Source organism: Antechinus flavipes, chromosome 3, assembly GCF_016432865.1.
Source record: "Antechinus flavipes isolate AdamAnt ecotype Samford, QLD, Australia chromosome 3, AdamAnt_v2, whole genome shotgun sequence".
Lineage (NCBI taxonomy): Eukaryota > Metazoa > Chordata > Mammalia > Dasyuromorphia > Dasyuridae > Antechinus > Antechinus flavipes.
This window is the reverse complement of record NC_067400.1, coordinates 606,546,332-607,696,042: the sequence shown is the minus strand read 5'-3', so window position 1 is coordinate 607,696,042 and position 1,149,711 is coordinate 606,546,332. Positions and strand designations below refer to the sequence as shown.

The following is a 1,149,711-nucleotide window of genomic DNA, read 5'->3' as shown; positions in this document are numbered from 1 at the left end:
CTCATCTCTATCTCCTGGGGTCTTCAGCTCTTTCTTTGCATAACAGAGAATGGTAAATCACAGGATTTAGATCTTGGAGGTCAAGTGCCATCCCCTAATTGGACGTAGGAGACCATTCAAATTCATGGGCAGTGAAAGTCTCTTAAGCAGAAAGGATTTACCTCTGCTCCTCCAAAGCTGAGAAGAGGGGCAGCTAGGTGGCTTAGTGGATAGAGCACCAGTCCTGAAGTCAGGAGGACCTGAGTTCAAATCTGACTTCAGACACTTAACAGGTCCTGGCTGTGTGACCCTGGGCAAGTCACTTAACCCCAAGTGTTTCAGGGGGGAAAAAAGAACAAAACTGGGAAGAGAGAATTGTGTGGGTTAAATAATAACCCACATTTAGTGTTGACAACACCCCCAGATGTAGGCAGTGTGCACATCCCCATTTTATAAAGGAGGAAACTGAGGCTTAAAGAAGCGATTTGCCCAGGGTTTAGTAACTGTCAGAATCTAAGTTCAAAATGGGTCCCTCCTGATTTCAGGTACAATTCTCTTTCTCCCCACCTCCTTTCACCTTTGTCTCTGCTGCCTCTCATGAGTGGGTCAGCTCAGCTGTAGAATGCTGGCAGCCTGGATCCTAGACCCTGCCAGGCCTTTGGGGAAGAGGTCTGCAACCCTTGACCTCTGAGTGGGGCCCTCGGAGATCATCTGATCCAGCTCCTTCCCAAACAAGAGAACGTGCCTAAGAGGCGATTATCCAGCCTTTATTTGAAGGCCTCTGGTAGTACAAGTCCCCATCAAAACAATGGACTTTAGATCAAGAAGACCTAAGTTCAAATCCAGCCACAAAAGCTTACTGGCAGTGTGATCCTGGGCACGTCACTGCATCCCTGTTTGCCTTCTTCCTCCTCTGTACAATGGAAATAATTATAGTATCCACCTCCCATGATGTTGTAAGGATAAAATGGGGTAAAATATGTAAAGCACTTTATAAATTTTATTTATTAATATTACTATTGTCTCTCCTTTCTCTATTCTCTTCTCTTCTCTCTCTCTCTCTCTCTCTCTCTCTCTCTCTCTCTCTCTCTGTCTCTGTCTCTGTCTCTGTCTCTCTCTCTTTTCTCCCCCCCCCTCTTTCTATCTAACAGAGCAAAGCTGAAGAAGACACAGAATCCGGGGAGGACCTGAGCGGCAGCAAGCGAAACAGCCGATTGCTGATGAGCAGCTTCTCCAAACGAAAGGTCAGGCTGGGACCCAGGCCAGTCCTTGGGGTTTCAAGGGAGGCGTCAGAATCATGAGCCAGAGATTTGCCCAGGAAACCCAGGGAGAGCCGCCGATAACCAACATTTCTTGGATACTCAATAGGGCACAAAACACTTGACACATTCATTTATTTGATTGCTAGACTGGGCGCCAAAGACCCCTGGTTCAAATGCCAGCTCTGCTTCTCACTGCCAATATGACTCTGGGCAGTCACCTGGACCTCCCCCTGGGCCTCAATTTCCCATCATTAATTTATGAAACTTCAATCTTCCTAATAACCCTGAGAGCTAGAATATTATTACTATTATAGCAATAGTATGATTAATGTCATTTTGTAATTATATATGTTTGTATTGTCTGTATTATATTATGTACAATTATATATTGTATATAATTCATATTTCTATTATTGTATATACAATATATTATATGATTATATTTAAGATATATTATACCACATATAACATGTGTATATTATATAATATATTGTATATCATCCCTATTTCTAAATTGTATATTTTATCTATATATTTATACATAATTAGATCTGAAGATGAAATTGGATGATTAATTCTTTTATTATTGTTGTGTATAGCAAGAATAACTTGCATTTAAATCATTCTTTAAGTCTTACAATGCACCCCACAAATATTATTTCATTTGATTCACACAACAGCCCCTTGATAATCTGATAGTCTACAAGCACTTTGGGGTGGATAGTTTTCTCTTTATGGACCTAGCACAGTATCTGGCACACAGCTCATAGGCTGATTGATTGACGCGTCATTTAGTCAATAAGCATTTCTAAAACTCCCACTCTGTACTAGGTGCCTAAGCCTCAGTTTTCTCATCTCTTAATTGGGGGTAATAGTATTTCAATTACCACTTTTATAGGGTCATTATGATGAAATTATAAAACCTTAAAGTACAGTAGTAATGCAAAGTTAAAAGAAATAAAAACTAGAGTGTTTGAAGGTAGCACAGTGGATAGAGAGAGTGCAAGGGTTAGCATCAGGAGGACTCCTCTTCCAGAGTTCAAATCTAACTTCAGACACTTCCTAGCTGGATGACCCAGGGCAAGTCACGTTACTCTGTTTGCCTCAGTTTCCTCATATGTAAAATGAGCTGAAGAAGGAAATGGTGAAGCATTATAGTATCTCTGTCAAGTAAATCTCAAAAGAGATCACAGAACTGAAACAATTAAACAACAAAAGTACTTTCATCATAATGACTCTCTGAAAGAGCTAATCAAAATATTGTTAGCTCCAATTAAGAGATGAGAAAACTGAGCCTCAGAGAGGTACCTGGCACAGAGTAAAGCTCAATAAATGTTTATTGAGTGAAGCTGCAAGTTCATCAATCTCAGTTTGTAAAAGCAATAATTACCTACTTTGTGCCTGATATTAAACTAAGTTCTGAAGGTACAAAAGCATCTACTCTGTACCAAGTAATATATTAGTTATTAGGGATACATAGACAAAAGCACCTATTGTGTGTCAAGTATTATATTTGTTATTAAGGATATATAGACAAAAGCACCTACAGTGTGTCAGGTACTATATTAGTTATTAGGGATACATAGACAAAAGCACCTACTGTGTGTCAATTATTATATTTGTTGTTAAGGATACATAGACAAAAGCACCTACTGTGTGCCAGGTACTATATTAGTTATTAGGGATACATAGGCAAAAGCATTTACTCTGTGCCAGTTATATGCCAGTTATATTAATTATTAAGGATACACAGATAAAAGCATTTGCTCTGTCAGGTACTATATTCATTATTAGGGATACATAGATAAAAAGCACCTACTGTGTGCCAGGTACTATATTAGTTGGATACATAGATAAAAAGCACCTACTCTGTGCCTGGTCCTGTCTGGATATTATTAAGTACCAAACAGACAGATGAAAAGTCCTTGGGTCCTGTGTTTCCACAGCTTGAGTCAGAGTTCCCACTTGGGTCTCCGGCTTCCAAGTCCCGGACTCTCTATCTACCACATACAATGCCTCTTTGCCTACTCTCAAATGTTCTGGAAATGTGACCTCTTGTTCTCTCATAGTCTCCTTCTGGGAAAAGTGGAAGAGAAACAAGATCAGTCAAACATCAGGAATACTCAGTCAGTCTTGGTGGAGTCCCAGGGCAGGGTTGTGGGGACGGGGCTCCCACACCAGCCAGCCTGGGCCTGGCTTCTTCTCTGGCATCCCTGCCTCCCCAGGGGCCTCATGCATATCCCTCCCCAGGGCTCTGAGCTGGATCTGGCCAGAAGGGCCATCACACAGCCAGGCGATGGGGCGTAGATGGAAGAAAAAATGGGATAAAGGAACAGAAAGGCTCAGAGGCAGGAAAAGGGAAGGCCATCCTCCCTAGATGGGAGCCCTAGGGCTCCTCCAAGGGGGGGACTGTGTGGGGATGAAGCTTTTTCCCAGTGGGGACTTTAGGAGCTTACCTACAGGTGGAGCTTGTCCCTCTCTCAGCTCTGCCTCAGCTTCCTTCAAGGTTAGCTTCATGGACCACCACTTTTTGTGATCCCCTCCTTATCTGTGCATCCTGAGTCCCTAAGTCATTGTGCATAGCTTATCTAAGTACAGATGCTCACAGATCGAGGGCTGGAAGGAAAGGGTTTAGTTTACTCCCTTCAGTTTACAGATGAGGAAACTGAGTCTGAGAGGTGAAGCAGTTCCCCCAAAGCCACACAGCTAGGGAATGACACAGCCTAGATCGGAACACTTTTAAGATGTATTCTTTTCATTGCTGTGTAAACACTGACTTTCCGTGGCTGGCTAATGTTAAATGTCTCCTCCTTCTGCAGAAGAAAGGCAGCAAGTTAAAGAAGACTTCCAGCATAGAAGAAGGCGATGATGATTTGGACTCCCAAGGAAGCCAGAGCAAAGGGTCAGTTCCCTGGAGTGGGTACCTGGTGCCCAGGGTGGGAGGGGAGGAGTAGATTTCCAGCAGGGCATCTGTGGATGGAGTTCATCATTTAAGCACATCCCCGAGACTGAGAACTGCCTGGAAACCTCAGTTTTCTCATTTGTAAAATTTGGGAAACTGAGGATCACAGCTAGTCACTGTCTGAGGGAGAATTTGAACTCAGGTTCTCCTGATTCCAAGTCCCCTGCTTGCCACGCCACCTTGTGGCAGGATGTTGTATCTGATAAGCTGTGGGAAGATGGAGGCTGAGAGCTTGTACAGTGGGAGCTGACCATGGTGCTTGCTCCTCTGTTTGGTTTGTGTAGGATAAACCGGCAGAAGAAGACCATGAAACTGTCCAGGGCTCTCTCCGATCTGGTGAAGTACACCAAGTCTGTCGGCATCCACGACGTGGAAACTGAGAGTGAGTAGGAATAGAATCCCGGGGGGTGAAAGGAGCAGGGAGGGAGTTATAACAGGGAAGGGGAGAGGAGGGAGATGCAGTTGTGGGGAGAAGGGAGAGACGCCAATCGGGGCAGGTTAAGGGGACTGGGGAGGGAGCTGCACACGGGATGCATTGCCTTCCTCACCGGGTCGTGAAGAATTTTGAACCTTAGAGTGATGCATAACTGAGTCCTTTAGGGGTGTCAGCATCCAGGAGAGGGTTGATGGTTTTGGAGCTGTAGAATCTGGGCTCAGATGCTCTTTAGATTATCTACACTTTATGCAATCTTAAAAAAAGTCATTCCTTATCTCCAGGCTTCTATCTCCTTTTCTGGATAATGAGAAAGTTGGGAAAAACTCTTTCAAGCTAGCATTTAAGCATTTATGTTCTGGGGAGATAAAGTCAAAAGTGAAATGATAGCTGCCCTCAAGAAGCTTATACTTTACGTGGAAGAGAAAAGATAGATAGATAGATAGTAGATAGATAGAAAGAAAGAAAAAGAAACAGACATATATAGAGAGAGAGACAGATAGATAAATATAAAGGTAGGTAGACAGGTAGGCAGGTAGACAGACAGACAGACAGACAGATAGTTAGATAGATGAATGGATGGATGGAAACACAAATAAAGATATATAGATAAACAGAAAGAAAGAAAAAAGAAAGAAAGAAGGGAAGGGAAGGGAAGGAAGGAAGGAAGGAAGGAAGGAAGGAAGGAAGGAAGGAAGGAAGGAAGGAAGGAAGGAAGGAAGGAAGGAAGGAAGGAAGGAAGGAAGGAAGGAAGAGAAGGAAGGAAAAGAAACAAAGAAACAGACATATATATGGACAGATAGGTATATAGGTAAGAAGACAGACAGAGCGATAGATCGCTCAATAGATAGATAGATAGACAGACAGAGAAACAGACATATAGACAGACAGACAGACAAATAGACAGTAGATGGATGCATGGATAGATGGATGGATTTATGCAGTTCATGAAAGTAATCTGCTTTATAACATATACTTCATAAGTAGTCATCCAGTCAGTGCTCAAAGGCCTCCAGTGAGGTAGAAGCAGTCATACCTCCAGAAAAGACCTGTTCCATTTGGAAACAGCTTTCATGTGAGAGCCAAAACTGACCTATGTGCTGCTTCCCCTCTTGCTCTTGGGTCTGCTTCCTGAGGTCAAAGAAAAGAGCAGGGTAGTAGGTCACCTTGAGCTAAGCTTTGAAGAGAACAAGAGGTAACAAGAAGGGGTGAGGAGGAAGGAGAAAGCTCCTAGCATAGTTGACAGTTAGTCCAAAGGGCTAGATGTGACAACCTTGAATCTGCCCCATTTGGGGAAATCCGAACCTCGGTGTTCAGAAGTGAGACAATCCAGATGCCAAGAGGCCCAAATTCCTTCCCTGAAGCAAGAAGTCTCACTTGGTGGGACCTTCCCTTGGAGGGCGGATGGAATTCTATCTAACCCTTCATTGCACTCCATGGTAATCCATGTATTTCTGATCCAGGGAAATTTTTCTTCTCTAATATCTGCCTTAAATCCTGGCTTCTTCTGGGCTTAAGGGAAAAAGAAGCAGCAGCCGAGCCCAGCATTGTCAGCTGTTGCTCACAAGTGAATCTCCAGATGACATGACACTTGTCTCTTCTTAAACACCGAGCCGTTTAAAACATTATCACTTTTAAAATTTAATTGAAATGTATTTGAATCAAACTTGTTCTTTAAATATATCACGCACTTTCATCATTTATTCTGAACAGAATTGAATGTTCTCTCGCTCTACAGTTCAGGCTCATCATTACAAGAGCCAATTTGTTTGAGGGGCTCTAAGGGAATCATCTATTTCTCTCCTTTTTCACTGGCAGATGGTTGGAAGGCTCTCATGTGGTTTCAGTTTGCCCTCATTCAGTAGCCTTTCCCCTTCTCTTGGGCTGCTTCTAGTCTTGGGAGGTCCAGAGAACAAGATCATCAGAATATGGTTAGAATTATTTGTAAACAAAAAGGTTTTAAGTGCCAAGCAAATATCTGCAGCACTTCCTACAAAACACTTTTACTTTCATGTACTACATGAATATAATTATATATATATATACATATATGTATATGTAATATACATATATAATTATATTATATGTAATAATTGTATTATATTATATATGTTATTACATATATTATATCTAAATAAATGTAATTAATATAATTAAAGTGTCCCATCCAACCTCATAATCTCTTCCCTTCTACTTAATTAGTCAAAAGTAACATCTCCTCCTTCAGCTTTTACAGTTACTATGTCTGTCTCTCTCTTATCTGATTTTTTAATGTCCATGTTCCAATTAAACGGTGCCCTTGGAAGTTAGTCACCATAGCTATAGCCCCATAGAAGAAAGGAAACAAGCATTTATTAGGCGTCACACTATGAGCACTTTACAGCTATTATCTCATTGGATGCTTTCTTGAGAGGGAGATGTTGTCATCTCCATTTTATGGTTGAGACAACTCAGGCAGAGAGGGGCTATGGGGTCACAGAGAGCTAGTAAGTAACTGAGACTAGATTTTAACTCATTTCTTCCTGACTCCAAACTTATCATTCTACTTTGCCACTTGCCTGCCTTAGAGACCTATTCTGATCTCATCATTTTAGTGAAGAAGATGAGATCCAGAGAGGTCACAGAGTTAGTGGCTAAATCTGTAATGTATAATTCACACACCCTTTCACATAATATAATAATAATATATATTATATATATTCAAATATAATATAATGTAATATATAATTATAATATATAATAAACATAAATATAGCATTATGTGCTATAGTACTTGGCAGTTGAGTTGAGGATCAGGCGTGAATTCAACCGAATTGACCTTTGATTAATTGTTTCTAATCCTAGTCTCCTCCAGTTGGCAAGTATCATCTTTTAGTGAAACTAAGGCCCACCAGATTCTACAGCAGAAGCCAGCCCACTATCTGCGTTTCAACCAGCACCAGCTCTCCCGGATCTACCCATCCTCTTACCGGGTAGACTCAAGTAACTACAACCCCCAGCCCTTCTGGAACGCTGGATGTCAGATGGGTAAGTAAACAGATGGATCGGTCAGATTTGGGGAACAGATGCTGGGGGGAATATGCAAGGGAGAGGAAGAGACATCCTCAAAGACTCTCTGGGCATGAAAACAGGACTTGAAGATGTCTCGTTTTAGCACATATCTCCCTTGCTCAAAAGTCTGCAATTGCTTCTTCTTGCCCACAGGATAAAGTCCAGATTATTTAACTTGGGACTCAAAAGCCGCATAATTTATTAATCCAATAAATATTTATTAAGTACCCTGTATGGATATGCTAAGTCCTGGGTTTAGTTATCATTGAGGACACAAAAATTTAATAGAGAGTCTGCCCTTACAATTTGATAGGGGAAATAAACAGAGAATGATCAATGTGTAAGAAATACAAATTATCTTGTCTCCTCATTTCTTGCTGTTGCCCAGTATATATCCTCCCCTCCAGAAGACATCTCTTTGCTGTCTCCCATGCTCTCCCGTGTCCCTGATGGAAAGGGAACTCAATTAATAATCAGAGAAACTAGGTCCATGTGCCACCTTTGCCACTAATTACCCATATGACTTTGGGCTGATTATATCTCATTTCTGAGTCTCATTTTTCTCATCCGTAAAATGGGGGAATTGAATCTGACGGTCTCTAAATCCTTTCTATTTTGAATCCATGAATCCATGATACTGCATCCTTGGATCCCATCCCATACCTGGAATGCTTTCCCTCCTCATCCCGTACCACTACTTTTGGGGATTCCTTGCTTCCTTTTAGTAGTTATAATAACAATAATAAATGCTAATATTTATATAATACTTGGAGGTGTGCAAAGCACTTTACAAATGTCTAATTTGTTCCTCTTAATAACCCCAGGAATTTAGGGACTATGATTATCTCTTCTTACACTGAGATTGAGAACATTGTCCCATACTTAATAAATACCTAAGGCTAGATTTGAACTCGGGGTTTCTGACTACAAATCAAGTGCTTTGTCTATTATGGCACCGGGGTGGTTCATAGAGCATTTTATCTTCCTAAGTTTGAATTGACCTCAGACACTTAGTAGCTGTGTGATCCTGGGCAAGTCACTATACCTTCTTTTCCTCAGTTTCCTCATCTGTAAAATGAACTGAAGAAGGAAATGACAAAGAACTCTAAAATGCCAAGAAAATCCTAAATAGAGAAATTGAGTTGGGAACAATTGAAAAATAACTGCATTTGGCCCCAAAAGGCAGAGCTGCAAAGACCACTTTTCCCCAATTCTGTATGAATCACATACAGCCTCATGTCAACTCTGTGTGTGTGTGTGTGTGTGTGTGTGTGTGTGTGTGTTTATTTTTGTTTATTCTATTTTATTCTATCTATCTACCTGACTAGACTATGAGCAGCTTATGGGGCAGGACCATGAGCTACAACTCCTTGTCTCCTCCAAGTTGTCTAGCACTGTACTAGGCACCCAGAAGCTCACACTTACCATCATCCCTTTCGTGATCTATATTGCTATAGGTTTCTAACAATGCTAGTGGAATAAAGAACGTAAAGAATCTTGGCAGGAGGATTTGATGTCAAAGTAATTGAGTTCAAATCCAGTCTCAGATGTTTACTGGCTGTGTTTCCTTAGATAAGACACTTAAATGCTCCCTGCCTCAGTTTCCTCAAGTGTAAAATTGAAATAAATAATAATAACACCTATCTTCTCATGTTGTTGTGAGAATCAAATCTGTAAAGCATCCACAAAGAGCAGACACTTAATAAATGCTCATTTCCTCTCTCATTTTCCTTAATATTAAGTGATCACAAATATGTGTTGGTTCAGTGAGTTTTTATTGGTTTGAGATGGTTGTGGAGGGAAGGGAAGTGTTCCCTATGGGCTCCACTGCCCCAAGATGCCATCCCTCCTCCCTGACTGAAGGAAAAGGGTCGTTTCTTTGCCCAGCTCAGGACTGACCTCGATCATGTTTTCCCCACAGTTGCCCTCAACTACCAGTCAGAGGGAAGGATGCTCCAGCTGAACCGTGCCAAGTTCAATGCCAACGGGAACTGCGGCTACGTCCTCAAGCCCCAGTGCATGTGTCAAGGTAAGAGGAAGCATCACTGGCTGGGTCCTGTCTGGGGAGAACGCTGTGCCATCCTCACTACTGAGCTAAAAGGACCCTCGAGTGTCACCGCTTTGTCTTATAGATGTGGAGTCTTGGGGGGATAGAGGGATTGCCTGCGGATTCCTTGGGTAGGAAATGCCAGAAATGTATTTAAACCCAAGTCCTCTGCCAGCAGGGTGGGAGGTCTATCCATTGAGCAACACTGTCTCCTAAGAGCCTAAGAGGGAACGCTGGGCAATCACAAGTGAGAGGAGGAGAGGAGGGAATCATGGAAACATGGGGAGAACATAGCATCAAACAGGATGTCAAAGGGATAAGTGAGTCACCCTGTGAAAGCAGGAATTTCATCAGGAAGAAGGTCCTGACTGGGAAAACTCAAACGCATTACTAAAGAGTCTGAGGTTATCTTTTTCTTTGGAAATTTGGAATTGATGAAATGGCACGGATAAAATGCCTACTAAGTGCCAGACACTGGGGATACAAAAGCACAAATTAAAAATAGTCTACCCTCTTGGAGTTTCCATTGTATTGGAGGAAACAATGCATGCAGTAAGTCAACACACACATATTAAGCCCCTACTATGTACCTGTACCAGGTACTGTCCTTCAGGAGTTTATAATCTCATCTAAGTCACTGGGTGATACCTGACAAGGTAGAACTGGGCACTCTTGCCATGGAGCCATTTTAGTGGGGAAAGGAGGGCAGCTGCAGTGGATGAGGCCCATGTACATTGCCTTCCTGCTGTATTCTAGCTCCTTGACATGAGGATAGAGTCCTAACAGTTCCAGGACTCGGAGGGTAGAGGGAGTGATGGTCCAAGTACCGTGTGATACATCTTAACCCATCTGTCCACCAGTTCAGAGCCTCTAAATTGGCCGTCTGCATTCTCATCCATCACCATCCCTCAAGAAAATGACTTTATGGATTTTTTTTTATTTTAAACCCCATTCCTTCTCTCGTTTTGCTCCCACTCCCCTCACGCTCAGACTTCCAATATCCTTTATCTGCTCTTGTGGCTGCCACAGATAACAGACTGGATGAAAACATTTGAAAGGGCTGCTCCATTCACAGCTGGCTCTACTGAACCCCCGGAATCCGGTCCTCCGTAGGCTGACATCTGTCAGCCCCCAGCCTTGCGCTGTGCTAATAGAATTCTGGAGCTTGTCACTCTTGTTCCTTGGGAGCAGGCTGGATCCGGTCAGTTTAGCTTCACTTCTCCAAAAAGACCCTGTCCCTCAGGCAGCCCCCTCAGCCCACCTGACCAGCAGACTGTCCTCCAGTGTCTGGGGAGTTTTAGTGATGACCCAAGGGAGTCACTGAGGGAATACTGAGAAAGACCTAACCATGGGATAATAAGACATAACTCTCCAGAGAGAGAACTATGGAGACCAAAGGTGGATAGAAGCATAGTATTTTCACCTTTTCGTTTATTTGTTTGTTTGCTTTTTTTTTTTCTTAAGGATTTTTTTTTCCTTTTGATCTGATTTTTCTTGCACAGCATGACAAATATGGAAATATGTTTAGAAAGATTATACGCTTTTAACCTATATCAGATTGCTTGCCCTCTTGGGAAGAAGGAAGGTGTGGGAGGGAGGGAGAAAAAATTAGAATTTAATCTATATCAGATTGCTTGCTGTTTTGGTAAGAAGGAAGATGGAGGAAGGAGAGAGAAAAATTTGGAACATAAAATTGTACATAAATAAATATCAAAAAGCTATCTTTACATGTATTTGGAAAAAAATATTGCTGAGAAAAAATTTTAAAATGAAAAAGGTATGTACATACACAAAAATAAATTCATGATTGATGGAAATGGTGGGGGGGAGCATATGCTCAAGGCAGGGTCTATTTCTTTTGAAGGGATAGGGTTCACAACCAGTAAAGCTAGTGAAGGGCTGCTAGGTGGTGCCATAGTACACAGAACTCTGAACCTGAAGTCAGGAGGAGCTGAGTTCAAATTTAACCTCAGATACTTCCTGAGCAGGTCATTCCACTCTGCTTGCCTCTTTTTCTTGTCTGTAAAATGAGCAGGAGAAAAAAAAATGGCAAACTGCTCCAGTATCTTTGTCAAGAAAGAGCCAAATGGATTCCTAAAGATGTCAAACACAATAATCTACTAAACAATAACAAAGATAAACAAAACCAAGGGTATAGGTGTAAATGAACTGGATTTGGAGACAAAGAGACCTGAACGCTTAGTGGCCAGGTCACTGTGGGCAAGACATAGCCCTGGAGTTGGAAGGGACCGTCATCTAAAGGTAAAGACACTGAGAATCAGGAGGTCATGATGGGGAATTGGAACCAGAAGGGATATTATATCATCCAACCTCTTCCTTTTACAATAGGGAAACTGAAGCCCAGGTGACATGCCTGAGGTCACGCAGGTGCTTAATATCAGAAGGAGTGTTTGAATAAAGGCCCTCTGACTCCATAGCTGATGGTTTTTCCTTCTCAAACCCCATCACCTTCACTAAAATTCTCTGCACCTTGGTTCCCCATTGATAAAAAGGAATTAATAATATCTCACAGGATGCTTGTGAGCTCAATTGAGATGATAGATATCAAGCACTTTGAGGAGAGCCACATAAATGGTCATTATTATCTGATTCAGCCCCACATTTTACAAATGAGGAAACTGAGACTCAGGGAGGGAGTAGAACTTGTTTACGATCACAGTATCAGGAACTGAATCCAGTTCGCCAGAGTCTAAATCCAGTACATGATCCACTATACTACGCTACATCTGAGATGCTTTCTCTTCCTTCTCACCTCGGCCTCTTGGCTTCCCCCAGGGTCCTTCAAGACTTGGCCCACATCCCACCTTCTGCAGGAAATCATTCCTGGCCCCCTCCCCAGATTCTGGTGCCTTGCCCCTCACTGAGACAGCGTGGTGTGTTTTGTATAAACAGAATTATTCTCCTGTTGTCTTCCCCAGCTAATGGGAACTTCTAAGGGCAAAGACCGTGGTTTTGCTTTTATTTATATATATTTATATTGACACTTAATTGATGCTTCTTGACTGATTGACTGAGCCCTCAACTACTCAGGCCTGTGACTTGACCTCCCAGGGAAGGGCAGAGATCCTTGTTCCCAATTTCCCCCATGGAATCTGTAGACTGAGACATTTGGGGTCACGCTTTTTGGGTTTATCTTCTACTAGGTATCTTCAATCCCAACTCTGAAGACCCTCTCCCAGGGCAGCTGAAGAAACAGCTGATACTCCGGATAATCAGTGGGCAGCAGCTCCCCAAACCACGGGACTCCATGTTGGGTGACCGAGGAGAGGTAGGTGGGATGCTGGGATAAGGGGATGGCTTCAGCTCTACAAGTGAACTGGTCAGCACCAACAAGGCCGGGAGGGGATTGAGGCAAAGGTCGTGTGGGCCAGGGGACAGAAACGGGAAACTGGCCACCTGGTATGATGGGGACAGCCATTATCCTTGGATCGAGGAGATGGAAGGAAGTTTGGACATTGTGAAATGATGGAAAAGCAGGGTGGATGCTGTAGGGGGTAAGGGGCCCCTCCTCATTTTAAGTCTTCAGGAAGAGATTATAGGACCACTTGATGGATATTTTGTGCGGGGGAAATTCTCTTTCTAGTATGGGTTGGACTAGACAGCCTCTGAGTCCCTTCCTGCTACCAATAGCCATGTGATCCTGGTCAAGTAATTTTCTTCCTTTGGGCTTCAGCCTCCTCATCTGTACAGTGAAAGGATGGGGCCCCATGATCTCCAAAGACCTTTCCAGCCATGATGATCACAATGATGATGGTAGCTAGCATTGATAAGATTTGCAAAGCACTTTACAAATATCTCCCAGCAATTTTAGGGAGGTGGGTGCTACAGCTACTTCTGTTTTACAGGTGAGGAAACAGATAGTGGTTAAGTGACTTGCTCAGGATCCCAGGGCTAGGAAGCATCTATAACTGGATTGGAACTCATCTTTGGGATTGCAAGTCCAACCCTCTTTCCATCCTATCACTAATGGGCCTGTATGAGTCAGGCGTGCTTGTGAAACAGGGATTTCTTGGAAGATAAGAGGCCATACTAACTGATCTCCCAAGCTTTCCACCCCTCATTCTCCATTTGCCTTTCAGATTATCGACCCTTTTGTGGAAGTTGAGATCATTGGATTACCTGTGGACTGTAACAAGGAGCAGACCCGGGTCGTAGATGATAATGGTGGGAATCGCTTCCCTTCGCTCTCCATCATCCCTGGGTCCAAATATGGGGTCGGAGCCTTGTAGCATCTGCTGTAGGAGAAAATTCCCAAAGGAATAGAGATCCCTCCCTAACCTTTAGAGCTCATAGTTGGATTGAGAGAATAGTGCCAGACGATGATAGCCGTTGCCTCCCTTTCCCTTCCTTCCTTTTCTGGTAATGGTGAGAATTAGATGGACTCTGAGGAGCATTTGCTTCTCTTTATACTTTTAGTCTTAGGAGTGAGTCTGATAACTTTGCCCAGTTCTGCCTCATTTACACCCAAATCAAGACATTACCATTGATCCTTTTTGAGAACAAAGGACAAACAATCACAGTCTTAAAGTTGGGGAAAGGGAGGTGACTCCAATGATTCTGAGCAAAGACAAAATCATTTCTTTTACTGGAGTAGATTTTGGGGGGCTAAGGTGGAATTTTGGCAGATGAAAGAACAAGATTAAGGAGAAAGAAAAAGGATAATATATGGTGAGTCAGAGATGAAACCTGATTTCTCCTCTGGGCCTAAGTCCACCGTGCCTTTCTCTGGCCTCCAGGATTTAACCCGATGTGGGAAGAGACCCTGGTGTTCACGGTGCACATGCCGGAGATTGCACTGGTCCGATTCCTGGTCTGGGACCATGACCCCATCGGGCGGGACTTCATCGGACAGAGGACGCTGGCCTTCAACAGCATGATGCCAGGTGAGCTCTCCATTCCTAAGTCACTGGGTGATAGGCAACCCGACGAGCTCGGGCTAAGACACTGACTAGAGACCATGGATGCAAAGACTGTGGATAATGCTCCTGGTCTCAAGAAGCTTCCATTCTAGTAAAGGGATACAAGATAGAAACAGGCAAATCTGTCAGGATGGATAGAGCCCTAACAACTAGGGACAGCGTTTCCTCCACCAGAAGTCCAATCACGTGGCCCAAATCACTCCAAAATACAGCCTGAATCCGATGAAAATGTAATTGGGAAATATTTAACAAAATAACAAAGAAACTTTTTAAAACTAATTTAATACAGAGCACGCTGGGGTCCTTATGTACGGTTCAGTGGTCCCTATTTTGGGTGGAATTGGACACCGCTGCCTCCCACCCATGCAGAATGCCCCCCATCCACATTTGCCAGTGCTGTACTTGTCCATGTTCATGTACTTTGTCATGGCGGCTCACTCTACATTCTGAGGAACTGTCCTCCAGTTCTTTTGACATTTTAAGGATAAAACCATCATGGTAGCAGATGACCCTGGAATCTCAAAGCCTTTGTGAGGGAATTATAAGTTGTGGCAGGTGCTGCACTGAGTATGACCAGGCCGGCTCATTAGCGAGGAACCTTCAGGGAAAAGAAGGCCATACGAAAGTTGTCTCCCTGGAGAAGGGAAGCCCCACGAGGGCAGGAACTATTGTAATTTTGGGATTCTTCCATCCAACACAGCTTCTGGGCCAGAAATAGGTGCTTTTTGTGGCCAGGAAGACCTCCCACCTTCCTTCCACTTTTAAGATCTTTGTTTTAAGTTATCAACATGTCGACCTGGAACAGATGGAAATGGTCTCCATCTTTGTTCTCATAGCTATCAATGACACCTTCTACTTTCATGACCTTTGCTTTAGGTTATCGACACGTCTACCTGGAAGGGATGGAAGAGGCCTCCATCTTTGTTCACGTAGCTATCAATGACATCTCGGGTAAGGTAAGTACCTTTGGCCACTATGGAGGTTCTTTTAAAAATCTCATTGGGATCTGGGCTGTGACTGACATGAAGATATTGGTCTTTCTTCCCAGTGGAGCCCACCCAAGGTTGGAGGGAGAGGGAGGACTGACCCACATTGCTAGACTTGGATTCTTCCCTGGGACATCCTGGTTCTCAAGTAGGCAGGTCCCCAGGCGGAGGTTGCGATAACGAGCTGCAACCTGGTCAGAGGGTCAGTCAGCTGCCATTTTTGAGGCACCCTACTGTGTGCCAGTCACTATGCTAAGCACTAGGGATTCAAAGAAAGGCAGAAACAGGCCCTGCCAGCAAGGAATCCATATTCCAGTGGGGGAAGCAAATAAATATGTGCATATGAGATATGTAGAGTAAATGCTTCTCCCCTGTGATATTCAAAATGGAGCTGAGATGGTGCTGCCACCTGGCCAGCTCAAGGACCCAGTGAATCCTGTGGACCATCCTAAAGATTCTCAGATTCCCAGCTCCTCTTTCTTCCTTAATGGGAGGAGATGGAGTAAATCCATCCCTGTACCATGTCTCCCCTCCACCTAATTGTACACAAAAAGTTGGGGGGCTACCCACACTCCAGTTTTGGGAAGCTGGACTAAATAAAGCTAAAACATTGACCCCATCCCTTCTCTGCTCCCTCTGAAGCAGGATCCCCTCTAGGGTTATCCATGCCCCCCTACTGTCAGCTATCTGAATAGGAGACCCCTTGGGCCGCCCATTCTTAGCCCAGACCCTAAGTTAAGAGGGTAAGAGAGTCACATGTCAAGGGAGACATCTGAGAGACAAAGAATCCTCTCCGACTCAGGAGCGATATTGTCACAGTCAGGTCAGAACATCTGAGGCAGAGAGATTCTCTTGTGTCTCCTTTTGTGTGAGATTTCTCACACTTGTGCAAGCTCTAGGGGAAGGAGAGGCTGACCCCATACCAGGAATCAGATCTGATTGTGGAACAGTGGGAGAGGTCCTTCCCTTCTCTCTCCTTAGTCATAAACTGAAGGTTAGTTACACTTCCTCTGAGCTCCATCCCAGCTCCAGAATTCTACATTCAAGGATCCCCTCCAAACTCTAACATGCTGTTGTTCTAAGGTCAGTTAGACAATCAGTCAGCTAGATTGTATTCAGCACCTTCAATGGACCAGGCACTTGTTTAAGCTAAGTGCTGGTGATATTAAAAATGAGGACATTTCTGTCCTCAAAGAGCTCACATTTTAATGCCCGTAATTTTGTACATTCAAGACATAAATGAGTATGTCCTTCCCTGATGACTGTTGACCAAAAGGCCCTTCTGAGAGCTGACATTCTATGCCCTAAGATCTCTAGCTGAACTTAAAATTCTGTGTTCTAAGGCTTCGTCTAACTCTGTTGTTCTATGTCTGATATGTTCTGACATTCCTGAATTCTATATACAACATATATAACAAAGTCAGGCTATGCAGAAGGCAATAACTTTCCAAAGATTACATAGGAAATGTGGAAAAAATGGACTTCAGGCCCCAGGCACTTGGGGAGGAGGTGATAGATCCCCTTTTTTATGGTCTCATTCCCATGGGTGCCCATTTATTTACAGTTTACATGAACAAGTTGTTATTAGACTCACCAGACTTTAGACTGAATAGTTTCTAACCTAAGGGAGTGTGTCCCTGAGGTACGTCCTGTCTCCTTCCCCATCCCAAGCCTATCTATTTTTTGAGGTCTCTTGTTGTCTTCCTCCCTCCCCTTTCTCTTCATTTCTCCTTTCCTTGCTCATTCATCTTTTCCTTTCTCTAGAAGGCTTATCATAAGGCCTTCTAAGCCCTGCTTAGCTAAAGAGATCACTGCCCTTGGCCTAGATTGTGATCCTAGTAGAAATATCTGCCATCTCCATCAGAGGGTCGAGCAGGATGGCTGAGAACAAATCTGCTGCCGAGACCCAGCTCAGCATGGCTCATTCACCGGACACCCAGCAGCACCCTGGGAACCAGGGAAGTTTAACGTGCTGAGTGTCTTGTTGAAGACCATTCTCTGATCCCAAATACAGCAGATTCAGCAGCTTCTGGGTTCTGGAATAAAGAATAAGATGGATTTGTCAGTTTGACTTCTTCTTGACCCAATCAAGGCCTTCATCTGCCCTTCTTTCATCCTCTTCCTTTTCTTCTCTCTCATCTTACCTTCTTTCCTCTTCCTTCCTTTCTTCCTTCCCTATATACTTCCTTCCTCTTCCTACTCTTTTTCTCTATCTCCCCTTCCTTCCCTTCCTTCTTTCATAAACCTGACATTCCCTTCATCTTTCCTTCCCCTTTTCTCCTTCTTTCCTTTTTTCTTATCTTTATCTTTTTCTTTTTCTTTCTCTAAAGGCTCCAATCTTCCTCCCTTTCCCTTTCCAATCCTCTTCTCTTCCTTCTTCTTCTCTCCCTCTTTCTTTCCTTCCCTCAAGGCCCTAACCTTCCCTCCCTTTCCCTTTCTATCCCTCTTCTCTCCCTTGCTCTTCCTTCCTTCCCTTCCTCTCCCTTTCTATTCCTCTTCTCTTCCTTACTCTTCCCTCCTTCCCTCTTTCTCCCTTTCTATTTCTCTTCTCTTCCTTCTTCCCTCACTTTTCCTTTCCTCATCCTTTTATACTTCTTCTCTTCCTTCTTCTTCCCCTCCCAAAAGGCCCCAACATTCACTCCCTTCCCTTTATATCCCTCTTCTCTTCCCTCCTTTCCTTCCTTCCCTCTTTCTCCCTTTCTATTTCTCTTCTCTTCCTTCTCCCTTTTATCCCCCTTCTCTTCCTTCTTTTTCCCTTCCCTCAAGGCCCCAACATTCCTTCCCCTTCCCTCCCCTCCCCTTTCTATTCCTCTTCTTTTCCTTCCATTTCTCTCCCTCTTTTTCTCCTTCCCTCCTTCTCCCCTTCTCTCTGCCTCCTTTCCCCATGGTTCTAACAGTATCCTTCTCCCCACCTCTTCCTGAAGACCTTGCCTGCTTGCCCATCCCCTGACCTCACCTGTGGGAGGTCCCCCAACAGTCCCTTCCTTCTTGCCTTTCCTCGAGCCCCACCCAAGGCTGAGTTGGGGACTATTTTGATTTTCAGGGGCAGGGGGAAGGGAAGAGGGAGGGGATGTCTGGATGGGACTTCTCCTCCCCCCCCCTTAATTCAGTCTGCTGTCCCCTTTTGCATTCTCCCAACCCCTCCCTTCCCCTCTCCCATCTCTGAGGCACTATCTCAGTTCCCCTGAGGCCCTTCCTCTCCCTCCCTCAGCTTCTCTCCTAGTCTGTCTTCTTGTCACTCTCTGTCTCCCATCCCAGCCTCAGAGAGATGCAGTGAGAGGGAGGGAAGAGTGGGTGATAGAGGAAAAAACTCCAACAAAAGTAGATTAGAACAGAAGGGTGGCGAGTTTTAGGGGGTGTCTGGAGTTTTAGGTGAGGGGGCACTTCCTCAGACTCAGCCTGAGCCCTTCCCCAGCTCTTCAGCCCCCATGAGCTGGGCTCCGGGTCTCTAGGGGTGTGTATGACCCCTTGAGTTCCCAGGGTGACCTCCCTCAGCACCCTGCCTTCAGGAGTGATGGCCAGAGTCATTGGGACACCCATCTGGACAGCTGTGGAACCTCTCCTAGGAGGGCGGCGGCTGGGCTGGGTGCAATTACATCAGAGAGAGCTGGGTTCCAATGCCATCTCAGATGACAGTGACTATACACAGGTCACTTGGTTTCTCAGAACTTGGTATCCACCTCCACAAAGTAAAAAGGGCTAGACGGGATGATGGGGAAGGTTCCTTCCGGCTCAAAAGTCCAGGGCTCCATCCATGGGTGGGACAGGCCCTGGCCCTGCCTCTCTCATTGCACCTCACCAGCTCCAGGCTCACATTCGTTGTGGCTTCTGTCCCCCTCCCCTGCCCTGTCCCCCCTGTGGTTTCTCTGTGTGGTGGGGCTCTTTCCGGGTGTGCTGACCGACTCCCCTTGTCCCCCAATGTTGTTGCTGTCTGATTTGCCTTTACTCTGTCTGTTTGGTATTACAGTGGGCTTCTCTGCGTCCAAAGTCTCCTTTTAGGAGCAGAGAATGGTTAGGAGCCTTGAAGGTACCCCCCGACCTGTCTCAGGAAGGTGTAGTGACGCCGCGGCCGCCTGCATGCTCTCAGGCTAGCCACCTCCCCCCTCGCCTCCTCATTGACATTTCTGAAACTCCAGCTCATGGATTGTGACATTCCTCCTTGATATGGTGGGGCCATCCGGAGCCCGAAAACCAGCATTTATGAAGCAGGTCCAGGATGGGGGGCCCCGAGGGCTCCCAGTACGCTCTTGTCCCTCCTTTCACCTTCCTCTTACCTCTTTCCCTTTTCCCTCTTGCATCCCTTTTTCTTCCTCTCTTCTTCCCCTTTCTTCTTTTTTCTCCCTCTCCTTATCATTATCTCTTCTCTCCCTTACATCTCCTATTTCTCCTCTTTTTTCAGTCTTTCTTTCTCTTTTTCTCTCTAGTTCTTTCTTCTCTATATATCTCCATCTCTTTTCTATCCCTCTTTTTCCTTTCTTCTTTTCTCCTTTCTCTCTGTAGTTCTCAGTCTCTCCTGATTCCTTTTCTCTCCTCCTCCTTTATCTTTCTCTCTCTCTCTCTCTCTCTCTCTCTCTCTCTCTCTCTCTCTCTCTCTCTCTCTCCTCTGTCTCTCCTTTCCTTTATGCCTGTCTCTGCTTTTATCTCTGTCTGTTTCTCTCTGTGTCTGAATCTCTCTTGGACTCTGTCTCTGTCTCTCTGTCTTTCTCTCTCTCTGACTTTCTGTTTCTCTATCGCCTCTCTGTCTTATTCTGTCTCTCTTTGTCTCTCTATCTCTCTCTGAGTCTCTGTTTCTCTGTCTCTGTCTTTGTCGCTGGCTTTCTGTGTCTCTGTTTCTGACTCTGTCTCTCTGTGTATGTGTGTCTCTCTTCCCCTTCTCTCTCCTCCTCTCTCTGTCTGTCTGTAACTCTTTTTGTTTCTCTGTCTCTCCTCTCTGTTTCTGTCTTACTCTGTCTCACTGTCTGGCTCTCACACATCCACACAGACACATACACATAGACACACACACTTTCTCTTTTCTTCTTTAACTGAAAAAAAATTATTCAAACCTTCTCCCTGGATCCCCACAGTCCAAGTCATTCACCCCAATTGGCTCTTCCATTCAAACCAATGGGAATAAACTCCTGGGGCTACTTTGGTAAAGGCCCCTCCCCTGACTTCCCTCTACCTGGGAATGGGGGTGGCAGTGGAATGTTTCTGCCAAGTTCAAAGTTAACATTCTGGATCTTCTTCTAAATGACTGTCCTATGACCTCTCACCAAATTTGCACTGGATTTGGGATCTTGAATCAGCCAGCTGATTCAAGGATGATGGCTCCTTGCTCTCCTTGCCTCCAGGATGCCCTTCCTGGGAGCCAGCTCTCCCAGGGGTCCTGGCCACACCCACCATCCCATCCTGGGGCAGGGTGGGGGAGTGGGGAGGGATTATGGATGTTTTTGTCTGTGATGGGAGTTGTGTGTGTGTGTGACCGAGTGAGAGTGTGAACTCTGAACTTCTTCTGTCTGAACTTTGCAAGCATTTGCTAAAGATCCTGGTTATTCTCGTCTAGCAGTAAATCTGGGTACTTGCCAACCTCTCTGGAACGTCTCCAAGCTGATGCTGCCCACTAGGCTTTTGGCCCTTCCAATATGGTCTAGAGCACCAGTCTTTGTGGGCTGGGTGGCCGTGGGCCCTGGCTGATGGCTGCAATGAGCAATCCATACCTGGCCCTAAGCCTTGTTAGGCTTGGCAGGAGGAGGAAAGAAGAGATGGAGGAGGGAGCTGGAGCATTGGTGGGAGGTTTGGCTCTCAGGGGTCTCCATGGATGAAACCTAGTCCTTCTTCTCTGCCATGTACACTGGACAGCTCCCTATTGACCCCTAGGACTCAGCCAGTCAAAGGTGACCAAGAAGCCATCTGGTCCAGCTCCTCTCCTGGGAAACATTTTCTAAATTTTTTTTTTAAATAGACTGAGCTCATCTTTCTGGGAATCCCAAGTTAGCTCTAGGAATTGGAGGCTGCAAACATCTCTATGGAAGTAGAGTAAGAACATTAGGAACCCTCAGTTCTCATCCTAGATAAGAACAAGGAGGTCCAACGTCACTATGGTTGTTGGACCTCCTTATTCTTATCTATAAAAGGGGGATGGAGGGATTATCTGTCCCTTAAAGTTTCTTCTGGCCCCTGCCTTCCATACATCTCTAAGTCTGGATGAATCCACCTTCAGCCTTCAGATTATTTCCCTTTATCTCTGGACCCCCAGCTCCTCCTCTACAGAATGGATGGTCCAACTCTAATGATCCTAATAAACTGAATTTGCCATGTTAAAGCCAATCGAGTACACTAGGATCTGGAGAGTAACGGCCTAAGAGGAGATGTCTCCTGCTTCCTCCATCCTTCTCTGGGATCTTTCCCTCTTGCCAATTAAAAAACAAAACAAAACAGAAAAAAGGAAAAACTCTTCCCCCACCCACCCTGCATCACTTGCAGTTTCCAGGGCTGGCAAGTACACATGGAATGTTTTTAGGAATGCTGTAGTTCTGCATAGATCTATTCAGCGGGTTGTCCACGGCCTTGAACATGACTGATGTTTTTTTCTCTCTCCAAACCACGAGCTCAGCCCCATTTTGACGAAGCCCCCTAGCACCTGGTCTGGGTCTGACCAGAGGAACTTGCTTGTTTTCCTCATGGGTCGGCAATGGGGAGTGGCTGAGGGGGACAGGCAAGCTGCAAGGTCATGCCATTGACCTCTGTGGCCCCTGCCCTTCTCCCCCTTGCCCATCTTTCTGAACCGATGTTCCTGATGAATTTTGGTGACACTGGGTAAATTCAATCCATGCTCACCTTTTGCTATGACCTCATAGCCATGGTAGTTCCCCTAGGATTCCCTCCAGAGGACATGTGGCCTGGGGTGAAACTGGAGTGAAAGGTGGGGGGCAAAATCTGAGGGCATTAGTCAAGAATGGGAAGCAGGGTGAGGAGGGCACGATAGTCTGAGCCCCAGTGCAGGGCTTTTTGCTGGCCACATGAACCCCTGATTGTCCGTGGCTTCCTCATAGGGAGGAGTCCCGTGTCCAGCCCAGATGGTTTTTAGAGGGACCATCCTGTAGAACCCAATGCCCTTGCTTTTGCTTTGCCCCCATATTCATAGAGAGGCTTTCCCGGAGAGATGTTTACCCATTCCTAGCATGGGGACTCTGAGTGGGGATGGGGAGGGTCATCCTTCCATTCCTAGATCATGGAATAGGGGGTGGGGTGGAGGGGGCCCTAAAGGCTTTTCTGCCTGACTGTGCTCTCTCCCTAGCTCTAAACTTTGTGGGAGCTGGGGAGATAGACTCTTCCACATTCTCCCCTGAATTTCAGAAGGGCAAGCACCAGGAGACATCCCTCCTAGCCTCCCAGCTTCCCAAGGGGGTCGGCTACCAACTGATCCTTCCATCCCCCCCCCCAACCTGGCCAAAGTAGATCCAGCTGAGCTGTTGGCTTCCGTAGGGGTTGGGGAATCTCCTTCCTCCTCCTTCCTTCCTCCTTCCTCTCCTCCACGCCCCCAGAAGTGGGATGAGGTAGGAGGATGGGAAAGGGCCCCGTGGCAGCTGTGTATTATGTGAGGTGCTCTCTTTTGCAGGTCAAACAGGCTTTGGGCTTAAAAGGCCTGTTTCTCAGAAATCCAAAGCAGGCGTCCCTGGACAGTCATGCTGCTGGGCAGTTCCACAACAGACCCTCCATTAGCGGGCAGCTCCTGAGGCGCACGGCTAGCGCGCCCACCAAGAGCCAGAAGAAGAACAAAAAGGGCTTTCCCGAACTCACCATGGACACCAAAGAGCACGGCTCGGAGGCGGCCGGCGAGGACACCTCCCAGCCTCGCTTTGACTCGGAGCCGGAGAGCGCGGCCCTGGTCCCCGGAGCCCTCGGTGAGGGGCCAGGCCGAGGGCCCAAAGGTAAGGCCCAGGGTCCTGGGACAGGGACGAGCCAGAGCCGCCCGGCCGAGGGCCTGACCTTGAGCGAGCCCACCCGACGGGCAGAGAGGTTCCAAAACCTGGGCCTTGGCTCCCCAGGTGAGAGGCCGGGGACCCCCGACGGGGCCGGGCCTGCCGGCATGGCGGCCAGCTGCATGAAATGCATGATTGGCACCTGCGAGGGGCCCGAGGTCGAGGGCCAGTGGAGCGGCTGCCAGCCCTGCCCGGGGCCCGGCGGCAGGGAGGCTCCCCAGCCCGAGCAGTGTAGCGGGGCGCTGGAAGGAGCCGGGAGGCTGGGACTCGGACCCTGGGGCATCAGCGAGCAGCCCCGAGCCCGGCAGGACTATCTCCCTCCCGGCCCCGGGGGCGGCAGCAACAACAACAGCAGCAACAGCAACGGCGGCCGCGGAGCTGCCCCGGCCCCCCAGGACGATGCCCAGCCCCTAGGCGTGGGAAGGAAGAGCAGACGTTTGTCTAAATGCCTCGGGGCCAGGTGGCCGGGAGGGAAATACGGGAGCGCTGTGAACCTGGTTACTGCCGCCAGTGGCTCCGCGCCCTGTGACTCCAGCAGCCTGGAGAGCCTCAGGGGTCCTGACAATGCCCGCAGATCCGTGGGCACCTTGCAGAGGGAAATGAATGCTTTGTTTGTTCAAAAATTGGAGGAGATTCGGAGTAAATCCTCTCTATTCTTTACTGGTAAGACTAGATTTTCTTCCCCCTTACTGGTCCGTACAAAGCGCTCCCCTCCTCCCCACTGTGTCCGTCTCCATCACTCCCCAATCCCCCTCAGCATGGCCTGGGGGGTAGTGAAGACGTTTCCGTGTGGCTTCTTCGGGATTGGGGGGGGGGGCCCTTTTCTTTTTCAGTGTGTTTCTGTACCAAGTTGGTTTTGGTTTTGCTTAATTAGGCTCCCTACCTCTGCCCCTAGTCTTTAGTCCTCCCCATAAGCCATCCTGCTCTTTGAGATCATTGTCATCCTCCTGTGGAAACCCACGTGGAATCACTTTAATGTAGTATTGACCAACCAGAGCCCTGAGATAGGGGCGGGATGGTCACAGGGCTCCATTTCTCTCCCTTTCAAGTTCCTTCCTTGGGACCCTCTCTTCAAGATTGTCTCCTTTGGACCTTCCGCATTTTAGGGCTCCACCCTCAAAGACTTCCTTTCTGTTTTCTTGAAAAGTCAGGCCCCAAGGGAAATCTGGAATAATTGAGAGTTGTAAATGAGGCTCTCTTCTGGGTCACTGACCCCCATTTCTAGGCGGAGGGTTCAGGAAGAAAATACTCTCTATTAATGAAAGTTATCAAATTGAAGAGCTTTAATAAAATAAGGCATCTTGGCTCTTTGGGCTTAGATTTTTCAGAATTCATGGCATTCGAGGCAACAACTTGAATGAACTTTACTTTCTCTTCCTCTCGGGATCCAGGACTTTGTGACTGGAGCTGTCTTGCCACCCACAGAGTTCTTAGAATTAAAAAAAATTTTTTTTTACATTGAAATGGGAAAGAAAAACCTCAAAACATAAGAATGTATTTCCTCTGCAGATTTGCAGGGTTTTTTAATCATAGCTTTTTATTTTGCATCAAAATCCACGCACAGATAATTTTCAACGTTCACCCTTGCAAAACCTGGTGTTCCAAATTTTTCTCCCTCCCTTCTCCTCACCCCCTCTCCTAGACAGCAAGTAATTCAATATATGTTAAACAAGACATTCATTTTTAAAAGCATCTGAACTGTCTTTGTTTAAATTTGCTAGGAAAAGAAAAAATGGCCATCACTTTAGAAAATGGTGGTCTACTTCAACCTCCCACCCAGAGGAATGTCCTCTACCATGGCCTTGCTGTAGGATACTTGTGGGAGCTTGAATGAAACATGTCTCACAGAGCCTCAGTTCCCCTTCTGTAAAAGGAGGAGTGACAATACTGACAATTTGTAAATCTTGTTTTGCTGTAGAAAAGTGATGGATTTGATGATCCGATCAGTCTCTCTTTCCATGGGTGTTCCAGCTCACTTCCCCCCTCCCCCACCCAGGCTGGCTGTATAAAGTTCAGAGAACTATGATTGGTGGAAATATCTTTCCAATAGGAATAGAAATATGTCTCCCTATACCCTTTCCCCATAAATTTAAATTTTCCTCTCTGGGCCAAGCAGACTGAATATAATTCCTCTTGGGTATGATGCTCCTTCGACTATCTAAAGACAGCTGTTGTGTTCTCACCCTCCCTCCCCCCATTGTCGATTGGACCTTGCATTGGTAGAGGTGGGGACACATTCCCAAAGTTCCACCAGCCACGGACATCCGTGGAGTTGAGGGCTTCTAGGATTGTTCACAAATGTGGGATAGAATAATTGAGGAGGAGCTGGATCAAGAGGTGGAGAGTTGGGGTTCTCCTCCCCTTCCTCAAATTCCCTGGGAACAATCCCAGATTCCCTCTCCTTGCTACTCTGGTTCCATCAACTCTTACTCTTAGAACCCAGCATTTTAGTGTTCCTCACCCTCTACTTTCTTCTTGTGGTTTATCATATTCCTGGTTCCTGACTTTCTCTTTCCCCTGAGAGCTGCTTCCTCTCCCTGCAGAGGGGAGACTAAAAGCCACCAACACCATGATGTATAGGGGGAGCATTTCAGATGATAAAACTTCCCTTGATTACCTGGAGGCAAAGACTTTTTATCCCATTGAGGAGGGGAAAAGGCACTGAGTTCACTCTCACCTGCAGAATCAACATCATTCACAGCACATTCGGTACTGCTTCCTTTAATCCGGCTGGACTGGGAGATTTCCCCCCCTCTTCCCCATCCCCAACCCCTCACCATCCTTCCCTGACTGGGAAGAAGGAGTGGGGAAATCAGACCTAACAACATTTTCTTTGCTGCTCGGGGCATCCTGTTGAGTCAAATCAAATAGACCTTTCTATGTTCAAAGTTTGGAAAATGATGAGCTGATGGAAGCCAGGACTCCTGATTATTTATACCCCAAATTTGCTGAAGATGGACGTCCCAGAAACTGGGGGGAAGGCCCGTGCAATTACATTTAATTGGTCTTTTGGCAGTTTCACTATAGGGAATATTTATTAAACTTAAAAAAAAAAAAAAAAACTACTCATCAGTGCTCTGGTTGGGCAAACTTTCCCAACTACAGGGAGGGGCTTTGATAAAATCCCTCACTGCGATTCCTACTCCCCTTCATCCCCATCCTGCCTCAGTCTCCCACTTCTGTCTCACCCTCCCGACTAATTATGGTTTTCCCGCCCACATGCATCCTCTACCTCTGTAGTTAAGAATTGAAAGGACAGAGAGATTTTAAGGTAATTCACCAAGATTCTTCCCCACTCCCCTGTCCGGGATGTTTCCTCTCCCCACCCACCCGAGCAGCCCTTGTTTGGCTTGAGGCTCTTGAAAGTTCTGGCCCCCAATATCATGTCTGACCACAGGGTTTCAATACGCCCTGAGCATGCTGGGCAGATGGGCTTGGGAAAGTGGCTGTAAAGGTTTCCAAATCCCCAGCCTGGAGGGGTTTGTGTTCCGCATGGGATTCTCTTTGAGCGCGCTTGAATTGTGTGTGTTTGTGGTGGGGGGAGGGGGGAACACACGCACCTTGGCTGCAAGGGGTGAGGGAGGACCCGAGAGGACAATGCAGGGCTGGGAGGGTGGAAGCCTCCGCGTGTTGGCTGCGGTCCCTCAAACCCTCCCCCACCCAAATCCCGCCTTCCCCAGAGTTCTGCCTTGGTTGCCACCCTCATCCCCTGGGGTGGGCCTCTCGGAGGGCTGGGCCCTGGGCGCTCTCGTCTCTCACTCCCCCACTGGCCTGACGCTGTCCTTCTCTCTCCAGATGGCCGCCCGTTCTCCATCCAGAGATCTGTCTCGTCTTTGTACAGCCTCGAAACCATTGCGGAGGAGCCGCTCGTTGCCAAGGAAACACCATCCCCAGCTCCCTGCCCCCCTCTGCCCCCCGCCCCCATCAGCGACTCCGACGGAGGGTCCCATGGCTCAGCAGGCTCGGGCTCTGACACCCCTCTGAGCTCCCCCTCCCCGGGTGGGCCAAGGACCAACGGCCCCGGGGGATTAACAGCTCCGGGGCCCCACCCCACTGAAGGAAGGCCTGAGGGCGGAGAACGGGAGTCCCGGAGGGCACTGCCCACGTCCCCGGCAGGGCAGGCCTTCCTTCCGCACCCCTCCCCCTGTGCGGAGGAGCCGGATGGAGCGGCTCAGCGGGCAGAGCGCACAGGTGACCCCCCGGCTCCCCGCCGGCCTGTGGGTTCCGTCCCCCTGAGCATCTCCCCGACCCCAGCTTGGGTCCTGGTCGCCCGGCCAACCGTGGTGAGGAGGGCCAAGAGCGAAGGGCTGGTGGTTGACCACCTGGTGGTGCGGCGCGCCCCGCCTGGCCAGTCCCCCGCGGCCTTCATCTACTCGGACGCCACGGGCAGCGACCAGCTTTGGAGCAAGTTGGAGCCGGGCAGCCACCGGGACAGCATGTCCTCCTCCTCCAGCATGTCCTCCAACGACACCGTCATTGACCTCTCGATGCCCAACCTGGTGAGGAAGAGCCTGCCCAACCTGGGGAGCCTCGCGGGCAGCCGGGAGAAGCTGGGGGGGCTGGCGGCACACCAGAGCCCCTGGCCCCACTCGGCCGCCTCGGGCGGCTCCGACCTGCCCCTCGTGACCAAGAGCAAGTCCAATCCCAACCTGAGGGCGGGGATGGCACTCCCGCCGGCCCCAGACGAGCTGCAGCCCCGGCCCCTGGCCCGGAGGCCCGAGGACGCCCTGGCCTCCCTCCGCCGCAGGCCCACGTGGAGCCGCCTGTATATGGAGGGCCTCCGGGCAGAGGGGGCCTGCCTGCGGCCCCGAGCTCAAGACGCCGGGGCTGCGGCCAAGTCCAAGAGCTTGGGCGACCTCACGTCCGACGACTTCGCCCCGGGCTTCGAGAGCACCTACCGGAGCATCAGCCGCAGCTTCGGCCCCCGCGCGGCTCCCGCCGCCGGGCCGGGGCGGCCCCCGGGGGCCAGGCTTCAGGCCGGACCCCGGGACGAGCTGACGGAGCAGCTGAGGAGGCTGACGGGCTTCCAGCAGGCCGGGGACATCACGTCCCCCACCAGCCTGGGGCCCGCGGAGGACGAGGACGAGGATGAGGGCGCCGCGGCCCCAGCCGGCCCGGGTCCCGGCTTCCTCCGCCGATCTTCCTCTCGGAGCCAGAGCAGGGTGCGCTACATCGCCACGAGGGCCCGGCAGGCCCAGGAGAGGCAGCGGCTGCAGGGGCTGGGGGTCCAGGGCCCCCTGGAGGAGCGGGGCAACCCCGAAGGGGCCTGCTCCGTGAGCAGAGAGGCCTGTGTGGACTCTCTGGCCCGGTTGATACCCCCATCCAAGCTCGCCCCGGACCTCCTCCAGGATTCGCACTCAGGCCCCGTTCTCTTGAAACTTTAAGCCCAGCAGAACTTGGGAGGGGGGAAGGAGAGAAAGCACTTGGCTTTGAGCTGCAAAGACCGAGAAGGGTTCTTCCTCGCGCGGGTCCCGCCCGCCCGTCACTCGGCCCTTCTCTGGGCTCAGTCTGGGGCTGAGTGGGCGGGTCCGGAACCCGTCCCTCCCGCCTAGCCGAGGCTCGGCCTTCTCTGTTTCCACCGCCCCGGTTTCTCCGTCCAACCTGCCCAGCCCCCGTGCCCCGGCCCCTGGCTGCAATCCCGCATGCTAGCACTCCCCCTCCCCAAACCCGGGCTGGCCTGGGGCCCGGCCCGGCTCGCCCACCCCCAGAATTTGCCAGCTCCCCAGGCCTCGGAGGTGCTCATGCTGCAGTCAAAGCAGGAGGGGGGAGGACGTGGGGCTCTAGACCTCTCCCACTGCCCCCCCCCCGGGGGGGGCAGCCGCCCTCCAGCTCAAATACGTGGAGGGTTTGGGCTGGGGGGATGCTCCCCACAACGCTGCTGTACATAGCGCATGGAGGGGAAGCCCTCCGTGCTTGCACTGCCACGCCAGGGTTTTCATGTGTTTTAAAATGAAATTATATACATATATATATTTAAATTTTTAGACTCACATATAGAATACGAGCAAAGTTATCCAAAATGATCCTTCTCCGTTTTTAACCTTTGTTTTTAGCTTCATGTGTATGTACTTACACATGCATGTGTATGTGTAGTGTGTGTGTGTGTGTGTGTGTGTGTGTGTGTGTGTGTGTGTGTGTGTGTTCAGGACAGTGAGAGAGAGGCTATGAAGCTACCAGCCCTTCTGGGTGGGAAAAATGTTAACCGAAAGGGCTTCCCAGCCCACCCTAGTCCCAGGAGAAGGCAATCACTTTCCCTGGGCCACCCCACTCCCCTTTTTACCCATCTTGTTTTATTTGTATAAGAATTTTCTCTGTACATGGAAACATTTTAAAAAACTTATTTGTAAGCTCTTGAATGACTCCAATAAAATGCATTCAACCTTTCTGTTTCTGACTTCTTTCAGCTGTAGCTGGGCTCTGAGCTCTGGGCTTTGGCAACGGTGACCCCTTCTCTCTTGGTCCTAATCTGGGCTGTTCTGCCGAGCTTGGACCCCGCACTGGACTGGCTGGGCTGGGAACTCCGATCTGGACTGGCTTTGGGTGGGATTCTTCTCTGATCTGAGCTGAATTTGCTCCCGGGTAGATGGGAGGGGGGGTGGATCTCCTCTGGACCAAGTTTGAAGTTCCTGCAGCTGGCAATGGCTCAAATTTGAAACTGAGCATTACTGGGCTTTGGCCATAAATGCCAGACTCTGGGCCAAGAGTGTCTGAACTCAGTGGTTTGGGGTTCAGTGCTGAATAGACCTCCCTAACTATGGTCGTCCCATATGTAGCCGTTGACAGAATTCGAAGTCATTTGGCAGCCTAGAAACCATAGCACTAACAGGAAGAAGAATTATTTAAAACAGGAAACTTGCAGGTGTTCTCTATTAGTAGAAGTACAGATCCAAGGTGGTCCCCCCTCAGGACCATGTCCTGCACCTTCCGCTTAGCTGTGGCTTCCTAGTATTGTAGGGTCTTTTCCTTCTAAATTGGGTTTATCTTAAAATAGTGAATTGGACCTCATTTCATACCTCGGGCCCTGGATACAGTTGGCAGCCCAGGACTTCAATTGTCTGGACGTCAGGCTCAAGACCAGGCTGGACCATGTTGGAGTCTGGGTCCAATGGGTTGTGCTGAGCTGGATTCAGCTGAGAGGGAAGTTGGATTATTGATTAGGTGGGGAGAAAAATATGTACAAGACAATGAATTTTGTCTACAAAGACAAAAACTATAGTCCCTGTCAGAAGGAGTCTGCAATTTACATTACAAATTATGAAATAATTGTTATCCATCCTCGGCTCAAGGGCCTCCAAGGGGAGGTGGTGGCTGGGGAGAAGCCCAACCACTCTCAAGGAGCAGCCCACTCCATTCATTTATAGAAAGTTTTCTCTAACATTTGCCTCGATTTGCTGCTTTACACCTTGTACTCATCGAACTTAATTCTGTCCTCTGGGAGGGAGGGCAGGTGGTCAAGCAGATTAGGTGAGGTGAAACCCCTCTTCCACATCACAGCTCTCCAAGTATTTAGCTGTCCTGTGTTTTATTTAGGATTTGTCTATCTAAATATTGTTTCTCTTTGGCAGAAAAGTTCTTTGAGGATAGGGGATTTCCATCTGTATCCAGAGAAAGGACTGTGGGAATTGAATGTGGATCACAACATAGTATTTTCACTTTTTGTTGTTTGCTCGTTTTTTTCTCCTTTTTTTTTCCCTTTTTGATCTGATTTTTCTTGGGCATGATAAATGTGGAAATATGTTTAGAAGAATTGCACATGTTTAACCTATTTTGGATTACTTGCTGTCTAGGGGAGGGAGGGAGAAAAATTTGGAACACGACATTTTGCAAGGGTGGATGTTGAAAATTGTCTTTGTGTGGCTTTTGAAAAATAAAAAGCTATTATTAAAAAAGAGCGACTAGGGAGTTTCCATATTTTTTAGGCTTATATTGCCAGTTTAGCAAGGTACCTGTCTGACTGATGGAGGAAGTGCTGGATAAATAGGCTTAGGATTGAACTTGAATTGCCTCAAGGCTGAGGTTTCGAGATTCTGAGCCTGCCTCTGTCTGTAGATCTGGGGGACATCAGGGGATATTCTGGGTTTCCTTTTCCCCACAGGATTCTTTTGTGAGGGCACTGGCCTGGGCTGCCTCTTTTTTTTTTTATTCTGCAGATGATGTTGGTGGGAGGGGGCTTGGAAAAGCCCTGGAAGCCCCCACCCTTTCAGCCCCTTGTACCCAGAAAAGCCCCAGAATCTGGAGTCATCAAATTCAGGTTTGGGTCCTGGTTGTGGCCCGGGCCTGTTGTGTGCTCCTAATTAAGCAAGTTACCCTGTCACTGAGCCAGAACCGCCCTCCAGGCTCCCCAAGGACCCCATTCTTCAGGGCAGGCCCTGAGTTGTGCTGATTCTGAGGGATAGGAAATGAGCCGGCTTTTCTAGCCAGGAGCCGGAGGAAGGAGGTGGGAATGTCGAGGGGATGCTGAGTCTCAGGCCAGTGGGGGATCAATCCCCGAGGCCTGAACTCCCTCCCCCATGGGCTCCCTGAGAAGCAAGACTTTCTGATTTGTGTCCTGGGCCACATCACTGCTCCCCCACCCCGACCTGTTGGAATCCTAGTGTGAACTCAACTTGAAACAAGGTGATAACTCAAGGGAGATGTTAGAATCCTAGTGTGAACTCAATGTAATTGATATAATGCTTGTGTTTACACCTTTACTCATTGGGATTTACAAGTATGAGAGATTCACGAAATTAACTGTGTAACTTTGTGAATTCACACCTCCCTTGAAGCTCTTAGGGCCAGAGAGCCCTCGGGGAAGAAACCCATAATCCCTCTCTCTCTATCCCACAATCCCTCTCTCTCTCTGGTATATAAGAAACAGACAGAGGCTCTGGGACAGAATTCAGTTGAATTACACAGGGAGTGGAGCTGAATTTGGAGCATCAAGTGAGTTGAGCCAGAAGCCCTCTCTGAGTGAGGAGTTTTACTTCAGAACATTGACTGGGGTCGGAGAGGAGCATTCTGGAGATTGAGAGCCAGAAGCCCTCTCTTGGAGGCAGAACAGATTCAACTCGGTGCTGGTTCTGGAGGCTGAAGAAAGCAGAGGCAGAAGCAAAGGACAAAGCTGCAAAAGCTCCAAGGAGAGAGGCCTCTAAGCTAACCAGGCTATACTGGAAGCAGTAAAAGATCTGAACTTTTATCACCTGGCTGCGTTTTGGGTGATTATTATTCTTAACTGATACTAAGACTGCCTCCAGAAAACCACCCCCCGAGAAACCTGCTCTCCCCAGAAAGAACCATTCTTATTATTTTAAAGAAGAACAAAAACACCAACTCCTGAACGTGGGGCAAGAATTACAAGAAGAACCAGAGCTGTTCGTGAGAAGGCTCCTTCCAGAGTTAAAGAAGAAGAGCCCTGTCCGAGTGGTAAGAAGTTCAGAAGCAAGCCTCAGTTGGCAAGGTACCTGGGAAATATTGTTGACCTTAGCAGTTTTGACTTTGGAACTGGAAAGATGAGTCAATTACAGAAAAATAAACAGACACTATGGAATGATCCTCTCAGTCAAAATAAGGATAAACCAGACTTGAATACGACATTGCCAATTAGACAGACAACATTGATTTTCAAACAACCTGTAACTAAAGTCACGAACCATCCTAGTAATAAAGTAAAATCATATCCTAAACGAAGGAATGACAAACCACGGCAGCTTTTCTGGGAGAAGAGGCTACAAGGACTTAGCGCATCAGATGTAAAAGGACAAATTATAAAATCTATGGAACTTCCAAAAGGTCTTCAAGGGGTTGGCCCAGATGATAATGACAAGACACTTTTATTGGGTGTTGCCAGCGCTTTGCACACTAGCTCTGCACCAGTAATAGGGCAAATCTCTTTTGCTGTGGGAAAAAACCCTGCTGTTTGGCTTAATACATCTCAACCCCTTTGCAAAGCCTTTATAGTTACAGATGAAGATATTAGAAAACAGGAAGAACGAGTACAACAGGTGCGTAAGAAATTGGAAGAGGCACTTATGGCAGACATCTTATCACAAGCTGCTGATACAGAAGAGATGGATATTCAAATGGACAATGGAGATGAAGCATGAGAATATGATCAGGTACTTTCCATGGACTTTCCCCAAAAAGCAAATTCCTAGAAGTTGAACATAAATGTTTCCACTGGGTTTTGCTTATAAGAAGAACTGGACCCATGCACTTATACAGCTTTTTAATAGCATTAATCAATGCATTTTTAGACATATTTTGATATATATGTCTATTATTCAAAAATTGATCTTTATTTTGAGTCCTAGGACTTATGGACATGTGTAAATTCTCAGGTTGATTCATGTTATTTGTTACATTACTACTAGCCTGTGTTGTATTACTATGTGCTTATGTATTTTATGTGATTGCAAGAATCATTGGATTTCTTGGGATGAAAAATTGTTGATGAGACTATTGCAGTACTTAAATTTTCATGTTGATTCATGTTATTTGTTACATTACTACTAGCCTGTGTTATATTGCTATGTGCTTAAATAAATTATGTGTAATGCCTCCCATATTGATGGATTTATGTGTATCTGTTTCAAGTGAGCCCCTTCAGAAACCCACTAATCTGATTTGAGTTCCTATTTCCTTTGGTGTTTCCATCTTCCTTCCTGAGATGTCAGGGAGCGCGTGACCACCTTCTTTTTATGGTGTTTCCACTCCTATTTTTTGAGCAGTCAGGGAAGGCGTGATCACCTTTTTGGGGTTCTCACCTCCTTGAGAAGTCAGGGAGGTCATGACCACCTATGTTCTAAATCAAAAGAAAGGGGGAGATGTTGGAATCCTAGTGTTAACTCTACTTGAAACAAGGTGATAACTCAAGGGAGACGTTAGAATCCTAGTGTTAACTCAAGGCAATTATACAATGCTTGCGATCACACCTTTACTCATTGGAATTCACAAGTATGAGAGATTCACGAAGTTAACTGTGTAACTTTGGGAATTCACACCTCCCTTGAAGCTCTCAGGACTAGAGAGCACTATAGGAAAAAACCCACAATCCCTCTCTCTCATATATAAGAAACAGACAGAGGCTCTCAGACAGAAGTCAGCTGAATTACATGGAGAATGGAGCTGAATTTAGATTGAAAGGGGAGCGTCAAGTGAGTTGAGCCAGAAGCTCTCTCTGAGTGAGGAGTTTTACTTCAGAACACTGACTGGGGTCGGAGAGGAGCACTCTGGGAGATTGAGAGCCAGAAGCCCTCTCTCGGAGGCAGATTCAACTTGGTGCTGGCTCTGGAGGCTGAAGAAAGCAGAGGCAGAAGCAAAGGACAAAGCGGCAAGAGCTCTTGGAACCAAGCAGAGAGAGAGGCCTCTAAGCTAACGGGGCTATATTGGAGGCGGTAAAAGATCTGAACTTTTATCACCTGGCTGCGTTTTGGGTGATTATTGCTCTTAACTGATACTAAGGCTGCCTCCAGAAAACCTCCCCCGAGAAACCTGCTCTCCCCCAGAGAAAATCATTATATTATATATTAAAAAAGAAAAACACCACCCCGACCTTTCTCCCTCATCTGTAAAATGGGGACAATGGCACCTTCTAAGGCTGGAGGGAGAACCGAGGTTGGAATTCACCTTATTTTTCTGCAGCCCCGTGGGCCCTTGAGGGTTGGGGGGGAGCCCGTGTTTGAATGGAGGGAGCTCCGTAGGGAAGCAGGATTGTGGGTCCAGGCCCGAGCAGTAGCCAAGCCCAGAGCAGGAGGGTGGGCAGGGTGGGGCTGGCTCTCCTTCCTGCCACCCCGGGGCAGAGGAACCCCTGGGGCGCGGCCTTCCATAGCCAGGCCCCGGGGAGCTCCAGGCCGCCACCCGCACCCCCTCCCCCACCCCGGCCCCAGCTCTCCTGCCTTGAAGGGTCACTGAGCCACAAGAAAGCCTGTGGGGGGAGGGGGGGTCCTCCAGGTGAGCCCAGGGACCGGCCACTTCAGGCAATAAAACACTGACCACGGCCGCCGACCGACAGGGCGACTGAAGGTCCCCGAAATGCCTCCCAGGCCCCTCATTTGGGATCGGTGAGACTGGGCCCGGCCCCCCACGGCGCGCTCCACCCAGCCGGGCTCGCCGGGCGTCTCCCGAGCGCCACCTGGTGGCGCCTGAGGGGAAGTCATCTGTGAGACCTGCAGCCCCGGTCCCAGGCGCCCTCGTCCCCGGCAGGCCCGTAGGCCAGGCCCCTAAGGCGCCCGGCGGGCAGACAGGCCCCTGAGCTCCTAAACTGGCCCAACGAACCCTCCTCAGCCAGCAGCCGGGCCTGGGGCCCCCACGGCTGGGCTCAGATTCTGAAGCAAATTCAGCCCCTGGCTGTACTTGGGCCGGGATTGGAGGCGGAGGCAGGGAGGTTCAGGAGACAGCGGCGGCCCCGAGCCCTGCCTCGAGCTGGGGCCGCCTCCCGAGGCGCCCGACCTGCACCGGGCCCCTCCCCCCCGCCCCCCAGCCCTTCCCTCCGTGTCTGCCGCCCGGAGGGGTGGGGGCGGGAATGGCAAGGAGAGCCCCGGGGCGGCTGGCAGACCCGGCAGCGAGGGGGCGGGCCCAGGAGGGAGCCGACAGCAGGGAGGGAGAAGGGCCAGCGGGGACGCTCCAGGACCGGCAGCTGAGCGCCCCGCGGGGAGGGACCCATGGCGCCCCCTCGCGAGCTCTGGGCGCCACTCCGGAAGCTTCGCGGCCAGGGCTTCTTGACTCGAACTCTGACCTTGCCGCCTCCGCGGTCGGGGGGCACCCCGAGGGTGAATGGGCGGGCCCCAGAGGCAGGTACATCCGGCCGGCGCCGGCTGCTCTGGGCGCCCGGGGCCCTGCCCGCCCCGGAGGCGGCGATCTCGAGTTGCCTTTTGTACGCCCGGGTCTCAGCTCCCTGCCCGGAGGGGATCTGCCCCACACCCTTGTGGTCAGGACTGGCCGCCCGGTGGGCGAGGTCACCCATCTCCGGGCCCATCTGGCCCCAAACTGCTCACGCGCCTGCAAAATGGGGGGGGGGGGCGGGGTTCCAGATGTTGGCACGGAGGAGCGGACAGAAGGGCCCCAGCAGCCAAGACCACCCAAGGATGCCCGCGCCCCAGGCCGGAAGGTACAGGGGCCCCGAGACATCCGGAGGCAGCGGTCACTCCTTGGGAGTTCTGGACCGGGAAATCGCGGCGAAGGCGGATCTGGTCTCAATCAGCCCCACAGGGACTACACCCAGGCTGTTAGATCCTGAGCAAGTCAGCTTCTGGGAGCCCGGCCACTCACTGGGGGAGCCCCGGCTGCTGAGGGAGCCCCTGCCGGTCTCTGGGGGAGCCCTAGTTGTGCGCTGGGGGTCTCAATCCCTTGGTGACCCCAGGGCCCTCTATCCCTCGGTGACCCCAGGGCCCTCTATCCCTCTCTCAAAGCCATCCAAGCTCCCATACATCTCCTCCTCTGCCGTCCCCTCCTTTTCCCCCCAATCTTTCCCAGTGAGTCCCACCTTCTCATCATGTGCCCAAAGCATCTAAGTTCCAGCTGCAGTGCTCCCGGGAATAGCCTGAATGTTCTTTAAGCAGTGACTTTTTTTCTGTCCAAGGGACTCTCACATGTCTTCTCCAGGACCAGACTTCAAAAGCGTCAGTTCTCGGGGTGCTCGGCTCTCCTTGGAGACCAGACTGCAGTGCTCCCGGAAAAACCAGTTTTGACTGCCCAGACCTTTGCTTTTTGGGAGACTGTCTCGATCTGCCATGGCCCTCCTTCCAAGGAGCAAACAAATGTCTTTTAATTTCGTGGACGCAGTGATCTTTGAACCCAAGAACATAAAATCCAACTGCGTCCACTTCTACTTGCCAAGAAATGATGGGAATAGCTGCTAAGATCTTACTTTTATTTGCTATCCAGCTTCGAAGCAGCGTTTACGCTCCCCTCGTTCACCTTTCCCTCCTTCACCCTCTCCCCTTTCACCTTCATCAAGAGCATTTGTAACTCTTCTTCGCTCTGTCATTAGAGCTCATCTCCGAGGTTGCGGATGATTCTCCTTGGTTCTGGCTTTTGATTCATTTGACTTCCCTGCCAGGTAAGTTAAGGTGATGGCAGCCCTGTCCTGCTCCCTTTTTCATCTCTCCCCTATCAGCTGTTCCCTGATTCTATCGCTCTTCGGCCTATGGGACACAGGTGCCTCGGGACCAGGCAGATGACCCGGTACTCCCATCCCTCGGGGGACTTGCCAGATTTTGCAACGACACCGATGCTTTTCATGCTTTTACCACCACACGGCCAATGTTGGCAACGTGGCCTCCGGTCCTTCAGCCTCTGGGAGCCCCGCTGGCTCTTCTGGTCCTTGGTTCACACGGCACTGAAGCCAGTAGCTCTGCTGGGGGATGAAGTGATGCAGCTGTTGAGGAATGGGAGGCCTTCCTCGCCTCTGGCCTTTTGCGGCCCAATGGCCACTGCTGCGTTTTCCAGACTTGCTGCGTTCGGAGAGCAGGCCTTTTGCAGCAGCATCCTCTGGGGTTTTAATTAGCTCAGTGGGTCCCCCTCCACTAGCCCTATTGCTAGCAATGCTTCCGAAGGCCCACTGCCCTCTATGACTGGCAAGCCCCAAGGAACATCGGTAAAGGAGCTACTCCAGACATTCCCGACACTAAATTAAGTCTGACCCTCTCCGCCCTCCCAATTATAACTCGCATTCCATACTGCTTTCTGGGGGCAATGCACTGCTCCACAGGCAAACTGAGGCAGGCCATAGAAAACTTTTTAAAACCGAGAATATCTAGGCTTTTCAGAAATCCTGCCTTCTGGCCCTGGCTAAGTCCTTGGGGACCACCTCCCCACAAATATGAGGCTCCAACAATGAAAAAACCCAGGGTCATTTACTGGATGGGCCAGAATTTTGTAGACCCACAGATTTGCAGGAGGCCGGGGCCTCCCACTGCCTCGCTTTACAAAGTGGGGAGAGCAGGGGAGACGATTTGCTTGAGCTGACTCTGGGTCTCGAGCCACAGACTTCAGAGGCCCTTAAGATTAATCCCCTCATTTTATAGGGGAAGAAGTAGGACTGGGCAGCAGGACCGGGATTCCCAAGGCTGCATTCACCACAAGCAGACACAATACACTGGATTCTGGGCTGTAAGGACCAAGCTGTGTTTGTGACAATTCAAGGGCAAACAATTTAGAGCCAGAAGATCCCAGAAGGAGGGGGCTGGTCCCATTACAGTTCTGGCTGGATGTCGCCTGAGGGGAAACTCAGACAACAGGTCCAAATCACGACTCTCTTTGGGGCACCCCCAATTTGCTCTCACGGGCAGGGCCACAGTGCAAGGGCGGCTTGGTCCTAACTTCTAACTCAACATCCCACATGATGGTCCTTTGTACTTACCTCCCACAACTGCTTCAGTTGCCTTCCAGAGGCCAGCTAGAGTTCCCCACAGAAGCCACTCCCCTGCTCAAGAAGTTTCAATAGCTCCCCATTGCCTGCAATCCCTCCATTGGTCATTTAAAGTCTTCCCCCGTCTGGCTCCAACTTCTGTTCCTGGGCTGATCTCTCATGACGACCCTCACATACTCTGCACTCCACCCAGGGGACCCAGCGGCTGTTTCCGTATGACATGTTAGCTCCCATCTCCATTCCCTTGAGTGGGCTGTTCCCTCCCAGCCTCAGCTTCTTCCACACAACGGCCCAAGTGCCACCTCCTGAACAAGGTCATATCTTGTATTACTTGTTTGTCCTGCTTCCCCCCAGCAGAATGTGGGCTCCCTTAAGACAGGGAGTCTTTCATTTACTTATTATTATTACTATTTTTTTTGTGTGTGTGAGAGAGAGAAACAGAGACAGACACACAAGAGAGGGAGAGACAGATGGAGAGTGAGAGACAGTCAGAGAAAGGCAGGTTTGCTCCAGGGCTGAGTGGAAATGGCTGCCTCCTGGTTCTGCACTTGGACACCATTTCTGCCTCTGAAGGGCTATTAAGCAGGTAACAAACATGCATCGAGGGCCCCGGAGAAGTTTGTGCAAACTAGTCCCTGCCGAGCAGGACACGCTCTGTCTCAGTCACGTACGTCAGGCAGGAGATTTCTCCATAGCAGGATGCCCAGGAGGGGCTCACGCTGCCCCGATCCTCCTCCCTTCAGCTGGAGGTTAGCCAGGGGACCCCGCCAAGATGCCCTGGAAGGTGCAGATTGTGAATGGCCCCTGCTGCTGGCCAGACCCAGTAAAAGGAACATGGTTGCTCCCAGTTTGAGCTCCCACCACGGGTGCAGTATGAACACCGATGTGGGGCTGGAAACCAAGCCTCCGTAGCTCACTCTGCCAGCGCCATCTTGGGGGCTCCCCAATGCCCAGGATAACGCGAGACAAAACGAAGCCTGAAAACTAGGAGCCGCGGGCCAAGAAAGGCCTGTAAGGCCAGCTTCGCCTAAAGGAGCGGACACGCAAAAGCAACTCCAAGCTCTTTAAAAACTCTATTTGGTATGGGCCATTTGACTGCTGGCGTATTTTAGTCAAAGATATATATATTTTAGAAAGTCTCTTTAACATTTAAATATATTTCAATATGAATGTCTCACAGAACAAAAAAAGTCAAGTCTTTCCGTCACAAATACTGCAGCATTAAAATAAACACTTACCAAAATAAACAATATGAGTGATATACATATATATACGTTTGTGGGTATAGTCTATCGAGTTAGTCATATTGTCGCTTTGAGTCACAAAAGCACAATATAAATACAGAATCTGATTGGAATTCCATTTCCCCTGTTGTAATAAAAATACATTCTTTACCACTGACAATAAAGCTAGTGCAAGTGTCGGGCGGGCAGCCCCCTTGACCCCCGAGGGGCTCCTCACTTGGCTGGGACTTCGTACTTGAAAATGACGCTGAAGAGCCGGCCCCCCAGCCGGTCGGCCAGCCACGAGTTCTTGATGACGGCGAGCTTGAGGCTCTCGCAGCACAGGGCCGCGTAGTAGTTGGTGTGGATGGCGCGGCCCATGCCCTCGATGACCACCAGGTCCGTGCCGCGCTCCCGGACCAGCACGGCCAGCCCTTTGTCCAGACGGCTGCAAGGAAAGAGGCGTTCGGTGAGCCGGGGGTCCCCCGGCGAGTGTCACTCACCAGCACCCGCAGAACTGACAAAGTGACAGCGAGAAAGGGGAGATGACTCTCCCCCTCCTACCAGACGGGCACATCCCGCGCTGCCTTTTGTACAGACAGGGTATCCTTGGGAGGGAGCTCCTCTCCGGTGACTGCCTTCTTAGGGAACTCCTAATAGAGGGACCCCTTACACTGATAAAGGTCAGCGATCCTTCTCGGAACAAAGGAGGTGAAGTCACTTTAATTCATTAAGCATTTTTCAAGGCCCCATTACTATGGGACAATGAGTGGTTCAGGGGAAGACTCATCTTCTCAAGTTCAAATCAGTCCCCAGACCCTCACTGTCACTCCGGACAAGTCACTTAATCCTGCTTGCCTCAGTTTCCCTATCTGTAAAGTGAGTGGAGAAGGAAATGGCAAGACTCTCCAGCATCCTGGCCAAGAAAACCCCAAAAGGGATCACGGAGAGTCAGTTGTAATTGAACCACCACAAAAATCTATGTCCTAGAAAATATGCTGAGAGCTGGGACACAGACAGCTCAGCTGGGAGGAGAAAGAAGACAAAGCAAAGTAAAATGAAGTCATTTCATGGGTGGGTTCTAAGAACTGGAAGTAATGGGGGGAGGGGGAGAGTGCCTCATGGATGGGCAGGCACAAGAGCAGAGCCGTGAAAGCCACTGGGGGAAAAGAGGGAGCCCGCCGGGCCCTGCCCACCATCCCCAGGTGGCAGAAGCAGGACTTCAATATCGGGCTTTTCTGACTCCCTAGCACAACAATTTCTGGTTGGCAAAAGGATGCGTCTCATTAGAAAGAGCCTGGGCCCAAGAGCTGCTCCTTGCAGCATTCTGCTGGGCAACCCGGCTACCCAGGACCAGCATCTTAAAATAAACCGATGCACAATCTGGAAGCTGGGAACTCCACCCGGGCTCGTCTGGCGGGTGAAGCCGCCCAGGATGAGTCTGGCCCCTCCAGCAGACGCTGAGGTAGGCCCCTTACAAGCCGCCAACAAGAGCATGGCCATTCTAGTGATGGCGTGGGGAGGTGGTGGCCATTCTGCTTCAAGCTGGCAGATGAAAAGCTTTTCCCAAGTCAGTCTGGGTAAGGAATCTGCCTTCTCGCCCATCCCCACACCAATGCCTGGGCACCAGGTCTCGGGGCCTTGAGCCTCCACGGGCCTCTCGGCACCTTTATACCCAATGGGACACTTAAGACAAGGGGAGCTGCCGGCTGCACCTCTGCCCCCAATGCCCACTGCACAATATGTGGGGGCAGAGGCTACCAACTGGCACAATCTGTCATGGTCATAAAATAAGGACACTTGGGGAGGTACCGTGAAGAGCCTCCCAATAGTTGGTGCCAATGCCTCCTTTCCATGCCGTGCCCGCAGCGCGGTTCTTTCTGCCCCCACTGCTCCTAGCCCGCCCCTTTCGCCACCTGTCTGCCGGAGCTCCCGGATTACCTCAGATCCAAGCATGGCGAGCTCGAGCCCGTCTGCACCAAGAGCAGCTTGTCTTCCTTCAGGGCACATCTGAGGGAGACACAACACAGGCGCTGAGCCCCACGAGGGCGCGCCCCCAAGCCCCACAGGAGGCTCCAACACCCCCAGGCCCGCGCTGCCTCCATCTTGCCCGCCCGCCTGCTGGGAGCCCCCGCAGGACAAGCTCACTCACTGGATGAGGGGGTCCATGGCTGCTATCCGCTCGGTCACAATCAGAGACTCGTTGTAGGTCACGTCATTGAGGGCAGGTCCAGAATTACAGGCTAATATGACCTGGGGCGAAAAGGGCCACTGTCAGCGCTGGAGCGGGCACTGGCCCAGAGAATGGGACTACGGGGGCTCCCGCTCTGGCGTGACGGACGTTCAGGGACAAAGCTAAGCAGGGAGAGCGCGTGTCCTCAGGCAGCCCCCAAGCCTAACACTGGGGAGCAGAAAGGCCCGGCGGCTGTCTGCCCCGTGAGGCGCCTTAACCTGCTACGAAACAAAGAAGCCAGAGTGATCTCAGACCCCTCCTAAGGCGGGGGTCTGCAGGCCCCCCCACTCGCCGCGAGGGGCCGACTCTTCCCACACTAGGAGCCCCAGTCACCTCAGTCTCGGCAGCTAGACTCCTGGCAAGGAGTGACATGTCCCGGTCTGGCCAGAGAAAAGGTCCCGGTACTGGGCGGCACACACTCACCTCCGTTCCTCTAGAGAGTAGCTCCCTGACAAAGGGGAAGACTCCCAAAATGATGTCTATTCCACTGTTATCTGCGAAAATTAAGGCACATTTATGAGGGGGACCCTGCAAGACAAAACCAGGATGTTCAGTTTGGAACAGGAGCTTCTCGATTCAGCAATCGTCAGTGCAGAAGCAGAGTCCCCGAGGCGGAGGGTCCCTGCGGAGGGAGCAGCGCCGAGCGCGAGGGCTCTTCCCGACCTCGGACCGTAGCTCGCCTCTCGGCCTTGGCCCCGCCCTCCGGGCCCCCTGCTCCTGCTGCAGGGCTGCACCCCCACCCCGGCCCTCAGTGACAGGCAGAAGGACCCCGAGGCTTCTCAGTTCCCCAATACCGACTCTGCCTTCCCCACACGTTCACTATTCTGTGGACACCATTAAACAGCTAAGGCTGGAATGGGTGTCTGTAAAGTCCCTACGAAGGGCCTGAAAGTGCTGGAGATGCAAAGGAGGGAAGTAAACATTCTGCCGGGGGAGACGACAGGTGCATCACCAGGCACGTGGGGGAGGACAGAGGAGGCGGCTCATCGGCCGAGGGGCCTGGGAAAGGCCTCCTGCAGAAGGTGGCATTGAACCCAGCCCTGAAGGAGTTAAAGGTCACTGGGCTTTTATTGGAGAAACATAAAAATCCCTAAAACGTGCATTGTACACGTGTGTTCACACACACAAGTCTGCACATTCACAGGCTCATTCTCATGTACACATGCAGGCTCATTATCCGCCCCCTCTCCCCAGAACAGACAGCCCCAGCCTGGTCAGGCCTGTTCCCTCCCCCCACCAGAGCCCAGGACCCATGAATAGGTCTTTCAGGGAGCCCATCTTGGGCCCCATTTGCAGCACTGGCAATGTCCAGGCCTCCGCTCTCCCCCAGGGCTCTTCCCTCACACTGCCGGGCCCACTCTTTTTCCCCCAAGCTCTATCAAAACAAAGTAAAAGGAGGCGGGAGGGCAGAGACGCCCAGCGGTCTGGGGTGACACCCTCCCAAGAGTGGAGCCACATGGAATCCCGGCTCCCCCTCGGGTCAGAGCACGAGGCCGGCGCTCACTCGGACAGTCTGGACAGTTGTGGACACACACCCACCTTGAGCCGCTGCAGCCACTCCCCATAGGAGTCCACCAGCCAGGGGCGCTCTAGAGCAAAGACAGAAGACGGTCCTGTTAGCAAGCCCTGTACCGTCTGGGAGTCCTCCCGGGTCAGGCAAGGGCAGCTCCTCCACCCGGGGCCGCCTCGGAGACTTGGGGTGTTTCAGTGGGAAGAAGGGAAATTAAACTGGGCAGAGGCCTTCCGGCTCACTCAAGCCCTCCAGGCAGTGCTAGTGGCCAGCGGGCTGTCCCAGGAGGGCTAGCTTCAGCAGGTGGGGCAGCCCAGGCAGCACTAGCCATCAGTCAGTCATAGGTTATCCCAGTGAGCAATGGCCGTCAGTGACTATGCAAGCAGTGCTGACCGATGGTCAGCGGGTTATCCCAGGCTCCTCACCCCCGGCCTGGTCGGCCCAGCCCAGCCATACCTTGCAATTTCTTCTTGGCTTCTTCAAATCCAAACTGTGGCTCGGATTCCAGGACACTAGACAAGAAAAAAGCCATGACTAAGAAGCCTGCTAGTCCGACTTGTTCTACACGGAGAGCGGGACTACAACGTAACAGCTGAACCACCAGACCCCCAGACTGTGGGGGGGAAGGGGGACATGAGGGATGACAGAGCCCATCTCCGGAGACTGCGCCAGAGGCTCCTGCTCCAGACCAACTCTGGGGTCTGGGAGACAGCGAAGTTTCTCTAGCAACAGGGGACTCCCTATTCCGGGGTGGGGGGAAGTAGCTGCAAACTAATGGGATGTCTCAGAGCTGCCCAATTCTCAATCACAGTCCACGACATGCAAAAGACATGCAGGGCACGCCGAGAACGTGGAAAACTAATGGCAGGGCTGGTCCGCGTGTCCCCCCAGACAGTAGAGAGACTCCAAACGTTAACTAGAGGGGAAAGGGAAGGAGGGGTGGGGGCAGAGGGCTCTAACAGGGCAGAAAACACCAACATTGCTTGGGTTGTAGGTTTCTTTCAAGTCCAACAAAAGTTGGGGGAAAAAAGGGTTACAAAGCTCAGATCATTCCCCACAGCACATTTAGAAAAGGGGAGCAGGGCAGGGTCATTTCAAATCACCAGGAAATGTCATTAGTTTAAATCAGAGGCTTTTCTCTAGTTTTGTACACACACAGAGTGAAGGGAAGGCTGTAATTCAGTACAGCTCTAAGTTGCTTTAGTAATTAAAAAGGGGTCAGAATAAAAACAAAAATATTATGATACATTCTAAACATCAGGATGCTCAATTACATGATCATGGGGAACATTTTTAGAATGCTCTTTTTTTATTTTTTATATATATATATATATATATATATTTAAAGAAAATCAGTCAAGGTGAGGGTTTTATCAGGGGAATGGATTTTATTCTTTTTTTTAAAGCCCTCTCCAACATCAGTGGGTTTCATTCAGACAGTGGAGGCCTGTGACTCAGTGGCGGGGAATGAGTTTCCAGCTTGGGATGGCCAGGCGTGTGCTAAGAGTTCAGGAGAAAGCCTGAAAGCAGCCCCTGGGCCCACCACCACCAGCCAGGCTGGCTCTCCGTGCAGGCCACGTTGGCCCTGGAGCACCCACGGGCAGGGAGGGACCCAGACCAGTTTAAAGCATGGCCTTGGGCTCGACAACCATTCCAGACACAGCAGCGGTGGGTGCACAGGGGTGGGAAGGGACAGTCACATTCACACCATTCAACTCAACTGGGGCTGGGGTCTCCGGATGGGAAAGAAAAACCAAAATGGGGTGGAAGGAAGGTGCTTAGAAACAGTGCCGTGAAACATTGAACACCTACTCTGAGACTGCTTTTGCTCCCCAGTCAAAGACATTCCCCGCAAGAAGTCCTTTCACCAGAGCAAACTGCCTCTCCTCCCAGCCTAATGAATCCAAAGATTTGATTACTCTTTGAAAACATTTTAACGCTATGCCATTTTCTTTCTGCTTTACCTGTAGAAAGATACGAGACATTGGATACACAGGTGAAGAAATCGCCTTTCCCAGCAGCAGCCGTTCAGTCCCCAAGATCACTTCCAAGCCCTCAAGCATCTCCTCTAGGTCCGTGGCCTCTACCGGACCAACAATCACTGTTATCGGGCAGCGCCCGGCACAGAGACAGACGCGACTATTCTCCGGGCCTCAGAGAGCGCCAGGGATGGGCCCTTGTAGCTCAAACACCGCTCCGGGGACAGCCTCCCTGCTCCGGCCACGACCAGGGCACTGGTCAATGGGGTGAGGGCAGGGGGATGGCCCCCATCCAACCAGGTGTTTGTAACATGAGAAATCCGAATGGGAACGACGGGAAAGTGCTAGGCCGGGAGCCGCCTGGTCACTGGGCTGTCCCCAAGCAGCGCCGAAGGGAGGGGGAGGGAGACAAGGCAGGCCAGAAAGGCCTCCTCCCCCAGGCGGCTCTGCTCCGCACCAGGACAGTCCGACAGGGCCAGCAGCTGAGAGCCCCACCTGACCTTCTGCCCCCGAGAGGCGGACTTGGGCCTCACGGACAGAAGAAACTGCCCAGGAGTCTGACACTCCTGACCACGTGTGACCCCCCCAACCAGGAACACACCCCGCGCATCTCATTTATTTATGCTACGTGGAAAGAGTCCTGACAGCAACTGCTCCAATGAGTCTGACAAATGTCACTTGTCGAACCCCGACACTCGGCATTCTGAGGCCCAACACCTTTTCCAGCGGCTTAATCGTCCCCAGCGAGAGGACGGACGGACTTGGGGATCCTGCCCAGCCCCCACTCGGGGCTGGCGGCACTGGGAGGATCTGGCCTCGGCTCCTTCCTTCCCAAGAGGACACCCCAAAGGCCCGGGCTCCGCCCCGAGCCCACTTGGGCACGGCCGCCTTTTTAAAGGCCCTGCTGGCCCAGCGATCGCCATTTCTCTGAGGGAGATCCAGGCGCCTTCCTCCACTTGCCTCGTTCTGGGGATCCCAAGGGGTGCTTGGGTAACTCCATAGTCCCCAGCAGAGCCAGAAGCCTGGTCTCGCCTACGGATCCTGCTGAGATCTAGCTGGCTCGCTCTCTCCTCTCTCTCCGCCCTCCTCCCTCCCCCCTACCTGGTCAGCTTGGGTGTAAGAGTACCCCACACGATACCTCTACGTGATCTATGGGGGAAATCACCGTGGCGCCTTCAATCCACAGCCTTTCAGCAGACACTGCCAACAGAGAGGGCCGACTTAGTTTGGGGGGGAGGGTACGGACACCCTCACGAGCAGCTGCTTAGTCACTGGGGCCAGTCACCACAGAGCTAATGTTTTCTTGCCACTGATCAGAAGCTGGTGACGGGCAAGACGGCCCCCTTGTCTCTCACCCTTTCCCAGCCTTGCACGTGACCCAGCTCCCTTCACAAATCAGGCAAAACTGAGGAAACCGAAGCGAGAGGCTGCAGACTTACATTTCTGTCCACTCTGGAAGAAAAACAGGACTTACTTGTGAATAGGGGTCTGGGAAGTTGAATTCGTTCAGACAGTGCTCCCTTGTTTCTAACAGGCTCCTCACTGTTAAGGTTCCATAGGCACTAAATGAAAGACCGAGAGAGCGAGGGGGTCAGCGCTGCTGGGAGAAGGGGGATGGGGCGGCCTGGCCCGGAGCCCACCAGATGAGGACGATCAGACTTGCCCATCTTTGTGTCCTACCACCTGGAAGGAGGGAACTTGGGGGAACTGTTGGGATTATTTAATTTGGATAAAAGCAAACACTCGTCTCCAGCATAAGGCAGAGAGACATAGGCAGGGGGAGCACCAGGACGACCCCAGCCTTTGTGCGCCCAGAGACCCCCGGCCCGAGCCCCTTTAGCAGCCTGCTCCCGGGACCATCAGGGCCACCACCCTGAGAAGGCGATGGCCACGTCCTCCCTGCGGCTCACTTTCCACACAAACCGCCCTTCTCTGCCCCCTTTCCTCACTAGGGTGTCTTCTCTAGTAGGAAGAAAGCTCCTTGAGGGCGGGGGCTGCACATTTCTTCCTGTATTTCTATTCCTCGGCACTTAACAGGGGAGGGCACTTATATAAAGCGCTAAGCTTTACTTATTTGACCCTCACAACAACTTGGAGGAGAGAGGGTAAGTGCTCCTTCTTTCCCCATTTTACTGAGGAGAAAACTGTGGCAGGCACTTTCAGAGCTTGCTCAGAGTCAGGGGGCATATCGGAGCTAAGGCTTGCCGACCCCAGCGCCGTGCAGCACTGCAATGCCCAGGGGCCTCCGGGCAGGGTCCAAACAACAAAATGGCAACAACTGCACCGTCCTTCTTGGTTCAGAGGTGGACGGGGGAGAATCTGAAAGCCGTGGGGACCTCCCGAGACGGGGGCGAGCGCAGCGGAGCTGCTCATTTGCTTCCTTTCAAAGGGGGAGAGAGACTAACGACTGCAAGATGCCCCTTACAGGAAAAGGGTTCGCAGCCACTTTCCAGGTGCCAGTTACAACCTGGGCTCTTCCATGGACGCCCGAGGCCCATCAGCCGCCTGGGATCAGCGAGCTGGGAAGGCCAGAGCGCCAAAAACCCCTGAGATGCAGGAGCGGGAGGCCCGAGACACGGAGAGGGCAAGGGACGCGGGACAGGAAAGCGACCTCGTCTTCTTCTATCAGGGCCGAGGGGGCGGCGCATGTGGGGGGGAGGGGAGGGGACGTGCTAGGGACTCACAACGGCTGATGTCTCAGCGTCTGGAGCTTGTTCCAATACTTCTGCCGGAATTTCTCGGCACGTTCTGCCGCGTCCATGGCATCCGGCTGGCTGGCTATGGCCCGGTGCACGACCTGGCAGAGACAGAGCAAAGCTGTTTCAAAACGAGAAGGCGCTTGTGCCCCGGGCTCAAAGTGGCCGCTCGCAAGAGGAGGCCCGGAGCAGGCCCAGGGGAGCCCAGGGACCTGAGAACCAGAGCTCCGGTGAGTGCACAGTGAACAGCACGGAAGCATCACTGCCCAATTACTGGCACTTTATACTGGAAAAGGCGTGTGAGCAGATGCTCAGTAGTGAGCAGAGAGGGGAAACGAGGCCTAGGAGATCAACAAATCCTGAGAAGGCCAATGGGCGGGGGACAGAGAAGGGCGGACTTGAGTGGTTAGCCAAACAGTGATTTTTCTCTTCTTTAAGGAGGGAGGGACACATTGGTAAATGTGGGTGATGTCGAAACAAAAGATCAGCAAATTTTTTTTAATTTGCTACAAGGAATGCTCCCTGGACAAGGGGAAAGGGACAGGGCTTTACTCAAAACTGAACGGTAGAAAGGTAAAATGTATCAATTAAAAACAGTTCCATTTTTCTAGTTTCCCTGCCTACTCAGAAGCCCCTGTCGTACAAAAGCATGCTGCAAAAGCAAGCCGCCGAGGTGACCCCCCTGGAGGGAGAACAAGAAGAGGGATGGGGAACCAGGACCGAGCCAAGAAAGCAGGGGCTGCCCCTGAGGAGGGTGGGGAGTCACCTGGCCCAGGGGAACTCTGCCCTCAGAAGGGCCATAGTCCATGGGTGATGTATCCTGAGGGACGGCTACAGGGAGTTAATGAAAACAAAGTCCTACAGAAGCAGCTACACCCAAAGAAAGAACACTGGGAAACGAATGTGAACTGTTTGCATTTTTGTTTTTCTTTCTGAGTTGTTTTTACCTTCTGAATCAAATTCTCCCTGTGCAATAAGAGAACTGCTCGGTTCTGCACACATATATTGTATCTAGGATATACTGCAACATATCTAACATATATAGGACTGCTTGCCATCTGGGGGAGGGTGGAGGGAAGGAGGGGAAAAATCGGAACAGAAGCAAATGCAAGGGATAATGTTGTAAAAAAAATTACCCTGGCATGGATTCTGTCAATATAAAGTTATTATAAAATAAAATAAAATATTATTTTTAAAAAAAGAAAAGAAAAGAAAACAAAGTCCTAGTTCGGGGACTGCGGCACCGAGAGATCTCAACTCCCCTCTCCGAGCCTCACGTCCTCAGCTGGGAAATGTGGGAATCGGGCTCGGTGACTGGATGATTCTCCGAGAGCCCCTGGGCCTCCTCTCATCATGAGGAGAGGAAGAATGGAGGCTGACTTGTAGGCACTCTGCAATAACTCACTCCAGGCAAGTTCAAATCCAGTCTGCCACACTGACAGCCTCTGCTGGCAAATCCCTTGCCTTGGCTGCCTCACAAGCACCTCCCTGGAAGGGTTATTGTGAGGTTCAGAGGGGAGCCACACAGCACAAGGACAGCACATACAGTAGGCACTAGATAAACGCTTATTCCCCCCTTCCCTCCATGCATGATCCATTTCCACCAGGGGCTCTAGTTGGCTCCAGCCAATCAGGAGCAGCAGTTCCTTGCCAACTCCAGGGAGCCACTTCCTGCAGAGCCCAAGGAAGCAACAAAAGTAGGCCCCGTGGAGAAGTCCTTGTCGCTACCAGAATGGCGACTCCCTGAGGCAGAGGCTGCTTCCTTTTTTTTTTCTGGATTCCCAATCCTGGCACAGAGCCTGGCACACAGAAGTAGCTTCACTCGCTTGGCAATTACCCGGCTGACCCATGTCCCCATCTTCACCCACTTTCACCAGCTCCCCCTTCTGACCAAAGGTCCCCTGCTGGGCAGACACTGTCAGAATGGAGGGACTATAACTGAGGGTGGGCCCGTTAGCCCAACAGGAAGCCAGCTGGAGCTCAGTTTCCCCCTTGCTGACACTCACTAGCCAATATATCTACTTCCCTTCAAAAGTCTCTTCTCATCTACAGGACCGAGACCACTGTTTTCTAGATGTAGAACGTTTACCGAGGAACACCCTTGTTTTGCCTCCACCTCCCTCTGCAATCTATTTTAGGTTCTACTATTCACCACCAGCAAGGTTATAGCAAAGAATCCAAACCATCAGAAAAACACCCGCTGAAAGGAAATGATGCTTTGAAAAACAACAAACCACACAGAGGTCCAAGGAACCCGCTTCCTAAGAGTCCTTGGCCATCTTCATTCTCCTCTCCCAACATGCAATAGCTCAAAAACATTTATTTAAAATATTTAATTTCTGAACACTCACCCCATCAAGAGCTTCCTCAAAGCAGGTAAGCCAGTATTTCCGGGCCATGGCATCATCCGTAAGGTCAACCGTATCAGGGATGTAGGAAGATGGATCCAGGAGAAGAGGCAGATTAACCAATGGCCTTTCTAATCGATCCATTTCCAACAAATCAAACTGCAGAGAAAAGAGAAGAGGAGCCCCCAGTGAGGTCACTTAGTGTTTCAGAAGTCCAAACCTCCCTTTTATAGTTTTAAAATTATTTTCCACAGAAGACAAGTTGAATTTTTCATCCTTATTTTGTGCCACAGTAAGAAAACTATAGTCCAACTTCTTGTCACCAACCCAAACCTTCCTTCCATCTCTTCTCATGTATATTTTTTCCTTCTTATATATTTTGTACCCATCTATTTATTTCTATCATGTATTCTCTATTTAAGAGTCGGGTCTTGTTTCCTATTTATTTTTATGGTTTCTACAGATAGCAGTTAAGCTAACTCAAACCCTGATGGGTCCTTATAACTGCTTTCTCTTGCTTCAAAGGAAAGAAGGGCTTAAAGGCTGCCTGGGATATATTTTCCTAATAGAACTCACTCCTCTAGATCCCCATCAGCCCATGTTTCTCAGAAAGAAGAGAACTCGCAGGCCTCTCCCCAGGCTGCATCTGAGAACACACAGCCACAGGACCCATTTCTCCTTCTGCCTGGAGGAAGGAAGAATGGATCAAGTGCTCAGTGCAGGATAAGGCAGTAAGAACTTCCCAAAAAAGGGGAACCTGGGTTTCATATAACCTGATTTGGAAACGTGACTAATTCATTAGAGGAATGGCTATTAAGCTTTCAAGTTAATGACAAAGAATAATTGCATTAGGAGCACGTAAGACTAGAACAGTGCACGGAACAGTAAAGTATAATATGGATAATTTCAATTACACTAAATTAAAAAGGGTTTTGTACAAATAAAAAACATAGCCAAGATCAGAAGGAAAGCAGAAAACTGGGAGGGAAAATTGCTAAACAGTTTCTCAGATAAAGATCTCATATCTCAAATGTATTCCTAAAGACTTAACAGAGTTCTTTATATAAGTCATTCTCCAATTGATAAATGGCCAAAGGATATGAAAAGTCAATTTTCCAAAAATGAAATCAAAACCATTTATAGTTATATGAAAAACTGTTCTAAATCATGATTAGGGAAATGCAAATTAAAATAACCTTGAAATAGCATTTTACACCTATCAGACTGGCTAAAATGGCAGAAGGGAAAGTGACAAATGTTGGAGGGGATATAGAAAAACTAGGATACTAATTGTGAACTGATCCAACCATTTTAGAAAACAATCTATAATTATGCCCAAAGGGTTATTAAAATAGTGAGTCTCTTTGACCCAGCAATACTTACTAGATTTTTTCCAAAGATAATTAGGGAAAAAGGAAAAGAACGTATATATTCTAAAATATTTATAGTAGCTCTCTGAATGGTAGCAAAGAATTGGACATTGAAGGGATGCCCATCAACTGGGGAATGGTGGAAAAGCTGGGGTATATGAGTGTGACAGAATACCACTAGGCTCTTGGAAATGAGGAGCTTAATCATCTTAGAAAAACACGGATAGACTTGCACAAAATAATGAATAGACAAAGGAGCAAAACCAGGAGAACATAGTATATGGAACAACAATATTGTTTTGTTTTGTTTTATTGCTAAGGCAATTGGGATCCTGAGGCCCATGATCATACAGCTAGGAAGTGTGTCTGAGGCCAGGTCCTCCTGACTTCAGGGCTGGTGCTCTATCTCCCGTACCAACTAGCTGCCCCACAATAATATTATTTTAAGAAGAACTGAGCAACTAAATCATTTTGACTATTATAAATACCCTGATTAACTACAAAGAACCTATGAATGCTACCTGCATCCAAAGAACAGAATTGTGTATAAAATGATTTTGCATATATATGTACATATGTCTATACATATACACATATACGTATACATATACATACATATGTATATATGTGTATAAATATACGTGTGTGTATGTGTGTGTTTATGAAATAATTTGTGTCTAACAGAAGCCATTTCAGGGGAAAGGGAGAAAAAAGAAAAAAGTTACATAACCTTATATTTCAAAATAGCAAGTTGTACATAATTTGCAGTTTCATGTACAATCATCTTTTTTTAATAATGTGATAAAAATGCTTGGTTTTAGTTTTTACAAGTTCAGAATGAAATAAAATAAAAGACGAAGTACTTTGCATTGTTTCTCCAAAGACTCTCTGTATGGATGCCAATAAGCAAGAACTCTAGTTGATAGTCAGACTATAATAATTTCTCCCACTAAGATCATAGCTCTCCTGGAGAAAACAGAGGTGAGCCTAGGGCTCAGGATGGCTTTATCAGCACAGCATAAGCCTAGAAACAAAATTTTTGTCCAAGAATTGGCCCGGCTAGATGTGAATTACCCAAGAAACTGAGATCTGTTGAGGTCCGGAGCAGGCGGCAGGGGACTCGATTGTTTATTGGTGTGATCACACTTCCCTCTCATTTTCTGATTTTGAGCAGGGGTCCCTAGAGGTCCCTACACTACTGAAAGGAGTCTATTAGTCTGGATTTCACAGGGTGGTGAAATCAATCAATCACCAATCTCTGAAATAATTAAGTGATTTACTTTAGCTCTTTAATCTAGTCAATCCTGAGAATGCCCTCTGACACCCTGGAATCATCCAATAACTGCTTCTTTGTTAAAGGTGAAGGACCTTCACAGGCAATCTCAAGCAATTTCTAGGTTAATTTGGGCTAGACTTGGCTTCGACCATATTCTGGGCCTGATGGGAAAGCCTTTATTTCCTAGGTATGTTGTTACTATTCAATTCACAACTGAATTGCTATAACCATCCTTTCCGTTTTTCAACACGTGGGGATCTCTTGTGCTACATTTCCTCGGCTACAAAAGTAATGTCATTTTGGATATGGTTATTCAATAAACCTGTGACAGTCCATGAAATTGGAGATTTCCACCATGACACAGCTGTGAAATCAGCCATCTTGTCGTTGATTAACACTCAATCTTTGCTGGGTGACACTCGAAGGTTCAAACAAAGCACCATCCCTTGTCATTCGTTTGCTGAGGCCGTCCTCCAGGTTTGCCAAGGGGCGAGCCAACGGCTGGCCAAGTCCTCCTGGCCTGGCTGGCGGGCTGGACCTGCTCTCCACCTGCCCTGGGCCTCAGCAGAAAGGAACAGGCTGGAGACCCTGGAGTGGACAAGGCCATGCTGGGGGACGGCATGTGGTTGAATGAACAGAAATTCCTGGGCTCCAACCACTAGCCCACCATGTGACAACTGATAATAACAGCATTAATAAAGTAAAGTACTTTATGCGTATCATCTAACAATCCTCAACGACTCCAGGAAGTCGGTGCTATTATTATTATTATTCTCCTTTTATAGTTGGGGAAACTAAGGAAGACAACAACAAAGTTACTTGCCAGGATCTTACAGATAATGTCTAAGGCAGGATGCAAACTCAGGTAATCCTGAGTCCAAATGCAACCCATCTGGCCACTTAGCTGCCCATGATGTGATCCTTAACAAAGTTACAACAATGGGCTTTATTCCCCTACAGAGAATAATCTAAGACTATTTCAGGTTCTAGAACACCGTAGTTTTAGGAAAGGCTGAGGACTGAAAACTAAAAAAGAAATAAAACCCTCCACAATCCATGCTTTCTTGTGCCCTCACACCACCTACAAAGAGGTTCCAACGCGGCTAAATCTCAAGATCTGGAGTGAACCTGGGGATCGACAGGGAGTGAGTGGGCCCACGTGAGCTTGGGGGAGTTCCCAGCAGCAGGTCCGATGCTGAAGGCTCCAGAGCGAACAGGGCTAACGGCTAATGTTGCAGCGTGGCCAACGCCTCGCTGGTGAGCCGCAAGGCTCAAGGACGTGCCAGACATGAACGTTGTCCTTCAAGGGACAGAAAAAAGAGAGAGCGGGCTCTGGAGCCCAAGCTCCAAACATTCCCTCAGATACTTCTCGCTGTGGGAGCGAGACAAACCCTTCACTTCTGCCCGCCTGCCTCAGTTTCCTGCACTGTAAAACTGCCTCCCAGAATCATTGTGAGGATCAAATGAGAACATCTGTCAAGAGTCCTGCAAACAGTCTAGAAAAGGGACAGATGGGCAGTGGGGCCGAACACAGAGGCGGCAGCCCAAATCGGAGAGCAGAACACAGCTCTCCAATCACTCAGAAAATGCATTCACTAAGTTTGGATCAGAAATTCTGAGAAAAGGTCGCAGCAAGTCCTTGTTCCAATGCAGGATGGGAGGGCAGGGGCCAGAGTGTTCCTGAGCTGAGGAATGAAAGGGAGCCACAAGCAGAGATAAGTGTCCCGGGATAACAAGGGTCTTCTGGCAGCTCAGTCCCTTACAACTCCATCTGGGGTCACAGACCCAGGACAACCAACCCCCAGAATCTGACTGAGGACTGGGAAAAAACGGAGTTCTGGAACCTCCCTGGGTGGCCCTAAGGCCCAGAGCCTATCAGGGACTCATTTTTCTCCTTGAGCCCCCAAGAGAAGGCTCCATGGAGGGCAGGGCATCAGGACCACTGTATAGTGAGCCTTGTAGAACCTGCCGGCTGGCTAATCATGAGAGCCTGAGCACAGCTGCAGGATACAGACACTCAGCTGTTTCAGTCCAGAAGGGCAAGGAATGGATTTCCATGGATCACCCCACTCTAGGACAATGAAAAGCTACAAACCCCACCCCAAGTGAATTGGGGAAACAGAAGCAGGGAACATATGCTCAAGCCAAACGTCCTCCCCACCTCCTGGAGGTAAGCAGAGCCCAATTAACATGAAGTCCAAAGTCAAGAAGGAGGCTAGAAAAATAAGCAAATGGACAAAAAAAGAATCTGACCATAAGGAGCTACTATAACAAGTTCAAGAGACAAACTTAGAAGACATTGACTTGAAAATGTCTACAAGCAAAGCGTCAAAGAAAAAAATACAATTGGACACAAGCCCAATAAGAAATCCTAGGAGAGTTAAAGAAAGAAATTTTTAAAAAAGAAAAAAAAAAGACTTAAAAAACCAAATAAAGAAAGGTAGAGGGAAAATTTGAAAAAGATATAAAGTAACACAAGAAGATTACAAAAAATTAACAAATTTGTAAAAGAAATACAAAATAATTCTTTAAAAATTAGAATTGGTCAAATGGAAACTAATGATTCCACGAGTCATCAGAAAACAATAAAACAAAGTCAAAAGACTAGAAAAATATAAGAAAATGTCAAATATTTCATAAGAAAAATGACTGAAAAAATAGATCAAGAAGATATAATTTAAGAATCCTCAAACTATCCGAGAGCTATGAACAAAAAAAGAACCTAGACATATTTCAAGAAATCATAAAGCTGCCCAGATAGCTTAAAACTAGAGGACAAAATAGAATGAAAGAATCCACAGTTACTTCCTGAAAGAAACCTCAAATTTAAAACTCCCAGGAATAAATAAAGCCAAAATGCAGAGTTTCCAGGTCAAGAAAAAAATACTACAAGAAGCCAGAAAGAAAATCAGAATCACACAAGTTTAGCAGTCTTTAAAGGAATAGGGATAGTCCAGAAAGAAAAAGATCTAGGATTACAATCAAAATTAACTTGCCTAGCAAAACTGAGTACAATCCTATGGGGGGGAAATGGTTATTTAGTTTCAGAGATGACTATCAAGAATTCCTTATGAAAAGATCAGAGCTGAATAGAAAATCTGACATTCAAATGTGAGATTCCAGAGAAACATAAAGTGGTTAATATGAATAAGAAATTATAAGGAACAAAAAAAGTTAAACTATTTACATTTTTATATGGGGTGATGACATATGTAAACTATCATCACCAGGACTTTTAGAAGAAGTCTAATTAGACAAAGAATATGGGTTGGATGATCTTTAAAAAAAAAAAAAAAAAAAAAAAAAAAAAGAATGAAAAGATATGAAAGAGGAATGGCCTGGAAAGAGGGAGAGGGAAGAAAAAGAATGGGGAAAATTCTCACGTAAATGTGGAGTGAAAAGAGCGTAAAATGTAGGGGAAAGTGAAGTAAAATATAGGGGAGATAAACCCTTGAACCTCACTCTCATTTGAATTGGTTTAAGGAGAAAAGAATACTATTTGGTACAAAAATTCATCTTATCCCAACAGGGAAGTAGAGGAGAAATGGTTAAGGGAAAAGAACAGGGAGAGAAGAATAAAAGGGGAAGTAGGTTAAGGAAGAAAGTGATCAGAAATAAAATAGATTCTTAAAAAGGGAACAACGTAAAGAAAATAAGCATAGGAATGAGAAAAAGATAGAGGAAAATATACAATTAGCAACTATAACTATGAATGTAAATGGTATTAACTCACCCATAAAACGGAAGAGGATATCAGAATAGATTAGAAGCAAGAACTCATGTTGTTGACCAAAAAAGAAAAAAAAAATACATGCTTGAAAAAGATAAGAATTAAAAAAAAAAAAAAAGGCACTGGAACAGAATATATATGCTTCAGTTGAAGTAAAAAAAAAAAAAAGGAAAGGTAGAAATCATGATTTTAGGGAAAGCAAAAGCTAAAATCATACCTACTTAAAAGGAGTAAACTTAATGTAAGTTATACTTTACTAAAAGATACTATAGACAATAAGCTAAGATCAATGCTGAAAACATATGTATCAAGTGGCATAGAATTTAACTTCTTAAAGTAAAGTTAAATGAGTCACAAGTAGTTAGAAAAACTGTAATAATGGGGTGCATCAATTTCTACCTTTCATACCTGATAAATCTTACCATAAAATAAACAAAAAAGAAGTTGAAGAGCTGAATAGATTTTAAAATTCTTAGTTAGTTAGTTAGATAAGATAGACTTCTGGAAAATATTAAATGGCAATAATACCCATTCCTCAGCTAGACATGCCATGTTCAAAAAACCTGACCATTTATTAGGGTACAAAAATTTTACAAACAAATGCAGAAAAGTAAATATTAAATGTAGCACTTTCTAAATAAATAAAAAGTATTTTTAATAAAGGGTTTTAGAAACACAGCTTAAAAATTGGAAATTAAATAACAATCCTAAAAAAAGAATGGGTTAAAAAAATCATAGAAATTATTAATAATTTCATTAAAGATACAATAAGCACTTACCAAAACTTATGGGATACAGCCAAGCAGTGTGTATGGGGAAAAATTTATATCTCTAAGTGCTAATATATTCAATAAAAAAAGAATAAGAGCTATTCAACAAATTAAATTTATAAGGGAATAAACAAATTAAAGCCCCCCAATAAAACAACAAAGTAGAAATCCTGAAAATCACAGGCAAGATTAACAAAACTGAAAGCAAAAAAAAAAAAAAAAAACATGAATAAAACCAAAAGCTGTTTTAAAAATCATAAAATAGATAAGCCATTGATTAATTAGATTTTTTAAAAAAGAAAATCAAACTACCATATTAAAAATGAGAAAGGTAAAATTCACAAACAATGGATATGACATAAAATCAATTATTAAGAGCTATTTTTCTTAACTATATTCCAATAAAACTGAACCTACTTTTGCAGGGAGGGTAGTGGAAGAAGACAATTGGGGTTAAGTGACTTATCCAGAGTCATATGCCAAATAAGTATCAAGTGTCTGAGATAAGATTTGAACTTGGGTCCTCCTGACTTCATTTTGCCACCTTGCTGACCCTAATAAGCTTAATAAAATGAATGAATATTTTTAAAAATACAAACTACCCAGATTATTAGAAGGGGAGAAAGAATACTTTAATAACCCTATCTTAGAAAAATAAGTTGAACAAGCCATAAATGAACTTTCTATGAAAAAGCACCCAGGACCAGAAAGATATAAGAGAATTCTACTGAACAGTTAAGGAATAACTAATTCCAATACTATACAAACTGTTTAGAAAAGGAGTAAAGAAGGAATTCAATCAAATTCTTTCTATAATCTTGATATCTAAACCAAAAAAAAAAAAAAAAAAAAACTACACTAGCAAGATTATAGTCTTATGGTCATATACTATGTAACCAGGATGAATTTATATCAGAAATGCAGGGCTGTTCAAAACTGGGGGGAAAAAAAACTATTTTTTAAACTTATCAATAATAAAAGCAATAAAAATAAGATTGTATCAATAGTTCAAAAATTTTTTTTGATATACAATGCCCATTCCTATTAAAAACATTAAAAAATATAGGAATAATGCTTTTCATTTTAAGAAAAGCTCTATTTATCTGTGTAAAACCAAGAGGAAGCATTTCTATAATGGAGACAAGCTAGAAACCTTTCCAGTAAGACCAAGGGTGAAACAAGGACAACTATCATCACCATTATTATTCAAAGTTGTACTAGCTCTATAGTTCAAAGACATCAACATATAAAAACATAGCAGCTTTTCTTGGGGTGTTAAAGAACATGTCTATCAATTGAGAAATGGCTGAACAAGTTGTGATATATGGTTGTGATGAAATATAATTGTGCTATGATGAAGAGCATGACTTCAGAGAAACCTGAAAATATTTGTATAAAATGATGCAAAATAAAGTGAGCAGAAACAAAAGAATAATTTACACACTAACAATATTACTACAAAAATAAACAACTTTGGTCATTGTGTTGATCACAGTTATGAAATATTTCAATCACAATTCCAAAGGACTCAAAGGATTCATCTAATGAGAATTGGACACAAACTGAAGCAAGTTTTCGTCTCTCTCTTTTTTTTTTTTTTTTTTAAGATACGGCTAATACAGAAATGTTTTGCATGACTATAACTATAAAAGGATTTAGTTTTCTGACAATCTAGTGGGGAAGAAAGAAAATTTCAAACTGAAAAAAAATTTAATTAAAAAAAAAGAAAGTTTTCAACATAATCTCAAGATGGCCAGACTGATATTTCTTCCCTATTGACTATATAGGGAAATCAATTGATACGAGAGAGATTTTTTTATCAAACCTGAGAAACAATGATATCTCCTGTGACTACAGCAGTGGGCAGAGTTTTCAAAGCATTATGCCCAGGGATGTGCTGTCAGGAGAGGAGATATAATGATAGGAGGTTGAGAAATGATAAAGGTCACTTGAGACTTGAGGAAACGACAAAGACTCCACCGAAGGAGAGTCAGCCCAAGCACTCCTATAGGGGCTCCCTTTTCCCTGCTATTCTGAATATTTATTCCCTCCAATATGGCTGTCTGAAACAGACAGCCTCTGGCATGCCCAAACCCTGCACCCTCCAGACCCTCCCCAAGGCCAAGGACAACAGCGACATATCATTTCTTTCTAAGCTCGACTAACTCCAAAAGCTGTCATACTACAGCTAACTTTTGGAGACGGATGAGGAAAGTGCCTTAAAAATAGGGAGGCTGAGAGCATTTCAAAATACCTAAACATTCCACTTCCAAGTGGGGGACCCCCCCACAGCACAAGCCTGAAGAGAGGAGCGCTCGATTCCTAAAGTCCTCTGCTGTTCAACAAGACTATCCAGAGCCGGCACAGTTATGGGCCCCCTCCCTACTGGAAGCTCAGGGAGGTGACCACAGGAGGAGCCTCGGACGCCCTGCAGGGCCGCCCCCGCCTCCCCTGGCACCCAGGACTCACAGTGCCACTCCGGTTTCTCTGCATGGGATACAGCTCCGGGGATGTGCTCATCAGACCAGAACTCCCAGCGTAATTCTCTCCCCAGCTGTACTGGTTGGGATCTGGAACACAAAGGAAGGTGCTAAGTCCCTCAATGTAAGGGCTCTGAGAACAGGCTCCCCCCATTCAGGGGGCACTGACCAGCAGAAAGACTCTCTGCTCTCTCAAACTAGGACCCGTGGGAGTTTCTACAAGCCCCAAGGAGTCCGGGCCGCCAGCTCAGAAGAGATGGGGCTGGGGCGCAGCCATTTCTAAATCATGTCTGACTTGCCACCCCCACTTGAGGTTTTCTTGGCAGAGATCTGGAATGGTTTGTTGCTTCTTTCTCCAGCTTTCTGTACAGATGAGGAAACTGAGGCAGACAGGTTGGGGTGACTTCTCCAGAGCCACCCAGCTAGGAAGCGCCTTCCTGACTCTAGTGTTCTACCTACTTCACCAGCCACCTGTCGCTGGCCCTGTTGGAGCGAATGCCAAAGGAGCCGGGTTTCTTTAGAACAAGGTTAAATGTGAGAAAAGTTATTCTTGTTGAAAAAATAAATGAGCCCCGAGAAAACTTCCTGTTGCATTTAAATCAGGAAACTTACAGGGAGGACATTACAGAGGTTGGTCGTCAGCCTTATCTTTAAGCTCTGAAAACAATGGCTCTTTCAGTTTCTGGGAAAATAAGATACCCCACAGTGAAACTAAGTTCTCTCTATATTTTGTAGGTAGGACACACTGCTGGTTTCATTTAAAATGTACTCCTTGGTTAAGAAGCAGTTTATAATTTTAGGGGGAAAAAAATCAGACAGAATCAGGATGAAAGGTAACTGAGGACTCAAGACTGGCAAAAAGGAAAAGAGGCAGCTAACAGAAGAAGCAGACAGAAAAAATGTCTGTCATTCTTTTTTCCTTGGCTCATGGTTTCCTTTTCAAGAAAGGGCAGACAGAGACACAAAGCCCTCAGCAATCCTGGCAAAGCCAAACAGGAACGTGTTAGACAAATTCTAATCCTGGTCCCTCTGGAATAATCACATTCAAAGGTTTGTTTTTCCCCTCCTCTGGAGGAAGATATTGTTGGCACAGGCAAACAACAAGATGGCCAAGTTCTACCCACTGCACTTAACTCAAAGAGTAGAGACAGGAAAAGGAGGAGGTTTGGCTTTCTAAAAACTCAGCCAAACCATGACCATTAGCAGCCCAGCCATTCCTTATCGGCGGCCTTTTCGGCCCCAGCCCACAGCCCAGGACATGATGCTCCCGGGGCGTCACGGACACACACCATCCCACTGTAATCACCAGCATTCCCAAATACCGTATTAGGGGAAAAAACAAGCAGCCCCCTACTCACTGTCTTGTTCTGCTCCTTTCAGGAATGCCCCAATGGCGCCCAGGTAGCCTTCGTGCCTCAGGAACAGAGCCTGCACCTCTCCCTGCCACGAGATGAAACATTGCATTGGGACGGTCCCTGACGGCCGGCCGGCCTGGGCACTCTGTGCTCCCCAGGCGGTTTAGAGTCACTACAATACCCGCGGGTCCCTCGCCTCACACAGTCCGTAATGTGCGCCTGGAAAGTTGTGCAGAACAGACTCTCGTCAGCCAAAGGGAGTCTGAACTGCAACGCGGGGTTTGCTAGCTACAGAAATTCCAAGGTGCATCTTTTTTCCAGGCAAAGGATCCATTTGTAAAACAAAATCACCAACTTCCCTACGTTTCCAATTTGGGAGCTAGACTGGCTTAGGCCAGCCAAAACACGGGGCTTACACAAGGATAGCAACTGCCGATGCCATCTCCCAGAAAGGGCACACTAATGAGGCCATCATCCACAAGACCCAAGGCCCCGCTCCTTCTCACCGATGGCTTCTCAAGTACACTAGGGCCTTTTTGTCCTTCTCCCAGAGGATTCATTCAAGGAGCAGTAAAGCAGAAAGAAGGGGACTGCCGGCTAACTCCCCAGCTTCAAGGCCCCTTGAGGCTTCCCCAAACCCACTCTGTTCAATCACGGAGGGCTAAGAGCGCCAGGTGAATAATTTGATGGCCCCAAACTAGCAGCTAATTCAAAGAGGGATCCTCCGGAAACCCTCAGTCTCTCTACTGCTCCATCTATTTGGAAATACTCAACTCCCTGAGCAGTAATTCTGGATTCAAGGAAGGAAACGGGGACAGGGGTAAAGGACGAATCCCCAAATCCGGCATGGTAACAGATCACAAAGAAGGTTAAGTCTTCATTACCTTAGAGAAGAAGTTAATACTGTAAGTGATTGTGCGCATGGTGACCGGATGGCCCCGAATGAAGAAGCCCCCAAAATAAACTCTGTCCAGGTTGTGGAGTTTGGCGTAGAGACAAGCCAGCTGCCCGATGTCATTGCTAATCATGTGCAGCAAGCTCTTGGACATATCTTCTTTGGAAAACTCTACGAGAGAGTACAAAGACCTTGGCACAAAGGATCCCTGTGGGGATTCTGTCCTCAGATGAAGGGAGGTGTGGTCCTGCTCTAGGAGAGGCTATAGCCCTGGTGGTCACCACTGATCGTCCAGGGTTTGCAAAGCCTTCTATGGGCACCCTATCTCCCTTGTAATTCTGCGATGCAGCGGCTCCTGGTGTCCCCCAAGGTTCAGAAAGGTGCAATGATTTGTCCAGGACCACCTAGCTAGCACCCAGCTCGCTCAGCCTACTTCCCCACATGCTTCTCACCGGGCCACCTTCCCCCAAGACAGCACCAGCAGATGGGGGAACTACAATTCTGACCACAAATGCCTCAGACCCAAACTCTCACAATGAAAAAGGCCCTCAATTTAAGGAAGGAAAAAGTTACGTGGCTGCACTCTAATGGGTTTCTATTTCCACCATGTAACCAAAGTAGAAATGCGGCAAGCAAACTAATTTTTTTTTAATAAATCAGAACGCTCAGTAAAGAGCAGATGGGAAGGAAATTGCATCTGCACATAATTCCCAGCTAACAACCTCATGAGTCATCACTCCATTTGCTTTAATCAGTACAGACTCTGCCTCTGGTTTCTGGAAGACGGGCGCATCCAATGGCAGTACCTTTATCTGCTGTGGCAGACTTTCCAAAGCTGCTGGCGATGAGGTTGCCACTGAGCCCCAGGGTCTGGTAGGCCCCACCATAAATATCCCGCACCAACATATCCACATTCGTGTGCTGGCCCTTGGAGGCAAGATGCAGCAGCTCGTCAAATTTCTAGAAGAACAACAACAGGAGATCAAGAGCTTACCTAGATTTGGGAGATCAAGGACAGGCCCCACAAGTAGGTCTCATGTTTCAGGATGCTCACGTTAGTCTGAACTACCTTTAACATTGCTCAAGAACGCATGCCCTAGTGCCCTGCCCAGAAAAGAACTGTGGGCTCATAGGCGCTGACAAATGATAGCGGTCCCAGCCACAGGCCGAGAAGGGTCACAAGCCTCACATAAGCTGCAGAAGTCTTACTTCTAGCACCCCTTCCTTCGAGAAAGGCCCCAAGGGCCTCGTCTTGGCTTACCTTTGTCTTGGTGAGCAGGGCACCAAGCCCCCAGAAGGTGCCGCCTCCAATCGAGCTCCCGCCAATCCATTCAAATTTGTCCTCCGTCTCCACCTAGCAGTCAAAACCAGGAGAGTCTGGTGAGCACCGACTGGACCCAGAGCAGGGGGCCTGCCTCTAAAAGGGCCAGGGGCTAGCCGGCAGCAGCTTCAAGGAGCTCCTCTACTGGCTGCTTTGCTTTAGGAGGAAAAGACAGACGGCTAAAGAAGGGATTGAGTCCCTTACTCTCTATTGGGTACCCCCAACTCCTTGAGCAAGACAAGCCATTGAGCCAGTACAAGGCCACAGCATCATGGAGAACTGAGGGCTCGGCTTCCCTCTATACTTCCAAGCTGAAACAGCCTTTTCCACACAGCAACTCATGGGAGCTCCACCAGCCTGGAGGGCGAGGGGTGCCAGTATGGCTGAGGCAGCAGAAGGGCATTATCTGCTCCAGGTCACAGAGAGGATGCCCTCCACTGAAGGGCCTTGGAGCAGCCCTGAGCCGCGAGTCGTCCTCTCCCTAATGAACCAGGGGTTGGGTTGGCAGCCTCCACTCACCTTCACTATGGAAACTCCAGAGCCAATGTTGACAAGGAGGTACGGGAAAATGTTAGGGTGGTTAGTCTGAAACCGGAATTCAGGATCTGCATCCTTCTGGTACATGAATGCTTCATGCGGGATATTCTTTAGCACAAAATTACACCCTTTTATCAGGCAAGTCATCACATCTTCCTTATCAACTCTGAAAAGGAAATCAAGCACTATTTCAAGAGGTTAGTTCTTAACTGTGTATGTGTGTGTGAGACAGACAGACACAGGCACAGAGACAGACAGACAGACACAGGCACAGAGACAGACAGACAGACACAGGCACAGAGACAGACAGACACACACACACACACACACACACACACACACACACACACACACACACAAGGAAGGAGGGAGAGAGAGACAGAAGGAAGACAGATTGGTGGCTGTCTGGGTAGATAGTTAATTTGCTAGAGATAACACAGAGAAATAAATGACATAGAAAGAAAGAGGTAGATGGATGAGTGGATAGCAGATACATACAAATAGTAAATAGAGAAAAATAAATAATAGACAGACAGAATATAAAAGCCGTTCTAAATCCTGCTGAACACTGATCCAGTGGACCTGACCCCTTTTAAGAGGGACACACTGAGGTGATAACAAGAATCTAAATTTCTAATACAATTATCTATTATCTATTAATTATCTAATTTGATCCTAAAAGAATTTACATTTCGAAGAACATGGCTCTGTGGCTTAAATCTATGTCCTTGCTTTTCCATGACGTGGTACCATGAAGACCGGTGACTTTCCAATGGAATAACTGGCTCAGTCATGGATAGTACATATGATTCTAACCTCAGAGATTGACATTTCTAGGGAAATTGAGGTCCGTATACAGTAGAATCCATTTCTCTCTTGTTTGCAAGTAGAACTACTCTTTCAGATCTGCCCCACATCCCTCAGCTAGATCCCCAACTGGCCAGACCAACATGTCCAGATCCTAACCACTCACCCAGCCATGTTAAACGGCAGATGCCAAATACATTAACTAAGGCACGTAATTTCAAATGCAAATAGCCCATTGACTACTTCCCCATTTCAATGGCTCTTCAAATTCCTGCTGTGGGCATTCCCAGCCATAAAGCAAATTGCAGCTTACTCCTCCCCTACTGTCCTGTGTAATCATTATCCATGACTCTCTTTGGATTTCCATAGGGGAACTACCCAAAATTCTGGAGAAAGCCTTTCCCTAGCTCTTCTTCATGTTTAGCAGATACCAACGCAGAACATGGGCTGCCTCTGTTACTCCTCATTCTTGCTACAGAAAAGAATGATTCCAGGACAAGCTCTGTCTGAGCATCCAGAACCTACCAAACTACGGATACAGAGGCTCATCGTCACCATCCTAAATCACTAGGTGAGGACTGTTTTGGCTGTAGTAATTCTCCACTCTGTAAGAGCCCTTTCCGTAATCAGAGAGACGATGGTCAAGTGGGAGAAGCTCGAGTCACCATTGCCCAAAGATGTCCCCATCAGGCCATGAGCACAAGCCTTCCCATGATGCTCAGTCCTTCCCTTACTCTACAGGTCACACACACTGTTTTATCATCCTGCACCTGTCACAGACCCCTGGTGGGTGAGCTCAGGTGACCAAGGGGCCTCTGCACTTACAGCCAATTTGCTTCCCAGGCTCCTCTGGCACCATCAGGGTCCCAGGGCAGCTCTGGAAGCAGTGCCAAGAGACAGCTCCCAGAGATGTCCTGAAGGTGACAGCAGACCCTGATCATTGGCTTCCAGGTCTCCCGCTGAGCTTACCACTAGGCTTACAGGGACATTCCTTCCCTTTACATTTTAAGTACAATCTCTAAATTCTGTCCCAATAAGAACAAGCTCCTGGAATCCAGTTTCTGCCTCCCTCCAGCCCCCCACTTACTTCAGCCGCAGCTTCTGCTCGATGAGGTCTTTGAATTTATAAGCGCCGCCTCCTGTGGCCTGGATCACTTTTGTTTCTGTGTTGACGAGGTGGTCTTTGATGAAGTCCAGGCAGGCTTCAATGTAGGTGTTCTCAAACTTGATGAAATGCAGTCGTGCACTGATCTCTTCCTGCACCGAGATTTCATAGGGAGTCTCGTGCTCCTGTTCAGCATCCTGCAGAAAACACGAGAGTATTTCAGCAATAGGCAGAAGGCTTGTGGGCAGCCCTTCAGGCCCTGGAAAGCACGACCCAAACAGCATCTCCTCTGTAAAATGGGGACAATGACCACAAGTACCTCCCGGGCGAGCTGTGTGAATCAAGTCAGCAAGCACACGGGAAGCGCTTCATAAATCTTATAGACATGTCAATGCCAGCTGCTATTATCATGATGATTGTCTCATCAGTCTCTCTCAACAAGCTGGAGAATAGGGCTCTGCTCACTATTACTATCATCATTCCCATTTTACAGATGAAGAACCTGCAGCACAGATAAGTGACTGGATCAGTCACATAGCTAGTAAGCTTCTGAGGCAGGATTTGAACTCGGACCTTCCTGTCTCCATATCATACAAGAGGATCTTAGGGATTCATTTCTTTCACATTTTCTTTTGCTCTGCTAAGCTGTTATAGAGGCAGGACTTTTCAATCTACTTCAGGCCTAAGGTAGGAAGTAGGAAGAGCTCATGCCTAAAGGCAACCAGGCCAAGGAGCATTCAGTCTAAAGAGGAAGGCTGAAAAGGAGAGCAAGGGAGCGGGTCCTGCCTGAACCCATTGGCCCCATAGTCCAAGACGGGGCTAAGCTGGGATGCAGGACAGGGGAAAGAGGAGGAAAAAAGGAAGCCAGTGCTCGGCAGGGGATGCTGCTGGCCCCAGGATGGGCTGCAGCTCGGCAGGATTTCCCCGCTCCATTTCCAGGCTCCAGACACTGGAAAAGGCTGCTCTCCACCCCTCTTCCACCGACTCAATACCCCTTCTGTCAAGCCTTTGCTGACTCTGAGCCCCTTGGGGTACCCGCTCTCATTTGTGGCAGATGCCTTGCTTCTCATCCCTCCCGCGGAAGCCCAAGGAAAGAGACCCATGAATTGTGGTTGGGGGGCATTTTGCAGGGGCTACAAGGGACACTGTGATGGGACAGCCCAACTTCAAGTCTTTACCTTTCCTGAGTGGTCAAAAGATCTCACTTTGGCTACTTTGTGCTGTACAGTTGAATAATAAGCCAATTTGGTTAATGATCCACCTGTGGGTAAAAAGATCAAAAACAATTCAGAACCAGGGCAGGGAAGCATTTATTTCTCAGCTACTCTCAATTTCTTCTTACTTTATTAACAAAGTATTCTGTGGCAAATTAAAAACATGTAGACAAAGGGATAAGCATATGTGAATATATTTTCCCCTTTCACTCTTCCTGCAGGATGGCGGTAGCAAGGGATGCACGCACTCACCAAGGACAAGATGCAGGCTCTGGGTGCTCAGAAAGGAGGGGATGAGGTGTCCAGCCCATTCCCATCTATGATTCGAGAACATGTCCCATCTCACTTAGCTTAGATGACAGAGGCTATCACTCCACTTCAGAGTTAAAGACTGACACCGCCCCCGAGTGAAGGAAAACTGGGTCTCCGTTCTCAGGCCCTGTGACATCACTGCCAATGTTTTCACTGAAAAGCTTTATAATTGACAACTTTCCTCAGTGAACTGGCTGCCAATGGAACCAATGTCCCAATACACACAGCTGAAGAAATGAGGTTTTTAATGATTTCAAAAGAACTGCTCACCCAAATGAAGCTTTAATATCATCTTTCAAGGGAAGAATGGAAGCTCCATGAGGATATCCCCAGCCCCAGCCCAAAGCACACAGAACCTAATAAATCCAAAGCAAGAGCTTCATAAAAGATTTGAGGATGAGTTAACTGACCAGGAATAACCAAAAGCAATCAAATGGTTGGTTTCAAAGTCCCAATTCCCTACCCTGACAAAAATAAGTTACTTCCTTTAAAAATCCTACTGCCTAGCAAATTTTGGCAGCTAATCTTGAGCTGCAAACTAGGAAGAAGGAGAATCTTCCTGAAATAAACAATGTGGAGATCAAATCAGATTATCTGAGGAGTCACCTGCTTTCAAGGGCAGATAGTCAATGGCTTCTACTTTGACACAAAACAAAGAGGAAGAGGAAGGGAGGGAGGGAGAAAGGGAAGAGAGAGAAGAAGGGGAAAAAGAGGGAGGGGAAGAGGAAGGGAAAGAAGAAGGGAAAAGGAAGGGGAAAAGGAAGGGAAGAGGAAAGGAAAAAGGAGGGAAAGAGGAAGGGGAAAAGGAAGGGAAGAGGAAAGGAAAAAGGAGGGGAAGAAGAAGGGAAAAAGAGGGAGGGGAAGAGGAAGGAAAAAGAGGGAGGGGAAGAGGAAGGGAAAAAGAGGGAGGGGAAGAGGAAGGGAAAAAGAGGGAGGGGAAGAGGAAGGGGAAAAGAGGGAGGGGAAGAGGAAGGGGAAAAGAAGGAGGGGAAGAGGAAGGGAAAAAGAGGGAGGGGAAGAGGAAGGGGAAAAAGAGGGAGGGGAAGAGGAAGGGGAAAAAGAGGAGGAAAGAAGAAGGGAAAAAGAGGGAGGGAAAGAAGAAGGGAAAAAGACGAAGGGAAGAGGAGAGCATGTGTGTAAGGATGAGTTGGTTCAGGAAGAAACTTTTAGCTTCAGGAATGACGGCAAACAAAATGAAAGAAATCCCTTCCACATTATCCCCAAATGAGGTATTATTGTGACCTAGTGGAAGCTGGGAATGAAGAATTTTACTAGATGAGTTTAATGATTCCTCCCAGCTATGATTCTATGGACTAAAATCAGAACATTCCAAAATGACTTGTAGGGAAGCTGGTTTTTGCCCAGGACATGGAAGGAAAGAATGGAACAAACTCTCCAAAGGAGGAAGGGCTGGATCAGCTTGTAGAAGTCCAGAAGTGGTTGTTGCCCCTTCCCAGCCTATCAGCTGGGGCATCTGTCCTTACATCAAGCTAGGATGCCCTGTAATTCCAGCTTACTGCTCCGAGTTCAGATCACGGGGGCCAAGTAAAGTGAATCATCTCCCTCAAAAACATTTCAGTGATCATGGTGACACTGGCAAGCATCACAAGTTATTTTAAAACTTTTTGTTTTGCAAATGATTGAATACTTTACTAGAACACATTATAATTTGACACCAAATGACCTAGGATACATAAGTACATTCAGAAAGCTTGCATGCTTAGAATACTAATTTAGTCTCAAACATGCACTAACACATGGCCCCCAAACTAAAATATTTTCCTTTATAATTTGCCCCTTTTCTTCCTTCTCTCTCTCTCTCTCTCTCTCTCTCTCTCTCTCTCTCACTCACTCACACACAAACCCCTTCATCTCAAGTGTCTTGTAATGAGACAGAGATGGTCCTTGCATCTCCCCTCTTCCTCAAATGATGTCAAACTATGGTCATTCAAAGAGCTCCTAAAAATTGTTATTTCATCCATTTCCTAGGCAGTACTACCTGTGCTCTTTAAAACAGGTAAGAGACCAGGAGGAGCACAGGAGTTAGATTCCACCACTGGCTCCTCCAGCTGAGACCCGGGTCACAGCCCAGGCTGGTTCCAACACTCGCTGCTCCCAGAAGCCACATCCAGAAAGTCTGCACCCTCAAGTGACAAGTAAACCAGAACATTGGAGAAGTGGATGAATTAGGGGATCCTTCTTATAACAAAGAGCTCTGGGCTGCTGAGCCCAAAGACACCTTCCCTATAAATGCACAGCCCCAGTCCAAGGGGCACATAGCAGAGCCCTGAAAACACCCAGGGCTATCGCGCCTGCTCCTCAGCTGGGGGCGGGGAGCAGGCCCTCTCCCTGAGCCCGAGCTGGGGAGTCTCTCAGAGGCTGTCCCCCGGGACAAAGGTCTTTCCTACAACCCACCAAAAAGCTGAGCCTCGCCCAGCAGCTGCCCTGCCTCATTGAGGCCTCCAGGGTCTGCCACACTTGTGGACAGCTGTTCATCCCAAAGCCCTCTGGGGCCTCCTCCCCCTTCCAGAGGGGCCCCAGCCCAATCTCCCCTTCTGGGCTTCAGCCTGCCCCCCACCCTGGTCACCTAGGACACAGACACACGGCCGGCCACTGTCACTTAGAGAAGATTTCCCATCATTCAGAACATTATCACAGGTACCAGTGACCACAGAGGGAGATCAAGGCATGAGCATTCATTGAGCTTCTCCTAAGTGCCTTTGGCCAAGTGCTTGACTCTCACACCACCTGGGAGGCCTCATTACTGCCCCCTTTGACAGGTAAGGGGGTGAGGCGGACAAGGTCACCTCTGCACCCTGGTGCACCAGCTGCCTGTCTCTGAAGCGCCCTGGGACACAAGGGACCTCGCAATATCACGGCTCCGATGACTCTGGTGCATACAAAGGGAAAGCATGTTTCGTACCAAAAAGTTCTTAGTGAATAAAAAACGCACAGGGTACTCCAAATGGGACCTGCGTGGTTCTGACCCACATGCACCTGGTGGAGGACTTAGCCCAGCACCGTGGACCAGAGTAGGGATAACGGCTATCCCTGCATATGAAGACCTGTTTGGATACAGAGGAAGGGGAGTGTTTGCTATTAAATGGACAGCCGGGGCTGCTCTAGGCCTGGAAAGAGAAATCCCCTTTGCCTCCATCTGTCTCCTGCCAGTTTTGTCCGGGTACACTGCCCGCTGCCTCTCGCACACCAGACACAGGATTCAGAAAAGCCGTGAGGCAGGCCGCCCATCAGAGCCCCTCGGTTTCCAATCCTCTGCCTTCCTTTTGGGCCAGGTCAGTGCCGAGATAAACACACTGTCCCGGCTCATCTTTGGCTCTTTGATTCAACACGGCTGGCCTCGGTCTGAGAAAATGAGAAAGCTTTGCCGAGAACATCCGATGCGCTAACTCGGGTTTTCTGACCCCATCATAAAGGCTGGTGCAGGGAAAGGGTGGAAACCAGTGGGGATGGAGAATGACCATGCCGGTGCGCCAATCTGCTGGGCTGGCCCCTGGCTCTGAGCTCTTACTCACGTGGGGGCTTCTGAAGGAATGAAACAAACTCCATCACTTGTTCCTGGCAATAAGCTCAAGAACATTACACGTAAGGAGAAGGGAGACTTTTTTTTAAAAAGAGGGATTAAAAACCAGAACTAAAAATATCCCCTTACTGCTTTGAAAACCGTGCTTCAACTTTGACATTCAGGGAAAGCCCTAATTCCAACTGGTGGCTTCTCAGCTACTCCATCAATCACTCGAATGAGCTGAATTTGAGACCTCTGGCTTCCAAAGGCAGATTTCAGATCTGCTTCTTGAAAGGGTCAGTGAGTCAATGAGCATTTATTAAGCACCCACTGTGTGCCAGGGATACCAAGAATGGCAAAAGAACTCCCTGCCCTTGAGGAAGGGGCTTCCATTTGTACTTCAGGATTTTAGACTGCCTTAGGATGACTGCAGGGAGTGAAAAGACTGCCAGGCTGGGACTCAGAACCCCTGGGTTGGAGACTCTGCTCTCACGGGTTCCTCAGGTGACTGTGGGCGGCCCTTTAGCAATCCCACTTTTGTTTTCTCATCTGGAAAGGGGAATAATTAGACTTTCACTTGGTTATTGTGAAAAGGTACTTTGTCCTCCGTGCAGCACACAAGCTAGTATTAATTATTAGCGTTCCCTATTTATTCAAAACAAAAGACCAGAGATTGGGAGCTGGAAGGGAATAATCTAGGGATTCAGAACCCCAGCTGTCCAGTTGTTCAGCTTGGCAGAACCAACTAGCGCAGCCATAGACGGATATGCCCTTTCTAGATGGTTTTATAACCTTGCATGATTTTTATTATTAGTATTAGTAACTTGGATTTATTAGCACATCATGAGGCTCTCAGAAGGTGAAGGGGTCAGCAAATGTGTCTCCCCCAAACAACAATAAAATGAACATCTGTCTTTTTTTGTAAAGGGAGGGAAAGACTATGGGTGGGGAACACTGAATATCCTTTCAGCCACTGCTGATGTGTTAGTTTTGCTGAACTGCCTCTCCTCCCTCCTTATCTTTGCTACATCGATGTTTACTGTTTGCAGGGAGATGGCTCCCGGGATTCTAAAGAGGGACAGATTCGGAAATGAAAGTGATTTAAAAAAAAAAAAAAAGGCATCCCTAACATCTGAAACACTTTTTACATTTCTCATTTTACAGGTGAGGAAATCAGGGCCAAGAGAGAGGAACAAACTTGCCCGAGATAATCTTCCTCCTTGGCAGCAGTACGGAGCCAGTGAAGAATAGGAATTCTATTTCTGCAAACTCCACAAGCCTAATTTTAAAGCCACTGGTTCTCTCTGACCTTCCCCTCACCAAAGTGCTACAAATGCCCAAGTGACTAAGGAGAGAGACTCCTCCAGGGAAGAAATGGTCTCAGGAGAACCTTTCTTCCTGCCGAGCTTTGTGCACAAGTACAAACACCTGCTGCTGAAATGCTCCTCGGCGAACTGCATTTTCCCACTTGCTCACTGCCCAGCTTTTCTTCTCAAACGCCGAGTCAGATTGCACCCCACCACCATTACCGCCCCCCCCCCCAAGTCAGGAAAACCAAGAGGGAAAAAACCAGCAAATCTAGGATGAAGCAAAGAACAACTTCCTATTCTCACCAACTTCTAAGAACATACTTGCTGTCCACCCAAAGAAGGCCTGCCCAGCCATCCAGGCCCAGAGCCCTTGGAAATCCAGCTTCACTTCCTACCACGCTGCTGAAACGGGGTCCAAACCACCCCCGGTCTGCCCAAATGCAGCAGCCTCATGGGAGTGATTCAGGGCAAGCCCTTCACTAGCACCATGGGAAAGTTCTCAGCAAGAGAACGGGGTCAGGGGCGGGCAAGAGATGGCAGGGAGGCCCAGGCCCCTCCGGAACCAGCCATGCTGCAGCAGAGCCCACCTTAATAACCTGAGCCCTCCTCCTACCTTTCTGGACAGGTCATCTCTTCCGCATTCTCCACTCCATGGGCAAGTTGCTCAAGGTTCAGTTAGGCAGCCTTTGCTAGTTTCTCCAGCTTCAGCCCTGGACACTTCCAGAGTGTCCTGCTCTAGCCCTAATCACCAACTTCCTGTAGAAGAAAGCTCCTTGGGCTAACCCTTGGTAGCTTCACAGTGGTTCTGTTAATTATTAGCACAGGACTCGGGAGCCCCAGTCTTCTGGATCCCCATCTGGCCTCAGACTCTAGTACAAAACCCCTCTGTTGCCTCAGTTTCCTCATCTGTAAAATGGGGGCAAAAACAGCCCCTTCCTCCCAAGGTTGTTTATAAGGCTCAAGTAAGTTAATATTTGTAAAGAGCTTTGGAAAACCTTCAATTACTATGTAAATCTCAAGTTCTGCTTTTTCTTTAACTTTTCAACTCTGGCAGTTAAGGAGATATGTTCAAAAATAACTCACCTGTAACAATACTTAAAACCAAGGGGCCTAGAAGAAATGCCTGTCGCCTTTCCTCCAAGTTTTTCAAAGGCAAAAGGAGGCTGGGGCCCGTGGTTTGAAGCCCATCTCTTTATGCCAAAGACTTACTCCGGAATCAGACGTGCTAGGTGCTCCCTGACCCAGAGTTTCACCCTCAGTCCCTCTCCTGCTCCCGGCTGGCTGGGAGCACCTCGGAAGTCTCCTTCAGCTCCCAAGCCGGTGGTCCTAAATCCCCGAGCATATGACAAGGCGCCGAGGAGCTCATGACTCCCCAGAAGCGGCGAGCGCCCCGGATCTCCCTGCCACAAACACCAATGGTCTGGCCCCTCGGCTGGACGGGGCGTTTATGGGGCATGACACCGGACATCGACGACGTGAGCAAGCTGATGGCCCCTTGTTGCTCAGGCTCTGCCCCCAATGCCGCCTCTAGTCCCACTCTGGGCAGGCCCTCCTTTTTGCCGACCTCCTAGGGAGGCCCTCCAAGAGCTCGGGCGCCGCCCCTCCCAGGGAGGCCCAGGTGCTGGAAGGGAGCTGGGGCTGCTCCCGGCCGGGCTCCTGCGCTCAGGAGGCTTGTTGTTGGTAAAGCAAACTCAGACTGGAACCGGTGCCAGTCCCGGCTGCTCTCTAACTGTTACAAGGCTATGGAAAAGGAAGCGGCCCCGGCCCCAGGACTTCCTGGCACGGGCCGGAGCCCAGGAAGAGTCCGGGCCCCGGGGGCTCCTGAAGGGATTCCCAGAACCCTCCCCGCTCCCCTGTTTTCTGACCGGGACAAGTGTGCCCCCGGAGAGAGGCCGGGCACACACGCCAAAGCAAGAAAGCGTCGCCCCTTCTCCCTGCTCCTCAAGCTGGGCCTCCCCTCCTGGCAGCCCCCACTTTCCCCTCCCCCACTTCTTCCAGCTGTTCACAATTTCACTGGGGAAAAACCAGGAAACCAAACAGACCAAACAAACAGGAGCCAGCCCTGGCACATGGCAGGCCCTTCCTCGACTCCTGGGGCCTCGGGGGAGTCCCGAGCCCCAGCCCAGGGAGGGAGGGCTGAGCCGCTGGAAGGGCCCACCACTTTTGGGGTGCTGCAGCCACCGGGCAGACTCACAGCTGGGAGGTCTCAGCCAAGGCCAGGGGCCTAACGGGGCTGGCCACGGTCACTGGGGCAGCACTGGCCCAGCGGGTCCTGGGGGATGAGGGAGGCCAGGGGCTCCATGGGGGTGGGGGGCCAGCCCCCCGGGATGGGATGGAGAACAAAGAAGGGCAACGGGAGGCCCCGAGACCCGCCCCCCCCCCCCCGCGGTTCCCCGAGGCCCCCCTAAAGCCCTGGCTTCCGCCAGGATCCGCCCGGCCCCCCCTCCCCACCCCATCTCGGAGTTTCCCCCTCAAACGCCACCTTCTCCAGAAGCCCTGCCGGGAAGTCAGCGCTCGCCCCCAAAGCTGGCCCGTCACCGGCCCTTAAGAAATGCCTAGTGACCCACTGACCGGGGCGGGGGAATGGAGGGAAAGCAGCGACCAGCTGCCGAGGGAGCTAAGAGAGAATTGGAAATAAAGTGATAGAGGAAAAGATGAAGGAGGGAAGAAGAAGGGGGTGGAGGGCTGGAAGGAACGAAGGGTTAGCACTGGGTGGACATCCAGGCCGGGCGCTGGGGAAGGGGGAGGGATGAAGGACCCGCTGGGGGAAGGGGAGTGCGAAGGGCTAGTGGGGTCCTCGGGGTTCTGGAGGGAATGGTGGTTGGTCTGGGGGCTGTGGGTGTTTATGAGAGGACCCAGCGCTGTGAGCGGGTGAAAGACCCTGGGAGGAGGGGCAGTTTGACGGACTTGGGGGGGTCGGAGGGGGACCCTACTGAATTCCAGCTGACTGTTGTTTACCTCTTCCCTCCCCCTCCCCACCCGACTCGGACCCCCCCCCCCCTCCCGCGGGGACCCACACGACCGGCCAGGACGGGCCGGGCCTGGCCTGGCCCCGCTGCCTCTCGGGTCTTGTAGTCTCCCCGCCGGTCTCCGGCCCCGAGGGCGCGGGATCGAGGACTCCATTTCCCGCCGTGCCTCGTTCTCCTGGCCCGCAGCTGGGGCTGCTGGGGTCGGTAGTCCCGTGGCGCACCCGCTGCCGGTCCGGAGGCCGCCGGAGAAACTACAGTCCCCGTGAGGCCCTGCGGTTGCTCCCACGGAGTTCCCCCGCCCTGCCTCTCCTCCTCCCCCCGCCCTTCGTCCGTCCCCCACCTCCCCCTAGTTCACCGGTACCGGGGACGGACAGCCCCGGCCTCGTCCACCCCGCCCCGCTCTCGGGCCCCTCGGCCCCCCGCTACCTATGTCTATGGCGAAGCGCTTGGCGTTCTCCAAGTTGCGGAAGATCTCGTCCGGCGGGAGGGTGATGCTCTTGTCCAGGCTGTCCCCGCTGCTGCCGCTGCTGCTCGCTCCACACTCCGCCATTTTGAATCTGCCTGGCCAGCCTCATCAGCCATGCAGATATATGCGCATGTATTTGAATGTTAATAGACCCCACCCCCTCGTCGAATAGTTTATGCTAATGAGGTCCTGCTGGACAGGTTGCCTCCGGATTCTTTCTAAAACCCTGAGATTACTTCGTCTGGCTCTGGTCAGCCCTGGGAAGAGGATTTAGGGAGACATCAAAGTCATAGACTGAGAGCTGTGGAAGGACCCTCAAAGGGGCACGCGACATTAAGCCCTTGAATTTTACAAAGGGAGAAAACCCTGAGATTACTTCGTCTGGCTCTGGTCAGCCCTGGGAAGAGGATTTAGGGAGACATCAAAGTCATAGACTGAGAGCTGTGGAAGGACCCTCAAAGGGGCACGCGACATTAAGCCCTTGAATTTTACAAAGGGAGAAACTGAGGCACGGAGAGAAGTGAAGGGATTTGAACTCAGGTCCTCCTGACCTCAGAGCTGGTGCTCTATCCACTGCGCCACCTAGCTGCCCCTAGATCAAGTCAATTTAGAAGGGTGGAAAGAACCTCAGCAATTGTACCTGAAAAAAATCTCTGCAGAATCCTTAAGGCTTGTGGCTTAAACTTCCCCAGGCAGTATATTCTACTTTGGGATGACTTTAAATCATTAAGAATTTTTTCTTGGAGTTTCTCTGATTTATCAATGGTCTTCCTTAAATCCAACACCTACAACTGGACATAATTCTGAAGATATAATCTAACAGGAGAAAGGGTAACATGATTAGTGTCTTCCTCAACTTCTTTAGGACATCCTTTTCAAAGCAGACTAAGAAGACTTCATCTTCTAGTTTTATTTGTACTGAATTTCATTGCTACCTTTTATTTTCATATCCTTTTCATTTCCAAATATATTCTTCCTCTTCTAAGCAGAAAGTATTTCCTTATGTGAGGGTAGGAAAGTGTGTGGAACACTCTCACCTAAATGAATGTAATTACAGAAGGACTAGGTAAATTTATTGAATTAATCAATTTAAAGTGTAAACCAGCTATGAACAAGTCCTTAATCACTACAGGAGGAGAGAAAGACTTTGATCATTGGATGAAATTAGATGATACCATACAGGAAACACTTTTCCATTGGCTGAAAGAATAGGCCTCTGAGCCTATACACACATATAGATGTATAGATATTATACATCCTAATATAGCAGTTGAGAAGGGAGCATCCCAGCAGCAAGCCAGTGTTAGTAGAGAAAATCACCCCATGGGGAGAAGAAGGAGGAGAAAGACCGGGTGGTGAATTTTAACAGGAGAGAAGATTTGGACTTTCCCTACAAATACATAACACTGAACCCAGAGCACCTGTGGATGGTGCCATTGTGTACAGTTATACACAACAGGTATGTTTTGTAAGAGATACAACAAGGATAAACTAGAGTTACTGAGGAAAGACAGCTTTCAGGATTCCCATAGAAAGAATACTGACCTTCAGAGCTCAACAGAGAGCTAAATAAACTTGGGGGCGACTTCATCAGGACTCCATGAAGAAAGAAAAGGACCTTCAGTATTTAAAAGAAGAGGGGTTACCCCTTTGCTGCACCTATAACCCTCTCAACTTGAATCTCCTCTCACTATGGGCACTGTGTATATTACAATTAGAGAATGCGTCTCAGACTCTAAGAGAATTGATTTTATACCAAACAAACCTGTTCTACCTGCTTAGTAAATGCTTCTTGTTAGGAGCTAATGAAGGCTGACAATCAATGGTGAACACACCTCATGGGGGCTCCTGAATGGCGGTGGCAGAAAAGCTCTCCCACTTTCAAGGTTACTTCTCGAACCCTCAGGGAAGAAGTAGTCAGTCCTACTCTGGGGACTCAGGCTGTCAGTGCCAAGTGGGAGCTGGGAGAGGGAGCCCAGAGGGAGTAATATGCTTGTAATGATGAATTTCAAGAGAGAGCAAGAAGGGGGAAAAGCAATGCAGCAAAACATGGCAATGCAACAACCAAGTCTGCGAGTAGATGCCATCTTTATGAGAAGAGCACCTCCCTGCCTTCCTTAAAGAGGTACAGGACTCAAGAAGGTGTTTCTCCAAGCTTTTATTCCCTTCCCCCATAATCATTACGATTGGATTACATTCGATTTCATTTGTGATTGAGTTTTACATTTATCACAGGGGATGTTTTTCTGGTTCTGCTCACTTCTCTCTTCACCTGGTTGCACACATCTTCTCAGGATTCTTCCTGTTCTTCAGTTATTACACTGATATTACAGTAATATTCAATTACACAGATGTACTACTATTTGTTTAACTGTTCTTTGTTCTTAATTTTTGGCTACTACCAAAATATCTTGGTACACACTAGGCTTTTCTTTGTGTCTTTGACTTCTGGGGTAGATATAGCTACCAGTGGATTTCTCTCTGACCACGTTAGCCATTTTCTTGGAGTGATTCCAAATTGCTTTCCAGAATCCTTGTACCAATTCCTTGTTCTATCAACACTATATGTGTATGTCTGGTTTTTCCTAGTTCCTCCAACAATGACTCTTTTATCATCTTTGCCAGGCTGCTGAGTGTGAAATGAAACCTCAGATTTCTTTTGATTTGCATGTCTGTTATTGGAGATTTGGAGTCATTTTTCTTGTGGTTGTTAACAGTTTGAATATTTCTTTTGACATGTGTCTGTTCATATTTTATGACCACTTATCCAATGGGAAATACTTATTGGTCATATATTTTTGTTAGTTGGGATGCATGTTGGCATGTAAACTCCTTATTCGAAATTTTTGATGCAGATTTCGAGAATTCTAAGTGTATTTTGTTTACACAAAAGCTTCATCAAACTGTGATGTTAGATTTTATTTTTTGTGCATAGCATATGATTGAATATTGAAAACTGAGTTTGTAGTCTAGTGAATAGGATTTTATATATATATTTATATTTATATATATACTCATCTATTGATCTGACATCAAACTCATTCAAAATTTTTTTCCTATAATGAAATGCCTGGATTTTTTTCAGCTGATTGGATGATTTGATTCCTAGTGTAAATAAGGCCTGAATCAACACTGATAGTGAAGCAGAGCTCCCATCCAGTTTTTTTTTAAAAAAAAGATCACTCTTGTGTGACCCAGGGCAAGCCACTTAACCTTGATTGCCTAGCCAAAAAAGAAAAGAAAAAAGGTCACTCAATTAATAGGCGTTTATTTTATCTCCTCAAGGATGAGCACCTGCCCCAAGGTCAGATTCCTGCTGAATGTTGAACATTAAAAAGGGAGAGTAGAGGCAGCTAGAAGGCACAGTACATAGAGCTAAATCCCTGAAGTCAGTAGAACCTGATTTTAAATTTGGCCTTAGACACTTAACACTTCCTAGCTCTGTGACCCTGAGCAACTCACTTGACCTCATTGCCTCATACACACAAAAATAAGAGGGGGAAGAGTAAAAACAAGAGGGATATTGTAACTCATCTTTTGTCATTTACATCATATTTTTCTTACAACATTCCTGTTAAGCCTCCATTTTTTCCTTCCATTTACAGTTTTTGCCTCCATTTTATGAATGAGAAAATTCCAAAAGTAAGGTAGTCTAGTGCAGTGGAAAGTGCACTAGATTGAGAGTCAATTGATAAAAGTTTTAGTGCTATGACTTTCCTTACTGATTGCTAGTTTTACGGGAGGGAGGAAGGAAGGGAGGAAGGAAGGAAGGAAGGAAGGAAGGGGCCATAAAATTCAACTCTCTTCCTTGTGCTTTATACTTCAAATAGAAATGGCTGCCTTTTCTACTCAAGAGGCAGTTCCAAGTATAAACTTTTCTGGACATAAAATAGACAGGTGACCATTTCAGCTTCCCAAACCCCTAGATTTCTAAACGAGCATCACAGGGAGTTTAGAAATCTTATTCTCAGTCTAGGAGGTCTTAATCTGGCATCTGTGAACTTTTTAATTTTTTGTTAATTGTAGGTTTTAATATTATACATTATCTTTGTACCCCCTACATTTTATGCATTAAAAAATTTCTGAGAAGAGATTCATAACCTTTATTAGACTGTGAAAAGTTTCAGAACACAGTCTAACCACTCCCTTGTATAAATAGCTCAACTAAGGATTTTAAAAAACTGACTTGAAAATCGAAAGTTTAGGTCAACTGTTATTAGCTATTATGCATGATGTGATAATAGATATCACTGTGTAATGGAGAGCAAGCCTCAAAATTCAGGGATTTCTGCTATCTACTGGCTTCATGATGCTAAGTCATTTAACCTCTTGATGCCATAAGGAAACTCTGAATGAGTGCACAGAAGGTGGTGGCCTATAAATCAATGAAATAATAGATCTGGCTATAGAAAAACTAAAATAACAAAAATCAAAAAATAACAAACACTAAATCCCAAGCTTGAAGTCAACATGAACACTTATTAAGCTTCTATAAAGTGCAGGAGGACAACTGTGCTAAAGCCCTGGGGAAACAGATAAAGGGCAAAAAAAAGCTAGTTTCAATTCCCCTTTCAGAATGCATACATTTCAGTGCTATTTTGATGTGATAGTCTATAAACCTTAAATCTATATTTTAAGGTTATTTCTTTCCCTTCAGATGATTATGATTATTGTGAGATAGGTTTCCATATCTTACAGGTGAGAACATTTTAGCTCTATTTAAAGCGACCTTGACCCAAGGTCACACAGCAAGTAACTCACCATTGCTCACACCCAACTCTTCTCAGGCTGCTTATTGCTAATGCTAGTTTCTAGCTCCTATTTCTGGGATGGGGACGTAGGAATGGTGAAAATTAGGGATGGAGGTCAGGATGAAGGTTTGAAGCTGACAACTTGTTTTGGATTCACCCTCCCCCATACCTTTGATTTAGCTAAGTTTCAAATAAAGCCTATTAACTTCCTTGTTCTCCCTCATAAAAGAACCAGCAGGGCCTGACTAACGGGGTCTATTATTTCTTCCCTCCCTTTGCAAACGTCCCACCCACCCTCCAGTCACAGAAGACCCCCCAGTTAGCTTGGATTTCGGAATCCAAGGACTACCCCTCTCCCTCCGCTTTCCCAAAGATAAACCAGTAAATCACAAAAACAGATCAATTATAAAGATTTATTTGCATTTCCAGCATGTAGGCCATTTCTACATGCTGTCCAATGACAGCTTTGAACGCTGATTACAAATTCCAGGCCCTCCATATCAGGCAACATCGAGATCCTTTTAGGAGAATAACAGACGTTGATCTCCCCTCCCCTTCCCCCAATGATCCCACCCTCAAAACATAGAAAGCCCCACCCCTAAAATATAATTTGTACAGTGGCCTTTCCTGGAAAGGCTTCCAATAAATACATCCATCATAAAAACAACACCAGTTGTTACTTTTTTCCTATGAGGATATGCACCGGGTACTGCCTTTACAAAAGGCGTCACTAGTTCATCTGCCCCCACAGCCTGCTTGAAATTGGCACGTGCCCTAAAGGATGCCCTCTCCCGTGGGTCCCTGCGGGGATGCAGCATCCCCCAGCGTGGGATAACAAAATTCTAGGACCCCTCTGGTGCCACAATGTGGCCAAACGAAGTTACTCGGGCTGGGGTGCAGACCAACGCATTACAACCTGAATCAGGTTAGATAATAGGGAGCCCTCTTCACTGAAGATTGGCCAAGAGTCCTCAGGGAACATAACTTTACATCCTTTTAGAATGGCCCTCTCTCTGGTCCAGCAGGCTGGACGAGGAGAATCAATATCCTTCAATGAGAAGGGGAGAACAAAAATGGAGCACTTGGTGCTCTGTAAAAGAAAGGGAGAAAGCATTTTGCTCTACATTCTAGAGGAGCCAGAGACTTGGAAAGCAAGTCCGGATTTTCCTCTGGATCAGATAAGCATGGATGGGTCCCCCCCGGCAATTCAGAGTCCTCACGGTCCTACCAAGGCCGCCAGAGGTTACTGCCAGAAGGCGACTGTCCGGACGCTGGCTTGGTCAAGGTAGCAGGGGACAGGGGAGAGGAGGAAGGCGGTTTCAAGTCTGGAAGAGTGGCCAGGGAGGCCTGCGGCCTCTGGAAGTGATAAAGCAGCTTCATCTGGGTGTCCGTGTTGGCCGAGTGCAGAGTCAAGAACTGAACCGCTTCTTTGAGGCACCAAGAGTAGCCTTCGCTGTAGTCCTGTTGCAGGCTCTTGGGGCAGGATGCAAAAGCTGCAAGGGGGAAAGAGGGAGAGATCGGGTAAGAAATCCGTTCGGACAATCCCCAAGGGAATCCGACAAATCCCCCAACTCGGGGATCGGACGTCGGGGGATTAACCCGCCCCGAGAACTCACCTTTGCTGTGCTTCAGGTAGCTGACGGTCATCTCCAGGATGTCAGCCTTCTCCAGCTTGGAGTTGGGCTGGTGTCTCTGGAACTCCTTCTCCAGCAGGAGTTTCAGCTGCTCGATGCTGCTGTTGATGCGGTCCCGGCGCATCTTCTCCACCACCGGCTTCCTCAGCTGTGGAGCGAGAGAGGGGGGAAAAGAAACAGAAAAATGAGCGGATCCGTTGCCGATCCCCAAAGCGGGGCCATCCCCTCGCCTCCTCCCGGGAGCCGCCGCGGGCCCGCGATGGGAGACGGCGGATACTTACTCTGTTTTTCTCTTTGGGAGTGAGGATCTCCAGAGAAATCGCGTTGGGAGCCATGGCTTGAGGAAGGCTGCGGGGGCCAACGGCCGAGGAGATTTCGGTTGGGAGTTGGAGCTGCCGGCGGATGCTGGCTCGGAACGCGGGGCTCCTCTATTTATATTCCCAGGGCTGCATACAAATGCATGGGGCCAGCGATCTTCCGAGGTTCCCACACTCCCTGGCCAATCCAGGCCTTCCGAAGGACAAAAGAGAGAGCATCTATTACTGTATGGTAAATTGGTTGTGAATTGCCTGGGGAGTAATGACTGCTCCCAGAGGAGCAGGTGGACTGGGGAGGCCGCCGGACAATAGAACTCGGCTTTGGCGGGATGGGCAGGGACTGTGGGAAAGCGTGGGCCATCATTTTAATTACCGCCGGGCCCCAAGTTGGGAGCTGAACATCTCAATATGTCGCCTTTTCCCAGGCCTGGGGAAGCTGCGGTGGAGAAGGTTGAAGGGAGGGGAGATGGGAGGGGGAGCAGGAAGGAGTAGCTTCCCCCTCCCCTCCCCCCTTCTTAATTCCCTAGCCACCCACTTACTTTAAAAAAAAAAAAAAAAAAAGCAAAGTGTGTGTGGAGGGGAGGGGGGGAGGGTTAAGCCGATGAAGCCCATCTTTCATTTGGACATGAAACACTCTGACATTAACCCAGGAATCCTGAATAGTGGATTGTCCACACTATCTCTGGGCTTCCTTTCTCTGATTACTTGGGGTGAGGGCTGGACTATTTAGCAGCGGGGAGACAGGATCCGTAGGAAAAGATTGCTGCTTTTTCGCTCCTTATCTGCCCTAGGGGGCTCGTTGGCAGTGGTCCCGTTTTTATAGGATCATATTGAGAAGTGGCAAGAATCTTAGTGGCTGGTTAGCTAGCCAACTCTTCATTTTACAGGGGAGGAAACTGAGACCCAGAGAGAAGTGACTTGTTTAAGGTCACACAGATGCCGAAGTTCCAAGGTTCATCTTTCAGTTTTTTGTTTTGTTTTGTTTCGTTTCGTTTTTTAACTCTTTTTCTGCCGGGGATGGAATCAGCGTTAACTGACTTGCCCCGAGAGCCACACAGCCAGTCAGTGTCAGCCGAGTTCAAATTCAGCTCGAGCCTTCCTGACTCCATCGCTGGTGCTCTATCCTAGCTGCCCCTAAGATAATGTTGTTTTTTAAATAAAGCTTTTTATTTTCAAAACATATGCACGGATAATTTGACATTGACCCTTGCATAACCTCGTGTTTCTGATTTTCTCCTCCTTCCCCCCACCACCTCCCCCAGATGGCAAGCAATTTATGTATGTTAAACATGTTAAAATGTAGGTGAAATCCAATATACATAAATATTTATACAATTTTCTTGCTGCACAAGAGAAATCAGATCAAAAAAAGAAAGTAAATGAGTAAGAAAACAAAATGCAAGTAAACAAAAACAAAAAGAGTGAGAACATCATGTTGTGATCCATATTTGGTTCCTACAGTCCTCTCTCTGGATGTACATGGCTCTCTTCATCATAAAATCATTGGAACTGGCATCAATCATAAGATAATGTTTTAAAATAATTGAAGGAAATGTCTCATTTTATTTAGAAGTTAGTGAAAATAAAGATGTATTTTTCCCCCTCTAAGTTATAGACCTGCTGAAGTCTACTCTTAATTAAGAAACTCACTCCACCACACTTTTTAAATGAGTTTCCAGAGTGATTTATAAGTCACCCATTCCCTCCTCAAATGCTCCTCCCCACTCTACAAAATGGGCACTCTGATTTCTAGATATCCTAGTCTATGGGACTGTTCCTCTATCCCCCACTTTCTGCATTACCCTAGGCTTACAGTAGTAGTCCTTTCTATAACACTGTGGTGCTCAACTTTGTAGAGAGGTCTTCTGTGGCTCCCTATTACCTCTAGTGTAAAATACACAGTGCCTCTATCTGGTACTCAAGCCCCACCATTTGATAGTGAACAAACCTTCCAGGATAATTACATATTATGCTATCTCCTGATGTTCCAACCAAAAATTTGGTTCTATTTGCTGTTAGCATAAGACATATTATTTCCCACCTCTAGGCCTTTTCACGAGCTGTTCCTCACACCTGAATTTCAGTCATTTTTTCAGTCCTCACTGATTCTTCCTCATTGGGACTCCATTTGAGGTTTTCTTGGCAGAGATGCTGGAGTAGTTTGCCATTTCCTTCTCCAGCTTATTTTACAGATGAGGAAACTGAGGCACACAAGGTAAGTTGACTTGTTCAGGATCACACAGCCAGATGTGAGGTCAGATGAGTCCTGACTTTAGACTCGGCCCCATCCACTGAACATCACCTGGAAATTTATTCTCTATTTATCCCTTCCTCTTAGAATCCCTGGCATTTAGAGATTAAAGACTTAGTTCAAGTACCATCCTGTTTTCTTGATCCCCCTCAGGTATTAGTGATGAACAAATCCCTTTACTTTTAATTTATTTTCTACATTTTATATATTTATTGTCCTTCCCTTTCCCAAATAGAAAAGACTGAACAACAACTCTCCTTTTTGAGGGTAGTAACTTTTGTTTTAGTCTGTACCTAGTATAATGCCTGGTATACATTAGATGCTTAATAAGTGCTCTCAAAATTGAATTAGTACCCAGCAAATATCCCCAAAAGCTTGGCCACCTCTGTTTTCATGGGAAGGCTGTAATGGGCTACTGGTGACTGTAAGACTATTTCCTAAGCCTAAAAGAAAGATTACTTTGCTCTTGGTACTCTTTCTTTTGGTCCATTGCTCTCCCTCTCCTAAACTCTGGGATAGAATTCTAGCTACCACCTGATCTGAGAGGGATCCCAGGAAGCTCCCAGATGTTCAACTGTCCCATCTTTGTCTCTTAGAGTCAAACTTTTTGCTTCCCCTTTTACTAAGGAGTCTACATACCAACTGGCCCAATCCCAGGTGAATCATGGTCTAAAAGCAGACCAAAGCAAAGATAGCTCAAACCTGTTTGAAACAAATTCAAAGAGGATAAAAGGGGGGAAGAGGTCCTATTCCTCAATCAGAACCTAACTTCAAACTCCAGCCAGGGATATAATTATGATCACAAACCATCTCCATCTTCCAATCTACTAACTGACCCATTACCCTGGCCAGAGATTGACCCTCCTTTATCCCTAATGCATAGTTGCAGACTCAAACTGACTCCCTTATGGTGACTCACAAAATGAGCCTTAATTCTGTCCCTGCAAGTCAATTCTTCCTCCCTGGGATGTCAATGTGAAGACACTAGGTGATAAAGTGTGAATTACTGTCTGCTAAAGTAAAAAAAAATCCCAATTTAACTGAGGTAGACTATCTGACTGATGCAGAGACAGGAATAATGTTGAATAGGAAACACAGAACCACAGAATTGGAAGGTTTTAAAGGACCTTGGAGGCCACCTAATCCAACTTCTTGTCCAAAAGGAATCTTTACTATAACATATCCAACAAATGGTGATCCAGTTTGGGCTTGAAAACCTTCAAGGAAGGGGAACGCATTGATTTTTGCTCCTGGTAGAAAGCGGTCTGGGCAGCTCGATAACACGATGAATAGTGATAGACCTTGAATCTGAAGGACCTGAGCTCAAATCCGACCTTAGATGCTTACTAGCTGTGTGACCCTGGAGAAGTCGCTCTGTTGTCTCAGTTTCCTCATCTAGAAAATGAACTGGAGAAGAAAATGGTAAATTACTCCAGTATCTTTGCCAGGAAAATCCCAAATGGAGTAGTCTGCCAGGACTGAAAAGACTGAACAACAATTCTTTTGTAGGATGTAAGTTCCTTGAGGGATGGTTCTGCTTAATAAATGCTTGTAGATTTGTTGAGTGGTCAGTCAAGAATAGACTATGGAGGTTAAAGGCTGGGGAAAACCCAGAGGGATTCCAAGTACCTCTTGCTGCTGGAGTACATAAGGGAAGTGCCTAGTAAATGGGTACCATACATGTATACTTATTGTGTATCTAATTTATACTTTAATATATTTAACATCCACTGGTCATCCTGCCATCTAGGGGAAGGGGTGGGGGGAAGGAGGGGAAAAATTGGAACAAAAGGTTTGGCAAATGTCAATGCTGTAAAATTACCCATTAATATAACTTGTAAATAAAAAAGTTATTTAAAAAAATAAAATAAAATGGGTACCATATCCCTGCCCTTTGGAGAAAGGTAATAGATGAGAGCCTATAATGTCCCCTCTCAAGATTGATGAAAGATCAGGAACCAAAGGCAGTTTTCACATGGACACAGGACCTTGGAACTAGAGCCAAAATGGTCCTCTGAAGCTCTTCATCCCTTCATTTTACAAAGGGGAAAACTCAGGCTGAAAAAGATGCCAACTTGCTCAAGTCTGTGCAGATAATTCATTTTCAAAGGCAAATGCTATTGCTCCTAGTTCAGTAGATAACAAGATTTTTTTCAGTTGGAAACAGAAGAAATCATCCCAACACGTTAGGAAATTGAGTCTCAGAAAGAACAAATGGCTTACCTAAGATCACACAAAGTAATAGATGTCAGAGCTCCCACCTCAAAGCCTTAAAACTCAGTTCTCTTCCTTCTGTGCTATATTAAGTTCCATCTTTGAGGTGATCTTTGCAGTGGAAGAAACAATGGTAATTTATTGAGTTTAGAAAGTAAAATGCCCACCCACATCTGCATCATTTGTCACTTTTGTGGATAAGCCTGGGTGCTCTTCCAAACCCTACTAAGAAAGTGAATTCAAACAGAAGGAAGAGTAGCTACAATGAGACTTTTAAGATTCTTGGGAGGCAGTTCAGAGATGACTTTTTTTAATTTAAAAATTGTTTCAATCTTTATTCTTCCCTCCTCCCTCCCTCTTCCCCCTTCCACCCCCAAATAAGAGGATTGAACCTGTGTTCATATGCCAAGTCATTTTTTTTTTTATTTTTGGTCCTCAGTTTTCTTATTTATAAAATTTGGAATAGATGGCCTGGGGGTCCTGCAGCACCAAAGCTAAATTTTTCTCACCCTCCTGGGGCAAAACTCCATTGGCTTCATCTTTTTCCTTCTACCCATGGGGCCCATGACATCATGAGTTATTAGGTCATAAGTTTAGAAGTAAAAGGAGCCTTTGAGGTGATCTAATCCATCCCTCTCACTTTACAAATGAGGAAACTGAGATCCAGAGGCAATGGAGCTGGCCACAAGTTGGAATGAGAAGTCAGGTCTTCTGCTGCCCTTCTCTGCTCCATCAAGTTGAGCTAAATAATCTCTAAGTTCTTCCCCAAGTTCTGCCATTTTTGTGTTTTTAATGCATGGTGCTTAAATAGAGAGCATAGGGATGGCTTTGTTCATCCTAGTTCCATTCAAACCCAGATCTGAAGTCCGAGGTCCCAACCCATTGTTTAATCAAAAACTGGTTGAGAGGACAAGAATCTCTTAGTAACACTGGCCACAGTGATAGCTTTTTTTTTTTTATTTCTAAAAGCCTTTAAAGTTTAAGTGACCATAGGCATATAGGTATATAAAATAAGCATACAAATCAAACATTTTGATGGATTTGGCTCTTTTCTCCAATAAGATGATTCAGACCAGTTTTAGTACTTGTGATAGAGAGAGCCATCTACATCCAGGAAGAAGACTATGGGCATTGAATGTGGATCACAACATAGTATTTTCACCTTTTTTTGTTGTTTGCTTGATTTTTTCTCTCATTTCCCCCCTTTTTTTTGTTTGATTTTTCTTGTGCAGCATGATCATGGTAGAAATACATATAGAAGAATTACACGTTTAACTTATATCGGATTACTTGCTGTCTAGGGGAAAGTGTCAGGGGAAGAGACAAAAATTTTGAATACAAAAGTTTTGCAAGGGTGAATTTTGAAAACTATCTTTGCATGTATTTTGAAAATAAAAAAGCTATTAAATTAAAAAAACAAATCAAACATTTGTTGATAATAGTCATAATTTCATGACTCCCACATTCAGTTATGAGCCTCCATATGGAGAGCCAAATTACAGTTTAAGAATCTGGGCTATAGGGCATTCATGGGTTGACTCCTTCAGTCACCCAGCCCATAGAGACCCAGCAAGATAAAAAAATGCATCTTCCTTCCAACACCAAATTCCCATCCAAAAGGCCATCTTGCCTCTTGCTCCCCATGGTATCTATTATTGTTATTATTATCAGAATGGACAAGATGTCCCTTCCAGCTCTCAAAGTGGATTCTTTATTTATCCAGAAACCTTAATTAGCTAGAAAGTACTTATAAGAAGGATGTGTGTGTGTGTTTGTGAATAAGTGTGAGTATGTGTGTGTGTGTGTATGTGTGTGAGTGTGGGAATCTTGGTGGTGGGATAAAACATTGGGCTTGGAATAAGGAAGACTCATCTTCATGAGTTCTAATCCAGCCTCAGACACTTACTAGCTATATGAACCTGGACTAGTCACTTAATTCTGTTTGCCTCAGTTTCTTCATTTATAAAATGGGCTGGAGAAAGAAATGATGTATTATATCTACCAAGAAAACCCTAAATGGAGTTAGTTACAAAGAGGTGAACATGATTGAACAACAAGTATGAAAGGGGAAGGAAATAAGTATTTATATGGCACCTACTATATGCCAAGCATTGTGCTAAGAGCTTTATAAATATATTATTTTCAACACAACTCCTCCTCACAACTCCATGAGGTAGGTGGTTATTATTCCCATTATATAGTTAAGGAAAATGAAGCAAACAGAAGTTAAATATATCCAGTGTGCTCAGGATAACATAGCTAGATATGCCTGAGGCTGAATTTGAATTCAGGTCTCGCTGATTCCAGATTTAGCACTCTATTCAATATGTTCCCCAGATATGTCTGGAAAACCCTAAAGGACTGTAAAAATATATTGTTAATAAGCATAATATCATAGATTTGGAAATATAAGGGTCCTTAAGATCATTGGATCCAACCTCCCATTTTACAGATGAAGAAACTGAGCACCAGAAAAATGTGCTACTTAGAATTATATGGCTAGAAAAATAGCTGAGGCAGGTTTGAATCTAGGTCTTCTACCATATATGTCTGGGGCTCTTAACTATTACATATATATATGTATACATATATATATATATAGATAACTATATTTTTAAAATTGATTTCTTTTGTAATTCTTTGCATTTATTTTCTGCCTTTAGAAAACATGATTCGGTGAAAGAGTCCATATTCTTCACTACCAAATGGGTCAGTGCTACACACAAAGTTAAGAATGTAATGTTAAATTCTTTCTTTATCACTATATTCCCTGCTGGCTCTCAATAGTAAGAACTCAAATTGATTTAATGATTTGAAGTTTAAAAAGCATCAATCCTATAAGATAGATTTATAAACTTTATGATTCTCATTTTGAAGATAAGGAAACAGAACAGTTAAATGATTTGTTCAAACATGCACAATTAGCCAGGATTCTCAGCTAAGTCTCCTCCCTTGGAGCCAAGTACCCTTTCTGCTCTATCACATTTTGTATTTAAAAAATATTAATTTAAATATTAATAGATCAAATTTTCAGAGCACTTTAAGATTTGCCAAGTATTTTCTGGCTAATTGAATAGTCTGGCTTAGCCCTATGACTTGGCGCATTAGCTAATGGGCTAGGCAATGGTGTAGGAGAAAATTGGATTTGGAGGGAGGAAAGATCTGGTTTTGCAACCTTTGACATGGTTTAGCTCTGTGATCATGGACGAGTCATTTATAAAATGTCAAAACTATTGAAATTGGAAGGGAACCACCTCTGTCCAATCCCATTGCTTTCCACATCCACTGATGCAGTGATTTTCCAGCCTCTTAAGACTCTTAAGAAAGGAGAACTCATTCCACTTTTGGCCAGTACTAATCATTAGAAAGGTCTTCCTGACATCAAGCCTCAGTTTCCCTTTTTGCTGTTTCTGCTCACTGCTTCCAATTCTTCCCTCTGAGGCTAAACAGAATCCGACTAATCTCTTTCACATATGAGCTTTCAACTATTGGGACATTACTTTCCTATTCTTCTCGAGTCTTTATTTCCCAGTTCCTGCTACCTATCAGATTTCACTATTCTGCTCAGTGTTCTCATCTGTAAAATGTGGCAATTATGTTCACAATCACCCTGCTCAGGATTGACTCAAATTACAGACCTTGGAGCTTTAGGAAAGTCAGTTATTATAACAATCTTCTCTTTGAATGGACAAAGGACCAATAGTTTCTCAAAGTACAACAGCTAATACCAGCTGAGAGTTAAATTTTCAGCGTGAACATTGACACCTAGGAAACAGCAAACACTGCATTGTTTTGTTGATTGTCCAAACCTAAGAAAGTGAGGAAGAAAATGTTAATAATTGAGATAAGCTTTAAAACTGTGTCCTACTTTTTGGGGGGTGGCTAAGCCTCCCCTGCTTTCTGGGGACAGAACTCCCGGGCTCAGCACTGCTTCTGCCCAGGATCCCTCAACATCTCTACCACAGCTCGTGGGCATGACAATAGTTGTTGACAGGAGATTGAATGTGGATCAAAGCATAGTATTTTCACCTTTTTGTTGTTGTTGTTGTTTGTTTGTCTTTTTCTCTCTCATGTTTTTTCCCCCTTTTGATCTGATTTTTCTAGCACAGCATGATAAATATGGGACTATATTGGAGGAATTGCACGTTTAACCTATATTGGATTGCTTGATGTTTGGAGGGAAGGGGAAAAAATTGGAAAACAAGATTTTGCAAAAATGAATGTTGAAAGCTGTCTTTGCATGTATTGGGGAAAATAAAAATCTATTATAAAATTTGAATGAAAAAATAAAAAAAAATCATAATCAGGAGAGAGAGAGACAGAGAGAGAGACAGAGAGACAGACAGAGAGAGAGAGAGAGAGAGAGAGAGAGAGAGAGAGAGAGACAGAGACAGAAAGACAGAGAGACAGAAACAGAAAGAGAGAGAGAGAGAGAGACAGAGAGAGACAGAGACAGAGACAGAGAGACAGACAGAGAGAGAGACAGAGAGACAGAGAGACAGAGAGAGAGAGAGAAGAGAGAGAGAGAGAGAGAGAGAGAGAGACAGAGAGAGAGAGAAGAGAGAGAGAGAGACAGAGAGACAGACAGACAGAGAGAGAGAGAGAGAGAGAGAGAGAGAGAGAGACAGAGAGAGAGAGAAGAGAGAAGAGAGAGAGAGAGAGAGAGAGAGAGAGAGAGAGAAGAGAGAGAGAGAGAGAGAAGAGAGAGAGAGAGAGAGAGAGAGAGAGAGAGAGAGAGAGAGAGAGAGAGAGAGAGAGAGAGAGAGAGAGAGAATATGGATGTTGACAGTTACAGCTTTGGTATAAAGCCCAGCATGAGCTTGGGTGTCTTTATGAATTAGCAAAGAGAGATTAAGGCAAACAGAAGTATAATTTCCATGGTAATTCTTCCAGTAAAGCTCTCCTCTGATGATGATATTTCATCATGATGTGGGTACTCAAAGGCTGTGCCAGAGACAACAAGATATCCAGCTCTGTTCTGGCAAGTCTTGGGATTATAGAATCATATAGCTCCAAAGCTGGAAAGAAATCTGGGGGCCATCTGCTGCAACTCTCTCTTTTTACAGATGGAGAAAGTGAGGCACAGGAAGGGAAGGGACTTGTCTCACATAGAGAATCATAAATCTAGACCTGGGAGCTATCTCAGAGGTCATGTAATCCACCGCACCCCAAAGTGAGGCACCCAGAAGCACAGAGACTTGCCCAAGATCACACTAGCAGTCCCTAGCATTAGCTAAGTGCTTTACAAATATCATCTCATAAAATTGGGAACACAAAGTCTTACAAAAATGAATATTGGAGACTATCTTTAGACATGTTTAGAAAAATGAAATACTATTAAAAATTTAAAAAACATAAATATTTGATCCTCCCCCAAGCCCTTCAAAGCAAATGCTGTTATCACCCCTACTTTATAGTTGAGAAATCTAAGAAAAACAGAGGTGAAGTGACTTGCCCAGAATCACTCCTCTAGTAAGTGTCCAAGGTTGGATTTGAACTCAGGTCATCCTGATGCTAGCTCCAGTGCTCTGTGCAGTATGGTGCCACCTAATTGCCTCTAAATGGTTCAGTGCTACTGTCACCTGTGCTTTGTGGATAGAGCCTTGGATTTGGAGTTAGGAAGAGCTACATTCAAATCCTGCTATTACTAACTCTGTGACCCGGAGAAAGTTAATTAATTTCTCCAGTTTCTCCCTCTATTAAAGTGAGGAAATTGAATTAGAAGGTGACCCTTCCAGCTTTAAATCTATAATCAAGTGAGATGGAGGATGGGAAATTGTTTCAGAAAGATAACTACATACATATATACATACAGTATAGTATGTTTGTATGTTTTTGCAAATTGGTATTTATTTGAATTTGAGCCATCCTCACACATTTGTCATTCCCTACAAGCCTAGTTATTTAGCTAACTAGAGTTAGCTAATATCATATCTTGGTGAAGGAATGAACCCAGTAGATCACCGAGTCCAAATCACTTCATTTTGCAAAGAAAGAACTCTAAGGGAAGTGTTTCCCCCAAAGTTACTCAGAGTATCATGGAAGCACAAAGATAGAGTTACAAGGGACTTCAAAAGGCATTAAATCCAAACCTTTGCATTTTATAGATGAGAAGGGAAGGGACTTGTTTGAGGTTACACAGGTGGTATGGTGTAGTAGATTGGAGGAAGGAAGGAAGGAAGGAAAGAAGAAAGGAAGGAGGGAGAAAGGAAGGAAGGGAGGGAGGGAAGGAAGGAGGGAGGGAGGGAGAAAAAGAGAGAAGGAGGGAAGAAGGGAGGGAGAAAGGGAAGAAGGAAAGGAAGGAAGGAAGGAAGAAGGAAGGCAAAGAGGGAGAGAAGAAGAAAAGAAGGAAGTTGTTAATGTGTTGGACACACTTCTAAGAGCTTTACAAATAGCTCATGATTCTCACAACAACCTTTCAAGGTAGCTATTTCTATTTTACAGATGAGGGAACTGAGATAGAGTGACATCCATAATCACACATCTAGTAAGTGTCTGATGATGAATTTGTAGCCCATTCTCAGTCTAGGGATGCTTGTATTTTTTTTTTTTTTGTGACATTGATCCTTTGGGCAGTGCTTGCTGAAGCCCAGGGTTCCCTTCCCAGAATATTGCTTTTGAATGTGTAAAATAAAATACATAGTATTACAAAGGCAATCAATTATATCAAAATAGAAATATAATTTTTTTTTTCTCATCCAAATTGGAACCCCTTGGGGATCTGTTTAAAACAAAACAAAGTAGTTTTAAAGAACCCCTGTTTTCCACACAATAGTTATATGACTTTGAGAAACTTAGTGCCTCAGTTTCCTTCTCTGTAAAATGTAAAATGACTTTACTGTCCTGACCCTGAGGCAGAGTCCAGCCGTTTGATATAAGCTCCCAGAAGCTCCTCCTCGGGCTGAGCCCGTGGGACACCTGAGAGGTTCTCCCTAGGTGTAGCCTAGGTGGTGGCGTCCAGGTGTGCTGAGGATTAAGGGCCCGGCGCCCAGCTTGTCCAGGTGATCGCAGCAGGAGGCGGCTGGGTGGGAGAGGGGAGGTGGGAGGCGTCCTCGGGGGCGGGAGGGGATGAGGGAAGCTTTGATCCAATTTTCCGATCTGAGAAATATGAAATGAATGGGCTTCCATCCTGCCAGGCTTCCGCGGCCACAAAGGCAGGAGGAATCCGGGAGGGCCGGCCGGGCCCCCGGGATGAAAGGCATTTTCTCTTTCTCCCGAGCGCTGGCCAGATGGTAGCTCCGGCATTAGCTTTCAGGCTCGGAGCCTCCCAGGCACACTTCCATTGTTGACAGTTTAACGCGGTGAATGGGGCTGAAGTGTGGGAAACTCGAAAAACTCCGGGCTCACACCATCTGATGTGAATAGTCAACCAGGCGGGCCGCCTTGCGTGGCGGGCTCAAACAGACCTCTGGGGTGACTAACGCCAGGCTCCCATGTGAGGGGGAGGGAGGGGGGAGGGAGAGAGAGAGCGGCAAAAGGAGGGGGGGGGAAATTGGAGGGAAAAGGGAGAAGTGGAGAGGGAGAGGATTGGAGGGAGACGGAGAAAGGGAAAGGGAAAGGAAGGGAGAGAGACCCAGAGCGGGGAAATAGGAGAAGCCCTGGGGATGGCCAAGAAAAGGAGGAAGAAAGAAAGGGACAAAGACGGAAAAAGAGCAAGGTGGAGAGGTGACGGGGCTAATAGGAGTGGGACAGAGAGGGGGAGAATTAGGAAGGGAGGAGAGGAAACAGACATGGCAAATGGGGAGGAAACAGGGAGAAAGAAAAAAAGACAAGAGAAAATTAGAAGAGAGGAAAAGAGAGACAGACAGAGATAGAGAAACAGAGAGAGACAGAGACAGGAACAAAAAGTAACACACGGAGAGAGACAGAGATAGAGAGATAGAGACAGAGAGTCAGAGACAGATACAGGAGCAGAAAGTAACACACAAAGAGACATACATAGAGATAGAGAAACAGAGACAGAGAGGAACGTCTCTGTCATAGAGATGGTGTCAGAGAAAGAGACAGGAGCAGAAAGTAATAGAGAGAGAGATACACAGAGATAGGAAAACAGAGGCAGAGAGGAACACACAGAAACAGAGAGATAGAGTTAGGGACAGACAGGAGCAGAAAGTAACACACCCACACAGAAACAGAACAGAAATTCAGAGACAGAGACAGGAACAGAAAGTAACACATAGAGACAGAGAGAGTGACACACACAGAAATAGAGACAGAGAGTCAGAGACAGAGACAGGAGCAGAAAATAACACATAGAGGCAGAGACAGAGAGTAACACACAGAAATAGAAAGAGACAGAGACAGGAACAGAAAGTAACACAGAGAGATACACAGAGATAGAGAAACAGAGACAGCGAGTGACACACACAAAAATAGAGACAGAGAGGACACACAGAGAAATAGAGACAGACAGAGACAGAGACAGGAACAGAAAGTAACACACAGAGAGAGAGACAGAGACAGAGTGACACACAGAGAAATGGAGAGATAGAGACAGAGAGTCAGACACAGAGACAGGAACAGAAAGTAACACAGAGAGAGGGACACACACAGAAATAGACAAGAGAGTCAGAGACAGAGACAGGAGCAGAAAGTAACACACACAGAGAGACACAGAGAGATAGAGACAGACAGAAAGTGACAGAGAGGACAGATCAGCATCCCCCTAGTCTGCCCACCAGTCCATCTAAACAGGGATCTCTAGCTTTTTCCAGATACTAGGCTTCAAATGTCATTCAGCTTTATTTAGATAACTTTTCACTGTTTCAACATGTGCTTGGAAAGCTATCAGGCACTTTACAAATATTATTTTATTTGATCCTCAAAATAATCCTTATGACATAAATGCTATTATTATGCACATTTTACAGATAAAGAAACTGAGGCAGCTAAGTGGTGCAATAGATAAGAGTACTGGGCTTGGAATTAGAAGGATTCAGCCTCAGACCCTTCCTAGCTATGTGACCCTGGGCAAGTCACTTCACCCTGTTTACCTCAGTTTCTTCATCTGTAAAATGAGCTGGAGAAGGAAATGCCCAACTACTCAAGTATCTTTGCCAAGAAAATCTCAAATGGAGTCACAGAACCAGACAGATGAAACAACTTCCTGTCTCTAGGTCCAGAACTATCTCCACTCCACCATCTAGCTGCCTCACCAAATGTCTGAAGGCAATTGCTAATATAATAAATAAATTTGGAATCAATCAAATGTATTAAGTACCTATTCTGTGCCAGGTACTGGAGGCAAAACAATCAAGGTGCTTACAGCCTAATGGCAGGAGACGATATGCAAGTTATATAGAGAAGAATAATGTTGTTCAGTCATTTCCAACTCTCCATGACCCCACTTGAGGTTTTCTTGGCAAAGAAACTGGGTGGTTTGTGATTTCCTTCTCCTGCTCATTTTACAGATAAAACTGAGTCAAATAGAGTTATGTAATTTGCTCAGGATCACACACATATATATGTGTCTGAGGTCAAATTTGAACTCAGGGCTCCTAACTCTAGGTCTGGTGTTCCGGCTAACTTGCCAGCTGCTTGCAGGATAAATAGATAATCAACAGAAGGAAGGGACTGGAGTTTATCAGAGAAATGACATGTTTGGACCTTTGATTCAGGAAAATCATTTTGGGGCCAAATGGGGGGTGGACTGGAGTGGGGAGAGGCTTGAGGCAGGCAGACCCTCCTCCCCCTCCAACAGCCATGACCACAGTTTTGTTGGAAGATGCTAACAGTCTGCACCAGGTGGGTTAAAATGATCCATATCACAGATAAAGAAACTGAGTCTCAGATCAGCTTAGTGACTTATCCAAAGTGGGATCAGTGGTAAAGTGGCAGAGGAAGACTAGATAGATAGACAGGTAGATAGACCCAGGGGTCCTCAAACTATGGCCCATGGGCCAGATACAGCAGCTGAGGATGTTTATCCCCTCCCCCAGGGCTATGAAGTTTCTTTATTTAAAGGCCATGAAACAAAGCTTTTGTTTTTACTATAGTCCAGCCCTCCGACAGTCTGAGGGACAGTGAACTGGCCCCCTATTTAAAAAGTCTGAGGACCCCTGGACTAGATAGAGATAGGTAGATGGAGAGTTAGAAGGTAGATAAATCGTATAGATAGACTAGAGAGACAATAGATTAGCTAGATAGACATATAGATAACTAGGATAGACAGACAGAAAAATAAAAGACATGAGCCAGACAGACATATAGAATAGATAGACATATCTATGTATTTAAATACACACACACACACACACACACACACACACACACATATACATACATACAGATAGGTAGAAAAAGATGGAGTAGATAAACAGGTAAATAGATAGGCTAAGTAGATAGACAAATGGGATCTATCAACTAGACAGACAGACAAATAGATAAATAAAATAGAATATAGACTAGATAAATAAGATAGATATAGACAGATAGACTAAATAGACAAATAAATAGGATAGACTAGATAGATAGACATGACAGATAAATAGGTGATAGACCAATGGATGGAGAGATAGATAAAAGTATAGAGAGTACACATTCCTATGTATACACATTATCTGGCCTGGTAGAATTATTTTTGTCTACAGTCTTTCCTCTATCAAATCAAAATCTCCTTGAGAACATGGTTTATATTTTCTCTGTCTTCCTAATTCCTCATAGCACAGGGCCCTAGCTCCAATAGCTACATTTGAAAATATGTTTTTTTTTTTATTTTTCATTAGATAAAATCTGACTCAAAAATAGCCTTAACTTTGAAAATGTATTTCATGGTGAGAAGCAGAGTGAGCATGAGCTCTCCTGCTTCAACAGGCAGCTGGTGCTGAACCTTGGTCTGAAGAAGACCTAGGTTTACCCTGTCTTTGACATTCACTAGCTTGTAAAATTAGCTCAATCTAGTCACCTCTCAGAGTCTCAGTTTTCTCAATTATAAAATAAGTAATATAATACTCAGCTAGGGGAAGCTGGAAAGCAGTTTGTCAGAGACTAAGCATACTCCAACATCTCATACCATATATCAAGATAAAGTCAAAATGGGTATGTTATTTAGACATTGAAGGGTGATATTATAAGCCATAAGAGATAGGATTACAAGAAATAAAATACATATTTTTGATTACATGAAATTAAAAAGCTTTTGTACAAACAAAATCAATGAAGCCAAAATTAAAAGGAAAGCAGGAAACTGGGGGAAAATTATAACAAGTTTTTCTGACAAAGGCTTCGTTTCTCGAAAATAGAGAATGAGTCAAATTTATAAAAAGAAAGAGCCACTCTCCAACTCATAAGTGGTCAAAGAGTGTGAACAGGCAGTTTTCAGAAGAAACAGATCTATTAATAGTTATATGAAAAGATACTCTAAATCACTACTGATCAGAGAAATATAAATTAAAACAACTATGAGGTACCACTTTACACCTATCAAATTAATTAATATATATATAAAAAAAACAATCAAAGATGTTGGAGGGGAATGTGGAAAAATAGGTACACTGATACATTGTGGTGTAGTTGCAAATGGAGAATAATCTGGAACTGGCTAAAGAACTATTACGACTGGGCAAACCTTTTGACCTTTTGAGCAATACCTCTACTAGGTGTGTAGCCCAAAGAGATCAAAGAAAGAGGAAAGGGATCTATCAGTCCAAACATATAGCAGATCTTTTTGTGATAGCAAAATATTGGAAGTTGATGGAATGCCCATCAATTGGGGAATTCATTGAATAAGTTGTGGTATCTGATTGTGATAGAATATTATTGTGTCATAAGAAATGATAAACAGGATGGTTTCAGAAAAAATCTGGGAAGACTTATATGAACTGATGCAAAAAGTGAAATGAGTAGAGCCATGTGAACTTTGTACACAGCAACAGTAATATTGTAATGATAATTAGCTAAATAATGACTTAGCTAGTCTAATTAGTGCAATCACCCAAGACAATTCCAAAGGATTCATGATGAAAGATGTTCTCCATCCATTGATAGAGATCTGATGGAGTCTGAATGCAGAATGAAACATCCTTCTCATCCCCCATTTTCTTTTTCTTGCTTTTCCCTTCCCCTTTTCCCCCATAGCTAATATGAAAATATTTTTTACATTACATTACATTGTATATGTGTTTCATTCTCAATGGGTGGAGAAGAGGCTGGAGGGAGGAGGGAATATGGAACTCAAAATGTAAAAACAAGATCATTGATGATTCACTAATTAGTTTTTTGGAGAAAAATTCTAATATCTATTTTGGTGATCAGTTGGACTTGGAGTTAAGGTGACTCAAGTTCCAATCCAGATTTAGACTCATAGAACAAAAGATTTCAAGTTAGAAGAAGGCTTAAAGGTTATTGAATCAATTCCTATACTTTATGAATGAGAAAACAGAGAGTTTAAGGGACTTTGCTATGGAATCTGTGTCTTTCTGATTTAAAGTCCAGTTATTATATTCCCAATATCAAGTTATCTCAGACTCTTACTGGCTAAATTCACTTAACCTCCTTTGCTCTCAGTTTCTTTATCTATAAAAATGAGATTGTGGGACTCAATGACTTTTAAGGTGGCACATGCTTATAATTTCTATTATCTGGGAGATTGACTTCTCAGCTGTGGTAGGCTAAGCCATCAGTGCTGCTGTCACCAATAGGTAAATGCCTAAGAGCTTGGGGATCAGACTTCTCAAGGCGGGGTGTAATGGATAGCCTGCTGGGTGTGAAGTCAACAAAGGCATGGATTCACACCCTGGTTTTGACACTTAATAGCTGTGTGACTCTTGGCAAGTCATTTCATCTCCCTGAGCCTGTTTCCGCATCTGTAAAATGAGGATAATCGTACTTATGGCCCAGGGTTATTGTCACGGTCCAAAGAAATCATAGAATTAGAATTATATAGGGGACTTCGGAGATCTTACTTCCTCATTTTACAGATGAGGAAACTGAGGAAGGGAGACAATAGGCATATAGGAAGGAAAAAAGGAGAAGCAGGGAAGGAAAAAGGAATAGACATTTATATTGGACTTTAAATCCTTTACAAATGTTGTCTGATTTGACTCACAAAACAAACTTGAATGTTGAGGCAAGTCCCTAATTTGTAGTTGAGGCAGAGAGGACTTGCCCAGTATCACACAGCTAACTTGTGTCTTAAGATTTGTGTCTAAGCAGAATTTGAATTTAGGTTTTCTTGTTTTATAAAAAGTTTAAGAGACATTGTTTTGGGTAATTATTGACTTTATTTATCATTCTAACATAGAATTAATGGAAGGGATTAGTGACACTTTTGAATGCCAAAGACCTTTCATAGAACTCAACATTTCTATTCCCTTGACAGACTGGGTGGTTTTGAGGGTGGCAATAAATTCTGATTGGTTAACAAGCAATCAGAAGAATGAATATTATAGTCAGAGGTGGACCTATTCTAATGAAGGTCTGAAGGATGTGACTGATTATAGCTTTTACTTCTAAGTACCTCATCCTTGAGCCATCTAATCAAAGAATGTATCCTCATTCAAACCCGGATATAACACAATGGGCTTTTCCACCTGAGTGGGCTTTGAAGGAGATTGAAGGGGAAAGTTAATACAATGCCATTATTCCATCTCATTATCAGCAATGTTTTTCAGATGCTGGCTTGGACTACTAGAGAATAATTTCAGAAAAGGATAATCTTGTGTTTCCCCAATATTAATAACTGGTTATTTAACAATCATTTTTCTCACACTATAACACTAGTTGCCTGACTCTAGAATAACATATTTAGTATAAGAAAGTACTTCAGAGGCCATCTTATCCAAATCTGTCATCTTACAAATGGGGAAACTGAGGACAATGAAATAATTTTCAATCTATGGCAGAGACAGGATTTGAAACCAGCTCATTTGTCTTTAAATCCAATGCCACTGGACCAGCATGGAATCCTGCTGTTTAACTTGCCGATTGATTTATTAGCCATGCTTTAGTTGTTATAAGTTGTTATATATAGTATATATGTTATTATATGCAAAAAGCTTATAACACAACTGCATAAAAGAATAGAAATCTTAGGAGATTGAAGAATACTTCCCCCCATTCTTTGATAATGCATCAGTTTACTGCTTTCTGGCCATTGCTAAGTACTTAAACCATGTAGTGATTTTCCAATCATCACTAGCCTGTATGTCTTGTCCAGATCTCTTTCAGAGCCTATCTTTCTAAAGAACAAGGAGTTCAAATTCAAGAAAACCTAATCCAGTTTCTTACAAAGTCTCAAAGAAGCCAAAGCTAGGTAGTACAGTGGCTCGAGAATTGACCTTGGAGTCAGGAGGACCTGAGTTTTAATATGATCTATATACTTAGTAGCTGTGTGACCCTAGACAAGTCACTTAACTCTGATTGTACCCTTCCCCCCAAAAAAAAACCCTCCCCACAAAATCCTCAAGATTTGGGAAGTTTTCTTCATCCAATGGCAGTGTTAGGAATGACTTCTTATTTGAGCTGAACTGGTAGGTACTCCTGTTTTTAGGCTTATTCTGTTAAAGAGTATACATTAATCAGGAGGGACTGTAAGAATTTAGAGCTTGGTAAAGCAGTGGTGATATGTGAAGTAGGAAAAAGTTGATCAGACCTGAGGGTCCAGAAAAGACTTGATTTACAACCCGACATTTGGCAGCTGAGTAGGAATAGTCACTGAGATCCAGATGTTTCCCCAGATGTAAAATGGGAATAACAATACTAATAACTAACATATATACATAGGCAGACATATAGCATCCTTTTGGATCCTCTCAAGAACTGTGGCATAGTTATTATCATTATGCACATTTTTTTTCACAATTGAAGAGTTAAGTAGACATATGAAAAAGGCTCCAAAAGGTTAAGTAGACAAATGAAAAAGTCAGAATCTGAACTCCAAATCCAAATCTAAAACTTTAAATCCATATTGTATCACCTCAAGTCAAAGATGGGAGGGATTATTAAGAAATGCTAAGGATTGAGGCAGCTAGGTAGTCCATCAGCCCTGGAGTCAGGAGTGTCTAATTTTAATTCCAGCTTCAGACACTTAGTAGCTATGTGACAAGTCATTTAACCCCTCTTGCCTCTTACCATCCCCAAAGAAAAATAAAAATGTCCTGGAGGTAGCACAAGGAATAGAGTGCTGAACTTGCAGGCAAGTTAACACACTGTTTAGTCATTTTTCAGTCTGTCTACTTCTTTGTGACTCCATTTGGGGTTTTCTTAGTCAAGATACCTAGTGGTATGTCCTTTCCTTCTCCAGCTCATTTTACACCTGAGGAAACTGAGACAACAGGGTTATGTAACTTGTCCAGGGTCACACAGCTAGTAAATATTGGATTCCAAATCAAGTGTTCTTGACTCCAGGCTCCGAACTCTATAGGATCTGCCAAATATTCAGGTATATTTGGAGTCAGGCTAAACCGGAATCAGCAACCTTCCTCCCACATTTTACAGCTGGGAAGTACAGTTGTGTGAATCTGGGACAGTCCCTTAACTTTTCTCAGCTTTTATTTCTTCATCTCTAAAAGAGGAATAATAATATCATCTACTTTCCAGGGCTATTGTAAGTTTCAAATGAGATTACACAAGTATAGAAAGCTACACATCTTAAAGTATTATTTAAATGTCATTTATAATTCAACTTCTTCAACTATAATCAAATGTAGGGATCTTGAAATTATATTAGTAAGTGATCTGTATACCCTGTTTATATACCTATCGGCTCAAGGTCATGGCAGAATTTCTCAGTTGAAAAAGGGTCTCCCAGCAAAAGAACTCTGGGAGATGACTATGAACCACTACATAGAATTCCCAATCTCTCTATTTTTGTCCACCTGCATTTTTGATTTCCTTCACAGGCTAATAGTAAACTATTTCAAAGTCCGATTCTTTTTGTACAGCAAAATAACGGTTTGGACAAGTGTGCTTATATTGTATTTAATTTATACTTTAACATATTTAACATATATTGGTCAACCTGCCATCTGGGGGAGGAGAAGGAAGCGGGGAAGGAGGGGAAAAATTGGAACAAAAGATTTGACAATTGTCAATGCTGTAAAATTACCCATGCATATAACTTGTAAATAAAAAGTTATATATATAAAGAAAGAGAAAAAAGGGGTATCAAGTGGGAAAAGTTTAAGAAGCCCTGATTTATAATTCTTTAGCAATTTTTTAAAAAGGGTTTCTGGAAGAAGGAAAAGAGAATTTGAATAGCACTTTGTGGGAGGACGCAGGTAAAAGATTTGGAATGGCTCAGGATCTGGCTCTGGGAGGAGGGTTAAATTAACCCGCCAAAAACCACTAAGCAGTCACTCCCTGAAACTGAAAGGGACTCCTAGGAACTCTCCTCAGTGCCTTCTCTTAAGAAAAGTCTTTCAGCCTTGAAGCATAAAAATAGCCCCGGATTTCTTTTTTCTTCGGGGGTGGAGTGGGATGATAAATTTTAATTTTTTTTCCCTTTTTTTGGATTTTACCTCAGCCAAAACCAACAAACAATCCTTCCCTAAGAAGCCCATTGAGTGTCAAAGAGCAGAACGTTCCCAAGTTTTAAAAAGCCCGGATAATACTGATCGATCAATGTACTCTTTGGGAAAAAAGTCCTCCAGATGGCCGATCGGGACGGGAAATGCCCTGGAGGACAATGCCCTGTCAGACCGCATCACTAATGCAGGCTGTTGGTCGCAAGGCACGCTTCTTTTGTTGACTCCTGAATGTCATCCAGGGTAGAGAAAGGGTGGGAACTTTCAAGGCGATTGAGCCCACTCTCTGGGCAGATAGGGGGCTTTGTCCCGAAAGTAGCCTGGCGGAACAAACTCACCACCCTTCTCCAGCCCTGGACAGGCTTTAGAAAAGAGGGGCAACAGCACTTCTGGGGTATACAAATACACCTGTATATATACACACACGTGTGCATGCACAAATGTATGTGTGCACATGTAGATATCATGTAAAACACATCTTTAACTATTGAAGATTATTTAACAATCATGTTTTCATATAGATTAAATAGAATGTATTATTTTCTATTACATAGTATTCCAATATCCTATTTTCTATATGTGTCTTATTGATACACTATAGACATATATAATATAATATATGTATATATATATATCTTCGCAGAGTGGATGGACAGTGGCTTAAACTTATAGTTAAGAAGACCTGAAGTACAAAAGTACAAAGAAATACAAATCCTCTCTCTAATGCATATTGGTCTTGTGAATCTGGGTAATTCACAGTTTTTGTGGCCCCAAATTTTTTCTAAGAAAAAAAAAACTACAGGACAGTCGTTAGTAGAAGGAGATTCCTCTCTTACAACAAAGAATCACGGGCCTGGAGATTATAGATAGAAATGTATATTTATATACATTTATGTATATTTATACACACATATATACATACATACATACAAATATGTCCATATATATGTCACTATCCTTTGAGTCATATGGAATAAATTTAATGTCCCACATGGCAGCCATTCAACACTGAAGATACCTACCTATCCATCCATTTATCCATCTATCTATTTATTCATCCATAATCTATCTATCTTTTAATGATCCAGTGAGGAACCTGATGACTTTGTTTAGCTTTGTCTCACTCATCTAATTTATTGGCAAGTTAAAGCATTATCTTCATGATGTCTTTGGTTCCCTTTGAGAATGAAGGACAAATAACATCTATTTATCCATCTGTCTATTCATCCATCCATCAATCCCTATCTCTTTATATATCCATCTACCTGCTCATCTGTGAGTCTGTCTATCTGTATATATCTTTTTATTTTCCTATATATTTATCTAAGCATATACACAAGGAAAGCATATATCTGCATTTTGTATCTATTATATAATATATATATATCTTTTATAAAACTGTACCAATATTTGGTAGCTATATATATACTCATTTTTATGTGCATAGATACATATGCAATAGACTTTATAAATAGGTATTGTGTTCATGTATAATTTATATATGATATCTACAGCCAATTTATATAAAAGACACATAGGCACACACATAGACCTGCGTGTCCATATATACATACAGCTCCATTCAATGATTACATTGATAAAAGGGATTCTGCTGAGGAAATCAATAAGCAGCATGAAATAACCATAGTGCAATGAAAGGAACAGAGAACGTGAGTTCAAATACTAATTTATTTCCCTCACCAGTCAGAAAAGGGAGTTGAATCAGAGAGCCTCTGAAATAATTTCTAACTCTTTCTCTATGATCTTACATTCACAGGGATAGTTCTGAAACTTTTAGCCTTAGGGACTCACCTGGGGCTCTGAGATATCAAAAAATTCGATAAGAGTCACACAACAATACCCAACATTCACATACAGCTTTAAGGTTTTGGATAAGATGGTATCTGAAGTCCCTTCCAGCTGGAGATCTATGGTTTTATGTTTAAAGTCTCTTTTTGTCTTTCAGTCTATCATCCCATGTCCTGACTAGTTTTTGAGAGTTAACCAGCTATGTGGCTAAATCATTTAAGCTTTCTGAAGTTTAGTTTCCTCATCTATAAAATGGGCAAATGAGCATTCCCTAGGATTTTTCTTACAGGGTTATTGTACAACTCAAGTGAATATATATGTGTGTGTGTGTGTGTGTGTGTGTGTGTATGTATATATGTATGTGTATAATATATAACACACATATATATTTCCACACACAATATATATGTACACACATACTCAGCAATTTCCAAACTTTAGAAAGCTATAGAATAACTGGTCTAATCCATTGATAATTTCTTGGTGTCCCATAAGCAACTTGAAAGAATCACAGAATGTGGGAGTTGGAAGAAAATTCAGCAGCCATCTTATCCAATTATCATTCAATTATTTTTCAGTATGTCCAACTCTTTGTGACTTCATTTGAGGTTTTCTTGGCAGAAATGATGATGCGATTTGCTATTTCCTTCTCCAGCTCATTTTACAGATGAGGAAACTAAGGCAAACAGGTGAAGTGACCTGCCAGGGTCACCCAGCTAGGAATTGTCTAAGGCTGGATTTGAATTTATGAAAAAGAGTCTTGCTAACATCAGGCCTGATGCTTTATACACTTTGGCATCCCCTAGCTGATCCATTTAATCCAAGCCATTCATGAAAGAAATCCTCGATATTATATTCCTGACAAGCCATCCTCCAGCCTTTGTGGAAGGCAGGAGGATAGATCCTTCCCCTCTCAAGGCAGACCATCCCACCTCAGGGCTCTCATCATATGGACGTTTTTCTTGGCGTCAGATCTTAATTTATGTCTTTGCAGCTTCTCCTGGTTGACTGTTTGGGGCCAAGCAGATCAAAGCTGATCCCTCCGCCAGACGACAGCCCTTCAAATACTTCAAAACATGTCGTGGACCTCCTGACTCTTCTCCAGGTTAACCCCCCCAACCAGCTCATTCAACCAATTATCATATGACATGGACTTGGGGCCCTTTATTAACTGGAATGTCTTCCTTTGGATGCTTTCCAGCTTATCAGTAACTCTTCTAAAATACAAATCCTGGAACTGAACACAATAGTTGTGCTAAATGGATTCTGAAGTCATTTGCAGCTCTGTGAGTTTGTCAGACTCCAGTGCTTACTAGCAATATACTTTGGACAGATCACTTAATCTCACTCTCTTCTGCCTTAGTTTCCTAATCTGTAAATTAGTGTTGATGACTAGAGATTCTTATCCAAACTGATCTCAAATGACTTCTGTAGATAATGGGAGAATGTATATAAAAGCATTTTGTGAATTGTAAGGCTGTTTGCAGATATGAAATGTGGTGATTATTTGTGTTATTATATCTTGTTAAGAAACATGTATTATACATCTATTATTTCTTTCTGGGGGGACAATTAGGTGGTGCAATGGATAGAGCCAGGAAGATCTGAGTTCAAATGTGATCTCAGACACTAGCTGTGTGACTCTGGGCAAGTCGCTTTAATGCTGTTTGCCTCAGTTTCTGCATCGGTAAAATGAATTGAGAAGGCAAATACCTTCAGTGTCTTTGCCAAGAAAACCCTAAATAAAGTCATGTAGTCAGGCATGACTCAATAACAACAATTTCTTCATTACCTTTCTCTGTTTTTTGAGTTCCCTGAGTTTGAGTTATACATCATTATTTTTTTTCCTTTGTCCCTTTATTCCTCCCTTTCTCCCTCTCTTTCTCCCTCCTTCCTTCCCCCCTCCCTCTGTCCTTTCCTCTTCTCTCCCTCCATCCCTTCCTTCCTTTCTTCCTTCCTTCCTTCCTTCCTTCCATCCTCCCTCTCTCCCTCCTTTCCTTCCTTCCTTCCTTCTTTCCTTCTTTCTTTCCTCCTTTCCTCTCTTCCTTCCTCCCTCCCTTCCTCCCTCCCTCCCTTGAATACCAGATTGATGAAAGAGGGGAAAGAATTGAGATGGGGAGACCACACAGAAGTATACTGCAAAAGCTAATTATGAGGGGATAGGACCCTATACCATCATGGTGTCAGTGGAGAGAAGGGGTATATGCAAGAGGCCTAGTGAAGATAAAATGGATAGGTCTTAACAACAGATCAGATATCATTATCATTACCACCATCACTATCATCATCATCATCAATAAATTTTTATTAAGTATCTATATGTCAGGCACTATGCTAAGTACTGATATAAGGAGGTGAGAGAGAGAAAGGAGTTGAGGATGATACCTAGATTTTTAGCTTGAGTGACTGAGTGAGGAGGATGGTTTTGACCTCTAGACTAATAGGGTAAATGGGAAGAGGGAAGAGTTTCGGGAAAAAAGAATGAATTCAATTTTGTTCATGTCAGATTGACTATGACATGTCCCCATTTGAGACATCGAGTGGGCAATTGGGTTAGGGCTGGATAAATAGATCTGAGAATTCCATGATAATTGAATCTAGAACTGATAAGATCATAAAGAGAAATAATATAATAGGAGAACAGATCAGTTTTGGGGAGATATCCAAAGGAGACTGAGAAGTAATCAGACAGATAGGAAGAGGAGAGAGGAGAGGGCAGTATTCTGAAATCCTAGAGAAGAGATATTGAGGAGAAAGTGACTGATTGTATCCAAAGGCATTGGAGAGAGCAAGAAGGATGATTGAAATCTGCCCTAAGGGATCTTTGGAAACTTTGGAGGGAGCAGTTTCATTTGAATGATTAGATTGGAAGCCAGACTAGAGAACATTAAGGAGAGGTTGAGAGGAGAGGATATCTGTTGTAGATAGTCTCATTAAGGAGTTTAGCCACAAAAGGAATCAGAGGTGTGGGGTGCTAGCTGGGGATGATGAATGGATCAAAGGAGAGTTTTTTGAGGACTGGAAAACATGAACATGTGTAGGGAGCAGGGAAGCAGGGGTATGCAGGAAGATGAAGCTGCTATAAGTCTAAAACACGTTTTATAATAAGGAGTCCTGAAGAGATCCTACAGGAGCACTCTGTACCCTGTTCATTTTCCCTTTCATGAATTCTCAGTTTCTCTACCTGTACCACCTACTGCAGGAAGCTGTCACAAAGCACCCATTGAACTGACTACCCAAATTTGCTGCTGACCTAATAACTCCCTCCATGCAATTCATAATAGCTTATGGGATGAAAGTCACTTAAGCTCTTATACAAAGTGTTTAGGACTAGAGAGTAAGAGACTGTGAACAAGCTGTACCTGATATCTTGGCATCAGTCTACAAATCTGTAAAATGGGAAAGTTTAAGTAAAATTTCCCAGCTCCAAATTTTCAGGAGGAATTTGAGGTTCCATGAAAAATATATGTCTTATACCAGATAAGAGTCTGATTTTCCACTTTGTGATATGAAGATATCATAATCTCTGCCATTCTCTCAATTGCAAGAATAATTCGAAGATACCCCCCACCAAATTAACCTCACTAAAACCCCAGATTAAAAAAACGAAATAAAATCTCCCCCCTGCCAAAAACTAAAACTATAAATGGAGCCTTGGGACACTTTTTTCCCCTTTAACAAAATCAGTTCTGTTATGCCAAAGCATTGCAACTAGGATTATCATAAATGGGCCATTTTGCAAATTTTTAAGTGGACACAGTCCCCAGTGTGGAGTAGACCAGAAAAGAGACAAGATACTTTCCCAAGTCCTTCTCCCTTCCTAGTGCTGAAAAGAAGACTGGTTTGGAATTCTGTGGAAAGAGCTGCTTGCAGAGGGATTGGGTTCCCTCTTTTTGGAAATCTGCAAACAGAGACTGACCACTCATAGGGTATGTTATGAAAGAAATTCTTTTTGGGGTGGATTAAATGGTTGCTGAGAGCCCATTCCATCTCCAATTCTGTAACTGTGTTGAATGGTTATATTCAGATCAGCCATAGAGATAACTGGGGTAAAGTTGGTAATTAATTAATCATTCAACTCTTTGTCTTATGCTGACCACATTAGATTTGTCTGAACCTGTCCCCAGGTAAGCATAGGACCTTCAGAGGACTTTAGAAAGAGATAGGCAGGGGTAGTGCACTGGAAAGGCTCCTGGATCTAGAGTTGCAGATCTGAGTTTGAATCTCAGCTCTGGCACTCAGTGATCTCGGTCCCTCTGCAGCTCATCTCCCCACCTACTTTGTTTTAAAGACTTGTTCTCTCTGGAGAAAGAGATAGACAGAAGCATAGAGACAAAGACAGACAGAAAGAGATACAGAGACACACAGAGAGAAAGAGACAGAGAGAGGAGAGATAGATACACACAGAAACAGAGACAAAGAGACACAAAGAGATACAGGGAGACAGAGAAAAGAGAGAGGAGAGAGAGAAAGACAGAGGGAGACAGAGATACACAGAAAGACAGAAAGAGGAGAGAAGAGAAAGAGAAAGAAAAAGGAAGAGAGAGAGAGAGAGAATAAAGAAATATAGAGACAGAGAGAGACAGAAACAGAAGGGGGAGGGAGGTTTGGTCTCTATTTTGCCAACTAGTTGACGGGGTGCATAGAACACTAGGCCTGGAGTCAGGAAGCCTTATCTTTTGAGTTCAAATTTGGCTTCAGACTAGATTCTGGGCACATCATTTCACTCTGTTTATCTCAGTTTCCTCATCTGTAAAATGAACTGAAGAAGGAAACGGCCAACCACTTCAGTATCTTTGCCATCCCACTGGGGTCATGAGGAGTTGGACAGAAATGAAAAGCAAATTTTCTCTTAGCCTGACTGAAATTCCCACTGTCCTGGGGCTCACTGTATTGATTAGTGAATAGACATGATCAGCTTTAGCCCTTCTTCAGCTCAGAACTCTTGAGTTTTGATCTACCTGTCTCAGCCTCTCTAGGAGGGCTGACCCACTTGGAGCACTTCCCTTCTTTGTGAAACATAGGAGTTCAACCAGCTGCCTTTGAAGTGCCTCCCATTTCTGATGCTAAGGCCTAACCTATGATTATCAGAGCTTTTCAGTGTACAGGGAGACAGAGAGAAAAGATAAAGAGAGGAAAGAAAGAAAGCCAGAGGGAGACAGAGATACACAGAAAGAGGAGATAAAAGAAAGAGAGAGAGAAAGAGAGAGAGAGAGAGAGAGAGAGAGAGAGAGAGAGAGAGAAGAGAGAGAGAGAGAGAGAGAGAGAGAATAAAGAAATATAGAGACAGAGAGAGACAGAAACAGAAGGGGGAGGGAGGTTTGGTCTCTATTTTGCCAACTAGTTGACGGGGTGCATAGAACACTAGGCCTGGAGTCAGGAAGCCTTATCTTTTGAGTTCAAATTTGGCTTCAGACTAGATTCTGGGCACATCATTTTACTCTGTTTATCTCAGTTTCCTCATCTGTAAAATGAACTGAAGAAGGAAACGGCCAACCACTTCAGTATCTTTGCCACCCCACTGGGGTCATGAGGAGTTGGACAGAAATGAAAAGCAAATTTTCTCTTAGCCTGACTGAAATTCCCACTGTCCTGGGGCTCACTGTATTGATTAGTGAATAGACATGATCAGCTTTAGCCCTTCTTCAGCTCAGAACTCTTGAGTTTTGATCTACCTGTCTCAGCCTCTCTAGGAGGGCTGACCCACTTGGAGCACTTCCCTTCTTTGTGAAACATAGGAGTTCAACCAGCTGCCTTTGAAGTGCCTCCCATTTCTGATGCTGAGGCCTAACCTATGATTATCAGAGCTTTTCAGTGTACAGGGAGACAGAGAGAAAAGATAAAGAGAGGAAAGAAAGAAAGCCAGAGGGAGACAGAGATACACAGAAAGAGGAGATAAAAGAAAGAGAGAGAGAAAGAGAGAGAGAGAGAGAGAGAGAGAGAGAGAGAGAGAGAGAGAGAGAGAGAGAGAGAGAAATATAAAGAGACAGAAACAGAAAGGGGAGGGAGGTTTGGTCTCTATTTTGGCAGCTAGGTGATGGGGTGTATAGATTATATAGTCCAACACCCTATTTTAAAGAAAAAGATACAGAAAGTGAGTCAAATGACAGGTCCAAGATCACACAAGGAACTGGGGATAGAACGAGGATTCAAACTTAGATCTCTAATTCCAAACTCCATCCTCTTTCTACTGTTCCCTTGTGTGGATAGTATTTTAGTGATCACATAAGGCACAGAGACTTTTAATCAGTTTTTATTGCTATTAACCAAGTCCCTCTCAGCATCCCAAGGGATGATCTTATAAAGACACTTTCTTAAAACATCTCCTTTTCCTCAAGTATCAAGAAAGCCAGCACTGGCCACATGTGGCCAGAGACACATGGGAGAGACTGATTCCTTTATAAAAGGTACCACGTTCCTCTACCTATTGAGGGGAAACAGTGTGGAGAATTTCTCCTACAACAATTGGTTGTTATCATAATAACAGCTTAAACCATAATCCACACTAGAACAGCATAGAAAACACAGAGCTCTGGAGGCTTCTGAAATTAAACCACTCGTTCCCAGAATGAAAGAATTCTCCCCACTCCCATCCTTCTAATCCCCAAAACGGCCTCGACTCCCCTTTCCAGAGAAAGCCAATAGCTCATGTTGGAAATGTGTGCTCTAACGGTTTACTTGGAGCCCCTGGAAGTTTCAGAGCTCATCTCCATTGTGAAATAAGGAAGAGAATTCCACTTCTACCCACTGACAGAAATACATTCTCACAGAAATACATATTTCCTACTTAAAGTAGATTTATGAAATCAACAGCAGAGTCCCTTGGGAAGAAGATGAGGGTGTGTGTTGGGGGGGCATGCTGGTCAATTCTTCACTAGCAAGGGGTAGGAAGGGGTTGGATCCAAGAGGGGACACGTTTGCCACACTGCCCCTTGCCTATGGGGCAGCCCAAGGAACCCCCCCCCCCCCTTGAGCTCTTTCAGCTGGACTTCATCCAGAAGAGGAAATGCAAGGCTGCTTTGAGTGCGCCAGCTGGGATTTGTCTCCCTGAGGATGCTTATAGAGGAATTCTGGAAAGAGAGAAGAGGAAGAAAAGGGAATCGTTGTAGTGTTGTTAGATACACAGCTTCATATACTATAACTTCTTCTCACCCATATATGTACATATATACATACATATCCCATACTCCCCCTCTCCCCCCAGATCTGTACTTGAAATTACCACGTGGGAAGTTTCTAGTTTGGAATTTCCTTTCACAATGTAGATACAGCTGATATGCAGCATAAAGTCTTAGAGAGCTTTCTAGGGGTACCCAGAGGGTGTGTGTGTGTGTGTGTGTGTGTGTGTGTGTGTGTGTGTTAAACTCAGGTATTTGTGATTACACATCCAACACTCTTTCTACTATATCAATATGCTGCCTGGCTCCCTTTCCCTTTCTCTCTTCCTCCCTTCCTCCTTCCCTCTTTTTCTTTCTCCTTTCTTTCCTCCTTTTCTCCTTCCCTTTCCCCCTCCCTCCCTCCCTTCCTCTCTCTCTCCTTTCTTCCCTTCCTCCCTCCCTCCTTTCCTCTTTTCTTCCCTTCAACCCTCCCTCCCTTCCTTCCTTCCTTCCTTCCTTCCTTTCCTAGCACAAAAGAACGTTTACCTGCCATGAGTCATACAGTTAATTTAAGCCAGAGGATGGATTGGAACCTGGTCTCCCTGACAGGTCCTGTGATTCTTACACCATGGTGCTCATCAATGCTTTATCCAGAGAACTGATGTTAAGATTATAGCTTTAGAGCTAGGAAGGGCCTTAAGCAGTTCAACCTACTCATTTTACAGATGAGGAAACTGAAGCTGAAAGATGTTAAGTGATTTACCGAGGTTCATATAGGTTGTAAGTGAGAGAGGCAGGCTTAGAAGTCAGTTCCTTTAACAGCAAAGGCAGAGTTTCTATCATTGAACCACACTGCCTTTCAGTGATGACAGCTCACATTTGTTTAGCTTTAAGGTTTCCAAAGCCCCAGACAGCTCTACCAATTACCTTTATTGACATGATCTTGGAGAAGAAACATACTTCTTGATCTTAAGTTTTCAGAGCAGGGAGCTTGAATAGCATTAACCCATTGGGACTTAGAAAGAAAACTCTTGAAAGCTAGTGAGTGTCAGAGGCTACTTGAACCCAAGCCATGGAGAAAGGCACATGGAGGTGACTCACCTTGTACCTGCAGGTGAGGGAGCCTGCTGCTCCAGGTGGCTGGCAGGCACCCCTAGGACATGGGCTCACACCAGCCTGAACTTGGACTGGCAGTTCTGATGCTCTGAACTGCTCCTGGGGAGCAATTGGGTGTAGTTACTAACATAGTCCTGGGGCAGCTTTCTCCGGAGCTTCTTTAGCTGCAAGGACAAAAAGAAGGGAAATTGAATGAAGGCTAGGTGTCCCAGTGGGCTGATTCTCACCTGGAAAAGTGGAAGTGGCCAGCCTCTAATTAAGGAGAGACCCATGGGCCTCAGCTTTCTTTTTGTATCTGCCATTGTCCCAAAGAGCTCAGACTCCAGTAGAGAGCATAGGAGAATCAGAGACAGTAAAAATCTGCTGTATGTGTCAGAGAAGATGTTTCAGTAAAGTCCTTGCCATTTTAATTATCCTGAATAATAATATTCAGATTTGGATTGAATTTAATTTGTGTAGGATTTTAACAGGTGATTCATCTTCTGATGAGACAGATTTTTTTAGTATCACACCAAATCCCAATTTCTCAGAGATTGAGTGCCTCAGTTTCCTCATTTGGAAAATAAAGTAGTTGCACTTTTAAGGTCCATTCCTTAATTTAGGGACCTGAGATGCCACTTAGTCATTTTCCAGATGGGGAAACAGTTGATCAGAGAGGAAAAGACTGATCCTGGTCATATAGATAATAGGAGACATAATCCGAACCTGGGTCCTTTGACTTAGAGACAGTGATAGAGGGAAAAGAAGGCTGGATTTGGAGTTAGAGGACCTGAATTTTAATGGCTCGGCCACTTACTATCTATGGAACTTTGACAAAAGTTTGACAAATTTTCACCTCCACATCTAAGTAATAATATTAATAAGGAGCATTTAATAGCACCCAAAATACTTTACAAAAATTATCTCATTTGATCCTCAGAACTTTAATAGGAAGAGTAGATGCTCTTATGATTCTAGATGAGAAAACTAAAACAGACTTAGGTTTAAGTCATTAATTAAGTCAATCTTAGGTTAAATGACTTAGCCAGGGTAAAACAGCTAGTCTATAACAAGAATTGAACTCAGGTCTTCCTGACTCCAGTCTCTTATCCTTTGCATCACCACCTAGCTACTTCTAAATGGAGAGATGGAACTGATGGCTCCTAAAGGATTTTCTGACTTAAAAATCCATATATCAGGACAACTTCATAATATAGTGGTAGAGCATCAGCTCTGGAGTCAGGAGTTCAAATCCAATTGATCCTGTTCAAATATTTTCTTTCTGTGTGACCCTGGGTAAGTCACCTAACCTTGATTTCTCCCTCCCCTACCTCCATTCCCCCAATACATCTATGTTATTATGGCCCCATGGTTCTTTCTGCTGTAGTGGAGAGGGGAGAAACTTTAGAGATTACCTATACCATCACATTTTAAATGCTCCTCATCCCTAATTTTATGGGGAGGGAAATGAAAACCAGAGAGGGCAAGTCATTTGCCAAATATTACTTAGATAATAAGGTCTTCAACCCTATTCACTTCTTCCCCCTGGTTTGATGTCAAGAGAAGAAGGGATGTTTGCTCCAAGTCTGTGCTGAGGTCAGAGCCTATTGACATTAATGGACGTGGGGAAAGGGGTGAGTCTGTTTGAATGGTGAGGATTAGGTCTAAGAGCATCCTTTGCTAAGGGAGGAAAATCTCCTACCCCTGCTTCAGCTTTTACTTACTCAGATGAGCCAGACACTGGTGTATCTCTTGGAACCCTTGGCTTGGCAGGCCTCTGGAGGTGGGCTCCCTCCTCCTCCCCCTCACCAGGCTGTGGGTCCAATGCAGGAGGGAGCTCCTATTTATAGACCAGAACTGGCCCAGGAGCTCTGTGAGTCCCACGGTTGTTGGTAGTTCCCACACTCGGCAGCCAATGGCTGGGGAAAGGGAGACAATGAAACAGGCAGCCATTTAGCTATGGTACACTGAGTCCCAATGCCCCGAGGGGAGTTACCTTCTGCTTGAACCAACTGGTGGAGTGTGGAGTGGTGGTGATGGCCTGGGGGTGTGGGCCGCTGGACCTGGGAAAGGAATGACCTTCCAGCTGAGTGTCTTCCGATCGATGACATTCGGCAGCCCCAGCATGTGCCAGGCTCGGGCAGCCACCACGGGGACATGTGTCAGGTGGGAAAGGGAGGATGAGGGAGTCCAAAACCACTTGGTTACTGAGCGGGCGAAGCTTGAGCTCTACCCGTGTGACCTTGGTAATAAGGAAGCCTTTTTGGGGCCATTGGACCTGGCAGTGGAGCTGGAGTCAAAAGATGGGGCTTTGACTTAGTAAAAGAACGGATGGCTGGCTAAATTCAGGATAGGATTGTAGACCCAGAGAAGGGACGACTTCAGTTGACATATAGTTCATTTTATAGAAAAAGAAATAATCTCATTGCTCCTCACAACCTTCATGGGAAAAGTCGGTGCTCTTATGATCATAGATGAGAAAACTAAAACAGACTTAAGTTAAGTGACTTAGCCAGGGGATAAACAGCTTCTCCCAAATAAAATTTGAACTCAGGTCTTCCTGACTCCAATCTCTATCCTTTTCACCACCTTGCTACCTCTAAATGAAGAGGTGGAACTGATGATTTCTAAAGGATCTGCTGACTTAAAAATCCACGTACAGAAGGGGCAGCTGAGGCCCCATGGCCACACACAGGTAATAAGTAGACACTGGCTTGTCTGACTTCAAACACAGTACTTTATCTACTGTATCGTGATATTTCATTTTACAGAGGATGGGACATAAGGAAAGAAATTTATTAAGCACCTACTATATGCTAGGCTCTGCTTTGAGTTTAAATCTCATTTGATTGTCACAACAACCCTACAAGATAGATTTTAGTTATTATCCCCCCCCCCTTTTTTTAGCAGTTGAGGAAACTAGGGACATCTAAGTGTGCAGTGGGTAGAGCCCTGACTGTAGAGTCAGGAGGACTGAGTTCAAATTCAGCCTCATATACTTGACACTTACTCTGTGTGACCCCAATTATCTTGCCAAAAAAAAAGAACAATTGAGGAAATTGAGGTAAACTGATTTGCCCAGAATCCCAGATTCTGGATATGAATTCAGGTCTTTCTGACTCCAGACTCAGTGCTCTACCCATTATGCTACCTAGCTGCCTCTAGGAAAGAACAGCAGCTTTGGAGTCAGAGATGATCATATCACATCTCCTTTCTCATGTTTGCTGATAGTAGTTTTAGTCATGTTGGATCCTCTATGACTCTGTTTGGAGTTTTCCTTGCAAAGATACTTCAGTGGTTTGCCATTTCATTCTTCAGCTCATTTTATAGATGAGTAAACTGAGGCAAGCAGTTTTTTTGACTTGTCCAGGATCACACAGCTAGCATCTGAAGCTGAATTTGCACTCCAGTTCTTCTTGACTCCAGGATGCTTTATCCACTTGATGGGGTCACATGAGGAGGATGAGGAGAGCAAACAGGTACAGAGATTGTGAGGAATCACAATGAGACATTCTCCTTACCAAAAGGTTCCTTTATTAAAAAGTAAAGGTCTCAGACAAAATCCAAATGTGATTTTGTGCCATATTTTGAGAAGGGGCAATTTTTATAGACAGAAGGAGGTAGGGAGGAACCCGGAGAGAGTTGGGGAGATAAGGGATGTTTTGAAGGAATCCAGAGCAGCTGGGAAGATGCTTCAAGGATAAAATCAGGAAGGAGTGGAGAGAATGCTTGAAGGATAAAATCAGGGAGGAGTTGGAGAGATGCTTCATGGATAAAGACAAAGTCAGGGGAGAGCTGGAGAAACAAAATCAGGGGAGATTTGGAGAGATATTCTTAGAGTGGATTAAAGAATTTTTTGTCTTAGGAAGAGGACAAGTTGGCTTGAGCGCCCATCATGATGGCCTTCTCATGTTTACTAACATCTTTGTGATTCCAGGCAAATCTCAACTTCCTAGGGTCTTGGTTTTCTTATCTGCAAAATAAAGAGAGGTGGTGGAATAGAATGTGGTCAATATCTAGAGCAGGAGTTCTTAACTCAAGATCTGTGAACTTTTTTTTAATTTTTGTAAATATTTTATTTTCTTTTAAAAAAATATTTTTCTAATTACATGTAAAAACACCTTTTTAAAATTTTAAGTTCCAAATTCATCTCTTCCCCTTCTGTTCCTTGAGGCAACAAGCAATTTGATATAGATCATACAGGTGCAGTTATGCAAAACACATGATCATCATAATCACATTGTAAAAGAATATTGATTCAAAAAAGACGAAGAAAGTTAACCAAAAAGTATGCTTTTATCTGCATTGAGACTCCAGAAATTCTTTCTCTGGAGGTGGATAACATTTTTCATTACAAGTTCTTCAGAATTGTCTTGGATCATTCAATTGCTCAGAATAGCTAAGTCATTCACAGTTGATCATCCTTACAATGTTGCTGTTCCTGTGTACAGTGTTTTCTTGGTCTTGCTCACTTCACTTTTCATCAATTCATGTAAGTCTTCCCAGGTTTTTCTGAAACCATCCTGCTTATGGCACAATAATATTCTATCACAATCATACATCACAACTCTGATAACTGTACTTCACTCTTTTTATTTATGCATCCTAAAAAGGGATGTATAGAAATTACCAGACTGCCAGAGGAAACCAGGATACACAAATAAAAAAAATTAAAAGCTTGGGATTTAATTGATCTCCAAAGCCTTAAAACTAATATATTTTGGAATAGAAGCCCAGGAAAATTAGTACAAAACAAAACAAAAGCACGAGTCAGGATTTGAATGGAAAATCTTTGATTCCAAAGCCAGTACTCTTGCCCCTGTAGTTACTCAACCTCTTTGAGCCCCAGTTTGCTCATCTATAAAATAGAGCTTAGAGTATTTGGATCAACTACCTTAAATGATCATTGTGAGAAATACTAAATGCTTTGTAATCGTTAAGATTTCTCTCTAAATGCAGATATTTTTGCCTAAAGTACCAACTGTTCTCCATTATGGTAGCATATGTTGGCAGAAAACCAACTCTCTGTTGGCTGTGTGATTTTGGAGAAACACCTCACTTCTATGGGATACAGTTTCCTTACTGCAAAAGACAGGGAGGGATTAGAGGATTTCTAACGGATCCCTCCCAATTCTAACATGCACTAAACTAAATAAATTTATCATGACATCAACAGTAAGATTTTTAGTTGAATGATTCAGACTTTCTCCCCATAATGGGCATTTTCACTGGCTGTTTCCTTTTTCTCATCTCCATGGATTGGGTTTCCTGATTTTCCTCATGTCCCAGTTTAAATCCCATCTTCTCAGAGAAACCTTTCTCCTTTAATGCCTTTCCTCTCTTGATTATTTATTATATTATGTCATATTGTGTGAATATTATATACAACACATATATACACATACATACATGTATGTATATATATAACAGAGGGAGAGAAAGCACTTACTTGAGCTTGTTTATACACAGTTGTTTGTATAGTCTCTTGCCAATTGAGACAAGCAACTTTTACCTTTCTTTTTATTCCAAGCACTTAACAAAGTGCCTGGCATATCATAAATGCTTATTGACTTCCCAATCTTTGGTTTCCTCAGCTATAAAATGAGAATGTAAATCCCTACTTGGCCCTGCTGACCAAAGAGGTCATTAGATAATTAGTGGGATAGCACATGGAAGGACTTTAAGATATTTAGAGTTACAGAGATCTTTAAGGTAAACTGATCTTTAAAATCAATCAGTCATCTGGCATTTATCAAGTGAGTCTGTCAGCTTGGTGGTGAAGTAAATAGAGTGCCCAGCCTAGAGTCAGAAAGACTCGTCTTCCTAAATCACATCTGTCCTCAGATACTTATTAGCTGTATGACCCTGGGCAAGTCACTTAGCCATGTTTGTATCAGTTTCCCTAACTTAAAAATGAGCTGGAGAAAGAAATGGCAAACCCTTCCTATATCTTTTCCAAGATAGGGAGTCACAAAAAAGTCAAACACAATTTAGTTAATATTATAATAAAGTTGTGTTTGACTTTTTGTGACTCCCTTAATATTAACCTTTCAGGCACTGGGAGATACAAAGACACAAATGATGCATTTCCTTCCCTCAAAGAGCTTACACTCTTTACAGGAAACTAATATATAAAGTATATGCAAAATTGACACAATTTAATTAAGGGGATAACACAGCTGGGTTGGGGAGAAGGAACAGGATCAGGAAATGCTTCCCTTAGCAGGTGACATTTAAGCTTAGTTTGGAAAGAAACAAGGAACTTTAAGCAGCAGAAATGAGGTAGGAAGTACATTTCTGGCATGAAGAACAGTGTACAAAGACCCAGCAGTAGGAGATGTCTTGTTTTGTATGAGAAAGAGCAGAAAAGCCAATCTGATTAAATCAAAGTTTAAACATGGGAGGAACTGTCAAATTTCAGGCTATTATAATAAATTACTAGTTTAAAAGCAAAAAAAAGTTTGCTTCATTAATTAGTTTTAGTAATAAAAATGCTTATAAAAATAAGTTTCACTTTCTCTGAACAACATCAAGATATCAGACATAATGGGGAAAGTGACAAAGAACAAGTTTGTCTCCAAAAATCAAAAGGGATGGGATGGAGATTTTTTTTTGCAAAAGTGGGAGGTTAATATTTTCAGACTTCTGTGAAATACTTATCAGCTTTCTTGATTTTCCTCCTTTTAAAATTTATTTGTCTTTAAAAATATTATATGTTATGTGGAATGACTGGAAGGAAAGGGAATTTTTGTATCACAAAAATTAACAAAAATATATTTCAAAAATATTATTTTTATACTTTGGTACTACAAGACTGAATTTCACAAGATTGGTAGCTCCTTTTACTGAAACAAAAGATATCAGTGGCTTTATTTTTTTAATTTATTTTTATTAAAGCTTTTTATTTTCATATACATGGATAATTTTTCAACACTGACCCCTGCAAAACCTCATTTTCCATATTTTCCCTTTCTTCTCCCTACGCCTTCCTCTAGATGACAAGTAATTCAATATTAAACATGTTAAAATGTTATCAATAGTTTTAATGGATTTCAGGTTCAATATGTGACAATATCTGGGCAACATTGGAAAAAGTGTTTCTCTTCCCTGGACCTCAGTTTTCTTTTACATAAACTGAAGGAGCTGGACTAGATGAACTTTGAGGTTCTTTCTAGAACCAGATCTAGAGCTATGATATGAAGGCTTCTTCGAGACAAGAGTGTGATGTCACTTAACAAAACCAAGGAAATCTTAGGAGCCATGGAAGCATTCAAGGCTAGTCCCAGGTCAGACTACCTCCAGTGTTCACTTTTAGGGAATACATTGTTAACAACATTAATAAGTTGTAAGCATCAAGATGGTGAAAGATTTCAATTCTATATTCTGAGACAGCTAGGTGATGGAGTGGATAGGACACTGGGAGCGAAGTAAGGAAGACTTGAGTTCAAATTCAACCTCAGCTACTTATTAGCTATGTAACTCTGGTCAAATCAATTTAATCCCAATTGTCTCCAGGGAGAAAAAAGTCTATATTCAACAAAGAGCAGTTCAAGGAAGTGGGAATGCTTAGCTTGGAAAAGAAAAGATGTCAGGAGTCAGAGAAAGGGATATAATAGCTGACTTCTTGTATTGACAAGACTGTCATGGGAAGAAGGGATGGGCTTTATTCTGCTTGATCCCAGAAAGCAAAAGCAGGGAACAGTGTGTGTGTGTGTGTGTGTGTGTGTGTGTGTGTGTGTGTGTGTGTGTGTGTGTGTATAAAACTGTAAAGAGTTTGATTTAGAAGGGCACAAAAACAAATATTTTAAAAACTTTCTAACAATCAGAGTTGTCTGTAGGTAGTATAAGCTGCTTTGAGAATTAGTGGGTTCCATGGATGACTCTGGACAAGTCATTTAACCCCAATTGGCTCACTAAAAAAAATTGTGGATTCCTTCTTATTGATTGGAGAATTTCACGATAAGTCTTGAATCCCCCTTGTCAGAGATGACCCAGAGGAGATTCTTTTTAAAATGGGTGATCCCTCCCAACACTGAAATTCTCTGATGTGTGAAATCCCAAACTCTCCATTGCCTGACAGAAAGCCTCAGAGAGATCCGTGATTCTTTCCCAGACAAGCCTAGGTCCTCAGGGGATAGATATTTAGTCAACAATCCTGCTTAAAACCTTTCCAATTTGCAGGAATCTGCTAGAGTTCGCCCTCTGCTGGCCAAATTTGCAAAAGGTGGGATCTTCTCCTCAGGAAACCGTAAGGCTGGAAGACTTTAGGATTGCTATTGGAATACTGATACTCAGATCAGGCAGGTGCTGAAAATTGGGTAGAGGTGACTCCCTTAGCCAAGGTCTCTTCACCTTCCCCATGGACAGTCTTGATGGAGTCTAAGGATCCTTTCTCAGAATCATATTTTTATTTTTATTTTTATATTTTTAAATATAATATTTTAAATGCATAAATTAAAATGCATAGGATTTCAAAGGAAACCAATTAGACTGCAGATAGTTACTTAAATAACAAAGGTTTCCAAATTCCGGTGGACTTATGAGGAAAAATGCTATTCACCTCCAGAGAAAGAGCTGATACAGTCTGAATATAGATTGTAGCATGCTATTTTTACTTTGTGTCTATATGTGTTTTCTTTTGTAACACGGCTAATATGGAAATATTTTCTATAACTGCACATGTATAATCTATATCAAATTAACCACCTTCTCAAGAAAAGGGGAAGAGACGGAGAGAATTTAGAACTCAAAATTTTTAAAAAGAAAATATTAAAAATTTGTATAATTGGGATAAAAATTTAAAATAAAGTTTGCAAAATCCAAATAAATAAGTTCATGGACCCCAGGCTAAGAAATCCTGCTAAGTAATCTTGGGTCTTTTGTTAAGATTCAATCAATGATTCCCCCCAGACCCAAGATCCCAAACTAATTTTTTAAAATATCAATGTCTAAAACATATCAGTCAAACTCAAATTCTGCCACAAATAGGCTCAATTGTTAGCTAATTGACTCAATTTTGGGGCACCCATGCTGACACAGACTCAGTGTCTTTCTCTGTAATGTCCTTGGTGCCTTCCATTTGGGCTGTGCACCATTCTAGGAGGATTCTGAAAAAGGTTTTTTGGGGAAGGAACACCATGGTATAATGGCTAGTCAGGAGGACCTGCTTCTAATGCTTATTAGCTGTGTGATCATTGGTAAGGCATTTACCCTTCCATTGACTGTTTTCTTATATGGGAAGTAAATAAGGGTAAAAAAAAGAAATGAGGGAATGATATTTGAGAAATGAAGTGACTTATCTCTGATCTGATAAATCTTCCACTAGAATCTAAGCAATAATGAAATAGAACTCATCCACATTGGTGGAGGGAATTTCCATCATGGGAAACCACAGATAGAGAATGACATCACCTCTTTTGCACTAATGGAGAGAACTTTTCAGTGAGTACATAAATTTAACACCAGGCTCTGCTAAGTGTACTCACTTGTATGCAGCGGATAGGAGAAGAGAGAAGACTGAAATGTCAATATTCCAGAATTTGTGATCTTTGGGATGGAGGTGAGCCACCCTACTGGAAGTTTGTGTATATCCTGGGCACATAATAAACTTGCTGGTAGGAAACAGTTTGAGAGGATCCCTGGTAACTCATTATGCTAATTTAATTGACCAGAGAAATACTCAAAGTTATTTTCTTTAGTTAGTTTTTATTGGTATTTTTTGTTTCTTATATCACCATATCATTCTGTGTATTTCTCCCCTCATTCTTCCTCCAGAGAACTATTCTATATGACAAATAGTATTTTTTTTCCCTGAGAGAAAAATAGTCAGTATAATTTATCCATACATTAGGAGAAATCCCAAAATATGTGTAATGTGTATATTTGAGATTTCTTCAGCTTTCAGGGCTCCTTTGAGAACAAGCTAGGAATTGGAAAACTAGTCCCAGAGGGTTTCCTGAAACCCAGAGTTTAGAGGCTTGTTCAGGATCACAGAACTAGGAAGGTCATGTATGTCTCTCTCCTATGATCTCTGTCTCTATCTCTTTCTGTCTAACTTTTATCTCTCTCTCCCTTTCTCTGTTTCTCTCTGACTGTCTCTGTCTTGTCCCTCTTCCATTTTTTCTCCTTCTCTGTCTCCTTTTCTCTCTTTCTTTCTCTGTCCTCTGTCTCCCCCTCTCTGTCTCTATCTCCCTTTTTCTGTCTCTTTCATTCTGTCTGCTCCCTTTCTCTCCATCTCTCTCTTGCTCTCTCCTCCCCATTTCTCTCTTCTCTCCCTCCCTGTCACAATCCCTCCTCTCCTCTCTCCATATAAAGGCATATGTGTGAATGCACACATATATGAGCATTGATACACATATGTATCTATCCAAGGCTCTAATAAACTCTTATTAATTGATTGCTTGGGGGCACATACTTACTCAGAATTAGAGCCAGACCTTCCCAGCTCCACTTCCCACACTCTACTGCCTCTTAATCATACTAATAACACTAGCATCAACAGTTCAAGAGTTTGTAGCACTTTGTAACTTTTACAAAGTACCCTTCTTAGAACAGCTCTGTGGCACAGAGAGTGAAATAATGGCTTTCCTCATATTCAGATGAAAAAAAATCAAGGCTCAGAGAGTTGCCCAGACTCACATAGTTAGTGAGAAATAGAACTTGGATGTGGCCAAGGTTAAGGCTGTTTCTGCTGTACCAGAAGTAGTTGAAGAAGTTCCCTTTTGTAATTTTGTATTAGAGAGAGCATGTGTCAAGACTTGAACTCAAAGCTTCCCAGCACCAAGGTCAATGCTCCATCCACTATTTTATGTCTCTGCTTCTTGCTCATCTAATTGAAAAGAGAGATATTATTTCCATAGAGAAGTTAAGTGACTACCAGCTTTATACAGGCAATGTAGGCATACCAGGGCATATCAGAAAACACTGTCCTCTGAATTGTAATTGGTTCAAGTTTAGCCTCAGACATATGTTAGGTGAATCACTGAAGATTATAAATTGCAAGAAAAGTTGTAACCATTAATGAAGAGAGTTTCCTCCCTTGGAAGTCCTTATTCAATGTAATTAGAAGCCTAGTTACTATCTGCTGTTTTTGACCCTTGGGACTTATCCAGGCTACCTCAGTTCAGAAAACATTCCCACCTCCCCCTGGGTCTGAGCCCAGATCTTGAAGAGGGGGATGCCCCCCTGACCATGGCCTCAGCTTCTCAGGCAGCTGTCAGGAAGGGGATCAGGGAAACAGCAGGTCCCAGCTGTTTTCCCTGAGAATGGCCCCAGCCCTTTGTTCAGGACAGATGTTGGACTCAGAGCCCGCCAACTTGTGGGAAAGCAGGACCTCTACCCTCAGTCCTCAGCTTGGGGAGGAAAGGGCAGAAGAGGGATTAACAAGCCCGGGCTGGCTTGGCCACCCTTTACTCCTGCCCCATGGGCTTTGGCCAGTACAATTATTCTGTACCACTCCCTTTCTGCCCCCTCCCTCCTCGACCTGGGTCCTGATGCAACAATTTCAGCCTGACTGCCTGCCTTGGGGAAAAGGCGGGAGCTGGAAGCTGGTTTAAAAATTCCTCTGTGTCAAAGAGCATCTCTTTCCCAACTTCTGAATGGTGGAGCCGACCTTTATTGCTCTATTATATCTTGGAGCCAGATGGTCTTTTGGGAGTTGGATTCCCCTCCTCCTCCCACCCCCCTGGGATCCCCTGTCCTCGGCCTCCTTAATTCATTCAAAGTCAGCCCCCATCACTAATGCCGCAAGGAGTCCCAGGCACGCTCCCATTGTGCCAGGCTGAGATAGGATCAATGGAGAGACAGTGTGGGAAACTCGGAGAAGCTCAAACCCACACAGCCGGCCCCTAATAAGCCCTTTGTGTGCCCGCAGCTCACGCCAGAACCCGGTGAACTCTTGCCAGGCCCCGCCTGCCCCAGCCTGGCCTTGGCTGGGCTCAGAAAGCAGCCCTGGGTGAGAGTTTCTGGAAGGGATTCTCAGGGGGTTTCCAGGCTCCTGGTGGGGTGGGGGTGGGGTCAGGCCAGAGAGTATTCCATGTGGGGTCTCTTTCTAACCCATCAGGAGAGAACAGGGGGTTAGACCAAGAAAGGCTAATTCTACTCTCCCCATTCCTCCTCCCCCTCACCCTGGGCAATGGAATAATTGACAATATTCAGGTAATCTCCATTCCCTGTCCAGCAGAGCTTCCTAGTCTCATCTATAAAATGGAAATAATAATTCTATTTTCACTTCCTTCCACTGATAGAAGCCCATAAGTCATGATTGGGAAAGAGTAATGCATTTGGAGCCAGGGAGGCAGCCTCAAAGAGCTGGCTTTGGACTCAGAGGATATAGATTCAAATCCTGATTCTAACTCTGACCTCCCTGGCTTGGGAGTCCCTCTCTTGTCCAAGAGTTCTTTTCTGCCCTTCCCGGGAGCCTCAGTTTTCAATCCTGTAAAAGGAGAGTATTCAATCAAGTGGTCTCTGAGAGCTCTGCCAGATAAGAAATAAACATTTCTGAAGTCCACTTTCCCATATTCTGAGGATCAAATAAGATGGCACACAGTCTTACAAAAGGGGAAAACCACAGTCCTCATGTGAGATAATAAAGGTGGTGGAGAGGACTGGGACCAGTGATTCTGGGTCCCAAAATGGCAACATTAACTGCTATAAGCTGGGCAATCATAAAGTACTAAGTATTTCATCTATATTATCTTTTCCCTTTCTTTTTCTTTTGTAAAGTAAGCAGGATTAAGTGACTTGCCCAGTGTCACCCAGATTGTAAGAGTCATGAATCTGCGATGGATTTGAACTCAGATCCCCCTGTCTCCAGGGCTGGTACTCTGTCTACTTCTCCAACTACTTGCCTCACTCATATTATCTTATTTGATCCCCAAGTGACCTTGAAAGTTGAAGCAAGTCCCCACTTTACAGTTGAGGTAACAGACAGGCAGAGGTTAAGTGAGTTATCCAAGATCACATAGTGTCTCAGACTGATTTGAACTCAAATTCTTGATTCCAGGCCCAGCCCAGCAACTTTATCCATTGAGCTACCTAGCTATCTTTAATGGTGATATTAGTTATAATAGCCCATCCTATTTATTTATGAATGTATATTTCCAAAGCCCATTTTCCATAAATGATTTCAACAAGACTGGAAGGTAGAGAGAGCATCACTGGCCCCATTTTTTTTTTACCTCGTTCTAAGCTACTATTGCCTATCTCTCCTCGATAAAATGAGAATTCCATGGTTTCTAAGATCTCTCCCAGTTCTAATATTCCAGGTTCTTAGGTTCATTCCCCCGACTTCTTTCCTCAGGACTGCATTCTATGTTCTAAGTTGTCTCCCATCTCTGACATTCTATTCCTAAGGACCCTTCCAGCTCTGACATCCTATGTTCTAAGATCCCTCCCAGTTCTGAGATTCTGGGTTTTAAATTGTCTTCTAGCTTTGACATCCTGTGTTCTAAGGGCTCTCCCAACTCTGACATCCTGTGTTCTAAGGGACTCTCCCAGCTCTAACATCCTGTGTTCAAAGGGCTCTCCCAGATCTGACATCCTGTAATCTAAGGGTCCTTCCAGCTCAGACTTCTTCTTAAGTCCCTACATTCAGCCAGGTGGTTCAGTGACTAGAAAGCTGGGCCTGGAGTCAGTAAACATCAAGTTCCAAGCCCATTTCATATATGAATTTAGTTAGTCATGACCCTATTCAAGTCACTCTCTCTTAGCCTTAGTTTCCTCATCTGTAAAATGGAGATGATAATAGGATTACTACCCAGGGCTATTGTGAAACTATGAGATATCTGGAAAAGAACTTTTCAAAACCTTAAATTACTATGTAAATGCTAAATATCACTGTGATCATCATTGTTGTTGTTATTCTGTATTAGAAGATCTCTTGATTTTTTTTCCATCTCCTTTTAAACATGATAGAGGAAGCCCCAGAAAGGGAAAAGTTGAGAGTTTTCTGGATTCCCAAGGAGAAAAAGCAAAGTCATTAGCACTTGGAGAGAAGGAAAAGAAGTTCCTGCTCTCTAAGACCTCACACTTTCTTAATAGAAAGAAAAAAGAAGTTCCCGCCTTCATTTTACCCTCTCTCCCTCCCCTCAGCCTCACCCTTCCCAGAGCTAGTTCAAGACGTTGAGGGAGGCTTGAGGGGCAATTTCTCATTTCCTGGGGCACTGCCTGGGAGAGTACAGGGGATTACAGCTGCTTTGCACATGAATGAAGGAGGCAAGCTTGGGGGACAAAGGGCCAGGTCCTGGGATAATGTGTGCAGGGCTGGGAGAGCAGCCCGCTGCCTGATGGCAGGAATCAATGGTTACTAAAAGGAAGCGTGGGGGAGCTCAGGGCTGGGGGCGTGGGAGAGGAGACTACCCCAGCCTAGGCCTGGTGAACTCTGTCCCCACTGAGAGCAAATTGGGTTGGGCCAGAGGGGAAGCTTAGAATGAATGGCACTGTACCAACCAGAGACTGTGAGGTACAATAGTGAGAGAGCCAGTCTCAAAACTGAGAACACCTGGGCGCTCATCCAACTTTTTGGCTCATACAGGTTGAGGGACCTCAGTAAGTTTTAGGGCCTGGGCAGCTTTCTAAGAGTAGGCCCTGGACTGATCAGGGGCAATTTTTTACTGGTGGGTCCCTATCCCAACAAAGGCTAGGAAGATCCAGAATCCAAATCTCCACAACTGACTCTGTGAAATAGGTAGAGCATTTTATATTTGAGAAAACAGAGAGCCAGAGAGGGGAGGGGGCTTGCCTTCTAGGTCAAGCATTTATTTAACGCCTACTATGTTACAGGAGAAGCTAGGTGGTAAAATACATAGAATATCAAGACCGAAGTCAAGAAGACTCACCTTCCTGAGTTCCAATCTGACCTCAGACACTTACTGTGTCAAGTGACCCGAGGAAGTCACTTTACCCTAAGTGCTTTTGCTTCAGTTTCCTCATTTGAAAAATGAACTCCAGTTGGAAATGGCAAATCACTCTAGCCAAGAAAACCAGCCCTGGATATAGTTAGAAAGAATCAAGGATGCAGGTTTAGGTAACAAGCATTATTAAGTAATTACTATGTGCCAGGAACTGTGCTATTCACTAGGGATATAAATATAAGTTGGAGTTACCTTTCTGATCTCAAGGAACTTACATTCTAATTGGGAAAGACAACAAACAAAAAGGGGAAGTGATGTTTGTTTTTATAAATAGTTAATTTTTCCCAATGACATGTAAAGATAGCTTTCAACATTGATTTTTTTTTGAAAATTTTAAAAAATCATTTTTATTTCCCACAGTTACTTATAAATTTTTTTTACGTATTTTTACATATTTCCATGTGAATCATGTTGGGAGAGGAAAATTAGAACAAAAGGAAAAAAAAAACAGGAGAAAAAAAGTAAAAATAGTATATGTTGATTCAGTCTCCATAGTTCTCTCTCTGTGCAGCATTTTCTAACCAAAGTTTATTGGGCTTGCCTTGGAATTGGTGAGAAGCACCAAGTCTGTCATGGTTAATCATCGCACAATTCTGCTGTTACTATGTGCAATGTTTTCCTGATTCTGTTTACTTCACTCAGACTTTACTTCACTTCATGTAAATCTTTCCAGGTCTTTCTAAAACCACCCTATCCCTATTCTTTTTTTAATCGAATAATAATGGAATATTATTTCACGTATCATAACTTAATCAGCCATTCCTCTAACATTCATTTTTAATGACATTTTGAGTTTCAAATTTTTCTCCCTCTTTCCCTCTCAGCCTCCCAGCTGCCTTCCCCAAGACAACATACAATCCGATCTAAATTATATGCAATCAATGAACAAACAATGGAATCAAACCTAGGGAAATGATTTTTACCTAGATTGAGTTTCTCTAGTGGAAGATCTCAGGAAGAGCTAAGTTCAAATCCAGCCATTGACAGCCACTTTACTTAAAAAATGGCAAAGAAAGGATTTGAACCAAGATTCTTTGGCTCTAGATATAACGTTCTTTTCCCCTTAACACTACAGCCATTTGTTGCTTATCTATTTATTATATTCTAGAAGCAACAAGTTATGATGGATAGAGCTTATCTCCAATTCAAGAAGAACCAGATTCATATCTTATCTCTGACATCCACTGTCAGACCTGAATGACTTCAGCTAAGTCACTTTATCTCCCCATGGTCTAAGTGATTTCTCTAGTCTTAGAGAATACATTGATAGAATTGGTGGGTTATTTTCTCACCTGGCAGCTTCTCAATCAATGAAATCATTAGTTCCAGCCTCTCATCTTCTTTCTATTATTTGTTAGGTGCTGAGAGTGGCTGTAAAGCCACAGGATTGGGTGAGATACTTTCTAAGCCTTTTCTAGCTCTGAAATTTGGTTTTTATCAGAGTATGATTGAAGACATGAAAAGACTCAGTCTCTGGCCACAAAGAGCTTGGAATGATCCTCATCAGAATGCCTCTTTCTATAGGACTCCAAGATTAGTGAGACAGAGGTCACATACATGGAAAGGTAAACTTGCTGGGAAGCCAAGCTGAGGCTTCTGAAATCGAACGTTAGCTGCAGAGAAGCTCCCAAGAAGAGAATTCCTGGCTAGCTAGAAGGAAGAATAAAAAGCTACAGAGGAAAGGAGAAAGTCCTCATCTAGAGGCAGAGGTCTAGGGTTCCAATCTCATACTAAATGTGTGACCTTGGTGAAAATATATAAGATCCCCTGAGCTCACAATTTCCTCATCTGTAAAGTAAAGGGGTTGGATGAGATGACTTCTAAGATTTCTTCCAGCCAGGCTGTGATCCCAGGAAATCTCTTCTCTTCTCTGGGAGTCACCTGTGAAATTAAGGAAATCTTGGAGGTCTAAAGCTAAGATCCCTCTTACGTCAGAGATCTAATTTAAAAACCTGGATCTACTACTTACTAGCTTTGAGATTTGGAACAAGTTATATAAAATGCCTGGGTCTCAGTTTATTAATCTAAAAAATAAAAGGATTGGACGTGGTAGCTCTCAGGTCCCTTCTAGCTCTAATTTTATGATCTTATAATGCCTGAAGGGTAGCTACATGGTTCAGTGGATAGTGCCTGGCCTGGAGTCAGGAAGAAAGACTCTTCTTCATGAGTTCAAATCTGTCCTCAGACACTCCCTAGCTGTGTGACCTTGGCAAATCACTTTACCCTGTTTTCCACAGTTTCCTCATTATACAATGAGCTGGAGAAAGAAATGTCATTCCATTCTGGTATCCTTGCCAGTAAAACTGCAAATGGGGTCATGGAGACTTGGATATGACTGAAAAATAACTGAACTGCAAATAATATCTAAGGTCCCTCCCAGCTCTGACTCCAAGCTCTATAAGTTGGTATCCTGAAATGAATAAATACCAGATTTGACTTGTTATCATCTGCTTTGCTCATAAGCCTCTGACTGAAGTGGCTAATGGTTCAGTGAATAGAGTATTGGGCTTGTAGGCAGGAAGAGCTGAGTTCAAATCTGACCTCAGACACTTATCATCTGTATGATTCTGTTTACCTCAATTTCTTCATCTTTAAAATGGGGTAAGAAATGTCACCTTCCTCCCAGGATTGTTGTGAAGATCAAATGAAATAATATTGGTAAAAAACTACTTAACACAGTACCTGGCACACAAGGGGATGATATGGGAATGTCTATTTCTTTTCCCTCACTGCAATAGTGTTCTCTTTTAACCTTTTAGCCATTTAGATAAGGAAGCATATGAATGGATAAAAATTGGAACGTCCTTAAATCTTTGTTTAATTATTGGTCTAAGCAAATGCTTCCTTCATTCTATCTTTCTTCACTGATAGAGTCTCTCAAGGATATCCTCAGCCTTTTCCAGCTCTCCTGGCCCTACTCTTAAATAAGTATGGGTTGTCTTTCCTTATTAGAATGTGAACTTGAAATCCCGGGATGATCTTACTCTTGCATTTCTATTCTCAACAACTTAGCACAGTGCTTTGTACACAGTAAGATCTGAATAAATGCTTCATTCATTCATTTGTTCATTCATATATTCATTCACACTCTTCTGCTACCAGAGGGCTTGCGATTTTCAAATCATCCCAAAGTTATTGGCAAATTAAAGGAGAAGCAAAGTTCCCAGAGACAGCCACAGACTGGAAAGAGTGGAGCTCTGAATAGTAGAAAATTAGCTGAACATTGTGTGTGTGTGTGTGTGTGTGTGTGTGTGTGTGTGTGTGTGAGAGAGAGAGAGAGAGAGAGAGAGAGAGAGAGAGAGAGAGAGAGAGAAAGAGAGAGAGAGAGAGAAAGAAACAGACCACTCTGGACACTTTGGTGGCAGATGCAATTTCCGGAGTGGGGGATGTGCCAGGCTGGTAAGCCGGGGGAACCCTATCCTTTAAACCTTTTTTTGTGTGTAGTGGTAAAGAGGAGGGAAGGATCAGCTTAGCCACCTGTGTTCAGCTCTGGGGAGGACTTCTGATCTGTCCTAGGCTGAGAGGTGTTCCCTAATTAACTTTCTCATTTTAAGTCTATCTTACCATGTTGTTCATGTTCCATGCCTGGAATCCTCCCTCCCCCATCCCCATTTTCTCCTGTTTTTCCAGGGCCTAGATCTAATGGATCCTTCGTGAACCTCAGTCTTAGAGGAGTCCACACTTACCTCCAAGCCCAACTCATTCTCCTATATGGTCCCCCATGCTCTTACCAGCATTCCCTTATCCTTGATTGAATTACTTTGTATATGTTTGGTGTTTCTTTATTGTGACACACTGTATCTCCTCAGGAGAAGGTAAGCTCTTTGAGGTTACTTTCATTTTTGTCTTGGTATCTCCATTATCTAGAAGACAGCCGGTACTTAACAAATATTTGATGTATTGATTTAAGATCATTGTGTTCCTCCCTCTTTCCCAGAAAGCCACAATCTCTTGAAAAGATATTTAAAAGATAAAACAATGTCGAAAAACACAGCCATCCACCGAGCCTGCCGGTATTTCTTTTGTTTATTGTTGTTAAGCTATTTTTAAAAATCTTGTCTAACTTCATTTGGGGTTTTCTTGGTAGAGAATAGTGGAATGGTTGCCATTTTCTTCTCCAGCTTATTTTTACAGATGATGAAACTGACAGTGTAGACAACGTAAAGAGTGTTCTACTTCCCAAGTCTCTGACCTCTCCAAAGAATGTTTTATAGTTTCAAGGCTGTCAGTTTTCAAAAGGAAAAACTGAGGCACAGAAAAGGAAAGTGATTTGCATAAGAACATACAGTAGTGTATGAGAGACAAGAACCCAGTTAGTTCTTCTGCTGTCTTGGCTGGTATTTTTTAACCAGGAGAATGGATCATATGGAAGAGCAGAAGGTGAGGCTATTTCTGAGGCTATTTCTATTCTCCCCCCACTCCAAACGCAGTGCTTTGCCCAACCATTTCTTCTGATAAACTGAAAAGACTCTTAAACCATCCAAAGGGCCTTCCCTTTCTCTCTTCTGGGCCAGATGTTAAACCCCAGAGAAGTAGTGTCCAGAGAGAGTAGTTCCCTAGTCCTGCCTCCCTCCCACCCCCTGCTTCCCCTTGATGGATGGTTTCTGGGGTGAGGGCTGTCCATATGGCCCTGGGCAGCCCTTGGGGCCCCTCCTGGCACAAAGGGAAGCTTGTAGCCCGGCACGCTTCCTTTATCCCAGGCTTGGAACAGTGAATGGAGGCCAGTGTGGGAAACGTGGAGGAAGCCGGGACTCACAGCAGCTCCCGCCTTGTCACACACTCCGGGCGGGCCCCAAGCTCACATCTGCCTGGCAGCCGCCAAAAAGGCTGGTGGGGAGGAAGGGAAGCAGGAGGAGGGAAAAGATTAGGATGCTGATAGCAGAGAGAAAGCTGATGCTTGGGTGGCGGGATGCAGTTCTCAGGAGCCAGGAAGACTTTGAAGCATCAGGAAAAAGAAATCTATCCTACCTGGTGGCAGGTAATCTCCAGAGAGTTCAATGCTGAGAGGAAGAATAGTCCATATATATTTTTAAAATTATTTTATATGTATACATTTAAAAATATATCTTTTTGCTTTTACATTACCATAATTTCCATATACATGCTTCTCCTCTTATTTCCTGAGTGAAAATTATTCAGCAGAACTAACCAATATATTGACTGAATGTAATAGTATATCCAACACCACTCATTCATGTTCCCTAGTTCCACAAGGAATAAATAGCTTAAGATTTTAAAGCCCTTATCATATTTGGTTCTCACAACAGGTTTCCAAAGCCAGCTCTTACTATTCCCATTTTAGGGATGGGGAAACTGAAGTTTGGACAAGGGAAATAACTTACCCAGAGTCACAAATAGGAACTAAATATGGTATTATCTGCTGCACCTTGTGATAATACCAAAGTCAGGTATTTGAGATTAAAAAAATCATTTAAATAGTATTTTATTTTTTCCCAAATATATGCAAATATAGTTTTAATCATTCACCTTTGCAAAATCTTGTGTTTAAATTTTTCTCCTCCTCCCTCCACATGACAGCAAGCAATCTAATATTGATAAAACATGTGCAATTCTTCTAAACCTATTTCCATATTCATCATGCGGTGTAAGAAAAATCAGATCAAAAGTGGAAAAAAAGAAAAAAACAAACAAGCAAACAAACAACAAAAAAGGTGAAAGTATATGATTTGATCCACATTCAGTTTCCATAGTTCTCTCTCTGGACTTGAAGGGCACTTTCCATCACAAATCCATTGGAATTGCCATGAATCACCTTATTGTTGAAAAAGAGCCAAGTTCATCACAGTTGATTATCACATAATCTTCCTGTTACTGTGTTCAACGTTCTCTTGCTTCTGCTCATTTCACTTAGCATCAATTCATTAAGTTAGTCTTTCAAGGCTTTTCTGAAATCAGTCTCATCATTTTTGATAAAACAATATTTCATGACATATTCATATACCATAATTTATTCAGCCATCCTCCAACTTAAGGGCATCCACTCAATTTCCAGTTCCTTACAACTACAAAAAGGATTGTTACAAACATATTTGCAGATGTGGGTCCTTTTCATGTTTGGGACTCTTCTCCAGGAAGCCCAGTCACTGGATAGAGGGTTCAGGATTTGGGCTTTCCTTACAGGGTAGCATATTCCCTGGGGAACAGAAGTGGAGCCAAGGAACTCATTCCTAATTCTTGCCCTTGCTTTCCTTTTTCTCTGTTCTAATCTGATTTAATTTCTTGTGCTGTAGGTAAATGTGTGCTCATCAGAGTTATGACTCTAGCGAGATCCACTTTATGACTGGAATGAAAGGACTGACTTCCCCAGTTTTTATCAGAGCAAACAACTGTCTTTATAGGAAATGAACAGTTAACTCAGTGGATGGATGGATAAACAAATGAATGGATGAATGAATGAAAAAAATTTTGTAAAGTAGTTATTATGTGCAAAGCCCTGGACTAACTTTTTGGGGCTACAAATAGAAACACAAGACAATTCTCTGGTGACATTTTAATAGGCGAGACATCACATATAGGAGATTTTAGCTGCAATTCTGAGGGTAAGGTCTCATGTTTTGTAATGTGCTACAAAAAATAATTTTCTTCAGCATTATTTTCGCTGATGAAATTTATCTATTTCTGAGGTCAAATCACTTGACAGTGCTAAGAACTTTGGTATCTGAGAATTTCCTTTCCCAGGTTTTCAGTAGCTGTGACTACAGAGGAGCTGTGGCTACAGAGGAAGTGGAGCTGCTGTCTTTGCAGGGGCAGTTGACAGTTTACATTTCCACAAAATTATAGAGTTCATAGTCTATGGCTGACCAGGTTGGGCAAAGCCAATGGTTAGAATACTATGATTCTAAAGGCTTTTGAGCTCGGGGTCCTGGGCTGTCCCTATCAGGATCTGAGAAATCTTTTTCTCTTTTACGTGTGTGCTTTTTATCCAAGGACATTCATTCAACGATCGTGCATGTACAGAGGCAATGTCCTCGAATGGAAAGTTTGTGCAGTCATTTTTGGGTCACTCTCTTAGGGATTGACACAGGAGATGTACATCCTGTGTTATATGATTCCCAGATTCAAGTAGGAGCTCTGATTATACAAGTTTTAGTCTTTATGAAGTGGGAAGGATAAGAGCTGGTCTGAAGAGATCAAATTTCTAGAGGATATGCTCTCAATACTATTTCAGCCCAGGTTAATTAGGTTCTTATCCCTAAGGATTTCTTAGAAGATTCCTGCTACCATCACCACCAGCTGTAACTAACTGCCATTACCTGAGTAGGCAGGCTAGCCTAGCTGATACAGCAAGGCATCCTGAAGGAGAGAAAGGAGATACCATGTTTGGGAGGCCATGTCAAATCATCTTGACCAACATCTCCTTTTGGTGGAGAACTCCAAGAATAGTAAATCCTCCTTTACACTGGCCTTCCCCCCCAGCTTAGTAATTGTAGCCAACATTTTAGTGAAGCAATTCTTGTGGAGAAGAGGTTCACTGTTCCTCCTCTCGCTATCACAGATTCCCTCTTCCAGTGAGAAACTACTAAAATTAAGGATGCTCTGTATATCAGCAGCATCCTTCAGGCCACTGGCCCTAGTCTGGCTCCAGCATCCATAGTGTAGGGAAGTAATCCTAGTGGAGGTGAGATCTGGCAGTTTCTTTTATAGATGCAGCAGTCCTTGTATTCTCAGAGCTACTGGAGATCCAGAAAGGAAATTTCTTGCCTTCAAAGTCCTTGGTATGCCATGCAGTTTGGTAGCAGAATTTATATGGTTTTGTTCGAGATATACTCCCAACTGTTTGGTCCCTCCATGGACTATGGAGCCTTTCCTTCTGATTTGAAGATGAAACTTTTAAACCATGTCATCTCTCTCACTGTCAACCAATTGACCCAATTGGTCAAGACACATTTGTTATGTGCCTACTATATGCCAGGAACTGTACCCACACTGGGGATACAAATGTGGAAAAGACAGTCCCTTTTCTCAGAAACTTACAATCGATTGGGGAAGGCAACATATACTACACCTGATCTCTTTGAGAATGAGGCAGTCTTATTTATTTATTTTGGTATGCCATCATTTGACATGAGCTTTACATATAATAAATAATGTTTTATTCATTTGTTCTTGTCTAGCCTTGGAATCAAGAAGTCCTGATTTTCAGTCTTGCCTCAGAAACTTAAAACCGTGTGACTTCGATCAAGTCCTTTCATCTCCCTAGGACTCACTTTGCTCCTGTCTAAAATGAGAGGATTGACTCTTTTGCAGAGATCAGAGATACTGCATATACTACATGACTTAACCGATGTATTAAGTTTCACTGAAGTGTTTTTTTTTATTTTTAAAATATCCTTTGTTATGAGGTATGACTCCCATGCAGAGAAAGTGAAAAAAATATATTAAAAAATAATGGTGATGTTAACACAAAAGATATTCATTTTAATTAGATTAATTGAAAAGACAAAATAAATCCAACATGTTACTATTTTTTGCACTTAAGAGTATTTTATTTTTTTCAATTACATGTAAAGATAGCTTTTAATATTTATTTTGTAAGATTTTGAGTTCCAAATTTTTTCCCTCTCTTCCTTCCCTTCCCTCTCCACAAGACAGCAACAATTTCATATAGGTTACATGTGTACAATCATTTTAAACATATTTCCACATTAGTCATGTTGTGAAAAGAGGATCAGAAAAAAAGGGAAAAACCATGAGAAAGAAAAAACAATAACAAAAGTGAAAATAGTATGCTTTAATTTGCATTCAAACTTCATAGTTCTTTCTTTTCCCCTACCCCTCCTCCTTAATTCCCACCGGGCTACCCAGCAGGATCAGAGAAACTCTCTCCACAGTTCACATCTCTGAATGTGGATATCATTTTCCATCACAATTCTTTTGGAATTGTCTTGGATTATTATATTTTTTGAGAAGAGCTAAGTTTATCAAAAGACTTAGTAACATGTCTGTGCAACATATTTAAAACTGTCCTTCATCTCTGGGATTCCTTTTGAATTTCTTTCTGTTCCATTAGATGCAGCTAGGTGACACAGTGGAGGCAGACTGATAGGCTTGGAGTCAGGACCTTAGAAACCATCTAGTCCAATCACCTTGGCCCAATGCTTGGCACATGGTAGGTACTTACCAATGTTTATTTTCTTCTTCCTCTATGTATTTCAAAATGCTTCAATGAATCCTTTTCTTTTTTCTTTCCTTTTTTTGGGGGTATTATATGATCTCTAGTTGTCTTATTCTTACTAAATCCTAAAGAAAAACATAATTCTATAACAAGCTAAGCAAACACAAATGTTTGCCATGTTAAAATTGTATGTTTTATTCTGCACCTTGAGTCTATTTCCCTTTGAAGGATCAGGAGGTGATAGTTTGTTATGTACTCCCTTCTGTGGAGTCGAATGTTTATTACACTGATTAGAGTTTTTACATAAAATTCATCATGACATGAGGGGACCCCTATGTCTCATTTGCTCCACATCTAAAGGGCACCAAGGCCTTTTAATGTAGCTGATATAGACACCAGATGATGGCAGACACCAAAACTTGAGGTTCAGTTATGTGAAGAATTCATAAGTGCCATTCTACTTGGCAAAAAGATTTATTTAGGGAGTAGGTTAGAGACAAAATGAAGGGATATAATAGACATCAGAAATGGTAAATAAAAATAGAGTTGGAAGAACATTAATAAATAATGATGAAAAGGTTAAGTTCCCAAGTGGAATTTACCATTTACCAAAAGACGGGGAAAATCCCATGATGTTGGGGCGTATTCTTAGCTAGCAGGCTAAATCCTGAAAGGTACTTAGCATCCCAAAAGAGTTAGTTAGCTATGAGGAGGAGAAGTGGGATTGAGAAGCATAGTACCACAAGAGATGGTGGGGTTATGAGAGACCACCAGGCATCGAAGAGGGGTAAGGAGAAAGACACCATGAGGCAGAGTGCCATAATGGGCTGACCCCAAAGGAGGGCAGTGACTATGGCATGGCCATAAGTAAATTTCATAGAGAAAATGGGGACATAGGGACATTAGGGACATGACTGGGATTTTTGACAGGACAGAGCAAGATGAAATCTCCCAAGACCCTTATAGAAGGTGGATCTCAGGGCTTTGATGCAGCAACTTGGATTTCTGACTGAACACCTTCCCAGAGGGTGCTAAAGTTGCTAAACTGATCTCTATCAGTGCCTTCTCCCTGCCTGTCTCAGGCAATCAATTCTTCAGTTTCTCTCTGCCCAACACCCCATTCAGGACATCATCATTCTGACGGGTTTTGTTTCTCTAGGCCTTTTGACCCTCCACCAGGGTTTTTTCCTCCTTTTCCATGGGGCTAGGGTTTATTTCTGTGACAGTTGTTCACAATATACACCCAGTTATACTAATGTCCTCTATATGTACAAACACATAGATACCTGTATATGGATCTCTCCAGCTCCAGGATCTAGTTCCCTTTCTTCCTCCAATCCCTTTTCACAAAGAACATTGTCCTTCTGTGTTCTACTTTCTTCTCCTTCTTCATCTCTTCATCTTCCTTTTCTTTTTTCTCTCCTCCTCTATCTTTTCCTTTTTATCCTCTTCCTCTTTCTTTTCCTTCCTTAAATTCCATTTTTCTCCTCCCTTTCGCCTTTTCTCATTTCTCCTTTCTCTTTCCCTTTTCTTTTCTCCCCTTTTTTCTTTTTCTTTTTTTCCTATTCCCCCTTTTCTTTCATTTTCTCCTCTTTACTTTTCTCTTCCCCTTCTCTTTATTTACTCCCCTTTCTTCCCTCATCCTTTCCTCTTCTCTTCTTTCCTTTTCCTCCTCTTCCCCCTTCTTCTCTTCACCTCCTCTTTTTCTTCCTTCTCCTCCTCTTCTTTTTTTCTCCTCTGTCACTTCCCTCTCCTCCTCCTTTTTCTCCCCCCCTTTCCTTCTCCTCATTGCCCTTTCCAGCCTCTTTTTTCCCTCCACTTTTTCCTCCTCCTCTTTCCTAAATTCCCCTCCTTTCTTTTCCCCTGACCCCTCCTCCTTAATTCCCACCGGGCTACCCAGCAGGATCAGAGGCTCATTACCATAAGGTGGTAGAAGTGTGGGCCCCCCCTAGTTTCCCACACCATTTCTTAACTATATTCATTCCCCCAACAAAAGAAGTGTGCCTGCCTACAAACCACATTAGCGATGGTGCTTGACTTGGCTTTGTGTGTAGTGGGAAATCCTCTTCCCCAAAGGCCATCTGGGCAGCAGCCATTAGAAGAGGAGCCAGGGGTCCGGCAAGGGCGGGGGAAAGGGGGAACCATGCTTTCTGCCTTTGAAGACCTCAGGGAAGCAGCAGTTTCTCCGGCCAACACAACAGTTGCCTGAAAGGCTGAACATCTGGCCAAGCCAGCAGCCTTCCTGTTCCCACATTTTCCCAGTGTAGGGGCCAAGCTCAAGCTACTCCCATTTTATGTGGGCAGAATCTAAGCTTCAGGCCCCTCTCCCTCCCCCTTTTCCACTGGCCCCAAGATAGAGACTCTTCAAAGACATTGGGAATAAGTTGGGGCAGAGGTCATTCATGAGATCCTAGGGATTTTGAATTTAAGCCTGGAAAGGACCTTAGAAATTGAAGTTAATTCAGGCCCAGAAGCCATTAGGAAGCACCTACAGAAGGTAGAGCTAAAGGATCTAAAGACAAACATTTAAATAGCTTTTACCTTGAAGGAACTTGCTTGGGCTGTAGGGGAAGCAACAGGTAGCAAACTACATAAATACATCCTTCTTGAGTAAATCCATAATGATTGTCCAGGAAGAACCAATACCTGGAGAGATCCAAAAAAACCTTGTGTAGGAGAGGTAGCACCCAATGGAATTAGAGATTGAAAGAGAAGGTCAGGAAGGAGGTCATTCTAAGCATGCTTTCATGGCACGTGGGGGAAAGATGGACTGTTGAGTATGGGGAAAAGCAAGCAAGCCAGCCTGGCTGGAAGAACAAGCCTGGGAGAGTCAGGTTCAATCTGTTTTGTCCAAACCCCACATTTTACTGATGAGGAAATGAAGGATTAATGCTCTGCTGAAGTCTCAAAGGGAGTAAAAGGTCGAATCAAAATTGGAGCCTAGATCTTTAGTTTTCAAAGCTAGACTATCTCCTATAATGCTCACTTCTTCAGAGTCGTGAAGAGCAAATGAGATGATGTGGTTAAATCACTTTATAATAATAATGATAATAATAACAGCTAGCATTTATTTAATACTTTAAGGTTTTATAAAGCACTTTACATGGGTTATTTCATTTGCTCCTTATTATAACTTTGGGAAATAAGTATTATTATTATCTCCAGTTTCCTTTTGAGGAAACTGAGGCAGCCCTGGTTAAATGAATTGACTTGCTCAAAGTCACATAGCTAATAAGTGAGGCTGGATTTGACTTTAGGTAACTCCAAGATTACCCTGCCATCTAACTCTCCAGAGGAATGGGCAGACTAACAATCTGTTCCAAATCCCATAACCCCTTTCTTCTCTCAGTTTCCTCAACTGTAAAGTGAAAATAATAATAGCCCTTAATTCACAGGATTGTTGTGGAGATCAAATAAGATATGAGATTAATTGAGCATTCATGATGCTTGGCACATAATATGCATGCTATGTCAATGCTTCTTCCCTCCTCCTTTTCCTCTTTGTTTTTTTCTCCGATTTTCTTCTTTTCCCACTGGGCTGCCCAAAAGAGATAGAGCTTTATTAACATAGAGTGGTAGACCCCCTCCTTTCACTTTTTGCACCATTTCCTATTATAACCATTTTTGAAGGGGTGGGGGAAATTTTTAGAAATAAATTACTTCCATCCATGAGCAAAGGCAACTAGATGGTACAGTAGGTAGAGTCCCCAGCCTGAAGATATGAAGATTCATCTCCCTGAGTTCAAATCTGGCCTCAGATACTTACTAGCTGTGTGACAAGCCGCTTAACACTATTTGCCTCAGTTTCTGTATCTATAAAATGAGCTGCAGAAGGAAATGGCAAACTACTCTAGAATCTTTGCCAAGAAAAACCCAAATGGCATCATGAAGAATTGAAAATAATTCAATAAATCCACGAGTAGAGTCATTCAGAAAGGGTGTGAAGTAATATTTATGTCAGATTGTTCTCATCCTTACCAAGGATGGTAAAGTTCCTCTACCCGGCCCCCAAAAAGATCAAGTCAATTCAGGTATGATTGAAGCACTAGGAATGTTTAGTTGGGGAAATCAATTAATAATAATTTATTAAACACTTATTTGTTTTGTGCATTGTATTAGGCATTGGGGATTATACAGAGTCAATAGGAGTTAACTAATATTTATTAATTACCTACTATGTGCCCAGTGTTGGCTAAATAATGGTAATACAAAGAAAGATCTTACAATCCCTGCTCTATAGGACCACCCTCCCATAGTCTTCTAGGGGAGAAAAGGGGAGTGCATTCATATTCTTGATCTCAGGTAACTTACACTCTAAAAGGACGCTAGTAATGACTGTCATTTCTCTTATCACTTTAAGATTTGTGAAGTGCTTTACCTGTATTATCTTTCAATCTTATAAACATCTTGCAGGTCCTTTCATAAGCAACTATACTATACTACTACTACTAATACCATACTACAATATTGTATGTACTCCATTTTTTTTTGAATCTGTAATTTCCTTAGTACCTCCTTAGAGAGGTTTGGAGGAGAAAACATCCCCCACCAAAGTGAACATGTTTCTGCTCCTCCATTTACAAACTTAGAGAGTTTCCTGAGGTCATTAAAAAGTTAAGTGATTTGGCCAGCACTCCCATTTTACAGATGAGAAGACAAGGGATTTACTCATAACTAGAGAATGTCAGCTCTTATATGAATCTGTTTTTTTTCTTCTTCTGATTCTAGATCGTCTTCTTCTCATTGAACCACACTGCCTGCTCCAAAAAGCATAGGGCTGTCTTTACATCTTTCAAAGAGGTGAAGCAGAAAAATGAATAGACTCACTCTTCTTGATCCCAGAGAACAATGGATATACATTGTAAAGAGGAATCTGATTTAGCCTTGAGATCAGGAAACACTTCCAGCACTTTGAGTTCTCCTACAGTGAGAGGTCTCCTTCTTGGGAAGTGGTAAGTTCCCCATCAGTAAAGGTCTTCAAGTGAAGACATGGAGTACCACTTTTTAGCAATGATGCAGAAAACAGTCTTGTTCAGGTCTGGGTTGGGAAATTCTACCTCTGAGGTAGAGTTCCATGCATGACCTTTCATGACTTTTCATGGTCCTGATTCTAAAGTAATTTTTTTTAATAGTTTAATTTATTTTTTTTTTATAGAGAAGGAAACTGAGTTTCAGTGAGGTGTAAATTGTCCAGGGTAACCCAGTGATTAGTGGCAGAACAAAGACTTGAACTGTGACTTACCTAAGTACTAACTGATTAGTCCAATCTATATACACTCTCTCAGTGTGAGTATCTTTGTTTTCATTCCGATTGACTGATTTCCTGAGATAAAATCTCTTTGCCAACTTTTTGGCACTTCACTATTATCTATTGTTTTCTTCCCCTTCTCATGACTGTCCAGAACTTCCTCAAGAGATCTTTCAGACTCAGTCTATCCAAGAGGGTATGGAGGGGTTAGGGGAAGCTTCCATGCAAAAGAATTTAAAGATATTCTTTCTATCCCTCTAAATTAGCTTTCCAGAATCTCTTTGATCTGAAGGTACCCTTCCACACAGAAGATACGGAGCTATTTTTGCCCTGTATTTAAGCCTTTGGGTTCAGTTTAGCCTCATTTCTTTTATATGATTTATCTTGTTGAATTGAGTCCTATGGCTGAATTATAAACACATGGATCTGTAATCTCAGCGATGGAAAGGATCTTCTGGTCTATCCAATCCAATTTATATTTGACCATCAGCCCCCTTTCCAACCTTGCCAAGAAATAAAGAGCCCAGTGGTTCTTAAACTTTTGTCCCCAGTAGCTTTATAATAGTAAAACTTATTGAAGATTTGTCCCAAGAATTTTTGTTTCTATGGATTATATTTATAGATATCTACTAGATTAAAAAATAAAAACTAATTTTGAATTTGTAGACTCTCTGAAATGGTTTCAGAGACTCCCAGCATTTTCTGGACCACACTTGGAGAATCATTGATCTAGCTTTTGCTTGAAAACTTCTCGTGACAAGGAACTAAATAATGATGATGATGATGATGATAAGCATTTTTTATAGTAAGATTTGCAGAGTGTTTTAGAAATATTATTTCATTTTAGCTGCATAACCACCCCAGAAAGTAGGTGCTATTATTATTTCCATTTTAGAAATGAGAATATTGAGGCAGGTGGAGATGAAGTGATTTATTCAGGATCACACTTTGGAGTTATCCCATTCTATTCAGTGACAACACTATCAGGGAGATTTTCCCAAACTCTAATCTTAAATTCTTCCTCTTCTGAGCTTTCACTTATTACTTCTAGCTTTGCCTTGGGCTAAGTAGAGAAAGTTTTCATCTTTTCTCTTTGGACAGTACTCTGAATATTTGAAGAGTGCTATCTTATTATTTGAGTCTTTTCCTTTCCAGGCTAGCATTATATCAACTTTGTAATTCAGTTTCTATGAGAGGAAGGGAGGAAAGAAAAACAAACAAAAAGATGAAAGAATCAAATTGGGGATTAATCAGTTTGTTTTTAAATTTAAAATTGTTGTTTGCATCTTTTGTTTTCCCATCATCCTTTGGTCCAACTTTAGTCCTGCCTCTCCTCTCCCCTAGAATCACCTTTTAAAAATATTTAAAAGAAAAGTGGTTCAGCCAAACTAGCCAATACCTAAACTAAGTCTGACTACATACACAACCTTCTACACCTATCATTCCCCATCTATGTAAAGAAGTTATTTTAGGGGTATATGATCTTCTGCTTTTTGGATTTTATGGGAAGGGCTCTCATCCTCAAAATGAAGAGCCATCACTAACCATGTGACTTTGACCAAGTCCCTTTCCAATTCTGAGCCTCGATTTTCTCTGAAAAAAGAGAGGTTGAAAGAGTTGACTTCTAAGGATCCCTCTGAGTTTAATGAGTTCCTATGTGAACCCAAGCCCATTAGTTTCAGTTTTTAATTGGGGGCTCTGCCCTGGTTGTTTACCAGAGGGTTCATTTTACCTATGAAATAGAGACTTTCTCATTTACCTCTGTTAACCAATAGCTCTCCCACAATTCTGTGATCTTAAAAAAAAAAAACTGTTTATGAGAACTTGAGCTTCTGCTGCCAAACTTGGGGAGTTTTTCTGAGATGGTATTACATGTGCCCAGACGTGATCCAGGAGCTTTTGAGAAAACACGTGAGACACTGTCACAAAAACTTTCCCACAACTTGACATAAAGGATCCAGAGCTTCCCAGCTGCTGATCTGTACAAAAGGGATGAGGCCATTGAGAGCTGCACAAAAGGGGCTGGGGAAGCAGATACTGGGAGGTGGGGGGGATGTTGTGCTCAGCCACGTTTGTCTTACCTGGGTGGGCACGGGTGGGGGGTAGGGAAGAAAACAAGACATCCAGCGTACAGGAACAGATGTGGCTGAGAACTGATTTGAGTCAGAATTACAGTACATCAGAGCTGAAAGAATCCTTGGCCATCAAGTGCAACCTTCTTTACATATGGGGAAACTGAGGCCCAGAAAAGGGAAAAGAAATTGCTTAAGACTGCATAAAGAGTCATGGGTAGAGCTGGGATTGAAATCTGCTTTTCTGAAGCACACTGCCTTGTACTTAGCGTGTGACTTAGTCCCATCATACCGTGAATCCCTGGAGCATTGGACTTGGTTTTGTTTTTATTTTTTGGTCCTTAGTTATATCCCCAGGGTTTAGCATCAATGTCTGGCACATAGTAGGTACTTCATAAATGATTCCTGACTTGACACTGCTAAAGTTGTAAATCCTACCCATTCTTGGCCCAATCCTGTCCTGAAGTCAAAAATATTTTCCCTGGTAGCTGGCCTTGGAAAAGCAACCTTTACACAACTCCCAGTAAATTAAGGGAAAATAGGCTTGCATGAATCGTGCATATTGTTGCTTATATTTTATATTATCTCTGACACCCTGATATACCTTTCCAGTCTTATGACTTGTTACTCTTTTTCATGTACCCTTGGTCTCAGATACTTCCTACCTGTGTTATTATTGTAGATGAACAAACTGAGACAGACACCTGCTTCACCTATTTTATCCCCTTTAAAAATGTTATTGATGCATTTTGTTTTTACTTTATAAATCTTTATAGGCTTTTCTTTTTATGAAAGATCTTTTGTAACAAAGTAAAACTAATAACACAGTGACCTCATCTTAAAACACATGCAACATTTTATGTCTATAGCACCCCTCCATCTCTCTATTTTTGTTTATCTTGAAAAAGATTACAAAAAAGATCTAAAATGATAAATGTTGGAAGGGTTGTGGGAACCGGAGGCACACTGATATATTCCTGGTAGGATGGGTACCACTTCTTCCCCACCTAAAATTCCTTTTCTCTTCTCTGTCTTTTATGATTTCACTTTTCTTTCTAAGCCCAGATCAAGTCCCATTTTCTCTGTGAAAACTTTTCTGCCTTTATGTATCTCGCTTTTTCTCCTTCCTTGAAAGATTCCAGTTACTCCAATGTAAGTGTCAACAGTTCAGTAGGACAGGAAAAAAAAAAAAAAAAAACAAACAAACAACACTGGAGTTGGGGTGAAAAGAAACCTGGGATTAATTTCTGATGCTGATGGTTAGTTAGTAACTAAACAACCAGGGGCAAACTCCATCCCCTTCTGAGCCTCAGTTTCCTTCTCAGTAAAATGGACATATTGATAGTTGTAGTACTTCCTTCACTGGGTTGTCATGGCATCCAAATGAGACCATTTAGTGGAAACATTTGCCAAATTCTAAGTTGCTCAAAATTGTCAATTATCATTATTGTCATGTGCACATTTTAGGCTGTTGTCCCCAGTTATGCGTCTATGTGCCTTATGCGTCTATGTTTCCCATTTAGTGTCTGGGATATGCGGTAGGTGCTCAGCAAGCAGGTGCTAGGTGATTGACAGGCCATATACATTTTTGACTCAGAATTACAGGAGGGATTTAGCTCAACCTTCTGACCTATCAAAATAGCTGGAAGAAAGGATTTCCCCAAAGCTTCAGCCTCTGAAAGCAGTAGAAATACTATGAGACTAGGCTATGGGTTTCCCCTAGAGGACATCTGCTGTAATAACTCTAGAGAGAACCCTAGAATGGAAATCAAGGGACCTACAACTAGATTAAAGAACCAATTCTGAAATTCATTTGTTGTTTGAGTGTGGACAATTCACATTCTCTCTCTCTGGACTTGAGTCTCTAGTAAATACAAGTATTGGAACAAAACAAAAGATAAGGATTTATAGAAGGAACCTTAGAGGTTGTCTGATCTAACCCCATATTTTATAGATAAGAAAACTGAGGCACACAGAGAAGCAATTTGCTCAAACTTGAATAGATTTGAAATAGCTAAACTGGGAAAATAGAATCTGAAATTTAGAAGTCAAAATTATTTCAAAGGCCTTTTTACCTAAACTGGATATTCTATCTCCCACTTTCATTCCTAGATACTCTCTCTTATTTCTGGCTCTTGGAATTTCCAGCTTCCTTCAAGGCTCAGCTCATTTCTTACTTGAAGTCTTTTCTGATCTCAACCCCATTTGTTGATATTCTCCTCCTCCCCTAAATTACTTTTTTATTCTACTTTTATATTTTGTATTGTGTAGTTATATGGCAAAATGAAGACCTGATTTCAAGTTTAGCTTCTGATAGTTACTAGCTGTGTGAACCTGGACAAACTACTTAATTTCTCTTTGCCTCACTTTCCTTATCTGTAAAATGGGGATAATTACAAAGTCTATCTCCCAGGGTGAAGGTGAGGAGTGAGATAATAATTATAAAGCACCTAGCACATAGTAAGTGCCAAATGAATGTTAGTTATTATTATTGTTGTTATTACTTCTCTGTGAAGATTGTAAACTCTTTGAGTGATAGTTACTAGCTGTGTAAATCTGGACAGACCACTTAACCTCTCTTTGCCTCAGTTTCTTTATCTGTAAAATGGGAATAAGTACAAGGTCTATCTCCCAAGATTAAAGTGAGAAGTGAGATAATTATAAAATATCTAGCCCATAGTAAGTGCCAAATAAATGATGATGATAATAATGATTATTATTATTACTTCTCTGGTAGATTGTAAACTGAATGATAGCTACTAGCTGTGTGAACCTAGACAAGCCACTTAACCTTCCTTTGCCTCAGTTTCCTTATCTGTAAAATGGAGATAAGTACAAGGTTTACCTCCCAAGGTTAAGGTGAGAGGTGAGGTAATTGTAAAACACTTAGCATACAGTACGTGCCAAATAAATGCTAGTTAGTATTATTTTTATTGCTTCTCGGTGTAGATTATTAACTCTTTCGGGACAGAAACTGAGTCACTCTCGTGCTTGTAAACTGCCACAGTGCCCGGGGTCCAGCAGGTGCGGAATAAACATTTGTTGAGTCGCCTTCGATTTTTCTCCTTGCTCCTCGGATCTGGCCGGGAGAGGTCATTCGGAGGAAAGGCTGGGGATCCAACCTCACAGTTAGTTTCGTTGACCAGGAGCTTCCCATCTAGTCCTGGGTGTATTTCTGTTCCCGCTCCCACATGTCCCAGGGGAAAAATCCTCCTCCTCTTCCCCCCTCCCCCAAGCTCGGCTAAGATTTCCCGCCACTCGGCAGTGTGCGCGCGGGGGAGGGGAATGGGGTTATTTCCATTTCCATTCACAGATCTCCCGGCACCACACTTTGTGTCCGGACGCGGAGCGCTATTGATGTCCCACATCAGTGGGCAGCCAGTTCCCAGCTTTTCCAAGGCCAGGTTCCCTCCACTCTCTCTCTCTTGCCACAGAGTCCCCACCTGCTCGGGGTCGGGAGGGGGAGAGGGGGAGCGTCATTATCCGCGGCCTATTCAGCCGGGCCCCGAGCACACAAGAAGAGATGCTTCTCTTATTGTCCAGCCCTGCCTTCTGATTGGTCGGCGAGTGTGGGAAAGTCAGCGAGGCCAGAGCCCCACAGATCCCAGGCCAGGCGGACTGGATAAATACGGGAGCGGTGGAGCGGCGGCCAGTTCAGCCAGCCGCGCTGCTTACCTTCCTCCTACTCTCGCCGTCTCTACCAGCAGCCCCATGGCCCCCAGCACAGACTTCATGGAGCATAGCTCCCTGCTGACTCCCAAAGAGAAAAACAAAGTAAGTTTTCGGCCTGGAAAGAGAACTGGGAACCATTTCTAGTCTTTAAAATAGGGCTGGGGCTGGCTGAGTCCAGGATGGCTTTGTGCTAACCACTATGTTACCCCCCTTTCTTTCTCCACAGCTGAGGAAGCCGGTGGTGGAGAAGATGCGCCGGGACCGCATCAACAGCAGCATCGAGCAGCTGAAACTCCTGCTGGAGAAGGAATTCCAGAGACACCAGCCCAACTCCAAGCTGGAGAAGGCTGACATCCTGGAGATGACCGTCAGCTACCTGAAGCAGCAGAGCCACCTGCAGGGCAAAGGTGAGCCCCGCGCTCTAGACGGTGGAGATGAAGGGGTTCAGGACCGGGACAGGGGCGGGGATGGGTGCTGCTTCTGGAAGCTGCTTCTCATGCCTTTCTCTCCTTCCTTCCTTCTCCAGCTCCAGGTTCTCTCCCTAGAAGCCTGCAGACCGACTTCAAGGAGGGCTACGCCCGCTGCCTGCAGGAAGCCTTCCAGTTCCTCTCCTTCCACAAGGCACAGACGGACACCCAAAGCAAATTGCGCAGCCACTTCCAGAAAAGCTCCTCGGCTGCCTCTGAGGGGCTGGCTCCCTCCTTCCCTGCTCCTGCTCCTGGGAAGCAGCCCGTCCTCAAAGGCCCTCCCAGTCCCCTGTGGCGCCCCTGGTAGATGGACTCATGTCAGCCAGCTTGAGGTTTTCACTCCAGAGGAAGATGGCTGCTGCAGAACCTCCTCTTTTCAGTAGGGAATATTAGTTCCCCCTTAATTTATGTGTGAAGAGAATGGAACACTCGAACTCTTGGCAGTGGACAGAGCCCTGGACTGGGAGTCAGCAGGCCTGGACTCCAAACTCCATTTCTGCCACTTACTGTGTGATCTTGGGCCAGCCACTTCCCTTCACCTCTGAGGTAGCTTCCAGTTTGAAAGGAAAGGAGTCCAGTATTCTGTTGAGAGTGTGGGACTGTACATAGATATGTCTTCATAATGAAGGAGCCCTTAATGGGTGGGAAGGGGCAGGGGCAGGGAGTGGGAGAGGGAAAGGGATTTTTGTTCTGTACATTACAACTGTAGTAAGATTGTAAATCTGTTAAGTGCAGAGATGGGGTGGGGAAGGGGGAGAATTCTCTGACTTGTGTAAGAGCTTTGTGCCTTTGCATCCAGTTTTCCCATCATCCCCTTCCTGTCCCCTTTCTGACATGTGGGTTAGCTTTCTAGAGCTCCTGTCATCTCTGGGAGCCCTCTGTAGTCCATGGGAAGCCCTGATCTCCTGGTGAGTTAGTTTCTCTATCAAGGACTACTTTGGGGAGACAAGGAAGCTAGACCTTGTCAGACCATGGACAGGGAATGGATGCTTTCTATAAGGTAGCTGCTTTACTTTTTCTATTTGTGAAAATAATGGGGGTCACTTTATATTAAAGGATATGAAGGGATGAGGGTGGAGGGTGGGAAGTTGTGGTTGAATGTTATACATTTGAAGAGGTTGATCCTTGTGAGAAATCACTGCCACCAGCCTCAAAGCAGTTGCATCATCCAAGGTGCATGGGACGCCCCTTTGTCCAACAGGGATTTAAGACAGTAGGTGTGCTAGGCACTGGGGCTGCTGGGTGCATACTGTGTATGCTTGGGTATATTTGTACCAGATAATTATGGTAAAGCTAAATAAACACGAGTGAATTTTTATCTCTTTGTCTTGGAATCTCTCTTCTTGTCCGTCTCTTTAACTGGTAAGATCAGAGTTCATCATGGCTCTCTTGTCTAGAGGGAGAAGTGAGGCAAAGGGAAGAGAGGGAGGAGAGGGGACAGGCTCAGGGCACTAAAGTGCCCAAATTCTGGAAACTCGGACCTTCAGAGCTCAATCACTTAGCATGATGGGTTAGTGAATTGTCCATTAGGTCTCACTCTAGGGGAGAAGAGCAGAGTTTGGAGACTTTTATTGTCTCTGATTTCCTTCCAATTTTCTGAAGAAGCTGAACTAAGTGGTAATGACCTTTGTCTAGTGTCGAAAGACCATAACAGTTTCATTCAATTAATCCAACAGGAGTTGATCTGGTTAGGGTTAGTGAGACCACAGAGATACACAATCTCATCTCCTGGGGAGAGGGAGGAATAATCTCAAAGGTCCAGAGTATCCTACTTTGAAAGCAGTCTCATTAAATGACAGATTGAAATGGCCACTTTTAATTGGCCTCCCCTCCAGTGGGGAGGGTGGTCTAGTGGAGAAGTCAGGGAGATTTGAGTTTAAATCCTGCTCCTGACATATACTGGCTGTATGACAACCTCTGAAACCTGAGCACTACTTTTTAAAACAGTAAGTTGTAAAACAGACACTATTGTATTCATTCCTCTTTCATCCTAAAGAGATGAGTCTAGAATCTTTTAAGACATTTTTTCCTTTGGAGTCAGAGCTAAGACTCCTAGTTCCATCAGTTTCCCCTGCCTTCATTCCCATAACACCTTGCTCCTTCTATACCAAGCAGAGAGTATGGAAAACCTGAGTGTGAATCTGATCTCAGTCACTTATTAGATAGGTGACTGGGAAAGTCACTAAACTTTCACCAATACCTCGTTTTCCTCAACTGGAATTGGGATAATACTAGTAAAATTGGAATAATACTAGTACCAATATTCCAGCATTGTAAGAATCAAATAAGATAACATGTAATGCTCTATGTAAGCCTTAAAATGCCATATTACAGTCCCTGCACAAGTAACATTGACATTCTTCTCTATATCCTGAGTTTAGGAGGATAGGAATACCCCTACCCCAGCTTTGTGGTCTCTTACCCCTACTCCAAGCCTAAAAAATCAGTATCAGAACTGCCTCCTTTTGCTTTCTCCATGCTCATGGTTTCAGATTCAAATCCCTCCATATAAATGGTCAAGGATCATGGACTAAGATACATAGAGACTAAGGTGAGCTCTATGGCCACATTGTCCAACTGCCTTATTTTACAGATTAGAAAACTGAGGACCACAGAGGGGAAGTGATTTGCTCATGTCAGCACACACAGTCGGCAAATAGCTGATGGAAGATTTGAACTCAAGTTTCTCCAATAGTAGATTCAATAACAATTCCTTACCTCCACTGAAACCCCTTCTTCTACCAACTTCCACCTGATCATTTTCACTAAACAATAGTTAAATGGTTGAAATGACCACTAGGTGGCACCAAAATGCACAGAGAATTAGACCTATAGTGTAGACACCTTCCTTAGCTTTCAAGACATTTCCTAGCTGTCTGAGTCAGTTTACTCATCTGTAAAATGGAAATAATAATAGCACCTGCTTCCCATGGTTATTGTAAGGCTAAAATGAGAATTCTTTCTTCCACTGCAAATGCTATAATGCTATTTAAATAGAACTTGTTACTTGTATGTTGCAGCTCAAAGTTATTACCTCTCCTAGTTTGGGGGTTTTCTGAGCTTCAGCCAGTTTGGTCTCTTTAGCAACAGAGCAGTTTGGTCTCTTAAGTAACAGGGTAGTGCTGAGAGTTTTGCCATTTTGGTAAAGACCTAAAGAGTTTTGGCAGTGGGGGAGAAGAAATTCAAACCCAAATTAGTTAAGGATTTATGGGTCACAGTGCCCTTATTTAAGGAGTTTGGCTCCTTAATGGGTTAAAATGGGTTTTGAATCTCAGGAGAACTCATTAATAATATTGAGGGATAAAAGCCTGGAGTGGGGAGGTTCAGAAAAGGGTGTCCAGAAAACCCGCTTTTGAAACTTTTCAAACTCTTTTACAAATCATCTCATCTGAGTCTTGAAACAACCCTGTGCAATAGATGCATTTTTATATCCACTTTTTGTTGTTCAATTGTTTTCAATTGTATCTGACCACATTTGGGATTTTCTTAGCAAAAATATTAAAGTGCCTTGTCATTTCTTTCTTCAGTTCATTTTACATTTGAGGAAACTGAGGTCAAGAGGGGTAAGTGATTTGCCCAGGGTCACACAGCTAGTAAGTATCTGGGGCCAGATTTCAATTCAACCAAACAAGTCTTCCTGATTCCAGGTCTGGCACTCTATCTACTAGATGCCTCCATTCCCATTTTATTGATGAGTAAACTGAGACTATGGAACTCAAGGTGACTGATCCAGCATCTTACAGATAGTTAGAAGTAAGAATGGGGGCTAGACTTGGCTTCCTCCAGATGTAGCATTATATCTGCTTTGCCATGTTGCCTTAGTCTGAGCCTTTCCTAAAGCCTGTATCTCCAAATATCTAGATCAATGCTTTCTATACAGTAGGGACTTAGAAAATGTTTTTTTTTAACCTCTATATTGGGTAGGCTCCCATTTATTTAGGCAATCCTAGGGGACGTGTGAGAGTTTGTGTTCTCCTTACTTGCCTCAGTGAAAAAGGCATGGATTTTGAATACTCACATCATACCTCATGGTCTTACTCAGAGGCAGAACTGGCCCCTCTAGTCATTCTGTACTCTGCTCCTTTGGGTGGAATTAGATATCTGGGATCTGCCTCACCCTCAGTGACGCCATGACTCAACTCATTTTCCCAGAGAAAATCCAAGTCAGGCCAGGAGTTAAGATTTAGGGCCCTGCTTGGAAAAGTATAGGAGCATTCATAAAATAAGCTGTAAAATGATAGCCCTCCCACACCAAGTCACAAGAGAACTGCAGGTCCTCCTATGAAACACAAAACCTTTAAGTTTGTCCCTCCAAATGTGCTGCTTTCAGGTGAGGGCAAACCTGAAGATGCTCGAAATGAACTCATTTATAGGGAGAGAAGTAGGCTTCCATAATAGTGGGGAGAGCGAAGTAGGACACACACAGTCCCTCTCCCATCCACCCAATTGGTCTGCCAATGGACAGAACCCAAGAGAAGAAAAGAATGATCCTCAGGCATTATCATTTCAAAGACAGAAGGACAGTCAGGCTGTAGACTCTCATCTCCACGAGAGGATTGCTCTTTCCCTTCTGTTCCCTCCTACAACATCAATTTTGAGGTAATGCTCAGGTCAGTTATACTGTCTTCTTCACTCTTCTCTTAACAATATTTTACTTTCTCTCTCTCTCTGTTGCTCTCTCTTCTCTCTTTTCTTTCTTTCACTCTCTCTCTCTTCTCTCTTTTTTCCTTCCCTCCTCTTTCTCTCTCTTTCTTTGTCTTTCTCCCTTGTTCTCTTTTCTTTCTTTCATTCTCTCTCTTCTCTTTTTCTTTCTATCTCTTTTCTATCACTGTGCCCTCTCTCTATCTGCCTGTCTATCTATGTATCATCTATATATCTATCTCTTCCTTTATCTTTTTGCCCATTTAATGGTGTTTTATTTTTTCCAATGACATGTAAAGATAGTTTTCAACATTCACTTTTCATAAAATTCCAAATTTTTTCTCCTTCCCTTCCTTCCCTTCCCCCTCCCAAGACAGCGAGCAATCCGACATAAGTTATACATATACAGTCATGCTATATATATTTTCATATTAGTCATGTTGTAAAAGAATAATCAGAACTGAAGGAAAAAACTATGAGAAAGGAAAAAGAAAAAAAAAGTGAAAATAGATGCTTTGATTTACATTTAGTCTCCATGGTTCTTCCTCTGTATGTGAACGGCATTTTCCATCATTATTCTTTTGGAATTGTCTTGGATCACTGAATTACTGAGAAGAACTAAATCTATCATAGTCGATCATCACATAAGCTTGTTATTGCTGTGTAGAATGTTTTCCTAGTTCTACTTGCATCACTCAGCATCAGTTCAAATGTCTTTCCAAGCTTTTCTGAACTCGGCCTGCACAGCATTTTTTATAGAACAATAGCATTCTATTTTTTTCATTTACCACATCTTATTCAATCATTCCTCAATTGATGAGCATTTACTTAATTTCCAATTCCTTGCCACCACAAAAAGAGATACTACAAACATTTTTTGCACATGTGAGTCCTTTCCCTTCTTTTATAGTCTCTGAGATATGGACCCAGTAGTAACACTACTCTAGCAAAGGGTATGCCCAGTTTGATAGCCCTTGGGGTATAGTTCCAAATTACTCTCCAGAATGGTTGGATCAGTTCACAATTCCACCAACAGTACTTTAGTATTCCCATATCTCTTTCAACAATATTATTTTCTTTTTCTGTCATCTTAGCCAATCTGATAGGTATGAGGTAGTACTTCTGAGTTGTTTTAATGGTTATTTCTCTCATCAATAGTATGTATCTTCTATCCATCCATCTATCTATCCATCTTTCTCTTTATCTGTCAATTATCTTCCTCTATCCATCCCTCTATCCCTATTTCTATCTTTCTATTATCTATATATATGTATCTACCTCTTATTTCTTTCTCTCTCTTCCCCTTCCTTACTAGTATTTTATTTTTCCAATTATGCATAAAGATAATTTTCAACATTCATTTTTGTAATCTCCTCAAGAGACTGTTGTACAAAATAACACCAATACTTTATAATAATAAACTGTGAATGAGTTAATTATTCTCAGCAATACAATATATCAAGCTTTTGAAGTTAGACAATTTTTGTGTAAATTCAACAATATTAATAAAGGATAAATAATAAATATTTTCTCTACACCATAGGCCACAAACCTTGGTCCTCCTTCCCCGTTTTCCCAATCTTCCTATTTTATCTCCAATTCTTTTCCTCCCTCCATTCTCCCAACATCTCCAAGGAGCTGATTCACTTTTCCCTAGCATTTCCATGCATTTATGTTTTCTCCCATATTAGACTAGGAAATCCTTAAAAATGAGAACTTTTTATTTTTTGTATTTCCAGCATTTAGAATAATGCCTGCCATCCAGAAAATGCTTAATAAATGTTTTTTGATTGATGAAATATCTTGTGTAACCATTGTGTTCCTTAGCTTTCTTTCACTAATAATGAAGAAACTGAGGTTGTTTTTTCTGGAGAAGAAAAGATTTAGGTGGGGGGGGTTTGAATATAGATCCAAAGATTTTTATTGGAATAGGAATTAGAGATCGTTTATTTCAACCTCTCATTTTTCAGAGAAGGAAACTGAGGCTCAGAGAGAGGAAGGTCAGAAAGCTCTCCATTATACCATGATGCCTTTTGTTTCCATTCTCTGAGATTGTGTGATTCTGGGAGTAGAGAGAGGTTGATCTTCACCTGAGAGCCAACAGAATTTAGGTGATTCCTTTCTGGATTTCCAGAGAATAAAGGGGGACTGTTGGTGCTGCCCAACTGAGATTCTGCTTCTGAGAAACTTGGCTGTGTTTTACAATCACCACCAGGTGTCACCTGTGAGTCGTCAGTGAAAGAAGTGGTGCCTTGAGAAAAGAGATTGCAAGACTCAATTACACAAAGTTAGGTTAAGTTTCCTGAATGGCTAATGATAATATTTGTGTCTTCCTTTGTTTATTCCATTTGTGTCAGCAGAAGTCAGCAGTTTTAATGGGAGTTTTCCTTCAAATTAGTGGTGTCATCTATTTAAAATCATCAGCAAGCAGCATATATAATAGGAATAAAATAGATCTATTCCCAATAAGAACAAGGGCAAAAAACAAGGTTGCCCATTATCACCATTACTATTCAGTATTGTATTAGAAATGCTAGCTTTGGCAATAAGAGAAGAAAAAGAAATTAAGAATTAGAGCAGGTAATGAGGAAACCAACTTATCACTCTTTGCAGATGATATGATGATATACTTAGAGGATCAACTAAAAAAACAACTAGAAACAAATAACAGCTTTAGCAAAGTTACAGATATAAAATAAACCCATACAAATTATCAGCATTTCATTAGAATTAAATGTTATTATATATATATATATAGAATATGTGTAGAATTAAATATTATTAACAAAGATCAGCAATAAGACATAAAGAGAAATTCCATTTAAAATAACTATAGACAACATACCATATTTGGGAGTCTGCTTGCCAAAGCAGTCAGGAACTGTATGAACACAATTACAAAACACTTTCTACAAAACATGAATTAAGTCAGATCAAGTAAGCAATTGGAAAAACATCAAATGCTCTTGGGTGGGCCAAGTTAATATAATAAAAATAACAATACTACCTAAATTAATCTATTTATTCAGTGCCATACCAATCAAACTCCCAAGAAATTATTTTACAGATCTAAAAAAAAATAACAACAAAGTTCATCTGAAAGAACAAAAGGTCAAGAATTTAAAGGGAATTAAATTTAAAAAAGCAAATGAAGGTGGTCTAGTTGTAGCAGACCTAAAACTATATTATAAAGCAGCATGTAGCAGTCATCAAAACCATTTGGTATTGGTTAAGAAATAGACTAGTTAATCAATAGAATAGGTCAGGCTCACAAGACAAAATAGTCAATGACAATAGTAATCTAGTATTTGACAAACCCAAAGATCCCAGCTTTTGGTATGAGAACTCACTATTTGATAAAAGAAACTGGGCATTGAATCACACCTAACACTCTATACCAAGATAAAGCCAAATTGGTTCATTATTGAGACATAAAGAGTAATGATGTAAGCAAATTAGAAGAACAAAGGATAATTTACTTCTCAGATCTGTGGAGAAGGAAGGAATCTGTGGCCAAAGAAGAACTGAAGTACATTATTGAAAGTAAAATGGATAATTTTGATTATATTAAGTTAAAAAGTTTTTGTACAAACAAAACCAATACAGACAAGATTAGAAGGGAAATAAATTGGGAACAAAATTTTACATTCAAGGGTGATAAAGGCCTCATTTCTATAGTATATAGAGAACTAACTCAAACTTTTAAGAATTCAAGCCATTCTCCAATTGATAAATGGTCAAAGGATATGAATAGACAATTTTTAGATGAAGAAATCAAAACCATTTTTAGTCATAAAAAAAGGTGTTCTAAATTACTATTGATCAGAGAAATGCAAATTATAAGACAACTCTGAGATACCACTCCAAACCTCTCAGATTGGCCAAGTTCATAGAAGAAGATAATGATGGATATTGGAGAGGGCATAAGAAAACTGGGACACTAATACATTGTTGGTGGAGTTGTGAACTGATTCAACCATTCTTGAGAGCAATTTTGAACTATACCCAAAGGGCTACCAAACTGTGCATATCCTTTGATCCATTAGTGTTTCTATTGGACCTATATCCCAAAGAGATCTTAAAAGAAGGAAAGGGACCCACATGTGTGAAAATGTTTGTGGCAGCCCTTTATGTGGTGGCAAAATACGGGAAACTGAGTGGATGCCCATCAGAAAATGGCTAAATAAGCTATGGCATATGACTATTATGGAACATTATTGTTTTACAAAAAATGATCAGCAGAATGATTTTAGAGAGGCCTGGAAAGAACTATTGCTATTTGAAGTGAGCAGAACCAAGAGAACATTGTACATCGACACAGAAAGATTATACGACAATTAATTCTGAAGGCTATGGCTCTTTTCAACAGTGAGGTGGATTCAAGTTAGTTTCAATGATCTTATGATGAAGAGAGCTATCTGCACCCAGAGAGAGGACTGTGGGAACTGAGTGTGGATCACAACATAGCATTTTCACTCTTTTTGTTGTTGCTTTCTTACATTTTGTTTTCTTTCTCATTTTTTCCCTTTTTGATCTGATTTTCCTTATGCAGCATGATAATTGTGGGAAAATGTGTAGAAGAATTGCCCATGTTTAACATATATTGCATTATTTGCCATCTGGAGGAAGGGGTGGGGAAAAGGGAGAGAAAAAAATTGGACACAAGGTTTTTCAAGGGTAAATGCTGGAAATTATCTATGCATATGTTTTGAAAATAAAAAGATTTAATTAAAAAAAGAAAATCCATTTATACCTATGCTTCTAAGTGTTTTTAAATACAAAAAAAATAAAAGATCTGGGTGTGCTTAGTCTCGAGAAGTCTCGAGAAGTGAGGGAGCAAAGGATACCCATCAGGGATGACATCAGGCTGTTCCTTAGAATATTAGTCTTGTTCTGTTCAGTCCCAAAGATAGAACCAGTCTGAATGGGTGGGAATCACAAAGAGGATCATTGTGATTGGGCTTAAAGTCAGAAAAAGTTTCCTTAGCGTTGGAACTGCTATCAGAAAATGGCTGCTTCAGGAGGGAGGTGGCTCTCCTTGCTTGCATGTTTTCAAATGACAACTAGAGAACTGAGTGCTGGGGAACTGAGGAAGAGGATTCTGGCTTAGGTTTGAGTTAGGGGAGCTGACCCCTAAGATCCATTCTGCTGTCAATCTATGTGATAAGGAAAAGCCAGGGAAAGTCTTGGGAGTGAAGAGTTATATGTAAGGCTTTTGTCTGATCTTGGATCAATGAGTTTCTTTTTCTGAGTTTTGAAATTCTCCTGGGACACGTAAGGGCTGGAAGGGATACAACTATCCCTTCTATATTGCTGGAGTTGGGGCACAGCAACCCTGTGATCTGGAAAATCCATCTAAAATTTTTTGGCTCTCTTTGTACTACAGAAGTCTCAATTATTATGATATTAAGAGATAATATATGTTGATATCACATAGTATGATATATATATATTTTGTGCATTTTTGAGTTTTTAAACTTTTTCTGGCCATCTGTTGGCCTTGGCATATAGTCTATGGCTTCCACAAAACTTCCCCCAAATTCCCACTTAATTTTTTATGCCAATTTTCAATATATTGAAATCATAATAGGAAAAGTTGTGATGTGGAAGGAATGGCTGTAGTTAAACACACACACACACACACAGAATAAACTTGAAAAACTTGGGACAACGCTAAACTGGCTTCTCCCTATATACTCTTAGGTTTCAGGCTGAAATGTCCCACCATGGAAAGATCTGTGACCCTCTGGAGCCTGATGAGTCAGTCACCAATATAGTGCAAGAAACTAGATAACAAGGAGCAACAGATCAGCTAAGGGGAAGGATGTCCAAGAGTTAAGACAGCTGGAAATCTTGATTGTGCTATTGGGAGTACAATGAAATTTCAAGACCAAATCATAATCTCTATCACTGAGACAAAGTTCATGCCAGCAATGGTGGCCATCTCCCACTTGCATCTCCCCTTAGCTTTACAGCCAAAGGCATTTCATATGACATGTGGGATATTTAAGAGAAGCTAAAAGTTTCACCTTCAATATCCAATTTTGGCTGTTGTCCCAAAGCAGAACTTTGTGAGGGAAGCAATAGAGTCTGAGTTCTGAGAGATCAGATAAAGTATGAATCTGTGCCTGGACAGAACAGAGTCAGCTTGTACACCTGGTCATTTGCATATGGTTTATTTTTTTAAACATATACATATGCAGATGTGTGTTAATTTATTTTTTCCCTTTCCTCATCCCATCTCCCCCAAGAAGGCTACAATTAAGCATAGATGCGTGTCTGTGTGTGTGTGTGTGTGTGTGTGTGTGTGTGTAGGCATGTATACACACATATACACACATAGATATTTATAATCATAGTCATACACACATTTACATTCTTATACATCTATGTATGGCTATACCACACTGATTTATCCTCTGTTTCTCTAAAGGTGGATAACAAACATCATCTTATGAAAATCCAAGTCTTTTCATTCTTTTTTAAATCCACCAAATCATTGTTCCCTCCACTACAGAAATATTCCAGATTTATATCATCTGGTTATTTTAAATAACCTAAAACAATATGGATTAATGTGGGTGATATATAATGTAGTTTTATGAATTCTTTTTGAGCAAATGACCATTTAATATTACTCTTTGGGGATAACAGAGGCTTTTAAATTTCAGTATCTTCCTCTGATGATGAACCTGATGTGGGTAAGAGCCCACAGCCAGCAGCTTCCTTGCCCCACTGCTTCTACACTCACTGAGTATGTGCTGAATATGTCATTCTTACCCTAGCCCAAGACTCAGTAACACAAATGGCCTTGGCCTTCCTTATCAGCAGAGGTTTTCTCAGTCTTCTTCGTCTTTGATGTTGACTCCTCACATAGTCTGGGAGATGAAAATTCCTCTGGCTGGGACAGAGCATTCCTTCCCACCATGCTAGTTCCAGGGCCCCCTTGTTTTCAACTGAGCTAAATTGAAAGTATTTACACTTTACAGGAGCCAAACCACAATCCTGGCATCTTTCTTTGGATCTTCTTCAATTGTCTTGGGAGGATGTCTTTTCTGTTCCAACTCTTATTTGTTATTATGCTTCTATGTTTTGTCCTGAGGTACAATTTTGTCTTTTTTTGTGAGTAAAATCTGGAGAGCTTTGAATTTCCTGACCTACTCTACCATCTTCCCAGAATCTTTGATATTCTTGACCTTTTGTCCTTCTAAATGAATTTTGCTATCTTTTTTTTCCAACTCAGTAAAATAAGATTTAGAAATTTAATTGGGATGGCATTGACTACATAGATTAGGTAAAATTGTCATTTTTATTATACTGGCTTTGACTATTCCTGAACATATTTTTCAATTATTTAAATTTGATTTTTTTTGTATAAAAAGTTTTTTTTAATAATTTTGTTTATATATTTCCTGGATTGGTTTTGCCTAGGTATTTTATATTTTATTTATTTATTTATATTTATATTGTTTAGAGTTATTTTAAATGGGTTGTCTTTTACTACCTCTTCTTGTAGGGTTTTGTTTGTGATATATGTGGATTCTGATGACTGATATGGTTTACTTTAATACTTTTATATTCTGCCACTTTGCTCAAATTAATGTTTTAACTAACTTTTTAGTTTGAGTCTTCAGAATTTTCTAAATATATCATCAGATCATCTTCAAAAACAGGTAGTTTTATTATCTCATTGCCCATTTTGATTCCTTTTATTTCTTTCTCGTCTCTTATTATTAGGACTTCCAAAATAATATTGAATAATGTTGGTGACAATGACCATCCTTGTTTCACACCTGATCTTACTGGGAAGGCTTCTAGCTTATCTGCATTACAAATATTGCTTGCTAACTTTTCTCTCATTGGAAATGAGTTAAAAAGAGAATAACACACACACACACACACACACACACACACACACACACACATATATATATATATCTACCATGGTAGATAACTCATTCCCATTTTAACTCATTTCTAAATTCAGAAATAAATAAGAGGTCAAGGTGATTGTATGTGATGAGAGAATAAGGAAGGAACGCTTGGAGGAATAAGTTAAAGAATAGGAAAGCAAGGTAGTGAATAGAAGTAATGTAGAACAGTGAGAAGGGATAGGGGAAATAGGGTGAGAAGGATAATGAAGAAAATATACAACAAGCAATTGTAGCTTAGAATGTGAATGGGATAAATTTACCCATAAATGAAAATAGCAGCTTAAAAACTTGAATTCAACAATATGTTGCTTTCAGGAAACATAAAAATGAGAGATACACACAAAAACAAAATGAAGATCAGGAGTAGAATTTATTATGTAAAAAAGCATATCTAATAATTGTGATCTCAAAGTTTAAGTTGAAATAGATTTAATCAAAAATGAAAAGTAGAGAAATAGCTGCTTCAGTAATAATCCACTGTTTGATAAACCTGCCTGAGAACATTAACTGTTTGGGGAAGAATCACCTATCTGACAAAAAGTTTTGGGGAAAATGGAAAGCATTTTTTAAGAAATTAGGTTTAGACTAATGTAACAGTTATTCAGACAAAGAGCTTTACGTTTTCTCCACCAATGACTATAAAGGGATGGGCTTGGAGTAGAGGAGGAAGACCTGAAATAAATTCACATCTCCAATCAGATCCAGTGGGTAGAGACTCCTATGGTCTTAAGGCAATCAGTTCCATCTATTTTCGTGGTGACAGAGAGGGAAAAAGGTTCCTCAACAAAATTGCTTATACAGTGCCACCTGCTGGTCATTCTAATATTGATCCACAACCTTTTTATAAAAGGTCCTATCATTTAAAAAAAATTGAAGAGAATAAAATCAGATGCCTTTCCCAAATATGGGTCTAGGAAGAATTTTTTTTTATAACAAATGAGAGTGAGAGGTATCACAAAAGACAATAGATCATTTCAATTTCATGAAACAAAAAGTTTTTTTTTTTTTTTTACTCAATACTATTTTATTTTTCCAAATACATGTAAAGATAGTTTCCAACATGGATTTTTGTAAGACTTTGTATTTCAAATTTTTGTCCTTTCTTTTCTTACCTCCTCCCTCCTCAAGACAGTAACCAATCTGATATAGGTTAAATATGTACAACGCTTTTAAACATATTTCTATATTTGTCATGTTGTGCAAAAAAAAAAAAAAATCAGACCAAAAGGGGGAAAAAATGATGAGAAAGAAAGCAAACAAAAGGCAAAAATGCTATGCTTTAATTCACATTCATCATCCATAGTTCTCTCTTTGGATGTGCATGGCATTTTCCATCCCAGGTCTATTGAAATTGTCTCTAATTATCACATTATTGAGAAGAGCCAAGTCCATCACATTAATCATCATATAATCTTATTGTTACTGTGTACAATATTCTCTTGGTTCTGCTCACCTTGTCTTAATCACTTCATGTCTTTTCTGAAATCAATCTGCTTATCATTTCTTATGCAATAATATTTCATTACATTCATATACCATAACTTATTCAATCATTCCTGAACTGATGGGCATTCAATCAACTTCCACTTCCTTGCCACTACAAAAAATTGCTACAGTTATTTTTTTTTTTGCACCAGTGGGTCCCTTTCCTTCTTTTATAATCCCTTTGGGATATAGATGCAATAATGAGAATGCTGGATCAAAGGGTATGCACACCTTTCTAGTCTTTTGGGCATTGCTCCAAGTTGCTCTCCAAAATGGTTGGATCACTTCATAACTCCAACATTAATGCTTTAGTTTCCCAATTTTCTCATGTCCCCTCCAATATTTATCATTTTTTCCTGTCATCTTAGCCAGTCTGAGAGATGTGAAGTGGTAACTCGGTTATCTTAATTTACATTCTTCTTATCAATAGAGATTTAGAGATTTTTTTTATTTGTCTAGATATGCCTCTAATTTCTTTTTTAAAATTATAAATTTTTATTTTCAAAATATATGCATGGATAATTTTCAACATTCACCACTACAAAACACTGTGTTCTAATTTTTTTCCATCTTTTTCCCCTCCCCAATTGGCAAGTGATCCAATATATGTTAAACATGTGCAATTCCTCTCTATATATTTCCATATTTATCATGCTGCACAAGAAAACTCAGTTCAAAAAGATAAAAAATGGGAAAGAAAACAAAATGCAAGCAAACAACATTCAGTTTCCACTGTCCTCTTTCTGGGTATGAATGGCTTTCTTTATCACAAGACCATTGGAACTGGTCTGAATCAACTTATTGTTGAGTCATGATCATCAGAATTAATCAAAGTATCATCTTGCTGTTAATGTGTAAAATGATCTCCTGGTTTTGCTGATTTCACTTAGCATCAGTTCATGTAAGTCTTCCAGACTTCTTTAAAATCATCTTTCTTACAGAGAAATAATATTCCATAACATTCATATACCATAACGTATTCAGCCATTCTCCAATTGATGGGCATCCACTTCGTTTCCAGTTTCTTGCCACCACAAAAAGGGCTGTCACAAACATTTTTGCACATGTGGGTCCTTTTCCCTCCTTTATGATCTTTTTAGGATATAAGCCCAGTAAAAACACTGCTGGATCAAAGGATATGCAAAGCCTTTTGGGCACAGTTCAAAATTTTTCTCCAGAATGCTTGAATCAGTTCACAACTCTACCAATGATGTATTAGTGTTCCATTTTCCTACATCCCCTCCCATATTCATCATTATCTTTTCCTGTCATTTTAGCCAATCTGAGAGGTGTGTAGTAGTACCTCCAGAGTTGTTTTAATTTGCAGTTCTCTGATTCAATAATAATTTAGAACACCTTTTCATATAACTAGAAATGCTTTTAATTTCTTTATCTGAAAATTGTTTATTCCTATCCTTTGATCATTTGTCAACTAGAGAATGACTTGTATTCTTACAAATTTGAGTCAGTTCTCTATTTTAGAAATGAGGCCTTTATCAAAAACATTGGCTATAAAAATTGTTTCCCAGCTTTCCGCTTCCTTTCTAATCTTGTATTCATTGGTGTATGAAAAGGTTTTTGCATGAATAAAAGTAATGCACAGATCATCATATTTGAGAGTTGGAAAGGATTTCAGATGCCAGCTAGTTTAGCATATATATGAAGGAATTCTCACTAGACATATTAGATAAATATTTACTCAACCTCTGCTTGAAGATGTCCAAGAAGTGGGTAACTCATCATCTCTTGAGGCAGTTCATTTACCTTTGGGCAGACCTCATTGTTTGAAAGTTGTTCCTGACATCAAGCCTAGATTTGGTTCTTTGGACTTTCTACCCATTGAACTCAGTCCTATGTTCTGGGGACAAACGCAAAATCTCATCATTTTTCCTTATGCCTGCTCATCAAATGTTTGAAGACAAACAAGCTTCCTTCTTTTCTTCTTCAAACCCAACACCCCCTTATTTTAACTGATTATCCCATGACATGAATCTAGGCTCTTCATGCTCTTGTTTCTCCTCCTCTGGATTCTTCCTAGTTTATTGATGTACTTTATGAAATGTGGTAACTAGGACTGAACACAATAATACAGAAATCTCACCAGAATGGGAATCACGAAGAAAGGAGCTCTTTATTATTATTGTTGATTATTATTATTCCTGATTTGAGTTTCTAAAATATGGAAATAGTATGATATAGTGGAGAGATAAATGATGTCCTGATTTTACCACATACCAAATCTGTTGCTATAAGTTACTTGGTCTCTTTAAGTTTGTGAAATGGGAATTATACTTCTACCATCTACCTGGCAGAGTTGTAGGTATAAAAAGTTTGTCCTTTGAGTGATGAGGTGTTAAGGACCATGCCTAAGTGCAATATAAGGGGCAGGTCAATTCTCTGAGAGCCTCCACAGTTGTGAACATCTGAAGGAGGTGCAAAGCAGCCTTTACACAGGTGTTGCTTGTGGACTGGGAAAATAAATTGGAGTCAGAGGGAAGAGGAAAGAGGTCAGACAATGCAACAGCCTCTCAGTAGGGAGGTCAGGGAACAGCAATTGCCTCTCAGTCTCCTTGAATCACCATCATTCTCTCACAAGAAGAAAAGAAAAGATCTACCAGAGGTAATGTACTGTGTCCCCAACAATGAGGTCTTCAATATTGGGTGTGGTTAGTAGGGGAATTGATAAAAATGGATCCCAAGACAAGCAGAGAGAAGTCACTGATCAGTTTAGTTTTATGGTTCCACCCTCTGTGGAGATCCTCTAATTTGTAATCTTAGTTATGTCAAACCCTGAGACCAACCCTCTGCAGAAGTCTCAAGCAGTCTCACCTTACCATTTTGCATGAATAAAAGTAATGCACAGATCATCACATTTGAGAGTTGGAAAGGACTTCAGATGCCAGCTAGTTTAGCATATATATGAAGGAATTCTCACTAGACATATTAGATAAATGTTTACTCAACCTCTGCTTGAAGATGTCCAAGAAGTGGGTAACTCATCATCTCTTGAGGCAGCACATTTACCTTTGGGCAGACCTCATTGTTGGAAAGTTTTTCCTGACATCAAGCCTAGATTTGGTTCTTTGGACTTTCTACCCATTGAACTCAGTTTTGTGTTCTAGGGACAAACAGCAAAATCTCACCATTTTTCCTTATGCCTGCTCATCAAATGCTTGAAGACAAATATGCTTCCTTCTTTTCTTCTTCAAATCCAATACCCCCTTATTTTAACTGATTATCTCATGACATGAATCTAGGCTCTTCATGCTCTTGATTCTCCTCCTCTGGATGCTTCCCAGTTTATTGATGTACTTTATGAAATGTGGTAACCAGGACTGAACCCAATAATACAGAAATCTCACCAGAATGGGAATCAGGAAGAAAGGAGCTCTTTATTATTGTTGTTGATTATTATTATTCCTGATTTGAGTTTCCATAAAATATGGAAATAGTATGATATAGTGGAGAGATAAATGATGTCCTGATTCTACCACATACCAAATCTGTTGCTATAAGTTACTTGGTCTCTTTAGGTTTGTGAAATGGGAATTATACTTCTACCATCTACCTGGTAGAGTTGTTGTAGTATAAAAAGTTTGTCCTTTGAATGATGAGATATTAAGGACCATGCCTAAGTGCAGTATAAGGGGCAGGTCAATTCTCTGAGAGCCTCCACAGTTGTGAACATCTGAAGGAGGTGCAAAGTAGCCTTTACACAGGTGTTGCTTATGGACTAGGAAAATAAATTGGAGTCAGAAGGAAGAGGAGAGAGGTCAGACAGTGCAACAGCTTCTCAGTAGGAAGGTCAGGGAACAGCAATTGCCTCTCAGTCTTCTTGAATCACCATCATTCTCTCACAAGAAAAAAAGAAAAGATCTATCAGAGGTAATGTACTGTGTCCCCAACAATGAGGTCTTCAATATTGGGTGTGGTTAGTAGGGGAATTGATAAAAATGGATCCCAAGACAATCAGGGAGAAGGCACTGATCAGTTTAGTTTTATGGTTCCACCCTCTGTGGAGATCCTCTAATTTGTAATCTTAGTTATGTTAAACCCTGAGACCAACCCTCTATAGAAGTTTCAAGCAGTCTCACCTTGCCACGACCTGTCAGAAATCCCAGTCATGTCCCTGAGGTTAAATTTTCCCTATAAAATTTACCTATGGACCATCCCATGACTGCTACTTTCCTTTGGGTGAGTCTGCCATGGCACTCTGTTTTATGTCTTTCTCCTTACTCTTCCCCGCCATGCCATATGGTATTTCCCCTAACTCCATCTACTTCCCAATCGTACTTCTATTCTCTACAACTAACTAATTCTTTTAAGGTGCTACGTGCCTTTCAGGATTTAGTCTGCTAAAAGGCAGATAAAGACTTTAAAGACTAAAAAAAGAATTTAAAGACCAATCTTGTGGGATGCTCTCTTTTCACTATTTATCATTTCACATTTACTATTCCTGGTGTCTATTATATCACTTCATTTTATCGTAACCTATTCCCCTAAATAAATCTGTTTTTTGCCAAAGAGAAGGGCAATTATGAATTCTTCACATAAATGAACCCCAACTTTTAGTGCCTACCATCATCTGGTGTCTACATCATATACATCATTTTGGTACTTGAACTACATCATGAGGACAGTCCCTAAAACAGTGAACTACCTTCAACTTGGGAGCCTGATTCTATAATGGTCACCACATATCCTTCCCTCCTTCCCTATAATTTTCTCTAAAAATCTAGAATAGTGAATTTGAATTTTCCCTTCTAATTTTGCTTTCCTAGTATATTCCACAGAATTATTTTTCTAATTTTGTACTAATATAAGCAATTTCCATTATTACGACTACTATTCCATTAGCATCTATCTGTGTTTCCTAAAATGTTTCTCTAGCTAGTAGCTCTATCAGTGGTTTTCTAAGGGAATGTATGAAACTGGTTTGTGTATCTGAGGGTTCTCAGCTTTCCTATTAGCGCTCAGGCTATGAAGATCTGGAGTGTAAGACAGATTTTATTTAACTTACCTCAGAAAATATAGAACTGAACCAATCTCTTAGTGCACAGGAAAACTCTTCTTTTTTCATGATGGTATTAAGAAGGTTCCTTTTGGGAAGCTTTTAATGACCCATACTGGGCATACAAAAAGATACAAAATACAATCCCTCCCCTCAAGGAAACTGCAATTTAATGGAGGAGACAACAAGAGAGAGATCCAGATTGTTTCTTGATACATGTGATTCCTGGCTGTTCTCCTTTGTAGCCATAATAATGGTTAAGTCCTTTGGGTCTTGATCAAAATTCTTGTGTGAATATCCCTTTTCCTACTATTTTTAAAATCAAGTCTGAATCTCTGTCTCAGACTGAGGCTACATCTATCTAACCTTTCACATTCTGTCATTTTCTGCTTCTTAAAGGTTATTTGGATCCTCATAGAAGCTGTGTGGATGAAAATATGTTCAATATACAGTTTAGTGTCTTTTTTGCTTCCCTCTCTGAATTTGCTTATTTGCACAGGGACCTCCCTCTTTCTTTTTTAAAATTAAGTTGATTTTTTTTTAATGAACAAAAATCCATCTTCTCTTCTCTCCCACCTCTCTCTCTGCCCTCACTAATTGAAAAAGAAAGGAAAGCAAAACTTTCCATAAGTGAATTGCATGAGCTCTAGAGTTCTGAAGTTCACTTGCTGGTTATCCCCACAAAGTTCAGCACCAATATTGTGAACCTAAAAGCATAGGGCCACCAAGCTACTTAAGGAAGTATAAATCAGCCAATGTCAAAAGCCAAACAGGCCAAAGCTTCCAGGATGTTTGGTAGTAGGATTTTTGTTGTTCATTTGTTTTAGTTTTGTCCAACTTTTGTGACCACATTTGGAGGGTTTTTTTTTTTTTTGAAGAAATAGTGGATTGCCATTTCTTTCTCTAGGTCATTTTACTGATTAGGAAATGCAGGCAAAGAGGTTAAGTGATTTGCCCAGGGTCACACAGCTAGGAAGTATTGAAGACTGGATTTGAACTAACAAAGATGAATGGTTTTGATTTTGTTTTAGCACCTTATTCACTGTTACCTAACTGCCCTAGTAGTGCCTGTTCAAGATAAAAAGACCCAGGGTCAAAAAACAAATAAAACAAACAAACCAAAAGTAAACAATCAAGCAAAAACCCAAATTCTTTCAACAAATGGCCATGATAGAAGATTCTGGGAACTTGGCAGATTAAGCTGGTAAATTTCAAGCTTTCCACATTTTCTCCACAAATAGAATAAATTTGTGCTTCAGTGAGTAAAGACTGTTGAAAAATCAAGAAGACTTGGGGCAGAATAAGGGTTCTTCAGGTACAATCTGAGAAGATCTGAAGGAAGACTCTGGGCAGGGGATTAGCCCGAGTAAAGTGAAAAAACCTCTGTGCTAGTTCCACAGAATCGCCAAATGGGGAGTCCTGAGTTGAGCTGGGTTTGTCTGGTGCCTCAGCATCCAGGAACTTTTACCTCCTGGGCAGTGTGTGGAGTCAGGAGCTGAATTTGAGAAGACTGAGGGAACATTGGCTGATCAGGAATGTCAGGTCCAGCTGTGCTGCAGTAATGTGGACCTGGATGAGAAGGAGTCAACACATCCATGAGTTCAGAGGCAGTCCATCAGGGATGTTGCTGGCTTTCAGCACTTGTTGGAGGGTGGAGTTCTTGCTTTGAGGTTCCAGGTGGAGAGAAGAGAGCTCAAGTGAAGCTAGAGGCACCATCCACCAGCTCATGATTAGAGGTGCTTTCACTAATATCTCTTATTTTAAAAAAATGGCAAAGAAACAAGAATTCCACCATAGTAACTTACTATGGGAACAGGCAATACTGGAGTTCATCTTCAGAGGAGGACACTAAGCGGGGGAAAAGCTTCTGCTATCCCAAAGAGTATAAAGAATAAATGGGAAATGATTAGGGAATGGAAAGGCACTAAAACAAAGAGGGGTTGAAAAAGTCTTTATGTAAAAGATGGGATTTTAACTTAGGTTAAAGGAAGTTTAAAAAAAAAAGTCAATAGGATGACCTGGGAAGGAAGGATGTTCCAAGCAGGGAGAAGAGTCAGGAAAAATGCCTGGTACTGAAGATGTGCGATGGCTTTTTCATGAAACACCATAGAGGCTAGTGCCATTGGGTTGGCAAGGAATAAAGTGTAAGAGCCTGAAAAAGTGGAGGTGGGGGTGGGGGAGTAGATAGATTATGCAGTACTGAAGAGCAGATAGAAACAGGTGTGACTGATGTGACTGGGAACCTGCCCTTTAGGAAAATCACTTTGGTGGTTGAATGGGGGGGTGGATTAAGGTGGGGAGAGAAGAGATAGGCAGACCCACTAGCAGCTATTGTAGTAATTCAGGAATGAAGTGATGATGGCTTGGGCCAAGATGGAGGCAGTGTCAGAGGAGAGAAAGGATGCTACAGAATAAAACTTACTGATCTTGGCAACAGAGTAGATATGGGAGCCTAGAAATAGTGAAGAGTTGAGAATGACACATAGAGTTCAAGATAAAGGACATGGGAAGATGTTGTTGCCCTCTAGGATAACAGTGAAAGAAAGAAGGAAAAGGATTTAACAGGAAAATAACATTTGATTTTGGAGTTGAGTTTCACATGTCTATTAGGTATATAATTCAAGATATCTTTTTTTTTTTCTTGTTTCTTTTGTATTTGTATTTGTATTTCTTTCTGGTTGTAAATGTACATTCATTTTAAAAAATATACATTTCTTTATGAATCATATTGGGAGAAAAAAATTAGAAAAAAAGGGGAAAACCACGAGAGAAAAAAAAAGAAAAAGAAAAAATGAGCACAGCAGTGTTGATTTACATTCAGTCTCCATAGTTTTCTCTCTGGATGCAGATGATGTTTACTATCCAAAATTTATTTGGATTGTCTTGGATCACTGAACTGCTGAAAAGAAACAAGAATTTCATGTTGATCATCACACAATCTTGCTGTTCCTATGTACAATGTATTCTGGTTCCTGCTTGTTTTGCTCAGCATCAGTTTATGTAAATCATTCCAGGTATTTCTAAAATCAGCTTGTTCATAATTTTTTATAGAACAATAATACTCCTTTACATTCACATACTTTCACTTATTACACCATTCCCCCATTCATGGAAATTTATCCATTTTCCAATTCTTTGCCACCACAAAAATAACTGGTACAAATATTTTTGCACATGTGGGTCCTTTCCCCTCCTTTATGATTTCCTTGGGATACAAACCTAATAGTGGCATTGCTGAATCAAAGAGTATGTACGATTTTATAACCCTTTGGGCATAGTTCCAAATTGCTGTCTAGAATAGTTGGATCAGTTCACAACTCCCACACCCTCTCCAATATTTATCATTATTTTTTCCTGTCATCTTAGTTGATCTGAAAGGTATGAGGGGAGTTGTTTTAATTTGCATTTATCTAATCAATTGTGATTTAGAGCATTTTTTCAAATGACTATAGTTAACTTTAATGTCATTATCAGAAAATTGTTCATATCTTTTGACCATTTGTCAATTGGGGAATAACTCTTATTCTTATAAATTTGACACAGTTCTTTGTAAATTTTAGAAATGAGGCTTTTATCAGAAACACTGGCTATAATTCCCCTGCTCTAACTTTATCATTCCCTTTCAATCTGACTTATGTTGGTTTTGTTTGTGCAAAAACTTTTTGATTTAATGTAATCAAAGTTGTCCATTTTGCATTTCATAATGTTCTCTAGTTCATCTTTGGTCATAAATTCCTCCCTTCTCCAAAGATCTGATAGGTAAATTATTCCTTGCTGTCCTAATTTGCTTATATCACCCTATATGCCCACATCATGCATTCATTTTGACCTTATTTTGATATGGGATATAAGATGTAGGTCTATACTGAGTTTCTGACATTATTTTTCAGTTTTCCCAGAAATTTTTGTGAAAGATAAGTTCTAATCCCAGAAGCTATCATTTTGGGGTTTATAAAATACTAGATCACTATTGTTATTGAATATTGTGTCATGTATATCCATCCTATTGCACTTATCCACCATTCTATTTCTTAGCTGGTACCAAATGGTTTTAATGACTGCTATTTCATAGTATAGTTTTAGATCTGGTACTGTTATGCTACTGTTCTTTGTATTTTTTTCTTTAATTCCCTTGATATTCTCAACTTTTTGTTTTTCTAGATGAATTTTGTTATAATTTTTTTGACAGTTTGATTGTGTGACATTGAATAAGTAGGCCAATTTTTTGGTCATTTTTATTATATTAGTTGGGCCTATCCATGAGCAATTGATATTTTACAATTGTTTAGATCTGATTTTATTTGTGTGAGAAGTGTTTTGTAATTATGTTTATATAGTCCCTAGCTTTGTCTTGGCAGGAAGACACGCAAATATTTTATTTCATCTACAGTTATTTAAAAAAGAATTTCTCTTTCTATCTCTTGTTGCTGGTGTTTGTTACTAATATATAAAAATACTGATGATTTATGTGGATTTATACTATATCCTGAAACTTTGTTAAAACTCAAGTAGGTTTTGGGAGGATTGTCTAAATATATTATCATTATCTGCAAAGGGTGATAGTTTTATCTTCTCATTGCCTATTCTAATTCCTTGAATTCCATTTTTCTTTCCTTATTGTTAAAGCCAACATTTCTAATACAATATTGAATAATAACAGTGATAGTGGACCACCTTCTTTTAATTCTGCTCTTATCGGGAATGCTTCTCATTTATCCCCATTATATATGATGCTTGCTAATGGTTTTAGATAGATGCTATTTATCATTTTAAGGAACACTTTCTTTGTTCCTATGCTCTGTAGTGTTTTTAATAGGAATAGGTATTATATTTTGTCATATGCTTTTTCTTCATCTATTGAAATTATCATGTGATTTCTGTTAGTTTTGTTATGGACATGGTTAACTATGGCAATAGTTATGGCATAAAGGGTGATAGTTTTTTCAACCCTGAATTTTTGGTATAAATCCCACTTGGTCATAGTGTATTATCCTGCTGCTAAGTTGTTTGCTAATATTTTATTTAAAATTTTTGCGTCAATATTCATTGACTCACTCATTGTTTAGAATTAGATCATTTAATTTCCATTTGGGTTTTAGTCTATTTTCCTTGGCCCTTTATTGAATATATATTTTTACTGCATTGTGGTTTGAAAAATAAGCATTTATTATTTCTATGTTTCTGCATTTGATTGTGATGTTTCTATGCCTTTATATGTGGTCAATTTTTGTGTAGGTGTCATTACTACTGAGAAAAAAGGTATATTTCTTTCTATGTCTATTTAATTTTCTCCAGAGGTCTTATCATATCTAGGTTTTTTAGGATTCTATTAATTTTCCTCATTTCTTTCTTCTTTTTTTTTCTGTATGGTTAGATTTATCTAATTCTGAAAGGAGGAGGTTGAGGGCCTATACTAGTATAGTTTTGCTGTTTATTTCTTTCTCTGACTAGCTTAATTTTTTCTCTAAGAATTTGGATGCTTTACTATTTGGTGCATATAGTTAATCTTAATACTACTTCATTGTTTATGGCACCCTTTACCAAGATGTAGTTTCATTCCTTATCTCTTTTAATTAGATCTATTTTTACTTTTGCTTTATCTGAGATCAGAATTACTACCCCTATTTTTTTTCCCCTTTGGCTGAAGCATAATAAATTCTGCTCCAGCTTTTTACACTTATTTTGTATGTATCTCTGTTTCAAATATGTTTCTTGTAAATAACATATTGTAGGATTCTGATTTTTAATTCACTCTCCTATTTGCTTCTTCTTTTTTTTTTATGGGCGATTTCATCCCATTTACATTCACAGTTATGATTACCAGCTGTGTATTTCCCTCTTATTTTTCTCCCTGTATATATTTTTATTTCTTCTTTTTATCTTGCCCCTCTTTAGAAGTGTTTTGTTTCTAATTTACCTTGCCCTCAACTTGCACTTCCTTCTATCACCCCTCCTTCCTTCTTTTACCCCTTTTTCTCAATGTTTCTGTCCTCCCTTCTATCCAGCCTTTTCTTTTTCCCCTCTTTCTCCTCCTACCTTATAGGATAAATTTCCATATCCAACTGAGTTACTTTTTGAGACAAAACTGATGAGATTAAACTTCAGACAATGCTCATCTCCCTGCCTTTCCCCCCCTATTATAATAGGTCTTTTGTGGTATTTTGTGATCTAATTTGTGCCATTTTATCTCCCCTTTCTTCTTCTCCCAGTACAATCATTTTCCCAACCCTTAATTTTTTTTTTTTGAAATCATCACACCAGAGTCCATTCATATTCACACCCTTCATCCATGTATGCCCCCTCTAATTGGTTAGCTGTTGTCCTTTATTCTTGAAGAAGATTTAAATGACATCACTATGTTAGAGCTGATGTGGCTGTTGAGACCAATATGAGCCCAGAGTGCTCTGCCACAGGTAGAATTCAAATAGTCCATATGAACATTTGAAGTATCTTCTATAATTTTGTGCATTTCACATTGATTCTGTTTTGCTCATAAAGTACAGCATCTTCACTGATGAAGGCACACCATGCTGGGCAGTTATGTCAGTGTCTTCCATTTGACCACTGTGCCCGTGTCATAAAATCAATTCTAAAGTTGCAAGTACAGATGTCCCCTCTAACTGCCCTAATAACAGTTATAGTTTTCAAGAGTTACAGATATCATTTTCCGATTTAGGGATGTAAACAGTTTAACTTTTAAATTATATATATGTGTGTATATATATATATGTATATATGTATATATATTCCTTATTTTTCCTCTTATGATTCTCTTGAGTCCTATGTTTGTACGTCAAATTTTCTGTTTAGGTCTGTTTTGTTTTGTTTTCATTATAAATGATTGAAAGTCTCTTACTTCATTGAAAATCCATTTTTTTTTCTCCTTGAAAGATATACTCAGTCTAGCTTGGTAGTTAATTCTTGGTGTAATTCCAGGTCTTTTGCCTTCTGGAATAGAGTCCTCCAGTCCTTCATTAAACACAGAAATAGTAGCTGTTTTCTGATGGAAGTAATCCTCCTTGAGGATGGTTAGTGGAACACAGACCTGTGAACTCTTTGAGGTATACCTGGGGATGGACTGTGTGTTTGTTGTCTGATTACCAGACTGGGTAAATATGGAGAGACTCTTCTCAAGAGGGCTAATCACTGGGTGATGTGTTATTTGGCTCTGGAAACTCATTAGTATAAGCCTGCTGAGTTTAAGGAGAAGAGATCTCTGGACATCATCTTGCAAGAAAAATAAATATAGAATAATACAGCAAATGAGACTCCCTAGGGGAAAAAATGCCAACGAAGAAGGGAATTCAGAGATCACTTGAGCTAATACTATTCCACACTCCCTCTCTCCCCTTTTCCATGACCCTATTGAGCCTATTTAGAAGCTAAGAGACTAAGAATTTGAAACTTGAAATCCTGTTAATCCTTGGTATGTCTTCTGTATTATGTATATAGGCATGGTAGGAAAAAGAAGGACAAGGAAAAAAGAAGACAGAATTCCTTAGGGAAAAGTTCACAGAGTAGCTCAAAACAAGAAAAACAAATTAGAAGTTCCTTTGGGGAAGGATCCTCAGAACTCTTTCTTTTTTTTTTTTAATATTTTATTTTATTTTATAATAACTTTATATTGACAGAATCCATGCCAGGGTAATTTTTTTTTTTTTACATTATCCCTTGCAATCGCTTCTGTTCCGATTTTTCCCCTCCCTCCCTCCACCCCCTCCCCTAGATGGCAAGCAGTCCTATATATGTTAAATATGTTGCAGTATATCCTAGATACAATATATGTGTGCAGAACTGAGCAGTTCTATTGTTGCACAGCTCAGAACTCTTTCAAAAGAAAAGCTTGCACTTCCCTCCCCCTTCCCTCCCCCTTCCCTCCCCTTTCCCTTCCCCTTCCCTCCCCCTTCCCTCCCCCTTCCCTCCCCCTTCCCTCCCCCTTCTCTCCCCCTTCTCTCCCCCTTCCCTCCCCCTTCCCTCCCCCTTCCCTCCCCCTTCTCTCCCCCTTCTCTCCCCCTTCCCTCTCCCTTCCCTCCCCCTTCCCTCCCCCTTCCTTCCCCCTTCCACAAGTACTGAAGGTACTCTGGGTGAGGTATAAGAGCCTTTAGCCCAGAGGGAACCTGCTGACAAATTCTATTTCCCCATCTCCCTAAGGGCTCTCGACTTTCCTGAGAAGTCAGAGGTGGTGACAATCTGTGTCCTAATTAAAGCAGAGGGATACCAAGCCGCAAAGAATCACCTACATATAATAGCAAATTGTTTATGTTGTTCCCCATGTGAAGTATATAGTTAGCACATGCACAGTGTGCTATGGTTCTATAAGGGTATTAGGGTGTATAAGGCTGAGAGAATCTGGAATAAATGAACTCTATACTTGACCATCCACATGAGTCCCGCCTCTTCACTCTTCTAAGACTAAGGACTCATCCTCCAGAAAGCTAATCCAGATATATCTCGTTCCTCCCTTCCTCCCTTCCTCAAAGGAGCTCTTAAAATCATCTCTCCTAATTCTTTCACTTAGTTTTACCTTTCTTAAATTTTTAAAAATTGACATTTTCACTTTTTACCTAACCTTCATTTTTACACGGGAAATGAATGATCTAAAAATAGAGGATGATATGGATCCCTACCAGTGAGCCATTCCTTGGGTTACTGTCCTGTTGGCATAGTGACCTACACTTTAATAGAGAAACAATTTTAATTTAATGAAGATTAAGAGAACAAATTTAGTTTATCAAAAATGGCCATATTAACCAAGTCTGACAGTTTCAATCTCACCGCAATTTCACCTGGACAAAAATTTATATTTTGTACTCTCTTGTGCAGAGCTGGTCATTGATCAAATATAGTTAAAGCTTTTCGCCTAACTCCCGCTTATTTCTCCCTCAGAGGTGCTGTTTGATCCAGTGGCCCTAGCCTCCTGCTGTTTCTCATTCAGGATCTTCGGCCTCCTGGCTGGGACATTTGCCAGGCCGTCCCCCAGACCACGAATGCTCTCTCTGCTCATCTCTGGTTCTCCCACCTTCCACAGCGGGAAGCCTTCCCGGAGCCCCCTTCATTCCCTTGGGGAGGATCTCCACTTTGTTCTGCCACTATCACTTGTACAAATGCTTTGCACACTTTCCCCATTAGACGTTTAGCTGCTGGAGGACCCCAGATCTATTCTATGTTATAGTTTTGTCAGTCTCGGAGCTTAGAGTTTGCAACGTAAACGTGCTTATTGTTGGCGGTGGCGATTCTTATTTCACAAAGTCCCTTTCAGCCCCACCTCCCCAACCCCTGGTCTGCCCCTTTCACAGGAGGATCGTTGAACTTGATCTTTTAGCTCGAGTTTCTCTCTCTCCTCTCCCACCCACCCCTTTGCACGTAACACACGCACAACTAGCCCCGCCTCCGCAGGGAGAACGATGTGATTGGCTGGCGTCTCATGCATCTGCTTATCCGAGTGGTTGGCAAAGTCCAAGTGTAGGTCAGCTGGGCTATCCCGAGGTCTAGGTAGATCGGGCCCAGGCTCCCCACCCCCCTCAGCGTCCCTGTGCTGGGGCAGTGGACTGAGCTTGTGGAGGATCCTCTGGGGCCTGCGATGAGCGCCCTGGATCTGGCTCGGGTGGGCGCTTGTGTCCTCAAGAGCGTAGCGACCGGGGAGGTAAGGAAAGGGGGCAGGAGAGACTAGCTGCACCTGCGATCACGATGGGAGGGCCTCCGCAGGAGGTGGGAGGGGCTCCCTGTTTCCCGCTGTTCTCCTGTTGCAAGTCTCCTGGAGGGTTGAGGGCCCCCTTGCATGCTTATGGGTGGGATATTCCTAGTACCTCGCGGAGGCGGAGTCCCAGTTGCCAGCCTCTTGTGTGTGTGAGAGAGAAGGAGGGGGTGGGATGGGGAGAGGAAGGAGGAGGAGAGGTGGGGGGAGAGGGACACAGGGAGACTAGGGGACGGTGTCTTGTCTGGAAAAGGGGAGTCTTCCTTGCCCTCTCTCTCCAGGGAGGTTCACTCCCCATTGCACATCTAGAGAGAGATGGGGGAGCAAATGTAACACCTCCGGGGCTGGGGTCTCAGAAAGCTTGGGCCGGGGTGGGGGTTCTCATTGCACATAGGGGGGTTCTCATTGCACATAGAGTGGTTCCCCGTAGCACGCCTCCAGACGTGGGGACACTTGCACGCCAAGGTAGGATGAGGTACTCTGCATTCCTCAGAGAGGAGGGTCGCCATAGTCCACTCGGAGGGGTCTCGGTTTCATACCTGCGACTAGAGAGAGGATACTTCTTACACGTGTCAGCGACTTCTTCATAATCCTCCAATAGGGATCTTAGCTGCGTTCTTGGGGGCGGGAGATAGGGTATTTTATGCACATCTCGGAGGGGTGTGGGGTGTCCCTGCCTGCAGGAGTGGGCCTTTTCCAAAGGGACAGCCTGTCGCCTTCCCCTTGCCGTACGGACAGCTAGCTCCCTTTGGGCTCAGGAGGCTTAGCCCGGAAGAGGGCGGACTCTCATTGGCTTTGAATGTCGGGCACAGGCCGTGGAGCTGCGGAGCCTGTGGCAGGAGCGCACCTGCGTGGTCCTGGGGCTGCGGCGCTTCGGCTGCGTGGTGTGTCGCTGGATCGCCCAGGATCTCAGCAGCATCAAGGACCTCCTGGATCAACACGACGTGCGCCTGGTGGGAATCGCCCCCGAGACCCTGGGCCTGCAGGAGTTTCAGGAGGGAAATTACTTTAAAGGAGGTGAGAGTGGCCGGGGAGTCCCACTTGGTCAGAGTCTTGGATTACAAAAGGGGGGCTTCGTCCCAATCTTGGCCCAATCATCTATTAGTTGGATAAATCATTTCCCTACTTTGGATCCCATTTCCACTCTTGCTGAACTCCAGTCCCAGACCTGGGCAGTGTCTATTCAGAGAGCCAGCTATCTAATGTCTAGAGCACTGACCTAGCCTCTCACATCTGGGAAAGAAACAGATTGCCTCCCTAAAATCTAGATCTGCAATAAATAATGCTATCACCATAATAATGATAATAACCATAGCATTTATAGGAGGCATTAAAGTTTAGAAATATTACCTTACTTGATCCTGGGAAGTAGGTGCCCTTTTTATTCCCATTTTTCTGAGAAGGAAACTGAAGCTAAGAGGAGTTTAAATGTCTTGGCCAGGGTCAAACTGCTAGTGAGTGCCTGAAGCTACATTTGAACTTCCTCTGGTTAGAAGCTGTTTGGTCCAAACTTCTAAGGAAGAGATTGAAACCTAGGGAAATTAGGTGGCTTATCCAAATCACATGTGGCAGAACCAGAATTTGAAAGAACTTGGTTAGGGACCCAGGAGATTTTGCTATTCTTCTGACTGGTTGTTGCTTCTATTACTGTTATTACTATTATTACTACTACTATATTTATATAGTACCTACTATGTGCCAGGCTTTGTCCTAAGTATTTTACAAATATCATTTCATTTGGTCTCTGGAAGGCAGATGCTGTTGTTATCCCCATTTTACAGATGAAGACACTGAATCTGAGAAAAGTCAGCAGCAGTAATAATAGTAATAGTAGTAATAGTCATAGTAGAAATAATAGTAAAATGGAGATATAATGATACGAGGGCATCTATGTCCCAGGGTAATTCAGAAGACCAAAATGAGATCATAATTGTAAAAGGCTTAACATAGTGCTTGGTATATAGTGGCTGCTATATAAATGTTATCTAATATTATTAAAATGAGAATAATAATGGAGATAATAACCTCCCTCCAAGCATAGTTGAGAAGACTAAGTGAGAAAATGTATATAAAATGCTTTAAAGATCTTAAAGTGCCATATAAACATGAGCTATTATTAATAATAGAAACTGAAATTCTGTGATTCTGGTTGGACTAAATGTTTTTTAAGTTTTTGTCAATCACATATTGACCCTAGGAACCTGGAACACTGGGAAGTATTCAAGATACAAGTCAGAGCCCAGAGTCACACAACTCGTCAATGTTTGAGGCTAGATTTAAATTCAGATCTGACTCTGTATTCAGTGCTCTGTCTATCTCAACTCCCAGAAGTAGAAAGGATTGAGATTTGAACTTGCATCCCCTATTTCCAGGACTGGTATTCTTTCCACTGGAACCAAAATAAGGAGACTTGGGAGTTGATAGATGACTTACCTGTTTGACCAAAATGTTTAAACAATCTTTTAATCTTTACATTTAAAAAACTAATTGTGGCAATGATGCCTGCAGAATCTCTGAGGTTTCAAAGAAGTCCAGTCATTTCAGAAGTTTATTGATGTCTTTGTTGATAAATAGTCTGACCTCTCAGGCCCCATGCTTCTCCTCTGTGCGTATCTCTCCCTTTGCCTGCATAGAATGTGGCTGGGGGCCTGGGTGAAGGGAGGGGATGGAAAAATGTGAAACATTCCTCCTCAACCCTATGGACTTTTTAAAAGTGTTATTTAAAAAAAAAAAAAAAAACAACAACAACTTTCACACTATAATTTTTGGAAGCCAGCCATCTCTTCTTCCTACCATTTTCAGCATTGAACAACAAGTGCAGCCACTATGTTTGAAAAGTTGTACTGATATTTCTGTAAGTGTTTTAAGATTTGCAAGATGCTTTATATATGAATTAAAGCAACTTTAATGTTCTACTTCACACTCTTCAGATTGGCCAGGACAATTACAGAAAAAAAAATGACAAATGCTGGAGAAGCTATGAGCAAACAGGTATACTCATACATTGTTGGTGGAGCTATATGAATTGGTCTGGTTGTCCTAAAAAGCAATTTGGAACTGTGTCCCCAGAACACTAAATGGGGTATATCTTTTGAACCAGCAATATCACTTTTAAGCCTATATCCTCAATAAATCAAAGCAAGAGGAAAAGCAAGAGGAGTAAAAAAAAAATCTATAGGATAACAAACTTTCATGGTAGCAAAAAAGTAGAAACAAAAAAGATGTTTTCTTAGTGGGAAATGGGTAAATAATTTGTGATATATGAATAAAATGAGATGTTTTATTTGAAATAATATTTTATTTTCCCCAATCATATGTAAAAATAGTTTAACATTCATTTGAAAAATTTTGAATTCTAAATTCTCTCTCACTCCCTTTTTCTTCCCTGAGACAATAAGCAATTTGATAGGTTATACTTGGGCAATCATGTAAAACATTTCCATGTCAGTTGTGAAAGAAAATACAGGCCAGGAAAAATATGAATAAAAAAGAAAATTTTAAAAAGAAATATGTTTTGATCCACATTCAGACCACATCAGTTTTTTTCTGTGGAGGTGGATGAAATTTTCATCCTGATCCTTTAGAATTATCTTGTATCATGAGAATGCTGAGAGTAGCTAAGTCATTTCTAGTTGATACATGTTGCTATTACTGTGTATAGTGTTGTCCTGACTCTGCTCTTTTAACTTTGTATCATTTCAAATAAGTCTTCCCAGGTTAATAGGAGAAATGTTGAAATGGATAATTTTGGAGGAAGTTGAGAAACTTTTATGAAGAATTACAGCAGAACTAGGAGAAAAATGTACATACTGATAACAACATAGAGAAATCATCTATGAGAGACTTGAGAAAACTAATCAACACAATGATAAACCAGGAGTGTATGAATGAAGATAAAAATAATAATAAAAATAAAATAGAAATTAAAAAAAAAAAACACTACTTATCTCCTAACAGGCAATAAATGCAAGATATATGTTTTTAGACATGGCTAGTGTGGGGAATTTTTTTATTGGACTATGGAGATATATATTGGGACTTTTAAAAAATTGCTTAATTGGTTGGGAGATATAATGGGAGGGACCAATATTTTTTTTAAAATGCTACTTGAAGATTTTTTAAAATATTAAAAATTAAATTAAAAATAAGTTACATATATAATTATTGATTTGTTATCTGTTGATCCTCAATCTTGAAAAATATATAACATTATTATGCCCATTTTATAGATGAGAAAACTGCAACTGACCTTTTTTTTTTTTTTTTTTTTAACTTGCCCAGGATCAGACATCTAATATCTAAGGCAGCCTTCAAATAGAAGTCTATCTGACTCCAAATCTAGCCTTTACCTGCTATGGCACTTAGTCACCTTTTGTTCTCCAAATGTCAGCTCTCTGGAGACTGGTGTGTTTCATTATCTCTTTTCCAGGATTGTCAGTGACTCAGTCTTTGATTTCTTTTTGGTACTGGTCTTCATCTACCTGATTGTGATTGTCATTCACTGTCTTGTCTGTTATTTTCTTGCTTTCTTGTTTCTGTTCATGCACATTTCCCCAAGTTTATCTAATCTCTTCTTTCCACCTGTTTTTCAGAGCTTTATCTTGATGAAAGTAAGCAGAGTTACAAGGAACTGGGATTTAAGAGGTGGGTGTGATGTGGGAGCCTGTGAGGGGGACTAGTAGGTAGTCTCTGAAGTAAATTGGGAGTGGGGACAAGGCACTGATATTATACCTCCCTATTCAATATTCCCTCTTCCATGTGTTCCCAGTCTTCTCTTGGTTGATCAGATGTCAGCCAAAAATACCCTCAGGCCATACAAATTTTAGCCAGCCTCTAACTACCTGGTGCCTCCAGACTCCTTCTCTACTCCATCTAGGCTTCTTTCTAGGCTAATCCTAAAATGCGGGTTTGACCCCATCATGGCTTTTCAAGATCATGAAATGTTTCCCTGTTGTCTCAAGGATAAAGCAAAAACTACTGAGTGTCTGGTGTTGAAAGCCTTCTACAGTCTGACTCCCCGCTCCCTCTTAAGGATTATATCTGTAAAGGGCTTTATGTACCTTCAAGGACAACATCAATACTAGCTATTAATTATGATTTCAAGGGTAGCTGATATAGTTTAGAGCCCTGGACCTGGAGTTAGGTACACTTGAATTCAAATCTGGCTTCTGATACAATGTAACCCTGGGTAAGCCATTGATTATCTCGATTGCTAAAGTTGCCTCAGATGTAAAAGTGGGCATGATAGCCCTTTCTTGAAGGCTTCTTGTGAGGATTAAATGACATAATATTATTAAAGAGCTTAACATAGTATTTCTTCCCTCCTTCTTCTCTCTCCCCTCCTTCCTTCATTCTCTCTCTCCACTTTTCCTTCTATCTTCCTCTCCTTCTACTTTCCCCTTCTGTTTTTTTCTTTCTCTTCTCCTTCCCTTTTTCTTTCTTCACTCTCTCCTCTTTCCCTTTTCTCCTTTTTCCTTTTCCTTTCTCCATGTCCCTTTCCCTTCTCCCTTTCATTCTTTTTCTCTTACTCTCTTCTTTTTTTTCTTCTCTTATTCCTCTCCCTTTTCCTTCTCCCATCTTCTCCTCCATTTCCTTTCTCTTCTCCTTCTCCCTTCTCTTCTCTCTCCCTTTCTTCCCTCCTATCTCCATTGTCCATCTTCTTCTTTCTCTTTTTTCTCCCCTTTCCACCTCTTTTCTCTCATCTTCTTTCTCCCTCCCTTTTTTCTTTTCCTACTTTCCTTCTCCCTCTCCTCCTTCTTTCCCTCTCCTCTTTTACTTATTTTCTTCTACCTCTCCTTCTTTTTCCTTTTCTTTCCCTTATTTCTTCTTTTTCTTGTCTCCCTTTTCCTTTCCCCCTCCTTCCCGTCTTTCTCTCCTTTTCAATCTCTCCCTCTTTCCCTCTCTCCTTCTCTCCTGTCTTCTCCACTCCTCTCTTGTCCTGTCCTCTCTTCACTTTCCCTTATCTTTTTCCTCATCTTTCTTCCTTCTCTCTCTCTCTTCTACTTTCCTTTTCTTGCTTTTATTCTATCCTTCTTCCTTTCCCCCTCTCCTTTTCTCCTTCTTTTTCTTCCTCTCTTTTCACAGATACAATAGCTTGAGCATCATCCCAGCAGCTGTTGGGAAGCCAGTCCGGGATGTAGCCGCCAAGGTCAGTGAAGGAGGTTGTAAACAGCTTTGCTCCTTGTTTCTCTGGGATTGACAGTAATCCAGTGACCTGATTTTTGCTTCCTTCCCACAGGCAAAGGCCATTGGCATCCACGGGAACTTGTCCGGTGACCTCCTGCAAAGTGGAGGGATGTTAATTGTTAGCAAAGGTCAGTGATTTCGGAAGAGGGATAGTGGGATGGTCTTCCAATCAGGAAGACTGGGTAGTATTAGACTCAGGCCTGTTCTCTGCCCTGAAGCAAGTTAGGACCCAGAATGTATCCCCAAAGAATCATCTCATCTTCTCTAGCATCCTGGCCCTAGTGAATGAAATTAGTTAGGATGGTCTGCCCATGATATTTGCCAGCTGTGTGATCTTGGACAAGTCATTTAACTTGTGTTATCTATAAAATGTGAAAAATAAATGATCTCAGAGATTAAATCAGATGATGTATGTAAAATGTTTTGCAAACTGTCAACTGCTACAAGAATTGTGACCATTTCTATAGCAATCTTAGATTACTAAAGCATTTTGTTTACACTATTTCCTTTGACCCTTGAAACTCTATTGAGTAGGTAAGGACCATCTTTATCCTTATTTTATAGATGAGCAAAAAAAAAAAAAAAGATCAGTGATTTGTCCATTGTCACACAGCTAGTAAGTATACAAGGAAGGTTTTGAACTTGGGTTTTCCAGACTCCACCCTGATAAGAATAATGATAACACTAATAATAATATTTTGTTCCAATATTTTTACAATTATAAAAAGCAGTTATTTTATACACTTGTACAAAAGTCTGTTGAACATTAACGCTAAATGAATAATGGCAAGAGTGCAGCTTATTTTTGGACCCCTGTCTGAGTTGGAGTCAGCTCAGGATTTTAATCCCTCCCTCATACTTAGAAGATTTAAATTCTCTGAATAGCAAAGCATTGAACACAGTTCCTGACAAATAGTAGGTGCTATATAAATGCTTATTCCCTCTCCTGGGCACCCAAGCAGGGCTCTTTGTGATTGTGGGTTGTACTAGGAGACTGCTGAGGACCTTTCTATCTCTGAAATTCCTTGGGAGGGAGCTCTCTGAGCTAGACACTCCTAAGAAGCAGGGACGTTATTGGTATCCTATGGATCGAGGCTGCCACTTGATGGAGAATGGGATCCAGTAGTCGGCTCCCATCCCGTCTCCTGATCCTGCCAGAGTCCTGAGGGCTGCCGATCTGCTTTCCCACAGGTGGTAACAAGGTGCTGCTGCATTTCATCCAGAGCTCACCTGGGGATTATGTTCCCCTGGAAACTATCCTCCAGACGTTGGGCATCTCTGCAGACGCTCACTCCAGTGAAAAGCCTCAGGTTAGAGCTCTGTTTGAGCTGGGCAAGGGTAGAGCTCATTTGGGCATCCTCTCCTACTCTAGCATGTTGGGGTTATGGGGGACAGGCACCTTCAGCATTAATTTAGCATCTCCTATGTGCCAAGTATTATGCTAAGTGCTTTGTGGTTGTGCAGAAAACTTTATAGGAGAATGAGAAGCAGTGAGTTTACTCTTGTAATTTGTTGGGAAAGAGAGGGAGATTAGGTCCTTGGCCCTGGCTTTTGAGACTTATTTCTCCAACCTCAGAATTCTTTTTACAGAGCACATTTTAACATTTGTTAATCACTTGACACACAATCAAAACGGATTAATTAAATTCCTACTGTCATTCCAGCCATCATCAATTTTTAGTCCCCACATGTGATATCATTGCTATTGGGAGTTCCTTCTAGTGACCTCCAGAAATTTAAATTCTTCCCTTAGGGTCTTAGAGATGGGACCGTTCACTTGGGATTCACCAGCCCCCTCATCCAGGGGTCAAGTGGTAGATTTCAGATAGTCCATGAACTTGCATGGGGAAAAAAAAAATTGCATCTTTATTTCTAAATAATTGGCTTGCTTTATGATACTCTAGAGGGATGCTAGGTGGCACCATAGTACATAGAATACTCTTCCAGGAGACAGGAAGACTCATCTTTCCGACTTTGGGCCTCAAATACTTATTAAGTGTGTGACCCTCGGCAAGTCACTTAGTTTCCTCATCTGTAAAATGAATTGTAGAAGGAAAAGGCAAACTTGCCCAGTATCTTTGTCAAGAAATCCCAAATGGAGTCATAAAGAATTTGATATCAATTTCATATTTATTTTATATAAATTTGTTAATTTATTATGTGTTTATATATATATTTTCATTCATTCATTTATATTAGTATATTTATATATATTAATATATATAATACATTTATTTATATATAATAGAATATATATATATAAAATCATATAAAAACCTGGTTTTTCAAAGGAGTCTTTAAACATTACCAGTCTGCCAAAATGGGCCAGGATATATAAAAGATTAACAACTCCTGTCTTAGAGAGTTTTACCCAAGGTCCCACAATCTATATGAGTCAGCAGTGAGACTTGAATCCAGCTCTTCCTTGTTCCAAAGCCAGTATTTTATCTCTTATAACATTCTAACTCTTGATGATGTTATTGGATAGAGCACTGGGCCTGCAGTCAGGAAGACCTGAATTCAAATCCAGCCTCAGACATTCTTTACCTGTGTGATTTATTTAACCTCTATTTCAGTTTCTCCAAGTGCAAAATGGTGGTGATAGTAGCATCTTCCTTCCAGGGTGGTCATGAGGATCTCATGAGATAATAGTTGTAAAGTACTTAGCACAATTCTTGGCACATAGTAAGTGCTTAATAAATGTTTGTTTCTCCCCTTCCTCCCTCCCCATTTCCTCCTACCTGCTAGTGCTTCCCCCTTCCAAACAATGACATTTTATTTACTTGGCATATGTTTATATGTATACATGTGGCTTCCCTCATTAGAATATAAACTCCTTGAGGGCAAGATCTTAGTATCCCTCCAAATATCCACTACAATGTGCCTTGATGATAGGTTATACCTGTCCTGTCCTTTATGCATTTCAGAGTAGAACACAGCTTCCATGATATAACCCTATCCTTCCAGCACCCGATTGTCCATATCCTTTTCTCTTTCAGTGCAATGAGGACGTGTGCACAAGATGAGGGTACCGATTCCCCTACCAGATCCCTGTAGACTGCCTCCTCCTCCTGGGTCAGACTGAAGAACTCCTTCATAGGAGGCAGGGATGCAGTCAAGATTTGCCTATGAGCCATACACGGCCCACGGATGCTATTAATTAAAACTAGGTTATCAAATGAAGTCTCTAATGGAGTTGAGTCTTTGTTCCTAGAAACCAGTGTCTCCCAGGTCTGCAGCCCAGCTGAGATAAGCAATTACCTTTTTTCCCTTTTGGCAAATGACATGGGAGGCACTAATTATTGCCCAGAAGGGGAGCTTTGGAAATGGGTGGTCCAGGCTTCCCTTTAGTGGGGGACTTTTAGGAGAAGCTTATCTGGAATGTGGGGGGCATTGGATCAAGGAAAGTCTTCTTCCTTCAAAATTCTGTGATTCTGTAACTCGAGCCATCTCATAATGGAAGGGGATAAAGAGAGTTCCTGCTCATTGGAGGTCACATGTTTAAAGGAGGCATCAGACTAAAGTGAACAGAATGCTGGGCTTAGAGTTAGAATCTTATCTTTAAGGTTTCTTATAAGAGTGCCTATTTCACAGGATTGTGAAGATGGATGAGAAAAATATATGCATTATAATAATAACAGCTATCACTATATAGTGCTATGGCATTTGCTTTACAAATATCTGATTTTTATCCTCACAAGAACATGGAGAAATAGAATGTTTTGCAAATCCTAAAGTGCTCTATTCTATTGTTGTTCAGTCATTTCATGCCTGACTCTTCACACATTTGGAGGGTTTTTTTTGTTTTGTTTTGTTTTTTTGAGTAATGATGAAGTGATTTGCTATTTCCTTCTTCAGCTCATTTTATAGGTGAGTAAACTAAGGCAATTTAGGTTAAGTGACTTGCCTATGGTCACTCAGCTGGTACCTGTCTGAGGTCACATTTGAACTCAGATCTATTGACAGAATTTTATTGTATTGGTGTATAAATTGTGAATAGTTGGAGCAGGCAAACAAGGCCTAGAAGCAGGTTTTTAGAAATCAAGTAGCAGTTTAATTAGTTATTTTCAAAGTGAGCAATGCATTTTGCAACCTGGAAACTCTCCTGGGAAGGAGACTTTGTTTCAGAGATTTTATATAAACATATATACACATAAGTGAGAAAGAAGGGAGAAGGTGGATTACAATACAATCATTTCCACAGTCTGATTGGTTCCCCACAAGTCCACAAGCACAGGATAGTATGGATGTTCTCCCAGTCCAGTTTTAAATGATTGTTTCAAATTTCAGGGGTTGATACTTGATGAGGGACAGGAGTTCTGTGACAGGAACAGGTTCTGCAATCTTTGATTCATTTCATTTCACATACACAGGAGAGAACTGCCAAGAATTGACTGATCATTTCTTTTTTTTTTTTTTAATTTTAATATCTTTTTATTGATAGAACGCATGCCAGGGTAATTTTTTACAGCATTATCCCTTGCATTCATTTCTGTTCCGATTTTTCCCCTCCACCCCTTCCCCCAGATGGCAAGCAGTCCTTTACATGTTGAATAGGTTACAGTATATCCTGGGTACAATATATGTGTGCAGAACCGAACAGTTTTTTTTGTTGCACAGGGAGAATTGGATTCAGAAGGTATAAATAACCCGGGAAGAAAAACAAAAATGCAAGCAGTTTATATTCATTTCCCAGTGTTCTTTCTCTGGGTGTAGCTGCTTCTGTCCATCTTTGATCAATTAAGGCTCTCTTTATCGAAGAGATCCACTTCCATCAGAATACATCCTCAAACAGTATCATTGTTGAGGTATATAATGATCTCCTGGTTCTGCTCATTTCACTCAGCATCAGTTCATGTAAGTCTCGCCAGTCCTCTCTGTATTCATCCTGCTGGTCATTCCTTACAGAATAATAATATTCCATAACATTCATATACCACAATTTACTCAACCATTCTCCATTGATGGACATCCTTTCATTTTCCAGCTTCTAGCCACTACAAACAGGGCTGCCACAAACATTTTGGCACATACAGGTCCCTTTCCTTTCTTTAGTATCGCTTTGGGGTATAAGCCCAGTAGAAACACTGCTGGATCAAAGGGTATGCACAGTTTGATAACTTTTTGAGCATAGTTCCAAATTGCTCTCCAGAATGGCTGGATGTGTTCACAATTCCACCAACAATGTATCAGTGTCCCTGTTTTCCCACATCCCTTCCAACATTCCCCATTATCTTTCCCTGTCATTCTAGCCAATCTGACAGGTGTGTAGTGGTATCTCAGAGTTGTCTTAATTTGCATTTCTCTGATTAATAATGATTTGGAGCATATTTTCATATGTCTATAAATAGTTTCAATTTCTTCGTCTGAGAATTGCCTGTTCATATCCTTTGACCATTTATCAATTGGAGAATGGTTTGATAGATTAGAGTCAATTCTCTATATATTTTGGAAATGAGGCCTTTATCAGAACCTTTGATTGTAAAAATGTTTTCCCAGTTTATTGTTTCCCTTCTAATCTTGTTTGTATTTGTTTTGTTTGTACAAAAACTTGACTGATCATTTCAAGCTGCATTGTGAGACTGATTCCCAAGGTAGATTCTCAGAGAAAATGTTAGCTCTGGGGAAAAAAAAAAAACTACATTGTTAGTATATTCAATTACAGATTTCACATTATTATGAAAATCATAGTTTACTTTCACAATCCCTCCTTTTAAAAAAATAATAGCTTTTTATTTTTTCAAATACATGCAAAGATAGTTTTCAACATTTGCCTTTGCAAGACCTTGTATCCCAAATTTTTTTTTCTCTCCCTCCTCCCTCACCCCCTTCCCAGATAGCAAATAATCCAATAAATATTAAACATGAGCAATTCTTCTAAACATTTCCATATTTGTCATGCTGTGTAAGAAAAATCAGATCAAAGGCGGGGGGGGGGGCAGGAAAGAAAAAAAACAAGCAAAAATAACAATGACAAAAATGATAAAAATAAAATGTTGTGATCCACATTCAATCCCCATAGTCCTCTTTCTGGATGCAGATGACTCTCTCCACAAATCAATTGGAATTGTCTTGAATCAACTTATTGTTGAAAAGCTTCAAGTCCATCACAGTTGATCATCACATAATCCTGCTATTACTGTGTACAATGTTCTTTTGGTTCTACTTGTTTCACTTAGCATCAGTTCATATAACCCTTTCCAGGCAAAGGGACCCATGTGTGCAAAAATGTTTGTGGCAACCCTTTTTGTAGTGGCAAGAAACTGGAAACTGAGTGAATGCCCATCAGTTGGGGAATGGCTGAATAAGTTATGGTTTATGAATGTTATGGAATATTATTGTTCTATAAAAAATGACCAGCAGGATGACTTCAGAAAGGCTTGGAGAGACTTACATAAACTGATGCTGAGGGTAATGAGCAGAACCAGTAGATCATTATATACAGCGACAAGAAGATTATATGATGATCAGTTCTGATGGACATGGCTCTCTTCAACAGTGAGGTGATTCAAACCAGTTTCACTTGTTCAGTGATAGAGAGCCATCTACACCCAGAGAGAGAACCCTGGCAACAGAGTGTGGAACACAATATAGCATTCATACTCAGTTATTGTTTGCTTTTTTAGTTTTTTTTCTTTCTTTCTTGATCTGATTTTTCTTGTGAGGCAAGATAACTGTATAAATATGCATACATATATTGGATTTAACATATTTAACATGTATTGGACTACTTGCCAGCTAGGGGAGAGGGTGGGGGGAAGGAGAAACTTTGGAACAAAAGGTTTTGCAAGGGTCAATGTAGAAAAATTGCCTATGCATATGTTTTGTAAATAAAAAGCTTTGTAAATAAAAAGCTTTAATAAAAAAATAACTCTTTCCAGCCCTTTCTGAAATCATCCTGCTCTCATTTCTTATAGAATAATAATATTCAATTATATTCATATACCACAACTTATTCAGCCATTCTCCAACTAATGGACATTCACTCCTTTTCAAGTTCCTTGCCACTACAAAAAGGGCTGCTACAAACATTTTTGCACATGTGGGTCCTTTTCCCTTTTTATGATCTCTTTGGTATACAGGTCCAGTAGAGACACTGCTGGATCAAAGGGTATGCACAGTTTGATAGCCCTTTGAGCATAGTTCCAAATAGCTCTCCAAACTGGTTGGATTAGTTCATAACTCCACTAACAACGTATTAGTGTTGCAATTTTCTCACATCCTCTCCAACATTGATCATCATTTTTCCTGTCATCTTAGCCAATTTGCGAAGTGTGAAGTGTACCTCAGTTATCTTAATTTGCATTTCTCTAATCAACAGTGATTTAGATCATTTTTATATGATTAGAAATGGCTTTAATTTCTTCATCTGAAAATTGTCTATTCATATTCTTTGGCCATTTATCAATTGGGGAATAAGTTGTATTTGTATAAATTTTAGTCAATTCTCTATATAGTTTAGAAATGAGGCCTTTATTAGAAACACTGGATGTAATTTTTTCCCCTGGTTTTCTGCTTTTCTTCCAGTTTTGGCTGCATTGGTCTTGTTTGAACAAAATCTTTTTTATATCACTAGAAATGGCTGTAATTTCTTCATCTGAAAATTGTTTATTTATTTCTTTTGACCACTTATCAATTGGGGAATGAATTGTATTCTTATAAATTTAAGTCAATTCTCTATATATTTTAGAAATGAGGCCTTTATTGAAACACTGGATGTAAATCTCCCCCTCCCCAGTTTTCTGCTTTTCTTCCAAACTTGGCTGCATTCGTTTTGTTTGAACAACATCTTTTTAATTTTATAATCAAAAGTATCCATTTTGCATTTCATAATGTTCTCTAGTTCTTCTTTGGCCATACATTACTCCCTTCTCCACAAATCTGAGAGGTAGACTTGTTCAACTAATTTGCTTATAATATTGCTCCTTATGTCTATATCATGAACCATTTGACCCTTATTTTGTTAGAGAGTATTAGTTGTGGGGTTAATGCCATACTGCTTTCCAGTTTTCCCAGCAATTTTTGTCAAATACTGAGTTCTTATCCCAGAAACTGAAATCTTTGGGTTTATCAAACACTTGATCAATATTTTCATTGACTATTGTGTTTTGTGGGCCTAATCTATTCCACTTTATTTCTTAGTCAGTACCAATTTTTTTTTAATTTAATTTTTTATTTACAAAGCATATGCATGGATAAATTTTCCAACATTGACCCTTGCCAAACCTTTTGTTCCAAATTCTTTCCTCTTTCCCCCCACCCTCTCCCCTAGCTGGCAGGTAGTCCAATACATGTTAAATAATTTGAAATACATGTTAAATCTAATATATGTATACATATTTATTGTTATCTTGCTGTACAGAAAACTCAGATCAAGAAGGAAGAAAAAAAAAACTGGGAAAGAAAACAAGATGCAAGCAAATAACAACAAAGAGTGAGAATGCTATGTTGTGTTCCACACCCTGTTCCCACAGGCCTCTGTCTGGGTATAGATGGTTCTTTTCATCACTGAACAAGTGGAGCTGATTTGAATCATCTCAATGTTGAAGAGAGCCATGTCCATCTAAATTGATCATCATAATGTCTTGCTGCCATGTATAATGATCTTCTGGTTCTGCTCATTTCACTTAGCATTAATTCATGTAGTTCTCTCCAAGCCTCTCCAAAATCAGCCTCCTGGTCATTTCTTATATAACAATACTATTCCATAGCATTCATATGCCATAATGTATTCAGCCATTCTCCAGTTGATGGACATACACTCAGTTTCCAGTTTCTTGCCACTACAAAGAGGGCTGCCACAAACATTTTTGCACATGTGGGTCCCTTCCCCTCATTTAAGCTCTCTTTGAGATATAATCCCAGTAAAATTTTCAGTACTGCTAGATCAAAGAGTATGCATTGTAAAGGGCTGAAACTCTTGAGTCAATCAATGCACTGAGGTCAGGACAGCAGAGCACTTGAGGCTAACTACTGATTGGACAATACTCTATGGGCATATGCTTGTAAAATGGCCCTTCCCACTATCCTGTACTGGCTCAATGATGGTGTATAAAGAGGATTATAGGAGGCAATGAGGAGGTAAGATGGGGAGTAAGAGTCATTTTGGCCCTAGACCAAGGAGAAGGACGTTGCAGAGATTCTGCTTCCATCCAATTCAATCCTGGGTCTAAAGACTAAGAATAAAGACAAAGGATTTTTGCTGATCTTGACTCTAGCTGATTCTAAGGTATCCTGGGTGTTAGCGCCGTCACCACAATGCACAGTTTGATAATTTTTTGAGTATAGTTCCAAAATACTCTCTAGAATGGTTGGATCCATTTACAGTTGCACCATAATGTATCAGTGTCCCAGTTTTCCCACAGCCCTTCCAACATTCATCATTATCTTTTCCTGTCATCTTAGCCAATCTGAAAGGTGTGTAGTGGGTATCTCAGAGTAGTCTTAATTTGCATTTCTCTGATCAAAAGTGATTTGGAGCACCTTTTCATTTGGCTAAAAATAGTTTCAATTTCTTCTTTGAAAATTGTCTGTTCAAGGATGTCCATCAGTTGGAGAATGGTTGAGTAAATTGTGGTATATGAATGTTATGGAATATTATTGTTCTGTAAGGAATGACCAGCAGGATGAATACAGAGAGGACTGGCGAGACTTACATGAACTGATGCTGAGTGAAATGAACAGAACCAGGAGATCATTGTATACCTCAACAACGATACTGTTTGAGGATGTATTCTGATGGAAGTGGATCTCTTTGATAAAGAGAGCCTTGATTGATCAAAGATGGACAGAAGTAGCTACACCCAGAGAAAGAACACTGGGAAATGAATATAAACTGCTTGCATTTTTGTTTTTCTTCCCGGGTTATTTATACCTTCTGAATTCAATTCTCCCTGTGCAATAAGAAAACTGTTCGGTTCTGCACACATATATTGTATCTAGAATACACTGCAATCCATTCAACATGTAATGGACTCTTGCCATCTAGGGGAAGGGGTGGAGGGAGGGAGGGGAAAAATCAGAACAGAAGTGAATGCAAGGGATAATACTGTAAAAAATTACCCTGGCATGCGTTCTATCAATAAAAAGTTATTAAAAAAAAAAGAAAAAGAAAATTGTCTGTTCATATCCTTTGACCATTTATCAATTGAAGAATGGCTTGAACTATTATAAATTTGAGTCAATTTTCTATATATTTTAGAAATGAGGCTTTTATCAGATTCCTTGGATGTAAAAATGTTCCCCCAGTTTATTGCTTTCCTTCTAACCATGTCTGCATTACTTTTGTTTGTACAGAAATTTTTAAACTTAATATAATCAAAATTATCTATTTTGTGATCAATAATGATCTCTAGTTCTTTGGCCACAAATTCCTTCTTCCTCCACAGTCTGAGAGGTAAACTATGCTATATTCTTCTAATTTGTTTATAATATCATTCTTTATGCCTAGATTATGAACCCATTTCAATCTTATCTTGGTATATGGTGTTAGGTGTGGATCTATGCCTTCTTTCTGCCATACTAATTTCCAGTTTTCCCAGTGGTTTTTGTCAAATAGTGAATTCTTATCCCCAAAGCTGGAGCCTTTGGGTTTGTCAAATACTAAATTGCTATAGTTATTGACTATTTTGTTCTGTGAACCTAACCTATTCAACTGATCAACTTCTCTATTTCTTACCTAGTAGCAAGTGTTTTTGATGACTGCTGCTTTATAATATAGTTTAGATCTGGTATAGCTAGATCACCTTCATTTGCTTTTCTCTTCATTAATTGCTTTGAAATTCTTGACTTTTTATTCTTCCAGATGAATTTTGTTATTTTTTCTATGTCATTAAAATACTTTTTTGGGAGTCTGATTAGTATCACACTGAATAAATAGATTAGGTAGCATTGTCATCTTTATTATATTTGCTCCACCTATCCAAGAGCACTTAATATTTTTCCAATTGTTTAGCTCTGATTTTATTTGTGTGGAAAGTGTTTTGAAGTTTTGCTCATATAGTTCCTGACTTTCTCTTGACAGATAGATTCCCAAATATTTTATACTATTACAAGTTATTTTAAATGGAATTTCTCTTTGTATCTCTTGCTGTTGGATTTTGTTAGTGATGTATAAAAATGCTGATATTTTATGTGGATTTATTTTGTATCCTGCAACTTTGCTTAAAGTTATGGATTATTTGTAATAGTTTTTTAGTTGATTCTCTAAGTATACCATCATATCATTTGCAAAGAGTGATAATTTGGTTTCCTCATTGCCTACTCTAATTCCCCTAATCTCTTTTTTTTCTCTTATTGCCAAAGCTAGCATTTCTAATACAATATTGAATAGTAATGGTGATAGTGGGCCATCTTGTTTCACTCCTGATCTTATTGGGAATAGTTCTAGTTTATTCCCATTACATATGATGCTTGCTGATGATTTTAAATAGATGCTGCTGACTTTTAAGGAAAAGTCCATTTATTCCTACACGCTAGCATTTTTATTAGGAATGGGTGTTGGATTTTATCAAATGCTTTTTCTGCATCTATTGAGATAATCATATGGATTTTGTTAATTTGGTTATTGATATAGTCAATTGTGTTAATAGTTTTCCTAATATTGAACTATCCCTATATCCCTGGTATAAATCTTTCTTGGTCAAAGTGTATTATCCTGGGGATTATTTTTTGTAATCTCTTTGCTAATATTTTATTTAAGATTTTTGCATCAATATTCATTAGGCAGATTGGTCTATAATTTTCTTTCTCTGTATTTTTGTCCTACCTGCTTTAGGTATCAGTATCATGTCTGTGTCATAAAAGGAATTTGGTAAGAGTCCTTCATTCCTTATTTTTTCAAATAGTTTATATAGTATTGGAGCTAATTGTCCTTTAAATGTTTGGTAGAATTTACATGTAAATCAATATAGTCCTGGGAATTTTTTCCTAGGGAGTTGATTAATAGCTTGTTCTATTTCTTCTTCTAAAATGGGATTATTTAAGTAATTTATTTCCTCTTTGGTTAATCTGGGCTGTTATGGGCCAGAACTTGAAACAAGGTGCTAAGTCAGTGGAATTGATAGAGACAATAGCTATCTAATTTAGCATGGTGCTTAACAGTTCTCTAGTTCAGTACATGTACTTACTACTTACTATAGTTCTACAAGACTCATACCTTTGATAAGAGAACATATATAAGGTAGGAGCCTCAGCTATGATTCAGTTGGGGAGATTCAGAAGCCAAAGAAGGCAGGTGGGAGCTCAAGCTCTTGGAACCAAGGCCAGACTGAAAAGCTCTCCAGAAAGCTGCCCAGCCCCAGGAAGGAGATAATAAAGGATTTGGACTATAAGAAAGCTAACTGGAGCAGGAAAGGAGACAAGACTTAGAAAGAGACAATAAAGGATTTGGACCTTAATCCCTGACTACACTTGTGGTGATTACTGAACTGAAATGAAGGTTGCTCCCAGAAGCCCCCCAAGAATCCTGCTCCCAGAGAATATTACACTGGGAAATCTATATTTTTGTAGGTATTCCTCCATTTCACTTAGGTTGTCAAATTTATTGGCATAAAGTTGAGTAAAGTAACTCCTAATAATTGCTCTAATTTCCTTTTCATTGGTGAATAGTTCTCCCTTTTCCTTTTTGAGACTAATGATTTGATTTTCCTCTTTTCTTTTTCTAATCAAATTGACTAAAGGTTTATCTATTTTGTTGTTTTTTTCATAAAAGCAACTCTTAGTTTTATTTATTAATTCAATAGTTTTTTTTTTTTAAGTTTCAATTTAATTGAGCTCTCCTTTTATTTTTAGAATTTCATGTTTGGTATTTGGTTGGGGGTAAACAATACCCCCCCCCCCAAACAAATTAGGTAATTTGTTCTTTTTCTCAATTGGGCTTTGCTTTATTGCAATTGCAAGCCCAATTTATTGATCTTCTCTTTCTCTATTTTATGCAAATAAGCATCTAGAGATATAAAATTTCCCCTTATTACTGCTTTGACTGCATCCCACAAATTTTGGTATGTTGTCTCATTATTGTCATTCTTTTGGATGAAATTATTGATTATGTCTATGATTTCCTGTTTAACCCATTCATTCTTTAGAATGAGATTATTTCGTTTCCAGTTTCTTTTTGGTCTATTGTCCCCTGGCCTTTTATTGAATGTAATTTTTATGGCATTGTGATCTGGAAAAAAAATGCATTTACTATTTCTGCCTCTCTGCAATTTTGAGGTCTTTATGTCCTAATATGTGGTCAATTTTTGTATAGGTTCCATTAACTGCCGAGAAGAAAGTGTACTTCTTTCTGTCTCCATTCAATTTTCTCCAAAGAGTTATCATATCTAATTTTTCTAGTATTCTACTTACTTCTTTAACTTCTTTCTTATTTATTTTGTGGTTTGATTTATCTAGTTCTGAGAGAGCAAGGTTGAGATCTCCCACTATTATAATTTTGCTGTCTATTTCCTCTTGCAACTCTCTTAACTTCCCCTTTAGGAATTTAGATGCTACACCACTTGGTACATATATGTTTTATATTGATATTGCTTCATTATCTATGGTACCCTTTAGTAAGATACAGTTTTCTTTCTTATCTCCTTTAATTAGATCAATTTTTACTTTTGCTTGAGATCAGGATGACTAGCCCTGTTTTTCTTTTTGTTTGTTTGTTTTTGTTTTTGTTTTTGTTTTACTTCACCTGAAGCATAATAGATTCTGCTCTAGCCTTTTACCTTTACTCTGTATGTATCAGTCAGTTTAAAATGTGTTTCTTGTAAACAGCATATTGTAGGATTCAGTCTACTATCTTCTTATATTTTATGGGACAGTTCACCCCATTCACATTTACAGTTAACACTACTAATTCTGTATTTCCTGTCATCTTATTAATCCCAGATTATACTTTTCTCTTTCCTTTTCCCCTTTCCCTCCTCCCCAGTATTTTACTTATGAGCACTACTTACCTCAAGCAGTTTTCCCCCTTTAGAGATCCTCCCCCTTTCTTATACCTTTCCCCGACTATTTCTGTTTTCCCTTCTATTTAGCCTACCTCTTTCCTTTTCCTCTCCCACTTTTGTATAAGGTGAGAGATGTTTCTCGGTGAAACCAAATATATCTAATATTCTTTCTTTGAGCCAAATCTGATGAGAGTAAGATTCACACAATATTTCTCACTCTCCCTTATTTCCCTTATTTATGAAAGGTTTTCTTTGCCTCTTCCTGAGATGTAATTTCCCTCTTTTTACCTCCACTTTCCCCTTTTTTTCTGTTATAATGCCCTTTCCACCATATATGTACGGCATCTGCTGTAGTCAACTTTTCAACCAGATATCTTAGGAACCCCTTTCCACCATATATGTACAGCATCTGCTGTAGTCAACTTTTTTTTTAAATTTTAATTTAATTTTATTTAATAATAACTTTGTATTGACAGAATCCATGCCAGGGTAATTTTTTCAACATTATCCCTTGCACTCGCTTATGTTTCAATTCTTCCCCTCCCTCCCTCCACCTCTCCCCACCCCCCCAAGATGGCAAGCAGTCCTATATATGTTAAATATGTTGCAGTATATCCTAGATACAATTGTAGTCAACTTCTTAACCAAGATATCTTAGGAACAGTTGTCTATCTGATGTTATGATCTTCAGACTCCCTTTGATATTCAAGATAAGGTTACCTGTACATTTCATCATTGGTAGTACTGTTCTTCTGAGATATGATAGGTGAGTCCAGCACTCTACTCCTGGCTGCAGTGGGAGTGGTGACTTCAAAGGGACCTTTTTTTACCGTAACACCAGGCAGTGTTTTCAGAAATGGTGTTTTCAGTAGGCTGTTACTTGCTTGGTTTGAGGGCTGAGCCTCAATCGAGACTTCTAAAGAACAAAATTGTGAGATAAGTTGGTAAGTTTCTGAAATTTTCTCAAACAACAAATACAGTATTGTAATTGGAAGTCTTTAGCTTCTATGCTTCCTACCTATGGGATACAGTTATATTAGGTATCTTGTTACTATCTGATAAGAATTGAGCTTATAAGAACCAAATGATTTGGATGTAAGGTTGAGCAGGGCTAAAGGAAGGATTTTGGCCTCAAGATACCTTTCTTGCTTCAGAGCAAGGGAGATGATTGGGGAATGATAAGTACAATGGAGGTGCTGAGTAACTGGCCAGGATGAAAGCAGCTTACCTAATGAACCCCTATGAAGTGGGTACCTCTCTCATCATGTATCTCTTTAGGAATCCTCTCCCTCCCAACAATGGAATGATTTTTTTTCTAAGAGGATTTTTACTACTTTAGAGGCTATGGCAGTGGGACCAGGGAACACTTTCAGTTACTGGGAAAACATATAGATCATAACTAAAGCATGTATGGAATCATGGGCAGGTAGCAATTGAATTAAGTTGATCTGCTAAATTTCAGAGGATGCATCTGGGAGAGGAAACTGCCCAACTGCTGGCTTCAGAGGTTTAGGAGTTGTTGGGGAGAGAGGGGGGACATATCTCATAGGCAGTGATAGCACCCCTTCAAAAAACTCCACCCTCAGAATTTTTGTACTAGCTCCACCAACTTGTCAGGTTTTCAAATGACTGAAAGTGTTCCATCAAAGGGAGGGATAATTTCTTGGAAAGCACTATCAGTCATCTTGGGCCAATCCAGAGTCCCCAAGTCTTATCAGGTTTACTTCCCTCTTTTTAAAGTTTTTCTTGCTTTGAGATAAGCATTCTTTTCTGGTCAGTAGCTATCTCTTCTTCCCTTAGGCTAGACTTAAACAGGCTTTTAAGAAAAACTAGGATAGTACCTATGGAGCAAAGTGAAAGTTTCATAGGGGCTTAGGCTAAAAAAAACCTGCACTCTCAGAAAGTAGGAACATTATAACCTCCCCCTCAGAGGTTATTGATTGCCAGTCTTGCCTAATCCCAGGCCTTCAGAAATCCCTGGTCACTGCCTCTTCCAACAGTGGTTCTTTACTGTTTACCTAATCCTGGGTCTTCAGAGATCTCTGGCCACTGCCTTTTTGAGCAGTGTTTCTCATGTCCAACAGAGCACCCAGACACATTGGCTTGCGAGCTCAGGTCTTTATTATACATGATCACATCTTACACTTCTCCTGCATTCTCAATGAACTCCCACTGAATTCCCCCTTCTTCCTGGTCCCCACTCCTTATATTGGGTCTATTAGGTTACATGCACAGCTAATAAGAGAAGGAGACATCTCCCCTTGATGATGTGTCCTCTGTGCAACCAGAGCTTCCACCTACTAGCTGCAGAGATCACATCTGGGTGCCTCAGACATCAAAACCTCTTTACTTCCTCATTATATTATATAGGTCCAGGTTCCTCTCTGGACCCTTACAGGATATGAAGCTGAGGTTTTAGTTGCTTGGTCAGCCAAATCCTTTCCAGGGGCATAAGTGCTGTTTTCCTGACTATGCCCTGGAATTTTAATTACTGATAATAACTTGACCTAATTGTGGGATTTCTGAGTCAAATTATTGACTCTAGCCATTTATCCAGGAGCTATCATTGTTTCAATGGATCCATCTATCTTTCTATGCAGAATCTTTTCATCTCACAATATAGTATTTAAAAAATTTTTTTGTTGTTTGCTTGCGTTTTTTTCTTTCTCATTTTTTTTCCTTTTTGATTTGGTTTTTCTTGTGTAGCATGATAATTGTGAAAATATGTATAGAAGAATTACACATGTTTAACATATATTGGATTTTTTGCCATAGGGAGGGAAGGGAGGGAAAAATTTTGAAAGACAAGATTTTGCAAGGATGAATGTAGAAAATTATCTATGTATATGTTTTAAAATAAAAAGCTTTAATAAAAAATGCTTTTGCTAAAAAAAAAAAAAAGAATCTCTTCATCCCTCCCTCTCTCTCCCCATCTCTTTCTCATATCTATCTTCTATCTTCCATCCACCTATTTATCTACTTATCTCTCTACCTCTTCTGACAATCATTATTCCTTTTGGAGAAAGGAATGTTTTCCTAGTTGACTTCACAAACTCGTGATGATAAGAAATCTCATTTAGATTGGCTTTCTGTGAATTTGACAGGTTAGTGATTGGTAGTAGAAATATAACCAGGAACTTCTGTGTGTCTGGGGGCAAGAACCCCAAACTGAACCTAAGTCAAATCCACCTTTAGTTAAGTGGGGAAGTGGCTGGGAGCAAGATGGAAGGATGGGGACAAAGGAAGTTCTCCTCTGCCTTCCATCTGCCATTTCCCTAGATGCACTGAATGAGTGTATGTTTTAGGTATGAGCTCTCTGGTTGCTACAAAGATAAAGAATTCCTATTCTGGTCAGAGCCTCTAAATTCACTGCCCTGGGGCAAAGTCCCCACTGCTCCACCCTCTTTGTGTTTCTGCTTACCTTTGTCTTGGGTATTTTTCTTTCTATACCTCAAAATGAGGATAATTATGATAATGACGAAGAAAAAGAAGAAGATGCTGCTGAAGGCAAGATTGCTGAAAAAGTACATGTTTTGATGGTGACTGTCCTGTGAGCACCGTGCATCAGTGATGGCAGTACCAGGTCTTTCTTCATATAGACCCTGGGCAGTACAACTAGGAAGACAGATGAGAACATGTGTCACTGAACATGAATTCATTCCTATCAGCCCATGACTGAATGATCCATTTCGTATCTCCCTGCCCCCCCACTCACAGGCAGCCATAGGGCTCAGCAATCCAAAAAGCTTCCAGAGAGAGAGAGGCAGAGTACCCCAAATAGAGGGAGAGAAGTAGATGAAGACAGATGGGGTCCCCCCTTCCCAAATATGTTATATACACAAAAAACCTCAGAGGGAGGGCATCCATGCTGGAATGGCTAGAAAGACAGTGTATCCAGAGTCAGGATCCCAAAAAGATTTAGACAAATTAGAACCATGAAATCATGTTACTTTTTTGGTTTATTTTGGGGGGAAGAACTGCAATTTTTTCAGTCTAGGGAATTCCCTTCTATAGAAATACTTTCCTCTGATGCAGGAATTGTCAAGAATTGAGAACTTGTTGGCTAGGGCACTGAGAGGGTGTGATGTGCTTCTGAGACAGAGTTTATAATGTTTAAGATACCAAACTCTGGGCCTCCTGACCCCACAGCAAGTCCTGTATGTCCCACTGTCTAACCTAACAGAAAGATCAAAATGACTAGGAATGTAGAATCAATGCTTTACAGTTGGGCTAAAAAATCGATTCAAAGTCATAGAAGCAGTGATTTCTAGATCTGGGGAAACCAATGGACAGAACCTTGGATCTAGAAGCTCAAATGGGAGTTCAAATCTTAGTTCAGACATTTCCAAATGTAGAACCTTAAGCATTTAACCCCTGATTGCCTCAGTTTTCTCATCTGTAGAATGAGGTTAATAGCATTCACTTCTTGGTGGAGCATCAAATGAGACAATACTTAGAAAGTGCTATATAATGGCTAGCTCTTATTGTTATTGTAGTTCCTCTCTCAATGATCATTGGTATGAAACACTATCCTTATTGGTCGATATGGATGTCATTCCCTGTGGACATCAGCCAGGCAAAGTTGGGGGAAAACTCCAGCCTTTTCAGGACTCTTCAAGCATCATATTGCTTTTGGCTTCTGGCTTCCAGAGGGAGGATGGAAGAGGCCAACCCCACTTCTAATTCTAGAAGGAAAAGACTCTGGAAAGGCATGGAAGGGACCAGAAGCCTCCATGGTATCCTCCTCCTCAGCTTGTTACACTTTCTCTTTCAGGAGAGCTAGAACTTTCTCTTGGTTGAGTTATCTCACTGCCTGGGAAACCTCTTTCCTTTGTATTATCTGGCATATAATCTCCAATGTATTTCTTTTCTGATATCTCTTTTGCCACACTTTGGATAAGTGAGTTTCTTTGCTTTTTGTAATGTGTGTTTATTGTGACAAAAGGGATAGAGTGGTAATAGGTGGGAAGCTTTGAATAGAAAATCTGGGGTTTCCCTTCCTCATCCAAAATAATAATAAAAAAAAGTAATCATAAATTAGATTGATCCTAGTCACATCTTTCAGACTAAAAATATGTAAAAGAATAAACAGTTATAATTCTAGCCTGGAACCCCATTTCTCTGAGAAGAACAAAGTTGTCTCAGGTTTTAACTTCCTACTTCTTCTCTGCCACATTAAAATCTTCCTTGGAAAAGGGCAGGTGGGAGAAAAGACTGAAGATGTCTCATCTTCCTCCCTTTCAATCACACAGCAGCCCACACTATAAGTATACCATAGCCATATGGAGAAGTTTCTTAATCTCTGTCTCTGTCTGTCTGTCTCTGTTTCTCTTCTTCTCCCCACTTCTTTCAATCTATCTCTCTCCACTTGGGGTCTCTAAAACTACTATAATATCATTACTATTAAGGTTTTCCTTCTCCTTGAAAAATGACAAAGTGTTCACAAGTTAATTTTAACCAATCATACTCCCTAAACACATACTATTTAAGGGAGTAGAATTATTATTCTAATCTGCTACTTTCTCCCCCAATGATACTTTCAGCAATAATTATTTTTATTTAATTATTAATAAATAATAATAATAATTATTGTTTAGTCATTTCCATCTGTCCAAGTTTTGATACCCTGTTTAGGGTTTTCTTGGCAGAAAAGCTGGAGTGGTTTGCCATTCCTTCTCCAACTAGGTTTATAGATGAGGAAACTGAGGCAAGCAGGATGAAGCAATTTGCCAGAACATTGTGGCTTTAGAATGAAGGAAATCCTGTGATACTGTCTCATGGCCATGTATATGTTATTGGTCAGCTTACAAAGGAAGAGTTCAAGTTCCTTGGATAGCTGAAGAGCTTCCACAAGAGGGCACTGTAGGCTCATAGATTCTGAACTGGAAGTGATGTCAGGGGTCCTTTGGTGGGGTCCCTCACTTATAGATAAGGAAAAACAACCATAGAAACTACTGATAACAATAGCTAGTATTTATGTAGCATCTCCCATGGGCCAGCACTTTTAAAGTAACATCTCACTGGCCCACAACAGGTACAGAGCATCCATGCTATTGTAACCCAGATTCTCTAGACTCCAAAGCCCTTTCCATGGTACTGGGGCAGCCAGGGCAACAAACCATGCATGGGAGGGGCTACTGAAGGACATTCTGGAGAGGCCAAAAGGTTGGGTCAAGTACTTGAAGAAATGGGAAGTAGGAGAGAAGCAAACTCATTCATCTTGGCCCCAGAGGGTAGAACCTGGAGTGTTGGAGAGAATGTAAGAGAAGCAGATTATAATTCAGTTTAGGGGGAAAAAATTTAACAATGGAGGCTATCCAAGAGAAGGAAGACAAGAAGGAAGTATAGACAAGCACAACAGCATTGAAAACTACATGCTGAATTTCTTTTAAATCTACAAGTACATGCAAGCTGCATAGAAGAGAAGTTCATAGTGTCCCATAAATTTGGAGGGGTGCTGGAATTAACATGAACCCTAAAGCATTTGTTAAATTTCCAGAGTGAGCACACATGCCTCAGAAATGGGCAAATCCTACCAATTAGGGCTTGATTTGTTATTTTGTTGCATGACTTGACTTAAGAAAATGCTGATGATGCAGAATAAACTTAAAAGTGTGTCCAGTGTATATTTCTTTCCCAGAGATCCAGTTGTTACTTACCTGCACACACCCAAGGATATTTTTGATTTTTATTGTTCTATTCTATTCTGTGTATGGACACTTTTACTTTATTTGGAGTTCATTTACTTCACAATTTTTGTTCAAATTATTATAAATGAACAACACTGCCAAGTCCCAGAGGACATGCTATACCTACTTGGTCCATGGCAAACAGAAGTTCAGGGTCCCATTCGTGGAAAATGTCCCTGCCTGGCATTTTTCACAGATGGTGTTGCTTCTCTCTGTGCCTGAAAGAGAAGGAGGATGAGATATGTGATGCTCAGCATAGTAATAAGAACAAAACATTTTTGTTAGAACAGCGTTCCTGGATTAGTCAGTCCTTTTCCTGGAAGCTCTCTGTCAGAACAAAGAGTATTGAGAACAATTCTATGAAACACTCCCACCCCCCTACCTGTGGGGAAAAAAATATATATATTTTGTTTTTGTCTCATTTCTATTACCCAACATTTCTTTGGTTTAAAAACCAACTCTTTAGAGCAAAAAAAAAAATGAAAATGGCAATTTTAATGTCTTTTATGTGTAGACAACATTACTAAAAGTTTCCCCATCAATTTCACAAAACTAAGCAACTAACAAAACAATAAATTAAGCTCTGATTTATTGTTTCATTATTTTTGAAGTGCTAATGCTCACATTCAAAATTTAACAATAGCTCTTGGGAGAAGAGTTCTGACTGATTCCACCATGCCTCTGATGACCTTATCTTAGACAGTGAGTCATCTCTTATAATATATAATCTTTAAAAAAAAAAAAAGTTCCACAAACTAAGCAGCAAATCAAAAAAGTGTAACATTATTTGTAGTATTCCATACCCATAACCCCGCCACTTCTTCATAGAAGCTGGAGATTAAGGATAAAATAGAGTATTGAAGTGTCTCATTGGATAGAGAACTGGGCTTGGAATCAAGAAGATTTTAGCTCAATCCTGAGCAAATCACTTAACCTCTGCTTACCTGTTTTTGCTGTTATAAAAGGGGGATAATGAGAGCATCTACGTACCAGATAATAAATCTGGCAATAATCGATGCTTGTTTACTTATTATTTAAGTAATAATATTTATAACTTTTCTACTAACAGGACCCTGACTTTAGAGGAATGAGGGACCTAAGAGATTATTGAGTCCAACTGTCTCATTTGACAGGAGAGAAAACTGACACCCAAAAAGTCAAGTAAGTGACCATACTTGAGTACTCCATCAATATTTGAAAGATCTTCAATTCTGGCAGCTTGCTTCCTCTCTGTACAAATGCAGATTGTCATCCCCTTCAATTTAAGCAGATGGCCTTTTAGAGTTGTCTCTGAAACATCCATCCTTTGAAACCTCTAAAGGACTGAGTTCCTCTGTACTTAACTTGGCTGACTTCTAGAAAGCCAGATTTTGGTCCTATTTTAGAAGCCTCCAACTAAGTATATTTTGCTAGAAATTGAATCCTTTGTGGATCACCTTCAGGAACCCAGGAGAGTATTATAAACCAATAAGTGGAGCAGTGAAGAAATTGCCAATCAGATCTATGGATAGACAAAGAGTTTATGGCCAAATAACAAAGAGGGATGATCAAAGAAGATAAAATGGTTAGTGTTTATTGTATAAAATCTAAAAGATTTTGCACAAACAGAACCAATGCAGCTAAAATTAGAGGGGAAGATGAAAGGAAAACTTGCCTATGGATTTCAGTTCTTACTGAAATTTAATTATATGTAGTATGTTTTTCAGGCAGGTTGGAGACTGTCCTACACATGTTAGATTACAGGAGTAGGTTTTAAGTTTTCATAATTCATGTCTGCATTTCCTTCAATTGCAATAAACAGTAACTTGGTTGCTACATTGTGTGTGTGTGTGTGTGTGTGTGTGTGTGTGTGTGTGTGTGTGAGAGAGAGAGAGAGAGAGAGAGAGAGAGAGAGAGAGAGAGAGAGAGAGAGAGAATAGGATATTTTGCATCTGAAGTACTGTGAATAAAAAGTTGTCAAATCCATTCCTAGCAGTGGACACTAAATTGAGTTGCAGAATACATAATCTTCCTGCTTCCTCTTATTAGGGTTTGAGTTTTTGGTGAATTCTAAGGCATCCAACCAAGTCTTTAAGTAGTAATCCATATTGCATATAAAAATGTCAAGTTTTAAAGACTATGTTGTAATTTGTTTTTTTAAGTCCTGAAGTGAGAAATTGTTATGCTCAAGTGCAATAATATCTCTATAAAGGTATATTTCACTCTTTCTATTTGAAGGCAGTGATATGTAAAGCACAACATTTTTTCTTTTTTTATTTATTTTTATGAAAGCTTTTTATTTTCAAAACATATGCATGGTAATTTAACACCACTGATCCTTGCACAGCCTGTGTTACAAATTTTCTCCTTTCCCTTACCCCCTCCCTAGATGGCAAGCAATCCAATATATTTCATACATATTAAAATATGTTAAATACAATATATGTAAACATATTTATATAATTCTCTTGCTGCACAAGAAAAATCAGATCAAAAAGGAAAGAAAATGAGTAAGAAAAAAATGTAAGCAAACAATAACAAACAATTGTGAGAATGTTATGTTGTCATTCCTATTCAGTTCCCACAGTCCTCTTCCTGGGTGCAGATGGCTCTTTTCATCACAAGATCATTGGAACTGACCTGAGTCATCTCATTGTTGGAAAGAGCTACATCAGCCAGAATTAATCACTGTATAATCTTGCTGTTACCATATATAAAAATCTCCTGGTTCTGCCCACTTCACTCAGCATCAGTTCATGTAAGTCTCCCCAGGCCTCTTTAAAATCATCCTGCTGGTCATTTCTTATAGAACAATAATATTCCATAACATTCATGTGGTGTTCTCTTCTTTAATATAATATAAGATGATTCTCTCTGGGAGCTGGTTTCTTGGGGAGGTTTTCTGGAGGTAGCCTTCATTTCAGTTAAAAGTAAAAATTACTCCAAATGCAGCCCGGTGATAAAAGTTCAGATCTTTTATTGCTTCCTCCAAAATAGCCTGGTTAGTTTTCTTGGTGGCCTATCTCTCTGCTTGGTTCCAAAAGCTCCCTCCAAATGTCTCCAAATCCAAAGGTTTGTCCTTCAGCCTCCAGCCAGCACAAAGGTGGAAAATGGAATGGATCTGTCTCCTCTAGCTCAATTCTGAATGTCTCCAGCCAGCACCAAGGTGAAAGTTGGAATGAATCTCTTGTCTCCTTGCCTGGGGCTGGGCAGCTTTCTGGAGAGCTTTCAGACCAGCCTTAGTCTCAGTGGGGGAAGAGCAGGAGCTCAGCCACCACAGTGGTGTGAGATGAAGTGAATGAATCTGGCTGTGCCTCCGAGAGAGAGCTTCTCTCTGAACTCACTTGACTGGCTCACTGAAGCTCTATTTATGCTCCTTCTCCGAGAGTGGGATTGTGGGATCTGAGAGTGGGATTATGGGTTTCTTCTCAGAGTGCTCTCTGGCCCTAAGAACTTCTTGCTTATATGAGCTCTCTAAAGATGTGAACACAAGCATTGTTTCTATTAGTTCTACTTAGTACCTTGTTTCAAGTTCTGGTCCATAACATCTCTTTGTAGGATCAGATCAATCATACTGAACCATGCTAAATTAGATAATTATTGTCTCTATCAACTCTAATGCTTAACACTTTGTAATGATTCCAACATCTCCCCTTTCCTTTTCATTTAGAACATAGGTGGTCATGACCTCCCTGACTTCTCAAGGAGGTGAGAACACCAAAAAGAAGGTGATCATGTCTTACCTGATTGCTCAAAAAAGAAGTGAAAACACCATAAAAATAAGGTGGTTACACCCTCCCTGACATAAATTCATCAATATGGGAGGTATTACACATAATTACATAGATTAATATGGGAGGCATTACACATAATTACTTAAGCACATAGCAATATAACACAGGCTAGTAGTAATGTAACAAATAACATGAATCAACATGAGAATTTATACATGTCCATAAGTCCTAGAAATAGTCCAAAAAGATTCCATTGTTCATTAGTTCATGTACCAAGAATCCAATAGTTCCTGTAAATTCTGAAGTACTGCAATAGTCTCATCAACAATTTTTCATCTCAAGGAATCCAATGATTCCTGCTGGTTTTCAAGAACTGAAAGCTAAAGATTTTAAAGTTCTTTTAACAATCTCATTATCAGCCATGCTCTTTCAGTGTCAGATGTTTCTTAAATCTTCTCCTTTATTTTGAGGTTTTTCTCTCTTTCTGTCTCTCTCTGATGGACAAGGCGAATACAGCTCGTTGGCACCCATCTGATTCTTTCTCCACCTGTAGAGATCCAAGAAAACCCTCTTCCCCAAGCAGTTAACCTATCTAATTCCCTTCTATTTACCACTTTTGGGAAATCTCCTCATCATTTGGTAATTACATTGGAGCTGTTTGCACCGGACACTGCCCTATTGGGTTAAAAAGCCTGTATTCTCCCCAACTGTAATCCTGATTGCTTTTCTGTTGGTTGATGACATCAGAGTCCTGGATTTCTAAAGACTCTCTGGGTGTAACCTCAGTTGCTATCATGCCCCATTTGTCTTTTGATTGATATCTGGGGACTGGGCTCCACGCCCCACGTTAGGCACCAAAATGTGATGTTCTCGTCTTTGATATAATATAAGATGGTTCTCTCTGGGAACAGGTTTCTTGGGGAGATTTTCTGGAGGCAGCTTTAGTTTCAGCTAAAAGTAATAATCACTTCAAAACGCAGCCAGGTGATAAAAGTTCAGATCTTTTATTGCTTCCTCCAAAATAGCCTGGTTAGTTTTCTTGGTGGCCTCTGTCTCTGCTTGGTTCCAAGAGTTCCCTCCAAATGTCTCCAAATCCAAAGGTTTGTCCTTCAGTCTCCAGCCAGCACAAAGGTGGAAAATGGAATGGATCTGACTCTTCTAGCTCAATTCTGACTGTCTCCAGCCAGCACCAAGGTGAAAGTTGGAATGGATCTCTTATCTCCTTGCCTGGGGCTGGGCAGCTTTCTGGAGGGCCTTTCAGACCAGCCTTAGTCTCAGTGGGGAAGAGCAGGAGCCCAGCCACCACAGTGGTGTGAGATGAAGTGAATAAATCTGGCTGTGCCTCCAAGAGAGGGCTTCTCTCTGAACTCACTTGACTGGCTTACTGAAGCTCTATTTATGCTCCTTCTCCGAGAGTGGGATAATCTATGTGATTATGTATAATACCTCTAAGAAAGATCTCAGAGTGGGATCTGAGAGTGGATTTATGGATTTCTCCCAGAGTGTTCTCTTGCCCTAAGAGCTTCTTGCTTATATAAGCTCTCTAAAGGTGTGAACACAAGCATTGTTTCTATCAGTTCTATTTAGTACCTTGTTTCAAGTTCTGGCCCATAACATCTCCTCATAGGATCAGCTCAATCATACTGAATCATGCTAAATTAGATAATTATTGTCTCTATCAATTCTAATGACTTAACACTTTGTAAGGATTCCAACATATTCATATGCTGTAACTTCAGCTATTCTTCACCTGATGGGCATCTTACTCAGTTTCCACTTTCTTGCCACTACAAAAAGGGCTGGTACAGACATTTTTAGACATATGGGTTCCTTTCCCTCCTCTAAGATCTTTTTGGGAGCCCAGTAGAAACACTGCTGGATCAAAGGGTATGCGCAGTTTGATAATTTTTTGAACATAGTTCCATATTGCTCTCCAGAATGGTTGAATCAGTTCACAATTCCACCAATAATGTTTTAGTGACCCAATTTTACCACATCCCTTCCAACATTCTTCATTATCTTTTGCTGTAATCTTAGCCAATCTGAGAGATGTGTAGTAGTATCTCAGAGTTGTTTTGATTTGAATTTCTTTGATAATAGTAATTTGGAGCACCATTTTCATATGATTAGAAATGCTTTTAATTTCTTTATCTGAAAATTGTCTGTTCATATTCTTTGACCATTTATCAATTGGAGAATGGCACATCAAATGTATTTTTAAAAAGGACTACAAAAGATATTGTATGAAAATGGTCTTTCAATAAAATTTTGATTAAAAAATAAAATTAGAGGGGAAGCAGATAACTAGGGAAGGGAGCATGGAAATTTTTTGCAGCAAATTTTTCTGATAAAAGTCTCATTTTCATTTTATATGTAGATCTACATCATACATTACATGTACACATATATATGAATGTATATGTATATATATATATTATCTTCATTATATATAGTAATCATTCAAATGTATAAGAATAAGAGCCATTTTCCAAATGATAGCAGTTTTCAAAGGAAGAAATCTAAGCTATCAATAGCCATGTTTTTGAAATGCTCTAAATTTTTAATAATTAGAGAAATGCAAATTAAACTAACTCTGAGGTTTCATCTTATATCCATTAGATTGACATGGAAGAAAAAAAGGAAAATAGTAAATGATGGAGGGACTGTGAAAAAAAATATATTGATGTACTATTGGTGGAGCTATGATTTGGTCTGGATATTAAAAAAAAATAATTTGGAACTCCATCCCCAAAGTTACTACTCTGTACAACCCTTTTGACTCACTGATACTTTTTCTGATCCTATATTCTCAAAGAGTTCAAAGAAAGAGTAAAAGGGCCAATATATACATAAATATTTATAACCTACATTTTTTTCTCTATAATGTATTGGAAACTGAAGGTATGCCCACTAGATAGGGAATGGTTGAATAAACTGTGATACATGAATTTAAAGGAATACTATTACAACATAAGAAATTATAAAGGGAATGATTTCTGTGAAACATGGGAAAACTTGTATGAACTGTTGCTGAGAGAAATGACTAGAACCAGCGGAACAACTTACACAGTAGCAACAACCTTGTATAGATAACCAACCTCGAGAGACTTAAGAACTCAAATCAATGGATTAACTAACCATAATTCCAAGGAACTCATGCTACTCATCTCCTAAAAAAGAAGTGATGGACACAAGTAGCTGAAGGAGACACATATGCTCTTTAGACATGGTCAATGAATGAATGTGCTTTGTTTGACTACCTGGTCAAACCTCAGAGACATCAGAGGTCTTGTATCCCCTGTATTATCACCTTTTATTTAGATAAGAAAACTGAGGACCAGAGAGGTCAAGAAAACTCAGCAACACATGAACAGTGGGTATAAAGCTTAGTTTGGAACCTTAATGATCTCACACCAGATTCAAGAATCATCCCATTGTACTCCTGGTTCCAGGAAGGCAGCCAGAACTGAGGGAAGGTTGGGAATTTCTCAGGCTGCCACAAATACTCCTGGGTCCCTGGCTGGATGGTGACAGAGCAGGCTCACCTCTAGTCTTCACATATTGGCCAGTGCTGCAAACTCGATGAGGCTCACACTGCTTACAGTCATCATTTTTCATATCAGTGCAAAAATAACCTGGAGAACAGCCACACACAGTGTTGGAGGTAGATGAACATTCCCTTCTAGTCACCAAACCAAGCTCTGAAAGAAAGAACAAAAGGAAGAAGAAGACATTAGGTCAGTCAATTACCATTTATTCAGGACCTACTATGTTCCAACCACACATTAAAAAGAAAGGTAAAAGATAATCCCTGCTTTCAAAGAGATCACAATCCAATGCACACAAACCAGTACATAGAAACAAGATCCACAAGGATAAATTGGAGATGATCAAGAGAGGAAAGGCCCTAGATTTAAGTAGGAAGGAGAGTGATCTCTTGCAAAGGTGGGATTTTAGAAAGGATTTTAGGGAAGATAAGAAAGACAGAAGGTGGAGGTGAGCATACAGCCATGAGGGAAAATTCCCAGCTGGAAAAACCACAGAATCCATTGTCCCTGGATCACAGAGTATGTGTGAAATAGGGGAGGGCATAAGGTGCAATAGGGTTGTAAAGATAGAAAGGGGCTAGGTTATGAAGGGCTTTAAAAATTTCAGTTTTGCTCCTAGAGGTGAAAGGGAGCCATTGAAGGTTATTGAATCAGATGGTGACATATTTGAACCTGTGCTGTGGTAGCTGAATGGAAGATAGATTGGAGTAAGGAGAGACTAGAGACAGGTAGACACCCTCACAGCATTTATTGCAACACTTTAGATGTGAGGAGAACAGGGTCTGCAGTGTCAGATGAGAGAAAGGGGTATATTCAGGAAATACCACAAAAGGTGAAATCCACAAGCCTTGTAGGTGCTTGTAAGTCCATAAGAGAACTGAAGAAGGAAGAAACTGCTCTGGTTAGCTACAGAGTGACACAGGCTGAGGAAATTTAGGACCAGTCATTTATCCTTCTGTGAGCAGGAGGCTGGCTCCATTTCTACAGATTCACATGTCTCTGGGTTGGATGCTCAGCTATACCAAACCACCTGGTCTTAGGCAAGTCTAACAGACCTTCCAGGAAAATATCCACTGTTTAGATGCAGCCATTGAGTCCAGTTGGGAAAAGGACTTTCTCAAGGTCACATAGAGTCATTGAGAAGTATGGGGAAGGGGGAAGGGAATAAGCATTCATTTAGTGCCTATTCCTCAATGTACCAAACAGTGTTCTATATAACAACCCTAACAAAACCTGCCCAAGGTTATAAAATTAGATGTGTCTGAGGTCACATTTGAACTCAAGTCTTGCTGACTGCAGAGCCAGCATTCTATGCACTGTACCAGCAGCTACTAGAGCCCAAACCTCCCAACCAAATGCAGAGAGAAGACATTTAGAGCCTGATGGGACCTGACTTGTCATTACAATGAACCATCCCGTTTTAAAGATGAGCAAATGGAAGCCCAGAGAGGTAAATTACTTTTCCTGATTTCCCTCAATGCTAGTGCCTTCCTTCTAAGAGAATTTCCAATTCATTATTCTAATACTAACAAGGACACATATGTCTTTCTCCAATCTGATATAGCATTGACCCATGGGATCCAGAGGTAAAATGGGATAGGACCAAGGGGAGGAGATGTTCTTTGTTTGAAAAGCATCCTCCTATTACTTCGGGTGAAAATCCATCTTTAAAAATTCATTGAAAACCCTAAGACAGGGCAATATTAGCTGTGATTCACAATCTAATATGAATTAATTCCTTAACATAATATCTTCCTGGAAGACAACAAGGGAATGATCAGAAGAGAGTAGAAAGATGGAGAAGTAATTTGAAATTCTAGAACACTGCTAGAGAAAATGAGCCCAGCTGGGAGTTACAGGGAGAGTTTTTGGGCCATCAGGAGGAAACACAGATAACCCTCCTACTCCTAATGGCTAGGAATCAGGAAAGTGTAGACACACATATTTAAGGAGCTGGGTGAGCTCTAGGGCCTAGCTCAGCCTCTTTCACAAGTTCCTGAGGACCAGCTCTGCTGATAAGCCTCTTCAGAATCCTAGACATTTTAAGCACTCTTTTCTGAAGTTCTTTCCAATTTGGATGTTCTAGGATTATGTGAGAGAGTATGAATAAACTACCTCGTATTTCCTAAGTGTGACATACCATGCTCTAAGAACCAGGAGAACATTGCACATGGCAACATCAATATTATATGACGATGAATTCTGATGAATGTGACTCTTTCCAACAATGAGATGACTGATCCCAGTTTCAGTGATCTTGTGATGAAGAGAGCCATTTGCCCCCAAAGAGAGGACTGTGGGAACTGAGGATGGTTCCCAACATAGCATTCTCACTCTTTTTGTTGTTGTTCGCTTGCATTTTGTTTTCTTACTCATTTTATTTCCTTTTTGATCTGATTAATCTTATGTAGCAAGAGAATTGTATAAATATGTTTAGATATATTGGATTTAACATATATTTTAACATGTATAAAACATATATTGAATTGTTTGCCATCTGGGAAGGGGGTGGAGGGAAGGAGGGAAAATCTGAAACACAAGGCTATGCAAGGGTCAATGTTAAAAAATTACCCATGCTTATGTTTTGAAAATAAAAAGCTTTATTTAAAAAAAGAAACACTATGCTCTAGGATCTTAGGAAGTAGTCCAAGCCCCTCATGTTAGAGATGTGTAAACTGATGTCCAAAGAGTGGACATGACTTATCTAAGGCCATAGAAGGAAAAGACTGGAATGGAACCCAGCTCTCCCAATTGCTAGGAAAACATTCTTATTGCCTCTTTTCCTGGTCTACAGCACTGGGTCGCAGACATTCCTCCTATCCCATCTTGTCCGGTAAATCCAAGATTTTTAACTTCATCAGAACCCAGCTTTCCCTTTCCTAGGAAAGCTATAGTACCCACCATAGGACAAATTCTGGGTTAGATCCAGGTCCTAGTTGATCCTAAGGCCCTTGAAGAATGTCTTACCAGAGTTACAGACTTTACATAGGAGACACTTATTCAGGACATGCTTGTGTGTGGTATAGGTCTCAGGATCACAAGGAACACACCTGGTGCCTCTCGTTATGTTACATGGCCCATCACGCCTATAACCTAAAGATAACAAAGAGTCAGTATCAAAAACAAGGCACAGGACACCTCCTTGAAGAAGGTGGTTTACTGCGAAAATTAGGAGGAGTCCATATACATCCCTCATTTTCAACCCAGACCATTAAAACTGGAAGGGATCTTAAAGATAGAGAGAGACAGAGACAGAGACTGACCACACACACAGAGACAAAAAGAGAAACAGAGAGAAAGGGAGAAGGAGGAGGAAGGAGAGAGACATATCCCCAGAAAGAAGAAATCAGATGAATTCTGAGTGCAGAATAAAAAATAGTATTTTTCACTTTCTTCTTTTTTTGCAACATGACTAGTATGGAAATGTTTTACATGATTTCACATATTTAAATAACTTCATATTGCATACCATCTCATAGGATGCGGGCAGGCATGAGAGAGGGAAAAAATTGGAACTCAGAATTTAAAAAATAATGTTGAAGATAAATAATTTTTTGAAGGGGGGAGAGAATCAGAAAAAGACCTTATGGAGAAGGTGGTATCTGAGTTATACATTGAAAGAATTTAGGAATAACATAAGAGTTATGGGGAGTATTCCAAACAAAAAGGACATTTGATAATGCAAAAGATGCAGAAATTTGGGAATGGCATGCAGTCCAAGGCAGCCAAGTGTCCAATTTGATTGGAATAGGAAAATGTGAGAAGTCAGATCAAATAACACAGCTAGGTAGTTGCAGTAGATAGAACACCAGGCTTGTATTCATGAAGACCTGACTTCACATCCAATTCCAGATATTTGTTGTATAACCACAGGGAAGTTACATAATTTCTGACTCATAATTAAATAATGGAGAGGATAATAGAATCTGCATTGTATGGCTGCTGAGAGAGTAAAATGAGTAAATACCCTCTTTCAAGAAATTATCAGGGGAAATAGTCCTGATATTCTAGAACTGGGGATAAAATAAAAATGGACAGAAACCACCAATCACCTCCTTAAACAGATCCCAAAATGATAATTCTAAGAATATTATGGTAGAAATGACCCAACCATCTGGAGAGCAATTTGGAATTATGCCAAAGGATATCACACTGTGCACATCCTTTGGCTTAGCAGTGCCATTACTGAGTTTGTATCTCAAGGAAATAAATCACAAAGGAGGGAAAAAGACCTAACATGTGCAAAAATATGTGTAGCAGTTCTTTTTGTGGTAGTAAAAAATTGAAAAATGAGGAGATGCCCAACAATTGGGGAATGGTTGTATAAATTGTAGGAAATGAAGATAATGGACTATTACTGTTCTATAAAAAGTGATGAACAAGCAGATTTTAGAAAGGCCTGAAAAAGATTTACATGAACTGATGCTGAGTGAAACAAGCAAAACCATCTGTATCTAGAACTATGGAGACTGAATGTAAATCAACACATACTATGTTAACTTCTTTTCTTTTTTTTTTTTCTCTCTCATGGTTTTTCCCTTTTGTTCTGATTTTTCTCTCCCAACAAGATTCATAAAGAAATATGTATTTAAAAAGCTAATATACATGTGTAACCAGGAAAAAAACAATAATACGGAATATATAGTAACATTCCAGATCTCCAAGGCCAAGGAGAAAATATTGTAAGCAGTCAGAGCTACAATTCGGATAACACAAAATTTAGCCAGCTCCTTTATTAAATAAGATATTATGGAGAACAAAAGTGCTAGGATTATAACCAAGAATAATTTACCCAGAAAAACTGAATATAATTATTTAGAAGGAATAATGCATATCTCATTAAATATCCATTATTCCCTCTAAATAATTATTTCCTATTTCATTAAATAGAGGATTTTTTAGTATTCCTGGTGAAAAGACCAGAGCTGAATAGAAAAAAAAAGTTGATTTTCATGTAAGACTCAAGAAAGACATAAAAAGTTAAATAGGAAAGGATCATCTTAAAGGACCAAATAAGGTTAAACTGCTTATATTCCTTCATGGCATGATGATATTTGTAACTCAGAAGTTTCTCAGTTTTTGTGCTTTTAGAAGGAGTATATATAAACAGAAGGCACAGATCTGATTAGAATACCATGGGTTGGTATCTAAAAAAAAAAAATAGAGGAAGTGCTTGTTTTGGCAGCACATATACTTAAAAAAAAGAATTCTTTAGAATTTATTTTGTTATTTCTTGTGTTCAATAAATTCTGAGTAATGAGCCATTTCAAGTTACACTTTGGGGCAGAAGAAACTCTTTTTCCTTCAGTGTCCCGAAGATGAATGTCAGTCTTCTCTGTTCCCACAGTAAATTTCTATGGTGGGGCTCTTTCTAATTTGGCCGTTCATTTTTTAAAATGAGATGCATTAATGTAAGCACCTCTAATCCTAGGGTGGGGTGAATCATCTCTCTACCCTCTGTCGAGGAACCCCAAACCAAGAGCTCTACCTTCCAGCAAATGCCCATATCCAGCAGCACTCTGCCTTACTGCTTCTGTTCTCACTGAGTTTTAGTTGCTTCTTGCCCAGGGCCACATCTCTGCCAAACATCTGGGCCTGGTGTTCCTGATCAGCTGAGGTTCATTCAATCTTTCCAGACTCAGACTCCATATGCAGTTCAGAAGGTAAAAGTCAATGGTTCCTGCAGAGGTTCCAGACACAACTAGGTAGCCCTTCTAAGTAGCTTTCCACTTGGTATTTCAATGGGGATAGTTTGGAGGTATTTGTACTTCACTGGGGTTATCCCTAGTCCTGTGTCTTTCTTTGTGTCTTTTTAGGCTGTATTGATCAAACTCCTGTTCTATCCCAAGTCTTGATTTTTCACCAGTCTATGTTCTCCCTGAGGTGCAAATTTGTTCTATTTGTGGAGAGCTTGAAGTTTACTAGCTTACTCTACCATCTTCCCAGAATTCTTCCAAAATTTATTTTTTTATATTGAAACACCTTCTATGGTCTGCTATATGTGTGGTAATTTTTTCTTGTGATTTTTTATTTAAGTTTAAAATAAAAAAAAAATTAAAACCCCCAACAGATAAAAGATCTATATGTTCAAAAAATTTATAACAGCTCTTCTCTGATAGCAAAGAAATGGAAACTGAAGAAATGCCCATCAATTGAGTAATGGCTGAATAAGTTTTGGTACATAATTGTGGTGGAGTATTATTGTGCTTTAAGAAATCATGAGCAGCTTCTTCTATCCCAAAGAGTAACATGAAATGGCTCCCTACCCATAGAGAATTTATAGAAGAACTCAAAAAAAGAATATAAAAATCAAATGAGAGACACTGAGAAAAAATGTAAAAGATAAGATTATAAAAAAAGGTGCAATGCTGGAGAAACTGAGGCAGATAGAGATTAGAGAGTTTTTTGATAACTTATTTAAAAGGGAGAAATTTACTGGGACCAAATGGATCCATGATTTGGTCCCAGGGTTGAATGAGACTTGTCTCCACGAATTCAGCATCCAGCCAACATCCAGCCAGTATCCAGCAGCCAATGAAAGTTCTCCATGACAGATTTATGCACAGTAGCTAAATAAAGGCAGGGGAGAGGGGTAGATCCAAACTCTGCTGACTGGGAATCTCTAGGCAGAAACCATAAATTCGGTTCTCACAGATTGGGAGGTGGGACTGTTAGGATTCTTACAAGTACTAGGATAGTGGAATTGATAGAGACAATAATTATCTAAGTTAGCATGGTTCAATATGATTGATCTGATCCAACGAGGAGATGTTATGGGCCAGAACTTGAAACAAGGTACTGAGTGGAACTGAGGAGACAATGGTTAAATCTAGTTAGTATTGCTTTAATCCTACAACAAATAATGATTTCCTAGTGATATAATGGTTGATGTATACTCGGTGTGGGGCATATAAGGAGGAGATGTCAGGGTCAGGGAGGACAAGCCCACTAGAAACTTTCAGAAGTTGAGACAGATTCATTCCATCTTCTACCTTTGTGGAGGCTGAAGCTGGCAGAGGCAAAGGACTAGTGGTAGGAGCTCTTGGAACCAAGGAGAGAGATAGGTTTCTATTAAAGCTAACCGGGCCCCAGGAAAAGAGACAAGACTTTGAAGGAGACAATAAAGGGTTTGGACTTTAACTCCTGGCTGCATTTGGGGTAATTACACTAAACTGGCTGCCTCCATAAGCTCCCCAAGAAACCTGCTCCCAGAGAACAATATATTTTAGAGAAGAACATTACATGGGGCCATAAATTTTAACAAACTGGGAGTTAAGCAAGTGCCTGACTACAGATACAAAGTCTGGAGTACCCCCTTTTGAGTTTACACATTGAGAATTTATAACCTTAAAGTAAATAGTCCTGAGTTATATCAATTTTCATGAACTGGGCGGGGTGGGGGGGGGGGAGAGGTTGCAAGTAAGGAGACTGAGGCAGAACAATTAAGGAAACCAAGGCAGGCCCAATTAGGGAAACTGGGGCAGAACAATTATGGAAAATGAAGCAGAACCAATTTAGGGAAACTGAGGCAGGATCAATTAGGAAAATCGAGTCAGGACAATATACAATACAATAAAAAATGTAGAAAACACACAGGAATATTATTAACCAATTTTGAAACCCCCCAGATCAAAGAGAAAATCTTGCAAGAAACAAAATAAAACAATTCAAATACTCTGGAGTCACAATTAGAATTGTAGAAGACTTAATAGCAACCACAATGAAAGGCCACAGATCCTGGAATCAAATCTACCAACAATCAAAAGAACTAGAACTACAGCCAAAAATAGCATATCCAGCATACTTATCTATAATATTGAAGAAGAAAAAATGAATATTCCATGAACTTGCAATTTTCAGGAAAGCCTGAACTCAATAAAAAATTTAATACATGAGGCAATATCAAAGATCAGTTTCAAGGAACTCAACATGCACAATTGTTCATGTTTTGGTTTTGTTTTTTTTTTTTTTTTTTTTTTGTTTTTTTTTACATGGGAAATGTATACCTTATGTTTGAGATTGACATCAACAATTGGGCAACTCAAAACTGGGGCATAGTTAAGGTAAAAATAGTAATTATGTTACACAAATGGGGAACACTATATATATCATTGATTCAAATTGTGTTCCTCTTGACTTTTGGGGAGAAGCAATGGGAGTGAACACTAAGAAACTCTCCTCTGGGAGAGGGCCCCCCTCAGGAAATCAAAATAAGTGATTTCATTCAGTTGGAATTCTTGGCCAGGAATAGTTGTACCCTCTATTGAGTTGAAAATTAGTCCAGGACCACTTCTAGAAGCTTATTCAATTGGAGATCTCAACCTGATAGTCAGCTCAAACTGCTTCCCAGCTCCCAGGCCAAGAGTAACCCATAAAACAGGGGTCTGTTAACACATCTTTGCTAAATTTCTAATTAGGAATTTTGCTTTCTAAGAAAGCCTCCTTCTAAATGACAATAAAACTTTCTTTTTGCCACAGATTTGGGTTTGCCAATTCTTTCACATTGGACTTGCCTCTCCAAGCAAAAGGGATCTCTCCCCCTATTCCCATACCTCAACACCATGAAGACGATAGCATCTTCAAAAATCTATGAAGAAATAAGGGAGGAGGGATGGGTTTACTAGAAAGGAAAGGGTGTAGAAATAAGACAAGAAAAAAATCCATGGACTGGGTGAGGGGGAAAGATTAAGCAATAGCAAGACAAGTTTAAGAGCAGAATTAAAGCAATAAGTCAGCAAAGACTGATAGGAAAGATATATGTAGTGTATGTGGGAGGGTGAGATGAGGTGTATGTATATGTGTGTGTGTAAACATGATATCCTTTCTTAACTATACACTGCTTGGGAATGGTGGGGGGGATTAAAAGGGGAAACAAGAATAAAGTAAAAAAAAAAAAAAAAAAAGAACAATTCACAAGGAAGTTAAAAAAAAAAAAGATGGTCACCAGTGAATATAAACAAAACATTGTCGTGTGCCCAGAAGAACATAAGTTTTATATATATATATGCATAGATATACTTGATTTTATATATATATATATATGTGTGTGTACTTTCTTGATTTAGTAATTTGTTGTTATATATTTTGAATTCTCCTTTATGTTCTTCTGGGAACATGACAATGTTCTCTTTTGTTTTGTATTATTTCTCTATTTTTCTTTTTTCTTATTCTGTTTTTTAGGGAAATAAACTAAAAAAAAAAAAAAGAAATGATGAGCAGGATTACCCCCAGAAAAATCTGGAAATACTTATATGAACTTTGTGTGGAATGGATTCTAGACCCCTTCCCAAAATCAACTAATCAGAGACATCTTCAGGTACAAAGAGAAAGCATTTTCCTGCAGTGAGAGGCCCATTATAGTTCCCAACATGTGCTTGTGGAACCCTACCATCTTCTGGCTTGTTGGGGTTTAAAAAGCAAAAGCCCTGAGCTTTTTTATTGGATAGACTAAAAGGACCTAATTATCCTTGATCAATGCTGTCTGCTTCCTATGGGTCACATTGATGCTATTCTAGTGGCAGTGAAGAGAGTTGTGGGAATCCCCTTTTTGGTCGGAGGCTCAGGTCCAATGTGAAGGAATTCGAGCACCTGAAATATTAGTGGCAAAAAAGGAAGTTTTATGAGCACTGAGAAGTCAGCTTTGCTAGGAAAGCAGACTTCTGAATGACAAGAGGTCTTAGTAGAGAAATCCTAACAGAGAAATTAAAAGGGTTATCACTGAGAAGAGAATGTCTTCACAGTGGGCAAGACTCCTGGTAGGCATCCATGCCAAAGTGAGAGGTCCCTTGACAAAAGCATCATTTCTACTTTGGACCTCTGCCAAAAATATGGAGTTTAGAATTATCCTTTTTAGAAGGGCTTGGCTGTAACCAAGTCTTTCTTCTGGAGAGTGGAGTGAAAGGTTGGAGGGGGAAGCTGCTCATTCTTGGCTGGCCATATAAGAAACGAGGAAGAATCAAAGGAAAGAAGGGTTTCTCAGAAATACTCATGCTTCAACCCATCTTCTACATTGTTCTTCTAGTCAAGAAGTAAGTCAAGAAGTCTGAGGCTCAGATTCCCAGTTGAAAAGAAAGGCAGTGCCCCCAAGCTTAAATACTTGGAGTTTCAAGACACTCAATATCAGACCCAGATCTCCCAATTGAATGAAAATCACTTTGAAGGCTTCCTGAATGGGGATCCAGCTTCCCAAAAGATCAGTGGGGGTGGGGTGGTGATTTGCCTTAGAAAGGCCCAGTCCAGAAAATATGCCTTCTCCTAGCTTCTCTGGAGTCTGGGAGACCATGAATCAAAAAGGACACAATTTCAGAGGGATTATTTTAAGATTAAAGGGGACACAGTTTTACCTCAATCAACATCTGACTTGATTCTGGAAATAAAGATCATGTGACTTAGTCTCAAACTGAAAAATCTTCACCCAATCAGTTCCATTCAAACTGCTACAAAATGAAAACATTGTACACAGTAAAAATGATAATGTAACATTATTAACTGAAAGTGACTTAGCTATTTGTAGCAATACAAAGATCCTAGACAAGTGTGAAGGACTTATGATAAAAAATATTCTCTCTCGCTTGTTCCGGTTAAGATGGCGGAGAGGAGGCTCACAGCTGCATAAGCTCCACGCTTTCTCTCACTATCCATTTCATTACAAGCCTCTGAATCAATGCTTGACTGAAAAAAACCCACAAATAGTTACCAAGAGAAGCCATCCTTGAGATCCGGCAAGAAAGGTCTGTCTTTACTGGAGGCTGGGGCGGTTTTAGATCGGGCGCAGGCTGAGGGCAGCGGCAGTGAGAGCACGGGAGCAGACTGGAGAGGGGGTGGAGAGTGATCGTAGCCGTCTCTGCGGGGAGAGCTTCGCTACAGGTTTGGATACTTTCCTCCGGCAGCAAGTCAACAGCCCAGCAGAGAAGCTAAAAACACCGGGGCTGAAGAATACAACCCCAAACAGCTGGAGTCTCTCAGGACCTGGCCGCCCCCCCCCTTCCCCCCCCTCAGTGACTCAGCACGCTCTGGGATCTCAGAGCGCAGGCGCAGCACAGTCCTGCTAGTGCCTCACTGCTGCCCCCTGCAGTCTGTAGAGGAAGCTCGATAACACACCCAGCCCCCCCCCCCCCCAAAGAAAGACTCCAGTTTTTTCTGTTTTTCTTTGGTAGTTTGTCTCTGATTAATAGACAGAATGAGCAAGAAGCTGAAGAGGACTTTAACCCTTGACAGCTTCTACACAGATAGAGAGCAGACTCTAAATCCTGAGGAGACTAAAAACAGGCAGTCCCCAGGTGAATCCCCAAAGGAGGAGATTGTCTGTTCCTCAGCACAGATGAACCTCATAGAAGTGATTAAAAAGGCTCTCACAAGGGAGCTAGAAGAAAAATGGGGAAAGCAGAGTGAGGCTTGGGAAAAGGAGAGGGAGGCTTGGCAAAAGAGCCTGGAGAAAGTTAAAGAGAGAGTGGATAAAGAAGTAAAATCCTTGAAAAATAGGATTAGTGAACTGGAAACAGAAAACAGCTCTCTAAAAAACAAAATTGGCGAAATGGAAAAAAATTCCACAGAACAAAAGAACTCAATTGGACAATTAGAGAAAGATTTTAAAAAGTGAGTGAAGAGAATACTTCACTGAAAATCAGAATTGAACAAGTGGAATTGAATGACTCGAGGAGACAAGAAGAATCAGTCAAGCAAATCCAAAAAAATCAAACAATGGAGAAAAATGTGAAATACCTTCTGGGGAAGACAACAGACCTGGAAAACAGATCCAGGAGAGACAATCTGAGAATCATTGGACTCCCAGAAAAACATGATGAAAAAAAGAGCCTGGACACTGTCTTCCAGGAAATTATCAAAGAGAACTGCCCAGAAGTCATAGGAACAGAGGAAAAAATAAACATTGAAAGGATTCATCGATCACCCACTGAAAGGGATCCTAAAATCAAAACACCAAGGAATATAGTGGCCAAATGCCAGAACCCTCAGATGAAAGAAAAAATATTGCAAGCGGCTAGAAAAACCCAATTCAAGTATCAAGGAGCCACAATAAGGATCACCCAGGATCTGGCAGCATCCACATTAAAAGATCGAAGGGCCTGGAATATGATATTCCGAAAGGCTAAGGAACTTGGTATGCAACCAAAAATAACTTACCCAGCGAGAATGAGCATCTTTTTCCAGGGAAGAAGATGGACATTCAACGAAGTAAGCGAATTTCATCTATTTCTGATGAAAAAACCAGAACTTAACAAAAAGTTTGATCTACAAATATAGAACTCAAGAGAAATCTAAAAAGGTAAAGATTAATCTTGGGAACTATATTTTGACTATATAGATGTATAAAGAATACATGTATACCTTGTTCTAGAAATTGATGTGGAAAGGACATTGTACCAGAAAAAGGGTAAAGTGGGGGTAGTACATCTCATGAAGAGGCATAGGAAACCTATTATATCTGAGAGAAAGAATGGAGGGGGATGAATATAGTGGGTATCTTACTGCCTTCAGAATTGGCTTTAAGTGAAAAATCTTAAGACATATTCAATCTATGGTGAAACTTCTCCCATCTCATTGAAAAGTGAGAAGGGAAAAGTGGAAAGGGAAGGAATAAGCTAAGCGGAAGGGAATACGGGAACTGGGAGGGAAAGGGGTAAGATAGGGGGAGGAACTCTAAGGCGGGGGGAGGGACACTAAAAAGGGAGGGCTGTGAGAAGCAAGGGGTGCTCACAAGCTTAATACTTGGAAGGGGGGGAAAGGGGAAAGAAGGGAGGAAAGCATAAACCGGGGTTAACAAGATGGCAAGTAATACAGAATTGGTCATTCTAACCATAAACGTGAACGGGGTAAACTCCCCCATAAAGAGGAAGCGGTTAGCAGAATGGATTAAAAGCCAGAATCCTACAATATGTTGTTTACAGGAAACACACCTGAAGCGGGGAGATACATGCAGGTTAAAGGTAAAAGGTTGGAGCAAAATCTACTATGCTTCAAGTGAAGTCAAAAAAGCAGGGGTAGCCATCCTGATCTCAGATCAAGCTAAAGCAAAAATTGACCTAATTAAAAGAGATAAGGAAGGACACTATATCTTGCTAAAGGGTAGCATGGATAATGAAGCACTATCTATATTAAACATATATGCACCAAGTGGGGTAGCATCTAAATTCTTAAAAGAGAAACTAAGAGAGCTGCAAGAAGAAATAGACAGTAAAACTATAATAGTGGGAGATCTTAACCTTGCACTCAGAATTAGATAAATCAAACCACAAAATAAATAAGAAAGAAGTCAAAGAGGTAAATAGAATACTAGAAAAGTTAGATATGATAGATCTCTGGAGAAAATGTAATGGAGACAGAAAGGAATACACTTTCTTTTCAGCAGTTCATGGAACCTATACAAAAATTGACCATATATTAGGACATAAAAACCTCAAACTCAAATGTAGTAAGGCAGAAATAGTAAATGCATCCTTTTCAGACCACGATGCAATGAAAATTACATTCAACAAAAAAGCAGGGGGAAGTAGACCAAAAAATAATTGGAAACTAAATAATCTCATACTAAAGAATGATTGGGTGAAACAGCAAATCATAGACATAATTAATAACTTCACCCAAGAAAACGATAATAATGAGACATCATACCAAAATGTATGGGATGCAGCCAAAGCGGTAATAAGGGAAAATTTCATATCTCTAGAGGCCTATTTGTATAAAATAGAGAAAGAGAAGGTCAATGAATTGGGTTTGCAATTAAAAATGCTAGAAAAGGAACAAATTAAAAACCCCCAGTCAAACACTAAACTTGAAATTCTAAAAGTAAAAGGTGAGATCAATAAAATTGAAAGTAAAAAAACTATTGAATTGATTAATAAAACTAAGAGTTGGTTCTATGAAAAAACCAACAAAATAGACAAACCCTTAGTAAATCTGATTAAAAAAAGGAAAGAGGAAAATCAAATTGTTAGTCTTAAAAATGAAAAGGGAGAACTCACCACTAACGAAGAGGAAATTAGAGCAATAATTAGGAGTTACTTTGCCCAACTTTATGCCAATAAATTCGACAACTTAAATGAAATAGAAAAATACCTCCAAAAATACAGCTTGCCCAAACTAACAGAGGAAGAAGTAAATATCCTAAACAGTCCCATCTCAGAAAAAGAAATAGAACAAACTATCAATCAACTCCCTAAGAAAAAATCCCCAGGACCAGATGGATTTACATGTGAATTCTACCAAACATTTAAAGAACAATTAACTCCAATGTTATATAAACTATTTGAAAAAATAGGGATTGAAGGAGTCCTACCAAACTCCTTTTATGACACAGATATGGTACTGATACCTAAACCAGGTAGGCTGAAAACAGAGAAAGAAAATTATAGACCAATCTCCCTAATGAATATTGATGCTAAAATCTTAAATAAAATATTAGCAAAAAGATTACAGAAAATTGTCACCAGGATAATACACTATGACCAAGTAGGATTTATACCAGGAATGCAGGGCTGGTTCAATATTAGGAAAACTATTAGCATAATTGACTATATCAATAACCAAACAAACAAAAACCACATGATCATCTCAATAGATGCAGAAAAAGCATTTGATAAAATCCAACATCCATTCCTAATAAAAACACTTGAGAGCATAGGAATAAATGGACTTTTCCTTAAAATAGTCAGGAGCATATATTTAAAACCATCAGTAAGCATCATATGCAATGGGGAAAAACTGGAACCTTTCCCAGTAAGATCTGGAGTGAAGCAAGGTTGCCCACTATCATCATTATTATTTAATATCGTATTAGAAACACTAGCCTCGGCAATAAGAGTCGAGAAAGATATAAAAGGAATTAGAGTAGGCAATGAGGAAACCAAACTATCACTCTTTGCAGATGATATGATGGTATACCTAGAGAACCCCAGAGATTCTACCAAAAAGCTATTGGAAATAATTCATAATTTTAGCAAAGTAGCTGGCTACAAAATAAATCCCCATAAATCCTCAGCATTTTTATACATCACCAACAAAACCCAACAGCAAGAGATACAAAGAGAAATTCCATTCAGAATAACTGTTGATACCATAAAATATTTGGGAATCTATCTACCAAAGGAAAGTCAGGAATTATATGAGCAAAATTATAAAAAAGTCTCCACACAAATAAAGTCAGACTTAAATAATTGGAAAAATATTAAGTGCTCTTGGATCGGCCGAGCGAACATAATAAAGATGACAATACTCCCTAAACTAATCTATTTATTTAGTGCTATACCAATCAGACTTCCAAGAAAATATTTTATTGATCTAGAAAAAATAACAACAAAATTCATATGGAACAATAAAAAGTCGAGAATCTCAAGGGAATTAATGAAAAAAAAATCAAATGAAGGTGGCCTAGCTGTACCTGATCTAAAATTATATTATAAAGCAGCAGTCACCAAAACCATTTGGTATTGGCTAAGAAATAGATTAGTGGATCAGTGGAAAAGGCTAGGCTCACAAGACAGAATAGTCAATTATAGCAATCTAGTGTTTGACAAACCCAAAGCCCCTAACTTCTGGGAAAAGAATTCATTATTTGATAAAAACTGCTGGGATAATTGGAAATTAGTATGGCAGAAATTAGGCATGGACCCACACTTAACACCATATACCAAGATAAGATCAAAATGGGTCTATGACCTAGGCATAAAGAACGAGATTATAAATAAATTAGAGGAACATAGAATAGTTTATCTCTCAGACTTGTGGAGGAGAAAGAAATTTGTGACCAAAGATGAACTAGAGACCATTACTGATCACAGAATAGAAAATTTCGATTACATCAAATTAAAAAGCCTTTGTACAAATAAAACTAATGCAAACAAGATTAGAAGGGAAGCAACAAACTGGGAAAACATTTTCACAGTTAAAGGTTCTGATAAAGGCCTCATTTCCAAAATATATAGAGGACTGACTCAAATTTATAAGAAATCAAGCCATTCTCCAATTGATAAATGGTCAAAGGATATGAACAGACAATTTTCAGAGGATGAAATTGAAACTATTACCACTCATATGAAAGAGTGTTCCAAATCATTATTGATCAGAGAAATGCAAATTAAGACAACTCTGAGATACCACTACACACCTGTCAGATTGGCTAAGATGACAGGAAAAAATAATGATGAATGTTGGAGGGGATGCGGGAAAACTGGGACACTATTGCATTGTTGGTGGAGTTGTGAACGAATCCAACCATTCTGGAGAGCAATCTGGAATTATGCCCAAAAAATTATCAAATTGTGCATACCCTTTGATCCAGCAGTGTTTCTATTGGGCTTATATCCCAAAGAAATACTAAAGAAGGGAAAGGGACCTGTATGTGCCAAAATGTTTGTAGCAGCCCTGTTTGTAGTGGCTAGAAACTGGAAAATGAATGGATGCCCATCAATTGGAGAATGGCTGGGTAAATTATGGTATATGAATGTTATGGAATATTATTGTTCTGTAAGAAATGACCAGCAGGATGAATACAGAGAGGACTGGCGAGACTTACATGAACTGATGCTAAGTGAAATGAGCAGAACCAGGAGATCATTATACACTTCGACAACGATATTGTATGAGGACATATTTTGATGGAAGGGATTTCTTTGACAAAGAGACCTGAGTTTCAATTGATAAATGACGGACAAAAGCAGCTACACCCAAAGAAAGAACACTGGGAAACGAATGTGAACTATCTGCATTTTTGTTTTTCTTCCCGGGTTATTTATACCTTCTGAATCCAATTCTCCCTATGCAACAAGAGAACTGTTCGGTTCTGCAAACATATATTGTATCTAGGATATACTGCAACATATCCAACATATAAAGGACTGCTTGCCATCTAGGGGAGGGGGTGGAGAGAGAGAGGGAAAAAAAATTGGAACAGAAACGAGTGTCAATATAAAGTAATTATTAAATAAAAATAAAAAAAAAAAAGAAAAAGAAAGATTGGAGGGGGAAGCTGCTCACTCTTGGCTGGCCATATAAGAAATGAGGAAGAATCAAAGGAAAGAAAGGTTTCTCAGAAATACTCATGCTTCAGCCCATCTTCTACATTGTTCTTCTAGTCAAGAAGTAAGTCAAGAAGTCTGAGGCTCAGGTTCCCAGTTGAAAAGAAGGCAATGCATTCTGGAGAGCAGTTTGGAACTATGCTCAAAAAGTTATCAAGCTGTGCATACCCTTTGATCCAGCAATGTTTCTACTGGGCTTATACCCCAAAGAGATACTAAAGAAAGGAAAGGGACCTGTATATCCCAAAATGTTTGTGGCAGCCCTGTTTGTAGTGGCTAGAAACTGGAAAATGAATGGGTGCCCATCAATTGGAGAATGGCTGGGTAAATTGTGGTATATGAATGTTATGGAATATTATTGTTCTGTAAGAAATGACCAGCAGGATGAATACAGAGAGGACTGGCGAGACTTACATGAACTGATGCTAAGTGAAATGAGCAGAACCAGGAGATCATTATATACCTCAACAACGATACTGTTTGAGGATGTATTCTGATGGAAGTGGACCTCTTTGATAAAGAGAGCCTTAATTGATCAAAGATGGACAGAAGCAGCTACACCCAGAGAAAGAACACTGGGAAGAGAATGTCTTCACAGTGGGCAAGAGTCCTGGTAGGCATCCATGCCAAAATGAGAGGTCCCTCTTCAAAAGCATAATTTCTACTTTGGACTTCTGCCAAAAATATGGAGTTTAGAATTATCCTTTTTAGGAGGGCTTGGCTGTAACCAAGTCTTCCTTCTGGAGAGTGGAGTGAAAGATTGGAGGGGGGGGGACTTCCGGTTAAGATGGCGGAGAGGAGGCTCACAGCTGCATAAGCTCCACACTTTCTCTCACTATCCACTTCATTACAAGCCTCTGAATCAATGCTTGACTGAAAAAAACCCACATATAGTTACCAAGAGAAGCCATCCTTGAGATCCACCAAGAAAGGTCTGTCTTTACTTGAGGGCTGGGACGGTTTTGGATCAGGCGCAGGCTGAGGGCAGCGGCAGTGAGAGCACGGGAGCAGACTGGAGAGGGGGTGGGGAGTGATCGCAGCCATCTCTGCGGGGAGAGCTTCGCTACAGGTTTGGATACTTTGCTCCAGCAGCAAGTCAGCAGCCCAGCAGAGAAGCTAAAAACACCGGGGCTGAAGAACACAACCCCAAACAGCTGGAGTCTCTTGGGACCTGGCCGCCCCCCTCCTTTCCCCCCCACAGTGACTCAGCACGCTCTGGGATCTCAGAGCGCAGGCGCACACAGTCCTGCTAGTGCCTCGCTGCTGCCCCCTGCAGTCTGTAGAGGAAGCTCGATAACATATCCAACCCCCTCCCCCAAAGAAAGACTCCAGTTTTTTCTGTTTTTCTTTGGTAGTTTGTCTCTGATTAATAGACAGAATGAGCAAGAAGCTGAAGAGGACTTTAACCCTTGACAGCTTCTACACAGATAGAGAGCAGACTCTAAATCCTGAGGAGACTAAAAACAGGCAGTCCCCAGGTGAATCCCCAAAGGAGGAGATCATCTGTTCCTCAGCACAGATGAACCTCATAGAAGTGATTAAAAAGGCTCTCACAAGGGAGCTAGAAGAAAAATGGGGAAAGCAGAGTGAGGCTTGGCAAAAAGAGGGAAGCTTGGGAAAAGGAGAGGGAGGCTTGGCAAAAGAGCCTGGAGAAAGTTAAAGAGAGAGTGGATAAAGAAGTAAAATCCTTGAAAAATAGGATTGGTGAACTGGAAAACAAAATTGGCGAAATGGAAAAAAATTCCACAGAACAAAAGAACTCAATTGGACAATTAGAAAAAGATTTTAAAAAAGTGAGTGAAGAGAATACTTCACTGAAAATCAGACTTGAACAAGTGGAATTGAATGACTCGAGGAGACAAGAAGAATCAGTCAAGCAAATCCAAAAAAATCAAACAATGGAGAAAAATGTGAAATACCTTCTGGGGAAGACAACAGACCTGGAAAACAGATCCAGGAGAGACAATCTGAGAATCATTGGACTTCCAGAAAAACATGATGAAAAAAAGAGCCTGGACACTATTTTCCAGGAAATTATCAAAGAGAACTGCCCAGAAGTCATAGGAACAGAGGAAAAAATAAACATTGAAAGGATTCATCGATCACCCACTGAAAGGGATCCTAAAATCAAAACACCAAGGAATATAGTGGCCAAATGCCAGAACCCTCAGATGAAGGAAAAAATATTGCAAGCGGCTAGAAAAACCCAATTCAAGTATCAAGGAGCCACAATAAGGATCACCCAGGATCTGGCAGCATCCACATTAAAAGATCGAAGGGCCTGGAATATGATATTCCAAAAGGCTAAGGAACTTGGTATGCAACCAAAAATAACTTACCCAGCGAGAATGAGCATCTTTTTCCAGGGAAGAAGATGGACATTCAACGAAGTAAGCGAATTTCATCTATTTCTGATGAAAAAACCAGAACTTAACAAAAAGTTTGATCTACAAATATAGAACTCAAGAGAAATCTAAAAAGGTAAAGATTAATCTTGGGAACTATATTTTGACTATATAGATGTATAAAGAATACATGTATACCTTGTTCTAGAAATTGATGTAGAAAGGACATTGTATCAGAAAAAGGGTAAAGTGGGGGTAGTACATCTCATGAAGAGGCATAGGAAACCTATTATATCTGAGAGAAAGAATGGAGGGGGATGAATATAGTGGGTATCTTACTGCCTTCAGAATTGGCTTTAAGTGAAAAATCTTAAGACATATTCAATCTATGGTGAAACTTCTCCCACCTCAGTTAAAAGTGAGAAGGGAAAAGTGAAAAGGGAAGGAATAAGCTAAGCGGAAGGGAATACGGGAACTGGGAGGGAAAGGGGTAAGATAGGGGAGGAACTCTAAGGCGGGGGGAGGGATACTAAAAAGGGAGGGCTGTGAGAAGCAAGTGGTGCTCACAAGCTTAATACTGGGAAGGGGGGGAAAGGGGAAAGAAGGGAGAAAAGCATAAACCGGGGTTAACAAGATGGCAAGTAATACAGAATTGGTCATTAACCATAAATGTGGAATGGGGTAAACTCCCCCATAAAGAGGAAGCGGTTAGCAGAATGGATTAAAAGCCAGAATCCTACAATATGTTGTTTACAGGAAACACACTGAAGCGGGGAGATACATGCAGGTTAAAGGTAAAAGGTTGGAGCAAAATCTACTATGCTTCAGGTGAAGTCAAAAAAGCAGGGGTAGCCATCCTGATCTCAGATCAAGCTAAAGCAAAAATTGACCTAATTAAAAGAGATAAGGAAGGACACTATATTTGCTAAAGGGTAGCATGGATAATGAAGCACTATCTATATTAAACATATATGCACCAAGTGGGGTAGCATCTAAATTCTTAAAAGAGAAACTAAGAGAGCTGCAAGAAGAAATAGACAGTAAAACTATAATAGTGGGAGATCTCAACCTTGCACTCTCAGAATTAGATAAATCAAACCACAAAATAAATAAGAAAGAAGTCAAAGAGGTAAATAGAATACTAGAAAAGTTAGATATGATAGATCTCTGGAGAAAATGTAATGGAGACAGAAAGGAATACACTTTCTTTTCAGCAGTTCATGGAACCTATACAAAAATTGACCATATATTAGGACATAAAAACCTCAAACTCAAATGCAGTAAGGCAGAAATAGTAAATGCATCCTTTGCAGACCACGATGCAATGAAAATTACATTCAACAAAAAACCAGGGGGAAGTAGACCAAAAAATAATTGGAAACTAAATAATCTCATACTAAAGAATGATTGGGTGAAACAGCAAATCATAGACATAATTAATAACTTCACCCAAGAAAACGATAATAATGAGACATCATACACACACACACATTTTAATGCCTACATCAAATTGTTGGTCTTCTTATTGCACCTCCATCATTCCTCCAAACTCTTAAACACCCTCTTCCCCTTCATGGTCCCTCAAACTCTGAGATTATAAGATTCTAGAATTTGAATGGACTCATGAAGAAAGGAAGAGAGCTTGGAAGAGGCAGCCATTTATCAGAGTAAGAGAATGATTTGTTTTAGAGGAAGAAATTATCTCACCTACCTGGATCGCAAGGGTAGCAGCACTTACTGTCTACTTCATAAAGTCCTCCCACACACTCAAGTGCATGAGCCATCAACATGTTGAGTGCCTTGGGTAAGGAAAAGGAAGATAATGAAGGCAAGAAAGAGAGAATAATCCACGATGTCAGGAAAAGTGGATTGTAATCTTGATTTTGTCATTCACTGGCTAGATGACTGGAGATAACTTGAAAACCCCCGGGGGATTTCTTCCTGTTCCAGACCTGGGATCCTAGGATTTAATCTCTAAACTCTCTCTAACTACTTTGTAACTCATAACAGCAGGAATCTTATAAAGGCTAGAAGGGGAAGGAAGAAAAAACGGCCTCCTCCCACTGTTTCCAGTGACTCCACCTACTCACAGACCAATTTCCTGAACTCAATCTCATGCACCCTAACTTTTTGTAAAATTTCTCAGGCACCTTATAGCTCATGGTACAGTCTCCCCCGGATCCTGTGCAGGTCACAGATAGTTGAAATTTTCCCCTCCTGACTTCTGCAAGGTAAGTTTGGAATTTGGGGTATTCCTAGATACCTGAGTTTTCTTTTTTTTTTTTTTTAAATTTTTTATTTAATAATTACATTATATTGACACTCGTTTCTGTTCCGATTTTTTACCCCCTCCCTCCCTCCACCCCCTCCCCTAGATGGCAAGCAGTCCTTTATATGTTGGATATGTTGCAGTATATCCTAGATACAATATATGTTTGCAGAACCGAACAGTTCTCTTGTTGCGTAGGGAGAATTGGATTCAGAAGGTATAAATAATCCGGGAAGAAAAACAAAAATGCAGATAGTTTACATTCGTTTCCCAGTGTTCTTTCTTTGGGTGTAGCTGCTTTTGTCCGTCATTTATCAATTGAAACTCAGGTCTCTTTGTCAAAGAAATCCACTTCCATCAAAATATGTCCTCATACAATATCGTTGTCGAAGTGTATAATGATCTCCTGGTTCTGCTCATTTCACTTAGCATCAGTTCATGTAAGTCTCGCCAGTCCTCTCTGTATTCATCCTGCTGGTCATTTCTTACAGAACAATAATATTCCATAACATTCATATACCACAATTTACCCAGCCATTCTCCAATTGATGGGCATCCATTCATTTTCCAGTTTCTAGCCACTACAAACAGGGCTGCTACAAACATTTTGGCACATACAGGTCCCTTTCCCTTCTTTAGTATTTCTTTGGGATATAAGCCCAATAGAAACACTGCTGGATCAAAGGGTATGCACAATTTGATAATTTTTTGGGCATAATTCCAGATTGCTCTCCAGAATGGTTGGATTCGTTCACAACTCCACCAACAATGCATTAGTGTCCCAGTTTTCCCGCATCCCCTCCAACATTCATCATTATTTTTTCCTGTCATCTTAGCCAATCTGACAGGTGTGTAGTGGTATCTCAGAGTTGTCTTAATTTGCATTTCTCTGATCAATAATGATTTGGAACACTCTTTCATATGAGTGGTAATAGTTTCAATCTCATCCTCTGAAAATTGTCTGTTCATATCCTTTGACCATTTATCAATTGGAGAATGGCTTGATTTCTTATAAATTTGAGTCAGTTCTCTATATATTTTGGAAATGAGGCCTTTATCAGAACCTTTAACTGTGAAAATGTTTTCCCAGTTTGTTGCTTCCCTTCTAATCTTGTTTGCATTAGTTTTATTTGTACAAAAGCTTTTTAATTTGATGTAATCGAAATTTTCTATTCTGTGATCAGTAATGGTCTCTAGTTCATCTTTGGTCACAAATTTCTTTCTCCTCCACAAGTCTGAGAGATAAACTATTCTATGTTCCTCTAATTTATTTATAGTCTCGTTCTTTATGCCTAGGTCATAGACCCATTTTGATCTTATCTTGGTATATGGTGTTAAGTGTGGGTCCATGCCTAATTTCTGCCATACTAATTTCCAATTATCCCAGCAGTTTTTATCAAATAATGAATTCTTTTCCCAGAAGTTAGGGGCTTTGGGTTTGTCAAACACTAGATTGCTATAATTGACTATTCTGTCTTGTGAGCCTAGCCTTTTCCACTGATCCACTAATCTATTTCTTAGCCAATACCAAATGGTTTTGGTGACTGCTGCTTTATAATATAATTTTAGATCAGGTACAGCTAGGCCACCTTCATTTGATTTTTTTTTCATTAATTCCCTTGAGATTCTCGACTTTTTATTGTTCCATATGAATTTTGTTGTTATTTTTTCTAGATCAATAAAATATTTTCTTGGAAGTCTGATTGGTATAGCACTAAATAAATAGATTAGTTTAGGGAGTATTGTCATCTTTATTATGTTCGCTCGGCTGATCCAAGAGCACTTAATATTTTTCCAATTATTTAAGTCTGACTTTATTTGTGTGGAGACTTTTTTATAATTTTGCTCATATAATTCCTGACTTTCCTTTGGTAGATAGATTCCCAAATATTTTATGGTATCAACAGTTATTCTGAATGGAATTTCTCTTTGTATCTCTTGCTGTTGGGTTTTGTTGGTGATGTATAAAAATGCTGAGGATTTATGGGGATTTATTTTGTAGCCAGCTACTTTGCTAAAATTATGAATTATTTCCAATAGCTTTTTGGTAGAATCTCTGGGGTTCTCTAGGTATACCATCATATCATCTGCAAAGAGTGATAGTTTGGTTTCCTCATTGCCTACTCTAATTCCTTTTATATCTTTCTCGACTCTTATTGCCGAGGCTAGTGTTTCTAATACGATATTAAATAATAATGGTGATAGTGGGCAACCTTGCTTCACTCCAGATCTTACTGGGAAAGGTTCCAGTTTTTCCCCATTGCATATGATGCTTACTGATGGTTTTAAATATATGCTCCTGACTATTTTAAGGAAAAGTCCATTTATTCCTATGCTCTCAAGTGTTTTTATTAGGAATGGATGTTGGATTTTATCAAATGCTTTTTCTGCATCTATTGAGATGATCATGTGGTTTTTGTTTGTTTGGTTATTGATATAGTCAATTATGCTAATAGTTTTCCTAATATTGAACCAGCGCTGCATTCCTGGTATAAATCCTACTTGGTCATAGTGTATTATCCTGGTGACAATTTTCTGTAATCTTTTTGCTAATATTTTATTTAAGATTTTAGCATCAATATTCATTAGGGAGATTGGTCTATAATTTTCTTTCTCTGTTGTCAGCCTACCTGGTTTAGGTATCAGTACCATATCTGTGTCATAAAAGGAGTTTGGTAGGACTCCTTCAATCCCTATTTTTTCAAATAGTTTATATAACATTGGAGTTAATTGTTCTTTAAATGTTTGGTAGAATTCACATATAAATCCATCTGGTCCTGGGGATTTTTTCTTAGGGAGTTGATTGATAGTTTGTTCTATTTCTTTTTCTGAGATGGGACTGTTTAGGATATTTACTTCTTCCTCTGTTAGTTTGGGCAAGCTGTATTTTTGGAGGTATTTTTCTATTTCCTTTAAGTTGTCGAATTTATTGGCATAAAGTTGGGCAAAGTAACTCCTAATTATTGCTCTAATTTCCTCTTCGTTAGTGGTGAGTTCTCCCTTTTCATTTTTAAGACTAACAATTTGATTTTCCTCTTTCCTTTTTTTAATCAGATTTACTAAGGGTTTGTCTATTTTGTTGGTTTTTTCATAGAACCAACTCTTAGTTTTATTAATCAATTCAATAGTTTTTTTACTTTCAATTTTATTGATCTCACCTTTTACTTTTAGAATTTCAAGTTTAGTGTTTGACTGGGGGTTTTTAATTTGTTCCTTTTCTAGCATTTTTAGTTGCAAACCCAATTCATTGACCTTCTCTTTCTCTATTTTATACAAATAGGCCTCTAGAGATATGAAATTTCCCCTTATTACCGCTCTGGCTGCATCCCATACATTTTGGTATGATGTCTCATTATTATCGTTTTCTTGGGTGAAGTTATTAATTATGTGTATGATTTGCTGTTTCACCCAATCATTCTTTAGTATGAGATTATTTAGTTTCCAATTATTTTTTGGTCTACTTCCCCCTGCTTTTTTGTTGAATGTAATTTTCATTGCATCGTGGTCTGAAAAGGATGCATTTACTATTTCTGCCTTACTACATTTGAGTTTGAGGTTTTTATGTCCTAATATATGGTCAATTTTTGTATAGGTTCCATGAACTGCTGAAAAGAAAGTGTATTCCTTTCTGTCTCCATTACATTTTCTCCAGAGATCTATCATATCTAACTTTTCTAGTATTCTATTTACCTCTTTGACTTCTTTCTTATTTATTTTGTGGTTTGATTTATCTAATTCTGAGAGTGCAAGGTTAAGATCTCCCACTATTATAGTTTTACTGTCTATTTCTTCTTGCAGCTCTCTTAGTTTCTCTTTTAAGAATTTAGATGCTACCCCACTTGGTGCATATATGTTTAATATAGATAGTGCTTCATTATCCATGCTACCCTTTAGCAAGATATAGTGTCCTTCCTTATCTCTTTTAATTAGGTCAATTTTTGCTTTAGCTTGATCTGAGATCAGGATGGCTACCCCTGCTTTTTTGACTTCACCTGAAGCATAGTAGATTTTGCTCCAACCTTTTACCTTTAACCTGCATGTATCTCCCCGCTTCAGGTGTGTTTCCTGTAAACAACATATTGTAGGATTCTGGCTTTTAATCCATTCTGCTAACCGCTTCCTCTTTATGGGGGAGTTTACCCCGTTCACGTTTATGGTTAGAATGACCAATTCTGTATTACTTGCCATCTTGTTAACCCCGGTTTATGCTTTCCTCCCTTCTTTCCCCTTTCCCCCCTTCCAAGTATTAAGCTTGTGAGCACCCCTTGCTTCTCACAGCCCTCCCTTTTTAGTGTCCCTCCCCCCGCCTTAGAGTTCCTCCCCCATCTTACCCCTTTCCCTCCCAGTTCCCATATTCCCTTCCGCTTAGCTTATTCCTTCCCTTTCCACTTTTCCCTTCTCACTTTTCAATGAGATGGGAGAAGTTTCACCATAGATTGAATATGTCTTAAGATTTTTCACTTAAAGCCAATTCTGAAGAGCAGTTTGGAACTATGCTCAAAAAGTTATCAAGCTGTGCATACCCTTTGATCCAGCAATGTTTCTACTGGGCTTATACCCCAAAGAGATACTAAAGAAAGGAAAGGGACCTGTATATCCCAAAATGTTTGTGGCAGCCCTGTTTGTAGTGGCTAGAAGCTGGAAAATGAAAGAATGTCCATCAATTGGAGAATGGTTGAGTAAATTGTGGTATATGAATGTTATGGAATATTATTGTTCTGTAAAGAACGACCAGAGGATGAATACAGAGAGGACTGGCGAGACTTACATGAACTGATGCTGAGTGAAATGAGCAGAACCAGGAGATCATTATATACCTCAACAACGATACTGTTTGAGGATGTATTCTGATGGAAGTGGACCTCTTTGATAAAGAGAGCCTTAATTGATCAAAGATGGACAGAAGCAGCTACACCCAGAGAAAGAACACTGGAAATGAATATAAACTGCTTGCATTTTTGTTTTTCTTCCCGGGTTATTTATACCTTCTGAATTCAATTCTCCCTGTGCAACAAGAAAACTGTTTGGTTCTGCACACATATATTGTATCTAGGATATACTGCAACCCATTCAACATGTAAAGGACTCTTGCCATTTGGGGGAAGGGGTGGAGGGAGGGAGGGGAAAAATCGGAACAGAAATGAATGCAAGGGATAATGCTGCAAAAAATTACCCTGGCATGCTTTCTATCAATAAAAAATTATTAAAAAAAAAAAAGAAAAGAAAAGAAGGCAATGCCCCCAAGCTTAAATACTTGGAGTTTCAAGACACTCAATATCAGACCCAGATCTCCCAATTGAATGAAAATCACTTTGAAGGCTTCCTGAATGGGGATCCCAGTTTCCCAAAAGATCAATGGGGGTGGGATGGTGATTTGCCTTAGAAAGGCCCAGTCCAGAAAATATGCCTTCTCCTAGCTTCTCTGGAGTCTGGGAGACCATGAATCGAAGGGGACACAATTTCAGAGGGATTATTTTACAGATTAAAGGGGACACAGTTTTACCTCGATCAACGTCTGACTTGATTCTGGAAATAAAGATCATGTGACTTAGTCTCAAAGTGAAAAATCTTCACCCAATCAGTTCCATTCAAACTGATACAAAATGAAAACATTGTACACAGTAAAAATAATAATGTAACATGATTAACTGAAAGTGACTTAGCTATTTGTAGCAATACAAAGATCCTAGACAAGTGTGAAGGACTTATGATAAAAAATGTTCTCTCTCCCCAGAGGAAGAATCGATGCAATCTGAATTCACACTGAAGCACATTTTTTTTAAACTTTATCTTTCTGGTTTGGTTTTTGGTCTGTTTTCTTTTACATCATGATCAATGTGGAAATGTTTTACATAAATACACACACACACACACACACACATTTTTAATGCCTAAATCAAATTGTTGGTCTTCTTATTGCACCTCCATCATTTCTCTAAACTCTTAAACACCCTCTTCCCCTTCATGGTTCCTCAAACTCTGAGATTCTATGATTCTAGAATTTGAATGGACTCATGAAGAAAGGAAGAGAGCTTGGAAGAGGCAGCCATTTACCAGAGTAAGAGAATGATTTGTCTTAGAGGAAGAAATTCTCTCACCTACCTGGATCGCAAGGGTAACAGCACTCCCCGTCCACTTTATAAAGTCCTCTGTACACTCCAGTGCATGAGCCATCAACATGATAAGTACCTTGGGCAAGGAAAAGGAAGGTAATGAAGGCAAGGAAGAGAGAATAATCCAGGATGTCAGGAAAAGTGGGCTGTAATCTTGATTTTGTCATTCACTGGCTAGATGACTGGAGACAACTTAAAAACCCCCAGGATTTTTTCCTGTTCCAGACCTGGGATCCTAGGATTTAATCTCTAAGCTCTCTCTCTCTAACTACTTTGTAACTCATAACAGCAGGAATCTTACCCCTTTCCCTCCCAGTTCCCATATTCCCTTCCGCTTAGCTTATTCCTTCCCTTTCCACTTTTCCCTTCTCACTTTTCAATGAGATGGGAGAAGTTTCACCATAGATTGAATATGTCTTAAGATTTTTCACTTAAAGCCAATTCTGAAGGCAGTAAGATACCCACTATATTCATCCCCCTCCATTCTTTCTCTCAGATATAATAGGTTTCCTATGCCTCTTCATGAGATGTACTACCCCCACTTTACCCTTTTTCTGGTACAATGTCCTTTCCACATCAATTTCTAGAACAAGGTATACATGTATTCTTTATACATCTATATAGTCAAAATATAGTTCCCAAGATTAATCTTTACCTTTTTAGATTTCTCTTGAGTTCTATATTTGTAGATCAAACTTTTTGTTAAGTTCTGGTTTTTTCATCAGAAATAGATGAAATTCGCTTACTTCGTTGAATGTCCATCTTCTTCCCTGGAAAAAGATGCTCATTCTCGCTGGGTAAGTTATTTTTGGTTGCATACCAAGTTCCTTAGCCTTTCGGAATATCATATTCCAGGCCCTTCGATCTTTTAATGTGGATGCTGCCAGATCCTGGGTGATCCTTATTGTGGCTCCTTGATACTTGAATTGGGTTTTTCTAGCCGCTTGCAATATTTTTTCTTTCATCTGAAGGTTCTGGCATTTGGCCACTATATTCCTTGGTGTTTTGATTTTAGGATCCCTTTCAGTGGGTGATCGATGAATCCTTTCAATGTTTATTTTTTCCTCTGTTCCTATGACTTCTGGGCAGTTCTCTTTGATAATTTCCTGGAAGACAGTGTCCAGGCTCTTTTTTTCATCATGTTTTTCTGGGAGTCCAATGATTCTCAGATTGTCTCTCCTGGATCTGTTTTCCAGGTCTGTTGTCTTCCCCAGAAGGTATTTCACATTTTTCTCCATTGTTTGATTTTTTTGGATTTGCTTGACTGATTCTTCTTGTCTCCTCGAGTCATTCAATTCCACTTGTTCAATTCTGATTTTCAGTGAAGTATTCTCTTCACTCACTTTTTTAAAATCTTTCTCTAATTGTCCCATTGAGTTCTTTTGTTCTGTGGAATTTTTTTCCATTTCGCCAATTTTGTTTTTTAGAGAGCTGTTTTCTGTTTCCAGTTCACTAATCCTATTTTTCAAGGATTTTACTTCTTTATCCACTCTCTCTTTAACTTTCTCCAGGCTCTTTTGCCAAGCCTCCCTCTCCTTTTCCCAAGCCTCACTCTGCTTTCCCCATTTTTCTTCTAGCTCCCTTGTGAGAGCCTTTTTAATCACTTCTATGAGGTTCATCTGTGCTGAGGAACAGACAATCTCCTCCTTTGGAATCACCTGGGGACTGCCTGTTTTTAGTCTCCTCAGGATTTAGAGTCTGCTCTCTATCTGTGTAGAAGCTGTCAAGGGTTAAAGTCCTCTTCAGCTTCTTGCTCATTCTGTCTATTAATCAGAGACAAACTACCAAAGAAAAACAGAAAAAACTGGAGTCTTTCTTTGGGGGGGGGGGCTGGGTGTGTTATCGAGCTTCCTCTACAGACTGCAGGGGCAGCAGTGAGGCACTAGCAGGACTGTGCTGCACCTGCGCTCTGAGATCCCAGAGCGTCCTGAGTCACTGAGGGGGGGGGAAGGGGGGGGGCGGCCAGGTCCCGAGAGACTCCAGCTGTTTGGGGTTGTATTCTTCAGCCCCGGTTTTTTAGCTTCTCTGCTGGGCTGTTGACTTGCTGCCGGAGGAAAGTATCCAAACCTGTAGCGAAGCTCTCCCCGCAGAGACGGCTACGATCACTCTCCACCCCCTCTCCAGTCTGCTCCTGTGCCCTCACTGCCGCTGCCCGCCGCCTGCGCCCGATCTAAAACCGCCCCAGCCCTCCAGTAAAGACAGACCTTTCTTGGCGGATCTCAAGGATGGCTTCTCTTGGTAACTATTTGTGGGTTTTTTTCAGTCAAGCATTGATTCAGAGGCTTGTAATGAAGTGGATAGTGAGAGAAAGTGCGGAGCTTATGCAACTGTGAGCCTCCTCTCCGCCATCTTAACCGGAAGTCCCGATACCTGAGTTTTCAGTTCTGTGTCCCCACCCCTCCCACCTTTGTATGAATCCCTGAGTGAAAATTCAGCTTGGTAAATAATTTATCTTTCTTAGATGGAAGTTGGGGAGAAGTTGATCACACACACACACACACACACACACACACACACACACACAGCAGTGTCCCATCATGCAACTCCCAAGACTTGCATCAGAGTCTTTCTAACTTTTAGCCTAATTCTTTGCCTGCTTCTTTGGAGGACATAGATGCATATTTATGTGTGTATGTAGGTGTGTATATGTATACATTCATATATATGCTTGTACATACCAAGCAATGAATTAAAACTGATAGCTAATTAACCAAGCAAAACTATCCAGCTTCAATAAAATGAATAGCACCCTATATAAAACACAACTGAATTATAAGTATCCATATCTACCACAATTAACAAGCCTTGCCAAGGCATAAATATAACATAAAACATAAATGAACATAAAAGAAAATAAAAACCATTTTCAACATATAGTTATTTACATGCACATCAATAGAAATGCAATTACATCAAAAACATTTTTCACAGAATGCTTCCCATTATCACCTAGACAAATATTACTATATAAGATTTATAACTGTGTCTTCTAATTACTGATCACATCACACTTTAGTGTAGTGACTGATCTAATAGGCATCCTTCTCTTGTCCCTGACCGATCTCTCTGCTTTACAATGGTGCTAGAAGTTGGGATGGGTTGATTCCAGAATTTTGCTAAACTTGCTTCTACATCTGAGTTGGCCGTCATTCCAGGTTGGCTACCAGTATATTTGGGGCTTGTGGGCTAAATGTAATAATCTCTGTATTTCTGTAGCAGGTTTGGGCATGAACAGAGTTGATGCCTAGTTTAATTCTTCTGCCCTATAATAATCCACATGGTTTCCTTTACACGTTCAGTATCTATATCTAAATCAGAAAGTCTGTACAACTGATGGTCTCTTTTTCTCACTTTTCTCATCATAGATACTCCCCTTTCAGCTCTCTCCACCTGCTCATTGGAAACTCCAACTAACTCTCCTATGGGCAATAGGTGGCTGTGATAAATAGTCCTTATAGAGTCCTGTTCCCCAGCACCCCAATTCTGTGGGGCTAGTTTATAAACTGACAAATTGTCTAGTCTCTCGCTGACCTTGTATGAGTTAGCTTTGCTAACATCTCAGTCTCTGGATTGGGAAAACAGTCTTTGTCTCCTTTAGATGGAAGAATCTGATAGGGCTTGGTACACAGAAGGTGTTTAATGAAAGTTGACTGAGTGAGTGACTGACAGTATTCACTAGGCAAGTACAAGACTGAAAGTTACTGGCTGCCTAGAAGACAATTAAGAGTGTCTTGTGGCATGGTGTCCTGGTCCACATAAATCTTTTGTTCAAAGTTCAGGAACTAACCCATCTCTATATGTTTCTATTTTTCTTAGTCCCTACCACTATGAGTCCTGGGAAAGGGTTGTTGGATTCTGCAATGGTGTCATTCCCATCCTTTCTTGGAGACAGCCTCTGAGAACTTTCTTTTAAGACAAAATATGACAGCCTTTGCCATATGTTGGGGTTTATATCATGTGAGGCCCTCTATAAGTGAGAGCTTTGTCCTTCAGAATATAATTTCTCATCATTTTTTCAAGGAATTGTGGGATGTTGGGAGCTAGTTCTCCAGAGCTGGGACAAGTTAGTTTCTCTATCCTATGTTTTTTCCATGTGTTATTTTTTCAGCATATTGGGTTATGAATGGGGCTACTTTTTTCACTCCCCTGCCTCCACCCACCAGAATCGTCATTTCCTATACAACACATCAGGACTTGCACAAAGAGTGGGCGGGGGCCATTCTTTCTCCAAGCTTATATATTAATAGCGTATGGTCCAATTACTATTTAGCCTCATGTGCTTGGGACCTCAGTGCATCAACTCAAGCCTCAGCCCATTACATCTCCCGCTTTCTTTTGTTTTAGAACACAGGTGGTCATGCCATCCCTGACTCCTCAGGGAGGTCAGAGCCCCCAAGGGGAGGTGATCACACCTTCCCTGACTTCTCAGGAAAGGAGGTGAAAGTAGCAAAAAGGAGGTAATCACGACCCCCCTGACTTCTCAGGAAGGGAGGTGAAAGCACTAAAAAGGAGATAATCACGCCCTCCCTGACATCTCAGGAAGGGAGATGAAAAGCACCAAAGGGAAGTGGGGGTTGCTAGCAGGTTTCTGGGCTCAAGGATCTTATTATGCACAAACCCATCAGCATGGGAAGTATTACACAAGCACATAGCAACAATGCAGAGGCTATTAGTGATGACTCTCCCCACAGTCAGTGCAGGCTTGATGTGGTGTAACAAATATGAATTATACACCCAAACAATATATATAACAAACAATATAAATCAACATTGTGTTGTAAAAGATTGCCAGAAGTCCTAGAAGGAGAGTATGTAAACAGCAATCACACATACACCTTCTTCAGCAGCCAAGAGATAGTCCAAAGCCAATCTATTGTCCATTGCTTTACATATCAGGGAATCCAATGATCCCCCCAAGTTTTTGAAGTCCAGCAAAAGTCTTTTTATGTCTTAGGGAATCCAATGATTCCAGCAGATTTTGAAGTCCTGTAATAGTCATATCATTTCTCAGAGAATCCAATGATTCCTAAGGGCTTTCAAGTCTTATGTCTCAAAGAATCCAATGATTCCTGAGGGATTTAAAGTCCTACAACAATCTAATGTCTCAGAGAATCCAATGATTTCTGAGAGTTTTGAAGTCCAATGATTTTCTATGTCCATGAGTCAAATGCCATAACTACCACACTCTTTCAATCGCATAATCAGCAACAGAACCACCCAATGTTTCTTGGGTCTTCTCCTTCGTTTCAAGGGTCTGCTCTATCTCTCTGCGATGGACAAGGTGAATACGGCTTGTTGGCACCCATGGCTCAGTGGGTGGAGCACCAGCCCTGAAGTCAGGAGGACCTGAGTTCAAATCCAGCCTCAGACACTTAACAATTCCTGGTTATGTGACTTAACCCCAACTGCATCAGCAAAAAGCAAAAAGAAGAAGAGAAAACAAACAGAAAAGTTGTTGAAAGCAGCAAAAGCGAAAAGAAGAAGAGAAACAAGAGAGAGAGATCTGAGCTCTCCTCCCCTTCCTTTTTCACTCCCCTGCCTCCACCCACCAGAATCGTCATTTCCTATACAACACATCAGGACTTGCACAAAGAGTCGGGGGGGGGGGCATTCTTTCTCCAAGCTTATATATTAATAGAGTATGGTCCAATTACTATTTAGCCTCATGTGCTTGGGACCTCAGTGCATCAACTCAAGCCTCAGCCCATTACATCTCCCGCTTTCTTTTGTTTTAGAACACAGGTGGTCATGCCATCCCTGACTCCTCAGGGAGGTCAGAGCCCCCAAGGGGAGGTGATCACACCTTCCCTGACTTCTCAGGAAAGGAGGTGAAAGTAGCAAAAAGGAGGTAATCACGACCCCCCTGACTTCTCAGGAAGGGAGGTGAAAGCACTAAAAAGGAGATAATCACGCCCTCCCTGACATCTCAGGAAGGGAGATGAAAAGCACCAAAGGGAAGTGGGGGTTGCTAGCAGGTTTCTGGGCTCAAGGATCTTATTATGCACAAACCCATCAGCATGGGAAGTATTACACAAGCACATAGCAACAATGCAGAGGCTATTAGTGATGACTCTCCCCACAGTCAGTGCAGGCTTGATGTGGTGTAACAAATATGAATTATACACCCAAACAATATATATAACAAACAATATAAATCAACATTGTGTTGTAAAAGATTGCCAGAAGTCCTAGAAGGAGAGTATGTAAACAGCAATCACACATACACCTTCTTCAGCAGCCAAGAGATAGTCCAAAGCCAATCTATTGTCCATTGCTTTACATATCAGGGAATCCAATGATCCCCCCAAGTTTTTGAAGTCCAGCAAAAGTCTTTTTATGTCTTAGGGAATCCAATGATTCCAGCAGATTTTGAAGTCCTGTAATAGTCATATCATTTCTCAGAGAATCCAATGATTCCTAAGGGCTTTCAAGTCTTATGTCTCAAAGAATCCAATGATTCCTGAGGGATTTAAAGTCCTACAACAATCTAATGTCTCAGAGAATCCAATGATTTCTGAGAGTTTTGAAGTCCAATGATTTTCTATGTCCATGAGTCAAATGCCATAACTACCACACTCTTTCAATCGCATAATCAGCAACAGAACCACCCAATGTTTCTTGGGTCTTCTCCTTCGTTTCAAGGGTCTGCTCTATCTCTCTGCGATGGACAAGGTGAATACGGCTTGTTGGCACCCATGGCTCAGTGGGTGGAGCACCAGCCCTGAAGTCAGGAGGACCTGAGTTCAAATCCAGCCTCAGACACTTAACAATTCCTGGTTATGTGACTTAACCCCAACTGCATCAGCAAAAAGCAAAAAGAAGAAGAGAAAACAAACAGAAAAGTTGTTGAAAGCAGCAAAAGCGAAAAGAAGAAGAGAAACAAGAGAGAGAGATCTGAGCTCTCCTCCCCTTCCTTTTTCACTCCCCTGCCTCCACCCACCAGAATCGTCATTTCCTATACAACACATCAGGACTTGCACAAAGAGTCGGGGGGGGGGGCATTCTTTCTCCAAGCTTATATATTAATAGAGTATGGTCCAATTACTATTTAGCCTCATGTGCTTGGGACCTCAGTGCATCAACTCAAGCCTCAGCCCATTACAGCTACTTGACCATACTTTTCACCCCAAATTGCAGGGTTTTACTGAAGGGTCCATAAAATCTCCACCCTCCATTTTTGTGAGGCTCCACTGTATGAGTTATATGGGTCAAAAGTCTTTCCTTTTCTCTTCTGTGAGACATTTCTTCTTTCTATATGTCTACATTCTCTTCCATCTCTTCAGACCTACCAATACCAATGGGCATTCTACATTAAGTGCCCACAAGGGGCAGCAAGTAGTGAGCTAGGTGCTGGGGCACAGAGACAATGTAATGGTCCCTGCTCTATAGGTAGTATTTGATACCTTAATTTTTTTTTCTTCTCTTGTTATTTTTTGCTGTTTTGTCACTTAAAATTCTTTAAAAACCCCCATTTGAGGTTTTCTTGATAAAGTTATTGGACTGATTTGCCAATTCTTTCTCTGGCTCCTTTCACACATAAGGAAATGGAGGCAAAGAAAGTTACACAGCTAGGAAGTGTCTGAAGGCAGATTAGAACTCGGATCTTCCTGACTCCAGGTCCAGCACTCTTTCCATTGCACCACTTTGTTACTCATATCCCCTCCAACATTTGTCATTATCTTTTCCTGTCATCTTAGCCAATTAGAGAGGTATGTAGTGTCTTAATTTGTCTCAGCGTTGTCTTAACTTGCATTTCTCTGATCAATAATGATTTGGAGCACCTTTTCATATGACTACAAATAGTTTTAATTTCCTCATCTGAAAATTGTTCATATTTGACCATTTATCAATTGGAGAATCTGCCCCATAATTTGAACCTGTGGGCAGAGATGTACGTTACATCTGAAAAGGAGATTTCTGTGGTACCTCTTAGCTCAGCTCAGGTTCTTGCACCCCACCTTTTCTTGGCATCTCAGGATCAGTGTGAATGAGACTGGGTTGATAAGCCAACTCCCACACCTTTCTAGATACCCTCAGTGTTGGAGTTAGGTTTCTCTAATGTGATCTTATGGATAATTTTCTAATTAGAAAGGGTATCTCCCATTAGGATGTAAACTTGGTGAGGTCAAGAATTGCTTTTTCATTTTCTCTTTATATTTTAGCCCCTACTACAACATTAAGTAGACATTTAATAAATGCTTATTGGATTTAATTAGAGCTAATAAATAAACGAGTAGAGTAATGAGTGAATTTTAAAATGTCCCAGAGAAAAGAGTAAGTGAATGAAGGTGAAAAAAGAAATGATGAGGATCACCATGAAGAATAGTCCCCTTCTTCAAGGATCCTGTCTAATTATAAGCAAGGTCTTAGTTCTGAAAATGTCATAGCTGAAATAATGGGAAAGGGTGCCTCTCAAAAAACACAGTTATCACTACGACCTGGTGACTCTCCTCAAGGAACCTATGTTCCATCGGAGAGATGCGATCTGATTCTAGATTAAGTCCATGGATAATAATACAAAGTCATTTCAAGAGGAAGAGAAGACTAATGACTGGATCAGAGAAGGACACTGCAGCCATAAAGGAAGGACTTTGTATACTCTTGTGCCACAGCAAGGAGTCAGAGGATGGAGTACCATGAACTGAGAACAGAAAGTTGGCCAGTTGGCTGAAATGGAGGGGTAATGGTAGGCAGTAATGACTTTCAAGTGCTAGGCTAGTGAGTTTTCAATATTATTTTAGAGGCAATAAGAGCCCCCTGTATTTTTTTTTTTGAGTAGGGGTGTCATGCAATCAGAGCAGTTTTTTAGGAATGTCAGTCTGTCAGCTGGATAGGTAAGGGAAATGTGGCAGACAGGATCAAATGGTTTGCCCAGGTTCACCCTTCTTGTGATTTATTTTGTGACCCTTAGTAACTAGCACAGTCCTGTTCACATTGTATAGGCACTTCATAATGTTTAAATTAATGGAACAACTGAATCAATCCAAAAAACAAACAAATATTCAGTAAGATGTGCTTGGTAAGAGATCTGAAGGAGCTGCTAGCCAGGAGACCACCAAGAAAGACCATTTGGAAAGCCCCAGCCTGAGAATCAGGAGACCAAGATTCAGAAAGATGTGTGTGTGTGTGTGTGTGTGTGTGTGTGTGTGTGTGTGTGTGTGTGTGTGTGTGTGTTTGGTATAGTATATGTGTGTGTCGTATTTTAAACATGATGGAAGGGAAAGGAAATTTTTTTTTTGTTAATTGAGAAAATTATTTTTAATATGTAAAAATTGGATGGAGCAGCTGAGATGAATGGGGGCAGACAAGAACTGGCATTAGTTTAAAAGTAGGATGACACTGGGACTAGTCCTTTAGCCCTGTTCCACTTCTGCCACTTCTACATCTCAATCTTATCCCACCTTTGTACCTGGTATGCTGCTGTACCTTAACATTTTCATACATGGAAGTTAAAAAGAGAAGGAGTTAAAGGAGAAAAGAGAAGGCAAAAGAAGAGAAACTTAGATTCAGAATTGGGTGGATGGTTAGCCTCAAAGATTAGCCATTCATGGTTCCATGTCAGCTTGGGAACAGTTGGATCATGGATTTTCAGCTTCTTCTATTATTCTGGGGACCCTGAACAGGTTCTTCCCTGCTTTCCTTTTTCTGTCATGAACTAGGCTGCCCCAAACTCTAATAAAAGGAACAAGAATAGAAATGAATCCTCCCTAGACAGGGATCTAACTCAGACTGGGTCTTGTCCATTAAGAAGAGAAATGTAGGTTTCTAGCTAAGTTTCTTAGCTAGAATTAACTAAAGTTGGCACAAGAGAAGGCTTTTGACTGAGAAGGGAACATTACAAAGTAATATTAATAATCAAATGATTTAGCATAAACATTATTTTTCCTTACCTGATAACCTAGCCAGGCACTATCTTTTGGTATTCTATCATCCAGTAATGTGGCTATTTCTCCCAGCTCTGTGTGATCTGCAAAAGTGAAAAGCAGCCTCGACTATCAAGAAGCATACAGTCAAATCAGGGAGACATCATGAGAATAACTACACATAAACAAGATACAAGGACAAATTATTATCCCTCTTTCTTAGATACAGAAACTGAGGCTTATAGAAAAGTGTCTGAAGACATAAATCCATGTGTTCTTGACTCCTACCTCAATGTCTTGGCACTAGAGAAGTGGGGTTAAACTGAACTGTTGTTATTTCCCCCCAAAGTTGCAGGGCTGAGAATCTGGTCAACTAACCCTCCCATGGAAACTGAGTGGATGCCCATCAGTTGGAGAATGGCTGAATAAATTGTGGCATATGAATATTATGAAATATTATTGTTTGCTAAGAAATGACCAGCAGGAGGATTTCAGAAAGGCCTGGAGAGACTTACATGAACTGATGCTGAGTGAAATGAGCAGGGCCAGGAGATCATTATATACTTCAACAACAATACTGTATGAGGATGTATTCTGATGGACGTGGCCCTCTTCAGTAAGTTCCAATAGAGCAGTAATGAACTGAACCAGCTACACCCAGGGAAAGAACTCTGGGAGATGATTATGAAGCACTACATAGAATTCCTAATCCCTCTCTTTTTGTCCACCTGCATTTTTTATTTCCTTCACAGGCTAATTGTACACTATTTCAGAGTCTGATTCTTTTTGTAAGCAAAATAACTGTTAGGACATATATGCTTTAACATACTTAACATGTATGGGCCAACCTGCCATCGGGGGAGGGGATGGGGGGAAGGGGAAAAACTGGAACAAAAGGTTTGGCAATTGTCAATGTTGTAAAATTACCAATGCATATAACTTGTAAATAAAAAGCTATATATATATATATAAAAAAGAATGAGAACAGGGGGGAAAAAAAGAAAAATTACCCATGCATATATCTTGTAAACAAAAAGCTATAATAAAAATATATATATCTTTTTGGATTCTGTCATCCAGTAATGTAACTTTTCATCCCAGATCTGTGTGATCTGCAAAACTGAAAAGTAGCCTCTACTATCAAGAAGCACACAGTCAAATCAGGCAGACACTATGAAAACAACTACATAGACAAATTATTATCCCTATTTCCTAGATAGAGAAACTGAGGCTTATAGGAAAGTGTCTGAAGACATGAACCCATTGATGGGTAGAGATTTGATGATGAAACTGGTAGCCCAATTCTCTCTGCTCAAACCTCCAAATTATCTCTTTGTGCTCCTCTCCAGGACCCGCCCTCTCTCCCCCAATTCCCTGTGAAATCTGGGAGGAATTAGACTCTTGCGTGTGGGAACAGGGCATCCCTGGAAGAGCCACACATGCCACCCCAGCCCTCATTAAGCTGTGAGATTCTAGTGTATTTCTCCATAGGCGTTACTACCCAAATAAGCAGGAAGACAGGATAGGGTTACAGCCTCTGATTGACACGTTCCTTAAATTCAAACTGCTGATTCCCTGCCACTCCCCCTGTTGTAATACTCTGAATCTTTCTGTCAGGAAAGCACTACCACCTAATGCAGGAACTTAGGGCGATTAATGAAGTGATCATTCCCATTCATCCCATCGTGCCCAATTCATATATGATTCCCATGCAGTTTCCAGGGAATACACAATAGTTTGCCACCCTGGACCTTAAAGATGCCTTTTTCTGCATTCCTTTGCATAAGGACTCAGGGTTCCTTTTTGCTTTTGAATGGGCCAAGCTCGGGGAACTCCCCCATCAGCTAACTTGGACCATTCTGTCCCAAGGCTTTCAGGACAGTCCACACTTGTTTGAGCAAACCTTAGCTAAAGATTTGTGAGACCTTAAGCTGTCCAGCAGCAGTTTTATACAATAAGTAGATGATATTTTGTTCTGCAGCCCGACCAGAGAGAAGTCTCTGACAGTGGCCGTAAAGACCTTAAATTTTCTAGCCTCAAGAGGCTACAGGGTCTCCCTACCAAAGGCCCACATTGCCCGCCAGCTATCAAATCTTTGGGTCACAATCTCACCCCCACCTCTGGCTCTGTAACTGAGGAGAGGAAACAGGCTAATTTAAGCCTCCCAGACCCTGCCTCAAAGAAGCAGCTGCGTACCTTTCTAGGCATGACTGACTTCTGTAAGATCTGGATTCCTAATTTGGTGATTATTGCCGGACCTCTCTGTGATTCTATTGAAGGTCCCAATAACCTTCCTCTTGAATAGGGACCTGATCAGGTCAAGGCTTTTAAAACCCTGAAAGCCAAACTGACCTGCCCCTGCCCTTGCTACAGAAGCCTTTCACCCTGTATGGGGATGAGAGGTATGGGCAGGCTTTGGGAGTTCTTACTGTGTGAAAAGGTAAAAAATGTACAGATTAAGCACATATTGATCAGAGATTTGTTAGCTAAAGAAGATCAAGCTTATAGGCCTCAGTTTCGACTTCTCTGGAGTCATGTGATTTTAGATAAGCCTGGACTACTTTCCGTTGTCCAAAGAAGGGATTAAAAACATATATGTGGCTGAAGAGGCTGTATATCACCTTGTCTACTACATTCCACTGACCAAATAGAGGAATACAAGCTTATGTGACCAATCACAACATATAGATGATGAAGACAATGCAGCCTGGCCCAGAAGAGCATCTGCATTCCCTGGGAAAGACTCTGTTCCCACACATTATGCACCTTTTGGATGCAAAACCTACATTCCCTGGGAAAGATTCTGTTCCCACAGATATTATGTACCTTTTGGATGCAAAACCTACATTCCCTGGGAAAGACTCCTTTCCCACACCCAATCTCAGTATGTTCCTTTTGGATGTAAAATCCAAATTGTTTTCTTTCTATATAAGAGTAAGCCCAGAGAAAATGTCTTTTGGCAATTCTTTGACATTGTCCACCAAGAGAACATCTTGGTATCTCTCTCTTTAATAAAAGCCTTTTCTTATTACAGCCTTTTGTGTAGCGTTTCTTGCTGTGAACCTGCCCTAACTTGGTGTTCTGGAGAACTAGGAGACCAACCCATTTTCCTGCCACGATCCATACCTCATCATTTGGTGGCCCTGTACGTGGATGTCTTGTTACTGAGGTAAGAAGCCCACTATAATTTCTTCTATAGCGAGGGGCAGCTGTGGTTCCCCGGGGGTTATAACCTAAGCTGCTGACAGACTCTGAGAGTCTGGTCGAGGAAATTAGTCACCCATAGGATGCTGTGGGGGATGAAATCCTGTTTTTTTGTTTGGACAAATTGTCTTCTTACAAGAGGGCCTTTCGTTGACACCTTTCTTGAGATGTCTAGAAAGGTTACGCTATAGAACTGTAAGGTTGTTCAGGCTTGTGGCAAAAATGGGTCAGTTTTTCTCTTCCATCCCTAGAGATTCTCCATTGGGCTATCTCCTGAGAAATAGGAACAAATTGGGCTTAAAAGACTTAAAGGACGAAAAGGCACGTCCATTTTTGTAATACCGTCTGGCCTTACTATAAGTTAGACAGCCACAAGGCATGGCCAGTTAATGGCGCTATCAGTTTCACCACCATTAGAGAATTGGACTTATTTTGCAAGAAATGAGAGAAATGGATGGAAATTCCTTATATCCAGGCCTTCATGGCCCTTTCCCAGAATCCTGAATCACAGTTAATTTGCAGGATGTTGCTGGCTAAGTCTATTGTGGAGGAAATGGATAAAGAAGCTGATCTTCTGAATGACTCTCTCCTTCCTACTCCTTTGGAGGCACAGGGAGCATCTGCTCCGCCTCCCCGGCCCTCTGCAGGCCTCTCCTAATTCGCCTCCAAAGCCACCTCCTTACCAGAAGGAGGACCCAGGATCTCACACTTTCCGACCTCTCCCTCCTTCCTCTCCCCCAGAGCTGGACTTTGGGGCTGAGGCTTCTGCATTGCTTAACCCTTCTCAGATGAGAAGCGGCATTCTCTTCTCTTCTTGCTCCCTCCTACCTCCTCCACCTCTTTCTCCTCCTCCTCCTGGCTGCCCTGGCTCCAAGCCTCCACCCTCCTGCACCTCCCCCAGAGCCTGATTACCTCACAGCTGTGGCTTGGGACTCTGGGTCGGGGACCTCTTCTAAACTTTGCCCCCTAAAGGAAGTGGCCAGCCCTGGGTGGGTGGGTGGGTGGGGATGCTTAGAGTGCAGGAGCCCTTCTCCATGTTGGATTTTTGCCAGATTAAGGAGAAACTGGGCAGATATTCTGAGGATCTCACTAAGTTCAATGAGGCATTTAGAGCTGTTACTCTCCAGTACGATCTGTCCTGGGGAGATGTTAACATCCTTCTCTCGACTTGTTGTATCATAGAGGAGAAAAAGAGGATCTGGGACCTGGACCAGAAGTATGGAGATGAGTTGGCCTTCATCTCCCCTGGTAGATATCAGGCAGGGGCTGCAGCAGTGCCTGTCGCAGACCCCAGGTGGAACTATCAGGAGGGGAGCGGGGATAGAGAGAAAAGGGACCATTTCCCAATCTGCCTCGTTGAGGGTATGAAAACGGGGATTAAAAAGCAGGTGAATTATGATAAGCTGAGAGAAGTCACCCAAGCAGCTGACAAGAATCCCGCTTTATTTCAGGGGCGCCTGGTAGAAGCCATTAGGAAATATACTAACCTAGATCCTACTTCCCCAGAGGGGACTGCTGTCCTCAGCATGCATTTTATCAGTCAGTCTTCCTTAGATATCAGACAGAAGCTGCAGAAATTGGAACTAGGGCCCCAGACTCCCATGAATCAATCAGTGGAAATCGCCTTTGGGGTATTTAACAACAGAGATCGGGAGGAGGACCGAAAAGTCAGAGCAAGGAACAGAGAGTACGCCCAATCTCTGGCTGTCGCCATTTCCCAGGGTCCCCAAAGCTTGTGCTTCAGGTGCAATCAGCCCGGTCATAGGGCAAGAAATTGCCCTCAGAAGAGCCAGCCTCCAGGCCCTTACCCCAGATACAGGCAGGAAGGACACCGGAAGAGCGACTGCACAGAGAAGGGGAGGACCACGGCCCCCAGCCTCTCCCTCCAGGCCTTTCCAGGCCTGGACTGCCGGGGCCCTGAGCTTGGCTATGGTCCCCCTATCTCCATCAGCGAAGCCGAGCCTAGAGTGACCTTGGACATAGGAAGTGGGCCAGTCTCTTTCTTCTTTGACATGGGGGCTTCTTTCTCTGTTTGGCTCGAGCACTCGGGTCCTACTCGCCCCTCCTCCCATAAGGTGATGGGCATTGAAGGGAAACTTAGACATGGTTTGGAAAACTTCCCCCGCCTTGGTGATTGGTGATCTATTGTTTCCACATTCATTTTTAATTATCCCTTCCTGCCCCAGCTCATTAATGGGTTGGGACTTGATGATGAAACTGGAAGCCCAGTTCTCTCTGGTGAGGCCTCCAGATAATCTCTGTGCACTCCTCTTCAGACCTCCCCTCCCCACATTCCCTGTGAAATCTGGGGGGGGGGGTACTCTTCCGTGTGGGACCAGGGCATCCCTGGGAGAGCCACGCAGGCCAGTCCAGCCCTTGTCAGATTAAGGGATCCTAGTGTATTTCCTCACAGGCGCCAATACCCAATTAAGCGGGAAGATAGGATAGGGCTTCGGCCTTTGATTGACAAATTCCTCAAGTTCAAACTCCTGATTCCCTGCCACTCCCCTTGTAATACTCTGATACTCCCTGTCAGAAAGCCCAACGGAGATTTACTGGCTAATGCAGGATCTTAGGGCAATAAATGAAGCTGTTGTCCCAATCCATCCCATAGTGGCCAACCTGTATACAATTCTCACACAAATTCCAGGGAATACACGATGGTTTTCTACCCTGGACCTTAAAGATGCCTTTTTCTGTATCCCTCTGCATGAGGACTTGAGATTCCTTTTTGTCTTTGAATGGGCTGAGACAAGGGAACTTCCCCATCAGCTAACTTGGACTGTATTGCCCCAGGGCTTTCGGGACAGCCCACATTTATTTGGCCAAGCCCTAGCTAAAGAGCTGTGGGACTTTAATCTGGCCAGCAGCAGTCTTATACAATATGTGGATGATCTATTACTTTGCAGCCCGACCAGAGAGGAGTCTCTGACAGCGGCCACAAAGACCTTAAACTTTCTAGCCTCGAGGGGGTACAGAGTTTCCCTACCAAAGGCCCACATTGCCCTCCAGTCAGTCAAATATTTGGGTCACAATCTCATCCCCACCTTTTGATCTCTAACAGAGGAGAGGAAACAGGTTATTTTAAGCCTCCCAGAACCTGCCTCAGAAAAGCAGTTGAGAACCTTTCTCGGCATGGCTGGCTTCTGCAGGATCTGGATTCCTAATTTTGGGATTATTGCCAGTCCCCTCTATGATTCTATTCAAGGTCCTGATAACCTTCCTCTTGAATGGGGACCGGAGCAGGTCAAAGCTTTTAAAACCCTGAAAGCCAAACTGACCTCTGCTCCTGCTCTTGCCCTGCCTAACTTACAGAAACCTTTCACTCTTATGTAGATGAGAGGCATGGACAGGTGTTGGGAGACCTTACTCAGCTTCTAGGGTGCCCCACCCCAGACCCGTGGCTTATTTTTCAAAGAAGCTGGACTCAGTCTCCCTAGGATGGCCTTCCTGTCTCAGAGCAGTGGCTGCCACAGCCCTGTTAATTGAGGAAGCCTCCAAAATGACCCTGGGTCAGCCATTAGAGGTTTTGACCCCACGTTTGGGGCAATTGCACTTACCCAAACTGACTACTCAGGAGTCACTCCAAATGATGTACAGAAAGAATTTATTAGAATCTCGAGAAGCGGACCGTCCTGGCCTGTGGGCCCGAAAAGACAGCAAAGATACCCACAGGAGGAGAGTCATTCACTTGAAGATGCTTACAACTTTTATACATTTCAGACAAAGAACCCCCAAAATCCCACCTTCTATAGGCTGTGATTGGTTACATAAACCTTTATCCCCCTATTTGGTCAGTGGAATGTAGTGAAAAAGGTGATATACAGTTTTGGCCACTTAATTCCTTCTTTGGACAATGGAATGCAGTCCAGGTCTCATCTAAAATCACGTGACTGAGGCCTATAGGCCTGATCTACTTTAGTTAACAGTCTCTGATCAATAAGTGCTTAATCTGTAATTCTTCACCTTTCCACACAATCCCCTCTCATAAATAAATATATATATATATATATATATTTCCTCATGAAGAACTAACATTGTGGTCAAATTCGATTAACATTTCTACACATTGTTTGTTAATCTCCTCATCAGAATCATCCCCTGCTACTGCCTCCCATCCCTCCTTTTGTAAAATCATCATTTTAATGGCATCCTCTGTCTGTAAGATTCTTGACAGTGACCTCCGAACTATTTTCGTCACCAATGTAATCATACAGGGTAGACACAGTGGCAACAGAATGATTCCACTTATAACTATTAACCCATATCCCAACAGTTGTTTCCACCAGCTTCCACCAAACCATGACCCCCAGCCAGTACCAAAGGGAGATTTCCAAACCTGCACGGGTACATGTGCAATCTTACGGATGTTCTTCGTGATTTCCTTAACAATTTGCCCATTATCATCAATTTGCATACAGCAGGTGGACAAATTCAGTTTCCCACAGACCCCTCCTTCCTCTGCTAGCAAATAGTCTAAGACTAGCCGATGTTGTAACACTGCTTCCCTTGTCTGAGTTGCCTGATCAGCCAGTAAGTCTAAGGCTTGAGCGGTTTGGTTGGTTATTGTCTCTAGGACTGCCTGTAGCCTAATCAACCAATTTAACATATATATCGGCGTTCGGTGCCCCCAACTACCATCCTGTGCCCATGTTGCAGGTCCGTACTCTTTTATAATTCTCTCCGGAGGCTGGGCATCTCCCCACCCATTGGCATCATTTGTCTGGGTCAAAGAAGTATCAATGCGGTTTAGGGAGCGGTCGGCACTTCGTGCTTCCCTTTCCAAATCCTCGTATAACCGTATCCCCAATTGCCTGCCCACGTTTGATGAGAGAAAGAAAAATTTAGGTCTAATTATGCCTATATAACAAACCCCAGTCCAATTTTTGGGTAAATGGGTATAAGCTGTCTGACCACAGATCCAATAATGCCCCTTCAGGGCAGGATTGTTATCATACCAAAATATAAAGGGTCCACTTGAAGGTGGAAAATACCTAACATCCCAGGGTCCTAACGGCCCTCCTCCCATATTAGGATTACATCTCCAAAGATGACTTTCAACTACCCATTGGCAGGTGCAACCATTCTCCCCAGTTAGATTCTGACGGCTCCAGAAATTATGAAACATTTTCCTAACAGTGCCTTCTCTATTCTCCCACTTCCATTCCATCGAAGTGTAAGTTGAACCTGGAGATATGCTATTCAAGGTCATACACGTCCATATTTGGGGTCCCTCTGGGTCAGGGATTAAACAGGCAGGTGGCACTTTCCTTGCACACCCCTCACTACTATTAGAACATTGGATATAGCGAACGACTGATCCGTCATAGCAAGTTATACTGGTTTGGTTCCATCTATTCACATACCTACTGCAGTCTATGGCAGCTCCCTTCTCTGGCCTGTGAGTAAACGTCCATGTACATTCGCTTTCTCCCATCCATGGCCCTGTACCAGTCTGATTCAGACAATATCTCCCTAAAACTGTACTGGTCAGACTCCAGTGATGCTTTTCTTCTCAGAAACCTGTTCCGTTGTGTATCACTGACCTGTTGCTCAAGATCCAGGCTGGAAACAAGGGAACAGGAACCCAGGGCCACTGTGTCAGTTGATCAGGTCCCCCACATATCCAACAGTCAGTCAACCTAAAGCTAGTGGCTATTGTTTGGATCAGAGTTTGAAAGGTATTTTCATACCCCACTGCTCTCGAGGTACCAGTACAAAAGGTGTACCCACATAAAATTACACATGCATATACAAGGTGCAGTCCCCAACCCTTTGGGTTTGGTTCATACCCCATTCTTCCTGATAGTATATAATATCCCTAATCCTAACAATATAGTTCAACAAAATGTAATATCGAATACAAACAAGAAAAGTCCCAAGAGAGTTCCCCAAATAAGACAAATCAAAAAGTTTTTTACAGGCACAATTCATCAGTCTTGACTAGGTTTCTTGTAATTTCAGCCGCACTTTCAGTGTTCCTGGATCAGTCTCTATTGCCCACTTCTTTGGCGCATCCACGGGACCTTTGACTCTAGTGTGATGTGTCCAACCTCTCTCTTTGGTGCGTACCGCTGTATCTGAAGTCAACAGGATCTGGAAAGGTCCATCCCAACTTGGAATCAGCTTGTCCTCTTTCCAGGAATGAATCAGGACCCAATCTCCTGATTTAAACGGGTGCACCACAAATCCTAAAGGGGGAGTCTGAGTAATGAGACCTTTTAGTTGCAATGTTTTTAGATGTTCCGTCAGAATCATAATGTATTTTCTAAGGAATAGGTCTTTAGTCTCAAAAAATTCTGATTTCTCTGGGTTCATTAGCCGAGGGTAAGCATGGCCAAATAATAATTCATAGGGGGAAAGACCAATATCCCTACAAGGCTTTGTCCTAATTCTCAGCAAAGCAAGAGGAAGGCACTTAGTCCAAGGTAACTGAGTTTCTAATGTTAACCTTGTAAGTTGTTTTTTATTTCCTGATTCATCCTTTCTACTTTTCCTGAGGAAGAAGGGTGCCATGGAGTATGGAACTCCCAGCATATTTCTAAGGCCTTAACTAGAGCTTGTAGCAGTTTGGCTGTAAAGTGTGCACCCTGGTCTGAATCAATGCGTTCCACCATCCCATACCTCGGAATTATTTGTTCAAGGAGGACCTTCATTACAGTAGAGGCCGTAGCCTGACAGAGGGGGAAAGCCTCCACCCAAGAGGTCAGATGGTCCACTATGACCAGCAGATACTTGAGACGCCCCACAGGGGGCAATTCCGTGAAGTCCACTTGTATACTCTGAAAGGGTCTAATGCCAGGAGTCCTTCCGCCCAGTGGGGCTCGCCGAAGGGCCGTCCTGTTTGTCCTTCAACAGACAATGCAGCCATCCGTTACCTGATGAGCCAGCGTGTATAATCCAGGGGCTACAAACTTAGTGCGTATAGTATCACAACATATCCCAATGCTACCCTGGTGCAGATATTGCATCACTTGTCTCATGACTGCTTTGGTCAGTACCTCTCTGCCATCAGGGAGAAACCAACATCCCTTTGTGTCTTCCTGGGCCCCTAAAGACCAGAGCTTCTGTTTCTCCTACGGAGTATAGGATGGTGGAGGTAAATGTTGAGGCAGGGCTGGTATTAACACCATCATTTCCTCAGGATTAACAGAGTCTCCCTCCCCTGCTAACTTTGCTTCTTCATCAGCCAAACGGTTTCCCTTAGCCTCAAAGGAATTTCCTGCTTGGTGTCCTTTTACATGAACAACAGCTAAAAATTTAGGTGTCATCAGATTAGTCAGTACCTCAGTCACCAAGGCTTCATGTGCCAGTCCCTTACCTTTGCTGTTGACCATGCCTCGTTCTTCCCAGATCTTTCCAAAAATGTGTACCACTCCCCATGCATACTTGGAGTCAGTGTAGATAGTTCCACTCCTTTCACCCAATTCTTTTAATGCCTGATTGAGAGTAAACAATTCACAAGTCTGGGCTGACCAGTTATTAGGTAAGGCTCCAGATTTAATGACTGATAACCCATCCCCATCAATGATAGCATACCCATTACATCTTCTTCCCTCCACCACTCTAGAGGATCCATCTATGAACCATCGGGCCCCTGTTAACAAGGACTCCTCTTGTAAGTCTTCCCTGACTTTTGTTTGTAAGTCCACCACATTAATATAATCGTGCTCTAACAGCACGTGTTTCCCCGGGGGATGCAGAGAGGAAACTAGCTGGGTTTAATTAGAATCTTGTGATAATATTAGATCATCCTTTTCCAATAAGATTGCTTCATATTTTAATATTCTTGAACCAGTTAGCCATCTTCCTGCCCTCTGATTTAGGATGGATCGAACCTGATGGGGAGCACTCACTATAAGACTTCCCCCAAAGGTTAATTTTCTGCTCTCTTCCACTAATACAGCTGTCGCAGCTACTGCCTGTAGGCATGTGGGCCAACCTCTTGCCACAGGGTCTAACAATTTCGACAGAAAAGCCACAGGATGTCTCTGTTCCCCCCCCCCCCATCTGTGCTAAGACTTGTAAGGCTACTCCTTGTTCAGTATTAACAAAGAGATGGAAGGGTTTTTTTTAAAGATGGCAATATCAACACTGGGGCTGATAGTAAAGCCTTTCTCAAACTCTCAAAACTTTCTTGTGTTTTAGAGTTCCATTCTATTTGATTAGGTTTTTCCTCTAACAGATATGTATATAAAGATTTAGCTAACAATGCATACTCATTAATCCAATTTCTACAATATCCCACCAGTCCCAGGAATTTCCTAAATTCCTTTTTTGTCCTGGGTCTAGTCATCTGCAGTATTCCCTCAATCGGGGTCGAATCCAATCTCTTCTGTCCCTCACTAATCAGGTGCCCTAAATACTTCACTTCCCGTTCTACAAACTTGTTGGGGGCCCTGGACCTGAACCTCCTGAAGTGAGTTGAGGACTCCTTTGTGCCAGGACCCACCCTGGCCCAGGATTCCTTGATTACCACGCTGAAGTGGTAGAACCTGGCCCGTGGCAGGGGAGGCACAGAAAGGATGGGCTCCTCCTTCGGGGAGGGATTGGGGAGGAGTCCCTGCCCCTCTAGATGAATTACAGGTGGAGGGAAAAGGACTATAAAAGGAATGGACTCAGGATGGCTTGCAGGAGACACCGCTGACTTGTAACATCAATAAACATTGTTGCGTCTATCCACCTCGGCCCCTCTGTCTGGTATTTCCCTCCTCCCGTCTCCACGAGGAGGGCCAGAGATGTCCAAAGCCCCGTCCGGCTCGGGGAAGCTGGAAGAGACAGTCTCTGTTAAGGTTCCCAGTGACTAGGTCTAGGCCCCTGACAAATGGCGCCCCAATGTGGGGCTTGAACTTGAGCTTGAACTTGGACTTGAACTTGAACTTGAAAGACGAAGTCGGACCAAGAGTCTACTCACCGCGGAACCAGGAAGTGGTAAGTGCTGCGCTCTTTCACCTCATATTGCTGCTGGTCAGCAATTGAGAAGACCAGACAGCCTAGTTGAACGAACACAGAGAATAGTTCAACTAGAAGGCAGAAGTATGGGACAGAATCAAGAGAAAGCCGGAATTGAGCCGCAGGAAGCAGGCGTACTTGCCTGGCAATTGTATGAATTGTGTAAGAGTAATGGGGTAGAGATCAATATAGAAGCTTGTAAGGAATGGGTCAGAAAAATATTTCAAGTCAGCGCCTGGATAGAGCACACCGGTTTAGACCCCGACCGGTGGGGAGTGGTTGGCCAGCAGATGGCCTCCCACCATAAAAAAGACCCATCTTTTTTTTCTAAACAAGATTTTGTGATATATACGGTAGTGGGTGCGGTTTTGCATCCTACACACCCACTGCTTGCAGGCTCTTTAGAGACCCAGGCGGGTGATTCCCTTTGTGGTATGGATAGTGAGGATGAGAAGGATTTCACCTGTGATCCCTAGCTAATATACCCACGAGATAGCTTAAGAAAGGCAGGGAATGAAAAGTTTCACGAGGAACCTGAGGAAGAACAAGTAAACAAAGACACACCCTTTAGCCTACATAAAAACTTTTCCAGCGAATTAGGCAGTGAGGGAAGTAAACAAAAAGCCATAAGTATGCAAACTAGAGAATTAGGAAGTGAGAAAGGAGAAAGACAAAACCTTGTCAATACACGACCCCCTCAAACAAAAAGAAGTACGTACCAAAGTGTATTAACCACAAGTTTGAGAGCAGCCCTAAAGGAAGGGGAGAATGTGGATTTAGATGAATGGGATTTAAAACCTGGGGGGTTCCCAGTGTTTACACAAGTTTTAAATGATGGGACTCCCATACCGTTCATTGGCCATTGCCATATAACTTTTTGAAAGACATGAAGGAAGCTGTAGAAAAATATGGGGCAGGTTCTACTTATGTAAAGAAGTGTATTTCTGCCTCTGTTACAGTTGCACCATGGCTTCCTTATGATTATGCAGAAATCATGCAGACAGTTTTAGGCCCAGCAGAATTTATTGCCTTCAAGGCCTTTGCACAAAGGTGTGCGAGAGCATATGTGGAGGAAATGAATATAGCTAATGCTGAAGAGGCCATAAATATGATTACAGGACAGGGGAATTGGATTACTCCTGAAGCCCAGCTCCAATTTAATGATCAAGTGCTGAGAGCTGTGCAGATAGTTCACACTAGAGCCCTTGAAAAAATGGGTGTTCAAAACGGGACAAATAAAATATCAGGACTTAAACAGAAACCTAGTGAGAAACCTCTACAGTTTATATCTAGAGTACAGGAGACAGTAGAAAGTACATTTGGAAGAACTGGGGCCAGTCCTCAATTAACTTTACAATTGATTAAAGAGGGCCTCCGCCCTGAATACAAAACATTTTTAGCTGCCCTTCCACCCAGCCTTACCCTTGAGGAATTGATTGATAAATTATTAGATATTCCAGAGAAGGATCCTATGGCTATGCTCACTGAGACAATGACCAACCTTGTGAAAGGAATGCAAAAATCAACTGATGAGAGGAAATGCTTTAATTGCGGGAAGTCAGGTCATTATAAGTCAGTTTGCAGACAGCCAAAAAAGGGGATACAGTGTCGTTCCTGTGGAAAACCAGGACATATTACCAAATATTGCAGGTCAGAACAGCCACAGAAGGCGGGAAACGGGAGACTGGGAGGCCAGGGTGGGATGAGCCGTCCCGGCAAATTCCACCCCCAAGCAGGACTTTTTCCAACCAAGCAAGAGGAGAGATAATTGTATTAAATGAACCCCTGATCGAGCTCTCCCCATGGAGCACGGTCACTGTAAAAGTAATTGAACAAAACTACCCTCGTTTAGTTATCGGGTCTGAGTATTTTCCTTCTATTATTGTACATAGTCAATTGCTAAATCCTGGGGAAAAAGATATCTGGATTACGAATCCTCATGCATGGCCAATTGAGATAACATATGAAAGGGAAATAGCAAAGGCCATTCCACTTTCATGGATAGATAAGAATTATGTAAAGACAACTCCTAGAACTTTAATAAATTGGGCACAACAAATCACAGCAGACCGTCCCATGATTATATTAGAGGTAGAAGGACATCATTTAGAAGGTATGTTAGATACTGGAGCAGATGTTTCAGTAATAAGAGAGGAAGATTGGCCTTTAGAATGGGAAAAGAGACGGAAGCCTCAGCCAATAGCTGGAGTGGGTGGTCTCCAGGCTGCATATACAACTCCAAGATATTTAAGATGGGAGTATGAGAATAGACAGGGTGTTTTCAAACCACTCTGTGTGACTGGGCTTCCTGTAAATCTATGGGGACGAGATATCTTGAATAGTATGGGGGCACAACTAAGTACTGAAGGTCATCATTTAAACTGATTGGGGCCACCTGGGAAGCGAGGGCTATCCCCTTGAAATGGAAACATAATCAACCTATATGGGTGGACCAGTGGCTCCTAACAAAACAGAAGTTACAAGCCCTCCACGAGATAGTTCAAAATTTATTAAAGGAAAAACATATTGAACCATCAACAAGCCCCTATAATTCTCCAGTGTTTGTCATCAAAAAGAAGTCAGGGAAATGGAGAATGTTAATAGATTTAAAGAAGGTGAATGAGATAATAGTGCCATTTAGTGCACTTCAACCTGGCCTACCCTCACCTGTTGCCATCCCAAGGGGATGGGAAATTGTCATAATAGATATAGCGGACTGTTTTTTCTCAATTCCTTTGCATTTAGATGACTGTGAAAAATCTGCATTTTCTGTTCCTTCTATTAATCTGGAATCCCCCACAGAGCGTTATCAATTTAAAGTGCTCCCTCAGGGAATGGCTAACAGCCCTACCTTGTGTCAAATACATATAGCTGCTATTCTTGCCCCTATTAGGGAGAAATATTTTACAGCAAAAATAATCCATTACATAGATGATGTATTGATCTCACATCCTCAACAAAAGATTATAGATGAAATTTTGGAACAAACTGTTATAGCATTAAATAATAATCACCTTCAGGTGGCACCAGAAAAGATTCAGAGAGGATTGAATTTTCAGTATTTAGGCTATAGAATTGATGGGAATCAAGTATCTAAGCAAATTCCCAGAATGACCTTAGAGAAGATAAAGACACTTAATGACTTCCAAAGATTGATAGGTTCAATCCAGTGGATAAGAACCTCAATTCCTATAACAGATCAGGAGATGAAACCCCTCTATGCAATTCTTAAAGGGGACCCAAATTTAAATTCACCCCGAGAATGGTCTAAGGATACTTTAAAGGTCCTGGACATCATAGCACAGAGATCTTCACAAACCCTTACATGTGTGGATATAAAAGAACCTATAGGGTTAACTATACTTGATAGTGAAGGAATGATTGCTGTCCTTTTTCAATCATGCGGAGCTTTAGAGCGGGTAAATGGAAACAAAGTAAAGAAATGTTTAAGAGACCGCCAAGAATCACAAGCAGCAATAATAATGAAAGCTAGTGAAAGGTGTGTACAACTTTTTGGGAAACGTCCAATCATTTATTCATCAACTCCTCTAGAGGTCTTTAGAGAATTAGCTCAAGAATATGAAACTTGGGCTGTGGTATGTATCACCCATACATTCACTTCTTCACCTCTTCCCCCCATCATTCGGGGATGGAAAGAGATGCCCATAATCTTATCTAGAAGTCCTCTTTCACAATACCCAGTAGATGGTGTAAATGTGTTTACAGATGCCACTAAAGCCAATAGAGCTGCTGTGTATATCCCTGAAAGAAAAATACTAGAAGTAATACAGACTCCTTTTTCCTCTGCTCAAAAGAATGAGCTAGCAGCCATTTGTTTTGCATTGAGGCTATTGCCTCATGAACCCTTTAATTTAATCACTGACAGTCTATATTGTGCTAATGCTCTTCAACGCATAACTGATGCTGAGTTGGATATGTCAAGATCCTCTATTAAGGAACTGTTTAAACAAGTCCAAAGTCTACTCCTTACTAGAAAGGAACCTACATTTTCTGGCTTTATAATGGCAACTCTACAGAGCAGTGAGGCCACAAAAAGTGCAATACAACATATGTTAGAATGTTTTGCAGTTGTTGGAGTACCTCTTACTCTAAAGACTGATAATAGCCCTGCATATACTTATCGAGGCTTTAAGGCCTTCCTAAATGAATTTGTCATTCATCATATTACAGGTATTCCTTATAACCCTACAGGACAAGCAGTAGTGGAGCGTGCTAATCAATCTTTAAAAAACATGCTCATTAAACAAAAAGGGGGAATGGCTGGACGACTGACTAGAGCACAAGTAGCCAAAGCAGTATTTACTCTGAACTATCTACAAGTCAGAGAGGATGGTACAACACCAGCCATGAAATTTTATACTATTTCCCCAATTAAAAATGACAATTATATAAAACAAGACAATGGATTACACCCACAGACTTGCCTGGAGGGCAGTGCTGTGTGGTGGAAAGACGAGAAAGGAAATTGGAATGGCCCTCACAAGGTCCTTGTGAGGGGCAGGGGATATCTTTGTGTCTCTACAGGTGAGAATGGAGAAGGAGAAAAGAAATGGATCCCGTTACGAAATGTCAGAGAAATCCAGCAAATGCCATCATCAATCACTGAAGCTGAGACGGAGGGAAGGAAAAGAGAAACAGAGCCACCTTTACTTCCACTTTAATAGCTCCTTCCCTAATGGTGGAGGATATTTCCACAAACTCTAGTCTCCATGGTATTTAAGGGTATGGAGACATTTCTGGGAAACACAAATCATTTATAATTTTCAGGTTATTGCTGTGGAAGAGCCAATGACTGGAATATTGTGGTCCCATGATCCAGGAACATCATACCTTATGGCTGCAGGGACACCCAATGACGGGATTATTGTGGGTCCGTTCCCCAGATGCACACCCCTGCAGGTTTTGCTGAGGTGCTGGGACGGATACAGCCCACATAGCCTAAGACAGGGGCCCTGCCTTTTCCTGGCCCTGAGGGCCTGGTTATTTAGGTACTGGATATGGATACAGGCCACATAGCCTAAGACAGGCCTTCTACCAGCCCTTGAATTGGATTATTGACCTATTATTAAACAAAAAGGTGGAATTGTTGGGGGCTCTGGACCTGAACCTCCTGAAGTGAGTTGAGTACTCCTTTGTGTCAGGACCCACCCTGGCCCAGGATTCTTTGATTACCACGCTGAAGTGGTGGAACCTGGCACGAGGCAGGGGAGGCACAGAAAGGATGGGCTCCTCCTTCGGGGAGGGATTGGGGAGGAGTCCTTGCCCCTCTAGATGAATTACAGGTGGAGGGAAAAGGACTGTAAAAGGAATGGACTCGGGATGGCTTGCGGGAGACACCGCTGACTTGTAACATCAATAAACATCGTTGCGTCTATCCACCTCGGCTCCTCTGTCTGGTATTTCCCTCCTCCCGTCTCCACGAGGAGGGCCGGAGACGTCCGAAGCCCCGTCCGGCTCGGGGAAGCTGGAAGAGGCAGTCTCTGTTAAGGTTCCCAGTGACTAGGTCTAGGCCCCTGACACAAATTGTAATTTTTCTTGGGATACTCTCAATCCCTTCTGGCCCAGAAAATTAAGCAGATCAATGGTAGTTTGTGCTACACAATCCCTCTTTCTCCCTGTTATGTTAATCATCTACATACTGTAGTATTTTAATTCCCTGCTCAGGATATTCAAAGGCCTTCAATATTCTTTCCAAGGCTTGTCCAAACAAATTGGGTGACTCCGTCACCCTTGTGGGAGTACATTCCAGTGATACTGTTGCTTCCTCCCTGTGTCTGGATCCTCCCATTCAAATGCAAAAATATTCCTACTCCCCTCTGCCAGGGGGCAGCTCCAGAATGCATCTTTCAAATCTATTACACTGAACCAGGTGCTATCTTCTGGTATTTTCCCCATCAAAGTATAGGGATCTGGAACTACTGGGTAGGAGGGAAGAACTATCTTATTAACCTCCCTCAAATCCTGTACCATTCTATAAGTTCCGTCCTTTTTCCTCACTGACAGAATGGGAGTGTTATATGGTGAGATGCAAGGTTCAATCAGATTCGTGTCTAACAACCTCTTTATAACTGGTTGAAGACCTTTTCTCCCCTCTAGAGGAATAGGATATTGTCTCACCCAAATAATAGGTGACGATTCTCTAACCATTATTCAAATAGGGGGAATGGTAAAGCGCCCAGGGTTTTCAGGGCTGGCCCATACTTGTGGGTCAATTTGACTCCTGTCTGCTTCTTTCATAATGTAAGTTTGCACAGGTACCAGCATGGAGTCTCTAATTATAAGGTTAATTGACAATTTTGTGATTAAGTCCCTTCCCAATAAATTTACACCGGCCTCCGGTATTACTAACAGCTGTCCTAACACTGGTAAGCCATCATACTCTATGGGTATTACTTCAGACATGGGAACTGTAAAATTCTCTCCTTTAACTCCCGATACCACCAGAGTCCTAGATGATAATTTTGTTTCTGATGGTACCTGGACAACTGATGTCCTAGCTGCTCCTGAATCTACCAAAAATACTAATTCTTCCCTAAAGGGGCACACCCTTAAGTTTATCAAGGGCTCTGGGTGGGGCTTATCAATAAGCCCCTGACTCCCCTAATCCTCCAATTCCATTAATGAGACCACTTGTTCCTCTTCTATCCCTCTTGGGCATTCCCTAGAAAAATGTCCTCGTTTTCCTCATGTCCAACATTCTAAATTTGGATTCCTCAATGCACTCTTTCCTTTATTGTTTCTTGCAGGCTCCCAGCCTCTTCTAGGTCCCTTATATTCCTTTTTAGCAGCATCCGAGTTATGGATCTGCTGAATCATGATCCTATTTCTCTCTCTCTCTCTCTTATCCCTCTGCATTTCCCATTCTCTTCTCTGCCTCTCTTTTTCCTCAGCCCGGTCCTCATCTCTCCTTACATAAACTTTTGTAGCTTCCTCCAATAAAGTTTCCAAAGGAGAGTGCATCCACCCTTCAATCTTCTGTAACTTCCTATTTATATCCGGCCAGGAATTAGATACAAACTGCACCTTTAGCACCTGTTCATTCTCTGGGCTATCAGGATCTGTCCCTGAATATTTTCTTATTCCTTCTCTAATTCTTTCTAAATACTGCACTGGTGACTCATCCTTTTCTTGAGTGATAGCTAAGGCCTTGTTTATATTTTGCCTCTTTGGGAAGGCATCCCTCACCCCGACAACTATTAACTCCCTCAGATCTTGCATATGCTGTCTATGCGCCTGATTATTACCATCCCACCCTGGGTCATTCACAGGATACTTCTGTTCAGCTGGGACGGCCCCGTCATTCAGGGGTGGATGCTGTTGAGGTCTAGCTTTGGGGTACCTAAATGAAATTAGGGTTAAAGTCTAGTGGCAGGTTTGGGGTACAGATTCGGTGCAAGGGGGTCTAGTAGCGGCATGAGTTCCCAATAAAAGCATTTATTGGTCCGGAGAGCTAGATTAATAAAAGAGGTTTATTATTGGGTAAGCAAAGTTAAAGTATAGGTGAAGGTAGAGATAAGGAGGGCACTGGACAGAGGGTCCAGTGGACAGAGGGTCCTCACATGGTAGCCACGTTTGGAATCTCTGCAAAGAGGGGTTCCCAGCGTGGCCTTTTTATAATAGGAGACTTAGCTCGAGGGGCTTTCGGGTATAGCCCCAAAGTTGGCTCATATCCGGGTGGGGCTGGGAACAGGTCAGATCTTCTATTGGAATTCAAAGGGACCAGGATTTGTGAGTTAAAGGGCAATTTACATTATTAACTAGGAGAGGGTGGGAATCTAGAAAGGAATCTTTCCCGCATTAGATGCCTCCTTTCCCATTCCCACATGGCTTGTGCCCGAATTGAGCAGCGTTCTTCAGGAGTAAACAATATTGACAATACATGCATTAATTCCCCCCAAGTATATAAACTGGGGCCCAGGAATTGATCTAACTGTTTTGATGCCCCAACTGAGTCCTCCATAACAGAAACTAATTCCTTTTTAAATGCCCTGACCTCACTTCTTGATAGGGGTGCATTCACATATCCAATGCCCCCTTGAGCCCCACCTAACGGGACTTCCCTGAGGGGGAACATATCAGCATTCCCAGCTGGGAGGGGGACCTCTCTATGTATATCCCCCACTGAACTCCCGGTCTTTCTAGGAAGTGATCCTGCCTCTTCCCTAAAGGGGAGGCTCTGAATATCCTTCTGCAATTGGTGCAATTCCCTGGAAATAGGAGCATACAGTCCTTCTCTTATCTGCTCTCTGGGAGCTTCAGCCACGAGTTGAGCCTCAACTGGCTGTATCTCCATTGGGGGTGCAATGTAAGGAGGGGGCAGAGCTTCTAAAGGGTCCCAATCTTGCTTCTCTTCCTTTATTACTTTCTCTTTAGCCCCTGGCTCTTTCTCTCTTTTCTCTGACTCAGGTTTCTGGGGCTGGTTCAAAAAGACTTTAGCAGGCCCATCAAGCCAGAGATTAGCATAGGCCGATTCCTCTGGGTTAAAAGGGTCTTTACCATTCACATACAAATTCAATTTTTGACATACCCAATCCTCGGAGGAACCAAATCTGGGCCAAATCGTTCCCCCACCAATATTTTGGCCGTTCCAAACAAAGCAGCAATATTTAACGATCTTTTTTTTGCCCTTTCCTTTGTATCTGGGAAGTTCCTCCCAGTCCTTAAGTCGACTTCCTAATGGGCTGTCGACTAGAATTCCCTGGCTAAGGTCCTGACACTCACTTTTGGACTGTGATTTCCCCATCCTACTTAGTTCCCCGAACTAAGTTCAGCAGTTTCTCGGCAGCCTCCCTTGGCAGTTCTTTACCACTGGGGCCTGTCACAGTCCAGCACTCCACAAAATTTAGCGAGGGCTATTCCCTCGGGTTCCCTAAAACCCAGCCAATAATGTTGAGGTCTAGCTTTGGGATACCTAAATGAAATTAGGGTTAAGGTCTAGTGGCAGGTTTGGGGTACAGATTCGGCGCAAGGTGGTCTAGTAGCGGCGCGAGTTCCCAATAAAAGCATTTATTGGCCCAGAGAGCTAGATTGATAAAAGAGATTTATTATTAGATAAGCAAAGTTAAAGTATAGGCGAAGGTAGAGATAAGGAAGGCACTGGACAGAGGGTCCAGTGGACAGAGGGTCCTCACATGGTAGCCATGTTTGGAATCTCTGCAAAGAGGGGTTCCCAGCGGGGCCTTTTTATAATAGGAGACTTAGCTCGAGGGGCTTTCGGGTGTAGCCCCAAAGTTGGCTCATATCCGGGTGGGGCTGGGAACAGGTCAGATCTTCTATTGGAATTCAAAGGGACCAGGATTTGTGAGTTAAAGGGCAATTTACATTATTAACTAGGAGAGGGTGGGAATCTAGAAAGGAAGCTTTCCCGCATCAATAAGACCCCCAAACTATTCCAAGAGCTGACTGAGCCACACGGTGCGGATTCTAAACTGCGCGGGCCAGTCAGGACATCCCTTTCTTCCAAAGTATTAGTTTCTGTACATCACTGAGTCCCCCTGCTTCGGTCTGTTGTCTGATAGGGAGGGAGGACGCACACACTTGAGTCAGAGACCACTGGAAAAATTCCTCCGTGGGCGCCCGCCTCTGCTCAAGGTGCGCACCCGTCTCCCCAAAAGACACCAATCCCGGAGACCCCCAAAACTGTTTGGGGCAATTGCACCTACCCAAACTGACTACTTAGGAGTCACTCCAAATGATGTACAGAAAGAATTTATTAGTGTTATGCCACAGTTTTCTTTAACTGTCCTGACTCAGTTTCCCTGTCTCAGTTACCTTAACTGTTCTGTCTCTGACCCAGTAAAACTAAGGATTATTCGCTCTCGGGTTATGAATTAGCAAGATAAAAGAGTAGATCTCCTGACTCTTTTACGGATTTACAATATCCCTTAGAATATTCCAAGATCAACCCATATCTTTGCTTCTTTGTCTCTGGAATTTTTTAGGTTTTATGGCTTCCCCTCCCTGATAAAAACTTTCCCTCCCTTTCTCTTCTTTGTCTCCAAAAAGGTATTTAAGAAGTTGGGGTTCTTCCATTCATTGCTGGAGAATGGTATCTGGCAGCTGTATGCTGGACGCTGGATTCTTTGGGTCCTCCAGCCCTGGGACCAATATGGATTCCTTGGTCCCAGTATACTTATCTCTGTCTGACTGGATAATCTGAGACGAGAGTCCTGTCCAGTCAATCTTACTCTCCCATTAATAAAAATATTAAAACTCTCTAATCTCTCTCCTGCCTCAGTTTCTCCGGCATTACATTAGAATCTCGAGAAGTGGATTGTCCTGGCCTGTGGGCCCGAAAGGACAGCAAAGATACCCACAGGAGGAGAGTCATTCACATGAAGATGCTTACGACTTTTATACATTTTGCCAGAGACCATGTCCTTGGAGGCAGGAGACAAAGAGCTAAGAGTAGCAAACACCCTAAATTCCTGAGGTTAGATAATGTGTCATCTCCGCCCAAGATCTAGATAACAGTATACTCTAGGATTTCTGCCACACCTATGGTCCGACATTCTTCTCATTGTAACCCCCCACTCAGAAATCCTATTTAATTAAACTCTCTTCATAAACAGAGACATTCACCATCTTAAATCTTGAGTTGCCTCTCTGTCTCTCCGATCCTGTTCCCAAACATGGCGTGTTTTACAGACTGTTGTCTTACAGAGCCTTTGCTCCTCCTCGGCCCCGGCTCCACTCGATGACCCACTGTTGTTGTCCTGCCGGACAGGACAACTGGCGCCCAACCGTGGGGCTCTAAGTGGACCTCGGCCCGACATCGCTCCCGAGCATTCCGCGAGAGAACTCACGGTCTCTACGGAACCCCATAAGGGTAGAGGTAAGTTTTCGCGATTGTCGGTACTATGGGATGGCATTTATTTAAAGAACAAATATTCCTTAAAGATCTTAAAGGAAATCTTAAGGAAAGAGGCATAAAAGTAAAAAAGAAGGACCTTATAAAATTCTTTATATACATAGATAAGGTCTGTCCTTGGTTTATTGTAAATGGCCCTGAAATACACCCCGGGAAATGGCAGAAGGTTGGCCGAGACCTAAATAATTTGCTAAAAGAAGAAGGGCCGAACGTTGTAAATGTTTTCCCCCTCTGGGCATTAATTAATGAAGTCATTGAAGGAGCCTCTAACAACGGCAAGGTTCGGCAATTACCCCCGGGTCCTCAGATAACTTGGGAAGACGCTGAGGGAAATACGGGCACTGTCCGCCCTTACATAGTTCCTAATCTACCTATTAACCTATGGGGAAGAGATATTTTCTCACAAATGGGTATTATTATGTGCAGCCCCAATTCTGTAGTCACAAGACAAATGCTAAGCCAGGGTTTTCTCCCTCAACAAGGATTAGGGAAAAATAACCAAGGTATCAATCAGCCTTTACAAGTACAGCCACACCCTGGCCGTGCTGGCCTTGGTTTTCAGAACCATTTTTTATAAGGGCCACTGGTCCGCCCAGCCTGCAGGCGGACAAGATCAAAACACTCCAGTCTGGTTTGACCAGTGGCCCCTTTCCAAAGAAAATATGTTGCGCAGTCCATAGATCCTTTTCGCTTGAAATACCCCAAACCTGCCACTAGATCTTAACCCTAATTTCATTTAGGTACCCCAAAGCTAGACCTCAACATTTGGTTCCCTGACGAAACAAACACCGGAAGCTAGATAATTTGGCGATCAAACTGGACCCCGACCTTTTCGGGGCGCACTCAGAACCAATCTGGGTTTTGAGCTGTTCAAGCAGTATTCTTCCGGGAAGAATCTGCGTTCTTTCTTTGGTCTCACTCTATCTCTAAAGGTGGTGGGGAGAATATCTGTGTTCCGTCTCACCCTACTTCCATTTCAGGTGAAAAGGCTGCTATTTTGATCTAGACACTCCCCTGCCTCTAAAGTCTTTCCTGGAGCAGATGCTTTGCTTGAAGAAACTCCCTCTGTCCAAATCCTTTGGAGAGAGAAAGGCCCTTTCTTTGCATCTCAATGCATTTCTAATCTTTTTTTTTTCCTGTCACCAGATAGTCCTGCTCTCCAGCAGGAACTGTTGAGACACGAGAGGAAGTGTCTCTTTAACACCACCCCAGACCAAAGAGTGGTCATGTGGCCGTTCTGGGGACCCCACCCCTCTCGGGGGTCCCAGGCCAGCGCTCTCTTTGCTCTGTTCTGGGAGATAGCCGGAGAAACGTAAGAGGAGCTGTGTTTGAGCCCTTCTCCCATGTCACTGTTAAGTGCAATGGAGTCTCTAATGGTCAGGCTGTAGCCACGAGGAGAAAGGTCACTAAATTGGGGTGAGTTTAGAGAATGTCTCTGCCCACGGCAGCTACTCCCTGGACAGGGGTAAGCAGTCTTCTCTTCAGGTTTTGCTCTCCCAGTAAGATTTGGGGCTTAGATGAGCTGCCCTGCCTTCAAGTTCCAGCGTGGAATCGCCAGAGGAGCCCTCGCCATTCAAGACGCACTGCGCTGGGTAAGATGGCATCTCTTCCTCCCCAACCCTCGTTCTGGCCTTTTCTCCCCCTTCTTCCATGGAGTGGGGAGTGTAGAACTCGAGGCCTGGTTTGGACCTCTCCCATGTGGCTTGTCAACCTGCCGTTTAAATGCTCCTATCCTGTCCCCTTCTTGGGGTTACTGTACAGTGGGGAGATTGGGGACTCAATCTAAATCTTCTCAAATCTCCGGAAAAGTTGTCACCAACTTTTAAAATAGAAATTTGCTAGCAATTTGGACAAGTGAGCCGCGCCCCTTCCAGACCTTTACCTGGCTCTTAAAGCCGCAGCTTCCAGCCCTCAGGAAGTGTGCTTGTTCCATACATTTTAAACGGGACTCAGTTTCCCTGATTTGGTCATCCTCCATTAATTGTAGAAGCCTCACAATTACGCTTTTGCATGCTCACAAGGCTGTCTGCAAAGATGGGATTTTAAACTGCTCGGGTTTTTTTTTTCTTAGCTTCAGGGCACTACTTAAAACTTTCTTAGCTGCTTATGGAGAGATAATCTAGGTAAGCCAGGCTAGGTCTGTCTGTCTCACACTTTCCTACCTAACCCTACAGGTGGGAACTCTTTTGCTCCTAATTTTCTTAGTCCTAAGACCTTTTGCTCTTAGTACCCTCGGTTCTGGTTCTATTCTTTTCTGGATTGGCATTCTATGTCCCTGCCAACAAAGGGTTTTTTTCCTGGGCTCCAACCCTGGCCAGGTTGCAGCTTCAAGAAAGACCTTTGGAATGATGGCTGGGGAATAAAATTTCAGGTCAAGGCAAATTAAATTCTTTGGAAGATGGCTTTTTATTTCCTTTCTCTCCTCATTCCTTGACTGCAGCAAGAAATGAGTTAATGAGAGAAACTGAAGCCATTTAAGAATTCGGTGAATACCCTTAGGAAAGAAGTCTGTCTTTCCCGTATGCTTTTCTCATGTTCTCTAGACTTGTTCCCTGTTTTCCCTCCTCTATTCTTTGAGATGCTGAGGGACTAAGATGGGATAGCTTACCTTCCTATTTAGATGGTGTGTTTTATAGAGGTATTGGGTAATTTGTAACTGAGTTATGCCTTAAAATTTGTCACCTCTGTTGGGCAATAAGTTATATGAAGTTTGGTTCAGTTACTTGTGAACTTCAAGATCTGTGTAATGTTAAATTTAAAACTGTCTACTTAGATAAGAAAGATAGCTATATAAGCTGTAAACCCTTTACTGTGATTCTTGAACTAGATTTTATCTGAAGTCCTAGATTAATGATAACTGATGTAGAAGATAAAATCCTTTGGGACTGCAGCTAATATTTGCTGGGAGTTTTGAGTTCAGGTGTGATTGCATAGACCAGAAGTAAAACTGCCTTAAATAACTATTTTAATTTGTGGCCACACTATGGTTGCTGCTAAGCTTTTTATTTCCTGGGGCTAGAGTTTCTTTATCTAAAGGTTTACTTCGCCCAAGTACTTGGGGCCACTCCCACCTTGCCTTTTGAGAAAGATGACCGGCCTTTTACACTGTATGTTGAAGGAAGGCAGGGCTAGGCCCCTGACTTGCGGCTCAAATGCCCGGGCTAATTTGAGCTCGCTGGGAAACTCTTGCAGTCTTGGGGGGATTTGTCGCTCATAGGATGCTGTGAGGCCCTGAGTCTTAAACTCTAGGTCTCTGGACAGGTAGGCTTGGCTAGGCCTTCTAGGGTGACTGGAGTCAATTGGCGACAATTGGCGTGTTTGGGTGTTTTTGGAATTTAGATTCCGTCCAAATTCAATGGGTGTGGCCCAGTCCCAGCCAGCCCTCACGGAGAGAAATGAGAAAAATGATCAGAGAATACCGGTAGATAGTCCCTTGGGAAACAAATTAAGTAATTGGAACAAACTGCCAAAATATAAAGGAAAAAGCAAGAAAAAGATGATAAGGTATTGCTGCTTTGTCTGGGGTGACAAAGACATTGGTGGAGGCACTATTTGGCCTAAATTTGGCTCCCTTGAAGATTGGGTGTGCCAAATACTGAATTTAAAGAACCTGTTAATCCAGAGGAGGTTCTATATGCAGGACTATGACTTTCCGGGGCTTCTATAATGTTGAGTAAGAGTCCAAGTGTAAAGGACATGAAGGAGGAAACTTTAAAGACCCAGCAATGGGACCCATTGTTATCTCTCCGTCCTCCATACTTATCCCCACCCCCAGAAGAAGCCATGGTTTTAGGAAAGGGAAGGTGAGGACTTAATCCCATCAGCTCCTCCTGGGCCCCTCAGGGCACGGGAGGATTTAATTTGATTGACCCCACCTGGACTCCAAAAAGAGTCATTCTTCTCTTTAAGGAAGGAATTAGATCAAATTCAAAGAGATATCCGAAATTATCCTTTGCCGGGAACTAAAACCCCAAGTCCTAAATTATATCCCTTAAGAGAGGTTCCTTCGGCCCAGGGAGGTATAGGATTTGTGAACGCTCCCCTGAGCACCACAGAAGTCAGGGCCTTTAAGAAGGAAATGAGGTCCTTGATAGAAGACCCCACTGGGCTAACAGAACAGTTTGATCAATTCATTGGAATTTGTCTCCTAGGACCTAACATACTTCCTCCCAAACAGCTTGAAGGCGTTTGCAACCACACTATACCTGTCAACCTGACGTGGCAATATGTGGCCGCTCCTGACGGCTCGTATTTTGCCTGCTCTGCTGGCCTTACTACATTTCTGGATGCCCGATCTTTTATCAAAAAACGCGATTACTGCGTTTCTGTCTTTCTCTTCCCTCACATTAATATACACCAGGCCGACGATTTCCTTGATATCTGGGAAAGAAAAAGTACTGGCAATTTTAGGACCAAGAGGGAACCCCTTACTGCATTAACCCTGACCGTCCTCCTTGGCCTAGGAGCGGTAGGAACGGGGACGGGTATAGCCTCCCTCATACAAAATGACAAACAATATTCCCAATTGAGCGCTGCTATAGATAAGGATTTACAGGAATTGCAAGCAGGACTTAAACACCTTAAAGACTCAGTAGCATCCTTAGCTGAAGTCGTCCTGCAAAACAGAAGAGGCTTAGACCTTCTCTTCTTACAACAAGGAGGTCTTTGTGCAGCCCTCAAGGAGGAATGCTGCTTTTATTCAGATAAACTTGGCCTTGTTGAAAACAGCCTACAAAAAGTTAGGGACAGTCTGGAAAAAAGAAAACAGGAAAGAGTAAAAAATGAATCCTGGTATAAGAACTGGTTCTCCACTTCCCCCTTGCTATCCACTCTTCTCCCTAGTATTCTCGGCCCTCTTGTGGGACTCCTTCTCCTCCTTTCTTTTGGCCCTTGGGCCTTTAATAAACTAACCACTTTCGTTAAATCTCAAGTAGATTCTGCGATCACAAAAAGACACATCTTCTATCATCAGTTACGAGACCAAGACACCTTGGAACCTGAAGAGAAGATCGAAACACTCAAATTCACTGAACAGCTCCTGAAACAGACAGGGTGTCAACGATTGAGAAAATTGTTGTTCTCATGCTTTAAAAAATCTTGAGTGTCATGGAATCTGTATAACTGTGTAGTCTGTGTGATATATGTTCTATGTTCTGTGTGGTTTGTCTGTTATGTTGTTGGTTGGAAAACAACGTTGCAACTGTGCATAGTAAATTGGAGCTCCATGTTTGTCTGTGTGTGTCTGTGTTAAAAGTTAAAATAAGCTTGGGTGGGGAATCCTGGAAAAAGCCCCTAATCTGTTTTTGCTGATTTAAAAGCTTTGTTAAGTTTTGAGAACAATGATTAAGGAAAATTTGCATTTTTTTAAAGAAAAGCCTACTAGAGTAAAGAGCAATAAAATTCAAGCTTAGCCTGGCCTGGGCAATAAAAAGCTCTAGAGATAAGATGCTAATAGCTGTTAGAAGAAATGTGGTAGAAAAAAAAAAAAACTTAAAAACAGCTGTATTAGTTTGATTCAGTTTGTTACCTTCTGAAGTTTGTTAACATAAGTTATACTTTAAAACCAGCTCTGCTGGACATGTGTGGGTTTTTGGAGGTTTATTATTCACTATAGGGTTGAATCTTACAGGTTTTTGATGGGAAAAGGAAAGAGGAATGCAGGTGATTTAGGAAGGACTGATTTGTAAGGGAAATTAAAGGTCCGAATGGTATTAGAAAGGTGAAAGAAAGACTTTTGGGAGTAGGTGAAGAGGTGGGGAAAGGAGTCACCCACCCCCACTGCCTTCTGCTACTTGACCAAAGGAGCATCTGGGAAGGAAAGTTCTTTAAGGAGATTGTTTAAGTATGTAGTCAGAGGGAAAGAGAAAGTTGGAAATGGGTGGATTTGGGAAGAAACCTGATCTTGGGAAACTGATGGGTTAAATCTTGAAAAGAATCCCCATGTAGGAAATTGAGTGGGGAACCTGAGGGAAGTTTTTTTCCTAGGGGTCAGGAGTGGGGGAAGGGTGGCCATGTGGAATCCTCTCCTCCCCTCTCCTCTCTAAGTATGTTCCTGCCGCTTTTTTTTATCTGATTGTGGCAGTGCAGCAACTGTGGTTTTTAAGGACATGCTTATTTTAGGTTAATTGATTGAATATTTGTTTCTTGATACATAAATTTTTTTGGTTAAAAGAAAATGGTCGTAAATGTGATCCATACTTTGGTACGAATATTTCTAAGAGTTTAATTGCTATGTTAAAAAACCTTCTTGAATTCTTTTATGTGGAATTGGGTGTTTTGTATAAGTTTAAATTGATTGTATTGGGTCATTCTGAGGTTATTTAAAGGGCCTCTGAATATAATAGTTTTTTTTTCTTTGTCCTTTTGAAAATGTTTGTTATGGACAATATGCAATTTGGGATCTTTTTCTATGTATTGGGTATTTTAAAAGCAAAATGATTTGTATGTATATAATGTTCACTCATGTAACATCTACCTAGATATGATAATTGTTCTAAGTTGTGAACTTACTGAGACAAAATTTCTTTCTGTCATGACTTATAAGGATATGATAAATAATTTATCCGAAATTTGATTAATGACATTTGTTATCGGAGGTAAAAGTTTTGGGCTTAGAGTTAATTAGATAATACTATTTGGGAGTTTTAAAGCTCCACCCTGTGACAGTTACTGGGACAATTGACTAATAAGCTGTTAAAAATCAACTGCTTATGTTATGCTTGAATTTTTCCTTCTGTAACTGATCTCTCTGATCAGAGCAATGGTCAATAGAACTGTTACTGCAATTCAATTATGTCAAGCCTTGCTATTTTCAGTCTGGCTATATGTAATCATTGTATCCTAAATGCTTGGGCAACTGAGTATTTCGCCTGGTCATCTGTCTGTTACTGGATATTTGTGTTTTGTTTCTTTAAGGTTTCTACATGATAAGTGGACAATTAACAGGGGTCTGTAAGACTGCAGCCGTTTGCTTGGCCTGTAAAGCAAACTCATTTCTTCACATAGGAAACTGCTGGCCAATCCATTTTGGCTTCCTCGTATTTTGCAACAGTCTGGTGAACTGAGTCTTTCTGAGACTGATCCAATCTCTATGTGTTAGATTTGTGTTTTTGTTTTAGATTTTGGTCAAATTACAGATATTGACTTGCTTCTGGAACCTGGATCAGCTTTGATCAACTTTGATTGTCACCACGGCACACACCCACTCTGCAAGGAATGAGAGCCTCCTATCACTTCACAGCCTGAAGCAGCAGTTTTAAAATGAGACCATGGACTTGATCCTGCATCGAGTGTACTTTGGACTGATATGAGGGACTTTGGGGATGGTTGATGACCAACTGTTAAACCTTACCTGGATCATCTATTACTGTGTGTTTAAGACTTGGGATGGGATTTGTTAAAACTTTAATTGCTGTTATGTTTGAGGGCTTTGAAGGAAAGGCTACTGTATTAGTCTGTTATGTATAGGGATTTTGATTTGCTCTTGGGATTTATATGGGGAATGGTCATTTGAAAAGGGGAGGTAGAGATAGAACATTGGGGAAACTGGTATATTTTTTCAATATACCTGAAAGAATGGGAACTCTTAGCTCCTATTCACTTTGCCTTAAGCACTTTTGCCCCACCTCCTCCTCATATTCCATACAAGGTCTGGTCTCAGGTATTGCGCCCCCGCATTCAGTAGATAAGCTGTGGGTGAGCCAATGACAGGATTATTGTGGCCCCATATTTCAGGGTCATAATACCCTCTGGCTGCAGGAACACCCAATGACGGGATTATTGTGGGCCCGTTTTCCAGAAGCACACCCCGGAAGTTTGATGCTGGGGTGCTGGGACGGATGCCGCCCACATAGCCTAAGACAGGGGTCCTGCCCTTTTCTGGCCTTTTAAGGTCGGATTACTTGGGTACTGAATATGGATGCCGGCCACATAGCCTAAGACAGGCCTCCCACCTATATATAAATAAAGAAAGGGGGATATGCCAGAGACCATGCTCTTGAGGATATGCCAGAGACCATGTCCTTGAACACTGCCAGAGACCATGTCCTTGGACGCAGGAAACAAAGAGCTAAGAAGATTAGCAAACACCCTAAATTCCTGAAGATTAGATAATGTGTGTCCCAAGAAATCGGTCATCTCCGCCCAAGATCTAGATAACAGTATACTCTAGGATTTCTGCCACACCTATGGTCCGACATTCTTCTCATTGTAACCCCCCACTCAATTTCCTATTTAATTAAACTCTCTTCATTCATTAAACAGAGACATTCACCATCTTAAATCTTGAGTTGCCTCTCTGTCTCTCCGATCCTGTTCCCAAACACGGCGTGTTTTACAGACTGTTGTCTTACAGAGCCTTTGCTCCCCCTCGGCCCCGGCTCCACTCGATGACCTACTGTTGATGTCCTGCCGGACAGGACAAGCTCCAACCCTGGCCAGGTTGCAGCTTCAAGAAATACCTTTGTAATGATGGCTGGGGAATAAAATTCCGAATCAAAGCAAATTAAATTGTTAAGAGAGTGAAGATAACTTCTTTCTTTCTTTTCTCTTCTCATTCCCTGACTGCAGCAGGAAACGAATTAATCAGAGAAACTGAAGTTATTTTCAAAACTCCTTAACCTTTAAGGAAAGAGGTCTGTCTTTCCTGTTGTCCTTTTGTCTGTTAGATTTCCTCTCTCTGGACTTCTTCTCTGTTCTATACCTGGTCCCTGAGAAATTCTCCCTTGCTCGGTCATGTCACAATTCTACCTCAGTTTCTCTGGCACTACGGCTCAAAGAGCCCAGGGGCTATAGAATATGACTACTGTCTAGACTTAGGCGAGGAGCTTTTGAATGGAGAACAAAGAAATATCACATCCATTCCTACCACACCTCTCCTTCGCTATCCTTTATTTTTTTTCAGTGAGATAAGCCCACCACATCACCTTTCTATAGTGAGGGGACAGTTCAAATTCCCTGGGGGATCACTGGCGGAACTGCTCTGGAGACTTGCTCTCATCGTTGGTGGCCCTCCCACGAAGCAAGGCTCGGTTTGGATTTGTCTGGCCACCAGGGATGCCTGGGTAGGTAAATTCCTGCAGATTAACAAAGTTTCTTTGTCTCACTGTCCTAGAGAAGGACACTGTAGAAGGGAAAAGTTTGGGGCTTGTGAGAGGATGAGTGAACTTCCTTTCTCCATTCCTAGAGATTCATTCTCCTTTAGGCTGTCTCAATGCACAGACAATATCAAAATCTGAACTCTAAATAGATTAGCTGAATTCCAATCTCTCTCTCCACCCACCAACTCTCTGGACAAGTCCATTCTTATAAATGCCCCTCCCCCCCATCTTATTTACTCATGGAACATAATGGTGAGAGTGGGAGAGGGGAAGATGGAATAAATATATGACCATAAAGGACCTCAAGTCTCCCTTTATAACTAGAAGTCACAAGGTCTCTGATCACAGGACAAGTGCAGGCCTTCCTGCCTCCCTAAGGCCTACCCCAGATATATTCATTCCTTTGATTAAATGGACAGGCAAGCTTGGGTCACTAGAGAGGATGAAGCAGGAGCTCACATCTGGGCCCAGATGCTCGACTAACCCCACCATCACTGACATGGGTCAGTGTGAATGAGACTGGGCTGATGAGCCAACTCCCACAGGGAGTCTTTCTACACACCCTCAGTGTTCGTGTTAGGTCTCTCCATTCAAATGATCTTATGGATACTTTTCTAATTAGAAGTGGTATCCCTCATTAGGATGCAAGCTTTCAGGAACTGCTTTATCATTTTCTCTTTATATTTTAGCCCCTAGCACAGTATTAAGTAGGCATTTAATAAATGTTTATTGGCTCTAATTAGAGCTGATAAATAAATGGAGTAATGAGTGAATTTTAAAATGTCAGAGAGAAAAGAGTAAGTGGATGAAGGGTGGGAAAAGGAATGATGGGAAGATGTTTACTCATAAGGGCCCATGGGATGATATCATTTTATCCCTAAAGAGGGCCTGACTGGCTCTTTTGTCATTTCTGGATGTGCTCAATCTTAGCCATTCTCCTTAGGCTGCTAAAGAATCTATACAGAACATCTTAACTCTGTTCTGCTGCTCTGCTCTTTAGCAGAAAATTCTCAGTTTTCAAGCCAGGGAGGAAGAAGGAAATCAGTGGGTATGTCAGGTTTTAAGATGGCAAGTTCAATTTCTCTGGGGTGCGGGAACAAATTAGAAAGCCTACTCTAAGCTAAGCAATCCCATTTCGCAAGATAGGTAAGATGTGGCTGTCTGGAGAGGAGAAACAAGGGGAACTCTGAGAGGGGAAGCCCTTGTAACCTAGCAGATGCCTTGCAGCCCATCACATACCTCACCAGGTAATTATAAGTTTTATTTATTTAATTATAGGACTGTAATTATAATTATAAACAAGGTCTTCGTTCTGAAAATGTCATGATTGAGAAGATGGGAAAGGTGCCTCTCAAACACTCAGTCCTCACTACTTTTTTGTGTGTGCTAAGGGAATTGGGGTTAAGTGACCTGCCTAGGGTCACACAGCTAGGAAGTATTAAGTATCTGAAACCAGATTTGAACTCAAAATATCCTGACTTCAGGGCCAGTGCTCTATCCACTGCACCGCCTAGCTTTCTCGCTCATCAGTACTTCTTTGGCCTGTTGAGTGCCTGACACCACAGCTCAAAATACAAGTCATTCCCTGGGGACATGATCAATCTCCCAGAAGAAATCATTCAGATTCCTGGGTTCCTCCCAGATGCAGTCCTGCCACCTAAAGGTCTCTCTCAAGTGCTCTACCTCCTGTCAAACCCATCAGCCACAGGATAAGAGAGAAGCCTACCACCAGCTGGAGTTTGTGCCGAATCAGTCCAAACTAGGAACTTGTCAGAAAAGAGGACTGATAACGTGACAAAAATCTGAACTGAATCGAAATCTTTCTTGAATTACCTGCTATATCTAGGGCTCTGTGCTGGGTTCTGGAGTGATACTTCGATAAGCTGGTGGCCATCCTCAAGGAACCTACGTTCCACAGGAGAGATGCAACCTGATTCTAGATTAAGTCCGTTGATAATAATACAAGGTCATTTCAAGAGGAAGAGAAGACGAATGACTGGGAGGATCAGAGAAGGACACTGCAGCCATAAAGGAAGGGCATTGTATGCCCTTGTGCCACAGCAGGGAGTAGGAGGATGGAATATCATGAACAGAAAGTTGCCCAGTTGGCTGAAAGGAGTAATGGTAGGCAGTAATGGCTTTCACATGTTAGACTAGTGAGTTTTCAATACTATCTTAGAGGCAATAGGAGCTACCAGTATTTTTTTTTTTTTGAGTAGGGCTGTCATGCAATCAAATCAGCTTTTTTAGGAATGTCTGCCGATTCTATGTCCCAATCTTATCCTGCCCTTGCACCTGATCTACCGTCCCACCTTAGCACTGTCATACATGAAAGTTAGAAAGAGAAGGAGTTAGATGAGAAAAGAGAAGGCAAGGGAAGAGAAACTTAGATTCAGAATTGATTGGATGGTTAGCCTCAAAGAATAGCCATTCATGGTTCCATGTCAGCTTGGGAGGTATTGGACCATGGGTTTGCCAGGGCAAAGCAGGCAGATTTCTTTTTTTTTATTTATTATTTTATTTTATTTTTTATTATAGCTTTTTATATACAAAACATATGCATGGGTAATTTTTCAACACTTAACCCTCACAAAACCTTCTGTTCCAACTTTTCCTCTTCTTCCCCCCACCCCCTCTCCTAAATGGCTGGTAGTCCCATACATGTTAAATATGTTAAAGTGTATGTTAAATAGAATATATGTATAGATATTTATACAGTTATCTGGTTGCACAGGAAAGATCGGGTTTAGAAAGAAGGTAAAAATGACCTGAGAAGGAAAAAATAAAAATGCAACATTAACAGAAAGAATGTAAATACTATGATCTGGTCTACACTCATTTCCCAGTGTTCTTTCTCTGGATGTAGCTGGTTCTATTCATTACAGATCAATTGGAACTGATTTGGATCCTCTCATTGTTGAAAAGAGCCATGTCCATCAGAATCGATCATCACATAATCTTGCTGTTGTAGTGTATAATGATTTCCTGGTTCACTTCCCTCAGCATCAGTTCATGTAAGTCTCTCCAAGCTTCTCCGTATTCATCCTGCTGGTCCTTTCTTATAGAACAATAATATACCATAACATTCATATACCATTATTTATTCAGCCATTCTCCAGTTGCTGGGCATCCATTCACTTTCCAGGTTCTGGCCACTACAAAAAGGGGACTGACACAAACATTTTTGCACATACGGGTCCCTTTCCCTTCTTTAAGATCTCTTTGATATATAAGCCCAGTAGTAACACAAAGCAGGCAGATTTCAAGTAACATTATAGGATAGTGCTGGAGGAGAGTAGTTTGAAATGTCTATTCCCACAATCCTGCTTTTTCTCTCTCCTGCTTTTTCTTTCTCACACTCACAGGTCAGTGGGATTGGCACACTAAGAGAAAATGTTACAGATAATGGAGGCATATGTTAAGCTTATAAAGTAAGCTATATTTCATTTCTTCATTCAGCACTTATTGAGTGCCTACTGTACACAACAGAACGTGCTATGTCAAGCTATATTATGAAATCATGTCCTGGGTGTTTGAAGCCTAACAGAAAGATCTTGGGTTTTGGAATAGAAATGGATCACAGAAATTATCTATCATTTTACAGATAGGGAAACTGAGGCAGAGAGAAGAAATGATTTCTCTCAGCTAGCAAAGATCAGAGTCATAACTCCCATGAAAGTCCTATGACTTTAAGCCCAGTGCTCATCCCTATCAAATTTTAGATATAGAGTCAGAAAGAACCTTACCTCATTTAGCAGGTAAGTAAACTGAGGCCCACAGGAGATGAGTTACTTGCTCAAGGTCACAGAAATAGTCATCAGGATTTGAACCCAAATCCCTCACTCCTAATCCATTACTAATTCATGCTGCTTCCTCAGTTTATGTGGGCCTGCCCTTTGGTTGGGGAGAACTTCCATTTATAAGATTTTGTCTGTGGTGTCCCAAACAGGGATACCCAAGGCTATCTCACGGAATAGTGGATAAAGCACAAGACTATGAGTTCAAATCCAGTCTCAAACACTGATTGGCTGTATGACCCCAGGCAAGACACTTAACCTCTATCTACCTTGAGTTTCCTCATCTGTAAAATGGGGAGTTTAACTGTTCCTGTCTCTTAGGGTTGTTCTGATGCTCAAATGCAATAACAGTTGTAAGGCTTTTATCACATGTCTGGCACTGTTGGGAGTTCAAATGTTGGAGTAGCTTTATCCTCTGAAAACTCTTCTTCTGCCACCAGCCAGTCAAATAGAAAATATTCTCCTTGCCTTGGAGAGAGGGCTTCTGGCGTAATTCCGCTGAAATCTGTCAAAGTGCTCTCTGTCTGCACCAGAGTTGCTCCTCTCCAGTCCAACTGAACTCTCCTCTGCGACCAGCCAGCCAAGTGGAAAATATATTCTGGAATAGCTCTCTCTCTTCATTGGCCTTATATGTGAATCTTCTGAGAGAATGGGATTATGGGTTTTCTCCCATAGTGCTCTCTGACCCAAAGAGCTTTAAGGGAGGTGTGAACACAAAGGTGTAAACACAAGCATTATACTAATTAGTTCTACTTAGTACCTTGTTTCAGGTTCTTGTAAGATTAGATCAACTCTAATTAGTTAGCAGTTTGTAAGGATTCCAACATGGCAAATATATAGATAATCAATTATTGTTACTATCATTGTCATAATTGTTATTATCTGTAAATTGGGGATTAGAACACACCTGCCTTTCAGAAGTGTTTTGAGGATCAAGAGAGACAATAAGTGTTTCTGTAGAGTAGGTGGCTTGTATAAATATTTATAGGGCACTTTATTACTGCCAGCAATTATTACTGTGCTTATGTCAGAGTGGACTGGCCCCATTACAAAAATTCTTTCGCTAGAATGGGCGCTCACACATTCTGGGTAACACTGGGCTTACCGGTTTGTCCTGTGCACAGGCTTACCCAGAACAAGAAGGGAAAGAACCCAGACTGCCAGGACACAATCTTATGGTCCCAGCTGGGACCTTCAGGCCTGTTACCTGAACAGACCAAGCCTCTCTTGCCTTCTTCATCCTCACTTCCTTATGTCAAAGGCCTAAAGTTTTCCAGATTTCAGACAGTCTCCACATAGGCTGAGCTACAACTAGAGCAGGGTGACGGGGGCTTCTCGCCAAGGGGGTGAAATGTAGAGGTGTCTGAAATACCACTTCCTCCATAGTGTTGCACCACAAAAACTTAGCACCTAATTAACAACAGAAACATGTTAAAACAAGAACCCAGGAGATGACAAACTTCTTTCCCAACAGCCCACAGCCCTTCTTCCCCGACTTGCTCTGGGACAGGTGCCTACTCATATGCCCTGAGGTCTCTATCCTCCCTTCAGCTGAATTTTCCCAAGTAGCAAGATTGCTGGTTACACCTCTCTTCATGGAGCTGTTCAGAATATCCTTCACCCAAAGAAAGGTATATTCCTCTTCTCTTCAATCAGAAGGGGGATTCACTGGGCAGTATTGTGGTCCAGGCCCTGCTGAAGTGAAAAGAACTCTTTATACAAAATCATAAGAGATCAAGGGACGGAAGGGATCTAGAGGTATACCATTTTATAAATGTGTAGACTGAGGCCCACAGAAGGAAAGGGAGATTTGGCTCAGGTTCTCTAACTGCATTGCAGCATTTGGCCAGGCACATTTATCATGGGTATTTTAAATTCTCTGCTTATTAGCTCCTATAATCTTCACCCCATCCTCTCTCAAAGGCAAAGTGATATTAATTTATGTTCATTTGCCAAAAAGGCTGAGAGCAGGACAATGACTTTGGGAAAGGTCGTTTGGCTAGGAAGTCACAGCTGTCCCATAATTTAAGGGTTAGAACAGATCCCAGCAGCAATCTGCTCCCAGCCATGACTGAAAAGGATGCCCATGATAGGCCATGTCCTATGAGTGGTCACTCAGCCCTGTTTTATGGCCGCCAGGAAGGAAGAAATCCACAGCCTCTTGAGGCAGCTCCTTGCACTTAAGGGTTGCATTTTGTTGGGGACTCTTTGACCTCAAAAGCAGACCCCAGGCTCTTCTCCCAAGTCTGATTTTCTTCAAGTGAAAGATCCCCGCTTCCTTCAAACGGTCCTTACACCACATGGAATTAGATGTTTTCTGATACTTTTCAATGTCCAGTTTCAGAAACTGTTTCCATCCCCATTCCACTGGTCCCCATGTGCACGAGGGACTGAGGCAAAGAAGTCTGAATGTAGGAGCTCTGGCGGGTTGCAAGGGGCTAGATTGTGGATAGATTTATTCTGGGAAACAAAATCCACAGAACTGCAGCCAGGGACAGAGGGATTCTTCATGTCCCAGTGTATTCTGCCACAGGGATGTGTGAGCTGCTACCCGGGGCTCTATGAGAACACATGTTCTTTCTGCACAGGTTTGATGTTCTGGTCTGAAAGATCCACAGCAAACCCACTCTGCTGCCTGGGTCCTGATTTTGCCACAACCCAAGATACCTCCTACCTCCCAATCCAGACTTCATTCCTAAGTCACCTTCCTAAGACTCTAGTTGTATGTTTCTCCTTCATGACTCTTTACTGAGCTTCTAGTTTGTTGTCATTCTTGTTCAGTTGTGCCTGACTCTTTGTGAACCTATTTGGGGTGTTCCCAATAGAGACACAGGTGCAGTTTGCCATTTTCTAATTTAGCTCATTTTACAGGTGAGGACCCTGAAGCAAATAGGATAAGTGACTTGCCCAGGGTCACCCAGCTAGGCAGTATCTTAGGCAGGACTGCAACACGGGTCTTCTAGTCTTTAAGACCAGTACCACCTAGCTGTCCATTAATTTAGCAGATGCCTAATACTGTGTGTTCATCCCTCCTCCCACTTGGATCTTTTGGTGTGAGGGAATCCTTGCAAAGTTTTAAAGCTTTTCCAGAAATTTTCCATTGCCACAATGGGACAATAATGCACTCTGAGGAGATATGTATGGTGGAGTACCCCAAACTGAGCCCAAATTCAAGCACTTTAACCTCATAGTCAATTACAAGCAGTCTTCAAAGGTAGATTTTGAGGGCTGGTCTCTTTGTTCAGATTGCCCGTGTGCCCATTGCTTTCTCTTCTTCTGTCCCAGCTGTTGTCTCTGCCTGGGGGCAGATACAGGAATAGATAGCAATAGATTGGTTTTCCATCAATTATCAGTCTGACTGGGGAGTTCTTTTTTTGGGGGGGTAACTTTCAAATGACATTTAGACTGTTATTTAACCACCTAGTTTGTTTGTTGGTTGGTTTGTTTTAATTTGCTGAGGCAGTTGGGGTTGTGACTTGCCCAGGGTCACACAGCCGGGAAGTATTAAATGTCTGAGGCCAGATTTGAACTCAAGTCCTTCTGACTTCAGGGCTGGTGTTTTATCCACTACACCAACTAGTTGCCCCAACCACCTAGTTTTAAGATACATACGTACGTATGTATGTATATTTGCCAGCCAACACCATCAATACAAAAGGTCCAGAGCCTGGATGGATGACCCAGTTGAGGTGTTTCATTAAATGCAATTTAACCATATCTCTGAGCTGCTCCTGTGCTCCCTCTTCCTGGCAATTCCTCAGATTTGCTTCTGGTGTAGAAATCGGTGATCCTGTGTCTCCTTCCCCAAGCGCCTCATGGCGGTTCCATGTCTGAGTGTTTCAGACTCAAGCAAAATAAATCTCTCTGGATCCCTTAGCCTTCTAAAGCCTAAAGGGCTGTTCTTTATATCCTCAGCACTGAAGTTAAGGTGGAGATTTGTTCCACTTCTGGAAGGAAACATGAATGAGTGAGTGAGGGAGTGAGGGAAATGGGGGCAAGTATTTATTAGGCACCTACTGTTCAACAAGTAGTAATTATTGGGAAATAAAAACTAGAGCAAGATGCAGTCTCTACCTCAGATGACTTTTATTGAAATGTTACACACCACATAGATGGGGGATGATGATCCCATGGAAGAGAGTTCTGGTCTGGGGTGTCCCGGAGATGCTGAGCAGAACCACGGGGCAGCTGATGCTATGTCATTCCCAGGACTAGGGGCAGAGCTGAATACATTTCTGGGCCAAAAAAGGGAATGTTTGTGGGCTACAGAGGCACAATATAGGCTAAAACAGGACCAGAAGGCAAGAGGCCTGGGGAGACCCTGGTTTCAGGTGACGAGAAAAGATAACACAGGGTTTGGGGTCAGCTAAAGAGAGAGAGCAGGGTTAAGTGGCTTGGGGCACTCTCAGCCATTAAGACAACTGAGGCCCATTTCCAAAATATATAGAGAACTGACTCAAATTTATAAGAAATCAAGCCATTCTCCAATTGATAAATGATCAAAGGATATGAACAGAAAATTTTCAGAGGATGAAATTGAAACTATTACCACTCATATGAAAGAGTGTTCCAAATCATTATTGATCAGAGAAATGCAAATTAAGACAACTCTGAGATACCACTACACACCTGTCAGATTGGCTAAGATGACAGGAAAAAATAATGATGAATGTTGGAGGGGATGCGGGAAAACTGGGACACTAATGCATTGTTGGTGGAGTTGTGAACGAATCCAACCATTCTGGAGAGCAATCTGGAATTATGCCCCAAAAATTATCAAATTGTGCATCCCCTTTGATCCAGCAGAGTTTCTATTGGGCTTATATCCCAAGAAATACTAAAGAAGGGAAAGGGACCTGTATGTGCCAAAATGTTTGTAGCAGCCCTGTTTGTAGTGGCTAGAAACTGGAAAATGAATGGATGCCCATCAATGGGAGAACGGCTGGGTAAATTGTGGTATATGAATGTTATGGAATATTATTGTTCTGTAAGAAATGACCAGCAGGATGAATACAGAGAGGACTGGCGAGACTTACATGAACTGATGCTAAGTGAAATGAGCAGAACCAGAAGATCATTATACACTTCGACAACGATATTGTATAAGGACATATTTTGATGGAAGTGGATTTCTTTGACAAAGAGACCTGAGTTTCAATTGATAAATGACGGACAAAAGCAGCTACACCCAAAGAAAGAACACTGGGAAACTAATGTGAACTATCTGCATTTTTGTTTTTCTTCCCGGGTTATTTATACCTTCTGAATCCAATTCTCCCTATGCAACAAGAGAACTGTTCGGTTCTGCAAACATATATTGTATCTAGGATATACTGCAACATATCCAACATATAAAGGACTGCTTGCCATCTAGGGGAGAGAGTGGAGGGAGGGAGGGAAAAAAAATCGGAACAGAAACGAGTGTCAATATAAAGTAATTATTAAATAAAAATTAAAAAAAAAAAAGATAACTGAGGCCCTGGAAGGGCTCCAAAGAGAAATGGATTAATGGCCTTAGGGAGGTTTGGCACTGCCTGTAATGTCCAGTTTCAGGGAGTGACTGTCCTAGGGCAGGAAGGAGATTCAGGGACAGGGCAGATGCTCTAATGCCCAGATTCCTACTGTGGAAAACTTGCATGTGGATACTGGTGCCCAATCTTTATTTATACAGATGTGCAAGGAGGAATTTTCATGCCTGGACAAGAAACCTAGTAGGAGAAGGAGGGAGTCCAATCTGGTTCCCCATCTAATAGCTTTCTATTTTATTCTTGCTGATTCATTTTCAAATCTACATCTTCTGCATTGATAAAGGACCCATTAATTGGGTTAAAGAACCAGTGCCTACTTTGGTGATGACTCTGCCTTTCCCAGAATTTTTGTCAGACTCTTCTCCATAATGGTCCAGTGAGACTAGTTGTGGTTGTTTGTGGTAGTGGGAACTTGTAAAAATCAACTCATAGATCTTGCCAGATGAAGGCAGGGAAACTGCTGATAGCCTGGGTTGGCCTCTTCCTCATTTTGGCAAAGAAGCAGTTTCCCCTCCCAATAACAACTTTGTTTTGGCTCAGCATCACATTGGGAGCTCTCATGGACAGCTACCAGACACAGCTATATTTCTCATCCATATTCTTCCCTGTCTGACAATTCCAGCTTTCCCTGCTTGGTAGCTAGATCCTCCCACCCTTTCCAGGTCCCACTGGGCCTATGCTGGGCTCACACAAAACAAAATTATTTCATTCCTGAAGAGCAAGAAATCTTTCCCTCACATCCCACAGAAGATGTCCAATGAGATCCATTTCATAAAAAGTGTAAGGAGAGCCGCAATCTGCTGTGAAACCACTTCAGCTTCTTTCATATCTGATTCCTTCCACTTTCTCCATTCATTTTACCCAGAAATCTTCCCAGGGACTTTCCTTCATAGGGTGCTTTGGGGAACAGTTCTGGGATGCTTTATTCTATGGATATGATTTGTATGTGCCTGGAAGATGAGCCTGGGCCTGAATCACTCATAAATAACAAAAAGGAGAGATAACTGGACACAGTCTCAGCCTTGGAATCAGGAGACCAGGATTCTGGTTATGTGACCCTAAATGCGTCAGCACCTTCAGCAACTCTAAGAGAGAGGTAGGTTTGAGTTGCTGAAGGAAATTTGGACACTGGGAGTTCCCTACACAGTTCTAGATTAACAACACAGTACACTGAAATTCATGACACCTCTTTGAAAAGCCTTTTACCCAATTCAGCTGGTTCCCAGAACAACCTTTGGGAAGGAGGTGCACCAAGTATCATCATCCCCATTTCACAAGTAAAGAAGGTGACTAGGAGAGGCTAAGGCAGAAGAGACCTCAGAGGCCAGAAGTCCCATCTCCTCATTTCTAGATAATGAAGCTGAAAGTCAGAGAGGAAAGGGGTCTTGCTGGGGCCAGAAAGAAAGTGTCAAAGCCATGAGAGAATTATTATCTTTCTGGTATCTGGGTGGGTAGAGGAATGGAGGGAGGGAGGCAGAGAGAGTGCAAGGGAATATAATGGGAAATGAAGGGGAGCTAAAATAAACAAGGTCAATAATATAGATTCAATATTTGAAAATATGAAAATAAGATGTTGGTTTAAACAGATACTTGGGCCAAAAGGAGAGCAATTCCTGTCTGCTTTCTCTGTTTCAGAAATTAGATTTCGAATCCCTTGGCCCTCTGGCCCCCAGGTCAGCTTCTATTCTTCATCTCACTCATTTTGATTAGTCCATGCTATTGACCTCCAAATTTTGGAGACCTTACATCAGAAAAATGTATTTTTCCAAGAGAAAGATCATTGAAAAAATCAATAATAAAGCCAGATATTCTCATGGATACTGTAAACAATTGTTTACTTAAAAAAAAAAGTCAACTAAGAAAGGCAGCTTCCTTTCCCCCCATTTTGTTGCTATAATGCATGTTTAGAGGCTAATTTGGAGGTGAGCACTTTTCCCTTCTTATAGTGACAGTAAGAAGCCAACTCCAGACTTTGCTGAGCTCTGGTCTGATAAGAGAGGCACAATGATGAGAGTCCTGGCTTTGGAGGTAAGAAGCCCCAGAGTTCTGATTCCTCTTCTATTCCTTACCAGTTCTGTGATTGTAAACCAGTCACTTATCTCTCTGGACTTCAATGTGTCCATCTATAAAATCTGAATGTTACATTAAGCGATCCCAGAGGTTTCTTGTAATTCTAGAGCTATGATGCTACCATCCCTACAGGCCACCCTCCCACAAGGAAAGCCCCCTTTGGGGTCTGCTCCTTTTGTGTTATGGTGGACCCGTGGAGAGAAGAAAAGGGAATGCCTCGGATTTCAGGCCCCAGCTTGTCTGACCTGCCTCTGCTGGGCTTGTACCTGCTTGACTTTCCCTCCACGTTGCCCTATGCTTGTCAGCCAGGTGGGATCAAAAGGCAGCCAGGTGATGGTGTCTGGTCCTTCTTAGGTAGTGCTGAGCTGCTCAAAATGGAGTCAGGGCAGCGGGAAGAGAAGCAGTTTGGTAGGCAGGGGCTCCTGACTGAAAAATCTGTCTGGGTTCCCTCTTCTCTGCAGAACCTTGGATAATTCATCTTGCCTCTCCTACCCCCAACTTGGAGCTTTTTGAGAGCAGCGACCATCTCTGGCCTTTCTATCTCCAGCTCTTATCCCAGCACCTGGCATACTTTTGTCCTTGTTCCATCATTTTCAATCATGTCCGACTCTGTCCTTGATCCCATTTGGAATTTCTCTGGAAGTCTTGCAGACAGACTTCAAGGAGGGCTCTGCCCGCTGCCTGCAGGAAGCCTTCCAGTTCCTCTCCTTCCACAAGGCACAGACAGACACGCAAAGCAAATTGCGCAGCCACATCCAGAAAAGCTCCTCAGCTGCCTCTGAGGGACTGGTTCCCTCCTTCCCAGCTCCTGCTCCTGGGAAGCAGCCCGTCCTCAAAGGTCCTCCCAGTTCCCTGTGGCAGCCCTGGTAGGTGGACCCATGTCAGCCAGCTTGAAGTTTTCACTCCAGACAAAGGTAGCTGTTAAAGAACCTCCTCTTTTCAGTAGGGAATATTAGTTCCCCCTTAATTTATGTGTGAAGAAAATGGAACACTTGAACTCTTACCAGTGCACAGAGCCTTGGATTGGGAGTCAGCCTCCCAACTCCATTTCTGCCAGTTATTGTGTGATCTTGGGCCAGCCACTTCCCTTCCTCAACTCTGAGGTCACTTTTAGCTTGAAGGGAAAGGAGTTCACTATTCTGTTGGGGGTGTGGGACTATACATAGATATGTCTTCATAATAAAGGAGCCCTTAATGGGTAAGGAGGGACAGGGGCAGGGAGTGGGAGAGGGAAAGGGATTTTTGTTCTGTACATGACAACTGTAGCAGAGATGGGGGTGAGGGAGGGGGAGAATTCTCTGACCTCTGTAACAGCTTTGTGCCTTTGCACCCAGTTTTCCCATCTCCTCCTTCCTGCTCCCAAGGGATAAAGCCCTTTCTGACATGTGGGCTAGTTTTTTTAAATTAAAGCTTTTTATTTTCAAATCATATGTATGGATAATTTTTCTTTTTCTTTTTTTCATAATTATAATTTTTTATTGACAGAACACACGCCAGGGTAATTTTTTACAGCATTATCCCTTGCACTCACTTCTGTTCCGATTTTTCCCCTCCCTCCCTCCATCCCCTCCCCCAGATGGCAAGCAGTCCTATACATGTTAAATATGTCACAGTATATTCTACATGCAATATATGTGTGCTGAACCGAACAGTTCTCTTGATGCACAGGAAGAATTGGATTCAGAAGGTAAAAATAACCCGGGAAGAAAAACAAAATGAATGGATAATTTTTCAACACTGAACCGTTGCAAAACCTTGTGTTCCAAAGTTCCCTCCCTTCTGTCCACCCCCTTCTCTAGACGTCAAGTAATCCAATATATGTTAAAAATGGTAAAAATATATGTTAAATCCAATATATGCAGATATAATCATACAATTCTCTTGCTGCATAAGAAAAATCAGATCAAAAAAAGGGGAAAAATGAGAAAGAAAATAAAATGCAAACCAACAAAAAGAAGAGTGAAAATGCCATGTTGTGATCCATACTCAGTTCCCACAACTCTCTTTCTGTAGATGCTCTTTTCATCTCAAGTTCATTGGAACTGGTCTGAATCATCTCCTACTTGAAAAGAGCCGTGTCCATCACAATTGATCATCACATAATCTTATTGTTGCTGTGTACAATGATCTTCTGGTTCTGCTTAGTTCAGTCAACATCAATTAGGAAGCAAGCTTTTAGGAATCACTTTTTCATTTTCTCTTTCTATTTTAGCCCCTAGCACAGTATTAAGTAGGCATTTAATAAATGTTTATTGGCTCTAATTAGAGCTAATAAATAAATGGAGTAATGAATGAATTTTAAAATGTCAGAGAAAAGAGTAAGTGGATGAAGGGTGGGAAAAGGAATGATGGAAAGATGTTTACTCAAAAGGGCCCATGGGATGATATCGTTTTATCCCTAAGGAGGGCCTGACTGGCTCTTTTGTCATTTCTGGATGTGCTCAATCTTAGCCATTCTCCTTAGGCTGCTAAAGAATCTATACAGAACATCTTAACTCTGTTCTGCTGCTCTGCTCTTTAGCAGAAAATTCTCAGTTTTCAAGCCAGGGAGGAAGGAGGAAATCAGTGGGTATGTCAGGTTTTAAGATGGCAAGTTCAATTTCTCTGGGGTGTGGGAACAAATTAGAAAGCCTACTCTAAGCTAAGCAATCCCATTTCACAAGATAGGTAAGATGTCAGAGGCAGAGGAGAAACAAGGGAACTCCGAGAGGGGCCCTTGTAATCTAGCAGATGCCTTGCAACCCATCACATACCTCACTGGGTGATTATAAGTTTTATTTATCTAGTTATAAGATTATGATTATAATTATAAGCAAGGTCTTAGTTCTGAAAATGTCATGACTGAGAAGATGGGAAAGGGTGCCTCTCAAACAGTCATCACTACTTTGTGTGTGTGTGTGTGTGTGTGTGTGTGTGTGTGTGCTCGCGTGCTAAGCCAATTGGGGTTAAGTGACTTGCCCAGGGTCACACAGCTAGGAAGTATTAAGTGTCTGAAACCAGATTTGAACTCAGGGTCTCCTGACTTCAGGGACAGTGGTCTATCCACTGCATCCCCTAGCTCTCCTAGTCATCACTACTTCTTCGGCCTGTTGAGTGCCTGATACCACAGCTCAAAATACAAATCATTCCCTGGGGACATGCATGATCTCCCAGAAGAAATCATTCAGATACTGGATTCCTCCCAGATGCAGTTCTGCCACCTAAAGGTTTCTCTCAAGTGCTCTACCTCCTGTCAAACCCACCAGCCACAGTATAAAATAGAGAAGCCTACCACCAGCTGGAGTTCGTGCTGAATCAGTCAAAACTAGGAACTTGTCAGAAAAGAGGACTGATACGAGACAAAAATCTGAATTGAATTGAAATTTTTCTTGAATTACCTGCTATATCTAGGGCTCTGTGCTGGGCTCTAGAGTGATACTTAAAGAAAGATAATCTGGTGGCCATTCTCGAGGAACTTACCTTTCACAGGAGGGATGCAACCTGATTCTAGATTAAGTTCATTGATAATAACACATTTCAAGAGGAAGAGAAGACGAAAGACTGGGAGAATCAGAGAAGGACACTGCAGCCATAAAAGGAGGGCATTGTATGCCTTTTTGCCACAGCAGGGAGTCAGAGGATGGAGTACCATGAACTGAGAACAGAAAGTTGCCCAGTTGGCTGAAATGAAGCAGTAATGGTAGGCAGTAATGGCTTTCAAGTGCTAGGCTAGTGAATTTTCAATATTATTGTAGAGGCAATAGGAGCCACCAGTATTTTCTTTTTTTTTTTTTGAGTAGGGGTGTCATGCAATCAGAGCAGTTTTTTTAGAAATGTGAGTCTGTCAGCTGGATAGGGAAGGGAACTGAGGCAGACAGGATCAAATCATTTGCCCAGATTCACTCTTCTTGATGTTCATTTTGTGACTCCTAGTAACTAGCACAGTCCTGTTCGCATAGTACAGCACTTCCTAATGTTTGAATTGATGGAACAACTAAATCAATCCAAAAACAAAGCAAACAAACAAATACTCAGTAAGATGTGCTTGGTAAGAGATCGGAAGGAGCTGTTGGTCAGGAGAACTCAAACAAATTAATCGGCAAACCTCCAGCCTGAGAGTTTTTGAAATCATGATTCAGAAGGAGGTGTGTGTGTGTGTGTGTGTGTGTGTGTGTGTGTGTGTGTTTTGAACAAACCTTTTGTTTTTCTTTTTTATTGCAGGGCGGTAAGATGGAAGGGAGAGGAAAATTTTTTGTTGTTGTTAATTGAGAAAATAATTTTTAACATGTAAAATTGGATGGAGCAGCTGAGATGAATGTGGACAGGCAAGAACTGGAATTAGTTTAAGCATAGGATGACATTGGAACTAGATTTTCAGCTCTGTTCCATTTCTGCCATTTCTACATTCCAATCTTATCCCACCCTTGCACCTGGTCTGCTGTCCTCCCTTAACACTGTCATACATGGAAGTTACAAAGAGAATGAGTTAGATGAGAAAAGAGAAGGCAAGGGAAGAGAAACTTAGAGTCAGAATTGGTTGCATAATTAGCCTCAAAGATTAGCCATTCAAAGAGAAGACCTTTGACTGAGAAGGAAACATTACAGATTGATGTTAATTAGTAAATGATTTCACATAAACAATATTTTTCCTCACCTGATAACCTAGCCAGGCAATCTCTTTTTGGATTCTGTCATCCAGTAATGTGACTATATATCCCATTTCTGTGTGATCTGCAGAATTGAAAAGCAGCCTCTACTATCAAGAAGCACACAAGCAAACTGGGGAGACACAATGAGTACAACTATATATAAACAAAATATCAGGACAAATTATTATCCCTATTTCTTAGATGCAGAAACTGAGGCTCATAAAAAAAGTGTTATTTAGATCTATATTTATTTATATAAAAAGGTTTTTTTATGTTTATATTCAATTTGCTTCTGTGTCTGTTTTGGCAAGTATATGCTCAGGTACTTTCTACTGAAAGGTATTTTAATCCTACTGGTAGGTATTTTAAATGGCCTAAAGCAATATTAAATAAAACTACTGACACATAGAGTTGTTTCTCTATTTTTTTATTTTTGATTAAATCTATTTTAACTTAAACTTTGAGATCACAATTATTAGGTATACTGTTTTTTTTTTTTACCTACTAAATTCTTCTCCTGTCCTTTATCTTGTTTTTGTGTGTCTCTCACATTTTTATAAAGTTTCTTGAAAGCAACATATTGTTGAATTCAATTTTTTAATCTGCTATTTTCATTTCTGGGCAAATTTGTCCCATTCACATTCTAAGTTACAATTACTTATTGTGTATTTTCCTCATAATCCTTTCTATTTTCCCTCATTATTTTTCTCACCCTATTTCCCCTGTTCCTTTTTCACGTTCTACATTACTTCTATTCATTATCTTGCCTTCCTATTCCTTAATTTACTCACTCTTCCAAGAGTCCCTTCCTTATCTTCTCACCCCACACCATTCCCTTGATGTCTTATTTATTTCTGAATTTAGAAGACATTTATACCCTGTTAGATATATATATTATTCCCTCTTTAACCCATTCCCAATGAGACCAAAGTTAGCAAGCAACATTTGTAATGAAGATAAGCTAGAAGCCCTCCCAGTAAGATCAGGTATGAAACAAAGATGGTCACTGTCACCAATATTATTCAATAGTTCTTTGGAAGTCCTCATAATAATAGAAGAGAAAGAAATAGAAAGGATCAGACTGGGCAATGAGATTAAAAAAAACTATCCATTTTTGAAATTGATCTGATGACCTATTTGGAAAATCCTGAAGACTCAACTAAAAAGTTTTTTAAAACAATAATTCCAGCCAAGCAGCAGAATATTAAAGTAAACCTACATATGTCACCAGAATTTATATATTCCACACACAGAACCTTGCAAGACAACCTACTTAAAATAACTCTAGACAGTAAAAAAGTACCCAAGAATACACCTGTCAAAACAAACCCAGGAACTATATGAACAAAATTATTAAAAAAAAACTTTTTGTACAAAAAAATTTAAATAATTGAAGAAATATGTCCAGGAATAGTCAAAACCAATATAATTAAAATGTCAATTTTACCTAGTTTATATAGTCAATGACTTCCCAATTAAATTTCTTTCTTTTTTTTTTAAATCACAGCTTTTTATTGACAAAATACATGCATGGACAATTCTTCAACACTGACCCTGCAAAAACGTCGATTCCAACTTTTCCCCTCCTTTTCTCTTACCCCCGCCTCCAGAAATCAGGCAACCCCATACATATTAAACATGTTAAAGTACATGTTAAATACAACATATGTGTACATATTTATATAGTTGTCTTGTTGTACAAGAAAAATCAGTCAATTAAATTTCTAAAGCTTATTTTACTGTGTTAGAAAAAAAGATAGCAAAATTCATTTACAAGGACAAAGTGTCAAGAATATCAAAAGAGAAGATTTTGGGAAGATGGCAGATGACATCAGAAAATCCAGAGCTTTCCAGATTTCACCCCTAAATGTAGAACCATAATAACAAATAATAGTGGGGATAGCACAAGTGGTCACCTATGGCAACTGGAGAAGATCCAAAAAAGAAACCAGGATTGAGATTTGGCTCCTGAGAAGTATAAATACATTCGGGCTAGTTCCCTTTGAAAACAATGGAGGAGGGTAACTAGCTGGGTGGAAAGGAAAACTCTGCCCCAGCCACAGTAATTTTCCTCCCCCAGACTATGTGCAGTCAACATCAAAGATAAAGAAGATTGACAGAACATCTACTGATAAGGAAGACCATGCCCATTTGCGTTGCTAAATGGAACTGGGATAAGAATGAATTGGCACATGTTCCGTGAGTGCAGAAGCAGTGGGGCAAGGATGCTGCTGCCTGTGGGCTCTTACAGAAGAGGGGAGTTTTTGGTTTCAAGTCTGGGCAGAGGGAGAAATTGAATGAAGACTTGAGACCAGAGTCACCAACCCTTAAATCCCAGAACAACAGGCAACTATACCAACAACTTGCTTCAAATTAAAAAAAAATAGCAGGCAAAAGAGAAAGAACCCAACCATAGAAAGTTACTATAGGAATAAGGAAGATCTGGTTCATCATCAGAGGAAGATACTGAAATCTAAAAAGCCTCTCCTACCCCAAAGAATAATATTAAATGGTCACTTGTCCAAAAAAAAACCTCACAAAACTACATGATATCCCAGCCACATTGATTCATATTGTTTTAGGTTATTTAAAATAATTAGATAGCAGAAACTTGGAATGTTTCTGTGCTGTAGGAAACAATGATTTAATGGTTTTAGAAAAGCATGGAAAGACTTGGACTTCTGTAGGATGATGTTATCCACCTTCAGAGAAACGGAAGATAAATCAGTGTGGTAGAGCCATACATAGAAGTATTTGAATGTTAATATGTGTATGACTATGATCATAAATGTCTATGTGTATGTATGTTATGTATTTGTGTATCACATGTAACACACATATCTACAAAAATAAACATATCTATACATACACAGAGACATACAGACACACGTCTATGCTTAATTGCAGCCTTCTTGGGGAAGATGGTTGGAGGAAAGGAGAAAAAATAAATTAATACACCTACATATACAAACATATATACATAAAAATGCAAAATAAACCTTAAGCAAATGACCAGGTATAGTTACCTCTTCATGTTAGTCCTTGGAAAGCTGACTCTGTTCTGCCTAGGCACATACTCATAGTTAATCTGACCTCTCAGAAGCCAGATTCTGTTGCCTCCCCTACAAAGTTCTGCTTTGCAATAGTAGCCAATCATAACTGAATGTTGGAAGTGAAACTTTTAGCCTCTCTTAGATATCACATGTCATAGGAACTGCCTTTGTCTGTAAAGCTAGGAAGAGATGCAAGTGGGAGATGGTCACCATTGCTGGGGAGGAACTTTGTCCCACTGATAAACAGAGACTATGATTTGGCCTTGAAATTTCACTGTACTCCCAACAGCACAATCAAGGTTTCCAACTGTCCTGATTCATAGCTGTTCTTTACAGCTGTCCTGTCCCTTAGCTGATCTGATGTTCCTTAAAGTCTAATTTCTTGCACAGGAACATTGGTGACTGACCCATCAGGCTGAAGGGGGTCATAAATCTTTGCATAGTGGGACACTTTATCTGGAAACATAAGACTATATAGGGAGAAGCCAGTTTAGGGTTATCCCAAATTTTTCAGGTTTCTCTCTCTCTCTTTCTCTCTCAATCTGTGTGTGTGTGTGTTTAACTACACTCATCCCTTACATATACATGTTTTTTCATTATGATTTCAATAGATTTCAGGTTGACATAAAAAATTAAGTGGGAATTTGGGGAAAGTTTTGTGGAAGCCACAGACTATATATCAAGGCCAGCAAATGACACAGAAAAAGTTGATCTCTCTAGAAACTCAACTTCTATTCTCCATCCAGGATATAAGAAGCCATATGGACCCTCACATTGGATCATTAAATCCCATGCAATGTAATTTTATCTCTATTTTGAATTCTTTCCTAATGGGTTCTTTCCTAAATGCTTCATTTGATTCCTCTGGCCAGCTCCTGTGGCCAGCTTTCCTTGATTAGAATTGGGACATCTTATAAGTCCCCATAGTATGGGAAGTGAAGGTGTCTGCCCTAACAGATCAAGCACCAGTCCTCTGACTTTTGTCCACAATAAAGACAATTGTCAAGACATCTGTTCAATTTCTGGGTTGATGTAAGGATACCAGCAAGGTTTCTTGCTCAGAGCTAAATACCCATTCCTGGGAGCATTGCACTGTGTGAGTTTCACTCACTCTGCCTAGGATTCACCTTCTAGTACCTTTGACACGGAATTGTCTCTTACAGCACTGTTCTTATGTGGCTCTATTCTATATCGTAGCTTTTCTCCTTTCTGGGAAGGCACCTGTGATCAAATTGTCTCTATTTCCAGGAATCACTTTGTCGAAGTTCCTCTCTAATTAAAATTGTCACTCCATTGCCATCAGAGGTTTGCCCATTATAGTTCTATTGGCATCTATCCAATAGATAGATTGCCTGGTACCACAGCCACCTTTGGCACATTGTGCCCATTTGTTTGGAAACTCTCAGCAGAACTAGCCATAGAACTGGAATCTACAGGAAAACTAGCTGTTTCTATATGAACCAATCCTCTCACATAGAGAAATACCAAAGTTCCCTAAACAAGTAGATTGCCTAGAAATTTCAGCAATATTTTCCATTCTTCCCTTCCTATTATGATATTTCTCTTCTTAATTTGCCTTATTATTTACCTTGGCATTCATGTTGTAAATCACTTACTCTTATATAAAATCAAAATCGAGTGAATGTTCTCCATCAATCTTCAGGGTCATCCTGACCTTTGGTTGAAAGGAGGGGATTTAAAAATTATCTATCTGATATGTGTAATGAATATGCTAATAGATGAAATTATTCAGAGTTGTCTTTTCTGGCTTGGGAGTCAGAAACTCACAATGCAGCTGAATGTTGGAATATACGGGAAAGCTGTTGGAATACAGGAGAGCCACCTGACAGTGTCTGCTGGAGGTCCAACCCAGAATGGATCTCCTCTTGTGAGAGGATGATGCAAGGAGACTGAGAGGCCATTGCTGTTCTCTGACCTCTCTGACTGAGAGGATGTTGCGTTGTCTGACCTCTCTCCTTTTCCCTCTGCCTCCAATTTATCTCATTCCCAGTCTGCAACACCTGTATCAGCAAAGTCTGCCCTGCAACTCCTTCAGACATCATGATCCACAGCTGAGGAGGCTCTCAGAGAATGGACCTGTCCCTTAACAGCTTACCATTATCAATCACTCTCATAATGGCTACATTCTTGTGCTGGATGGTACCCATGTATAATAAGTGAAGCAAAGTGAAAATTACAGAAAATTATTCCCATCATAGAACTCTGGTTCTATGTCCTAGGGAAGTGGAGAAAGACACCATAATTAAAAAAAAACAATCTCTCATGGATCTATTTTCTAGGTCAGTTGTTTTTCCAATAAGATATGCTCAAAAAATTATCAAACTGTGCATGCCCTTTGACCTAGCAATGTTACTACTGAACTTAGATCCCAAAGAGATCTTAAAGGAGGGAAAGGGACCTACATGTGCAAAAATGTTTGTGACAGCCCTTTTTATAGTGGCCAGAAACTGGAAATTGAGTGGATGCTCATCAACTAGAGAATGGCTGAATAAATTATGATTTATGAATGTTATGGAATATTATTCTTCTGTAAGAAATGACCAGCAGGATGATTTGAGAGATGCCTGGAGAGACTTATAGGAAGTGATGGTAAGTGAAATGAGCAGAATCAGGAGCTCATTATACATGGCAACAATAAGACTATACAATGATCAATTCTGATGGGCGTGGATCTCTTTAATGGTGAGATGATTCAGACCAGTTCCAATGATCCTGTGATGAAGACAGCCATCTACACCCAGAGAGAGGACCGTGGGAACTGAGTGTGTTCGCAACACAGTTCTCACTCTTTCTGTTGTTGTTTGCTTACATTTTCTTTCCCAGTTTTTTTCCACTTCTTGATCCAATTTTTCTTGTGCAAGATAACTATATAAATATGTATACATATATTGTATTTAACATAAATTTTAACATATTTAACATGTATTAGACTGTCTGTCATCTAGGGGAGGAGGGATAATTTGGAACAGAAGGCTTTGCAAAAGTCAAAGTTGAAACCTTACTCATGCATATGTTTTGTAAATAAAAAGCTTTAATTAAAAAAATAAATAAATAAAGTAGGGTTCTGTTTACAGATGGAAGGTATAATGTCCCAGGCTTCAGGGAGTTTTAGAAATCTTTCTCAGGACCTGTATTGTGAGCCAGCGCTGCTAACCCAGAACTGAGTATGGACAAAGCCACAGAGTCCTGCCACAGTGCCATTAAAAAGGCCTCTGCAATCTCTCCTCTGACCACTGTTCCAGCTCCCTACTTGAACTGCGATCTCAGGAAGGAGCCAGTGCTGTTGCTGAGATCAGCGCTGCTATTGCAGCACTGCTTATGTCCCTATTGATCCAGTGCCCCCCAGAGCCTGATCCTGTGCTGGGGCTCCCCTCGCCCCCTAGTCTTGCTGAGTTATCCTTGGTCTTTGAGGGCTGAGAGGTCTGGAGATTCTTGCCACTGCTGCCAATTTAGAAGCACGACTGCCTGTTCCTGGTTTCCTGAAGCCTGGTTTGGGCTGGTACCATCTGTACCATGATTATGCTCTAGACCAATCTCTATGCAACAGACCCCTTCTGCCAACCTTCCAGGGTACTTTGAGCTAGCAAATTGTTCCACTTTGTCTTTCTATAGGTTCTGGCACTCTAACATATGTTTAGACTCATTATTTAAAGGGAGAACTTAGGCAAGTTCTGCCATCTTGGCTCCACTTCTATTTAAGGTTCTGTTGGTAGAGTGATAGGAGACAGTTGCCATTTCCTTCTCCAGCTCCTTTTACAGATGAGGACATTGAGGCAAGCAGGTAAAAATGATTTGCCCAGAGTCACACAGCTAGTCAGTATCTGAGGCCAGATTTGAACTCAGGACAATGAGTCTATGTGGTTCTAAGCCCAATGCTCTATCTATTGAGCTAACTAGCTGCTTATATGAACTCTCAAATGACCCTTAGTCACCACCCAGCAGTGGAAGTAGATCATTTCCTTTCTGATCAGTATTTTGGGGTTGTGTTGACATCCCTGGTATTCCAGAATCAGTGCCGCCCTCACCTGTGTCATTCCCTTCCCACTTCTCCCCCAAGCAGGGACTTTTGACAAAGATGTTGTACTGGTGGAGTAACTTCCCATCCCAGCAGGTCGAGGAACCTGCATGGTGTATCAGGATGGTAGCTACTCCTGGGACCTGCCAGGTAGCCAGCCCGTGAGTGAACGTGACATGCCCACCTTGCCAGGCAGAGCACCCAGCTCCCAAAGGAACCTGGGCAAATAAAAGCCTGGGGGGCAATGGGCTGGACTGGGACTGCTCAGCTGTACCTTGCAATTAATCAACCAACCAACAAGAATTTTGAAAGAACCTACTAGATACTAGGCACTGTGTTAGGTTCCCTGCCCTGGAGAAGTTATATTCTAATGAAGGAGGTAGGAAATGGCGTATATACATGTATAAGTGAGGAACATATAAATCGAGTTATAAAGTAGCTCTGGCAGGAAAATTAATATGTTTTGATTGTTTCTGGTTTTACATGCTGGACCTGACGTTCAAAGCTGGGATGGGACTGAGCAGCTGCATCAACCAACAAGAGTTTTTTATTATTATTATTATTGATTTTTTTTGTTGGCTTTTCTCCCAGGAGGAACTTCTTTAATAATGATAATAATTATGATGATAACAACTCATTTGCATAAATCTAATATTTACAAAGTTCTAACTTCCCAATAAACCTGGAAACTAAGTAATCCAGGTGTATTTTTATTCCCAGAATCTACTAATAAATAATAATCAATAAAGGTTTGTTGAGTAAAGTATTATCCCTATTTGACAGATGAGGAAATCAAGATCTGGAGAATTTCAGTGATTTGTCCAGTCATACAAGTAAAAAATGGAAGAGCTAAGAGTCAAGCTCCAGGTTTTCTAAATCTTTACTTTGTTTCATTTTTTTTTCTATTACATAATACTTTAAAAGCATTGTACTTAGAAACATTCAATAAGTGAAGAAATGATCACCTGACAATGGTTTAGGAAGTCAGAGATCCAAATAAATGATGTCTCTAAGTTCTTGAAAAAGTAGAGTAAAAAACAAACCATTAAGTTATCAAAGGAGGTTTGAGTAAATCTCTATGATGATAACAATGATAACAATGTTTTTTATTATTAACAATATATTTATATCTCATTTATATAGCTCTATAGTTTCCATTTCTGTTACTCTGTAATTCCAAGTTACTATTCATCTATCCCATTCTTTGTAAATAACATAAACATAAAACTCATATCCTTTTGTGAATTAGCTGAGAACCATGGTTAATTAGCGCTCTTTCTTTCTGTTTCTCTTCTATTTTCCTTCTTTTTATTTTATTTTAATTTTTTTATTAAAGCTTTTTATTTACAAAGTATATGCATGGGTAATTTTTCCGACATTGATCCCTGCATAACCTTCTGCCATAAAAATTCCCCTTCTTCTGCTCACTCTCTCCCCCACCCTGCAGGCAGTCCAATACATGCCAAATATGCTGAAATACATGCCAGATTCAATATGTGTATACATATTCACACAGCCATCCAGTTGCACAAGAAAAATCAGGTCAAGAAGGAAGAAAAACAGAAAAAAATGCAAGCAGATAACAACAGAGAGAGTGAGAATGCTATGTTGTGTTCCACACTGTTCCCACGGGCCTTTCTCTGGGTGTAGATGGCTCTCTCCATTACTAAACAAGTGGAACTGATTTGAATAATCTCAAGGTTGAAGAGAGCCATGTCCATAAGAACTGATCATCATATAGTCTCCAACAAGAGTTTTTAAAGCATCTACTATGTGCTAGCTATTATATTAGGTCCCTGCCCTTGAGAAGTTACATTCTAATGGGGGAGACTGCGTATAGATGCAAGTCTATACAAGATAAATCAAGAGATACAAAGTAGTTCTGGAAGGAACATTAACAAGTTTCCATGTTTCTGGTTTTACATGCCATAACTGAGTACAAGGCTGGGAGGGGAGTAAACAGCTGCCCCAAGCAATAAGAGTTTTTTATAGCATCTACTTACTATGTGCTAGTTGTTACATTATGTCAGCTATAACAAGGAGAAAGACACTGGATTTTAAAAAATCTCTCCTGGATCTATTTTCAGGATAGAAAAGTTACATTCTAATAGGGGGAGGCAGTGTGTGTGGATACAAGTATATACAAGATAAATCAAGAGACACAAAGTAGCTCTAAAAGGAAATTCAACAAGTTTTGAGGGATTCAATCAAGCAGGGCCAGTATTCAGGCCCTGCCTGGAAAACCAGAGAAAGCAGAAGATACTGTGAGGAAGAAAAGAGCAGGAATGATGTAAAAGAGCAGGAAAGGCTTCCTGGAGGAGATGGCAATGGAGCTGAGCCTTGGAGGAAGCTGGGGAAAGTAAGGAGGGAAAGCACTGCAGTTACAAGGCATTGCCAGGGCAAAGCAGGCAGATTTCTTTCTTTTTTTAAAATTAATTTTATTTTTTATTATAGTTTTTTATATATAAAATATATGCATGGGTAATTTTTCAACATTGACCCTTGCAAAACCTTCTGTTGCAACTTTTCCCCTCCTTCCCCCCACTCCCTCCCCTAGATGGCAGGTAGACTAATACACGTTAAAATATATGTTAAATCCAATATATGCATATACATCTATACAGTTATCTTATTGCACAGGAAAGATCGAATTTAGAAAGAAAAATAACCTGAGAAGAAAAAAACAAAAATGCAAGCGAACATTAACAGAAAAAGTGGAAATGCTATGTTGTGGTCCACACTCATTTCCCAGTCTTCTTTTGCTGGGTGTAGTTAGTTCTGTTCATTACAGATCAATTGGAACTGATTTGGATCCTCTCATTGATGAAAAGAGCCACGTCCATCAGAATTGATCATCACATAATCTTGCTGTTGCAGAGTATCATGATCTCCTGGTTCTACTCCCCTCAGCATCGGTTCATGTAAGTCTCGCCAGTCTTCTCTGTATTCATCCTGCTGGTCATTTTTTATAGAAAAATAATATTCCATAACATTCATATACCACAATTTATTCAGTCATTCTCCAATTGATGAGCATCCCTTCAATTTCCAGTTTCTAGACACTACAAAAAGGGCTGCCCCAAACATTTTCCCCTTCATTAATATCTCCTTGGGATATAAGCCCAGTAGTAACACAAAGCAGGCAGATTTCAAGGAACACTATAGGACAGTGCTGGAAGAGTTTGAAATGTCTGATTTCCATGATCCTGCTTTTTCTCTCATACCCACAGGTCAGTGGGATTGGCACAGTAGGAGAAAATGTTACAGATAATGGAGGCATAAGCCAAGCTTATAAAATAAGCTGGATTTCATTTCTTCATTCAGCACCTATTGAGTGCCTACTGTATGTAACGAGTGTGCTGTGTCAAGCTATATTATGAAATTATGTCCTGGGTGCTTGAAGCCTAACAAAAAGATCTTGGGATTTGGAATAGAAATTGATTGCAGAAATTATCTAGTGTAATCCCCTCATTTTATTAGATAGAGAAACTGAGGCAGAGAGAAGAAATGATTTCTCTCAGCTAGCAAGAATCAGTCATAACTCCAATGAAAGTTATGGTCAAGGTCACAGAAATAGTCATCAGGATTTGAACCCAAATCCCTCACTCCTAATCCATTACTAATTCATGCTGCTTTCTCTGTTTATGTGGGCCTGCCCTTTGGCTGGGGAGAACTTCCATTTATAAGGTTTGTCTGTGGTGTCTCAAACAGGGATACCCAAAGCTATCTCATGGAGTAATAGATAAAGCACAAGGCCATGTGTTCAAATCCAGACTCAAACAATGATTGGCTGCATGACCCCAGGTAAGACACTTAACCTTTATCTACCTTAGTTTCCTCATCTGTAAAATGGGGATTTTAACAGCTCCTATCTCTTAGGGTTGTTCTGATGCTCAAATGCAGTAACAATTGTGAGGCTTTTATCACATGTCCGGCACATATAAAAATGGTAACTATTGTTATTATCATTATCATAACTGTTATTATCTATAAAATGGGAATCAGAACACACCTGCCTTTCAGAGGTATTGTGAGGATCAAGGAAAAACAGTAAGTATTTTTGTAGGGTAGGTGGCTTGTATAAATATTTATAGGGCACTTTATAACTGCCAGCAATTATTATTGTGCTTATATCAAGGTGGACTGGCCCCATTACAGAAAGACCTTTTGTCAGAATGGGCTCTCACACCCTCTGGGTAATGCTGGGCTTACCGGTTTGTCCTGTACACAGGCTTACTCAGAACAAAAGGGAAAGAACCCAGACTGCCAGGACGCAATCTTATCCATGAAGAGCCCAGCTGGGACTTTCAGGCCTTTTACCTGAATAGGACAAGCCTCTCTGCCTTCTGTATCCTCACTTCCTTATACCAAAGAGCATAAAGTGTTCCAGATTTCCAATAGTCTCCACGTAGGCTGAGCTATAACTAGAGCAGGGTGACTGGGGCTTCTCCCCAAGGAGGTGAAATGTAGAGGTGTCTGACATACAACCTTGCTCCATAGTGTTGCACCACAAAAACTTACTCCTAATTAGCAATAGAAACATATTAGAACAAGAAACCAGAAGATGGGAAACTTCTTTCCCAATAGCCTACAGCCCTTCTTCCCTGACTTGCTCTGGGACAGGTGCCTACTCATATGCCCTGAGGTCTCTATCCTCCCTTCAGCTGAATTTTCCCAAGTAGCAAGATTGCTGCTTACAACTCTCTTCATGGAGCTGTTCAGCATATCCTTCACCCAAAGAAAGGTATATTCTTCTTCTCTTCTATCAGAAGGGGGATTCACTGGGCAGTATTGTGGTCCAGGCCCTGCTGAAGTAAAAAGAACTCTTTATACAAAATCATAAGAGATCGAGGGATGGAAGGGATCTAGAGATATACTGTTTTATGGATGTGTAGACTGAGGCCCACAGAAGGAAAGGGAAATTTGGCTCAGGTTCTTTAACTGCATTGCAGCATTTGGCCAGGCACATTTATCATGGGTATTTTAAATTCGCTGCTTATTAGCTCCTATAATCTTTACCCCCATCTTGCCTCAAAGGCAAACTGATATTAATTTAGGTTCATTTGACAGATAAGGCTGAGAGAAGAACAATGACTTTGGGAAAGGTCGCTTGGCTAGGAAGTCACAGCTATCCCATAATTTAAGGGTTAGAACAGATCCCAGCAGCAATCTGCTCCCAGCCATGACTGAAAAGGATGCCCATGATATGCCATGTCCTACGAGTGGTCCCTCAGCCCCTGTTTTATGGCCCCCAAAGAAGGGAGAAATCCACAGCCTCCTGAGGCAGCTCCTTGCACTTAAGGGTTGCATTTTGTTGGGGACTCTTTGACCTCAAAAGCAGACCCCAGGCTTTTCTCCCAAGTCTGATTTTCTTCAAGTGAAAGATCCCTGCTTCCTTCAAATGGTCCTTACACCACATGGAATTAGGTGGTTTCTGATACTTTTCAATGTCCAGTTTCAGAAACTGTTTCCACCCCCCTTCCACTGTTCCCCATGTGCACGAGGGACTGAGGCAAAGAAGTCTGAATGCAGGAGCTCTGGCGGGTTGCAAGGGGCTAGACTGGGGACAGATTTATTCTGGGAAACAAAATCCGCAGAACTGCTGCCAGGGACAGAGGGATTCTACATGTGCCTGGTGTATTCTGCCATAGGGACATGTGAGCTGCTACCCGGGGCTCTATGAGAACACATGTTCTTTCTGCACAGGTTTGATGCTCTGGTCTGAATGATCCACAGCAAACCCACTCTGCTGCCTGGGTCCTTATTTTGCCACAACCCAAGATACCTCCTACCTCCCAATCCAGACTTCATTCCTAAGTCACCTTCCTAAGACTCTAGTTTTATGTTTCTCCTTCATGACTCTTTACTGAGCTTCCAATTTGTTGACATTCTTGTTCAGTTGTGTCTGACTCTTTGTGACTCCATTTGGGGTGTTCCCAACAGAGACACAGGTGCAGTTTGCCATTTTCTAATTCAGCTCATTTTACAGGCGAGGAAACTGAGGCAAACAGGATAAGTGACTTGCCCAGGGTCACCCAGCTAGGCAGTATCTTAGGCAGGAATGCAATGCGGGTCTTCTAGTCTCTAAGACCAGTACCACCTAGCTGCCCATTAATTTAGCAGATGCCTAATACTGTATGTTCATCCCTCCTCCCACTTGGATCTTTTGGTGTGAGGGATCCTTGCAAAGTTTTAAAGCTTTTCCAGAAATTTTCCATTGCCACAATGGGACAATAATGCACTCTGAGAAGATATGTGTACTGGAGTACCCCAAACTAAGTCCAAATTCAAGCACTTTAACCTCATAGTCAATTCCAAGCAGTCTTCAAGGTAGATTTTGAGGGCTGGTCTCTTTGTTCAGATTGCCCATGTGCCCATTGCTTTCTCTCCTGTCCCAGCTGTTGTCTCTGCCTGAGGGCAGATACAGGAATAGATAGCAATAGATTGGTTTTCCATCAATTATCAGTCTGACTAAGGAGTTCTTTTTTGGGGGGGTGACTTTCAAATATACTTTCAAGTGACTTTTAGACTGTGATTTAACCCACACACATACTAGTTGTTCCCCCACACACACTCTGAGGCAATTGGAGTTGTGACTTGCCCAGAGTCACACAGCCAAGAAGGGTTAAGGGTCTGAGGCCAGATCAGAACTCAGGTCCTTCTGACTTCAGGACTGGTGCTTTATCCACTACACCAACTAGTTGCCCCAACCACCTAGTTTTAAGATACATATGTATGTATGTATGTATATTTTCCAGCCAACATCATCAATACAAAAGGTCCAGAGCCTGAATGGATGACCCAGTTGAGGTGTTTCATTAAATGCAATTCGACCATATCTCTGAGCTGCTCTTGTACTACCTCTTCCTGGCGATTCCTCATATTTGCTTCTGGTATAGAAATCTGTGATCCTGTGTCTCCTTCCCCAAGCATCTCATAGCGGTTCCATGTCTGAGTGTTTCAGACTCGAGCAAAATAAATCTCTCTGAATCCCTTGGCCTTCTAAAGAGCTGCTCTTTGTATCCTCAGCATTCAAGTTAAGGTGGAGATTAATTTCACTTCTGGAAGGAAACATGAATGAGTGAGTGAGTGAGGGAAATGGGGGCGAGTATTTATTAGGTACCTGCTGTTCAACAAGCAGTAATTCTTGGGAAATAAAAACTAGAGCAAGATACAATCTCTACCCTCAGATAACTTCTTTTGAAATGTTACACACCACATAGATAGGGGATGATGATCCCATCCCAAGAGAGTTCTGGTCTGGGGTGTCCCGGAGATGCTGAGCAGTACCATGGGGCAGGCTGATACTGTGTCATTCCCAGGACTAGGGGCAGAGCTGAATACTGTTCTGGGCCAAAAAAGGGAATGGTTGTGGGCTACAGAGGCACAATATAGGCTAAAGCAGGACCAGAAGGCAACATGCCTGGGGAGATCCTGGTTTCCTGTGACTGGACAAAAGATAACACAGGGTTTGGGGTCAGCTAAAGAGAGAGAGCAGGGTTAAGTGGCTTGGGGCACTCTCACCCATTAAGACAACTGAGGCCCTGGAAGGGCTCCAAAGAGAAATGGATTAATGGCCTTAGGGAGGTTTGGCACTGCCTGTAATGTCCATTTTCAGGGAGTGACTGTCCTAGGGCAGGAAGGAGATTCAGGGATAGGGCAGATGCTCTAATGCCCAGATTCCTACTGTGGAAAACTAGCATGTGGATACTGGTACCCAATCTTTATTTATACAGATGTGCAACGAGGACTTTTCATGCCTGGGCAAGAAACCTAGTAGGAGAAGGAGGGAGTCCAATCTGGTTCCCCATCTAGTAGCTTTCTATTTTATTCTTGCTGATTCATTTTCAAATCTACCTCTTCTGCATTGATAAAGGACCCATTAATTGGGTTAAAGAACTAGTGCCTACTTTGGTGATGACTCTGCCTTTCCCAGAATTTTTGACACTTTCAGACTCTTCTCCATAATGGTCCAGTGAGACTAGTTGTGGTTGTTTGTGGTAGTGGGAACTTGTAAAAATCAACTCATAGATCTTGCCAGATGAAGGCAGGGAAACTGCTGATAGCCTGGGTTGGCCTCTTCCTCATTTTGGCAAAGAAGCAGTTTCCCCTCCCAATAACAACTTTGTTTTGGCTCAGCATCACATTGGAAGCTCTCATGGACAGCTACCAGACAAGGCTGTATTTCTGATCCATATTCTTCCCTGTCTGACAATTCTAGCTTTCCCTGCTTGGTAGCTAGATCCTCCCACCCTTCCCAGGTCCCTGTGGGCCTATGCTGGGCTTACAGAAAACAAAATTATTTCATTCCTGAAGAGCAAGAAATCTTTCCCTCACATCCCACAGAAGATGTCCAATGAGATCCATTTCATAAAAAGTGTAAGGAGGGAGGCTGTAATCTGCTGATAGTGAAACCACTTCAGTTTTTTCATGTCTGATTCCTCCCACTTTCTCCATCCCCTTTACCCAGAAATCTTCCCAGGGACTTTCTTTCATAGGATGCTTTGGGGAACAGTTTTGGGATGCTTTATTCTGTAGATATGATTTATATGTGCCTGGAAGATGAGTCTGGGCCTGAATCACCCATAAATAACAAAAAGGAGAGATAACTGGATAACGTCTCAGCCTTGGAATCAGGAGACCAGGATTCTGGTAATGTGAGTCAGCACCTTCAGCAACTCTAAGGGAGAGGCAGGTTTGAGTTAGTGGAGGAAATTTGGGCGCTGGGAATTCCCTACACAGTTCTAAATTAACAACACAGTACACTGAAATTCATGACACCTCTTTGAAAAGCTTTTTCCTAATACAGCTGAGCCCCAGCATCACCTTTGGGAATGAGGTGCACCAAGCATCATTGTCCCCATTTCACAGGTAAAGACAGTGATTCAAGGAGAGGCTCAGGCAGAAGAGACCTCAGAGGCCAGAAGTTCCATCTCCTCATTTCTAGATAATGAAGCTAAAAGTCAGAGAGGGAAGGGGTCTTCCTGGAGCTAGAAAGAGAGGAAGTGTCAAAGCCAGGAGGGCAATTATTATCTTTCTGGTAGCTGGTGGGTAGAGGAATGGAGGGAGGGAGGCAGAGAGAGTGCAAGGGAATATAATGGAAAATGAAGGTGAGCTAAGATATACAAGGTCAATAATATAGATTCTATATTTGAAAATAAGATACTGGTTTAAACAGATACTTGGGCCAAAAGGAGAGCAATCCTTGTCTGCTTTCTCTGTTTCAAAAATTAGATTTTGAGTCCCTTGGCCCCCTGACCCCCAGGTCAGCTTCTATCCTTTATTTCACTCATTTTGATTAGTCCATGCTATTGTCCTGAGTCGTGCCAAATTTTGGAGACCCCTGAGTCATATCAGAGAAATGTATTTTTCTAAGAGAATGATCATTGAAAAAATCAATAATAAAGACAAATATTTGCATGGATACTGTAAACAACTGTTTACTTAAAGTCAACTAAGAAAGGCAGCTTCCTTCTCCCCCCGCCCCATTTGTTGTTATAATGCATGTTTAGAGGCTAATTTGGAGGTGAGCACTTTTCCCTTCTTATAGTGGCAGCAAGAAGCCAACTCCAGACTTTGCTGAGCTCTGGTCTGACGAGAGGGGCACAATGATGAGAGTCCTGGCTTTGGAGGTAAGAAGCCCCTGAGTTCTGATTCCCCTTCTATTCTTTACCAGCTGGATTCATTCCTGAAGAGCAAGAAATCTTTCCCTTATCCCAACATCTGGCACACTTTTGTCCTTGTTCCATCATTTTCAATCATGTCCAACTCTGTCCTTGATCCCATTTGGAATTTTTCTGGAAGTCTTGCAGGGGGACTTCAAGGAAGGCTCTGCCCGCTGCCTGCAGGGAGCCTTCCAGTTCCTCTCCTTCCACAGGCACAGACAGACGCCCAAAGCAAACTACGCAGCCACTTCCAGAAAAGCTCCTTGGCTGCCTCTGAGGGGCTGTTTCCCTCCTTCCCTGCTCCTGCTCCTGGGAAGCAGCCCGTCCTCAAAGGCCCTCCCAGTCCCCTGTGGCGGCCCTGGTAGGTGGACCCATGTCAGCCAGCTTGAGGTTTTCACTCCAGATGAAGATGGCTGCTGCAGAATCTCCTCTTTTCAGTAGGGAATATTAGCTCCCCCTTAATTTATGTGTGAAGAGAATGGAACACTTGAACTCTTGGCAGTGACAGAGCCCTGGACTGGGAGTCAGCAGGCCTGGACTCCAAACTCCATTTCTGCCACTTACTGTGTGATCTTGGGCCAGCCACTCCCCTTCCTCAAATTTGAGGTCGCTTCCAGCTTGAAGGGAAAGGAGTCCAGTATTCTGTTGAGGGTGTGGGACTGTACATACATAAGTTTTCATAATGAAGGAGCCCTTAATGGGTGGGAAGGGGCAGGGGCAGGGATTGTGAGAGGGAAAGGGATTTTTGTTCTGTACATTAAAACTGTAGTAAGATTGTAAACCTGTTAAATGCAGAGATGAAGGTGGGGAGGGGGAGAATTTTCTGACATATGTAACAGCTCTGTGTCTTTGCACCCAGTTTTCCCATCTCCCCCTTTCTGCTCTCAAGAGATAAAGCCTCTTCTGAAATGTGGACTAGTTTTTTTAAATCAAACTTTTTTATTTTCAAAACATATGCATGGATAATTTTTCAACATTGAACCCTTGCAAAATCTTGTGTTCCAATTTTCTCTTCCTTCTGTTCCCTTCTCTAGACAGCAAGTAATCTATGTTAAACATGGTAAAAATATATATTAAATCCAATATATTCAGACATAATTATACAATTCTCTTGCTGCACAAGAAAAATCAGATCAAAAAGGAGAAAAAATGAGAAAGAAAATAAAATGCAAACCATCAAGAAGAAGAGTGAAAATGCCATGTTGTGATCCATACTTAGTTCCCACAACCCTTTTTCTGTAGATGTTCTTTTCATCTCAAGATCATAGGAACTCATCTGAATCATCCCCTATTTGAAAAGAGCCATGTGCATAACAATTGATCATCACATAATCTTGTTGTTGTCATGTACAATCATCTCATGGTTCTGCTCATTTCACTCAGCATCAGTTTATGTGGTCTTTCCAGACCTCTCTGAAATCATCCTGCTAATTATTTTCTTTCTTTCTTTTTTCTTCCTCTCTCTCTCTCTCTCTCTCTCTCTCTCTCTCTCTCTCTCTCTCTCTCTCTCTCTCTCTCTCTCTCTCTCTCTTTTTTTCCTGAGGCAACTTGGGTTAAATGACTTGCCTAGGGTTGCACAGCTAGAACGTATTCAGTGTCTGAAGCCAGATTTGAACTCAGGTCCTCCTGACTTTGGGGCTGATGCTGTATCCACTGTATCAGTTAGCTGTCCCTGATCATTTCTTTTTTTTTTTAACAGCTTTTTATTAATAGAACCCATGCCAGGGTAATTTTTTACAGCATTATCCCTTGCACTCACTTCTGTTCCAATTTTTCCCCTCCCTTTCTCCACCCTCTTCCCCAGATGGCAAGCAGTCTTTTACATGTTAAATAGGTTACAGTATATCCTAGATACAATATATGTGTGCAGAACCGAACAGTTCTCTTGTTGCACAGGGAGAATTGGATCGAGAAGGTAGAAATACCTGGGAAGAAAAACAAAAATACAAGCAGTTTACATTCATTTCCCAGTGTTCTTTCTATGGGTGTAGCTGCTTCTGTCCATCTTTGATCGATTGAAACTGAGTTAAATCTCTTTGTCGAAGAGATCCACTTCCATCAGAATACATCTTCATACAGTATTGTTCACACCTCTAAAAGAGCATATAAAAGGAAGAGCTGAGCTCAGTCAGGGGTCAGTTGAGGAGACTAAAGCCAGAGAATTCAGTCGGTCAGAATGAAGGATTCGGAAGAGAAGAGGCTAAAGCTGGCAGTGGCAGAGGCAAGGACAAGCTGCAAGAGCTCTTGGAACCAAGACGGGAGAGAGGCCTCTAATAAAATTAACCAGGCTATTTTGGAAGAGACAATAAAGGATCTGAATTTTTAACAGCTGACTGCATTTGAGGTGATTATTGATTAGAACTGAAACCAAAGCTGCCTCCAGAAGCCTCCGAATAAACCTGCTCGCAGAGAACGATTATATTTGAGAAAAGAAGAACACTATACATATGCATGGGTAATTTTTACAACATTGTCCCTTGCATTCACTTCTATTCCAGTTTTTGCTTTCCCTCCCTCTACTCCCTCCCCTAGATGGCAGACAGTCTCATAAAGTTGAACATGTTAAAGTATATCTTAAATACAATATATGTGTGCAGATCCATACAGTTCTTTTGTTGCACAAGAAAAAATGGATTCAGAAGGTAAAAATAACCCGGGAATAAAAACAAAAATGCAAGTACTCCACATTCATTTCCAATGTTTCTTCTCTGGGTGTAGCTGATTCTGTCCATCATTGATCAGTTGGAAGTGAGTTGGATCTTCTCTTTGTCAAAGATATCCACTTCCATCAGAATTGATCATCGTATATTATTGTTGTTGAAGTATATAATGATCTCTTGGTTCTGCTCATTTCACTTAGCATCAGTTCATGTAAGTCTCTCTAGACCTTTCTGAAATCATCCTGCTGATCATTTCTTACAGAACAATAATATTCCATAACATTCATATACCACAATTTACCCAACTATTCTCCAATTGATGGACCTTTCTTTCTGGACCTCAGTTTCTTCTAAAGACTTTCTTCTAAAGTTTTCTAAAGACTTCTAAAGTCAAAGGGAGGGCTGAGATTTGATAAAGTCTAAACTCCAAAATTTGTAATCTTCAATTTAATCCCTCTTCTACATAACAGCTCCTCAGAATCATCAGTTGAAAACTAAAAGAGACCTCAAATTATCAATTACTTTCATTCAGTCCCCTTCATTTTTGCATTCAGTGAATAAGGGACAGAAGAGAGAGAGAGAGAGAAAAATAGAGAGAGAGAGAGAGAGAGAGAGAGAGAAAAATAGAGAGAGAGAGAGAGAGAGAGAGAGAGAGAGAGAGAGAGAGAGAGAGAGAGAGAGAGAGAGGCAGACAGACAGACACACAGAGAGAGACAGAAAGCCAGACACAGACAGAGAGACAGGGGAGAAACACAAAGAGAGAGGGGCAGAGATAGACAGACAAATGGAAAGAGACAAAGGGGAGATAGAAAGAGTAAGGAAGAAGGTGAAGAGAGACAGAAACAAAGAAAAAAATGCAATTTGTTCAATGCTTACTACATGCCAGGCTGTCTGCTAAATGCTAGGAAATCAAAGTAAGAGTTCCTGGAGCTTACATTCATTCTACTGCGGAAGGCAATGCACAAAAGAGAACTCAAAAGGTGTCTCCTCTAAGCTTTTGCCAGACTGAATAGCCACAGATTTCCATCATTGGATTTGATCTGAAGTCATCATAGCTGTTCACTCATTCATTCAACAACCATTTTAAAAACATGCATTTTGTGTAGATAACTCTAGTCTTCCTCCTCTGGACCCTTTCCATCACCATCTCCCTCTCCCCCCCGCCCAAATTGTGCTATCCAGAACAAAGCCCAGATCTCCAAATGTGATCTGCCCAAAGGGGAAAATGACATTACCATTTCTACCTTAAAAATAAGCAAACTACAAATGAGGGCTTCCTTTACTATTTTGTTGATTACTAGACTTAAGAAAGTGGTAGAGAAAATGTTCATGAGGCATCTTAAACTTTTTTTTGTTTATTTTTTTCCCCTGAGAAATGGATGTTAAACACATTTATCTCATATGAAACTTGAAACAACTGTGTATAGTAGATGAATTTTTGTTTCCATTTTTTGTTGTTCAGTTGTTTTCAGTTGCATTTGATCCTTCATGACCACATTTGGAGTTTTCTTGGCAAAGATACTGAAGTGATTTGTCATTTCCTTTTCCAGTTCATTTTACAGATGAGGAAACTGAAGCCTATAGGGGCAAGTGACTTGTCTAGGGTCATACAACTAGTAAGTGTCTGCGGCCAGATTTTATTTTATTAAAAAAATATTATAGCTTTTTATTTACAAGATATATGCATGAGTAATTTTTCAGCATTGACATTTGCAAAACCTTTTGTTCCAATTTTTCCCCTCCTTCCCCCCATTCCCTTCCCCACATGGCAGGTAGACCAATGTATGTTAAATATTAACCTGTGAAAGAAATAAAAAAATGGAGGCGGACAAAAATAGAAGGTGACTGACTCAGGGCTTCACAGCTACTTACAGGCAGGATTAAGGGCTAGATTTGTCCACCTCCAAATGTAGCATTCCATCTACTCTGCCATTTTGTCTTAGGCTAAATCTTTCCTAAATCCTATCCCTCTAGATATCTAGCCCATTGGCCACAGCTTGGCCTCTTTAGCAATAGGACAGTGCTAAGAATTTTTGCAGTAATAACATACTAAATATTTGGTCTATGAATTGTTTGTCACCTCCAAACTTTGCTCCTTCTCCATTTCACTCTCCTCTCTCTCTCTATTTCATCTCAAACTCTTTTCTTCCCTCCATTCCCCCACCATCTCCAGAGAACTGATGCTTTTCTTCCTAGAAATTTTAGAAAGGGATACACATATATACATGCTATTTTCCAAATTAGACTGTGAACTTCTTTTTGTGTTTGTATTTACAGCATTTACCATAGTTCCAGGCACCCAGAAGATGCTTAATAAATGCTTTTTGATTCATTGATTGCTTATATGACAGCCCTTGTCTGACTTAGCCTCCTTTCACCAATCATGAAGGAATTGGAGCTATTTGTTCGGAGAAGAGTCAATTCTCTATATATTTTATAAATGTTCAGAAACACTGGATGTAATTCCCCTCCCCCCCACTTTCTATTTCCTTTCTGCATTAATTTTGTTTGTACAAAACCTTTTTAATTTAATGTAATTAAAATTATCCACTTTGTATTTCATATGTTCTTTATTTCTTTGGCCATAAATTTCTTCTTTCTCCAACAGATCTGAAAGGTGAACTATCCCTTGTTCTCCTTGTGTGGAAAGGTGAAGAACTTACAGATTAAGCACATCAGTAGATCAGGCCTATAGGCCTCAGTCACATGATTTTAGATGAGACCTGGACTGCAGTCCATTGTCCAAAGAAGGAATTAAGTGGCCGAAGCTGTATATCACCTTTTTCACTGCGTTCCACTGACCAAATGGGGGGATAAAAGGTAACCAATCACAACCTATAGAGCGTGGGATTGTCTGAAATGTATAAAAGTTGTAAGCATCTTCAAGTGAATGACTCTCCTCCTGTGGGTATCCTTGCTGTCCTTTCGGGCCCACAGATCAGGACAGTCTGTTTCTCAAGATTCTAATAAATACTTTCTGTACATCATTTGGAGAGACTCCTGCATAGTCAGTTTGGGTAGGTGCAATTGCCCCAAATATCCTAATTTGCTTATATCTAAATCATGAACCCATTTCGACCTTATCTTGGTATAGGTCTTAGATGCTGATGTAGCCTAGTTTTTTATTATATTATCTTCTAGTTTTCCCAGAAATTTTTGTCAAATAGTGTGTTCTGACCCCAGAAGCTGGAGTCTTTGGGTTTATCAAACACTAGATTACTGTAGTTATTGACTATGTCTTGTGAAATTAATCTATTCCACTGATTAATCTATTTCTTAGCCAGTACCAAATGGTCTTGATATTATACTTCATAATATAGTATATATATATATATATATATATATATATATATATATTACAGCTAGACCATCTTCATTTGAATTTTTTTCATTAATTCCTTTGAAATACTTTTGCTCTTCTAGATGAATTTTGTTATTACTTTTTCTAACTATAAATTAATTTCTTGGAAGTCTGATTGGTATGGCACTGAATAAGTAGATTCATTTAGGTATGATTGATTGTCATTTTTATTATATTAGCTGGGCCTAACCATGGGCACTTGATATTCTTCCAGTTGTTTAAATAAGTATACCCTTGGGAAGTACCAGGAGCTGAATCCCCATTGGGAAGAGAGAAAAATTCCTGGACTGCCGACTTAGCATGAAAGGCATCTCTGTGATCTCAGAATTGAATCACAAATCTTTTTAATAAACTTTTGCAACATCTTTACACAATAATTTGCTTGGGAATGGAAAATTACAACAAGAACAAAACAAAAATGCAGGAGTTTTAATGTGAAGCAATCTTCATATTAGTCAATAGTGTAGTATGATAGCTAAGAAAACAAATTCAACCTTAACCTGCCTTGAAAAATATCTCTTCAAGGCATAAATAAGTAAGAGTGCTGAAAGGGTGGAGCCAAGAAAGTGGAGAGAAACCAGGAAGTTGCCTGATCTCTCCCCAGTTACCCTTCCATTGAAACCCCTAAATGTATTCTAAAATGACAGAACTCAGAAAAGGATGTAGGAAAACAATGTTCCATTTTAAGATAAGTCAGAAGGACTTTGAGAGAGGATTGTGTCACTTAAGTAAAAGGGGAGTGTGTTCCAATGCAAGCAGTATGGAGCAAGTCACCAATACAATAGTTTTTAGTGCCACCTTAGGTTCCATGATTACAAAAATTTATTTACTTATTAAAAGTCTGACTTTACTCCAATACTAATAAAAGATTTAGTGATGAGGGCAAGGGTATCGAAGAGGTTAGGCAGGAATGGATGAGGTTTCCTTATTCTCCAAGGTGTGAGTTCACAGCAAAGGAATTTCGCTAAACACAAAGGCTGTGGTAAAAAAAGGTTTTATTGTTAAAGAGAACACCATGAGATATTTCCTTGGCAGACATATTCTCAAGAGAGAAGTGATCTGCAAAGAGACATTTTCTGAAGATCCATTTTATACATGAGTCTAAGAATTAACATCCTGTCAGACTTCCTCCAAGCGCTTATGCAGGATCATTTGGGTTTGTATATCAAAGGAGACATTTTCTGAAAACTTATTTTATGCATGAGTCTAAGAAAATACTGTCTCCAGAGGATGCCAGACCATTTGGGTTTGTATAACTTTTTGTTGGTGATTTTACATAACTTCACCGGGCTGTCTCAGGTCAAACAGAGTTTTACTCTCATCATTAGGAGGGTACATAAATAGTTAATTCCAGAATGGCACATATCAAATAAAATGATTATAAGAAAATATCTGTATCAAGAACACAAAATACAAACAGATGTTATTTCCACCTTGGCATTTTAAACTTTATTAAAATTGATTTTTTCATTGAAGTAATATAAAATATTTCATAAGTTACATACCCTTAAAAAAAAAAACTGATTACACTAAAGTTCTCATTTCCAAACCACATTGAAGATATTTCTGATTTAGTTTCAATAACCAATGGAATAATAATACCTAGGTCTCAGAAGTAGTTGTATAAATACCCAATTAATCTAACATCATTTTAAAACATTAAAGGACCTTATTTCATACATACATACATACATACATACACACACACACACACATATATGAATACATATATACAAATAAACAAATATGACTTTTAAAGGTATAAAATACTGAAATTTTGAGAGGAAAAAGCAATACTTGCAAATTATTTTTTACGCTTAAATTTTTCTTCATTATACAAGTTTCTTTTGTTTGTGTTTGTTTTGCAACATGGCTAATATAGAAACATTCTGCATTACTGAAGTTATTATTGCCTTCAGATTGCTTGCTTTGTCAAGGAGGGTGGGTAAAGGGAAGGAATTTGGAACTCAAAGTTTAAAAAAAATGTTTTTGCATATAATTGAGAAAAAATAAAAACAAATTTTAAGTCCTCTTTTATGAAATATTAGTTTTTTGCCTATAAATTATGCTCATTTTTTAAAAAGTAGGTTATTTTTAATTTTAATCCTACATACTTTGTTTTACAGAATATTATAATCAAACTCTATATCCCTTCATTGTGTGATGTTTTATGTGATTTTGACCTGAAAGTTCTCAATTTGGGCTATAAAAGTCCTGAAAGTTTTCATTTTGGTGCCTTTCAGGAGATGATCAGTGGATTATTTCCATTTCAACTTTCCCCTCTGTTTCTAAAATATCTGGGTAGTTTTCTGTTATAACTTCTTGAAATATGATGTCTGGGATATTTTCTTGATGATGGCTTTTAAGTAGCTCAATAAATGCTAAATACTCTTCAGTCTATTTTACAGGTCAGGTTTTTTTCTTTGAGGTATTTTACATTCCCCTTCTATATTTTCATCTGACATTATTTTTATTTTTTCTTGATGTTTCTTGGAGTCATTAGCTTCTAATTGACCAATTCTAATTTTTAATGTTATTTTCACCTGTGACATTTTATGCATCTTTTGTCATTTGGACAATTCTTATTTTTAATGAGTTATATTTTCATTTTTTGTGTGTCTTTTACAAAATGGTGAATTATCACTTTAGAATTTTCTTGCATTACTCTCATTTTTCTCTAAATTTTGTTCTAGGCTCCGATTATTGAAAGTGAAATGGACAAAGGATGGGCCTCCCCTCCCCTCCCTCAATCTTAGGTCAAAGATTCTGGTATCCCATTCAATAATAATAATAATAATGATTGGAGAGGGCAGGAACTCTGGAGAAGTATACTTGAAACAAGGTGTTATCTCAGTGGAATTGATGAGACAATGGTTATCTAGTTTACATGTACTTAATACTTGGCATGCTGATGTAATGGTTCTACAAATTGACACCTATTCAGTATGATGGAACGATGTAATTATAATAGAGTATTTAAGGGCTGAGAGAGAGAAGGAAAAGATGGATTTGAAGACAGAGATCCTCATGGTGGTTCTCAGGCTGAGACTAAGGCCCTTCTGGAGGCCCTCCCGAAAGAAAGCTAGCCGGAATATTGAAAATGATGATGATAAATGGGTAAACCAGTGGCCTAATAAATAGATAGAATGTCATGTATGGAGTCAGAAAAACTCATTTCCTCAGTTTAAATCTGGCCTCTGATATTTGCTTGCTGTGTGACTTGGGCAAGTCATTTCATCCTTTTTGCCTCAGTTTCCTCATCTATAAAACCAGGTGGAGAAGGAAAAGGCCAATCACTCCAACATTTCTGCCAAAAAAAAAAACCCTAAATGGGGTCTCAAAAAGTTGGACAGGACTACAATGACTAAATAATAACAATAATTAGTATTTATTAATAATTAAATAAAAATAATAATTATTGTTGAAAGCAACATCAGGGGGAAAGGTAGCAGATTAGAATAATCACTCTACTCCCTTAAATATTATTAGTTTGGGGGATATGATTTGGTTCAAAATAACTTCTGAACACTTTGTCATTTTTCAAGGGGAAGGAAAACCTTAATAGTAATGACATTATGGTAGTTTTAGAGACCCCAAGTGGAGAGAGATAGATTGAAAGAAGTGGTGGGCGGGGAAGGGGAGGAAGGCAGAGAGAGACAGACAGAGGAGGGGTGAGGGAGGGAGGGAGGAAAGAAGAGAAGCAGGGAAGCAGGGAGAGACACAGGGACAGAGAGCTAGACACAGAGAGAGATTAAGAAACCTCTCCATATGGCTAAGGCATGCGTATGGTGTGGGCTGCTGTGTGATTCAAAGAGAGGAAGATTAGATATCTCCAATCTTTTCTCCCACTTGCCCTTTTCCAAGGAAGATTTTAATATCTGCCACAGTAGAAGCAGGAAGTTAGGACCTGAGACCATTTTGCTCTTCTCAGAGAAATAGCGTTCCATAATAGAATTATAACTATTTATTCTTTGAAATATTTTTAGTCTGGAAGATGTGACCAGGTTCAATCCAATCTATTATTACTTTGTCTTTTTACTTTGGACAAGGAATGAAAATCCCAGGCTTTCTATTCAAAGTTTCTCCCTTATTACCACACTATCCCTTTCTCACAATGAACATATATAATAAAAAAGCAAAAAAAACTCACTTATCTAAAGTATGGCAAAAGAGACATCAGAAAAGAAATACATTGGAGCTGTTTTTCCTATAGACCATTGAAAAAGTCACTCCTGAACAACTTTAGAGGAAGGTTTAAAGAAGGCAGCTGTTGAAGGGGAAGATATAATGCCATGGAATTCTGATTGGGGCCTACAGGCTTATCCTATAGAGGACAACGGGGCAGGAGGTCGGACACATGTTCTGACCCCATTTAAAATGTTAAAAGAGATGAAACAAGCTTGTGAAAGCTATGGCCCGAACTCACCCTATACTATGCAAATTTTATAATTGATATCAAGTAGATATGCCCTTAAATGTATGGCATCTGCTTGTTTTACTCCTGGTCAATCAGTAGTGTGGCTGTGAGAATTTACTAAATCAGCTCGGAAATATACTGTGGCCAGTGACCATCAAAACCCAGAAGAGTCTGTTCTTATAATTACCAGCACAGGCCACTATTCCACAACTCAGGCCCAGATATTATATGATGTGAGTGTTTGCATCTATCTCATAGTGTGCTATGCAGGCTTGGGAGAGAATAGATAAACAGGGGCTGGTACAGCAACATTTTACTTCAATAAAACAAGGCCCCTGAGAATCAATTCAAGATTATGTGTCCCGATTTAAAATAGCAGTTGACAGAGTCATGGGCAAAAATAGTACTTCTGACCTTCTTTTCAGGCAACTGTTAAAAGAAGGAATGAATAAGGTGTGCAGGCATATATAATGAATAAGGTGGCTGGACTTTCTAAAGAAACTCCTATTGCTGAAATTATAGATAGATGCAATGAAGCAGATTATGAGGCTGTTATTGCAGAGGTAATGGCCTCAGCTATAGCTCAGGGAATCACACAGAAGGAAGATAGGAAGATTGAAGGAAAGAAATGTTATAACTGGGGCAAAAAAGGCTATTTCCAAGCCCATTGCCATAAGCAGCCAATAGGGAGTGGAGAATCCTTTTGCTTTGCTTGTGCCTATCCAGAACCTGCTGGACAGTGTGTGTAAAAGGCCCTGCAAAGAGAGAAGAGGAAGGGTGGGACAAGAGACGCGCAGAAGGGAGACAAGACAGGCTTTCTGATCAAGTCTCGTTTATTGTGGGCAAAAGTACAAGTATTTATGGTGGTTTGTGAGGGAGTGGGAGTCATGGAAACTCAGTACAGAGGAGACCCTAGATAAAGGGTTTGTTTCCCGCTGAAAGAGGAGTTAACCAGAGGCCTTTGATGATGTAGGAAGCTCCAGGAGATGTCTAGATGTCTGTTTGTTCAAGGTTAGAGGAGTCTTTAGGAATGTGGCTTTATCACCTGTAGATTAGTGCCGGCTCCCCACAGTGCCAAGATAGGTCATATGGCAAAATTTTGTTGGCCTAGGCAGAAAAATCATACTGTGGTTCAGAGAAATTGGCGAGGGGATCCCACGAGGACCCCAAACAACTTATCCAGAGAGGAACTACAGGGTTTGAAGAGAATTATCAGGCCTTGATGAGGAATATGGACAGTACTTAATGAATGCATTTGAGGGTTTTAACATCAACCCATGGACCACTGCACGTGTTGAGGTACAACCCAAGGCTGGAGATAGATTAGTAATTGGACTCTTGGACTATGCACCTGTGATTGTACATACTATGATATTAAAACATATGGAATCATTTATCTCAGTTACCAATCCTTACCCATATCCTGTGAACTTAAAGGGAGATCATCCAATTGCCAAAGTGCTTCCATTACATTCTATTGATGAGGTGAATTTTACTGAAATAATTGGGCAAGAAAAACCCATGCGTACTATTTATATAGAAAATAGGCTATTCCTAGGAATGATTAATACAGGGGCTGATATATCTGTTATAACAAAAATTGATTGTCCTCCTGAATGGCCACTTCAAACTCAAACAGTAACAGTTAATGGAATAGGTGGAATGCAACATGTTTCCCAATCTAGTAGAATACTTCATTGGGAATTTGAAAATCAGAAAGGTATTTTTAGATGTCTTGTCAGCATAGGGCTCAGAACCTCCCTGTGGGGAAGAGATTTACTGAAAGCCCTTCAACAACATTACACATTGAGGAAAACTAATAAGGGTCACTGAGAAGATCCTGGCAGTGTCACCCTTAAGATGGAAACATGACTGTCCAATATGAGGATCAGTGGTCCCTCTCAAATAAAAGACTCCCTGCCCTAAGATCCATCATTATGGAACAATAAAAATTGGGTCATATTGAATCTTCCTTTAGTGCTTACAAGTCCCCTGTTTTTGTAATTAGAAAAAAGAACAAAGCATGGCACATGTTAATTGATTTGAGAGCTGTGAATGCTGCCATGCAACCTGTAGGAGTTACAACCAGGCCTCCTATCTCCTAATATGGTCCCTAAAGAATATCATATAGTGGTTATTGCTATAAAGGATTGCTTTTATTCTATTCCTTTGCATTCTACATACAGGGAGAAGTTTGCCTTTTCTGTTCCAGCTATTAATTTACAAGCTCCTACCACTTGGTGGCAGTGGAAAGTATTACCATAAGGGATAGCTAATAATCCTACCCTTTGCCAATGGTATATAGACAAGATTTTTCTTCCAGTTAGAAATTTATATCCAAAAGTTTATATGCTCCATTATATAGATGATATACTGGTGGCCACTAAGGAAGAGTCACAGTTGCAAAGCACTCTGCAATGCATTATTCGAATATTGGCTCAGCAGAACCTTGTAATGGCACCACATAAAATACAGACTCAGCCTCGATTTCTCTATCTTGGGCACATTTTTCAAGACCTTACTAGGTCTAAAGTGCCTCCTAAGGTGGATGAGAGTAAATATAAAACTCTTCATGATTTTCAACAGCTAGGGGGAACTTTACAATGGTTGAGGTCCACTTTTCCATTTTCCCCTTCTATTATGTATCCCTTTTATGATATTTTGTGTTGGAGTTCAAATGTGGTGAGCTTTTTCTTCTCAAAACACAGCCAGGTGATAAAAGTTCAGATCTTTTATTATCTTCAATATAGCCCGGTTAGCTTAGAGGTCTATTTCTCTGCTTGGTTCCAAGAGCTCCCTCCGAATGTCTCCAAATCCAAAGGTTTTGTCCTTCAGCCTCTGCCTCTGCTTTCTTCAGCCTCCAGCCAGCTCCACTCTTCATGTCATTCATGTCATTGAAGCTCTTTGGGCCAGAGAGCACCATGGGAGGTGTGAACTCACAAAGTTACAAGGTTTACTTTGTGAAGCTGGCATATTTGTGAACTCCAATGAGTAAAGGTGCAAACACAAGCATTGTACTAATTAGTTCTACTTAGTACCTTGTTTCAGGTCCTGCCCAAAACATCTTCTTGTAAGATTAGATCAACTCTAATTAGTTAGCAGTTTGTAAAGATTCCAACAATTTTGAAAGACTCTTCTGCTCTGACATCACCATGATCATGATCTGCAGAGGATTGTACAGTGTTACAATCAATTCCCTGGCTGTGTACTTGTTCTGTCTCTAGAATTGATCCTTCATAGCCCTCGATGCTGTCAGCATTTGTTGATAAGCCTTTTTTTGCTGTACTGCACCAAGATGAGCACCCCATAGAGTGGCTGTACCCTACCAGACCTTCATGTATTCTGACCCATAGGATTGAAGGATTTGGTTCCTTCTTGTGGCAATGCTGCCAATGAGCCATACTTATCTCAGAAAGACCTCCTTAATTGGCTCTTGGTATACCAGAACAGCAAGTACTTGCTATTGCCCGGGATAACTTAATGTGGGCAGTTCTGTTACAGCTTTGTCCTTAGCAGCTTTGCATACTTCTCAGCCTCTTAGACAGTTGTACAAAAGATTAAAAGTAAGTATTGCCACTGGGTCTCTTTCCTCAGAGCTGGTGCAAGGCCCTAATATTTTTACTGATGCTACCAAAGATCACAAGGCCACTATATATAGGGAGGACACTCTCCAGCCCCAATGGGAACCCTGAATACTCTGAAATCACATCAGGAGTGGGAAGTATCTCCATTAATGATTCACTGTGCCTGTGACCTCATGGACCCAATATAAGCTCAGTGGGGGAAGAGCCCAATCCTTTTTCACCTGGAGCTTGGCCAAGGACAGAGAGAGACTAAGAGAGTGCAGGAGGTCTTAGAGTAAGATGAAAACCACATGAATAAAGTTCTTAAGCTTGCCTACCAAAACTCTCATTTTTTGTTTAACTGTAGTCTTTTCTTGGGCTGGTTAGCATCTGCTGTAGTCAACTTCTCAACCTAGATGTCTTGGGAACAGTTGTCTATCTGATGTTATGATGTTCAGACTCCCTTAGATATTCAAGATAAGGTTGCCTGTAGATTTAATCATTCACGAGGTGGTACTGTCCTTCTGAGATATGATAGGTGAATCCTTGAAGTATGGCTGCAGTAGGAGTGTTGACTTCAAAGGGACCTTTTTACCATGTTTCCAGGCAGTGATTTTAGAAATGGTATTTTCAATCGGCTGTTACTGGCTTGGTTTGGGGGCTGAGCTTCAATTGGGATTTCTAAAGAACAAAATTATGAGACAAGTTGGTAAGTTTCTGAAATTTTCTCGACCAACAAAAACAGTATTGTAGCTGGAAGTCTTTAGCTTCTATGCTTCCTACCTATGGGATAAAGTTATATTAGGTATCCTGTGACTATCTCATAAGAATTGAGTTTATAAGAACCAAATGACCTGGATGTAAAGTTGAGTAGGGTTATAGGAAGGATTTTGGCCTGAGGATACCTTCCCTTGCTTCAGGGCAAGAGAGATGATGGGGAATGATAAGTACAATGGAGGTGCTGAGTATCTGGCCAGGATGAAAGCAGCTTAACTAATGAAAATCCTATGAAGTGGGTACCTTTCTCATCATGATCTCTTTAGGAATCCTTCCTTCCTCCCTCCCCCCCCCCCCCCCCCCCCACGCAGTGATGGAATGATTTTTTCCTAAGAGGATTTTTGTTACCTAGTAGGACAGGGGAACACTTGCAGTTATTGGGAAAACATATAGATCATAACTAAAGCATGTATGGAATCATGGGCAGGTGGCAATTGAATTAAGTTGGTCTGCTAGATTTCAGAGGGTGCATTTGGGAGAGGAAGTGCCCAAGTGCTGGCTTCAGAGGATTAGAAGTTGTGTGTGGGGTCTCACAGTCAGTGATAGCATCCCTGTGAAAACTCCATCACAATTTTTGGACTAGCTCCACCAGCTTGTCAGGTTTCCAAATGACTGAATGAAAGTGTCCATCATAGGAAGGGATAATTTCTTGGGAAGCACAATCATCAATTTGGGCCAATCCAGAGTCCCCAGGTCTTATCAGGTTTACTTCCTTCTTTCTGAAGTTTTTCTTGCTTTGAGATAAGCATTCTTTTCTGCTCAATAGCTATGTCTTCTAACCTTAGTCTAGGCTTAAACAGGCTGTTAGGAAAGACTAGGACAGTTTTTCTGTCCTATGGGGCAAAGTGAAAGTTTCATAGGGGCTTAGGCTAAAAAAGCTGTACCCTCAGAAAGTAGGGATATTGTAACTTCCTCCTCAGAGGTTACTGATTGTCAGTCTTGCCTAATCCCAGGCCTTCAGAAATCCTTGGTCACTGCCTCTTCCAGCAGTGGTTCTTTACTGTTTACCTAATCCCAGGTCTTTAGAGATCTCTGGCCACTGTCTCTTTGAGCAGTGATTCTCATGTCCAACAGAGCACCTGGACACAGCAGGTTGTGAGCTCAGGTCTTTATTGTATACAATCACATCCTGTACTCATCCTGCACTCTCACTGTACTCCCACTAAACTCCCCCTACTTCCTGGTCCCCACTACTTATATTGGGTCTATTAGGTTACATGCACAGCCAATAAGAAAAGGAGACATCTCCCCTTGATGATGTGTCCTCTCTGTAACCAGAGCTTCAGCTCATGAGGCATCCCTACTAGCTGTAGAGATCACATCTGGGTGCCTCAGACATCAAAGCCTCTTTACTTCCTCATTATATTATGTGAGGTTCCTCTCCTGACCCTTATAGGACATGAAGCTGAGGTTTTAGCTGCTTGGTCAGCCAAATCCTTTCCAGGGGCATGAGTGCTGTTTTCCTGACTGTGACCTGGAATTTTAATTACTGCTAATAACTTAACCTAATTGTGGGATCTCTGGGTCAAATTATTCCATCTATCTAGCCATCTATCCAGCAGCTATCATTCTTTCAAAAATCCATCCATCCATCTTCCCATACAGAATCTCTTCATCCCTCCCTCTCTCTCCCCATCTCACTTATCTATCTTCTATCCTCCATCCATCTATTTATCTACTCATCTATCTACTTCTTTTGATAATCATTACTTCCTTTGGAGAAAGGAATGTTTTCCTAGTCGACTTCACAAACTTGTGATGATAAGAAATCTCATTTAGATTGGCTTTCTGTGAATTTGACAGGCTAGTGATTGGTAGTAGAAATATAACCAGGAACTTCTGTGTCTGGGGGCAAGAACTCCAAACTGAACCTAAGTCAAATCCACCGTTAGTTAATTGGGGAAGTGGCAAGGAATAAGATGGAAGGATGGGGACAGGGAAGTCGTCCTCTGCCTTCCATCTGCCATTTCCCTACCTGCACTTAATGAATGTATGTTTAAGTATGAGCTCTCTGGTTGCTACAATGGTAAAGGATTCTTATTTTGGTCACAACCTCTAAATTCATTGTCCTGGGGCAAAGTCCCCACTGCTCCACCCTCTTTGTGTTTCTGCTTACCTCTGTCTTGGGTATTTTTCTTTCTATACCTCAAAATGAAGATAATTATGAAAATGAAGACAAAGAAGAAGATGCTGCTGCTGATGATGAAGGCAGGATTGCTGAAAAAGTATCTGTTTTGATGGTGACTGTCCTGTGAGCACCGTGCATCAGTGATGACAGTACCAGGCCTTTCTTCATACAGATCCTGGGCAGTACAACTAGGAAGACAGATGAGGACATGTGTCACTGAACATGAATTCATTCCCATCAGCCCACCATAACTGATTGATCCAGCTCCTCCCCCCATTCACAGGCAGCTTCCAAAAAAAGAGGGAGAGTACCCCAAACATAGGGAGAGAAGTAGATGAAGACAGATGTGGGCCCCCTTCCCAAATGTGTTATATACACAAAAAACCTCAGAGGGAGGGCACCTACGCTGGAATGGCTAGAAAGACAGTGTGTCCAGAGTCAGGATCCAAAAGGATTTAGACCAATTAGAACCATGAGACCATGTTGCTTTTTTTTTTTTTTGGTTTGTTTTTGGGGAAGAACTGAAATTTTATCAATATAGGGGACTTTCTGCTGTTGGAATACTTTCCTCTGATGCAAGAATTGTCCAGAATTGAGAACTTGTTGGCTAGGGCACTTAGAGGGTGTGACATGCTTCTGAGACAAAGTTTATAATGTTTCAGATGCCAAACTCTGGGCCTCCTGCCCCCACAGCAAGCCCTGTATGTCCCACTGCCTAACCTAACAGAAATATCGAAATTACTAGCATTGTAGAATCAATGCTTTATAATTGGACTAAAAGATCCAGTCAAGATCATAGAACCTGTGATTTCTAGATCTGGGGACACCAATGGACAGAATGTTGGATCTAGAAACTCAAATGGGAGTTCAATTGTTAGCTTAGGAAATGTCTAGACATTTCCAAACGCAGAACCTTGAGCACTTAACCCCTGATTGCCTCCGTTTTCTCATCTGTAGAATGAGGATAATAGCACTCACTTCCTAGTGGAGCCTCAAATGAGACAGTATTTAGAAAGTGATATATAGTGGCTAATCTTATTGTTATTGTAGCTCCTGTCCTGATGATCATTGGTATAAGACACTGTCTTTATTGGTCGATATGGATGTCATTCCCTGCCGACTTCAGCTAGACAGAGTTGGGGGGAAACTCCAACCTTTTCAGAACTCTTCAACCTTCAAGATTTTTGCAGGGACTCTTCAAGCATCACATTGCTTCTAAGCTTGCACCTTCCAGAGGGAGGATGGAATGGGCCAATCCCACTTCAAATTCTAGAAGGAAAAGACTCTGGAAAGAAAGAAGCCTCTGTGGTATCCTCCTCCCCAACTTGCTACACTTTCTCTTTCAGGAGAGCTAGAACTTTCTCTTGGTTGAGTTATGTCACTGCTGGTGGGAAATTCTTTCCTTTGTATTATCTGGCATATAATCTCCAATGTATTTCTTTTCTGATCTCTCTTTTGCCACACTTTGGATAAGTGAATTTCTTTCCTTTTTATAATTTATGTTTATTGTGACAAAAGGGATAGAGTAGTAAGCCGTGGGAAGCTTCAGACTCTATGAGCCTACAGCGCCCTCTTATGGAAGCCCTTCAGCTATCCAAGGAACTTGAACTCTTTGTAAGCTGATCACTAACTGTACTGTGATGTCTCAAAACCATGTACATGTCCATGCAACAGTATCACAGGATTTCCTTCATTCTAAAGCTGCAATGTAGTCTAAAGCTGAACTGCCATGGGGTTTCCTTTCCTCATCCAAAATAAAAAGACAAAGTAATTATAAATTAGATTGAACCTGGTCATATCTTTCAGACTATAAATATTTAAAAGGATAGATAGTTATAATTCTAGTCTGGAACCCTATTTTTCCAAGAAGAACCAAGTGGTCTCAGGCCCTAATTTCCTACTTCTGCTCTGACAGATATTAAAATCTTCCTTGGAAAAGGGCAAGTGGGAGAAAAAACTGGAGATGTCTAAACTTCTTCCCTTTGAATCACACAGCAGCCCACACTATAAGTGCACCTTAACCATATGGAAAGGTTTTTTAATCTCTGTCTCTCTTCCCTTCTCTCCACTTCTTTCAATCTATCTCTCTCCATTTGGAATCTCTAAAACTTCTATAATATCATTACTATTAAGGTTTCCCTTCTCCATGAAAAATGACAAAATGTTCAGTAGTTTGAACCAATCATAGAATTATTATTCTAACCTGCTACCTTTCCTCCGATGTAGCTTGCAGCAATAATTATATTTTATTTAATTATTAATAAATTATAATTATTACTTAGTCATTTCCATCCTGTCCAACTTTTTGAGATCCTGTTTATGGTTTACTTGGCAGAAAAGATGGAGTGGTTTGCCTTCTCCAAATAATTTTATAGATGAGGAAACTGAGGCAAGCAGGATGAAGCAATTTGCCAGGATCACACAGCTAGCAAGTGTCAGATTTAAACTGAGGACTCCATACATGACATTCTATCCACTGTGCCACCAGTTTATCCATTCATCATCATCACCATCATCATTATCATCAACATGGTCATGATCATCATCATTATTATTATTATCATTATTATAGCAAGGAACCAGATGCCACCTACTTCAGTCCTCTAATTATAAGGATGAGGAAACGGATGTGCAAAGAACCAAAGGAATTTATTCCTCATCACAGGGGAAACAAATATCAAAGGCAGGATCTGAATCCAATTCTTCGGGCTGCAGAGTCATTGCCCTTTCCACTCTACCATATCACTATCCTGGGAAGGACTAAATGGGACTAGGTAACAATCCATCTGAAAATATCTTGGAGCAGGAGCACCTTGAGCACACCTTGTGACTCGGCAATGCAATTGGAAAATTAGCCATGGCAGTTCAGCTTTAGACTACATTGTGGCTGTAGAATGAAGGAAATCCTGTGATACTGTCTCATGGCCATGTATATGGCCATGAGACATCACCAGTACAGTTATTAGTCAGCTTACAAAGGAAGAGTTCAAGTTCCTTGGATAGTTGAAGAGCTTCCACAAGAGGGCGCTGTAGGCTCATAGATTCTGAGCTGGAAGTGATGTCAGGGGTCCTTTGCTAGGGTCCCTCCCTTATAGATGAGGCAAAACAGCCATAGAAAGTTCAAACAACTGATAACAATAGCTAGTATTTATGTAGCATCTCCCATGGGCCAGCACTTTTAAAATAACATCTCACTGGCCCACCACAGGTGGGGAGCATCCATGCCATTGGAATCCAGATTCTCTAGATTCCAAAGCCCTTTCCATGGTACTGGGGCAGCCAGGGCACCAAACCGCATGGGAGGAGCTACAAAAGGATGTCCTGGAGAGGCCAAAAGGTTGTGTCAAGTACTGAGAGAGAGAGAGAGAGAAGCAAACTCACTCATCTTGGCCCCAGAGGGTAGATCCAGAATGCTGGAGAGAATGTAAGAGAAGCAGATTATAATTCAGTTTAAGGGGGAAAAACTTAACAATGGAGGCTATCCAAGAGAAGGAAGACACGAAAGAAGTATAGACAAGCAAAACAGCATTGAAAACTACATGTTGAATTTCTTCTAAGCCTAGAAGTACATGCAAGCTGCATAGAAGAGAGGTTCATAGTGTCCTATAAATTTGGAGGAATCAGTATGAACCCTAAGCCAATCGTTAAATTTTCAGGGTGAGCACACATGCCTCAGAAATGGGCAAATCCTACCAATTAGGGCTTGATTTGTTATTTTGTTGCATGACTAGACTTAAGAAAATGCTGATGATGCAGAATAAACTTAAAAGTGTGTCCAGTGTATATTTCTTTCCCAGAGATCCAGTTGTTACTTACCTGCCCACACCCAAGGACATTTTTGATTTTTATTTTCTGTTCTATTCTGTGTATGGAAACTTTTACTTTATTTGGAGTTCATTAAGTTCACAATTTTTGTCCAAATTATTATAAATGAACAAGACCACCAAGTCCCAGAGAACATGCTATACCTACTTGGTCCATGGCAAGCATCGGTCCAGGGTCCCATTCGTAGAAAATGTCCCCGCCTGGCACTTTTCACAGATGGTATTGTTTCTTTCTGTGCCTGAAAGAGAAGGGCATGGGATATGTGATGCTCAGCATAGTAATAAGAACAAAACATATCTGTTAGAACAGCATCCCTGGATTGGTCAGTCCTTTCCCTGGAAGCTCTGTGTCAGAACAAAGAGTATTGAGAACAATTCTATGAAACATTCCCCCCAACCTGAGGAAAAAATTATTATTTTTTAAAAATTTATTTTGTTTTTGTATCATCTATATTGCTCAACATTTCTTTTGTTTAATAACCGACTCTTTAAAGCCAAAAAAAATTAAATTAAAATGGCACATTTTAATGTCTTTTATGTTTAGCCAACATTACTAAAAATTTCACCATCACTTTTTCAAAACTAAACAATTAACAAAATAATAAATTAAGCTCCAATTTATCCTGTTTCATTATGCTCACACTGAAAATTTAACAATCAGCTCTTGGAAGAAGAGTTCTGGCTGATTCCACCATGCCTCTGATGACCTTATCTTATGTAATGAGTCATCACTTATAATATATAATCTTTAAAAAGAAAAAAAAAGTTCCACAAACTAAGCAGCAAATCAAAAAACCATAACATTATTTGTAGTATTCCATACCCATAACCCTCCCTGCCCCCACTTCTTCACAGAAGCTGGAGATTAAGGATTGAGTCCTTATTGAAGTGTCTCAGTGGATAGAGAACTGAGCTTGGAATCAAGAAGATTTTAGCTCAACCTGGGCAAGTCACTTGACCTCTGTTTACCTGTTTTTGCTACTATAAAAGGGGGAATAATGATAGTATCTACATTCCAGATAACATGTGTAAATCTGGTACATAATCCATGTTTGTTTACTTATTGCTATTTAACTATCTGTAAGGGTACAAATTATTTTGCCTACTTAGAGGACCCTGGCTTTAGAGGAAGATGGGACCTTAGAGATTATGGGGTCCAACAGTCTCATTTGACAGAAGAGAAAACTGAGACCTCAAAGATCAAATAAGTGGCTTACTTGGCCACACAGATTACTCCATCAATATTTGAAAGATCTTCAATTTGGGCGGCTTGCTTCCTCTCTGCACAAATGCAGATTGTCATTGCCTTCAATTTAATCAGATGGCCTTTTAGAGTTGTATCTCAAACATCCATCCTTTGAAACCACTAAAGGACTGAGTTCCTCTGTACTTAATTAGGCTGACCTCCAGAAAGCCAGACCCTTGGTCCTAATTTAGAAGCCTCCAACTAAGTATTATTTGCTGGAAATTGAACTCTTTGTGGATCATCTTCAGGAACCCAGGGGTGTATCATAAACCAATAAATGGAGCAGTAAGGAAATTGCCAATCAGTTCTATGGATAGGCAAAGTATTTATAGCCAAACAACAAAGAGGGATGATCAAAGAAGATAAAATGGTTTGTGTTTATTGTATAACATTTAAAGGATTTTGCACAAATAGAACCAATGCAGCTAAAATTAGAGGGGAAGATGAAAGGAAACTTGCCTATGTATTTTAGTTCTTAATGAAATTTAATTATATGTAGTATTGTTGTACCAAAGTTCCCTTTTAATGTCCTGACCTAGTTTCTTTTAATGTCCTGACCCAGTTTCTCCAATTGTCCTATTTAGTTATTCTGCCTCATGTTATAACCTTTCCTTCTTAATGTTTGAAGAGATAAAGGTCTACCTTAAGTGCTCTGCCCCAAAACCCCAGGCTATAATCATTCCCTCTTAAATGGTTGATGAGATGAAGGTTTTCTATTATTTTATTATTATAAAATTATTATATTATTTTATATCTTTAGGTTATAGACATTCCTTCTTAATGTTTGACAGGATAAAGGTTTATCCATTTTAGATGTCATTAGAATATCAGTAACCTCCCTCCATTGTGTCATCCTAGGGGCCTCCCCCACCATTAGGTTATCCCCACCTAGGTACCTCCCTCATTATGTCACTGTTCTTGTTATACTATAAAAAAGCTTGTCGTCTGAGTACTCAGGGCTGGATTCTTTGAGATGGGGTCCAGCTCTGGGACTAAGACCCATCTGATCTCAGTACCTTTCTCCATTTAATAAACTATCGAATTCATCTCTAACCTCTGTCTTATTTAGTTTCCTCGGCATTACAGTATGTTTTCAGAAAGGTTGGAGATTGTCCTATATATATGTTAGATTACAGTTAGGGAGTATTAAATTTTCATAAATCATGTCTTCAACTCACGTAAACAATAACTTGGTTGCTACGTAATGTGTGTGTGTGTGAAAGTATGGATTTTATGAACCACTATAGGATAGGATATTTTGCTTCTGAAGTATTATGAATAAACAGTTGCCAAAACTATTCCTAGCAGTAGACACTAAATTGACTTGCAGAATACATTCCTTTTCTGCTTCTTTTTATTAGGGTTTGAGTTTTTGGTGAAGTCTGAGACATCCAACCAAGTCTTTAAGTACTAATTCATATTGTATATGGAAATGTCAAGTTTTAAAGACTATGTTGTAATTTGTTTTTAAGTGCTGAAGTGAGAAATTATGATATGCTCAAATGCAATAATATATTTATAAAGGTATATTTCATCTTTTCTACTTGAAGGAATTAATATGTAAAGCATAACATTTTCCTTTTTAATTTTCAAAACATATGCATGAATAATTTTTCAACATTAACCCGTGTATAGCCTTGTGTTACAAATTTTCTCTTCCTTTTCCCTACCCCCTCCCCTAGATGGCAAGCAATCCAATATATGTCATACATATTAAAATATATGTTAAATCCAATATATATAAACATATTTATACAATTGTCTTACTGCACAAGAAAAATCAGATCAAAAAGGAAAGAAAATGAATAAGAAACAAAATGCAAGCGAACAACAACAAAAAGAGTGAGAATATTATGATGTGATCTACACTCAGTTCCCACAGTCTTCTCTCTGGGTGTAGATGGTTCTATTCATCACAAGGTCATTGGAACTGGCCTCAACCATCTCATTGTTGGAAAAAGCCACATCAGTCAGAATTCATCATTGTATAATCTTGTTGTTACCATGTGCAATAATCTCCTGCTCAATTCATTTATTCTCCCCAGGCCTCTCTAAAATCATCCTGATGATCATTTCTTATAGAACAATAATGTTCCATAACATTCATATATTGTATCTTATTCAGCTATTGCCCAGCTGAGGGGCATCCACTCAGTTGCTACTTACTTTCTTGCCACAAACATTTTTGCATATGTGGTTCCTTTCCCTTCTTTAAAATCTCTTTGCCATATAGCTCTAGTAGAAAAACTGCTGGATCAAAGGATATGCATAGCTTGATAACTTTTTGAGCATCGTTCCAAATTGCTCTTCAGAATGGTTTAATCAGTTCACAATTCCACCAACAATGTATTAGTGTCCTAATTTTCCCACGTCCCTTCCAAATTCTTCATTATCATTTCCTGTCAACTTAGCCAATCTGAGAGGTGTGTAGTGATATCTTATAGTTGTTTTGATATGGATTTCTCTGATCAGTAGTGATTTAGAGCACCTTTTTTCATGTGATTAGAAATGGTTTTAGTTTCTTCATCTGAAAATTCTGTCCATATTCTTTGACCATTTATCAATTGGAGAATAGCACATCAAATGCATTTTTTAAAAGGACTATGAAAGATATTGTATGAAAATGGTCTTTCAATAAAATTTTAATTAAAAAAAACAAAATCAGAGGGGAAACAGGTAGCTGGGGAAGAGAGCATGGAAAAATTTTGCAGCAAATTTTTCTGATAAAAGTCTTATTTTTAATTTATATATAGATCTACATCATACATTATATATACATGCATATATGAATGTATATGCATATATATAATGTATCTATATATATTATCTGCATTATCTATAGTATACGTTCAAATGTATAAGAATAAGAGCCATTTTCCAAATGATAGCCGTTTTCAAAAGAAGAAATCTAAATTATCAATAGCCATGTTTTTGAAATGCTCTAAATCTTTAATAATTAGAGGAATACAAATTAAAGTAACTCTGAGGTTTCATCTTATACCTATCAGTTTGACATGGAAGACAAAAAAGGAAAATAGCAAATGATGGAGGGGCTGTGAAAAAAAAAACAGACATATTGATGTACTCTTGGTGGAGCTGTGATTTGGTCTGGATATTTTAAAAAACAATTTGGAACTACCTCTCCCAAAGTTACTAAGCTGTGCAACCCTTTTGACTCACTGACACTACTTCTGATCTTATATTCCCAAAGAGTTCAGAGAAAGAATAAAAGGGCCAATATATCCACAAATATTTATAGCCTATATATATTTTTTTCTGTAAAGTATTGGAAACTGAAGATGTGTCCACCAGTCAGGGAATGGTTAAATAAATTCTGATACATGAATTTAAAGGAATACTATTGCAACATAAGAAATGATAAAGTGGATGAGTTCTGTGAAAAATGGGAAAACTTGTATGATACAGAGAGAAGTGAGCAGAACCACGGGAACAACTTACACAGTAGCAACAACTTTGTAAAAGACAACCAAGTCAGAGAGATTTAAGAACTCAAATCAATGGAGTAACCAGCTACAATTCTAAAGAACTCATACTGAAACATGCTACTCATCTCCTAACGAAGAAGTGATGGACACAAGGTGCTGAAGGAGACATATATGCTCTTTGGACATGGTAAGTAAATGAATGTGCTTTCTTTGACTGCCTAGTCAAACCTCAGAGACCTTAGAGGTCTTCTATCCCCTGTATTATCCCCCTTTTCTATAGATAAGAAAACAGAGGACCAGAGAAGTCAAGGAAACTCAGCATCACATGAACAGTAGGTACAAAGCTTAGTTTTGATCCCTAATCCTATCACATCAGATCCAAGCATCATCCCATTGTACTCCTGGTTCCAGGAAGGCAGCCAGAACTGAGGAAAGGCAGGGAATTTCTCAGGCTGCCACAATAGTCCTGGGTCCCTGGATGGATAGTGACAGAGCAGGCTCACCTCTAGATTTCACATATTGGCCAGGGCTGCAAACTCGATGAGGCACACACAGCTCACAGTCATCATCTTTCATATCAGTGCAAAAATAACCTGGAGAACAGCCACACACCATGTTGGAGGTAGATGAACATTCCCTTCTGGTCACCAAACCAAGCTCTGAAAGAAAGAACAAAAGGAAGAAGATATCAGGTCAGTCATTTACCACTTATTAATGATCTACTATGTTCCAAGCACACATTAAAAAGAAAGGTAAAAGATAATCCCTGCTTTCAAGGAGATCACAGGCCAATACACTCAATCAAGTCTGTAGAAACAAGATCCACACAGGAAAAATTGAAGATGATCATAAGAGGAAAGACCCTAAACTTAAAAAGGAAGGAGATTGATCTGTTGCAAAGATGGACTTTTAGCTGGGATTTTAAGGAAGATAAGAAAGACAGAGGGTGGAGGTGAACGTATATACAACCATGAGGAAAAATTCCCAGCTGGGAAGACCACAGAGTCCATTGTCCCTGGATCACAGAGTGTGTGTGAAATAGGTGAGGGTATAAGGTGCAATAGGTTGTAAAGGTAGTAAGTGGCTAGGTTATAAAGGGCTTTAAAAATTTCTGTTTTGCTCCTAGAGATGAGAGGGAGCCATTGAAGTTTACTGAGTTAGATGGTGACATGTTTGGACCTGTGCCTTAGGAAAATCATTTTGGTAATTGAATGGAGGATAGATTGGAGTGGGGAGAGACTAGAGACAGGCAGACACCCTCACAGCATTTATTGCAACATTCTAGGTGTGAGGTGAAGAGGGTCTGCTGTGTCAGAGAAGAGAAAGGGGGCATATTCAGGAAATACCAGAAAAGGTGAAATCCACAAGCTTTATAGGTCCTTGTAAGTCCATAAGAGAACTGAAAAAGGATGGAATTTCTGTGGTTAGTGACAGGGTGACGGGCTGAAGACATTTGGGACCAGTGATGTACCTTTCTGTGAGCAGGAGGCTGGCTCCATTTCTACAGATTCATGTCTCTGGGTTGGATGCTCAACTGTACCAAACCACCTGGGTTCATCATAATCTCAGGCAAGTCTAACAGACCCTCCAGGAAAATTTCCACTGTTTAGATGCAGCCATTGAGGTCCAGTTGGGAAAAGGACTTTCTCAAGGTCACACAGAGTCATTGAAAGGTATTAGGAAGTGAGGGGAAAGGGGACGGGAAGAAGCACTTATTTAGTGCTTTTCCCTCAATGTACCAGACACTGTGCTATATAACAACCCTGAGAGGTAGATGCTGCTACTGTCCTCCCATTTAACACTTGAGGCAGACTAAGGGCAAGTGGTACCCAAGGTTACAAAATTAGAAGTGTCTAAGGTCACATTTAAACTCAAGTCTTGCTGACTACAGACCCAGCCTTCTATACACTGAACCAGCAGCTACCAGAGCCCAAACCTCCCAGCCAAATGCAGAGAGAAGACATTTAGAGCCTGATGGAACCTGACTTGTCATTACATTGAACCCTCCCATTTTAAAGATGAGCAAATGGAAGCCCAGAGAGGTAAATTACTTTTTCCTTATTTCCCTCAATGCTAGTGCCTTCCTTCTAAGACAAATTCTAATTCATCATCCTGCCTATTCCATTTTTGTACCACGTGCTGGCATGGTGTGTACCCCATTATGTTCTAAGGTCTTTCTTGGTATCCCCAGCACTTAGCCCAAGGCTTAACACATGTGTGTGTTCATTGGATGTTTATTAACCTTGCCCAAAATCATACAGATAATAAATGGAAGAGCTGTTTTGAACCCAGCATCTTTAACTTCTAATCTAGGACTCTTCTCTATGCATCGCCTGGTGGCAATATTGGGGGTGAAAACCTTTTCAAACTCTAAAAAGGGATGTGCCTGAGAAAGGAGGAAGGAAAGAAGAAAAGCTCTGAGCAAGGAGTTAACTTGCCATTATGGGACCTGAGGTCAAATCCTGGCTTTGCTATTTACTGCTTTGCGACTTTGGTCAGGTCCCAACTTCCCTAGGTTCAGTTTCTTCAGTAAAATGAGGGTCCTAGATGAAATGACCTCTTTGGTCTTTTTCAGCTCTGGGTCTGTTACCTATTAATCCCTTCCATATGGGCTAAGGAGTGGAGATATTCTGCGGGAAGCAGGTGAGTAATCCTAGATCATGGGAGAAGCAAAAAAAGAGAAATAGGAGAGCAAAAAGAACCAGGAGAGTCCCCAGTACTTTATATTGTCAAGAGTTTTAACATGTTTAAGATGATTTCCCAGTTATGCAGAACAGTCTGTTCAAATACAGAAATCCAAATTTCAGAATACTCAGAGCTAAAGTGGGTGAGAGAGCAAAAAGACCTGCTCCACCACTTAGCATTCCCCTGCCCTCTTTCTATCCAACCCCCTCCCCAACTCCCACACACCCATAAGGATACATATGCCCTTCTCCAACCTGATATAGCACTGACCCACCTGGGATTCAAGGTTAAAATGGTGTAGGACCAAGAAGAGGAGATGTCCTTTGTTCTTGAAAAGCATCTTCCTATTACTATGGGTGAAAATCCATCTTTAAAAATTCATTCAAAACTCTGAGACAGGGCAATATTAGCAGTGATTCACAGTCTAATATGAATTAATTCCTTAACATAATATCTCCCTGGAAGACAACAAGGCAATGATCAGAAGAGATGGAGAAAGTAATTTGAAATACTAGAACACTGGTAGGAAGATGAACCCAGCTGTGAGTTACAGGGAGAAGTTTTGGGCCATCAGGAGGAAACACAGTTCTAGAGATAATCCTTCTCCTCCTATGGCTAAGGGTCAGGAAAGTGTAGATTTGCATATTTAAGGAGATGAGGCAGGGGAGTGTGGAGAGGGAGCTCTCTGGCTCTATGACCTAGAGCAGCCTCTTTCCTGAAGACCAGCTCTGCTGATTAGCCTCTTCAGAATCCTAGACATTTTAAGCACTCTTTTCTGAGGTTCCTTCCAATTTGGATGTTCTAAGATTGTGTGAGATTGTGAATAAACTACCTGATGTTTCCTAATTGTGAAATGCCATGCTCTAAAAACCAAGAAATCATTGTACATGGCAACATGAATAATATATGACTATCAGTTCTGATGAATGTGACTCTTTCCAATAATGAGATGATTGATGCCAGTTCCAATGATCTTGTATGAAGAGAGCCATCTGCCCCCAAAGAGAGGACTATGAGAACTGAGGGTGGTTCCCAACATAGCATTCTCACTCTTTTTGTTGTTGTTCGCTTGCATTTTGTTTTCTTACTCATTTTATTTCCTTTTTGATCTGATTTTTCTTATGCAGCAAGATAATTGCATAACTATGTTTACATATTTTGGATTTAATATGTATAACATATATTGAATTGTTTGCCATCTAGGGGAAGGGGTTGGGGGAAGGAGGGGAGAAAAGTTGGAACACAAGACTATGTACAGGTCAATGTTGAAAAATTATCAGTGCATATGTTTTGAAAATAAAAAGCTTTATTAAAAAAAAAAAAGAAATAGCATGCTCTAGAACCTTAGGAAATAATCCAAGCCCCTCATGGTGGAGATGGGCAAACTGCTGTCCAAAGAGTGGACATGACCTGTCCGAGGCCATAGAAGGAAAAACCTGGGCTGGAACTCAGCTCTCCCAACTGCTAGCAAAGCATTCTCACTGGCTCTTTTCCTGGTCTAGTTCCTGCTCACTGGGCTATAGACATCCCTCCTATTCCATCTTGTCTGGTAAATCCAAGATTTTTGACTTCCTCTGAACCTAGCTCTCCCTTTCACAGGGAAGCTACAGCACCCACTGCAGGACAAACTCTGGGTTAGATCCAGGGTGCTAGTTGACCTTAAGGCCCCTGAAGAACTTCTTACCAGAGTCACAGACTTTACATAGGAGACATTTCTTCAGGACATGCTTGTGTGTGGTGTAGGTCCCAGGATCACAAGATATACAGAAGGTGCCGTCCTTTATGTTACATGTCCCATTTAGTTTGTAACCTAAAGATAACAAAGAGTTAGCATTAAAAACAAGCACAGGATACTTCCTTGCAGAAGCCACTGCTGTCCACTCTCATTTCCCCTTGATAACACCACATGAACACCCTAGACAAGGTTCAGGAAGCTCCCAAGGCTTCCTATGAAACTTAGAATGGTTTATTATGAAAACTAGGAAGGGTGCACATCCATCATTCAATTTCAACCCAGATTGTCAAAACTGAAAGGGATCTTGAAGACATACAGAGACAGACACAGAGAAAGACAGACATGCACACACATGCAGAGGCAGAGAGAGAACAGACAAAGAAAGGGAGGAGGAGGAACGAGAAACGCACATGCCCAAAGAAAGAAAATCAGATGAATTCTGAATGCAAAATAAAAAATAGTATTTTTCACTTTCTTCTTTTTTTCAACATGACTAATGTTGGAGACAGGAAACAAAGAGCCAAGAAGAACGTGACAACCTGTGCATAAACTCTGATACGGTTAGCTAAAACATTGAGAACAAACAATCGTCCTAAATTCCTGAGACAAGATAATGAGTGTGCCCCAGGAAATTGGCCATTTCCGCCCAGGAACTAGATAACCCGAGTATGCCCCAGGATGTCAGCCACACCTGTGGTCTGACATTCTTCTCTTTATGTTGCAACCCCCCACCCAGAAAACGAAGGCGTCAAACCATATATAACTAAGCTCCTTTTTTCAATGAGACTTTTTTCCATCGCAATGTATTCTCCCTCCTCCTTCTCGCCTGTTTCTCTTGCAGGTCTTAGTCGTTTCCTTGACACCCCACGAATTACGAGGTCCTGCTGGACGGGACAGACTAATATAGGAATATTTTGTATGACTTCACATATGTAAATAAGTCCATATTGCATACCATCTCATGGGATGGGGGCAGGGCTGAGAGAGGAAAAGAATTTGGAAATCAGAATTTAATGTTAAAAATAAATAATTTTTAAGGGGGGGGGTAGAAAAAGGCCTTATGGAGAAGGTGGTGTCTGAGTTACACATTGAATGGATTTAGGAATAACATAAGAGTTATGGGGAGTATTCCAAACAAAAAGGACCTCTGATAATGCAAAAAATGCAGAGATTTGGGATTGGTATCAATGTCCAAAACAACCAGGTGGCCAATTTGACTGGAATAGGAAAGTGTGAGAATTAAGTCAGATAATAACACAGCTAGATGGTTGCAGTAGATAGAACACCAGACTTGGATTCATGAAGACCTGAGTTCAAATCCAGTCCTTGATATTTGTTGTGTAACCACAGGGAAGTTCCATAATTTCTGTCTGACTCATAATGAAATAATGGAGAGGACAATAGGGCCTGCATTGTATGGCTGCTGAGAGAATAAAATGAGTAAATATCATCTTTCAAGAATTATCAGGGAAAACATTCCTGATATTCTAGAACTGGAGATAAAATAAAAATGGACAGAAACCCCCTTTTGAAACAGATGCAAAATGACAATTCCCAAAATATTATGGTAGAAATGACCCAACCAGTCTGGAGAGAAATTTGGAACAATGTCGAAAGGGCTATCAAACTGTGCATATCCTTTGATCCAGCAGTTCCATTACTGCGTCTGTATCTCAAGGAAAGAAATCATAAAGAAGGGAAAATGATTCCACATATGCAAAAATATGTGTAACAGTTCTTTTTGTGGTAGCAAGGAACTGGAAAATGAGGAGATGCCCAACAACTGAGGAATGGCTGAATAAGTTGTAGTATATGAAGATAATGGAATATTACTGTTCTATAAAAAGTGATGAACAAGCTGATTTTAGAAAGGCCTGAAAAGATTTACATGAACTGATGCTGAGTGAAACAAGCAGAACCATCTGTATACAGAACTATGGAGACTGAATATAAATCAATACATGCTATGTTCCCTTCTTTTTTCTGTTTTTTTTTTTTTTCCTCTCTCATGGTTTTTCCCTTTTGTTCTGATTTTTCTCTCCCAACAAGATTCATGCATGTGTAACAAGAAAAAAAAAAAAAACAAAATAAAATAATACAGAATATATGGTAACATTCCAGATCTCCAAGGTCAAGGAGAAAATATTGTAAGCTGCCAGGGCTACAATTAGGATAACACGAAATTTAGCACCTCCTATATTAAATAAGATATTTTGGAGGACAAAAGTGCTAGGATTACAACCAAGAATCATTTACCAGAAAAACTGAGTATAATTATTCAGAGGGAAAAATGGATATTGAATGAAAAGGGGGACTTTTTAGCATTCCTGGCAAAAAGATCAGAGCTAAAAAGAAAAAAAAAATGATTTTCAAGTAAGACATGAAAGAACATAACATGTCAAGAAAGACACATAAAAGTAAATAGGAAATGGTCATTTTAAAGGACCAAATAAGGTTAAACTACTTACAAAATTCCTTAATGGCATGATGATATTTGTAACTCAGAAGTTTCTCAGTATTTGTGCTGTTAGAAGGAGTATAGATAGACAGAAGGCACAGATCTGATTAGAATGAGATGGGTCAATATCTAAAAATAAATAAAGGAGGTGCTTGTTTTGGCAGCATATATACTAAAAAAAAAAAAAAAAGAATTCTTTAGAATCTGTTTTGTTATTTCTTGTGTTCTATAAATTCTCTCTGGGTAGTGAGACATTGCAAGTTATTCTTTGGGGCAGAAGAAGCTCTTTTTCTTTCAGTGTCCTGAAGATGAATGTCAGTGTTCTCTGTTTCCATAGTAAATTTCTATGGTGAGATTCTTTCTAATTTGGCAATTCTTTTTTTTTTTTTTTTTAAATAAGATGCATTAATGTAAGCACCTCTAATCCTAGGATGGGGTGAATGGTGTCTGGCCTCACCTCTCTACCCTCTCACTGAAATGGACAAATGGCCCTCCTATCTGCCTGTACTTCAAAGGCCACGGGCTAGCAGAAGAAAGTTTGCTCAGCTAGATTAGGGGGCTTCTTTTGCACTTCAAAGGGCCAGATCAACATATGTTCCTAAGGGTATCTGTTCTGGGAAGGTGGTCGCCTAACAATGATCCCTATGTTAGAACATTTGCCCAGGTGGATTCTCCTTTCATCCTGTAAAACCCCCAATCTTCTGTGTAAAACTCGAGTCACTGTTTAATGTCAAAGGTGCCACAAGGGTGAACAAGAATGCTTATAAGGCTGTCCCTACTTCAGTTGGGCACGGAACCATGCCAGAATCCTTCTGGAGGTCCGTCCTGGCCATGCACTCCATCTAGGCCAGTTACAAATAAATTATTTCTAAATTATGAATTACTATGGCCACCTTGAATTCTATTGCGTGGGCTATTTCACTCACCAGAAACCCCAAAACAAGCACTCCACTTTCCAGCAAGTGCCCATATCCAGCAGCACCTTGCCTTACTGCCTCTGCACTCATTGAGTGCTAGTTGTTTCTTGCCAGGGGCCACATGTCTGCAGCACATCTGGGCCTAGTGTTCCTGAGCAGCTGAGCTTCATTCAGTCTTTCCAGACTCAGACTCCACAAGCAGTTCAGGAGGTGAAAGTCTGTGATTACTGCAGAGGTTCCAGACACACTAAGCTACCTCTTAATAGCTTTCCACTTGGTATTTCAATGGGGATAGCGAGTATTAAATGGGGATGGAGTATTATTGTGCTTTAAGAAATGATTAGCAGTTTTTTCTACCTCAAAGAGTAACATGAAATGGCTCTTACCCGAGAGAATTTAAAGAAGAACTCAAAAAAAAAAAAAAAAGAATTAAAAAATCAAATGAGAGATCCTGAGAAAAAATCTAAGAAAAACAAGATTATAAAATAAGTTAATCAACTAGAAAAGGAGATACAGAAACTCAAAGATGAAAATAACTGTTTGAAAATTAGAATTGAACAAGGAGAAGCCAGTGAAGCTATAAGAGACTAAGAAATAAAACAGATTCTAAAGAATGAAAAAATAGAATATGAAACATCTTATAAAAATAATGACAGATCTGGAGAATGGATGAAGGAGAGAAATTATAAGACTAATTGGACTGCCAGAAACTTGTGACCAAAAAGAAAACCTTGATGCAATAATGCAAAAAATAATCCAAGAAAATTGTCCTACAGTGAAAGAACATTAGAGGAAAATAGAAATTAAAAAAAAAATCACTGATGACCACCTCAATGAGATTCTTTGTGGAAAACATATAGGAACATTATTGACAATTTTGAAACCCCCAGCTCAAAGAGAAAATCTTTCAAGAAACAAGAAAAAAAAAACAATTCAAATACCCTGGAGCTACAATTAGAATTGTAGAAAACTTTGCAGTAGCCACAATGAAAGGCCACATGTCCTGAAATTATATCTACTGGCAATCAAAAGAAGTAGAACTGCAGCTGAAAGTATCATATCCAGCAAATTTATCTATAAGATTGGACAAGAAAAAATGAACATTCCATGAATTTGAAGATTTTCCGGATTTTCTATCAACTAAGCCTGAACTCAATAGAAAATTATATATATAAGAGGCAATATCAAAGATCAGTTTCAAGGTACTCAATGCACAATTGTTCATGTTTTTTTTGTTTTTTTTTTTGTTTTTTTTTATATGGGAAACATATATGATTAAGAATGACATCAACAATTGAGCAATGCAAAACAAAGATTGGGGCAGAGTTTAGATAATAGTAATTATGTTATACCAATGGGGTGCAGAGGAAGAAGAGATACAGAGGTAGTAGAGGGGGGAGGTGTGCTCGTACCTACTCACATCAGGAATGAGTTAAATAGACAACACTACATATATACTATGAAGGCTATAGTACCCTCAAAAATCTATGAAAAAATAAGGGGCGAAGGATGGGTTGACCAGAAAAAATGGGTATGGAAAGAAGACAAGAAAGAAATTCATGGGGAGGTTGGGGGGAGATTATTAAGTGATAGCAAAGCAAGTTAGGAGCAACATAAAAGCAATGAGTCAGCAGGGATGTGTATGGTGTATATGGGAGGAGGAGATGAGGTGTGTGTGTGTGTGTGTGTGTGTGTGTGTGTGTATAGATGAGGATATGGTCCCTTTAAGATTCCTTTCTTCCCAACCCCGCCTAGTTAATAGAATTACATTTTGACTCACAAATCCTGGTCCCTTTGAATTCCAATAGAAGATCCTGACCTGTCCCAGCCCCCTGGATTTGAGCCAACTCGGGGCTACACCCAAAGGCCCCCTAGCTAAATCTCTCATTATAAAAGGGCCACACTGGGACCCCCTCTTTGCAGAGGTTTCAAACATGCTAGCCATGTCAGGATCCTCTGTCCACTGGACCCTCTGTCTGGTGCCCTTCTTATCTCTACCTTCGCCTATACTTTAACCTTCCTTCCAAACCTTATAATAAACCTCTTTTATCAATCTACCTTTTCAGGCCAATAAATGATTTATTAGGGACTCACACGCTACCAGACCTCATTTACCGCCATATCCTTGCACCAAATCCAATGGAGTTGCAGGGGAGCTCCATTTGACTCCCTGTACCCCAAACCTGCCACTAGCCCTCAACTAAACCCTAATTTCATTTAGGTACCCCATATGTAGACCTCATCATTTGGTTCCCTGATGAACTAACCCCAAAACTAGCTAATTTGGCGACCAAACCCAACCCCAACCTTTTCAGGGCATTCAGAACCAATCTGGGTTTTGAGCTGTTTGGGCAGTATTCTTCTGGGAAGAATCTGCGTTCCTTCTTTCGTCTCACTCTATCTCTAAAGGTAGTGGGAAGAACATCTGCATTCTGTCTCACCCTGCTTCCATTTCAGGCAAAAAGGCCTCTATTTTTACAGATAGCAGGCACAGGCAATCTGGAACTTTGGACAAGGAAAAAAACTTTTTTTCTTTCCTTATCTTGCAGTGGACGCCCAAGCCACTTGGGTCAGGCTTGGGTCATTGTTGGAGCTTTAAGCTCGTGCACAATTTTTTACAAATTGCTGTGGATTGACAAAAGGCCTTCTTTTGTCTTGCTCTCTGTCTCTAGAGATAGGAGAAAGACTGCAAGAATTTGGGAAAACTAAAAGCTTTTACCTGTCCACAATCTAGACACTCCTCTGCCTCTAAAATCCTTCCTTCAGCAGATTCTTTGCTTGAGTAAATTCCCTCTGTCCAAATCCTTTCGAGATACAAAGGCTCTTCCTTTGCATCTTAAGGCATTTCTAATCTTTTTTTCTCTTTCACCAGAAATCCCTGCTCTCAGGCAGCAACTCCGAGAAGGAGAGGAAGTGTCTCTTTAACACCCCTTCCCACCAGGGAGACACATGGTCATCCCACCCTTCTTGGGGGTCCCAAGTCAACGCTCTCTTTGATCTGTTCTGGGGAGATAACCAGAGAAACTTAAGAGGAGCCATGTTTGAGCCCTTCTCCCACTCCACTGTTAAATGCAATGGCTCTAGCCACGAGGAGAAAGGTCACTGAATTGGGGTTAGCTTAGAGAATGTCTCTACCCACGGCTACTACTCCCTGGGCAGGAGTAAGCATCTCTCCTTCATCCTTCAGGTCTTGCTCTCCCGCCAAGATTGGGGGTTTAGATGAGCTGTCCCGCTCTCAAGTTCCAGCATGAAATTTGCGCCAGGTAAAATGGCATCTCTTCCTCCCCCAATCTCGCTCATGCCTTTCCTCCCCCTTCTTCCATGGAGGGGGAGTGTAGAACTCAAGGCCTGTTTCAGACTTCTCCCATGGGGCTTGGTAACCTGCCATTTAAATGTTCCTATCCTGTCCCCTCCTTGGGGTTACTGTACATTGGGATGATTGGGGACTCAATCTTAATCTTCTCAAATCTCCGGAAAGGTTTTCATCAACTTTTAAAATAGAAATTTGCTGGCAATTTGGACGAGTGGGCCGCGCCCCTTCCAGACCTTTACCTGGCTCTTAAAACCGCAGCTTCCAGCCCTCAGGAGGTGTGCTAGTCCCATATGTTTTAAAACTGGATTCCATTTCCCTGATTTGTCATCCTGCATTAGAGCAATGCCCCTCCCGTCACAGCCTTTTAACTGTAGAAGCCTCAGAATTATGCTTTTGCATGCTCAAGAGGCTGTCTACAAAGACAAGGGATTTTAAACTGCTCTGATTTTTTTTTTTTCCTAGCCCCAGGGCACTCTTTAAAACCTTTTCTCAGCTGCTCGTGGAGAGATGAGCTCTCTTCTTCTCAGGGCAACTTCTGCCTCCTGAAAAAAATACTCAAAGCAGAAGTGCCTCTTAATACAAATCTCTCCTAGACTTAGGCCTGTAGGTGCCCCAGAAACTGTCCGAGGAGATCCCAATCACTGTATTGAGTTCGAGCAGGAGGAATACTGGAAAAACTACATCAACGAACACCACAGGGACTGAACTGGCCCCCAGCGTCCTGCTCCTCAGTAGGGAATTGGGGTTTGTCCCTGAATGAGATGAGGTGAGATCTTTCAAGACAGTTGTAAAAATCAAGTAAGGCTTCATCTACTTCAGAGTTTGAGTAGGCCTGAAGGACTTTGAAGATTGAGTCAAGGGCATACCTAAGCCCCCTCCTTGCTATCCTCCCATGACATCAGTGTCTCCCAATTTCAAATATGGGCAACTATGTATTATTGGTCAAGTTCAATTTCTTGGGTAGTTCCTGCATTTAGAATATAAGATCCTTAGCCGATAAGGATGAGGGTCAGTGGTGGGAGGGGGTATTTGTGTTAGGGATTAAAAGGGTAGACCCTGCCCCCTACAGGGCTTCATCCCTTCAATTGTCTGCTCAATGGGTGGGACGCCCTTCTGGCAAGAATGTATAATAAACTTTGCTTTGCTTCTAGAGATCTCTCCAGTCTTTTTTATTAAATGGTTTCTGACCCACTCAGTCTTGGGGGCTCATTCTGGGATTACACTACTTGTGGTGAGTAGGTGAACCCTTGGGGTGCTGGCGGGGTGGCGCCCTGCCCTGATTTAGGCAGCCCACCAGCCTTCAGTGCTTCTCCTTACTCCCCAAGGTAAAGTGTGCCTAAAGTGGAGAAAGTTGGAGCAAAGCAAAGCGAGAGAAACTCCATGGTAAAAGGTAGAAATCTGACCAGTTGGTGGAAGACAGGTATCAGTCAAGCAATTTGTTGCGCAACAACCCAGAGGTAAGCCCCCTGTGAGACCCTTGTGTGGAAAGGTGAAGAACTTACAGATTAAGCACATATTGATCAGAGACTGTTAACTAAAGTAGATCAGGCCTATAGGCCCCAGTCATGTGATTTTAGATGAGACCTGGACTGTGTCCCATTGTCCAAAGAAGGAATTAAGAGGCCGAAGCTGTATATCACCTTTTTCATTGCATTCCATTGACCAAATAGGGAGATAAAAGTTTATGTAACCAATCACAGCCTATAGAAGTGGGATTTTGGGGGTTCTTTGTCTGAAATGTATAAAAGTTGTAAACATCTTCAAGTGAACGACTCTCCTCCTGTGGGTATCTTTGCTGTCCTTTCAGGCCCACAGACCAGGATGGTCAACTTCTCAAGATTCTAATAAATTCTTTCTGTACATCATTTGGAGTGACTCCTGAGTAGTCAGTTTGGGTAGGTGCAATTGCCCCAAACACCCTTGAGTCATAAACTCTGGAGGGGTCTCTGGACAGGAGCCTGTGAGGCCTGGAGTCTTAAACTCTGGGTCTCTGGACAGGATAGGCTTGGCTAGGCCTTCTAGGGTGACTGGAGTCAATTGGCGACAATTGGCGTGTTTGGGTGTTTTGGAATTTAGATTCCGTCCAAATTCAATGGGTGTGGCCCAGTCCCAGCCAGCCCTCGTGGAGAGAAATGAGACAAATGATGAGAAAATACCAGTAGATAGTCCCTTGGGATGTAAATTAAGTAATTGGAATGAACTGCCAAAATATATAAGGAAAAAGTAAGAAAAAGAGATAAGGTATTGTTGTTTTGTCTGGGGTGACAAATATATTGGTGAAGGCACTATTGAAGACTGGGGTGCCAAAGACTGAATTTGTACCTGAAAGAGAAGGAAAGGATTCAATTTCTTTAGCCCCTCCAAGAGCCCTCAGGCCAGGAGGAGAACTTAGGTCTATTTGAATTCTCTCTTCTCACTAGAGGACAGGGGACTAATTAGAGGTGCAGCTATGAAGGAGTGGGACAGGAGAAACCCTCCAGCTGCAGGTGTAGTTTCAGCTGACCAGAAACACGGTTAGCAGATCCCAATTGGGAGCACAATCACCTTATACATTGGGGAAGTATGTGGGATCGAGAGAGTGAAGCCGGTGGCTTCTTTCCTTTCTCTCCCACAGGTCCTGACTGCAGGACCAAGTGGGACCAAGGGAAAGAAATTGCTATTTGGTGAAATTCATTATTTTAAATATGATGGTGAAAGTGGTTTTATATTATTGGGAATTTAAAGTGTGTTTGGGATTTTAAGTTAAAATATAGGTTATTAAAACAAAATGCTGGTAGTTTACCTTAGGGGAGGTTGGGGTTGTATCTCCCTACTTAAATGGTGTGTTTTCTAAATGTGTAATTTGTAATTGAGTTATGCCTTAAATTTTGTCATCTCTATTGGGCATGTATAAGTCTTATGAAATTTAGTTCAGTTATTTGCGAACCTTGAAGTTTAAAGTTTAAAAATATATATTATATGTATTTTCTTTGACTTAAAGATGAGGGACAAGAAAGCTTGATTTGCAAAAGCAATTAATAGTTTAAATGGAACATCTAGTATTTGTTTGGAAGTGTTTAACATATGTTGGAGAAGGTTTAAGCAAATAAGCTTTGGAAGGAGAAAGATGGGACAGGAAGAGATGGTGGGAGAGAAAAAGAGAGGAAAATAGCTCTCCAGAAATGGGGAAGAAAAAGGCAAATTTTCTAGTGAATCTGCCATTTGCCATGGGAAAAGGAGATATATCCCAAGAAGTTGGGGCCTGTCTTGAGCTAGCAGATTGGATCCTGGGGAAATGGTACCCTAAAAAAGTTAACTGTGATAAGTTAGGGTTGGGAAGCATGGTGGGGTGGGGGAAGGGTGGCCACGTGGAGAGGGACCTTGTCAGGTGAGTTAATCCCCCTTCCCCATTAATTATAGTGGCTGCAACACCTTGATGGTTCGGCTATCAATTGCTTCTACTGTTTAAAGGAACAGCCTACATTTATATGGTGTTAATAACTGAATGTTTTATTTTTATTTTTCAAGTCTGCTCTAAGAAGTTTGTTGGAACTGCAAGTTATCTGAAAGTGATTTATTTCTACTAAGATTCCATCTGTCTAAAGCAAATTATTTAATGCTTATTTACGTGCATGGTAGTCTCCTTGTTTAAAGAAGATGATAAAAAAAATCTAGAGCAGGATTTTAATCTTATCTGATAATTTGATAGGGTTATTTCCAAAAATTCTTTTTTTTTTTTTTTTTTAGAATGAAGAGAGTATTGTTAAATCTGAAAGATTTAAAAGTTTCTTTTATGTGGAAATGGGATGCACAAAATGTGATTTAGAATTTTTTTCTTTGTATTTGAGTATTTTAAAGGCAAATGATCTGTGTAATGTTAAATTTAGATCTACTTAGATAAGAAAGATGGCTGTATAAGCTGTAAACCATTCACTGTGATGCTTGAGAACTAGATTCACCTGAAGCCCTTGATTAATGATAATTGCTGTAGAAGATAATCCTTTGTCACTGCAGCTAATATTTGCTGGGAGTTTTGAATTCAGGTGTGACTGCATAGGTCATAAGGTGGGATGGTTAAAACTTAAGGACAGTTACCTGAAGTAAAACTGCCTTAAATAGATATTTTAATTTGTGGCCAGACTTTGGTTGCTGCTATTAATCTTTTAACCTTTTTACTAGAGTTTCTTTATCTAAAGGCTTACTTCGCCCAAGTACTTGGGGCCACTCCCACCTTGCCTTTAGAGAAAGCTGGGAATCTCATCGCCCTGATTAGGCTAAGGTTTAGGCCTAGAGCCTTTTACACTGTGTGTTGATGGAGGGCAGGGCTATCTCTGGAACCCCAATCCTAGGCCCCTGACTTACTTATCAAAGATCTATATTGTTGTCAGATGCGTTTTTCATGTTTTGTATGATCATGGTGGGGGGGGGGGTTATATGGGAAGAGAACTTTTGACACCCAAACAATTCCCCATTAATACGTGGAGAAAATGAAATGAAGGGGAATTCACTCTAGGTGAAGGGAAGGAGGCTTATAGGATCAGCTGCCCATGTTGCTTTGCTGATCCTTTGCTCCTGACCAGTGGCTTTCCTTTCTAAAGTATTAGATCCGGTAGCCAAAGGATGGCTGACCTGTGTACAAACAGTAGCTGCTACCACTGTCTTAGTAGAAGAGAGTAGGAAGCTCACCGTTGGAGGCAGTGTTATAGTAAGTGTCCCACACCAAGTAAGAACTCTATTAAATCAGAGGGCTGGGAAATAGCTCATAGATTTCAGAATGTTGATCATCTTAATCCTGCCTCCTGTCCCCTGGAACAGAACCACCCCTGCAGAGGAATATTGTTGCTTAGAGTTAATTGATTTTCAAATGAAAGTAAGAGGATTCACAAGACTCTCCAATGCCTGGGGGAGTAAATTGGTTTATAGATTGATCCTCTAGAGGGTAGATGGGAAAAGGAAAAATGGGTTTGCTGTTGTGGATACTGTTACCTGCCCTGTTACCAGGGCAGTCTTCCTGCTCATTGGTCATCTCAAACTTGTGAATTGTATGCCTTAAATCAAGCCTTGAAGTTATTGAGGGACTAGGATGGGAATATATATACTGATTGGAAATATGCTTGGGGTGTGGTGTATGTATTTGGAAGGATTTGGGAGGAAAGAGGATTTGTAAATAATAAAGGTAAAGAACCGGTCCATTATACACTAGTTAGAGAGGTACTGGAAAACATTCTGGCCCCTAGGAATGTAGCAGTAATACATATAAAGGGACATCAGATGGGAAACTCTTTTGAAGCAAGGGGAAATAGATTAGCAGATGAGGAGGCCAAAGGAGCTGGAGACCAGGAGATTTCTCATATGATGGCTCTGATACCTGTACTTCCCCCTAGTCTACCCTCTCCCAGTTTTACCAGAAGGAAAAGAGAAGGCCTTGACTCTTGGAGCAGTTGGGAACTCTGAAGGACGACGGCTCTTACCTGATGGCAGAGAGGTACTGACCAAAGCAAGTATGAGGCAGGTCCTTTAGCAACTGCACCAGGGCAGTCTCTGGGATGTCCAAAACCTGTGTGATGCTGTGCTGAAAAGGTATGTTTCCCTTGGCCTATATACTATGGCCCGATAACTGGTGGATGGCTGTCTTGTTTATTGAAGAACTAACAAGGCTGCTCAACGCCAGATCCCAAAAGGCGGACAACCTCTGGGAATCAAACCATTCCAAAGCATCCAGGTGGACTTCACTGAGCTGCCACCAGGGGGTCACATCAAATACTTGCTGATCATAGTGAACCATCTGACCTCATGGGTGGAGGCATTCCCCTCAACCCGAGCAACTGCCTCGACAGTGAGTAAGGTTTTATTAGAACAAATTATTCCTAGATATGGAATAGTGGAGAGGATAGACTTGGATCAGGGAACACATTTTTCTTCCCAGGTGTTGCAGAATGTGATTGGGGCTTTAGAAATCACTTGGGATCTCCACACCCCTTGCATCCTCCCTCTTCTGGGAAAATAGAAAGGATGAATCAGGAGATAAAATGTCAACTAACTAAATTATGTTTGGAGACCCAAATACCTTAGACTAAATGTCTTCTTTTTGTTCTGGTCAGAATCAGAACCAAGCCACGATTTTCACCTTATGAATTATTGTACAATCATCTTCTCCAGGCTTGTGCTATGGGAAACTGGGACCCTATCTTAGAGACAAAAGATTTATTTCTTAAGAGATGTTAAATCATTGCTAAGACATTTACAAGAACTTCAACAAAAGGGTTAATAGCTCAGACTCCTCTAGGTTTCCTGTTCATAGAATTCAGGTGGAGATTGGGTGTTGATCCGTTCCTGGAAGTATGAGAAGCTGACTCTGTGCTGGGACAGACCCTACCAGATAATACTGACCTCTCAGACACCACTATTCTCACCCAGGAAAGAGGCTGGTCACACCACATCAGAACAAAAGGACCTGGAGGCACCTTTATTTGAGTGGACAGTTGAAGATGAAGAGACCTCAAATCACATTTGAGGAGGCAACCTCCACTGAATGGGAACACAGACTCTGAATCCAGCACATTGTAACTGTATGACTTTTCCTTTCTTACCCTAGTTACTTTGAGTCTCTTTGCTTGCTTGGGAGCTGATATATTTTCCTTTAGGAATTTCACCTAACCCCCACAGTGAAATAATAGTTGACCCTCATGGGGCTTTCCCTGAGCTTTGGGTCTGCCTATTTCCTCATGATAGCCATAGAAACCAGATCTTTATCTTTCAGACATGAGAACCAGCTCCTCCTGCTCAGGCAGAATATAGGGAGAACTTTTAACTTATCAAACTGTTGGATCAATTGGTGGATCCCAACGACTGAGCTAATGGCCATGGGTACCTATACCCTTAAGCCCAGCCTGGATCCTTAGTACCTGATCCCAAATTCATAATGGGGCTGATTACTGGAACTTAGAAGAGAAATATCAGTGGCCATTGATAGAAGATAGGATTTGTTAAACAGGGCAAAGTTTGAAGCTGGGAAATAGTATATGTTAGTGGACTTAACTCTGGACAAGGTAAAAAACTTTTTCTTTCCTTACCTTGTAGTGGACACTGCAGTTGCCAAGTGGACACTGCAGTCATCGTTTGGAGCTCTTGGGAGCTCTGGCACAATTCCTTAGGAATCACTGCGGATTGACAAAGACTTTCTTTGTCTGCTCTATCTCTAGGAGATACGAGGGAGGCTGCAAGGATTTGGAAAACTTAATTTTTTACCTGTCTAGACATCAATGGGGTTAGTACCATGTCACCCCAGGGACACCTGGGAAACATGGGACTCTGTTTCCCACATTTTGGAATACCTCTAGCCTAATAGATCAATGGCCCATTGCCAATTGTAGGAGGAAGGAGCAGGGTTTATGGAAATGTCAGTACATCACCTTTGTAGGGGAAGGTCCCTTAGGGATGAGAGACCAGCAATATTAGCCTTTTACAAGGAATAGTTCAGACATATTTTCGAGGGAACAACTTATTCTAATGGGTCATTATTGGATCTGTGGTTTAACTGCTTATACTCAGTGGTGGGAGGGGGAATTTGCATTTAGGGATTAAAAGCGTTGACCCTACCCCCTATGGTGCTTCCTCCCTTCTATTGTCTGCTCGATGGGTGGGACACCTGATTCTCACGAGAACGTATAAACTTTGCTTTGCTTCTAGAGATCTCTCCAGTCTTTTTTATTAAATGGTTTCTGACCCACTCAAAAGGACAATTGACTGGGAACGACTGACCAGGACAAACACCCCTTAGATGCCCTGCTGCCATCCCCAAACCCCACAACTCATGCCTGGTATGAACCCCCAAATCTCTATGACCCTTGCTACCTCGAAGCAGTTAAGAGGAGATTATAGTTCCTTTTCCCCACATGCCTTTGGAAGTGACTGCTTGGGGTGGGGAATGAAGAAGGGACCCCTGAACTTGGAAAATCCTGGAAGGAGAAAATCTTCAATTCTGCCTCAATAAGAGACTTTGCCCCATGTCTTTTTTTCCTTAAATAAATTTAAGTTCCAATTGCTGGAGGGGGGAATGATTGGGATGTGGTCCCTTTAAGATTCCTTTCTTTGTGACTCCCAATCCCCCCAGTTAATGTAATTACACTTTGACTCACAAATCCTGGTCCCTTTGTATTCTAATAGAAGATCCTGACCTGTCCCAGCCCCCATCTGGATCTGAGCCAACTCAAGGCTACACCCAAAGGCCCCCTAGATAAATCTTCCATTATAAAAGGGCCATACTGGGACCCCCTCTTTATAGAGGTCCCAAACATGCTAGCCATGTCAGGACCCTCTGTCCACTGGACCCTCTGTCCGGTGCCCTTCTTATCTCTACCTTTGCCTATACTTTAACCTTGCTTCCAAACCCCATAATAAGCATCTTTTATCAATCTAGTTTTTCCAGCTGATAAATGCTTTTATTGGAGACTCATGGCGCTACCAGATCTCATTTACCATCGTATCCTTGCACTGAATCCATTGGGGTTGCGGGGGAGTCCATTTGACTCCCTGTACCCCAAACCCTCCACTAGACCTCAACTAAACCCTAATTTCATTTAGGTACCCCCTATCTAGACCTCATCATTCATATATATATGTATATGTAAGCATAAAGATATCCTTTCTTAACTACAGACTGCTTGGGAATGATGGGGAGGGATGAAAAGGGTAAAAAAGAATGAAGTAAAAAAAGAAAACAAAAGAAAAATTCACAAGGATGGACACTCCTGAATATAATTTCTTCTACTAATATATATACATATTTGATGTAGTAATCTGTTGTTATATATTTGGAATTCTCCCTTATGTTCTTCTGGGCACATGACAGTGTTTTCTTTTGTATTCTTTCTCTATTTTTCTTTTTTTCTTATTTTTTTTTTAATGAAATAATTTTAAAAAAAATGAAATGATGAGCAGGATTACCTCCAGAAAAATCTGGGGGAAAAACTTATATGAACTCTTATGAAATAAAAAAAAATTGTACCCAGTAACAACGATAATGTAAAATGATGAACTGAGAATGACTTAGCTATTTTTAGCAATACACTGATCCCAGAAAACTGTGAAGGATTTATGATAAAAAATGTCATTTCTCCCCAGAGAAAGAACTGATGCAATCTGAATTCACATTGAAGCACTTTTTTTTTTTTAACTTTATCTTTCTGGTTTGATTCTTTTTCAGTTTTCTTTTTCAGCATGACTAATGTGGAAATGTTTGAGATAATTACACACACACACACACACACACACACACACACACACACATGTCCGCACGTCTCTCACACACACACACACACACACACACACACACACACTTACCTAAATCAAATTTTTTACCTTCTCATTGCATCCTCCATCATTCCTCTAAATTCTGAGAACAGCCCCCTCCCTTCCCTTATAGATTTAAGCTCTGTGATTCTATAGTTCTGGAATTTGAATGGACACATGAAGAAAGGAAGAGAGGTTAGAGAAGGCAACCATTTACCTGAGTAAGAGAATGATTTGTCCCAGAGGAAGAAATTCTCTCACCTACCTGGATGGCAAGGGTAACAGCACTCCCCATCCACTTCATAAAGTCCTTCACTGCATGAGCCATTAAACATGATGAGTTCCTTGGGCAAGGAAAAAGAAGTTAGTGAGGGCAAGGAAGAGAGAATAAACCAGGATGTCAGGAAAAGTGGGATGTAATCTTGATCCTGTCATGCTCTGGCCAGATGACTGGAGACAACTTGAAAATCCTCAGGATTTTTTCCTGTTCCAGACTTGGGATCCTAGGATTTAATCTCTAAGCTTTCTCTCTCTCTAACTAGTTTATAACTCCCCAGAGTAGGAATCTTATAAAGTCTAGAAGGGGAGGGAAGAAAGAAAAGCCCTCCTCCTACTGTTTCCAGTGATTTCACCCTACCGACAAACCAGTTAGCTTTCGTAATCCAGTGCATCCTATCCTTTTGTTAAATTTCTCAGGCAGTTTATATCATGTGATACAAACTCCTCCAGATCTTGCTCAGGTCACAGTTAGTCGGAACTTCCCCCTCCTGACTGCTACAAGACAAGTTTGGAATTTGGGGTATTTCTATTTCTAGATTCCTGAGTTTTCAATTTTGTGCCCCTCCTCCCCTCTTTGTATGAATCCCTGAGCTGCCAAACCCTTACCCTTTCTGTGTCTCTGATGAGAAGTATGGAGTCATTCAGCTTGGGACACAACTGAACTTGGGGAAAAGTTGATCACACACACACACACACACACACACATATGCACGCATACACACACACACACACACACAGCAGTGTCCCATCATGCAACTCCCAAGACTTGCACCAGAGTCTTTCTAAGTTTGAGCCTGGTTCTCTACCTGCTTCTTTGGAAGACAATGGGTGCCAAGTAGATAAGACATCCTGGCAGAGTCACTCTGAGCAAATTTCCTAACCTTCCCATGCTCTTGGCAGCTCTCTAAGATTGTAGATTGTAAAGAAGAGACCAACCTAAATGTGTACATACAAAAATATTTATATTATAGCTTTTTATTTACAAAACATATACATGGGTCATTTTTCAACATTGATCTTTGCAAAACCTTCTGTTTCAAATTTTCCTCTCCTTTTCCCCACCCCCTCCTCTAGATGGCAGGTAGTACATTTCATGTTAAAATATATGTTAACTCGAATAATATGCATACATATCCATATAGATCTATAAAGAAAAAAAAAAACTGAGAAGGAAAACAAAACTGCAAGCAAATTATAACAGAAAGAGTGAAAATGCTATGTTGTGGTCCCACAGTCCTCTCTCTGAGTGTAGATAACTCTCCATCACTGATAACTGGAATGGGTCTGAATCAGTTCATTGTTGAAGAGAGGTACATCCATCAGAATTGATCATCACATAATCTTGCTGTTGCCATGTATAATGATCTCCTTGTTCTACTCACTTTACTCAGTTTATATCAGTCTCTCCAGACCTTTCTGAAGTCATCCTGCTGATCATTTCTTAGAGAACAATAATATTCCATAACATTTACATACCACAATTTATTCAGCCATTCTCCAATTGATGGACATTCACTCATTTTTCAATTCCTTGCCATTACAAAAAGAGCTGCCACAAACATTTTGCACACGTGGGTCCCTTTGCCTCCTTTAGGATCTCTTTGGGATATGAGGCCAGTAGTAACACTGTTGGGTCAAAAGTATACACAGTTTGATAACTTTTTGAGCATAGTTCCAAACTGCTCTCCGGAATGGCTGGATTCTTTCACAGTTCCACCAACAACACATACATAACTATAATAGAGCCATGTGTGAATGCATATATAAAGATATGTATACATTTTATAATATATTTGTGTATAATATGTGTGTTGCATGTGCATACACACACATAAACATGTGTACTATATATGTATACATTATGATCATGTGTGTACACACACATAAAAACATACATGTAGAGCTAAGTATTGTGCTGTACTGGCTTGGGGTCTTACTCTGAATCCTCCCTGACTGGGGCTGAGCTGAGCTCTGGAATTAAAGCTACAGCAGTGCCTCCTCCTTTTTTTGTTTGGGGGTGCTTAGACTAGGGATATGGAGGGCAGACATACCTGTCCAGTTTCCCCAAGACCCAGATTCTTATAATCAAGCAGTGTCTCTTTAATATCTCCTTACATCTCAGTCTGCTCCCAAGCTCTCAAGCTCCCATGAACTGAATCCTCTTCTTCGACCAAAATCTTCTAAGTATTTGGTGAAGATTAAAACAATTAATTAATTTCTCAAATATATATAGGCAGGCAAAAGGAATGCCTTTCAAGCATAAATAACACTTCTCCACCTAGGGTATAGCTGCAATTTGCAAATGAGAATGAATTGGAAACACTGGGCCTGGAGTAAGGTAGACTTGAGTTCAAATTCAGCTTCAGATATTCACTAGCTGTGTGACCCTGAGCAAGCCACTTATCCCACTTACCTCTCTTTACTTATCCAGAGAACCTCAAATGGGGTCATGAAGAAGTGGACATGAGTGAACACCAACACCAAAATGAAGATGTACAAAGACAAGAAGTCTTGCCAGATCCAGTAGGGGGCCTCCTGAGACTGAAGAGGAGATGGAAAGATAGGAGAAAGGGTTGGGCAGGTGGAGAGTCTAGGATGATGGAGATGCTGAAGCTGGTGACTCTGACTTCTCTTGGTTTCCACTCCAGACAATATATTGCTCCTTGCAGGGAGAGTCTTCCTTTCTTCCATATGTGTACACACACACACACACACACACACATACACACACATGCACACTACATGCAAATGTATAGACACCTAGCACAGTGCACATATACATATACAGTACATGTACACACATGTACATGCATATGTATGCAGATGCATATATGTAATTGTTTATATATGCATTTGTGTATGTATATGTGCATGTATATACAGGTGTATATCTATATGTGTATGTATATATGTAGGCGTGTGTATGTAGATATGCATGTATATATACATATAGAGATATGTTTCAAGCAATAAATTAAAAGAGATAACATTAACCAAGCAAAACTAGCCAGTGACAATCAAGTGAATAGGTCCATATATATGAAACACAATTGAACGATAAGTACCAGCATCTACCACAATTAACAAGTTTTGCCAGAGCGTGAATGTAACATAAAATAGAATCAAATGAACATAACAGAAAATAAAAGCCATTTTCAACATGTAGTTATTTACACGGATAGCAATAGAAATGCAATTACATCCGAGGCATTTTTTCACAGAAGACTGCTTCCCATTATCACCTAGACAAATAAACAATTAACATGTATAACTATGTCTTCCGATTACTGATGAAAACATTGCAAGGGTATGGAAAAAGTGTATATATATCAACAAGTCTGTATAGCATAATAAACTGGAGCTCTTTTCACACCCTATGAGTCTCCTGTCTCATTCATATTGCCTGAGATCAAAGGACTCATATACCATGAGCTCTTAAAAGATGGCTTCAATACGGCATATTTTGGTGTAGTGATTGATCTAATAGGCATCCTTCTCTTGCCCCTGACTGATCTTTCTGTACATAAAGTTTATGGAAGTTGGGATGGGCTGACTCCAGAATTCTGCTAAACTTGTTTCTACATCTGAATTGACCAATCCAGGTTGGCTGGCAGTGCACTCAAGCCCTGTGGGTTGAAGCTATAACCTCTGTGTTCCTGTAGCAGGTCTGGGCATGAACAGAGTTGGCTCCTAATTTAATTCTCCTGCCTTGGAGTAATTGTTGAGGTCTAGATATGGGATACCTAAATGAAATTAGGGTTTAGTTGATGTCTAGTGGCAGGTTCAGGGTACAGGGAGCAAATGGAGCTCCCCTGCAATTCCCCTGGATTCAGCGCAAGGATATGGCAGTAAATGGGATCTAGTAGTGGCGTGAGTCCCCAATAAAAGCATTTATTGGCCCGAGAGCTAGATTGATAAAAGAGGTTTATTATTGGGTTTGGAAGTAAGGAGATAGGTGAAGGTAGAGATAAGGAGGGCACTGGACAGAGGGTCCAGTGGACCGAGGGTCCTCACATGGCTAGCATGTTTGGGATCTCTGCAAAGAGGGGATCCCAGTGTCTCCCTTTTATAATGGGAGATTTAGTTTGAGGGGCTTTCGGGTGTAGCCCTAAAGTTGGCTCAGATCCAGGTGGGACTGGGATATGTCCCGGTCTTCTATTGGAATTCAAAGGGACCAGGATTTGTGAGTTAAAGGGTAATTTACATTATTAACTAGGAGGGGGTGGGAATCTAGAAAGGAATCTTTCTCACATCAGTAATCCTTGTGGTTTCCTTTATATTTTCAGTGTCTATATTTGAATCAGAAAATCTGTACAATTGATGGTCTCTTTTTCTCACTTTTCTCATCGTAGACACTCCCCTTTCAGCTCTCTCCACTTGCCCATTGGAAACTCCAATTAACTCTCCTATGGCAATAGGTGATTGTGCTAAATAGTCCTTATAGAGTCCTGTGCCCCACTACCCCAATTCTATGGGGCTATTTTATAAACTGACAAATTGTCTAGTCTTTCATTAACCTTGTATGAGTTAGCTTTGCTAACATCTCAGGGCCTGGACTGGGAAAGCAGTCTTTCTCTCCTTTAGATAGAGGAATCTGATAGTGTACAGAGAAGGTGTTTAATAAAAGTTGATTGAGTGAGTGACTGACAGTATTCACTGGGCAAGTACAAGACTGAAAATTACTGGCTGCCTAGCAGACAGTCAGGATGTCTTGTGGCATGGTGTTCTAGTCCACATAAGTCTTTCGTTCAAAGTTCAGGAACCAACCCCATCTCCGTATCTTTCTATTTTTCTTAGGCACTACTGCTATGAGTCATAGGAAAGGGCTGTTAGAATCTGCAATGGTGTCATTCCCATCCTTTCTTGAAGACGGCCTCTGAGAACTTCCTTTTAAGACAAAACATGTCAGCCTTTGCTAGATATGGAGCCTTGCAGCATGTGGGCCCCTCTACAAATGGGGGCTTTGTCCTTCAGAACAGAATTTTTCATCACTTTTGCAAGGAATTGTGGGGTGTTGGGAGTTAGTTCTCCAGAGCTGGGATAAGTTAGTTTCTCTATCTTATGCTTCTTCCATGTGTTATTTTCTCAGCTCATTAGGTTGTGAGTGGGGCTATTTGACCATACTTTTCACCCCAAATTATAAGTTTTACTGAAGGGCCCATAAAAGCCCCACCCTCCATTTCTGTGAGGCTCCACTATATGAGTTCCATGGGTCAAAAATCCTTCCTTTTCTCCTCTGTGAGACATTCTTTCCATATGTCTACATTCTCTTCCATCTCTTCAGACCTATCAATCAATGGGCACTCTACATCAAGTGCCCACGGGGCAGCAGGTAGTGAGCTAGGTGCTGGGGCACAGAGACAATGAAATGGTCCCTGCTCTACAGGAGCTATTTGATATACCTTTTTTTTTTTTCTTGTTATTTTTTGCTGTTTTGTTACTTAGTCAGAATTCTTTCTGATCCCAATTGAGGTTTTCTTGATAAATTTACTGTAGTGATTTGCCTATTCCTTCTCTGGCTCCTTTCACACATAAGGAAACTGAGCTGAAGAAAGTCACACAGCTAGGAAGTGCCTGAGGTCAGATTAGTACTGAGATGTTCCTGACTCCAAGTCCAGCACTCTTTCCATTGTACCACTTTGTTACCCATATTCTCTCCAACATTGTCATTTTCTGCCCCATAATTTGAACATGTGGGCAGAGATGTACATTATATCCAGGAGGTAGATTGCAGAGGGAACTCTTAGCTCAGCTCAGGTTCTCATACCCCACCCTTTCCTGGCATCTCAGGATCTATGTGAATGAGACTGGGCTGATGAGCCAATTCCCACACCTTTCCAGATGCCCTCAGTGTTACAAAGAATCTCTCTACTTAAGTGATCTTATGTATAATTTTCTAATTAGAAGTTATATCCCCCATTAGGATGTAAGTTCTGTGAGGTCAGGAGTTGCTTTTCCATTTTCTCTTTAAATTTGACCCCTAGTACAATTTTAAGTAGAATGCTTATTGAATGAATAATTTCATTCTTAATGAATGCTTATTGGAGTTAATTAGAGCTAATAAATAAATGAAAAGAGTAATGAGTGAACTTTAAAATGTCCAAGAGAAAAAAGTAAATGGATGAAGGTGGGAAAAGGAATGATGAGGATCACCATGAGGGACAGTCCCCTTCTTCAAGGATCCTGTCATCTCTAAGTATAAGCAAGGTTTTAGTTCTGAAAATGTCATAGCTGAGAGAATGGGAAAGGGTGCCTCTCAAAAAACACAGTTTCACTACAACCTGGTGTTGATCCTCAAGGAACATTCATTCCACAGGAGAGATGCAACCTGACTCTAGATTAAGTCCATGGATAATAAGACAAGGTCATTTCAAGAGGAAGAGAAGATGAATGACTGGGAGGATCAGAGAAGAACACTGCAGTCATAAAGGGAGGCTTTGTATACTCTTGTGCCACAGGCAGTAATGATTTTCAAGTGGTAAGCTAATGAGTTTTTAATATTATTTTTGATTTTATTTTGGCTGAGGTATTTGGGGTTAAGTGACTTGCCCAAGATCACACAGCTAGGAAGTGTTAAATGTCTGGGGCCAGATTTGAACTCAGGTCCTCCTGACTTCAGGGCTGGTGCTCTATTCACTGTGCCACCTACCTGTCCCTTAATATGATTTTAGAGGCAATAGGAGCCCCCAGTATTTTTTTTTTTGAATAGAGTTGTCATGCATTCAGAGCAGTTTTTTTAGGAATGTCAGTCTGTCAGCTGGATAGGTAAAGGATCAAATAATTTGCTCAGGTTCACTCTTCTTGATGTTCATTTTTTGACCCCTAGTAACTAGCACAGTCCTGTTCACATAGTGTAGGTACTTCATAATGTTTGAATTTATGGAACAACTGAATCAATCCAAAAACAAAGCAAAGAAACAAACAATAATATTTGCTTGGTAAGAGATCTGAAGGAACTGCTGGCCAGGAGAACCCCAAGAAACACCAATTGGAAAACCCCATCCTGAGAGTCAGGAGACCAAGATTCAAAAGGAGATGTGTGTGTGTGCGTGTGTGTGTGTTTTAAATAAGGTTTTTGTTTTTTCTTTTTTATTGGAGAGGGTGGCAAGATGGAAGAGAAAGGAAATTTTTTTTTGTTAATTGAAAAAAGATTTTTAATACATAAAAATTGAATGGAGCAGCTGAGGTGAATGAGGTCAGACAAGAATTGGCATTTAGTTTAAGGGTAGGATGATATTGAAACTAGTCCTTTAAGCTTGTTCCACTTCTGCCAATTTTACATCCCACTCCTTTTCCACCCTTGCACCTGGTCTGCTGTTCTTCCTTAGCACTGTCATACATGGAAATTAAAAAGAGAAGGAGTTAGATGAGAAAAGAGAAGGCAAGGGAAGAGAAACTTATATTCAGAATTGGTTGGATGGTTAACCTCAAAGAATAGCCATTCATGGTTCTGGGTCACCTTGGGAGAAGTTGGATCATGGGTTTTCAGCTTCTATTATTCTGGCCACCATGATTAGGGTTCTCCCCTGCTTTCCTTTCCCTGTCATGAGTTAGGCTGCCCCAAATTCTAATGAAAGGAACAAGAATAGAAATGAATCCTCCCTAGACAGGGAGCTAACTCAGACTGGATCTTGTCCATTAAGAAGAGAAATGTGAGTTTCTAGCTAAGTTTCTTAGGTAGAATTGGCTAAAGATGATGCAAGAGAAGGTCTTTGAGAAGGAAACATTACAAAGTAATATTAATAATCAAATGATTTTGCATTAACCTTATTTTTCCTCACCTGAAAACCTAGCCAGGCAATATCTTTTTGGATTCTGTCATCCAGTAATGTGGCTATTCATCCCAGCTCTGTGTGATCTGCAAAACTGAAAAGCAGCCTCTACTATCAAGAAGCACACAATCAAATTGGGGAGACACCATGAGAATAACTACATATAAACAAGATACAAAGACAAATTATTATCCCTATTTCCTAGATACAGAAACTGAGACTTATAGGAAAGTGTCTGAAGACATGAACCCAAGTGTTCCTGACTCCCAGCTCAATGTCTTGGCACTAGAGAAATAGGGTTAAACTGATCTGATGCCATTTCCCCCCAAGATTGCAGGGCTGAGAATCTAGTCACTAACCCTCCCATGGGGGACTGCAGAATCCCCTTAATAGGGGCTCGGTGGTAGGAGAGTATCAAGGCCACTTCCTTTGAGCAGGTTTTCTTTTCCCTTTCCAAGCCTAGCAGACTTTTCATAACTTTTGCTATCTGTGGGGAGAGCCCCGAATTTCTATTTTCATATTCATATCTTTTCCTCATTTTACAAATCAGTTTCTCCCCTTCATTTGAGGTTTCCCCCTTTTGGGGTTAAAGCTACATAGAAAAGCAGTTGAAAGAATGCTGGATTTGGAATGAAAAATGATGGGGTTCAAATCCTGCCTGCCCCTATCTCCCTGTATGATCTTAGGCAGATTAATTTGTTTTTCTGGGCCTCAATTTCACCTTGGAGTTTTTCTTAGGTTTCATGTCATTCAAGTCTTCCCTAACCCTTAGAGATTGTTGTGATGCACATCAGAGCAAAATTATCATACAAATGTCAGTCAAGTTCCTTTTCCCCAAATGCCTTTAGTTCCCCTGTGGGCTGCTTTTCCTGTCCTAAGTTCAAAGGTATATACAAAAATCATGAATCATCATAGGATGGGGCTTGGATGCTTACTCACTGACAAACCCATGAGAACACTGGGTGGAGAACATTGGCTGGAGAACACTGGGTGGAGAACACTGTTCTTCAGTCCTGTGCTGACTATTATTAAGTTGTTGTTACCAGGTGGAGGACCAGAACTCTGTGATAAGATTAGGTTCTATAGTCTCTAACTCACTTCAGTTAATACACACAGGAGAGCATTGGTCGAGAATTGATTGACCATTTCAAGCTGCATTATGAGACTGATTCCCACAATCTGCTGGGAAAATGGTTTTAACTCTGAAAAAAGTAGATTATTAGTATATTCATCTCACATATCCTTGATAATTATGAAAATCCTCATATAATTTTTTCTACAACATAAATATATATATAAAACTCAAATATAAGAAGTAAATTAGTACCCAGTTTTGATACTTAGAATTATTCATTCCTCCATTAAGAAGATGAGATTCCACTAAGAATTAATAGCAAAACACATTTTTTTTTTTTAAATGAGAAGATGGAATATTTTTCTGCACAGGCATGTTGGTGACTTACTCATTGATCTAAAGGAATCTTTCCACATCTTTGACATGAATCATAAGAAAATATAGATAGGGGAAAAAAAAGAGGCCAGTTTGAGGCTGTTCTGTATTTTTAAAGTATTTGTGTGTGTGTGTGTGTGTGTGTGTGTGTGTGTGTTTGTGTTTAACACACTTATTCTTTACAATCACAACTTTTTAAGTAGCAGTTTTGATATATTGTAGGTCAATGTGAGACATTAAATGGGAATTTAGTTGGAGTTTTGCAGAAGTCACAGACTCCATGTGAAGTCCAGCAGATGACAGAGTGAATAAGAAATTGAAAATTCTTATATAAAACTCAAGTAAGTTCATTCCAGCCTGTATGAGAACGTGACCATTCCCTGACCCTAGACCATGATTGTGCAATGTTCTTCTAATGAACTTAGTCCTTGAAACGTACCACCTGTGCTTCGGACACTTTCCTAAGAGTTCAAGGAACTAGCCACTCCTTGGAGCACGTGTGGCTCAGTGAGGTTGGCTCCCCTCCTGATGTCAATTATTGATAATCTTAAAGCCTTCTTTGTTCTCTCACTATAAAGTTCAGCCATTCCTGAGCCTCTTCAGAATCTCACCCATGGAGATGACGATCTGACTGGGACTTTCCCATTCAGGACTCACAGGCTGCTGAACCGGGATTCCCCAGCCAAGATAATTTAGAGTTTGTGCTCCCCCGAATTGGTGATGTTTTCTTCATTTTTCTTTACTGCTTTAAATATTATCTGTTTGCCTTGTATTATTTTGCTGTATTTCCCATGTATTGCATAACTAAATTTTACTTTCGTTTTGATTTAATCTGAGAGCATAGGAGCAAATCTGAACTTTTCTTTAAAATCACAAAACACAGAGAAAAAACATAAAACTCAAAAATGCATGTAAAATATTCTATAACACAAACATATTTCATCTTTTAATACCATAACAATTCATTCTGCTGTGATACAGCAGATTTTCCATAACATGGGACTGCTCTGCTCTAACCCCACAATGTGGAAGAGATAACTGTAATTATTGATCCAGCTCTTACATGTCACAGGAGAATTCTGAAACTGAAAAAACGAGAATGATTTATCCAGGACCAGACCACGGCATCACACACAATTCCTCACTCCCAGGATATCCCCTGGCTTTTCTCACATAGAGTCAGACCAGGAAGGGACCCCAGGGGCCAATTCCCCCAATCCAAATCTCTCCCTTGACTCCCCAGAGCTCAGTTCTCCAGCCTCTAAAAGACATGTAGCCAAGGAGAGCCAGCTCCTTCCAGAGGGAGTTTCTCCCCAACAGCAGCTCCAATGCTGAGGAAACTGTTCCTGACTTCAAGCCCAATCTCAGATGACCTTCTGGGGGCTGAACATAACAAGACTAATTTTCTAAGTAACAACCTGAAGTCATCACTCATCGGTCTCCTTTGCTCCCTCCTTCTGCAGATCTTGCTTCACTTCTCATGTGATAAGAATCCCCAGCTTGGCCATCTTCCTCTCTTATCAACTTCCTTCCTAAATGTCTGGAATCCTTATGCTTTTTAATGAAAGGGGGTCTTCTATTTAATGGAAATTCAGATTTAAAAATCACGGGCCAGCTGATCCATTCAGGGCTTGTTGTTTAGACCAAAGAGGGATGGAAGTGACATTCTCAGCTGGAAGAGCTCAGCAACTTTATAATAACGATGTCAGAACAGACACAGCAACTGATCAATCCACGAGTTTGCCAAAAGCTCCTCATCGTTCCATTTGTGTTGAAAGCTGAAATGCAAAGAAGATGGGTGTCAGGAAACAGAATAGACATGCTTTTCAGAGATACAATGAAAGGAGAAATAGATCTACAGGAAGATCTATAGAGGATACAGTGGACAGAGCTCTGGGCTCAGAGTTAAAAAGACCTGAATTCATATAAGATCTCTAATATTATCTGTGTGACTCTGAGCAATCAATCAATCAATGTGCACTTATTAAGAGCTTCCTATGTTCCAGGCACTGTGTGGGGTCCCAGGGTTACAAGAACAAAGAATAAAACACTATCTGCTCTCAGGGATCTTCTGTTCTAACAGGGGAACTCCAGTACTGCCTTTTCACTAGCTGCTTTCCATGCTCCCCCTGTTTCCCTCTACCTTCAGTTAAGGCAGCTCAGATTCCACTTTCTGAAAGATCTTTTCCTGTAATGGGCCAGAACTGTGTACTTGAAAGAGGGATTCTTATAAGATGTTAACTCAGTGGAATTGATAAGACAATGGTTATCTACTTTAGCATGGTGATTAATAGTTCTCTAGTTCAGCATGATTGAATTAATCTTACAAGAAATAATGGTTCCCTAGTGATATAATGAGTGGCTTATACTCAGTACACTGCATATAAACTGGGACAAACTCAGCCAGAGAAGGGCTCAGACACAGACTTCAAGAAGACAGAAGACTGGAGGCTGGAGCACAAGCTCTCGGACTGAGACAGACTTCGAGACAGAGACCATCATGGTGGTCCCCTTGCCTCCCCCGCAGAAACCAAGACAAATTCCGGAGGACCTCAAGAAAGCTAGCCTGGGCCCCAGGCAAGGAAACTAGACTGTGAAGGAGACAATAAAGAATTTGGACTTGATCCCTGGCTATTCATGTTGCGATTACTCAGCTGAAACAAAGGCTGGTCCAAAGACCTACAGAAAACCAACCAGAACCTTACATTTCCCTGTGTCTCTTAATGCTAATGTCGTCCCCCTGAGAGAAACTGTCATTCACCACTAACTATCTTGATTAACCATGGTAGTCTGCCCATGGTTTCCCTCATTAGAATGTGAGATCTTTGAGGGGTGGGGTGGGGCACTGAGGGTTCTTGTATTCCTGAATTCGGCGCATTCCCTGGCATGTTTTGTTGTTCAAGCTTTTTAGTTCTTTCTAACTCTTTGTGACCCCATTTAGTGTTTTCTTAGCAAAGACATTAGAATGATTTGCTAGTTCCTTCAGCTCATTTTACATGTAAGTAAACTGAGGCAAACTATGTGAAGTGACTTGCCTAGGGTCACACAGCTAGTAACTCTCTGAGAAGTTGAATTCAGGTATTTCTGATTCCAGACCTGGAACTCTCTCAACTGGTCTATCTAGCGGCCATCCAATAGCTCTTGGCTTCAGGCTGCTTCTCTGTAAAAGGAAGAGATCTAACTGAAAGGCCTTCCAAACCCTTTTGCTTAAATCTTTGAGCAAATCTTGAACTGCTCTGGGATGCTATGGAACTTAGAAAGGGAAGGAAGTGGACTACAGTCCCATCTGCCCTCTGTGCATTGTGCTCCCTTCTAGAATTTTCATCACTTACACCTCTCACCTCATCCTGGGCAATGTCTTAAAATGATGGAACTAAAATCATCCCACCTACAGTAAGAGAGAGTGAGACAAAGGTCTGAGCCAATGGCACTTTATCGAAGGGTCCATGGCCCCTCCAATGAAGTGGACCTTAGCTCTCCCTCACTGAGATGCCTCCTCCTTCTAGGCCCTAATTTTATAGGGCTAATATTCAGTCCTTCCAGAACAGCCATACCAAATGTAGAATAGTTCAATCAATTGACATGACATAGAAGCTAAAACAAGCAATGTGTCAGCAGGTCCCAAGTTGGTGGTGATGTGATCTCCACATAAGATAGACAGGCCTCTCCTTAGGTGAGAGGTTACAATCAGGAACCTCCGGGGTCATAAGATGGTTGTCTGCTCTTATTGGACAAGTGGTTGGTCTGGAGGCATAAAATGTTTTGGGGGCACTTTCCATGTAGTTGTGGTCTCTGCCATGCTGGGCTTGGTCATCATGACAACACAAAACAAAACAAAGGTGGAGGGCCTTTAGTTAACTAAAATTCTGGGGTCTCATGTGGAAAACTTTGATGTGATATAATTCTATCAAATTGATTAATATCGGTTGAAATGGAATAGGGGTCCAAGATGAATTATTTCTCTAATTCCCCCTCCCCCCACGCTGATCCACAGAAAGACTAAAGTCTTTCTATGGATTATTACAATCTAAATGCAGAGAGGGCAGTCCTCCATGGATGATGCAAAACCAGAAGGGGGCAGACACCCACCTGTGGCAATCCTTAGACTACAGGGTACCTGGCATTTCTCTTGAATGATGAACCAGAAGCGTTATGCAGGCTCAAGACACTTAGACCCAGAGTCAAGACTCAACATAACAGCAAAATGAAGTCTCAAAAAACTCTTCCTCAAACAGCAACATTTCACTAATTCTAGACATGGGTGAGAGTTAGGTAGATCAGATGGACCCCAAAGGGAAACTAGCCCTGTGAAGGGCTCAGCTCACCCCAGAGGAACTTGTCTTTCCTGAATATTCCCTACATTCCTCTCAGTAAGGCTCATTCCTCACAGACAAAGATGTCCCTAAGAGGATTTTACCCTGCTTTTCTCTCAACACTATGTCATTTACTATTATTATTTTCTAGTGATTTTTAAATATACCCCAATAATCATAGATACAAATATAATGTAATAATATTCAAATTGAAAAGAGGAAGAAATTTACTGTAATAGCTTCTCTTAAGTTTCTTGCTTTGAAAACACCACCAAGCATGTGATTGTAATTTAGTTAAATACCTTTAAAACTTATCAAATCATAGAAAGTAATTTATCTTATTACCCTTGGCATTTTCATGCTAATCATAATAGTTTATGCAGTGTCCAATATGTGCCAGCCTGTTTCTGTAGTTCTATGTCTTGAAAGTTGCTTAAGCATATTTTTAGTAATACTTTAATATGCTTAGCCCATATTTTCCCAATTTTGTTAATATTCCATAATTGTATTCCCACAAGGTCTGAATAGCCCTCATCCTTTATACAACTCAGGAACCGGGTTAAGCATTTCATACCTGTGTATTTCTCCCAACAACTCTGTGAGATAAGTATAAATATTCATTACTTTCTTTTTTTTTTGTTTAAAGAATGCAAAAAATCCTTTTATTGATTTTATTTATACTTCGCTTAGTAAAGTAACTCCAACATAATTTATGCTGTATACAGATTAGCAGGACAAAAAATTTCAATATTATTTAAAAACTATAAATAAAGACACATTAAAGTTTAAGGACATATGATTTTCCTTCCCTATCCCCATTTCTCTGTGTAACATAGGTTTAAGAAGCAAATTTTAAATTTTCTCTTCATCTTTAGTTACTTTAACTTTTATTTATTTATTGCTGAGGCAATTGGAGTGAAATGACTTGCCAGGGTCACACAGCTAGGAAGTGTTAAGTGTTTGAGGTCAGATTTGAACTCAGGTCCTTCTGGCTTCAGGGGTGGTGCTCTATCCACTGTGCCACCTAGTTGTTCCAGAGACAATAATTTTTATGAGTTATACAGAATCTCCTAACATTTGAAATGGTATACAAGTCAATCAGAAGGTAAAATTTAAAACTTCTTTAAAACTTCATCCTGCTCTCTCTCTCTCTAGCTGACCCCAAACTCTGTGTTATCTTTTGTCTAGTCACAAGAAACCAGGGTCTCCCCAGGCATGTTGCCTTCTGGTCCTGCCTTAGCACATATTGTGCCTCTGTACCACACAAACATTGCCTTTTTTGGCCCAGAACAGTATTCAGCACTGCCCCTAGTTCTGGGAATGATGTAGCATCAGCTGCCCCATGGTTCTGCTCAGCATCACTGGGATACCCCGGACCAGGACTCTCTTCCATGGGACCATCATCCCCCATCTATGTGGTGTGTAACATGTCAATAAAGTCATCTGAGGGTAGAAACTGTATCTTGCTCTAGTTTATATTTCCCAAGAATTACTGCTTGTTGAATAGTAGGGGCCTAATAAATACTTGCCCCCATTTCACTCACTGACTCACTCACTCATTCATTCATATTTCCTTCCAGAAGTGAAATTAATCTCTTCCTTAACTTGAATGCTGAGGATACAAAGAGCAACCCTTTAGAAGGCCAAGGGATTCAGAGAGATTTATTTTGCTGAGTCTGAAACACTCCAACATGGAACAGCCATGAGGTGCTTGGGGAAGGAGACACAGGATCACAGATTTCTGCACCAGAAGCAAATCCGAGGAATCGCCAGGAAGAGGGAGCACAGGAGCAGCTCAGAGATATGGTCAAATTGCATTTAATAAAACACCTCAATTGGGTCATCCATTTAGGCTCTGGACCTTTGTAATGATTGTTTTGGCTGGCAAATATACATGCATACATACATACATACATACATATCTTAAAACTAGATGGTTGGGGCAACTAGTTGGTGAAGTAGATAGAGCACCAGGACTGAAGTCAGGAGGACCTGAGTTCAGATCTGGCTTCAGACACTTACCACTTCCTGGCTGTATGACCCTGGGCAAGTCCCTTAGCCCCAATTACCTCAGACTGTGTGTGTGGGAACAACTAGTGTGTGTGTGTGGGTTAAATAATAGTCTAAATGTCATTTGAAAGTTATTTAAAAGTCACCCCCCCCCCCAAAGAACTCCCCAGTCAGGCTGATAATTGGTGGAAAACCAATCTCTTGGCATCTATTCCTGTATGTTCCCCTCGGCAGAGACAACAGTTGGGACAGAAGGAGAGAAAGCAATGGGCAGATGGGCAATCTGAAGAAAGGGACCAGTCCTCAAAACCTACCTTGAAGACAATTTGGAATTGACTGTGGGGTTGAAGTGCTGCATTTACACTGAGTTTTGGTACCCCACCCTACATTTCTCCTCAGAGTACATTATTGTCCCATTGTGGCAATGGAAAGTTTCTGAAAAAGCTTCAAAATTTTGCAAGGACGCCATCATCCCGAAAGACCCAAGTGGGAGGAGGGATGAGTATTAGTATTAGACTTTTGCTAAATTAATGGGCAGTTAAGGAGGTAATGGTTTTAGAGACTAGAAGACCCGAGTTGCATTACTGCCTACGAAACTTTCTAGCTGTGTGACCCTGGGCAAATCACTTACTCTGTTTGCCTCACTTTCCTTACCCATAAAATGAACAGAATTAGAAAATGGCAAAAATGTTCTGTTGGGAACATCTCAAATGGGGTCACGAAGAGTCAGACACAACTGAATAAGAATAACAACAAACTGAAAGCTCAGTAAACAGTCATGAAGGAGAAACACAGAACTAGAGTCTTAGGAAGGTGACTTAGGAATGAAGTCTGGATTGGGAAATAGGAGGTATCTTGGGTTGTGGCAAGATCAGGACCCAGGTAGCAGAGGGGGCTGAGCCCTGGGCTGGTAGTTAGGAAGATTTGAATTTAAAAACTTCCTTAGATACTGGCTCTGTGTATGACCCTGGGCAAGTTACTTCTCAGTGTCAGTTTTCCTACCTGTAAAATGGAATAAATAGCACCTTCCTCACCTGCTACTGTGAGGACCAAATGATATCCAGAGATTTCATTTTACAGATATTATTTCATTTCAGTCTCACTATGACTTTGTGAGATTAGTGCTGTTGTCTTCATATTGGAAATGATCTTCATGAGGAAACAGACATAATATATGTGTAGATATTATATATTCACAATATATAATCTGAAAGATACATATACAATGCACAGGAACACAATGTATTCCTATAATGCACACGTGTAATATACATGTATGCAACAGATGTGCTTATTATATATTGTAATAGGCTGAGGCTTGAGTTGATGCACTGAGGTCCCAAGCATATGAGGCTAAATAGTAATTGTACCATACTCTATTTATATATATATATATATGCTTGGAGAAAGAATGGCCCCCGCCCACTCTTTGTGCAAGTCCTGATGTGTTGTATAGGAAATAACGATTTTGATGGGTGGAGGCAGGGGAATTGAAAGGGAAGCGGAAAAAGAGGCTGCCAGCTGGCTTGTTGATACAACTGCTTGCATTGCTATCGTGACCCCCCTTCATCTCCGATCCCCCTTTCACCTGCAATCCCCCTTCACCTCTACTGGCTGGCTTCCTGTTGCATCTGCCCATATTGCTATCGCAATTCCCCTTCACCTCAAAAAGAATAAAGATTGAAGATTTTTCTCTTAACCTGAATTCCTGACTCCACCTGATTTTAAATACGCGGTCATCACAACATATCAATTATTATTTTTTGTTATTCAGTCATTTCAGTTATACTTGACTCATTCCAATCATTAGAAGGTTACAGGAGCGGCCTCCCAAATATATCCATCCAAAGATATTCCATTTAAAGTCAGCTGGGCTCAGGAAAGAGGAAAGGCCAGTTTATAAGGGGGATTTCTCTGGAATGAGTTACCTTGTACAAGTCCCAGCATCTGGCGGCATTCAGGAATTTGGCTTCCTTGCCCTCAGCAGGTGAGTCCAGAATGCTTTGTTTCCCTGTACTGACGACTGACGCTATAATAGACTGACTGGCACACCCTGGTTTGAAAGATCCACAGCAAATCCATGGAGAAAGAGTGTGTGTTCTCACAGCCCCCGGGTAGCAGCTCACACATTGTCCCTATGGCAGAATTACACCTGGCACATGCAGAATCCCTCTGTCCATGGCTGCAGTTCCATGGCTTTTGTTTCCCAGAATAAATCTGTCCCCAATCTAGCCCCTTGCAACCCGCCAGAGCTCCTGCATTCAGACTTCTTTGCCTCAGTCCCTCATGCACATGGGGACCAGTGGAATGGGGGTGGAAACAGTTTCTGAAACTGGACATTGAAAAGTATCAGAAACCATCTAATTCCATGTGGTGTAAGGACTGTTTGAAGCAAGTGGGGATCTTTCTCTTGAAGAAAATCAGACTTGGGAGAAGAGCCTGGGGTCTGCTTTTGAGGTCAAAGAGTCCCCAACAAAATGCAAGGAGCTACCTCAAGAGGCTGTGGATTTCTTCCTTCCTGGGGACCATAAAACAGGGCTGAGTGACCACTCGTAGGACATGGCATATCATGGGCATCCTTTTCAGTCATGGCTGGGACCAGATTGCTGCTGGGATCTGTTCTAACCCTTAAATTTATGGGACAGCTGTGACTTCCTAGCCATGTGACCTTTGACAAAGTCATTGTCCTTCTCTCAGCAAGAGACAATCTGTCAAATGAACCTAAATTAATATCACTTTGCCTTTGAGGCAGGATGGGGGTGGAGATTATAGGAGCTAATAAGCAGAGAATTTAAAATATCTATTATAAATGTTCCTGACCAAATGCTGCAATGCAGTTAGAGGAACTGAGCCAAATCTCCCTTTCCTTCTGTTGGTCTCAGTCTACACATCTATAAAACAGTATATCGCTAGATCCCTTCCATCCCTCGATCACTCATGCTTTTGTATAAAGAGTTCTTTTAACTTCAGCAGGGCCTGGACCACAATACTGCCCAGTGAATCCCCCTTCTGATTGAAGAGAAGAGGAATATACCTTTCTTTGGGTGAAGGATATTCTGAATAGATCCATGAAGAGAGTTGTGACCAGAAATCTTGGTACTTGGGAAAAATCAGCTGAGGGGAGTATAGAGACCTAGGGCATATAAGTAAGTACCTGTCACAGAGCAAGTCAGGGAAGAAGGGCTGTGGGCTGTTGGGAAAGAAGTTTCCCATCTTTTGGGTTCTTGTTTTAACATGTTTCTATTGCTAATTAGGTGCTAAATTTTTATGGTACAACACTATGGAGGAAGGTAGCATTTCTCCCCTTGGGGAGAAGCCCCCGTACCCTGCTCTAATTGTAGTTCAGCCCATGTGGAGACTGTCTGAAATCTGGAAAACTTTAGGCCCTTTGACATAAGGAAGTGAGGCTATAGAAGGCAAGAGAGGCTCGCCCCATTCAGGTACCAGATCTGAAGACCCCAGCTGGTCTCTTCATGGATAAGATTGTGTCCTGGCAGTCTGGGTTCTCTCCCTTCTTGTTCTGTGTAAGCCTGTGAACAGGACAAACCGATAAGCCCGGTGTTACCCAGAATGTATGAGAGCCCATCCTGGGGAAAGACCTTTCTGTAATGGGGCCAGCCCACCCTAGCGTAAGCACAATAATAATTTCTGCCAGTTATAAAGTACCTTATAAATATTCATACAAGCCACCTACCCTACAGAAACACTTATTGTCTCTCTTGATCCTCACAACAGCTCTGAAAGGCAGGTGTGTTCTGATTCCCATTTTACAAATAATAATAATTATGACAATGATAATAACAATAGTTAACACATATATGTATCAGAAATGTGATAAAAGCCTTATAATTGTTATTTGAGCATCAGAACAACCCTAAGAGACAGAAGTTGTTAAAAATCCCCATTTTACAGATGAGGAAATTAAGGTAGATAAAGGTTAAGTGTCTCACCTGGGACATACAGCCAATCAGTGTTTGAGTCTGGATTTGAATTCATGGTCTTGTGCTTTAACCACTGTTCCGTGAGATAGCCTTGAGTATCCCTGTTTGGGACACCATAGACAAAACCTTATAAATGGAAGTTCTCTCCAAACAAAGGGCAGCTCCACATAAACTGAGGAAGCAGCATTAATTAGTAATGGATTAGAAGTGAGGGATTTGGGTTCAAATCCTGATGATTACTTCTGTGACCTTGAGCTAGTAGCTGGTCTCCTTGGGCCTCAGTTTACTTCCCTGCTAAATAAGATGAGGTCCTTTCTGGCTCTATATCTAAAATTTGACAGGGATGAAAACTGGGCTTAGAGTCACAGGACCTTCATTAGAGTTATGACTCTGATCCTTGCTAGCTGAGACAAATCATTTCTTCTCCCTACCTCAGTTTCCCTATCTGTAAAATGAGGGGATTACACTAGATAATTTTTGTGATCTATTTCTGTTCCAAATCCCAAGCTCTTTCTGTTAGGCTTCAAGTATCCAGGACATAATTTCATAACATAGCTTAACACAGCATGGTCTGTTCTTTACAGTAGGCACTCAAAAGGTATTGAATGAAGCTATGAAATCCAGCTTACTTTATAAGCTTGGCATATGCCTCCATTATCTGTCACATTTTCTCCTAATGTATTAATCCCACTGACCTGTGGGTATGAGAAAGAACAAGCAGGATCATGGGAATAGACATTTCACACTACTCCCCTCCAGTACTGTCCTATAGTGTTCCTTGAAATCTGCCTGCTTTGCCCTGGCAATGCCTTGCAACTGCAGTGCTTTCCCTCCTTACTTCCCCCAGCTTCCTCCAACGCTTGGCTCCATTGCCACTTCCTTCAGGAAGCCTTTCCTGATCCTTCACATCATTCCTACTCTTTCTTTCCTCACAGTATCTTCTGTTTTCTCTGGTTTTCCAGGCAGGGCCTGAATACTATCTCTGGTGGACTGAATCCCTCAAAACTTGTTGAATTTTCTTCTAAAACTACTTTGTGTCTCTTGATTTATCTTGTATATGCTTGTATCCACACACACTGCCTCCCCCTATTAGAATGTAACTTCTCTATCCTGAACATAGATCTAGGAGAGATTTTTAAAATTCATGGAGTCTTTCTCCTTGTCATGGCTGGCTGATTCTTTTAGGTGCTCAATCCCTTTTTAGTATTTAGTCTGCCAGTCAATGGCACACTCCCACCTCATGTAAATTGTTAAAACCCCTTTTCCTTGCTAACTCTGTGCTCTCCCAAATCTTTTTCACATTTACCACTCCAAGTGCCTATTTTACATTTTCATTTTGTCTCTAATCTCTTCTCTTAAATAAATGCTCCTTTTGGCAAGGAAAAGATCCCTGTGAGTCTTCACATGTGAATTGCTCCCAAACCTCATTATTTGGGGACCTAACATAACAGTAGCACATAGTAGGTGGATGCGTTGAAAACCCTTGTTGTTTGGGGCAGCTGCTCAGTCCCCTCCCGGCCTTGCACTCAGTTCTGGCATAGAAAAGCAGAAATGATGGGAACTTTTCATTTTCCTTCCAGAACTACTTTACATCTCTTGATTTATCTTGTATAGACCTGTATCCATACACAGTCTCCCCCATCAGAATGTAACTTCTCAAGGGTGGGGACCTAATATAACAGCTAGCACATAACAGATACTTTAAAAGTCTTATTGTTTGATGCCCTGCTCAGTCCTCTCCCAGTCTTAAAAGTCAAGCCCCACAGGTAAAACCAGAAAGATGAAAATTTGTTATTTTTTCTTCCAAAGCTACTCTGTAACTCTTGATTTACTGGTTCCTCACTTATAGATGTATACATGCCATTTCCTACCTCCCCCATTAGAATATAACTTCTCCATGGCAGGGACCTAACATAGTGCCCGGCATCTAGTAGGTGCTTTCAAAATTCTTGGTGGTTGGTTGATTAATTGCATGGTGCAGCTGAGCAGTCCCAGCCCAGCTCATTGACCCCTAGGCTTTTATTTGCCCAGTGTGTTCTGCCTGGCAAGGTGGGCATGTCACTCTCACTCATGAACTGGCTGCCTGGCAGGTCCCAGGGGTAGTTGCCGTACTGATACACCATGCAGGTTCCTCGACCTGCTGGGAAGGGAAGTTACTCCACCAGTCCAACATGCTTTTATCTTTGTCAAAGCTCCTATTTGGGGGAGAAATCGGAAGGGAATGGATGAGGGTGGCACTGATTCTAAGAATACCTGGTGTGTCAACACAACCCAAAAATACTGATCAGAAAGGAAATAAGCAACTTCCACTGCTGGGTAGAATGACTAAGGGTCATTTGAGAGTTCATATAAGCAGCTAGTTAGCTCAATAGATAGAGCAGTGGGCTTGGAACTAGATAGACCAAGAGAACCTTAAATGGAAGTGGAGCCAAGATGGCAGAGTGAAGGTAGGCACTCACCCAAGGTCTCCCCCAAACTCCTCCAGATATCTTTAAATAACAACTCTAAACATATGTCAGAGGGCCAGAACCTATAGAAAGACAGAGTGGAACAATTTGCCAGCTGAAGGTTGGCAGAAGGAGTCTATTGTGTAGGGTGGGTCAGGAACTAATCACAGTATAGACGTATCAGCCCAAACCAGGCCTCAGGAAACCAGGAACAGGCAGCAGTGGCAGTAATCTCCAGACCTCTCAGCCCACAAAGACCAAGGACAACTCAGTGAGACTAGGGTGTGAGGGGAGCCCCAGCATAGGATCAGCTCAGGAGGGGAGGGAGAGGGGGGGAGAACTGAATCAACAGAGACATAAGTAGTGCTGCAGTAGCAGCAGTGATCTCAAGAACAGCCCTGGCTTCTTCCTGAGATCAAAGCTCAGATAGGGGGCTGGAACAATGGTCAGAGGGGGACTGCAGGGGCCTCTTCCATGGCACTGTGGCAGGACTCTGTATCTTTGTCCATACTCAGATCTGGGTATCAGTGCTAGCTCATAATACAGGTCCCTAGAAAGATTTCTAAAACCCCCTGAAGCTTGGGACATTATACCTTCCATCTGGAAACAGAGCCCTACTTCATTTATTTATTTATTTTATTAAAGTTTTTTATTTACAAAACACATGCATGGGTAATTTTTCAATTTTGGTCCTTGCAAAGCCTTCAGTTCCCAATTATCCCCTCCTTCCCGCAACCTCTCCCCTATATGACAGGTAGTCTAATACATGTTAAATATGCTAAAATGTATGTATATATATTTATACAGTTTTCTTGCTGCCCAAAAAAAATTGGATCAAAAAGGAAAAAAAAAACTGGGAAAGAAAAGGAAATGTAAGCAAACAACAATAGAAAAAGTGAGAATGCTATATTGTGATCCACACTCAGTTCCCACAGTCCTCTCTCTGGGTGCAGATGGCTCTCTTTATCACAAGATCATTGGAACTGGTCTGAATCATCTCATTGTTGAAGAGGGCCATGTCCATCAGAATTGATTATCATATAGTCTTGTTGTTGCCTTGTATAATGATGTCCTGGTTCTACTCATCTCACTCAGCATCAGGTCATATAAGTCTCTGCAGGTCTCTCCGAAATCATCCTGTTGTCATATGGAATAATATTCCATTACATTCATATACCATAACTTTTTCAGCCATTCTCCAATTGATAGACACCTACTCAGTTTCCAGTTTCTTGCCATTACCAAAAGGGTGCCATAAACCTTTTTTTACATGTGGTTCCCTTTCCCTCTTTTAAGATCTCTTTGGGATATAAGCCCAGTAGTAACACTGCAGGATCAAAGGGTATGCACAGTTTGATAACTTTTTGAGCAAAAGAATGAAAAAATGAGGGGGAGAAGGGAATGTTTTTCCAATGTCTTATTGGAAAAACAATTGACTTAGAAAATAGATCCATGAGAGATTTTTTAAAATTACGGTGTCTTTCTCCACTTCCCCTGGGCATAGAACCAGAGTTCTATGATGGGATAGTATTCTGTAATTTTCACTTTCTTTCACTTATTATACAAGACAGCACAAGAATGTAGCCAATATGAGAGTGATTGATAATGTTAAGCTGCGTTGTGAGTTTCTGACTCCCAAGCCAGAAAAGACACCTGAATAATTTCAACTATTAGCATATTCATTACAAATATCCTATAGATATGAAAATCCTAATAATTTTTAAATTCCCTCCTTTCAACCAAAAGTCAGAATGACCCTGAAGATTGATGGAGAACATTTATGTGAGACATGATTTTGATTTTATATAAGAGTTAGTGGGTTACAACATGAATGCCAAGGTGGATAGCAAGGCAAATTAAGAAGAGAAATATCATAGTAGAAAGGGAAGACTGGAAAACAGTCCTGAAATTTCCAGGCAATCTACTAGTTTAGAGAACTATGGTCTTTTTCTATGTGAGAGGAATGATTCATATAGAAACATTCTCCTCCAGTGATGATGCAGGCGGCCTCTTCTCTGGATAATTAGTATGTCCAGCATCCAACGATTTTACAATACCATAAAGACAAATGTATCAACTTGCATTTGGAGGCTGGTTTCCCTGTATGTTCCGGTTCTATGGCTAGTTCTGCTGAGAGGTTCCAAACAGATGGGCACAATGTGCCAAAGGTAGCTGTAGTAACAAGCAATCTATCTATTGGATAGATGCCAATAGAACTATAATGAGCAAGAAAGCAAGCCTCTGTTGGCAAGGGAGTCACAATTTTAATCAGAGAGGAAGTTTGGCAAAGTGATTCCCTGGAAATGAAGAGACAGTTTGGGTATACTGTAAACAAAAGCACAGAGGCCTTCCCAGAAAGGAGGAAAGCTACAATATAGAATTGAGCCACATAAGAACAGTGCTGTAGAAGGAGACAATCCAGTGTCAAAGGTACTAGAACGTGAAGCCTAAGCAGAGTGAGTGAAACTCACACAATACAATGCTCCCAGGAATGGGTATTTAGCCTTGCTGGGATTCTTACATCAAATGGACAGATGTCTTTACAATTGTCTTTATTGTGGACAAAGGTCAGAAGTCTGATACCTGATCTGTTAGGGCAGACACCTTTACTTGCTATAACATGTAGACTTCTAAGACGCTCCAATTGTAATCAGGGAAAGCTGGCCACAGGAGCTGGCCAGAGAAATCAAATGAAGCATTTAGGAAAGAGCCCACTAGGAAAGAATTCAAAATAAAGATAAAATTACATTGCATGTAATTTAATGATCCAATGTGAGGGCCCATATGGCTTCTTATATCCTGGATGCAGAATAGAACTGAGTTTCTAGAGAGATCAACTTTTTTCTGTGTCATCTGTTGGCCTTGGCATATAATCTGTGGCTTCCACAAAACTATCCCTAAATTCCTGTTTAATTTTATGCTAGCCTGCAATATATAGAAATCATAATAAAAAAAAAAAAACTTGTGACATGAAAGGGCTGACTGTAGCTAAACACACACACACACACACACACACACACACACACACGAGAGAGAGAGAGAGAAAGAGAGAGAGAGAGAGAGAGAGAGAGAGAGAGAGAGAAATTTGAAAATTTGTGATAACCCTAAACTGGCTTCTCTCTATATAGTCTTATGTTTCCAGATAAAGTGTCCCACCATGGAAAGATTTATGACCCCCTTGAGCCTGATGGGTCAGTCACCAATGTTCCTGTGTAAGAAACTAGACAATAAGGAACATCAGATCGGCTAAGGGGAAAGATGTCCAAGAGTCAGGACAGATGGAAACCTTTATTGTTCTGTCGGGAGTACAGTGAAATTTCGAGGCCAAATCATAGTCTCTGTTTATCAGTGTGACAAAGTTCATCCCCAGCAATGGTGGCCATCTCCCACTTGCATCTCCTTTTAGCTTTACAGCCAAAGATATTTCATATGACATGATATCTAAGAGAGCCTAAAAAGTTTCACCTCCAACATTCAGCTTTGATTGGCTGCTATTGCAGAGCAGAACTTTGTAGGGAGGGGACAGAATCTGAGTTCTGAGTGGTCAGATTAACTATGAGTATGTGCTCATACTCATACTCACACTCAGAGTCAGCTTTCCAAGGACTAATATGAGGAGATATATATGTATGTGTATGTGTGTGTATTCATTTATTTTTTTCTTTTTTCCTCCTCCCATTTTATCCAAGAAGACTGCAATTAAGCATAGATGTGTGTGCGTATAAATATATTTATGTAGATATGTGTGTTACATATGATAAACAAATATATATGTATATATATACACATACATAGACAGACATTTATTATCATAGTATACACATATTAACATTAAAATACATCTATGTATGGCTACACTACACTGATTTATCCTCTGTTTCTCTGAAGGTGGATAACATCATCCTACAGAAGTCCAAATCTTTCCATGCTTTTCTAAATCCACCAAATCATTGTTTCCTACAATACAGAATCATTTCAACTTTCTACTTTCTAGTTATTTTAAATAATCTATAACTATATGAATTAATATGGCTGACATATAATATAGTTTTATGAGTTCTTTTTGGGCAAGTAACCATTAATATTACTCTTTGGGTTAAAAGAGGCTTTTAAAATTTCAGTATCTTCCTCTGATGATGAACCCGATCTTCCTTATTGCCACAGTAACTTTCTATGGTTGAGTTCTTTCTCTTTTGCCTGCTATTTTTTTTTTTAATGTGTAGCAAGTTGTTGGTATAGTTGCCTGTTCTGGGATTTAAGGGTTGGTGACTCTGGTCTCAAGTCTTCATTCAATTTCTCCCTCTGCCCAGACTTGAAACCAAAAACTCCCCCCTTCTGTAAGAGCCCATAGGCAGCAGCATCCTTGCCAGTCTGCTTCTGCACTCACTGAGGACGTGCTGATTCATTCTTACCCCAATCCAAGATTTAGCAACAAAAATGGGCCTGGCCTTCCTTATCAGCAGAGGTTCTCTCAATCTCGAGAATAATTACTGTGGTTGGGGCAGAGCATTCCTCCCACCCAGATAGTTACCCTCCCACCATTGTTTTCAAAGGAATTTAGCCTGAAGTATTTACATTTCACAGGTGCCAAACCTCAATTCTGTTTTCTTTCTTTGGATTTTCTCCAGTTGTCATAGTGCTGTCCCCACTATTATTTGTTATTATGGTTCTACATTTTACCCTGAGGTATAATTTTGCCTTTTTTTTTGTGGATGAAATCTGGAAAGCTCTGAATTTTCTGCCATCTTCCCAGAGTCTTCTCCTTTGCTATTCTTGACCCTTTGACCTTCTAAATGAATTTTACTATCATTTTTTCTATCTCAGTAAAATAAGCTTTAGAAAATTAATTGGGAAGTCATTAACTATATAGATTAGGTAAAATTGTTATTTTTATAATACTGGCTTTGACTATTCCTGGACATATTTCTTCAATTATTTAAATGATTTGTTTTTGTACAAAAAGTTTTTTTCCCTAAATAATTTTGTTCATGTAGTTCCTGGGTTTGTTTTGGCAGATGTATTTCTAGGTACTTTTTTACTGTCTAGAGTTTTTTAATTGTCTAGAGTTATTAAAGTAAAATATATATATAAAGTGAATTTACTTTAAAATTCTGCCACTAAAAAACTTTTAATTAAGTCTTCAGGATTTTCCAAATATGTCATCAGATCATCTTCAAAAATGGATAGGTTTTTAAAATCTCATTGCTCAATCTGATCCCTTTTATTCTTTCTCTTCTATTATTATGACTTACAAAGACCTATTGAATAATACTGATGACAGTGACCATCCTTGTTTCACACCTGATCTTACTGAGAAAGCTTCTAGCTTATCTTTATTACAAATATTGCTTGCTAACTTTGGTCTCATTGGGAATGGGTTAAAGAGGGAATAACATATATCTAACAGGGTATAAATGTCTTCTAAATTCAGAAATGAGACATCAAGGGGATTTTGTGGGTTGAGAAGATAAGGAAGGGACTCTTGGAAGAGTGAGTGAATTAAGGATTAGGAAGGCAAGATAATGAAAAGAAGTAATGTAGAACATTAAGAAGGGACAGAGAAAGTAGGTTGAGAAAGATAATGAGCAAAAATAGGAAGGATTATGAGGAAAATACACAATAAGTAATTGTAGCTTAGAATGTGAATGGGACAAATTTATCCAAAAATAAAAATAGCAGATTAAAAATTTGAATTCAACAATATGTTGCTTTCAGGAAACATTATAAAAATGTGAGACACACAAAAATAAGATAAAGGTCAGGAGAAAAATTCAGTATGTAAAAAAAAAGCATACCCAATAATTGTGATCTCAGACAAAGTTTAAATTAAGATAGATTTAATCAAAAATAAAAAAATAGAGAAACAACTTTATGTGTCAGTAATTTTATTCAATATTGCTTTAGACCATTTAAAATACCTGGAAACTATGAAGTATCTGAGCATATACTTGCCAAAACAGACATAGAAACTAATTGAATATAAATATAAAAAACCTTTTTATATAAATAAACATAGATCTAAATAACACTTTTTTTATGAGCCCCAGTTTCTGCATCTAGGAAATAGGGATAATAATTTGTCGTAGTATCTTGTCTATATATAGTTGTACTCATTGTGTCTCCCCAACTTGATTATATGCTTCTTGATAGTAGAGACTGCTTTTCAATTTTGCAGATCACACAGAAATGGGATAAAAAGCCACATTACTGGATGACACAATCTAAAAAGATATTGTAGGTTCCTTGAGGATGGCCACCAGCTTATCTTTAAGTATCACTCCAGAACCCAGCATACAGCCCTAGATAAGCGCTTAATTCAAGAAAAATTTCAATTCAATTCAGATCTTTGTCACTTATCAGTCCTTTTTTCTAACAAGTTCCTGGTTTTGACTGATTCGGCACAAACTCCAATGGTGGTAGGCTTCTCTCTTATCCTGTGGCTGGTGGGTTTGACAGGAAGTAGAGCCCTTGAGAGAGACCTTTAGGTGGCAGAACTGCATCTGGGAGGAATCCAGTATCTGAATGATTTCTTCTGGGAGATCGAGCATGTCCCCAAGGAAAGATTGTATTTTGAGCTGTGGTATCAGGCACTCAACAAGCCAAAGAAGTAGTGATGACTAGGAGAGCTAGGGGATGCAGTGGCTAGAGCACTGGCCCTGAAGTCAGGAGACCCTGAGTTCAAATCTAGTCTCAGATACTTAATACTTTCTAGTTGTGTGCTTCCCCTTAAGTCATTTCACCCCAACTGCCTGAGCACACACACACATAAAAAGTAGTAATGACAGTATATTTGAGAGGCACCCTTTCCCATCTTCTCAGTCATGACATTTTCAGAACTAAGACCTTGCTTGTAATTATAATCATAAACTTATAATTAAATAAATAAAACTTATAATCACTCAGTGAGGTATGTGATGGGTTGCAAGGCATCTGCTAGATTACAAGAGCTTCCCCTCTCAGAGTTCCCCTTGTTTCTCCTCTCCAGACAGCCACATCTTACCTATCTTGTGAAATGGGATTGCTTAGCTTAGAGTAGGCTTTCTAATTTGTTCCCACACCCCAGAGAAATTGAACTTGCCATCTTAAAACCTGGTATACCCACTGATTTCCTCCTTCCTCCCTGGCTTGAAAACTGAGGAATTTCTGCTAAAGAGCAGAGCAGCAGAACAGAGTTAAGATATTCTGTATGAATTCTTCAGCAGCCTAAGGAGAATGGCTAAAATTGAGCACATCCAGAAATGACAAAAGAGCCAGTCAGGCCCTCTTTAGGGATAAAATGATATCATCCCACGGGCCCTTTTGAATAAACATCTTTCCATCTTTCCTTTAACTTCATTCACTTACTCTTTTCTTTATGACATTTTAAAATTCACTCATTACTCTATTTAGTTTTTATCAGCTTTAATTAGATCCAATAAACATTTATTAAGTACCTACTTAATATTGTGCTAGGGGCTTAAAATAAAAAGAGAAAATGAAAAAGCAATTCCTAAAAGCTTGCATCCTAATGAGGGATACCACTTCTAATTAGCAAAGTATCCATAAGATCATTTGAATGGAGAGACCTAACCTGAACACGGAAGGTGTCTAGAAAGACTTCCAGTGGGAGTTGGCTCATCAGCCTAGTCTCCATTCACACTGACCCATGTCAGTGATGGTGGGATTACCCGAGCATCTGGGCCCCAAAGTGAGCTCCTGCTTCTGCCCTCTCTAGTGACCCAAGCTTGCCTGTCTATTTAATCAGAGGAATGAATATATCTAGAGCAGGCCCTACGGAGGCAGGAAGGCCTGCACTTGTCCCGTGACCAGAGACCTTGTGACTTCTAGTTATAAAGGGAGACTTGAGGTCTTTTTTGGTCATATATTTACTCCATCTTCCCCTCTCCCACCCTTGCCAATATGTTCCATGAGTAAATAAGATGAGGGAAAGCTCAGAGTTCAATTAGCCATGACATGATTGGCTGTTTACATACTCTCCTTCTAGGACTTCTGGCAATCTTTTACATCATAATGTTGATTTATATTGTTTGTTATACCGTTACTTGGGTGTATAATTCATGTTTGTTACACCACATCAAGCCTGCACTGACTGTGGGGAGAGTCATCACTAATAGTCTCTACGTTGTTGCTATGTGCTATGTGCTATGTGTTCCCATGCTGATGGGTTTGTGCATAATAAGACCCTTGAGCCCAGAAACCTGCTAGCAACCCCCACTTCCCTTTGGTGCTTTTCATCTCCCTTCCTTAGATGTCAGGGAGGGCGTGATTATCTCCTTTTTAGTGCTTTCACCTCCCTTCCTGAGAAGTCAGGGGGGGTCGTGATCACCTCCTTTTCGGTGCTTTCACCTTCTTTCCTGAGAAGTCAGGGAGGGTGTGATCACCTCCCCTTGGGGGCTCTGACCTTCCTGAGGAGTCAGGGATGGCATGATCACCTGTGTTCTAAAACAAAAGAAAGTGGGAGATGTAATGGGCTGAGGCTTGAGTTGATGCACTGAGGTCCCAAGCACATGAGGCTAAATAGTAATTGGACCATACTCTATTAATATATAAGCCTGGAGAAAGAATGGCCCCCGCCCACTCTTTGTGCAAGTCCTGATATGTTGTATAGGAAATGACGATTTTGGTGGGTAGAGGCAGGGGAGTGGAAAAGGAAGGAAAAGGAGAGACTTTTGGGATTGCCATTGCAACAGTTGGCTCAGCTCAGATCGCTCTCTGTTAGCTGGCTTCCTGTCACAGCGGCCCATATTGCTATCGCAATCTTTATTCACCTCTTCACTTCAATAAATATTGAAGATTTTCCCCTTAACCTGAATTCCTGACTCCGGCTGATTTTAAATACACGGTCATTACAAGAATCCAATTCAGTTTCAATTGATCAGTGATGAACAGAACTAGCTACACCCAGAGAAGGAACACTGGGGAATGAGTGTGGGCTGCTTTCATTTTTGTTTTTCTTCCCAGGATATTTTTTCCTTCTTTCTAAACCCCATTTTTCTTCTGCAACAAGAGAACTGTACAAATATGTACACATATATTGTATTTAAGATATACTTTAACTTGTTTAACATGTATGGGACTGCCTGCCATCTAAGGGAGGGGGTGGAGGGAAGGAAGGGAAAAGTTGGAACAGAAGTGTTTGCAAGGGTCAGTTTTGAAAAATTACCCATGCATATGTTCTGTCAATAAAAAAAAAAAAAAAGCAAAAAAAAAAACTATAATAATAAAAAAATTAGCTTGTCCAAGGCTGGGAGAAACTAAGGGACTAAATGACATAATCATAGTTTAAGTCCAGTCCTTCTTTGTAATATTCATTCTCATTAATTGTAACCAATCAAAGTTGATTGCCAACCTGGGGAGCACTGACTGTATAAGGGCTTAAAAACTATAAACCTACCTCTACTATTGTCTTTAAGCCAAGAGAGTGATGACCAAATGACCATCTTTTTCTATTAATAAAATGATTAAAGTACTCAAATTATGTCTCTTGAATCTCTTTACACCTCACACAAGAGTGCTTTTGATAACAGCTCTGGGATTTCTGGGATTTCTGTGGGTTATTATTGGAATCTTTACAAATTGTTAAGTCATTAGAGTTGATAAAGACAATAATTATCTAATTTAGCATGGTTCAGTATCATTAATCTGATCTTACAAGGAGATGTTTGGCCAGAACCTGAAACAAGGTATTAAGTAGAACTAATTGATACAATGCTTGTGTTTATACCTTTAGAGAGCTCATATAAGCAAGAAGTATTTAATAACTCATTGGAGTTCACAAGTATGGGAGATCCACAAAGTAAACTTTGTAACTTTGTGAATTCACATCTCCCTTGAAGCTCTTAGGGCCAGAGAGCACTCTGGGAGGAAACCCATAATCCCACTCTCTTCGTTTTCCACAATCCCTCTCTCGAAGAAGGAGCATAAATAGAGCTTCAATGGGCCAGCCAAGGGAGTTTCAAAGTGGAGGAGCGGCAGTTCAGAAGAAGCCACGAGTCGGAGTTGAGCTAGAGCCGAGAGTTTTACTTCGGAACATTGACTGGGGTCGGAGAGGAGCACTCTGGGAGGAAGCTCACAAGCCCTCTATCCAAGGCAAGAGAGATTCATTCCATTTTCCACCTGGCTGGCTGGAGGCTGAAGGACAAACCTTTGGATTTGGAGATATTCAGAAGGAGCTCTTGAAACCAAGCAGAAAGATAGGCCACTAAGAAAAAGTAACTGGGCTATTTTGGAAGGAGAAAATAAACATTTGCATTTTATCACCTGGCTGCATTTTGAGGTGATTATTACTTTCAACTGAAACTAAGGCTGCCTCCAGAAAACCTCCCCAAGAAACCTGCTCCCAGAGAGAACCATCTATATATTATATATTAAAGAAGAAAAACACCACAGGTTATGATTTTTATGGAAAATAAGTCTGGACCTAAAAAACCTATTTTCCCAAATTTAAAAAAGAGAGAGAGATATTGGTTCACCATATCAGCCTTGGAGTCAGGAAGACCCTAAACAAGTCACATACACTCTCAGTATCTTCAGCAACTCTAAGTTAGAGAGAGTTCCTTCTAAGTATCAAAGCTCACTACTTTGATAATTTCAAGTTTGGATATATGAGTACTCCTAATTTTGCGGGGTTTCCCCATTGTCAGTGATACAATCAGTTTTGTATAAAATACACAGGTCCTCTGCCTAGATTGAGCAACATAGCAATAGAACAGAGCCAAAAGAACTCAGCCCTTCTAATCTCTGAGAAGTCAGGGAGGACATGACCACCTATGTTCTAAAACAAAAGAAAGCAGGCCCAAAAGTAATGGGCCAGAACACTGGAGAAATATACTTAAGGCAAGGATTCTTACAACAAGATGTTAATTGATAAAAGAATGGTTATCTAGTTTAGCATGGGGATTAACAGTTCTCTAATTCAGTATGACTGATTTCATCTTACAACAAATGATGGTTGCCTAGTGATATAATGATCGGCTTATACTCAGTACTATGAATGGATTTAATTGTAATAGAATATTTAAGAGGTCAGAGTCAAACCTAGAGACAGACTCAGAAATAGAGAAAACAGAGGACTGAAGGCTGGAAGACAGACTGGAAGATAAAGACCCTTGTGGTGGCTGGCCTGTCCCATCCACTTCTCCACTAAGACCAAGATCCATCTGATGGTCCCTGAGAAAGCTGGCCTGGACCCAGGTGATGGAGAAAGACTGTGAAGGACATAATAAAGACTTTGGACTTTATTCCTGACTATTCTTGTGGTGATCATTCTGCTGAAGGGAGAGCCACCACGAGGATGATCAAAGAATATCTGTGGCTGACTTTGTCCTTAGTTTAAATACCTTATTACAATTAGATCAATTGTAGAACTATTACATCATCATGCTACGTATTAAGTATATGCAAATTAGAGAACCATTGTCTCATCAATTCCACTGAATTAACCCCTTGTTTCAAGTATACTTCTCCAAAGTTCTGTCCTCTACACTGAGCACAAGTTATTTAGGAATATAGAGGGGGTGGGGGTGGACTGGGCAGAGGTACTGGAGCCAGATCTGACATCTAACTACAAAAAAAGGGTGGAGAAAAAAGGGCTGCTGTAACTTGACTCAAGATTTGTGGGAGGAGAATTTAGAGAAGGATGCTGAGCCAGCTGCACATCCTCCCCCAGGTTTCTTCCAAATGTTTTGGTTTTTGTTTCAGTCCCAAGTGACTCAGATTGAGTGTAAATAGCAATTACTTCTGCTTTGACCAGAAACCCTGAGGATCTTCCCCTACAGTTTTTTTTGTTTGTTTGTTTGTTTGTTAGAATTTTTTTTTTTTTGACTTGGTGAAAGAGGAGGTTCTTTGCCTCATTGCTACCTAGGCTTAATCACAGTCAAACTGAGACCTACATAACTTAAAAAGGTCCAGGTCTTTCTGCATCCAGGGCCACTCCCAGTCATACTGTTCTATATCTTAAACCTTCCTTCTTTTCAGTCTCATTCCCTTGCATGTAATGGTACCAACTCTGATATCATTGTACTGTTGAGGATTAAAGGAGACCCCAAAAAGTTGGGGTCACAGATTGGTGTTGTGAGGTGTCTCAAAAGAATTTGCATCTGCAAATCAAGGGGCAAAGTTTCTTGTAATTGTAATGCCAATTGAAGCAGGCTAAGTTCCAAAAGGATTTAGCAAAGAATCAGGAGAAAAAAGATAAATTTATAGGACAAGGTTAGAGACTAGATCATATTTACTAATTTTATGGCTCACAGGAAGGTTTGAGAGTTGATCTATTCACTGTTGCTCAGGAACTTAGTTATCACTGATCAACAGATTGTTTATCTGTCAGCAGTGTTGTGGGACTATAGTACTCCTAAAGCCAGGGGACCTGAGGATTATTGCTATATTTTCCCTAAAAGCTAGGGGAAGAACTATAGAATGATAACATTCCTAAGAACAGGGGACCTTAGGTTAATTATAATACTTCCTTAGAAGCTGCACCCCTTCACTACCATTGACTAATGAGTTTTCAGAATGTGAAAAATTAAGGAAGGTGAAGTTTCCACAGAACAATTAAGTTTCAATCTCTCAGAAGCCTTAAGCAAACAAGGAATTAGAGAACTAGGAAGGCATAGGTGGACTCAGTCTATCAAAAAGAGACTTGTGGTTTTGAGAAAACTACAAGTTTAAGATAATAATCCATTGGCCCAAATTGGTTGGGGTCAATGACCTGACTGGATCAAATCAGTACTGGGCTTGCTTAATAGGCTATTTGAATATTAAACAACACACCCCATGGGAGGAGTTTTCCACTGAGGTCTTTGCCATTAACTGTGGGCATCCCCTAATGCTCTATCTTAGGTCCCTCTTCTCCTTAGTGATCTCATGAGCTCCCATGAATTCAACCATCATCTCCATGAAATTGATTCTGATTTATTTGTCTAGTCCTAACTTCATTCCCCTCTTCATGTCATTTCTCCAAAGGCTTACTAAACATCTCAACCTGGATGTCTGTCTATCTCTGATCATGCATGGAGGCAGAAAGCTCTGGGCCAGGATCAGACAGACCAGTTGTAAGGCCTGTCCTATAGAATTCCTTATCTCAACATGTCCAAAATTAAACTCACTGTCTTTTCTCTCTTCCTGTGGAGGGTACCACCATTTTCCCATTCACCCAGATTCCTCACTCTCATCCCACTCTCATCTCATCAGCCAAATCTCTTGATTCTACCTCTGTAGCATCTCTCCAATTTATACCCTTGTTTCCTCGGATACTGCCACCATCTTGGTGTAGACCCTCATCACCTCACAATTGGACTAGAATAATAGTTGCTAGTGGATCTGTCTGTCTCAAGTTTCTCTCCAGTTCATCTCTACGCATTAAATCCCAGTAATTCCCCATTGCCTGCTGGATCAACTATAAAATCCTCCATCTGACCTTTAAAGCCCTTCAGTGCCTGGGCACTTCCCACCTTTTGTCTCCTCTGACATCATCTCCCAATACTATGTCTTTTCTGAGACTGCCCCCAAGCCTGGAATTCTCTCCCTCCTTATCCCCTCCTTCTAAGTTCTCTGACTTCCTTCAAATCTCAGTTAAGATCAGTCCCTGCCCTCATGTCCAACTTTTCATGACTCTTTAGAGTTTTCTTGCCAAAGCCACTGGAGTTTGCCATTTTCTTCTGCAGCTCATTTTATAGATGAGGAAACTGAGGTAAACAGCATGTACCCAGGGTTACACAGCTAGGAAGTATGTAAAGCCAGATTTGATTCAAATGAGTTTTCCTAACTCAAGGCTACAGCACCTGTACTACTTGCAGATTGCCTAAGGTTATACTTCCTCTATTTAAGAATTTAATTATACATCACTAACTCATTAAATCCTTTTTAGGGTTAGCCCATCTGGTTCTCTAGGAACTTGCCTCACCTTAATGATGTCTTCCCTCCAACTAATTCTGAGGTCTGCTAGGGAACTTAGCTTTTATCTTCTCCCTTCTTAATTTCTAAAAGAAACCCCTTTTTCTTTGTTAAAAACTCATTATGTATATAGCCTACTGTCAGCTAAAATATTTGCTTCTTGATTTGGAGAAAAATACAGAAGAGAAAACTGAGAATGTAGTGTTTAAGTGATTTTCCAATGTGCCCAGAGTTCCTCTGTGATGCTGGGCCAGATTGCCTCTACATGGGGCAGCTCAGAGTCTTCCAGAGCTTGGCCAGAGTTATCAAACCCAATTGTTAGTCACTGTCTTCTTTTTCAGCTGGCACAGTGGATAGAGCCCCAGCCCTGAAGTCAGGAGAACCTGAGTTCAAATCTGGCCTTACACACTTAACACTTCCTAGCTGTGTGACCCTGGGTAAGTCACTTAACCCCAATTGCCTCAGGCAAAAAAATAAATAAAATAAAATAATATTGTAAACTCACTAGCCTAGCACTTGAAAGCCATTACTGACTACCATTACTCCTCCATTTCAGCCAACTGGCCAATTTTCTGTTCCCCGTTCATGATATTCCATCCTCTCTGACTCCCTGCTGGGACACAAGGGCATACAATGCCCTCTCTTTCATCCTCCCAGTCATTAGTGTTCTCTTCCTCTTGAAATGACCTTGTATTATTATCTATGACTAAATCTAGAATCAGGTTGCATCTCTCCTATGGAACATAGCTTTTTTGAGGAAAGACACCAGGTTATAGTGATAACTGTGTTTTTTGAGAGGCAACCTTTCCCATTCTCTCAGCTATGACATTTTCAGAACTAAGACCCTACTAATAATTAGAGATAAGAGGATCCTTGAAGACAGGGACTGTCCCTCATGGTGATCCTCATCATTCCTTCCCCCACCTTCATCCACTTGCTCTTTTATCTGGGACATTTTAAAAGTATCCTACTCATTTATTTATTAGCTCTAATTAGGTCCAATATACTTATTAAGTGTCTACTTAATATTGTGCTAATGACTAAAATATAAAGAGAAAATGAAAAAGTAATTCCTGACCTCACAGAGCTTACATCCTAATGGAGGATACCCCTTCTATTAGAAAATTATATATAAGATCACGAGAGTAGAGAGACCTAAGTATAATGCTGAGGGTATCTGGAAAGGTGTGGGAGTTGGCTCATCAGCCCTGTCTCATTGACACTGATCCTGGGGATGCCAGGAAAGGGTGGGGTGCAGGAACCTGAGCTGAGCTAAGAACTACCACAACAATCTATCTCCTGGATATAATGTACATCTCTGCCCACATGTTCAAATTATGGGGCAGATTCTCCAATTGATCAGTGGTCAAAGCATATGAACAATTTTCAGATGAAGAAATTAAAACCATTTCTAGTCATACGAAAAGCTGCTCCAAATCACTATTGATCAGAGAAATGCAAATTAAGACAACTCTGAGACAAATTAAGACACTACACATCTCTCAAATTGGCTAAGATGACAAGAAAAGATAATGACAGATATTGGAGAAGACATGGGTACCAAAGTGGTACAATGGAAAAAGTTCTGAACCTGAAGTTAGGAAGATCTGAGTTCTAATCTGACCTCAGGCCCTTCCTAGCTCTGTGACTTTCTTTGCCTCAGTTTCCTTATGTGTGAAAGGAGCCAGAGAAAGAATGGGCAAACCACTCCAGTAATTTTATCAAGAAAACCTCAAATAGGGGTTTTAAAGAATTTTAAGTGACAAAACAGCAAAAAATAACAAGACAAGAAAAAAATTAAGGCATCAAATAGCTTAGATATTTGTAGAGCAGGGACCATTTCATTGTCTCTGTGCCCCAGCAACTAGCTCACTACCTGCTGTCCTCTGTGGGCACTTAATGTGGAATGCCCATTGATTGGTAGGTCTGGAGAGATGGAAGAGAATGTAGACATACAGAAAGAAATGTCTCACAGAGGAAGAAAGGAAAGACTTTTGACCCATGGAACTCATACATTTCTCACAGAAATGGAGAGTGGGGTTTTTGTTGGCCCTTCAGTAAACCCTGAAATTTGGGGTGAAAAGTATGGTCAAGTAACCCCACTCTCAACCCAATGTGCTGAGAAAATAACACATGGGAGAATGATAAGATAGAGAAACTAACTTGTCCCATCTCTGGAGAACTAGCTTCCAACACCCCACAATTCTTTGCAAAAGTGATGAGAAATTATATTCTGAAGGACAAAGCCCCCACTTGTAGAAGGCTCCACATGATGCAAAGATGGAAGCCATGAGGTAAAGGCTGTCATGTTTTGTCTTAAAAGTTCTCAAAGACTTTCTCCAAGAAAGGATGGGAATGACACCATTGCAGAATCCAATAGCCTTTTCCCATGACTCATAGTGGTAGTGCCTAAGAAAAATAGAAAGATATGGAGATGGGTTGGTTCCTGAACTCTAAACAAAGGACTTATGGGACCAGGACACCATGCCACAAGACACCCTATATTGTCTGCTAGGCAACCAGTAACTTTCAGTTGCTTGAGTACTCTGCCAGCCAACCTGGAATGGTGGTCAATTCAGATGTAGAAACAAGTTTAGGAGGATTCTGGAGTCAGCCCATCCCAACTTCTGTAAACTTTATGTAAAGCAGAAAGATCAGTCAGGGACAAGAGAAGGATGCCTATTAGATCAATCACTACACTAAGGTATGCCATGTTGTAGCCATCTTTTAAGAGCTCATGGGATATGAGCCCTTTGATCTCAGAGGCGATATGAATGATATGGGAGACTCATAGGGTGTGAAAAGAGCTCCAGCTCCAGGCTGCTGTACAGCCTTCTTGATATATATTTTTTCCATACCCTTGCAATGATGTAATCAGTAATCTGAAGACATAGTTATAAATGTTAATTGTTTAATTTGTTTAGGCGACAATAGGAGGCATTTTTCTGTGAAAAAATGCCTCGGATGTAATTGCATTTCTATTGCTGTGCATGTAGATAACTGAATATTGAAAATGATTTTTATTTTCTGTTGTGTTCATTTGATTCTGTTTTATGTTACATTCATGCTCTGGCAAAGCTTGTTATTTGTGGTAAATGCTGGTACTTATAGTTCAGTTGTGTTTCATATATATATATGGACCTATTCATTTGATTGTCACTGGCTAGTTTTGTTTGGTTAATTAGTTAACTATTTTAATTTATTGCTTGAAACATATCTCTATATGTATATATCCATGCATGTATACATACAAACACCTACATATATACATCCACATATAGATATACATCTGTGTATACATATACATACATAAATGCATGTATAAACAATGATATATATCCACCTGCATACATATGCATGTGCATGTGTGTACATGTACTGTAAATGTATATATGCATTGTGCTATGGGTACATACATTTACATGTAGTGTGCATATGTGCATGTGTGTGTGTACACATATGGAAGAAAGGAAGACTCTCCCTACAAGGAGAAATGTATTGTCTGGAGTAGAAACCAAGTCAGAGTCATCAGCTTCAGCGTCTCCATCAAGCTAGACTCTCCACCTGCCCAACCCTTCTCCTACCTTTCCATCTCCTCTTCAGTCTCAGGAGGCCCCCTGCTGGATCTGGCAAGAACTCTTGTCTTTGTACACATCTTTATTGTTGGTGTTGATGTTCCGTCATGTCCAACTCTTCATGCCCCATTTGAGGTTTTCTGGATAAGGAAACTGAGGAAAGTGGGGTAAGTGGCTTGCTCAGGGTCACACAGCTAGTGCGTATCTGAAGCTGAATTTGAACACAGGTCTACCTTACTCCAGGCCCAGTGTTTCCAATTCATTCCCATTTTCAAACTGCAGCTATATCCTAGATGAAGTGTTATTTATGTTTGAAAGGCATTCCTTTTGCCTGCCTATATATATTTGAAAAATTAATTAATTGTTTTAATCTTCACTCAGTACTTAGAAGATTTTGGTCAAAGAAGAGGATTCAGTTCTTGGGAACTTGGGAGCAGACTGAGATTCAAGGAGATATTGAAGAGACACTGCTTGATTGTAAGAATCTGGGTCTTGGGGAAACTGGACAGGTATGTCTGCTCTCCATACCCCTAGTCTAAGCACCCCGGAACAAAAAAAGGAGGAGGGGCTGCTGTAGCTTCAACTCCAGAGCTCAGCTCAGCTCCAGTCAGGGAGGATTCAGAGTAAGACCCCAAGCCAGTTCAGCATAGTACTTAGATCTATGTGTGTGTGTCTGTGTGTGCATGTACATACATGATCATAATGTATACACATATAGTACACGTGTGTATGCAATGCAACATATGTTATACACAAATATATTATAAAATGTACACATATCTTTATACATTCCTACACACATTTCTCTATTATATTTATATGTGTATTGTTAGTGGAACTGTGAAAGAATCCAGACATTTTGGAGAGCAGTTTGGAACTGTGCTCAAAAAGTTATCAAACTGTGCATACCTTTTGACCCAACAGTGTTTCTACTGGCCTTATATCCCAAAGAGATCTTAAAGGAGGGAAAGGAATCCACATGTGCCAAAATGTTTGTGGCAGCCCTTTTGTAGTGGCCAGAAACTGGAAATTGAGTGGATGCTCATTAATTAGAGAATGGCTGAATAAATTGTGGTATGTAAATGTTATGGAATATTATTGTTCTGTAAGAAATGACCAGCAGGACGGCTTCAGAAAACTCTGGAGAAACTTACATGAACTGAATAAAATGAGTAGAACCAGGACATCATTATACACTGCTGCTAGAGTACCTAGCAACAAGAATAGTAGGGAACAGAATAACAAGAGTCTGCATTAATCTTGAGACCCTTCATCATGTACCTTGCACACAATGCCCTGTTTGCATAGGCAACAAGTCTTTGCAAAGACAAATCTTGTGCAAACTTGACTCTTGTGGTCTTTGATTGGTTGGATCTCAGTCAGCTCACTCTTGGGAATAGATGTTGAGGCCTTGGGTGTGAGTCCTGCCTCCCTGGCTAAAGGTCTGGGATACATACCCTGTAGACATGCCAGGACAGGCATTGAGCATGCACCAAGTGAGATCACCCCACTGTCTCAGGAGTTGAGCTCCTGGATACACAAGCTAAACATAGATTTGTTGTTGGGGCACGTTGACAGGGAAGATGAGAGAAGTATAAGTATAAGAACAGGACAGCAGAGAGAGAGAGAGGAAGCAGTTAGGAGAGACAAGATGATGTAACCAAGCAATAAAGCTTCTCTAACTGCATTAAGAGGTGTCAGAACTACTCTGTTGATCTGAAGACGTCCGTCTTCTGAAGGTTGTAGAGGTGACAATAATTGTGGGTAACAAGTTATTTCTACCTTCTGAATCCAATTCTCCCTGTGCAACAAGAGAATTGTTCGGTTCTGCACACATATATTGTATCTAGGATATACTGTGACCTATTTAACATGTAAAGGACTGCTTGCCATCTGGGGGAGGGGGTGGAGGGAGGGAGGGGAAAAATCGGAAGAGAAGTGAGTGCAAGGGATAATGTTGTAAAAAAATTACCCTGGCATGGATTCTGTCAATAAAAAGTTATTAAAAAAAAGATAATTGTGGGTAAATGCTCAGATACCAGCTGGTGTCAGCAGGTCTGCAGTAGCTGAGGATCCCAACAACTAATGCCCCTGAACAGGGACAGACAGAAGTTAGGGGAATCCAGGTTTTGAGCACCCAGAGACAGAGTAGCTGCTTAGCCTAAGCTAAGTGGGATGGTAGAGGCCGGGCAAGTGTTATAAGCCTTCTGGAATGGGATCTGATTTCAGTTTCCCTTTAGTGACACCCTTAACTGTTGATGTGTACAGTAACCATGTATATAAATTGACTAAACAGAAACACATCACAGTAATCTTAAACAATGCAATAAGTTTGTAAAAATTCTTCTGATAGTGTCCCTTTGGTTGGAATACATGGGACTTGACCCTGACAAAAACTGACACTGTAGGGCACCAAATGACTTCTTGTGAGGACACAATTCCTGGTGTCTTAGAAGACACAGATTTTATGCTCTTTGGGATGGTCAGAGCAGCTCTTAAAGGCCCTGCCCACTGTCCCCTCACATTGAGTACTCAATGCCAGACTGGGGGATCCCTATGTGGGGAAGAAGCGGCGCGGCGGCGGCAGAGCCAGAATTAGAAACTTTACTCTGCTTCCACCTTTTTCTCCCCCGTCGGCTCGATTGTATCCATTGCTGCCAAGATATTAGTATTTCACTCCCAGCACTCCAAAGATTTCAACAGAAACTAGAGAGCCCAAGTATAAGGGAGCAGAAGGAACAGAATGGATAGACAGGCTTGAAAATCTCCTTGTGGTTTTCTTACAGCAAGCGGCAGTTAAAACTCCCTCCACGAGTTGTACAGTTTCAATGAGCATGATAATTCATCCTGTCAGTCTCCAAGGTATGCAAAACCTTCTTTGTGTCAGTGGTATGTTGACAGAGTAATACAACCGGTTGGGCAGGAATCACCAACAAATTCTCCCTGCACTGCAGCTTAATGGCTCATACCTTGCTTCTGATGAAATTCAAATTCAACCTCCTTTTTCTTATTTGGGTTATGTGGTGGACAGAGTATATGTTCCTCTACGTCTTCCCCATTTGAATATGACCAAAGTGAAGACTCTGAACGATTTTCAAAAAGTGATTGAGTTGATACAATGGATGAGGTCAGTAGTTCCTATTCCACCTTCACTAATGAAGCCCTTATATGACATATTACCCGGTGATCCTTCACTATTGTCCCCCGTCAGTGGACTCCAGCAGCTAGAGACAATTTTCACTCCATTCAACAATTATAGTCTAAACGGCTCACATGCATAGACCCCACCCTTCCAATTGAGTTAACCACACAAAAAGATGCCCCCATGTATGCCATGCTCCATCAAGGAGAGGACCCTATTGAGTGGTTGTACCCTCGGAGAACCACAAAGGTCATAGTATCTTGGACAGACTTGCTGGCTGAATTTCTTTGGTCCTGCATACAAAGGACACTATGGCTTAATAGGACCTATCCAATTGTGCATTCTCATATATCAGAACAATACATTTTAGCTATTGCACAGGATAATTTGTTGTGGGCCTCCATGGTGTCTGTTGTAAGTTTTAAACCTACTTGTGATAGTCTGTACCAGATGACCAATCCCCTATGGGTCCCTCCTAAGATAATATCTGCAGAACCAGTTGTGGGCCCAACAGTTTTCACTGACGCCACCAAATCAGGGAAAGCTGCCATAGTATGCCCTAATACCAATCAATAATGGGTTCTCCACACCCCATATGAGTCTACCCAACAGAATGAACTGTTTGCTATAATTAAAGCTTTAGAATTCTTTCCTCAGGCATGTAACATTGTTTTGGACAGTGCCTATGCTGTAAAGGCTCTTCTTCATTTGCCTTTGGCCTACATTGAAGACAGAAATACTAATATATCTTTTTTGCTTCAAACAGCTCAATCAACACTTCTCACCCGAACCTCCACAGAATCCCCATGGTGACTATCCTAATGCCCTCTGGCAAATAGACATTACCCATTGGGGCAAGCAGCTTATTCACCTTACAGTAGATACCTTTTCCAGGTTTCTGTGGGCAACTACTCAACCAGGTGAGACAACCAGGCATGACATCTCACATTTGAATCACTGTTTCTCTCTTGCAGGGCCTCCATCATGCCTTAAAACTGCCAATGGCCCTGCATATTCCTCTAAAGGCTTTGCTCTCTTTTCACAGGAATTTGGGATTCGCCACCTCATAGGCCTTCCATATGATCCCACAGGCCAGGCAGTGGTTGAATGTGCCAATCACACGTTGAAGACCGTGCTGCAAAAGCAAAAAGGCCGCCTTCTACACACTTAATTTTCTTTAAATTTTAGTTGTCGATACCCTTACACCAGCTTTACACTTCTTTGCTATGCCACAGGTCAAGGATTCACAGGTTCCACCCCAGACCAGGACAGCTCTGACACAATGGTGAGTGATGTGGAAAGACATACTAGACAGGTCATGGAAGGGGTTGGGGGTGGTGCACAAATGGGGGACGGTATGCTTATTTCATTCCAGGTCCCGATGAAGCTAGACAGTGAGTGCCAACCCGCTCCTTGTGACTCCTGGGACCTTCAGAACAAAAAGAAGAGCAAAAGGAGGCAGAAAAGGAGGACCAGGACATGCCAGTCAGCAGAAAAGAGAACAGAAGAGAAGACTGAGGTGGCTGTGTTATGTATTTGCTCTAATCAAATCCAAGAATTGGTAACATTTGTAGCTGACATTAATGTATTAGCAAAAAAATTTTAGTCTTCCTAACAATGTTTCTCATGATCTTATTGATTGGATAGATCAACATACAATGTCAATATCCTTATGGTTGTCTCATATTTTACTGTTAATTGCCTTTTTTTATTGTAGTGCTGCTGCTTTTACCTTGTATTTTCGAATGCTTTCTCTTTTACGACAATCCCTTGCAGGACTGGTAGCCGAATGGCACCCCCTTCATAGAATGCAAAAAGGGTGAAATGTTAGGTAACTTAGCAACAAGAATGCTGGGGAACAGAATAACAAGAGTCTGCATTAATCTTGAGATCCTTCATCATGTACCTTGCACATAATGCCCCATTTGTATAGGCAACAAGTCTGTGCAAAGACAAGTCTGTGCAAAGACAAGTCTTATGCAAACTTGACTCTTGTGGTCTTTGGCTGGTTGAATCTCAGTCAGCTCACTCTTGGGAATGGATGTTGAGGACTCAGGTGTGAGTTCTGCCTCACTGGCTAAAGGTCCGGGGTACACACCCTGTAGACACACCAAGACAGGCATGGAGCACTCACCAAATCGAGATCGCTCCCACCGTCTCAGGAGTTGGGCTCTTGGATACACAAGCTAAACCCATACTTGTTGTTGGGGCATGTTGGCAGGGGAGATGAGAGGGGTATAAAAACAGGACAGCAGAGGGAGAGAGAGGAAGCAGGAGGAGAGACATGATGTAACCAAGCAATAAAGCTTCTTTAACTGCATTAAGGGGTGTCAGACTACTCTGTGATATCTGGAGACTTCTGTCTTCCGAAGGTTGTAGAGGTGATGATAATTGTAGGTAAGTGCTCAGACACTAGCTGGTGTCAGCAGGTCTGAACTAGCTGGGGACCCAATAGTGGCAATGATGCCTGCAGAAGCTCTGAGGTCTCAAAGAAGTCCAGTCAGAACTTCAGAAATTTCAGAAGTTTATTGATTTCTTTCTTCTTCTTCTTCTTCTTCTTCTTCTTCTTCTTCTTCTTCTTCTTCTTCTTCTTCTTCTTCTTCTTCTTCTTCTTCTTCTTCTCTTCTTCTTCTTCTTCTTCTTCTTCTTCTTCTTCTTCTTCTTCTTCTTCTTCTTCTTCTTCTTCTTCTTCTTCTTCTTCTTCTTTTTTTTGGTAAATAGCCTCTCAGGCTCCATGCTTCTCCTCTGTGGTTTCTCTCCCTTTGCCTGCATAGAATGTGGCTGGGGGCCTAGGAAGAGGGAGGAGATGGAAAAAAATGTGAAATATTCCTCCTCAGCTCTATAGGCTTTTTTTTTTTTAAAGTGTTATTAAAAAAAAAAAAACACTTTCACACTATAATTTTTGGAAGCCAGCCATCTCCTCTTCCTACCACTTTTACCACTGAACAAGTGTAGCCACTGTGTTTGAAAAGTTGTCTTAAGATTTGCAAGATGCTTTATATATGCATTAAAGCAACTTTAATGATCTACTTCACATTCTTCAGATTGGTCAGAATAACCACAGGAAAAAAAAATGACAAATGCTGGAAAGGCTATGAGCAAACGGGCATACTCATACATTGTTGGTAGAGCTATATGAATTGGTCTGGTTGTCCTGGAAAGCAATTTGGAACTGTGTCCCCAGAACACTAAATGGGGCATATCTTTTGAATCAGCAATACCACTTTTAAGCCTATGTCCTCAATAAATCAAAGCAAGAGGAAAAGCATCTATCTATCTATCTATCTATCTATCTATCTATCTATCTATAATCTAGATTTTTTTTTTTTTTTGCAGGGGAGATGAGAAGGGTATAAGAACAGGACAGCAGAGGGAGAGAGAGGAAGCAGGAGGAGAGACAAGATGATGTAACCAAGCAATAAAGCAACAAATTTTCCTGGTAGCAAAAAAATGGAAACAAAAAGATGTTTTCTTATTGGGGAATGGGTAAATAATTTGTGATATATTAATAAAATGAGATGTTTTTATTTGAAATAATATTTTATTTTCCCCAATCACATGTAGAAATATTTTAACATTCATTTGAAAAATTTTGAATTCTAAATTCTCTCTCACTCCCTTTTTCCTCCCTGAGATAATAAGCAATTTTATAGGTTATACTTGTGCAATCATGTAAAATATTTCCATATCAGTTGTGAAAGAAAATACAGGCCAGGAAAAATAAGAATAAAAAAGAAAATTTTAAAAAGAAGTATCTTTTGATCCACATTCAGACCACATCAGTTTTTTTCTGTGGAGGTGGATGAAATTTTCATCCTGATCCTTTAGAATTATCTTGTATCATGAAAATGCTGAGAGTAGCTAAGTCATTTCTAGTTGATACATGTTGCGATTACTGTGTATACTGTTGTCCTGACTCTGCTCTTTTCACTTTGTATCATTTCAAATAAGTCTTCCCAGGTTAATAGGAGAAATGTTGAAATGGATAATTTTGGAGGAAGTTGAGAAACTTTTATGAAGAATTACAGCAGAACTAGGAGAAAAATGTATATACTGATAACAACATAGAGAAATCATCTATGAAAAACTTGAGAAGACTAATCAACACAATGATAAACCAGGAGTGTGTTAATGAAGATAAAAATAATAATAATAAAAATAAAATATAAATAAAAAAAAACACTACTTATCTCCTAACAGGCAATAAATGCAAGATATATGTTTTCAGACATGGCTAGTGTGGGGAATTTTTTATTGGACTATGGAGATATATATTGGGACTTTTAAAAAATTGCCTAATTGGTTAGGAGATTTAATGGAAGGGACCAATATTTTTTAAAAATGCTACTTGGAGATTTTTTAAAATATTAAAAATTAAACTCAAAATAAGTTACATATATAATTATTGATTTGTTATCTATTGATCCTCAATAATCTTGAAAAATATATAACATTATTATGCCCATTTTATGGATGAGAAAACTGCAAGTGACCTTTTTTTTTTTTTAACTTGCCTAGGATCAGACATCTAATATCTAAGGCAGCCTTCAAATAGAAGTCTATCTGACTCCAAACTTAGCCTTTATCTGCTATGACACTTAGTCACCTTTTGTTCTCCAAATCTCAGCTCTCTGGAAACTGGTGTGTTTCATTATCTCTTTTCCAGGATTGTCAGTGACTCAGTCTTTGATTTCTTTTTGGTACTGGTCTTCATCTACCTGGTTGTGATTGTCATTCACTATCTTGTCTGTTATTGTCTTGCTTTCCTGTTTCTGTTCATACACATGTCCCCAAGTTTATCTAATCTCTCTTCTTTCCACCTGTTTTTCAGAGCTTTATCTTGATTAAAGTAAGCAGAGTTACAAGGAACTGGGATTTAAGAGGTGGGTGTGATGTGGGAGCCTGTGAGGGGGACTGGTAGGTAGTCTCTGAAGCAATTTGGGAGTGGGGACAAGACACTGATATTATACCTCCCTATTCAATATTCCCTGTCCCATGTGTTCCCAATCTTCTCTTGCTTGATCAGATGTCAGCTCAAAATACCCTCAGGCCATAGAAATTTTAGCCAGCCTCTAACTACCTGGTGCCTCCAGACTCCTTCTCTAACCCATCTAGCCTTTCTAGGCTAATCCTAAAATGCAGGTTTGACCCCATCATGGCTTTTCAAGATCATGAAATGTTTCCCTGTTGTCTCCAGGATAAAGCAAAAACTACTGAGTGCCTGGTGTTGAAAGCCTTCTACAGTCTGACTCCCCACTCCCTCTTAAGGATTGTATCTGTAAAGGGCTTTATATACCTTCAAGGGAAACATCAATACTAGCTATTAATTATGATTTCAGGGGCAGCTGATATAGTTTAGAGCCCTAGACCCAGAGTTAGGAACACTTGAATTCAAATCTGGCTTCTGATACTGTGTGACCCTGGGCAAGCCATTGATTATCTCGATTGCTAAGGTTGCCTCAGATGTAAAAATGGGCATAGTGATAGATAGCCCTTTCTTGAAGGCTTCTTGTGAGGATCAAATGACATAATATTATAAAGAGCTTAACATAGTATTTCTTCCCTCCTTCTTCTCTCTCCCCTCCTTCCTTCATTCTCTCTCTTTTTTTCCTTCTATCTTCCTCTCCTTCTACTTTCCCCTTCTGTTTTTTTCTTTCTCTTCTCCCTTCTTCCCTTTTTCTCCCTTCACTCTCTCCCCTTCCCCTTTTCTCCTTTTTCCTTTTCCTTTTTCCATGTCCCTTTCCCTTCTCCCTTTCATTCTTTTTCTCTTTTACTTTCTCCTTTCTTTTTTCTCTTATTTTTCTCCCTTTTCCTTCTCCCATCTTCCTCTCCTCCATTTCCTTTCTTTTCTCCTTCTCCCTTCTCTTCTCTCTCCCTTTCTTCCCTCCTATCTCCATTGTCCATCTTCCTCTTTCTCTTTTTTCTTCCATTTCCACCTCTTTTCTCTCATCTTCTTTCTCCCTCCTTTTCTTCTTTTCCTACTTTCCTTCTCCCTCTCCTCCTTCTTTCCCTCTCCTCTTTTACTTATTTTCTTCTCCCTCTCCTTTCTTTTTCCTTTTCTTTCCCTTATTTCTTCTTTTTCTTGTCTCCCTTTTCCTTTCCTCCTCCTTCCCTCCTTTCCTTTTCAATCTCTCCCTCTTTCCCTCTCTCCTTCTCTCCTTTCTTTTCCATTCCTCTCTTGTCCTGTTTTGTCCTGTCCTCGCCTCACTTTCCCTTATCTTTTTCCTCATCTTTCTTCCTTCTCTCTCTCTTCTACTCTCCTTTTCTTCCTTTTCATCTATCCTTCTTCCTTTCCCCCTCTCCTTCTCTCCTTCTTTTTCTTCCTCTCTTTTCACAGATACAATAGCTTGAGCATCATCCCAGCTGCTTTTGGGAAGCCAGTCAGGGATGTAGCTGCCAAGGTCAGTGAAGGAGGTTGTAAACAGCTTTGTTCCTTGTTTCTCTGGCATTAACAGTAACCCAGTGACCTGATTTTTGCTTCCTTCCCACAGGCAAAGGCCATTGGCATCCACGAAAACTTGTCCGGTGACCTCCTGCAAAGTGGAGGGATGTTAATTGTTAGCAAAGGTCAGTGATTTCAGAAGAGAGATGGTGGGATGGTCTTCCAATCAGGAAGACTGGGTAGTATTAGACTCAGGCCTGTTCTCTGCCCTGAAGCAAATTAGGACCCAGAATGTGTCCCCAAAGAATCATCTCATCTTCTCTAGCATCCTGGCCCTAGTGAATGAAATTAGTTAGGATGGTCTGCCCATGATGTTTACCAGCTGTGTGATCTTGGGCAAGTCATTTAACTTGTGTTATCTATAAAATGTGAAAAATAAATGATCTCAGAGATTAAATCAGATGATGTATGTAAAATGTTTTGCAAACTGTCAACTGCTACAAGAATTATGACCATTTCTATAGCAGTCTTAGATTACTAAAGCATTTTGTTTATACTATTTCCTTTGACCCTTAAAGAAACTCTACTGGGTAGGTAAGGACCATCTTTATCCTTATTTTATAGATGAGCAAAAAAAAAAAAAAAAAAAGAAAAGATCAGTGATTTGTCCATTGTCACACAGCTAGTAAGTATACAAGGAAGGTTTTGAACTTGGGTTTTCCAGACTCCACCCTGATAAGAATAATGATAACACTAATAATAATATTTTGTTCCAATATTTTTACAGTTATAAAAAGCAGTTATTTTGTATACCTGTACAAAAGTCTGTTGAACATTAATGCTAAATGAATAATAGCAAGAGTGCAGCTTACTTTTGGATCCCTGTGTGAGTTGGAGTCAGCTCTGGATTTTAATCCCTCCCTCATACTTAGAAGACTTAAATTCTCTGAATAGCAAAGCATTGAACACAGTTCCTGACAAATAATAGGTGCTATATAAATGCTTATTCCCTCCCATGGGCACCCAAGCAGGGCTCTTTGTGATTGTGGGTTGTACTAGGAGACTGCTGAGGACCTTTCTATCTCTGAAATTCCTTGGGAGGGAGCTCTCTGAGCCAGACACTCCTAAGAAGCAGGGACGTTATTGGTGTCCTATGGATCGAGGCTGCCACTTGATGGAGAACGGGATCCAGTGGTCGGCTCCCATCCCGTCTCCTGATCCTGCCAGAGTCCTGAGGGCTGCTGATCTGCTTTCCCACAGGTGGTAACAAGGTGCTGCTGCATTTCATCCAGAGCTCGCCTGGGGATTATGTTCCCCTAGAAACTATCTTCTAGACGTTGGGCATCTCTGCAGACGCTCACTCCAGTGAAAAGCCTCAGGTTAGAGCTCTGTTTGAGCTGGGCAAGGGTAGAGCTCATTTGGGCATCCCAAGGGCTGCTCTCCTACTCTAGCATGTTGGGGTTGTGGGGGACAGGTACCTTCAGCATTAATTTAGCACCTCCTATGTGCCAAGTATTATGCTAAGTGCTTTGTGGTTGTGCAGAAAACTTTATAGGAGAATGAGAAGCAGTGAGTTTACTCTTGTAATTTGTTGGGGCAGAGAGGGAGATTAGGTCCTTGGCCCTGGCTTTTGAGACCTATTTCTCCAACCTCAAAATTCTTTTTACAGAGCACATTTTAACATTTGCTAATCACTTGACACACAGTCAACACGGATTAATTAAATTCCTACTGTCATTCCAGTCATCATCAGTTTTTGGTCCCCACATGTGATATCATTGCTATTGGGAGTTCCTTCTAGTGACCTCCAGAAATTCAAATTCTTCTCTTAGGGTCTTAGAGATGGGACCCTTCACTTGGGATTCATCAACTCCGTCATCCAAGGGTCAAGTGGTAGATTTCAGATAGTCCATGAACTTGCATGGGGAAAAAAAAATGCATCTTTATTTCTAAATAATTGGTTTGCTTTATGATACTCTAGAGGGATGCTAAGTGGCACCATAGTACATAGAAGACTCTTCCAGGAGACAGGAAGACTCATCTTTCTGACTTTGGGCCTCAAACACTTATTAAGTGTGTGACCCTCGGCAAGTCACTTAGTTTCCTCATCTGTAAAATGAATTGTAGAAGGAAAAGGCAAACTTGCCCAGTATCTTTGTCAAGAAATCCCAAATGGAGTCATAAAGAATTTGATATCAATTTCATATTTATTTTATATAAATTTGTTAATTTATTATGTGTTTATATATATTTTTTTTCATTCATTCATTTATATTAGTATATATATATAAATATATAATACATTTATTTATATATTTATATATAATAGAATATATATATATATATATATATATATATATATATATATATATATATATATATATATATATATATATATATATATATATATAAAATCATATAAAAACCTGGTTTTTCAAAGGAGTCTTTAAACATCACCAGTCTGCCAAAATGGCCCAGGATATATAAAAGATTAAAAATTCCTGTCTTAGAGAGCTTTACCCAAGGTCCCACAATCTATATGAGTCAGCAGTGAGACTTGAATCCAGCTCTTCCTTGTTCCAAAGCCAGTATTTTATCTCTTATAACATTCTAACTCTTGATGATGTTATTGGATAGAGCACTGGGCCTGCAGTCAGGAAGATCTGAATTCAAATCCAGCCTCAGACATTCTTTACCTGTGTGATTTATTTAACCGCTATTTGTTTCTCCAAGTGCAAAATGGTGGTGATAGTAGCACCTTCCTTCCAGGGTGGTCATGAGGATCTCATGAGATAATAGTTGTAAGTACTTAGCACAATTCTTGGCACATAGTAAGCACTTAATAAATGTTTGTTTCTCCTCTTCCTCCCTCCCCATTTCCTCCTACCTGCTAGTGCCTCCCCCTTCCCAAACAATGACATTTTATTTACTTGGCATATGTTTATATGTATACATGTGACTTCCCTCATTAGAATATAAACTCCTTGAGGGCAAGGTCTTAGTATCCCTCCAAATATCCACTACAATGTGTCTTGATGATAGGTTATACCTGTCCTGTCCTTTATGCATTTCAGAGTAGAACACAGCTTCCATGATATAACCCTATCCTTCCAGCACCTGATTGTCCATATCCTTTTCTCTTTCAGTGCAATGAGGACGTGTGCACAAGATGAGGGTACCGATTCCCCTACCAGATCCCTGTAGACTGCCTACTCCTCCTGGGTCAGACTGAAGAACTCCTTCATAGGAGGCAGGGATGCAGTCAAGATTTGCCTATGAGCCATACACGACCCATGGATGCTATTAATTAAAACTAGGTTATCAAATGAAGTCTCTGATGGAGTTGAGGCTTTGTTCCTAGAAACCAGTGTCTCCCAGGTCTGCAGCCCAGCTGAGCTAAGCAGTTGCCTTTTTCCCTTTTGGCAAATGACGTGGGAGGCACTAATTATTGCCCAGAAGGGGAGCTTTGGAATTTGGTAGTCCAGGCTTCCCTTTAGTGGGGGACTTTTAGGAGAAGCTTATCTGGAATGTGGGGGGCATTGGATCAAGGAAGGTCTTCTTCCTTCAAAATTCTGTGATTCTGTAACTCGAGCCATCTCATAATGGAAGGAGATAAAGAGAGTTCCTGCTCATTGGAGGTCACATGTTTAAAGGAGGCATCAGACTAAAGTGAACAGAATGCTGGGCTTAGAATTAGAATCTTATCTCTCAGGTTTCTTATAAGAGTGCCTATTTCACAGGATTGTGAAGATGGATGAGAAAAATATATGTATTATAATAATAATAGCTATCACTGTATAGTGCTATGGCATTTGCTTTACAAATATCTGATTTTTATCCTCACAAGAACACGGAGAAATAGAATGCTTTGCAAATCCTAAAGTGCTATGTTCTATTATTGTTGTTCAGTCATTTCATACCTGACTTTTCACACATTTGGAGGGTTTTTTGGGTTTTTTTGGTAATGATGCAGGAGTGATTTGCTATTTCCTTCTCCAGCTCATTTTACAGGTGAGTAAACTAAGGCAATTTGGGTTAAGTGACTTGCCTATGGTCACTCAGCTGGTACCTGTCTGAGGTCACATTTGAACTCAGATCTATTAACAGAATTTTATTGTATTGGTGTATAAATTGTGAATAGTTGGAGCCACACAAACAAGGCCTAGAAGCAGGTTTTCAGAGATCAAGTAGCAGTTTAAGTAGTTATTTTCAAAGTGAGCAATGCATTTTGCAACCTGGAAACTCTCCTGGGAAGGAGACTTTGTTTCAGAGATTTTATATAAACATATATACACATAAGTGAGAAAGAAGGGGGAAGGTGGATTACAATACAATCATTTCCAGGGTCTGATTGGTTTCCCACAAATCCACAAGCACAGGATAGTATGGATGTTCTCCCAGTCCAGTTTTAAATGATTATTTCAAATTTCAAGGGTTGATACTTGATGAGGGACAGGAGTTCTGTGACAGGAATAGGTTCTGCAATCTTTGATTCATTTCATTTCACATACACAGGAGTGAACTGCCAAGAATTGATTGATCATTTCAAGCTGCATTGTGAGACTGACTCTCAAGGTAGAGTCTCTGAGAAAATGTTAGCTCTGGGGAAAAAAAAAATTTTACATTGTTAGTATATCCAAATACAGATTTCACATTATTATGAAAATCATAATTTCCTTTCACAATCCCTTCTTTTAAAAATAATAGCTTTTTATTTTTTCAAATACATGCAAAGATAGTTTTCAACATTTGCCTTTGCAAGACCTTGTATCCCAAATTTTTTTTCTCTCCCTCCTCCCTCACCCCCTTCCCAGATAGCAAATAATCCAATAAAGATTAAACATGAGCAATTCTTCTAAACATTTCCATGTTTGTCATGCTGTGTAAGAAAAATCAGATCAAAAGCGGAGGGAGCAGGAAAGAAAAAAACAAGCAAACAATAACAATGACAAAAATGGTAAAAATAAAATGCTGTGATCCACATTCAATCTCCATAGTCCTCTTTCTGGATGCAGATGACTCTCTCCACAAGTCGATTGGAATTGTCTTGAATCAACTTATTGTTGAAAAGCTTCAAGTCCATTACAGTTGATCATCACATAATCCTGCTATTACTGTGTACAATGTACTTTTGGTTATACTTTCACTTAGCATCAGTTCATATAACCCTTTCCAGGCAAAAGGACCCATATGTGCAAAAATGTTTGTGGCAGCTCTTTTTGAGGTGGCCAGAAACTGGAAACTGAGTGGATGCCCATCAGTTGGGGAATGGCTGAATAAGTTATGGTTTATAAATGTTATGGAATATTATTGTTCTATAAGAAATGACCAGCAGGATGACTTCAGAAAGGCCTGGAGAGACTTACATAAACTGATGCTGAGGGTAATGAGCAGAACCAGGAGATCATTATACACAGCGACAAGAAGATTATACGATGATCAATTCTGATGAACGTGGCTCTCTTCAACAATGAGATGATTCAAACCAGTTCCACTTGTTCAGTGATAAAGAGAGCCATCTACACCCAGAGAGAGAACCCTGGGAACAGAGTGTGGAACACAACATAGCATTTTCACTCAGTTATTGTTTGCTTGCATTTTGTTTTCTTAGTTTTTTTTTCTTTTTCTTTCTTTCTTGATCTGATTTTTCTTGTGAAGCAAGATAACTACGTGGTGTTCTCTTCTTTTCTAAAACTATCATCATTCTCTGGGAGTAGGTTTCATGGGAAGTTTCTGGAGGCAGCCTTCATTTCAGTTCCAAGTAATAATCACCTCAAATGCAGCCAGGGATTTAAGTACAGTCTTTTATTGTCTCTTCCAAAATAGCCCAGTTAGTTTTCTTAGAGGACTATCTCTCTGCTTGGTTCCAAGAGCTTTTGCAGCTTGTCGTTTGTCACTCCAGCTCCTTCCGAATCTTGGTTCTGCTCCTCCGAATCCTTCATTCTGCCCGACTGCAGTCTTTAGCTTGTTAGTCTTCCTAACTGACTGACTCCACTGACTCAGCTCCTTTCAATGCTCTTTTAGAGGTGTAAACTCAAAGGTTGACTTCTCCTCTGAGAGTGGGATTATGGGAGTTGTAAACTCATCAATCTCATACTGAATACTGAAATCTCCCAACTTGTGAACTCTAATGTGTGTGAGCTAATGTGTGAACTCTCAAAGGTGCAAACCCAAGCACACAAGCATTGTTTCAATCAATTCCATTGAGTTAACACTAGGATTTTAACATAACTGTATAAATATGCATACATATATTGGATTTAACATATATTTTTAACACATTTAATATGTATTGGACTACTTGCTAGCTAGGGGAGGAGGTGGGGGCAAGGAGAAAATTTGGAACAAAAGGTTTTGCAAGGGTCAATATAAAAAAATATCTATGCATATGTTTTGTAAATAAAAAGCTTTAATAAAAAAAAAAAAAAAAATCCAGCCTTTTCTGAAATCATCTTGCTCATCATTTCTTATAGAATACTAATATTCGATTACATTCATATACCATAACTTATTCATCCATTCTCCAACTGATGGTCATCCACTCCATTTCACATTCCTTGCCACTACAAAAAGGGCTGCAACAAACATTTTTGTACATGTGAGTCCTTTTCCCTTTTTATGATCTCTTTGGGATACAGGTCCAGTAGAGACACTGCTGGATCAAAGGGTATGCACAGTTTGATAGCCCTTTGAACTTAGTTCCAAATAGCTCTCCAAACTGGTTGGATCAGTTCATAATTCCACTAACAATGTGTAAGTGTCCCAATTTTCTCACATCCTCTCCAACATTGGTCATCATGTTTTCCTGTCATTTTAGCCAATCTGAGAAGTATGAAGTGTACCTCAGTTATCTTAATTTGCACTTCTCTAATCAACAGTGATTTAGAGCATTTTTATGAATAGAAATGGCTTTAATTTCTTCATCTGATAATTGTTTGTTCATATCCTTTGACCATTTATCAATTGGGGAATGAGTTGTATTCTTATAAGTTTGAGTCAATTCTCTACATATTTTAGAAATGAGGCCTTTATTAGAAACACTGGATGTAATTTTTCCCCCAGTTTTCTGCTTTTCTTCCAGTCTTGGCTGTATTGGTCTTGTTTGAACAAAATCTTTTTTATATCACTAGAAATGGCTGTAATTTCTTCATCTAAAAATTGCCTATTCATTTCCTTTGACCATTTATCAATTGGGGAATGAGTTGTATTCTTATAAATTTGAGTCAGTTCTCTAGGAATGCAGGGCTGGTTCAATATTAGGAAAACTATTAGCATAATTGACTATATCAATAACCAACCAAACAAAAACCATATGATCATCTCAATAGATGCAGAAAAAGCATTTGATAAAATCCAACATCCATTCCTAATAAAAACACTTGAGAGCATAGGAATAAATGGACTTTTCCTTAAAATAGTCAGAAGCATATATTTAAAACCATCAATAAGCATCATATGCAATGGGGAAAAACTGGAACCTTTCCCAGTAAGATCTGGAGTGAAGCAAGGTTGCCCACTATCACCATTATTATTTAATATCGTATTAGAAACACTAGCCTCAGCAATAAGAGTCGAGAAAGATATTAAAGGAATTAGAGTAGGCAATGAGGAAACCAAACTATCACTCTTTGCAGATGATATGATGGTATACCTAGAGAACCCCAGAGATTCTACTAAAAAGCTATTAGAAATAATTCATAATTTTAGCAAAGTAGCTGGCTACAAAATAAATCCCCATAAATCCTCAGCATTTTTATACATCACCAACAAAACCCAACAGCAAGAGATACAAAGAGAAATTCCATTCAGAATAACTGTTGATACCATAAAATATTTGGGAATCTATCTACCAAAGGAAAGTCAGGAATTATATGAACAAAATTATAAAAAAGTCTCCACACAAATAAAGTCAGACTTAAATAATTGGAAAAATATTAAGTGCTCTTGGATCGGCCGAGCGAACATAATAAAGATGACAATACTCCCTAAACTAATCTATTTATTTAGTGCTATACCAATCAGACTTCCAAGAAAATATTTTAATGATCTAGAAAAAATAACAACAAAATTCACATGGAACAATAAAAAGTCGAGAATCTCAAGGGAATTAATGAAAAAAAATCAAATGAAGGTGGCCTAGCTGTACCTGATCTAAAATTATATTATAAAGCAGCAGTCACCAAAACCATTTGGTATTGGCTAAGAAATAGATTAGTGGATCAGTGGAAAAGGTTAGGTTCACAAGACAGAATAGTCAACTATAGCAATCTAGTGTTTGACAAATCCAAAGACCCTAACTTCTGGGATAAGAATTCATTATTTGATAAAAACTGCTGGGATAATTGGAAATTAGTATGGCAGAAATTAGGCATGGACCCACACTTAACACCATATACCAAGATAAGATCAAAATGGGTCCATGACCTAGGCATAAAGAACGAGATTATAAATAAATTAGAGGAACATAGAATAGTTTATCTCTCAGACTTGTGGAGGAGAAAGAAATTTGTGACCAAAGATGAACTAGAGACCATTACTGATCACAAAATAGAAAATTTTGACTACTTCAAATTAAAAAGCCTTTGTACAAACAAAAATAATGCAAACAAGATTAGAAGGGAAGCAACAAACTGGGAAAACATCTTCACAGTTAAAGGTTCTGATAAAGGCCTCATTTCCAAAATATATAGAGAACTGATTCAAATTTATAAGAAATCAAGCCATTCTCCAATTGATAAATGGTCAAAGGATATGAACAGACAATTTTCAGAGAACGAAATTGAAACTATTACCACTCATATGAAAGAGTGTTCCAAATCATTATTGATCAGAGAAATGCAAATTAAGACAACTCTGAGATACCACTACACACCTGTCAGATTGGCTAAGATGACAGGAAAAAATAATGATGAATGTTGGAGGGGATGCGGGAAAACTGGGACACTAATGCATTGTTGGTGGAGTTGTGAACAAATCCAACCATTCTGGAGAGCAATCTGGAATTATGCCCAAAAAGTTATCAAATTGTGCATACCCTTTGACCCAGCAGTGTTTCTATTGGGCTTATATCCCAAAGAAATACTAAAGAAGGGAAAGGGACCTGTATGTGCCAAAATGTTTGTAGCAGCCCTGTTTGTAGTGGCTAGAAACTGGAAAATGAATGGATGCCCATGAATTGGAGAATGGCTGGGTAAATTGTGGTATATGAGTGTTATGGAATATTATTGTTCTGTAAGAAATGACCAGCAGGATGAATACAGAGAGGACTGGCGAGACTTACATGAACTGATGCTGAGTGAAATGAGCAGAACCAGGAGATCATTATACACTTCGACAACGATATTGTATGAGGACATATTTTGATGGAAGTGGATTTCTTTGACAAAGAGACCTGAGTTTCAATTGATAAATGACGGACAGAAGCAGCTACACCCAAAGAAAGAACACTGGGAAACGAATGTGAACTATCTGCATTTTTGTTTTTCTTCCCGGGTCATTTATACCTTCTGAATCCAATTCTCCCTGTGCAACAAGAGAACTGTTCGGTTCTAAAAACATATATTGTATCTAGGATATACTGCAACATATCCAACATATATAGGACTGCTTGCCATCTAGGGGAGGGGGTGGAGGGAGGGAGGGGAAAAATCGGAACAGAAATGAGTGCAAGGGATAATGTTGTAAAAAAATTACCCTGACATGGATTCTGTCAATATAAAGTAATTATTAAATAAAAATTAAAAAAAGAAAAAGAAATGAGGCCTTTATTAGAAACACTGGATGCAGTTTCCCACCCTGGTTTTCTGCTTTTCCAGTCTTGGCTGTATTAGTCTTGTTTGAACAATTTTTTTTATATCACTAGAAATGACTTTAATGTCTTCATCTGAAAATTGTCTATTCATTTCCTTTGACCATTTATCAATTGGGGAATGAATTGTATTCTTATAAATTTGAGTCAATTCTCTATATATTTTAAAAAATGAGGTCTTTATCAGAAATACTGGATGTAAAATTTTTACATACATACAGTAAAAAATTTAATAATCAAAAGTATCCATTTTGCATTTTATAATGTTCTCTAGTTCTTCTTTGGCCATACATTACTCCCTTCTCCACAGATCTGAGAGGTAGACTATCCCTTGTTCTCCTAATTTGCTTATAATATCACTCCTTATGTCTATATCATGAACCCATTTGAACCTTATTTTGTTATAGGGTATTAGTTGTGGGGGTCAATGACATACTGCTTTCCAGTTTTCCTAGCAATTTTTGGTAAATACTAAGTTCTTATCCCAGAAACTAGAGTTGCATTTATTGAACACTTTATTACTATTTTCATTGACTATTGTGTCTTGTGGGCCTAATCTATTCCACTTTATTTCTCAGCTAGTACCAAATTTAAAAAAAATTAAATTTTTATTAAAGCTTTTTATTTACAAAGCATATGCATGGGTAAATTTTCCAACATTGACTCTTGCCAAACATTAGTTCAAAATTTTTTCCTCCTTCCTACCATCCTCTCCCCTAGCTGGCAGGTAGTCCAATACATGTTAAATAATTTGAAATACATGTTAAATCTAATACATGTATACATATTTATCCAGTTATCTTGCTGTATAAGAAAAATCAGATCAAGAAGGAAGAAAAAAACTGGGAAAGAAAACAGGATACAAGCAAATAACAACAAAGAGTGAGAATGCTATATTGCGTTCCATACTCTGTTCCCACAGGCCTCTCTCTGGGTGTAGATGGTTCTCTTCATCACTGAACAAGTGGAGCTGATTTGAATCATCTCAATGTTGAAGAGAGCCATGTCCTTCAGAATTGCTCATCATATTGTCTTGTTGCCATGTATAATGATCTTCTGGTTCTCTCCAAGCCTCTCTGAAATCATCCTGCTGATCATTTCTTACATAACAATAATATTCCATAACATTCATATACCATAATTTATTCAGCCATTCTCCAATTGATGGACATCCACTCAGTTTCCAGTTTCTTGCTAGTACAAAGGGGGCTGCCACAAACATTTTTGCACATGTGGGTCCCTTTCCTTCATTTAAGATGTCTTTGAGATATAATTGCAGTAAAATTTTCAGTACTGCTGGATCAAAGGGTATGCACAGTTTGATAATTTTTTGAGCATAGTTCCAAAATGCTCTCCAGAATGGGTAGAGCCGTTCACAGTTACAACAACCATGTATCAATGTCCCAGTTTTCCCACAACCCTTTCAACATTTGTCATTATCTTTTCCTGTCATCTTAGCCAATCTGACAGGGGTGTAATGGTATCTCAGAGTTGTCTTAATTTGCATTTCTCTGATCAACAGTGATTTGGAGCACTTTTTCATGTAGCTAAAAATGTTTCAATTTCTTCATCTGAAAATTTTCTACTCATATCCTTTGACCATTGGAGACATCTGAAAATTTTCTACTCATATTCTTTGACAATTGGAGAATGGCTTGAACAATAGTTCAACATAAATTTGAGTCAATTTTCTATATATTTTAGAAATGAGGCCTTTATCAGCTTCTTTGGATGTAAAAATGTTTTCCCAGTTTATTGCTTCCCTTCTAACCTTGTCTGCATTACTTTTGTTTGTACAAAAAATTTTTAACTTAATATAATCAAAATTATCTCTAATGATGTCTAATTCCTCTTTGGTGACAAATTCCTTCCTCCTCCACCGGTCTGAGAGGTAAACTATTCTATATTGTTCTAATTTTTTATAGTATCATTCTTTATGCCTAGATCATGAACTCATTTCAATCTTATCTTGGCATATGGTGTTAGGTGTGGATCTATGCCTTCTTTCTGCCATACTAGTTTCCAGTTTTCTCAGTAGTTTTTGTCAAATAATCAATTCTTATCCCAAAAGCTGGGGCCTTTGGGTTTGTCAAATTCTAAATTGCTATAGTTATTGACTATTTTGTTCTGTGAATCTAACCTATAACACAGATCAACCTCTCTATTTCTTAACTAGTACCAAGTGTTTTTGATGACTGCTGCTTTATAATATAGTTTCGATCTGGTACAGCTAGGCCACCTTCATTTGCTTTTCTCTTCATAATTCTTTTGAAATTCTTGACCTTTTATTCTTCCAGGTGAATTTTGTTGTTATTTTTTCTAGGTCATTAACATACTTTTGGGGAATATGATTGGTATCATACCAAATAAACAGATTAAGTAGTATTGTTATCTTTATTATATTTGCTCCATCTATCCAAGAGCACTTAATATTTTTCCGATTGTTTGGATCTGACTTTATTTGTGTGGAAAGTGTTTTGTAGTTTTGCTCATATAGTTCCTGACTTTCCCTTGGCAGATAGATTCCCAAATGTTTTATACTATCGACTGTTATTTTAATTGGAATTTCTCTTTTTATCTATTGCTATTGGATTTTGTTAGTGATGCATAAAAATGCTGATGATTTATGTGGATTTATTTTGTATCTTGCAACTTTGCTAAAGTTATGAATTATTTGTAATAGTTTTTTAGTTGATTCTCTAAGTATACCATCATATCATTTGTAAAGAGTGATATTTTGGTTTCCTCATTACCTATGCTAATTCCTTTAATCTCTTTTTCTTCTCTTAGTGCCAAAGCTAGCATTTCTTTTTTTTTTTTTTTAATTATAATGACTTTTTTTTTTTGACAGAAAAGCTAGCATTTCTAATACAATATTGAATAGTAATGGTGATAGTGGGCAATCTTGTTTCACTCCTGATCTTATTGGGAATGGTTCCAGTTTATTCCCATTACATATGATGCTTGCTGATGATTTTAAATAGATGCTGCTGACTTTTAAGGAAAAGTCTATTCATTCCTACACTCTAGTGTTTTTATTAGGAATGGGTGTTGGATTTTATCAAATGCTTTTTCTGCATCTGTTGAGATAATCATATGGTTTTTGTTAATTTGGTTACTGATATAGTCAATTATGTTAATAGTTTTCCTAATATTGAACTAGCCCTGTATTCCTGGTATAAATCCTACTTAGTCATGGTGTATTATCCAGGGGATGATTTTTTTGGTAATCTCTTTGCTAATATTTTATTTAAAATTCATCATCAATCAATATTCATTAGGCAGATTGGTCTATAATTTTCTTTCTCTGTTTTCAACCTACCTGGTTTAGGTATCAGTACCATGTCTGTGTCATAAAAGGAATTTGGTAGGAGCCCTTTGTTCCTTATTTTTTCAAATAGTTTATATAGTATTGGAATTAATCGTCCTTTAAATGTTTGGTAGAATTTACATGTAAATCAATATGGTCCTGGGAATTTTTTCCTAGGGAGTTGATTAATAGCTTGTTCTATTTCTTTTTCTAAAATAGGATTATTTAAGTAATTTATTTCCTCTTCAGTTAATCTGAGCTGTTATGGGCCAGAACTTGAAACAAGGTGCTAAGTCAGTGGAATTGATAGAGACAATAGTTATCTAATTTAGCATGGTGCTTAACAGTTCTCTAGTTCAGTACATGTACTTAGTACTTACTATAGTTCTACAAGATTCACACCTTTGATAAGAGAGCATATATAAGGTAGGAGCCTCAGCCATGGTTCAGTTGGGGAGATTCAGAAGCCAGAGAAGGCAAGTGGGAACTCAAGCTCTTGGAACCAAGGCCAGACTGAAAGGCTCTCCAGAAACCTGCCCAGCCCCAGGAAGGAGATAATAAAGGATCTGGACTATAAGAAATCTAACCGGGCAGTAAAGGAGACAAGACTTGGAAAGAGACAATAAAGGATTTGGACGTTAATCCCTGGCTGCACTTGTGGTGCTTACTGAATTGAAATGAAGGTTGCTCCCTGAAGCTCCCCAAGAAACCTGCTTCCAGAGAATATTACACTGGGCAATCTATATTTTTGTAGGTATTCCTCCATTTCACTTAGATTGTCAAATTTATTGGCATAAAGTTGGGCAAAGTAACTCCCAACAATTGCTCTAATTTCCTCTTCATTGGTGAATAGTTATCCCTTTTCATTTTTGAGACTAATGATTTTTGATTTTCCTTTTTCCTTTTTCCAATCAAATTGACTAAAGATTTATCTATTTTGTTGGTTTTTTTCATAATAGCAACTCTTAGTTTTTTGTTTTTAGTTTTTAGTTTTTTTTAGTTTCAATTACATTGATCTCTCCTTTTATTTTTAGAATTTCAAGTTTGGTATTTGGTTGGGGGTAAACAAATCCCTCAACAAATTTGGTAATTTGTTCTTTTTCTAGCTTTGCCCAATTTGCCAATTTATTGCAATTGCTAGCCCAATTTACTGATCTTCTCTTTCTCTATTTTATTCCAATAAGCATCTAGAGATACAAAATTTCCCCTTTGTCTGCATCCCATAAATTTTGGTATGTTGTCTCATTATTGTCATTCTCTTGGCTGAAATTATTGATTATGTCTATGATTTTCTGTTTAACTCATCATTCTTTAGGATGAAATTATTTAGTTTCCAGTTTCTTTTTGGCCTACTTTCCCCTGGCCTTTTATTGAATATAATTTTTATGGCATTGTGATCTGGAAAAAAATGCATTTACTATTTCTGCCTCTCTGCAATTTTGAGGTCTTTATGTCCTAATATATGGTCAATTTTTGTATAGGTTCCATTAACTGCCGAGAAGAAAGTGTACTCCTTTCTGTCTCCATTCAATTTTCTCCAAAGATCTATTATATCTAATTTTTCTAGTATTCTATTTACCTCTTTAACTTCTTTCTTATTTATTTTGTGGTTTGATTTATCTAGTTCTGAGAGAGCAAGGTTGAGATCTCCCACTATTATAATTTTGCTGTCTGTTTCTTTTTGTAACTCTCTTAACTTCCCCTTCAGAAATTCATTTGCTATGCCACTTGGTATATATATGTTTTATATTGATATTGCTTCATTATCTATGGTATCTTTTAGCAAGATATAGTTTCCTTCCTTATCTCTTTTAATTAAATCAATTTTTACTTTTGCTTGAGATCAGGATGACTACCCCTGTTTTTTTGTTTTGTTTTTGTTTTTGTTTTTGTTTTTGTTTTTTACTTCACTTGAAGTATAATAGATTCTGCTTCAGCCTTTTACCTTTACTCTGTATGTATTGATCTGCTTTAAATGTATTTCTTGTAAACAATATATTGTAGGATTCTGCCTTTTAATCCAGTCTACTATCCGCTTACGTTTTATGGGAGAGTTCACTTCATTTATTTTTACAGTTAAAAATACTAATTCTGTATTTCCTCACATCTTATTAATCCCACATCATACTTTTCTCTTTCCATTTCCCCTTTTCCCTCTTCCCCAGTATTTTACTTATGAGCACTACTTGCTTCAAGCAATCCTTCCCTTTTAGAGACCTTCCCCTTTTCTTATACCTTTTTCCTTCTATTTCTGTTTTCCTTTTTATTTAGCCTACCTCTTTCCTTTTCCCCTTTCCCCTTCCACTTTTCTATAAGGTGAGACATGTTTCTCGGTGAAATCAAATATCTATCTAATATTTTTTCTTTGAGCCAAATCTGATGAGAGTAAGATTCACACAATATTTGTCACTCTCCCTTCTTCCTTTTAATTATAATAGGTTTTCTTTGCCTCTTCCTAGATGTAACTTCCCTCTTTTTACCTCCACTTTACCCCTTTTTTTCTGTTACAATCCCCTTTCCACCTCTAGTTTCTTTTTTATATTATAACAGTAAAATTGGATGAAACATGTACTTTCTATGTATATCCATAACAATAATATAGTTCTCAAGAGTTTTTTTTTCTTTTTCTTTTCATCTTTTTATGCTTCTCTTGAGTTCTATATTTGGAGGTCAAATTTTTTTGTTTATCGGTAGTCTTTTCTTGGGTTAGTTAGCATCTGCTGTAGTCAACTTCTCAACTTAAATGTCTTAGGAACAGTTGTTGATCCAATGTTATGATCTTTAGACTCCCTTTGATATTCAAAATAAGGTTTTCTGTAGATTTCATCATTCATGAGGATGGTACTGCCCTTCTGAGATACGATAGGTGAATCCAGGACTTCACTCCTGAAGTATGGCTGCAGTGGGAGTGGTGACTTTAAAGGGAACTTTATACCATGACTTCAGGCAGTGTTTTCAGAAATGGTGTTTTTGCTAGACTGTTACTGGATTGATTTGGGGGCTGAGCTTTAATTGGGATTTCTAAAGAACAAAATTGTGAGACAAATTGTTAAGTTTCTATAATTTTCTCAACTGACAAATATAGTATTGTAGCTGGAAATCTATAGTTTCTGTGCTGCCTATCTATGGGATACAGTTATATTAGGTATCCTGTTACTATCTCATAAGAATTGAGTTTATAAGAACCAAATGACCTGGATGTAAGGCTGAGCAGAGTTAAAGGAAGGATTTTGGCCTGAGGCTACTTTCCTTGCTTCAGAGCAAGGTAGATAATTGGGGAATGAGAAGTACAATGGAGGTGCTGAGTAACTGGCCAGGATGAAAGCAGCTTAATTAATGAAGCTCCTATGAAGTAAGTACCTCTCTCATCATGTATCTCTTTAGGAAACCTTTCCCCCCAAATAGTGGAATGATTTTTTTTTTCTAAGAGGATTTTTGCTACCTTAGAGGCTATGGCAGTAGGACCAGGAAACACTTGCAGTTACTGAGAAAACATATAGATCATAATTAAAGCATATATGGAATCATGGGCAGGTGGCAATTGAATTAAGTTGATCTGCTAGATTTCAGAAGGTGCATCTGGGAGAGGAAACTGCTCAAGTGCTGGCTTCAGATGTTTAGGAGTTGTTGGGGGGGGGCAGGTGGGACATATCTCATAGGTAGAGATAGCACCTCTGCAAAAACTTCACCATCATAATTTTTAGACTAGCTCCACCAGCTTGTCAGATTTCCAAATGACTTAATGAAAGTGTTCCATCATAGGCAGATGTAGTGACAAGGTTTTGTCTTTCTTGTTTCTCACTTTCTAATTCTCTAGTTTGCATACTTATGTCTTTTTGTTTACATCCCTCATTGCCTAATTCGCTGGAAAAGTTTTTATATAGGCTAAAGGGTGTGTCTTTGTTTACTTGTTCTTCCTCAGGTTCCTCGGGAAACTTTTCACTCCCTGTCTTTCTTAAGCTGGGTATATTAGCGAGGGATCACAGGTGAAATCCTTCTCATCCTCACTATCCATACCACAAAGGGAATCACCCGCCTGGGTCTCTAAAGAGCCTGCAAGCAGTGAGTGTGTAGGATGCAAAACTGCACCCACTACCGTATATATCACAAAATCTTGTTTAGAAAAATAAGATGGGTCTTTTTTATGGTAGGAGGCCATCTGCTGGCCAACCACTCCCCACCGGTTGGGGTCTAAACCGGCGTGCTCTATCCAAGCACTGACTTGAAATATTTTTCTGACCCATTCCTTACAAGCTTCTATATTGATCTCTACCCCATTACTCTTACACAATTCATACAATTGCCAGGCAAATACGCCTGCTCCCTACGGCTCAATTCCGGCTTTCTCTTGATTCTGTCCCATACTTCTGCCTTCTAGTTGAACTATTCTCTGTGTTCATTCAACTAGGCTGTCTGGTACTTCTCAATTGCTGACCAGCAGCAATATGAGGTGAAAGAGCGCAGCACTTACCACTTCCTGGTTCCGCAGTGAGTAGACTCTTGGTCGGGCTTCGTCTTTTAAGTTCAAGTTCAAGCCCAAGCCCAAGCCCAAGCTCAAGCCCAAGCCCAAGCCCAAGCTCAAGCCCAAGCCCAAGCCCAAGCTCCACGTTCAGGCTCAAGCCCCACATTCAGGGCGCCATTTGTCAGCTGCCGAGACCTAGTCACTGGGAACCTTAATCAGAGACTGCCTCTTCCAGCTTCCCCGAGCCGGACAGGGCTTCGGACGTCTCCGGCCCTCCTCATGGAGACGTGAGGAGGGAAATACCAGACAGAGGAGCCGAGGTGGATAGACACAACGATGTTTATTGATGTCACAAGTCAGCGGTGTCTCCCGCAAGCCATCCCGAGTCCATTCCTTTTATAGTCCTTTTCCCTCCACCTGTATTTCATCAATGGGGGCAGGGACTCCTCCCCGATCCCTCCCCGAAGGAGGAGTCCATCCTTTCCGTGCCTCTCCTGCCACGGGCCAGGTTCCACCACTTCAGCGTAGTAATCAAGGAATCCTGGGCCAGGGTGGGTCCTGGCACAAAGGAGTCCTCAACTCACTCCAGGAGGTTCAGGTCCAGGGCCCCTGACAGAGAAGGCAAGGGAAGAGAAACTTAAATTCAGAATTGGTTGAATGGTTACTCTCAAAGATTAGCCATTCAAAGAGAAGGCCTTTGATTGAAAAGGGAACATTACAAATTAATATCAATTAGTCAAATGGTTTAGCATAAACATTATTTTTCGTCACCTGATAGATAACCTAGGTAGGCAATATCTTTTTGGATTCTGTCATCCAGTAATATGGCTATTTATCCCATTTCTGTGTGATCTGCAAAATTGAAAAGCAGCTTCTACTATCAAGAAGCACACAAACAAACTGGGGAGACACAATGAGTACAACTATATATAAACAAGATACCAGGACAAATTATTATCCCTATTTCCTAGATGCAGAAACTCAGGCTCATAAAAAAAAGTGTTATTTAGATTTATGTTTATTTGTATGAAAAGGTTTTTTATGTTTCTATTCAATTAATTTCTAGTGTCTGCTTTGATAAATATATGCTCAGGTACTTTATACTGTCTAGGTATTTTAAATGGTCTAAAGCAATATTGAATAAAATTACTGACACATAGAGTTGTTTCTTTATTTTTTATTTTTGATTAAAACTATTTTAACTTAAACTTTGAGATCATAATTATTAGGTATGTTTTTTTTTTTTTACTTACTAAATTCTTCTCCTGATTTTTATCTTGTGTTTGTGTGTCTCTCACATTTTTATAAAGTTTCCTGAAAGCAACATATTGTTGAATTCAATTTTTTAATCTGATATTTTCATTTCTGGGTAAATTTGTCTCATTCACATTCTAAGCTTCAATTACTTGTGTATTTTCCTCATGATCCTTTCTATTTTCCCTCATTATCTTTCTCAACTATCTCTTCTTAATGTTCTACATTACTTCTATTCATTACCTTGCCTTCCTATTCCTTAATTTACTCACTTTTCCAAGAGTCTCTTCCTTGTCTTCTCACCCCACACTATTCCCTTGATGTCTTATTTGTTTCTGAATTTAGAAGACATTTATATCCTGTTAGATATGTGTTATTCCCTCTTTAACCCATTCCCAACGAGACCAAAGTTAATAAGAAATATTTGTAATGAAGATAAGCTAGAAGCCTTCCCAGTAAGATCAGGTGTGAAACAAGGATTGTTTGTCACCAATATTATTCAATAGTTCTTTGGAAGTCTTAATAATGATAGAAGAGAAAGAAATAGAAGGGATCAGACTGAGCAATGAGTTTAAAAAAAAAAAAAACCTACCCATTTTTGAAGATGATCAACGACATATTTGGAAAATCCTGAAGACTCAAGTAAAAAGTTTTTTAAAACAATAATTTCAGCCAAGTGGCAGAATATTAAAGTAAATCCACATATGTTATCAGAATTTATATATACCACACACAAAGCCTTGAAAGACAACCTACTTAAAATAACTCTAGACAGTAAAAAAGGACCTAGAAATATACCTGCCAAAACAAAACCCAGGAATTATATGAACAAAATTACTAAAAAAAAAAAAAAAAAAAAAACTTTTTGTACCAAAAAAATTAAATAATTGAAGATATATGTTCAGGAATAGTCAAAACCAGTATAATAAAAATGACAATTTTACCTAATCTATATAGTCAATGACATCACAATTAAATTTCTTTCTTTCTTTTTTTATTGACAAAACACATGCATGGGCAATTTTTCAACACTGACCCTGCAAAAACTTCCATTCCAACTTTTCCCTTCCTTTTCTCCTCTCCCCCCCCCCCAGATGTCAGGCAATCCCATATATATTAAACATGTTAAAGTACATGTTAAATACAGTATATGTGTACATATTTATAAAGTCTTGTTGCACAAGAAAAATCAGCCAATTAAATTTCTAAAGCTTATTTTACTGTTAGAAAAAATGATAGCAAAATTTATTTAGAAGGACAAAGTATCAAGAATATCAAAAGAGAAGATTTTGGGAAGATGGCAGATTACATCAGAAAATCCAGAGTTTTCTAGATTTCGCCCACAAAAAAGGCAAAATTGTACTTTAGGGCAAAAGGTAGAATCATAATAACAAATAATAGTGGGAACAGCACAAGCAGTCACCTTTGACAACTGGAGAAGATACAAAGAAAGAAACCAGGACTGAGATTTGGCTCCTGAGAAGTGTAAATACTTTCAGGCTAGTTTCCTTTGAAAACAAGGGAGGGAAGATAACTATCTGGGTGGGAAGGAATGCTCTGCCTCAGCCACAGTAATTGTCCTCCCCCCAGACTATGTGGGCAGTCAACATCAAAGATGAAGAAGATTGAGAGAACCTCTGCTGAATAAGGAAGGCCACACCCATTTGTATTGGGAAGTCTTGAACTGGTAAGAATAAATCAGCATATACTCAATGAGGGAAGAAGCAGATTTGGCTCCTGAGAAGTGTAAATACTTTCAGGCTAGTTTCCTTTGAAAACAAGGGAGGGAAGATAACTATCTGGGTGGGAAGGAATGCTCTGCCTCAGCCACAGTAATTGTCCTCCCCCCAGACTATGTGGGCAGTCAACATCAAAGATGAAGAAGATTGAGAGAACCTCTGCTGAATAAGGAAGGCCACACCCATTTGTATTGGGAAGTCTTGAACTGGTAAGAATAAATCAGCATATACTCAATGAGGGAAGAAGCAGTGGGGCAAGGATGCTGCTGGCTGTGGGTTCTTACAGAAGGTGGAGTTTTTGGTTTCCAATCTAGGGCAGAAGGAAAAACTAAATGAAGACTCGAGACAGGAGTCACCAACCCTTAAATCCCAGAACAACAGGCAACTATACCAACAACTTGCTACAAATTAAAAAAAAAAATTAGCAGGCAAAGGAGAAAGAACCCAATTATAGAAAGTTACTATGGGAATAAGGAAGATAGGGTTTGTCCTCAGAGGAAGATACTGAAATTTAAAAAGCCTCTCTTACCCCAAAGAGTAATATTAAATGGTCACTTGCCCAAAAAGAACTCACAAAACTACATTATATGTCAGCCACATTGATTCATATTATTTTAGGTTATTTAAAATAACTAGATAGTAGAAAGTTGGAATATTTCTGTGCTGTAGGAAACAATGATTTGATGCAGTGGTTCTCAAACTCTTTTTCTCAGTATCTTTATGGTATTAACAACTATTGAAAATATGTCCAAAGAGTTTTTGTTTATATGGGTTACATAATAGATATTGATCATAAATAGAAAAAAATAACTAATTTTGAATTTTTAGACCCTCTGAAACGATTTCAGAGACCCTCCAGGATTCACTGCACCCCTCTTTGAGAACCACTGATTTGATGGATTTAGAAAGACTTGGACTTCTGTTGGATGATGTTATCCACCTTCAGAGAAACAGGATAAATCAGTTTGATATAACCATAATAGATGTATTTGAATGTTAATATGTGTATGATTGTGATTATAAATGTCTATGTGTATATATGTGTATATATATTTGTATAATATATGTAACACACATATATACATACACAAACATATCTATACATACACACATACATACATACGCACACCTATGCTTAATTGCAGCCTTCTTGGGGAAAATGGGAGGAGGAATAGAGAAAAAAATAAATTAATACACACACATACATATACACATACATATATACATAAAAAATACAAAATAAACCTTATGCAAATGACCAGGTATAGTTACCTTTTCATACTAGTCCTTGGAAAGCTGACTCTGTTCTGCCCAGGCACATACTCATAGTTACTCTGACCTCTCAGAACTCAGATTCTGTCCCCTCCCCTACAAAGTTCTGCTTTGCAATAGCAGCCAATCAAAACTGAATGTTGAAGGTGAAACTTTTAGCCTCTCTTAGATATCACATGTCATATGAAATGTCTTTGTAAAGCTAGGAGGAGATGCAAGTGGGAGATGGCCGTCATTGCTAGGGATGAACTTTGTCCCACTGATAATCAGAGACTATGATTTGGCCTTGAAATTTCACTGTACTCCTGACAGCACAATCAAGGTTTCCAACTGTCCTGACTCTTGGACATCTTTCCCCTTAGCTGATCTGATGCTCCTTGTCTAGTTTCTTGCACAGGAACATTGGTGACTGACCCATCAGGCTCAAGGGGATCATAAATCTTTCCATGGTGGGACACTTCAGCCTGAAACATAAGTGTATATATGGAGAAGCCAGTTTAAGGTTGTCCCAAATTTTTCAGGTTTCTCTCTCTCTCTCTCTCTCTCTCTCTCTCTTGATGTATGTTTCTTAAACTACAGTCATCCCTTCCATATCATAAATTTTTTCATTACAATTTCAATATATTGCAGGTTAGCATAAAAAATTAAGCGGGAATTTGGGGATAGTTTTGTGGAAGCCACAGACTACATGCTAAGGCCAACAGATGACACAGAAAAAGTTGCTCTCTCTAGGAACTCATATTCTATTCTGCATCCAGGAGGTAAGAAACCATATGGGCCCTTACCTTGGATCATTAAATCCCATGAACTGTAATTTTATCTTTATTTTGAATTCTTTCCTAGTGGGTTCTTTCCTAAATGCTTCATTTGATTCCTCTGGGCAGCTCCTATGGCCAGCTTTCCCTGATTAGAATTGGGACATCTTATAAGTCCCCATAGTATGGGAAGTAAAGGTGTCTGTCCTAACAGATCAAGCATCAGACCTCTGATCTTTGTCTATAATAAAGACAATTGTAAAGACAGCTGTTTCATTTCTGGGGTGATGTAAGAATTCCTAAAAGGTTTCTTGTTCAGAGCTAAATACCCATTCCTGGGAGCATTGTATTGTGTGAGTTTCCCTCACTCTGCCTAGGAGTCACCTTCTAGTACCTTTGACGCTGAATTGTCTCCTTCTACAGCACTGTTTTTATGTGGCTCTATTCTATATTGTAGCTTTCCTCCTTTCTGGGAAGGCCTCTGTGCTTTTGTCTACAGTATACCCAAATGGTCTCCATTTCCAGGGAATCACTTTGCTGAAGTTCCTCTATAATTAAAATTATCACTCCATTGCCATCAGGTTTGTTTTCTTGCCCATTGTAATTCTATTCAAATCTATAAAATAAATCTATCCAAAAGATAGATTGCTTGGTACCATAGCCACCTTTGGCACATTGTGCTCATCTCTATGGAACCTCTCAGCAGAATCAGCCATAAAACTGGAACCTACAGGAAAAGCAGCCTCCAAATGCATGTTAGTTTATGTAATGGGCTGAGGCTTGAGTTGATGCACTGAGGTCCCAAGCACATGAGGCTAAATAGTAATTGGACCATACTCTATTAATATATAAGCTTGGAGAAAGAATGGCCCCCACCCACTCTTTGTGCAAGTCCTGATGTGTTGTATAGGAAATGACGATTTTGGTGGGTGGAGGCAGGGGAGTGGAAAAAGAAGGGGAGGAGAGACTTTTGGGATTGCTATTGCCACGGCTTTTTTTTTTTTCTGTTTGTTTTCTCTTCTTCTTTTTGCTGAGGCAGTTGGGGTTAAGTGACTTGCCCATGGTCACACAACCAGGAATTGTTAAGTGTCTGAGGCTGGATTTGAACTCAGGTCCTCCTGACTTCAGGACTGGTTCTCTACCCACTGAGCCATCTCCTCCCCCTCCTTATCCAGAGGGATAGAATAGAAACAATCCTTAATATCGATGACCCAAAGAGGCCACTCTCTAGGCAATTGAGTAAGAGATGGAAGTCCAGGCTGAAGAGTTCCCATAGTTTCCATCTGTTCATTTACTTTTCTTAAATCAGTGAGCATCCTCCATTTTCCTGATTTCTTTTTTACAATGAACACTGGGGAATTCCAAGGACTTAGAGAAGGTTGTAAATGTCCTTGTTCAAGCTGTTCCTGTACTATATCTAATAAGGCCTGAATTTTATCGCTACCTAAGGGCCACTATTCTATCCACACTGGTGTATCAGTTTTCCATTGGATAGGAACAGGTGAAAGTGTTGGCAGGCCTTCAACAGCAGCCCTGCTTAAAAAACCGAAGTACTCATTTTTAACCCTAATTGTTGTAAAACATCTTTTCCCCACAGATTGATGGGGAGTTTTTCAACTATAAAAGGAGTAAAAACTCCTCTTTTGCCTTCAAAAGTCCATCTCATAGGGGCAGCACTAACTTCAGCTGCTATTGATCCTCCTACTCCGGACATATAGGTGTCTGCTTTAATCTTTGGCCAGTGACTGAGCCAACTGGCACTTCTAATAACTGTACGATCTGCACCTGTGTCTACCAATCCTTCCAATGGTAGGCCATTTATATAGATTGTGAGCATAGGTCGGTCAGCTGTTACAGCTGCTGTCCAGTATATTTCTGGATTTTGTCGTCTGGAGTCAGAATCTGGGTGACTATCACCAGGTTGCTTATTAGGATTCTGTATGAGTAAACCTGATGCTACTACTTCTCCTGGGTGATAAGTCACACATTGTCTACCTGTATTAGTGACTGGGATATTATCTACACATTCCCCAGTTTCCCACATCAGGGTGTGGATGGACACTGTTTTGTATGTATAAAAAGGAGGTGAAATGGTCAAGCCTACTGTGCCTGGAGGTAAGGGATCCATAGGCTGGAGAGGAACAGATTTCACCTCTCCAGGGGGTATCTCAGTTGTCCCAGATGCATACAGCTCTATTCTCCCCAATTGTGGTACCTTTCTCCCATTAGGTTGCTTCCTGGCTGGTTGATTGTGTAATTCCCTTCTCCCATCATATGGCTTTCTGGCTGATTGGTTATGTCTGGGTACTGAACTTGTAGGCACTCTCTGGCTGCCATCATGCCCCAAGTGTTTTTTGCCTTGGGCCCTGGGGTTGGGCCCCTCATCTCGTTTCCCTGAATCTGTCTACATTCTGAGACCCAATGGAAGCCTCTGTTGCATTTTGGACATGGGGTATTGGGTCTTGTTCTCCCACCCTGTTTTCCCATTCTATCTCTATACCAACATTGAGCTTTCAGATGCCCTACTTTTCCACACTGAAAACATCTTTGAGTCTCTCTAGAAGTCCCTTTCCAGGAGGGACTCCATCTTCCCATATTTGGATTTTGGGAAGTCTGCATCATAGCCTGGCTATAAAAGGCATCTGTGCCCACTGTGGCACAGTGTCTTTTGAGCTCCTCTAAAGGAGCATCCTTGCACAGTCCTAGTATAATTCTTCTGCAAACCTCATTAGCATTTTCCTTAGCAAGTTGCCTTATCAAAATGTCTGTTATTGCATTTTCTCCTTACTTGTTATTGCATTTATTCTTGTGATAGCTGTCTGTAAATGTCCCACAAAGTCAGCAAAGGGTTCATTTGGTCCTTGTGTTATTTTTGTGAAGGCCCCATCCTTTTCATCTTTATTGTGGAAAGAAGCCCATGCTTTGATAGCATTAGCAGCAATTTGCTCATATGCTGCTATAGAATTATTAATCTGTACTGCGACATCTGCATAAGGGCCTACACCTGTTAGTAGGTCACAGGTGATTGCAGCATGAACTCCACTTTGACTATTTTTTTGGGCTTGTATCCTACAGAGCTCACTATATGCAGAAAGCCAGAAGTAGTTTTGTCCAGGTTCTAGGCATATCCTTGCTATAGATTTCCAGTCATTAGGGGTCAAGATTTCAAAAGCCAAATTCTGTAATAACATCTTAACATAAGCTGATGTAGCCCCATAAAGAGTGCAAGCTTTTTTCAAGTCTTTGAGGATTTCTATATCAAAAGGAGTGTATCTTCTTTCTTGACCTGAAGAATTAAACTGTTGAATTACAGGAAAAATGTGGTGTTGGAATTCTGATAAATTTCTCCCTTCCTCCTTGGCCTTAATTAGTCCCTTTTGCAATCTACTTATAGGAGTGGCTGAATGCTGGGGGGGAGGTGCTGGTGCTTTCACTGCCCTTTCCCCCTCCTCTTCCCCCCCCCCACTACCCCTCTTCCCTTTATCCCAGAGGGTGGAGTTGACAGAGGAGAGTCAATTACCTGCTCCTTAGGTGGGGCTGAAGCTGCCTCAGATTCACCCCACCCTTGAGCCTCACTTAAGTCTCCATGCCCTGTGGGGATATGGTCATTAATCTGTTCTTTTTCTTCCTTCTTTATCTCAGGCTTCCCCATTTGGCTATTCCTAGAGTTTTTTTTTTCTTTCCCTTTTCTTCTAGAACTTATATGGTATCTTAAGGCCAACTGTATTATATTGTGTAAATAGAATGCCTGGATGGAAATTGAATGAGAACCATTTTTGTTGCAATAGAGCTGTTGACCAATCAATGCCCAATTATCTGGAGAGATTTGTTCTTCCTCTAAGAACCAAAGGGAAGTGTGTTTTAATGTACCAAGAAGTCTAGCTGTCTGTTCCCAAGTTATAAGTAGCCCTTGATGGTCTATCAGCTTAAACAGGCTTTCTATAGCGCCACTCCTGGGTGGGGCTGGGGGGTGAGGGGGTTGGGGTGGGAGATGGAGAATCTTTAGCTAGGATCTGTCCTATTTCAGCCAAAAAAGGTTACTAGTTTAGTCTTTACGAAAATAAGTTCCTTGTTTGTCTTATACTCACCTAAGTTCCTGGTCACTGGAGACTTCTTCAGTGAAAGTAGGGTCCTTGCTTCCCACACTTGGGGGCCAAATGTGATGACCGCGTATTTAAAATCAGCCGGAGTCAGGAATTCAGGTTAAGAGGAAAATCTTCAATCATTATTCTTTTTGAGGTGAGGGGAAATTGTGATAGCAATATGGACAGCTGTGACAGGAAGCCAGCTAGCAGAGGGAGATCTGAGCTGAAGGGCTGTTGCAATGGCAATGCGAGCAGCTATGACAAGACACCAGCCAGCAGTCTCTCCTTCCCCATCCTTTTCCCTCTGCTGCCTCTACCCACCAAAATCGTCATTTTCTATACAGCACATCAGGACTTGCACAAAGAATGGGCAGGAGCCATTCTTTCTCCAAGCTTATATATTAATAGAGTATGGTCCAATTACTATTTAGCCTCACGTGCTTGGGACCTCAGTGCATCAACTCGAGCCTCAGCCTATTACACCTCCTCAGCCTGTCATCTTCTCCATCCAATTTCTAACCTTTTTTAAACACTTGGGCATATGTACCTTTGTCTATCCAAGCAACCTCTTTACTGTTTTTAATGCTATTTTACCTAAATTCTTTCTCATTGGATTTGTTTCCTCTGATCTCTAGCTAATTTGCCTTTAAATGAAGACTGTTGACTTTTTGCTGGTTTTGACATTCAGCTCCCATTGGATTCTGCTTTAATCACCTTTCAGGTCTTAAGGTCAGCACCCTTCCAAGTGAGACTCTGCAAGGCAATCTCAGTTCTATGTTCACTCCTGGCTTGAAGCAATCAGAGAAGAAAAGATCACCATCCCTTTTCATTAAAAAAAAAAGGGGGGGGGGTTGGAGGTGGAATTTGGAACTCAAATGTTTTTTAAAATGAATGTTTAAAATTGTCTCTACCTGTAATTGGGTGTAGGTGGAGGGAATAAAATGTTATTAAGAAAGGAAAAAAGATATTTACTGCTTGACTCACATATACTGTGTTCAGAGAATGGCAGTTTTGAGACCTGCAGGTAAGCTAAACTGATTTGGGCAGACCAAAACATAACTTTAGGTAGACTGAAAATAGCCACTGGGTGGGATCTAAACATCCTTTTCACCATCCTGCTTTCCTGAAGTCACCTCTAAGGTCATCTGAGCTCTAAAGTAAGCTTTTAGAGCTGAACAATTTTTTGTAAATTCAACAATATTAATGAAGGAAAGATAATAAATATTTTCTCTATACCATGGGTTCCAGAATTTGCTCCTTTTCTATTTCACTCTCCTCTCTCTATTTCATCTCAAATGCTTTTATTCCCTCCATCTCCCAACATCTTCAGAGAGGTGATTCTTTTCTTCCTAGAAATTGTAGTAAGTGCCACACATATATACATGTTGTCTCCCATATTAGACTGTTAACTTCTTAAAAGTAGAAACTCTTTTTATCTTTGTATTTCCAGCATTTATCATAGTTCCTGGCACCCAGAAGATGCTTAATAAATGCTTTTTGATTCATTGATTGTCTTGTATAACCATTGTCTGACTTAGCATTCTTTCACCAATCATGAAGGAATTGGGTCTGTTTCTTCTGGAGAAGAGTCAATTTCCTATATATTTTATAAATGATGTCTTTATCAGAACCACTGGATGTAATTCCCCCCCCCCCTTCCCCCAGCTTTCTATTTCCTTTCTGTGTTAATTTTGTTTGTTTAATTTAATATAATCAAAATTATCCACTTTGCATTTCATCATATTCTTTATTTCTTTGGCCATAAATTTCTTCTTTCTCCACAGATCTGAAAGGTGAACTATCCCTTGTTCTCCTAATTTGCTTATATCTAAATCATGAACCCATTTTGATCTTATCTTGGTATAGGTCTTAGATGTTGATCAAGCCTTGTTTTTATGATATTATCTTGTAGTTTTCCCAACAATTTTTATCAAATTGTATGTTCTGATCCCAGAAGCTGGAGCCTTTGGGTTTATCAAGCACTAGATTACTATAGTCATTTACTATGTCTTGTGAACTTAATCTATTCCACTGATTAAGCTATTTCTTAGCCAGTACCAAATGGTTTTGAGATTATGTTTATAATATAGTATATTTATATACACATATATATGTGTATAAAATACAGCTAGACCACCTTCGTTTGATTTTTTTTTTCATTAATTCCCTTGAAATTATTAATCTTTTGCTCTTCTAGATGAAGTTTGTTATTATTTTTTCTAACTATAAACTACTTTCTTGGAAGTTTGATTGGTATGGCACTGAATAAGTAAATTCATTTAGGTATGATTGATTATTATATTATCTAGGTCTACCCTTGGGCACCTGATTTTCTTCCAATTGTTTAAATAAGTACACCAGTGGGAAGTCCCTATTGAGAAGAGAGAAAAATTCATGGACTGCAACTCAGCATGAAAGGCATCTATGTGATCTCAGAATGGAATTACAAATCTTTTTCATAATCTTTTCCAACATCTTTAGACAATAATTTTCTTGGGAATGGAAAATTAGAACAACAACAAAACAAAAAAGCAGGAGTTTTAATGTGAAGCAATCTCCATATAAGTCAACAATATATTATGGTAGCTGAGGAAAGAAATTCAAATTTAACTTGCCTTGAGAGATATATCTAAATGTATTCCAAATCACTCAGAAAAAGACATAGTGAAATAATGTTCCATTTTAAGATAAGTCAGAAGGACTTCGAGAAAGGACTGTGTCACTTAAGTAAAAACAACAACAACAACAACAAAAATAGAAAAATAGCAAGCAATATGGAGCAAGCCAGCAATAGGTTTTAGAGTCACCTTAGGTTCTATGATTACACAAATTTATTTACTTATTAAAAGGCTGATATTACTCCAATAATAATAAAATACTTAGGAGGTTACATAAGTAGTTAATTCCAGAATGGCACATATCAAATAAAATGTTTATAAGAAAATATGTCTGTACTACAGGAAACACAATACAAACAGATGTTATTTCCCACCTTAGCATTTCCACTTGAATAAAATTGATTTTTCCATTGAGGTAACACAAAATATTTCATAAGTTACATATCCTTAAAAAAAACTAATTATACTAAAATTTTCTTTTTCAAACCATACTGAAGATGTTTCTGATTTAGTTTCGATAACCAATAGAATAATAACACCTAGGTCCTACAAGTAGTTGTATAAATACCCAATTAATGTAGCATCATTTAAAAACATTTAAGGACCTTATTTCATACATACATACATATATATGTATATATACACACACAAATATATATGTATGGATACATATGTACATATAAATAAATATGGCTTTTAAAAGTATAAAATACTGAAATTTTGAGAGAGAAAAGAAATACTTGCAAATTATTATTTTTTACTTTTAAATTTTTCTTTATTATACAAATTTCTTTTGTTTGTTTTTGTTTTGCAACATGGCTAATATAGAAACATTCTGCATTACTGTAGATATTGTTGCTCGCAGATTGCTTTCTTTGTCAAGGAGGGGGTAAAGGGAAGGAATTTGGAATTGAGAAAAAATAAAAACAAATTTAAGTCCTCTTTTATTAAATATTGCTTTTCTGCCTATAAATTATGCTCATCTTAAAAAATAGGTTATTTTAGGTTTTAATCCAACTTACATTGTTTTATAGAATATCATAATCAAAACTCTATATCCTTTTGTTGTGTGCTGTCTTGTGTGATCTTGACCTGAAAGGTTTCGATTTGGGCTATAAAAGTCCTGAAAGTTTTTATTTTGGTGCCTTTCAGGAGGTGATCAGTGGATTATTTCCATTTCAAATTTGCCCTCTGTTTCTAAAATATCTGGGTAGTTTTCCCTTATAACTTCTTGAAATGAAATGATGGGATCTTTTCTTGATGATGGCTTTTAGGTAGTTCAATAAATCCTAAATACTCTTTAGTCTATTTTATAGGTCAGGTTTTTTTCTTTAATGTATTTTACAGTTCCTTCTATATTTTCATTTATCTGATATTATTTTATTGTTTCTTGATGTTTCTTGAAGTCATTAGCTTCTAATTGACTAATTCTAATTTTTAAGGAGTTATTTTCATTTGTGACATTTTATGCATCCTTTGTCATTTGGATAATTCTTATTTTTAATGAGTTATTTTTTCATTTTTTGCATCTTTTACAAAATGGTTAATTATCACTTTAGAATTTTCTTGCATTATTCTAATTTTTCTCTTATTTTTGTTCTAGGCTCTGATTATTAAAAGCATTGTTTTGATTTTTCGTTAGCTCTTATAGGAATTTTTATTGGAATTTACATTTTTGAGGTGTTAGTGATATTTTAAAATCATTATTTTCTTCTGAGCCTTGAGCTTCTTCCATGACTTCTATAGTCACCACAGTATCTTTTGAAGGTCAGGTTCTCTTTTGGTTTGTCCATTTCACCACCCTATTATCAATTTAGACTTTATGTTAGAACTGGGTTCTACTCACCACTGCAGGAAGGTGGGTTGGGGGAGCAGTAGTGTGGACAACTGTTTTATTTGGTGTTTAGATTTGTATATTCAACTGCTTTCCAAGCGAGGTCTGGAGGTCTGTAAGATTTTGGTGCTTCCAAGGTGGTATGATGCAGAAAGAGTTAGGTCACTGGTCCTTACCCAGGTACAGATTCAGCTCCCTTGCCATTACAAAATATTTCTCTCCACCTTCAAAAGGTAAATCAAAACAGGATAATGGCAGATAAAACTTCCACATAGGACTAATCCTGGATCCGTGCTAGTACAAGAGACTCTTGCAAATTATTTAAATAAGATAAATGGGCTTAATTTTGACTAATTTGAAATAGATAAAAAGTTATAACCTGAATCCTTCAGAAAAGTATAATCTCTATTTGACGGTTTTCCAGTAGTGTGATTCCTGTTACATTACTGTTGGATTTTGGCTGAATCCCTTGAGCATTGCCAAAATAGCTGCATGAATATCTTTCCAGAATAATAGAGGTTAATTTTGAGGGGAGAGATAATTTCTCTAAAAATTGTCTTAACTTGATAAAATCTATGTCCACCCTACAATGAAGAACTTCTGCTGAGTGAGTTGTCTTTGAGTCCATTTGCCTATCAATTTTAAAAACAAAACAAACCTGTGATTGTAACTAGACTTGTCTAAAAGGCTTTTCAAAAATGGTAGAAACTGTGCATTTGTAACTATAAAAGAACCAAAAAAGAGTTTACAAGGAGGGAGAAGAAAGAAAGTAATATTGTATAAGGAAATAGGAAAAGTTAAGTATGGATGGATAGGTAAAGAAAGTTGGAGTTTGCACTGACAAGATAATTCAGGGTTTGAAAGTAAAGGATTTTAGAGTTTTGAAAAGGAAGTTTCAGAGTCTTAACCTTACAGAAATAGAAAATATTTAGGAATATTCTTAAGCAATGCCCCTTTGATAGTTGCTGCTTCCTTCCTCAATCAATATAAGACTACAAAATAAATTTCATAAAATGCATGTTGATTGATTGATAGAGAAAGCACTATTTCCATGCTCTGGTTTCAATAATTAAACTAATGGATTAGTAACTTAGAACATTCAAAGGAATTGGTTTGGCTCTTTGGGTAACTCAAACAAACAAAAAAGCAATGATGGGAAGTTGGGAGTGTCATCATGAATTATTTTGATATGAGCAACTAAAAATAATTAAACCTTGTACAAACTGAAGTCTAGTTATTCCCACTAGACATAAATCAAAATTAACTGTCTTGGAGATATTGTAATGGTAGTAAATTTTAAAACCAATCAGTCTTTGCATGTATAAAGAGAGAAATGCTTTGTATAAATACTTGAATTCAGACAGCATTATTTTAGGAGAAATAATAGAACAAAACTTTTTAACAGCTTTTCAACTAGGCCAACTTTTAATAGCAAAGTTTTAAAAATTAAAGTGACTGCAACTATGCATGAACTAGGAATGTAGATCAGAAAACACAGAGAACATGAATTGATTGTGGAAAAGAACAATTAAAGCTTAACATCTATTTTAAGATACTATGTAGTAAGATGTTCTGTGAACCAGCCTAACCCAAGCAAATGTAGATTGTTGAGCTAACAAGATGTACAGTTTTACATTTTACCTTCTGATGGACTTAGACACCATTGCAAATATTGAAAAATTCTGTATAACTCATAAAAGTTATTGTCTGTGGGGCAGCTAGGTGGCACAGTGGATTGAGTACCAGCCCTGAAGTCAGGAGGACTTGAGTTCAAATTTGGCCTCAGATACTTAACACTTCCTAGCTGTGGGACCCTAGAAGTCATTTAATCCCAATTGCCTCAGCCAAAAAAAAGTTATAGTTTAACAAAAGATGAAGAGAAAATTTAAAATTTGCTTCTTAAATCTATGACACATAAGGAAATGGGGATAGGGAAGGGAAAATCATATGTCCTTAAATAGTTGAATATTTTTGTCCTGCTAATCTGTATATGGCATCAATTATGATGGAATTATTTTACTAAACAAAGTATAAATAAAATCAATAAAAGAACTTTTGCATTCTTTAAACAAAAAAAGAGAGTCGTGAATATTTATTTGTCTCACAGAGTGGTTGGGAGAAATACACAGGTATGAAATGCTCAACCCAGTGCCTGAGTTGTATAAAGGATGAGGGCTATTCAGACCTTGTCTGAATACAATTAAGCAAGATGCTATCCAATTTATATATACCTTTTCTAAGTGGCATGGGATATTAATAAATTGGGGGAATATGGGCTAAACATATTAATGTATTACTAAAATATGCTCCAGCAATTTTCAAGATATACAAATGTGGAAACAGGCTGGCACATATTGAGCACTGCACAAACTATCATGATTAGCATGAAAATGCCAGGGGTAATAAGACAAATTATTTTCTATGATTTGATAAGTTTTAAGGGTATTTAACTAAATTATTTAATTAATTTAATTTTAAATTAAAAAAATTAAATTTAACTAAATTATAATCACATGCTTGGTGATGTTTTCAATGCATGAAGCTTATAAGAAGCTGTTCAAGTAAATTTCTTCATCTTTTCAATTTGAATATAATTACATTATATCTATGATTATTGGAGTATATTTTAAAATCACTAGAAAATAATAATAGTAAATGACATAGTATTGAGAGAAAAGCATGGTTAAAAAAAAAGGACATCTTTGTCTGTGAGGTTCCTTGGAATGAGCCTTACTGAGAGGAATGTAGGGGATATTCAGGAAAGACTAGTTCTTTTGGGGTGAGGTGAGCCCTTTACAGGGCTGATTTCCACCTTTGGTGTCCATCTGATCTACCTAACTCTCTCCCATGACTAGAATTAGTAAAATGTTGCTGTTTGAGGAAGAGAGTTTTTTGAGACTTCAATTTGCTGTTACGTTGAGTCTTGAATCCAGGTCTAAATGTCTTGACCCTGCATAAGGTTTCTGGTTCATCATTCAAGAGAAATGCCAGGTACCCTATGGTCTGAGGATTGCCACAGATGGATGTCTGCCCCCTTCTGGTTTTGCATCATCCATGGAGGACTGTCCTCTCTGCATTTAGAGTGTAACAATCCATAGAAAGACTATTGTCTTTCTGTGGATCAGAGTTGGGAGGTGTGAATGGGATGAGTAATCCATCTTGAACCCCTACTCCATTCCAATCATTATTAATCAATTTGATAGAATCATATTATATCAAAGTTTTCCACATGAGGCCCCAGAGTTTTAAATAAAGGCCTTCCACCCTTGTTTTGTTTTGTGTTGTCATGGTGACCAATCCCAGCATGGCAGAGACCACAACTACATGGAAAGTGCCCCCAACCTGTATGTGCCAAAATGTTTGTAGTGGCTAGAAACTGGAAAATGAATGGATGCCCATCAATTGGAGAATGGCTGGGTAAATTGTGGTATATGAATGTTATGGAATATTATTGTTCTGTAAGAAATGACCAGCAGGATGAATACAGAGAGGACTGGCGAGACTTACATGAACTGATGCTAAGTGAAATGAGCAGAACCAGGAGATCATTATACACTTCGACAACGATATTGTATGAGGACATATTTTGATGGAAGTGGATTTCTTTGACAAAGAGACCTAACTGAGTTTCAATTGATAAATGACAGACAAAAGCAGCTACACCCAAAGAAAGAACACTGGGAAACGAATGTGAACTATCTGCATTTTTGTTTTTCTTCCCGGGTTATTTATACCTTCTGAATCCAATTCTCCCTATGCAACAAGACAACTGTTCAGTTCTGCAAACATATATTGTATCTAGGATATACTGCAACATATCCAACATATAAAGGACTGCTTGCCATCTGAGGGGGGGGGTGGAGGAAGGGAGGGGAAAAAATCGGAACAGAAACGAGTGCAAGGGATAATGTAAAAAAAAAAAATTACCCTGGCATGGATTCTGTCAATATAAAGTAATTATTAAATAAAAATTAAAAAAAAAGAAAACATATTATTTTAAAGTTTGACATTTTAATTGTTGACTATATTTCAAGACTGATTCATTTATAAAATGAATTATATAGTTTTAGACTATCAAATTAAATATTTTTATAGTCATTATTTTTAAAACATTCAAACAGTACTAGAATACTATGTGTCCATACAAATAAAATTTTAAAAACCTTAAAAAAAAAAAAAGAAAGTGCCCCCAAAACGTTTTATGCCTCCAGACCAACCACTTGTCCAATAAGAGCAGACAATCATCTTATGACCCTGGAAGTTACTGATTGTAACCTCTCACCTAAGGGGAGGCCTATCCTTCTTATGTGGAGATATTCCTTGCATCACCAACTTGTGACCCTGCTGACACATTGCTTATTTTAACTTCTATGTCCCATGTCAATTGATGGAATTATTCTTTATTTGATATGACTGTTCTTGAAGGACTGAACATCTAGCCCCATAAAAATAGGGCTTAGAAGGAGGAGGCATTTCAGTGAGGAAGAGCTGAGGTCCACTTTATTGAAGGGGCCATGGACCCTTCGATAAAGTGCCATTGGCTCAGATCTTTGTCTCAATCTCTCTTACTGTAGGTGGGATGATTTTAGTTCCATCATCTTTAAGACACTACCCAGGGTGAAGTGAGAGGTCTAAGTGATTCTAGAAGGAAGCACAATGCACAGAGGGCAGATGGCTGTGGGACTGTAGGCAACTTCCTTCCCTTTCTAAGTTCCACAGCATTGGAGAGCAATTGGAGATTTGCTCAAAGATTTAATCAAATGGGTTGGGAAGCCCTTCAGTTAGATCTCTTCCTTTTACAGAGAAGCAACCTGAGGCCAAGAGCCATTGGGTGGCACCTAGATAAGAGTAATTGAGAGAGCCCCAGGTCTGGATTCAGAAAGACCTGAGTTCAAATCCTTAGTTACTTGTTGTGTGACCCTAAGCCTCAGTTTACTTATATGTAAAATAAGCTGGAGGAGGAAATGGCAAACCACTCTAATGTCTTTGCTAAGAAAACCCTAAATGGGTTCACACAGAGTTAGAAAGAACTAAAAAGATTGATAAACAGAAGGAGCTACACCAAAGAAAAAACACTGGGAAATGAATATAAATTGTTTGCATTTTTGTTTTTCTTCCCGGGTTATTTTTACCTTGTGAATCCAATTCTTCCCATGCAACAAGAGAACTGTTTGGTTCTACACGCATATATTGTATCTAGGATATACTGTGACATATTTAGCATGTATAGGACTGCTTGCCATCTGGGAGGGGGATGGAGGGAGGGAGGGGAAAAGTCAGAACAGAAGTGAGTGCAAGGGATAATATAAAAAATTACCCAGGCATATGTTCTGTCAATAAAAAGTTATAATTATTAAAAAAATGTTTTTCTATTAATTCTTAGTGGAATCTCATCTTCTTAATGGAGGAATGAATAATGCCAAGTATCAAAATTGAGTCCTAATTTTCTTTTCATATCTGAGTTTTGCATATATATATATGTATATATTGTAGGAAAAATTACATGATGATTTTCATAATTATTAATGTGATGTGTGTGATGAATATACTAATAATGTAAAGTCCAGGGCGAGTGGAGGTTAGTGTGGCTTGATTCAGTCGCCCTGGGATAGCGTCTGGTCTGCTTTCAACCCTAGAGAAGGTACTGCTCATGCGTGTAGAACATCCTCTGATGAGATTAACATTCGAATTGGAAGCTCCATAGGAAGAACCACTCGATTGTGTACCTCTAGGAGTCGGAATTGTCGGGGAGTCAAATCTTGGGTTGTTTTTTCAGAGTTTTTTCAGGGTTTTTTGGGTTAGTTTTTTCAGAATTAAAACCATTTCCCCAGAAGATTGTGAATCTGTCTCACAATGAAGCTTGAGCAATCAATTCTTGATGAGTGGTCTCCTGTATATATTAAGTGAACTGAATCAAAGACTGTAGAACCTAATCATATCACAGAGTTTGGTCCTCCACCTGGCAATTACAACTTAACAATTGTTCCCACAGGACTGGACAACAGTGTTCTCCCCCCACCCAGCCCCTCTCTTTCATGATCCATGACTTTTGTATACATTGGTGAGGTCTCCTGTATTACAAACTGTGAGGGATGGGTGCTAGACCCCCTTCCCCAAATTAACTGACCAGAGACATCTTCAGTTACAAAGAGAAAGCATTTAGTTAGTCTCTGCAGGGAGAGGCTCAGCACACTCGGGAGGCATTCCAGCTCCCACCATATGTTTGACCTGACCAATAGGAAGTAGAACACCTAGTTAAATAGGAAAAGATCCAAGCCTTTTCATTGGATAGACTAAAAGGACATAACCTTGACCAATGGTCACCAATGTTGTCTGCTTTCCATAGGTCACATCACTTCCTGTAACTTCCTGAGGATCTGATCTTTAGAGACCACGTTACTCCCTGCAACCCCAGGTCCAAGACCTGATCTTCTGCCTCTGGGACTAGAGATCATGTGACTTAGTCTCAAACTGAGAAAACTTCAATCAATCCCATTCAAAACTGTATACAAACTCTGAAAGTATTTACTTAAATCTTGATCTCCAGAAATCTGTCTCTAGTTCAGTTTTATGCAAATCCATCTATTTACATTTTAGAGACCAGATAATAAAATTCCATTTAAAATAGTTAAAATATCTTACAACTGGCCAAACTAAAATTGTGAATTCCCTAGTCTAAAAGGATCCAAATTTGATTTTCTAATAATAGAGACATAAGTTTTGAGTTAACTTTTATTATCTGACTTGAGTATTGGGAAAGAAAATTTAAAATCACATTAAGAGCAATTTTGTAGAAAATTTTGTAGGCAAACATACAAGTGACTTGAACCAAAGAATTCTTCTGATACTATATCCAAAGCAGAGAGCTGCATCAGATGTTGTCCTGCGAATCGCCAGCTGCATAAGATGAAAGTTCTAGACCTGAAAGGGATAATTTTGTTTTGCTGTTTACTTTTACCCTTTGCAACTCATCCATAATATCTATTTACCAAAGGGGATTGCCCCCTTTGATTTTGTCAAAGTCCCTCCTTCCAAAATCAGAAAAGGGGAAATGTAGAGAGCCACAGATAGTGGGGGAACTCTTGGTGAGCTATAAGACCCTTCAGCCCAGAGGGAACCTGCTAACAATGTCTGGTTTAGCTCTTATCTCCTCTTGGGGCACCTCAGGCTTCCTGTGAAGTTGGGGAAGGGGAGAGGCATGGTGTAACAACCCATGTTCTACTTGAAGCAGAGACACTTGCAGTAAAAGAGACATTTACATAATACTAGCAGGGTGCTTATAGTTAGTACACATGCAGTATGCTGTAGTGATGTAATCACACTAGAGTTAGCACATGCCCATTATCCTATGGTGATAGCACATGCTCAATGCTACCTCTTCCTCTCCTCCACTAAGACCAAGGACTCAGGCTGGTAGCAAGATCCTCCAGAGAGCTAGTTCAGATGGTATATTTTGGCACCCCAGCATGGGGCTCTAGAAAACACACTACTGATTAAGTTTAAGCTTATTTTGAATATTTAAGAAAATAAGTATTCTTTGCTATTCCACTCCTTACCATGGCGTTTTTCTTAAATCAATAGGGGGAGAAAATAGCAATTAACATTCATATAGCATTTTTTTTTTGTTAAGCAATAATCAGTATTAGTTATTTTTATAAATCAGAAAACTGGGCAGGTATAAATTAATTTGCCATAAATTACATATAAGTTGCAACCTAGTTGTACTAAATTAAAAAAAAAAAAACAGAAAAGCAGTTCACAGCTACTTAAAAAGTGCTCCCAAAATCAGTCTGCTTTTGAGTTATCTAGAGTCAAAGTTCTCAGGGCCCAGATACAAAGAAATTACATCATAATTCTTTCCTGGCTCACCAAAGAAAAATGATTTGTATAAATTGGAAAATATTCAAATGGTAATTCAGTTTGTCTGAAACATTTAATTGATATTTAGGAAATTTCATGAACTAAACTTATATATATATCTCAAAAATCTTTTTTAGCTCAACAAAAAATGTGTCTAAATGTGCGCACACACACATATACATACATATTTATATACACACACATTGTCTTGTCTTTTCTCTAAACAAAAAAAAGAACATTATTTAAGGCAATGGAAATCATCCCTGAAAACTTCTCAGCTCAGCAGTTTGAAGACAGAATAGATTTGTCAGCTATAAAGAAGGTGAAAGGTTTATTTAGGCTTGCTTATCTTGTTTCATATTATTTTATAAAGTAAATTAAGGAATTAAATATGTTTCACTGCTGCTAGAAAATTAATAGAAAAAATTTTGATATTATCAAATCATATCAAAAATTGTTAACTGTTACTTGGAGCTATTGTCATCATGTTAATCCTAAATCTGATAATTACTGTATACAGCATAGCCCATAAAAACACCATGAATGGTGGGGAGTGGGCAAAAACAGCTGGAGCCACAGTCCACCTTTTTAATTTAAAGCTTTTTTCTTAAACTTTCAGGATAGGTAAGGGCACCAGCCCTGATAGAAGAGCCTGTTTAAGAGATGTAGTAATATACATAATAACAAGGAAAATATATACAAAAATTCTGTAAGTTCATTTAATGATCAATCCTTTCCACTAGGATGAGTTGTATCATTCAAAACAAATTAAACAATCTTTTATGTGTCTAAGTTTTGGTAAACTTAAAAAAAAGAATAATTTATCTAGCCTTAAGTTGCAGTTAGTAGAATTTAATATTGGACATGAAATCTCTTGGGACTGCAACTGACATATTTTTTTTAAGTTTTGAATTTGATTGTCTGATCATTAAGTCAATAACCCACCACTCAAAAGAGTTTTCAGAAGCTACTCAGACAAATGTGACTTTGAACAGATAGGATCTGTATCAAAACAAGAGTTTAGAGCTTTTGCTCAAAGTGAGAGCCTTCTGATTCACTTTCCCAGTTCTGTTTCTTTGTTTCCTACTTGATAATTCCTGAGTCTGATAAAGTAAAACCATTATAATTGGATATCAATCCTAAGTGATTAAAGCTAAGGAAGCTTTATTTTGTCATGTGTATGCTCCCAGGCTGAGGTATACAGAATCAGTTTTGATGGTATTGTTATACTCCCATGTTGGTGTTTTTCTTCTTTATAATATAATCATTCTCTCTGGGAGAAAGCAAGTTTCTCGAGGAGGTTTTCTGGAGGCAGCCTTAGTTACAGTTGAAGGTAATAATCACCCAAAATGCAGCCAGCTGGTAAAAATGCAAACGTTTATTTTCTCCTTCCAAAATAGCCCAGTTAGTTGAGGCCTATCTCTCTGCTTGGTTCCAAGAGCTCTTGCAGCTTTGTCCTTTTCTTCTGCCTCTACTTTCTTCAGCTTCCAGAGCCAGCACCAAGTTGAATCTATCTTGCCTCGAGAGAGAGCTTCTGGCTCTCAATCTCCCAGAGTGCTCTGTGTCTCTTCCAGCGTGCTCCTCTCCAATCTAATTCAGCTCAACTCTTGACTCGTAGCTTCTTCACTCTGAAAAACTCTTTTGACTGGCCCATTGAAGCTCTATTTATGCTCCTTCGAGAGAGAGGATTGTGGGATGTGAGAGAGAGGGATTATGCGTTTCTTCCCAGAGAGCTCTCTGGCCCAAGAGCTTCAAGGGAGGCCCCAAACATCTCAACTCTAATGACTTAACAGTTTGTAAAGATTCCAACATCTCCCACTTTCTTTTGTTTTAGAACTAGGGTGGTCATGACCTCCCTGACTTCTCAAGGAGGTGAGAACCCCACCCCCCCAAAAAAAAAGGTGATCATGCCTTCCCTGACTGCTCAAAAAAGGAATGAAAACAACATAAAAAAGAAGGTGGTCACACCCTCCCTGACATGTCAGGAAGGGAGATGAAAACACCAAAGGAAATAGGAAGTCAAATCAGATTAGTGAGTTTCTGAAGGGACTCACTTGAAATAGGTACACATAAATCCATCAATATGGACCAGAACTTGAAACAGATATACATGGTATACAAAAATCCATCAATGTGGTAGGCATTACACATAATTTACATAAGCACATAGCAATATAACACAGGCTAGTAATTATGTAACAAATAACATGAATCAACATGAGAATTTAAGTACTGCAATAGTCTCATCAACAATTTTTCATCTCAAGAAATCCAATGATTCTTGCAATTACATAAAATACATAAGCACATAGCAATATAATACAGGCTAGTGGTAATGTAACAAATAACACAAATCAACCTGAGAATTTACACATGTCCATAAGTCCTAGAAATCATCCAAAAGGAATCCATTGTCCATTAGTTCATGTGCCAGAAATCCAATAGTTCCTGTAGCTCTGAAGTACTGCAATAGTCTCATCAACAATTTTTCACCTCAAGGAATCCAATGATTTTTACTGGTTTTTCAAGAACTAAAACAGTCTCATCTTGTGTTAGGAAATCCAATGATTCCTGCAGATTTTTAAAAGTTCTTTTAACCGTCTCATTGTCAGCCATGCTCTTTCAGTGTCAGATGTTTCTTAAATCTCCTTTGTTTTTGAAGTTTTTCTCTTTTCCTGTTTCATCTCAGGGAATACAATGATTGTTGCTGCTTTTTCAGGAACTGAAAGCTGAAGATTTTAAAGTTCTTTTAACAGTCTCATTGTCAGCCATGCTCTTGCAGTGTCAGATATTTCTTAAATCTTCTCCTTTGTTTTGAGGTTTTTCTCTTTTTCTGTTTGTCTCTGATGGACAAGGCAAATACAGCTCTTTGGCATCCATCTGATTCCTTCTCTACCTGTGGAAATACAAGCAAACCCTCTTCCCCAAGCAGTTAACCTATCTAATTCCCTTCTATTTACCACTTTTGAGATTTCTCCTTATCATTTGGTAATTACATTGGAGCTGTTTGCATTAGATATTGCCTTGTTGTCTTAAAAGACCGGTATTCTCCCCAACTGTAATCCTGATTGCTTTTCTGTTGATTGATGACATCAGAGTCCTGAATTTCTAAAGACTCTCTGGGTGTAACCTCATCTGCTATCATGTTCCACCTATCTTTTGATTGATACCTTGGAGCTGAGCCTTGCCTCTCATTTCTCTAGGTCAACCTACATTCAGAGGCCCAGTAAAAGCCTTGGTTGCATTTTGGACATGGGATTTTGGGTTTTATTCTCTCACCCTGTCCTCTCACTCTATCTCTATATCTATAATGAGCTCTCAAATGTCCAACTTTTCCACACTGAAAACATCTACGAGTTTCTCTAGAAGTCCCTTGCCAAGAGGGACCCTGTCTTTCCATGTTCATCATAATTTGGGTATAGTAAGCATTTGTGCCCACTGTGGCACCTTCTCTAAAGGAGCATCTTTATCTAGTACCCATATAATTCTTTTACAAACCTCATTGGCATTTTTCTTAGCCAAATGTCTAGTCATTATTTCTGTTGCCGCATTGTCTCCAATGGTTCTTATTACAGCTGTTTGCAAATGTCCCACAAAATCTGCAAAAGGTTCATTGGGACCTTGCTCTATTTTTGTAAAAGCTTTATTTCCATCTTTCTGTCCAGGGAGAGAATTCCAAGTTTTTATTGCAGCCTTAGAGATTTGCTCATACACTGTTATGGGATAATAAATCTGTTCTGAATTCTCTCTATACTGACTTTTACCAGCTAGTTGGTCAAAAGCGAGTTGTACATTGGCTCCTGTTTGTCTGTTGAGTTGGGCTTGAATCCTACATAATTCATTTTTCCACTCCCCTGCCTCCACCCACCAAAATCGTCATTTCCTATACAACACATCAGGACTTGCACAAAGAGTGGGTGGGGGCCATTCTTTCTCCAAGCTTACATATTAATAGAGTATGGTCCAATTACTATTTAGCCTCATGTGCTTGGGACCTCAGTGCATCAACTCAAGCCTCAGCCCATTACAATTCATGATACTCTGAAAGCCACAATAAATTTTGTCCTGGTTCTAGACATGTTCTAGCTATGGATTTCCAGTCATTTGAGGTTAAGATTTCATAAGACAAATTATTTAGTAACATCTTCACATAAGATGATGTAGCCCCATAAAGAGTGCAATCCTTTTTCAAATCCTTAATTTTTTCCAAATTAAAAGGAGTATATTTTCTCTCTTTTTGACCTGAAGAGTCAAGCTTTTCAATCACAGGATATGCAGTTAGAAAATCAGATATATCTTCTCCTTCATTTTTTGCTTTAATTAATGCCTCTTCTGATCTTGTCATATTCTGCTTTACAGGAAAAGCTGACTGTGTTTCTGCCTCTCTTCCTCCCCCTTCTTCCTCCACCCATGAAGGGCTAATTGAGGGGGGAGGGTCATGAGATGTGGAATGATCTAATTCCTCCTGCTGTTTTATCACATTCAGAATTGTAATTAACTCCATTCTTTTCACCTAGTTTACTTGGCACTTCTCCTTCCTGCTATTTCTTCTTTTTCTTCATTCTAACACTTAAATAATTTCTTATAGCCAATTGTATTAAATTGTATGTATAAAGTATATTTTTTTAGAAATTGAGTTTGGATGAGAATTGTAGAATTCACCTAGTTGTTCTCCCACTAACTTCCACTCATTTGGATCCAATTCTTTTTCTGTAGAGAATCAAGGAGATGTGTGCTGTATAGTTTTTAAAAGATCAACAACATGCTCCCAGGTTATAATTAAACCTCGATTTTTTATAAGTCTAGCAATGCTCTCAAAACATTTTCCTTGAACAGAAACAGAAGGCTGTTTTCTAAAGATTTGTCCCATCTTAGCTGAAATTCTACTTTAACTCTTTTAACAAAATTTCTTTGTTGTACTCACCCTAATTTCTGGGTTGAAGAATCTTTTCCACTGGATCAGGATCGGAGCTTTTCCACTGAAATCCACTGAGGGGTCTGTCAGTACCCACGTTCAGGGCACCACCAGAGCCAGCACCAAGTTGAATCTGTCTTGCCTCTGAGAGAGGGCATCTGGCTCTCAATCTCCCAGAGTGCTCTGGGTCTCTTCCAGTGTGCTCCTCTCCAATCTGATTCAGCTCAACTCTTGACTCATAGCTTCTTCACTCTGAAAAACTTTTTTGACTGGCCCATTGAAGCTCTATTTATGCTCCTTTGAGAGAGAGGGATTGTGAGATGCGAGAGAGAGGGATTATGGGTTTTTTCCCAGAGTGCTCTCTGGCCCCAAGAGCTTCAAGGGAGGTGTGAATTCACAAAGTTACACAGTTAACTTTGTGAATCTTCCATACTTGTGAATTCCAATGAGTAAAGGTGTAAACACAAGCGTTATATCAATTTCTTCTACTTAGTACCTTGTTTCAGGTTCTGGCCCAAAACATCTCAACTCTAATGACTTAATAGTTTGTAAAGATTCCAACACTCCCATATTTTCCTTTTATGACAAATTCCTATGTTAAAAGCAAATGGTCAACACAAATTCAAGTATGTAATATCTCATTTTCAATCTGAAAATATGTAGCCATTATATCCTAAATAATCTGGTAAATGAGTATTTGGTCTAGTCATCTATTTGTTTCATATATATGTTTGCTTAAATAAAGTCTTTATAGGTTTCAAAAATAATGTAAGAACAATTAACATGATTGTCCTTAAGACCCAATTGTTATTTTATTGTTTATTTGAAACTAAAAATGAAGCATATTTAAAATTTGAATATACTGTATGTCTTGTGACACAAATATATTTCATTACCTGAAAAATTACTGTCCAATCTATATTAGCCTCTTTACATCTTATAAAAGTCCTTGTGGACTTGTCTTTCTATCTCAGATTATCCTAACCTCTATTTGTTACATTTGTTTTATAATCTAGATTTTGTTCAGGTTCACCTGCATTGGCCAACTTCAAGGAACTAAATCAACCATCAGATACTTCAATCAGCTCCATCTTGCCACCCCCTTCATAAAAAGATGGGACCCTACAAGTGACTCAAATCTATGCCCATTGTCAGCAGGAAGCAGTTTCAGAAAATGAGATCAACCCCCCCTGCTCCCAGAGGAATTTGGGTCCCATTTGTTTAAGGGGGGAAGTGGAACTGATTGGTGAATGGACCCCCAAATTATACTGTCTCTGGATGGGTCTCCTGTTACTACATATTTGGGTCTTAGAACAGCACAAATTTTCACATCTCAGATATTGGATTCCGTACCTCAGATATAGGATTCCGTATCTCAGAGATAAACTGTATAGCTTGTTTAAAAATAACCACAGATATTTCTAACTTCAGATATTGTTTTAGAGAATGGCACTAGAATCTAAATCATCAAAACATTAGGATATATTGTAAAATGTTACAGTTGTGTTCTATCCCAATGTCTTACTTCTATTCAAAGGTTTGCAAATTCACTACCTATGGTTGTTATTATGTACATCTATCCTATATGATAATGTCTAATAAGATTAATCACAATTGGTAGAGGTCAGCAGGTGAACAGGTTTGAGACAACATCAAGGAAAAATTAGAAAATAGTAGGAAAAAGAGATTTGTTGAATTATTCACTTGAAATTCTAGCAGTTATATCAATTATTATCACTTGCTGTTTCAGAATCTGTTCAGACTTTCAATTCACAGATAAATTAGCAAAGTATCTAAAAAGCTTTTAAAGAACAAATTAATATAGATAATGAGTTAAAACAAGAACTAAACTTAATGGAACAATCATTAATATGGTTAGGGAATCATGTAAACAATTTGTAATCTAGATTACAGTTTTTTTGTGTGTTTTTTTTTTTTAGCAGAAAACATGGCAAGAAGTCGTGTCCATGGAATTGATCCTAACCGCATAGGAACCAATATCCAACTGGTTAAAAAAAAAAGATAAATCCTGTAAATAATCTGATTTCTTTGCTTTTGCTTTTTGTTCCTCTTGAATGTTTTATTTTGTTACTGATTGGCTCAGCCCCTTGTGCTATCAAGTTATGTCTTGCAATCATTCTCAACTATGGGAACAGAAATTCATAGTCTCCATTTTAATTTGAAAAGAAAGGCATTGTAGAGGGCCAGGAGATAAGAATCCATTTCAGGTTTTGAAACTTACAGTAGTTGGGCTCACCAATTTCCCTTTTCCATATACAACAGCAGAGACAGACTTATTAAATATATTGATAAAGATTCTCATGACTAAAGCAAAGGGCAAGCTCAGCTATATAACAGATCGAAGACATACTTTTGAACTTAGACAGGAAAAGTAACCCACAATGGAACTAAAAGCATTTGGGGAAAAGGTACTTGAGGGCATTGGTATAATAATTTTGTCCTGATGTCCATCACAACGATTTACATCTCTGTTAAAGTGGGCAAAATCTGGGTTTAAACATTGGCATCTCAGTGGATTGAACTTGTTAGAAAGGATCTAATATCAAAGCGTGTTCCATGGATCAGCTCTATAAACATTGGAGACATATATAAATATATATACATATTTGTCTCTCTGACCAATAAATTTGAAGATTTCATAAGGAATCCTTGTGCCTGGCCCTAATTTATCACATCCTTAACACTACTGGAGCAGGACACCAACAGTGCTCTACTCAGGTCCAGGAGGGGAAACATTATTTAACTAGATTGTCCAAGGCTGAGGGCAACTAAGAAACTAAATGATAAAATCATAGTCCATAGTCCAGTCCTTTGCTGTAATATTCTTTTTAAAAATTATTATAGCTTTAAGTGAAATGAGTAGAACCAGGAGATCATTATATACCTCAACAACGATACTGTATGAGAATGTATTCTGATGGAAGTGGATCTCTTTGATAAAGAGATCTAATTCAGTTTCAATTGATCAAGGATGAACAGAAGCAGCTACACCCAAAGAAAGAACACTGGGAAATGAATATAAACTGCTTGCATTTTTGTTTTTCTTCCTGGGTTATTTATACCTTCTGAATCCAATTCTCCCTGTGCAACAAGAAAACTGTTCGGTTCTGCACACATATATTGTATCTAGGATACACTGTAGCTTATTTAACATGTATAGGACTGCTTGCCATGTCGGGGAACAGGTGGAGGGAGGGAGGGGAAAAATTGGAACAGAAGTGAGTGCAAAGGATAATGTTGTAAAAAATTACCCTGGCATGGGTTCTGTCAATAAAAAGTTATTTAAAAAAATTATTATAGCTTTTTATTTACAAGATATATGCATGGGTAATTTTTCAGCATTGACCCTTGCAAAACCTTCTGTTCCAACTTTTCCCTCCTTCCACCCATCTCCTCCCCTAGATGGCAGGTAGACCAATACATGTTAAATATGTTAAAGTGTATGTTAAATATAATATGTGTATAGATATCCATACAGTTATTTTGCTGCACAAGAAAAATTGGACTTAGAAATAAGGTAAAAATAACCTAAGAAGGAAATAAAAAATGTAAGCGGACAAAAACAGAGGGAATGGAAATGCAATGTTGTGATTCACACTCATTTCCCATAGTTCTTTCACTGGATATAGCTGGTTCTCTTCATTATTGAATAAATGGAACTGACATAGTTCATCTCATTGTTGAAGAGAGCCATGTCCATCAGAATAGATCATCATATAGTATTGCTGTTGAAGTATATAATGATCTCCTGGTCCTGCTCATTTCATGTATCAGCATCAGTTCATGTAAGTCTCTTTAGGTCTTTATGAAATCATCCTGCTGGTCATTTCTTACGGAACAATAATATTCATATACCACAACTTATTCAATCATTCTCCAATTGATGGGCATCCATTCGATTTCCAGGTTCTAGCCACTATAAAAAGGGCTGCCACAAATATTTTTGCACATACAGGTCCCTTTCCCTTCTTTAAGATCTCTTTGGGATATGAGCCCAGTACTAACACTGCTGGATCAAAGAGTATGTACAGTTTGATAACTTTTTGAACATAGTTCCAAATTGCCATCCAGAATGGTTGGCAGAATGCTGAATGCAATTCCACCAACAATGTATCAGTGTCCTAGTTTTCCCACATCCCTCCAACATTCAGCATTATCTTTTCCTGTCATCCAGGAAATTCAATCTGAAAGGTATGTAGTGGTATCTCAGAGTTGTCTTAATTTGTATTTCTCTGATTAATAATGATTTGGAGCATCTTTTCATATGGTTAAAAATAGTTTTAATTTCTTCATCTGAAAATTGTCTGTTCGTATCCTTTAACCATTTATCAATTGGAGAATGGATTGATTTCCTATAAATTAGAGTCAGTTCTCTATATATTTCAGAAATGAGGCCTTTATCAGAATCTTTAAGTGTAAAAATGTTTCTTCACTGTAATATTCATTCTCATTAATTGTTAACCAATCAAAGTTGATTTCCAACCTGGGAAACACTGATTGTATAAGGGTTTAAAAATTACAAACCTACCTCTATGATTGTCTTTAGTCTAATAGAGTAATGGCCAACTAACCATATGTTTTTTGTTATTAAAATGCTGGCATTAGTAAATCGATTTGATTACTCAAAAATTATGTCTCTTAAAACTCTTTACACATCATACAAAAGTGCTTTTGACAACAGCTCTGGGATAGTCTATGGGTTATGATTTTTTGTGGAAAATGAGTCTGGAACCATGTCACCTATTTATCCCAAATTTTAAAAAAGAGAGAGACACCATATCAGCCTTGAAGTCAGGAGGACCCTGCAGAAAGCAGGGTTCTGGTGTGTGACCCTAAACAAGTCACATACACTCTCAGTGCCTTCAAGAACTCTAAGTTAGAGGGAGTTCTCTTTCTAGATATCAAAAATCATTACTTTGATAATTTTAAGTTTGGATATATGGATATCCCTGATTTGTTTGGGTTTTCCCATTGTCAGTGCTACATATCAAATATGAAACACAAAAGCTCACTGTGTAGGCTGAATGTAGATGGACCAATGGAATAGAGCCAAAGGAATCCAACCCTTGAATCTGTACACTAGTATTTTGGAACATGGAAAGGGGTGATAGGATGGGCAGAAATGCTGGAGCAAGATCTGATATCTAAGCACAAAAAAAAGAGTGGAGAAAGGAGGGGCTGCTGTAGTTGCACAGAGGCAGGATATGTAGGAGGAGATTTCAGAAGATTTGAGCCAGCTTCAGAGCCTTGCCTAGGTTTCTTCCAAATGTTTTGGATTTTGTTTCAGTCCCAAGTGACTCAGATTGAATGTAAATAGCAATCACTTCTGCTTTGACCAGAAACTCTGAGGTCTTCCCCTACAGGGTTTTTTTTATTAATTAGATTTTTTTTTGACCAGGTGAAAAAGTAGGTTCTTTGTCTCTTGGTACCTAGTCTTAATCACAGAATGGGTGTTGCCTCAGTCAAAATAAGACTTATGTACCTTAAAAAGGCCAAGGTTTCTTTGCATCCAGGGCCACTGGGAAGTCATACTGATCTATATCTTGCCACTGGAACCAGATGACTCTGGAGGTAAAAGTAAGGAAGGTGTTCTTGCATAATCTTCCCTCCCTTCAGTCTCCTTCATTTGCATGTCATGGCATCAACTCTCTGATGTCATGGTAATGTTGAGGTTCAAAGGAGACCCCAAGAATTTGGAGTCACAGATGGGTGTTGTGAGGGGTCTCAAAAGAATTTGCAGATTTGAATTTATCTGCAAGTCAAGGGGCAAAGTTTATTGTAATTGTAATGCCAATTAAACTTCTGAATCCAATTTTTCTTCTGCAACAAAAGAACTGTATGGATCTGCACACATATGTTATATCTAGGATATACTTTAATCTATTTTCCATGTACAAGACTGCCTGCCATCTAAGGGAGGGGCTGGAGGGAAGGAAGGGAAATATTGGAATAAAAGTGATTGCAAGGGACAATGTTGAAAAATTACTCCAAGCCCAGTTCTCTATCCACTGAGACACTTCTTTGATCAATAAAACTCTATTTCATCTTTAATCTCCAGCTTCTGTGAAGAAGTGGTGGGTTATGGGCATGAAGCACTACAAATAATGTTACACTTTTTTATTTGCTGCTTAGTTTGCTAAACCATATTTTTCTTTTTCTTTTTAAAGTTTGTACATTATAAGAGAGGAATCACTGGGTAAGATAAAGTCATAAGGGGCATCCTGGAATCAGCTAGAACTCTCCCAAGAGCTGATTGTTAAATTTTCAGTGTGAGCATTAGATAAACTTCAAAAATAAGGAAACAGGATAAATCAGAGCTTGATTTATTATTTTGTTAATTGCATAGTTTTGAGAAAGTGATGGTGAAATTTTTAGTAATGTTGGTTAAACATAAAAGACATTACAATGTGCTGTTTTCCTCTTTTTTTTCCCCTAAAGGGTTGGTTGTTAAACATTTATTAGTAAGGGGAAAGAAATGTTGGGTAATGTAGATGATACAGAAACAAAATATATCAAAAAAAAAAATAACTTTCTTTCTACAGGCCTGGAGTGGGGAGATTTGTTCTGACAAAGAGCTTCCAGGGAAAGGACTGACCAATCCAGGGACACTGTTCTAACAAACATGTTTTATTCCTATTGCTATGCTGAGCATCACATATCCCACTCCTGCTTCTCTTTCAGGCACAGAGAGAAACAACACCATCTATGAAACGTACCAAGAAGGGACATTTTCCAGGAATGGGACCCTGGACCGATGTTTGCCATGGACCAAGTAGGTATATCATGTTCTCTGGGACTTGACAATCTTGTTCATTTATAATAATTTGAACAAAATGGTGAACTTAATGAACTCCAAGCAAATTAAAAATTTCCAAACAAAGACTAGAATAAAAAAAAAAAATATCCATGGGATTGTGCAGGTATGTAACAAGTGGATCTCTGGGAAATAAATATACACTGGACACACTTTTAAGTTTATTCTGCATCATCAGCATTTTCTTAAGTCTAGTCATGCAACAAATTGAGAAATCAAGCCCTACTTTGTAGTCTTTGGCCATTTCTGTGCCATGTATGCTCACCCTGAAAATGTAACAATTACCTTAGGGTTCATGATGATTCCAACACTCCTCCAAATTTGTAGAACACTATGAACCATGTTAAATTTCTTTTAAGTGTAGGCTTAAAAGAAATTCAACATGTAGTTTTCAATGCTGTTCTGTTTGTCTGTACTTCCTTCTTGTCTTCCTTATCTTGGATAGCTTCCATTGTGAAGTTTCCCTCCCTCCCTCCCTCCCCCCCAAACTGAACTATAATCTGCTTATCTAAAATTCTCTCCATCACTCCAGGTTCTACCCTTTGGGGCCAAGATGAGTGAATTTGCTTCTCTCCTACTTGACACAACCTTTTGGCCTCTCTAGGATGTCCTTCAGTAGCTCCTCCCATGCACGGTTTGTTGCTCTGGCTGCCCAGTACCACGGAAAAGGCTTTGGAATCTAGAGAATCTGGGTTCCAATAGCATGGATGCTCCCCACTTGTTGTGGGCCAGTGAGATGTTATTTTAAAAGTGCTGGCCCATGGGAGATGCTACATAAATACAAGCTATTGTTATCAGTTGTTTGAACTTTCTATGGCTGTTTTTCCTTATCTATAAGTGAGGGACCCCAGCAAAGGACCTCCTGATGTCCCATCCAGCTCAGCATTTATGAGCCTGCAGCGCCCTCTTGTAGAAGCTCTTCAGCTAACTAAGAAATTTGAATTCTTCATTTGAATGCTGACCAGTGTAGTGACAGCATCACAGGATTTCATTTATTTATTTATTTTTTGGGAGGCAATTGGGGTTAAGTGACTTGCTCAGGGTCACACAGCTAAGACATGTTAAGTGTCTGAGGCCAAATTTGAACTCAGGTCCTCCTGACTTCAAGGCTGGCGCTCTATTCGCTGTGCTACTTAGCTGCGCCTGGATTTCCTTTATTCTAAAGGCACAAAGTAGTCTACAGCTGAACTGCCATGGCTGATTTCCCAATTGCATTGCCGACTCAGTAGGGGTGCTCAGGGTGCTCCTGCTCTAAGACCTTTTCAGATGGATTGTTACCTAGTCCCATTTAGACCTTCTCAGGATAGTGGTATGGGAGAGTGGAAAGGGTACGACTCTGGAGCCCAAAGAACTGGATTCTGATCTTGCCTCTAATATTTGTTTCCTTTGTGCCCAGGGATAAATCCCTTTGATTCTTTGGACATCAGTTTCTTTATCTTTATAATTAGAGGATTGGAGTAGGTGGCTTCTGGTCCCTTTCAATAATAATAATAATAATAATTGCAGAGGATAGAAACTCTGGAGAAGTATACTTGAAACAAAGTGTTAACTCAGTGGAATTGATGAGACAATGGTTATGTAGTTTATATGTACTTAGTACTTAAGCATGCTGATGTAATAGTTCTATAGAATGACACCTATTCAGTATGATGGAATGATGTAATTATAATAGAGTGTTTAAGGGCTGAGACAGAAGGAAAAGGCAGACTTGAAGACAGAAATCCTCCTGGTGGCTCTCAGGCTGAGACCAAGGCCCTTCTGGAGGACCTCCAGAAAGCTAGCCTGAACATTACAAATGATAATGATAAATGGGTAAACTGGTGGCATAGTAAATAGAATGTCATGTATGGAGTCAGAAAGACTCATTTCTCAATTTAAATCTGGCCTCTGACGCTTGCTATGTGATCCTGGCAAGTCATTTCATCCTGTTTGCCTGTTTCTTCATCTATAAAACTAGGTGGAGAAGGAAATGGCAAACCCCTCCAACTTTTCTGCCAAAAAAGCCCTACATGGGTCTCAAAAAGTTGGACAGGACTGAAATGACTAAACAACAACAATAATTATTATTTATTAATAATTAAATAAAAATAATTATTGTTGAAAGCAACATCAGGAGGAAAGGTAGCAGATTAGAATAATCACTCTATGCCCTTAAATATTATTAGTTTGGGGGATATGATTTGGTTCAAACTAACTTCTGAATACTTTGTCATTTTTCAAGGGGAAGGAAAACCTTAATAGTAATGACATTATAGTAGTTTTAGAGACCCCAAGTAACGAAAGAGAGAGACTGAAAGAAGTGAGGGGGGGAGGGCAAAGACAAACAGATAGAGGGTGGGTGAGGGAGGGAAGGAGGAAAGAAAGGAAGCAGAGAGCGACAGAGAGACAGAGAGATAGAGAGAGAGAGATTAAGAAACCTCTCCATGTGGCTAAGGCATGCATGTGGTGTGGGCTGCTGTGTGATTCAAAGGGAGGAAGAATAAACATCTCCAGTCTTTTCTCCCATCTGCCCTTTTGCAAGGAAGATTTTAATATCCAGCAGAACAGAAGCATAAAGTTAGGATCTGAGGCCACATTGCTCTTCTCAGAGAAATAGGGTTCCAGACTAGAATTATAACTACCTCTTCTTTTAAATATTTTTAGTCTGGAAGATGTGACCAGGTTCAACATAATTTATGATGACTTTGTCTTTACTTTGGACAAGGAATGGAAACCCCAAGCTTTCTATTCAAAGCTTTTCACTTATTGCCACTCTATCCCTTTCTCAAAATGAATATATATGATACAACAGAAAAGAAACTCACTTATCGAAAGTGTGGCAAAAGAGAGATCAGAAAAGAAATACATTGGAGCTATTTTTCCTATAGAGCATAGAAAAAGTCACCCCTGCGCAGCTTTACAGGAAGATTCAATGAAGGCAGCTGCTGAAGGGAAAGATATAATGCCATGGGACTCCGATTGGGGCCTATAGGCTTATCCTACAGAGGACAACGGGGCAGGAGGTCGGACACATGTTCTGATCTCATTTAAAATGTTAAAAGAGATGAAATAAGCTTTTGGTTGTTGTTTGCTTGCATTTTTTTCTTTCTCATTTTTTTCTTTTTGATTTGATTTTTCTTGTGCAGCGTGATAATTGTGAAAATATGTATAGAAGAATTACACATGTTTAACATATATTGGATTATTTGCCATAGTGGGGAAGGGAGGGAAAAATTTTGAAAGAAAAGATTTTGCAAGGATGAATGTAGAAAATTATCTATGTATATATTTTGAAAATAAAAAGCTTTAATAAAAAATGCTTTTGCTAAAAACAAAAAGAATCTCTTTCATCCCTCCCTCTCTCTCCCCATCTCCCTCTCTTATCTATCTTCTATCCTCCATCCATCTATTTATCTACTTATCTATCTACTTCTTCTGATAATCATTACTTCCCTTTGGAGAAAGGAATGCTTTCCTAGTTGACTTGACAAACTTCTGATGATAAGAAATCTCATTTAGATTGGCTTTCTGTGAATTTGAAAGGTTAGAGATTAGTAGTAGAAACATAACTAAGAACTTCTGTATCTGGGGGCCAGAACCTCAAACTGAACCTAAGTCAAATCTACCTTTAGTTAAGTGAGGAAGTGGCAGTTAGCAAGATGGAAGGATGGGGACAGGGGAAGTTCTCCTCTGTCTTCCATCTGCCATTTCCCTATATGCACTGAATGAATGTATGTTTTAGGTATGAGATCTGTGATTTCTACAATAGTAAAGGATTCCTATTCTGGTCAGAGCCTCTAAATTCACTGCCTTGGGGCAAAGTCCCCATTGCTCCACCCTCTGTGTGTTTCTGCTTACCTCTGTCTCGGGTATTTTTCTTTCTACACCTCAAAATGAGGATAATCATGATGATGACGAAGAAGATGCTGATGGGGACAATGATGACAATGTGTCTGTTTTGATGGTGACTGTCCTGTGAGCACTGTGCATCAGTGATGACAGTGCCTGGCCTTTCTTCATACAGACCCTGGGCAGTACAACTAGGAAGACAGATGAGGACATGTGTCACTGAACATGAATTCATTCCCATCAGCTCAGCATGACTGAATGATCCAGCTCCTCCCCCACCCTCAGGCAGCTTCCAAAGAGAGAGGCAGAGTACTCCAAACAGAGGGAGAGAAGCAGATGAAGACAAATGCTGGCCCCGCTTCCCAAATGTGTTATATACATAAAAAACCTCAGAGGAAGGGCACCCACACTGGAATGGCTAGAAAGACAGTATGTCCAGAGTCAGGATCCAAAAAGATTTAGACAAATTAGAATCATGAGACTATGGTTTGTTTGTTTGTTTATTTGTTTTGGGGGGAAGAACTGCAATTTTATCAGTATAGGGAATATAGAAATACTTTCCTCTGATGCAGGAATTATCCAGAATCGAGAATTTATTGGCTAGGGCACTGAGAGGGTGTGATGTGCTTCTGAGACAAAGTTTATAATGTTTAAGATGCCAAACTCTGGGCCTCCTGACGCCACAACAAGTCCTGTATGTCCCACTGTCTAACCTAACAAAAAGATTGAAATTACTAGGACTGTAGAATCAATGCTTTACAGTTGGGCTAAAAAATCGATTCAAAGTCATAGAAGCAGTGATTTCTAGATCTGGGGAAACCAATGGACAGAACCTTGGATCTAGAAGCTCAAATCTTAGTTCAGATATTTCCAAATGTAGAACCTTGAGCATTTAACCTCTGATTGCCTCAGTTTTCTCATCTGTAGAATGAGGTTAATAGCACTCACTTCCTAGTGGAGCATCAAATGAGACAATACCTAGAAAGTGCTATATAACAGCTAGTCTTATTCTTAGTGTAGCTCTTATCCCAATGACCATTGGTGTGAAACACTCTCCTTATTGGTCAATATGGATGTCATTCCCCATGGACATCAGCTGGGCAAAGTTGTGGGGAAACTCTAGCCTTTTCAGGACTCTTCAAGCATCACATTGCTTTTGGCTTCTGACTTCCAGAGGGAGGATGGAAGGGGCCAATCTCACTTCTAATCCTAGAAGGAAAAGACTCTGGAAAGACATGAAAGGGACAGAAGCCTCCATGGTATCCTCCTCCCCAGCTTGCTACACTTTCTCTTTCAGGAGAGCTAGAACTTTCTCTTGGTTGAATTATCTCACTGCCTGGGAAACCTCTTTCATTTGTATTATCTGGCATATAATCTCCAATGTATTTCTTTTTGTGATCTCTCTTTTGCCACACTTTGGATAGTGAGTTTCTTTGCTTTTTGTAATGTGTGTTTATTGTGACAAAAGGGATAGAGTAGTAATAGCTGGGAAGCTTTGAATAGAAAACCTGCAGTTTCACTTTCTCATCCAAAATAAAAAGACAAAGTAATCCTAAATTAGATTGAACCTGGGCACATCTTCTAGACTAAAAATATGTAAAAGAATAGGTAGTTATAATTCTATCCTGGAACCCCATTTCTCTGAGAAGAACAAAGTGGTCTCAGGCTCTAACTTCCTGCTTCTGCTTTGACAGATATTAAAATCTTCCTTGGAAAAGGGCAAGTGGGAGACAAGACTGGAGGTGTATAATCTCCCTCTCTTTGAATCACACAGCAGCGTCCACTATAGATGTACCTTAGCCATATGGACAGGTTTCTTAATCTCTGTCTGTCTGTCTCTTTCTCTCTCTCTCTCTCCTTCCCCCCATTTCTTTCAATCTATCTCTCTCCACTTGGGGTCTCTAAAACTACTACACTATCATTATTATTAAGGTTTTTCTTCTCCTTGAAAAATGACAAAGTGTTCAGAAGTTAGTATAAAGCAATCATACACCCTACACTTGTAACATTTAAGGAAGTAGAATTATTATTCTAATCTGCTACCTTTCCCCCCAATGCTGCTTTCAGCAATAATTATTTTTATTTAATTATTAACAAATAATAATAATTATTGTTGTTTAGTCCTTTCCATCCTGTCCAAGTTTTTGAGAACCTGTTTAGAATTTTCTTGGCAGAAAAGCTGGAGTGGTTTGCCATTTCCTTCTCCAACTAGTTTTATAGATGAGGAAATTGAGGCAAACAGGATGAAGCAATGTGCCAGGATCACATAGCCAGCAAGTGTCAGAGGCCAGATTTAAACTGAGGACTCCATACATGACATTCTTTCCACTGTGCCACCAGTTTACCCATTCATTATTATCATTATTATTATTATTGAAAGGAACTAGAAGCCACCTACTTCAATTCTCTAATTATAAAGGTGAGGAAACTGATGTCCAAAGAATCAAAGGGATTTTATTCCAGGTCACAAAGGAAACAAATATCAGAGTCAGGATCTGAATCCAGCTCTTTGAGCTCCAGAGTCAGTGCCCTTTCCACTCTAGCATACCACTATCCTGGGAAGGACTAAATGGGATTAGGTAACAATCCATCTGAAAAGGTCTTAGAGCAGGAATACCCTGAGTACCCTTTGTGAGTCAGCAATGCAATTGGGAAATCAGCCATGGCAGTTCAGTTTTAGATGACATTGTGGCTTTAGAATGAAGAAAATTCTGTGATACTGTCTCATGGACATGTACATGGTCATGCTTATAAAGGTCATCATCAGCTTATAAAGGAAGAGTTCAAATTCCTTGGTTAGCTGAAGAGCTTCCCCAAGAGGGCACCATAGGCTCATAGATTCTGAGGTGGAAGTGTCTTCAGGAGGTCCTTTCTTCGGGCCCTTCACTTATAGATGAGGAAAAACAGCCATGGAAAGTTCAAACAACTGATAACAATAGCTAGTATTTATGTAGCATTTCCCATGGGCCAGAACTTTTAAAATAACATCTCACTGGCCGACCACAGGTGGGGAGCATCCATGCTATTGGAACCCAGATTTTCTAGACTCCAAAGCCCTTTCCATGGTACTGGGGCAGCCAGGGTGCAAACCGTGCATGGGAGGGACTACTGAAGGATGTCCTGGAAAGGCCAAAAGATTGTGTCAAGCACTTGAAGAAATGGTAAGTAGAAGAGAAGCAAACTCACTCATCTTGGCTCCAGAGGTAGAACCTGGAGTGCTGGAGAGAATGTAAGAGAAGCAGATTATAGTTCAGTTTCAGGGGGGAAAATTTCACAATGGAAGCTATCCAAGAGAAGGAAGACAAGAAGCAAGTAGAGACAAGCAGAACAGCATTGAAAGCTACATGTGGAATTTCTTTTAAGCCTACAAGTACATGCAAGCTGCATAGAAGAGAGGTTCATAGTGTTCCATAAATTTGGAGTAGTGCTAGAATCAGCATGAACCCTTAGACAATTGTTAAATTTTCAGGTGAGCACACATGCCTCAAAAATGGGCAAAGACTACAAATAGGGCTTGATTTGTGATTTTGTTCCATGATTAGACTTAAGAAAATGCTGATGATACAGAATAAACTTAAAAGTGTGTCCAGTGTATATTTATTTCCCAGAGATCCAATTGTTACTTACCTGCCCACACCCAAGGACATTTTTGATTTTTATTTTCTGTTCTATTCTGTGTATGGAAACTTTTACTTTACTTGGAGTTCATTAAGTTCACAATTCTTGTTCAAATTATTATAAATGAACAAGACCATCAAGTCCCAGAGAATAGGCTATACCTACTTGGTCCATGGCAAACATCGGTCCAGGGTCCCATTCGTGGAAAATGTCCCTGCCTGGCACTTTTCACAGATAGTGTTGTTTCTCTCTGTGCCTGAAAGAGAAGGAGGCATGGGATATGTGATGCTCAGCATAATAATAAGAACAAAACATATCTGTTAAAACAGCATCCCTGGATTAGTCAGTCCTTTCCCTGGAAGTTCTCTATCTGAACAAAGGGTATTGAGAACAATTCTATGAAACACTCCCACTCCACTACCTGCAGGGGAAAATTTTTTTTTAAATATAGTTTGTTTTTGTCTCATTTATATTATCCAACATTTCTTTGGTTTAACAACCAGCACTTTAGAGCAAAAAAAAAAAAAAAAAAAAAAAAAAGTAAGAAAATGGCACATTTTAATGTCTTTTATGTTTAGACAACATTACTAAAAGTTTCCCCATCAATTTCACAAAACTAAGTAACTAACAAAATAATAAATTAAGCTCTGATTTATTCTGTTTCATTTTTTTTGAAGTGCTAATGTTCACATTTAAAATTTAACAATAGCTCTTGGGAGAAGAGTTCCGACTGATTCCACCATGCCTCTGATGACCTTATCTTATGCAGAGATAGATTAGTCATCTCTTATAATATATAATCTTTAAAAAGGAAAAAAAAGTTCCAGAAACTCAGCAACAAATTAAAAAAGCATAACATTATTTGTAGTATTCCATACCCATAACCCCCCACTTCTTCACAGAAGCTGGAGATTAAGGATTAAATAGAGTATTGAAGTGTCTCAGTGGATAAAGAACTGGGCTTGGAATCAAGAAGATTTTAGCTCAATCCTGAGCAAATCACTTAACCTCTGCTTACCTGTTTTTGCTGTTATAAAAGGGGGATAATGATAGCATCTACATTCCAGATAGCATGTGTAAATCTGGCACATAATTGATGCTTGTTTACTTATTGTTATTTAACTATCTCTAAGCATACAAATAACTTTGCCTACTTCCAAGATCCTGATTTTAGAGGAAGAAGGGACTTTAGAGATTATTGAGTTCAATGGTTTCATTTGACAGGAGAGAAAACTGAGATTCAAAAGATCAAGTAAGTGACTTACTTGGCCACCCAGATCTCTCCATCAATATTTGAAAGATCTTCAATTTGGGCAGCTTGCTTCCTCTCTGTACAAATGCAGATTGTCATTTCCTTCAATTTAAGCAGATGGCCTTTTAGAGTTGTATCTGAAACATCCATCCTTTGAAGCCTCTAAGGGACTGATTTCTTCTGTACTTAACTAGGCTGACCTCAAGAAAGCCAGATCTTTGGTCCTATTTTAGAAGCCTCCAAACTAAGTATATTTTGCTGGAAATTGAATTCTTTGTGGATCACTTTCAGGAACCCAGGAGTGTATAAGTGGAGCAGTGAGGAAATTCCCATCAGATCTATGATAAGTGAAGACTTTATGGCCAAATAACAAAAAGGGATGATCAAAGAAGATAAAATGGTTAGTGTTTATTGTATAAAATCTAAAAAAATTTGCACAAACAGAACCAATGCAGCCAAAATTAGAGGGGAAGATGAAAGGACATCTTGTCTATGGATATTAGTTCTAATTGAAATTTAATTATATGGAGTATGTTTTTCAGGCAGGTTAGAAAATGTCTTACATATTTTAGATTACAGGTAGTGGGTTTTAAGTTTTCATAAATCATGTCTGCATTTCCTTCAATTGCAGTAAACAGTAACTTGGTTGCTACATGGTGTGTGTGTGTGTGTGTGTGTGTGTGTGTGTGTGAGAGAGAGAGAGAAAGAGAGAGAGAGAGAGAGAGAGAGAGAGAGAGAGAGAGAGAGAGAGAAAGAGAGAGAGAGAGGATTTTATGAACAACTATAGAATAGGATATTTTGCATCTGAAGTACTGTGAATAAAAAGTTGTCAAATCCATTCCTAGCAATAGACACTAAATTGAGTTGCAGAATATATAACCTTCCTGCTTCCTCTTATTAGGGTTTGAGTTTTTGGTGACTTCTGAGGCATCTAACCAAGTCTTTAAGTAGTAATCCATATTGCATACGGAAATGTCAAGTTTTAAAGACTATGTTGTCATTTTTTTTAAAGCTCTGAAGTGAGAAATTGTTATGCTTAAGTGCAATAATATATCTATAAAGATATACTTCACTTTTTCTACTTGAAGGCAGTAATATGTAAAGCACAACATTTTTTCTTTATTTTTATTAAAGATTTTTTATTTTTAAACATATACATGGTAATTTGACACCACTGACCCTTGCATAGCCTTTTGTTACAAATTTTTTCCTCCTTCCCCTCACCCCCTCCCCTAGATGGCAAGCAATCCAATATATGTCATACATATTAAAATATCTTAAATTCAATATATAAACATATTTATATAATTCTCTTGCTGCACAAGAAAAATCAGATCAAAAAGGAAAGAAAATGAGTAAGAAAACAAATTGCAAACTAACAAGAACAAAAAATTGTGAGAATGTTTTTTTGTGATCCTCATTCTGTTCCCATAGTCCTTTCTCTGGGTGCAGATGGCTCTCTTCATCACAAGATCATTGGAACTTGCCTGCATTGTCTCATTGTTGGAAACAGCCATATCAGTCAGAATTGATCATTGTATAATCTTGCTGTTACCATGTACAATAATTTCCTGGTTCTGCTCACTTCACTCAGCATCAGCTCATGTAAGTCTTCCCAGACTTCTCTAAAATCATCCTGCTGATCATTACTTATAGAACAATAATTATTCCATAACATTCATATACTATAACTTCAGCCATTCTTCACCTGATGGGCACCCACCCAGTTTCCACTTTCTTGCCACTACAAAAAGGGCTGCCACAGACATTTTTTGCACATGTGGGTCCCTTTCCCTCCTTTAAGATCTCTTTGGGAGCCCAGTAGAAACTTTGCTAGATCAAAGGGTATGCACAGTTAGATAACTTTTTAAAGTACAGTTCCAAAAAGCTCTCCAGAATGGTTGAATCAATTCACAGTTCCACCAACCATGTATTAGTGTCCCAGTTTTTCCACATCCTTTCCAACATTCTTCATTATCTTTTCCTATCATCTTAGCCAATCTGAGAGGTATGTAGTGGTATCTCAGAGTTGTTTTAATTTGAATTTCTCTGATCAATAATGATTTAGAGCACTATTTTCATATGATTAGAAATGGTTTTAATTTCTTCATCTGAAAATTGTCAGTCTATATACTTTGACCATTTATCAATTGGAGAATGACACATCAAATGTATTTTTAAAAAGGACTGCAAAAGATATTATATGAAAATGGTCTTTCAATAAAATTTTGGTTGAAAAATAAAATTAGAGGGGAAATTAGAAAGGAGCATGGAAAATTTTTGCAGCAAATTTTTTCTGATAAAAATTTCATTTTCATTTTACATATAGATCTACGTCATACATTATACATACATATATATGAATGTATATGCATATATACAATGTATATATATGTTATCTTCATTATATATAATATACATTCAAATGCATAAGGATAACATCTATTTTCCAAATGATAGCAGTTTTAGAAGGAAGAAATCTAAGTTATCAATAGCCATATTTTTGAAATGCTCTAAATTTTTAATGATTAGAGAAATGTAAATTAAACTAACTCTGAGGTTTCATCTTATATCTATCAGATTGACATAGAAGAAAAAAAAAGGAAAACAGCAAATGATGGAGGGACTGTGGAAAAAAAAAAGATATGTTGATGTACTGTTGGTGGAGCTATGACTTGTTCTGGATATTTAAAAAAATAATTTGGAATTACATCCCCTAAAGCTACTAAGCTGTGCAACCCTTTTGACTCACTGATACTACTTCTAATCCTATATTCCCAAAGAGTTCAAAGAAAGAGTAAAAGGGCCAATATATACACAAATATTTGTAGCCGACATGTTTTCTCTATAAAGTATTGGAAACTGAAGGTATGCCCATCAGTTAGGGAATGGTTGAATAAACTATGATACATGAATTTAAAGGAATACTATTGCAACATAAGAAATGATAAAGGGAATGATTTTTGTGAAAGATGGGAAAACTTGTATGATACAGAGAGAAGTGAGCAGAACCAGGGGAAGAACTTACACAGGAACAACAACCTTGTGAAGACAACCAACTTAGAGAGACTTAAGAACTCAAATTAATGGAATAACCAACTACAATTCCAAAGAACTCATAATGAAACATGCTACTCCTCTCCTAACAAAGAAGTGATAGACACAAGGGGCTGAAGGAGACATACATGCTCTTTGGACATGGTCAATGAATGAATGTGCTTTGTTTGACTACCTGGTCAAACCTCAGAGATCTGAGAAGTCTTCTATCCCCTGTATTATCCTCTTTTTCTACAGATAAGAAAACTGAGGATCAGAGAGGTCAAGAAAACTCAGCATCACATAAAAAGTAGGTGCAAAGCTTAGTTTTGGATCCTAATCCTCTCATACCAGATCCAAGCATCATCCCATTGTACTCCTGGTTCTGGGAAGGGAGCCAGAACTGAGGGAAGGTGGGAATTTCTCAGGCTGCCACAACAATAGTCCGGGGTCCCTGAATGGATGGTGACAGAACAGGCTCACCTTTAGACTTCACATATTGGCCGGGGCTGCAAACTTGATGAGGCACACACAGCTCACAGTTATCATCTTTCATGTCAATGCAAAAATAATTAGTAGAACAGCCACACACAGTGTTGGAGGTAGATGAACATTCTCTTCTGGTCACCAAACCGAGCTCTGAAAGAAAGAACAAAAGGGAGAAGGAGACATTAGGTCAGCCAATTACCATTTATTCAGGACCTACTATGTTCCAACCACACATTAAAAAGAAGGGTAAAAGATAATCCCTGCTTTCAAAGAGATCACAGTCCAATGCATGCAAACCAGTACACAGAAACAAGATCCACACAGGATAAATTGGAGATGATCAAGAGAGGAAAGGCCCTAGACTTGAGAAGGAAGGAGATTGATCTCTTGCAAAAGTGGGTTTTTAGCTAGGATTTTAAGGAAGATAAGAAAGACAGAAGGTGGAGGTGAGCATACAGCCATGAAGGAAAATTCCCAGCTGGGAAGACCACAGAGTCCATTTTCCCTGGATCACAGAGTATGTGTGAAATAGGGGAGAGTATAAGGTACGATAGGATTGTAAAAATAGTAAGGGGCTAGGTTATGAAGGACTTTAAAAATTTCAGTTTTGCTCCTAGAGATGAGAGGGAGCCATTGAAGTTCATTGAGTTAGATGGTGACATGTTTGGACCTGTGCTTTAGGAAAATCATTTTGGTAGCTGAATGGAGGATAGATTGGAGTGGGGAGAGACTACAGACAGGCAGACACCCTCATAGCATTTATTTCAACACTCTAGGTGTGAGGTGAAGAGGATCTGCTGTGTCAAAGGAGAGAAAGGGGTATGTTCAAGAAATACCACACAAGGTGAAATCCATGAGCCTTGTAGGTCCTGGTAAGTCCATAACACAACTGAAGAAGGAAGGAACTGCTCTGGTTAGCTACAGGGTGACACAGGCTGAGGAAATTTGGGACCAGTCATTTACCCTTCTGTGAGCAGGAGGCTGGCTCCATTTCTACAGATTCACATGTCTCTGAGTTGCATGCTCAACTATACCAAACCACCTGGGTTCATCATAATCTCAGGCAAGTCTAACAGACCCTCTAGGAAAATATCCACTGTTTAGATGCAGCCATTGAGGTCCAGTCGGGAAAAGGACTTTCTCAAGGTTACACAGAGTCATCGAGAGGTATCAAGAAGTAAAGGGAAGGGGCAAGGGAAGAAGCATTCATTTACTGCCTATCCCTCAATGTACCAAGCAGTGTTCTATATAACAACCCTAACAAAATCTGCCCATGGTTACAAATTAGAAGTGTCTGAAATCACATTTGGACTCAAGTCGTGCTAACTCCAGATCCAGATTCTATGCACTGAACCAGCAGCTACTAGAGCCCAAATCTCCCAGCCAAATCCAGAGAGAAGACAATTAGAGTCTGATAGAACTTGACTTCTTATTATAATGAACCCTCCCATTTTAAAGATGAACAAATGGAAGCCCAGAGAGGTAAATTACTTTTTCCTGATTTCCTTCAATGCTAATGCCTTCCTTCTAAGGCAATTTCTAATTCATCATCCTGCCTATACTATGTTGGTACAGAGTGTTGTCATGGAGTATACCCTATTAGATTTTCAGGATCTTTCTTGGTATCCCCAGCACTTAGCACAGAGCTTTACACATAGTATGTGCTTATTGGATGTTTATTGGCTGGCTTGCCCAACATCATACAGATAATAAATGGAAGAGATAAGTTTTTTTGTTTTTGTTTTTGTTTTTGTTTTTTTTTTTTACCCAGCATCTCTAACTTCTAGTCTAGGACTCTTCCCTAACTGAGTGTGGTTCCCAATATAGCATTTTCACCCTTTTTGTTGTTTTTCATTTGCATTTTGTGTTCTTACTTAATTTTCTTTTTGATCTGATTTTTCTTATGCAGCAAGAGAGTTGTATAAATATGTTTAGATATATTGGATTTAACATATATTTTAACATGTATAAAATATATTGAATTATTTGCCATCTAGTGGAGGGGGTGGAAAGGAGGGGAAAATCTGAAATACAAGGCTATGTAAAGGTCAATGTTAAAAAAATTATCCATGCTTATGTTTTGAAAATAAAAAGCTTTATTTAAAAAAAGAAACACTATGCTCTAGGATCTTAGGAAGTAGTCTAAGCCCTCATGTTATAGATGTGCAAACTGATGTCCAAAGAGTGGATATGACTTATCCAAGGCCATAGAGGGAAAAGCCTGGAATGGAACCCAGCTCTCCTAACTTCTAGCAAAACATTCTCCCACCTCTTTTCCTGGTCTACAGCATTGGGTTGTAGACATCCCTCCTATCTGATCTTGTCTGGTAAATTCAAGACTTTTAATTTCCTCAGAACCCAGCTCTCCCTTTCCCAGGGAAGCTACAGTACCTACCATAGGACAAACTCTGGGTTAGATCCAGGTCCTAGTTGATCCTAAGGCCCCTGAAGAATTTCTTACCAGAGTTACAGACTTTACATAGGAGACACTTGTTCAGGACATGCTTGTGTGTGGTGTAGGTCCCAGGATCACAAGGAACACATCTGGTGCCTCCTGTTATGTTACATGGCCCGACACGCTTGTAACCTAAAGATAACAAAGAGTCAGCATCAAGAACAAGGCACAGGACACCTCCTTGCAGAAGCCACAGCTCTCCAATCTCATTTCCCCTTCATAACACCACATGAACACCCTAGACCAGGTTCAGGAAGCTCCCAAGGCTATTTACAGAACTTAGGATGGTTTACTATAAAAATTAGGAGGAGTGCACATCCATCCCTCAATTTCAACCCAGACTGCCAAAACTGGAAGGGATCTCAAAGATAGAGAGAGACAGAGACAGAGAAAGATACACACAGCATGAGAAAGAGAAAAAGAGAGAGAAAGGGAGGAGGAGGAAGGAGAGAAACACATCCCCTGAGAGAGGAAATCAGATGAATTCTGGGTTCAGAATAAAAAATAGTATATTTCACTTTCTTCTTTTTTTGCAACATGACTAGTATTGAAATGTTTTACATGATTTCACATATATAAATAAGTTCATATTGCATACCATCTCATGGGATGGGGGCAGGGCTGAGAGAGAAAAGGAATTTGGAACTCAGAATTTATAAAATAATGTTAAAGATATATAATTTTTTGAAGGGAAGAGAGAATCAGAAGAAGACCTTATGGAGAAGGTGGTGTCTGAGTTATACATCAAAGGGATTTAAGAATAACATAAGACTTATGGGGAATATTCCAAACAAAAAGGAACTCTGATAATGCAAAAGATGCAGAGATTTGGGAATGGCATGCAGTCTAAAGCAGCCAGGTGGCCAATTTGATTGGAATAGGGAAGTGTGAGATGTCAGATGAAATAACATAATTAGGCGGTTGCAGTAGATAGAACACCAGGCTTAGATTCATGAAGACCTGAGTTCAAATCCAGTCCCAGATATTTGTTGTGTAACCACAGGGAAGTTACATAATTCTGTCTGATTCATAATTAAATAATGGAGAGGATAACAAGGTCTGCATTTTTGTGGCTGTTGAGAGAATAAAATGAGTAAGTATCATCTTTCAAGAAATTATCAGGGAAAACATTCCTGATATTCTAGAATTGGGGATAAAATAAAAATGGACAGGAACCATCAATCATCTCCTTAAACAGATCCCAAAATGATATTTCTAAGAATATTATGGTAGAAATGACCCAACAATCTGGAGAACAATTTAGAATTATGCCAAAGGGTATCAAACTGTGCATATCCTTTGGCCTAGCAGTGCCATTACTGGGTTTGTATCTCAAGGAAATAAATCATAAAGGAGAGAAAAAAACCCACATGTGTGCAACAATCTGTGTAGCAGTTCTTTTTGTGGTAGTAAAAAAATTGAAAAATGAGGAGATTCCCAACAATTGGGGAATGGCTGAATAAATCGTATATGAAGTTAATGGAATATTACTGTTCTATAAAAAGTGATGAACAAGCTGATTTTTAGAAAGGCCTGAAAAGATTTACATGAACTGATGCTGAGTGAAACAAGCAGAACCATCTGTATGCAGAATTATGAAGACTGAATGTAAATCAACATATGCTATGTTCACTTCTTTTTTCTTTTTCTTTTTTTCCTCTCTTGTGGTTTTTCCCTTTTGTTCTGATTTTTCTCTCCCAACAAGTTTCACAAAGAAATATGTATTTAAAAAGCTAGCATACACGTGTAACCAGAAAAAAAAACCCACAATAATACAGAAAATATAGTAACATTTCAGATCTCCAAGACCAAAGAGAAAATATGGTAAGCAGCCAGAGCTACAATTAGGATAACACAAAATTTAGCAGCTTCTATATTACATAAGATATTCTGGAAAACAAATGTCCTAGGATTACAACCAAGAATCATTTACTCAGAAAAACTGAGTATAATTATTTTGAAGGAATAATGGATATTTAATGAAATAGGGGACTTTTTAGTATTCCTAGTGAAAAGACCAGAGCTGAATAAAAACAAAAATTGATTTTCATGTAAGACTCAAGAAAGACCAAAAAAGTTAAATAGGAAAGGGTCATCTTAAAGGACCAACTAAGGTTAAACTGCTTATATTTCTTCATGGCATGATGATATTTGTAACTCAAAAGTTTCTCAGTATTTGTGCTGTTAGAAGGAGTGTAGATAGACAGAAAGCCCAGATCTGATTAGAATACCATGGATCAATATCTAAAACAAATAAAAGAGATGCTTGTTTTAGCAGTACATATACTAAATTTAAAAAAAAGAATTCTTTAGAATTTGTTTTGTTATTTCTTGTGTTCTTTAAATTCTTTCTGGGTAGTGAGCCAGTGGAAGTTATTCTTTGGGATAGAAGAAGCTCTTTTTCTTTCAGTGTCCTGAAGGTGAATGTTAGTCTTCTCTGTTCCCACAGTAAATTTCTATGGTGGGATTCTTTTTAATTTGGCAGTTCATTTTTTAAAAAAAAAGATACATTAATGTAAGCACCTCTAATCCTAGGATGGGGTGAATTACCTCTCTATCCTCTGACCAGGAATCCCAAACCAAAAGCTCCACCTTTTAGCAAGTGCCCATATTCAGCAGCACCCTGTCTTACTGCCTCTGTACTCACTGGGTGCTAGTTACTTCTTGCCCGGGGCCACATCTCTGCCACACATCTGGGTCTGGTATTCCTGATCAGCTGAGGTTCATTCAGTCTTTCCAGACTCAGATTTCACATGCAGTTCAGGAGGTGAACGTCTGTGGTTTCTGAGGAGGTTCTAGACACACCTAGGTAGCCCTCTTAGTAGCTTTCCACTTGGTGTTTCAATGGGGATAGTCTGGAGGTATTCACACTTTATTGGGGTTATCCCTAGTCCTGTATCTTTCTTTGTACCTTTTTAGGCTGTATTGATCAAACTCCTATTCTTTCCCAAGTCTTGGTTTTTCACCAGTCTATGTTCTCCCTGAGGTGCAAATTTGTTCCATTTGTGGGGGAAATCTGGAGAGTTTGAAGTTTACCAATTTACTCTACCATCTTCCCAGAATCCTTCTCCCAAAATTTATTCTTTTATATTGAAACATATCCTATGGTCTGCTGTATATATAGTGATTTTTTCTTATGATTTTTTAAATTTAAGTTTAAAGTAAAAAAAATTAAAACCCCCAAAAGATAAAAGATCTACATATTCAAAAAAAATATAACAGCTTTTCTCTGATGGCAAAGAAATGGAAACTGAAGAGATGCCCATCAATTGAGTAATGGCTGAACAAGATTTGGTACATCATTATAATGGAGTATTATTGTGCTTTAAGAAATCATGAGCAGCATCTTCTATCTCAAAGAGTAACATGAAATGGCTCCCTACCCCAGAGAGAATTTATAGAAGAACTCAAAAAAGAATAAAAAAATCAAATGAGAGATATTGAGAAAAAATTAAAAAAACAAGATTATATAAAAAAGGTATAATGCTGGAGAAATTGAGTCAGATAGAGATTAGAGAGTTTTTTGATAATTTATTTAAAACAGAGAGATTTACTGGGACCAAATGGATCCATGATTTAGTCCCAGGGCTGAATGAGACTATGGTCTCCAAGAATCCAGCATCCAGCCAGCATCCAGCCAGCATCCAGCCAGCATCCAGCCAGCATCCAGCCAGCATCCAGCAGCCAATGAGAGTTCTCCATGACATATTTATACACAGTAGCTAAACAAAGACAGGAGGATGGAATCCAAATTCTGCTGAGTGGGAATCTCTAGGCAGGAACCATGAATCTGGTTCTCACATGTTGGGGGGGTGGGACCATAAATTCTAACAAACTGGGAGTTAAGAAAGTGTCTGACTATATACATAAAGTTTGGAGTCTCCCTTTCTGAATTTACACGTTGACAATTTATAATCTTAAAGCAAATAGTCCCGAGTTATATCAGTCTTCATAAACCAGAGGGGAGGGGTTGTGCAAGTAAGGAGATTGAACAATTAAGGAAACTAAGGCAGGACCAATTAGAGAAACTGAGGCAGAAGAGTTAAGGAAACTGAGGCAGAACCAATTTAAGGAAACTTAGGCAGAACCAATCAGGGAAACTGAGTCAGAACAATTAAAAGAGAACTTGGCACAACAAAGATAATCAACTAGAAAAGGAGATAGTCTCAAAGATGAAAATAACTCTTTGAAAATTAGAATTGGGCAAGGATAAGCCAGTGAAGCTATGAGAGTCCAAGAAACAACAAAACAGATTCTAAAGAATGAAAAAAAAAATAGAATAGACTATGAAACATCTTATAAAAATAATGACATCTGGAGAATGGATGGACAGAAATTATAAAAATAGTTGGACTGCCACAAAGTTGTAACTAAAAACAAAACCTTGACACAGCAATGCAAGAAATAATCCAAGAAAATTGTCCTGGAGTGAGAGAACATGAGGGGAAATAAATAGAAATAAAAAAATAAAAAATGTGGAAAACACATAGGAATATTATTACCAATTTTGAAGCCCCCAGATCAAAGAGAAAATCTTGCAAGAAACAAGAATAAAAACAATTCAAATACTCGGGAGCCACAATTGGAATTGTAGAAGAGTTAGCAGCAGCCAAAATGAAAGGCCACAGATCCTGGAAACATATCTACCAACAATCAAAAGAACTAGAACTACAGCCAAAAATATCATATCCAGCAAATTTATCTATATTGGACAAGAAAAAATAAACATTCCATGAATTTGCAATTTTCAGGAAAGCCTGAACTCAATAAAAAATTTAATATATGAGGCAATATCAAAGATCAGTTTTAAGGAACTCAACATGCACAATTGTGCATGTTTTTGTTTTGTTTTGTTTTGTTTTGTTTTTTAACATGGGAAATGTATACCATATGTTTAAGATTGATATAAACAATTGGGCAACTCAGAACAAAGACTGGGGCATAGTTAAGGTAAAACTAATAATTATGCTATACAAATGAGGTACACAGGAAAAATAGAGGTATTAGAGGAGGGAAGAGAGGTCATAGTTCTGAAAACCTACTCACATCAAGAATGAGTTAAATATGCAACACTACATATATATCATTGATTCAAATTGTGTTCCCCTTGACTTTTGGGGGGAAGCAATGGGAGTGAATTCTGAGAAACTCTCCTCTGGGAGAGGCCCCCCTCAGGGAATGAAGATAAGTGGTTTCATTCAGTTGGAAATCTTGGCCAGGAATAGTTGTACCCTATATTGAATTGAAAAGTAGTCCAGGACCATTCCTAGTGGCTTATTCAATTGGAGATGCCAGCCTGATAGTCAGCTCAAACTGCTCCCCAGCTTCCAGGCCAAGATGGACTTATAAAACAGGGGTCTGTTAAGACACCTTTGTTAAATTTCTAATTAGGAATTTTGCCCACTAAGAAAGCCTCCTTCCTAATGAACTTCCTTTTTGCCACATATTCGGGTTTGCAAATTTTTTCTCATTGGACTTGCCTCTCCAAGCAGAGGGGATTTCTCCCCCTATTCCCACACCTCAACACCATGAAGACTATAGCACCTTCAAAAATCTATGAAGAAATAAGGGGGGAGGGATGGGTTTACTAGAAAGGAAAGGGTGTAGTAAAAAGACAACAAAGAAATCCATGGGTGTGGGGGGAGGTTAAACAATAGCAAGACAAGTTTAGGAGCAGAATTAAAGCAATAAGTCAACAGGGATAGGAAAGATATATGTGGGGTGTGTGTGTGTGTGTGTGTGTGTGTGTGTGTGTGTGTGTGTATACACACACTTTCTATATGTATATATAGGTATATATATACACGTTCTATGTGTATATATATACACTTTTTTGATTTTATATGTGTGTGTGTGTACTTTCTTGATTTAGTAATTTGTTATATATTTTGAATTCTCCTTTATGTTCTTCTGGGCACATGACAATATTCTCTTTTGTTTTGTATTCTTTCTCTATTTCTCTTTTTTCTTATTCTGTTTTTTTTTTTTCAGGGAAATAAGTTTTTAAAAAAAGAAATGATGAGCAGGGAGTACCCAGAAAAACCTCGAAATACTTACATGAACTTTGTGTGGAATGGGTTCTAGACCCGTTTCCAAAATTAACTAATCAGAGACATCCTCAGGTACAAAGAGAAAGCATTTATTTAGTCCCAGACACACACCTGGGAGCCATTCCAGCTCCCACCATGTGCTTGTGGAACCTGACCAGCTTCTGACTTTTTGGGGTTTAAAAAACAAAAAACCTGAGCCTTTTCATTGGATAGACTAAGAGAACCTAATTATCCTTGACCAATGCTGTCTGCTTCCTCTGGGTCACATTGATGTTGTTCTAGTGGCAGTGATGAGAGTTGTGGGAATCCCCTTTTTGGTCAGTTACAATAATGTAACATGATTAATTGAGAATGACTTAGCTATTCTTAGCAATACAATGATCCAAGAAAATTGTGAAGGACTTATATAAGGACTTATATAGAAGGACTATATAACTTATTATATATAAGTTATTATATATATTATATATATAATATAAGTTATTATATAACTTATATTAAAAAATGTTATCTCTCCCCAGAGGAAGAACTGATGCAATCTGAATTCACACTGAAGCATATATTTTTTTAAACTTTATCTTTCTGGTTTGGTTTTTGGTCCGTTTTCATTTACATTATGACTAATGTGGAAATGTTTTACATAAACACACACACACACACACACACACACACTTTTATGCTTAAATCAAATTGTTTGTCTTCTTAGTGCTCCTCCATCATTCCTCTAAACTCTGAGAACACCCCCTCCCTCCCCTCATGGTCCCTTTAAGCTCTGAGATTCTATGATTCTGGAATTTGAATGGACACATGAAGAAAGGAAGAGAGCTTGGAAGAGACATCCATTTACCAGAGAAAGAGAATGATTTGTCCTAGAGGAAGAAATTCTCTCACCTACCTGGATCGCAAGGGTAACAGCACTCCCCGTCAGCTTCATAAAGTCCTACATACACTCCAGTGCATGAGCCATCAACATGATGAGTATCTTGGGCAAGGAAAAGGAAGGTAATGCGGGCAAGGAAGAAAGAATAATCCAAGATGTCAGGAAAGGTGGGCTGTAATCTTGATTTTGTCATTCACTGGCTAGATGACTGGAGACAACTTGAAAATCCTCAGGATTTCTTCCTGTTCCAGACCTGGGATCCTAGGATTGAATCTCTTTCTTTCTAACTAGCTAGCTAGCTAACTAACTAACCAACAGCAAAAAGCTTAAAAAGGCTAGAAGGGGAGGGAAGAAAGAAAAGCCCTCCTCCCACTGTTTCTAGTCACTCCAGGCTACTCACAGACCAGATCCCTGAATGCAATCTCATGCACCCTACCTTTGTGTAAAACTCCTCAGGCACCTTCTATCTCATGGTACAGTCTCCCCTGGATCCTGGTCAGGTCACAGATAGTCAGAATTTTCCCCTCCTAACTTCTACAAGACAAGTTTGGAATTTGGGGTATTCCTAGATACCTGTTTTCAGTTCTGCACTCCCTCCCCCTCTCACCTTTGTATGAATCCCTGAGCTGCCAAACCTGACCTCCTCTGTGTCTCTGATGAAAAGTGTGGAGTCATTCAGCTTGGTAAAAAACTTAGGTTATTTTTCTTAGACAGAACTTGGGGAAAAGTTGATCACACCAATACACACACACACACACACACACACACACACACACATACACAGCAGTGTTCCATCATGCAACTCCCAAGACTTGCATTAGAGCCTTTCTAACTTTGAGCCTAGTTCTCTACCTGCTTCTTTGGAGGACATAGATGCATGTCTATGTGTGTATGTAGGTGTGTGTCTGTATATATTCATATATATATACACATATATCTCAAGCAGTGCATTAAAAGTGATAGCTAAATAACCAAGCAAAACCATCCAGCTTCAATAAAATGAATAGCTCCCTATATAAAACACAACTGAATTATAAGTACCAATATGTACTACAATTAACAGGCCTTGCTATAGCATAAATATGACATAAAACATAATCAAATGAACATAACAGAAAATAAAAACCATTTTCAACATGCAATTATCTACATGCACATCAATAGAAATGCAATTACATCCAAGGCATTTTTCACAGAAGAATGCCTCCCATTGTCACCTAGAAAATACTACTATATAACATTTATAACTGTGTCTTCAGACTACTTAATTGTATCACACCTTAGTGTAGTGACTGATCTAATAGTCATCCTTCATCATAGTCATCAATAGTCATCCAGTCAGTCCCTGACCAATCTCTCTGCTTTACAATGGTGCTAGAAGTTGGAATGGGCTGACTCCAGAATTATGCTAAACTTGTTCCTACATGTGAGTTGGCCACCAGTACATTCCAGGTTGGCTACCGTACATTCAAGGTCTGTGGGCTGAATGTAATAATCTCTGTATTTCTGTAGCAGGTTTGGGCATGAACAGAGTTGGCCCCTAGTTTAATTCTCCTTCCCTATAATAATCCATATGGTTTCCTTTGCACTTTCAGCGTCTACATTTGAATCAGAAAGTCTATACAACTGATGGTCTCTTTTTCTCACTTTTCTCACCATAGACACTCCCCTCTCAGCTCTCTCCACCTGTGTTAGAATCCTTGCAATGTGTTAACTCACTGGAATTTATAGAAACAATGCTTAAGTTTACACCTTTAAGAGTTCACACATTAGAATTCACAAGTCAGGAGATTCACATTTACACTTCCCACAATCCCACACTCAGAGAAGGAGTCAACCTTTGGGTTCACACCTTTAAGAGATCTTATAAGCTCTTAGAGCCTCAGTCAGGAGTCAGTGAGGAGACTTCAGAAGATTCACAAGTTGAGGAGTCTATTGAGGAGACTGAGAAGCTAGACACTGCAGTCGGGCAGAACTGGGGATTCAGAGGAGGAGAGGCTAAAGCTGACAAAGGCAGAGGCAAAAGACTAGCAACAAGAGCTCTCAGAAGCAAGGAAAGCTTACCGGGTTATTTTGGAAGAGACAATAAAGGATCTGAATTTTTAACAGCTGGCTGCATTTGAAGTGATTATTACTTTGAACTGAAACTAAGGCTACTTCCAGAAGCTCCCCAAGAAACCTGCTCCCAGAGAACCATTATATTTTAGAAAAGAAGAACACCACACACCTGCTCATTGGAAACTCCAACTAACTCTCCTATGGGCAATAGGTGGCTGTGATAAATAGTCCTTATAGAGTCCTGTTCCCCACCACCCCAATTCTGTGGGGCTAGTTTATAAACTGACAAATTGTCCAGTCTCTCGCTGACCTTGTATGAGTTAGCTTTGCTAACATCTCAGTCCCTGGACTGGGAAAGCAGTCTTTATCTCCTTTAGATAGAGGAATCTGATAGTGCTTGGTACACAGAAGGTGTTTAATAAAAGTTGATTGAGTGAGTGACTGACAGTATTCACTAGGCAAGTACAGGACTGAAAGTTACTGACTGCTTAGCAGACAATCCAGGGTGTCTTGTGGCATGGTGTCCTGGTTCATATAATCTTTTGTTCAAAGTTCAGGATCCAACCCATCTTTGTATCTTTCTATTTTTCTTAGGCACTACTTCTATGAATCCTGAGAAAGGGCTGTTGGATTCTGCAATGGTGTCATTCTCATCCTTTCCTGGAAACAGCCTTTGAGAACTTTTTTTGAAGACAAAACATGATAACCTTTGCCATATGTGGGGATTTGCATCATGTGGGGCCCTCTACAAGTGGGAGCTTTGTCCTTCAGAATAGAATTTCTCATCACTTTTGCAAGGAATTATGGAGTGTTGGGAGCTAGTTCTCCAGAGCTGGGACAAGTTAGTTTCTCTATCTTATGCTTCTCCCATATGTTATTTTCTCAGCACATTGGGTTGTGAGTGGGGCTACTGACCATACTTTTCAACCCCAAATTGCAGGATTTTACTAAAAGGCCCACAAAAGCTCCACCCTCCATTTCTGTGAGGCTCCACTGTATGAATTCCACGGGTCAAAAGTCCTTCCTTTTCTCCTCTGTGAGATATTTCTTCTTTCTATATGTCTACATTCTCTTCCATCTCTTCAGACCTACCAATCAATGGACATTCTACATTAAGTGCCCACAGGGGGCAGCAAATAGTGAGCTAGGTACTGGGGCACAGAGACAATGAAATGGTCTCTGGTCTACAGGAGCTATTTGATACCTTAATTTTTTTTTCTTGTCCTAGTTATTTTTTGCTGTTTTATCACTTAAAATTCTTTAAAAGCATCATTTGAGGTTTTCTTGATAAAGTTACTGGAGTGGTTTGCCCATTCTTTCTCCTGCTCTTTTCATACATAAGGAAACAAAGACAAAGAAAGTCACACAGCTAGGAAGTGCCTGTGGTTAGATTAGAACTCAGATCTTCTTGACTCCATATACAACACTCTTTCCATTGCACCACTTTGTTATCTATATCCCCTCCAACATTTGTCATTATCTTTTCCTGTCATCTTAGCCAGTCTGAGAGGTGTGTAGTGTCTTAATTTGTCTCAGAGTTGTCTTAATTTGCATTTCTCTGATCAGTAGTGATTTGGAGCACCTTTTCATATGACTAGAAATAGTTTTATTTCTTCATCTGAAAATTATTCATATCCTTTGACCATTTATCAATTGCAGAATCTCCCCCATAATTTGAACGTGGGGGCAGAGATGTACATTACATCCGGGAGGTTAGATTGCTGTGGTAACTCTTGGCTCAGCTCAGAATCTTGCACTCGACCCTTTCCTGGCATCTCAGGATCAGTGTGAATGAGACTGGGCTAATGAGTCAACTCCCACACCTTTCCAGATACCCTCAGTGTTGGAGTTAGGTCTCTCTACTCAAGTAATCTTATGTATAATTTTCTAATTAGAAGGGGTATTCCCCCATTAGGATGTAAGCTCCATGAGGTCCAGAATTGCTTTTTTATTTTCTCTTTATATTTTAGCACCTAGTACAATATTAAGTAGACACTTAATAAATGCTTATTGGATTTAATTAGAGCTAATAAACAAGTAGAGTAATGAGTGAATTTTAAAATGTTCCAGAGAAAAGAGTAAGTGAATGAAGGTGGGAAGAGAAATAATGAGGATCACCATGAGGGACAGTCCCCATCTTCAAGGATCCTGATCTCTAGTTATAAGCAGGGTCTTAGTTCTGAAAATGTCACAGCTGAGAGAATGGGAAAGGGTGCCTCTCAAAAAACACAGTTATCGCTACTACCTGGTGTCCATCCTCAAGGAATCTATATTCCACAGGAGAGATGCAACCTGATTCTAGACTAAGTCCAGGGAATATAATACAAGATCATTTCAAGAGGAAAAGAAGACTTATGACTGGATCAGAGAAGTACACTGCAGCCATAAAGGGAGGGCTTTGTATACCCTTGTGCCACAGCAGGGAGTCAGAGGATGGAATACCATGAACAGGGAACAGAGAGTTGGCCAATTGGCTGAAATGGAGGAGTAATGGTAGGCAGTAATGACTTTCAAGTGCTAGATAGTGAGTTTTCAATATTATTTTAGATGCAATAGGAGCCACCAGTATTTTTTTTTTAGTAGGGGTGTCATGCAAGCAGAGAAGTTTTTTAGGAATGTAACTCTGTCAGGGGGATAGGTAAGGGAACTGAGGGAGACAGGATTAAATGATTTGCCCAAGTTCATCCTTCTTGATGTTCATTTTGTGACCCCTAGTAACAACACAGTCCTGTTCACATAGTATAGCACTTCATAATGTTTGAATTGATGGAACAACTGAATCAATCTAAAAAAAAAAAGCAAACAAACAAACAGTAAGTTGTGCTTGGTAAGAGATCTGAAGGAGCTGCTGGCCAGGAGAACACCAAGAAAGATCAATTGAAAAACCCCAGACTGGGAGTCAGGAGACCAATATTCAGAAGGAGGTGTGAGTGTGTTTGTTTGTGTGTGTGTGTGTGTGTGTGTGTGTGTGTGTGTGTGTGTGTGTGTGTGTATTTTAAACAAGGCTTTTGTTTTTCTTTTTTATTGCAGAGGGGGCAAGATAGAAAGGAGAGGAAATGTTTTTTGTTAATTGAAAAAATATTTTTAATAAGTAAAAATTGGGTGGAGCAGCTGAGATGAATGAGGACAGGCAAGAGGCATTAGTTTAAGGGTAGGATGACATTGGGACTAGTCCTTCAGCCCTTTTCCACTTCTGTCACTTCTACATCCCAATCTTATCCCACCCTTGTACCTGGTCTTCCATCTTATTTTAACAGTGTCATATATGGAAGTTAAAAAGAGGAGTTAGATGAGAAAAGAGAAGACAAGGGAAGAGAAACTTTGATTCAGAATTGGTTGGATAGTTAGCCTCAAAGAATAGCCATTCATGGTTCTGGGTCAGCTTGGGAGCAGTTGGATCATGGGTTTTCAGTTTCTTTTATTATTCTGGGCACCCTGATCAGGGTTCTTCCCTACTTTCCTTTCTCTGTTATGAGCTAGGCTGTCCCAAACTCTAATGAAGGGAACAAAAATAGATATCAATCCTCCCTAGACAGGGACCTAACTAAGATTGGGTCTTGTCCATTAGGAAGAGAAATGCAGGTTCTAGCTAAGTTTCTTAGCCAGAATTGGCTAAAGCTGATGCAAGAGAAGGCCTTTGACTGAGAGGGGAACATTACAAAGTAATAATCAAATGTTTTTGCATAAACATTATTTTTCCTCATTTGATAACATAGCCAAGCAATATCTTTTTGGATTCTGTCATCCAGTAATGTGGCTATTCATTCCAGTTCTGTTTGATCTGTAAAATTGAAAAGCAGCCTCTTCTATCAAGAAGCATACAATCAACCATTAAGGTGGGGCAAGTTCCTACAGAACCAGATGGGCTAACCCTAATAAAGATTTAATGAGTTAGTGAGGTATAATTAGGTTCTTTAATTGGAGAAGTATAACATTAGGTAGTCTACAAGTAGTGCAGCAGCTGGTCGGTGCAGTGGATGGAATGTTGGGCCTTGAGTCAGGTAGAAATCTGGCTTTATGTACTTCCTAGCTATATAACCCTGGGTACATGCTGTTTGTCTCAGTTTCCTCATCTATAAAATGACTTGCAGTAGAAAATGGCAAACCACTCCAGTGATTCTGGCAAGAAAACTCCAAAGAGGGTCTTGAAAAGTTGGACATGAGGGCAAGGACTGGTCTTTAGATGAAATTTGAAGGAAGTCAGAGATGTTAGGGGAGGGGACAAGGAAGGAGAGAATTTCAGGTTTGGGGGCAGCCTCAGAAAAGACATGGTATTGGGAGATGATGTCAGAGAAGATAAAAGGTTGGAAGTGCCCAGGCAATGAAGGACTTGAAAGATCAGATGGAAGATTTTATAGTTGATCCAGTAGGCAATGGGGAATTCCTGGGATTTATTTAGTAGTAGAGATGAACTATCTATTTCCAAATAGATTTGAGGCAGACAGATTCACCAGCAGCTATTGTGCTAATCCAGTTGTGAGGTGATGAGGGTCTGCACCAAGATGGTGGCAGTGTCCAAGGAAAGAAGGGGACGAATTGGAGAGATGTTGCAGAGGTAGAATCAAGGGACTTGGCTGATGAGATGAGAGTGGGATGAGAGTGAGGAGTCTGGGTGAGTGGGGAAAAGGTGGTATCCTTCACAGGAAGAGAGAAAGAATAATGAGTTCAATTTTGGACATGTTGAGATAAGGATTTCTATAGGACAGGCCTTACAACTGGTTTGTCTGATCTTGGCCCAGTGCTTTCTGCCTCCATGCATGATCAGAGACAGACAGACATCCAAGTTGAAATGTTCAGTAAGCCTTTGGAGAAGTGACATGAAGTCAGGAATGAGGTTAGGACTAGACAAATAAATCAGAATCAATTTCACAGAGATGGGGGTTGAATTCATGGGAGCTCATGAGATCACCAAGGAGAAGAGAAGAGGACCTAAGATAGAGCATTAGGGATGCCCACAGTTAATGGGTAAAGACCTCAGTGGAAACACAGTGGAAACAATACAGTGGGGTGTGTTGTTTAATATTCAATTAGCCTATTAAGCAATCCCAATATTGATTTGATCTAGTTTGGTCATTGACCCCAACCAATTTGGGCTAGATGGGCTATTATCTTAAACATGTAGTTTTCTCAAAACCACAAAGCTCTTTTTGATTGACTGAGTCCACATATGCCTTGTTTGCTCAAGGCTTCTAAGAGATTGAAACTTAGTTTTTCTGTGGAAATTTAAACTTCCTTAATTTCTTGCATTCTGAAAATTTGTTAGTCAGTGGTACTGATGGGGTGCAGCTTTTAGTGAAGTGTTGCAATTAACCTGAGGTCCCCTGGTCTTAGAGATGCTATAGTTCTATAGTTCTTCCCCTAGCTTTTAGGGAAAATATAGCAATAATCCTGAGGTCCCTCAGCTTTAGGAATACTATAGTCCTACAACATTGCTGTCAGATAAACAATCTGTTGGTTAAGTTTCTGAGCAATAGTGAATAGACCAACCCTCAAACCTTCCTGTAAGCCATAAAATTAGTAAATAAGCAACATTAAGTTCTGGTCTTTCTAACTTTGTCCTATAAATTTATCTTCTTTCTCCTGATTCTTTGTTAAATTCTTTTGGATCTTAGCCTGCTTCAATTGGCATTACAATTATAATAAACTTTGCCCATTGACTTGCAGATGGATTCAAACCTGCAAATTCTTTTGAGACATCTCACCACACTGATTTGTGATCTCACTTATTGGGGACTCCTTTAATCCTCAACAGTACCATGAGATCAGAGTTGATGCCATGACATGCAAGTGAATGAGACTGAAGGGAGGGATGGTTATGCAAAAACACCTTCCTCACTTTCCCCTCCAGAGCCATCTGGATTCAGTGGCAAGATATAAATCAGTATGACTGGGAGTGACTCTGGATGCAGAGAGACCTGGACGTTTTAAATTATGTAGGTCTCTGTTTGACTGAGGCAACACCCATTCTGTGATTAAGGTTAGGTAGCAATAGAGGCAAAGAACCTCCACTTTCATTTGGTCAGAAAAAAAATCTAATAAACAAAAAAAGAAACAAACAAACAAATAAAAAAAAAAGGGTAGGGGAAAATCCTTAGGGTTTCTGGTCAAAGCAGAAATGATTGCTATTTACCTTCAATCTGAGTCACTTGGGACTGAAACAAAAACTAAAACATTTGGAAGAAATCTGGGCCAGGCTCTGCAGGTGGCTCAGGAGCCACCTCTGAATTCTTCTCCCACACATCGTGAGTCAAGTTACAGCAGCTCCTTTTTTCTCCACTCTTTTTTTTGTGGTTACATATCAGATCTGGCCCCAGGACCTCTGCCCTGCCCATTCCCCCTCTATATATTCCTAAATAACTAGTGCTCAGTGTAGAAGGCAGAACTTTGGAGAAGTATACTTGAAAGAAGTATACTTGAAACAAGGTGTTAACTCAGTGGAATTGGTGAAACAATGGTTTTCTCGTTTACATATACTTAGTACTTAGCATGGTGATGTACTAGTTCTACAATTGTTGTAATTGTAATAAGCTATTTAAACTGAGGACAAAGTCAGCCACAGACATTCTATCTTTGCTCATCCTCGTGGTGGCTTTCCCATCAGCAGAATAATCAACACAAGTATAGTCAGGAATAAAGCCCAAAGTCTTTTTTATCTCCCTCACAGTCTGTCTCCATTGCTTGGGGCTAGGCTAGCTTTCTCAGGGACCTTCAGATGAGCCTTGGTCTTAGTGGAGAAGTGAAGGAGACAGAACAGCCATGACAGGGATCTTTATCTTTGAGTCTGTCTTCCAGCCTCCAGTTTTCTGTCTTCTCTGCTTATCTCTGAGTCTATCTCTAGATCTGACTCTGACCTCTTAAACTTTCTATTACAATTAAATCCATTCATCATACTGAGTATAAGACAACCATTATATCACTAGGGAACCATTATTTGTTGTACAAGTAAAACAGTCATACTGAAGTAGAGAACTATTAATCACCATGCTAAACTAGATAGCCATTATCTTATCAATTCTACCAATAGTTAACTATCTAACTTGTTGTAAGAATCCTTGCCACAATTCTGTTTCTCCAGAGTTCTTGCCCATTACACCTCCTGCTTTCTTTTGTTTTAGAACATAGGTAGTCAAAAGCCCTCCCTGACATCTCAGCAAGGTAAGAACCCCCAAAAGGAGGTGATTATGCCCTTCTTGACTTCTCTGAGCTTAGATTCAAGGACTGGCTTCCTTTGGCTCTGTTCCATTGGTTCATCTAGGTTCAGCCTAGTCAGAGGGCCTGTGTGTTTCATACCTAACTGATTTGTATCAGTTAACTGACAGTTAAAGGAATGAAGGGTGGGAAAAGGAATGATGGAAAGATGTTTACTCAAAAGGGCCCATGAGACAATATCATTTTATCCCTAAAGAGAGCTTGACTGGCTCTTTTGTAATTTCTGGATGTGCTCAATCTTGGCCATTCTCTTTAGGCTGCTAAAGAATCTATACAGAACATCTTAATTCTGTTCTGCTGCTCTGCTCTTTACAGGAAAATTCTCAGTTTTCAATCCAGGGAGGAAGGAGAAAATCAGTGGTTATATCAGGTTTTAAGATTGCAAGTTCAATTTCTCTGGGGTCGGGGAACAAATTAGAAACTCTACTCTAAGCTAACCAATCCCATTTCATAAGATAGGTAAGATGTGGCTGTCTGGAGAGGAGGAAAAAAGGGGAACTCAGAGAGGGGAAGACCTTGTAATTTAGCAGATGCCTTGCACACCATCACATACCTCATGGGTGATTATGAGTTTTATTTATTTAATTATAAAATTATGATCATAATTATAAATATGGTCTTAGTTCTGAAAATGTCATGACTGGGGACTTTCGGGCAAGATGGTGGAGAGGACACACACATCTATCTAAGCTCTTTCTTGCCCTCAGAATACTTTTTTTCATGATGAGACCTCGGAATTAGTGCTTCATTGAAAAAAACCCATAAATACATTACCAACAGAAGATATCCTCAAAATTTGCCAGAAAAGATCTGTTTTTGCTAGTAGGTGGGGACAATGAGATCAGGTACAGACTGCAGGCAGGCAGTGAGAGCACAGAAGGCAGCCCACACTGAATAGACTGGAGGGGGTGGGGGTGGGGGTGGGATCTCAGCCATTCAAAGAGAAAGCCTTTGACTGAGAAGGGAACATTACAAATTAATATTAGTCAAGTGATTTCTCATAAACATTATTTTTCCTCATCTGATAACCTAGCCAGGCAATATATTTTTGGATTCAGACATCCAATAATGTGGTGTTTTTTTTTTTTTTTTAATCCCATTTCTGTGTGATCTGCAAAATGGAAAAGCAGCCTCTACTATCAAGAAGAACACAATCAAATTGGGGAAACATAATGAGTACAACTATATATAAACAAGATACCAGGACAAATTATTATTGCTATTTTCTAGATGCAGAAACTGAGGCTCATAAAAAGTGTTATTAGATCTATGTTTATTTGTATAAAAGATTTTTTATGTTTATATTCAATTAGTTTCTGTGTCTGTTTTGGCAAGTATATACTTAGGTACTTTATACTGTCTATGTATTTTAAATGGTGTAAAGCAATATTGAATAAAATTACAGACACATAGAGTTGTTTCTCTATTTTTATTTTTGATTAAATCTATTTTAACTTAAACTTTGTCTGAGATCACAATTATTAGGTATTTTTTTTATATATACTAAATTCTTCTCCTGACCTTTATCTTGTTTTTGTGTGTCTCTCACATAATGTTTTCTGAAAGCAACATATTGTTGAATTCACATTTTTAATCTGCTGTTTTCATTTGTGGGTAAATTTGTCCCATTCACATTCTAAACTACAATTATTTGTTGTGTATTTTCCTGATGATCCTTCTTCTTTTCCCTCATTATCTTTCTCACCCTATTTCCCCTGTCCCTTCTTAATGTTCTACATTACTTCTATTCATCACCTTGCCTTCCTATTCTTTAATTTACTCACTCCTCCAAGAGTCCCTTATCTTCTCACCCCACACAATCCCTTTGACATCTTATTTATTTCTGAATTTCAAAGACATTTATACCTTCTTAGATATATATGCCATTCCCTCTTTAACCCATTCCCAATGAGACCAAAGTTAGTTTTTGTAATGAAGATAAGCTAGAAGCCTTCCCAGTAAGATCAGGTGTGAAACAACGATAGTCACTGTCACTAATATTATTCAATAGTTCTTTGGAAGTCCTAATAATAATAGAAGAGAAAGGAAGAGAAAGAAATGGGAGGGATCAGACTGGGCAACGATAAAAAAAAATCTATCCATTTTTGAAGACAATCTAATGGCATATTTGGAAAATCCTGAAGACTCAACTAAAAAGTTTTTTAAAACATTAATCTCAGCAAAGTGGCAGAATATTAAAGTAAATCCATAGAAGTCATCAGCATTTATATCTATGTATGTGTGTATGTGTGTATACATATTAATCACACAAAACCCTGCAAGAAGAGATTGTAAAAGACAACCTAATTTAAAATAACTTTAGACAGTAAAAAAGTACCTTGAAATACATCTGCCCAAACAAACCCAGGAAGTATATGAACAAAATTATTTAGGGAAAAAACTTTTTGCACAAAAATAAATCATTTAAATAATTGAAGAAATATGTCCAGGAATAGTTAAAGCCAGTATTATAAAAATGATAATTTTACCTAATCTATATAGTCGATGACCTACCAATTAAACTCCCAAAGCTTATTTTACTGAGTTAGAAAAAATGACAGCAAAATTCATTTAGAAGGACAAAGCGTCAAGAATATCAAAGGAGAAAATGCTGGAAAGATGGCAGATTAGATCAGAAAATCCAGAGCTCTCCAGATTTTACCCACAAAAAAAGGCGAAATTGTATCTCAGGGCAAAATGTAGAACCATAATAACAAATAATAAATGGGGACAGCACAAGCTGTCACCTATGACAACTGGAGAAGATCCAAAGAAAGAAACCAGGACTCAGGTTTGGCACCTATGAAATGTAAATACTGTCAGGCTAGTTCTCTTTGAAAACAAAGGAGGGAAGGTAACTAGCTTGATGAGAAGGAATGTTCTGCCCCAGCCACAGTAATTATCCTCCCCGAGACTATGTGGGCAGTCAACATCAAAAATGAAGAAGATTGAGAGAACCTCAGCTGATAAGAAGGCCAGGCCCATTTGTGTTGCTAAGTCTTGGACTGGGGTAAGAATGAATCAGCACATATTCGGTGAGTACAGAAGCAGTGGGGTAAGGATGCTGCTGGCTAGGGGCTCTTACAGAAGGGCAGAGTTTTTGGTTTCAAGTCTAGGATAGAGAGAAAAATTGAATGAAGACTTGAGACCAGAGTTACCAACCCTTAAATCCCAGAACAATAGGCAACTATACCAACAACTTGCTACAAATTAAAAAAAAAAAATAGCATGCAAAAGAGAAAGAACCCAACTGTTATGATTCTTATAAGGTACTAAGACGGTGGAATTCATAGAGACAATAATTATCTAATTTAGCATGCTTCAGTATGATTGATCTGATCCTACAAGGAGATGTTATGGGCCAGAACTTGAAACAAGGTACTAAGTGGAATTGAGGAGACAGTGGTTAACTCTAGTTTAGCATTGATTTAATCCTACAACAAATAATAGTTTCCCAGTGATATAATGATTGATGTATACTCAGTGTACAGCATATAAGCAAGAAGGTCTCAGGGCCAGACACACAAGCCCACACTCAGAGGCAGAGACAGATTCATTCCATTTTCCACCTTTGTTCTGGGTGGAGGCTGAAGCTGGCAGAGGCAAAGGACTAGTGATAGGACCTTTTGGAACCAAGGAGAGAGATAGGTCTCTAAGAAAGGTAACTGGGCTATTTGGAAGGAGACAACAAAGGATTTGGACTTTAATTCCTGGCTGCATTTGGGGTAATTATTACACTGAACTGAAAGGAAGGTTGCTCCCAGAAGCCCCTTGAGAAACCTGCTCCCAGAGAAAATTATATTTTAGAGAAGAACATTATGCCCAACCATAGAAAGTTACTATGGGAATAAGATCCAGTTTATCATCAGAGGAAGATACTGAAATTTACAAAGCCTCTCTTACCCCAAAGAGTAATATTAAATGGTCACTTGCCCAAAAAGAACTCATAAAACTACATTATATGTCAGCCACATTGACCCCTATTGTTTTAGGTTATTTAAAATAACTAGATAGTAGAAAGTTGGAATATTTCTGTGCTATAGGAAACAATATTTTGGCAGATTTAGAAAAGCATGCAAAGACTTGGACTTCTATAGGATGATGTTATCCACTTTCAGAGAAACAGAGGATAAATCAGTGTGGTACAGCCATACATAGATGTATTTGAATGTTAATATGTGTATGACTATGATTATAAATATCTATGTGTAGGTATGCTTATATATATGTATCATGTGTAACACACATATCTACATAGATAAACATATCTATACACACACAGAGATATACTCCTATGCTTAATTGTAGCCTTCTTGGGGAAGATGGGAGGAGGAAAGGGAAAAAATAAATCAATACACACATATACATACATATATATCCATAAAAAAATACAAAATAAACCTTATGCAAATAACCAGGTATACAGTTACCTCTTCATACTAGTCCTAGGAAAGATGATTCTGTTCTGTCCAGGTACATTCTCATAGTTAATCTGACTTCTCAGAACCCAGATTCTGTTGCCTCCCCTACAAAATTCTGCTCTGCAATAGCAACCAATCAAAACTGAATGTTGGAGGTGACACTTTTAGCCTCTCTTAGATATCACATGTCATATGAAATGTAAAGCTAAGAGGAGATGCAAGTGGGAGATGGCCACCATTGCTGGGGATGAACTTTGTCCCACTGACAGACAGAGACTATGATTTGGCCTTGAAATTTCACTATACTCCCAACAGCACAATCTAGGTTTCCAACTGTCTTGACTCTTGGACATTCTTCTTCTTAGCCAATCTGATGCTCCTTATTGTCTAGTTTCTTATACAGGAACATTGGTGACTGACCCATCAGGCTCAAGGGGGATCATAAATCTTTCCATGGTGGGACACTTCAGCCTGAAACATAATATATAGGGAGAAGCCAGTTTGGGTTTATCCCAAATTTTTCAGGTTTCTCCCTCAAAATCTCTGTCTCTGTCTCTGTCTGTCTGACTGTGTGTGTTGTGTGTGTGTGTGTGCATGTTTAATTACAGTCATCCCTTCCATATCATAAATTTTTTCATTATGATTTCAGTATATTGCAGGTTGGCATAAAAAAAGAATGGAAAATATTGCTGAAATTTCCAGGCAATCTACTAGTTTAGAGAACTATGGTCTTTCTCTATGTGAGAGGAATGGCTCATAAAGAAACATTCTCCCTCAGTGATGGTGCAGGCCCCCTTCTCTGGATAATTAGTGTGTCCAGTACCCTACAATTTTGCAATGCTATAAAGGCAAGTGAATCAATATGGATTTGGAGGCTGGTTTCCCTGTATGTTCCAATTCTATGGCTAGTTCTGTTGAGAAGTTTTGAACAGATGGGCACCGTGTGCCAAAGATGGTTCTGGTACCAAGTAATCTATCTATTGGATACATGTCAATAGAACTATAATGGGCAAGAAAGCAAACCTCTGATGGCAATGGAGAGGAACTTTGGCAAAGTGATTCCCTGGAAATGGAGACAATTTGGTATATTGTAGACAAAAACACAGAGGCCTTCCCAGAAAGGCTTTTCTAAATTTGCCAAAATATTGTTTCCTATAGCACAGAAATATTCCAACTTTCTACTATCTAGTTATTTTAAATAACCGAAAACAATATGAATTAATGTGGCTTACATATAATGTAGTTTTATGAGTTCTTTTTGGCAAGTGACCATTTAATATTACTCTTTGGGGTAAGAGAGGCTTTTAAAATTTCAGTATCTTCCTCTGATGATGAACCGGATCTTCCTAATATGATATTTCTCTTCTTAATTTGCCTTATTATCCACCTTAGCATTCATTTTGTAGCTCACTTACTCTTATAGAAAATAAAAATCGTGTCTCAAGTGAATGTTCTCCATCAATATTCAGGGTCATCCTGACCTTTGGTTGAAAGGAGGGAATTTAAAAATTATTAGGATTTTCATATCTATATGATGTGTATAATGAACATGCTAATACTTGAAATTATTCAGAGTTGTCTTTTCTGGCTTGGGAATCAGAAACTCACAACACAGCTTAACCTTATCAATCACTCTCATAATGACTACATTCTTGTGCTGTACTGTACCCGTGTATAACAAGTGAAGTAAAGTGAAAATTACAGAAAACTATTCCCATCATAGAACTCTGGTTCTATGTCCTGGGGAAGTGGAGAAAGACACCATGATTTAAAAAAAATCTCTCATTAATCTATATTTCTAGGTCCGTTGTTTGTTTGTTTGTTTTTTTCCAGTAAGACATTGGAAAAACATTCCTCCCTCCCCCTCATTTTTTCATTCTTTTGGACTATGCTCAAAAAGTTATCAAACTGTGCACATCCTTTGATGCAGCAGTGTTACTACTGGACTTATATCCCAAAGAGATCTTAAAGGAGGGAAAGGGACCTATATGTGCAAAAATGTTTGTGGCAGCCCTCTTTGTGATGGCAAGGAACTGGAAACTGAGTGGATGCCCATCAAGTGGAGAATGGCTGAATAAATTCTGGTATTTGAATGTCATGGAATATTATTCCATATGACAACAGGATGATTTCAGAGAGGCCTGGAGAGACTGACATGAACTGATGCTAAGTACAATGAGTAAAACCAGGAGATCATTATACACAGCAAAAAGACTATATGATGATCAGTTCTGATGGATGAGACTCTTTTCAACAATGAGATAATTCAAACCAATTCCAATGATCTTGTGATGAAGAGAGCCATCTGTACCCAGAGAGAGAACTGTGGGACTGAGTGTGGATCACACGATGGTATTCTCATTCTTTCTGTTGTTGTTTACTTACGTTTCATTTTCTTTACCAGTTTTTTCTTTTTGATCCAATTTTTTTGTGCAGCAAAATAACTATATAAATATGTATACATAAATTTTAACATGTTTAACATGTATTAGACTACCTGCCATATAGGGGAGGGTGTGGGGGGAAGAAGGAGATAGGTGTGGGGGAACCGAAGGATTTGCAAGGGTCAAAGTTGAAAAATTACCCATGCATATGTTTTGTAAATAAAAAGCTTTAATAATTTTTTTTAATAAAGTAGGGTTCTGTTTCCTGATGGAAAGATATAATGTCTCAAGCTTCAGGGGTTTTTAGAAATCCTTCTTGAGACCTATATTATGAGCTAACACTGCTACCTAGATCTGAGTATGGACAAAGCCATAGAGTCCTGCCACAATGCCATTAAAGAGGCTGTGCAGTTGTTCTCTGGCCACTATCCCAGCCCCCTACCTGAGCTTTGATCTCAGGAAGGAGCCAGTGCTGTTGCTGAGATTGCTGTTGCTACTGCAGCACTGCTTATGTCCCTGTTGATTCAGTACCCCCCGAGCCTGATCCTGTGCTGGGGCTCCCCTCACCCCCTAGTCTTGCTGAGTTGTCCTTAGTCTTTGTGGACTGAGAGGTCTGGAGATTACTGCCACTGCTGCCTATTCCTGGTTTTGTGAGGCCTGGTTTGGGCTGATACGTCTACACCGTGATTAGTTCCTGACCCACCCTACACAATAGACCTCTTCTGCCAACCTTCAGCTGGAAAATTGTTCCGCTCTGTCTTTCTATAGGTTCTGGTATATGTTTAGAGTCGTTATTTAAAGATATTTGGAGGTTTGGGGGAGACCTTGGGTGAGTGCCTACCTTCACTCTGCCATCTTGGCTCCACTTCCATTTAAGGTTCTCTTGGTAGAGTGATAGGAGAGAGTTGTCATTTCTTTCTCCATCTCCTTTTCCAAATGAGGAAACTAAGGCAAGCAAGTACAAATGGCCCAGAGTCACATAGCTAGTCAGTATCTGAGGCCAAATTTGAACTCAGGACAATGAATCTGTCTGGTTTTAAGTCCAATGCTCTATGTATTGAGCTAACTAGCTAACTAGTTATATGAACTCTCAAATGATCTTTAGTCATCACCCAGCAGTGAAAGTAGCTCATTTCCTTTCTGTTCAGTATTTTGGGATTGTGTTGACATCCCTGGTATGCCTAGAATCAGTGCTGCCCTCACCTGTGTTGTACCCTTCCCACTTCTTCCCCAAGTAGGGACTTTTGACAAAGATGTTGGACTGGAGTAACTTCCCATCCCAACAGGTCAAGGAACCTGCATGGTGTATCACAACAACTATACTTGGGACCTGCCAGGCAACCAGCTTGTGAGAGTGACATGCCCACCTTGCCAGGCAGAGCACACAGCTCCCAAAGGAACCTGGGCAAATAAAAGCCTGGGGGTCAATGGGCTGGACTGGGACTGGTCAGCTGCACCTTGCAATTAATAAAACAACCAGGAAGAATTTTTAAAGCACCTACTAGATGCCGGACACTATGTTAGGTCCCTGCCCTTGAGAAGTTATATTCTAATGGGGAAGACTGTGGCTGGATACAAGTCTATACAAGATAAATCAAGAGATACAAAGTAGCTCTGCAAGGAACATTAACAAGTTTGGATTGTTTCTGGTTTTGCATGCCAGAACTGAGTACAAGGCTGGGAGGGGACTGAGCAGCTACCCTAAGCAACAAAAGTTTTAAAGTATCTGTTATGTGCCAGCTATTATATTAGGACCCCACCCTTGAGAAGTTACAGTTTAAGAGAGGGAGCCAGTGTGTATGGATACAAGTCTATACAGGATAAATCAAGAGATAGAAAGTAGCTCTGGAAGGAACATTAACAAGTTTGGATTGTTTAAAACCGAGTACAAGGATGGGAGGGGACTGAGCAGTTGCACCAAACAAGAGTTTTTAAAGTATTTACTTACTATGTCCTGGCTGTTATATTAGGTCCCCAAATAATGGGGTTTGGTATCAATTCACATGTGAAGACTCACAGGGTTAGAGTCGGGAGGCATTTAGGGTTAGAGTCGGGAGGCAGCACACTTTAGGGTTAGGGTAAGAGAAGACACAAGAGACAAAATGTAAACGTAAAATAGACACCAGGAGTGGTAAATGTGAAAAAGATTTTTGGGAGAGCATATAGTTAGCAAGGAAAGGAGTTTTTAACAATTTGCAACAGTAAAAAAAAAAGTTCCCTAGTGGAACTCAGGATTAACCAGGAGAAAAGACACTTGCCATGAGGTTGGGGTGTGCCATTAACTGGCAGACTAAATACTAAAAAGGGATTGAGCACCTAAAAGAGTCAGCCAGCTATGACAAAGAGAAAGACTCCATGAATTTTAAAAATCTCTCCTGGATCTATGTTCAGGATAGAGAAGTTACATTCTAATAGGGGGAGGCAGGGTCTACACTAGATACAAGTCTATACACGATAAATCAAGAGACACAAAGTAGCTCTAGAAGAAAATTCAACAAGTTTTGAATGATTCAATCAACCAGGGCCAGTATCCAGACCCTGCCTGGAAAACCAGAGAAAGCAAAAGACACTATGAGGAAAGAAAGAGAAGGAATGTTGTAAAAGATCAGGAAAGGCTTCCTGGAAGAGGTGGCAATGGAGTCGAGCCTTGGAGGAAGTTGGGGAAAGTAAGGAGGGAAAGTACTGGAGTTGCAAGGCACTGCTAGGGCAAAGCAGGCAGATTTCAAGGAACACTATAGGACAGTGCTGGAGGGAAGTAGTGTGAAATGTCTATTCCCATGATCCTGCTTTTCTTTCTCATACCTACAGGTCAGTGGGATTGACACAGTAGGAGAAAATGTTACTGATAATGGAGGCATATGACAAGCTTATAAAATAAGCTGGATTTCATTTTTCATTTAGCACCTATTGAGTGCCTACTGTATACAAGTAGAGGATGCTGTGTCAAGCTATATTATGAAATTATATCCTGGGTGCTTGAAGCCTAACAGAAAGATCTTGGGATTTGGAACAGAAATGGATCACAGAAATTATCTAGTGTAATCCTCTCATTTTAAAGATAGGGAAACTGAGGCAGGGAGAAGAAGTGATTTGTCTCATCTAGCACGGATCAGAGTCCTAACTCCAATGAAAGTCCTGTGAATCTAAACCCAATGCTCATCCCTGTCAAATTTTAGAGACAGAGCCAGAAAGGACCTCACCTCATTTAGTAGGGAAGTAAACTGAGGCCCACAGGAGTTCAGCTACTTGCTCAAGGTCACAGAAATAGTCATCAGGATTTGAACCCAAATCCCCTCACACATAATCCATTACTAATTCATGCTGTTTCCACAGTTTATGTGGGCCTGCCATTTGGTTGGAGAGAACTTCCATTTATAAGGTTTTGTCTGTGGTGTCTCAAACAGGGATACCCAAGGCTGTCTCTTGGAATAGTGGATAAAGCATAAGGCCACAAGTTCAAATCCAGCCTCAAACATTGATTGGCTGTATGACCCCAGATGAGACACTTACCTTATCTACCTTAGTTTCCTCATCTGTAAAATGGGGGTTTTAATGGCTCCAGTCTCTTAAGGTTGTTCTGATGCTCAAATAACAATTGTAAGGCTTTTATTACATGTCCAGCACATATGTAAATGTTGACTATTGTTATTATCATTGGGAATCTGTAAATCTGTAAAATGGGAATCAGAACACACCTGCCTTTCAGAGCTGTTGTGAGAATCAAGAGAGACAATAAGTGTTTCTGTAGGGTAGGTGGCTTGTATAAATATTTATAAGGCACTTTATAACTGGCAGCAATTATTATTGTGCTTACACCAGGGTGGGCTGGTCATTACAAAAATTTGTCCTGTACACAGGCTTACACAGAACAAGAAGGGAGAGAACCCACACTGCCAGGACACAATCTTATCTATGAAGAACCCAGGTGGGACCTTCAGGTCTGTTATCTGAGTAGGGTGAGCCTCTTTTGCCTTCTGCATCCTCACTTCCTTATGTCAAAGGGCGTAAAGTTTTCCAGATTTCAGACAGTCTCCACATAGGCTGAGCTACAACTAGAGCAGGGTGACAGGGGGCTTCTCCCCAAGGGGGTGAAATGTAGAGGGGGCTGAAATACAACCTTCCTCCATAGTGTTGCACCACAAAAACTTAGCACCTAGTTAGCAATAGAGACATGTTAAAACAAGAAACCAGAAGATGACAAACTTCTTTCCCAACAGCCCACAGCCATTCTTCCCTGACTTTCTCTGGGACAGGTGCCTACTAATATTCCCTGAGGTCTCCATCCTCCCCTCAGCTGAATTTTCCCAAGTACCAAGATTGCTGCTTACAACTCTCTTCATGGAGCTGTTCAGAATATCCTTCACCCAAAGAAAGATATATTCCTCTTCTCTTCAATCAGAAGGGGGATTAATTGTGGGCCCGGCCCTGCTGAAGTAAAAACAACTCTTTATATAAAAGCATAAGAGATCGAGGGATGGAAGGGATATAGAGGTATACCATTTTACAGATGTGTAGACTGAGGCCCACAAAAGGAAATGGACATTTGACTCAGTTCCTCTAATTGCATTACAGTATTTGGCCAGGAACATGAATAAAAGGTATTTAAATTCTCTGCTTATTAGCTCCTATAATCTTCACCCCCATCCTACCTCAAAGGCAAAGTGATATTAATTTAGGTCCATTTGCCAAAAAGGCTGAGAGAAGGACAATGAGTTTGCCAAAGGTCACTTGGCTAGGAAGTCACAGCTGTCCCATAATTTAAGGGCTAGAACAGATCCCAGCAGGAATCTGATCCCAGCCATGACTGAAAAGGATGCCCGTGATATGTCATGTCCTACGAGTGGTCTCTCAACCCTGTTTTATGGCCCCCAGGAAGGAAGCAATCCACTGCTTCCTGAGGCAACTCCTTGCACTTAGGGGTTGCATTTTGTTGGGACTCTTTGACCTCAAAAGCAGATCCCAGGCTCTTCTCCCAAGTCTGATTTTCTTCAAGTGAAAGATCTCCGCTTCCTTCAAACAGTTCTTACACCACATGGAATTAGGTGGTTTCTGATACTTTTCAATGTCCAGTTTCAGAAACTGTTTCCACACCCATTCCACCGGTCCCCATGTGCCCGAAGGACTGAAGCAAAGAAGTCTGAATGCAGGAGGCCTGGTGGGTTGCCAGGGGCAAGATTGGGGATAGATTTATTCTGGGAAACAAAAGCCATGGGACTGCAGCCAGGGATAGAGGGATTCTACATGTGCCCGGTGTATTCTGCCATAGGGACGTGTGAGCTGCTACTTGAGGGCTGTGCGAACACACGTTCTTTCTCCATGGGTTTGATGCTCTTGTCTGAAAGATCCACAGCAAAACCACTCTGCTAGCTGGGTCCTGATTTTGCCACAACCCAAGACACCTCCTACCTCCCAATCCAGACTTCATTCCTAAGTCACCTTCCTAAGACTCTAGCTGTATGTTTCTCCTTCATGACAGTTTACTGAGTTTCTAGTTTGTTGTCATTCTTGTTCAGTTGTGTCTGACTCTTTGTGACCCCATTTGGGGTGTTTCCAACAGAGACACAGGTGCAATTTGCCATTTTCTAATTCAGCTCATTTTACAGGTGAGGAAACTGAGGCAAACAGGGCAAGTGACTTGCTCAGGGTCACACAGCTAGAAAGTATCGTAGGCAGGAATGCAACTCAGTTCTTCTAGTCTCTAAGATTAGTAACACCTAGCTGCCCATTAATTTAGCAGATGCCTAATACTAATACTCATCCCTCCTCCCACTTGGGTCTTTCAGGGTGATGGGGTCCTTACAAAATTTTGAAGCTTTTTGAGAAACTTTCCATTGCCACAATGGGAAAATAATGAATTCTGAGGAGAATTCTACTGAAGAAAACTTGCATGTAGATACTGGTACCCAATCTTTATTTAAACAGATGTGCAATGAGGAATTTTCATGTCTGGACAAGAGTAAGAACCTAGCAGGAGAAGGAGGGAATCCAATCTGGTTCCCCATCTAATAGCTTTCTGTTTGATTCTCGTTTTAAAATCCACATCTTCTGCATTGATAAAGGACCCATTAATTGGGTTAAAGAACTGGTGTCCTACTTTGGTGATGACTCTGCCTTTCCCAGAGTTCTGGGCACTCTCAGACTCTTCTCCTTAATGGTCCAGTGAAACTAGTTGTGGTCGTTTGTGGTAGTGGGAACTTGCAAAAATCAACTCATGTATCTTGCCAGATGAAAGCAGGGAAACTGCTGACAGCCTGGGCTGGCCTCCTTAGGCCATCCTGACAAAGAATCAGTTTCCTCTCCCAATAACAACTTTGTTTTGGCTCAGCATCACATTGGAAGCTCTCATGAACCACTACCAGACACATCTATATTTCTCATCCATATTCTTCCCTGTCTGACAATTCCAGCTTTTCCTGCTTGGTAGCTAGATCCTCCCACCCTTCCCAGGTCCCACTGGGACTGTGCTGGGCTCACAGAAAATAAAATTATTACATTCCTGAAGAACAAGAAATCTTCCCCTCACATCTCACAGATGTCCAATGAGATCCATTTCATTAAAACAGTAAGGAGAGCTATGATCTGCTGGTTGTTAAACCACTTCTGCTTCTTTCACATCTGATTCCTCCCACTTTCCCCATCCCCTTTACCCAGAAATCTTCCCAGGAACTTTCCTTCATAGAACAGTTCTTGTCCTTGGGGAACGGTTCTGGGATGCTTTATTCTGTGGATATGATTTTTTATGTGCCAGGAAGATGAGTCTGGACCTGAATCACCCATAAATAACAAAAATGAGAGACAACTGGACACAGTCTCAGCCTTGGAATCAGGAGACCAGGATTCTGGTTATGTGACCTAAATGAGTCAGTACCTTAAGCAACTCTAAGGGAGAGGCATGTTGGAGTTGGTGAAGGAAATTTGGGCACTGGGAGTTCCCTACACAGGTCTAGATTAACCACACTATACAATGAAATTATTGACACCTCTTTGAAAAGCCTTTTACCTCATTCAGCTGGGCTCCAGCATAATCTTTGGGAAGGAGGTGCACTAAGCATCATCATCCCCATTTCACAGGTAAAGAAGGTGACTTAGGAGAGGCTAAGGCAGAAGAGACCTCAAAGACCAGAAGTCTCATCTCCTCATTTCTAGATAATGAAGCTGAAAGTCAGAGAGGGAAGGGATCTTCCTACTGCCAGAAAGAGAGGAAGTGTCAAAGCCAGGAGGGCAATTATTATCTTGCTGGTAGCTGGTGGGTGGCAGAATGGAGGGAGAGAGTGCAAGGGAAAAAAATGGGAAATGAAGGTCAGCTAAAATAAACAAGGTCAATAATAGAGATTCTATATTTGAAAATATGAAAATAAGGTATTAGTTTGAACAGATACTTGGACCAAAAGGAGAGCAATCCCTGTCTGCGTTTTCTGTTTGAGAAATTAGATTCTGGATCCCTTGGCTCGCTGACCCCCAGATCAGCTTCTATTCTTCATCTCACTCATTTTGATTAGTCCATGCTGTCGTCCTGAGTCATGTCAAATTTTAGAGACTCCTGAGTTGTATCAGAAAAATGTATTTTTCCAAGAGAAAGATCACTGAAAAAGTCAGTAATAAAGGCAGATATTCACATGGGTGCTGGAAACAATTGTTTTACTTTAAAAAAAAGTCACCTAAGAAAGGCAGCTTCCTTTTCCCCCCTTTGTTGCTATAATGCATGTTTAGAGGCTAATTTGGAGGAAAGCACGTTTTCCTTCTTATAGTGGTTGCAAGAAGTGAACTCCAGACTGTGCTGAGCTCTGGTCTGATGAGAGGGCACAATGATAAGAGTCCTGGCTTTGGAGGTAAGAAGCACCTGAGTTCTGATTCCTCTTCTATTCTTTACCAGCTGTAAACCAGTTACTTATCTCTCTGGGCCTCAATGTATCCACCTGTGAGATATGAGTGTTGCATTAGGTGATCCCAGAGATTTCTTGTCATTCTAGAACTATGATGCTACCATCCTTCAGGCCACCCTCCCATAAGGAAAGCCTCCTTTGGGGTCTGCTCCCTTTGAATTATGGTGGATCCATGGAGAGAAGAAAAGGGGATGCCTCTGATTTCAGGCCCCAGCTTGTTTGACCTGCCTCTGCTGAGCTTATACTTGCTTGACTTCCTCTCCATACTGCCTTATACTTGTCAGCTAGGTGGGACCAAGAGGCATCCAGGTGATGGTGTCTGGCCCTTGTTAGATAGAGCTGAGCTGCTCAACAGGGGAAGTTCTCCTCTGTCTTCCATCTGCACTGAATTAACATATGTTTTAGGTATGAGCTCTCTGGTTGCTACAGTGGTAAAGGATTCCTATTATGGTCAGAGCTTCTAAATTCACTGCCCTGGGGCAAAGTCCCCACTGCTCCATCCTCTGTGTTTCTGCTTACCTTCTTCTTGGCTATTTTTCTTTCTACACCTGAAAATGAGGATAATTATAATAATGATGAAGAAGATGCTGCTACTGAAGGCAGGATTGCTGAAAAAGTATATGTTTTGATGGTGACTGTCCTGTGAGCATCGTGCATCAGTGATGGGAGTGCCTAGCCTTTCTTCATACAGACCCTTGGCAGTACAACTAGGAAGACAGGTGAGGACATGTGTCACTGAACATGAATTCATTCCGATCAACCCACCATGACTGAATGATCCAGCTCTTCCCCCACTCACAGGCAGGCATAAGGCTCAGCAGCCCAAGAAACTTCCAGAAAGAGAGGCAGAGTACCCCAAACAGAGGGAGAGAAGTAGATGAAGACAGATGCGGGCCCACCTTCCCAAATGTGTTATATACACAAAAACTTCAGGCGGAGGGCATCCACACTGGAATGGCTAGAAAGACAGTGTGTTCAGAGTCAGTATCCAAAAAGATTTAGACAAATTAGAACCATGAGACTATGTTGTTTTGTTTGTTTGTTTTTTAAATTTGTTTTGGGGTAAATTGATAAAAGCAATTTTATCAGTATAGAGAATTTCCTGCTATAGAAATACTTTCCTCTGATGCAGGAATTGTCAGGAATTGTGAACTTGTTGGCTAGAGCAGTGAGAGGGTGTGACGTGCTTCTGAGACAAAGTTTATAATGTTTAAGATACCAAACTCTGGACCTCCTGACCCCACAGCAAGTCCTGTATGTCCCACTGCCTAAGCTAATAGAAAGATCTAAATTACTAGGATTATAGAATCAATACTTTACAGTTGGGCTAAAAAATCTATTCAAAATCATAGAAGCAGTGATTTCTAGATCTGGACAGAACCTTGGATCTAGAAGCTCAAATGGGAGTTCAAATCTTAGTTCAGACATTTCCAAATGTAGAACCTTGAGCATTTAACCCCTGATTGCCTCAGTTTTCTCATCTGTAGAATAGCACTCACTTCCTAGTGGAGCATCAAATGAGACAATACCTAGAAAGTGCTATATAATGGCTAGTCTTATTGTTATTGTAGCTCCTCTCCCAATGACCATTGGTATGAAAGACTCTCTTCATTGGTCTATATGGATGTCATTCCCTGTGGATATCAGGTGGGCAGAGTTGGGGAGAAATCCAGCCTTTTCAGGACTCTTCAAGCATCACAATGCTTCTGGCTTCTGGCTTCCAGAGGGAGGATGGAAGGGGCCAATCTCACTTCAAATTCTAGAAGGAAAAGACTGTGGAAAGACATGAAAGGGACCAGAAGCCTCCATGGTATCTTCCTCCTCAGCTTGCTACAGTTTCTCTTTCAGGAGAGCTAGAACTTTCTTTTGGTTGATTTATCTCACTGCCTGGGAAACCTCTTTCCTTTGTATTATCTGGTATATAGCCTCCAATCTATTTCTTTTCTGATCTCTCTTTTGCCACACTTTGGATAAGTGAGTTTCTTTGCTTTTTATACTTTTGTTTATTGTGACAAAAGGAATAGAGTAGTAATAGAGTGGGAAGCTTTGAATAGAAAACCTGGGGTTTCCCTTCCTCATCCAAAATAAAAAAATAAAACAAAACAAAACAAAGTAATTATAAATTAGATTGAACCTAGTCACATCTTTCAGACTAAAAATATGTAAAAGAATAAATAGCTATAATTCTAGCCTGGAACCCCATTTCTCTGATAAGAAGAAAGTGGTCTCAGGCTCTAACTTCCTGCTTCTGCTCTGACAGATATTAAAATCTTGGAAAAGGGCAGGTGGAAGAAAGACTGGAGATGTCTCATGTTCCTCCCTTTGAATCACACAACAGCCCACACGGTAGGTGTACCTTAGCCATATGGAGAAGTTTCTTAATCTCTGCCTCTGTCTATCTGTCTCTTTCTCTCTGTCTCTCTCTCCTTCCCCCCCCTTCTTTCAATCTATCTCTCTCCACTTGGGGTCTCTAAAACTACTACACTATCATTACTATTAAGGTTTTCCTTCTCCTTGAAAAATGACAAAGTGTTCACAAGTTAGTTTAAACCACTCATACTCCCTGAACTCATAACATTTAAGGAAGTAGAATTATTATTCTAATCTGCTACATTTCCCTCCAATGTTGCTTTCAGCAATAATTATTTTTATTTAATTATTAATAAATAATAATAATTATTGTTGTTTAGTCATTTCCATCCTGTCCACGTTTTGATACCCTGTTTAGGATTTTCTTGGCAGAAAAGCTGGAGTGGTTTGCCATTTCCTTCTCCAACTAGGTTTATAGATAAGGAAATGGAGGCAAACAGGATGAAAGAATTTGCCAGGATCACACAGCCAGCAAGTATCAGAGGCCAGATTTAACCTGAGGACTTCATACATGACATTCCATTCTATCCACTGTGCCACCAGTTTACCCATTCATCATCATTATTATTATTATTATTGAAAGGAACTCAAAGCCATCTATTTCAATCCTCTAATTACAAAGATGAGGAAACTGATGTCCAAACAATCAAAGGGATTTATCTCTGGTCACAAAGGAAACAAATATCAGAGGCAGGATCAGAATCCAGCTCTTTGGGCTCCAGAGTCAGTGCCCTTTCCACTCTACAATACCACTATCCTGGGAAGGACTGAATGGGACTAGGTAACAATCCATCTGAAAAGGTCTTGGAGCAGGAGGAACCTGAGCACCCTTATGGGTTGGCAATGCAATTGGAAAATCAGCCATGACAGTTCAGCTTTAGACTACATTGTAGCTTTAGGATAAAGGAAATCCTGTGATACTATCTCATGGGCATGCACATGGTCAGGAGACATGAGCAGTAGAGTTACTGATCAGCTTACAAAGGAAGAGTTCAAGTTCCTTGGTTAGCTGAACAGCTTCCACAAGAGGGCGCTGTAGACTCATAGATTCTGAGCTGGAAGTGACTTCAGGATGTCCTTTGGTAGGGTCCCTCACTTATAGATAAGGAAGAACCACCATAGAAACTACTGATAACAATAGCTAGTATTTACGTAGCATCTCCCATGGGAACTAGGATATCATTGCACCTGGCAACATCAATAATATATGATAATCAGTTCTGATGAATGTGATTCTTTCCAACAATGAGATGACTGATGCCAGTTCCAATGATCTTGTGATGAAGAGAGCCATCTGCTCCCAACGAGAGGATTGTGGGAACTGAGGGTGGTTCCCAACATAGCATTCTCACTCTTTTTGTTGTTGTTCTCTTGCATTTTGTTTTCTTACTCATTTTTTTTCCTTTTTCATCTGATTTTTCTTATGTAGAAAGTTAATTGCATAGCTATGTTTATATATATTGGATTTACCATATATTTTAACATGTATAACATATATTGAATTGTTTGCCATCTAGGGGAAGGGGTGGGGGGAAGAAGGGGAAAAGTTGGAACACAAGGCTATGCACAGGTCAGTGTTGAAAAATGATCAGTGCATATGTTTTGAAAATAAAAAGCTTTATTTAAAAAAATAGCATGCTCTAGGACCTTAGGAAGTAGTCCAAGCTCCTCATGGTAGAGATGGGCAAACTGCTGTCCAAAGAGTGGACATGATCTTTCCAAGGTCACAGAAGGAAAAGCCTGGGATGGAACCCAGCTCTCCCAACTGCTTGTACAGCATTCTCACTGGCTCTTTTCTTGGTCTAGTTCCTGCTTACTGGGCTGTAGACATCCCTCCTATCCCATCTGTTTAGTAAATCCAAACCTTTTGACTTCTTCTGAACCCAGCTCTCCCTTTCCCAGGGAAGCTACAATACCCACTGTAGGACAAGCTCTGGGTTAGATCCAGGGTCCTAGTTGACCCTAAGACCCCTGAAGAATTTCTTACCAGCATCACACACTTTACATGGGAGACATTCCTCCAGGACATGCTTGTGTGTGATGTAGGTCCCAGGATCACAAGGTGTACAGAAGGTGCCTTCCTTTATGTTCATGTCCCATTTAGTTTGTAACCTAAAGATAACAAAGAGTTAGCATTAAAACAAGGTATAGGACACCTCCTTGCAGAAGCTACTGTTCTCCAGTCTCATTTCCCCTTGATAAGACCACATCAATACCCTAGACCAGGTTTAGGAAGCTCCCAAGGCTTCCTATGAAACTTAAAAATGGTTTATTATAAAAATTAGGAGAGTGCACATCCATCCCTCAATTTCAACCCAGATTGTCAAAACTGGAAGGGATCTCAATGACAGAGAGAGATTGAGACAGAAAGACAAAGACAGACAGAGACAGAGAAACACAGACACCTACACACACAAAGACAGAGACAGAGAGACAGAGAGAGAAAGAGAGGAGGAGGCAGAAGGAGACACATGCCCAGAGAAAAAGAGGAAATCAGATGGATTCTGAGTGCAAAATAAATCATAATATTTTTCACACTCACTCAGTAGAAAGCAGAAAAGTTATTTATTAATAAATTCTCATGATAATGAGCAATTCCATTGTGAGGAGGGAAAGAGAGAAACCTCACAGTAGAAGGGCTAAAGATTTAGGAAAGATATACAGTTTTTATAGGTTTGTTTACAAAGGATTACATCATAGGTTGAGGAGCATTGAGAAATAGGGACCTTCACCCCTAACTAAATGTTAAACATTGGTGCCAAAGGCAGATTAGAACGGAATGCTTTGTTTCCCTGATTCTGAGAGGAATCATCAGTCAGACCTTCAAACTTCAGATTACTGAACTGACATATTTAATAATTTAAATATAGATAACATCGAACAAGGATAAATGTCATCATTTCTGGTTAAGTAAATATATCTAGTTTTAAGTAAATATTGGCTTGTACACACCATACCTATGCAGGTCATAGAGACATAGAAATAATAAAAATAAAATATAGAAAAAGAATTCATACATTCCTGTAATTTCTTCACCTTATCTCTCTATTCCCTACATTTGGAACTCAGAATTTAAAAAAATAATGTTAAAGACAAATAATTTTTTTGAAGGGGAGAGAGAATTAGAAAAAGACCTTATGAAGAAGGTGATGGCTGAATTATACATTGAAGAGATTTAGGAATAATATAAGAGTTATGGGGAGTATTCCAAACAAAAAGGACCTTTGATAATGCAAAAAAAAAAATGCAGAGATTTGGGGATGACATGAAGTCTAAGGCAGCCAGGTCGCCAACTTGATTGGAATAGGAACGTGTGAGAAGTCAGACAAAATAACACAGCTAGGTGGGTGCAGTAGAATAGAACACCAAGCTTGGATTCATGAAGACCTGAGTTCAAATCCAGCCCCAGATATTTTTTGTGTAACCACAGGGAAGTTACATAATTTCTGTCTGACTCATAATTAAATAATGGAGAGGATAACAAGGCCTGCATTTGTATGGCTCTTTAGAGAATAAAATGAGTAAATACCATTTTACAAGAAATTATCAGGGGGAAACATTCCTGATATTCTAGAACTGGGGATAAAATAAAAATGGACAGAAACCACCAATCACCTCCTTAAACAGATACCAAAATGATCATTCTCAGAATAATATGGTAGAAATGACAACGATCTGGAGAGCAATTTGGAATTATGCCAAAGGATATTAAACTGTGCATATCCTTTGACATAGCAGTGCCATTACTAAGTTTTATCTAAAGGAAATAAATCATAAAGGAGGGGAAAAGAACCCACATGTGCAAAAATGTGTGTAGCAGTTCTTTTTGTGGTAGCAAATAATTGGAAAATGAAAAGATGCCCAACAATTGGGAAATGCCTGAATAAGTTGTAGGATATGAAGATAATGGAATATCATTGTTCTATAAAAAGTGATGAACAAGCTGTTTTTAGAAAGACCTGAAATGATTTACATGAACTGATGCTGTTCACTTCTTTTTTCTTTTTTTGTTCTCTCTCATGGTTTTTCCCTTTTGTTCTGATTTTTCTCTCTTAAGATTCATAAGGAAATATGTATTTAAAAAGCTAATCTACATGTGTAACCAGAAAAAACAAACAAACAATAATATAGTATATATAGTAAAATTCTAACTCTCCAAGGTCAAGGAGAAAATATGGCAAGCTGCCAGAGTTACAATTAGGATAACACAAAATTTAGCAGCTCTTATATTAAATAAGACATTCTGGAGGACAAAAGGGCTAGGATTACAACCAAGAATCATTTACCCAGAAAAACTGAGTATAATTATTTAGAGGGAAAATGGATATTTAATGAAATAGGGGACTTTTTAGTATTCCTGGTGAAAAGACCAGAGCTGAATAGAAAAAAAAAATGATTTTCATGTAAGACTCAAGAAAGACATAAAAAGGTAAATAGGAAAGGGTCATCTTAAAGGACCAAATAAGGCCAAACTGCTTACCTTTCTAAATGGCATGATGATATTTGTAACTCAGAAGTTTCTCATTATTTGTGCTGTTAGAAGGAGTATAGATAGACGGAAGGCTCAGATTTGATTAAAATACCATGGGTCAATATTTAAAAAAAATAAAGTAAGTACTCGTTTTGGCAGCACATATACTAAAAAAAAAAAAAATTCTTTAGAATTTGTTTTATTATTTCTTCTGTGCTATAAATTCTTTCTGTCAGCAAGCCATTTCAAGTTACTCTTTAGGGCAGAAGAAGCTCTTTTTCCTTCAGTATCCTGAAGATGAATGTCAGTGTTCTCTGTTCACATAGTAAATTTCTATGGTGGGGTTCTTTCAACTTTGGTAGTTCATTTTTTAAAAATAAGATGCATTAATGTAAACACCTCTAATTTTAGGGTGGGGTGAATCACCTCTCTATCCTCTGACCAGGAACCCAAACCAAGAGCTTCATCTTCTAGCAAGTGCCCATATCCAGCAGCACCCTGTTTTACTGCCTCTGCACTCACTGAGTGCTAGTTACTTCTTGCTCAGGGCCACATCTCTGCAGCATACCTGGGCCTAGTGTTCCTGATCAGCTGAGCTTCATTCAGTCTTTCCAGACTCAGACTCCATATGCAGTTCAGAGGTGAAAGTCTGTGGTTACTGCCAATGTTCCAGACACAACTAGGTAGCCCTCTTGGTAGCTTTCCACTTGGTATTTCAATGTGAATAGTCTGGAGGTATTTGAACTTCACTGGGGTTAATCCCTAGTACTGTATCTTTTTAGGCTGTATTATTAATCAAACTCCGGCTGTATCCAAGTCTTGATTTTTCACCAGTCTGTGTTCTTCCTGAGGCACAAATTTGTTCTTTTTGTGGGGGAAATCTAAAGAGCTTGAAATAACCAATTTACTCTGCCATCTTCCCAGAATTTTTCCAAAATTTATTCTTTTATATTGAGACATCTCATATGGTCTACTGTGTATATGGTAATTTTTTATTATGATTTTTTATTTAAATTTAAAATAAAAAAAATTAAAACCCCCAAAAGACAAAAGATCTATATGTTCAAAAATATTTAGAACAGCTCTTTTCTGGTGGTAAAGAAATGGAAACTGAAGAGGTGCCCATCTTCAGTGATGAAATTATTAAAATTTGAGAAAAAAATTAAAAAACAAGATTATAAAGAAAAGGTAATTGACTAGAAAAGGAGATACAAAATCTCAAAGATGAAAATAACTCTTTGAAAATTAGAATTGGGCAAGGAGAAGCCAGTGAAGTTATGAGAGACCAAGAAACAACAAAAAAGATTCTAATGAATGAAAAAAAAAGAATAGAATATGAAATATCTTATAAAAATAATGACAGATCTGGAGAATGGATGGAGAGAAATTATAAGAATAATTGGACTGCAATAAAGTTGTAACCAAAAAGAAAATCTTGACACAACGATGCAAGAAATAATCCACAAAAACTGTCCTGGAGTAAGAGAACTTAAGGGGAAAATAGAAATAAAAAAAATGGAAAACACATAGGCATATTATTGCCAATTTTGAAACCTCCAGATCAAAGAGAAAATCTTGCAAGAAACAAGATCTGGAGCCACAATTAGAATTGTAGAAGACTTAGCAGCAGCCACAAAAGGCCACAGGTCCTGGAATCATATCTACCAACAATCAAAAGGACTAGAAGTACAGCCAAAAATATATCCAGCAAATTTATCTGTAATATTGGACAAGAAAAAATAAACATTCCATGAACTTGCAATTTTCAGGATTTTCTATCAACCAAGCCTGAATTCAATAGAAAATTTAATATATAAGAGGCACTATCAAAGATCAGTTTCAAGGAACTCAATATGCACAATTATTTATGTTTTGTTGTTGTTGTTGTTGTTTAACATGGGAAATGTATACCATATGTTTAAGACTGACATCAACAACTGAGCAACTCAAAACAAAGACTGGAACATAGTTAAGGTAAAAATAGTAATTTTATTACGCAAATGAGGTACACAGGAAGAATAGAGGCATTAGAGGGGGAGGCGGGCTCAGTTCTGAAAACCTAGTCACATCAAGAATGAGTTAAATAGGCAACACTAAATATCAGTAATACAAATTGTGTTCCCCTTGACTTTTGGGGGGAAGCAATGGGAGTGAATACTGAGAAACTCTCCTCTGGGAGAGGACCCCCCCCCCCCTTCAGGGAGTCATAAGTGGTTTCATTCAGTTGGCAATCTTGGCCAGGAATAGTTGCACCTTCTATTGAGTTGAAAATTAGTCCAAGATCACTCTTGGTAGCTTATTTAATTGGAGATCTAGGCCTGATTGTCAGCTCAAACTGCTCCCCAGTTCCCAGGCCAAGACTTACCCATAATACAGGGGTCTGTTAACACACCTTTGCTAAATTCCTAATTAGGAATTTTTCCTGCTGAGAAATCCTCCTTCTTAAAGAACAATAAAACTTCCTTTTTGCCACAGATATTGGGTACATGGATTCTTTGGCATTGGACCTGCCTCTCCAAGCAGAGGGGATCTCTCTTCCCCTATTCCCACACTGCAATACCATGAAGGCTATAGCACCCTCACAAATCTATGAAGAAATAAGGGGGGAGGGATATCTTTGCTCGAAAGGAAAGGGTGTGGAAAGAAGAAAAGAGCAGAATCCATGGGTGGGGGGAAGTTAAGCAACAGCAAGGCAAGTTTAGGAGCAGAATTAAAGCGATAAATCAGCAGGGATAGGAAAGATATATGTGGGGAGAGGGGGAGATGAAGTGCGTGTATGTTTGTGTGTGTATGTGTGTGTGTGTGTGTATGTATGTAAACATAATGATATCATTTTTAAACTATTGACTGCTTGGGAATAGTGGGGAGGAGGGGATGAAAAGGGGAAAAAAGAATAAAGTAAAAAGAAAACAAAATAACAATTCACAAGGAAGTAAAAAAAAAAAAAAGATGGTCATCCATGAATATAAACAAAAGAGAACATTGTCATGTGCCCAGAAGAATACAAGTGAGAATTCAAAATATATAACAACAAATTACTAAATCAAATAAGTATATATATTTATAATCAAGAAAGTATATACATATATATGTATATGTATAGTAATTTGTTGTTATTTATTTTGAATTCTCCCTTGTATTCTTCTGGGCACATGACAAATGTTCTCTTTTGTTTTGTATTCTTTCTCATTTTTGAGAAATTCTGTTTTTTTCTCATTATATTTTTTAGGGAAATTAAAAAAAAAAAAAAAGAAATGATGAGCAGGATTACCTCCAGAAAAACCTGGAAAGACTTACATGAATTTTGTGTGGAACAGGTACTAGACCTCTTCCCAAAATTAACTAATCAGAGATATCTTCAGGTATAAAGAGAAAGCATTTATTTAGTCCCTGCAGTGAGAGGCCCAGACATACACTTGGGAACCATGTCAGCTCCCGCCATATGCTTGTGGAACCTGACCAGCTTCTGGATTGTTGGGGTTTAAAAAACAAAAGACTTGAGCCTTTTCATTGAACAGACTAAAAGGAACTAATTATCCTTGACCAATGCTGTCTGTTTCCTGTGGGGCAAGTTGATGCTGTTCTAGTGGCAGTAAAGAGAGTAGTGAGAATTCCCTTTTTGTTCGAAGGCGCAGGTCTAATGTGAAAGACTTCAAGAGCCCAAAATATTAGTGGCAAAAAAGCAAGTTTTATTGGCACTGAGAAGTCAGCTTTGCTAGAAAGGTAGACTTCTGAGTGATGAGAGGTCCAACAGAGAAATTAAAAGGTTATTACTGAGAAGAGAATATCTTCATAGCGGGCAAGAGTCCTGGTAGGCAGCTATTCCAAAGGGAGAGGTCCCTTGACAAAAGCATAATTCCTACTCTGGACTTCTGCCAAAAATATGGAGTTTAGAATTATCCTTTCTAGAAGGATTTGGCTCTCACCAAGTCTTCCTTCTGGAGAGTGGAGTGAGAGGTTGGAGGAGGAAGCTGCTCACTCTTGGCTGGCCATATAGGAAACAAAGAAGAGCCAAAGGTGCCAGAGACCATGCTCTTCAAGACCATGTCCTTGAACACTGCCAGAGGCCATGTCCTTGGACGCAGGAGACAAAGAGCTAAGAAGAGCAGCAAACACCCTAAATTCCTGAGATTAGATAATGTGTGTCCCAAGAAATCGGTCATCTCCGCCCAAGATCTAGATAACAGTATACTCTAGGATTTCCGCCACACCTATGGTCCGACATTCTTCTCATTGTAACCCCCCACTCAGAAATCCTATTTAATTAAACTCTCTTCATTCATTAAACAGAGACATTCACCATCTTAAATCTTGAGTTGCCTCTCTGTCTCTCCGATTCCATTCCAAAGCACGTGTTGCTTTACAGACTGGTTGTCTTACAGAGCCTTTGCTCCCCCTCGGCCCCGGCTCCACTCGATGACCCACTGTTGATGTCCTGCCGGACAGGACAACTGGCGCCCAACGTGGGCCTCTAAGTGGACCTCGACCCGACATCGCCCCCGAGCATTCCGGGAGAGAATTCACGGTCTCTACGGAACCCCGTAAGGGTAGAGGTAAGTTTTAGCGATTGTCGGTAATATGGGATCGTATTTATCTAAAGAACAAATATTCCTTAAAGATCTTAAAGGAAATCTTAAGGAAAGAGGCATAAAAGTAAAAAAGAAGGACCTTATAAAATTCTTTATATACATAGATAAGGTCTGTCCTTGGTTTATTGTAAATGGCCCTGAAATACACCCCGGGAAATGGCAGAAGGTTGGCCGAGACCTAAAACAAGAAGGGCCAAACGTTGTAAATGTTTTCCCCCTCTGGGCATTAATTAATGAAGTCATTGAAGGAGCCTCTAACAACGGCAAGGTTCGGCAATTACCCCCGGGTCCTCAGATAATTTGGGAAGACGCTGAGGGAAATACGGGCACTGTCCGCCCTTACATAGTTCCTAATCTACCTATTAACCTATGGGGAAGAGATATTCTCTCACAAATGGGTATTATTATGTACAGCCCCAATTCTGTAGTCACAAGACAAATGCTAAGCCAGGGTTTTCTCCCTCAACAAGGATTAGGGAAAAATAACCAAGGTATCAATCAGCCTTTACAAGTACAGCCGTACCCTGGCCGTGCTGGCCTTGGTTTTCAGAACCATTTTTTATAAGGGCCACTGGTCCGCCCAGCCTGCAGGCGGACAAGATCAAAACACTCCAGTCTGGTTTGACCAGTGGCCCCTTTCCAAAGAAAATATGTTGCGCAGTCCATAGATCCTTTTCGCTTGAAATATCCCAAACCTGCCACTAGACCTTAACCCTAATTTCATTTAGGTACCCCAAAGCTAGACCTCAACATTTGCTTCCCTGACGAAACAAACACCGGAAGCTAGATAATTTGGCGATCAAACTGGACCCCGACCTTTTCGGGGCACACTCAGAACCAATCTGGGTTTTGAGCTGTTCAAGCAGTATTCTTCCGGGAAGAATCTGCGTTCTTTCTTTGGTCTCACTCTATCTCTAAAGGTAGTGGGGAGAATATCTGTGTTCCGTCTCACCCTACTTCCATTTCAGGTGAAAAGGCTTCTTTGATCTAGACACTCCCCTGCCTCTAAAGTCTTTTCCTGGAGCAGATGCTTTGCTTGAAGAAACTCCCACTAACCAAATCCTTTGGAGAGAGAAAGGCCCTTCCTTTGCATCTCAATGCATTTCTAATCTTTTTTTCCTGTCACCAGATAGTCCTGCTCTCCAGCAGGAACTGTTGAGACACGAGAGGAAGTGTCTCTTTAACACCACCCCAGACCAAAGAGTGGTCATGTGGCCGTTCTGGGGACCTTACCCTTCTCGGGGGTCCCAGGCCAGCGCTCTCTTTGATCTGTTCTGGGGAGATAGCCGGAGAAACGTAAGAGGAGCTGTGTTTGAGCCCTTCTCCCACGCCACTGTTAAGTGCAATGGAGTCTCTAATGGTCAGGCTGTAGCCACGAGGAGAAAGGTCACTGAATTGGGGTGAGTTTAGAGAATGTCTCTGCCCACGGCAGCTACTCCCTGGACAGGGGTAAGCAGTCTTCCCTTCAGGTTTTGCTCTCCCAGTAAGATCTGGGGACTTAGATGAGCTGCCCTGCCTTCAAGTTCCAGCGTGGAATCGCCAGAGGAGCCCTCGCCATTCAAGACGCACTGCGCTGGGTAAGATGGCATCTCTTCCTCCCCCACCCTCGTTCTGGCCTTTTCTCCCCCTTCTTCCATGGAGTGGGGAGTGTAGAACTCGAGGCCTGGTTCGGACCTCTCCCATGTGGCTTGGCAACCTGCCGTTTAAATGCTTCTATCCTGCCCCCTCCTTGGGGTTACTGTACAGTGGGGAGATTGGGGACTCAATCTAAATCTTCTCAAATCTCCGGAAAGGTTGTCACCAACTTTTAAAATAGAAATTTGCTAGCAATTTGGACAAGTGGGCCGCGCCCCTTCCAGACCTTTACCTGGCTCTTAAAGCCGCAGCTTCTAGCCCTCGGGACGTGTGCTCGTCCTATACATTTAAACGGGATTCAGTTTCCCTGATTTGGTCATCAAGGCTGTCTACAAAGATGGGATTTTAAACTGCTCTCGGTTTTTTTCTTAGCTTCAGGGCACTACTTAAAACTTTCTTAGCTGCTTAAGGAGAGATAATCTAGGTAAGCCAGGCTAGGTCTGTCTGTCTCACACTTTCCTACCTAACCCTACAGGTGGGAACTCTTTTTTGCTCCTAATTTTCTTAGTCCTAAAACCTTTTGCTCTTAGCACACTTGGTTTCTATTCTTTTCTGGATTGGCATTCTATGTCCCTGCCAACAAAGGATTTTTTCCTGGGCTCCAACCCTGGCCAGGTTGCAGCTTCAAGAAAGACCTTTGGAATGATGGCTGGGAATGAAATTTTAGGTCAAGGCAAATTAAATTCTTTAAAAGATGGCTTTTTATTTCCTTTCTCCCCTCATTCCTTGACTGCAGCAAGAAATGAGTAAATGAGAGAAACTGAAGCCATTCAAGAATTCGGTGAATAGAATACCCTTAGGAAAGAAGTCTGCCTTTCCTGTGTGCTTTTCTATGTTCTCTAGACTTGTTCCCTGTTTTCCCTCCTCCATTCTTTGAGACGCTGAGGGACTAAGATGGGATAGTTTACCTTCCTACTTAGATGGTGTGTTTTCTAGAGGTATTGGGTAATTTGTAACTGAGTTATGCCTTAAAATTTGTCATCTCTGTTGGGCAATTGTAAGTTATATGAAGTTTGGTTCAGTTACTTGTGAACTTCAAGATCTGTGTAATGTTAAATTTAAAACTATCTACTTAGATAAGAAAAATAGCTGTATAAGCTGTAAACCCTTTACTGTGATTCTTGAACTAGATTTTATCTGAAGTCCTAGATTAATGATAACTGATGTAGAAGATAAAATCCTTTGGGACTGCAGCTAATATTTGCTGGGAGTTTTGAGTTCAGGTGTGATTGCATAGACCAGAAGTAGAACTGCCTTAAATAACTATTTTAATTTGTGGCCACACTATGATTGTTGCTAAGCTTTTTTCCTGGGGCTAGAGTTTCTTTATCTAAAGGTTTACTTCGCCCAGGTACTTGGGGCCGCTCCCACCTTGCCTTTTGAGAAAGATGACCGGCCTTTTACAATGTATGTTGATGGAAGGCAGGGCTAGGCCCCTGACTTGCGGCTCAAATGCCCGGGCTAATTTGAGCTCGCTGGGAAACTCTTGCAGTCTTGGGGGGATTTGTCGCTCATAGGACTCTGTGAGGCCCTGAGTCTTAAACTCTAGGTCTCTGGACAGGTAGGCTTGGCTAGGCCTTCTAGGGTGACTGGAGTCAATTGGCGACAATTGGCGTGTTTGGGTGTTTTTGGAATTTAGATTCTGTCCAAATCCAATGGGTGTGGCCCAGTCCCAGCCAGCCCTCGCGAGAGAAATGAGAAAAATGATCAGAGAATACCGGTAGATAGTCCCTTGGGAAACAAATTAAGTAATTGGAACAAACTGCCAAAATATAAAGGAAAAAGCAAGAAAAAGATGATAAGGTATTGCTGCTTTGTCTGGGGTGACAAAGACATTGGTGGAGGCACTATTTGGCCTAAATTTGGCTCCCTTGAAGATTGGGTGTGCCAAATACTGAATTTGTGGGTTAATAACAAAGAACCTGTTAATCCAGAGGAGGTTCTATATGCAGGACTATGGCTTTCTGGGGCTTCTATAATGTTGAGTAAGAGTCCAAGTGTAAAGGACACGAAGGAGGAAACTTTAAAGACCCAGCAATGGGACCCATTGTTATCTCTCCCTCCTCCATACTTATCCCCACCCCCAGAAGAAGCCATGGTTTAAGGAAAGGGAAGGTGAGGACTTAATCCCATCAGCTCCTCCGGGGCCCCTCAGGGCAAGGGAGGATTTAACTCGATTGACCCCACCTGGACTCCAAAAAAGAGTCATTCTCCTCTTTAAGGAAGGAATTAGATCAAATTCAAAGAGATATCCGAAATTATCCTTTGCCGGGAACTAAAACCCCAAGTCCTAAATTATATCCCTTAAGAGAGGTTCCTTCGGCCCAGGGAGGTATAGGATTTGTGAACGCTCCCCTGAGCACCACAGAAGTCAGGGCCTTTAAGAAGGAAATGAGGTCCTTGATAGAAGACCCCACTGGGCTAACAGAACAGTTTGATCAATTCATTGGAATTTGTCTCCTAGGACCTAACATGCTTCCTCCCAAACAGCTTGAAGGCGTTTGCAACCACACCATACCTGTCAACCTGACGTGGCAATATGTGGCCGCTCCTGACGGCTCTTATTTTGCCTGCTCTGCTGGCCTTACTACATTTCTGGATGCCCGATCTTTTATCAAAAAACGCGATTACTGCGTTTCTGTCTTTCTCTTCCCTCATATTAATATACACCAGGCCGATGATTTCCTTGATATCTGGGAAAGAAAAAGTACTGGCAATTTCAGGACCAGGAGGGAACCCCTTACTGAATTAACCCTGACCGTCCTCCTTGGCCTAGGAGCGGTAGGAACGGGGACGGGTATAGCCTCCCTCATACAAAATGATAAACAATATTCCCAATTGAGCGCTGCTATAGATAAGGATTTACAGGAATTACAAACAGGACTTAAACACCTTAAAGACTCAGTAGCATCCTTAGCTGAAGTCGTCCTGCAAAACAGAAGAGGCTTAGACCTTTTCTTCTTACAACAAGGAGGTCTTTGTGCAGCCCTCAAGGAGGAATGCTGCTTTTATTCAGATAAACTTGGCCTTGTTGAAAACAGTCTACCAAAAGTTAGGGACAGTCTGGAAAAAAGAAAACAGGAAAGAGTAAAAAATGAATCCTGGCATAAGAACTGGTTCTCCACTTCCCCCTTGCTATCCACTTTTCTCCCTAGTATTCTCGGCCCTCTTGTGGGACTCCTTCTCCTTTCTTTTGGCCCTTGGGCCTTTAATAAACTAACCACTTTCGTTAAATCTAAAGTAGATTCTGCGATCACAAAAAGACACATCTTTTATCATCAGTTACGAGACCAAGACACCTTGGAACCTGAAGAGAAGATCGAACCACTCAAATTCACTGAACAGCTCCTGAAACAGACAGGGTGTCAACGATTGAGAAAATTGTTGTTCTCATGTTTTAAAAAAAATCCTGAATGTCATGGAATCTGTATAACTGTGTAGTCTGTCATATATGTTCCATGTTCTGTGTGGTTTGTCTGTTATGTTGTTGTTTGGAAAACAACGTTGCAACTGTACATAGTAAATTGGAGCTCCATGTCTGTTTCTGTGTGTCTGTGTTAAAAGTTAGTAAGCTTGTAAGAGATAAGGATTCAGCCTCTGTGTTGCAGACTTAGAAAATATCAAGAAGTTTGAAAAATCTTTCTCTCTCTCTCTCTCTCTGTCTCTGGCTGACTGCAGCAGCCTGTGAGAAAAAGGGAGAGAAAAGAAAAAAAATATATATATAGATTGAAAGGGATTTGAAAGTTTGGAAAGTTAATATACAGCAGTATGCTAACATTTAAAGGAAAGACGTTTGAATAGAATATCTAGGCATTCTCTGTGAAGGCAGAGTAAAACACTAAATGGGCTTCCTTGGAAATTCACCGAAGCAGCTTTGGATTTTGGAATGGGAAAAGGGAATTCAAGGTGAAACATACTTCTCTCTGAGGGTGGGGAATCCTGGAAAAAGCCCCTAATCTGTTTTTGCTGATTTAAAAGCTTTGTTAAGTTTTAAGAACAATGATTAAGGATAATTTGCATGTCTTTAAGGAAAAGCCTGCTAGAGTAAAGAACTATAAAATTCAAGCTTAGCCTGGCCTAGGCAATAAATAGCTCTAGAGATAAGATGCTAATCGCTGTATTACTTTGATTCAGTTTGTTACCTTCTGAAATTTGTTAACACAAGTTAATACTTTAAAACCAGCTCTGCTAGACATGTGTGGATTTTTGGAGGTTTATTATTCACTATAGGGTTGAATCTTACAGGTTTTTGATGGGAAAAGGAAAGAGGAATGCAGGTGAGTTAGGAAGGACTGATTTGCAAGGGAAATTAAAGGTTCGATTGGTATCAGAAGGGTGAAAGAAAGACTTTTGGGAGTAGGTGAAGAGGTGGGGGAAGGAGTCACCCACCCCCACTGCCTTCTGCTACTTTACCAAAGGAGCATCTGGGAAGGAAAGTTCTTTAAGGAGATTGTTTAAGTATGTAGTCAGAAGGAAAGAGAAAGTTGGAAATGGGTGGATTTGGGAAGAAACCTGATATTGGGAAACTGATGGGTTAAATCTTGAAAAGGATCCCCATGTAGGAAATTGAGTGGGGAACCTGAGGGAAGTTTTTTCTAGGGGGTCAGGAGTGGGGGAAGGATGGCCATATGGAATCTTCTCCACCCCTCACCTCCCTGAGTATGTTCCTGCCGCTTTTTTCTTACCTGATTTACAGCCAGTGCAGCAAAGTGATTTTTAAGGACATGCTTATTTTAGGTTAATTGATTGAATATTTGTTTCTTGATACATAAAATTTTTTTTGGTTAAAAGAAAATGGTCGTAAATATGATCCATAAAATGTGATCCATACTTTGGTCTGAGTATTTCTAAAAGTTTAATTGCTATGTTAAAAAAACTTCTTGAATTCTTTCATGTGGAATTGGGTTTTTTGTATAAGTTTAAATTGATTGTATTGGGTCATTCTGAGGTTATTTAAAGGGCCTCTGAACATAATAGTTTTTTCTCTTTGTCCTTTTGAAAATGTTTGTTATGGACAATATGCAATTTGGGATATTTTTCTATGTATTGGGTATTTTAAAAGCAAAATGATTTGTATGTATAATGTTCACTCATGTAACATCTACCTAGATATGATAATTGTTCTAAGTTGTGAACTTACTGAGGCGAAATTTCTTTCTGTTATTACTGTAAGGTTATGGTAACTCTTTAAGATTTATCAGAAATTTGATTTTGGAGGTAAAAGTTTTTGGGCTAATGTTATTTGGGAGTTTTAAAGCTCCACCCTGTGATAGTTACTGGGACAATTGATTGATAAGCTGTTAAAACTCAACCGCTTATGTTATGTTAATTATGCTCTTGAATTTTTCCTTCTGTAACTGATCTCGCTGATCAGAGCAATGGTCAATAGAACTGTTACTGCAATTCAATTATGTCATGCCTTGCTATTTTCAGTCTGGTTATATGTAATCATTGTATCCTAAATGCTTGGGCAACTATTTCGCCTAGTCAACTGTCTGTTACTGGATATTTGTGTTTTGTTCCTTTAAGGTTTCTACATGATAAGTGGACAATTAACAAGGGTCTGTAAGACTGCAGCCGTTTGCTTGGCCTGTAAAGCAAACTCGTCTCGTCACATAGGAAACTGCTGGCCAATCCATTTTGGCCTCCTCATGTTTTGCAACAGTCTGGTGAACTGAGTCTTTCTATCTGAGACTGATCCAATCTTTATGTGTTAGATTTGTGTTTTTGTTTTAGATTTTGGTCAAATTACAGATATTGACTTGCTTCTGGAACCTGGATCAACTTTGATCAGCTTTGATTGTCACCACGGCACACACCCACTCTGCAAGGAATGAGAGCCTCCTATCACTTCACAGCCTGAAGCAGCAGTTTTAAAATGAGACCATGGACTTGATCCTGCATCGAGTGTACTTTGGACTGATATGAGGGACTTTGGGGATGGTTGATGACCGACTGTTAAACCTTACCTGGATCATCTATTACTGTGTGTTTAAGATTTGGGATGGGATTTGTTAAAACTGTAATTGCTGTTATGTTTGAGGGCTTTGAAGGAAATGCTACTGTATTAGTCTGTTATGTATAGGGATTTTGATTTGCTCTTGGGATTTATATGGGGAATGGTCATTTGAATAGGGGAGGTAGAGATAGAACATTGGGGAAACTGGTATATTTTTTCAATATACCTGAAAGAATGGGAACTCTTAGCTCCTATTCACTTTGCCTTAAGCACTTTTGCCCCACCTCCTCCTCATATCCATACAAGGTCTGGTCTCAGGTATTGCCCCCCTCCCGCATTCAGTAAATAAGCTGTGGGTGAGCCAATGACAGGATTATTGTGGCCCCATATTTCAGGATCATCATACCCTCTGGCTGCAGGAACACCCAATGACGGGATTATTGTGGGCCCGTTTTCCAGAAGCACACCCCGGAAGTTTGATGCTGGGGTGCTGGGACGGATGCCGCCCACATAGCCTAAGACAGGGGTCCTGCCCTTTTCTGGCCTTTTAAGGTCGGATTACTTGGGTACTGAATATGGATGCCGGCCACATAGCCTAAGACAGGCCTCCCGCCCTTAAATAATAAAGAAAGGAGGATATGCCAGAGACCACTCTTGAGGATATGCCAAGAGACCATGTCCTTGAACATTGCCATGTCCTTGGACGCAGGAGACAAAGAGCTAAGATTAGCATACACCCTAAATTCCTGAAGATTAGATAATGTGTGTCCCAAGAAATCGGTCATCTCCGCCCAAAATCTAGATAACAATATACTCTAGGATTTCCGCCACACCTATGGTCCGACATTCTTCTCATTGTAACCCCCCACTCTGAAATCCTATTTAATTAAACTCTCTTCATTCATTAAACAGAGACATTCACCATCTTAAATCTTGAGTTGCCTCTCTGTCTCTCCGATCCTGTCCCCAAGCCGTAGGCTTTACAGACTGATTGTCTTACAGCACCTTTGCTCCCCTTCGGCCCCGGCTCCACTCGATGACCCACTGTTGATGTCCTGCCGGACAGGATAGCAAGATACAGTCTCTACCTCAGATAACTTTTATTGAAATGTTACACACTACATAGAAGAGAGTTCTGGTGTGGGTGTCCCAGCGATGCTGAGCAGAACCATGGGGCAGCTGACTGATATATCATTTTCAGGATTAGGGGCAGTACTGAATACTGTTCTGGGCCAAAAAAGGGAATGTATGTGTGGTACACAGGCACAATATATGCTAAAGCGGGACCAGAAGGCAAGAGGCCTGGGGAGACCCTGGTTTCCTGTGACTAGACAAAAGATAACACAGGGTTTGGGGTCAGCTAAAGAGAGAGAGCAGGATTAAGTGGCTGGAACACTTTCACCCATTAAGATAACTGAGACCCAGGAAGGGTTCCAAAGAGAAAGGAATTAACGTTCTTAGGGAGGTTTGGCACTGCCTCTAAGGTCCAGTTTCAGGCAGTGACTGTCCTAGGGCAGGAAGGAGATTCAGAGATAGGGCAGATGGTCTGATGCCCAGATTCCTACTGTGGAAAACTTGCATGTGGATACTGGTACCCAATCTTCATTTAAACAGATGGGCAGTGAGGAATTTTCATGCCTGGACAAGAGTAAAAAACCTAGCAGGAGAAGGAGGGAGTCCAATCTGGTTCCCCATCTAATAGCTTTCTATTTTAATCTTGATGATTCATTTTAAAATCTACACCTTCTGCATTGATAAAGGACCCCTTAATTGGGTTAAATAACTAGTGTCCTACTTGGTGATAATTCTCCTTTTCCCAGAGTTCTTGGCACTTTCAGGTTCTTCTCCTAGTCCCAGAGAGACAAACTGTCTCATCTGTGGTAGTGGGAACTTACAAAAATCAACTCTTGTATCTTGCCAGATGAAGGCAGAGAAATTGATGATAGCCTGGGCTGGTCTCCTCAGGCCATCCTGACAAGGAATCAGTTTCCCCTCCCAATAAGAACTCTGCTTTGGCTCCACATCACATTGGAAGCTCTCACAGACAGCTCCCAGACACAGCTATATTTTTCATCCATAGTCTTCCTGTCTGACAATTCCAGCTTTTTCTGCTTGGTAGCTAGATCCTTCCCATCCTTCCCAGTCCCCATTGGGACTGTGCTGGGTTCACAGAAAACAAAATTATTTCATTCCTGAATAATAAGAAATATTTTCTGCACATTCCACAGAAGATGGTCACTGAGATCCATTTCATAATAAGTGTAAGGAGAGCTGTAATCTGCTGATAGTGAAACCACTTCAGCTTCTTTCACGTCAGATTCCTCCCACTTACTACATCCCCTTTACTCAGAAATCTTCCCAGGGACTTTCCTTCATAGGGTGTTTTGGGGAACAGTTCTGGGATGCTTTATTCTGTGGATATGATTTATAGGTGCCTGGAAGATGAGCCTGGGCCTGAATCACCCATAAATAACAAAAAGGAGAGACAACTGAACACAGTTTCAGCCTTGGAATCAGGAGACCAGGAGTCTGGTTATGTGACCCTAAATGAGTCAGTACCTTCAGCAGCTCTAAGAGAGAAGCAAGTTTGAGTTGGCGAAGGAAATTTGGGCACTGGGAATTCCCTGCCCAGTTCTAGATTAACAACATTGTACAATGGAATTCATGACGCCTCTTTGAAAAGCCTTTGCCTCACATCCTACAGAAGATGTCCATTGAGATCCATTTCATAGTAAGTGTAAGGAGAGTAGTAATCTGCTGATTGTGAAACCACTTCAGCTTCTTTCACATCTGATTCCTCCCACTTTCTACATTTCCTTTACCCAGAAATCTTACCAGGAACTTTCCTTCATAGGATTCTTTGGGGAACAATTCTGGGATGCTTTATTCTGTGTATATGATTTATATTGCCTGGAAGATAAGCCTGGACTTGAATCACCCATAAATAACAAAAATGAGAGATAATTGAACACAGTCCCATCCTTGGAATCAGGAGAACAGGATTCTGGTTATGTAACCCTAAATGAGTCAGTACCTTTAGCAACTCTAAGAGAGAGGGAGGTTTTGAGTTGGTGGATTGGTGGAGGAAATTTGGCCACTGGGAGTTCCCTACACAGTTCTAGGTTAACAACACAGTACACTGAAATTCATGACACCTCTGTGAAAAGTCTTTTACCTAATTCAGCTGGGCCCCAGCATAACCTTTGGCAAGGAAGTGTACCAAGTGTCATCATCCCCATTTCATAGGTAAAGAAGGTGACTAGGAGAGGCTAAAGCAGAAGAGACCTCAAAGGCCAGAAGACCTGTCTCCTCACTTCTAGACAATGAAGCTGAAAGTCAGAGAGGGAAGGGTCTTCCTGGGGCCAGAAAGAGAGGAAGTGTCAAAGCCAGAGAGAATTATTATCTTTCTGGTAGCTGGTGGGTGGAGGAATGGAGGAAGGGAGGCAGAGAGAGTGGAAAGGAATATAATGGGAAATGAAGGTGAGCTAAAATAAACAAGGTCAATAATATAGATTCTATATTTGAAAATATGAAAATAAGATATTGGTTTAAACAGATACTTGGACCAAAAGGAGAGCAATTCCTGTCTGCTTTCTCTGTTTCAGAAATTAGCCTGGCACTGACCCTCAGTTCAGCTTCTATTCTTCATCTCACTCATTTTGATTAGTCCATGCTGTTGTCCTGAGTCATGTCAAATTTTGGAGACTCCTGAGTCATATCAGAAAAATGTATTTTTCCAAGAGAAAGATCATTGAAAATAACAGTAATAAAGCCAGATATTCACATGGATACTGGAAACAATTGTTTTCTTTAAAAAAAGGCAACTAAGAAAGGCAGCTTTCTTCCCACCCCCCATCATCCCTTGTTGCTATAATGCATGTTTAGAGGTTAATTTGGAGGTGAGCACTTTTTCCTTCTTATAGTGGCAGCAAAAAGCCAACTCCAGACTTTGCTGAGCTCTGGTCTGATGAGAGGGTACAATGATGAAAGTCCTGGCTTTGCAGATAAGAAGCACCTAAGTTCTGATTCCCCTCTTATTCTTTACTAGTTCTGGGACTATAAAACTAGTCACTTATTTCTGTGGGCCTCAATGGGTCCACCTGTAAAATCTGAGTGTTTCATTAGATGATCCCAGAGGTTTCTTGTAATTCTAGAACTATGATGCTACCATCCCTACAGGCCACCCTCCCACAAGGAAAGCCCCCTTTGGAGTCTGCTCCCTTTGTATTATGGTGGATCCATGGAAAGAAGAAAAGAAGATGCCTCTGATTTCAGGCCCCAGCTTGTCTGACCTGCCCTCTACTGGGTTTGTACCTGCTTGACTTCTGCTCCATACTGCCTTATACTTGTCAGCCAGGTGGGACCAAGAGGCAGCCAGGTGATGGTGTCTGGCCCTTGTTAGGTAGTGCTGAGCTTCTCAAAATGGAGTCTGCTCTTTAAGCAGAAAGAGAAGCAATTTGGTAGGCAGAGGCTCCTGACTGAAAAAAATCTGTCTGGACTCCCTCTTCTCTGCAGAGCCTTGGATAGTTCATCTTGTCTCTCCTAGCCCCAAGTTGGAGCATGAGCTTTTTGAGAGCAGGGTCATTATCATTATCATTATTACTATTTTGCTGAGGCAATTGGAATTAAATGAAGAGAAAATCAAATGAAGGTGGCCTAGCTGTACCAGATCTAAAACTATGTTATAAAGCAGTGGCCTTCAAAACCATTTGATGCTGGTTAAGAAATAGAGAAGTTGATCAGTGGAATAATTTAGGTCTACAAAACAAAGTAGCCAATGACTAAAACAATCTAGTATTTGACAAACCCAAAAGCCCCAGCTTTTAGGATAAGAATTCACTATTTGACAAAAACTGTTAGGAAAATTGGAAACCACTATGACAGAAAGTAGGCATAGATCCACATCTAACACTGTATACCAAGATAAGGTCAAAATGGGTTCATGATCTAGACATAAAGAATGATATTATAAACAAATGAGAAGAACATAGGATATATTACCTCTCAGCTCTATGGAAGAGGAAGGAATTTGTGACCAAAGAAGAATTAGAGATCATTATTGATCATCAAAAAGATAAATTTGATTATATTAAGTTAAAAAGTTTTTGTACAAACAATACTATATGATGATCAATTCTGATGGACGTGGCCATCTCCAGCAATGAGATGAACCAAATCAGTTCCAATAGAGCAGTAATGAATTAAACCAGTTACAGCCAGCGAAAGAACTCTGGGAGTTGACTATGAACTGTTACATAGAATTCCCAATCCCTATATTTTTGTCTGCCTGCATTTTTTATTTCCTTCACAGGCTAATAGTATACTATTTCAAAGTCCGAGTCTTTTTGTACAGTAAAATAACTATTAGAACATGTATGTTTATATGGTATTTAATTTATACTTTAACATACTTAACATGTATTGGTCAACCTGCCATCTGGGGGAGGAGATGGGGAGAAGGAGGGGAAAAATTGGAACAAAAGGTTTTGCAATTGTCAATGCTGTAAAATTACCCATGCATATAACTTGTACATAAAAAGCTATAATTAAAAAAAAAAGGCAAACACACACAAAAAAAGTTTTTGTACAAACATAACTAATGCAGACAAGATTAGAAGTAAAGCAATAAATTGGGAAAACATTTTTACATCCGAAGGATCTGATAAAGGTCTCATTTCTAAAATATGGAGAGAATTAACTCAAATTTATAATAGTTCAAGCCATTCCAATTGATAAATGGTCAAAGAATATGAACACGCAATTTTCAGATGAAAAAATTGAAACTATTTGTAGCCATATGAAAAGGTGCTCCAAATTATTATTGATTAGAAAAATGCAAATTAAGACAACGCTGAGATACCACTACATACTTCTCAGATTGGCTAAGATGACAGGAAAAGATAATGAGGAATGTTGGATGGGGATGTGGAAAAACTGGAATGCTGATACATTATTGGTGGAACTGTGAATGGATCCAACAATTCAGGAGAACAGTTTGGAACTATGCTCAAAAAGTTATCAAACTGTGCATATCCTTTGATCTAGCAATGTTTCTACTGGGATTATATTCCAAAGAGATCTTAAAGAAGGGAAAGGGGCCACATGTGCAAAAATGTTTGTGGCAGCTCTTTTTGTAGTGGCAAGGAACTGGAAACTGAATGGATGCCTATCAGTTGGACAATGGCTGAAGAAATTATGACATATGAATGCTATGAAATACTATTGTTCTGTAAGAAACGACTAGCAGGATGGTTTCAGAGAGGCCTGAAGAGACTTACATAATCTGATGCTAAGTGAAATGAGCAGAACCTGGAGATTATTATACATGGCAACAACAAGACTATACGACAATCAATTCTGATGGACATGGCTCTCTTCAACATTGAGATGATTAAAACCAGTTCCCCTTGTTCAGTGTTGAAGAGAGTATCTACACCCAGGGAGAGAACCATGGGAACAGAGTGTGGAATACAACATAGCATTCTCACTCTGTTATTGTTTGCTTGCATTTTGTTCTTTCTCAGTTTTTCTTTTTCTTCTGATCTGATTTTTCTTATGCAACAAGATAACTATATAAACATGTATACATATATTAGCTCTAACATGTATTTCAACATATTTAACATGTATTGGACTATCTGCCAACTAGGGGAGAGGGTGGGGAGGAGGGGAAAATTTAGAACAAAAAGTTTTGCAAGGGTCAATGTTGGAAAAATTGCCCATGTATATGCTTTTAAATAAAAAGCTTTAATAAAAATTTTAAAAAAGAGGGAAAAAAAAGAATTACTTATATGTTTGGTTTTATTAGCTGCTAAAACAAGTGGAAATTAACAGTTTGCATGCTTGGTTATGTGGAATGTTTGTTCGTATTCAAGAGGGTTGCTAGGATAGAGTGGATTATTTATATTTGTGTGGTCATATCCCTTTCCAGTGTATTTGTATTTGTGTATTGTGTGTACTTTACTATTTAAATGATGCTGTTATCTTTGAGTCTTCATCTTTAAAATGGGATGGATGTGCTGTAAAGGCAAAAGGAAGGTTAAGGCAGTTCTCATCCACTCTCTCCCAAATGGAAGATGTGCCTCAAATCATTGATTTAACAAAGATCAAAGATCCTAAATAGGACTCTGGAGAATCTATCAGTTTCATGACAGATTCACCCAAATTTTTTATGTCTCTTTGGTCTCAAATTTGATGCTAGTGGGGCAAGTTCAGTTTCTTTCCTACTTTGTTAATAATGTTCACTCATCCATCTCTAAACAAATTAAGCTATTTTTGATAGGCAACACTGACATTTGGCTTCTCTTTGAGACTACAGCACAGAAAACAGTTATTCTGGCAGAGGAGAATGAAAATAAAAAGGAACTTAGGGAAGCAAAGAGGAAAAATTTCCTTACAACCTCTCTAGAGCTGCTGTAGCCCATCCCTTATCAGTCCCTATCAGGTACATCAAAATCAGTGTGACCAGGATTTTGTAAAAGGGGATCTGGAGTAGATGCTGAAAGAGAAAGCGCTCCAGAAAATATTAAGGAACCCTCCCTATAATTCCAATCACTCAGCATGATGCAGCTCTGGGAGGGTTGGCAGGAGGATGGCACAAAGAGGGGGATATTCTGGCCATGCCCTTTACCCCCTTGACTTCTGCTAAAGATGTTTCCTTGCTCCTACAATGGCAAGAGCCATCTGTTTTGGTTGATACCATGCCACACTCTCAGTTTTAAAGACCTCTGCCTTTCTCAAGAGTCAAAAGGGTGTCTCAGTTGGGGGGGGATTGCTAATAAGACAATTATAGTCCACCTCTCAGAAGCTCTCCCTCTTTTTTGGGGGAATTAGTGTCTTTCATCTTTTTGTCCTAATCCCTGAGACTCCTTACTAGTACATGATTTGCTCCATAAATTACAAGCCACTATTTCATTTGACCCAGGATGGACCTTCTTGATGTCTTTTATCCACTCCCTCCACATGTAAATGTCCCCATTCCTTTAGGTCCTTCCAGTTCATTTTTTTTCCCCTGAGGCAATTGGGGTTAAGTGACTTTCCCAGGATCACAGTCAGGAAGTGTTAAGTGTCTGAGCTAGATCTGAACTCAGGTCCTCCTCATCTCAGGGCTGGTGCTATCTACTGTGCCATCTAGCTGCCCCTGGACCATCTATGAAATGATGGGGCTTTTACTGACATTTGGTCCATTATTAGTGCCTTACTTATTGTTCAATTGGATTTATCTAAACTCTTACCATTCATGTCAGGCCCTACTCAGCACTGAAGCCACTGAGGGATTTCAGGCTATCAATGCCCAGCTATCTTTATCTTTATATTTCTCTTGTGAACACACCCATTTTTCCAGTGCTTGAGCCTGGTGTTCGAGGCTGGTGACTTGTGCATGATCTCTGAGCACTTCATGCAATTGTGACATCCAGAGCCCCGTCATCCCAAACTCCCACACTCTGTTAAACCTTGCACCACTCTGGGACAGTCCCTTCATGGTGGTTGCCCTCTGTAGTGCCTTTTTTTCAATCCTTACCCCTGAAAGCTAATTCACATTTGCTTTTACCTGGAAGGGTTGCCAAAACACCTGGACCCTCCATCCACACAGGGACTCATTGAAGTCACCTTCCTATTTCCCACAGATATTAAAATAGAATGTGTCTTCATTAGATTTAAGGACTCTGTCTTCTTTCAGTAGGTTGAAGATCTCCTCCTTTATTGTCCCTCCCAAGACATCTCTGTCCAGGACTCCATATACCTCCTTAATAGTTTAGCAGCGAGAGGTCGTTTGTTATCTAGGGACAAAATCCAGCTTTCTTTCCCCTCAATAAAGTGCCTAGCACATCACCCCTCTGCCTTTAGCCTTTGCCTAGACTCCTCTAATTTTAAAGCTATCACTCAGTTCCCTTATACTCCCACATCTTCCTTGGTCTGGATAGCTATTATCCTCCTTGGATCCCTGAATTTTCAGACTCCCTAATGCTAGGACATGATCTGCCCACCTCCCTATGAACTCCTTAAGGATTCTGTGCCTGAGAAACCCAAAATTCAAAATTCCCTTGATTCTTTGTGGTCTGCCCTCCAACATTCACCGGTTTCAAGCCTCCTCAACTCTTCTCTCCCGTTTGACTTATTTGGCCCCCAGAAATGAGAGAATGTAGTTGGTGTACTGACACAGAAACATGATGAAAACTTCCATTCTTGGGATGCAATGCACTTGGCTGTGTTGTTAGGGGCTCTCAGGATGCCTTCTGGCAGTAGTGGCGATAGCTGTCCTTGTTTTGGCCACTGATTCTCCCTTAACAGCAAATATATGTGTTGAAACACTCCTGAATTCACACTATACTCAGCATTGTCCTCTAGCAAGTTAGCCAACCTGGAAGTGACTTCATTATCCCAGTCTAATCTGAACCTCAAGTGGGCAGACATGCTCAATCCTGTGTCCTATCAACCTGAGGTAGAAAATTAGGGTAACATCATAACTGTAATTTATCTGGATGTCTTGCTTTCTCCCCAGGAAAACCTAAAGTAAGCTCTGTTGAAGCAAAAAAAACCTGAAGTGGCATTCTTTTGTAGCATGCTCCAGAAATGAGGAAGGAGACTTGCTTGCTGATAATAGTATCATCACCACCATGGTTAAACCGTCATCATTACCTAATGCTCCTTCAATACAAGTAGCCAAACTGGAAGAAGTAGCTAGGGTTTGTGGATTAGAAAAAGAATGAAGGATTAATAGCTGCACTGTTAGCAGCTATATATTTGGGGTGATACATGACTTTGGGATGTGATGGAAACATTTGTGGTGTCTGGGCTAGTTTTCTGAAGGATTTCTGGACAGACCTTGGTCTTTAGGTGGAGAAATGATAAAGGCAGGGGTCAAGGATGAAATTTGGAGCCTGGAGTCTTCTCTTGTATCTGTGTTTGAGCCTCCCTGTGTCACAGAGTCTCCTGTCTCCTCTGTGTTTCCAACTCTCAGTTCCCTCTGCCCTTAAATACCTCAGTGGGATTAAATCACTACAGCACATGGAGTATGAGCCAACTGTCACAATTACATCACCATATCACACTAAATATGTACTTAACTAGAGTGATTATATCATTACACTAAGTATGTGATTAACTAGAGAATCATTATCTAGATTATCTCATTAATCACACTGAGTAGGTACTTAACTGTAAGTACCCTACTGTCAGTACCTTAAGCATACCTAGTTCTCACCCTCTGCAAACATCTGAGCTTCCTAATTCCTCACTTCCTCAGGCTAGACCAGGGGTCCTCAAACCATGGCCCACGGGCCAGATGCGGCAGCTGAGGACAAGTATCCTCCTCATCCAGGGCTATGAAGTTTCTTTATTTTATGGCCCACAAAGCAAAGTTTTTGTTTTTAGTATAGTCTGGCCCTCCAACAGTCTGAGGGACAGTGAACTGGCCCCCTACTTTAAAAGTTTGAGGACCCCTGATTGAAATGGAATTTGAGAAATTTGTAGTGGTACCTCAGAGTTGTCTTAATTTTCATTTCTCTGATCAATAGTGATTTAGAGCACTTTTTCATATGACTAGAAATGGTTTTAATTTCTTCATCTGAAAATTGTTCATTTATCAAATTGGAAAATAAGGTTTTTCTTTCTTACTACTATAGTAGTCTCTAGACTCTCATTTTTCAAAATTTATATCCTTGTCAATCAATTCTCTCAAATGGAAGACAGTGCTTTAAACAAATAAGTGGGAAATTTATGGAATACAGACCAGAACATTTTGTTTTGTTTTATTTATTCAATAGTTTCCCAATTACATTCAAAGCAAAAAAAAAAAAAAAAAAGAATTACATGTTTCTAGAATTTTTGAGTTCTAGCTTCTTTCCCTTATCCCCATCCTCAATTGGGAAACCACTTATGAAGTTATGCAAAACATTTCCATAAAAATCAAGTTGTTTAAAAAAAAACTTTTGCTCTAATGTAAATAAAAAACCCTCAAAAAAGATTAATGAGAAAGAGAGAAAAACAGAGAGAGAGAAAAGCTTCAAACATAATTAGTTCTTTCTTTGTGTATGGATAGGATTTTTCACAATTTATTTCATCGTTTCAGTTCTTAAGAGTAGTTGTGGATAGTTGTGATGTGGGTAAAACCTGTAAAAAAAAAAAAAAACTGTCCCCTTTTGATCTGTAAAATTAACACTCTGAAATTGTGTACCCTTTGATCTGTAAAAGAAGAAAGATTGGCGTCTCAGGCCCTCCTGGGAAAGCATATCTCCCCAGACAAGTTAAGTGTCATTATTCAATTGGAAAACTTGATCAAAATTGGTCTTTTGGGGATGCCAGATCCTGTTCAGGAAATTCCAAATTCTTTCAAACCTACAAAGTGATTTTTCATTCAATTGGCCTGGTTTCGATAAACATCTAGGCCTGGGGAATTTGGCTTTCTTTTAAAGGGCAATTTTAAACTCACTTCTTTGCAGAATGTCCAAAGCCTTCCAGGACTCCTACCCACTGTGATGACATTCTCTTCTCAGTGTTAACTCCAAGTCCTTAATAGGACTTTGCTACTAGGAAGTCAGGATTTCTAGCAAAGCTGGTTTCTTATCCAACAATAAATTTCTCTTTCTGCCACTTAAACTTTTTGGGTTCATGAATTCTTTCATGAAGGACCTGAACAGATGAGAAGGGAATCCTCACACCCCAACTCTCTGCACTGCCACTAAAATGGCATCAGTTGCATTACTGAAAATAGCAAAGTCATTCATAGCTGGTCATCACAGAACATGGCTATTACTTTGTATATATTACATTTCACTTTGAGTTCATGGAGGACTTTCCAGGTTTTTTTTTTTTTTTCCTTCCTGAATATCCTGCTCATCACCTCTCATAAAACAATAATATCCCAACATAAACACACACAACAGTTTATTGAGTCACTCCACACTTGATGGGCACCCCCTCAATTTCAAATGGGTTTTTTGCCCTGAGAAGAGAGCTATTGTGAATATATTTTGTACATATAGGTCACTTTCCTTTTTTTTATTTTGGAATCTCTTTCGGCATTCATGCCAAGTAATGGTAGTGTTAAGCCAAAAGATATGCATGAATGTATAGCCCTTTGGGCATAGATCATGTCTTTTGATTATTTACCAATTGAGGCATAGCTCTTATTTTTTATAAATTTGACTAAATTCCCTCTATGTTCGAGAAATAGGGCCTTATCAGAGAAACTTGCTTCAAAAATTATTTTTATAATTATTATTGATAACTATATTTTCCCCCATTTATTCTCTCCTTGTTGGAGCCTGGCTCCTGCTGTGAGATGAAGGGTGTGACTTTACTGACCCAAGTGGAGAGAGTCTTGATTATGGATTCTTCAAAGATTTTTGATCAGAGAGATAAATATATATACCTCTACTGTTCATAGGTTTGATACAAAGTATACTCCTTTAAATTTTCTATAGCCTAACAATATCTAATATACTATAAATGATTAAACCCCTTAAGCCCCAGATCTTGGTTACTTAGAGATATAAATAGATGAGATACACATCAGGGTAAAGTTTATCATACCATTGTCTCAAATATCTTTCTCCTAAATGCCTTTAGTCTCTATTGTGGGCTCTTTTTCCTGTCCTAAGTTCAAAGGTTTTCCTTTAATCCAAAGAGTAGTGTTTGCATTTTGCTTCAGTCACAAGATTATTAATTTATTATATTGACAAGCAGTCTCTGCTATTTAAAGCAAAAGCTTTAAAGCTATTTAAAGGAAGTTTTAGTGAGCCAAGTTACTGTAAGACTCAAATCCTGGAATGGAGTCTTACCTCCTGACAATCTACATCTCCTTTCACCCTATCCCTCCTCAAAAATGTTTTGGTACTGACTACTCCCTCCCCCAATATTCCCTCTCTTTTATCACCTTTTCCCCTTCCCATATCTCAACCCCTTCCTAATTTTTTTCAGGGTAAGATGAATTTTGATACCCTTATTGGGTATTATGTTATTTCCTTTTTTGAGTCAGTTCTGTAAGAGTAAAGTTCATTTTTTCACTCCCATGCTCTTTTCCCCCTCTATTGTAGAAGATATTCCTTGCCTCTTTTTCTAAAATACAACTAGGAATCTCTGTGCCTGGGGACAAGTGACAGGAACTCAATCTGGGCCAATCACACACTCAGTTAAGTAGGGAAGGAGGAAGAAAAATAAGCAAAGATGTGGAGAATGAGAAGTCCATCCCTGCCTTCCAGCTGTCATATCCCAGATACACTGGATGAATGTATGATTCAGGCACTGAGTATTGTTAATGCCATAATCCTAAAGGACTTCAATTTTGATTAGAGCCATTATCCTGGGGCAAAGTTCTCACCTCCTTATGTCTCTGCTTACCTCCTGGTTCTTTTTTCCTTCTACAAAATAGCTTCAGCACCAAAATGAAGACCATGTGATGGTGATGAAAGGAATGAGCAAAATATATCTGATTTGAAGATAACTGCTTGGTGAGCACAATGCATCAGTGATCTCTGTCTCTGGCCTTTCTTCAGATAGACCCTGGGCAGTACAACTAGGAAGACAGATGAGGACATGTGTCACTGAATATGGATACGTTCCCATCAGCCCAGCAAAACTGAGCAATCCACTTCCTCTCCCAGTTGCAGACAGCCATGAGACTCAGTTGCCAAAATAACTTCCAGAGAGAGGGGCAGAGTGTCCCAAATAAAGGGAGAAAAGTAGATGAAAACAGACATGCACACCTCCCATATTCATTTATAATAAAACTCTAGGAGAGGGGCCTCCATGTTTGTTTAGAAAGTCATTGTGTCCAGAGTTAGGATCCAAAAAGATTTAGACAAATTAAAACCATGTAATAAGGTTGCTTTTTGCAGGGTGAGGGAGGGAACTGTATTTTCATTAACATGGGAGATTCCCTGTGCAGAAATACCTTCTCCAGATGTAGGAATTGTCAGGGACTGAGGGCCTTGGATTGTTAGCTAGGTCTTTGAAGGAGCATGGCCTGCCTGTGAGACAATGTTTCTATGTCTAAGAGACAGAACTTGAAGCTTCTAGCCTCCAAGACAAGCTCTGTATCCCCCACTGCCCAATCTAACAGAAAAAGGAAATTAATAAGACTGAATGGAACCAATGTCAATGGGCTAAAATAATCAACTTTTCAAAAAAGATCTGACAGTCAGAGATTGCTGTCTATCTGTCTTTTCACTTGGGACCAGTAAACCAGTAGACAGAGTGCTGTTCCTACAATCTGGAACATGGGAGTTCAAATCTTAATTTAGTCATTTCATAGCTATGTGATCTTGATTAACTCATTTAACATCTGTTTGCCTCAGTTTCCTCATCTTTAAAATAAGGATAATAATGGCACCCTCTTCCTAGTATTATAAGGCTCTTTTAAGACAATACTGAGCAAGTGCTATGGAAATGCTACCTATTACTGTTCCAGTGACCACTGATATGAGATGCACTCCTGATTGTTGGAGCTGAACGTCCTGTGCTGCAGAAATTGATGGGGCAGAGTTGGTGGGGAAAGTCCACCTTTATCAATCCTTTTCAGTACTCATCAACCTTCAAATATTTGTGGGAGACTCTTCAAATATGGGAAGACATGAGAGGAACCAACAGCCTTTATCATATCTTCCCTCCAGCTTAGTACACTGAGATTTGGGGGAGTTTCCCATTGGCTGAGGCTTAGAACTCTATCTTGGTTGAGCTAAGTTATTTCACTTTCAGGGAAGAAAGCTTCTATCTCTTTATTATTTGATATATATTCTCCCATATATATCTTCTTTGATCTATTTTTTTTGGCCACAATTTAGATAAAATGGGTTTCTCTGTTTTTGTGATGTATGTTCATTTTAGAAATGGTATCAAATGGACAAGGGGATCAAGTTTTGGATGGAGAGCCTGGGGTTTGCCTGCCTCCTCCAAAAATAGACAAAATAATCAGAAATTAAATTGAATTTGGTCATATACCCTAGGCTAATAACATGTGAAGGATATCCAGTCTCTCTACGAAGAACAAAATGACCCCCAGCTCCAACTTCCTGTTCCTGTTCTGGCAAAAATTGAAATCTGCCTTGGAAAAGTGCAGGTAGGAGAAAAGGCTGGAGATAGCTAGTCTTCTTCCTTTTGAGCTACACAACAGGCCACACCATAGGTGTATCTTAGCTATATGGAGAAGTCTCTGTCTCTGTTTCTCTGCCTCCAACCTTGTCTCCTTTCATCTCTCTATTTTTCTGTCTCTGTTTCTCTGTCTCCAACTGTCTTTTTCTGTCTTTCTGTCTGTTTGTCTCTGTTTCTCTTCGATTCTGTCTTTGTCTCTATCTGTCTGTCCCTCCATTGGGGTTTCTAAGACTACATTAAAAACATTGCTATTAGAGTTCTCCTTCCTCCTGAAGAATGAAAAATTGGTCAAAAGTTAGTCTGAACCTAATCATAGTGTCTAAAATATATATTATTTCTCATAGATCTAGTTAAATGTTTACCTGCTCCCATGGACATTCTTTTCCTTTTTTTCCCCTGTTTTACATTATGTATGGAAACATTTCTTTTATTTGGTATTCATTAAAATCAAAGTTTTTGTTTAATCACTATAAATGAATAAATAAAAAGAATTAGCCACCAATTCCAAGAGAACATGTTATACCTACATGATCCATGGCAAACACTGATCAAGGATCCCACTGGGGGAAAATGTCCCTACCTGGCACTTTTCACATATGATACTGTTTCACTCTGTGGCTAAAAGAGAAGGACACATGGGATGCTCAGTATAGAAATACAATTAGAACAAAACATGGATGCTAGAATATCCTATATCTATAGGCTCTTTCTCTGGAAGATTTGTGTCAGAACAAAGAATATTGAGAATAACTCTTGAAACACTTCCCAGGCCAGTGGCAAGAAATTTATTATTATTTTTAAAATATGTTTTGTTTTTGCATCATGCAAATTACATAACCTTTCTTTCACCTTACAAGTAAAATTTTAACAACCAATTCTTTGGGACAAAAGAAAGGAATATAAGAATGTATTTTTTTTTTTGTTTAACCAAAATTACCAAAAATTTTCTCCATCACTTTCTTAAAACTAAGTAATTAGTAAAGTAATCAATTAAGCTCTGATTTATTCTATTTCCCCCATTTCTGAAATGTCAATACAAGCATTGAAAATGTAACAATGAGGGGAAGATTTGGGGAAGATAGTGAAGTAGGTTGGCAAATTTCAAGATTTCCCCAAGTGGAACAAATTTGCACCTCTGGGCAAAGATAGATTGATGAAAAATCAAGAAGACTTTGGGGGGAAATGAGAGTCCTCCTAATACAACACTAGAAGTTCTGAAGAAAGAATCTGGCCTGGCGATTAACCTGTTTGAAGTGCAGACACCTCCGGGCTAGTGCCACGGAAACATCAAGTAGAGGACTCCTCAGGCTAGCTGCTGTAGTTGGAGCAATTGCTTTCCAAACTGTTTTTTGATTCAGATTTTCAGTTCAGGAAGGCAGAGTGAACCTTGGCTGATTGGGAATGCCAGGCTCAGCTGTTCTGCTGAGATGAGACCCTGGCTGGGAAGTAACCAGCACTTGGTGAGTGCAGAGGCAGGGGAATGGGGGGGGGGGGGGAAGGGGCACTCCTGGCTGTGGATACTTACAGGAGGGTGGAGTTCTTGGTTGCAGTTACTGGTCAGAATGGAGAGCTGAAAATAAGGTTGAGGCATGATCCCCCAATCCCATGAGTAGAGGTGCTTACACTAATATCTCTTATTTTAAAGAAGAACCCCATCATTAAAACATATTATGAAATCAGAGAAGACCAGGGTTCATCTTCAGAGGAGAAAACTTTAATGAAAAAAAAAAAAAACTTCTACCCAAAGAATAAAATAAAATGGCTCCCAGCCCAGAGAGAATCTATAGAACTCAAAAAAGAATTTTAAAATCAAATGAAAGACATCTAAAGAGCAAAATAAAAAATAAAAACCATCTAAGAACAACAAGAAGCTTATAGAAAAAAAGTTAATTAACTAGAACTAACTAGAAAAGGAGATAGAGCCTCAAAAATAAAAATAAATATTTTGAAAATTAGAATTGCGCAAGGGGAAGCCAGTAAAGCTATGAGAGACCAAGAAATAACAAAATGGATTACCAAAAAAAAAAAAAAAAAGAAATGAGAAAATAAAACAGAATATGAACCATTGTGTAAGAAAAACAACAGATCTGGAGAATAGATCAAGAAGAGAAAACATAAGTATAATTGGACTGCCAGAAAGTTGTGACCAAAAAGAGAATCTGGACATAATAATGCAGGAATGATCCAAGAAAATTGTCCTGGATGTATAGAACATGAGGGAAAAGTAGAAATGGAAATAAAAATCCACTGATCACCACCTCAAAGAAATCCTTTGTGGAAAACACACAAAAATATTATTGCCAAATTTTGAAACCCCAGATCATAAAGAAAATTTTGCAAGAAACAAGAAAAAAACAATTCAAATATGCTGGAGATACAATTAGAATTCTATAAAACTTATCAGCAGCCACAATAAAAAAACACAAGTCCTGGAATTATATCTACCAACAATCAAAAGAATTAGGTCTGTGATAAAAATTGCCATAACTAGCAAAAATATCTATAATTTTAAATGAGAAAAATTTACAGATTTTCAGGCCTTTCTATCAACCAAACCTGAACTTGACAGAAAATTTAACGTATAAGAGCCAATATCAAAAATCAATTTTAAGGAACTCAACACATAAATGGTTTATATTCTTTTATAAACAGGAAATGAATATCATGTTTAAGATTGATATCAACAATAAAGCAGCTCAAAAAATAGATTTGGGCAGGGGTAAGGCAAAAATAGTAATTATACAAACGAAGTGCCAAGAAAGAATAGACACAGAGGCATTAGTTCTGAAAAGCTACTCACATTGGAAATGGGTTAAATAGGCAACACTATACATACAGCTTGAAGGGTATAGCACACTCCACAATCTATAAAGAAATAAGGAATGAGGGATGGGTGGATAAGGAAGCAAAGGGTGAGAGAAAAAGATAAGGGAGGGATCATTGGGTGGGGGAAGATCAAGTGATAGCAAGGCAAGTTATAGAGCAGAATTTAGTGAAAGAATCAACAGAATAGGAAAGACATATCTATGTGGGAGGGGGTGTATGAATATATGTATGTGTGTATATATCTACATATGTATACATAAATATCTTTTCTTAACTGTAGTTTGCCTGAGGATAGTGAGGAAATTAAAAGGGAAGAAAGATCTTTAAAAAGAAAGAAAAAAACATAGTTTAGAAAATTGATCAATGTGTCAAAAAAGTGTAAGATTAAAATTATGTGTAGTCTTCCATATCCATAGCCCCCCTGTTATGGGCCAGAAGTCTGAATTTGAAACAAAGGATTCTTACAAGATGCCAAGACAGTGGAATTGATAGAGATAATGGTTGTCTAGTTTAGCATGGTTCAGAATGGTGGATTTAATCTTACAGCAATGGTTTCCTAGTGATAGAATGATTGGTTTATACTTAGTATAGAGCATATAAGCTAGGAACCTCAGCCAGGATTCATTTGGAGAGAGGTAGAGGCAGAGAAGACAAAGGACTGGCAGTAGGAGCATAAGCTCTAAGAACCAAAGGGAGAAATTCAACTTAATCTTTGATCTTCCTGGTGGCTAGCCTAACCTCCTGCACTTCCCCCACTAAGCCCAAGGCCAGATTGAAAGGTTCTTCAGAAAGCTGCCCAGCATCCGGCAAAGAGATAATAAAAGATTTGGACTTTAACTCCTGGTTACTCTTATGGTGATTACTGAAGTGAAATGAAGGCTACTTCCAGAGAACCCAAGAAAACCAAACTTGAGAACATTACATTTTGGCACCCAATGTGGGGCCAAGAACCTTCATTTGTGATGCAGAAATTAGGATGAGTACAAAAATAGACAAGGAAACTTTGGGCTAAAGTAGTATTCCAGCTAAAATGGGACAAATGTTTAGAGAGGAGATTTCTCCACCGAAAGGAAAATGTGTCGAGAGTTTAGTTAGACTGATAAAAAATCAAGGTTTAATGGTAACTTGGGAGTAGATCATTGAACTTTTAGAAACTGTACAATACACACCTCCTTGGTTCTCTAAGGAAAAACAATTAGATCTAGCTGAGTAAAAGTTAGTAGGAGAGCATCTATATCAATTCTACAATGATAATGGATCTGACTAAATTTCCAAAGAAACACTTTATACATATGACAATGCAACTGGCTTTAAGAAATTATATAAGTATTAGAATAAGAAAAAAGAAGAAAGAGCAGGAGGGGGAGGATCCAGATAAACTATGTGAAAAGGATGACGAATCAGATAAGAATGGATTTAAGTACAATTCAGAGTGTAGTGCTTCACAGCAGGAGAAATTAGGGCATTCCCTATCCCCGACCTACCTCCCTCAATTAATCTTTCATGGGTGGAGGGAGAAGGAGAGGAATGGACAGTGACACATTCAGCACCACCTATGAAGCAGCCTATGACAAGATTACAAAAGGCATTAGTTAAAGCAAAAAAAGGACAGAATATATCTGATTTAAAAATAAATGCACACCCTGTGATTGAAGAGCTTGACTTTTCAAGTCAACAAGAGAAGATACACTCCTTCTGATCAGGAAAAAAATAAGGATTTGAAAAAGGGTTGCACTCTTTATGGGGCTACATTGTCTTATGTTAAGATGTTACTAGAAAATTTGGCTTATGAAATCTTAACCCCTAGTGATTGGAAATCTATAGCAAGGACATGTTTAGAATCTGGACAAAACTTGTTGTGGCTTTCAGAGTATAGTTAATTATGTAGGATTCAAGCCCAAGGAAATTGGCAAATGAGTTAATATACAAATCACCTTTAACCAACTAGAAGGTAAAGGTCAGTATGCAGACAATTTAGCACCGATTAATTATCCCATAGAAGCATATGAGCAAATTGCTACTGCTGCAATTAAAGCATGTGGCTCCCTCCCATGAAAAGATGAAGGGGAAGCCTTCAAAAAATTGAGTAAGGTCCTAATGAACCTTTTGCTAATTCTGTGGGATGTCTGTAGACAGCTATCACAAAAACCATTGGAGAAAATGCAGCTACAAGTGTAATGACCACGTATTTAAAGTCAGCCGGAGTCAGGAATTCAGGTTAAGGGAAAAATCTTCAATATTTATTGAAGTGAAGAGGTGAATAAAGATTGCTATAGCAAGTATAGGCAAGAAAGATTGCGATAGCAAATATAGGCAAGAAAGATTGCGATAGCAAATATAGGCAGTTGCGACAGGAAGCCAGCTAAGAGAGAGCGATGCGAGCCGAGCCAACCATGGAGTCAACCGTGGAGCCAACCGTGGCAATGGCAGTCCCAAAAGTCTCTCCCCCCCTTCCTTTTCCACTCCCCTGCCTCCACCCACCAAAATCGTCATTTCCTATACAACACATCAGGACTTGCACAAAGAGTGGGTGGGGGCCATTCTTTCTCCAAGCTTACATATTAATAGAGTATGGTCCAATTACTATTTAGCCTCATGTGCTTGGGACCTCAGTGCATCAACTCAAGCCTTAGCCCATTACATACAAGCATTATGATAAGACAACAGGCTGAGGAAAATGCTAATAAGGTTTGTAAAAGAATTATATGAGACTACACAAGGATGCTCCTTTAGAGATCATAAGATGCTGTGCCACAGTGGGCACAAATGCTTATTATACCCAGGCTATGATAATGAACATGGAAAGATGGGGTCTCTCTTGGCAAGGGACTTCTAGAGAGATTTGTCTATGCTTTCAGTGTGGAAAAATAAGACATCTGAGAGACTAATATAGGCATAGAGATAGAGTGAGAAGACAGGGTGAGAGAAGACTTAAAACCCTATGTCCAAAATGCAACTGAGGTTTCTACTGGGCCACAGAATGTAGATTGACCCAGGGAAATGAGAGACAGGGCCCAACACCAAGACCTCAAACAAAAAACAGATAGGGCATGATGGCAGCCGAGTTTACACTCAGAGAGACTTTAGAAGTTCAGGACTATAATATGATCTATCAGCCAAAAAGCAATCAGTAGGGAGAAAGGATCACAATTGGAGAGAATATAGGCTTTTTAACCCAACAGAAGGGCAGTGTCCAGTGCAAGCAGCTTCAATATAATCTCCAGGTAATGTGGTGAGATCTAGAAAATACTGAATGGAAGGGACCAGATAGGTTAGCTGCTTGGGGGAGAGAGTTTGCTTGTATCTCTACAGATGGAGAAGGATTCTGATGGGTGCCAATGAGCCATATTCGCCTTGTCCATCAGAGAGAGGCAAAAAAAGAGAAAAACCTCAAAACAAAGGAGAAGACCTAAGAAACATCTGACACTGAAAGAGCATGGCTGATAATGAGACTGTTAAAGAACTTTAAAACCAGCAGGAATCATTAGATTTCTTGAGATGAAATATTGTTGATGAGACTGTTGCAGAACTTCAGAACCTTCAATGATTCAGGAATCATTGGATTCTCTGAAACATGATAAGACTGATTCAGGACTTCAAAATCTGCAGTAATCATTGGATTCTCTAACACATGATGAGACTATTGCAAGACTTCAAAACTTAGGAATCATTGGATTCCCTACATACATGAAGTAATAGACAATAGATTTCTTTTGGACTATTTCTAGGACTTATGGATATGTATCATTCCTCATGTTGATTCATATTATTTGTTACATCACTACTAACCTGTATTATTATGTGTTTATATAATTTATGTAATTATGTAATACATAAATTATGTGTAATTTAAAATTGTGTATACCTGTTTCAAGTGAGACCCTTCAGAAACTCAATAATCTGCTTTGATTTCCCATTTCCTTTGGTGTTTTCATCGCCCTTCCTGAGAAATCAGGAAGGGCATAATCACCTCCTTTTATGATGTTTTCACCCATTTTTGAGGAGTCAGGGAAGGCTTGATCCTTTTTTGGAGTTCTCTCCTCCTTGAAAAATCAGGGAGAGTGACCACCTATGTTCTAAAACAAAAGAAAGCGGGAGATGTTATGGGCCATCTGAACTGAAACATAGGATTCTTACAAGGTACCAAGTTAGTGGAATTGATAAAGACAATGGTTGTCTAGTTTAGCATGGTTTGGTATGATTGATTTAGTCTTACAACAAATAATGGTTTCCTAGTGATATAATGTTTGGTTTATATTCAGTATAGAGAATATAAGCTAGGAACCTCAGCCAGGATTCATTCAGAGAGAGGCAGAGGCAGAGAAGACAAAGGACTGGCAGCAGGAGCTTAACTTCTCAGAATCAAGGAGAGAAATTCAATTTGATTTTCGATTTTCCTGGTGGTTGGTCTGGCCTCCTGTACTTCCCCAACTAAGACCAAGGACAGACTGAAAGACTCTCCAGAAACTGCCCAGCATCCGGCAAAGAGATAATAAAGAATTTGGACTTTAATCCCTGGTTACTCTTGTGGTGATTACTGAACTGAAACAAAGGCTGCTTCCAGAGACCCCAAGAAAACTGAACCTGAGAACATTACAGCCCCCCACTTGCACAAAGAAGCAGGAAATTGAGGATGAGGTGTATATAACCTCTAGGCATCTCAAGGGATAGACCATTGGGCTTGGAGTCAAAAAGGTTTTAGTTCAAATACAGTTTCAGATAATTATTAGCTATAGAAAGTCACTTATCCTCTATTTAAATGTTATCACTACTATAAAAGGAGGATAAAGAGTATCTACTTCTTAGGTAATATTTGTTAAAAAAAAAAAAAAAAAACCCTTATCACAGTGTCTGGCACATAGTACTATACAAATTACTTTTTTGCTGATTGTATCTAACTATCTTCAACAATAGAAATGACTTTGCCCATTTAAAGAACCATAGTATTAGAGGTATAAGGGACCTTAGAGATTATTGAGGCCTACTGTCTCATTTTATAGGAGACAAAATTGAGGCCCAGAAAGGTCAAGTAAGTGATTTACTTGGCCACACAGGTTACTCCTTTCATATTTGAAAAATCTTCAATTTGGGCAACATGTTTCCTGTTCCCACAAATGCAGATTATGCTCCCTTCTGCAGATGGTCTTTCAGAATTATATTTGAAGCATTCATTACGTTGAGGCCTGTATAAAGTTGAGTCCCTGTGTATGAAATGAGGTAAATCTTCAGAAAACAGACCTCCAGAAAATCAGAGCTCTGATCCTATTTTAGAGATTTCCAATTCAGCAGCATTTGCCTGAAATTGAATTTTTGGGGGATTACTTTCAAGAAGCCATGGTCACACCATAAACCAATAAGAGGAACAGTGACAAAATTAGCAATCAGATCTATCAATAGGGAAGGAATTTGTGATGAATCAATAGAGGGAGATGATCACAGAAGATAAAAAGTTTTGTTTTGACTGTATAAACTTTAATAGATTTTGCACAAACAAAAATAATGCAACTAAAATTATAAGGGAACTAAATAACTGGGGAAGGAGGTTTGGGAAATCTTTGCAGCATCTTTCTCTGATAAAGTCTTATTTTCAAGATATCTGCAGACCTAATTCAAATATACATGTATGAATAAGAGACTTTTTAAAAAGATAAATGATCAAATGACAAAAAATAGCTTTTTTCAAAGAAAGAAATCCAAACTTATCAATAGCCATATTTTAAAACATGCTCTAAATCTCTAATAAGTAGATACACAAATTAAAGCAACTCAGAGGTTTCATCTCATGCCTATCAAATTGACAAGGCTTACAAAAAGGAAATTGGCAAATGATAGGACTTATGGGACAATAAGTCCATTGATGTACTATTGGTGGATATATGACTTGGTCCAGAAAACCAGTAAAATATTTTGTAATTATACCCCAAATGTCATTAAACTGTGCATCCCTTTTGACTCTCAGATACCACTTCCAATACTATTTCCACCAAAGAGACCAAAGAAAGAGGAAAAGGATATATATACATACATACATACATATATATATATATATATATATATATACATACATACATACATATATATATATATACACAAAAATATTTGTATTCCATATTTTTCTGTAGGCAAAAAATTGGAAACTTTGACTGTGTCCACTAATTGGGGAATGACTGGACAAATTGTGGTACATAAAGGTAAGGGAGAATACCACTGCAGCAGAAGAAATGATAAAATGGATGATATCATTGAAATATGGGAAAACTTGCATGAATTGATGTGAAGTAAGCAAAACCAGAATAGTTTATAAGTAGCAACAACTTTGTAAAAGCTCACAACTTAGAAAGACTTAAAATCTCAGATCAATGGACTAAAAATTATAATTCCAGAAAACTGGTGTTTAAATATGATACCAGTCTCCTGACAGAGAAGTGATAGATTCAAGGTGTTGGTGGAAACAAATTCTTTATGAACATGGCTAATCCATAAATATGCTTTGTTTGAAGCATTTTTGACTGTCTGTTTGACTATACATAAAATTTACTATCAAAGTTTTTGTATTGATTTTTTTTCTTTTCCTATGAGTGAAGAAAGGTGGAAAGAAAGAAAAAAGATTTTTGTCACTTAAAAAATATTTCTGTTAGAAAAACAAGGTTTCAGAGTCACTTTGTGTCACTAAAGCACACCAATAAGGGTGGACACCAATAAGGAGTCGTGGTTGATGTGGTTGATTTTTCCCAGCTCAAATTAGAATGGAACCAGATAAACTGCTCAGACTAATTCAAGATTTTCCCCAGGCTGTCTGAGGTCCTGAAAATAGATGTCATTGTTATCAAATAATAAATATTCATCTGGAGGAGACGTTCATATGTTTTAATGGTCTTTCTACATATGAAGAAACAGGATTGGAGAGGCCAAAGAACTTCAACATAATCCTGATAGTAGGTGCAAAGTTTTGTTTTGAATAGAAGTCCTCTAGCACCAGAACCAATCATCTTCCCACTACATCATCACTGCCTCCAAGAAGACATCTAGAGCTAAGGGAGTGCTAGGAATGTCTCATTTACAGGTTAGTAGCCAATAATAGTTCTAGGTCTCTGGGTGGATGGTGATGGAGCAGGCTTACCTCTAGATTTCACATATGGGCCAGGGCTGCAGACTCTGAGACCCATATATATCTCATAGTTATCATCTTTTGTGTCAGTGCAAAAATAGCCTGAAGAAGAACTACATACAGCGTTGGATATAAATGAACATTTCCTTCTAGTCATCAGGCCCAGTTCTGAAAGGAAGAACAAAAGGAAGAAAAAGATATTAAATCAGCCAATCAATCAATATTTATTTAGGCCCTACTATGTTCACGCACCCATTAGAAATAATGATAAAAAAATAGTTCCTGCTTTCAAAGAGATCACAGTCCAGTGCATGTAAATAAATATATAAAAATAAAATCCAAACAGGATAAATTGGAGATGATTAATAGATGAAAGTCTCTAGACTTATGGGGGAAGAGGACGGCTTTTTGTAGAAAGGGTGATTTTAGCTAGGATTTTTAAAGTCAGTGAAGCTACAAAGTGGAGGATAGGACAGGGAGAATTCAGGCATGAGGGATGGCTAAGAAAATGCCCAGCTAGGGAAAACACAGACCAATGACATAGATCATAGACTCTGTGTGGAATAGATAGGGTGGGGTGTGTAAGGTGCAACATAATTGGAGAAGTAGGAGGGGGCTAGATCATGACTTTGGAATTTTTTTAGTTTTTGCTCTTAGATGTGATAGAGAGCCACTGAAGTTTATTGAGCAGGGTAGTGGCATGTTTGGACCTGTGTTTTAGGAAATTCACTTTGATTGCTTAATGGAAGATGGACTGAAATGGGAAAAGACTTGAGACAACTGGACATCCTCATCTTTTCTCAGTATCTATTACAATAACCCAGGGATGAAGCAAAGAGAATCTTCACGAGGGAGGATGCAGTATCAGAGGACAGAAAGGGACATACTTGGGAAATATTACAAGGGAACTAAAGGGAGATGTTGAAACAAGCTTTAACGTAGATTAGATATGAAGAGAAAGAGATAGTGAAGAGTTCTGGATGATTTTGAAGAAGATATTCATAGCCTCTGATGACAGTCCATTCCACAGGTTCATAAGTGGTGACTACATCTTTTATGTAAGGTTTTTTTCTTCCCACCTAGACTAAAATCCTGGAGGGCAGCAGCAAAATCTTACAGGCCATCTAGTTTGATCCATTTGTAAGCAGGAATCCCTTCAATAACATTCCCAACAAATGATCCCTAAACTCTGCTTGGAAAGTTCCAGTGAGGGAGGACACTCAGGTACACCAACTTTGGCTGCAGATGCTACTTCAGATTCTTTGTGACTAAAGGATCCTGAGAGATCATTCTAGGTCGCTGTAACAATTTAAGTTTCAGGCAAAGCATCCACATGCATTGATAGGAGTATTCTTTCCATGGCAAATAAATCACAGTCCTGGTACATGTACAATCCTTCAAAAATAAAAAAGAAAGCACAGAGCACCCAGTTGAGGTTGGGCTACAAAGAAAAAGACAGAATTGTTACTATCTTCAAGGAATCAACATTTCCTCAGTGAAAACAGAGCCAGGTCCTGTTGGGCCAATGATTGTTTCTTCCCATCTTCCTTCCTCCATCTCTCACTTTCTTTCTTCCCGCTTTCCTAGCTGATTGTTCCTTCCTTCCTTCCTCCTTCCTTCCTTCCTTCCTCCCTTCCAACCTTCTTTCCTTCTTTCCTTCCTTCCTTCCTGCTGTCTGGGAATTTCATAAAGGTGGATGTTTGTACCTGGAAATTTTTTTGGAATGACCTTGGACATGTTCTTGGTACAGAAACTTCAAAATATCCCTAATTTCTTGAGCTCAGGGAGAGAATGTGTATTAGGTCAACTAGATAGTGCAGTGAATAGAGTGCCAGGCCTGGAGTGAGGAAGACCTGAGTTTAAATCTGACCTTGGACACTTACTAGCTGTATGACACTGGGCAAGTCACTTCACCCTGTTTGCCTCAGTTTTTCTCTCTGTCAAGTGAAAGGGCAAAACACCATAATGTCTTTTTTTTTTTTTTTTTTTTTTTAGGCAATTGGGGTTAAGTGACTTGCCCAGGGTCACACAGCTAGACAGTGTCTGAGATCAGATTTGAACTCAGGTCCTCCGGACTTCAGGGCTGGTGCTCTATCCACTGCGCCACCTAGCTGCCCCCATAATGTCTTTGAGAAAATAATTTCAAATGGGGTCATGAAGAACTAGACATGAGTGAACAATAACAATGGAGTCGTGTACAAAGACAAGAAGTTGTCTTGCCACATCCAGGGTGGGGGCTGGAAGCAAGGAGGAGGTGGAGGAGTAAGAGAAAGGAATGGGGGAGGGTCTAACTGATGAAGATTCTAAAGCTCTTAACTCTTCATTTTTCATCAATGACTTTTCATAGTTTCTACTACAGAGAACACCATGCTCCATGCGGACAAGGACTATATTTCTCTCTCTGTGTGTAGGCGTGTATATTTGTATGCATATACATATATATACATATATATATATATGTATATGTGTATATATATATAATGTTCTCGATTATGCTCACTTCACTCAGCATCAATTCATGTCTCCCCAGGTGTTTCTAAAATCAGCTTCCTGATCTTTTTGTACAGAACAATAATATTCCATAACATTCATATACCATAACTTATTCAGCCATTATCCAACCTGATGGACATTCACTCAGTTTCCAGTTCCTTACCACTACACATAGGGCTGATATATTTTTGCACATGTGGATCCTTTTCCCTTTTCTTGTGGTCTCTTTGGAATACAAGTCCAGTAGAGACACTGTTGGATCAAAGGGTATGCACAGTTTGATAGCCCTTTGGCCATAATTCCAAATTGCTCTCCAGAATGGCTGTATCAGTTCACAACTCCATCAACAATGTATTGTTATCCCATATCCCACATCCCTTCCAACATTTATCATGATATTTTCCTCTCATCTTAGTCAACCTGAAAGATGTGAAGTGGTACCTCAGAGTTGTCTTAATTTGCATTTCTCTAATCAATAGTGATCCAGAGTATTTTTTCATTTTACTAGAAATGGCTTTAATTTCTTCATCTGAAAATTGTCTGTTCATATCTTTTGACTATTTATTAATTGGACAATGGCTTATATTTCTATAAATTTGAGTCAATTCTTTTTAAAAATTAGGACTTTATCAGAATCTTTGGATGTTAAAAAAAAGTTTTCCCATTTTTCTGCTTCCCTTTTAATCTTGGCTGCATTGGTTTTGTTCGTACAAAACTTTTTAAATTTAATATAATAAAAATTATCCATTCTAAATTTCATAAAGTTCTCTAATTCTTTTTTGGTGATAAATTCCATTTCCCCCCACAGATCTGCTTATATTATAACTATATATAGTATTACTCTTTGTGTCTAAATCATGAATCCCTTGCTATAAGATGTTAGGTATTGGTCAATGCCTACTTTCTGGCATGCTATTTTCCAGTTTTCCCAGCAATTTTTGTCAAATAGTCTGGATTTATCAAACACTAGATTATTATAGTTGTTGACTATTTTTTGTTGTGAACCTAATCTATTCCACTGTTCAACTATTCTATTTCTTACTCAGTACCAAATGGTTTTGATGACTGGTATTTTATAATATAGTTTTAGGTCTGGTAAACTTAGGCTACCTTCATTTGCACTTTTTTCACCAATTCCCTTGAAATCCTTGACTTTTTGTTCTTCCAGATGAATTTTGTTGCTATTTTTTCTAGCTCTGTATAATAATTTCTTGACAGTTTGATTGGTATGGCACCAACTAAATAGATTAATTTAAGTAGAATTCTCATTTTTATTATTTTAACTTGGTCTACCCATGAGCCTGGATGTCATTCCCTGTGTATATCAGCTGGGCAGAGTTGGGGGAAACTCCATCTTGATAAGTCCTTTTCAGGACTCTTCAACCTTCAAGGTTTTTGAAGGGACTCTTCAAGTATCATATTGTTTCTGGCTTCCAGCTTCCTGAGGGAGGATGGAAGGGGCCATTCCCACTTCAAATTTTAGAAGGAAAAGACTCTGAAAAGACATGGAAGGGACCAGAAGAGTCTACAGTATTCTCCCCAGCTTGCTACATTTTCTCTTTCAGGAGATCTAGAACTTTCTCTTAGTTAAGTTATCTTACTACTGGTAGGAAACCTCTTTCATTTGTATTATCTGGTTTATATCCTCCAATGTATTTCTTTTCTGATATCTCTTTTGCCACACTTTAGATAAATCAGTTTCTTTGCTTTTTTATAATGTATGTTTATTATGACAAAAGAGATACAGTGATAATAGGTGGGAAGCTTTGAATAGAAAACCCAGGATTTCTCTTCCTTGTCCAAATTAAAAAGGCAAAGTAATCACATATTTCAGACTAAAAAAATCAAAAGAATAGATAGCTATAATTCTAGTCTGGAACACTATTTCTCTGAGAAGAACAAAGGGTTCACAGGCCCTAACTTCCTGCATCTGCCCTGACATATTAAAATCTTCCTTGGAAAAGGGAAGGTGGGAGAAAAGACTGAAGATGTCTAATCTTTCTCCCTTTGAATCACATAACAGCCAACACTATAAATGTACCTTAGCCATATAGAGAAGTTTTTTAATCTCTCTCTCTCTCTCTCTCTCTCTCTCTCTCTCTCTCTCTTCCCTTCCCCCCACTTCTTTCGATCTATCTCTCTCCAGTTGGGGAGAGACTGTTATATAATATATATAATATATACTATAATACCATTACTATTAAGGTTTTCCTTCTCCTTGAAAAATGACAAAGTGTTCAGAAATTAGTTTAAACCAATCATATTCCCTAAACTCATAACATTTAAGGGAGTAGAATTAGTATTCCAATCTACTACCTTTCCCCCGATGTTGCTTTTAGCAATAATTATATTTTATTTAATAATTAATAATGATAATTATTGTTGTTTAATCATTTCCATCCTGTCCAACTTTTTGAGGCCTTGTTTAGGGTTTTCTTGGCAGAAAAGCTGGAGTAGTTTGCCATTTCCTTTTCCAACTAGTTTTATAGATGAGGAAACTGAGACAAGCAGGATGAAGCAATTTGCCAGGATCACACAGCTAGCAAGTGTCAGAGGCCAGATTTAAATTCCATACATGACATTCTATCCACTGTGCCACCAGTTTACCCATTCTTCTTCATCATCATCATCATCATCATCATCATTATTGAAAAGAACCAGAAGCCACCTACTTCCATCCTCTAATTATACATTGTAGCTTTAGAATAAAGGAAATCCTGTGATACTTTCTCGTGGACATGCCCATGGTCATGAGACATGAGCAATGATACAGTTACTCGTCAGCTTACAAAAAGAGTTCAAGTTCCTTGGATAGCTGAAGAGCTTCCACAAGAGGGCGCCATAGGCTCATAGATTCTGAACTGGAAGTGACATCAGAAGGTCCTTTGGAGGGGGTGGCTCACTTATAGATAAGGAAAAACAGCCATAGAAAGTTCAAACAACTGATAACAATAGCTAGTGTTTATGTAGCACCTCCCATGGGACAGCACTTTTAAAATAAAATCTCACTGGCCCACAAAAGGTGGGGACCATCCATGCTATTGGAAACCCAAGACTTTTCCATGGTACTGGGGCAGCCAGGGCACCAAACCATGCATGGGAGGAGCTATTGAGGCTAAAAGGTTGTGTCAAGTACTTGAAGAAATGGGAAGTAGGAGAGAAGCAAACTCACGCATCTTGGCCCCAGAGGGTTGAACCTGGAGTGATAGGGAGAATGTAAGAAAAGCAGATTATAGTTCAATTTAAGGGGGGAAAACTTAACAAGGAGGCTATCCAAGAAAAGGAAGACAAGAAGGAAGTATAGACAAGGAGAACAGCATTGAAAACTACATGTTGAATTTCTTTTAAGCCTACAAGTACATGCAAGCTATACAGAAGAGAAGTTCATAGTGTCCTATAAATTTGGAGGAGTGCTGGAATCAGCATAAACACTAAGGTACTTGCCCAGTTTTGGGGATAAGAATGCATTATTTGACAAAAATTGCTGGGAAAATTGGAAATTAGTATGGCAGAAACTAGGCATTGACCCACACTTAACACCGTACACCAAGATAAGGTCAAAATGAGTTCATGACCTAGGCATAAAGCATGAGATTATAAATAAATTGGAAGAGCATAGGATAGTTTACCTCTCAGACCTGTGGAAGAGGGAGGAATTTATGACCAAAGAAGAACTAGAGATCACTATTGACCACAAAATAGAAAATTTTGATTATATCAAATTGAAAAGTTTTTGTACAAACAAAACAAATGCAGACAAGATTAGAAGGGAAACAATAAACTGGGAAAACATTTTTACAATCAAAGGTTCTGATAAAGGCTTCATTTCCAAAATATATAGAGAATTGACTCTAATTTATAAGAAATCAAACCATTCTCCAATTGATAAATGGTCAAGGGATATGAACAGACAATTCTCAGACAAAGAAATTGAAACTATTTCTAGCCATATGAAAATTTGCTCCAAATCATTATTAATCAGAGAAATGCAAATTAAGACAACTCTGAGATACCATTACATATCTGTCAGATTAGCTAGAGTGACAGGGAAAGATAATGTGGAATGTTGGAGGGGATGTGGGAAAACAGGGACACTGACACATTGTTGGTGGAATTGTGAACACATCCAGCCATTCTGGAGAGCAATTTGGAACTATGCTCAAAAAGTTATCAAAGTGTGCATACCCTTTGATCCAGCAGTGTTTCTACTGGGCTTATACCCCAAAGAGATACTAAAGAAGGGAAAGGGATCTGTATGTGCCAAAATGTTTGTGGCAGCCCTGTTTGTAGTGGCTAGAAGCTGGAAAATGAATGGATACCCATCAATTGGAGAATGATTGAGAAAATTGTGGTATATGAACGTTATGGAATATTATTGTTCTGTAAGGAATGATCAGCAGGATGAATACAGAGAGGACTGGCGAGACTTACATGAACTGATGCTAAATGAAATGAGCAGAACCAGGAGATCATTATATACCTCAACAACGATACTGTTTGAGGATGTATTCTGATGGAAGCGAATCTCTTCGATAAAGAGAGCTAATTCAGTTTCAATTGATCAAGGATGAACAGAAGCAGCTACACCCAAAGAAAGAACACTGGGAGATGAATATAAACTGTTTGCATTTTTGTTTTTCTTCCTGGGTTATTTATACCTTCTGAATCCAATTCTCCCCGTGCAACAAGAAAACTGTTTGGTTCTGCACACATATATTGTATCTAGGATATACTGTAACCTATTCAACATGTAAAGGACTGCTTGCCAACTGGGGAAGGGGATAGAGGGAGGGAGGGGAAAAATCGGAACAGAAGTGAGTGCAAGGGATAATGCTGTAAAAAATTACCCAGGCATGGGCTCTATCAATAAAAAGTTATTTAAAAAAAAAAAAACAACACTAAGGTACTTGTTAAATTTTCAGGGTGAGCACACATGCCTCAGAAATTGGCAAATATTACAAAGTGGGGCTTGATTTCTTATTTTGTTGAATGACTAGACTTAAGAAAATGCTGATGATGCAGAATAAACTTAAAAGTGTGTCCAGTGTATATTCATTTCCCAGAGATCCAGTTGTTACTTACCTACACACACTCATGGACATTTTTTTTATTTTTATTTTTCTGTTCTATTTTGTATATGGAAACTTTTACTTTATTTGGAGTTCATTAAATTCACAATTTGTGTTCAAATTATTATAAATGAACAAGACCATCAAGTCCCAGAAAACGTGCTATACCTACTTGGTCCATGGCAAACATTGGTCCAGGGTCCCATTCGTGGAAAATGTCCCTGCCTGGCACTTTTCACAGATGGTGTTGGTTCTCTCTGTGCCTGAAAGAGAAGGAGGCATGGGATATGTGATGCTCAGCATAACAATAGGAACAAAACATGTTTGTTAGAACAGTGTCCCTGGATTAGTCAGTCTTTTCCCTGGAAGCTCTGTGTCAGAACAAAGAGTATTGAGAACAACTCTATGAAATACTCCCCCTGACCTGTGGAAAGAAATTTATTATTTTTTAAAATATATTTTGTTTTTGTATCATATATATTACCCAATATTTCTTTGGTTTAATAACCAACTCTTTAGAGCAAAAAAGAAAAAAGAAAATGACACCTTTTAATATTTTTTTATGTTTAATCAACATTACTAAAAATTTCCCCATCACTTTCTCAAGACTAAGCAGTTAACAAAATAATAAATTAGGCTCTGATTTATCCTGTTTCATTATGCTAACATTGAAAATTTAACAATTAACTCTTAGGTAAAGAATTCTACCTGACTCCACCATGCCTCTGATGAGGCATCTTACTTATCTTACTCAGTGAGTCATCTCTTATAATATATAATCCTTAAAAAGAAAAAAAAAAAGTTCCACAAAGAAGCAAATAAAAAAGGTGTAACATTATTTGTAATGTTCCATACCCATAAACCCCCACTTCTTCACAGAAGCTGGAGATTAAGGATGAAGTAGAGTATTGAAGTATCTCAATGGATAGAAAACTGGGGTTGGAGTCAAGAAGATTTTAGCTCAATTCTGGGTAAGTCATTTAACCTCTGCTTACCTCTTTTTGCTACTTTAAAAAGTAAAATTTAAAAGGATAATGACAGTATCTACATTCCAGATACCATGTGTAAATCTGACATATAGTCAATGCTTCTTTACTTATTGTTATTTAACTATTTGTAGGCATACAAATAACTTTTATGTTATTCCAGGACTTCCAGGACTCTGACTTTAGAGGAAGAAGGGACCTTAGAGATTATTGGATCCAACTGTCTCATTTGACAGGAGAGAAACTGAGACCCAAAAGCTCAAGTCAGTGACTTACTTGGCCACACAGGTTACTCCATCAATATTTGAAAAATCTTCAGTTTGAGCAGCTTGATTCCTCTCTGCACTAATGCAGATTGTCATTCCCTTCAATTTAAGCAGATGGCCTTTTAGAATTGTGCCTGAAACAACCATTCTTTGAAGTCTCTAAAGGACTGAGTTCCTCTGTACTTAACTAGGCTGACCTCCAGAAAGCCAGAGCCTTGCTCTTATTTTAGAAGCTTCCAATTAAGTATTATTTGCTGGAAATTGAATTCTTTGAAAATCACCTTCAGGAACCCAGTTGCATATCATAAACCAATAAATGGAGCAGTGAGGAAATTACCAATCAGATCTATTGATAGGCAAAGAGTTTATAGCCAAACAACAAAGAGGGATGATCAAAGAAGATAAATGGTTAGTGTTTATTGTATAAAATTTAAAAGATTTTACACAAACAGAACCAATGCAGCTAAAATTAGAGGAAGAAATGAAAGGAAAATCGCCTGTGGATTTCAGTTTTTACTGAAATTTAATTATATGTAGTATGTTTTTCAGGCAGGTTGGAGACTGTCCTATATGTTAGATTTCAGGTAGTGGATATTAAGTTTTCATAAATCATGTTGGAATTTACTTCAAATGCAGTAAACAGTAACTTGGTTGCTACATGGTGTGTGTGTGTGTGTGTGTGTGTGTGTGTGTGTGTGTGAAAGTATGGATTTTATGAACCGCTACAGAATAGGATATTTTGCCTCTGAAGTACTTTGAATAAAAAGTTGCCAAAACCATTCCTAGCAGTAGACACTTAATTGAGTTACAGAATACATAACCTTCCTGCTTCCTCTTATTAGGGTTTGAGTTTTTTGTGACGTCTGAGGCATCCAACCAAGTCTTTAAGTACAAATCCATATTGCATATGGAAATGTTAAGTTTTAAAGACTATGTTCTAATTTGTTTTTTAAGTACTGAAGTGAGAAATTATGATATGCTCAAATGCAATAATATATCTGTAAAGGTATATTTCACCTTTTTAATTGAAGGCAGTAATATGTAAAGCATAACATTTTTTTCTTTTTTTATTTATTTTTATTAAAGATATTTATTTTCAAAAAATGTGCACGGATAATTTTTCAACATTAACCCTTGCATAGCCTTGTGTTACAAATTTTCTCTTCCTTTCCCCCTCCCCCCCAGATGGCAAGCAATCCAATATATGTCATACATGTTAAACTATGTTAAATCCAATGTGTAAACATATTTATACAATTCTCTTGCTGCACAAGAAAAATCAGATCAAAAAGGAAAGAAAATGAGTAAGAAACAAAATGCAAATGAACAACAACAAGAAATTGTGAGAATGATATGTTGTGAACTACACTCAGTTCCCACAGTCCTCTCTCTGGGTGTAGAGGGCTCTCTTCATCACAAGATCATTGGAATTGGCCTCAATTATCTCATTGTTGGAAAGAACCACATCAGTCAGAATTGATCATTCTATAATCTTGCTGTTACTATGTACAACAATCTTCTATGTACAACAGCCATTCTCTCACTGATGGGCATCCACTCAGTTTCCATTTTCATGTCATTACAAAAAGGGCTGCCACAAACATTTTTGCACTTGTGGGTCCCTTTCCCTCCTTTAAAATCTCTTTAGGATATAGGCCCAATAGAAACACTGCTGGATCAAAGGGTATGCACAGTTTGATAATTTTTTGAGCATAGTTCCAAATTGCTCTCCAGAATGGTTAGGTCCATTCATAATTCCACCAACAATGTATTAGTGTCCCAGTTTTCCCACATCCCTTCCAACAGTCTTCATTATCTTTTCCTGTCACCTTAGCCAATATGAAAGGTGTGTAGTGGTATGTCAGTTGTCTTCATTTGAATTTCTCTGATCAATAGTGATTTAAAGCATCTTAAATTAGAAATTGTTTTAATTTCTTCATCTGAAAATTGTCTGTCCATATCCTTTGACCATTAATCAATTGGCAAATAGGACATGAACTGTATTTTATAAAGGGAGTCTGAAAGATATTGTATAAAAATGGACTTTCAATACAATTTTGATTAAAAAATAAAATTAGAGGGGAAAGCAAGTAACTGGAGAAGGGAACATGGAAAATTTTTGTAGCTTTTTTTGGATAAAAATCTAATTTTTAATTTATATATAGATCTACATCATACATTATAGGTACATGTATATATGAATGTATATGCATATACATTATATATATATATATATATATTATCTGCATTATATATAGTACACCTTCAAATGTGTAAGAATAAGAGCCATTTTCCAAATGATAGCAGTTTTAAAGAAAGAAATCTAAATTATCAATAGCCATGTTTTTGAAATGCTCTAAATCTTTAATAATTGGAGAAATATAAATTAAAGTAACTCTGATGTTTCATCTTATACCCATCAGATTGACATGAAAGACAAAAAAGGAAAATAGCAAATGATGGAGGGACTGTGAAAAAGACAGATATATTGATGTACAGTTGGTGGAGCTGTGACTTGGTCTGGATATTTTAAAAAATAATTTTGAACTATATTCCCAAAGTTAATAAGCAGAGGAGTAAAGTTTCTAGTAGAGAGATCCCAACAGAGGGGTATAAGTCTCGTTAGGGAAATAGGTGAGAATAAAGAGAGAGTAACCCTGGAAGAGAATATCATTCCAGTGGGCAGAGGTTTCCTTGGCATAGCATGGCTTGTTAGGATCTCTACAAAGAGAAGATTTTAGATTGGCTCTTTTATAAGCCTTGGCTATAAGCCAAAGTGAGCTAGTGGGGGCTAGTGGGTGGAGTTCCAAATTTGACTCTTTTTACAAGCTGGGTTTCAGCTTGAGCTAGCTAGCCCCACCTGGAATTGAATAGAATTAGGGTTGGAATGCTTTAGCTCAGAACTGAACCAACCCCACCTAGACAACAGAATGAAGCTGTTTATCTTATGTCCCTCATGTGGGGTCCCACAGATGCAGGATCCAAGGAGAATCTCTCCTTCAAGGAGTTTTAGCGAGTTTCAGGGCTCTCTTCAGAGAGACATTGAGAAAAAAAAATCCAAGAAAAACAAGATTATAAAATAAAAGTTAATCAACTAGAAAAGGAGATACAGAGTCTCAAAGATGAAAATAACTCTTTGAAAATTATAATTGAACAAGGAGGAGCCAGTGAAGCTATGAGAGACCAAGAAATAACAAAAGAGGTTCTAAAGAATGAAAAAATAGAATATGAAACATCTTATAAAAATAATGACAGATATGGAGAATGGAGGAAGGAAAGAAATTATAAGACTAATTGGACTGCCAGAGAGTTGTGATGTAAAAGAAAACCTTGACACAACAATGCTAGAAATAATCCTAGAAAATCATTCTGGTTTGAGAGAACATGAGGGGAAAATAGAAATTAAAAAAAAAAATCCACTGATCACCACCTCAATGAGATTCTTTGTAGAAAACATATAGGAACATTATTGCCAATTTTGAAACTCCCAGATGAAAGAGAAACCTTGCAAGAAACAAGAAAAAAAAATTCAAATACTCTGGAGCTATAATTAGAATTCTAGAAGATTTGGCAGCGGCCACAATTAAAGGCCACATGTCCTGAAATCATATTTACTGGCAATCAAAAGAACTAGAATTGTAGCCAAAAGTATCATATCCAGGATATTTATCTGTAATACTGGACAAAAAAAAAAAAATGAACATTCCACAAGCTTGAAGAATTTCAGGACTTTCTATCAACCAAGCCTGAACTCAATAGAAAATTTAATATATAAAATATATAATATAATATAAAATTATATAAAATATATAAAAGATCAGTTTCAAGGAACTCAACATGCACAATTGTTCATGTTTTTTGTTTTTGTTTTTAACATGGGAAATGTAGACCATATGTTTAAGAATGACATCAACAATTGGGTAACTCCAAACAAAGACTGGGGCAGAGTTAAGATAAAAATAGTAAGTATATTATACAAATGAGAGGAAGAATAGACATAGAGGAAGTAGAGGGGGATGGTATGCTCATACCTACTCACATCAGCAATGAGTTAAATAGGCAACACTACATATATACCATGAAGGCTATAGTACCCTCAAAAATCTATGAAAAAATAAGGGAGAAGGGATGGGTAGATCAGAAAGGAATGGGTATGGAAAGAGTACAAGAGAGGAATCCATGGGGAGGAGGAGGGAGGGAAGATTAAGCAATAGCAAGGCAAGATAGGAGCAGAATTAAAGAAATGAGTCAGGAGCAATGTGTATGGTGTATGTTGGGAAGAGGAGATGAGATATGTGTGTGGGGGGAGAGGCGCTTATAAACATAAAGATATCCTTTCTTAACTATAGACTGCTTAGGAATGGTGAGGGGCATGAAAAAGGTAAAAAAGAATAAAGTAAAAAGAAAACAAAAGAACAATTCACAAGGAATCAAAAAAAGATTGACATTCATGAATATAATTTCTTCTACAAATATATATATATGAGTGTGTGTGTGTATTTTTTTTTCTTGGTTTTGAATTCTCCCTTATTCTTCTGGGCACATAACAATGTTTTCTTTTGTATTCTTTCTCTATTTTTCTTTTTTTCGTATTTTATTTTTTTAATGAAATAATTGTTTTTGTTTTTGTTTTTGTTTTTAAGAAATGATGAGCAGGATTATCCTCAGAAAAACCTGGAAAGGCTTACATGAACTGATACAAAATGAAAACATTGTACATAGTAACAACAATAATGTAACATGATTAACTGAGAATGACTTAGCTATTTTTTAGCAATACAATGATCCAATACAACTGTGAAGGACTTATGATAAAAAATGTTATTTCTCCCCAGAGAAAGAATTTATGCAATCTGAATTCAGATTAAAGCACACTTTTATTTTTTTTAAACTATCTTTCTAGTTTGATTCTTTGTCTTCTTTTGTAGAATGACTAAATTTTTTTTTACATTTCACACATGCATGCACACACACACACTTAACTAAATGAATTTTTCTGCCTTCTCATGGCACCCTCCATCATTCCTCTAAACTTTTGAACATTCCCCCTCCCTCCCCTAATGGTTTTAAGTTCTGAGATTCTATGGTTCTAGAATTTGAATGGACACATGAAGAAAGTAAGAGAGCTTGGAAGAAGAGGCAATCATTTACCACAGTAAGAGAATGATTTGTCCTAGAGGAAATTTTCTCACTTACCTGGATGACAAGGATAACAGCTCTCCCCATCCACTTCATAAAGTCTTCTATACACTCCAGTGCATGAACCATAAATATGTTGAGTACCTTGGGCAAGGGAAAGAAAGGTAATAAGGGCAAGGAAGAGAGAATAATACAGGATGTCTGGAAAAGTGGGCTATAATCTTGATCCTGTCATTCTCTGGCCAGATGACTAGAGACATCTTGAAAACCCCCAGGATTTTTTCCAAGTTCCAACTGAGATCCTAGGATTTAATCTCTAAGCTTTCTCTCTCTAATTAGCTGTAACTCCCAACAGCACGAATCTTATAAAGGCTAGAAGGAGAGAGAAGGGGGTAAAAAAGCCTCCTCCCACTGTTTCCAGTGACTCCACCCTACCCCACCCACAGACCAGATTCCTTGTGCAATCCCATGCACTCTATCCTTTTGTTAAATTTCTCAGGCACTTTATATCACGTGGTACAGTCTCCCCCAGATCCTGCTCAGGTAACAGATGGTTGGAACTTTCCCCTCCTGACTTCTACAAGACAACTTTGGAATTTGGGGTATTTATATTTCTGGATTCCTGAATTTTCAGTTCTGTGTCCCCTCCCCCTCCCACCTTTGTATGAATCCCCGAGTTGCCAAACCCTGACTCCCTCTGTGTCTCTGATGAAAAGTGTGGAGTCATTCAGCTTGGGAGACAGATTAGTTTATCTTTCTTAGACAGAACTTGGAGAAAAGTTGATCATAGACTCGCGCGCACACACACACACACACACACACATTCTCTACCTGCTTCTTTGGAGGACACTGGGTGCCAAGTAGATAAGACATCTTGGCAGTCACTCTGCACATTTCCTAACCTTTCCATACTCTTGACAGCTCTCTAAGATTGTAGATAGTAGAGAGGAGACCAACCTAGATGGGTATATACATATATATATATATATATATATATATATATATATATATATATATATATATATAATAGCTTTTTATTTATAAAACATAAGCATGAGTAATTTTTCAACACTGACCCTTGCAAAACCTTCGATTCCAAATTTTCCCCTCCTTCACCCCACCCCCTCCCCTAGATGGCCAGTATTCCATTTCATGTTAAAATATATGTTAAAGCTAATATATGCATACATATCCATATAGTTATCTTGCTGTACAAGAAAAAATGGATCTAGAAAGAAAAAAAAAAAAACCTGAGAAGGAAAACAAAACTGCAAGTAAACAATAACAGAAAGAGTGAAAATGCTATGTTGTGGTCCACAATCAGTTCCCACAGTCCTCTCTCTGAGTGTAGATGGTTCTCTTCATCACTAAACAATTGAAATTGTTCTGAATCAATTCATTGTTGAAGAGAGCCACAGCCGTCAGAATTGATCATCAATAATCTTGCTGTGGCAGTGTATAATGATCTAGATCTACTCACTTTACTCAGTTCATCTAAGTTTCTCCAGAGTTCTCTGAAACCATCCTGCTGGTCATTTCTTACAGAACAATAATATTCCATAATATTTACATACCACAATTTATTCAGCCATTCTCCAATTGATGGGCGTCTACTCATTTTTCAGTTTCTTGCCACTATAAAGAGAGCTGCCACAAACATTTTTCATATGTGGGTCCCTTTGCCTCCTTTAGGATCCCTTTGGGATATAAACCCAGTAGAAACACTGCTGGGTCAAAGGGTATGTACAGTTTGATAACTTTTTGAGCACAGTTCCAAACTGCTTTCCAGAATGTCTGGCTTCATTCACAATTCCACCAAAAATACATACATAAATATAATAGAGAAATGTGTGTATGCATATATAAAGACACGTGTCCATTTTTACAATATATTTGTGTGTAATATATGTGTTGCATGTGCACACACACATAAACACGTGTGCTATGTATGTATACATTATGATCATGTGTGTTTACACACACACACACACACATACACACATAAATCTAAATACTGTGCTGTAATGGCTTGGGGTCTTACTCTGAATCCTCCTTGACTGGGGCTGAGCTGAGTTCTGGAGTTGAAGCTACAGCAGCCCCTCCTCCTTTTTTTGTTTGGGGGTGCTTAGAGTAAGGGTATGGAGGGCAGATAGTCCTGTCCAGTTTCCCAAGACCCAGATTCTTACAATCAAGCAGTGTCTCTTTAATATCTCCTTGCATCTCAGTCTGCTTCCAAGCTCCCAAGCTCCCAAGAATTGAATCCTCTTCTTTGACCAAAATCTTCTAAGTACTTAGTGAAGATTAAAACAATTAATTAATTTCTCAAATATGTAGGCAGGCAAAAGGAATGTCTTTCAAACATAAAATAACACTTCTCTGTCTAGGGTATAGATGCAATTTGCAAATGGGAATGAATTAGAAACACTGGGCCTTGAGTAAGGTAGACCTGAGTTCAAATTCAGCTGAGTTCAAATGTAACAGCCACGCTAGCACCCAGGACACCCCAGAATCAGCCGGAGTCAGGATAAGCAAAAGTCCATAATCTTTATTCTCAGTCCCCTTACGTTCAAATCCACCCTTGAACAGGATGGAAGCAGAATCTCCGCCACCACCTTCCCTCTCCTCTACCGCCAAGAGTGTATCTCTGACTAGTCTTACTCCACCTCCCAGTCCCTCCTACAATCCTCTATACACCAATCATTGAGCCAGTACAGATAGTGAAAGGGACCATTTTCGAAGTATATGCCTTAGAGTATCGACAATCAGAAGTTAGCCTCAAGCGCTCTGCAGTCCTGACCACAGTGCATGGACTTCAATAGTTTCAGCCCTATACACAGATACTCACTAGCTATGTGACCCTGAGCAAGCCACTTACCCCACTTGCCTCAGTTTCCTTATCTAGAAAACCTCAAATGGGGTCATGAAGAATTGGACATGAGTGAATACCAACACCAACAATGAAGATGTGTACAAAGACAAGAAGAGGTCTTACCAGATCCAGTAGGGGGCCTGAGACTGAGGAGGAGATGGAAAGGTAGGAGAAAGTGTTGTGGGGGTGGAGAGTCTAGGTTGATGGAGATGCTGAAGCTGGTGACTCTGACTTCTCTTGGTTTCCACTCCAGACAATGCATTGGTCCTTGCAGGGAGAGTCTTCCTTTCTTCCATATCTGCATACACACATACATGCACATAGGCATACTGCATGCAAATGTATGAACACATAACACATTATATGTACACACATGCACATGCATATGTATGCAAATGGATATATGTCATTGTTTATATATTCATTTGTATATGTATATATACATGTATACACAAATTATATCTATATGTATATGTATATATGTAAGTGTGTGTATTTATACATGCATGTATAGATATAGAGATATGTTTCAAGCAATAAATTAAAAGCGAAAACTAATTAACCAAGCAAAACTAGTCAGTAACAATCAAATGAATAGGTCCATATATATATGAAACACAACTGAACTATAAGTACCAGCATCTACTACAAATAATAAGCTTTGCTAGAGCATGAATGTAACGTAAAACATAATCAAATGAATATGACAGCAAATAAAAATCATTTTCAGCATGTGGTTATTTAAATGCACATGAATAGAAATACAATTACATCCAAGGCATTTTTCACAGAACAATGCCTCCCATTGTCACCCAGACAAATAAACAATTAACATGTATAACTATGTCTTCAGATTACTGACTACATCATTGTAAGGGTATGGAAAAAGTATATATCAATAAGGTTGTACAGCATAATAAACTGGAGCTCTTTTCACACCCTGAATCTCCCATCTCATTCATATCTCCTCTGAGATCAAAGGGCTCATATGCCATGAGCTTTTAAATGATGACTGCAACAGGGCATACCTTAGTGTAGTGATTAATCTAATACTCATCCTTCCCTTGTCCTTACTGATCTCTGCTTTACAATGGTGCTAGAAGTTGGGATGGGCTGACTCCAGAATGATGCTAAACTTGTTTCTACAAGTTACAAAGAATGAGTGAGCCACCATTCCAGGTTGGCTGTCAGTGCACTCAAGCCCTATGGGTTGAAGCTATAACCTCTATGTTCTTGGAGCAGGTTTGGGCATGAAAAGAGTTGGCCCCTAGTTTAATTCTCCTGCCCTATAATAACCCATCTGGTTTCCTTTACATTTTCAGTGTCTACATCTGAATCAGAAAGTCGGTACAACTGATGGTCTCTTTTTCTCACTTTTCTCACCACAGACATTCCCCACTCAGCTCTCTCCACCTGCTCATTGGAAACTCCAACTAACTCTCCTATGGGCAATAGGTGGTTGTGATAAATAGTCCTTATAGAGTTCTGTCTCGCACCACTCCAATTCTGTGGGGATAGTTTATAAACTGACAAATTGTCTAATGTCTCACTAATTTTGTATGAGTTAACTTTGTTAACATCTCAGTCCCTGGACTGAGAAAACAGTCTTTGTCTCCTTCAGAGAGAGGAATCTGATAGAACTTGGTACACAGAAGGTGTTTAATAAAAGTTGATTTGAGTGACTGACAGTATTCACTAGGCAAGTACAAGACTGAAAGTTACTGGCTGCTTAGCAGAAAATCCAGGGTGTCTTGTGGCATGGTGTCCTAGTCCACATTAAGTCTTTTGTTCAAAGTTCAGGAATCAATCCATCTCCATATCTTTCTATTTTTCTTAGGCACTACTGCTAGGAATCATGAGAAAAACATGACTGCTTGGATTTCATTCCCAGCATTTCTTGAAGACAACCTTTAAGAACTTTTTTAAAAGATAAAACATGACAGCCTCTGCCATATGTGGGGCTTTGCATCACTGTGGGGCCCTCTACAAGTGGGGGCTTTGTCCTTCAGAATAGAATTTCTCATCACTTTTGCAAGAAATTATGGGGTGTTGGGAGCTAGTTCTCCAGAGCTGGGACAAGTTAGTTTCTCTATCTTATGCTTCTTCCATGTGTTATTTTCTCAGCATATTGGATTGTGAGTGGGCTTACTTGACCATACTTTTCACCCCAAATTACAGGGTTTTACTGAAGGGCCCATAAAAGCCCCACCCTCCATTTCTGTGAGGCTCCACTGTATGAGTTCCATGGGTCAAAAGTCCTTCCTTTTCTCCTCTGTGAGACATTTCTTCTTTCTATATGTCTACATTCTTTTCCATCTCTTCAGACCTACCAATCAATGGGCATTCTACATTAAGTGCCCACAGGGGGCAGCAGGTAGTGAGCTAGATGCTGGGGCACAGAGACAATGAAATGGTCCCTGCTCTACAAGAACTATTTAATACCTTATTTTTTTTTCTTGTCTTGTTATTTTTTGCTGTTTTCTCAGTTAGAATTCTTTCTAACCTCACTTGAGGTTTTCTTGAAAAGTTACTGGAATGCTTTACCTATTCTTTCTCTGGCTCCTTTCACACATAAGTAAACTGAGCCAAAGAAAATCACACAGCTAGGAAGGGCCTGAGGTCAAATTAGAACTCGGATCTTCCTGACTTCAGTTCCAGCACTCTTTCCATTGCACCACTTTGTTACCCATATCTCCTCCAACATTTGTCATTATCTTTTCCCGTCATCTTAGCCAATCTGACAGGTATGTAGTGGTGTCTCAGAATTGTGTTAATTTGCATTCGTCTGATCAATAGTGGTTTGGAGCACCTTTTCATATGACTACAAATAGTTTTAATTTTTTCATCTGAAAATTGTTCATATCCTTTGACCATTTATCAATTGGAGAATCTGCCCCATAATTTAACCATGTGGGCAGAGATATACATTACATCCAGGAGATAGATTGCTATGGTAGCTCTTAGCTCAGCTCAAGATCTTGCACCCCACCCTTTCCTGGCACACCTAGTGTGAATAAATTGTGCACTTATGAGCCAATTTCCATACCTTTCCAGATACTCTCAGTGTTACAGTTAGGTCTCTCTACTCAAGTAATCTTATGTATAATTTTCAAATTAGAAGTTGTATCCCCTATTAGGATGTAAACTCTGTGAAGTTAGGAATTGCTTTTTCATTTTCTCTTTATATTTTAGCCCCTTGTAGACACTTAATAATTGCTTATTGGGTGTAATTAGAGCTAATAAGTAAATGAGTAATGAGTGAATTTTAAAATGTCCCAGAGGAAAGAGTAAGTGAATGAAGGGTAGGAAAAGGAATGATGAGGATCACCATGAGGGATAGTCCCTGTCTTCAAGGCTCCTGTCATTTCTAATTATAAGCAAGTCTTACTTCTGAAATGTCATAGCTGAGAGAATGGGAAAAGGTGCCTCCCCAAAACACAATTCTCATAACTACCTGGTGTCCATCCTCAAGGAACCTATGTTCCACAGGAGAGATGCAACCTGATTCTAGATTAAATCCATGGATAATAATACAAGGTCATTTTAAGAGGAAGAGAAGACTAATGACCGGCAGGATCAGAGAAGGATCTATTCTAGCCATAAAGGGAGGGCTCTGTATGCCCTTGTGTCACAGCAGGGAGTAGGAGGATGGAATACCATGAATGGGGAACAGAAAGTTGGCCGGTTGGCTGAAATGGAGGAGCAATGGTAGGGAGTAATGACTTTCAAGTGCTAGGGTACTGAGTTTTCAATGTTATTTTATTTTATTTTGGCTGAGGCAACTGGGGATAAGTGACTTGCTCAGAGTCACACAGCTAGGAAGTGTTAAGTGTCTAAGGCCAGATTTGCACTCAGGTCCTCCTGACTTCAGAGCTGGTGCGCTATCTACTGCACCACCTAGTTGTCCCTCAATATTATATTAGAGGCAATAGGAGCTACCAGTATATAATTTTTTTGTGTGTGTATAAGAGTGTGATGCAATCAGAGCAGTTTTTTTTTAGGAATGTCAGTCTGTCAGCTGGATAGATAAGGGAACTGAGGCAGACAGGATCAAATGATTTGCCCAGGTTCACCTTTCTTGTTTTTCTTTTTGTGACCCCTAGTAACCAGCACAGTCCTGTTCACATAGTATACGTACTTCATAATGTTTGAATTGATGGAAAAACCAAATCAATACAAAAACAAAGCAAACACACAAACAGTAAGATGTACTTGGTAAGAGATCTAAAAGAGCTGTTGGCCAGTGGAACACCAAGAAAGAACAATTGAAAACCCCCAGCCTGAGAGTCAGGAGACCAAGATTCAGAAGGAGGGGGGTGTGTGGGGTGTGTGTGTGTGTGTGTGTGTGTGTGTGTGTGTGTTTTAAACAAGGCATTTGTTTTTCTTTTTTATTGTAGAGGGGGCAAGATGGAAGGGAAAGGAATTTTTTTTTAGTAATTGAAAAAAATATTTTTAATAAGTAAAAATTGGATGGAGCAGCTGAGATGGAGCAGCCTGAATGAGGGCAGGCAAGAATTGGCATTAGTTTAAGGACAGGATGACATTGGGATTAGTCCTTTAGCCCTGTTCCACTTCTGCCAATTCTACATCCCAATCTTATCCCACCTTTGCACCTGGTCTTCCATCCTACTTCCTACATGGAAGTTAAAAAGACAAGGAGTTAGAAAAGAGAAGGCAAGGGAAGAGAAACTTATATTCAGAGTTGGTTGAATGGTTACCCTCAAAGAATAGACATTCGTGGTTCCAGGTCAGCTTGGGAGCAGTTAGATCATGGGTTTTCTGCTTCTTCTATTATTCTGGGCTTCCTGACCAGGTTCTTCCCTACTTTCCTTTCTCTGTCATGAGCGAGGCTGCCCCAAACTGTAATGAAAGGAACAAGAATAGAAATGAATCCTCCCTAGACAGGGATCTAACTCAGACTGGGTCTTGTCCATTAAGAAAAGAAAAACAGGTTTCTAGCTAGATTTCTTAGCTAGAATTGGTTAAAGTTGGTACAAGAGAAGGCCTTTGACTGAGAAGGGAACATTACAAATTAATATTAATAGTCAATATGTTTCACATAAACATTATTTTTCCTCACCTGATAACCTAGCCAGGCAATATTTTTTTGGAATCTCTCATCCAGTAATGTGGCTTTTTATGCAATTTCTGTGTGTTCTGCAAAATTGAAAAGCAGCCTCTACTATCAAGAAGCACATAATCAAATTGGGGAGACACAATGAATACAAATATATATAAACAAGATACCAGGACAAATCATTATCCCTATTTCCTAAATGCAGAAACTGAGACTGATTTTTTAAAAAATGTTATTTAGATATATATTTATTTGTATAAAAAGGTTTTTTATGTTTATATACAATTAGCTTCTGTGTCTGTTTTGGCAAGTATATGCTCAGGTACTTTATATTGTCTAGGTCTTTTAAATGGTCTAAAGCAATATTGAATAAAATTACTGACACAGAGAGTTGTTTCTCTATTTTTTATTTTTGATTAAATCTATTTTAATTTAAAGTTTGTCTGAGATCACAATTATTAAGTATACTTTTTTTCACACTAAATTATTCTTCTGACCTTCATCTTGTTTTTGTGTGTCTCTCACATTTTTATAAAGTTTCCTGAAAGCAACATATTATTGAATTCAAACTTTTAATCTGCTATTTTCATTTATGGGTAAATTTGTCCCATTCACATTCTAAGCTACAATTACTTGTTGTATATTTTCCTCATGATCCTTCCTATTTTCCCTCATTACTTTTCTCACCCTATTTCCCCTGTCCCTTCTTAATATTCTACATTACTTCTATTCATTACCTTGCCTTCCTATTCCTTAATTTACTCATTCTTCTAAGAGTTCCTTCCTTATCTTCTCACCCCACAAAATCCCCTTGCTGTGTTATTTATTTCTGAATTGAGAAGACATTTATATCCTGTTAGATATATATGTTACTCTTATATAGGACTGCTTGCCATTTAGGGGAGGAGGTAGAGGGAGGGAGGGGAAAAATCAGAACAGAAGTGAGTGCAAGGGATAATGTTGTAAAAAATTACCCTGACATGGGTTCTGTCAATAAAAAGTTAACATAAAAAAATTTTTTTAAAATTAAATATATATATATATATATATATATATATATATATATATATATATGTTATTCCCTCTTTAACCCATTCCCAATGAGACCAAAGTTAGCAAGCAATATTTGTAATGAAGATAAGCTAGAAGCCTTCGTAGTAAGATCACATGTAAAACAGGAATGGTCATTGTCACTAATATTGTTCAATAGTACCAATAATAATAGAAGAGAAAAAAAAATAGAAGGGATCAGACTGGGCAATGAGATTAAAAAAAAAAAACTATCCATTTTTGAAGATGATCTGATGACATATTTGGAAAATCCTGAATACTTAACTAAAAAGTTTTTTAAAACAATAATTTCAGCAAAGTGGCAGAATATTAAAGTAAATCCACAGAAGTCATCAACATATATATATATATATATCACACACAAAACCCTGCAAGAAGAGATTATAAAAGACAACCTATTTAAAATAACTCTAGACAGTAAAAAAGTACCCTGAAATACGCCTGCCAAAACAAACCCAGGAACTACATGAACAAAATCATTTAGGAAAAAAAAACTTTTTTGTACAAAAATAAATCATTTAAATAATTGAAGAAATATGTCCAGGAATAGTCAAAGCCAGTATTATAAAAATGACAAATTTACCTAAACTATATAGTCAATGACATCCCAATTAAATTTCTAAAGTTTATTTTACTAAGTTAGAAAAAATGATAGTAAAATTCATTTAGAAGGACAAAGGGTCAAGAATATCAAAGGATATAATTCTGGGAAGATGGGAGATTAGATCAGAAAATCCAGAAAATACTTCAGGGCAAAATGTAGAACCTTAATAACAAATAATAGTGGGGACAGCACTAGTGGTGGCCTGTGACAACTGGAGAAAATCCAAAGATCTACCTATGAAATGTAAATACTTTCAGGCTATTTCCCTTTGAAAACAAGGGAGGAACAGTAACTATCTGGGTCAGAAGGAATGCAGCCACAGTAATTGTCCCTCCCCCAGACTATATAGGCAATCAACAAAAAAACGATGAAGACTGATAATTCTGCTGAAAAGGAAGGCCAGGCCCATTTGTGTTACTAAGACTTGGGCGGGGGTAAGAATAAAAGAGAATATACTCAGTGAGTGCAGAAGCAGTGGGGCAAGGATGCTGCTGGCTGTGGGCTCTTACAAAAGGGTGGAGTTTTGGGTTTCAGATCTAGGGCAGAGGGAAAAATTGAATGAAGACTTGAGACCAGAGACATCAAGCCTTAAATTCCAGGATTACAGGCAATTATACCAATAACTTGCTACAAATTAAAAAAAAAAAATTAGTAGGCAAAAGAGAAAGAACCCAACCATAGAAAGTTACTATGGGAATAAGGAAGATCTGGTTCATCATCAGAGAAAGAAACTGAAATTTAAAAAGCCTCTCCTACCCCAAAGAGTAATATAAAATGGTCACTTGCCCAAAAAGAATTCATAAAATTACATTATATGTCAGGTACATTGATCCATATTGTTTTAGGTTATTTAAAATAACTAGATAGTATAAAGTTGGAATGTTTCTATGCTGTAGGAAACAATGATTTGATGGATTTAGAAAAGCATGGAAAGACTTGGACTTCTATAGGATGATGTTATCCACCTTCAGAGAAACAGAGGATAAATCAGTGTGGTAGAGCCATATATAAATGTATTTGAATATTAATATTGAATGTTAATATGTGTATTACTATGATTATAAATGTCTATGTATATGTATGTGTATATATATTTGTGTATCATATGTAACATACATATCTACATACATAAACATTGGCTGCTATTGTCTACACAGACACAGAGACACACATTTATGCTTAATTGCAGCCTTCTTGGAGAAAATGGGAGGAGAAAAGGAGAAAGAATAAATAAATACACATATATACATACATATATATATCCATGAAAAATGCAAAATAAACCTTATGCAAATGACCAGGTATACAGTTACCTCTTCATATTAGTCCTTGGAAAGCTGACTCTGTTCTGTCCAGGCACATACTCATAATTAATCTGACCTCTCAGAACCCAAATTCTGTGGCCTCCCCTACAAAGTTCTGCTCTGTAATAGCAACCAATCAAACTGAATGTCGGAGATGAAACATTTAGCCTCTCTTAGATATCACATGTCATAGGAACTGCCTTTGTCTGTAAAGCTAGGAGGAGATGCAAGTGGGAGATGGCCACCATTGCTGGGGATGAACTTTGTCCCACTGATAAACAGAGACTATGATTTGGCCTTGAAATTTCACTGTACTCCCAACAGCACAATCAAGGTTTCCAATTGTCCTGATTCTTGGACATCGTTTTCCTTAGACAATCTGATGCTCCTTATTGTCTCGTTTCTTGCACAGGAACATTGGTGACTGACCCATCGGGTTCAAGAGGGTCATAAATCTTTCCATGGTGGAACACTTCAGCCTGAAACATAAGTGTATATATGGAGAAGGCAGCTTAAGGTTGTCTCAAATTTTCAGGTTTCTCTCTCTCTCTCTCTCTCTCTCTCTCTCTCTCTCTGTCAGTCTGTCTCTGTCTTTGTGTCTGTCTGTCTGTCTGGTGATGTCTCTGTCTCCCTCTTTCTCTGTCACTTTCTCTCTCTCTGTGTGTGTGTGTGTGTGTGTGTGTGTGTGTGTGTGTGTGTGTTTAACTAGAGTCATCCCTTCTATATCACAAGTCTTTTTTTTTTTCCATTATGATTTCAATATATTGCAGGTTGGCAAAAAAAAATTAAGCAGGAATTTGGGGAAAGTTTTGTGGAAGCCAACAGATACCCCAGAAAAAGTTGATCTCTCAGAAACTCAAGTTCTATTCTTCATCTAGGAGAGGGCATATGGGCCCTCACATTGGATGGTTAAATTTCATGCAATGTAATTTTATCTTTATTTTGAATTCTTTCCTAATGGCTTCTTTTCTAAATGTTTCATTTGATTCCTCTGGCCAGCTCCTGTGGCCAGCTTTCCCTGATTAAAATTGGGACATCTTATAAGTCCCCATAATATGGGAAATAAAGGTGTCTGCCCTAACAGATCAGGCAGCAGACCTCTGAGCTTTTTCTACAATAAAGACAATTGTAAAGACATCTGTTCAATTGATGTTAAGAATCCCAGCAATGATAAATACTCATTCCTGGGAGCATTGTACTGTGTGAGTTTCACTCACTCTGCTTAGGATTCACCTTCTAGTACCTTTGACACTGAATTGCCTCCTTCTGCAGCACTGTTCTTATGTGGCTCTATTCTATATTGTAGCTTTCCTCCTCTCTGGGAAGGCCTCTGTGCTTTTGTCTACAGTGTACCCAAATTGTCTCCATTTCCAGGGAATCACTTTGCCGAAGTTCCTCTCTGATTAAAATTGTCACTCCATTGCCATCAGAGACTTGCTTTCTTGCCGATTATAGTTCTATCCTATCCAATTGCACCTATCCAATAGATAGATTGCCTAGTACCACAGCCACCTTTGGCACATTGTGCCCATCTGTCTGGAACCTCTCAGCAGAACTAGTCATAGAACTGGAACATAGAGGGAAACCAGCCTCCAAATGTATACTGATTCACTTGCCTTTATGGTATTGCAAAACCATAGGATGCTGGATACACTAATTATCTAGAAAGGGGGGATTGAACCATCACTGGGGGAGAATGTTTCTATATGAACCAATCCTCTCACATAGAGAAAGACCATAGTTCTCTAAACAAGTAGATTGCCTAGAAATTTTAGCAATATTTTCCATTCTTCCCTTCCTAGTATGATATTTCTCTTCTTAATTTGCCTTGCTATCAACCTTAGCATTCGTGTTGTAACTCACTTACTCTTATATAAAATCAAAATCATCTCTCAAGTGAATGTTTTCCATCAATCTTCAGGGTCATCCTGACTTTTGGTTGAAAAGAGGGAATTTTTAAATTATTAATATTTTTTTATCTATATTATATGTGTAATGAATGTGCTAATAGTTGAAATTATTCAGAGTTGTCTTTTCTGGCTTGGAACTCAGAAATTCACAATGCAGCTTAACATTATCAATCACTCTTATAATGGCTACATTCTTGTGCTGTACACTCTATATATATAATAAGTGAAGCAAAGTGAAAATTGCAAAAAGCTATTCCCATCATAGGACTCTGGTTCTATGCCCTGGAAAGGTGGAGAAAGACACCATCATTAAAAAAAAAAATCTCTCTCATGGATCTATTTTCTAGATCAGTTGTTTTTCCAATAAGATATTGAGGAAAAAATCTCCCTTCCTCCCCTCTCCCCCATTTTTTTCATTCTTTTGGACTATGCTCAAAAAGTTATCAAACTGTGCATATCCTTTGATGCAGCAGTGTTACTACTAGGCTTATATCCCAAAGAGATCTTAAAGGAAGGAAAGGGACCTGTATGTGCACAAATGTTTGTGGCAGCCCTCTTCATAGTGGACAGACACTGGAAACTGAGTGGATGTCGATCAATTGAAGAATTGCTGAAAAAGTTATAGTATATGAATGTCATGGAATATTCTTTCATATGACTACAGGATGATTTCAGAGAGGCCTGGAGAGACTTATATGAACTTGTAATGACCGCGTATTTAAAGTCAGCCGGAGTCAGGAATTCAGGTTAAGGGGAAAATCTTCAATATTTATTGAAGCGAAGAGGTGAATAAAGATTGCTATATCAAATATAGGCAAGAAAGATTGCGATAGCAAATATAGGCAGTTGCGACAGGAAGCCAGCTAAGAGAGAGCGACGCGAGCCGAGGCAACCATGGAGGCAACTGTGTCGGCAACTGTGGCAATGGCCGTCCCAAAGGTCTCTCCTCCCTTTCCTTCTCCACTCCCCTGCCTCCACCCACCAAAATCGTCATTTCCTATACAACACATCAGGACTTGCACAAAGAGTGGGTGGGGGCCATTCTCTCTCCAAGCTTATCTATTAATAGAGTATGGTCCAATTACTATTTAGCCTCATGTGCTTGGGACCTCAGTGCATCAACTCAAGCCTCAGCCCATTACATCTCCCGCTTTCTTTTGTTTTAGAACACAGGTGATCATGCCATCCTGACTCTTCAGGGAGGTCAGAGCCCCCAAGGGGAGGTGATCACACCCTCCCTGATTTCTCAGGAAAGGAGGTGAAAGCACCGAAAAGGAAGTGATCACGACCCCCCTGACTTCTCAGGAAGGGAGGTGAAAGCACTAAAAAGGAGATAATCACGCCCTCCCTGACATCTCAGGAAGGGAGATGAAAAGCACCAAAGGGAAGTGGGGGTTGCTAGCAGGTTTCTGGGCTCAAGGGTCTTATTATGCACAAACCCATCAGCATGGGAACACATAGCACATAGCAACAACGCAGAGACTATTAGTGATGACTCTCCCCACAGTCAGTGCAGGCTTGATGTGGTGTAACAAACATGAATTATGCACCCAAGTAACGGTATAACAAACAATATAAATCAACAGTATGATGTAAAAGATTGCCAGAAGTCCTAGAAGGAGAGTATGTAAACAGCAGTCACACATACACCTCTTCAGCAGCCAAGAGATAGTCCAAAACCAGTCTATTGTCCATTGCTTCACATATCAGGGAATCCAATGATCCCCCCAAGTTTTTGAAGTCCAGCAAAAGTCTTTTTATGTCTTAGGGAATCCAATGATTCCAGCAGATTTTGAAGTCCTGTAACAGTCTTATCATTTCTCAGAAAATCCAATGATTCCTGAGGGCTTTAAAGTCCTACAACAATCTTATGTCTCAGAGAATCCAATGATTTCTGAGGGTTTTGAAGTCCAATGATTTTCTATGTCCATAAGTCAAACGCCATAACTGCCACACTCTTTCAATGGTGAGCACAATCAGCAACAGAACCACCCGATGTTTCTTGGGTCTTCTCCTTCGTTTCAAGGGTCTGCTCCGTCTCTCTGCGATGGACAAGGCGAATACGGCTTGTTGGCACCCATCTGATTCCTTCTCCACCTGTAGAGATACAAGCAAACCCTCTCCCCCAAGCAGTTAGCCTATCTGGTCCCTTCCATTCACCACTTTCTGGGTCTCTCCACATCACCTGGCGATTATCTAAAGATAGTGGAGCTGCTCGCACTGGACATTGCCCTTCCGGTGGGTTATAAAACCTGTCTGCCGGAGCCAGTGCATCTTTGTCAAAAATCAAGAAGTTAATAGTATAAAGTGCTAGATTTAGAAGCTCTCTAGGGTTACCTGTGGCTCCCCCTTTCTTTTGTTTTTGGAGCAGCGTCTTAATATCTCTGTTTCTCCTCTCTACTATTGCCTGTCCTTGAGGATTAAAGGGTATGCCAGTGGTGTGTAAAATCTTATACTGTGCACAAAAGTGTGCAAAATGTTTGGAGGTGTATGCAGGACCATTGTCTGTTTTTATTGCTTGTGGCACACCCATAATGGCAAATGCTTGCATGAGGAATTCAGTGACCACTCGGGCTGTCTCTTTTGCTGCTGGTATGGCAAAAGTGAATCCTGAAAAGGTGTCTACCACAACATGGATAAAAGACAGACGACCAAAAGATTTATAATGGGTCACATCCATTTGCCAGATTTCATTGGGTCTCAAACCACGAGGGTTCTTCCCTGGAGGCAGTGTAGGAGCATGGAAAGGAAGGCAAGCTGTACAGCTTTTTACTATGCTCCTAGCTTCCTCTTTTGTAATCCCAAATTGTAAACGCAAAGCTCGAGCAGCCTGATGGTACTTAGAATGGGATTCCTGGGCCTCCTGAAATAAAGGTGTACTGGCCAACATAGTTAAAAGGCTATCTGCCTTTGAGTTCCCATCAAAAATAGGGCCTGGGAGTCCACTATGTGAATGGACATGCAAGATATAAATCTTACCTGGATGTTTTCTCACTTGCTCCTGAAGTTCCTTAAAGAGCTGATATATATTAGAAGCTGCAAATTTTATTTGGGCTGTGGCAATTCTTTGTACCACACCTACTGAATAGGCTGAATCAGATATTATATTTATGTCTCCTGGGTAATAAGTGAGAGCTAACATGATTGCATACAATTCGTTCTGCTGAGTGGACTGAAAAGGAGTTCTGACTACTCTCTTTATGGTTAAATCATGAGAGTATACAGCACAAATATTGTGTTTGGATGCATCTGTAAAGATAGTTGGTCCTTCAAGAGGAAGTTTAGAAACTTTTTCTTCAAGAATCCATCGCCAATTATGTAAAAGTCTGGTTATCTTTAATGGAGACCCATGTGTAAAATTTGGAGCCATGGCTAATAAAATTTGCCACTCTGGGATGGTCTCACAACACACATTAATTTGTGTATTGGTGTAAAAGGTGTATATCTTATCAGGTCTTGCCCCAGATAATTGTACTGCTCGCTTAATGGCCTTTAACAAAATTCTAGCCACAAGCACTGGGTAAGGAGTAAGGCTTTGTTCTGGTTGTGCCGGGAGGTTCACCCACTCTATCACACTGTCTCCTTGATGAAGGACTGCTGTGGGTGCCTCTTGTGTGGCAAAAACTGATATTTCCAAGGGCTTTTGAGTGATTCTCTCAACCACATTGGATAAAGCCAGTTCAACTTCTCTCAAAGCCTCTTGAGCTTCTTTTGTAAGCTGGCGTGGTGAATTTAAAGCACTGTCTCCCCTTAAAATATCATATAATGGTTGTAACTGATAGGTAGTCAAGCCTAACACTGGTCGCATCCATTGGATATCTCCTATCAATTTCTGAAAATCATTTAAGGTGTTTAGCTTCTCTGTTCTTAAGGACAGTTTTTGTACTGTAAGCACCTTAGGGTATACTTCATATCCTAAATATTGAAAAGGAGCATGTCTTTGAATTTTCTCTTCAGCTATGTATAATTTGTAGTATCTTAGTGTTTCTATGGTCTTTTGCAGACATGCTTCTAGCATTTGTTCCTCAGGTGCACATCCCAATATATCATCCATATAATGTAATAGTATTACTTTTGGAAATGCTTTTCTTATTGGAGCAAGAGCAGCAGCAACATACATTTGACACATAGTGGGGCTGTTTTTCATTCCCTGTGGCAAAACTGTCCATTCATATCTTTTATAAGGCTCAGCTAAGTTAACGCTGGGCACTGAAAAGGCAAATCTTTTCATATCCTCCTTATCCAGAGGGATAGAATAGAAACAATCCTTAATATCGATGACCCAAAGAGGCCACTCTCTAGGCAATTGAGTAGGAGATGGAAGTCCAGGCTGAAGAGTTCCCATAGTTTCCATCTGTTCATTTACTTTTCTTAAATCAGTGAGCATCCTCCATTTTCCTGATTTCTTTTTTACAACGAACACTGGGGAATTCCAAGGACTTAGAGAAGGTTGTAAATGTCCTTGTTCAAGCTGTTCCTGTACTATATCTAATAAGGCCTGAATTTTATCGCTACCCAAGGGCCACTGTTCTATCCACACTGGTGTATCAGTTTTCCATTGGATAGGAACAGGTGAAAGTGTTGGCAGGCCTTCAACAGCAGCCCTGCTTAAAAAACCGAAGTACTCATTTTTAACCCTAATTGTTGTAAAACATCTCTTCCCCACAGATTGATGGGGAGTTTTTCAACTATAAAAGGAGTAAAAACTCCTGTTTTGCCTTCAAAAGTCCATCTCATAGGGGCAGCACTAACTTCAGCTGCTATTGATCCTCCTACTCCAGACATATAGGTGTCTGCTTTAATCTTTGGCCAGTGACTGGGCCAATTGGCACCTCTAATAACTGTACGATCTGCACCTGTGTCTACCAATCCTTCCAATGGTAGGCCATTTATATAGATCGTGAGCATAGGTCGGTCAGCCGTTACAGCTGCTGTCCAGTAAATTCCTGGATTTTGTGGTCTGGAGTCAGAACCTGGGTGACTATCACCAGGTTGCTTATTAGGATTCTGTATGAGTAAACCTGATGCTACTACTTCTCCTGGGTGATAAGTCACACATTGTCTACCTGTATTAGTGACTGGGATATTATCTACACATTCCCCAGTTTCCCACATCAGTGTGTGGATGGACACTGTTTTGTACGTACAAAAAGGAGGTGAAATGGTCAAGCCTACTGTGCCTGGAGGTAAGGGATCCATAGGCTGGAGAGGAACAGATTTCACCTCTCCAGGGGGTATCTCAGTTGTCCCAGCTGCGTACAGCTCTATTCTCCCCAATTGTAATTCCCTTCTGCCATCAGGTTGCTTCCTGGCTGGTTGACTGTGTAATCCCCTTCTCCCATCATATGGCTTTCTGGCTGATTGGTCATGTCTGGATACTGGACTTCTAGCCCTCCCTGGGTGCACCATTGGCTGCCATCATGCCCCAAGTGTTTTTTGCCTTGGGCCCTGGGGCTGGGCCCCTCATCCCGTTTCCTGAATCTGTCTGCATTCTGAGGCCCAATGGAAGCCTCTGTTGCATTTTGGACATGGGGTTTGGGGTCTTGTTCTCCCACCTTGTTTTCCCATTCTATCTCTATACCAACATTGAGCTTTCAGATGCCCTACTTTTCCACACTGAAAGCATCTACGAGTCTCTCTGGAAGTCCCTTGCCAAGAGGGATTCTGTCTTCCCATGTTTGAATTTTGGGAAGTCTGCACCATAGCCTGGGTATAAAAGGCACCTGTGTCCACTGTGGCACAGCGTCTTATGATCTCCTCTAAAGGAGCATCCCTGCGCAGTCCTAGTATAATTCTTCTGCAAACCTCATTAGCATTTTCCTTAGCAAGTTGCCTTATCAAAACATCTGTTATTGGATTTTCTCCATTTGTTCTTGTGATAGCTGTCTGCAAGCGTCCCACAAAGTCAGCAAAGGGTTCATTTGGCCCTTGTGTTATTTTTGTGAAGGCCCCCCTCTTGTCGTCTTTATTGTGGAGGGAAGCCCACGCTTTGATAGCATTAACAGCAATTTGCTCATATGCTGCTACAGAATAATTAATTTGTGCTGCGACATTTGCATAAGGACCTGTACCTGTAAGTAGGTCATAGGTGATTGCAGCATGAACTCCACTTTGACTATTTTGTTGGGCTTGTATCCTACAGAGCTCACTATATTCAGAAAGCCACAAGTAGTTTTGTCCAGGTTCTAGGCATATCTTTGCTATAGATTTCCAGTCATTAGGGGTCAAGATTTCAAAAGACAAATTTTGTAATAGCATCTTAACATAAGCTGATGTAGCCCCATAAAGAGTGCAAGCTTTTTTCAGGTCTTTGAGGATATCTATATCAAAAGGAGAGTATCTTCTACTTTCTTGACCTGAAGAATCAAACTGTTGAATAACTGGAAAAATGTGGTGTTGGATTTCCAATACATTTCTCCCTTCTTCTTTGGCCTTAATTAGTCCCTTTTGCAATCTACTCAAAGGAGCAGCTGGACGCTGTGGGGGAGGTGCTGGATGCTGGGGGGGAGGTGCTGGATGCTGGGGGGGAGGTGCTGGTGCTGTCACTGCCGTCCCCACTACCCCTCCTCCCTCCATCCCGGAGGGTGGAGTTGATGGAGGAGAGTCAATTACCTGCTCCTCAGGTGGGGCTAAAGCTGCCTCAGATTCACCCCGCCCTTGAGCCTCACTTAAGTCTTCATGCCCTGTGGGGATATGGCCATTAATCTGTTCTTTGTCTTCCTCCTTTACCTCAGGCTTCCGCATTTGGCCATTCTTAGAGTTTTTTCCTTTTCTCCTAAAACTAGTACGGTATTTTAAGGCCATCTGTATCGTATTATATAAATAGAATGCCTCGAAGGGAACTGACTGAGGGTTGTCAATGTTATAATCAGAGATCTGTTGACCAACCAATGCCCAGTTACCCAGAGAGATTTGCTCTTCCTCTAAGAACCCAGGGGAGGTAAGTTTTAATGTACTCAAAAGTTTAGCTGCGTGTTCCCAAGATACAACTAGCCCTTCCTCTTCTATCAGGTCACGCAGGCTTTTTATAACACCACTCCTGGGTGGGGCAGGGGTTGGGGGGTTTGGGGTGGGGGATGGAGAATCTTTACCTAGGATCTGTCCCATTTCAGCCAAAAAGTTACTGCTTTCGTCTTTAAGAAAATAAGTTCCCTGTTTGTCTTATACTCACCTAAGTTCCTGGTCACTGGAGACTTCTTCAGTGAAAGTAGGGTCCTTGGTTCCCACGCTTGGGCGCCAAATGTAATGACCGCGTATTTAAAGTCAGCCGAGTCAGGAATTCAGGTTAAGGGGAAAATCTTCAATATTTATTGAAGCGAAGAGGTGAATAAAGATTGCTATAGCAAATATAGGCAAGAAAGATTGCGATAGCAAATATAGGCAGTTGCGACAGGAAGCCAGCTAAGAGAGAGCGACGCGAGCCGAGGCAACCATGGAGGCAACTGTGTCGGCAACTGTGGCAATGGCCGTCCCAAAGGTCTCTCCTCCCTTTCCTTCTCCACTCCCCTGCCTCCACCCACCAAAATCGTCATTTCCTATACAACACATCAGGACTTGCACAAAGAGTGGGTGGGGGCCATTCTCTCTCCAAGCTTATCTATTAATAGAGTATGGTCCAATTACTATTTAGCCTCATGTGCTTGGGACCTCAGTGCATCAACTCAAGCCTCAGCCCATTACATGAACTGATGCTAAATGAAATGGACAGAAGAAGGAGATCATCATGCCTGGCAACAAGAAGACTATACAATGATCAATTCTGATGGATGTGGCTCTCTTCAACAATGAGATGATTCAGGCCAGTTCCATGATCTTGTGATGAAGAGAACCATCTTCACCCAAAGAAAGGATTGTGGGAACTGAGTGTGGGTCACAACACAATATTCTCACTCTTTCTGTTGTTATTTGCTTATATTTTGTTTTCTTTCCCAGTTTTTCCCCCCTTTTTGATCCAAGTTTTCTTGTGCAGCAAGATAACTGTATAAATACGTATACATAATTTTTAACATATTTAACATGTATTAGACTACCTGCCAAATAGGGAAGAGGGTGGGGGGAAGGGAGGGATAATTTGGAACAGAAGGCTTTGCAAGGGTCAAAGTTGAAAAATTACCCATACATATGTTTTGTAAATAAAAAGCTTTAATAAAAAAATAAATAAATAAAGTAGGGTTCTGTTTCCAGATGGAATGTATAATGTCCCAAGCTTCAGGGAGTTTTGGAACTTTTTCTCAGGACCTGTATTGTGAGCCAGCACTGTTACCCAGAGCTGAGTATGGACAAAGCCATAAAGTCCAGCCACAGTGTCATGAAAGAGGTCCCTGAAATCTCCCTCTGTTGGAATCTTTACAAATTGTTTACTCATTAGAGTTGATAAATTATTGATCTGATCTTACAAGAAGATGTTTTGGACCAGAACCTGAAACAAGGTACTAAGTAGAACTAATTGATACAATGCTTGTGTTCACACCTTTACTCATTGGAGTTCACAAGTATGAGAGAGTCACAAAGTAAACTTTGTAACTTTGTGAATTCACACCTCCCTTGAAGCTCTTAGGGCCAGAGAGCACTATGGGAGAAACCCATAATCCCTCTCTCTTGTATCCCACAATTCCTCTTTCTCATATAAAAGAGACAGACAGAGGTTCTGGGTCAGATTTCAGCGGAATTACATGAAGAGTCGAGCTGGATTGGAGGCTGAAGAAAGCAGAGGCAGAAGCAAAGGACAATCTGCAAGAGCTCTTGGAACCAAGCAGAGAGATAGGCCTCAACTAACCAGGCTATTTTGGAAGGAGAAAATAAACGTTTGTATTTTTACCAGCTGGCTGCATTTGGGTGATTATTACTTTCAACTGCAATTAAGACTGCCTCCAGAAAACCTCCCTCAAGAGACCTGCTCTCCCCCAGAGAGAACCATCATCTTATATTTTATATTATATTAAAGAAGAAAAATAACTCCTCTGCAATCTCCCTCTGACCATTTTCCCAGCCCACTACCTGACCTTCAATCTCAGGAAGGAGCCAGTGCTATTGATGAAATCACTGCTGCTACTGCAGCACTGTTTGTGTCCCTGTTGATTCAGTGCCCCTCAAAGCCTGATCCTGTGCTGGGACTCCCCTCATGCCTTAGTCTTGCTGAATTGTCCTTGGCATTTGTGGGCTGAGGAGTCTGGAGATTACTGCCATTGCTGCCTGTTCCTAGTTTCCTGAGGCCTGGTTTGGGCTGGTACAGTTTGCAGCATAATTAGTTCCTGACCCATCCCTATGCTGTACAGCCCTTCGGCCAACCTTCAGATGACAGATTGTTCCACTCTGTCTTTCTATAGATTCTGGCCCTCTAACATATGCTTAGAGTCATTATTTAAAGATATTTGGAGAAGTTTTGGGAAGAACTTGGGTGAGTGCCTACCTTCACTCTGCCATCTTGGCTCCACTTCCATTTAAGGTTCTCTTGGTAGAGTGATAGGAGAACTAGTCAGTATCTGAGTCCAGATTTGAACTCAGGACAATGAGTCTATCTGGTTCCAAGCCTAATGCTCTATCTATTGAGCTAACTAGATGGTTATATAAACTCTCAAATGATCCTTAGTCACCCACCCATCAGTGGAAGTAGCTCATTTCCTTTCTGTTCAGTATTTTGGGATTGTGTTGACATCCCTGGTATTCCTAGAATCAGCTCTGCCCTCACCTGTGTCGTTCCCTTCCCATTTCTCCCCCAACTAGGAACTTTTGACAAATATGTTGGACTGGTGGAGTAACTTCCCATCCCAGCAGGTCAAGGAACCTGCATAGTGTATCAATATGGCAATTACACCTGGGACCTGCCAGGGAGCCAGCTTGTGAGTGATAGTGACATCCTCACCTTGTCGGGCAGAGCACCCACTCCCAAAGGAGCCTAGGCAAATAAAACCCCGGGGGTCAATGGGCTGGACTGGGACTGCTCAGCTGCACCATGCTATTAATCAACCAACCAGCAAGAATTTTTAAAGTACCTACTAGATGCCAGGCCCTATGTCAGGTCCCTGCCCTTGAAAAGTTATATTCTAATGGGGGAGATAGGAAATGGCATGTATACATCTATAAGTATTTCCCTCACTTAATCAAGAGTTACAAAGTGGCTCTGGAAGGAACATTAACAAATTTCCGTTGTTTCTCAAAACTGAGTACAAAGCTGGGATGGGATTGAGCAGCCGCACCTACCAGGAGTTTTTAAAGCATCTACTATGTGCTAACTATTATATTAGGTCCCTGCCCTTGAGAAGCTACATTCTGATGGATGAGACTGTGTATGGATACAAGTCTATACAAGATAAAGCAAGAGATACAAAGTAGCTCTGGAAGAAAAATGAACAAGTTTCGATTGTTTCTCGTTTTACAAGCAGGACCTGATATCCAAGGCAGGGAGAGGACTAAGCAGCTGCCCCAAACAACAAGAGTTTTTAAAGTTTCTATTATGTTCTAGTTATATTAGGTCCCTGCCCTTGAGAAGTTACATTTTAAGAGAGGGAGACAGTGTGTATGGATACAAGTCTATACAAGATAAATCAAGAGAAACAAAGTAGCTCTAGAAGGAAGCTGGGGAAAATGAGGAGGGAAAGCAGTGCAATGGCAAGGCATTTCTAGGGCAAAGCAGGCAGGTTTCAAGGCTCACTATAGGACAATGCTGGAGTAGAGTAGTTTGAAATGTCTCTTCCCATGATCTTGCTTTTTCTTTCTCATGCCCACAGGTCAGTGGGATTTGGCACACTAAGAGAAAATGGTACAGATAATGGAGGCATACAGAAAGCTTATAAAGTAAGCTGGATTTCATTTCTTCATTCAGCACCTATTGAGTACCTACTGTATACATACAACAGAGCATGCTGTGGGTGCACTACTGCTGACCTTCAATTTCCTTCGAGTCGATGCCCATGATGTCGTCCCGGAAGTTCTTCGTTGGGGGCAATTGGAAGATGAATGGGGACAAGAAGTCTGTGGGGGAGCTCATCACTTCGCTCAACAGGGCCAAGGTGCCCCCCAACACCGAAGTGGTATGTGCACCTCCTTCCATCTATCTTGACTTTGTTTGTCAGAAATTGGATCAAAAAATCTGTGTGGCTGCTCAGAACTGCTACAAAGTGGCCAAAGGTGCATTTACTGGGGAGATCAGTCCTGCCATGATTAAGGATTGTGGGGCCACTTGGGTGATCTTGGGACACTCGGAAAGGAGGTATGTCTTTGGGGAGTCAGATGAGCTCATTGGGCAGAAAGTAGCCCATGCTCTGGCAGAAGGCCTGGGAGTGATTGCTTGTATTGGGGAGAAACTGGATGAAAGGGAAGCTGGAATCACTGAGAAGGTTGTTTTTGACCAAACCAAGGCCATTGCAGATAACCTGAAGGACTGGTCCAAAGTCGTCCTAGCCTATGAGCCCATCTGGGCTATTGGTACTGGCAAGATAGCTACGCCCCAGCAGGCCCAAGAGGTACATGAGAAGCTTCAATCTTGGCTTAAGACCCATGTCTCAGAACCTGTATCACGAGCAATCAGGATTGTTTATGGAGGCTCTGTGACTGGGGCCAACTGTAAGGAACTGGCCAGCCAGGCTGATGTGGATGGCTTTCTGGTGGGTGGAGCTTCTCTTAAACCTGAATTTCTGGACATCATCCAAGCCAAAAAATGAGACCTTCACGTGGCCCCGCAGGCCTCCAGCCTGGACTGGGTGTAGGCTATACAAGTCTGGTGTACTCCCTCCCCCTCCCATGTGGTTGTGATTTTGATTCCCCACCTCCCATGGTCTACTTCAATCTATACCACCTTCCACCTTGTAGATGCCCTGTGTGCTCCAGTTCTCAGCTCCCTAGCTTTTCCTCCAGTGGACCAGGCCTTTCTCCATTAACTGTAAATTTGAAGGAAGCACAAAAAAAAAAAAAAAAAAAAAAAAAAAAAACCAGAGCATGCTGTGTCAAGCTATATTATGAAATTATGTCCTGGGTATTTGAAGCCTAATAGAAAAATCTTGGGATTTGGAACAGAAATGCAGTTGGGAAATGGAACAGAAATTATCTAGTGTAATCCCCTCATTTTAAAGATAGGGAAACTGAGGCAGAGAGAAGAAATGATTTATCTCAACTAGTAAGGATAACAGCCATAACTCCAACAAAGGATCTGTGACTCTAAGCCCAGTGCTCATCCCTGTCAAATTTAAGATATAGAATCAGAAAGGATCTCACCTTGTTTAGCAGGTAAGTAAACTGAAGCCCATAGGAGTTCAGTTACTTGCTCAAGGTCACAGAAGTAGTCATCGGGATTTGAACCCAAATCCTCTCACTCCTAATCCATTACTAATTTATGCTGCTTCCTCTGTTTATGTGGGCATGCCCCTTGGTTGGGGAGAACTTCCATTTATAAGGTTTTGTCTGTGATGTCCCAAACAGGGATACTCAAGGCTGTCTCTTGGAATAGTGGATAAAGCACAAGGCCATGAGTTCAAATCTGGATTTGGCTCAAACACTGATTGGCTGTATGACCCCAAGTGAGACACTTAACCTCTATCTACCTCAGTTTCCTCATCTGTAAAATGGGGATTTAATAGCTCCCATTTCCTAGGGTTGTTCTGATGCTCAAAGCAATAACAACTGTAAAGCTTTTATCACATTTCTGACACATATATAAATGTTAAGTATTGTTATTATCATTATCATAATTATTATTATCTGTAAAATGCCTTTCAGAGCTGTTGTGAGGATCATGAGAGACAATAAGTGTTTCTGTAGGATAGGTGGCTTATATAAATATTTATAAGGTACTTTATAACTGCCAGAATTTATTATTGTGCTTACATCAGGGTGGGCTGGCTCCATTACAGAAAGACCTTTCGCCAGGAAGGGCTCTCACGCCCTCTGGGTAACACCAGGCTTACCGATTTGTCCTGTACATAGGCTTATACAGAACAAGAAGGGAGAGAACCCAGACTTCCAGGATGCAATCTTATCCATGAAGAGCCCAGCTGGGACCTTCAGGCCTGATACCTGAATGGGATGAGCCTCTCTTACTTTCTGCATCCTCACCTCCTTATGTCAAAGGGCCTAAAGTTTTCCTGATTTCAGACAGTCTCCACATTGGCTGAGCTACACCTACAGCAGGGTGACGGGGGCTTCTCCCCAAGGAGGTGAAATGTAGAGGTGTCTGACATACCACCTTCCTCCATGTGTTGCACCACAAAAACTTAGCACCTAATTAGCAATAGAAACATGTTAAAACAAGAAACCAGAAGATGGCACTCTTCTTTCCCAACAGCCCACAGCCCTTCTTCCCTGACTTGCTCTGGGACAGGTATCTATCCTCCCCTCAGCTGAATTTTCCCAACTAGCAAGATTGCTGGTTACAACTCTCTTCATGGACCTGTTCAGAATATCCTTTAAAATATTCCCAAAGAAAGATATATTCCGCTTCTCTTCAATCAGAAGGGGGATTCACTAGGCAGTATTGTGGTCCAGGCCTTGCTGAAGTGAAAACTATGCTTTATATAAAAACATATCAAGGGATGGAAGAGATCTAGAGGTATACCATTTTATAGATGTGCAGACTGAGGCCAACAGAAAGAAAGGGAGATTTGGCTCAGGTCCTCTAACTGCATTGCAGCATTTGGCCAGGAACATTTATAATAGATATTTTAAATTTACTGCTTATTAGCTCCTATAATCTTCACACCCATCCTGCCTCAAAGGCAAAGTGATATTAATTTATGTTCATTCAACTGATGAGGCTGAAAGAAGGACAATGACATTGCCAAAGGTCTCTTGGCTAGGAAGTCACAGCTGTCCCATAATTTAAGGGTTAGAACAGATCCCAGCAGCAATCTGCTCCCAGCCATGACTGAAAAGGATGCCCATGATATGTCATGTCCCATGAGTGGTCTCTCAGTTTTATGTTTTATGGCCCCCAGGAAGGAGGAAATCCATGGCAAAGAAGTCTGAATGCAAGAGCTCTGGTGGGTTGCAAGGGGCTAGATTGGGGACAGATTTATTCTGGGAAACAAAAGCCACGGAACTGCAGCCAGGGACAGAAGAACTCTCTCTACATGTGCTCAGTGTATTCTGCCACCGGAATGTGTGAGCTGCTCCCCAGGGGCGGTGAGAACACACATTCTTTCTCCCAGGTTTGCTCTGGATCTTTCAGACCAGAGTGTGCAGCCAGTCCATTAAAACTTCAGTCTTTTGAAGAACAGGCAGGCAAAGCATTCTGACCCCACCTGCTGAGGGCAAGGAAGCCACATCCCTGAATGGGCCCAGATGCTGGGACTTTTACAAGGTAATTCATTTCAAAGAAATCCCCCTTATAAAGTGTCCTTTCCTCTTTCCTGAGCCTGGCTGCCTTTAAATGGGATACCTTTGGATGGATATATTTGGGAGGCCACTCCTGTAACCTTCCAATGATTGGAATGAGTCAAGTATTACTGAAATGACTGAGCAACAACAAATAATAATTGATATGTAATCAGCACATCTATTGCATACATGTATGTCATGTGTATACATTGTGGTCCTGTGTGTACATTATATATGTATCTTATAAATTATGTATTGTGAATGTATAATATCTACACATATATTTTGCTGGTTCCTCATGAAGATAACTTCCAATATGAAGATAATAGTACCAATCTCGCAAAGTCATTGTGAGACTGAAGTGAAATAATATCTGCAAAATGAAAGCTCTGGATATTATTTGGTCCTCACAGTAGCAGGTGAAGAAGGTGCTATTTTACAGGTAGGAAAACTGAGACTGAAAAGTAACTTGCCCAGGGTCACACACAGAACCAGTGTCTAAGGCAGTTTTTAAATTCAGATCTTGCTAACTACCAGCCCAGGGCTCAGCCCCCTCTGTTACTTGGGTCCTGATTTTGCCACAACCCAAGATACCTCCTATCTCCCAATCTAGACTTCACTCCTAAGTCACCTTCCTAAGACTCTAGTTGTATGTTTCTCCTTCATAACTATTTACTGAGCTTCTGGTTTGTTGTCATTCTTATTCAATTGCGTCTGATTCTTTGTGACCTTTCTTGGAGTATTCCCAATAGAGACAGAGGTGCAATTTGCCATTTTCTAATTCAGTTCATTTTACAGGTGAAGAAACTGAGGCAAACAGGTTAAATGACTTGCCCAGGCTCAAATACCTAGGAGTATTTTAGGCAGGAATGCAACTTGGGTCTTCTAGTCTCTAAGACCAGTACCTCCTAGCTACCCATTAATTTAGCAGATATCTAATACTGTGTGTTCATCCCTCCTCCCACTTGGGTCTTTCAGGGTGATGGGGTCCTTGCAAAATTTTGAAGCTTTTTCAGAAGCTTCCATTTCTTTCCATTGCCACAATGGGACAATAATGCACTCTGAGGAGAAATGTAGGATGGGGTACTCCAAACCAAGCCTAAATACAAGCATTTCAACCCCACAGTCAATTCCAAGCAGTCTTCAAGGTAGGTTTTGAGGGCTGGTCCCTTTCTTCAGATTGCCCATGTGCCCATTGCTTTCTCTCCTTCTGACCCAACTGTTGTCTCTGCCTGGGAGCAGATACAGGAATAGATGCCAATAGATTGGTTTTCCACCAATTACCAGACTGACTGGGGAGTTCTTTGGGGGGGGGGGTGACTTTTAAATATGCTTTCAAATGACATTGAGACTGTTATTTAACCATCTAGTTTGTTTGTTTGTTTAATTTGCTGAGGCAATTAAGGTTAAGTGACTTGCCCAGGGTCACACAGCCAGGAAGTAGTAAGTGTCTGAGCCACATTTGAACTCAGGTCCTCCTGACTTCAGGTCTGGTGCTCTATCCACTACAGCAACTAGTTGCCCCAACCACCTAGTTTTAAGATACATATGTATATATGTATGTATGTATGTATGTATGCATGCATGTATATTTACCAGCCAACACCCTCAATACAAAGGTCCAGAGCCTGAATGGATGACCCAGTTGAGGTGTTTCATTAAATGCAATTCAACCATATCTCTGAGCTGCTCTTGTGCTACCTCTTCCTGGTGATTCCTCAGATTTGCTTCTGGTGTAGAAATCTGTGATCCTATGTCTCCTTCCCCAAGCATCTCATGGCTGTTCCATGTTGGAGTGTTTCAGACTCAAACAAAATAAATCTCTCTGGATCCTACTTGGCCTTCTAAAGAGCTGTTCTTTGTATCCTCAGCATTCAAATTAAGGTGGAGATTTGTTTCACTTCTGGAAGGAAACATGAATGAATGAGTGAGTGAGTGGATGAAATGGGAGCAAGTATTTATTTGGCACCTACAATTCAACAAGCAGTAATTCTTGGGAAATAAAAACTAGAGCAAGATCCAGTCTCTGCCCTCAGATAACTTTTATTGAAATGTTACACACCACATAGACAGGACTAGGAGCAGTGCTGAATACTGTTCTGTCTGTGCTATCTCCTTCACTTTTCCACTAAGACAAGGCCCATCTGAAGGTCCCTGAGAAAGCTGGCCTGGCCCCAGACAGACTGTGAAGGAGATAATAAAGACTTTGGACTTTATTCCTGACTCTTCTTGTGGTGATTATTCTGCTGACTGGAGAGCCACCAGGACAACGAGCAAAGATAGAATGCTTGTGACTGACTTTGTCCTCAGTTAAAATACCTTATTACAATTAAATCAACTGTAGAACTATTATATCACCATGCTAAGTACTAAGTACATGTAAACTAGATAACCATTGTCTCATCAATTCCATTGAGTTAGCACTTGTTTCAAAGATACTTCTTTCAAGTACAAGTCTCCAAAGTTTTGTCCTGTACACTGAACACTAGTTATTTAGGAACATAAAACAGGGGGTAATGGGCAGGGCAGAGGTGCTGGGGCCAGATCTGACATCTGATCTCAAAAGGGTGGAGGAAGGAGGAGCTGCCAAAGCTTGACTCAGGATGTGTGGGAAGAGAACTCAGAGGAGAATTCAGCCACCTATAGAGCCTCACCTAGGTTTCTTCCAAATGTTTTGGCTTTTATTTCAGTCCCAAGTAACTCAGATTGAATGTAAATAGCAATCACTTCTGCTTTGACCAGAAACCCTAAGGATCTTCCGCTACCAGTTTTTTTTTGTTTATTAGATTTTTTTTTTTTTGGAGGAGGAGTGGACTAGGTGGAAGAGGATGTTCTTTGCCTCTATTGCTACTTAGCCTTAATCACAAAATGGATGTTGCCTCACTTGAACTAAGACCTACATCACTTAAAAAGGTCCAGGTCTCTCTGCATCCAGGGCCACTCCCAGTCATACTGATCTACGTCTTGGCACTGAACCCAGATGGCTGGGGGGGTGGGAGGGGAAGAAAGTGAGGAAGGTGTTCTTGCATAACCTTCCCTCCCATCAATTTCATTCACTTGCATGTCATGGCATCAACTCTGATATCATTGATGTTGATGCTTAAACTGTTGATGATTAAAGAGACCCCAAAAAGTTGGGGTCACAGATTGGTGTCGTGAGATGTGTCAAAAGAATTTACAGGTTTGAATCCATCTGCAAGTCAAGGGGCAAAGTTTATTGTAATTGTAACTCCAGTTGAAGCAGGCTAAGTTCCAAAAGGATTTAACAAAGAAGCAGGAGAAAGAAGATAAATTTATAGGACAAAGTTAGAGAGACCAAAGCTTCATGTTGCTTATTTACTAATTTTATGACTCACAGGAAGGTTTGAGGCTCCTTCTATTCGCTATTGCTCAAGAACTTGGTTATCCCTGGCTAGAAACTGGAAAATGAATGGATGCCCATCAATTGGAGAATGGCTGGGTAAATTGGGGTATATGAATGTTATGGAATATTATTGCTCTGTAAGGAATGATCAGCAGGATGAATACAGAGAGGCTTGGAGAGACCTACATGGACTGATGCTAAGTGAGATGAGCAGAACCAGGAGATCATTATACACTTCGACAACGATATTGTATGAGGATGTATTCTGATGGAAGTGGATTTCTCTGACAAAGAGACTTAACTGAGTTTCATTGGATAAATGATGAACAGAAACAGCTACACCCAAAGAAGGAATACTGGGAAATGAATGTGAACTATTTGATTTTTGATTTTCTTCCCGAGTTATTTTTACCTTCTGAATTCAACTCTCCCTGTGCAGTGGGAGAACTGTTCGGTTCTGCAAATATGTATTGTATCTAGGATATACTGCTACATATTTAACATATATAGGACTGCTTGCCATCTTGGGGGGGGGGAGGAGGGAGGGAGGGGAAAAAACGAAACATAAGTGATTGCAAGGGATAATGCTGTGTAAAAATTATCCTGGCATGGATTCTGTCAATACAAAGTTATTATTAAATAAAAAAAAAAAAAAAAAAAAAAGAACTTGGTTATCCCTGACCAACTGATTGTTTATCTGACAGCAGTGTTGTGAGACTATAGTACTCTTAAAGCCAGGGTACTTCAGGATTATCACTGTATCTTCCCTAAAAGCTAGGGGAAAAACTATAGAACCATAGTGTTCCTAAGACCAGGGGACCTCAGGTTAATTGCAATACTTCTCTAGAAGCTGCACCCCATCAGTACCATTGACCAATGAATTTTCAGAATTTTTCCACTGAGGTCTTTGCCCATTAATTGTAGGCATCCCCTAATGCTCTGTCTTAGGTCCTCTTCTCTTCTCCTTGGTGATCTCATGAGCTCCCATGAATTCAATCACCATCTCTGTGAAATTGATTCTGATTTATTTGTCTAGTCCTAACCTCATTCCTAACTTTATGTCACTTCTCCAAAGGCTTATGAACATCTTATTGAACATCTCAATCTGGATGTCTGTCTGTCTCTGATCATGGATGGAGGAACAAAGATTGGGCCAGGATCAGAAAGACCAGTTATAAGGCCTGTCCTATAGAAATCCTTATCTCAACATGTCCAAAATTGAACTCACTATCTTTTCTCTCTTCCTGTGGAGAGTTCCACCATTTTCCCACTCACCCAGACTCCTCATTCTCACCCCAGTCTCATCTCATCAGTCAAATCCCTTGATTCTAGCTCTGCAACATCTCTCCAATTTGTCCCCTTCTTTCCTCAGACGCTGCCACCATCTTGGTGCAGACCTTCATCACTTTACAACTGGATTAGCACAATAGCTGCTGGCAGATCTGTCTGACTCAAGTCTCTCTCCAGTTCATGTTTACTCAATAAATCCCAGGAACTCCCCATTGTCCACTGGATCACTATAAAATCCTCCATCTGACCTTTAAAGTCTTTCATTGCTTTCATGGCACTTCCCACCTTTTGTCTCCTCTGACATCATCTCCCAATACCATGTCTTTTTTGAGGCTGCCCCTGTTAGAATCCTTATAAGCTGTTGTCATTAGAATTGACAGAGACAATAATTATCTAATTTAGCATGGTTCAGTATGATTGATCTGATCTTACAACGAGATGTTATAGGCCAGAACTTGAAACTAGGTACTAAGTGGAACTGATAGAAGCAATGCTTGTGTTCACATATTTAGAGAGCTCATATAAGCAAGAAGCTCTTAGGGCCAAAGAGCACTCTGGGACAGACACAGAGGCACTCTGGGACAGACACAGAGCATTCTGGGAGGAAGCCCACAAGCCCACTCTCAGAGGTGGAGTCAGATTCATTCCAACTTTCACCTTGGTGCTGGCTGGAGACATTCAGAGTTGAGCTAGAGGCAAAAGACTAGTAATGAGAGCTCTCGAAATCAAGGAAAGCTGAGACCTCTAAGAAAGCTACCCAGGCCCAAGGAAGGAGAAAATAAGTGTTTAAACTTTTATCACCTGGCTGCATTTGAAGTGATTATTACTTTTAACTGAAACTAAGGGTGCCTCCAGAAAACCTCTCCAAGAAACCTGCTCCCAGAGAGAAACATTATATTTTAAAGAAAACACCACAGTCCCTAAGCCTGGAATTCTCTCCCTCCTTATCCCCTCCCCCACTAACTTCTCTGACTTCCTTCAAATCTCAGCTTAAGGTCAATCCCTGGCCTCATGTCTAACTTTTCATAACCCTGTTTGGAGTTTTCTTGCCAAAGCCAGTACAGTGGTTTGCCATTTTCTTCTGCAGTTCATTTTACACATGAGGAAACTGAGGCAAACAGCATGTAACCCAGATTTACAAAGCTAAAAAGTACATAAAGCCAGATTTGAATTCAAGATGAGTCTTCCTGACTCAAGGTCCAACATTCTATCCACTGTACCACCCAGCTGCTGTACTACTTATGGATTACCTAAGGTTATACTTCCTCTATTAAAAAAGCTAATTATACCTCACTAACTCATTAAATCCTTTTTTCTCTAGGAACTTGCCCCCCTGAATGGTGTCTTCCCTCCAGCTAATTCTGAGTTCTGCTAGGGAACTTAGCTTTTATCTTCTCCCTTATTAATTGCTAAAAACCCTTTTTCTTTGTTAAAAACTCCATATGTATTTAGCCTGCTTCAGTATGATTGATCTGATCTTACAACGAGATGTTATAGGCCAGAACTTGAAACTAGGTACTAAGTGGAACTGATAGAAGCAATGCTTGTGTTCACATATTTAGAGAGCTCATATAAGCAAGAAGCTCTTAGGGCCAAAGAGCACTCTGGGACAGACACAGAGGCACTCTGGGACAGACACAGAGCATTCTGGGAGGAAGCCCACAAGCCCACTCTCAGAGGTGGAGTCAGATTCATTCCAACTTTCACCTTGGTGCTGGCTGGAGACATTCAGAGTTGAGCTAGAGGCAAAAGACTAGTAATGAGAGCTCTCGAAATCAAGGAAAGCTGAGACCTCTAAGAAAGCTACCCAGGCCCAAGGAAGGAGAAAATAAGTGTTTAAACTTTTATCACCTGGCTGCATTTGAAGTGATTATTACTTTTAACTGAAACTAAGGGTGCCTCCAGAAAACCTCTCCAAGAAACCTGCTCCCAGAGAGAAACATTATATTTTAAAGAAAACACCACAGTCCCTAAGCCTGGAATTCTCTCCCTCCTTATCCCCTCCCCCACTAACTTCTCTGACTTCCTTCAAATCTCAGCTTAAGGTCAATCCCTGGCCTCATGTCTAACTTTTCATAACCCTGTTTGGAGTTTTCTTGCCAAAGCCAGTACAGTGGTTTGCCATTTTCTTCTGCAGTTCATTTTACACATGAGGAAACTGAGGCAAACAGCATGTAACCCAGATTTACAAAGCTAAAAAGTACATAAAGCCAGATTTGAATTCAAGATGAGTCTTCCTGACTCAAGGTCCAACATTCTATCCACTGTACCACCCAGCTGCTGTACTACTTATGGATTACCTAAGGTTATACTTCCTCTATTAAAAAAGCTAATTATACCTCACTAACTCATTAAATCCTTTTTTCTCTAGGAACTTGCCCCCCTGAATGGTGTCTTCCCTCCAGCTAATTCTGAGTTCTGCTAGGGAACTTAGCTTTTATCTTCTCCCTTATTAATTGCTAAAAACCCTTTTTCTTTGTTAAAAACTCCATATGTATTTAGCCTGCTGTCAGCTAAAATCTTCACTTCTTGATTTGGAGAAAAATACAGAAAAGAAAACTGAGGGTAGAGTTTAAGAGATTTGCCAAAGTGCCCAGAGTTCTTCTCTGATGCTGGGCCAGATTGCCTCTATAGGGGACAGCTCAGAGCCTTCCGAAGCTTGGCGAGAGGTATCAAACTCAATTGTCAGTCACTGGCTTCTTTTTCAGCTGGATTACTGGAACAGCTGTAGTCAATGCCTTTTGTTCTTCAAATCCAAACCAGATTGGTAAGTGATAAGGTTCCTCCCTTGTCCACTGCTGAAATCTGCATCTCCCCTTTCCCTCCCTCTTCATTTGATGGTCAAAGATTTTCTTCCTTCTCTGAGAGGGAGGAGGGTCATAAACTCCTAGATGGAAGGCCAGCAACGTCATCAATTGCATTTGATCCAATATTTATTTTATAGATGAGGAGAAGAACCATGAACTGGAAGGGACCTAGGAGAAATCTCCCTAATCTAGTCCCCTTTCCTCCCCTTTTATAACCCACACAGAATCTAGCACAGAAAGTTAAAACAAACCCCAGCAGCAATCCAGTCACCCTCCATTCAAATACAACACCAACTCTAATATTTCCAACAAGTCTTTGTCCAGTCTCTGAGTGAAGATCACCGAGAAGGGATCTCTCATTCATCCCAAGGCAGACTGGCAGCTCTGAGGGTCAGGGAAGATTTGAATGATATGAAACCTAAGAAAAACTAGAAGGGGAAATTGAGGCCAGAAAAGGAAATTAATCTGCCTAAGATCATACAGGGAGACAGGGGCAGGCAGGATTTGAACCCCATAATTTTTCACTCCAAATCCAGCATTCTTTCAACTTGCCTTTCTATGTAGCTTTAATCCCAAAAGGGGCAACCCCAAATGAAGAGGAGAAACTGATTTCTAAAATAATGAAAAGACATGAACATGAAAATAGAAATTAGGGTCTTCCCCCACAGATGGCAAAAAAATTATGGAAAATCTGCTAGGCTTAGAAGGGGAAAGGAAAACCTGCTCAAAGGAAGTGGCCTTGATACTCTGCTACATGACCACAGAGCCCCCATTAGGGGGATTCTGCAGTCCTCCATGGGAGAGTTAGTGGCCAGATTCTCAGCCCTGCAACCTTGGGAGGAATTGACATCAATTCAGTTTAACCCCACTTCTCTAGTGCCAAGACATTGAGCCAGGAATCAAGAACACTTGGTTTCATGTCTTCAAACATTTTCCTATAAGCCTCAGTTTCTGTATCTAGGAAATAGGGATAATAATTTGTCCTTGCATTTTGTTTATATGTAGTTATTCTCATGGTGTTTCCCTGATTTGACTGTATGCTTTTTGATAGTTGAGGCTGCTTTTCAATTTTGCAGACTACACAGAAATTGGATAAAAAGCTACATTACTGATGACACAATCCAAAAAGATATTGCCTGGCTAGGTTATCAGGTGAGGAAAAATGTTTATGCAAAACATATTGACTTTTAATATTACTTTGCAATGTTCCCTTCTCAGTCAAAGGCCTTCTCTTGCATCAGCTGTAGTCGATTCTAGCTAAGAAATTTAGCTAGAAACCTGTGTTTCTCTTCTTAATGGACAAGACTCAGTCTGAATTAGATCCCTGTCTAGGGAGGATTCATTTCTATTTTTGTTCTTTTCATTAGAGTTTGAGGCAGCCTAACTCATGACAAAGAAAGGAAAGTAGAGAAGAATCTGATCAGGGTCCCCAGAATAATAGAGGAAGATGAAAATCCATGATCCAATTCCTCCCAAGTGAACCAGAACCATGAATGGCTATTCTTTGAGGCTAACCATCCAATCAATTCTGAATCTAAGTTTCTCTTCCCTTGCCTTCTCTTTTCTCATGTAACTTCTCTTTTTAACTTCCATGTATGACAGTGCTAAGGTAGGACTGCAGACTAGATGCAAGGGTGGGATAAGATTGGGATGTAGAAATGGAAGAAGTAGAAAAGGGCTGAAGCACTAGTCCCATTGTCATCTTACTCTTAAACTAATGCCAATTCTTATTTGTCCTCATTCATCTCAGCTGCTCCATCCAATTTTTATGTATTAAAAATATTTTTTCAATTAATAAAAGAATTTCCTTTCCCTTCCATCTTGCCCCCTCTACGATAAAAAAGAAAAACAAAAGTCTTGTTTAAAATACATACACACACACACACACACACACACACACACACACACAAACACATACACATATGTCTCCTTTTGAATCTTGGTCTCCTGACTCTCAGGCTGAGATTTTCCAATTGGTCTTTCTAGGGGTTCTCCTGGCCAGCAGCTCCTTCAGATCTCTTATCAAGCACCTCTCACTGTTTGTTTGCTTTGTTTTTTGATTGATTCCATCAATTCAAATATAGGCCTATACTATGTGAACAGGACTGTGCTGGTTACTAGGGGTCACAAAAAAGAAAAACAAGAAAGGTGAACCTGGGCAAATCATTTGACCGTGTCTGCCTCAGTTCCCTTACCTATCCAGCTGACAGACTGGCATTCCTAAAAAAACTGCTCTGATTGCATCACATCCCTACACACACAAAAAAAATATATACTGGTAGCTCCTATTGCCTCTAATATAATATTGAGGGACAGCTAAGTGGTGTAGTAGATAGCGCACCAGCCTTGAAGTCAGGAGGACCTGAGTGCAAATCTGGCCTTAGACACTTAACACTTCCTAGTTGTGTGACCCTTGGCAAGTCACTTATCCCCAATTGTCCCAGCCAAAATAAAATAAAATAATATTGAAAACTCAGTACCCTAGCACTTGAAAGTCATTACTCCCAACCATTACTCCTCCATTTCAGCCAACTGGCCAACTTTCTGTTCCCCATTCATGGTATTCCATCTTCCTACTCCCTGCTGTGACACGAGGGCATACAAAGCCCTCCCTTTATGGCTGCATTAGATCCTTCTCTGATCCTCCCAGTCATTAGTCATCTCTTCCTCTTCAAATGACCTTGTATTATTATCCATGGACTTAATCTAGGATCAGGTTGCATCTCTCCTGTGGAACGTAGGTTCCTTGAGGATGGACACCAGGTAGTAAGGATAATTGTGTTTTTGGGAGGCACTTTTTCCCATTCTCTCAATTTTGACATTTCAGAAGTAAGACTTGCTTATAATTAGAAATGACAGGAGCCTTGAAGACAGGGACTGTCCCTCATGGTGATCCTTATCATTCCTTTTCCCTTCCTCTTCCTCTGGGCCATTTTAAAATTCACTCATTACTCATTTACTTATTAGCTTTAATTACATCCAATAAGCATTTATTAAGTGTCTACTTAATATTGTGCTCGGGGCTAAAATATAAAAAGAAAATGAAAAAGCAATTCTTTTTTTTTTTTGATCCTCTTATACATATAAAATTTAATAGGATATTATTTACTAATTGGAAAAAGTTTAATGAAACAAAGTTGAGTGATACAAAGAATTTATCTTCACAGCGGTCATGTTGCAACTATCTTTTTTTTTTTTTTAATTTTTTATTTAATAATTACATTATATTGACACTCGTTTCTGTTCCGATTTTTTTCCCCTTCCTCCCTCCACCCCCTCCCCTAGATGGCAAGCAGTCCTTTATATGTTGGATATGTTGCAGTATATCCTAGATACAATATATGTTTGCAGAACCGAACAGTTCTCTTGTTGCGTAGGGAGAATTGGATTCAGAAGGTATAAATAATCCGGGAAGAAAAACAAAAATGCAGATAGTTTACATTCGTTTCCCAGTGTTCTTTCTTTGGGTGTAGCTGCTTTTGTCCGTCATTTATCAATTGAAACTCAGGTCTCTGTCAAAGAAATCCACTTCCATCAAAATATGTCCTCATACAATATCGTTGTCGAAGTGTATAATGATCTCCTGGTTCTGCTCATTTCACTTAGCATCAGTTCATGTAAGTCTCGCCAGTCCTCTCTGTATTCATCCTGCTGGTCATTTCTTACAGAACAATAATATTCCATAACATTCATATACTACAATTTTTTGTTATTTTTTCTAGATCAATAAAATATTTTCTTGGAAGTCTGATTGGTATAGCACTAAATAAATAGATTAGTTTAGGGAGTATTGTCATCTTTATTATGTTCGCTCGGCCGATCCAGAAAAAGCAATTCTTGACCTCACAGAACTTACATCCTAATAGGGGATACAGCTTCTAATTAGAAAAGTATACATAAGCTCACTTGAGTAGAGAGACTAACACTGAGAGTATCTCTGGAAAGGTGTGGGAGTTGGCTCATCAGCCCAGTCTCATTCACACTGATCCTGGGGATGCCAGGAAAGGATGGGCAGGACCTAAGCTGAGCTAAGAACTACCACAACAATCTATCTCCTGGATGTAATGTACCTCTGCCCACATATTCAAATTGTGGGGCAGATTCTCCTATTGATAAATGGTCAAAGGCTATGAATAGTTTTCAGATGAAGAAATTAAAACTATTTGTAGTCGTATGAAAAGGTGTTCCAAATCACTATTGATCAGGAAAATGCAAATTAAGACAACTCTGAGATACTACTACTCACCTCTCAGATTGGCTAAGATGACAGGAAAATGTTGGAGGGGATATGGGTAACAAAGTGGTGCAATAGAAAGAGTGCTGGACCTAGAGTCAGGAAGATCTGAGTTCTAATCTGACCTCAGGCACTTCCTAGCTGTGTGAATTTCTTTGACTCAGTTTCCTTATGTGTGAAAGGAGCCAGAGAAAGAATGGGCAAACCACACCAGTAACTTTATCAAGAAAACCTCAAATGGGTCAGAAGAATTTTAAGTGACAAAACTGCAAAAAATAACAAGAAAAAAAATTAAGATATCAAATAGCTCCCGTAGAGCAGAGACCATTTCATTGTCTCTGTGCCCCAGCACCTAGCTCACTATCTACTGTCTCCTGTGGGCACTTAATGTAAAATGTCCATTGATTGGTAGGTCTGAAGAGATGGAAGAGAATATAGACATATAGAAAGAAGAAATCTCTCACAGAGGAGAAAAGGAAGAACTTTTGACCTATGGAACTCATACAGTAAAGCCTCAAAGAAATGGAGGGTGGGGCTTTTATGGGCTCTTCAGTAAACCCCTGCAGGGGTGAAAAGTATAGTCAAGTAACACCACTCACAACCCAATGTGCTGAGAAAATAACACATGGAAGAAGCATAAGATAGAGAAACTAACTTGTCCCAGCTCTGAAAAACTAGTTCCCAATATCCCACAATTCCTTGCAAGTGATGAGAAATTATATTCTGAAGGACAAAGCCCCCTACATGATGCAAAGCCCCACATATGGCAAAGGCTGCCATGTTTTGTCTTGAAAGGAAGTTCTCAGAGGCTGTCTCCAAGAAAGAACGGGAATGACACCATTGCAGAATCCAACAGCACTTTCCCATGATTCATAGCAGTAGTGCCTAAGAAAAAATAGAAAGGTATAGAGATGGGTTAGTTCCTGAATTTTGAACAAAAGACTTATATGGACCAGGACACCATGACACAAGATACCCTGGATTGTCTGCTAAGCAACCAGTAACTTTCAGTCTTGTACTTGCCTAGTGAATACTGCCAATCACTCACTCAATCAACTTTTATTAAACACCTTCTGTGTACCAAGTACAATCAGATTCCTCTATCCAAAGGAGACAAAGACTGCTTTCACAGTCCAGGGACTGAGATGTTAGGAAAGCTAACTCATACAAGGTTAGTGAGGGACTAGACAATTTGCCAGTTTATAAATTATCCCCACGAAACTGGGGTGGTGGGGGACAGGACTCTATAAGGACTATTTATCACAACCACCTATTGCCCATAGGAGAGTTAGTTGGAGTTTCCAATGAGCAGGTGGAGAGAGCTGAGAGGGGAGTGTCTGTGGTGAGAAAAGTGAGAAAAAGAGACCATCAGTTGTACAGATTTTCTGATTCAGATGTAGGCACTGAAAATGTAAAGGAACCCACATGGGTTATTATAGGGCAGGAGAATTAAACTAGGAGCCACCTCTTTTCATGCCCAAACCTGCTAGAAATAGAGATTATATCTTCAACCCACAGAGCTTGAATGTATGTATGGATAGCCAACCTACACATCTATTGATGTGTGTGTAAATAACTCCATGTTGAAAATGGTTTTTATTTTCTATTATGTTCATCTGATTATGTTTTATGTTATATTTATGCTATGACAAGACTTGTTAATTGCGGTAGATATTGGTACTTATAATTCAGTTGTGTTTTCTATAGAGACCTATTCATTTTATTGAAGCTGGCTAGTTTTACTTAGTTAATTACCCTTCACTTTTAATTTATTGCTTGAGATATACATGTGTGTGTATGTATATATATATATGTATATATAAATAATACACACACACACACACACACACACACACACATACATAGATATGTATCTATGTCCTCCAAAGAAGCAGGTAGAGAATCAGGCTCAAAGTTAGAAAGACTCCAATGTGAATCTTGGGGAGCTGCATGATGGGACAATGCTGTGTGTGTGTATGTGTGTGTGTGTGCGTGTGTGTTCAAATTTTCCCCAAGTTCCATCTAAGAAAGATAAACTAAGTTGTCTCCCAAGCTGAATGACTCCACACTTCTCATCAGAGACACAGAGAGGGGTCAGGATTTGGCAGCTCAAGGATTCATACAAACGTGGTGGGGTGGAGAGACAGAACTAAAAACTCAGGTATCTAGGAATAGACATTCCCCAAATTCCAAACTTGTCTTGTAGAAGTCAGGAGGAGAAAGTTCTGACTATCTGTGACCTGAGCAGGATCTGGGGTAAACTGTACCACGAGATATAAAGTGCCTGAGAAATTTAACAGAAGGATAGGGTGCACAAGGAATCTATCGGTGGGTGGGGTAGAGTGGAGTCACTGGAAACAGTGGGAGGAGGCTTTTTTTTTCCTCCCTTCTCTCTCCTTCTAGCCTTTATAAGATTTCTGCTGTTGGGAGTTACAGCTAGTTAGAGAGAGAGAGTGCTTAGAGATTAAATCCTAGGATCCCAAATCTAGAACAGGAAGAAATCCTGGGGTTTTTCAAGTTGTCTCCAGTCATCTAGCCAGTGAAAGACAAAATCAAGATCATAGCCCACTTTTCCTGACATCCTGGATTATTCTCTCTTCCTTGCCCTCATTACCTTCCTTTTCCTTGCCCAAGGCACTCATCATGTTTGTGGCTCATGCACTGGAGTGTATAAAGGACTTTATGAAATGGACGGAGAGTGCTGTTATCCTTGTGATCCAGGTAGGTGAGAAAATTTCTTCCTCTGGGACAAATCATTCTCTTACTCTGGTAAATGGCTGCCTCTTCCAAGCTCTCTTCCTTTCTTCATGTGTCCATTCAAATTCCAGAATCATAGAATTTCAGCTTAAAGGGACCATGGGGGAGGGGGGAGTGTTCAAGAGTTAAGAGGAATGATGGAGGTGCAATAAGAAGGCAAACAATTTGATTTAGGCATAAAAGTGTGTGTGTGTGTGTGTGTGTGTGTGTGTAGTAATGTAAAACATTTCCACATTAGTCATGATGCAAAGGAAAATGGACCAAAAACTAAACCAGAAAGATAAAGTTTAAAAAAAAATGTGCTTCATTGTGAATTCAGTGAATTCAGTGCTTCTCTGGGGAGAGAGAACATTTTTCATCATCAGTCCTTCATAGTTGTAGTGGATCATTGTATTGCTAAAAATAGCTAAGTTATTCTGTTGAGATTTAGATTTGGGGTACCTAAATGAAATTAGGATTTAGTTGAGGTCTAGTGGCAGGTTTGGGGTACAGGGAGTCAAATAGAACTCTCCTGCAACCCCCCTGGATTCGACATAAGGATATGGCACGAGTCCCCAATAAAGGCATTTATTGGCCCGAAAGCTAGATTGATAAAAGAAGTTTATTATTGGGTTTGGAAGCAAGGTTAAAGCATAGTTAAGGAAACAGGCAAACATAGAGATAAGGAGGGCACCGGACAGAGGATCCAGTGGACAGAGAGTCCTGACATGGCTAGCATGTTTGGGACCTCTGCCTGTAATGCCAGAGAAACTGAGGCAGGAGAGAGATTAGAGAGTTTTTAATATTTTATTAATGGGAGAGTAAGATTGACTGGACAGGACTCTCGTCTCAAATTATCCAGTCAGACAGAGATAAAGATATACTGGGACCAAGGAATTCATGTTGGTCCCAGGTCTGGAGGAGACTATCATCTCAAAGAATCCAGCGTCCAGCATCCACAGCCAGCCGCCATTCTCCAGCAATGAATGGAGGAATCTCTAACCTTTATATACCTTTTAGAGACAAAGAAGAGGGAAAAAGAGCGGGAAAAGCCCAGCTGGAAAAGACTATGAATCAAAAAGGAACCCAGAGATAAAGATGTCAGTGAAATATCTTGGAATATTTTAGAGGGATGTTGTAAATTCTCAAGGACAGAAGATAATCAGGAGGTCTACTCTCTTGTTTATCTTGCTTGGGCTAACAATTTATAACCTTAGACTAATTGGTCCTCAGCCTTCATGGACTAGAGGGAGATTTACAGCTTAGGGGAGTAATTAGGAAGACTGAGACAAGGGAAACTTGTACAAGGAAACTGAGTCAGGACAGTTAAAGAGAACTGTGGCATAACATTCCACACTCTCTTTCCTAAATATTCAAACCTTTGAATCTTAGCATCTTCCTCTAGATACCCAGGAGGTCTTTGACCCACCTTATGTAAAGCAAATGAGCCAAAAATAAAACTAGAAAAATGTAAGGACTCATATGGCAAGAGCAAGTCTCTCCCTGATAACCCCAGAGTTAACAGCTGTACAAAGGCTCCCTTGTTGCAAGCATGTCAGGTCCTCTACAGTTCTGGAGCACCATCTCAGCCAGAGAATCCAGTTTGAGATGGACAGTTAGATCTGTGGTCATTTGTGCACTTAACTGTCTCTGCTTACAAAGCAGCAGGACCAAAAGCTCAAACCCATTCAGAGGGGCAGATCTCTCCAGGGGAGAAGGGTGAGGCTGTAGTAGCTCCACCCATACCCGCCCAGAGAAACAGGCAGGGCTGCTATTAGAATATAGAGTTCTAAGCAGATTATGCACAGTTAGACCATCAAGGCAGGCAAACTCCAAACTTTTTAGGTGCCTCATGCCAAACTTCAAGGTCCTTTGAAATGCTGAAATACTTAATGAACTGGGGTTACAGGAATGGAAAAATAGATCAGAGAGATTGCCAGTCCCAGGACAGGTGTCTGATTTCTAAAACTTTTCTAAAAAAAATAATCCCCAAAACTGAGTCTGCCAGGGCACTTTTAACAAAATAAGGGATTCTAAAACTAAAGCATCCAAATTCAATCTGAACTAGTGCTTCTCTGGGGAGAGAGAACATTTTTCATCATCAGTCCTTCATAGTTGTAGTGGATCATTGTATTGCTAAAAATAGCTAAGTTATTCTGTTGAGATTTAGATTTGGGGTACCTAAATGAAATTAGGATTTAGTTGAGGTCTAGTGGCAGGTTTGGGGTACAGGGAGTCAAATAGAACTCTCCTGCAACCCCCCTGGATTCGACATAAGGATATGGCACGAGTCCCCAATAAAGGCATTTATTGGCCCGAAAGCTAGATTGATAAAAGAAGTTTATTATTGGGTTTGGAAGCAAGGTTAAAGCATAGTTAAGGAAACAGGCAAACATAGAGATAAGGAGGGCACCGGACAGAGGATCCAGTGGACAGAGAGTCCTGACATGGCTAGCATGTTTGGGACCTCTGCCTGTAATGCCAGAGAAACTGAGGCAGGAGAGAGATTAGAGAGTTTTTAATATTTTATTAATGGGAGAGTAAGATTGACTGGACAGGACTCTCGTCTCAAATTATCCAGTCAGACAGAGATAAAGATATACTGGGACCAAGGAATTCATGTTGGTCCCAGGTCTGGAGGAGACTATCATCTCAAAGAATCCAGCGTCCAGCATCCACAGCCAGCCGCCATTCTCCAGCAATGAATGGAGGAATCTCTAACCTTTATATACCTTTTAGAGACAAAGAAGAGGGAAAAAGAGCGGGAAAAGCCCAGCTGGAAAAGACTATGAATCAAAAAGGAACCCAGAGATAAAGATGTCAGTGAAATATCTTGGAATATTTTAGAGGGATGTTGTAAATTCTCAAGGACAGAAGATAATCAGGAGGTCTACTCTCTTGTTTATCTTGCTTGGGCTAACAATTTATAACCTTAGACTAATTGGTCCTCAGCCTTCATGGACTAGAGGGAGATTTACAGCTTAGGGGAGTAATTAGGAAGACTGAGACAAGGGAAACTTGTACAAGGAAACTGAGTCAGGACAGTTAAAGAGAACTGTGGCATAACATTCCACACTCTCTTTCCTAAATATTCAAACCTTTGAATCTTAGCATCTTCCTCTAGATACCCAGGAGGTCTTTGACCCACCTTATGTAAAGCAAATGAGCCAAAAATAAAACTAGAAAAATGTAAGGACTCATATGGCAAGAGCAAGTCTCTCCCTGATAACCCCAGAGTTAACAGCTGTACAAAGGCTCCCTTGTTGCAAGCATGTCAGGTCCTCTACAGTTCTGGAGCACCATCTCAGCCAGAGAATCCAGTTTGAGATGGACAGTTAGATCTGTGGTCATTTGTGCACTTAACTGTCTCTGCTTACAAAGCAGCAGGACCAAAAGCTCAAACCCATTCAGAGGGGCAGATCTCTCCAGGGGAGAAGGGTGAGGCTGTAGTAGCTCCACCCATACCCGCCCAGAGAAACAGGCAGGGCTGCTATTAGAATATAGAGTTCTAAGCAGATTATGCACAGTTAGACCATCAAGGCAGGCAAACTCCAAACTTTTTAGGTGCCTCATGCCAAACTTCAAGGTCCTTTGAAATGCTGAAATACTTAATGAACTGGGGTTACAGGAATGGAAAAATAGATCAGAGAGATTGCCAGTCCCAGGACAGGTGTCTGATTTCTAAAACTTTTCTAAAAAAAATAATCCCCAAAACTGAGTCTGCCAGGGCACTTTTAACAAAATAAGGGATTCTAAAACTAAAGCATCCAAATTCAATCTGAACTAGTGAGACATGGGGTGGGGCAGAAATGCCTAAGACAAAATAGGAGCTAGGGGTTCCCATTCTTTTTGGTATTGAAAAAAAATATACCAGTTTCCCCAATGTTCTATCTCTACCTCCCCTTTTTCCCACGGAAAGGAATTATCAAATGACCATTGCCCATATAAATCCCAAGAGTGAATCAAAATCCCTATACATAACAGACTAATACAGTAGCAATTCCTAAAAAATCTCTCAAACATAACAGCAATAATCACAGAGTTTTTAACAAATCCCATCCCAAATCTTAAACACACAGTAATAGATGATCCAGGCAAGGTTTAACAGTCATTCATCAACCATTCCCAAAGTCCCTTATATTAGTCCAAACTACAGTAGATGCAGGGTCCAGTCCATGGTCTCATTTAAAATTGCTGCTCCAGGCTGTGAAGTGATAGGAGGTTCTCATTCCTTGCAGAGTGGGTGCATCATGCTGACAATCAAAGCTGATCAAAGCTGATCCAGGTTCCAGAAGCAAGCCAATATCTGTAATTTGACCAAAATCTAGAACAAAAACACAAATCTAACATATAAAGATTAGATCAGTCTCAGATAGAAAGACCCAGTTCACCAGACTGCTGCAAATATGAGGAGGCCAAAATAAATTGACCAGCAGTTTCCTATGTGAAGAGACGAGTTTGCTTTACAGGACAGGCAAACGGGTGCAGTCCCAAGTTGCAACATCAGTGAGGTCTCACAGACCCCTGTTAATTGTCCTCTTAGCATGTAGAAACCTTAAAGAAACAAAACACCAATATCCAGTAACAGACAGATGACCAGGTGAAATACTCATTTGCCCAAGCATTTAGGATACAATGATTACATATGACCAGACTGAAAATAGCAAGGCATAACATAACTGAATTGCATTAACAGTTTCTATTGACCATTGCTCTGATCAGAGAGATCAGTTACAAAAGGAAAAATGCAAGAACATAACTATAACATAATATAAACAGTTGAGTTTTAACAGTTTATCAATCAATTGTCCCAGTAACTGTCAGAGGGTAGAGCTTTAGAACTCCCAAATAGCATTAACTAATTAACTCTAAGCCCAAAAAATTTTACCCCCAATAACAGATGTCATTAATCAAATTTCTGATAACTCTTAAACAATTATTTATCATAACCTTGTAGTAATAACAGAAAGAAATTTCGTCTCAATAAGTTCACAACTTAGAATAATTATCATATCTGGGTAGATGTTACATAAGTGAACATTATACATACAAATCATTTTGCTTTTAAAATACCCAATACATAGAAAACCATCCCAAACTGCATATTGTCCATAACAGAAACATCTTCAAAAGGACAAAGAAAAAACTATTATGTTCAGAGGCCCTTTAAATAACCTCAGGATGACCCAATACAATCAATTTAAACTTATACAAAAGACCCAATTCCACATAAAAGAATTCAAGAAGGTTTTTTTTTTTTTTTTTTTTTTAACATAGCAATTAAACTCTTAGAAATATTTGTACCAACGTATGGATCACATTTATGACCATATCTCTTAACCAAGAAAACCTTTATGTATCAAAAAAAAAAAAAAACCCAAATATTCAATCAATTAACCTAAAAGTAAGCATGCCCTTAAAAAAATCAAAGTTTGCTGCACTGGCCGTAATCAGATAAGAAAAAAACCGGCAGTAACACACTCTAGAGGGGTGAGGGGAAGAGAGGATTCCACATGGCCACCCTTCCCCCACTCCTGCCCCCTAGAAAAAACTTCCCTCAGGTTCCCCACTCGATTTTCTACATGGGGATCCTTTTCAAGATTTAGCCCATCAGTTTCCCAACATCAGGTTTCTTCCCAAATCTACCCATTTTCAACTTACTCTTTCTCCCTGGCTACATATTTGAACAATCTCCTTAAAGAACTTTCCTATCAGATGCTCCTGATGCTACTGTAAAGTAGCAGAAGACAGTGGAGGTGGATGGCTCCCTCCCCTACCTCTTCACTTACTCCCAAAAATCTTTCTTTCACCTTCCTAAAATCATGCAAACCTCTAATTTCCCTACAAATCAGTCCTTCCTAAATCACCTGCATTCCTCTTACATTTTCCCTTCAAAAACCTGTAAGATTCACACTATAGTGAATAGCCCAAACCTCCAAAAACCCACACATGTCCAGCAGAGCTGGTTTTAAAGTATAACTTATGTTAACAAATAACTCAATATATTTCAGAAGGTAACAAACTGAATCAAACTAATACAGCTGTTTTTAAAAGTTTTTTCTTTTTTTTTCCTACCACATTTCTTCTAACAGCTATTAGCATCTTATCTCCAGAGCTTTTTATTGCCCAGGCCAGGCTAAGCTTGAATTTTATTGCTCTTTACTCTAGTAGGCTTTGTTTCGAGGGGAAAAAACCTTTTCTGTCCGTTTAAAATAGCTAAATTCCGTGTACTTACAAAGTTAGTACAACAGGTTAAAAGTTTTAAAATCACAAGCAAATTTTCAAACAACCAATTCCCAAATTTCTTAATCATTGTTCTTAAACTTGACAAAGCTTTTTAAATCAGCAAAAACAGACTAGGGGCTGTTTCCAGGACCTCCACTCCCAGAGAGAAGTTTGTTTCACCTTTTCCCATTTCAGAATCCAAAGGGGTTTCTGTGAACTTCCAAGCCCATTTAGTGCTTTTCTCTGCCTTCACAGAGAATGTCTAGATATTCCATTCAAACTTCTTTCCTTTAATGTTAGCATACTGGTCTTCTATATACATATTTTAACTTTCCGAAATTCCAAATCCCTTTCAATCTATTTTTTCCATTTCCTTTTTTTTTTCTTTCTTCCTTTCTCTCCCCTTTCTCCCTTTGTCTCACAGGCTGCTGCAGTCAGCCAAACATGGAGCTCCAATTGACTATGCACAGTTGCAACGTTGTTTTCCAACCAACAACATAACAGACAAACCACACAGAACATAGAACATATATCACACAGACTACACAGTTACAACATTAAGCAAACATATAACATACCCAGAGGATATTTTCCAGCGTCCCAGAAAATACCCATCTCAGAATTTTTAAACCCGTCGGTATTTATTCTGAGACTACAGGTTGCTAGCAACAGACCAGACCAGAACCAGAACCAGAACCAGATGGTACCCCAAAAGGTACCCAGACAGACTTACTCTCCCAAATGCCGAATCAATTCCATTGTCCACTGTAGGCCGGACTGAGGCTGAAGAACTGCTTCCTTTTCTATCCAGAGTGCTGATCTTTTCCCAAGGAACAGACCCAGTCCTGAGCCCAGGCCTAGGTGAAGACGGAGAGGTCTCTAATCTCTAATCCAGTTCTCAGTTTCTATTATCTTGGGGGGACCTCCAAAATGTAATGCCAGAGAAACTGAGGCAGGAGAGAGAGTAGAGAGTTTTTAATATTTTATTAATGGGAGAGTAAGATTGACTGGACAGGACTCTCATCTCAAATTATCCAGTCAGACAGAGATAAAGATATATTGGGATCAAGGAATTCATGTTGGTCCCAGGTCTGGAGGAGACTATCATCTCAAAGAATCCAGCGTCTAGCATCCACAGCCAGCCGCCATTCTCCAGCAATGAATGGAGAATCTCTAATCTTTATATACCTTTTAGAGACAAAGAAGAGGGAAAGAGCCAGCTGGAAAAGGCTATGAATCAAAAGGAACCCAGAGACAGGATATCTGAATACCCAGAGATAAAAATGTTAGTGAAATATCTTGGAATATTTTAGAGGGATGTTGTAAATTCTCAAGGACAGAAGATAATCAGGAGGTCTACTCTCTTGTTTATCTTGCTTGGGCTAACAATTTATAACCTTAGACTAATTGGTCCTCAGCCTTCATGGACTAGAGGGAGATTTACAGCTTAGGGGAGTAATTAGGAAGACTGAGACAAGGGAAACTTGTACAAGGAAACTGAGTCAGGACAGTTAAAGAGAACTGTGGCATAACATGCCAAGAGGGGGTCCCAGCATGTCCCTTTTATAATGGAAGATTTAGCTCAAGGGGATTTTGGGTGTAGCCCAAAAGTTGGCTCAGACCCGGATGGGGGTTGGGACAGGTCCAGATCTTCTATTGGAATACAAAGGGACCAGGATTTGTGAATTAAAGGGCAATTACATTAACTGAAGGGGGGGGGGGGAATCACAAAGAGAGGAATCTTTCCCACATCAATTCTCAGTTAATCATGTTACATTATCCTTGTTACTGTGTACAATGTCTTAATTTTGTATCAGTTTGAATGGGACTGAATGGGTGAAAATTGTTCAGTTTGAGACTAAGTCACAGGATCTCTATTCCCAGAGCCAAATCAGACCCTCAGGGAAGTTACCTTGACCTTTATGGGGGTGAAACTGTGTCCCCTTTAATCTGTAAAATAATCACTCTGAAATTGTGTCTCCTTTGATTCAGGGTCTCCCAGACTCCAGAGAGGCTAGGAGAAGGCATATTTTCTGGACTAGGCCTTTCTAAGGCAAATCTTTTTTTGCCTTTTTGATCTTTTGGGAAGCCGGATCCCCATTCAGGAAGCCTTCAAAGTGATTTTCATTCAATTGGCAGATCTGGGTCTGATATTGAATGGTTTGAAACTCCAAGTAACTAATCCTGAGGGCGTTGGCTTTCTTTTCAACTGGGAACCTGAGCCTCAGACTTCTTGACCTACTTCTTGCCTAGAAGAGCAATGTAGAAGATGGGCTGAAGCATGAGCACTTCTAAGAAACCCTTCTTTCCTTTGGCTCTTCCTTGTTTCCTATATGGCCAGCCAAGAATGAGCAGCTTCCCTTTCCAACCTCTCACTCTATTCTCCAGAAGGAAGACTTGGTTACAGCCAAGTCCTTCTAGAAAGGATAATTAAACTCCATATTTTTTGCTGAAGTCCAGAGTAGGAATTATGCTTTTGTCAAGGGACCTCTCCCTTTGGCATAGTTGTCCATCAGGACACTTGCCCACTGTAAAGACATTCTCTTTTCATTGATAACCCTTTTAATTTCTCTGCCAGGATTTCTCTGCTAGGACCTCTTGTCACTCAGAAGTCTGCCTTCCTAGCAAAGCTGACTTCTCAGTGCCAATAAAACTTCCTTTTGTGCCACTAACATTTCAGGTTCATGAATTCTTTCACATTAGTACTGTGCCTCCAACCAAAAAGGGGATTCCCACAACTCTCTGCACTGCCACTAGAACAGTATCAACATGCCCCACAAGAAGCAGACAGCATTGATCAAGGATAATTAGGTCTAGCAGGATGAATACAGAGAGGACTGGCGAGACTTACATGAAATGATGCTAAGTGAAATGAGCAGAACCAGGAGATCATCATACACTTCGACAACGATATTGTATGAGGACATATTTTGATGGAAGTGGATTTCTTTGACAAAGAGACCTAACTGAGTTTCAATTGATAAATGACGGACAAAAGCAGATACACCCAAAGAAAGAACACTGGGAAACGAATGTGAACTATCTGCATTTTTGTTTTTCTTCCCGGGTTATTTATACCTTCTGAATCCAATTCTCCCTATGCAACAAGAGAACTGTTCGGTTCTGCAAACATATATTGTATCTAGGATATACTGCAACATATCCAACATATAAAGGACTGCTTGCCATCTAGAGGAGGGGGTGGAGGGAGGGAGGGGAAAAAAATTGGAACAGAAACGAGTGCAAAGGATAATGTTGTAAAAAAAAAAAATTACCCTGGCATGGATTCTGTCAATATAAAGTAATTATTAAACAAAAATTTAAAAAAAAAAGGATAATTAGGTCTTTTAGTCTATCCAATGAAAAGGCTCAAGTCTTTTGTTTTTTAAACCCCAACAAGCTGGAAGCTGGTCAGGTTCGATAAGTGGATAAGCAGAAGCTGGAATGGCTCCCAGGTGTGTGTCTGGGCCTCTCACTCTTACTATTGGGACTAAATAAATGCATTCTCTTTGTACCTGAAGATGTCTCTAGTTAGTTAATTTGGGGAAGGGGTCTAGCACCCATGCCACACAAAGTTAATATAAGTCTTTCCACCTTTTTTTGGGGGTAATCCTGCTCATCATTTCTTTTTTTTTTAATTTATTTCACTAAAAAAGCAGAATAAGAAAAAAAAAATAGAGAAAGAATACAAAAGAAAAGATATACTTTCTTGATTTAATATGTATATGTATGTATATATAAATATATATACTTTCTTGATTTGAATATATATATGTATGTACTTTCTTGATTTAATAATTTGTTGTTATATATTTTGAATTCTCTCATGTTCTTCTGGCACCCGACAATGTTATCTTCTGTTTATATTCATTGGTGAACATCTTTTTTTTTTTTTTTAACATCCTTGTGAATTTTTCTTTTGTTTTCTTTTTACTTTATTCTTTTTTTCCCTTTTCATCCCTCCCACCTTCCCAAGCAGTCTATAGTTAAGAAATGATATCCTATGTTTACACACACACGCACACACACACACACGCACCCCTCATCTCCCCTTCCCACATACACCACACATATCTTTCCTATCCATATTGACTTATTGTTTTAATTCTGCTCTTGCTATTGCTTAACCTCTCCCCTCCCCCATGAATTCCTCTCTTGTCTTCTTTCCACACCCTTTCCTTTCTGATAAACCCATCCCTTCCCCCTTATTTCTTCATAGATTTTTGAGGGCGCTATGCCTTCATGGTGTTGAGGTATGGGAATAGGGGGAGAGATTCCCTCTGCTTGGAGAGGCAGGTCCAATGCTAAAGAATTAGCAAACCTGAATCTGTGGAAAAAAGGAAGTTTTATTGTTCATTAAGAAGGAGGCTTTCTCAACAGGCAAAATTCCTAATTAGGAATTTAGCAAAGGTGTATTAACAGACCCTGTTTTATGGGTAAGTCTTGGCCTGGGATCTGGGGAGCAGTTTGAGTTGACTATCAGGCCAAGATCTCCAATTGAATAAGCTGTTAAAAATGGTCTTGGACTAATTTTCAACCCAATAGAAGTTGCAACTATTCCTGGCCAAGATTTCCAACTGAATGAAATTACTATCTTGATTCCCTGAAGAGGGCTTCTCCCAGAAGAGTGTTTCTCAGTATTCACTCCCATTGCTTCCCCCCAAAAGTCAAGGAGAACACAATTTGCATCAATGATATATATGTAGTATTGCCTATTTAACTCATTCTTGATAAGTGTAGATTTTCAGAACTACTAGCCCTCCTCCCCCCTCTAATGCCTCTATTCTTCTTCTGCACCTCATTTGTATAATATAATTACTATTTTTATCTTAACTATGCCCCAGTCTTTGTTTTGAGTTGCCCAATTGTTGATGTTGATCTTAAACATATGGTATACATTTCCCATATTAAAACAAAACAAAACAAAACAAAAACATGAATAATTGTGCATGTTGAATTCCTTGAGACTGATCTTTAATATTGCCTCTTAAATATTAAATTTTCTATTGAGTTCAGGCTTGGCTGATAGAAAGTCCTGAAAATTGCAAGTTCATGGAATATTTATTTTTTCTTGCCCAATAGTATAGATAAATTTGCTGGATATATTTTTGGCAGTAGTTCTAGTTCTTTTGATTGTTGATAGGTATGATTCCAGAACCTGGAGTCTTTCATTGTGGCTGCTGCTAAGTCTTCTATAAGTCTAATTGTGGCTCCAGAGTATTTGAATTGTTTTTATTTGTTTGTTTGTTTGTTTCTTGCAAGAGTTTCTCTTTGATCTTGGGGTTTCAAAATTGGCAATAATATTCCTATGTGTTTTCTACATTTTTTAATTTTTTTATTTCTATTTTCCCCTCATATTCTCTCACTCCAGAACAATGTTCTTCCGTTATTTCTTTCATTGTTGTGTCAAGGTTTTTTTTTTTTTTTTTTGCTTTTGGTTTTGGTTTTTTTTGGTTACAACTTTCTGGCAGTCTAATTATATACAATTTCTCTCCATCCATTCTCTAGATCTGTCATTATTTTTATAAGATGTTTCATATTCTATTCTATTTTTTTTTTATTCTTTAGAAGCAGTTTTGTTGTTTCTTGGTCTCTCATAGCTTCACTGGCTTCTCCTTGCCCAATTCCAATTTTCAAAGAGTTATTTTCATCTTTGAGACTCTGTATCTCTTTTTCTAGTTGATAACCTTTTTTATAATTTTTTTTTTAGTTTTTTCTCAGTGTCTCTCATTTGATTTTTATATTCTTTTTTAAGTTCTTCTATAAATTCTCTCTGGGTAGGGAGTCATTTCATATTCCTTTTTGGGATAGAAGAAGTTGCTCATGATTTCTTAAAGCACAATAATACTCCATCACAATTATGTACCAAAACTTCTTCAGCCATTACTCGATTGATGGGCATCTCTTCAGTTTCCATTTCTTTGCCACTAGAAAAGAGCAGCTATAAATATTTTTGATCATATAAATCTTTTGGTTTGGGGTTCCTGGTCAGAGGGTAGAGAGGTGAGACACCATTCACCCCACCCTAGGATTAGAGGTGCTTACATTAATGTATCTTATTTTTTTTAAATGAATTGCCAAAATAGAAAGAACCCCACCATAGAAATTTATTATGGGAACAGAGAAGACTGACATTCACTTTCAGGACACTGAAGGAAAAAAGAGCTTCTTCTGCCCCAAAAAGCAACTTGAAATGGCTCACTACCAAGAGAGAATTTATAGAACACAAGAAATAACAAAACAGATTCTAAAGAATTCTTTTTTTTTTTTTTTTTTTTTAGTATATGTGCTGGCAAAACAAGTACCTCCACTAATTTTTTAAGCTATCCACTCATTGTATTCTAATCAGATCTCTGCCTTCTGTCTATCTATATTCCTTCTAAAAGCACAAATACTGAGAAACTTCTGAGTTACAAATATCATCATACCATGAAGGAATGTAAGCAGTATAACCTTAGTTGGTCCTTTAAGATGACCCTTTCCTATTTTTTTTAAATGTCTTTCTTGAGTCTTAAATGAAAATCATGCTTTTTTTTTTCTATTCAGTTCTGGTCTTTTCACCAGGAATACTAAAAAATCTCCTATTTCATTAAATATACATTTTTCCATCTAAATAATTATGCTCAGTTTTTCTGGGTAAATGATTCTTGGTTGTAATCCTGGCACTTTTGTTCACCAGAATATCTTATTTAATATAGGAGCTGCTAAATTTTGTGTTATCCTAATTGTAGCTCTGGCTGTTTACAATATTTTCTCCCTTGTGGGAAAACAAGAACACTGATACATTGTTGATGGAATTGTGAACACATCCAGCCCTTCTGGAGAACAATTTGGAACTATGTTCAAAAAGTTATCAAACTGTGCATACTCTTTGATCCAGCAGTGTTTCTACTGGGCTTATACCCCAAAGAGATACTAAAGAAGGGAAAGGGACCCACATGTGCCAAAATGTTTGTGACAGCCCTGTTTGTAGTGGCTAGAAACTGGAAAATGAATGGATGCCCATCAATTGGAGAATGGTTGAGAAAATTGTGGTATGTGAACGTTATGGAATATTATTGTTCTATAAGGAATGACCAGCAGGATGAATACAGAGAGGACTGGTGAGACTTACATGAATTGATGCTAAGTGAAATGAGCAGAACCAGGAGATCATTACATACCTCAACAACAATACTGTTTGAGGATGTATTCTGATGGAAGTGGATATCTTCGATAAAGAGAGTTAATTCAGTTTCAATTGATCAAGGATGGAAGAAGCAGCTACACCCAAAGAAAGAACACTGGGAAATGAATATAAACTGCTTGCATTTTTGTTTTTCTTCCCGAGTTATTTATACCTTCTGAATCCAATTCTCCCTGTGCAACAAGAAAACTGTTCGGTTCTGCACATATATTGTATCTAGTATATACTGTAACCTATTCAACATGTAAAGGACTGCTTGCCATCTGGGGGAGGGGGTGGAGGGAAGGAAGGGAAAAATCAGAACAGAAGTGAATGCAAGGGATAATGCTGTAAAAAATTACCCTGGCATGAGTTCTGTCAATAAAAAGTTATTTAAAAATAAAATAAAATATTTTAAAAAACCAATATTTTCTCCTTGACCTTGGAGATCTGGAATGTTACTATATATTCTGTATTATTGGGTTTTTTTTTTCTGGTTATCCATGTATGTTAGCTTTTTAAAGTTTTTATTTATTTAAGAATCTCGTTGGAAGAGAAAAATCATGAGAGAAGAAAAAAAAAGGAAGAAAAAAGAAGTGAACATAGCATGTGTTGATTTACATTCAGTCTCCATAGTTCTGGATACAGATGATTCTGTTTGTTTCACTCAATATCAGTTCATATAAATCTTTTCAGGCCTTTCTAAAATCAGCTTGTCCATCACTTTTTATAGTACAGTAATATTCCATTATGTTCATATACTACAACTTATTCAGCCATTTCCCAATTGTTGGGCATCTCCTCATTTTTCAATTTTTTGCTACCACAAAAAGAATAGCTACAAATATTTGTTCACATGTAGGTCCTTTTCCCTCTTTTGTGATTTCCTTGAGATATAGATATAGTAATAGGACTGTTTGGTCAAAGGATATGCACAGTTTGATACCCTTTGGCATAATTCTAAATTGCTCTCCAGATGGTTGAGTCATTTCTATCATAATATTCTGAGAATTATCATTTTGGGATCTGTTTAAGGAGGTGATTGATGGTTTCTGTCCATTTTTATTTTATCCCCAGTTCTAGAATATCAGCAATGTTTCCCCTGATAATTTTTTGACAGATGATATTTACTTATTTCATTCTCTCAGCAGCCATACAAATGTAGTCCTTATCCTCTCCATTATTTAATTATGAGTCAGACAGAAATTATGTAACTTCCCTGTGGTTACACAACAAATATCTTGAACTGGATTTGAACTCAGGTCTTCATGAATCCAAACCTGGTGTTCTATCTACTGAAATCACCTAGCTGTGTTATTTCATCTGACTTCTCAGACTTTCTTAGTCCTATCAAATTGTTCATCTGGATGCCTTGGACACTGATGGCATTCCCATATCTCTGGTTTTTTTGCATTATCAGATGTTCTTTTTGTTTGGAATATTCCCCATAACTCTTATATTATTCCTTAATCCCTTTAATATGCAACTCAAACACCATCTTCTCCATAAGGTCTTTTCAAAAAAATTATTTATCTTTAACATTATTTATTAAATTCTGAGTTCCAAATTCTTTTTTCTCTCTCAGCCCTGCCCCCATCCCATGAGATGGTAGGCAATATGGACTTAATTATACATATGAAATCATATAAAACATCTCCATATTACTCATGTTTCAAAAAGAATAGAGTGAAAAATACTATTTTTTTTTATTTTGCACTCAGAATTCATCTGATTTCCTCTCTTTCTCTGGGCATGTCTCTTTCCTCCTCCTTCACCCTATTTCTCTCTATTTTTCTCTGTGTGTCTCTCTGTGAATAAGTAAGTATCTGGGTTTCTCTGTCTCTCTCTCTCTCTGTCTTTGAGATCCCTTCAAGTTTTGACAGTCTGAGTTGAAATTGAGGGATGGATGTGCATCCTCCTAATTTTCATAATAAACCATCGCAAGTTTCATGGATAATCTTGGGAGCTTCCTAAACCTTGTCTAACTTGTTCATATAGTGTTATCAAGGGGAAATGAGACTGGAGAGCAGTGGTTTCTGCAAGGAAGTGTCCTATACCTTGTTTTTAATGCTAATTCTTTGTTATCTTTAGGTTACAAACGAAATGGGACATGTAACATAAAGGAAGGCACCTTCTGTATACCTTGTGATCCTGGAACCTACACCACAAACAAGCATATCCTGAAGAATTGTCTCCTATGTAAAGTCTGTGACTCTGGTAAGAAATCCTTCAGGGGCCTTAGGGTCAAATAGGACCCTGGATCTTATGCAAAGTTTGTCCTATGGTGGGTCCTATAGCTTCCTTGGGAAAGGGAGAGCTAGGTTCAGGGAAACTCAAAAATCTTGGATTTCCCAAGCAAGATAGGATAGGAGGGATGTCTACAGTCCAGTGAGCAGGAACTAGAGCAGGAAAAGAGGCAGTGAGAGTGCTTTGCTAGCACTTGGGAGAGCTGGGTTCCATCCTGTGGAGAGGTCATGTCCACTCTTTAAACATCAGTTTGCCCATCTCTAACAAGAGGGGCTTGGACTACTTCCTAAGGTCCTAGAGCATGGTATTTCTTTTTTTTTTTCAATAAAGTTTTTTATTTTCAAAACATATGCACTGATACTTTTTCAGCATTGACCCTTGAATAGTCTTGTATTCCATCTTTTTCCCTCCTTCCTCCCACCCCTTTCCCTACATGGCAAACAATTCAATATATGTTATACATGTTAAAATATATGGTAACTCCAATACATATAAACATAGTTATGCAATTATGTTGCTACATAAGAAAAATCAGATCAAAAAGGAAAGGAAATGAGTAAAAAAAAATGCAAGTGAACAACAACAAAAAAAGTGAGAATGCTATGTTGGGAACCTCCTCAGTTCCCACAGTTGGCTCTCTTCATCACAAGATCATTGGAACTGGAATCAGTCATCTCATTGTTGGTTCATCAAAACTGATTGTCATATATTATTGATGTTGCCATGTACAATGATCTCCTGGTTCTTAGAGCATGATATATCACACTTAGGAAACATGAGGTAGTTTATTCACACTCTCTCACACAATCGCGGAATGTCCAAATTGGAAGGAACCTCAGAAAAGCATGCTTAAAATGTTTAGGATTCTGAAGATGCTTATGAGCAGAACTGGTCCTCAAGAACTTATGAAAGAGGCTGAGCTAGGCCCTAGAGCCCCTCCTTCCCCTCCTATCCCCCACCTGCCGCCCCCAATCCTTAAATATGCATGTCTACACTTTCCTGACCCCTATCCATAGGAGTAGGAGGATTATCTCAAGACCTGTGTTTCCTCCTGATGACCCAAAACCTTTCCCTGTAATTCGCAGCTGGGCTCATCTTCCCTACCAGTATTCTAGCATTTCAAATTACTTCTCCATCTTTCTACTCTCTTCTGATTATTCCCTTGTTGTCTTCCAGGGAGATATTATGTTAAGGAATTGATTCATGTTCGATTGTGAATCACAGCTAATATTGCCCTGTCTTAGGGTTTTGAATGAATTTTTAAAGATGGATTTCCATCTCTAATAATAGGACGATGATTTTCAAGAACAAAGAACATCTCCTCCCCTTGGTCCTACCCCATTTACCCCTGAATCCCAGGTGGGTCAGTGGAGAAGGGCATATGTATCCTTGTGGGTGGGGGTGATGTACAAAAAGAGGGCAGGGGAATGCTAAGTGGTGGAGCAGGTCTTTCTGCTCTCTCACCCACTTTAGCTCTGAGTATTCTGAAACTTGAACTTCTCTATTTGAACAGACTGTTCTACATAATGGGGAAATCATTTTAAACATGTCAATAATCTTGACAATATAAAGTACTGGGGACTCTCCTGGTTCTTTTTGCTCCCCTATTTCTCCTTTTTTGCTTCTCCCATGATCCAGGATTGTTCACCTACTTCCCTCAGAGATACTCCCTCAGAGTATCTCCTCTTCTTAGTCCATATGGAAGAGATTAATAGGTAACAGACCCAGAGCTGAAAAAGAAAGACCAGAGAGGTCATCTCATCTAGGACCCTTATTTTACTGAAGAAACTGATCCCAGAGAAGTTGGGACCTGACCAAAGTCATAAAGTAGTAAATAGCAGAGCCAGGATTTGACCTCAGGTCCCATGATGGCAAATTAACTCCTTACTCAGAGCTTTTCATCTTTCCCTTCTCCTTTCTCAGGAACATCCTGAGTTTGAAAAGGTTTTCACCCCCAACATTGCCACCAGGTGGTGCGTAGGGAAGAGTCCTAGATTAGAAGTTAGAGATGCTGGGTTCAAAACTTAGCTCTTCCATTTATTATCTGTATGATGTTGGACAAGGTTAATAAACATCCAATGAACACATACATGTGTTAAGCCTTGGGCTAAGTGCTGGCAATACCAAGAAAGACCTTAGAACATAATGGGGTACACACCATGACAGCACTCTGTACCAACATGGAATAGGCAGGATGATGAATTAGAATTTATCTTAAAGGAAGGCACTAGCATTGAGGGAAATCAGGAAAAAGTAATTTACCTCTCTGGGCTTCCATTTGCTCATCTTTAAAATGGGAAGTTTCAATGTAATGACAAGTCAGATTCCATCAGGCTCTAAATGTCTTCTCTCTGCATTTGGCTGGGAGGTTTAGGCTCTAGTAACTGCTGGCACAGTGCATAGAATGCTGGATCTGGAGTCAGCAAGACTTGAGTTCAAATGTGACCTCAGACACTTCTAATTTTGTAACCTTGGGCACCATTTGCCCTTAGTCTACCTCAACTGTTAAATGGGAGGACAGGAGCAGCATCTACCTCTCAAGGTTATTATATAACACAGTGCCTGGTTTATTGAGGGATAGGCACTAAGTGAATGCTTCTTCCCTTCCCCATTGCCTTTATTTCTTGATACTTCTCAATGACTCTGTGCAACTTGAGAAAGTCCTTTTCCCAATTGGACCTCAATGGCTGCATCTAAACAATGGATATTTTCCTGGAGGGTCTGTTAGAGTTGCCTGAGATTATGATGAATCCAGGTGGTTTGGTGTAGTTGAGCATCCAACTCAGAGACATGCAAATGTGTAGAAATGGAGCCAGCCTCTTGCTCACAGAAGGGTAAATGACTGGTCCCAAATTTCTTCAGCCTGTGTCACCCTGTAGCTAACCACAGTAGTTCCTTCCTTCTTCAGTTCTGTGATGGACTTACAAGGACCCAGAAGGCTTGTGGATTTCACCTTTTGTGGTATTTCCTAACTATGCTCCTTTCTCTCCTCTGGCACAGCAAATCCTCCTCACCTCACACCTAGAACGTTGCAATAAATGCTGTGAGGGTGTCTGCCTGTCTCCAGTCCCTCCCCATTCCACTCTATCCTCCATTCAACTACCAAAATGATTTTCCTAAAGCACAGGTCCAAATATGTTACCATCTAACTCAATAACCTTCAATGTCTCCCTCTCATCTCTAGGAGCAAAACTGAAATTTTTAAAGTCCTTCATAACCTAGCCCCTTACTGCCTTTACAATCCTATTGCACTTTATACCCTGCCCTATTTCGCACACATTCTGCAATCCAGGGACAATGGACTCTAGTCTTCCCAGCTAGAAATTTTCCCTCATGGCTTTAGGCTCACCTCCATCTTCTGTCTTTCTTATCTTCCTTAAAATCCTAACTAAAAACCCACCTTTGCAAGAGGTCAGTCTTCTTTCTTCTTAAGTCTAGGGCCTTTCCTCTCTTGATCATCTCCAATTTATCCTATGTGGATCTTGTTTCTACATACTGCTTTGCATGCATTGGACTGTGATCTTCTTGAACGCAGAGATTATCTTTTACCTTTCTTTTTTAATGTGTGCTTGGAACATAGTAGGTCCTGAATAAATGGTAATTGAGTGACTGACCTAATGTTTCCTTCTTCCTTTTGTTCTTTCATTCAGAGCTTGGTTTGGTGACCAGAAGGGAATGTTCATCTACCTCCAACACGGTGTGTGGCTGTTCTCCAGGTTATTTTTGCACTGATATGAAAGATGATGACTGTAAGCAGTGTGTGCCTCATCAAGTTTGCAGCCCTGGACAATATGTGAAGTCTAAAGGTGAGCCTGCTTTGCCATCCACCAGGGACCCAGGACTAGGGTTGTGGCAGCTGGAGAAATTCCATGCTTTCTCTCAGTTCTGACTGCCTTCCTGGAACCAGGAGTACAATGGGATGATGCTTGAATCTGTTGTGAGAGGATTAGGAATCAAAACTAAGCTTTGAACCTACTGTTCATGTGATGTGATCCTTGACCTCTCTGGTCCTCAATTTTCTTATCTATAGGAAAAGGGGATAATACAGGGGATAGAAGACCTCTGAGGTCTGTGAGATTTAACCAGATAGTCAAAGAAAGCACATTCATTCATTGACCATGTCCAAAGAGCATATATGTCTCCTTCAGCACCTTGTGCTCATCACTTCTTTGTTAGGAGATGAGTAGCATGTTTCAGTATGAGTTCCTTGGAATTATAGTTGGTTAGTTCATTGATTTGAGTTCTTAGTAAGTTATTCCCCTGGTTCTGCTTACTTCTCTCTGTAGCGGTTCATACAAGTTTTCCCATGTTTCACAGAAATCATCCACTTTATCATTTCTTATGTTGCAATAGTATTCCTTTATACACGTATCACAATTTGTTCAACCATTCCCTGACTGGTGGGCATAGCTTCGGTTTCCAATACTTTACAGAAAAAAAAAATGTAGGCTACAAATATTTGTATATATATTGGCCCTTTTACTCTTTCTCTGAACTCTTTGGGAATATAGGATCAGAAGTATATCAGTGAATCAAAAGGGTTGCATAGCTTAGTAACTTTGGGAATGTAGTTCCAAATTATTTTTTTGAATATCCAGACAAGTCACAGCTCCACCAAGAGTATATCAATATATCTGGTTTTTTCACAGTCCCTACATCATTTCCTATTTTCCTTTTTTGTCTTCCATGTCAATCTGATGAGTAAAGGATGAAACCTCAGAGTTACCTTAATTTTAATTTCTCTAATTATTAAAGATTTAGAGCATTTTAAAAACATGACTATTAATAATTTAGATTTCTTCCTTTGAAAACTGCTATCACTTGGAAAATGACTCATTCTTATACATTTGAATGTGTAGTATATATAATGCAGATAATATATATACATTATATATGTACATATATAGTCATATATACATATATATATAAAATGTATGATGTAGATCTATATATAAAATGAAAATGAGACTTTTATCAGAAAATTTACTGCAAAAATTTTCCATGCTCCCTTCCCTAGTTACCTGCTTCCCCTCTAATTTTATTTTTTTAATCAAAATTTTATTGAAAGACCATTTCCATGCAATATCTTTCACAGTCCTTTATAAAAATACATTTGATGTGCCATTCTCCAATTGATTAAATGGTCAAAGGATATGGACAGACAATTTTCAGATAAAGAAATTTAAACCATTTCTAATCACATGAAAAAAACTTAAATCATTATTGATCAGAGAAATTAAAATCAAAACAACTCTGAGATACCACTACATACCTCTCAGATTGGCTAAGATGACAGGAAAAGATAATGAAGAATGTTGGAAGGGATGTGGGAAAACTGGAACACTAATACATTGTTGGTGGAATTGTGAACTGATTCAACCATTCTGGAGAGCAATTTAGAACTATGCTCAAAAAGTTATCAAACTGTGCATACCCTTTAACCCAGCAGTGTTTCTACTGAGCCTATATCCCAAAGACATTTTAGAGGAGGGAAAGAGACCCACATATGCAAAAATGTCTGTACCAGCCCTTTTCATAGTAGCAAGAAAGTAGAAACTGAGTGAATATCCATCAATTGGAGAATGGCTGGGTAAGTTACAGTGTATGAATGCTATGGAATATTATTATTCTATAAGAAATGATCAGCAGGATGATTTTAGAGCCCTGGGGAGACTTACATAAACTGATACTAAGTGAAGTGAGCAGAACCAGGAGATTATTGTACATGGTAACAGCAAGATTATACAATAATCAATTCTGACTGATGTGGCTCTTTCCAACAATAAGATGATTGAGGCCAGCTCCAATGATTTTGTGATCAAGAGAGCCATCTACACCCAGAGAAAGGACTGTGGGAACTGAGTGGGGACCACAACATAACATTCTCACAATTTTTTATTGTTTTTTGCTTCATTTTGTTTTCTTACTAATTTTCTTTCCTTTTTGATCTGATTTTTCTTGTGTAGCAAGAGAATTGTATAAATGTTTCCACATATTACATTTAACATATATTTTAATATGTATGACATATTGGATTGCTTGCCATCTAGGGGAGAGGGTGGGAAGAAAGAGGAGAAAATTAGAAACACGAGGCTATGCAAGGGTCAGTGTTGTCAAATTATCATGCATATGTTTTGAAAATAAAAGGCTTTAATAAAAATAAATTTAAAAAGGAAAAAATGTTATGGTTTACATATTATTGCCTTCAAGTAGAAAAGGTCAAACATACATTTATAGATATATTTGTGCACTTGAGCATATCATAATTTCTCACTTCAGCACTTAAAAAACAAATTACAACGTAGTTTTTAAAACTTAACATTTCCATACCCAATATGAATTAGTACTTAAAGACTTGGTTGGATGCCTCAGATTCACCAAAAACTCAAGCCAGAATAAGAGGAAGCAGGAAGGTTAAGTATTCTGCAAATCAATTTAGAATCTACTGCTAGGAATGCTTTTGACAACTTTTTATTCACAGTACTTCAGATGCAAACTATCCTGTTCTGTAGTTTGTTCATAAAATCCACACTTTCTCTCTCTCTCTCTCTCTCTCTCTCTCTCTCTCTCTCTCTCTCTCTCTCTCTCTCTTTCTCATACACACACACACACACACACACACACACACACACACACAAACACACACACACACACAGAGCATGTAGCAACCAAGTTACTGTTTACTGCAATTGAAGTAAATACAGACATGATTTATGAAGACTTAAAACCCACTACCTGTAATCTACTATATGTAGTTCAGTCTCCAACCTGCCTGAAAAACATATTACATATAATTAAATTTCAATAATAACTAAAATTCAAAGGTAAGTTGCCTTTTCATCTTCTCCTCTAATTTTAGCTGCATTGGTTGTGTTTGTGCAAAATCTTTTAAATTTTATACAATAAACACTAACCAATTTATCTTCTTTGATTATCCCTCTTTGTTGTTTGGCTATAAACTCTTTGCCTATCAATAGATCTGATTGGTAATTTCCTCATTGCTCCATTTATTGGTTTATGATATGCCACTGGGTTCCTGAAGGTGATTCTCAAAGAATTCAATTTCCAGCAAATAATACTTAGTTGGAGGCTTCTAAATTAAGACCAAGGTTCTGGCTTTCTAGAGGTCAGCCTATGTAAGTGCAGAGGAACTCAGTCTTTTAGAAGCTTCAAAGGATGGATGTTTCAGATACAAGTCTAAAAGGCCATCTGCTTAAATTGAAGGGAATGACAATCTGCATTAGTACAGAGAGGAAGCAAGCTGCCCAAACTGAAGATCTTTCAAATATTGATGGAGAAACCTGTGTGGCCAAGTAAGTCACTTACTTGACCTTTTGGATCTCAGTTTTCTCTCCAGTCAAATGAGATAGTTGGACCCAATAATCACTAAGGTCCCTTCTTCCTCTAAAGTCAGGGTCCTGTAAGTAGGCAAAGTAATTTGTATGCCTAGAGATAGTTAAATAACAATAAGTAAACAAGCATTGACTATGTGCCAGATTTATACATGTTATCTGGGATGTAGGTGCTATCATTACCCCCCTTATATCTTAGGAAAAAGAGGTAAACAGAGATTGTGACTTGCCCACAATTGAGCTGAAATCTTCTTGACTACAAGCCCAGTTCTCTATCCACTGAGAGATTCAATACTCTAATTCATCCTCAATCTCCAGTTTCTGTGAAGAAGTGGGTGGTTATGGGTATGGAGCAGTATAAATAACGTTATACTTTTTTAATTTGCTGCTTAATTTATTTTTTTAATTTTTTAATTTTTTTTTTTTAAAGATTATATAGTATAAGAGATGACTCACTGTCTAAGATAAGGTCATCAGAGGCATGATGGAATCAGTCTGAACTCTTCTCCAAAGAGCTGGCTGTTAAATTTTTAGTGTGAGCATTAGCACTTCAAAAATAATAAAACAGGATAAATCAGAGCTTAATTTATTATTAGTTGCTTAGTTTTGAGAAAGTGATGGTGAAATTTCTAGTAATGTTGGTTAAACATAAAAGACATTAAAATGTGCCATTTTCATTTTTTTTATTCTTTATTTTTGCTCTAAAGAGTTGGTTGTTAAACCAAAGAAATGTTGAGCAATATAGATGATACAAAAACAACATATATATATGTATATATATATATATATATATATATATATATATATATATATATATATATATATATTTAAATAATAAATTTTTTCCACAGGTCTGGGGAGGGGGGAGTGTTATGGGCCAAAATTTGAAACAAGGTGCTAAGTCAGTGGAATTGATAGAGACAATAGTTATCTAATTTAGCATGGTGCTTAACAGTTCTCTAGTTCAGTACATATACTTAGTACTGACTATAGTTCCATAAGATTCACACCTTTAAGAGAGAATATACAAGCTAAGCGTCTCAACCGGGATTTAGTTGGGGAGATTCAGAAGTCCGAGAAGGCAGTCGGGGAGAACTAGGGAAGACCAGAGAAGTGGTGGCCCTCCTGCTTCCCCCACAGAAACCAAGACACATTCAGGAGGACCTCAAGAAGCTGGCAGAGGTAGAGAACACAAAGGACTGATGGCAGGAAGGACAGAGATAGGCCTCTAAGAAAGCTAATCGACCCCAGGAAAGGAGACAAGACTTGGAAAGAGACAATAAAGGATTTGGACTTTAATACCTGGATGCATTTAGGGCGATTACTGAACTGAAACAAAGGCTGCTCCCAGAAGCCCCCCAAGCCTGCTCCCAGAGAACATTACACTTTAGAGAAAAATATAACAGGGAATGTTTCATAGAGTTATTCTCAATAGTCTTTGTTCTGACATAGAGCTTGCAGTGAAAGGACTGACTAATCCAGGGACACTGTTCTAACAAACATGATTTGTTCGTATCTCTATGCTCACCATCACATATCCCATGTCTCATCTTTCAGGAACAGAGAGAAACAACACCATCTGTGAAAAGTGCCAGGCAGGGACATTTTCCACGAATGGGACCCTGGACCGATGTTTGACATGGACCAAGTAGGTACAGCATGTCCTCTAGGACTTGATGGTCTTCTTCATTTATAATAATTTGAACAAAAATTGTCAACTTAATGAACTCCAAATAAAGTAAAAGTTTCCATACACAGAATAGAACAGAAAATAAAAATTAAAAATGTCCATGGGAGTCTGCAGATAAGTAACAACTGCCTCTCTAGGAAATAAATATACACTGGACACACTTTAAGTTTATTCTGCATCATCAGCATTTTCTTAAGTCTAGTCACTCAACAAAATAACAAATTAAGCCCTAATTTGTAGTATTTGCCCATTTCTGGGGCATGTGTCCTCACCCTGAATATTTAATGATTGCCGTAGGGTTCATGGTGTTTCCAGCACTTCTCCAAAGTTATGGGACACTGTGAACCTCTCTTCTATACAGCTTGTGTGTATTTTATAGGCTTAAAAGAAATTCAACATGTAGTTTTCAATGCTGTCCTATTTGTCTGTACATTTTTCTTGTTTTCCTTCTCTTGGATAGCCTCCATTGTTAAGACTTTTTCCCTTAAACTGAACTATAATCTGCTTCTCTTACATTCTCTCCATCCCACCAGGTTCTACCCTTTGGGGCCAAGATGAGTGAGTTTGCTTCTCTCCTACCTGACACAACCTTTTGGCCTCTCTGGGACATCCTTCAGCAGCTCCTTCCATGCATGGTTTGGAGCCCTGGCTGCCCCAGTACCAGGGAAAGGTCTTTGGAGTCTAGAGAATGTGGGTTCCAATAGCATGGATGCTCCCCACCTGTGGTGGGCCAGTAAGATGTTATTTTAAAAGTGCTGGCCCATGGAGACGCTACATAAATACTAGCTATTCTTATCAGTTGATTGAACTTTCTATGGCTGTTTTTCCTCATCTATAAGTGAGGGGAAGTGAGAAACTCCCCTGATTCATTTCCAGCTCAGAATCTATGAGCCTATAGAGCCTCGTATGGAAGCTCTTCAACTATCCAAGGAGCTTGAAACTCTTCATTTGTAGGCTGACCAGTAACTGTACTGGTGATTTCTCATGACCATGTATATGTCCATGGGACAGTATCACAGGATTTCGTTTATCCTAAAGCCGCAATGTAGTCTAAAGCTGAACTGCCATGGCTGGTTTTCCCAATTGCATTGCCAACTCACAAAGAATGCTCAGAGAGCTCCTGCTCTAAGACCTTTTCAGATGGATTGTTACCTAGTCCCATTTGGTCCTTCCTAGAATAGTGGTATGGGAGAGTGGAAAGGGCACTGACTCTGGAGCCCAAAGAGCTGGGTTCAGATCCTGCCTCTGATATTTGTTTCCTTTGTGACCAGGGATAAATCCCTTTGATTCTTTGGACATCAGTTTCCTCATCTTTATAATTAGAGGATTGAAGTAGGTGGCTTCTGGTCCTTTTCAATAATAATAATGATGATGATAATGATGAATGGGTAAAATGGTGGCACAATGGATAGAATGTCATGTATGAAGTCCTCAGTTTAAATCTGGCTTCTGACACTTGCTGGCTGTGTGATCCTGGCAAATTGCTTCATCCTGCTTTCCTCAGTTTCCTCATCTATAAAACTAGTTGGAGAAGGAAATGGCAAACCACTCCAGCTTTTCTGCCAAGAAAATCCTAAACAGGGCCTCAAATAGTTGGACAGGATGGAAATGATTAAACAACAATAATTATCATTTGTTAATAATTAAATAAAATATAATTATTACTGAAAGCAATACTGGGGAGAAAGGTAACAGATTAGAATAATTCTTCTACTTTCAATGTTATGAGTTTAAGGGATATGATTGGTTCAAACTACTGAATACTTTGTCATTTTTCAAGGAGAAGGAATACATTAATAGTAATAATATTATAGTAGTTTTAGAGGCCCCAAGTGGAGAGAGATAGATTAAAAGAAGTGGGGACAAGGGGAAAGAGACAAATATACAGAGACAGAGACAGAGAGAAACAGAGACAGAGATTAAGAAACCTCTCCATATGGCTAAAGTACACCTATAGTGTGGGCTGCTGTGTGATTCAAAGGAAGGAAGATTAGACATCTCCAGTCTTTTTCCCACCTGCCCTTTTCCAAAGAAGATTTTAATATCTGTCAGAACAGAAGCAGAAAGTTAGAGCCCAAGACCATTTTGTTCTTCTAAGAGAAATATGGCTCCAAACTAGAATTATAACTACCTATTTTAAAAAATATATTTTTAGTCTGAAAGATGTGATCAGGTTCAATCTAATTTATGATTACTTTGTCTTTTTATTTTAGATGAGGAAGGGAAACCCTAGGTTTTCTATTCAAAACTTCCACCTATTACCACTCTATCCCTTTTGTCACAATAAACATACATTATAAAAAGCAAAGAAACTCACTTATCTAAAGTGGGCAAAAAAAATCAGAAAAGAAATACATTGGAGGATATATACCAGATAATACAAATGAAAGAGGTTTCCCACCAGCAGTGAGATAACTCAACCAAGAAAAAGTTCTAGATCTCCTGAAAGAAAAAGTGTAGCAAGCTGGGGAGGAGGATATCATGGAGCCTTCTGGTCCCTTTCCAGAGTCTTTTCCTTCTAGAATTTTAAGTGGGATTGGCTCCTTCCATCCTCCCTCTGGAAGCCAGAAGCCAGAAGCAATATGATGCTTGAAGAATCCCTTTAAAAACCTTAAAGGTTGAAGAGTCTTGATAAGGCTGGAGTTTCCCCCCAACTCTGCCTAGCTAATATCTGCAGGGAATGATATGGTCCATATCGACCAATAAGGAGAGTGTTTTATACCAATGGTCATTGGGACAGGAGCTATAATAACAATAAGAGCTAGCCATTATATAGCACTTTCTAATTATTGTTTCATTTGATGTCCCACTAAGAAGTGAATGCTATTATCCTCATTCTACAGATGAGAAAACTGAAGCAATCAGGGGTTAAGTGCTCAAGGTTCCACATTTGGATATGTCTGAAGTAATATTTGAACTCCCATTTGAGCTTCTAGATTCAACTTTCTGTCCATTGGTTTCCCCAGATCTAGAAATCACAGGTTCTATGATCTTGAATCGATTTTTCAGCCCAACTGTAAAGCATTGATTCTACCATCCTAGTAATTTTTGTCTTTATGTTAGCTTAGGTAGTGGAACATACAAGGCTTGCTGTGGGATCAGGAATCCCAAAATTTTGTTTCTTAAACATTAAAAACTTTTGTCTCAGAAACATGTCACACTGTCTCAGTGCCCTAGCCAACAAGTTCTCAATTCTGGACAATTCCTGCATCAGAGGAAAATATTTCTACAGCAGGGAATCCCCTACATTGATAAAATTACAGTTCTGCCCCCAAAAACAAACCAAAAAAAGCAACATGATCTCATGGCTTTAATTTGTCTAAATATTTTTGGATCCTGACTCTGGACACACTGTCTTTCTAGACATTCCATGTGGGTATCCTCCCTCTGGGGTTTTTTGTATATATACAATTGGGGGAGGGAGGGCTCGTGTCTATCTTCATCTACTTCTCTCCCTCTGTTTGGGGGCACTCTGCCTCTCTCTCTGGAAGCTTCTTAGGCTGCTGAGTCCCATAGCTGCCTGTGAGTGGGGGAGAAGCTGGATCATTCAGTCATGGTGGGCTGATGGGAATGAATTCATGTTCAGTGACACATGTCCTCATCTGTCTTCATAGTTGTACTGCCCAGGGTCTGTATGAAGAAAGGCCAGGCACCACCATCACTGATGCATGGTGCTCACAGGACAGTCACCATCAAAACATATACATCATCATCATCATCATCATCATCATCATCATCATCATCATCATCATCTTCCTCATACACATCTACATTTGGTGCAGAAACTATTGTTTAAAATGAGGTAAGCAGTAATATAAAGAGGGTAGAGCAGTGGGGACTTTGCCCCAGGGCAATGAATTTAGAGGCTCTGACCAGAATAGGAACTCTTTACCATTGTAGCAACCACAGATCTCAATACCTAAATCAAACATTCATTCAGTGTTATCTAGGGAAATTGTAGAGAATTGTAGATAGTCCAGATTTATCCAGATTTTGACTCCCAGCAACAGAATCCAGGAATATTCTAAACTGCAGCTGTTACAGCTGACCATCTTATGCTCACTATCTATGTAAATGGCATACCATTGAAAGGGCAGGTAGACACAGGTACAGATCACACAGTCATTAGAGGTGCCAATTGGCCCAGTCACTGGTCAAAGATTATGGGACACCTATATATCTGGCATAGGAGAATCAATAGCAGTTGAAGTTAGTCTATCCCTTTAAAATGGATATTTGAAGGTGAAAACCACCAAGTCCCAGAGAACATGCTATACCTACTTGGTCCATACCAAACATCAGTCCAGGGTCCCATTCATGGAAAATGTCCCTACCTGGCACTTTTCACAGATGGTGTTGTTTCTCTCTGTGCCTGAAAAAGAAGAAGGCATGGGATATGTGATGCTCAGCATAGTAATAAGAACAAAATGTTAGAACAGCCTCCCTGGATTGGTTAATCCTTTCCCTGGAAGCTCTTTGTCAGAACAAAGAGTATTGAGAACAATTCCATGAAACACTCCCCCCCAACCTGTGGAAAAAATTATTATTTTTTAAAAATATATTTTGTTTTTGTATCACCTACATTACCCACCATTTCTTTGGTTTAACAACCAACTCTTTAGAGAAAAAAAAAAAGAAAGAAAAGAAAAGAAAAAAAGAAAATGGCACATTATATTTAACCAACATTCTAAAAATTTCCCCATCACTTTCTCAAAACTAAGCAACTAACAAAATAATAAATTAAGCTCTGATTTATCCTGTTACATTATTTCTGAAGTGCTAAATGCTCACATTAAAAATTTAACAATCAGCTCTTAGGTGAAGAGTTCTGACTGATTCCATCGTGCCTCTGACAACTTATCTTACCCAATGAGTCATCTTTTGTAATATAAAATCTTTAAAAAGAAAAAAAAAAGTTCCGCAAACAAAGCAGCAAATCAAAAAATTGTAACATTATTTGTTGTGTTCCATACCCATAACCTCCCACTTCTTCACAGAAGCTAGAGATAAAAATGAAGTAGAGTATTGAATCTCTCAGTGGATAGAGAACTGGTCTTGGAGTCGAGAAAATTTTAATTCAATTCTGGGCAAATCACTTAACCTCTGCTTACCTGTTTCTGCTACTATAAAAGGGGAATAATGATAGCATCTACATTCCAGATAACTTGTGTAAATCTGAAACATAATCGATGCTTGTTTACTTATTATTATTTAACTATCTGTAAACATAGAAATAACTTTTCCTACTTCCAGGACCCTGACTTCAGAGGAAGAAGGGACCTTATAGATTATGGAGTCCAACTATCTCATTTGACAGGAGAGAAAACTGAGACCCAAAAGGTCAAGTAAGTGACTTACTTGGCCACACAGGTTTCTCCTTCAGTATTTGGAAGATCTTCAATTTGGGCAGCTTGCTTCCTCTCTGCACAAATGCAGATTGTCATCGCCTTCAATTTAAGCAGATGGCCTTTTAGAGTTGTATCTGAAACATCCATCCTTTGAAGCCTCTAAAGGACTGAGCTCCTCTGTACTTAACTAGGCTGACCTAGAAAGCCAGAGCCTTGGTCCTATTTTAGAAGCCTCCAACTAAGTATTATTTGCTGGAAATTAAACTCTTTGTGGATCACCTTTAGGAACCCAGGAGTGTATCATAAACCAATATAAGTGGAGCAGTGAGAAAATTGCCAATCAGATCTATGATAGGTGAAGACTTTATGGCCAAATAACAAAGAGGAATAATCAAAGAAGATAAAACAGTTAATGTTCATTGTATAAAATTTAAAAGGTTTTGCACAAACAGAAAGGAAAACTTGCCTATGGATTTTAGTTCTTACAAAAATTTAATTTTATGTAGCATGTTTTTCAGGCAGCTTGGAGACTGTCCTACATAGATTAGATTACAGGTAGTGGGTTTTAAGTTTACATAAATGATGTCTGCATTTCCTTGAACTGCAGTAAACAGTAACTTGGTTGCTACATTTTGTGTGTGTGTGTGTGTGTGTGTGTGTGTGTGTGTGTGAGAGAGAGAGAGAGAGAGAGAGAGAGAGAGAGAGAGAGAGAGAGAGAGAGAGAGAGAGAAAGTGTGGATTTTATGAACACTTACAGAGTAGGATATTTTGCATCTGAAGTACTGTGAATAAAAAGTTGTCAAAACCATCCCTAGCAGGAGACACTGAATGGAGTTGCAGAATACTTAACCTTCCTGCTTCCTCTTATTAGGGTTTGAGTTTTTGGTGAAATCTGAGGCATCAACCAAGTCTTTAACTACTAATCCATATTGCATATGGAAATGTCAACAGACTATGTTGTAATTTGTTTTTTAAATGCTGAAGTAAGAAATTATGATAAGCTCAAGTGCAATAATATATCTATATAGGTATATTGTACCATTTCTACTTAAAGACAGTATAAAGCATAACATTTTTTCTTTTTAAATTTATTTTTATTAAACCTCTTTATTTTCAAAACATATGCACAATAATTCAACAACACTGACCCTTGCATAGCCTTGTGTTTCAAATTTTCTCCTCCTTCCCCCCTGCCCTAGATGGCAAGAAACCCAATATATGTCATACATATTAAAATATGTTAAATTCAATATATGTAAACATATTCATAAAATTCTCTTGCTGCACAAGAAAAATCAGATGAAAAAGGAAAGAATATGAGTAAAGAAAGAAAATGAATAAGAAAACAAAATGCAAGCGAACAACAACAAAAATTGTGAGAATGTTATGTTGGGATCCCCATTCAATTCCCACAGTCCTCTCTCTGGGTGTAGATGGCTCTCTTCATCACAAGATCATTGGAACTGGCCTCAATCATCTTATTGTGGAAAAGAGCCACATCACTCAGAATTGATCGTCATATAATCTTACTGTTGTTGTGTACAGTAGTCTCTTGGTTCTGCTCCCAGAGAATGGAATAAACCCAAGACTGTGTTTAATTCAAATAATAGAATGTCTAGAAAGAAAATGTTTACTGCTCTTTTAAAGGCAGGAGTAAAAAGAGAAGAGATAGATGGGATTACTACCTCTGATATGTATCAGCTACATAAAAAGAAGGTGGGGAATAAAGGACAAATATCTGCTTTAAATGTAACTCCCACTGCACCACTCACCTCCCTTTATCCTTCTCTAGATCACCTAAAAGGGGAATAGGATAAAGGTAAAGCCTTATGTGTCCATGCCTTACATACTGGTCATAGACCCCATGTGCCTTTAGTAATATTTTGGAAAAATGGATCTACTACTAAAACCCATGCTTTGGTGGATATGGGGGCAGAGGCCATGTTGATTTATGAGAATCCTACTAAATTTAGAAATGGAATTCCAATAACTATTTCAGGGTTGGGTGGACATGAATTTAGGACTAGACAAGTGTCTTTGAATATGAAGACTGGAACATTCCCTAAAAAAGAATACAGAGTAGTAATTGTACCCATTCCCGAGTATATAATAGGAATTGATATATTAAAAGGGATGACCTTATATTTACCTGATGGACAATATCAATTTGCTATAAGGACTTTGCCAATAGCTGTAGTGATTGGAAAATCATTAATGCCTCCAGTCTCTGTCCCTGTTCCCTCAAGAACTGTTAGTCAAAAGCAATATAGGATACCAGGAGGGACAAAAGAAATTACTCAAACTATAAAGGAATATGTGCAGGCTGGAGTGTTAATTCCTACAACTACTGCCTGGAATAATCCAGTTTGGCCTGTAAGAAAATCTGACAGATCCTGGAGGATGACAGTAGATTATAGACAATTGAATAAAGTCATTCCTTCCTTATATGCAACTGTCCCAGATATGAGTACTCTAATAGAAGCTGTGCAGTCATATTCTGGTTCTTGGTATGCAGTAATAGACTTAGCTAATGCATTTTTTTACTATTCCTATAGAACCTAAGCAGTGGGACCAATTTGCATTTACCTGGCAGGGCAGACAGTATCCCTTTACTAGACTTCCCCAAGGTTATTTACATATTCCCACTATTTGTCATCAGATAGTGGCTGAACACTTGGATGAACTTATTTGGTCTGATGTGAAAGTAACCCATTATATTGATGATATTGTGATACAAGCCACTACTGCTCAGAGTGCTGAACAATGATTGGAGCAGCTTATAGAACATATGAAATGGAAATTAATCCTGATAAAATACAAGGACCTGCCCAGAGTGTAAAGGTTTTAAGGATAATTTGGAATAAAGGCCACAGAGAAATATTACCGAAGGCCAGAGAGAAAATACTGGACTTTTCTCCTCTCCGAGATAAGAAAGAAGCACAAAAATTTATAGGCTTATTTGGATTCTGGAGGAATCATATTCCCCATTTAGGCCAGATCTTGCAACCTTTGTATAAGGTCACCAGAAAGAAATATGAATTTGAGTGGGGAGGCAAGGAGATACAGGCCTTTGAGGAAGCTAAAGCTGCTATCCAGATTGCCCTAGATTTATGGATTGTAAAGGAGGGGCCTGTAGAATTACAAATATCTGTTTTAAATGGATATGCAGACTGGAATTTGTGGCAAACACAGCAGGGAAAGAATATTCTCCTAGGATTTTGGTCCCAAAAATTGCCCCCTGCAGGACAAAATTATACTCCTTTTGAACAAGAATTATTAGCAGCATATTGGGCATTGGTGGAAACTGAGCATTTAACTTAAATCATGAAGTAATTTTAAGGCCAGCTATACCCATAATGAACTGGAATTTGGGGACATTTGCTTCCCATCAAATTGGACATGCTCTTGTTGGTGGAGTTGTGAACGAATCCAACCATTCTGAAGAGCAATCTGGAATTATGCCCAAAAAGTTATCAAACTGTCCATACCCTTTGATCCAGCAGTGTTTCTATTGGGCTTATACCCCAAAGAGATACTAAAAAAAGGAAAGGGACCCGTATGTGCCAAAATGTTGGTAGCAGCCCTGTTTGTAGTGGCTAGAAACTGGAAAATGAATGGATGCCCATCAATTGGAGAATGGCTGGGTAAATTGTGGTATATGAATGTTATGGAATATTATTGTTCTGTAAGAAATGACCAACAGGATGAATACAGAGAGGCTTGGAGAGACCTACATGGACTGATGCTAAGTGAGATGAGCAGAACCAGGAGATCATTATTTACTTCGACAACAATATTGTATGAGGATGTATTCTGATGGAAGTGGATTTCTATGACAAAGAGACCTAACTGAGTTTCAATGGATAAATGATGGACAGAAACAGTTACACCCAAAGAAGGAACACTGGGAAACAAATGTGAACTATTTGCATTTTTGATTTTCGTCCCGAGTTATTTTTACCTTCTGAATCCAATTCTCCCTGTGCAACAGGAGAACTGTTTGGTTCTGCAAATATGTATTATATCTAAGATATACTGCAACATATTTAACATATATAGGACTGCTTGCCATCTTGGGGGGGGGTGGAGAGAGGGAGGGGAAAAAATGAAACATAAGCGAGTGCAAGGGATAATGTTGTAAAAAATTACCCTGGCATGGATTCTGTCAATACAAAGTTATTATTAAATAAAATAAAATTTAAAAAAAAAACACAAAAAACAAATTGGACATGCTCAAGAATCTTCTATAATTAAATGGAAGTGGTATTTACAAAATAGAGTAAAAACTGGGAGGCAGGGAGTGTCTGTTCTGCATGAGAAGATTTTAGAACTTCCAAACCAGCAGGAATGTGTGTAAACACCCAGAATATATGAGCAGTCCCCAGTATCTGGGAATCAAGGTTATGATTCCTTAATCAAAGAACAAAAAGACCATGCCTGATTTATTGATAGTTCAGCCAAGTACATAGGCTCCAAAAGATATTGGAAAGCAATAGCATATAATCCAGTAAAAAATACTGTTCTGGAGGCTACAGGAGAAGGCCAAAGTAGCCAGTGGGCCATACTGATGGCTATTTATCAAGCAATACAGAGTAAAAAAGGAAACCAGTGTCATTTGTTTACTGACTCGTGGGCAGTGGCCAGTGGACTAGTGGTCTGGATGCCCATGGGGAAAGAACATGATTGGAAAATAAGAGATAAGGAGGTCTGGGGCAAGAAATTGTGGTTACAAATATGGGATTGATGTCAGAACACTAACATGTCTGTGTTTCATGTAGATGCTCATGTAAAGATGGATTCTGTGAAATGTGACTATAACGCACGTAAGTTTCACTGATGTGAATTATGTAAACATACTGTGATTTCTCCCCTGTAATCCTTAAAAATTACAAGATTTATTTGATTTAGTAATTTGTTGTTATATATTTTGAATTCTCTCTGTCCTAAAGGAGAATTCTGGGCACATGACAATGTTCTCTCTTGTTTTGTATTCTTGCTTTATTTTTCTTTTTTCTCATTCTGTTTTTTAGGGAAATAAAAAAAAAAGAAATAATGATCAGGATTGCCCCCCAGAAAAACCTGGAAAGACTTACATGAACTTTGTGTGGAAAGGTACTAGACCTCTTCCCAAAATTAACTAATCAGAGATATCTTCAGGTACAAAGAGAAAGCATTTATTTAGTCCTTGCAGTGAGAGGCCCAGATGTGATGACCACACTAGCACCCAGGACACTCCAGAATCAGCTGGAGTCAGGATAAGCAAAAGTCCTTAGTCTTTATTCTTGGTCTTTAGGTGCAGAAGTGAAGGGGATGGAAGAGAATCTCTGCAATGGCCTTCTTTTTCGCCCACTGCTAAAGTGACCCTGGCTAGTCTTACTCCACCCCCAGTCCCTCTTACAATCCTCTGTATACACCAATCATTGAGCCATCACAGGATAGTGGGAAGGGCTATTTTCCAAGCATATGCCCATAGAGTATTATCCAATCAGTGATTAGCCTCAAGTGCTTGCAGCTGTCCTGACCTCAGTGCATAGATTCAAGAGTTTCAGCCCTCTACACCCAGACACACACCTGGGAGCCATTCCAGCTCCCACCATGTGTTTGTGGAACCTTACCAGCTTCTGGATTTTTGAAGTTTAAAAAGCAAAAGACCTGAGTTTTTTCATTGGATAGACTAAAAGGACCTAATTATCCTTGACCAATGCCATCTTCTTCCTGTGGGGCACATTGATGCTGTTCTAGTGGCAGTGCAGAGAGTTGTGTAAATCCCTTTTTTGTTCAGAGGTGCAGGTCTAATGTGAGAGAATTCAAACACCCGAAATATTAGTGGCAAAAAAGCAAGTTTTATTGGCACTGAGAAGTCAGCTTTGCTAGGAAGGCAGACTTCTGAGTGACAAAAGGTCTTAGTAGAGAAATCCTGGCAGAGAAATTAAAAGGGTTATCACTGAGAAGAGAATGTCTTCAGAGCAGAAAAGAGTCCTGGTAAGCATCTATGCCAAAGGGAGAGGTCCCTTGACAAAAGCATAATTCCTACTCTGGACTTCTGCAAAAAATATGGAGTTTAGAATTATCCTTTCTAGAAGGACTTGGCTGTAACCAAGTCTTCCTTCTGGAGAGTGGAATGAGAGGTTGGAGGGGGAAGCTGCTCACTCTTGGCTGGCCATATAGGAAACAAGGAAGAGTCAAAGGAAAGAAGGGTTTCTCAGAAGTGCTCATGCTTCAGCCTATCTTCTACATTGCTCTTCTAGGCAAGAAGTAGGTCAAGAAGTCTGAGGCTCAGGTTCCCAGTTGAAAAGAAAGCCAATGCCCCCAGGCCTAGATACTTGGAATTTCAAGCCACTCAATGTCAGACCCAGATCTGCCACTTGAATGAAAATCACTTTGAAGGCTTCCTGAATGGGGATCCAGCTTCCCAAAAGATCATTGGGGAAAAGGGAGGTAGTGATTTGCCTTAGAAAGGCCCAGTCCAGAAAATATTCCTTCTCCTATACTCTCTAGAGTTTGGGAAACCCTGAATCAAAGGGGACACAATTTCAGAGGAATTATTTTACAGATTAAAGGGGACACAGTTTCTTCCCCTGTCAACATCACTTCCTGTAACTTCCTGAGGGTCTGACTTGAATCTGGGAATAGAGATCATGTGACTTAGTCTCAAACTGAAAAATCTTCACCCAATCAGTTCCATTCAAACTGGTACAAAATGAAAACATTGTACACAGTAAAAAGGATAATGTAACATGATTAGGCATGATTTAGCTATTTTTACCACCATAATGATCCCAGACAACTAAGAAGGACTTATAATAAAAAAAGATTATTTCTCCCCAGAGAAAGAACTAATGCAATCTGAATTCACACTAAAGCACTTTTTTTTTTAAACTTTCTCTTTTTGGTTTGGTTTTTGGTCTGTTTTCCTTTACATCATGACTCATGTGGAAATGTTTTACATAACTACACACACACACACACACACACACACACACACACACATTTTTATGCCTAAATCAAAGTGGTGGTCTTCTTATTGCATCTCCATCATTCCTCTAAACTCATGATCCCTTTAAGCTCTGAGATTCTATGATTCTGGAATTTGAATGGACTCGTGAAAAAAGGAAGAGAGTTGGAAGAGTAAGAGAATGATTGGTCCCAGAGAAAGAAATTCTCTCACCTAAATCGCAAAGGTAACAGTACTCCCCATCCGCTTCATAAAGTCCTAAAAACACTCCAGTGCATGAGCCATGAACGAGATGAGTACCTTGGGCAAGGAAAAGGATGGTATTGAGGGCAAGGAAGAGAGAATAATTCATGATGTCAGGAAAAGTGGGCTGTAATCTTGATTTGGTCATTCACTGGCTAGATGACTGGAGACAACTTGAAAACCCTCAGGATTTCTTCCTGTTTCAGACCTGGGATCCTAGGGTTTAATCTCTAAGCTCTCTCTCTCTAACTAACTTGTAACTCCCAACAGCAGGAATGTTATAAAAAAAGGCTAGAAGGGGAGGGAAGAAAGAAAAGCCCTCCTCCCATGGTTTCCAGTGACTCCACCCTATTCACGGACCAGATTCCTGAACTCAATCTCATGCACCCTACCTTTCTGTAAAACTTCTCAGGCCAGCAAAGGGACACACTCCTTACCGAGCATGCTGGGGAAGCCAACATCGGAATTTCCTTAAAGATTCTTTGTCGGAATTTTCAGAGGATGAGATTGAAACTATTACCACTCATATGAAAGAGTGTTCCAAATCATTATTGATCAGAGAAATGCAAATTAAGACAACTCTGAGATACCACTACACACCTGTCAGATTGGCTAAGATGACAGGAAAAAATAATGATGAATGTTGGAGGGGATGCGGGAAAACTGGGACACTAATGCATTGTTGGTGGAGTTGTGAACGAATCCAACCATTCTGGAGAGCAATCTGGAATTATGCCCAAAAAATTATCAAAATGTGCATATCCTTTGATCCAGCAGTGTTTCTATTGGGCTTATATCCCAAAGAAATATTAAAGAAGGGAAAGGGACCTGTATGTGCCAAAATGTTTGTAGCAGCCCTGTTTGTAGTGGCTAGAAACTGGAAAATGAATGGATGCCCATCAATTGGAGAATGGCTGGGTAAATTGTGGTATATGAATGTTATGGAATATTATTGTTCTGTAAGAAATGACCAGCAGGATGAATACAGAGAGGCTTGGAGAGACCTACATGAACTGATGCTAAGTGAAATGAGCAGAACCAGGAGATCATTATACACTTCGACAACGATATTGTATGAGGACATATTTTGATGGAAGTGGATTTCTTTGACAAAGAGACCTGAGTTTCAATTGATAAATGACGGACAAAAGCAGCTACACCCAAAGAAAGAACACTGGGAAACGAATGTGAACTATCTGCATTTTTGTTTTTCTTCCCGGATTATTTATACCTTCTGAATCCAATTCTCCCTACGCATCAAGAGAACTGTTCGGTTCTGCAAACATATATTGTATCTAGGATATACTGCAACATATCCAACATATAAAGGACTGCTTGCCATCTAGGGGAGGGGGTGGAGGGAGGGAGGGGAAAAAAAAATCGGAACAGAAATGAGTGTCAATATAATGTAATTATTAAATAAAAAATTAAAAAAAAAAAAGATTCTTTGTCGGGAGTGTATTGGAGGATTTCTGGGGGTTGCGCCATGAGAAGAGGCTCCCTCAGTTTCTCTCTGCAGCTTTTTAGGGCAACTAATGTTTGTTGTTTATTGTCTTCCCTAATGACAGCACATTGAAAAGGGTCGGTGTCTGAAATCTGCCACCGCAGGAACCCTTATTCTCAAGTCTGGCTTTTGAGCAGAGGCTCTTAACCTTTGAAAGGTTTTAAAGTGCAAAAATTAAACTTTGTCGGGTTACAAAGGAAACCATGGATACTGAAACTGTTTCAAAAGTCTTTTTTTAAAGGCATCATGTTCATAGACCTAGCTAAAGCAGCCCTGCTCTACTGGGATAGTGATTGAAAATACCTATTTTAAGGCAGACTCTTCCAAACCTCTTTGGGTTCTAACCTTAGAAAAGTCATTTCATTATCCAGTCATTGCCACATGGAAGTAGAGGCCAGTGGCCTGCAGGGGGAGCCATGGCCAATAAAATGGCTCCACTTTCTTAAGGCTGCTTATGCATTTTATTATTAGTGGACTATTTTTGAAAAAAAGTTTTCAAAACACACTTTTATCCCAAACATCGCATTAATTATTAATAAAGTGTCACATTAATACATGTATATATAACAAAAAACCTCTTCAGGCACTTTATATCACATGGTACAGTCTCCCCCAGATCACAGATAGTCAGAACTTTCTCCTCCTGACTTCTACAAGACAAGTTTGGAATTTGGGGTATTTTTATTCCTGGATACCTGAGTTTCCAGTTCTGTGCTCCCCCCCCACCTTTGTATGAATCCCTGAGCACCTTTTCATATAACTACAAATAGTTTTAATTTCTTCATCTGAAAATTATTCATATCCTTTGACCATTTATCATTTGGAGAATCTGCCCCATAATTTGAACATGTGGGTAGAGATGTACATTATATCCAGGAGGTAGATTGCTGAAGTAGCTCTTAGCTCAGCTCATGTTCTTGCACGCCACCCTTTCCTGGCATCCCAAGATCAGTGTGAATGAGACTGGGCTGATGAGCCAACCTTTCCAGATACCCTCAATGTTAGAGTTAAGTCTCTCTACTCCAGTGAGCTTATGTATAATTTTCTAATTAGAAGGGGTATCCCCCATTAGGATGTAAGCTCCGTGAGGTCAGGAATTACTTTTTCATTTACTTTTTATATTTAGTCTCTAGCATAGTATTAAGTAGACACTTAATAAATGCTTATTAGATTTAATTAGAGCTAATAAATAAATGAGTAGGGTAATGAGTGAATTTTAAAATGTCACAGAGAAAAAAGTGAAAGAAGGAGGGAAAAGGAATGATGAGGATCACCATGAGGGATAGTCCCCTTCTTTAAGGATCCTGTCATCTCTAATTATTAGCAGGGTCTTAGTTCTGAAAATATCATAGCTGAGAGAATGGGAAAGAATGCCTCTCAAAAAACACAGTTATCACTACGACTTGGTGTCCATCCTCAAGGAACCTTCATTCCACAGGAGAAAAACAACCTGATTCTAGATTAAGTTCATGGAATATAATACAAGGTCATTTCAAGAGGAAGAGAAGACTAATGACTGGGAGGATCAAAGGGAGAGCTTTGCATGCCCTTGTGTCACAGCAGGGAGTCAGAGAATGGAATACCATGAACAGGGAACAGAAAGTTGGCCGGTTGGCTGAAATGGAGGAACATTGGTAGGCAGTAATGACTTTCAAGTGCTAGGCTAATGAATCTTCAATATGATTTTATTTTATTTTGGTTGAGGCAATTGGAGTTAAGTGACTTACTGGGGAACACACAGCTAAGAAGTGTTAGTGTCTAAGATCAAATTTGAAATCAGATCCTCCTGATGCTGGGACTCTATCCACTGTGCCATCTAGCTGCCCCTCCATGTTATTTTAGAAGCAATAGGAATCACCAATACTTTTTTTTTTTGAGTAGGGGTGTCAAGCAATCAGAGCAGGTTTTTAGGAATATCAGTCTGTCACCTGGATAGGTAAGGGAACTGAGGCAGAGAGGATCAAATGATTTGCCGAGGTTCACCCTTTTTGTTCATTTTGTGAGCTTTAATAACTAGCACAGTCCTGTTCACATAGTATAGCACTTCATAATGTTTGAATTGATGGAACAACTGAATCAATCCAAAAACAAAGCAAACAAACAAACAGTAAGATATGCTTGGTAAGAAATCTGAAGGAGTTGCTGGCCAGGAGACCACCAAGAAAGACCAATTGGAAAACCTCAGCCTGAGAGTCAGGAGACCACGATTCAGAAGGAGGTGTGTGTGTGTGTGTGTGTGTGTGTGTGTGTGTGTGTGTGTGTGTTTTGGAATCTGCCAAGGGAAAGTCAGGAACTATATGAGCAAAACTACAAAACACTTTCTATGCAAATAAAATATTGGAAAAATATTAAGTACTCTTGGATAGGTTGAGCAAATATAATAAAGATGACAATACTATCTAAACTAATCTATTTATTTAGTGCTATACCAATCAGATTCCCAAAAACTATTTTTATGACCTAGAAAAAATAACAACAAAATTCATCTGGAAGAATAAAAGGTCAAGACTTTCAAGGGAACTAATGAAAAAAAAATCAAATGAAGGTGGCCTAGCTGTACCAGATCTAAAACTATATTATAAAGCAGCAGTCATGAAAGTCATTTGGTATTGGCTAAGAAATAGACTAGTTGAGCAGAGGAATAGATTAGGTTCACAGGACAAAATAGTCAAGAATTTTAATAATCCAGTGTTTGACAAACCCAAAGATCCCAGTTGTTAGGATAAGAATTCACTGTTTCACAAAAACTGCTGAGAAAATTGGAAATTAGTATGGCAGAAATTAGGCATTGACCCACACTTAACACCGTACACCAAGATAAGGTCAAAATGGGTTCATGATCTAGGCATAAAGAATTAGATTATAAATAAATTAGAAGAACATAGGATAGTTTACCTCTCAGACCTGTGGAAGAGGAAGGAATTTATGACCAAAGAATAACTAGAGATCATTAATGATCACAAAATTTAAAAAAATTTGATTATATCAAATTGAAAAGGTTTTGTACAAACAAAACTAATGCAGGCAAGATTAGAAGAGAAGCAATAAATTGGAAAACATTTTTACAATCAAAGGTTCTGATAAAGGCCTCATTTCCAAAATCCATAAAGAACTGACTCTAATTTATAAGAAATCAAGTCATTCTCCAAATGATAAATGGCCAAAGGATATGAACAGACAATTCTCAAAGAAAAACTATTTCTAGCCATATGAAAAGATGCTCCAAGTCATTATTAATCAGAGAAATGCAAATTAAGACAACTCTGAGTTACCACTACATAGCTGTCAGATTGGCTAGGATGACAGGAAAAGATAATGCTGAATGTTCGAGGGGTTGTGGGAAAACTGGGACACTGATATATTGTTGGTGGAATTGTGCATGCATCCAACCATTCTGGAGAACAATTTGGAAATATGCTCAAATAGTTATCAAATTGTACATACCCTTTGATCCAGCAGTGTTACTATTGGGCTTATATCCCAAAGAGATCTTAAAGAAGGGAAAGGGACCTGTATGTGCAAAAATGTTTGTGGCAGCTCTTTTTGTAGTGGCTAGAAACTGGAAATTGAATGATGCCCATCAATTGGAGAATGGCTGAATAAGTTGTGGTATATGAATGTTATGGAATATTATTGTTCTGTAAGAAATGACCAGCAGGGGATAACTGGAAATTAGTATGGCAGAAATTAGGCAAGGACCCACACTTAACACCACATACCAAGATAAGATCAAAATGGGTCCATGACCTAGGCATAAAGAACGAGATTATAAATAAATTAGAGGAACATAGGATAGTTTATCTCTCAGACTTGTGGAGGAGAAAGAAATTTGTAACCAAAGATGAACTAGAGACCATTACCGATCACAAAATAGAAAATTTTGATTATATCAAATTAAAAAGCCTTTGTACAAACAGAACGAATGCAAACAAGATTAGTAGGGAAGCAACAAATTGGGAAAACATCTTTACAATTAAAGGTTCTGATAAAGGCCTCATTTCCAAAATATATAGAGAACTGACTCAAATTTATAAAAAATCAAGCCATTCTCCAATTGATAAATGGTCAAAGGATATGAACAGACAATTTTCAGATGAAGAAATTGAAACTATTACCACTCACATGAAAGAGTGTTCCAAATCACTATTGATCAGAGAAATGCAAATTAAGACAACTCTGAGATATCACTACACACCTGTCAGATTGGCTAAGATGACAGGAAAAAATAATGATGAATGTTGGAGGGGATGCGGGAAAACGGGGACACTGATGCATTGTTGGTGGAGTTGTGAACGAATCCAGCCATTCTGGAGAGCAATCTGGAATTATGCCCAAAAAGTTATCAAACTGTGCATACCCTTTGATCCAGCAGTGTTTCTATTGGGCTTATACCCCAAAGAGATATTAAAAAAGGGAAAGGGACCTGTATGTGCCAAAATGTTTGTAGCAGCCCTGTTTGTAGTGGCTAGAAACTGGAAAATGAATGGATGCCCATCAATTGGAGAATGGCTGGGTAAACTGTGGTATATGAATGTTATGGAATATTATTGCTCTGTAAGGAATGACCAGCAGGATGAATACAGAGAGGCTTGGAGAGACCCACATGGACTGATGCTGAGTGAGATGAGCAGAACCAGGAGATCATTATACACTTCGACAACAATATTGTATGAGGATGTATTCTGATGGAAGGGGATTTCTATGACAAAGAAACTTAACTGAGTTTCAATGGATAAATGATGGACAGAAACAGCTACACCCAAAGAAGGAACACTGGGAAATGAATGTGAACTATTTGCATTTTTGATTTTCTTCCTGAATTATTTTTACCTTCTGAATCCAATTCTCCCTGTGCAGCGGGAGAACTGTTCGGTTCTGCAAATATGTATTGTATCTAGGATATACTGCAACATATTTAACATATATAGGACTGCTTGCCATCTTGGGGGGGGGGGGTGGAGGGAGGGAGGGGAAAAAAACGAAACATAAGTGAGTGCAAGGGATAATGTTGTAAAAAAATTATCCTGGCATGGATTCTGTCAATACAAAGTTATTATTAAATAAAATAAAATTTAAATTAAAAAAAAAAGAAGAAAGAAATGACCAGCAGGATGATTTCAGAAAGGCCTGGAGATACTTACATGAACTGACGCTGAGTGAAGTGAGCAGGACCAGGAGATCATTATATACTTCAACAACAATACTAGATGATGATCAATTCTGATGAAAGTGGCTGTCTTAAAACAATGAGATGAACCAAATCAGTTTCATTTGTTCAATGATGAAGAGAACCAGCTACCCCCAGCAAAAGAACTATGGGAAATGAGTGTGAACCACAACATAGCATTTCCACTCCCTCTGTTTTTGTATGTGCTTTCATTTTTGATTTCCTTCTTGGGTTATTTTTACCTTATTTCTAAGTCTGATTTTTCTTGTGCAGCAAAATAACTGTATGGATATGTATACATATGTTGTATTTAACATATACTTTAACATGAATTGGTCTACCTGCCACCTAGGGGAGGGATAGAGGCAAGGAGGAGAAAAAATTGAAACAGAAGGTTTTGCAAGGGTCAATGCTCAAAAATTACCCATGCATATATCTTGTAAATAAAAAGCTATAATAAAAAAAAAAGAAAAAAAGAAAGTACCAAAGGCCTTTAGTCTCCATTGTGAACTGCTTTTCCTGTCCTAAGTTCAAAGGTATGTCTTTGATCTATTATATAGTTGAGTCTGTACTTTACTTCAGTCATGAGAATCTTTATCAATATATTTAATGTCTGTCTCTACTATTGTATATCTAAAAGGGAAGTTGGTGAGTCAAGCTACAGTAAGTTTCAAAATCTGAAATGAATTTTTACCTCCTGGCCTTCTACAACTCTTTCCTTTTTAAATTAAAATGAAGTCTATGGACTTCAGTTCCCAATGTTGAGAATGATTGCAGGATATACTTGAAAGCACAAGGGGCTAAGCCAATCAGTAACAAAATAAAACATGTGAGAGGAACAAAATGCAAAAGCATAGAAGTCAGATTATTTACAGGATTTATCTTTTTTAACCACTGGAATATTTGGTTGCTATGCTGACAGGATCAATTCCATGGACATTACTTCTTGCTACGTTTTCTGCTAAAAAATAACATTAATTGAAATTACAAACTATTGACATGATTCCCTAACCATATTAATGATTATTCCACTAAGTTTAGTTCTTGTTTTAACTCATTAGCTATATTTTGTTCTTTAAAAGTTTGTGATATGTTTTGCTAATTTATCTGTGAATTGAACAGTCTGAACAGATTCTGTAAGAGCTATAGTTGAAACAGCAAGTGATAATAATTGATATAGCTGCTAGAATTTCAACAGTGAATAATCCAACAAATCTCTTTTTTCTGCTACTATTTTCTAATTTTCCTTGATATTGTCTCTAACCTGTTCATTTGTTGACCTGTACCAATTGTAATCAATCTTATTAGACATTATCATATAGGATAATTATACCATAATAACAACCATAGGTAGTGATTATCATATAGGATAATGTACCATAATAACAACCATAGATAGTGAATTTGCAAACATTTGAATAGAAGTAAGACATTGGGATACAACACAATTGTAACATTTTGCAATATATCCTTTTAACACATTCATGATTTAGATTCTAGTTCCATTCCCTAAAACAGGATCTGAAGTTAGAAATAACTATGGTTATTTTTAAACATGCTGTACATATATCTCTGAGGGGCTTGAAAACATCAGATATAGAATCCCCTAGCTGAGATGTGAAAATTGTGCTATTCTAAGACCCAAATACATTGTAACAGGAGATCCATCCAGAGACTGGATAATTTGGGAGTCTATTCACCAATCAGTTCTAGTTCTCCCTTTTAAACAAATAGGGCCCAAAGTCCTCTGGCAGCAAGGGGGTTGTTCTCATCTTCTAAAAGTGCTTCCTGCTGAGAATGGGCATGGATTTAAGTCACTTGTAGGGTCCCATCTTTTTATGGAGGGGGTGGCAAGCTGCAGCTAATTAAAGTATCCAAAGGTTACTTTAATGATATACTGATTTAATGTTCACCAATCAAATTCAGAACTCAAAAAATATATATCAGTTGTAGTCCCAAGAGGTTTCATCTCCAATATCAAATTCTACTAATTGCAAATTAAGGCTACATAAATTATCCTTTTTTAAAAAAGTTTATCAAAACTTAGACACATAAAAAGATTGTTTAACTTGTTTTGTATGTTAAAACTCATCCTGGTGCAAAGGACTGATCATTACATAAACTTGTAGAATTTATGTATATACTTTCCTTGTTATATATGTATATATATATACACATTACTATATCTCTTCAACAGGCTCTTCTCTCACCTATTCTGAAAGTTTAGAAAACTGACAAGCTTAAAATTTAAAAGGTGGACAGTGGCCCCAGCTGTTTGTTGCCCAACCCTCACCATTCATAGTGTGTTTATGGGCTATGCTGTATACAATTATGATCAGATTTAGGTTTAACATGATGACAATAGCTCCACGTAACTTAGTTAACAATAGTTATTTTTCTGAGAATAACGAAATAGTTTTTGTTATAATTTTTCTATTAATTTTCTAGTGGCAATGAAACATACCTTATTCTTTAATCTACATTTACAAAATAACATGAAACAAGATAAGCAAGGCTAACTAAACTTTTCATCTTCTTAATAGTTGACAAATCTATTCTATCTCCAAACTGCTGAGCTGAAAATTCTCAGGGATGATTTCCATTGCCTTAAATATTTTTTTTTTTATTTAGAGAGAAGATAACGCAATGTGTATGTGTATACACACACATACATACATATATACATACCCACATTTTTTTTTGGTTGAGCTAAAACATATTTTTGAGATATATATATATATATATATAACTTTAGTTTATGAAATTTCTTGAATATCAGTAAAATGTTTCAGATAAACTTAATTACCATTTGAAAAATTTCCAATTTATATAAATCATTTTTCTTTGTTGAGCCAGGAGAGAGTTAAGATTTAATTTTTTGTGTGTCTGGGCCCTGAAAAATCTGACTCTAGATAATTCAAAAGCAAATTGATTTTTGGAAGTTTTTAAGTAGCTGTGAAATGTTTTTCTATTTTCTTAAATTTAGTAGAAATAGATTACAATTTATATATTTTAATAGGCTTTGATTAAAGCTCCTTTAAAACTATTTTTATTAATATCTCAACACATACTGAATTATACATATTTTCTTTCTCTCTCTCTTATCCCCTTTTCAGGTCAGGGAAGGAAGAGGAAAGAGAAAGAGATTCTATATATCTTGTTAGACCTAGTGAGCCCTAGTTTAATTTGTTAAGTATAATTTACACATACCCCCAAAATTATTTATCTCAGCATTAGCATTGTATATTGATTACATTTTAAAAACCTCTAAAGTTATCAAATATAAAGCAATTTTGTCCAATAAAGCAGTTAACATTCATACAGCATTTGTTGTTTTTATTTTTGTTAAGCAATAATCAATATTAGTTATTTTTACAAATCAGAAAACTGGGCAAATAGAAATTAATTTGCCATAAATAACATAGCTAATATATTTCTTTAATTGAATTAGAGAATGGTGAGTTTACCCCAAAAACAGGTTGAGTGGCTTATACACTCCATGTTGCCATGCCAGGGGTACCTAGATTCTTCACAAGCAATTGCTGGACAGAAATTGATGAAGCTAGGGTGACTCAAAACAAAATTCTGGAAATTGTGAATCATGGAGCCTTATCCCCACCCATCTACATTCCCCCAAGCTAGGTTGGGCAGCTATTTTATGCAAGGCTTTGAGTCTACCTTATTGAAGCTTTAGCCACAATACTATATCACATATGAGATGAGTTAGAAAATAGTGATTACAGTGATAGCGATCTCATTAGCAATATTTATGAGAATTCATTCTTACTCCCACTAGCGTGTTTTAAGAAATACTCCAGACAAGATAGAAAGGTTAGTAAATCTTGCTATTTTCATAAACGTATTGTTGTGTCACAGTTTCCTTTTATTGTCCTGACTCAGTTTCCCTAAATTGTTCTGCCTCAGTTCCTTGAATTGTTCTGCCTCAATCTCACTGATTGCAATCCCCCTTCCTGATCATTAAAGTTAGGATTTAATTTGATAATTAGGGCTGGGAGCCCTGACTGTTAGCATTCTATAGGCAGACAAGTTATTAAGAGATAGGCTTACATATCTCTAAGTTCCAGACTTTCTGCCTCTAGTGACTACCTCCTTCACTCCCAAGTTATCAGAATTTATGGTCCTATCCCCAACTTGTCAGAATCGAATTGATGGTCCCTGCCTGGAAATTCTTGACATTTACTAGTGTTTGGACTCCACCTCTTGCCTTTGTCTCCCCTAATCATAGAGCCACATATAAAACCATTGGAATCTCACATTGGATGCTGGATTCTTTGAGGCAAAAGTCCAATTCAGCCCTGGAGGCAAAATGGATTCTGCTCTGCCTCCAGACTTTCCTTTCCTCTCAGAAATCTCTAATGGCTAGAAACTGGAAAATGAATGGATGCCCATCAATTGGAGAATGGCTGGGTAAATTGTGGTATATGAATGCTATGGAATATTATGGTTCTGTAAGAAATGACCAGCAGGATGAATATAGAGAGGACTGACGAGACTTACATGAACTGATGCTAAGTGAAATGAGCAGAGCCAGGAGATCATTATACACTTCGACAACAATATTGTATGAGGATGTATTCTGATGGAAGTGGATTTCTTTGACAAAGAGACCTAGCAGTTTCAATTGATAAAGGATGGGCAGAAGCAGCTACACCCAAAGAAAGAACACTGGGAAACGAATGTGAACATCTGCATTTTTGTTTTTTTTTCCCGGGTTATTTTTACCTTCTGAATCCAATTCTCCCTGTGCAATAAGAGAACTGTTCAGTTCTGCAAACATATATTGTATCTAGGATATACTGCAACATATCTAACATATATAAAACTGCTTGCCATCTAGGGGAGGGGGTGGAGGGAGGGAGGGGAAAAATCGGAACAGAAACGAGTGCAAGGGATAATGTTGTAAAAAAAAAAATTACCCTGGCATGGATTCTGTCAATATAAAGTTATTATTAAATAAAATAAAATATTTTTTTTAAAAAAGAAATCCAAATAAAATATTAAAAACTCTCTTATCTCTATCTTGCCTCAGTTTCTCCAGCACTACATTATATATATATATCGTTGTTTTGGACTAATTTCCAAACTCCTTAATCAACTTTTTTTTCAAAATTTTGAGACTTTGCTAAAGCATTTTGCTCACAAAATTTTTGAGAATCTGTAAGATATTACTTTTAATGTTATGTTCTAAGCCCTTTTTTGTGTGTATTTTTTCAACCTTTGGCCAGAGGTTTTAAATTCACAGAGAAAAGGTTAGGTCTTTTAAAGGAATTTTTCCAACATGCAAACTATAGCATAGAGATTTTTTCTGGCTGGTTGCCTTATGACTCTTTCCAGGCAGCAAAATCTAGCTTACAGGATAAATATGACAGACATCCTGCACAGAAACAGATATAGACACAGACAAAAATGATATGGAAGAAAATTGTCCCAGCTTTGCCAAAAACCATAAACTTGAAACCATTAAAAAAAATTATCTATCACAACGATCGACCATTTTTTTACACATGTACACACACACACACACACACACACACACACACAAAATGCTACTAAAGAAGTCTCCTTTTAACTAGTAAGATGTTCAGGGCTTGGGTTGTTTTACAATTAGCAAATTTTCTATCTGAAAAATATTAAAAAGATTTTGAGCAGTATACAGTGTAGCGATAATTGCATACAACTCCTGTGTATTTTCAAATGAGGTATTAAAAACATATTTAACACTAGTGTTCAAAGACAAGGGAAGGGAAACAGAGATCTTGAATGACATTTTTGTTGGTGTTCTTATGCTAAGGAGGGTTTTGAGAGAAAAAGAGACAAGGATCTTTTTAGGTTTGCAAAAGGGGTTTGGCATTCCTGGATCATTTCAAGTTTAGTCCTTTTTCAAATTCCACCTTTTAAACACAGCTTTGCTGGGGGGTCAGGGCCACAGTCTACAATAAGATAGGTGGAATACATTTACAAAGAAACTAATTTTTGTTAGTCAGTCATGGAAATATCCATTGATATTTAGTCATGAATTGTAAAATCAGTAGCTGACAAATATTATCAATTGGACTTTAATACCTAGTTCATAGAACTTGCCAATCATTATCAGAAATTTAAAAAGATCTGTAGAGCATGGCTGATGAATTATATGTGAGAGGTCTCCGGATGATTACAAAAATCTTGTTAAAGCTTTTTGAATCTTATCACCACCATTCGAGGGTAAGTAGAAAAGCTTTTTTGAGACTGTTAGCTAAATAGTTTGTTTCAATGGAGTTGCCTCCATTGGTTTTCAATTCAAATCAATTCAAAATTCAATGATACTACTTATCTTGGGAGTTTTCCTTATGGACAGAAGGGTATGTCCTTCCAAGAGGAGAGTTGAGACTCAGGAATTATCCCCAAAGAAAGATGCAGTTTCAGCCTCCCCTAAAGATTAAAGGAGACACAATTTATATCAAGGTCACTTGTCAGTGTGTCTACAACATTTTCTACAAAATTGCTCTTAACATGATTTTAAATTTCCTTTCCAAATTACCAGGTCAGATAATGAAAGTTAACTCAAAATTTATGTCTCTATTATTAGAAAATCAAATCTGGAACCTTTTAGACTAGGGAATTCACAGTTTTAGTTTGGCCAGTTGTAAGATTGACATTTTAAATAGAATTTTATCATCTGGTCTCTAAAAGGTAAATAGCTGGATTTGCATAAAACTGAACTAGAGACAGATTTTTGGAGATCAAGATTTAAGTAAATACTTTCAGAGTTTGTATACAGTTTTGAATGGGCCTGATTGGACGAAGTTTTCTCAGTTTGAGACTAAGTCACAGGATCCCTATTCCCAGAATCAGAATATCAGGTCTTGGACTTGGGTTGCAGGGAGTCACATGGTCTTTAAAGATCAGACCCTCAGGAAGTTAAAGGATGTGACTTGTGGGAAGCAGACAATACTGGCGACCATTGGTCAAGGATGGTTATGTCCTCTTAGTCTATCCAATGAAAAGGCTTGGGTCTTTTGCTATTTAAGTGGATGTTCTATTTTCTACTGGTCAAATCAAACACATGTTGGGAGCTGGGATACCTCCTGAGTGTGCTGAGCCTCTCCCTGCAGAGACTAACTAAATGCTTTCTCTTTGTACCTGAAGATGTCTCTGATCAGTTAATTTGGGGAAGGGGGTCTAGCTCCCGTCCCACACAGTTTGTAACAGAGGAGTCCTCACCTATTTATACAAAAATCATGAATCATGAAAGGGAGGGGCCTCGGTGCTTTCCCACTGACAAGCCCATGAGTCCAGGACACAATCCTGTGGGGACAATTGTTATTGTCATAATTACCAGGTAGAGAACCAGAACTCTGTGATAAGATCAGATTCTACCTTCCTTGATTCGCTTCACTTACTATACACTGGAGACCACTGGTCAAGAATTGATTGATAATTTCAAGTTGATTTGTGAGACTCTGATCCCCACAGTCTCCTGGGAAAATGGTTTTAACTCTGGAAAAAACTAGATTATTAGTATGTTCATCACATATATCATATCGATACTTATGAAAATAATCATATAATTTTTCTACAACATATATATATACACATATATATATGTATACAAAACTCAGATACAAAAAGAAAATTAGGATCCAATTTTGATACTTAGCATTATTCATTCCTGCATTAAGAAGATGAAATGGGGGCAACTAGGTGGCACAGTGGATAGAGCACCAGCCCTGAAGTCAAGAGGAGCTGAGTTCAAATATGATCTCAGACACTTAACACTTCCTGGCTGTATGATCCTGGGGCAACCCCAATTGCCTCAGAAAAAAAAAAACAAAAAAAAAAAAAACCCAAAAAACCAAAAACCAAAAAAACAAAAACATGAGATTCCAGTAAGAACTAATGGCAGAACACTTTTTTTTTAAATGAGAAGATGGACTAATCTCCTACACAGGTATAATGGTGACTTATTCATTAACCTAAAGGAATCATTCTACTTCTTTGACCTGAATCACAGGAAAATATAAATAGGAAAGCAAAAAAGAAGTCAGTATGAAGCTGTTCCATATTTTGCAGGTATATCTGTCTCTCTGTGTGTATTTAACCACATTTATCTTTTGCAATCACAACTTTTTAAGTAGCAGTTTTGATATATTGTGGGTCAATGTAAAAAATTAAAATGGAATTTGGTTGCAGTTTTGCAGAAGTCACAGACTCTATGTGAAGTCCAGCAGATGACAGAGAAAAAAAACATAAAACTCAAAAATGCATAAAATACATGTATAGTGTTCTATAACACAAACATATTTCATCTTTTAATATCATCTGTGATACAGAAGAGCGAAAAAAAATTTATTATACTTTTTTTTTATTTACCAGATATATGCACGGGTAATTTTTCAGCATTGACAAATGCTTTTGTTGATAAAACAAAATTGACAAAACCTTTTGTTCCAACTTTTCCCCTCCTCCCCCCCACCCTTTCCCCCAGATGGCCGGTTGACCAATACATGTTAAATATTGTAAATTATAAGTTAAATACAACATTAGTATACATGTCCAAACAGTTATTTTGCTGTACAAAAAGAATCAGACTTTGAAATAGTGTACAATTAGCCTGTGAAGGAAATCAAAAATGTAGGTAGACAAAAATAGAGGGATTGGGAATTCTATGCAGTGGTTCATAGTCATCTCCCAGAGTTCTTTCACTGGGTGTAGCTGGTTCAATTCATTTCCGTTCTATTGGAGCTGATTTGGTTCGTCTCATTGTTGGAGATGGCCACATTCATCAGAATTGATTATCATATAGTATTGTTGCTGAAGTATATAATGATCTCCTAGTCCTGCTCATTTCACTCAGCATCAGTTCCTGTAAGTCTCTCCAGGCCTCTCTGAAATCATCCTGCTGGTCATTTCTTACAGAACAATAATATTCCATAACATTCAAATACAGCAATTTATTCAACCATTCTCCAATCAATGGGCATCCACTTAGTATCCAGTTTCTGGCCACTACAAAGAGGGCTGCCACAAACATTCTTAGAGCGAAAAATTTTATGTAGATTTTCGAGATCACAGGACTGTTATCCTCTAACTCCAGCAATCTGGAAGGGATAATTGCTGATTACTGTAATTACTGATGCAGTCCTTACATGTCACAGGAGATTCTGAAACTGAGAAAAAGACAATGATTTTTCCAGGACCAGACCACAGCATTACATACAACTCCTCAGTCTCAGGACAACCCCTGGCTTTTCTCTATCACATAGAGTCAGAGCAGAAGGGACCCCAGGGGCCAACTCCCCCAACCCAAACCTGAGCCAGAATCCTCTCCCTTGACTCCCTAGGACTCAGTTCTCCAGCCTCTAAAGGATATGCAGCCAAGGAGAGCCAGCTCCCTCCTGAGGGATTTTCTCCCTGACAGCAGCTCCAATGCTGAGGAAACTTCCTGACTTCAAGTTCAATCTCACATAACCTTCTTGTGGGGATTTGTATACCTGGAGGCTGAACAGAACAAGACTAATTTTCTAAGTAACAACCTGAAGTTATCACTCAAGGGTTCCCTTTGCTCCCTCCTTCTCCAGACTAAACATGCCCAGATATTTCCTTCAGTTCTCATGTGATAGGAATCCCCATCCTGACCAGCTTCCTCTCTTAGCAATTTCCTTCCTCTAAATAAGATGTCTGAAATTCTTATGCTTTTTAATGAAAGGGAGTTTTCTATTTAATGTAAAGAGATTTAGAAATCACTGGCCAGCTGATCCATTCAGGGCTTGTTATTTAGACCAAAGATAGATAGAAGTGAATTCTCAGCTGCAAGAGCTCAGCAATATTAGCAGAAAGATGTCAGAGCAGGCACAGCAACTGACCAGTCCACAAGTTTGGCAAAAGATCCTCGCAGTTCTATTTGCATTGAAAGCTGATGTGCTTTATATATATAATTTTTATTCTCTGTTTTAGAAATGAGGCCTTTATCAGATACTTTGGATGTAAAAATGTTTGCCCAGTTTATTGCTTCATTTCTAATCTTGTCTGCATTAGTTATACACAAAACTTTTAAACTTAATATAATCAAAATTATCTATTTTATGATCAATACTGGTCTCTAGTTCTTTAGTCACAAATTCCTTCCTTCTCCACAAATCTGAGAGGTAAACTTTCCTATGTTCTTCTAATTTATTTATAATATTATTCTTTATGTCTAGCTCATGAACCCATTTCGACTTTATCTTGGTATATGGTGTTAAGTGTGGGTCTATGCTGATAGGCACATTTTTGCAGATGTCTTTATACCTTAGTCTAAACTCAAAACAATATAACCCCAGATAGTAGTAGAGTCACCCCTTCTTACCAATTTTCTCCCTACCAAAAAACCAAATAAATTTCTATCTATTTCAGATTTTGAGATTAGTTTTTGTGACTTACACGGGCCATTGAGACTGAGAAGCAAGGCAAAGACTACAGAGATGAATGACAGATGATTGATAGAGTATTTAGGAAGGGAGGAAAGTTATTTGCAAGAGTGTTACTTATGTTTCCATGCCCACTGGAAACCTCCTCAGTCTATCATCTTCCCCCCCCTCCCCAATGTCTAACATCTTGTAGACACTTTGGCATATGTATCCTTGGCAACCTAAGCAACCTCTTTCCTGTTTACAATAAGCCCCTTACCATTAAATTAGCTCATTTACCTTCAACTGAAAGCCAGTACTAGTTGCTGATCCTGAAACTCAGCTTCCTTTGGATGATACTTTTATCAACTTCTAACCTCAAGCTCAGCACTCTTCCAAGTGGGACTCCTGTAAGACAGGCTCAGCTCTCCTCTCACTCCCAGTTTGAAGTAATTACAGAAGAAAAGATGTTCATCCCTTTCCAGGAAAAGAAGGAGGGAATGTAGGGTACATATGGACCCTAAATATGAGCCCTAGACTAGCCTATTTTGCAAAAAAACTAGTCATATTTTGCAAAATCACTGATATAAGCATGTTTAGACTTGTTAAGGACACAGCAGGAATGCTTCCCAAGCAACAACATTGATGTCTTGATTATTTCTGCTTTCAGTAATTCCTGTGGCAAAACTAACAACTTCTGCATTTCTATAACAATCTTAGCTTTCCCAACATGGCTTAGGACCAGAATTATGGTATATAAGCTTTCTTTTTCCTGACTCTAGTTACCTTTAGGTACAAGTTACCCTTACCAACCAGTTACCCATAATGCTTGGCCCATGCCTGAAATAAAGTTGCTCTTGTTTTTGTTATTGTCGCTGTTGCTGAGGCAATTGGCGTTAAGTGATTTGCCCAGGGTCACACAGCTAGGAAGTGTTAAGTGTCTAAGGCCAGATTTGAACTCAACTCCTCCTGACTTCAGGGCTGGTGCTCTATCCACTATGCCACCTAGCACAGTTTTGACTCAAATAAAGCTTTGACTCAAAGAGAATCTTATATGAATGTTCTTATTATGAATTGGACTGAACCAAACGCTCTATGATGATCTAACAATGATCTAACACACTTTGCTTCCCTGTCCTGGTCCCAATATACACAACATAGTTTAGCATAGTGCATATGATGCTAGATTTAGAGCCAGCAAGATGTCAATTCAAACCTGAATTTGAACTCCTGGAACTTACTAGCCTCATGGCTTTGGGTTAAGTCAATTAATTTCTCCAAATATCAGTTTCTTCATCTGCATAATGGTGTTAACATTTGAATTCTGCCGTTGTAAGACTCAATTGAAAAAATGTGTGCACATTGCTTTGCAAATTATAAAGCACTCTATAAATGCCCATTATTGTTACCAAGGGATAATGTCATTCACACCCCACTTCTGGAGACTTTACAGAAAGGTTTTAGCCAATGGTGTACTAGTAAATGTTTAACACGCATTTCTCAAGGGAAAAAATAAGCAAACAACAGTTTAAGATGCCTCATGAACATTTTCTCTGTCACTTTCTTTAGTCTAGTAATCAACAAAATATAAAGGAAGCCCTGATTTGTAGTTTGCTTATTTTTAAGGTAGAAATGGGTAATGCCATTTTCCTCTTTGGGCAGATCACTTTTGGAGATCGGGACTCTGTTCTGAACAACACATTTTTGGGGGGAGATGGTGATGGAAAGGGTCCAGAGGGGGAAGACTAGACTTATCTACACAAAGTGCATGCCTTTAAAATGGTTGTTGAATGAATGAGTGAAGAACCAGGATGACTTCTGATCACATCCTATGATGGAAGTCTGTGGATGTTTAGTCTGGCAAAGGCTTAGAGGAGGGACCTTTTGACTTCTCTTTTCTGCGCTGACTTCCCCAATAGAATGTAAGTTCCAGGAACTCTTTGATTTCCCAGCATTTAGCAGACAGCTTGGCATGTAGTAAGCATTGAACAAATTGCATTTTTTCTCTCTGTTTATGTCTCCCTTCCCCTTCTTCCTTACTCTTTCTGTCTATCTCCCCCTCTATCTCTCTGCCTGTGTCTGTCTGTCTGTCTCTGCCTTTCTCTCTTTGTGTTTCTCCCCTCTATCTCTCTGTGTGTGTCTGTCTGTGACTGACTCTCTCTCTCTCTCTCTCTCTTTCTCTCTCTCTCTCTCTCTCTCTCTCTCTCTCTCTCTCTCCTGTCCCCTATTTGCTGAAATATGCAAAAATAAAGAGGATTTAATGAAATTAATTGATGATTTGAGGTCCCTTTTAGTTTTCAACTAATGATTCTGGGGAGCTGTTATGTAGAAGAGGGATTAAATTGAAGATTACAGACTTTGGAGTTTAAACTTTATCTAATTTCAGCCCTCCCTCTGACTTTACAAATGAAGAAACTGAGGTCCAGAGAGAAAAAAGTCAAGAAAATAGTTTAATGGCAGAATCTGGATTCAAACCCATCTCCTTTGATGCTAGAGCAAGGGCTCTTGCTGCTACATCACAATGCTTTCTTATTATTAGAAATATTTGATAGAGAATTGACTCAAATTTATAAGAATTTAAGCCATTCTCCAATGGAGAAATGGTCAAAGGATATGGACAATTTTCAGATGAAGAAATCGAAACCATTTCTAGTCATATGAAAAGTGCTCTAAATCACTACTGATCAGAGAAATGCAGTTAAAAGCGATTCTGAGATACCACTACACACCTCTCAGATTGGCTAAAATGACAGGAAAAGATAATGACAAATGTTGGAAAGGATATGAGAAAACTGGGACACTGCTACATTGTTGATGGAGTTTGAACTAATGCAGCCATTCTGGAGAGCAATTTGGAACTATACCCAAAGGGCTATCAGACTGTGCATACCCTTTGAGTCAACAGTGTTTCCAGTGGGCTTATATCCCAAAGAGATCTTAAAGGAGGGAAAGGGACCCATATATGCAAAAATGTTTGTGGTGGCCCTCTTTGTAATAGTGAGAAACTGGATGGAAACTGAGTGGATGCCCATTAGTTGGAGGAGAGCTGAATAAGTTATGGTATGTGTATGTTATGGGATATTGCTGTTCTATAAGAAATGATCAGGGGCAACTAGGTGGTGTAGTGGATAGAGCACCAGCCCTGAAGTCAGGAGGAACTGAGTTCAAATCTGGCCTACGACACTTAACACTTCCTGGTCTGTAACCCTAGGCAAGTCACTTAACCCCAATTGCCTCAGTGGAAAAAAAAAAGATCAGCAGGATGATTTCAGAGAGGCCTGGAGAGACTTACATGAATTGATGTTGAGTGAAATGAGTAGAACTAGGAGATGATTGTACACAACAACAGTAAGTCAATTGTGATGGACATGGCTCTTTTCAAATAGGAGATGATTCAGACCATTTCCATAATCTTGAGATGAAAAGAACATCTACACCCAGAGAGGGTTGTGGGAACTGAGTGTGGATCACAACATGGCATTTTTACTCTACTTGTTGTTGGTTTACATTTTATTTTATTTCTCATTTTTCCCCTTTTGATCTTATTTTTCTTGTGCAGCAAGAGAATTATATAATTATGTCCGCATATACTGGATTTAACATATATATTTTACCATGTTTCACATATATTAGATTACTTGCCCTCTAGAGGAGAGAGTGGAAGGAAGGGAGGAAAAATTGGAACACAGGATTTTGCAAGGGTTGAATGTTGAAAAATTATCCATGTATATGCTTTGAAAATAAAAAGCTTTAATTTTAAAAAGCTAACCCACATGTCAGAAAGGGCTTTATCTCTTGGGAGCAGGAGGGGAAGATGGGAAAACTGGATTCAAAGGGACAAAGCTGTTACAGAGGTCAGACACCCCCCACACACACCCTCATCTCTGCACTTAACAGATTTACAATCTTACCACAGTTGTAATGTACCGAACAAAAATCCCTTTCCCTCTTCTACTCCCTGCCCCATCCTTGAGTCATTCTTTTTGGCTCCCCCATTGTGTGATAATGATTAGGGTGGTTTCCAATTAAGAGATAGAATATGATGAGTTCTGATGAGGTGAAGGCTAATGATTAGTGATAGTTGACAGATAATAAGTATGGTAAGGGCTTCTTCATGATGAAGACATATCTATGTACAGTCCCACACCCTGAACAGAACACTGGACTCCTTTCCCTTCAAGCTGAAAGCAACCTCAGAGGTGAGGAAGGGAAGTGTCTGGCCCAAGATCACACAGTAAGTGGCAGAAATGGTGTTTGGAATCCAGGCCTGCTGACTCCTAGTCCAGGGCTCTGTCCACTGCCAAGAGTACCTGATCCTAATACGGTGTTAGTGGAATTGTGAATACATCCAGCCATTCTGGAGAGCAATTGAGAACTATGCTCAAAAAGTTATCAAACTGGGACCCTTTGATCCAGCAGTGTTTCTACTGGACCTATATCCCAAAGAGATCTTAAAGAAGGAAAAGGGACTCATATGTGCCAAAATGTTTGTGGCAGCCCTGTTTGTAGTGGCCAGAAACTGGAAACTGAGTGGATGCCCATCAATTGGGGAATGGCTGAATAAATTGTGGTATAGGAATATTATTATTTGGTAAGAAATGACCAACAGGAGGATTTCAGAAAGGCCTGGAGAGACTTACAGGAACTGGTGCTGAGTGAAATGAGCAGGACCAGGACATCATTATATACTTCAAAAACAATACTATATGATGATCAATTGCGATGGACATGGCCATCTTCAGCAATGAGATGAACCAAATCAGTTCCAATGGAGCAATAATGAACTGAACCAGCTACGCCCAGGAAAAGAACTCCGGGAGAGGACTATGAACCATTATATAGAATTCCCAATCCCTCTATTTTTGTCCGCTTGCATTTTTTATTTCCTTCACAGGCTAATTGTACACTATTTCAAAGTCCAATTCTTTTTGTATAGCAAAATAACTGTACAATAACTATAACTGTTTGGACATGTATACATATATTGTATTTAATTTATACTTTAATATATTCAACATGTATTGGTCAACCTACCATCGGGAGGAGGGAATAGGGGGAAGAAGGGGAAAAATTGGAACAAAAGGTTTGGCAATTGTCAATGCTGTAAAATTACTCATGCATATATCGTGTATATAAAAAGTTACAATAAAAAAAAAAGAGTTCCATTCTCTTCACACATAAACTAAGGGGGAACTAATATTCCCTACTGAAAAGAGGAGGTTCTGCAGCAGCCATATTCCTCTGGAGTGATCAACTGGATTGACCCAAGATAAACAGCTCAGACCAGATTATTCAATTTAAAGCATCATTTATTAGCCAGCCAGCAACTGACCCGAGCCTCTAGCGAGGCAGACTTTTAAGCATGTTTGCCACTCCTCGTACAGCCTGCAGTTACAAGTTTCCTTGACACAGTCTCTCACTTACAATGGGGAAATGAGAGGATGTGGGAGAGCACACAATGGGGCATGTTAACATACATTACAATGTTGATCTGACATTGTCAAACAGAACACTTCTCAAAAAGTCCAGGACCTCATGATCCAAGGATGGGGCTCAGTCTTTTCTGCATTTCACTGAAAACCTCAAGCTATCTGACAAGGCCACCACAGGGGACTGGGAGGGCCTTTGGGAACAGGTTGCTTCCCAGCAGCAGGAGGGAGGAGGAAGCCAGCCAGCCCTTCAGAGGCAGCCCACAAGCTTTTCTGAAAGTGGTTGCGCAATTTGCTTTAGGTGTCTGTCTGTGCCCTCTGGAAGGAGAGGAACTGGAAGGTTTCCTGCAGGCAGCGGGCGTAGCCCTCCTTGAAGTCCCTCTGCAAGACTTCCAGAAAAATTCCAAATGGGAACAAGGACAGAGTAGGACATGATTGAAAGTGATGGAACAAGGACAAAAATGTGTCAGGCACTAGGATAAAGGCTGGAGATAGAAAGGCCAAAGATGGCCCCTGCTCTCAAAAAGCTCCAAGTTGAGGGTAGGAGAGGCAAGGTGAACAATCCAAGGTTCTGCAGAGAAACGGGAACCCAGATAAATTTTTCAGTCAGGAGCCCCTGCCTACCAAACTGCTCTTCCTGCTGCCCTGACTCCATTTTGAGAAGCTCAGCACTACCTAGCAAGGTCCAGACACCATCACACCTGGCTGCCTGTTGGTCCCACCTAGCTCACAAGTATAGGGCAGCGTGGAGGGGAAGTCAAGCAAGTACAAGCCCAGCAGAGGCAGGTCAAGCAAGCTGGGGCCTGAAATCAGAGGCATCACCTGTTCTTCTCTTCATGGGTCCATCATAATACAAAGGGAGCAGACCCCAAAGGGGGCTTTCCTTATGAAGGGTGGCCTGTAGGGATGGTAGCATCATAATTCTAGAAATCTCTGGGATCACCTAATGCAACACTCAGATTTTACAGGTGGACCCATTGAGGCCCGGAGAGATAAGTGATTTTTACAGCTGGTAAAAAATAGAAGGGAAATCAGAACTCAGGTGCTTCTTAACTGCAAAGCCAGGCCTCTCATCACTGTGCCCCTCTCATCAGACTAGAGCTCAGCAAAGTCTGGAGTAGACTTCTTGCTACCACTATGAGAAGGAAAAAGTGCTCATCTCCAAATTAGCTGTTAAATCTGCATTATAGCAACAAAAGGGGAAAAAAGGAAGCAGCCTTTTTTAGTTAAGTTTTTTTTTTTTTTTTAAGAAAACAGCTGTTTCAGGCATTCATGGGAATATCTGGCTTTATTATTGATTTTTTCAATGTTCTTTCTCTTGGAAAAATGCATTTTTCTGATATGACTCAGGGCCTCTAAAATTTGACATGACTCAGGACGACAGCATGGACTAATCAAAATGACTGAGAGGAAGAATAGAAGCTGACCTTCCAGACGCTAATTTCTGAAACAGAGAAAGCAGACAGGGATTGTTCTCCTTTTTGTCCAAGTATTTGTTTAAAGCAATATATTATTTTCATATTTTCAAATATAGAATCTATTTTATTGACCTTGATTATTTTAGCTCCCCTTCATTTCCCCATTGTATTCCCTTGCACTCTCTCTGCCTTCTTCCCTCCATTCCTCCACCCACCAGCTACCAGCAAGATAATAATTGCCCTCCTGGTTTTGATGCTTCCTCTCTTTTTGGCCCAGGAAGACCTCTTCTCTCTCTGACTTTCAGTTTCATTATCTAGAAATGAGGAGATGGGACTTCTGGCCTCTGAGATCTCTTCTGCTTTAGTCTCTTCTGCTTTAGCCTCTCCTAGTCACCTTCTTTACCTGTGAAATGGGGATGATGATGCTTGGTGCACCTCATTCCAAAGGTTATACTGGGGCCCAGATGAATGAGGTAAAAGCCTTTTCAAAGAGGTGTCATGAATTTCAGTGTACTGTGTTGTTAATCTAGAACTGTGTAAGGAAATCCCAGTGCCCAAATTTCCTTCACCAATTCCAACCTACCTCTCTCTTAGAGCTGCTGAAGGTGCTGACTCATTTAGAGTCACATAACCAGAATCCTGGTCTCATGCCTCCAAAGCTGAGACTTTATCCACTTGGCTCTCATTTTTGTTGTTTATGGGTGATTCATGCCCAGGATTATCTTCCAGGCACGTACAAATCATATCCACAAAATAAAATCCCAGAACTGTTCCCTAAGGACCCTATAAAGGAAAGTTCCTGGGAAGATTTCTGGGTAAAGGGGATGGAGAAAGTGAAAGGAATCAGACATGAAAAAGCTAAAGTGGTCACTATCAGCAGATTACGGCCTCTTACAGTTTTTATGAAATGGATCTCATTGGACATCTTCTGTGGGATGTGAGAGAAAGATTTCTTGCTCTTCCCAAATGAAATAATTTTGTTTTCTTTGAGCCCAGCATAGGCCCAGTGGGACCTGAGAAAGGTGGAAAGATCTAGCTACCAAGCAGGAAAAGCTGGAATTGTCAGGGAAGAATATAGATGAGAAGTACAGCTATGTCTGGTAGCTGTCCATGAGAGCTTCCAATGTAATTCTGAGCCAAAAGAAAGCTGTTACTGGGAGGGAAAACTAATTCTTTGCCACAATGAGGAAGAGGCCAGCCCAGGCTGTCAGCTGTTTCCCTGCCTTCATCTGGCAAGATACATGAGTTGATTTTTGGAAGTTCCCACTACCACAGATGACCCCAGCTAGTCTCACTGGACCATTATGAAGAGTCTGAGTGTGCCAAGAACTCTGGAAAAGGCAGAATCATCACCAAGGTAGGACACTAGTTCTTTAACCCAATTAGTGGGTCCTTTATGAATGCAGAAGGTGTAGATTTTAAAATGAGTCAGCAAGAATAAAATAGAAAGCTATTAGATGAAGAACCAGATTGGACTCCCTCCTTCTCCTATCTGGGTGACCTTTACAAGTCACTTACCCTGTTTGCCTCAGTTTCCTCACCTGTAAAATGAACTGAATTAGAAAATGGCAAACTGTTGGCAACACCCCAAATAGGGTCACAAAGAGTCAGGCACAACTGAACAAGAATGTCAACAAACCGGAAGCTCAGTAAATAGTCATGAAGGAAAAACAGAACTAGAGTCTTAGGAAGGTGACTTAGGAATGAAGTCTGGATTGGGGAATAGGAGGTATCTTGGGTTGGGGCAAAATCAGGACCCAGGTAGCAGAAGGGGCTGAGCCCTGGGCTGGTAGTTAGGAAGACCTGAGTTTAAAAACTGCCTCAGACACTGGCTCTGTGTGTGGCCCTGGGCAAGTTTCTTCTCAGTCTCAGTTTTCCTACCTGTAATAGGAAATTAGGATGCTATATCAATAGCACCTACCTCACCTGCTTCTGTGAGGACTAAATAACATCCAGAGATTTCATTTTGCAGATATTATTTCACTTCAGCCTTGCAATGACTTTGTGAGATTGGTGCTATTATCTTCATATTGGAAATTATCTTCACAAGGAACCGGCATAATATATGTATAGATATTATCCATTCACAATATATAATTTGTAAGATACATATATGATGCACACACATGAACACAATGTATTGCTATAATACACATATGTAACACTGTTGTATTATATAGCATTTATTTATATTGTTGGTGTTTTTGTTCTTCTTTAAAAATAATATAATGGTTTTCTCTTGGGGAGAGCAGGTTTCTCAGGAAGGTTTTCTGGAGGCAGCCTTAGTTTCAGTTAAGAATAATAATCACCCAAAATGCAGCCAGCTGGTAAAAATAAAAACGTTTATTTTCTCCTTCCAAAATAGCCCGGTTAGTTGAGGCCTATGGCTCTGCTTGGTTCCAAGAGCTCTTGCACATTGTCTCCAAATCCAAAGGTTTGTGCTTCAGCCTCTAGCCAGCCAAGTGGAAAATGGAATGGATCTCTCTTGCCTCGGAGAGAGGGCTTCTGTCTCTCAATCTCCCAGAGTGCTCTATGTCTGTCCCAGCGTGCTCCTCTCCAATCTAATTCAGCTGAACTCTGCTTTCTTTTTATATATCAGAGAGTGGGATTATGGGTTTTCTCCCAGAGTGCTCTCTGGCCCTAAGAGCTTCAAGGGAGATGTGAATTCAGATATCTCACACTAAACCCTAAAATCTCCCAAACATGTGAAGTCTAATAAGTAAAGGTGTGAACACAAGCATTGTATCAATTAGTTCTCATTAGTACCTTGTTTCAGGTTCTGGCCCAAAACATTTCCTTGTAAGATTAGATCAATGATACTGAATGATGCTAAATTAGGTAATTATTGCCTCTATCAACTCTAATGACTTAACAGTTTGTAAAGATTCCAACATCTATGATAAATCCAACACACATTATGTAATTATAATTACACACATTTATAACATACATGTATGCAATAGATGTGCTTATTACATATCAATTATTAGTTGTTGTTCAGTCATTTCAGTGATTCTTGACTCATTCCAGTCATTAGAAGGTTACAGGAGCGGCTTCCCAAATGTATCCACCCAAAGATATCCCATTTAAAGTCAGCCTGACTCAGGAAAGAGGGAAGGATACTTTGTAAGGGGGGTTCTTTGGAATGAGTTACCTTGTAAAAGTCCCAGCATCTGGGCCCATTCAGGGATTTGGCTTCCTTGCCCTCAGCAGGTGGGTCCAGAATGCTTTGCCCACTTGTACTTCAAAAGACTGACATTTTAATGGACTGGCTGGCACACCTTGTTCGGAAAGATCCACAGCAAACCCAGGAGAAAGAATGTGTGTTCTCACGGTCCCCGGGTAGCAACTCACACTTCCCTGTGGCAAAATATACTGGGTACATGTAGAATCCCTCTGTCCATGGCTGCAGGTCTGTGGACTTAGTTTCCCAGAATAAATCTGTCCCCAATCTAGCCCTTGCAACCTGCCAGAGCTCCTGCATTCAGACTTCTTTGCCTCAGTCCCTGGTGCACATGGGGACCAGTGGAATGGGGTGGAAACAGTGTCTGAAACTCAACATTGAAAAGTATCAGAAACCACCTAATTCCATGTGATGTAAGGACTGTTTAAAGGAAGCAGAAATCTTTCTCTTGAAGAAAATAAGACTTGGGAGAAGAGCCTAGGGTCTGCTCTTGAGGTCAGGGAGTCCCACAAAATGCAACCCTTAAGTGCAAGGAGCTGCCTCAGGAGCTTGTGGATTTCTTCCTTCCTGGGGGCCATAAAACAGGGCTGAGGGACCACTTGTAGGATATGGCATATCACGGACTGGGACCAGATTGCTGCTGGGGTCTGTTCTAGCCCTTATATTATGGGATAGCTGTGACTTCCTAGCCAAGCAACCTTTCCCAAAGTCATTGTCCTTCTCTCAGCCTTTTTGGCAAATGAACATAAATTAATATCACTTCATCTTTGAGGCAGAATGATTGTGAAGATTATAGGAGCTAATAAGCAGAGAATTTAAAATACTCATTATAAATGTGCCTGGCCAAATGCTGAAATGCAGTTAGAGGACCTGACTCAAATCTCCCTTTCCTTCTGTGGGCCTCAGTTTGCACATCTATAAAATGGTATAGCTCTAGCTCCCTTCCATCCCTCGATCTCTTATGCTTTTATATAAAGAGTTGTTTTCACTTCAGCAGGGCCTGGACCACAATACTGCCCAGTTAATCCTCCAGGATTATATCTTTCTCTGAGTGAAGGATATTCTGAACAGGTCCATGAAGAGAGTTGTAACCAGCAATCTTTGTACTTGGGAAAATTCAGCTGAGGGGACGATAGAGATTTAGAGCATATGAGTAGGCACCTGTCCCAGAGAAAGCCAGGGAAGAAGGGCTGTGGGCTGTTGGGAAAGAAATGTGCCATCTTCTGGGTTCTTGTTTTAACATGTTTCTATTGCTAATTAGGTGCTAAGTTTTTTGGTGCAACACTATGGAGAAAGGTTGTATTTCAGCCCCCTCTACATTTCACCCCCTCGGGGACTAGACTAGGGACTAGAGCCCTAGTCACGCTGCTCTAGTTGTAGCTCAGCCTATGTGGAGACTGTCTGAAATCTGGAAAAATGTAGGCCTGGAAGTAAGGCTGCAGAAGGCAAGAGAGGCTCGGCCTATTCAGGTACCAAGCCGGAAGGTCCCAGCTGGGTTCTTCATGGATAAGATTCAGTGCTGGCAGTCTGGATTCTCTCCCTTCTTGTTCTGTAAACAAGAGAAATCGATAAGCCCGGCATTACCCAGAATGTGGGAGTAACCATTCTGGCGAAAGGTCTTTCTGTAATGGGGCCAGCCCGCCCTGGCATAAGCACAATAATAATTGTTGGCAATTATAAAGTACCCTATAAATATTTATACAAGCCACCTACTCTAAAGAAACACTTATTGTCTCTCTTGATCCTCACAACAGCTCTGAAAGGCAGGTGTGTTCTGATTCCCATTTTATAGATAATAACAATTATGATAATGATGATAACAATAGCTAACATTTGTATATGTGTCAAAAATGTGATAAAAGCCTGATAATTGTTATTTGAGCATCAGAACAACTCTAAGAAATGGGAGCTATTAAAATCCCCATTTTACAGATGAGGAAACTAAGGTAGAGAGAGGTGAAGTGTCTCACCTGGGGTCATACAGCCAATCAGTGTTTGAATCTGGATTTGAATTCATGGCCTTGTGCCTTATCTACTACTCCATGAAATAGCCTTGGGTATCCCTGTTTGGGACACCACAGACAAAGTCTTAAAAATGAAGTTCTCTCCAACCAATGAGCAGGCCTACATAAACTGAAGAAGCAGCATGAATTACTAATGGATTAGGAGTGAGGGATTTGGGTTCAAATCCTGATGACTATTTCTGTGACCTTGAGCAAGTAGCTCAACTCCTGTGGGGCTCAGTTTATTTCCCTGCTAAATGAGGTGAGGTCCCTTTTGGCTCTACATCTAAAATTTGGCAGGGATGAGCACTGGGCTTAGAGTCACAGGACCTTCATTGGAGTTATGACTCTGATCCTTGCTAGCTGAGACAAATCATTTCTTCTCTCTGCCTCAGTTTCCCTATCTGCAAAATGAGGGGATTGCACTAGATAATTTCTGTGATCCATTTCTGTTCCAAATCCCAAGATCTTTCTGTTAGGCTTCAATCATCCAGGACATAATATAGCTTGACACAGCACACTCTATTGTACATAGTAGGCATTCAATAGGTGCTGAATGAAGAAATGAAATCCAGCTTACTTTATAAGCTTGGTTTATGCCTCCATTATCTGTACCATTTTCTCCTAGTGTTCCAATCCCGCTGACCTGTAGGTATGAGAAAGAAAAAGCACGATCATGGGAAGAGATGTTTCAAACTACTTTCCTCCAGCACTGTCCTATAGTGATGCTTGAAATCTCCCTGCTTTGCCCTGGCAATGCCTTGCAACTGCAGTGCTTTCCTTCCTTCCTTTCCCCAGCTTCCTCTAAGGCTCAGTTCCATTGTCACCTCCTCCAGGAAGCCTTTACTGCTGTTTTACATCATTCCTGCTCTTTCCTTCCTCACAGTATCTTCTGTTTTCTCTGGTTTTCCCTGCAGGGCCTGGAAGACTGGTCCTGGTTGGTTGAATCTTTCAAAACTTGTTGAATTTCCTTCTAGAGCTACTTTGTGTCTCTCGATTTATCTTGTATAGACTTGTATCCACACACACTGCCTCCCCCTATTAGAATGTAACTTCTCTATCCTGAACATAGATCCAGGAGAGATTTTTAAATTCATGGAGTCTTTCTCCTTGTCATGGCTGGCTGACTCTTTTAGGAGCTCAATCCCTTTTTAGTATTTAGTCTGCCAGTCAATGGCACACTCTCACCTCATGGCAAATTTCTTTTCTCCTGGTTAGTTCTGAGTTCCACTAGGGAAGTTTTCTTTTCTGTTGTAAATTGTTAAAAACCCCTTTCCTTGCTAACTATGCTCTCCCAAATCTTTTTCACATTTACCACTCCTGGTGCCTATTTTATATTCTGATCTTGTCTCTAATTTCTTCTCTTAAATAAATGCTCCTTTTGATAAGGAAAAGATCTCTGGAGTCTTCACATGTGAATTGCTCCCAAACCCCATTATTTGGAGACCTAATATAACAGTAGCACATAGTAAGTAGATGCTTTAAAATCTCTTGTTGTTTGGTGTAGCTGCTCAGTCCCCTCCCAGCCTTGGACATCAGGTCCCACATGTAAAACCAGAAACAATCCAAACTTGTTCATTTTTCTTCCAGAGCTACTTTGTATCTCTTGTTTTATCTTGTATAGACTTGTATTCCTACACAGTCTCCCCCATCAGATTGTAACTTCTCCAGGGCAGGGACCTAACATAGTGCCTGGCATCTAATAGGTGTTTTAAAAATTCTTATTGGTTGGATGATTAATTGCATGGTGTAGCTGACCAGTCCCAGTCCAGCCCATTGACCCCCAGGCTTTTATTTGCCCAGGTTCCTTTGGGATCTGGGTGCTCTGCCTGGCAAGATGGGCATGTCACTCTCACTCACGAGCTGGCTGCCTGGCAGGTCCCAGGGATAGTTGTCAGACTGATACACCATGCAGGTTCCTTGACCTGTTGGGATGGGAAGTTACTCCACCAGTCCAACATGTTTCTATCTTTGTCAAAGTTCCTGCCTGGGGGAGAAATGGGAAGGAAACGACACAGGTGAGGGTGTCACTGATTCTAGGAATACCAGGAATGTCAACACAACCCAAAAATACTGAGCAGAAAGGAAATGAGCTACTTCCACTGCTTAGTGGCGACTAAGGGTCTCCATATAAGCAATTAGTTAGCTCAATAGGGAGAGCATTGGGCTTGGAACCAGAGAGACTCAATGTCCTGAGTTCAAATCTGACCTCAGATACTGACTAGCTATATGACTCTGGGCAAGTCATTTGTACCTGCTTGCCTCAATTTCCTCATCTGTAAAAGGAGCTGGAGAAGGATGTGGCAACTCTCTCTTATCACTCTACCAAGAGAACCTTAAATGGAAGTGGAGATAAGATGGCAGAGTGAAGGTAGGCACTTACCCAAATTCTCCCCCAAACTCCTCCAAATATCTTTAAATAATGACTCTAAACATATGTTAAAGGGCCAGAATCTGTAGAAAGACAGAGTGGAATAATTTGCCATCTAAAGGTTGGAGAAGGGTTTATTGCATAGGGTGGGTCAGGACCTAATCATGGTGCAAACTGTATCAGCCCAAACCAGGCCTCAGGAAACCAGGAACAGGCAGTCGTGCTTCTAAATTGGCAGCAGTAGCAGTAATCTCCAGACTCTCAGCCCACAAAGACCAAGGATAATTCAGCAAGACTAGGGTGTGAGAGGAGTCCCAACACAGGATCAGGCTCTGGGGGCACTGAATCAACAGGGACACAAGCAGTGCTGCTGTAGCTGCAGTGATCTCAGATACAATCCTGGCTCCTTCCTGAGATCAAAGGTCAGATAGGGGGCTGGAACAGTGGTCAGAGGGAGATTGCAGGGGCCTCTTCAATGGCACTGTGGTAGGACTCTGTGACTTTGTCCATACTCAGCTCTGGGTAGCAGTGGTAGCTCACAATACAGGTCCCTAGAAGGATTTCTAAAACCCCCTGAAGCTTGGGACATTGTACCTTCCATCTGGAAACAGAGTCCTATTTTAACAAAGAGTTAAAAACAAAGTAATATGCTGGGAAAATGAACAAACAACAGAAAAATATTCTGACCATATAAAGTTATGATAGTGACAAGGAAGATCAAAAATACAATCTCAGAAGACAAAGTCAAAGTTCCTATGTCCAAACCTTCCAAGAAAAATAAGAATTGGTCTCAGGCTATGAAAGAGCTCAAAAGGGATTTTGAAGTTCAAGTAAAAGAGATAGAAGGAAAATTAGAAAGAGAAATAAGAATGACACAAAAAGCCAATGAGGAAAGAGTGCCTTAAAAAGAAAAATTGGCCAAATGGAAAAGGAGATGCAAAAGATCACCGAGGAGAGTAATTCCTTAAAAATTAGACTTGAGTACATAAAAGCAAATGACTTTATGAGGAATTAAGATACAATAAAAATACAAAAAAAAAAAAAGCCAAAAGAAAAAATGGGGTGAGATATTTTTCCAATATATTATTGGAAAAACAACTGATCTAGAAAATAGGATCATGAGAGATTTTTAGAAAATCATGGTGTCTTTCTCCTTATTATATCTGACCCACCCTTTTAGGGTGCTAAATGCTTTTTAGGATTTAGCCTGACAGTCAGTGGCATACTCTCACCTCATAGCAAATTTCCTTTCTCCTGTTAATTCTGAGTTCCACTAAGGAACTTTTCTTTTCCATTGTGAATTATTAAAAACCCCTTTCTTTGCTAACTATATGCTGTCCCAAATCTTTTCCACATTTACCACTCCTGGTGCCCATTTTACATTTTCATTTTGTCTCTAATCTCTTCTCTTAAATAAATGTACCTTTTGGCAAGGAAAAAATCTTTTTGAGTCTTCACATGTGAATTGCTACCAAATGTCATTATTTGGTGCCAGATCCTAATATCTGATGCCAATTGTTCTCACCAATCTCATCATTTGGTGCTTTCCCTCAATATCATCATCTGAAAATCTCATCATAATCTCTTCATCTCATCATCATCTCTTCCTGACTCTCAGTTTAGTAATCTTGGCTCTAGAAAAGTGGAGCTAGACTGAACTGATGTTTGTTAGTACCTAGGCTGCAGGGATGAGAATCTGGTCATCAACTCTCCCATGAGGACTTAAAGAATCTTTCAGAAATATAAAAGGAGGGCTCAGTAGTCAGTGGGGAAGTGTCAAGGCCACTTCCTTTTTTTTAACCTTCCAAGCCCAGTAGACTTTCCACAGGTTTGTTTTTTTTTCTTTGTTTGGTTTTTTTGGTTTGTTTTGGAGGTTTGTTTTTTCTTTTTTTTTCTTTTTTTTTTTTTTGGCATGTGTGGGGAGAACTTCTGTTTTCATATAAATATCTTTCCTTCATTTGCCAAATCAGCTTCTCTTCCTCATTTGAACTTAACTCTGTAGGACTTAAAACTATGTAAAAAGGTAGTAGAAAGAATGCTGGGTTTGGAGTAAGAGGATGTAGGTTCCGATCCTGACTTCCCCAGGCTCCATGTATGATTTGTTAACAAAATTTTAATATATTGGTCTCTAAATTGTGAATAGTTGAAACTGCATAAAGAGACCTAAATAAAGGTTTTAGAGATCAAGTAGCAATTTAATTAATCACTTTCAGAGTGAGGAATACAGTTTGCAGAATGGAAGTCCTTTTGGGCAGGAGACCTCCACTCTGCAGGACAGGTAGAAATTTTATACACAAATCTGAGTGAGAAGGGAACAGGAAGGTGGATTATAATACAGTCATTCTCATGAGTTTGATCAGCTTCCCAGAACAAGCCTAGGAATGGAAGATAATACAATTCTGGGTTAGTTTCATATCTTGAGAGTCATGACCATCACCTCCCCAGGATATAGAACCAGAGTTCTATGATGGGGATAGTTTTCTGTAATTTTCATTTTGCTTCACTTATTTTACATAGGTGCAGTACAGCACAAGAATGTAGCCATTATGAGGATGACTGATAATGTTAAGCTGTATTGTAAGTTTCTGACTCGCAAGCCAGAAAAGACAATTGCAACTATTAGCACATTCATTATGCGTGTCCTATAGATATGAAAATCCTAATGATTTTTACATTTTCTTCTTTTAACCAAAGATCAGGATGGTCCTGAAGATTGATGGAGAACATTCACGTGAGACATGATTTTTAAGTGAGTTACAAAATGAATGCCAAGGTAGACAGTAAGGTAAATTAAGAAGAGAAATATACCAGAAAGGGAAGAATGGAAATTACTGCTGAATTTGCCAGTAATTTGCTTGTTTAGAAGATTAGTTGACGCAGAAACAACATTGTCTCCCAATGACTGTGCATGGCCCTCTTGCTCTGGATCCTTAGTGTCCAACACACTACAATTTTGCAATGCCATGAAGGCAAGTGAATCAATGTGCATTTGGAAGATGATGACAAGTTTCCTTATATGTTCCAGATCTATGGCTAGTTTTGCTGAGAGGCTCCCACAGTTGGGTACATTGTGCCAAAGGTGACTGTGGTACCAGGCAATCTATCTATTGGATAGATGCCAATAGAAGTATAATGGGTAAGAAAGCAAGCCTCTGTTGGCAATCAGAGAGGAACTTCAGAAATGGAACTTCAGTGGAAGACACTTGGGCATAGAATAGACAAAAGAACAGAGGCTTTCCCAGAAAGGAAGAAAGCTGCAATATAGAATAGAATCACATAAGAACAGTGCTGTAGAAGGAGGCAATTCAGTGGCAAAGATTTGGATATTAAAGGGTGAATGCTAGGCAGAATGAGTGAAACTCACATAGTAGAGTGCTTCCAGGAATGGGTATTTAGCTCTGAGGAAGAAGCCTTGCTGGGATTCTCACACCAACCTAGAAATTGAATAGATGTCTTTACAATTGCCTTTATTGTGGACAAAGGTCAGAGTTCTGATGCCTAATCTATTAGGGCAGGTGCCTTTCCTTCCCATATTATAGGGACTTATAAGATGCCCCAATTCTAATCAGGGAAAGCTGGCCATAGGAGCTGGCCAGAGGAATCAAATGAAACATTTAGGAAAGAAGTCTAAATAAAGATAAAATTACATTACATGGGATTTAATGATCCAAGATGAGGGTCCATATTGCTCCTTATGCCCTGGATGCAGAATAGAACTTGAATTGTTAGAGCTACTCTTGTATGTAATAGACCCTACGGGTAAGGGTCAGATATGCTAGGAGTCCTAAAGCCTGGTGTTAACTTCATTTGTTCCCATTTAGTGTGCTCCCTATTTTAATGGGTAGATTAACTTTGTAGGATCACTTGTAGTAGTGTCCTGAGAATGGGAATAGAAGTAATGATAAGGGACATGGAATACTTCCTTTACATAAGCTGTTGCTTCATCAAGCAGACCAGGACTGGATGGTTTTTCAGTGAGGTGAAGTTCAAGGATTTGGGGGGCATGCTCTCTTAGAGGGCCAATATAATAGAACCCTTCAACTGGGATCATGCTCCAGGCAACAGTTGATGCAGCTATGGCTAAAGCTTTAAGAGACTGAGATCTTGAATAACATACCCAATAATTACTCAAATCAAGTGTCTTAGAGAAGTGTCCTATTGGGCTTTTGAGTGACTGGTTTAGTGGGAAGCAGGGCATCTACACTTGTTGACCAAAGGGAGAGAACTAAGACTAGAATAAACTTTAAAAACTATAAAAGTTTGAGATAAATACAATGTAAAAGTGTAAGGAAGAAAATGGCTACTTTCATGAACACACAGATTGGTATTGAGAGAAGAATAGCAAGGAGAAACAAGGCTTAGTTGATGGGGGAACGACCAGCCTTCAGCCCACATCCAGTTCTTGAGAAGTACATTAGCTTTCTACTTCAGATGTCTGCTGCTTTAGACCGCATTTGATTTTCAAGATAAGGTTACCTGCAGGTTTCTGTAATTCATGTAGGCCATATTGACCTTTTAAAATGTGATGGGTGAATCCTGTACTCCATGACCTGGGGTTTGGCTGCTGTGGGGATGATGAGCAGGACTACAAAGGGATCTTTCCACCATGCATCTAAGGAATGTTTTTGGAGATGGCATTTTCAGTAGACACAATCAGGAGGCTGGATTAGGGCAGTGGTGGAGAACGTCCAGCCTGTAGGTCAATTAAGACCCATGAAATCATTTGCAACCACAGGCAATCATAAGCTGAAAGCTAGGTACAATAAACTCCTAGTGCTTGAGTTCTCTAAGTTGATAATTGTGCACAGCCGGGTATAAATATCCAAATGTCCCCTTGCATAAAAAATGTTTCCTACCTCTGAATTAGGGGCTGAACCTCAGTTAGGATTTCTAATGAATAAAACTATGAGATACATTGGTAAGTCTCTGATACTACCGACTGTAGGTGAAAGCCTTTACCTCCTCTGCTTCCCACCCAAGAGTTCACTGGCATTGGACATCCTGTTATTATCTTGTACGGACTGAATTTATAGGAGCCAAAAACCCCGGATCCAAGACTTGAAAGGGTTAAAAAAAAAAAAAAAGTAATATGGGCCAGGAGATACCTAGCTGTAGTGTCCTATTTGGGTTTCTGGAGGTCTCTGAGGCAGCCTTCTTTTCAGCAGAGTAATCTCCATGAGAATAGACAGGTGTTCAAGTCCAAAGGAAATGCAGGAATATAGGCCACTAGATGAAGTGAGTCTGAATCCAAGGGTTTGTGCTTCAGCCTCCAGCCACCACAAAGGTGGATGATGGAATGAATCTGTCTCTGAATCCCTTCTGAGTCTGTGTCTGGCCCTTCTGAGTCTATCTCTAGTTCTGACTCTGGCTGAGTTTGTCACAGCTTTATATGCTCTATTTTGAGTATAAACCAATCATTATATCACTAGAAAACCATTATTTGTTGTAAGATTAAATCAATTATACTCAACTCAGAGAACTATTAATCACCACACTAAACTAGATAACTATCGTCTCATCAATTCCACTGAATTAGCACCTTGTAAGAATCCTTGTTTTAAGTACAGAATTCTGGCCAATAACAAAAAGGTGAATCAAAACTGGATAATGGCAGATGAAACTTCCAAATAGCACTAATCCTGGATCCAGTGCTAGCACAAGAGACTCTTGCAAATTATTTAAACAAAATAAATGGGCTTAATTTTGAATGATTTGAAATAGATAAAACGTTATAACCTGAACCTTCAGAAAAGTATAATCTCTATTAGATGGTTTTCCAGTAGTGCAATTGCTGTTATATTCCTGTTGGGCTTTGGCTGAATCCCTTGAGCATTGCCAAAATAGCTGGATGAATATCTTTCCAGCATAAAAGAGGTTAATTTTGAGTAGATAGATAAGTTCCCTAAAATTGTCTTAACTTGGTAAAATTTGTGTCACTCTCTAATGAGGAACTTCTGCTGAGTGAGTTGTCTTTGAATCCATTTGCCTATCAATTATAAAAACAAAACCAGTTTGTGATTGTAGGATTGCCTAAAAGACTTTTCAAAAATGGTAGGAACTGTGTATTTGTAGCTATAAAAGAACTAAAAAGAGAACTATAAAAGAGAAATCAGGGAGGTAGAAGAACGAAAGTAATGTTGTATAAGGAAATAGGAAAAGTTAAGGATGGGTAAAGAAAGTTGGAGTTTGTACTGACAAGGTAATTCAGGGTTTGAAAGTAAAGGGTTCTAGAGTTTTGAAAAGGAAATTTCAGAGAGATTCTTAAGCTCACAGAAATAGAAAATATTTAGGAATATTCTTAAGCAAAGCCCCTTTGATAGTTGCTGCTTTCTTCCTCAATCAATATAAGACTACAAAATACATTTCATAAAATGCATGTTGATTAATTGATTGATAGAGAAAGCACTATTTCTGTGCTCTGCTTCAATAATTAAACTAAGGGATTAGTAATTTAGAAAATTTAAAGGAATTGGTTTGGCTCTTTGGGTAACTCAAACAAAAAAGCAGTAATGGAAAGTTGGGTGTATTATCATGAATTGTTTTGATATGAGCAACTAAAAATAATTAAATCTTGTACAAACTGAAGTCTAGTTATTGCCACTAGTCATTAACCAAAATTAACTGCCTTGGAGATATTGTACTGGTAGTAAATTTAAAAACCCAATCAGTCTTTGCATGTATAAAGAGAGAAATGCTTCATATAAATACCTGAATTCAGACAGCATTATTCTAGGGAGAAATAACAGAACAAAACTTTTTAACAGCTTTCTAACTAGGCAAATTTTCATAGCAAAGTTTTAAAACTCAAAGTGACTGCAACAATGCACGAGCTAGGAATGTGGATCAGGAAACACAGAGAACATGAATTGATTGTGGAAAAGAACAATTAAAGCCCAACATCTATTTTAAGGTACTTTATAGTAAGATGTTCTGTGAACCAGCCTAACTCAAGCAAATGTAGGTTGTTGAACTAACAAGATGTACAGTTTTATATTTTACCTTCTGATTGTCTTGAATACCATTGAAAATCTTAAGACATTCTGTATAACTCATAAAAATTATTGTCTATGGGGCAGCTAGGTGGCACAGTGGATAGAGCACCAGCCCTGAAATCAGGAGGACCTGAGTTCAAAGGTGGCCTCAGACACTTAACACTTCCTAGCTACGTGACCCTAGGCTAGTCACTTCACCCCAATTGCCTCAGCAAAAAAAAAAAAAAAAAAAGTTATATTCTAAAAAAAGATGAAGAGAAAATTTTAAATTTGCTTTTTTAAACCTATGATACACAGGGAAATGGGGGTAGGGAAGGGAAAATCATAGGTCCTTACACTTTAATGTGTATTTATTTAGTTTTTAAATAAGTTTTTGAACTTTTTTGTCTTGCTAATCTGTATACGGCATAAATTATGATGGAGTCATTTTACTAAGCAAAGTATAAATAAAATCAATAAAAGAATGTTTGCATCCTTTAAACAAAAGAAGAGCATCATGAATATTTAGACTTACCTCCCAGGGTTGTTGGGAGAAATACACAGATATGAAAAGCTTAATCCAGTGCCTGAGTTGTATAAAGGATGAGGGCTGTTCAGACAGACCTTGTGGGAATACAATTATGGAATATTAACAAAATTGGGAAAATGTGAGCTAACCATATTAAAGTATTGCTAAAAATATGCTTAAGCAAATTTCAAGACATAGAAATACAGAAACAGGCTGGCACATATTGGGCACTGCATAAACTATCATGATTACCATGAAAAGGCCAGGGGTCATAACATAAATTACTTTCTATGATTTGATGTTTTAAAGGTATTTAGCTAAATTACAATCACGTGCTTGGTGATGTTTTCAATGCAAGAACCTTAAGAGAAATTATTAAAGTAAATTGCTTCCTCTTTTCAATTTGAGTATCATTGCATTATAATTATATCTGTGATTATGGTGTATATTTAAAATCACTAGAAAATAATAATAGTAAATGAAACAGTGTTGAGAGAAAAGCAGGGTAAAATCCTCTTAGCGACATCTTTGTCTGTGAGGAATGAGCCTTACTGATGGGAATGTAGGGGATATTCAGGAAAGAATTGTTCCTCCGGGGTGAGCCCTTCTCAGGGCTAGTTTCCAGCTTTGGTGTCCATCTGATCTACCTAACACTCTCCCATGACTAAAATTAGTGAAATGTTGCTGTTTGAGGAAGAGTTTTTTGAGACTTCATTTTGATGCTATGTTGAGTCTTGGATCCAGACCCTGCATAAGACTTCTGGCTCATCATTCAAGAGAAATGCCAGGTACCCTGTGGTTTGAGTATTGCCACAGGTGGATGTCTGTCCCCTTCTGGTTTTCCATTGTCCACGGAGGACTGCCCTCTCTGCATTTAGAATCCATAGAAACAATCCATAGAAAAACTTTTGTCTTTCAGTGGATGAGAGTGGGGGAAGAGGGGAATGAGAGGAGTAATTCATCTTGGACCCCTATTCCATTCCAATCAATATTAATCAATTTGATAGAATTATATCATATCAAAGTTTTCTACACAAGGCCCCATAGTTTTAGTTAACTAAAGGTCCTCTATACTTGTTTTGTTTTGTGTTGTCATGGTGACCAAATCCAGCATGGCAGAGACCACATCTATATGGAAAGTGCCCCAAAAACATTTTGTGCCTCCAGACCAACCACTTGTCTGATAAGAGCAGATAACCATTTTATGACCCCGGAGGTTACTGAGTGTAACCTCTCACTTGAGGAGAGGCCTGTCCATCTTATGTGGAGATATTCCTTGCATCACCAACTTGGGATCTGCTGACACATTGTTTGTTTTAGCTTCTATGTCCCATGTCAATTGATGGAATTATTCTCTATTTGGTATGGCTGTTCTGGAAGGACTGAACATCTAGCCCTATAAAAATAGGGCCTAGAAGGAGGAGGCATCTCAATGAGGAAGAGTTGAGATCCACTTCATTGGAGGGAACCATGGACCTTTCAATAAAATGCCATTGGCTCAGACCCTTGTCTCAATCTTTCTTACTGTAGGTGGGATGATTTTAGTTCCATTATCTTTAAGACTCTGCCCAGGGTGAGGTGAGAGGTGTAAGTGATAAAAATTCTAGAAGGGAGCACAATGTACAGAGGGCAGATGGCTGTGGACCTGTAGCCAACTTCCTTCCCTTTCTAAGTTCCACAGCATCCCAGAACAGTTGGAGATTTGCTCAAAGATTTAAGCAAAAAGGGTTGGGAGACTCTTCAGTTAGATCTCTTCCTTTTACAGAGAAGCAACCTGAGGCCAAGAGGCACTGGGTGGCAGCTAGATAGAGCAGTGGGCAAAGCCCTAGGTCTGGAATCAGAAAGTTCAAATCCTCAGACAGTTACTAGCTATGTGACCCTAGGCAAGGTCTATGGTGCCTATGTGAACCTAGTTTGCCTCACATAGTTTGCCTCAGTTTACTTATATGTAAAATGAGCTAGAAAAGGAACTAGCAAACCATTCTAATGTCTTTGCTAAGAAAACTCTAAATGCGATCACAAAGAGTTAGAAAGAACTAAAAAGATTGAACAACAACAAAACATGCCAGGGAATGTGCCAGGGAATTCAAGAATACAAGAACCCTCAGTGCCCGTCCTCAAAGGTCTCACATTCGACTGAAGGAGAGCATGGGCAGACTACCATGGCTCTACAAGATAGTGGTGAATGAGAAGTTCTCTCAGAAGGAAGGGATTAGCATTAAGAGATACAGGGAAATGTAAGGTTCTGGTTGGTTTTCTGTAGAACCAGCCTTTGTTTCAGCTGAGTAATCACAACATGAATAGCTAGGGATCAAGTCCAAATTCTTTATTATCTCCTTCATAGCCTAGTTTCCTTGCCTGGGGCCTGGGCCAGCTTTCTTGTGGTCCTCTGGAATGTGTCTTGGTTTCTATGGGGGAGGCAGGAGGATCACCATGATGGTCTCCGTCTTGAAGTCTGTCTCAGTCTGAGAGCTTGTGCTCCAGCCTCCAGTCTTCTTGTCTTCTGTCTTCTCCCAGTATGTCTCCGAGCCCTTCTCTGGCTGACTTTGTCCCAGTTTATATGCAGTATACTGAGTATAAGCCACTCATTATATCACTAGGGAACCATTATTTGTTGTAAGATTAATTCAATCATAATGAACTAGAGAACTATTAATCACCATGCTAAACTAGATAACCATTCTCATCAATTCCACTAATTGGAATTGATCCACCTTGTAACACCTTGTAAGAATCCCTCTTTCAAGTACAGAGTTCTGGCCCATTACAGGAAAAGATCTCTTTCAAAAAGTGGAATCTGAGCTGCCTTAACTAAGGTAAAGGGGACCAGGGGAAGCACGGAAAGCAGCTGGTAAAAAGGCACTACTGGAGTTCCTCTGTTAGAACAGAAGATCCCTGAGGGCAGATAGTGTTTTATTTTTTGTGCTTGTAACCCTGGAACCCCACACAGTGCCTGGCACATAGGAAGCTCTTAATAAGTGTACGTTGATTGCTTGATTGCTGAGTCACACAGATAATATTGGAGACCTTATATGAATTCCGGTCTTTTTTGACTCTGAGCCCAGAGCTCTGTCCAATGCACTCTCTATAGATTTTCCTGTAATTCAATTTCTCCTTTCATTGTATCTCTGAAAAGTATGTCTATTCTGCTTCCTGACACCCATCTTCTTTGCATTTCAGCTTTCAACACAAATAGAACAATGAGGAGCTTTTGGCAAACTCATGGACTGATCAGCTGCTGTGCCTGCTCTGACAGCTTTCTGCTAATGTTGCTGAGTTCTTCCAGCTGAGAAGTCACTTGCATTCCTCTTTGGTCTAAACAACAAGCCCTGAATTGATCACTGATCAGTGATTTCTAAATCTGTCTTTCCATTAAATAGAAGACTCCTTTTCATTAAAAAGCATAAGGATTTCAGACACCATATTTAGGAAGATAATTGCTAAGAGAGGAAGTTGGTCAGGCTGGGGATTCTTATCTCATGAGAAGTGAAGCAAGATCTGGGCCTGTTTAGTCTGGAAAAGGAGGGAGCAAAGGGGACCCATGAGTGATGATTTCAGGTTGTTACTTAAAAAAATTAGTCTTGTTCTGTTCAGCCCCAGTGTAGAAAAAGCCCCACAAGAAGGTCATCTGAGATTGGGCTTGAAGTCAGGAAATTTCCTCAGCATTGGAGCTGCTGTCAGGGAGAGACTCCCTCAGGAGGGAGCTGACTCTCCTTGGCTGCATGTCTTTTAGAGGCTGAAGAACCGAGTCCTGGGGAGTCCAGGGAGAGGATTCTGGCTCAGGTTTGGGTTGGGGGAATTGGCCCCTGGGGTCCCTTCTGCTCTGACTCTATGTGAGAAAAACCAGGGGATGTCCTGGGAGTGAGGAATTGTGTATAATATTGTGCTCTGGTCCTGGATAAATCATTGTCTTTTTCTCAGTTTCAGAATTCTTCTGTGACATGTAAGGGCTGCATCAGTAATTACAGTTATCCCTTCCACATTGCTGGGGTTAGAGCACAGCAGTCCCATGTTATGGAAAATCTGCTGTATCACAGCAGAATGAATTGTTATGGTATTAAAAGATAAAATATGTTTGTGTTATAGAACACTTTACATGTATTTTGTGCATTTTTGAGTTTTATATTTTTTCTCTATCTGCAGGCATTCACATGTAGTCTGTGACTTCTTCAAAACTCCACCCAAATTCCCATTTAATTTCTTACATTGACCCACAATATTTCAAAACTGCTATTTAAAAAGTTGTGATTGCAAACGGTAAGTGTGGTTAAATACTCTCACACACACACATGCGTGAGCATGTGCACACACACGCACACACACTTACAAATATACCTTATAACTACAAAACAGCCTCAAACTGACCTCTTTTTCCCCCCATCTATATTTTTTTATGATTCAGGTCAAAGATGTGGAAAGGTCAACGAGTAAGTCACCAACATGCCTGTGCAGGAGAATAATCCATCTTCTCATTTTAAAAAAAGTGTTCTATTATTAATTCTTACTGGAATCTCATCTTCTTAATGGAGGAATGAATAATGCTAAGTATCAAAATTGGGTCTTAATTTTCTTTTTATATCTTTTTATATGTATATATATACATATGTTTATGTTGTAGAAAAAATTATATGATGATTTTCATAATTATTGAGGATACATGAGATGAATATACTAATAATCTAGTTTTTTTTTTCAGAGTTAAACCATTTTCCCAGCAGATTGTGGGAATCTCACAATGCAGCTTGAAATGATCCATCAATTCTCGACCAGTGCTCTCCTGTGTATATTAAATGAAGTGAATCAAAGACTGTAGAACCTGATCTTATCACAGAGTTCTGCTCCTCCACCTGATAACAATGACTTAATAATTGTCCCCACAGAACAGTGTTCTCCACCCATTGTGTCCTGGACTCATGGGCTTGTCAGTGGATAAGCATCCAGGCCCCTCCCTTTCATGATTCATGATTTTTGTATATACCTTTGAACTTAGGACAGGAAAAGCAGCCCACAGTGGAACTAAAGGCATTTGGGGAAAAGGTGCTTGAGGACATTTATATGATAATTTTGCTCTATGTGCATCACAACAATTTACATCTCTGTTGAAGTGGGCAAAATCTGTGTTTAAACATTGGTATCTCAGTTGATTGAATTTGTTAGGAAGGAACTAATATCAAAGAGTGTCCTATGCATTAGCTCTATAAACATTGGAGACATATAAATATATATATTTGTCTCTCTGACCAACAAATTTGAAGATTTCATAAGGAATTCTTGTGTCTAGCCCCTGACTTATCACACCCTTAACACTACTGGAGCAGGACTCCAATAGTGCTCTACTCAGGCCCAGGTGGGGAAAAATTCTTTAACTAGATTGTCCAAGGCTGGGAGCAATTAAGGAACTAAATGAAATAATCATAGTTTAAGTCTAGTCCTTCTTTGTAATATTCACTCTCATTAATTGTTAATCAAAATTGATTGCCAACCTGGGGAGCACTGACTATATAAAGGCTTAAAAACTATAAAGCTACCTCTACAATTGTCTTTAAGCTAAGAGAGAGATGGCCAAGTGACCATCTTTTTCTTAAAATTCTAGTATTTTTAATACAATGATTAAATTACTCAAATTATGTCTCTTAAATTTCTTTACACCTCACATAAGAGTGCTTTTGGTAACAGCTCTAGGACTTCTGTGGGATGACTTTTATGGAAAATAAGTCTAGACCTAAACCACGAACCCAGCCCTTGAATCTGAACTCTGAGAAGTCAGGGAGGGTGTGATCACATCCTTTTTGGGGTTCTCACCTCGCTGAGAAGTCAGGAAGGTCAAACTCAAGGGGCAAAGTTTATTATTATTGTAATGTCAATTGAAGCAGGCTAAGTTCCAAAAGGATTTAGCAAAGAATCAGGAGAAAGAAGATAAATTTATAGCACAAAGTTAGAGAGATCAGAGCTTCATACTGCTTATTTACTAATTTTATGGCCTACAGGAAGGTTTGAAAGTTGATCTATTCACTATTGCTCAGGAACTTGATTATCACTGAGCAACAGATTGTTTATCTGACAGCAGTGTTGTAGGACTATAGTACTCCTAAAGCCAGGGTACTTCAGAATTATCCCTATATTTTCCCTAAAAGCCAGGGGAAGAACTATAGAACTATAGTGTTCCTAAGACCAGGGGATCTCAGGTTAATTGCAATACTTCTTTAGAAGCTGCACCCCATCAGTACCATTGACCAATGAATTTTCAGAATGTGAGAAATTAAGGATGGTTAAGTTTCCACAGACAAATTAAGTTTCAATCTCTCAGAAGCCTTGAGCAAACAAGGAATTGGAGAACTAGGAAGCCATAGGTGGATTCGGTCTATCAAAAAGAGCCTTGTGGTTTTGAAAAAACTATATGTTTAAGATAATAGCCCATCCAGCCCAAATTGGTTGGGGTCAATGACCTGGCCTTGCTTAATAGGCTAATTGAATATTAAACAATGCACCCTGTAGGAGGAGTTTTCCGCTAAGGTCTTTGCCCATTAACTGTGGCCATCCCCCAAAGCTTTGTCTTAGTTCCTCTTCTCTTTTCCTTGGTGATCTCATGAGCTCCCATGAATTCAATCAACATCTCTGTGAAACTGATTCTGATTTATTTGGCTAGTCCTAACCTCATCCCTACTTCATGTCACTTCTCCAAAGGCTTACTGAACATCTCAACCTGGATGTCTGTCTGTTTTTAATCATGGATGGAGACAGAAAGCACTGGACCAGGGTCAGACAGACCAGTAAGGACTGTAGAAATCCTTATCTCAGCACATCCAAAATTGAACTTATTATCTTTTCTCTCTTCCCGTGGAGGGTACCACCATTTTCCCACTCACCCAGACTCCTCACTCTCATCCCACTCTCATCTCAGCAGCCAAATCCCTTGATTCTACCTCTGCAACATTTCTCCAATTCATCCCCTTCTTTCCTCAGACACTGCTACCATCATGGTGGAGACCCTCATCACCTCTCAACTGGATTAGCATAATAGCTGCTGGTGGATTTGTCTGCCTCAAGTCTCTCTCCATTTCATCTTTACTCATTAAATCCCAAGAGTTCCCTTTTGCCTACTCAATCAACTATAAAATCCTCCATCTGACCTTTAAAGCCCTTTATTGCCTGGGCACTTCCCACCTTTTGTCTTCTCTGGCATCATCTCACAATATCATGTCTTTTCTGAGGCTGCCTCCAAGCCTGGAATTCTCTCCCTCCTTATTCCCTCCTCTTAATTTCTCTGACTTCCTTCAAATCTCAGCTTAAGATCAGTCCATGTCCTCATGTCCAACTTTTCAAGACCCTGTTTGAAGTTTTCTTGCCAAAGCTAGTGGAGTGATTTGCCATTTTCTTCTGCAAGTCATTTTATAGATGAAGAAACTGACGTTTACACAGCTAGGAAGTACATAAAGGCAGATTTAATTCAAGAAGATAAGTATTCCTGACTCAAGGTCCAACCTTCTATCCACTGCACCACTTGTAAGCTACCTAAGGTTATACTTCCCCTATTAAAGAATCTAATTATACCTCACTAACTCATTAAATCCTTTTTAGGGTTAGACTTTCCAGTTTTCTAGGAACTTGCCCCACCTTAATGGTGTCTTCCCTCCAGCTAATTCTGAGTTCTATAGGGAACTTAACTTTTATCTTCTCCCTTATTAATCACTAAAACCCCTTTTTCTTTGTTAAAAACTCCATATGTATTTATTCTGCTATCAGCTAAAATCTTGGCTTCTTGATTTGGAGAAAAGTACAGAAGAGAAAACTGAGAATGTAGAGTTTAAGTGATTTGCCAAAGTGCCCAGATTTCTTCTGTGATGCTGGGCCAGATTGTCCCTACATGGGACAGCTCAGAGTCTTCCAAAGCTTGGCCAGAGGTATCAAACCCAATTGTCAGTCACTGGCTTCTTTTTCAGCTGGATCACTGGAGCAGTTGTAGTCAATGTCTTTTACTCTTCAAATCCACACCATATTGGTAAGTGATAAGGTTCCTCCCTTGCCCACTGCTGAAATCTGCACCTTTCCTTTCCATCCCACTTCATTTGATGGTCAAAGGTTCTCTTCCTATCCTGAGAGGGAGGACGGCCATACACTCCTAGATGGAGAGCCAGGAAGGTCATCAAAGAGCATTTGATCCAATCTTTATTTTTATAAATGAGGAGAAGAACCATGAACTGGAATTGACCTCAGAGAAATCTCTCTAATCTAATCTCCTTTCCTCTCATTTTATAGCCCACACAGAATCCAGCATTTAAAAGTTAAAAGAGACCCCAGTCACCCTCCACTCAAATAGAACACCAACTCTAACATTTCCAACAAGTGTTTGTCCAGTCTCTGAGTGAAGATCACCAAGAAGGGGTCACTCATTCATCACAAGGTAGACCAGTAGCTCTGAGGATTAGGGAAGACTTGAATGATATAAAACCTAAGAAAAACTCGAAGGAGAAATTGAGGCCCAGAAAAAGAAATTAACCTGCCTAAGATCATAGGGGGAGACAGGGACAGGCAGGATTTGAACCCCATAATTTTTCACTCCAGGCCCAGCATTCTTTCAACTGCTTTTCTATGTAGCTTTAATCCCAAAGGAGGCAACTTGAAATGAAGGGGAGAAACTGATTTGTAAAATGAGGAAAAGATATGAAAATAGAAATTAGGGGCTCCCCCCACAAACGGCAAAAAAAAAATTATGGAAAGTCTGGTAGGCTTGGAAGGGGAAAGGAAAACCTGCTCAAAAGAAGTGGCCTTGTTATTCTCCTACATGTCCATTGAGTCCCCATTAGGGGGATTTTGCCATCCCCCATGGGAGAGTAAGTGACCAGATTCTCAGCCCTGCAACCTTGGGGGGAAATGACATCAGTTCAGTTTAACCCCACTTCTCTAGTACTAAGACTCCTACTAAGGTAGGCGTGAAGAACACATAGATTTATGTCTTCAGACACTTTCCTATAAGCCTCAGTTTCTGTATCTAAGAAATAGGGATAATAATTTGTCCTTTTATCTTGTTTATATGTAGTTATTCTCATGGTGTCTCTCTGATTTAACTGTATACTTCTTGATAGTAGAGGTTGCTTTTCAATTTTGCAGATCACACAGTGCTGGGATGAATAGCTACATTACTGGATGACAGAATCCATAAAGATACTGCCTGGCTAGGTTATCTGGTGAGAAAAATAATGTTTATGCTAAATCATTTGATTATTAATATTACTTTGTAATGTTCCCTTCTCAGTCAAAGGCCTTCTCTTGCATCAGCTTTAGCCAATTCTAGCTAAGAAATTTAGCTAGAAACCTTCATTTCTCCCAGTCTGAATTACATCCCTGTCTAGGGAGGATTCCTTTCTATTCTTGTTCCTGTCATTAGAATTTGTGGCAGCCTATCTCATGACAGAGAAAGAGAAGAAGGGGAAAACCCTGATCAGGGTGCCCAAAATAATAGAGGAAGCTGAAAACCCATGAACCAACTTCTCCCAGGCTGACATGGAACCATGAATGACTATTCTTTGAGGCTAACCATCCAACCAATTCTGAATCTACATTTCTCTTCCAACGTTGCCTTCTCTTTTCTCTTCTAACTCCTTTTTCTTTTAACTTCCATGTATGACAGTGCTAAAGTAAGACGGCAGACCAGGTGCAGGAATGGGATAAGATTGGGATGTAGAACTGGCAGAAGTTGAACAGGGCTGAAGGACTAATCCCAATGTTATCCTACACTTAAACTAATGCCAATTCTTGCCTGCCCTCATTCATCTCAGCTGCTTATAAGCCCATTGCTTTATAATTAGAGATGACAGGATCCTTGAAGAAGGGGACTGTCCCTCATGTTGATCCTCATCATTCCTTTTCCCACCTTTCATCCACTTACTCTTTTCTCTGGGACATTTTAAAATTCACTCATTACTCATTTATTTATTAGCTCTAATTAAATCCAATAAGCATTTATTAAGTGTCTACTTAATATTGTGCTAGGAGCTAAATATAAAGAGAAAATGAAAAAGTAATTCCTGACTTCACAGAACTTACATCCTAATGGGGAATACCCTTTCTAATTAGAAACTTATACATAAGATCACTTGAGTAGAGAGACCTAACTCTAACACTGAGGGTATCTGGAAAGGTGTGTAAGTCGGCTCATCAGCCCAGTCTCATTCACACTGATCTGGGGATGCCAGGAAAGGGTGAGGTGCAACGACCTGAGCTGAGCTAAGAGCTACCACAGCAATCTACCTCCTCGATGTAATATACATCTCTGCCCATATATTCAAATTATGGGGCAGATTCTCCAATTGATAAATGGTCAAAGAATATGAACAACTTTGAGATGAAGAAATTAAAACCATTTGTAGCCCTATGAAAAGTTGCTCCAAACCACTATTGATCAGAGAAATGCAAATTAAGACAAGTCTGAGATACCACTACACACCTCTCAGATTGGCTAAGATGACAGGAAAAGATAATGACAAATGTTGGAGGGAATATGGGTAACAAAGTGGTACAATGGAAAGAGTGCTGGATCTGGAGTCAGGAACATCCAAGTTCTAATCTGACCTCAGGCACTTCCTAGCTGTGTGACTTTCTTTGCCTCAGTTTCCTTATGTGTGAAAGGAGCCAGAGAAAGAATGGGCAAACCACTCCAGTAACTTTATCAAGAAAACTTCAAGTGGGCTAAGAAAGAATTCTAAGTGACAAAACTGCAAAAAATAACAAGACAAGAAAAAAAAATTAAGGTATCAAATAGCTCCTGTAGAGCAGGAACCATTTCATTGTCTCTGTGCCCCAGCATCTAGCTCACTACTTGCTGCTCCCTGTGGGCACTTAATGTAGAATGCCCATTGATTGGTAGGTCTGAAGAAATGGAAGAAAATGTAGACATATAGAAAGAAAAAAATGTCTCACAGAAGAGAAAAGAAAAGAAGAGAAAAGAGAGAAGAGACCCATGGAACCTATACAGTGGACCCTCACAGGAATGGAGGGTGGGGCTTTTATGGGCCCTTCAGTAAACCCTGCAATTTGGAGTGAGAAGTATGATCAAGTAACACCACTCACAACCCAATGTGCTGAAAAAATAACACATGGAAGAAGCATAAGATAGAGAAACTAACTTGTCCCAGCTCTGGAGAATTAGCTCCCAACACCCCACAATTCCTTGCAAAAGTGATGAGAAATTATATTCTGAAAGACAAAGCCCCCTACTTGTAGAGGACCCCACATGATGCAAAGCCCCACATATGGCAAACACTGTTATGTTTTGTCTTGAAAGGGAGTTCTCAGAGGCTATCTCCAAGAAAGGATGGGAATGACACCATTGCAGAATCCAACAGCCCTTTCCCGTGACTCATAGAGGTAGTGCCTAAGAAAAATAGAAACACATGGAGATGGATTAGTTCCTGAACTTTAACAAAAGACTTATGTGGACCAGGACACTGTGCCACAAGACACCCTTTATTGTCTTATAGGCAGCCAAAACTTTCAGTCTTGTACTTGCCTAGTGAATACTGTCAGTCACTCACTCAATCAACTTTTAATTAAACACCTTCTGTGTACTAAGTACTATCAGATTCCTCTATCTAAAGGAGACAAAGACTGCTTTCACAGTCCAGGGACTGAGATGTTAGCAAAGCTAACTCATACAAGGTTGGTGAGAGACTAGACAATTTCTCAGTTTATAAAATAGCCCCGCAGAATTGGGGTGGTGGAGGACAGGACTCTATAAGAACTATTTAGCACAACCACCTATTGCCCATAGGAGAGTCCGTTGGAGTTTCCAATGAGCAGGTGGAGAGAGCTGAGAGGGGACTGTCCGTGATGAGAAAAGTGAGAAAAATTGATCCTCAGGTGTACAGACTTTCTGATTCAAATATAGACACTGAAAATATAAAGGAAATTACATGGATTACTACAGGGCAGGAGAATTAAACTAAGAGCCAACTCTGTTCATACCCAAACTTGCTACAGAAATGTAGAGATTATTACATTCAATCCACAGGCCTTTGAATGTACTGGAATGGTGCCCAAGTGAGGTGTAGAAACAAATTTATCATGATTCTAGAGTCAGCTCATCGCAATTTCTAGCACCATTGTAAAGCACAGAGATCAATCAGTGACAAGAGAGGGATGCCTTTTCTATCAGTCACTACACTAAAGTGTGATGTGATCAGTAATCTGAAGATGTAGTTATCAATGTTATATAGTTGTATTTGTCCAGGTGATAATGGGAAGCATTGTTCTGTGAAAAATGCCTTGGATGTAATTGTATTTCTATTGATGTGCATGTAAATAACTACATATTGAAAATGGTTTTTATTTTCTGTTGTGTTCATTTGATTATGTTTAATGTCATATTTATGCTATGGCAAGCCTTGTTAATTGTGGTAGATATTGGTACTTATAATCCAGTTGTGTTTTCTATAGGGACCTATTCATTTTATTGAAGCTGGCTAGTTTTGCTTGATTAATTAGCCATCACTTTTAATTTATTGCTTGAGATATACACATATATGTGTGTGTGTATGTGTTTGAATATATACATACACACACCTACATACACACACATTGATATGCATCTATGTCCTCCAAAGAAACAGATAGAGAACCAGGCTCAAAGTTAAACTAATGAAAGTCTTGGGGTGTTGCATGATGAGACACTGCTCTGCATGTGTGTGTGTGTGTGTGTGTGTGTGTGTGTGTGTGTTTGTGTGATCATGATCAACTTTTCCCCAAATTCCATCTAAAAAAGATAAACTAAGTTGTCTCCCAAGCTGAATGACTCCACACTTTTCATCAGAAACATAGAGGATGTCAGGATTTGGCAACTCAAGGATTTATACAAAAGTGGGAGAGGGAGGAGGGGAATGATAGAGGAAGTAAAGGGAGGCACAGAATGGAAAACTCAGGTATCCAGGAATAGAAATACCCCAAATTCCAAACTTGTCTTGTAGAAGTCAGGAGGGGAAAGTTCTGACTATCTGTGACCTGAGCAGGATCTGGGGGAAATTGTACCATGAGATATAAAGTACCTGAAGAGTTTTACAAAAAGTTAGCGTGCATGAGATTGAGTTCAGGAATCTGGTCTGTGAGTAGGGTGGAGTCACAGGAAACAATGGGAGGAGGGCTTTTCTTTCTTCCCTCCCCTTGTAGCCTTTTTAAAATTACTGCTTTTATGAGTTACAAACTAGAGAGAGAGCTTAGAGATTAACTCCTAGGATCCCAGGTCTGGAACAGTAAGAAATTCTGAGGATTTTCAAGTTGTCCCCAGTCATCTAGCCAGTGAATAACAAAATCAAGATCACAGCCCACTTTTCCTGACACCATGGATTATTATCTCTTCCTTGCCCCCATTAGCTTCCTTTCCCTTGTTCAAGGTACTCAACATGTTAATGAGTTATGCACTGGAGTGTATGGAGGACTTTATAAAGTGGACGGGGAATGCTGTTACCCCTGTGATCCAGGTAGGTGAGAGAATTTCTTTCTCTGGGAAAAATCATTCTCTTACTCTGGTAAATGGCTGCCTCTGCTTAAAGGGACCATGAGGGGAGGGAGGGGGGTGTTCTCAGACTTTAGAGGAATGATGGAGGTGCAATAAGAAGGTAAACAATTTGATTTTAGGTATAAAAATGGTGTGTGTGTGTGTGTGTTTGTACGTGTGTGTATGAGTACTTATGTAAAACATTTCCACATTGATCATGATGTAAAAGAAAACAGACCAAAAACCAAACCATAAAGATAAAGTTAAAAAATAAAAAATTTGCTTGCTTCAGTATGAATTCAGATTGCATCAGTTCTTTCTCTGGGCAGAGAGAACATTTTTTTATCATAAATCCTTCACAGTTTTCTGGGATCATTGTATTGCTAAAAATAGCTAAGTCATTCTCAGTTAATCATGTTACATTATCTTTGTTACTGTGAAATGGACAAAGGACTGGTCTCTCCTCCCCTCCCTCAGTTTTAGGGCCTCAGGCTGGCAGATAAAGGTCTGCTCAGCTAGATTAAAGGACGTGTTTTGCACTTCAAAGTGCCTGCTCTACAATGAGGGGTATCTGCTCAATAACCCAGACCTATAAACTATGTTAAACACCTACCATTGTATCTTTCCTCTGGTAAAGTCGAGTCACTGTTTAATGTCAAAATGTGCCAGCAAGGGTGAACAAGAATGCTTATAAAGCTGTCCCTACTTCAGTTGGGCATGGAACCATGCCAGAATCCTACTGGAGGTTCGCCTTGGCCATGCACACCATCTAGGCCAGTTACAAATAAATTATTTCTAAATTATGAATTACTATGGCCATCTTGAATTTTATTGCCTGGGCTATTTCAACTGTGTACAATGTTTTCATTTTATATCAGTTTGAATGGAACTGATTGGATGAAGGTTTTTCAGTTTGAGACTAAGTCTCATGATCTCTATTCCCAGAGTCAAGTCAGACCCTCAGGAAGTTACAGGAAGTGATGTTGATAGGGGAAGAAACTGTGTCCCCTTTAATCTGTAAAATAACCACTCTGAAATTGTGTCCCCTTTGATTCAGGGTTTCCCAGACTCTAGAGAGGCTAGGAGAAGGCATTCCCTTCACCCCCATTGATCTTTTGGGAAGCTGGATCCCCATTCAGGAAGTCTTCAAAGTGATTTTCTTTCAATTGGGAGATCTGAGTCTCACACTGAGTGGCTTGAAACTCCAAGTATTTAGGGCTGGGGGCATTGGCTTTCTTTTCAACTGGGAACCTGAGCTTCAGACTTCTTGACCTACTTCTAGCCTAGAAGAGCAATGTAGAAGATGGGCTGAAGCATGAGTACTTCTGAGAAACCTTTCTTTCCTTTGACTCTTCCTCGTTTCCTATATGGCCAGCCAAAAGTGATTCAGCTTCCCCCTCCAACCTCTCACTCCACTCTCCAGAAGGAAGACTTAGTTACAGCCAAGTCCTTCTAGAAAGGATAATTCTAAACTCCATATTTTTTGCAAAAGCCCAGTGTAGGAATTATGCTTTTGTCAAGGGACTTCTCCCTTTGATATAGCTGCCTACCAGGACTCTTGCCCACTTTGAAGACATTCTCTTCTCAGTGATAACCCTTTTAATTTCTCTGCCAGGATTTCTCTGCTAGGACCTCTTGTCACTCAGAAGTCTGCCTTCCTAGCAAAGCTGATTTCTCAGTGCCAATAAAACTTGCTTTTTTGCCACTAATATTCCGGGTGTTTGAATTCTTTCACATTGGACCTGTGCCTCTGATCAACAAGGGGATGCCCACAACTCTCTGCACTGCCACTAGAACAGCATCAATATGCCCCACAGGAAGCAGCATTGGTCAAGGATAATTAGGTTCTTTTAGTCTATCCAATGAATAGGTTCAGGTCTTTTGATTTTTAAACCCCAACAAGTTGGAAGCTGGTTAGGTTCCACAAGTACATGGCAGGAGCTGGAATGGCTTCCAGTTATGTGTCTGGGCCTCTCACTGCAGGGACTAAATAAATGCTTTCTCTTTGTATCTTAAGATGTCTCTGATTAGTTCATTTTGGGAAGGATTCTAGTACCCATTCCACACAACGTTCATGTAAGTCATTTCAGGTTTTTCTGGGGATAATCCTGCTCATCATTTCTCTTTTTTAAATTTATTTCACTAAAAAAAAAAAAAAGAAGAAAAGAGAAAAATAGAGAAAGAATACAAAAAAAAAGAGAACATTATCATGTGCCCAAAAGAATATAAGGGAGAATTCAAAATATATAACAACAAATTATTAAATCAAGAAAGTACATATATATACATATTAAATCAAGAAAGTATATATATATATATATATATAATCAAAAAAGTATATATGGAAAGTTACTAAGAGGGCTACCTAGGTGTGTCTGGAACCTCTGCAGGAACCACAGAATTTCTCCTCCTGAACTGCTTGGAAAGACTGACTAAAGCTCAGGAACACCAAGCCCAAATGTGCCGCAGAGATGTGGCCTTGGCAAGAAGTAACTAACATCCAGTGAATACTGAGGCAGTAAAGCAGAGTGCTGCTGGATATGGGCACTTGCTGGAAGATGGAACTCTTAGTTTGGGATTCCTGGTCAGAGGGGTAGAAAGATAAGGCCAGGTTCCATTCACCCCACTCTAGGATTAGAGGTGGTTATATTAATGTATCTTATTAAAAAAAAAAAAAAGAATGCCAAATTAGAAAGAACCCCACCATCAAAATTTACTATGGGAACAAAGAACACTGACATTCATCTTTAGAACAGTGAAGGAAAAAGAGCTTCTTCTGCCCCAAAGGGTAACTTGAAATGACTCACTACTCAGAAAGAATTTATAGAACACAAGAAATAATAAAACCAATTCTAAACAATTCTTTTAATTTTTTAGTATATGTGCTGCCAAAATAAGCACCTCCTCTATTGTTTTTAGATATCAGACCCATCATATTCTAATTAGATCTGTGTGTTCTGTATATCTATACTCCTTCTAACAACAAGAATACTGAGAAACTTCTGAGTTACAAATATTATCATGCCATGAAGGAATGTAAGCAGTTTAACTTTATTTGATCCTTTAAGATGACCCTTTCATATTTACCTCTTTATGTCTTTCTTGAATCTTACATAAAAATCAGTTGTTGTTGTTGTTGTTGTTTTTTAATTCAGCTCTGGTCTTTTCACCAGGAATACTTAAAAGTTCCCTATTTCATTAAATATCCATTTTTCCCTCTAAATAATAATACTCAGTTTTTCTGGGTAAATGATTCTTGGTTATAATCCTAACACTTTTGTTTTCCAGAATATCTTATTTAAATAGGAGCTGCTAAATTTTGTGTTATCCTAATTGTAATTCTAGTTGCTTATAATATTTTCTCCTTGACTTTGGAGATCTGGAACTTTACTATATATTCTGTATTATTGTTTTTTTTTTTCTGGTTACACATGTATATTAGTTTTTTAAATACACATTTTTTGATGAATCTTGTTGGGAGAGAAAAATCAGAACAAAAGGGAAAAACCAAGAGAGAGGAAAAAAAAAACAGAAAAAAGACATGAACATAGCATGTGTTGATTTATATTATATTATATTTATATTAGTTCTGGATACAGGTGGTTCTGCTTATTTCACTCAGCATCAGTTCATATAAATCTTTTCAGGCCTTTCTAAAATCAGCTTGTTCATCACTTTTTATAGAACAGTAATATTCCATTATCTTCATATATTACAACTTATTCAGTAATTCCCCAATTGTTGGGCATCTCCTCATGTTCCAATTCCTTGCTACCACAAAAAGAACTGCTACACACATTTTTGCACATGTGGGGTCTTTTCCCCTCCTCTATGATTTATTTCCTTGTCAGGAATGGCACTGCTAGGTCAAAGGATATGCACAGTTTGATAGCCCTTTGGGCATTGTTCTAAATTGCTCTCCAGATGGTTGGGTCATTTCTACCCTAATATTCTGAGAGGTATCATTTTGGGATCTGTTTAAGGAGGTAATTGGTAATTTCTGCCCATTTTTATTTTCTTCCCAGTTCTAGAATATCAGGAATGTGTCCCCTGATAATTTCTTAAAAGATGATATTTACTCATTTTATTGTCTCAGCAGCCATACAATGCAGGCCCTATTGTCCTCTCCATTATTTCATTATGAGTCAGGCAGAAATTATGTAACTTCCCTGTGGTCATACAATAAATATCTGGGACTGGTTTTATCTCAGGTCAAATCTGGTGTTCTATTTACTGCAACCATCTAGCTGTGTTATTTCATCTGACTTCTCACACGTTTCTATTCCAACCAAATTGGCCATCTGGCTGCCTTAGACTGCATGCCATTCCCAAATCACTGCATTTTTTGCATTATCAGAGGTCCTTTTTGTTTGGAATACTCCCCATAACTCTTATGTTATTCTTAAATCCCTTCAATGTATAACTCAGATACAACTTTCTCCATAAGGTTTTTTTTCTGATTCTCTCTCCCCTTCAAAAAAATTATTTATCTTTAACATTATTTATTAAATTCTGAGTTCCAAATTCTTTTCCTCTCTCAGCCCTGCCCTCATCCCATGAGGTGGTAAGCGTTATGGACTTATTTACATATGTGAAGTAATATGAAATATTCCTATACTAGTCATGTTGAAAAAAAGAAGAAAGTGAAAAATACTATATTTTATTTTGTACTCAGAATTCATCTGATTTCTTCTCTTTCTCTGGGCATGTGTGTTTCTCCTTCCTCCTTTTCCCTTTCTTTGTTTCTCTCTCAGCCTCTGTATGTGTGTGCATGTCTGTCTTTCTCTGCCTCTGTCTCTGTATGTCTTTAAGATCCCTTCCAGTTTTGACAGTCTGGGTTGAAATTGAGGGATGGATGTGCACCCCTCCTAATTTTCATAATAAACCATCCTAAGTTTCATAGGTAGCCTTGGGAGCCTCCAGAACCTGGTCTAGGGTGTTCATGTGGTGTTACCAAGGAGAATTGAGAATGGAGAGCAATAGCTTCTGCAGGGAGGTGTCCTGTGCTTTGTTTTTAATGTTAACTCTTTGTTATCTTCAGGTTACAAACGAAAAGGGGCATGTAACATAAAGAATGGCACCTTCTGTATACCTTGTGGTTCTGGAACCTACACCACACACAAGCATGTCTTGAAGAAGTGTCTCCTCTGTAAAGTCTGTAACTCTGGTAAGAAATTCGTCAGGGGCCTTATGGTTAACTAGGACCCTGGATCTAAGCCAGAGTTTGTCCTATGGTGGGTACTGTAGCTTCCCTGGGAAAGGGAGAGCTGGGTTCAGAGAAAGTCAAAAGTCTTAGATTTACTATACAAGATGGGATAGGAGGGATGTCTACAGCCCAGTAAACAGGACCTAGACCAGAAAAAGAGGCAGTGAGAATGATTTGCTAGCAGCTGGGAGAGCTGGGTTCCATCCTGGGTTTTTCTTTCTGTGACCTCGGACAGGTCATGTCCACTCTTTGGACAGCAGTTTGCCCATCTCTACCATGAGGGGCTTGGATTACTTCTTAAGGTCCTAGAGCATATTTCTTTTTTTTTTTTTAAATAAAGCTTTTTATTTTCAAAACATAAGCACTGATAATTTTTCAACATTGACCTATATAGTGTTGTGTTCCAACTTTTCTTCCCTCCTTCCTCCCACCCCTTCCCCTAGATGGCAAACAATTCAAAATATGTTATACATGTTAAAATATATGTTAAATCCAAAAAGTAAACATAGTTATGCAATTATCTTGCTGCATAAGAAAAATCAGATCAAAAATAAAATGAGTGAGAAAACAAAATGCAAGTGAACAACAACAAAAAAAGTGAGAATGCTATATTGGAAACCACCCTCAGTTCCATAGTCCTCTCTTTGGGGGCAGATGGCTCTCTTCATACAAGATCATTGGAACTGACATCAATCATCTCATTGTTGGAAAGAGTCACATTCATCAGAACTGATCGTCATATAATACTGATATTGCCATGTTCAATGATCTCTTGGTTTTTAGAGCATGGCATTTCACTCTTAGGAAACACAAGATAGTTAATTTATTCACACTCCCTCACACAATCCTAGAACATCCAAATTGGAAAGAACCTCAGAAAAGAGTGCTTAAAATGTCTAGGATTCTGAAGAGGCTAATCAATAGAGCTAGCTCTCAGGAAAGAGGCTGAGCTAGGTCCTGGAGCCAGAGCGTTCCCTCTCACCACTCCACCTCCCATCCCCATCCCCCTTCCCCCCATCCCCCGCCTCATTCCTTAAATATGCATGTCTACACTTTCCTGACTCTTAGCTATAGGAGTCAGAGGATTATCTCAAGAACTGTGTTTCCTTGTGATGGCCCAAAAACTCTCCCTGTAACTCCCAGCTGGGCTCATCTTCCTAACAGTGTTCTAATATTTCAAATTACTTTCTCCATCTCTTCTGGGCATTCCCTTCTTGTCTGCCAGGGAGATATTATATTAAGGAAATAATTCATGTTAGACTGTGAATCACAGCTAATATTGCCCTGTCTCAGGGTTTTGAATGAATTTTTAAGGATGGATTTTCACCCGTAGTAATAGGAAGATGCTTTTCAAGAACAAACAACATCTCCTCTTCTTCGTCCTACCCCATTTTAACCCTGAATCACAGGAGGGTCAGTGCTTCATCAGGTTAGAGAAGGCATATGTATCCTTGTGGGTGGGGGGGTTGGTCAGAAAGAGGGCAGGGGAATGCTAAGTGGTGGAGCAGATCTTTTTGCTCTCTCACCCACTTTAGCTCTGAATATTCTGAAATTTGGGCTTCTCTATTTGAACAGACTATTCTGCATAACTAGGAAATCATCTTAAATATGTCAAAACTCTTGACAATATAAAGTCAAGACTTTGGGGACTCTCCTGGTTCTTTTTGCTCCCCCATTTCTCCTTTTTTGCTTCTCCCCTGCCCCAGGATTGTTCACCTGCTTACCTCAAAGTATCTCCTCTCCTTAGTCCATATGGAAAGGATCAATAGGTAACAGACCCAGAGCTGAAAAAGACCAGAGAGGTCATCTCATCTAGAACCATCATTTTACTGAAGAAACTGATCCCAGGGAAGTTGGGACTTGACAAAAGTCACAAAGCAGTAAAGAGCAGACCCAGGATTTGACCTGAGGTCTCATGATGTCAACTTAACTCCTTGTTCAGAGCTTTTCATCTTTCCTTCCTCCTTTCTCAGGCACATCCCTTTTTAGAGTTTGAAAAGGTTTTCACCCCCAATATTGCCACCAGGTGATGCATAGGGAAGAGTCCTAGATTAGAAGTTAGAGATTCTGGGTAAAAAACTTAACTCTTCCATTTATTATCTGTATGATGTTGGGCAAGCCAGTCAATAAACATCCAATAAGCACATACTATGTGTTAAGTCTTGTGCTAAGTGCTGGGATTACCAAGAAAGACCTTAAAACATATGGGGGTACACACCATGACTGCATTCTGTACAAACCTGGTATAGGCAGGATGATGAATTAGAAATTATCTTAGAAGGAAGGCACTAGCATTGAGGGAAATCAGGAAAAAGTAATTTACTTCTCTGGGCTTCCATTTGTTCATCTTTAAAATGGGAGGATTCATTGTAATGACAAGTCAGGTTCCATCAGGCTCTAAATGTCTTCTCTCTGAATTTGGCTGGGAAGTTTGGGCTCTAATAGCTGCTGGTTCAGTGCATAGAAGGCTGGGTCTAGAATCAGCAAGACTTGAATTCAAATGTGACCTCAGACACTTCTAATTTTGTAACCTTGGGCACCACTTGCCCTTAGACTGCCTCAAGTGTTAAATGGGAGGACAGGAGCAGCATTTACCTCTCAGGGTTGTTATATAGCACAGTGCCTGGTACATTGAGGGATAAGCACTAAATAAGTGCTTCTTCCCTTCCCCCTTCCCCTCACTTCTTGATACCTCGCAATGACTCTGTGTTACCTTGAGAAAGTCCTTTTCCCAATTGGACCTCAATGGCTGCATCTGAACAATGGACATTTTCCTGGAGGGTCTGTTAGACTTGCCTGAGATTATGATGAACCCAGGTGGTTTGGTATAGTTGAGCATCCAACCCAGAGACATGCTAATCTGTAGAAATGGAGTCAGCCTCCTGCTCACAGAAGAGTACATCACTGGTCCCAAATTTCTTCAGCCCCTGTCACCCTGTCACGAATCACAGCAGTTCCTTCCTTTTTCAGTTCTCTTATGGACTTACAAGGACCTATAAGGCTTGTGGATTTCACCTTTTCTGGTATTTCCTGAATATGCCTCCTTTCTCTCCTCTGATACAGCAGAGCCTCTTCATCTCACACCTAGAGTGTTGCAATAAATGCTGTGGATGTGGGAGTGTCTGCCTGTTCCCAGTCTCTCTCCAATCTAATTCAGCTATGAAAATGATTTTCCTGAAGCACAGGCCCAAACATGTCTAACTCAGTAAACTTCATGGCTCCCTCTAGGAGCCTCTAGGAGCAAAACAGAAATTTTAAAAGCCCTTCATAATCTAGCCTCTTGCTACCTTTACAACCTATTGCACCTTATGCCCTCACCTATTTCACACACACTCTGTGATCCAGGGACAATGGACTCTGTGGTCTTCCCAGATGGGAATTTTCCCTCATGGTTGTATGTTCACCTCCACCCTCTGTCTTTCTTATCTTCCTTAAAATCCCAGCTAAAAGTCCATCTTTGCAACAGATCAATCTCCTTCCTTTTTAAGTCTAGGGCCTTTCCTCTTTTGATCATCTCTAATTTTTCCTGTGTGGATCTTGTTTCTACAGACTTGATTGAGTGTACTGGACTGTGATCTCCTTGAAAGCAGGTTTTATCTTTTACCTTTCTTTTTAATGTGTGCTTGGAGCATAGTAGGTCCTCAGTAAGTGGTAAATGACTGACCTAATGTCTCCTTCTTCCTTTTGTTCTTACTTTCAGAGCTTGGTTTCGTGACCATAAGGGAATGTTCAAATATCTCCAACACTGTGTGCGGCTGTTCTCCAGGTTATTTTTGTGCTGATATGAAAGATGATGACTGTGAACTGTGTGTGCCTCATCAAGTTTGCAGCCCTGGCCAATATGTGAAATCTAGAGGTGAGCCTGCTCTGCCACCATCCATCCAAGGACCCAGGACTATTGTGGCAGCCTGAGAAATTCCCTGCCTTCCCTCAGTTCTGGCTGCCTTCCTGGAACCAGGAAAATAATGGGATGATTCTTGGATCTGGTGTGATAGGATTAGGGATCAAAACTAAGCTTTGCACCTACTGTTCATGTGATGCTGAGTTTCCTTGACCTCTCTGTTCCTCTGTTTTCTTATCTATAGAAAAGGGGGATAATACAGGGGATAGAAGACCTCTAAGGTCTCTGAGGTTTGACTAGGTAGTCAAAGAAAGCACATTCATTCACTGACCATGTACAAAGAGCATATATGTCTCCTTTAGCCTTCTGTGTCTATCACTTCATCATTAGGAGATGAGTAGCATGTTTCAGTATGAGTTCTTTGGAATTGTAGCTGGTTACTCCATTGATTTGAGTTCTTAAATCTCTCTAGCTTGGTTGTCTGTTCCCCTGGTTCTTCCCACTTCTCTCTGTAGCAGTTCATACAAGTTTTCCCATGTTTCACAGAACACATCCACTTTATTATTTCTTATGTTGCAATAGTATTCCTTTAAATTCATGTAACACAATTTATTAATCATTCCCTGACTGGTGATGTACCTTCAGTTTCCAATACTTTACAGAAAAAAATTGTAGACTACAAATATTTGTGTATATATTGGCCCTTTTACTCTTTCTCTGAACTCTTTGGGAAGATAAGATCAGAAGTAGTATCAGTGAGTCAAAAGGGTTGCACAGCTTAGTAAGTTTGGGGGATGGAGTTCCAAATTATTTTTTAAAATATCCAGACCAAGTCACAGCTCCACCAACAGTACATCAATATATCTGGTTTTTTCACAGTTCCTCCCTCATTTGCTGTTTTCATTTTTTGTCTTCCATGTCAATCTGATGAGTATAAGATGAAACCTCACAGTTACCTTAATTTGAATTTTGCTAATTATTTAAAATTTAGAGCATTTCAAAAACATGGCTATTAATAATTTAGATTTCTTCCTTTGAAAACTGCTATCACTTGGAAAATGGCTCTTCTTCTTATACACTTGAATGTGTAGTATATATAATACAGATAATATGTATATATTATGTATGTACATATATAGTCATATATATATATATATATATATATATATAAAGTATGATGTAGATCTATATATAAAATGAAGCTGAGACTTTTATCAGAAAATTTACTGCAAAATTTTTCCGTGCTCCCTTCCCTAGTTACCTACTTTCTCTCTAATTTTATTTTTTAATCAAAATTTTATTGAAAGATTATTTTCATACAATATCTTTCATAGTCCTTTTTAAAAATACATTTGATGTGCCATTCTCCAATTGATAAATGGTGAAAGGATATAGACAATTTTCAGATAAAGAAATTTAAACCATTTCTAATCACATAAAAAGGTGCTCTAAATCACTATTGATCAGAGAAAATAAAATCAAAACAAATATGAAATAGCACTACACACCTATAAGATTGGCTAAGATTACAGGAAAAGATAATGAAGAATGTTGGAAGGGATGTGGGAAAACTGGGACACTAATACATTGTTGGTGGAACTGAAAATTGATTCAACCATTCTGGAGATAATCTGGAACTATGCTCAAAAAGTTATCAAACTGTGCTTACCCTTTGACCCAGCAGTGTTTCTACTGGGCTCCCAAAGAGATCTTAAAGGAGGTAAAGGGACTCACATGTGCAAAAATGTTTGTGGCAGTCCTTTTCATAGTAGCAAGAAAGTAGAAAAGGAGTGAATGCCCATCAATTGGAGAATGGCTGGGTAAGTTACAGTGTATGAATGTTATGGAATATTTCTATAAGAAATGATCATCAGGATGATTTCAGACAGGCCTGGAGAGACTTACATGAACTGATGCTGAGTGAAGTGAGCAGAACCAGGAGACTATTGTACATGGTAACAGCAAGATTATACAATGATCAATTCTGACTGATGTGGCTCTTTCCAACAATAAGATGATTGAGGCCAGTTCCAATGATTTTGTGATGAAGAAAGCCCTTTACACCCAGAGAAAGGACTGTAAGAACTGAGTGGGGACCACAACATAATATTCTCACAATTTTTTGTTGTTGTTCACTTGCATTTTGTTTTCTTACTATTTTTTTTTCCTTTTTAGTCTGATTTTTCTTGTGCAGCAAGAGAATTGTATAAATATGTTTACATATATTACATTTAACATATATTTTACTATATATGGCATCTATTGGATTGCTTGCCATCTAGGGGAGCGGATGGGGAGAAGGAGGAAAAAATTTGAAACACAAGGCTATGCAAGGGTCAGTATTGTCAAATTATCGTGCATGTGTTTTTGAAAATAAAAGGCTTTAATAAAAATAAATAAAAAAAGAAAAAATGTTATGGTTTACATATTATTGCCTTCAAGTAGAAAAGGTGAAATGTATATAATTTCTCACTTCGGCACTTAAAAAACAAATTACAACATAGTCTTTAAAACTTAACATTTCCATATGCAATATGGAATTAGTACTTAAAGACTTGGTTGGATGCCTCAGAATTCACCAAATACTCAAGCCCTAATAAGAGGAAGCAGGAAGGTTATGTATTCTGCTATTCATTTTAATGTCTACTGCTAGGAATGGTTTTGACAACTTTTTATTCACAGTACTTCAGATGTAAAATATCCTATTCCATAGATGTTCATAAAATCCACACTTAGATACATACACATACACCACGTAGCAACCACGTTACTATTTGCTGCAAATGAAATAAATACAGACATGATTTATGAAGACTTAAAACCCACTACCTGTAATCTAACATATGTAGGACAGTTTCCAACCTACCTGAAATACATACTACATATAATTAAATTTCAGTAAAAACTGAAATCCATAAGCAAGTTTTTTTTCATCTTCCCCTCTAATTTTAGCTGCATTGGTTCTGTTTGTGCAAAATCTTTTAGATTTTATACAATAAACACTAACTAATTTATCATCTTTGATCATCCCTCTTTGTTTGGCCATAAACTCCATAAATCTGACTGGTAATTTCTTCACTGCTCCACTTATTGGTTTATGATACATTCCTGGGTTCCTGAAGGTGATCCATAAAGAATTCAATTTCCAGCAAATAATACTTAGTTGGAGGCTTCTAAAATAGGACCAAGGTTCTGGCTTTCTAGGTCAGCCTAGTTAAGTACAGTAACTTAGTCCTTTAGAGGTTTCAAAGGATGGATGTTTCAGATACAACTCTAAAAGGTCATCTGCTTAAATTGAAGGGGATGACAATCTGCATTTGTGCAGAGAGGAAGCAAGCTGCCCAAATTGAAGATCTTTTAAATACTGATGGAGAAACCTGTGTGGCCAAGTAAGTCACTTACTTGACCTTTTGGGTCTCAGTTTTCTCTCCTGTCAAATAAGACTGTTGGACCCAATAATCATTAAGGTCCCTTCTTCCTTTAAAGTCAGGATCCTGGAAGTAGGCAAAGTTATTTGTATGTTTATAGATAGTTAAATCACAATAAGTAAACAAGCATTAACTATGTGCCAGATTTAAACATGTTATCTGGAATGTAGATGCTATCATTATCCCCCTTATATCTTAGCAAAAACAGGTAAACAAAGATTAAGTGACTTGCCCAGAATTGAGCTAAAATCGTCTTGACTACAAGCCCAGTTCTCTATCCACTAAGACACTTCAGCACTCTACCTCATCCTCAGCCTCTAGCTTCTGTGAAGAAGTGGGTGGTTATGGGTATGGAGTACTACAAATAATGTTATGGTTTACATATTATTGCCTTCAAGTAGAAAAGGTGAAATGTATATAATTTCTCACTTCGGCACTTAAAAAACAAATTACAACATAGTCTTTAAAACTTAACATTTCCATATGCAATATGGAATTAGTACTTAAAGACTTGGTTGGATGCCTCAGAATTCACCAAATACTCAAGCCCTAATAAGAGGAAGCAGGAAGGTTATGTATTCTGCTATTCATTTTAATGTCTACTGCTAGGAATGGTTTTGACAACTTTTTATTCACAGTACTTCAGATGTAAAATATCCTATTCCATAGATGTTCATAAAATCCACACTTAGATACATACACATACACCACGTAGCAACCACGTTACTATTTGCTGCAAATGAAATAAATACAGACATGATTTATGAAGACTTAAAACCCACTACCTGTAATCTAACATATGTAGGACAGTTTCCAACCTACCTGAAATACATACTACATATAATTAAATTTCAGTAAAAACTGAAATCCATAAGCAAGTTTTTTTTCATCTTCCCCTCTAATTTTAGCTGCATTGGTTCTGTTTGTGCAAAATCTTTTAGATTTTATACAATAAACACTAACTAATTTATCATCTTTGATCATCCCTCTTTGTTTGGCCATAAACTCCATAAATCTGACTGGTAATTTCTTCACTGCTCCACTTATTGGTTTATGATACATTCCTGGGTTCCTGAAGGTGATCCATAAAGAATTCAATTTCCAGCAAATAATACTTAGTTGGAGGCTTCTAAAATAGGACCAAGGTTCTGGCTTTCTAGGTCAGCCTAGTTAAGTACAGTAACTTAGTCCTTTAGAGGTTTCAAAGGATGGATGTTTCAGATACAACTCTAAAAGGTCATCTGCTTAAATTGAAGGGGATGACAATCTGCATTTGTGCAGAGAGGAAGCAAGCTGCCCAAATTGAAGATCTTTTAAATACTGATGGAGAAACCTGTGTGGCCAAGTAAGTCACTTACTTGACCTTTTGGGTCTCAGTTTTCTCTCCTGTCAAATAAGACTGTTGGACCCAATAATCATTAAGGTCCCTTCTTCCTTTAAAGTCAGGATCCTGGAAGTAGGCAAAGTTATTTGTATGTTTATAGATAGTTAAATCACAATAAGTAAACAAGCATTAACTATGTGCCAGATTTAAACATGTTATCTGGAATGTAGATGCTATCATTATCCCCCTTATATCTTAGCAAAAACAGGTAAACAAAGATTAAGTGACTTGCCCAGAATTGAGCTAAAATCGTCTTGACTACAAGCCCAGTTCTCTATCCACTAAGACACTTCAGCACTCTACCTCATCCTCAGCCTCTAGCTTCTGTGAAGAAGTGGGTGGTTATGGGTATGGAGTACTACAAATAATGTTATCACTCTTTTTGTTGTTGTTCGTTTGCATTTTGTTTCTTATTCATTTTCTTTCCTTTTTGATCTGATTTTTCTTTTGCAGTAAGACAATTGTATAAATATGTTTATATATATTGGATTTAACATATATTTTAATATGTATGACATATATTGGATTGCTTGCCATCTAGGGGAGGGGATGGGGAGAAGGAGGAGAAAATTTGTAACACAAGGCTATACAAGGGTTAATGTTGAAAAATTATTCATGCATATGTTTTGAAAATTAAAAAGGAAAATGTTATGCTTTACATATTAATTCCTTCAAGTAGAAAAGATGAAATATACCTTTATAAATGTTATTGCATTTGAGCATATCATAATTTCTCACTTCAGCACTTAAAAAACAAATTACAACATAGTCTTTAAAACTTGACATTTCCATATACAATATGAATTAGTACTTAAAGACTTGGTTGGATGTCTCAGATTTCACCAAAAACTCAAACCCTAATAAAAAGAAGCAGAAAAGGAATGTATTTTGCAAGTCAATTTAGTGTCTACTGCTAGGAATAGTTTTGGCAACTGTTTATTCATAATACTTCAGAAGCAAAATATCCTATCCTGTAGTGGTTCATAAAATCCATACTTTCACACACACACACATTACGTAGCAACCAAGTTATTGTTTATGTGAGTTGAAGACATGATTTATGAAAATTTAATACTCCCTAACTGTAATCTAACATATATAGGACAATCTCCAACCTTTCTGAAAACATACTGTAATGCCGAGGAAACTGAATAAGACAGAGGTTAGAGACCAATTCAATAGTTTATTAAATGGAGAGAGGTACTGAGATCAGATGGGTCTTGGTCCCAGGGCTGGACCCCATCTCAAAGATTATCATCTCAAAGAATCCAGCCCTGAGTACTCAGATGACAAGCTTTTTTATAGTATAACAAGAACAGTGACATAATGAGGGAGGTACCTAAGTGGGGATAACCTAATGGTGGGGGAGGCCCCTAGGATGACACAATGGAGGGAGGTTACTGATATTCTAATGATATCTAAAATGGATAAACCTTTATCCTGTCAAACATTAAGAAGGAATGTCTATAACCCAAAGATATAAAATAACATAATAATTTTATAATAATAAAATAATAGAAAACCTTCATCTCATCAACCATTTAAGAGGGAATGATTATAGCCTGGGGTTTTGGGGCAGAGCACTTAAGGTAGACCTTTATCTCTTCAAACATTAAGAGGGAAAGGTTATAACATGAGGCAGAATCACTAAATAGGACAATTGGAGAAACTGGGTCAGGACATTAAAAGGGAACTTTGGTACTACAATATAATTAAATTTCAAAAGAACTAAAATCCATAGGCAAGTTTCCTTTCATCTTCCCCTCTAATTTTTTTTTAATTTTTTATTTAATAATTACATTATATTGACACTCATTTCTGTTCCGATTTTTTTTCCCCTCCCTCCCTCCACCCCCTCCCCTAGATGGCAAGCAGTCCTTTATATGTTGGATATGTTGCAGTATATCCTAGATACAATATATGTTTGCAGAACCGAACAGTTCTCTTGTTGCGTAGGGAGAATTGGATTCAGAAGGTGTAAATAATCCGGGAAGAAAAACAAAAAAGCAGATAGTTCACATTCGTTTCCCAGTGTTCTTTCTTTGGGTGTAGCTGCTTTTGTCCGTCATTTATCAATTGAAACTCAGGTCTCTTTGTCAAAGAAATCCACTTCCATCAAAATATGTCCTCATACAATATCGTTGTCGAAGTGTATAATGATCTCCTGGTTCTGCTCATTTCACTTAGCATCAGTTCATGTAGGTCTCTCCAAGCCTCTCTGTATTCATCCTGCTGGTCATTTCTTACAGAACAATAATATTCCATAACATTCATATACCACAATTTACCCAGCCATTCTCCAATTGATGGGCATCCATTCATTTTCCAGTTTCTAGCCACTACAAACAGGGCTGCTACAAACATTTTGGCACATACAGGTCCCTTTCCCTTCTTTAGTATTTCTTTGGGATATAAGCCCAATAGAAACACTGCTGGATCAAAGGATATGCACATTTTGATAATTTTTTGGGCATAATTCCAGATTGCTCTCCAGAATGGTTGGATTCGTTCACAACTCCACCAACAATGCATTAGTGTCCCAGTTTTCCCGCATCCCCTCCAACATTCATCATTATTTTTTCCTGTCATCTTAGCCAATCTGACAGGTGTGTAGTGGTATCTCAGAGTTGTCTTAATTTGCATTTCTCTGATCAATAATGATTTGGAACACTCTTTCATATGAGTGGTAATAGTTTCAATCTCATCCTCTGAAAATTGTCTGTTCATATCCTTTGACCATTTATCAATTGGAGAATGGCTTGATTTCTTATAAATTTGAGTCAGTTCTCTATATATTTTGGAAATGAGGCCTTTATCAGAACCTTTAACTGTGAAGATGTTTTCCCAGTTTGTTGCTTCCCTTCTAATCTTGTTTGCATTAGTTTTATTTGTACAAAGGCTTTTTAATTTGATGTAATCGAAATTTTCTATTCTGTGATCAGTAATGGTCTCTAGTTCATCTTTGGTCACAAATTTCTTTCTCCTTCACAAGTCTGAGAGATAAACTATTCTATGTTCCTCTAATTTATTTATAATCTCGTTCTTTATGCCTAGGTCATAGACCCATTTTGATCTTATCTTGGTATATGGTGTTAAGTGTGGGTCCATGCCTAATTTCTGCCATACTAATTTCCAATTATCCCAGCAGTTTTTATCAAATAATGAATTCTTTTCCCAGAAGTTAGGGGCTTTGGGTTTGTCAAACACTAGATTGCTATAATTGACTATTCTGTCTTGTGAGCCTAGCCTTTTCCACTGATCCACTAGTCTATTTCTTAGCCAATACCAAATGGTTTTGGTGACTGCTGCTTTATAGTATAATTTTAGATCAGGTACAGCTAGGCCACCTTCATTTGATTTTTTTTTCATTAATTCCCTTGAGATTCTCGACTTTTTATTGTTCCATATGAATTTTGTTGTTATTTTTTCTAGATCAATAAAATATTTTCTTGGAAGTCTGATTGGTATAGCACTAAATAAATAGGTTAGTTTAGGGAGTATTGTCATCTTTATTATGTTCGCTCGGCCGATCCAAGAGCACTTAATATTTTTCCAATTATTTAAGTCTGACTTTATTTGTGTGGAGACTTTTTTATAATTTTGCTCATATAATTCCTGACTTTCCTTTGGTAGATAGATTCCCAAATATTTTATGGTATCAACAGTTATTCTGAATGGAATTTCTCTTTGTATCTCTTGCTGTTGGGTTTTGTTGGTGATGTATAAAAATGCTGAGGATTTATGGGGATTTATTTTGTAGCCAGCTACTTTGCTAAAATTATGAATTATTTCCAATAGCTTTTTGGTAGAATCTCTGGGGTTCTCTAGGTATACCATCATATCATCTGCAAAGAGTGATAGTTTGGTTTCCTCATTGCCTACTCTAATTCCTTTTATATCTTTCTCGACTCTTATTGCCGAGGCTAGTGTTTCTAATACGATATTAAATAATAATGGTGATAGTGGGCAACCTTGCTTCACTCCAGATCTTACTGGGAAAGGTTCCAGTTTTTCCCCATTGCATATGATGCTTACTGATGGTTTTAAATATATGCTCCTGACTATTTTAAGGAAAAGTCCATTTATTCCTATGCTCTCAAGTGTTTTTATTAGGAATGGATGTTGGATTTTATCAAATGCTTTTTCTGCATCTATTGAGATGATCATGTGGTTTTTGTTTGTTTGGTTATTGATATAGTCAATTATGCTAATAGTTTTCCTAATATTGAACCAGCCCTGCATTCCTGGTATAAATCCTACTTGGTCATAGTGTATTATCCTGGTGACAATTTTCTGTAATCTTTTTGCTAATATTTTATTTAAGATTTTAGCATCAATATTCATTAGGGAGATTGGTCTATAATTTTCTTTCTCTGTTTTCAGCCTACCTGGTTTAGGTATCAGTACCATATCTGTGTCATAAAAGGAGTTTGGTAGGACTCCTTCAATCCCTATTTTTTCAAATAGTTTATATAACATTGGAGTTAATTGTTCTTTAAATGTTTGGTAGAATTCACATGTAAATCCATCTGGTCCTGGGGATTTTTTCTTAGGGAGTTGATTGATAGTTTGTTCTATTTCTTTTTCTGAGATGGGACTGTTTAGGATATTTACTTCTTCCTCTGTTAGTTTGGGCAAGCTGTATTTTTGGAGGTATTTTTCTATTTCATTTAAGTTGTCGAATTTATTGGCATAAAGTTGGGCAAAGTAACTCCTAATTATTGCTCTAATTTCCTCTTCGTTAGTGGTGAGTTCTCCCTTTTCATTTTTAAGACTAACAATTTGATTTTCCTCTTTCCTTTTTTTAATCAGATTTACTAAGGGTTTGTCTATTTTGTTGGTTTTTTCATAGAACCAACTCTTAGTTTTATTAATCAATTCAATAGTTTTTTTACTTTCAATTTTATTGATCTCACCTTTTACTTTTAGAATTTCAAGTTTAGTGTTTGACTGGGGGGTTTTAATTTGTTCCTTTTCTAGCATTTTTAATTGCAAACCCAATTCATTGACCTTCTCTTTCTCTATTTTATACAAATAGGCCTCTAGAGATATGAAATTTCCCCTTATTACCGCTTTGGCTGCATCCCATACATTTTGGTATGATGTCTCATTATTATCGTTTTCTTGGGTGAAGTTATTAATTATGTCTATGATTTGCTGTTTTACCCAATCATTCTTTAGTATGAGATTATTTAGTTTCCAATTATTTTTTGGTCTACTTCCCCCTGCTTTTTTGTTGAATGTAATTTTCATTGCATCGTGGTCTGAAAAGGATGCATTTACTATTTCTGCCTTACTACATTTGAGTTTGAGGTTTTTATGTCCTAATATATGGTCAATTTTTGTATAGGTTCCATGAACTGCTGAAAAGAAAGTGTATTCCTTTCTGTCTCCATTACATTTTCTCCAGAGATCTATCATATCTAGCTTTTCTAGTATTCTGTTTACCTCTTTGACTTCTTTCTTATTTATTTTCTGGTTTGATTTATCTAATTCTGAGAGTGCAAGGTTAAGATCTCCCACTATTATAGTTTTACTGTCTATTTCTTCTTGCAGCTCTCTTAGTTTCTCTTTTAAGAATTTAGATGCTACCCCACTTGGTGCATATATGTTTAATATAGATAGTGCTTCATTATCTATGCTACCCTTTAGCAAGATATAGTGTCCTTCCTTATCTCTTTTAATTAGGTCAATTTTTGCTTTAGCTTGATCTGAGATCAGGATGGCTACCCCTGCTTTTTTGACTTCACCTGAAGCATAGTAGATTTTGCTCCAACCTTTTACCTTTAACCTGCATGTATCTCCCCGCTTCAGGTGTGTTTCCTGTAAACAACATATTGTAGGATTCTGGCTTTTAATCCATTCTGCTAACCGCTTCCTCTTTATGGGGGAGTTTACCCCGTTCACGTTTATGGTTAGAATGACCAATTCTGTATTACTTGCCATCTTGTTAACCCCGGTTTATGCTTTCCTCCCTTCTTTCCCCTTTCCCCCCCTTCCAAGTATTAAGCTTGTGAGCACCCCTTGCTTCTCACAGCCCTCCCTTTTTAGTGTCCCTCCCCCCGCCTTAGAGTTCCTCCCCCTATCTTACCCCTTTCCCTCCCAGTTCCCGTATTCCCTTCCGCTTAGCTTATTCCTTCCCTTTCCACTTTTCCCTTCTCACTTTTCAATGAGATGGGAGAAGTTTCACCATAGATTGAATATGTCTTAAGATTTTTCACTTAAAGCCAATTCTGAAGGCAGTAAGATACCCACTATATTCATCCCCCTCCATTCTTTCTCTCAGATATAATAGGTTTCCTATGCCTCTTCATGAGATGTACTACCCCCACTTTACCCTTTTTCTGGTACAATGTCCTTTCCACATCAATTTCTAGAACAAGGTATACATGTATTCTTTATACATCTATATAGTCAAAATATAGTTCCCAAGATTAATCTTTACCTTTTTAGATTTCTCTTGAGTTCTATATTTGTAGATCAAACTTTTTGTTAAGTTCTGGTTTTTTCATCAGAAATAGATGAAATTCGCTTACTTCGTTGAATGTCCATCTTCTTCCCTGGAAAAAGATGCTCATTCTCGCTGGGTAAGTTATTTTTGGTTGCATACCAAGTTCCTTAGCCTTTCGGAATATCATATTCCAGGCCCTTCGATCTTTTAATGTGGATGCTGCCAGATCCTGGGTGATCCTTATTGTGGCTCCTTGATACTTGAATTGGGTTTTTCTAGCCGCTTGCAATATTTTTTCTTTCATCTGAGGGTTCTGGCATTTGGCCACTATATTCCTTGGTGTTTTGATTTTAGGATCCCTTTCAGTGGGTGATCGATGAATCCTTTCAATGTTTATTTTTTCCTCTGTTCCTATGACTTCTGGGCAGTTCTCTTTGATAATTTCCTGGAAGACGGTGTCCAGGCTCTTTTTTTCATCATGTTTTTCTGGGAGTCCAATGATTCTCAGATTGTCTCTCCTGGATCTGTTTTCCAGGTCTGTTGTCTTCCCCAGAAGGTATTTCACATTTTTCTCCATTGTTTGATTTTTTTGGATTTGCTTGACTGATTCTTCTTGTCTCCTCGAGTCATTCAATTCCACTTGTTCAATTCTGATTTTCAGTGAAGTATTCTCTTCACTCACTTTTTTAAAATCTTTCTCTAATTGTCCCATTGAGTTCTTTTGTTCTGTGGAATTTTTTTCCATTTCGCCAATTTTGTTTTTTAGAGAGCTGTTTTCTGTTTCCAGTTCACTAATCCTATTTTTCAAGGATTTTACTTCTTTATCCACTCTCTCTTTAACTGACTTCTCCAGGCTCTTTTGCCAAGCCTCCCTCTCCTTTTGCAGAGCCTCCCTCTCCTTTTCCCATTTTTCTTCTAGCTCCCTTGTGAGAGCCTTTTTAATCACTTCTATGAGGTTCATCTGTGCTGAGGAACAGACGATCTCCTCCTTTGGGGAATCACCTGGGGACTGCCTGTTTTTAGTCTCCTCAGGATTTAGAGTCTGCTCTCTATCTGTATAGAAGCTGTCAAGGGTTAAAGTCCTCTTCAGCTTCTTGCTCATTCTGTCTATTAATCAGAGACAAACTACCAAAGAAAAACAGAAAAAACTGGAGTCTTTCTTTGGGGGGGGGGGGGGGGCTGGGTGTGTTATCGAGCTTCCTCTACAGACTGCAGGGGGCAGCAGTGAGGCACTAGCAGGACTGTGCTGCGCCTGCGCTCTGAGATCCCAAAGCGTGCTGAGTCACTGAGGGGGGGGAAGGGGGGGGCGGCCAGGTCCTGAGAGACTCCAGCTGTTTGCGGTTGTATTCTTCAGCCCCGGTGTTTTTAGCTTCTCTGCTGGGCTGTTGACTTGCTGCAGGTTCCAAACCTGTAGCGAAGCTCTCCCCGCAGAGACGGCTACGATCACTCCCCACCCCCTCTCAGCTCTGCTCCCGTGCTCTCACTGCCGCTGCCCTCAGCCTGCGCCCGATCTAAAACCGCCCCAGCCCTCCAGTAAAGACAGACCTTTCTTGGCGGATCTCAAGGATGGCTTCTCTTGGTAACTATTTGTGGGTTTTTTTCAGTCAAGCATTGATTCAGAGGCTTGTAATGAAGTGGATAGTGAGAGAAAGTGCGGAGCTTATGCAACTGTGAGCCTCCTCTCCGCCATCTTAACCGGAAGTCCTTCCCCTCTAATTTTAGCTGCATTGGTTCTATTTGTGCAAAATCCTTTAAATGTTATACAATAAACACAAACCATTTTATCTTCTTTGATCATCCCTCTTTGTTGTTTGGCTATAAACACTTTGCCTATCCATAAAACTGATTGGCAATTTCCTTACTGCTCCATTTATTGGTTTATGATACACCCCTGGGTTTCTGAAGATGATCCACAAAGAGTTTAATTTCTAGCAAATAATACTTAGTTGGAGGCTTCTAAATTAGGACCAAGGTTCTGGCTTTCTGGAGGTCAGCCTAGTTAAGTACAGAGGAACTCAGTCCGTTAGAAGTTTCAAAGGATGGATGCTTGAGATACAACTCTAAAAAGCCATCTGATTAAATTGAAGGCAATGACAATTTGCATTTGTGCAGAGAGGAAGCAAGCCGCCCAAATTGAAGATCTTTCAAATATTGATGGAGTAATCTGTGTGGCCAAGTAAAGCCACTTATTTGACCTTTGAGGTCTCAGTTTTCTCTTCTGTCAAATGAGACAGTTGGACCCCATAATCTCTAAGGTCCCATCTTCCTCTAAAGCCAGGGTCCTCTAAGTAGGCAAAATAATTTGTACCCTTACAGATAGTTAAATAACAATAAGAAAACAAACATGGATTGTGTACCAGATTTACACATGTTATCTAGAATGTAGATGCTATCATTATTCCCCCTTTTATAGTAGCAGAAACAGGTAAACAGAGGTCAAGTGACTTGCCCAGGATTGAGCTAAAATCTTTTTGATTCCAAGCTCAGTTCTCTATCCACTGAGACACTTCAATATTCTACTTAATCCTTAATCTCCAGCTTCTGTGAAGAAGTGGGGGCAGGGAGGGTTATGGGTATGGAATACTACAAATAATGTTATGGTTTTTTGATTTGCTGCTTAGTTTGTGGAACTTTTTTTTTCTTTTTAAAGATTATATATTATAAGAGATGACTCATTGCATAAGATAAGGTCATCAGAGGCATGGTGGAGTCAGCCAGAACTCTTCTTCCAAGAGCTGATTGTTAAATTTTCAGTGTGAGCATAATGAAACAGGATAAATCGGAGCTTAATTTATTATTTTGTTAATTGTTTAGTTTTGAAAAAGTGATGGTGAAATTTTTAGTAATGTTGGTTAAACATAAAAGACATTAAAATGTGCCATTTTAATTTAATTTTTTTGGCTTTAAAGAGTTGGTTGTTAAACAAAAGAAATGTTGAGCAATATAGATAATGCAAAAACAAAATAAAATTTTAAAAAATAATAATTTTTTCCTCAGGTTGGGGGGAATGTTTCGTAGAATTGTTCTCAATACTCTGTTCTGACACAGAGCTTCCAGGGAAAGGACTGACCAATCCAAGGATGCTGTTCTAACAGATATGTTTTGTTCTTATTACCATACTGAGCATCACATATCCCATGCCCTTCTCTTTCAGGCACAGAAAGAAACAACACCATCTGTGAAAAGTGCCAGGCAGGGACATTTTCCACGAATGGGACCCTGGACCGATGTTTGCCATGGACCAAGTAGGTATAGCATGTTCTCTGGGATTTGGTGGTCTTGTTCATTTATAATAATTTGGACAAAAATTGTGAACTTAATGAACTCCAAGTAAAGTAAAAGTTTCCATACACAGAATAGAACAGAAAATAAAAATAAAAAATATCCTTGGGTGTGTGCAGGTAAGTAACAACTGGATCTCTGGGAAATAAATATACACTGGACACACTTTTAAGTTTATTCTGCATCATCAGCATTTTCTTAAGTCTAGTCATGCAACAAAATAACAAATCAAGCCCTAATTGGTAGGATTTGCCCATTTCTGAGGCATGTGTGCTCACCCTGAAAATTTAACGATTGCCTTAGGGTTCATGCTGATTCCTCCAAATTTATAGGATACTATGAACTTCTCTTCTATGGAGCTTGCATATATACTTGTAGGCTTAAAAGAAATTCAACATGTAGTTTTCAATGCTGTTTTGCTTGTCTATACTTCCTTCTTGTCTTCCTTCTCTCGGATAGCCTCCATTGTTAAGTTTTTCCCCCTTAAACTGAACTATAATCTGCTTCTCTTACATTCTCTCCAGCATTCTGGATCTACCCTCTGGGGCCAAGATGAGTGAGTTTGCTTCTCTTCTACTTACCATTTCTTCAAGTACTTGACACAACCTTTTGGCCTCTCCAGGACATCCTTCAGTAGCTCCTCCCATGCAGATTGGTGCCCTGCTGCCGTGGTACCATGGAAAGGGCTTTGGAAGAGAATCTGGGTTCCAATGGCATGGATGCTCCCCACCTGTGGTGGGCCAGTGAGATGTTATTTTAAAAGTGCTGGCCCATGGGAGATGCTATGTAAATACTAGCTATTGTTATCAGTTGTTTGAACTTTTTATGGCTATTTTTCCTTATCTATAAGTGAGGGACCCCACCAAAGGACCCCTGACATCACTTCAAGCTCAGAATCTATAAGCCTCCAGCGCCCTCTTGTGGAAGCTCTTTAGCTAACCAAGGAACTTGAACTGTTCAATGAACTTGAACTCTTCATTTGTAGACTGACCAGTATAGTGTCCATGGGACAGTATCACAGAATTTCCTTTATTCTTTTGTTTTTTGAGGCAAGTGGAGTGCCCAGGATCACACAGCTAGGAAGTGTTAAGTGTCTGAGGTCAGATTTGAACGCAAGTCCCCCTGACTTCAGGGCCGGCGCTCTATCCTCTGTGCCATCTAGGTGCCCCTGGATTTCCTTTATCCTAAAGCTGCCATGTAGTCTAAAGCTGAACTGCCATGGCTGGTTTTCTAATTGCGTTGTCAACTCACAAGGGGTGCTCAGGGTGCTCCTGCTCCAAGATCTTTTCAGATGGATTGTTACCTAGTGGTATGGTAGAATGAAGAGAGCACTGATTCTAGAGCCCAAAGAGCTGGATTCTGCTCCTGCCTCTGATATTTATTTCCTTTGTGACCAGGGATAAATCTTTTTGATTCTTTGGACATCAGTTTCCTCATCTTTATAAGTAGAGGATTGAAGTAGGTGGCTTCTGGTCCCTTTCAATAATAACAATAATAATGATTGTAGAGGGCTGGAACTCTAGAGAAGTATACTTGAAACAAAGTGTTAACTCAGTGGAATTGATGACAGAATGCTTATCTAGTTTATATGTACTTAGTACTTAGCATGCTGATGTAATGGTTCTGCAAGTTGACATTTGTTCAGTATGATGGAATGATATAATTATTATAGAGTATTTAAGGACTGAGACTGAAGGAGAAGATAGTCTGGGAGACAGAAATCCTCATGGTGGTGCTGAGGATGTGGCCAAGGCCCTTCTGGAGGACCTCCAGGAAGCTAGCCGGAACATTAAAAATCATAATGATAAATGGATAAACTGGTTGCACAGTTTATAGAATGTCATATATGGAGTCAGAAAGACTTATTTCCTCATTTTAAATCTGGCCTCTGACACTTGCTAGCTGTGTGACCCTGGCAAGTCATTTCATCCTGTTTGCTTCAGTTTCCTCATCTATAAAAGTAGGTGAAGAAGAAAATAACCCCTCCAACTTTTCTGCCAAAAAATCCCTAAATGGGGTCTCAAAGACTTGGACAGGACTGAAATGACTAAACAAAAACAATAAATATAATTTATTAATAATTAAATAAAAATAATAATGATTGTTGAAAGCAATATCAGAGGAAAAGTTAACAGATTAGAATAATCACTCTACTCCCTTAAATATTAGTTTGGGGGATATGATTTGGTTCAAACTAACTTCTGAGCAATTTGTCATTCTTCAAGGGGAAGGAAAACCCCAATAGTAATGAAATTATAGTAGTTTTAGAGACCCCAAGTAGAGAAAGAGAGATTGAAAGAAGTGAGGGGGGGAGGGCAGAGAGAGATAGAGATACAGACAGAGGTGGAGTGAGGAAGGGAGGAAGGGAGGGAAACAGAGAAGCAGGAAGAGACAGAGAAACAAAGGGAGAGAGAGAGAGAGAGAGAGAGAGAGAGAGAGAGAGAGAGAGAGAGAGAGAGAGAGAGAGAAATTAAGAAATCTCTCCCTATGGCTAATGGTGTGGGCTGCTGTGTTATTCAAAGGGAGGAAGTTTAGACATCTCCAGTCTTTTCTCCCACCTGCCCTTTCCCAAGGAAGATTTTATTATCGTTAGAGGAAAAGCAGGAAGTTAGAGCCTGAGACCACTTTGCTCTTTTCAGAGAAATAGGATTCCAGACTAGAATTATAACTATCTATTCTTTTAAATATTTTTAATCTGGAAGATGTGACTAGGTTCAATTTAATTTATGATTACTTTGTCTTTATTTTGGATGAGGAAGAGAAACCCCACATATTCTCTTCAAAGCTTCCCACCTATTACCACTCTATCCCTTTTGTCACAATAAATATACATTACAAAAGCAAAGAAACTCACTTATCTAAAATGGGGCAAAAGAGAGATCAGAAAAGAAATACATTGGAGAATATATACCAGATAATACAAAGGAAAGAGGTTTCCCAGGCAGTGAGATAACTCAACCAAGAGAAAGTTCTAGATTCCCTGAAAGGGAAAGTATAGCAAGCTGGGGAAGAGGATACTGTGGAGGCTGCTGGTCCCTTCCATGTCTTTCCAGAGGTTTTTCCTCCAAGAATTTGAAATTCATTGACCTCTTCCATCCTCCCTCTTGAAGCTGGAAGCCAGAAGCAAACCTTGAAGGTTGAAGACTCCTGAAAAGGACTGATCAAGGTGGAGTTCTCCCCAACTCTGCCCAGTAATGTCCACAGGGAATATTATCCATATCAACCAATAAGAAGAGTGTTTTACACCAATGGTCATTGGAATAGGAGTTACAGTAACAATAAGACTAGCCATTATATAGCACTTTCTAGGTGGTGTCTCATTTGGTGCTCCACTAGGAAGTGAGAGCTATTATCCTCATTCTACAGATGAGAAAACTGAGGCAAGCAAGGATTAAATGCTCAAGGTTCTACATTTGGAAATGTCTGAATGAAGATTTGAACTCCCATTCAAACTTCTAGGTCCAGTGTTGTTTCCATTGGTGTCCCCAGATCTAAGAAATCACAGCTTCTATGATCTTGAATTGATTTTTTAGAAAATGTTGATTCCATAGCCCCAATAATTTCTATCTTACTGTCAGCCTAGGCAGGGAGACATATAGGACTTTCCATGGGGTCAGGAGCATTATCTCTTAAACATTAAAGACTTTGTTTCAGAAACATGTCACATTCTCTCAGTGCCCTGGCCAACAACTTAAGGCTCTCAATTCCTGACAATTCCTGCATCAGAGGAAAGTATTTCTACAGCAGGGAATCCATCATACTGATAAAATTGCAGTCTTTCCCCCAAAATAAACAAACAAACAAAAAAAGCAACATGGTCTCATGGTTCTAATTTGTCTAAATCTTTTTGGATCCTGATTCTGGACACACTGTCTTTCTAGCCATTCCAATGTGGATGCCCTCTGTCTGAGGTTTTTTGCATATATAACACATTGGGAAGGGGGGCCCTACATCTGTCTTCATCTACTTCTCTCCCTCTGTTTGGAGTACTCTGCCTCTCTCTCTCTGGAAGCTGCCTGTGAGTGGGGGAGGAGCTGGATTATTCAGTCATGGTGGGATGATGGGAATGAATTCATGTTTAGTGACACATGTTCTCATCTGTCTTCTTAGTTGTGCTGCCCAGAATATGTCTGAAGAAAGGCCAGGCACTGCCATCACTGATGCACGGTGCTCACAGGAGAGTCACCATCAAAACATATACTTTGTCATCATTCCCACTATCATTATAATAGCTTTCATTTTGGTATGAAAACTATTGTCTAGATGGAAAAATACCCAAGAAGGAGGTAAGGAGAAACACAAAGAGGGTGAAGCAGTGGGGACTTGGTCCTAGATCAGTGAATTTAGAAGTTCTGACTAGAATAGGAATCCTTTACCATTGTAGCAACCACAGATCTCATACCTAAATCATACATTCATTCAGAACATCTAGGGAAATGGCAGACAGAAGGTAGAGGAGAACTTCCCCTGTCCCCATCCTTCCATCTTACTCCCTGCCACTTCACCACTTAACTGAAGATGGATTTGACTTAGGTTCAGTTTGGGGTTCTTGCCCCTAGACACAGAAGTTCCTAGTTATATTTTCACTACTAATCACCAACCTGTCAAATTCACAGAAAGACAATCTAAATGAGATTTCTTATCATCACAAGTTTGTGAAGTCAACTAGGAAAGCATTCCTTTCTCCAAAGGAAAATCATGATTGTCAGAAGAGAGAAATAGATGGATGAAGAATAGAAGATAGATAAGAGAGAGAGATGGGGAAAGGGAGGGATAAAAATATTTTGTATAGAAAGATGGAATGATGGATTGAAAGAATGATAGATGCTGGATAGATGGCTAGATAGAGTCAATAATTTGACCCAGAAATATCACAATTAGGTCCGTTTCCCCTAGTGAGCTGTAGAAAAGGAAAATAACTTGTATGTGCTAAAATGTTTGTAGCAGATCTCTTTGTGCTGTCAAAAAACTAGAAAATGAAGGGATGCCCATCAAGTGGGGAATGGTTGAACAAGTTGTGATATGTGATATATGATATGAAATCCTATTGTACTGCAAGAAATGATGAACTGATTAATTTTAGAAAAACATGGATAGATGAAATAAAATAATGAAAAGTGAAGTGAGCAGAAGCAAGAGAATGTAGTAATAGCGATATTGTTCAAAGAATAATTGAATAACCTAGTTATGCAGAGAATTATAAAGATTCAAATCAACTACAAAGAACCTAGAAAGGAAGATATTATCTACCTTCAGAGAAAGAACTGAAAAACAGAAGTATGCATGGTATGGTTTTACATACATTTAAAAATCTGCATCAAATCAAGTTCTATAGTGTAGGATTGGAAGGAGGGAAGGAGACAAGTTGAAACTTAAAATGTAACAAAAAAAATTAAATAAAAAAGATAGATGACCAAGAAATGATATCTGAAGAATGTTGAATGAAAAGAGGGATGGGGATATGGTTAGATAGATGAATGAAAGAAAAATGATAGGTAAAAAATATAGATGGAAAGACAGGTAGCTGGATAGAAGAATAGGTAGGTTATAAATATATAAAGCATTTATTAAATACTTACTATATGCCAAGAGCTGGCCATTTAAATGTATGTTACACATATCAAATCATCTCAAGTAAGTTCCTACTATGTAGAAGGAGCAATGGAGTAAGCATCAGGCCTGGTGTCAGGAAGAACTGAATTCAATCCTCAGATTTTTCCTAGATGGGTGACCCTGGGCAAGTCGAATAACTCTGTTTGCCTCAGTTTTCTCATCTTTAAAATGAGTTGAAGAAAGAAATTGCAAACCACTTTAGTATTTCTGACAAAACAACAACAACAAATGAGGTCACAAAGAGTAAAACAGAACTAAAAATGACTGAACAACAAAATATGTCAGAGAATGTGCTGAATTTGCATATATAAAAACCCTCAGTCCCTGAGGCCCTCAAATATCTCACCTTCTATTGAAGGACACTATGGACAAACCAACCTGTTTCTACAAGATATTTGGTAGTGAATGAGAGGTTCTCTCAGAGGGAGAGCATTTGCATTAAGGAGAATGGGAAAGACCCCTTTCACAAGGTGAAATTGCAGCCACCTTAAATGAAAATAGAGAGGAGCATGGGGAGAATCCCAGGCACAACAGCAACTAGTGAAAAGATACTCCTTGTGTTCCCTCTGTTGGAAAAGATTTTTGAAAACAGAGATTGTTTTATTTTTTGTACTTGTAACCATAGAATAACAATACCAGGAACACAGTAGACATTTAATAATTGCACATTGATTGATTGATTGCTTAAAGTCACACAAGTAGTGTTAGAGGCACTACATGAATTCAAGTCTTTTTAGCTCTGAGCCTAAAGCTCTATCCACCACACCCTATGTAGATCTTTTTGTAATTTTATTTCTCCTTTCATGATATGTCTAAAATTGTATCTATTCTGCTTCTTGACACTCATCTTCTTTGCATTTCAGCTTACAACACAAATGGAATGGTGAGGAGCTTTTTCCAAACTTATGGATTGATAGCTGTACCAGATCTAAAATTATATTATAAAGCAGCAGTTACTAAAATCATCTGGTATTGGCTAAGAAATAGACTAGTTGATCAATGGAATAGGTTAGGTTCAAAGGACAAAACAGCCAATAACCTTAATAATCTAGTGTTTGACAAACCCAAAGACCCCAGTTTTTGGGATAAGAATGCAGTATTTGACAAAAATTGCTGGGAAAATTGGAAATGAGTATGGCAGAAACTGTGCATACCTTTTGATCCAGCAGTGTTTCTACTGGGCTTATACCCCAAAGAGATACTAAAGAAGGGAAAGGGACCTGTATGTGCCAAAATGTTTGTGGCAGCCCTGTTTGTAGTGGCTAGAAGCTGGAAAATGAATGGATGCCCATCAATTGGAGAATGGTTGAGTAAATTGTGATATATGAACATCATGGAATATTATTGTTCTGTAAGAAATGACCAGCAAGATGAATACAGAGAGGACTGGCGAGACTTACATGAACTGATGCTAAGAGAAATGAGCAGAACCAGGAGATCATTATATACCTCAACAATGATACTGTATAAGGATGTATTCTGATGGAAGTAGATCTCTTTGATAAAGAGATCTAATTCAGTTTCAATTGATCAAGGATGGACAGAAGCAGCTATACCCAAAGAAAGAACACTGGGAAATGAATATAAATTGCTTGCATTTTTGTTTTTCTTCCCGGGTTATTTCTACCTTCTGAATCCAATTCTCCCTGTGCAACAAGAGAACTGTTCGGTTCTGCACACATATATTGTATCTAGGATATACTGTAACCTATTTAACATGTAAAGGACTGTTTGCCATCTGCGGGAGGGGGTGGAGGGAGGGAGGGAAAAAATTGGAACAGAAGTGAGTGCAAGGGATAATGCTGTAAAAAATTACCCTGGCATGGGTTCTGTCAATAAAAAGTTATTTAAAAAAAAAAAAACCTTATGAATTGATCAGTTGCCTTGAATGCTCTGACATTTTCCCGCTGATGCTGCTGTCTAAATGTCACTTCCATTCACCTTTGGTTTATAACAACAAGCCTTGAATGTATCATCTTGGCCAGTGATTTCTAAATCCATCTTCCTATTAAATAAAAGACACCTTTCCATAGGAAATACAAGGATTCCAGACACCACATTTAAAAAGGGTTTTGATAAGAGACGAATGTGACCAGGCTGGGGGTTGACCTCAAATTCCTACCACATGAGAACTGAAGTCAAGATCTGGGTGTATTTAGTCTGGAGAATAAAGAGAGTAAAGGGGACATGTGTGTGTGTGTGTGTGGGGGGACTTCAAGATATTCTTTAGAAGGATAATCTTGTTTTGTTCGGCCTTAGAGGGTAGAACCAGGGGTGGGAGTCCCAAGAAGGTCATCTGTGATTAGGCTTGAAGTCAGGAAAAGATTCCTCAGCATTGGAGCTGCTATCAAGCACAAACTTTCTCAGGAGGGAACTGATTCTCCTTGGCTGCATGTCCTCATTTGGAGGCTGGAGAATGAGTCCTAGGGAGCTGAGGGAGAAGATTCTAACTCAGGTTTGGGATGAAAGAAAGAGTTGGTCCCTGAAGTCCCTTCTGCTCTCAATTTATGTGAAAAAGAAAAGCCAGGGTATATTGGGAATGAGGTGATATATGTAAGACTATTTTATGATCTTGAATAAATCACTTTCTTTTTCTGAGTTTCAGAATTCTCTTGATATGTAAGGGTTGGATCACTGATTATACAATTATCCCTACATACTGTTAGGGATGTAAGTGTCCTCATGATCTGGAAAATCCACATAAAATTTTTTGGTTCTCCTTGTGTACCATGGAAGATAGTATTAAAAGATAAAACATGTTGATATTACATACATTACATATTTATACACAAATATTTATTTATTTATGAGTTTCTAAAATTTTTCTGCATCATCTGTTGCTCTTGATATGTAGTCTGTGGTACAAACACTCCCCCAAATTTCCCATTTAATTTTTTAAAAATTTAATTTAATTTAATTTTAAATTTATTAAAGCTTTTTATTTATAAAGCATATGCATGGGTAATTTTCCCAAAATTGACCCTTACACAACCTTTTGTTCTAAATTTTCCCCTTCTCCCCCCACTCCCTCCTCTAGCTGGCAGATAGTCCCATTTAATATTTTAAGCAAACTTACAGTGTATCAAAACCACAACGGGGAAGTTCTGACATAGAAGGGATATAGCTAAACACACACACACACATACACACACACACACACACACACACATACACACACACACACACAAAGTCCTGAAAATTTTGAAACAGCTTTAAACTGGCTACTTTTTGCTTCTCCATCTATATTTTCATGTTTCATGTCAAAACATCCTACTCTAGAATGATCTGTGATCCCCTTAATAGACAACAAAAAAAGCAGGTCCATTATGGGAAGAATGTCCAAGAGTCAAGACAATTGGGAGTGTTGATTGTGCTATTAGGGGTACAGTGAAATCTCATGGGCAAGTCATACTTTCTGGCTATCACTGGAACAAAGCTCACCCCCAGCAATGACAGCCATCTCCTGCTTGCATTTGCCTCTAGTTTTGAAGTCAAAACCATTCCAGCAAGTGATACATATGAGAGGTCAAAAGTTTCACCCCCCAAAACCAGTTCTGATGAGCCAGAGTGGAATCTTGCAGGGGAGACAACAGAATCTGAGTTCCTAGATGTTAGATGAGCATGTGTCTGGATTGAACAGACTGCTTTCCAGGGACCAGGATAAATAAGATATTTGGCCATGTAATGGTTTACATAAGATTTATTTTGTATTTTTATGCTATATTTGTTTATTATTGTTATTTAGCTGTACTGCTATGTGTGACTCTGTGGTAGTTGTCATTGCAATACTGGATCTATTGGTCAATACAAAAGCATCAAAATTACTGTAACAAGCTATGAGTAGGAAAGATTTTGATGTTTTCATCTGAATTTATAGTCATTTCATGCCTAATGCAATTGTTAAATTAGTGCTTCACCTTGGCATATGTATAAGATTCAGTTCCTGAAATATCTCATTCATTTAGAATAATATGAGTATAATAAGATAAAGGTAGAATATAAAGGTATAAATTTGGATCATTGAAACCTCATAAGATATCTTGAGGCTCATAGGCTAAATTGATTTTTTAAGGAACATGTCTTAAATCCAAATCACTCTGGCTCTCCTTTATTGGCCTACAAAAGGACCCAGAGCAAACTTCACTTTGTTATTGTTTGGGCACTGATAATTCAGATTTATCTTGACATAACTAGTACACTAAGTACTAAGTATATGCTTTTTCACTCCTAGCTTCAACATTACACCAATTATTTTGCTTTAAAATGCGTAATGACAAACAACCAAAAACGGGACAGGATGTATAAATATGATAACCCCAAATTAAGCTTCAGCTTATATAAGAAGTTGTTTAAAATAAAACATCTTCAGTTTTTAACCATGTTCAAAAGGACACATATATGGATGACTTTTCAAGGTATCCCTTTAAACAATGGGAACATCTTTAAATTGTCTCTTAACGGGGCAGCTAGGTGGTGCAGTGGATAGAGCACCAGCCCTGAATTCAGGAGGACCTGAGTTCAAATCTGGTCTCAGACACTTAACACTTCCTGGCTGTGTGACTCTGGGCAAGTCACTTAACCCCAACTGCCTTAGCAAAAAAAAAAAAAAAAATTGTCTCTTAACAATTTTGCATGCATTTCAAGGAATTCTCTACCTACAGATTTTAATCTCACACTAAATAAAAAGCATAGACAAAGTCGGAGAATGGCTTGATTTCTTATAAACTTGAGTCAATTATTTATGTATTTTGGAAATGAGGCCTTTATCAGAACCTTTATCTGTAAAAATGTTTGCCCAATTTATTGCATTCCTTCTAATCTTGTCTGCATTAGTTTTGTTTTAACTTGATATAATCAAAATTTTCTGTTTTGTGATCAACAATAATCTCTAGTTCTTCTTTGGTCACAAATTCCTTCCTCCTCCACATGTCTGATTGGTAATATATCCTATGTTCTACTAATTTATTTAGAATCTCATTCTTTATGCCTAAATCATGAATCCATTTTGATCTTATCTTGGTGTATGCTGTTAAGGGTGGGTCCATCTGTGCTTTGTTTTTAATGGTAACTGTTATTATTAGGTTACAGACGAAATGGGACATGTAACATAATGAAAGGCACCATGTGTAAACCTTGGGACCTTGGGACTTACACCACACACAAGCATATCCTGAACAAGTATCTCCTATGTAAAGTCTGTGACTCTGGTAAGAAATTCTTCCAGGGCCTTAAGGTCAATTAGGACCCTGGACCTAACCCAGAGTTTGTCCTATGGTGGGTACTGTAGCTTCCCTGGGAAAGGGAGAGCTGGGTTTGGAGGAACTCAAAAATCTTGCATTTATCAGACAAAATGGGATAGGAGGGATGTCTATAGCCCAGTGAGCAGGAGCTAGACCAGGAAAAGAGTCAGTGAGAGTGCTTTGCTAACAGTTGGGAGAACTGGGTTCTATACCAGGCTTTTTCTCCTGTGACCTTGAAACAGGTCATGTCTACTCCTTGGACATTAGTTTGCACATCTACAAAAAGAGGGACTTGGACTACTTCCTAAGGTCCTAGGGCATGGTATTTTGCACTTAAGAAAGACAAGGTAGTTTATTCATACTCTCTCACACAATCCTAGAACATCCAAATTGGAAGGAATCTTAGAAAAGAGCACTTAAAATGTCTAGGATTCCGAAGAGGCTTAAAAACAAAGCTGGGCCTCAAGAACTTGTGAAAGAAGCTGAGCTAGGCCCTAAAGCCCTCCCAACTCTTTAAATACGCATGTCTACACTTTCCTAACCCCTAGCCATAGGAGTAGGAGGGTTATCTCAAGACCTGTGTTTCTTCCTAAGGGCCCCAAATCTCTCCCTGTAAGTCCCAGCTGGGCTCATCTTCCCTAGCAGTGTTCTAGCATTACAAATTACTTCTCCATCTTTCTATTTTCTTCTGATCATTCCCTTGTTGTCTTCCAGGGTATTATGTTAAAGAATTAATTCATGTTAGATTGTAAATCACTGCTAATATTGCCCTGTCTTAGGGTTTTGAATGAATTTTTAAAGATGGATTTTCACCTGTAGTAATAGGAGGATGCTTTTCAAGAACAAAGAACATCTCCTACCCTTGGTCCTACCCCATTTTACCCATGAATCCCAGGTGGGTCAGTGCTACATCAGGTTGGAGAAGGGCATATGTACCCTTGTGGGTAGTGGGGGGTTGGACAGAAAGAGGCCAGGGGAATGCTAAGTGGTGGAGCAGGTCTTTCTGCTCTCTCACCCACTTTAGCTCTGAGTATTCTGAAATTTGGATTTCTCTTTTTGAACAGACTGTTCTGCATAATGGGGAAATCATATTAAACATGTCAAAACTTTTGACTATATAAAGTACTGGGGACTCTCCTGGTTCTCTTTGCTCCTCCATTTCTCCTTTTTTGCTTCTCTTGTGATCCAGATTGCTCACCTGCTTCCCTCAGAGTATTTCCTCTCCTTAGCCCATTTGAAAGGGATTAATAGGTAACAGACCCAGAGCGCAAAAAGAAAGACCAGAAAGGTCATCTCATCTAGGACCTTCATTTTCCTGAAGAAACTGATGCCAGAGAAGTTGGGGCCTGACCAAAGTCACAAACCAGTAAAGAGCAGAGCAAGGATTTAACCTCAGGTCTCATGATGGCAAGTTAACTCCTTGCTCAGAGCTTTTCATCTTTCCCTCCTCCTTTCTCAGGTACATCCATTTTTAGAGTTTGAAAAGGTTTTCATCCCCAATATTGCTACCAGGTGATGCATAGGAAAGAGTCCTAGATTAGAAGTTAGAGATGCTGAGAACTTAGCTCGTCCATTTATTATCTGTATGATGTTAGGCAAGCCAGTCAGTAAACATTCAATAAGCACATACTTTGTGTTAGTCCTTATGCTAAGTGCTGGGGATACCAAGAAAGACCCTGAGAATCTAATGGGGTACACACCATGACAGCACTCTGTACCAATATGGAATAGGCAGGATGATGAATTAGAAATTATCTTAGAAGGAAGGCACTAGCATTGAAGGAAATCAGGAAAAAGTAATTTACTTCTCTGGGCTTCCATTCGCTCATCTTTAAAGCAGGAGTGTTCAAAGTAATGACAAATCAGGTTCCATCAGCCTCTAAATGTCTTGTCTCTGCATTTGGCTGGGAGGTTTGAGCTCTAGTAGCTGCTGGTATAGTGCATAGAAGGCTGGGTCTGGAGTCACCAATACTTGAGTTTAAATGTGATTTCAGACACTTCTAATTTTGTAACCTTGGGCACCACTTGCCCTTAGTCTGCCTTAATTGTTAAATGGGAGGACAGGAGCAGTATCTCCCTCTCAGGGTTATTATATAGCAAACTGCTTGGTATATTGAGGGATAAGCACTAAATGAATGCTTCTTCCCTTCCCTTTTCCCCTTATATCTTGACATCTCTCAAAACTCTGTGTGACCTTGAGAAAGTCCTTTTCCTAGGTTGACCTCAATGGCTGCATCTAAACAGTGGATATTTTCCTGGAGAGTCTGTTAGACTTGCCTGAGATTATGATGAACCCAGGTAGTTTGGTATAGTTGAGCATCTATCTCAAAGACATGTGAATCTGTAGAAATGGAGCCAGCCTCCTGCTCACAGAAGGGTAAATGACTGGTCCCAAATTTCTTTAGCCTGTGTCACCCTGCAGCTAATCAGAGCAGTTCCTTCCTTCTTCAATTCTCTTATAGACTTACAAGGACCTACAAGGTTTGTGGATTTCACTTTTTGTGGTATTCCCTGCATATATCCCTTTCTCTCCTCTGACACAGCAGACCCTCTCCCCCTCACACCTAGAGTGTTGCAATAAATGCAGTGAGGGTGTCCGCCTGTCTCGAGTCTCTTCCCACTCCAATCTATCTTCCATTAAGTTACCAAAATGATTTTCCTAAAAAACAGGTCCAAACACATCATTACCTAATTCAATAAACTTCACTGATTTCCTCTCACCTCTAAGAGCAAAACAAAAAATTTTAAAGCCCTCCATAACCTTCATAACGCTTAATACCTTTACAATCCTATTTCTCCTTATACCCCAGCTCCTACTCCCCACACACTCTGTGATCCAGGAACAATGGACTCTCTGGTAATCCCAGCTGGGAATATTCCTTCATGACTCTATGCTCACCTCCACCTTCGCGTCTTTCTTATTGTCCTTAAAAGCCCACCTTTGCAAGAGATCAATCTTCTTCCTTCTTAAGTCTAGGGACTTTCCTGTGTTGATCATCTTCAATTTATCCTGTGTGGATCTTGTTTCTACATACTTCTTTGAGTGCATTGGACTGTGATCTCCTTGAAAGCAGGAATTATCTTTTACTTTTCTTTTTAATGCATGCCTGGAACATAGTAGGTCTTGAATAAATGGTAATTGACTGACTGACCTAATGTCTCCTTCCTTCTTCCTTTCTTTCAGAGCTCGGTGTGGTGACCAGAAGGGAATGTTCATCTATCTCCAACATGGTGTGTGGCTGTTCTCCATTTTATTTTTGCACTGATATGAAAGATGATGACAGTGAGTTGTGTGCGCCTCATCGAGTTTGCAGCCCTGGCCAATATGTGACGTCTAAAGGTGAGCCTGCTCCATCACTATCCCCTCAGAGAGCCAGAACTGTTGTGGCAGCCTAAGAAATCCCCAGCCTTCCCTCAGTTCTGGCTGCCTTCCTGGAAGCAGTAGTACAATGGGATGATGCTTGGATCTGGTGTGAGAGGATTAGGGTTCAAAACTAAGCTTTGCACTTACTGTTCATGTGATGCTGAATTTCCTTGACCTCTCTGGTTCTCAGTTTTCTTATCTGTAGAAAAGAGGGATAAAATAGGGGATAGAAGACTTCTGAGATCTCTTCCAGATGAAAATTTATGATTTAATGATAATAAAGTCTGGTTTCAGACCCTGTATTCTTATCTTCATGGATCTTAGAATCAGGTAAAAACAGAAAAGTCAACCAGCCCTTCCCACTGATGTCCTCCTCCAATGTCCTTTGATGACATAAAGCAATTCTGAATCTTTAACATATTTTAATTGAAAAAAAAATTTTTATTCTTCCTGTCTTCCCCCCATTGTTAAAGAAAAGCAAAACCAAAAAACTTTATAGCAAATTTTATGTGCAGTCAAAAGAAGCACATTCCTTCATTGACCATGTCCAAAGAGCATATATGTATCCTTCAGCACCTTGTGGCCATTGCTTCTTTGTTAGGAGATGAGTAGCATGTTTCAGTATGAGTTCTTTGGAATTATAGCTGGCTATTCCATTGATTTGAGTTCTTAAGTCTCTCTAAGTTGGTTGTCTTTACAAGGTTGATGCTACTATGTAAGTTGTTCTGCTGATTCTGCTCACTTCTCTCTGTAGCAGTTCATACAAGTTTTCTCATGTTTCACAGAAATCATCCACTTATCATTTCTTATATTGCAATAGTATTCCTTTAAATTCATGTATCACAATTTATTCAACCATTCTCTGACTGGTGGACATGTCTTCAGCTTTCAATACTTTACAGAAAAAAAAATGTCAGCTACAAATATTTGTGTATATATTGGCCCTTTTACTCTTTTTCTGAACTCTAGGAGCGCAGAATCAGAAGTAATATCAATGCGTCAAAAAGGTTGCATGGATTCATAACTTTGGGGATGTTGTTCCAAATTATTTTTCAAAATCTTCAGACCGAGTCACAGCTCCACCAACAGTACCACAATATATCTGTTTTTTTCCACAGCCCCTCCATCATTTGCTATTTTCTTTTTTTGTCAACCATGTCAATCTGATGGGTATAATAAGGTGAAATATCAGAGTAACTTTAATTTGTATTTCTCTAATTATTAAAGATTAACCAAAAACATGGTTATTGATAACTTCCTTTGAAAACTGCTATCATTTGGAGAATGGCCACTATTCTTATATAGTGAATGTATACTATATATAATGAAGGTAATATATACATACATATATAATGTATAATGTTGATTTTTATATAAATTGGAAATGAAACTTTTATCAAAAAAATTTCCTGCAAAAATTTATCATCTTCCCTTCCCAAATTATCTGCTTCCCCTCTAATTTTATTTTATTTTTTTAAATCAAAATTTTATTGAAAGACCATTTTCATACAATATCTTTCATAGTCCTTTTAAAAAATATATTTGATGTTATGCTTTACATAATATTGTCTTCAATTAGAAAAAGGTAAAATATACCTGCATAGATGTATTCTATTTCACTTGAGCATATCATAATTTCTTACTTCAGTGTTTCAAAACCAAATATGATTAATACTTAAAGACTTGGTTGGCTGTCTCAGACTTCACCCAAAACTCAAACCCTAATAAGAGAAAGCAGGAAGATTATGTATTCTGCAGTTCAGTTGAGTGTCCACTACTTGGAATGGTTTTGACAACTTTTTATTCACAATACTTCAGATGCAAAATATCCTATTCTGTAGTTGTACATAAAATCCATATTTTCACATATACACACCACACACACACACACACACACACACACACACACACACACACACTCTATGTAACAACTAAGTTACAGAGGCTTACTGCAGTTGAAGTATAAAGTCAGACATGATTTATGAAAACTTAAAGCTCACTACCTATAATTTGACATACATAGGACAGAGTCTCTAACTGGCCTGAAAACCATACTGCATATAATTAAATTTCAGCAAGCACGAAAATTCTTAGGAACATTTTTCTTTCATCTTCTCCTCTAATTTTAGCTGCATTGGTTCTTTTTTGTGTAAAATCTTTTAAATTTTATACAATTTAACATTAACTATTTTATCTTCCTTGATCATCCCTCTTTGTTGTTTGGCCAAAAACTTTTCGCCTATCCATAGATCTGATTGGCAATTTCCTCACTGCTCCACTTATTGGTTTATGATACACCCTTGGGTTTCAGAAGGTTATCCACAAAAAAGTTCAATTTCCAGCAAATAATATTTAGTTAGAGGCTTCTAAAATAGGACTAACGCTCTGGGTTTCTGAAGGTCAGTCTAGTTAAGTACAGAGAAACTCAGTCCTTTAGAGACTGCAAAGGATGGAGGTTTGAGATACAACTCTAAAAAACCATCTGCTTAAATTGAAGGGAATGGCAATCTGCATTTGTGCAGAGAGGAAGCAAAATGCCCAAATTGAAGATCTTTCAAATATTGATGGAGTAACCTGTGTGGCCAAGTAAGTCACTTATTTGACCTTTTGGGTCACAGTTTTCTCTCCTGTCAAATGAGATAGTTGGATCCAATAATCTCTAAGGTTCCTTCTTCCTCTAAAGTCAGGGTCCTTTAAGTAAGCAAAGTTATTTGTATGCTTATAGATAGTTAAACCACAATAAGTAAACAAGCATTGACTATGTGCCAGATTTACAAATGTTATCTGGATTTTAGATGCTATCATTATTCCCCTTTTATAGTAATAGAAACAGGTAAGCAGAGGTTAAGTGACTTGCCCAGGATTGAGCTAAAATCTTCTTGACTCCAAGACCAATTCTCTATCCACTGAGACACTTCAATACTCTACATCATCCTCAATCTCCAGCTTCTGTGAAGAAGTCGGGGGTTTATGGGCATGGAACACTACAAATAATGTTATATCTTTTTTTAATTTGCTGCTTAGTCTGCTGAACTGTGTTTTTTTTCTTTTTCTTTTTAAAGATTGTACATTAACAACTGGGACAACTGGGTAAGATAAGGTCATAAGGGGCATACTGGAATCAGCTAGAACACCTCTCCCAAGAACTGAGTGTTAAATTTTCAATGTGAGCATTAGCTCACTTCAAAAATAGGGAAACAGGATCAATCAGAGCTTAATTTATTATTTTGTTAATTGCTTAGATTTGAGAAAGTGATGGTGAAATTTTTAGTAATGTTGTTTAAACATAAAAGACATTAAAATGCACTGTTTTCCTCTTTTTTTTGTCCTAAAGTGTTGGTTGTTAAATATTTATGTTAAGGGGAAAGAAATGTTGGGTAATGTAGATGATACAGAAACAAAATATATTTTTAAAAAATAATAACTTTCTTTCCACAGGCCTGGAGTGGGGAGGATTTGTTCTGACAAAGAACTTCCAGGGAAAGGACTGACCAATCCAGGGATACTGTTCTAACAAACATGTTTTGTTCCTATTGCTATGCTGAGCATCACATATCCCATGCCTCCTTCTGTTTCAGGCACAGAGAGAAACAACACCATCTGTGAAAAGTACCAGGCAGGGACATTTTCCACGAATGGGACCCTGGACTAATGTTTACCATGGACCAAGTAGGTATAACATGTTTTCTGGGACTTGATAATCTTGTTCATTTATAATAATTTGAAGAAAAATTGTGAACTTAATGAACTTCAAGCAAATTTAAAGTTTCCAAATAAAGATTAGAATAAAAAAAATAAAAAATGTCCATAGGTGTGTGCAGGTAAGTAAGAACTAGCTCTCTGGGAAATAAATATACACTGGACACATTTTAAGTTTATTCTGCATCATCAGCATTTTCTTAAGTCTAGTCATGAAACAAAATAACAAATCAAGCCCTACTTTGTAGTCTTTGTCCATTTCTGAGGCATGTGTGCTCACCCTGAAAATTTAACAATTGTCTTAGGGTTCATGCTGATTCCTCCAAATTTATGGGACACTATGAACCTCTCTTCTATACAGTTTGCATGTACTTGTAGGCTTTAAAGAAATTCAACATGTAGTTTTCAATGTTGTTCTGTTTATCTATGCTTCCTTCTTGTCTTCCTTCCCTTGGATAGCCTCCATTGTTAAGTCTTTCCCCCCTAAACTGAACTATAATCTGCTTCTCTAAAAAATCTCTCCATCACTCCAGGTTCTACCCTCTGGGGCCAAGATGAGTGAGTTTGCTTCTCTCCTACTTGACACAACCTTTTGGCCTCTCCAGAACATCCTTCAGTAGCCCCTCCCAGGCACAGTTTGGTGTCCTGGCAGCCCCAGTACCATGGAAAGGGCTTTGGCGTCTAGAGAATGTGGGCTCCAATAGCATGGATACTCCCCACCTGTTGTGGGCCAGTGAAATGTTATTTTAAAAGTGCTGACCCATGGGAGATGCTACATAAATATTAGCTATTGTGATCAGTTGTTTGAACTTTCTATGGCTGCTTTTCCTTATCTATAAGTGAGGGTAAATGAGGTACCCTGATATCACTTCCAGCTCAGAATCTATGCACCTAGAGCACCCTCTTGTAGAAGCTCTTCAGCTATCCAAGGAACTTGAACTCTTCATTTGAAGGCTGACCAGTGTAGTGTCCATGGGAGTATCATAGGATTTCTTTTCCTTTTTTTTTTTTTTTTTTTTTTTTGAGGCAATTGGGGTTAAGTGACTAGCCCAGGGTCATACAGCTAAGATGTGTTAAGTGTCTGAGGTAAGATTTGAACTCAGGTCCTCCTGACTTCAGGGCTGCTCTATCTGCTGCACCACCTAGTTGTCCCTTCTTTCCTTTATTCTAAAGCTACAATGTAGTCTAAAGCTGAACTGCCATGGCTGATTTTCTAATTGCATTGCCGACTCACAAGGGTTGCTCAGAGTGCTCCTGCTCCAAGACCTTTTCAGATGGATTATTACCTAATCGCATTTAGTTCTTCCCAGGATAGTGGTATGGGAGAGTGGAAAGGTCACTGGCTCTAGAGCCCAAAAGCTGGATTCAGATCCTGCCTCTAATATTTGTTTCCTTTGTGACCAGGGATAAATCCCTTTGATTCTTTGGACATCAGTTTCCTCAGCTTTATAATTAGAGGATTGCAGTAGGTGGCTTCTGGTCCTTTCAGTAATAATAATAATGATGACGATTGTAGAGGGCCAGAACTCTGGAGAAGTATACTTGAAACAAGGTGTTAACTCGGTGGAATTGATGAGACAATGGTTATCTAGTTTACATGTATTTAGTACTTAATATAGCGATATAATAGTTCTACAGGATGACACCTATTCAGTATGATGGAATGATGTAATTATAATAGAGTGTTTAAGGGCTGAGACAGAAGGAAAAGGCAGACTTGAAGACAGAGATCCTCCTGGTGGCTCTCAGGCTGAGACCAAGGTCCTTCTGGAGGACCTCCAGAAAGCTAGCCTGAACATTACAAATGATAATGATAAATGGGTAAACCGGTAGCACAGTATAGAATGTCTTGTATGGAGTCAGAAAAATTCATTTCTCAGTTTAAATCTGGCCTCTCACACTTGCTTGCTGTGTGATCTTGGCAAGTCATTTCATCCTGTTTGCCTCAGTTTCCTCATCTATAAAACTAGGTGGAGAAGGAAATGGCAAACCCCTTCAACTTTTCTGCCCAAAAAAACCCTAAATGAGGCCTCAAAAAGTTGGACAGGACTGAAATGACTAAACAACAACAATAATTATTATTTATTAATAATTAAATAAAAAATAGTAATTATTGTTGAAAGCACCATTAGGGGAAAGGTAGCAGGTTAGAATAATCACTCTACTCCCTTAAATATTATTAGTTTGGGGGATATGATTTGGTTCAAACTAACTTCTGAACACTTTGTCTTTTTTAAAGGGGAAGGAAAACCTGAATAGTAATGATATTATAGTAGTTTTAGAGACCCTAAGTAGAGAAAGAGAGAGCCTGAAAGAAGTGAGGTGGGGAGGGCAAAGACAGACAGACAGACAGAGGAGGGGTGAGGGAGGGAGGGAGGGAAGAAGGGAAGCAGGGAGAGGCAGAGAGACACAGAGACAGAGAGACAGAGACAGAGAGATTAAGAAACCTCTCCATGTGGCTAAGGCATGCATATGGTGTGGGCTGCTGTGTGATTCAAAGGGAGGAAGATGAGACATCTCCAGTCTTTTCTCCCACCTGCCCTTTTGTGAGGAAGATTTTATTATCTGCCAGAGCAGAAGCAGGAAGTTAGGGTCTGAGGCCACTTTCCTCTTTTCAGAGAAATAGGGTTCCAGACTAGAATTATAACTACATATTCTTTTAAATATTTTTAGTCTGGAAGATGTGACCAGGTTCAATATAATTTATGATTACTTTGTCTTTACTTTGTACAAGGAATGGAAACCCCAGGCTTTCTATTCAAAGCTTCTCACTTATTACCACTCTATCCCTTTCTCACAATGAACATATATGATAAAAAAGCAAATCAACTCACTTATCTAAAGTGTGGCAAAAGAGAGATCAGAAAAGAAATACACTGGAGCCTCCCTGTGGGGAAGAGATTTAATGAAAACCCTTCAGACAACATTACATTGAGGAAAACTAATAGGGACCACTGAGAAGATCCTGGCAGTGCCACCCTTAAAATGGAAACATGACCATCCTATATGGGTGGATCAGTGGTCCCTCTTCAATGAAAAACTCACTGCCCTAAGATATATCAATATGGAACAGGAAAGATTGGGTCATATTGAGCCCTCCTTTAGTGCTTATAACTCACCTGTTTTTGTAATTAGGAAAAAGAATAAAGCATGGCGCATGTTAATTGATTTGAGAGCTGTGAATGCTGCCATGCAACCTGTAGGAGCTTTACAACCAGGCCTCCCATCTCCTAGTATGGTTCCTAAAGAATATCATATGGTGGTTATTGCTATAAAGGATTGCTTTTATTCTATTCCTTTGCATCCTACAGACAGGGAGAAGTTTGCCTTTTCTGTTCCAGCTATTAATTCACAAGCTCCTACCACTTGGTGGCAGTGGAAAGTATTACCATAAGGGATAGCTAATAATCCTACCCTTTGCCAATGGTATGTAGACAAGATTTTTCTTCCAGTTAGAAATTTATATCCAAAAGTTTATATGCTCCATTATATGGATGATATACTGGTGGCCACTAAGGAAGAGTCACAGTTGCAAAGCACTCTGCAACACATTATTCGAATATTGGCTCAGCAGAACCTTGTGGTGGCACTACATAAAATACAGACTTAGCCTCCATTTCTCTAACTTGGACACATTCTTCAAGACCTTACTGTGTCTAAAGTCCCTCCTAAGGGTATTTACCCCAGAAGGGTAAATATAAAACTCTTCATGACTTTCAACAATTGGTGGGAACTTTACAATGGTTGAGGTCTATTCATCCTGTTCCCCTTTCTGTTATGTATGCCTTTTATGATATTTTGAAAGACCCTTCTGCTCTGACATCACCATGATCATGGTCTGCAGAGGATTGTGCAGTGTTACAATCAATTTCCTTGCTGTGCACTTGTCCTGCTTCTAGAATTGATCCTTTGCAGCCCTTGATGCTGTCAGCATTTGTTGATAAGCCTTTTTTTGCTGTACTGCACCAAGATGAGCACCCCATAGAGTGGCTGTACCCTGCCAGACCTTCATGTATTCTGACCAATAGGATTGAAGGACTTGGTTCCTTCTTGTGGCAATTTTGCCAATGAGCCATACTTATCCCAGGATGGCCTTCTCAATTGGCTCTTGGCATACCAGAACAGCAAGTACTTGCTATTGCCCAGGATAACTTAATGTGGGCAGTTCTGTTACAGCTTTGTCCTTAGCAGCTTTGCATACTTCTCAGCTTCTTATACAGTTGTACAAAAGATTAAAAGTAAGTATTGCCACTGGATCTCTTTCCTCAGAGCTGGTGCAAGGCCCTAATGTTTTTACTGATGCTACCAAAGATCACAGGGCCACTATATAGGGAGGACACTCAAGAGACATATATCCTTGACATCCCCTATGATTCCACACAGAAAAATGAGTTATATGCCATCATACATGCCAGGCAATAGTATAAAGAGGCTATTAATATCATCACAGACAGTCTTTATGCCTGTCAAGCCATCCAACAGCTACCACATGTGTATATAGATGACAGGCACTCTACCATCACTGATTTTCTTCATCAGGCATATAAACATTTGGATATAAATTTCTAATTGGAGTAAGAACCTTGTCTACAGAAGCTTTAAACAGAGCCACACCTCTTTTTATAATGCATGTTAGGTCTCATACTGATGGCATCAGTCCCATATTTGAGGGCGGTAAGGTAGCTGATGCCCTCCTCTATCTTTTGTGTGGCCTCTGCTTTGATTCCCCTGCCCATAAGGCACATGCTTCATTTTATTTCTCTGCCTGCTCATTGCAGAGACTGTATAGCATCTCTAAAGCAGATGCTGCAGCTGTTGTTTGTCATTGTACTACTTGTGTTCCTTTCCATCCTGCTCCTCAAAATACTGCAACAAATCCTCGTGGTGAGTCACCCGATGCCCTATGGCAAATGGATGTGACATATGTTAAAAGGCAATGCATCCATGTAGCCGTGGATACACACTCTCAATTTCTCATGGCTTTACTCCAACTAGGAGAAGCAGTTAAGCATGTAATCAGCCATCTTTATCATTGCTTCTCCATTGCAGGAGTCCCACATGCACATAAGACAGATAATGAGCCAGCTTATACATCTTCTGCTTTGGAGTCCTTTTGCACTGAATTTGGCATTGCCCATTCCACTGACATCTCATATAACCCTATGGGCCAAGCCATTGTTGAACAGGCTAATTGTACACTCAAGATGCTCCTGTCTAAGTAAGAAAAAGGAGTATTGGAGTTTACAAGACCCTCTAGCCAACTCACACAGGCCCACTTAAATGTGGTGATATATACATATAAGGGGCTTAGAAGGCATTTGGAAAGGCCCAGGTTGGGTCAAGGTCTGGGGGCCCAGGTATGTTTTTATTATTCCAGATATTCCATATGGTGGCCTGAGTAGAGGCTTTGCCCTGTGTTTTCTGTTTAAGGACTATGCCTCTAAATTAGTGGATGAAAAACCAATATGCCCATCTGCCAAAGTTACTGAGGCAATGTTACAGGACATGACTTTGCTCGTGTGCACCTGTATTTTGCACTTTTATCTGTGTTTTCTTTCAAAAGATGTATACAAGTGTAATTAGAATTGTGACAAATATAACTAGAATTGTGACAATTGTGCTGGAATTGTGACATCCCACTTCACTGATATCCTCCCTCATTGACACCCTGATATATACAAATGTAACTGCAGAATCATGACATCTTACTACGGGGACATCCTATCTCATTGACATCTTGCCTCTTTGGTATCTTATCTCCTTGGGTATGACTCTATTGAGTGGGTTAAACATCATGTTATCCAAGTTTGATTATTGCAATAGTTGAGCCTAGTTCTCACTGTTATACTTTTGTTTATTGGTCTGTTGTATCCTACCTCCTTGAGCATGATACTCAATGATCTCATTGATCAAGCAAACTATAGCTGATGCAAGTAGTTTGGGGTGGGATGAGTGGTTCCCTCTTTGAAAGAGAAGGGAATTGTAAGGATCCTTTATAGAGGCCAGGTAAGCACAGTTAGGATGTAACACAGACCTATGGCCTGGAGATCCCCAGACATGATTGGCTATGAGTACATAGGGACTACCTTTGTGGGTGGGATCTCCAGTCATGGTGGCAACTCTGAACACTCTGAAATCACGTCAGGAACGGGAACTGTCTCCATCACTGATTGGCTGTGCCTGTGACCTCATGGACCCGATATAAGCTCAGTGGGGGAGGAGCTCAATCCTTTTTCATTTGGAGCCTGGCCAAAGAGAGAGAGAGACTAAGAGAGTGCAGGAAGTCTTAGAGTAAGATGTAAAACACGTGAATAAATTCTTTAAGCTTGCCTGACAACATTTTCAGGGGCTCTGTTGTGCTTAAACTGCATCCATATGAGATAGCAACCAGAGGATTTCTGAAGGCCTAAGGAAGAGGTAAGATTGATATTAATATTTACTAGAGATTTCTCTAATGCCTTGGGAATTAGGAGAGAATGGCAATAGCAAATGCAATTATAGCATGTTGCACTGGGCAATCTGTATTTTTGTAGGTATTCCTCCATTTCACTTAGGTTGTCAAATTTATTGGCATAAAGTTGGGCAAAGTAACTTTTAACAATTGCTCTAATTTCCTCTTCATTGGGGAATAGTTCTCCATTTTCATTTTTGAGACTAATGATTTGATTTTCCTCTTTCCTTTTTCTAATCAAATTAACTAAAGATTTATCTATTTTGTTTTTTTCATAAAACCAACTCTTAATTTTATTTATTAATTCAATAGATTTTTTAGTTTCAATTTTATTGATCTCTCCTTTTATTTTTAGAATTTCAAATTTGATATTTGGTTGGGAGGTTTTAATTTGTTCTTTTTCCAGCTTTTTTAGTTGTAAGCCCAATTTGTTGATCCTCTCTTTCTCTGTTTTATGCAAATAAGCATCTAAAGATATAAAATTTCCCCGTAATACCACTTTGGCTGCATCCCACAAATTTTGGTATATTGTCTCATTATTGTCATTCTCTTGGATGAAATTATTGATTGTGTCTATGATTTGCTGTTTCATTCTTTAGGATGAGATTATTTAGTTTCCAATTTCTTTTTGGTCTATTTTCCCCTGGTAATTTGTATTGCATCGTGATCTGGAAAAAATGCATTTACTATCTCTGCCTTTCTGCAATTTGGAGGTCTTTATGTCCTGATATATAGTCAATTTTTGTCTATGTTCCATTAACTGCTGAGAAGAAAGTGTACCCCTTTCTGTTTTCATTCAGCTTTCTCCAAAGATTTATCATATCTAATTTTTCTAGTATTCTATTTACTTCTTTAACTCCTTTCTTATTTATTTTGTGGTTTGATTTATCTGGTACTGAGAGAAGAAAGTTGAGATCTCCCACTGTTATAGTTTTGCTGTCTATTTCTTCTTGCAACTCTCTTAACTTCCCTTTTAAGAATTTAGATGTTACACCACTTGGTGCATATATGTTTTATATTGCTATTGCTTCATTATCTATGGTACCCTTTAGCAACATATAGTTTCCTTCCTTATCTCTTTTAATTAGATCAATTTTTGCTTTTCCTTGATCTGAGATCAGGATGGCTACCCCTGATTTTTTTTTTTTTTTTTTTTTACTTTACCTGAAGCATAATAGATTCTGCTCCAGCCTTTTTACCTTTACTCTGTATGTATTAGTCTGCTTTAAATGTATTTCTTGTAAACAACATATTGTAGGATTCTGGCTTTCAATCTAGTCTGCTGTCTGCTTACATTTTATGGAAGAATTCACCCCATTCACATTTACAGTTAAAACTATTAATTCTGTATTTCCTGCCATCTTATTAACCCCACATTATAGTTTTCTCTTTCCTTTTCCCCTTTCCCTTGTCCCCAGTATTTTACTTATGCTCACTACTTGCCTCAAGCAACCCTCCCCTTTTAAAGATCCCTCCTCCTTTCTTATAACTTTGCCCTACTATTTCAGTTTTCCCTTCTATTTAGCCTACCTCTCTCCTTTTCCCCTTTCCCCTCCCACTTTTCAATATGGTGAGAGATGTTTCTCAGTGAAACCAAATATATCTAATATTTGTTCTTTGAGCCAAATCGGATGAGAGTAATATTCACACAATATTCATCACTCTTCCTTCTTTCCCTCAATTATAATAAGTTTTCTTTGCCTCTTCCTGAGATGTAATTTCCCTCTTTTTACTTGCACTTTCCCCTTTTTTTCTGTTACAATCCCCTTTCCACCTCTAGTTTCTTTTTTATATGATAACAATAAAATCATATTTAACATGTACTCTATATGTATACCCATAACAAAAATACAATTCTCAAGAGTTTTTTTAATTTTTTTATTTTTATGCTTCTCTTGAGTTCTATATTTGGAGGTCAAATGTTTTGTTTAACTCTAGTCTTTTCTTGGGTCGGTCAGCATCTGCTGTAGTCAATTTCTCAATCTCAGTCAGATGTCTTGGGACAGTTTTCTGTCTGATGTTATGATCTTCAGACTCCCTTTGATATTCAAGAGAAGGTTATCTCTAGATGTCATCATTCATGAGGTGGTACTGTCCTTCCAGGACTCCACTCTTTTTTTTTTTTTTTTTTGATTTCTTTTTTTTTTTATTTTATTTAATAATTACTTTATATTGACACTCGTTTCTGTTCCGATTTTTTTTCCCTCCCTCCCTCCACCCCCTCCCCTAGATGGCAAGCAGTCCTTTATATGTTGGATATGTTGCAGTATATCCTAGATACAATATATGTTTGCAGAACCGAACAGTTCTCTTGTTGCATAGGGAGAATTGGATTCAGAAGGTATAAATAACCCGGGAAGAAAAACAAAAATGCAGATAGTTCACATTCGTTTCCCAGTGTTCTTTCTTTGGGTGTAGCTGCTTTTGTCCGTCATTTATCAATTGAAACTCAGGTCTCTTTGTCAAAGAAATCCACTTCCATCAAAATATGTCCTCATACAATATCGTTGTCGAAGTGTATAATGATCTCCTGGTTCTGCTCATTTCACTTAGCATCAGTTCATGTAAGTCTCGCCAGTCCTCTCTGTATTCATCCTGCTGGTCATTTCTTACAGAACAATAATATTCCATAATATTCATATACCACAATTTACCCAGCCATTCTCCAATTGATGGGCATCCATTCATTTTCCAGTTTCTAGCCACTACAAACAGGGCTGCTACAAACATTTTGGCACATACAGGCAGGACTCCACTCTTGAAGTATGGCTGCAGTAGGAGCAGTGACTTTAAAGGGACCTTTTTACAATTTTTTCCAGGCAGTGTTTTTAGAAATGGTATTCAGTCACCTGTTACTGACTTGGTTTGGGAGCTGAGCCTCAACTGGGATTTCTAAAGAACAAAATTGTGAGACAAATTAGTAAGTTTCTGAAATTTTCTCAACCAACAAAAACAATATTGTAGCTGGAAGTCTTTAGCTACTATGTTTCCTACCTATGGGATAAAGTTATATTAGATATCCTGTTACTATCTCATAAGAATTGAGCTTATAAGAACCAAGTGACCTGGATTTAAGGTTGAGCAGAGCTAAAGGAAAGATTTTGGCCTGAGGATTCCTTCCTTGCTTCAGAGTAAGGGAGATGATTGGGGAATGATAAGTACAATGATGGTGCTGAGTAACTGGCCAGGATGAAAGCAGCTTAACTAATGAAACTCCTATGAAGTGGGTACCTCTCTCATTATGTATCTCTTTAGGAATCCTCCCCCCCCCCCAATGATGGAATGATTTTTTCTAAGATGATTTTTGCTACCTTAGAGGCTATGGCAGTGGGACAGGGGAACACTTGCTTTTCCACTCCCCTGCCTCCACCCACCAAAATCGTCATTTCCTATACAACACATCAGGACTTGCACAAAGAGTGGGCGGGGGCCATTCTTTCTCCAAGCTTTTATATTAATAGAGTATGGTCCAATTACTATTTAGTCTCATGTGCTTGGGATCTCAGTGCATCAACTCAAGCCTCAGCCCATTACATCTCTCGCTTTCTTTTGTTTTTGAACACAGGTGATCATGCCATCCCTGACTCCTCAGGGAGGTCAGAGCCCCCAAGGGGAGGTGATCACACCCTCCCTGACTTCTCAGGAAAGGAGGTGAAAGCACCAAAAAGGAGGTGATCACGACCCCCCTGATTTCTCAGGAAGGGAGGTGAAAGCACTAAAAAGGAGATAATCACGCCCTCCCTGACATCTCAGGAAGGGAGATGAAAAGCACCAAAGGGAAGTGGGGATTGCTAGCAGGTTTCTGGACTCAAGGGTCTTATTATGCACAAACCCATCAGCATGGGAACACATAGCACATAGCACATAGCAACAATGCAGAGGCTATTAGTGATGACTCTTCCCACAGTCAGTGCAGGCTTGATGTGGTTTAACAAAGATGAAGTAAACACCCAAGTAATGGTATAACAAACAATACAAATCAACACTGTGTTGTAAAAGATTGCCAGAAGTCCTAGAAGGAGAGTACATAAATAGCAGTCAACACATACACCTTCTTCAGCAGCCAAGAGATAGTCCAAAACCAATCTATTGTCCATTGCTTCACATATCAGGGAATCCAATCATCCCCCCAAGTTTTTGAAGTCCAGCAAAAGTCTTTTTATGTCCTAGGGAATCCAATGATTGCAGCAGATTTTGAAGTCCTGTAACAGTCTCATCATTTCTCAGAAAATCCTGTGATTCCTGAGGACTTTCAAGTCTTATGTCTCAAAGAATCCAATGATTCCTGAGGGATTAAAAGTCCTACAACAATCTAATGTCTCAGAGAATCCAATGATTTCTGAGGGTTTTGAAGTCCAATGATTTTCTATGTCCATGAGTCAAACGCCATAACTGCCACACTCTTTCAATGGTGAGCACAATCAGCAACAGAATCACCCGATGTTTCTTGGGTCTTCTCTTTCGTTTCAAGGGTCTGCTCCGTCTCTCTGCGATGGACAAGGCGAATATGGCTCGTTGGCACCCATCTGATTCCTTCTCCACCTGTAGAGATACAAGCAAACCCTCTTCCCCAAGCAGTTAGCCTATCTGGTCCCTTCCATTCACCACTTTCTGGGTCTCTCCACATCACCTGGCGATTATCTAAAGATAGTGGAGCTGCTCGCACTAGACACTGCCCTTCCGGTGGGTTATAAAACCTATCTGCCGGAGCCAGTGCATCTTTGTCAAAAATCAAGAAGTTAATAGTATAAAGAGCTAGATTTAGAAGCTCTCTAGGGTTATCTGTGGCTCCCCCTTTCTTTTGTTTTTGGAGCAGTGTCTTAATGTCTCTGTTTCTCCTCTCTACTATTGCCTGTCCTTGAGGATTAAAGGGTATGCCAGTGGTGTGTAAAATCTTATACTGTGCACAAAAGTGTGCAAAATGTTTGGAGGTGTATGCAGGACCATTGTCTGTTTTTATTGCTTGTGGCACACCCATAATGGCAAATGCTTGCGTGAGGAATTCAGTGACCACTCGGGCTGTCTCTTTTGCTGCTGGTATGGCAAAAGTGAATCCTGAAAAGGTGTCTACCACAACATGGATAAAAGACAGACGACCGAAAGATTTATAATGGGTCACATCCATTTGCCAGATTTCATTGGGTCTCAAACCACGAGGGTTCTTCCCTGGAGGCAGTGTAGGAGCGTGGAAAGGAAGGCAAGCTGTACAGCTTTTTACTATGCTCCTAGCTTCCTCTTTTGTAATCCCAAATTGTAAACGCAATGCTCGAGCAGCCTGATGGTATTTAGAATGGGATTCCTGGGCCTCCTGAAATAAAGGTGTACTGGCTAACATAGTTAAAAGGCTATCTGCCTTTGAATTCCCATCAAAAATAGGGCCTGGGAGTCCACTATGTGAGTGAACATGCAAAATATAAATCTTACCTGGATGCTTTCTCACTTGCTCCTGAAGTTCCTTAAAGAGCTGATATATATTAGAAGCTGCAAATTTTATTTGGGCTGTGGCAATTCTTTGTACCACACCTACTGAATAGGCTGAATCAGATATTATATTTATGTCACCTGGGTAATAAGTGAGAGCTAACATGATTGCATATAATTCGTTCTGCTGAGTGGACTGAAAAGGAGTTCTGACTACTCTCTTTATCGTTAAGTCATGAGAGTATACAGCACAAATATTGTGTTTGGATGCATTTGTAAAGATAGTTGGTCCTTCAAGAGGAAGTTTAGAAACTTTTTCTTCAAGAATCCATCACCAATTATGTAAAAGTCTGGTTATCTTTAATGGAGACCCATGTGTAAAATTTGGAGCCATGGCTAATAAAATTTGCCACTCTGGGATGGTCTCACAACACACATTAATTTGTGTATTGGTGTAAAAGGTGTGTATCTTATCAGGTCTTGCCCCAGATAATTGTATTGCTCGTGTAATGGCCTTTAACAAAATTCTAGCCACAAGCACTGGGTAAGGAGTAAGGCTTTGTTCTGGTTGTGCTGGGAGGTTCACCCACTCTATCACACTGTCTCCTTGATGAAGGACTGCTGTGGGTGCCTTTTGTGTGGCAAAAACTGATATTTCCAAGGGTTTTTGAGTGACTCTTTCAACCACATTGGATAAAGCCAGTTCAACTTCTCTCAAAGCCTCTTGAGCTTCTTTTGTAAGCTGGCGTGGTGAATTTAAAGCACTGTCTCCCCTTAAAATATCATATAATGGTTGTAACTGATAGGTAGTCAAGCCTAACACTGGTCGCATCCATTGGATATCTCCTATTAATTTCTGAAAATCATTTAAGGTGTTTAGCTTCTCTGTTCTTAAGGACAGTTTTTGTACTGTAAGCACCTTAGGGTATACTTCATATCCTAAATATTGAAAAGGAGCATGTCTTTGAATTTTCTCTTCAGCTATGTATAATTTGTAGTATCTTAGTGTTTCTATGGTCTTTTGTAGACATGCTTCTAGCATTTGTTCCTCAGGTGCACATCCCAATATATCATCCATATAATGTAATAGCATAACTTTTGGAAATGCTTTTCTTATTGGAACAAGAGCAGCAGCAACATACATTTGACACATAGTGGGGCTGTTTTTCATTCCCTGTGGCAAAACTGTCCATTCATATCTTTTATAAGGCTCAGCTAAGTTAATGCTGGGCACTGAAAAGGCAAATCTTTTCATATCCTCCTTATCCAGAGGGATAGAATAGAAACAACTTAATATCGATGATCCAAAGAGGCCACTCTCTAGGCAATTGAGTAGGAGATGGAAGTCCAGGCTGAAGAGTTCCCATAGTTTCCATCTGTTCATTTACTTTTCTTAAATCAGTGAGCATCCTCCATTTTCCTGATTTCTTTTTTACAACGAACACTGGGGAATTCCAAGGACTTAGAGAAGGTTGTAAATGCCCTTGTTCAAGCTGCTCCTGTACTATATCGAGGAGATGGCTCAGTGGGTAGAGCACCAGCCCTGAAGTCAGGAGGACCTGAGTTCAAATCCAGCCTCAGACACTTAACAATTCCTGGTTGTGTGACCATGGGCAAGTCACTTAACCCCAACTGCCTCAGCAAAAAGCAAAAAGAAGAAGAGAAACAAACAGAAAGGTCGTGGCAACGGCAATCCCAAAAGTCTCTCCTTCCCCTTCCTTTTCCACTCTCCTGCCTCCACCACCAAAATAGTCATTTCCTATACAACACATCAGGACTTGCACAAAGAGTGGGCGGGGGCCATTCTTTCTCCGAGCTTTTACATTAATAGAGTATGGTCCAATTACTATTTAGCCTCATGTGCTTGGGACCTCAGTGCATCAACTCAAGCCTCAGCCCATTACACTTGCAGTTACTGGGAAAACATATAGAGCATAACTAAAGCATGTATGGAATTATGGGCAGGTGGCAATTGATCTGCTAGATTTCAGAGGGTGCATTTGGGAGAGGAAACTGCCCAAGTGCTAGCTTCAGAGGTTTAGGAGTTGTTATATGGGGGGCAGGTGGGACATATCTCATAGGTAGTGATAACACCTCTGTGAAAACTTCACCATCAGAATTTTTGGACTAGCTCCACCAGCTTATCAGGTTTCCAAATGACTGAATGAAAGTGTTCCATCATAGGGAGGAATAATTTCTCGGAAAGCACTATCAGTCAGCTTGGGCCAATTCAGAGTCCCCAGGTATTGTCAGGTTTACTTCCCTCTTTTTGAAGTTTTTCTTGCTTTGAGATAAGAATTCTTTTCTGGTCAGTAGCTATCTCTTCTTCCCTTAGTCTAGGCTTACACAGGCTGTTAGGAAAAACTAGGGCAGTACCTATGGAGCAAAGTGAAAGTTTCATAGGGGTTTAGGCTAAATAAACTGCACCTTCAGAAAGTAGGGACATTGTAATCTCCCCCTCAAAGGTTACTGATTGTCAGTTTTGCCTAATCCCAGCCTTCAGAAATCCCTGGTCACTGCCTCTTCCAGCGGTGGTTCTTTACTGTTTACCTAGGATTAGGTCTTCAGAGATCTCTGGCCACGGACTCTTTGAGCAGTGGTTCTCATGTGCAACAGAGAGCCTGGACACAGTGGCTCACATCTTGCACTCCTCCTGCACTCTCACTGAACTCCTACTGAACTCCCCCTACTTCCTGATCCTAGACTTATATTGGGTCTATGAGGTCACACACACAGCTATTAAGAGACAGAAGAGCCAATAAGTCTCCCCTTGATTATGCATCCTCTATGCGACCAGAACTTCCACTCACAAGGCGTCCCTACTAGCTGCAGAGATCACATCTGGGTGCCCCAGACATCAAAGCCTCTTTACTTCCTCATTATATTATTCAAGATTCCTCTCTGGACCTTTACAGGACATGAAGCTGAGGTTTTAGTTCCTTGGTCAGTCAAATCATTTCCAGGGACATAAGTGCTGTTTTCCTCACTGTGCCCTGGGATTTTAATTACTGCTAATAGCTTGACCTAATTGTGGGATCTCTGGGTCAAATTATTCCATCTACCTAGTCATCTATCCAGCAGCTATCATTCTTTCAATCCATCCATCCATCTTTCTATACAGAATCTCTTCATCCCTCCCTCTTTCCCCCATCTCTCTCTCTTATCTATCTTCTATCCTCCATCCATCTATTTATCTACTTATCTATCTAACTGTTCTGACAATCATTATTCCCTTTGGGGAAAGGAATGTTTTCTTAATTAACTTCACAAACTTGTTATGATAAGAAATCTCATTTAGATTGGCTTTCTGTGAATTTGACAGGTTAGTGATTAGTAGTAGAAATATAACCAGAAAATTCTGTGTCTGGGGGCAGGAACCCCAAACTGAACCTAAGTCAAATCCACTTTGAGTTAAGTGGGGAAGTGGCAGGGAGCAAGATGAAAGGATGGGGGTAGGGAAAGTCCTCCTCTGCCTTCCATCTGCCATTTCCCTAGATGCATTGAATGAATATACATTTTAGGTATGAGATTTGTGGTTGCTACAATGGTAAAGCATGCCTATTCTGGTCAGAGCCTCTAAATTCACTGCCTTAGGGAAAAGTCCCCACTGCTCCACCCTCTTTGTGTTTCTGCTTATCTTCTTCTTGGGCATTTCCCCCTCTAGACCAGTGTTTCTCAAAGCGGGGAACATGTACTCATAGGGATCCCGGAAGCGTTTGGTGGGGTACGCATTGCACTGGAGTTTGGTGGGGATATGCACTGCACTATGCTTAGCTGTGCCTAATTCTACCTTCTCATGAGTCAAGCCATGTGACTTGTGAGGCGTGAGACGGTCCGGTGTGATAAGATGTGAACATACTGCACTTTGTTACAGAGACAACTTACTTTGTTAATAGAGGCTTCTCGAGGCGCCTGTGTATTTTTCGCTTTTGTGCGATTTTTATTATAGGAAAGATTTGTGATATGCTTTAGTTAAGTCCCACTGATTTTGATTATTTTTATATAGAAGGATGAAATTGTTTGTGCTGAGATAACAGATCATCATAATTTGGTTCTCTGGTTGTTAATTTCATTTATTTATTTTAAATGATTATAAACTATTATATTATAATAATAATAAAAATATAAATTTTTAATAATTATAAAATTATTAAAAAGTTACAAAACTTTTTATCAACAGAGCCCATGCCTGCATAATGCACTCACTTCTGTTCTGACTTTTCCCCTCACTCCCTGTAATGACCGTGTATTTAAAATCAGCCGGAGTCAGGAATTCAGGTTAAGGGAAAAATCTTCAATATTTATTGAAGTGAAGAGGTGAATAAAGATTGCGATAGCAACATGGGCAGCTGCGACAGGAAGCCAGCTAACAGAGAGCGATCCGAGCTGAGCAAACCGTCGCCATAGCAATCCCAAAAGTCTCTCCTTCCCCTTCCTTTTCCACTCCCCTGCCTCCACCCACCAAAATCGTCATTTCCTATACAACACATCAGGACTTGCACAAAGAGTGGGCAGGGGCCATTCTTTCTCCAAGCTTATATATTAATAGATTATGGTCCAATTACTATTTAGCCTCATGTGCTTGAGACCTCAGTGCATTAACTCAAGCCTCAGCCCATTACAACTCCCTCCACCCTCTCCCCCAGATGGCAAGCAGTCCTTTACATGTTAAATGTGGCACAGTATATCTTAGATACAATATATGTGTACAGAACTGAACAGTTCTCTTGTTGCACAGGGAGAATTGGATTCAGAAGGTAGAAATAATCCAGGAAGAAAAGCAAAAGTGCAAACAGTTTACATTCATTTCCCAGTGTTCTTTCTTTGGGGTATAAGCCCTGGTTGTTAATTTTAATCTGAAATGCGGCTCCACGTCCAATAGTCTGTTCCTTTTTTTTCAACTTAATGTCTACAAATGTTGAAAAAAGCATTTTCACATAAATATGAAGTTGGAAAAGGCAAGATGTATTTCAGAACTTTTTCTGTTAAAACAGGATATACATATTGCATTTGTAAACAGAATGATGTTAAAGTACACTGCTTATGTTTTTTTCCCCCAAGAATCCGTTTGAAGCCAATTCCATCATTTGCTCTTCTTCCGCATGTGACAAACCTTCTGGCATGGATTTATATTTTATTATGAATAATTGTATTTTCATCATTATTATTTTGTGTATGTACCAAAAAAAAATTTCGATTGTTATTAAAACACATCCATTTTTTTTGATGAGGGGTATTCAGCATTATGAAAATTACACAAGGGGCACACATATGTCAAAAGTTTGGGAAACATTGCTCTAGACAATAGTTTACACACGCACACACACACATACACACACACACACAAGAAGATAGGTATGATGATGATGCTGATGATGGTGTTGGAATAGTGACATTTTTTTTTTGTTGACTGTCTGCTGAGCACTGTGCATCAGTAATAGCAGTGCCTGGCCTTTCTTCATACAGACCCTGGGCAGTACAACTAGGAAGACAGATGAGGACATGTGTCACTGAACATGAATTCACTCCCATCAGCCCACTATGACTGAAAGATCCAGCTCCGCCTCCCCCCCCCCCCCCCCACTCACAGGAAGCCATAGGGCTCAGCAGCCCAAGAAGCTTCCAGAGAGAGAGGCAGAGTACCCCAAACAAAGGGAAAGTAGATGAAGATAGATGTATGTCCTCCTCCCTAAATGTCTAATATACACAAAAAACCTCAGGGGGAGGGCATCCACACTGGAATGGATAGAAAGACAGTATATCCAGAGTCAGGAACCAAAAAAATTTAGACAAATTAGAACCATGAAACCATGTTGCTTTTTGGGGTTTATTTTGGGGGGAAGAACTGCAATTTTATCAGTGTAGGGGATTTCCTGCCATAGAAATACTTTCCTCTGATGCAAGAATTGTCCGGAATTGAGAACTTGTTGGGTAGAGTACTGAGATGGTGTTACTTGCTTCTGAGATAAAGCTTATAATGTTTAAGATGCCAAACTCTGGGCTTCCTGACCCCACAACAATTCCTGTATGTCCCACTGCCTAACCTAATAGAAAGATCGAAATTACTAGGATTGTAGAAACAATGCTTTACAGTTGGGCTGAAAAATTGATTCAAGATCATAGAACCTGTGATTTCTAGATCTGGGGATAACAATGGACAGAACGTTGGATCAAGAAGCTCAAATGGGAGTTCAAATCTTAGTTCAGACATTTCCAAATGTAGAACCTTGAGCACTTAACCTCTGATTGCCTCAGTTTTCTTATCTGTAGAATGAGATTAATAGAACTCACTTCCTAGGGGAGCATCAAATGAGACAATACCTAAAAAGTACTATATAACGGCTAGTTTTTATTGTTATTGTAGCTGCCGTCCCAATGACCATTGGTATGAGACACTCTCCTTATTGGTCAATATGGATGTCATTCCCTGTGGACATCATTGGGCAGAGTTGAGGGGAGGAAACCCTAGCCTTTTCAAGACTCTTCTACCCTCAAGGTTTTTGAAGGCACTCTTCAAGCATCACATTGCTTCTGGTTTCCAGCTCCAGGGGGAGGATGGAAGGGGCCAATCCCACTTCAAATTCTAGAAGGAAAAGACTCTAGAAAGACATGGAAGAAACCAGAAGGCTCCACAGTATTTCTCCTCCCCAGGTTGCTACACTTTCTCTACAAGGAGATCTAGAACTTTCTCTTGATTGAGTTATCTCATTGCCAATGGAAAACCTCTTTTAATTGTATTATCTGGTATATATCCTCCAGTATTTCTTTTCTGATCTTTCTTTTGCCATACTTTAGATAAATGAGTTTCTTTGCTTTTTGTAATGTATGTTTATTGTTACAAAAGGGATAGAGTGGTAATAGGTGGGAAGCTTTGAATAGAAAACCTAGGGTTTCCCTTCCTCATCCAAAATAAAAAGACAAAGTAATCATAAATTAGATTGAACCTAGTCACATCTTTCAGACTAAAAATATTTAAAAGAATACTTAGTTATAATTCTGTCCTGGAGCCCCGTTTCTCTGAGAAGAACAAAGTGGTCTCAGGCTCTAATTTCCTGCTTCTGCTCTGACAGATATTAAAATATTCATTGGAAAAGGGAGAAAGACTGGAGACGTCTCATCTTCCTGCCTCTAAATCACACAGCAGCCCACACTATAGGTGTACCTTAGTCATATGGAAAAGTTTCTTAATCTCTGTCTCTCTGTCTCTGCCTCTCTTTCCCCTTCCCTCCATTTCTTTCAATCTATCTCTCTCCACTTGGGGTCTCTAAACTACTATAAAAGCATTACTATTAAGGTTTTCCTTCTCCTTGAAAAATGACAAAGTGTTCAGTAGTTTGAACCAATCATATCACCTTAACTCAAAACATTTAAGGGAGTAGAATTATTCTAATCTGCTACCTTTCCCCCCGATGTTGCTTTCAGCAATAATTATATTTTATTTATTAATAAATAATAATAATGATTGTTGTTTTGTCATTTCCATACTGTCCAACTTTTTGAGACCCTCTTTAGGGTTTTCTTGGCAGAAAAGCTGGACTGGTTTGCCATTTCCTTCTCCAACTAGTTCTATAGATGAGGAAACTGAGACAAGCAGGATGAAGCAATTTGCCAGGATCACACAGCTAGCAAGTGTCAGAGACCAGATTTAAACAGAGGACTCCATACATGACATTCTATCCATTGTGCCACCAGTTTACCCATTCATCATTATCATTATTATTGTTATTATTGAAAGGAACGGAAGCTACCTATTTCAACCCTCTAATTATAAAGTGAGAAGCTGATGTCCAAAGAATCAAAGGGATTTATCCCTGGTTACAAAGGAAATAATTATTAGAGGCAGGATCTGAATCCAGCTCTTTGGGCTCCAGAGTCAGTGCCCTTTCCACTCTACCATACCAATATCCTGGGAAGGACTAAATGGGACTAGGTAATAATCCCTCTGAAAATATCTTGGAGCAGGAGCTCTCTGAGCACCTCTTGTGAGTCGGCAATGCAATTGGAAAATCAGTCATGGAAAATGTACATGGCCATGAAACATGAACAGTACAGTAACTGGTTAGCTTACAAGGGAAGAGTTCAAGTTCCTTGGTTATCTGAAGAGCTTCCACAAGAGAGCGCTGTAGGTTCATTGATTCTGAGCTGGAAGTGATGGCAGGGGTCCTTTCCTGGGGTCCCTCACTTATAGATGAGGAAAAACAGCCACAGAAAGTCCAAACTACTGATAACAATAGCTAGTATTTATGTAGCATCTCCCATGGGCCAGCACTTTAAAAATAACATCTCACTGGCTCACAACAGGTGGGGAGCAACCATGCCATTGGAACTCAGATTCTCTAGACTCCAAAGCCCTTTCCATAGTACTGGGGCAGCCAGAACGCCAAACCATGCATAGGAGGAGCTACTGAAAAATGTCTTGGAAAGGCCAAAAGGTTGTGTCAAGTACTTGAAGAAATGGTAAGTAGGAGAGAAGCGAACTCACTCATCTTGGCCCCAGAGGCAGAACCTGAAGTGCTGGAGAGAATGTAAGAGAAGCAGATTAGAGTTCAGTTTAGGGGGAAAAGACTTAACAATGGAGGCTATCCAAGAGAAGGAAGATAAGAAGGAAGTATAGACAAGCAGAACAGCACTGAAAACTACATGTTGAATTTCTTTTAAGCCTACAAGTACATGAAAGCTGTACAGAAGAGAGGTTCATAGTGTCCCATAAATTTGGAGGGGTGCTAGAATCAGCATGAACCCTATTGTTAAATTTTCAGGGTGAGCACACAGGTCTCAGAAATGGGCAAATGCTACAAAGTAGGGCTTGATTTCTTATTTTGTTACATGACTAGACTTAAGAAAATGCTGATGATGCAGAATAAACAAAGTGTGTCCAGTGTATATTTCTTTCCCAGAGATCCAGTTGTTACTTACCTGCACACACCCTGGACATTTTTTATTTTTATTTTCTGTTCTATTCTATGTATGGAAACTTTTACTTTATTTGGAGCCCATTAAGTTCACAATTTTTGTTCAAATTATTATAAATCAACAAGACCATCAAGTCCCAGAAAACAAATTATACCTACTTTGTCCATGGCAAACATTGGTCCAGGGATCCATTCGTGGAAAATGTCCCTGCCTGGCACTTTTCACAGATGGTGTTGTTTCTCTCTGTGCCTGAAAGAAAAGGACGCATGGGATATATGATGGTGAGCATAGTAACAGTGTTTGTTAGAACAGTATCCCTGGATTAGTCAGTCCTTTCCCTGGAAGCTCTGTGTCAGAACAAAAAGCATTGAGAACAACTCTATGAAACACTCCCCACAACTTGTGGAAAAAAATTATTACTTTTTAAAAATATATTTTGTTTTTGTATCATCTACATTATCCAACACTTTTTTGGTTTAACAACCAACTCCGCAAAAAAAAAAAAAAAAAAAAAAAAAAAAAAAAAAAAAAAAAAGTGAAAATGGCAATTTTAATGTCTTTTATGTTTTTGTTATGATACTAAAAATTTTCCCATCACTTTCTCAAAACTAAGCAACTAACAAAATAATAAATTAAGCTCTGATTTATCCTGTTTATTATTTTTGAAGTGCTAATGCTCACATTCAAAATTTAACAATCAGCTCTTGGGAGAAGAGTTCTGACTAATTCCATCATGCCTCTGACAATCTTATCTTACCCAGTGAGTCATCCCTTATAATGTATAATCTTTAAAAAGAAAAAAAAAAGTTCTGCAAACTAAGCAGCAAATCAAAAACCTTATTTGTGGTATTCCATACCCATAACACCCCCACTTCTTCACAGAAGCTGGAGATTAAGATGAAATAGAGTATTGAAGTCTCTCAGTGGATAGAGAACTGGTCTTGGAGTCGAGAAAATTTTAGTTCAGTTCTGGGCAAGTCACTTAACCTCTGCTTACCTGTTTCTGCTACTATAAAAGAGGAATAATGATAGCATCTACATTCCAGATAACATGTGTAAATCTGAAACATAATCAATGCTTGTTTACTTATTATTATTTAACTATCTGTAAGCATACAAATAACTTTTCCTACTTTCAGGTTGACTTTATTTATTTATTTATTTTGTTTTGTTTTGTTTTTTTTTTAATAACTTTTTATTGACAGAACCCATGCCAGGGTAATTTTTTACAACATTATCCCTTGCACTCACTTCTGTTGCGATTTTTCCCCTCCTTCCCTCCACCCCATCCCCGAGATGGCAAGCAATCCTGTACATGTTAAATAGGTTACAGTATATCCTAGATACAATATATGTGTGCAGAACCAAACAGTTCTCTTGTTGCACAGGGAGAATTGGATTCAGAAGGTAAAAATAACCTGGGAAGAAAAACAAAAATGCCAGCAGTTTATATTCATTTCCCAGTGTTCTTTCTTTGGGTGTAGCTGCTTCTGTCCATCCTTGATCAATTGAAACTGAGTTAGATCTCTGTCGACGAAATCCACTTCCATCAGAATACATCCTCGAACAGTATCATTGTTGAAGTATATAATGATCTCCTGGTTCTGCTCATTTCACTTAGCATCAGTTCATGTAAGTTTCGCCAGTCCTCTCTGTATTCATCCTGCTGGCAGAACCCTGACTTTAGAGGAAGAAAAGACCTTAGAGATTATTGGGTCCAACTGTCTCATTTGACAGAAAAGAAAACTGAGATCCAAAAGGTCAAGTAAGTGTCTTACTTGGCCACACCGGTTTCTTCATCAATATTTGAAAGATCTTCAATTTGGGCAGCTTCTTTCCTCTCTGTACAAATGGTAATTGTCATTCCCTTCAATTTAAGCAGATGGCCTTTTAGAGTTGTATCTGAAACATTCGTCCTTTGAAGCCTCTAAAGAACTGAGCTCCCCTGTACTTACCTAGGCTGACCTCCAGAAAGCAGAGCCTTGGTCTTATTTTAGAAACCTCCAACTAAGTATTATTTACTGGAAATTGAACTTTTTGAGAATCATCTTCAGGAAACCAGGAGAGTATCATAAACCAATAAGTGGAGCAGTGAGGAAATTGCCAATCAGATCTATGACAAGCGAAGACTTTATGGCCAATAAACAAAGAGGGATGATTAAAGAAGATAAAATGGTTAGTGTTTATTGTATAAAATTTTAAAGTTTTTGCATGAACAGAACCAATGCAGCTAAAATTAGAGGGGAAGATGAAAGGAAAACTTGCCTATGGATTTTAGTTCTTACAGAAATTTATATGTATTATGTTTTTCGTGCAGGTTGGAGACTGCTATGTTAGATTGCAGTTGGTGGGTTTTAAGTGTTGATAAATCATGTCTGTATTTCCTTCAACTGTAGTAAACAGCAATTTTGTTACTACATGGTGTGTGTGTGTGTGTGTGTGTGTGTGTGTGTGTGTGTGTGTAAGAAAGTGTGGATTTTATGAACAAACTACAGAATAGGACATTTTGCATCCGAAGTACTGTGAATAAAAAGTTGTCAAAACCATTCCTACCAGTAGACACTAAATTGAGTTGCAGAATACATAACCTTCCTGCTTCCTCTTATTAGAGTTTGAGTTTTTGGTGAGGTCTGAACATCCAACCAAGTCTTCAAGTACTAATCCCATATTGCATATGGAAATGTTAAGTTTTTTTAATGTTCTCTTTATATTGCTATTTTGCAAAAGCAGGTAATAACAGGATTAGGTAGTAATTAAAAAAAATTTACACTAAAAATAAATTATTAAATGATGAAGCAAATGACATGTGATCAAAAATATAACTGAAGTGAGAACCTAACCAACAGTCATGGGGGAGAAAAAAGCACAGAACAAAACTATCTGCCACCTCATCTTATAACCTTTGATGAGGGATAATTATTGCTCATAAAAAGATAGCCTAGAATGTGATGTTTGATTTTAATGATGATGCACTAGAAATCCCAGGCTCTCTTTTGTGTTGAAATGTCCAGTTTTAAACACTATGTGGTAATTTGTTTTTTAAATGCTGAAGTAAGAACTTATGATATGCTCAAGTGCAATAATATATATAAAGGTATATTTCATGTTTTCTACTTAAAGGTAATGATATGTAAAGCATATTTTTTTTGTTTTTTATTTATTTTTATTAAAGCTTTTTATTTTCAAAACATATGCATGGTAATTTGACAATACTGACCCTTGTATAGCCTTGCGTTACAAATTTTCTCCTCCTTTCCCTTACTCCCTCCCCTAGATGGCAAGAAATCCAAAATGTTATACATATTAAAATATGTTAAATTCAATATATGTAAACCTATTCCTACAATTCTCTTGCTGCACAAGAAAAATCAAATTAAAAAGGAAAGAAAATGAGTAAGAAAACAAAATCCAAGCGAAAAACAATAAAAAATTGTGAGAATGTTATGTTGTGACCCCTATTCAGTTCCCACAGTCCTCTCTCTGGGTGTAGATGGCTCTTTTCATCACAATATCACTGGAACTGGCCTGAGTCATGTCAATGCTGGAAAGAGCACATCAGTCAGAATTGATCATTGTATAATCTTGCTGTGGTCATGTACAATAATCTGGTTCTGCTCACTTCACTCAGCATCAGTTCATGTAAGTCTCCCCAGGCTTCTCTAAAATCATCCTGCTGATCATTTCTTATAGAACAATAATACGCCAAGATATTCATATACTGTAACTTCAGCCATTCTTCACCTGGTGGGCATACACTCAGTTTCCACTTTCTTGACACTATGAAAAGGGCTGCCACAAACATTTTTGCACATGTGGGCCCCTTTACCTCCTTTATAATCAATTTGGGATATAGGCCTAGTAGAAACACTGCTGGATCAAAGGGTATGCACAGTTTGATAACTTTTTGAGCATAGTTCCAAATTGCTCTCCAGAATGGTTGAATCAGTTCACAGTTCCACCAACAATGTATTAGTGTCCCAGTTTTCCCACATCCCTTCCAACATTCTTGATTATGTTTTCCTGTAATTTTAGTCAATCTGAGAGGTGTGGTATCTCAGAGTTGTTTTGATTTGAATTTCTTTGATCAACAGTGATTAAGATAACCTTTTTCATGTGATTAGAAATGGTTTTATTTTCTTTATCTGAAAATTATCTGTCCAAATCCTTTGACCATTTATCAATTGGAGAATGGCATATCAAATGTATTTTTAAAAAGGACTGTGAAAGATATTGTATGGAAAAACCATCTGGGGGGTGGAGCCAAGATGGCAAAGAAGGAGACTTTCTAAGCTCCTCTCATGCCCTCACAACCAACTATTAAATTCAGCCTCAAAAATAGCACAGGACTGCTAAAATTCATGAAGATTAGAAGCACAAGGACTTACAAACTGAAGATAATCTGGAAGATCACCTCCAGGTTTGTCCTGAGGAGAAGAAACAGACCAGCACAGGCAGTGAGATAGGAGAGACTAGAGTCCGGAGCAGACCAGAGGTGGGAGTGACTTCTGTGGCTAGAAAACTTATAGAGATGACTCTCCCATAGGCTAAATGCTCTTCCTTAATTATAAAGCAGTAAACTGGCTGAGAAATTAAAGCCAAAGACAGAGGGTACTCTAAAAAACACCAGAACATAAGAAGATCTGGCTATACTCACCCAAAACCAGAAGTGACTCAGCATAGACCACAGCACAACTGTGCAGTTGTATCCTGCAGGTAGTTAGAAATCTGCATGGCAGGGGGGCACAGCCTGGGGCAGCCTCTAATCTGCACAGTGGCGGGCTAGGCCTGGGGCAATAGAACTTTCACAGGGGGTCCATGTTTCCTTGGGCAGGGACACTTTGGGTCCCTGTGGGATTATTTGCTGGTAAGCCACTAATACCTACAGCCCCACAGTGGACTTTGGACTGGGGTAGTGACACTTTCACTGCTCAGCTTCTAGCCCCAGGGCAGTTGTTAATCCTAACAACAGGGTTCTTTGCAGGGCACTTGAGCCTTAGTTACTTCTCTCTTTCCCAAAGCACTCCTGTATCTCGCTGCTCTTTGTAGCCAGCTGGCAGGACAGCTATCTGTCCATATACCTATCCCTGTTCTGCAAAGGAAGCTGGTAATCTCCTGGCCCTGAAGGCAGACCTTACAAGCTTTTAAAAAATAAGTAAAAAAACCAAAAGGATAATTGATAGCTTCTGTACAGAAAGAGAGCAGGTTTTCAACCCTGAAGAGAATAATAGCAGTCTCCAGACAATTGTTGGTCCCCACACAAAAGGCTCTCCTAGAAGAGACTATTAAAAACCTTAAAAGAGAACTAGAAGAAAAATGGGGAAAGGAAAGAGAAGCTATGCAAGAGAGCAACAGCTTCCTGAAATGTGAATTGGAAAAGGTAAAAAAACTCCCAAGAAGTGCAGGGAAAGAATTTGTGAATTGGAAAAGGCAAATAATTCCCAAGAAAGTAGGATTTGTGAATTGGAAAAAGAAAATAACTTAAAAAAAATTAGTGAAATGGAAAAAAAATTCCATAGAGCAAAATAACTCATTTAAAAACTCAATTGGACATACACAAAAAGAAGTAAAAAAAAAAAAAAAAAAAGCTAATGAAGAAAACTCACTAAAAATCAGAACTGAACAAATAGAAATGACTGATTCATTGAGGCATCAAGAATCAGTCAAGCAAAACCAAAAAAAAAAAAAAAAAAAAAAAAAAAGAAAGAAAGAAAAAAAAATTAGGAAAAAACGTTAAACATTTACTTGGAAAAACAACAGACCTGGAAAATAGATCTAGGAAAGATAATCTGAGGATCACTGAACTTCCCAAAACTTATGATAAAAAAAGAGCCGAGATACTATTTTCCAGGAAATCATCAAAGAGAACTGCCCAGAAGTAATAGAACTAGAAGGTATAATAGGTATTGAAAGAATTCAGAACACCTTCTGAAAAAGGCCCTAAAATAAAGACTCCAAGGAATATTGTGGCCAAATTTCAGAACTATCAAACTAAGGAAAAAATATCACAAGCAACCAGGAAAAAACAATTCAAATACTGAGGTGCCACAATTAGGATCATTCAAGATCTGGCTGCCTCAACATTAAAGGATCTAAGGGCCTGGAATCTGATATGCTGAAAGGCAAAAGAACTTGGAATGCAGTCAAGAATAAACTACCCAGCTAAGCTGAGCATCCATGGAAGAAGATAGACATTTAATAAAACAGAGGACTTCCATTTCTTTCTAAGGAAAAAAAAGGCAGATCTAAACAAAAAAACTTGATCTCCAACTAAAGGCTCAAGAGAAAAAGAAAAAGGTAAAAGGAACTCTTGAGAACTGTATTTCTGTTGTGTATATACATAAATACCACATGTATAATTTGATTTTACTGACATAACATTAAAACGGGAAGTAGAAATGGAAAGGGGTTAGTGTCAGAAAAAGGAAAAAGGGGAGATAAAAAGAAGGAAACGATATCTCACGATGAGGCAAAGGAAACCTATCATATTTGAGGGAACTTAGAGAGGGGGACATTCACACATTGTGTGAATCTTACTCTCATCAGAGTTGACTCAAAGAGAAAACAATTGACATATCTATTTTACAGAGAATCTTCTCTCACCTCATTAAAAAGAGGGATAGCAAAAGAGAAAAGCAAAAAAGAGTAATAAGGGAAGGGTACAAGAAAGGGGAAGGGAGTCAAAGGGAGGAGGGAGAGAACCTAAAGAGGGAGAGCTGAGTGATGCAAGTGGGGCCCATAAGTTTAATACTAGGAAAGAATACTTTCAAGAAAAAGAAAAGCATAATCTAGGGATATTTTGATGGCAGGGAATATAGAATTAGTAATTTTAACTGTAAATGTAAACTGTAAATGGAATGGGATGAACCCTCCCATAAAACTGAGGTGGATAGCGGACTGGATTAAAAAGTCAGAACCCTACAATATGTTGTTTACAGGAAACACATTTAAAGTAGGGAGATAAATACAGAGTAAAGGTAAAAGGCTAAAGCAGAATCTATTATGCTTCAAGTGAAGTCAAAAAAGCAGGGATAGCCATCCTCATATCAAGCAAAAGCAAAAATTGATCTAATTAAAAGAGATAAGGAAAGAAACTATATCTTGCTAAAGACAAGGAAGCAATATCAATATTAAACACATATGCACCAAATAGTATAGCATCTAATTTCCTAAAGGAGAAATTAAGAGAGTTGTAAGAAGAAATAGACAGTAAAACTATAATAGTGGGAGATCTCAACCTTGCACTCTCAGAATAAGATAAATCAAACCACAAAACAAACAAGAAAAATTAAAAAGGTAAATAGAATATTAGAAAAATTAGGTATGACAGATCTTTGGAGAAAACTTAATGGAAACAGAAAGGAATATACTTTCTTCTTAGCAGCTCATGGAACATATACAAAAATTGACCATATATTGGGACATAAAGACCTCAAAATTAAATGCAGGAAGGCAGAACTAGTAAATGCTTTCTTTTCAGATCATGATGCAATAAAAACTACATTCAACAAAAAGCTAGGGGTAAATAGACCAGAAAGTAATTGGAAACTAAATAATCTCATCTTAAAGAATGATGGGTGAAAGAGCAAATTATAGACACAATTAATAATTTCACTCAAGATAATGACAACGATGAGACATCATACCAAAATTTATGGGATGCAGCCAAAGAGGTAATAAGGGGAAATTTTATATCCTTAGAGGCTTACTTGAATAAAATAGAGAAAGAGAAGATAAATGAATTGGGCCTGCAACTTAAAAAGCTAGAAAAAGACCAAATTAAAACCCCCCTATCAATTACTAAACTTGAAATTCTAAAATTAAAAGGAGAAATTAATAATATAGAAAGTAAAAAAAAACTATTGAACTAATAAATAAAACTAAGAGTTGGTTTTATGAAAAAACCAATAAAATTGATAAACCTTTGGTAAATCTGATTAGAAAAAGGAGAGAGGGAAGTCAAATTAGTAGTCTTAAAAATGAAAAGGGAGAACTTTCCACTGATGAAGAGGAAATTAAAGAAATAATAAGGGGTTACTTTGCCCAACTTTATGCCAATAAATTTGATAACCTAAGCAAAATGGATGACTACCTCCAAAAATATAGGCTTCCCAGATTATCAGAGAAGGAAGTAAATTGCTTAAACAGCCCTATTTCAGAAAAAAAAACAGAACAAGCTATTAATCGACTCCCTAAAAAAAAATCCCCGGGACCAGATGGATTTACATGTGAATTCTACCAAACATTCAAAGAACAATTAGCCCCAATGCTTTATAAACTATTTGAAAAAATAGGGAATGAAGGATTCCTACCAAATTCCTTTTATGACACAGACATGGTACTGATACCTAAACCAGGTAGGTTGAAAACAGAGAAAGAAAATTGTAGACCAATCTCCCTAATGAATATTGATGCTAAAATCTTAAACAAGATATTAGCAAAAAGACTTCAGAAAATCACCCCCAGGATAATACACCATGATCAAGTAGGATTTATACTAGGAATGTAGGGCTGGTTCAATATTAGGAAAACTATTAGTATAATTGACCATATTAATAACCAAATTAACAAAAACTGTATGATCATCTCAATAGATGCAGAAAAAGCATTTGATAAAATCCAACATCCATACCTATTAAAACACTTGAGGGTATAGGAATAGATGGTCTTTTCCTTAAAATAACCAGTGGCATCTATTTAAAACCATCAGTAAGCATCATATGTAATGGGGATAAACTGGAACCATTCCCAATAAGATCAGGAGTGCAACAAGGTTTCCCTCTATTACCATTACTATTCAATATTGTATTAGAAATGCTAGCTTTGGCAATAAGAGCTGAGAAAGAGATTAAAGGAATTAGAGTAGGTAATGAGGAAACCAAATTATCACTCTTTTGCTAATGATATGATGGTATACTTAGAGAACCCCAGAGATTCTACTAAAAAGCTATTAGAAATAATCCACTCCTTTAGCATAGTTGCAGGATACAAAATAAACTTACAAAGTCATCAGCATTCTTATAGATCACTGACAAAATCCAACAGTTAGAGTTACAAAGAGAAATTCCATTTAAAGTAACTACTGACAGTATAAAATATTTAGAAATCTATCTGCCAAGAGAAAACAAGAAACTTTATGAGCAAAACTATAAAACTCTTTTACATAAATAAAGTCAGATCTAACCAATTGGAAAAATATTAAATGCTCTTGGATTGGATGAGCAAAGATAATAAAGACGACAATACTACCTAAACTAATCTATTTATTTAGTGCTATACCAATCAGACTCCCAAAAAACTATTTTAATGACCTAGAAAAAATAACAACAAAGTTCATATGGAAAAACTAAAGGTCAAGAATTTCAAGGGAATTAATGGAAAAAAAAATCAAGTGAAGTTGGCCTAGCTGTACCAGATCTAAAATTATATTATAAAGCAGCAGTTACCAAAACTATTTGGTATTGGCTAAGAAATAAACTAGTTGATCAGTGGAATAGATTAGGTTCAAAGGACAAAACAGCCAATAACTTTAATAATCTAGTGTTTGACAAACCCAAAGATCCCAGCTTTTGGTATAAGACCTCACTGTTTGATAAAAATTGCTGGGAAAATTGGAAATTAGTATGACAGAAACTAGGCATTGACCCACATTTAACACCATACACCAAGATAAAGTCAAAATGGGTTCATGACCTAGGCATAAAGAATGAGATTATAAATAAATTGGAAGAGCATAGGAAAGTTTAACTCTCAGACCTGTGGAAAAGGAAGCAATTTATGACCAAAGAAGAGCTAGAGATCATTATTGATCACAAAATAGAAAAATCTGATTATATCAAATTGAAAAGTTTTTGTACAAACAAAACTAATGCAGATAAGATTAGAAGGGAAGCAATAAAGTGGGAAAACATTTTTACAGTCAAAGTTTCTGATAAAGGCCTCATTTCCAAAATATATAGAGAATCGACTCTAATTTATAAGAAATCAAGCCATTCTTCAGTTGATAAATGGTCAAAGGATATGAACAGACAATGCTCAGATGAAGAAATTGAAACTATTTCTAGCCATATGAAAAGATGCTCCAAGTCATTATTAATCAGAGAAATTCAATTTAAGACAACTCTGAATACCACTACTCACCTGTCAGATTGGCTAGAATGACAAGTAAAGATAATGCAGAATGCTGGAGGGGATGTGGGAAAACTGGGACACTGAAACATTGCTGGTGGAATTGGGAATACATCCAGCCATTCTGGAGAGCAATTTGGAACTATGCTCAAAAAGCTATCAAACTTTGCATACCTTTGACCCAGCAATGTTACTACCGGGCCTATATCCCAAAGAGATCTTAAAGAAGGGAAAAGGACCTGTATGTGCAAGAATATTTGTGGCAGCCATCTTTGTAGTGGCCAGAAACTGGAAATTGAATGGATGGCCATCAATTGGAGAATGGCTGAATAAATTGTGACATGTGAATATTATTGTTCTGTAAGAAATGAGCAGCAGGATGATTTCAGAAAGGCCTGGAGAGACTTACATGAATTGATGCTGAGTGAAATGAGCAGGACCAGAAGATCATTATATACTTCAACAACAATACTATATGATGATCAATTCTAATGGACATGGCCCTCTTCAACAATGAAGATGAAGTAAATCAGTTCCAATAGAGCAGGGAAAGAACTCTGGGAGATGACTATGAACCACTACATAGAATTCCCAATCCCTCTATTTTTGTCCGCCTGCATTTTTGACTTCCTTCACAGGCTAATTGTACACTATTTCAAAGTCCAACTCTTTTTATATAGTAAAATAACTGTTTGAACATGTATACATATATTGTATTTCACTTATACTTTAACATATTTAACATGTATTGGTCAACCTGCCATCTGGGGGAAGGAGAGCAAAAGTTGGAAAAAAAAGGATTTGCAATTGTCAATGTTGAAAAATTACCTATACAGATATCTTGTAAATAAACAGTTATAATAAAAAAAAAGAAAGTATTGTATGAAAATGGCCTTTCAATAAAATTTTGATTAAAAAGTAAAATTAGAAGGGAAGCAGGTAAATAGTGAAGGAAGCATGGAAAATTTTTGCAGCAAATTTTTTCTGGTAAAAGTCTCATTTTAATTTATATATAGATCTACATCATACATTATATGTATACATATATATGTATGTATATGTATATGCATATTATATATATATTATCTGTATTAGATATAGTATACATTCAAATGTATAAGAATAAGAGCCATTTTCCAAATGATAGCAGTTTTCAAAGCAAGAAATCTAAGTTATCAATAGCCATGTTGCTGACATGATCTAAATCTTTAATAATTAGAGAAATAAAAATTAAAATAACTCTGAGGTTTGATCTTATATGCATCAATTTGAAATTGCTGACAAAAAAAAAGGAAAATAGCAAATGATGAAAGGACTGTGGGAAAAACAGATATATTGATATACTGGTGGAGCTGTGACTTGGTCTGGATATTTTAAAAAATAATTTGGAACTACATCCCCAAAGTTACTAAGCTGTCCAACTCACTACTTCTGATGCTATATTCCCAAAGAGTTCAGATAAAGAATAAAAGGGATAATATATACACAAATACTTGTAGCCTACATTTTTTCTCTGTAAAGTACTAGAAACTGAAGATATGTCCACCAGTCAGGGAATGGTTGAACAAACTGTGATACATGAATTTAAAGGAATATTATCGCAACATAAGAAATGATAAAGTGGATGATTTCTGTGAAACATGGGAAAACTTGTATGAACTGCTGTGGAGAGAAGTGAGCAGAACCAGCAGAACAATTTACACAATAGCAACAACCTCGTAAAGACAACCAACTTGGAGAGATTTAAGAACTCAAATCAATGGAATAACCAACTACAATTCCAAAGAACTCATACTGAAACATGCTACTCACCTCCTAACAAAGAAGTGATGGACACAAGGTGCTGAAGGAGACATACATGCTCTTTGGACATGGTCAATGAATGAATGTGCTTTGTTTGACTACCTGGTCAAACCTCAGAGATGTCAGAGGTCTTCTAAAACCTATATTATCCATTTTTTTTTCTATAGATAAGAAAACTGAGGATTAGAGAAGTCAAGGAAACTCAGCATCACATGAACAGTAGGCACAAAGCTTAGTTTTGAACCCTAATCCTTTCACAACAGATACAAGTGTCATCCCATTGTACTCCTGGTTCCAGGAAGGCAGCCAGGACTGAGGGAAGATGGGAATTTCTCAGGCTGCCATAACAATAGTCCTGGGTTCTTGGGTGGATGATAACAGAGCAGGCTCACCTTTAGCCTTTACATATTGGCCAGGGCTACAAACTCGATGAGGCGCACACAGCTCACAGTCATCATCTTTCATATCAGTGCAAAAATAACGTGGAGAACAGCCACACACTGTATTAGAGGTAGATGAACATTCCCTTCTGGTCACCAAACTGAGCTCTGAAAGAAAGGAAGAAGGAGACATTAGGTTAGTCAATTAACCATTTATTCAGCACCTACTATGTTACAGGCACGCATTAGAAAGAAAGGTAAAAGATAACCCCTGCTTTCAAGTACATCATAGTCTAATGCACTCAAAGAAGTATGTAGAAACAAGATCCACACAGGATAAATTGGAGATGATCAAGAGAGGAAAGGCCCTAGACATAAGAAGGAAGGAGATTGGTCTCTTGGAAAGGTGGGCTTTTAGCTAGGATTTTAAGGAAGATAAGAAAGACAGAAGGTCGAGATGAGCATAGAGGCATAAGGGAAAATGCCCATCTGGGAAGACTACAGAGTTGACTGTTCCTGGATCAGAGTGTGTGAGAAATAGGCGAGGGTATAAGATGCAATAAGATTGTAAAGGTAAGAAGGGACTAGGTTATGAAGGACTTAAAAAAAATTCAGTTTTGCTTCTAGAGGTGAGAGGGAGTCATTGAAGTTTATTGAGTTAGATGGTGACAGGTTTGGACCTGTGCTTTAGGAAAATCATTTTGGTAGTTGAAAAGAGGATAGATTGGAGTGGGGAGAGACTGGAGAAAGCCAGACACCCTCACAGCATTTATTGCAACACTCTAGGTGTGAGGTGAAGAGGGTCTGCTGTGTCAGAGGAGAGAAAGGGGTATATTCAGGAAATACCACAAAAGGTGAAATCCACAAACCTTGTAGGTCCTTGTAAGCCTATGAGAGAACTGAAGAAGGAAGGAACTGCTGTGGTTAGCTGCAGGGTGACACAGGCTGAAGATATTTGGGATCAGTCATTTACGCTTCTGTGAGCAGGAGGCTGACTCCAGTTCTACAAATTCACATGTCTGTGAGTTTGATGCTCAACTATACCAAACTACCTGGGTTCATTATAATCTGAGGCAAGTCTAACAGACCCTCCAAGAAAATATCTAATGTTCAGATGCAGCCATTGAAGTGCAGTTGGGAAAAGGACTTTCTCAAGGTCACACAGAGTCTTGAGAGATGTCAAGATATAAGGGGAAAAGGGAAGGGAAGAAGCATTCATTTAGTGGTTATCCCTCAATGTACCAGACACTGTGCTATATAAAACAACCCTGAGAGGTAGATGCTGCTCTTGCCCTCCCATTTAACAGTTGAGGCAGACTAAAGGCAAGTGGTACCCAAGGTCACAAAATTAGAAGTGTCTGAAGTCACATTTGAACTCATTTCACTGACTCCAGACCCAGCATTCTATGCACTGTGCCAGCAGCTATTAGAGCCCAAACCTCCCAGTCAAATGCAGAGAGAAGACATTTAGAGGTTGATGGAACCTGACTTGTCATTACATTGAAGTGTCTTGCTTTAGAAATGAGCATATGGAAGCCCAGAGAGGTAAATTACTTTTTTCCTGATTTCCCTCAATGCTAGTGCCTTCCTTCTAAGATAATTTCTAATTCATCATCCTGCCTATACCATGTTGGTATAGAGTGCTGTCTTGGTGCGTACCTCATTAGATTCTCAGGGTCTTTCTTGGTATCCCCAGCACTTAGCACAGAGCTTGACACATAGTATGTGCTTATTGGATGTTTACTGACTGACATACAGATAATAAATGGAAGAGCTAAGTTTTGAACCCAGCATCTCTAATGTCTAATGTAGGACTCTTCCCTATGCATCATCTCATGGCAATATTGAGGGTGAAAACCTTTTCGAACTTTAAAAACGGAGCAGGGAAAGATGAAAAGCTCTGAGCAAGGAGTTAACTTGCCATCATGGGACCTGAGGTCAAATTCTGGCTCTGCTCTTTACTGCTTTGTGACTTTGGTCAGGTCCCAACTTCCCTGGGATCAGTTTCTTCAGTAAAATGAGGGTCCTAGATGACATGACCTCTCTGGTCTTTTTTAGCTCTGAGTCTATTATCTATTAATCCCTTCCATATGGACTGAGGAAAGGAGATACTCTGCAGGAAACAGGTGAATAATCCTAGATCATGGGGAGAAGCAAAAAAGGAGAAATGGGGAAGCAAAAAGAACCAGGAGAGTCCCCAGTGCTTTACATTGTCAACAGTTTTGACATGTTTAAGGTGATTTCTTTGTTATGCAGAACAGTCTGTTCAAATAGAGAAGTCCAAATTTCAGAATACTCAGAGCTAAAGTGGGTGAGAGAGCAAAAAGACCTTCTCCACCACTTAGCATTCCCCTACCCTCTTTCTGAACAATCCCCCCACCCACAAGGATACATATGCCCTTCTCCAACCTGATGTAGCACTGAACCACCTGGAATAGAACCAAGGGGAGGAGAAAATCTTTGTGCTTGAAAAGCATTCTCCTATTACTATGGGTGAAAATCCATCTTTAAAAATTCATTCAAAATCCTAAGACAGGGCAATATTAACAGTGATTCACAATCTAACATGAATTAATTCCTTAACATAATGTCTCCCTGGAAGACAACAAGGGAAGGCTCAGAAGACATGGAGAAAGTAATTTGAAATGCTATTATACTGCTAGGGACATGCCAAGCTGGGAGTTACAGGGAAAGGTTTTAGGCCCTCAGGAAGAAACACAGGTCTTGAGATAACCCTCCTACTCCTGTGGCTAGGGATCAGGAAAGTGTATACATGCATATTTAAAGAGCTGGGAGAGCTTTAGGGCCTAGTTCACCCTCTTTCACAAGTTCCTGAGGACTAGCTCTGCTGACTAGCCTCTTCAGAATCCTAGACATTTTAAGCACTCTGTTCTGAGGTTCCTCCCAATTTGGATGTTCTAGGAGTGTGTGTGAGAGTGTGAATAAATTACCTCATATTTCCTAAATGTAAACTATCATGCTCTAAGAACCAGGAGATCATTGTACACAGCAACATCAATAATATAGCATTTTCACTCTTTTTGTTGTTGTTCAGTTGCATTTTGTTTTACTTATTTTCTTTCCTTTTTGATCTGATTTTTCTTATATAGTGAGATAATTGCATAACTCTCATCTTTCCCAGGGAAGCTATAGTATCCATTGTAGGACAAACTCTGGGTTAGATCCAGGGTCTTAGTTGACCCTAAGGCCTCTGAAGAATTTCTTACCAGAGTCACAGACTTTACATAGGAGACAGTTCTTCAGGATATGCTTGGTTGTAATGTAAGTCCCAGGATCACAAGGTATACAGAAAGTGCCTTCCTTTATGTTACATGTCCCACTTAGTTTGTAACCTAAAGATAACAAAGAGTCAGCATCAAGAACAAGACATAGGACAGCTCCTTGCAGAAGCCATTGCTCTACAGTCTCAATTCCCCTTAGCAACAACATATGAACACCCTAGACAAGGATCCGGAAGCTCCTAAGGCTACCTATGAAAGTTAGGATGGTTTATTATGAAAATTAGGAGGGTGCACATCCATCCCTCAATTTAAATCCAGATTGTCAAAACTGGAAGGGATCTCAAAGACAGAAAGAGACAGAAAGACAAAGACAGAGATAGAGAAAAACAGACATGTATACATACATGTGTTGACCGAGCTAGCACCCAGGATACCTTAGAATTGGCTGGAGTCAGGATAAGCAAAAGTCCTTAGTCTTTATTCTTGGTCTTTAGTGGTAGAAGTGAAGGAACTGGAAGCAGGATCTCCTCAACCTCCTTCTTCCTCATCCACCACCAAAGTGACTCTAGATAGTCATACTCAACCCCCAATCCCTCCTATTATTTTCTGTATACACCAATTATGGAGCCAGCACAGGATAGTGGGAAGGGCCATTCCCCAAGCACATGCCCATAGATTATTGTCCAATCAGTAATTAGCCCTAATGCTTAAACCAACCTCAGTGCAAGAACCTCAAGAGTTTTAGTCCTCCACAGACACACAAAGACAAAGACAGAGAAAGACAGCAAGAGAAAGAGAGAGATGCATGCCCAGAGAAAGAGAAGAAACCAGATGAATTCTGAGTGCAAAATAAATAATAGTATTTTTCACTTTATTTTTTTTTTTGGAAACATGAGTAATATGGAAATGTTTTATACGACTTCATATGTATAATTAAGTCCATATTGCCTACCATCTTGTGGGATGGGTGCAGGGCTGAAAGAAAAATAATTTGCAACTCATAATTTTAAAAAATAATGTTAAAGACAAATATTTTTTTTTTGAAGGGGAGAGAGAATCAGAAAAAGACCTTATGGAGAAAGTGGTGTCTGCATTATACATTGAAGGGATTTAGGAATAACATGAGAGTTATGGGAAGAATTCCAAACAAAAAGGACCTGTGATCATGGAAAAAATGCAGAGATTTGGGAATGGCATGCAGTCTAAGGCAGCCAGGTAGCCAATTTGATCAGAATAGGAATGTATGAGAAGTCAGGTGAAATAACACAGCTAGGTTTTTGCAGTAGATAGAACACCAGGCTTGGATTCATGAAGACCTGAGTTCAAATCCAGTCCCAGATTTTTTTTGGTATAACCACAGAGAAATTACATAACTTCTGACTCATAATTAAATAATGGAGGGGGGAATAGGGCCTGCATTTCTATGGCTGTTGAGAGAACAAAATGAGTAAATACCATCTTTCAGGAAATTATCAGGGGAAACATTCCTGATATTCTAGAACTGGGAAGAAAATAAAAATGCACAGAAACCATCAATCACCTGCTTAAACAGATCCCAAAATGATAATTCTCAGAATATTATGGTAGAAATGACCCAACTATCTGGAGAGAATTTAGAATTTGTCTTTTAGACAAATTTAGAATTTGTCAAAGGGTATCAAACTGTGAATATCCTTTGATCTATCAGTGCCATTACTGAGTTTGTAGCTCAAGAAAATAAATCATAAAGGAGGGGAAAAGACACCACATTGTAAAAATGCGTGTAGCAGTTTTTTTTTTCGGGAAGCAAAAAATTGAAAAATTAGGAGATGCCCAACAATTGGGGAATGGCTGATTAAGTTGTAGTATATGAAGATAATGGAATATTACTGTTCTATAAGAAGTGATGAACAAGTTGATTTTAGAAAGGCCTGAAAAGATTTACATGAACTGATACTGAGTGAAAAAATCAGAACCATCTGTATCCAGAACTCGGAATACTGAATATAAATCAATACATGCTATAGTCGTTTCTTTTTTCTTTTTCTTTTTTTTTTCTCTCTCATGGTTTTTCCCTTTTGTTCTGATTTTTCTCTCCCAACAAGATTCATAAAGAAGTATGTATTTTAAAATCTAATATACATGTGTAATCAGAAAAAAACACACAATAATACAGAATATATAGTAACATTCCAGCTCTCCAAGGCCAAGGAGAAAATATTGTAAGCAGCCAGAGCTACAATTAGGATAACACAAAATTTAGCAGCTCCTATATTAAATAAGATATTCTGGAGAACAAAAGCGCTAGGATTACAAACAAGAATCATTTACCAGAAAAACTGAGTATAATTATTTAGAGGGAAAAAAGGGATATTCAATGAAATAGGGGACTTTTTAGCATTCCTGGTTAAAGATCAGAGCTGAATGAAAAAAAAAAAAAGATTTTCATGTAAGACTCAAGAAAGACATAAAAAAGTAAATAGGAAAGGGTCATCTTACAGGACCAACTAAGGTTAAACTGCTTACATTCCTTCATGGCATGATGATATATGTAACTCAGAGGTTTCTCAATATTTGTGCTGTTAGAAGGAATATATATAAACAGAAGGCACAGATCTGATTAGAATAGGTTGGATCTGATATGTAAAAACAATAGAGGAGGTGTTTGTTTTGGCAGCACATAAACTAAAAAATTAAAAGAATTCTTTAGAATTTGTTTTGTGATTTCTTGTGTTCTATAAATTCTGTCTGGGTAGTGAGCCATTTCAAGTTATTCTTTGGGGCAGAAGAAGCTCTTTTTCCTTCAGTGTCCTGATGATGAATGTCAGTCTCCCATAGTAAATTTCTATGGTGGGGTTCTTTCTACTTGGGCAGTTCATTTTTTAAAAAAAATAAGATGCATTAATGTAAGCACCTTTAATCCTAGGGTGGGGTGAATGGTATCTGGCTTCACCTCTCTACTCGATCAGAAACCTCAAACCAAGATCTCCACCTTCCTGCAAGTACCCATATCCAGCAGCACCCTGCCTTACTGCCTCTGCACTCATTGGGTGTTATTTGCTTTTTTCCCAGGGCCACATCCCTATTGTACATCTGGGTCTGTTGTTCCTGATCAGCTGAGGTTCATTCAGTCTTCCCAGACTTAAGACTCCACAAACAATTCAAGTGGCGAAAGTCTGTGATTACTGCAGAGGTTCCAGACACACCTAGGTAGCCCTCTTGGTAGCTTTTCACTTGTTATTTAGATGGGGATACCCTGGAGGTATTTGCACTTCACTGGGGTTAATCCCTAGTCCTGTGTCTTTCTTGGTGCCTTTTTAGACTCTATTGATCAAACTCCTGTTCTATCCCAAGTCTTGATTTTTTTCCCCAGTCTATGTTCTCCCTGAGGTGCAAATCTGTTCTATTTGTGGGGGAAATCTGGAGAGCTTGAAATTTAGCAATTTATTTTGCCATCTTCCCAGAAGTCTTCTTCCAAAATTTATTCTTTTATAATCAACCCTCTTGTATGGTCTACTGTGTATATGGTAATTTTTTCTTATGATTTTTTTATTTAAGTTTAAAATAAAAAAAAATTAAAGCCCTCAAAAGACAAAAGATCTATTTGTTTAAAAATATTTATAACTGCTCTTTTCTGGTGGCAAGAAATGGAAACTGAAGAGATGCCCATCAATTGAGTAATGGCTGAACAAGTTTTGGTACATAATTGTGATGGAGTATTATTGTGCTTTAAGAAATCATGAGCAGCTTCTTCTGTCCCAAAAAGTAATATGAAATGGCTCCCTACCCAAAGAGAATTTATAAAAGAACTCAAAAAAGATTATAAAAATCAAATGAGAGACACTGAGAAAAAATTTTTTAAAAAAGATTATAAAGAAAGATAACAACTAGAAAAGGAGATACAGAGTTTCAAAGATGAAAAATAACTCTTTGAAAATTAGAATTCGGCAAGGAGAAGCCTGTGAAACTATGAAAGACCAAGAAAAAACAAAACAGATTCTAAAGAATGAAAAAAAATAGAATAGAATATGAAACATCTTATAAAAATGACAGATCTGGAGAATGGATGAAGAGAAATTATAAGAATAATTGGACTGCCAGAAAGTTGTAACCAAAAGAAAACCATGAAATAACAATGCAAGAAATAATATGTCACTGCATTTTTTTCTCCTCTAACTGATTTCTATAATCAGAGCAAAGGTCAATAAGAAATTGTTAATTCAATTATGTCATACCTTGCTGTTTCCAGTCTGGTTATCTGTAATGATTATATCCTAAATATTTGAGCAAATAAGTATTTAGTCTAGTCATCTATTGGTTACTAGATATTGTGTCTGGATATTCAAGTTTTTTTTTTTTTTATTTTTATTTTTTTAAGGTTTATAACTAATGAGAGGCCACATCTTGTAGCAGTCCTTGTGGACCAGTCTTTCTCTCTCAGACTGTTCTAACTTTTCTTTGTTAGATTTGTTTTTGTTTCTAGATTTGGACAAATTCCAGAAATATTGATTTGCTTCTGGGACCTAGATCAAGCTTTGATTGTCAGTACGACACACTACATATACCCAATCCCCTCCTGGACTGAGCATCTTTGCCCATTTTCAGCAAGAAGCAGCAATTGAGAACCATCGCCCACTTTTCCTGATGTAATTTGGACTGACATGACAAGATAAAGGTTTATCCATGTTAGATGTCATTAGAATATCAGTAACCTCCCCGACCATTAGGTTATCCCCATCTAGGTGCCTCCCCCACTATGTCATTGTTCTTTCCAAAAGAAAAAAAAGGAGGAAGAAATAGGAAATTGGGGAAACTGGTGTATTTTCTTAGGCACTTCTGCCCTACCCCCTGTCTTACTAGTTCAGATTTAATTGGAAGTCCTTTACTCCTTCCTTAAATTTACTAGACTATGATTTGCTGGTGTGCTTTAACTTTGAAATCCCTTATCCTGTGGGAATTGCCCTGGCAGACTCAGTTTTTGGGATTATTTTTTAGAAACAACCAGAAATTGGATACCTGTCTTGGGATTGGCAGTCTCTCTGATCTGTTTCTCCACTTCTGTTAACCCAGGTCATAACCATAATTTTCATAACCACACTTTTCGTAAACACACACACACACACACACACACACACACACATACACACACACACACGTTTTTATGCCTAAATCAAATCATTTGCCTTCTTATTGCACCTCCATCGTTCTTCTAAACTCTGAGGACACCCCCCCCCCTTCCTCCCTTCGTGGTCCCTTTAAACTTTGAGATTTTATGATTCTGGAATTTGAATGGACTCATGAAGAAAGGAAGAGACCTTGGAAGAGGCGGCCATTTACCAGAGTAAGAGAATGATTTGTCCCAGAGGAAGAAATTCTCTCACCTACCTGGATCACAAGGGTAACAGCACTCCCCGTCCACTTCATAAAGTCCTCCATACACTCCAGTGCATGAGCTATAAACATGTTGAGTACCTTGGGCAAGGAAAAGGAAGGTAATGAAGGCAAGGAAGAAAGAATAATCCAGGATGTCAGCAAAAGTGGACTGTAATCTTGATCCTGTCATTCTCTGGAGACAATATGAAAACCCCCAGGATTTCTTCCAGGCTGCAGACCTGAGATCTTGGGATTTAATCTCTAAGCTCTCTCACTCTAACTAGCTTGTAACTCTCAAGGAGTTACAGGAATCTTAAAAAGGCTAAAAGGGGAGGGAAGAAAGACAAGCCCAGTCCTCTACCTACTCACAGACCAGATTCCAGAACTTCATCTCATACGCCCAAACTTTTTGTAAAACTCCTCAACACTTTATATCTCAGTCTCCCCACATCCTGCTCAGGTCACAGGGGACTTTCCCCTCCTGACATCTAAAAGACAAGTTTGGAATTTGGGCTATTCTTATTCCTAGATACTTGAGTTTTCAGTTCTGTGCTCCCCCCCACCTTAGTATGAATCCCTGAGCTGCCCCCCTCTGTTTCTCTGATGAAAAGAGTGGACTCATTCAGCTTGGGAAACAACACAGATTATCTTTCTTAGAGAGAATTTGGGGGAAAGTTGATCTCTCTCTCTCTCTCTCTCTCTCTCTCTCTCTCACACACACACACACACAGAGCAGTGTCCCATCATGCAGCTCCCCAAGACTCGCATTAGACTCTTTCTAACTTTGAGCTTGGTTCTGTACCTGCTTCTTTGGAGGACATAGATGCATATCTATGTGTGTATATGTAGGTGTGTGTATGTGTATTTCTCAAGCAATAAATTAAAAGTGATGGCTAATTAACCAAGCAAAACTATCTAGCTTCAATAAAATGAATAGGTCCTTATATAAAACACAACTGAATTATAAGTACCAATATCTAGCACAATTAACAAACCTTGCCATAGCATAAATATAACATAAAACATAATCAAATAAACATAACAGGAAACAAAAAATTATAATTATTAAAAAAAAACATTTTCAGTGTCTATATTTGAATCAGAAAGTCTGTATAACTGATGGCCTCTTTTTCTCACTTCTCTCACCACAGACACTCCCCTCTCAGCTCTCTCTACCGGCTCATTGGAAACTCCAACTAACTTTCCTATGGGCAATAGGTGGCTGTGATAAATAGTCCTTATAGAGTCCTGTCCCCCACCACCCCAATTCTGTGGGGCTAGTTTATAAACTGACAAATTATCTAGTCTCTCACTAACCTTATATGAGTTAGCTTTGCTAACATCTCAGTCCTTGGACTATGAAAGCAGTCTTTGTCTCCTTTAGATAGAGGAATCTGATAGTGTTTGGTACACAGAAGGTGTTTAATAAATGTTGATTGAGTGAGTCACTGACAGTATTCACTAGGCAAGTATAAGACTGAAAGTAATGGCTGCCTAGCAGACAGTCAAGTGTCTTGTGACATGGTGTCCTGGTCCACATAAGTCTTTTGTTCAAAGGTCAGGAACCAACCCATCTCCATATCTTTCTATTTTTCTTAGGCACTACCTCTATAAGTCATGGCAAAGGATTGTTGGAATTTGCAATGGTGTCATTCCTGTCCTTTCTTAGAGATAGCTTCTGAGAACTTCTTTTCAAGACAAAACATTACAGCCTTTGCCATATGTGGAGCTTTGCATCATGTGGGGCCCTCTACATCATTTTTGCAAGGAATTGTGGGGTGTTGGGAGCTAGTTCTCCAGAGTTGGGACAAGTTAGTTTCTCTGTCTTATGCTTCTTCCATGTGTTATTTTCTCAGCACATTGGGTTGAGAGTGGGGCTACTTGACTATACTTTTTACCCCAAATTTCAGGGTTTTACTAAAGAACCCAAAAGAAAAACCCTGTCCTCCATTTTTGTGAGACTCCACTGTATGAGTTCTATGAGTCAAAAGTCTTTCCTTTTCTCCTCTGTGAGACATTTCTTCTTTCTGTATGTCTACATTCTCTTCCATCTCTTCAGACATATCAATCAATGGGCATTCTACATTAAGTGCCCACAGGAGGCAGCAGGTAGTAAGCTAGGTACTGGGGCACAGAGACAATGAAATGGTCTCTGCTCTACAGGAGCTATTTAATACCTTAATTTTTTTTCTTGTTATATTTTGCTGTTTTTGTCACTTAAAATTCTTTCTGACCCCATTTGAGGTTTTCTTGATAAAGTTACTGGAGTGGTTTGCTCTTTCTTTCTCTGGCTCCTTTCACACATAAGGAAATTGAAGCAAAGAAAGTCACACAGCTAGGAAGTGCCTGAGGTCAGATTAGAACTCAGATCTTCCTGATTCCAGGTCCAGCACTCTTTCCATTGCACCACTTTGTTACCCATATCCCCTCTAACATTTGTCATTATTTTTTCCTGTCATCTTAGCCAATTTGAGAGGTGTGTAGTGGTATCTCAAAGTTGTCTTAATTTGCATTCCTCTGGTCAATAGTGATTTGGAGCACCTTTTCATATGACTACAAATAGTTTTATTTTCTTCATCTCAAAGCTGTTCATATCCTTTGACCATTTGTCAACTGGAGAATCTGTCCCATAATTTGAACATGTGGCAGAGAAGTACCTCACATCCAGGAGGTAGATTGCTGAGGTAGCTCTCAGCTCAGAATCTTGTATCCCACCCTTTTCTGGTATCCCCAGGATCAGTGTGAATGAGACTGGGCCAATGAACCAACTCCCACACCTCCAGATACCCTCAGTGTTACAGTTAGGTCTCTGTACTCTAGTGATCTTATGTATAATTTTCTAAATAAAAAGGGTAGCCCCCATTAGGATGTAAGCTCCGTGAGGTCAGGAATTGCTTTTTCATTTTCTCTTTATATTTTAGCCCCCAGCACAGTATTAAGTAGACACTTAATAAATACTTATTGGATTTAATTAGAGCTAATAAACACATGATTAGAGTAATGAGTGAATTTTAAAATATCCCAGAGAAAAGAGTAAGTGAATGAAGGGTGGAAAAAGGAATGATGAAGATCACCATGAGGGACAGTCCCCTTCTTTAAGGATCCTGTCATCTCTAATTATTAGCAGGGTCTTACTTCTGAAAATGTCACAGCTGAGAGAATGGGAAAGGGTGCTTCTCAAAAACACGGCTATCACTACAACCTGGTGTCCATCCTCAAGGAACCTACATTCCACAGGAGAGATGCAACCTGATGGAAGAAAAGACTAATAACTGGGAGGATCAGAGAAGGACACTGCAGCCATCCATAAAGAGAGGGCATTGTATCCCCTTGTACCACAGCAGGGAGTCAGAGGATGGAAAAGATGAATGGGGAACAGAAAGTTGGTGGGTTGGCTGAAATGGAGGAGTAATGGTAGGCAGTAATGATTTTCAAGTGGCAGGCTAGTGAGATTTCAATATGTTTTATTTTATTTTGGCTGAGGCAATTGGGGTTAAGTGACTTGCCCAGGATCACACAGCTAGGAAGTGTTAAGTGTTTAAGACCAGATTTGAACTCAGAAACTCCTGAGGCGGGTGCTCTATCCACTGGGTCACCTAGCTGCCCCTCAATATGATTTTAGAGGCGATAGAAGTCTCCAGTTTTTGTTGTTGTTGTTGTTGTTATTGTTTTGTTTTGTTTTGTTTTTTGAGTAGGGGTGTGATGCAATCAGAGCAGTTTTTTTTTTTTTTTTTTTTAGGAATGTCAGTCTGTTCAGCTGGATAGGTGAGGGAACTGAGGCAGACAGGATCAAATGATTTGCCCAGGTTCACCCTTGTTCATTTTGTGATCCTTAGTAATTAGCACAGTCCTGTTCACATAGTACAAGCACTTCATAATGTTTGAATTGATGGAACAACTGAATCAATCCCCAAAATAAAGCATACAAACAATAAGATGAGCTTGGTAAGAGATCTAAAGGAGCTGCTGGCCAGGAGAACACCAAGAAAGACCAATTGGAAAACCCCAGCCCGAGAGTCAGGAGACCAAGATTCAAAAGGAGACGTGTGTATGTATGTGTGTGTGTGTGTGTGTGTGTGTGTGTGTGTGTGTGTGTGTGTGTGTGTGTGTGTTTTAAACAAGGTTTTTGTTTTTCTTTTTTATTGTAGAGGGGGCAAGATGGAAGGGAAAGGAAATTTTTTTTGTTAATTGAGAAAATTATTTTTAATACGTAAAAATTGGATGGAGCAGCTGAGATGAAAGAGGGCAGGCAAGAATTGGCATTAGTTTAAGGGTAGGATAACATTGGGATTAGTCCTTCAGCCCTGTTCCACTTCTGCCAATTCTATGTCCCAATTTTATCCCACCCTTGCATCTGGTCTGCCATCCTACCTTAGCACTCTCATACATGGAAGTGAAAAGGAGAAAGAGTTAGATGAGAAAGAGAAGGCAAGGGAAGAGAAACTTAGATTCAGAATTGGTTGGATGGTTAGCCTCAAAGAATGGCCATTCATGGTTCCATGTTAGCTTGGGAGAAGTTGGATCATGGGTTTTTCAGCTTCCTCTATTATTCTGGGCACTCTAACCAGGGTTCTTCCCTGCTTTCCTTTCTCTGTCATGAGCTAGGCTGTCCCAAACTCTAAGGAAAGAACAAGAATAGAAATGAATCCTCCCTAGACAGGAATCTAACTCAGACTGGGTCTTGTCCAATAAGAAGAGAAATGCAGGTTTCTACTTAAGTTTCTTAGATAGAATTGTCTAAAGTTGGTACAAGCGAAGGCCTTTGGCTGACAAGGGAACACTGCAAATTAATATTAATAGTCAAATGATTTAGCATAAACATTATTTTTCCTCACCTGATAATGTAGTCAGGCAATATCTTTTTGGATTCTGTCATCCAGTAATGTGGCTATTCATCCCAGCTCTGTGTGATCTGCAAAATTGAAAAGCAGCCTCTATTATCAAGAAATATATAGTCAAATCAGGGAGACACTAGGAAAATAACTACATATAAACAAGATACAAGGACAAATTATTATCCCTGTTTCCTAAATACAGAAACTGAGGCTTATAGGAAAGTGTATGAAGACATATATCCATGTGTTCTTGACTCCTAGTTCAATGTCTTGGCACTAGAGAATTGGGGTTAAATATTTCTCCCTAGGTTTCAGGCCTGAGAATCTGGTCACTAACTCTCCATGGAGGACTGCAGAATCCCCCTAATCGGGGCTCAGTGGTCATGTAGGAGAGTATCAAGGCCACTTCCTGTGAGCAGGTTTTCTTTTCCCCTCCCAAGCCTAGCAGACTTTCCATATTTTTTGCCATATGTTGGAGGAGGCCCTAATTCTATTTTCATATTCATATCTTTTCCTCATTTTACAAATCAGTTTCTCCCCTTCATTTGAGGTTGCCCCTTTTGGGGTTAAATCTACATAGAAAGGCAGTTGAAAGAATGCTGAGTTTGGAGTAAAAAATTAAGGGGTTCGAATCCTGCCTGCCCCTGTATGATCTTAGGCAGATTAATTTCCTTTTCTGGGCCTCAATTTCCCCTTTGAGTTTTTCTTAGGTTTCATGTCATTCAAGTCTTCCCTAATCCTCAGAGCTCCTAGTCTGCCTTGAGAGGAATGAGTGACCCCTTCTTGGTGATTTTCACTCAGAGACTGGATTTGTTAGATATGTTGGAAATGTTAGAGTTGGTGTTCTATTTGAGTGGAGGGTGACTGGATTGTTGCTAGGGTCTGGTTTAACTTTTAAATGCTGGATTCTGTGTGGCCTATAAGATGGGAGGAAAGGGGACTAAATTAGAGAGATTTTTCTGAGGTTCCTTCCAATTCATAGTTCTTCTCCTCATCTATGAAATAAAGATTGGAGCAAATGCTGTTTGATGACTTTGCTGTCTCTCCAACTAGGAGCTTGTGGCCCTCCTTCCTCTCAGGGAAGGAAGAGAATCTTTGACCATCAAATGAAGAGGGATAGAAAGGGGAGATGCAGATTTCAGCAGTGGGCAAGGAAAGAACCTTATCACTTACCAATCTGGTTTGGATTTGAAGAGCAAAAGGCATTGACTATAGCTGTTCCAGTGATGCAGATGAAAAAGAGGACAGTGATTGACAATTGGGTTTGATACCTTTGGCCAAGCTCCAGAAGACTCTGAGCTGTCGCATGTAGAGGCAATCTGGCCCAGCATCTCTGGGCACTTTGGCAAATTTCTTAAATTCTACATTCTCAGTTTTCTCTTCTGTACTTTTCTCCAAATCAAGAAGCAAAGATTGTAGCTGATAGCAGGATAAATACATATGGAGTTTTTAACAAAGAAAAAGAGTTTTTATCAACTAATGAGGGAGAAAATAAAAGCTAAGTTCCCTAGCAGAACTCAGAATTACCTGGAGGGAAAACATCATTAAGGTGGGGCAAGTTTCTAGAGAACCAGATGAATCAGGAAGACTTATATTCTTCTTGAATTAAATCTGGCTTTATGAACTTCCTAGCTGTGCAACCCTGGGTACATGCTGTCTGACTCAGTTTCCTCATCTATAAAATGACTTACAGAAGAAAATGGCAAACCCCTCCAGTGGCTTTGGCAAGAAAACTCCAAACAGGGTCATGAAAAGTTGGACATGAGAGCAGGCACTGATCTTAAGCTGAGATTTGAAGGAAATCAGAGAAGTTAGGAGTAGGGAATAAGGAGGGAAAGAATTCCAGGCTTGGGGGCAGCCTCAGAAAAGACATAGTATTGGGAGATGATGTCAGAGAAGATAAAAGGTGGGAAGAGCCCAGGCAATGAAGGGCTTTAAAGGTCAGATGAAGGATTTTATAGTTGATCCAGTAGACAATGGGCAACTCCTAGAATTTGTTGAATAGAGATGAACTGAAGAGAGGCTTGAGGCAGACAGATCTACCAGCAGCTATTGTGCTACTCCAGTGGTGAGGTGATGAGGGTCTGCACCAAGATGGTGGCAGTGTCTGAGGAAAGAAGGGGATGAATTGGAGAGATGTTGCAGAGGTAGAATCATGGGACTTTTCTGACGAGATGAGAGTGGGATGAGAGTGAGCAGTCTGGGCAAGTAGGAAAATGGTGGTACCCTCCACAGGAAGAGAGAAAAGAGTGAGTTCAATTTTGGACACGTGGAGATAAAGATTTATATAGGACAGGCCTTACAACTAGTCTGTCTAACCCTGGCCCAGTGCTTTCTGCCTCTATCCATGATCAGAGACAGACATATCCAAGTTGAGATGTCCAGTAAGCCTTTGGAGAAGTGACATGCAGGCAGGAATGAGGTTAGGACTAGACAAATCAGAATCAATTTCACAGAGATGATGATTGAATTCATGGGAGCTCATGACATCACCAAGGAGAAGAGAAGAGGACCTAAAATAGAGCTCTGGGAGATGGCCACAGTTAATGGGAAAAGATCTTAGTGGGAAACTCCTCCTATGGGATGCATTGTTTAATATTCAAATAGCCTATTAAGCAAGCCCAGTAATGATTTGATGGGGTCATTGACCACAACCAATTTGAACTGGGTGGGCTATTGTATTAAACATGTAATTTTCTCAAAACCACAAGGCTCTTTTTGATTGAGTCCACCTATGCCGTCCTAGTTCCCCAATTCCTTGTTTGCTCATGGCTTCTGAGAGATTGAAACTTCATTGTTTTATGGAAACTTAAACTTCCTTAATTTCTCACATTGTGAAAATTGATTGGTCAGTGATACTGGATACTGATTGGGGTGCAGCGTCTAGAGAAATGTTGCGATTAACCTGAGGTCCCCTGGTCTTAGGAATGCTATAGTTCTATAGTTCTTCCCCTAGTTTTTAGGTAAGATACGGTAATAATCCTGAGGTCCCCTAGCTTTAGAAGTACTATAGTCCTTGCTGTCAGACAAACAGTCTGGGTCTTGGTCAGGGATAACCAAGTTCCTGACATAATAGTGAATAGACCAAGTTTCATACATGTAAGTCAATAAAATGAGTAAATAAGTAACATGAAGCTCTGGTCTCTCTAACTTTGTCCTATGAATTTATCTTCTTTCTCTTGATTCTTTGTTAAATCCTTTTGGAACTTAGCCTGCTTCAATTGGCATTACAATTACAAGAAACTTTGCCCCTTGATTTACAGATAGATTCAAACCTGCAAATTTGATTCTTTTGAGACCCTTCACAATACTGATCTGTAACCCCAACTTCTTGGGGTCATTTTTGAACCTCAACCATGGTACTCCATGGCATCAGACAGTTAATGCCATGACATGCAAGTGAATGAGATTGAAAGGAGGGAAGACAGTGCATGAACATCTTCCTTACTTTTCCCTCCAGTCATCTGGGGCAAGATATAGATCAGTATCATTAGGCGTGGCCCTGGATGCATAGAAACCCTATCTAGGTCTTGTTTTGACTGAGGCAACAACCATTTTGTGCTTAAGACTAGATACCAATAGAAATACTTTTTCAACTAGTAAAAAAAAAAAAAAAAAAACAGTAGGGAAAGATCATCAGGGTTTCTAATCAAAACAGAAGTGATTGCTATTTACATTCAATCTGAGTCATTTAGGACTGAAACAAACAAAACCCAAAACATTTGGAAGAAACCTGGGCGAGGCTCTGCAGCTGCCTCAAGTCTTATGAATTCTCCTTGCATATACCCTGCCTTAGTCAAGCTACAGCAGCCCCTCTTTTCTCCACCCTTTTTTTTTGTGGTTAGATGCCAGATTTTGTCCCAGCACCTCTGCCCAGCCCATTCCCCCTTTTCATGTTCTAAATACTCACCAGATTATTTAGGATATAATGGCTACATATTTTCAGATTGAAAACAAGATATTACATACTTGAATTCGTGTTGACCATTTGCTTTTATCATAGGAATTTGTCATAAAAGGAAAATGTAGGGGTATAACAATACCATCAAAACTGATTCTGTGTGCCTCAGCCTGGGAGCATACACATGACAAAAGAAAACTTCCTTAGCTTTAATCAGATAGGATTGATATCCAATTATACTAGTTTTACTTTATCAGACTCAGGAATTATCGAGTAGGAATTAAAGAGACAGAACTGGGAAACTGAGTCAGAAGTGTGGGGAATAGATAAGGTGAAGAACTTACAGGGATGTATGCATTCTTTTTCTGTATTTTATTATTTCTGTGTCTCCCCTATGACCTGTATAATATGTGCAGGCTCATATCTATTTGAGCCTTGGCCAGCTAGAAACATATTTACTTAACCTGAACTGATGACATTTATTGGTATTTGACATTTATCAATATTTAGTCTATTAGCTGGACCACTGTCTGCTTGAATAAGCCTGAAGGCCTGACTTTGTTTCCCAGAAATCAGGAGATTTCAGGGAAACAGAAACCTTCCATTCCAATCTCCCCAAATAGCAACAACCAATTAGATGCCTCCCCCTCCCCTTTCAATGCTCTCTTACTTGTGAGGTAATTTCTTGTATAAAAGCTATGTATCTTTACTACTTCTTTAGCCCTCCTACCGCAAGCTTATCTTGCGATGGGACGACTCATCCTCCGGAGGTTTTTTTTTAATAAACAACTTTTCTGCCTTCTACTGAGGGATCTCTGAGTAGTCATTTTGGGTAAGGGTCTTCTACATCCCTCACAGTTGGGGGCTCGTCCGGGATGGGGTCTTTGGGGGAGATGGCTATGTGCACCCCGAACAGGGACAGGTGCCCACGGAGTAGTTTTCTCCATGGTCTCTGGCTCTGGGTGAGCAGCCTCCCTCCCCTCTTAGACAACGACCCGAAGCAGGAATACTCAGTGGAATACAGAATTGAAGATTGAAAGAAGTAGAGTCCTGATGGCCGGCATTTGCAGCCTGAAAAGAAACATATGTTCTCGAGGTAAAGCTCTTGGGAAGTCTGGGGGTTTATTGGCTGGGTCGAGGGAGACCCTGAGGGATTAGCCCTCTTAAATTTATTTTTGGTGTGGACTGCTGTTAACCCCAATGATAAAGGACTTTTCCTAAGGAGGCTCTCGGGTGGCTGTGGGGGCGTGAGGGTAACATAGGGCCTCCGCCTGGGCGTGAGGGTAACATAGGGCCTCCGCCAATTCCTGGATCAGGTCCAGGGTGGTATAGAAACAGTCTGAAAATTTTTATCAGGACGTTAGCTAGGAAATTCAAGACTGGAATGAACTTCCAGATATACAAGGGAAGAAAACTGGGAGGATGTATATCCCAGGATTATTTGGGTATATCAGACTTAAATCTGTATGAAAAAGGTGAAAATAGAATTTTGTGAATGTCTGTGTGTATGTCTGCTTTGCATTGCCTTTCTTCTGTGTTAAAAGTTAGAAAGCTCATAAGAGATAAGAATTCAGTTTTGTGTTACAGGCTTAGAAAAATATCAGGCTGAATTGTAGGAACTGGAATTCATTCAGAGTAGTAATTCTTTCAGAGTGGCTCAGAATGTATTGGTCTTAGAATTTGGGAACTAGTTTTGGGCTTCTCAAGAAAAGAAAATCTTTTTTTCTCTTTCTCTCCCTCTGTCTCTGGCAGTGGTTTTGCAGGAAGGGGGAAAGAAGGGGAAAAAATAAAAACATAGATTGAAAGTTTGGAAAGTTTTGAGAAAAATAGAAGAACAGTGGCTATCGCTCCTGTAAACAAGGAGCCTGTTATCAGGACTCAGCCAGAGAAAAGAATTCTCAAGGTAAAGCAAGGATTGGTGCTTAACTCTTTCCTGGTTACTAAAGAAAAGATATGGGAATAAAGTATCTAGGTAAATTTTAAGAAATTTCACAAACTGAAGTAAAATAACTTTAAATTGGTGTGTGTGTTAAGATTGGAAAATTTTGAAATTGAAATTGAGAAAATTAAAACTGGGGGAAATAATTTACTGTTGCCTTACACATGTTAGATTTATTCTGAGTATAAAATCTTAAGAATTTTTCGAATATTGTGGCCTTTACAACTGAAGAGAAAAACTTTTCTTTTTTTTTATTATTTGGTTGGACTTCAAATTGAAATATAGGTTATTAAACAAAATGCCAGTAGCTTACCTTAGGGGGGGCTTGTATTTGTATCTCCCTACTTAAATGGTATGTTGCTTTTTAAAAGTATTGAGTAATTTGTAAACTATGTTATAAGTTTTATTAAATTTGATTCAAAATTAATTGTGAATCTTGAAGTTTAAAGTTTAAAAAAAAGATGATTTAAAGACAAGGGAAAAGAGATTGATTTACAAAAGCAATTAATAGTTTAAATAGAGCATCTAGTCGGAAGGATTTTTGGTTTAGGAGTGTTTAAAATATATAATAAATTTTGAGCAAGTAAGCATTGGGAAGAGAGAGAGAGACAGAGAGATGGGATAGGAGAATGAAGGTAATTTAAGAAGGATTGATTAGTAGAAACAAATGATTTCAAGAAGTCGTCAGTGGGAAAAAGAAGGAATTGGTTGGAAAGGGTAGTCACAGAGAGATGGCTGTGAGAAGGGATGTGTTTTTGTGGGAGGAGAGAAAGCGAGCAGCAGTGGAAAGCGGCAGCCGCTTGGCTCCCTTGGCTGAAGAAAACAAAAGGTTATTTAAAGAGACAAATTGCTCTTACAAGATGTCAATTGATTGAATATTTGTTTCTTTAGATACATAATGGTTATGAATATTAAAGAATATGATCAGAAATGTCATATATAGTTTGAAAGGGTTATTTCAAAAAGTTTAATTTATGTTTTCAAGAACTTTTCAGATTCTTTTTATGTGAAAATAGGAAGTTTTAATTAACTGCATTAATGCCAATTATCTGAAATGGGACTTTAAGGATAATAGTTTTTGCCTTCTTCCTTTTGAAAATGTTTTTGTTGTGAACCATATGTAGTTTGGGATTTTTCTGTATATTGGGTATTTTAAAAGCAAAATGATTGGTATATTAAATTTATTCAAGATGCAACATCTACTTGGGTATATAAGAATTGTGTGAATTTTCTGGGATAAATTTCTTACTGTTATTGATATAAGGTCATGATAAATAACTGTTTGGGATTTATCTGAAACTTTGGAGATGAAATTCTTTGGGCTTGTAATTAATGCTATTTGGAAGTTTTAAAGCTCCACTCTTCGATGTGCTGAAGATTGAGTTTTAACTGCTTATATTATGTTATAGTTATGTTCTTGCATTTTTTTCCTCCTGTGACTGATTTCTATGATCAGAACAATAGTTAATAAGGACTGTTAATGTAATTCAAATATGTCATACCTTGCTGTTTCCAATCTGGTTATATGTAATCATTATATCCTAAATACTTAGGCAAATAAGTATTTAGCCTGGTCATCTGTCTGTTACTGGATATTTGTATTTTATTTTTAAAATGTTCTTTTTTTTAATGATAAGAGGACAATTTACAATGGTCTGTGAAACCTAACTGCTATTTATTGGAACTATAGCTGTCTGCCTATCCTGTGAAGCAAGCTTATTCCTTCACACAGGAACTGCTGGCCAATCTATACTGGCCTCCCCACATGTTGTTGCAGGTCCAGACTGTTCTAACTTTGTTAGATTTAGTTTTTTGTTGTTCTAGATTTTGGTCAAATTACAGATTATTGAATCTCTTCTGAGACATGGATCGGCCCATCTGAAGCTTAGATTGACACCACACCCACACCCCTGCATGGATTGAGCACCTTCGCCCATTTCTCAGCCTGAAGCAGCTAAGATCGAGACCATCGCCAGTGCTCCTGATGTAATTTGGACTGATATGGGGGAAGTGGGAAAGTGGTTGATGAATTATTGTTAAAATTACAATTCTATTACTAGAGTTAGGAAAAAAAATGCAAACATTACTGTGTGTTTAAGATTTGGGATGGAAATTATTAAAAATGGTAACTATTGCTGTTAAGGAAGCTATAAAATGTTTATAATATCTATGTTCACTTCAGAATATGTAATTGTTTAAGGTATTTGATTTGATTTGATTTGATTGATTTTAGGAAACTCCTCCTGTACTAGACTGTTATGTATGTAGGAACTTTAATTCACTCTTGGGATTTATATGTGGATGGTTATTTGACTATTTATTTATTTATTTTTTTGGATGATTCCTTTCCATGAGGAAAAAAAAGGAGAGGAAGAGATAGGGGACTAGGGAAACTGGTGGATTTTTCTCAAAATACCTAAAAGAGTAGGAACCCTTAGTTTTCTTTCACTTTTGCCTTACGTACTTCTGCCCCATCCCCTATACCACCAGTTCAGATTAAATTGGAAGTCCTTAAGCAATCTTTTTTGTTTTTACTATGTTTTAGCTTTGAAACCCCTCATTCTGTGGAATTGCCCTGGCAGACTCAGTTTTGGGAACTATTCTATTTTTAAGAAATCTCCAAGATAAAGACACTTGTCTTGGGACTGGCAATCTCCAGCCCTGTAACCCCAGTTTCTTAACTGGTACCTCAGCATTTTTAATAACATTGCCCTTTTGAGATCAAGCCTCTAAAGTTTGGGGTTTGCCTGCCTTCATGTTCTAACTGTGCATGCTCTGATAGCTCTGCTCAGAAATCTGTATTCTAGTAGCAGCCCTGTCTGTCCCCCTGGGTGGGGACAGGTGGAGCTACACTAAGCCTCACCCTTCTCCCCTGCAGTGGGTTGCCCCTCTGAATGGGCAGCATGACTGTCTCGAGCCCTGCTACTCCCTTTATAAGCAGAAGCTGAGTTAAGTGCACAAATGACTGCAGACCACCTAACACAGTGAACTGTCCATCTCAAACTGGATTCTCTGGCTGAGATGAGGGCCTTTGTACTGCTGATAACTCTGGGGTTGTCAGGAAGAGACTTGCCCTTGCTATAAGTCCTTGCATTTTCTAGTTTCATTTTGACTTATTTGCCTCACATTGGATTGGTCAAAATTATGGTGCTGAGACCTCCCAGGTATCTTGGGGAGGTAATTCAATAATTCAAATATTCAGAAGAAGAGTGTGTAATGTTCTGCCTCAGTTTCCCTAGATTGTCATCTTTATTTATCTTTGTATTTTTATATTTGCCAAATGCCAATCTGTTCTGTGATAACTGTTTCTAAGATAGTTGGTGGAAGCAATTTTTATGGTATGAACTTATTGCAATCAATGGTATTATCCTGTTGCTGCTATGTCTATTTTGTATAATTACATTAGTAACCAGAATAGTTCAGTGGTCCCTATCAAAATATTGCATACAGAAGATGCTATTAAAATGATAATTCTTCAGAGAAAAGACTGGAATGTATTAAAGAGGGATGATCTTGATTGTGAACTTGATAAACAATGTATAGATATATTAACTGATTTTGAAAAGTGTGTAAGTTCTTAATAGAAATATGATAAAAATCATTTACATGTTAGAAGGGGGGAGCTGTGGGGAATAGATAAGGTGAAGAACTTACAGGGATGTATGCATTCTTTTTCTGCATTTTATTATTTCTGTGTCTCCCCTATGACCTGTATAATATGTGCAGGCTCATATCTATTTGAGCCTTGGCCAGCTAGAAACATATTTACTTAACCTGAACTGATGACATTTATTGGTATTTGACATTTATCAATATTTAGTCTATTAGCTGGACCACTGTCTGCTTGATTAAGCCTGAAGGCCTGACTTTGTTTCCCAGAAATCAGGAGATTTCAGGGAAACAGAAACCTTCCATTCCAATCTCCCCAAATAGCAACAACCAATTAGATGCCTCCCCCTCCCCTTTCAATGCTCTCTTACTTGTGATGTAATTTCTTGTATAAAAGCTATGTATCTTTACTACTTCTTTAGCCCTCCTACCGCAAGCTTATCTTGCGATGGGACGGCTCATCCTCTGGAGGTTTTTTTTTAATAAACAACTTTTCTGCCTTCTACTGAGGGATCTCTGAGTAGTCATTTTGGGTAAGGGTCTTCTACATCCCTCACAGAAGGATCTCACTTTGAGCAAAAGCTCTAAACTTTTGTTTTGATGCAGATTCCTATCTGTTCAAAGTCACATTTCTCTGCTTAACTTATAAAAACTCTCTTAAGTGGTGAATTACTGACTTAATGATCAGACAATCAAATTCAAAACTCAAAAAAAAGTCCTCTTTGTAGTGGCCAGAAACTGGAACCTGAGTGGATGCCCATCAATTGGAGAATGACTGAATAAATTGTGGTATATGAATATTACAAAATATTATTGTTTGGTAAGAAATGACCAGCAGGATGATTTCAGAAAGGCCTGGAGAGACTTACACGAACTCATGCTGAGTGAAATGAGCAGGACCAGGAGATCATTATATACTTCAACAACAATACTATATGAGGATCAATTCTGATGGACCTGGCCATCTTCAGCAATGAGATGAACCACATCAGTTCCAATGGAGCAATAATGAACTGAATCAGCTACGTCCAGCAAAAGAACTCTGGGAGATGATTAAGAATCATTACATTGAATTCCCAATCCCTATATTTTTGCCTGCCTGCATTTTTTAAAAAAAATTTCCTTCACAGGCTAATTGTACAATATTTCAGTCTGATTCTTTATCAGAACCTTCAGATCTAAAAAAAAGTTTCCCCATTTTTCTGTTCCCCTTTTAATCTCAGCTGCATTGGTTTTGTTTGTACAAAACCTTTTAATTTTAATATAATCAAAACTACCCATTCTTGTAATGTTCTTTTGGTTCAGTTTTCCTGGGAGTCTCTGAGAGCAGCCTTCGTTTCAGTTCAATAATCACCATGAGAGTAGACAGGTGTTAAAGTCCAAAGTCTTTATTATCTCTTTCAAAGTCTTGTCTCCTTTCCTGGGGCTTCAGCTAGTTTTCTTAGAGGCTTGCCAGAGTCATAGTTTCAGTGGAAAAGCTAAGAGGAGAGCCTGCCACCAAGGTGGTTTGAGATGGAATGAATGAATTTAAGTCCAAGGGCTTGTGCTCTAGCCTCCAGCCTTCTGTCCGCTTGTCTTCTCTAGCTCTCCGTCCCTGCTTATATGCTCCACACTGAGTTAAAACCAATCATTATATCATTAAGAAACCATTACTTGTTGTAACATTAAATCAATCATACTGAACCATGCTAAACTAGATAACCATTGTATCATCAGTTCCAGTTAGTTAGTACCTTGTAAGCATCCTTGTTTCAAGTTCAGAGTTTTGACCCATAACACATTCTGAATTTCATAAAACTCTCTAATTGTTCTTTGGTGATAAATTCCATTCTTTTTCATAGATCTGCTTATAGTATTACTATATATAGTATTACTCTTTGTGTTTAAATCATGAATCCATTTCAATCTTGCTACAAGGTATTAGGTATTGTTTCAATGCCTACTTTCTGTCATGCTATTTTCCAATTTTCCAAGATATTTTTGTCAAATAGTGAATTCTTTTCCCAAAACCTGTAGTCTGGATTTATCAAACACTAGATTATAGTTGTTGACTACGTTGTCTTGTGAACCTAACTATTCCACTGACCAACTATTCTATTTCTTAATCAGTACCAAATGGTTTTGATGACTGCAAAACCATTTGTTACTGATTAAGAAATAGAATAATTGGTCAGTACTTTATAATATAGTTTTAGGTCTGGTATAGCTAGGCTACCTTCATTTGCATTTTTCATCAATTCCCTTCAGATTCTAGACTTTTTGTTTTTCCAGATGAACTTTGTTGTGATTTTTTCTAGCTCTATATAACAATTTCTTGGCAGTTTGATTGGTATGGCACCAAAAAAGTAGATTATTTTAGGTAGAATTCTCATTTTTATTATTTTAATGTACTCTACCCATGAGCACTTGATAACATTATTTGTGTGAAAAGAGTTTTGTAATTCTGTTCTTATAGTTCTGGCTTTATCCTGGCAGGCAGGTTTCCAAATATTTTATATTATCTACAGATATTTTATTTTACTTTTGCCATATCAATCAAAATTCCAAGAAATTGCTTTTTCAGAATTTCTAATTTGGCATTGAATTGGGTTTTATAAATACATTCTTTTCCTAGATTTTTTAAATTACATGCCCAATTCATTAATTTTTTCTTTTTCTATTTTCTCCAACTAAGCATTTAGAGATATAAAATTTCCCTCAAGAACTACTTTTGCTGCATCCCATAAATTTTGGTATGTTGTCTCATTATTTTCATTCTCTTGAATGAAATTATCAATTGTTCCTATGGCTTATTGTTTCACCTACTCATTCTTTAAGATTAGGTTATTTAGTTCCCAATTAATTTTTGTCTATTTTCCCACACCCCTTTGTTATGGAATTTTTAATGCATCAAGATTTTAAAAAATGCATTTACCTTCTCTGTCTTTCTGCAGTTTATTGTGAGGTTTTTATGTCCTAATGCATGGCCAATTTTTGGGTAGGTTTCATGTACCTCTGAGAAAAAAGAATATTCCTTTCTGTCCATTCAATTTTCTCCAAAGATCTACTTTACTGAACTTTCCAAAATTCTATTCACCTCATTAATTTTTTTCTTATTTATTTTGTGGTTCAGTTTATCTAATTCTAATAGGAGACTGAGATCTCCATTAGCATAGTTTTGTTGTCTTATTTTTTCTTGCAACTCTATTAACTTTTTCTCCAGGAATTGGATGACATACCACTTGGTGCATAAATGTTTAGTGTACTGTCCAGGCTAGCTTTCTGGAGGATCTCTGGATGGACCTCGGTCTTTAGGTGGAGAAGTGATGAAGACAGGAGAGTCACCATGAGGCTAGTCAAAGATGAATTGTCTGTGGCTGAGAAACTCTCAGTTCCCAGTTCTCTCAGCCCTTAAAGGGCTTAATATGATCACATCACTACAACAACTGAGTATGTGCCAACTGTCCATTACATCATCATATCACTCTAAGTATATGCCAATTAGAATGATTACATTAAATATATAACCATTATCCCATCAATCACACTGAGTAGGTGCTTAACTACAAGCACCCTGCTGTCCTTGATTCAAGTATACCTTTCCAGGGTTCTGGCACTCTACATCTCCTGTTGGAATCCTTACAAAGTGTTAACTCATTAGAAATGATAGCGACAATAATTATCTAATTTAGCATGGTTCAATATGATTGATCTGATCTTATAAGGAGATGTTATGGGCCTGTGAGGGATGTAGAAGACCCTTACCCAAAATGACTACTCAGAGATCCCTCAGTAGAAGGCAGAAAAGTTGTTTATTAAAAAAAAAACCTCCGGAGGATGAGCCGTCCCATCGCAAGATAAGCTTGCGGTAGGAGGGCTAAAGAAGTAGTAAAGATACATAGCTTTTATACAAGAAATTACATCACAAGTAAGAGAGCATTGAAAGGGGAGGGGGAGGCATCTAATTGGTTGTTGCTATTTGGGGAGATTGGAATGGAAGGTTTCTGTTTCCCTGAAATCTCCTGATTTCTGGGAAACAAAGTCAGACCTTCAGGCTTAATCAAGCACACAGTGGTCCAGCTAATAGACTAAATATTGATAAATGTCAAATACCAATAAATGTCATCAGTTCAGGTTAAGTAAATATGTTTCTAGCTGGCCAAGGCTCAAGTAGATATGAGCCTGCACATATACAGGTCATAGGGGAGACACAGAAATAATAAAATACAGAAAAAGAATTCATACATTCCTATAAGTTCTTCACCTCATCTACTCCCCACAGCTTCCCCCTTCTAACATGTAAATGATTTTTATCATATTTCTATGAAGAACTTATACACTTTTCGTATATCTATATATACATTGTTTATCAAGTTCACAATCAAGATCATCCCTCTTTAATACATTCCAGTCTTTTCTCTGAAGAATTATCATTTTAATAGCATCTTCTGTATGCAATATTTTGATAGGGACCACTGAACTATTCTGGTTACTAATGTAATTATACAGGATAGACATAGCAGCAATAGGATAATACCATTGATTGCAATAAGTTCATACCATAAAAATTGCTTCCATCAACTATCTTAGAAACAGTTATCACAGAACAGATTGGCATTTGGCAAACATAAAAATACAAAGATAAAGATGACAATCTAGGGAAACTGAGGCACAACATTACACACTCTTCTTCTGAATATTTGAATTATTGAATTACCTTCCCTAGAAACCTGGGAGGTCTCAGCACCATAATTTTGACCAACCCAATATGAGGCAAATAAATCAAAATGAAACTAGAAAATGCAAGGACTTATGGCAAGGGCAAGTCTCTTCCTGACAACCCTAGAGTTATCAGCAGTACAAAGGCCCTCATTTCAGCCAGAGAATCCAGTTTGAGATGGACAGTTCACTGTGTTAGGTGGTCTGCAGTCATTTGTGCACTTAACTCAGCTTCTGCTTATAGAGGGAGTAGCAGGGCTCGAGATAGTCATGCTGCCCATTCAGAGGGGCAACCCACTGCAGGGGAGAAGGGTGAGGCTTAGAGTAGCTCCACCTGTCCCCACCCAGGGGGACAGACAGGGATGCTACTAGAATATAGATTTCTGAGCAGAGCTTTCAGAGCATGCACAGTTAGAACATGAAGGCAGGCAAACCCCAAACTTTAGAGGCTTGATCTCAAAAGGGCAATGTTATTAAAAATGCTGAGGTACCAGTTAAGAAACTGGGGTTACAGGGCTGGAGATTGCCAGTCCCAAGACAAGTGTCTTTATCTTGGAGATTTCTTAAAAATAGAGTAATTCCCAAAACTGAGTCTGCCAGGGCAATTCCACAGAATGAGGGGTTTCAAAGGTAAAACATAGTAAAAACAAAAAAGATTGCTTAAGGACTTCCAATTCAATCTGAACTGGTGGTATAGGGGGTGGGGCAGAAGTACATAAGGCAAAAGTGAAAGAAAATTAAGGGTTCCCACTCTTTTAGGTACTTTGAGAAAAATCCACCAGTTTCCCTAGTTCCCTATCTCTTCCTCTCCTTTTTTTTTCCTCATGGAAAGGAATCATCCAAAAAATAATAATAATAATAATAAATAGTCAAATAACCATCCACATATAAATCCCAAGAGTGAATTAAAGTTCCTACATACATAACAGTCTAGTACAGGAGGAGTTTCCTAAAATCAATCAAATCAAATCAAATCAAATCAAATCAAATACCTTAAACAATTACATATTCTGAAGTGAACATAGATATTATAAACATATTATAACTTCCTTAACAGCAATAGTTAGCATTTTTAATAATTTCCATCCCAAATTTTAAATACACAGTAATGTTTGCATTTTTTTCTAACTCTAGTAATAGAATTGTAATTTTAACAATAATTCATCAACCACTTTCCCACTTCCCCCATATCAGTCCAAATTACATCAGGAGCACTGGCGATGGTCTCGATTTTAGCTGCTTCAGGCTAAGAAATGGGCGAAGGTGCTCAATCCATGCAGGGGTGTGGGTGTGGTGTCAATCTAAGCTTCAGATGGGCCGATCCATGTCTCAGAAGAGATTCAATAATCTGTAATTTGACCAAAATCTAGAACAACAAAAAACTAAATCTAACAAAGTTAGAACAGTCTGGACCTGCAACAACATGTGGGGAGGCCAGTATAGATTGGCCAGCAGTTCCTGTGTGAAGGAATAAGCTTGCTTCACAGGACAGGCAGACAGCTATAGTTCCAATAAATAGCAGTTAGGTTTCACAGACCATTGTAAATTGTCCTCTTATCATTTAAAAAAAGAACATTTTAAAAATAAAACACAAATATCCAGTAACAGACAGATGACCAGGCTAAATACTTATTTGCCTAAGTATTTAGGATATAATGATTACATATAACCAGATTGGAAACAGCAAGGTATGACATATTTGAATTACATTAACAGTTCTTATTAACTATTGTTCTGATCATAGAAATCAGTCACAGGAGGAAAAAATGCAAGAATATAACGATAACATAATATAAGCAGTTAAAACTCAATCTTCAGCACATCGAAGAGTGGAGCTTTAAAACTTCCAAATAGCATTAATTACAAGCCCAAAGAATTTCATCTCCAAAGTTTCAGATAAATCCCAAACAGTTATTTACCATGACCTTATATCAATAACAGTAAGAAATTTATCCCAGAAAATTCACACAATTCTTACATACCCAAGTAAATATTGCATCTTGAATAAATTTAATATTATACCAATCATTTTGCTTTTAAAATAACCAATATACAGAAAAATCCCAAACTACATATGGTTCACAACAAAAACATTTTCAAAAGGAAGAAGGCAAAAACTATTATCCTTGAAGTTCCATTTCAGATAATTGGCATCAATACAGTTAACTAAAACTTCCTATTTTCACATAAAAAGAATCTGAAAAGTTCTTGAAAACATCAATTAAACTTTTTGAAATAACCCTTTCAAACTATATACCACATTTCTGATCATATTCTTTAATATTCATAACCATTATGTATCTAAAGAAACAAATATTCAATCAATTGACATCTTGTAAGAGCAATTTGTCTCTTTAAATAACCTATTGTTTTCTTCAGCCAAAGGAACCAAGCGGCTGCCGCTTTCCACTGCTGCTCGCTTTCTCTCCTCCCACAAAAACACATCCCTTCTCACAGCCATCTCTCTGTGACTACCCTTTCCAACCAATTCCTTCTTTTTCCCACTGACGACTTCTTGAAATCATTTGTTTCTACTAATCAATCCTTCTTAAATTACCTTCATTCTCCTATCCCATCTCTCTGTCTCTCTCTCTCTTCCCAATGCTTACTTGCTCAAAATTTATTACATATTTTAAACACTCCTAAACCAAAAATCCTTCCGACTAGATGCTCTATTTAAACTATTAATTGCTTTTGTAAATCAATCTCTTTTCCCTTGTCTTTAAATCATCTTTTTTTTAAAACTTTAAACTTCAAGATTCACAATTAATTTTGAATCAAATTTCATAAAACTTATAGTTTACAAATTACTCAATACTTTTAAAAAGCAACATACCATTAAGTAGGGAGTTACAAACACAAGCCCCCCGCTAAGGTAAGCTACTGGCATTTTGTTTAATAACCTATATTTCAATTTGAAGTCCAACCAAATAATAAAAAAAAGAAAAGTTTTTCTCTTCAGTTGTAAAGGCCACAATATTCGAAAAATTCTTAAGATTTTATACTCAGAATAAATCTAACATGTGTAAGGCAACAGTAAATTATTTCCCCCAGTTTTAATTTTCTCAATTTCAATTTCAAAATTATAGTACCTCTTTAAAATATAGTAAATTCCCAAAACTCTTAATCAAATATTGCAAGCAATTACCCAGTTTAGTCTTCTTAAACTTTCTGTTCTCTAATTCCATGAAGGCAAATTTACTAATAATGATTTTTCTTTCTTTTCCTGAAAAATGTTTTTTCTTTAGAAGTATGCCTAGTCCACAGGTCCAACAGGTCAGAATGCCCCTGTGTTCAACTATTTACCTCTCTTACTCTATGTTTATTACTCCCTTCCAATATCTGCAGTTTCTTATTTCTGATCTTAAATTTTCCAATCTTAACACACACACTAATTTAAAGTTATTTTAAAATTAACCAGTACTTCAGTTTGTGAAATTTCCTAAAATTTACCTAGATACTTCATTCCCACATCTTTTCTCTAGTAACCAGGAAAGAGTTAAACACCAATCCTTGCTTTACCTTGAGAATTCTTTTCTCTGGCTGAGTCCTGATAACAGGCTCCTTGTTTACAGGAGTGATAGCCACTGTTCTTCTATTTTTCTCAAAACTTTCCAAACTTTCAATCGATGTTTTTATTTTTTCCCCTTCTTTCCCCCTTCCTGCAAAGCCACTGCCAGAGACAGAGGAAGAGAAAGAGAAAAATGATTTTCTTTTCTTGAGAAGCCCAAAACCAGTTCCCAAATTCTAAGACCAATACATTCTGAGCCACTCTGAAAGAATTACTACTCTGAATGAATTCCAGTTCCTACAATTCAGCCTGATATTTTTCTAAGCCTGTAACACAAAGCTGAATTCTTATCTCTTATGAGCTTTCTAACTTTTAACACAGAAGAAAGGCAATGCAAAGCAGACATACACACAGACATTCACAAAATTCTATTTTCACCTTTTACATACAGATTTAAGTCTGATATACCCAAATAATCCTGGGATATACATCCTCCCAGTTTTCTTCCCTTGTATATCTGGAAGTTCATTCCAGTCTTGAATTTCCTAGCTAACGTCCTGATACAAATTTTCAGACTGCTTCTATACCACCCTGGACCCGATCCAGGTGTTGGCGGAGGCCCTATGTTACCCTCACGCCCAGGGGGAGGCTCTATGTTACCCTCACGCCCCCACAGCCACCCGAGAGCTTCCTTAGGAAAAGTCTTTTATCGTTGGGGTTAACAGCAGTCCACACCAAAAATAAATTTAAGAGGGCTAATCCCTCAGGGTCTCCCTCGACCCAGCCAATAAACCCCCAGACTTCCCAAGAGCTTTACCTCGAGAACATATGTTTCTTTTCAGGCTGCAAATGCCGGCCATCAGGACTCTACTTCTTTCAATCTTCAATTCTGCGTTCCACTGAGTATCCCTGCTTCGGGTCGTTGTCTAAGAGGGGAGGGAGGCTGCTCACCCAGAGCCAGAGACCATGGAGAAAACTACTCCGTGGGCGCCTGTCCCTGTTCGGGGTGCACATAGCCATCTCCCCCAAAGACCCCATCCCAGACGAGCCCCCAACTGTGAGGGATGTAGAAGACCCTTACCCAAAATGACTACTCAGAGATCCCTCAGTAGAAGGCAGAAGAGTTGTTTATTGAAAAACCTCCAGAGGATGAGCCGTCCCATCGCAAGATAAGCTTGCGATAGGAGGGCTAAAGAAGTAGTAAAGATACATAGCTTTTATACAAGAAATTACATCACAAGTAAGAGAGCATTGAGAAGGGGAGGGGGAGGCAGCTAATTGGTTGTTGCTATTTGGGGAGATTGGAATGGAAGGTTTCTGTTTCCCTGAAATCTCCTGATTTCTGGGAAACAGAAAGTCAGGCCTTCAGGCTTAATGAAGCACACAGTGGTCCAGCTAATAGACTAAATATTGATAAATGTCAAATACCAATAAATGTCATCAGTTCAGGTTAAGTAAATATGTTTCTAGCTGGCCAAGGCTCAAGTAGATATGAGCCTGCACATATACAGGTCATAGGGGAGACACAGAAATAATAAAATACAGAAAAAGAATTCATACATTCCTGTAAGTTCTTCACCTCATCTATTCCCCACAGCTCAGAACTTGAAACAAGGTACTAAGTGGAACTGATAGAAACAATGCTTGTGTTCAACCTTTAGAGAGCTCATATAAGCAAGAAGCTCTTAGGGCCAGAAGCACTCTAGGACAGACACAGAAGCACTCTGGGAGGAAGCCCACAAGCCCACTCTTGGAGGTGGAGTCAGATTCATTCACTTTATCTAACACCACCGTGGTGGCTGGTCTCCTGCACTTCCCCCACTGAGACCAAGGCTGGTCTGAAAGGCTCTCCAGAAAGCTACTCAGCCCCAGGCAAGGAGACAAAAGATTCATTCCAACTTTCACCTTGGTGCTGGCTAGAGACATTTGGAATTGAGGTAGAGGCAAAAGATTAGCAGCAAGAGTTCTTGGAACCAAGGAAGGAGAAAGGCCTCTGAGAAAACTAACTGGGTCCAAGGAAAGAAAAAGACTTGAAAAGAGATTAGAAATAAACGTTTAGATTTTATCAGCTGGCTGTATTTGAAGTGATTATTACTTTTAATTGAAACTAAGGTTGCCTCCAGAAAACCTCCCTGAGAAACCTGCTCCGAGAGAACAATTATATTTTAAAGAAGAGAATACCACAATCTCCCACATTCTTTTGTTTTAGAACACAGGTGGTCATGTTTGCCCTGACTTCTTAAGAAGGGAGATGAAAACACCAAAAGGAAATGGGGAGTCAAACCAGATATTGTTAGCAGGTTTCCCCTGAGCTGAAGGGTCTTATTTGAAACAGGTATACATAAATCCATCAGCATGGGAGGTATTATACAGGCCCATAGTGATATAACACAGGCTAGTAGTGATGTAACAAAAAGCATAATTAAATATGAGGAATTATACATGTCTATATGTCCTAGAAGGAGGGTGTATAAATAACAATCACACATACTCCTCCTTCAGCAGCCAAGAGATAGTCCAAAACCAATCTATTGTCCATTACTTCATATGTCAGGAAATCCTATGATTCCTCCAAGTTTTGAAGCTGTGCAACAGTCTCATCATGTGTCAGGGAATCCAATGATTCCTGCAGATTTTGAAGTCCTTCAGCCGTCTCATCAACAATTTTTGATGTTTATGAGTCAATTGCCATACACATATGGTTAATAGTCAGGCTCTTTAAGTGGCACATATTGTCAGAGATGGAACCACCAGATGTTTCTTGGGTCTTCTCCTTTGTTTCAAGGGTGTTCTCCATATGTCTCCAATGGACAAGGCAGATATGGCTCATTGGCATCTAATTCCTTCTCCATCTCTAAAGATATAGATGAAGAAATCCCTCTATTTTTGTCTGCCTGCATTTTTGATTTCCTTCACAGGCTAATAGTACACTATTTCAATGTCTGATTTTTTTGTACAGCAAAATCACTGTTTGGACATGTATACATATATTGTATTTAATTTATACTTTAACATATTTAACATGTATTGGTCAACCTGCCATCTGGGGGAAGAAGTGGAGGGAAGGAGGTTTGGCAATTGTCAATGCATAACATGCCAATACATAACATTTAAAATTACCCATGCATATAACTTGTAAATAAAAAGATATATATATATATATAATATATATATATATATATATATATATATAATGCATATATATATCATGCCTATCTATATCTATATCTATATCTATATATCTATATCTATCTATCTATCTATATATAAATAGCATGCCTTTAAATGTTTTCTGGAGCTATATGCAAATGTATATATATATATATCTTTTTATTTACAAGTTATATGCATGGGTAATCTATATCTAGATAGATAGATAGATAGATATAAAGCTACAGATGGAGAGAACAAACCCTTTTCCCAAGCAGTTAATCTATCTGGTCTCTTCCATTCACCACTTTCTGGTTCTTTCCACATCACCTGGAGATTATTTAAAGATAGTGGAGCTGCTCGCACTGGACACTGCTCTTCTGATGAATTATAAAACCTGTCTGCCGAAGTCAGTGCATCTTTATCAAAAATCAAAAAATCTTATAAAGCACTAAATTTAGAAATTCTCTAATGTTACCTGTGGCTCCCCCTTTCTTTTGTTTTTGAAGGAGCATCTTTATATCTTTGTTTCTCTTCTCTATTATTGCCTGTCCTTGAGGATTAAAAGTTTTGCCAGTGGTGTGTAAAATCTTATACTGTACACAAAAGCGTGCAAAATGTTTAGAAATATATGCAGGTCCATTGTCTGTTTTTATGGCTTGTGGCACACCCATAATTGCAAATGCTTGCTTAAGAAATTCAGTGACCACTTTGTCTCTTTTGCTGCTAGTATTGCAAAAGTGAATCCTGAAAAGGTATCCACCACAAGATGGATAAAAGACAGACAATCGAAAGATTTATAGTGGGTCACTTCCATTTGCCAAATTTCACTGGGTCTCAAACCATAAGGGCTCTTTCCTGGAGGGAGCATAGGGATGTTGGAAAGGAAGGTAAGATGTACAGCCTTTTACCATGCTCCTCACTTCCTCTCTTGTTACCCCAAATTGCAAATGTGATGCTCAAGTCCTGATGATATTTAGAATGAGATTCTTGGGCTGCCTGAAATAAAGGAGTATTGGTTAACACAGTTAGAAGGCGATCTGCCTTTGAATTACAATCAAAAATAGGAGCTGGAAGCCCACTGTGAGAGTGGACATGCAAAATATAAATCTTATCTGGATGCTTTCTCACTTGCTCTTGAAGTTCCTTAAAGAGTTGTATATATTAGAAGCTACAAATTTTATTTGGGCTGTGGCAATTCTTTGTACCACACCTACTGAATAGACTGAATCAGATATTATATTTACATCTCCTGGATAATAAGTAAGAGCTAGCATGATTGCATACAATTTATTCTGCTTAGTGGACTGAGAGGAATTTCTGACTACTCTCTTTATAGTTAAGTCACAAGAGTATATAGCACAAATGTTATGTTTGGATGCATCTATAAAGATAGTTGGTCCTTTAAGAGGAACCTTAGAAACCTTTTCTTGAATAGTCCATGGCCAATTATGTAATAGCCAGGATATCTTTAATGGAGACCCTGTGTAAAATTTGAAGCTGTGGCCACTAAAATTTGACACTCTGGGATGGGATGCATTGAAACCATATATTAATTTGTGCATTGGTATAAAAAGTGTACATCTTGTCAAGTTTTATCCCAGATAATTGTATTACTCGTTTAATGACCTTTAACAAAATTCTAGCCACAATCACTGGGTAAGGAATATGGCCTTCATCTAGTTGTGCTGGGAGGGTCATCCACTCTATTCCCCTGATTCCTTGATGAAGTACTGCTGTGGGTGTCTCTTGTGTAGCAAAAACTGATATTTTCAAGGGTTTTTGACTGGCTCAACCACATTGGATAAAGCCAGTTCAACTTCTCTCAAAGCCTCTTAAGCTTCTTTTGTAAGCTGAAGTGGTGAGTTTAAAGCATTGTCTCCTCTTAAAATGTCATATAATGGTTGCAATTGATAGGTAGTCAAACCCAACACTAGACGTAGCCATTGGATATCTCCTATCAATTTCTGAAAGTCATTTAAGGTGTTCAACTTCTCTGTTCTTAAAGAATGTTTTTGTACTGAAAGCACCTTAGGAAATACTAGATATCCTAAATATTGAAAAGTAGCATGCCTTTAAATGTTTTCTGGAGCTATATGCAATTTGTAGTTTCTTAGTTTTGTTAGGGTTGTTTGTAGACATGTTTCTAATATTTGTTCCTCAGGTGCACACTCCAATATATCATCCATATAATGTAATAGCGTAACTTTTGGAAATGGTTTTCTTACCGGAGTAAGAGCAGCAGCAACATACATTTGACATATATTAGGGCTCTTTTTCATTCCCTGTGGCAAAACTGTCCATTCATATCTTTTATAAGGCTCAGCTAAGTTAACGCTGTTCACTGAAAAAGCAAATCTTTTCATATCCTTATCTAGAGGAATAGAAGAGAAACAATCCTTAATGTCTATAACCCAAAGAGGACATTGTCTAGGCAATTGAGTAGGAGAGCCAAATCCAGGCTGAAGAGTTCCCATAGTTTCCATCTGTTCATTTACTTTTCTTAAATCAGTCAACATCCTCCATTTTCCAGATTTCTTTTTTACAAGAAATACTGGGGAATTCCAAGGACTTAGAGAAGGTTGTAAGTGTTCTTGGTCAAGTTGCTCCCGTACTGTATCTAATAAGACCTGAATTTTATTTTTGGCTAAGGCCCACTGTTCTATCCACACTAGTGTAGCAGGTTTCCTTTGAATGGGAACAGGTGAGATTGCAGGGAGGCCTTCAACAGCAGTCCTGCCTAAAAAGCCGCAGTACTCATTTGTACTTGTACAATAGATTGATGGGGATTTTATTTGCTGAAAAAGGAATAAAAACTCCTGTTTCACCTTCAAATTACCATCTTAAGGGTACTTAAAGACACTAACTTCAGCTGCTATTGATCCTCCTATGCCAGACATGTAGGTGTCTACCTTAATCTTTGGCCAATGACTGGACCAACTGGTACTTCTGATGCATGTATGATCTGTACCCATGTCTACTAGCCCTTTCAATGGTATGCCATTTACATAGATAGTGAGCATAAAAGAATCAGCTAAAACAGCTGCAGTCCAGAATACCCTTGGATTCTGTTGCTGGGAGTCAAAATCTAGATAAATCTGGACTATCTGTGGTTCTCTACAATTTCCCTAGAGGCACTAAATGAATGTATAATTTAGGTATGATATCTGGGGTTGCTACAATGGTAAAGGATTCTTATTCTGGTCAGAGCCTCTAAATTCACTGCCCTAGGGCAAAGTGCCCACTACTCTACCCTCTTTATATTACTGCTTACCTCCTTTTAAACAATGGTTTCAGCTTCAAAATGAGGATATATATGATGCTGCTGCTGCTGGTAGCGGGAATGATGACAACATATATGTTTTGATGGTAACTGGACTGTGAGCATCATGCATCACTGATGGCAATGCCTTTCTTCATACAAATTCTGGGCAGTACAGCGAAGAAGACAGATGAGGAAGTGTCACTGAACATGAATTCATTCCATCAGTCCAGCATGACTGAATGATCCAGCTCCTCCCCCATTCTTAGGCAACCATGGGGCTCAGCAGTCCAAGAAGCTTCCAGAGAGAGAGGCAGAGTACCCCAAATAGAGGGAGAGAAATAGATGAAGATAGACATGACTCCCCTCCCCAAATTTTATATACATAAACAACCTCAGAGGAAGAGCACTCACACTGGAATGGCTAGAAACACAGTGTGTCCAGAGTCAGGATCCAAAAAGATTTAGGCAAATAAGAACTATGAGACCATGTTGCTTTTTGTTTGTTTTGGGGGAAGAACTGCAATTTTATCAGTTTAGGGGATTCCCTGCTGTAGAAATATTTTCTTCTGATGCAGGAATTGTCTGGAATTGAGAACTTGTTGATTAGGGCACTGAGAGAGTGTGATGTATTTCTGAGACAAAGTTTATAATGTTTAAGATACCAAACTCTGGGCTTCCTGACCCCATAGCAATTCCTGTATGTCCCACTGCCTAATCTAACAGAAAGATTGAAATTCCTAGGATTGTAGAATCAATGCTTTACAGTTGGGCTAAAAAATCAATTCAAGATCATAGAACCTGTGATTTCTAGATCTGGGGACACCAATGGACAGAACGTTGAATCTAGAAACTCAAATGAGAGTTCAAATGTTAGCTCAGACATTTCCAAATGTAAAACCTTGAGCACTTAACCCCTGATTGCCTCATTTTCTCATCTGTAGAATGAGGATAATAGCACTAGCTTCCTTGCGGAGCATCAAATGAAACAATATCTAGAAAGTGCTATATAATGGCTAGTCTTATTGTTATTGTAGCTTTTGTCCCAGTGACCATTGGCATGAAACACTCTCCTTATTGGTTGATATGCATGTCATTCCCTGAGGACATCACTGGACAGAGTTGGGGGGGGGGGAAATTATAGCCTTTTCAGGACTCTTCTACCTTCAAAGTTTTTGAAGGGACTCTTCAAACATCATATTGCTTCTGGCTTCTGGCTTCCAGAGGGATGATGGAAGGGGCCAATCCCACTTCAAATTCTAGAAGGAAAAGACTGTGGAAAGACATGGAAGGGACCAGAAGCCTCCATGGTATCCTCCTCCCCAGCTTGTTACTCGTTCTCTTTCAGGAGATCTAGAACTTTCTCTTGGTTGAGTTATCGTACTACTGGTGGGAAACTTCTTTCCTTTGCATTATCTGGTAGATAGCCTCCAATGTATTTCTTTGCTGATATCTCTTTTGCCACACTTTAGATAAGTGAGTTTCTTTGCTTTTTATAATATATGTTTATTGTGACAAAAGGGATAGAATGGTAATACTTGGGAAGCTTTCAATAGAAAACCTGTGGTTTCACTATCTCATCCAAAATAAAAAGATAAAGTAATCATAACTTAGATTCAACTGGTCATATCTTTCAGACTAAAATATGTAAATGAATAGGTACTTATAATTCTAGTCTGGAACCCAATTTCTCTAAGAAGAACAAAGTGGTCTCAGGTCCTAACTTCCTGTTTCTGCTCTGGCAGATATTAAAATATTCCTTGGAAAAGGGCAGGTGGGAGAAAAGACAGGAAATCTCTAATCTTCCTCCCTTTGAATCACACAGCAGCCCACACTATAGGTGTACCTTAGTGATATGGAGAGCTTTCTTAATCTCTGTCTTTGTCTCTGTCTGTCTCTCTGTCTCTATCTGTCTCTGTCTCTCTCTCCTTTCCCTCCCTTCTTTCAATCTCTCTCTCTCTTCATTTGGGGTCTCAAAAACTACTATAACAACATTACTATTAAGGTTTTCCTTCTTGAAAAATGACAAAATGTTCAATAGTTCAGTTCATATCCTCTAAACTTATAAGATTTAAGGGAGTACAATGATTCTAATCTGCTACCTTTCCCCCCAATGTTTCTTTCAGCAATAATTATATTTTATTTATTAATAAATAATAATAACCATTGTTTAGTCATTTCCATCCTGTCCAACTTTTTGAGATCCTCTTTAGGGTTTTCTTGGCAGAAAAGCTGGACTGGTTTGCCATTTCCTTCTCCAAACAGTTTTATAGTTGAGGAAACTGAGACAAGCAGGATGAAGCAATTTGCCAGGATTACACAGCTAGCAAGTGTCAGAGGCCATATTTAAACTGAGGATTCCATATATGACCACCAGTTTACCCATTCATCATTATCATTATCATTGTTATTATTGAAAGGGACCAGAAGCCACCTACTTCAATCCTCTAATTATAAAGATGAGGAAACTGATGTCCAAAGAATCAAAGGGATTTATCCCTGGTCACAGAGGAAACAATTATCAGAGGCAGGATCTGAATCCAGCTCTTTGAGCTCCAGAGTCAGTGCCCTTTCCACTCTACCAAGCCACTCTCCTGGGAAGGACTAAATGGGACTAGGTAACAATACATCTGAAAAGGTCTTGGAGCAGGAGCACTCTGAGCACCCCTTGTGAGTTGGCAATGCAATTGGGAAACCAGCCATGGCAGTTCAGCTTTAGACTACATTGTGGCTTTAGAATAAAGGAAATCCTGTGATACTGTTTCATGGTCATGCATGGCCATGAAACATGAACAGTACAGTTACTGGTCAGCTTACAAATAAGAGTTCAAGTTCCTTGGTTAGCTGAAGAGCTTCCACAAGAGGGGGCTGCAGGCTCATAGATTCTGAGCTGGAAGTGACTTCAGGAGGTCCTTTCCTGGAGTCCCTCACTTATAGATGAAGAAAAATAGCCATAGAAAGTTCAAACTACTGATCACAATAGCTAGTATTTACATAGCATCTCCCATGGGCCAGCACTTTAAAAATAACATCTCACTGGCCCACAACAGGTGGGGAGCGTCCATGCTATTGGAGCCCAGATTCTGCACCAAAGCCCTTTTCCTGGTACTGGAGCAGCCAGGACACCAAACCATGCATGGGAGGGGCTACTGAAGGATGTTCTGGAGAGGCCAAAAGGTTGTATCAAGTAGGAGAGAAGCAAACTCACTCATCTTGGCCCTAGAGGGTAGAACCTGGAGTGATGGAGAGAATGTAAGAGAAGCAGATTATAGTTTCAGTTTAAGGGGGAAAACTTAACAATGGAGGCTATCCAAGGGAAGGAAGACAAGAAGGAAGTACAGACAAGGAGAACAGCACTGAAAACTACATGTTGAATTTCTTTTAAGCCTACAAGTACATGCAAGCGGTATAGAAAAGAGGTTCATAGTGTTCTATAAATTTGGAGGAGTGCTGGAATCAGCATGAGCACAAGGCAATTGTTAAATTTCCAGGATGAGCACACATGCCTCAGAAATGAGCAAATCCTATAAATTAGGGCTTGATTTATTATTTTGTTGCATGACTAGACCTAAGAAAATGCCGATGATGCAAAATAAATTTAAAAAGTGTGTACAGTGTATATTTCTTTCCCAGAGATCCAGTTGTTACTTATCTGCACACATCCTGGACATTTTTGATTTTTATTTTCTGTTCTATTCTGTGTATGGAAACTTTTACTTTATTTGGAGTTCATCAAGTTCACAATTTTTGTTCAAATTATTATACATGAACAAGACCATCAAGTCCCAGAGAAGAGGCTGTACCTACTTGGTCCTTGGCAAACATTGGTCCAGGCTCCCATTCGTGGAAAATGTCCCTGCCTGGAACTTTTCACAGATGGTGTTGTTTCTCTCTGTGCCTGAAAGAGAAGGAGGCATGGGATATGTGATGCTCAGCATAGTTAATAACAACAAAACATTAGACCAGTGTCCCTGGATTAGTAAGTCTTTTCCCTGGATGCTCTGTGTCAGAACAAACAATATTGAGAATAACTCTATGAAACACTCCTCGACCTGTGGAAAAAATTTTATTATTTAAAAAAATATATTTTATTTTTGTATCATCTATATTACCAACATTTCTTCGGTTTAACTCCCAACTCTTTAGAGCAAAAAACAAACAAATAAACAAAAAAGCAAAAAAAAAAAATGACCATGGCACATCTTAATGTCTTTTATGTTTAACCAACATTACTAACAATTTCCCAATAACTTTCTCAAAACCAAGCAACTAACAAAATAATAAATTAAGCTCTGATTTATCCTGTTTCATTATTTCTGAAGTGCTAATGCTCACATTCAAAATTTAACAATCACCTCTTGGAAGAAGAGTTCTGATTGATTCCACTATGCCTCTGATAACCTTATATTACACAGAGATAGGTCATCTCTTATAATACATAATTTTTAAAAAGAAAAAAAAAATAGTTCTACAAACTAAACATCAAATCAAAAAAAGTATAACATTATTTATAATGCTCCATATCCATAATCCCCCACTTCTTCACAGAAGCTGGAGATTGAGGATGAAGTAGACTATTGAAGTATCTTAGTGGATAGAGAACTGGGCTTGGAGTGGAGAAGATTTTAGCTCAATTCTGGGCAAGTCATTTAACCTCTGCTTACCTGTTTCTGCAACTATAAAAGGGGATAATGATAGCATCTGCATTCCAGATAACATGTGTAAATCTGGCACATAGTCAATGCTTGTTTACTTATTGTTATTTAACTATTTGTATGCATAGAAAAAACTTTGTCTACTTATAGGATCCTAACTTTAGAGGAAATAGAGACCTTAGAGATTATTGGGTCCAACTTGTATCATGTGACTGGAGAGAAAACTGAGACCCAAAAAGTCAACTAAGTGACTTACTTGGCCACACAGGTTTCTCCATCAGTATTTAAAAGATCTTCAATTTGGGCAGCTTTTTTCCTCTCTGCACAAATGCAGACTGTCATCCCCTTCAATTTAACAGATGGTCTTTTAGAGTTGTATCTGAAGCATCGATCCTTTGAAGCCTCTAAAGGACTAAGTTCCTCTGCACTTAACTATGCTGACCTCCAGAAAGCCAGAACTTAATTCTATTTTAAAAGCCTCCAACTAAGTAGTATTTACTGGAAATTGAATTATTTGTGGATCACCTTCAGGAACCCAGAGGTGTATCATAAACTAATAAATGGAGCAGTAAGGAAATTGCCAATCTGATCTATGGATAGGGAAGAGTTTATTGCCAAACAACAAAGAGGGATGATCAAAGAAACTAAAATGGTTAGTGTTCATTGTATAAAATTTAAAAGATTTTGCACAAACAGAATGAATGCAGCTAAAATTAGAGGGGAAGATAAAAGAACAACTTGCCTATGGATTTTAGTTCTTACTGAAATTTAATTATGTTTTTCCAACAGGTTGGAGACTGTTCTATATGTTAGATTACAGGTAGTGGGTTTTAAGTTTTCATAAATCATGTCTGTAATTCCTTCAACTGCACTAAACAGTAACTCGATTGCTACATGGTGTGTGTGTATGTGTGTGTGTGTGTGTGTGTGTGTGTGTGTGTGTGTGTGTGTGTGTGTGTTTTATGAACAACTACAGAATAGGATATTTTGCATCTGAAGTACTGTGAATAAAAAATTGCCAAAACCATTCCTAGCAGTAGACATTAAATTGGATTGCAGAATACTTAACCTTCCTGCTTCCTCTTATTAGGATTTGAGGCATCAATCAAGTCTTTAAGTACAAATCCATATTGCATATGGAAATGTCAAGTTTTAAAAACTATGTCGTAATTTGTTTTTTAAGTGCTGAAGTAAGAAATTATGATATGCTCAAGTACAATAATATATCTATAAAGGTACATTTCACCTTTTCTACTTGCAGAGAGTAATATGTAAAGCATAACATTTTTCTTTTTTATGTATTTTTATTAAAGCTTTTTTATTTTCAAAACATATGCGCGATAATTTGACAACAATGACCCTTGCGTAGCCTTGTGTTATAAATTTTCTCTCCTTCCCCTTAACCCCTGCCCTAGATGGCAAGCAATACAATATACGTCATACATATTTAAATATATTAAATTCAATATATGTAAACATATTTATACAATTCTCTTGCTGCACAAGAAAAATCAGATTAAGAAGGAAAGAAAATGAATAAGGAAAGAAAATGAGCAAGAAAACAAAATGTAAGCAAAGAACAACAAAAAATTGTGAGAATGTTATATTGTGATCCCCATTCCTCTCTCTGTGTGTAGATGGCTCTCCTCATCAGAAGATCATTGGAACTGGCCTGAATTATCTCATTGTTAGAAAGAGCCATATCAGTCAGAATTGATCATTGTATAATCTTGCTGTTGTCATATACAATAATCTCCTGGTTCTGCTCACTTCACTCAGCATCAGTTTATGTAAGTCTCTCGATGCCTCTCTGAAATCATTTTATGATGGTTTTATAGAACAATAATATTCTATAACATTCATATACTATAACTTCAGCCATTCTTCACCTGATGGGCATCCATTCAGTTTCCACTTTCTTGCCATTACAAAACAGGCTGCCATAAACATTTTTTGCACATGTGGGTCCCTTTCCCTCCTTTATGATCTCTTTGGGATATAGGCCTAGTAATAACACTGCTGGATAAAAGAGTATGCACAGTTTCTAACTTTGTGAGCATAGTTCCAAATTGCTCTCCAGAATGGTTGGATCAGTTCTCAGTTCCACCAACAATGTATTAGTGTCTCAGTTTTCCCACATCCCTTCCAACATTCTTCATTATCTTTTCCTGTCATCTTAGCCAATCTGAGAGGTGTGTAGTGGTATCTCATAGTTATTTTTTTTTTAATTTCTCTGATGAATAGTGATTTAGAGCACCTTTTTCATGTGATTAGAAATGGTTTTAATTTCTTCATCTGAAAATTATCTGTCCATATCCTTTGACCATTTATCAATTGGAGAATGGCACATCAAATGTATTTTTAAAAAGGACTGTGAAAGATATTGTATGAAAATGGTCTTCAATAAAATTTTGATTAAAAAATAAAATTAGAGGGGAAGCAGGTAACTAGGGAAGGGAGCTTGGAAAGTTTTTGCAGCAAATTTTTTTTCTGGTAAAAGTCTCATTTTCATTTTATATATAGGTCTACATCATATATTATACATACACATATATGAATATGTATATATGCAATGTATATATATATATATATATATATATATATATATCATCTGTATTATATATAGTATACATTCAAATGTATAAGAGCCATTTTCCAAATGATAGCAGTTTTCAAAGGAAGAAATCTTAAGTTATCAATAGCCATGTTTTTGAAATGCTCTAAATATTTAATAATTAGAGAAATACAAATTAAAATAACTCTGAGATTTGATCTTTTATGCATCAGATTGATATGGCTGACAAAAAAGGAAAATAGCAAATGATAGAGGGACTGTGAAAAAACAAAACAAAAAAAAAAAAAAAACAAATATATTGATGTGCTGTTGGTGGAACTGTGACTTTTTCTGAATATTTAAAAAAAATAATTTGGAACTACATCCCAAAGCTGGGGCAACCCTTTTGACTCACTGATGCTACTTCTGATACTATATTGCCAAAGAGTAAAAGGGACAATATATACACAAATATTTATAGCCTACATTTTTTTTTCTGTAAACTTTGGAAACTGAAGGTATGTCCACCAGTCAGGGAATGGTTGAATAAATTTGATACATGAATTGAAATGGTAAAGTAGATGATTTCTGTGAAACACAGGAAAACTTGTATGAACTGCTGCAGAGGGAAGTGAGTAGAACTAGGGGGACAACTTATACTGTAGCAACTTGTAAAGACAACCAAATTAGAGAGACTTAAGAACTCAAATCAATGGAATAACCAGCTACAATTCCAAAGAACTCATATTGAAACATGCTATTCATCTCCTAATAAAGAAGTGATGGACACAAGGTGCTGAAGGAGACATATATGCTCTTTGGACATAGTCAATGAATGAATGTGCTTTGTTTGACTCCATGGTCAAATCTCAGAGACCTCAGAGGTCTTCTATTCCCTGTATTATCCACTTCTCCAATAGATAAGAAAACTAAGGACCAGAGAGGTCAAGGATCACATCATATGAACAGCAGATTCAAAGCTTAGTTGTGAAATCTAATCCTTTCACACTAGATCCAATCATCGTCCCATTCATACTGGTTCCAGGAAGGCAGCCAGAACTGAAAGAAGACTGGGAATTTCTCAGGCTGCCACAAGAATACTCTTGGGTACCTGGCTAGATGATGACAGAGCAGGCTCATCTTTAGCCTTTACATATTGGCCAGGGCTGCAAACTCAATCAGGCACATACAGCTCACAGTCATTGTCTTTCATATCAGTGCAAAAATAACCTGGATAATAGCTGCACACAGTGTTGGAAATAGATGAACATTCCCTTCTGGTCACCAAACCGAGGTCCAGCTCGGAAAGAAAGAACAAAAGGAAGAAGGAGATATCAGATCAGTCAATTAACCATTTATTCAGGACCTACTACATTCCAGGCATGCATTAAAAGGAAAGGTAAAAGATAATCCCTGCTTTCAAGGAGATCACAGTCCAATGCATGCAAACTACTATGCAGAAACAAGAGCCACACAGGATAAATTGGAGATGATCAAGAGAGGAAAGGCCCTAGACTTCAGAAGGAAGGAGATTGATCTCTTGCAAAGGTGGACTTTTAGTTAGGATTTTAAGGAAGATAAGAAAGACAGAGGGTAGAGATGAGCATAGAGCAATGAGGGAAAATGCCCAGCTGGGAAAACCACAGAGTCCATTGTCCCTGGATCACAGAGTGTGTGAGAAATAGGGGAGGGGATAAGGTACAATTGGGTTGCAAAGGTAGTAAGGGGCTAGGTTATGAAAGGCTTTAAAAATTTCAGTTTTGCTCCTAGAGGTGAGAGGGAGCCATTGAAGTTTATTGAGTTAGGTGGTGACATGTTTGGATCTGTGCTTTAGGAAAATAATTTTGGCAGCTGAATGGAGGATAGATTGGAGTAGGGAGAGACTACAGACAGGCAGACACCCTCACAACATTTATTGCAACACTCTTGCATGAAGTGAAGAGAATCTGCAGTATCAGAGAAGAGAAAGGGGTATATTCAGGAAATACCACAAAAAGTGAAATCCATAAACATTGTAGGTCGTTGTAAGTCCATGAAAGAACTGAAGAAGGAAGGAACTGCTGTGGTTAACTATAGGGTGACACAGGCTGAGGAAATTTGGGACCAGTCATTTACCCTTTTGTGAGCAGGAGGCTGCTCTACAGATTCACATGTCTCTGGGCTGGATGCTCAACTATACCAAACTATCTGGGTTCATCATAATCTCAAGTAAGTCTAACAGACACTCCAGAAAAATGTCCACCTCTCAATGAGAGGTATCAAGATGTAAGGGGAAGGGGGAGGGAAAAAAGCATTCATTTGGTGCTTATCACTCAATCACTCAATGTACCAGGCAGTGTGCTATATAACAACTCTCAGAGGTAGATGCTGCTCCTGTCCTCCCATTTAACAGTTGAGGCAGACTAAGGGCAAGTGATGCCCAAACAAAATTAGAAGTATCTGAGGTCACATTTGAACTCAAGTCTTGGTCACTCCAGACCCAGTCTTCTATGCACTGTACCAGCAGCTACTAGATCCCAAAGTTCCCAGCCAAATGCAGAGAGAAGACATTTAGAGGCTGATGGAACCTGACTTGTCATTACAATGAAATGTCCCATTTTAAAGATGAGCAAATGGAAACCCAGAGACATAAATTACTTTTTCCTGATTTCCTTCAATGCTAGTGCTTTCCTTCTAAGATAATTTCTAATTCATCATCCTGCCTATACCATGTTTGTACAGAGTTGTGTCATGGTGTGTACCCCTTAGATTCTCAGGGTCTTTCTTGATATCCCCAGCACTTAGCAAAAGGCTTAACATGTGCTTATTATGTACTTTTTGGATTTTTACTGACTGGCTTGGCCAACATCATACAGATAATAAATGGAAGAGCTAAGTTTTGAACCCAGCATCTCTAACTTCTAATCTAGGACTCTTCCCTATGCATCACCTGGTGGCAATATTGGGAGTGAAAACTTTTGCAAACTCTAAAAAGGAATGTGCCTGAGAAAGGAGGAGGGAAAGATGAAAAGCTCTGAGCAAGGAGTTAACTTGCCATCATGGGACCTAAGGTCAGATCCTGGCTCTGTTCTTTACTGCTTTGTGACTTTGGTCAGGTCCCAACTTCCCTGGGATCAGTTTCTTTAGTAAAATGAGGGTCCAGGATGAGATGACCTCTCTGGTCTTTTTCAGCTTTGGGTCTGTGACCTATTAATCCCTTCCATATAGACTAAAGAGAGGGAGATACTCTGAGGGAAGCAAGTGAACAATCCTGGATCACAAGTGTGAGGAATATAGAAGACCCTTACCCAAAATGACTACTCAGAGATCATTCAGTAAAAAGCAGAAAAGTTGTTTATTGAAAACCTCCAGAGGATGAGCCATCTCATCATGAGATAAGAAAGAGAAAGCTTGTGGTAGGAGGGTTAAAGAAGTAGTAAAGATACATAGCTTTTATACAAGAGATTACATCACAAGTAAGAGAGCATTGAGAAGGAGAGAGGGCGGCATCTAATTGGTTGTTGCTATTTGCAGAGATTGGAATGGAAGGTTTCTGTTTCCCTGAAATCTCCTGATTTCTAGGAAATAGAAAATCAGGTCTTCAGGCGTAATCAAGTAGATAGTGGTCAAGATGACAGACTAAATAGTGATAAATGTCAAATACTGATAAATGTCATCATTTCAGGTTAAGTAAATATGTTTATAGCTGGCCAAGGCTGAAGTAAATATGAGCCTAAACATGTTATACAAGTCATAGGGGAAACACAGAAATAATGAAAATAAAATACAGAAAAGGAATTCATACATTCCTGTAAATTCTTCACCTTATCTCTCTCTATTCCACAAACAAGAGAAGCAAAAAAAGAGAAATGGGGAAGCAAAAAGAACCAGGAGAGTCCCCAGTGCTTTATATTGTCAAGAGTTTTGACATGCTTAACACAAATTTCCCAGTTATGCAGAACAGTCTATTGAAATAGAGAAATTCAAATTTCAGAATACTCAGAGCTAAAGTGAGTGAGAGAGCAGAAAGACCTGCTCCACCACTTAACATTCCCCTGCCCTCTTTCTGCTCAACTCACCCACCCACAAGGATACATATGCCCTTCTCCAACCTGATGCAGTACTGTCCCACCTGGGATTCAGGGGTAAAATGGGATAGGACCAAGGGGAGGAGATGTCCTTTGTTCTGGAAAAGCATCCTCCTATTACTACGGGTGAAAAATCCATCTTTAAAAATTCATTCAAAACCCTAAGACAGGGCAATATTAGCAGTGAGTCACAATCTAACATGAATTAATTCTTTAGCATAATATGTCCCTGGAAGACAACAAGAGAATTACAATCAGAAGAGATGGAGAAAGTAATCTGAAATGCTAGAACACTGTTAGGAAGTTGAGCCCAGCTGTGAGTTACAGGGAGAGGTTTTGGGCCCTTCAGAAGAAACACAGATCTTGAGATAATCCTCCTACTCCTATGGCTAAGGGTCAAGAAAGTATAGACATGCATATTTAAAGAGTTGGGAAGCCTGGAGGGCCTACCTCAGCCTCTTTCACAAGTTCCTGAGGATCAGCTCTGCTGATTAGCCTCTTCAGAATCCTAGACATTGTAAACACTCTGTTCTGAGGTTCTTTCCAATTTGGATGTTCTAGGATTGTGTGAGAGAGTGTGAATAAACTGTATGCCATGCTCTAAAAACTAAGTGATCGTTGTACATGGAAACATCAATAATATATGATGATCAATTCTGATGAACGTGACTCTTTCCAACAATGAGATGATTGATTCCAGTTCCAATGATCTTGTGATGAAGAGAGCCATCTGCCCCCAAAGAGAGGACTGTGGGAATTGAGACTGGTTCCCAACACAGCATTCTCATTCTTTTTGTTGTTGTTCACTTGCATTTTGTTTTCTTACTCACTTTCTTTCCTTTTTGATCTGATTTTTCTTTTTGTAGAGAGATAATTGTATAACTATGTTTACATGTGTTGGATTTAACATATACTTTAACATGTTTAACACATATTGAATTATTTGCTATCCAGGGGAAGGGTGTGGGGGAAGAAGGGGGAAAAAGTTGGAACACAAGACTATGCACAGGTCAATGTTGAAAAATTATGAGTGCATATGTTTTGAAAATAAAAAGCTTTATTAAAAAAAAAAAAAAGAAATACCATTCTCTAGGATCTTAGGAAGTAGTCCAAGCCCCTCTTGGTGGAAATGGGCAAATGCTGTCCAAAGAGTGGACATGATCTGTCCAAGGTCACAGAAGGAAAAGCCTGGGATGGAACTCAGCTCTCCCAACTGCTAGCAAAGCACGCTTACTGGCTCTTTTCCTGATTTACCTCCTGTTCACTGGGCTGTAGACATCTCTCCTATTCTATCTTGTCTAGTAAATCCAAGATTTTTGATTTCCTCTGAACCCAGCTCTCCCTTTCACAGGGAAGCTACAGTACCCACTGGAGGACAAACTCTGGGTTAGATCCAGGGTCTTAGTTGACTCTAAGGCCCCTGAAGAATTTCTTACCAGAGTCACAGACTTTACATAGGAGACACTTCTTCAGGACATGCTTGCATGTGGTGAAGGTCCCAGGACCACAAGATATACAGAAGGTGCCTTCCATTGTGTTACATGTCCCACTTACTTTGTAACCTAAAGATAACAAAGAGTTAGCATTAAAAACAAGGCATAGGACACCTCCTTGCAGAAGCCACTGTTCTCCAGTCTCATTTCCCCTTGGTAATACCACATGAACACCCTAGACCAGGTTCTGGAAGCTCCTAAGGCAACTATGAAACTTAGGATGGTTTACTATGAAAATTAAGAGGGTGCACATCTATCCCTCAATTTCAACCCAGATTGTCAAAACTGGAAGGGATCTCAAAGACAGAGAGGGATGGAGACAGAGAAAGACAGACATGCATACACACACAGAGGTAGAGAGAGAAACAGAGAAAGAAAGGGAGAAGGAGGAGGAAGGAGAAAGACACATGCCGAGAAAGAGAGGAAATCAGATGAATTCTGAGTGCAAAATAAATAACAGTATTTTTCACTTTCTTCTTTTTTTCAACATTGTTAGGATTCTTACAACGTGCTAAGACAGTGGAATTGATAGAGACGATTGATCTGATCCTACAAGGAGATGTTATGGGCCAGAACCTGAAACAAGGTACTGAGTGGAATTGAGGAAACAGTGATTAAATCTAGCTTAGCATTGATTTAATCTTACAACAAATAATGGTTTCCTAGTGATATAATGATTGGTGTATACTCAGTGTACAGCATATAAGCAAGAAGCTCTCAGGGCCCAACTCAGAAGTCCATTAGAAGCTCTCGGAGGAAGAGACAGAGTCATTCTGTCTTCTACCTTTGTTCTTGCTGGAGGCTGAAGCTGGCAGATGCAAAGGACTAGCAGCAGGAGCTCTCAGAACCAAGGAGAGAGATAGGCCTCTAAGAAAGCTAACCAGACCCAAGGAAGGAGAAAAGACTTGAAAAGAGACAATAAAGGATTTGGACTTTAATACCTGGCTGCATTTGAGGGGATTGCTGAACTGAAACGAAGGCTGCTCCCAGAAGCCCCCCAAGAAACCTGCTCCCAGAGAACAATACATTTTAGAGAAGAATATTACACAACATAACTAGTATAGGAATATTTTATATGACTTCACATATGTAAATAAGTCCATATTGCCTACTATCTCATGGGATGGGGACAGAGCTGAGAGAAGAAAAGAATTTGGAACTCAGAATTTAATAAATAATGTTAAATATAGATAATTTTTTTGAAGGGGAGAGAGAATCAGAAAAAAAACCTTATAGAGAAGGTTGTATCTAAGTTATACATTGAAGGGATTTAAGAATAACATAAGAGTTATGGGGAGTATTCCAAACAAAAAGGACCTCTGATAATGCAAAAAATGCAAAGATTTGGGAATGGCATCAATGTTCAAGGCAGCCAGGTGGCCAATTTGATAAGAACAGGAAAGTGTAAGAAGTCAGATGAAATAACACAGCTAGGTGGTTGCAGTAATTAGAACACCAGGCTTGGGTTCATGAAGACCTGAGTTCAAATCCAGTCTCAGATATTTGTTGTGTAACCACAGGGAAGTTACATAATTTCTGGCTGATTCATAATGAAACAATGGAGAGGACAATAGGGCCTGCACTGTGTGGCTGCTAAGAGAATAAAATGAGTAAATATCATCTTTTAAGAAATTATCAGGGGAAACACTTCTGATATTCTAGAAATGGGGATAAAATAAAAATGGACAGAAACCACCAAAAACCTCCTGAAATAGGTCCCAAAATGATAATTCGCAGAATTGGTAGAAATGACCCAACCATTCTGGAAAGCAATTTGGAACAATGCCCAAAGGGGATGTATCAAACTGTGCATATCCTTTGACCCAGCAATGTCATTACTTGTGTCTGTATCTCAAGGAAATAAATCACAAAGAATGGAAAATGATCCCCACATGTGCAAAAATATGTGTAGCAGTTCTTTTTGTGGTAGCAAGGAATTGGAAAATGAGGAGATGCCCAACAATTGGGGAATGGCTGAATAAGTTATGGTATATGAGGATAATGGAATATTACTGTTTATAAAAAGTGATGAACAAACTGATTTTAGAAAAGCCTGAAAAGATTTACATGAACTGATGCTGAGTGAAACAAGCAGAATCATCTGTATCTAGATCTATGAAGACTGAATGTAAATCAACACATGCTATGTTTACTTCTTTTTTGTTTTTTGTTTTTTTTTCTCTTTTATGGTTTTTCCCTTTTGGTCTGATTTTTCTCTCCCAACAAGATTCATAAAAAAAAGTAGTTAAAAAGCTAACATATATGTGTAACCAGAAAAAAATAAAGCAATAATACAGAATATATAGTAACATTCCAGATCTCCAAGGTCAAGGAGAAAATATTGTAAGCAGCCAGATCCAGATTAGGATAACATAAAATTTAGCAGCTCCTACATTAAATAAGATATTCTGGAGGACAAAAGCACTAGGATTAGAACCAAGGATCATTTACCCAGAAAAACTGAGTATAATTATTCAGAGAGAAAAATGAATATTGAATAAAAAGGGGAACTTTTTAGCATTCCTGGTGAAAAGATCAGAGCTAAAAAGAAAAAAATGACTTTCATATAAGACTTAAGAAAGACATAAAAAAGTAAATAAGAAATGGTCATCTTAAAGGACCAACTAAGGTTAAACTGCTTACATTCCTTCATGGCATGATGATATTTGTAACTCAGAAGTTTCTCAGTACTTGTGCTGTTAGAAGGAGTGTAGATAGACAGAAGGCACAGATCTGCTTAGAATACGATGGGCTGATATCTAAAAAAAAATAAAGGGGGTGCTTGTTTTGGCAGCACTTATACTAAAAAAAAAAAAAAAAAGAATTCTTTAGAATTTATTTTGTTATTTCTTGTGTTCTATAAATTCTCTCTGGGTAGTGAGCCAATTTTAACTTACTCTTTGGGGCAGAAGAAGCTCTTTTACCTTCAGTGTCCTGAAGATGAATATCAGTGTTCTCTTTTCCCATAGTAAATTGCTATGGTGGGGTTCTTTTTACTTTACAATTCATTTTTTTTAGATAAGATGTATTAATGTAAGCACCTCTAATCCTGGGGTGGGGTGAATCACCTCTCTAACCTTTGACCAGGAACCCCAAAACAAGAGCTCCACCTTCTAGCAAGAGCCCCTATCCAGCAGCACCCTGCCTTACTGCCTCTGCACTCACTGAGTGCTAGCTGCTTCTTGCCCAGGGCCACATGTCTGCAGCACATCTGGGCCTGGTGTTCCTGAGCAGCTGAGTTTCATTCAGTCTTTTCAGACTCAGACTCTATATGCAGTTCAGGAGGTGAAAGTCTGTGGTTCCTGAGGAGGTTCCAGACACACCTAAGGTAGCCCTCTTAGTAACTTTCCTTTTGGTATTTCAGTGGGGATAGCCTGGATTTGCATTTGACTGGGGTTAATCCTTAGTCCTGTGTCTGTCTTTGTGTCTTTTCAGGTTATATTAATCAAACTCCTGCTCTATCCCAACTCTCTTGATTTTTCCCCAGTCTGTGTTCTCCCTGACGTGCAAATTTGTTCTATTTGTGGGGGAAATTTGGAGAGCTTGAAATTTACCAACTTACTCTGCCATCTTCCCAGAATCCTCCTCCCAAAATTTATTCTTTTATAGTAAATCCTCTCATATGGTCTGCTGTGTATGTGGTAATTGTTTCTTATTATTTTGAATTTAAGTTTAAAATAAAAAAATTAAAACCCCCAAAAGACAAAGGATCTATATGTTCAAAAATATTTATAGCAGCCCTTTTCTGGTGGCAAAGAAATGGAAACTGAAGAGATGCCCATCAATTGATTAATGACTGAACAAGTTGTGGTACATAATTGTGATGGAGTATTATTGTGCTTTAAGAAATGATTAGCAGCTTCTTCCACTTCAAAGAGTAACATGAAATGGCTCTTACCCAGAGAGAATTTATAAAAGAACTCAAAAAAATAATTAAAAAATCAAATGAGAGACACTGAGAAAAAAACCCAAGAAAAACAAGATTATAAAATAAAAGTTAACCAACTAGAAAAGGAGATACAAAGTCTCAAAAATCAAAATAACTCTTTGAAAATTAGAATTGAACAAGGAGAAGCCAGTGAAGCTGTAAGAGACCAAGAAATAACAAAACAGATTCTAAAGAATGAAAAAAATAGAATATGAAACATCTCACAAAATGACATATCTGGAGAATGGATGAAGGAGAGAAATTATAATACAAAAAATAATCCAAGAAAATTGTCCTGGAGTGAGAGAATGAGAGGAAAATAGAAATTAAAAAAAAAAAATCCACTGATCGCCACCTCAATGAGATTCTTTGTGGGAAACATATAGGAACATTATTGCCAATTTTGAAACCCCCAGATCAAAGAGAAAATCTTTCAAGAAACAAGAAAAAAAAAAAAAACAATTCAAATACTCTGGAGCTACAATTAGAATTGTAAAAAATTTAGCAGTAGCCACAATGAAAGGGCATATGTCCAGAAATTATATCTATTAGTAATCAAAAGAACTGGAACTGCAGCTGAAAGTATCGTATCCAGCAAATTTATCTATAATATTGGACAAGAAAAAATGAACATTCCATGAATTTGAAGATTTTCAGGACTTTCTATCAACTAAGCCTGAACTCAATAGAAAATTTAATATATAAGAGGCAATATCAAAGATCAGTTTCAAGGAACTCAACATGCAGAATTGTTCATTTTTTTTTTTTTTTTTAATATGGGAAACATATACCATATGATTAAGACTGACATCAACAACTGAGCAACTCAAAACAAAGATTGGGCAGAGTTTAGGTAAAAATAGTAACTATGTTGTACAAATGAAATGCAGAGGAAAAAGAGACACAAAGGACTTCCGGTTAAGATGGCGGAGAGGAGGCACACAACTGTGTAAGCTCCACGCTTTCTCTCACTATCCATTTCATTACAAGCCTCTGAATTAATGCTTGACTGAAAAAAAACCCCACAAATAGTTACCAAGAGAAGCCATCCTTGAGATTCGTCAAGAAAGGTCTGTCTTTACTGGAGGGCTGGGACAGTTTTAGATCGGGCGCAGGCGGCGGACAGCGGCAGTGAGAGCACGGGAGCAGACTGGAGAGGGGGTGGGGAGTGATCGCAGCCATCTCTGCAGGGAGAGCTTCGCTACAGGATTAGATACTTTGCTCCGGCAGCAAGTCAGCAGCCCAGCAGAGAAGCTAAAAACACTGGGGGTGAAGAATACAACCCCAAAAAGCTGGAGTCTCTCGGGACGCCCCCCCCCCTTCTCCCCCCACAGTGACTCAGCACGCTCTGGGATCTCAGAGCGCAGGCGCAGCACAGTCGGGCTAGTGCCTCACTGCTGCCCCCTGCAGTCTGGAGAGGAAGCTCGGTAACACCACCCAGCCCTTCCCCCAAGACTCCAGTTTTTTCTGTTTTTCTTTGCTAGTTTGTCTTTGATTATTAGACAGAATGAGCAAGAAACTGAAGAGGACTTTAACCCTTGACAGCTTCTATACAGATAGAGAGCAGACTCTAAATCCTGAGGAGACTAAAAACAGACAGTCCCCAGGTGAATCCCCAAAGGAAGAGATCATCTGTTCCTCAGCACAGATGAACCTCATAGAAGTAATTAAAAAGGCTCTGACAAGGGAGCTAGAAGAAAAATGGGAAAAGGAGAGGGAGGCTTGGCAAGAGAGTCTGGAGAAGTCAGTTAAAGAGAGAGTGGATAAAGAAGTAAAATCCTTGAAAAATAGGATTGGTGAACTGGAAAACAAAATGGGCGAAATGGAAAAAAATTCCACAGAACAAAAGAACTCAATGGGACAATTAGAAAAAGATTTTTAAAAAGTGAGTGAAGAAAATACTTTACTGAAAATCAGGGTCGAAAAAATGGAATTGAATGACTCGAGGAGACAAGAAGAATCAGTCAAGCAAATCCAAAAAAATCAAACAATGGAAAAGAATGTGAAATACCTTCTGGGGAAGACAACAGACCTGGAAAACAGATCCAGGAGAGACAATCTGAGAATCATTGGACTTCCAGAAAAACATGATGAAAAAAAGAGCCTGGACACTATTTTCCAGGAAATTATCAAAGAGAACTGTCCAGAAGTCATAGGAACAGAGGAAAAAATAAACATTGAAAGGATTCATCGATCACCCACTGAAAGGGATCCTAAAATCAAAACACCAAGGAATATAGTGGCCAAATGCCAGAACCCTCAGACGAAGGAAAAAATATTGCAAGCGGCTAGAAAAACCCAATTCAAGTATCAAGGAGTCACAATAAGGATCACCCAGGATCTGGCAGCATCCACATTAAAAGATTGAAGGGCCTGGAATGTGATATTCCGAAAGGCTAAGGAACTTGGTAAGCAACCAAAAATAACTTACCCAGCGAGAATGAACATCTTTTTCCAGGGAAGAAGATGGACATTCAACGAAGTAAGCGAATTTCATCTATTTCTGATGAAAAAGCCAGAAGTTAACAAAAAGTTTGATCTACAAATATAGAACTCAAGAGAAATCTAAAAAGGTAAAGATTAATCTTGGGAACTATATTTCGACTATATAGATGTATAAAGAATACATGTATACCTTGTTCTAGAAATTGATGTGGAAAGGACATTGTACCAGAAAAAGGGTAAAGTGGGGGTAGTACATCTCATGAAGAGCATAGGAAACCTATTATATCTGAGAGAAAGAATGGAGGGGGATGAATATAGTGGGTATCTTACTGCCTTCAGAATTGGCTTTAAGTGAAAAATCTTAAGACATATTCAATCTATGGTGAAACTTCTCCCACCTCATTGAAAAGTGAGAAGGGAAAAGTGAAAAGGGAAGGAATAAGCTAAGAGGAAGGGAATACGGAAACTGGGAGGGAAAGGGGTAAGATGGGGGAGGAACTCTAAGGTGGGGGGGATACTAAAAAGGGAGAGCTGTGAGAAGCAAGTGGTGCTTACAAGCTTAATACTGGGAAGGGGGGAAAGGGGAAAGAAGGGAGAAAAGCATAAACCGGGGTTAACAAGATGGCAAGTAATACAGAATTGGTCATTCTAACCATAAATGTGAACGGGGTAAACTCCCCCATAAAGAGGAAGCGGTTAGCAGAATGGATTAAAAGCCAGAATCCTACAATATGTTGTTTACAGGAAACACACCTGAAGCGGGGAGATACATGCAGGTTAAAGGTAAAAGGTTGGAGCAAAATCTACTATGCTTCAGGTGAAGTCAAAAAAGCAGGGGTAGCCATCCTGATCTCAGATCAAGCTAAAGCAAAAATTGATCTAATTAAAAGAGATAAGGAAGGGCACTATATCTTGCTAAAGAGTAGCATGGATAATGAAGAACTATCTATATTAAACATATATTCATCAAGTGGTGTAGCATCTAAATTCTTAAAAGAGAAATTAAGAGACCTGCAAGAAGAAATAGACAGTAAAACTATAATAGTGGGAGATCTTAACCTTGCACTCTCAGAATTAGATAAATCAAACCACAAAATAAATAAGAAAGAAGTCAAAGAGGTAAATAGAATACTAGAAAAGTTAGATATGATAGATCTCTGGAGAAAATGTAATGGAGATAGAAAGGAATACACTTTCTTTTCAGCAGTTCATGGAACATATACAAAAATTGACCATATATTAGGACATAAAAACCTCAAACTCAAATGCAGTAAGGCAGAAATAGTAAATGCATCCTTTTCAGACCACGATGCAATGAAAATGACATTCAACAAAAAACCAGGGGGAAGTAGACCAAAAAATAATTGGAAACTAAATAATCTCATACTAAAGAATGATTGGGTGAAACAGCAAATCATAGACATAATTAATAACTTCACCCAAGAAAACGATAATAATGAGACATCATACCAAAATGTATGGGATGCAGCCAAAGTGGTAATAAGGGGAAATTTCATATCTCTAGAGGCCTATTTGTATAAAATAAAGAAAGAGAAGGTCAATGAATTGGGTTTGCAACTAAAAATGCTAGAAAAGGAACAAATTAAAAACCCCCAGTCAAACACTAAACTTGAAATTCTAAAAATAAAAGGAGAGATCAATAAAATTGAAAGTAAAAAAACTATTGAATTAATTAATAAAACTAAGAGTTGGTTCTATGAAAAAACCAACAAAATAGACAAACCCTTAGTAAATCTGATTTAAAAAAGGAAAGAGGAAAATCAAATTGTTAGTCTTAAAAATGAAAAGGGAGAACTCGCCACTAACGAAGAGGAAATTAGAGCAATAATTAGGAGTTACTTTGCCCAACTTTACGCCAATAAATTCGACAACTTAAATGAAATAGAAAAATACCTCCAAAAATATAGCTTGCCCAAACTAACAGAGGAAGAAGTAAATATCCTAAACCGTCCCATCTCAGAAAAAGAAATAGAACAAACTATCAATCAACTCCCTAAGAAAAAATCCCCAGGACCAGATGGATTTACATGTGAATTCTACCAAACATTTAAAGAACAATTAACTCCAATGCTAAATAAACTATTTGAAAAAGTAGGGATTGAAGGAGTCCTACCAAACTCCTTTTATGACACAGACATGGTACTGATACCTAAACCCGGTAGGCTGAAAACAGAGAAAGAAAATTATAGACCAATCTCCCTAATGAATATTGATGCTAAAATCTTAAATAAAATATTAGCAAAAAGATTACAGAAAATCGTCACCAGGATAATACACTATGACCAAGTAGGATTTATACTAGGAATGCAGGGCTGGTTCAATATTAGGAAAACTATTAGCATAATTGACTATATCAATAACCAAACAAACAAAAACCATATGATCATCTCAATAGATGCAGACAAAGCATTTGATAAATCCAACATCCATTCCTAAAAAAACACTTGAGAGCATAGGAATAAATGGACTTTTCCTTAAAATAGTCAGGAGCATATATTTAAAACCATCAGTAAGCATCATATGCAATGGGGAAAAACTGGAACCTTTCCCAGTAAGATCTGGAGTGAAGCAAGGTTGCCCACTATCACCATTATTATTTAATATCGTATTAGAAACACTAGCCTCGGCAATAAGAGTCGAGAAAGATATTAAAGGAATTAGAGTAGGCAATGAGGAAACCAAACTATCACTCTTTGCAGATGATATGATGGTATACCTAGAGAACCCCAGAGATTCTACTAAAAAGCTATTAGAAATAATTCATAATTTTAGCAAAGTAGCTGGCTACAAAATAAATCCCCATAAATCCTCAGCATTTTTATACATCACCAACAAAACCCAACAGCAAGAGATACAAAGAGAAATTCCATTCAGAATAACTGTTGATACCATAAAATATTTGGGAATCTATCTACCAAAGGAAAGTCAGGAATTATATGAGCAAAATTATAAAAAAGTCTCCACACAAATAAAGTCAGACTTAAATAATTGGGAAAATATTAAGTGTTCTTGGATCGGCTGAGCGAACATAATAAAGATGACAATACTCCCTAAACTAATCTATTTATTTAGTGCTACACCAATCAGATTTCCAAGAAAATATTTTAATGATCTAGAAAAAATAACAACAACCATATGGAACAATAAAAAGTCGAGAATCTCAAGGGAATTAATGAAAAAAAAAATCAAATGAAGGCGGCCTAGCTGTACCTGATCTAAAATTATATCATAAAGCAGCAGTCACCAAAGCCATTTGGTATTGGCTAAGAAATAGATTAGTGGATCAGTGGAAAAGGTTAGGTTCACAAGACAGAATAGTCAACTATAGCAATCTAGTGTTTGACAAACCCAAAGCCCCTAACTTCTGGGAAAAGAATTCATTATTTGATAAAAACTGCTGGGATAATTGGAAATTAGTATGGCCGAAATTAGGCATGGACCCACACTTAACACCATATACCAAGATAAGATCAAAATGGGTCCATGACCTAGGCATAAAGAACGAGATTATAAATAAATTAGAGGAACATAGAATAGTTTATCTCTCAGACTTGTGGAGGAGAAAGAAATTTGTGACCAAAGATGAACTAGAGACCATTACTGATCACAAAATAGAAAATTTTGATTACATCAAATTAAAAAGCCTTTGTACAAACAAAACTAATGCAAACAAGATTAGAAGGGAAGCAACAAACTGGGAAAACATCTTCACAGTTAAAGGTTCTGATAAAGGCCTCATTTCCAAAATATATAGAGAACTGACTCAAATTTATAAGAAATCAAGCCATTCTCCAATTGATAAATGGTCAAAGGATATGAACAGACAATTTTCAGAGGATGAAATTGAAACTATTACCACTCATATGAAAGAGTGTTCCAAATCATTATTGATCAGAGAAATGCAAATTAAGACAACTCTGAGATACCACTACACATCTGTCAGATTGGCTAAGATGACAGGAAAAAATAATGATGAATGTTGGAGGGGATGCGGGAAAACTGGGACACTAATGCATTGTTGGTGGAGTTGTGAATGAATCCAACCATTCTGGAGAGCAATCTGGAATTAGGCCCCAAAAATTATCAAATTGTGCATACCCTTTGATCCAGCAGTGTTTCTATTGGGCTTATATCCCAAAGAAATACTAAAGAAGGGAAAGGGACCTGTATGTGCCAAAATGTTTGTAGCAGCCCTATTTGTAATGGCTAGAAACTGGAAAATGAATGGATGCCCATCAATTGGAGAATGGCTAGGTAAATTGTGGTATATGAATGTTATGGAATATTATTGTTCTGTAAGAAATGACCAGCAGGATGCATACAGAGAGGACTGGCGAGACTTACATGAACTGATGTTAAGTGAAATGAGCAGAACCAGGAGATCATTATACACTTCGACAACGATATTGTATGAGGACATATTTTGATGGAAGTGGATTTCTTTGACAAAGAGACCTAACTGAGTTTCAATTGATAAATGACGGACAAATGCAGCTACACCCAAAGAAAGAACACTGGGAAACGAATGTGAACTATCTGTATTTTTGTTTTTCTTCCTGGGTTATTTAACCTTCTGAATCCTATTTTCCCTATGCAACAAGAGAACTGTTCGGTTCTGCAAACATATATTGTATCTAGGATATACTGCAACATATCCAACATATAAAGGACTGCTTGCCATCTAGGGGAGGGGGTGGAGGGAAGGAGGGGGAAAAAAATTGGAACAGAAACGAGTGCAAAGGATAATGTTGTAAAAAAAAAAATTACCCTGGCATAGATTCTGTCAATATAAAGTAATTATTAAATAAAAATTAAAAAAAAAACATAAAAAGAAAAGCCAAGGAATTTGCCCTCTGAAGCAAACAGCATCCAATCCATCCTGTGGACAGCTCAAGAAGGAAAAAAAAAAAAAAAAAAACACCCGACAACAACCCAATAACCCAGCTACTTGTCAGCCAGTGTGCTGCCTTGGCTAATGAATATTAGACAAATGAATTTGCCTTGTTTGAGCCTCCAAATGTCCAGGATTAAACCAATAACCTTAAAGAACATGACGTTCTGAGCCAGCAAATTAAAGGCTGTTTCCAGCCCCATTTCAGTGCCCTGTAATAACATCAGTCTTCTGTTCTCTCTTCCCCTTCATTCCTCCTTACAGAGTGAGCATAATAGGCAGTAGCATATCTCACCTGTTTCCCTGATTCCATTTTAGAAGAGGAAAAAGGAAAGAAAGACCTCTATTAATAAGGATAAAATTCCCCACCTCCATGGGGATAATAGAAAGCAAACCAGAGCCTAACAGACTATTGAAAGCCCATCAGCATTGGATTATGATATGGATTTAGAGGGCCTTTTTCAATCCCTTCATTGTATAGGGAAGAAAATGGAGAAATGGACTGCTACTGAGGGCACCTGACTTACCCAAGACCTATCAGGATATTTGGATTCCTATCCAGAGACTATGGCTCAAATTTCAGTATTATTTCCATTTTTTTATCACATGGTTTTTACATTGTTATTAATCTCTATGTTTCTCATATCTCTGATTTTATTCTTTTTTCATTGTACAATAGGGTACCTCCTTTTACTTCAATAAAAAGTTAAAGGTTAAAAAAAAAAGAGAGAGAGACACAAAGGCAGTAGAGGGGAGAGGTGTGCTCGTACCTACTCACATCAGGAATGAGTTAAATAGGCAGCACTACATATGTACCTTGAAGACTATAGTACCCTCAAAAACCTATGGAAAAATAAAGGGGGTGTGATGGGTGGACCAGAAAGGAATGGATATGGAAAGAAGACAAGAAATTCATGGGGAGGTTGGGGGAAGGTGATTAAGTGATAGCAAGGCAAGTTAGGAGCAACATTAAAGCAATAAGTCAGCAGGGATATGTATGGTGTATATGGGAGGAGGAGATGAGATGTGTGTGTGTTTATGTATGTGTATGTGTGTATGTATATGTGTGTGTGTGTGTGTGTGAATATATATGTGTGTGTGTGTGTGTAAACATAAAGATATCCTTTCTTAACTACAGACTGCTTGGGAATGGTGGGGAGGGATGAAAAGGGTAAAAAAGAAAAAAAAAAGAAAACAAAAGAACAATTCACAAGGACATAAAAAAATGGACACCCATGAAAATAATTTCTTCTACTCTCTCTATATATATTTGATTTAGTAATCTATTGTTATATATTTTGAATTCTCCCTTATGTTCATGACAAGGTTTTCTTTTATTTTGTATTCTTTCTCTATTTTTCTTTTTTTCTTCTTCTGTTTTTTTTTAATGAAATAAATTTAAAAAAAAAAAGAAATAATTAGCAGGATTACCCCCAGAAAAATCGGAAAGAGTTACATGAACTGATACAAAATAAAAACATTGTACACAGTAATAACAATAATGTAAAATGTTTAACAAAGAATGACTTAGCTATTTTTAGCAATGCAATGATCCACTACAACTGTGAAGGGCTTGTGATAAAAAATATTATTTCTCCCCCAGAGAAAGAACTGATGCAATCTGAATTCAGATTGAAGCACATTTTTTTTAAACTTTATTTTTCTGATTTGATTCTTTTTCGGTTTTCTTTTACAGCATGAACAATGTGGAAATGTTTGACATAATTACACACACATACACACACATTTACCTAAATCAAATTTTTTACCTTCTCATTGCACCCTCCATGGTTCCTCTAAACTCTGAGAACACCCCCCTCCCTTTTCTTATGGTTTTAAGTTCTGAGATTCTATGGCTCTAGAATTTGCATGGACTCATGAAGAAAGGAAGAGAGCTTGGAAGAGGCAGCAAAGTAAGAGAATGATTTGTCCCAGAGGAAGAAATTCTCTCACCTACCTGGATCGCAAGGATCCCTGTCCACTTCATAAAGTCCTCCAATGCATGAACCATAAACATGTTAAGTACCTTAGTCAAGGAAAAGGAAGGTAATGAGGGCAAGGAAGAGAGAATAATCCAGGATGTCAGGAAAACTGGGCTGTGATCTTGATCCTGTCATTCTTTAATCTCTAAGTGCGTTCGTGTTCTCTCTCTCTCTCTCTCTCTCTCTCCCCCCCCATCCTTTTGTTAAATTCCTCAGGAAGTTTATATCACGTGTTACAATCTCCCCCAGATCCTGCTCAGGTCACAGATAGTCTGAACTTACCCCTCCTGACTTCTACAAGACAAGTTTGGAATTTGGGGTACTTATATTTCTGGATTCCTGTTCAGTTCTGTGTCCCCTCCCCCTCCCACCTCTATATGAATCCCTGAGCTGCCAAACCCTGACCCACTCTGTGTCTCTGATGAGAAGCGTGGAGTCATTCAGCTTGGGACACAATTGAACTTGGAGAAAACTTGATCACACACACACACACACACACACACACACACACACACACACAGCAGTGTCCCATCATGTAACTCCCAAGCCTTGCACCAATGTCTTTCTAACTTTGAGCCTAGTTCTCTACTTGCTTCTTTGGAGGACACTGGGTGCCAAGTAGATAAGACATCCTGGCAGAGTCACTCTGGGCAAATCTAATCTTTCTGTGCCCTTGGCAGCTCTCTAAGATTGTAGATTGTAGAGAAGAGACCAAACTACATGCGTAAATACAAAAATATTATATTTATGTTATAGTTTTTTATTTACAAAGCATATTTATGGGTAATTTTTCAACGCTGACCCTTATAAAACTTTCTGTTCCAAATTTTCCCTTTCTTCCTCCGACTTCCTCCGCTAAAAGGCAGGTAGTCAAATACATGTTAAAATATATGTTAAATCCAATATATGCATACATATCAAAACAGTTATCTTGCTGTGCAAGAAAAAACAGATTCAGAAAGAAAGGAAAAAAAAAACCTGAGACGAAAAACGAAACTGCAAGCAAACAATAACAGAAAGAGTGAAAATGCTATGTTGTGGTCCCACAGTCCTCTCTCTGGGTATAGGTGACTCTCTTCATCACTGATAATTAGAATGGGTCTGAATCAATTTATTGTTGAAGAGAGCCACATCCATCAGAATTGATCATCACATAATCTTGCTGTTGCCGTATATAATGATCTGGTTCTACTCACTTTATTCAGCATCAGATCATGTACGTGTCCCCAAGTCTCTCTGTATTTATCCTGCTGATCATTTCTTACAGAACAATAATATATAACATTCATATACCACATTTTACTCAACCATTCTCCAATTGATGGGCATCCCCTCAGTTTCCAGCTTCTAGCCACTACAAACAGGGCCAACACAAACATTTGTGCACATACAGGTCCCTTTCCCTTCTTGAGTATCTCTTTGGGGTATAAGCCCTGTAGAAACACTGCTGGATCAAAGGGTATGCACAGTTTGATAACTTTTTGAGCCTAGTTCCAAATTGTTCTCTAGAATGGCTGGATCCTTTCACAGTTCCACCAACAATACATACATAAATATAATAGAGAATGTGTGTATGCATATATAAAGACATGCATACATTTTTATAATATATTTTGTGTATAATATGTGTTGTATGTGTATATACACACATAAACATGTGTACTATATATATACATTATGATCATGTATGTACATGCACACACACACATAGGAGCTAAGTACTGTGCTGTACTGGCTTGGGGTCTTACTCTGAATCTTCTCTTACTGGAGTTGGGCTGAGTTCTGGAGTTGAAGCTACAGCAGCCCCTCCTCCTTTTTTTGTTTGGGGGTGCTTAGAGTAGGGGTATGGAGGGCAGATGTACCTTTCCAGTTTCCCCAAGACCCAGATTCTTACAATCAAGCAGTGTCTCTTTAATATCTCCTTGGATCTCAGTCTGCTCTCAAGTTCCCAAGCTCCCAAGAACGCAATCCTCTTCTTTGATCAAAATCTCCCAAGTATTTAGTGAAGATTAAAACAATTAATTTCTCAAACATATAATAGGCAAGCAAAAGGAATGCCTTTCAAACATAAATAACACTTCACCTAGGATAGCTGCAATTTGAAAATGGGAATGAATTGGAAACACTGGGCCTGGAGTAAGGTAGACCTGGGTTCAAATTCAGCTTCAGATACTCACTAGCTGTGTGACTCTGAGCAAGCCACTTACCCTACTTGCCTCAGTTTCCTTATCCAGAGAACCTCAAATGGGATCATGAAGAGTTGGACATGAGTGAACATCAATACCAACAATGGAGATGTACAAAGACAAGAAGAGGTCTTGTCAGATCCAGTATGGGGCCTCAGACTGAGGAGGAGATGGAAAGGTGGGAGAAAGGGTTGGGAGGAGTTGAGAGTCTAGCTTGATGGAGACGCTGAAGCTGGTGACTCTGACTTCTCTTGGTTTCCACTCCAGACAGTACATTGTTCCTTGCAGGGAGAGTCTTCCTTTCTTCCATATGTGTACACACACACGCGCGCGCACATATGCACATATGTACACTACATGCAAATGTATGCACACATAACATAATGCACATACACACACAGTATATGTACACACATGCACAGCATATGTATGCAGATGGATACATGTCATTGTTTATATATGCATTTGTGTATGTATATGTACATGTATACACAGGTGTGTATCTATGTGTGGATGTATATATGTAGGTGTTTGTATGTTTACATGCATGGATATATACATATAGAGATATGTTTCAAGCAATAAATTAAAAGAGATAACTAATTAACCAAACAAAACTAGCCAGCGACAATCAAATGAATAGGTCCATATATATATGAAACACAACTGAACGATAAGTACCAGCATCTACCACAATTAACAAGCTTTGCCAGAGAGTGGATATAACATAAAACAGAATCAAATGAACAAAACAGAAAATAAGAAACATTTTCAACAGGTGGTTATTTACATGCACAGCAATAGAAAAGCAATTACATCCAAGGCATTTTTCACAAAAAAATGCCTCACATTGTCACCCAGACAAATAAACAATTAATATTTATAACTATGCCTTCAGATTACTGACTACATCATCACAAGGGTATGGGAAAAGTATATATCATCAAGGCTGTACAGCATAATAAACTGGGGCTCTTTCCATACGCTATGAGTCTCCCGTCTCATTCATATCGCCTCTGAGATCAAAGGGCTCATATGCCATGAGCTCTTAAAAAGATGGCTTCAACATGGCATTATCTTGGTGTAGTGATTGATCTAATAGGCATCCTTCTCTTGTCCCTGCCTGATCTCTGTGCTTTACAATGGTGATAGAAGTTGGGATGGGCTGACTCCAGAATGATGCTAAATGGCTCTTGTTCTTATACATTTGAATGTATACTATATATAATGGAGATAATATACTATATATAATGGAGATAATATACATATATACATTATGTATATACATATACATTCAATATATGTGTACATATAATGTATGATGTAAATCTATATATAAAATGAAAATAAGACTTTTGTCAGAAAAATTTGCTGCCAAAATTTTCCATGTTCCCTTCCCTAATTACCTATTTCCCCTCTAATTTTATTTTTTAATCAAAATTTTATTGAAAGACCATTTTCATACAATATCTTTCACAGTCCTTTTAAAAAATACATTAGATGTGCTGTTCTCCAATTGATGATTGGTCAAAGGATATGGACAATTTTCAGATAAAGAAATTAAAACATGTTTTATAATGTTTAGAGTACATGAAAATGGTGCTCTAAATCACTATTAATCATAAAAACTCAAATCAAAACAACTCTGAGATACCATTACACACCTCTCAGATTGGCTAAGATGACAGGAAAAGATAATGAAGAATGATGGAAGGGATGTGGGAAAACTGGGACATTAATACATTGTTGATGGAACTGTGAACTGATTCAATCATTCTAGAAAGCAATCTGGAACTATGTTCAAAAAGTTATCAAACTGTGCATACCCTTTGATCCAGCAATGTTTCTACTAGGCTTATATTCCAAAGAAATCTTGAAGGAGATAAAGGGACCCACATGTGCAAAAATGTTTGTGGCAGCCCTTTTTGTAGTGGCAAGAAAATGGAAACTGAGTGGATGCCCATCAGGTGAAGAATGGCTGAAGTTACAGTATATGAATGTTATGGTATGTTATTGTTCTATAAAATCATCATAAGATGATTTTAGAGAGACCTGGGGAGACTTACATCGACAGATGCTGAGTGAAGTGAGTAGAACCAGGAGATTTTTGAACATGATAACAGCAAGATTATACAATGATCAATTCTGACTGATGTGGCTCTTTCCAACAATGAGATAACGCAGGCCAGTTCCAATGATCTTGTGATGAAGAGAGCCATGTACACCCAGAGAGAGGACTACGGAAACTGAATGATGATCACAATATAACATTCTCACAATTTTTTGTTGTTGTTTGCTTGCATTTTGTTTTCTTACTCATTTTCTTTCCTTTTTGATCTAATTTTTCTTGTCCAGCAAGAGAATTGTATAAATGTTTACATATATTGAATTTAACATATTTTAATATGTATGACATATATTGGATTGCTTGCCATCTAGGGGAGTGGTGAGGAGAAGGAGGAGAAAATTTGTAACACAAGGCTATGCAAGGGTCAGTGTTGTCAAATTACCATGTATATGTTTTGAAAAAAAAAAGCTTTAATAAAAATAAATAAAAAAGAAAAATGTTATGCTTCACATAATACTGCCTTCCAATAGAAAAGGTGCAATATACCTTTATAGATATATTATTGCACTTGAGCATATCATAATTTCTTACTTCAGCACTTAAAAAACAAATTACAACATAGTCTTTAAAACTTGACATTTCCATGTGCAATATGGATTCGTAATTAGAGATTTGGTTGGATGCCTCAGACTTCCCCAAAAACTCAAGCCCTAATCAGAGAAAGCAAGAAGGTTATGTATTCTGCAACTCAGTTTAATGTCTACTGCTAGGAATGGTTTTACAACTTTTTATTCACAATACTTCAGAAGCAAAATATCCTATTCTGTAGTGGTTCATAAAATCCTCTCTCTCTCACATACACACACACACACACACACACACACACACACACACACACACACACACACCATGTAGCAACCAAGTTACTGTTTACTGCAATTGAAATAAATTCAGACATGATTTATGAAAACTTAAAACCCACTACCTGTAATCTAACATATGCATGACAGTCTCCAACCTGCCTGAAAAACATAATTAAATTCCAGTAAGAACTAAAATCCATAGGCAAGTTGTCCTTTCACCTTTCCCTCTAATTTTAGCTGAATTGGTTCTATTTGTGAAAAATATCTTAAATTTTAAACAATAAACACTAACTATTTTATCTTCTTTGATCATCCCTCTTTGTTGTTTGGCCATAAACTCTTCACCTATCCATAGATCTGATTGACAATTTCCTCATTGCTCCACTTATTGGTTTATGAAACACTCCTGGGTTCCTGAAGGTGATCCACAAAGAGTTCAATTTCCAGAAAATACTTAGTTGGAGGCTTATAAAATAGGACCAGGCTTTCTGCAAGTCAGCCTAGTTAAGTACAGAGGAACTCAGTCCTTTAGAGGCTTCAAAGGATCGATTTTTCAGAAACAACTCTAAAAGGCCATCTGCTTAAATTGAAGGGAATAAAAATCTGTATTTGTGCAGAGGAAAAAAGCTGCCCAAATTGAAGATCTTTCAACTATTGATCAGTAACCTGTGTGGCCAAGTAAGTCACTTATTTGACCTTTTGGGTCTCGTTTTCTCTCCTGTCAAATGAGACAGTTGGACCCAATCATCCCTAAACTCCTTTATTCTTCTAAAATCAGGGTCCTGGAAGTAGGCAAAGTTATTTGTATGCTTACAGATAGTTAAATAATAATAAGTAAACAAGCATCGATTATGTGCCAAATTTATACATGTTATCTGGAATGTAAATGGTATCATTATTCTCCTTTTACACTAGCAGAAAAGTTTTACTTAAACTGAACTAAGTGACTTGCCCAGAATTGAACTAAAATCTTCTTGTCTCCAAGCCTAATTCTCTATCCACTGAGACACTTCAATACTCTACTTCATCCTTAATCTCCAGCTTCTGTGAAGATGGCAGGGGGGGGGGAGGGGGTTATGAGTATGGACAAATAATGTTACACCTTTTTTATTTGGTGCTTAGTTTGTGGAACTTTGTTTTCTTTTTAAAGATTATATATTTTAAGACATAACTTATCTCTGCGTAAGAAAAGACCATCAGAGGTATGGTAGAATCAGTCAGAACTCTTCCCCCAAGAGCTGATTGTTAAATTTTGAATGTGAACATTAGCACTTCAAAAAAAAAATGAAACAGGATAAATCAGAGCTTAATTTATTATTTTGTTAGTTGCTTAGTTTTGAGAAATTGATGGGGAAAGTTTTAGTAATGTTGGTTAAACATAAAAGACAGTAAAACGTGCCATTTTCTTTTTCTTTTTTTTTTTTTTTTTTGCTCTAAAGAGTTGTTAAACCAAAGAAATGTTGGGCAATATAGATGATACAAAAACAAAATATATTTTTAAAAAATAATTTTTTTTTCCCACAGGTTGGGGGGAATGTTTCATAGAGTTCTTCTCAATACTTATTGTTCTGACACAGAGCTTCCAGGGAAAAGAATGAATAATCCAGGGACACTGTTTTAACAAACATGTTTTGTTCCTGTTGCTATGCTCACCATCACATATCCCATGCCTCCTTCTATTTCAGGCACAGAGAGAAACAACACTATCTGTGAAAAGTGTCAGGCAGGGACATTTTCCACGAATGGGACCGTGGACCAGTGTTTGCCATGGACGAAGTAGGTATATCATGTTCTCTGGGACTTGGTGGTCTTGTTCATACATAATAATTTGAACAAAAATTGTGAACTTAATGAACTCCAAATTAAGTAAAAGTTTCAATACACAGAATAGAACAGAAAATAAAATTCAAAAACGTCCATGGGTGTATGCAGGTAAGTAATAACTGGATCTCTGGGAAATAAATATATACAGGACACCCTTTTAAGTTTATTCTGCATCATCAGCATTTTCTTAAGTCTAGTCATTTAACAAAATAAGAAATCAAGCCCTAATTTGTAGCATTTGCCCATTTCTGAGGCAAGTGTGCTCACCCTGAAAATTTAACAATTGCCTTAGGATTCATGCTGATTCCAGCACTCCCCCAAATTTATGGGACACTTTGAATCTCTCTTCTACACAGCTTGCATGTACTTGTAGGCTTAAAAGAAATTCAACATGTAGTTTTCAATGCTGTTCTGCTTGTCTGTACTTCCTTCTTGTCTTCCTTCTCTTGGATACTCTCCATCATTAAGTTTTCCCCCTTAAACTGAACTATGATCTGCTTTTCTTACATTCTCTCCATCACTCCAGGTTCTACCATCTGAGGCCAAGGTGAGTGAGTTTGCTTCTCTCCTACTTAACCAATTCTTTAACTGGACACAACCTTTTGGCCTCTCCAGGACGTCCTTCAGTAGCCCCTCCCATGAATGGTTTGTTGCCCTGGCTGCCCCAGTACTGGGGAAAGGGCTTTGGAGATTAGAGAATCCGGGTTCCAATGGCATGGATGCTCCCCACCTGTTGTGGACCAGTGAGATGTTATTTTAAAAGTGCTGGCCCATGGGAGATGTTACGTAAATACTAGCTGTTGTTATCAATAGTTTGAACTTTCTATGGTTGTTTTTCCTTATCTATAAGTGAGGAACCCTAGGAAAGGCCCTCCTGAAGGCACTTCCAGCTCAGAATCAATTAGCCTACAGCGCACTCTTGTGGCAGGAACTGGAACTCTTCATTTGTAGGCTGACCAGTAACTGTACTGCTCATGTCTCATGGCCACATATATGGCCATGAGACAGTATCACAGGATTTCCTTTGTTCTAAAGCCACAATGTAGCCTAAAGCTGAACTGCCATTCCTGATTTTCAAATTGCATTGCCCAACTCACAAGGGGTGCTCAGGATGCTCGGGCTCCAAGACCTTTTCAGATGGACTGTTACCTAGTCGCATTTAGGTTTTCCCAGGATAGTGGCTTGGTAGAGTGGAAAGGGCACTGACTGGAGCCCAAAGAGCTGGATTCAGATCCTTCCTCTGATAATTGTTTCCTCTGTGACCAGGGAAAAATCCCTTTGATTCTTTGGACATCAGTTTCTTCATCTTTATAATTAGAGGACTGAAGTAGGTGGCTTCTAGTTCCTTTCAAAAATAATGATGATGATAATGATAATGATGAATGGCTAAACCAGTGGCACAGTGGAGAGAATGTCATGTATGGAATACTCTGTTTAAATCTGGCCTCTGACACTTGCTAGCTGTTTGATCCTGGCAAATTGCTTCATCCTGCTTGCCTCAGTTTCCTCATCTATAAAACTAGTTGGATAAGGAAATGGCAAACCACTCTGGCTTTTCGGCCAAGAAAAGCCTAAACAGAATCTCAAAAAGTTGGACAGGATGGAAATTACTAAGCAATAATAATATTATTATTTATTAATAATCAAATAAAATATAATTATTGCTGAAAGCAACATAAGGGGGAATGTAGCAGATTAGAATAATTCTACTACTTTAAAAGGACATATGGTTGGTTCAAACTAACTTCTGAACATTTTATCATTTTTCAAGGAGAAGGAAAACCTTAATAGTAATGATATTATAGTAGTTTTAGAGACCCCAAGTAGAGAGAGATAGAAAGAAGTGGGGGGAAGGGAAGAGACACAAAGACAGACAGATTGAGACAGAGAGAGACAGAGAGACAGAAATTAAGAAACCTCTCCTTATGGCTAAGGTACACCTATAGTGTGGGCTGCTTTGTGATTCAAAGGGAGAAAGATAAGAAATCTCCAGTCTTTTCTCCTACCTGTCCTTTTCCAAGGAAGATTTTAATATCTGTCAGAGGAAAAGCAGGAAGTTAGGGCCTGAGATCACTTTGTTCTTCTCAGAGAAATAGGGCTTCAGACTAGAATTATAACTACATATTCTTTTCAATATTTTTAGTCTGAAAGATGTGACCAGGTTCAGTCTAATTTATGATTACTTTGTCTTTTTATTTTGGATGAGGAAGGGAAATCCCAGGTTTTCTATTCAAAACTTTCCACCTATTACCACTCTATGTCTTTTGGCACAATAAACATATTTTATAAAAAGCAAAGAAACTCACTTATCTAAAGTGTGGCAAAAGAGATACCAGAAAAGAAAGACTCTGGAGGATATATACCAGATAACACAAAGGAAAGAGGTTTCCCATTGGCAGTGAGATAACTCCACCAAGAGAAAGTTCTAGATCTCCTGAAAGAGAAAGTGTAGCAAGCTGGGGAGGAGGATACTGTGGAGGCTTTTAGTTCCTTCCAAGTCTTTCCAAAATCTATTCCTTCTAGAATTTGAAGTGGGATTGGCCCCTTCCATCCTCCCTCTGATGTTGGGGTCCTCAGCTAGTGCAGACCTGCAGACACCAGTTGGAATCTGAGTACTTACGCAAAATTATTATCGCCTCTATGACCTTCTGACATCTCCATATATGACAGAGCAGTCTGACACCACTTATGCAGTTAGAGAAGCTTTATTGCTTGGTTACATCATCTTGTCTCTCCTGACTTTCTCTCTCTCTTCTGTCTTATACTTATACCCCTCTCATCTGCCCTTGCCAACGTGCCCCAGCAACAAGTGTGTGTTTAGCTTGTGTATTCAGGAGCCCAACTCCTGAGACGGTGGGGGCGATCTCAATTTGGTGCATGCTTGATGCCTGTCCTGACATGTCTACAGGGTGTGTACCCTGGACTTGTAGCCAATGAAGCAGAACTCACACCCAAGGCCTCAACATTTATCCCCAAGAGTGAGCTGACTGAGATCCAACCAGCCAAAGACCACAAGGGTCAGGTTTGCACAAGACTTGTCTTTGCACGGACTTGTTGCCTATGCAAATGGGGCACTGTATGCAAGGTACATGATGAAGGATCTCAAGATTAATGCAGACTCTTGTTGCTAAGTTCCCTAGCATTCTTGTTGCTAAGTTCCCTAGCACACTGGAAGCCAGAAGCAATGTGATACTTGAAGAGTCCCTTCAAAAACTTTGAAGGTTGAAGAGTCCTGAAAAGGCAGGAGTTTTCTCCCAATTCTGCCCAGCTGATGTCCACAGGGAATAACATCCATATCGACCAATAAAGACAGTGTTTTATACCAATAGTCATTGAGACAGGAGCTACAATAACAATAAGAGCTGGCCATCATATGGCACTTTCTAGGTATTGTCTCATTTGTTGCTCTACTACGAAGTGAGAGTTATTATCCTCATTCTACAGATGAGAAAACTGAGGCAATCAGGAGTTAAGAGCTCAGAGTTCTACATTTGGAAATGTCTGAACTAAGATTTGAACTCCCAGTTGAGCTTCTAGATCCAATGTTCTATCTAGTGGTGTAAAGCATTGATTCTATAATCCTAGTAATTTTGATCTTTCTGTTAGCTTAGGCAGTGGGGCATACAGAGCTTGCTGTGAGGTAAGGAAGCCTAGAGTCTGGTATCTTAAACATTATAGACTTTGTCTCAGAAGCATGTCACACCCTCTCAGTGCCCTAGCCAAGAAGTTCTCAATTCCAGACAATTCCTGCATCAGAGGAAATATTTCTATAGCAGGGAATCCCCTACACTGATAAAATTGCAGTTCTTTCCCCCAAAACAAACCAGAAAAAAGCAACATGGTCTCATGGTTCTAATTTGTCTAAATCTTTTTGGATTCTTACTCTGGACACACTGTCTTTCTAGCCATTCCAGTGTGGGTGCCCTCCCTCTGAGGTTTTTTGTATATAAAAAATTTGGGAATGGAGGGCCTTGCATCTATCTTCACTTACTACTCTCCCTCTGTTTAAGGTACTCTGCCTCTTTCTCTGGAACCTTCTTGGGCTGCTGAGCCCCATGGCTGCCTGAGAGTGCGGGAGGAATTGGATCATTCAGTCATGGTGGGCTGATCGGAATGAATTCATGTTCAGTGACACATGTCCTCATCTGTTTTCATAGTTGTACTGCCCAGGGTCTGTTTGAAGAAAGGCCAGGCACTGCCATTACTGATGCACGGTGCTCACAGGACAGTCACCATCAAAACATATCCGTTTTCATCATTTCTACCTTATGCATCAGTAGCATCATCATAGCTGTCTTTTCTTATGTGTGTAGAAACTATTGTCTAAAGAAGAAAATGCCCAAGAAGAAGGTAAGCAGAAACACAAAGAGGGTGGAGCAGTGGAGACTTTGCCCTAGGGCAGTAAATTTAGAGGCTCTGACCAGAATAGGAATCCTTTACCATTGTAGCAACCACAAATCTCATACATAAATCATACATTCATTCAGTTAGGGAAATGGCAGATGGAAGACAGAGAAGGACTTCCCGTCCCCATCCTTTCACCTTGCTTCTTCCCCACTTAACTGAAGATGGATTTGACTTAAGTTCACTTTAGGGTTCTTTCCCCCAGACACAGAAGTTCCTAGTTATAGTTCTACTACTAATCACTAACCTGTCAAATTCACAGAAAGCCAATCTAAATGAGATTTCTTATCATCACAAGTTTGTGAAGTCAACTAGGAAAACATTCCTTTCTCCAAAGAAGTAATGATTGTCACAAGAGGTAGATAGATAAGTAGATAAATAGATGGATGGAGGATAGAAGATGAAGAGATTCTGTATAGAAAGATGGATGGATGGATTGAAAGAATGGTAGCTGCTGGATAGATGGCTAGGTAGATGGGATAATTTGACCCAGAAATCCCACAATTAGGTCAAGCTATTAGCAGTAATTAAAATTCCAAGATACAGTCAGGAAAACAGCACTCATCGCCCTGGAAATGATTTGGCTGACCAAGCAACTAAAACCTCAGCTTCATGTCCTGTAAGGGTCCGGAGAGGAACCTCGCTTTTAATTTTTTCCAAATACATGCAAAAATAGTTTTCAACATTTGCCTTTGCAAGACCTTGTATTCCAAATTTTTCTCTCCTCCCTCCCCCCCTTCCCACATAGCAAATAATCCAATAAAGATCAAACATGTGCAATTCTTCTAAACAGTTCCGTAAAAAATCAGATTAAAGGGCGGAGGGGGAAGGGAAGGGAAGCAGGAAAGAAAAAACCAAGCAAACAATAATAATGACAAAAATGGTGAAAATAAAATGTGATCCACATTCAATCCCCATAATCCTCTTTCTGGATGCAGATGACTCTCTCTACAAGTTAAATGGAATTGTCTTGAATCCACTTATTGTCAAAAAGAGCCAAGGTCATCACAGTTAATCATCCCATAATCTTGCTATTACCGACCAGAGGAAGTACAAATTTAGCTTCAGGCACTCACTAGCAGTTTGATCCTGGGCAAGACATTTAAACTCCTCTTAGCTTCAATTTCCTTCTCAGAAAAATGGGAATAAAAAGAGCACCTACCTCCCAGGGTCCTTGTGAGGATCAAGTAAGATAATATTTCCAAACTTTAAAGCCTCCTATAAACGCTATGGTTATTATCATCATTATGGTGATAGCATTATTTATTCCAGATCTAGATTTTAGGGAGGCAATCTGTTTCTTTCCCAGATGTGAGAGGCTAGGCTCCAGACACTAGGTAGCTGGTTCTCTGAACCGACACTGCCCAGGTCTGGGACTGGGGCTCAGTAAGAGTGGAAATGGGATCCAAAGTAGGGAAATGACTTATCCAACTAGCAGATGATTGAGACAAGATTGAGACAAAGTCCCCTGTTTGTAATCCAAGACTGACTAACTGGGGCTCCCCGGCCACACTCACCTCCTTTAAAGTAATTCCCCTCCTGAAACTCCTGCAGGCCCAGGGTCTCGGGGGCGATTCCCACCAGGCGCACGTCGTGTTGATCCAGGAGGTCTTTGATGCTGCTGAGATCCTGGGCGATCCAGCGACACACCACGCAGCCGAAGCGCTGCAGCCCCAGGACCACGCAGGTGCGCTCCTGCCACAGGCTCCGCAGCTCCACTGCCTGTGCCCGACATTCAAAGCCAATGAGAGCTCTTCGGGGCTAAGCTTCCTGAGCCCAAAGGGAGCTAGCTGTCCGTACGGGCAAGGGGAAGGCGACAGGCTGTCCCTTTGGAAAAGGCCCCTCCTGCAGGCAGGGACACCCACACCCCTCCGAGATGTGCATAAAATACCCTATCTCCCGCCCCAAGAACGCAACTAAGATCCCTATTGGAAGATTATGAAGAAGTCGCTGACAAGTGCAAAAAGTATCCTATCTCTTGTCTTAAGCATGAAACTGAGACCCCCTCAAGATGGATTCTGGCGACCCTCCTCTCTGAGGAATGCAGAGTACCTCATCCTGCCTCGGCGTGCAAGTGTCCCCACGTCTGGAGGCGTGCTACGGGGAACCCCTCTATGTGCAATGAGAACCCCCACCCCGGCCCAAGCTTTCTGAGACCCCAGCCCCGGAGGTGTTACATTTGCTCCCCCATCTCTCTCTGGATGTGCAACGGGGAGTGAACCTCCCTGGAGAGAGAGGGCAAGGAAGACTCCCCTTTTCCAGACAAGACACCGTCCCCTAGTCTCCCTGTGTCCCTTCTCCCCCCACCTCTCCTCCTCCTTCCTCTCCCCATCCCACCCCCTCCTTCTCTCTCTCACACACAAGAGGCTGGCAACTGGGACTCCGCCTCCGCGAGATACCAGGAATACCCCATCCACAAGCATGCAAGGGGGCCCTCAACCCTCCAGGAGACTTGCAACAGGAGAACAGAGGGAAACAGGGAGCCCCTCCCACCTCCTGCAGAGGCTCCCATCGCGGTCGCAGGTGCAGCTAGTCTCTCCTGCCCCCTTTCCTTACCTCCCCGGTCGCTACGCTCTTGAGGACACAAGCGCCCACCCGAGCCAGATCCAGGGCGCTCATCGCAGGCCCCAGAGGATCCTCCACAAGCTCGGTCCACTGCCCCAGCAAAGGGACGCTGAGGGGGGTGGGGAGCCTGGGCCCGATCTACCTAGACCTTAGGATAGCCCAGCTGACATACACTTGGACTTTGCCAACCACTCGGATAAGCATATGCATGAGACGCCAGCCAATCACATCGTTCTCCCTGCGGAGGCGGGGCTAGTTGTGCGTGGGTTACGTGCAAAGGGGTGGGTGGGAGAGGAGAGAGAGAAACTCGAGCTAAAAGATCAAGTTCAACGATCCTCCTTCCGTGAAAGGGGCAGACCAGGGGTTGGGGAGGTGGGGCTGAAAGGGACTTTGTGAAATAAGAATCGCCACCGCCAACAATAAGCACGTTTACGTTGCAAACTCTAAGCTCCGAGACTGACAAAACTACAACATAGAATAGATCCGGGGTCCTCCAGCAGCTAAACGTCTAATGGGGAAAGTGTGCAAAGCATTTGTACAAGTGATACTGGCAGAACAAAGTGGAGATCCTCCCCAAGGGAATGAAGGGGGCTCCGGGAAGGCTTCCCCCTGTGGAAGGTGGGAGAACCAGAGATGAGCAGAGAGAGCATTCGTGGTCTGGGGGACGGCCTGGCAAATGTCCCAGCCAGGAGGCCGAAGATCCTGAATGAGAAACAGCAGGAGGCTAGGGCCACAGGCTAGAGGAGCACCTCCAAGGGAGGAATAAGCGGGAGTTAGGCGGAGCTCAGCTTATGAAAAGCTTTAACTATATTTGCTCAATGACCAACCTTGGCTCTGCACAAGAAAGTACAAAATTTTTGTCCCTTCCGGTGAAATTGCGGTGAGATTGAAACTCAGACTTGGTTAATGTGGTCATTTTTGACAAACTAAATTTGTTCTCTTAATCTTCATTAAATTAAAATTGTTTCTCTATTAAAGTGTAGGTCCTGCAGCCCCCTTCATTCCCTTGGGGAGGATCTCCACTTTGTTCTGCCAGTATCACTTGTACAAATGCTTTGCACACTTTCCCCATTAGACGTTTAGCTGCTGGAGGATCCCGGATCTATTCTATGTTGTAGTTTTGTCAGTCTCGGAGCTTAGAGTTTGCAACGTAAACGTGCTTATTGTTGGCGGTGGCGATTCTTATTTCACAAAGTCCCTTTCAGCCCCACCTCCCCAACCCCTGATCTGCACACACTTTTTACCTAACCCACATCTCCCCTTGAATCCAACTTTCACATGGTCCTTTCATACACTGACTGGTTTATCTACTTTTTGTTTTCATTTCTGTTTCCTTTGCAACATTGTGCTAGAAAGCATTTAAAGATAGTTAATGATAATAAAGATCATCATCTTCACTTTCACTAATCTTCATTTTGGAAGAACACTTGTGTCTTTTTGTCTTTCTTTCTCTTGCTTTTCAAGATCTCTGTAAGAGCCAGAACAGTTGGCCTGATTTCTGGCATTTCCATGGATTGTGCATTCCACATGGTTTTTATGGAAAAAAAAATAGGTAAGCCTTTGGTTAATTTGATTAGAAAAAGGAAAGGGTGAACTTACCACCAATGAAGAAGAAATTAAAACAATAATTTGGAGCTATTTTGCCCAAGTATATGCCAGCAAATCTGACGATCTATTTGAAATAGATGAATATCTACAAAAATATGTAAATTGCCCAGACTAACAAAAGAGAAAATAAATTTCATTAATAACACCATTTTAGAAAAAGAAATTGAACAAGCCATCAATGGACTAACTAAGGAAAAATAATCTCCAGGAGCAGAGAGATTTACAAATGAATTCTACCAAACATTTAAAGAACAATTAATTCCACTACTAAGTAAACTATTTGGGGAAAAAAAGGAAAAGAAGTCCTGCCAAATTTCTTCTATGACACAAATATGGTATTGATACCTAAACCAGGAAGAGCCAAAACAAAGAAAATAACAACAGCTCAATCTCCCTAATGAATATTGATGCAAAAAAATTAAATAAAATATTAGCAAATAAGTTATCAGCAGGATAATACACTATGACCAAGTGGGATTTATACCAGAAATGCAGGGTTGAACAACTATCACCCTTTATGTCCAACTATTGTCATACATAACCATGTCCGTAACAAAACTAACAGAAACCACATGATACTTTCAATAGATGAAAAAAAAAAAAGGATATAACAAAACACAGCACCCATTCCTATTAAAAACACTACAATGCATAGGGACAAAGATAATTTTCCTTAAAATGATAAGTAGCATTTATCAAAAATCATCAGCAAGCATCATATGTAATGGGGATAAATGGGAAGCTTTCCTGATAAAAGCAGGCTTAAAACAAAGTGGTCCACTATCACTGTTATTATTCAATATTGTATTAGAAATGTTGGCTTTAAAAATAAGGAAAGAAAAATGGAATTCAAAGAATTAGAATAGGCAATGAGAAGATAAAACTATCATCCTTTGCAGATGATGATAATATATTTAGAAAATCCCCCCAAAACATACTTGAAACAATTAACTGTTTTAACAAAGTTTCAAGATATAAAATAAATCCACACAAATCATCAGTATTTCTGTATATTAGTAACAAACACCAGCAACAAGAGACAGAAAGAGAAATTTTATTTAAAATAACTGTAGCTGAAATAAAATATTTGGGTGTCTTCCTGCCAAGACAAAACCAGGGACTATATAAACATAATTACAAAACACATCTCACACAAATAAAGTCAGTTCTAAACAATTGTAAAATATCAATTGCTCATGGGTAGGCCCAGCTAATATAATAAAAAATGACCAAAAAATCGGCCTATTTATTAGATGTCATACAATCAAACTGTCAAAAAATTATAACAAAATTCATTTAGAAAAACAAAAAGTCAAGAATATTATGGGAATTATTAATTAAAAAAAATACAAAGAACAGTAGCCTAACAGACGAGACCTAAAACTATACTATGAAATAGCAATCATCAAAATCATTTGATACCAACTAAGAAATAGAATGGTGGATATAATGACCGTGTATTTAAAATCAGCCAGAGTCAGGAATTCAGGTTAAGGGAAAAATCTTCAATATTTATTGAAGTGAAGAGGTGAATAAAGATTGCGATAGCAAATATAGGCAAGAAAGGTTGAGATAGCAATATGGACAGTTGCAACAGGAAGCCAGCTAACAGAGAGAGATGTGAGCTGAGCAAACCGTGGCAAGGCAATCCCAATAGTCTCTCCTTCCCCTTCCTTTTCCACTCCCCTGCCTCCACCCACCAAAATCGTCATTTCCTATACAACACATCAGGACTTGCACAAAGAGTGGGCGGGGGCCATTCTTTCTCCAAGCTTATATATTAATAGAGTATGGTCCAATTACTATTTAGCCTCATGTGCTTGGGACCTCAGTGCATCAACTCAAGCCTCAGGCCATTACAGGTGGATAATTGCAATAGGATGGATCTACATGACACAATATTCAATAACAATAGTGATCTAGTATTTTATAAACCCCAAAATGACAGCTTCTGGGATTAGAACTTATCTTTCACAAAAATTTCTGGGAAAACCGGAATATGTCAGAAACTCCGTATTGAACTACATCTTACACCCCATATCAACATAAGGTCAAAATGAGTGCATGATATGGGTATATAGGTTGATATAAGCAAATTTACCTATCAGATCTTTGGAGAAGGGAGGAATTTATGACTAAAGATGAACTAAACAACATTATGAAATGCAAAATGGACAACTTTGACTACATTAAATCAAAAAAGTTTTGCACAAACAAAACCAACATAAATAAGATTGAAAGGGAATGATAAAGTTGTTTTTTTTTTTTTTTTGGAGGGTGGAGATTTATAGCCAGTTGATAAAAGCCTCATTTCTAAAATATATAAAGAACTGTATCAAATTTATAAGAATAAGAGTTATTCCCCAATTGATAAATGGTCAAAATATATGAACAATTTTTTGATAATGACATTAAAGTCAACTATAGTCATTTGAAAAAATACTCTAAATCACAATCGATTAGATAAATGCAAATTAAAACAACTCTCCTCATACCTTTCAGATCAACTAAGATGACAGGAAAAGATAATGATAAATATTGGAGAGGACGTGGGAAAATTGGGACACTATTGCCTTCTTGGTGGAGTTGTGAACTCATCCAACTATTCTGGAGAGCAATTTGGAACTATGCCCAAAGGGTTATCAAATTGTGCATCCTCTTTGATCCAACAGTGCCACTATTAGGTCTGTATCCCAAGGAAATCGTAAAGGAGGAAAAAAGACCCACATGTGCAAAAATATTTCTAGCAGTTCTTTTTGTGGTGGCAAAGAATTGGAAAATGGAAAAATTTCCATGAATGGGGGAATGGTATAATAAGTGAAAGTATGTAAAAGTAATGGAGGATTATTGTTCTATAAAAAAATTATGAACAAGCTGATTTTAGAAATACCTGGAACGAATTATATAAACTGATGCAGAGCAAAACAAGCAGAAACCAGAATATATTGTACACAGGAACAGTAAGATTGTGTGATGATCAACATGAAATTCATGTTTCTTTTCAGCAGTTCAGTGATCCAAGACAATCCAAATAAATTTTGGGTAGTAAACACCATCTACATCCAGAGAGAAAACTATGGAAACTGAACGTAAATCAACACTGCTATGTTCACTTTTTCTCCTTTTTTTACCTCTTGTGGTTCCCCCCCCCTTTTTTTTTCTGATTTTTTTCTCCAAGTATGATTCATAAAGAAATATGTATTTTTTTTAAAAATGAATGTACATTTACAACCAGAAAGAAATGCAAATATAAATACAAAAAAGAAACAAGAAAAAAAAGATATTTTGAATTGGATAATTAATAGACATCTGAAACTCAACTCCAAAATCAATTGTTATTTTCCCTGTTAAATCCCTTTCCCTTCTTTCTTTCTCTGTTATCCTAGAGGGCAACACCATCTTCCCAGGTCTTTAATCCTGACATCATTCTCAACTCTTCACTATTCCTAGGCTCTCATATCCAATCTGTTGCCAAGATCTGTAAGTTTCACTTCTGTAGCATCTCTCCAATATAGCCCCCTACTCTCCTCTGACACTGCCTCCATCTTGGCCCAGCCCCTCATCACCTCATTTCTGAACTACTGCAATAGCTTCTAGTGGGTCTGTCTATCTCATCTCTCCCCACCTTAATCTAGTCCCCATTCAGCCACCAAAGTGATTTTCCTAAAGTTATTTCACCTTTGTAGCATCTCTCCAATATATCTCCTTTTCTCCTCTGATGCTGCCTCCATCCTGGTTCAGAATCATCTAGAGGGTTGCGGGGGAGGTGGTGGTGATGGTGGGAATGGGGTTGTCTGCTTACCTCAATTTTCTCCCCACTCCATCTAATGTCCATTCAGCCACCAAAGTGATTTTCCTAAAGGTCAGGTTCTCAGTCACATCCAGGATCAAATATAAATTTTCTATCTGATCTTAAGTTCTGCATAATCTATCTACTTTCCCACCCCCACCTCCACCTTTTCAAGCTCCTTACACTTTATTCCTTGCCGACCCAATGATACTAGCCTCTATGGTGTTTCATGAAAAAGCCATTGCACGTCTCAGCACCAGGCATTTTTTCTGACTATCCCCCCTGTTTGGAACATACTTCTTCCTCAGGTCGTCCTATTGATTTTTTTTTTTAACTTCCTTTAACCTAAGTTAAAAATCCCGTCTGTAGAGGGCTGAAACTATTGAGTCGATGCAATGAGGTCAGGACTGTCGAGCACTTGAGGCTAACTACCAATTGGACAATATTCTATGGGCATATGCTTGGAAAATGGTCCTTTCCACTATTTGTGCTGGCTCAATGATTGGTGTATACAGAGGATTGTAGGAGGGACTAGTGGGTAGAGTAAGTCTAGCCAGAGTCACTCATGGGTGGTAGACGAGGGAAAAGGCGGTTGCGGAGATTCTGTTTCCATCCTGTTCAATCCTGCATCTAAGACCAAGAATAAAGACTAAGGAGTTTTGCTTATCCTGATTCCAACTGATTCTGAGGTATCTGGGGTGCTAGCATGGTCATCACACCCATCTTCTATAGAAAGACTTTTTCAACCTCTTTTTGTTTCATCACCATCCTGTTCCCTGATTATTTATTCTTTATACTCTCTGGGGTAGGAGAAGCTTTTTTCTCTCTCAGTGTCCTCCTCTGAAGATGAACCCCAGTATTCCCTGTTCCCATAGTAAATTTCTATGGTGAAGTTTTTGTTTCTTTGCCAGTTCATTTTTTTTTTAAATAAGAGATATTAGTGTAAGCACCTCTAATCATGGATTGGGGGATGGTGCCTCTAGGTTCACTTGAGCTCTCTCCTTTCCAGCTGGAACCTCAAACCAAGAACTCCATCCTCTATCAAGTTCTGAAAACCATCGGCATCCCTGATGGACTGCCTCTGAACTCATGGGTGTGTTGACTCCTGAGAAGGAGTTCACATTTCTGCAGCACAGCTGGACCTGGCAATCCTAATAAGCCAATGTTCTCTCAGTCTTTTCAAACTCAGATCCTGAATCCATATATGCCCCAGGAGGTGAAAGTTTCTGTGTGCTGAGGCTCCAGACAAACCCAACTCAACTCAGGACTCCCCACTTGATGATCCTGTGGAACTAGCACAGAGGTGTTTTCACTTCCCTCTGGTTAATCCCCTGCCCAGAGTCTTCCTTCAGATCTTCTCAGATTGTACCTGGAGAACCTTATTCTGCCCCAAGTCTTTTTGATTTTTCAATAGCTTTTATTCACTGAAGCATAAATTTGTTCTATTTGTGGAAAAAATCTGGAAAGCTTGAAATTTACCAGCCTAATCTGCCATCTTCCCAGAATCCTCCTACCACAGCTATTTGTTGAAAGAATTTGGATTTTGTTGTTGTTGATTGTTTACTTTTGGTTTGTTTGTTTTGTTTGTTTTTTGATACTGGGTCTTTTTATCTTGAACAGGCTGGAAATATAGTGGTTAACCCACTACCAGAGGAGTTAGGTGACATAATGAATAAGGTGCTAAACCAAAGTCAAAAACATTCATCTTTCTAAGTTCAAATCCAGTCTTCAATACTTCCTAGCTGTGTGACCCTGGGCAAGTCACTTAGCCTATTTGTGTCCATTTCCTAATCAGTAAAATGATCTACAGAAAGAAATGGCAACCCAGTATTTCTTTAAAGAAAACTCCAAATGTTGGCACAAAAGTTGGATAAAACGAAACAAATTAACAACAAAAATCCTACTACTAAACATCCTGGAAGCTTTGGCCTGTTTGGCTTTTGACATTGGTTGATTTATACTTCCTTAAGTAGCTTGGTGGCCCTATGCTTTGCGGTTCACAATATTGGTCCTGAACTTGGTGAAGATAACCAGTAAGTGGACTTCAGAACTCCAGAGCTCATGCAATTCACCTGTCCAACAGCAGAGATTATAAACATGTTCAAACATACTTAGAAAGTTTTGTCCTTCTTTTTCAATTAGTGGGGGCAGAGAGAGAAGTGGGAGAGAAGAGAAGATGGATTTTTATGCATTAAAAAAATAAACTAAATTTTTTAAAAAGAGAGAGGGAAGTCCCTATGCAAATAAGCAAATTCAGAGAGGGAAGCAAAAAAGACACTAGACTGTATATTGAACATATTTTCATCCGCACAGCTTCTATGAGAATCCAAATAACCTTTAAGAAGCAGAAAATGACAGAAAGGTGAAAAGTTAGCTAGATGTAGCCTCAGTCTGAGAGAGAGATGCAGACTTGATTTTTAAAAATAGTAGGAAAAGGGATATTCATACAAGAATTTTGATCAAGACCTAAAGGACTTAACAATTGTTATGGCCACAAAAGAGAAGGACAGCCAGGAATCACATGTATCAAGAAACAACTGGAATCTATCTCTTGTTGTCTCCTCCATCAAATTGCAATTTCCTTGAGGGGAGGGATTGTCTTTTGTATCTTTTTGTATGCCCAGTATGGGTCATAAAAAGTTTCCCAAAAGGAACCTTCTTTGATACCATCGTGAAAAAAGAAGCTTTTACCTGTGAACTAAGAGATTGGTTCAGTTCTATATTTTCTGAGCTAAGTTAAATAAAAGCTGTCTTACAGGCCAGATCTTGATAGCCTGAGTGCTAATAGGAGAGTTGAGAACCCTCAGATACACAAATCAGTTTCATACATTCCCATGGAAAACCACTGATAGAGCTACTAGCTAGAGAACATTTTAGGAAACACAGATAGGTGCTAATGGAATAGTAGTAATAATAATGGAAATTTCTTACATTACTAAAAAAATAGAAAAAATAATTCTGTGGAATATATTAGGAAAACAAAAAATAGAGGGGAAAATTCAAACTCACTATCCTAGATTTTTAGAGAAAACTATAGGGAAGGAAGGAAGGATCTATAGTGACCATTACAGAGTCAGGCTCCCAAGTTGAATGTAGTTCATTGTTTTAGGGACATTCCTCATGATGTGCTTCAAGTATCAAAATGTTGTATGTGATGTAGATACCATATGATGGTAAGCACTAAAAGTTGGAGTTCATTTATGTGAAGAATTCATAATCGTCCTTCTCTTTGGCAAAAGACAAATTTATTTGGGGAATAGCTTACAAATAAAATGAAGAGATATAATAGACACCAGGAATAGCAAATGTGAAATGATAAGTAGTGAAAATAGAGCATCCCACAAGATTAGTCTTTAAATTCTTTTTTTTAGTCTTTAAAGTCTTTATCTGCCCTTTAGCAGACTAAATCCTAAAAAGAATGTAGCACCCTAAAAGAATTAGTTAGCCATAGGGAAGAGAAGTGGGATTGAGAAGTATAGTGGAGTTAGGGGAAATACCCGTAACTGGGGGTGGGAGGTGGGGTAGGAATAAGGAGAAAGACATAAAACAGAGTGCCATGGCAGACACCCCCAAAGGAAAGTAGCAGCCATGGGATGGTCCATAGGTAGATTTTATAGGGAAAATTTAACCTCAGGGACATAAGTGGGATTTCTGACAGATTATGGCAAGATGAGACTGCTTGAAACTTCTACAGAGGGTAGATCTCAGGGGTTTGACATAACTAGGATTACAAACTAGAAGATCTCCACAGAGGGTGGAACCATGAAACTAAACTGATCAGTGCCTTCTCCCTGCTTGTCTTGGGATCCATTTTTATCAATTCTCCTATTAACCACACCCAACAATGAAGACCTCATTGCTGGGAACACAATATGTTACCTCTGGTAGACAGTTTCTTCTCTTCTTGTGAGAGAATGATGGTGGTTCAAGGAGACTGAGAGGCAGTTGCTGTTCCCTGACCTCCCTACTGAGAGGCTGTTGCATTGTCTGACCTCTCTCCTCTTCTTTCTGACTACATTTTATTTTCCCAGTCCACAAGCAACACCTGTGTAAAGTCTGCTTTACAACGCCTTCAGATGTTCACAGCTGTGGAGACTCTCAAAGAATTGACATGCCCCTTACAATGCACTTGGGCATGGTCCTTAACATCTCATCACTCAAAGGACAGACTTTACAATAACTCTGCCAGATAGATGGTAGAAGTATAATTCCCATTTCACAAACCTAAAGAGACCAAGTAACTTATAACAACAGATTTGGTATGTGATAGAATCAGGATATCATTTATCTCTCCACTATATCATACTATTTCCATATTTTAGAAACTCAAATAGGAATAATAATAATTAATAATTATATAAAGAGCTCCTTTCTTCCTGATTCCCATTCTGGTGAGACTTCTGTATTATTGTGTTCAGTTCTGGTTACCACATTTCATAAAGGATATCATGCAGAGGAGGAGAATCAAGAGCATGAAGAGCCTAGATTCATGTCATGCGATAATCAGTTAAAATAAGAGGATGTTGGGTTTGAAGAAGAAAAGAAGGAAGCATGTTTGTCTTCAAGTGTTTGATGAGCAGACATAAGGAAAAATGGTGAGATTTTGCTGTTTGTCCCCAGAACACAAAACTGAGTTCAATAGGTAGAAAGTCCAAAGAAACAAATCTAGGCTTGATGTCAGGAAAATCTTTCCAACAATGAGGTCTGCCCAAAGGTAAGTGAGCTGCCTCAAGAGATGATGAGTTAGCCCCTTCTTGGACATCTTCAAGCAGAGGCTGAGTAAACATTTATCTAATATGTCTAGTGAGAATTCCTTCACATATATGCTAAACATCTGAAGTCCTTTCCGACTCTCAAATATGATGATCTGTGCATTACTTTTATTCATGCAAAAACCTCTTCATACACCAATGAATACAAGATTAGAAGGGAAGCAGAAAGCTGGGAAACAATTTTTATAGCCAGTGTTTTTGATAAAACACTTTTGATAAAAGGCTTCATTTCTAAAATATATAGAGAACTGATTCAAATTTGTAAGAATACAAGTCATTCTCTAGTTGATAAATAATCAAAGGATAGGAATAAACAATTTTCAGATAAATAAATTAAAAGTATTTCTAGTTATACGAAAAGGTGTTCTAAATTATTATTGATCAAGAAATGCAAATTAAGACAACTCCGAAGTACCACTACACACCTCTCAGATTGGCTAAAATGACAGCAAAAGATAATGATGAATGTTGGAAGGGATGTGGGAAAAATGGAACACTAATACATCATTGGTAGAGTTGTGAACTGATTTAACCATTCTGGAGAGAAATTTTGAATTGTGCCCAAAAGGCTATCAAACTTTGCATACCCTTTGATCCAGCAATGTTTCTACTGAGCTTATATCCTAAAGAGATCATAAAGGAGGGAAAAGGACCCACATGTGCAAAAATGTTTGTGGTAGCCTTTTTTTGTGGTGGCAAGAAACTGGAAACTAAGTGGATGCCCATCAATTGGAGAATGGCTGAATACGTTATGGTATATGAATGTTATGGAATATTATTGCTCTGTAAGAAACATGATTTTAGAGAGGTCTGGAGAGACTTACATGAACTGATGCTAAGTGAAATGAGCAAAATCAGGAGATCATTTTATACAGTAACAGCAAGATGATATTTTGGTTAATTCTGATGATCATAGGCTCAATAATAAGTTGATTCAGACCAGTTCCAATGGTCTTGTGATAAAGAAATTCATTCATACCCAGAGAGACGACAGTGGAAACTGAATGTGGACCCTAACACAGTATTTTCACTCTTTTTGTTGCTTGCTTGAAATTTGTTTTCTTTCTCATTTTTTTTTCCTTTTTGAACTGAGTTTTCTTGTGCAGCATGATAAATATGGAAATATAGAGAGAAGAATTGCACATGTTTAACATATATTGGATCACTTGCCAACTGGGGGAGGGGGAGAAAGACAGAAAAAAAAATAGAATACAGTGTTTTGTAGTGGTGAATGTTGAAAATTATCCATGCATATATTTTGAAAATAAAAATTTATAATTAAAAAAAGAAATTAAAGCCATATCCAGTCAAATAAAAAAAATCTCTAAATCTCTATTGATAAAAGGAATGTAAATTAAGATAACTGAGTTACCACTTCACACCTCTTGGACTGGCTAAGATGATGGAAAAAATAATGATAAATATTGGAGGGGATATGAGAAAATTGAGAAACTAAAGCATTATTGTTGGATTTATGAAGTGATCCAATCATTTTGGAGAGCAACTTGAAGCAATGCCCAAAGGACTAGAAAAGTGTGCATATCCTTTGATCCAGCATTGTCATTATTGGATCTATATCCCAAAGGGATTATAAAAGAAGGAAAGGGACCTACTGGTGCAAAAAATAACTGTAGCAATTTTTTGTAGTGGCAAGGAAGTGGAAGTTGAGTAAATGCCCATCAGTTCAGAAATGGTTGAATAAATTATGGTATGATAAGCATGATGATAAAATGATCAAAAATGATAAGCATGTTGATTTCAGAAAAGACATGAAATGATAGAGGCAAGGTGAGCAGAACCAGGAGAATATTGTACACAGTAACAATAAGGTTATATGATGATCAATGTGATGGACTTGTCTCTTCTCAACAATACGGTAATTAGAGGCAATTTCAATAGACTTGGGATGAAAAATGCTATCCACATCCAAAGAGAGAACTATGGATGTTGAATGTGAATTAAAGCATAGTATTTTCACCTTTTGTTTGCTTTCTTTCTCATCATTTTTTCCCCCTTTTGATCTGATTTTTTTTTTGCACAATATGACAAATATAGAAATGTTTAAAAGCATTGTACATATTTAACCTATATCAGATTGCTTGCTGTCTTGAGGAGGGGGGAGGTAAGAGAAGAAAGAAGAAAAAATTGAAATACAAAGTCTTACAAAAATGCATGTTGCAAACTATCTTCACATGTATTTGGAAAAATAAAATAGTATTGAATGAAAAAAAAACTTTTGTTTCATGAAATTGAAATGATCTCTTATCTTTTGTGATATTCTCTCATTCTCATTTGTTAAAAAAAAATTCTTCTTCCAGCCATATTTGGGAAAGGCATCTGATTTCATTTTCTTCAATTTTTTTTAAATGATAAGACCTTTTATAAAAAGGTTGCAGATCAATATGAGAATGAACAGCAGGTGGCACCATATAAGCATTTTGGTTGAGGAATCTTTTTTCCCCTCTCTATCACCATAAAAGTAGATGGAACTGATTTCCTTAGACCACAGGCGTCTCTACCCACTGGATCTGATTGGAGATGTGAATTTATTTCAGGTCTTCCTCCTCTACTCCAGGCCCATCCCTTTATAGTCATTGGTGGAGAAAACTTAAAGTTCTTTGTCTGAATGACTGTTACAATGGTCTAGACCTAATTTCTTCAAAAATGCTTTCCAGTTTCCCCAAAACTTTTTGTCAGATAGTTGATTCTTCACTAAACAGTTAATGTTCTCAGGCAGTTTTATCAAGCAGTGGATTATTGATTCTGAGTGTTTCTGATTTTTGCTTACCTAATCTATTCCACTGAATTATTTTTCTATTGCCCATCAGTTCAGGAATGATTGAATAAGTTATGGTATATGGATGTAATGGAATATTATTGTATAAGAAATGATAAGCAGGTTGATTTCAGAAAAAACATGAAGTGATAGAGGTAAGGTGAGCAGAATCAGGAGAATATTGTACATAGTAACAATAATATTAAATAATTATCAGTGTGATGGACTTGGCTCTTCTCAACAATTTGGTATGTTATTATATGCTAATTTTCATTACTGCCCTTTTGAAACATAATTTTAAGTATAGAAAGACTTAAAATATAGGAACAAAGGACACTTAATTCCTACTTTTTTTCTGTTTCCCTTGGACTTCCAATCTTTTGTGACATAAAATGAATTTGGTTATTATTTTGTGTAGCTCATAAAATCAGAAGTCTAAGGCCTAAAAATCCTTATTTTTATTTAGTTGTTTTTATTTGGGAGGAAGGCAATTGGGATCAAGTAACTTGCCCAGTATCATACATCTTGTAAGTGACAAGAATCTGAGGCCAGACACTGAAGTTTCAGAACAAGAAATAGAAATAGAAAAAAATCTACTAATCATTATCTGAAGGAGATCTCAGCATGAAAACTTACAAAAATATTATAGACAAGTTTCAAAGTTCCCAGGTTAAGAAAAAATATTATAAGTAACAAGAAAAAAATTACATACCTTGGATCTAAAATCAGGATCACACAAGACTTAGTAGCTTCTAACACTAAAAGACTGTACATACAACACTATTTTGAAGAGCAAAAAAGCTGGGGCTGCAACCAAAAATAAGTTACACAGTGAAGTTGAGAATAATACTGAAGGGGGGAAGTAAATTTAATAAACTAAAAGACTTTCAGGTATTGTGACAAAAAGACAAGAACTCAATGGAAAATCTGACATATGTGATCCAAGAGAATTCCAAGCTAAACATTAAAGATTAATTATAAGGGACTCAATAAGATCAGACAGTTTCCTTCTTGTATGTTAAAATTTTACCAATTTTTTTAAAAGAAAGTCATCGTTATCTGAATAGTTTGAAAGAAAAATTGGAACTAAGGTGAATAAGATAGGGAAATTCTTTTTTTTATTTTTTTTTATTTTTTTTAAATTTTTTATTTAATAATTACATTATATTAACACTCATTTCTGTTCCGATTTTTACCCCCTCCCCTAATGGCAAGCAGTCCTTTATATGTTGGATATGTTGCAGTATATCCTAGATACAATATATGTTTGCAGAACCGAACAGTTCTCTTGTTGCGTAGGGAGAATTGGATTCAGAAGGTATAAATAATCCGGGAAGAAAAACAAAAATGCAGATAGTTCACATTCGTTTCCAGTGTTCTTTCTTTGGGTGTAGCTGCTTTTGTCCGTCATTTATCAATTGAAACTCAGGTCTCTTTGTCAAAGAAATCCACTTCCATCAAAATATGTCCTCATACAATATCGTTGTCGAAGTGTATAATGATCTCCTGGTTCTGCTCATTTCACTTAGCATCAGTTCATGTAGGTCTCTCCAAGCCTCTCTGTATTCATCTGCTGGTCATTTCTTACAGAACAATAATATTCCATAACATTCATATACCACAATTTACCCAGCCATTCTCCAATTGATGGGCATCCATTCATTTTCCAGTTTCTAGCCACTACAAACAGGGCTGCTACAAACATTTTGGCACATACAGGTCCCTTTCCCTTCTTTAGTATTTCTTTGGGATATAAGCCCAATAGAAACACTGCTGGATCAAAGGATATGCACATTTTGATAATTTTTTGGGCATAATTCCAGATTGCTCTCCAGAATGGTTGGATTCGTTCACAACTCCACCAACAATGTATTAGTGTCCCAGTTTTCCCGCATCCCCTCCAACATTCATCATTATTTTTTCCTGTCATCTTAGCCAATCTGACAGGTGTGTAGTGGTAAGATAGGGAAATTCTAAAAAAAAAAAAAAAGCCAGAAAAAAAGTAAAAAGAAGCAATCATCTCATATAACTGAGACATGAAAAGAAAAACTGATATAGTGGAAGCAAATGTGGGTGGAGGGTTGGTAGCTCTGGAACCTTAATCTTATCAGATCTAGGTTAAAACGGGAACAATGTACACATCTAGAAGGACACAAAAATCTTCTAAATTCATAATGAAAAAAAGGGCAAGGAGACAGAATAAGAGAGGGACTCTTAGAAGAGGAAGGTAAAATAAGGAAAAGGAGAGTAAGGAAAGAGATCCTTTAACAGGATATGGGTTTTGTTCTTCCAAATGAACTTTGCTATTATTTTTTTCTAACTCACTGAACTATTTTTTAATATAATTTATTTGGTATGACATCAAATAAATAGATTAGGTAGGTAAGATTGTCATTTTAAAAATTCAAATGGCCTTAGCTACTCATGAATAATAAAAATAACTTCAATTATTTCAATCTTTTTTTTTTATAAAAAGACTTTTTATGTTTATATTCAATTAGTTTCTGCATCTGTTTTGGAAAATGTATATTCAAATGCTTTGTAGTATCTAAGCATTTTAAATGGTCTAAAACAATATTGAATAATGTTACTGACACAGTTGTTTCTCGATTTTTCATTTTTGATTAAATCTATTTCAACTTAAACTTTGAGATCACAATTATTAGATATGCTGTTTTTTACATAATCAATTCTACTCCTGATCTTCATTTTGTTTTTGTGTGTATCTCTCATTTTTATGTTTCCTGAAAGCAACATATTGTTGAATTCAAGTTTTTAATCTGTTATTTTCATTTATGGGTAAATTTGTCCCATTCACATTCTAAACTACAATTACTTGTTGTATATTTTCTTCATTATCCTTCTCACATTACTTCTATTCACTACCTTGCTTTCCTGTCCTTAACTTATTCTTCAAAGAGTCCCTTCCTTATCCTCTCATCACACACAATCCCCTTGACCTCTTATTTATTTCCGAATTTAGAAGACATTTTTACCATGGTAGATAAATATATGTTATTCCCTCTTTAACACATTCCCAATAAGAGTAAAGCTAGCCAGCAATATTTGTAATGAAGATAAGCTAGAATTCTTCCCAGTAATATCAGGTGTGAAACAAGGATGGTCATTGTCACCAATATTATTCAATATTGTTTTGGAAGTCCTGATAATAAGAGAAGAGAAATAAATAGAAGGAATCAAAATGGGCAATGAGACAATAAAACTATCCATTTTTGAAGATGATCTGATGATATATTTGGAAACTCCTGAAGACTCAAACTAAAAAATTAGTTAAAACATTAATTTCAGCAAAGTGGCAGAATATTAAAGTAAACTCATATCAGTTATCAGCACTCATATATATATCACAAACAAAACCTTACAAGAAGAGGTAGTAAAAGACAACCCATGTAAACTAACTCTAGATAATATAAAATACCTAGGGATACACAGGGATACACCTGGCGAAACAAATCCAGGAACTATATGGACAAAATTATTTTTAAAAAAAATTTTTGTACAAAAAAATGAAATTTAAATAATTGAAGAAATATGTTCAGGAATAGTCAAGGCCAATAGAATAAAAATGACAATTTTACTTTATCTATATAGTCAATGTCATCCCAATTAAAATTTTAAAACTTATTTTACTGAGTTGGAAAAAATGATAGCAAAATTTATTTAGAAGGGCAAAAGGTCAAGAATATCAAAGATTCTGGGAATATGGTAGAGTAGGTCAAAAAATTCAAAGCTCTCTAGATTTCACCCACAAAAAAGACAAAATTGTATCTCAGGGCAAAACATAGAAGCATAATAACAAATAAGAGTTGGAACAGAACAGAGATCCTCCCAAGACAATTGAAGAAGATCCAAAGAAAGATACCAGGATTGTGGTTTGGCTCCTGTAAAGGTGTAAATATTTCCAAGTTAGCTCAATTGAAAACAAGAGGGCCCTGGAACTAGCATGGTGGGAAGGAATGCTCTGCCCCCGCCACAGGAATTTTCATCTCCCAGACTATGTGGGGAGTCAACATCAGAGATGGAGATTGAGAGAACTTCTGCTGATAAGGAAGGCCATGACTATTTGTGTTGCTGAGACCTGGGCAGGGGTAAGAAGGAAACAGCACATACTCAGTGAGTGCAGAAGCAATGGGGAAGGATGCTGCTGGCTGTGGACACTTACAGAAGGGTAGAATTTTTGGTTTTAGTTCTAGTCCAGAGGGAAAAAACTGAAAGAAGATTGGATACCAGAGGGACCAACCCCTAAATTCCAGGATTACAGGCAATTATAACAATAATGTGCTACCAATTAAAAAAAAAAATAGCAGGCAAAAGAGAAAGAACCCAACCACAGAAAGTTACTATGGGAATAAGGAAGATTGAGTTCATCATCAGAGGAAGATATTGAAATTTAAAAAGCCTCTCTTACCCCAAAGAGTAATATAAAATTGTCATTTGCCCAAAAAGAATTTATAAAATTACATTATATGTCAGCCATAACTGGCGAGACTTACATGAATTGATGCTAAGTGAAATGAGCAGAACCAGGAGATCATTATACACTTCGACAACGATATTGTATGAGGACATATTTTGATGGAAGTGGATTTCTTTGACAAAGAGACCTAAGTTTCAATTGATAAATGATGGACAAAAGCAGCTACACCCAAAGAACAAATACTGGGAAACAAATGTGAACTATCTGCATTTTTGTTTTTCTTCCCGGGTTATTTATACCTTCTGAATCCAATTCTCCCTATGCAACAAGAGAACTGTTCGGTTCTGCAAACATATATTGTATCTAGGATATACTGCAACATATCCAACATATAAAGGACTGCTTGCCATCTAGGGGAGGGGGTGGAGGGAGGGAGGGGAAAAAAAATCGGAAAAGAAACGAGTGCAAGGGATAATGTTGTCAATATAAAGTAATCATTAAATAAAAATTTAAAAAAAAATCATTACTCATAAAAAATATGTCAGCCATATTAATCCATATAGTTTTAGGCTATTTAAAATAGCTAGATAGTGTAAAGTTGGAATATTTCAGTATTATAGGGAACAATGACTTGGTGGATTTAAAAAAGCATGAAAGGACTTGGACTTTCAAAAGGTGATGTTCTCCACCTTCAGAGAAACAGAGGATAAATCAGTGTGGTATAGCCATACATGGATGTATAAGAATGTAAATGGGTGTGTATGACTATGATTATAAATATCTATGTATATAGGTGTGTATACATGTATGTATCATATACACCCATATCTACATACATATACATGCTCACACTTACATATACATAGATACACATCTATGCTTAGTTGTAGCCTTCTTGGGGGAAATGGGAGGAGGAAAGGGGAAAAATAAATTAATGCACACATATGCATATCTGCATACATATAAAAAAATAGATCTTAGGCAAACAACTGTTATACAGTCACCTCTTCATACTAGAACTTAGAAAGCTGACTCTGTTCTGTCCAGGCACATATTCATAGTTTATCTGATCTCTCAGAACTCAGACTCTGTCTGCTCCCTCACAAAGTTCTGTTCTGGGATAGCAGCCAATCAAAACTGGATATAGAAAATGAAACTTTCAGCTTTTCTTAAATATCACATTTCATATGAAATGCCTTTGTCTGTAAAGCTAAGAGGAGATGCAAGTGGGAGATGGCCACCATTGCTGGGGATGAACTTTGTCCCAGTGACAGAGACTATGATTTGGCCTTGAAATTTCACTGTATTTCCAACAACACAATCAAGGTTTCCAAATTTCTTGACCCTTGGACATCTTTCCCCTTAGCCGATCTGATGCTCCTTGTTGTCTAGTTTCTTACACTATATTGGTTACTGACCCATCAGGCTCCAAGAGGTCACATATCTTTTTATGCTGGGATACTTCAACTTGAAACATAAGAGTATATAGGGAGAAGCCAGTTTAGGGTTGTCCCAAATTTTTAAAGTCTCAATCTCTCTCTCTCTCTCTCTCTCTCTCTCTCTCTCTCTCTCTCTCTCTCTCTCTCTCTCTCGCTGTCTGTCTGTCTGTCTCTCTGTTTAACTACAGCCATCCCTTCCATATCACAACTTTTTCTATTGTGATTTCAATATATTGAAAATTGGCAGAAAAAAATTAAGCAGGAATTCCAGGAAAGTTTTGGGGAAGCCCCAGACTATATGCCAAGGCCAGCAAATGACACAGAAAAAATTTAGAAACTCAAAAATGCATAAAATATAAGTACAACACTATGTGATATCAACATATTTCTCTTAATACCAAATAAATGAGACTTCTGTGGTACAAAGAGAGCCAAAAAAAGTTTTAGGTGAATTTTTCAGATCACAGGGTTGCTATGCCCCAAATGCAGCAATGTAGAAGGGATAACTGTATCATCACTGATCCAGCCTTACATGTCACAGGAGATCCTGAAACTCAGAAAAAGAAATTGATTTATCCAGGATCAGACAAAAGCCTTACATACAACTTCTCACTCCCCAGACTTTCTCTGGCTTTTCCTTATCACATAGATTAAGAGCAGAAGGGATCTGAGGGGCCAATTCCCCTAACTCAAACCCAAGCCAGAATCCTCTTCCTCGGTTCCCCAGCACTCAGTTCTCTAGTTGTCATTTGACAACATGCAGGCAAGGAGAGCCAGCTTCCTCCTGAAGCAATCATTTTTATTGACAGCAGCTCCAATGCTAAGGACACTTTTTCTGACTTTAAGCCCAATCACAAATGATCCTCTTTGTGACTCCCACCCATCATGACTGGTTCTATCTCTTGGATTGAACAGAACAAGACGAATATTCTAAGGAACAGCCTAGAGTCACTTATCATGGTCCTCTTTGCTCCCTTCCTTCTCCAGACTAAAGACACCCAGATCTTTTTTTCCCCTTGTATTTAAAAACATTTAGAAGCATAGTTATAAATGGATTTTCTTTTTAAAAATTAAATCTTTTTATTTTCAAAACATATGCATAGATAATTTTTAGCATTCATCCTTGCAAAACCTTGTGTCCAATTTTTTTCTCTCTCTTCCCCCATCCCCTCCTCCAGATGGCAAGTAATGCAATATATGTTAAACATGGGCAATTCTTCTATACATTTTCCCACAATTATCATGCTGCACAAGGAAAAACAGATCAAAAAGGGGGAAAATGAGAAAGAAAACAAAATGCAAGCAAACAACAGTTTTGGTTGTGAAAATGCTATGGTGTGATCCACACTCAGTTTCCCAGTCCTCTCTCTGGGTGCAGATGTCCATCTTCATCACAAGATCATTTAAACTACATTTCACTATTGAAAAGATCCATAACTATATTGATCATCATATGATCTTGCTGTGTCCATGTAGAATATTCTTTTGGTTCTGCTCCCTTCAATTAACAGTAGTTCATGTAAGCCTCTCCAGGTCTCTCTAAAACCATGCTGCAGATCAGTTCTTATAAAACAATAATATTCCATAACATTCATATAGCATAACTTATTCAGCCATCCTCCAACTGATGAGCATCAACTCAGTTTCCAGTTTTTTGCCACTACAAAAAGGGCTGCCACAAACATTTTCTCACATGTGGGTCCCTTTCCCTCCTTTATGATCTCTTTGGAATATAAGCCCAGTAGAAACACTGCTAGGTCAAATGATATGTACAGTTTGATAATTTTTGAGCATAGTTCCAAACTGTTCTCCAGAATGGTTGAATCAGTTCACAACTCCACCAACAATGTATTAGTGTCCCAGTTTTCTTATACCCTCTCCACCATTCATCATTTTTTCCTATGATCTTGGCCAATCTGAGAGCTCTAGATCGGCACCTCAGAATTGTCTTAATTTGCATTTCTCTGATCAATAGTGATTTAGAGCACATTTTCATATGACTAGAAATGGTTTAAGTTTCTTCACCTGAAAATTAACTGTTCATATTTTTTGACCATTTATCAATTGTAGAATGGCTTCAATTCTTAAAAGTTTGAGTCAATTCTCTATATAATATAGAAATGAGGCTTTTATCAGAACCCTTGAATGTAAAATTTTGTTCCCAGATTATTGCTTTCCTTCTAATCTTGCACTGATTTTGTCTGTACAAAAACTTCTAAACTTAATATAATCAAAATTATCCATTTTGCTTTTAATAATGCACTTCAATTCTTCTTTGGCCACAGATTCCTTCCTTCTCCACAGATCTGAGAGGTAAACTATCCTTTGTTCTAATTTGCTTACATCATTATTCTTTGTGTCTCAATCATGAACCCATTTTAACCTTATCTTAGTATATAGTGTTAGATGTGAGTCAATGCCTATTTTCCGCCATACTAGTTTACAATTTTCATAGCAGTTTTTGTCAAATAGTGATTTCTTATCCCAAAAGCCGGGGTCTTTGGGTTTGTCACACAGTAGATTACTACAGTCATTGACTATTTTGTCCTGTGCACCTAACCTATTCCACTGATCAACTACTCTATTTCTTAGCCAATACTAAATGGTTTTGATGACCACTGCTTTATAATATAGTTTTAGGCCACCTTCATGTGCATTTTTCATTAATTCCCTTGAAATTCTTGACCTTTTGTTCTTTCAGATGAACTTTGTTATTATTTTTTTCTAGATCTGTAAAATAATTTATTGGGAGTTTGATTGGTATGGCAATGAATAAAGAGATTAATTTCAGTAGTATTATCATTATACTCACTTGATCTACCCATGAGCATTTGATATTTTTCAAATTGTTTAGACCTGACTTTATTTGTGTAGAAAGTGTTTTGTAGTTGTGTTCATATAGTTCCTGACTTTGCCTTGGCAGGCAGACTCTCAAATATGTAAGTTTGTCTATAGTTATTTTAAATGTAATTTCTCTTTGTATTTCTTATTGCTGGTCTTTGTTAATAGTATATAGAAATGCTAATGATTTGTATGGGTGCATTTTATATCCTGCAACTTTGCTAAAGCTATTATTTGTTTCTACTAGTTTTATAGTTGATCCTCTAAGCATAATATCATAGATCTGCAAAGAGTGATAAATTGGTTTCCTCATTATAGGTCTAATTCTCTATGCATTTTGGTGCCACCTAGTGGTCATTTCAACCATTTAACTATTGCTTAGTGAAAATGATCAGGTGGAAGTTGGTGGAAGGGGTTTCAGTGGAGGAAAGCAATTGTTATTGAATCTACTATTGGAGAAACTTGAGTTCAAATCTTCCATCAGCTATTTGCCGACTGTGTGTGCTGACATGGGCAAATCACTTCCCCTCTGTGGTTCTCAGTTTTCTAATATGTAAAATAAGTTGGACAATGTGGCCATAGAGTCTTTGTCTTCAAAGGTAAAGATCTAAACTGCCCCTCCCCCCCAACATACATACTGCTGTTACTTCAGCTATTGGAACATCTAGTTAGCCTGGAGTTTGAGTTCCCTCTCCCCTCCCCCCCCCCCCAATTTGGAGGTGGAGTGGGGGGAAGGGCGGCCACATGTAACCTCTCATCCCCCCATCCCTCTAAACTGTTCCAGATATTTTTTATCACGTTGTAGCCACATGGTTCTTGGTTAAAAGCAGCAAATTGATTTGTATAAATATAAGGTTATGGTGAATATTATGGTAAATATCTGTTTAGGAGTTGTACAAAATTTTGGTTAATGGGATTTGTTACTGGAGGTAAAATTTCTTGGGTTTGTAGTTAATATGTCACTGCATTTTCCCCCCTGTAACTGATTTCTGTAATCAGAGCAATGGTCAAAAAGGAATTGTTAATGCAATTCAATTATGCCAGATTCTAAGACTCACTGTTTCCAATCTGGTTATCTGTAATCATTATATCCTAAATACTTGAGCAAATAAGTATTTAGTCTGGTCATCTATCAGCTACTAGATAGTGTGTCTGGATATTCAAGTTTTTTTTTTTTTTTTTTTTTAAGGTTTATATCAAATGAGAGGCCACATCTTGTAGCAGTCCTTGTGGACCAGTCTTTCTATCTCAGACTGTTCTAACTTTTCTTTGTTAGATTTGTTTTTGTTTCTAGATTTGGTCAAATTACAGATATATTGACTTGCTTCTGGGACCTAGATCAAGCTTTGATTGTCAGCACGCCATACCACACCCATGCCCCTCCCTGGACTGAGCATCTCTGCCCATCTTCAACAGGAAGCAGCTTTTGAGAAAACCATTGCCCCTGCTCCTAATGTAATTTGGACTGATATGGGAGAGTGGGAAAGTGGTTGAACTGTTAGAATTTTAACTGTATTATTGTGTGTTTAAGACTTGGGATGGAAATTGTTAAACTTGTTTAACTATTGCTGTTATGTTTGAGGGATTTTTGTCTATTATGTATATGTATATGCATATGATTTATATGTGGGATGGTTATTTGATCATTCCTTTCCATGAGAAAAAAAAAAGGGAGGAATAAATAGGAAACTGGGGAAACTGGTGTATTTTCTTAGGTACTTCTGCACTACCTCCTATTTTACTAGTTCAGATTTAATTGGAAGTCCTTTAAACAGTCCTTTTCATTTTTTAATCTTTGCTTAAAGTTACTGGACTATGATTTGCTGGTTTTGCTTTAACTTTGAAATCCCTTCTTCTGTTGGAATTGCCCTGGCAGACTCAGTTTGAGGGGTTGTTTTTTTAGAAATAACCAGAAATTGGATATCTGTCTTGGGACGGGTAGTCTCTCTGATCTGTTTCTTCACTCCTGTTACCCCAGATTTTTAATTAGTATTTTAGCGTACTTAAAAGGACCTTGTAGTTTGATATTAGGTCTCTAAAAATTTGGAGTTTGCCTGCCTTGGTCAAACTGTACATAATCTGTTCAGAAATCTGATCCTTTCTGCAGCCCCGTCTGTTCCTCTGGGCAGGGATAGATGGAGCTACTCTAAGCCTTACCCTTTTCCCCTGGAATGGGTTGCCCCTCTTAATGGACCAACTTGAGCCCTGCTGCTCTGTAAGCAGAGGCCGAGTCATGCATAAATGATCACAGACTTCTGTCCATATGCTCCCCAACTGCAGAGGATCTATGATTGAAATAAGGAACTTTGTATATTGCTGATGAACTCTGGGGTTATCAGGGAGAGATTTGACTTTGCCATAAGTCCTTTCACTATTCTAGCTTTAATTTAATTTTTTATTTGGGCTATTTACTTCACATAGGGTTAGTCAAAATTATGGTGCTAAGACCTTCTAGAAGAAGGTAATTCAAACATTTGAATAGTTAGAAGAGAGAGAGTGTGGAATGTTATGCCACAGTTCCCTTTTAATGTCCTGACCCAATTTCTCCATTGTCTGATTTAATTACTCTGCCTCAAGTTATGACCTTTCCCTCTTAATATTGATGAGATAAAGGTTTTATATCTTTAGGTTATAATCATTCCTTCTTAGTATTTGACAGGATAAAGGTTTATCCATTTTAAATGTCATTAGAATATCAATAACCTCTCCAGTACCTCCCTCCATTGTGTCATCCTAGGTGCCTCCCCCCATTAGGTTACCCCCATCCAGGTACCTCTCCCATTATGTCATTCTTGTTATCCTATAAAAAAAAAATCTTGTTGTCTAATGCTCAGTGTTGGATTCTTTGAAATGATAGTCTCGTCCAGCCCTGGGACCAACCATGGATCCATTTGGTCCCAGTATATCTCTCCATTTAATAAACTATCAAATGGATCTCTAATCTCTGTCTTGCTCAATTTCTCCGGCATTACCCTATAAGAAGGGAAAAGTGCCCACCTACAAATTAGCCTCTAAACATGCATTAAAGCAACAAAGGGGGAAAAAGGAAGCTGCCTTTCGTAGTTGACTTTTTTTTTTTTAAGTAAACAATTGTTTCCAGCATCCATGCAAATATCTGGCTTTGTTACTGATTTTTTTCAATGATCTTTCTCTTGGAAAAATAATTTTTTCTGCTATGACTCAGGGGTCTCCAAAATTTGAAATGATTTAGGATGACAGCATGGACTAATCAAAATGAGTGAGATGAAGAATAGAAGCTAACCTGGGGGCCAGAGGGCCAAGGGATCCAGTGTAATGCCAGAGAAACTGAGCAAGATAGAGATTAGAGAACAAGTTAATAGTTTATTAAATGGAAAGATTTACTGGGACCACATGGATCCATGGTTTGGTCCCAGAGCTGAATGAGACTATCTTCTCAAAGAATTCAGCTGTGAATGTCCAACACAAGATTCTTTTATAGTGTAACAAGAACAATGACATAATGGGGGAGGTACCTGGATGGGGCTGATCTAATGGGGGGGAGGAAACTAGGATGAGGATGATATAATGGAGACAGGCATGTAGGATGACATAATGGGAGGCAGGCACCTAGGATGACATAATGGAGAGAGGTACCAGAGAGACTCCTGGTATTCTAATGATGCCTAAAATGGATAAAAACCTTTATCCCATTAAACATTAAGAGGAAATAAGTATAGCCTAGCAGGGGTCCTCAAAGTTTTTAAATAGGAGGCCAGGAGGGCCAGACTATAGTAAAAACAAAAACTTTGTTTTGTGGGCCTTTAAATAAAGAAACTTCATAGCCCTGGGTGAGGGGGATAAACATCCTCAGCTGCTGCATCTGGCCTATTGCCATAGTTTGAGGACCCCTGTTCTAAGGTCTAAGATATAAGACCTTTATCCTAACATCAAGAGGCAATGATTATAACCTGAGGCAGAGTGATTTAATAGGACAATTAGGGAAACTGGGTCAGGACATTAAAAGAGAACTGTGGCACAACAACAGAATCTAATTTCTGAAACAGAGAAAGCAAACAGGGATTGCTCTCCTTTTGGTTCAAGTATCTGTTTAAATCAATATCTTATTTTCATATTTTCAAATACAGAATCTATATTATTAATCTTGTTTATTTTAGCTCATCTTCATTTCTCATTGTATTCCCTTGCACTCTTTCTGCCTCCCTCCCTCCATTCCTCCACCCACCAGCTACCAGAAAGATCATAAATCTCTCATGGCTTTGACACTTCCTCTCTTTCTGGCCTGAGGAAGACCCCTTCCCTCTCTGACTTTCAGCTTCCTTATCTAGAAATAAGGAGACGGGACTTCTGGCCCCTGATGTCTCTTCTGCCTTAACCTCTCCTAGTCACCTTCTTTATCTGTGAAATGGGGATGATGATGCTTCTTGTATCTCCTTCCCAAAGGTTATGCTGGGACCTAGCTGAATGAGGTAAAAGGTTTTTGAAAGAGGTGTCATGGATTTCAGTGTACAGTGTTATTAATCTAGAACTGTGTAGGGAACTCCTAGTGCCCAAATTTCCTTCACCAACTCAAACCTGCCTCTCCCTTAGAGTTGCTGAAGGTGCTGACTCATTTAGGGTCACATAACCAGAATCCTGGTCTCCTGATTCCAAGGCTGAGATGGTGTCCGGTTATCTCTCATTTTTGTTATTTATGGGTGATTCAGGCCCAGGCTCATCTTCCAGACACATACAAATCATATCCACAGAATGAAGCATCCCAGAACTGTTCTCCAAAGCATGCTATGAAGGAAAATCCCTGGGAAGATTTCTGGGTAAAGGGGATGGAGAAAGTGGGAGGAATGAGACATAAAAGAAGCTGGAGTGGTTTCACAGCAGACTATGGTTCTCCTTACACTTATTATGAAATGGATCTCAATGGACATCTTCTGTGGGATGTGAGGGAAAGATTTCTTGTTCTTCAGGAATGAAATAATTTTGTTTTCTGTGAGCCCAGCACAGTCCCAGTGGGATTTGGGAAGGGTGGGAGGATCTAGCTACCAAGCAGAGAAAGCTGGAATTATCAGACAGGGAAGAACATGGATGAGAAATATAGCTGTGTCTGGGAAGAATGGCTGTGGGCTGATGGGGAACAAGTTTGCCATCTTCTGGGTTCTTGTTTTAACATGTTTCTATTGCTAATTAGGCTCAGTTTTTGTTGTGCAACACTGTGGAGGAAGGTAGTATTTCAGACACTGCATTTCACCCCCTTGGGTAGAAGCCCCAGTCACTCTGCTCTAGTTATAGCTCAGCCTATGTGGAGACTACCGGAAATCTGGAAAACTTTAGGCCCTTTGACATAAGGAAGTGAGGAAGGCAAAAGAGGCTCACCTATTCAGGTAACAGGCTTGAAGGCCCTAGCTGGGTTCTTCATGGATAAGATTGCATTCTGGCAGTCTGGGTTTTCTTCCTTCTTGTTCTGGGTAAGCCTGTGTACAAGACAAACTGGTAAGCTGGTGTTACCCAGAATGTGTAAGAGCCCATTCTAGCAAAAGATCTTTTGTAATGGGGCCAGGCCACTCTGTCATAAGCACAATAATAATTGCTGGCAGTGTAATGTCAGAGAAACTGAGGCAGGAGAGAGATTAGAGAATTTTTAATATTTTATTAATGGGAGAGTAAGATTGACTGGACAGGACTCTCGTCTCAAATTGTCCAGACAGACAGAGATAAAGATATACTGGAACCAAGGAATTCATGTTGGTCCCAGGTCTGGAGGAGACTATCATCTCAAAGAATCCAGCGTCCAGCATCCACAGCCAGCCGCCATTCTCCAGCAATGAATGGAGGAATCTCTAAGCTTTATATACCTTTTAGAGACAAAGAAGAGGGAAAAAGAGCGGGAAAAGCCCAGCTGGAAAAGACTATGAATCAAAAAGGAACCAAGAGATAAAGATGTCAGTGAAATATCTTGGAATATTTTTAGAGGGATGTTGTAAATTTCTCAAGGACAGAAGATAATCAGGAAGTCTACTCTCTTGTTTATCTTACTTGGGCTAACAATTTATATCCTTAGACTAATTGGTCCTCAGCCTTCATGGACCAGAGGGAGATTTACAGTTTAGGGGAGTAATTAGGAAGACTGAGACAAGGGAAACTTGTACAAGGAAACTGAGCAAGATAGAGATTAGAGAACAAGTTAATAGTTTATTAAATGGAAAGATTTACTGGGACCACATGGATCCATGGTTTGGTCCCAGAGCTGAATGAGACTATCTTCTCAAAGAATTCAGCTGTGAATGTCCAACACAAGATTCTTTTATAGTGTAACAAGAACAATGACATAATGGGGGAGGTACCTGGATGGGGCTGATCTAATGGGGGGGAGGAAACTAGGATGAGGATGATATAATGGAGACAGGCATGTAGGATGACATAATGGGAGGCAGGCACCTAGGATGACATAATGGAGAGAGGTACCAGAGAGACTCCTGGTATTCTAATGATGCCTAAAATGGATAAAAACCTTTATCCCATTAAACATTAAGAGGAAATAAGTATAGCCTAGCAGGGGTCCTCAAAGTTTTTAAATAGGAGGCCAGGAGGGCCAGACTATAGTAAAAACAAAAACTTTGTTTTGTGGGCCTTTAAATAAAGAAACTTCATAGCCCTGGGTGAGGGGGATAAACATCCTCAGCTGCTGCATCTGGCCTGTTGCCATAGTTTGAGGACCCCTGTTCTAAGGTCTAAGATATAAGACCTTTATCCTAACATCAAGAGGCAATGATTATAACCTGAGGCAGAGTGATTTAATAGGACAATTAGGGAAACTGGGTCAGGACATTAAAAGAGAACTGTGGCACAACAACAGAATCTAATTTCTGAAACAGAGAAAGCAAACAGGGATTGCTCTCCTTTTGGTTCAAGTATCTGTTTAAATCAATATCTTATTTTCATATTTTCAAATACAGAATCTATATTATTAATCTTGTTTATTTTAGCTCATCTTCATTTCTCATTGTATTCCCTTGCACTCTTTCTGCCTCCCTTCCTCTATTCCTCCACCCACCAGCTACCAGAAAGATAATAAATCTCTCATGGCTTTGACACTTCCTCTCTTTCTGGCCTGAGGAAGACCCCTTCCCTCTCTGACTTTCAGCTTCCTTATCTAGAAATAAGGAGACGGGACTTCTGGCCCCTGATGTCTCTTCTGCCTTAATCTCTCCTAGTCACCTTTTTTATCTGTGAAATGGGGATGATGATGCTTCTTGTATCTCCTTCCCAAAGGTTATGCTGGGACCTAGCTGAATGAGGTAAAAGGTTTTTGAAACACTAGATTGATATAGTTATTGACTATTTTGTCTTGTGAACCTAACCTATTCCACTGATCAATTAGTCTATTTCTTAATCAACACCAAATGGTTCAGGGATCACTGGTTTATAATATAGTTTTAGATCAGGTATAGCTAGGCTACCTTCATTTGATTTTTTTTCCCCTTAATTCCCTTGAAAGTCTTGACTTTTTGTTCTTCCATATGAATTTTGTGTTTTTTTCCCCATTAGTTCTCTTGAAAGTCTTGCCCTTTTGTTCTTCCATATGAATTTTGTTATTTTTTGTAGCTCATTAAAATAGTTTCTTGGGTGTCTGATTGGTATAGCACTAAATAAATAGATTAGTTTAGGTAGTATTGTCATCTTTATTATATTTGTTTGGCCTATCCAAGAGCACTTAATATTTTTCTAATTGTTTAAATCTGACTTTATTTGTGTGAAAAGTGTTTTGTAATTTTGCTCATATAATTCCTGACTTTCTTTTGGTAGATTCCCAAATATTTTATGCTATTGACAATTATTTTGAATGGAATTTCTCTTTGTATCTCTTGCTTTTAGATTTTGTTGGTGATGTATAAAAATTCTGAGGATTTATGTTTTTATTTTGTATCCTGCAACTTTGCTAAAGTTCTGAATTATTTCTAATAGTTTTTTAGTATAATCTCTGGGGTTCTCTAAGTATACCATCATATCATCTGCAAAGAGTGATAATTTGGTTTCCTCATTTCCTCATTACCTACTCTAATTCCTTTAATCTCTTCCTCAACTCTTATTGCTGAAGCTTGCATTTCTAATACAATATTGAATCATAATGGTGATAGTGAGCAACCTTGTTTCAATCCTGATTTTACTGGGAATGCTTCCAGTTTATCCCCATTACATGATGCTTACTGATTGTTTTAAATAGATATTCCTAACTATTTTAAAGAAAAGTCTATTTATTCCTACACTCTCAAGTGTTTTTATTAGGAATGGATATTGGATTTTATCAAATGATTTTTCAGCATCTATTGAGATGATCATATGATTTTTTTGTTAATTTGGTAATTGATATAGTCAATTATGGTAATAGTTTTCCTAATTTTGAACCAGTTCTGCATTCCTAGTATAAATCCTACTTGGTCATGGTGTATTATTTTCTGTAATCTTTTTGTGAATATTTTATTTAAAATTTTAGCATCACTATTTATTGGGGAGATTGGTCTATAATTTTTTTTCTCTGTTTTTAAGCTACCTGGTTTAGGTATCAGTACCTTGTCTGTGTCATAAACGAAATTTGGTAGGACTTTGTCAATCCCTATTTTTTCAAATAGTTTATATAACATTGGAGTTAATTGTTCTTTAAATGTTTAGTAGAATTCACATGTAAATCTATCTGATCCTGGGGATTTTTTCTTAGGGAGTTAATAGCATGTTCTATTTCTTTTCTAAAATGGGACTGTTTAACCAATTTACTTCTTCCTCTGTTAATCTGGGCAAGCTATATTTTTGAAGTTATTCTTCCATTTCATTTAAGTTGTCAAATTTATTGGCATAAAGTTGGGCAAAGTAACTCCTAATTATTGCTCTAATTTCCTCTTTATTAGTGGCGAGTTCTCCCTTTTCATTTTAAAGATTAACAATTTGATTTTCCTCTTTTCTTTTTTAATCAGCTTTAGTAAGGGTTTATTTGTTTTGTTGTTGTTTTTTTTTTTTCATAAATTTAGTTTTATTTATTAATTCAATAGTTTGTTTTATTTTTTTTTTACTTTCAATTTTATTAATCTCTCCTTTATTTTTTTAGAATTTCAAGTTTAGTGTCTGGGGGGTTTAATCTGTTCCTTTTCTAGCTTTTTTAGTTGCAAGCCCAATTCATTGATCTTCTCTTTCTCTATTTTATGCAAGTAGGCTTCTAGAGATGTAAAATTCCCCCTTATTACAGCTTTGGCTGCATCCCACACATTTTGGTATGATGTCTCATTATTGTCATTTTCTTGGGTGAAATTACTAATTATGTCTTTGATTTGCTGTTTCACTTAATCATTCTTTAAGATGAGATTTAGTTCCAATTATTTTTGGGTCTATTTTCCCCTGGCTTTTTATTGAATGTAATTTTCATTGCATCATGATCTAAAAAGGATGCATTTACTATTTCTGCTTTTCTTCATTTGAATTTGAGATGTTTATGTCCTAATATATAGTCAGTTTTTGTATAGATTTCATGAACTGCTGAGAAGAAAATATATTCCTTTCTGTCTCCATTTAGTTATCTCCAAAGACATACCTAACTTTTCTAGTATTCTATTTACCTCTTTGACTTTTCTTATTTATTTTGTGGTTTGGTGTATCTAATTCTGAGAGTGCAAGGTTGAGATTACAGTTTTATTGTCTATTTCTTCTTGTAACTCTCAATTTCTGTTTTAAAAATTTAGATGCTACACTGCTTGGTGCATATATGTTTAATATTGATATTGCTTCATTATCTATGCTAACCCTTTAGCAATATATAGTGCCCTTCCTTATCTCTTTTAATTAGATCAATTTTGCTTTTGCTTGATCTGAGATCAGAATTGCTATCCCTTCTTTGACAAAGAGACCTAACTCAGTTTCAATTGATCAATGATGAATAGAAGCAGCTACACTCAAAGGAAGAACACTGGGAAATGAATGTAAACTATTTGCTTTTTTGTTTTTCTTCCAGGGTTATTTTTACCTTCTGAATCCAATTCTCCCTGTGCAACAAGAGAACTGTTCGGCTCTGCATACGTATATTGTATCTAGGATATACTGCAACATATTTAACATGTATAGGACTGCTTGCCATCTAGGGGAGGGGGTGAAGGGAGGGAAGGGAAAAATTGGAACAGAAGTGAGTGCAAGGGATAATATTGCAAAAAAATTACCCTGGCATGGGTTCTGTCAATAAAAAGTTATTATAAAATAAAATAAAATAATAATAAAGAAAAAAAAATAATGGCTACCCCTGTTTTTTTTTTTTTTTTACTTCATCTGAAGTATAGTAGATTCTGCTCCAGCCATTTACCTTAACTCTGCTTGTATTGCCTTGCTTCAAGTGTGTTTCTTGTAAACAACATATTGTAGGATTCTGGCTTTTAATCCAGTCTGCTATTAGCTTTTGCTTTATGGGGGAGTTTACCCCATTCACTTCTATGGTTAAAATCACTAATTCTGTATTACTTGCCATCTTGTAAACCCCTGCTTATGCTCTTATCCTTTCCTTTCCCCTTGCCCCCCCTCATCAGTATTAAATTTGTGAGCACCACTTGACTCTCACAACCCTTCCTTTTCAGGATCCCTCCCCCTACCTTAGAGGTCCTCCCCTTTTCTTACTTCTTTTCATCACAATTTCTGTATTCCCTTATGCTTAGCTTACTCCTTCCCTTTTCACTTTTCCCCTCCCACTTTTCAATAGGTGGGAGAAGTTTATGTCTATAGTACATCGTTTATGTCTATATTTTTCTCTTTAAGCCAATTCTGATGAGAGAAAAATAGTTGAGATTTCAGCGGAATTACGCCAGAAGCCCTCTCTCCAAGGCAAGGCAGAATATATTCCACTTGGCTGGCTGGTCGCAGAAGAGAGTTCAGCTGCATTGGAGAGGAGTTGGTGGCTGGGCTCCTGCACTTCCCCCACTGAGACCAAGCTGGTCTGAAAGACTCACCAGAAAGCTAGCCGAGCCCCAAGTGAAGGAGACAAGAGATTCATTCCATCTCTGTGCTGGTTGGAGGCTGAAGAAAGCAGAGGCAGAGGCTGAAGGACAGAACCTTTGGATTTGGTGACATTTGGAGGGAGCTCTTGGAACCAAGCAGAGAGATAGGCCTCTAAGCTAACCGGGCTATATTGGAGATAATAAAAGATCTGAATTTTTATCACCTGGCTGCATTTGGGAAGAAGATCACCACATTTTGGTGATTATGTTCATTCCTCTCCCTTCTTTCCCTCAGATATAATAGGTTTCCTTTGCCTCTTTGTGAGATCCAATATCCCCACTTTACCCTTTTTCTGGTACAATTTCCTTTCTACCTCTAGTTTTTTTGTTTTTTTTTTTTATAACTGTAAAACCAAATTATACATGTGTTCTTTATGCATATTTATAACAGAAATATAGTTCCCAAGATTTCTTTTTACTTTTTATATTTCTTTTAGTCTTATATTTGGAGATCAAACTTTTTGTTTAGTTCCAGTTTTTTTCACCAGAAATAGATGAAATTCACTATTTCATTGAATGCCTATCTTCCCTGGGGGAAAAAAAAATTCTCATTTTTGCTGGGCAAGTTATTCTTGGCTGCATACCAAGTTTTTTAGCCTCTCAGAATACATATTCCAGGCCCTTTGATCCTTTAATGTGGATGCTGCTAGATCTTGAGTAAGCCTTATTGTGGCTCCTTTATATCTGAATTGTGTTCTTCTAGCTACTTGTAGTATTTTTTTCATTGGTCTGATAGTTCTGGAATTTAGCCATAATATTTCTTGGAGTTTTGATTTCAGGGCCTCTTTCAGTAGGTGATTAATGAATTCTTTCAATATCTGTTTTACCCTCTATTTCTATAATGTCTGGGCAGTTCTCTTTGATAATTTCCTAGAAAATAGTGTCAAATGCCTGCAGTCTACACCTGATCTCACCATTCCCACTGACTTGTTTTTTTTCATCATAATTTTCAGGAAGTCCAATAATTCTCAGATTATCTCTCCTATATGTATTTTCCAGGTCTGTTGTTTTCCCAAGTAGGTATTTGGCATTTTTCCCATTGTTTCATTTTTTTGGTTTTGCTTGACTAATTCTTGGTGTCTTCTCTAGTCATTCATTTCCATTTGTTCAATTCTGATTTTTAATGAATTATTTTCTTAATTTACTTTTTTATTTCTTTTTGTAATTGTCCAATTGAGTTTTTAAGTGAGTTGTTTTGTTCTATGGATTTTTTTTTCCATTTTGCCAATTTTATTTTTTTAGAGAGCTATATTCTATTTCCAACTCACTAATTCTGTTTTCCTTGGAACTGTTTACATTTTCCAGTTCACTAATTCTGTTTTTCTGGGATTTGATTTCTTTATCCACTCTATCTTTAAATGAGAGGGATGACTTATTCTACGCTCTTGCCAAGCTTCCCTTCCTTTCCACATTTTTCTTCTAGCTCTCTTGTAAAAGCTTTTTAATTTCTTCTATGAGAGTCTTGTGTGTTGGGGAGCAGATCATATTCCCTCTTTGGAGATTCATCTGAAGACAATCTGTTTTTAGTCTCCCCAGGGTTTGAAGTCTGCTCTCTATCCATATAGAAGCTATCTATAGTTAGAATGCGATTTAATTTTTTGCTCATTTTTTGTCAAAAAAGAATCAAAGAAAACAAACAAACAAAAAAGCATGTGCAGTCTGCTTTTTTGGGCTGTATGGTATTGTCAAGCTTCCTCTACAGACTACAGAGATAGTAGTGAGGCACTAGCAGGACAGCAATGGCTGCAGCATGCTGAGTCACTCCTGGTGCTGGGTGGGTGTGGCCAGGTCCCACAAAACCTTAGCATTTAGGGATTATAGTCTTTACCCCTTGTGTTTATAGCTTCTCTGCTGATCTACTGGCTTGCTGCCAGGCCAAAGTAGCCACACACTGTGGCAAAGTTGTCCCCACAGATTTTCTGCTGGCTGAGATCCCTCCCCACCCCCACTCCAGTCTGTTCAGTGTGGGCTGCCTTTTGTGCTCTTGTTGCCTGCCTTCAGTCTGGGCCTCATCTTACCATCCCCACCCACTAGCAAAAAACAGATAATTTCTGGCAAATTTCAAGGATATCTTCTGTTGGTAATGTATTTGTGGGTTTTTTTCAGTCAAGCACTAATTCCAAGGCCTTCTCATGAAAAAAAGTATTCTGAGGGCAAGAAAGAGTTTAGATAGATGAGCGTGTCCTCTCAACCATCTTGGCCAGAAGTCATGACATTTTCGTGCTTATAATTATAATCATAATCTTATAATTAAATAAATAAAACTTATAATCACCCAGTGAGCTATGTAATGAGCTGCAAGGCATCTGTTAGATTACAAGGGCTTCCCCTCTCTGAGTTCCCCTTGTTACTCTTCTTCAAACAGCCACATCTTGCCTATCTTGTGAAATGGGACTGGTTAGCTTAGAGTAGGGTTTCTAATTTGTTCCCTGACCCCAGAGAAAATGAACTTGCAATCTTAAAACCTGGCATACCCACTGATTTCCTCCTTCCTCCCTGGCTTGAAAACTGAGAATTTTCTGGTAAAGAACAGTGCAGCAGAACAGAGTTAAGATGTTCTGTATATATTCTTTAGAAGCTAAGGAGAATGGCTGATTGAGCCAGAAATGACAAAAGAGCCAGTCAAGCCCTCTTTAGGGATAAAATGATATCATCCCATGGGCCCTTATGAGTAAACATCTTCCCATCATTCCTTTTCCCACCCTTCATTCACTTACTCTTTTCTCTATGACATTTTAAAATTTACTCATTACTACATTAATTATCAGTTCTAATTAGATCCAATAAACATTTATTAAGTACCTACTTAATACTGTGCTAGGAACTAAAATATAAAGAGAAAATGAAAAAGCAATTCTTAAAAGCTTATATCCTAATGAGGGATACCACTTCTAATTAGAAGAGTATACAAAATAATATAAATACATTTGAATGGAGCGACCTAACACTAACACTGAGGGTATCTAGAAAGACTCTCTGTGGGAGTTGGCTCATCAGCCCAGTCTCATTCACACTGACTCATGTCAGTGATGGTGGGGTTAGCCAAGCATATGGGCCCAGATGTGAGCTCCTGCTTCTGCCCTCTCTTAGACCTAAGCTTGCCTGTCCATTTAATCAGAGGAATGAATATATCTGCAACAGTCCCTAGGGAGGCAAGGAGGCCTGAACTTCTCCTATGACCAGAGATCTTGTGACTTCTAGTTATAAAGGGAGACTTGAGGTCCTTTATGGTCAAATATTTATTCCACCTTCCCCCTCCCACTCTCCAACATATTCCATGGGTAAATAAGATGGGGGAAAGTTCAGAGTTCAATTAGCCATGACCTGATTGGTTGCATTATCATTTGCTGGCTAGCTTTACACAAAGCACTAGCACACAGAATGTCTATTCTGGGCTTTTGGGGAATTATTCCAATTCCCAGTTCAGCTCTGCCCCTGCCACTGGTGGGAAAGCCAGGAGAAGGTGGGTCGCAAGAGCCTGAGCTGAGCTAAGATCTATCTCAGCAATCCACCCTTCTGGATATGATGTGCATTTCTGCCCACATGTTGAAATTATAGGGCAGGATCTGAGGTGAAAGGTACATGTTTGTTTTGTAGACTGAGAGTCCCTGAGTAGAATCTGACCCATGGAACTCATACAGTGGAGCCTCACAGAAATGGAGGGTAGGGCTTTTATGGGCCCTTCAGTAAAAACTTGCAATTTGGGGTGAAAAGTATGGTCAAGTAGCCCCACTCACAACCCAATGTGCTGAGAAAATAACACATGGAAGAAGCATAAGATAAACTAACTTGTCCTAGCTCTGGAGAACTAACTCCCAACACCCCACACTTCATTGTGAAAGTGATGAGAAATTATATTCTGAAATAAAAAGCCCCCACTTGTAGAGGGTCCCACATGCTGCAAGGCCCCACATCCAGCAAAAGCTGTCATGTTTTGTCTTGAAAGGAAGTTCTCAGAGGCTGTCTCCAAGAAAGGATGGGAATAACACCACTGCAGAATCCAGCAGCCATTTCCCATGACTCATAGTGGTAGTGCCTAAGAAAAATAGAAAGATATGGAGATGGGTTAGTTCCTGAACTTTGAACAAAAAACTTATGTGGACTAGGACACCATGCCACAAGACACCCTGGATTGTCTGCTAGGCAGCCAGTACCTTTCAGTATTGTACTTGCCTAGCGAATACTGTCAGTCACTCACTCAATCAACTTTTATTAAACACCTTCTGTGTACACTATCAGATTCCTCTATCTAAAGGAGACAAAGACTACTTTCCCAGTCCAGGCTCTGAGATGTTAGCAAAGCTGACTCATACAAGGTTAATGAGAGACTAGACAATTTGTCAGTTTATAAACTAGCTCCACAGAACTGGGGTGATGGGAGACAGGACTCTATAAGGACTATTTATCATAGCCATCTATTACTCATAGGAGAGTTAGTTGGAGTTTCCAATGAGCAGGTGGAAAGAACTGAGAAGGGAGTGTCTATGGTGAGAAGAATACTGAAAATGTAAAGAAAATCACATGGATTACTACAGGTCAGGAGTTGACTCTGTTCATGCCCAGATCTGCTACAGAAATACAGGGATTATAGCTTCATTCCACTGGGCTTCAATGTATTGGTAGTCAACCTACACATCTATCAATGTGCGTGTAAATAACTACATGTTGAAAATGGTTTTTATTTTCTGTTATGTTCATTTGATTATGTTTTATGTTATATTTATGTTGTGGCAAGGCTTGTTAATTGTGCTAGATATTGGTACTTATAATCCAGTTGTGTTTTCTATAGGGACCTATTTAAACTGGCTAGTTTTGCTTCATTAATTAGCCATCCCTTTTAATTTATTGCTTGAAATATACATGCATACACACACACACACACATATACATACACACACATGCATATGCATCTATATCCTCCAAAGAAGCAGGTAGAGAACCAGGCTTAAAGTTAGAAAGACTCTAATGCAAGTCTTGGGAGTTGCATGATGGGACACTGCTCTGTGTGTGTGTGTGTGTGTGTGTGATCAAATTTTTTCCAAGGTCCATCTAAGAAAGATAACCTAAGCTGTTTCCCAAACTAAATGACTCCACAGTTTTCATCAGAAACATAGAGGAGGTCAGGTTTGGCAGCTCAGGGATTCATACAAAGATGGGAGGGGGAACTGAAAACTCAGGAATCTAGGAATAGACACACCCAAAATTCCAAACTTGTCTTGTAGAAGTCAGAAAGGGAAAGTTCTGACTATCTGTGACATGAGCAGGATCTGGGCGAGACTACTATGACATATAAGTGCCTGAGGAGTTTTACAGAAAGGTAGGTTGCTTGAGATGGCGTTCAGGGATCTGGTCTGTGAGTAGGTGGAGTCACTAGTAATAGTGTGGGGGAGGGCTTTTCTTTCTTCCCTCCCCTTCTAACCTTTATAACATTCTTGCTGTTGGGAGTTACAAGCTAGTTAGAGAGACAGAGAGAGAAAGAGAGAGAATTTAAGAGATTAAATCTTAGGATCCCTGGTCTGTAACAGAAAGAAATCCTAGGGGTTTTCAAGTTGTCTCCAGTCATCTAGCCAGTGAATGATAAAATCAAGATTACAGCCCACTTTTCCTGACATCATGGATTATTCTTTCTTCCTTGCCCTCATTAACTTCCTTTTCCTTGCCCAAGGAACTCATCATGTTTATGGCTCATGCACTGGAGGACTTTATGAAGCGGACGGGGAGTGCTGTTACCCCTGCGATCCAGGTAGGTGAGAGAATTTTTTCCTTTAGGACAAATCATTCTCTTACTCTGGTAAATAGCTGCCTTTCCAAGATCTCTTCCTTTCTTCATGAGTCAATTCAAATTCCAGAATCATAGAATCTCAGAGCTTAAAGGGACCATAAGGGGAGGGAGGGAGGGAGTGTTCTCAGAGTTTAGAGGAATGATGGAGGTGCAATAAGAAAGCAAACTGATTCAGGCATAAAAGTGTGTGTGTGTATGTGTGTGTGTGTGTGTGTGTGTGTGTGTGTGTGTGTGTGTAAAACATTTCCACATTAGTCAGAATGTAAAAGAGCAAAAACCAAACCAGAAAGATAAAGTTTTAAAAAAAAGCTTCAATGTGAGTTCAGATTTCATCAGTTCTTTCTCTAGAGAGAGAGAACATTTTTTTATAAGTCCTTCACAGTTATCTTGGATCATTGTACTGTGGAAAATAGCTAAATTATTCTCAGTTAATCATGTTACATTATTGTTGTTACTGTGTACAATGTCTTCAGTTTGAATGGGACTGATTGGGTGAAGATTTTTCAGTTTGAGACTAAGTCACATGATCTCTATTCCCAGAGCTAAGTCAGACCCTCAGGAAGTTACAGGAAGTGACTTTGACTAGGGGGTGGTGGTGAAACTGTGTCCACTTTAATCTGTAAAACAATCACTCTGAAATTGTATCCTCTTTGATTCAGGGTCTCCCAGACTCCAGAGAGTCTAGGAGAAGGCATATTTTCCCAGACTGGGCCTTTTTAAGGCAAATCACCCCCCACCACCATTGATCTTTTGGGAAGCCAAATCCCCATTCAGGAAGCCTTCAAAGGGATTTTCATTCATTTGAGAGATGTGGGTCTGATATTGAGTGGCTTGAAACCAAGTACCTAGGCCTGGGCTCATTGGCTTTCTTATCAACTGGGAACTTGAGCCTCAGACTTCTTGATCTACTTCTTGACTAGAAAAGCAATGTAGAAGATGGGCTGAAGCATGAGTACTTCTGAGAAACCTTTCTTTCCTTTGACTCTTCCTTGTTTCTTATATGGCTAGCCAAGAGTGAGCATCTCATGGGAAGGAGCAAGGGCCCTCCCTCCTCCTCCAACCTCAATCCACTCTCCAGAAGGAAGACTTGGTTACAGAAAAGTCCTTCTATAAAGGATAATTCTAAACTCCATATTTTTTGCAGAACTCCAAAGTAGCAATTATGCTTTTGTCCACAGACTCTCCCTTTGACATAGCTGCCTACCAGGATTCTTGCCCTCCGTGAAGACATTCTCTTCTCAGTGATAATCCTTTTAATTTCTCTGCCAGGATTTCTCTGCTAAAAGAGACTCAGAAGTCTGCGTTCCTAGCAAAGCTGACTTCTCAGTGCCAATAAAACTTCCTTTGTTGCCAATAATATTTCAGGTTCATGAATTCTTTCACATTAGACCTGTGCCTCTGACCAAAAAGGGGATTCCCAACAACTCTCTGCCCTGCCATTGCTAGGCCAAAGGATATGCACAGTTTGATACCCCTTGGCATAATTCTAAACTGCTCTCCAGATGGTTGGATCATTTCTACCATAATATTCTAAGAATTATCATTTTGAGATATGTTTAAGCAGGTGATTGGTAGTTTCTGTCCATTTTTATTTTATCCCCAGTTCTAGAATATCAGGAATGTTTTCCCTGATAATGTCTTGAAAGATGATGTTTACTCATTTATTCTCTTAACAGCCATACAAATGCAAACCTTGTTATTCTCTCCACTATTTAATTATGAGTCAGACAGAAATTATGTAACTTCCCTGTGGTTACACAACAAATATCTGGGACTGGATTTGAACTCAGGTCTTCATGAATCCAAGCCTGGTGTTCTATCTACTGCAACCACCTAATTATGTTATTTCATCTGACTTCTCACACTTTCTTATTCCAATCAAATTGGCCACCTGGCTGCCTTGGACATTGATGCCATCCCCAAATCTCTGCATTTTTTGCATTATCAGAGTTTGGAATTTTTTTTTTTTTGTTTGGAATACTCCTCATTACTCTTAAGTTATTCCTAAGTCTCTTCAAGGTATAACTCAGACACCACTTTCTCCATAAGGTTTTTTTCTGATTCTCTCTCCCCTTCAAAAAATTATTTGTCTTTAACATCATTTTTAAAATTCTGAGTTCCAAATTCTTTTTTTCTCTCAGCCCTTGCCCCTTCCCATGAGATGATAGGCAATATGGACTTAATTATATATATTCCATGTAAAATATTTCCATATTACTCATGTTTCAAAAAAAAAATAAAGTGAAAAATACTATTTTTTTTTCATTTTGCACTCAGAATTCATCTGATTTCCTCTTTCTCTGGGCATGTGTTTCTCTCCTTCCTCTTCCCTTTCTCTCTATGTTTCTCTCTTTGTGTGTAGAGTGTGTGTGTGTGTGTGTGTGTGTGTGTATGTGTGTATGTGTGTGTGTATGTGTCTGTCTCTGTCTCTGTATGTCTTTGAGATCCCTTCCAGTTTTGACAGTCTTGGATGAAATTGAGAGATGGATGTTCACCCCTCCTAATTTTCATAGAGTTTCATAAGTAGCCTTGGGAGCTTCCTAAACCTGGTCTAGGGTGTTCATGTGATGTTATCAATGGGAATTGAGACTGGAGAGCAGTGGCTTCTGCAAAAAGGTGTCCTGTGCCTTGTTTTTGATGCTGACTCTTTGTTATCTTTAGGTTATAGGCGTATCGGGCCATGTAATATAATGAGAGGCACCAGATGTGTTCCTTGTGATCCTGAGACCTATACCACACACAAGCATGTCCTGAAGAAGTGTCTCCCATGCAAAGTCTGTAACTCTGGTAAGAAATTCTTCAGGGGCCTTAGGGTCAAGTAGGACCCTGCATCTAACCCAGAGTTTGTCCTACAGTGGGTACTGTAGCTTCCCTGGGAAAGGGAGAGGTGGATTCAGAGAAAGTTATAAGTCTTGGATTTACCAGACAAGATGGGATAGGAGGGATGTCTATAGCCCAGTGAGCAGAAGCTAGATCAGGAAAAGAGGCTTTGTTTTGCTAGCAGTTGGGAGAGCTGGGTTCCATTCCAGGCTTTTCCTTCTATGGCCTTGGACAAGTCATGTCCACTCTCTGGACATCAGTTTGCACATCTTTAACATGAGGGGCTTGGACTATTTCCTAAGGTCCTAGAGCATGGAATTTCTTTTTTTTTTTTTAATAAAGCTTTTTATTTTGAAAACATAAGGTGGATAATTTTTCAATATTGGCCTTTGCATAGCCTTTTGTTTCAGATTTTCCCTCCTTCCCTCCAACCTCCTCCCCAGGTGGCAAACAATTCAATATATGTCATACATGTTAAAATATATGTTAAATCCAATATATCTAAATAGATTTATACAATTCTCTTGCTGCATAAAAAAATCAGATCAAAAAGGAAAGAAAATGAGTAAAAAAGCAAAATGCAAGAGAATACCAACAAAAAGAGTGAGAATGCTATGTTGGGGGAACCAGCCTCAGTTCCCACAGTCCTCTTGTTGGGGGCAGATGGCTCTCTGCATCACAAGATCATTGAAACTGGAATCAATCATCTCATTATTGAAAAGAGTCACATTCATCAGTACTGATCGTCATATATTATTGATGTTGCCATGTACAATGATCTCTTGGTTCCTAGAGCATGGTATTTTACACTTAGGAAACACGAGGTAGTTTATTCACACTCTCACACAATCCTAGAACATCCAAACTGGAAGGAACCTCAGAAAAGGGTGCTTAAAATGTCTAGGATTCTCAAGAGGCTTATCAGCAGAGATGGTCCTCAGCAACTTGTGAAAGAGGCTGAGCTAGGTCCTAGCTCTTTAAATATGCCTGTCTTTGCTTTCCTGACACCTAGCCAAAGGAGTAGGAGGGTTATCTCAAGCTCTGTGTTTCCTCCTAAGGGCTCCAAACCTCACCCTGTAACTTCCAGCTGGGCTCATCTTCCTAACAGTATTCTAGCATTTCAAATTACTTTCTCCATCTCTTCTGATCATTCCCTTGTTGTCTTCCAGGGAGATATTATGTTAAGGAATTAATTCATGTTCGATTGTGAATCACAGCTAATATTGCCCTGTCTTAGGGTTTTGAATGAATTTTTAAAGATGGATTTTCACCCATAGTAATAAGAAGATGCTTTTCAAGAACAAAGAATCTCTTCCCCTTGGTCCTACCCCATTTTACCCCTGAATCTCAGGAGGGTCAGTGCCACATCAGGTTGGAGAAGGGCATATGTATCCTTGTGGGTAGGAGGTTGGGAAGAAAGAGGGCAGGGGAATGCTAAGTAGTGGAGCAGGTCTTTCTGCTCTCTCACCCACTTTATCTCTGAGTATTCTGAAACTTGGACTTCTACATAACTGGTAAATCATCTTGAATATATGAAAACTCTTAACAATATAAAGTACTGGGGGCTCTCCTGGTTCTTTTTGCTCCCCTATTTCTCCTTTTTTTGCTTCTCCCCTGCCCCAGGATTGTTCACCTGCTTCCTTCAGAGTATCTCCTCTCCTTAGTCCACATGGAAGGGACTAATAAGTAACTCACTCAGAGCTGAAAAAGACCAGAGAGGTCATCTCATCCAGGATCCTCATTTTACTGAAGAAACTGATCCCAGAGAAGTTGGGACCTGACCAAAGTTACAAAGCAATAAAGAGCAGAGCCAGGATTTGACCTCAGGTCCCACGAGGACACGTTAACTTCTTGCTCAGAGCTTTTCATCTTTCCCTCCTCCTTTTTCAGGCACATCCCTTTTTAGAGTTTGAAAAGGTTTTCACCCCAGTATTGCCACCAGGTGATGCAAAGGGGAGAGTCATAGATTAGAAGTTAGAGATGCTAGGTTCAAAACTTAGCTCTTCCATTTATTATCTGTTTGATGTTGGGCAAGCCAGTCACTAAACATCCAATAAGCACATACTGTGTTAAGCTTTGTGCTAAGTGCTGGGGATACCAAGAAACACCTTAGAACATAATGGGGTATACACCATGACAGCACTCTGTGCAAAAATGGTATAGGAAGGATGGTGAATTAGAATTTATCTTAGAAGTAAGGCAGTAGCATTGAAGGAAAACAGGAAGAAGTAATTTATCTCTCTGGGCTTCCATTTGCTCATCTTTAAAATGGGAGGCTTCATTTTAATGACAAGTCAGGTTCCATCAGGCTCTAAATGTCTTCTCTCTGCATTTGTCTGGGAAGTTTGCACTCCCTAGCTGCTGGTACAGTGCATAGAATACTGGATCTGGAATCAGCAAGACTTGAGTTCAAATGTATCCTCAGACACTTCTAATTTTATGACCTTTGGCACCACTTGCCTCAACTGTTAAATGGGAGGACAGGAGCAGTGTCTACCTCTCAGGGTTGTTATATAACACAGTATCTCTCATTGAGAGGTATCAATGACTTTATATGACCTTGAGAAAGTCCTTTTCCTAACTGGACCTTTTCCTAAACTGGCTATATTTGAATAGTAGGCATTTTCCTGGAGGACCTCTTAGACTTGCCTGGCATTATGATGAACCCAGGTGGTTTGGTATAGTTGCGCATCCAACCCAGAGACATGTGAATCTGTAGAAATGGAGCCAGCCTTCTGCTCACAGAATGGTAAATGACTGGTCCCAAATTTCCTCAGCCTGTGTCATTCTGTAGCTAACCACAGCAGTTCTTTCCTTCTTCGGTTCTCTTATGGACTTACAAGGACCTATAAGGTTTGTGGATTACACCTTTTGTGGTATTTCCTGAATATACCCCTTTCTCTCCTCTGACACTGCAGACCCTCTTCCCTTCACACCTAGAGTGTTGCAATAAATGCTGTGAGGGTGTTTGTCTGTCTCCAGTCTCTCCACATTCCAATCTATTCTCCATTCAGCTACCAAAGTTATTTTTCTAAAGCACAGGTCCAAATATGTTACCATCTAACTCAATAAACTTCAATGACTCCCTCTCATCTCTAGGAGTAAAACTGAAATTTTTAAAGGACTTCATAACTTAGCCCCTTACTACTTTTACAATCCTATTGCACCTTATACTCTCCCTTATTTCACATACACTCTGTGATCCAGGGACAATGGACCCTATGGTCTTCCCAGTTGGGAATCTTTCCTCGTGGCTCTATGCTCATCTCCACCTTCTGTCTTTCTTATCTTCCTTAAAATCCTAGCTAAAAGCCCACCTTTGCAAGAGATCAATCTCCTTCCTTTTTAAGTCTAAGACCTTTCCTCCTTTGATCATCTCCAATTTGTCCTGTGTGGATCTTGTTTCTACATACTAGTTTGCATTCATTGGACTGTGAAAGTAGGGATTATCTTTTATCTTTCTTTATAATGTGTGCCTAGAACACAGTAGGTTCTGAATAAATAGTTAATTGACTCACCTAATGTCTTCTTTTTCCTTTTGTTCTTTCTTTCAGAGCTCGGTTTGGTGACCAAAAGAGAATGTTCATCTACCTCCAACACTGTGTGTGGCTGTTCCCCGGGTTATTTTTGCACTGACATGAAAGATGATGATTGTGAGCTATGTGCGCCTCATCGAGTTTGCAGCCCTGGCCAATATGTAAAGGCTAAAGGTGAGCCTGCTCTGTCACCATCCACCCAGGGACCCAGGACTAGTGTTGTGGCAGCCTGAGAAATTCCCAGCCTTCCCTCAGTTCTGGCTGCCTTCCTGGAACTAGTAGTACAATGGGATGATGCTTGGATCTGGTGTGAGAAGATTAGGGTTCAAAACTAAGATTTGTGCCTACTATTCATGTGATGCTGAATTTCCTTGACCTCTCTGGAATTCAGTTTTCTTATCTATAGAAAAAGGGAATAATATAGGGGATAGAAGATCTCTGAGGTTTGACCAGGTAGTCAAACAAAGCACATTCATTCATTGACCACATCCAAAGAGCAGGTATATCTCCTTCAGCATCTTGTGTCCATCACTTCTTTGTTAGGATATGAGTAGCATGTTTCAGTATGAGTTCTTTGGAACTACAATTGGTTATTCCATTGATTTGAGTTCTTAAGTCTCTTTAACTTGGTTGTCTACAAGGTTGTAGCTACTGTGTAAGTTGTTCCCCTGGTTCTGTTCACTTCTCTAGACAGAAGTTCATACTCAGTCCTTTAGAGGCTTCAAAGGAGGGATGTTTCAGACACAACACTAAAAGGCCATCTGCTTAAATTGAAGGGGATGACAATCTGCATTTGTGCTGAGAGGAAGCAAGCTGCCCAAATTGAAGATCTTTCAAATATTGATGGAATAACCTGTGTGGCCAAGTAAGTCACTTACTTGACCTTTTGGATCTCAGTTTTCTCTCCTGTCAAATGAGACAGTTGGACCCAATAATCTCTAAGGTCCCTTCTTCCTCTAAAGTCAGGGTCCTGTAAGTAGGCAAAGTTATTTGTAGACTTACAGATAGTTAAATCACAATTAGTAAACAAGCATTGACTATGTGCCAGATTTCCACATTATCTGGAATGTAGATGCTATCATTATACCCCTTTTATCATAGCAGAAATAGGTAAATAGAGTATAAATGACTTGCCCAGGATTGAGCTAAAATCTTCTTGACTCCAAGCCCAGTTCTCTATTCACTGAGACACTTCCATATTCTACTTCATCCTCAAACTCCAGCTTCTGTAAAGAAGTGGGGGGTTATGAATATGGAGCACTGTTACCCTTTTTTTGATTTGCTCTTAGTTTGTGGAACATTTTTTTTTCTTTTTAAAGATTATATATTATAAGAGATGATTTATCTTTGTGTAAGATAAGTCATCACATGTATTTATATATATTGTATTTAACATATACTTTAACTTATTTAACATGCATTGGTCAACCTGCCATCTGGGGGAGGGAGTAGGGGAAAGGAAAGGGAAATAATATTTTTTTCCATAGGTTGGGGGAGTGTTTCATAGAGTTGTTCTCAATACTCTTTGTTGTGACACAGAGCTTCCAGGGAAAGAACTGACTAAACCAGGAACACTGTCCTAACAAACATGTTTTGTTCCTATTGCTGTGCTGAGTATTACATATCCCATGCCTCCTTCTCTTTCAGACACAGAGAGAAACAACACCATCTGTGAAAACTGCCAGGCAGGGACATTTTCCACAAATGGGACCCTGGACCAATGTTTGCCATGGACCAAGTACGTACAGCATGTTCCCTGGGACTTGATAGTCTTGTTCATTTATAATAATTTGAACACAAATTATGAATTTAATGAGCTCCAAATAACGTAAAGGTTTTTATACACAGAATAGAACAGAAAATAAAAATAAAAAATGTCCATGGAGGTGTGTAGGTAAGTAACAACTTACAGGTAAGTAACTGGATCTCTGGGAAATAAATATACACTGGATACACTTTAAGTTTATTCTGCATCATCAGCATTTTCTTAAGTCTAGTCATGCAACAAAATAAGAAATCAAGCCCTACTTTGTAGTATTTGCCCATTTCTGAGGCATGTGTGCTCATCCTAGAAATTTAACAATTGCCATAGGGTTCATGCTGATTCCAGCACTCCCCCAAATTTATGGGACACTATGAACCTCTCTTCTGTACAGCTTGTATGTACTTGTAGGCTTAAAAGAAATTAAACATGTAGTTTTCAATGCTATTCTGTTTGTCTATACTTCCTTCTTGTCTTCCTTTTTTTGGATAGCCTCCATTGTTAAGTTTTCCCCCCTTAAACTGAAATATAATCTGCTTCTCCTACATTGTCTCCTTCACTCCAGGTTCTACCCTCTGGGGCCAAGATGAGTGAGTTTACTTCTCTCCTACTTGACACAACCTTTTGGCCTCTCCAGGACATTCTTCAGTATCTCCTCCCATGCACGATTTGCATCCTGACTGCCCCAGTACCGTGGAAAGGGCCTTAGAGTCTAGAGAATCTGGGTTCCAATAGCATGAATGCTCTCCACCTGTGGTGGGCCAGTGAGATGTTATTTTAAAAGTGCTGGCCCATGAGAGATGCTACATAAATACTAGATATTGTTATCAGTTGTTTGAACTTTCCATGGCTGTTTTTCCTCATCTGTAAGTGAGGGTAAGTGAGGTACTCCCGATATCACTTCCAGCTCAGAATCTATGAGTCTATAGCGCCTTCTTATGGAAGCTCTTCAGCTATCCAAGGAACTTGAACTCTTTTTGTAAGCTGACCAGTAATTATACTGGTGATGTTTCATGACCATGTACATGTCCATGGGACAGTATCACAGGATTTCCTTTATCCTAAAGCTGCAATGTAGTCTAAAGCTGAACTGCCATGGTTGCAGTGCCAACTCATAAGGGGTGCTTCGGGTGCTCCTGCTCCAAGACCTTTTCAATGGATTGTTATCTAGTCCCATTTAGTCCTTCCCAGGATAGTGGTATGGTAGAGTGGAAAGGGCACTGACTCTGGAGCCTAAAGAGCTGGATTCAAATCCTGCCTCTGATATTTGTTTCCCTTGTGACGAGGGATAAATCCCTTTGATTCTTTGGATATTAGTTTCTCATCTTTATAATTAGAAGATTGAAGTACGTGGCTTCTGGTCCCTTTCAATACTACTACTAATAATAATGATCATAATGATGAATGGATAAACTGGTGGCACAGTGGATAGAATGTCATGTATGGAGTCCTCAGTTTAAATCTTGCCTCTGACACTTGCTAGCTGTTTGATCCTGGCAAATTGCTTCATCCTGCTTGCCTCAGTTTCTTCATCTATAAAACTAGTTGGAGAAGGAAATGGCAAACCACTTCAGCTTTTCTGCCAAGAAAATCCTAAACAGGGTCTCAAAACGTTGAACAGGTTGGAAATGACTAAACAACAATCATTATTATTTATTAATAATTAAATAAAATTATAAATTATATGTAAAAAATAAAATTATAAATAAAAATAATAATAATTATTGCTGGAAGCCACATGAACAGAAGAGGTAGCAGATTAGAATAATTATTCTACTCACTTAAATGTTATGAGTTTAAGGGATATGATTGGTTCAAACTAACTTCTGAACACTTTTTGTCATTTTTCAAGGAGAAGGAAAACCTTAATAGTAATGATATTATAGTAGTTTTAGAGATTCCAAGTGAAGAGAGATAAATTGAAAGAGGTGAGGGCAAGGGGAGAGAGACAGAGACAGACAGACAGACAGGCAGAGACAGAGAGAAACAGAAACACAGAGAGATACAGGGAGACAGAGATTAAGAAATCTCTCCATATGGCTAAGGTACATTTATAGTGTGGACTGCTGTGTGATTCAAAGGGAGGAAGATTAGACATCTCTAGTCTTTCTCCCACCTGCCCTTTTCCAAGGAAGATTTTAATATCTGTCAGAGCAGAAGCAGGAAGTCAGGGTCTGAGACCACTTTGTTCTTCTCAGAGAAATAGGTTTCCAGACTAGAATTATAACTATTTAAAAAAAATATTTTTAGTCTGAAAGATGTGACCAGGTTCAATCTAAGTTATGGTTTCTTTGTCTTTTTATTTTGGATGAGGAAACCCCCGATTTTCTATTGAAAGCTTCCCACCTATTACCACTCTATCCCTTTTGTCACAATAAACATACATTATAAGAAGCAAAGAAACTCTAAAGTGTGGCAAAAGAGATATCAGAAAAGAAATACATTGGAGGATATATACCAGAAAATACAAAGGAAAGAGGTTTCCCACCAGCAGAGAGATAACTCAACCAAGAGAAAGTTCTAGATCTTCTGAAAGAGAAAGTGTAGCAAGCTAGGGAGGAGGATACCATGGAGGCTTCTGATCCCTTCCATGTCTTTCCAGAATCTTTTCCTTCTTGAATTTGAAGTGGGATTGGCCCCTTCCACCCTCCCCGTGGAAGCTGAAAGCCAGAAGCAATGTGATGCTTGAGTCCCCTCAAAAACCTTTAAGGTTGAAGAGTCCTGAAAAGGCTGGAGTTTTCCCCCAACTCTGCCCAGCTGATGTCCACAGGGAATGACATCACCCAATAAGGACAGTGTTTCATAACAATGGTCATTGAGACAGGAGCTACAATAACAATAAGAGCTAGACATTACCTGGCATTTTCTAGGTATTGTCTTGCCCCACTAGGAAGTGAGTGCTATTATCCTCATTCTACAGATGAGAAAACTGAGGCAATCAGGGGTTAAGTGTTCAAGGTTCTACATTTGGAAATGTCTGAACTAAGATTTGAACGCTCATTTGAGCTTCTAGATCAACGTCTTGTCCATTGGTGTCCCCGATCTAGAAATCACAGGTTCTATGATCTTGAATAGATTTTTTAGCACAACTGTAAAGCATTGATTTTACAATCCTAGTGATTTCAATCTTTCTGTTAGGTTAGGCAGTAAGACATACAGCACTTGTTATGGGGTCAAGAAGCCCAGAGTTTGATATCTTAAACACTATAAACATTAAATCACATCCTCTCAGTACTCTATCCAACAAGTTCTCAATTCCAGACAATTCCTGCATCAGAGGAAAGTATTTCTACAGCAGGAAATCCCCTACACTGATAAAATTACAGTACTTCCCCAAAAAACAAACCAAAAAAGTAACATGGTTTCATAGTTTTAATTTGTTTAACTCTTTTTGGATCTTGACTCTGGACACACTGTCTTTCTAGTCATTCCAGTGTGGATGCCCTCCCTCTGAGTTTTTTTGTCTATATAAAATGTAGGGAGGGGGGCCCTGCATCTATCTTCATCTTCTTCTCTTCCTCTGTTTGGGATATTTTGCCTCTCTCTCTGAATCCTTCTTGGACTGCTGAGCCCCGTGCAACTTACGAGTGAGGGAGGAGATGGATCATTCAGTCATAGTGGGCTGATGGGAATGAATTCATGTTCAGTGACACATGTCCTCTATGTCTTCCTAGTTGTACTGCCCAGGATCTGTATGAAGAAAGGCCAGGCACTGCCATCACTGATGCATGGTGCTCACCACTCAGTCACCATCAAAAAAAACCACGTCAGCATTACATCATCATCATCATCATCATCATCATCATCATCATCCTCTTCCCCATCATCATCAGGCGTATTATCATTTTGGTGTGTAGAAGGAGGTAAGCAGTAATATAAAGAGGGTGGGGCAGTGGGCACTTTGCCCCAGGGAAGTGAATTTAGAGGTTCTTACTAGAATAGGAATCCTTTATCATTGTAGCAACCACAGATCTTAGTACCTAAATCACACATTCATTCAGTGCATCTAGGGAAATTGTAGAGAATTGTAGATAGTCCAGGTTTATCTAGATTTTGACTCGCAGCAACAGAATCTAGAAATATTCTAGACTTCAGCTGTTACAGCTGACCATCTTATGCTCACTGTCTACGTAAATGGCATACCATTAAAAGGGCTGTTAGACACAGGTACAGAGGGTACAGCCACTAGAAGTGCCAGGTAGTCCAGTCACTGGTCAAATATTATGGCAGACATGTATATGTATGGCATAGTAGGATCAATAGCAGATGAAGTTACTACTACCCCTTTAAGATGAATATTTGAAGGTGAAACAGGAGTTTTTACTCCTTTTATAGTTGAAAAAATCCCCATTATATTCTTCGGCTTTTTAGGTAGGGCTGCTGCTGAAGGCCTGCCAACATTCTCACGTTCCCATTCAATGGAAAAACTGATACACTGGTGTGGGTAGAACAGTGGCTCTTAGCTAGTGACAAAATTCAGGTCTTATTAGATATAGTACAGGAGCAACTTGACCAAGGACATTTACAACCTTCTCTAAGTTCTTGGAATTCCTCTGTATTTGTTGTAAAAAAAGAAATCTGCAAAATGGAGGATGCTGCCTGATTTAAGAAAAGTAAATAAACAAATGGAAACTACGGTTAACTCCTACTGGATTTCCTGGATTTCCATCTCCTACTCAATTGCCTAGAGAATAGCCTCTTTGGGTTATAGAGAAGGATTGTTTTTATTCCATGCCTCTAGATAAGGAGGATATGAAAAGCTTTGCCTTTTTAGTGCCCAGTGTTAATTTAGCTGAGCCTTATAAAAGATACAAATGGATAGTTTTGCCACAGGGAATGAAAAATAGCCCTACTGTGTGTCAAATGTATGTTGCTGCTGCTCTTACTCCAGCAAGAAAAGCATTTCCAAAAGTAATGTTGTTACTTTACATGGATGATATCTTGTGGTCTGTACCTGAGGAACAAATGTTAGCAGCATGTCTACAAAAGACCATACAAACACTGAGGAACTACAAATTACATATAGCTCCAGACAAAATTCAAAGGCATACTCCTTTTCAATATTTAGGATATGAAATATTCCCCAAGGTGCTTACAGTACAAAAACTGTCCTTAAGAACAGAGAAGCTAAACACCTTAAATGACTTTCAGAAATTGATAGGAGATATCCAATGGATGTGTCCAGTGTTAGGCTTAACTACCTATCAATTGCAACCATTGTAAGACATTTTAAGGGGAGATAGTGCTTTAAACTCACCACACCAGCTTACAAAAGAAGCTCAAAAGGCTTTGAGAAAAGTTGAACTGACTTTATCCAAAGTGGTTGAAAGAGTAACTCAAAAACCTTTGGAAATATCAGTTTTTGCTACAAAAGAGGCATCCACAGCAAGGAGACAGTGTGATAGGTGAACCTCCCAGCAGAACCAGAACAAAACTTTACTTCTTACCCAGTGCTTGTGACTAGAATTTTATTAAAGGTCATTAAGCAAACAGTACAATTATCTGGGATAAGACCTGACAAGATATATACCTTTTATACTAATGCACAAATTAATGTATGCTGTGAAACCATCTCAGAGTGGCAAACTTTGTTGGCCCCTGCTCCAAATTTTACACATGGGTCTCCATTAAAGAAAACCCGGCTCTACATAATTGGCAATGGATTTTTGAAGAAAAGGTTTCTAAGGTTCCTCTTAAAGGACCAACTATTTTTACAGATGCATCCAAACATAACATTTGTGCTGTATACTTTCATGACTTAATTATAAAGAGAGTAGTCAGAACTCCTTTTCAGTCCACTCAGCAGAATGAATTATATGCAACCATTCTAGCTCTTATTATCCAGGAGATATAAATGTAATATCTTATTTGGCCTATTCAGTAAGTGAGGTACAAAGAATTGCCACAGCCCAAATACAATTTATAACTTCCAATATATATCAGCTTTTTAAGGAACTTCAAGAGCAAGTAAGAAAGTGTCCAGGTTAGATTTATATCTTACATGTCCACTCTCATAGTGGACTTCCAGGTCCTATTTTTGATGAAAATTCAAAGGCAGATCATCTTCTAACCATGTTAAGTAATACTCCTTTATTTCAGGCAGCCTAAGAATCTCATTCTAAATATCATCAGGCTGCTTGAGCTTTACATCTGCAATTTGGGATAATAAAAGAGGAAGCTAGGAGCATAGCAAAAGCCTGTACAACTTGGCATCCTTTCTATGCTCCCTCCAGGAAAGAACCCTTGTGGTTTGAGATCCAATGAAATTTGGCAAATGGATGTGACCCATTATAAATCTTTTGGTCATCTGTCTTTTATCCATGTTATAATAACATCTTTTCAGGATTTACTTTTGCAAGACCAGCAGCAAAAGAGACAGCCTGAGTGGTTACTGAATTCCTCATACAAGCTTTTGCAATCATGGGTGTGCCACAAGCAATAAAAATAGATAATGGACCTGCATATACTTCCAAACATTTTGCACATTTTTGTACACAGTATCAGATATTACATATCACTGTCATACCCTTTAATCCTCCAGGACAGGCAATAGTAGAGAAGAGAAATAGAGACATCAAGACGCTCCTCCAAAAAAAAAAAAAAGGGGTGGAGCCAAAGGTAACCCTAGAGAACTTCTAAATTTAGTCCTTTATACAATTAATTTTTTGTACTAGCTCTGGCAGACAGGTTTTATAACCCGCCAGAACAGCAGTGTCCAATCTGAGCAGCTCCACTATCTTTATATAATAAAGAAAAAGATCTAGAAAGTGGTGAATGGAAGGGACCAGATAGGTTAACTGCTTGGGTAGAAGGTTTGCTCTTTTCAACTATATCTCTACAGATGGAGAAACAATCAGATGGGTATCAAGGAGCCATATTCACCTTCGTCATTGAGAGTTGGAGAAGACCCTTGAAATGAAGGAGAAGACCCAAGAAACATTTGGTTGTTCCATCTTGGACAACATGTGCCACTGAAAGAGCCTGACTGTTAGCCCCATGTTTATAGCAATTGACTCATGAATATAAAAAATTGTTGATGAGACTGCTGCAGGACTTTAAAACAGCAGGAATCATTAGATTCCCTGACACATGAAATAATGTACAATAGATTAGTGTTGGACTATCTCTTGGCTGCTGAAGGAGGTGTATGAGTGATTGTTATTTATATACCCTCCTTCTAGGACTTATGGACGTGTATAATTCCTCATATTGATTCATGCTTTTTGTTACGTCACTACTAGCCTGTGTTAAATTACTATGTGCTTGTGTTATACCTCCCATAATGATGGATTTATGTATACTGGTTTCAAATAAGACCCTTCAGCCCAGAGAAAACTTGCTAACAATATTTGGCTTGAATTCCCATTTCCCTTTGGTGTTTTCACTTCCCTTCTTGAGAAGTCAGGGCAGCTGTTTGTAGTGGCTAGAAACTGGAAATTGATGCCTATCAATTAGAGAAAGGCTGGGTAAATTGTGGCATATGAATGTTACAGAATATTATTGTTCTGTAAGAAATGACCAGCAAGATCAATACAGAGAGGCTTGGAGAGACTTACATGAACTGATGCTAAGTGAAATGAGCAGAACCAGGAGATCATTATACACTTCAACAATGATACTGTATGAGGATGGATTCTGATGGAAGTGGATTTCTTTGAAAAAGAGACCTAACTCAGTTTCAATTGATAAATGATGGACAGAAGCAACTACACCCAAAGAAAGAACACTGGGAAACGGATGTGAACTATTTGCATTTTTGTTTTTCTTCCCAGGTTATTTTTACCTTCTGAATCCAATTCTCCCTGTGCAACAAGAGAACTGTTCGGTTCTGCACACCTATATTGTATCTAGGATATACTGTAAATATTTAACATATATAGGATTGCTTGCCATCTAGGGAAGGGGGTGGAGGGAAGGAGGGGAAAAATCGGAACAGAAGCAAGTGCAAGGGATAATGTTGTAAAAAAAATTACCCTGGCATGGGTTCTGTCAATAAAAAGTTATTATAAAATAAAATTAAATTAAAAAAAAAAGAGAGAGAAGTCAGGGCAGGCATGACCACCTGTGTTTAAAAACAAAAGAAAGTGGGAGATATAGAGTGTAGAAACTCTGGAAAGGTATACCTGAATCAAGGAGCAAAGGATTGTTCTTTTCAACAATGAGATGATTCAAGCCAATTCCAATACACTTATAATGGAGAGTCATCTACACCCAGAGACAGGACTGTGGGGAATGGATGCAGATCAAAGCATAGCATTTTCACCTTTTTTGTTGTTATTTGCTTGTTTGTCTCTTTTCTCACTTCCCCCCCTTTGATCTGATTTTTCTTGTGCAGAATGACAAATGTGGAAACATCTTTAGAAGAGTTATACATGTTTAACCTGTATCTGCTGTCTAGGGGAGGGAGAAAGGGAAGACTGAGGGAGAAGAATTTTGAACAATTTTTTTTGCAAGGATGAATCTTGAAAATTATCTTTACACAAATTCTGAAAAATAAAAAGCTATTAATTTTAAAAATTGTAGCAGCTCTTTTGTAGTAGAAAAGAACTGGAAATTGATAAAATGAAGTGATGCCCATCAGTTGGTGAATAGTTGAACAAATTGTGTCATGTGGTAGTAGTAGAATATTACTATACTATAAGAAATGATGAGCTGCTGGTTTCAAAAAGACAATGTGAACTGATACAAAATGGAGTGAACAAAATGAAAAGAACATTGTACACAGTAAAACCAATACTTTATGATAATCAAGTATGAATGAGCTAGTTATTTTCAGCAATAAAATGACTCAAGAAAATTCCAGAGGACCTTTGATTAAAAAAAAATGTGATCCATAAACTGGGAAAACATTTTTACATTCAAAGGTACTGATAAAGGGCTCATTTTTAAAATATATAAAGAATTAATCCAAACTTATAAGAATTCAAGCCACTCTCCAATGGACAAATTGTGAAAGGATATGAAATTTTTCAAACAAAAAAATTGAAACTGTTTCTAGTCATATAAAAAGCTGCTCTAAATCACTATTGATCAGAGAAATGCAAATTAAGGCAACTCTGAGATACCATTACATACCTCTTAGACTGGCTAAGATGATAGGAAAAGATCATGACAAATGTTGGAGGGGATGTGGGAAAAGTGGGACACTAATACATTGTTGGTGGAGGTGTGAACAGATCCAACCATTCTGGAGAGCAATTTGGAAGGATGCTCAAAAAATTATCAAACTGTGCATATCTTTCAATCCAGCAGTGTTTTGATGGGACATGTATCCCAAAGAGATCTTAATAGAGGGAAAGGGACCCATAAGTGCAAAAAATGTTTGTGACAGCCCTCTTTATAGTGGCCAGAAACTGGAAACTGAATGGGTACCCATCAATTGGAGAATGGCTGAATAAATTATGGTATATGAGCGTTGTGGAATATCATTATTCTGTAAGTGAATGACCAGCAGGATGATTTCAGAAAGGTCTGGAGAGACTGACATGAACTGATGCTAAGTGAAATGAGCAGAACCAGGAGAGCATTATACACAGCAACAAGACTATACGATGATCAATTCTGATGAATGTGGCTCTCTTCAACAATGAAAGGATTCAGACCAGTTCCAATTCTTTAGTCATGAAGAGTGCCAATTATACCCAGAGAGAGGACTGTGGGAACTGAGTGTCATTCACAACATAATATTTTACTCTTTTTGTTATTTGCTTGCATTTTAGTTTGGTTCTTTTTTTTCCACTGGTTTGATGGGATTTTCTTGTGTGACACAATAATTGTATAAATATGCATGCATATATTGGATTCAACTATATTTCTACCATGTTTAACATATATTGGACTACTTGCCATCTGGGGAGGGCATGGGAGAGTAGGGGAAATTTTTTTTGCAAGGGCTAATGTTGAAGAATTGTCTATGCATATGTTTTGAAAAAGAAAAAAAGAGCTTTAATAAAAAAAAAAAAAAGAAAAAATGCTATCCACCTTCAGAGAAAAAACTAATAGAGTCTAATTACAGAGTGAAGCATATATTTTTTTGTATGAATGTGTTTACATATGCATGCACACACACACACACACACACACAGAGATAGTCCCTGCCCCCAAGGAACATGTTTTTCTCTGGAGCGGAAACCAAGAAAGTCACTGATGAGATATTAGACCCTCCCCCATTTCCTTCTCTTACTCCTCTACCTCCTCCTTGCCTCCAGCCCTCAGCCTGGAAATGGTAAGGCTTCTTCTTGTCTTTGTACACAACTCCATTATTGTTGTTCACTCATGTCTAGTTCTTCATGACCCCATTTGAAATATTTTCCACAAAGATACTAAGGTGGTTTGCCATTTCTTTGACAGAGAAACTGAGGTAAACAAGGTGAAGTGACTTTCCCAGTGTCATACAGCTAGTAAGTGTCCAAGGTCAGATTTAAACTCACGTCTTCCTCACTCTAGTCCTGGCATTCTATTCACTACACTATCTAACTGACCTAAGGCACATTCTCTCCCTAAGCTCAAGGAATAGGGGGTATTTTGAAGTTTCTGATTATCAATAGCTTATTTCCTTCTTTAAAAATTCACTCTTATTATGCTTTTTTGTGAGTTGTGGCCACATCTTTGAAAAGAGTTGTTTCTTCAGAGAGAACTTAGTTTTGTGTGCTGACATATTTGCAGTTTTTACTTTTACTTTACTGTCTTTGAAGACCTTGGTTAAAGAACAGGAAACTATTTATTTTCTGGAGACGAGCACATCAGACTGAGATCCACATAGATGGTAATCATATCCTGCTTTATGCTAAGAATCCAAGTCTGGGGGCAACTGTCCAATTCCTTACCTCAACCTCCCTTCCAACAAGAAATGAGTCTCCATGCTAGGAGAGAAAGGAGGGATGGCTATAGATCTGGCTCTAGAAGTCAGGGAGGAGAATTCAGAGGAAGATACACAGCCATTTCCTGTTTTCCTTCCTGATTCCCATTTCTTTTTTTTTTTTTTAATTTTTATTTAATGATTACTTTATATTGACAACATTATCCCTTGCACTCGTTTCTTTTCCAATTTTTTTTCCCTCCCACCCTCCACCCCCTCCCCTAGATGGCAAGCAGTCTTTTATATGTTGGATATGTTGCAGTATATCCTAGATACAATATATGTTTGCAGAACCGAACAGTTCTCTTGTTGCACAGGGAGAATTGGATTCAGAAGGTATAAATGACCCGGGAAGAAAAACAAAAATGCAGATAGTTCACATTCGTTTCCCAGTGTTCTTTCTTTGGGTGTAGCTGCTTTTGTCCATCCTTGATCAATTATTTTTTTTTAATTTAATTTTTATTTAATAATTACTTGATATTGACACTCATTTCTGTTCCGATTTTTTTCCCTCCCTCTCTCCCTCCGCCCCCTCCCCTAAATGGCAAGCAGTCCTTTATATGTTGGATATGTTGCAGTATATCCTAGATACAATATATGTTTGCAGAACTGAACAGTTCTCTTGTTGCATAGGGAGAATTGGATTCAGAAGGTATAAATAACCCGGGAAGAAAAACAAAAATGCAGATAGTTCACATTCGTTTCCCAGTGTTCTTTCTTTGGATGTAGCTGCTTTTGTCCGTCATTTATCAATTGAAACTCAGGTCTCTTTGTCAAAGAAATCCACTTCCATCAAAATATGTCCTCATACAATATTGTTGTCGAAGTGTATAATGATCTCCTGGTTCTGCTTATTTCACTTAGCATCAGTTCATGTAAGTCTCGCCAGTCCTCTCTGTATTCATCCTGCTGGTCATTTCTTACAGAACAATAATATTCCATAACATTCATATGTTGGAATCCTTACAAACTGCTAACTAATTAGAGTTGATCTAATCTTACAAGAAGATGTTTTGGGCAGAACCTGAAACAAGGTACTAAGTAGAACTAATTAATACAAGGCTTGTGTTCACACCTTTACTCATTGGAGTTCAATGAGTTCACACCTCCCTTGAAGCTCTTTGGGCCAGAGAGCACTATGGGAGAAAACCCATAATCCCTCTCTCTGGAAGGAGCATAAATAGGCCAATGGGCCAGTCGAAGAAGTTCTTCAGAGTGAAGAAGCTACAAGTCGAGATTTCACCGGAATGACATGAAGATTGGAGCTGGCTGGAGGCTGAAGAAAGCAGAGGCAGAGGCTGAAGGACCAGACCTTTGGATTTGGTGACACTCGGAGGGAGCTCTTGGAACCAAGCAGAGAGATAGGCCTCTAAGCTAACCGGGCTATATTGGAGATAATAAAAGATCTGAACTTTTATCACCTGGCTGCGTTTTGAGAAGAAAAAGCTCACCACATTCATATACCACAATTTACCCAGCCATTCTCCAATTGATGGGCATCCATTCATTTTCCAGTTTCTAGCCACTACAAATAGGGCTGCTACAAACATTTTGGCACATACAGGTCCCTTTCCCTTCTTTAGTATTTCTTTGGGATATAAGCCCAATAGAAACACTGCTGGATCAAAGGGTATGCACAATTTGATAATTTTTTGGGCATAATTCCAGATTGCTCTCCAGAATGGTTGGATTCATTCACAACTCCACCAACAATGCATTAGTGTCTTAGTTTTCCCGCATCCCCTCCAACATTCATCATTATTTTTTCCTGTCATCTTAGCCAATCTGACAGGTGTGTAGTGGTATCTCAGAGTTGTCTTAATTTGCATTTCTCTGATCAATAATGATTTGGAACACTCTTTCATATGAGTAGTAATAGTTTCAATTTCATCCTCTGAAAATTGTCTGTTCATATCCTTTGACCATTTATCAATTGGAGAATGGCTTGATTTCTTATAAATTTGAGTCAGTTCTCTATATATTTTAGAAATGAGGCCTTTATCAGAACCGTTAACTGTGAAAATGTTTTCCCAGTTTGTTGCTTCCCTTCTAATCTTGTTTGCATTAGTTTTGTTTGTACAAAGGCTTTTTAATTTGATGTAATCAAAATTTTCTATTTTGTGATCAGTAATGGTCTCTAGTTCATCTTTGGTCACAAATTTCTTTCTTCTCCACAAGTCTGAGAGATAAACTATTCTATGTTCCTCTAATTTATTTATAATCTCATTTTTTATGCCTAGGTCATGGACCCATTTTGATCTTATCTTGGTATATGGTGTTAAGTGTGGGTCCATGCCTAATTTCTGCCATACTAATTTCCAATTATCCCAGCAGTTTTTATCAAATAATGAATTCTTTTCCCAGAAGTTAGGGGCTTTGGGTTTGTCAAACACTAGATTGCTATAGTTGACTATTCTGTCTTGTGAACCTAACCTTTTCCACTGATCCACTAATCTATTTCTTAGCCAATACCAAATGGTTTTGGTGACTGCTGCTTTATAATATAATTTTAGATCAGGTACAGCTAGGCCACCTTCATTTGATTTTTTTTTTTCATTAATTCCCTTGAGATTCTCGACTTTTTATTGTTCCATATGAATTTTGTTGTTTCATTAAAATATTTTCTTGGAAGTCTGATTGGTATAGCACTAAATAAATAGATTAGTTTAGGGAGTATTGTCATCTTTATTATGTTCGCTCGGCCGATCCAAGAGCACTTAATATTTTTCCAATTATTTAAGTCTGACTTTATTTGTGTGGAGACTTTTTTATAATTTTGCTCATATAATTCCTGACTTTCCTTTGGTAGATAGATTCCCAAATATTTTATGGTATCAACAGTTATTCTGAATGGAATTTCTCTTTGTATCTCTTGCTGTTGGGTTTTGTTGGAGATGTATAAAAATGCTGAGGATTTATGGGGATTTATTTTGTAGCCAGCTACTTTGCTAAAATTATGAATTATTTCTAATAGCTTTTTAGTAGAATCTCTGGGGTTCTCTAGGTATACCATCATATCATCTGCAAAGAGTGATAGTTTGGTTTCCTCATTGCCTACTCTAATTCCTTTAATATCTTTCTCGACTCTTATTGCCGAGGCTAGTGTTTCTAATACGATATTAAATAATAATGGTGATAGAGGGCAACCTTGCTTCACTCCAGATCTTACTGGGAAAGGTTCCAGTTTTTCCCCATTGCATATGATGCTTACTGATGGTTTTAAATATATGCTCCTGACTATTTTAAGGAAAAGTCTATTTATTCCTATGCTCTCAAGTGTTTTTATTAGGAATGGATGTTGGATTTTATCAAATGCTTTTTCTGCATCTATTGAGATGATCATATGGTTTTTGTTTGTTTGGTTATTGATATAGTCAATTATGCTAATAGTTTTCCTAATATTGAACCAGCCCTGCATTCCTGGTATAAATCCTACTTGGTCATAGTGTATTATCCTGGGGATGATTTTCTGTAATCTTTTTGCTAATATTTTATTTAAGATTTTAGCATCAATATTCATTAGGGAGATTGGTCTATAATTTTCTTTCTTGTTTTCAGCCTACCTGGTTTAGGTATCAGTACCATGTCTGTGTCATAAAATGAGTTTGGTAGGACTCCTTCAATCCCTATTTTTTCAAATAGTTTATTTAGCATTGGAGTTAATTGTTCTTTAAATGTTTGGTAGAATTCACATGTAAATCCATCTGGTCCTGGGGATTTTTTCTTAGGGAGTTGATTGATAGTTTGTTCTATTTCTTTTTCTGAGATGGGACTGTTTAGGATATTTACTTCTTCCTCTGTTAGTTTGGGCAAGCTATATTTTTGGAGGTATTTTTCTATTTCATTTAAGTTGTCGAATTTATTGGCATAAAGTTGGGCAAAGTAACTCCTAATTATTGCTCTAATTTCCTCTTCGTTAGTGGTGAGTTCTCCCTTTTCATTTTTAAGACTAACAATTTGATTTTCCTCTTTCCTTTTTTTAATCAGATTTACTAAGGGTTTGTCTATTTTGTTGGTTTTTTCATAGAACCAACTCTTAGTTTTATTAATCAATTCAATAGTTTTTTTACTTTCAATTTTATTGATCTCTCCTTTTATTTTTAGAATTTCAAGTTTAGTGTTTGACTGGGGGTTTTTAATTTGTTCCTTTTCTAGCATTTTTAGTTGCAAACCCAATTCATTGACCTTCTCTTTCTTTATTTTATACAAATAGGCCTCTAGAGATATGAAATTTCCCCTTATTACCGCTTTGGCTGCATCCCATACATTTTGGTATGATGTCTCATTATTATCGTTTTCTTGGGTGAAGTTATTAATTATGTCTATGATTTGCTGTTTCACCCAATCATTCTTTAGCATGAGATTATTTAGTTTCCAATTATTTTTTGGTCTACTTCCCCCTGGTTTTTTGTTGAATGTAATTTTCATTGCATCGTGGTCTGAAAAGGATGCATTTACTATTTCTGCCTTACTGCATTTGAGTTTGAGGTTTTTATGTCCTAATATATGGTCAATTTTTGTATAAGTTCCATGAACTGCTGAAAAGAAGGTGTACTCCTTTCTGTCCCCATTACATTTTCTCCAGAGATCTATCATATCTAACTTTTCTAGTATTCTATTTACCTCTTTGACTTCTTTCTTATTTATTTTCTGGTTTGATTTATCTAATTCTGAGAGTGCAAGGTTAAGATCTCCCACTATTATAGTTTTACTGTCTATTTCTTCTTGCAGCTCTCTTAATTTCTCTTTTAAGAATTTAGATGCTACCCCACTTGGTGCATATATGTTTAATATAGATAGTGCTTCATTATCCATGCTACCCTTTAGCAAGATATAGTGCCCTTATCTCTTTTAATTAGATCAATTTTTGCTTTAGCTTGATCTGAGATCAGGATGGCTACCCCTGCTTTTTTGACTTCACCTGAAGCATAGTAGATTTTGCTCCAACCTTTTACCTTTAACCTGCATGTATCTCCCTGCTTCAGGTGTGTTTCCTGTAAACAACATATTGTAGGATTCTGGCTTTTAATCCATTCTGCTAACTGCTTCCTCTTTATGGGGGAGTTTACCCCGTTCACATTTATGGTTAGAATGACCAATTCTGTATTACTTGCCATCTTGTTAACCCCGGTTTATGCTTTTCTCCCTTCTTTCCCCTTTCCCCCCTTTCCAGTATTAAGCTTGTGAGTGCCACTTGCTTCTCACAGCCTTCCCTTTTTAATATCCCTCCCCCCGCCTTAGAGTTCCTCCTCCTATCTTACCCCTTTCCCTCCCAGTTTCCGTAATCCCTTCCTCTTAGCTTATTCCTTCCCTTTTCACTTTTCCCTTCTCACTTTTCAATGAGGTGGGAGAAGTTTCACCATAGATTGAATATGTCTTAAGATTTTTCACTTAAAGCCAATTCTGAAGGCAGTAAGATACCCACCATATTCATCCCCCTCCATTCTTTCTCTCAGATATAATAGGTTTCCTATGCCTCTTCATGAGATGTACTACACCCACTTTACCCTTTTTCTGGTACAATGTCCTTTCCACATCAATTTCTAGAACAAGGTATACATGTATTCTTTATACATCTATATAGTCAAAATATAGTTCCCAAGATTAATTTTTACCTTTTTAGATTTCTCTTGAGTTCTATATTTGTAAATCAAACTTTTTGTTAAGTTCTGGCTTTTTCATCAGAAATAGATGAAATTCGCTTACTTCGTTGAATGTCCATCTTCTTCCCTGGAAAAAGATGCTCATTCTCACTGGGTAAGTTATTTTTGGTTGCATACCAAGTTCCTTAGCCTTTCAGAATATCATATTCCAGGCCCTTCGATCTTTTAATGTGGATGCTGCCAGATCCTGGGTGATCCTTATTGTGGTTCCTTGATACTTGAATTGGGTTTTTCTAGCCGCTTGCAATATTTTTTCCTTCATCTGAGGGTTCTGGCATTTGGCCACTATATTCCTTGGTGTTTTGATTTTAGGATCCCTTTCAGTGGGTGATCGATGAATCCTTTCAATGTTTATTTTTTCCTCTGTTCCTATGACTTCTGGACAGTTCTCTTTGATAATTTCCTGGAAAATAGTGTCCAGGCTCTTTTTTTCATCATGTTTTTCTGGAAGTCCAATGATTCTCAGATTGTCTCTCCTGGATCTGTTTTCCAGGTCTGTTGTCTTCCCCAGAAGGTATTTCACATTCTTTTCCATTGTTTGATTTTTTTGGATTTGCTTGACTGATTCTTCTTGTCTCCTTGAGTCATTCAATTCCAATTGTTCAATTCTGATTTTCAGTGAAGTATTTTCTTCACTCACTTTTTAAAAATCTTTTTCTAATTGTCCCATTGAGTTCTTTTGTTCTGTGGAATTTTTTTCCATTTAGCCAATTTTGTTTTCCAGTTCACCAATCCTATTTTTCAAGGATTTTACTTCTTTATCCACTCTCTCTTTAACTTTCTCCAGGCTCTTTTGCCAAGCCTCCCTCTCCTTTTCCCAAGCTTCCCTCTCCTTTTGCCAAGCCTCACTCTGCTTTTCCCATTTTTCTTCTAGCTCCCTTGTGAGAGCCTTTTTAATTACTTCTAATTAATCTGTGCTGAGGAACAGATGATCTCCTCCTTTGGGGATTCACCTGGAGACAGTCTGTTTTTAGTCTCCTCAGGATTTAGAGTCTGCTCTCTATCTGTATAGAAGCTGTCAAGGGTTAAAGTCCTCTTCAGTTTCTTGCTCATTCTGTCTAATAATCAAAGACAAACTAGCAAAAAGAAAAACAGAAAAAAACTGGAGTCTTTCTTTGGGGGAGGGGCTGGGTGTGTTACCGAGCTTCCTCTCCCGACTGCGGGGGGCAGCAGTGAGGCACTAGCAGGATTGTGCTGTGCCTGTGCTCTGAGATCCCAGAGCGTGCTGAGTCACTGGGGGGGGGGGGAGATAAGGGGGGGGTGCCCAGGTCCCGAGAGACTCCAGCTGTTTGGGGTTGTATTCTTCAACCCCGGTGTTTTTAGCTTCTCTGCTGGGCTGCTGACTTGCTGCCGAAGCAAAGTATCTAATCCTGTAGCGAAGCTCTCCCCGCAGAGACGGCGGTGATCACTCCCCACCCCCTCTCCAGTCTGCTCCCGTGCTCTCACTGCCACTGCCTGCCGCCTGCGCCCGATCTAAAACCATCCCAGCCCTCCAGTAAAGACAGACCTTTCTTGGCGAATCTCAAGGATGGCTTCTCTTGGTAACTATTTGTGGGTTTTTTTTCAGTCAAGCATTAATTCAGAGGCTTGTAATGAAATGGATAGTGAGAGAAAGCGTAGAGCTTACACAGCTATGTGCCTCCTCTCCGCCATCTTAACCGGAAGTCCCTCCTGATTCCCATTTCGACTACCTTCCCGGTTCCCTCTTCCTCCTCACCTTACTCAGTCTTTCCCTTCCATTCTCCTTTTCCTCATTCCCTGACACCCTGTGCCCTCTTTCCTCATTCCTTTCTCCCCATTGCCTTCCCACCCTCTCCTTGCCTGTAGACTGGACACAAAAGGAAGACAAAGTCCTGAAGCTTTCCTTTTGAAGTTAGTGATATGAAGAGGAGGGAGAAGAGTGGAGAGCAGATAGAGAAAATTAACAACATATCTTTACTACAAAATATCATTTCTTTTCCTTTTTTATACTATGTTCTAAGGAGTCCATAATTAGAACAGATATGGAGAGGGATCAATATGAAGTGAAAATAAATTAAAAAATTGGAGATAGGAAGAGAAACTGGGCTTGGGAGTGCACTCTTGAAGTAGAAAATTGCATTGATACAGGTCAGTACTTTCTCTACAATTTACAATTTTAGAGAGCTGCCAAGGAAACAAAGGTTAGGGAATTTGCTGCAGGTCACACTGCCATGATATTTTATTTACTTGATGCCCAGTGTCCTCCAAAGTAGCTGCTTTCAGGAAAACTCTGATGCAAATCTTGGGACTTAACTGGTGTGTGTGTGTGTGTGTGTGTGTGTGTGTGTGTGTGTGTATGCCTGTGTACATTGTCAATCTTTACCCTGAGTTCAGTTTAAGAAAGACAAACAATCAAATTGTGTGAATCTTAATTTCTCTCAAGACTGCAGGTAAGTAGGGCAGATCCAAAGATAAGACTAAGCTCACAAAAGAGTTGGATGCTCATAACTCAGGATGTCTATGCAGGCTCGATCTGGTTTTGTGGTTGCCTAACATAACAAGAGAATTTTAGATTTACTCAGAGAGCATCACAATCGTTCATATTAACTGTCCAGAAGGGCTCAAAACATCTTCTAAAAATCATCTTCTAAAAAGTATGTAGTTCAAAGGGAAGGCTCAGAATTAATCACGTTGGGAATTTTCCTTTTTAGAAAGGAATGGGAACATAATGGGAAAATGGAGTCAGGGACATCCTACCTAGGACATGTCTAAGGTCATTCCAAAAATTTTTCCAGGTACAAATATCCACCTTTATCCAATTCCAAGACAGCAGCATGTACCATTTTCTACTATTAACTTAATGACCATTCAGACAATTATTCTGGTGATAAAAACTAAAAACAACAGTAAATTTATAGTTTCAGGAATTTTCACCTTAAATAGCAAATTTTCACTAACCCCAACTTAGTGCTTCAATAATTTTCCTGATGTTTCTCTAACAGTCAACATTTCATTAATCCTTTACTTATGAACAATCTTATACACTTTTATAATAGTTCTAAGATTTGCTATTATATTATATAGTAGTGATGGTGATAACAGCAGCAGCAGCCTTAATTGTAGTAGCAGCAATAGGAATGGGAAAAGCAGTGGTAGTAGTAGTAGTAGTAGCAGTAGCAGCAGCATTAGCAATAACAATAGCAGTCTCAATGTTTCCATCTGTAAAATAGGAGAGTTGTAGTAGGTGATCTCAGAGGTTTCTTGTAATTCCAGAGCTATGGTGCTATCACCCCTGGGGAAATGATTCCTCCCATAAGGAAAATCCTTTTTGAGATCTACTTCCTTTGGACTGTGATGGATCTATAAAAAGAAGAAAAGGGGGATGCCTCTGTTTCAGGCCCCAGTTTGTTTGACCTGCCTCTGCTAAGACTTGGTTCACTAGGCTTCTCCTCAACACTGCCCTATACATGTCAAGTAGATGGAACCAAAGGGCAGGCAGGTGATGGTGTTTGGCCCTTGTTTGACAGCACCGAGGTTCTCAGAAATGAAGTCAAGGCAACAGGAAGAGAAGCAGTTTGGCAACCAGAGCCCCTTCTTTGCAAGACCTTGAACAGTTCACTTCCCACCCAGTTTGGAATAGGAGCATCTTAAACCTTTCTTTCTGTCTCCAGTCCTTATCCCTATGCCTAACACATCTTTGTTGTTATTGTTCAGTCAACTGAAAAATTTACAAAGTTTTCTGGAATCTTTTAAAGTGCTACGTTAAGTGTGAATTATTCATAATTAAAATTATATTGTATCTGCATCTGTGAGTCTCTCTGCTACATTCTTTCCATCTTCCTTTTCCTACCTAGGCTTCCCAGGTTTGCACTTTTTGAAAACAGGCTGGGTAGATTCTCTCTCTGAGAAATTTAATCAAATCTAGATCTTAAGTTCGGAGCTAGAAATAAGGCCTTCATGTCCCCTCTCTTCATTTTACAGATGGGGAAACTGAGGCCCCAAGAGAGTAAATGGCTAGTCTAAATAAGTTAGAAGTGAGTGACAGGGTCAAGACTAGGCACTGTTTTTCTGACACTGTAAACCACTTTCTCTCCCTTGCCCTCATCATCCCTTTCTTTACCCAAGATGTTCAGAATGTTCTTAACTACTCGGCTCATGCTTTCAGCTCTTGCACAGAAATGTATGGTGGGACAGCATCAGGTTGATGGGGAGTGCTGCTATCCTTGCCATTCAAGTAAGTAAGAGTTTCTTCCTCTAGGACAAATTACCTTCTTTTTGTTGTAAATGTCTGTCTCCTTCAGGCTCTCTTTCTTGCATCATGTGTCCATGTGAATTCTAAAACACAACTCTCCTTCCTTTGTATTTTCTCCCTTTTCTCCATTGCAGTGACCATTAAGGCCAGCCCAAATAGGGCCTAAGATTCTGGACCTTTTAAATCTACCACATGTTAGAATAGGATGGGATCTTAGGGACCAGTTTAATTTCTGGCACATCCCCTCACTACCTATGTGAATTTTATGGCAGTCAATTAATTTCCACATTTATAAAATGAGGGGATAGGATAAGGTGACTTCTGCATTCTGAAATTGTCTTACTGTCTCTGAATCTTATGTTCTGAATTCCCTCCTAGCTCTGCCATTCTCTACTCTTGAGTTATCTCCTTCTTCTAACATTCTCTGTTCTAGGAGCCATTCAACCTCTAGCATTCTGTGTTGCCCACCCAACTCTGATTCCTGTGTTCTGAGGCCCCTCCTAGTTCTGACAGCCTAAGTTCTTGATTTGCATTTCCTTTGGGTTTTGACTGTCTAGGTTCTATGACTCTGTGGATTGGAGGATGGATGTGTTCTCTCCTAATTTTCATAGTGAACCATCCTAACTAAGTCCACAGGTGGCATTGGTAGTTTCTTGAGTCTGGATTAGGATATGCATGTGGAGGTGTCAGGGTGGTAGTGGGGAGAGAGTAGGACTGGAATGGAGTGATGTTCTTGATGCTGACTCTTTGATACTATTAGGATACAGGCTTCATGGGATATGCAGTATAATGAGAGGAGCCATGTGTGTGCCTTGTGATCGTGGGACCTACACAGCACAGGAGTATGTCCTGAAGAAATGCTTTCAGTGTAAAGTGTGTGATCCTGGTAAGAAGATTTTCAGGAGCCTTGGAATCAGCTAGGATTCTGGATCTAACCCAAAGCCTGCTTGACCATGAGTACTGAAGTTTCCCTGCAAAAAGGGTGACCATGCACAGCCCTCCTTCACTCAAATGCAATTCATTCTTTTGTCATAGCATCACCTCCCTGATGTCATGGTGATTTTCAAGAATGAAGGACAAAGAACAACAACAACAGTCTCAGCTGCAACTCACTGAAAGCCAACTGTCTCTTTAGTGGACCCCCTCTTGCTGAGGGGAGATCATCAGGATGTGTATGTGTGTGTGTGTGTGTGTGTGTGTGTGTGTGTGTAAATGTGTGTATGTATACACATAAAATTCTGTCTAGTACTAAACTAAATGCTGTGAAGGAAGGAAGAAAGGAAGGAAGGAAGGAAGGAAGGGAGGGAGGGAGGGAGAAAGGGAGGGAGGAAAGAGTATCAGCTAGGAAGAAATGAAGTGAGAGAGGGAAGAAGAAAGATGGGAAGAAATAATCTTATTAAGGGCCCAGCACTGTGCTAACTGCTGGGGATATCCAGAAAGGCAAAAGATACTATATTTTCACTGAGGAAATGTGATCTTTGATGCTATGCAAGTAGAATGCCCTTGAGGGCAGTAACCATTCTGCTCAGCCTCAACTGAATGCTCTTTGCTTTCTTTTTTTCATTTTTGAAGGATGGTAGGGGTGCCAGGCCTGTGATTTATTTGCCATGGGAAGAATACTCCTATCAAAGCATGTGGTGCTTTGCCTGAAACTTAAATCATTAGAGCAGCCTAGAATGACCTCTCAGGATCCCTCAGCCAAAAAGGATCTGGGGTAGCATCTGAAGATAAAGTTGGTGTATCTCAGTGTCCCCCCTCACTGGAACTTCCCCAGCAGAATTTAGGAAATCATTTGTTGGGAATGGTATTGAAGGGATTCCTGTTTGCAAATGGAACAAACTAGATGACCTATAAGATTTTGCTGCTGCCCTCCAGGATTTTAATCTCGGTGGGAAGAAAAAAACCCACATAAAAGATAGTCACCACTTATGAATCTGTGGAATGTGCTGTCATCAGGAGCTATGAATGTTTCCTCCAAAGGTATCCTGAACTCCTCACTCTCTCTTACTCTTCCTATTTACTCTACCTTAAAGTTTGTTTCAGCATCTCCCTTTAGTTCCTCTGCAGTATTTCCCAATTATATCCCCTTCTGTCCTCTGATTCTGCATCCTCCCTGGTACAGATCCTTTTTGCTTTACACCTGGGTTTTTGTAATAGATACTGATGAAAGATGAGGATGTCCAACTGTCTCAAGTCTTTCTCCATTCCAGACTATCTTCCATTAAGTCATCAAAGTGAATTTCCTAAGGCACAAATCCATGTCATTACCCTATTCAATAAACTTCAGTGGCTCTCTATCATCACTAACAGCAAAACTAAAAAAAATTCAAAGTCATAATCTAGCCCCCTCATACCTCTCCAGTTATATTGCACTTTACACACCCCACCCCATCTATTCCACACAGCATCTATTTGATCTATGACATTGGTCTGTGTTTTTCCCAGCTGGGAATTCTTCTTAGCCATCCCTCATGCCTGAATTCTCCCTAACCTCACCTCCACTTTGTAACTTCACTGACTTTTTAAAAATCCTAGCTAAGATCACACTTTCTACAAAAAGCCATTCTCTTCCTCCCCTAAGTCTAGAGACTTTCCTCTATTAATCATTTGCAATTTATCCTATTTGGATTTTGTTTTTATATATTTATTTACATGCACTGGACTGTGATCTCTTTGAAACCAGAGACTATCTTTTTATCATTTTTTCTAATGGGTGCCCAGAACATAGTAGGGCGTGAATAAATGTTGATTGACTGGGTGATCTAATATCTTTTTCTTCCTTTTGTTCTTCCTTTCAAAATTGGGCTTGGTGACCAGAAGGGAATGTTTATCTATGTCCAATACTATGTGTAGTTATTCTTCAGGCTATTTCTGCACTGACACAAAAGATGAAAACTGTGAGATATGTGTGGGTCCCAGAGTCTGCAGCCCTGGCCAATGTGTGAAATCTAGAGATAAGCCTGCTCCATTTCCATCCTCCCAAAGACCTAGAACTATTAGTGGCTGCTGTCCTGGAAACTTGAGACGTCCCCAGCATGCCCTTTGCTCTCGCTACTTAGAGGCAATGATGATATACTGGGAAAATGATTGGTTCTGGTGCTAGAGCACTTGTATTCAAAACAAAACTTTCCACTTACTATCAGGATTATGCTGAAGTTCTTTGACCTCTCTGATCCTATTTCCTCATATGTAGAAAGAGGGGTTTGGATCATAAGAACTCTAAGGTCTCCTCCAGATGAATATTTATGATTCAATAATAATGAAGTTTATTTTCAGGAACTCAGACAGCCTGGGAAAAATCCTGAATTAGTCTGAGCGGGTTATCTGGTTCCATTTTTATTTGAGCTGGAAAAAAATCAACTATGACAATCACAACTCCTTATTTGTGTCCTCCTTCTTTGTGCTTTAGTGATACAAAGTACCTCTGAGACTTTGTTTTTCTAACTGAAATATTTTTTAAGTGACAAAAATCTTTTTCTTTTTTTTCCACCTTTCCTCCCCCATTGGAAAAGAAAAATCAATACAAAAACTTTGGTAATAAATTTTATGTATAGTCAAACATACAGTTAAAAATGCTTCACACGAAGCATATTTGTGGATTAGCCATATTCATAGAGAATTTGTTTCCATCAGAACCTTGAGTCTATCACTTCTCTGCTAGGAGATTGGTAGCATATTTAAACATGAGTTCTCTGGAATTATAATTTTTATTCCATCTATCTAAGTTTTTAAGTCTTTCTAAGTTGTTAGTCTTTACAAAGTTGTTGCTACTATATAAACTATTCTGGTTCTACTTATTTCACTTCACATCAATTGTAAAATATTTCAGTGAAGTTGCCAGAGACCATGCTCTTGAAGATATGCCAAGAGACCATGTCCTTGAACACTGCCAGAGGCCATGTCCTTACAGTGCTTGGTACTTCCTGAGAACCTAAGGAGTTCTGTTTCAAGGACAGAGAGATGGTCAATGCTCTCCTCGCGATAACAGCCTCTTGTGTACAAATGAATCTTATTCAGAAGGTTGCATTGTTCTTGCTGGCTAGCATACAAACTCCGCCACTGGAAACGCAGTTTCCCAAGAAGCCACTGAATATAACGAATATCTACCCTTCCCTTAGGGCTGAGGTCCAATGGAACTCGATAGCTAGCCAGGTCCTTTCTCTCTCTAAAGGATTTAGACAGAGGGAGTTTCTTCAAGCAAAGCATATTCTCCCTACTACCTTTAGAGAGAGAAAGGACCTGGCTAGCTATCGAGTTCCATTGGACCTCAGCCCTAAGGGAAGGGTAGATATTCGTTATATTCAGTGGCTTCTTGGGAAACTGCGTTTCCAGTGGCGGAGTTTGTATGCTAGCCAGCAAGAACAATGCAACCTTCTGAATAAGATTCATTTGTACACAAGAGGCTGTTATCGCGAGGAGAGCATTGACCATCTCTCTGTCTTTTTTCTGGAGGAGATGGTTCAGTGGGTAGAGCACCAGCCCTGAAGTCAGGAGGACCTGAGTTCAAATCCAGCCTCAGACACTTAACAATTCCTGGTTGTGTGACCATGGGCAAGTCACTTAACCCCAACTGCCTCAGCAAAAAGAAGAAGAGAAAACAAACAGAAAAGCCATAGTCCTGCATATAGAACCTCCTCTGGATTAACAGGTTCTTTGTTATTAACATGAAGTCATCTATTTTGTCATTTCTTCTTCTGCAATAGTTCTCTTACTTTCATATACAACAATTGGTCCACTCATTCCCCAATTAGTGGATACACTCTAAGTGTCCAATTTTTTGCCTACAGAAAAATGTGAAATAAAAATATTTTGTATATATAGGTTTTTTCCCTCTTTCTTTGGTCTCTTTGGTGTAAATAGTATCACAAGTGGTATTTGAGAGTCAAAAGGGATGTACAGATTAATAACATTTGGGGTATAGTTGCAAACTACTTTACTTGTTTTCTGGACCAAGTCATATATCCACCAATAGTACATCAATGGATCTGTTGTCCCATAGTCCCTCCATCATTTCCTTTTTGTAAACCTTGTCAATCTGATAAGCATGAGATGAAACAGCTGAATTGCTTTAATTTGTATTTAGTTATTCAAGATTTAGAGCATTTTTAAAAATATGGCTATTGATAGCTTGGGTTTCTTTGAAAATAGCTACTTTTTGTCATTTGGTCATTTATGCTTTAAAAAAGTCATGTGTACATATATATATATATGTATTTGAATTAGGTCTGCAGCTATCTTGAAAATAATTTATCAGAGAAACATGCTGCAAAGATTTCCCAAAACCCCTTCCCCAGTTATTTAGTTCTCTTATAATTTGAGCTGCATTGTTTTTGTTTGCACAAAATCTTTTACAATTTATGCAATCAAAACAAAACATTTTCTCTTCTGTGATCATCACCATCTATTGTTTGGTTACAAATTCCTTCCCTATCCCCGGATCTGATTGGAAATTTTGTCACTGCTCCTCTTATTGATTTATGGTGGGACCATGACTTCTTTAATCCCCCAAAAGTTCAATTTTTGGCAAATGCTGCTGAGTTGGAAATTTCTAAAATAGGACTAGAACTCTGTTTTTCTGGAGATCTTTCTGAAAATTTACCTCATTTTATACACAAGAACTCAACCTCATACATACTTCAGAGGAGTAGATGTTTTAGATATAATTCTGAAGGACCATCTGTAGAAGGGAACATAATCTGCATTTGTGGAGACAGGAAACATGGTGCCCAAGTTGAAGATTTTTCAACTCTGCTCCCATCAACTTCTGCAACACAGGACATTCACCTCCACCAATCAGGAGTGCATCTCATACCAGTGATCACTGGGAGAGCAACAGCTAACATTTTCATAGCACTTGCTCAGTATTGTCTCAAAAGATCCTTATAGCACTTGGAAGAGGATGCTATTATTATCCTCATTTGATAGATGAGGAAACTGAGACAAGCAGGTGTTAAATGAGTTAATCAAGGTCACGCAGTTATGGTATACCTGAATTAAGATTTGAACTCCATGTTCCAGACTGTAGGAACAACATTCTATCCACTAGTCTATTGGTCCCAAGTGAAGAGACAGATAGACAGCAATCTCTGGCTGTCAGGTCTTTTTGAAAAGTTGACATTTTTTTTAGCCCATAGACATTGGTTCCATTCAGTCCTATTAAGATTGGCAGTGAGAATTCAGAATAGAGTTTGAGATACAGGTAGGAATATTATGCTTCGTTGGTTGGCTGTGTGAAGTAGAAGGATAATTAGGAGGATTAGGATAGAGGCTAGTAGGGCAAGGACTCCGTCTAATTTGTTGGGAATTGAGTGGAGGATTGCAAACACAAATAGGAAATACCATTCTGTTTAATGTGGGAAGGAGTGTTTAGTGGGTTGTCTGGGTCTCCTAGCATCTTCTGTTAGATTGGGCAGTGGGTGATACAAGGCTTGCCTTGGAGGCCAGAAGCTTCGAGTTCTGTCTCTTTGACATAGAAACTTTTTCTCACAGGCAGGTCATGCTTCCTCAAAGACCTAGCCAACAATCTAAAACTCTCAATTCCTGACAATTCCTGCATCAGGGGAAGGTATTTCTGTATCAGGGAATTCCCCACATGGATGAAAATAGTTCCCCCTCCAAAAAAAAAAAAAGTAACATTACCTCATGGTTCTAATTTGTCCAAATTTTTTTTGGATCTTCAATTCTGATGAACATGGCTCTCTTCAAAAATGGGATGATTGATGCCATTTTCAATGATCTTGTGATGAAGAGAGCCATCCACACTTAGAGAGAGGACTGTGGGAAACTGAGTGTGGTTCAGAACATAGCATTTTTACTCTTTTTGTTATTTGCTTGCATTTTATTTTCTTTCTTATTTTTTCCTGTTTTATTTTATTTTTCTTATGCAGCAAGATAATTGTATAAATATGTATCCATATATTGGACCTAACATATAATTTCTACTATGTTTAACATATTGGACTACTTGGCATGTAGAGAAGGGAGTGGGGGAAAGGAGTGCGGAATTGGGACACAAGGTTTTGCAAAGGTTAATGTTGAAACATTATTCATGCATATGTATTGAAAATAAAAAGCTTTAATCTAAAACAATTTTGGATCCTGACTCTGGACCCAATGACTTTCTAGACAAACAGGGATGCCCCTCTCCTAGAGGTTTGTTATAAATGAATATGGGAAGTGTGCATGTCTGTTTTCATCTACTTTTCTCCCTCTATTTAGGATACTCTGCCCTTCTCTCTGGAAGCTTCTTGGGTAACGGAATCTCATGGCTGTCTGTAAGTGGGAGAACTGGATTGCTCAGTTTTGCTGAACTGATGGAAATGTATTCATGTTCACTGACACATATTCTCATCTGTCTTCCTGCTTGTACTGCCCAGGGTCTGTCTGAAGAAAAGCAAAGAACAGAGACCACTGATGCATTGTGCTCACCAGTCACCTTCAAATCAGATAGATTTTGGTCATTCCTTTCATCACCATCACATGGTCTTTGCTTTGGTTCTGAAACTATTTCTTATAAGGAAAATGAACCAGGAGGTAAGACATAAGGAGGGTGGAGAGGTGAGGATTTTGTTCCAGGGTAGTGGCTCTAATCAAAATTGAAGTCCTTTGGATTATAGCACCAACAATCCTCAGTACCTGAATCCAGTGTATCTGAAAAAATGACAGCTGTAGGGCAGAGGAGGGCTTCCCTTACTCCACATATTTCTTTCTTACTCTTCCCCCTTCCCTACTTAACTAAGTATATGATTGACTGTCAGAGACCATGTTCTTGAACACTGCCAGAGGCCATGTCCTTGGACGCAGGAGACAAAGAGCTAAGAAGAGCAGCAAACACCCTAAATTCCTGAGATTAGATAATGTGTGTCCCAAGAAATCGGTCATCTCCGCCCAAGATCTAGATAACAGTATACTCTAGGATTTCCACCACACCTATGGTCCGACATTCTTCTCATTGTAACCCCCCACTCAGAAATCCTATTTAATTAAACTCTCTTCATTCATTAAACAGAGACATTCACCATCTTAAATCTTGAGTTGCCTCTCTGTCTCTCCGATTCCGTTCCCAAGCACGTGGTGCTTTACAGACTGGTTGTCTTACAGAGCCTTTGCTCCCCCTCGGCCCCGGCTCCACTCGATGACCCACTGTTGATGTCCTGCCGGACAGGACAACTGGCGCCCAACGTGGGGCTCTAAGTGGACCTCGGCCCGACATCGCCCCCGAGCATTCCGGGAGAGAATTCACGGTCTCTACGGAACCCCGTAAGGGTAGAGGTAAGTTTTCGCGATTGTCGGTAATATGGAATCGTATTTATCTAAAGAACAAATATTCCTTAAAGATCTTAAAGGAAATCTTAAGGAAAGAGGCATAAAAGTAAAAAAGAAGGACCTTATAAAATTCTTTATATACATAGATAAGGTCTGTCCTTGGTTTATTGTAAATGGCCCTGAAATACACCCCGGGAAATGGCAGAAGGTTGGCCGAAACCTAAACAATTTGCTAAAACAAGAAGGGCCGAATGTTGTAAATGTTTTCCCCCTCTGGGCATTAATTAATGAAGTCATTGAAGGAGCCTCTAACAACGGCAAGGTTCGGCAATTACCCCCGGGTCCTCAGATAACTTGGGAAGAAGCTGAGGGAAATACGGGCACTGTCCGCCCTTACATAGTTCCTAATCTACCTATTAACCTATGGGGAAGAGATATTCTCTCACAAATGGGTATTATTATGTACAGCCCCAATTCTGTAGTCACAAGACAAATGCTAAGCCAGGGTTTTCTCCCTCAACTAGGATTAGGGAAAAATAACCAAGGTATCAATCAGCCTTTACAAGTACAGCCGTACCCTGGCCGTGCTGGCCTTGGTTTTCAGAACCATTTTTTATAAGGGCCACTGGTCCGCCCAGCCTGCAGGCGGACAAGATCAAAACACTCCAGTCTGGTTTGACCAGTGGCCCCTTTCCAAAGAAAATATGTTGCGCCGTCCATAGATCCTTTTCGCTTGAAATACCCCAAACCTGCCACTAGACCTTAACCCTAATTTCATTTAGGTACCCCAAAGCTAGACCTCAACATTTGGGGCACACTCAGAACCAATCTGGGTTTTGAGCTGTTCAAGCAGTATTCTTCCGGGAAGAATCTGTGTTCTTTCTTTGGTCTCACTCTAGCTCTAAAGGTAGTAGGGAGAATATGCTTTGCTTGAAGAAACTCCCTCTGTCCAAATCCTTTAGAGAGAGAAAGGCCCTTCCTTTGCATCTCCATGCATTTCTAATCTTTTTTTCCTGTCACCAGATAGTTCTGCTCTCCAGCAGGAACTGTTGAGACACGAGATGAAGTGTCTCTTTAACACCACCCCAGACCAAAGAGTGGTCATGTGGCCGTTCTGGGGACCTTACCCTTCTCGGGGGTCCCAGGCCAGCGCTCTCTTTGATCTGTTCTGGGGAGATAGCCGGAGAAACGTAAGAGGAGCTGTGTTTGAGCCCTTCTCCCATGCCACTGTTAAATGCAATGGAGTCTCTAATGGTCAGGCTGTAGCCACGAGGAGAAAGGTCACTAAATTAGGGTGAGTTTAGAGAATGTCTCTGCCCACGGCAGCTACTCCCTGGACAGGGGTAAGCAGTCTTCCCTTCAGGTTTTGCTCTCCCAGTAAGATTTGGGGGCTTAGATGAGCTGCCCCGCCTTCAAGTTCCAGCGTGGAATCGCCAGAGGAGCCCTCGCCATTCAAGACGCACTGCGCTGGGTAAGATGGCATCTCTTCCTCCCCCACCCTCGTTCTGGCCTCTCCTCCCCCTTCTTCCAGGGAGTGGGGAGTGTAGAACTCGAGGCCTGGTTCGGACCTCTCCCATGTGGCTTGGCAACCTGCCATTTAAATGCTCCTATCCTGTCCCCTTCTTGGGGTTACTGTACAGTGGGGAGATTGGGGACTCAATCTAAATCTTCTCAAATCTCCGGAAAAGTTGTCACCAACTTTTAAAATAGAAATTTGCTAGCAATTTGGACAAGTGGGCCGCGCCCCTTCCAGACCTTTACCTGGCTCTTAAAGCCGCAGCTTCCAGCCCTCAGGAAGTGTCCTCGTCCCATACATTTTAAACGGGACTCAGTTTCCCTGATTTGGTCATCTTGCATTAATTGTAGAAGCCTCAGAATTACGCTTTTGCACGCTCACAAGGCTGTCTACAAAGACGGGATTTTAAACTGCTCTCGGTTTTTTTCTTAGCCTCAGGGCACTACTTAAAACTTTTTTAGCTGCTTATGGAGAGATAATCTAGGTAAGCCAGGCTAGGTCTGTCTGTCTCACACTTTCCTACCTTACCCTACAGGTGGGAACTCTTTTGCTCCTAATTTTCTTAGTCCTAAAACCTTTTGCTCTTAGCACACTTGGTTCTATTCTTTTCTGGATTGGCATTCTATGTCCCTGCCAACAAAGGATTTTTTCCTGGGCTCCAACCCTGGCCAGATTGCAGCTTCAAGAAAGACCTTTGGAATGATGGCTGGGAATGAAATTTCAGGTCAAGGCAAATTAAATTCTTTAAAAGATGGCTTTTTATTTCCTTTCTCCCCTCATTCCTTGACTGCAGCAAGAAATGAGTAAATGAGAGAAACTGAAGCCATTTAAGAATTCGGTGAATACCCTTAGGAAAGAAGTCTGCCTTTCCTGTGTGCTTTTCTCAAGTTCTCTAGACTTGTTCCCTGTTTTCCCTCCTCCATTCTTTGAGAAGTTACTGAGGGACTAGATGGGATAGTTTACCTTCCTGCTTAGATGGTGTGTTTTCTAGAGGTATTGGGCAATTTGTAACTGAGTTATGCCTTAAAATTTGTCATCTCTGATGGGCAATAAGTTATATGAAGTTTGGTTCAGTTACTTGTGAACTTCAAGATCTGTGTAATGTTAAATTTAAAACTGTCTACTTAGATAAGAAAGATAGCTGTATAAGCTGTAAACCCTTTACTGTGATTCTTGAACTAGATTTTATCTGAAGTCCTTGATTAATGATAACTGATGTAGAAGATAAAATCTTTTGGGACTGCAGCTAATATTTGCTGGGAGTTTTGAGTTCAGGTGTGATTGCATAGACCAGAAGTAAAACTGCCTTAAATAACTATTTTAATTTGTGGCCACACTATGATTGTTGCTAAGCTTTTTTCCTGGGGCTAGAGTTTCTTTATCTAAAGGTTGACTTCGCCCAAGTACTTGGGGCCACTCCCACCTTGCCTTTTGAGAAAGATGACCGGCCTTTTACACTGTATGTTGATGGAAGGCAGGACTAGGCCCCTGACTTGCGGCTCAAATGCCCGGCCTAATTTGAGCTCGCTAGGAGACTCTTGGCAGTCTTGGGGCGATTTGTCGCTCATAGGACTCTGTGAGGCCCTGAGTCTTAAACTCTAGGTCTCTGGACAGGTAGGCTTGGCTAGGCCTTCTAGGGTGACTGGAGTCAATTGGCGACAATTGGCGTGTTTGGGTGTTTTTGGAATTTAGAATCTGTCCAAATTCAATGGGTGTGGCCCAGTCCCAGCCAGCCCTCGCGGAGAGAAATGAGAAAAATGATCAGAGAATACTGGTAGATAGTCCCTTGGGAAACAAATTAAGTAATTGGAACAAACTGCCAAAATGTAAAGGAAAAAGCAAGAAAAAGATGATAGGTATTGCTGCTTTGTCTGGGGTGACAAAGACATTGGTGGAGGCACTATTTGGCCTAAATTTGGCTCCCTTGAAGATTGGGTGTGCCAAATACTGAATTTGTGTGTTAATAACAAAGAACCTGTTAATCCAGAGGAGGTTCTATATGCAGGACTATGGCTTTCCGGGGCTTCTATAATGTTGAGTAAGAGTCCAAGTGTAAAGGACACGAAGGAGGAAACTTTAAAGACCCAGCAATGGGACCCATTGTTATCTCTCAGTCCTCCATACTTATCCCCACCCCCAGAAGAAGCCATGGTTTTAGGAAAGGGAAGGTGAGGACTTAATCCCATCAGCTCCTCCTGGGCCCCTCAGGGCATGGGAGGATTTAATTCGATTGACCCCACCTGGACTCCAAAAAGAGTCATTCTCCTCTTTAAGGAAGGAATTAGATCAAATTCAAAGAGATATCCGAAATTATCCTTTGCCGGGAAGTAAAACCCCAAGTCCTAAATTATATCCCTTAAGAGAGGTTCCTTCGGCCCAAGGAGGTATAGGATTTGTGAACGCTCCTCTGAGCACCACAGAAGTCAGGGCCTTTAAGAAGGAAATGAGGTCCTTGATAGAAGACCCCACTGGGCTAACAGAACAGTTTGATCAATTCATTGGAATTTGTCTCCTAGGACCTAACATGCTTCCTCCCAAACAGCTTGAAGGCGTTTGCAACCACACCATACCTGTCAACCTGACGTGGCAATATGTGGCCGCTCCTGACGGCTCTTATTTTGCCTGCTCTGCTGGCCTTACCACATTTCTGGATGCCCGATCTTTTATCAAAAAACGCGATTACTGCGTTTCTGTCTTTCTCTTCCCTCATATTAATATATACCAGGCCGATGATTTCCTTGATATCTGGGAAAGAAAAAGTACTGGCAATTTCAGGACCAAGAGGGAACCCCTTACTGCATTAACCCTGACCGTCCTCCTTGGCCTAGGAGCGGTAGGAACGGGGACGGGTATAGCCTCCCTCATACAAAATGACAAACAATATTCGCAATTGAGCGCTGCTATAGATAAAGATTTACAGGAATTGCAAGCAGGACTTAAACACCTTAAAGACTCAGTAGCATCCTTAGCTGAAGTCGTCCTGCAAAACAGAAGAGGCTTAGACCTTCTCTTCTTACAACAAGGAGGTCTTTGTGCAGCCCTCAAGGAGGAATGCTGCTTTTATTCAGATAAACTTGGCCTTGTTGAAAACAGCCTACAAAAAGTTAGGGACAGTCTGGAAAAAAGAAAACAGGAAAGAGAAAAAAAAATGAATCCTGGCATAAGAACTGGTTCTCCACTTCCCCCTTGCTATCCACTCTTCTCCCTAGTCTTCTTGGCCCTCTTGTGGGACTCCTTCTCCTCCTTTCTTTTGGCCCTTGGGCCTTTAATAAACTAACCAGTTTCGTTAAATCTCAAGTAGATTCTGCGATCACAAAAAGACACATCTTCTATCATCAGTTACGAGACCAAGACACCTTGGAACCTGAAGAGAAGATCGAACCACTCAAATTCACTGAACAGCTCCTGAAACAGACAGGGTGTCAACGATTGAGAAAATTGTTGTTCTCATGTTTTAAAAAATCTTGAATGTCATGGAATCTGTATAACTGTGTAGTCTGTGTCATATATGTTCCATGTTCTGTGTGGTTTGTCTGTTATGTTGTTTGGAAAACAACGTTGCAACTGTGCATAGTAAATTGGAGCTCCCTGTTTGTCTGTGTGTGTCTGTGTTAAAAATTAATATAAGCTTGTAAGAGATAAGAATTCAGCTTCTGTGTTGCAGGCTTAGAAAATATCAAGAAGTTTGAAAAATCTTTCTCTCTCTCTCTCTGTCTCTGGCTGACTGCAGCAGCCTGTGAGAAAAAGGGAGGAAAAAAAAAATAGATTGAAAGGGATTTGAAAGTTCGGAAAGTTATAATATAAACAAAACTTCTCTCTGAGGGTGGGAAATCCTGGAAAAAGCCCCTAATCTGTTTTTGCTGATTTAAAAGCTTTGTTAAGTTTTAAGAACAATGATTAAGGATAATTTGCATGTCTTTAAGGAAAAGCCTGCTAGAGTAAAGAACTATAAAATTCAAGCTTAGCCTGGCCTAGGCAATAAATAGCTCTAGAGATAAGATGCTAATCGCTGTTAAAGAAAGGTGGTAGAAGAAAAAACTTTTAAAAAAACAGCTGTATTACTTTGATTCAGTTTGTTACCTTCTGAAGTTTGTTAACACGAGTTAATACTTTAAATCCAGCTCTGCTGGACATGTGTGGTTTTTGGAGGTTTATTCACTATAGGGTTGAATCTTACAGGTTTTTGATGGGAAAAGGAAAGAGGAATGCAGGTGAGTTAGGAAGGACTGATTTGCAAGGGAAATTAAAAGTTCGATTGGTATTAGAAAGGTGAAAGAAAGACTTTTGGGAGTAGGTGAAGAGGTGGGGGAAGGAGTCACCCACCCCCACTGCCTTCTGCTACTTTACCAAAGGAGCATCTGGAGGAAAGTTCTTTAAGGAGATTGTTTAAGTAAGTAGTCGGAAGGAAAGAGAAAGTTGGAAATGGGTGGATTTGGGAAGAAACCTGATATTGGGAAACTGATGGGTTAAATCTTGAAAAGGATCCCCATGTAGGAAATTGAGTGGGGAACCTGAGGGAAGTTTTTTCTAGGGGGTCAGGAGTGGGGGAAGGATGGCCATATGGAATCTTCTCCGCCCCTCACCTCCCTGAGTATGTTCCTGCCGCTTTTTTCTTAACTGATTTACAGCCAGTGCAGCAAACTGTGATTTTTAAGGACATGCTTATTTTTAGGTTAATTGAGTGAATATTTGTTTCTTCATATGTGATCCATAAAATGTGATCCATACTTTGGTCTGAGTATTTCTAAAAGTTTAATTGCTATGTTCTTGAATTCTTTTATGTGGAATTGGGTTTTTTGTATAAGTTTAAATTGATTGTATTGGGTCATCCTGAGGTTATTTAAAGGGCCTCTGAACATAATAGTTTTTTCTCTTTGTCCTTTTGAAAATGTTTGTTATGGACAACATGCAATTTGGGATATTTTTCTATGTATTGGGTATTTTAAAAGCAAAATGATTTGTATGTATAATGTTCACTCATGTAACATGTGAACTTACTGAGACAAAATTGCTTTCTGTTATGACTTATAAGGATATGATAAATAATTGTTTAAGATTTATCCAAAATTTGATGACATCTGTCATTGGAGTTTTTGGCTTAGAATTAATTAGCTAATGTTATTTGGGAGTTTTAAAGCTCCACCCTGTGACAGTCACTGGGACAATTGATTGATAAGCTGTTAAAACTCAACTGCTTATGTTATGTTAATTATGCTCTTGAATTTTTCCTTCTGTAACTGATCTCTCTGATCAGAGCAATGGTCAATAGAACTGTTGCTGCAATTCAATTATGTCAAGCCTTGCTATTTTCAGTCCGGTTATATGTAGTCATTGTATCCTAAATGCTTGGGCAACTATTTCGCCTAGTCATCTGTCTGTTACTGGATATTTGTGTTTTGTTCCTTTAAGGTTTCTACATGTTAAGTGGACAATTAACAGGGGTCTGTAAGACTGCAGCCGTTTGCTTGGCCTGTAAAGCAAACTCATCTCTTCACATAGGAAACTGCTCGTCAATTTATTTTGGCCTCCTCGTATTTTGCAACAGTCTGGTGAACTGAGTCTATCTGAGACTGATCCAATCTTTATGTGTTAGATTTGTGTTTTTGTTCTAGATTTTGGTCAAATTACAGATATTGACTTGCTTGTGGAACCTGGATCAACTTTGATCAGCTTTGATTGCCAGCATGACACACCCACTCTGCAAGGAATGAGAACCTCCTATCACTTCACAGCCTGAAGCAGCAGTTTTAAAATGAGACCATGGACTTGACCCTGCATCGACTGTACTTTGGACTGATATGAGGGACTTTGGGAATGGTTGATGACTGACTGTTAAACCTTACCTAGATCATCTATTACTGTGTGTTTAAGACTTGGGATGGGATTTGTTAAAACTGTAATTGCTGTTATGTTTGAGGGCTTTTAAGGAAATGCTACTGTATTAGTCTGTTATGTATAGGGATTTTGATTTGCTCTTGGGATTTATTTGGGAATGGTCATTTGAAAAGGGGAGGTAGAGATAGAACATTGGGGAAACTGGTATATTTTTTCAATATACCTGAAAGAATGGGAACTCTTAGCTCCTATTCACTTTGCCTTAAGCACTCTTGCCCCACCTCCTCCTCATATCCATACAAGGTCTGGTCTCAGGTATTGCCCCCTGCATTCAGTAAATAAGCTGTGGGTGAGCCAATGACGGGATTATTGTGGCCCCATATTTCAGGGTCATCATACCCTCTGGCTGCAGGAACACCCAATGACGGGATTATTGTGGGCCCGTTTTCCAGAAGCACACCCCGGAAGTTTGATGCTGGGGTGCTGGGACGGATGCCGCCCACATAGCCTAAGACAGGGGTCCTGCCCTTCTCTGGCCTTTTAAGGTCGGATTACTTGGGTACTGAATATGGATGCCGGCCACATAGCTTAAGACAGGCCTCCCACCTATATATTAATAAAGAAAGGGGGATATGTCAGAGACCATGTCCTTGAACACTGCCAGAGGCCATGTCCTTGGACGCAGGAGACAAAGAGCTAAGAAGAGCAGCAAACACCCTAAATTCCTGAGATTAGATAATGTGTGTCCCAAGAAATCGGTCATCTCCGCCCAAGATCTAGATAACAGTATACTCTAGGATTTCCGCCACACCTATGGTCCGACATTCTTCTCATTGTAACCCCCCACTCAGAAATCCTATTTAATTAAACTCTCTTCATTCATTAAACAGAGACATTCACCATCTTAAATCTTGAGTTGCCTTTCTGTCTCTCCGATTCCGTTCCCAAGCACGTGGTGCTTTACAGACTGGTTGTCTTACAGAGCCTTTGCTCCCCCTCGGCCCCGGCTCCACTCGATGACCCACTGTTGATGTCCTGCCGGACAGGACAATTGAACCAGATCGAATTTTTGTCACTTGTCCCCAAAAAGAGAAATTCCTGGTTATATTTCTGCTGCTAATGACTAACCTGTTAAATTCCCACAAAATCAGTCCAAATGAGATTTCTTATCACAACTTTGTGAAGTGAATTTGGAAAATATTCCTTTGTCCAAAATAGTTAATGATTGTCACTAGAGATAGATAAGTAGATAGATAGATGGAATAATGTGACCTAAAATTATTTGATTAGGTCTATTTCCCAGTGTAATCAAAGAAAAAGGACAAGAATCTAGATGTTCTAAAATGTTTATAGCAGATTTTTTTGTGGTGGCAAAGAAATGGAAGTTGAGGAGATGCCCATTGAGTAGGAAATGCCTCAACCTGTTGTGTTATGATTGTAATGAAATACCACCGTGCTGTAAGAGATGATGAGCTGGTTGGTTTTAGAAAAACAAGGAAAGACTCCCAGAGGGAGAGAAGCAGATGAAAACAGAAATGCACACCTCCCATATTCATGTATAACAAAACACTAGAAGGGTGGGCATCCATGTTTGGCTAGAAAGATAATGAAAATGAAGTGAGCAGAACATTGTATATAGTAATGGCAATATTGTTCCAAAAAAAACTGTGAATTACCTACTTAGAATAAGTATTATGTATTTTAAAATAAATTATTTTAAATACTTAAATCAAGTACAAAGGAGCTATGAAAAAAGATGCTATACCCTCTGAGAAGGAGCTGAAAAACAGAATTATGCATATTATGGTTTGCATATATTTATTAATCTGCTTCAAATGGTGCCCTTCTGTGTGCAGTATCTGGAGGAGGGAGAGAGACAGATTGCAACTTAGAATATAACAAAAACAATAAATAAAATAAAAAGATACATGAAAAGATGGATGGATAGATGACAGATAAAATGATGAATAGACTGATGGTTGAATGAAAGAAAGGATGGGTGTATGGATGGGTAGATGATGAAAGATGATGAATAGATAGACAATAGATAGAAATATAAATGGATAGATAGGATATAAATAGATAAACCATTTATTAAGTACTTACTATATGCCAGGGACTGTGCTCTTAAATATATGCTACACTTGTCAAGTCAACTCAGGTAGCCTTTATGAAGTATCTTGTATGTGTCAGGCACTATGCTAGTCACACACACACAACCTAAATTTATCACAGGAACCATTTATAAGTCACTTACTGTGTGCAGAACATTGTGCTCAGAAGTCAAGGAGAATGCAGAGTTCAATTCAACTCAATAAATAAATATTAGAATTAATATAACAATAATTATTTGTATATATATATATATATATATATATATATATATATATATATATATATATATATACACACACATATAATTACTCCTCTATACAGATGTTATACAACAGTAAAACAGTTCCCATTTTCAAAGAGTCATTTGGTTGGTAGGGGTGGGAAATATACCATGGCTATAGAGAAATCAACTTTATGTATAAGCTACATATAAGATCTTATGTGACAGGAGAGAGGAGAGAGAACGCATCAGAATGAAGGTTCCTCAAAAGTAAGGACTATTCCTGTTCTGTCTTTGTATATATCTATTTTTTTTCATTAACAGATGTATTCTTTGCCCTCATGGAATTCACAGAAACTTGAAAAGTTCCTTCTAGTTATCAAGTATCATTACTTTGGTGATTTCAAGTCTAGAAATAGAGGTACTTGAGGTCAGAACCAAAATGGTAAAGAGTAGACAGGATTTTGCCTAAACTCTTCCTGGCTTCCCTCAGAATCAACACTAGATCAAACCTCTGAATTGATTCTGGAGTGACAGAATCCACAAATATTTGAAGTGTAACAAATTTCTAGCAAAAGATAGCTTGGAAAGATTTCAAGAAAGTTCTGTCGTGAACCAGGAGGTCATTGTACACGGCAACATCAATATTACATGACATTATATGATATTAAAATAAATGAAGTATTTTAAATACTTAAATCAAGTACAAAGGACCTCTAAAGGAAGCTATTATACACCTCAGAGAAGGAGCTGAAAAATAGAATTATGCATATTATGGTTTGCATATATTTATTCATCTGCTTTTCTGATGCACATGTTTCTTTCCAACAATGAGATGACTGATGCCAACCCCAATAATCTTGTGCTGAAGAGAGCCATTTACACCCAGAAAGAGGACTGTGGGAACTGAGGGTGGATCACAACATAGCATTTTCACTCTTTTTGTTGTTGTTTGCTTGCATTTTGTTTTCTTTCTCATTTTCTTTCATTTTTCATCTGATTTTTCTTGTGCAACAAGAATACATTTACACATATTGGATTTAACACATATATTTAACATGTAAAACATGTAAAAAGAAAGGTCTGTCTTGTTGGAAGCGGCACTCTCTAAGCTGATTGGCAAAGCCCAGCACTGAGCTCAAATGTGCACAGCACTCATGCAGGAACAACATTTCCTTCTAGGATTCTCATTAGTGGACTACTATTTCCTATATTATTTATAATTGGCTTATAATATAGCTTGATTGCAGCACTAAACATTATCTAGAAAAAATCTAGTGACAACGGGGATTTGGGAAAGTTAACTAGAAATGATTCAATATGCATATTCTGGCCTAATAAAACTAATTTCTCACTGATACAAATGATAAAGGAGAGAACACCATGGAAAGCATTGTCACTATCAGAGAGAACCCAAAGGTCCAGGAAATAATGGTGTTTACCAACTTAGATTCAGAAAAGATCAGTATGTCTAGGAACCAAAAGATTTTAAAGTATAACTAGGAATTGCCCTAAATGCCTATGTACACCAAGTCAGAGAAATAGAGGAATCAAACAATCCATAGAATTGACAAAGAAGACATACGTAAACTAACAAAATCCACTGACATTTAACCTTGTATAACATTTACCTTTCATTATTGGCTTCGTGTAATGTAATCAATAATTAACACTTAACCATAAAAAACTTACTCAAATATTAAATGTCAAATGTAGTAACATATAAAGGTCAGTAAGTCAGACACATGTCTGAAGACTATGTTGATCTAAAGAAAAATATATGATTATGATATAGTATAAAAATAAAGCCTGAAAGAGCCTAAGAGAAATGGGAGCATCACTTCCATCAGTTCCTCACTCAAATGACCCCACGACTCCTGTCTTCCTTTGATGCTGACCCTATTCCTCCTGCTCAACCCTCTGAACCCCCTGCAGAGGCTGGACCCCTGCATTCTGGCACCCAAACAGGGACTTGAGTAGGTAAGTTTCTTTTCTTGTTTTCTGGAATAGAGTCCCCTGACTCTGCCCAGGACCTGCAGACTCCTCGATGAGAAAGATCAAGTAAGAGAGGCAGTTATCAAGATTTTAAGCTGGGAGGAACAGAAAGTACACAAAAAGAACTTTTTGCAGAAATACTAGTACATTTACTTAGAAAAGAGGGGTAAAAATCTCTAAGAACAGAGTTACTAGATTTATGTCATTTATACATGACTGTGGTCCGTGGTTCCCTGAGACAGGGATGTTAACTTAGCAGATTGGGAGAAAGTAGGAAAAGAGCTGCAGGCATTATATAAAGAAAATGGCCCTGAGAAGGTCCCTATTGATAATTTCACTCTTTGGGGCATTATCAAGGATACTACTGATCCTGATTAGGAAGTTGTTAAAATTTCTAACAAATTGCCCACAGTTTCTATAACTACTAAGGAGACTCCATTATTAGACAAATCTAGGAAAAAGTCCAGCACAATCCTGAGCTCTCCTCCTGCATTGGGCTCCAAATTGTCCTTCAGGGAAGGACCTGAAGAGAAACCCCTTCCTGATCATTTAAGCCCTGAGGATGAAGCTGACCTAGAGGAGGAGGCAGCTCATCATAATGACTGAGACTCCCCTGCCTCCAAAGAAAATTCTGTAAAAAGGGCCCCTCCAAAAATGCCCCAAAAGAAGAGGCAAATTATTCCTCTTCCTCCTTTAGAAATTTTTTTTAGGATTTAAAAGGGCAAACAAGCTAGAAACTCCAAAGACTTTGAATGGGGTTGCTTTCCTGTCATCTTTAGTGAAGGAGAGTGGGATGATGACACCCAACCAGTGTGGGAACCACTCCCCTATAAGCACCTCAAGGAAATTAAACAAGCCTGCACTTCCTCCCTCTATACCTTGACTTTAGTCGAAACCTTGGGAGGGAAATGGGTGACCCCCTATGATTGGCAGCAGACAGCTAAGGTATGTTTGGAGGGAGGACAACATTTATGTTGGAAGGCAGAATATGAGGAATTGGTCAAAAAACATGTAGTCAGTCCATCGTCCAAAAAATTGGAGTTATTAAGGATATGCATCTGGGGGAAGGCCTTTGGGGGACAGCAAAAGAGCAGATGCTACTGCCTAAGGATGTTCTCCATAATGTTAGCTCACTGGCATTAGAGGCATGGAGAAAAATTCTGTCCTTGAACATGACAGTGTTGTCAGAAGTTAAACAAAAATCAGATGAGACGTATGAAGATTTTTTTAGATAGACTTACAGAAACAGCCAAAAGAGCCATTAAGGACAAAAAGGCAGCAGAGTCGATTGTGAGGCAAATGGCTTTTAATAATGCTAATTCCTCCTGTCAGAGCATGATGAGACATTTAAAGAAAACAGTGACTTCATTAAAGCATGTGAGGACTTTAATCCTTCATTTATACAGGGAATTACCATTGCAGTGGCACTTAAAGGCCAATCTTACACATCATTTCTTAAACAGCAGAATAGGAAACCACAGAATGGCCAATGTTTTTCCTGTGGCCAATTAGGACATTGGAGTTGAAGCTGCCCAAACAAAAATACTACAGGCAGGGAAGCATACGATCCGGCCCCTCCAACTAACATGCGGCTGCCTAATACATCTTGCCCTAGGTGTACGCAAGGGTTTCATTGGGTAAGAGATTGTAAATCTAAATTTAACAAGAACAGAAGTTCCAGGGAAACTCCAGGAGGGGCCCATACCTGGCCCCACAACAAAAGGGGAATTCTCAGAAAAATGTACTATACATGACGCTTTACGAGCCACCACAGGAATCTTAGGATTGGACCTGTCCTCAACTATTTCAACAATCATAACAACAGATTCCCACCCTATTAAAGTTAAGACAGGTATCTATGGCCTCCTCCCTCAAGGATTAGTTGGTCTCATTGTAGACAGATCTTCCACGTCCCTACAAGGCATAAATGTCATCCCTGGGGTCATTGACTCTGACTATACAGGAGAAATAATGATTATGGTAAACCCTTCTTTTAAAAATCACATTCAGATACATCCAGGAAAGAGAATTGCACAAGTTTTACTTATACCTTATGCTATGACAGGAAAGGAAGCCACTAATCAAGCCAGGGGAAATAAAAGGTTTTGGTTCATCAGAATTAGCTTTTTGGGAACAGACTATAGGGAAGAATAGACTGATGAAAACAATTAGAGTACAAAGAAAATATATTCAGGGGATCCTTGATACAGGTGCTAATATCTCTTGCAGGGCAGAAAAGGATTGGCCCAGCTCATGGCCATTAATCCCAGCCCCTAACAAATTCACAGGAATAGGACAGGCTGAAGGGGTTGGTCAGAGTACTCAGTTTTTACAATGAAATTTAGATAAAAAATAGTGCAGGTGTTTTCAGGCCTTATGTTGTAAATTCACTCCCTATATCATTATGGGGAAGGGATATTTTATCTCAAATGAAAGTAGTACTCTCTACCATAAATTCAGAATCAGATAATTATTCAGATGGCAAACCTTCTCAACCTATCCTTTTTAATAGGGGCCATTGTTGAGAGACTTACTGCAGATCCTATATCATGGAAACTTCACAAGCCTGTATGGATAGAACAATGGCCCCTCCCCTCAGGAAAGTTACAGGCAGCTGAATTATTAATTAAGGAACAACTACAATTGGGACATATTGAACCCTCCTCTAGTCCTTATAATACACCCATTTTTGTTATTAAGAAAAAAAAGTGGAAAATGGAGACTTCTCCAAGATTTGAGAGCAATTAATAAAACTATGGAGTCTATGGGAGCTTTGCAACCAGGCTTGCCATCACCAGTTGATAGACCAAAAAAATTTTCAATTAAAGTCATAGATTTACAGGATTGCTTCTATACTATTCCTTTAGCTAAACAAGACAGGAAATACTTTGCCTTTAGCCTACCAGCATTTTCAATTTTCAAAGACTTTATAGAAGATTTCAATGGAAAGTTTTACCACAGGGCCTGAAAAACATTCCTACATTGTGCCAAAAAATTTGTAGACATTGCATTAAAGGATATTAGAATTATGTAAAAAGACTTATATATGATACATTACATGGATGATATACTTATGGCACACCTGGATAAATTGCAGCTTAATAATATCCTACAAGATGTCACTATAGCTTTAAATAAATAGGCCATCATCATAGTTCCTGATAAAATCCAGATAAATTTACCATTTTCCTTCCTAGGGAGAATTTTTAGATAACATGGTCTCTTTTCAATCATTTCATGGAGGACTGACAAGTTGAAAACACTTAGCAATTTCTAAAAGCTCTTAGGATATATTAACTGGATCAGACCTTATTTAAAACTATCCACCTCTGATCTAAAACCTCTTTTTGATCTGCTCAAGGGTGACTCAAAACCCATATCTCCAAGAACCTTAACATCAGAAGCTAAACAGTCTTTATCATTAATAGAAAAATTAATTGCTAATCAATTTCTATAATGAATAGATTATATAGTTTGGAAAATTACAAAGAAAAAAAAAGAGCCTGGACAAAATCTTTCAAGAAATCATCAAGGAAAACTGTCCTGATAACCTAAATTTAACCAGAGGGTAGAATAGTCATTGAAAGAATCCATCTATCATTCCCTAAAAGAGATCCCAAAATGAAAACTCCATGGAATATTATAGATAAATTCCAGAATTATCAAATCAATGAGAAAATACTGTAAGTGGCCAGAAAGAAACAATTCAAATATCAAGGATCCACAAAAAGAATTACACAGGATCTATCAGTTTGAACTTTAAAGAATCAAAGGGTCTAGAATATGATATTCTGGAGGGCACAGGAGATTGGACTGAAACCAATAATCAAGCACCTAGCAAAATGAAGCATTATCTTTCTGAAGACAAAATGGACATTCAATAGGAGATTTTCAATTATTCTTGATGAAAAAAACCAGAGCTTAAAAAAACCAGGGAAGTCATCCCATCTAGGACCCTCATTTTACTGAAGAAACTGATCACAGAGAAGTTGGGACCTGACCAAAGCCACAAATAAATAGCAGAGCTGAGGATTTGACTGCAAGTCCTATGATGGCAAGTTAAATTCTTGCTCAGAGCTTTTCATCTTTTCCTCTTCCCTTCTCAGGCACATCTTTTTTTTTTTTTTTTTTTTTAGATTTTGAAAAGGTTTTCACCCCCAATCTTGCTATTAGATGATACATAGTGAAGAGTTCTAGATTAGAAGTTAAAGATGCTGAGTTCAAAACTTAACTCTTCCATTTATTATCTCTATGATGATGGGCAAGCCAGTTAATAAACATCCAATGAACACATATTATGTGTTAAGCCTTGTGCTAAGTGCTGGTGATACCAAGGAAGACCCTGAGAATCTAATAGGCTGCACACCATGACATCAGTCTATACAAGTATGGTATAGGCAGGATGATGATTTAGAAATTATCTTAGAAGGAAGGCACTAGCATTGAAGGAAATCAGGAAAAAGTAATTTACCACTCTGGGCTTCCATTTCCTCATTTTTAAAATGGCAAGGCTCATTGTAATGACAAGTCAGTTCCATCAACCTCTAAATGTCTTCTGCAAATTATTTTTCAAAATGTTCAGACCAAGTCACAGCTCCACCAACAGTACATCAATATATCTAGGCTTTTTTTCCCCACAGCCCTTCCATCATTTGCTATTTTTTTTGTCAGCCATGTCAATCTGATGAGTATAATAAGATGAAATATCTGAGTAATTTTAATTTGTATTTCTTTAATTATTAAATATTTAGAGAACTTCAAAAACATGGTTATTGATAAAGTCCTTTGATTGATTTCTTCCTTTGAAAACTGCTATCATTTGTAGAATGGCTATTATTCTTATATATTGAATGTATACTATATATAATGAAGATTATATATATATACATATATACATATACATTCATAATTATACATATATAATATATAACATGGATTTATATATAAATTGAAAATGAAAATTTTATCAAAAATATTTCCTGCAAAGATTTCTCATCCTCCCTTCCCAAATTAACTGTTTCCCCTCTAATTTTATTTTAGTTTTTAAATCAAAATTTTATTGAAAGACTATATTCATACAATATCTTTCACAGTCCTTTTTAAAAATACATTTGATGTTATGCTTTACATATTACTGTCTTCAAGTAGAAAAGATGAAATATACCTGTATAGATGTATTTTATTTCTTTCTGTTCTTTTCTTATTTTTTAGAGTATATTTATTTATTTATTTATTGACTATAGGTTTTTATTTATAAGATATATGCATGGGTAATTTTTCAGCATTGACCCTTGCAAAATTTTCTTTTCCAACTTTTCCCCTCCTTCCCCCCACTCCCTCCTTTAGATGGCAGGTAGACCCATATATGTTAAATATGTTAAAGTATATGTTAAATACAATATATGTATACATATCCATACAGCTATTTTGCTGCACAAGAAAAATCAGATTTAGACATAAGGTAAAAATAATCTGAAAAGGAAATCAAAAATGCAAGTGGACAAAAACAGAGGGAGTAGAAATGCTATATTGTGGTTCATACTCATTTCCCATAGTTCTTTTGCTGAGTGTAGCTGGTTCTTTTCATTATTGAACCAATGGAACTGATTTAATTCATCTCATTGTTGAAGAGACCCATGTCCATCAGAATTAATCATCATGTAGTATTGTTGTTGAAGTATATAATGATCTCCTGGTCCTGCTCATTCACTCAGCTCCAGTTCATGTAAATCTCTCCAGGCTTCTCTGAAATCATCCTGCTGGTCATTTCTTACAGAACAACAATATTCCATAACATTCATATACCATAACTTATTCAGCCATTCTCCAATTGATAGGCATCCATTCAATTTCCAGTTTCTAGCCACTACAAAAAGGGCTGCCACAAACATTTTTGCACATACAGGTCCCTTTCCCTTCTTTAAGATCTCTTTGGGATATAAGCCCAGTAGTAGCACTGCTGGATCAAAGGGTATGCACAGTTTGATAACTTTTTGAGCAAAGTTCCAAATTGCTCTCCAGAATGGTTGGATCAATTCACAATTCCATCAACAATGCATCAGTGTTCCAGTTTTCCCACATCCCCTCCAACATACAGCATTATCTTTTCCTGTCATCCTAGCCAACCTGACAAGTGTGTAGTGTTCTCAGAGTTGTCTTAATTTGCATTTCTCTGATTAATAATGATTTGGAGCATCTTTTCATAGGGCTAGAAATAGTTTCTATTTCTTCATCTGAAAATTGTCTGTTCATATCCTTTAACCATTTGTCAATTGGAGAATGGCTTGATTTCTTTTAAATTAGAGTCAATTCTCGATATATTTTGGAAATGAGGCCTTTATCAGAACCATTGACTGTAAAAATGTTTTCCCAGTTTATTGCTTCCTTTCTAATCTTATCTGCATTAGTTTTGTTTGTACAAAAGCCTTTTAATTTAATATAATCAAAATATTCTATTTTGTGATCAATAATGACTTCTAATTTTTATTTGGTCACAAATTCCTTCCTCCTCCCAGGTCTGAGAGGTAAACTATGCTATGCTCTTTTAATTTATTTATAATCTCATTTTTTCTATCTAGATCACGAACCCATTTTGACCTTATCTTGGTGTATGGTGTTTCTGCCATACTAGTTTCTGCCACACTAATTTCCAATTTTCCCAGCACTTTTTGTCAAACAGTGAATTCTTATCCCAAAAGTCTTTGGGTTTGTCAAACACTAGATTATTAAAGTTATCAATTATTTTGTCCTGTGAACCTAATCTATTCCACTGATCAGCTGGTCTATTTCTTAGCCAATAGCAAATGGTTTTGGTGACTGCTGCTTTATAATATAATTTTAGATCTGGTACAGCTAGGCCATCTTCATTTTATTTATTTTTTTTATTAGTTCCCTTGAAAATCTTGACCTTTTATTCTTCCAGATAAATTTTGTTGTTATTTTTTCCCTCGGTCATTAAAATAGTTTTTTTGGGGAGTCTGATTGGCATAGCAGCAACTAAATAGATTAGATTAGTTTAGGTAGTATTGTCATCTTCATTATATTCGCTTGACCTATCCAAGAGCACTTAATATTTTTCCAATCGGTTAGATCTGACTTTATTTTTGTGGAAAGTGTTTTGTAGTTTCCTCATATAGTTCCTGACTTTCCCTTGGCAGATAGATTCCCAAATATTTTATACTATTGACAGTACTTTAATTGGAATTTCTCTTTGAAGGAACATGAACTGTTGATAGGGAGAGGGTGTCTTATATTTCCTGGTTGTATCAGTTTATTATTTTTACCTTGCTTTACATTCCTGGATTTTAGTCTGAGTATATAATGGACTTGTAAAATCTGTTTCTTAAGAGGACTAGACTTTGTGCTTGACTCATATGTCCAAAATCTTCATAAAGGGTCACAGAGTACCATCTGCTTCCCTGACTTCTAAGTAGGATCAGTAACAGTTCTGTATTGTACACTCAAACCCCCTAATTTAAATTAAAAAAAAATCTCCAAGGAAAGAAAATAATGTTCTTGATGCTGAATATGTAATTTTTATTTTCAAAATTAGGAAATTTTAGCTTTAATTCACCCCCTATTACAAATCATTAATTTTCATGGATTCAATTGTCCTCTCTATAGCAATGATAATCCAATCTTCTTAACCACTCCAAACCAATTTTCTTATCTGCAATTGAGATTCTCCAATTGCCTGTCTGGCATCACTAACTGAATGTCCAATAGGCTGATTCAATTAAAAATGTATAAAAAGCCTAATTATTTTTGCTTCATACCCCTCTTCCTAACTTCTCTATTATTGCTTAAGTTATCACCATCTTATTAGTTACCAGGTTCAAAATATAGATGTTATCCTCACATATTCTCAATTTTCATTTCCAAGTTGTTATCAAGGATAGTCTATTTTACATTTATGTTCTCTCACAAATGTCTTCTTCTTTAATTAACTAAAAGTCATTGTCATCATAGCAGGCAGATCTTATTACTTCACAAGTGAACTATTGTAGTGATCTATGGCCTGGTCTTCTTGCCACAATTTTCTTCTCATTCCAATTCTTCCTCCATTGAGCTATCAAATTAATTTCCACAAAGCACAGGTCTAAACGTGTCACTCTGCTACTTAATAATTCCATTTCTTTCCTATCCACTCCAGGATCAAACACAAAATTATCTTTGATATTCAAAGATCTGCATCTTCCTCTAGTTTTTTTTACATATTGTCCCCACATACTCTGTAATTCACTGACAAGTCTTACTAGCTTGCCATTGCACAAATCACTCCATCTCCAACTTGTAGACATTTACTGTGGCTGGCTGCCTTTTCTAGAACATACTCCCCCCTCATCTCTGCATCCTGGCTTCCTTGAATTCCTTCAGATCTCAGTTAAATTTCAATCTGTTTCAAGATTCTTTTAATGATATTATTGACAGCTGAACTTTCTTTTTGTTTATTATATTTAATTTTCATGTTTTGGGATGTAATTTTTTGGTAAATATTTGCTGTAACATTATTTTTTCAAAATAGCGAGTTCCTTGAGAGCAAGGATTGACTTTTGCCTTTCTTCCCCCTCCTTACCCCCAGAATTTAGCATTAAGCAAGGGACAAATTACATACTTAATAATATAAATTTTTGATTATTAGAAAATTACAACAAAACCTGAAGATAAGAAATAATCTTTCATGTTATAGCTATCATGCATTTCTTACAATTAAAAATATTTTAAAAAAGATCATAGAATAAGAAAAAACTCATCATGTCTTCTCGTAAGATTCTATCTATAGTTTAGATTTGTAAAAATTGTATTGGTTTCTAGTTCCAACTGTTCAGTAATTAAGAGTATGAGCTACACCTCAAGAGAGAACTATGGAAAATGAGTGTGGACCACAATATAGCATTTCCCTGCTTTCTGTTATAGTTTGCTTGCATTTTTATTTTCCTTCTCAGTTTTATTTTCTTTCTTTTTGGATCCAATTTTTCTTGTGTAGCAAGATAACTGTATAAATGTGTATACATATATTAGATTTAACATATATTTTAAAATATTTAACATGTATTCAACTACCTGTCATCTAGGGGAAGGGGTGGGGGGGAAAGAGAGGAAAAGTTGGAACAGAAGTTTTTGCAAGGATCAATGTTGAAAGATTATCCATGCATATGATGTCTATAAATTTGTCTATAAAAAGTTATAATTAAAAAATTGTACTGGTTTCACTGAAATTCATCCCCTGGAAGGGTATTTTGTAATAGATTATGTATAACTCTCAAATTTAAAATAAAATAAACATCTCTTTTGACCTCAGTTTTCTTGTGCAGCATGATAATTGTGGAAATATGTATAGAAGAAATTCACGTGTTTAACATATATTGGATTACTTGACATCTAGGGAAGGAAAATTTTGGAATGCAAAGTTTTGCAAGAGTAAATGATGAAAATTATCTATGCAGGTGTTTTGAAAATAAAAGACTTTAATAATAAAAAGGAGTATGCTGCTATGCCAAAACTTCAGAGTAAAAAGACATTTCTGCTTTTATTGGTTTGGAAGAGTTCCAAAGAAAGAACAGAACATGACAGGAGACTTCATATAGTTATAGCAACATGACTGGTTGCAGAGCTGAGGCTTCTTATTGATGGAAATTTGGTAATAGTGTTCAGCAGCAACCTCTTCCTTCACTTCTGAGAGTCCAAGTGCATAAAGACCAATCAGAAATCCCTGAAGGAAAGGTTGGTGGTATAAAGACATTAGATCGGGTGAATTCACACTTATCCCCTCCAGTCATTTAAGTTCCTTGAGGCAAGAATAGAGAAGATGAGATGGGATTAAAAGTGAACCATTGCGAGCCAGCTGAATTCTAAACAAAATTTATTGATAAAGTGACAAACACTTATGGTGTTACAGAATAAAAGCAATTATAGGACAAGATCAAATACGTCTAAACAGAATCTATAGGAAAATGCTACAGAATTACAATCATTATTTTAATTTCTCCCTTTGTTTAAAACTGAGTTGAAAAGATTAACTAATGCAAAGTTTTCTTTTAATTGCAATGTTGAATAATTACGGTGCAAAACATAATAACATCTGAAATCATAAAATAAATTTTGAAAGATTTGCATGTCTCCTGACAACTGAAAAAACTCTGCAAACATTGATAACTGTGAACTAAAAGGCCAAAATTATAGAATGATGATCAACATTAATTATCTTCTTGTATCCCACACCTCATGAACATTTAATCAGCAGATTTTTTCTTGAATTCCAAATGTCCCAGTCTTTTGACCAGTTCTCTGTTAGCAGTTCTCTTGGACATTCTGAAATTATTCTCATCCTCAAGGTAACTCTGAATGGGGATCCTCTTCAGTAGAGTTGACGGACTAATTTTATATATTTTACAGATTATTAGGAGTTCTTTTTATAACATTTTCTAAAATGTATCGCAAAGCAATTTTAATAAATACTTCTAAATTTTACTTCTCTAATAATCCCTTAAACTCAGATCAGACTTTATGGTTCTAAAATTATCATTAACAGAGTTATGAGAAAATCATTAAGTTAACAATACTTTTTTTTTTCTTTATAGTTTTCTTTAACTTTCAAAGTATTTCAGTTTTTAAATACCCTTGCTTTTTTAAAACTCTGTAATTGACATAAATGTGCTAAATAAAATCATGCTATAAGAACATTTTTTTTAAATGATTTTTTTCGGGGAAGCTAGGTAAAGCAGTGAATTGAGCACCAGCCCTGAAGTCAGGAGGACCTGAGTTCAAATCTGATCACAGACACTTAATACTTCCTAGCTGTGTGACCCTGGACATGTCACTTAAACCCAATTGCTTCAGGGAAAAAACATTTTTTCAATTCAATGTTTTTTCTTTTAGAATTACAATGTATTCTGATATAATAATTTTTTTCTTAGGAAGAGTAGAGACTCCTAAGGATCTTAGCCTTTTTATGTGAAAAAGACATCTAATATATATTGTATTTACTTATATGTATAAATTCCATTCATATATAATTAAAAAAAAATCCTCGGATGAAATGAGCAAGCAAATTAAATATTTAATTCCAAATTGTATACAATGTTTTGAGTATATATCAAATGAGTTGCCTTTTAGTAAGACATATTTATATTTCAGGACATTATCTACAAAGAGATATCAATTCACGTTAGATAACAGACCCAAGTAAAACTGACTTTTCTTTTGAATAACATAAGGTATTCCATAAGTTACTTCTCTAAGAAAACTGATTTCCCTCAAATTATTTTCTTCAAGAGAAAACTGGAAAAGTTTCTGTTTTCAACTTAAACTAAATAATAAATTTATACTTTGGTCTGACTAACCTGATACTTTTAGAAATTTCAAGGACCATATTTTATGCAGAAATACATGACTATGAACTATTACTATGAATTTACAAATCTCAGTATGGAAATGATTATAATCTCGGATTGAAAAGCATAAAATCTTCTATTCCTTTATCTTAAAACAACGTAGAAGTGATATATAGCATTGATAAGATACAGTGTTTCATATCATATCAACAAGTTACAGTATGTCATATCAACTTTACCTTAGTAAAAGATATTTGATATGAATATAAAGAAGAGACATAACTGTAACAATATCAATATTAGTCCACCAGTCCTAAATCCAAGGACTCAAAATGTATGTATATGTATATTTATACATAGGTATATGTATATTAGCAGGTGTAAAATTAAATAAAGCATCTCAGATCCAAATGATTTCAAATAACATTAGAAAAAGCAGCTAAGTATATGACAGGATACCTCATCCAGATTCAAATATAACCAGGTGAAAAAATTCTTGTGGGAAACACTAAGTCAGGAAATATTAATTTGGCCTTCTCCAGTTCTCCCTTCCAACATTTTTCATGTGGATAGAGATCCATTCCCTCATTCCCATTAAGCTGGATATTTTTCTTGAACTCATGAAACATTAGTTCAAGGACACACATACACACACAAATCTGAAAACAAAACTCAACTTGATTATCTTCCCCTGAGTTGATTTTTCTCACAATAGCAAGTCTCATTCTTCATGGGTCGTCTTGGATGTAGTTATTATCAATTCTCTCGTAGCATCACAACAAATTAGCTAGCAAGCAAAAGTCATCAGATCTTCAAAATTTGCACAAAAGTCTTAACATACTTTTCTTCCTATTTTGCTATTCTCACATTTCTGAAATCTCTTTGATTGCAATTAAAAGCAACATTGACAATATGTGTGTGAGGCCGCCTTTTATGCCTCTTACCATTGCAACAGTTGAATGTATATACTTTTCTCTACTTATGTTATATTCTGGTCCTTAGACTCACACTCTCAAGAAATCCATTAGAACGATAGACTAGGTTGTATCAAGTTTGGAGTAAGCTAATTTTTGAATATAAGGAAAGAATACAAGCAAAGGAAAGAAAAACAAAATAAAACAAAACACTTTCAGTCTTTTTTTTTTTAATCTGTTGTTGGTTGATAATACTGCTTTTCTGTTGAGATTTACAACAGAATGTTTTATGGAGAAAAGCATGCTTAAAAGTATTAAAATAGCTGAAGAAGGAAAATTGCATCTTCATTGTATATTATTCCTCATTGAGGATCCAACCAGCTTCTTGTTACCTCAGTCTCCCAAAACATCATGGATCCAAAATCATTGTGTTGAGCTTTCACCTGATTCATCCACTGAAAAACTCTTTTTAAGATTCCTCTCATTCTTAGTGCCTGTGAATCCACCACCTCTTATGTCAGATATAAGGACAGAAACTGAGCTTTGGGTTCTCAATCTGGGTTTGCTTCCTGCAGAAGCCCTCTCCACTTTGTGTTCACTGAAAGACTACAGGGACTCACACTTGAGTATCCATTAGTAATAACATGCATTGAAAGCTTGTTTTCCTTTTCAGTACATTATTCACAATCTCTTCAACCCAGTCTTCTTTATGGTTCTAAAATTATCAATAACAGAGTTATGAGATGCATGGGTAATTTTACAGCATTGACATTTGCCAACCTTTTGTTCCAATTTTTCCCCTCCTTCCCCCCACTCCCTTCCCTAGATGGCAGGATGACCAATACATGTTAAATATATTAAAGTATAAATTAAATACAAAATAAGTATATATGTTCAAACTGTTCTTTTGCTGTACAGAAAGAATTGGACTCTGAAATATTGTACAATTAACCTGTGAAGGAAATCAAAAAAATGTCAGCGGGCAAGGGGTCACAGTAAGAGGAAAGATGTGGAGAATAGGATGAAAATGAGCTGATATGTCCCCAGATGCATTGGATGAATATATGATTCAGGTACTGAGGATTGTAGATACTATAATCCTAAAGGACTTCAATTTTGATTAGAGCCACTATCCTGGGGCAAAGTCCTCACCTCTCCACCCTCCTTATGTCTCTGCTTACCTCCTGGCTCTTTTCCTTCTAAGAAATAACTTCAGCACCAAAATGAAGACAATATAATGGTGATGAAAGGGATAATGAGTAAAATATATCTGATTTGAAGGTGACTGTTTGATGAGCACAGTGCATCAGTGATGGCAGTGCCTGGCCTTTCTTCAGACAGACCCTGGGCAGTACAACTAGGAAGACAGGTGAGAACATGTGTCAGTGAACATGAATACATTCCCACCATCCAGCAAAACTGAGCAATCCAGTTCTCCCAGTTGCAAACAGCCATGAGAACCCAGTTGCCCAAGAAGCTTCCAGAGAGAAGGGCAGAGTATCCTAAATAGAGAGAGAGAAAAGTAGATGAAAGCAGACATGCACTGTAATGGGCTGAGGCTTGAGTTGATGCACTGAGGTCCCAAGCACATGAGGCTAAATAGTAATTGGACCATACTCTATTAATATATAAGCTTGGAGAAAGAATGACCCTCGGCCATTCTTTGTACAAGTCCTGATGTGTTGTATAGGAAATGACGATTCTGGTGGGTGGAGGCAGGGGAGTGAAAAAGGGTGTTCTACCCACTGAGCCATCTCCTCCCCTTCCTTTTTCACTCCCCTGCCTCCACCCACCAGAATCGTCATTTCCTATACAACACATCAGGACTTGCACAAAGAATGGGCAGGGGCCATTCTTTCTCCAAGCTTATATATTAATAGAGTATGGTCCAATTACTATTTTAGTCTCATGTGCTTGGGACCTCAGTGCATCAACTCAAGCCTCAGCCCATTACATCTCCCGCTTTCTTTTGTTTTTGAACACAGGTGATCATGCCATCCCTGACTCCTCAGGGAGGTCAGAGCCCCCAAGAGGAGGTGATCACGACCCCCCTGACTTCTCAGGAAGGGAGGTGAAAGCACTAAAAAGGAGATAATCACGCCCTCCCTGACATCTCAGGAAGGGAGATGAAAAGCACCAAAGGGAAGTGGGGGTTGCTAACAGGTTTCTGGGCTCAAGGGTCTTATTATGCACAAACCCATCAGCATGGGAAATATTACACAAGCACATAGCAACAACGCAGAGGCTATTAGTGATGACTTTCCCCACAGTCAATGCAGGCTTGATGTGGTGTAACAAACATGAATTATTCACCCAATTAACGGTATAACAAACAATATACAAACAGAAAAGTCGTTGCAATGACAAAAGAGCTAGCAGAGAAAGTGGGGCCTGAGCTCTCCTCCCCTTCCTTTTTCACTCCCCTGCCTCCACCCACCAGAATCGTCATTTGCTATACAACACATCAGGACTTGCACAAAGAGTGGGCAGGGGCCATTCTTCCTCCAAGCTTATATATTAATAGAGTATGATCCAATTACTATTTAGCCTCATATGCTTGGGACCTCAGTGCATCAACTCAAGCCTCAACCCATTACAATGCACACCTCCCATATTCATTCAAAGCTCTAGGAGAGAGGCATCCATGTTTGGCTAGAAGGTCATTGTGTCCAGTCAGGATCCAAAAAGATTTAGACAAATTAAAACCATGTAATAATATTGCTATTGGGGGAGGGGAAACTATTTTCATTAATGTGGGAGATTGCCTGGTGCAGAAATACCTTCTCCAGATGTAGGAATTGTCAGGGACTGAGAGCCTTGGATTGTTGGCTAGGTCTTTGAGGTAGCGTGATCTGCCTGTGAGACAAAGTTTTTACATCTAAGAGACAGAACTTGAAGCTTCTGGCCTCCAAGGCAAGCCCTGTATCCCCCACTGCCTAATCTAACAGTAAGATGGAAATTAATAAGACTGAATGGAACCAATGTCTATGGGCTAAAAAATATCAACAGCCAAAGATTGCTGTCTATCTGTCTCTTCACTTGGGACAAGTAGACTAGTGGAGAGAATGCCATTCCTACAGTCTGGAAGATGGGAGTGCAAATCTTAATTCAGTCATTTCATAGCTGTGACCTTGATTAACTCACTTAATACCTGCTTGTCTCAGTTTCCTCATCTGTAAGATGAGGATGATAATAGCACCCTCTTCCTAGTATTATAAGGCTCTTTTGAGATAATACTGAGCAAGTGCTATGGAAATGCTAGCTATTACTGTCCCAGTGACCACTGGTATGAGATGCACTCCTGATTGGTGGAGTTGAATGTCTTGTGCTGCAGAAGTTAATGGGGGCAGAGTTAGTGGGAAAACTCCACCTTTATCAATCCTTTTCAGCACTTATCAACATTCAAGTGTTGGTGGAAGACTCTTCAAGCATGCGAAGACATGAGAGAAACCAGCAGCCTTCATCATATCTTTTCTCCAGCTTGGAACACTGAGATTTGGGGGAGTTTCCCATTGGCTGAAACCTAAAACTTTCTCTTGGTTGAGCTAAGTTCTCTCACTTCCAGGTTCCTTTTTATTATTTGATATGTATTCTCCCATACATACCTTCTTTGATCTATTTTTTTTGCTACAATTTAGATAAAATGGGTTTCTCTATTTTTGTGATGTATATTCATTTTAGAAATGGTATCAGGTGGATGAGGGGATCAAGTTTTGATTGAGAGCCTGGGTTTGCCTCCTTTCTCCAAAAACAGACAAAGTAACAAGAAATTAAATTGAATCTGGCCATTCCTCTAGGATAATAACATAGGAAGGAACAGAAAACTCTAATTATAACCCAATACCCAGACCTCTCTAAGAAGAACAAAGTGGTCTCTAGCTCCAACTAACTTCCTGTTCCTGTTCTGGCAAGAATAGAAGTCTTCCTTGGAAAAGTGCAGGTGGGAGAAAAGGCTGGAGATATCTAGTCTTCTTCCCTTTGAGCTACATAAGAGGCTACACCATAGGTATACTTTAGCTACATGGAGAAGTCTCTTTCTCTATGTCTCTGTCTCCACCCTGTCTCTTTCCATCTCTCTGTCTTTCTGTCTCTGTTTCTCTGTCTCCAACTGTCTTTTTATGTCTTTCTGTCTCTTTCTCTGTCTCCAATTCTGTCTCTTTCTGTCTCTTTGTCTTTATCTCTGTCTATCTCTCCATTGGGGTTTCTAAGACAACATTAAATACATTACTATCAGAGTTCTCTTTCCTCCTGTAGAATGACAAATTGGTCAGAAGTTAGTCTGAACCTAATCATAGCCTCTAAAATATATATATTACTTCTCAGAGATCTAGTTAAACATTTAACTTTCCCTCATGGATATTCTTTTCCTTCCTTTTTTCCCCCTATTTTACATTGTGTATGAAAACATTTCTTTTATTTGATATTCATTAAGATCAGAGTTTTAGTTTAATCACTATAAATGAGCAAGTAAAAAAATTAACCACCAATTCCCAGAGAACATGCTCTACCTACTTGGTCCATGGCAAACACTGATCAAGGTTCCCACTGGGGGAAAATGTCCCTGCCTGGCACTTTTCACAGATGGTGTTGTTTCTCTCTGTGGCTAAAAGAAAAGGAGACATGGGATGCTCAGCATAGAAATTCAATTAGAACAAAACATGGATGCTAGAACAGTGTGCTTAGATCAGGAGGTTCCTTCTCTGGAAGATTTGTGTCAGAACAAAGAGTATTGGAAATAACTCTATGAAACACTTCCCAGACCTGTGGCAAGAAATTTATTATGTTGTAAAATATGTTTTGTTTTTGCATCATGCAAATTACCCAAGCTTTCTTTCACCTTACGAATAAAAGTTTAACAACCAACTCTTTGGGACAAAAGAAAGGAATACAAAAATGTATTTTATTTTTGATTTAACCAAAATTACCAAAAATTTTCACCATCACTTTCTTAAAACTAAGTAATTGATAAAATAATCAATTAAGCTCAGATTTATTCTATAGTCCCCATTTCTGAAGTGTCAATACAAGCATTGAAACTGTAACAATGGGGGAATGATTTTGGGAAGATGGTGAAGTAGGTTGTTAAATGTCAAACTCTTCAGATTTCCCCAAGTGGAATGAATTTGCACTTCTGGGCAAACATAGATTGATAAAAAATCAAGAAGACTTGGAGGGAAAATGAGTCCTCCTGATACAACACTAGAAGATCTGAAGAAAGAATCTGGCCTGGGGATCAACCTGTCTGAAGTGCAGACACCTTCAGACTACTTCCACAGAAATATCAAATGAAGGACCCCTCAGTCTAGCTGGTGTGGTTGGAGCCTCAGCAAGACACACATAGACTTTCACTTTCTGTACTGTTGTTGAGTAAGGGTTGAGTCTGGGAAGACAGAGTAAAACTTGGCTGATTGGGAATCCCAGGCCCAGTTGTGCTGCTGAGAATGAGACCCTGAATGAGAATGAACCAGTATTCCGTAAATGCAGAAGTAGTGGGATTGGAGGGGGGAGGCACTGCTGGCTGTGGGCTCCTACAGGAGGGTGGAGCTCTTGGTTTCAGTTACTGGTCAGAATGGAGAGCTGAAGATAAAATTAAGGCACCATCCCCCTATGCCGTGATTAGAGGTGCTTACATTAATATCTCTTCTTTTAAAAAATTTGAATCAGCAAAGAAGAAAGAGCCCCACCATTGAAACATATTATGAGACCAGGGAAGACCAGGGTTTATCTTCAAAGGTGAACACTTTAATTTAAAAACAAACAAACAAACAAACTTCTACCCAAAGAGTAAAGTGAAATGGCTCCCAGCCCAGAGAGAATCTATAAAAATAAAAAAAATTAAAAATCAAATGAGTTAAATGACAGACATCTAAAGAGCAAAATAAAAAATAAAAACCATCAAAGAAAAACAAGAAGCTTATTGAAAAAAGTTAACCAACTAGAACCAACTAGAAAAGGAAGTAGAACCTCAAAAATGAAAATAAATGCTTTGCAAATTAGGATCGTAAAGCTATGAGAGACCAAGAAAGAGCAAAAGATTATTTAAAAATGAGAAAATAGTACAGAATGTGAAACATTTTAGAAGAAAAACAACAGGTATGGAGAATAGATCAAGAAGAGAAAACAAGAATAATTGAACTGCCAGAAAGTTGTGACCAAAAAGGGAACCTGGACATAATAATGCATGAAATGATACAAGAAAATTATCCTGGAGTTACAGAACATGAGGGGAAAATAGAAATAGAAAAAATCCACTGATCACCACCTCAAAAAGATCCTTTGTGGAAAACACAATAATATTATTGCCAAATTTTGAAACCCCCAGATCATAAGGAAAATGTTGCAAGAAACAAGGTAAAAACAATTCAAATATTCTGAAGCTTTATTAGAATTGTATAAGATTTAGCAGCAGCCACAATAAAAGACTTTAAGTCCTGGAATCATATCTACCAACATTCAAAAGGAATAGGCCTGTGGTAAAAAAAAATATCAGAACCAGCAAAAATATCTATAATTTTGAAAGAGAAAAAAATGGACATTTAACAAATTTGCAGATTTCCAGGTCTTCCTAAACCTAAACTTAATAGAAAATTTAACATATAAAAGCCAATATCAAAAATCAATTTCAAGGAACTCAACACATAAATTGTTTGTTTTTTATAAACCAGAAATGAATATCCTATGTTTAAGATTGATATCAACAGTAGTGCAGCTCAAGAGAAAGATTTGGACAGGATTAAGACAAAAATAACAATTATATAAATAAGGTACAAAGAAAGAATAGACACAGAGGCATTAGTTCTGAAAACCTACTCATATTGGAAATGGGATAAATAAGCAATACTACATATAACTTGAAGGGTATAGCACACTTCAAAATCTATAAAGAAGTAAGGAGGGAGGGATGGGTGGGTGAAGAAACAAATGGTTAGGGAAGAAGACAAAGGAGGGATCACTGGATGGGGGGAGGTCTAAAAGGCAAGTTATGGAGCAGAATTTAATGAAAGAGTCAACAGGGTTAGCAAAGACATATCTATGTGGAGTGTGTGTGTGTGTGTGTGTGTGTGTGTGTGTATAAATCTATATATGTATAAATAAATATATCTTTTATAACTATTGCTTGCCTGGGGGTAGTGAGGGGATGAAAGGGGGAGGAGAATCAAATAAATAAGGTGTGCAGCAGAGAACGGAACAACAATTTACAAGGAAGTAAAGAAAAATGCATATTCATAAATATAATTTCTTCTACTAATATATATGTATACATATGGTTCGGTTTCGGTTTGTTGTTATATATTTTGAATCTTCTCTGATGTTCTATTGTGTACATGACAATGTTTGCTTTTGTTTTGCTTTATTTCATTATGTATTTCTTTTCTGTTTTTCTTTTTTTATTCTGTTTTTTCTAATAAAATGAATTTTTATAAAAAGATGAGGGAAAAAAAGAAAATTTAACAATCAACTCTTGGGAGAGCAAATTCAGGCTGACTCCTCCATGCCCCTTATGGCCTTATTTTACCCAGGGACTTATTTCTTATAATGTAGGATCTTTAAAAAGAAAAAAAAAAACAGTTCAGAAAATTAATCAAATATTAAAAAAATGTAAGATTATGTGTAGTCTTCCATATCCATAGCTCCCCACTTGCACAAAGAAGCAGGAAATTGATTAGATATATATAACCTCTAGGCATCTCAAGGAATAGACCACTGGGCTTGGAGTCAGAAAGGTTTTAGTTCAAATACAGTTTCAGGTAATTATTAACTATAGCAAATCACTTACACTTACTCCTACTATAAAAGGATAATATTTGTTAAAAAAAAAAAAAAAAAAAAGCACTTCTCACACTCTCTGGCACATAATATTATATAATTTTTTTTTTTTTTGCTGATTGTTATTTAACTATCTGTAACCATAGAAATGACTGCCTACTTATAGAACCATGGTGTTAGAGGTTGAAGGGACCTTAGAGATTATTGAGTTCTACTGTCTCATTTTATAGGAGAGAAAATTGAGGCCCAGAAAAGTCAAGTAAGCGATTTACTTGGCCACACAGGTTACTCCTTCCATATTTGAAAAATTCAACACAAGCAGCATGTTTCCTGTCCCCACAAATGCAGATTATTCTCCATTCTACAGATGACCCTTCAGAATTATATCTGAAACATCCATTCCCCTGAGGCCTGTTTGAGATTGAGTCCCTGTGTATGAAATGAGGTAAATCTTCAGAAAAAGACCTCCAGAAAATCAGAGCTCTGGTCCTATTTTAGACATTTTCAACTCAGCAGCATTTGACAAAAATTGAACATTTTGGGGATCACTTTCAAGAAGCCATGGTCCCATCATAAACCAGTAACAGGAGCAGTGACAAAATTGCCAATCAGATCTGTGGATAGGGAAGGAATTTGTGACCAAACAATAGAGGGGGATGATCATAGAAGATAAAATGTTCTGTTTGATTTTATAAACTGTAAAAGATTTTTCACAAACAAAAATAATGCAGCTCAAATTATAAGGGGACTAAATAACTGGGAAAGGGATTAAGGGGAAATCTTTGCACCATGTTTCTCTGATAAATTCTGATTTTCAAGATAGCTGCAGACCTAATTCTCTCTCTATATATATATATATATTTATTTATCATAACTATATAATATATATACCTGTAAATAAGATACTTTTTAAAAGGATAAATGATCAAATGATAAAAAATAGCTTTTTTCAAAGAAAGAAACGCAAGCTATCAATAGCTATATTTTTAAAAATGCTCTAAATCTCTAATAAGTAAATACACAAATTAAAGCAACTCAGAGGCTTCATCTCATGCCTATCAGATTGACAAAGCTTACAAAAAGGAAAATGGCAAATGATAGAAGGACTATGGGACAACAGGTCCATTGATGTACTATTGCTGGATTTATGACTTGGTCCAGAAAACCTGTAAAGTATTTTGGAATTATACCCCAAATGTTATTAAGTTGTACATCCGTTTTGACTCTCAGATGCCACTTGCCATACTATTTCCACTAGAGACCAAAGAAAGAGGAAAAGAACCAATATATACAAAATATTTGTATTCCCCATTTTTCTGTAGACAAAAAATTGGAAACTTAAGGTATGTCCACTACCTGAAAAATGACTGGACAAATTGTAGTTTATGAAGGTAAGGGAAAATAACATTGCAGCAGAAGACATGACAAAGTGGATGATTTCATTGAAATATGGGAAAACTTGCACAAATTGCTATGAAGTAAAGTAAGTGGAACCAGAATAGTTTATATAGTAGCAACAACTTTGTAAAGATTAACAACTTAGAAAGACTTAAAAACTCAGATCAATGAAATAAAAACTATAATTCCAGAGAACTCATGTTTAAATACTACCAATCTCCTGGCAGAGAAGTGATAGATTCTCTGATTAACTGGCTCATCTAATATATTTGTAGTTTTCACTGACTTTTAAAAAATCCTAGTTAAGATCCCACTTTCTACAAAAAGCCATTCTTTTTTGGTGCTGATGGAAATACATGCTCTATGAACATGGCTAATCCATAAATATGCTTTGTTTGAAGCATGTTTGACTATATGTTTGACTATAAATAAAATTTAGTACCGAAGCTTTTGTATTGATTTTTCTTTTCCAATGGGGGAGGCAAGATAGAAAGAAAAGAGAAAAAGATTTTTGTCACTTAAAAAATATTTCAATTAGAAAAACAAAGTTTCAGAGTTACTTTGTGTCACTAAAGCACAAAGAAGGAGGACACCAATAAGGAATTGTGGTTGACATGGTTGATTTTTCCCAGCTCAAATTAGAATGGAACCAGATAACCCACTCAGACTAATTCAAGATTTTCCCCAGGCTGTCTGAGGTCTGAAAATAGACTTCATTATAATCAAGTCATAAGTATCCATCTGGAGAAGACCTTAGAATTTATATGGTCCAATCCCCTCTTTCTACATATGAGGAAACAAGATCAGAGAGGTCAAAGAACTTCAGCATAATCCTGACAGTAGGTGCAAAGTTTTGTTTTGAATACAAGTTCTCTAGCACCAGAACCACCCATCTTTCCACTATATTATCACTTCCTCTAAGCAGCTAGAGCTAAGGGAATGCTGGCAATATCTCAAATTTGCAGGCAGCAGCCAATAATAGTTCTAGGTCTCTGGCTGGATGGTGATAGAACATGCTTACCTCTAGATTTCACATATTGGCCAGGGCTGCAGACTCTGGGACCAACACATTTCCCACAGTTATCATCTTTTGTGTCAGTGCAGAAATAGCCTGAAGAACAACTACACACAGTGTTGGATATAGATGAACATTCCCTTCTGGTCACCAGGCCCAATTCTGAAAGGAAGAAAAATATATTAGATGAGCCAGTCAATCAACATTTATTTAGGCCCTACTATGTTCTGGCCATCCATTAAAAAAAAATTGCAAAAGATAGTCCTTGCTTTCAAAGAGACCATAGTCCAGTGCATGTAAATAAATATATAAAAATAAAACCCAAACAGGAAAAAGTGGAGATAATTAATTGGGGGGGGGAAAGAGAATGGCTTTTTGTAGAAAGTGGGATCTTAACTAGAATTTTTAAAAAGTCAGTGAAACTACAAAGTAGAGGTTAGGATAGGGAGAATTAAGGCATGAGGGATGGCTAAGAAGAATTCCCAGAAGGGAAAAACACAGACCAATGTCATAGATCATAGACACTGTGTGGAATAGATGGGGTGGGGTGTGCAAGGTGAAATATAACTGGAGAGGTAGGAGGGGGCTAGATTATGACTGAATTTTTTTTTAGTTTTGCTGTTAGAGGTGATAGAGAGCCACTGAAGTTTATGGAGCAGGGTAATGACATGTTTGGACCTTTGCTTTAGGAAATTCACTTTGATGGCTTAATGGAAGATGGACTGAAATGGGGAAAGACTTGAGACAGTTGAACATCCTCACCTTTCCTCAGTATCTATTACAAAAACCCAGGTATAAATCAAAGAGGATCTGCACTAGAGAGAATGCAGTTTCAGAGGAGAGAAGGGGACATAATTGGGAAATATTGCAGGGGTACTAAAGGGAGATGCTGAAATAAGCCTTTAGGTGGATTAGATATGAAAAGTAAGAGTTAGTTCTGGATGACTTTGGAGGAGACATTCATAGCTCCTGATGACAGCCCATTCCACATGTTCATAAGGTGACTGCATCTTTTATGTGGGTTTTTTCTTCCCACCTAGATTAAGATCCTGGAAGGAAGCAGCAAAATCTTACAGGTCATTTAGTTTGATCCATTTGTAAACAGGAATCCCTTCAATACCATTCTCAACAAATGATCCCCTAAACTTTGCTAGGAAAGTTCCAATGAGGGAGGACACTGAAGTACACCAACTTTGGCTTCAGATGCAACCCTAGATTCTTTGTGGCTGAGGGATCCCAAGAGGTCATTCTAGGCTGCTCTAACAATTTCAGTATCAGTCAAAGCACCCACATGTCTTGATAGGAGTGTTCTTCCTATGGCAAATAACTCACAGGCCTGGTACCCCCACCATCCTTCAAAAATCAAAAAATGAAAGCACAGAGTACCCAGATGAGGTTGGGCTACAAAGAAAAAGACAGAATTGTTACTGCCCTCAAGGAATCAACATTCTACTTGCATAACCTCAAAGATCACATTTCCTCAGTGAAAACAGAGTATTTTTTGCCTTTCTGGATATCCTCAGCAGTTAGCACAGTATCAGGCCCTTAATAAATGATTATTTCTTCCCATCTTCCTTCCTTCCTTCCTTCCTTCTTTCCTTCCTTCCTTCCTTCCTTCCTTCCTTCCTTCCTTCCTTCTTTCCTTCCTTCCTTCCTTCCTTCCTTCCTTCCTTTCTTCCTTCCTTCCTTCCTTCTTTCCTTCCTTCCTTCCTTTTCAGCATTTAGTTTAGTACCAGACATAGAATTTTATGTGTGTGTGTGTGTGTGTGTGTGTGTGTGTGTGTTTGTGTGTATCAATCAGTTGATTGACTTGCCTACAGAAGGAAGCAATTGACCTAGATCAAAGGATGTATGGCTAGAAAGAATTGGGGGTATCAATAAGTCCAACCTTTTTCTCTTAAAGTTAAGTACACTGAAGCCCGGGGAGGCAGTTTGCCCACAGTCACAGAAGTCTATAAATTTTCATTTTCAGTCTATAAATCCCATGATCCCGTGAATCCTACCTTTTTTGGGAAGTGGAATCAAGGGATCCTAGGTTGAGTATGTGTTCTGGGGGAAATGGTCAGGAAAAGTGTGGTACAGGGAGGTGGGCATGGGAGAGACTCTCCAGGAAGACCTGTCTCCAAGTTGAACAGAGTTCTGACCCAGGAAATAGAAATAGGGGGACTTTTCCCAAGAATTTTCTCAAGGTTTGGTAAAGCTGCTATCCCTGGCCCAATAAAGTCAAAACAAGAAGAAGTAGAGGATGGGAGGGAAAAGTGTTCCTGGATCCTCCCCTGTCATGACAAGAGACATTAAGGCAGGTTCTCCCCAATCTATTCCCTGATGATCTGTCCTAAGCAAGAGGGGATCCACTAAAGAGACAATTGGCTTTCAGTGAGTTGCAGCTGAGACTGTTGTTATTGTTCTTTGTCCTTCATTTTTTAAGAGGACCATAACATCAGGGAGGTGATGCTGTGACATGTGAGTGAATTGCAAGGTCACCCTTTTCCCAGGGAAACGTCAGTACTCATGGTCAGGCAGGCGTTGGGTTAGATCCAGAATCCTAGCTGATCCCAAGGCCCCTGAAAAACTTCTTACCAGGATCACACACTTTACACTGAAAGCATTTCTTCAGGACATTCTCCTGTGCTGTGTAGGTCCCAGGATCACAAGGCACACACAGGGTTCCTCTCATTATACTGCACATCCCATGAAGCCTGTATCCTAATAGTATCAAAGAGTCAGCATCAAGAACATCACTCCATTCCAATCCTACTCCCCACCCGCTACCATCCTGACACTCCCATATGCACATCCTAATCCAGACTCAAGAAGCTATTAATGCCACCTGTGGAACTTAGGATGGTTCACTATGAAAATTAGGAGAGAACACATCCATCCTCCAATCCACAGAGTCATAGAACCTAGACTATCAAAACCAAAAGAAACTGCAAATCAAGAACTTAGAATGTCAGAAGCCAAAAGGACTCTAGAAACTAGAATGTTAGAATTAGGATGGGCCTCAGAACATAGAAGTCAGAGCTAGGAAGACAGTTTGAGAATGCAGAAGTCACCTTATCTTATCCCTTCATTTTATAAATGTGGAAACTAATTGACTGGCATAAAAGTCACATGGGTAGTGAGGGGAAGTGCCAGGAATTAAACTGGTCCCTAAGATCCCATCCTACTCTAACATGCAGTAAATTTAGATAGGTCTGAAATCTTAGGCCCTATTTGGGCTGGCCTTGATGGTTACTGCAATGGAGAAAAGGGAGAAAATACAAAGGAAGGAGAGTTGTGTTTTAGAATTCACATGGACACATGATGAAAGAAAGAGAGCCTGAAAGAGACAGGCATTTACAGGAAGAAGAAAGTGATTTGTCCTAGAAGAAGAAACTCTGACTTACCTGAATGGCAAGGATAGCAGCACTCCCCATCAACCTCATGCTGTTCCACCATACATTTCTGTGCATGAGCTGAAGGCATGAGCTGAGTAGTTAAGAACATTCTGAACATCTTAGATAAAGAAAGAGATAATGAGGGCAAGGGAGAGAAAGTAGTCTAGGGTGTCAGAAAAACTGTGCCCTAGTCTTGACTTGTCACCCACTTGGACTAGCCACTTACTTTCTTGGGGCCTCAGTTTCCCCATCTGTAAAATGAGAAGAGGAGACATGAAGGCCTTCAAGATTATTTCCAACTTTGGACTTGAGATCTAGCTTTGATTAAATTTCTAAAAGAGAGAGTCTAACAAGTCTATATCTTCAAAAAATGAAACCTAGGGAGCCTGGGTGAGAGGGAAGATGGAAAGGGTGTAGCACAGAGGTTTATAGATGCAGATATGATATAATTTTAACTTTGATTCGTTTACACTTAATGTAGCACTTTAAAGAGTTCCAGAGAACTTTGGATACTTTTCAGATGACTGAACAATAACAAAATTGTGTCAGGCATTGGTATAAGGGCTGGAGATAAAAAGAAATGTTTAAGATGCTCCTATTCCAAACTGGATGGGAAGGGAGGTGAACTGTTCAAGGTCCTGCAAAGAAGGGGCTCTGGTTGTCAAATTGCTTCTCTTCCTGTTGCCCTGACTTCATTTCTGAGAACCTCAATGCTGTCAAACTAGGGCCAGACACCATCACCTGACTGCCCTTTGGTTCCACTTAGTTGATATGTATAGGGAAGTATGGAGGGGAATCCTAGTGATTTAAGCCCAGCAGAGGCAGATCAAACAAACTGGGACCTGAATCAGAGGCATCCCCTCTTCTTCCTTCCATAGATCCACCACAGTCCAAAGAGAGTAAATCTCAAAAAAGGCTTTCCTTATTGGAGGGTAGTCTCCAGGGATAGTAGCACTATACCTCTAGAAATTACAAGAAACTTCTGAGATCATCTACTACAACTCTCCTATTTTACAGATGGGAACATTGAGGCTGCTGCTGCTGCTACTGCTATCACTACTACTACTACTACTATTACTACTACTACTACTACTACTACTACATGATATAATAGCAAATCTAAGCTATTATAAAAGTGTATATGATTGTTCATAAGTGAAGAATTAACGAAAAGTTAGCTGTTAGAAAAAAACAGTAGGAAAGTTATTGAAGCACCAAGTTGGGGTTAGTGAACATTTGCTATTCAAGGTAAAAATTCCTGAGACTGTAAATTTATTATTGTTTTGAATTTTTATTACAGAATAATTGTCTAAATTGCCATGAAGGTAATAGTAGAAAATGGTACATGTTGCTGTCTGGGACCTGCATAAAGGTGGATGTTTGTGCCTGGAATAATTTTTGGAATCACCTTGGACATTTCCTAGGTAGGATCTCCCTGACTCCATTTTCCCATTGTGTTTCCATTCCTTTGTTAAAAGGAAAATTCCCAACCTGATTAATTCTGAGCCTTCCCTTTGACTACATTATTGGTTGTTGGATATGAGAATCAAACAGAGCTGAGGGAGTTTTTCCCTTGTTATGATATAGCATTGTTATAACTACATTTCTTCTTTTTCTTTTATAGTAAATTTCTATGATCAAGAAGTTTGCAAGTACAATAATAAATCTATGGAAAAATAGATACTGGAAAATACTGGAACATCTCTGAATTACCATAATGGGGTACAAATACGAACATCTTATAATTAAAACTATATTTGTGGTCAAGTTATAATGTAATGAGGATATCCTCCAAAAGGGAAAAAAAAGATTAGACAAGGTAGTAAGACCTTAAGTAAAAATGTAATATAAAAGTCTTTTTTAATTTAATGGAATATTCTTTCTTTGGAAGTATCAGCAGTCCAAAATTGAGGCAGTATGTTTTAGTTAAAGAACAAATTCAGACTATTTTCTCTAAGAATGCATTTGGCTGACTCTGCTGTCCTAGTTTGTTTTTCCTTTCCTTATATGCCCAACGACCAACTCTCTGATTCCCCTGTTATGCCTTTAATAATGATGAATGGGGCTTTTATAAAAATGAGTTCCAACAAATGGAAGTCATTTCAAGTCAAGTCAAGTCAAGTCAAAATTCAAGTTTTCCACCCATGCCTGAGGGAGCTGAGGGAATAAACAGGAGGACCTACATATATGGCATGTTCAACTGCTTTTCCCTTTAAGTGAATGTTTAATCAGATCCCACCTTCTTTCAGCTACTGAGGTCTTAATTATCCTCACTTTTATAATACTTGGGGCTTATATGAGGTTGGCTTTGACTCACAAATGTTCTACTGTCTTGGTAAATAAAGCATGTAATCCATGGTCATTCTCCCTTGGTTTCCAGGACCTGCTTTAAACACAGGAGCCTGGAAGTAGGGCAACCCCATGGTCAAATAAGGAAGGGGTTGCTAGAACTCCCTTTCCTGCTCACTGAGGAAGAGTAAGATATCCCACACACACACACCTTCCTTTGGTCTACAGGTGGTGCTTTTGAAAAGGAAAGAACATGGGGCCTGCTTGAGCCCTTTATCATCTGAAGAAGACCAAAAACCTGGATTGACCAATCAGAGAAAGTACTTTGTAGAAATTTTGAGCCTTCTGGACTGTTATAGGAATGACTCATGACTGCTCTCTGAGTAAACTTGAAATTCTGTCATATTAGGCAACTACAAAATCAGATCAACCTTGCCTAGATATCCAGTCACAAGCACCCAACCCTTTTGTGAACTCAGTCTTATCTCTGGCTCTGTCCTACTTACCTGCACCCTTGAGAGAAGTTAAGACTCACACAATTTTTGATTATCTTTCTTAAACTGAACTCAGGAGAAAGATTGACCACACACACACACACACACACACACACACAGCAGTTAAGTCCCAAGACTTGCATCAGAATCTTCCTGACTCTGAGCAGCTTCTTTGGAGGACACTGAGGATCAAATAAATACGGCATCCTGGCAGTGTGACCCTCAGCAAATCCCCTAACCTATTTTTCCTTGGCAGCTCTCTAAAATTGTAGATTGTAGAGAAAGTGCTGACTTACATCAGTAGAGGGATTTTCCTCTGCAATAGTGAACTCCCAAGCCTAGTTTCTTTTCCTATGTCCAATTTTTAATTTATTTTCACTTCCATATTGATCCCTCGCTATATCTGTGCTAATTATGCAGACCTTAGAACATAGTATAAAAAAGAAAAAGAAATGATATTTTGTAGTAGAGATATGTTGCTAATTTTCTCTACCTGCTTTCCAGGCTTCTCCAACCCCCCCCCCCTTCCCCCCCCCCCCCAGCCCTTCCCGCCCCCAGCCCTTTCACATCACTAACTTCAAGAGGAAAGCTTCAGGACTTTGTCTTCCTTTTGCGTCCATCTATAGGCAAGGAGAGGGGTGGGAAGACAACAGGGAGGAAGGAATAAGAAAAGAGGAGACAGGGTGTCAGGGAACTAGGAAAAGGAGAATGGAAGGGAAAGACTGAGTAAAGTGATGATGATGAGGGAACTGGGAAGATAGTCAAAATGGGAATCAGGAAGGAAAACAGGAAGTGGCTGTGCAGCTGGCTTGGGATCTTCCTCTGAATTTCTTCCCTGATTTGTGGAGTCAAGTCTACAGCCATTCCTCTTCTCTCTCCTAGAATGGAGGCCCATTTTTTTTTTTTGTTGAAAGGGAGGTTGGAGTAAGGAATTGGACAGCAGGCACTCCTTGTTCAGCCTCCCCCAAACCTGGATTCTTACCATAAAGCAGTATATGTTTACCATCTATGTGGATCTCAGTCTGATGTGCTCACCTCCAGAAAACATACAGTTTCCTGTTCTTTTACCAAGCTCTTCAAAGACAGTAAAGTGAAAGTAAAAACTGCAACTATGTCAGCAGGTAAAACTAAGTTCTCTCAAAAGGAACAACTCTTTTCATTCAAAGATGTGACCACAACTGACAGATAAGTATAACAAGAATGAATTTGTAAAAGAGAAAACAAGCTGTTGATAATCAGAAACTTCAAAATATCCCCAATTTCTTGAGTTCAGGGAGAGAATGTGCATTATGTATATCAGTTAGATAGTACAGTGAATAGAGTGCCAGGCCTGGAGTGAGGAAGACCTGAGTTTAAATCTGACCTTGGACACTTACTAGCTGTATGATACTGGGAAAGTCACATCATCCTGTTTGCCTCAGTTTCTCTATCTGTCAAATAAAATGTGTCCAAAAAAAGACACATTAGTGTCTTTGTGAAGAAAATTTCAAATGGGGTCATAAAAAGCTAGACATAACTGAACAACAATCATAATGGAGTTGTATACAAAGACAAGAAGTTTTACCACATCCAGAGTGGGGGCTGGAACTAGGAGGAGGTGAAAGAGTAAGAGAAGGGAATCTCTAACTGATAGAGATTCTAAAGCTCTTAACTCTTCATTTCTCATCAGTGACTTTTCTTGCTTTCCACTCCAGAGAACACCATGATCCTTGGGGGCAGGAACTATATTTCTCTCTCTGTGTGTGTAGGTGTGTATATTTGTATACATATACATATATATATATATATATATATACATATATATATATATATATATACACACACACACACATATATATGTATGTATATATATACATGCTTATACACACATATTAATACATGCATAAAAAAGGAAAAAAAAAGTATGTTTCACTGTGTAACTAGGCTCTATCAGTTCTTTCTTTGAAGGTAGATAGCATTTTTTTTCTTTTTTTATTAAAGTATTTTTTTTATTTTTTAAAGCATATGCATGGATAATTCTTCAACATTAGCCAGTGCAAAACCTTATGTTCCAATTTCTCCCATTCCCCCATGCCCTCTCTAGATGGCAAGTTGTCCAATATATGTTAAACATGGTAGAAATATAGGTTAAATCTAATATATGCATACATAGTTATACAATTATTGTGCTGCACAAGAAAAATCAGATCAAACCAGTGGGGGAAGGAGGGGGGAGAAAGAAGCAAAAAAAAAAAAAAAATGTAAACAAATAACAACAAAAAGAGTGAAACTACTATGTTGTGAACCACACTCAGTTACCACAATCCTCTCTCTGGGTTTAGATGGCTCTCTTTATGACTGAATAATTGGAACTGATATGAATCATCTCATTGTTGAAGAGAGGATTGATCATCAGAATTAATCATTGTATAGTCTTGTTGTTCCATGTATAATGATCTCTTGGTTCTGCTCATGTAAGTCTCTCCAGGCTTCTCTCAAATCATCCAGCTGGTCATTTCTTTTTTTTTCTTTTTTTTTAAGCTTTTGGTTTTCAAAACATATGCATGGATAGTTTGACAACATTGACCCTTGCATAGCCTTGTAATTCAGATTTTCTCCTTCTTCCCCTCCACCCCCTCCCCTAGATGGCAAACAATTCAATTTATGTTAAACATGTTAAATCCTCTATGTATTGTTAGAATCCTAGTGTTAACTCAATGGAATTGATACAATGCTTATTGGTTCACACCTTAGAGCAAATCCTTACAAAGTGATAAGTCAGTTGTCTAATTTAGCATGGTACTTAGCAAATTCTTTAACTCACTAATATATTTAAGTACTCATTGGAGTTCACAAGTATGAGAGATTCACAAAGTTAACTTTGTAACTTTGTGAATTCACACCTCCTTTAATTTCTCCCTCAGAGGAGGAGTCAACCTTTGGGAGATCATATATAAAGAAGCTCTTAGCTTCAGGTTAGTCACTTTGGAACACTGCCAGGAATCAAAGAGGAGCACTCTGGGAGATACAGAAGCCCTCTCAGACCTCTTGGAACCAAAGAGGGAGAGAGGCCTCAAAGAAAACCAACCGGGCTATATTGAAGGACACAGTAAAAGATTTGAACTTTTAGCACCTGGCTGCATTTGAGGTGATTATTGATCTGAACTGATACTAAGACTGCCTCCAGAAAACCTCCCTGACAACCTGCTCCCAGAGAGAACTATTATATTTTAAAGAGACAAATACCACGATGTATAAACATATTTATACAATTCTCTTGCTGCGTAAGAAAAATCAGATCAAAAAAGAAAGCAAATAAGTAGGAAAACAAAATGCAAATGAACAACAACCAAAGGAGTGAGAATGTTATGTTGTGATCCACATTCAATTCCCACAGTCCTCTCTCCTGGTGTAGATGGCTCTCTTCTTCACAAGATCCTTGGAACTGGCATCAATCATCTCATTGTTGGAAAGAGCCACATCCATCAGAATTGATCATCATATAATCTTCTTGTTGCTGTGAACAATGATGGTTCTCCTCATTTCACTTAGCATTAGTTCATGTAAATCTCCCCAGGCCTCTCTAAAATCATCCTGCTGATCATTTCTTGTAGAACAATAATATTCCATAACATTCATAGACCATAACTTTTTCAGCCATTCTCTAATCATGGGCACCCACTCAGTTTCCAGTTTCTTGCCACTATGAAAAGAGCTGCCACAAACATTTTTGCACATGTGGGTCCCTTTCCTTCTTTAAGATCTCTTTGGGGTATAAGTCCAATAGAAATACTGCTGGGTCAAAGGGTATGCACAGTTTGATAAAGTTTTGAACATAGTTCCAAATTGCTCTCCAGAATGGCTGGATCTGGTCTGTTGGTCATTTTTTACTGAACAATAAAATTCCATAACTTTCATATACCATAACTTATTCAGCCATTCTCCAATTGATGAGCATCCATTCAGTTTACTTCTACATAAAGGACTGCCACAAACATTTTAGTACAGGTGGGGTCCCTTTCCCTCCTTTAAAATTTCTTTGGGATATAAGCTCACTAGAAACACTGCTAGATCAAAGGGTATGCACAGTGTGGTAAAGTTTTGAGCACAGTTTCAAATTGCTCTCCAGAATGGTTTTATCCATTCACAGTTCCACCAACAATGTATTAGTGTTCCAGTTTTCCCATATCCCTTCCAACATTTGTCATTATCTTTTCCTGTCATCTTAGCCAATATGACAGGTATATAGTGGTATCTCAGAGTTGTCTTAATTTGAATTTCTCTGGTCAATAATGATTTAGAGCACCTTTTCATATCACTAGAAATAATTTCAATTTCTTTATCTGAAAATTGTTCATATCCTTTGACCATTTATCAATTGGAGAATGGCTTGAATTCTTATAAGTTTGAGTCTATTTTAGAAACGAGGCCTTTATCAAAACTTTGAAGGCAAAAACATTTTCCCAATTTATGGACAGCATTTTTTAAAAATCAAAAGTCCTTTGGAATTTTCTTGAGTCATTTTATTACTGAGAATAACTAAGTCATTCATATCTAATCATCATAGAGTATTGGTTTTACTGTGTACAATGTTCTTTTGGTTTTGTTCACTCCACTTTCCATCAGTTCATGTAAGTCTTTTTGAAGCCAACTTGGTCATCATTTCTTATAATATAGTAATATTCTACTACTATCACATACCACAATTTGTTCAACTATTCACCAACTGATGGGCATCACTTCATTTTACTTCAATGTCCAATTTTTTCATTACAAAAGAGCTGCTACAATTTTAAAAATAATAATGGCTTTTTATTTTTCAAAATATATGTAAAGATAATTTTCAACACTCATCCTTGCAAAACAACAACAACAAAAAGCAATTGTACAAAATTCTTCTCCCTCAATCTTCCTTTCTCCCTCCATTAGATAGCAAATAATCTAATATAGGTTAAACATGTATAAGCCTTCTAAAGATGTTTCCACATTTGTCATTCTGAACAAGAAAAATCAGATCAAAAGGGGGAAAATGAGAAAGAAAAAGACAAGCCAGCAAACAAGAACAAAAATGGTGAAAATTCTATGCTTTGATCTACATTCATTCCCCATAGTCCTATTTCTGGGAGCAGATGATTCTATCCATCACAGGTCTATTAGAATTAGCCTGAATCATCTCTTTGTTGAAAAAAGCCAAATCCATCATAATTGATAATCACATAATCTTGTTGTGCTATGTACAATGTTCTCTTGATTCTGGTCACTTCGCTCAGCATCAGTTCATGTAAATATCTCCAGGTTTTTCTAAAATCAGCTTCCTGATCATATGTTATAGAACAATAATATTCCTTAACATTCATTTACCATAACTTATTCAATCATTCCCTAACTGATGGACATCCATTCAGTTTCCAGTTCCTTGCCACTACAAAAAAGGCTGATATATTTTTGCCCATGTGGGTCCTTTTCCCTTTTTTTGTGGTCTCTTTGGAATACAAGCCTGATAGAGATACTGGTGGATCAAAGGGTATGCATAGTGTGATAGCTTTTTGGGCATAGTTCCAAATTGTTCTCAGAATAGTTGTATCAGTTCACAACTCCACCAATAATGTATTATTGTCCCATATCCCACAATCTCTCCAACATTTATCAGGATCTTTTCGTGTCATCTCACAACCTGAGAGAAGTGAAGTAATACCTCAGAGTTGTCTTAATTTGCATTTCTCTAATCAATAGTGATTTGAGCATTTTTCATATGGCTAGAAATGGCTTTAATTTATCTGAAAATTGTTCATATCATTAGACCATTTATTAATTGGAAAATGGCTTGTATTCCTATAAATTTGAGTCAATTCTTTTTTTTAGAAATGAGGACTTTATCAGAACCTTTGGATGTAAAAAAAAGTTTTCCCAGTTTTCTGCTTCCCTTCTAATCTTGACCACACTGGTTTTGTTTGTACAAAATCTCTTAAATTTAATATCATCAAAATTATCCATCTGCTTTTCATAAAGTTCTCTAATTCTTCTTTGATGATAAATTCCATTCTTCTCTGCAGATCTGAGAGGCAGACTATCCCTTGTCCTCCTAATTTGCTTATAGTATTACTCCTTGTGTCTAAATCACGAATCCATTTCAATCTTATCTTGTTATAAGGTGTTAGGTATTGGTCAATGCCTAGTTTCTGCCATGCCTTTTTTTCAGTTTTTCCAGCAATTTTTTGTCATATAGTGGGTTCTTTTCCCAGAAGCTGGAGGCTCAATTTATCACACACTAGATTATTATAATTGTTGAACTTTTTGTCTTGTGAACCTAATTATTCCACTATTCTATTTCTTAATCAGTACCAAATGGTTTTGATGACCATTGCTTTATAATATAGTTTTAGGTCTGTTACAGCTAGGCTACCTTCATTTGCCTTTTTCACCAATTCCCTTGAAATTCTTGACTTTTTGTTCATCCAGATGAACTTTGTTATTATTTTTTCTAGCTCTATATAATAATTTCTTGGCAATTTGATTGGTATGGCACCAAATAAGTAGATTAATTTAGGTAGAATATAAGTTTTTATTATTTTACCTTGGTCTACCCATGAACACTTGATAATTTTCTAGTTGTTTAGATCTAATTTTACTTGTGTGAAAAGAGTTTTGTAATTGTGTTCATATAGTTCTGGCTTTATCCTGACAGGCAGATTCCCAAAATTTTATATTATTTACAGTTATTTTGTTTTTTTTTTAGTTTTATTTTTGCCATACCAATTAAATTGCCAAGAGATTGCTTCTTCCAAATTTCTAATTTGGTATTTAATTGGGTTTTTAAAATGTGTTCTTTTCCTAGATTTTTTAGTTGCAACTCTATTCATTTTTTCTTTAGGAATTTGGATGCCATACCACTTGGTGCAAAAATGTTTAGTATTGATATTATTATTTCATTATCTATGGTACCCTTTAGCAAAATGTAGTTTCCTTCCTTATATCTTTTGATTAGGTCTATTTTTGCTTTTGCTTGCCCTTAGATCAGAATCACTTCCCCTGCTTTTTTTTTTTTTTTTGCTTCAGCTATAGCAAACTAGATTCTGCTCCAGCTTTTTACTCTGTGTGTATCTCTCTGCTTCAAATGTGTTTCTTGTAAACAATATTGTAGGAGTCTGGCTTTTAAGCTATTCACATTCAGTTAAAATTACTAATCCTGTATTTTCCATAATCCTATTTTCCCCAAGTTATACTTTTCTCTCTCCTTTCTCCTTTCCCTCCTCATCAGTTTTCTTTCCAGTCACCACTCCCTCAATCCACTCTTCCTCTTCTCATCCCCTCCCCCTTTCTTATCCCTTTCCTTTTTTACTTCTGCCCTCCTTTCTATTAAACTCCCTTTTTTTCTTTCTCCTTTCCCTTCCTGCTTCCCTATAGGGTGAAACTAGTTTTCTATAGCAAACTAAATATTTGTGATATTTCTTCTCCAAGCCAAATCCAATGAGATTAAGTTTCAAACAATGCTCATCCTCCTCTCTTCTTTCCCTTAAGTGTAATAGGCCCTTTTTGCCTCTTTATGGGAAGTAATTTACCCCATTTTTCCTCCTTTTCCCTTTTCTTCCAGTACAATTTCTTTTTTATCCTATTTTCTTTTTTATATCATCATATTAACGTTAACTTATATCTACACCCTCCAAGTATACCTCTATCAAAGATAGTTTTTAAGAGCTACATATATCATCCTCCCATGTAGGGATGTAAACATTTTAATTTTTTAAATCATAGTTTTTTTTCCCTTTCCTTTTTACCTTCTTTTGGTTTTCTTTAGTTCTGTATTTGAAGATCAAAGTTTTTGTTCAGCTCTGGTCTTTTCATCAAAAATAATTGAAAATCCCCAATTTTATCAAATGTCCATCTTTTCCCTAACAGATAATGCTTAATTTTGCTGGATACTTGATTCTTGGCTGCAGTTCAAGTTCCTCTGATCTCTGGAATATTATATTCCAGGACCCTTGATAATTTAAAGTAAAAGCAGCTACGTCCTGGGTAATCCTGATTGTGGCTCCTTGATATTTGAATTGTTTCTTTCTGGCTGCTTGTAGTATTTTCTCCTTGATCTGATAATTCTGGAATTTAGCTATAATATTCCTTAGAGTTTTCATTTTGGGGTCTCTTGAAGAAGAAGAAGAAGAAGATGATGATGATGAAGAAGAAGAAGAGGAGGAGGAGGAGGAGAGAGAGAGAGAGAGAAGGAGGATAGATAGAGAGAAGGAGGGAGGGATGAAGGGAGGGAGAGAAAGGGAGATACAGAAAGACACAAAGAGAAATATGACATAACATATATACATGCATAGATAATAGATGGAAAGATAGAGGTAAAGGAAAGGATAGAGGAAGATGATTGAAAGATAAGACAAAGATAGATGGTTGAATAGAGGGACAGATAGACATATAGATGGGTGGAAAATAGAACAAAAGAAGGTAAGAAAGATAAATAGATTAAAACAATTTGAAAAGTTTCAAAATCAGCTCTCCTATGCACAGTTTCTTCAAACCTCCTTATTCCAAGTTTTTATCCCCCAACACTATTAAATTCTCCTATAGATAGAAGTAGAAAAGTCTAGAAAGGACAGACTGTTCTTGGAGAGGATTGAAGGAGATTGCTCTGGGCACTGCCTCAAAATCAAGGCTGTGTCAGAAACTTGGAAAGGAGAGAACAGAAAGGAAGGAGGAATCTTCTAGTAGAGATGAGAAAGCCTGATGGTGGAAGACCATCCTCCTGCCTTTTGGCAGGATCATCTTTTGTCATTTTTTGGTTCTCCTTCTGGCCTTTAGAAAAGAACAAGTTGAGGGCTCGGAGAGGGACTGTGTCTGTCCTACTTTTCTTTCCCCTTTTGCAGGTAGTATCATGGAAGCCTACTTCTCTCTTTATCAATGAATTCATTCTTCTCATTTATAGGCTTGTTCTTCCCAGAGAACAGCAAGTGTTTGAAGGGATACCTTGAAGGTTTTATGTTTCATAGGAGGATTTGGTGTAAGAGGGCTGTCAATTTACAGGCTTCATATTATGAATGATCCTATAATTCTTCCAAAAAGAGCTCTAAATCTTAAAACCTGGCTTCACTTGCATTTTCTATGGGAAAATGAATCATTTGACTCATGGGGCCACTGAGAGTGAGGCAGATCCCAGAGGTCTAATTCTATTGAAAAGGAAAGGGATGTAGATGGGACACAGTCCTGTCTTTGAAGCTCTGTTTGTGAGTATTCAATATACATCTCTTTTTCATTGAGGAAACTGAGGAGAGCATACAGTCTTATGCCCCATTCTCATGACATATAAATAGGAGCATAAAAAAATTAGAGAGGTGGTAAAAGGTTCACAGTATAGAAAACAATGTGCTAGATATTTGGAGAGACAGGATTTAGGAAAGACAGAGTAAGGCAATATGGCAGAGCAGATGGAATGCTACACTGGTCCCCAGTCCTACCTCTATCAAGCTAGAAAGCCAATCAACTTGAGTCTCTGAGTCTCAGTTTGCTTATCAGGATAATGGGAATGGGGTCATCTAGGTGGCATAGTAGAGTGCCAGACCTGGAATTAGAAAAATATTATTTTGCTGAGTTGAAATCTGGCCCCAGACAGTTACTGGTTGTGACTCTGGGTAAGTCATTTATCCCCGTTGGCCAAAGAGCTAGAGAAGGAAATGGCCAACCACTCCAATACCTTTGCCAAGAAAACCCTAAATGAGGTTAGGGAAAGTCAGAGCTGAAAACAGCTTTCAAGACTCAGATGAGAAAATGGGTGTAAACAATTTGAAAAGTTTCAAAATCCACAGATCTCCAAACCTCCCCATTCCAGACTTTTAGCTCTCAACACTATTAATGAGTTCTCCTGAGATGCAAACCATTTTGAACCCAATCCAGTCAAGCCAAATTTCTTTAATAAGGGCACTACTTTTCTCCCCCCTTCCTTGTTAATCCTTAACTAGTTCTAGTTTATATTATTCCTCCCCTCAATTAGGTCTTTGTTAACACAGCACTAAAACTCTTAGTACTGTCCTATTGCTAAAAAGGACAAGCTGTAGCTGAAACTTAGAGTCCCTGGATTGGGAGAGGTAAAAACCTTGAGGAACCATATCCAAATAATAGCTTCTATTTAAATAGCATTATAAGGCTTGCCAAATAAGATAAAATGAAATAAATTTCTTCTTGGTCTTACAACAACCCTGAGTAGATGCTATTATCTCCATTTTACATAAGAGCAAAAATAAGATAGATAACGAGGAAGTGTCTTGAAGACTAATGAACTCAAGGTGTACCTGATTACAGATCCAATGCTCCGTGTACTTTGGCACCACCTCGGGCCATTCCAACCACTTTTATTTAGTAAAAATGCTCAGAATGACAGAATCCATCCAGCTGGATGGGACTTTAGAGGTCATTTAATTTAAGGTCTTTGTGGATTTCTTTGACAAAGAGAAGATCTAACTCAGTTTCAATTGATCAGTGAGGGACAGAAGCAGCTACACCCAAAGAAAGAACACTGGGAAATGAATGTAAACTGTTTGCATTTTTGTTTTTCTTCCCAGGTTATTTCTACCTTCTGAATCCAATTCTTCCTGTGCAACAAGAGAACTGTTTGGTTCTACTCACATATATTGTTATCTAGGATATACTGTAACATATTTAACATGTATAGGACTGCTTGCCATCTGGGGGAGGAAATGGAGGGAGGGAGGGGAAAAGTTGGAACAGAAGTGAGTACAAGTGATAATGTTGTAAAAAATTACCCAGGCATGGGTTCTGTCAATAAAAAATTATAATTATTTTAAAAAATTAAAAAATTAAGGTATTCATTTTATAGATGAGGAAAATGAGAATCAGAGGAGTTAAGACTCAGAAGAATCTGCCTCAGAGGACATGTCCAAGGTCATACAACTAATAAGTAGAACCAAGATTTGAACCCAGATCCCTGCTCCTAGTGTTCATTCTTAATAGTTCGATTCCCCAAATTCATGTAGATTTTAATGGCCTATTTATCAATGCAGAAGATGTAGATTTCAGAATCTATGAGCAACAATAGTTAAAATAGGAAGCTAATAGATGGGGAACTAGATTGGACTTCTTCCTTTCCTGCTAGGCTTCCTTCTCTTGATCCTAGTGAAAATTCCTAGTTACAACTGTTTAATTAAAGATAGGGCACCACTATCCACCTGTAAGTTTTTCAGGAATCTGGGCATCAGGTTACATGTCCTATCACTGCATCTACTCCCCACCCTAGAACAGTCACTCTCTGACACTAGACCAGAGGCAATGTCAATCCTGATAAGGGAATTAAACCCTTCCTGTTTGGAGCCCTTCCTCAAGGATCAGTTGTTTTAATGGGTGAGAGAGTGATTGAACTCTCCCAACCCTATTGTCTCCCTCTAACTGATCCCAGATCACAACTTATTTTTCTTCCAGTTACAGGAAAAACTTCGCCTTCTGATCCCTCTGTAGTACATATTCTCCCTCTGTGCTATACAAAACTTCCATTTCTTGCCCCAGAACAATTTTCAACACTGCCCTCGTCCTGGAAATCATATGCCTGTCAGCTCCCCTCTGGTTCTATTCACCATCGCTGGAACTCCCAAGACCAAAACTCTTCTTCACAGCTATCATCCCCCTATCTGTGTAGTCTCTTACATTAGAATACAAGTTATTTGAAGGTAGATATCATATTTCACTCTAGTTTTTGTTTTCCAAGAATACTTCTTGAATAGTAGGTGCCTAATACTTTCCCTCATTTTGTTCATTTGTTTGTTCTTTTATCCCTTTCTTCCTTCATGTTCCCTTCCAAAAGTGAAATTATTCCCACTCTAATATGAACCCCAAGGATACAAAGTAACAACCCTTCACAAGGCAAAGTTGGCTTAAGATGGTTTATTTTGCTTGAGTCTGAAACACTTAGATATTCAACACATACCAGGTGCTTGGGAAAGTTGATACAGGATTACAAATTAATATATCCAAAAGCAAATCTGTTGGGCTAGCCAGGAAGAGGTAACACAGTAGCAGCTAAGAGGTATGATTGGATTACATTTAGTGAAACACCTCAAGTGGGTTATAATCCATTTAGGCTCCAGACTTCTTGTGTTAATGATCCTGGCTGACAAGTATACATTTAAAAAAAAAAGAATTAGATGGATTAATAACAGTCTAAATGTCATTTGAAACAGTCATTTCCCCCCAAAAAGGAGCTCCCCAGTCTCAGGCTAACAAGTGCCTGAGAACCGCAGGCATTTCCATTCTTATGTCTGCCTCTGGGCAGAGACAATACCTGGGGCAGGCTCTGTCCTGGGCTAGGACAGAAGGGGAGAAAGCACAGGGCACACAGATGGCCCCAAGAAGAGATCCAGTCATTAAAGCTGGTCTCCTGGACTGCTTGGAACAGACTGGGGGATTGAAGCACAGGTTTTGAGCTCGGTCTTAGGCTACCACACTCTGCATTTCTCCTCAGGATGCATTACTGTCCCGTTGTGGCAATGGAAGGCTTCTGAAAAGGCTTCAAAGTTTTGCAAGGATCCCATGACCCTGAAGGACACAAGTGGAAACAGGAATGAAAACCTAGTTATGGACAAATGTCTGCTAGCTCAATGGGCAGCTAGATGGTGCAGGGGACAGAGCGCTGGGCTTAGAGACAGGAAGACCTGAGCTGCGATCCTGCCTCAGACATGTCCTAGCTGTGTAACCCTGGACAAGTCACTTCACCCAGTTTGTCTCAGTTTTCTTATATTTAAAATGAATTGGAGGAGGAAATGGCAAACCAGTGTCTCTGCTAAGAATATCTCAAATAGAGTTGTGAAGACTCAAACACAACTAAACAATTAAAAAAAAAAAAAAACAACATAAGTAGTCATGAAGGGGACACATGCAACTCTAGAATGTTAGGATTGTGACCTAGGAAAGAAGTTTGGATTGGGAGGTAGATGGAGTCTTGGGTTGTGGCAATATCAGTAGCCAAATAGTAGAGTGAGTACTTAAGAAGACCTGAATTTGAATGCTGCCTCTAACATTGGCTCTGTGGTTCTGGGTAAGTCATTTTTCAGCCTCAGTTTTCTCATTTGTAAAATGGGAATAATAATAGCCTCTATCTCACCTGTTACTATGAGGACCAAATAATATCCAGAGCTTTCATTTTATAGATGTTATTCAACTTAATCCTCACTATGATCTTGTGAAGTCACTATTATTATCTTCATGTTGCAAATGAGGAAACTGAGCCTTAATGTTATTACACATTCACAATATACAATGTATAGCATACTATGTTATGTACAAACATGAACACAATGTAGTCTTATGATATACATAGAACATTGTTATAATTATATGTCATTATACTATTACATATAGTATATATGTCAATATTATATTATGCAATATACACTATATAATTATAATCATGACATATATACATGTGTTAGTTTGCATATTACATGTTAATTATTATATGTGTTTATTGTTCACTTATTTCATTTGTATTCAATTCTTTATGACCCCCTTAGGGATTTTCTTGCAAAGATACTGGAATGTTTACTATTTCCTTTTATTATATTTTATTATAATATTATATTCATGTTATTAAACCATCTAATTTTTAAAAAAAATGTATAGTTATCAGCCAAGAAGTCTGGAGCCTAAATGGTATAACCCAGTTGAGGTGTTTCATTTAATGTAATCCAATCATGCCTTTAAGCTACTACTGTGTTACCTCTTTCTGGCTAGCCCAAAAGGTTTCTAATCCTGTATCAACTTTCCCAAGCTCATGTTCCAGATGAAGAAACTGAGGCACATAGGGTAAAGTGACTTGGCAAGGTTCACAAAGCCAGGAAGTGTCTGAGGCCAGATTTGCATTCAGATACTCCTGACCCCAGGTCCAGCTTTCTAGCCACTGTGCCATTTAGCTACTCTAATATAATATATTTTGATAAATTATATTACTTTATGTATGCCATGATTCACAATTTATGTGAAATGGAATATAATATCTTAGACAATTATTAGAATTATAATTAATATAAAATTATTATATTACTATATTATAATAAAACATTATACATAGACAATATTATAATTATAATTAATGTGTAAATAACATAAATATATATAAATATAATAAAACAAACAGTTATTATGATAACATCGAGAATGATGACAGTGTGTTCTGGTAAGCAGAAAGTTTAGAACCCAGAAGGCTGAAGTCTCATCCTTTCCTGACATATACTAACTCTGGAAACTCTCAGTGCTCTTGGTGAGATTATAAAACTCTACATTGAAGAGGAAGTACACACCTACTTCAGTAGAGGGAGTTTCCTCCTTTGGAAGTTCCCCATACCAGTGACATTTCAGATCCAATTCCTATTATAGTTATAATTATTATGGTAGGTCCTTTGCCAACTTTGCCATTAGCTCAGTGCCCACTCTATGGACGACTCAGTGTTTCCATATGGAAAGGGAATTGCCTTAACAGACTCTAAGCTCCCTTCCATACCTCAAAACAAACAGGGCTTGTGTAATTAGATGGTGCCTCATAAGCGAAAACTGAAGGTCTTTTGTGTCTCTGACAATTTTGTGCTGGCTCTGGGGAGACTGAAACACCCCTTTTGGTTCCAGCTTTGTAGGAGGGATATCTCAGAACACTTACCATGGCAAGTAAGTTAATTAATTCTCTGAGCTAAACTCACTTAGCTGGGCTGGAGGGCTGAGCCCTACCACACCATTTGATCAAGGTGGGAGAGAGCAAGGTTTTGGGTGGCTTGAACTCCACTGGCAATTTAGGGAAATCTAGAGATCCTCGCTTGTTTTAAATATATGAATTAATGAAATGAAATGAAAAATGAATAATAAAAATAATTAAAAATGAATTAAATATGAACAGAGGATCACCAAAAAATAAATGGTTAATGAAAATAAAGGTGCAGTTTTTTTCATGGAAACAACAAACACGGACCTGGGAAGATTTTGAGGGGTAGAAGAATATAGAAGTGCCTATCATGCTGTGGCCCAGGAAATTAATCAATTGGACATGACTAAATTTTTTTTTATCCCCAATCATAGACCTCTACAATTTATCCTGAACCCTTAACAGTCTGTGGGCCCCAAATGAAGAAGCCTTGGTCTAGAGCTTGGGGCCTGATTACAGAGGGGAACACTGGTGACAGGGTAGGGTATGCAAATCTGGGGGAAATAAACATATTCTCAAAGACTCAGACAATACTCCTTCCTTCCCTCCCTAAAAAAACACTGACCCAAGAAATCTTCATGGAGAAACAAGGAAGGCAATAACTTGGGAGATACAATGGCATTTTGCATGTCATTAGTATAGAGAGGGAGACAGTTAGAGTGTGAATGCCCCTCTGGTAAGTGAAGGAATAACTAGAATAACTAGAAATTTTTGTACTCAGGCTTTGAACCACAAACCCTACCTAGGGCATACCACTCCATCATCTGGTGGGTTCCCTTTTTTATTATTCTTGTTAGTCTGTTGCTAAGTCTTACTGGACTTAGGTCACTGAAGGAGCTTCAAGTATTGCTTTCTAAACTGGGAAACTTTGAATTCAGTGCTCCGGGCCAGAGCTCGGTTGGCCTGCCCTTGTTCCAGCTTTGCTAGCAAGTTAACTCTCTCTTTCCCCATATCCTTCTGTCTCCTCATTTTGAATCATGAGAGTGTTTTGGAGTAGTCTCCCCAAATGAGTTCACTCAAGGATACCCCAATAGAAGTCAACCTGGCTCAGGGAAGAGAAAAGGTTGGTTTATATGTGGGGTTTCTTTGGAACGGGTTGTCCTATAAAAGTCCCAGCATCTGGGGACATTCAGGGATTTGGCTTCCTTGACCTCAGCAGGTAGATCCAGAATGCTCTGCTTGCCTGTACTTCAGAGGACTGTGGACGTCTGTCTTTATGGACTGACTGGCATATTCCGGTCTGTAGGATCCACACCAAACCTGTGGGGAAAGAGTGTGTCTTCTCATAGAGCTTTGGGTAACAGCTTACACATCCCTATGGCAGAATACAGTGGGCCCATCTAGAATTCTCTTGCTCATAGCTGTGGTCCCCAGTAGACTTTGCTTGCACAGAATAAACCCAGTCCCCAGTCTAGCCCCTTACCAGCCTCCAAATCTCCTGTCATCGGAGGTTACTGTGTACATGGAGAACAGTGGAATGGTGTTGGGGAGGAGTGCTGAATCCAAATATTGAAAAGAACCAGAAACCAATTAATTCTCTGTCATCCGAGGAATGGTCAAAGGAACTGGACATTTTTCACCTGAAGCAGATTAGACTTGGGATGGAGCCTGGTATCTGTTTTTGAGATGAAAGATATCCTACCAATTAAAGCCATCCTTAAGTGGAAGAACTGCTCCAAGAGGTGTGGTTTTCCACTTCGTGGGAGTCTTTAAACAAAGGCTGCGTAACCACTCATTGGGTACGGTGTGAAGTTGACGTTCTTTTAAGGCATTGCTTGGAACAGATTGCTGCTCCGGTCTGTTCCAAACCTTACATTTTGTGATACTGTTAATTTATTAGCCAATTGACCTTTGGTAAGCTCATTGTCCTTCTTTGGGCCTTAATTTCCTCATCTGTCCAATAAGAATAAATTAACTACTACTCTGCCTTCAAAGCAAGACTTGGGGGAAGATTATAGGAGCTTGGGGGTAGAGAAGTTAAATGCCTATTGCAAATGTGGCTGGCCAAAAGTTGTAATACAGTTTGATCTGAGATCAAATCTTTTCTTTCCCTCTTTGGGTCTCAGTCTACACATTTATGAAACAACTCTATATTTCTTCCATATCTCAATTTCTCATGCTTTATATAAAGAATTAATTATATAAATTATATAATAAGCATATTTATTATATAATTATACATTACGTATATATGTATATATGTAAAGGGGTATAATTAGAAATCTTTGTACTGAGGAAAATTCAGTGGAAAAGAGGATGGGGACCTCAGGGCACACTATCTGTCCCATGTTGGGAAGAAGGCAAGTTCATGATTTGCTGGTTTCTTCCTTTATCATATTTTTATTGCTAAGTTTTGTGGCTGCAAAACTGTAGGAGGAACGTCATATGTCATACCCCTCTATATTTCTATCCCCTGAGCAAAACCTTTATTCATCCCATCCTAGTTGTACCTCAGCCAATATGGAGGCCACCTGAAATCCAGAAAACTTTAGTCCCTTTGACCTAGGGAAGTGAAAATGTACAAGGCAAGAGAGGCTGAAGAGATCCCTCCCTATCCAGGTAACAAGCTTAAGGTCCCACCTGGGCAAAGTTGATGAAGAAAAGCTGTTCATGGGTAAGATTCAGTCCTGGCAGTGTGGGTTCTCTTCCTTCTTGTTCCATCCACTTTATGTAAGCCTATGTATAGGATAGATAAGGCCGGGGTTACCCAGAATGTGTGAGAGCCCATCATGGCAAAAGATTTTTCTATCATGGGACCAACCCAATCTGGCATAAGCACAATGATAATTGCTGACAGTTATATAGCACCATATAAAATATATACCTACTATGTGCTTTATATTTGTTATCTCATTTGATCTTCACAATAATTTTGAGAGGTAGAGGGCTGTTCTGCTCCCATTTTACAAATCACTATAATGATAACAATAATAGTAAACACTTATATAATACCTACTATGTGCCAGATACTGAGATAAGCACTTGATAACTTACTTCAATTGATTATCATAGCAACCCTATAAATTAGGGGATGTTCTGATTCCCATTTTACAGATGAAGAAAGTGAGGCAGGTAGAGGGTAAATATCTCATCCGGGGTAACATAACTGATAAAATGTCTAAGTTTGGATTTGAACTCAAACTCTGTGCCTTATCCACTGTTCCATGAGTTAGCCCCAGATATCCCCACTCGGGTTTCAAGTTTTGGGGCATCACAGACAAAGCCTTGTAAATGGAAGCTCTCATTAGCTAAAGGGCAGGCCCAACTAAACAGAGGAAGCAGGATAAATTGGTAACAGATTAGTAGTCAGAAGATCTCAGTTCAAACCCTGGCTTGGTTGCTGACTGCTTCTGTGATCTTGATTCTTCTGGGCCTCAATTTACTCATCTGTTAAATGAAGCTCTAAGGCCTTTTCTGGCTGTAAGTTGATGATCTTAAAAATCTTTTGTCCTGGGTTTCAAGTCGTAGGATCCTCGTTTGAGTTATGAATCTCATCCTTGTTGAAATCCTTTGACAAATCATTTCCCCCCACTCTGCCTCAGTTTCCCTATCTATAAAATGAGGGGGTTAGACTAGATAATTTCTGTGTTCCACTTCTTCCTAAATCCCAAGATCTTTCTGCCTCTGTTTCAGGCTTCAAATACTCAAGAAATAATTTCAACATACAGCTTGGCACAGAGGACCATCTATTATATACAGTAAGCACTAAATAGGGGCTGAATGAAGGAATGAAATTCAGCTTACCTTATAAGCTTGCCGTATGCCTCCATTATCTGCAATGTTTTCTCCTAGTGTGCCAATGCCACTCACCTTTGGGTATGAGAAAGAAAAAGCAGAATCATTGGAACAAGACATTTCAAACTATTCCCCTCCAGCCCCATCCTTTCTCTGAAGTCCAGCTAAGCCACCTCTTCCAAGTAGTCTTTCATAATCTTTCACATCATTCCTGCTTTTTGTTTCCTCATAGTATCTTCTGCTTTTTCTGGTTTTCTATATACAGCAGAATTTTCAATCAGCTGAAATCTGATTTCCCATGGAGATATACTTTTTATCTCTATGTTCCTTTAATTTGCTTATAATATCACTCTTTATGTCTAAGTCATTAACCCATTTAGATTTTATCTTTGTGGTGTTAGGAGTGGGTGGAGCCCTAATTTCTTCCATACTGGTTTCTAATTTTCCCAGCAGTTTTTGTCAAATAGTGAGTTGTTTTCCCAAAAGCTGGGGTCTTTGGGTTTGTCAAACACTAGATTATTATAGTTATTGACTATTTTGTCCTGTGATCCTAATCTATTTCACTGATTGACTACTCTAATTCTTAGCCAGTACCAAATGGTTTTGCTTACTACTGCTTTATAATATAGTTTTAGGTCTGGCACAGGTAGACAGCCTTCATTAGCATTGTTTTTTTCATTAATTCCCTTGAAATTCTTGATCTTTTGCTCTTCCAGATGAATTTTATTACTATTTTATCTAGATCTATAAAATAATTTCTTGGGAGTTTGATATGGCACTAAATAAGTAGACTAATTTAAGGAGTATTGTCATTTTTATTATATTCCCTCTGCTTACCCATGAGCACTTGATATTTTTCCAACTGATTAGATCTGGCTATATTTGTGTGGAAAGTATTTGATAGTTGTGTTCCTATAGTTCCTGGCTTTCCCATAGCAGATAGGCTACTTTGTATCTCTTGAGTAATCTTGTACACATATCTTATGCATATATTGTCTCCTTTCATTAGGTTGTAACTTCTCAAGAGCAGGGACCTAATGTTATGTGTCTGACACATATTGGGTGCTTTAAAAATTCTTGTTGGTTGCTTGATTAATTGGACAGTGCAATTATCCACTCCCAGCCCAGCCTACTGACCTCCAGGCTTTCGTTTGCCCAGGTTCCTTTGAGAGCTGGGTGCTCTAGCTAACAAGGGAGGATGTCACTCTCACTCACGTGCTGGCCACCTGCCAGGTCCCAGGTATAGTTGCCATACTGATATACCATGCAATTTGTCTGTTCCTTGAAATGCTGGGATGAGAAGTTACTCCACCAGTCCAACATGTTTCCATCTTTGTCAAAGTTCCTGCCTGAGGGAAGAGAAGGGAAGGAGACAGCCCGGGGAAGATAGCCTGGCTCTAGAAAGAACAGGGATACTAACACACAACCCAACCCATCAGCAACATTGAACAGAATAGGAAATGAGTTACTGCCACTGCTGGGAGGCCACATAGGGTCATCTGAGAATCCATATGGGCAATTTGATTCCTCAATGGATAGAGCACTAGGCTTGGAACTAGATAAACTTATCTTCCTGAGTTCAAATCTGGCCTCAGACACTTACTAGCTGGGTGACCAAGGCAATTTGAAATCTGTAGTCCAAACACCTCTCAGGACTTCATCTCCATACTTTCTATAATTGTGTGCTATCCTAGCCATATTGTCTATCCAATTGCTCTCTAAACATAATATTCCCTCTCCCACCTCCACATTTTTGCTCAAACTATACCTTTTGTCCAGAATGCACTCCATTTTCACCTCTGCCTGACAGACCTCCTAATTTCTTTCAAAGCTCAGCTCAATTTCTTATGATTTTTCTGACTCCTCCTCTTACTTAAATATCTCTTTACATGTTGTTTCCTCTATCTAGTAAACTGATTGGAGGATGGCACTATGAATCCCAAAACCCCACTGAAGGAGGGAGATCAGCTCAGGACACCCCCATAGTTCTTGGTGGCTTGCCTGACTTTGCCTCCTTCCCCTGAGTAGGTACCTTTCCTGGCTCCCCTTCCTGATCTCTTTGTTATTGAATTGCAAACTCCTTGTTTTTGTATCCTAAGCATTTAGTACTCTGACTGATACACAGTAGGCACTTAATAACTGTTTACTAATTGATTGTTAGTTCCTCCAAGTGAGGAATTGTTTTATGTTCTTGTGTCCTGAAGTTTTGGTGGGGAGACTGAATTTGTGATTTTTATTGGTACAAATACCAACTTATTGGTACAGGGTGAACATGGAGTCTCCCAATGCACATGGACATCTATTCTACAAGTGAGAGTTAACTTAGGACAAGAAAAAATAAAAGAACTGCTCAGGGTCACATGGCCTGAGTACAGCAGACAGGATTTGAATTTAGCTCTTCCTGATTCCAAGATCTCTCTCTATGCATTATGTGATTCTTCCTGCTGATCAAGAAGTACTTAGTGAATCCCATGCTCAATCTTGTGATAAATCAGGCTTTCTTCCTGGGAGGCTGGACATATTCATGCTTCCAGCTTCTAAGATTTTGCTTGTAGAGCTGATGGGGCCTTGGCCAATGTCTAGTAGACCCCTCCTCTGACAGATAAAAAACAAGCCCAGATGGGCTGCTGTCTCCAATGGGAAACTTCTAGGTTTTGGTAATAGCCTTCAAGCAGAGACAGGATGATCAGTTGTGGAGGATTTCCATTTAAATGTGGGTTGGACAAAGGTGATTTCTGGGATCTTTATGACACTCAGGCTCTAAGTGACTTGCCTAGTGTCACATGACTAACACATGGTAGAGATTCAAACAAGATTCTTTACAGATTCCAAACCTACTCACTTCCCTTCATGCTACCCTTCCCTTCTTACACTGTGCAGTGGGGCTCAGCTCTTGAGTCTTTATTAAACTTGCACACATAGCTATCCCATAGCCTCTACCAGGATGGATGGTTTTTGAAATCAGATACCAAAACACCATCTTTGTCCTTCCTCATTTCACCCCCTGGCCTGGACTTCAGCACTGAAACTTGGAATATTAACATTGGTCTCTGTCCATGGGGATTAGATACATGGTGTGTTTGAGAGGAAAGAGAGGTGGAAGAGGATCTTACTCACCATTGTCATCAAACCCATGTGTGATCTCATGGCCAATCACCATCCCAATCCCTCCAAAATTCAAGGCCTGAAGTTGCTGTTTGCTGAAGAAGGGGGGCTGCAAGATCCCAGCAGGAAACACTGCAGAACAAGCAGTAGCTTATAGCTTATAGACCTAGAGCTGAAAGGGACTTCAGAGACAACTTACTCCAACTTGTTATTGTGCAGATGAGGAAACAGACCCAGAAAGGGAAAATAAATTGCTAAAGTCACACAACTAGTGTCAGAGGCTAGATCCGAATCCAGGTCCTCTGATACTAAAACTGGGGCTCTTTCCTTTATAAGACTCTGTCTGCCTATTGCCTTATTCTTTTAGATTGCTCACTGCTTAGGAGGAGATCACAGGATTATAGAGTCATAGATTTTGTCAGTCAGCCAGCCAATGAACATTTATTAAGCACCTGCTGTATGCCAGGCACTATGTCAAGCACTGGGGATGCAAAGAAAAACAAGAAATCCATAGTCAAATGGGGGAGACACCATGAAAATAACTTCAAATAAACAAAATACAGGACAAACTATTGTCCCCATTTTCTAGATGAGGAAACTGAAGCTCATAGAGAAATGTCTGAAGACATAAGCTCAGGTATTCTTGACTCCCAGCTTAATGATCTTGGCACTATAGAAGTGAGGCTAGACTGAACTGATACCATTTAGCACCCAGCTTACCGGGCTGAGAATCTGGTTCCCAGTCCTCCCATAGAAGACTACAGAACTCCTCAAAGGTCCCTAATGGATGCTCAGTGGTCATATATGGGAGTATGAAGGCCACTTCCTTTGAGCAGGTTTTCCTTTTCCCTTCTAAGTCCATAATTTTTTTAGGATCTGTGGGAGAAACCCCTAACTTCAGTTTTCATATACATGTCTTTCCTCCATTTGTTAAATGAGATTCTCACCCTCATTTGAGGTTAGTCCTTTGTGGCTTTAACCTATACAAAAAGACAGTTAAAAGAATGCTGGCTTTGGAGTGAGAGGATCTGGGTTCCAATTCTGATTGCCCCTGACTCCCTGTATGACCTTAGACAAATAATTTTCCTTTTCTGGGCCTTGGTTTCCCCCTCTATCTTCAGAACTACTCAAAAGTAGAAGGGAGTGGTAATCCCTTCTGGAAAGTTTTCAGTTAAAGACTGGACAACTCTTTGCTGGAAACTTTAGAGTGAGCATTCTATTTGAGTGTGGGGTACCTGGATGGCTACTGAGTTCAGTTTTAATTCTCAAATTCTAGATTCTGTGTGAGCAAGAAAGGGGGACAGGCTCTAGATTAGAGAGACTTCTCACATGTATACTTATATTGTATTTAATTTATACTTTAACATATTTAACATGTATTGGTCAACCTGCTATCTTGGGGAGGGGATGGAGAGAAGGAGGGGAAAAAATGGAACAAAAAGTTTGGCAATTGTCAATGCTGTAAAATTACCCATGCATATAACTTGTAAATAAAAAGCTATAATAAAAAAAATAATATTTTTTAAAAAGAGAGAGATTTCTTAGAGGTCCCTTCCAGTCCTACATCAAAGGTTCATGATCCTCTGTCTCCTTATAGAGATTGGACTAAAAGACCTTAGATGACCTGCTTGCTCTTCATCTGGGAGCCTATGGCTACCTCCCTTCTCACTGTCAGGGTAGGAGCGGAGGGCACTGGCCACTAAAGGTTCTTGTTCTTCTTTCTGGAAAAGGACCATGACATCAGGAAGGTGATGTCATGACTTGCAAGTGAATTGGATTTAAGTGAGGGAGGGCTTGCTCTTTTTTTTGGATCCATCTAGCTCCAGTGGCTGGATATAGAACAAGATGACTGGAAATAACCTGGATTCAGGGAGACCCTTTGGTCTTTTTATGCTAAGGTCTTTCCTATGAGTCAGTTTTCCTGAGGTAATGCCCATTCAATGATTAAGGCTAGGTAAGAATTGAGGTAAAAAAATGGCCTCTTTTTTTACTTAGCCAAAAAAAAAAAAAAAAAAAAACAGTCTGGAAGAGGGAGCCCTCTGGCCAAAACAGAAACAATTGCTATTTACATCCACTTAGTCATCAGAACCCAAACAATGACTAATAATGACTTGGACTGGACAGCTATGTTGTTCTATCTGTGAGAATCAGAGTGATTTAGGTTTAGGGTATGATTATTACAAAAGGAATACAAACCCCAAGGTGGAGGAAGAGAGGGACCATATTACCTACCAATCTGGTTTCGATTTGGAGAGTAAAAGGCATTGACTACGGCTGCCCCAATGATCCAGCTGAAAAAGAGCACAGTGACCAGCAATTAGGTTTGATGACTGTGACCAAGCTCTAGAAGACTAAGAGCTGTCCCATGTAGAGGCAATCTGACCCATCTGTGCACTTTGGTCAATCAGTTAAATTCTCCCATCTCAGTTTCATCTTCTGTAAAATGGAAGTAACAACATCCCCAGCTCTCAGGTTTGTTGGTTGGGCTTAAAAGAGATCTAGACACATGAGCTTTGATTATTTTGGATATTATGTGATGATTTTTAAGGCAGCTATATAGCACAGTGGATAGAGTGCCAACCCTGAAGTCAAAGAAACTCATTTTCCTGAGTTCAAATTTGATCTCAGACACTTATTAGCTGTGTGACCTTGGGCAAGTCCCTTAACCCCAATTGCTGATTTGAGGTGGTAAATCAGAGTGCTTAGATAGCAAGGTGGTACAGTGGATAGAGCTCTGGGCCTAGAGTCAAGAAGACTTGAATTCAAATATTGCCTAGAAATGCACTAACTCTGTGACCTTGAGTAAGACTCAACATCCCAGAAAGATCAATGATAAAAAAATGCAAAAAGGATCAGAAATCAGTTTCTCCATCCAGTCCAGAAATACATGTGCACATACACACATGTTAATGTGATAAATGATTCATAATCACCAATATCTTAGGGAGATTCAGTGCTCCTTAGGGCCTTCTTATAAGGTCCTGACTTTTAGTTCAGTTCTTATGGACATTGCTGATGATGAAATTATTTTTTACTCTCGTGGAAGCTGTTATGTTCTGCTCAGGCTTAGATGGGTTATATATTCTTTGACTACATAGCCTAAAACTGAGACTTAATAAGGACCTTAGTTTTAAAAGGCTAAGGTCTCCCATTGCACTCAGGTCTATCTACAATTGTCCTGATTTCTATCTTGCCACTAGACCCAGAATATTCTGGATAAGAAAGTGAGGCTGGTGAGTTTCTACAACCCTCCCTTACTTAAATCCTATTCATGGCATCACCTCTCTGATATCATGATACTCTTTGAGAATAAAAGACAATAACAATATCATCTTTGGACTTCAATTTCCTCTTCTGTAAAATGGGGATAATAATAGTGAATCTCTCCCAGGTTGTTGTGAGGCTCAAATGAGATGATATTTTTAAGGATTCTGCAAACTTTGAAGTTTTATAGAAATGGGTGCTGTTTGTTATTATTATTTTGAAAACAATTGTGGTTAGATGACTTGTCCATGTTATCCAATAGTAATTTGAACTCAGATTCTACTGACTTATAGATTGGTGTGCCCTGAAGAACATTTTCTTCCAACTGCCCCTGTACTCACACATCCTGGTCCACCTTCTCCCTCAGTTTCTTCAGACCTTTCTGTGCATTAGACTTAAGATTCTCCAATGTATTCTCAAAGAACATATCCTCTGTGAAGTTCAGCTAATGGAAGGAAATATTAATATAGAAAATAATTAGTCTAAATGAGGAAGTATGTTTTTAAAAGAAAGTTTCATAGAAACATGCTCTATTAAAAGAATAGAAGATCTATTCCTGAACCATCCTGTTAATATAATTTATTACTGAATAAACAAACAAATAAATAAAAGATTTATGGCTACTTTCTTTAATCCACCACTGATGGATATCCTAGAGCTGACGTCTTATCCCTATTTTTATAAGTTAAAAACATTTTCTTATTTTAAGTTTTTAGTTCTAAATTTTATCTTTCTCTCTCTCCCCTCTCCCTCTCAGACATATAAATCTCAGCAATCAAATACAGGTTATACATGTGCAATTATATGCAACATTCCCATATTAGTCATGTTATTCAAGAAGACTCAAATAAAAGAAAAATAAAAGAAATTGAAAGCAGCATGCTTTAGTCTGTATTCAATCAATAATAGTTCTTTTTTTGGATTTGGAAATAGATTGCATCATTAGTACTTTGGGGTTGTCTTGGATCATTGTATTGCTGAGAATTGTTGAGCCATTCACAATTATTCATGAACAATATTGCTATCATTTTATACAATGCTCCTCTGGTTCTGCTCACTTCACTTATACATAAGTTCATATAAGTCTTTTCAGGATTTTCTTAAATAATCCTGGTTATCATTTCTTATAATATTATTCCATTATAATCATATGCCATGGTTTGTTTAGCCATTCCCCAATTGGTGGACATCCCTTTGATTTCCAATTCTTAGCAACAACCAAAAGAGTTGCTATAAATATTTTCATACAAATATGTACTTTTCCCTTTTTGAGATGTCTTGGGGATATAAATCTAGCAGTAGTATTGCTATATCAAAGGGGAGGCACAGTTTTATAGCCCTTTGGACATAGTTGTAAATCATTCTCTAAAATGATTGGAAATGTTCACAGCTCCACCAATAATGCATAAGTGTTTCAGTTTTATCACATCTTCTCATCCAACATTTTCCTTCTCTGTCATGTTAAAAAGGTGTAATGTGATACCCAAGTTGTTTTTATTTACATTTCTCTAATATAGATATTAAGAGCATTTTTTGCCATATGACTATAGATAACTTTGATTTCTTTGTCTGAAAACTACTGTTCATATCCTTTGACCATTTATCAAATAACAAGTGAATTGTATGTTTATAAATTTGATGCATTTATTTATATATTTTTGAAATGAAGCATTTATCAGAGAGACTTGCTATAAAATGTTTCCCCAGTTTTTTTTTTTTCCTTTCCTTATAATTTAGTTGCATTGGTTTTATTTGTGCAAAAATATTTAAGTTTTGTGTAACTAAAATGATCTGTCTTACATTTCATAATGCTCTCTATATCTTCTTTGATATTAAAGTCTCCTTTCTCCATAAAATTGAAGATAAACTATTCTATGTCCTTTTAATTTGCTTACAATATTACCCTTTATGTGTACATCATGTACCTATTTGGATCTTATCTTGCTATGCAGGGTGAGGTGTTGGTTGATACCTAGTTTATGTAATTTTTTTTTGCAGGTTTTGTCAAATAATGAGTTTTTGTTCTAAAAGATTAAGTCTTTGGATTTATAATATACTAAATTAGTAAAGTCATTTACTATAATGTAATTTGTACCTAATCTATTCCACTGATCTATCACTCTATTTCTTAGCCAGTAGCAAATTGTTTTGATAATTATCACTTTATTATGCAGTTTGAGAACTGGTGCAGTTAAACCACTTTTCCCCTCCCCTCCATTTTTGAAGTCTCCCTTATAACAAAGAAAATTTGTTAAATAAAAAAAGAGTCATTGAGTGACCTTGCCTACTAGTGTTGATAGCATGCTATCCCTTTTTAGGCCTGTTTCCATCTTCTCCCAACTTCTCTGCTATGATGCCAGGAGTGATATTCCATTTTCTATTTTCTGGTACTCAGTTACCCAGAATTCCATCTCTCTTTAGTGCCATGTTCATTTCTATTCCTGTAGTCATTTTAGTTCTTATGGTCCTGCTTCTATGGACTTCAGTCTCCATCAGTTCAGACCAGTCTTTCCTTTTAATCTCTCATATTTGTAATTTCTGTCTACACCATTTTCATAGGCCCAAGGATCCTGGTTAGAGTTTAAGGAGTTAATTTGAACCTAGGGTTCTTATACGTTTGAGAACTTCTTTCCCCTACTCTTTCAGGAATTGCTTTTACTTGGGGAAAATTCGATCATGTTTTTTATTAAATAGGTTGATTGTTTTGAACATTCGGGTTCTGGGTGATCCTTGGACCACATATGAAGACCTCTTCTGGTACAATGGTGGTATTCCATCATATTCCTCCATTAGACTATTCAATTAGTCTTTCACAATGGGCACCAACAATATTTCCAGTTCTTTTCCATCCCGACTAACGTTATTGAAGACAAGGAAATTGGTGAGTGACTATTGTGGGGTGATAGCCTCACCTGGTAATATTCATCATCGAGTTTCTTATTTTGTTCTTCTAAAATGTAGTCTGGGTAGCCAATCTGCTCCTTGATGGCTGTGGCCTGCAATAGAGAAGGAACATAGAAGGGCATAAAGTAGAAACTATGCTGGATTTGGGTGAATTGCACCTGGATTCAAATACCCACACGTCATTTCCATTTCCTGAGCCTTATTTATTTTCTATATATGTGGATGTGGGAAGGGTTATTATTTCAGGAGAATGAAGATGTTCATTGTGTGAGTACTCCCTTCACTAATGCAGATTGCATCTCTTCACTGGCTTTGAAAAACCATTGTTAAAGAACTAGCAAATTTTAGATTTGAAGCCAGGTACTCTTGGATCCAAGTACCCATTATTGTCTGGCAGCTGGAATTATCATTTTTACAAATGGATATTTAAAAAAAAAATCTCCCAATGTGATGATTACCTATGAAAACAGAGGTAAAAACATTAGTAGGGGAAACATCAGGGATTATACTCTACTACTTTGAGTAGAAAAATACAAGTTTGGCTAAAATAGGACAGTTCACTTTCACAGCCTCCAAACATGTGGGATAAATTTGTGATTCCCGCCTAGGGAACAAGTGTGAGTGATATCCCCAAATGGATCAGCCCCCAAAGCTCTCACCTTCTCCTGAGCTCTCTTCTTGGATATTTCATCCATCCATTTTAACTCATTGAGGGTCTCAATAAACACCTCTCGTACTTTTTGGATGAGATCACTGACCTGAAAAGAAAAGTTTAAGCAAAACTTCCACAAGAAAGAGTTGAGCTCTCACCCTACTCCCCCTATGCCTGAAATGGGTTCAGAATTTCCAAATTTGGAGGGGCTTCATCTCTGTCCACTTAAATGCCTTTTCTTTTAAGGAGTCTCCGTCCCAGAGGGAAGAAGTCCAGGACATGTTATACTTTGTGGACTTTTTGAAGGGGAGGTAGGGAGGAGTTCTTCTAGAAGCCCTGAGGTCAATTGGTGGGGGGAGGGATTGACCATACTGGGATATCTCCAAGGCTCACACTGTTATAGATAGAATTTTGTCATATCTCATATGACAATCATGTAAAAATATCCTTGAATATGAGATCAATAGACCTGAAATCTCAGCTCCTTACTACACTGGTTGAGGGGCGAGGGGATTATTAAGTTCTTACTTTGTGCTAGATAGGGCAGTTAGATGCAACAGTGGATAGATTACTGCATCTGGAGTCAGGAAGGCCTCAGTTCAAATCTGATCTCAGACACCTCCTAGTTGTATCACCTTGGGTAAGTCACTTTACCCTATTTGCCTCAGTTCCTCATCTATCAAATGAACTACAGAAGGAAATGATAGACCATTCCAGGATCTTGGCCAAGAAAAACCAAATGGGATCACAAAAAGTCATCCACATCTGAGCAATAATGTTCTAGGCACTAAGTGCTTTACACATATCATCTCATTTGATCTTCCCACTAACCCTGAGAGATAAATATGATTATTATCCCCATTTGCATATGTCAACTAGGATGACATGGCCACTAGTAAATGAATGACTTGGATGTGAACTTAGATGGTTCAGATTCTAGATTCAGTCACTAATTAGCCATCTAGCAAGTTATTTTTCCTCTTGGGGTCTTACTCATTGCCTCTAGAAAATCAGTGGGTTCAAGGGCAGCTAGATGACACAGTGGATAGAGCACTGGTCCTGGACTCAGAAGTTCCTGAATTCCAATCTGGTCTCAGATACTTATTAATTGTGTGCCCCTAGGCAAGTCATTTTAACCTTGATTGCCTCCAAAAAAGAAAAAAAGAAAGAAAATCAGTAAAATCATTATTTAAGTCTCTTCCAACTCCAAATCCTAGGATCTTGGGACCAGCACAAGCTAGTTTAGCAAATGCAGAGAATATCCTTGCCCTGTATCTCTCCCCAAAACAGCTAAAGTCACTCCCAGGGTGATTTCTGTATTTGTACCCATTGTAATTCACTCTGGGCTCTTTGATTTAGGGCTGGAAAAGCAGTCTCCATGAGGCGAGGATATGGTTTGGCAATCGGGCCCTATAATTGACTCTCATTCCTTTTTTGTTCTCCAACATACAGCAACAATGAATGAACAATGTTATGTTTAACAAAACAAGCTGGCCTGACCTCTTAGAGAAAGGCAGTTGAACAAGGTTAAGAGAAGAAGAATATACAACATCTACCATAGAGCAGGGACAGAAATGGCACTCAAATCATTTGGACTGACTTGGCTCCCTCCTCCCAGGAGAGTTTCTGAGTGGTCAAGTTTGTGTACTGTTAGAGGTAGGAAGTCTGGGACAGCAAGACTATGATGCTGGAAGGTATGGAACATAGGAATAGTGCAGGAAGAACAGGAGTGGTTCTTTACCTACCATCCTCTTACTCTCACCAGCAAATGATTGTTTCACGTAGAGGGCACCCACTGCGCTCTCCATGTTGTTGTTGACGTAACGCACGCATTCCCGCCACTGTACATCCTCCAGTGAAGTCCCATATAAAGCCTAGGGAGAGAGATACAGTAGATACTTAATTTTCCCTTCTCTTATTCACCCCTTCATATATTTATTCACAGAGTCATTCACTCATGTCTTTATTTATTTATACATTCATTCCTTTACACATCCATCTACTCTGCATATGAACCTAGGATCGTATGAGAAAATGGACATTATCTCTGTTCCCAAGGGTCACATGGCCTACACAGGGAAACAAACCATAAGGAATCATTATCTCAGAATTGAAAGAGATGTCAGGTCATAGGTTTTAGAATTAAAAGCCAAATCAAAGGCCATCTAGTCCCAACCCTTTCAACTTACAGAGAAGTTAAATGCTATTTATTCTAGGTTACACAGGTAAGAAGTCGTCTGGTCCATTTGGTGATCTTGGGAGAGAAAGCTCATTTTTCTGGGTCTCCTGTGTAAAATGAGGGGGTTTGAATAGATAGTCCCAGAAGCCTGTTCTAAGTATACGATTGACCCTGTCATTCTAGGTACTGTCATCTCAGTATTCAGTGCAGGGGAATTTATCAGTCAATCCACACCCAAATAAGAGCCTACCTAGTGGTCATCCTCTGTTTGAATGCTACTAGTGATGAGCAAATCATCTCCCAAAGCAACACAGTCTGCTTTTTAATAGCTCTTGTTGTTTGGATTTTTTTCCCCTTACATTGAGACAAAACCTGGTCTCCTGCAACTCCTGAGGATCCCACAGCTTCCAGTTTTGTCCTTTAGGACCAAGCAGAATAAAGCTAATCTCTCTTCCACATGACAGTCAGACAGATACAGAGAGCCCCAGTGTCAGGAAGGAGACAAGTATCTAACGAAAAGCATAGTAAGGAAGCACCTGGAGAGGAAGTACTCAGGGGAGGTAGAGATGACTGTGGGTTTGGGTGGGCTTTCTGGAGGGAGGGAGTTGGGTTGGGCTTTGAAAGATGGCTAGAATTTCAATTAGCAGTGATATTGGAGAGTGTGGGTATTTTATATGTAAAGGAAGAAGGAATAAAATCATTGAGACTGAAATTCATGAAAGTGGGTCTGGGGAATAGTGCAAGGTCTAAGAGGGAGCTGGAGCTAGAAAGAAACTTAGGATCAGGTGGTGGAGGCCTTCAAATATTAAGATACTTTCATTTTATTGGAATATAGAGTCAAACTTAGGCTCTCTTCTAATTTCTAGATATGAGCTGGTTCTTCCAGGAAGATGATATTTTCTCCTGTTTATCACCTTGGTCTTTGTTGTTTTCTTCCATTTTCTCCTTTCCACTGATTTGTTAGAGAGAGAGAATGCCCTTCCCTGATTGTGTATTCTCTATTTTCTGCCTGATGGTGAGATTTAAGATTTTGCCAGATGACTTCTGATGTTCACAAAAGATAGAATGAATTAGGGTACTGTCAGCTAGTAAAGCAGCTAGGTGGCACCATAGTACAAAAACTGCCAGATTTGGAATCAAAAGCCTCATCATGAATTCAGATCTGGCCTGATACATTCTTTAGTTGTGTGATTTAGGGCAAGTTGCTTAATCCTATCTGCCTTAGTTTCTCTTCCTGTAAAATGAACTATAAAAGGAAACAGCAAACCATTCTAACATCTTAGATTTTAAAAGAAAAAAAATAAATAGGATCATGAAGAATTGGATACAACTGAAATCAACTGAACAACAAAAGTCTCAAGTTGAGTTCTAGCTGTCACTAAATGACCTTGAATAATAAAACCCTAAAGTTGAAAAGAATTTCAGAAAGGGTGGAATTCCACCTATATCTGAATGAAAATTCATTATATAACTAATAATAATAACAATAACAACATGTATAGTGCTCTGGGCCTGGCACTGTGCTAATTGCTTTGCAATTACTATCTCACTGGATCCTTACTGGATCCTTACTGGATACCTCTGGGAGGTAGGTAGCTATTATTAACTCCTTAACAGCTGAAAAAACAAACATTGAGTGGCTTGCCCAGGATCCCACAGCTAGTAAGTGTCTGAGATGGGTTTAAATTCAGATATTTCTGATTTCAGACTTGGTTTTCTATCCCCATGTGTCAGCTAGCTGCCCTTATAGCTTTCCCAATGTGTAATCCTCTAGTTTTCATTTAAAAATCTAAAGGAGGAACCCACTACTCCTTAAATTATCTGTTTTACTTTGGGGCAATGCTCATTGTCAGGACATTTTTCTGGTTATCAAGCTTCCTTATTGATATATCTACATTTTGGCATCCAAAAAAGGTAATAGAGCTAATCCTTCTCTCTTAGGATAGGTTTTGCAGGTGTGAGAAATGACTATTTCTCACCTGTAATTAATAACAAATTATTGAATTAGGACCAAGGGGTTTTCCCCCCTTCTCTACTTCTTCATCTAGAAACTATGCAATGTGGGAAATCTCAAAGATCACCCAGGCCAAGATCTATTAAGATGGTAAAAGAGACCTTAAGTTTGTACTAATGGATATATTCTTGCTCATTGTGTTTGCTCAGACAGATATGGGGATATGCATTTTTCCCTTTTGTCAAAAAAGCATTGATATGAAAATTGATGTCTCTTTGACCAAGTTTTACATGACCCCAATTACCTATCCCAAGACTGTTTAATATAGCCCACTTTTCACTATGATAACCAATCAGAGCTGGCTGGCATTCTTCAGGAATATTTACTCTTTGAAGGGCAAATAAACTATGAATCTACCACCATTAGGTGTCTTTGGTCTAAGAGAGAGATAGCTAAATAACCATAATTTTATTAATAGATGTGCTGGCTTTATTGATAAAATGATTAAATTAATAAAATGATTAAACTCTCTAACCTTTTTTAATCATCACAAAATGATTGGAGAGGTAGCTAGATGTGTGAACTGGAGGCCTATGCTTTGATGGAGTAGGGAGTAGAATGGGGTGGGGGAGGAGGAGACAATCTGGGAGGGATTGGACTCAGTGATGAGCTATGTATGGAATGAAGCCATACAATCTTTCTTTCTGGACACAGTCCATACTTGTATCCACATATACGATCATAAACAAATTCATTTTCTCTAACACATTAATACAGATTTTGGGAAAGGAACCCATTTAGGAAATTGAATCAAGTCTCTCCAGGATGGAAGAGGGAAAGGGTCCAGGAGCCATCTTCCCCTCATTTAATATCTTGAACTATGATACTGCATATCTTGTCCAGATATTAAAACAGAGGCTCAGGTCCAACACTGACCCCAGTTTCACTCCTTTATATTCTGTTGGGAAACTAGGATTGAGACTGCACATCTTGTCCAAACATTACAGCTGAGGCTCAGGTCCAACATTAACCCCAGTTTTACTCCTTTATGTTTTACTGGGCAAGAGTGAGTAGTTGGCCTTTTCCCATATCTGAGGCTGAATATTTCAACAGGGTGAGGAGGATCAATTTTAAGACTATAGGATTAAAAATTGTGAATTGACAGCTTCTTCAGAGGTCATCTAGTTGAACTCTTATACTTTAGATGTGAGCCTGAAAGAATGGAAGTGATCACACAGGTAATGTCAGAGCCAAAATTTGAGCCCATATCCTACACTTTTAAATCTAGGCCTTTTTCAAATGCATTAGACTGTTTTGGATGTTAGTGAGTAATAATGGATAGTAGATTGGCTTTGGAGTTAAGAAGATGGGAGTTAAGACATTCACTGGTTATGTGACCCTAGAAGAATTAGGGAAACTTCTGGGAGTTCCTCACCCTGATGAAATTAAAAGTTTAAGGGGGGAAAGATAGGGATGATTCCAAAGAGTGGTATAAAAATGACAATTTAACAGACCTGAGAGTTCTTTGATAGATTCATTGGGAATGGGATGACTCACTTTGCGATAGTTGACTCGGGTTTCCTTGAATCGATGGCTCAGGTTATTAATTTGATCCTGCACCAAGCGCCAGACCAGGTAGTTTTGGATAGTTCTGGGAACAGATAATTAGAGTCCCCCATCAGTGCCCAGGAAAGAATGAGGAATGGTGCTGAAAGTGGGAAGGGTTAGAAATGGAGTTGGAGGTGAGTGTTCTGGTTCTTCACTGTCAGATACAGATTTTCCGAATGGAGATAAAACAAAAAGAAGGACTGGCAACATTTAAGAGAGGAACAGACAAATGAGAAGACTGCATAGTTTAGAGATCTTAAGAAAAGATTACCTTTATTCTTTCAGGTCCCTTTCCCCTTTCCCCCTGAAATTTCACCAAAAGAAACCAGGCTTTTTCACAGATGGAAACACAACTACTTCCTGAAAGGGATGGTACATTATTATTTATTTATACCTTAATGTGAATGAACACATTGGCTCCTTTCCTGGGAGCAGGTTTTGATGAAAATGTGGGTATTGGAAATCCAAGGCACTGGATTCTTGAGAAGTAGGGTGGAGAGGATACCAAGTGAAAATAAAACAGCAAAGGGAGGCTGAGACTGGGTAACTCAAATGTTCAAAGCCATCAGAGTTATGTTGCTGAGGGCTGGCCATACCCAATCTCACCTGGCTGGGTACTTTCTGATGATTTCTTGAAGATTATGAAGGTAAGGCATTCCATATACCACCACCTCCTCATTCTCCAGGACATCAATGTTGACAGAGGACATGATAATTTGTATAAAGACAGTCCAGTTGAAGTTCTGTGAGAAAGGGTCACATACCTGGTGTGGTGTAATAGGGGGGAAAAAGCACTGGCATTAGAGGACTTGAGTTCAAATCTTCCTAATACATAGATCCAAACATATCAATCCTTTCCTCATAGGGATCTGTCCAGGTCCTGCTGGAACATATCATTCCCTCCTCAAGTCGGCCTTTTATAATCCTCTCTTCTTTCCTTTAGGCCCAGCTCAGGTAACTTCCTCTCCCTAAAGATGTTCCTGGTTCATAGGATTTCTTCTTTTTTCCCTTCATTCCCCACCTGATATTCTATCTATCTCTGTGAACACATCACACCTCACTGTTTTTTCTTCACATCCAAACTTTCAATAGAATAGAAGTTCTATTCTATTTTTTTTTAAATCTTCCTATCATTCATTCATTCAAAATGAGGCAGGTGACCTTGCACAGCTTCTCTCACTCAAATCCAATTCATTATGTCATAGCATCATCTCCCTGATGTCATGATCCCCTTCAAGAACAAAGAACAAATAGCAACAAGTTATTCAGTCTGTCAGCTTTCATTTATAAGCACTTATTATGTGCCAGATACTATATTAAACAATAGAGATACCATAACAACAAAAGCAAGCCTGCTCTCAGTTCATATTATAATAGAGGAGAGCCTTTTAAGTCATTTCAGACAAAATGGAACCTGGAAAAGACCTGATATTAAAAAGGCCAAGTCTCCTGTACTGAATAAGGGGCCATCGCCAGTCGCCCTGACCTCTGTCTTGCCAATGGACTCAGATGACCCTGGAGGAAAGAGGCTGATGACTTTGCACAGCCCTCCCTCACTTAAATATGAGTCACTTGAAAGTCAAGACCTTGCCCTCTCGATGTCATTGGTCCTCTTTGAGAATGAAGGATGAACAACCACAAAAATAACAGAGGAGACATCGTGGAAATTGTCTATAAGTAATGCAGCTAAGTGGTGTAGAGTAGTGCTACTTAGAGTAGCAAATCTACTATAATGTGTTATTATTACCACATTTTACAGATAAAAAAACTGAGGCAGACAGAGGTTAAGTAGAGTGCTAGGTTTGGAATCAGGAAAACTCATGTTCTCAAGTTCAAATATGGCCTCAGAAATTTACTAGCTAGGCACAGACAATTCACATAACTCTGTTGAATCATTTTTCTTATCTGTAAAATGAGCTGGTGAAGAAAATGGTGCACCATTCCAGTATCTTTGCCAAGAAAACTCCAGATGGGGTCACATGACTGAAACAACTGGACAACAAAAATTAAGTGGTATAATGTGCTGCTATTATCACATTTTGCAGATGAAGAAACTGAGGCAGGCAGAGGTTAAGCGACTTGCCCCAGCTTGCACCACTAGTGAGGGCTTCTTGATTGCAGGTCTAGCAGTCTGTTTTATTGAGTCATCTTCTGAAGACCAGGGAAACTGGGAGACAGATATGAAAATACTCACTAGAATATTCTAGTTCAAAAGTTCAGAGATGGGAAATAGAGTACTTGATGGGAGCAAGAGCAATTAGGCCATTACACATGAAAGACAGTAAGCGTGGTGGGGAATAAAGTATACAGTAAAGAGATAAGAAGGGGCCAAGTGGTAAAGGATTGTAAATGCCATGAGGGTGCCAGTTGGTCCTCTATACAGCAGATACTTAATAAATGTTGCATTGTTGATCTTGGACAAGTCCTTTCCCTTCTATGTCCATGACTTTGTTCATATACAAAATGAGGAACTTACACTAGATCCTATTCCACCTCCACACTTCAATGAATGAAGTATCTATAATGTGTCAAGTTCTGTCTTAGGTATTAGGAATACAAAGACAAAAGTAGGCAAGTCCCTGCTTTGAAGCTATTTACAATCTACTGGGCACGAACATATAATATCAAATTCTAATCCCCATGAGGGCAAGAGTTCTGAAGTTTCTATTGTGGTATTCATGCACTTATTAAGTACCTGCTGTGTTCCAGGAACTATCTTAAGTGCTCGGGATAAAAAGAGATAAAAATAGTCCTTGACTTCAAGAGGCTTACAGTTCAGTGGAGGAGATATCATGGGAATAACTATGTGTGAACAAGAAAAACATCTAATACATTGGGGGCAATCTCAAAGGGAAGGGACTAAGATTAAGGAGAGCTGGGAATGGTTTCTTACAGAAGTGGGGACAGGACTTCAGCTGAGATCTGAAGGAAGCCAGAGAAGTGGAAGAGGAGACAAAAGGAAGAAAATTCCAGCTTATGGGGGCAGCCTTCTGAAAATACATAATATTGGGAGACGATGTCAGAGAAGACTGAAAAGGAAGGAAGAGCCCAGGTAGCGAAGGGCTTTAAAGGTCAAATGGAGGATTTTATAGTTGATCCTGTAGGCAATAGGGAGCTCCTGGAATTTCTTGAGTAGAGATGAACTGGAGAGAGACTTGAGGCAGACAAGCCCACCAACAACTATTGTGATAATTCAGTTGTGAGGATCTGCACCAAGATGGTGGAAAGATCTGAGAAGAAAAGGAGGAGTATTGAAGAAATGTTGCAGAGGTAGAATGAAGGAAGTTTGTAATGGGCTGATGAGATGATAATGGGATAAATATGAGGAGGAAAATGGTATATTCTCCACAGGAAAGAGGAAAGATTTAGTTCAGATTTAGACATGTTGAGGTACAGATTTCTATGGGATAGGCTTTCTAACTGATCTGAGTGACTCTGGCCCAGTGCCTCCTGCCTCCATCCATGATCAGACAAAGCAATAGGCAGATATCTAGGTTGAGATGTTCAATAAACTTTTGGAAATGTGAGACTGGAGGTCAGGAATGAGGTTAGGGATAGATAAGTAAATCATAGAATCAATTTCACAGAATATGAGAACTCATGAGATCACCAAATGAAATAGTATAGAGGGAAAAGTGAAAAGGGTACAGAATAGAGTCTTAGGGTACCCACAGGTAATGGGCAAAGACTTCAGCAAAGGAGACTGAGGACAGGTCAGAATTGTAAAAGAACCAGGGGTGTTGTGAAAATAAAGAAAAAAGAGAGTATCAAAGGAAGAGGGTGGTCAGCAATGTCAAAGACTGTGGAGAGACCAAGGAGGAGGGGATTGGGAAAAGGCCACTGGATTTGGCAATTAGGAGATCATTGATAACAATAGAGAAATAAATGTTAGTTGAATGATAAGGTCAAAAGCCAGACTGGAGAAAGTTAAGACAAGAATGAGAGGAAAGTGTAATGACCACGTATTTAAAATCAGCTGGAGACAGGAATTCAGGTTAAGGGAAAAATCTTCAATATTTATTGAAGTAAAGAGGTGAATAAAGATTGTGATAGCAAATATAGGTAAGAAAGATTGTGATAGCAATATGGGCAGTTGCGACAGGAAGCCAGCTAATAGAGAGAGAGATCTGAGCTGAGCAAACCATCGCAATAGCAATGCCAAAAGTCTCTCCTTCCCCTTCCCTTTCCACTCCCCTGCCTCCACCCACCAAAATCGTCATTTCCTATACAACACATCAGGACTTGCACAAAGAGTGGGCGGGGGCCATTCTTTCTCCAAGCTTATATATTAATAGATTATGGTCCAATTACTATTTAGCCTCATGTGCTTGGGACTTCAGTGCATCAACTCAAGCCTCAGCCCATTACAGGAAAGAACACAATGAGTGCTCAATAAATGAATGATGAATTGATTGAATTACATACAAGGAACCTTCTATTCTCCACCTGAAGGAGTTGTTGTTGTTGTTGTTAATGTTGTTTTCTATAGGTGTAAGTGTGGCCACCATCATCCCTAGTCAGACAAAGCTCCAGACAAACAGAAAGATGGAGTGATAAGAAACTGAAAAAAAACTGTACAATTACCTTGAATGAAAAGGTATTCTGGAGTTGAGATATGTTCATTCTGTGATATAGGAGAGTGACATCATGTCTTTCCTCTTGAGGTGAAGTGGCCTAGAGGGAAGATTTAAAGATGGATCACTAATGATGGGAACAATGTCCTAAAACTGTCTAGGTCTATACACTCAAGAAGCCACAGGTCAAAATATCCATGGTTTCTCTTTGTTCCCCCTAAATAATACCATGATCCTCAGGGAAATTTAAGTCACACATTGGATCTGACACAGAAAAAGTGATTGATAAAATGCTTATTGGTCGATTAATTAAACTATGGCCACTAACAAATGCCAAATGGTATCACTTCTGGGGAAGCGATGTAGTAGTAATAATGGAAAGAATACTGACTCTGAAGTCAGAGGTCCTGGGTTCAAATGTCACCTTTGTTATTTCTTATGTGATCTTGCCTAAATAACACCCATTTTTTCATCTGTCAAATGAAGAGGTTAGACCAAATGGCCTTTAAGTTCCTTCTTACTCTTGATCAAAGTTCCTATTAGAGCTGGAATGGACCTTAGATGTCATCTAGCCCAATTCTCTTAATTTATAGAGGAGTAAACTGAGGTCCAAAGAAGTGGCTTGCCTAAGGTCACTTGAGTAGTCTATCGAAAAGTCTGACTTCCAATCAGACCTATAATCCTCTAATACTCTTCCTTCATCTCCCATGAACTTTGCTTTTTCTATCACCAAAGCCAGATCCCACGCAAAGATTTTCTCTGGCTATTCTTTAGGTCTATGCCCTTCTTCCTCATATTTACTTCCTGGCTTCCCTGACCTCCTTCAAGTCTCAGCTAAAGTCATGCCTTCTACAAAGTTTTCCCAGACTTGCTTAATTCCCTCTGAGACTACTCCCAATTTATCCCATCTATAGTCCCCCTGTGGGCTACAACAGTGCCTGGACCATAGATAATACTTAATAAAAGCTGTTTGCTCTCCTGGACCTTAATGTTGTTACTCACATTGGCAAGTTCAGTTTCAAATTTCATCACCAGCAACATCTCATTCTCCACAAACTCATCATCTTTGGTGAAGTTTAGATCAGCCCGAATCATCTTAGCTACACTAATCATAAACTGGAAGTATTCTTCCCGGACCTGGGATAGAGAGGAGACAAAGACAGCTCAGGAGAGAGATGGGAGCAGAGAGCCAGAGATGCCCAGTCCCTGCTTCTGTCCAGTTCTGGTCTTTTGCACTTATCCCCAAGGCATACAGGTCCATCAGACTGAGGAAGTACAGAACTCCTGAGAGGACATTTAAGGAGATCCCAGGATTTAGATCTGGAAGGAACCTTAAGAGATCAGGTTTTTCACCCTACTCATTTTACAAAGGAAGAAACTGAGTCTCAGAGAGAGGTAGGGGTGGGGTCAAGGGCACAGTGATTATAGGGAGCAGAGACAGGATTAGATCCCAGGGTCTGATTGCACTCCATCCTTCCCAAGGTGTTCATAACATGTCAGAGTTATGGGAGGAGGTATCTTTGACTTAGATCTAAAAGAGACTTTTGAAGTGCTCTCTTCCTGCTCTCTCATTTTATAGAGGAGGAAGTAGAGGTCCAGAGAAAGTAAAATGACTTGCCTAAGTCATACCACTTATAAGTGGAAAATATCAGAATCCAGGTCCTTTGATTCTAAATTCAGGGCCTTTTCGTTAGGTATCACTGCCTTTTCATGAAAGACCCTTAGATACAAACTATTCTGAACCTTTCACTTTCAGAAGGGGAAGAAATAAAATTCAGAGAGGTCACCTCATCCTGCCTTCCAGCTGGTAAGAAAGAACTTTAACAGCATCCCCAGCCAGGATCTGAAAGTTTACTTTGTATCAGGGATCCAAATCACAAATTCACTCATGTATTTTATTCGGGTTCTCTTCTTATGAATAAGGGAACTTCCTGGTGATTATCAGTCACAAATTTATAGATGTGGGCAAGGAAAGGGGTGAAAGAGGTGGAAAGAAGTGCATTGGGAGATTGGGATAGGCTGGAAGGAGGAGAGAGAATTGGATGCAAATGTTCCCTGTTTCACAATTGGACTGAGGACTTCCTTGTGGGCACAGAAATCACTAGCCAACTGGCAGATGGGAAGGAAGATGTGTGTGTTTGTGTGGGGGAGGAGGTTCATTCTCTTGACCTCTTCATGCATCCCCCACCCCCCAGGGATCCCTTGATGAAAGAGTGCACTGACCCTTTGGTAGTTGCCACTGTTGAAGTAGTAGTCTCTGGAAGGCATGCCCAGTGATGGCTGGTCAATCTGCAGACCAAGTACAGAATGAGATGTGAAGAGGAAGGCCAAGAGAAGCACAATAATTCCAACTCCTATCATCCACAGCTGAAGATTATATTGAGTGTGATCACAGAGTAGGAGGATGGAGGGGAGGGGAATACTGAGTTTAATCCCTCTACTGCCCAAGATAAAAGGGGCAGCCCTCTCTGGCACATGTATGCTAACTATGTAATAACCTAATCAATGTAGGGATGGCTTACTTTGGGGCACGAATACAGGATATTAATAATAATAATATATAATAATAAAATATATTAATTAATAATATAATAATAATAATAAAGAGCATAGATAAGTTATATAAGTAACATTTATCTCCCATGAACTTTGCTTTTCAGGCTTGTGAAACTATACATATATTTAGTTCTCAGAATTACCCTGAGATGTTGAACTATTAATGAAAAAAACTGAGGCAGATAGCAATTAAGATCCTTGCCCAAGACCACACATCTGAGGCTGGATTTGAACTCAGATCCTTCTGACTTCAAGTCTGAATGAGACAACAAGAATACAGTGTGTTTTGCAAATTTTAATGCCCTTTATAATTGCTGGCTTCTCCTTATGCAGAGGAAACCAATTAGCAAATAAATGAAATGAATTTCTCTTTAGCTTTCTGTTGCCTCTACTAATTGTACTGGTTGACCTTTAGTAAATAAAAGTATGTTTGGCTTCCTGTGACTCATAGTTTTTCAGAGTTTAAAGCTATATCCCTCATGTCTTCCTGAGGGCTAATTTATGTAATGCATAACTTGGAAATCAAACACAGATTTGGCAACAGAAGATTCATCTTTAAAACACTTCTATTTCCTAATTAAGGGAATTAAGCTTTGAATTTAGCACATGGCCCCCATAAGATCATTCCCTTGTGCCCAGGAGCATACTCAAAAAAAGACTGATTCTCTTACTCTTTCCCAGATTCCTATAGCTGGTATCGTGAAACCACATTCAAATGGAACATCAGAGATTCATATCTCTCCTCCAGTGGATTCCTCCTTGTCTAATATCCTTACCAGATGGTGAGTTGGATATTTCTCTGGGAGGCCAAATCCCCACACCATAGACAAGGAGTTGTGGTTGGGTATTCCACTGCCCACAGCCAGCTAAGGATCTTTCCCCCTTAACTGAGCTGAGGGACCAGGTGTACCACTTACATAGATGATGTGACTTCTGGAGTCTCGGTCATCGTTCCAAACAAACATGTCAATGAGGAGCCGTTTGTTGAATTGGGAGTTCATCATTGACAGCTTCTCTTCCATGACCCAATAGGGTTCTAGGAATTTGAATTCATAGAATGTTAGAAGTAGGAAACACTTTAGAGCATATGATATCAGAACTGAAAGGGATCTTAGAACTGAAAATGTCAAAGCTAAAATGAACATTAGAACGGAGAATGAAGGAGCTGGGAGGAAACTTAGAACCTCAAGTGTTATACCTGTGAGGAAGCTTAAACAATCTCAGAGTGGGAACAGTTTCTAAAACAGAGAATATCCAGAATTGGGCAGTTTCTTACAACATAGAATGTTAGACATGGGAAAACTTAGAATAGAGAATGCCAGAAAAGGGAGGGACCTTAGGATAATAGAATATTAGACCTAGGGCAGGAGTATAGAATATTAGAATCAGAAAGACCATTATAATTTGGAATGTCAGGGTTGGAGGCAGCATAAGGCAGAGAATTTCATAGCTGGAAGGGACTTTAGACTCTAAAATGTCAAGGGTTAGGAGCACAGATTTTTAACCTTTTTTGTGATATGAAACCCTTTGGCAGCCTGGTGAAGCCTATGACCCTTTTCTTAGAATTGTATTTTTAAATGCATAGGATCACAGAAGAAGCCAGTTACACTGAAATAAAGATTTCATTTTCTCCCATTCAATTTCACATGAATCTGAAATCTAGTCATAAGCATCTCTACTTTAGATAATCTAGTCCAAAGTCTTCATTTTAAAGACTGGGAAACTGAAGCTCAGAAAAGGAAAATGATTCTTAAGAGTTCACGTCTGGAGGAATAGTTTTGTCTTAGGAAAAAATCATCTATTGATGCTGCTTTAACAGTTCGTTTTTAATAGGGCAGAGGTCTGCCTCAAGGTTCTGAGAGATGCAGTTACTGATATAATTCTAAAACGGTAACTACTTACAGGTACATGAAAAGTGTAGAACATTGGAGTTAATAGAACAATTTGTTTCTGTAATTTTCATATAAAGAACTAAACAAATAAGAAAATATATAATGAATAACTGGGCAAATGTGATTGCCAGAATCAGTCTAATAAATAGTATGGGGAAAATAGAAATTACCTGAAGAGAGAGAAAAGGTAAGGATATAGTTAGAACCATAAACTATAGTATGGTTATCTTGGAAATGACCAGATATTGACTAAAGAAAATTAGGAAGAATTGAAAGAATAAATTTTGGACCTGGGTTAAAAAGAGGCCATAATTCTTTCTCTGTATTGAGATTTATAGAGTAAACTAATTGGCCAGTGAAGGGATGGAGATCTCTCTATTGCTAATGGGTACTAAGTAGGGGAGAAAGGCTAAAGAAGATATTAAAATGCTCTTTATATATTCTGCTTTTGGTTATATACCTAGCATCTGAGGAATAGAGAAAATGTATGCTATTGTTTATTATGATTAATTGTGGAGAAGAATAGAAAAGAGATGAGGATTACACCGAAGTCATTTGTCTATACTGCTATTATTGAGTGATAAAGAGAACCTAAGCCCGATATGGATCAGTTTAACCTAACTTGGTAGTGCAAGCATATTTTCCACACTGAAGTGATACTCATCAAGAAATTTTTATGGACAATTCCTGAGATAGGAAGAAGACAACAAAGAGGCTTTTCACTTTTTAGTTTTACTTTTACTTATTATAAGCACATTTTATGTTTGCAATTTCCCTGTAGAGCAGAGATAGAAACATGTTTTTGTTTTAGTTTGCTTTTGCCTCCGGCTATTTAGGGAACTAGAATACAAGGCTAGTGACTAGGATCCATTCCCCTTCAGCAGGCAGGGCTTGGGAAAACCTCAAAAATCTCCATTATTTTGATAGACATAGAATATGCGTCCTAGATGACAGCCTGAGGAGAAAGATGGGATAGGATTCATCTCTGCTACATCACATCTGGGCCCAAATCCTGGGAACATTTCTCTGGCTGTTGGAAGAATTAGGCAGAGAGAGGCAGACCTCAGGCAGAGTCTGATGCTATCTTATTCTTCAGAGTATATTCTCATGTACTTCTAGCACTTGTTGGTTCTTACAAATTATTTCACATAGATTATCTCATTTTATCCTCATAAAATCCCTGGAAATAGGTTATACAAACATTATTCTTCCCATTTCATAAATGACAAAACTGAGGACTATAGAAAAGAGGTAAGGACTGGAATCCAAGTCCCTGGACTTTAATATTATGCCTTTTCATGGATCCATACACTTTCCTTTTACCTTAGGAAGAATGTTTTGGTCACAGGACCACTCCTCTTTTCCTCCCAAGCTTCCTTCTTTGCCAATATTCTTTCCCAGCCCCTGAGGTTCATAATGCAAGAGAGAGCACAAGAAAAGACTCTGCTGGTGGGAGGGCAAGAAGACAGAGACTCACGTACCTCTGACTTCCTTCCAGTTGTCAGTAGCCACTGGCCAGTCTCCCACACTTTCTAAGATCTTTAACAGTGGCTTAGAGTCCCGTGATTCAATCAGACCTGAAAAAGGAAATAGTGATATACACCCAAACACCCAGGAACTCTAAAGGCACAGTAACCCAGCCAGAAACCACACACATAAAATCATATTCCATATCCATGGAAATCCATCCAAATATATATCACTGCCAAGAGTGTGGCAACCAGTGTGCAAGATAGTCAAAACAAGAATACTTAACAGATATAGAAATACAAAAATACATAGAAACACATAATCAAATAAGACACTATGTAAAATGCTTAGCACAATGTCTAGAATACAGTAGGTATTTAATAAATGCTTATTCTTACTTCTTATTCCCATATTACACATACCATGCAAAATGTTATATAGATGATACAACACATACAAATAAAACCCAATACAAACACACCCCAACACACAGTAGTTTTAGAAATATATACAAATCAATTCAGAATCGGGGACAAATCAATGAGTTAATCTATAAGTATTTATTAAGTGCTTCTCAGGCACTAGATTAAATATTATGGGTATATTTGGGCAAAAATATAATCCCTATTTTATTTTATTTTATTTTGGGTTTTTTTTTTGAGCTCACAGTTTAATGAAGGCAACAACATCAAAATGACTAAATATAAGGGAGGTGATGGAAGGCAGCTTTAGAGAGGATGGCTCAAGTTCTGAGTGCCCAAAGTAGTTTTTGAGCTGACTCTGAAGGAAACCAGGTATCTTGGGAAGCAAAGGTGAGGAGATAAGGCATTCCAGGCACAGGGGATTGTAACTACAAAGTCATGGAGATGGGAAGTGGTAGTTAGGAGCAGGAGGTAGGCAATATAGCTTGTTAAGTTTGCATTTAAGCATACTAGAAAGATCAGAAGGGGCCAGGTTATATAGAGATTTAAGAGTCAAATGGGATTTTCTATTTAAAAACTTCTTAAACTGTGGTTTGTGACTCCATATGGGTCATATAATTGAACGTGGGAAAATTTTAGCAACAGTAAAAAGATATGAAATGTTCCACCAAGATTTAAATCTTTTCATAAAAATAAAAAGCACATCCATCTCATTAATATGAAATTTTATTTTCACCTTTAATAAATAAGCTTATTTGCATACCAAAGAATTGTTTTAAAATAAATTTATGATTTATTATCAATATTTGATATTTATTTTATATACCTAAGGTCAAGTAAAAATTTTTTCTGGCAAAAAGAGGTGGTGAGTGGAAAAAGTTTAAGAAGCCCTGCTCTATTTGAGATAATAGGGAGCCATTGGAGTTTCTAGAAAGCCATATAACACAATGCAGAAATAGACTAGATTATCACAGAAATACATGACACCCAGCATCCGATATATACAGTCCAATTGAAAAGAAACACACAGCGTGGCTTAGATACTGAATGGGGTGGACACAATCAAGGCACATATAGAAATGCAACATAGTGATACATATAGAAACATAGCCCAGATACATAGATGCAAACATAAACCTCAGGGGAGACATTCAGAAGCATCCTTGCTACAATGTAGACATACAGCCTAGACATCAAATACACAGGAACACCTACACACAGAAAGACAGCCCAAATCCTTCTTCCCTCTTTCCTCCCCACCCCATTCCTCCCTTGCATACACCCACTGTTTTCCTGGGTTTTCCTTTCATCTGACTCACTCCATAATTGCCAGAGATAAACCTTGCCAGGGCCATTTTCTCAGGCATTGAGGTTTATAAAGAGCTTTGCACAATCTCATTTGATCCTCACAACGGCTTCAAAAGATAGGCGAAACAAATATAATTGACCTCATATTATTGAAGAAAACATTACTGCATGATTACATAGCTGAAACTCAAACCTGGCTCTCCAATCTGGTTTTCCTTTCCCTAACCCAAGCTGCCTCTGAAGTAATATTCACTTAGATGCAGTCACACATTTGGCCTCTGTTCCTCAGAGGCTGGGTCTGGTGCCTTCATTGCAAATAGCAGGGGATGCTGTCCAGAGCCTGTGACTACCTTTTCCCCTCCTGCAGTTTCCAATGCCTTGTGGTCCCAGGTACTAGCAGAGCTAACCATAGGGAGGTAGTGGAGTAAGAAGGGGTAGGCTGTCTCTCCTGTATCATAGTATCAGCTCCTGACTGTGCCAGTCCAGACATTATTGACCGTCTCTTTTACCTACCTCTCAATTTCTTCCCCAGCCCTAGGATAATCCCAGACCCAAAGCACAGAAAAGTCAGACATTGCTTACTTTCATTCATGCAGGAACTATAGAGCGTCTTTGCTTTTTGAATGGCATTCCGGTCTCCCTCTTTGGGGGTCTCCAGCACACCTGGGGCAGAAGGGAGAGCACAGCTGGATGGGGGCCTTAGGAGGAGACAACAGAGAACCCTGGTCACTTCTGCCTGTGATAGGCAGCAGAGGCAGGAGTGGGCTATTCCTTGATCTCAGGGAGCAAGAGTGATAGTGGGAGAGGTTAAAGAAAGCCTATCATCCAGAAAATTCATATCTTTCCAGTCTTTACAAATTTGGGGGATTATAGGTGTGGAAGGGTGTCTATAGTGTCAGAATCAGCTAGTGTGCTTAGTTTTGCTGAACTAACTTTTGGGACTTCTCCTTTTCTTTTTCTTTCTTTTTTCTTTCTTTTTTTCTTTTTCTTTCTTTCTTTCTTTTTTTAAAAAAAGAAGAAATGGCTTCTAGGGGAAATAGGGAGTGGTCTATTAAGAAAAAAAAAGAAAGAATGTAGGAACAGAGGTATCAATAAAATAAAAATAAAATTTATCCTCTCCAGTCAAGTCCAGATCCCTGCTGATAGACATATCAAATAGCTGCCTGAACAATAAGTTGGTCTTGTCTATTGGCATTATGAGGACAGAGAGAGCACAGGGTGACAGCAGGCTTCACTTCTGTGTGAGAAAGGAGCATCTGCTTGTCTTTGAAAATCTCCTCTTTCCCAACTGTGGGGAATTGAGGGGGAACTTTAGCCTGATGTTCATTTATATCAGATCTTAGGAGCTAGAAGCATTAGAGACTTAGCAATCATTGAGTCCATATGTCACTAAGTAGTATGGTGATTGGGTGATTTGGGATAATTAATTTCATCTGTCTGGGTCTCTGTTTCCTCAATTGTAAAATGAGAGAAGCAGATGCCTCCCAGGGTCTTTTCAACTCTAAATATATTATCTACATTTCATCCCTTCCCTAACACAAAGTCACTTCTTACTATGGGGCTGCCTGCTACCATGAGCCCAAGGTGTGACTCCTCCCCTTCCATTCCTCACCTTTGAGTATGATTTCCAGTTCATCCCGCAGGTTATCAAAGATGCTGTATCGGGAACTGCTCTCAGGAATCACATGACGGTTAATCCAGCCTCCACAAGCATACTGGTAAAAGTCATTACAAGGCTCGCTGGTGGGGTCCATGTTCTGAATGATCCTAGAAGCTGAACACCACAATATCAGCTATTTGAGAAGATGGGGATTTGGGAATACAAGACTGAGAGCTGAAAGGGTCTTGACTCTAACCCCAACGAGTACCTAAATACATAAGATGATCCGGTCAAAAGGAAGTTGCCCTTGGAAGGGCATTTCCCATCCCCACCTTTTCTCCTGTGTTGTGATCAGGTAAAAGAAACGTGTAAGATGGGTGAACGGTTGTGTACAAAATAAATCCCAAGATGCTGTTTTATTTCTTTGGTTAATTGAACACTCATGGAAGACAACTAAAATTTCTGGGTTAAATAGAAAATGGTTTTAACCTTATTAATAACTAGTATTTCTATACTGCTTTAAGATTTACAAAGTGTTTTACATATGTTATCTTATTTGAAGCTCACAACACATTTATGCAAAATGTGTTCTCCCCATTTTATAGATGAAGAAACCAAAGTTGAGGGAAGTTCAATAATTTTCTCAATTAGTTGATGAGAATGGAGAAGTTAGATTTGAAAATAAAACAATTCAATGATTTCAGGGAGTGTCTTTGGCTCAGACCATATCCACCACCTTTCCTAATCAGTCAATAACCACTAACGAGTGTGGATTAACAAATGTTTATTTAAGCAGTTCCAAAACTAAGTTTCACTTTTTCAGTCTTTAGCTCTCATTCTGAATAATGAGGATTTTTATTTAGAACAATATATTTTTTTTTCTGGTTAACAACTGTTTTGTCTTTTATTTTCCTATTATTGGAGATATCTTTTGTGGGGTTTTAAAATTTTTATTTTTTGTTTTGTTTGTTTTTTCTCCTAACCTCATCCTTTGAACTTTCCCTCATGACAAAGGGGACATCATTTTAGCATTATCAAATGACAAAATAGCCAAGTCTTACTACATCAGTAATGATAGAATGGTATGATAGATTGAGATAGGCAAAGGATGCCAGGAAATATCTGATCCCATCATCTCATTTCACAGTTGAAAAAACTAAAGTTCAGAGAGTTCAAGGGACTTGCTCAGAGTCTGACAGTTAATTAGTGTCAAAGACAGGATCTGATCCACTCTTGATTCCAGGTGCAGCCTTCTATCCTTTAAGCCTTATTTCAGCCCTACTCTACCCCCAATCTCTCTCCTGAGATTTCCCATGATCTTATGAGAATCTCCCCCAAATGTTTTTATACCAGGAAGCCACTGGGATCAAGTCTACTTCCTTACTGGGGATGCGACAGGCCCATTGTTCCAAATGAAAATCCTCATTATATTGAATGAAACACAGAGACCTAGAAAGTAAAACCCAGTACTTAGTACATGCTTAATAAATGCTTGTTGATCGATTGGTTGGAAAACAAGGAAGAAAACAAGCACTAATTAAGTGCTTACTATGTACTGGCAGTGGATTAAGCACTTTTTAAATATCCAGTCCTCCCAATAGTTCCAGCAGGGACTGTTATTGCTATTATCAGTGTTATTGCTATTTTTATCCTTATTTCAATGTTGAGGAAACTGAGGCAGGAAGTTGGTAAACAGCTTGCCCAGTGTCACACAATTGGGGATTATATGGGATGTGGATTGAGTCAAATGATACACACCTGAAACCCTTGAAAATTTTATTTTAAAACCTAACTCCTCCTCCCTCATCAGTTTCTCTTGTCATTTCCCCTCAAAGCACACGTCCATGTATGTGTTCCATGTTGTCTTTCCCTGTAGAATGTAAATTCTTTGAGATTAGGTACTGTTTCATTTTTTCTCTCTACTTCTAATGCCTAGAACAATATTTTGTTTACAGCTAGTGCTTAATTAATGCTTGTTAATTGATCGGTTGTGTGTAACTGGGGGTCCTGCTACAGATCTCACTCGTACATGTTGACCAGATGAACTCCAAATAAGTTCCATGCAGCCTTTCTGATGAGCACCGAAACCATGCTAACTAACCCTGGACTGAGTAGTTTATTTTCCCATCATGAAGAGGAATCTAGAAGCTGCCTTACAGCTTTTCCTTTTCCTGATACATGGGGTTTCAGTCAGGCAGTTGGTCAACAAGCATTTAGTAGGCACTTGCGCCACATCTAGTGCTAAGTGCTAAGAATACAAAAAAAGCAAAAATATGCTCCCTTTTTTCAAGGAACTCTTAATGAGAGGAGATAATATACTGGCAAATAGGTACATACAAAGTCAATGTAGAATAGGTGACAGGTATCTCAGAGGGGTAGACTAGCAATGAGCTAGTCATGAAATTTCATAGAATTTTCTACTATTGTTCTGAAACTTCACAAATCATAGCTCTTGAGACTGAAGAGACTGAAGAGGCCATCTGATCCACCCCCTTTAACTTTATAGAGCTGGAAACTGAGGCAAGGGAAGTTGCCCAAAGTCATCAAAGGCAGAATTTGAACCCAAGGAAACTTCACTGTATCCCACTCTCAACCCTGTCCAAATGTGCTGCTTTCATCTCAGATAAGCTTTTGTTTGTTTCTGCAAAAAGCAACTAACTGTCCCCAACATTTCTGCCAAGGCACTTTGACCACATTTCCAAATTATTCAGAAAATACTAGTTGGTAATCTACAGATGCAGTGTTTTAGAAAATAGGGGGAAGAAAATGGAAGATCAAGAAACAATCAAGGTGGCACAGTGTATGGAGCACTGGCCTTGAAATCAGGAGGACCTGAATTCAAATCTAGCCTCAATGACTTGATACTAGCTGTGTGATCCTGAGCAAACCATTTAACCCTAGATGCCTCACAAGGGAAAAAGATTAACAATGGGAAATAAATGTGCTCCAATGGGATCTTCTAGTATCTTGAGTGTCCACCATCTTGCTGTAAAACTTATGCAAAGATATGGACAAGAGTTGCCCAGTATGGACAGGCCTGAATGGACTGTGGTCTGGATCACTGGAGGGAACTTCTAAATCAATGAAATCACAACTTCATTGGAAACTATTGATAAACTAGAAAGTGTCTAGCTGAAGGTAAGTCAAGATGGTAGTCTTGGAAAATTTCCATGTGAGAATGATGAAAGGAATTAAGAATGTTTACCCTGGAGAAGACTTGGGCCACACCTGATGACTGTCTTCAAATCATATGGAAAAGAACATGAGGAATAATCAGTGGGAAGCACAAAGAAACTTCATCACTCAGCTCCAGGCCACTTCAGTGGTTGTTCCCCATGCCAGAAACACTCTCTTTCTTCAGATTCACAGACTGAGTTTTTTGACTTCTAAGTCTCGACTGAAATCCAGTCTTTTGCAGGGAGATTAGCTGAGATTTAGCTAACCTAATCCCTCTTAATTTTAGTGCCTTCCCTCTCTTAATTATTTCTTTTGATCTTGTATATAACTTGTTAGTATATATTTGTTTGCATGTTGTCTCCACTATTGTAAACTCCATAAAGGCAGGGATGTTCTTTGCCTCTTTTTGTATCCATAGTGCTTAGCACAATATCTGGCACATAGTAGGTTCTAAATAAATGTTCATTAGATTGATTGATTAGAAGTTTAGTTGGCCAAAGATAGAAGTAACCCATTGAAACTGGGTGCTAAATTGCAGCCACATTATGACACGGTACAACCCCTCATTTCCTAGATGAGAAAATTGAAACTTAAGAGATAGCAGGCTGTATGTTGTCTGCCCTGAACAGATGTTTGTTAATTGAATGAAATCATCTTTCCTTTCCCACTCATCCCCTAAGCTTCCCTGTTTCTGTTGAAGTCACCATTATTGACCCAGTGCCAGACAGCTGGTAGTTCAGTGGAGAAAGCATTAGGCCTGGAGTCAGGAACATCTCAGTTCAAATCTGACCTCAGGAACGTAACTATATGATCCTAGACAAGTACCTCAACTTCCTCATCTGCAAAATAAAGGAGATGGACTAGACTACATCCAAAATCTCTTCTAGCTCTGAGCCTATGATTCTGAATCATTCTTAACTTCTCTTTCCCCACCCATTACCATATCTTGTCAGTTGCTAAATCTCAGCTACAATATCTCTCACATCCACCACTTTCCATTTATCAACCTAGTTTTGGGCTAATATCTCTTTTCTTTTATATTGTTAATAGTCAGTTACCTAATTAATTATTCTCCCTGCTTCTAAGTCACACTTTCTCAGATCCATCTAATACAGAGCTGCTGAAATGACCTTTCAAGAATATATCTGATCCTGTCATTCCCTTGTTCACAAATCATCTTGGGCTCCCTGTTGTCTCCACAATAAAATACCAACTTCTCATCAGGGCTTCCTAGACACTCTGCACTCTGGGAATAACCCACTTTTTGAGGTTTATTTCATTTTTCTACTTTTTATGATTTCCACCTTCAATCCAATTGAATCTAATCCAATCGATTCAAACAGTATTTTTATGTATGCAAGACACTGTGCTTGATATTCTAGCAAAATTAGACTGCCATCTATAGCCCAACTTTGACATTTCATTTCCTTCCTCCAGACTGTACACACACTAACTCCCATGCCTGCAATGGACTACTTTGTCATCTTCCCCTGTCAGAATCCTTGAGCCTTCAAGACTCAGATTATGTGCTATTTCTAACGAAAAAAAAATCTTTACTGAACCTCAGTAGGTTTTTTTTTCTCTTTCCTCTCTATGCCCCTCTCTTTCTTTCATTCCATCACTCTCCCTCTCTCTCCTCTCTCCTTATCTTTCCATCCTCCTCTTGCATTTTCTTTGCTTCCTCCTCCTCCTCCTCCTTTATCTCCTCTCTTTCCTCAAAATAGCTTGAATTATCCATTTTATACCAACTTATATACCCCTTCTCAAATATAATTTAAACTCTTTGAAAGTAGAAATTTTCCACGAAACAAGATTAAAAGGGAAACACAAAGCTGGTGGGGGAAGGGGGAAAGACAGCCAGTGTTTCTCATAAAGGTCTCATCTCTAAAATATATAAAGAATTGTGTCAGTTTTATAAGAATACAAGTCATTCCCCAATTGATAAAAGGTCAAAGGATATAATGGGGCTTGATGCACTGAGGTCCCAAGCACATGAGGCTAAATAGTAATTGGACCATACTCTATTAATATATAAGCTTGGAGAAAGAATGACCCTCAGCCACTCTTTGTGCAAGTCCTGATGTGTTGTATAGGAAATGACGATTCTGGTGGAGGCAGGGGAGTGAAAAAGGAAGGGGAGGAGAGCTCAGATCACTCGTGCTCTCTCTACTAGCTGGCTTCCTGTCGCAGCTGCCCATATTGCTATCGCAATCTTTTTTCACCTCTTCACTTCAATAAAGACTGAAGATTTTTCCCTTAACCTGAGTTCCTGACTCCAGCTGATTTTAAATACGCGGTCATTACAATTGGCGATGGCTCAGTGGGTAGAGCACCAACCCTGAAGTCAGGAGGACCTGAGTTCAAATCCAGCCTCAGATACTTAACAATTCCTGGTTGTGTGACCATGGGCAAGTCACTTAACCCCAACTGCCACAACAAAAAGCAAAAAGCAAAAAGAAGAAGAGAAAACAAACAGAAAAGTCGTTGCAATGACAAAAGGATATGAATATACAATTTTCAGATGAACAAATTAAGACCATTTATAGTCATATAAAAATGCTCTACTGAATTACAAAAATGCAAATTAAAACAACTCTGAGGTACAACTGCACACCTCTCATATTATAGGAAAAGATTATAATAAATATTGGAGGGAATGTGGAAAGACTGGAACACTAATACATTGTTGGTGGAGTTGTGAAATGATCCAACTATTCTGAAGAGCAATCTGGAACTATGTCCAAAGGGCTATAAAACTGTACATATCCTTTGATTCAGCAGTGCCATTGCTGGATCTGTATCCTAGGGAAATCATAAAGGAGAAAAAAGGATCCACATGTGCAAAAGTGTTTGTAGGAGCTTTTTTTGTGGTGACAAAGAACTGGAAAATGAGTAAATGCCCATCAACTAGGGAATGGCTGAATAAATTATGGACTATTCATGTTATGGAATATTATTGGTCTATAAAATGATGAACAAGCTAATTTTGGAAAGGCCTGAAAAGATTATATATACTGAGCAAAACAAGCAGAACCAGGAATACATTGAATACAATAACAAGATTGTACAATGATCAACAATGAAAGATTTGGTTCCTCAGCAGTTCAGTAATCCAAAACAATCTCAATAAGCTTTGGATAGAAAACATCATCTGCATCTAAAGAGAGAATTGTAGAGGCTGAATGTAAATCAATACATATTTTGTTCACTATTCTTTTTTTATTTTTCTTGTTTTTTCCTCTCATTTTTTCCCTTTTGTTCTTATTTTTCTCTTCCAATATGATTCATAAATGTGTGAAATTAACTGAGTGAAGACATTCTCATAGGAATATAGCCTTAAACTAAAGCCTTAATTGTAACTTGAGACTTTATAATGACAAATAGAACTATAGTTAAAAGTTGCAAATGTTTGCCCCCTCCTGTTTCCCATCACCCCTTATTTAGCATTTAAGTACTTCTTGTAAAGGTAATGATGGCTTTGAATTCTCTTTTTCAAGGATATCTGCTTGTATTGCACTTCTCTAGGGAAATTTAAATTAAGAGCTTATTATTATTGACTTGTATTATTTTATTTCTGGGTAATATTTCCTTCATTAAAATGTAATCCTGTGCTCCCCCAAACAATGGGAGAAAAGCCCAGGCAAGGATGGGAGCTTCTGCATTTAGGTTATTTAATCTTGTATTTTGCAGCTTTTGCTTTGCACTTCTTTTGCTGACAAATACCTTGTCAGATGAGAGATACCCTTTCTCACAAGATCATAATAAACCCTTTGTGCTTCTTCTTACTCTAAGAGTCTCTGATTGTTTTTGTGGTCATACTGTCCCACACAATAAAGAAATTGTGTATTTTTTTTTAAATGAATGTACATGTACAGCCAGAAAAAAAGAAAGCAATTTTTTTTAAAAAAGGAAAGTAGAAATTTCTTTTTTTATTTTTGTATAATAGCATTTAGAACATTATCTGGCACATAATAAATGTTTAAAAATGTGCATGTGAATTTAACAAAATGGCTGGGCAACAATATGTTAAAATGGAAAGAGGTTTTTTCTAGATTAAGGAAAACTACCAAATTGGGAGTCGAGATGGACTACACTGAGTTTCACACAATAGCTATTAATCTTAGTGAAGCAATGGAAGCTTAGTCTAGGAGAGTACATGCAAGGCCTAATGCCTTGTAAATTGCAGGCCCAGGATTTGAACCTAGGCTTTTTTTGACTCCTAGTCTGATGTTTTTTTTTTTCCCCCATCGAGCCAGTCACGTCCTAAGCTTTTTCCGCAATCAACCAATCAATAAACACTTATTAATTATTCAGTGATTCATTTTGCTCATTCTTCCCTCTCTTTTCATACATCCTATATGGTCCAGCTAAAGCCATAATAAATAATACATGTGCCTACCTTGAGGAAGAAGCTCACTAGGGGTACATATAGCTCCTGAGGCCATACATACATTCATCCATTCATCCAAGGGGAATAATATATAACAAGATGGGAAAATTAGCTTGGGACCAAATGCCAATTGCATGAGTTCCCATTTGATCCTAGGAACATGCTTTTAGAACATGGTGACGACATGTTCAGAACTATACTTCAGTAGTGATGTGGAAGATGAATTGGAGAGGGCAGAGACTTGAGAAAGGGAGAGCAATCAATAAGTTAAAACAACAATAAAGTTGTTCAGGTTAGAGATGATGAAGCAAGAGTTGAACTGGTTTGGAGAGGTCAAGCTATAGGAGTCTGTCGGGGAGTCAAGGCAGCCAGCCACCTAGCCCAGCAATTTTGTCAGCTCAGTAGCCAATCACTCCTTTCAAACTCTGATTTTATCCTTAACTGAGATGGATAGTAATATATCCCTAGGTTGAAGTCTCTTCTAAGAGTGGGGGCCAGTGGAATATGGCTTCACTAGAGGAGTGGAGATCTACTCACCAGTGATATTCACAGTGATCACTTCTATATGGTTGATTTTGCAGACATGAGTCAGGCTTAGTTTTAATCCCTTTTTGGGGGAGACAGAGGGTGATATTTACTTACCTGCTATCACGCAGCCAGGATGGACACAGATTTCTCCAAAACTGGTAGCAATTGTGGGGTCTGTAAAAGGTAAATAGAAAAAAAAATGTATAGAAACAGGATATTCTTGGAAAAGGACAAAACTGTTACCAAAGGGCAGCCTGAGGGGAAGGAGGATAAGGAGGGGGATCATAGATGTCAAACTGAAAGAGGCTTCTGAAAGCATCTAGTCCCACCTCCTCCTTTTACAGAGGAGGAAATAGAGTCTCAGAGATGAAAAGTGACTTGTCTAGCTAATGTCAGAATTGGGATTTGAACCCAGGTCTTCAGAACTATTAATTCACTCTCTCAAGGGCCCCTACATTTTGCTTTGCTAATGGTACCAAGCTACCAGGGGTATTGATGATGGCAACATAGCTATCCATCTGATTCACTAAAAGCCAGGAAAAACTCCATATAGAGGCTGATAGTCCTGCCCAGGGAACACTGTCAATTGATTTTTCTTTGGAAAGATTTAAGAGAATAAACAGAAGACAATTAGAACAGTCTGGACTTATGAGACTTCAGCAGAGTTTGTTCTCACACTTCCCCTCCTTGACTTCATCCCACCTGCCTACCCACTTGTCTGAAGTCCTGGCATCTCCTCTGGAATTTTGCCTTTGCTTAGTCTGTGCTCTACTCTTTGGAGATTTCTCTTCCCTCTCTTTTCACACATCCTGTATGGCCCAGCTAAAGCCATAATGAATAATAAATGTGCCTACCACCGAGGTAGGAGCTCACTAGGGATACATATAGCTCCTGAAGCCAGAGGGCCAGGAAGATACCTTTTAGCTGCTTCTTATCTTAACTCTACTTGTTAACAAGGCAGTAATCTCAGTTGTTTCTATGCTTTGAGGATCAACAGTACTATTACTGTCCCCTTTAAATTTCAACAACATAGGTCAAAGCCCCATTGCTTTGCCTTAGTTATTGTTTTGGTTTATGTTTCTCCCATGGAGCTTTCCAGTTAGATCTTTATTAGTTGCTCTGTGCTCTAAAGTCTTAAGCTTTTTTATGATGAAAGTCACATAGTCTAATATAGACATTACAATTCAGGATAAAGACCAGCAGCTGTGTCCGTTTCACCTGCTGCCTTTTCAGTTTGTGTCCAAGTTGAGCACTTACATGATAACTAAAGGGCACTACAGGGCTAATAAAAATCTCACTTGAACTCTTGAAAATCTTGCTAAATGGAGCTCTTGGAACAATTTCAAAAGTGTCCAGATCTGGATTAAAATGGCTTCATTTAATAAAATGCAAGGAATAGATGAAGCTAGTGACAAAGTACTTTCCCACTCTGGTCATATCTCTTAGTTGCCAGACACATCAATTTGGGAGCAAGACTGGAAAAGGGCCAGGTGGCATTGGGGAAGTTGGCAGTCTAGACACTTCTCACCAATATCTCAAATCTATGTATCCCCTAAATTATACTTCCAAAGCCATTCCTTCCCAAAGAAGCCTTCCCAGATGGACTCCATCCAAAATGACCTCATCCTTTTCTGAACTCTCAGAACACTTACTGTTTATACTCCTTCATCTGCCATTTAATACAGGTAGCTTTGTATTGTTGGGGGAATAAATGCCTTGCCTCCCTCAAGTAGATTAGAAAACATGATCTATCTCTTAATCTTCTCTTCTCTTTTCTACAGGAAAGTACCATGGCTTTTATCTAGTAGATGGTCAATAAATATTTTTTTTATATTGATCACATTTTTGAGCTATTTCTCATATCTATAATTTAACTTCCCAATAGCTCCCTAAGATCTTGATTGGTCTCTTCTATCCTTCCTATCTGTCCAACAGGCTTAGCTCAAGCTTAAGCACAAGAGAGATGTTCAATCTTGGAAGATGAATTTGACTTCTCTCTAATGCTATTACATAAAAGACATAATTTGGCCTTTTTTTGGGGGGGGTATATTTAAAATCTTGCTCCAGAGTCAATTTGTATGGAAACCAGGGGCATTATGGGAATTGTAAATTCTAGTAGCATTAATAGTGATTAATAAAAGTTAGTGCCCATAGCAATGATGTATACAGAGATATCCTCTGATTGGGAAATGTAGCTGCTTCCCAGGTAAGCTCCCTTAGGACTATGCTTATAACAGGCAAGAAAAGGGCTACCTTGGAAATCTCTTCTTACAAAAGTCTTCTCTTCTCTTGGGATATAGAACGAAATGGGAAATAGCAGCAGTGGCTTCCCTAGGGAAAAACAGAAGACTTAGCTAATCTTAAGATTTAAAGAATTTAGATCCCTCTTTTCCTTGGACAGTTTCCTCAGGGGCTGCCCCACCTTCATAGGTATCCTCTAAATTCAGGGCTGGTGAGCTACCCTATTGAAACATAGACTTGTGGAATAGCCAGAAGCCAGTATCATTATACTAAAGAATACATTTGGGGGAATAAGATGCAAGATGATTTGTTCTGTCTCATGCTGTACAGTTCTCTGTAGCATCTGAGAACCCAAAATCTTAATTAGTTGCATTACATGCTGGGGATACAAAGAAAGGTAAAAGACGGTCCCTGTTTTCCCTGAATTGGATCTGTGAAATGTGATGGCTGAAAAAGATTAGTCATAACCTCCGGTATACACGGAATGAAAAACTTTGAAAATATAGAGACCTAGAAGTCAAAATCATGTGGAAACAAGATTTAAGTTTTATCCCTATCATCCTGTCCACTATTAGAATTGCCTTGAATATACGTCCATTGAACCTGCAGAAAATAAGCTTACACTTCAGTGATTTTATTCAATTATGTTACTCACCTGTGCAAAACCATAGAACAAAAACATAAAGAAATAATTGCAAGATATTGATTTGTTTGTTCCTGGGCTGTTTCTACTTGAACTCCATCAAAAAAAAAGTGAGAGGAATTTGATAATAATAGCAACACTAGCATAAAAACAAGTTTTCAAGTTTGCAAAATGTTTTATTGCCTGCTTTCCCTAGGAGACAGGGAACTGTATTAGTTTTCCAATTTTGTAAAAGAAGAAATTATAGTTTAGGGAACAAAATTATTGTCTGATGGTCACAGAGCCAGGCCTGAAGCCTACATTTTCTGGTCCTAAGTCCCCTACTTTTTTCATTCAACTAAAAGGCCTTATGCTGGAGATAGTGCAATTAGAATAGGGGAAAAAACTCTTGTTTTGGAGTAAGAAAATTTGGATTTTAATATCAGCTCTGGCTTTACTGCCTGTGTGATCTTGCGCAAGTATCTTTCCCTTGCTGGTCCTTAATTACCCAGAATAACACAATTAGAGTTAGAAAGACTGTCCATTTGACTGTTTACTTGCTCCTAGAAAACTGATCAACCAGTGATTTCTTGAAGACTTCTAATGAGGGCTAAAATAACAGCACTGAATTGGATCTATAAAATGTGGTGGCTGAACAAGGTATCTCCAAGAACAAGATATCTCCAAGATCCTTTGCTAGTTCTAAATCTTATGAGATAATGAGAACTGTTAGAAAGTAATGGCAGTTTGTGCATGGCTGAAATATTTTTGCTCTATGCCATATTGCAGCATGAAGTTGGAAGGGATCTCAAAGGCCCTCTAATACAACTATCTCCAATCATGAATCTTTTCCCCAATGTCCCACTAAATGGAATATATTCAAGCCTTGGCTTGAACTCATGTCCTTTGACATAATTAAAAACAAACCTACAGAGGATTTCAGAAAGGCCTGGAGAGAGGCACATGAACTGATGGTGAGTGAAATGAGCAGGACCAGGAGCTCATTATATACTTCAACAACAATACTACATGATGATCAATTCATGATGATCACTTCAACAATGACATGAATCAAATCAGTTCCATTTATTCAATAATGAATTGAACCAGCTACACCGAGAGAAACAACTCTGGGAAGTGAGTGTGAACCACTACATAGATTTCCAATCCCTTTGTTTTTGTCTGCTTGCATTTTTAATTTCCTTCACAGGTTAACTTTATATTATTTCAAAGTCCAATTCTTCTTGTACAGCAAAATAACTGTATGGATATGTATACATATATATTGTATTTAACATATACTTTAACATATTTAACATGTATTGGTCTACCTGCCATCTTGGGGAGGAGGTGGAGGGAAGGAGGGGAAAAAACAGATGGTTTTGCAACGGTCAATGCTGAAAAATTACCCATGCAAATATCTTGTAAATTAAAAAAAAACCCTACAAAGATGAAATGATCACAGTTATCTCCTCTACCACAAATTGAAAGCAGTGTTTCATTGAAAGTGATTCTGGTTGAGACTGAAGTTAACAGAAAATGCAATCTGTCCATACTTGGGCCTCTTCTTCTGGAGGAAGGAGAAGTATACAGACATCCTTAGAGGGACTAAGGATTCCTTAAATGTCACCCCTGAATCTCAAGGGATTTTTTAAACTACTGTGTTGATTCTTTCTAGTTTATTCATTATTGATGGATTCAAAGGAAGAGGAGAAAGTATCTTTTTTTTAACCTGATATTAGGAATCTATAAAGGATTCTCCATTCTTCTGTTTTCCTGGAGATCCAATTTTGCTATTTCTACCATTCTGAGCCCCTAAGAATTATCCTGCAGTGCTAGGCAGGGCTGGTTTCCTTACAATGGCTTTGTATACATTTTCATCTCTTAGGACTAAAATTATTTTGAGATCTGGAGGTGGCAGTGAAGTGGGGTTTAGGATATGTTGCCTTATAAACTTTTGGTCTCATATTTATGATTGAAGTTATATAATGCCTTGCCTGACTGTCTCTCCAGTTACTTCTTCCCTGCCACTCTCCTCCCATTCCAAAACATTACTCTTAGTTTTTCTTGGATATTTTTTCATAAACTTATATAAGGGAGCAATCCTTGACAATTCACTTGCTGGGACATAAGACAACATATGTTGTCTCCCCTGATAGAATTGAACTATCTTTAGAGCTGGAAATGTTTACTCCTTTCCTTTCATTCTCCCCTCCCATTGCAAAACATTACTTTTAGTTTTTCTTGGATTTTTTTTTCATAAACTTGTATAAGGGAGCAATCCTTGACAATTCTCTTGTCTGGGACATAAGCCTGTATATGTTGTTTCCCTGATAGAACTGAACTATCGTTAGGGCTGAGAATGTTGTTTCTTTTGTGTCTCTATATCTTTAGTGTTTGGCACAGTATCTGGTCCATCACGTAGGTGTTTAATCCACTTTTGTTTAATTAATTGATAATAGCTGGCATTTATGGAGTGCTTCAGATTTGTAAAGCATAATTATATGTTATTTCATCTATGAATCTCAAGCACAAATGATTAGAAATGTATCATTGCAAGATAGGTATGTGATAAGTGATTTTAAAATGTCATACCACGTCTTAGAATGAAAATTGTTATTCATTGGTGCATCAAGGAAGGGTCCCTGGTGGATGTGCCATTTCAGTTGATCTTTAAAGGATGACTTGGAAGTCAAAAGGTGAAAAGGTAGAGGTAGGGAGGGCCTTCCAGAACTAGGGAAGAGTCTGAGAAAAGACTGGAGAGCATGATGTCCCATCTAAAGATTCAACAATAGTTCTATTTGGCTTCAGTGTGAATAAGAGTGACATTACATATTGAATACTGCAACTTATCTGACTGCCTATCTTCAGCTGTACGTAACCAATAGAGTACAAGAATAGTATACCAGTGGGGAAAAAAGTTCCTAGGTTCTCAAACAGAGTATTCATGCTACCTGGCTAAGGCAGCTAGGTTATGCAGTAGATAGAGCATCTTGCCTGGAATCAATAAAATCTGAATTCTAATGCCATCTCAGACATTTTCTAATTCTGGGATCCTGGTCAATATTCTTCACCTCTGCCTGTCTCAGCTTTCCCTATCTATAAAATGGAGATAATAGCAACACCTACCTCCCAGGGTTGTTAAGATCAAATGAGATAATATTAGTAAAAGTTCATAGCACAGAGCTAGCACAAAATAGGTACTTAATAAATGCTCATTGCTTTCCCAGCTACCATCACCCCTCTTTTCTCTGAAACACTTTGTGGAAATTTCTATGGAATTAAGATTATTAGATCATGACTACCTAGGACCAGAAAAAGCATTAAAGTCTTTTGGTCTATGGAGCAACAAAGAAACTTGAGGTCTTAGAGAGCCAAAGTACCTTGTCTACATAAGAAGTTAGTGACAGAGCTAAGATTTGTGCTCAAATTTCATGAATCTAAGTTTAGCAATGTTTCCACTGAATCACACTAAACAAAACTTTTATAAATCAAATATTACCTGAAATACATATGACTGTCACTTAACTGGACATGCCCTTTGACCCAGAAATACTACCTTTAGGCTCCAGTTCCTATCACGGTAAAATAAGATGGGTCAAGATAACCTTGAAGGACCATTCCAACTCAAGATCTATGGGCATATGATTCTCTTGCCGTCCCCTCATGTCTTCTTTCCATTCTGCAGAGTGGAATGGGTTGCCTTGAGGTAGTGGATTTCCCTCTGGTAGAGGTCTTCAAGCACAAGCTGAATGATCACTTGCTAGAGATATGGCAGGTAATGAATTCACATTCAGGATGGCCTGAATAATCTCTAAGATCTCTCATAAGACTAAGTTCTGATGTTCTTCAAGAAGGGATGGCTCTGATCCATTAGCTGACAGTTGAAGGCTCCCTGTCTTAGCTGACAGGCATTTTATTTCTCACCATGATTTCCCTGGTCTAAAAATTTTTGCTGGCCTGCCCCTGCTCTTGGTTTTCATGACAGTTCCCAGGAGACAGCACCCTTATCTCAGCCAATTCAGCTGTTCTCAGGCTTTGGGGAACTGTGATGTCCAATTACTAAAAAGATCCAGAGGGGTGAGCTCTCTGGATTGATTTGACTTGAATCTCTTTACAATCCCTAGACCCTTAAACAAATTTTTTCTGACCCCAAATCATCTTTACACTTGCCCCAGGAGGCTGGGAATGTACATGCATGTACATATATGTGTAAGTGTATGTTTATGTATATACACACATACATAAACATGCATGTGACACCACTTATTTTACCCTAGACAATGTAAGCTCCCAAAGAACAGGATCTATTTATTTCACTTTTCTTTCCATCTCCTCAGCATCCAGCATACTGCATGGTAAGCCCTGAACAAAAACTTCTTAAGATCCTTATTTAGTGCCTTAATGGGGTAGAATTGCTCTTGAAATTATGATTACTATATACGTATTTACACACATGTTGTCTCCACTGAAGGAATGGAAACTCCTAGAGGGCAGGAGCTGTTTCATTTGTGGTATTAACCCTTCCTGTGCCTAGCACAGAACCAGGGATACAATAGGTGTTTAATAAATATTTGCTTATCTATTGATAAATTGATACCTCTTGCCCCTTTTCTCCACTACCAACACAAAAAACTTGATGCAACACCTGATGCTCTCTGGTCTGGATTATTGCAAGAACCTCCTTATTGGTTTCTGTTCCTGGTTTCTCTCCCCTTTCTAATTCATCTTCCGCATAGCTGCCAACTGGATATGCTTAAAATTCAGGTTTTAGCATAGCATTCCATTGCTCAAGAAACTTCAGTAACTCCCTATTGTCTTTAGAATAAAAACAAACTCCTTTAACTTAGTTTCTTTCTCACTTTCCAGGATAATTACACATTACTCCCGTTCAAGCACATCATGTTCCTACCAAACTACTCTACTTGCTATTTTCTGTATAAAATTTTCCATCTACTACCTCTAAGTGTTTGCAAAAGTCTGTGCCTTCTGCCAGAAATTCTCTCCTTTTTCACTTCTCACTTGTGGAATTTCAACTCGGAACCCTTCATTCTTGCAACTCAAAGCTCAGCTCAAGGATCACCTATTATGAAAAACCTATCCTGATCTTCCTGACTTCAAGGCTAGTTCTTTATCCAACCACATTATTAGGAGAAACTTTTATCTATCTTCAGACTGTGGGAATATTTGAATCACAGAACCGTAAAATTCTAAAGGTAGAAGGAACCACTTAGGAAATCTAGAAAACCTCTACCTGGAAAGGAATCATTTCAACAATGTTTCAAGCAGGCTGTTTAGCCAGCAGGCAAGGGATCTTGAAAATTCTATTCCTAATATCCCTACTCATTCTTTGGGTTGGTGCTCTATAGACAATGAAGGGAAACAAGAAGGTCTTGCTGACTGGATGGCAAGTACTTTACCACTAGCTTGGCAATACCAACAGCAGTGATGGCACTATATCCCAGAAAGCTTATGCTTGGCCCGTGACTTATTCCAAGACCCGGCCAAAAGCACAACATTCCAAAAGAATTCATTCCCAGCCTAAGCATCTGACTTGTTTCCCTTAAATATCCTATCCCCCCTCTTGCCAGGTTGGCTCAGGAGCTAAGTCTCTGGCCGCTAAGTATTAAGGCAGTAAAATGCCCCACCATTTGGAGGCCTTAATTGTTTAAATGTCTTAATGGGCAGACAGATCAGATCTGTCTATTCCCAAATGAGGGTCTGCTGATTACTGAACCTCAGAGCTAGAAAGAAGCCTGTATATGTTGTCTCCCCTGATAGAATTGAACTATCTTTAGAACTGGGAATGTTTATTCCTTTCCTTTCATTCTCAGAGAGTGTCTAGATTATGTCCTACCTGAACAAAAAGTTATTCCTCAATATCAACAACAAAGGGAGGGGAAGCTTGCTATCTGCCATTCTACTTTTTTGCTTGGATAGTACCTTCCCAATATGAAAATATGTCTGAAAGAATTGTATGTGTTAAATCTGTATTGGATTGCTGTCTTGGAAAGGCCGAGGAGGAGAGAGAGGGAGAAAAATATGGAACACAAAGTTTTGCAAAGGTAAATGTTGAAAATCATCTTTGCATATATTTAGAAAAATAAAATACTATTGGAAAAGATATTACCTTCCCAGAAAGACACATGCTTCTATCAAGCCAGGGGCAGAGGCCAATTCATGCCCAACTTAGAAGAAAAAGCAAGAAATCTCCTTTGGGAACACCGAAGCCCCATTAAAAGTTATTGACAGAGAAAGATACAACTCTGAAATGAAGACATTTTAATTTAAGCCACAGTTGGGCAAAGTCAGAAACAAACCCAACTGCCGTATACTTCCTGAGATGTGAGGGAAACTGAGGCAGGCTTTGGATTGGTTAGTGAATTTAAAGAATGTAAGTTCTTTCAGGCCAAAACTTGTTTCACTTTTGTTTCTGTAGCTCTAGTACTTAGAATAGTACCTGAACTTGGGACAAGGATTACATCTGAACTTGTGATTTCACTGGCAAGGAAAACTCCCAGATGAGAAAACTTCTCTATGAAAGGGTTAAGTGATTAGCCCAGAGACAGAGCCAGGATGTGGCAAAGGAAGGAGATTAAATCAAGAAACCAGGCAGGTTTTCCATCCACCATGCCATGCTATCTCTCGTCTCATCCATAGTAAGTGCTTAATACATAAATGCTTACTGAATTAAATTGCCTATTAAATTAAATGCTTGCTGCAGGGAAGGATTGAAGATTCAGAGCTGGAAGACACCTTTAAGTTCATTTAATTTAATGTCCCATTTTTACAAGATGGGAGATGGAGGGAGATGGTTTAAGGTCACATCACTAGGAAATAGTGGATCCAGGATTTCAGGATCCTGGATTCTGATCTAGACATTTTGATTCCAACATTTGTACCCATTCCACTGTACCATTCAGGACAACATCAGAACTCTTCTGTTGAGTAACTAAGGATACACCTGGCTCTAACTCTCAGCACATTGCCTGACACGTTTGTTATTCAGTCTTGTCTAACTTCATGACCCCATGAACAAATCTATGAAATATTCTTAGCAAAAATACTGGAGTGGTATGCCATTTTCTTTTCTGTGTCCCCATTTAATAAGTGAGAAACTGAGGCAAAGAGGGATTACACGGTTATTAAGTGTATGAGGCCATATCTGAAAAGGTTCTTCCTGAATTTGGGACTGGTGCTCTACCCACTGTACTACCTTGGTGTCCCATTACAAGCACATAGTAGGAACTTTAGAAATGCTTCTTGATAGATTCTTTCAGAATTATTTGCTGTAGGAACTTTTCTCACACACACTGTAGAATGGATTCTAGGTTGGTTAAGTATCGGTTGGATGGCTTCCAGTGTTCTTTCTAGCTGTCAAGTTCTGTGATCTTCATGATTACCATTTACTAAGCCCCTACTATTTGGCACCATACTAGATGCTAGAAATACAAAGACAAAATAAAAAAAGTAGCCTTTGCTCTCAAGGAGCTTACATTCTGTTGGGGACAAGTGAACAGAAATGATGTAAACACTTCTAGGATTCTCATAAAGGGCAGCCTGGGACTCTAGGAGAGAAGACTTTCCTGGTCCTGCCCTTTGGGGCCAAGCAGAACAAGCTTCATTAAGACTCTTTTACATAACAACCCTTCACCTTCTTGAAGATACTCATCATATGCCCTCTGATCCCTTCAATCCAAAGACTGAAAGATACATCCTTCAAGGTCTAGATGAGGAAATTAAGGCTCAGAAATTTGTCCAATGTCCCATAAGTAGCAAGTGTCAGGGTTTGAAGTCTAGTCCTCTGATAAGAAATCCAATATTCTTTCACAAGTATACCAAAATAAAAACAAAACGTACCAGCTGTTCAGAATGCCCCTTATTGAGTGCACAACTCAGACAAGAGATATGAAATCAAGATCACACTGGCATAGATTTCTAACAAGAAGGAACTTTACAGGCCACATAGACCAACTTACTCATTTTACAAATGAGGAAACTAAGACAAGCTGTATTGTCACCCAGTTAGCATCAAAAGTGAGATTTGAACCTAAGTCTTCTAACTCTCATCAAAATATTAGGAGACATCCTGTTTTCCAGAGCTAAGGTCCAACAAGAAAATTGTGCCTTGAACTTGGCGTCATAACAATCCTTTGTGCTCACTCTCTGGATGATTTCAACCTCTGACACAATCCCATCATTATTGTATTGCTTTGACTAGCACCAGGTGGGTTTTCCAAGCTCAAACAAGCACTGGACAAGTTTGGAAAAGTACCCATGTTCCCATCGTGAAGTCCTGCTAAGAATCAAACTTGTCTCATTTCCCTCATTGTCAGAACTATGGCTCACTTGCATAGCCACTAATATAAGCATTGAGGTTTAGTCACACTAGGATGATCCTTCCACTAAGGTCGGGCCCAGATAAGTATCTAAATTCTCTCCTTGCTTACAAGCCATTTCCCTCACTTTGAAATTAGACTTCTGTTTGATTCCTGCCTCTCCTGTCTGCAGACTGCTTTGTTTGGCTCCAGCCATCCACAGGTTAGAAGCTGTTTCAGTCCAGTTGACACTGCAGAGCTGTACCATTAATAACACGTTCATCAGAGAGATTGATACCAGGTACTTTGTGAGGGCTGCATGAGAAGCTATTAAACATAGATAGAAAGACAGCAGGCTCCCTCAACACAATAGCTCCCAGTTTGGTTGTTCCCTCTTCCCAGCCCTACCAAAACAAGGCTTTATTTTCCCACTACAATAAATCGTTTTTAATGTACCTGTCTTCAAAGCTGAAATCTCACCTTAGCTGTAAGACATTGCATTGACATCTCCCATGGTAACAGACATAGAGATAAGAAATGTTCTGGGTGTCTGCTCAGGGATTGTTATGAATATTAAATGCTCAGACATCCTATCCTGGGCCCTTGTAGTAATTTAGGGGTTCTGCTGTTCAGATGGAAAATGGAAGCTGTTAATCCGTAGCTGGGAGATTTGTGGCAAAGGGCTGAAGAGTGAGTGAGAGACAGAAGAAACCTCAGCCGTGGAATCCAACTACCTCATTTTACAGACTAGGAAACTGAAGGCTTGCCTTGTTCTGAAGCAGGATTTGAATTCATCTTCTCCTGACTCCAAGTGTAGTCTTCTACCCACTCCTCCATTCTTCCTCCAAAGCAGCAGTGCTTTCCCCTTCCCAGTTCTACCCCCACCCATTTTTAAAGATGAAAGGCCAAGAAGCAATTTGACTTGGGGACTTGAACACCAGATTTGGAGTCAGAAAGATTTGAGTTTAAATTCTGCCTCTGAAATTTACTCAAAGAGGGAGGTAATGGGTAAGAAGATAAATCAGGAAACTTGAATTTGAATCTTCCCCAGAGCTTGTATCCAATATTAAATTATTTAATAATAATTTTGTTGTCCAGTTGTTTATGTCCTGTCCAATGCTTTGTGACCCCATACTTGGGGTTTTCTTGGCAAAAAAAAATTGGATTAGTTTACCATTTCCTTTTCCAGCTTATTTTATAGATGAGAAAACTGAGGCAGACACAATCAAGTGACTTGCCCAGGGTCACATAGCTAGTAAAATACAGCTTTTGAACTTACAAAAGATGAATTTTCCTGATTTCAAACTCAGTAGGCTATCCATTGTACTATTTATTTGTCTCTTTAATAATAACACTAAACATCATAGTTAGATTTAATATAGCACTTTAAGTTTAGCAAAAACTTTACAAATATCACCTCATTTAATTCTCACAATAATCCTGGAGGCAGGTGCTATTATTTTTTCTATTTTTCAAATGAAGAAACTGAGGCACAGAGAAGTAATTTGCTCAGAGTCACACAGCTAGAAAGTGTTTGAGCTCTTCCTCGGACCTTCCTAACTCCAGATTGAGTCATTTTACTTCTTCCTGCCTCAGTTCCCTCCTCTAGAAGATGGAGATAATAATAACAATCCCCTAGTGGGATTATTATGAGAATCAAGTACATGTAAAATGCTTTGCACTTTAAACACAAGCTCTAATTAAAACACTTGTTTAAGGTCACACAGCTCATGAAAGGCAGAAGCCATTTTCATACTACTAATAGCTGATTATAAACTTTTTGAGGTTTGCAAAGCACTTCATGTGGTCCATCTCATCTGATCAACACAGAAACCCTGTGAAATAAGTGATATTAAAATCTCTTTTTTATGGAAGAGAAGTCCAGAATCACAGTTAGTTGAATGTGGGATTTTAATCCAGTTTTTTTTTCATTTTATTTCGGATCCAGAGCTCTTTCCATTGGTATACCTCTGTATCAGTAAATGTATGGAAACCTGGGAAAGCTAACAAGATATGCTGAGGGGAAAAACAGAGGGAAACTCTACATTGAGAAAAAGGAGCTAGAAGTGGAGATTAGACTTGATTTATAATTTTTTTTTAAGAAATCAGGTTTATTATTCACAAGTCCTGTGGTTCATCAAATTCAGAAGCATTTAAATAGCTGGAATATTGGAGTCAAAAACCCAGGAATAAAATCCCTAAGAAATCCCCTTGAGAAGAGACTCCTTTGTTTTTCAGAAGGATAATTTTCTTGGGATTGTTGTGACAAAGCATAAAGCAGGTGAGTTTCAGAGACTTTTCAGAAAAGTATCTGAATGGCTGTATTTGCTAGCTATCCCTCAGTGAGCCTCACCTGGCTATCCTCTATCCCCATCCCAATTAAGATCTCTGTTCTTCTCCTCCCTCTCCTCCCCCTCCTGCCCCCGCCCCAATCACCACTTTGTGTGCTTGTTTCCCAGAATCTTCCTAACCAGCCCCAGTCCAACCTGGTGGCTCGGCTGCTTTGAGCTACATTCCCTATCCTACCTCTGAAGGATGACAGGGACGACAGAAGGAAACCTTTTTAGCTCTCTATAGCTGGAACTCCGGTACAGCTGATGATACCACCCAAACCCCAATTTCTCAGTGCTGATCCTCTACCCTCTCCATGCCTTAGAGTATTTATAAAGCAATGGGGCTCATGCAAAAGCACTCTGACAAACAAAACACCCCAGTCCAGCTCTGCATGTAGTTCTCCAGGGGAAGTTAACAGGGCAGACTTTCCATGGAGAAGCTGGTCTTTCTAAGGGACCATGGAGAGACAACTTCTCAGAAGGGCTGGAGCTGGTGGAGGGGGGAGACACACACAAGGACCAAGTTCAACTTCCTCACTTACCCTTGACTTCCATGTAGAGGATCACCAATGTGACCAAGGAGCAAGTCATGAGAAGCAGCAGGACTGAGAGACCCAGCTCCAGGACACTCCAGGTCTTCTTTCTAGATCTGGTCGAATTCTCCACAATACCCATTTGGCTTTCAGATTTCCCCATGATGGAAACTCTAAGTAAGAAAGGGGGGAGGGGGGAAGGGGAAGATTGAAAATGGACAAATTAAGAAAAGAGACAGATAGCTATTCAAAAAAAAAAAAAACTGAGAAAGGGAGGCAGAGAATGTAGACTAACAAGACAGCAGGCAGTCAGAAAACTCAAATCCCAAATGCTGAGAATGGAGGGGAGGGGCAGTGCCCACGATGACGTTAAAAAATAGTCCAAATCATCCCCATATCACAGAATCATCGATCTACAGTTAGAAGGGGCCATAGAGACCTCTAATCCAATCCCTTCATTTTACAAAAGAGGAAACTGAGCTCTCCCCTCCTTCAGTGGATAATGTTATGATTATAGACAAAGCAAGAAAGGTCGTTTTATAGATGAAATCCAGAACCAGAGCAAGTAAGTTTCTTGCCTAGGATGGTACATCCAGGTAAGAAGCAGCAGCTCCAGGATAAGTGTGGAATAGATTTCCTAAGCTCCTTTTCCTTACTCAGATCCTGCAGCCCAGCTGCACTATCAGAGATTCTCAGCTTATGAAAACTAACCTAGCAGAGAGGCAGCCCTGAGTCGTAGACCCTTCTGGGAGCTGGGGATCCCAGGCTTATGCCCATCCTCGAAAGCCTGCTCTGTCGGTGCCCTGTGTCCCTCGGTGCCCCGTGTCCCTCTGTGCCAGTCCAGTTCCAAGGTGGCAGATGGAGCAAGGTCCGTTTCCTTCCGTGTCCTCGGGCTTCTGGGGAGGCGTGGGAGGTTCACAGCACTCAGCCAGAACTTTTCCCTCCTTGTACGGCTGCTGTGTCTGGCTGAGTGTGGTGACTCGGTCGCTGCCCGGTGGCACCCTTGGGAGGGAGGCGGTTCAGGGGGAGAGAGCTGCTGGTGGGGGCGGGAGGAGGGATCCCGGGGTCCCTGGCTGGGAACCTGGGACTGCTGCGGCCACTCCACTGTCTGGCAGTCTGGCTCCCAAGTTCGCAGCCAAGAGACTCCCGGGAGACCAAGACACAGTGCGAGGTCCGGGGGTGGGAGGGAGTTGGGGCAGAGCGGGGCAAGGGGAGTGCTCAGAGAGAGCAGCGCAGCGGGGAAAGGCGAGCCCGGAGTCTGTGGGGGCCGGCTCACGAGCGGGCTAAGAGTCTGGGCTGCGCTCTGAAAGGGCCCCGGCCGGAGCGGGAACGAGTCGGGGCGAGGATCCGAAGGGGGTGTGCGTGGGAGTGGGAGGTGGGGGTGGGGGTGGAGGGAGTGACTTTTCCTACACTGTCAGCAGCAGTGCCCGGCCTCAGAAAAGTCTGCAGTGGAAAGTGATCTAGGTTGAAATCCCAGTTCTGCCAACTAATTCGACGTGTGACTTTGGTCAAGTCACTCAACTGCTCTGCGTCTCATTTCCTCATCGGAAAATGAGTGAGTTGGAGCAGGTGCCTTCAAAGGTCCCCTTTAATTAAATCCATAATGCTCTAGACAAAAAGTCAATTCCTGGGAACCAGGTTGTCTGTATGTCCCATGTATTCAGTAGAGTGGGGCCTAGGGAAGAGACCTGCAATTTCAGTCCTCAGTTCTCAAATCGAGCTCTGGGGGCTCCTGGGACCCTTTCAAGGGTTTTATGAAGTCGAAACTATTTTATAATTACAATAAGAAATTTGGATTTCTAATACAATAGGCAAGTCACTTAACCATATTTGCATCCGTTTCCTTATCTGTAAAATTATCTGGAGAAGGAAATGAAAGACCACTCCAGGAAAACCCCAGAATGGGATCATAAAGAGCTGGATACAACCGAATAACAAAAACAAACAAAAAAATAGATATATACAATACAAACTGATAGATATGTACAATACACACGTCTAATACAATGCAGGAACCTCCAGAACCAGCCTGCCCACATCAACCAAATACTCATGGGGGAGGGTCCTCGGTGATTTTAAAATTGTAAAAGGATCCTGAGACTAAAAAATTTCAGAACCAATAATGTAAGGAGCACCCAGGTGAGCAAACCGTGTCTCCCCATCCCCCAAAGGAGATTGACACCTTTTTTGTAATTTATCATTTTAGAGCACCAAGAGATTAAGTGAAGATTAAGATGTGTCAGAGATGAGGCTTGGACTCTTCTCTTCCTGGATCATTGGACAGAGGAGGAAGTTGAGGCACAGAGAGGGGAAGAGATTTATTTAGCAATTAAATGGTACATCTGGAATTCAGATCCAGGTCTTCTGACTCAAAGGTCTGAGTATTCTCAAATCTGGACTATTAAAATCTGACTTAGTATTGATTTTCAAATATATAGATACACAGATCTACAACTGGTAAGTCTTCAGAGAGCTGGCCAAGGTCCTGAGATAAGAAGTGATGACCATGTTCACACATGGTTGGTATACAAAGCAGCAAGACTTGAGCCTAGATTTTTTTTTTTTTTTTGATTCTATGACAAGACTTCTGAGCCATGCTCTCTCAGTTTTCATTTCTGTAAAATCAAGCTAAGAATACTTGTAGTGCCAGCCTGATGAAACAGCCTGATGTTGTTTTGAAAACCAAATGAGATCATGTAAATGTCAGTTTGTTTGTAGTTTTTTTTTTTTGTTCATTGTTGTTGTTATTTGTTTTTGTTATTTGGTTGTATTCAACTCTTTATTTTGGGGTTTTCCTGGAGTGGGCTGTCATTTCCTTCTCCAGATAATTTTACAGATGAGGAAACTGATGCAAATATGGTTAAGTAACTTGCCTAGGGTCACACAGCTAGTAAGTGTCTGAAGCTAGATTTAAGTTCATAAAGGCAAATCTTTCTGATTCCAAACCCAATGCTTGGAATTCACTGTTCCCCTAACTGCTCCACCTTGCCCATATCTCTAAATCAATGCATCTATCTGTAATTCTATTATCTATTTATCTTTCTTTATCACACTTCTATTTGTTTATATGTCTATGCTCCACCTCTTCCTCTATCCTAATCATCCTCATCTTTCTACCTCATGATCTGTGTTTAGAGATCATCTGTCTGTCTATTAATCTATGTCTTTCTGTCTCTATCTCCCTTTATCTCTCCAATCATCTCCATTTTATCTATCTTTTATTGAGATGTATGATTTCACATGGGGACCATCTTCTCCTAGTCACTCTCCTCTCTTCCTCACTCCTCTGAATTTTCATGACCACTTTCCCTTGATTATCCACTTACCTGACCATTCCTCAGTATCTCTGGCTAAACCATCTAAATTTTCACCCCTATCTAAAAGTGTTCCCCAAGGCTCTGTTTTGGTCCTCCTTTTCTCTCCATGTTCTTTCATTTGGTGATGTCACCAGCTCTCATGGGTTTGGTAATCATCTTTATACAGATGATACCCTCCTAGTCTCTCTCTGGGCTCCAGTCCCACATCACCAACTGCTTATTGGACATTTTAATTGGATATCCTATAGGCATCTCAAATTCAACACGCCCAAAATAGAACTCATTATCTTCCTCCCACAGTCTTCTCTTTTGAACTCTCCTGTTTCTGTTGAGAGAATCACCATTTTCCAGTCACCCACATTTACAATTTCTGCTTCTCACTCACTTCATAGATCCAAGCAGTTGCCAAATCTTGTCCATTCTTTTGTCACATCTTCTGCATCTCTGCCTTTCTCGTCATTCAAAGTCACCAACGTAATTTAGGACCTCACCATCTCTCACTGGTCTCCTGCAATAGCCTCTTGGTTAGTCTGCCTGTTTCTAGTTTCTCTCCTCTTCAATCTACCTTCCACAGAACTGATTGTCCTAAGAGTAGGCCTGGTCAGGTCACGCCCCTGTTTAATAAACACCAATATGTCTCCCTCTTGGCACTTAAAACATAACACTTCCTACTTCTAACCTATTTTTCCAGATATGGGTCAGTCAGCCAGTCAATGAGTATTTATTAGGCACTTACTTTGTGCCAGACACTGCGCTAAGTGCAGGGAGTTTAAACAAAAAACATTTTATGCCCCCAAGGAGCTCACAGTCTAATGGGGGAGCAACATACAAACAACTACATACAAATAAAATCTGATTCACCTTTAAGCACTCTTTGGCCTGGTCAAAGTGACTTCCATGCCACAGGCTCCCACGTGACCCTGACTACTTCAATACAGGAGGTAGACATCTCCACTGCTTGGAATCCCTCCTTTTCTTCAAGATTCTGTTCAAGTACCACCTTGAAATTTTTTGCTATTAGTCATTATAATTTCTTTATAAGGTTCCTGCAATTATGTTGCATTTATGTTGGTTGTATATCTATATATGTATGTATAGACATACATACAGACACATATATAAATATTTATACATACATATTTACATACATACATATAATATGCTTGTATATTGTCGAAGTTTCAAATTTTTTAATAATAGTTTAAAACTGCACTAAGATTGTTGGGATGTTTTATCTACATGATATATTCTACCAAATAGATTGTAAACTTCATGAATGAATGGATGAAAAGACATATCCGTGGTACCTATTATGTGCCAAATGCCATTTTATGGATAAAGGCTGCAAATTCCAAAGTGAAACAGTTTCTGACTTCAAGAAGATTGAAAAATCAGGAGATAGCACAAACAGGGAAATGATGGCCAGAGAAGGAAGTTTTGGTCCAGAGGGTCACTGCTCTAAGTGGGGACAGAGGGAAATTGTCATAAGCAATGAAAATATGAATTTGATGACTATTCACAAAAGAGAAACCAGTAGAAGGCAAAGTGGGAGCTAAGGAGGTACGTACACAGCAGCAGGGCAGATGATGGCAAGATGTCCATGTCAGCCATGGTTCCTTGGTGGAGGATTAGTCAAAATATGAAATAAAGTCTAGGGCTGGCTATCGCTACCTAAATCTGTTTACTTGTACACATTATTTTTCAATAATTTGCAGTCTATTAGGATGATACATCTATAAGTCATTCCAAAATATTTGCAGTATCTCCCACCAAAAGTAATTGTGTATGGGTATATATAGGTGTATGCCTGTATGCACAAGAGACAGTGTGATCTAATAGTTAGAGAGCTAACCACAGAACCAGAAAGATCCTTGTTCAAGGCCAGTTTCTGACATATGCTGGCTGTATGCTCCTAAATAAGTCAATGGATCTCTTGGTGTATCCAGGCATCTTTCTAAAAGGTTATTTAAGTTACAGAGAAGGTACCAGTTTTCATTCATAGTTTTTCATCAGGAGCTCCCTTGCTCTGTCCCCTCCCCACCCCCAACACATATTAGAGTGGCTATTTGGTATTTTTAAACTTAATATGTGCATATATTTATATTTGTATGTATATATGCATATATACATATATAGGTATATGTACACACATGTGTATATATGTACATTCACAAACACATGTATATGGACAGACATATACATATCTATGCTTCTACATATTTGCACATACACTTCCTTTGCAATGAGACTTTATTTGGGGAATGCAACTTGCATGTAGGAGATGTTCTTTGAATATTATTACAGTAGATCATTAACCCTTTGAGGGCAGGATATGGAAGGTTCACAGTGGCAGATGTAGGCTCAGTATACAGAGCAACTTCTTCCCAAGTTATTGAAGTGCACAATGGTGGAATGGTGTGCAAGTTGAGGGCCACACAGGGATCATTCAAATATTTCTCCTCACCTACTCAAGGGATTTGTTACCACTAGCCTTAATTATTGAAAGAAGAAAAAACTTATTAAGTAATTTAAAATAATGACTGGACAATTTCTACCATGGTTTATCTTATTTAAGGGGTTAAGAAATCTCAGCTATGAACCCTATGAACAGTGAGTGTCATGCATGGGCAAGTCCCAGAGAGCCCAGCCATTCTTTTGCTCTTCTGTAGAGCGACATCCCAAGATGTTAGTATGCTCAGCCTGGGCCTGGTATATAAAATGACATGGTTGATCAGGTGACCCCTGAAATTTTTTCCAACTCAACTTCCAGGATCCTTTGACATCCTTTATACCTTAAAATTACCATTAAGCAAGCACTTATTTGGGTTGATCAATTCTCCCAATTCTTATTTTCAATTGCTTACCCTGTCTCCTTTTTCCTAACAAGTCACTCACCCCATAGTGAGAATTAGTCAGAAGGACAATTAGTCAGAAGGGATCTAGCCGCCTGGGGTAGAGAGATGGATGGTCAAAGGAGGAAAGAGGGTCTCGCAGACCAGCTTTCAAGACTTCCCACTGGTGCCCCTGATCCCTGAGGAGGAGCAAACTGAAGATCCAATCCAATGATACTTCACAAGGGTTCTTTAAATCATTTCTTAAGGTTTAAAAGAAATGGAGGGTTAAAGAGGAGGCTTGGATGTAGAATCGAGCAGGCTGGATCCTCAAGGGCTGGCATTGTTACTGCTTACATTCCACTTCCATTTCAGAATCCCATGACATGAAGCCCTGAGTTTGGAGGAGAAGGACCAATCCTGTGGCTTTGCGCTTCCCAGGATTCTCTCTGGCCCTGGGAAGCATCTCTTGAGGGGCTGGACTAAATATTCTCTAAGGTTCTCTTCACTTTTAAGTCCTGTGAGTCATGAAACACAATAGAGAGAATTTGGATTTGTATTCAGGAAGACCTGAGTTTGAATCTTACCTCAGACACTCACAAAGTGACCAAGGACACAGCCCTGAATCCTTCTTTCTTTATCTTTCAGATGAAGGGAATTGGATGAAATGGTCTTCCATCTATTGATGATATTATGGTGATCATTAATAGAATAGAAATAACTATCTATTCTGTCAGCAGGTTGCTTTAAAGGTCAAATGCACTGAAGTTTTTGAAGCATTATAAAGGCATCGGCAATTAACTAATGGAAGCTATGGCACTATGGATAGAGTGATGGGCCTGAAATCAGAAATAATCATAACTATTATTATTATGAATATTTGCATGTTACCAACTGTGTACCAGGCATGGTATTAAGCACTTTATAATGTTTATATCAATGGACCTTCCATTTTACAGATGGGAAACTGAGGCATACTGAGATTAAGTAACTTGCCAGCCATGCCAGTAAACCCCAATTTTTATCCACAGTACCACCTCTAAGGACAGAAAGACCTGAATGCAAATCTTGCTTCACATTTATTAGCTGTGTGATCCAAGACACATAGCTTAACCTCTGCCTGTCTCTATTTCCTCATCTTCAGAATTGGGATAATAATAGCATTTCCCTTCAGAGTTATTGTGAGAATCAAATGAGATATGTGCAAAGTGCTTTGCAAACTTAAAGTGCTATATAAATCATCATCATCATTATCATCATCATCATCATCATCATCATCATCATCCCCACTATTATAAGCTAGTGGCAAATAGATGCCCTCAGCTCCTGAATTGCACTAATCTGGATTTTTAGTCAAGAAATCATGTAATCTTAGGGCTGGAGAGATCTCAGAAGACATCTAATCCACTCTTCTATTCTTTGTGGGCCTCCCTGGAGAGACAGGTTGGTTTACTCAATCTGGTTCAGAAAGCCTCCGGGACTGAGAGCTCATTACTTCACAGGGCAGCCTGTTCTGCTCTTGGGTGGATGTTGTTGATTACTAGACAACTTTTCCTTCTACTGAGCTGAAATCTTTTTCCTTGAAACTTCTTATTCTAACCCTATTCTTCACAGCAGCCCTTCAGATGTTTGTCTGATATTTTCTTCTCTTCTCTGTCTTTCCCTCTTCCTTTCTATTTTCTCTCTTCTCCCTTCCCTTCTCTTCTCTCTTCCCTTATTTTATGCATTTAAAAACATTTTTCTTTGTAAGGGATCCATAGACTTCCCTAGATTTCCAGAGAGATCTAAGACAGGAAAAAAGTTAAGAACCTTTGCTGTATAAATATTATCCCTATTTTGTTTATAAGAAACTGAGACTCAAAGACTGAAAATGACTTCCCTAGCATCACAAAGTTATTAAGAGTTAGATACTGGATTTGACCTTGTTCTCCTGACTCCAAAACAGAGATTTCTTCACTATGGGTTAAAAAAATATTCAGGCTGATTCTCATCTATAAATTGCTATCCTCTAAATGGCTGAGGGGAGAGGTTTTTTTAGTTTGGGAGGCAGAGGACCTAGATTCAAATTCTACCCTGTGTGTGTGGGGGGGAGGGGCTTGCCTCTGTGGGGCATCATTTTCCTTCTCTGAAAAATGAGGAGGTCAGACCAACTGGCTTCTGAGATCCCTTCCAGTTTTGGACCTGTGATCTTATAAATTCTAGGTCACCCCTCCTTCCCCAAAAAAGAAAAGAAAATTCAGCCCAAAATAGGTAAGAATGTTCCTTTTCTTTCTCTACCAGGGGATGTGAGTTGGTGCCTGAGGCTCTGTTGAAAGGCTTCTGGATATGTTGACAGCTTGGTTGGGGAAGAAAAGCAAATAGATATTAGCTGCTCAGAGCTCTTTAGCAAACCTTTCCCTTGGAAAGGATTTTACTATAAACCAAAGAAGCTGCTTAGAAATTCAATCTCTCTCTCTCTCTCTCTCTCTCTCTCTCTCTCTCTCTCTCTCTCTCTCTGTTTCTCTTTTTCTCTGTGTCTCTTTCTCTGTGTATGCTTATGTCTCTCCTATCCTCCCTTTTTTCTCTCCCCATTCCTCCTCCTCTATTTCCTTCTCCTCTAACCTCTAATTTTCCCCAGGCTCCTCCTCCTCCTTTCCCTCTCTCTTTTTCTTCTTCTCCCTCTCCATTGCTTTCCCCCTCACTTGTTACCCTCTGAGAATATTCAAGCCAAGGTTATAGGGCCCATTATTTCATGTTCTACTCTTTCTTCTCTTCAAATATAAAAATAATTTTGTCTTATTTCTCCACTCTTTACTCTCTTTCCTTTGGCAGAATCTGATTGAAACAACCTAGTACTGAGGAACATCAGACAAAGATTTTTTTTTAAAAGTCATTCCCAACTTTGAGGGTTTTTTGGACTACGGAGTCCAAAGTTCTCATGAAATGAGATGTTCTAGGAAAATGATAAAGATTTCCAATAAGATGAGAGACTTATTTCTGACCTTTCCTGCCTTACTTAATGTCAACTGGTCCATATTATAGTTTAGCGGGATCCCCTCTAATAACAGTCATCACTTATACAGTACTTAAAAAGGTTTCAAAGATTTAGCATGTATTATCATATTGGATTTTCATAACAATTCTCCTTCTCTCCCTCCCTTCTTTCCTCCTTCCTGCCCTCCCTTCTTTCCTCCTCCTTTCCCTATCTCCCTTCCTCTCTTTCCCCCTCCTTCTTTCCTTCCCTTTCCCCCCCCCTCCATAATGTGTGTATATGGGTCTCTTATTGATGTGTATGTGGGTCTGTCTATCTATGTGTATGTGTGTGTCTGTCTGTCTGTCTCTGTTTTTCTGTTTGTGTTTGTGTCTCTTTGTCTTTGTTTCTCTGTGTGCCTCTCTGTCTCTCTGTGTTTCTCTGTCCCTGCCTATCTCTCTTTGTCCCTCGGTGTATGTGTGAAGGGGGAGAGGGGTGTGTGTGTAAGTGTTGTTATTATTAGTCCCAGTTTACAGATGAGGAAACAGGCTGAGAGATTCAGTGATTTGCCCAGGTTCACAAGCCAATCTGATAGAGGGGGAATTTGAACTCAGATCTTAGCTGAGTCAAGGCTCTTTGATCTCTTAATGGTGCCACGCAGCTGTTCTCAATTACATACCTAAAAAGTGGTTATCCAGCCTTTGTTTGAGGGAAAACCTAAGGAAAGTGATGAGCCACTTGGGCTCTGACATTTTTGCCTGAGCATCTTCAGTCATTGCTATGGGCTGCTTGTCCTGGTTACAGCCAGAAGAAAGTCTGAGTTTTAGGGAGCAGGGGATATGCTGGCAAGCTGAACTCTGCTAGATTATCTGGGTTATTTGATCAATCTAACACTCACTCGAAGCTATGCTTTTCTACATTGCTCCAACCCCAGATTTGATTCTTAGGCTGCTACAGTGGAAGGGGTTGAGTTACAGGCAGACACCGTTGATCTGGACTAGTGAACCCAAAGGCTTTCACCTCCAAAGGGTGCCCAGAAGATGTCAGGAGGATAAGCGAGAGTCAACCCTATCCTAGTAAACTAAAACATCATGAATGGAGGACCACTTGAAGTGGTCACATATCAAGTCAGCCTAGGGATGAGTCCTAGGGATTCTGGGTAACATGATAATGGAGGTTCAGTGTCACTGGCTGATTCAGGACAAGGTTTTGAAATATCTTTATTCAGCTTATCCCTATATTCTGCTCTCACTTCAGGTGGGCCTTTCCTTCTGTTTGTACATCCCCTGTCTCTCTAAAAAACATGTCTCCTCATTTTAGTCTCTCTGTCTGATAATCAAGTGAAAGATAAACCAGACCACACCAAGATTATGTTAATCAATAGAAGATATTTCATCCAAGAGAAAATGAGACACAAAAGAATGAGTATGGGTTTAGGAACCATAGAGAGCTGGGTTCAAATCCTGAATTTTATTCTTATGCCTTACTTCACCTTAGACAAATCATTTAACTTTGGGGAAGGGTGATTCCCAATTTTTCATTTCCTTACTTTTAAAATAAATGAGATCTGGACTAGGTAATTTTTCAGGTCCTTTTCCATTGGAGATCTTAATATCCCATCAGGAGAGAAGTAGGGAAATTTGGGGCTTTGGTTGACTGCATAAAAGATCTTGGTGTTGGAGAGACTGCTTAGCAGTCAGGTGACTTCTGCATCATTCCCATTAGGGGTCTTTCAGATTCTGTTTACATAATGCTAGTGACAGGGAACTTATTTCCTCTCAGCCTGTTTCCTTATCTGTAAAATGGACCTAAATAATAGCATAGATTTCAAGGCTATTGTAGAGGAACAAATGAGATGAGTTAATGAATGTCTGATCATTGGCAAACTTTAAACACATATAGAGAAAGGCAACTTTGAAGAAGTGAAAAGAACGTTGATTTTAGGGTTCAAATCCCCCCTTATAACAAGTACTATGTGATCCTAGTCAAGCTGCTTAACCCATCAGTATTAAAGACAACTATAAGACATTTAGTGTCTTACAGACACTAGATGCTAATTTATATTGGTAGTGAGAGTTTCCTTAATAGGAGTTCCCTAGGCCAATAAAATCACAAATCTAATTTAAAAAAAAAAGGAGAAGAAACAGCATAAAAAAATCCTACCTACTGGGTATTATCCATTTTTTTCCTTCTTCTATCTAAAAGGAAATAGCCCTTCCCCGTTTTAGATGGTGTCAAATATCAAAACCTTCTTTCTCTTGTTGAATCCAAACCTGTCTCTTTATGAACACTAGCAACCTCCTCCTCCCTTCCCCACTCCTTACTGAACTAAGGACACCTAAGAAATTTATTTCTCTTTCTCCTTGACAGCATATCAGATATTTGATGACAGCTCTTAAGCTTCCCACCAGAGATATTTCTTCTCAATAATAAACAGTGAAGAGATCCAGGCTGTCTGGATAGGGAGGAAATGAAATGAGAAACTAAATGCAATCATTTTCACCCTAAAATTTTGTTATGAGTTTGTAATGGAGTTTCACAATCTAATCATACCACCTCTTCTTTCCTGCAAAACAGGCATCTTGTCAGACATTTTCATATCTTGGTGAGCAGTTGGGGGGAGGAAAATTTAGGCTTGATACAGAGGAAAATCTAACCATGAGATCTGACACAAAATGAGATGGACTGACATAAGAGGGAGTGAACTCCCTGTCACTTGAGATGCTCAAACAAAAACTAGATGGCCATTTATTGTGGGTTCTGTAGATCAGTAGTTCTTACCTTGTTGTGTATTAGGTATCCTTTTGGCAGTTTGGATCTCCTTTTAAGAAATATGTTTTTAAATTACTGGAGAAAATACTAAATTTCAGTTAGAAGTTCATGAAAATAAAAATGTGTTTTTCTCATTTAGTTTCCCAGACCAACTAAAACTTACCCACAGATCTTTTGGAAGATCCATGGTCCCCAGGTAAATAATTCTCTCTGTAGAGGGGAGTCTTGTTCAGATATAGTTTGAACTAGTGGGCTATGATGTTTCTTTGAATTGTGAAATTCAATAAGGGAGGAAAGATGGTAAAGGCCAAACTGAGCTTTGATTAAAATATGGATAATGAAGAGGCAACCACATTTTTTGAAACCTTAAGGAACACAGAAACAGTGGGATATACCCAGCAACTCAAGAGTCCTCTGGTACAACCCACAACTACATAAGAATCTTTACCATATCCTTGACAAGAAGTCATCCATCTTGCTCCACCATTCCACTTTTGAACAGCTCCCACAATTAGGAACTTATTCTTGTGTTCTAATGCTGTAAGAAAATTATATGCAATACTAATCTTGGGTCACATGGTGGAATCTGCCATGACATTTATTCTAAGACTGGCAGAACCAATGAAAGGTTACCTGTATGATGGTGGAAGACTCGAATTCAAATCCAACTTGATTATTGGACATGACATAGTTATCAATGCTTCAGTTTCCTCCTTTAAAATGGGCTTAATATTTGCTCTACCAACCTCAGATATCGATCATAATAATAATTGATTGGCTAGCTCTACAAGTATGAGTTTTGAATTTTTTTTTTAACCCTGACCCTGCTAATCTGAAATCACTCAAGTAGAGTATAATGTTGTTAGACTTACTTTTGTTTTGCTGCCAAAAATGTTTTTTTTTAAAGAAAATAGTTAAATAAAATTGCTTGTAGAGGAAATGTTTACATTACTTTGAAGAGTGGGGAAAGGAACCACTTGTTTTTATAAGTTCTTCTGCAGGTTGGCATTTACATCCCAGCAATGGATATAGTTTCTCTGGGATTCTATTCATTAAAGCAGGTCCTCTAAAGATTTGGGATGGGCAATACTTCCTTAGGCTAGATCAAGTTACTATGTGTATTTTAATCTAAGAAGCCAACATTACAAACCTTGATAAATCAAATTCAAATACAATGCTCAAGAATTCCAATAATGCAAGATTCCGAGAAGAAAAGATGGGTTAGTCAAAGAAAAATGAAAGATAACTAATTTGTTTTGACCTTGCTTGCTCCAATGATAACTATCCCAAATCAGGAGATCTTTAGGAAGGCCTTTGAGAGAACTTATAGTCTCCTTATGAGATGAATTGAATAAGATTAGAATGGGCAGGTGGATGGATTATAATATGTACCATTGGACAGAGTTCCCTTTTAGATGAGATCACTTATCTCTTGGATAATCGCAGTAATTCGCACTGGCTTTTGTCTATTTCTCTTAATTGTTTATTTTAAATTATATTTCAAGGAAATGCAGACAGACTAATGACCACAAGTAATAGAGATAGAGAAAAAAATAATCTGTAGCAAGGCATAAATGGACTCTGTAAAACCATGATTGGTAGTAAATAGATAATGAGTGTGGAAGTTCTCCACAAGGATGGATCCAGACTTTCCAGGAAGCTGGACTTTAGGCACATCCCTGACTGCTGTGACCAAAGGCAATTTCATGCTTGTGAGAACATGCTTGTGAAGTTGCTCTTTTATCTCCTGTGACCACCTGGAGTGCTCTTGCCTTTAAACCCAATTGAAACCTAGTCAACCTTAAAAATTATATACAGGGGAAATTCTCCTTGGGGTCTTGCTCTTCAGTACTTGAGTTTAAGGTACAGAGACTAAGAGAGACTGATGACTCCAGCATGTTTTTTTTATTTTGAAGTAGGTTATACCTCTGAGAAGTCCTAGCATCTCTCCCTTCCCTTGACAATAGCACTTTTAACTTTAGGGCTTAAGTCAAAACTACAAGTTATAATATACCTCTACTATGTATTTATTTAAAATTTTAAAACTTCTTTTCTCACCCCCTCCATTCCACATTGGGTGTGGGGAATAATCTTGTAACAAATATATCTATGAATTAGTCAGCCAGTGAATATGTTGTTTGTTGTGCTTTTGCAGGCAATTGGGGTTAAATGACTTTCCCAGAGTCATACAGCTAAGAAGTGTTAAGTATCAGAGGCCAGATTTGGACTCCAGTCTTCTTGACTCCAGGGTTGATGCTCTATCTCTACAACATCTAATTATCCCATGTGACTATGTTTTTATTAAGCACCTGTTATGTGTCATGTACTAGCCCTTAATTTACTATAAATCCCAGGAGTGCAGCAACTATATTTTATTTAATTTTTGTCTTTCCAGCTAGGTGGGAAAGTGAATTGCTTATTGGTCTTAGAATCAGGAAGAAGTGAATTTGATTTCTGTCTCTGACACTTACCTGCCATGTGATTAATCCTAGGCCAATCATTTAACCTTTCTCAGCCTAGTTTCCTCCTCTGAAAAATGAACATCATCCTTCTACACCCAGAGATAGGATTGTAAGTACTGAGTGTGGACCACAACATAGCATTCTCACTCTTTCTGTTGTTGTTTGCTTGAGTCTTGTTTATTTTCCCAGTTTTTTTCTTCCTTCTTGATTTGATTTTTCTTGTGCAGCAAGATACTATATTAATATGTATACATATATTGGATTTAACACATATATATTTAACATATTTAATATGTATTGGACTACCTGCCATCTAGGGGAGGGGCTGGAGGGGGAGAAAGGGATAATTTGGAACTAAAGGCTTTGTAAGGGTCAATGTTGAAAAATTACCCATGAATATGTTTTGTAAATAAAAAGCTTTAATAAAAAAAAAAGAAAGAAAAATGAAGTTCATGTGAAAGCATCTACCTCAAAGGATTATTGCAATAATCAAATGAGGTTACGTATGGAAAGTGCATCACAAGTCTTAAAGTGCAATGCAAATGATAGTTTTTATTATTATTATTTAGGCTAATTTTGGATATCTCAATTTTGTCCTCTAAAAAGCAGTTGACAGTCTGTCAGGAAGATAACAGAAAAAATGGACAGCCACTGTGATTAAGTCTCATGTTAAAAGACCACTTTCCCCTGCCCTCTCTAAACAAAGGAGGACGGATACTACCCAGGGAGAAGTGGAGGGGTTGGCTTTTAAAGGTCTTTCTTTTTCTGCAATTCAGTGAATACTGCAGCCCCATGAGATTTCTCTCTTGAGCCTCCCTCGAAGCTTCTTCAAATCGCTGCTGTTTTCATCTAGAAGAAGGCCATACTCTATCACCTTCCATGAATCCTCATAGCGCTGTTCCTCTAAGCAGTGCTGACCTGCCACGTGAAACATCTGGGCCAGTTGTTTGGGTCCTGGCTGAGCAGACACACTCCGCAGAGCCAGGGATGGAGAGAGCTGGAAGGCTCGGATGAACTCTTCCACGGCACTGGCCTCGTCTCTGAGGCCCAAAAACAGACGGCCTCGAGAGCAAAAATCTTCCACTTGTGTCTGAAGGTCACTGGCTGTGTGCTTCTGAATCACTTTGTCCAAGTCCTTGAGGGCACGACTGAAGTCCTGCAGGTGGGACAGGCAGGACGCCCTCAGCCGGAGGTATCTGGGGTTCCCATTGCTGGCCAGGACAGCCAGGGTGTAATAACCAAGAGCCTTCTCTGGGCACTGATCCTTTCCTAGGGCATTTCCTTCTTCAGCTGCTGCCTGAACAGAGATAGAAACAGGGACACATAGATTATCTCCCTCTTACTTAATAACCAAAAGGACCTTAAGAATGATAGACACTTGGAATTGGAAGGAACCTCCAAGACGAACTATTCTGACATGGAACTGAAGAATCCTTTCTACTTCACATTCAACCACTCACTATCTACTAAAATGGCTCGTTCCAAGTTCAGGAAAGTTTCCAGTTTCTCTTTTTTTAAGAAAAGTTTTTCCTGACCTCAAACCTAATTTTGCCTCTTTAGAATTCTGCCTCTTCCCATCCCCTACCCTCTAATTACTTCTAGTTCTGGCCTCTGAGCCAGGCAGAATAAGTCTCTTTCCTATGGTGAGTCTTCAAAGAAACAACTCCTCCTTCCTACACTTTAAACTTTTCCTGCTTAAGGTTCAACATTCCTCTTTACTCATGTAAATGAGTACATGTACATACATAAAGATGTACATGAAAGTACTCAAAAGCCCATTATTTATGTTGCCCTCTTCTGGCTACTCTCCACTCATCAGTTCCGTCACTTCAAGTTGTGTCCAACTCTTTGTGACCCTATTTGGTGTTTTCATGGCAAAAATACTGTTATTACAGATGAGAAAACTGAGATAAACAGGATTAAGGAACTTGCTCAAGGTCAGACAGCTAGTTAAGTGTCTGAAGTCACATTTGAATTCAGGAAGATCAATTTTCCTGATTCCAGGCTCAGGTGCTCTATCCACAGCGTCACCTAGCTGCCCTTGCTAAAATGGGGTGCCCCAAACTAAACACAATTTTCTTTTTGGTTTTGGTTTTTAATTCAATTTTGCATCCTTCTCAATGTCCATCCAGCACAAGCACTGGTTGAATTTAATAGAATGAGTTAAGGAGAATAGGAGAATTTTTAAGCAAATTGAACTGGATGATGTCTAATGGCCCTTGTAGCTCTTAATTTATGAACACAGTGGAAGACATCAAGAATCTTGGAGGACCGGAAGCTTGTCCATGGTCACACAGGGAATGAGTCCTACAGTATGATCTGAGTCCAAGTCCTCTGTCTTCAGAGTCTCCTCCACTATCCTATCTTCCCATTACCTCCACTCCTATGCTTTCTGGAAAAGAAGTTGACTTTACTTTAGATGCCTTGGTCCAGAGTTTGAAGGATGGATAATAAATACATTGTCTAATACCATTCAAGCACATCTTAGATTGAGATGCATTGAGCTTTGGATGCGGACTTGGGTCACAGTATCACAGGAAAGATCTGGAGGATTTAGTCAATATAAGAGGAGTCAACAAAATAATATCGTAGCTAAGAAAGCTAATGGGCTTCTAGCCTGGAATATAAGAAAAGGACAATGTCCACAAAGAAGGCTGTCATAGTCTTCTTCTCTGGTCTAAGTGCATCTAGAGTACTGTGTTCAGTTTTATATAGATAGTTATTTTTTTCTCCCAAATATCCTTTTATTTTTATAATTACTGCTTATCTTAATCACAACTAGGTGGGTCAATGGATAAAGCACCAGGCTTGGGATCAGGAAGACTTGAGTTCCAATCTGGTCACAAATACTGGCTAGCTGTAGGACTCTGTAGCACTGCTTATCCTATTCACCTCAGTTTCTATAAAATGAACCAGAGAATGGCAAACTGTTCTGTATCTTTTCCAAAGAAAGCCCCAAATAGGGTCACAAAGACTTAAACATGTCTAAAATGTCTAAATAATCATCTCAATTTTCCTCTAAGTGAATTTTTTTCATTCATTTTTTTTTATTTTGAACTCCAAATTCTCTCTCCCACTCCAGTTCTTTCCCACTTAGTGAGAAGTCAAGAAATGTTACTCATTATACATGTGAAATCCTGAAAAACACATTTCATATTAGCCATGTTGCATGATTACCTTGGGGATTTTTCCCAAGGCAATTGGGGTTAAGTACTTGAACAGTATCACAAACTAAGAAATGTTAACTGTCTGAGGCTGATTTGAACTCAGGATCTCCTAACCCTAACCCTATCCTACATAATTATTTTTAAAGGGAAAATAAAGATCCTATAACAAACAAGTACAGCTAAGAAAAACAAATTTCCCCACTGGACATGTCTGATGATTTATGTTTCTTCCTACATGTTACTTCCTTCATCTCTCCAGCAGTGTATTTCACTTAGGTCATTGCACTGGATGTTCATTTTAGCAAGAACACTAAAAAGCTGGAGGGCTGTGGAGAACCAGAATAATGACTGGACTAGAGACCATACCATATTAGGATTGACTGAAGAAACAAGGGTTGTTTAGCCTGAGAAGAGAAGTGGAGATGGATGTGATAACTCTCTCAAAAATTTGAGAAGGACTGCCATGTGTAAGAGGGATCCGATTGGTTTGACCCAAATGCTAAGAATTAGGAGGTGGAATTTATAGAGAAGCAAATTTAAACTTCATATGAAGGAAGAAAGATCTTCCTTGATTTTAGAGAAATCCCAAAGTGTAATAGACTGCCTTGAGAATCAATACCTTTTCCATTCTTGAAGGATTTTAAAAAGCCAAGGCTAGACGAACATCTGTCAAGTATGTTGGAAAAGGGATCATGTGAGGTGCCATTTGGACTAGATGGCCTTTAAGGCTCTAACTGTGATATTCCACAAGTTAGCTTCAAGCTAATTTAGTGTCAAAGCCTCTTAGAGATCACCTATTCCCAAAGTGTCATAAAAAACCTAAGATTTTAAAAATTAGTATCTGTTGTCTTTCTATCGTAATTCATTCATCACTTCCCACTGACTCTTCCCTTGTGACAAGAAAAATAATTAGGCAAAAACATTGAATAAAAAGAGTAAATTTGACAAGAAATACAATGTAATTCAATATGTTAGCTATCCCTTCAAAACATCAAATGGGACAATATTTATAAAGCCTGGAACATAGTAGGTACTTAATAAATGCTTATTTCCTCTTTTACCTTCCAGCTATGAAGCATATAAAAATCTGACAAGCAGTATACCCATCCGCCCATAGGCTTTCTGACACTGATGGCTTCCGTATTTTTTTTAAATCTTTGCCAATTTAGGGTGGCTAGTGGTGCAGTGGATAGAGCCCCAGCCCTGGAGTCAGGAGGACCTGAGTTCAACTCTGGCCTGAGACACTTAACACTGCCTAGATGTGTGACCCTGGGCAAGTCACTTAATACCAATTGCCTCAGCATTTAAACAAACAAACAAACAAACAAACAAACAAAAAAACTCTGCCAATTTGTGAGTATGAGAGATTTTCCCTTCCATATCTCCTCCTATAATGTTTTGGAGCATTATCTTATGTAGTCACTTAATAGTTTGCAATTCTACTTCTTTCCAATCATGCTTTCACACAGCTAAGTGATATTCTTAAGTACAAGTCTGATCATTGTCACTCCCCTATTCAATAAACTCCAATGGCCCCTAATATGTACTAAAACCCCTCCGTTTGGTACTTAAAACCCTTCACCATCAAGGTCCAACCTATAGAAAGAGCATTGCTCTAGGCTTAGAGAAAGTCCATTCAAATCTCACTATTGATGCTTACTGTGTGTGATCTTTGGCAAGTTGCCTTATGTCCACTGGCCTCAGTTTACCTGTAAATTTGCACAATTAATGATTTGGACTAGATAATTTCTGAGATTCCTCCACAGGATCCCATGATTTTATATTGATTTCCCCAATAGAAGGCAAGTTCTCTGAAGACAGGGATCCATTAGTTTTTGCATTTCTATCTTCATACCTTAGCACAGTGGCTTGCAAAAAAAAAAAAAAAAAAGGCTGGGCCCTTAATAAATGTTTTTTGATTGATGGGTAAGCATAAGCCTATCCCTGATCAGATGCTAGTTTCCTTCTAGCTGTCCTGATGTAGGTCCCACTGAATTCTTTTTTCTCTCAATGACGATTCAGGCTCCAACAATGGGTATTTATTCTCTTGGACACAGAGCTTCCTCTGGAAATATCGCCTCCCCCATGAAAAAAAAATATATATAGTAATCTCTGCTCCAGTCTCTCTTTACACCTGTTCATCAGTGGTTGTTACAATAGGGAACAGACTTGTTTGTTGCCTGGGTTAATCTAAAAATTCACTATTAGAAAAGCGTCCTACAGCATTAATGCCGGATCATTTGTTTTTATGGCCTAAGCAACATGAAACTGGTTCCCAAACATTAAAGTGTGTTTCCCATAATTGACAGCAAAAACTCAGGCAGAGAGCAAGGGGAGGGAGTACCTTGCAGAGGGGAAAGTAGGTTGCAGAAAGAAGATATTCAGTTCTCAAGGTTGCAGAAGAGGAAGGGACGGGGGACCACTCTAGGTCCCCATTAATCCAAAAGGCCAGGCCCTCTATTGGCTTTGGGCCAATACTCTCTTCTGTGCTTCTCACCTCCCAAAAGCCAAATGCTTGTTCTTGAAGGTCGGCAAGGAAAGCAGCCTGGACCCTCGGTGCACTAATGGATTTTTCATTACTCCTAACAAGCGGATTGTGCTTTCTTCAACCTAGAGAGAATGTGTGAGCTGCCAAGAGAAACTCCACTAAGGCTCAGTCCTTCTCAGCAAGGGCAAATGAGCTGTCGGGGTGGAAGGAGGCAGGGAGGAGGGGAAGAAGAATTTGGCATGTGGGGCTCTTATCTCCCCAAATCCTGCAGGATCGAAAGGCTGTCCTAACCACCTTAGCTTTCCCTGTTCAAAATCAAGATAAAGAATATGATTATTCTTTATAAAACCCCAAATGAAGTAGACATATAAAATAAGAAATAAAAGCAAACATAAACCCTTGATAGATAGGAGGCAGGCTATTACAGTGAAAAAATGCCAGCATTAAAAAGAGTTAAGAGGCTTTCTTTATGATCTGTGAGACCTTAGGCAAATTACTTCTCTTATTTGGGCCTCAGTTTTTTGATCTGAGAAATGAGATGGTTGGATAAGGTTTAGACTAAAAACCCTGTGGGTATTATACTAATATGCCATCTGAACAGAATAGAAATGAACAAATAAATCATGTGGACATACTCTGAACATTTTGCAATGTAATTAATTAAATTTAATTTGGGAACTTTATCCTAGAAACAAAATACAAAATTTGCTCCATTTTAAATCAGTTTGAAATTCAACATCCTTTGGAAAACTATGTTTCTTTTTTTTTTGAAAGTAACATTTATAATTTATTGTATACTTTTTTCCCACAATTTTTTTAAAAAAGAATTTATTATAGCTTTTTATTGACAAAACATATGCATGGATAATTTTTCAACATTGACCTTTGCAAAAATTTCTGTTCCAACTTTTCCCCTCCTTCCTTCCACCTCCTCTTCTAGATGGCAGGTAGTCCCATACATGGAAAACTATGTTTCTTTAAAAGTTAACCCACTATTCCTAAAAATAAAAAATCCAACCATGTTTGATTATATAAGAATGCAGTGTGACACAGCTGAGAAATCATTAAGTTAGAGATCAGAGAACTTGGGTTTGTATCCTGCCTCTCTCAGGCAGGATTTACCTGTGTGATCTCTGTATCTCACCTTTAATTAGAAAGGGTTGGACTAGGAGTCCCTTTCCATGTACCTATGAACCTAAGAGTAGTAGAAATCTTAGGATAATAAGTGCTTAGCATTCTAGGCGACTACTAGGAAAATGGAAAACATTTATTGGAAAGTAGAAGGCCTAACTTATTTGTCACAACATCAAAGAAATTGTCCAATTCAATTCGACAACAGTTCTTTCTTGGAATATTTTGTTCAGCTCTCGGTATTATAGTTTCTTTAAAGAGTGCAATTATAGGAAGATAACCAGGATGCTGAAGGACTTTATATCTATGTCATATGAGGGCATGTTTAGCCTAGAAAAGAACAAACTTGAGTGGGACTGTCTCTCTCTCTCTCTCTGTGTCTCTGTCTCTTTCTTTGATGAAGAGACAACCTTTTGCCTCTTGTATCCTCAGTGCCTGTCTAGTTGTTTTCTAGAATATGAAGAAATATTATATGGAAGAAGGATTGGACTTTTCCTGCTTGGCCCCAGATATATAGGAGGCAGAGAAGTGATGCAATGGAGAGAGTGCTGAGCTAGACATGACTTCAAATCTAACAGCAGATACTTAAAAGAGAAAAATCACTGTCTGTCTCAGTTTTGTAAAAGGGATCAAAATGATAGTTTCCCTCCAAGGTTGTGGTTGTGAAGATTAAATGAGATAGATAATATTTGTAGAGCGATTTAGACAATGTTAAACTGAACCCTGAAGGAAGACAAAAATTTTGATCAGTGGAAGCAAGGAAAGAGTATGTTTTAGTCATGGAACAAAGGCATGGAGGTGGGAGATGCAAAACTAAGCTCAAGGAACAGACCAGCTTGGCTAAACTGGGAAGAAGATGAAGATGAAATAGAAATTCTTTAAAGGTCAGTGGGATTCAGACTGTAGAGTATTTTAAATGCCAAGATGCAGACTTTTGTTTTTGTTTTTATAATTAAAGGTTTTTTAATATATAATTTTATATAAGTAATCCTAAAGGTTTTTTAATATATAATTTTTAGATAAGTAATTCTAGAGGTTTTTTTTTTAATATATAGAAGCATATGGTCAGTCTGGGTTTCTCACCATGAGGTTAGTATAAGGAAAGCAAACAGACGCTATTGCAATAATCCAGACTGGAGATGATAAGGTCATTGTTTAGAGTGCTGGCTATATGTGAGCACCGAAAAGGGGAGGGATGCAGGATAAGATCATCCTATCTGAGAAATAAGATGGATAGGATTCGAAATTGATTGGATATGAGGGATGGATTAAGGGAGAAGGAAGCTGCAAATCTGAGTCATTAGAAAGATGGTGGCTCTCTTGATAGGAACAGGGATGTTTGGGGAGAGGGTGGCTATGAGGTAAAATAGGATGAGCTCCATTTTGGATGTATTAAATTTCTGACTTCTGGGTGGAGATATTGGCAGAGTAAGACTGATCTCTGTATGGTCAGTTTGGGAAGAGCTTCTGGGGGTGAAGATTAACTCAAGGTGGATGGAATCATTCAGCATAAATTGGTGGGAAATTTAGTTCATTATTTTTGGCCAGAACTCTAGAACCCACCAAGAGAAACAAGTCACACAGGCCCAGGTCGTCATATAGCAATAATCCTAAAGATCTTGATATTCCCTCCCTACCCTATTGAGCCTCATAGACAGTGCCCAAGATTCATTTCTAACTAGAGAAAAGCAGGGTACTTATTGTTGCTTCTCTGCCACTGGACCCAAAGACACTTCAAAAGAGGACAACCTCCAGAAGGATGGAGAGGAGATTATAATATTTAAGAGGTTGAGATAAAAACATACATGTGAGTGTGCACACACGTGCATGCACACACACACACACACACACACACACACACACACACACACCCTGACTTTTTCTCCCATTGAGTGTGGAGAGTTTCAAGAGTAGTAGGTTAAACTTTTCTTGTACATTTGGATTGTGACAAGAAACCTTCCTCAGTCCCTCTTAATTCCAATGGCTCCTTCTGTTAATTATTTCCTATTATCTTGCACATATATCTTATTTTGTATATATTTGTTTGCAAATATACACATATATTTATACATATAAAAATATACATGGACATACATATGTTTATCTATCTATTTATCTTTAATCTATCCTTCAGGACCATCTTCAGTCATCCTGATCTATATTTTGTCATTGGACCAGATGGTTCCAGAGGAGAGAGAGAAGCTAGTGACTTTGCATAATCCTCCTTCACTTAAATCTAACTCACTTATAAGTGCATGGCATTGCCTTTTTGATGTCATGGTCCTCTTTGAAAATGAAGACCAAACAACAATAATCAATCTCTTCCTCTTTCTCCCTTTCTCCCTCTCACCTATCTCCTTTCTTCCCTCCTCTTCCTCTGTCTTTCTATCTCTGTCTCTTTGTCTCTGTTTCTCTTTCTTTATTTCTCTCTGTCTGTCTCTGTCTCTGTCTATCTCTATTTCTGTTTTTCTTCTTCTTTCTGTCTGTCTCTGTCTTCATCTCTCTCTGACTCTCTCTCTCTCTGTTTCTCTCTCTGTGTGTCTCTCTCCTTGATGAAGGGACTGCCTTTTGTCTCTTTTTGTATCCTCAGTGCCTGTCACATTAATAAATGCTGATTTATTGATTAATTAAGATGGCCCTCAAAAGAGCTAATATAATTGTTAACTGTGTGATTAGAGTCCAAAGCACAAGAGGCAAGAGTCCTATCTTCCTCTTTCTTGGTCAGAACACACCTGGAAGATTAACTTCAGCTTTAAAATTTTATGGAGGGCATTGAGAAGCTGGAGTGTGTCCAGAGGAGGGTAAGCAGGAGAACGAGTTAACTGGAGACCATGCAATATATGGCTCTGTTAAAAAGGATACTTAGTCTGTACAAGAGAAAAAAATGGATAGAGGGAGGGGAGTAGGAATGGTAGTTCCCATCAAATATCAACTATCTTAAGAACCATCACAAAGAAGACAGTCTAATTCAGCTTGGTCTCAAAGGACAGAACTGGAAACAATTAGTGAATATTGCAGAAAGGCCGGAACATGGGGGGTAGGGAGTGGGAAATGACAACAACAACAAAAAACACACACACACACACACCCCAAACTTCATACATTTCCTAAGGCAGAATGGGCTGCTTTGGGAACTGGTAAGTGTCCCTCACTTTGACCAGCAGCTAGATGACCTTTTGCTAGGGATGCAGTGGAGGGGCCATTTGCTCCACGATGCCCAGCTCTGACATTTTGGGAGCCTGTATATTTCAACTGAAGATAGAATCTTTTCAGTAGATTTCTTCAAGCCCTATCTGCCAGAACCCCACAGCTTTCCCAGGGATACACTAATTTCCCAGGATGAGCACTACAAAGAACCAATATTCTGGAGCTGACTTTTCCCCAACAATTTCTAATTGCCACTAACACTTGTGAGTGGGCAGTATTTTCTCTCTTTCATCTGCCAGTATCTCTTAGCCCTTTTGCAACTAATTCCCCAAAGATTGCCCAGAAGCAGTGTCATCGCCACACACTCAAAAAATTTCTACAAAATCATGTGAAGACCTCTTATCTTGTCCAACAGATGTGCTCCCATAAAGTTATACATATGTCTCATTTTGTGAAAGTGAACCCTAATTCTGATGCATGCTGGGTCATGGGCTTTGAAAAGCAACACTGAGATAACTTCTTTTGTAGTGTGGACAATCACCTACTAATTGGTTTCATAAGCTGGGATTTGGGGATATTGGATTTTCTTAAAATGGGGCTCATAGATCCTAGTGCCTCTGTCTCTTCCAGATTGACAGATAACCTGAATATCCATCACTGCTTTGGCGTTCTTTAAATAAAGATCTTTTCAATTTGGAATTAGATAGAGTAACAAAAATGTCTATTTCCTCTGACCCAGAGCTTCCACTGCTTGAAATGGGCCCTCAAGGATGTCAGTGACAAAACAAAAGACCATTTATCTATTAAAATATTTGTAGCCGAATTTCTTTTGGTAAGAGCAGAGAATTGGAAAGAGAGCTGATGCTTATTAATTGGGGAATAGCAGAGTAACTGCTTTTTTGTAGGAAATAATGAATGTGGTGATTACACAAAAGCCTAGGAAGATTTATCTGAACTGATGCAACCTGAGCAGAAACCAATAAGCATATACAAGATGACTACAACAATGGGGATGGAAAAGATAACAAGAAAACAGCCAAGTCAGAAACCCATGAAAGTATAATGGCCAAAATTGCCCTAGAAGGAGAGACACAAGTAGGTAGCTCCATGTTAGCCCACTCCTGTGCAGACATAGGGGATCATATGTGCAGAGGTAGGAGATTATAATAGTAGAACATGGAATGGCTGTTATGTTGCATAGTTTTACTGAACTGTTTCCCTCTTCTTTTTATTCTTTATTAAAAACTATGGCTCTGGAGATTGGAAAGTGGGGAGGCACACTTGGAGAAGTGTAGCTGATGTGAATATGAAAGATATCAATATCGATTTATTTTTAAAACAAAACTTTTATGTAACTATGTAATACATAGCTATATCTGTCTCTAGCTATATACTTTTAAGTTCTAAATCCAGGCACTTCAGGGATAACTCTCTTGTCTATCTTGGGGTTTCTTGGAATTAGTATTCAGTGGTGGTAAAAGAATTCTTCATGGTATTAGCTAGGGTTTCTTTGGGGGGCACTCTATAGTGGGGAGTTACTCAGGGAAGAAGGGAACTTGTTTGTAGTAATGAGGTTGATGATTGGATGGCTGAAATAAGTCACAGGTTCCTAGTCTTAGAGGATGAAGGATGCCTTAAAAAATTGGATCCATTAGCCTTATTTTTCAGATGATAATATGAAGGTTCAGAGAGAGAGAACTCACATATTTTACAATCAGAGGACCTCAGACTGGGACTGAATTTTATAATTCATCTAGTCTAACTTGGAACTGAACTAGAATCCCTCAACATCATATCTGGTGAGTGATCATTCATCTTCATATTACCAAGAGGGAAACTGAGTCTTAAAGCCTTCAAAAGTGACTTTCTTGGGGTTGTATACCTAGGAAGTGCCAAGGTAAGATCTGAACTTGGATCTTCCTGCCTTCCAAATCTTGTATGCCCTGTGAGGTGCCACTCTGAGGGCTCAGGGAGCCACATGAAACATCCCTTGTCTTTAAAAAGGGAAAACAGTTTTCTGCAGGAAACTGTCCATTGCCAAAGTGGAGCTCGCAGTGGTGCACCATCCATTTATTTTCTTGCTCGAGTTAATATGCATGATTGGAAAGCTCAAGCCAAGTCACAGCTTCAGCCCAAATGGCTTTCAGAAACACCTTGAAGACATTAAATTTGAGGCAGATTAAATACCCACAGCCCAACCTTCCTTCTTCTGTCTCCAGGTCTGGCTCTGTAAAATGCTTAGTCTGGTCCTGACTCATTACCTCTTCAAGACAGAAGCATTTTTTAAAAGTTTATTCAGAGCACGACTTAGGGTTATCTGAGTGAATTCTGCCTGTGTTCTGATTAATCCAGCCTTGTCTTCAGAGGATGGAGGGAAAGAAGGGAAAGAAAGTTAGGGCAAAATAAGCATTCATATGATCCTCTAAGGAGATCACATACCTAGAGCTTCCAGGGATCTTTGAAGCCATCAAAACTAACTCTCTCACTTTACTGTTGGGGAAACTGAGACTTGGGGAGGTGAAGCACTTATCCAAGATCACAGAGATCAAATGATCAAGGGATCATAAAGAGAGAAGCAGAAAGTAATTGGAGATCATTTAGTCCAATCTATGTTTGAACAGAATCTCCATGAAATGGCTATTCAGACTCTGACCAAAAATTGATAGTGAGCAAGGAGCTCTCTACCTCCCTTGGGAGCCTATAACACTCTTGGGAGAATTTGTTCATTATTAGAAATTTCTTTTTTGTCAAAGCTCCAATCTGCTTCTTTGCCAGTTCTAACCTCTGCCCAGATTGTGCCCTCAGGGGCATAGAACAGGATGAATGCAGCATTTCTTTCATAGAGCAGCCACTCAAAGATTGGAAGGCTGCTGTCTAGTCTTCTGAGCCAAGCTTCTCTTTTCCAGGCACAACCTTTCTCCAAATGATCCTCATATGGGTTGAACTCAAGGTCCAGCCTAGTTACCTTCCTTTGGTCAATCCCCATCTTAAGAACTTTCTTCCTAAAACTTGGCTCTTGAGACTGAACATAATGCACTGTTTGGGGTCTGACCAGCTCCAGAGCCTCTCCTGATCCCTCAGCTCCTCCTGGTGTCTCCATCCCATCCCAACCACATTGCATTGCTCCTATTAGGAAGGTGGGTGGACTGAATATTGGGCCTCGAGTCACAAAGACCTGAATTCAGATTCTACCTTAGATACTTCCTGTGTATCACTGGGCAAATCACTCTCCAGGTCACAGTTTCCTCATCTCTAAAGTGGGAATAATAATAGCAACTATCTCTTAAGATGTTTGTGAGGATTAAAAGAATAAAATTAATTAATTAAATTGATGGAATTGATGAAATTACTAAATTAATTTAATGATTAGATATTAATATGCAACATGCTTTAGTTGTTGCTTAGTTCTTTTCAGCTGTATGTTTCTCCATAATCCTATTTGATGGAGATACCGGAGATACTGGAATGGTTTGCTATTTTTTTCTCCAGCTCATTTTACAGATGAAGAAACCGAGGCAAACAGGATTAAGTGACTTGCCCAGAGTCACACAGGTAGGAAATGTCTAAGGCCAGATTTGAACTCAGGTCTTCCTGACTCCAGCTCCAGCCTCCTATCCACTGTGTTACCCAACATACAAGCCTTAAAATGATCAATGAATTATAGTGATTATTATTTTAACTATTATTATCATTACTAATACTACTACTAGCAGTATATATGTGTGAAATGCTATTTGTAAATTGCTTTGCAACTTTTAAAATGCTTTTATTCTGATTGTGTTCCCATTCATATTCTTTGTATATGTGTATCCCCAACTCTAATATAGGACTTAACATATAGTAGGTATTTAAGAAACATTTATTTATTTTGACTGTGTGACCTTTGGCAAGACTCTCTTAATCTCAGTTTCCTCATCTATAAAATGAGGATAATAAAATCACCTGACTTACAGGAAATTAAATGAAATGCTACTTGTAAATTGCTTTGCATTTTTAACATGCTTTTATTCTGATTGTATTTCCATTCATATACTTTATCTTTCTTGATAGCGTGTAAGGTTCTTGAGGTCAGGACTGTTTTTGTCATCCAACACTGAACACAGTAGGATAACAGGGACAGTGAAAGGGACTAGACTTGAGACTATACTGGTATAGGAAACTACAGGGTGAAGAAATTCCTTTTATCAATATAGCTAAGAGTCTTAGAGAGTTGTCTAGACTCAGAGCATGAGCAATGTAAGGGACTTGGCCAGAGTCACCCAGACAGAAAGTATCAGGTTTTTCTGACTCCCATGGCAGCACTCCGTCTACTCTAGTCCAACATCTTTCTTAGGAGGGTGAGAGACATTTAATAAATACTTGTTGACTGACTGATTAATGATGTCAGAGAGCAGCAGGCTCTCTCTTGTGCTGTTCACTATGTTTCTCTTAAGGCATCGGAGAACATCATCATCCTATACCTGTTCCTTTTTTCTCTCTCCAAACTCCAAAGGTTTCTTGGGAATCTTTGGATACTTACCTACCCAAGACCACTCCCCTCCCCCCAAAACATACTCTCTCTCTCTCTCTCTCTCCATAATCCTTTAAGCCTAGGGGAGGGAAAACACAAAAGGTCCAAGTGAGCCAGATTGTCCATCCCCAAGAGCATTTGCACATAAAACTAGAACAAATAAATGAAAAATGTAAAATATATTATAGTATTATTTAATTGAGCGAGGCTAAGGTACATAATAAAAATGAAGGGAAAGTCTTGGCAGTTGAGGAAACTGAAACTGGGAAAGATCCCACCTGTAAGGTCATAGATTCAGATCTGGAAGTGACCTTTGGGATCATATAATCTAGATCTTTTATTTTAAAGATGAAGAAAATGTGACCCATGGAGGGAAATGACCTGCCCCAAGTCAGGGCATCATGGGAAACATGGGAAAAGTTGCATAAAGAAAGAATTCTAGATCTAGATTCAGAAAACCTAGACTTAAAGTGTCCTAATTGCCAAAGGCAATTAGAAAGGTTTTTCCTAAAGTTCAGAATAGGCTAGACATATTGGAAAGGTTGATTTCATTGGCCATCTGACTGAATCTCTACTACAATTCTCAAGTGGAGTGCAAAACAATGTTTCTGAAAAAATACACACACAAAATACATATGTGATGTATGGGTATATATTAAATACATACATATGTGTGTATTAAATACATACATAAATATATACATTATACACACACATATACAGGATGTCAAATGAGACACTATATATAAAAAGAAATGGGCATTTTGATATCATTTACTATGTGCTAGCACTGTGCTAAGTGCACTTACACCTAATTATCTCATTTGACACCCCCCACAACACAACTCTGGGAGATAGGTGTTAAATTACCTCTATTTTACTAATTAGGAAACAAAGGCAAAGATGACAAGACTTGGCATGGTCACATAGCTAGGAACTGTCAAGAGACTGGATTTGAAGTCGTCTGCTTGATTTCAGTCCCATGCTCTAGCCACTGCACTACCTAGCTACCAACTTTGAAAATTCCCTTTGGGAGTCCAAGAATGGCTACACAACCTGAGGGGAAAGTGTGTTTCTGGGATTCAGGTGGCTTGAGCATCTCATCACTCTAACCTTCACTACACAGACTTTGCAAGGGGTAGAACCTTCTATCATCTTCACAAGACGGCAGGGGAGAGGGGAAGCTGGATCACTGGCTCATGGAGGTGTCTGGAGGGAATCCAAGCTTGGTCATTTGGAAAAAGCTACATCCATGGAGAGGACATGGTGGGATTACCACTCCCATGGAGAAGACATGGTGGCCATTCCATGATTGCCCAGTCTTCAGTTGCTAGTCTGCCCTTTAGTAAGAAGTAGGGGCCATTTCCCCATTTCTAAACAAGCCGGAAGGGATACAATAGGGAATAGAAGAGACTGCTTAGATATTTTAGGAAGATTGTGTCACTATTCCTTGGAAGGAAGGACGAAGGAAGGGCTGCCCAGCAGCAGAACCTGGATCATGACCATCATGAGTAAGCCCTCCAGTTCTTTTGGGTTTCTTATCTCCTAGAAGGACACATTAAAGCCTTTAGCTTTAATTTTAATGCTTTCAATCCTTTGTTTTCTTTTAAGCCAGGTAGGGATCCTAGAAGCCCTAAACTTCTCAAAAGGAAGGGGGGTGGTTTTAGAGAAGGAAGGGAAGGCTTTTGTTGTCAGTCATCCTGTTCTCCAAAGCTGCCAAAATAGGAAAAAAGAGCCAGTCCTCATCTGTTTGATGCAGCTAATCCTAAAAACAGATTTTCTTTTCTTAAAATGTCAGTCAATAAGGCAGAAAGCCACCTTCCCTCAAAACTTTTCAGGGGTTAGATACTGAATGCCTGCATTTGTCTGTCCAGTTCTTTGGTTGATACCAAATTAAAAGAACAAAGACGAGGGACGAGAGTTTTAGGATTAGAATCTTCTTGAGAACAGGAATTGTTTTTTGCCTCTTTTTATGTTCCCCGTGCTTAGTACTTTGCCTGGCATAGAGTAGATACTTAATAAATGTTCTTTTTTGGGGGGAGGCAGGCATTGGGGTTAAGTGACTTGCCCATAGTCACACAACTAGTAAGTGTTAAGTGTCTGAAGTCCCATTTGCACTCAGGTCCACCTGACTTCAGGGTCAGTGTTATATCCAATATACCATCTAGCTGCTCCCAGTAAATATTTATTAATTGATGATAACCCTCACAGCTGGATTCAATCAAGAACCAATAAGCATTTATTAAACACTTATTATGTTTCAGGCACTATGCCTGAAATGCAGGGAATTGTGGTCTCTGTGTTCCCTTCTACCCTTAAAACTATAATCTATTAAGCTTTTAATATGTGTTTACTATATATGGGAATACAAAATCAAAATCAGAATAGTCTTTTCCCCAAGGAACTTATACATATAGCAATTTGTACACACACACACACACACACACACACACACACACACACACATATATTGGGGGTTTTCTTGGCAAAGATACCAGCATATTTGCCATTTCCTTCTCCAATTCATTTTACAGATGAAGAAATTGAGACAAACAGGGTGAAATGATTTGCCCAGTGTAACATAGCTAAGAAGTATCTAAAGTTAGATTTGAACTCATGTGAACATACATAAAGAATATATACATATAACAATACATATATGAACATGTGTACCTGCACACATCCACTTGCATATACATATGTATTGTCTGCCTTATTTAGATTTAAACTATATGTTCCCTGAAAGTTTTTTTTAATTTGTTAATAAATGCTTTGTTAATTGAGACCAATTAACAAAGGGAAGTGATCACTTCAGAAATGATGATCTTTAGCTGTGACACTGATCCCATTTAATGAAGTTAATTGGCTTGCTGAGTTCTGAATCCATAAGCTGAACTACTACAATGGAGAGGGGAAAGGGAATAAACATTTTATAGCACCTACTATGTGCTCAGTGTTTCACAAATATTTATCATTTTTTGCTTCATTGTCACAACCATCTTGGGAAGTAGATATAGTTATTATACTCATTTTATAGCTGAGGCAAAAAGAGTGACTTACCCAGAATCACCCAGTAAGGATTTATCTGAGGTTAGATTTGTACTCAGGTCCCCCTGACTCTAAGTTTAGGGTCTCCTAATAGTTTCAGCCAAAAGGTAGTTTCAGCAGATCCCCTGGTCTCTAGTCCCATTCTTTTTCAAATCACCCTCTGCCCTGAGAACATCTGACCATGCCCTCCTTGACTCAGAAAATTTTCATTGACTCCTTATTGCCTCTAAACCGAAATATAAAACCCTCAATCTGGCATTAAAACTTTTTGCTATTTCCCATTTTCTTTTCTACTCTTATTTTATAGTATCATCCAGGTCCTGTCTATTCTGATTAAATGGCAGACAAGCTGGTCCCTGTACATGCCTGCAGTCTCTCCCTTCTGTTTAAGACAGCCTGCAACCTTTTCTTTTCTCATTTCTGCTCACTGGAATCCTTAGTTCCATTTTAGGTAAAGGTCCAGTATCACTTTGTACAGGAAGCCTTCTCTGATTCCCTCAGTTGCTAATATCTAATATGCCCCCATTACCTTGTAGCTACATTATATATACTTCATATCTATTTATATGGATGTATTAGTTTTATCCTATAGAATATAAATTTCTTGAGGGCAGGAATCATATAATCTTTGGATACATATACAAATACTATATGCTTAGTACAGTATACAGTAGCCACTTACTAAATGCTGTCATCCCTGAAGTTATCAGGACTCTCTCTCTCTCTCCTAAATTCACTTTGTATAAAATTTATAGCTATTTATTCTTGAATATCGTGTATCCCCTTACCTCCTTCCAGCAGAATTTTAGCTCCTTGAAGGAGTGCCCAGTGCCTAATTTAGTGTTTAGCACATATTAAGAGTTTAATGGGATTATAGTTCTAAAGATAGAAGGGAACACAGAAACCACAAATTACAAATTCCTCATCTTACAGATGAAGAAACTGAGTCCTGGAGACCTTGATTTGTCCAAGGTCACATAGATAGATGGATTTGAACCCCTATCCTCTGACTAGAAAATGCTGAACCAGAACTTGATCTCCATTCTCAATCCTCATCTTTCAATTTCCTCTAAGACCCCTTTCAAGCCTCTTCCTGAAGAGGAGAAGTCACAATTCATGGTTCAGTCAGTCCCAGATAGTTAAATGAGATTCCAGTGGTTTCTGCCTGGTACAAGGTGTCTCAGCCCCCTGCACGGGTACAGAGGCTTCTTTCAGATAAGGTAAGCCACAAACTTTTACAAGTCGATAAATTAATTCTTGTTTACCAAGCTGTCTTCTCCCCATCAGCTAAACCCATCACTGTAAATTGCATGCCTGTGCTTGTCTCAGAGATGCACTCAGATAATCAGGCAGCCACCATGGGCTTAATAGGGGCTGATGAAGAGCAGGAAAACATTTCCAAAGAATTGAGGAAGCAGAGATGGGGCTTTTAGATTGCTGTGGCTGCCTGAGTGAGCAAAAGATGGAGTGGGGATGGTGGTGGGAATAGGGGATGCTATCCCCCATCCGCTCACGTCTCCCACAAAATGTACACAGACAGCGACCCCTGAATTCCTGTCGACCCTTTGAGTCACTTTCTTGTCTCCTCTGTTAGTGAGCCCTTTGAGGACAGAGCCATCTTTTTTTTTTCTCTCTTTTCCCCAGTAGGACACATTGTAAAGTGCTTGGAATGTACATAATTTTATTTGGGTCTCACAACTGTTCTGTACAGGGCAGCTATCATTCGCTCCATGTCATAAGTGTAATAGTCAGGAAAAAAAATAAAATAAAACAGAAAACTATCTTGGATCCTTGGGGCCTTTTTAAGATCTGTTGAATTCAATGCAATGTAATGCAATTCACTGCAGGAGCATAAGGATCATAGATTTGGCTTCAAGAGTTATCCCTTGGCAAGTGGGTACAGAGAAATAAGTGTTAATTTTAGAGTCAGAGAGTCTGAGTTCATATCCTTCATCTGTCACTTAAAGGTTTTATAATCTTGACAAACTTGATCAATTTCTGGACCTCAGTTTCCTCATTTGTAAAAGAAGAGGGTTGGGCTAGATCACCTCTGAACTCCTTTTTGGCTCTAAGTAATATCACTGCTTTAGAGCTTGGACTCAGAGATCATCCACTTTAACCCTTACTTTTACAGATTGGGAAACTGAGATTCATGAAAATAAAATGATTTCACTAAAGTCACTTAAACCCACTAGAACCAATGCTCTTTTCACTGTTTCCCTTCCCTGGGCAGCCTGTTGGAAAGAATACTTCATTTAAGATCAGATCTGAGTTCAAATGTTGGCTCTGCTATTTACTACTTGAATGTCCTTAAGCAAATTCTTCTCCGGGCCTGTTTTCTCATCTGTAAAATGAGGGTCATAATAGCACCTACCTGCCAGGATTGATGTGAGGATCAAATGTGATAATATTTATAAGCACTTAACACAGTGTCTGGCACATAAGAGGGGCATAATAAATGCTTGTTCCCTTCCCTTTACTCTTGAGAGACCCCAAGCAAAATGGTGTCATTCCCTATTGTACCTGTGAGAGACTGTGCCGCTGCTTGGTGTCCAACAGATGCAAGAGGAAGCCCAGATCCTTGGGGTCTTTCCCAGCTAGAGGCTCCAAGTTGTGAATAGCAGCTACAAGTTCTCTCTTCTTTAACTGGAGGAAACCCAGCCGGGCCTGGGCAGGCTCAGACCTGGGAGTGGGTCCAAGGACTTCTTGTAGATGTTCAAGAGCTTTCTCATAGCAACCTGTTTGAAGGAGAAAGTAGAAAGGAAGGTCAGAAGGACTGCTGTACCATGCAAGGAAAACTCAGGGAACAAGAGGATAGATAAGTTGCAAATTTGGAGTCAGAAGTTTGGGTTCAAATCTTCACTCCACTGCTGGGTGACCTTCAACAGAACACAACTTCTAAGACCTCAGTTTCCTCATCTGTGGGGAGGGTGGGGATTGATTCAGATCCCTTTCAACTCAGAATTTAGATTTCTATCACAGTAACATAGTAACATAGGCTTCCAACAGTAACAATGTCATGCTGCAACATTTTACATTCTCCTTTTAAAACACTAAGATTTACCAAACAATTTATATGCTATCTCATCTGACCATATGTAGATTATCTCATTGGATCATGGACATGATATCATCTAGTTCTCAAAACAACACCTTGACATAAGAATTACAGACATAATTATTGACATTTTATAGATGAGGAAGCTGAGAATCAAAGAGAGTCAGCAACTTGCCCAGAATTATGTAGCTAGTTAAGAGTTTGACATTTGAACCCAGATGTTGTCTTTATTCAAGGAGTTTCTCCTCTCCAACACAAACTGACTGATTCACATTTATTCCTATATTGTATATAATGGAAAGCAGTCTTAAAACAAGGTGTTCTTCACTTTTAGCCCCTATGTAATGTTCTACCTCTACTTTTCTTATGCACTTATCCCTTTCTGTTTTTGTCTTGTTACCCTCTGAATAACTGCCTTATCTCTCCTGCTAGAATGTGAGCTCCTTGAGGGCAGGAGACATCTTTTTTTCTCTCTTCTTTTTAGTATTTAATGTGTTTAAGATGAATATGATTTCATTTGAGGCACAGTCCTGTGAAAGACCTGCTATAACTTGTCCTATTTTATACATGTGACATTTAGAAAAAAAAAGAAACACACAAAACCCTCTAATTCTTTGGGCCTTTTTAAGATCTGCTGAATTCAATGCAAGGCAACTCAATGTTCACTATGTTCCCTGAGAATCAGCATAGAGGATAGAATGAAGGACTTGAGATCAGGAAGAAAAGACTGGTGGGAGACATGATAGCTGCTTTCAAGAGCCTATTCGTTGTGACATGGAAGAGGGATTAGTCTTGTTCTCTGCATGGCCCCCAGAGACCAGGCCCAGAAGTAGTAGGTACAGGCTCTGCACCCCTGATTTCACCTTTTAAGTTCAATAAAAAGGTAATATCTCCTACTTAGATTCCACCAGTATCTTCCCATTACAAAGGCTATAGATTCAGGTTCCTTCAAGTCCTTGACTTTGAAGGTGAGTATTTCTGCTCACATTCATTGCTATTGGTTCTGCTGGACTTTGCTTTCAGTCAGTTCATCAATAAATATTTATTAAGCACCTACTATGTGCTAGACACTGTTCTAAGTGCTAGAAACAAAAGAATCCTCATCTTTGTCATCAAGAAGCTTCCAGTCTAATGGAGGAGACAGCATGCAAACCAATATATATATATACACAGGCTGTATTCAAGATAAACAGGAACTAATTAATAGGAAGAAGGCACTGGAATTAAAAGGGATTAAAGAAAGCATCCTGTAGAAGGTGAGATTTCAGCTGTTACTTTAACTGCCTGTTGCTGAACCCTAACAACAACTGGACCTGTCTCTCCTCCTTGTAGTTGATATTTCCTTTATGGGATTTAGCCCCTAATTAGAATATGAGCTCTTTAAGAGCAGGGACAATCTGGTTTGTCCATTTGTATTCTTATCACTTAGCATGGTTTTTGGCACACAATAATTACTTAATAAATGCTTTCCCATCTCATGCCATTTGATATAGAACACTCATAACAAATTTCCTGGGAAAGCAGCATTCTTACCTGTCAAAATCAAAACATCCACAAGGAGGATTCTCCAGCTGGATTTTGTGGCATCTATTTTAATGAGCGCTTCTCCGATGGCCAGCAGTTTTTCAGAGGCTTCTTCCCTAGGAAGGCTCCTGTCTGAAGCCAGCTGGTTCAGCCCAGTTCTACAGTGGGAGTAGAGGCCTTGAGTGATGAAGGCCTGGGCTTCTTGCTTCAGTGACAAGATCTCAGGGACCACACCTGCCATATCCAAGGTAAGAGCAGAGATGATGCTGTCCACAGCCTCCTATGATGACAGTCAACAGTGAAGGATTAGTCTCAGGATGGGAGAATTCAATCAGGGCTCCAAACTCTCCCTTCCAGAAGGTTGTGGAATACTAATAGAATTTCCACTTGTATTTGTATTCTCAGGGCTTACACAATGCCGAGCATACAACAAGCACTTAATAAATGCTCGTTGATATGACTGACAGATATATGATATAGTTAGGTGGCTTTGTGGATAGAATCTTGGACTTGAGGCAGGAATAGCTGAGTTGGGATTCTGCCTTATGCTTACTTAGCTGCATGACCTTCATAAGTAATTTAATTTTTCTGAGCCTTTAGTTTCCTCATATATAAATAATAAGAGCATCTACATCAATATTTATTGTGTGGATTCAATGAGATAATATTTGTAAACCCCAGAAAGCCATATGAATGCTAGCTATTATTATTTATATCATCTAATTATATTATTTTTCAGGCAACTAGGTGATATTATAGTGCATAGAGCACCAGTCCTGGAGTTGGGAAGAATCGTCTTCCTGATTTCAAATGTAGCCTTAGATCCTTCCTAGCTAGATGACCCTGGGCAAGTCACTTAACCCTCTTTACCTCAATTTTCTCATCTATAAAATGAGTTGGAGGAAGAAATAGGAAACCGTTCCAGGATCTTTGCAAGAAAAGCCCAAAGTGGGGTTGCAAAGAGTCAGCCAACTGAAAAATGACTAAACAACAAAAAATCATATGATATATGATATGATAACACGTAATTTTATAGATTAACTAGGCCAGCCCACACATGAACAAGAAGGCTTTCAACTGCATGCCCAACAAATGTTCCTCCCAACTTCTGGTCCAAGATTTCCAGTGAGGGGAAGTCCACAGCCTCATATTTGTGGCTGTTGGCCAGTCATTCAGTCATGTTTGATTCTTGATGACCCCAGGGACCATAGCATGCCAGGATCTTCTATCTTTTACTATCTCCCTAAATTTGGCCAAGGTCATGTTTGTTTCTTCCATGACACCATCTATCCATCTCATCCTCTGCTGTGTCCTTTTCCTTTTGCCTTCTAGGCCTTAACTTTATATATACATCACTTATTTTAGTGCCTTCCTTCTGAGACTACTTGTTTCTCGCTGTCTTCTCTGTATGTGGCTGTTCACATATTGTCTCCCCCATTACACTGTGTGATCCTTGAGGGCAAGGTCTTTTTTTTTCATTATTGACATTTGGTTTAGTACCTAGTTCATAATAGGTGATTTAATATTAATAGTAACAATTATTATTATTACAATCAATTATAAATAATTGTAATTATGTTATATAAACATATAATTATAATACTAAATCTTACTAATTAATTAAATAGTTAATAATTAATGAATATTTGTTGACTGATTCAGGCAATTTTCCCTTGCATTTGCCTACTTGTACCTTCTGCCCAATGCTCCTGTTTCTGCTTTTGGAGCCAAGAAGCACCAGAATAATTCCTCTTTCCAATGATTGAAGATAGCTGGCATGTATCTCCTAAGGCTTTTCTTCTCCAGGATAAACATCCCCAGTTCTTTCCATCACTTTCCACCTGCCATGACAGTTTGCCATCTGAGATGCCCTGCTCTGGAATCCTCCCCAGCTTCTGAGTATTCCTCCCAAATGGAGCTCCAGCTGGGATATAACTAGCACCGTTCCCTCTCTCATTCTGGACCCAGTAGGGCTTGGCCACCATATCACACCTGACACAGTAATTAAAAAGTCATCAAATGTCTTTTTACTCAATGGCCCTACAAGTCTGGAAGTATGAATATTGTTATCATACAGATATCATTATTATGTTATTATACATGGTATAATACAGATAAGAAAATAGAAGCATAGGGAACTGCACAAACTCACATAGTGAGCTGAGATTTAAAATCAAGTTGACAAACATTTATTAAACACTTAATATTTGTCAGACACTGTGCTAAGCACTAGGGGTACAAAGAAAGGCAAAAGTCAATTCCTGCCTTCAAGGAATTTGCAATCTAATGGGATGGACTACATTATGTAGAAACAAGATGCAAATTGCATAAATTGGAGGTGATCTCAGAGATTGATATTCAGGGCTTCAGGACACAAGGCTGACATCTTCCTTCTAGGTCAGGCTTATCTTTTTTTAATAATAGCTTTCTATTTTCAAAATACATGCAAAGATAATTTTCAACATTTACCCTTGAAAAACTCCATGTTTCAAGTTTTTTCCCTTCCTTCCCCATAGCCTCTCCCCTAGACAGCAAGCAATATAATATAAGTTAAATATGTGCAATTCTTCTATATATATATTGCCACATTTATCATGCTGCACAAGAAAAATCAGATTAAAAAGGGAAAAAAATGAAAAAGAAAGAAAAAAGTCAAACAGACAACAAAAAGGTACAAATGCTATGTTGTGATTCACATTCAGTTCCTATTGTCCTATCTCCGGAGACAGATGGCTCTCTCCATCACAGGATTATTATTGGGACTGGCCTGAATCAGCTCATTGTTGAAAAGAGCCACGTCCATCAGAATTAATCATCCTATAATCTTGTTACTGTATATAATATTCTCTTGATTCTATTTACTTCACTTAACATCAGTTGATAAAAGTCTCTCCAGGTCTTTCTGAAATCATCCTGCTGATTGTTTCCTATAAAACAATAATATTCCACAACATTCATAGACCATAATTTATTCAGCCATTCCCCAACTGATAGGCATCCACTCAGTTTCCAGTTTCAGGCTTGTCTTTACTTCACAAACAACAACCATTCATTTCTTCTTAGATATGTTGTGCCCAATTTTGTCAGAGCCTGTTTTTTCCTACTTGGGCTTGGCTAGAAATCTATCTCTAAGTAAAATATCCACTCTATGGCATTCCTAACCAGGGGCCATTTTGACAAGATTATCTTTAAATAATGAGCTTCTACAGGAAGGAGTCCTGCCCTAGGTATTATGGGAAAGAGGGGAGAAGTATAAGAAGTTATCCCTGTCCCATATGAAGTTGTGTGGATCTAGTTGATCTGGTGGAAAACAATTATATTATTGTTTCAGTCATGTATTACTCTTTATGACCCCACTTGGGGTTTTCTTTGCAAAGGTACTGGAGTTGTTTGCCATTTACTTCTTCAGTTGATTTTACAAGTGAAGAAACTGAGGCAAAAGGGACTAAGTGCCTTGCCTAGGATCACCCAGCTAGGAAGTGTCTGAGACCAGAGTTGAATTTGGAAATTCGAATCCTCCTGAGTCCAGGCCCAATGCTCCATTCATGGTGCCATCTAGCTGACCATTATTTCTCATTAAATATTTGCAATGAAATCTCAGTCTACTTTGCCTAACAATAATAACGGTAATAGTTAACATTCATATAGTGACTTAAGATTTACAAAGTACTTTACATATGCCTGGGCCTTGACCCCTGAAATTAAAAACAAGAATTTCCAAAAACCTTGGCAACCTTCCTTGGAGAGAGGGACAGATAATTTTACTAAATACAGAACCAATCTGGGTTCTACATGACCTATTTTTAATATCTATTATTATTATTTCCCCCTTTTCTTTCTTAGAACTTGAACTGCTAACTGTATCAGGAAACACAAACAAGCTGCATGAAGGAGCTGATTATATCTAGAGAAGTCACTTCTAATTACCAGGATAAAGATTAGTCTACTGCACAAAGATTGGTCTAAAAAAGGAGGCTGACTGGATGGCAGCCAAAATATGAGGCCATGTGGTCCTGAAGCAGGGTGCCAGTCCTGCCCTATCAAGCAACATCATATCACATCACATCATATCATATTAAGTATCACATCATATCATATATTGTTAGGGCTGGAAAAGATCATAGAAATCACTTAATCCAGAGGTTCTCAAACTTTATTGTATCCTGAGTATTAGATGAATTCCATGGATGCCTTTTCATATTTATGATTTTGGATGTATAAAATAACATCCACAGATTGCAAAGGGAATCAGTTACACTGAAATGCAGTTTATCTCTACTTATTACTCTATCATCTCTCTCTTTCTCTTTTATATTTATCTATTCATATCTATCCATATCTATATATATGTATATATATATATATCTGTCACTATCTATAAATATATCTATTATCTGCCAATCTATTGTCATTTATCCATTTATATTTGGATATATATTTGGATAAATTATCCATTTATATCTATCTATTTATTCATATATACATATCTCTATCTGGTTGTCTATATACATATATATATATACATATAAATTTATCTATACATATATATGTGTGTGTATGTATGTTTCTCTCTGTCCCTGTTTCTTTTTCTGTCACTTATTTTCAGGCTCTGGATTAAGAATTCCTTTTATACTATGCCCAAAGGGCTATCAAACTGTACATACATACCTTGTGATCCAGTGGTGTCTTTATTGGGCCTGTATCCCAAAGAGATCATGAAAAAGGGAAAAGGACCCCCATGTGTCAAAATGTTTGTAGCAGCCATTTTTGTGGTTGCAAGAAACTGGAAACTGAGAGGATGTCCATCAGTTGGTGAATGGCTGAATAAGTTATAGTATGTGTTATGAAATATTTTCTACAAGAAACAGTTAGCAGGATGATTTCAGAGAGATCTGGAGAAATTTACATGAACTGATGTTAAGTGAAATGAGCAGAACTAGCAACAGCAAGTTTATGCAATGATCAATTCTGATGGACGTGGCTCTTTTCATCAATGAGATGATTCAGACCAGTTCCAATAGTCTTGTGATGGAGAGAGCCATCTACACCCAGAGAGAGGACTGGGGGACTAAGTGGATCACAACATAGTATTTCCAATTTTTTTTATTATTGTTTGCTTGCATTTTGTTTTCTTTGTTACTTTTTTCCTTTTTGAGCTGATTTTTCTTGCGCAGCAAGGTAATTGTAGAATTATGTATAGATTAATTGTTTAGCATATTGGATTGCTTGTCATCTGGGGAGGAGGTGGAGGAAGAGAAGGAAAAAATTTGAACACATGCTTTTGCAAAGATGAATGTTGAAAATTATCTATGCATATGTTTAGAAAATAAACAGCTCTAAGAAAAAAAAAGAAAAAAAAAGGCAGGGGGAAGAATCCCTGTTCTAACCCAATTGACTCATTTTAGGATGGAATAAACCAAGTCCAAAGGTTAAGTGATTTATCCATGTTCACATAGACAGTGAATGTCAAAGGCAGAAATTGAAGCCAAATGGACTTGGTTTGATTCTTGTATTCCTTCTGATGCATGATCCAACTTAGTTTCCTAAGGTTTATTTAAGTGCCACAAAGATATTTTCTTTTTAAAGTCCTGCCCTGTGGTTCCATTGTTGGGAAACTACTAGTATAAATACTAAATACTTCCTCCACTGAAGCAGATTGGACATCTCCTCTGAGAACTGCCTGCACATATGGAGATGTGTGATTTTGCTATGATCATTAAGCCAGGATGCGTCACAAGCAGAAAACAAGCCCAAATCTTATGGGCTCCAAGTTGTCCCTCCATCCAGTATACCACACTGTCTTTCATCCATCTTTAGTGTATCATTAAAGAAATAAGTATCTTCCCTTCTCCCAACATTTCCCAATTTGGAAAGTTCTAATTAATTGACATAGTACATATTTTACTCAGTCCTCAGTGACCCACAAAAGTAGAGCCAGAAAGAAAACAGAGGTTGAAATTAAAAATGGATAATAGCATCAACAGGAATTTTTATTACTATAGACATTAGTTTAATAATTTCTCCATCCCTTCCTATAGGGCCAAAATAATTGGATTTTGCATCTTTTCCCTAACCATTGTTCTTGAGCCCATGGAAATGGGGAGGCAGCATGTGGTAGGTATTGACAAACTTAGGGTCATAAGATCATAGAGGAAGACCTGGAAGGGACCGCAGAGGATTAAACATTTTCTTTATCAGAGGGAGAAACTGAGGTCCAGAGAGATTGAATAACTACCTCAATGACCCACAGGTGGCACAGATCTGGGATCAAAATCCAGACCTTTTATCACAGTATCAGTTCTTACCACTATCCTCCCTTCCTTCCTTCCTCTCTCCCTTCCTTCCTTCTTTCCTCTCTCCCTCCTTCCCTTCCTTCCTTCTTCACTCCCTCCTTCCTTCCTTCCTGCTCTCCCTCCTATCCTCTGGTAGATTACAACCTATATGTTCTTTGTGGTCCCATTTCTGTGGATAACTGAGGACTGACCTTACAACAGGTAAAGCACATGATTTCTTGGTTGCTTAGAATTTTCCAAAGTTTTAAATACCTTTTTATCCATTTCTGCAAAGACCAAGACAAGAACTCTTAAGCAGTTTTTGGAAATTTCCTAGAGATACCCCTGGGTGAAGGCAAATAAATTAAAGAAACATGAAAGGGAGCTGCCCTTGAGGTAGGACAACTGGAGTTTTAGGACACTGCTTGCATCTAAGTCTCCTATGATTCTATGATCTCTGAGGTGCTTTTCTGTGCTAAACCTATAATCAACCTATTCACTGAACGGTGTCTTTAAAATGAGAAGCTCCCCTAGCGTATTTAAACATTTGTTCACAGACCATTAAGTGCTTGGTGGGGAGGAAATAAAGACTCAAATGGATCTGATGCCAGAATGTGAGCCATTTGGAAAACAGGACTCAATTGTAAAAATCTGGTTTATATTCAAATTTTTAGGAGTTTATTTAGAGGTTAACATCTTCCATAAAATTAAACAGGCCCATTCTGATCTTTGATCTGAGTGGGTCCAGCTTTAGGGTATATCTCTTATCTAGTCCAAAGACCTTTGTCTCTAATTGTCCAAGAAATGAGGGAGACATCTTTGTAATTCTCTCCCCAGCTGTCTATCATCAAAAGCTCCTTACTTCTCCAAAATATGGATTGTCATACCTTCTGCTGATTCAGAACCAGATGCATAAATGCCCGACCACACAGAGCCTGCACATTGGTAGGGTCAGTCTTGAGAATGGTGTTGAAGTCATAAATGGCTGTTTTCTTCTGGCCTAAGTGACCATAGCATCGGGCTCTGGCCAGGAGGGATTCCCTTGCCTGACTTCCTGGAAAAGAGAAGAAATAGATAGACAAGTTAGGCTACACTATGCACTGGAAACTAATGGGGTGCCCATCAATTCAGCATTTAATATAAACTATAGTTGAGATTTCCTTGAGTTGAATTGAGAGTGACCTATGAGTATATGGATAGGAACAAACCACAGGTATATAGTTTAGGGGCTGTCTCTAAGATAGGAGCCAATCTCTGTAAGCCCAGAGCCTAGGTCATGACTTATTATCTGAAACCTTCTCCAAGTTCCATCACTTCTAATGAGGACTGACACACAGTGCATTATGTAGATTATAAACATCTTTCTTTAGTCTAATTCATGGAAGGCATCAGACATGATTACAGTTAATGTGACAGGAAGGGAGGAAGGAGGGAAGGAAAGAACTATATTAGGAAAGAAGGAAGAAAAGGAATGAGGGAGGAATGGAGGGAGAAAAGAAGAAAAAAGGAGGGATGAAGGAAGGGAAAAGTGAAGGAAGGAGGAAGAAAGAAGTAAGGGAGGAAGGAAGAGAAGAAGGAAAACAGGAAGGAGGAAGGAAAGGAGGAAGGGAGGAAAGAAAGAAGAGAAGGGATAGAGAAAAAAGGAAAGAGAAAGAAAGGAAGGAGAGGTAAGAAAGGAAGGGAGGGCATGATTTGGATTTCCAGAAATGCAGGAACGTACCTGAGGAAAGAATTGAGCCAGTGTTTATAGAAAGTATTTATATGCAAGTAAATAACTTGTTTTAAAGCTTTGGGGAAACAGTTTTGTTAAGTGGATTAGATTTCCATTGAAATGACTGACATCAGTAAAATATTTGGCAAAATTTTACTTCCAAGACATCAAGCAAAGTAAATTTTTGTCCAGCTTTATTACATATGACAAATTAGATGATTTTAAGCTAATGCATTATACTGCACATGCTCCCCCAATCATGTTCACTATGCACCCTGACAAGGACATTTTTTATGTATTCATTTAAAATTATTGTTGTTTTTGTTTTTGTATCACCTTTATTTCAAATCTCTCTCTTCCCTGTACTTTATTCAGAGAGGGGTTTTTTACCAGTCAAGTTATAAGAAAGAAGAAAAAAGTATCTCAATAAAATTAATCTACCACTTAAATCTGATGGTATATGGAATATTGCAGACTTGTTCCCAACCTCTTCAAAGAAGGGAAGAGGTATATGCAATTTTTCTTATTTTCTTTGGGGAGAAGCTTGGCCATGAACAATGATAATGTTCATACTCAGTGGATATTTTTTCCTCTGTTTTTTTTTGGGGGGAATTTCCATTGTTATCACTATATATATAGTTTTCTTTGCCTCCCTTACTTCTCTCTGCATCAGCTAAAACAAATTTTCTAATATTTCTATATATTCTTAATATCAATCATTTCTCATGGAATGATGAATATTTCATTTCCTTCATATATGCAATTTATTTAGCCATTTCTAACGCTTTGGGCATTTACTCAATTCCAATTTTCCTTCAGGAAAAGTGGTACTACGACTATTTTGCTAGATGGAGGGACTTGTTTTTGTCTTTGACATTCTTGGTGTATTTACGCTCAAAGATTAGTATTTCTGGGTCAAAGGATATAATAACAATTTTATTTTCAGCTGTGTGATCCCAATTAGCATTTTCTTAACAAAGATACTGTAGTAGTTTGTCATTTCCTTTTCTAGCTCATTTTGCAGATGAAGAAACTAAGACAAACAGGGTTAAGTAATTTGCCCAGGGTCACAATTAGTGAGTGTCTGAGGCCAGATTTGAACTTAAAAAGATGAGTCTTTTTGACTTCAAGACTGTCACTCTATCCACTATAGTGCCACCTAACTACATATGTTTTGTGATGGTCTCTGGCTTAAGGGAGTCCCTCTTGGGATGATGTAGGGTTCACCCTTTTCTCATCTGGATTCATAGTGTCATACTCCCCTAGCGCAGGTGCAGCTATCGACAGGCTAAGTTCTTGTCCTAGGCCCAGGTTTGTGCCTAAGGGAAGGCCTATGGATTATGGAAATTATGGGATTATGGGAAAACAACTTCCTAATAAATTTGGATGTCAAAGATAGATGTAAAACAATGAGAATCAATTCAATGCCAAGTTTTATTGGCAAACAATAGGAAAGAGTGGAAGAGGGGAGAAGGGGACCCAGGATATCACTCATGTAAGGGTGCTGTGTTGGGGAGTACAGAGGCACGGGTTAGTTAAGCTTCCTGTGGAAATACTGGGCTTCTGTAGGAATAAAGGGTGGGCTCCAGTGTTCTTCTCAAAGTAGGTTTTCATATACTGATTTTTGATGGCCATGGGGACCTGACCTAATTGCCTGTCAGGACTTGGGGCATATGAGGTTTTGGGGGACACATGGATGCAAGGAGAAAAACAAACTGTTGGAAAGATATTCTTTTTGGCACACAATCTCAAAAAAATTTTGCCAGGACTTTTCTATGGTTAGATTATATGAGTTTACAGTCCCTCTTTCAGGGACTTAAGCGGACCACCAGATCTAATCTTTTTTTTTTTTTTTTTTTTTTTTTGTGATGAGGCAATTGGGGTTAAGTGACTTGCCCAGGGTCACACAGCTAAGAAGTATTAAGTGTCTGAGACCAGATTTGAACTCATTTCCTCCTGACTTCAGGGCTGATGCTCTATCCACTGTCCCACCTAGCTGCCCTGACCTAATCTTATAACAAGGATATCAATGCATTGCTTCTGTGCTCTTCAGCTTCCTTTATGGCCACCAGGCCCAATCTTCTAAAATTACCATTCTCATTTGAGCTTTATTAACTTTGGTTGGGAGTCACCTTGGTGATTTAAACACATTTATAGAATTCATTGCTTCCAAGTGAGGAACCTGGCACCTTGGAGAGCTCAGCCTGGCACGCCTTGATAGACAGAAGGCAAGGTTTTGATCCAGAAAATCTTGGACATCAAATCTCTGAACTCCCACCTCTATGATCTTGGGGTGGGAGGAGGGGCACTTGTTTTTTTCTACCAATCTCACTTTCTCCTTCTATAAATAGGGCTAATGGTTTCAGTAATACCTGCCTTACAGGGCTGCTATGTGCATACAGCTCTTTACCAACTTGAAAATGCCATAGAAATGCTGGTTATTATTAGTCCCTCACTTTCTCCCTCTAAGTGACAATGGCAACACACACAGGGGAAATAGAGTCTCAGACTTCCGAGGCTGGCCTTAAAATGCCAGTCTTTCCTGCAGTCAGGATAACCAGAAGAGACGTCGGACCTTGAAAACATCTGGAAACCAGCCCTGGCTTTGGAGGGGCCCGGCAATTTGGTGTCTGTCAGCGAAGGCCTTTGGAATTGGCCTTGATGGGCAAATCTCTAATCTCTGCAGAGCACAGATAACAAGCTACAAGGCCATTTACATAAAGAGAGCTGGCTCTGTGATGTGCCATGTGGCGGGCATGCTAATGGCTCTGCCTCCAGCCTGCCTTCCCGGCTCCTGCCTCTCTCCCACAAGGCAAGAGTTCTGAGACCCTGCATTCTCAGTAGGAAGAAGGGGTCTTTCTCTTCAATAAGTAGTTATTAAACACATGCTGGATACACAGCGATGTTTTCTTTCAAGGGGAAGAGAGTCTCTTGTGGGAAACAGTATCCAGCTCATGAATTATTTACCTTTTCAGTGTCCTGGACCCCTTTGATAGTAGAGTGAAACCTGAGAACTCTCAGAATGATAATTGGTTGTCTATATTGTAATTGAAGGAAGTGCTAATTTTGCTGCTTGGGGAATGAAAATAAAGATGTAATTTTTTCCCCATGTAAATTTGTCATCCCACTGAAGTCTACCCCTCAGCACCCCCCAGTTAAGACTCCTGATTTATACTGTTAAGTGAATAAATACAGAGTGTATGCTAAGTATGAGCTGTGTAAATTAGGTGGAACAGAAGTGCTGACAACAGAGCCCTATAGGGAGTTAGAGGAGCTGGGAAAGAGAGAGGGCATTCTCCCTATAGGGGATAGGTGGGCAAAGGCTTGGGGACACTGCCTCAATATTATCCTTTGCATCCCTCCAAGGAGTGGAGGGACAGCGAGGTGGTGCAGTGGCTAGAGCGCCGGATCTGAAATCAAGAAAAACCTAAGTTCAAATCCAGTCTCAGACATGTGTCTGTGTGTGACCCTGGACAAACCAATTTACTCTATTTTCCTCAGTTTCCTCTCCCAAAAGAAATGGTGAACCTTCTTGCTAAGAAAACCCCCAAATGAGTTCACAAAGAGACAGAAAACAACTGAGCAATAATGGGAGGACAGCTCATTGCATTAATTGGGGGCGGGGGGGAGAAATACCTACTCAATAAATAAAAACTCTTTAAATCCTTCAGCAGATTAATTCGAGTTGGCAAATACGTGAAAGTGACTACTGTACCAATCACTAGACTGGGTACACTGAAGATATAAAGACAAAGCCCCTCTGATGTCCTTGTTTTGCCTGTACACAGGACCTTGTGCATGCATGAAATCATAGTATTATCAATGAAAGGACAGAAGAGACTTCAGACATCCTCAGGCCCAGTCCCCTAGTTTTACAGAGAAGAGAACTGACCCCCTGGAATCTGAACCTGTTTTCTGAGACCAGAACTGCTGCTCTGTTCACTGCTAGACTTTGTCCTAGTGCAGCCATGGCTAGAGGATCATGTTTTATACTGGCTACCACACGGTTGGGAGGGTCACTGCTTAACTGGAGAGAGAAGCAGTCAGGATAATGAGAAGCCTAGAGAATATGTTCTATTATGATTGGCTGAAGGACTTGGGGACGCTGAGTTCTGGGGAAAAGGAAGGTGGGAAGGGAAAGAAGAGTGAAGAGAGGAGAAGAGATGAGAAGGAAGAAGGGAAAGGATGTAAGAAAGGAGAAAAGTGGAAAGAAGAGGAGAAGAGAAGACAGGAGAGGGGAGAGAAGAAGATGAGAGGGGGAGGGAAGGGAGAAGAAGAGAGAAGGGAAAGGAGGGAAAAGGAGTAAAGAAGAAGAGAGAAGGGAAAAAGAGGACAGGGGAGGAGAGAAGAAGAAAAAAAAAGGAAAGGAAGGGAGAGGGTAGGGGAAGGGAGGAAAGGGAAGGAGGAGAAATTTGGACCATTCAATAAGTAGTTATTAAGCACATACTGGATGGATACACAGTATTTAATTTAAAGCATGCTATATTAAGAACTGCTTAGCCTGGAGAAGAGGAGGTAGTGATGTGTACGTAGGATCTGCTAAATGACCCCCCTCTTTTTCAGGGCTGTGACATGGAAGAGAAATCAGCCTTGTCCAACTTTGCCCCAGGAGGCAGGATCGGGAATGATAGGTGGAAGTTTCAAAAAGGCAAATATAACCTTGACATGAAAACCTTGTGATTAAATCTATTCCCCACATGGGATGGGCTATACCAGATGTTAGTGAGTTTCCTATCTCTGGGAGTCTTCAATCAAAAGCTGGACGACCATCTCATAGAAATGCTAAAGAAGGTTTATTTGATTCTTTTTTTTTCAGGTAAGAGCTGGGCGACCATCTCATAGAAATGCTAAAGAAGGTTTATTTGATTCTTTTTTTTTTTTCAGGTATGGGTTGCATAGATGGTCATGGAGGATTTTCTAGCCTTGTGGCTAGAGAAGGCTTTGTAATGGAGATGGCTATTGGTCCAGGACTTAAAGAATAACTGGAGAGATGCAGACCAGCAAGAAAGAAAAAAAGAATCCTAAGATGCAGAGGGAGAAAGGTGGCAGCCACATTGGGCAACAGAGAGAGTAGTGGGATTGAGGGGAGGACTTGGGTTCTAGAATCAGAGTTTTCAAGGGAGGAGGGGCATTAGTGATCCCAAGCCAACCACCTCATTCAGGAAGAGTGGGAGAGGACGCTGGAAAGAAGAAACACAAAGAGAGATGGTTCCTTCCAGATGTTCTCGGCCTACATCAGGAGCACATCTGGTATCCTGTGCCCCATACTAAGCATTGACCTTCAGGAAGGTCATTCACAAGCCAGAGGGTTTCCATCCTGGGGAAAACATAGAAATAATGTATTCTACCAGGAGCTTCAGAACCACTGGAGACAAAATATGATGAAATGATAGTATTAAGGGTCAGGTAATTGCTTTCAGCCACATAATGCCTCATCTAATGTTTTGACAGAAGATGCTAACTGCCAGAGGAGGTTGAGCAGGCAGTCTAAGATCTTGACTTTTAAGGGAAAAAAAAAAGACTGGAAGGCTACTATTTATAAATAAAATCATACCCAGGAGCCCCTCCCCAGGAGACTAAGAATGGCCAAGAGTGACTTTGCTAGGTGGCTGGCAAGGGTGTACTGGAGACAGACTACTGTTAAATTTTTTATATGTGAGCATTTATAGCTCAAAAATCAACAAAGGCTATCAATCAGGTCTTGATTTATTGTTTTAGTGATTATCTCAACTTTTAAAAAATGAAAAATATTAATAAGGCACATATAACAAAAGTTTATTGCGAACACATTTTCATTCCTGGAGAGCTGGTTGTTAAACATTACTAAGAACTGGCCACAAGCACAACCCACAGTATAACAAAGGATGTAGGATTTCATTTCCAGCAGGTGTGGAGAGTTTGAAAACTGACTTTGGTTGAATTGAAATACCTGAATGCAAAATTTGAAAAACTATGATAGGGCATCTAAGATGCTACTTAACTCTAAAGATTAAAATTGGGAGGGAGGGAGAAAGGACAGGTGAAGGATTAGGACTAACAGGTCCAAGACAAAGAGGCAGATTTAACTAAGATAAGGAAAAGGATACGGATACCAGATAAACCAGACAAAAGGATGCCACATGAACCACATCTTTAGGTAATGAGAAAGTTGATAAGAATGACTAGTCAGCTATAATTTGGAGGGGGAGGAAGGGAGAAGAAGAGAACAATCATGTATATAAAAAGTGCTAAGCACTTTATAATTATTATCTCATTTAATCCCCACAACAACCCTGGGAGGTAAGTGCTGTTATGATTACAATTTTACAGTGAAGGAAACTGAGGCAGAGATTTAAATGATTTGTCTAGCTTCACATAACTACTAAATATTTAAGACTGGATTTGAACTCTGGTCCTCCCATCTCCAGGATTGTCACTCTAAGCACTGTACCATTAGATGTCCTGGGAATATACTTGATCAGTGACCTTCCAACATTTAAGAAAGGACACTGACAACTGTATAGTATCCAGTAAAGGAAAACTAAGATGGTGAAGAGTTTTACATTTTAACACGTACTTATTAAGCAGTTAGTATTGTTTGGGGAGAATATGACAGCTTTCCTCGAGTATATGAAGGTTTGCAAAGTGGGATGAAGGCTGCAGTGTGGGAGAGGAATGAACTTTGCTCTCTATGGGCCAAGATGATTGTTATTTGTCCTTCTTTCTCACAGATCAGCCCCATGACATTAGGGAAGAGATAACATGATAAGCAAGTGAATTGGGTTTAAGTGAGGGAGGGTCAGCAAGGTCATTTTCTTCTCTAGAGCCACTGAGGTCCAGTGACCAGATATAGATCTGGAGGACTGGAGATGGCCTTCATGCAGTGGTCTTTACCAAGTCTCAGTTTGACTGAGGCAATGTCCAATCAGTGGCAGAGAAGGGCCTCTTTTATCTAGTTAAAAAAATGTGTATACAAACACACATGTGTATACGTATATGTCTCTCTCTCTCTCTCTCTCTCTCTCTCTCTCTCTCTCTTTTCATCCATCATCTATCTATCTATCTATCTATCTATCTATCTATCTATCTATCTATCTATCTATCTATCTATCTATCTATCTATCATAGGAAGACTCTCCCAGCGAAAACAGAAACAATTGCTATTTACATTCACTCTGAGTCAATCAGGGCCCAAACAATGGCCAACTGGGGCTTGATCTGGGATCTTTCATTGACCAAAGAGAGCCAGAATGATTTGAGACAAGAGAAGGAATAACAAGGAGCAAGAGGGAGATATTTGCCAGATGAATTTAATAAAACTTTCTAACTGAGAAGTGTCCCAAAATGAAATTTTACAGAAGTGGCCTTTTAAGGAAGTGAGTTCTCCAGACCTAGACTTCAACAGGAAACATGGTCTAGATGACCTGTGAGATCTGTATCTAGGATATATTAAAATGGGAGGGATTGTCTTCTCAGGACTTGTATTCCTAGTGTCTGGAACACAGTGTTTTATACATATCTGTTAATTGATTGCTATCTCACATCACCTTTTCTTCACTTCTATCCAGCATCCTAGTACACAGTCTCATGCCCTCTCTCCTAGACTGTTTCAGTAGTCCCCTGATTTCCACTTTCCCCGCCCCGTCTCCATCACCCCATACAGCTACAAATACATATACATATGACATTTATTCATATACGTATGTGAGTATGCATGTGTATGTCAGTAAGTATATGTGTATATTTATATGTTTAAGTGTGTGCATGTGTGTGTATATGTATATTTGTATACATATATATGTATATGTATACTCAAGAATCTTCAAAAGATACAGTTAAATACAATTAAAATACAATACAGTTAAAAATACCAACTCATGAGTCTGATAGCCCTTCCCAGTCTGGCTCTAGCAGAGATTTTCAGAGTCATTTCATGCTCCCTTCACACACTTTTGATTCCATCCAAAGTGTTCCCTATCTTGTTCTCTTGCAAAGGCTGCCCCCACCCTAAATCATGGAGTTAATTTGTTTTCCATGTCTTTCTCTTTGAATCCTCAGCCTCCTTCAAGGCTCATCTCAAATGCTCCCCATTTTTGAAAGCATTTCCCAATCTGTGTCTGGGTTGGATTTCAGTTTCCTTTACCCCTACCTTATCATCAGCACTCACTGGATAGAAAGGAAGTCCTCTGTGGGCAGGGACTGTTTAGTAGTTTTGTCTTTGGATCCTCAGTGACATATAGAAAATGTGAGAACTGAATCTATGATTCCCATAATGTTTCCCTAGTAAGCTGACTTTAATATCTAAAACTATGATAGTTTGAAACACTGCCATGTCTATCCTCATCATCCCTCTGGGCATCTATACAGAACTCCATGGCTTTCAAAACACCTTACATATTTTACCCCATGTGATCTTAATAATTCAGTGGTCCTCAAAGTATAGTCCAAAGAATTGTTGGGGTCTCTGAAACCCTTTCAGAGGGTCTACAAATTCAAAATCATTTTTTATTTCTAATATAGTAAATAGCTATAAATATAACCCATGTGAACAAAAATTCTTTGAACAGATCCTCTATAGTTTTTTTAACAACATGAAGATACTGAGAACAAAAGTTTGAGAACCACTGTAATAATTTTTTGGAGGTCGATGCTCTAGTTCTTCTCTTTATATAGATGAGGAAGAGGTTAAGTGGTTTACCAAAAGTCACCCAGCCAGTCACCCAGTCAGTAAATGTCTCTGGCAGAATTTGAATCTAAGATTTCCTGACTCCAATATTAGATTTTAATCATTACCATACTTTACATAAAAGAAAAACGTACAGAAATGAATTGAATGTCCAGTCTAGAGAAAAGGAAATAAGAGGAGAGGAGAATGATAGCCGTCTTTGTGAGACTTTTTAGACTTTATTAGACTTGTTTTGTTTAGTCTCAGAAGGGGAAACCGGGAACAAAGAGGAATGTTTCGAGAGGAAGATTTCAGAGTTCAGAGTTCATATAAAGAAAACCTGAGTAAACTGGGAGGCTTCAGGAAGCAGTGAGCTCCCCATCGCTGGGATGTTCACATGGCAGTTGATTGGCCACTTTTTGGGGACTTTCTGGTTAGACACAGGTTGGTCTAGAATCCTCTGAGACCCCTTCTCAACCCTAAGATTCTGCAGTTCTATGAGATTTGTGGAGAAGTCAAACACTAGATCAAGGGGAAAAAATCAACTCCATCCTGTAGGTCAATAATTATCAAACTTTTTTTCTTAGGATTATTTCATACTCTAAAAAATACAGAGGAACTCTCCCATAAAGCCTTGATATTATAGATGTGAATCAGAAGACCTGACTCAAGAGGTGAGCTCAAATCCTAATTCTGACACTACTTTTGTGATCTTGAGCATCTCACATAACTCCCCTGGGTCTCAGTTTCCTCATCTGTAACACAAAAATGTTGGATACAATGGTCTCTGAATTCCCTTCTACTGCTGGGATACATTATCCCTTATAATGAAAAATATAAAATCAACACCAAAAATAGTCCTGTGATATGAATCAATTCTGAGGTCCTTTCCAACTCTGAATATGTGAGTGTCCTTCTATTCCCAAAACCGGACATTAGCTTCTTAGGGTGACATTAAGGCAAGATGGAGATTGAGGATGGAACAGACATAGTGAACAAAGCAATCTTCTCCTGTCTGGATGACCATAGATGTCCCTTCCACAGCCAAATCCCAAAATTAAAAAAAGTTCATGGCACATAGTGAGTACTTAATAAATGCTTGTTGATTTAACTGTCATCTGGGAAGATATCAAATTGTCATATTTTTGGAAGAGTGTTAACATAGGGTATTGACTTTGTGTTTATGATGAAATGATTATAATTAAATGAAAGGCAGCATAGGGACATTAGTTTAAAGCTAAAAAATTCAGTAGAGATAATATAGTGCAAACTTCTAATAATGAAAAAGATTCTAGGATAAAGTCTGGAATTTAAGAACAAGATCAAACAAATTTAAACACCAATTAATTTTTTTTGACCTTCTGGTGATAAAGGACTCAATCAATTTCAAACCCATCTCTTGTAATTCAAAATCCAGTGATTTTTCTGCTACCTCTAAAATGGTCCTCAATAGCTATAAATATCTCTGTTAATGCATTTTCGTATATTTTATTTCTTATTTATGTATTTATTGGAACCACACAAGGCTAAAACTGAAATAAAATTAGATCCTGACAAAATGGAATGAGATCTAGTTTAAAAATGGAGTTGGTTTGGTGTGGGAATTGAGAAAATCAGTCAGAGTCTAGCTCATGAACATTGACGCCATCTTGTATCACCCCATGTATCATCCTTCATTTTGCTGTTTTCTTGAAAATCATCCATGGGAAGCTAGATGGTATAAGCCATCTATTAGTTGTTTTATTTTGTTTTGTTTTGTGTGTATGAGGAAATTGGAGTTAAGTGACTTAGCCACGTTCATACAGCTAGTAAGTGTAAATTGTCTGAATCCTTTTTGGAACTCAGTTCCTCCTGACTCCATCTTTGTGCTCTATCTACTGCACCATCTAGCTGCATTCTCTATTGTTTTATAAATGTTGTTGGATACAATTAGTTAGCATCTCTCAATTAGGGGAAAAGAAAGACCCTGAAACCTACTTGATCCTCTTCTCAACCAACTGAAATTCACTCTTCCTCCTTCCCAACTTAGAAAGTTCCTATCTTCTCCAATTAGAAAATCCATTTAGAAATTGGATTCCAATTGGATAATCAGATTACTTAATTTTGCATCTTGGCTTCTATCTTGTGAATTACTTTTTAAAAAATTAATTGGTCTTATTTGATTAGTTATTTTTAATACATTAAAATCTGTCTCACTTTATATTCAGGTTCTTTGTGATGACTGGGGAATCTATTGGACCATTTATTATGCTTTTTTTTTAATATATAAAAATCTGGCTTCAGACACTTGCTAGCTGTGTGATCCTAGACAAGTCATTAATTTCTGTCTGCCTCAGCTTTTTTATCTGTCAGACAGGGATAAATAGTAACATGGGCTTCCCAGGTCATTATGTTTAAAAATACCAAAAGAGAGAAGGAAATTGAGAAAGCAATGTAGATAAGGAATGAACAATTGGCACTACTATGTTAAATTTAATATATATTTTAATAGAAAATGATTGATATGTAAAGGATGATTTTCTATAAAAAGCTTCTTTTCCTGCTATCTCTATAGAATGTTCCAAAAGTTTTGTACTTTTAATTAATTTATTTAATTAATTTAATTAAGTAATGTACTTTTAAATTATTAAAGCTAGTAAACTTTTGGGGGCACCCAGCATACAAAAATGTTCACGTTTGTGGGTGTTAAAAGTTAACAAAAGGGTGGGAAAGTTAAAAAAAAAAAAGGAAAATTTTGAAACAAACAAATTGCAAAATCCAGTTTATAAAAGGCTCCACAAACCATCAAGCCCTATGAAAATGAAAATAGGCAGCTGGCACAGTGGCTAGAAGGCCAGGTCTGAAGTCAGGAAGACCTGAGTTCAAATCCAGCTTCAGGCACTTACTAGGTGAGTGATCCTAGGCAAGTCACTAACCTTCTTTATCTCAGATTCCTCACTTATAACATGATCTGGAGAAGGAAATGGTAAACCCCTCCAGTATCATTGCCAAGAAAACCGCAAATATGGTCACGAAGACTGGACTAAATAACAAAAACAACAAAGGCAAGTTATTATTATTATTTTTTATTCTTTCCTAGAAGAGTACTCTCTTCAGACTGGAGAGTACAGTAAAAATGTATAAAAATCAAAACAGTTGCTGCCCTTAAGAAGCTCAAACTCAACTAGGGGACGGCTAAAACATGAAAATGGCTAATTAAATGCAAAAGAATTTCACAAGGTGGAACCCCAAGTTGCAAGAAAAGCTTCTGCAGGGATAGTGGCTGGGCTGAGATTTTAAGATTCAGAGACTTTGGGACCTGGTGATACAGACAGGGATTGCCCTTTGTAGAGGGAAAGTTAGCAGAAGAAATGTCAAGCTAGCTCTTGAGCCAGACTGGCTGGAAATGAGAGCGAAAGCCCACGGAGGGGGAATGAAGATGAGCTCTCTCCAACAGCGGGATGCTGCCAGACTGTACAGAGCTCATACTGTTCATAATCTCATTTGTTTCTCCTGTAAAGCTGTTGTCATAACATTTGCTCTACAAAAGACAGTATTTTCAAGAGAATAAAATTCAACTGTACAGGCCACCCAAGTTGTTTCTCAATTAACTCAGCAAGTGAATCTTCTCTATTCTGGAGATGAGGATTTATTAGTTTATTAGACTGGGAAGTGAAGAGGAGGCACTTGAGTCCATTGAAAGCATATTTATTAAGCACCTATTGTATGCAAGGAAGAATACCAGATGAAGGACAAAGATAAAAAGAAAAGGAAATTTCTGTTCTTAAGGGATTGTTCTATAGAGATGGGGGAACAACAAAATATGCCAAAAATGTGTAAGTTGAGGGGCCAAAATCCATTTTCAGACTGTTCTACTTAGGCCTCGAATGGCCCAAAGGAGAGATGGGGAATTTAAAAATAAAGGAAATTACAATTATAGAAAATGCAGCGAAATAAAGTAATGGGTCAGAGGACAGAAAACTTGGTACCTTGGCCCAGAACTCCACTACATGGGAGAAGAAAAGGCTTCAGAACTGAGACCCAGAAGGAACAGAACAAGGTGATTTCAAGTTGAGGGTTGTGGTACAGACTAACCTGCCAGCTACATCAATAGCAAGGCCAAATGTAAAGGGGTTGATCTTTCTGTGCTGATTTGTTAACTGTCAGGGAATGGACCTTCCAGACCAGGGATCCTCAAACTACGCCCACGGGCCAGATTCAGCATCTGAGGATATTTATCCTCCTCACCCAGGGCTATGAAGTTTCTTTATTTAAAGGCCCACAAAACAAAGTTTTTGTTTTTACTCTAGTCTGATCCTCCAACAGTCTGAGGGACAGTGAACTGGCCCCCTATTTAAAAAGTTTGAGGACCCGTGCTCCAGACAATACTGATGTATTGAAGAAAGAGGGGCCCAAATCAAATACAAATTTATTAGGTTAATTAGGTTGTTTGGGAGAGTTTTAAAAAAACTTCCCATATGCTTTCCTAATGGGGAGTTGGGGTGGGGAGGAAGAGAGAGAATCTGGAATTCAAAGTGCTAATAACAAATTTTAATTGGAGGTCTAGCAATTAGAGGGAGAGATTATAAATATATGTGAAAGTAAATTTATTTTAAAAACCCAATAATATTCATCTTTGGGATGCATGGTAAATTCATTAAAAAGCATTTAATGTGCTAGTTAGACACAAGACAGCATAAAAATATTATAGAGAAAATAGGTGATTGGGAAATGTATGATCTGTTTGTTGAATGACAAGCTGACCTCTTTCTGATTTCTTAGTTATTGAACCCAGAAAGTACAGGGTAAAAAAGAGAAATAACAAAGCCGTGTGTGTGTGTGTGTGTGTGTGTGTGTGTGTGTGTGTGTGTGTTACTTTGAAGAAGAGTTTGCTCCATTCTGGGATTTCATCCTCCCTTCTCAATAAAAGGGGATGACTTGCATTTTGTGCTCAGTTTCTATTACTTAAAAAAGGGAGTGTTCAAAAGTAGGGGATAGCTCTCCTAGCTGTTTTAGCAGCATTTCCTGTGAAATCCCGGAGCCCAGATGGTTCTTGGGAGATTGGAAGAAAGGATGAGGAGTGAAGGACTGGGAAATGGGCTGGGTGAGCACATGGAAACTTTGCTATTCCTGGGCTCTCTTTGCAGCACACTCTCACCCTCTGCTGGTTAGACTAATAGTTGCATGCTCCAAATAAGGAAATAAGCTTTTTAGACCATCAGATCCTGTTTTTGACAGTTGTCAAGTTGAAAGGGAATCCATTATATTTCTGACAAATGGTTTTCTAGAGGTAACTCAGTCCACTTTGGGATAGCCCAATTTTTAGGCTTTTTTTCTTTCTTTCTACATATATATATATATATATATCTTTATCTATATAAAGATAGATATATTATATATGTATGTGTGTGTATAATTAATAAGCACTTTGTCTTTTTCACACCTCCTTCCCCTTCCACTGAAAGCAAAATAAGTAAAAACAAAATCTTGCAACAAATATGAATAGTCAAATAAAACAAATCTTGACCAAAACTATATGTTCAATTCTAGATCTTGAGGGATAAGAAGTTTCCCTTGACCTTAAGCCTAGATCTGTCTCTAAATGCTGCTCCTGATTCTGCCCTCTGGGGCCAGGTAGAATAAGTCAGGTCCTCTATAACAGGGCTTCTTAAACTTTTACCACTTAAACTCTTTGCATCTGAACAATTTTTATACGACCCCAGATATTTAGATAATAGAAAATAGTTATCTGAATAAAACATTTGCTGATAATGAATCATAATTTTGTGACCCCCACATTCAGTTATGTGACCTCATCATTACTCATGGTTTGAGAAGTTTTGCTATATATCAAAATCCTTCAAGGTCTTGTCTCTCCTTAATCTTCCTTCTCCAGGCTAAATGTGCCCAGTTCCTCGGAGCAATCCTTCTACGACATAGATTTTGTATTATGTTGGTTGCCCTTCTTAGGACCCTTTTTAGATTACGACTGTCTTTCCTCAAGAATGAGCTCCAGGGAGACTTACAGGAGCTGATGCTGAGTGAAATGAGCAGGGCCAGGAGATCATCATGTACTTCAACAACAATACTATATGATGAAAAATTATGATGGACGTGGCCATCTTCAGTAATGAGATGAACCAAATCAGTTCCAATAGAGCAGTAATGAATTGAACCAGCTACACCCAGGGAAAGAACTCTGAGAGATAACCATGAACCACTATATAGAATTCCCAATCCCTCTATTTTTGTCCACCTGCATTTTTGATTTCCTTCACAGGTGAATTGTACACTATTTCAGAGTCTGATTCTTTTTGTACAGCAAAATAACTGTTTGGACATATACACATATGTTGTATTTAATTTATACTTTAACATACTTTATATGTATTGGTCATCCTGCCATCTAGGGGAGGGACGGGGGGAAGGAGGGAAAAAGTTGGAACAAAAGGTTTTGCAGTTGTCAGTATTGAAAAATTACCCATGCATATAACTGGTAAATAAAAAGCTATATAAAAAAAATAATGAGCTCCAGGATTGCAATGGAGGTACAACCAGGGTAAAGTACAGAGCTTCCTTTTGAAAGCCCTGTCCCTCTCAAGGCAGCCCCTCATCGCCCAATGGGTGTATGACCCATTACATTGCTGTCTCATTCTGAGCTTGGCTCCCACAATGGCACAGTAAAAAGAGCGCTGGGTCTAGAAGTCTGTAGCACTTACTTGGGCACGTATGACCATGAGCAAGTCACAATCTCATTTATCATCATGGCTGTCTGACCTTATGGAGAGATAGACATCAAAAGACTTAAGTTTGAATTTTTAGCTCTGACACTAACTGGGAGAAGGACCCTAGACAATAACTTACCTGCTCTGAACCTCGGGTTCCTCATCTCTAATCTAAGAGCTAGATGCTCTTTCAGGTCCCTTGTCATTCTAACACTGGGAGCCCATCTTCCTCCAGACATACCTGAGGCAATGATGGCAAGAGAGAGGTAGGCGATGGCCTCTTTGGTATATGTGTCCCCCTGTTTATTCTTCAGGATCGTCACAGCCCTAGAATGGCAGTGAGTCTGTAGTAGCTTCCGGTCCTCTTCCCTGAAGATCTCCATGATTTGCTGGAGGCAGGAGGTGTCTCCAATCTGGATCACTTTCTTTATCAGCTTAATGAGGTGGAAAAGCAAAAGGAGAGTTATTACAGGATCAGGCTGGAAAGTCTGATATACAATCTTCTATAGCTCCCCTTTACTTATTGCAGAAAGCTTCATTTGTCAGTCAAGGAAGACTCTCTAGTCTCTGGTCTCATCTCCATATTACACAGGATACCAGCTGGTGACTGATGGGAAATCATGAGGGATATGCTGGATCCATTATTCAAATGAAACATTTAAGCAAACCCTTAAACATCTTTTGGGGGGGGGAGAAGCTATGGTTGATGCAGAAATGCTCGTTTATGTCCAAGTTAACCAAGATGGATGAAAGAACCTAGATCTAGACCTGGAAGGACTCTCAGAGACTCAGAATCTCAGAGAAAAGGGTGCAGCCCCTTTCCCATTTTACAGATGGGCTAAGTAACTTGTACAAAGTCACATGGATAGGATAACAAGATCATAAAACTAGAAGGAAACTGAGGACTAGGGAAGCTAAAGGATTAGCCTAAAGCTACCCAGACTGTCATAAGAAATAGAGACAGGATGTGAAACCAGGTCTCTGGACTTCAGAACTAGTGACATTTCTCTTCTAGCTCTGAATTTTCAATTTTGATTCAGCTGGGTGGTTCAGTAGTTAGAAGTACCAGCCCTTGGTGGGAAAACCCATGTTCAAATCTGGCCCCAGACATTTATTACATTGGGCATATTGAGTCAAAGGTGATACTTTCTGCTGGACTTCAGAATTGGCAAAAGTCACTTACTAGCTTTGTGATCATAAGCAAGTCATGTAACTTTTGTGTGCCTCAGTTTCCTCATCTGTAAAATAGAAATAATAAAAGTACCTCCCTCTCAGAGTTGTTGTGAAGATGGAACCTGATTATATCTATAAAAAATTTAGCACATAGGAGTTTAATAAAACTTCCTTTCCTTCCTTGTTATTTAGCTTCCTCTCTACTCTGTCCCCACTTTCTTTTGACAGTTGTCAAGTTGAAAGGGAATCCATTATATTTCTGACAAATGGTTTTCTAAAGGTAACTCAGTCCACTTTGGGATAGCCCAATTTTTAGGCTTTTTTTCTTTCTTTCTACATATATATATATATATATATATGGAACTATGGAAAGTATTTTTCAAAAATGAAAACTTACAGAACATCAATCAACAAAGAAATTTCAGTTTATAAAATGGTTTTGTCTCAGGATTCCTAAACACATATATGTGTGAGACAGAGTTTTGTTCACAGGTTTTAACCAAAACAAAATATCATAACAATGAGACACAGAAGCAGATAGGAGAATCCAGATGTCTTTTATTAAGACATGTCAAAGAGATTTATAAAAAAGATGTAAAACAATATCACTTTTTGTACTTTTTTAGGGGAGAAGTATAGTTTTTTTCATAAAAAACATGTTATTTATGTTAACATGTTTTATTTATTTATTTGAAATAAATATTTTAAAACTATCCATTTTGATTTCAAATATAGTAAATATTAATAGATAGAATGTTTATGATCAAAAGCTCTTTTAGAACCTCAGTAAGTTTTAATAGCGTGAAAGGGCCCTAATTTGCAAAAAAAAATAATAATAATAACTTAAACAATGACCCTTCTTGCTAATTATTCTTTTGTTTTGGAAAACATAATTATTTTCCACAAAATATATTGTTCATGCTAACATCTTTATTGTTGTTATCTTAAATCTTTTAGTAATTTTTAACAATTATCAATTTTAACTTCAACCAGAGAAAATATTGATAAATCTTACCCATATAAATAAAGCTTTTTGTGATCTTTAATAATTTTTAAGAGTGCAAAGAGTTCTGAAACAAACAAGATGGTGAATTACTGGTTTAGTAGGAAGAGGCCTACAATGATGGGGACCAGGAACTGGTTCCATCTTTGTAGAAAGACCATACTGGGAATAAAACCACTGCAGTATTTTTGCCAAGAAAACCCCAAATGGGTCACAAAGGATGGGAAACGACTGAAAAATAATGTATCATACAAAGGTTTGGAAAGGTTGAATGGAGGAGACATCTGGGTTCCCCCGTTTTGGAAGCTCTAAGCCAAAGCTGGACACCATATTTCTGGAGATGTTGGAGGTAGATTCTAGGTCAGCTACAGCTTGGGTTGATGGATTCTGAAGTCCCTCCCAACTCTGAGATTTTGTAAGGACAGTTTTATGATGCATATTGTCTCCCTGGATAGAATGTAAGCTCCTCCAAGGCAGGAATTTGTCTCTCTTTTATATTCATGTCCCCAACACTGAAGAGTGAGTGTGAGCAGGAAACATCTAACAAAAGCTTGTCAAGGGTCAGCAAGGTGGTGCAGTGGTCAGAGCTCTAGCCCTGGAGTCAGGAGGACCTGAATTCAAATGTAGCCTCTGATACTTGACAGTTATGTGGCCCTGGGTAAGACACTTAACTGAAGATTGTCAGTCTGCTAATTAAAAGGATTTTAGATACTTTTCAAAAACAAATAATTCCTAATGAAAATTGGTGTTGTTTATTCTATGTAACTATATTCTTTGCATTTGTCATTTTTATTAAATTTATAATAAAACAAAAAAGGAAGAAAACCAGACGAGGCCCCTGGAGCTGCTTTTTGTTTTGCTGAGTTTGATTCTGAACACTTCACAGATATTGTCGCATCTGATCCTCACAACAACCTGGGAGACAGGGGCCTTTGTTCTTATTTTACAGATGAGGAAACTGAGGCAAATAGGGTTGATGACTTGTCTAGTGTCACACAGTGAGTGTCTGAGGCCACATTTGAACTCAGCTCTTCCTGACTCCGGGCCCAGTGTTTTGTATACACACACACACACACACACACACACACACACACACACACACACCACCCAATACATGTATATAGAAATAGTCAAATATACACATGTACACACATGTGTGGATACACAAGCATATAATTACACAACACATGCTTACATATATGTGCATGTGCATATGCATGGACATGTGTGTTTATTTCTATCTACCTATACATATACCTTATAAACTCACATGCATATTATATGTATGTTAAATGTAGATATACAAATATCCTGTACATATTTATATGTATATACACATGCATTTATATCTATATATTAATATCTCTATAATACATATATACGAATAGATGCACACACACACTGGGACTCTGAGTTAGTAAAGACAAGTTCAAATAAGACTTTAGACATATACAAGTGATGTGACATTTATGTCTTTCTGTCTGCTTTTTATCTTTCTATTTTTCTAGTTTATCTATCTATCATCTATCAATCAAAAGCTCCATCCATACATCCATCCTTCATTTCCTTCCTTCCTCCCTCCCTCCCTTCCTTCCTTCCTTCCTTCCTTCCTTCCTTCCCTTCCTTCCCTCCCTCCCTCCCTCCCTCCCTTCTTTCCTTCCTTCCTTCCTTCCTTCCCTTCCTTCCCTCCCTCCCTCCCTCCCTCCCTCCCTTCTTTCCTTCCTTCCTTCCTTCCTTCCTTCCTTCCTTCCTTCCTTCCTTCCTTCCTTCCTTCCTTCCTTCCCTTCCTTCCCTCCCTTCCTCCCTTCCTTCCTTCCTTCTTTCCTTCCTTCCTTCCTTCCTTCCTTCCTTCCTTCCTTCCTCCTTCCTTCCTTCCTTCCTTCCTCTCTCCCTCCCTCCCTCCCTCCCTCCTTTCTTTCTTTCTTTCTTTCTTCTTTCTTTCTTCTTTCTTTCTTTCTTTCTTTCTTTCTTTCTTTCTTTCTTTCTTTTTCTTTCTTTCTCTCTCTCTTTCTTTCTTTCTTTCTTTCTTTCTTTCTTTCTTTCTTTTTCATCTATCTATCCATCTATTCGTCCATTAGTCTATCTAAATATACATAATGTACATGTATAAATATATCCATATCCATATGTCATATGTATGTTATATGTTGTGTGTAGACTACCCAGATATCCTATATACATTTGCCTGGGGCTTATGGGATCACATCATTACTCAAACAATCCAACTCCCCTTGTGGGACCTTTCCTGTGCTAGAAAGGCACGCGTGGCTTCTCTGTTGGCCACTCAGATCCCTGCACCCAGTCTCTCCCCTAGACTGAACAGAGCTGGGGTCCCCTGAGGCAAAGCACATTTTCAGAACTAGAAGGGACCTTAGAATGTATCTTGTCCAATACCACTGTCCCATTTTACCGAGGGGGAAACTGAGGCCCTGAGAGGTTCAAAGCAGTTCTACTAGGTCTCAGTGTGGGAATGTGCAGCTGCATAAAGTAGGTCTGAGGGGGGAGCGCCATCAGCTGGGACCAAGAAAATCCTTCTGCAGTAAGTGGTGTTTTGAAGGAGGGCGAGTCGGGAGGTGGAGGTGGGAATGCAGAGCATCCTAAGCATGGGAAAAGATAAAGGGAATGGTACCTCTGAGTCCCTGCCATCCCTAACACTGTGATGCTATGATCCTTCGACTCCAGATGCAGGGCTATTTTTCCTAAATATATGCTTCCTCCCTAAATACCAATGCAAGAAGAGATTCATCTAGTCCCATTTCACTGCTGAGGAAACTGAGGCAGATATAGACACTCCATTTCTTATAGCTGGGACTCACTATCTGCTTTCCCTTAGACCTGATGCCCTATTTTCTTGTGCTTTTTCCCCTTCGCCTTACCAGGTTGGCATCGTAGAAAAAGCCCTTCCGTAGCTGCAGCAGGGCCAAGCGGGCCAGGATGGGGGCCGTGTGGGGGCTCTTGGACAGTGCCACCAAGAGGGTCTTGTGTGCGTCTTCAATACGGCCCATTTGGTAGAGAGCATCTGCACTCAGAAGCCTGGATATCTCCTCACTCGGATCCAGCTCCATCAGCAGGGCTGCCAGCTGGTGCACCCCACAAGCATCCCTGGAAAAGGGGAATAAGAAGTCTAGATCAGTTACAGAGAGACCAGGACATCCCTCTGGGGCTCCCCAGTCATCAGTGAGGTTTCTCTGCTCTACTGCCCACTACCCTCCTACCTGACAATGACAATGCCTTCTTCTGACACATCCTGACTGGATGGCCCTAGGCAACCTCCATGGGTATTAAATGTTTACATACTTAACCATAAATTCGAATATTGAACTATAGGCAAATTTCTAAATCTAAGTTATAAATGAAATATCCACCTGAGAGAGGGGGGAGGAAGAGGGAAAGGGGGAAAGGGAAAGAGGAAGGAAGAGAGGGAGGAAGAAAGAGAGAGAGAGAGAGAGAGAGAGAGAGAGAGAGAGAGAGAGAGAGAGAGAGAAAGGGACAAAGAGAAAGAGGGAGGAAGGGAAGAAGAGAGGGAGAGAAGAAGAAAGGAAGGGAGGGGGAGAAAGGAAGGGAGAGAGAGGGAGAGAGAGAAGGAAGGAAGGAGAAAGAGAAAGAGAGAGGAAAGGAAAGAGAATGAGAAAGAGAAGAGAGAGAGGAAAGGCAAAGAAAGAAAGAGGGAGGAAGGGAGGGAAGGACAGAGAGAGTGAGAGAGAGAGAGAGAAAGAGGAAGAAAGAGGGAGAGGGAAGAAGGGAAGAAGAGAAAGAGGGAGGAAAGGAGAGGGAGATGGGGGGAGAGAGGGAGGTGGGAAGGAAGGAGAAAGGGAGGAACAAGGGGAAGGAAAGAGAGGGAGTAGAAAGAGAGAGAAGGAAGAAGGAAGGGAAAAAAGAGGAAAAGAAGAAAAAGTAGGAGGGAGGAAAGGAAGAAAGGAATCAGAGAGAGAGAGAAAGGAGAGGGAGAGAGAGAGAGAAAGGAGAGGGAGAGAGAGAGAAAGAGAGAGAGAGAGAGAAAGAGAGAGAGAGAGAAGAGAGAGAGAGAAAGAGAGAGAGAGAGAGAGAGAGAGAGAGAGAGAGAGAGAGAGAGAGAGAGAGAGAGAGAGAGAGAAGGAGGCAGGGGAGAATCATGCTGGAACTAATCCCTAATCTTTTTTTTTTTTTAATTTTTTATTTAATAATTACCTTATATTGACACTCATTTCTGTTCCGATTTTTTTCCCCTCCCTCCCTCCACCCCCTCCCCTAGATGGCAAGCAGTCCTTTATATGTTGGATATGTTGCAGTATATCCTAGATACAATATATGTTTGCAGAACCGAACAGTTCTCTTGTTGCGTAGGGAGAATTGGATTCAGAAGGTATAAATAATCCGGGAAGAAAAACAAAAATGCAGATAGTTCACATTCGTTTCCCAGTGTTCTTTCTTTGGGTGTAGCTGCTTTTGTCCGTCATTTATCAATTGAAACTCAGGTCTCTTTGTCAAAGAAATCCACTTCCATCAAAATATGTCCTCATACAATATCGTTGTCGAAGTGTATAATGATCTCCTGGTTCTGCTCATTTCACTTAGCATCAGTTCATGTAGGTCTCTCCAAGCCTCTCTGTATTCATCCTGCTGGTCATTTCTTACAGAACAATAATATTCCATAACATTCATATACCACAATTTACCCAGCCATTCTCCAATTGATGGGCATCCATTCATCTTCCAGTTTCTAGCCACTACAAACAGGGCTGCTACAAACATTTTGGCACATACAGGTCCCTTTCCCTTCTTTAGTATTTCTTTGGGATATAAGCCCAATAGAAACACTGCTGGATCAAAGGATATGCACATTTTGATAATTTTTTGGGCATAATTCCAGATTGCTCTCCAGAATGGTTGGATTCGTTCACAACTCCACCAACAATGCAACTAATCCCTAATCTAATAAAATCAGGAGTCTGTATTGTTTTAAGAGAGAATTTACTTTAACACATTGTTAGGGCAGAATGGGAAAATGATGGCCAGCATTTTTTCAAATGAAATTTACAAGTTACAAAGCACTTTATGTCTATTTTCTCCTTTGACTTTCACAAAAACCTTGTGAGGCTAGTAACACAGGGATAATCACTCCTAATTTAAAGGTGAGAAATTAAGAGATTTGCCTAAAGCCTCGTGGCTGATATGAGTGGTAAAGGCAGAAATGGAGAGCACAGACCTCTTGACTTAGAATTTTATGGGGTTCTAGGTTTGGACCTTACAGAGCATCTAGATGAAGAAACAACATCCGAGAAGGTGAATGACTTGCTCAGTGTTGGGGATGGGGTTTGCACCTAAGGACTGGAACTTCCATGTGCCTTGTAACTGTGCTTCCATCTCCTGGATAATTTCCTAGGATTTAGAATTAGAAAGAACCTCGAATCATGTAAGCACGGAACCCAATGATATCCATGGGGTCTTCTAACTCTAGCTCTAGGGTCTTGTAACCATAATCAACCCACCGTTTCATTTTATGAGGGAAGAAAGTGGGGTCCGGAGAGGAAATGACTTGCCTAGAGTTAAGAAGCTAATGATGATGATGATGATAAACATTTATGTGTCTTTTTTAAGGTTTGTGAAGCACTTCACTCATGTTTTCTCATTTGATTCTCACAGTCAGCTCACTGAGAGGTAACTGCTGCCACGTCCTCAAATTACAAAGAAGGAAACTGAGTCTGAGACATATCAAAGCAACTGGCCCAGAGTCATACATGTAGTCAATCATTGCAGGAGGATTTGAATTCAGGTCTTCTTGACTCAAAGAGTGGCACCATGCTACCTCCCTAGGATCTGAACTCAGGTCTTTTAAGTACAAATCCAGCATGCTTTCCATGATATCCCATCTGCCTAAGATCTAAAGGAATCTAAAAGCTGAATAAAACGCAGGGCAGTAAAAAAAAAAAAAAATGAGGTTTACAACCTATTCTCACAATAGATTGTAAGCTCCTTGAAGGCAGGGATTGTCTTTTGTCTGTTTTGTGTCCCCAGCACCAAGAACAGTACCTAGCACATAGTAGCTACTTAATAAATATTTATTGACTAACTTTCAGTTCTGCCTTTATTCTGTTCTCTGAGTATAAGAAAGACACTTAACTCCTTTATCTCATCTTTTTTGTTATTGTTTTTCAGTCATTTTAGTGATATCTACTCTCTGTGACTTCCATTTCTTTTTTTTTCCTTTTTTAAGTTAAAGCTTTTTATTTTCAAAACATATGCATGAACCTGGAATTATGCCCAAAAAGTTATCAAACTGAGTATACCCTTTGATGCAGCAGTGTTACTACTGGGCTTATACCCCAAAGAGATACTAAAGAAGGGAAAGGGACCTGTATGTGCCAAAATGTTTGTGGCAGCCCTGTTTGTAGTGGCTAGAAGCTGGAAAATGAATGGATGCCCATCAATTGGAGAATGGTTGAGTAAATTGTGGTATATGAACGTTATGGAATATTATTGTTCTGTAAGGAATGACCAGCAGGATGAATACAGAGAGGCTTGGAGAGACTTACATGAACTGATGCTAAGTGAAATGAGCAGAACCAGATCATGATATACCTTAACAATGATACTGTTTGAGGATGTATTCTGATGGAAGTGGATTTCTTCGACAAAGAGAAGACCTAACTCAGTTTCAATTGATCAAGGATGGACAGAAACAGCTACACCCAAATAAAGAACACTGGGAAATGAATATAAACTGCTTGCATTTTTGTTTTTCTTCCCGGGTTATTTCTACCTTCTGAATTCACTTCTCCCTGTGCAACAAGAGAACTGTTTGGTTCTGCACACATATATTGTATCTAGGATATACTGTAACCTATTTAACATGTAAAGGACTGCTTGCCATCTGGGGGAGGGGGTGGAAGAAGGGAGTGGAAAAATCGGAACAGAAGTGAGTGCAATGCTGTAATAATGCTGTAAAAAATTACCTTGGCATGGGTTCTGTCAATAAAAAGTTATTTTAAAAAATAAATTTTCTTAACCTTGAAAAAAAAAACATATGCATGGATGATTTTTCAACATTGACTTTTGCAAAACTTAGTGTTCCAAATTCACCCTCCTTTCCCCAGCTTTCTTCCCTAGATGGCAAGTAATCCAATATATGTTAAATGTGTGACTCTCATTTCTTTTTTTTCTTCCCTCCCTCCCTCCCTCCCTCCCTTCCTCCCTCCCTCCCTCCCTCCCTCCCTCCCTCCCTCCCTTCCTCCCTCCCTCCCTTCCTCCCTTCTTCCCTTCCTCCCTTCCTCCCTCCCTCCCTTCCTTCCTTCCTTCCTTCCTTCTTTTTCTTTCTTTTTTTTGCTGAGGCAATTGGGGTTAAGGGACTTGTCCAGGGTCAGGAAGTGTTAAATGTCTGAGACTAGATTTGAACTTAAGTCCTCCTGATTTCAGGGTTGGTGCCCGCTAGTGACCTCGTTTCTTAACAGACACTAGAGTGGTTTGGCATTTTCTTTTTCAACTCATTTTACAGAACAGGAAACTGAGGCAGACATGTTAAGTGACTTGCCAGTCCAGCTAGTAAGTAGATACTGAGTATCTAGTATCTACTAGGGTAGTACTAGGGTACTAGAGAGTAGATTTGAACTCGGGAAGATGAATCTCCCAGACCGGGTGTCCTATGAATTATGGCATTGAAAGTTTGGAAAACTATCTGCAGCCTTCATCTAACAGGTGAGCCCCTTGAGAGAGGTCCCCCAATCTTCGCGAGGGTTAGGGGGCGGGATTTGGGATTACCCCTCTTTGGCGGCAGGGCCGCCCTCCTCCTCGGTTGCCTTCTTCCGGCCGGGGCCGGGGCCCCCCGGGCCGGGCTCGGGTCTGTTCTGCAGCATTTTCTGCCCTTCCTCCTGCAGCACCTTCAGCAGCAGCCCCCGCTGGTTCCACGGGACGTAGGACTTGACGGTGAAGACGGCCTCCTGCAGCCTCAACCTGGAGGCCGTGATGTAGTCCAGAGTGGCCAAGTACGGGCTGCCGGCCAGGAGGCGCAGCAGCCCGCGGCCGCACAGCGCTCTCACGCAGCTGCCGGGATGCGGGGCCTCGTGCTCTATCACCGCCTGGAAGTCCGCCAGGGCCGGCCCGGCCTCCCCTGCGTGGAGGCTGCAGAAGCCCCGCAGCGTGAGCAGCGTGCTGAGGTAGGTGGGGTGCTCGGAGCCGAGGAGGCGGTCGCAGAGCCCCAGGGCCGCTCGGCCGTCCCCGGACAGCAGCAGGCAGTCGATGAGGCGGACGCTCAGCTCCCGCTGCGCTCCCAGGGGGGCCACGCGGAGGAGGAAGCGCAGGCTGTGGAGGATGGGAGGCAGCAGCTCCATCCCCCCGTCGGCTCGGAGCTCCTCCCGAGTCCTCACTGCTTCTCGGAAGAGCGCGAAGTCCGTCTCCAGCGTCTCCTGGGCCTGCGCCAGGATCCGCTCGACGTCCCCGGGGGAGAACACGTCCTCGAAGTGCCTCTTAGCCCGGTCCGGATTCAGCCGGAAGGCCTCCTGGAGGTCCTGGAGAGCCTCCCGGCTCTGGCGACCGAGGGAGAAGGAGGCTGCTGCCCGGGTAACCAGCAGGATGGAAGGACCCTCTCCTTGGGGAAAAGCACAGGGAAAGACAAGTCAGTGGCGACTAAACAATCCTCTGTGTCTTTATTTAGTTCCCGAAGTTGGGCAAAGTGGACTTTTCCAGACCACGGTCAGAGCCCCGGAGCCCAGTCTCATCACCTTAAAAGGGAAGGACTTGGCTAGGGGACCAAGGCAGCCGTCATCAGGGGTATGCTTTAAACTCTGGGCGTCTGACCCCAAACCGTGGGGTTTTTCCTACTGAGCCCACCCTGTCTCTCTGACAGACCACGATGAGAAGAGAGGGCTCCGCCACTCCTTTTTTTTCTTTATGGTCCCATTTCCAAGGAACTATGGGGCACTAGTTAAACCACATGGCGGAGGGGGGGGGCAGGAAAGGGGAGGAGGGAGGGGGGCTTTCCTACAATGAAATCCGATGATTCTATGAATCAAACCCTCTTTCTCAGGAATAATTTTTGGCAAATATCAAAGCAACTCATCACAAAGCTCTGGGTTTAAAACAGGTGATCAGACTGCTCAGGTCTGGGAAGCTGGGCGGCACATTGGCTGTTCTCAGCAAAGATCCTGAAGTGGTTTTCCATTTCCTTCTCCAGCTCGTTTTACAGAGGAGGAAACTGAGGCAAACGGGATTAAGTGATTTGCCCAGGTCACACAGCTAGTAAGTATCTCATGTTGGATTTGAACTCAGAACTTCCTGCCTCCACATCTGTGCTACCCAGCTGTGCCTCAGTTCTATCCTACAAAAGCCCACAATATTCTCCCATTGAGGCTGTAAGGAGGTGAATCACTATTAGTTGGAAGAGTTCAGCTACATCCCTACTATGTGCCAGGCAGGCACTGTGTGTTAAGTACTTTATAATTATTAGCATATTTGATCCTCACAACAGCCCTGGGAGGTGGGTGCTTGTTATGACTCCCACTTTACAACTGAAGAAACTGAGGCAGACAGGGGAATGGATTTGCCCAGAGTCACACAGTTAGTGTCTAAGGATGGATTAAAACTTTCTATCTGAGGTTTAATAAATACTTGACTAACTCCCCTTGAATGTGACACTCAATCTCCCACCTCCATGCCTTTGTACTGGTGATCTGCCACATGTGGAGTATTCTGCCTCCTTACCTCCATCTCCTGTCTTCTCTGGCTTCCTTGCAGACTCAGCTCAAACTCCACCTTCTGCAGAAGATCTTCCCACTAACTTACCCCTTTAAGTGACTAAAGTTAAGGTTTTTCTTTTATTTTCATGGTTAGTAACTTAAAAACTCGGCTCATACCTTGGAGTTTGCCCACCGTGGAGGCTGATTCAAGGGCTCGGCTGCACGTGGTCATGCACTCCTCCAATCTGCCCGTCCTAAGCAGAGACAGGGCCTGGGCGGAGGCTGCCCGCGTCTCGCTGGGCGCCAGGGCCGCCAGGAAGCGCCGGCAGTCACTGCCCCACCGGCCTCCAGCTGCCTCGGCCTCGCTGGGCTCCAGGAGGTGATCCTGGCAGGCGCTGATGAGCAGGGGCAGGTGGTCCTGCTGCTGAGAGAGGATGAAGTCCAGAGTTTGTTGGGCATGTGTGACGAAAGCCTGGAGGTACTCGCTCACACCTGCGCCCGCTTTGGTCCCGGACAGGACCCAGGCCAGAGCTCGCACGAGCCGCAGCTCCAGGGATCCTGCAGCGGGGCCCTCCAGAAGCGCCTCGCATCTCCTGGCCACCTCCTCGTGGCGTCCCTGCCCCGTCAGGGCGGTCAGTTTGTAGAGGGAGGCGGCCAGGTTGTTAGGCTGGAGGGCGCCGAGGAAGGCCGCAGCCAGGGCCACGGTGAGGGAGACCACAGCCATTCCGTCCCAGTGGATAGAGGGGATCTGGGCTTCTCCCCGGCACCAGGCCTCCAGCACGGAGACCACCCGCCCCGTCTGCTCCTGGCTCAGTGACTGCTGTGCCCTCTGCACCACTGAGGACGGGTGGCAGCTGAATGCGGCCAAGTAGAAGGCGGTGGCCAGGGGGAGCTCACCCAGGGCCAGGTGCCGGTCTCCCTCCTGGCACAGACGGACAGTGAGCTCCTGAGCCGACATCCCTCGCAGACCTCCTCTGGTCACATGTGCTCCTTACCCTAGGTGAGCCCCTGTAGGATGGACAATAGATGGTCAGTCCTGGAGTGGGACACTGGGCCTCCAGCTGGGCTGCGACCCTCACTCCAGATCTCCCACGATACCCCCTGCCAACGTTCCCCAACTAACACTCCCCTCTAAAGCCCCCTCAATGCATAAAGAGACCCTGGGTTTGTGAAGGCAATAAGCCTGTTGTTAGGTCCCAGAGGGCACAGCTAGAAGCTGTGGCCCCAAAGTGGAATGTCCCCCCAAGAGACGGAGTGGGATCCCCCAATTACAAGTGTTCAGGAATAAGTCAGGTGACCTCTTGTCTGGGGACCTCAGAGGCCACAGAATCTAACCCCCTCATTTTAACAATGGGGAAACTGAGGCCCAAAGAACCGAAGATCCAAGGTCACACAACGGAAGTCTTATTTAGGGACAGATTAGAGTCAGTGACTCCTGAGATTACATCCATCTCCAAGGTCTGATGAGCACAGGCCTGATGAGCTGCCTGGGGCTCTCCTCTGAGGACCAGCCTAGTTTAAAGTTCATCCTCATCTCAGCTGTGAGACTGTGGACTTTTTAGTCCCAGAAACTCTAAATTGATGGTGTTGTGGTGCTTCTCTCCTGCCCTGTCATTTTATAGAAGAGAGCTGGAACATTGTCTGCTAAGGGATGGGGGGAACCTGGGAATTTCGTCCACACTGGTCACATCATTGACTGACTTTTCAGAACAGGTTTGTGAAACAAAAGAAATAAAGGACCATCATGGACGTGAATGCAGCAGATGGAACAGGCTGAGACTAAGATTCAAGATCCTAAAGATCAACTCCCTCATTTAATAGATGAATCTCTCATTTAATACATAGGATGGTCTGGTGATGTAAGGGCCATGATCCCCATCTTCGAGATGAGGACACTGACACAGAGGAGCTAATGAAGTTATTTGATATCACACAGTAACTTTCCTGTCCTCTCCTCTCCCCTCCCTTCCTCTTCCTTCTTTTCCTCCCCTCCCTTCCCTTCCCCTTCCCCTCATTTCTCTTCCCCCCTTTCTCCCCTCCTCTCCCCTCCCCTCTTCTTCCCTCCCTTCCTGTCCCCTTACCTACCTACCTTTCCTCTCCCCTCCCCTTCCCTCCTCTGCCCTTCCCTCCCCTTTTTCTTTGCTCCTTTTCCCCTCCCTCCATTCCTCTCTCCTCCCTTCTTTTCCCCTCCCCTCCCCTCCTCTTTTTCCTCTCCCCTCCCCTTCCCTACTCTCCCTTTCCCTCCCCTTTTTTCCTCTCTCCTCCTCTTCCCTTCCTTCCTCCCCTCCTATCTTTGTTTCCCTTCCCCTCCTTCTCTAGGATTACTGTATCAAATGAGATAATATTATTAAAATGCTTAACAAAGTACCTGGAACATCATAGATATTATACAGATGTTTATTCCCTTCCCTTTACTCCCCCTCTGAAATTCAGAACTCTGAGCTCAAGAGATTCACCAGCCTCAGCATCTCCACTCCACCATCATGTCACTGCTGCTCTCACACACCTAGTATCAGAAGCAGAATTTGAACTCTAGTCTAGGGTTTTTTTTCCTACTACCTTTCAGTTCTTTAGCTGACTACTCCACCTCAGTACAAATTATAAGAGACTGAGTTTAAAGGGAAATAGAATAATTGGAAGTGGAGAGGGAAATTCAAGAAAACCCCCTGGGTAAAGAGGGAGGAGATTTCTTTTTCTTTTTGCAATGGAGCCATTTTTAGGATTAAGATAATGGCGGATGGCAGCGGTCTCGGGAGAGACCTGTGGATTTCACTGATATATTCTCTTTGCTGAGGAATGAAATAATAAACCAAAAAATCAGTTATTAAATGCTTACTGTGTGCCAGACACTGTGCTATATACTGAGGACATAACTACCAAAAAAAAAAAAAAAAAAAGACAGTATCTGTCCTCAAAGACTTTCTATTCTAATAAGGAAAGTCCATATTCTAATAACAATTGCATATCAGCAACTCTTATAACTTCAATCAGAGAAGTCTTAGAGATTAAGTCATATGTCCATGGTTCACAATTAATATGCCTCTCAGAGAGGGCCCAGAGCTTCCTGATTGTGAAACTGTTTCACTATCTATTACACCACATTGCCCTTCTCATAGAATTAGAGAGTCAGTGCTGGAAAAGACTTGGAAGGCTGTTCAAGCCCCGTCCTCAAAGGAAGAAGAAAAAAAGTTACACAATAACTTTATTATGTGTTTTAAAGCAATAGCAAGTTGTCCATAATTGTTTTGCAGCCTCATGTACAATCATATTTTTTCTATTCTCTTGTGTTATAGAAATGCTTGTTTTATTTCTTAAATTCAGAATAAAACAAAGATTGTTTCTTATAAAAATGAGAATAGGTTCAAATAAAATTTTCAGAATCATAAAAAAAAAAAAAAACAGGTCCAGAGATTTGGATAATCATTCCAAGAACACACAGCTAATAAGGCTCAGATTTTGACTTTGGCACTTTCTACCTATGGGAGTGTGAGCTGATCATTTACTCTCTGGGCTCAAACCCTGGTCTGTAAAACAAGGAGGTTGAGCTAGCTGACCTCAAAAGTGCCTTTAATATCTCAATTCATTCTTGCCATCGATCCACTCTCCCCAGAGGAATCTTAGACGCTAATTCAGGGTCCTCCCTGACTCAGCTTAGGTTGAACCTTGTCTTATCTTATGGAACCAGACTGACCTTGCTCTGTCTGGTTTCTTCTTCATGTCATACTCCCTCAGAGGTACTGTTCCCCCCTTCTAAATCCCTTTAAGTATCATCTTCCTCATCAGGCCATGAGCTCCTTGTGGGCAAACAGTTTTATTTGCTTGTATTTGTAATCTTGGTTCTCTGCTCAGTGCCTGCCGCATAATAAATTCAATAATTATTGCTCCTTAACTTTCCTTGCTATAACTTAATTAAAAATTAAAAAGCATAAAATGTAAACTAATTATCTATCCACGCCACTTTTCTATTCCTTTGCACACAACACACAATTAGTCTTAAATGAATTGGAGTGATCAAAATGAGTCATTAAACAATTGTTACTCACAGTTCCTTGTTGTTATTGTCGTATTTTAAAAGAGATTCTAAGAGGTTGGGTCCAGTTTCCAGTTTCCAATTCTGATAGGAAAAGTACTGGCCAGATACACTGACCTGCATACCACACCCTTCAAATTAGCCCTGCCCAAGGTAGGTCCATGGAAACTGTGACTCCCCCCTCCGTGAGCAGATTGGACAATAAACATTTACTTTAGGAAAGGCTTTCCATTAGCTTTGGAGTAGGAGATGGGCTTGAGCCCCTCTGCTGATTGGCTTGTGTCCTGGTCTCTCAGGACTGGGACTGGAAAGGTGGTGGAACAGGGATGGATGGATGGAACCAGTGATGGGTGCCGGGGGTTGAAGGGACCTCAGAGGTAATCTTGCCTAGCCCTTAACTGAGTTACAATCCCCTCTGCCACAATTCAGGCAGCCACAGGGCTCCCAGGGAACAGGGCAAGGCAGGGGATTCCTGGGTCTGTGTGGCAGAGAAGGCTGAGCCAGCTCACTTAGGAAGAAGGGAAAGGGCTAGCTGCAGAATGGCCTCTCTCTGAGGGGGGGCTGGAACCTGGGATTTCAGGAAGAATCAGAGAGTTTGAGGTCTCTACAGAGCTTAAAGGCACTGAAATTTGCTTTTTCAGGCCAGGCTTCTCTGTGGCTCCTTTCCAACTGTCACCTCTTGTCCCAGGCTAGCCCAGAGTACTCCAGCCCAGCCCTGGTCAGCTCAGCCCAGAATATCCTAGCCCAGCTCAGCTTAACCTAGCTTCCTCCAGTATTCCCCAGGCTAGCTCAGTGTACTGCAGCTTAGTGTATCCCAACCCAACCCAGTCAAGTGTACCCCAGCCCAACTTGATTCAGCGGACCCCAATCCAGCCCATTCTTGCCAAAGCGCAGAATATCTCGATCTAGCCATACTACAACTCAGCCCAAGGTACCCCAGCTCTTCTTGGCTCAGTGTACCCCAATCCAGCTCAGCCTTTCTAGGCACAGAGAAGCTTAACCCAGTCATGCTACAACTCACCCAGCGTACCCCATATCCCTTCCTGGGTCAGTGTACCCCAATCCAATTCAGCCTTTCTAGGCACAGAGCATCCCAACCAGCCGTACTACAACTCCCAGCGTACCCCAGCTCCTCTTGGCTCAGTGTACCCCAATCCAATTCAGCCTTTCTAGGCATAGAGCATCGCAATCAGCTGTACTACAACTCCCAGCGTACCCCAGCCCCTCCTGGCTCAGTGTATCCCAATCCAACTCAGCCTTTCTAGGCACAGAGCATTTCAAGCAACCATAGTAGCTAGAACTCAGCCCGTGACCCCTGTTCAGTGAGCCCCGATGCAACCTACAATGCAGTACCTGTGCTGCCTGCCTAAGCATCCACGTCCGGGGCGGGGCGGAGGGAGGGAGGGGGTTCCGCGGGTCCCGCGCCAAGAAGTAGGTCTTAGCCTGTGCGCCCGGGAAATGGAGGGGCTGGAGGAAGGCGGCACCCTCCGCCCCAGCGAGCCGGCCCGCCCGGATCTGTCCCTCCACGTGGGATGTTTCCCGGGAGATCATCAACAGAGCCCGGGTAATGGCTCCCTAGCTTAGCCCAGCCCTTATTGGCTGCAAGCCGGGCCCCATCCCTGGAAGCATCCTCACTCCTCCCAGAGCACCCCCACCCACGGCGTCTAAAGCTCCAGAGCCTCCGCAGCCCCTTCCCTCCAGCACTTTCCAACCCCAGAGACGGGCCCAAGAAAGCAGACGAGGACGCTCCAGGTGACTAAGGACCTATCCAAGCAGCTCCAGGATTTGAAAAGTCTCCTGTTCGCGGGTGGGAGGACCCAGCTGAGCAGCCCAGCCCCCCGGGAGGGAAACGTCCCACTGACTGGGAAAAGGACTTCACCTAATGGGAACCGGGCCCCTGTCCCTGAGGACTGGGCCAGTCACAACTTTGGAGATCTCCTTGCTCTTCTGTAAAAAACAGAGAGGTGTTTTTTTTTTTTGTTTGTTTGTTTGTTTGTTTTAATTCGAAAGGGTCTTTGGTCATCATCACAAGTCCCAGAGAGGTGGGACTTGTGATGATGAATAAAGACCTTTTCGAATTTTAAATCTGTGTTTGACTTCATAAAACTTCACCTGGATCCGAATTTCTTCATCACCCCTAGGCAATGGCCATTGACTTCAACTAAGCCTGCAGAGAAGGGGATCCTACTCCCTGTGGAGGCAGCCCCTCCCACCTTAGGACAACTTCAGTGATTACTGACTGTCTTCTGTCAAGCCTGGATTTGTCTTGGGGACCTCCACCTGCTGCTTTAGGGACCAAGAACACTGAATTATTCTCTGTATTTTACAATACTTAACCACAAGAAAATAGCTATAATCCCCCTTCACCCAATACTCTCTCTCTATCTTTCTCTGACTCTCTCTCTCTCTCTCTCTCTCTCTCCTCTCTCTCTCTCTCTCTCTCTCTCTCTCTCTCTCACACACACACACACACACACACACACTCAATTTTCTCTTCTCTTTTCTCTTTAAACAATTCTCAAATGACATAGAGTCAAGGATCTTCACCATCCTAGTCAACTTCCCTCTCCTCCTCAGCTCTCCAGCTGATCCTAAAATGCAATGTTTGGAACCCAACACAATCCTCCAGACATCATTGCTCAGAAAGGGCAGAAGACAATAGATCCATGTCTCTACAATTCTCTATGCTATACCTCTTAGTGTCATGGACAATCCTCTTGCCTTCCTTGGCTGCCATATTTTACTTAGCTTGAGTCTGTAGTTCTCTAAACCCCCTAGGTTTTTCCCCCTTTAATTGATTTTCCTTCTTCTTTTTGTTTGTGAAACTAAATTTTTTTAATTAATTTTTTTTAATCAAGAAAAATCTACCTTCTTTTCTTTCTACACCAATCCTTGCCATCCATTGAAAAAGAACAAAAAACAAAATCTCTGTTACATTGTCAGGCAAAATAAATCTTGAATTAATTATGTTTAAAAAAAACGCACCTCATTCTGCCCAGAGTTAATCTTTATCAGGAGTCCTCTGAAACAGGGCTTGGTCATTATGTTGATCAGAGGTCCTAAGTTTTTCAAAGTAGTTTATCTATACAATGTGATTATTATATAACACACACACAACACACACACACACACACACATTCTGCATCAGTGCATATGTCTTCCAGGTTTGTTTGGTTTTTTTTAATCATCATCATCATCATCATTATTTATCCACTGCGCCACCTAGCTACTCCATATTGGCTTGATTTCTCATGGAACTCTTGCTCCTCTACAACCCCCATGACTATTTCAATCAAATTATAAGGTACAATGGTAGGAAGGCAATAGTTGAAGTCAAAAGAACTGGGCTGAATCCTGGCTCTTCTATTTACTAGCTGTGTGATTTTGAACAAATCATCTCAACTTTCTCAACTGAAAATGAGGCTGACCTCTGAAGAAACTTGTAGCTCTCCATCTATGGCCCCTTTTTTTTTGCTGTCTGACCAGAACATCTCACAGACTCTGAATGTCTTCAGGCTTCAAGGGTGAATCATGGCCATTTCTCCTGTCACCAACAGAGCTGTAGCTAGGGTGGGGTGGTGGCTAGAGTCTTTCCTCAGGAATTGGCATTTCCTCCTAAGAACTCTATCTCTGTGAATCCATCCTCCACCAACTCCTAAGAGAAGGCAGATCCAGGAAATGGCAAGAAAGTAGTGTTGATGAGCTGTTGGTTTTCAGAAGAAAAGAGAAATATGTTGGGTTAGTCCCTCTTGTTACAGGTAAGATTGTTTTGCACTATTTAACCCCAAGAACTGGGATTCCTAGTCATCACTCTGACCATCAGCTTCACAAACTAAGATATCCCAGTATCATAAATTTGTAGATAGAAGGAACTTTGGAGGTTATTCTAGATCAGCTCTTTTATTTTACTGATGAAAAAAACAGATGTGGCATGAGGGGAACAAAACTCTGAAGGTCACATGGTAAGTGGCAAAACCAAGTTTCAAGCAGTTCAAATCCTTGTTTTGATTCATCTCACTGCCCCGCTCCATTCCTTCTGAGTCCTTATCCCCTCCTTCCTAGACCATACAACAGTATCTTAATTAGTCTTCATGCTTCCTGTCTCTTTAATCCATCCTTCTTACAGCTGCCAGAATAGTCTTCCTAATCAGTTCTTGTGTGAACATGTCATTCTCCAGTTCAAGAAGTTTCAGGGGCTCCCTATTACCCCTAGGATAAAATCCACACTCTTTAAAGAGCTTCACATTCTAAAGGGAAATGTGATTTTTGATTTTTCCTGATAATTCCACCTTGCCTTAATATGTGGGTGGGGCTACTCCTAAGGAATAATCTACCTTCTTCCCTCTCTCAAGGCAGGGAGTGCTTTCTAATAGAGAGCAAAGAAGCTGCATATGGAGTCAGAGACCTGGGTTTGAATCTCACCTTGGCCCTTTATTATCTGTGTAACCTTAGGCAAGTCCTTTTCCCTTATGGATATCTGTAATGTAAAAAAAAATTGGAGATGAGTTAATTTCTAAAATTCCTTCTGGCTCTAAAGGGGAATGGGAGTGGGGAAGAGATCATAATACTAGTCTGGCTGCTGGAGATCTTCTATAGATTGGTCACTTTCTAAGCAGCCAGTGGGTGCAGTGGACAGAGTGCTAGATCTAGAGTTTGGAATCCCAAGTTTAAGTCTAGTTTCAGACAATTACTAATTCTGTGACTAGTCCTCCGGGACATCTAGGTGGCACCATAGTGGATTAGAATACTGGGCTTGGAGTCAAGAGGACTCATTTTTCTGAGTTCAAATCTGACCTCAAACACTGACTGTGTGACCCTGGCCAAGTCACTTAATCCTATTTGCCTCAGTTTTCTCATCTGTAAAATGAGCTGAGAAAGAAAATGGCAAACCACTGGCTGTGTGACTCTGGGCAAGTCACTTAATCCTGTTTGCCTCAGTTTTCTCATCTGTGAAATGAGCTGGAGAAGGAAATAGCAAATCATTGCAGTATCTCTGCCAAGAAAACGGCAAATGGGGACATGAGTGTTGGACACAACTGAAATGACTGAATAACAGCATAGAACTTAAGTGTGGTACCTGACACATAGTAGGTGCCTAATAAATATGATAGATGGATTGATGAACCCCTGAATAAGTCATCTTCCCTCTGTCAATCTCAGCTTCTTCAACTGTAAATGGGGAACATAAAAACAGCTACTTCCCAGGGTTATTGTGAAAATCAAATGAAATAATAATTACAAAGTGCTTAGCACAATTTCCACACACAGTGGGTGTTTAATAAATGCTTGTTCTTTTCCTCTTTCTCTCTTCTGCTCTCTGGATGACCTTGGCCCCAGGAACTTGAATTGCTGCAGTATGAATCATGAGCCTATGTCTGACAGAAGCACAGACTTCTCTCCTGCCCACGGACTCTTGGGTTATAGCCTGGCCCTTTTTCCTCAGCTCTGTTGCCACAAATAAAGTTGTCTTTCTCCCTGTGCCCTTCCCCTCCGCGCCTCAGTACGATTGATGAAGTTTGTGACAGTTTATTAAGAGATTTCCCATTACTTTGCTTTGATTACTTTCATTTTAATTACCCTAATTAGCCACCAGGCTATAATTGAGAGGGGCTGTCACCGCCGAGCATGGGAGATATTGTCAGAAAAGGGGGGGTTCAGCTCAGAGTGAAGCCATTCCACATTAGAAATCACATTAGGCAGAGCCAGGCTGATCAAACATCGCGCGCCTGGCCTCTGGGGCTGCCGTGCCAGGAGGGCCCGCGGGTGCCAGCCAAATGAGCCTGGCAGTCTCAGTGGATCCAGAGCCTGTGACACAGACTCATTACCCCTCTCTCACCATGAGTCTGCCAAGCAGCCCTGTCACAGAAGCCCGGAGGACATAGAAATATGATGCTTTTGGAGAACGTGTAACCCTCCCATAGTCCTTCGAAACTTTTGTCATATTGGTGAAAGGACTGGAAAGAACAGCATTGAGAATCAGAGGACCCACTTTTAAATCTCCTTCTCATTAACAGGTTGGAATAGAGTACTGGACCTAGAGTTCAAATCCAACCTCAGAGATTTATTGACTGTGTAACTCTGACAAGTCACTTAACTGCTTTCCTCGCCTATAAAATGAAATTGGATTAGATCATAGGCTCATTGGTCATTGCTGGAAGGGTCCGAAGAGGCCATTTTTCCTAGCCTTTCATTCTATAGGTGAAGAATAAGACCTGTGAAGGTGTCTTGATCAAGGTAGTAATCATTGGAGGTAATATTCGAACCCGGGTCCTTTGACCCCATAACCACAATAGAAGGTCAATATAAACCATGAAGAGCATTTCAAAATCGACTCATTAAAATCTAGGATTTCAGAGGGTGAGGCAGCATGGATTGAATACCTCATATTCATTTTATAAATTATGGGTCTTTTCCTGGCCAAATACATACTCTCTTGTGACCTCCATAGTGAACAGAGAACAGATTCTGGAATCAGAGGGTTTGGGTTCAAATATTCTTTGTACTATCTATTGTCTACATACATGACCTTGACCAAGGTGTCCATCCTTCTGAGTCTCAATTTCCTCATATGTCAAATGAGAGGGTTGAATTAGATTAGACCTTTGGTTCTTTCTATCACTAGTTATGATTCTATGGTGTAACTTCCCCTCTCTAGGTTTAGTTTCTTCATATGCAAATGGAAAAAGTTGAATTAGATGGCTTCTGAAGTCCCTTCTGCTGTCTCCAAAACAGGACTTTCCCTAAAATCCTCCTTTCTTCCAAACTAATATTACCTTTGAGTTCAATAGCACCTTCCCAATCATCCAAATTTGCTCAACCTCAGCAATATCCTTGATTCCTCACTCACTTTCTTCCCATATATTCAGTCAGTCACCAAGTTTTGTTGATTCTGCTTTCACAAACTCTCATCCCATATACATCCCATTTTCTTGATTCTTAGTGCAGACTCTTATCCCAATAACCTCCTAATAGATCCCCCTGCCCCACCTCTGTCCCCTCTCTCATTCATCTTCCACTCAGGTACCAAACTCATTTTTCTAATGAGTTTCAGTAGCTTTCTATTATTTTCAGGAGTAAATAAGGACTCATATGTTTAGTTTTTGAAGCCCTTCCCAACATGCTTCTTCTACCTTCCCAATTTTCTTACATTTTACTCTCCCCTATGAACTTAATCATCCATATACCAGCACTGTGCCAGGAAACTGAATTGCTTCCATTTGAATTATCCTAGGAAGATAGTGAAGATCATCTGGCAGGATGGGATACCCGACACTGAGATCCATTCTCAACTAACTTGCCAAGCATTCATTCCCTACTGCAGAGAGCATAACTCCACTGGATGGCTACACTGTTCAATGCCAAATGTACCCTTGCCAAAAAAAAAAAAAAACTCTTTTATGGAGAATTCATACAGGGCGGGCACTCACAAGGTGGTCAGGAAAAGTGATACAAGGACACTCTCAAGGTCTCTCTTAAGTACTTTAGATTTGATTGGCAGTCTTTGATCCTGTTGGCCATCTTCTTCTTTTGGGCATTTAGCAAAGAACCACCCAGCCTGGCCTGTCCTTATTGGAGAAGATGATATGCTCTATGAGCAAAGGAAAATGGAAATAGCTCAGAAGAAACGCAAGATGTTCAACATCCGAGAAGCACGCAAATGTTCCTAGGGACTATTTGTGTTCAACCTGTGGCGGAGCGTTCCAAGCTCGTGTTGTCTGATCCACCACAGTTAGATACTCTGTAACTCGATTCTAACATAGTGATGTCCTCTTTGTGAATGAAGAATAACAACCAAGTAGCCATCCAATAACACTGGCCTTGGGGTTGTTTCTCACACTCATTACCCACCCCGCCCCTGACTCTAGGTATTTTTCCTGGCTGTCCCCCAGGCATCCCAGGAGGATGCTCTCCATTCTCACCTCCACTTCCTGGCTTCCTTGAAGACTAGGCTCAAATTTTACTTTCTGCCACAGATCTGCCCCTTTCACTATCATTGCCTCCTCTTTCATGTTACCTCCTACCTACACAGCATATATCTGATATGCACATAATTATTTTCATATTTTCTCCTCCATTAGTACATACACTCCCTGGAAGCAGGAACTGCCTTGCTTTTTTTTTGCTTGCTATGCTAGTTTCCATTTGCTTTAGCACTATGTTTGGCATTTAACAAATACTTAATACATAATATTAACGTTATAAATAAGTTAATAATAATGTTCATTTTTGAATTTAAAATTATTTTGATAACCATATTCCAATATAATTAGTTTTCTTTGAAATCCATGTGAGGCATATTATGAATATTATTCTGAGAATGGGTCCTTTGGTTTCCCAGAATGCCAAAAAGATCTATGATATTAAAAAAAAAAAAAAAAAAAAAAGAACTCCTTGCATTAAAAATAATTGTTGATTGACTTTAAAAAATCCCTCATTTCTCGTTGAGGGGATGGACCAGTCTGAGATGGAGGCTAAGGGTTGTGATGATCTAGTGCATGAGAGATTGACAGGAGAGACTGGTTAGCCAGGAGTCAAGGACAGTGCATTGATAGCCCAGGAGGAGAGGGCACAGCACCCTATACTTCTCCCTCCACTCACTAGAGGGAAGTCTTGAGCTGTGAACCTTCAGAGCCACATCTATTAGAACTCGTAGCTCATGACAGATTCTCGGGTCTTGCTCTGAAACAGAGGGAAACAAATAGGGAGGGAAAAAACCTCAGAAATAGAGGATCTCTGAGTCAGAAAAGAGCTCAGCATTCATCTGGTCCAAGATACCCTAACAAAACTCTTCTTTACAATACCTCCCAAGAGGCAGTTCAGCCTTTGTTTGAGGACCTCCAGGTGATTGTTCAGTCATGGCTGGCTCTCTGTGACCCCATTTGGAGTTTTCTTGGCAGAGACACCAGAGTGTTTTGACATTTCCTTCTCGGGATCATTTTATAGATGAGGAAACTGAGACAAACAGGGTTAAGTGACTTGTCCAGGGTCACATACCTTGTAAGTGTCTGAGGCCAGATTTGAACTCAAGATGCTGAGATTTCCTATTAGGCCTGGTATATTTCTTTGCTACTCAGCTATTCTTGAAGAAGTTCATTAGGATCCAATGCATCTGCCACAAAATTGACCGAAAACAAACAAAAACTTAAAGCATAATCCTGACCTTGTCATCCAGAGCTCAAGGAACTGCCTACAGCCTCTAGGATACAAAGCAACCTTCTCAACATGATATTTAAAGTTTCTCATATTCTGGCTCCAGCTGACCTTTCCAGACATTTCTCATTGCTCCGCTTTATGCATTATTCCATATTCAATCAATAAACATTTATTAACCACCTACTGTGTGAAAGGCACTGTACCAACTATGGGAGAGAAAAAGACAAAACTGAAACTGTCTTTGCAAGGAGGTTAAATAGTATTTTATTTATGCCCTACCGATATGAGTGACTCATTATTTTCTGAATGCCCCATTCCATTTCTTGCCTCTAGGCCTTTGCATTTCCACATATCAGAAATGCCCTCCCTCCTCACCTCTATCACTTAGAATCCCTAGATTCCTTAAAGCACTACTCAGAAAAACAATAAAATAAAATAAAGCAGTGCTCAGGTGCCATTTCCTCCTCCAATAAGTCTTTCCCAATCTCATTACTGGGGAGTTGGGCAAAGTACTTTAAAGTTATCGTTCTTTCTGAAAAGTACTATAGCAAAAAGAGAGCTGGACTTGGTGGAAGACAGGAAGACTTGAAGTTGAAGTAGGAAGCCCGATGCAGAAAATGATTTTGAGTTAAAGGATTTGAGTTTGAATCTGAGCTCTACTACCTGCTTTATCCTGACTTAAAGAATTCCTAGGGCCTCAGTTTCCCTCTCTGTTAAATAAAGAAGTTGAATTTTCTTCCAGCACTAATTTTATAATCCTCTCTGGGACCTTGGACAAGTGGATTGCCCTCTCTGTGCCTCATTTCTCCCTCTGTAAAATGAGGGATTTGGATTAGATGGTTTCTGATATTTCTTTTAGTTCTGTTTAATCTCAAGCAAGTCAATTAGTCTATCTGATTTTCAATTTCTTCATCTGTAAAAAGGGATCATAATACTCCCTTAGACTACTCTTCTAGGGTTGTCAGAAGGAAGGTGATTTATTATCCTTAAATCACCATAGAAAAGGGAGTGAGACTTTTGTATAACTTGGTTATATCCTCTGGATTGTCCTCCGTCCCCCTTATGTCTTCCCCTGAATATATCAGAGTGTGGTTTGTTTCTAAGACTTTACAGAAAAGTAACAGGAATCTCAGCTCCCATGCAAGCATTCAGGCTCACCATACATCAGAGGATAGGCTTCTTGGTTAGCAGCTTTTCCTGTAAGTGTAAGTAAGCACTGCTCTGAGGGGCAGGCAGTGCTTCTAACATGCTCTAATATTCTCTAAATCTCAAGATCCAAAGTGGCAACAGCTAGATTCATATCTGGCCACAGCTTTTGATTCTCAATCTAGTGCTCCTTCCATTCCATGTATGCTCTCTTGCTCCTCTCCTTCCCTCCCTCCCATTTTCCTTGTCTCCTTCCCTCCCTCCCTCTCTTCCTTCCTCTCTCTTTCCCTCCCTCCCTCCTTCCTTCCTTCCTTCCTTCCTTCCTTCCTCCCTTCCTCCCTCCCTTCCTCCTCCCCTTCCTCCCTCCCTCCCTCCCTCCCTTCCTCCCTCCCTTCCTTCCTTCCTTCCTTCCTTCCTTCCTTCCTTCCTTCCTTCCTTCCTTCCTTCCTTCCTTCCTTCCTTCTTCCTTCCTTCCTTCCTTCCTTTCCTTCCTCCCTCCCTTTCTTCCTTCCTTTCCTTCCTGCCTCCTTCCTTCCTTTCCTTCCTTCCTTTCCTTCCTTCTTCCTTCCTTTCCTTCCTTCCTTCTTCTTTCCTTCCTTCCTTCCTCCCTTTTTTCTTCCTCCCTCCCTCCCTTTCCTTCTTCCTTTTCCCCCTCACTCTTTCTTTCTCCCTCCTTTCTGTCTTCCCCTCCCGATATTTCCCTCCCTCTCTGTCCTGCCTATATCAACTAATGAGTATGTTAGTATATGCTCAGGGACCTCAGGTTCAGTTTGATATTAACCTGTATAAAAACAGCACATCAATAAAAAAAATCATATAACCCATTCCTAGACCTAATTAAAACACTTATTTATGTATTCCCTATTGCAATACCTCTCTCAGCATTAATAATTGAGAATTACATGTTTCTGAATTTCATGAGAAAACACAAAGAATCATGAAACTTGCTCAAACCAAAGGTGACCCTGATTCACACAGATCTTACCATGCATGGGCCTGAAAGATCAGGGAAGTTTTCTAAGCACAGCTGAGACTGTCATGGTAGAAATCTAGAGGCCTTTATAAGTAGCTAGATGAGGTTCACCAAACAAATTGATTTTGACTTTTTAAAGACTTGGGTTCAAGTCTTAGATATTTTGTGTGTGTATATTTTTTCCTGAGTGAAATAAAGTCTTTTTTTTTCTCTTTTACATATGACTAGTCTCAGTGTTTGCATGGAAGCTAAAGTCGTTTTTATGTTTTCATACAGACCTAGACAACCAACATATTCTGGTGTTCTCAGGGGGAGATTTTAGGTAGGAGTAAAATTCAGAGGGATTTGTAAGAAACTCCCCAGGTCTGAGCACAGTCTGAGTGGATTAGGTACCACTAACAATCTTCCTCTCTTTTTCATCTCACCATGTCTGTGGAATAATGGAATAATAGGAAGCTGAGTTACCTGGGCTCTGAAGGTCCACCATAATTATAACGACTGGCTGCAGGTAAGGTTCCAGGCAGTATCTCCAGGCTACTACTCCAAAGGATCAATAGCTGTCCTTATTTCTGGGCCGTAGGCTGCTGGGAGACAAAGAGCAGCACTCAGAGGGTCTGAGGTCTGGTGAAACATCCCACTTCCTTGATTACATCTGCCAGGAAGCTGAAAGATGAAATTTCAGCCCTAGTCACCAGCTCCTTTCATAGTGAGTTCGATGATCAGGAAGATAATTGGGATGGAAAGGGAGAAGGGGGTTTTCCTCCTTGGAAGGAAGCCTAGCCTCTTAAGACTGAGTTTTCCCCCAGTCATACTCTCTTTCTTTCTTTTTTTCCTTTTCATAGAGATTTTTAACTCAGAATGGATTTTCAGGCTGCCCCTCTTCCCATGGCTGCTCTCCTTGGAAGCCTGACCTGCTGGGACAGCAGTGTTCACAGACACCTACCCACCCTCCTGCTCCTTTGCTCACCCACCTGTTCACTAGTCTCTTCTCGGAAAGCATCAGGATTCCTTTTCCCCACACATGTTCAATAATGGATGGCTAAGGTATAAAAGGAGGAAACTGGGAGAACGTCTGCCTCCCCACCTCCCATTCTCCTCCTCACCTGCCCATAGCCTCCCCCTGGTTGGCTTTTTCATCTCAATTACATTAGAGTTTTGCTTATGATTCCTGAGTGGGATTATATGGCATTATGGTCCATAAAAGAGGGATTAGGCTGTTTTGAAGGAGGAGCAGGGCAGAGAGGAAAATCATCATCATTTCCCCAATAGGAAAATTGCCTTCGTTCTCAGGAGGGAAAACAGGATTGGAATCCCCTGGGGCTGCTTTGCTGACTCAGTTGGAATAATTATATGCCTTTGGAGAGGAGCTCATCTGCTGCTGCCTTTATGGGTGGTGGAAGGAGATCTGGAAGTTCAGGAGATTGGAGGATCATAGATTAAGGGCTAGAATGGACCTCTGAGATGACATAGTCCAATTCCCTATATTGATAGAGAAGGAAAGCGAGTCTGAGACATGGGGAGCATCTTGTCCAACATCACACAGTTAGAAAACAAGAAGGCTCCCATTTACTGATCGCCTTGTGATTTGGCAAGGGCTCTCTTCTCTCTGTCTCTCTCTCTCTCTCTCTGTCTCTCAATCTCTGTTTCTTTTTTCTACCACCCACATACACATATACATGTCCTAGGGAGGTGCTGTTATTGTTATTCCCATTTTACAACTGAGAAGATTGAGACCAAGAGATTGCTTTGGGTCACATGGTTCTTAGATACCTGAGACACAATTTGAACTAAGGTCTTTCTGACCCCCAAAGTCAGTGCTATGCCCTCCATACCATGTCACAAAGCCTCTCCTGACTAGCCAGAGCTGCTATTTGAATCCCATATCTATTGACTTCTCTACCATATCTGTGACCTCAAAGAGATAGAGGTGAGAGTTTTTTGGGTGCTTTCTTTCAGTTGCTAAGACTGAAAGACTGTTAAAACTAAGACTGTTAAAACTAAAAGAACTAATTTTTTTTTTCATTCTGGTATTGCTTTGGACTTCCCAAAGCAGCCAGATGGCCTAGTGAATAGAGCATTTGACCTGAGTCAGCAAAAGCTGAGTTCAAATTCAGTTTCAGGAGTTGAGCCTGGGAAATCACTTAATTGCTTTCTGCCTCAGTTTCCTCAAATATAAAATAGCTATAATAATGGCACCTGTCTACCAAGGTTGTTCTCAGGATCAAATGACATAATTTTAAAATCATTGGTGTACCAACCCTACCAGAGATGAGCCATTTTCTCTACAGTGTTCCAGACACTGGAAATACAAATATGATTTAGCGCCTGCCCTCGAGAACCTTATTTTCTATCTGGGGAGATAACATATCCCAAAAAGGAACTGAAGTTGCATGGTCGGCACAAAGCTACACAGTCAGGGCAAGTTAGAAATTTGATTTGAATCTGGGTCTTCTGGCTCTGAAGCAAGTTCTCTATTCACTCTTCGAGGCTTCCTCTCATATACAAAAAGCATACAAAGTATTTTTAAAATAAGCATGTAATATTTTTGACTCACAAGTGTATATTTGTGAGAGATAGAGAGACAGAGACAGAGAGGAAGAGACACAGAGAGACCGAGAGGAAGAGAGAGACAGAGACAGAGGCAGAGAGGAAGGAAGAGGGAGAGAGAGAAAGAGAGAGAGAGAGAGAGAGAGAGAGAGAGGAGAGAGAGAGAGAGAGAGAGAGAGAGAGAGAGAGAGAGAGGCATAGAAAGACACACACACAGAGAGAGACACAGATGTACAGAAAAAGACATACCCAGAGAGAGATCCAGAGAGAGACAGACACAGAAAGACAGAGATAGAAGCAGAAAGACACTGAGACAGAGAGACAGATAGACACATGCACACAGAGAGACAGACAGAGAGAGACAGAGACACAGAGAGTGACAGACAGACATATGCACACAGAGAGAAAGACAGAGAGAGACATAGAGAGAGGGAGAGACAAAGACAAACAGACACATGCACACAGAGAGAGGGAAAGAGACAGCGAGGGAGAGAGAGAGAGACAGAGACAGAGAGAGACAGAGAGAGACATAGAGAGAGGGAGAGACAAAGAGACAGAGACAGACAGACATATGCACACAGAGAGACAGAGGGACAGAGAGAGAGAAAGAGAGAGAGACAGAGACAGAGATGGTGGAGGAAGGAGAAGCCATTATGAGTTGGGAAGATCAGGAGAGGCAAGAGGTGACATTTAGCTTGGTTTGAATTTCTATGTAAGCCTCCGAACTTTTCGCTTTTTTCCTTCCTCTGAAACTTTGAAACCAAGAGGGGATAGAGAAAGAGATTAATATTAGCCGGGGCCCCATTTGCCACTTTGTATACAGAACTTAGATTGGCTTGAACTAACTAAGTTTATCAAGCAGGCACAGAAACATTAATCACCCAGAAAAATAACAGAGGGAAATGACTTTTTCAAATGTCGTCAGTATAATTATCATCTCGCCCGTTACATTAAATGCCACCATTTATAACTGTGATGTTTAAGTATGCAAACAGTAATTAACTTGGTAATGAACTGAGGACCCCTGTGCGTCCCCTCCCTGAGCTAATTTGCATGTTAATTATCATTAGCGGCCAGGGAAACAAGTTCTAAACAGCCTAATTAGCAGCTTAATCATTTTTACAAGAAATCGCGGGCGCACTTTGATACATGAGCAAGAGTTCGATTAATGAAGTCAGGGCAAGCACGCTTTCCTGAGCGGGCTGGGACCGCAGGGCCGAGCCTCCATCGAACAGCCTTAAATACCACATCTCTGGATGGGCCCAGGCTTTAATTGGAGCAAAAGTAATTGTGCACATAAAACATTCCCCCCATCGCCTCGTTCTCTGTGGACGCTGCAAGGCCGGCTGGGTACCGTTATCCGGCGGGTACACCATTAAAGCTGAAGTGGGGTTTTCTCCTTGATTTGTCCGGCCCTTGATGCTCCAACCAGAGCCTGATTCGGGGCCTTCGGAGACCCCCACGCGTTTCGGTGCAAATGTGATCTTTCCCTTCTCCGTGTGCTCTTAGCCGTTTGCCGAGACCCCTTTTCTTGCCCTCACCTTGTTCACTCTAGCGCCAGTTATTCATTAGATCGTAAGCTAATGCTGTATGAGAATTAGTCAATTTAACGAGCAGTGTTGAAGGAGACTGGATATGTTTAGCCTGGAGAACAGAGAGAAGGACGGGAGAGTTTTCATATACAGTAAGGTCAATCTGAGTGGCCAGTGTGATGGGGCAAGCCAAAAAACCCAAATGCCCTTTCGGGCTGCCTTCGGGAAAAAGGAGATAACAGATCTGCTATTTTCTGCCATGATTAAATCTCCTCTGGAGTCCTACACTCAGTTCTATGAGCTTTAAGAAGGAGATCCCTATCTCTTCGACAAAGAGAAGATCTAATTCAGTTCCAATTGATCAAGGATGGACAGAAGCAGCTACATCCACAAAAGGAACACTGGGAAATGAGTGTGAACTGTTTGCATTTTTGTTTTTCTTCCCGGGTTATTTTTACCTTCTGAATCCAATTCTCCCTGTGCAACAAGAGAACTGTTCAGTTCTGCAAACATATATTGTATCTAGGATATACTGTAACATATTTAACATGTATAGGACTGCCTGCCATCTAGGGGAGGGGGTGGAGGAAGGGAGGGGAAAAATTGGAACAGAAGTGAGTGCAAGGGATAATGTTGTAAAAAAATTACACATACATGTGTACTGTCAATAAAAAGTTATCAAAAAAAAAAAAAAAAAAAAGGAAGTCCATAAATTGGAAAGTATCCCAAGGAAGGCAGTCAGGATTGTAATGGGCTTTGATTTTATAACTCCTAAGCATGGTACAGTGGATGGAGTGCTCGGCCTGGAGTCATGAGTTCAAATTGGGCCTCAGACACTTGCTGTGTGAACCTGAGCCGGTCACTTAAACCTGTTTATCTCAGTTTCTTCATCTATAAAATGATCTGGAGAAGGAAATGGCAAATCACTGTAACATGGGCCAAGAAAACTCCAAATAGGGTCACAGAGAGTCAGGCATGAATGAAAAATGACTGAACAACAATAATAGGAGCGATGAAAGTACCCGGGCTGTTTGGCCTTGAGAAGAACAGATGGGGAAGCAGAGAATGAATGGCCATGTTCAAGTCTTTGAGGGGCTGATCTGTGGGAGGAGAACATTTGTTTCTTTGCTTGATCTCAGAGGAAGGAACTTGGAACAATGTGTGGGAACTGACATCTAGGCTCAATGTCAAGAAAAACTTTCCAACCTAATTGTCCCAAAGCAGAATGAATGGGCTGCGTTCTACAAGTTTGCATTTATCTTTGCCGGAGGTCTTTAAGCAACAATTGGATGATCACTTGTCAGATGTGACATTGGGGTGATTTATATTCAGGCAGGTTTCCTACTGGATAGAGAACTTAATTTGGAAGTCAAGAAAATTTGGATTCAAGAGTTGTCTCTGATACCTGCCAGGTGTGTGATTCCAGGTGAGTCACTTAAACCTTGGATGGTAGGAAGCACTCTAAGTGTATATGTGGAGAAGGAGATGCTGACATGCATTAGTAAAGGTATTTTCCTCACCTGGGAATTCCTTATACCAATGGAATCACAGATCTAGCTCTTATCCCTACCTTGTTCGGGTATTGTTATTGTTATTATTTAGACACTTCAGTCATGTCTGACTCTTTGTGACCCCATTTGGAGTTTTCTTGACAAAGATACTGGAATGGTTTGCTGTTTCCTTTTCCAGCTCATTTTACAGATGTGGAAACTGAGGCAAACAGGATGAAGTGATTTGTCCAGTGTCACACAACTAGTGGTTTGCTATTTCCTTCTTCAGTTCATTTTACAGATGTGGAAACTGAGGCAAACAGGGTGAAGTAACTTGCCCAAGATCACATAGCTAATAAGTGTCTAGAGCCAGATTTGAACTCAGAAAGAAAGAAGAACCTTCTTGACTAGAAACTTGGCAACTCTATCCACTGCACTACCCAGTTGTCCTGTTCAAATATGGTTTAGATTAGATGGCCTCAGAATTTATTTCCAATTTTGGGATTTTGAGGGCAAGGGCTTTTTTTTTTTTTTTTTTTTTTTGACATTCTCAAATTGGGTGGTCAGTCAAGTGACTTGATCTTGGCTCCCACAGCTGAAAGTGATCTCCTCCCTTCTCATAACCTTTTCATAACCTTTGTTTGACATCTCTTATTCTTCTCCTATTCCCTTTGCACCACACTAGAATACAATATTACATTCCCATTCCTTCCTTCCTCATCTCCCAGTATATTGTGAGCTCTTTGAAGACGGAGATTGTGTATTTTTTTTTAATACTTCTTGTCACTAGTGCTCATCACAGGATCTTGACACATTGTAGGTGTTTAATAAGCTTCTGAAAAAAATGAATGCCCAGTTCAACTCCATCAGCCCCACTTGACACGTTCCTGAAAAAGCATTAAAAATGGATTAAAGAGTTTTGTTTTTTTTTTAAGTCATAGTCATTTCCTGATTCACACCCCCTGTCAAACCTTTTGTTATAACCAAGAAAAACAGCTGAGCCAAACCAACCCACACAGAAACCAGCAGGTCTGATGGCACACGCCTCCTATTGTACCTGTCGACTCCAGGCTCTCTGCTGTGAGGAAGGCGTCATCATCCATCATTTGTTCTCAGGCACAAGGTTGGGCATTAAAAGTAATCAGAGTTCAACTGCCTCTTTCAATTATTTTCATTTACATCATCAAGTTGGGGATATTTTTTTTTCTCTGCTCTGTTTTCATTTCTCTGTATCAGTTCATATATCTGTTTTGTTTGGGCTTTATTTTTATAGCAATATAGTATTCTATTGAATTCACATCTCATGTTTTATTTCAGTTCTTCAAATGGAAAGTGTCCACCTTAGTGTCATTTTCCCTACCATAAAAAAAGGGCTTATGAATATTTAGTATATAGAGACAGGAGTACAGTGGATGGAGCAGTGGACTTAGAGTCAGCTACTTGTTTAGTTGCATGTGACTCTTTGTGATCTAATTTGGGCTTTTCTTGGCAGAAATACTGGGGTAGTTTGCCATTCCCTCCTCCAGCTCATTTTACAGGTGAGGAAACTGAGGCACACGGAGTAAAATGACTTGACCAGTATCATGACATGTCTGAGGCAAAAGTTGAACTCCGGAAGATGAGGCTTCCTAACAACTCTCAGCATTCTATTCACTTGGCTTCAACAAGATCTGAGTTCATATCTAGCCTCAGATACTTTCCATGCAAATGATTTAACCACCGTCTATCTTAGTTTTCTCATCTGCAAAATGCAGATAAAAAACCCTATGTGTCATGAGGACCAAATAAGATAACTTATATAAAATGCTTTGTAAACCTTAAAGCACTAAGTGCTTTATGTTATTATTATTATTATCATCAGTACTACTAGTAGTAGCAATACTATTAATAGTAGTAACAGTAATAGAAGTAGTAATGGTGGTGTTGGTACTAGTAATAAAAATTATAATAGTAATAACGATGGTAATAGTAGCTGTTGCAAAAATAGTAATAGTAATAGATCTCACAAGTAATAGTCTTAGTAATGATCATTGTCATCATAATAGTAATAGTCGTACTTGTAGTAGTGATAATTGTAATAGTAGGAGGAATAGTTGTAGTGTAGCACTAGTAGTAGTATTCATAAATAGTAGCTGCAACGGTGGTCATTGTCATTATCGTAGTAGCTCCTAGTAGTTGTGGTGGTAGTAGGAGTAGTAAAAATAGTATTAGCAGTAAAATAGTTAGTACTAGTAGTTATAAGTAGTAGTTGCAGTGGTGGTTATTGTCAGCATCATAGTTGTAGTAATAGTTGTAATCATTGTCATTGTCATGGTATGAATTGTGCCTTTCTAATTCTGGCTTTGGGGAATATCAGATTACTAAATCAAAGGGAAGGGATAGTCTAATGATTTTCAAAATGAGAGGACCAATTCAGAGCTCTTGCCTGTCTTTCCACAGTCCCTCCATCATTGATAATTTGAGCTTTTTTCTTGTACTTCAGAATCAACCCTTTTTCTGGCTTTGAAGTGAAACTCCAGATTATTTGTTATTGGCTTTTTTATCATATTTAATGATTGGAAGCCATGTTTTATGTCATTATTCATAGTTTACAATTCTTTGTATTCTCTGGTAATAGACTGGTGATAAGAGCAAGTGAGTGAAACAAAGACATAAGTGTTTATTGTTCTTTTTTTTCCCCGAGGCAATTGGGGTTAAGTGACTTTCCCAGGTCACACAATGAGGAAGTATCTGAAGTCAGATTTGAACTCAGGTTCTCCTGACTTCAGGGCTGGTGATCTACCCATTGAGCCACCTAGCTGCCCCATCAATGTTTCATGTTTTATTGGGGTGGGCTCGTCACAAGTTATATACCTTTATCAGTCTCCTAAGAATTAAAGATAATGTAAAAAAAAAAAATCAGGGTCACTGATAAGGTGAGGAGGAGGCTATCGGAAGAATTGATAGGAAGCCCATGTACTCCATACATGAATATGTAAATATACTCCAATTATATTTATATAAATATCAAGATCTAAAAGAAGGTCCTCAAATATTGGGTGGACTCTCAGTGGAAGATTTATGGGAAGACACAAACAAAAGTTAACATAGGAAGGATTCTAATCTGCAGCTGCCAAAATGGCTTTCTTACAGCACAGGTTTAACCATGTCAGTCTCCTATTTTATACCACTAATATTTAGTTAGCCCTTTAATATTTGCAAAGAGTTTTAAAAATCATCTCATTTTATCCTTGTAACAATTCTGAGAGGTAGATACTATTATTATTCCCATTTTTCAGATTAAGAAAGTGACTCAGACAGATTTCCATAAGGATTAAATAACTAAGTTCCTATGCCAATATTTGAACTCAGGGGTTCCTCATTCCAGTATTAATGCCCTATCCACTGCGCCACTCAGTGGACTGCTCAATAAACTTCAATGGTTTCCTATTGCTCCTAGGATTAAGTAAAAATTCTATTTGGCATGTAAAGCTCCTCAAAATTTGACTTAAATTTAGATTTTCAGGCTCATTACATATAATACATTATCCCTGAGCTTATTTTTTCAACCTACATTGAAACTAGGAGTTGTTTTTTATTTCTTGGACCTCCAATGGTTTTTCCAAGAATTCTTCCAGCCTTTCAGAATTCACAAAGCCATAATATCACCTGTCGATCTCTGATACTCATTTAATTAAATCAAGAAAAACAAAACAAAGACAGAAACAGCTGGACTATGTGTTCACCCATGGAAGCTGGATATAAGAGAGAAATCTTGAGGTAATTCTTCTTTTTGCTGTTAAGAAGGGAAAATTCTTCCCTTTATCTGAGACTTTTTATTGCATACTTAATTCTAACTTAGTAGGTAGTTAAAAGGCATTTAATTATTATAGTAGAAACAATTAAGCCAACAGATATTTATTAAGCATCTATTATTTTTCAGGCTCTGTAGTAAGCACTGGAGAGACAAAGAAAAACAAAAACAGCCTCATCCTCAAGAAGCTCATTGTCTAATGGGACAGATAACATGCCAACAACTATATACAAACAAGATGTATGCAGGATAAATTAGAAGTAATCTCAAAGGGAAGACTTGAGCATTAAGTCTTAGAAAACTTGTGCATGGATTGGGAAAAGTTCCCATCTATACACATGCCAAGAAGTGAGCTCAACAAGCCTCCAAGTGAATTGTACCAGGAAGCACACTCTAAGGATTCTCAATACAAACACATTATTATTCCTTTAGTATTCTATGGTACAGCCAAATTGGTCTTGCTGTTTTCATACATGTAAATCTCCTTTTGCTGTGTCTTTGCACTGGCTGTCCCCCATGCCCTCGCTTCTCACATCTACCTCTTAGAATCTCTGGTTGCCTTCGAATTTGGGTAAAATACTACCCTATATATATCTACGTTCCATGATGTCTCCACCAGATACAGCAACAGGAGATTTCACACATGAGGAATGCTAATGCTTCCCCTCTCCTTCCAAAACTACTTTATCTTTATCATGTATATATATCCATGTTCCTCTTCCCAAGAAAACATAAGCTCTTGGCCATGACATGGTTTGTTTCTGTCTGAATCCTCAGAAAGGTTTAATAAATACTTTTCAATTGACGAGGACTTTGGGAGGTTCCAACTGACCAGAGATCTATCCAAACATGAGTATGTTTCTGAAAAAGAAGAGAAGGAAAGGCAATAAGCATCTATGTAGCATTTGCTACATGTCTGATACTGTGCTTAACATTTTATAAACATCTAATTTGATCCCCACAACAACCCTGGGAGCTAAGTATTATTGACATCTCTATTTTTATAGTTGTGGAAACTGAGGTAAACAGAGATAAGTGATTTGTCCAATTAAGTGTTTGGGGATGGATTTAAACTCATGTTTTTCTGACTCTTTGCCCAGTGCTCTACACTACTAGCTTTAGTTGCCTAATGAGAGAGCTGAAAAGTAATCAACTTTCTCTTTCCTAATATTCTGACTCTCTTTAACCAACTTTACTTTCTAGAATTGTGCATCACTTTCAGTCAGTGAGAAGGGATGAAAATGATCACCTTTCCACTGGAATGATGGACAGTTTATACAAAGATACAGCAATAGGAGATTTCATGTGAGGAAACTGAGGTAGGCATAAAGTGATTTATTTAGGGTCATATTGTTAGTAAGTGACTGAGATGGGATTTGAACTTGGGTCTTTGTAACTGTACCTTCAGAGCTCCAGCCACTGTTACCAGCTGCCTCAACACTATCAATATGTGGTCTTTGGCTTTTGCTGCAAGATCTCCAGAAAGGAGAATCCACTCTCACTGGAGGCACTCTATTCCTCTTTGAAGTACCTTTAATTATAAGACTCTTTTTTTCTTTATATGAAGCTTATCTTTCTCTTTACCACTTCTTCTTATGTGCCATATAATGGGGCTAAATGTCAGACAGAAGTTTAATTTGGTCCCAAAGGCAGAAAAAAAGTCCTTGGAGTTTATTAATTGATGTGGTCAAATTGATAGCCTTCAAAATCAGACTCCAATCTTTCTTTGCAACCTCATTATATATGACATATAGATTTCACATTTAATATCTCTTCTGATCTCACAACAATAATGTGGGGTAGATAATGTTATTATCTGCATTTTACAGATGAGAAAACTGAGGCTGACAGTTTATGATTTAAGTCACATAGCTAGAAAGTGCCTGAGGCAGGATTTGAACTATTGCCAAGTCCAGCATGCTATTCTCTGCACTACCTAGATACATTTATTAAATGCTTACGGTGTGCAAAGCACGGACATAAGTGGTGGAGGCACAACTAGGCAAACACACAGGTCCCTGCTGTTTACATTCTGATGGATAGGGACAACCCATGTAGGAAGGAAGCCCAATAGACTGATGAGTATCCACATGAGGACAACCAGGATGGCCAGAGATTGCAAATTAGTCTATCCTTGATTGGTTGGAAGAGCTGAGAATATTTATCCTGGAAAGGGTTGTAGATTTATACCTGGAAGGGATTGTCAAAGCTTTCGAGTCCATTTTATGGATTGAGCAACTGAGTTCCAGAAAATTTAAAGGTGACTCAGGTGGCAAAATTGCAGATCCATAATTTGGATATAAGACCTCAAATTTCAGATTTAATGGTGTTTGTACCACACTATGGGGACAGAATAACATAGGGAGGTCTATAATGAAATCCAAGAATAAGTCATATTTAGCCTGGTCACAGAGAACAGAATCAGGAGCAATAGGTAGAGTTCATAGAGGGAAAGATTTAGGACAATCTTCTTGACAACGTGACATGGATGGCACAAATTTAGCACACTATCTGATACATAGCAGGTGTCTAATAAGTACTTATTGACTTCACCTCAGTGGGCTGCCTTAGTAAGGAGTGAACTTTTCTTCACAATGTGCTTACAAGCAAAGATGAATTGACCACTTCTGTCATACAAAAGATTCCTGTGAAGGATGATCTGTAAAGCTCTCTCTACTTCTGTGATTCTACAAGACCAATCCCCTCATTGTACAGATGAGCAAACTGAGGCGCCAGAATTAATGAGCAGGGACATTTAATTATTTGTTTCTTTGTTTTACTCTCATGCTACCTAGAACAGCAATTTGTTTGACTTAATAATTCAAAAGAAAATATTCCTTTGTACATTAGGAAGGAAGTAAATAGGATTTGTTAACCCTAGGGCTAACAGCTATTAGGAATACAATTAGATGAATGAAAGGTTTAGTTGATCCACAAAAGATAGAGATAGAGTGCTTATGAAGAGAATATCTTGGATTAACTATATCAAGGCAGAACAGCCAATATTTTCATATCCTTTATTGTTGTTCAGTCAAGTCTGACTCTGTGACCTCATTTTGGGGTTTTCTTGACAAAAATACTGGGGTAGTTGATCATTTCCTTCTTCAGCTCATTTGGCAGATGAAGGAACTGAAACAGAGTGAAGTGACTTACTCAGAGTCACACAGCTAGTAGTTTGCAATTTATTAAATACCCACTGTATACCAGGCACTGTGCTAAGCAAAGTGGCTACAAAGTAAGGCAAAAGACATTCCCTGATGGGACTCTTTTCTTTCTTTCTTTCTTTCTTTTTTTTATTATAGCTTTTTATTTACAAGATATATGCATGGGTAACTTTTCAACATTGATAATTGCAAAACCTTTTGTTTCAATTTTTCCCCTTTCCTCCCACTCCCTCCCCCAAGTGGCAGGTTGACCAATACATGTTAAATATGTTAAAGTATAAATTAAATACAATATATGTATACATGTCCAAACAGTTATTTTGCTGTACAAGAAGAATTGGACTTTGAAATAGTGTACAATTAACCTGTGAAGGAAATCAAAAATGCAGATGGACAAAAATAGAGGGATTGGGAATTCTATGTAGTGGTTCATAGTCACCTCCCAGAGTTCTTTCGCTGGGTGTAGCTGGTTCAGTTCATTACTGCTCTATTGGAACTGATTTGGTTCATCTCATTGCTGAAGAGGGCCACGCTCATTAGAATTGATTGTCATATGGTATTGTTGTTGAAGTAAATAATGATCTTCTGGCTCTGCTCATTTCACTCAGCATCAATTCATGTAAGTCTTTTCAGGCCTTTCTGAAATCATTCTGCTGGTCATTTCTTACTAAACAATAATATTCTATAATATTCATATACCGCAATTTATTCAGCCATTCCCCCACTGATGGGCATCCCCTCAGTTTCCAGTTCTGGCCACTACAAAGAGGGCTGCCACAAACATTCTTGCACATACAGATCCCTTTATGGGCTCTTTTCAACAATGACCTGATTCAGGCCAATTCCAATAGATTTGCCATGGAGAAAGCCATCTGCATCCAGAAAGAGGGTAATAGGGACCGAATGTGGATCACAATATGGTATTTTCACCTTTTTGTGTTGTTTGCTTGCTTTTCTTTTTTCTCATTTTTTTTTCCTTTTTGGGTTTTTTCTTGTACAGCATGATAAATGTGGAAATTTGTATAGGAGAATTGCACATGTTTAATACATATTGGATTATATGTTGTCTCAGGGGAGGGAATGGAGAAACGCAAAAAAATTTGGAACATAAGGTTTTGTAAGAGTGAATGTTGAAAACTATCTTTGTATGTATTTTGAAAATAAAAAACTATTATATATATGAAGAGAAAAAAAGATACTCCCTGCCCTCAAGGGGAGACAATATGCAAATGACCATGTACAAATAATAGATAAAGTGTAAATTGGGGGATGTGTCAGAGGCAAGAAATTCAGAAGTAAACTGAATGAGAAACAAAAATAATAGCTTGCATTTAAATAAAATAGCCCCTTAAGGTTTACATAGCTTTTTATATAGTATTTAGGTGGCGCCATAGTTCACAGAGCGTTGACCCTGAAGTCAAAAAGATCTGAATTCTATTATGATTTCAGTATTTTAATGAATTTGAAAAAAACAAAAACAAAAACAAAACAACTCTGCTAGGGGCCACTAGATGGCGCCATAGTGCACAGAGCTCTGGTCTTGAAGTTTGTAAGATCTGAATTACACTATGGTTTCAGACAGTATTTTACTGAATTAGAAAAACAAAAACAAAACAAAACAACTCCGCTAGGAGCCGCTAGATGGCTCCATAGTGCACAGAGCGCTGGCCCTAAAGTCAGAAAGATCTGAATTCCACTATGGTTTAGACACTTAGTATTTTACTGAATTAGGCAAAAACAATAACAAAAACAACTCCGCTAGGAGCCGCTAGATGGCGCCATAGTGCACAGAGCACTGGCCCTAAAGTCACGAAGATCTGAATTACACTGGTTTTAGACACTTAGTATTTTACTGAATTAGGCAAAAACAATAACAAAAACAAAACTCTGCTAGGGGCCGCTAGATGGCTCCATAGTGCACAGAGCGCTGGCCCTAAAGTCAGGAAGATCTGAATTACACTGGTTTTAGACACTTAGTATTTTACTGAATTAGGCAAAAACAATAAAACCAAAACTCTGCTAGGGGCCGCTAGATGGCGCCATAGTGCTGGCCCTAAAGTCAGGAAGATCTGAATCCCACTATGTTCTCAGACACTTAGTATTTAACTGAATTAGAAAAACAAACAAAAAACCAAACTATTCTAGGGGCCGCTAGGTGGCGCTGTAGTGCAAAAAGCCCTGGTCCTGGAATCGAGAAGAAATTTGTCTTTCTGGGTTCGAATCTAACCTCAGACACTCATTAATTAGCTGTGTGGCCCTGGGCTAGTTACTTCACCCTGTTTGCCTGTTTCTTCTCTGTAAAATGAGCTGGAAAAGGAAATGGGAAATGAATTCAATATCTTTGCCAAGAAATCTCCAAATGGGGTCACAAAGAGATAGACACGACTGGAAGATGACTGCACAACCAGCTCTTTATGCGTGATATCCCATCTGATCTCCACAACCAATTGTAAGGCAGGTGTTATATTTATCCCCATTTTACAGATGAGACAATGGAGTCAGCCAGAGTAAAATGACCTTCCAAGTGTTACATATCTGATAAATATCTGAGGCAGAATTCGAATTCAGGTCTTTCCAAAATCGAAACCTAGTGTGTTTTTTCACTTTGCCACCTAACTGACTGGATTATTTCAGGGTGGTGGAAGCTGGGACACCCACCTAGCCTCCTCTCTTTGGCGAGCCTCGGGACGGCCATCTGGAGCTGCCATCTTTTATGCTGGCTTCCTTTCTGGGCTCGGCTCAACCAGACTCACATTGTCCCTGGGCAGAGGAGGCCCCGAGTCTGGGTTTGGGCATGGGAGGTTAGGGCTCATTTCAGGCCCAGTAGAGAAGGCTCCCTTTTCTTCTCCCTCTCACTGGGAACAGAGCTATTAAAGCATGGACCAAAGCTTGCCTGCGCCTCAGGAGCCGAAAGGTGCTTGCCAACATCCTGCCCGCCCCGCCCCCGGCTGGCACAGAGAATGGTGATGCTCAGGGCCTTTTGTTGACCTACCTGCCCCGGGGGCTGCCAGCAAGGAGTGGTTGAAGCTGATTGCTCAGGGTCACCGTGCTGGTGCCAGCTGGAACCAGGGGCTGGCGTATGTTTCATCAAGGGTGGAGATATAGGGAAGAAAGCTAATAAATCATAGGGTCATAGACTCTAGGATTGGAAGGAAGGTTAGAGATTACCCAGTCCGGTTCTTTCATTTGACATATGGAAAAATGAGGGAGTCAGAGAGGAAGAGAGCCCATTAACAACCAATAATTAACCAATCCAGTCGAGTATTTCCACAACCCATTTGTGCAAGTCCATATGTTGGATAGGGAAGCTACACGGCACCACAGTGCACAGAACACTGGCTTGGAGTCAGGGAGACTCATCTTCCCAAGCTCAAATCTGGTCTCAGATACTTTAGCTGTGTGACCCTGGGCAAGTCACGTTATCCTGATTGCCTCAGTTTCCTCATGAGGTGGAGAAAAAATGGCAAACTACTCCGGTATCTTTGCCAAGAAAATCCCAAATGGAGTCATGAAGAGTGAACACAACTGAATAAATACATTGGATACTGAGACAGAAGATGAACCGTGATCCCCAGCCTCCAGGAGCTTATTGACAATAATAACTGTAATTCACATAACACTTTAAGGTTTGCAAATAAATTCACCTATATTATTTCACTTGCTATTTGCAATGACCACAGAGGTCGGTATGATTATTATCTCCCTCTTCCAGATGAAGGAACTAAATTGAGAGAGTTGGAGAGATGATGATGATGAGGAAGATGATAATAATGAGGATAATGATGATGACAATGATGATTTATGAGGAAGATGATGATGATGGTGATGTTAAGGAGGAGCAAGATGGTGATAATAATGATGGTGATGATGACTATGATGATGATGATGAGGAGGAAGATGATAATAATAATGATGGTGATGATGATGAGGAAGATGATGATAATGGTGATGATGATGACAAATAAAGATGAGAGGAAAATGGTGATAATAATGATGGTAATGATGATGAGGAAGATGATGATAATGATGATGGTGATGATGATTATGATAATGATGGTGATGATGCAATGATCATGAGAAAGATGATACTAATGATGATTATGATGAGGAGGAAGATGATAACAATGATGTTGATGATGAAACAAGAAAGATGATTATAGTGATGGTGATGAAGATGACGACAATGGCAATCGTGACAATTATTATGGTGAAAACAATGATAGTTATCTTTCATTTTCAAAGAGGATCATGACATCAAGGAGGTGGTGCCACGCCATGCAAGTGAGTTGGATTGAAATGCAGGAGGACTGTGCAAAGTCACCAGTCTCACTTTCTTCTTCAGAGCCATCTGGGCCCAGTGGTAAGATATAGATCAGGAAGACTGAAGCTAACCCTGGAAAAATACCACACTTGCAGTCTGAAGATTCTGGTTTAAGGCCTCACTTTAGCATTGATAAACTGATCATCCATGTAACTTGGAGAAGTCACTTGCCTCCATGACAATGATACTCATGGGTAGTATTGGAAGATGATGGTTTTAACAGGTGCTAACTTATACTCCAGGTCACTCAATTCATAAGTATCAGAGCCTTCAATTCAAACCTCTCTGACTCACATCCTATGCTCTATCCATTATCATGGCTAGTATGTGACTATTTGCCCAATGAATGACACAGACAATCATTGTTCTACATTCACTCAATTCATCAATAGTAATCAACAATATAGAAGGGCACTGGGCTAAGGACAAGGGATACAAAGACAGAAAGGAAATAATCCCTGCCCTTGACAAGTGGATATTATATAAGGGAAGAAAATATATACACATTTAGGTATACAGCAAATGAATAATTTTGAAAAGATACTGGCAGTTGGGGATGAGAATAAGCGCTTATGACAAGTTTTATGTAGGACGTGAGATTTCAGTTGACTTTAAAAAAAACCTAGGGATTTTAAGAAGGAGAGGTAAGGAAAGAGTAAGCCTGCAGGTATGAGACACAGCTTATGCAAAGGTTACAAGAGGCGAGGTAGAAAATAATGTTTGAGGAATAGCAAGAAAGCCCATTTGGCTGCGTCGCAGAGTTTTTGAAGGGGAATATGTGTTGGAAGGCTGGAAAGGTGGACTGGAGCCAAGTCGTGAAGGGCTCTAAATGTCAAACAGAGAGGAGTTTGTATTTGATCTTAGAGAAGTCACTGAGGAATTAGGATGGTCAGGATGTCTGTGGAGAAGGTGGCATTTAAGCTGATGTGTGTAGTATAAGAGATGAGGGAAGGACATGTCATGTGGGGCAATGATTTGAGTAAAGGAAGGAATGGGTAAGCTGTTTGCCAGCTGCTCGGGAGGTCAACTGGGTTGAAGTTGAAAGGTCCCTTAAGAAAGAGACTTGAGACACGTATGGAAGATTGGGTCTGGATTATGGAGACTAAGAAGTTTAAACTCCCTGGTGAGCAAAGGCGAACCAAAGGGTCAAGTCTTGCCAGAATGATAGATGCGTTAAGGCTGACCAGTAAGAAAAGTGCTGATTGTGGTTGTTTTTAAATCCCATTCAAACTTCGGTGGAAGGAGCCTGGTCAGACTCTTCTGGACCTGTCTTTATGCCCAGAGCTATTCCATGGCAACCGACACCTCCAAGCTTTGGCTGTTAGAATGGATAAACAGCTGGCCCAGATGTTTATTCTACACGGACCGGCCAAGTCTACTTAGCTTCCTGAGCCAATGAAATCACTCTGCACTGGGGTGATGAGAGAGATGGTTCATCTGTAGCAGAATTGAGCAGACGGGAATGGAGACGTGGCCAAGTGGGCCTTCCTCTTGGGAACCAGGGAGGGAGGAGCCCTTCTGAGTCTTGGGGAGCTACGGCATGAGGGTGGGGGGCAGGCGGCATTCAGACTCCCTGGACATGGATTCTGACCCTGGCAACACTAAGATTTCAGACTGTCAGGAACCAGGCTCCCAAGGCCATCGAGAGAATTGATGCCAGGGGGTAGGGAAGGTTATAATAGACAGCCTGTCTCTGGATGCAAGATGCCCTGGATTGTAGGCCTTTGGGGGTGGGTAGGAGGAGGGACAGAGGGTGAATTAGGCAGGAGAGGCAGGAAAGGAAACAGCTTTCCTATGGCAGGCATGGCTGATTCAACTTGCAGTGGGCTCCTTTATCACTCGGTTTCTATTGGAACAAGGTGTCTACTTTTGGCTGGTGACCATCCTGTCCCTGCAAGAGAAGCTTAAGGCTTAGATCAACTGCCTGTCTGGCAAGACCACAGCTCCAAGACACATCTCCTCCTTCAGAGTGGGAAAAATCTTGGGCTGGGAGTTAAGAGAACTGGACTCGAGTCCCGGGCCTCCTGTAGATTTCCTGTGTAGCCTTTCTGGGACTCAGTCAGATAATACACATAAGGTATTTTGCAAACATTAAAGCTCTATGTAAATCATAACTTTATTATTATTATTAATCTCAAGCTGGAAGGAACTTCGGAGGCCATCGATCCCCTTGACTAGAAAACACTGTCCTCCCTTACAACTCTTACAGTTCCCTTCAAATTCCGCTCAAGCACTTTCTCTTACATTAGACTTTTCCAATTCTCCCATTCTCATTGCCTGATATTTATTTTGTATATGGACATAATCCACATGTCTATATGTGTGTCATGTATGTATACACACAAACATATGTCCATGTATGATTATAGTCTGCACATAGATCCATTTTTATGCCTATGTGTATGAATATATTCAATCCAATATCTATTTACTAAGCACCTACTCTATGGTAGACACTGTGCTAGACAATGGAGATACAAAAAGAGGCAAAAGACAGCCTTACTTTCAAGGAGCTTGTTTGCTAATATTTATATATATGTGCACATGTGTACAATGCATGTATGCAAGATGATATATTTTGCACCCACGTGCATAGCTATAACTCCATATATATGGTATATATGCACATATGTGCATATGTGTGTGTATGTAGGAATTGTAGATTTAGGAATGGATGTATCTGTGCATTATTCACACACATGCATATGTAGACATATGTACATGTATGATTGAATAGAAGCTTCTTGAGAGCAGGGATTAGGATATTTTTCTATTTCTAGAACTAGTACAGTGTTTTGTTTTTGTTTTTTTTTCTCCAAGCAAGCCCTTAATAAATGCTCATTGACTTTTTTGCTCGCTCTTAACCCATTTTGCTTAGGAGGAAGCTGAGGCTGGGAGGAGGGTTAAGCTACGTAGAGCCATCCTAAAGCGGGAGCCCATGGGTTCTCTTCATTGGCGTCTCCAAGCCAAGAGTGGAGAGCTACTTGTCAGTGATATTGTCTAGGGAATTCCTGTTTTCTGAAGTTCCCTCCAAGGTATCAATCGATGAATTCCCATCTCACCTCTAGAATTTCCTCCCTTTCATTTCAGCACAGGGCCAGCAGAGGGCCCCCAAACTCCATGCATCTGCTCTAGCTTTTCTTTGGGTGAGCTGAGAAAAGCTGAAGGTCAATCTCAATTTAAAAGCAAGAATTTCAGAGCTGGAAGGGTCCAGTCTAACCTACTCATTTTACAGGAAACTGAGGCCCAAAGAGCGAGCAGTGATTTGCCCACAATGACAATGAGAGTTAAGAAACGGGAGAATTGGAATTCAAGTCTTCTCTGGGTCCTCTCCAATCCAGCCATGGTCCCTTGGATGGGATAGGAAACTACTTGCAACTTTGGGATGAACTGGGAAATGAAAAATAGTGGAGAGTATTTGGGAGTGGGGTAATGTCAGGTTAAATGGGGCCACAATGTGGAATGGAGAGTCATCTCCCTCTTTCACCCATTCAGTTCCAGTAAGAGCCAAGGGTACCCATTTTGTCCTTATACACAGTACTGGTCTTTGTCGTGTGAGAGAGTTAACCAATAGCATATGCTCTAACTGTAACTGAATTCATATGCTCAGATTTGGGGTTCCAGTCCATCCTTTCATTTTCTGGAAATGTCATCCCCGCCCCATTCCAGTTTCTTAGACAGACCTTCCAGTGAGAAGGCTGGAAAGATGGAGCTCGGAGATGGTAGGGCCATAGAAAATCAAAACTAGAGTATGAGTTCAAACCCCTCTTTTTACAGATGGGGAAACTGAGGCCATGAAAAAGAAAAACATTTGCCAAGATGAGAGACAAATTCTGGCTAAGGTGACCTGCTAGAGTTTCTCTCTTTGTGATTGGGATTCACCCCTCTCTATGTCTGGTGGCCACTATTTCTACCTGTATAGATCAATATTATTCCTATGTTTAAAATCATGTACTGGTATTTGATTTCACTCTCTCTAGGACTCCACAAATGTCTGATCAATTCCTGGTTCTTGCTGTTCCCAAATCCATAACATCCATCCTATGTGTTCCCACTTTCCCTATTGTCTCTGCTGATACCTTTCTTGTGGCCCTCATTTCCATCTGTTTGATGGTTATATCCATAAAGATTCTAGCAACATAAATACAGCTAGAAGAGACTTCAGAGGCCATTGAGTCCAACCCCAAGTTACAGAGGAGGAAACTGAGGATAAGATCATTGAAGTGACTAGTATAAGATAGATAGTAATTATAAGAGGGGAGCATTTGAACCCAGGACTCTTGATTCTAGAGCTAGTGCTTTCATATGGCACTGCCTCTACTCTGCCCCTCTCCAATCTGTCTTTGAAAAAATAAGCATTGATTAAGCACCTACTATGTGCCATATCGAGTACTTTAAAAATACATCCTTTGAACAATTTAGAAATGTAATTTCTCTGACACAGGAGTCATAATAACCCTTTTCAAGATGAGATCTAATTCTGTCAATTCACTGGTCAAAAAATCTCCAGCCTCCAGAAGAAAGTTCAAACTCCTTTATCTGGTCTAAAAGCTCTCTGTGATCAAGGACCACTATACCCTTCCAGTCTCTTACCATATCATTCCCTTTACCATATTCTAGATTTTAGTCAAGCAATCCCTTTACTCTCCCATGTTCCTTTCCTCAATGGAATATCCACACCTGGAATCCCTTCCTTTTCTTTACTAGTTCAGTTGCTCCCATCCTTTATAGCCAGCCTCAAATATTCCCTTTCCTAGGAAGCCTTCCCTCTTCTCCATGTTGGAAGGGACTTTCTCCCTTGGATCTCAAATAGCATTTCATTCTGCACCCCTCAAATGCACTTTACCATGTAATATTCTCTATTACAGTCATCCTATTCCATGTACCAGAGATCACCAATCTTTCCTCCCCAGATGTTTACAAGCTTTAGGGGAATTGAACTCTTATCTCTTGCATCGTTGTGTTTCATCCAACCAGCCTTGGGTAACTCCAGCAGTCCTGCACACCAGCTCTCGGGGGATTTTAGTGCCCTGAAAGCTATTTGGGAAAAAAGTGAGATGCTTTCTTCACTTTCTAGAAATGGGAAGTGTTAATATGCCTAGGAGGTGTATTGATTGTATGGGAGTAGAGGCTAAATTGCTATTTTATAATTCTTATTATATGTTAGGCACTTAGAATTGTTTTTTTTGATCCTCACAACAAGGCCTTTACTACCATTCTCATTTTACAGAGGAGGAAACGGAGGCAAATAGAAATTAAATGATTTTCCCAGAGTCACACAACTCATAAATGTCTAAGACTGGATTTGAACTCAGAAAGGACTCACAATGGAATATGGTGACCAGGCATCTGATAAAAATGGAATCAGGTAGGAGTCACAGGAAAAGCAACATTATTTTAACAGATGGAGGAACCGGTGAGAAGAGTTCTTATGTATCAAGGAAACATCCATACATCCCATATTAAAACCCAACCCAATTGGTACTGTAAGTCACTGAGCTTCTATTGGGCTTGCTTGCTGGTATAATGTTGTATGCTGTTGAGAAAACCGAGGCAGAGGTTAGGTGACTTGTCTAAAGTCATACAGCTATTGTCTGAGGCCGGATTTACAAATACAAAGAGTGACTCTGATCCAAATAACCCCTCCTTCTCTAAAATGAGACAAAGGGGAATATGAAAGGTGGGATTTAAACCAATTTTCTCAGTCTTGTTTCCTCTGTGCCAATACATTAACCTTCAGGAGGAAATCTCAGAGGATATCTAGCCCAGCATTCTTATTTTATAAAGGAGAAAACCGAGTCCCAGAAAGTAGGAGTGAATGTTCAAGATATCACACCTAGTAACTGGCAAAGTCAGGACTAAGTCCCACAAGAATGGAGTGGAATGAGCCCTGACCTCAAAGGGACAAAGACTCAAATCTGTCTCTTATTAGCTATGTGATCTTGGGGAAATCACTTTTGTGCCTCAGTTTCCCCATCTGTAAAAGTAGGAATCTGAGCTAAAGCATCTCTAAGGTCTTTTCCTGTGAAAAGCACTGGTTTCTGTTAGCCACTTCCTACTAGGAAGTGATAATAGCAGTCCTTGCCACAAATTTTCATTGTCACTTCGGAATCATGACTCATCTTTTCCCATGAATTAATTTATTCATTTATACATGCATGTGAACATTCATTCATTGGCACATAAGAAGTAATTAACAAATGTTTTTTTCATTCATTCAACAAATAGTAATTTAATGCTTATGATGTACCAGTCCCCCCCATAGACATCAAAGATATAAAGATGAAAAAAAATGATGTTTGTCTTCAATGTGCTAGTATAGATAGAGCAATTCTACATACTTCTTGAGTAAAGGAAAGAACTTCTTATTAGAAACAGAAGTTCTATGTCGGCAATCACTTGGTAAGCATTTATCAAATGCCTACTGTGTGTAACAAGTAATTAACAAATGGTTTTTCATTCTTCAACAAGTAATAGTTTAATGCTTATAATGTACCAGCTCCTCGGTCAGATAGTAAAAATATAAAGATGGGGGCAGCTAGTTGGTGTAGTGGATAAAGCACCAGCCCTGAAGTCAACCTGAGTGCAAATCTGACCTCAGTCATTTAATACTTCCTGCCTGTGTGACCCTGGGCAAGTCAATGAATCCCATTTGCCTCAGTAAAAAAACAAAAATAAAAAATATAAAGATGAAAAAATGATATAATGTTTGTCTTTAATGTACCAAAGTAGACAGAGCAATTCCACATACTTGTTGAATAAAGGAAGGAACTTGTTATTAGAAACAGAAGTCCTATGTCTGGCAATCACTTGGCAAGCATTTATTAAATGCCGACTGTGTGCAACAAGTAATTAACAAATGGTTTTTCATTCTTCAACAAATAGTAATTTAATGCTTGTAATGTACGAACCTCCTATTAGATATTAGATATAAAGATGGGGGCAGTTAGTTGGTGCAGTGGATAGAGCATCAGCTCTGAAGTTTGGAGGACCTGTGTTCAAATCTGGCCTCAGACACTTAATACTTCCTGGCTGTGTGACCCTGGGCAATCACTTGGCAAGTATTTATTAAATGCCTACTATGTGTTAGGTACTTACCGTGTGCCTACTATGACAGACACTTGGAGTACAAAGACAAAAGCAAAAGTTGGAAGGCGTCTTAGAGCATCTCCTCATTTTGCTGATGGTGAGATCTGAGGACGACAAAGAGTGACCTTACCCAAGTTTATACACGAAGGAAGTGGCGAGTTCTGGATCTGAAACCATGTCACCTGCCTACCTTATTAGTGCCTGTCAATAGAACCATAAATAGTAATTTTTACATCTGGGATAGATTCCCTCCTGGGCCAAAGCCCCCGTGAGCACATCCTCGTTTTAGCTTTGCGTTATATAGGGCTTTATATCATAATTACCAAAACAAACAAAAGAAGGAACAACAGTTGTTGAATAAATAGGAAAGGGTCCTTCCTCTTGGAGGGGGAGCAAGCTGTGTGTCTGATCCTTTCCCTGTGGTCCTTCATGCTTCTAATGCTTTTGAGGGACAGAAACGTATGCTTGCTGGCCAATTGAGAGTTTCTCCCCAGAATGTCTTCATTAAAGTTACATACTTAAAAAAAAAAAGCCTACAAGTTTTAGAAAGCTAAAAGATGTGGAATGGCTGAATGGGAGGTCGCTCCTGCAGGCTGCACATCCAGAGGAGGAGGAGCTCTCTCTGATGTTCCAGTACACAGCAAAGCTTGTTTTCTCTCTCAGTGGCCCACAACATCTTGGGCTGTGAAGGGCACCTCACTTAAGAGCCATTTCCATTAAGAACGCCCTTCCTGTCCTATGTTCCATAAATCCCATATCAGCGCCTGTAATCAGATAGGGACCCTGACTGTTGACTTTGTTACGGTACCTGAAGCAAGACTCTATCTGCTAATTTAAAGCTATAAAACTGCAGCTCAGGGTTCCAGTGCCCTAATTCAGACTTCCTCTTCTCGGGGGCATTCATGCCAAAGTGAATGGGAAAGCAGGGAGGGGGTCAGTTAAAGGGGGGGAGCTAGCTAATGAAGTTAAAGAAGGCAGGACATCCTCTCCAGCATCCAAAAGCCCTTCCAAAGGCAAACACTCTCTCTGCATTGCCTAACGACAATCTGGCTTCTTTCCTATAATTTTTTCTTTTGGCTAAAAAAAATGGATATCTTTTGTTTTTTTATATCACCTTATTTTCTGAATGTATGCTTTCCCATTCTCTCTGAAGTGAGCCATTCTTTGTAACAAAGATTTAAAAAAGGAGGGGGAAAGCAAAATAGTTCAGCAAATTCAATAGACACGTTAACCGAGTCTGAGAGTGTACATAATATTCCATGGTCCTAATTTCCTACTTTTGCAAAAAAAAAAAAAAAAAAAAAAAAAAAAAGGAAGGAGATGTATTTTCTAACCTCTCCAGGCTCAGGTTTCTTGGTCAGTGTAATTATGCATAATTCTGTTTATTTGTTTGTTCTTTCCTTTCTCCTTGTTGTGATTACTGGGTAGATTTTTTTCTGACTTCACTCCATGCTTCTCCAAATTCTTCCTCTTCCTCGTCCTTTAATAAGGATCTTTCTTGATTTCAGAGAGGCCTGGAGACACTTACACGAACTGATGCTGAATGAAATGAGCAGGACCAGGAGATCCTTATATATGTCAACAACAATATTATACGAAGATCAATTCTGATGGACATGGCCATCTTCAGTAATGAGATGAACCAAATCAGTTCCAATAGAGCAGTAATGAACTGAACCAGCTATATCCAGGGAAAGAACTCTGGGAGATGACTATGAACCACTACATAGAATTCCCGATCCCTCTATTTTTGTCCGCCTGCATTTTTTATTTCTTTCACAGGCGAATTGTACACTATTTTAGAGTCCGAGTCTTTTTGTACAGCAAAATAACTGTATGGACATGTATACATATATTGCATTTAACATAGACTTTAACATATTTAACATGTATTGGTCAACTTGCCATGGGGGGGGGGGAATGTTGGAACAAAAGGTTTTGCAATTGTCAATGCTGAAAAATTACCATGCATGTATCTTGTAAATAAAAAGCTATAATAATAATAATAACAAAATTAGGATCTTTCTGAGGACCAAAGGAGATAATAAATTAGAAGCACTTTGCAAACTATTAATTGTCATATAAATGGGAACTATGATGATGATGATGATGGCATTAATAGTATGTATATTACATTCACAAGACACAATTTGTTTAGTCATTCCTCAATCAATGGGCCCCTAATCTATTTCTGATTCTTTGAAATCACAAAAGTTCAGTTATTAATATTTTGGTGCACATGGACCTTACCTTGGGTAAAACTATCAGTGAGAATCTTTGGCCCAAAATTATGAATAGTCTATTCATTTTCTCAGCATTATGACTATAAGATTATAAATTAAGAATTAGAGAGGATTTTAGAGGCCATCTAATCCACACCCTGATAAAGAAGGAATAGGGGAGGATCAAATGCATTCAAGAATGGCTGGATTGATTCACAACTCCATCAACAATGTATTAGTGTGCCTGTTTTTCCATAATCCTTCTAACTTAGGCTCTTTCTGTCTGTTTTTGTTGTTGTTACAAATTTGATAGATGTGAGGCAAAACCTTAGGTTTGTTGCAATTTTTTTTGTTTTTGTTTTTCTGCATTTCTCTCATTATTTGTGATTTGGGGCCTTCTTTCATATTGTTGCTAACGGTTTGCCATCTTTTTGAGAACTGTCTGGGTATATTTTTTGGTCATTTATCTATTGGAGAATAGCTCTCAGTCTGATATAATTATGTTAATCTTATAGAACCCTAAATCTTTAATCAGAAATATTTGTTGCAAAATTGTTTTTTTTTTCTTTTCCCCCATTTGGAAACGTAATTTCTTATCTTAGCTACACTGATTGTATTCATGCAAAAGAGTTTCACTTTCATGCCCCAATAATTCTGGGTCATTTAGGTGGCACAGTGGATAGAGTGTTGGGCCTCAGGAAGATCAGAGTTTAAATGTGGCTCCAAACACTTACTATTTACATGACCCTCGGCAAGTCACATAATCATGTCTGCCTCAGTTCCCTCATTTGTAAAATATAAAATATATTAAAAAAAACACATTCCAATATCTTTGCCAAGGAAATCTCAAAGTGGGTCATGACTGAAACTAAGAACAAGAACAAATGATTCTGGGACCAGTATTTTGTTTCTTTCTCTTATCTCCCCATTTTATAGAATCTTATCATTTTATAGAATTTATAGAATCTTTTAGAATGACAGAACTAGGAAAGTCTCCAAAATACTGATGGTCAGAACTGGGATAAACTTCAGAACACAAAATATAAAAGCTGAAAAAGATCTTAGAAATCACATAAGACAACCTTCTGATCTTACTCCATAGGTGGGAAAACAGAAGTCCAGAAAAATTAAAAATAACTCATTCAAGTTTACACGAAACAATGATTGATATTGAAATCATGTTTTGAATTTTATAAAGCAATTTACATGCCTTATTTTATTTGAATCTCCCCAAAACCACATGAGGTGGGTACCAAAGGTGTTATCCTCCTCATTTGATGGATAAGGGAACTTTAGGCAAAAATAATCTACACATCATTAGTAGAAGAGATATGATTTGAACCCAGATCTATTTGGATTATTATCTGTCATGCTGATAAGCAACAGAATCAGAATTCAAATTCAGATCCTGATTCAGAACTGGAAAGGAGCTTTGAGTCCATGTAGGTCTTTTTAAAAACAAGGAAAATGAATATTAGAGAAACCGTCATTTTTCAGACTAACACAGTTAACAAGTAGATGGAAGTGGTATTTGAACGCAGGTGCAAATTCAGGTGTCTTCCCATTGTTCCACACTGCCTCTAGTTATAATTCTTCATTGGAAGACTTTAGACCTCTATTCCAACCTCTCCATCTTACCCCAGAGGGGAGAAGTGAAGATAATGAGATACGGCTGAAAGGGCAATGGTTTTGGAATCATAGGGTGAGGATTCAAATTCCTGTCTCTTGCCTCTTTTGGTAACTCCAGCACTTAGTATAGTGTCTGGGACTAACAAAAACACCTAATGATTGTTGACTGATAAATTGATTTCAACTCTGAAAGCATCCTAGGCAAGTACCTTTTTTCTTCATCTATCAAATAAGGGGATTAGGGTGGACCATCTCTAAAGCCCCCTTTCCATATAAATGCTAAGATTCTATGAAGGGACTTATTTAAGGTTCCAAAGCTACCCAGCAACAGGAAGGACTGGAAGCCAGGTTTTCTGACTGATTTTAAAGCTCTTTCCTCCCACTTTCATCCCCCACCTCCCTACACCCCAGCCCCCATTTCTCTACCTCTACCCCAAGAGCCTGGAATGACATTCTGTCTCTGGTGATATTCCAAGAAGCGGCCTGGGTTCTGGTGGGAAAAGAAGTAAGCAGGAAGATTAAGCCCATTAAGCAACACAGACTCTTGTTCATGCTTAGGTGTCTGTTAATTTTGAAGAAAAACAAGGAGGGAACCCGAAGGAGATGGAATGGGGCCTCAACTGAATGCCTTTTTTGAATCCATCAAGGGACTGTTTAACAACTATTGCAAAGGGATTCAGCCAGGTCAGGGAAATGTACATTAATGTAATTATGGTATATCGTTACTCAGTGGTTCTGGGTAATGCAGTTGAATTACCTGAACTGGAGCTCGGCTCGAGGCAGACATTTTCTGCAGATAGAGATGATTAGATGGGTTCCAGCATCTGAATAATTCAAATTGAAAAAAAAAAGACAAAAAGCAAGAATATACCAACCATTTTTCTCCTTAACTACTTGAGTTTCATTTAGACATAATAAAAAATGACATCTACATATTGCTTTAAAATTTATGAAGCACCTTTAAAACCATAGAATCATAGACTTAGAACAATAAGGAAACTTGAAGTTTAGTCCAAGTTCTTTATTTAACAGAGAAGGAAACTGAGGCTCAAGTGACTTGTTGGCTGACCCTTTCAGGGTAATTTCTCCTCTTTGCTTTCCAGTGTAAGCTCTTGGGTGGGGATTAGAGTCTGTGCTTCTTAACTGCCTTTATATTCCCAGCATCTAGCACAATCCCTGGCATACAGAGGGCACTTAGTAAATGCTTGTTGGATTGGACTGGATGGAAGCGCTTTGAGAGGTGATCAGGGTAATTAAAAGAAAAGCTTTTGGTCTTGAATTATCTGAGTTCTCTCAACTGATTGGCTTCACGGGATAATTGCCAACATCTCATTTCATTGTATACTATATAGATCTGAGCTGTGGATTCCTGTTTCTTAACCCCTTGGCATCTTGGACCATAGGATAATAATAATAATGTAATATAATGTGACATAGGCTAATGGGGCCCCTCTGTAATGTATCATTCCAAACCCAAGCAGTGTAGATGGGCAGGGAAGTACAAACATGAGTTTTTTGGCTTCATTTCTGTCAGATGCTCAGATACTATGTTCAGTGGTTAGAGCTCTGTATTATTGAGGCTAAGTCACCAAGTTATACTTTTCTTCAGACCAGAGAATTTTATGGAGTAAGGCTGTTCTGTGACCTATAGACCACCTAGCCTT

At 39.7% G+C, this 1,149,711-nt stretch overlaps 12 protein-coding genes and 4 long non-coding RNA genes across 29 annotated transcripts in view; 9 read left to right on the top strand and 7 right to left on the bottom strand.

The window, feature by feature from the left end:
• Window positions 1–29,737, top strand: part of PLCH2 (phospholipase C eta 2) — a 164,181-nt gene extending 134,444 nt beyond the window's left edge. Inside the window, exons 13-23 of the mRNA XM_051988768.1 lie at window positions 1,131–1,223; window positions 4,061–4,143; window positions 4,488–4,585; window positions 7,481–7,663; window positions 9,609–9,716; window positions 12,899–13,023; window positions 13,835–13,919; window positions 14,492–14,638; window positions 15,551–15,630; window positions 23,261–23,573; window positions 27,420–29,737. Coding sequence (XP_051844728.1) covers window positions 1,131–1,223; window positions 4,061–4,143; window positions 4,488–4,585; window positions 7,481–7,663; window positions 9,609–9,716; window positions 12,899–13,023; window positions 13,835–13,919; window positions 14,492–14,638; window positions 15,551–15,630; window positions 23,261–23,573; window positions 27,420–29,008 — 2,904 coding nt within the window. The 3' untranslated portion in view covers window positions 29,009–29,737. The remainder of the gene's footprint in view (window positions 1–1,130; window positions 1,224–4,060; window positions 4,144–4,487; window positions 4,586–7,480; window positions 7,664–9,608; window positions 9,717–12,898; window positions 13,024–13,834; window positions 13,920–14,491; window positions 14,639–15,550; window positions 15,631–23,260; window positions 23,574–27,419) is intronic.
• A 2,040-nt stretch (window positions 29,738–31,777) lies between these two features.
• On the top strand, window positions 31,778–34,161 carry LOC127557543 (methyl-CpG-binding domain protein 2-like). Its single transcript, XM_051990853.1, has 2 exons — window positions 31,778–31,875; window positions 32,920–34,161. The coding sequence occupies exons 1-2, from the start codon at window positions 31,778–31,780 to the stop codon at window positions 33,707–33,709; spliced, it is 888 nt and encodes a 295-aa protein (XP_051846813.1). The 3' UTR covers window positions 33,710–34,161.
• Window positions 34,162–40,027: 5,866 nt separating this feature from the next.
• On the bottom strand, window positions 40,028–76,504 carry PANK4 (pantothenate kinase 4 (inactive)). The gene is made up of 19 exons (XM_051988767.1): window positions 76,363–76,504; window positions 67,787–67,869; window positions 66,591–66,805; window positions 64,679–64,862; window positions 64,100–64,192; window positions 63,645–63,798; window positions 62,828–63,009; window positions 61,947–62,028; window positions 60,578–60,678; window positions 50,966–51,121; window positions 48,603–48,715; window positions 47,393–47,480; window positions 45,752–45,903; window positions 44,396–44,451; window positions 43,969–44,018; window positions 42,853–42,957; window positions 42,349–42,449; window positions 42,138–42,206; window positions 40,028–40,644 (listed from the first exon to the last, which is right to left on the bottom strand). The coding sequence occupies exons 1-19, from the start codon at window positions 76,484–76,486 to the stop codon at window positions 40,431–40,433; spliced, it is 2,322 nt and encodes a 773-aa protein (XP_051844727.1). The 5' UTR covers window positions 76,487–76,504; the 3' UTR covers window positions 40,028–40,430.
• A 5,048-nt stretch (window positions 76,505–81,552) lies between these two features.
• On the bottom strand, window positions 81,553–83,639 carry HES5 (hes family bHLH transcription factor 5). Its single transcript, XM_051991410.1, has 3 exons — window positions 83,069–83,639; window positions 82,770–82,935; window positions 81,553–82,646 (listed from the first exon to the last, which is right to left on the bottom strand). Exons 1-3 carry the CDS (start codon window positions 83,120–83,122, stop codon window positions 82,378–82,380), a joined length of 489 nt encoding a protein of 162 aa, XP_051847370.1. The 5' UTR covers window positions 83,123–83,639; the 3' UTR covers window positions 81,553–82,377.
• A 28,439-nt stretch (window positions 83,640–112,078) lies between these two features.
• Window positions 112,079–115,843, bottom strand: LOC127558180 (uncharacterized). The gene is made up of 3 exons (XR_007952730.1): window positions 115,758–115,843; window positions 114,040–114,218; window positions 112,079–112,911 (listed from the first exon to the last, which is right to left on the bottom strand). It is a non-coding gene; the product is annotated as an uncharacterized LOC127558180 (long non-coding RNA).
• A 32,019-nt stretch (window positions 115,844–147,862) lies between these two features.
• Window positions 147,863–150,196, top strand: LOC127558179 (transcription factor HES-5-like). The gene is made up of 3 exons (XM_051991409.1): window positions 147,863–149,175; window positions 149,300–149,480; window positions 149,600–150,196. The coding sequence occupies exons 1-3, from the start codon at window positions 148,687–148,689 to the stop codon at window positions 149,845–149,847; spliced, it is 918 nt and encodes a 305-aa protein (XP_051847369.1). The 5' UTR covers window positions 147,863–148,686; the 3' UTR covers window positions 149,848–150,196.
• A 27,850-nt stretch (window positions 150,197–178,046) lies between these two features.
• Window positions 178,047–413,257, top strand: PRXL2B (peroxiredoxin like 2B). 5 transcript variants are annotated; one of them, XM_051988764.1, is made up of 7 exons: window positions 178,047–178,254; window positions 179,118–179,322; window positions 182,898–182,949; window positions 409,883–409,946; window positions 410,037–410,112; window positions 411,188–411,306; window positions 413,074–413,257. In XM_051988764.1, the coding sequence occupies exons 1-6, from the start codon at window positions 178,192–178,194 to the stop codon at window positions 411,259–411,261; spliced, it is 534 nt and encodes a 177-aa protein (XP_051844724.1). In that variant the 5' UTR covers window positions 178,047–178,191; the 3' UTR covers window positions 411,262–411,306; window positions 413,074–413,257. The 5 variants fall into 5 exon arrangements, with proteins under 5 accessions (XP_051844724.1, XP_051844723.1, XP_051844722.1 ...); XM_051988763.1 differs by lacking the exon at window positions 409,883–409,946 and adding an exon at window positions 184,390–184,453 and having other exon boundaries at window positions 178,049–178,254; XM_051988762.1 differs by lacking the exons at window positions 409,883–409,946; window positions 410,037–410,112 and adding exons at window positions 184,390–184,453; window positions 184,544–184,619 and having other exon boundaries at window positions 178,059–178,254.
• On the bottom strand, window positions 188,523–847,737 carry LOC127555970 (tumor necrosis factor receptor superfamily member 14-like). Of its 9 annotated transcripts, none has more exons than XM_051988753.1 (8): window positions 242,509–242,628; window positions 233,468–234,019; window positions 215,349–215,474; window positions 212,379–212,534; window positions 205,248–205,338; window positions 201,853–202,046; window positions 199,152–199,347; window positions 188,523–190,111 (listed from the first exon to the last, which is right to left on the bottom strand). In XM_051988753.1, the coding sequence occupies exons 2-8, from the start codon at window positions 233,544–233,546 to the stop codon at window positions 190,051–190,053; spliced, it is 903 nt and encodes a 300-aa protein (XP_051844713.1). In that variant the 5' UTR covers window positions 233,547–234,019; window positions 242,509–242,628; the 3' UTR covers window positions 188,523–190,050. The 9 variants fall into 9 exon arrangements, 5 of the variants coding, with proteins under 5 accessions (XP_051844713.1, XP_051844712.1, XP_051844714.1 ...); XM_051988754.1 differs by lacking the exons at window positions 188,523–190,111; window positions 199,152–199,347; window positions 201,853–202,046; ... (3 more) ...; window positions 233,468–234,019; window positions 242,509–242,628 and adding exons at window positions 447,783–447,985; window positions 464,512–464,693; window positions 558,020–558,072; ... (3 more) ...; window positions 846,485–846,689; window positions 847,524–847,737; XM_051988752.1 differs by lacking the exons at window positions 233,468–234,019; window positions 242,509–242,628 and adding an exon at window positions 240,128–240,424.
• On the top strand, window positions 587,984–589,021 carry LOC127555973 (triosephosphate isomerase-like). Its single transcript, XM_051988758.1, has one exon. The coding sequence runs from the start codon at window positions 587,984–587,986 to the stop codon at window positions 588,731–588,733; it is 750 nt and encodes a 249-aa protein (XP_051844718.1). The 3' UTR covers window positions 588,734–589,021.
• LOC127555975 (tumor necrosis factor receptor superfamily member 14-like) lies at window positions 625,107–635,635 on the top strand. Its single transcript, XM_051988765.1, has 3 exons — window positions 625,107–625,254; window positions 630,358–630,448; window positions 634,105–635,635. Exons 1-3 carry the CDS (start codon window positions 625,182–625,184, stop codon window positions 634,289–634,291), a joined length of 351 nt encoding a protein of 116 aa, XP_051844725.1. The 5' UTR covers window positions 625,107–625,181; the 3' UTR covers window positions 634,292–635,635.
• Window positions 699,685–726,432, top strand: LOC127555980 (uncharacterized). Its single transcript, XR_007952327.1, has 5 exons — window positions 699,685–700,653; window positions 704,393–704,548; window positions 718,951–719,041; window positions 723,189–723,364; window positions 725,555–726,432. It is a non-coding gene; the product is annotated as an uncharacterized LOC127555980 (long non-coding RNA).
• Window positions 788,204–792,908, top strand: LOC127555978 (uncharacterized). The gene is made up of 2 exons (XR_007952326.1): window positions 788,204–788,513; window positions 791,199–792,908. It is a non-coding gene; the product is annotated as an uncharacterized LOC127555978 (long non-coding RNA).
• On the bottom strand, window positions 796,738–802,492 carry LOC127555977 (uncharacterized). Its single transcript, XR_007952325.1, has 2 exons — window positions 801,992–802,492; window positions 796,738–801,336 (listed from the first exon to the last, which is right to left on the bottom strand). It is a non-coding gene; the product is annotated as an uncharacterized LOC127555977 (long non-coding RNA).
• Window positions 847,738–885,643: 37,906 nt separating the features above from the next.
• Window positions 885,644–902,610, top strand: LOC127555972 (tumor necrosis factor receptor superfamily member 14-like). The gene is made up of 6 exons (XM_051988757.1): window positions 885,644–885,936; window positions 888,637–888,762; window positions 892,350–892,505; window positions 893,979–894,069; window positions 897,768–897,956; window positions 900,935–902,610. Exons 1-6 carry the CDS (start codon window positions 885,768–885,770, stop codon window positions 901,005–901,007), a joined length of 804 nt encoding a protein of 267 aa, XP_051844717.1. The 5' UTR covers window positions 885,644–885,767; the 3' UTR covers window positions 901,008–902,610.
• A 72,606-nt stretch (window positions 902,611–975,216) lies between these two features.
• On the bottom strand, window positions 975,217–1,039,859 carry MMEL1 (membrane metalloendopeptidase like 1). Of its 2 annotated transcripts, none has more exons than XM_051988750.1 (24): window positions 1,039,612–1,039,859; window positions 1,033,409–1,033,572; window positions 1,021,606–1,021,683; window positions 1,019,467–1,019,526; window positions 1,011,270–1,011,431; window positions 1,010,240–1,010,320; window positions 1,007,939–1,008,034; window positions 1,005,483–1,005,601; window positions 1,004,233–1,004,298; window positions 1,003,012–1,003,146; window positions 1,002,020–1,002,109; window positions 998,042–998,199; window positions 997,385–997,478; window positions 993,440–993,568; window positions 991,702–991,800; window positions 991,051–991,134; window positions 988,480–988,583; window positions 987,107–987,165; window positions 984,887–985,006; window positions 982,985–983,118; window positions 981,779–981,844; window positions 980,615–980,710; window positions 979,218–979,294; window positions 975,217–975,882 (listed from the first exon to the last, which is right to left on the bottom strand). In XM_051988750.1, the coding sequence occupies exons 1-24, from the start codon at window positions 1,039,614–1,039,616 to the stop codon at window positions 975,783–975,785; spliced, it is 2,376 nt and encodes a 791-aa protein (XP_051844710.1). In that variant the 5' UTR covers window positions 1,039,617–1,039,859; the 3' UTR covers window positions 975,217–975,782. The 2 variants fall into 2 exon arrangements, with proteins under 2 accessions (XP_051844710.1, XP_051844711.1); XM_051988751.1 differs by having other exon boundaries at window positions 975,795–975,882; window positions 979,186–979,294.
• Window positions 1,039,860–1,048,257: 8,398 nt separating this feature from the next.
• On the bottom strand, window positions 1,048,258–1,105,957 carry TTC34 (tetratricopeptide repeat domain 34). Its single transcript, XM_051988766.1, has 8 exons — window positions 1,105,136–1,105,957; window positions 1,103,046–1,103,871; window positions 1,098,188–1,098,413; window positions 1,093,377–1,093,569; window positions 1,076,964–1,077,130; window positions 1,069,814–1,070,084; window positions 1,067,746–1,067,960; window positions 1,048,258–1,049,028 (listed from the first exon to the last, which is right to left on the bottom strand). Exons 1-8 carry the CDS (start codon window positions 1,105,914–1,105,916, stop codon window positions 1,048,504–1,048,506), a joined length of 3,204 nt encoding a protein of 1,067 aa, XP_051844726.1. The 5' UTR covers window positions 1,105,917–1,105,957; the 3' UTR covers window positions 1,048,258–1,048,503.
• Window positions 1,105,958–1,149,711: the final 43,754 nt, after the last annotated feature.

Bases quoted from the DNA above. Each gene is read 5' to 3' on its own strand.
- LOC127557543 (XM_051990853.1), top strand. From the start codon at position 31,778: ATGTTGGTGGGAGGGGGCTTGGAAAAGCCCTGGAAGCCCCCACCCTTT. The intron at 31,876-32,919 runs GTTTGGGTCCTG...ATTATTTTAAAG, and splicing joins TCTGGAGTCATCAAATTCAG to AAGAACAAAAACACCAACTC.
- HES5 (XM_051991410.1), bottom strand. From the start codon at position 83,122: ATGGCTCCCAACGCGATTTCTCTGGAGATCCTCACTCCCAAAGAGAAA. The intron at 82,936-83,068 runs GTAAGTATCCGC...CTCGCTCCACAG, and splicing joins CTCCCAAAGAGAAAAACAGA to CTGAGGAAGCCGGTGGTGGA. The intron at 82,647-82,769 runs GTGAGTTCTCGG...TCCCCCTTGCAG, and splicing joins CTACCTGAAGCACAGCAAAG to CTTTTGCATCCTGCCCCAAG.
- LOC127555970 (XM_051988752.1), bottom strand. From the start codon at position 240,305: ATGACAAAATCAAGATTACAGCCCACTTTTCCTGACATCCTGGATTAT. The intron at 212,535-215,348 runs GTAAGACATTCT...TCTTTCTTTCAG, and splicing joins ATGTAAAGTCTGTAACTCTG to AGCTTGGTTTGGTGACTAGA. The intron at 190,112-199,151 runs GTAACCTTATCT...TTTTTTCCCCAG, and splicing joins ACCAATGATGAAATGTACAG to AGCTAACATTTTCTCTGAGA.
- PRXL2B (XM_051988761.1), top strand. From the start codon at position 178,192: ATGAGCGCCCTGGATCTGGCTCGGGTGGGCGCTTGTGTCCTCAAGAGC. The intron at 178,255-179,117 runs GTAAGGAAAGGG...TGTCGGGCACAG, and splicing joins AGAGCGTAGCGACCGGGGAG to GCCGTGGAGCTGCGGAGCCT. The intron at 184,454-184,543 runs GTCAGTGAAGGA...TCCTTCCCACAG, and splicing joins TCCGGGATGTAGCCGCCAAG to GCAAAGGCCATTGGCATCCA.
- MMEL1 (XM_051988750.1), bottom strand. The intron at 991,801-993,439 runs GTAGGTAAAGAA...TTTTCTTTTCAG, and splicing joins CTGGTGAGAGTAAGAGGATG to GTCAGTGATCTCATCCAAAA. The intron at 979,295-980,614 runs GTGGGACCTTAA...CTTTCCCCACAG, and splicing joins TCTTCATCAACTTTGCCCAG to GTTTGGTGTGGATCCTACAG.
- TTC34 (XM_051988766.1), bottom strand. From the start codon at position 1,105,916: ATGTCGGCTCAGGAGCTCACTGTCCGTCTGTGCCAGGAGGGAGACCGG. The intron at 1,103,872-1,105,135 runs GTATGAGCCGAG...CTTTTCCCCAAG, and splicing joins CACGGTGGGCAAACTCCAAG to GAGAGGGTCCTTCCATCCTG. The intron at 1,049,029-1,067,745 runs GTACAATAGGGA...ATCTCTGTTCAG, and splicing joins AGCGGCACAGTCTCTCACAG to GCAGCAGCTGAAGAAGGAAA.
- LOC127555972 (XM_051988757.1), top strand. From the start codon at position 885,768: ATGATAAAATCAAGATTACAGCCCACTTTTCCTGACATCATGGATTAT. The intron at 885,937-888,636 runs GTAGGTGAGAGA...TGTTATCTTTAG, and splicing joins CTGTTACCCCTGCGATCCAG to GTTATAGGCGTATCGGGCCA. The intron at 888,763-892,349 runs GTAAGAAATTCT...TCTTTCTTTCAG, and splicing joins ATGCAAAGTCTGTAACTCTG to AGCTCGGTTTGGTGACCAAA.
- LOC127555975 (XM_051988765.1), top strand. From the start codon at position 625,182: ATGAAAGATGATGACTGTAAGCAGTGTGTGCCTCATCAAGTTTGCAGC. The intron at 625,255-630,357 runs GTGAGCCTGCTT...CTCATCTTTCAG, and splicing joins ACAATATGTGAAGTCTAAAG to GAACAGAGAGAAACAACACC. The intron at 630,449-634,104 runs GTAGGTACAGCA...CTGTCTTCATAG, and splicing joins CGATGTTTGACATGGACCAA to TTGTACTGCCCAGGGTCTGT.
- LOC127555973 (XM_051988758.1), top strand. From the start codon at position 587,984: ATGATGTCGTCCCGGAAGTTCTTCGTTGGGGGCAATTGGAAGATGAAT.
- LOC127558179 (XM_051991409.1), top strand. From the start codon at position 148,687: ATGGGGTTATTTCCATTTCCATTCACAGATCTCCCGGCACCACACTTT. The intron at 149,176-149,299 runs GTAAGTTTTCGG...CTTTCTCCACAG, and splicing joins CTCCCAAAGAGAAAAACAAA to CTGAGGAAGCCGGTGGTGGA. The intron at 149,481-149,599 runs GTGAGCCCCGCG...TTCCTTCTCCAG, and splicing joins GAGCCACCTGCAGGGCAAAG to CTCCAGGTTCTCTCCCTAGA.
- PANK4 (XM_051988767.1), bottom strand. From the start codon at position 76,486: ATGGCGGAGTGTGGAGCGAGCAGCAGCGGCAGCAGCGGGGACAGCCTG. The intron at 51,122-60,577 runs GTGAGTCCTGGG...TTTTCTCTGCAG, and splicing joins AGAGAAACCGGAGTGGCACT to TTTGATTTGTTGGAAATGGA. The intron at 40,645-42,137 runs GTAATCCGGGAG...CTTTCCTTGCAG, and splicing joins TCGCCATGCTTGGATCTGAG to CCGTCTGGACAAAGGGCTGG.